At 44.7% G+C, this 1,153,433-nt stretch overlaps 6 protein-coding genes across 15 annotated transcripts; 4 read left to right on the top strand and 2 right to left on the bottom strand.

Moving 5' to 3' along the window:
• The first annotated feature begins 100,357 nt into the window (after positions 1–100,357).
• On the top strand, positions 100,358–253,766 carry slain2 (SLAIN motif family, member 2). 2 transcript variants are annotated; one of them, XM_070870131.1, is made up of 8 exons: positions 100,359–100,970; positions 110,315–110,463; positions 177,789–177,959; positions 184,979–185,140; positions 187,499–187,858; positions 195,056–195,199; positions 242,658–242,952; positions 250,674–253,766. In XM_070870131.1, exons 1-8 carry the CDS (start codon positions 100,558–100,560, stop codon positions 250,738–250,740), a joined length of 1,761 nt encoding a protein of 586 aa, XP_070726232.1. In that variant the 5' UTR covers positions 100,359–100,557; the 3' UTR covers positions 250,741–253,766. The 2 variants fall into 2 exon arrangements, with proteins under 2 accessions (XP_070726233.1, XP_070726232.1); XM_070870132.1 differs by lacking the exon at positions 195,056–195,199 and having other exon boundaries at positions 100,358–100,970.
• Positions 253,767–268,803: 15,037 nt separating this feature from the next.
• On the bottom strand, positions 268,804–315,200 carry pglyrp5 (peptidoglycan recognition protein 5). The gene is made up of 5 exons (XM_070863062.1): positions 315,103–315,200; positions 297,837–297,890; positions 275,871–276,072; positions 270,829–270,947; positions 268,804–269,342 (listed from the first exon to the last, which is right to left on the bottom strand). The coding sequence occupies exons 2-5, from the start codon at positions 297,880–297,882 to the stop codon at positions 269,173–269,175; spliced, it is 537 nt and encodes a 178-aa protein (XP_070719163.1). The 5' UTR covers positions 297,883–297,890; positions 315,103–315,200; the 3' UTR covers positions 268,804–269,172.
• Positions 312,237–324,513, top strand: slc10a4 (solute carrier family 10 member 4). Its single transcript, XM_070860662.1, is given in 7 exon segments — positions 312,237–312,336; positions 312,339–312,401; positions 312,404–312,461; positions 312,951–313,111; positions 313,114–313,162; positions 324,041–324,437; positions 324,439–324,513. Coding segments are annotated over 7 exon segments (903 nt in total).
• A 610-nt stretch (positions 324,514–325,123) lies between these two features.
• zar1 (zygote arrest 1) lies at positions 325,124–327,963 on the top strand. Its single transcript, XM_070863052.1, has 3 exons — positions 325,124–325,873; positions 327,488–327,580; positions 327,820–327,963. Exons 1-3 carry the CDS (start codon positions 325,136–325,138, stop codon positions 327,961–327,963), a joined length of 975 nt encoding a protein of 324 aa, XP_070719153.1. The 5' UTR covers positions 325,124–325,135.
• A 12,832-nt stretch (positions 327,964–340,795) lies between these two features.
• fryl (furry homolog, like) lies at positions 340,796–1,034,248 on the bottom strand. Of its 8 annotated transcripts, XM_070870121.1 has the most exons (64): positions 1,034,038–1,034,248; positions 1,009,315–1,009,425; positions 976,229–976,318; positions 836,870–837,069; positions 758,229–758,282; positions 735,411–735,550; positions 719,252–719,348; positions 713,486–713,565; positions 689,892–689,972; positions 685,296–685,464; positions 659,687–659,779; positions 657,749–657,847; positions 655,128–655,229; positions 645,079–645,182; positions 643,196–643,304; positions 621,320–621,406; positions 616,527–616,698; positions 604,279–604,411; positions 594,812–594,919; positions 594,013–594,250; positions 593,711–593,896; positions 585,118–585,204; positions 581,106–581,374; positions 580,491–580,680; positions 568,527–568,651; positions 567,979–568,036; positions 566,607–566,698; positions 555,240–555,412; positions 553,244–553,404; positions 544,391–544,501; positions 543,864–544,018; positions 534,050–534,149; positions 525,716–525,884; positions 523,745–524,004; positions 522,905–523,045; positions 517,592–517,760; positions 517,026–517,113; positions 515,428–515,540; positions 514,852–515,002; positions 509,972–510,075; positions 509,073–509,258; positions 508,225–508,426; positions 496,898–497,019; positions 496,594–496,781; positions 495,827–495,921; positions 493,755–494,362; positions 486,953–487,050; positions 480,496–480,666; positions 479,462–479,602; positions 468,340–468,543; positions 465,484–465,645; positions 463,611–463,685; positions 459,923–460,099; positions 454,309–454,509; positions 449,457–449,627; positions 442,271–442,479; positions 435,564–435,771; positions 430,674–430,823; positions 429,688–429,786; positions 397,781–397,849; positions 378,154–378,171; positions 362,340–362,450; positions 346,633–346,817; positions 340,796–342,813 (listed from the first exon to the last, which is right to left on the bottom strand). In XM_070870121.1, exons 4-64 carry the CDS (start codon positions 836,987–836,989, stop codon positions 342,555–342,557), a joined length of 8,997 nt encoding a protein of 2,998 aa, XP_070726222.1. In that variant the 5' UTR covers positions 836,990–837,069; positions 976,229–976,318; positions 1,009,315–1,009,425; positions 1,034,038–1,034,248; the 3' UTR covers positions 340,796–342,554. The 8 variants fall into 8 exon arrangements, with proteins under 8 accessions (XP_070726222.1, XP_070726195.1, XP_070726204.1 ...); XM_070870094.1 differs by lacking the exons at positions 976,229–976,318; positions 1,009,315–1,009,425; positions 1,034,038–1,034,248 and adding an exon at positions 962,378–962,576; XM_070870103.1 differs by lacking the exons at positions 976,229–976,318; positions 1,009,315–1,009,425; positions 1,034,038–1,034,248 and adding an exon at positions 943,000–943,269.
• A 480-nt stretch (positions 1,034,249–1,034,728) lies between these two features.
• ociad1 (OCIA domain containing 1) lies at positions 1,034,729–1,081,744 on the top strand. 2 transcript variants are annotated; one of them, XM_070870093.1, is made up of 8 exons: positions 1,034,729–1,034,892; positions 1,058,828–1,058,912; positions 1,061,564–1,061,617; positions 1,061,703–1,061,750; positions 1,066,327–1,066,456; positions 1,067,673–1,067,878; positions 1,079,065–1,079,220; positions 1,081,117–1,081,744. In XM_070870093.1, the coding sequence occupies exons 1-8, from the start codon at positions 1,034,821–1,034,823 to the stop codon at positions 1,081,152–1,081,154; spliced, it is 789 nt and encodes a 262-aa protein (XP_070726194.1). In that variant the 5' UTR covers positions 1,034,729–1,034,820; the 3' UTR covers positions 1,081,155–1,081,744. The 2 variants fall into 2 exon arrangements, with proteins under 2 accessions (XP_070726194.1, XP_070726189.1); XM_070870088.1 differs by having other exon boundaries at positions 1,034,729–1,034,907.
• The last annotated feature ends 71,689 nt before the right edge of the window (positions 1,081,745–1,153,433 follow it).

Genomic DNA, 1,153,433 nt, shown 5'->3' with positions numbered 1-1,153,433 from the left:
TTCGTCAGTGCAACCAGATTTTTGATGAGGCCATATATTGTGGACTGCGAACAGTGAAGAGAAACGCCCTGCGCTTGATCACGGTTTCCGCCTTTTCCAGCTCGTTGGCCACGAAGTACTAGTCAAGATGCTCAACGAAGGCTTCCCAATCATCACCCTCAACAAAACTCTCAAGAATATCAATGGCAGCCATAACTGCATGAAAGTTCGTAATCTGTTACTCGTTGCCAATTGTTATGTTTAGAATAACTCCACAAGACTGTATATCTTTAGCTCAAACTGTTGTGACCTTGGTTTCTTTATTGTAACTTCAGAGTGAGTAGGCAGCATGGTAGACTGCCTTTTATACCTGCTTGCCCAGAGTGTGCTGGTGACCCTTGGGTCTCCCACAGGTGCGCCCCCTGGTGACAAGTCTTACACATTGGTAATGTTTACAAACATAACACTGGAGATCTGTTTTTATTTTCACCTCTTCATGTGACATCAAGAAAGAGCTGACTGCATTGGATGCAGTAAAGGCTACTGGCCCCAACAAAATCCTGGCTGACATGCTGAAGAGCTGTGCTCCTCAGCTAGCTGCACCTCTAGCCAAGCTGTTCCAGCCCAGGCACAACACTGGCACATACCCAACAATGTGGAAAATGGCCCAGCTATGTCCTTTCCACAAAAAGCAGGCCAAATCCAACCTGGCCATTTCTGTCCCATCAGCTGACTCCCAATCATCAGCAAAGTGAATGGCCAATAAATGCCAGCCTTGCCAGTAAGGCAAACATCCCAAGAATCACTTTTCAAAATATTGCCCATGAATGCTCACACTGTTGATATGGAGATCTTTGGCTCAAATATGCTTTCTTATCCAACCTTAAATTACCTGGAGATCAGTGGTCAAGTGCTATTAACTTGGGATTCATAAACCTCATTGCTGCTTGGAAATTGTCTCCCTCACAGATCAGTGAATATGATGAAGAGTGCCCGGAAGCAAGGCTATGACTGCAGTGGGCACGGATGAGACTTCTGCCTTGTGGGGCCATGTCACATCTGGCCCACCCAGCTCTCCCCTCCCCTTCGAATGACACAAAATGTGCCAGAAAGTGGGCAGAGTCAGGCAGCCACAGCAGGATTAGATTTGGTGGCATCACATGACCCAGCACTCGGAGGTACCAATTCACTTCAATCCCAAGAGGATCCAAGCAGACAGCTCATTTACTCCTGCCACTGTGGATGCATCTAGAATAGGAGAGGTTTGAGAAGATGTACCAAGCAGCAGCACCAGAAAAAAATCTCTCGGCATCTGATCCATGACTAGGTCTCTCTGTAGCAATGTGGAGACCCTGCACCCCTCAGTTCCATTGCACTGTTTCAGGATGCCTATGGTATGCTCATTAATGATCCTAGCGACTGTATGGGGGAGAGATTGGCCGAATTTGCGCCCCCCAGTTAGCGCCTCCAGGGGGTGATAACGGGAAGCTAAGGGATTACCGACCCACCACAGCGAAATCACCAAGGCCAGCAAACTTCCCTGGTGGGTTTGCGCTGGTGCTAAAACTTACCGCTTCGCTTTGTTGTGCCCCGGAGTTTGTGACATCATCCAGTGCGCAGCGCCCCGTTACCATCCCTGATGCAATATTGGCTCCCGCCCCCTGCAGCATTGCTAGGAATCAACAATGGCAGCTGCAGGAGGTGTTGTCACCTTGGCTGGCCACTTGGGGAGCGCTAATTAAAGGCAGTGGTGGTCAGGTAGGGCAAAATGTAATTATGTTCCCAGCGTGGTGTATTTTGCTTTTTCTGGACTCCGTGATTGCTCAGCCTTGCACTCGCTGTCCCGAACATTGCTCAGCCCTCTGCTGATACCGCCCCCTCACTCCCTTTAGCGCTCCAAGGAAATTGATAGCACTTGGTTTAGTGCTCCACTTCCCTTTTGGAGCGCTAAAGCGAAGGTTCCTGGTGTAATGTCCTTACACACTACTATAAATTCACACGAGGCACATTCTGCAGGCAAGGTCACTCTGTGACCTGAACCTTTATTCACAGGACCAAGAAGTGATGATCGTGCGTAAGACCTCCCTTTATATACCTGGATGACCAGGTGAGGAGTGTCTCCCACAAGTTCACCCCCTGTGGTCAAGGTGTGCATTTCTTAGGTGTATACAGTATGCAGTGTTGTTATGAAGGTTACAGTTACATGAAGGTTACATACATGACACCTGGCAGAATCAAATATTTATCATTCGCCGATACTTTTGAGCTCCCACAAAAGTTAGCGCCCCAAATGGGGCACTATGCAATTTCTAGCCCTTAAGAGTCTTGTTACATTTCCCCCAAGCCGTTTTGGATTCAGTAGGCTGGATCCCGTCTGCGGCAACTCTCCTGCTCAAAAACGCGACCTCTGGGGCCAAAAACACACATTTTGACTTCTTTAGTCGCAGGCCTACCCAGTCCAGTCGGCGTAGCACCTCCTCCAGGTTGTGGAGGTGTTCCTCGGTGCCTCGACCCGTGATAAGGATGTCGTCCTGAAATATGATTATTCCAGGGATGGATTTGAGCAGGCTTTCCATGTTCCTTTGAAAGATAGCGGCCGCTGATCGAATGCCAAACGGACACCTGTTGTAGACAAACAGCCCCTTGTACGTGGTGATGGTGGTCAGTAGCTTGGATTCTTCGGCCAGTTCCTGGGTCATGTAGGCTGAAGTGAGGTCCAACTTGGTGAACACTTGCCACCTGTCAGCGTAGCAAAAAGATCCTCTGCTCTCGGAAGCGGGTATTGGTCTTGTAGTGACACTCGGTTGACAGTGGCCTTGTAGTCACCACAGATCCTGACCGAGCCATCCGTTTTTAGGACAGGGACGATGGGGCTTCCCCAGTCGCTGAATTCAATGGGCGAAATTATGCCCTCTCTTAGCAACCTGTCCGACTCACTCTCAATTTTTTCCCGCATCACGTATGGCACAGCTCTGGCTTTGTGGTGCACTGGTCTGGCGTCCGGGGTGATGCGTATCACTACATTGGTACCTTTGAAAGTCCTGACACCAGGTTTAAATAGTGACTCAAATTTCTGTCGGATTGTGAGCATGAACTTCGCTCCACAGATGAAATGACGTGCACATCCCCCCATTTCCATCTCGGCTAGCCAGCTCCTCCCCAAAAGCACGGGACCATTTCCCGGGACAATCCAGAGTGGCAGCCGGTTCTCTGATCCATTATGTGTGACCACCAACATTGCACTGCCAAGCACTGGGATGATCTCTTTGGTGTACATCTGTAATTGCGTGTCAATGCGTTATAGTTTGGGTCTGCTAGCTCTGGGTGGCCATAGTTTCTCGAATTGTTGGACACTCATAAGTGACTGGCTGGCCCCTGTGTCCAGCTCCATGCATACCGAGATGCTGTTTAATAGAACTTTCATCATCAAAGGTGGCGTTTCGGTATATGAGCTGTGGATGTTTGCCACATGAACCCGCTGAACTTCAGCATACATTGCTTTGTCCCAAGCATCAACCTGTCTTGCAGATCCCTCTTCTGGTTCATCTGCCTTGTAAATTAGCCTTGCTGCGGGCTTCCTGCACATCCTGTCTAAATGTCCACTGAAGTTACAATTTCTACAGATAAATTGTTGAAACCTACAGGTTTTTGCAGCATGTCTGCCCCCGCACCTCCAGCATGAGCTGAGATTGTTGTGAACAAAAGGGCTGTTACCAGGCATTCCTCTCTGATTGTCTCTTTGATTGCTCTTGAGCACTCTGTTAATGGGTGTCAATGGCCCCATCCCGGGACGCATTGTCCACCGTGATGGCTAAATGTCCATTCAACCTGCCATTGTCTCTGTTGAGGACCCACACTAGAGTCTGTTGCTGCCTGGGTGGTTTCAAATTGCCCTTGCCTGCCTGCGGGGTTCTCAGTCGCGTTTACAATGTTAATTCCCTGATCCATCGCCACATTGGAAGCAGAGTTGCGCGCGTATATTATCTTGGTTTCCTCCTCCCCCGCCATGAAGGTCTGAGCCATCAACGCCGCCGCTTCCAACGTCAAGTCCTTGGTCTCAATTAGCTTTCTGAAAATCCCGGCATGACCAATGCCCTCAATAAAGAAATCCCTTAACATCTCCCTCCTGCATGTGTCTGTGAACTTACAGAGGCTGGCCAAGCGCCAAAGGTCCGCAACGAAGTCCGGTATGCTCTGTCCTTCCAGACATCGGTGTGTATAGAATCGGTGTCGGGCCATGTGTATACTGCTCACCGGTTTGAGGTGCTCACCGATCAGTTTGCTGAGCTCTTCAAAGGTTTTGTCCGCCGGCTTCTCAGGTGCGAGCAGGTCTTTCATCAGCGCGTACGTCTTAGGTCCAAAGCTGGTCAGTAGATGCGCCCTTCGCTTGTCAGCCGCTGCATCTCCCAGCCAGTCCTTCATGACAAAGCTCTGCTGGAGCCTCTCAATGAAATTGTCCCAGTCCTCACCAACACAGTATCATTCCTCTGTACTATAGGTGGCCATTCTCGTGTATCGTTGATTCCCGTTTCTCGTCGCCAAATGTAATGTCCTTGCACACTACTATAAATTCACACGAGGCACATTCTGCAAGCAAGGTCACTCTGTGACCTGAACCTTTATTCACAGGACCAAGAAGTGATGATCGTGCGTGAGACCTCCCTTTATATACCTGGATGACCAGGTGAGGAGTGTCTCCCACAAGTTCATCCCCTGTGGTCAAGGTGTGCATTTCTTAGGTGTATACAGTATGCAGTGTTGTTATGAAGGTTACAGTTACATGAAGGTTACATACATGACACCTGGCAGAATCAAATATTTATCATTCGCCGATACTTTTGAGCTCCCACAAAAGTTAGCGCCCCAAATGGGGCACTATGCAATTTCTAGCCCTTAAGAGTCTTGTTACATTTCCCCTCAGCTGGTGCTGCTTACTTTCACAAAACATAATTGAAATGGGCTTATCTCTGAGGGGCCTTCCTGCCTGACTGACTTTTCCTTCAAAGAGCCCATGTGCAGAGGAATGTCTTAAAATGAAAGTGTCACAACTTCAGCCTGGGAAACAAGCATTGTCCTATGTTGCTGGTCACTGATTCCCTAGAGTTTCATGAAGGGGAACAAATTGAAGTTATGAAGGCTATGGAATTATTTGCAGGGGCCCAGATAACCAGTTCTGGCCCATTCAGCCCCACCCCCAGGATGTGGCCAACACCAACAAGGCAATATTTATTTCCCATCCCGAGTTGGCCAGAGGGCATTAAGGGTTAACCACATAGTGTAGGACTGGGGTTACATCTGGGCCAGATAAGGGAAGGGTGACAAATTTCCTTCTTTGCAGCACATTAATGGACCAGTTTTGTTTTTATGACAATATAGCAATTTTTATGGTTATTATTTTCTGATATTGGCCCACAAATTACTAGATTTATTGAATTCAATTTCACAACTTGCCATGGTGGAATTTGAACTCAAAACCTCTGGATTGCTAGTCTAATACCATAACCACTGGCTACTTAAGATGCCTTCAATAATTTATTTTATTCATTCACGGAATGTGGGCATCGCTGGCAAGGCCAGCATTTATTGCCCATCTCTAATTGCTCTACAGAAGATGGCAGTGAGCCACCATATACAATTGAGTGTCTTGCTAAGCCATTTCAGAAGGCGGTTAAGAGTCAACCACATTACTGTGGGTCTGGAGTCACATATCGGCCAGATCGGGTAAGGACGGCAGATTTCCTTCCCGAAAGGACATTAGTGAACCAGATGAGTTTTTAACGTCCAGTAACATAACCACTATGCTACCGTATAATGCCCTGGATTGTGAGGAATTCAGAAATGTGGAAATGTTATAATGCCTTCTTGTTCTGCTTTCGATTTTCCAATAGGTAAAGTAATGAATAAAGCATTGGTGACTGGCTTGATACATTCATGTATTGTGGTTTACTGATGATGTCCCCCAAGTTAACATTCAAGTTCAGGGTTGTAATAAACTTGACTGCCAATAGCAGTACTCTCTGAGTGATGGAGGCATCTAGCAGATAACACAACTCTGTCATTCCCTCCCTGGTGAATTGGAGTCTGCGAATTCAACTGTCCTTGCACATTCGCAGGTAGGTGTGCCTGTTGCGATGATACATGGGATCAAGGGATTTATCTAAGAGAGAGCAAATAAATAGGGTTATTAAATAGAACAAGAAAGAACAATTTACAGTTATATAGCAACTTTCATGACTTCAGGACTTCCCAAAGTACTTTACAGCCATTGAAGTACTTTTGAAGTGTAGTCACTGTTGTAATATAGGAAATAAGGGTAGAATTTACAAATTAGCACTCCCAGCAGAGAGCTTTATATAAGGGAAGCACATATTGGCCTGGAAATCCCGGCCTACCCAGGTCCGTACTGAGTGTCTACAGACCCGGGAAGGCAACGCAAAAGCCAGTTTTCAGCGCACAACGCGCATGTGTTGAAAACCGGCTTTTCCGATCTGTCAAGCTGGAGCTTGACAGATCCAACGCACATCGGGTGCAAGGACATTTGCTTGGGCAAGATTGCGGTATTTACCCATATCTTGCCCAGCAAATGTCCTCAAAATTGTTGCACCTGATAAAAGCAGGTGCATAGCCTACTTTTACAGGCGTAAGAGTTTAAAAATCTACAAAATTATAATTTAATTTAATTTAAAAAACACATCTTATTTTAAAAAACCCTGCCCACTACGTTACATTTATTTTTAACCATAATTTTAAAAACTTTTTAAAAACTTGAAAACAAATGTCTTCTCTAAGATATTTATTAACTTTAATTTCAATTAATTTTAATTATGTGAGGTGTGTTTTTTGTTTTTTATGATATGTTTTAGTGTGTTTGTTTTTTTTCCCTCATTAATAGCAATGAGAACTCATAGATACAAAGTTCTCATTGCTATTAATGAGAAAGTTGTGGAATACTGTACCTGATTGGCTGAGCAGTCACATGTGACTGCACCTTCTGCGTGGGAACCAGGAGGACAGGAGCTCAGTTCGCAGCGCGGGAAGAGAAGGCCTCCCACCGGAATCACAGGTTCCTTCCGGACCACCAGGTAAATTAGTAGAAATGTTTCAGGTCGGAGGCAATTGCCCGCGGGAAGCCTCCGACCGCAAATTCAGCCTCAGTGAGAATACAGACTTGGACGTCAGCATGCTCCATATGATTACCCATCCAATAAAACAGATGAACAATTATGCAGGGGTGCTGACTTCTGCATCCAAACTCGTGACACGCTCAAAGCTCTGTCGTAATTCAGAAAATCTATCTCCATATGTTGCCTGCAGATGAAGAGGTTTTGGTGATCTGATTGAGGTGTTTAAAATAATAAATGGAATTAACAGAATAGGTACAGAACAATTCTTCCCTCTCGTGGAAGAATCTAGAACTAAGCTGGCCAAAAAAATTCTTCACACAAATGAAGTGTAAATTTGAAATAACAACCCCAAAAAAGGCCACAAATGCTGACTCAGCTGACTTTTTATAAAGGGAGATAGATATTTACTTGGGAAATAAGCATTTTAAAGGATATGGAGAAAGGAAAGGCTACTGGGATAAAAAGATCGAACTGGCATGGCTAACGTAATGGCAGAGCAGGTTTGGTGGGCCAAATTGGCTGCTGCATTTCCTTTATGCACCATTGTCAGAACAGAGGTTTGTTCGTCCTTCAACAATAACTTCTGCGTAATTTGGGAACGAGTGGTTTATTCAACAAGTTTTTATATATATATTGATTCAACAGTGTGATAATACAACTGTCTTCAGGTTATATTAAATGACAAGCAAGACTATGACAAGCAGGTAATGGAAACTGGTTCCTAGACCCCAAATTGGTCAGATCCGACTCTCTGGGTTGCCTGCTCAGCTGAGGAATTCCAACCATCCTAAGGATTCTAACTTTCAAAAGGGGAATGCTCTATCTTTATACAATTTGGCTGTCTTGGGATGCACGTATACATCTCTGCTCTTATCTTCTAATTATTAATTATCCCATTATGCTAACTCGGCATTAACTGACTGCGGATGGGTCATGCCATGTATTGGCAACTATTTCCAGACCTTGGGGAGAAATTCGCGTTGCTTGCACCTCCTATTGCCGCCCCTGGTGTCAAGCATCTTCAGTGACGTTGGAGCTGCCCTCATCTAGGCAAGTGGAGAATATTCCTGCACACTTCTAACCTGTGCCTTGTAGATGGTGAAAAGGCTTTGGTGAGTCACGAGGTGAGTCACTCACCGCAGAATACCCAGGCTCTGACTTGCTTGTGGATCCATAGTATTTATGTGGCTGGTCAAGTTAGGTTTCTGGTCAATGGTGACCCCGCCCCCAGGATGTTGATGTTGAGGCATTCAGCGATGGTAATTCCATTGAATGTCAAGAGGAGGTAGCTGGGCTCTCTCTTATTGGAGATGGTCAATGCCTGGCACTAGTGCGGTGCGAATGTTACTTGCCATTTATCAGCCCAAGCCTAGATGGATGCGGGCATGGACTGATTCATTATCTGAGGTATTACGAATGGAACTGAACACTGTGCAATCATCAGCGAACATTCTCCCTTCTAACCTTATGGAGGGAAGATCATTGATGAAGCAGTAGAAGATGGTTGGGCCTAGGACACTGTCCTGAGGAACTCCTGCAGCGATGTCCTGGGGCTGTGATGATTGGCCTCCAACAACCACAACCATCTTTCTTTATGTTCGGTATGACTCCAGCCAGTGGAGAGTTTTCCCCCTGATTTCCATTAACTTCAGTTTACTAGGGCTCCTTGTTGCCACACTCAGTCAAATGCTACCTTGATGTCAAAGGCAGTCACTCTCACCTCACCTCTGGAATTCAGCTCCTTTGTCCATGTTTGGACCAAGGTGGTGATGAGGTCTGGAGCTGAGTAGTCCTGGCGTAACTCAAACTGAGCATCGATGAGCAGGTTTTGGTGAGTAAGTGCCACTTGATAACATTGTGGATGACACCTTCCAGTACAATGATGATGATAGAGAGTAGGCTGATGGGGTGGTAATTGGCTGGATTGGATTTGTCCTGCTTTTTGTGGACAGGACATACCTGGACAATTTTTCAGTTTGTCGGGTAGATGCCAGTGTTGTAGCTGTACTGGATCAGCTTGGCCAGAGGTAGAGCTGGTTCTGGAGCACAAGTCTTCAGCACGACAGCCGGGATGTTGTCGTTGCCCATAGCCTTTGTTGTATCCAGTGCGCCCATCCATTTCTTAATATGACGTGGAGTGAATCAAATTGGTTGAAGGCTGGCTTCTGTTAACGTGTAGACCTCATGAGGAGGCTGAGTTGGATCATCCTCTCGGCACTTTTGGCTGAAGATGGTTGCAAAAGCTTCAGCCTTGTCTTTTGCACTCGCGTGCTGCCATATTGAGAAAGGGATATTCATGGAGCCTCCTTCTCCCGTTAGTTGTTTAATTGTGTAAGATTATGGTTAACTTCCTGATTAATTAACTCATTGATTTGCTTATTAATACACACTTTATATAAACACACATGTTTGTAATCATAATTAGCTCACAAAGCAAAGTAACCAATCAGGACCAGCTTAGTTTAGATGTGACAATTAATCTAACTTGACTGAATTTAATAAGAAAAACACACATCTCATCAGCATAGACATAGAGTATTAAAACTGAACAGTGAGGTCTTCGAAATGGAGGTTTAGAAATAACAAGGCATAGATGGCCTGCTATCTGTACAGCAGCAGAACCAGACAAATAAGGAAGGGCGCTTGCGTAGAACTTTAAAAAAATGTACGAATGCTTTATGCTTTGTTTTTTTAAATAGTTTATTTTTTGTCGGAACCAAACAAGAATGAATCTGGGTAAGGTCAGGTGACACAGGAGACCCTATGGAAAGAAAGAAGAAGGTTAAGTGTGAGTCAAGGGACTCAATTTTCCCCAATGCCGCTTTTTTGCGTATTTCAAGAGTTACGCCCAATTTGTTTGGCACCAACTACTCCAAAAAAGTAGCTTGAAAGTTTCCCCATTCTAATTTTTTTAATTGGCGCCGCGCAGCCTGTCCTTTAGCTTTGGGGGATGGAGCCTAATGTCTGCGCCGAAAAAAGAACGTCCTCCTCCTGCGCATGCGCGGAAAAAAAAAAAGTTTCTTATGTGACTGCTATGGGCGGGAATGCCCAAAACACCTCCCAGTCTGCATTCGGCCAGTTTTAAAGAGGCAGTTGTGTGTGAGAACTATGTGAGAACTTTAATTCTCAATAGAAAAAATCAGAGCTGCGATATGCAACGTGGCTCAAGGGCCAAGAATTTCTCACAAGAGGAAGTGGCGGCACTAGTTACTGTAATTGAGGTCAGATGGCATGAGCTGGACACCAGCAGAGGTCACATAAAAGTCTTACCAAAACAAATTAAGAAATGCTGGAACCAACTTGCAGAAGATTACTGTGCAATGGTGACCACCATTAGGTCTGGAGGCCAGTGCAAAAAGAAGTGGCAGGACCTTGGTCAAGTAGTTAGTGTAAGTAATATTTTCATTTATTCAATGGAATTGCAATTGTAAATGTGACTGTCTGTATGTCCCACCCAGCAGAAAGACACCCTCTCTAAAAAGTTATATTTTCGTCTTTGCAGAGGAAGGTGGCACACAACAAAAGAGAGAGAACTTGAACAGGTGGAGGCCCGGCAAATCTGCACCCACTGACACCCTTCGAAGACAGGGTCGCTGCTTTGATGGGTCCTGCCTGGAGAAAAACAACCACCACTGCACAAGGTGGGCCCACACTCGAGGGAGAGGGCAAGTCCTGCAAATTCTTTGCTAAATGTTAAGTACTGTGCGAACTAGCCATGCTTCGGTTCATGGGGATGTCTCCGTCAGCTACACTTTGGTTGATGCAATGTGCTATCATTCATCGTGGTCCTTCAAATGAGCCTGCTGCCTGCACTGTGTGAGCCTATTCATGCCACCCACCCTGCCCACTCCTCTGCTGCTTAACCACTTGTCGGTTCGATTATATTTTGAAGAATTTGAGGCCAACCCTGAGGAGGCTGAAACCGATGCAGAAGAAGATTCAGACGCAGATGAGCCTGAAGAGGAGAATATCTTCCAATCCCATCTTCCAGACCAAGAGCATGGGGGTGAGGGGGTGGGGGAGGGGGAGGGGCAGGATGAAGTCCCCCTGTTGTACTCACTCTGGAGGAGGTGCTGGTACCACCCATTGAGGTGCCAGCCCCTTTCCAGAGTGGTATGAGTGTTGGGACATTCCATGGCTTCACATAATCCGAGGCTGCGGGTTCCAGTGGGGTGCAGCAAGCTATACCCAGGGCTCCACTGTCCGAGGCTGTGGGTCCCAATGGGATGCAGTGAGCCACAACTAGGTTGAAGAGGGGAAGGAGAGCTCGACAGCGCTCTCCTGAGGTGCAGGATCTAACAGATGTGGTTCAGATGATGGCAATGAGTGGGGAGCGAATTGACCTTACACGATCACTCCTGGACACCATCAGTGTGGTGGATGGTGAGGTATTGAGACTGTTGGGAGAAGTAACAACACTCTCATGAGAAATGGGAACGCTGTCCGGGCACATTAGGGATGGAATGTCGCAGGTAGCTGATACACTGTTGGTGCACATGAGGGAGGGAATGTCACAGATAGTTGAGACGCTGTTGGGGCACATGAGGGAGGGAATGTCGGAGGTAGCTGCTGCAATAAGGGAACATGCCCAGAACCCGCAGCCATTGATGGAATCAAATGCCACTCCCACTCCAATCCCCAGAACATCCTCTGAAGAAGCCCAAGCCGTGCCTTCCACATTACCGGCTGCTCCCGCCCCCGCCGCCCCCATCAAGAAATGTGCGTTACACGAGATGTTCAAAAGAATAATCTTGGTACCAATCCAAGAAACACTGCGCCACCGCCTGCGGGCAGGGGTGGAGTCACCAAGTCCAAGCACAGCGGGCGGTCTTAGAATAAGTTGGAGGAGAGATGGGTGCAGCCTTTGTTTGTTGTTGCTGTAGTTGTTGTTATTATTATTATTGTTGTTACTGTTCTGAAATTAAAAGTTTATTGTAAGTGATGTAAATTTACAAGTTTAAAGGTTTGTAAGTGATCTTAAAGTTTGTAACTGACCTTAACTGAAAATTTTAACGTTTGATACAAGAATATTTTTATTAAAGTTAAGTTATGTAAGGTTGCAAAATTCATGGGAAGACCCCCCAGTGTTTCAACTCATTGGAAATGAAATTTAATTTGGAACGATCAACCAGAAAGTGTGAGATCCTGAAGTGCACATGGAAGAAACTACGCGTTTTAATCGAATTTGGGATTTTACAACGCAGATTGGGTATGTGTGGGAAGGGATGAAAGCTAAAGGACAACTATTGTGTTCCTAACAAGGATGAGACTGCACACAGGGTGGTTAAAGTAACAGTGACCTCAGTCTTTATTAAGACACTCCAGAGTGAGGAACAGGCCTTTGGGGCCGGCTGATATACAGTGCTCCCAAGGGATGCTGGGATCCCTTGGGACTTCAGGGGATGCACTCTCTGGTGGCGGAACATGGGAGTGCATGCTTTACAGGTACACAACATCACTCCCCCACAAAGTCAAAATGAAAACTATTTACAAGGTGAGGCGGTCGGGAGACTTTCTTTCCCTGGTGGACCGCCTCGGTACAAATGTCTGTTCTGCTGTGTTGACTGTGCCCTTGCTGGGCTGGCGTGCTGTTGGCCCTGCAGGGCTGCTGGGTGAGACTGGCCTTGCTGGGCTGTTGGGCGTGATGTGTTCAATTTCCTGGTCCGGTGTGGTGTCGTTGATTCTTTGGGTGTGTGTTGTGGGCTCGAAAAAGGTGGTGTCTGCTGTGGGTTGTTCAGGGCAGTCTGTGAACCGCAGACTCGTTTGGGCCAGGTGTTTTCTGCAAATTTGTCCATTGTCTAGTTTGACTACAAACACCCTATTCCCTTCTTTAGCTATCACCGTGCCCACGATCCACTTGGGACCATGTCCATAGTTTAGCACATACACAGGGTCATTCAGTTCAATTTCCCGTGACACAGTGGCGCGACCATCTTTTACATTTTGTTGCTGCCGCCTGCTCTCTACCTGATCATGTAGGTTGGGGTCCTTAAGTGTCCTTTTCATCAGTAGCTCAGCCGAGGGCACCCCTGTGAGTGAGTGGGGTCTTGTGCAGTAGCTGAGAGTACTCGGGACAGGCGGGTTTGGAGTGAGCCTTGTGTGACTCGTTTAAGGCTCTGTTTGATGGTTTGTACTGCCCGTTCTGCCTGCCCATTGGAGGTTGGTTTAAACAGGGCTGAGATGACATGTTTGATCCCATTGCGGGTCATGAATTCTTTAAATTCGGCACTGGTGAAACATAGCCCATGGTCACTGACCAGTATGTCAGGCATGCCGTGGGTCGCAAACATGGCCCTCAGGCTTTCAATGGTGGCGGTGCTTCCCGACATTATTTCACATTCAATCCATTTTGAAAAAGCATCCACCACCACCACCAGGAACATTTTACTGAGAAACGGGCCCGCATAGTCGACATGGATCCTTGACCATGGTCTGGAGGGCCAGGACCACAAACTTAGTGGTGCCTCTCTGGATGCGTTGCTCAACTGAGCACACACGCTGCATTGCCGTACACTGGACTCTAAGTCAGAGTCGATACCGGGCCACCACACGTGGGATCTGGCTATCACTTTCATCATTACTATACCCGGGTGTGTGCTGTGGAGATCCGAGATGAACGTCTCCCTGCCCTTTTTGGGTAGCACTAGGCGGTTACCCCACAACAGGCAGTCTGCCTGAATGGACAGCTCGTCCTTTCGCCGCTGGAATGGCTTGATTAGCTCTTGCATTTCAACGGGGCTGCTGACCCAGCTCCCATGCAGTACACAGTTTTTTACTAGGAACAGCAGAGGATCTTGGCTGGTCCAAGTCCTAATCTGGCGGGCCGTGACAGGCGATTTATCATTTTCAAACGCTTCCATGACCATCAACAAGTCTGCGGGCTGCGCCACCATCAACAAGTTTGCAGGCTGCGCCATTTCCACCCTGTGGTGGGCAATGGTAGCCGACTGAGAGCATCCGCACAGTTCTCGGTGCCTGGCCTGTGGCAGATGTTTTGTTAATCGCTGATAGCGCGAGTGCCCACCTTTGTATGCGGGCTGAGGCATGAGTATTCATCCCCTTGTTTTCAGCAAACAGGGATATGAGGGGCTTGTGACCGGTTTCCAGCTCAAATGTGAGGCCAAACAGGTACTGATGCATTTTCTTTACCCCGAACACACACACGCTAATGCCTCTTTCTCAATCATGCTGTAGGCCATCTCGGCCTTAGACAAGCTCCTGGAGGCAGAGGCGACAGGTTGCACTTCCACGCATCGTTAGCTTGTTGTAATACACACCCGACTCCGTACGATGACACATCACATGCGAGCACAAGTCTTTTACACGGGTTATACAATACAAGCAGCTTGTTGGAGCATAAAATGTTTCTGGTTTTCTCAAAAGCAATTACTTGGTTTTATCCCCATACCCAGTTCTCACCTTTACGCAATAACACATGTAGGGGCTCTAAGAGGGTGCTTAACCCCGGTAGGAAGTTACCAAAATAGTTGAGGAGTCCCAGGAACGACCGCAGCTCCGTGACGTTCTGTGGCCTGGGCGCGTTCCTGATAGCCTCTGTCTTGGCGTCTGTGGGCCAAATGCCGTCCGCCGCAATCTTTCTCCCCAAAAACCCCACTTCTGTTGCCATGAAGAAGCATTTCAACCTCTTCAGCTGCAGCCCTACGCGATCCAGTCGCTGGAGGACCTCCTCCAGGTTTTGTAGGTGTTCAACGGTGTCCCGACCCGTGACCAATATGTTGTCCTGAAAAACCACCATGCGTGGTACCGACTTGAGTAGGCCCTCCATGTTTCTCTGGAAGATCGCTGCAGCCAACCGAATTCCAAACGGGCATCTGTTGTAGATGAACAGTCCCTTGTGCATGTTGATGCAGGTGAGGCCCTTCGAAGACTCCTCCAGGTCCTGCTTCATGTAGGCCGAAGTCAGATTGAGCTTGGTGAACGTCTTGCCTCTTGCCAGCTTCACAAATAGGTCATCTGCCTTAGGTAGCGGGTATTGGTCCTGTAGCGAGAAACAATTAATAGTTATTTTATAATTGCTGCAAATCCTGACCGTGCCATCACTTTTGAGTACTGGAACAATCGAGCCGGCTCACTCGCTGAATTCCACTGCGGAGATGATGCCCTTGCGTTGCAGCCTGTCCAGCTCCATTTCCACTCTCTCCCTCATCATGTGAGGTACCTCTCGCGCCTTGTGGTGGATGGGTCATGCCTCTGGGACCAAGTGGACCCGTACCTTCACCCCGGAAAAGTTTCCAATGACTGGCTCAAAAAGGGAAGGAAATTTGTTAAGAACCTGGGTACATGAGGCCTCATCGACATGTGATAGCGCTCGGATGTCATCCTAGTTCCAGCGGATTTTGCCCAGCCAGCTCCTTCCAAGCAGTGTGGGGCCATCGCCCGCGGCAATCCAGAGTGGCAGTTCATGCACCGTGCCCTCGTAGGCGACCTTGACCGTGCTGCTGCCCAGGATAGTGATAAGCTCTTTGGTGTACGTTCTCAGTTTCGTGTGGATGGTGCTCAGGGCTGGTCTGAGTACCTTGTTGCACCACAGTCTCTCAAAAATCTTTTTACTCATGATGGATTGGCGAGCGCCAGTGTCCAATTCCATGGCTACGGGTAAGCCATTCAATTTTACGTTTAGCATTATAGGTGGACATTTCGTCGAAAATGTGTGCACCCCATGTACTTCGGCATCTGCCTCCTCTCTCTGAGGCTTGAAATTGCTTTGATCCACCATGGACCAATCTTCCTCTGCCATGTGGTGGTTAGCAGGTTTTGCAGAGCTTGCAGCTCATCTACAAGCTCATTGGAGGTGCCCCATTGTTCCACAGCTCTTGCAAACATATCCTTTGAAGCGACATAAATAGGCTGAATAGAAGCCTCCACAACGCCAACAAGGTGTGAATTGCCTTGCATTCATCCTTTGTTGAGGACTCTGAGTCATCTGGGTCACCTGAGGCCTGCTGGCAGTTGCAGACTCATGGTTTTTGCCCTGTACATTTCTGCTCGCAAACACAGTTCCAGTTAATTTATAAACATTGCTAGCACTTGTGTGCTGAGAGATTTGTTTGCTGTTATCACTGGTGGACATAAACGCCTGTGCTATCGCGATGGCCTTACTGAGGGTCGGTGTCTCTACAGTCAAAGGTTTTCGTAGGATGGTCTCGTGGCCAATGCCCAATACAAAAAAGTCTCTGAGCATTTTCTCCAGATAGCCATCAAACTCACATTGTCGTGCAAGTCACCTTAGCTTGGCGACGTAGCTCGCCACTTCCTGACCTTCAGATTGCTGGCATATGTAGAACCGATACCTCGCCATCAGCACACTCTCCCTCGGGTTAAGATGCTCCTGAACCAGTGTACACAGCTCCTCATACGACTTATCTGTGGGTTTCACCAGAGCCAGAAGATTCTTCATGAGGCTGTAGGTCGGTGCCCCGCAGACCGTGAGGAGGACCGCTCTCCTTTTTGCAGCACTTCCTTCTCCGTCCAGCTCATTGGCTACAAAGTACTGGTCTAGCCATTCGACATAGGCTTCCCAGTCCTCACCCTCCGAGAACTTCTCCAGGATGCCCACAGTTTGCTGCATCTTTGCGTTGGATTCGTATACACGTCACCAATTATTGTGTTCCTACCACAGATGAGACTGCACACAGGGAGGTTAAAGTAACAGTGACCTCAGTCTTTATTAAGACACTCCAGAGTGAGGAACAGGTCTTAGGGGGCCGGCTTATAAACAGTGCTCCCAAGGGATGCACTCCCTGGTGGTGGAACATGGGAGTGCATGCTTTACAGATACACAACAATAACTGTCCTTCAAAAGAAACCAGTTTTGAGTATTGAAACTGTCTGGGGTATTGAAGCTAAAACAAATTGTCTGGGGAATTGTGTAAACTCGAAAACCCTTCTCCCCAGGAGACATTAACATAGCAACAATCAACCCAGAGATAGCCAGCCATCACCCTGAGCAGGAAACCCATTCCAGCATATACATAATGACAATGACACATCCAGCCCGCATGGAAAACCCAGGCCTAGGCAGACATTGCAAATACCAAGCTAATTTTTCTCCATCAAGAAACAAATTTCAAAGATCAACACATCCAAGACAGGTTAGCATTAATGGGCATGCCAAAATATGACAAAGAGATATCAAGACCGCCAAAAATTAAACAAAGAATTAGGGCTGATTTGGCGCAAAGATTAGAACAGCTCCCAAGGTATAACTGGGGTCCTGTTTTAATGAATGTATGCAACGCATCAGAGGGAGAAAGGAGAGAGACCACCGCAGCAGTTTTAACAAACCTCTCCAGCCTCGACGACACTCCCGGGGCCACACTGCCCTGCTATCGAAGAAGAGTTGGTCGTACCGCAGGGAAAGGGTCCACAGCCAGATAGGGAATGGAAGACCAACAGGAAGAGCAGTGCAAGGAAGGTAGTGCAGGAGTCCCCTGTGGTCATCCCCCTGCAAAACAGATACACTGCTTTGGGTACTGTTGAGGGGGATGACTCATCAGGGGAGGGCAGCAGCAGCCAAGTTCATGGCACCGTGGCTGGCTCTGTTGCACAGGAGGGCAGGAAAAAGAGTGGGAGAGCGATAGTGATAGGGGAATCAATTGTAAGGGGAATAGATAGGTGTTTCTGCGGCCGCAACCGAGACTCCAGGATGGTATGTTGCCTCCCTGGTGCAAGGGTCAAGGATGTCTCGGAGCGGGTGCAGGACATTCTAAAAAGGGAGGGAGATCAGGCAGTTGTCGTGGTGCACATTGGTACCAACGACTTAGATAAAAAAAGGGATGAGGTCCTACGAAACGAATTTAAGGAGCTAGGAACTAAATTAAAAAGTAGGACCTCAAAAGTAGTAATCTCGGGATTGCTACCAGTACCACGTGCTAGTCAGAGTAGGAATCGCAGGATAGCGCAGATGAATACGTGGCTTGAGCAGTGGTGCAGCAGGGAGGGATTCAAATTCCTGGGGCATTGGAACCGGTTCTGGGGGAGGTGAGACCAGTACAAACCGGACGGTCTGCACCTGGGCAGGACCGGAACCAATGTCCTAGGGGGAGTGTTTGCTAGTGCTGTTGGGGAGGAGTTAAACTAAAATGGCAGGGGGATGGGAACCAATGCAGGGAGACAGAGGGAAACAAAAAGGAGGCAAAAGCAAAAGACAGAAAGGAGATGAGGAAAAGTGGAGGGCAGAGAAACCCAAGGCAAAGAACAAAAAGGGCCATTTGTGTCTTAATGCAAGGAGTATCCACAATAAGGTGGATGAATTAACTGTGCAAATAGATGTTAACAAATATGATGTGATTGGGATTACGGAGACGTGGCTCCAGGATGATCAGGGCTGGGAACTCAACATCCAGGGGTATTCAACATTCAGGAAAGATAGAATAAAAGGAAAAGGAGGTGGGGTAGCATTGCTGGTTAAGGAGGAAATTAAGGCAATAGTTCGGAAGGACATTAGCTTGGATGATGTGGAATCTATATGGGTAGAGCTGCAGAACACCAAAGGGCAAAAAACGTTATTGGGAGTTGTGTACAGACCTCCAAACAGTAGTAGTGATGTTGGGGAGGGCATCAAACATGAAATTAGGGGTGCGTGCAATAAAGGTGCAGCAGTTATAATGGGTGACTTTAATATGCACATAGATTGGGTTAACCAAACTGAAAGCAATACGGTGGAGGAGGATTTCCTGGAGTGCATAAGGGATGTTTTTTTAGATCAATATGTCGAGGAACCAACTAGGGGGGAGGCCATCTTAGACTGGATGTTGTGTAATGAGAGAGGATTAATTAGCAATCTTGTTGTGCGAGGCCCCTTGGGGAAGAGTGACCATAATATGGTGGAATTCAACATTAGGATGGAGAATGAAACAGTTAATTCAGAGACCATGGTCCAGAACTTAAAGAAGGGTAACTTTGAAGGTATGAGGCGTGAATTGGCTAGGATAGATTGGCGAATGATACTTAAGGGGTTGACTGTGGATGGGCAATGGCAGACATTTAGAGACCGCATGGATGAACTACAACAATTGTACATTCCTGTCTGGCGTAAAAATAAAAAAGGGAAGGTGGCTCAACCGTGGCTATCAAGGGAAATCAGGGATAGTATTAAAGCCAAGGAAGTGGCATATAAATTGGCCAGAAATAGCAACGAACCCGGGGACTGGGAGAAATTTAGAACTCAGCAGAGGAGGACAAAGGGTTTGATTAGGGCAGGGAAAATGGAGTACGAGAAGAAGCTTGCAGGGAACATTAAGACGGATTGCAAAAGTTTCTATAGATAGGTAAAGAGAAAAAGGTTAGTAAAGACAAACGTAGGTCCTCTGCAGTCAGAATCAGGGGAAGTCATAACGGGGAACAAAGAAATGGCGGACCAATTGAACAAGTACTTTGGTTTGGTATTCACTAAGGAGGACACAAACAACCTTCCGGATATAAAAGGGGTCGGAGGGTCTAGTAAGGAGGAGGAACTGAGGGAAATCCTTATTAGTCGGGAAATTGTGTTGGGGAAATTGATGGGATTGAAGGCCGATAAATCCCCAGGGCCTGATGGACTGCATCCCAGAGTACTTAAGGAGGTGGCCTTGGAAATAATGGATGCATTGACAGTCATTTTCCAACATTCCATTGACTCTGGATCAGTTCCTATGGAGTGGAGGGTAGCCAATGTAACCCCACTTTTTAAAAAAAGGAGGGAGAGAGAAAACAGGGAATTATAGCCTGACATCGGTAGTGGGTAAAATGATGGAATCAATTATTAAGGATGTCATAGCAGCGCATTTGGAAAGAGGTGACATGATAGGTCCAAGTTAGCATGGATTTGTGAAAGGGAAATCATGCTTGACAAATCTTCTGGAATTTTTTGAGGATGTTTCCAGTAGAGTGGACAAGGGAGAACCAGTTGATGTGGTATATTTGGACTTTCAGAAGGCTTTCGACAAGGTCCCACACAAGAGATTAATGTGAAAAGTTAAAGCACATGGGATTGGGGGTAGTGTGCTGACATGGATTGAGAACTGGTTGTCAGACAGGAAGCGAAGAGTAGGAGTAAATGGGTACTTTTCAGAATGGCAGGCAGTGACTAGTGGGGTACCGCAAGGTTCTGTGCTGGGACCCCAGCTATTTGCACTGTACATTAATGATTTAGACGAGGGGATTAAATGTAGTATCTCCAAATTTGCGGATGACACTAAGTTGGGTGGCAGTGTGAGCTGCGAGGAGGATGCTATGAGGCTGCAGAGCGACTTGGATAGGTTAGGTGAGTGGGCAAATGCATGGCAGATGAAGTATAATGTGGATAAATGTGAGGTTATCCACTTTGGTGGTAAAAACAGAGAGACAGACTATTATCTGAATGGTGACAGATTAGGAAAAGGGGAGGTGCAAAGAGACCTGGGTGTCATGGTACATCAGTCATTGAAGGTTGGCATGCAGGTGCAGCAGGCGGTTAAGAAAGCAAATGGCATGTTGGCCTTCATAGCGAGGGGATTTGAGTACAGGGGCAGGGAGGTGTTGGTACAGTTGGAGTATTGGCCACACCTGGAGTATTGTGTACAGTTTTGGTCTCCTAACCTAAGGAAGGACATTCTTACTATTGAGGGAGTGTAGCGAAGGTTCACCAGACTGATTCCCGGGATGGCGGGACTGACCTATCAAGAAAGATTGGATCAACTGGGCTTGTATTCACTGGAGTTCAGAAGAATGAGAGGGGACCTCATAGAAACGTTTAAAATTCTGACGGGGTTAGACAGGTTAGATGCAGGAAGAATGTTCCCAATGTTGGGGAAGTCCAGAACCAGGGGACACAGTCTAAGGATAAGGGGGAAGCCATTTAGGACCGAGATGAGGAGGAATTTCTTCACCCAGAGAGTGGTGAACCTGTGGAATTCTCGACCACGGAAAGTTGTTGAGGCTAATTCACTAAATATATTCAAAAAGGAGTTAGATGAAGTCCTTACTACTAGGGGGATCAAGGGGTATGGTGAGAAAGCAGGAATGGGGTACTGAAGTTGCATGTTCAGCCATGAACTCATTGAATGGCGGTGCAGTCTAGAAGGGCCGAATGGCCTACTCCTGCACCTATTTTCTATGTTTCTATGTTTCTATGTAACAAGGAAGAATGTCACCACAGCAGAGAAAGCAGCCCCAGTAACTCCGGACATCACCATCGCGGCAGCAACTGACCACAGCCAACGTGGTACCATCGAAAACACCGCGATCGGCCAACTCCGAAACAAAACTCCTCAAAGAAGAAACCGAAGATTCGAAAGTTTCCACTCTACAATCTAGTCCTGACTACCAACAGGTGAAGCATTATCTAAAGAGACTTTGAAACCTATTGCTAACCAAAGATAGTGGGTACTCATCCCATAAGTCCAATACGTTCCCTACCGCATCAGCGGACACCCAACTGAAGACTACGCAGTCAGAAGTCCTCTACGATGTTCGGGATACAGCAAGCAGAACCTACAGAGTTCAACGGACCCTGAAATCGCGAACCTCCGCCAGTTGACAATAAAGGATTGCTGAGAATAGTCCCTGTTTGCCCTGAAATTTAACCTAGTCAGAGTTAGGCATTGAGAGGTGGGGGGTGTATTTCTGTAACCCCTTTGAATGTGTGATATAGTGTTCTTTATTTGAATGATTATAAGTTTGACATTGTATTTTCTTGTCCTTAATAAAATCAAAGTTCTTTGCAGCAAACCAGTTGTCTCTTGCACTTTGTCACATCCCCCAAATAAATCCAAAGTCTAGAACCCAGGGAGTGGGAGCGATTCGAAACGCTCAGAAAGTCAGAGGTGAACCTGATCCCACACACCACCCCCTACAGAATGGCGGCCGCGGCAGGACTTTGGTATAAGGGATGTGATGCAGAAAGTGCTGTTTTGGAAGGAAGAACCAAGATGGAAGAGAGGATTTCCTCCTATGTGTGCAAGAAAGTGAATGTCACTAAAGAATGGGTGCTTGGTCTATTGTACGCTGAGCGTCCGGGAGACGCTGCGGCCCAGTGGACAGCAAGCAAGGACCATAAGGAATCGGCAGAAAAGGCAATTTGGTTGTTTTGCCTACAGCGACAGGTCCAACTCTTAGACAAAACAATCGAGTCACTGCAGGCAGAACTATGGGAATGTGCAGAGATATCACATGAAAGGGCTATGGCAGGAGAAAGGCTATGGGGAGAACGCTGCAAGCGGAAGCATGGAAAGGCGCAGCTAATGGAGAGGTTCAAGAAGAGCCAAGACTATTTTTAGTGTCAGGTTACCAAGGTTAGGAATAATAAAAAGATACAGCGGGAGGAAAACACCCGCCTTACTCTTCAAGTAAATGAGCTGGAGGAGAAGTTAAGAGACGTACAGGCAGCTTATAAAATAACCAGCACTAATGGGTTTGAGTCAGGAGACCACAGTCCCTGCCAGCAACAAATCAAGGGCCCAAGTTTCCACACGATAAAAAACAGGCGCCCCTTCGAGCTGGGCGCCCGTTTTTCGCGCCTAAAACGGCGCCTAAAAAAAAACGCGCTATTCTCGAGCGCCCTGCAGCTCCTTGTCTGCCTGGCGCGGCGCCTGGGGGGGCAGAGCCTACACTCGCACTGATTTTGTAAGTGGGAGGGGGCGGGTACTATTTAAATTAGTTTTTTCCTGCCGGCAACGCTGCGCGTGCGTGTTGGAGCGTTCGCGCATGCGCAGTGTGAAGGAAACATTGGCACTCGGCCATTTTTGTAGTTCTTTGTAGCTTTTTAATTTTTGAACATTTTTTAATAAAACCACATTGCCATCAGCACATCAGCACTGAGGCTTCCTGCTTACTGCCCCTCCCTCCCTCCCGTTCGCGGGAACGACGCTGAGCTGACTGTAAGGCTTCCACCTCAAGTGGAAGGCTGCTTGCTGCCTGGTGACTGCCTGCCCCTCCCTTCCTCCCCTCCCATCCCCTCCCTCTCGTTCGCGGGAACATCGCTGAGCTGACTGTAAGGCTTCCACCTCAAGTGGAAGGCTGCTTGCTGCCTGGTTACTGCCTCCCTCCCGTTCGCGGAAACGACGCTGAGCTGACTGTAAGGCTTCCACCTTAAGTGGAAGGCTGCTTGCTGCCTGGTTACTGCCTGCCTGCCCCTCCCTCCCGTTCGTGGGAACGACGCCACATCGCTGAGCTGACTGAAGCACTTTCACACAGGTAGGAAGATGGTTTATTTAATCTTTTCTTTGCTTATAAATGTTTATTCAGGTTGGATTTATTTGTATAATATTTGTAGAAGTATAAATAAGGATTTATTGTAGAATTTAATGACTTCCCTTCCCCCCCCCCTCCACCCCACCTCGTTCTGGACGCCTAATTTGTAACCTGCGCCTGATTTTTTAATGTGCAGAACAGGTTTTTTCAGTTCTACAAAAATCTTCACTTGCTCCATTCTAAGTTAGTTTGGAGTACGCTTTCACTGTGGAAACGTTGAAATCAGGCGTCAGTGGCCGGACACGCCCCCTTTTGAAGAAAAAATTCTGTTCCAAAGTAGAACTGTTCTACCTGACTAGAACTGCAGAAAAAAAAATGTGGAGAATTGCGATCTCTAAGATAGTCCGTTCTCCACCAGTTGCTCCTAAAAATCAGGCGCAAATCATGTGGAAACTTAGGCCCCAAGAGTTTAACCCTTGCTCTGTCCAAGGCCAAAGGCATAGTATGCCTATAAGCCTGAGTACAGCCCGGGTAAACCTGGAAGAGAAGGAGGAAACTGTTCGACCACCACCTGTGACACCGGTGACAATACCGGGTCGGCAGCAGGACGGGTGGACGGATTGCGGGGCGGACAGGGATAACGGACCACCACCACCACCTGTGGCGCCGAGGTTCAGTTCAGTTTGGCAGCAGGGAGAGGTGGGCGAGCCAGAGCAGGAAGAGCCAGAGCCGGGGCTGATGTGCCCTGTCCGGCAACAGAAGTTCGGCCCGCCCAATGGCACTGGTGGTCAGGGGCCCCTGGAAAGTCAATTTGTGGTTCCCCACACTACCCAACAGCTTAGGGCTCTGATAAACCACTTGGGAAAGCTCACTCCAAAGAGAGACCCCTCGGTCAACTTTATGAAAGTGGAACAGGCAGGGGATATCAACGGGTGCGATGATGCCGAAATAGCAAAAATGCTCCTCCTCTGACTGGACGGCAAGCTGTACCAGTCCCTCTCTGCCGAGAGAAAAAGGGGGCAGAGTACCTGTCCCGCCGGCCAGGAAGACATTCTGGAAGCCATGGGCTGTAATGACGGGAGTCCCTTCTCCAGGGTGGAGAAGACAATGCAGCTCACAGGGGAAACCCCGCAGGCTTTCGCAGACAGACTGTGGCCTGTGTACCAGAGCACCTGTGGTGGGGACCTCAACCGGAATCACCTAACTCGGGACGAAAGAGCCCGCTGGCTTTGAAGCCTGGTGGCAAACAGTTTACCACAGGCTGAGGCCTGGTTTGACCCGAGAGATCCCCAGGCCACCGAGCAGGGAGTGGTCAGGCAACTGACCGTAGCCTACCGGAACGGCAGGGGGATGGAAGAGCACCCACCCAAGGGAAGGGTCATTGAAATCAGACCTAGTCAGGATAAGAGGGAATGGCGCCAGGAGGGGGGCAACCCCTCCGATACAAAACTTCCCTGTTTTGGGTGCAGAAAGATTGGGCACTGGAGCAACGATTGTAGGAATCCATGGAAGAGTAGCGCAAGGAAGAATTCTCCAGCCCCTGCCCAAAAGACCAAGACCGAGAAACCAGTCGCTCCCCACACATTTAACACATTCATGACTGCGCTCCGTACAATGCTAGATGGCCCTGGGAGGGTAGCCACTGCCACCGGTACTGAAATCCCATCTACCCCCTCCCACCCAAGACAATGTCTAGGACAGGCACAGCCTGTTCATCTCTTTTCCCTCAAGTACGATGCATGGGGGAGACCGACCGTTCAGATGGAAGTGGAAAAGGTGAAGGGGACTCATCTGCTGGATACCCGTGCATCAGGCAGCTAACCCCGCCGCCTCACCTCTGTCTAGCAGGGTCCCCTACAGCTTGGTGGGTTTCACAGGCGCCGAGCAGGCTGGCTCATTCTCCGTCCCGCTCTCTATTCGTTTGGGAACACTCCACACCAAGTGGACTTGTGTCCAGATGAAGTGGGAACAGGAAGGGAGGGGGATCCTGGGGGCTGACTTCATTCTAGGCCATGGGATCCTAGTGGATTTAAGAAATCACTGTCTTTGGGGGTCAGTATGTACGGGACAGGAGAGTGAGGTGGTGGTTATCCCAGAAAAACGGGGGAAAGGGACGGTGTGCACCATGAAGCCAAAGGAGGGTTACGACCTTGAATCACTGGTCAGTAACACTCCGATGGAGTACCACGAGTATGTGAGGGCAAACCTTGCAGCTTTTGCCACTCACAAACATGACTGTGGGAGGATAAACGGGGCCGAGGTTAGCTTAGATGGGGACCCCATGACCCGACCACAGAAACAGTATAACTTCCCCAGGGAGGCGGAGGCAGACATGGAAACAGCCTTGGGTTCGCTGGTTAAACAGGGGTTATTGAGACCAATAGCTACCCATGTGAACTCTCCATTGTGGCCGGTTAAGAAACCGGACAACTCCTGGAGAGCCACGGTGGACTATCGAGTACTCAACCGTAACATCCCCGCCTGTGCACCCACAGTTGTTGCCATCACCAACCTCATTGGAAGTATCCCAGCCTCCGTGACCACCTTCATGATGCTGGATATTTCTCATGGGTTTTGGTCCATCCCTTTACGAAGAGAAGACCAGTACAAGTTTGCGTTTACCTTTAAAGGGCAGCAATCCACTTGGAACTGTCTCCCTCAGGGCTTCCACAACAGCCCTAGCATTTTCCACCAATGTATGGCCAACTGGTTAAAGAGCTTCAGCCGATCCCAGCAGCTGGTACAGTATGTGGATGACCTGCTACTGTTCACTGAGGAGGGGGAGGAGCATGGCCCACTTTAAAGTGAATCTCAAGAAGGCACAGATCGGCCAGAAGGAAGTAAAATTCCTGGAACTGGCTGTGCGCGCTGGGGAAAGGGCCATTGACAAAGCTAGAAGGGAAGCAGTGCAGAAGTTACCCGCCCCCAACACAGTAACAGGAGTAAGATCTTTTCTAGGGCTAACCGGGTACTGCAGAGATTTCATTGAGGATTATGCAGCCACAGCAACCCCTCTGCTCCGACTCCTACATAAGGAAGTGGAGTGGGTTTGGGACGAAGGTTGCGAGGCAGCATTTATCCAACTCAAGAAAGACCTGCAGACCGCGCCAGCTCTAGGGGCTATTGATGGGGGTAAAGAGTTTTTCCTGGACGTAGCAGCCAGCGGGGACAGTCTGTGGAGAAGAGATACTCCAACTGTGAGCGGCACCTCCTAGCCACTCACTCGGCTGTGAAAAGATAACTGATCTTCACAGGGGGAGTCCCCTATCACACTCCTTACCAACCATACACCTACCCAAATGCTCCTGGACAGGAGAATCAAGGACGGGACGGTGGGCAGTGCCCGCATTGCTCGCTGGACCCTGCTCCTCTCTCAAATGGACCGAAGGGTAAAGGGCCTCTGCGAGCCGAGGCTCGCAGCCAACATGATCTATACAGGGACAGCCCACCAGTGTTCCGTAGAAGGGGTATGGGAAATTAACATAGGCTTTCGGGCTGGGTTACACCCCACAGATCTATGTGGACGATTCAAGTACGGTATCTGCGGGCGAACGACTCACAGGCTGCGGAGTGTATGACCGAAAGGCAGGCATTGCCTGGCAATTAAACTCCCCAGTACTATGAGAGTGCCCAGCATGCTAAACTGTCTGCAGTGGTGTACGTAGTCACACACCCCGAAGAATTCCCTACCCCATACACGATTTGCTCGGACAGTAGGTTCATATGCAATTCGTGTACGGAGTATCTGGCTATCTGGTCCCGTCGCGGGTATACATCTGCAGACGGGAGACCCCTGGTAAATAAGCCCTGACTGGAAAAGATCATGACAGCCATGGGGGAGAAAGGAAAGGTTTATATACATAATGTGAAGGCACATTCCACCATTGAACCCCGTAGTGAGGGAAACCAGCAGGCTGACATGTTGGCCAAGGAATTCAGGGAAGACGTCCGCGAGTTCTGCGCCAGCTGTCTGGTGTGCGCTGTCAACACCCCGACCCCCAGAAAAGGAAGGTGTCTGTGAGAAATATCAGGAGGGTGGAGGGACCCTGGCGGTCGATCCAGGTTAATTGTATTGGGCCCCTACCCACTGCCCAGGGAGGCTACAAGTACTGCCTAGTATTGGTGGACGTGTTCACCAAATGGGTGGAAGCCTGCCCATGCCGAACAGCCACTGCATTAGGGACAGCTAGGATCCTGGTTAGGGAGGTGTTCTCCCGATGGGGACTACCACAGTATGTGGAGTCCGACCAAGGGAGCCACTTCACCGGGCAAGTGATGCAGGATACCCTTAAGGTGCTCGGCATCATGGGGAAATGGCGTGTCGCCCACAATCCCCAGTCATCCGGGCCTGTGGAGCGTTTAAACCGCACTATAAAGGAAAGGTTACATAAGGAGACGGGAGACTCACCCAAGAAGTGGGTAGAGGTCCTACCAATGGTCCCCATGGGGATCATGGCCAGCCAGTCAAAGAGCACGGGGTACTCCCCGTACGAGCTCATGACCGGCAGAGCCATGCGAACCCCTGCCCATGTACTAGCCCCGGTACTCACGGAAGGTCAGCTCAGGGAAGCGAACCGGGACAGCTTTGTCAGGAATCTGTTTGAACACCTTCAACAGATTCACTGGCAGACTGCTAACAACATGGGAAAACAGCATCGGAGCAACCGAATGCTGCTAGAACCCCGCAAACACCACGAATGGGAGGGAGGAGACAAGGTCATGGTACGGAACTTCGCTCAAGTAGGGATTTTTGAGGCACTGTACATGGGACCGTACCACATTGTCTGTTGTGTATCTGTAAAGCATGCACTCCCATGTTCCGCCACCAAGGAGCGCATCCCCTGAAGTCCCAAGGGATCCCAGCATCCGTTGGGAGCACTGTCTATAAGCTGGCCCCTACGGCCTCTTACTCACTCTGGAATGTCTTAATAAAGACTGAGGTCACTGTTACTTTAACCTCCCTGTGTGCAGTCTCACCTGTGTTAGGAACACAACAAATGGCAATGAGTATACAAATCCAATGGAAAGCTGCAGCAAAGTGTGGGCATCCTGGAGAAGTTCTCGCAGGGTGAGGACTGGGATGCCTATGTCGAACGGTTAGACCAGTACTTTGTAGCCAACGAGCTGGACGGAGAAGGAAGCGCTGCAAAAAGGAGAGCGGTCCTCCTCACAGTCTGCGGGTCACCGACCTACAGCCTCATGAAGAATCTGCTGGCTCTGGTGAAACTCACACATAAGTCATATGAGGAGCTGTGTACACTGGTTCGGGAGCATCTTAACCCGAGGGAGAGCATGCTGATGGCGAGGTATCGGTTCTACACGTGCCAGCGATCTGAAGGTCAGGAAGTGGCAAGCTACGTCGCCAAGCTAAGGCGACTTGCAGGACAATGTGAGTTTGATGGCTACCTGGAGCATATACTCAGAGACTTTTTTGCACTGGGCATTGGCCACGAAACCATCCTACGAAAACGTTTGACTGTAGAGACACCGACCCTCAGTAAGGCCATTGCGATAGCACAGGCGTTGATGTCCACCAGTGATAACACCAAACAAATCTCTCAGCACACAAGTGCTAGCAATGTTCATAAATTAACTGGAACTGTGTTTGCGAGCAGAAATGTACAGGGCAGAACCCATGAGTCTGTAACTGCCAGCAGGCCTCAGGTGACCCAATGCAATTCACACCTTGTTGGCGTTGTGGAGGCTTCCATTCAGCCTATTCATGCTGCTTCAAAGAGTATGTTTGCAAGACCTGTGGAACAATGGGGCACCTCCAACGAGCTTGCAGACGAGCTGCAAGCTCTGCAAAACCTGCTAACCACCACGTGGCAGAGGAAGATTGGTCCATGGTGGACCAAAGTAATTTTGTGCCTTAGAGAGAGGAGGCAGATGCTGAAGTACACGGGGTGCACGCATTTTCGACGAAATGTCCACCTATAATGTTAAACGTAAAATTGAATGGCTTACCCGTAGACATGAAACTGGACACTGGTGCTAGCCAATCCATCATGAGTAAAAAGATGTTTGAGAGACTGTGGTGCAACAAGGCACTCAGACCAGCCCTGAGCCCCATCCACAAGAAACTGAGAACGTACACCAAAGAGCTTATCACTGTCCTGGGCAGCGCCATGGTCAAGGTCATCTACGAGGGCACGGTGCACAAACTGCCACTCTGGATTGTCCCGGGCAATGGCTCCACACTGCTTGGAAGGAGCTGGCTGGGCAAAATCCGCTGGAACTGGGATGACATCCGAGCGCTATCACATGTCGATGAGGCCTCATGTACCCGGGTTCTTAACAAATTTCCTTCCCTTTTCTGGCCAGGCATTGGAAACATTTCTGGGGCGAAGGTCCGGATTCACTTGGTCCCAGAGGCTCGATCCATCCACACAAGGCGCGAGCGGTACCTCACATGATGAGGGAGAGAATGGAAATCGAGCTGGACAGGCTGCAACACGAGGGCATCATCTCCCCAGTGGAATTCAGCAAGTGGGCCAGTCGGATTGTTCCAGTACTCAAAAGTGATGCCTCGGTTAGGATTTGCGACGATTATAAAGTAACTATTAATCGTTTCTCGCTACAGGACCAATACCCACTATCTAAGGCAGAGGACCTATTTGTGACGCTGACAGGAGGCAAGACGTTCACCAAGCTCGACCTGACTTCAGCCTACATGACGCAGGAGCTGGAGGAGTCTTCGAAGGGCCTCACCTCCATCAACACGCACAAGGGACTGTTCATCTACAACAGATGCCCGTTTGGAACTCGGTCGGCTGCAGCGATCTTCCAGAGAAACATGGAAAGCCTACTCAAGTCGGTACCACGCACAGTGGTTTTTTATCACGACATATTGGTCACGGGTCGGGACACCGTCGAGCACCTAAAAAACCTGCAGGAGGTCCTCCAGTGACTGGATCGCGTAGGGTTGCGGCTGAAGAGGTCGAAATGCGTCTTCATGACAACAGAAGTGGAGTTTTTGGGGAGAAAGATCGCGGCGGACGGCATTCGGCCCACTGACGCCAAGGCAGAGGCTATCAGGAACGTGCCCAGGCCACAGAACGTCACAGAGCTGCGGTCGTTCCTGGGACTCCTCAACTATTTTGGTAACTTCGTACCGGGTTAAGCACCCTCTTAGAGCCCCTACATGTGTTATTGCGTAAATGTTGGAACTGGGTATGGGGAAAAAAACCAAGTAATTGCTTTTGAGAAAGCCAGAAACATTTTATGCTCCAACAAGCTGCTTATATTGTACAACCTGTGTAAAAGACTCATGGTAGCATGCGATGCGTCGTCGTACGGAGTCGCCTATGCTTCCAGGATCTTGTCTAAGGCCGAGAGGGCCTACAGCATGATTGAGAAAGAGGCATTAGCGTGTGTGTTCGGGGTAAAGAAAATGCATCAGTACCTGTTTGGCCTCAAATTTGAGCTGAAAACCGGTCACAAGCCCCTCATATCCCCGTTCGCTGAAAACAAGGGGATAAATACTAATGCCTCAGCCCGCATACAAAGGTGGTCACTCGCGCTATCAGCGTATAACAAAACATCTGCCACAGGCCAGGCACCGAGAACTGTGCGGATGCTCTCAGTCGGCTACCATTGCCCACCACGGGGGTGGAAATGGCACAGCCTGCAAACTTGTTGATGGTGGCGCAGCCCGCAGACTTGCTGATGGTCATGGAAGCGTTTGAAAATGATAAATCACCGGTCACGGCCCACCAGTCAAGATCCTCTGCTGTCCCTAGTAAAAAAACTGTGTACTGCATGGGAGCTGGGCCAGCATCCCCGTTGAAATGCAAGAGCTAATCAAGCCATTTCAGCGGGGAAAGGACGAGCTGTCCATTCAGGCAGACTGCCTGTTGTGGGGTAACTGCGTAGTGCTACCCAAAAAGGGCAGGGAGACGTCCATCTCGGATCTCCACAGCACACACCCGGGTATAGTAATGATGAAAGTGATAGCCAGATCCCACGTGTGGTGGCCCGGTATCGACTCTGACTTAGAGTCCTGTGTACGGCATTGCAGCGTGTGTACTCAGTTGAGCAACGCGCCCAGAGAGGCACTGCTAAGTTTGTGGTCCTGACCCTCCAGACCATGGTCGAGGATCCATGTCGACTATGCGGGCCCGTTTCTTGGTAAAATGTTCCTGGTGGTGGTGGATGCTTTTTCAAAATGGATTGAATGTGAAATAATGTCGGGAAGCACCACCACCGCCACCATTGAACGCCTGAGGGCCATGTTTGCCACCCATGGCCTGCCTGACATACTGGTCAGTGACAACGGGCCATATTTCACCAGTGCCGAATTTAAAGAATTCATGACCCGCAATGGGATCAAACATGTCACCTCGGCCCCGTTTAAACCAGCCTCCAATGGGCAGGCAGAGCGGGTAGTACAAACAATCAAACAGAGCCTCAAACGAGTCACAGAAGGCTCACTCCAAACCCGCCTGTCCCGAGTACTGCTCAGCTCCCGCACGAGACCCCACTCGCACACAGGGGTGCCCCCGGCTGAGCTACTCATGAAAAGGACACTTAAAACCTGGCTCTCGCTGGTTCACCCCAACCTGCATGATCAGGTAGAGAGCAGGCGGCAGCAACAAAATGTAAACGATGGTCACGCCACTGTGTCACGGGAAATTGATCTGAATGATCCTGTGTATGTGCTAAACTATGGACATGGTCCCAAGTGGATCGCGGGCACGGTGATAGCTAAAGAAGGGAGTAGGGTGTTTGTTGTCAAACTAGACAATGGACAAATTTGCAGAAAGCACCTGGACCAAACGAGGCTGCAGTTCACAGACTGCCCTGAACAACCCACAGCAGACACCACCTTTTTCAAGCCCACAACACACACCCAATGGATCAACGACACCACCCCGGACCAGGAAATCGAACCCATCACGCCCAACTACCCAACAAGGCCAGGCTCACCCAGCAGCCCTGCAGGGCCAGCAACACGCCAGCCCAGCGAGGGCGCAACCAACACACCAGAACAGACATTTGTACCGAGGCGGTCCACCAGGGAAAGAAAGGCTCCCGACCGCCTCACCTTGCAAATAATTTTCACTTTGACTTTGGGGGGTAGTGATGTTGTGTATCTGTAAAGCATGCACTCCCATGTTCAGCCACCAGGGAGCGCATCCCCTGAAGTCCCAAGGGATCCCAGCATCCCTTGGGAGCACTGTATATAAGCCGGCCCCTAAGGCCTGTTCCTCACTCTGGAGTGTCTTAATAAAGACTGAGGTCACTGTTACTTTAACCTTCCTGTGTGCAGTCTCATCTGTGTTAGGAACACAAATATGTCAACAAGGCAAGCCCCATGGTCTATGCTGTAAAGATGCCCCACCGTACAAAGTGGTTCCACATAAACCAGTCAAACTTTTCAACCCTGGAATAGCTGCTAAGCGTAAGGGACAACCAGAAACAGTGAACCATGCTAAAGGCAGGGATCCTCAGCTAGCAGCCCCCGACTGTGGAGATCCAACAGGGGACGTGACAGACCCACAGACTGCACCTAGAGGGGTGGTGGACTGTGTTACTGGAGGAGCTATTCCCCCAATCATTTGGGACTCGGACGCACCCCCAGTAGACAGAACCCTGAGAAGGACTCTCCGCACGCCACGGCCTAAGACACCATGGTCACCAGCACCCCAATTTAAGTGTTTCAGCCCCGGGAGAGGGACCAGCCGCAAAGGGGTACCTAGGATCAGGGACCAGCCTGCGAGCAGGGACCCCCAGCCAGTAGTCTTGGATGACGAAGGACCCCCGGAAGAGATAGTGGTGGACCAGCCACCAATTGGGAGTCTCCAGCCCGCAGCCCTCGACCAGGTAGAACCCTCAGGTGATGAAATGAACCGGGCAGCCACTCCCAAAGGGACCGTGTGCTGCAGCACCGGAGGGGATGTTCCTCCAATAGTGTGGGACTCAGACCCACCTCCGGTCAGGACACTCCGGGTCCTGCGGTACAGGCCGACCTTCTACCGGCCCCGCTGGAAATCCAGAGGCCAGAGAAGAAAGGAGAAGAACAGGAATTAACCTGGCCACCCGGAGACGGGTGGCAGATGTACATAGTTAGGATGATAAGAATTGAACGTAGCATTGGATTATGAGTGTAAGATTTTTTTTTAGGGCCACCACGACCGAAAGTAAACCACGCGTATGGAAGTAGTGAAACGAGTAAAATAGGATAAAAACATTTGTATAAATATGTACTGGAAGAGCTCCGGACACCAACTGGTGCCAAATTAGTGACATAGGCCTAGTAGTATTTGAAGGAAGCACCGGTAACAGTTTCTTGGGGAAAGGAAAAGACCCCATCTTGTAGGCAGTAAAAGAAGCACTACAAGAACGATAAGAGTAAGATGAGACAAAAGTTGACAACAGACATCAGTTCCTACGGGAACTGGAAAAGACAGCCAGTTGATTAAAGACTTAATTGTGTTCTCTGAGAAGAAATGAGCCCAAATTGGAACTCAATCCAGAGAGCTTTTCTCAGGGCTGGACAATCTGTTTTATGTGCCCCTCCAGGAAGGAGAACAACATGAGAAGGGTCCTGTTCCTGCTTGCCTTGATAAGGATGAGCAGCGGCGGCTGAGGAGACGTGGAAGAATCCCTCATTTATGCGTGCTCGGGAGAGAGAGCACCGATCAGGACTGCAGGGGGTAGCACACCGGGTGTGGAAGAGCTCGCCGTTTATGCCCACGAAGAGAAGTGGCCAGGGTGGCTGGGGTCTAATTCCACTCGCTACTCCAGCCAGGAAGGGTTTACCTATGGGGAGGCTTCCGTTCCATGCCCCAGGATGCGGGTCGTTGCTGCGCAGGTCAGTGTTACGGAGGGAAAACGTGTGTGTTTGACTTGTAAAGGACAGATTCCCCTGGATAGATGGTGGTGGCTCAGGAATCTGAGCAAGGACGCGGGAGACCAGGAATCTGACTGGGAAAGACTCGGTAATGACACGTACCGTACCATCACGGGGACACGGGGAGGAGTGAAGGAGTGTTGAAACATGTGGTGGGAGTCTGAACAGGGAATTTACATCTGCATGTGGGGGTCAGAGGAGATCTGTCCCTCAGACATATCAATCGCCTTCGTCAGGCAATGGCAAGATGAAGGGGAAGGGATGGGTTGGGATTCCAGCCTACACGGGTGTGCGGTCCCACACTCCCCATTCCCAATTAACGCCACCGAACTTAGAGCACACATTAAGAAACCCCTACCCACGACCCCGCCAGTGCGAACAATAATAGAAAGGTGTCCTACCACCACCAAGGGACCAAGGAACGGATTAGTATTGGTACCAACCGAAAAGGTGTTATACCAGGGTGTACACTATGCAGTAACTTCAGTTATTTTAAACCTTACCGAGGTGGACTTACCTGCATGGTGCCCGAAGGAAACAGAACAACTATACCAGGCCCTACTCAGAGAAATGTTCAAGAAATTTTACGAGTTAGACTTTGGGGAATGTAGACAAAGCAGATCTATACACCCTATATGTTAGGGACACCATGGGCACGGGGAGACCTCGAAGGTGAACCTTGTACGACATTGTTACTGCATATAATACAGGATCTCCTGTGATAAATAGCCTAGATGATATAGAACTGCAAACGCGGATAAATGGTCTAAAGAACCAACTGAGAAAGATCCTAAAAGAGGAAAACACAGTAATAGGCTCAGAGCTACACGAGGACCAGGCTGTGACGGTCCATTTAAAAGAGATTGTGGCTGAGCTGGAAAAACATGCACAAACGGTGAATGCACTCATACGGGAGGATAGGAATGCTTCGGACCAGGCTGCACAGAACGAGGTGTGCATGCTGTATGGGGTATGGTTGTTGGGCGAGAGCCGCAACAACCTGGAGGATATAAAACAAGGCTTAGTCCAATCCTGGATCAGTAACAAGCACCTCGCAGCCCTCCACCCGTACAGTAATTCACTAAGCCCGTGCCAGCTCCATCTATCTTCTAAAGCCTACCCTGTCCCAATAGATTGCGGGCGTTCTAATCACATCATCATGGGGATAGTACTAAGAATGCCGGTCATGGGTGGGACAGCCCGACCCGGTGGAGAACATGGGAGTCATTCAAGGAGGTGCACATGTTCGTTTCACAGCGGTCCCACCTTATGTCATAAAGTGGGAGCACGCTATGACAGGTACTGGCCTCTCTGGATGCCGGAGCCGGGTATGTGCACACATAATACTGTGTCCCCAGCACTTGAACGCCTATTCTAAACCACAGTGCAGGTTTAAATCTGCTGGCACACAGCCTATCAACTGTACCATGGAGGTAACGGCACAAGATCATGTTCCTCCACAGGTAGCATACATAGGGGTGGGACATATTGTGTCACCACCAGTGCGCCCCACTACCAGCATGGACAACACTTCTGGTGTCCGGTCAGTGACGGCAGTTTCTGCTTTAAATCCGAGGCAGAAGTTCAAGTGGCCCAGGAACGGATTGTCCCCATTCCCGAACCCTCCACTGTTCACCTCACTGTGAGAGAAAACATCGCAAACCTGCAAAATTATGTTGTATATTTTGGCTACGAAATTCCCCCTCTACCCGAACATCTTACCGCTCTGCTAGAAGCTATAATTATCTCACAAAAACATTTCTATTCTCTAGAACAAAAAACAATTGAGATAGGGAGAAAAATTCTAGAGATCACAATTCCACCTTGGTGGGACATTTTCAGGAATATAGAAGTTCCTGCCGGGATAAGAATAGCTTCCCACGTTTTGGTTGTCTACCAACTCGTGATCATTCTTTACTTATGGTGTCTCACTTGTCAATTGAAATGCAGAGGCTGTCAGGTCAGGCACCAAAGGGTGCTGTATGCTCCCTGGTCAAACTTGGGGATCGCACAGGGAGGGGTGACACCATATTACCTTGTTTGATTTGTTTTAATTTTCACCTGCTGTAAAAACGCAGAGATCGAGTGTTGTAAGAATGTTACTTCAAAATGTGTCTGACTATGTACCTTTATTTTCTGTAAAATCAGAGTAATGGAGGGGCGTTGGAACCCCTCTGTGCTGTAACATAATTGAAATGACTATATCTGCCTGTAAACTGCATTACATTTCAAAGGGGGATGTACGTTTAAGTTTTAGCTAGGTAAATACAGTGAAGGTTGACTCTCAGGATATCAGGAATTTTGCTCACCTAGCATGACACTCTAGCATGTAGAGTGTCACGGGGGAACTGTAAGGTTGCAAAATTAATGGGAATCCACCGCCCCCGTCCCCGTCCCCCCCCCCCCACCAAGTGTTTGGACTCATTGGAAAGGAAATTTAATTTGGAACTATCAACCAGAAAGTGTGAGATCCTGAAGTACACATGAGTTAAAACTATGGGCCCAAGTTTCGAACCGCGCCTAGAACGGCGCAGTCCCGACCTGGACACCCGTTTTTCGCGCCACAAAGTGCGCCTAAAAAAGACTTCCAGATTCTCCACCTCCCTGCAGGTCGCTTGCAGCTCGGCGCAGCGCAGCAGGAGCTGTAGGGGGCGGAGCTAGCTCCCTGCGCTGAAAACAGTGCCGGGAGCTCTGCACATGCGCGCTACAGTGGGCACGCATGTGCAGTAGCTCCAGGTGCCCAAAACTGTGTGGGGGGGCCGAAGCACGCAGCCCCTAGCCCTGGCCGAATGGCCTCACTGGGGCTGCGTGAATAAGGCTCCTCCCACGGCCAGCTCCTGCTTCCTCCCGACCCGACTCGACTCCCGCTTCCCGCCCACTGCCTCCGGACTGGACCCGACACCGACCCGACTCCCGCTTCCGCCCCCCCCCCCGACCCCGGAACCGACCCGACCCCCCGGACTGGACCCGACCCGACTCCCGCTTCCCCCCCACCCCCCGCCTCCGGACCGGACCCGACACCGACACCGACCCGACTCCCGCTTCCCCCCCCCCCCTGCCCCCGGACTGGACCCAACCTGACCTCCCTCTCCCCGACCTGACCTCCCTCCCCCTGACCCGAGCCGAATTGACATCCCTCCCACCACCCCCCTGACCCGACCTGTGCTTCCCCCGACCCGACCCGCGATCCCGACCCGACCCACGCCACCTACCTGTAATCTGGCGCTGGGGATGGGCCCTGCCCGAAGTCTCGGGCCCGGCCCGTTCAGCCTCCCTCCCCCTTCTCCTTTCCCCCCCCTTCTCCTCCCCCCCTTCTCCTCCTCCCCCCCTCCCCTTCTCCTCCTCCCCCCTCCCCCTTCTCCTCCTCCCCCCTCCCCCTCCCCCTCCCCCTCTCCCCCCTCCCCTTTCTCCCCACTCCCCTCCCCCTTCTCCTCCTCCCCCTCCCCCTCTCCCCCTCCCCTTCTCCTCCTCTCCCCCTTCTCCCCACTCCCCTCCCCCTTCTCCCCCCTCCCCCCTCTCCCTTCTCCCCCCCCGCCCCCTACTCCCCCCTCCCCCTTCTCCCCCTCCCCCATCCCTCCCCCTGCTCCCCCTCTCTCCCTCTACCCCCCTCCCCTCGCTGTCAGAAACACAGACACTGACAGACAGAGAATGAGAGACACACACACACAGACAGAGAGATAGAGACACTGACAGAGACACACAGGGTGGGGGGGTGGGGGGCATCCCAGCACGCTGTTGGAGGGCTCCCGGTGCTGCAGACGGTAAGTAGAAAATGTTTTATTTATTGATTTTTTTAAAATTATTTCTTATTAATTTTTTTTGATTGATTTATTGCTTGATTTATTGATGTTTTTATCATTTATTCTTGATGATGGCTCTTTATTTGTAAAACTGAAGTGTTTAATGTTTGTAAACTTCCCTTTAAACCCCCCCCCACCATTCCCTACGCCTGATTTGTAACCTACGCCTGATTTTCTAAAGTGTAGACAAGGTTTTTTCGAGCGTACAAAAATCTTCACTTATTCCATTCTAAGTTAGTTTGGAGTAAGTTTTCACTGACGAAACTTAAAAAAAAAATTCTGTTCCAAAGTGAAACTGTTCTAACTGACTAGAACTGGAGCAAAGTAAATGGAAAGAATTCCGATTTCTAAGATACTCCGTTCTACACCAGTTGCTCCTAAAAATCAGGAGCAAATCATGGCGAAACTTGGGGCCAATGAGTTTTAATCGAATTTGGGGTTTTACAAGGCAGATTGGGTCCGTGTGGGAAGGGCTGAAAGCTAAAGGATAACTATCTTTCAAAAGAAACCAGTTTTGAGTATTGAAACTGTCTGGGGTATTGAAGCTGAAACAAATAGTCTGGGGAATTGTGTAAACTTGAAAACCTTTCTCCCCGGGAGACATTAACATAGCAACAATCAACCCAGAGATAGCCAGCCATGACCCTGAGCAGGAAACCCATTCCAGCATATACATAATGACAATGACACATCCAGCCCGCATGGAAAACCCAGGCCTTGCAAATACCAAGCTAATTTTTCCCCATCAAGAAACAAATTTAAAAGATCGACGCATCCGAGACAGGTTAACATTAATGGGCCCGCCAACATATGACAAAGCTACCCCGAAGTTTTGTGGATCTGATACTAGAATCATTTGGTATCTTGCTATTGTTCAATCTTCCTGCAGAAACATTAACATTGTTAAGCTTATCAACATTGGCTTTGAGGAGCTGTTGGATTTTAGTCTGCAAATCTGTTATCGATGAGGAAGGAAGGGAAGGGAAGGGAAGGAAAGGAAAGGAAAGGAAAGGAAAGGAAGGAAGGAAGGAAGGAAGGAAGTTTATATACTTTTTAATCTATGAGATAATAACCAAATAAACGGTTGTAGGTGTTGGTTGAGGTATAAATGTTGGCCAGGATATTGAGGAGAACTTTTCTTCCAATATTGCCATTGGACCTTTTTATGTTCATCTGAGAAGGCAGACGGGGGTTTCAGTTTAACGTCTCATCCAAAGATAGCACCTCCAACAGTGCAGCACGCCTTAGTACTACACTGAAGTGACAGCCTAAGTTTTGTGGTCAAGTCCCTGGAGGGGGATTTCAACCCACAACCTTCTGACTCAGAGGCAAGAGAGCTGCCATTGAGCCAAGGTTGATACCTATCACTGCAGAACTATTGCCAGGAGCCTTCTGCTTCTGTATTGATGCTTTTCCTGCTCCCATTAGTACATCAGTCAATTGTTTGCTGACCTACTATAGGTCATCACAGGTTTTCCAGTCTCTCAGTTGGGTGATGCAGCTATAGGCAGCCCAGTCAGCAGTTTTGTACCAAAACAGAAAATGCTGGAAACATTCAGCAGGTTAGGCAGCATCTGTGGCGAGTACAGACAAGTAGACGTTTTGGGTATAGGCCCTTCAGCAGACCTGAAAGATATTACAGATGGACAGGAAAGGTAGAACTACATATAGGTGAAAGCTAACCTTATGTCCATATCACTAGCATCTGCCCCTACTTTGTGGCCACCATCCTGACTTCGCTGACCTACATTGGTTCCCAGTCCTCCAATTTCTCAAATTTAAAATTGTGATCCTCATACCTAACTTTTGTCATGAGCCGAGCCTCACCTCTCTCTGGGCCCAAGTTTCCGGTTCTGGCGAAAACGGCGCACCTCCAAGACTTACGTGACCTGCCTGGGCTCGAAGGTGCGCCGGAATCTTCTTCAGCAATTCTCCGGTCCTCCTGGAGCGTGGCGTGGTGCAGCGTAGTCTCCCTGGGGTGGAGCAAGCCGATCGCAGCCTGCAGGGGGGCGGGGCTAGGGATCATGCCGGCAGCGTTGCGCGGGCGCGTTGGAGCATGCGCGCCTGCGCAATGGCTCAGGGGAGCATGGGTACCGGGGGTGGGGGGGGAGCATGGGTACCGGGGGTGGGGGGGAGCATGGGTACCGGGGGTGGGGGGGAGCGTGGGGAGCGTGGCTACCGGGGTGGGGAGTGGAGGGGAGCGTGGGTACCGGGGGGGTGGGGAGGGGAGGGGGGGGAGCGTGGCAACAGGGATGGAGGAGCGTGAGTTGGGGGGCACTCGAAATGATCGAAGGGCCGGAGGAGAGAGCAGGGGTGCCTCCTTCCAGCCTCCACCCCCACCTCCCTCCACACACACACCACCACACACACACCCCCTCCCACACCCTCACACACACCCCCTCCCACATCCTCACACACTCACCCTCCCACACCCCCGCACATATACCCCCTCCTACACCCCCCCACACACACAGCCCCCCCACACACACACACAGCCCCCCCCCCACACACACACACACAAACACACACCACACACACACCCACCCCCACCTCTCACTGTCAGATACAGAGAGAGAGAGAGACACTGCAGAGACAGACATTGACAGAGACACCTTCCCTTCACATAAAGGTAGCACTTCTATTTTTTATTGATTGATTGCTTATTACTTTGGTCTTGGTGCTTTAGGTGCGGGGTTCCTTCTATTTTTTATTAATTAATTGCCTATTACTTTTTGTGCTTCGTTTAGTGCTTGATGCTTTAAATGTACTGCTTTGTTTAGTGCTTAGTGCTTTAAATGTACTTTGCTTCTTTAATGTTGTTGTGAAGGTGTTTATGGAAAATCCTCTAACTTCCCTTCCCCCGCCCCCCATTGTGATTTTGATGTGTCCTTTGTGTTTAATGCTTCCCACCGCCGTCTCTGGCTGTGCCTGCACTAAACTTAACTCGAAGTAAGGTTTTTCAGAACTTAAAAAGTGGACACTTACTCCATCCTAAGTTAGTTTGTAGTAAGTTTTCACTGCCGAAACTTGCAAAACAGGCCTGAGTGACTGGACACACCCCCTTTTGAAAAAAAAGTACCTTACCTAAAGCCAACCTAAATTAACTCACTAGAACTGGAGCAAACTAATATCCGAGAATTGCAATTTCTAACATACTCCAAACTAAACTAGTTGCTCAAAAAAACTAGGAGCAACTCCACCTGAAACTTGGGCCCTCTATCTCTGTAACCTTCTCAGATCTAAAAACTGCCTCTCCCTAGCTCTCTGTTCCTTTAATAATAGCCTACAATGCATCCCTCTCTCCCCACCCTACCTGCAATTCCTGCGCCATGTAGGAACTAGGACGTAAATGCTTCCTGCTGCTCGAACTCATGCTGAGGGTTTTTGAGCTTGAGGAGCAGCTGGAATCACTGCAGAGCATAGGGTGGCTGAGTGTGCCCTGGATCGCAGGTTTCAGGAGGTGGTCACTCCAAAGCCAGATAGAGTTCAGAAAAGCAAGTGGGTGGCCTTCCAGAACGGTAGAAAAAGGCAGGCACTGCAGGAATCTTCCCGCAGTGTGGCACTCTCAAACTGATATTCAGCATTGAATGAGGGTGACGACACCTCAAAGGAGCTCAGTCCCGAGCCTGGAACTGTGAGGCAAAGGACTGCACAGGGGGCTACAGCAAAGTGTAGGAGTGCAGTAGTAACTGGGGATTCAACAGTCAGGGGGACAGACAGGCAGTGCTGCTACCGTTGAATTGAGACCCGTATGGTATGCTGCTCCGCTGGTGCCAGGGTAAGGAACATTACAGAAAGGGTGAAGAACATTCTGCGGGGGGAAGGGGACGGGCCAGAAGTCATGGTGTATGTCAGAACTAACAACATAGGGAGGAAGAGGATTGAGGTCCTGCCATCAGAGTTCAAGGAGCTATGGAGGAAGCTAAAAAAACAGGGGTGGGGGGCGGGGCTGAGAAATTCATTATCGCCCTGTTTGGGGCATTATCTTTTGAAATTGTGAAATTTTACCACCAAGCACTAATAATTCTGAACTTCTATTAAATTGGGTGTTAGTGCCCCAGGAAGGAAGTGAAGCGCTAAATCAAGCACGACTAGCCTCAGTAGGGAGCTATCAGCAGAGCGATAATGAATTTCAGGTGCAATACATTCAGCAATGATCCTTCGATCCTTCACACTGGCTCATTCCAGCTCTTAAAGGGGAGGTTGTATCATTGTGCAGATGCTCATTTTCAGCACTGCTGGCTCTGACAGCGACCTGCGAGCAAGTGAATCCCCTGATGGCAATGGCTGATCCCAATCTCAGGGAGAGAGCTCGTTGCTTCACAGACTTGGCATTGGAGGCTGGAGTGGAGCGAAGGAGGGCAGTGCTGTTCCCAGCCATTGGCAGGAGGCCATTGACCCAGGTCTTCAGGGCAATGTGCAGAGACGTGGCACAGGAGGTCTCGGCCAGTAGTGTGGTGCAACGGAGCTTGACACAGTGCCGGGTGGTCAGGGTGAGTATATGCTTCAGCAGGTCCTACATACCAGCATCTGAACCTCAGAATGTACACACTGCGCAAAGCACCACACCCCCACCACTCACCCACCAAATATCTGCACCTACTCAAACTCACGCCTTGCCTACAATCACAGCTATTCAACGATGGCAGGCATATCTCCTAAATACATAGCTGGACTCTGACTCACACACATTTGTTTATTTTGCAGACCAAGATGGCTTACAATAGGAGAGAGCAGCAGAGAACAGGCGGGGGTGATGCGCATCTCCAGCAGATCTCAGACCTTGAGCAGCGAGTGCTGCAACTCATTGGGCAGCAGGTGGTGGGTGCCATGGCCGCCGAACTCGTTGGAGACAACAACGGTATTTTCATCCCCTCTCCTTTTCTCATCCCACTTCCCCCTCACACCACAAGCATTTATCATTTTCAAACTCCTGATAACATCTGCATTCCTTGCTCCATTCCTTCCCCACCTTCCCTCACTTTAACGCGAGTCTTGTGCCTTCATCCTTTCAGATAATCAGCAACAAAATGACCAGCCTGTCCCTGAGCCTCCAACTGAGAGTGAGGAAGGAGAAGAGGAGGAGGAGGTGTCACTGCATCTCTCACCCTCAGGCACCACCTTAGATATTGGCACTATGTGATCTTTAGAGTCAAGTTTAGTCGAGGGATCGGCACTGGGTGATGCAACAGGGATGAACAGGCTGCAGCAAGGCCAAAGGGAAAGGGTAGCTCGGGAGCTAGCTCCACTGAAGGCGAGTATGCAAGTTCTGCTGCGCAGGGCTCAGATGAGAAGCTCAAGGCATTCACAAGAAGGATGATGGCTATGCACTCCGAGATGATGGGTGCAATAGCAAGGGTGCCCAAAAGTCTCTCAGCAATGGTAAGGAGCTTGGAGGAGTCCACCTCCAACATTGCAAACAGCTCTGTGCACACCATGGAGCCCATCATTTCCACTTTGCAGTGGATAGTGGACTGTCAGAGAGACCGTGCGGACCCAGACCTCATGACGCATGTCATGGTCGATGTGACAGCTTCCATTGCAGCACAGGTGGAAACCATACAAGGTCTTAGTGCTGTAATGCAGACAATGGTTGCTGGAATCAAAGCTCAGACTGCTCTCATACAATCTCAGCTGGATGCCACGCAAGCTCTGATTGCTGCCATCACCACTGGTTCCAGCACAGTCCACCGGGGATCTCACAGTGTCGCAGCAGACCACCAATCTGTGTTCCAGCTGATTGGTTGGAATGCTGAGATGCTGCCCCAGGGGAGTGGAGTGAGTCAGTGGAACAGGAATCTGCTGTCCTCTCTCAGGATGACAGCATTCCTAATCCCACCACTGTCAGTCCGCCATTGAACTTATCGCTGCCTGTCATCCAGCCAGCTCAGACTCCCACCGCACAGCCTGAGGTGGTGCAGTCGACAGCTGGGCCCAGAGCTGGTCGAGGGCATCCTGCAAGGCCATCTGTAGTCTCTGGCACTGACACTCAGCAGCCTTCCACCAGCCCTGCTGCAACCACTGGGGAGACACTACGTAGGAGCAGTAGAGTAGGAAAGGCACTGTTAAGGAAGAAGGAAAGGGTTTGCACAAGGGTGATTGTTATGCATGGAGAAAGAGTCAGACTGGACACGGTGAGCTCAAGGTAAAGTGTGACCTTAGTTTTTTATTGCAGGTCTCCAGAGTGCCTCTCCAACCTGTGAGGTCTCCTTAAATACCTATGCTCCCAAGGGATTATGGGATCCCTTGGGACTCCAGGGGATGAGCCTTCTGGTGGCTGTACAGAGTAAATACAACTTTACATAAATAACAACACTCACCCCCAAAGTTAATAGTGTAACTATTTACAATGTGAGCCGATCTAGGGCCCTTGCCCTGGTTGATCATCTCGGTGTGAAAGCTGGTGTTGTTGAATCATTTGTTGGGCCCTCGCTGGGCTGCTGTGCAGTTGGCCTTGCTGGGCTGCCTGGTGTGTTGGGCCCTGCAGGGTTGCTGTGGATGATGGGCTCTGCTTCGTGGTCAACCGTGGTGTCTGTTGCCACTGGTGTGTATGTTGGGGGATCAAAAAAGGTAGGGTCCAAGGTGGGTTGCTCAGGATAGTCCGTGAATCTGAGTTTGATTTGATCCAAGTCATTCCGGTGAATGAGTCCATTTGAAAGTTTGACCCAAAACACCCTGCTCCCCTCTTTGGCCACAACAGTGCCGAGAAGCCATTTGGGACCTTGTTCATAATTCAATACAAATACAGGATCATTGATTTTAATCTTGCGTGACATATTTGCGCTATCATGGTATGCACTTTGTTGAAACCGCCTGCTCTCTACCTGTTCATGTAGATCAGGGTGAACTAACGAGAGCCTTGTCTTAAGTGCTCTTTTCATGAGCAGTTCAGCAAGTGAGAGCCCAGTGAGTGAGTGGGGTCTCGTGCGGTAGCTCAGCAGGACTCGGGATAGGCGAGTCTGCAGTGAGCCTTCAGTTACCCTCTTCAAGCCTTGCTTGATGGTTTGCACTGCTCTCTCTGCCTGACCATTGGATACTGGTTTAAACAGGGCAGATGTGACATGTTTGATCCCGTTACGGGTCATGAATTCTTTGAACTCAACACTGGTAAAACATAGCCCGTTGTTGCTCACCAGGACATCGGGTAGGCCATGTGTGGCAAACATGGCCCGCAGGCTTTCAATAGTGGCAGCGGATGTGCTAGTCGACATTATCTCACATTCAATCCACTTGGAGTATGCGTCTACAACCACAAGGAACATTTTACCCAAGAACGGGCCTGCATAGTCGACGTGTACCCTAGTCCACGGTCAGGGCCAAGACCATAAACTTAGCGGCGCCGCCCTGGGTACATTGCTTAACTGCGAGCATGTATTACATCTGTGAACGCAGGACTCTAAGTCCGCATCGATACCGAGCCAGATCCCACGTGTGGTGGCCATCGCTTTCTTCATTACAATGCCTGGATGGGTACTGTGGAGGTCATTGATGAAGGTATCTCTGCCCTTCTTGGGGACCACTACTCGACTGCCCCACAGAAGGCAGTCTACCTGTATCGACATTTCATCTTTGCACCGCTGGAATGGCTTTATCTCTTCCTGCATTTCCACTGGGACACTGGACCAGCTCCCGTGAAGCACACAGCTTTTGACGAGAGATAATAAGGGGTCCTGGCTTGTCCAGGTTTTGATCTGCCGGGCAGTGACAGGTGATTGCTCACTCTCGAATGCTTCCATAACCATGGCTAGATCTGTGGGCTGCGCCATTTCCACCCCTGTGGTGGGCAATGGCAGCCTACTGAGAGCATCAGCGCAGTTTTCTGTGCCTGGCCTATGGCTGATGGCGTAGTTGTATGCGGACAACGTGAGCGCCCATCTCTGGATGCGGGCCGATGCGTTGGTATTTATCCCTTTACTCTCGGAGAACAAGGGATATAAATGGCTTATGGTCAGTTTCCAATTCGAATTTTAGCCCAAACAGGTATTGATGCATTTTCTTTACCACACAGACACACGCTAACGCTTCTTTTTCAATCATGCTGTAGGCTCTCTCAGCCTTAGACAGACTCCTGGATGCATAAGCAACCGGTTGCAGTTTCCCGAAACTGCAATACACACCTGACACCATATGATGACGCATCACATGCTAGTACCAAACGCTTACATGAATCATACAACACAAGCAATTTGTTTGAGCATAACAATTTTCTTGCTTTTACAAAGGCATTTTCTTGGCTTTTGCCCCCAAACCATTCAACCCCTTTTCGTAGTAAGACATGCAGTGGCTCTAACAGTGTGCTGAGACCCGGTAAGAAGTTACCAAAGTAGTTCAAGAGTCCCAGAAACGACCGCAGCTCCGTAACGTTCTGTGGCCTCGGTACGTTCTCGATTGTCTCCATCTTCATGTTGGTGGGCTTGATGCCCTCCGCCACAATCCTCCTTCCCAGGAACTCCACTTCAGGTGCCAGGAAAACGCACTTCGAGCATTTTAACCTGAGCCCCATGTGGTTGAGTCGACTAAGAACCTCCTCCAGGTTCTGCAGATGCTCAACTGTGTTCCGACCTGTGACCAAGATGTCATCCTGGAAGACCACGGTGTGCGGGACCGACTTCAGTAAGCTTTCCATGTTTCTCTGGAATATCGCCGCCGCTGATCGGATTCGAAACGGGCATCTGTTATAAATAAAAAGACCTTTGTGCGTGTTGATGCAGGTGAGGGCCTTGGATGATTCCTCCAGTTCCTGCATCATGTAGGCTGAAGTCAGATCCAGCTTCATGAACGTCTTTCCTCCCGCCAGCGTTGCAAAGCGGTTGTCGGCCTTTGGTAGTGGGTATTGGTCCTGCAGGGAGAAGCAATTGCTAGTTACTTTGTAATCACCACAGATTCTGACGGTGCGTCTCCCCTGAGGACTGGTGCGATAGGACTGGCCCACTCGTTGAACTCGATCGGGGAAATGATATCCTCTCTTTTCAGTCGGTCTAGCTCGATCTCTACCCTTTCTCTCATCATGTATGGTACTGCTCTCGCCTTGTGATGGATGGGTCGCTCCCCCAGAATTAAGTGTATGTACACTTTTGCTCCTTGGAATTTCCCGATGCCTGGTTCGAACAGCGAAGGAAATTTGTTTAAGACGTGGCACACGAAGTGTCGTCAGCGGGCGATAGTGCTCGGACGTCATCCCAGTTCCAGCGTATCTTTCCCAGCCAGCTCCTGCTGAGCAGCGTGGGACCATTGCTCGGTACCACCCAGAGTGGCAGCTTGTGCACGGCTCCATCATAGGAGACCTTTACGGTAGCACTGCCGATTTCGGGAATCAGTTCTTTCGTGTAAGTTCTTAGTTTCGGGCGAACTGGAGTTAAGACTGGCCTTGAGGCCTTGTTGCACCACAACCTTTTGAAAGTCTTTTTGCCCATGATGGACTGGCTCGCACCCGTGTCCAACTCCATTGACACCGGGAGTCCATTTAGTTCAACATTCAGCATTATCTGGAGACAATTCGTGGTGAATGTGTGTGCACCCCATGTACCTCTGCCTCCTCGATCTGAGGTTCTGGTTCGTCGTGATCGTCCGTGGATCTGTCCTCCTCTGCAACATGGTGGTTTGCAGGTTTATCAGGCTTTGCAGCTCACCTGCACACTAGTTGGAGGTGTCCCATTGTTCCACAGCCCTTGCAAACGTATTCTTTGAATCGGCATGAATGGAAACGATGATCACCCCCGCAGTGCCAACAAGCTGTTAATGGCCTTGCATTCATCACCCTTGATGGTGGCCTCTGAGACATCTGCGGATATGTAGCTGCAGGTATGTGTGACCTGCCCTGTATATTACGATTCGAAAACAACATCACTTTGTTCACAGTACTTGTAGCAGCACTTGTGTGCTGAGAGATTTGCTTAGTTTTGTCACTGGTGGCAATGAACTCCTGGGCTATCGCTATGGCCTTACTCAAGAGTATATCAAAAGTATATATCATATTGCATTATAATTGGAGGACATTACATGCGTAACGAAGATATATTTTTAAGATGTCTTTAATAATGTTTGACACATTGCACAGTTCCGATTACTCACAAGACTCAAGGGTGAGTTCAGCCACACCACGGGTCGTAACCGAGCGGCTGTCAGGTCCCACTAAGGTCCTCATATTCTGAGAGCGTCTGTACCAGGGTGGAGCCGCCGCCTGTCCTCCTCTGCTCTGCCCGATTGATAGATATCTTCTTCTGTAAATGCTAAGATAACATGGCATGGTATAAGCTAATGGACTTGTTAATAAGCATTTAAGAATGACAAATTTAAATGTTCAATTAGAAATTTGCATTGCATTGCATATGAACAATATTTCATAATATAAAATTCAACTTAGTGTTAGGATGCATAAATTAATTCATAATTTAATGAATTAATACTATAAAGAAATGACATTCAAGATTAAAATTAAAATTTGCATGCATTATTAAAATATTACATATGTAACATTTAAAATATAACATGCAACTTACTCTGGCTGCTGCCAACAAGCTGTTCCACCTTTTCCTGGTCAGGTGTCCGTACTTTATTAGATGCCGATGTAGTGGCAATCTCCACCCATATTTTGCCATACGCACGGGGTGGAGGTTTCTCATGCCCAACCCGTGTCAAGTCATCCCACCTGCCACTGACAATATTCACGAGGGCCTCATTGGCCTCCTTGCTGAAGGGTTTAGCCCTTCTTCTCGCTCTCGTCCTCCATTTTATATTGTAAGTATAAATTACAATATTTTAATAACAAAAATAATTATATTTATTTTCAGTTCAAAAAAAAAAGGCAAAGTAATATAAGATTAATTATTTTTAAATCCAAATACTCAAAACACTGCAACCAGCCACAAAAATATCCTCTTCCTCTCTTCCTTCCTCTCTCTCTCTCTCTGACCCTCCCTGTGCTTCTGAGCATGTGTGATGACCCTGACCTCTCAAAACACGGCAAAGAAACTCAACTGCAAAAAAAACATTCCACACATGCGCAGAATAGCGTTGCTAGGGAAGCTTTTTTATATATACTTCCGTTTTCGGTGGGCGATCGTGAGATCGCCGACAAATCACATCACTCATTTGACATCGCCGGGGTAACGCCGAGTGGAAAATCGCAAAAATAAAATGGGCCTTGTGCCGGCAATCAGCAAGGCCGAGACGTCCCACATCGCTGGAACAAAGCCGATTTTTTTTTTGGGCCTTAGCCACCTAGTGGAAAGTCTAGCCCGAAATGTCCAGACAGGCGGACTGTCTTTTGTGGGGTAATCATGTGGTTTTTCCCAAGAAAGGCAGGAAAACATTCATACGCAACTTACACAGTACCCACCCAGGCATAGTAATAATGAAAGCTATAGCCAGATCCCATGTGTGGTGGCCCGACATCGACTCAGATTTGGAGTCTTGCGTGCACCAATGCAACACTTGCTCTCAACTGAGCAATGCACCCAGGGAGGTGCCGCTAAGTTTGTGGTCATGGCCCTCCAAACCGTGGTCTAGGATCTACATTGACTTCGCTGGCCCATTTCTAGGCAAAATGTTCTTGGTTGTTGTGGATGCTTATTCAAAATGGATTGAGTGTGTAATAATGTCTGTAAGCACGTCCACTGCCACCATCGAAAATCTACGAGCCATGTTTGCCATGCACGGCCTGCCTGATGTCCTTGTCAGCGACATTGGGCCGTGCTTCACCAGCGCTGAATTCAAGGAATTCATGACCCGCAATGGGATCAAGCACGTCACATCTGCCCCATTCAAGCCCGCATCCAACGGCCAGGCAGAACGGGCAGTCCAAACCATCAAGCAAAGCTTGAAACATGTGTCGGAAGGCTCCCTGCAGACCCACTTGTCCAGAGTCCTGCTCAGCTACGCACTAGACCCCACTCACTCACAGGGGTTCCCCCTGTCGAACTGCTCATGAAAAGGGCACTCAAAACAAGGCTCTCTCTAGTCCACCCTGATCTCCATAATCATGTCGAGGGCAGGCGGCATCAACAAAGCATGTACCATGATCGCACAAATTTGTCACACGATATTTGACGTCAATGACCCTGTATTCAACTATGGACATGGTCCCAAATGGCTTGCTGGCACTGATATAGCCAAAGAAGGCAGTAGGGTGTTTCAGGTCAAACTCGCAAATGGACTAACTTGCAGAAAGCATTTGGACCAAACCAAACTGCAATTCACAGACAGCCACGAGCAACCTGAAGAGGACACCACCAACTTCGACCCTCCAACACACACGTGGCAATCGGATGGAGCAATGGATGGCAAACTGGGAAATGTTGGAGATGTCACCTGTTGCACACTGGAATGATCAAGTGGCGTAGAAATGGAGCGTAATGGTGACCTTGACTGCCACTGAGAGCCATGCTGCTCCTGATCTGAGGCTTGAGGTCTGTTTGCTGGAGGTGGCATAGCATCTATATGACCAAGTCTTTGCTGAAGAAGAGCCTTCGAACACACTGTTCCTCAGTGAAATTCATGTAGGAGAACTGCTGCCGGAATACCCTGGGAGGGTAAGGCCTCCTGTTGGCCCTCCTACCTCTGGCCACATTTTGCATTCTTTCTCTGTGCCTCAGTTGTATCGGATATTAACGCTGGAGGACAAGGTCCAGTACCAGTACTGTCCCCATGAAAGGATCCAAATACTGCAGTTTCAAATCTCTCCTCAATGAAGCTCAAGAATCTTTATGAGCCAGAACACTCGTTAAACTGCAAAACGCTCAAATCGGTCAAAAGGCCTATTTGCCTATGTGAAACTAACAAGGCAGCATTGTTGGTCGACTAAAACAAAACTGGATATTGGTGCCTTTAAATAGCGCTCCTCCAGCTGACATCCTTCTGAGTGCCATCTCCTCTACCTGTCGTTGTTAAAAGCAGGCACTCAGGCAGGGGGCGAGAGGGAATTTAGCAACTGGGGCGCTACCGCGGCACTGCGCATGGCAATGGCGTCACGATCTCCAGGCACAGAGGATTGGGGCACAATGTCTTACCGCCGCCGCAAAACTCCCGCTGAATTTAGCTGATCTCACCGAGCCCATTCGCAAAACCTTTAGTGCGCCATTATCGCCCCCCGGAGGTTCTAAGGGAAGGCGCAAAGGAACTCAATTTTGCCCCCAGGATCTCAAGCCCCAGAGAGCTGTGGATGCTGAGTCGCTGAGTATATTCAAGGCTGAGATAGATAGATTGTTGGAGTGTAGGAGAATCAAGGGATGTGGAGATCGGGTGGGAAAGTGGAGTTGAGGTCAATGATCAGCTATGATCATGGTGAATGGCGGAGCAGGTTCGAGGGGCCGTGTGGCCTACTCCTGCTCCTATTTCTTATGTTCTTATGATCTTATGAATACTTGGTACCCAGGAGTATTAAGCATCCAATCGTCCCCTTTTGTGAGCCAGGTCTCAGTTATTACCATTATATCATATTCCCACATCGCTATTTTCACCTGTAGCTCACCAATTTTTTAACCACACTTAAATCGCTTTGTATTTTCTATGATCTCACCTAATTCTGTATTATTTCTAACTGTCTGTCTCTCCCAGTCCTCTGTGCACCTAGTTTCTATTTTTTAATACTACATCTTGGTGCCCAAACCCCTGCCAAATTAGTTTAAACCCTTCCCCACAGCATTAGTTAACCTGCCCGCAAAAATATTGGTCCCAGCTCTGTTCAGGTGCAACCCGTCCATCTTGAACAGGTCCCTCCTGCCACAGTATTGGTTCCAATGTCCCAGGAATCTGAAGCCCTCCCTCCTGCACCATAGCTCTAGCCATGCATTAATCTGCCATATCATCCTATTTCTACTCTCACTGGCGTGTGGCGCTGGGAGTAATCCAGAGATTACTATCTTTGAGATCCTGGGGGCAAAATTGAGTTCCTTTGCACCTCCCATTAGCACCTCCGGGAGGCAATAACGGCAATAATGGGCTCGGTGAGATCAGCTAAATTCAGCGGGAATTTTGCGGTAAGACATTGTGCCCCAATCCCCTGTGCCTGGAGATCGTGACGCCATTGCCATGCGCAGTGCCGCGGTAGCGCCCCAGTTGCTAAATTCCCTCTCGCCCCCTGTCTAAGTGCCTGCTGTTAACAATGACAGGTAGAGGAGGCGGCTTTCAGTCGGATGTCAGCTGGAGGAGCGCTATTTAAAGGCACCAACATCCGGTTTCGTTTTAGTCGGCCAACAATGCTGCCTTGTTAGTTTCACATAGGCAAACAGGCCTTTTGACCGATTTGAGTTACAACCCTCTGAGTGAAGAATTCCTCCTCATCTCTGTCTTAAATGACTTACCCCTTATCCTGAAACTGTGACCCCTAGTTCTAGACACTCCAGCCAAGGGAAACAATCTCACAGCATCTAACCTGTCAATCCCCTTCAGAATCTTGTTCATTTCTGTTATGTATTTAACCCCTTGTAATCTGCATCACACCTGTCCACCAGAGGGCCTACCTGTTGGAGTCCCAAGGGATCCCAGCATCCCTTGGGAGCACAGTATATAAGCAGGCCACCCACGAAATACCTGCACTCTGGAAACTTAATAAAGGAGCTAAGGTCACACTTGCTCATTACACACAGTACTCGGTCTGACTACTTATTATGAGTGTAACAATTGGCGACGAGGTAACGAACAACCGCGCGAAAATGCAAAGAACAGTCGGCATCCTGGAGAAGTTCTCAGAGGAGAACGATTGGGAGGCCTTCGTGGAGAGACTCGACCAATACTTCATGGCCAATGAGCTGGAAGGAGATGAGAATGCGACCAAACGAATCCTAACTGTCTGTGGGGCAACAACTTATGGCCTCATGAAGAATCTCCTGGCCCTGGCTAAACCAACAGAGAAATCCTATGAAGAACGGTGCATGCTGGTCCGGGAGCACCTAAATCCTAAGGAAAGCGTTTTGATGGTGAGATATCGGTTCTACACATGTCAACAATCGGAGAGCCAGGAAGTAGCGAGCTAAGTCGTCGAACTAAGGCGCCTTGCAGGATATTGTGAGTTTGAGGGATTCCTAGAACAAATGCTCAGAGACTTTTTTGTACTGGGCATTGGACATGAGACAATTCTTCGCAAACTGTTGACTGTAGAAACTCCGAATCTGAGTAAAGCCATAGCGATAGCCCAGGCATTTATGTCCACCAGCGACAACACCAAGCAGATTTCGGCCAGTACTGTGCATAAAATAACGTCGGTTTTGAGCAGAAATGTACACGGCAGAACGTACACACCGGCTGCTGTGACCCGACCTCAATTGACTCTGGTCCGCCATCATCTGTTAATGCGAGGCAGTTAACACCCTGTTGGCGCTGCGGGGGTGATCATCGGCCCCATCAATGCCGCTTTAAGCACTGTGCGTGCAATGGCTGCAGAACAATGGGACACCTCCAACATATGTGCAGGTGAGCTGCAAACCCTGCAAACCCTGCAAACCACCACGTTGCAGAGGAAGATCGATCCACAATGGGTCAGACGGTATTGGAAACTCGTAATGAGGAGGCAGAGGTGTATGGGATACACACATTCACGACGAAATGCCCACCACTAATGTTGAAAGTTGAACTGAACAGTTTTCCAGTGTCTATGGAGCTGGACACGGGGGCAAGTCAGTCCATAATGAGTAAAACAGCCTTCGACAGGCTGTGGGGAAAGAAGGCACACAGGCCCAAGCTCAAGCTCAGCCTCATTCACACCAAACTAAGGACTTACACAAAGGAACTAATCCCTGTAATTGGCAGTGCTGAAGTCAAAGTCTCCTATGATGGAGCAGTACACGAACTCCCACTGTGGATTGTGCAGAAGCTGACTGGGGAAAATCTGCTGGAACTGGGACGACATCCGAGCGCTCTCGTTCGTCGACGACATCACATGTACCCAGGTTCTAAACAAATTCCCTTCGTTATTTGAGCCCAGCATTGGAAGCTTCTGGGGGGCAAAAGTGCAGATCCATTTGGTTCCCGGTACGTGACCCATCCACCGCAAGGCTCGGGCGGTACCGTACATGATGCGTGAAAAAGTGGAAATTGAGCTGGACTGACTGCAACATGAAGGCATCATCGCACCGGTGGAATTCAACGACTGGGCCAGTCCGATTGTTCCGGTACTCAAGGAGGACGGTACGGTTAGAATTTGCGAGGACTATAAAGTAACGATTAACCTTTTTTCGCTGCAGGACCAGTACCCGCTACCCAAGGCAGATGATCTATTCACGGCCCTGGCTGGAGGGAAGACATTCACCAAGCTGGACCTGACCTTGGCCTACATGACGCAGGAGCTGGAGGAGTCTTCGAAAGGCCTCACCGGCATCAACTCGCACAAAGGTCTGTTCATCTATAACAGATGCCCGTTCGGGATTCGGTCTGCCGCAGCAATCTTGCAGCGGAACATGGAGAGCCTGCTAAAGTCGGTTCCTTGCACAGTGGTCTTCCAGGATGACATATTGGTTACAGGTCGGGACACCATGGAGCACCTGAAGAACCTGGAGGAGGTTCTTAGTCGGTTGGATCGCGTGAGGCTCAGGTTGAAATGCTCGAAGTGTGTTTTCCTGGCACAGGACGTCGAATTCTTAGGAAGGAGAATCGCAGCAGACAGCATCAGACCCACCGACGCCAACACAGAGTCCATCAGGAACACGCCGCGACCACAGAATGTGATGGAGCTGCGGTCATTTCTGGGACCTCTTAACTACTTTGGTAATTTCCTACCTGGGTTAAGCACCCTGCTAGAACCCCTACATGCGCAAGGGAGACGACTGAGTATGGGGGAATTCACAAGAGGCTGCCTTTAAGAAAGCCAGAAATTTATTGTATTCTAACAAACTGCTTGTCCTGTATAACCCATGTAAACGATTGATGTTAGCATGCGATGCGTCGACATACGGGGTCGGGTGTGTGTTACAACAGGCTAATGAATCGGGAATTTCGCAACCAGTTGCGTATGCATCCAGGAGTTTGTCCAAGGCCGAAAGGGCCCACAGCATGATTGAAAAAGAGGCTCTGGCATGCATTTACAGGGTAAAAAAAATGCACCAGTACTTACTTGGCCGCAAGTTCGAGCTTGAAACTGACCACAAGCCGCTCATAGCGCTATTTTCGGAGAGCAAAGGGATTAATACTGTAAAGTCCTGTCCCCTCAGTACAGATTCACACGAGGCATGTAGTGAAGTCAGGGTCACTCTGGACCTGCACCTTTATTTCACAGCTCTGGAATGCTGCACTTGCCTGAGATCTGTCCTTATATACCTGTCTCTTGCAAGTGCACCCCTGGTGGTAAGGTATGCTGGTGGTTACAGGTCATATCTTATTACAGTCATGTATAGCATGGTAAGATACAGTTATGTACAGTAATGTGAGATACATGACATCACCCTCCCCCCAAGGTCTCATTGTCTTTATAGATTCAGTCTCTCAGGTGGTCTACGCTCTTGCGTGGAGCGTCTGAGTTGTGGTACAGTTGTTTGCCTTGGTGTCTGTTTTTCTTTGGGTGTGGTTGCTGGTATCTCGCCTGGGCTGTCTGTTTCGATTGCCCTTTCCTCAGGTTGTTCCCTCTGTCTGTCCACTAGGTGTGGTGCGAGTTCCACATTGTAGTCTGCCTCTGGTTCCGCAGTGTTGTTGGTAAATCTGCTTTTGACTTGGTCTACATGCCTCCGGCAGGTTTTGCCATTGTCCATTTGTACAGTAGCCTGTTTCTTTCCTTGCCCGTTACTGACCCTGCAAGCCATTTTGGACCCCTGCCATAGTTTAGTACAAACACTTTGTCCCCTATCTCAATCCATCTCCCCCTCGAATTTCTGTCATGGTACTCAGTCAGCTTACGGCGCTTTGCCTCAACGATTTCGTGCATGTCTGGGAGGATTAATGAGAGCCTTGTTTTTAAAATCCTTTTCATCAACAGTTGCGCGGGGGGGATCCCAGTCAGTGAGTACGGACGAGATCTGTATGCCAGCAGCAGTCGCGACAGGCGACCCTGCAGCGTGGGATCTTGGATTTTAAGCATGCCTTGTTTAATGATTTGCACTGTTCTCTCTGCCTGGCCGTTGGAGGCCGGCTTGAACGGTGCCGTCTTGACATGATTTATGTCGTGGTCAATTATGGCAGGGGTCCCAAATGGAATTCTACGCTGGTGAAGCACGGACCATTGTCACTGACCAATGTGTCAGGGATTCCGTGCGTTGCAAACATGGTTGCGAGGCTCTCCACAGTGGTGGAGGTTGTGCTCGAGTTTAAAATGGTGCATTCAATCCACTTTGAAAATGCATCTACAACTATGAGGAACATTTTGCCCATGAATGGGCCCGCATAGTCTACGTGCACCCGCGACCACGGCCCAGGCCAGGGCCAGGGGCTCAGTGGAGCCTCCCGAGGGGCATTGCTGAGTTGGGAACAAATGGTGCATCTTCGGACGCAGAGCTCCAAGTCCGCGTCAATACCAGGCCACCAGACGTGGGATCTGGCTATGGCCTTCATGAAAACGATCCCCCGGTGCTCGCGGTGGAGCTCCCAGACAAATGCCTCTCTGCCTCGCAGAGGCATGACTACTCGGCTGCCCCACATCAGGCAGTCTGCTTGTAGTGATAGCTCATGCATGCGCTTGTGAAAGGGTTTTAATTCCTCGGGGCAGGCATCGCGAGCCTCTGCCCAGTCACCGGTTAGGACACATCTTTTTACTAAGGATAACGTGGGGTCGCTGGCCATCCAGGCTCTGATTTGACGAGCCGTCATGGGCGAACCTATGGACTCAAAGGCTTTGATTGCCATGACTATCTCACAGTCCTGTTCGTCAGACCCTTCCGTGGTCGCCAGAGGTAACCTGCTGAGAGCGTCAGCACAGTTGTCTGTGCCTGATCTGTGCCTTATGCTATAGTCGTAGGACACCAGCATGAGTGCCCACCGTTGAATTCGTGCCAAGGCGTTGCCGTTTATTGCCTTGCTCTCGGATAGTAGGGACGTGAGGGGCTTGTGGTCAGTTTCAAACGCGAACTTGGCCCCGAAAAGGTATTGGTGCATCTTTTTGACACCGTACACGCACGCGAGCGCCTCCTTCTCTACCATTCCGTACCCGTGCTCCACCCGAGAAAGTGACCTGGAGGCATAAGCTATGGGTTGTAATTTGCCCGCACTATTGACATGTTGCAAAGCGCACCCGACCCCATACGCTGACGCATCGCATGTGAGAACTAGCTTTTTACCTGGGTCAAAGAAAGTCAAAACACTGTTGGAACACAGTAGGTTGCATGCCTTATTGAAGGCGCGTTCCTGGGCATCCCCCCAAAACCAATCGCACCCCTTCCTGAGCAGCACGTGGAGAGGCTCCAGCAGTGTGCTTAAGTTCTGCATAAAGTTCCCAAAGTAATTGAGTAGCCCGAGAAAGGCGCGCAGTTCTGAGACATTCCGGGGCCTTGGTGCCAGGCGAATTGCTTCTGTTTTGGACTCTGTTGGGCGGATTCCATCAGCGGCAATCCTTCTGCCCAAAACTTCAACCTCGAGTGTGAGAAACAGGCACTTGGATTTCTTGACTCGTAGGCCTACCCGATCCAACCGCTTTAGTACTTCCCCCAAATTACGGAGATGGGAGTCGGTGTCCCTGCGCGTGATAAGTATGTCATCTTGAAATACAACCGTCCCCGGGATGGACTTGAGCAGACTCTCCATGTTACGCTGGAATATGGCAGCTGCCGACCTGATGCCGACTGGGCATCGATTGTACATGAAAAGGCCTCGATGTGTGTTGATGGTGGTGAGTAGCTTGGATTCCTCGCTTAATTCTTGCACCATATACGCAGATGTGAGGTCTAATTTTGAGAAAAGTTTACCTCCAGCCAATGTGGCAAATAAGTCCTCCGCTGGGCTGGGCAGCGGGTACTGGTCCTGTAGGGAGACTCTGTTTATAGTAGATTTGTAGTCCCCACAGATTCGTACGGATCCATCAAGCTTCATGACTGGGACGATGGGACTTGCCCAGTCGCTAAATTCCACAGGTGATATAATGCCTTCCCGCAGAAGCCTATCTAGTTCGTGTTCAATCTTTTCCCTCATCACATAGGGTACAGCTCTGGCCTTGTGATGGACTGGTCTAGCATCCTGTGTGATGTAGATTTTGACTTTGGCCCCTTTGAAAATGCCCACACCTGGCTGAAAGAGATGTTCAAATCGCTTTATAACTGTTGAGCAGGAGGTCCGTTCCTCTAACGACATGGCATGGACATCATCCCATTTCCAGTTTAGTTTTGCCAGCCAGCTTCTCCCCAGCAGTGCTGGGGGGTCTCCGGGGACAATCCACAGGGGAAGTCGGTTCACTGTCCCTTTGTGTGTGACAGAGAGAATGGCGCTGCTGAGGACTGGTACAATTTCTTTGGTATAGGTCCTCAGTTTGGTGTCGACCCTTGTGAGTTTTGGTCTGTCTCTTTTATGCGGCCACAGTTATTCAAATTGTTGAGCGCCCATGAGAGATTGACTCCCTCCCATATCCAGCTCCTTGTTGACGGATATCCCGTTGAGTAGGACCCTCATCATTATAGGAGGGGTCCTTTTGTAGGAGCAGCGGCCATTGATCGTGTTGACCCGCTGTACACCGGTGTCCCGGGTACTGTCCCCACCATCTTCTGGTCCGCTTTCCCACCCATCCGATTCGTATACCAGCCAAGCTGCCGTTTTTTTGCACATGCGGGCCAAATGCCCTGTATATTCACAATTTCTGCAAACAGCCTGCTGAAATCGACATCCCCTTGACGAGTGCCCACCCCCACACCTCTAGCATAGACCTGTTCCATTGTTCAAAGAGTTCCCAAAGAATGAGCTGCAGCTGGCTGATCTCTCTTGAGCTTCTCTCAGTTTGTAGTTGATTGCTCGCATTGTGGGCTGATGAGGTGTGAACGGCCGTTCCTGTGGCCCTTGATGGTTTCTGCCTGCTGTCGAGAGCCTGTTCTCCCGGTTTTGTCTGTGTGTGGGGGTAGCAGCTTGTTTAGTGCTGTGAACTTCTTGTTCCGATATTTCGTTAGTTGTCGTACCTGCATTGTAAATCAACCTCGTTTCTTCTTCCCCTACCAAGAATGTCTGTGCCTCTAAGGTCAGGTTCTTGGTCTCTATGAGATTTCGGAATATTCCTGCGTGGCCTATTTCTTCAATGAAAAAGTCTCTCAGCATTTCTCTCCTCAGTTCATCGGAGAACTCACATAAACTAGCCAACCTCCGAAGTTCCGCCACGAAGTCGGGTATGCTCTGGCCCACACAGCGTCTGTAGTTGTAGAACCTGTGTCTGGCCATGTGTCGGCTGCTCGTTAGCTTCAGGTGGTCTCTTACCAGTGTGCTCAATTCTTCAAACGACTTGTTTGCTGGTTTCTCGGGTGCCAACAGATCCTTCATTAAAGCATATGTTTTCGAGCCACAGCTGGTCAAGAGATGGGCTCTTCTCTTGTCTGCCTTATCGTCGCCTAACCAGTCTTTGGTTACAAAGCTTTGCTGGAGCCTTTCTATAAAGTCCTCCCAATTGTCTCCCGCATTGTACTTTTCATCTGATCCGTTGTTCGCCATTCTGTGGATTCTGTAATCCCGTAACCCGTCGCCATTGTAAAGTCCTGTCCCCTCAGTACAGATTCACACGAGGCATGCAGTGAAGTCAAGGTCACTCTGGACCTGCACCTTTATTTCACAGCTCTGGAATGCTGCACTTGCCTGAGATCTGTCCTTATATACCTGTCTCTTGCAAGTGCACCCCTGGTGGTAAGGTATGCTGGTGGTTACAGGTCATATCTTATTACAGTCATGTATAGCATGTTAGGATACAGTTGTATATAATAATGTAAGATACATGACAAATACCAATGCCTCTGCCCGGATCCAAAGATGGGCGCTCACGCTGTTGGCATACAACTATGTAATCCACCACAGACCGAGCACAGAGAACTGTGCAGATGCTCTCAGCTACCATTGCCTCTGCCACCGGGGTGGAAATGGCACAGCCAGCGGACTTGCTCATGGTCATGGAGGCATTTGAGAACGAGAAATCCCCCGTTACGGCCCGCCAGATCCGGATCTGGACCAGCCAAGATCCTTTACTGGCCCTGGTAAAAGAAACTGTGTCCTCCATGGGAGCTGGTCCAGTGTCCCACTGGAGATGCAGGAAGCGATTAAGCCATCCCACAGACGCAAAGATGAGCTGTCCCTGCAGGCGGACTGTCTTCTGTGAGGCAATCGCATAGTCTTGCCCAAGAAAGGCAGAGACACATTCATTTGCGAACTGCACAGCATCCACCCAGGCATCGTAATGATGAAAGCCATAGCCAGATCCCACCTGGCATCGACTCAGATTTAGAGTCATGTGTGTGCCAGTGCAACATTTGCTCTCAGTTGAGCAATGCACCCAGAGAAGCACCGCTAAGTTTGTGGTCCTGGCCATCCAAACCATGGTTGAGGATCCATGTAGACTATGCGGGCCCATTCCTCGGCAAAATTTTTTTGATTGTTGTGGACGCTTACTCAAAGTGGATTGAATGTGCAATAATGTCTGTAAGCATGTCCACGACCACCAGTGAAAGTCTACGAGCTATGTTTGCCACGCACGGCCTGCCTGATGTCCTAGTCAGTGACAATGGGTCATGCTTCACCAGTGCTGAATTCAAAGAATTCATGACCTGCAACGGGATCAAACATGTCACATCTGCACCATTCAAGCCTGCATCCAATGGCCAGGCAGAACAGGCAGTTCAGACCATCAAGCAAAGCTTGAAACGCATGTCGGAAGGCTCCCTGCAGACCCAGTTGTCCAGAGTACTGCTCAGCTACCGCACCAGACCCCACTCACTCACCGGGATTCCCTCAGCTGAGCTGCTCATGAAAAGGGCGCTTAAAACAAGGCTCTCTCTGGTCCACCCTGATCTACATGATCACGTGGAGGACAAGCAGCCTCAACAAAGTGTGTACCATGACCGCGCAAATTTGTCACGCGATATTGAAATCAATGATCCAGTGTTTGTGCTCAATTATGGACATGGCCCCAAATGGCTCGCTGGCAGGGTCACAGCCAAAAAGGAGAGTAGGGTATTTCAGGTCAAACTGACCAATGGACAAACACACAGAAAACACTTGGACCAAATTATACTGCGGTTCACCAATAGCTACGTACAACCTGAAGAGGACACCACCAATTTTGACCTTCCAACACACACACAAGTGGCAACTGACATCACAGTTGACCACGAAACCAAACTCATCTTCTCCAGCAGCCCGGCAAGGCCAGCTGCCCAACAGCCCAATGAAGAACTGACCAACTCAACCACACCAGCATTTGTACCGAGACGATCGACAAGGGAGCGCAAAGCCCCAGATTGTCTCATCCTGTAAATAAGTGTATTGTTGACTTCACGGGGAGTGATGTTATGTATTTAACCCCTTGTAACCTACATCACACCTGACCACCAGAGGGCCTACCTGTTGGAGTCCCAAGGGATCCCAGCATCCCTTGGGAGCACAGTATATAAGCAGGCCACTCACGAGGTACCTGCACTCTGGAACCTTAATAAAGGAGCTAAGGTCACATTTGTTCATTACACACAGTACTCGGTCTGACCATTTATTATGAGTGTAACAGTTTCAATGAGATCACCTCACATTCTTCTAAACTCCAAAGAGTATAGGCTCATTCTACACATTCTCTCAATATTTTCAAAGTGTTGTGTATCTGTAAAGCATGCACTCCCATGTTCCACCACCAGGTAGCTCATCCCCTGAAGTCCCAAGGGATCGCAGCATCCCTTGGGAGCACTGTGTATAAGCCTCTAAGGCCTGTTCCTCACTCTGGAGTGTCTTAATAAAGACTGAGGTCACTGTTACTTTAACCTCCCTGTGTGCAGTCTCATCTGTGGTAGGAACACAATAACTGGCGACGAGTATACGAATCCAACGCAAAGACGCAGCAAAGTGTGGGCATCCTGGAGAAGTTCTCGGAGGGTGAGGACTGGGAAGCCTATGTCGAATGGCTAGACCAGTACTTTGTAGCCAACGAGCTGGACGGAGAAGGAAGCACTGCAAAAAGGAGAGCAGTCCTCCTCACGGTCTGCGGGGCACCGACCTACAGCCTCATGAAGAATATTCTGGCTCTGGTGAAACCCACAGATAAGTCGTATGAGGAGCTGTGTACACTGGTTCGGGAGCATCTTAACCCGAGGGAGAGTGTGCTGATGGCGAGGTATCGGTTCTACACGTGCCAGCGATCTGAAGTTCAGGAAGTGGCGAGCTACGTCGCCGAGCTAAGGTGACTTGCAGGACAATGTGAGTTTGGTGGCTACCTGGAGCAAATGCTCAGAGACTTTTTTGTACTGGGCATTGGCCACGAGACCATCCTACGAAAACTTTTGACTGTAGAGACACCGACCCTCAGTAAGGCCATTGCGATAGCACAGGCGTTTATGTCCACCAGTGATAACACCAAACAAATCTCTCAGCACACAAGTGTTAGCAATGTTCATAAATATACTGGAACTGTGTTTGTGAGCAGAAATGTACACGGCAGAAACCACGAGTCTGCAACTGCCAGCAGGCCTCAGGTGACCCAGATGACTCAGGCGGCGGACGGCATTCGGCCCACAGACGCCAATACAGAGGCTATCAGCAACGTGCCCAGGCCACAGAACATCACGGAGCTGCGGTCGTTCCTGGGACTCCTCAACTATTTTGGTAACTTCCTACTGGGGTTAAATACCCTCTTAAAGCCCCTGCACATGTTATTGCATAAAGGTGAGAACTGGGTATGGGGAAAAAAAACAAGTAATTGCTTTTGAGAAAGCCAGAAACATTTTATGCTCCAACCAGCTGCTTGTATTGTATAACCCGTGTAAAAGACTCATGCTAGCATGTGATGCGTCGTTGTATGGAGTCGGGTGTGTATTACAACAAGCTAACGTTGCGGGGAAGCTGCAACCTGTCACCTATGCTTCCAGGAGCTTGTCTAAGGCCGAGAGGGCCTATAGCATGATTGAGAAAGAGGCATTAGCGTGTGTGTTCGGGGTAAAGAAAATGCATCAGTACCTATTTGCACTCAAATTTGAGCTGGAAACCGATCACAAACCCCTCATATCCCTGTTCGCTGAAAACAAGGGGATAAATACTAATGCATCAGCCCGCATACAAAGGTGGGCACTCGCGCTATCAGCATATAACTATACCATCCGCCACAGGCCAGGCACCGAGAACTGTGCGGATGCTCTCAGTCGACTACCATTGCCCACCACGGGGGTGGAAATGACGCAGCCTGCAAACTCGTTGATGGTGGCACAGCCCGCAGAATTGTTGATGGTCATGGAAGCGTTTAAAAATGATAAATCACCTGTCACGGCCCGCCAGATTAGGACTTGGACCAGCCAAGATCCTCTGCTGTCCCTAGTAAAAACTGTGTACTGTATGGGAGCTGGGCCAGCATCCCTGTTGAAATGCAAGAGCTAATCAAGCCGTTCCAGTGGCGAAAGGACGAGCTGTCCATTCAGGCAGACTGCCTGTTGTAGGGTAACCGCGTAGTGCTACCCAAAAAGGGCAGGGAGACGTTCATCTCGGATCTCCACAGCACACACCCGGGTATAGTAATGATGAAAGCGATAGCCAGATCCCACGTGTAGTGGCCCGGTATCGACTCTGACTTAGAGTCCTGTGTACGGCAATGCAGCGTATGTGCTCAGTTGAACAATGCGTCCAGAGAGGCACCACTAAGTTTGTGGTCCTGGCCCTCCAGACCATTGTTAAGGATCCATGTCGACTATGCGGGCCCGTTTCTCGGTAAAATGTTCCTGGTGGTGGTGGATGATTTTTCAAAATGGATTGAATGTGAAATAATGTCGGGAAGCACCGTCACCACCACCATTGAAAGCCTGAGGGCCTGCCTGACACACTGGTCAGTGACAATGGGCCATGTTTCACCAGTGCCGAATTTAAAGAATTCATGACCCGCAATGGGATCAAACAAGTCACCTCGGTCCCGTTTAAACCAGCCTTCAATGGGCAGGCAGAGCGGGCAGTACAAACAATCAAACAGAGCCTTAAACGAGTCACAGAAGGCTCACTCCAAACCCGCCTGTCTCGAATACTGCTCAGCTACCGTACGAAATCCCACTCGCTCTCAGGGGTGCCCCCGGCTGAGCTACTCATGAAAAGGACACTTAAAACCAGACTCTCGCTGGTTCACCCCAACCTGCATGATCAGGTAGAGAGCAGGCGGCAGCAACAAAATGTAAACGATGGTCGCACCACTGTGTCACAGGAAATTGATCTGAATGACCGTGTGTATGTGCTAAACTATGGACATGGTCCCAAGTGGATCGCAGGCACGGTGATAGCTAAAGAAGGGAGTAGGGTGTTTATTGTCAAACTAGACAATGGACAAATTTGCAGAAAACAGCTGGATCAAATGAGGCTGTGGTTCACAGACTGTCCTGAACAACTCACAGCAGACACCACCTTTTTCGAGCCCACAACACACAACCAAAGGATCAACAACACCACCCCAGACCAGGAAATCGAACCCATCATGCCCAACAGCGCAGCAAGGCCAGGCTCACCCAGCAGCCCTGCAAGGCCAACAACATGCCAGCCCAGCGAGGGCACAGCCAACACACCAGAACAGACATTTGTACCGAGGCGGTCCACCCAAGGAAAGAAAGGCTCCCAACCGCCTCACCCTTGTAAATAGTTTTCACTTTGTCTTTCGGGGGGAGTGATGTGTATCTGTAAAGCATGCACTCCCATGTTCCGCCACCAGGGAGTGCATCCTCTGAAGTCCCAAGGGATGCTGGGATCCCTTGGGAGCACTGTACATAAGCCTGTTCCTCACTCTGGAGTGTCTTAATAAAGACTGAGGTCACTGTTACTTTAACCTCCCTGTGTGCAGTCTCATCTGTGTTAGGAACACAATAAAAAGAATCTAGGGAAGAGAGAGCAGAGGCCTTACTACACATATTTAATAATTCGTTAGAAAAAGGTGTAGTGCTAGAGGACTGGTGGATAGCTAACGTAATACCTATACTTAAGAAGGGGGTTAGAACATGTCCAGGGAATTAGAGACTAGTCAGCTTAACATCGGTGGTTGGAAAAATAATGGAATCCCTACTAAATGAGAAAATAGAAGAATATCTGGAAACCCAAAATATAATAACATAATGAATGTCAGCATCAATTTCAAAAGGGAAGATCTTGCTTGACTAACCTCATTGAATTTTTTGAAGAGGTAACAGAGAGAGTAGACAATGGTAATGCAACTGCGTTATCTAGATTTTCAAAAGGCCTTCGATAAGGTACCCTATAATAGACTGATGAACAAGATCAGAGAATGCGCAGTCAGGGGCCAAGTAGCAGAATGGATAGGTAGCTGGCTTCAAGACAGAAAGCAGAGAGTAGGGGTAAAAGGTAGCTATTCACAGAGGCAGAAGGAGGGTAGTGCTGTTCCACAAGGATCAGTGCTTGACCACTGTTGATGATGACCATGATGATGATGATGTTCGATGTTCACAATTTATGTTAACGATTTAGACTTTTGGAATCCAAGGGTATTCAACATTCAGGAAGGATAGAATAAAAGGAAAAGGAGGTGGGGTAGCATTGCTGGTTAAAGAGAAGATTAATGCAATAGTTAGGAAGGACATTAGCTTGGCTGATGTGGAATCTATATAGGTAGAGCTGCAGAATACCAAAGGGCAAAAACCGTTAGTGGGAGTTGTGTACAGACCTCCAAACAGTGGTAATGATGTTGGGGAGGGCATCAATCAGGAAATTAGGGGTGCATGCAATAAAGGTGCAGCAGTTATCATGGGTGACTTTAATATGCATATAGATTGGACTAATCAAACTGGAAGCAATACGGTGGAGGAGGATTTCCTGGAGTGCATAAGGGATGGTTTTCTAGACCAATATGTCGAGGAACCAACTTGGGGGAGGCCATCTTAGACTGGGTGTTGTGTAATGAGAGAGGATTAATTAGCTATCTCGTTGTGCGAGGCCCCTTGGGGAAGAGTGACCATAATATGGTGGAATTCTACATTAGGATGGAGAATGAAACAGTTAATGCAGAGACCATGGTCCAGAACTTAAAGAAGGGTAACTTTGAAGGTATGAGGCATGAATTGGCTAGGATAGATTGGCGAATGATACTTAAGGGGGTTGACTGTGGATGGGCAATGGCAGACATTTAGAGACCGCATGGATGAACTACAACAATTGTACATCCCTGTCTAGCGTAAAAATAAAAAAGGGAAGGTGGTTCAACCGTGGCTATCAAGGGAAATCAGGGATAGTATTAAAGCCAAGGAAGTGGCATACAAATTGGCCAGAAATAGCAGTGAACCCGGGGACTGGGAGAAATTTGGAACTCAGCAGAGGAGGACAAAGGGTTTGATTAGGGCAGGGAAAATAGAGTATGAGAGGAAGCTTGCAGGGAACATTAAGACGGACTGCAAAAGCTTCTATCGATAAGTAAAGAGAAAAAGGTTAGTATAGACAAACGTAGGTCCCCTGCAGTCAGAATCAGGGGAAGTCATAACGGGGATCAAAGAAATGGCAGACCAATTGAACAAGTACTTTGGTTCAATATTCACTAAGGAGGACACAAACAACCGTCCGGATATAGAAGGGGTCAAAGGGTCTAGTAAGAAGGAGGAACTGAGGGAAATCCTTATTGTTCGGGAAATTGTGTTGGGGAATTTGATGGGATTGAAGGCCGATAAATCCCCAGGGCCTGATGGACTGCATCCCAGAGTATTTAAGGAGGTGGCCTTGGAAGTAGCGGATGCATTGACAGTCATTTTCCAACATTCCATAGATTCTGGATCAGTTCCTATGGAGTGGAGGATAGCCAATGTAACCCCACTTTTTTAAAAAGGAGGGAGAGAGAAAACAGGGAATTATAGGCCGGTCAGCCTGACATCAGTAGTGGGTAAAATGATGGAATCAATTATTAAAGATGTCATAGCAGCGTATTTGGAAAGAGGTGACATGATAGGTCCAAGTCAGCATGGATTTGTGAAAGGGAAATCATGCTTGACAAATCTTCTGGAATTTTTTGAGGATGTTTCCAGTAGAGTGGACAAGGGAGAACCAGTTGAGGTGGTGTATTTGGACTTTCAGAAGGCTTTTGACAAGGTCCCACACAAGAGATTAACGTGCAAAGTTAAAGCACATGGGATTGGGGTTAGTGTGCTGATGTGGATTGAGAACTGGTTGGCAGACAGGAAGCAAAGAGTAGGAGTAAATGGGTACTTTTCAGACTGGCAGGCAGTAACTAGTGGGGTACCGCAAGGTTCTGTGCTGGGGCCCCAGCTGTTTACATTGTACATTAATGATTTAGACAAGCAGATTAAATGTAGTATCTCCAAATTTGCGGATGACACTAAGTTGGGTGGCAGTGTGAGCTGCGAGGAGGATGCTATGAGGCTGCATAGTGACTTGGATAGGTTAGATGAGTGGGCAAATGCATGGCAGATGAAGTATAATGTGGATAAATGTGAGGTTATCCACTTTGGTGGTAAAAACAGAGAGACAGACTATTATCTGAATGGTGACAGATTTGGAAAAGGGGTGGTGCAACGAGACCTGGGTGTCATGGTATATGAGTCATTGAAGGTTGGCATGCAGGTACAGCAGGCGGTTAAGAAAGCAAATGGCATGTTGGCCTTCATAGCGAGGGGATTTGAGTACAGGGGCAGGGATGTGTTACTACAGTTGTACAGGGCCTTGGTGAGGGCACATCTGGAGTATTGTGTACAGTTTTGGTCTCCTAACTTGAGGAAGGACATTCTTGCTATTGAGGGAGTGCAGCGAAGGTTCACCAGACTGATTCCCGGGATGGCGGGACTGACATATCAAGAAAGACTGGATCAACTGGGCTTGTATTCACTGGAGTTCAGAAGAATGAGAGGGGATCTCATAGAAATGTTTAAAATTCTGACGGGTTTAGACAGGTTAGATGCAGGAAGAATGTTCCCAATGTTGGGGAAGTCCAGAACCAGTGGTCACAGTCTAAGGATAAGGGGTAAGCCATTTAGAATCGAGATGAGGAGAAACTTCTTCACCCAGAGAGTGGTGAACCTGTGGAATTCTCTGCCACAGAAAGTTGTTGAGGCCAATTCACTAAATATATTCAAAAAGGAGTTCGATGAAGTCCTTACTGCTAGGGGGATCAAGGGGTATGGCGAGAAAGCAGGAATGGGGTACTGAAGTTGCATGTTCAGCCATGAACTCATTGAATGGCGGTGCAGGCTCAAAGGGCCGAATGGCCTAGTCCTGCACCTATTTTCTATGTTTCTACGTTTCTATGAATCAAAAACACAATTTCTAAATTTGCGGATGACATCAAATTGGGGGATAGTCAATACTGAGGAGTCAAATTACAGGAGGACATTAATAAACTTACAGAATGGGCATATAATTGGCAAATTAAGTTCAACACAGATAAATGTGAGGTTTTACATTTTGGTAGGAAGAATAGGGAGGTCACTGTTACTTGTACGGTGAGAGTCTAGGTGGGGCAGAGGAACAAAGGGATCTCGGAGTACAGATACACAAATCGCTAAAAGTTGCAACATCGGTTTGCAAAGGGGTAAAAAGGCAAATCAAGCACTGGGGTTCATTTCTAGAGGTATAGAATTGAAAAGTAGGGAAGTTATGTTTAACCTGTATCAAACCTTGGTTAGACCACACGGCGTACAGTTCTGGTCGCCATATTATAAAAAGGATATTGAGGCACTGGAGAGAAGCAAAGAAGATTTACAAGGATGATACCAGAAATGCGAGGGTATACATATCAGGAAAAGGTGATCAGGCTGGGTCTCTTTTATCTTGAAAAAAGAAGGCTGAGGGGTGACCTAATAAAGGTCTTTAAAATCATGACACATTTTGATAGAGTGGATACAGAAATAATGTTTCCACTTGTGGAGAAGAGCATAACTGGAGGCCATTGATACAAGATAGTTACCAAGAAATCCAATAAGGAATTCAGCAGAAAATTCTTTATCCAAAGAGTGGTGAGAATGTGGAACTCGCTACCACAGGGAGTGGTTGAAGTGAATAGTATAGATGCATTTAAGGGGAGGTTAGACAAGCATATGAGGGAGAAGTGAATAGAGGATTATGCTAATAGATTTAGATGAGGAAAGACGGGAGGAGGCACAAGTGGAGCATAAACAACAGCATGGACTGATTGGGCCGAATGGCCTGTTTCTGTGCTGTTTGTCCGAGATAATCCTATATAATCATAAGACAGCCCTCTCTTCGCAAGAACCAATCCAGTGAACCTGTGTTGCATCGCCTCCAAGGCAGGTATATCCTTCCTTCGATAAGGAGACCAAAACTGTGCACAGTACTCCAGGTGTGGTCGCACCAAGGCCCTGTACAATTGTTGTAGTGTATGAAATGATGCAATGAACTCTGTACTGTGAGCCAGTGACTAGGTGTAACCTGGTTAATCTTTAATGGCTTCCAGAAGTGAAGATACAAAGGTGAAGTTCAGGTTATATACTGGGCCCAGCATGAGTGTACCTATGACCCTAGGACCTCCGACGGTAGTGCCCCCTGGTGGTGGGCAGACCTTATGGACATACATTACATCATTCCACCCCCCCGCCAATTCTTGACACAAGTCCATATTACAAGTTCAGACAGTCCGGAGCCCATCACTCCCTTGTTGACCGACTCAGTACAATCCCAGTGCTTTCCGAGTCTCTCACGACTTGGAACTGGGCGTTGACCACAGTGGGTTCTTCTGATGGCTGGACGTGAGTTGGTTGGTCGTCTAAGTTCGCAGTGTCTTCTTCTAACTGTTCTGGTTCGTCAGTGTGTCTTAGCTTGATTTGATCAATGTATTTCCTGCACATCTGCCCATTCTTGAGCTTAACCATATACACCCGGTTACCCTCCTTATCCGTAACATTGCCCAGGAGCCACTTGGGCCCTTGACCATGCTTAAGTACATACACTGGGTCATTTATAGATATGTCGCGTGACACTGTGGCGCGGTCGTGATACCACTGCTGGCGTTGACGTCGGGTTTCGACATGATCATTACGGTCAGGATGGACTAGAGAGAGCCTGGTTTTGAGGCCTCTCTTCATCACTAGTTCTGCAGGCGGCACCCCGGTGAGCACGTGTGTGACCATGAGTTACGCGTTTCAGGCTCTGTTTGATGGTTTGAACTGCCCGCTCCGCTTGACCATTGGACGCGGCTTTGAATGGGGCTGACCTCACGTGTTTTATGCCATTGCATTTCATGAACTCTTGAAACTCCAGGTTCGCGAAACACGGTCCGTATTCGCTGACAACAATGTCTGGCAGACCATGTGTGGCAAACATGGCTCTCAGGTTCTCAATGGTGGCAGTGGAAGTGCTGGATGACATGATCACACATTCTATCCATTTGGAGTATGCATCCAGCACCACAAAAAACATTTTACCGAGGAAGAGGCCCGCAAAGTCGATGTGGATTCTAGACCACAGTTTGGATGGCCATGACCACAGACTGAGCGGAGCTTCCTTTGGGGCATTGCTTAACTGCATGCAAGTGCTGCACTGATGCACGCATGACTCTAAGTCTGAGTCAATGCCAGGCCACAAAACATGTGACCTGGCGATGGCCTTCATCTTGACAATACCAGGATGTGTACTATGTAACTCCCATACAAATCTTGCCCTGCCTTTCTTGGGCATTACAACATGATTACCCCACAGTAAACAGTCGGACTGGATGGAAAGCTCATCTTTGCGACGGCTGTACGGTTTGGTTTCATCACCCATTTCCTTGGGGATAGTCGACCAGTCCCCGTTAAGAACACAATGTTTTACAACCAATAGGGTCGGATCCTGGCTGGTCCAGGTCATAACTTGTTGGGCAGTGACAGGCGACCCTTCACTCTCAAAGGCATCCATGACCATGAGTAGCTCTGCGGGCATTGGCTTTTCCACCTCCGGTGTGGGCAACAGTAACCGGCTCAATGCATCAGCACAGCTGCCTGGTCTATGGTGAATGACATAATCATAGGCAGGTAATATCAGCGCCCACTTCTGGATGCGGGAAGATGTGTTGGTATTGATACCTTTATGTTCCGAGAACGATATAAGCGGCTTGTGATCGGTTTCCAGCTCGAAGCAAAGCCCAAACAGGTACTGGTGCATTTTTTTTACCCCATAAACACATGCTAAAGCCTCTTTCTCTACCGTGCTATATGCTCTTTCCATCTTGGACAGGCTTCGAGATGCGAATGCAACTGGTTGTAGTTTGCCTGACTCATTGGCTTTCTGGAGTACGCAGCCGACCCCATAGGACGACGCATCACAGGTCGAAACTAGACGGTTGCATGGGTCATACAGAACCAGTAGCTTTGGGAACATAACAGATTTCTAGCCTTCTCAAAGGCTTTGTCTTGAAATTCACCCCACACCCAGTCGTCTCCTTTCTTGAGCAACTTGTGCAAAGGCTCTAATACTGTGCTCAATTTGGGTAAGAAGTTACCGAAGTAGTTGAGAAGACCCAGGAACGAACGCAGCTCCGTCACATTCTGAGGCCTGGGGGCATTTTTGATGGCCTCTGTTTTCGCGTCTGTAGGCCTGATTCCGTCTGCAGCAATCTTACGTCCAAGGAATTCGACCTCTGGTGCTATGAAAACGCACTTCGAACTTTTCAACCTAAGTCCCACTTTGTCCAGACGATGCAAAACCTCTTCCAGATTGTGCAGGTGCTCGGCGGTGTCACGACCTATGATTAGGATGTCGTCTTGGAATACCACGGTCCTGGGGATGGATTTCCATGTTTCTGCCGCCGAACGAATGGCAACAGGGCACCTGTTGTAAATAAACAGTCCTTTGTGCGTGTTGATGCACGTAAGTTTCTTTGATGATTCAACCAGTTCCTGCGTCATGTAGGCTGATGTTGGATCCAATTTGGTGAACAATTTTCCCCCGGCTAGTGTTGCAAACAGATCATCAGCTTTCGGTAGTGGGTACTGATCGTGTTTCGAAACTCGGTTGATCATGACCTTGTAGTCTCCACAAATCCTGACCGTGCCGTCGCTCTTTAACACCAGAACAATGGGACTGGCCCATTCATTAAATTCGACCAGTGAGATGACCCCCTCACGTTGTATTCTCATCAAGTGCGGGGCCGCCCTGGTTTTGTGATGGATGGGCCTTGCGTCTGGGCCTAGGTGAATCTGTACCTTGGCTCCCTTGAAGCTGCCAATTCCTGGTTGAAACAGTGAAGGAAATTTGCTCAGCATTTGAGCACACAAATCATCATCCGATGATGACAAAGCTTTGATATCTTACCATTTCCATTTTATTTTCACGGGCCAACACCTGCCGAATAATGATGGGCCGTTGCCCGGGATAATCCATAATGGTAGATCATGAACCGCTCCCTCGTACGACACTCTTACTGCTGCACTACCAATCACTGGTATGAGCTCTTTGGTGCAGGTATGCAACTTTGCATTTATTGGACTCAGCTTGGGTCTCTGCCTTGGTCTCCCACAGCTTTTCGAAAGTCCTCTGGCTCATTATCGATTGACTCGCACCCGTGTCTAATTCCATGGATACCGGCACATTTAATTTTACCTCCATCATTATCGGTTGGCTCTTTGTTAGGAACGCACGTACGCTACACACTTCCTCCTCGGAGCTCTCAAATGCCTGGGGCTGCATCGCTAGGTCCACGCTGAACTGATCATCATCCACGTGGTGTGTCGCAATCGCTTGCCCCGCTGTGGACACATCCGCTGAAGATGCCCCGTCTTCGCACACCCTCTGCATACATACTGCCTGAAGTGGTACTGATGGGGTCAGTGATTTCCCCCGCAACGCCAACACGTTAAGCTCGGATTTGCATCCGATGGCAGGCTTTGAGCGGCTCCCATTTTCGCATACGCAGTCAAGTAGGCCCTTGATGGTGAACTTTGAGCACTCCCATTCTCGCATACAGAGTCGAGTAGGCCCTCGATGGCGAACTTTGAACGGCTCCCGGTCTTGCAGATGCAGTCGAGTAGGCCCTGCCATGTGCAGCTCTGCCGGCCGTCGATACAATTTTGTAGACAGTACTTGCCGTGGAGTTCCTGTTTTGTCGCGATATCTGCTTCGTGCTTTTCTGCGTGGACATGCAAGCCTGGGCAATGGTAATGACCTTTCTGAGGTCTGGCATCTCCGCAGCCAGCAGTTTACTTAAGATCGCCTCGTGGTTGACCCCTATCACAAAAAAGTCACGCAGCATGTCTTCCAACGCAGGCCCAAATTTGCAAGGCCCTGCAAGATGTCTCAGGTCGGCAACAAATGCCGCTACGCCCTGGCCTTCTGGACGAACGTGCGTTAGAAGCAATATCTGGATATAAGGATTCCTTCCGTGGGTTTATGGTGTTCCTGAACTAGAGCAAGCAGTTCTTTGTAATCCTTTTCTGTAGGAAGAATGGGTGAGAGCAGGTTCTTGATGAGTGCATAGATCGTGGGGCCAGAGACGGTGAGAAGAACTGTCCTGCGCTTCTCTGTATCCTTGTCTTTGTTTAGGTCGTTTGCCACAAAATACTGGTCAAGACGATCCGTGAAATCTCCCCAATCCTCTCCCTCATTGAATCTCTCGAGAATTCCAACAGTACTCAATCGTGCTGTGCTCGCCATACTTTTGCGTGGGTTCCTATTTGCCTCGTTGCCAGTTCTGGTGTATGAAATGATACAATGAACTCCGTACTGTGAGCCATTGACAAGGTGTAACCTGGTCAGTCTTTAATCGCTTCCAGAAGTGAAGATACTAAGATGAAGTTCAGGTTATATACCAGGCCCAGCACGAGTGTACCAATGACCCTAGGACCTCTGACGGTAGTGCCCCCTGGTGGTGGGCAGACCTTATGTACATACATTACAATTGCAGCAAGACTTCCTTACTCTTTAACTCCAATCGCCTAACAATAAAGGACAACATGCCATTTGCCTTCCTTTTTGTTGCTGTACTTGTATGCTAGCTTGCTGTGTTTCTTGCATGAAGACCTAAATCTCCCTGAAAACCAACATTTAAAAAATGGATGCGCTTATTTATACTGCCAAAATGGCCAACATGCTCCACCCTTTGTTTCTGATTAGGTCCCCTTGGAGTATAAGCCACACCCTGAAGTTTCACAGGAATGTGTAACTGAAACCACCCATCCCAAGGTCTCACTGACTTTGCAAATTGTAACTCGATCCACTTTGACTTCCTGAAGCGACAGAGGATAGAATTCCCCAGTAGACAGCAGGGGCCAGCTAAAGTGCCTTACCCCAGTCCAAGTACATCCCTCCCCCGTCAAAGTGCTTTACCACAGTCCAAGTGCATGCCTCCCCCAGCCGAAGTGCCTTACCCCAGTCCAAGTACATCCCTCCCCCGTCAAAGTGCTTTACCACAGTCCAAGTGCATGCCTCCCCCAGCCGAAGTGCCTTACCCCAGTCCAAATACATCCCTCCCCTCCTCCGCCATGCACCACCCCCTCCCCCCCCCACCATAAATGGAGCATTGTGTATGGATTGTTAACTGGTTTATTGGGTATGAAGTGAATAATGACAATGTTGTGATTTTTAGATATCATCCACTCCAACGATGTCCCTTAATAGGGGGTTGGAAGAATGTGATCCATCTTCCCTGAGTTCCCTCTCTCCCCTCCGATCCCCTCACCCCCCTAACCCGTGCCTCTCTCTCTCTCTCCCCCAGTCTCTCTCCCTCCCCCCAGCCTCTCTCCCCCCCCCCAACCCAGCCTCTCACTCTGCCCCTCCCCCCCAGCCTCTCTCTCTCCCCGCCAGCCTCTCTCTCTCAATCCCAGCCTCTCTCTCTCCGCCCCAGCCTCTCACTCTCCCCCTCAGCTTCTCGCTGTCTCTTCCCCAGCCTCTCACTCTCTCCCCCAGCCTCTCTCTTCCCCCCCCCAGCCCCTCTCTCTCCTCCAGCGCCTCTCTCTCTACCCCAGCCTCTCTCTCTCTCTCTCTCCCAGCCTCTCACTTTCTCCCCCTAGCCTCTCTCTCTCTCCCCAGCCTCTCTCTCTCCCCCAACCTCAATCTCTCTCTCTCCCAGCCTCTCTCTTTCTCCCCCCAGCCTCTCTCTCCCCCCAGCCTCTCTCTCTCTCTCCCCCCAGCCTCTCTCTCTCCCCCCAGCCTCTCTCTCTCTCCCCCCAGCCTCTCTCTCTCTCCCCCCAGCCTCTCTCTCTCCCCCCAGCCTCTCTCTCTCTCCCCCCAGCCTCTGACTCTCTCCCCCAGCCTCTCACTCTCTCCCCCAGCCTCTCTCTCACCACCTGCCCCCCCAGCCTTTCTCTCTCTCCCCCAGCAGTACGGGCAGGGGCGGGGGGGGGGGGGGCGTGGGGGGGGGGGGGGTGGGTGCTGGATGGACACCTGTCTGTCAAAGAAAAGTGCAGTACAAATAGTTACTTTGTTAAAAAATATTGGGGTCGAAATTCGGTACAGCCATTTTTGAGGTGGTGTCACCGGCTGAGAGAAATTTTTAACGCCTTGCTTTAGGCGCAGTCCCCAAACACAAAATTCAGTGTTGTCGCCTAAAGAGTGGATAGCAGTGTAAAACCATGGCGTTGCACACTTACCTGGATGCACTACGCTGCACTAGGTGGGTCGTTAAGCGTGGGTTCAACATCCAGCATTTGGAGTTGCGCCACAGACACAGTGGCGCCAACTGGATTTAATTGAGGCATTGATTGGGCGCCTCAACGCCTCACGGGTATATTCGCTTCCTATGCACTCACTCAGACGGTGAACATGACAGACTCAGCAGCAGCAGCTCGTCAGCGTGCCCATCAGTTCTCGGACACCGCAGTGGATGCGCTCCTTGATGTACTGGAGAGGCGTTGGCAGGTGCTCAGGACAAAGGCTGAGAGGAGATCACAACCCCAAACCTAGCGAATGCTATGGAGAGAAATAGCAGAGTGAGTGCCAAGGACAGCTATACAATACAGAAAAAAGTGGAATGACCTGATGCGGATAGTGAGGGTGAGTATCTTTAATTTCAAACGTCAACATACTATGCTCTGACCTCAATGTGCACTCTCTGCTCAACGTAGTGTCTCGGAATCCATGCTCTAAGTGGGTGAGGCCACAGTCAAAGGTCCCATTTACTGCCTCACTCACTGCAAGGGCCTGCATGCGCTGTTAAACTTGCTACTCAGTTCTGAAGACCCACCCTTCATGTTGTTGACTCCTCAGTCTTCATATGCGTGTCGAAGACGGCAACCTCCCCATTACGGTTAGGTCTTGGCACCCTAATCCCACCATTGCCATCGCAAGTCCATGCAGCGAATGGTATTTACATTGAACTGTGAAGACTGTCATAGATCAAATATACTAAACATCGAGCTGTGAAGACTCTCATAGAGTAGCATGTACTAAAGTATGTAAGGCACTTGGGACACACTGACAGAAGGCCTCTAACTCCAACTTTCTCTTTAATGTTACAGTCGAAGCTCGCACACAACCGACGGGAGCAAATACAGACTGGTGGAGGGCAGCCAGACCTCCAAGTGCTCACTCCATTGGAGGAACGGATAGCTGCCTTGATGGGCGTTCAAGTTGATGTGATGATGGTGGGTGCGGCTGACCTTCCCTCGGGACAGTGATGATATGTTAAGATTCTTTGCAGCGAACTGCAGGACATTTTGCGCTCGCACCATCATCGTGCAGCTATTTCCAGGAGACTGGCATTCACGAATGCTTTTCATGCTCCTGGCCCCCTCCGCTGCAGGTAACCGTACTTCTGTGTTTGTGATTTCTGATGATCAACCAGATGCACCGGTGCCTTCTCAGACGCTTTCCACGGGTGCAGATGGAGGACAAGGAGGAGCAGGAGGACGACACCACGTTAAACCTCACGCAGGAGGGTGCAGCGCGGAGGGCGGGGCCAACAGTGCTGTTGATGAAGGGGTGGTCGGGGAGGCGGAGGTGGATGATACGCCGAGACCCAGTTGTCTCCGGTAACCCCATGGGGGAGAGTTACCCGGGGGCCAGCTCCCTGGAGGGTGAGTGCGCGATGAGTGATGCTTAGCAGCACTCTGATGATGAGCCCGACCTAGAGATTGTCACAAGACAATCCCTGCAGTTGCACAGCGATCTGCTGGGTGCCCCAGAGTCTCGATGCACTAGCTGTGAGAATGGAGGACTGCGCCTCAACTGTTGCTCATGGCTCTCAGCAGCCCACCAAGCCCATCCTTGGTAGATACCAACGGATGCTGGATGCAAACAATGACCATGGGGTCCCAAAAATGGTGGCACAGGCTATGGCTGAGGTTGCAGTGGCCATTGAGCACCAGGCCGATGCTATTGTAGGCCTCCATACTCAAATGTCATCTGTCATCAGTGTGTGGTGTCTTGAGTCAGCTCTCTGGTGCACTGCAATCGCAGACACTCTTGATGCAGAGGCAAATAGATTCAACAGACACACTGACCACTGCCATCCTATCTGGGGCCCCATCAGTTCAACGGTCTGTGCTCACCCAGATTTAGTTTCTCAGGACGACATCATTCCGCCTTTGCAGCTGCTGCTCTCTATTAAGCAGTCCGCAGCCAGGTCTTCCAGGGCCTGAGCTGGCCGGGGAAGTCCTGCTAGGCAATCATTTGTGGCTGCGGCTCCAAGTCAGCAACCAACCACCAGCCAAGCTGAAGGCCCGAAAATCCCATTGAGGAGGAGCAGTAGGCGTGGGAATGGGGAGAAGGGAAGGGGTGGTAAAGCACTTTTCAAAACAATGTAAAGACCTATGGGAAGGTCATCTTGCTCGAAGCGACCCCAGGCAATCTCAGCGGTGGAGAGCCTTCGACCAGCTTAAAAAACAGATTTGGGCCTACCTCACGCACGAGCATTTCCTCCAGCCTCCACCCATCAACGACGTCCGGGCTTCCCTTCATCCATCGGCGTCGTCATGACCTCCCTTCATCTATCGCTGACGTCTGTGTTGTGTATCTGTAAAGCATGCACTCTCATGTTCCGCCACCAGGGAGCGCATCCCCTGAAGTCCCAAGGCCTGTTGCTCACTCTGGAGTGTCTTAATAAAGACTGAGGTCACTGTTACTTTAACCTCCCTGTGTGCAGTCTTGTTGATTTCTGGATTCTTTTACCTCAATCTGGTTCAGCAAAATTACTGAAACGAATACCGTTTGTGCTTTAAACAAAGCAAGCTTTTATTTAAAAAGCAAATCCCGATCGGGGACTTTATCAGACAGAAGGAATGCAAGTCTGTTCGAACGCACCCACTTCCTACGGACAAAGTGACGTTACATTGTAAAGGGACGATGGTTATACATTTTCGGCAAAAGATAACAAGATAGGGCCAGAGTGACATCCCAGCTCAGCCCATCTCTTTTGATCCATCCTTCCCTTTGTCCACTCATAAGCCGACCCAAGCATGGTCCGATTTTAAACAAAGACCTTCTGTCAATGTTTCAGGTTAATAACATGATTTAATAAGACCTTGAGGTTTTTCTGCAAGCTGTGGGTTTTGTTTCAATACGTGTTAGTGTTGTAACATTTCGCAGTCTCGAGTCTGAGATGTCATGGCTATTCCTCCATGAATTCTTTGTTAGCTTATACTGTCCCTATACAATTCCCACGTTCTCAACTTCAATGTCTCTATACATTTTTAAACATTAACAGTCTCATCTATGTTAGGAACACAACAACTGGCGACGAGTATACGAATCCAACGCAAAGATGCAGCAAACTGTGGGCATCCTGGAGAAGTTCTCGGAGGGTGAGGACTGGGAAGCCTATGTCGAACGGCTAGACCAGTATTTTATAGCCAACGAACTGGACGGAGAAGGAAGTGCTGCAAAAAGGAGAGCGGTACTCCTCACGGTCTGCGGGGCACCGACCTACAGCCTCACGAAGAATCTTCTGGCTCTGGTGAAACCCACAGATAAGTCGTATGCGGAGCGGTGTAAACTGATTCGGGAGCATCTTAGCCAAAGGGAGAGCGTGCTGATGGCGAGGTATCGGTTCTATACGTATCCATCATGAGTAAAAAGATGTTTGAGAGACTGTGGTGCAACAAGGCACTCAGACCAGCCTTGAGACCCATCCACACGAAACTGAGAACGTACACCAAAGAGCTTATCACTGTCCTGGGCAGCACCATGGTCAAGGTCACCTACGAGGGCACGGTGCACGAACTGCCGCTCTGGATTGTCCCGTCAATGGCCCCACACTGCTTGGAAGGAGCTGGCTGGGCAAAATCCGCTGGAACTGGGATGACATCCGAGCGCTATCACATGTCGATGAGGACTCATGTACCCAGGTTCTTAACAAATTTCCTTCCCTTTTTGAGCCAGGCATTGGAAACTTTTCTGGGGCGAAGGTGCGGATCCACTTGGTCCCAGAGGCACGACCCATTCACCACAAGGCGCGAGCGGTACCTCACATGATGAGGGAAGAGAGTGGAAATCAAGCTGGACAGGCTGCAACGCGAGGGCATAATCTCCCCAGTGGAATTCAGCGAGTGGGCCAGCCCGATTGTTCCAGTACTCAAAAGTGATGGCACGGTCAGGATTTGCGGCGATTATGAAGTAACTATTAATCGTTTCTCGCTACAGGACCAATACCCGCTACCTAAGTCAGACGACCTATTTGCAACGCTGGCAAGAGGCAAGACGTTCACCAAGCTCGACCTGACTTCGGCCTACATGATGCAGGAGCTGGAGGAGACTTCGAAGGGCCTCACCTGCATCAACAGGCACAAGGGACTGTTCATCTATAACAGATGCCCGTTTGGAATTCGGTCGGCTGCAGCTATCATCCAGAGAAACATAGAGAGCCTACTCAAGTCGGTACCATGCACGGTGGTTTTTCAGGACGACATATTGGTCACGGGTCGGGACACCGTCGAGCACCTACAAAACCTGGATCGCGTAGGGCTGCGGCTGAAGAGTTCAAAATGCGTCTTCATGGCAACAGAAGTGGAGTTTTTGGGGAGAAAGATTGCGGCAGACGGCATTCAGCCCACAGACGCCAAGACAGAGGCTATTAGGAACGCGTCCAGGCCACAGAACATCAGGGAGCTGCAGTCGTTCCTGGGACTTCTCAACTATTTTGGTAACTTCCTACCGGGGTTAAGCACCCTCTTCGAGCCCCTACATGTGTTATTGCGTAAAGGTGAAAACTGGATATGGGGAAAAAACCAAGTAATTGCTTTTGAAAAAGCCAGAAATATTTTATGCTCCAACAAGCTGCTTGTATTGTATAACCCATGTAAAAGGTTCGTGCTAGCATGTGATACGTCGTCGTACGGAGTCGGGTGTGTATTACAACAAGCTAACGATGCGGGGAAGTTGCAACCTGTCCCCTATGCTTCCGAGCTTGTCTAAGGCCGAGAGGGCCTACAGCATGATTGAGAAAGAGGCATTAGCGTGTGTGTTCGCGGTAAAGAAAATGCATCAGTACCTATTTGGCCTCAAATTTCAACTGGAAACCAATCACAAGTCCCTCATATCCCTGTTCGCTGAAAACAAGGGGATAAACACTAATGCCTCAGTCCGCATACAAAGGTGGGCACTCACGCTATCAGCGTATAACTATACCATCCGCCACAGGCTGGGCACCATGAACTGTGCGGATGCTCTCAGTCGGCTACCATTGCCCACCACGGGGGTGGAAATGGTGCAGCCTGCAAACTTGTTGATGGTGGCGCAGCCCACAGACTTGTTGATGATCATGGAAGAGTTTGAAAATGATAAATAGCCTGTCACGGCCCACCTGATTAGGACTTGGACCAGCCAAGATCCTCTGCTATCCCTAGTAAAAAACTATGCACTGCATGGGAGCTGGGCCAGCATCCCCGTTGAAATGCAAGAGCTAATCAAGCCGTTCCAGTTGCGAAAGGACGAGCTGTCCATTCAGGCAGACTGCCTGTTGTGGGGTAACCGCATAGTGCTACCCAAAAAGGGCAGGGAGACGTTCATCTCGGATCTCCACAGCACACACCCGGGTATAGTAATGATGAAAGCGATAGCCAGATCCCACGTGTGGTGGCCCGGTATCGACTCTGACTTAGAGTCCTGTGTACGGCAATGCAGCATGTGTGCTCAGTTGAACAACGCGCCCAGAGAGGCACCGCTAAGTTTGTGGTCCTGGCCCTCCAGACCATGGTTGAGAATCCATGTCGGCTATGCGGGCCCGTTTCTCGGTAAAATGTTCCTGGTGGTGGTGGATGCTTTTTCAAAATGGATTGAATGTGAAATAATGTCGGGAAGCACCACCACCGCCACCATTGAAAGCCTGAGGGCCATGTTTGCCACCCACGGCCTGTCTGACATACTGGTCTGTGACAACAGGCCATGTTTCACCAGTGCCGAATTTAAAGAATTCATGACCTGCAATGGGATCAAACATGTCACCTCGGCCCCATTTAAACCAGCCTCCAATGGGCAGGCAGAGCGGGCAGTACAAACAATCAAACAGAGCCTCAAACGAGTCACAGAAGGCTCACTCCAAACCTGTCTGTCCCGAGTACTGCTCAGCTACCGCACGAGACCCCACTCGCTCACAGGGGTGCCCCCAGCTGAGCTACTCATGAAAAGGACACTTAAAACCAGACTCTCGCTGGTTCACCCCAACCTGCATGATCAGGTAGAGAGCAGGCGGCAGCAACAAAATGTAAACGATGGTCGCGCCAGTGTGTCATGGGAAATTGATCTGAATGACCCTGTGTATGTGCTAAACTATGGACATGGTCCCAAGTGGATCGCAGGCACGGTGATAGCTAAAGAAGGGAGTAGAGTGTTTGTAGTCAAACTAGACAATGGACAAATTTGCAGAAAACACCTGGACCAAACTAGGCTGCGGTTCACAGACTGCCCTGAACAACCCACAGCAGACACCACCTTTTTCAACACACAACACACACCCAAAGGATCAACGACACCACACCGGACCAGGAAATTGAACCCATCACGCCCAACAGCCCAGCAAGGTCAGGCTCGCCCTGCAGCCCTGCAGGGCCAACAACACGCCAGCCCAGCGAGGGCACAACCAACACACCAGAACAGACATTTGTACCGAGGCGGTCCACCAGGGAAGGAAGGCTCCCGACCGCCTCACCTTGTAAATAGTTTTCACTTTGATTTTGGGGGGAGGTGATATTGTGTATCTGTAAAGCATGCACTCCCATGTTCCGCCACCAGGGGCCTCATCCCCTGAAGTCCCAAGGGATCCCAGCATCCCTTGGGAACACTGTATATAAGCCGGCCCCTAAGGCCTGTTCCTCACTCTGGAGTGTCTTTTTAAAGACTGAGGTCACTGTTACTTTAACCTCCCTGTGTGCAGTCTCACCTGTGTTAGGAACACAACAGTCCGTGCCTCCCTTCATCCATCGGCGACGTCCGGGCCTCCCTTCGTCCATCGGTGATGTCCGGGCCTCCCTTCATCCATCGGCGACGTCCTGACCTCTCTTCATCCATCGGTGATGTCCTGACCTCTCTTCATCCATCGGTGATGTCCTGACCTCTCTTCATCCATCGGTGATGTCCTGACCTCTCTTCATCCATCGGTGATGTCCGGGCCTCCCTTCATCCATCGGTGCTCTGCGGGCCTCTCTTCATCCATCGGTGATGTCCTGACCTCTCTTCATCCATCGGTGACGTCCTGACCTCTCTTCATCCATCGGTGATGTCCTGACCTCTCTTCATCCATCGGTGATGTCCTGACCTCTCTTCATCCATCGGTGATGTCCTGACCTCTCTTCATCCATCGGTGACGTCCTGACCTCTCTTCATCCATCGGTGATGTCCGGGCCTCCCTTCATCCATCGGTGACGTCCTGACCTCTCTTCATCCATCGGTGACGTCCTGATCTCTCTTCATCCATCGGTGATGTCCGGGCCTCCCTTCATCCATCGGTGACGTCCTGACCTCTCTTCATCCATCGGTGATGTCCGGGCCTCCCTTCATCCATCGGTGACGTCCTGACCTCTCTTCATCCATCGGTGATGTCCTGACCTCTCTTCATCCATCGGTGATGTCCTGACCTCTCTTCATCCATCGGTGATGTCCGGGCCTCCCTTCATCCATCGGTGACGTCCTGACCTCTCTTCATCCATCAGTGATGTCCGGGCCTCCCTTCATCCATCGGTGACGTCCTGACCTCTCTTCATCCATCGGTGATGTCCTGACCTCTCTTCATCCATCGGCGACGTTCTGACCTCTCTTCATCCATCGGTGATGTCCTGACCTCTCTTCATCCATCGGTGACATCCGGGCCTCCCTTCATCCATCGGTGATGTCCTGACCTCCCTTCATCCATCGGTGACGTCCGGGCCTCCCTTCATCCATTGGCGACGTCCTGACCTCTCTTCCTCCAGTGACGCTCTGGCCTCCCCCCGGCTGCTGGCCCCACTCAATGGCAGAGTCTCTGTCGAGCACGTGGTGTGCACAATGGCTGTGGTCACTCTTACCTCTCTGACCTCTCCTCCTCCCACAAAATGGACCTCTGACCTTCCCAATGCCTGCCACCAGCCAGGCCTCAGATCTCTTACCATCTCACCGAAGGGCACTGCTCTGTGCTGAGCTTACAGCCCACATCTTGCTGTAGGCAATTAGCATACAGCATTGCCTGGTCTCCAGTCATCTTGGACCACCTTGGCACTGGTCCAAGATCTTGCTCAGCTAAGCCCGTGTGGTAGCCGGTGTGCAATGGCCACCCCACGTTAAAAGAGCTCACGCACAGGCATCTTCCACCCTTGAATATGGAGTTCGGGATCTGGAACGTCAGGACGCTCATGGACAACTCCTCTGTCCCACCTGTGACAGAGACTGTAATTCCCGTATTGGACTGTTCAGTCACCTAAGAACTCACTTTTAGAGTGGAGGCAAGTCTTCCTTGATTTCGAGGGACTGCCTATGATGATGATGATATGCTGCAGAATAGAGATGGGAGAATAAAATGAGAAAAGTTTTGTATGTTGTGGTGTTTGCAGGCACTCTAGTAATGACTCCACAAGGTAAGGTATTGCACTTGAACTGTTGTGACCTTAGTCCATTTATTGCAGCTCCTGAATGAGGTTACAGTAAGGTGAGCTCCCTTTTATACATGGTTACCTGCGGTGTGCAGGTGCCCTCTAGGTCTCCACCAGTTGCACCCTCTGGTGGTACAGGCATATTGTATACAGTGTAAAGATACATTCATTGGTCTTATATAACTGTACAGTGAGTGTACAGGGTATATACATACACAACAAGTTACATACAAGTACATTGCTGTAATGTCAGGGTTAATAAATCATGGATTTTTCCCCCTCTGGTTCACAGTACAAGTAGAAGCAGAACTAGGGTATGTCATCCCATGAGGAAGGAAATGGAGTTCGCCTCAGTTGACTGATAGATTTTATTTTATAAAGTAACAGGGGCTAGAATAAAATAAAGGTTCTGTAATGTTATTGATGGGGACCAGGTTCCCTGTTTTCTCTGTTAACCCCCGTGGGAAAAGTACTTTGCCTGAAAAAAAAAATGCGCATGCGCAGAACGGCTGTTGCTATGGACACCAGCCTTCCATGACTGAATACATCGCTAAGTCCCATTTCACATTGCTACGGCTATCTGCCCAAATTAAAAAGGTGAAAGCAGCGGTTTTTAAAATGGGCGATATTCCAGCGATCCTGAAAAATAAAAAAAGCACTGAGGCCGGAAATGTCGCCCATTTTTGGGTGATAGCAACCATAGTGGAAAGTCTAGGATGAGATTTTATAGCTAGTTGCACTTGTCTGACCCACCAAACATTTGCTTGCTAGTCAAAAGAGATGGGTAGCTTGTTGCAATGTGAGCTCGTGTACATTGTTGCACTTGGATGAACGATGTTTGGTAGTCGCCAGAGATCGCTGCCTTGTTAGAAAATGAACTGATGTCAATAGTTGCACTTGGATGTCTCTGAGAATGTTTGAAGGGATTTTCTGGGGATGGAGATGTGCTGGGGATGAAGTTGTCTTGTGCTTGTTTTCAGTACACATGATTTATGTTTGAAATAAACCAAGTTTTGAGTGTTCACATGATTATTAAAGACGGATAGCTGCAGGGTGTGTAGTGATGTGTTGAGTTGATGCCCACGTGCATAGGCGGGCCATTCGGCACGTCAAGAGTCATTCATTGGAATCAATGAGCGATGGGTTTCTGACGAGCAGCCCTTCCAACCGCAGCAGTGTCATGCTGCCTCCTCCTTGGCTGAGGCTCCTCGTCTTCCTCCTCATCGTCGTCCTCCTCCAGAGGTGGATCATCCATTCCTGTGGCCCCTCATAATGGCCAGGTTGTGCAGCATGCAGCAGACAATGGTGAACATGGAGACACTATCAGGTGAGTAATAAAATGCCCCTCCAGAGCAACCAAGGCAGCAGAAACACTGCTTCAGAATCCCGATAGTTTGCTCCATAATGGCCCGGGTTATAGTATGGCTGCTGCTGTAGCACTGCTCAGCAGTGGTAGGATTGTGGAGGGGTGTCATCAGCCAGGGGGTCAGACCATATCCTTTGTCACCCAGGAGCCAGCCACGGCCTTCATGTAGTGGTCTGAAGAGTCATGGCACAGTGCTCGGTTGCAGGATGAAGGCATGGTGGCAGCTGCCAGGGTATTGACAGCGAGGATCATCTGCCTGTGATTACAGACCAGCTGTACATTGGGGGAGTGGAGTTCCTTGCGATTCCAAAGGACCTCTCCAATGGGGGGCGGGGCCCACAATGCCACATGCGTACAATCAATGGCTCCCTGGGGAAGCCCGCTATCCTGGCAAAGCCACAGGAGTGCTCATCAGGGTCTTCCCTTGACATGCTGAACTTGATGTAATCCAACTGTTTGCTATAGAGAGCATCAGTCACCTGGCGAATGCAGCAATGTACAGCAAACTGCAAAATGTTGCATATATCGTCTACAGGAGACTGGAAGGAGCCGGTAGCATAGAAGTTGAGTGCTACTGTCACTTGCACTGCCACTGACAGCGAGGGCCTGGTGCCGATGTCAGCTGCCAGGTATGTCTGCAGAAGGTTGCAAAGCTCCGTGGCCATATCCTTGCAGAACTTCATCCTTCTTATGCACTGCTCCTCAGACATCTCAAGATAAGAGTAATGCACACGGTAAACCCTGCCCGCCATCTGGGGGTATCCTCTGGGAAGGATCCACATTTGCCGAAGCTGTCTCTGCAGCCGGCGCCTTTCAAGTCGTTGCCACGGGACGACGTTGTTAAGTCTCTAATAAAGCAATGTGGCTGAGTACAGTTGACTTGAGTAAGTGTGACCTTAGTCTCTTTATTCTGACTCCAGAGTGCTGGCACAGCATGGGAGGCCTGCTTATATACAGTGCTCCCAAGGGATGCTGGGATCACTTGGGACGCCAACAGATGTGCCCTCTGGTGGTGGTAGAACGCTGGTTAAATGGTGTTGCATACATAACATCACTCCCCACCCCCCCTCCCCCGCCAAAGTCAATAGTACACCTATTTACAGGGTGAGACGATCTGGAGCTTTCCGCTCCCGAGTCGATCGTCTCAGTACAAACACAGGTGCAGGTGAGTTGATTGGGCCTTCGGTGGGCTGCTGCAGAGCTGGCCTTGCTGGGCTGCTGGGGATGATGAGTTCAGCTTTGTGGTCAACCGTGATGTCGGTTACCACTTGTGTGTGTATCAGAGGGTCGAAGTTGGTGGTGTCCTCTTCAGGTTGCTCGTGGCTGTCTGTGAATCGCAGTTTGGTTTGGTCCAAATGCTTTCTGCAAGTTAGTCCATTTGCAAGTTTGACCTCAAACACCCTACTTCTTCCTTTGGTTACGATAGTGTCAGCAAGCCATTTTGGACCATGTCCATAGTTGAGTACAAATACAGGGTCATTGACTTCAATATCGCGTGACAAATTTGCACGATCATGGTACATGCTTTGTTGATGCCGCCTGTCCTCAACATGATCATGGAGATCAGGGTGGACTAGAGAGAGCCTTGTTTTTAGTGCCCTTTTCATGAGCAGTTCGGCAGAGGGAAACCCAGTGAGCGAGTGGGGTCTGGTGCAGTAGCTGAGCAGGACTCGAGACAGGCGGGTCTGCAGGGAGCCTTGCAACATGCATTTCAAGTTTTACTTAATGGTTTGGACTGCCCGTTCTGCCTGGCCGTTAGATGCGGGCTTGAACAGGGCAGATGTGACATGCTTGATCCCATTGTGGGTCCTTGAATTCAGCGCTGGTGAAGCACGGCCCATTATCACTGACAAGGACATCAGGCAGGCCGTGCATGGCAAACATGGCTCGTAGGTTTTCGATGGTGGCAGTGGATGTGTTTACAGACATTATTACACACTCAATCCATTTTGAATATGCATCCACAACAACCGAGAACATTTTGCCTAGAAATGGGCCAGCAAAGTCAAAGTGGATCCTAGACCACGGTTTGGAGGGCCTGACCACAAACTTAGCGGTGCCTCCCTGGATGCATTGCTCAGTTCAGAGCAAGTGTTGCATTGGCACACGCAAGACTCCAAATCTGAGTCGATGCCGGGCCACCACACATGGGATTTGGCTATAGCTTTCATCATTACTATGCCTGGGTGGGTACTGTGTAGGTCACGTATGAATGTTTCCCTGCCTTTCTTGGGCAAAACCACGTGATTACCCCACAAAAAACAGTCCGCCTGTATGGACATTTCATCTTTGCGCCAGTGGAACCGCTTGATCTCTTCATGCATCTCCGCTGGGACATTGGACCAGCTCCCATGGAGGACATGGGGAAAATGCTTGAAGCTATCATTAAGGAAGAAATAGCGGGACATCTAGATAGGAATAGTGCAATCAAGCAATGCAACATGGATTCATGAAGGGGAAATCATGTTTAACTAATTTACTGGAATTCTTTGAGGATATAACGAGCATGGTGGATAGAGGTGTACCGATGGATGTGGTGTATTTAGATTTCCAAAAGGCATTCGATAAGGTGCCACACAAAAGATTACTGCAGAAGATAAAGGTATGTGGAGTCAGAGGAAATGTATTAGCATGGATCGACAATTGTCTGGCTAACAGAAAGCAGAGAGTCGGGATAAATGGGTCCTTTTCGGGTTGGAAATCGGTGGTTAGTGGTGTGCCACAGGGATCGGTGCTGGGACCACAACTGTTTACAATATACATAGATGACCTGGAAGAGGGGACAGCGTGTAGTGTAACAACATTTCCAGATGACACAAAGATTAGTGGGAAAGCGGGTTGTGTAGAGGATACAGAGAGGCTGCAAAGAGATTTAGATCGGTTAAGCGAATGGGCTAAGGTTTGGCAGATGGAATACAATGTCGGAAAATGTGAAGTCATCCACCTTGGAAAAAAAAACAGTAAAAGAGAATATTATTTGAATGGGAGAAATTACAACATGCTGCGGTGCAGAGGGACCTGGGGGTCCTTGTGCATGAAACTCTTTTGAGTTTACCTGCAAAACATAAAAACATTAAACGGTGCCACCCGACCTGGGTGACACTCCAGACATTTTCAAGGCCCCTTTTTTTTTTTTTTGGTTTTTGGTTTTTTTTTGGGGCGCTAAAATCAAATTTTTCCAGTGCCCCCTATAAAAGGGGAGGGGGACACTAAAAGCACCGGCAATGAAAACAAATTAAACTTTAAAACGTAAAATCAAATTAAAATTTGGTTGCCGGGCGTGATGATGCACTCCAGTCCCTCCGGTGCCCACCTCTCGCGGAAGGCCGCGAGCGTACCGGTGGACACCGCGTGCTCCATCTCCAAGGACACCCTGGACCGGATGTAAGAGCGGAAGAGAGGCAGGCAGTCAGGTTGAACGACCCCCTCGACCGCCCGCTGCCTGGACCGGCTGATGGCACCCTTGGCCGTGCCCAGGAGCAGTCCTACGAGGAGGCCTTCGGACCTACCCGCTCCCCTCCGCACAGGGTGCCCAAAGATCAGGAGAGTGGGACTGAAGTGCAGCCAGAATTTCAGGAGCAGCCCCTTCAAATAATGGAACTCCTTGTGCATGAATCCCAAAAAGTTAGTTTGCAGGTGCAGCAGGTAATCAGGAAGGCGAATGGAATGTTGGCCTTCATTGCGAGAGGAATGGAGTACAAAAGCAGGGAGGTCCTGCTGCAACTGTACAGGGTATTGGTGAGGCCGCACCTGGAGTACTGCATGCAGTTTTGGTCACCTTACTTAAGGAAGGATATACTAGCTTTGAAGGGGGTACAGAGACGATTCACTAGGCTGATTCCAGAAATGAGGGGGTTACCTTATGATGATAGATTGAGTAGACTGGGTTTTTACTCGTTGGAGTTCAGAAGGATGAGGGGTGATCTTATAGAAACATTTAAAATAATGAAAGGGATAGACAAGATAGAGGCAGAGAGGTTGTTTCCACTGGTCAGGGAGACTAGAACTAGGGGGCACAGCCTCAAAATACAGGGGAGCCAATTTAAAACCGAGTTGAGAAGGAATTTCTTCTCCCAGAGGGTTGTGAATCTGTGGAATTCTCTGCCCAGGGAAGCAGTTGAGGCTAGCTCATTGAATGTATTCAAATACAGATAGATAGATTTTTAACCAATAAGGGAATTAAGGGTTACGGGGAGCGGGCGGGTAAGTGGAGCTGAGTCCACGGCCAGATCAGCCATGATCTTTTTGAATGGCGGAGCAGGCTCGAGGGGCTAGATGGCCTACTCCTGTTCCTAATTCTTATGTTCTTATGTTCTTATGTTCTTATGACACAGTTTTTTACAAGGAACAGTAAAGGATCCTGGCTGGTACAGGTTCTGATCTGGCGGGCCGTAACAGGTGACTTTTCGTTTTCAAATGCATCCATTACCAAGAACAAGTCTGCAGGCTGTGTCATTTCCACCCCGGTGGTGGGCAATGGTGTCCGACTGAGGGCATCAGCACAGTTCTCTGTGCCTGGCCTGAGGCGAATTACATAGTTATATACAGACTGCTTGAGCGCCCATCTTTGGATGTGAGCAGAGGCATTGGTATTAATACCTTTGCTCTCTGAGAATAGTGATATGAGCGGCTTATGGTCAGTTTCTAACTCGAGCTTAAGCCCAAACAGATACTGGTGCACTTTTTTTACCACGTAAACACATGCCAGGACTTCTTTTGCAATCATACTGTAGGCCCTTTCGAATTTGGATAAACTCCTGGATGTATAAGTGACCGGTTGCAATGTTCCCGATTCATTTGCTTGTTGTAACACACACCCGACCCCATACGAAGACGCATCGCAAGCTAGCACTAAATGTTTACATGGGTCATACAGAACAAGCAGTTTGTTGGAACACAACAGATTTCTGGCTTTCTCAAAACCAGTCTCTTGTGATTTACCCCATACCCAGTCATTTTCCTTGCGTAGCAACTAGTGTAGGGGTTTTAGCAAGGTGCTTAACCCGGGTAGGAAATTACCAAAATAATTGAGGAGTCCCAGGAACAACCGCAGCTCCGTCACGTTCTGAGGTCTCTGCGCGTACTTGATGGCCTCCATCTTGGCGTTGGTGGGTCTGATGCCATCTGCCGCGATTCTTCTCCCTAAGAACTCGACCTCTGGCGCCAGGAAAACACACTTCGAGTCTTTCAACCTGAGTCCCACACGATCTAGCTGACTTACAACCTCTTCCAGGTTCTGCAAGTGTTCAACGGTGTCCCAACCTGTGATCAATATGTCGTCCTGGAAAACCACTTTGCACGGAACTGACTTTAGCAGACACTCCATATTCCTTTGAAAAATAGCCGTGGCCGATCAAATCCAAAACGGGCATCTATTGTAGATGAACAGACCTTTGTGCGTGTTGATGCAGGTGAGGCCTTTCGAAGATTCCGCCAGCTCCTGCGTCATGTAGGCCGAGGTCAGGTTCAACTTGGTGAACGTCTTCCCTCCTGACAGCGTTGCGAATAGGTTGTCTGCCTTGGATAGCGGGTACTGGTCCTGCAGCGAAAAACGGTTAATCGTTACTTTATAGTCCCCACAAATTCTGAACCTGCCAGCGCCCTTGAGAACCGGAACAATCGGACTGGCCCACTCGTTGAACTCAACCGACGCGACAATGTTCTCTAGTTGCAGCCTGCCCAGCTTGATTTCTACTTTCTCTCGCATCATGTATGGCACCACACATGCCTTGTGGTGGATGGGTCATGTACCGGGAGACAAGTGGATCTGCACCTTCGCCCCTGAGAAATTTCCAATGCCTGCCTCAAACAACGACGGAAACTTGCTCAGAACCTGGGCACATGAGGCATCGTCGATGGACGAAAGCACTCGGATGTCACCGCAGTTCCAGCGGATTTTTCCCAGTCAGCTTCTGCTGAACAGTGTGGGGTCATCTCCTGGTACAATCCATAGTGGTAGTTCGTGCACTGCTCCATCATAGGAGACTTTTACTGCTGCACTGCCAATTACAGGGATCAGCTCTTTAGTGTAAGTTCTCAGCTTGGTGTGAATAGGGCTCAGCTTGGGCCTATGTGCCTTGTTGCACCAAAGCCTGTCGAAGGCCTTTTTGCTCATGATAGACTGACTTGCACCAGTGTCCAATTCCATGGATACTGGAATTCCGTTCAGTTCGACTTTTAACATGACCGGTGGACATTTCGTGGTGAAGGTGTGTACCCCGTACACTTCTGCCTCCTCTGTTTGAGTCTCTAGTTCGGTTTGATCCGCCATGAATCGGTCTTCCTCTGCAATGTGGTGGTTTGCAGGGTTTGCAGTTCATCTGCACATTCACTGGAGGTGTCCCATTGTTCCACAGCCTTTGCACGCATAGTGTTTGAAGCGGCATTGATGGGCTCAATGATCATCTCCACAGCGCCAACAAGGTGTTAATTGCCTCGCATTCATGCTTGATGGCGGACTCTGAGTCATCTGTGGCCATGCAGTGCAGGCGTGTACGTTCTGCCATATGCATTCCTGCCTGAAAATGACATTACTTTGTGTACAGTACTTGCTGTTTCATCTTTATGCTGCAAAATTTGTTTGGTGTTATCACTGGTGGACACAAATGCCTGGGCTATCGTTATGGCTTTGCTCAGGTTCGGTGTTTCAACAGTCAATAGTTTGCGAAGGATAACCTCATGGCCAATGTCAAGCACAAAAAATTCTCTTAGCATTTGCTCCAGGAATCCATCGAATTCGCAATGTCCTACAAGGCGCCTTAGTTCAGGCCTTTGACATGTATAAAATCAATATCTTGCTATCAGAACGCTCTCCTACAGATTTAGGTGCTCCAGGACCAGCGTACACAGTTCTTCATACGACTTGGTTGTTGGTTTCACTGGAGCAAGAAGATTCTTCATGAGGCCATAGGTTGTAGCCCCACAGACGGTAAGGAGGATCACCCTTTGTTTGGCAGCGTTCACATTTCCTTCCAACTTGTTGGCCACGAAGTATTGGACGTCACCGTCTGAGAATTTCTCCAGGATACCAACAGTTCTCTGCATTTTCGCATGATGGTTTGTTATCTATTACTCGTCGCCAGTTGTTAAGTCTCTAATAAAGCAATGTGCCTGAGTACTGTAGACTTGAGTAAGTGTGACCTTAGTCTCTTTATTCTGACTCCAGAGTGTTAGCACAGCATGGGAGGCCTGCTTATATACAGTGCTCCCAAGACGTGGTGTGCGATCACTGCCTCCATCACTTTCCACAGGTCACAGCAAAATGAACCTTCCACATTTTACTGATATCGAACCCAAGAACGTGTCCGAGATACTAGCACTCAATCTGACAAGTCAACACCAGTACGATGCCAACACCTTTCTGTCTGTGCGAGCATCCAACGCAGCACTGACCGAGACCACTGTGCCCTGGCTGCAACTCCCTTTAAATAATGATTTGTTTCTCTGCCTTGTGCAGTCCTACCTTTTCCAGCGTCATCAACGTCAGCCATTAACTGAGGCGGCAAAAGTGAATGTGGCGAGAAGGGCGCCAAGGAGGCGGTGTATGCGTACTGACGTCATGATTTCCGTGGCATTAGCCGGTGGGACATTACGTTTTAACACACTTAAAAAATGACCACCAATTTTGCAGCAGGTGTCAACAGCACCCAAAGCCACTCCCAACCGCCTAACTCCTAGTTAACACCTAACACCGGCATTATCAGCAGGCGTTAGCAACCGAATTTCGACCTCATTATGTTTTTCTATTCTTCCTACCAAAGTGAATAAACTCACATTTTCCCATATTATACTCCATCTGCCACCTTACTGCCCACTCACTTAGTCTATTTATAACCCTTTGCAGACTCTTTTGAGTCGAAATTCAGTACCGCCATTTTTGAGGCAGTGTCACTGCCTGAGTGATGATTTTACCGGCAGGCGTTAGGTGCAGGCTCAAACTGCTAAATTCAGTTTTTACGCCCAAAGATGAGAGCACTGCTAAAAAATGGAATTGCACACTCATCCTCGGGCGAGAGATCAGGAGGCCTACTGAGTTTCGTATCGGGAGGCTGCCGCCATGCTAACTGGAAAACGGGAAGAAAAGGGAAGAAAAAAACCTTAAATTTCTCCAACCCACACACAAACTTCCCCACTGTTACAACTAATGACAAAATGAAGAAGTAAAGAAAGGAAAAAACTTACCTTGCTCTCTGGCCAATTCCGCCCGAGTTCCGATCTTTACTCATCACTTTTGAATGATTGTGGGTGGAAATTAGAGATAGGAAGGGGAAAAAGTCACTGGTGGGCGTAGTTTATAGGCCCCCAAGTAATAACTTCACGGTGGGGCGGACAATAATCAAGGGAATAATGGAGGCATGTGAAAAAGGAACGGCAGTAATCATGGGGGATTTTAACCTACATATCGATTGGTCAAATCAAATCGCACGGGGTAGCCTGGAGGAGGAATTCATAGAATGCATACGGGATTGTTTCTTAGAACAGTATGTTACAGAACCTACAAGGGAGCAAGCTATCTTAATCTGGTCCTGTGTAATGAGACAGGAATAATAAACGATCTCCTAGTAAAAGATTCTCTTGGAATGAGTGATCACAGTATGGTTGAATTTGTAATACAGATTGAGGGTGAGGAAGTAGTGTCTCAAACGAGCGTACTATGCTTAAACAAAGGGGACTACAGTGGGATGAGGGAAGAGTTGGCTAAAGTAGACTGGAAACACAGACTAAACGGTGGCACAATTGACGAATAGTGGAGGACTTTTAAGGAGCTCTTTCATAGTGCTCAACAAAAATATATTCCAGTGAAAAAGAAGGGCGATAAGAGAAGGGATAACCAGCCGTGGATAACCAAGGAAATAAAGGAGAGTATCAAATTAAAAATCAATGTGTATAAGGTGACCAAGGTTAGTGGGAAACTAGAAGATTGGAAAAATTTTAAACGACAGCAAAAATGACTAAGAAAGCAATAAAGAAAGGAAAGATAGATTACGAAAGTAAACTTGCGCAAAATATAAAAACAGATAGTAAAAGCTTTTACCGATATATAAAACGGAAAAGAGTGACTAAAGTAAATGTTGGTCCCTTAGAAGTTGAGAAGGGGGATTTAATAATGGGAAATGTGGAAATGGCTGAGACCTTAAACAATTATTTTGCTTCGGTCTTCACAGTGGAAGACACAAAAACCATGCCAAAAATTGCTGGTCACGGGAATGTGGGAAGGGAGGACCTTGAGACAATCACTATCACTCGGGGTTAGTGCTGGACAGGCTAATGGGACTCAAGATAGAGAAGTCCCCTGGTCCTGATGAAATGCATCCCAGGGTATTAAAAGAGATGGCGGAAGTTATAGCAGGTGCATTCGTTATAATCTACCAAAATTCTCTGGACTCTGGGGAGGTACCAGCGGATTGGAAAGCAGCTAATGTAACGCCTCTGTTTAGAAAAGATGGCAGGCAAAAGGCAGGTAACTATAGGCCGGTTAGTTTAACATCTGTAGTGGGGAAAATGCTTGAAGTTATCATTAAGGAAGAAATAGCGGGACATCTAGATAGGAATAGTGCAATCAAGCAGACGCAACATGGATTCATGAAGGGGAAATCATGTTTAACTAATTTACTGGAATTCTTTGAGGATATAACGAGCATGGTGGATAGAGGTGTACCGATGGATGTGGTGTATTTAGATTTCCAAAAGGTATTCGATAAGGTGCCACACAAAAGGTTACTGCAGAAGATAATGGTACGTGGAGTCAGAGGAAATATATTAACATGGATAGAGAATTGGCTGGCTAACAGAAAGCAGAGAGTCGGGATAAATGGGTCCTTTTCGGGTTGGAAATCGGTGGTTAGTGGTGTGCCACAGAGATCGGTGCTGGGACCACAACTGTTTATAATATACATAGATGACCTGGAAGAGGGGACAGAGTGTAGTGTAACAACATTTCCAGATGACACAAAGATTAGTGGGAAAGCGGGTTGTGTAGAGGACACAGAGAGGCTGCAAAGAGATTTAGATAGGTTAAGCGAATGGGCTAAGGTTTGGCAGATGGAATACAATGTCGGAAAATGTGAAGTCATCCACCTTGGAAAAAAAAACAGTAAAAGAGAATATTATTTGAATGGGGAGAAATTACAACATGCTGCAGTGCAGAGGGACCTGGAGGTCCTTGTGCATGAATCCCAAAAAGTTAGTTTGCAGGTGCAGCAGGTAATCAGGAAGGCGAATGGAATGTTGGCCTTCATTGCGAGAGGGATGGAGTACAAAAGCAGGGAGGTCCTGCTGCAACTGTATAGGGTATTGGTGAGGACGCACCTGGAGTACTGCGTGCAGTTTTGGTCACCTTACTTAAGGAAGGATATACTAGCTTTGAAGGGGATACAGAGACGATTCACTAGGCTGATTCCGGAGATGAGGGGGTTACCTTATGATGATAGATTGAGTAGACTGGGTCTTTACTCGTTGGAGTTCAGAAGGATGAGAGATGATCTTATAGAAACATTTAAAATAATGAAAGGGATAGACAAGATAGAGGCAGAGAGGTTGTTTCCACTGGTCGGGGAGACTAGAACTAGGGGGCACAGCCTCAAAATACGGGGGAGCCAATTTAAAACCGAGTTGAGAAGGAATTTCTTCTCCCAGAGGGTTGTGAATCTGTGGAATTCTCTGCCCAAGGAAGCAGTTGAGGCTAGCTCATTGAATGTATTCAAATCACAGATAGATAGATTTTTAACCAATAAGGGAATTAAGGGTTATGGGGAGCGGGCGGGTAAGTGGAGCTGAGTCCACGGCCAGATCAGCCATGATCTTTTTGAATGGCGGAGCAGGCTCGAGGGGCTAGATGGCCTACTCCTGTTCCTAATTCTTATGTTCTTATGTTCTTATGTTCTTTTTCCAGACTGTAAGAACGCCTGCCGGAAAGGCCGATGTTCAAACTAAAGATCGCGATAGAGGTGCCAAGGAGGCATTGCATGCTGGATGACATCACCACGCAGGTGGCATTAGCTGGCGCAGCGTTATCTCTTGGCGCCTCTGCAAAGAGCCGACGGAATTTCTGCGCAGGTGTCAACAGCACCCAGCGCGAGTCCAAACCGCCTAACTCCCAGTTAACACATAACACAGCTATTATCAACAGGCATTAGCAATCGAATTTCGACCCCAGAATCTATTTGGTTGGAGTTAAGAAACATAAAAGAACGACTGATGTATTTTATGGGCCACCAAATAGTGGGAAGGAGATAGAGAAGCAGATTTACAAAGAAATTACTGTGAGGTACAAGAACTGTCGAGTAATGATAATGGAAAGCTTTTACTACCCCAATATTGAATGGAGCAGTGATTGTGTTAAGGGCTGAGATGGGGAGGAATTTCTGGTGTGCTCAGGAGAATTTCCTTAATCAGTATGTTTCCTGCCCAACAAGGAAGGCGGCATTGCTGGACCGAGTCCTGGGGAATGAAATGAGTCAAGTGGAGAATGTCAGTCAGTGAGCATCTCGGGAATAGTGATCTTAAGGCTGGATTTTCGGCTTTTGGAGCGGTAATAGTGGTGGAGTGTTTGCACCCGGGAATAGTTTGCGCCTCAGTCAGCAAAATTAGGCAGCTGGGCCCTGAGTGTGGTGCGGAGCGGTAAGGGAGGCATTGCACACCTCTCTTAAGGCGCTAGGCCGGCTGAGAGAGGCCTGGTGAGAAAAAAAAACTGAAAAAAGTCACCAAAGACATTTCCAATCGATAGCCCATGCCACCACAACATAAATTGCAAAGAAAAATAAAAGAAAAAACAATCACACTTACCTGAGGTGGACATTACTTATCTCACTGCAGCCGGTGTAGGTTGGACCGCCCATTTTTACAGGCGGTCTCAGCAGGGCATGCTGCATGGCGATACGGGTCGGGCGGGACTCAAAAATCGAGCCGGTGTCGCAACCAGGGCATTGCACACCGTCTCGCCTCTTCTGAGTGATATTGCTCCGCACCCCATCGAGACCGGCCCCAAAAACCCTGGCCGGACACTGGAAGCTGGCCACCCGCCCATCAGAGCTCACCACCAGCATTACTGTCCCTCCGGGGCAAAAACAGAGGTGGACAGGACCTGAAAATACAGCCCTATAGTATTGTAATGTTTAGGTTAGTTATGGAGAAGGACAAGGAGAAATCTAGAATAAAATACCTAAATGCAGTAGGGTTAATTTCAGTGAATTGAGGAGGGATCTGGCCCAAGTAAGTTGAAGTCAAAGACTGAGAGGCAGAAATGTAATGGAGCAATGGGTGACTTTTAAAGAGTGGATGGTTTGGGTACATTCCAGGTACATTCCCACAAGGGGGAAATGGAGGGCAACCAAAGCCAGAATTCCCTGGATGATGACGGAGTTAGACAGTAGGATGAAGGAGAAAAGGGGGGCATATGACAGATATCAGCTTGATAATAGAAGGGGAATCAGGCTGAATATAAAACGTACAAAAGAGAAGTGAGAAATGAAATAAGAGGGGCAAAGAGACAGCATGAGAATAGATTGGCAACTAACATAAAAGAGAATCCAAAGGTCTCCTATAGGCATATTAACAGTAAAAGGGTTGTCAGAGGAGCGCTGGGACTGATTAGGGAGGCAGAATGCGTGGCTGAGGTACTAAATGAGTACTTTGCATCGGTGTTTAACATGACAAACAAGGTGGCTGCTAGGATACTGGATGAGATAAACATAGATAAAAATGAGGTACTAGAAATGCTGGCAGTACTTAAAGTGGATAAGTCATCTGGTCCAGATACGATGATGCCCGGAAGTAAGGACAGAGATTGCGGAAGTGCTGGCCACAATCTTCCAATCCACCTTAGATGCAGGGATGGTGCCAGAGTACTGGAGGATTATTACAAATGTTACACCTTTGTTCAAAAAAGGAAGCATAAACCTGGGAATTATAGGCCGGTCCATTTAACGTCAGTGGTGGGAAACTTTTAGAAACAATAATCCAGGAGAAAATGAACAGTCACTTGGACAAGCATAGACTAATAAAGGAGAGCCAACTCTGATTTGTTAAGAGCAAATTGTGTTTGGTTTGATGGAGTTTTTTGATGAGGTAATCAAGAGGGTGGATGAGGGCAGTGCTGTTGATGTTGCGTATATGGATTTTGTACGGTGTTTGATAAAGTACCACATAGGCTTATTAGCTAAATTGAAGCCCAAGGGATATAAGGGGCAGTAGCAGCATGGATACAAAATTGGCTAAGCATTAGAAAACAGAGAGTTGTGGTGAATGGCTGTTTTTCAGACTGGAGGGAAGTACACAGTGAAGTTCCCTAAGGTTCAGTACTAGGATCACTGTTGTTTTTGATATACATTAATGACTTGGACTTGGGGGTACAAGGCACAATTTTGGATTTGCAGATGACACTGACTTGGAAGTGTAGTAAAAAGTAAGGAATATAGTAATAGACTTCAAGAGGACATAGACAGGCTAGTGGAATGGGTGGACACATGGCAGATGAAATTCAATGCAGAAAAGTGTGAGATGATACATCTTGCTCGGAAGAATGAAGAGAAATAATACATGGTACAATTTTAAAGGGGGTGCAACACCTGGGGGTGTTTATGCACACATCTTTGAAGGTAGCAGGACAGGTTAACAAGGTAGTTAATAAAGCAGATGGGATCCCGGGCTTTATAAACAGAGGCAGAGAGTACAAAAGCCAGCAAGTTATGCTAAACCTATATAAAACACTAGTTCGATCCCTGCTGGAGTATTCTGACCAATTCTGGGCACCACACTTTAGGAAGAACGTGAAAGCTTTGGCGAGAGCTCAGAAGAGAGTTACGAGAATGGTTCCAGGGAAGAGAGATTACAGTTACATGGATAGACTTGAGAAGCTGGGATTGTTCTGCTTAGAGCAGATAAGGCTAAGAAGAATATTGCTAGAGGTGTTTAAAATCATGAAGGATTTAAACAGAGTGAATAAAGAGAAACTGTTTCTAATGGCTGAAGGGTTGATAACAAGTGGGGACAGATTTAAGGTGATTGGCAAAAGAGCCAGAGGCGACATGAAGAAAAACTTTTTTACGCATCAATTAGGATTTGGAATGCACTGCCTTAAGACCTTCCTTAAAACCCACCTCTTTGACTAAGCTTTTAGTCATCCATCCAAATATCTTCTCGGCATCCATTTTTTGATTAAGCCTCTATTGTAAAAATGAAATTAACTCCTGACACCTGTGATGATGTGATCCTTCATATCTTTCAACTGTAACGATGAACAACCTCATCCTTTAGTCAGATATCTATACAGAAATTCTTCCACGTAAGCCTTTTTTTCTGTGTTATTCTGCTTGGACATTGACTGGCATCCCAAATGTCAGATTACCTCTGAACTGGGTTGTTAGTTTAAACCCCACTCCAAGACTTTAGCATATAATCTAGGATGATACTTCAGTGCAGTACTGATGAAATGCCGTATTGTTGCAGGTGTTGTCTTTGGGATTAGATGTTAAACGGCAACCCTGTCTGTCTGTTCAGGTGGATATAGAAGAGCTCATGGTACTTTTTCAAACAAGAGCAGTAGTTCTCCAGGTGTCCTGGCAAACTTTATTCCTCAACCAACACCACCATCATTTATCTCTGTGCTATTTGTGGGACCCAGCTGTACGCAATTTGGCAGCCACATTTGCCAATAAAACAAGTGACTACATGCAAAAACAGCAATTTATTGGTTGTGGATTGCTTTGGGTGGTCCTAAGAATATGAAAGGTGCTATACAAGTGCAAGTCTTTATTTCGATATTTACCAGCGGTTGTAGTGACCACCTCCTCATCTCGCATTACTCAGTTTAGATTATTATATTTTTCAAAGGAATCAGCTGTGGTTTGGGAATTGGATGACTGTTCTAAAAGCTGTGACTTCTGGAGTGTGCACTGTCTTCAGCCAGTGGAAGTGCGAATTGATTAGGTGATGGGAGAGGCAGGCGGGCACCACCATGCTGCGTTGGACGCAGGGCAGAGGGACACGCTGAAATCAGGACACACAGAGGGGCGTGATGACGTCGCGCAGCTGGGGGTGCGCTGACGTCATGAATCGGGACGTGGGTGGAACACGCTGACGTCACGGCCAGGGAAAAGGAGGAACACGCTGACGTCAGGCGGTGGGGCGGGGACAGACAGCAGGAAGATGGCGGCCGAGCTGGAGTTGGGCGTGGGAACCTTGCGGCTGTGATCGCGGGAGTCCGGCCGCGTCCGTCATGTACCGATAAACGAGGAGGAGGAGGAGGAGAAAAAGCAGAAAAACTAAACACCAAGCGAGCAAACATCGAGAAACACGGAAGATGGAAGACGTTAACTCGAACGTCAGCGCCGACCTGGAAGTACGGAAGCTGCAGGAGTTGGTTCGCAAACTCGAGAAACAGAACGAACAGCTGAGGACCCGATCCACCATTCTGAGCCCCAAGCACACGGCCCCTTCCCCCGGCACCGGCCCCGTGAACGCGTGGCAGCCCCTTGTCGCTTGTTGCCCAGGCCCAGCCCCAGCCCCGACACTGCAAGGGGAGGCGCTGTCCCACCTAACGCAGCGGGGTGGAGCCGTGTCTCAGCCGCCGGCCTCTGGCGGTCCCGCCGGCTCGGCCGAAAGTGTGAGCCCTGAGGAGGGAGAGCGGACGCTGCTGGACGAGGTGGCGGCGCTGGATCTGGAGACAATGGTTTTGGAGGAGGAGGCGGAGGAGGAGGAGGAGGAGGACAGCTGGTGAGTGAGTGCGAGGGAAAGAGGGCGGGGACTGTCTGACTCTGGCGGCAGCCTCTGACAATATGTCTGGGCACAAGGATAGGAGTAACTGATTCTCCCGTGCACTCGACTCTCTTCCGCTGTGTAGTGATTTTAAAGTTGTTTTTTTAATAGTTATGTTTGTTATATGCTACCGATACTGGTTCGAGATAGATGACCATAGATCCTAGTTGCTCTCGGGCCAAAGGCAGAATTAACATTTTAATGTTAGTGAAGAACTAATGGTGGAGTTAATTACCGTTACAAATGAAAAAAAACGTTTGTCTTTTAAAACGTTGCAGGTTACTGCAGTTGGTGTGAAGGTGGTTTTACACTGAGTGTAGCTGATGTCTACAACAATCGTAGTGTAAACAAACCTGCTCCCTTGTCCCAGCAACATAGATTCATGAAAATGTGCCTCCAAAAATGTGCTGTAAGAATAATGGAACCAGTTTTAATAATGGAAATGCAGGAAACTGGGCCCAAGCATTTGCTTTTTGTGGGACTAGGTTTAGCAGCATAGATATTACTCTCCTAAAACTGGATGAAGTTATGTGCAAGTATAAAAATGCCGTATCATCTCCCCAGCTTAGATTGGGGGACCAGACCTGCAGCTCACCGTTTCAGCTCACCTGTCATGTTCAAATTATGTCCCTTGGTGTAGAATTTCCCTTTGTCCTGTGTTGCTGAGAATAAGAAAACTTTAGGACAATAGTCAGTGTAACTTGTTTGGGATAAAAATAGGTGTAAATGATACTGATGCCTCACTGCTTACTGCTTTATTTCCTCCAATACATATATAATCCTGTTAATATTTATTTTCATAGGATGGTATCTTCATAAGTCATATTCCCCTATAATTTTAAATCCAAATGTGACTGCTGCTTGTTTCTAGATTCATATCTTATGTGTGTGTGTGGTGGTGGGGAGATCAGGTGAGCAGAAATTTAAAAAGTCAAAGAGAAAGGAGAAGACAATAGTGCAGGGTAGCGATAGGGGTAATGATAACCAGAGTGTATAAACATGAGTGCATCAGGAAGTGGGGTCAGATTAGGGAAAAATGGTAAAAAGACAAAATCAAAAGCTCTTTATCTGAATGCATGCAGCATTTGTAACAAGATAGATGAGTTGACAGCACAAATAGACATAAATGGGTATGATCTGATAGCCATTTCAGAGACGTGGTTGCAAGGTGACCAAGGTTGGGAACTGAATATCCAGGGGTGTTTGCCATTTCGGAAGGATAGGCAGAAAGGAAAAGGAAGTGGGTTAGCTCTGTTAATAAAGGATGAGATCAGTAGTGAGAAATGGTATTGGCTCAGAAGATCAAGATGTAGAATCAGTTTGGGTGGAGATAAGAAATAATAAAGGAAAGAAGTCACTGGTGAGAGTCATCTACAGGCCCCCTAACATTAGCTACACTGTAGGACAGAGTATAAATCAAGAAATAATGGAGGTTTGTAAGAAAGGTACGACAATAATCATGGATGATTTTAATCATCTTAGTGATTGTACAAATCAAATTGGCAAAGGTAGCCTTGAGGATGAGTTCATAAAGTGTATTCGGGATGGTTTCTTAGAACAATACATTGTGGGACCAACCAGCAGCAGACTATTTTAGATCTGGTACTGTGTAATGAGGCTGGATTAATTAATTATCTCAGAGTAAAGGATCTTCTTGGGAAGAGTGATCATAGCATGGTAGAATTTCAAATTCAGTTTGAGGATGAGAAAGCTAGGTCTCAAACTAGTGTCCTGAACTTAAGTAAAGGCAATTACAAAGGTATGAAGAAGGCAGAGTTGGCTAAAGTGGACTGGGAAAATTGACTAAAGGATAGACAGTAGATGAGCAGTGACGAACATTTAAGGAGATATTTCCTAACTCTCAGCAAAGATATATTCCAATGAGAAAGAAAGACTAAGAGAAGGATGAACCATCCGTGGCTAACTAAGGAAGTAAAGTAAATTGAAAACAAAGGCATACAATGTTGCAAAGAATAGTGGCGGGCCAGGGGATTGGGAAATCTTTTAGAAAACTGCTTAAAAAAAATAATAGAGAAGATAGATTGAGAGTAAATTAGCAAGAATTATAAAAACAGATAGTAAGAGCTTCTACAAGTATATAAAAAGGAAGAGAGTAGCTATATTAAATGTTGATCCCTTAGAGGATGAGTCTGGGGAATTAAAAATGGGAAAAGGAAATGGCAGAGACTTTGCACAAATATTTTGTATCGGTCTTCACGGTGGAAGAAACTTAAAGCATCCTAATAATTGATGATCAAGCTATTGGGAGGGCGGAACTTAAAACAATCACTATCACTAGAGGAAAAAGTACTCGCAAATGCTTTCCCTTTGGCCTTCATCCTCAGGTCTTAAAAAAAGTGGCTACATTGGTTGGATAGTGGATGTATTGGTTGTAATCTACCAAAATTCCCTGGATTCTGGCAAGGTCCCAGTGGATTGGAAAACCGCAAATGTTATGCCCCTATTTAAAAAAAAAAGGAGGCAGATAGAAAGAAGGAAACTATGGACCAGTTAGTGTAACATCTGTCATTTGGAAAATGGTGGAATCCATTATTAAGGAAATATTAGCAGAACATTTAGAAAATCATAATACAGTCAAGCAGAATCATCATGGTTTTATGAAAGGGAAATAGTGTTTGACAAATTTGCTGGAGCTCTTTGAAGATGAAATGAGCAGGGTGGATCAAGGGGTACCAATAGATGTCGTGTATTTGGATTTCTAAAAGGCATTCGATAAGGTGTCCTATAAAAGGTTACTGCACAAGATAAGAGCTCACGGGGTTGGGGTAATATATGGATAGAGGATTGGCTAACTAACAGAAAACAGAGAGTCGGGATAAATGGGTAATTTTCCAGTTGGAAAACTGTAACTAGTGGGGTGCCACAAGGATCGGTGCTGGGGCCTCAACTATTTACAATCTATATTAATGACTTGGATGAAGGGATCGAGTGTAATGTAGCCAACTTTGCTGATCATACAAAGATAGGTGGGTAAGCAAGTTGTGTGGAGGATGCAAAGAATCTGTAAAGGGATATAGGTAGGCTAAGTGAGTGGGCAAAACTTTGGCAGATGGAGTATAATGTGGGAAAATGTGAGGTTATCGGGAAAAATAAAAAAGCATATTATTTAAATGGGGAGAGATTACAAAATGCTGCAGTAGAGGGGGATCTGGGGGTGCTTGTACATGAGTTAGCATGCAGGTACAGCAAGTAATTAGGAAGGCAAATGGAATGTTGGCCTTTATTGCAAGGGGGATGGACTATAAAAGTAGGGAAGTCCTGCCACAACTGTATAGGGTGTTGGTGAGACCACCTGGAGTACTGTGTACAGTTTTGGTCTCCTTATTTAAGGAGGGATATACTTGCATTGGAGGCAGTTCAGAGAAGGTTCATGAGGTTGATTCCTGAGATGAAGGGGTTGTCTTATGAAGAAAGGTTGAGCAGGTTGGGCCTATACTCATTGGCGTTTAAAAGAATGAGAAGTGATCTTATTGAAATGTATAAGATTTTGAGGGGGGCTTGACAGGGTAGATGCTGAAAGGCTGTTTCCCCTCGTGGGGGAATCTAGAACTAGGGGGCACAGTTTCAGAATAAGGGGTCGCCCATTTAAAACGGAAATGAGGAGGAATTTCTTCTGAGTGTTGTGAATCTTTGGAATTCTCTACCCCCAGAGAGCTGTGGAGGCTGGGTCATTGAATATATTTAAGGTGGAGAAAGACAGATTTTTGAATCATAAGGGAGTCGAGGATTATCGGGAGCGGGCAGTGAAGTGGAGTTGAGGTCAAGATCAGATCAGCCATGATCTTATTGATTGGCGGAGCAGGCTCGAGGGGCCAAATGGCCTACTCCCGCTCTTATTCCTTATGTTCTCATGAATACTGATGACATAGAAACAAATGTTTATTTATGTATAAATATGCAAGTTCAAAATAGTCAGGAACATGCTAAATACATGGTATATTCTACTGTGTAATGTTTTCATTCAGTTCAATGTATAGGAGTTACAGTTTTCCCACCTCCTGAACAAAATGACTCATGGTGGGCCTATAGTTCCACATACTCCAACACCTTACTTAAGCAACCATTTCTTGATGTGTGAATTTGGTGTCACAGCCAAGGCTGATCCTCCTTATCTGACATTCACATACCCTGTATCTGTGTTCCATTAGGTATTATTAGTAATCAGGAGTGGAAACTTCGGCTGATGTTATTTTATGCCCGAGCTCATAAACGCGGAGGTCAGTTTCGCATCCTAAATGGTGAATTTTGATGACTTGATTCCCCAAAGTGACCGATCTCTTTCATTATTGGAATTTCTTTTGTAACTGCATTTTCATCTTTACATACAGTACAATTTGTACATCAGTTTTGGTGTTTGCCAACAGACCAAATGAAATGACGTGGCCGCAATGACTGTTAGAAAATCATTTGGGAATTAATGGGTTATCCTGTTAGTCCCTGGACAGATTCTTAGACCAGTTCAATTAGTCTTGGGTGAGTTTTAATTGGAAATCCTCACATGGCAGCAAGCTTTATTCAGACATATCTATTCTGAAGTAAAGCCTGTAAGATTTTGAAACGCAATTGTCCCTTGTCTTTCTGAAAATAATAATCTTTCACTATTTTGAATAATGACAGGTTCCTGCATATATCAGATCAGGCATTTAAAAAATAACCTACATTGAAATTTGATCAAATATCTAAGACATTTAATATCTTTTTTTAAGTCACTGTAAAATTTTGCATCGATCTCCTGTTCCTGGAGGAAACTCTGCTTTTACATTTGGGTGATTGAGGCTAATTCAATTATTTGAAGCATGAGACTGCAGGTAGTTGTTTATTTGACTGCTGCTCTGATGTGTTTAATAGATTAATCATACGGTGGACAGAAAGGATAATAAGATCTTCTGTCTTTATTTTTCTCATCTACAACTGCCTCCTTTGATACAGCATGATGTGTGCAGTTGGGATTGATTTGAGCCATCAGGAACTAACCCAGAGTAAATCAAAATTTTGAAAATGATGAGCAGCAACATTCAATTAAACATTTTACAATGTTGAGGTCAAGGGTTACCTTATTTCAGTGTAAGTGTAATGTAATTACACAAAAAGAACCTTCACTGGAATATAACACTTGGCTTTATGTATTTTCAAATAATCTAATTATTCCCTGTACTTCAGGACATCCTTGGGCCATGAACATCCTTACTTATCTATCTAAAGTATTCTGTCTGAAAATATGTTTTCTAACTCCCATATAATCATTTGTTTGCTCAATTAATGTTTTCAACTTGATGTTGTAGTTCATTTGTCCAATATTTCAATGCCTATCAGAACATGGCCTGTCCTGAACGGTGCTTTGAGTTAACTGCAGAAATATTGGAATTGGCAGATTTTTATTTTCAACAACACACGCATAAGTGGACCTATAATCCTTCTCCAAAATATGATAAACCTGGAATATTTTTGGGTACCTGGTTATTTTTATGAAATGGTGGTAAAATTTTAAACATCAAGCTAATTACGTAGCTTGCTCTGGTTTCATGTAATTGCTCTATTGAGAAATAATTTTTTTTATAGTAGCTGTCTTGTGCAGTTTGATATTTTTATGAAAACAATATTTTAAATTCTACTGTTTAAGGCAGATGACCTCTAACCTATAATATTCAGCAATAGAAAGTCACTTAAAGTTTGTAATAGTGAGGATTTTTTTGTATCTAAAATATTTAATTGCATTTTGACTTCCTGTTATCTAATCCTCCTTTTGACGTTCTTTAAAATCTACCATTTGAGACAAAATTTTAGAAAACTGGAGCAATTTCTTTGAATGCACAATTTAAAACCCCAACTGAAATATTAGTGGGTGGCTAAAAGTTATGGGTATTTAAGTAAATGTGCATTTATCACCACTTGCCATATAAATTTCCAGTGCTGTGAGTACATTTTTACTAATGTACATGTGTGCTGTCTGTAGCCAGACTTCCATCAACATAGATGGAAGCCCATAGTTTGCCAAAACATTTTTGAAATATATTAATGTTTTATCCTTTTGACCTTCCTAGAAATTGCTTTGCTTCTGCCAAACTCCGAAGTAATTTATAAAAGCATTTGTGTCTGATTAATCATCACTCTCCAGATTGGAAGAATAAATACTTTAATTTTACTGTTACTTTACTTTATTTCTTAATGTATACCTCTTCTCATCCAGTGTGTAGTTAATTTGCATAGTGTTCACTGCAGTAATAACTGATGGGCTGAGGTTGGTATTTCCATCCAAGGCCAGTAGGGAAATAATACCACCCACCCAGTTTGCAGATTTATGTCATTTGTGATTAGTGGTTTTCTTGCGACCTAGGGGAAAATGAATCATTACTCACAAATTACAAGATTTCATTGTGTTTATTATATCCTTAGGACTCCGTTACTTATTTGTACACGAAGGAGGGAAATTCCACCATAAGTCGTGCTTATATTTTCTATCTACCTTGTTAAAAATTTCCCTGGAACTCGTGCTACTCTTATTATGTATATTCTTTTTTGATCTAAATTTAGGATTTTTATAATTTAAAAAGTGCTGTTTTATACTATCTAAATCAATAACAGTAACAATATGGAATTCTATTAATCTTATTTTTCTCATAAGTTAATTTGGTTTGTCTGGCTAAAAAAGCATTACACAACTCTCGATCACTTTTTGTTCTTTTTTTCTCCACAATTACTGAAATTATTTTTTCTGTGCCATGATCAAGAATAACAATTATTCCCTCTTTCTGTTAATATACTTAAATTTTATGTACAAATTTTCACATTACGATAGGCTGTTGCACAGTGGATTATTTTAAGCAAGAGATGTAGTGACGAAAGTTATACAAACAGCATTAAATCGTGTACACGTAGCCATGGTGAACTAAGCAAAGAATCTTATAAATCGGCATTGCCTGCCAGTTAGTGTGATTTGGGATTGAAATTCTAACGTGTTTACCTAACGGTTGCATGAAACCCTCTTCTTAGGCAGAACCTTCTTCTTTGCTTCATTCTGTAGTAATGATTTTATGCTTCAAAACTGCAACAGATACTTGCTAGTGAATGACTCCTGTGTTACATACTGCTACACAAAATATGGGCCGTGGTTGGATGTGTTTAAATTTTTACTGATTTATGATGAATACTTTGTATAGTGTACCCTCGCATCACCCTTAGTTAATTATTCTTTGGTGTGCAATAACTATTGTTAAGTAGGCAAATGTGGCAGCAATACTCGACCAACAGCAGTGAGATGATTGACCAGTTGACTTGTGAGGTGATGGAGGGTGGGGGGAGAGGACACTGCGAAAACTCATCGCTGCCCTTTGTAAAGTCGCATGTGAAGGATGCACCTGCAACAAGGCAACACTCCTTCGGTACGAGATTGTCAACCCAGAATGTGCTTAAACTCACAATTTTCTGACCTAGAGGCGAAAGTACCACCAATTGAGACAAGCTGATTTTATGCTGTATTCTAAAATACTTTTCTTGAAACATTTTACTCTTCAAAAAAAAAATTGTAAAAAAATAATGAATGACAACCTACCATAAATGGCTGTCAAAACTTCTGCTGAGTTACACTTTTTTTGAAAATGTTAAATTGAGTGTTGAGAACACACTGTCATCCTCCAAGGATATTTTGTATTCTAAGTGTTTTTTGAGAGTATTGTTTATAGGCTTGACCCATACAACATTTAGACTATTGTCAATCCTGTAACCCCAATATTTTTAGCAGGTGCCATCTTGGGTGGAAGGCGAGGAACAGTATTTGTACTGAAGGGTACAGCTTTGAATGAGTAGCATGCTAGAGGAGTTTTTGTGAAGAGGACCTTTTTAGACCGAATCCATCCTGTAGCAGGATGTCCTTTATCTTCTCAAACTTCTAGTGGACATTTGAGTATAATGTTTTCCCTTCCTTTATACTAGTCCAGTGTTACTGAGAATGTAGTTAATGTATATAAAATTATATTGCCACTTAGGTTGTCAGTATGGAAATTGCATGTTCAATGTTGCCATCCCTTTTCCTTTACGTGCGTGTGCGCACACAAACACATTAGTAAAACTGCTCTTACAGGGTGCTAACCAGATATACAAGTTTTGCTTATTTTGTCCTGAAAACTATCTTCGACATCCTGATTTTGTGGTTTTAATTCAATGTTACCCAAAATGTTTTCTTTTTCAAGACAATTAAATGTCACTATCTTTCAGCTTAAGAAGTTGCCTGAGAGAAAGGATAGGAATTACAATTCTGTCAATAAAATATGTACGTGAATCAGAACTTTTTTTCTTTGCCTTGTCCTGAGGGGTATGTCTTCAAATTGATCTTTTTGTTAACTTACAAGTCCCTGTTCCTCTTCTCACCTCCAATTCATAGACTGAGAAATCCTTATTTTTCTCTGAGAAGAATTCAGTTTATTTTTGGTCTGAAAAAGGGCTCTGAAACATGTATATTATCATAACTTAATGTATTTGAATTTAAATTGTGCCAGAATTGAAGTCTCTGGTTTATAAATCTCTGCTTTACATAGGTTGGTTACAAATTCTAAATTGCTGTAAAGAGCCAATGTGTTTGTTACTTTGGAGCAAGAAAAGGCAGAAGAGTGGAGCATCATTTTCATTGCAATTATACCATTTTCAAACAATGCATGATAAAAGATAGAACTTGCATTTTTATAGTGCTCTTCAAGAAGTCAGGTCTCCCCCCTCTGTCCCCCCCAAAGCGGTTTACAGCCAATTAAGTACTTTTCAAATACAGTCACTGTTGTAATGTAGGGAAACACAGTAGCCCATTTGTGCATTGAAGATAAGAGAAATCCTGTGAAGACATTGGATAAGTCCAGTGGCTAAAAATAATGAACAGACAAGGTTTTCTGTTTCACAATCATGGGCACATTACTTAAAAACTTACCTAGATTCTCACGGCTAAGAGACATACTTTCAAAGCTATGGGGAGTTGATACTTGCCCATTAGAGTGCACTAAGATATGAAAGTCGGAATAATCTAGAGCAAGAAAGATAGAAAAGACTGCTCAACATAATTAGCGATGGTGTTGTGACTTGTAAATTGTAAAACAAGCCTGTACAGCTGTTATGATTTTGTTTCAGTGGTATGTCCATTAAGGTTGTTTTACATTTTATTTGATGGAAAGGAATAGGAAAGATAATAAAATCATCTTGGAGTTGGAAAGCAATAGGACTGATAATTCTAATGAATTACGAAAAAGAATTCACACCCATATAATTAATTTGGATAAATTTCTGTTTGTTTTTAATTTTAGGTTGTACACATCACCAAAGAGGTTGCCAACCCCAGTTCAAAAAGCTTTTAGTCCATTACGATGGTGCAGACAGGTGCTGGATCATCCAAGCTCAGATATAGAAACAGCAAAAAGGTCATTGATGCACAGACTTGATCAAACAATAGCAGGTAACTATTCATTTTTTTTCTTTACTGCTTTAGTGTGAATTTACATTTTGTTGTCAGAAATAACTACTGTATAACTATCAAAAAATATATTTATTCAAATAGTGGCACATTGTATTTCACCTATTAAAGTGCCTGATTTTTTTTTTCACATTCTAGGTATGTATGGGTATAAATGGATGTTGTCATTATCAAATTTGGAAATTTTTTATGAGAAAACTAGTCCACATGCAATAATTATCCTGTATCACAGATAGCACTAAGTACTAAACCTATATATAACCTTAATGCTGGGTCTAAGGAGATGGTAATGCCTTGCTGCAACAATCTTCAGGCTTCATATTGTCCTTGATTTGCCCTGGTTACAGCATTTCACTTTCATTCACTCTTGCCAATAATTAAAAACCTAATTGTAGCTAAGAGTTCAAGGGTACAGTATAATATTGCAAGCATTACTTAATGATATGCCTTATTAAGATCATTACATTATCATGCTTGTTATGTCTTGGATAAAGAGTCAGACCAGATACTGTAAGCTCAAAGTAAGTGTGACCGTAGTCCTTTATTACAGATCTCAGAGTGCCTCTCCAGCCTGTGAGGCCTCTTTATATACAGATGCTCCCAAGGGATTGTGGGATCCCTTGGGACTCCAGGGGATAAGCCCTCCAGTGGTTAGACATGGTAATTACAGGTTTACATACATAACATCACTCTTTCCCCCCACCCCCGCCTACCAAAGTCAGTAGTGTAACTATTTACAATGTGAGTCGATCTCGGGTCTTCCTTTCCCTGGTTGATCGTCTCGGACAAATGCTGGTGTTGGTGAGTCATTCGTTGGGCCTTCGCTGGGCTGCTGCGCAGCTCGCCTTGCTGGACTGTTGGGGTGGTGGGTTCTGCTTCATGGTCAACTGCTGGGTCGGTTGCCACGTGTGTGTGTGTGTGTGTGTGTGTGTTGGAGGGTCGAAAAAGGTAGAGTCTATTGTAGGTTGTTCTGGATAGTCTGTAAATCTGAGTTTGGTTTGGTCCAAGTGTTTTCTGCAGGTGAGTTCATTTGCGAGTTTGACCACAAACACCCTACTCCCCTCTTTGGCCAAAACAGTGCCAGCAATCCGCTTGGGACCTTGTCCATAGTTCAACACAAATACAGGATCATTTATTTCAATTTCGCGTGACACATTTGCGCAATCATGATATGTATTCTGTTGAAGCCGCCTGCTCTCTACCTGTTCGTGTAGATCAGGGTGGACTAACGAGAGCCTTGTCTTAAGTGCCCTTTTCATGAGCAGTTCAGCGGGAGGGACTCTGGTGAGCGAGTGGGGTCTTGTGCGGTAACTAAGCAGGATTCGGGATAAGCGAGTCTGCAGTGAGCCTTCAGTTACCCTTTTCAAGCTCTGCTTGATTGTTTGAACTGCTCGTTCTGCCTGACCGTTGGACGCTGGCTTCAACGGGGCAGATGTGACATGTTTGACTCCATTGCGGGTCATGAATTCCTTGAATTCGGCACTGGTAAAGCACGGCCCCTTGTCACTTACAAGGACATCAGGCAAGCCGTGTGTGGCAAACATGGCCCATAGGCTTTCAATGGTGGCAGCAGACATGCTTGCTGACATTATCACACATTCAATCCACTTGGAGTACGCATCTACAACCACTAAAAACATTTTTCCCAAGAATGGGCCTGCGTAGTCGACATAAACCCTAGACCACGGTTTGGAAGGTCAAGACCATAAACTTAGTGCCGTCTCCCTGGGTGCATTGCTTAACTGGAACATGTATTACATTTGTGCACATAGGACTCTAAGTCTGCATCGATACCGGGCCATCACACGTGGGATCTGGCTGTCGCTTTCATCATTACAATGCCTGGGTGGGTACTGTGGAGATCACTGATGAAAGTGTCCCTGCCCTTTTTTGACACACCTACCTGATTACCCCATAGGAGGCAGTCTGCCTGTATAGACATTTCATCTTTGCACTGCTGGTACGGCTTTATTTCTTCCTGCATCTCTAACAGGACACTAGACCAACTCCCGTGGAGCACACAGTTTTTTTTACTAAGGACAGTAAGAGGTCCTGGCTCGTCCAGGTTCTAATCTGTCGGGCGGTAACAGGTGATTGCTCACTCTCGAATGCTTCCATTACCATAACTAAATCTGCAGGCTGTGCCATCTCCACCCCGGTGATGGGCAATGGCAGCCTGCTGAGAGCATCGGCACAGTTTTTTGTGCCTGGCCTGTTTTTTGATCATACTGTCGGCCCTCTCGGCCTTAGACAGACTTCTGGATGCATAAGCAACCGGTTGCAATTTCCCAAATTCATTAGCTTGTTGCAATATGCACCCGACCCCGTACCACGACGCATCATATGCTGTACCAAACGTTTACATGGATCGTATAACACAAGCAATTTGTTTGAACACAACAGCATCCTAGCTTTCTCAAAAGCATTTTCTTGGCTTTTGCCCCATACCCATTCATCTCCTTTACACAGTAAAGAGTGCAGGGGTTCTAACAATATGCTAAGACCCAGGAAGAACTTACCAAAATAGTTTAGGAGTCCTAGAAACAACCGCAGCTCCATCAGGTTCTGTGGTCTTGGAGCGTTTTTGATTGCCTCCGTCTTCGAATCGGTGGGCCTGATGCCGTCCGCCGCGATTCTTCTCCCCAGGAACTTCACTTCGGCGCCAGGAAAACGCACTTCGAGCGTTTTAGCCTGAGCCCCACACGATTAAGCCGACTAAGAACCTCCTCCAGGTTCTGCAGGTGCTCGATGGTGTCCCGACCTGTAACCAAGATGTCGTCCTGGAAGACCACGGCGCATGAGACCGACTTCAGCAAGCTTTCCATGTTCTTCTGGAATATCGCCGCGGCTGATCGAATCCCTGCGGGCATCTGTTGTAAACGAAAAGACCTTTGTGCGTGTTGATGCAGGTGAGGCCTTTTGAAGATTCCTCCAGCTCCTGCGTGATGTAGGCCGAGGTCAAGTCCAGATTCGTGAACGTTTCCCTCCCGCCACCGTCGCAAATAGGTCGTCTGCCTTTAGTAGCGGGTATTGATCCTGCAGTGAGAAACGATTTATAGTTACTTTGTAATCATCACAGAATCTGATGGTGCCGTTTCCCTTGAGGACTAGAACAATCGGACTGGCCCACTCATTGAATTTGATCGTCAAAATGATGCCCTCTCGTTGCAGCCTGTCCAGCTCGATCCCCACCCTCTCTCTCATCATGTAAAGTTCCGCTCTCGCCTTGTGATGGATGGGTCATGCCCCCGGAATCAAATGGATCTGCACTTTTGCTCCTCGGAACTTCCCGATGCTTGATTCGAACAGCGAGGGGAACTTGCTTAGGACCTGGGCACATGAGGTGTCGTCGACGGACAAAAGTGCTCGGATGTCATCCCAGTTCCAGCGTATCTTTCCCAGCCAGCTCCTGCTGAACAGCGTGGGGCCATCGCCCGTTACCATGCAGAGTGGTAAACCGTGCACCGCTCCATCGTAGGAGACCTTTATGGGAATCAGTTCCTTTGTGTACGTTCTAAGTTTGGTACGAATGTGAGTCAGGATTGGCCTTGAAGCCTTGTTGCACCACAATTTATCAAAAGTCTTTTTGCTCATTATGGACTGGCTTGCGCCCGTGTCCAGCCCCATTGACACCGGGAGTCCATTTAGTTCAACCTTCAGCATTATCGAGGGACACTTTGTGGTAAATGTATGCACCCCATATACCTCTGCCTCCTCGGTCTGAGGCTCTGGTTCGTCATGATCCACTGTGGATCTGTCCTTCTCTGCAACATGATGGTTTGCAGCTCGTCTGCACATACGTTGGAGGTGTCCCATTGTTCCACAGCCCTTGCAAACGTATCCTTTGAAGCGGCATGAATGGAATCATCCCCGCAGCGCCAACAAGGTGTTAATTGCCTTGTATTCACCACCCTTGATGGCGGACTCTGAGTCATCTGCGGACGTGCGGCTACAGGTGTGTAAGTCCTGCCCTGTACATTTCGATTCGAAAACAACGTTACTTTGTTCACAGTACTTGCAGCAGCACTAGTGTGCTGAGAAATTTGTTTGGTATTGTCACTGGTGGAGATAAACATCTGGTCTATCGCTATAGCTTTACTGAAGGTTGGGGTCTCTACAGTCAAAAGTTTGCCAAGTATTACTTCATGGCCAATGCCAAGTACAAAGAAGTCCCTGAGCATGTGCTCCAAGTGTCCTTCAAATTCGCAATGTCCTGCAAGGCTCCTTAGCTCGGCGACGTAGCTCGCCACTTCCTGGCCTTCAGACCTCTTGTACATGTAGAACCGATACCTCGCCATCAGAACGTTTTCCTTCGGGTTTAGATGCTCCCGGACCAGTGTGCACAACTCATCGTATGACTTGTCTGTGGGTTTTGCTGGAGCAAGCAGATTTTTCATGAGCCCATACGTTGGTGCCCTGCAAACGGTGAGGAGGATCTCCCTTTGTTTGGCAACGTTCCCTTCTCCTTCCAGCTCGTTGGCCACGAAATATTGGTCAAGTTGCCCCACGAAGGTTTCCCAATCATCTCCCTCTGAAAATTTCTCCAGGATGCCCACAGTTCTCTGCATTGTTGCATTGGGATTCGTCATCTGTATCTCGTCGCCAGTCATTATGTCTTGGATAAAGAGTCAGACTAGATACTGCAAGCTCAAAGTAAGTGTGATTGTGGGATCCCTTGGGACTCCAGGGGATAAGGGCTCTGGTGGTTAGACATAGTAGTTACAGGTTTGCATACATCATAATTCCTACTTAACTGTTGAGTGATGGAAATCCAGCTTGTGTGCTAGGACATAGATGTCCAACCTTTTGTAGCTGGGGCCCAGATACACGTGTCAAATCCAGTGATTATGCAGTAATGCAAATCTAATACACAAAAAATTCAAAATTGGTTGTGGGGCTGGAGGAGATTACAGAACTGGGAAGGGTGAGGCCATGGAGGGATTTGAAAACAAATGTTAAAATCAAAACGTTGCTTAACATGGAGCCAATGTAGGTCAGCGAGCACAGGGATGATGGGTGAAAGGGACTTGGTGCGAGTTTGGACATGGGCAGCAGAGTTTTGGAGGACCTCAAATTCTCTTAAGGTAGGACGTTGGAGGCGAGCCTGGAGTGCATTGGAATAGTCAAATCGAGGTAACAAAGGAATGGATGAGGCTTTCAGCAGCAGATGAACTAAGGCAGGGCGGAGTCGGATGATATGGAGTTGGAAACAGGCGGTCTTAGTTATGCCGCAGATATGTGGTCGGAAGCTCATTTCAGGGTCACATATGACACCAAGGTTGCGAACAGTCTGGTTCAGCCTCCAGCAGATGCTAGGGAGAGAGATGGAGTCAGGGGCTCGGGAACGGAGTTTGTGGCGGGGACCAAAGACAATGGCCTTGGTCTTCCCAATATTCAGTTGGAGGAAATTTCTGCTCATCCAGTACTGGATGTTGGACAAAACAGTCTGACAATTTTTGAGAAATGGGTCAAGAGAAGTGGTGGTGCTGTAGAGCTGGATGTCTTCAGCACTCGTGTGGAAATTGATGCTGTACTTTCAGATGATGTCACCGAGGGACAGCATGTAGATGAGAAATAGGGGCCTTGGGGGACAACAGAGGTAACGATGCGGTAGCGGGAAGAGAAGGTATTGCAGGTAATTTTCTGGCTATGATTAGATAGATAGGAATGCAGTCCTATCTAGGACGAGGTGGGATAGCTTACCATTGTCACAGTTACATAGGATGTCATTTCTGACTTTGATAAGAGCCATTTCGACACTGTGGCTGGGGCGGAAACTTACTTGGAGGGATTCAAACATGGCATTCTGGGAAAGATGGGCATGGATTTGGGAGGCGACAACACATTAAAGGATTTTGGAGAGGAAAGGGATGTTGGAGATTGGTTGGTAGTTTGCAAGGACGGAGAGGGTCATCAGTTGTTTTTTTGAGGAGAGTGGTGATGACGGCAGATTTGAAGAAGAGAGGGGACAGTACCTGAGGAGAGAAAACAGTTAACACTATCGGCTCACTTGGGAGTCAGGAAAGGAAGTTGGGTGGTCAACAGTTTAGTGGGAATAGGGTCAAGGGAGCAGGAAGTGGTCTAATGAACAAGATGAGCTCTGAGAGGGCCTGAAGGAAAATCAGAGAAGCTGGAGAAAGATGAGTGTTCGGGCTAGTACAGGGGGGAACCTTAGAGGAAGTTTGGACTAATGGTCTAGGGGAAGGAAGGGAAGTGGCAGATACAGTTGATCGGATGGTTTCAATCTTGGAGATAAAGTCCATGAGCTCCTCGCACTTGTAGGAGCTGAAGGTGGAGGAGATGGGTTGAAGAAGACAGTTTGTAGTAGAGAAAAAAACATAGAAAATAGGTGCAGGAGTAGGCCATCCGGCCCTTCAAGCCTGCACCACTATTCAATAAGATCATGGCTGATCATTCCTTCAGTACCCCTTTCCTGCTTTCTCTCCATACCCCTTGATCCTTTTAGCCGCAAGGGCCATATCTAACTCCCTCTTGAATATATCCAATGAACTGGCATCAACAACTCTGCGGTAGGGAATTCCATAGGTTAACAACTCTCTGAGTGAAGAAGTTCCTCCTCATCTCAGTCCTAAATGGCTTACCCCTTATCCTAAGACTATGTCCCCTGGTTCTGGACTTCCCCAACATCGGGAACATTCTTCCTGCATCTAACCTGTCCAGTCCTGTCAGAATTTTATATGTTTCTATTAGATCCCCTCTCATCCTTCTAAACTCCAATGAATACAGGCCCAGTCGATCCAGTCTCTCCTCGTATGTCAGTCCTGCCATCCCAGGAATCAGTCTGGTGAACCTTTGCTGCACTCCCTCAATAGCAAGAACTTCCTTCCTCAGATTAGGAGACCAAAACTGAACACAAAAGCCGGGGGTCATCTATTCTGGAATAATGAGCATTTTTGGCAGATGAGAGCAGGACCTGATAATGCTTTATGTGGTCCTGCTAGATCTGGTGTTGAATGGCTAAACCAGTTGTCCGTCATCCATTCAAGTCTGTGTCCCTTGGACTTAAGGGAGCAGAGATGAGGGCCGTATCGGGGGAACGGCCAGGGTGAGGGAGAGTAATTATTTTAATCGGGACTAGAGCATCAAATGTGGTGGTTAAGGGTGTGGCTGAGCAGATTGGTAGCTATGCCTTGGTGAATGGAAGGCCAAAGGCTCGACCTCCCAGTCTGTTCCATCTACTTGTAGGTTCTTACAAAAGATCCCAGTAGATGATGGTAAGAATTCAGTTGAAATTCTACCAGCAAGAAACCACATTTTATCTGGGTCACAAACTGCTTTTTCTCTTGTTTTCTTCCAAAAATGGTACACATAGACTGACATTGTATATATCAGATTTTGATAGGAATTCTTTTTACCCCATTTACACTTTCTGCCTGTACATCTATAAGAGCTGGAAGAATTGCTGTATTTTGCACCATGGCAGATCTTGGATCTGAGAATCTAGTTACACAAGTATCCTGTCACAAAATCATACAGGTTAATGATAAACTCTGAAGGCACACCAGCATCGTATTTATATTGTACCAAAACATGTCACAGTTATGTGAAACTTGTAACTGATGGAAGTGAATTTCTGTACCAGTATGAGATCTTCATGCAACGGTTACATTGCAAGTTTGAGTTGTCAGTAGTTATATCACTGGAATAAGAGTTGTGGTGTAAATCAAGGCTTTGAATGACTTTGGATGTAAGATTAAATTCAGAAACAGATTTTTAAGTCAATAATACAAAATCATTTTTAATCATAAGGTTAAAACAGGGTTAAACAGCTCTTCGAGTCTCAACGCAAAGAGCGTGAAGAGGTCAGGAGCAGGCAGTGAAAGGAATGCGTGGCAAACCAGCCCCACCCACCCCTTCCCTCGATGAATGTCTGTCCCACCTGTAGCAGGGTCTGTGGCTCTCGTATTGGACTGTTCAGCCATCAAATAACTCACTTTGGGAGTGGAGGCAAGTCTTCCTCGATTCCAAGGGATTGCCTATGATGATGATGACAATGTAGTAGAACTGGACTTGCAATAATCTCTGTATACTGACTGAACAAATTATTTTCTAATAATCAATATTATTTCATGTGTAATCTCCCTGATAGTGGCATTTTGTGTACCTGGTTGAACTGGCTTCACAAAAATCCAAATATTTAGGATATTGTCATTTTAAAGTTGGTGGTTTTTGCTGCTGCCCCCTGCAGTCACTGGATTATAGCTCTGACACAGAGCATTGTATAGCTGGGTGAGAAGAGGCCATTAAGGAGCCAAACTCTTAAATGGATAGTGTTGTAAATAAGGTGATTCCCCTGTTTTGGATGTAGATATTGAACTGTATCCAAAAAAAATCAGACACCCATACCAAAGCTCAAAATATGTCTTCTGTCCAAGCCACTGCATTATTATTGCTTTGTTATCCAATGGAGCTGAATGTTATTAGAATATAAATGGAGAGAATGTGGCCATGGTGCAGTATTTTTGGAGAATTAACGGATTAGGTTGTTTGTAGCTGAGACACCTGGGAAAGCAGTTAAAAATAACATTAACACACTGGTCTAATTTTATGCTTTTAGGTTTTGTGGATTTGGCACATAATACACAATATAATTTTCAGCAATATCTACTGTAACATAGTTTTCTCTCAAATTTGTCCTATATGTGGAATATCTAATAAAAATAAGAACTTTTAAACTTATTGGCACAGTATTATTTTTGAGATAATATTGTTTACTATATCTAGTACCAAACAACTTTGAGTGAATTGCTGAACTAGGAGTAACACACATATATGACATACTTTGGGATATGTGCCAGATATGTTGCAAGATTACTACCCTGATATCTATTTCTGATGGTCAGCCTGTTTTAGTTATGGCACTGTAACTTTATTAAGCCGTGTTCCAATATAAGTTCATATGAATAAACATTTATTATTTTATTCCAAGATCATAAGACCTCTTTGGAAAATAAATTGCAGCTAATGAGTAGCACAGTGGTTCCTGAAGTAGATACTCCATCTTAAAAACTAATGTATTTCTGTTTCTAAAATTAACATCAAGATGCATACAGATTTTGATAAGTTGCATCATCCTTATTCCATATTTTAGTCAGTATCATAAAACCTTAATGAAGTAGATTAATGGGAGGAAGTGGATTCCACACTGCTTTTGGTAAGGTTGCAGACGTGGATTGTATTCGTGCCCAACTCATAAAAGCTGTTCTCTGTTTTGGGTGGTGGCAATGTCTTAACAATCTACACCAAGACATTGGGCCCAAGTTTCCCCTATTTTTTTTTTGGAGCAATTTGATTTTTCTGGACTATCGTTTTAGTTGCAATTCTGACCATTTAATTTGCGCCAGTGTAAGTGAGTTAGTTTGTTTTTAAGTTAAGTTTTTTTTTCAAAAGGGGACATTCCCAGCCACTTACCCCTGTTTTAGGCGTTTGGCCAGCAAATAGTTGCACCAAGCTAACTTAGGCCAGCGTATATTGCCACTTCTGTCCGCACAAAAAGACCTGTCCGCACAAAAAGACCTTGCTTACAGTTAAGAAATTGGCATAAGGAACTACATTTAAAGCATCACCAAGCACCAATAAAGCACAAAACGTAATAAGCAATTAATTAACAAATAAAATAGAAGGAACCCTGCACCTAAAGCACCAAGACCAAAGTAATAAGCAATCAATAAATAACAAATAAAAAAATAGAAGGAACCCTGCACCTAAAGCACCAAGACCAAAGTAATAAGCAATCAATAAATAACAAATAAAAAAAATAGAAGGAACCCTGCACCTAAAGCACCAAAATCAATCAGTAAATAACAAATAGAAGTCCTACTTAGGAAAGGCCGTCGATGAGGGAGCTCATTCGGCCAGGGCCAGGGATGGCGTGCTTCAGGCCCCTCCCAAACAGCCTGCAGTGCACGTTTGCAGAAACTGCCTGCCAGGAGCTACTGCACATGCGCGCAGACTCTAGCGCGCATGTGCAGCGCCGGGATTTGGCTCGGCCTCCAATCCATTGGACCACGCTGCGCCACCACCGAGGAGAGGCTGGGGAGCGGCCAGAATACGGACGTCTTTTTTCGGCGCGCTTGGAGGTGGACAAAAGCAGCGCCAGATAAACAGGTTAGGGAAACTCTAGCCCATAGTGACTAACTAGCCTTGAAATTGCCCTTCTGATAAATAGGATCATCGGTGTTTCAAAGTGCAGTCGTGGCTCCTGTCCACAAGAAGGAGGGTCCTAATTAAACTGAAAACTATTGAGACTTCATGCTGATGTCAGTGGCTGTTAGGGTGGTCTTTCAGCTTGTTGTGACTTGCATGTCGGGTGCTTTGGAGGTCTTCAGAATAATCTGAAACATATTGCTTGAATTTTGGTCAGTCGGAATATGTAGCACAGATTGTGCTTTATGCAAGATGATGGGGCATTCTAACTCTCAGTGGAAACTCCGCTTTCTGCAATTTTCATAAAGCATTCAATCCAGTACCATGTACTACCCTTAAAAAGAAGTTTTACTGCAAGGCAGCAAGCAAGTTTTAACTCACAGAATCATATGATATAGCACAGAAGGAAGCCATTCAGCCCATCGTACTGGCTCTTTGAAAGAGCTGTCCATTTAGTTCAACTCCCTTGCTCTTCCCCAGTACATATTTCCTCAAAAGAAAATTTGGTTTGGAGATTTTAAAAAGCACTTAACCAAATACCTGATTAGTCCACAAAAACTTAATCCATTAAGACATTAACTTATTTCAGAAGGTGGATCAATTTCTGCTTCAAAATCTACCATGAAAATCTATCATTTGCCATTATCCTTCAATCTTCCTCACTGGTCCAATATACTTGCAAAAAATATGATACAGAATAGTTGCCTGTCACTCATACTTGCTGTCAAACTGATGGAAATTGCAGCAAGTTCAAAGACCATTCAGGATAGGCACCGACAGATCACATTTTGAGTACTGTGTCCAGTTCTGGTCATGAAGAAACAAGGGTGTCCTTCAAGCACTAGAGGCAGAGTAGAAACCAACCAAAAGGCTGATCCCTAGTGTCAAATATTTGAGCTATGAAGAAAGATTGGAGAAATTTGAATTTTGCAACCTTAAAATGAATCTGAAAAACCTTAGAGGTGTACAAGGTACTTAAGTGAATGGATAAAGTAATTCTAGTACATTATATTGCAAGAGTACGAGAAGGGGACATAAGCACAGACTAGTAGCAGTAAATTTAGGACTGAAATCAGGAAGTTCTTCATACAAAGAGTGCTCAACATGTGAAATGGACTCCCAGATAGAGAAAGAGGCAAACACCTAGAATGTTCAGAAACAATGAGGAGCTGCAATAATGGAACTTTAGGGCTATTCTGGATGGACCAATATGGGCCGAATGGCCTTATTTATCCACAATTGTCTTGTGAACATACATATTTTGTATCATTGATGTGCTACTGATTTCAGCTGTGGAATTATGGGGTGGCACCAAGTAAAAGTTAGCCAACAAAGAGATGGTGTTCTCCTTATAACATGGCCACAAAATGTAATTTTTAAAATGTTATTGCCCATCCTAGTTTTCCTGAAAAGGTGGTGGTCAGCTGTCTTCTTGAACTGCTGCAATCCTTGTAATATTGTTGTTTGGTTTTTAAGGTACTCTCTATCCTTCACCTCAATCCAGATTCAAGTACCAGGAAATATAGAGATGTGTGATGAATAATTTCAATTAGTAAACACGCCAATACAACCAATTATATGCAGTGCCTATAAAATCAATGTCAGTCACTCGCAGGCATTGAACTCATCAAGACTGGTGAGTTGGCTTCTCTCCACCACTCACAGTACACCCGGGTCAGACTATATAGAGTTCCTAAAGGACAACAGTGTAGCCTGTACTTATATGGTTAACTACTGGGCCCAATACGTCATTACCATCCGAGTACATGCTATTGATATATCAGCTTGTTTAGTGGTTAAGTCAGCTGCTATCATTCAGACCACATGCCAATTAATATCTGAGGTTTATTATGCTCTGGATGTTCCACATGCGTGAATGCTCATTACAATAGGCACATTCCCCATCTACACTAGAGTCAATTCACAATTGATTTTCCATTCTCACACTCGCCCTCCCCACCTGGCAGATCTGCCTTAGTGTGTCTGTGTCCAAAGTGTTTTAATCTAACAACCCCTACAGTTATTCTAGCTTAATATATAAATAATTTTATATAATGCCATCTAGTTTATTCTATTTAATAATCTATCCGTGTCGATCCTTACAGTGGTGTTCCTATGTGGAACTCCTACACTGATATCCTGGAGCTTTGTGTAGCTTCTTGTAAAGAAAATGGTCATTCTTGTCATCATCTGTGACTCTAGCAACTGGAGGGTCTTTCTTGTAAGCTGCATTGACCATCCATTTTGGGGGGGCTTCTCGGTGCCATACTTGGTCAAATGCTATCTTGATGTCAAAGTCAACAACAACTTGCATTTATATAAACGCCTTTAATGTAGTAAAACAAGGTGCTTCACAGAAGCGTTCTAACTCAAAATTTTACATCGTGCAAGGCTTAAAGGAAGAGAGAGAAGTAGAGAGGCAGATGAGTTCATGGAGGGTGGAAGTTGGGATGCCGCCCAGGGGAGCATTGGGATAGTCAAATTTAAAGACATGGTTGACGATTTAGCAGTTGATGAGCTGAGGCGGGGCGGAGACAGTCGATGTTACTGGGGTGGAAGTAGGTATGGAGTGGATGTGTCGTCGGGAACTCATCTCTGGGTCAAGCATGGCATTGCGGGAAAGATGGATCCGTATTTTTGAGGCGAGGATTTTGAAGAGGAAAGCAAGGTTGGAGATGGGCGGTAGTTTACAAGGACACGGGTCAAGGTGGGTTTTTTTAAGAATGTGGGTGATGCAGGCAGATTTGAAGAACATAATAAGAACATGAGAAATAGAAGCAGGAGTAGGTCCTTTGGCTCCTCGAGCCTGCTCCGCCATTCAATAAGATCATGGCTGATCTGATCTTGGCCACAACTCTACTTCCCCGCCCACTCCCCATAACCTTTGACTCCCTTATCGTTCAAAATTCTGTCTATCTCCACCTTAAATATATTCATTGACCCAGCCTCCGCAGCTCTCTGGGGTAGAGAATTCCAAAGATTCACAACCCTCTGAAAATAAATTCCTCCTCATCTCCGTTTTAAATGGTCGACCCCTTATTCTGAAACTATGCCCCCTAGTTCTAGGTTCCCCCACGAGGGGAACCATCCTCCCTGCATCTATCCTGTCAAGCCCCCTCAGAATCTTATACGTTTCAATAAGATCACCTCTCATTCTTTTCAACTCCAATGAGTATAGGCCCAACCTGCTCAACCTTTCTTCATAAGACAGTCCCTTCATCTCAGGAATCAACCGAGTGAACTGAACTGCCTCCAACGCAAGTATATTCCTCCTTGAATAAGGAGACTAAAACTGTACGCAGTACTCCAGGTGTGGTCTCACCAACAGTTGGAGCAAGACTTGCTTACTTTTATACTCCATCCCCCTTGCAATAAAGGCCAACATTCCATTTGCCTTCCTAATTACTTGCTGTACTTGCATGCTAACATTTTGTGCATTATGTACAAGGACCCCCAGATCCGTCTACTGCAGCATTTTGTAATCTCTCTCCATTTAAATAATTATTTGCTTTTTTATTTTTCCTATCAAAGTGGATAACCTCACATTTTCCCACATTATACTCCATCTGTCAATTTTTTGCCCACTCACTTAGCCTATCTATATCCTTTTGCAGATTCTTTGCATCCTCCTCAACTTGGTTTCCCACTCTCTTCAGAGGGGGACAGTACTTGAGACGGAACCGTTAGCAATAGCAACTAACATGGGGTCCAGGAAGAGAAGTTTGGGTGGTCAGCAATTTGGTGGGACGAGGTTTGAGGGAGCAGGAGGTGAGTCTCATGGACAAGATGAGCTCTGGGTGATTGAAGAGAAACCAGAGAAAGATGCGAGTTCAGTTCTAGTGTAGGGAGGAACCTTAGAGGAAGTTTGGCTTGATGGGCTAGCGGAAAGGATGGAAGCAGAAGAGGCTGTTGAATGGATGTTCTGAATCTTGGTGACAAAGGTTTCCATAAGCTCCTTGCAATTGTTGGAGGGGAGGATGGAGGAGGCAGGGGAGAGAGGTTTAAGAAGGCCATTTATATTGAGTGGAGAAGAGAAGCTGGGACTTATTTTTGCATTCCAGAATGATCCTGAAATAGTGAGCCGTTTTGGGAGAGGTGAGCAGGACAAGATAGTGCTTTATTTGGTCCACCAGATCTGAATGAATGACTAAACCAGTTGTTCACCTCCTTCAGTGATCATCTATTCTATGATTCTAACCTGATAGACAGAAAGAAAGACTTCCATTTATATAGCACTTTTTACGACCACTGGACGTTTCCAAGTGCTTTACAGCCGATGAAGTACTTTTTGGAGTGCAGTCACTGTTGTAATGTGGGAAGTGCGACAGCCAACTTGTGCACAGCAAACTCCCACAAACAGCAATGTGATAATGACCAGATAATCGTTTTTTGTTATGTTGATTGAGGGATAATTAATGGTGCTGGAGCATACACATGGGTCATCCCATTCGCTGTCATTGAATTACAGAACGCAGACCACTCTTGTGTCTGCGCACACTCTGAGACTGAACTCCAAGCCATTGTCAACACCTTCACCGAAGCATACGAGAACATGGGCCTTACACTAAAGGTCCTCTACCAACCTGCCCCCGCCACACAGCACTGCCCCTTGATTATCAAAATCCACGACAAGGCCTTGGATAATGTAGACCATTTTCCATACCTCGGGAGCCTACTGTGAACAAGGGCAGACATAGACGACGAGGTTCAACACCGTCTTCAGTGTGCTAGTACAGCCTTCGATCGCCTGAGGAAGAGAGTGTTTGAAGACCAGGACCTCAAACCTGGCACCAAGCTCATGGTCTACAGAGCAGTAGTGATACCCGCCCTCCTATATGCTTCAGAGACATGGACTATGTAAAGCAGGCACCTCAAAACACTGGAGAAGTACCACCAGTGCTGCCTCCGCAAGAACCTGCAACTCCATTGGCAGGATAGGTGCACCAATGTCCCGTGTTCTCACTCAGGCCAACATCCCCAGCATCGAAGCATTGACCACGCTCGATCAGCTCCGTTGGATGGGCCACATCGTCCGCATGCCCGATACGAGACTCCCAAAACAAGCGCTCCACTCGGAGCTCCAACACGGCTAGCGAGCCTCAGGTGGGCAGAGTAAACGCTTCAAGGACACCCTCAAACCCTTCTTGAAAAAGTGCAACATCCCCACCGACACCTGGGAATCCCTGGCCCAAGACCGCTCAAAGTGGAGGAAAAGCACCCGGGAAAACACCGAACACCTCGAGTCTCTTCAACGGGAGCAAGCTGAAGCCAATCGTAGACGGTGGAAGGAGCATATGGCAACCCAAGCACCCCATCCACCCGCTCCTTCATCCACTGTTTGCCCCACTTGTGACAGACTGTAGGTCCCGCATTGGATTCAATCAGCCACCTGAGAACTCATTTTTAGTGTGGAAGCAAGTCATCCTCAACTTCGAGGAATTGCCTAAGAAGAATTATTGACCCGAACAGCGGGTGTTAACGCCCCTGCTCTTCTTCAAAATAATGCCATGGGATATTTTACGTCCATCTGAGAAGGCAGACGGGGCCTTGGTTTAACGTCTCATCCAAAAGATGGCATCTCCTACAGTGCAGCACTCCCTCTGCAGTGCAGTGGAGTGGAGTGTCAGCCTAGATTTATGTGCTCAAGTTCCTGTGGTGGGACATGAACCCACAACCTTCTGACTCAGAGGTGAGTGTGCTACCCACTGAGCCACAGCTGACACCAATACTGGGTTGGGCCATTTTTCAGGTACCCCTGGTAGAGCCTGAAACAAGCATTACACTCTTTATATATGTAAATGAGGACCAAGTGTTTGTTTTAGGCTTCCTCTATCAAATTGCATTCTTGCGAGTGGAGACCCAGCTGCTGCCTATGGAGACATGATGGGTGCCAGCAACTTGACAAAATAATGTATATGGGCCTGCCACTCGGTTGGGACGTGTGTGCCTTCATCTGCCGAGGTTCTGCTTTTACCAGGCGTAAGAATTTCACGGGCATTCGCTAGACAGAAGTTGGGCAAATAATCCAACTCTCCGCCCATGGATGCTCTTTTCCCGGAAATGCGTTGGATCTGTCCAGAAAATTCTAGACGGATTGCGAGTTGCTGGTTTTCGCGTGTGTGTACGCACCTCTTATGCGTCCATAAGGACTGCAAATTCCGGCTCAATGTTTCAGGTGTGGTTGTCTTTGCAGTGATCCAACTGTTTGTTTTCAGGGGAAGAATGTTTGTGTTCTGATAATTGGAACTTGATCTTGGCTAGGGATGCTTCGTTGTATTTTATTGGTGTGGTTTGTTTTAATTTATATTTTTGTGTTTTTGCTCCAGAATACAAGAGGGTAGACATGCTTAAAAAGTTGGCAGCCATATGCTAATGCCCCGATACCGAGAGCAAGCACATCCCTGTTTGTTCTATTTTTAAATTGGTGGCTCACAGGAAAGTATTTCTTGTCTGGTTGTTGACTCGGGTATGCTTGAATTTCACATTCCATTTAGAACAGATAAATGATTAATGCTTTTATGGATCACATGCATTGCATGAAATTTATAATCAGCAAGTGAACAGAACCCTACTTTTTCCATGGTAGGCTTTGCAATTGGTGTGTGATGAATAATTTAAACTATTGAGGCGTGATGCATTTTGAGTAGCATTGGAAAACTGTAAAGCTCACTGTAAATCAAGTGAAAAGATAACTGTATTGGTTTCTATAATGCAATTTGTATGTAAGTTTTATTTGGTTGTATATCTATACAGTACAATACATTTGAACTCTTGGATATTGTCTATGGGAACAAAAAGTGAGTAGACAGTTGAGTTCAGTCAAGTTTGGATCTTTTCATTTGAAATCTTAGTAATTTGGATCTTTCTTTCTCTAATAATTACAGATTCATTGAATATTTCAGGCTGCAGGAGAGCAGACAGCTACTTCTTACTTCTGACCAGGAGCTTTTACGTATCCTTCCCTCTGCTTTGTTTTGATCAGTTCTTCATAGGGGCTACCTGACATTCAAGTTTCTACTTGAAATGCTAACCAGTCCCTTCTTTCCAGATACTGACAAACCTCTGAGTATTTCCAGCATATTCTCTCTTTATCTGATTTCCAGTCTTTTCTTATTCTAAGGTAATTCTAGTGTAGGTTGAACCGCCTACCTTCTAGCAAATGCCAATGGTACAAAGTATTGTGTTCCTAACACAGATGAGGCTGCACACAGGGAGATTAAAGTAACAGTGACCTCAGTCTTTAATAAGACACTCCAGAGTGAGGAACAGGTCTTAGGGGCCGGCTTATATACAGTGCTCCCAAGGGATGCGAGGATCTCTTGGGACTTCAGGGCATGATGCAGCTACAGGGAGAAGGCAAAGAAAGAAACAAAGGTGACGTCACAGCCTAGGGGGTAAGTGATTGGCTGGTGATTGGTGAGTAGTTTTTCTTTTTCTTCTTATATTAGTCAGTAACTTTTAACATTGTTGTTGCCAATTTAAGTGTATCTAAGGGTTCAGTCATGGCAGGAGAGCTCGGTCGGGTGTTATGCTCCTCCTGTACCATGTGGGAACTCGGGGACACTTCCGGTGTCCCTGACGACTACGTGTGCGGGAAGTGTGTCCACCTCAAGCTCCTGACGGTCCGCGTTACGGAATTGGAGCTGAGGGTGGATTCACTCTGGAGCATCCACGATGCTGAGAATGACGTGAGTATCACGTGTAGTGAGTTGGTCTTACCGCAGGGAAAGGGTCCACAGCCAGATAGGGAATGGAAGACCAGCAGGAAGAGTAGTGCAAGGAAGGTAGTGCAGGGGTCCCCTGCGGTCATCCCCCTGCAAAACAGATGCACCGTTTTGAGTACTGTTGAGGGGAATGACTCATCAGGGGAGGGCAGCAGCAGCCAAGTTCATGGCACCGTGGCTGGCTCTGCTGCACAGGAGGGCAAGAAAAAGAGTGGGACAGCAATAGTGATAGGGGATTCAATGGTGAGGGGAATAGATAGGCATTTCTGCGGCCGCGACCGAGACTCCAGGATGGTATGTTGCCTCCCTGGTGCAAGGGTCAAGGATGTCTCGGAGCGGGTGCAGGACATTCTGAAATGGGAGGGAGAACAGCCAATTGTCGTGGTGCACATTGGTACCAACGACATAGTAAAAAAAAAGGGATGAGGTCCTACGAAACGAATTTAAGGAGCTAGGAGCTAAATTAAAAAGTAGGACCTCAAAAGTAGTAATCTCGGGATTGCTACCAGTGCCACGTGATAGTCAGAGTAGGAATCGCAGGATAGCGCAGATGAATACGTGGCTTGAGCAGTGATGCAGCAGGGAGGGATTCAAATTCGTGGGGCATTGTGACCGGTTCTGGGGGAGGTGGGACCAGTACAAACCGGACGGTCTGCACCTGGGCAGGACCGGAACCAATGTCCTAGGGGGAGTGTTTGCTAGTGCTGTTGGGGAGGATTTAAACTAATATGGCAGGGAGATGGGAACCAATGCAGGGAGACAGAGGAAAACAAAAAGGAGGCAAAAGCAAAAGACAGAAAGGAGATGAGGAAAAGTGGAGGGCAGAGAAACCCAAGGCAAAGAACAAAAAGGGCCACTGTACAGCAAAATTCTAAAAGGACAAAGGGTGTTAAAAAAAACAAGCCTGAAGGCTTTGTGTCTTAATACAAGGAGTATCCGCAATAAGGTGGATGAATTAATTGTGCAAATAGATGTTAACAAATATGATGTGATTTGGGATTACGGAGACGTGGCTCCAGGATGATCAGGGCTGGGAACTCAACATTCAGGGGTATTCAACATTCAGGAAGGATAGAATAAAAGGAAAAGGAGGTGGGATAGCATTGCTGGTTAAAGAGGAGATTAATGCAATAGTTAGGAAAGACATTAGCTTGGATGATGTGGAATCTATATGGGTAGAGCTGCAGAACACCAAAGGGCAAAAAACGTTAGTAGGAGTTGTGTACAGACCTCCCAACAGTAATAGGGATGTTGGGGAGGGCATCAAACAGGAAATTAGGGGGTGCATGCAATAAAGGTGCAGCAGTTATAATGGGTGACTTTAATATGCACATAGATTGGGCTAGCCAAACTGGAAGCAATACAGTGGAGGAGGATTTCCTGGAGAGCATAAGGGATGGTTTTCTAGTGTTGAGGAACCAACTAGGGGGGAGGCCATCTTAGACTGGGTGTTGTGTAATGAGAGAGGATTAATTAGCAATCTCATTGTGCGAGGCCCCTTGGGGAAGCGTGACCATAATATGGTGGAATTCTGCATTAGGATGGAGAATGAAACAGTAAATTCAGAGACCATGGTCCAGAATTTAAAGAAGGGTAACTTTGAAGGTATGAGGCGTGAATTGGCTAGGATAGATTGGCGAATAATACTTAGGGGGTTGACTGTGGATGGGCAATGGCAGACATTTAGAGACCGCATGGATGAATTACAACAATTGTACATTCCTGTCTGGCGTAAAAATAAAAAAGGGAAAGTGGCTCAACCGTGGCTATCAAGGGAAATCAGGGATAGTATTAAAGCCAAGGAAGTGGCATACAAATTGGCCAGAAATAGCAGCGAACCTGGGGACTGGGAGAAATTTAGAACTCAGCAGAGGAGGACAAAGGGTTTGATTAGGGCAGGGAAAATGGAGTACGAGAAGAAGCTTGCAGGGAACATTAAGGTGGATTGCAAAAGTTTCTATAGGTATGTAAAGAGAAAAAGGTTAGTAAAGACAAACGTAGGTCCCCTGCAGTCAGAATCAGGGGAAGTCATAACGGAGAACAAAGAAATGGCAGACCAATTGAACAAGTACTTTGGTTCGGTATTCACTAAGGAGGATACAAACAACCTTCCGGATATAAAAGGGGTCAGAGGGTCTCGTAAGGAGGGGGAACTGAGGGAAATCTTTATTAGTCGGGAAATTGTGTTGGGGAAATTGATGGGATTGAAGGCCGATAAATCCCCAGGGCCTGATGGACTGCATCCCAGAGTACTTAAGGAGGTGGCCTTGGAAATAGCGGATGCATTGACAGTCATTTTCCAACATTCCATTGACTCTGGATCAGTTCCTATCGAGTGGAGGGTAGCCAATGTAACCCCACTTTTTTAAAAAGGAGGGAGAGAGAAAACAGGGAATTATAGACCGGTCAGCCTGACCTCAGTCGTGGGTAAAATGATGGAATCAATTATTAAGGATGTCATAGCAGTGCATCTGGAAAATGGTGACATGATAGGTCCAAATCAGCATGGATTTGTGAAAGGGAAATCATGCTTGACAAATCTTCTGGAATTTTTTGAGGATGTTTCCAGTAAAGTGGACAAAGGAGAACCAGTTGATGTGGTATATTTGGACTTTCAGAAGGCTTTCGACAAGGTCCCACACAAGAGATTAATGTGCAAAGTTAAAGCACATGGGATTGGGGGTAGTGTGCTGACGTGGATTGAGAACTGGTTGTCAGACAGGAAGCAAAGAGTAGGAGTAAATGGGTACTTTTCAGAATGGCAGGCAGTGACTAGTGGGGTGCCGCAAGGTTCTGTGCTGGGGCCCCAGCTGTTTACATTGTACATTAATGATTTAGACGAGGGGATTAAATGCAGTATCTCCAAATTTGCGGATGACACTAAGTTGGGTGGCAGTGTGAGCTGCGAGAAGGATGCTATGAGGCTGCAGAGTGACTTGGATAGGTTAGGTGAGTGGGCAAATGCATGGCAGATGAAGTATAATGTGGATAAATGTGAGGTTATCCACTTTGGTGGTTAAAAACAGAGAGACAGACTATTATCTGAATGGTGACAGATTAGGAAAAGGGAAGGTGCAACGAGACCTGGGTGTCATGGTACATCAGTCATTGAAGGTTAGCATGCAGGTACAGCAGGCGGTTAAGAAAGCAAATGGCATGTTGGCCTTCATAGCGAGGGGATTTGAATACAGGGGCAGGGAGGTGTTGCTACAGTTGTACAGGGCCTTGGTGAGGCCACACCTGGAGTATTGTGTACAGTTTTGGTCTCCTAACTTGAGGAAGGACATTCTTGCTATTGAGGGAGTGCAGCGAAGATTCACCAGACTGATTCCCGGGATGGCGGGACTGACCTATCAAGAAAGACTGGATCAACTGGGCTTGTATTCACTGGAGTTCAGAAGAATGAGAGGGGACCTCATGGAAACGTTTAAAATTCTGACGGGTTTAGACAGGTTAGATGCAGGAAGAATGTTCCCAATGTTGGGGAAGTCCAGAACCAGGGGTCACAGTCTGAGGATAAGGGGTAAGCCATTTAGGACCGAGATGAGGAGAAACTTCTTCACCCAGAGAGTGGTGAACCTGTGGAATTCTCTACCACAGAAAGTAGTTGAGGCCAATTCACTAAATATATTCAAAAGGGAGTTAGATGAAGTCCTTACTACTCGGGGGATCAAGGGTTATGGCGAGAAAACAGGAATGGGGTACTGAAGTTTCATGTTCAGCCATGAACTCATTGAATGGCGGTGCAGGCTAAAAGGGCTGAATGGCCTGCTCCTGCACCTATTTTCTATGTTTCTATGAGCTCCCTGGTGGCGGAACATGAGAGTGCATGCTTTACAGATACACAGCATCACTTCCCCCCTCCCCCCCACAAAGTCAAAGTGAAAACTATTTACAAGGTGAGGCAGTCGGGAGCCTTTCTTTCCCTGGTGGACCGCCTCGGTACAAATGTCTGTTCTGGTATGTTGGTTGTGCCCTCGCTGGGCTGGCGTGTTGGCCCTGCAGGGCTGCTAGGTGAGCCTGGCCTTGCTGGGCTGTTGGGCGTGATGGGTTCGATTTCCTGGTCCGGCGTGGTGTCGCTGATCCTTTGGGTATGTGTTGTGAGCTCAAAAAAGGTGGTGTCTGCTGAGAGTTGTTCAGGGCAGTCTGTGAACCGCAGCCTCGTTTGGTCCAGGTGCTTTCTGCAAATTTGTCCATTGTCTAGTTTGACTACAAACACCCTATTCCCTTCTTTAGCTATCACCATGCCCACGATCCACTTGGGACCATGTCCATAGTTTAGCACATACACAGAGTCATTCAGATCAATTTCCCATGACACAGTGGCGCGACCATCGTTTACATTTTGTTGCTGCCGCCTGCTCTCTCCCTGATCATGCAGGTTGGGGTGAACCAGCGAGAATCAGGTTTTAAGTGTCCTTTTCATGAGTAACTCAGCCGGGGGCACCCCTGAGAGCGAGTGGGGTTTCGTGCGGTGGCTGAGCAGTACTCGGGACAGGCGGGTTTGAAGTGAACCTTCTTTGACTCGTTTACGGCTCTGTTTGATGGTTTGTACTACCCGCTCTGCCTGCCCATTGGAGGCTGGTTTAAACGGGGCTGAGGTGACATGTTTGATCCCATTGCGGGTCATGAATTCTTTAAATTCGGCACTGGTGAAACATGGCCCGTTGTCACTGACCAGTATGTCAGGTAGGCCGTGGGTGGCAAACATGGCCCTCGGGCTTTCAATGGTGGTGGTGGCGGTGCTTCCCGACAATATTTCACATTCAATCCATTTTGAAAAAGCATCCACCACCACCAGGAACATTTTATCAAGAAACGGGCCTGCATAGTCGACATGGATCCTCGACCATGGTCTGGAGGGCCAGGACCACAAACTTAGTGGTGCCTCTCTGGGCGCGTTGCTCAACTGAGCACATACGCTGCATTGCCGTACACAGGACTCTCTGTCAGAGTCGATACCAGCCCACCACACGTGGGATCTGGCTATCGCTTTCATCATTACTATACCCCGGTGTGTGCTGTGACGATCCGAGATGAAAGTCTCCCTGCCCTTTTTTGGTAGCACTACGCGGTTTCCCCACAACAGGCAGTCTGCCTGAATGGACAGCTTGTCCTTTCGCCGCTGGAATGGCTTGATTAGCTCTTGCATTTCAACGGGGATGCTGGCCCAGCTCCCATACAGTACACAGTTTTTTTACTAGGGACAGCAGAGGATCTTGGCTGGTCCAAGTCCTAATCTGGCGGGCCGTGACAGGTGATTTATCATTTTCAAACGCTTCCATGACCATCAACAAGTCTGCGGGCTGCGTCACCATCAACAAGTTTGCAGGCTGCGCCATTTCCACCCCCGTGGTGGGCAATGGTAGCCGACAGAGCATTCGCACAGTTCTCGGTGCCTGGCCTGTGGCTGACCATGGTGCTGCCCAGGACAGTGATAAGCTCTTTGGTGTATGTTCTTAGTTTCCTGTGGATGGGGCTCAGAGCTGGTCTGAATGCCTTGTTGCACCACAGTCTCTCAAACATCTTTTTACTCATGATGGATTGACTAGCGCCAGTGTTCAGTTCCATGGCTACGGGTAAGCCATTCAATTTTACGTTTAGCATTCTCGGTGGACATTTCGTCAAATGTGTGCACCCCGTGTACTTCAGCATCTGCCTCCTCTCTCTGTGACTCGAAATTGCTTTGATCCACCGTGGACTGATCTTCCTCTGCCACGTGCTGGTTAGCAGGTTTTGCAGAGCTTGCAGCTCGTTTGCAAGCTCGTTGGAGGTGCCCCATTGTTCCACAGCTCTTGCAAACATACCCTTTGATGCGGCATGAATAGGCTGAATGGAAGCCTCCACAATGCCAACAAGGTATGAATTGCCTTGCAATTCATCCTTTGTTGAGGACTCTGAGTCATCTGGGTCACCTGAGGCCTGCTGGCAGTCGCAGGCTCATGGGTTCTGCCCTGTACATTTCTGCTCGCAAACACAGTTCCAGTTAATTTATGAACATTGCTAGCACTTGTGTGCTGAGAGATTTGTTTGGTGTTATCACTGGTGGACATAAATGCCTGTGCTATCGCAATGGCCTTACTGAGGGTTGGTGTCTTTACAGTCAAAAGTTTTCGTAGGATGGTCTCATGGCCAATGCCCAGTACATAAAAGTCTGAGCATTTGCTCCAGGTAGCCATCAAACTCACATTGTCCTGCAAGTCGCCTTAGCTCGGCGACGTAGCTCGCCACATCCTGACCTTCAGATCACTGGCACGTGTAGAACCGATACCCCGCCATCAGCACGCTCTCCCTCGGGTTAAGATGCTCCCAAATCAGTGTACACAGCTCCTCATACGACTTATCTGTGGGTTTCACCGGAGCCAGAAAATTCTTCATGAGGCTGTAGGTCGGTGCCCCGCAGACTGTGAGGAGGACCGCTCTCCTTTTTGCAGCGCTTCCTTCTCCGTCCAGCTCGTTGGCTACAAAGTATTGGTCTAGCCGCTCAGCATAGGCTTCCCAGTCCTCACCCTCCGAGAACTTCTCCAGGATGCCCACAGTTTGCTGCATCTTTGCGTTGGATTCGTATTCTCGTTGCCAGTTATTGGGCCCAAGTTTCCACAGGAAACGGCGCCAGAAAAAAAACTCGCTATTCTCGAGCGCTTTGCAGCTCCTTGTCTGTTTGGCGCGGCGCCCAGGGGGGCGGAGCCTACACTCGCGCCGATTTTGTAAGTGGGGGGGGGCGGGTACTATTTAAATTAGTTTTTTTTCCTGCCGGCAACACTGCGCGTGCGCGTTGGAGCGTTCGCACACGCGCAGTGTGAAGGAAACATTGGCACTCGGCCATTTTTGTAGTTCTTTGTAACTGTTTAATTTTTGAACATTTTTTAATAAAAGCACATTGCCATCAGCACATCAGCACTGAGGCTTCTTGCAGCCTTCTCACTGTCTCCTTCCCCTCCCCACCCTCCACGGCAACAAACGGCGGTTTCCTCCTCCTCCTTCCCCTCCCTCCCCTCCACGGCAACAAACCGCTGCCTCCTTCCCCTCCCTCCCCTCCACGGCAACAAACCGCTGTCTCCTTCCCCTCCCTCCCCTCCACGGCAACAAACCGCTGTCTCCTTCCCCTCCCTCCCCTCCACGGCAACAAACCGCTGTCTCCTTCCCCTCCCTCCCCTCCGCGGCAACAAACGGTGGTTTCCTTCCCCACCCCCCGCGGCAATGAACGATGGCTGAAGCACTTTCACACAGGTAGGAAGATAGTTTATTTAATCTTTTCTTTGCTTATAAATGTATATTCAGGGTGGATTTATTTGTATAATATTTGTAGAAGTATAAATAAGGATTGATTGTAGAATTTAATGACTTCCCTTCCCCTCCCCCCCCCCCCCACCTCGTTCTGGACGCCTAATTTGTAACCTGCGTCTGATTTTTTTAATGGGTATAACAGGTTTTTTCAGTTCTACAAAAATCTTCACTTGCTCCATTCTACTTTAGTTTGGAGTACATTTTCACTGTGGAAACTTTGAAATCAGGCATCAGTGGCCGGACACACCTCCTTTTGAAGAAAAAATTCTGTTCCAAAGTAGAACTGTTCTACCTGACTAGAACTGCAGAAAAAAAAATGTGGAGAATTGCGATTTCTAAGATAGTCCGTTCTCCACCAGTTGCTCCTAAAAATCAGGTGCAAATCATGTGGAAACTTGGGCCCATTGTGTTCCTAACACAGTTGAGACTGCACACAGGGAGGTTAAAGTAACAGTGACCTCAGTCTTTCGTAAGACACTCCAGAGTGAGGAACAGGCCTTAGGGGGCCGGCTTATATACAGTGCTCCCAAGGGATGCTGGGATCCCTTGGGACTTCAGGGGATGAGCTCCCTGGTGGCGGAACATGGGAGTGCATGCTTTACAGATACACAACACAATGTTCGTGGCGGAATCCAAAAACGATGGCTTTGGTCTTCCCAATGTTTAAGCAAGTAGTTGCGGCTCACCTAAGACTGGGTATTGGATAAACAGTTTGACAATACAGACGCAGTACAATAGTTGAGGCAATGTTTGGAGAAGTAGAGCTGGGTCATAAAAACATAAGAAGCAGGAGTAGGCCATACAGGCTCTCCAGCCTGCTCCACCATTCAAGAAGATCATAGCTGATATTTTACCTCAACTCCACTTTTCCACCCTATCTCCATATCCCTTAGTGCTTTCTTCTGGCCTCCTATCCTCTTTTTAATCTCTCCCCAACCCATATTCACTGCCACCCCCTCGATCTTGCTATCTCTTCTCTCGTGGCCTCGCTATTCCCATTGTGTCAATCACAGACCACTTCCTCGTATCACTCTCCACCCAAATCCCCCTTCCAACCCACAAACCTACTTTCTTCTGTGTCTGTCCCTGGAAAAAAAACTCTTCCCAAAACTTACAACTGCACTTATGAAATCCCAATTGTTCAGCCTTTGGTCCTCCATTTACTGCGACATTTCTGCAGCAACCAATCTGCTGAACCACACCCTCCCTACCACCTTTTGATGCACTAGTCCCTATTAAAACAAAAGCATTTATCGCCTAAGGAAGAGAGTGTTCAAAGACCAGGATCTCAAACCTGGCACCAAGCTCATGGTCTACAGAGCAGTAGTGATACCTGCCCTCCTAAATGCCTCAGACATGGACTATATACTAGGCACTTCAAAGCACTGGAGTAGCACCCCCAACGCTGCCTCCGCAAAATCCTGCAAATCCATTGGCAGGATAGGCGCACCAATATCAGTGTCTCACTCAGGCCAGCATCGAAGCGTTGACCACGCTCGACCAGCTCCGGTGGACGGGCCATATTGTCCGCATGCCCGACACTAGACTCCCAAAACAAGTGCTCTACTCCAAGCTCTGACACGGCAAGCAAGTCCCAGGAGGGCAGAGAAAACACTTCAAGGACATCCTCAAATCCTCCTTGAAAAAGTGCAACATCCCCACCGATATTTGGGAATCCCTGGACCAAGGCCACTCGAAGTGGAGGAGAAGCATCGGAGAAGGCGCCAAACACTTTGAGTCCCCTCGTTGGGAGCAGGCGGAAGCCAAGTACAAACAGTGGAAGGGGCGTAGGACAAATCAAGCACCCCACCCACCCGTCCCTCAACCACCACCTGCCCCACTTATGACAGAGTTTGTAGATCCACATTGGTCTCATCAGTCACCTCAGAACTCATTAGTGTGGAAGCAAGTAATCCTCGACTCCGGGGACTACCCAAGAGTGACTAGTCCCTATTAAAACAATTACTTTCACTCTTGCCGTTCCCCCTGGTACGACCCTAATCTTTTCTCCCTTGAGTCCAAGGGATGTAGACTTGAATGGATAAGGCGGACAACTGGTTTAGCCATTCACTGCCAGAACTGGCAGGACCACATAAAGCATTATCAGATCCTGCTCTCGTCTCCCAAAATAGCTCACTCTGGAATCATTCTGGAATGTAAAAATAAACCCTGGCTTCTATTCTCCACTGCTAACCATCTTCTTAAACCCCTCTCCCCAGTCTCCTCCACCCTCACCAACAACGTGGTCTTCTTTGTCTCAAAGATTAAGACCATCTGTTCAGCTGACTCTGCCACGTCCCTTCCTTCCCCAAGCACACCAGTCGAAATTTTCTCTAAGGTTCTCCCCTGCCCTAGTTCTGTACTCTCATCTTTCTCCAGTTTCTCTCCGATCTCCCCTCCTGACCTCTCCACGCTCATCTTGTTCATGGGGCCCACTTCCTGCTCCCTCGACCCTATTCCCACCAAACTGCTGACCACCCAACTTCCTTTTCTGGTTCCCATGTTAGCTGACATTGTTAACGGTTCTCTCTCGTCTGGTACTGACCTCCTCTCCCTCATATCTGCCGTCATCACCCCTCTCCTCAAAAAAAAGAACCCTTGACCCCTCCGTCCTTGCAAATTACTGACCCATCTCCAACCTCCCTTTCCTCTCAAGTCCTTGAACGTGTTGTCGCCTCCCAAATCCGATCCCATACAAGGGGAAGCCACAAAATTGTAAAAAGAAGGATGTGTTGATTGGGTTCTATGAAGTAGAATGACATCCTTTGTGACTGTGACAAAAGTAAACTCTCCCTCCTCGTCCTTCTTGACTTGTCTGCAGCCTATGACACGGTTGACCACTCCATCCTTTTCTAATTGCTTCTCCTCTGTTGTCCAACTGGGTAGAACTGCATCTGATTCCAGTCTTATCTATCTAATCATAGCCAGAGAATCACCTGCAACTACTTCTCTTCCTGCCTCCACATTCGTTGCCTCTGGTGTCCCCCAAGGATCTATCCTTGGCCTCCTCCTATTTCGCATCTACATGCTGCCCCTTGGCGACCTCATCCGAAAACATTGTCCATTTCCACATGTATGCTGATAACACCCAGTTCTACCTCACTACCACTTCTCTCGACCCCTCCACGGTCTCTAAATTGTCGTACTGCTTGTCTGACAGCCAGTTCTGGATGAACAGAAATTTTCTTGAATTAAATATTGGGGAAGACTGAAGCCATTGTTTTCGATCCCTGCCACAAACTTCATTCCCCAGCCACTGACTTTATCCCTCTCCCTAATATCTGTCTGAGGCTGAACCAGACTGCTCACAATCTTGGTGTTATATTTGACCCGGAAATGAGCTTCCAACCACAAATCCACAGCATAACTAAGACCGCCGATATTCACATCCGTAACATCGCCCGTCTCCACCCTTCAGCTCATCTGCTGCTGAAACTCTCATCCATGCGTTTTTAAAAATTCGTTCCTGGGGTGTGGGCATCGCCAACAAGGCCAGCATTTATTGTCCATCCCTATTTGTGCTTGAGAAGGTGGTGGTGAGCCACCTTCTTGAACCGCTGCAGTCCATGTGGTGAAGATACTCCCACAGTGCTGTTAGGGAGGGAGTTCCAGGATTTTGACTCAGCGACAATGAAGGAAAGGCGATATACTTCCAAGTCAGGATAGGACTTGGAGGAGAACGTAGAAGTGGTGGTGGTCCCATGCACCTACTGCCCTTGTCCTTCAAGGTGGTATAGGTCGCGGGTTTGGGAGTTGCTGCAGAAGAATCCTTAGTGAGTTGCTACAGTGCATCTTGTAGATGGTACACACTGCAGCCACAATACGTCGGTGATGGAGGGAATGCATGTTTAAGGTTGGGCTGCCAATCAAATGGGCTGCTTTGTCCTGGATGGTGTCAAGCTTCTTGAGTGTCATTGAAGCTGCACTCATCCAGGCAAGTGAGGAGAGTATTCCATCACATTCCTGACTTGTGCCTTGTAGATGGTTTTGGGGAGTCGGGGTGAGACACCAGCTGCAGAATACGCAGCTTCTGACTTGCTCTTGTTGCCACAGTGTTTTTGTGGCTCGTCCAGTTAAGTTTCTGGTCAATGGTGACCCCCCCCCCCCCCCACCAGGATGGTGGGGGATTTAGTGATGGTAATGCTGTTGAATGTTAAGGGGCAGTGGTTAGACTCTCGCTTGTTGGAGATAATCATTGCCTGGCACTTGTGTGGCTCGAATGTTAATTGCCACTCATCAGCCCAAGGCTGAATTTCGTCCAGGTCTTGCTGCATGGACTGCTGCATTATCTGAGGAGTTGCAAAATGGCATTGAACACTGTGCAGTCATCAGTGAACATCCCCACTTCTGACCTTATGATGGAGGCAAGGTCGTTGATGAAGGAGCTGAAGATGGTTGAATCTAGGACATTGCCCTAAGGAACTCCTGCAGCAATGTCCTGGGGCTGTGAGGATTGACCGCCAACCACCACAGCCATCTTCCTTTGTGTTAGGTATGACTCTAGCCAGTGGAGAGTTTTCCCCCTGACTCCCATTGACCAGTTTTACTAGGGCTCCCTGATGCCACACTCTGTCAAATGCTGCCTTGATATCCAGGGCAGTCACTCTTACCTCATCTCTGGAATTCAGCTCTTTTTTGTCCATGTTTGTACCAAGGCTGTAATGAGTTCTGGGGCCGAGTGGTCTTGGCAGAACCCAAACTGGACAGGTTATTGGTGAGTAAGTGCCACTTGATAGCACTGTTGACGACACCTTCCATTACTTTGCTGATGATTGAGAGCAAACTGATGGGGCGATAATTGGCCGGATTGGATTTGTCCTCCTTTTTGTGGACAAGATATACTTGCGCAGTTTCCCACATTGTCGGATAGATGCCAGTATTGGAACTGTACTGGAGCAGCTTGGCTAAAGGCACGGCTAGTTCTGGAGCACAAACTTCAGCACGACAGCCGGGACGATGTTGGGGTCCAGTGCGCTCAGCCTTTTCTTGATATCACGTGGAGTTAACCGAATTGGCTGAAGACTGGCTTCTGTGATGGTGGGAACCAAGGGAGTTGGCGGCACTTCTGGCTGAGGATGGTTGTAAACAATTCAGCCTTGTCTTTTGCACTATGCCATCATTGGAGATGGAGATATTCATGGAGCCTCCTCCTCCTGTGAGTTGTTTAATGGTCCACCATCATTCACGACTAGATGTGGCAGGACTATAAACTTTAATCTGATCGGTTGGTTATGGGATCGCTTAGCCTTGTCTATAGCATGCTGCTTCTGCTTTTTAGCATAGACTCATAGAAAATAGCAGTAGTAGGCCATTCGGCCCTTCAATTCTGCACCGCCATTCATTATGATCATGCTGATCCTCTATCTCAACACCATATTCCCACTTTTTCCCCATACCCCTTAATGTCTTTTGTTTCTAGAAATCTATCTATCTCCCTCTTAAATATATTCAGTGACTTGGCCTGCACAGTCTTCTGTGGTAGAGAATTCCACAGGTTCACCCTCTGAGTGAAAAAATTTCTCCTCATCTCGGTCCTAAATTTCCTACCCTGTATACTGAGACTGTGACCTCTTGTTCTAGACTTCCTAGCTAGGGGAAACATCCTTCCCGCATCCAGTCTATTCAACCCAATCAGAATTTTAAATGTTTCAATGAGATCCCCTCTCGTTCTTCTAAACTCTAGTAAATACAGGCCTAATCAACCCAATCTCCTCATACGACAGTCCTGCAATCCCAAGAATCAAACTGGTGAACCTTCGCTGGCTAGTATATCCTTTCTTGGGTAAGGAGACCAAAACTGCACACAATACTCCAGATGCGGTCTCACCAAGGCCCTGTATAATTGTAGTAAGACATCCTTGCTCCTATACTCAAATCCTCTTGCAATGAAGGCCAACATACCATTTGCCTTCCTAACTGCTTGCTGCACCTGCATGTTTGCTTTCAATAACTGGTGTACAAGGACACCCTGGTCCCTCTGTACATCAACACTTCCCAAGCCATCACCATTTAAATAATACTTTGTCCTTATGTGTCCTGTGTTGCAGCTTCCCCAGATTGGTACTTCATTTTTAGGTACGCCTGGTACTGCTCCTGGCATGCTCTTCTACAATCTTCATTGCACCAGGATTGGTCCCCTAGCTTGATGGTAATGGTAGAGTGAGGAATATGCTGGGCCATGAGGTTACAGGTTGCAGTGGAGTACAATTCTGTTGCTGCTAATGGCCCACAGCACCTCATGGATGCCCAGTTTTGAGCTGCTAAATCCGTTCTTAATCTATCCCATTTAGCACAGTGGTAATACCACACAACACAATGGATGGTGTTCTCAGTGTGAAGACGGGACTTCTCCACAATGACTGTGCGGTGGTTGCTGCTACTAATGCTGTCATGGACAGATGCATCTGCGACAGGTAGATTGGTGAGGACAAGGTCAAGTAGGTTTTTCCCCTCGTGTTGATTATTTCACAACCTGCTGCAGACCCAGTCTGGCAGCTATGTCCTTCAGGACTCGGCCAGCTCGGTCAGTATTGGTGCTACCGACCCACTCTTGATGGACATTGAAGTCCTCCACCCAAAGTACATTCCGTGCCGTTGCTACTCTCCGGGATTCTTCCAAGTGCTGTTCAACATGGAGGAGTACTGATTCATCAGCTGAGGGAGGGCGGTAGTGATAATCAGCAGGAGGTTTAATTGCCCATGCTTGACCTGAAGCCATGAGACTTCATGGTATCCGGAGTCAATGTTGAGGACTCCTAAGGCCACTTCCTCCCGACTATACACCACTGTGCCGCCACCCCTGGTGGGTTTGTCCTGCCGGTGGGACAGGACATACCCAGGGATGGTGATGGAGGAGTCTGGGACATTGGCTGAGTATGATTATGTCTATGACTGTTACCTCTAGATTTGATTATTCCAACACACTCCTGGCTGGCCTCCCACATTCTACCCTACGTAAACTAGAGGTGATCCAAAACTCGGCTGCCCGTGTCCTAACAGGCACCATGTCCCGCTCACCCATCACCCCCGTGTTCGCTGACCTACGTTGGCTCCCGGTTAAGCAACGTCTCAATTTCAAAATATTCATCCTTGTTTTCAAATTCTTCCCTAGCCTCGCCCCTCCCTATCTCTAATCTTTTGTAATCCTGCCTGCCACCCACCCTCCCCCCCCCCCCCTCCCCCCCTGAGATTTCTGCCCTCTTGAGCATCCCTGATTATAATCGCTCAACCATTGCTGGCCCTGCTTCTGTTGCCTAGATCCTAAGCCTCCGGAATCACCTGCCTAAACTTCTCCGCTCCTCCACCTCTCTTTCCTTCTTTAAGACGCTCCTCAAAACCTACCTCTTTGACCAAGCTTTTGGTTATCTGCCCTAATTTCTCCTTCTGTGGTTGTGTTAAATCTTTTATCTTATAATACTCCTGTCAAGCACCTTGGGATGTTTTACTGCATTAACGGTGCTATATAAATACAATTTGTTGTGTCCAAAAATCTAGCAATCTCCACTTTGAATATACTCAACAACTGAACATCCACAGACCTGTGGGGTAGAAAATTCCAAACATTCACAACCCTCTGAGTGAATAAATTTCTCCTCATCTCAGTCCTAAATGGCCAACCCCTTATCCTGAGACTATGGCCCTTAGTTTTGGACTCTCCAGCCAGGGGAAACATGGCAGATGGAATATCGGCCCCAAGTTTCCACATGATTTGCTCCTGATTTTTTAGGAGCAACTGGTGTAGAACGGAGTATCTTAAAAATCGGAATTCTCCACATTTAGTTTTCTGCAGTTCTAGTCAGGTAGAACAGTTTCACTTTGGAACTGAATTTTCTTTTCAAAAGGGGGCGTGTCCGGCCACTGACGCCTGATTTGAAAGTTTCCACAGTGAAAACGTACTCCAAACTAACTTAGAATGGAGCAAGTGAAGATTTTTGTACGCTTGAAAAAACCTTGTCTACACTTTAAAAAATCAGGCGCAGGTTACAAATTAGGCGTCGGGAACGAGGTTGGGGGGGGGAGGGGGGGAAGGGAAGTCATTAAATTCTACAATCAATCCTTAGTTATACTTATACAAATATTATACAAATAAATCCAAACTGAATAAAAATTTATAAGCAAAGAAAAGATTAAATAAACCATGTTCCTACCTTTGTGAAAGTGCTTCAGGCAGGCCTTTCAGGCAGCGGTGTGGAGTCGGTCTCGACGGCAGGGGCAGGCAGCAAGCAGCCTTGGTGCTGAGCTTCAGTGCTTGAGGCAGCGGTGTGGCGTCGGTCTCGGGGGCAGGCAGCAAGCAGCCTTGGTGCTGAGCTTCAGTGCTTGAGGCAGCGGTGCGGCGTCGATCTCGACGGCAGGGGCAGGCAGCAAGCAGCCTTGGTGCTGAGCTTCAGTGCTTGAGGCAGCGGTGTGGCGTCGGTGTCGGGGGCAGGCAGCAAGCAGCCTTGGTGCTGAGCTTCAGTGCTTGAGGCAGCGGTGTGGCGTCGGTCTCGACGGCAGGGGCAGGCAGCAAGCAGCCTTGGTGCTTGAGGCAGGCCTTCATTCCCCGCGAAGATGTCGCACCCGGACGGACTTGAGGCCATTCGGCCATGGGATTGCAGCGGCGTCAGTGGCTGGTCGGGAGCAGCAGCAGCCTTCGAGCTGTGAGGTGGACTGACTGAGGCCATTTGGACAGGGAGAGGCAGCCACATCGACATCTTTATATTTAAATTTGCAGAATGGGTGCACTACATATTATGCAATGGTTTGCTTCCTCATGCAAGAAATTCTTTGTTCTTGGTGGAAGTTGATCCATTGCAAAGTTGAATTGGCACTTTTATTTCTCCAAACACACAGTCCTTAATTTGCAGGCACTGGTTCTGCAAGTTTAGCAGTGAAAAGCTGAACTCACTGATTTCAGCAGGTGATTTATTCAGCAGTGCTGCTAAAAGCACTCCCTCACACACAGAAATATCAAGAAAATTAAAATGCAAGCCTTTGCAGGGGTCCAAGAAACAAATCTTCACTTTTTCTGCAGCACTTTTAAAAATGGCCGAGTGCCAATGTTTACTTCAGACTGCGCGTGCGCGAACGTTCCAACGCGCACGCGCAGGGTTGCCGGCACCAAGAAGCCTCATTTAAATTGTACCCGCCCCCTCCTACTTACAAAATTGGCGCGAGTGGTAGGCTCCGCCCCCTGTGCGCCGCGCCAAGCAGACATCGCACTCCAAGGAGCTCGAGAATACCGCGTTTTTTTTTCAGGCGCCGTTATCGGCGCGAAAAACAGGCGCCCAGCTCTGAGGGGCGCCTTTTTTGCCGCGTGTGGAAACCTGGGGCCATAATGTGGAGAAATGTGAAGTGTGAGAAATAGAAAAAAGAGTATTTTTTAAATGTTGAGAAATTGGGAAATGTTGGTGTTCCGAGGGACCTGGGTGTTCTTGTACACGAATCGCTGAAAGTTAACATGCAGGTATAGCAAGCAATTAAGAAAGCAAATGGTACGTTGGCCTTTTATTACAAGAAGATTTAAGTATAAGAGTAAAGATGTCTTACTGCAATTATATAGGGTGCTGGTGAGACCACACCTGGAGTATTGTGTACAGTTTTGGTCTCCTTGCCGAAGGAAGGATATGCTTGCCATGGAGGGAGTGCAACAAAGGTTCACTAGACTGATTCCTGGGATGGGGGATTGTCCAATGAGGAGAGATTGAGTAGACAAGCCCTATATTCTCTAGAGTTTAGAAGAATGAGAGGTGATCTCATTGAAACATACATAATTCTTACAGGGCTTGACAGGGTAGATGCAAGGAGGATGTTTCTCCTGGCTGTGGAGTATAGAACCAGGGGTCGGCCATTTAAGACTGAGATGAGGAGAAATTTCTTCACTCAGAGGGTAGTGAATCTTTGGAATTCTCTACCCCAGAGGACTGTGGTTATATTTTTGGATATTAAGGGAATCAAGGGATATGGGAATAGTGCAGGAAAGTGGTGTTGAGGTAGAAGATCAGTCATGATCTTATTGAATAGCAGAGCAGGCTCGAGGAGCCGAATGGCCTACTCCTGCTCTTATTTCTTATATTCGCTCCAACTCTATGAAATTCTGTCATAGTATAATCATTCTTCCCCACAGGACCTTTACTATGAGATTGTCTTATTACACAGTACAAGCTCTAAAATAGCCTGTTCCCTGGTTGGTTCCATGACTTGCTGTTCTCAGAAACTGTCTCGAAAGCATTCCATGAACTCGTTTACCACACTAACTTTGACAATTAGATTTGCCCAGTCTATATGAAGATTAAAGTTCCCCACGATTATTGTATTACCTTTGTTACAAGATTCTATTATTTCTTGATTAATACTATGTCCAGTGGTACAGCTACTGTTTGAGGGGCTAAAAAAAAACTACCACTGCAAAGAACAGTCTCTATTCCCCTAACTGCACTATCCACTACCACATTCTTTTACCCACTTGAATGGCCTCCTGTACCATGTTTCTGTGGTCAATTTGCCCATCCTCCCTGCAGTCTTTGTTCTCATCCACACAGGTAGCAAGTACCTCGTACCTGTTGAACAAGCCCTTAATATCCAAAGGCTGAGGCGCCTCCACCACTGCTTCTGAAGTCCTCTTACCTGCCTGACTCGCATCAGCGTACACTTGAAAGCTGACCCTGTGTCTATAGATGATGTTGTCATTGTATAGCTAAGCACCAATCAGCAAAGTCAACCTAGCTACTGTATATGTTATAGTATATGCAGCCTGTTCAACATACTGAAAATATCTGGAACAAATTGAAAATAAAAGCAAAGTGGTCTGATTTAAATATGGATGAATGTCATTTTTAGTTCCATTTATTTTGACTGGCAACTGAAGCAATGTTATATTGTATATCACGGCAAGGTATTGAATATTTTAAACTAAACACTACCCTACATATAATTGCAGTAGTAGAATTTCTGTTATAAATAGTATGTAAGTTATTTAAGTGGAGACTTCTGAAATATCTTCAACAGTTTATCTCGACTTTGTTTACTTTCTGATGCTCACCCTCTTTCCTCTCCCGGCCCCCTGCCCCACTACCACCAATCTGCAAACCGCAGTAGCTAATGATGGTGTGTATCGTTTATTGGTGAGCAAAATCCTTGCAGTCATATTTCAAATATAAAAGAAAACTTTATATGGTGTTTTAAATTAGAAATTAATTCTGTTTAATTTGTTTCTCTTTCACATTGCAGCCTTCAATTAGGTGTGGTTATGACCCTGATAGCAACATTGATCAGAATTGAGCTTGCTAGTAGAAGCAGCTATAGTTTCCAGATATCATTAAATGGGCTCAATGACTCCGCTAACTTGACAGGCCAGCAACCTAGTTTGTGTTCCCTGACCGCGCAAACGTACACCCAACCATTGGGAATGCATGTAGGTTAGCTACAGTTACTGCTTTTGTAAGCTCATTATTTGTTTTTAGTGTGCTGTTGAAGACCTTACCTACTTGCCCAGATCTTACAAGGTCCAGAAGTCCAAGCTTTGAGATGTTTAAAGTAGTTTCTGATAGCTGTCTCAAATATTGTCTCTAATTGTGCAAAAGGCAGTTTGGGAAAAATAAAACTTCACTTTAAAATATGATACAATTGACAATAGAAGCTACTGTAGTAATCATATAAAATGTCAGTTTTTTTTAGAGGCTATTGATTGTTCAATAAAGTTGTTGATTTTAGTCACAAAGGGCTCAAGTTTCGGACCCCCGCTAGAACGGCGCAAATCGGAGAGACCCGCCTAATTTGAAGAACAAAAATTGCGCCAAATACTTACCTCGTTATTCTCCGATATCTGTAGGCCCATTTCTAGCTCGGCGCGATGCAGCAGGAACTGCTGTGGGCGGAGCGACAGCCCAAACACAGTGCCGGCAGCTGCACGCGTGCGCAGTAGTTCCCCGCCCTCTCAGCGCGTCCTGTCTCCGGGCCCTGTCTCCGGGCGACGACCCTATCCCAGGCTGAAGGACGTCTCCCCTATCCCCGGCCAAGTGGCCTGACCTCATTTTCGGCGGGTCTGCTCGCCCGGCATCTCGCGAGGGGCGAGCCCCGCCCGAAGAATTGTCGTTGACGGTGGCCCGGCATCAGCTTCAGGCGGGGCCTGTTCAGCTTCCCCCGTTAATCTCTCTTCCCACCCCCGCCACCCGCTCTCCTTCCCGCCACCCGCTCTCCTCCCCCCCCCCGCTCTCCTTTTCCCCCCCCCCCCCGCTCTCCTTTCCCCCCCCCCCCGCTCTCCTTTCCCCCCCCCCCGCTCTCCTTTCCCCCCCCCGCTCTCCTTTCCCCCCCCCCGCTCTCCTTCCCCCCCCCCGCTCTCCTTCCCCCCCCCGCTCTCCTTCCCCCCCCCCGCTCTCCTTCCCCCCCCCCGCTCTCCTTCCCCCCCCCCCGCTCTCCTTCCCCCCCCCCGCTCTCCTCCCCCCCCCCGCTCTCCTTCCCCCCCCCCGCTCTCCTTCCCCCCCCCGCTCTCCTTCCCCCCCCCGCTCTCCTTCCCCCCCGCTCTCCTTCCCCCCCCCGCTCTCCTTTCCCCCCCCGCTCTCCTTTCCCCCCCCCCGCTCTCCTTTCCCCCCCCCCGCTCTCCTTTCCCCCCCCCCGCTCTCCTTTCCCCCCCCCCGCTCTCCTTTCCCCCCCCCCGCTCTCCTTTCCCCCCCCCCTCTCCTTTCCCCCCCCGCTCTCCTTTCCCCCCCCCCGCTCTCCTTTCCCCCCCCCGCTCTCCTTCCCCCCCCCCGCTCTCCTTTCCCCCCCCGCTCTCCTTCCCCCCCCGCTCTCCTTTCCCCCCCCCGCTCTTCTCCCCCCCCCGCTCTCCTTTCCCCCCCCCCGCTCTCCTTTCCCCCCCCCCGCTCTCCTTTCCCCCCCCCCGCTCCTCTTTCCCCCCCCCCGCTCTCCTTTCCCCCCCCCGCTCTCCTTTCCCCCCCCCGCTCTCCTTTCCCCCCCCCGCTCTCCTTTCCCCCCCCCGCTCTCCTTTCCCCCCCCCCCGCTCTCCTTTCCCCCCCCCGCTCTCCTTTCCCCCCCCCCGCTCTCCTTTCCCCCCCCCGCTCTCCTTCCCCCCCCGCTCTCCTTTCCCCCCCCCGCTCTCCTTTCCCCCCCCCGCTCTCCTTTCCCCCCCCCGCTCTCCTTTCCCCCCCCCGCTCTCCTTTCCCCCCCCCGCTCTCCTTTCCCCCCCCCCGCTCTCCTTTCCCCCCCCCGCTCTCCTTTCCCCCCCCCGCTCTCCTTTCCCCCCCCGCTCTCCTTTCCCCCCCCGCTCTCCTTTCCCCCCCCCCCGCTCTCCTTTCCCCCCCCCGCTCTCCTTTCCCCCCCCCGCTCTCCTTTCCCCCCCCCCGCTCTCCTTTCCCCCCCCCCCGCTCTCCTTTCCCCCCCCCGCTCTCCTTTCCCCCCCCCCGCTCTCCTTTCCCCCCCCGCTCTCCTTTCCCCCCCCCGCTCTCCTTTCCCCCCCCCGCTCTCCTTTCCCCCCCCCGCTCTCCTTTCCCCCCCCCGCTCTCCTTTCCCCCCCCCCGCTCTCCTTTCCCCCCCCCGCTCTCCTTTCCCCCCCCGCTCTCCTTTCCCCCCCCCGCTCTCCTTTCCCCCCCCGCTCTCCTTTCCCCCCCCCGCTCTCCTTTCCCCCCCCCGCTCTCCTTTCCCCCCCCCGCTCTCCTTTCCCCCCCCCGCTCTCCTTTCCCCCCCCCGCTCCCTTTCCCCCCCCGCTCTCCTTTCCCCCCCCGCTCTCCTTTCCCCCCCCCGCTCTCCTTTCCCCCCCCGCTCTCCTTTCCCCCCCCCGCTCTCCTTTCCCCCCCCGCTCTCCTTTCCCCCCCCGCTCTCCTTTCCCCCCCTCTCCCCCCCGCTCTCCTTTCCCCCCCCGCTCTCCTTTCCCCCCCGCTCTCCTTTCCCCCCCGCTCTCCTTTCCCCCCCGCTCTCCTTTCCCCCCCCGCTCTCCTTTCCCCCCCCGCTCTCCTTTCCCCCCCCGCTCTCCTTTCCCCCCCCGCTCTCCTTTCCCCCCCCGCTCTCCTTTCCCCCCCCTGCTCTCCTTTCCCCCCCCTGCTCTCCTTTCCCCCCCCTGCTCTCCTTTCCCCCCCCTGCTCTCCTTTCCCCCCCCTGCTCTCCTTTCCCCCCCCTGCTCTCCTTTCCCCCCCCTGCTCTCCTTTCCCCCCCCTGCTCTCCTTTCCCCCCCTGCTCTCCTTTCCCCCCCTGCTCTCCTTTCCCCCCCCTGCTCTCCTTTCCCCCCCCTGCTCTCCTTTCCCCCCCCTGCTCTCCTTTCCCCCCCCTGCTCTCCTTTCCCCCCCCTGCTCTCCTTTCCCCCCCCTGCTCTCCTTTCCCCCCCCTGCTCTCCTTTCCCCCCCCTGCTCTCCTTTCCCCCCCCTGCTCTCCTTTCCCCCCCCTGCTCTCCTTTCCCCCCCCTGCTCTCCTTTCCCCCCCCTGCTCTCCTTTCCCCCCCCTGCTCTCCTTTCCCCCCCCTGCTCTCCTTTCCCCCCCTGCTCTCCTTTCCCCCCCCTGCTCTCCTTTCCCCCCCCTGCTCTCCTTTCCCCCCCCTGCTCTCCTTTCCCCCCCCTGCTCTCCTTTCCCCCCCCTGCTCTCCTTTCCCCCCCCTGCTCTCCTTTCCCCCCCCTGCTCTCCTTTCCCCCCCCTGCTCTCCTTTCCCCCCCCTGCTCTCCTTTCCCCCCCCTGCTCTCCTTTCCCCCCCCTGCTCTCCTTTCCCCCCCCTGCTCTCCTTTCCCCCCCCTGCTCTCCTTTCCCCCCCCTGCTCTCCTTTCCCCCCCCTGCTCTCCTTTCCCCCCCTGCTCTCCTTTCCCCCCCCTGCTCTCCTTTCCCCCCCCTGCTCTCCTTTCCCCCCCCTGCTCTCCTTTCCCCCCCCTGCTCTCCTTTCCCCCCCCTGCTCTCCTTTCCCCCCCCTGCTCTCCTTTCCCCCCCCTGCTCTCCTTTCCCCCCCCTGCTCTCCTTTCCCCCCCCTGCTCTCCTTTCCCCCCCCTGCTCTCCTTTCCCCCCCCTGCTCTCCTTTCCCCCCCCTGCTCTCCTTTCCCCCCCCTGCTCTCCTTTCCCCCCCCTGCTCTCCTTTCCCCCCCTGCTCTCCTTTCCCCCCCCTGCTCTCCTTTCCCTCCTCTGCTCTCCTTTCCCCCCCCTGCTCTCCTTTCCCCCCCCTGCTCTCCTTTCCCCCCCCTGCTCTCCTTTCCCCCCCCTGCTCTCCTTTCCCCCCCCTGCTCTCCTTTCCCCCCCCTGCTCTCCTTTCCCCCCCCTGCTCTCCTTTCCCCCCCCTGCTCTCCTTTCCCCCCCCTGCTCTCCTTTCCCCCCCCTGCTCTCCTTTCCCCCCCCTGCTCTCCTTTACCCCCCCCCGCTCTCCTTTACCTACCCCCTCTCCCCACCGCCCCCTCGCTATCCGAGACAGAGAGACACTGACAGAGAGAGTCACTAGCAGGGGGTCGGGGGGCTCCCTGTGCTGCAGTCGGTGAGTAGAAATAATTTTTTATTTATTGATTTTTTTTAATTATTTTTTTTTTACTTTTTATTTTTTAATTTTTTTGATTGGATTTATTTATCATTTATTATTGATGATAGCTCTTTATTTGTAAAAGTGAAGTGTTTAATGTTTGTAAACTCCCCCCCCCCCCCCCCCCCCATCTCACTTCCTTACGCCTCATTTATAAGTGTAGGCAAGGTTTTTCTGAGCATACAAAAATCTACACTTACTCCATTCTAAGTTAGTTTGGAGCAAATTTTCGCTACCTAAACTTGCAAAACAGGCGTAAGTGGCTGGACGTGCCCCTTTTTGGGGAAAAAAAATCTGTTCTAAAATGAAACTGTTCTAACTCACTAGAACTGCAGCAAACTAAATGCAGAGAATTGCAATTTCTAAGATGCTTAATTCTAAACTAGTTGCTCCAAAAAAATAGGAGCAACTCGAGCCGAAACTTGAGCCCAATAATGTGTCAGATATGTTTATCTATTGGGAGTTCAGACAAAGCTGTTTCACCATGATTATGCGTTTTTACATTTTCAAAGAGCCAATGTTCCTTTTTAGGTCTGAAAAAACACTTGAATATCTGTCTTGTAATACTTTCACATTAATTATGCACTGTTTTGCACAATTTCTGACTGTTGTATACTGTAATGATTGCCAATTATTTCTGGCAGAGAATAAACTGTTCCTGTTTTGTATCACTATAGGTAGTTTATTTTTATGTCTGTTCACGACAAAAAGACGATCAGGCATGTCTAGATAGACGCCAATCTTGCTGTTTGCTGTTGCAGTCACCGACAAGTCTGTACACATAAGAACATAAGAAACACAAGCAGGAATAGGCCACCTGGCCCCTCGAGCCTGCTGTGCCATTTAATAAGATCATGGCTGATCTGATCATGGACTCAGGTCCACTTCCCTGCCTGCTCCCCATAACTCTTTATTCCCTTATCGCTCAAAAATCTGTATCTCCGCCTTAAATATATTCAATGACCCAGCCTCCACAGCTCTCTGGGGCAGAGAATTCCACAGATTTACAACCCTCTGAGAGAAGAAATTCCTCCTCATCTCAGTTTTAAATGGGCGGCCCCTTATTCTGAGACTAGGGCCAAGTTTCCCCAGGAGTTGCTCTTTTTTCGGAGCAACTTGATTTTTCTGGACTATCTTTTTAGTTGCAATTCTGGCCATTTAATTTGCGCCAGTGTAAGTGAGTTAGTTTTTTTTTTCAAAAGGGGACATTCCCAGCCACTTACCCCGCTTTAGGCTTTTGGCCAGCAAGTAGTTGCTCCAAACTAACTTAGGCCAGCGTATGTTGCTACTTCTGTCCGCACAGAAAAACCTTACCTAGAGTTAAGGAATCGGCGCAAGTAACTACCACCAAGCACCAAACAAAGCACAAAAAGTGATAAGCAATTAATTAGCAAATAAAATAGAAGGAACCCTGCACCTAAAGCACCAAAATCAATCAGTAAATAACAAATAAAAAATAGAAGTTCTACCTTAGGGAAGGCAGTGGGCCGCCGATGAGGGAACCCATTCGGCCAGGACTAGCGATGGCGTGCTTTGGGTCCCTCCCACACAGCCTGCAGCGCACGTTTGCAGAAACAGCCTGCCAGGAGTGGCGTCAGTATCTCGACGGCAGCCCCAATAGCGGCAGCAAGCAGCCTTCGAGCTGAGCTGCGGTGCTTCAGGCAGGCCTTCATTCTGTTAGTGGCTGGCCGGCAGCCGAAGAATCAACACCAGACGGACGCAGCTTTTCAAGGGGGTTGAGGCCATTTGGCCACGCTTAATGGGTGGCATCAGTGGCTCGACGGCAGCCGAAGATACAGCAGCAGCCTTCGAGCTGTGAGGGGGACTGAGGCAGCCACATACAGGTTTATACTTAAATTTGCATAATGGGTGCTGCATTGTCAAAACCACGTATTATGCAATGGTTCGCCATCAATTCACTGCATAGGAGAGAATTGATTCGCGCTCACCGCAGCAGGAACGTCGTAGGCCTTGGGTTGATGGGCAGGAGACCTTACCCACATCGACAATATCGAGCCAGGCGCTCGTACCTGGGCATGAGCGAGGCTGATTGTGTGAAAAGGCTGCGTTTTCGCAGAGAAGTTGTCACTGAGATCTGTGATATGGTGAGAGCAGATTTGCAGCCCAGAAGCAGAACGTCAACTGTTGCAGTGAAGGTAACAGCTACACTTTCTTTCTATGCCTCTCAACGTGCAATACATGCCTGCATTTACCAGGTCATGGCTGCACTGTATGCGCGAAGGAATGACTTCATCAATTTCCCAATGACCGCACAAGCGATCCATGAGAGGGCTGTGGGTTTCTTCAGGATTGCCGGCTTCCCAAAGGTACAGGGCTGCATTGATTGTACCCACATAGCCTTGCGAGCACCTGTGGAGGATTCTGAGCATTACCGAAATAGGAAAGGTTTCCACTCTATCAATGTGCAGCTCGTGTGTGACGACAAGCAGCGCATCATGTCAGTCGATGCGAGATAACCTGGCAGCACCCACGATGCGTTCATCCTACGCGACAGCGTTCTATCTGACATATTTGAGCAGCAGCCAGAAGGACAGAGCTGGCTACTGGGAGACAAAGGGTACGGCCTGACCACCTGGCTCATGACGCCTCTACGTGTGACACGGACAGAAGCTGACCGCACATTGCGACATGCAGCATCATTGAGAGGACCATTGGCATATTGAAACAGCGATTCCGATGCCTGGACCATTCTGGAGGACAGTTGCTGTAGTCTCCTCAGATTGTCGGTCACTTCACTGTTGTGTGCTGCATGCTTCATAACTTAGCCATCATGAGGCAGCAGGAACTGGTAGTGGAACCAGAAGACCCACGTGAGAGTCCAGTGCATGATGATAGTATTACGGAAGAGCAGGATGTGGATGATAACTACGATCAGGAAAGCATGCAAGTGCCTGATGCCGGAGCACGAGGTCGGAGGAGGGCCGTCCATCGTGCCCCTTTAACAATTGCTCGAGCCTTGTGCCAGCAGCTCATCTGTGAACGCTTCAACTACTGATGCCTGAGGGCTCTGACCACTTTTGCGCATGGACATGTTTATTCTTTGCAGTTGTTCCTACGTTGTGTTGTGTTAATGGAACATAAAACAGTTTTAATGAAAAAATATGTTATTGAAAAGTTAATATCACTGTAATAAAATATGTGTTGTATCAAACTGTACTTTTTAATATGACTCTTGAAGATCACTTATAAACTTGTAAAGTTACAAAACCTCACAAAACAGTTTCAACGTGAAAAATCTTACACTCTGAAGAACACTTAAACTTCAGGATCACTTTTTAGGTGCAAAATTAAATAAGATACAAAAATATGTGAGAGCAATTTACACTATAAGATTACTTAAAAACCATAAGATCCCTTATAAGTTGTAAAGTTACAAAACTTACAAAACAATTTCCAAGAACAAGAACAAAAGCAGCAAAGAAAGGCTGCAACCATGTCTCATCCATATTTCAGTGAATGTTCACTTCCTCATGGGGGTGTCATTTGATTGGCTGGGCTGTGTGCCCTTATTGCAGCAGCGACCTCAACCAGGCCCTCCCCGACGGCCTGTGCCGACATTTGCATGCCCTCCCTGATGGCCTGTGCCGTTGATTGCACTCCCTCGGACATTCCCTCCCTAAGTTCCCGTGTCATTACTGCTATTTCTCCCGTCAGAACCGTCAGCTCTTCACCCACTGCACTGATGACACCGATGAGTGATCGGGTAAGCTCATTGGTCTCCATACCCAATGCCACAACCTGAGTCGCATCTGTTGCACGCTGCATCTCAGGAGAGCGTGTCTCTAATCTCCTTCTCCTCTGCCTGGGTCTGCCTCGTGGCACCACTACACTGGGAGGCGCGGGCACGGACGGTGGGCCGCTCGGTGTTGCAAGCGGCACCACTACACAGGGAGGCGCAGGCTGGGGCTGTGGGACGCTCTGTATTCCAGACGGCAGAACTAGAGGGAGAGGCTCCGGCTGGAACGGTAGGATGCTCTGTGTTGCAGACGTCAGTACTAGAGAGAGAGGCTCGGTATTCCAGACGACAGCACTCAAGTGCGAGCCATGGGCTGGGATGTTGGACGAATGGGTGTAAACTGCTCCATGATATCAGCAACACTGGGACCCGCAGCGTTGTGTGGAAATGTATTTTTATCTAAGCTGATACCACACGGTATTTTTGTGCCCTTTGCAATATATAACAAAATGAAGTCCTGGTCCTTCCAGAAATTTCTGCATAAAGCAGTCGGCTTGCATAAACAGCTAAACCTGGCTTGAAATGGCTGATAGCCACCAGACCGCTAGGAGGCAAGTCCTGCTGAGACAAGTACCCCCCATGGTGCTCTCCTATTGTCTACACGACACCAGTTCCACTCCACCCCACCCTTTTCGAAGTACTCAAACCACCAGCCATTATCTCTTGTAGAGACCTCATCCATTTGATGCAAAAAGATAACTGACTAGGAAACTGGACAATCCTGACACAATGCAAGGCAGGTAATAGCTCACTACCCCACTCTCATCGAGTAATGGCCGGCTGGCCAACTAATAACCCTGACAAAAAAGAAATATCTGGAAACCACGTCAGGACAAGGATGTAGTAATTAACTCTTTATCTGTATTCACTGACTGTGAGACAGAGCCAATACACAGGGAGAGGCCATAACTTGGGTTTTACTGTATAAATATCTCGTGAAACTGTACCATTTTGGAGGTGTTCACTTAGCCATTGACTGAGTGTGACCTTTCCCTTGCTAGCAAGTAAATTAAAGAAACTTCTGCCGGAGCTGAAGGTGTCAGAGTCGTTTATCGGAGGTCGAGATTTCGACAGTTGGAATCAAAACCATAGTAGGTGGAACCAGAACCTATGCGAGAGGGAGGCGTAGGCTCGGACGGTAGTGCACTGACTGTAGAATGCTGCATTATACCAGCAGCACCACTGGGACCCGCAACATCAGAAGCAAAACCATGGAAGGTGGAACCAAGACCTATGCTAGGGGTTGAAACTCTGATGCCCCTTGATGGGGGCTCATAAACATTAATTTGGAAGCTCTCCCCTGCAGATATTTCAGTCATCGCTGCCATCATCTAGTCTGGTTCGTCTGCAGCTGGTTGTACTGGTTCTTGTTCTGGATCCTCAGGGTTGGCAGCAGCATCGTCATCGTCATCATCATCATGTTCTACAAAATACATCAGAACAGTCAAATGTTTAACAGCAAGGGAGGGGGCCGGATGGGTGGCATAAGTACTCTCACACATAGCAGGTTAGGCAGCAGGTTGATTTAAAGGGCCACAATGCATTTTCAGGACTTGCCCTCTTCCTCGCGTGCGGGCCCATCTTGTGCTGTACTGATTGCTTTTCTCCATGTCCGACTCATCATAGCAGCTACCCTTTGTTCCAAGGGTGTCAGTGGATGCAGATTGGGCATGCCTCCTCCTGTCCGAGTTGCCTCCCTTTTGTTGTGGGCCAATTTCTTCTGCAACGAGTAAAATATAACTTTTTACAGAGTGTGTCAGTCTGCAAGGTGGGACATACAGATAGCCAGGTTACAATTACGATTAAATTAAAAATGGGAAATATTACTTACACTAACTACTTGACCAAGGTCGTGCCATTTCTTTTTACACTGACTTCCAGATCTCATGGTATGCACCACTGCGCAGTAATCTTCTGCAACTTGGTTCCACCGGCCCCAAATTTCGCCATGATTTGCTCCTGATTTTTAGGAGCAACTGGTGTAGAATGGAGTATCTTAGAAATCGGAATTCTCGCCATTTAGTTTGCTCCAGTTCTAGTCAGTTAGAACAGTTTCACTTTGGAACAGAATTTTTTTTTCAAAAGGGGGCGTGTCCGGCCACTTACACCTGTTTGCAAAGTTTCGTCAGTGAAAACTTACTCCAAACTAACTTAGAATGTACGCTCGAAAAAACCTTGTCTACACTTTAGAAAATCAGGCGTAGGGAATGGTGGGGGGTGGGGTTTAATGGGAAGTTTAAAAACATTAAACACTTCAGTTTTACAAATAAAGAACCATCATCAATAATAAATGATAAAAACATCAATAAATCAACCAATAAATCAATCAAAAAAAATTAATAAGAAATAATTTTTTTTTTTTTTAAATCAATAAATAAAACATTTTCTACTTACCGACTGCAGCACCGGGAGCCCTCCAACAGCGCGCTGGGATGCCCCCCCCACCCAGTGTGCCTCTGTCAGTGTCTCTATCTCTCTGTCTGTCTGTATGTGTCTCTCATTCTCTGTCTGTCAGTGTCTGTGTTTCTGACAGCGAGGGGAGGGGGATAGAGGGAGAGGGGGGGGAGCAGAGGGAGGGAAGGAGATGGGGGGAGGGGGGAAAGGAGATATGGGGGGGGGGAAAGGAGATTTGGGGGGGGGGGTGGAGAGGGAGGCTGAACAGGCCGGGCCCGAGACTTCGGGCCAGGCCCGTCCCCAGCACCAGATTTACAGGTCGAGTCGAGGGGAGCGCGGGTCGGGGTCGGGGAGGGTGGTGGGAGGGAGGTCGGTTTGGGTCGGGGAGAGGGAGGTCAGGTCGGGCCCAGTCGGTGGTGGGGGGGGGAGCAGGAGTCAGGTCCGGTTCGGAGGTGGGGTGGGGGGGAGAGCAGGTGATTTATTCAACAGTGCTGCTAAAAGCACTCGCTCACACACAAAAATATCATAAAAATTAAATTACAAGCCTTTCCAGGGGTCCAAGAGACAAATCTTCACTTTTTCTCCAGTCCCTTTAAAAATGGCCGAGTGCCAATGTTTGTTTGACACTGCGTGTGCGCGCACGCTCCAACACGCACGTGCAGGGTTGCCGGCACGACGTTGGCTCATTTAAATTAGACCAGCCCCCCACTGCTTAGAGAATCGGCGCGAGTGTTTGGCTCCGCCCCCCGCTGTGAAGTGCGCGCCGCGCCAAACTGAGTTCGAGCTCCGAGGAGCCGGAGAATTAAACAGTTTTTTTTCCTGCGCACTTTTAGGCGCAAAGAACAAGCGTGCAGCTCGGGGCTGCGCCGTTTTTGGCGCGGCCGGAAACTTGGGGCCTTAATCTTATGTTTCGATAAGATCACTTCTTCTGAACTCCAATGAGTAAAGGCCCAAGCTACTCACCCTATTTTCATAAGTCAACCCATTCATCTCCGGAATCAACCTAGTGAACCTTCTCTGAACAACCTCCAATGCAAGTATATCCTTTCTTTAATACAGAGACCTAAACTGCATGCAGTATTCCAGGTGTGGCCTCGCCAATACCCTGTACAGTTGTAGCAGGACTTCTCTGCTTTTATACTCTCTCCCCCTTGCAATAAAGGCCAATATTCCATTTACATTCCTGATTACTTGCTGTACCTGCATACTCACTTTTTGTATTTCACGCACAAGGACCCCCAGGTCCCTCTGTACTGCAGAACTTTGCAATTTTTCTCCATTTAAATTATAATTTGCTTTTCTATTTTTTTTTCTGCCAAAGTGGATAACCTCACATTTTTCCACATTATACTCCGTCAGCCAAATTTTTGCCCACTCACTTAGCCTTCTATATCACTTTGCAGATTTTTTGTGTCCTCACAATTTGCTTTCCCACCCATCTTTGTATCATCAGCAAACTTGGCTACATTACACTCTGTCCCTTCATCCAAGTCATTAATATAGATTGTAAATAGTTGAGGCCTCAGCACCGATCCATGCGGCACCCCACTAGTTACTGTTTGCCAACCGGAAAATGACCCATTTATCCCGACTCTCTGTTCTCTGTTAGTTAGCCAATCCTTTATCCATGCTAATATATTACCCCCAACCCCGTGAACTTTTATCTTGTGCAGTAACCTTTTATGTGGCACCTTGTCAAATGCCTTCTGAAAGTCCAAATGCACCACATCCACTGGTTCCTCTTTATCCACCCTGTTCGTTACATCCTCAAAGAACTCCAGCAAATTTGTCAAATGTGATTTCCCTTTCATAAAACCATGCTGACTCTGCCTGACCGAATTTTGCTTTTCCAAATATCTTGCTACTGCTTCTTTAATAATGGACTCCAACATTTTCCCAACCACAAATGTTAGGCTAACTGGTCTATAGTTTCCTACTTTTAATTCTTCCCTCCCTATAGCCCCTTGATTATCCGCTATTGGGATGTTTTTAGTGCCTTCTACTGTGAAGACCAATACAAAATATTTGTTCAACGTCTCTGCTATTTCCCTGTTCTCCATTATTAATTCCCAGTCTCATCCTCTAGGGAACTAACATTGACTTCAGCCTCTCTTTCCCTTTTTAGGTACCTGTAGAAACTCTTATTATGTTTTTATATTTTGTGCTAGTTTACTTTCATAATCTATCTTCCCTCATTATTTTTTTAGTCATTATTTGCTGGCTTTAAAAAATTTCCCAATCCTCTGGCCTCCCACTAGTGGGCAGGAAGTGGAGCTGAGTCCATGATCAGATCACCCATGATCTTATTGAATGGCAGAGCAGGCTCGAGGGGCCAAATGGTCTACTCCTCCTATTTCTTATCTTTCTTATGTTCTTAGTCTTGGCCACATTGTATGCCCTTGTTTTCAATTTGATACCATCCTTTATTTCCTTAGTTAGCCACGAATGGTTATCCCTTCTCTTATTGTTTTTCCTTCTCATTGGGATATGAGTATCAGTTGCTAAATTATAAAACTAAATGTTAGTAGAATTAGTTTTTGAATTTCTGGCAAAGTATCCAGGTAGCAACACTATGCCATAACATGAATATCACACTTACTTAGTATTCCACTGGACATGGATATGCATCCTGACAAAAGTATTGAGGTACACAAGTGTATAATAAAGCTTTACTTTCATTTTTTTAATTTTTGTGTGCAGTGCCGGCCAGACCACATTGCTTATCCATTGTTGTCCTAACAACTATGTGGCTTGTTTGGACACTTCAGAGGGCATTAATAGTTAACCATGCAGTGTGGGCTGGAGTCAAGTATTACCTGGGCCAGGTGATAAGGCAGGTTCTTTTTGAAGAGCATTAGTGAACTCGTTGGGTTTTTACAACAACCTAGCAGCTATACTGGTTATTTTTCTTCTCCTGGGAACACTCTCAAATTACCAGATTTATTAGGATTAGAACTCTCAATTCCTGCGGTGCTCAGTGCCATAACAATTGCACTGTTGTACGCATCATCTTTCACTACAGTGTAAAAATAAAAATTTAGGACTTTACAAGTGGTATGATGGTATGCAGTATTTTATGCATACCAGGCCAGGTTTTGTGAATCAGTTGGTACTAATTATTTTTTCTCCATAATTTATCATATTTTAGACAAATGTTAATTATTCATTTAGAGTAGGACCATTTTAAATGTTAATAGGGTAGTTTACAATAGGTGACATTTTGCTGAATAATCAGATAATTCAATAAAGTTGGATATTTTATGATGGCATAAGTTGCATTTCTAAATGTGCAATATGTATGATAAAGGCATGATAACATTTTTTAAAAGGGCTCCAAAGATCCTTCTCTGTACTGTTAGTAATTAGATCATATTAAACTTCTGAAGTTTTAATGGTTGAATCTTCAAAGTGGTCAGTAGTTTCTGAAGCAACTGAAGTGTCGCATCGATCTTTGTCTCTTACTTGCCTTTGTGTGAGAAGTGGTTCTAAATGTAGTTTTACAATGATGTTTGTGTCCAGCTTGTCATATATTATATTTGTGCAGAAGTAAAGGAGAAATTGGATAGCAAGAATCTAGATAGCGAATCTATGAGAGGAAACAAGGCATAGTAAGTAGTAAACAAGGGAGGTCTGTCGGTGCTAAATGGTATATACTTTAATGCAAGGAGTATAGCGAATAAGGTGGATGAGCTAAGAGCACAGGGAGACACTTGGGAGTATGACATTATAGCCATTACAGAAACATGGCTGAAAGAGGGGCAGGTTTGGCAGATCAATATTCCTGGTTACAGGATTTTTAGATGAGATGTGTGGGGGGGTGTCGCAGTACTGATTAAAGAAACTTACAGTGGTGAGGTGGGATGATATGTTAGAGGGATCATCAAATGAGGCCATATGGGTCGAATTGAAATATAAAAAAGGGGCAGTCACACTGCTGGGCGTGTATTATATACCCCCAAACAGTGAGAGGGAGATAGAGGAGCAAATCTGTAGGCAAATTGCTGTGAAATCCAAAAACCATAGGGTAGTAATAGAAGGGGATTTTAACTATCCAAATATTGATTGGGACAAATATAGTGTGAAGGGTATAGAGGGTGCAGAATTCTTGAAATGCATTCAAGCGAACCTTTTTAGTCAGTATGTAGCTAGCCGAACATGAGAGGGAGCGGTCTTAGATTTAATTTTAGGGAATGAAGCTGGTCAGGTTGAAGGGGTATTAGTGGAGAGCACTTGGGTGCTAGCGACCGTAATTCAGTCAGATTCAAGTTGGTTATGGATAATTACAAGGATAAGCCTGGAATAAAAGTCCCGAATTGGGGAAAAGCTAATTTTGCTAATTTAAGGAGTGATTTTGCCATAGTGGACTGGAAACAGCTACTTGTGGGTAAATCAGTGTCGGAACAGTGGGAGGCATTCAAGGAGGAGATCTGCAAGGTGCAGGCCAAACATGTGCCCTTAAAGAAAAAGGTTGGGAATAATCATTCTGGAGCCCGCTGGATATCTAGGGATGTACAGGGGAGGATAAAGAAAAAAAGGGACGCTTATGTCATATACCAATGGCTAAATACAATAGAATCTTTAGAGGAATATAGAAAGTTACAAGGCAAAATTAAAAAGGATATTAGGAATGCTAAGAGAAAGCTTGAGAAATTCTTGGCTGGTAAAATTAAGGAAAACCCTAAGATGTTCTATAAATATATTAAGAGTAAGAGGGTAACTAAAGAAAGGGTAGGGCTGGTAAGAGACCATGAGGGTAATCTTTGTGGAGGTGGAAGATGTTGGTAAGGTTTTTAACGAATACTTTGAATCTATTTTCACAAAGGAAAGGGGCATTGCAGATACTGCTATCGAAGAGGAGTGTGATATTCTGGATGAAATAAATATGGTGAGAGAGGAAGTATTGAAAGTACATAAGTCCCCAGGCCCGGATGAAATGCATCCCAGGCTGTTGAGCGAAGTAAAAGAGGAAATAGCAAAGGCCTTGACCATCATTTTCCAGTCCTCTTTGGATTTGGGCATGATGCCGGAGGATTGGAGGACTGCTAATGTAGGACCTTTGTTTAAGAAGGGAGAAAGGAATAGGCCGAATAATTACAGGCCTTTCAGCCTAACCTCAGTGGTGGGAAATTTATTGGAAAAAATCCTGAAAGACAGGATAAATCTATATTTTGAAAGAAAGGGATTAATTAGGAACCGTCAGCACGGATTTGTTAAGGGAAGATCGTGTTTGACTAACCTGATTGAATTTTTTGAGGAGGTAACCAAGAGGGTCGATGAGGGTAGTGCGTACGATGTAGTGTATATGGACTTTAACAAAGCTTTTGATAAGGCCACACATAGTAGACTGGTCACAAAGGTAAAAGCCCAGGGCAAAGTGGCAAGTTGGATCCATAATTGGCTTAGAGTTAGGAAGCAAATGGTTGATGGATGTTTTTGTGACTGGAAGGATGTTTCCAGTGGGGTTTCGCAGGGCTCAATACTGGATCCCTTTTTGTGGTATATATCAACGATTTAGATTTGAATATAGGAAGTATGATTAAGAAGTTTCAGATGACACTAAAGTTGGCTGTGTTGTTGATAATGAAGAGGAAAGTCATGGACTGCAGGAGGATATCAATCTACTGGTCAGGTGGGCAAAGCAGTGGCAAATGGAATTTAATTCAGAGAAGTGTGAGGTAATGCACTTTGGGAGGGCTAATAAGGAAAGGGTATACACATTAACCGGTAGGCCACTTAATAGTGTAGATGAACAAAGGGACCTTGGAGTGCTTGTTCACAGATCCCTGAAAGTAGCAGGCCATGATATTAAGAAGGCATATGGAATGCTTGCCTCTATTGGCTGAGGCATAGAATATAAGAGCAGGGAGGTTATGCGTAAATTGTATAATACTTTGGTTAGGCCACAGCTGGAGTACTGCATGTAGATATGGTCGCCGTATTAAAGGAAGGACGTGATTGCACTAGAGAGGGTGCAGAGCAGATTTACTAGGATGCTGCCTGGAATGGAGAATCTTAGTTATGAGGACAGATTGGATAGGCTGGGTTTGTTCCTATTGGAACAGAGGAGGTTGAGAGGAGACCTCATTGAGGTGTACAAAATATTAAGGGGCCTGGACATAGTGGATAGTAAGGGTCTATTTCCATTGGTGGAGGAATATATTATGAGGGGGCATAGTTTTAAGGTGGGTGGTGGAAGGTTTAGAGGGGATTTGAGGGGGGGGCTTCTTTACGCAGAGGGTCGTGGGAAGAGTGGTGGATGCAGAAACCCTCACCACTTTTTTAAGAGATGGTTGGATGGACACTTAAAGTGCTGTAACCTGTAGGGTTACGGACCTAGAGCTGGTAATTGGGATTAGACTGAATGATCTTTTGGCTGGCGCAGTAGTAATGGTAAGTACTGCAGGGAATCGAATACGGCCAGGGTGATCGCCTGGATAGGTCGGAAAGGAATTTTCCCAGATATTTTTCTCTAAATTGGCCTGGGTTTTTATCTGGTTTTTGCCTCTCCCAGGTGATCACATGGCACCGGTTGGGGTGGCGTGTAGAATAAAAAAAACCTAGAATGTTTCAGTGTAAGGGGTGTGAGGCGGACTGGTTAGGCTGGATGCTCTTTGCCTTTCCGTCATTGTTCATAGGTTTATATGTAACCTTCAGAGCTGCTGACCAAGGGCCGTGCGGCTCTTTGTTGGCCGGCGTGGACACAATGGGCCGAAATGGCATCCTGCGCTGTAAATTTCTATGTTTCTAAGTCCTCTCTGATACCACCAAATTTGTAGCATTACAGGTGATCATCTTGAGAACAAACTCTAAAATCTGAGTACTGCTGGGGTACCAATCCTTTCAAAAGAAGAGCGAGTTAAGACAATTTACTAACAGCTTGAGTATGTTCTCTTTAATCACTTGAACCCCTCAAAGGAATTACTGTCTTGTAACTCTTCAGTATCACCAAATTGATTATATTTTGAGTTTTAGGTATTTTATTGGGTTTTAGTATTTATTTTTAATTATTTTTTAATTTGCCCCAAACTGGTGCTTTATTAATTTTCTCTGTTCCACATCATTAAAAGTAAAGATCAAAATTGTGATATATCATCATCATCATTGGCAATCCGTCAAAATCGAGGAAGACTTGCTTCCACTCTGAGTTCTCAGGTGACTGTACTGTCCAATGCGGAAATTACAGTCTCTGTCACAGGTGGGACAGACAGTGGTTGAAGGAAAGGGTGGGTGGATGGTCTGGTTTTCCGCACGCTCCTTCCGCTGTCTGTTTAGTTTCTGCGTGCTCTTGGCAACGAGACTCAAGGTGCTCAGCACCCTCCCAAATGCTCTTCCTCCACTTAGTGATATATCAGGCTGCAAGTATTAGCTGCATACTGCATACAGCTTGGGGGAGCAAGCATTCAAACATTGACTATGGAGTGGAGAGTAAGGGATGGGAGCTTGAATTCTGTTTTTACGTAGAATTACATAGAATACACAGCACAGAAACTAGCCATTCGGTCCAACTAGTCGATGCTGGTATTTATACTCCATGTGAACCGCCTCACATTCCACTACCTCATTTCAGCCTTTCAGCACATTTTTCTGTTCCCTTTTCTCTCATGTACTCACCAAGGACTCAATTTTGGCCGAGCCCATTTTTCGGCGCACTTAGCGGAATTGCGCCGCTTATGTAGGTTCCCAGATGCAACGAAAAAACATGTTGGAACTTTAATCACTGTTTGGCCTCTTCACTGCAGTCGCGCAGCATGGCCAGTCGTTCTGCGCTGGAAAATGTGCCGGGACGTCTGCAGTGGTGATTAGTGATATCTGCACATGCGCAGTAGCGCTGCGAGTCTGTAACAACAGTACAATTAGAAACATAGAAAATAGGTGCAGGGGTAGGCCATTCGGCCCTTCGAGCCTGCACCGCCATTCAATGGCTGAACATGCAACTTCAGTACCCCATTCCTGCTTTCTCGCCATACCCTTGATCCCCTTAGTAGTAAGGACTACATCTAACTTTTTGAATATATTTAGTGAATTGGCCTCAACTACTTTCTGTGGTAGAGAATTCCACAGGTTCACCACTCTCTGGGTGAAGAAGTTTCTCCTCATCTTGGTCCTAAATGGCTTACCCCTTATACTTAGACTGTGACCCCTGGTTCTGGACTTCCCCAACATCGCGAACATTCTTCCTGCATCTAACCTGTCTTAACCCGTCAGAATTTTAAATGTTTCTATGAGATCCCCTCTCATTCTTCTGAACTCCAGTGAATACAAGCCCAGTTGATCCAGTCTGTCTTGATATGTCAGTCCCGCCATCCCGGGAATCAGTCTGGTGAACCTTCGCTGCACTCCCTCAATAGCAAGAATGTCCTTCCTCAAGTTAGGAGACCAAAACTGTACACAATACTCCAGGTGTGGCTTCACCAAGGCCCTGTACAACTGTAGTAACACCTCCCTGCCCCTGTACTCAAATCCCCTCGCTATGAAGGCCAACATGCCATTTGCTTTCTTTACCGCCTGCTGTACCTGCATGCCAACCTTCAATGACTGATGTACCATGACACCCAGGTCTCGTTGCACCTCCCCTTTTCCTAATCTGTCACCATTCAGATAATAGTCTGTCTCTGTTTTTACCACCAAAGTGGATAACCTCACATTTATCCACATTATACTTCATCTGCCATGCATTTGCCCACTCACCTAACCTATCCAAGTCACTCTGCAGCCTCATAGCATCCTCCTCGCAGCTCACACTGCCACCCAACTTAATGTCATCTGCAAATTTGGAGATACTACATTTAATCCCTTCGTCTAAATCATTAATGTACAATGTAAACAGCTGGGGCCCCAACACAGAGCCTTGTGGCCTGCCATTCTGAAAAGTACCCATTTATTCCTACTCTTTGCTTCCTGTCTGCCAACCAGTTCTCAATCCACGTCAGCACACTACCCCCAATCCCATGTGCTTTAACTTTGCACATTAATCTCTTGTGTGGGACCTCGCCGAAAGCCTTCTGAAAGTCCAAATACACCACATCAACTGGTTCTCCCTTGTCCACTCTACTGGAAACATCCTCAAAAAATTCCAGAAGATTTGTCAAGCATGATTTCCCTTTCACAAATCCATGCTGACTTGGACCTATCACGGCACCTCTTTCCAAATGCGCATCTATGACATCCTTACATAATTCCGTTTTCTCTCTCCCTCCTTTTTTTAAAAAGTGGGGTTACATTGGCTACCCTCCACTCCATAGGAACTGATCCAGAGTCTATGGAATGTTGGAAAATGACTGTCAATGCATCCGCTATTTCCAAGGCCACCTCCTTAAGTACTCTGGGATGCAGACCATCAGGCCCTGGGGATTTATCAGCCTTCAATCCCATCAATTTCCCCAACACAAGTTCCTGACTAATAAGGATTTCGCTCAGTTCCTCCTTACTAGACCCTCTGACCCCTTTTCTATCCGGAATTTTGTTTGTGTCCTCCTTAGTGAATACCGAACCAAAGTACTTGTTCAATTGGTCTACCATTTCTTTGTTCCCCGTTATGACTTCCCCTGATTGTAACTGCAGGGGACCTACATTTGTCTTTACTAACCTTTTTCTCTTTACATATCTGTAGAAGCTTTTGCAGTCCGTTTTAATGTTCCCTGCAAGCTTCCTCTCGTACTCTATTTTCCCTGCCCTAATCAAACCCTTTGTTCTCCTCTGCTGCGTTCTAAATTTCTCCCAGTCCCCGGGTTCGCTGCTATTTCTGGCCAATTTGTATGCCACTTCCTTGGCTTTAATACTATTCCTGATTTCCCTTGATAGCCACGATTGAGCCACCTTCCCTTTTTTATTTTTACGCCAGTCAGGGATGTACAATTGTTATAGTTCATCCATGCGGTCTCTTTATGTCTGCCATTGCCCATCTACAGTCAACCCCTTAAGCATCATTCGCCAATCTATCCTGTAAGTCTCTGTCAGTTTGAGAGCGTGGCAATGTTCTTCCTCCCTGTGTTGCTGGGCTCCTTTAGGTAAAATTATCTGCATTTATTCTTCCTCCTTTTTTGGGCTAGGGGTGGGCAGGAGAACTGATCATGCTCCTGCCTGCCGGTGATTTCTATCAGTTCTCCTGCCCGCCCCTAGCCCTGGCCGAGTGGCCTCCCGGTGCTTTGTCCCGCCCCTAGCCCAGGCCGAGTGGCCTCCCGCACCGGCCCGCTGCCTTACCGGGCCAAGTTTGAAGATGAAGGTAGGACTTCAGTTTTTTATTATTGAATTATTAGTACTTTTTGTTTGCAAACCTTGCTAAGGGTAAGGCTTGGTTGGTTTAGGTGCAGGTCCTCTCCGCTTCCCACCCCTATCCCAGGCCGAATGGCCTCCGATGTACCTACCTGCGCCGATTTCTTTAACTCTCCGCAAGGGTTTTCTGAAGTGGCCACCTACACTGGCCTAAGTAGAAATGGAGTAACTATTAGCCAGTCAAAGTTGCGTAAATGGGCAGAACTGGCGTAGGTGGCTGGTAACTCCCCATTTCGAGAAAAAACACTAACCAAAAAAATCATAACTAACTGAGTTACGTTGGTGCAAATTAATTGGGGAAACTGGGGATTTTTAAGTTACACCAGAAAAAAACAGGTTACTCCAAAAAAAAACTGAGCATCTCCTGGCCAAAATTGAGCCCTTAGTTTCCTTCTGAAAGAATCTAAGTCTTTGCCTCAACCATCCTGTGGTAGAGTTCCACATTTCAACCACTCTTGAGTAAATTTCCCAGCAAATATCTGAAATTATAATGTTATTATAAATTGTAATATATTATTAGAAATTGTAATACAATAAACTATATTAAAAGTAATCTCAATTGTAGGGTCATAGCAATTGATGAAGTGGCCTTCTACAATTTGGATTGCTAGTGATTACTTTCCAACTGATCTATACCCCAAAACTACTATCTGTGGCCCCTTGTTTTAGATTCTCCCACTAGTGAAAACATTCTCCCCACATCTACCCTGTCCAATCCATTCATAATTTTAAAGACCTCTATCAATTCATCTCTAAGTCTCTTTTCTAAAGAAAACAGCCCCAACCTGTACCATCCTTGTAAAACTTTATTACACTTTATCCATTGCTCCTATGTCCTTTTTATAATATGGAGACCAGACCTGTGCACGATACTCCTAAGTGTGGCCTGACCAAGGTCCCAAAAAAGTTTAACATAACTTCACTACTTTTGAATTCTATACCCAATTTACGGCTATCTCTGGTCACCTTAATAATCAGCATCGACTATAAACCAAAATGGTGGGTATATTGTGTTTAATCGGAATATAATACACTAGTTATACAGCAAAACCATGCGACCATGACAAGTAGCTGGTACCGATCTGATCTGACAAACGACAGGCGCGCGTGAGCAATTCTCTGGCTTGCGGCTGATCTTCCTTTCGTCTAGTCCCTCCTTCGGTAAGCATGGGATCCTCTCTAAGAGTGTTCATCCAGTCCCACTTCTGTCTGGTTCTCCCCTCCAGGGTATGTGGGGACAAACCCTCGGTGTTAATTTTATTCTCTTTTTAGGGGTGAGCTTGGAATGGAATATTCACAAGACCTTTTAACCTGTAGCAATTTCCCTTAAAAACTCAATACCCAATGGGACGTCGAGTTCTTTGTCTCGATTCTTAAATCAAAGCCCTTCCATAAAGGGGTCTCGTGATCATATTCACATGTTTTTCCTGTTTATACTTTCTGACGGTACTCCTTTGGAATTTGTCTTCTCTCTCTCAGGTACAATTAATTCAAGGCCTGGCCCTGTACCCTCTCAATTATGAGGCCCAAACCAAAGATGTCTCTCTTCAACCTGGTCGTTTTCTCCTTTACAACCTAGCAAACAACTCCATTCTGAGATGGATATTTTAACCTCCCCAAATTTCTCCCATTCTAAGTCTTTCTATACTAATTAACTTTTACTTGTCTTCGCAAGCAGTTCTGTTAAGCTAACTTCAATTCCTACCTTAGCATTACACATAAGATGCATCAACAAAGTTCAAATCCTAACTTGACCACAACAGATAATCGCTTGGAAACAAGAAGATTGTACATGGCTGTCATAGTGCAGAATGCTATAACATCCTGTCTCCAGCTCTAACACAATCATATAAACACAGCATTATTTGCATCACAGTTTTGTTCGCATAACCACACGGACACCCCTGATTTCTAACATACTCCCCACCTTGAGAGAAAACTCTATTTTGATCACACCTTTTCAGTTTTATATCCAGCTCTAAATTTCGATAATAAGGATCATTAAGATTAGACACTGGACAATCACTAGGCCTGCTGATACCATTCGTGCTTAGGGTTGCTGGCTGTCGTCATAAGCTACTTCCCACCACTTGTGGTCCCCTAATCTACTTTCTGCTTTCGCAACTTAGGCGTCAGTTGGTAGGGTGATTCAGAAATGAAGATTTCCCCCTTTCTTACAGTCCATTCCTTTGAGAGAGAGAAGTAACCTCCGACCCCTTACTCAAATTCAATTTACTGTTCTGGTCTTCGAATTCTGCCCCGCCTGGGGTATCCTCTATTTCTTGTATCTTTCCTGACCTTACCCCGCCTGGGGTCTCCTCGACTTTGCTTCGGATCTTCTCTTTCAGTCGCTCAATTAATTTGTTACTGTTGGTTACTCATAGGCATGAGTGCACAATTGGCTTATGCATCAATGCCATGTAAATGGGGTACATATATCAAATACACATAAAACAAATACAAGTTAGAGAACGACCAGAGTGCATGAAATAATATGAACCTAAAGATGTGCTGATATATTAAGCTCAATTTCCCACCAATTAAGTTATAATTCAGTCTTACAATCACTAGCATGTTGACTAAGTACATATATTTCTAAATGACAATGATGCAGACAAAGAAAACAGACAATGTAAAGAAAGCTGAAGTTTAACATTTTTAATCAACAAGTCATGGACTTAAAAGATTTTCCAGATCTCTTTTACTCATATCCATTTAGAAACATAGAAACATAGAAAATAGGTGCAGGAGCAGGCCATTCAGCCCTTCTAGCCTGCACCGCCATTCAACGAGTTCATGGCTGAACATGAAACTTCAGTACCCACTTCCTGCTTTCACGCCATACCCCTTGATCCCCCGAGTACTAAGGACTTCATCTAACTCCCTTTTGAATATATTTAGTGAATTGGCCTCAACTACTTCCTGTGGTAGAGAATTCCACAGGTTCACCACTCTCTGGGTGAAGAAGTTTCTCCTTATCTCGGTCCTAAATGGCTTACCCCTTATCCTTAGACTGTGACCCCTGGTTCTGGACTTCCCCAACATTGGGAACATTCTTCCTGCATCCAACCTGTCCAAACCCGTCAGAATTTTAAACGTTTCTATGAGGTCCCCTCTCACTCTTCTGAACTCCAGTGAATACAAGCCCAGTTGATTCAGTCTTTCTTGATAGGTCAGTCCCACCATCCCGGGAATCAGTCTGGTGAATCTTCGCTGCACTCCCTCAACAGCAAGTATGTCCTTCCTCAAGTTAGGAGACCAAAACTGTACACAATACTCCAAGTGTGGCCTCACCAAGGCCCTGTACAACTGTAGCAACACCTCCCTGCCCCTGTACTCAAATCCCCTCGCTATGAAGGCCAACATGCCATTTGCTTTCTTAACCGCCTGCTGTACCTGCATGCCAACCTTCAATGACTGATGTACCATGACACCCAGGTCTCGTTGCACCTTCCCTTTTCCTAATCTGTCACCATTCAGATAATAGTCTGTCTCTCTGTTTTTACCACCAAAGTGGATAACCTCACATTTATCCACATTATACATTTATTGGATAATTCTTGCTAAATTTATTCCTTGTTGACCTTCAATTGTCCCAATCTAAATTCTATATTTTTTACTTACATTTTAATCCCTCTGACAGATACCAGTATGTTTAATTTTCTTATTGTTTCATTAATAGTTTCTCGCTGGAATATGTTTCGATGCTTTAAAAGTTGTATCACTCTCCTAATCGTATTAACCATTTCATATCTTGCTGTTGTCAAGTAACTGAGACTGTCGGAGACCCGTTCTTCAGTGCGAATTCACCTTTCATTTCCACGTGATAATTGCTTCATATACTACAAATCACGTCTGTACACTCGTAATATCATGCCACACATGCCATCCGATACAAGCCATTCTCGGGCTTTCTGGTGATCTTATCAAAAGATTGTCTGGAGATCTTTGCTCATCTTCCACTGCATGTCTCGGGTAGTGGCCAGGCTATCAACTTTCTTAAAAAGTTAACTGAGCAGGACACACATGTCTCCCAAGAAAAAGCTATCAATTAATTATTCTGAACTGCACTTTCCTGACTTTCACTAGAATGTTAGGAAAATTCCCATTTGGTGGTGTAATTTTCCTGTTTCTATCTTGCATCCTAAATGGGGTATCTCATTAATTACTATTCATATCTCATTTATGAGCTCTGGAGGAATTTTACTGTCCAATACAATAGTAAAGACAGAAAACATAGATCAAACGTTCCCACTTGGTCCAAGTTGTTAACACATTTTTTTTAATTCTTTATAACCAGCTATATGGTCTCCGAGTCCATTTTGTCATTTCAAAATAATCACAAATCCAAACAGTATTGTTGCACTGACAGGTTTTTGCCAATGTTCAATTTTATTTCCCCACAAACTTTTTCACTTGATACACAGCAATTCACAGGACCACCTAGACTGTTCTTAACCAGTTTCTTTTAATGAAAAATTAATTATCCCTTTCAACTTCAGTTAGATTTTCCCTTCACAAGTGCTTGAAACAGCAACTCGTATCAATTTATCTTTATCGATTCATCTTATTAATTACAATTTCAGAGATAAGTGATTGCCAAGCATGTTAGTTTACATGCATGGCCTCGAAATTGATGGAAGCTAAGTTCCGCCCAAGTACCGCCGAGATCCTGACTGTACTTTAGGCGGAAGTTTCGTGGAAGAATCTTGGAAAGACCGCCCGGCGGCAAAAATGTGGGCGGTAGCTCCCATTCTCGGCAGCAAATGCAATCCGCGGTAAAGTACCGCCGAGGATTGAGTCAGGCCCAGGGAGGGAGGAACTGATGAAATTAAAAATGTTTAAAAACTAAAAAAAAAAGCATTATAAATCCTGCAGGGGACCCCATCCACCTGAATCGCTGCAAGAAAATAAAGAAAAGAAGTGGACTAACTTTTTGCAGGTCTTCATACAAGCCGTTGAGGTTAGACCTGCCTCCACGCAGTGGTCTTTTCCCCTGCTACAGCGATGGACCACCCGATCAAACTGGCAGCTCGGTGGGCAGGAGGACTCTTGCACACGTTGCACATCAGCGGTCCCCAGCGGTCTTCCGTCCCCACCGGCAGGAGGCCTCTACCAAACTCACTAAGGGGAGACTGCCCAGAAAACTAATTGGCGACGGTGGGGACCAATTTTGGCCCCATGGTGTCTTAACATGAGAGACACATGTGCACGCAATTCATTTACAAGGTATCTTCTATATCTTATCCCGACTCGCCACCTTGAGCACTCTGTCGCTCATCAGCATTTTAGATTGTTTCTAAACCTTTTAGTATTATTTCTTTTAAAAAGGTTTCCAAACCCAAGATTTTCCAGTACAACCAAAATGTTTAAGGAGAGTCACCTCAAATGTCTCAAAATTCCAATTCAAATACTGCCAATCTTATCAACTAAACACAATACAGAGCAGATAAAATGAAACAAAATGGTACCGTAAGTTACGTCATTTTCCATATTGTTCTTCAGATGCCTTTTAAAATGACTAAAAATACTGAAAATATAACCGGAGAAAAATTTGTTTTCACATTTAACAAACATCATACATACACATTCTACACAAAAGATGGAGGGGCTTCCCTTAGCTTGTAGCTTTGAAACATTCATGCAGGCTTTGTTTTTTAAAGGCATTACATCAAGTAGAAAAGGGACAGGATCTTTCCCTTCTCCTTTATTTCACCATGGATTGATTTTTTTAAATCTTTAAGCCCAATTTATAATCACTGAGTTATTGACAAGTAAGAAGTAGAGAGTCGGCATCTTGGTCTTGCAATAACCAAATTAAGAAAACGATGCATTTTAAATGTTCAAATTGATTTAAAACGAGACCACACATTTTTAATTTATACTATATAAGACTTTTACTGTAATCTAATTAAAACAAAGTACAGGCAACTCTCGATTATCCGGGTCCCTCGGGGATTGGGCTCTGCCGGGTAAACGATTTCTCCGTTAGAGCGAGTTGATATTATAAAATTAAAACTTCAATGAATAAATACTGTGCAATCAGCTACAAACAGTAACAAGGCAGTTAAGTATGGACATTACCAGCATGCATGCAGGTGGCCTCGAGGAGGAGATTGTCGAGCTACGGAGCTAGGTTACGGAGCGCGCTGCCTTCCCGAGCCAAAGGGACCCCAAACACACTGGCCTGATGCCTTCCTGGACCGAAAGGACTCCGACGTCGGTGGCGGCCACAAGAGACAGCGGCTGCAGCAGCGCACGCACACACGGAATTTTAAATGCCGTTACAATTGTTTCCTGTTGCATCCATGTGCGGATAATCGAGAGTTGCCTGTACTTTGTAAATGTTCAAATTCAATTTTGTTTTTTAGCAGACACCATGGCAACTGTAACTTCAAGGCTGAAGCTTATCTCTTGTACTTTCAGTCAGGAAAACTTCCACACTTTAACACACACTTTCTCACAAACCAAAATTCCAGCATTTTTTTAACGTTCCTTTCACTCAGCAAATCTTGTTTTATTTTTCTCTGCACAGAAGCTGAAGCTTCCGTGTCGGTTTTATTTTCTTTTTTAAATTGTCGTCTCAGCAACTTATTCTATAATTCTCTGTTTTTCCCTTCCTTTGCTGAGTTCTTGTGAGTTAGCATGCAACTTAGATCATTTTCCCTCTTATCTCCCACTCGCTCTCCTCTTTATGCTTCTCCTGTATTTCTCATCTCCACACATCGTGCAGAGGTGGGTTATGTTAGCCAGTTTTTATCTGGCTTCTTTAAGTTTAGTCGTCTTCTCATTCAGTTGGGATACTATCTCGTCCAAGCGCTTGGAGTAACTACATCCGTTGTCTTGGACGACTCTGATAACACCTTTGGCCCTCTACATCCCTAATTTCTCTGAGAGACTGTTCACGACTTTATCTCTACAATGAGCACTCGCCATTCTGTTTTTGGTTACAGTGACGAACCCACCCCCCCCCCCCCCCCCCTTACGAGGTTTTCCTACTCCGACGTCCTTTTTACAATCCTGTTGGGGTCGCCAATTGTTATATAAATAACCAATTTATGGCTATCTCTAGTCACCTTAATAATCAGGATCTACTATAAACCCATATGGTGGGTATATTGTGTTTAATCAGAGTTTAAGGCGGACTATAACACACTAGTTATATAGCAAAAACATACAACCATGATAAGTAGCTGGTGCTGATCCGATCGGACAAACGGCTGGCACGCGTGAGCAGTTCACTGGCTTGTGACCTCTTCTTTTCATCTAGAGCCTCCTTCAGTAAGCATGGGATCCTCTCGAAGAGTGTTCAACCAGCCCAACTTCTGTATGGTCCTCCCCTCCACCATCTGTGGGGACAAGCCGTCAGGATGTTACTTTTATTATCTTTTTAGGGGTGGGCCTGGTATGGAATATTGACCAGACCTTTTAACCAATATGGTTCCCCGAAAAACTCAGCACCCAATGGAGCGTCGAGTTCTTTGTCGCGATTCTTGAATCAGAGCCCTCCCATAAAGGGGTCTCGTGATCTTGTTCACATGTCTTTCCTGTTTATACTTTCTGAAGGGTCTTCCTTTGGAATTTGTTATCTCTCGTCCCTATCCTCTTGGGTAAAATTGGTACATGGCCTGGCCCTGTACCCTCTCAATCATGAGACCCAAACCAAAGCTGTCTCTCTTCAACCTGGTCGTTATCTCCTTTACAACCTAGCAAGTCACTCCATTCTGAGATGCATATCTTAACCTCCCCAAATTCCTCCCATTCTAAGTCTTTCTATACTAATTAACTTTTATTTATCTTCGCAAGCAGTTCTGTTAAGCTAACTTCAATTCCTACCCCAGCATTATACATAAGATACATAAACAAATTTCAAATCTTAACTTGACAACAACTGATAATCGCTTGGAAACAAGAAGATTGTATATGCAGAATGCTATAACATCTGCAGGGAACCAAACCAAACTAGCCTGAGGAGGCTTTTTGTCTCCAGCTCTAACACAATCTTATAAACACAGCATTATTCGTGTCACACTTCCCATTACCATATACGTTTTGGACACCCCTGATTTTTAACAACTAGAAATAATTCCCAGTGCTTGTTAGTATTGTTAATTATTTTGTTGATCTGCAATATTGCTTTTAAAGATTTGTTCACCAGTATCCCCAGATGCCTTTGCTCTTCTACTCCATTCAGTTTCTTATTTTTTAAGGTGTAGGTGAGGTGATGCACTTTGGTTGGAAAAATAGAAACCTCACATTTATCAATGTTAATGTTTATTTGCCACTTAACTGCCCAATCTGCAAGTTTTCTAATGGCTTCTATTATGTTGCACTCTTTCACAGTGTTAGCTGTGCCCCTCAGTTTGGAATCATCTGCATTGAGTTACATGTTCCCAAGTCCAAATCATTAATGCAAATTATGAATAACAATGGTCCCAGCACTGATCCTTGTGGAACGCCGCTTTCTACCTTCCTCCAATTTGAATAACTATCCTTTACCCCTACTCTCTGTTTTCTATTTTTTATCCACTTAACTGCCCAGTCTGCAGTTGAATACTTGTGTTAAATAATTTGTTCTGCTGAATTGGTTCTCATTCTGCAGGTAATTGACTAAAAGTTTAGGGTAAGAATATATTGGTGACCTAGTAGAATATGCAGCAATTCAAATACCAATCTTTTTTTTTCAGTTGGATGGGGTGGTTCTTGGGATGTACTGGTTTAAACCACAAATACTGATTTATATTTGACTTTATATTCGATAATCAAAAAAAGAACGGAAAAATGACTTCGACATCTTTTCCAACCTCAATTTACAAATGCCATTTTCTTTCTCAAATGGGACTGCTCAATTAGTCTGAAACAAACTTGTAGCTGCAGGATCTCTTTTTAATCATTTCTTGGTTACTGCAAAGCCACAGATCAGGAAAATGTCAGATGAATGAAGAATATAAGGTCTTTTTGGAGGAAAACCAGTTTAAATCAACGAGTTCTTAAATTACAGTAGTTAGTGGCAGTATGGCTTGTTCTTGAATGTTATCATTTAAAATCATTATTTATAAAATATGCATTTATGCCTAACAATTAGATCTCTTAGGAATATTGATGGCATTTTGCTTGGGACAGTAACATTAAATGGCAAGTCCCAGAAACATCAATTTGAAATTGCTTTCATTTGGAATGTATCACAATATACAATGTCTCGTTAAATTTATTCAGAGAATGTCTTGCCTAAACACAGAACAGAACAACACAGCATGTTGTGTCACCTTCAGAAACAGTAAACTCTAAAGTATAATAAGTTTGAACTTAAGAAAAATAGTAGTACAGGTTATACCTTTCCAGTCCGGGACACTCTAATCCGGAAACTTTCATGGTTTGGCATCAGTCCTGGACTGGATGGTGTCTCGGTTTCCCGCGCTGTTCAGTGAAGTAAGTGGGCTGGGCAAGGGAAGGGCAGGCAGCTGACTGAGGTGCCGAAGCTGGGCCTGAGGGAGAGGAGGGTTTAAAAAAAAAAGCACCAAACCAGCACGGAGAGAGAGCGAAGCCTGAGTTGTGCAGCCTGAGCCGGAATTGGTCCCAACCGCGTCACACCTGTAACTAGATTGAATAGATTTGCACATGCGCACAAAAACCGCGCAAATCCAGCTTCGGGGTCGAGACCCGACGGCCGCCTCCATCTTGTTTCAAACTGCCTGGAGTTGGGGCGGGCGGGAAAGACAGGACATTTAAAAAAAAAAGAGCTCCAACCCAGCAGAGAGAGAGAGGCCCGAGTTTCATAGCCAGAGTGTGGCGGAGGCGTTCAGGCGTCCAGGCGCTGTCATCAGGTACCAGTAAGCCTCGGCTAGGCGTGACCTCCCGTGGTTCGGAAAATTCTCTGTTCCGGCACCGGTCAGGTCCCGAGGGTGTTAGACCAGAGAGGTCCCACCTGTATTAAAGTTAACCTTTAACAAATCCTGGCATTCTATCGTTGTTGGCAGAATTTGCATACTGCTTGATATGAATTACCTATCTCAAGTGTGTTGGGATTTGTAGAAAATAAATTGTCTGGAGTCTGTTGTGCATGCTGGTTGGGTACACATGACCTACATGATTTCCATTGTGTCAAAGTGTGTTGAAGTGAACAAGGAACATGTTCTAATGATACAAAGAAGTTGACATTGCTATGAAAATATTTCAGCTCACATTTCAGAATTTTATTCCAATTCTATTATATATCACTTTAGGTCAATGTCACTTGCATTTCTTTATCTTGCAGATAGCAAACGGCGGCGTCTGTTCAGCAGCTCTTATTATCCTGCTGGTTATCCAAGTCCTTTCAGTCCAAGCGGAGGCAGCAGTCCCTATGGCAGTGGCTTCAGCTCCCCGTCCTCCACGCCAGTCCGATCTACTCCACTCGTGAAACAGTTTATAACACCTGGGAATACAGGTATAGTGACCTTCCAATCACAATGGTCATGTAATAGGTTTCATAATTGTGCAACTGCTACTGTGTAATAACTTGGGATCTTAATAGAGGCAGCATATTATAAGTTCAGATGTTATCAGGGAAATTTGATTTTGATATACCATTAGTTGTTAGTGGTTTAAAAAAAAAATCTTAATCCAAGCTTTAAATGATGACACCAGTTGAGTAATTTCAAGTCACCTGTCTGACATAATTTTACTTCACCACACACTGGTAAGATCGAATGATGAATGCTATTAAAATGTCAGTTGTGGCATTTTCGTGTAGAGGAAAATGTGAAATTCCACTATAGTTCTTTTAGCTGCTAAGACAAAATTACTATGGTAACATTGCAGAGATATGAGGGGAAAACTCCAAAATACAAATTGTATAAATGTTGGATGCTTAGTTTTTTCCCTATTTTCCAAATGTCGTCTTTCAAGTTGTATACCCAACATACCTGATCAACCAGGGGCCACATTCATGTTGTCTTACTCCAACCAAAGAACTCTGCCTTTGATTCTTTGAGTGGAGGGGAAAAGAAGAGACGTCCAATGTCCAGTTAGCTCTAGATCTACTAGTACAGAATGTTTTTTTAAAAATCAGAATTTTGATGTATTCTTTGATTGTGGTGATGGAGGTGGTTGGGGCATGATGAACACTAATCAGGCTGGTTCTCTTAAATTATTTTGGGCCGATGCAAGTTTTGAAGCTCTGTCCTTTGCACCAAACTTACGATAAGTGTATTGCTTCTATTTATCTTCGTTCTTTTACATGGCTTCCCTGGGTATGTGCTTAATGTTCCTGGAAGGGAAGCTGTCATTCAGGCCTCCAGAGAATTAGCCCGAGATACCTGGTATTTACTGCAGTCTGGATTCAGATCATACAGAAAATGTTCAAATTAGCATATATCTTGTAGGCAGTTTATCCATATTTGTTGTGAGAAGTGGGGCTGCACTATTGCAAAGTTCAGTTTTGGTCTATCTGAGAAAGGACATACATGCCTTGGGCGGTGCAATGGAGGTTCACTAGGATTGATCCCTGGGATGAGAGGGGTGTCCTCTGAGGAGAGATTTAGATTAGTCTTATACTCTCCTGGAGTTTAGGTGATCTCATTGAAACATATAAGATTCTGAGGGGGATTGTTAGGATAGATGCTGAGAGGTTGTTTCCCCTGGCTGGAGAGTCCAGAACTAAAGGGGCACAGTCTCGGGATAATGGGCCAGCCATTTAAGACTGAGATGAGGAGGAATTTCTTTACTCAGAGGGTTGTGAATCTTTGGAATTCTCTACCCCAAAAGGCTGTGAATGCTGAATCATTGAGCCTATTGAAGGCTGAGATAGATAGATTTTTGGACTCTAGGGGAATGAAAGGATATGGGGACCGGGCAAGAAAGTGGAGTTTAGGTCAAAGATCAGCCATGATCTTTTTGAATGGCGGAGCAGGTTCGAAGGGATGTATGGCGTACTTCTGCTCCCGATTCTTATGCAGGAGGAAATGTGTGCGTGCCATCAGTCATGTTGGTTAATGAGATCTCCTCACTCACCAGCACACTTATCGGGCATTGCTCTGTTTGCATTATAAGATTGTCATGACCTTGTAATCTTGGTGATGTCATCCAGAATTTTTGTATGACCAAAATTTGCAAAGCAATGTGCTTTTCTAGTTACTGCCCCGACAACATTTAATAATGGATGGCATTTGTGTGGATTGGCATTATGTTCACTCCAGTTCTGGCTTGCCAACAGCATTGCAACCACCCTGGTTAAAGTCATCAACAGTATTTTCTGTGACAGCAAACATGTTGTTTTATTCCTTCTTGACCTCCCTGAAGCCATGCCATCCTCCTCCATTGCTTCTGCAGCGCAGCTCAGTGGAACTGCCCTTGTGTCATAAGAACTTAAGAACATAAGAACATGGAACAGGAGTAGGCCATCTAGCCCCTCGAGCCTGCTCCGCCATTCAACAAGATCATGGCTGATCTGGCCATGGACTCAGCTCCACTTACCCGCCCGCTCCCCATCACCCTTAGATAGATTTTTAACCAATAAGGGAATTATCTGTGACTTGAATACATTCAATGAGCTAGCCTCAACTGCTTCCTTGGGCATAGAATTCCACAGATTCACAACCTTCTGGGAGAAGAAATTCCTTCTCAACTCTGTTTTAAATTGGCTCCCCCGTATTTTGAGGCTGTGCCCCCTAGTTCTAGTCTCCCCAACCAATGGAAACAACCTCTCTGCCTCTATCTTGTCTATCCCTTTCATTATTTTAAATGTTTCTATAAGATCACCCCTCATCCTTCTGAACTCCAACGAGTAAAGACTCAATCTATCATCATAAGGTCACCCACTCATCTCCGGAATCAGCCTAGTGAATCGTCTCTGTACCCCCTCCAAGGCTAGTATATCCTTCCTTAAGTAAGGTGACCAAAACTGCACGCAGTACTCCAGGTGCGGCCTCACCAATACCCCTGTACAGTTGCAGCAGGACCTCCCTGCTTTTGTACTCCATCCCTCTCGCAATGAAGGCCAACATTCCATTCGCCTTCCTGATTATCTGCTGCACCTGCAAACTAACATTTTGGGATTCATGCACAAGGACTCCAAAAGAGTTTCATGCACAAGGACTCCCAGGTCCCTCTGCACCGCAGCATGTTGTAATTTCTCCCCATTCAAATAATATTCCCTTTTACTGTTTTTTTTCCCAAGGTGGATGACCTCACATTTTCCGACATTTTATTCCATCTGCCAAACCTTAGCCCATTCGCTTGACCTATCTAAATCTCTTTGCAGCCTCTCTGTGTCCTCTACACAACCCGCTTTCCCACTAATCTTTGTGTCATCTGCAAATTTTGTTGCACTACACTCTGTCCCCTCTTCCAGGTCATCTATGTATATTGTAAACAGTTGTGGTCCCAGCACCGATCCCTGTGGCACACCACTAACCACCGATTTCCAACCCGAAAAGGACCCATTTATCCCGACTCTCTGCTTTCTGTTAGCCAGCCAATTCTCGATCCATGCTAATACATTTCCTCTGACTCCGCGTACCTTTATCTTCTGCAGTAACCTTTTGTGTGGCACCTTATCGAATGCCTTTTGGAAATCTAAATACACCACATCCATCAGTACACCTCTATCCACCATGCTAGTTATATCCTCAAAGAATTCCAGTAAATTAGTTAAACATGATTTCCCCTTCATGAATCCATGTTGCGTCTGCTTGATTGCACTATTCCTATCTAGATGTCCCGCTATTTCTTCCTTTGATGATAGCTTCAAGCATTTTCCCCACTACAGATGTTAAACTAACCAGCCTATAGTTACCTGCCTTTTGTCTGCCCCCTTTTTTAAACAGAGGCGTTACATTAGCTGCTTTCCAATCCGCTGGTACCTCCCCAAAGTCCAGAGAATTTTGGTAGATTATAACGAATGCATCTGCTATAACTTCCGCTATCTCTCTTAATACCCTGGGATGCATTTCATCAGGACCAGGGGACTTGTCTACCTTGAGTCCCATTAGCCTGTCCAGCACTACCCCCTGAGTGATCGTGATTGTCTCAAGGTCCTCTCTTCCACATTCCCTTGACCAGCAATTTTTGGCATGGTTTTTGTGTCTTCCACTGTGAAGACCGAAGCAAAATAATTGTTTAAGGTCTCAGCCATTTCCACATTTCCCATTATTAAATCCCCCTTCTCATCTTCTAAGGGACCAACATTTACTTTAGTCACTCTTTTCCGTTTTATATATTGGTAAAAGCTTTTACTATCTTTTTATGTTTTGCGCAAGTTTACTTTCGTAATCTATCTTTCCTTTCTTTATTGCTTTCTTAGTCATTCTTTGCTGTCGTTTAAAATTTTCCCACTCTTCTAGTTTCCCACTAACCTTGGCCACCTTATACGCATTGGTTTTTAATTTGATACTCTCCTTTATTTCCTTGGTTATCCACGGCTGGTTATCCCTTCTCTTACTGCCCTTCTTTTTCACTGGAATATATTTTTGTTGAGCACTATGAAAGAGCTCTTTAAAAGTCCCCCACTGTTCCTTAATTGTGCCACCGTTTAGTCTGTGTTTCTAGTCTACTTTAGCTTACTCTGCCCTCATCCCACTGTAGTCCCCTTTGTTTAAGCATAGTATGCTCGTTTGAGACACTACTTCCTCACCCTCAATCTGTATTACAAATTCAATCACTCATTCCGAGAGGATCTTTTACTAGGAGATCGTTTATTATTCCTGTCTCATTACACAGGACCAGATCTAAGATAGCTTGCTCCCTTGTAGGTTCTGTAACATACTGTTCTAAGAAACAATCCCGTATGCATTCTGTGAATTCCTCCTCCAGGCTACCCCGTGCGATTTGATTTGACCAATCGATATGTAGGTTAAAATCCCCCATGATTACTGCCATTCCTTTTTCACATGCCTCCATTATTCCCTTGATTATTGTCCTCCCCATCGTGAAGTTATTATTTGGGGGCCTATAAACTACGCCCACCAGTGAAGTTTTCCCCTTACTATCTCTAATCTCCACCCACAATGATTCAACATTTTGTTCATTAGAGCCAGTATCGTTTCTCACAACTGCCCTGATATCATCCTTTATTAACAGAGCTACCCCACCTCCTTTCCCTTCTTGTCTATCTTTCCGAATTGTCAGATACCCCTGTATGTTTAATTCCCAGTCTTGGCCACCCTGCAACCACGTTTCTGTAATGGCCACCAAATCATACCCATTTGTAATGATTTGTACTGTCAACTCATTACTTTAGTTCGAATGCTGCGTGCGTTTAGGTAGAGTGTTTTAATATTAGTTTTTAAAACCATGATTTTTAGTTTTGACCCCTCCTGCAGCCCCTTTATATTCATACATATTATCCCTTCCTATCACCTTGTGGTTTACACTTACCCCAGTGCTACTCTGCTCTGTTGCCTCCTGCCTTTTGCATTCTTTCTTGGGGCCTGTTCATCTGAGCTCTCACCCATTCTAACTAGCTCAGAGCCCTCTCCTGTGTTCCGAATACTCCTCGCATTGAGGCACAGAGCTTTCATGATTGCCTTTTTATTACACTTTGACCCTTTTGAATTTTGCTGTACAGTGGCCCTTTTTGTTTTTTGCCTTGGGTTTCTCTGCTCTCCACTTTTACTCATCACCTTTCTGTCTTTTGCTTCTGTCTCCATTTTGTTTCCCTCTATCTCCCTGCATTGGTTCCCATCCCCCTGCCATATTAGTTTAACTCCTCCCCAACAGCACTAGCAAACACTCCCCCTTGGACATTGGTTCTGGTCCTGCCCAGGTGCAGACCGTCCAGTTTGTACTGGTCCCACCTCCCCCAGAACCGGTTCCAATGCCCCAGGAATTTGAATCCCTCCCTGCTGCACCACTGCTCAAGCCACGTATTCATCGGAGCTATCCTGCGATTCCTACTCTGACTAGCACGTGGCACTGGTAGCAATCCCGAGATTACTACTTTTGAGGTCCTACGTTTTAATTCCTTTATTCCTGTCTGACCTGACACAACCATTGCATCCCCAGCAATAGTTTCTCTTCCTGCTCCTATACTGTCACCTACAGGGCTCCCCAGGGATTTATCTTTTACCCCTCCTCTTCCTCATTTACATGCTGTCCCTCAATTACATCCTTCCTAAACATGGGCCAGCTTCCATGTGTACGCTTGACAACATCCGACTCTACCTATCCACCACTTCCATAATTAGCTACGTACTGTCACATTTCCTCTTTGATATTGTCATGGGTGAAATAGAATTTCCTAAAATTGAATATCAAATGTTTGTGCACTCAGGTTGCAAATTTGTACTTTTGGTTAGCTATTAAGAACATATGAACAGGACTAGGGCATTCAGCGCCTCTAACCTATTTCGTCATTCAAAGAGTGATCTGTGTCTTAAATTCATCTGTCACCCTTGGCTCAATATCCTTTTATACCCTTGGCTAGCAAAATTCTGTCTCTCAGATTTCAAAATTTTAATTGGGCTAGCATCTACTGTTTGTGGGATAGAGTTCCACATTTCTACCACCCTCTGTGTGAAGAAGTGTTTCCTAACTTCTCTCCTGAATGGCCTGGCTCTGATCTTAAGATTGTATCCCCTTGGCTTAGACTGCCCGTTTCCCCCCCCCCCCCCCCCCCTCCACCAGCAGAAAACGTTTCTCCATCGACACTATCAGTTCCTTTCAAAATTCTAAAAACCTCAGCCAAATCATTCCTTAACCTTCTGTATTCCAGGGAATACAAATCTAGTTTACGTAATCTCTCATGGTAATCTAACCCTTGGAGCCCTGGTAACATTCTGGTTAACCTGTGCTGCATTCCTTCCAAGGCCAATGTATCCTTTCTAAGGTGTGGTGCCCAGAAGTATTGGGACGGTCATGGTGGGGCTTCAGAGTAAATGGGAAGAAACTGTTTCCAGTGGCAAAAGGGTCGGTAACCAGAGGACACAGATTTAAGGTGATTGGCAAAAAAAACTAGAGGCGACATGAGAAAAAAAAATTTTACGCAGTGTGTTTTTATGATCTCTAATGCACTACCTGAAAAGGTGGTGGAAGCAGATTCAAGAGTAACCTTCAAAAGGATTTGGATAAATAATTGAAGGGAAAAAAATTACTGGGCTGTGGGGAAAGAGCAGGGGAGTGGGACTAATTGGATAGCTCTACCAAAGAGCGGGCATAAGACAGAATGAGCTCCTTCTGTACTGTATTATGTGATATTTTGATTCTAAGCTTCTTCTGGTGATAGCACTTTTGTACATCCTGATTCTGTTGAGATCTCATGGAATTTTTTCATTGTGCAAAATGGAAGATAGAACTAATAGAGATTGATTATGTAGCTCTCTCCCCTGGCTGGTGCTTGGTGCTTCTGTGTCTAAGTAACTACTGCTGTCATTAGTAAGAATGTTGAAATGTTATCTAACTATTCCAAATGCAAGGGATCAGAAATATGACAAAAACAAACTGGCAACTTTCCTCCTCTTCTTACATTAGGTCATTTTAAAGGTTCCATAGACCAAAATCCTCCCATTAGTCCTCCGTCATCTGTGGACAGTGAGTTAAGTGCTTCAGAAGTAGATGAAGATTCATTGGGGTCTGGTTACAAGCTTGCCGATGTTACGGATGTACAAATCCTAGCTCGGATGCAGGAAGAAAGTAAGTATTAATCTCATATTTAATGTCAATTCTGCTAACTTCAAGTAAAAAAAAATATTCTGAAATCAATAAATTTAACAATCTTTGCCGTGTGACGAATTCCTTCTAACTTGTGCTTTTATGTAATTTTTGTCATAGATTGTTCTTGTTTTGTTTTTAAATTACTTCCTTTTGTTAACTATTGGTTACTGCTATCTGGTGGTTCTGTAACATTTTCTTTCTGCATACTGCAACTGGTCAGAGCTGGATAAACTTGATATTGGTGCTCAATGATTCACTATCAGCCAAGGCACTTCAGTTGGTTTAAAAAAAAAGAATCAAATAAAAAAAATTGATCAGTATGTTTCTATAATACATAACAATAACTTGCATTTATATAGCGCCATTAACATAGTAAAACATCCCAATGCACTTCGACAGCGCTATCGAGCATAATTTGACACAGCCACATAAGATGATATAAAGGCAGATGACCAAAGACTTGGTCAAAGAGGTAGGTTTTAAGAAGCGTCTTAAAGGAGGAAAGAGAGTCTGAGAACTTTAGGGAGGGAATTCCAGAGCTTAGTTACTTAGCAGCTGAAGGCACAGCCGCCAACGGATGTGCGAGTAAAATCGGAGATGTGCAAGATGCCAGAATTGGAGGAGTGCAGATATTTTGGAGGGTTATTGGGCTGGAAGAGATTAGAGATAGGGAGAAGCGAGGCCATTTGGAATTTAAAAAGGAGGATGAGAATTTTTAAATTGAGGCGTTGCTCAACAGGGGGCTAATGTAGGTCAGCAAACCGAGGGAAGATGGATGAACGCAGCTTGGTGTGATTTAGGATACAAGCCACAGAGTTTTGGTTGAGCTTAAGTTCATGGAGGGTGGAAGATGGGAGTCCGACCAGGAGTACATTGTAGTAGTCAAGTCTAGAGGTAGCAAAGGCGGTTTCAGCAGCAGATGAGCTGAGGTGGAGTCAGGCGATGTTAGAGGTGGAGGTAGGCAGTCTTGGTGATGGCATGGATATGTGCACAATTATGCACAGAGTAGGATCTTTGGGCTCAATTTTCCCCAGTGATTTGCGCCGTTCTTTTGGAGCAGGCTGCTCTTTTTGGCCTAAGTGGGGAAACTGTGGTTTTTCAAATCAAATTATGTCAGTTTTTTTTTTCAGCCAAAGGGGGCGTAACCAGCCACCTATGCTAATTCTGGCCATTTAGGGAAGTTTGGCCAGCTGAGAGTTACTCCATTTCTGCTTAGGCCAGCGTATGTGGCCTCTCCAGAAAAACCTTCCGGAGAGTTAAGGAAATCGGCGCAGCCGATGCCTGGACACACTAAAAGAATTGAAAAATACATAGCAGCAAGTTAGCTCCAACCCCGCCCAAAGGGCTTGCAGGTCCAGTCTCATTCTCCCGATCCGGTCTCGTTTTCGGTCCCCGGTTCATGAGAGAGAGAGAGAGAGAGAGAAATCACTTGCAGCCTCAGCTCGCATTGTGTCCTGGGGACCGAGAATGGGACCGGACAGGCAAGCCCTTCGTGCAGGGTTGGAGGTATGTTGCTGCTATGTGTTTTTCAATTCTTTTAATGTGTTGGGAGCTGGCTGTATGCTTCACTTTGCAGACTCAGCTCGCATTGTGTCCCTGGTTACCATGGCAGCCTGATCTTTTTGCCGCGGATCAAGGCTCCACCCCCAAAACTAAAGGTCAGGTTACGCCATGCCAAAATGAAGAAATCCAACGATAAACGTAGAATTTTTTTTGGAGTACTTGGGCCCCAAAAAATCGGGCGTAACGCTTCAAGCCAAAAAAATGCTTTGGGGAAAATTGAGCCCTTTAAGTCTGTTTTGAGGAATAGCACGTTGGGTTGGCAAACCACTCCAATTAAATCATCACAACAATCCTCTGTATTACTATCTTTTAACAAACTACGGCCTGTGTAATTTAGGTCATTGTAATTTGTAAATACTGATTCTTGCATGAAATTAAAATGGACTATTTTAAATTAGATTTTTTTTTCTTTGCATTCTTGAAAATCTATGTAAATGCTTTTCCATTTCTTCAATTTTCTTTAAATATTCAATTTAGAAGTTAGTACAGATATAATCAAATGATGTCGCATTCAATTTAAAGTATTGGTAACGGTTTAGAATATACTGCACTGCTATTGCATTGTGTAAGTATTACTTGAGGCTATTCTTTTGTCGATTGCATGGATTGAAATAGTGTGATCTAGTAAATTAAAGTAGCAATCGCATATCCTTTGAGAAAATTTTCCATACTACTTCCATTCAATTTTTAGAAATACTATATATTAGGCAAAATGTGGTTTTCTTTTAATCCTTTATGTAATGATTTAGTTTCACCTCCTTTTACTGTCCCTAGGTCTCAGACAGGAATATGCAGCTAGTACTTCAAGACGTAGTTCGGGTTCTTCTTGCCACTCTCTGAGACGAGGTACATTCAGTGATCAGGAGTTTGATGTTCAAAGTTTAGAAGATGAAGAAGAATGTGTTCCTCATGCTCTGCACCCTCCCCTGAACCGATTCACTCCATCTCCACGGCACACCCCTCGCGCTTCACCAAGGCACTCACCTAGGAACTCGCCACGTTCACGCTCTCCTGCTCGGAGTCTGGATTATGGGAGAGCATCACCACAGCCCATGATTAGTCGTCTACAACAACCTCGTCTCTCTCTTCAAGGCCATGCTACAGACCTCCAGTGTAATATTGTAAAAAATGAAGGTAAGTGACTGACAATTGAGTTGTAGTATACTTAATCTTAGTTCTAAATTATGTATGATATAATTGCTGCATTGATTGTAATCTCTGTAATAAAACCTGAATCTAGTACTTCAAAATTGCATGAACTATGTTCTGTAGATGCTCCCATTTTACCTGTCTTACATATCAGTGTTCAGTCATTATGGGTAACTTAGCTGTTTTATGTAATGTCAAAGTTTCCTGCATTTCAGTATAAAAATGATATGGCAGAAACACTGGCCACTTTCATTAATATAAGAACTTAAGAAATAGGAGCAGGAGTAGGCCATTTGGCCCCTTGAGTGCTCCGGAATTTAATAAGATCATAGCTGATTTGGTCATGGACTCAGCTCCACTTCCCTGCCTGCTCTCCATAACTCTTTATTCCCTTATCACTCAAAAATCTGTCTATCTCTGCCTTAAATATATTCAATGACCCAGCCTCCACAGCTCTCTGGGGCAGAGAATTCTACAGATTTACGACCCTCAGTTTCCCAATCCTCTGGCCTCCCTCTAGTTTTGGCAATTTTGTATGCCCTTGTTTGCAATTTGATACCATCCCTTATTTCCTTAATTAGCCACGGATGGTTATCCCTTCTCTTGCAGTCTTTCCTTCTCATTGGAAGATATTTTTGTTGAGAGTTATGAAATATCTCCTTAAATGTCTGCCACTGCTCATCAACTATCCCACACTGTAATCTATTTTCACAGCCCACTTTAGCCATTCTGCCTTCATACCTTTGTGGTCTCCTTTGTTTAAGCTTAGGACACTGGTTTGAGATCCAACTTTCTCACCCTGCAACTGAATTTGAAATTCAACCATGCTATGACCACTCATTCCTAGAGGATCCATTATTAGGAGATTGTTTATTAATCCTGTCTCATAACACAGGACCAGATCTAAGATAGCCTGCTCCCTGGTTGGTTCCGCAATGTACTGTTCAAGGAAACTATCCCGGATACACTCTTTCTCATGACTACCCTGGCCAGTTTGCTTTGTCCAATCAATATGAAGGTTAAAATCGCACATGATTATTGCTGTTCCTTTTTTACAAGCCTCCATTATTTCTTGATTTATACTCCGTCCAACAGTGTAGCTACTATAGACTATGCCCACCAGCGACTTTTTCCCCTTATTCCTTATCTCCACGCAAACTGATTCACCATCTTGATCTTCTGAGCCACTATCATTTCTCGCTAATGTACTGATCCCATCCTTTATTAAGAGAGCTACCCCCCCCACCTTTTCCTTTCTGCCTGTCCTTCCGAATTATCAAAGACCCCTGAATATTTAGTTCCCAGTCTTGATCTGGAGATACTACGCAGGTCAGGCAGCAACTGTGGAGAGAAGAACAGTGTTAACGTTTCAGGTCGATGACCTTTCATTCTAAAAGAAAATTTCACACTGTACATGGAAAACATATTTGCCAGGCCCATTCAGCCTGTCAAATATGTTTACCATGTACCGTACGAAATTTTCCTAAGAAGGAAAGATAGGAACAGGAGGAGGCCATTCAACCCCTCGTGTCTATTCTGCCATTCATTTTGATTCTCTATCTTAACTCCATTTATCTGACTTGGTTCCATATCCTTTAATACACTTACCCTAACAAAAATCTTCAATCGCAGTTTTGAAATTTTCAATTGAAATTAAAAAACCTTTGCGTCTACTTAATAAATACACATATGGGTCTCTCTTTTTTGCCTTAAAAAGAGAAGGCTGAGGGGTGACCTAACCAAGGTCTTAACCTTTCATAATTTTAATCATAGAGTAGACACTGAGGGGCTGAAATTGCCCCTTCCCTTAAGATCCTGGTACTACTGGAAATCGGCAACCACACTGCGGAGTGGAATGGTCACCGATTTTTCGCATGATGTCCGCCGCTCGCCCAATTGCCCTGTCACTGTTTCCCGGCGGTGAGCATAGCTGCATCGCTTCCCCCCACTTCTGCCGACTGCTGGCCAACACTCCTAAGTGCGTCATCAGAAGCCACGTTCTGCTGGAAAAATCTTGTGACCACTCGACGGTGCCAACGCTAGTTTTTTTGTCGGTGCCTAGTTCTTGCTGTAGACCGCTAGCATTGCTTAAAGGTGTGTTGGTTTTTCCTGCATTTGTATGGGCGACTTTTTCACCATCTTTTTCGTGCGAGGATATTACGCTGATTGACAGTGCTGCAGGCTCCTCCACCTGCACAACAGGGAGCCTACTTCAAGGAGGCTGGGCTTGAGAAGGGGTTCGAAATGAGGGCAGTGTTGGCAGGCCAACACCTACTGCACATTGTGCCGCTGAGGCACGCAGGAGAAGGTGGCGGCGGATCCAAAGGCTGCAGAGGCAGCGGGCAAGGGCCGCAGCAATCATGGTGGCCCAGTATGGAGAGGGGCAGGGAGATCACGACAGATGTGAGGCCAGAGAGCTGCCACAGGAAGGCCCTCGCAAAGGCATCGTCTCAGGAGGAGTGTGAGGTACGCGGATCCCCAGCACCAGATACTGAGCCAGCAGAACAGGAGGCAACCTGCAGCAGAGGCAGATGCTGGACAGCAGCAGCCTAGAGAGGCAGAGGGCCAAGCAGACCAGCAGGGAGAAGCCAATGAGGCAGAAGAGAGAGCAAGACGGCTGCACAGATGTGGGGGCAGAAGGCCATATCGACAAAGGGTGTTCCGGCACCAGTTCTCCTACGTGGACCTCAATGATGATCAGTGCCTGTGGAGACTACGATTCCGCAAGGACATAATCATGAAGCTCTGCAATCTCCTGCAGGCAGACTGGAGGTGTAAACACAAGTGAGGACAGCCCTGAGCGTGGCATCCAAGGTTACAATCATTCTGAACTTTTATGTCACTGGGTCCTTCCAAGCTGCCACTGCCGACAACTCCAACATCTCGCTGTTTGCAGCCCAGAAATTCATACGGGAGCTAACAGATGCTCCCTATAGGAGATGGGCCGATTACATCTCCTTTGCTATGAGCAGGGGCAAGCAATTGGAGCGGCAGACTAGATCCCTGCACGTTGCGTGCTTCCCCAGGGTCCAGAGGATCATTGATTGCACCCATGTAGTTCTTGGGACACCCCAACACACTCCCGAGGTCTTCCAAAACCGCAAGAGATACCACTCCCTCAATGTTCAACTGGTTTGAGACCACAACCGCAAAATTACGGAAGTGGATGCCCAGTTTCCTGGCAGCAGCCATGATTCTTTCATACTGCAGCAGACAGGTGTGCCTGGCCTCTTCACTGGGCCGAATTTAGATTGCAGCTGGCTCCTTGGTGACCAGGGCTACGCACTGAGCACTTGCCTCATGACTCCTCTTCATAACCCTAGAACTGCTGCTCAGGACACCTATAATGACAGTCTCTCGGCCACCAGGGCCATCATCGAGCACACAATTGGGATTCTGTAGCAGAGGTTTCGTTGCCTGGACCGCTCAGAGGGTGTGCTGCAGTACTCGCCTGAGTGTGTCTCCATATTCATGGTGTGCTGCATGCTCCACAACCTGGCCATCATGAGGGCACAACCATTGGAGGATGAGGCAGCAATGCCACCTGTGGAGGAGGAGGAGCAGGATCCAGAAGTGCAGGAGGAGGAGACACAAGAGGAGCAGCAGGTTGCAGGTGCCTAGCCACGCAGGAGGCAGCATCGCCATCGTGACCCTGCAAGGGAAGCACAAAGCTGTCTCATAGCTACGCGTTTCACATAACTGCTCATAACTGCATCTGTCCATGGGCAAACCTATGAGCCCTCTCACACATCATTCCCGCACAGACCTATTCAGAAATTTCCAAACCAAAATGAAGATTTATTACCCCCCAAACAATGGGTGCACAAAACATTAACATTATCAATTATCACCCTTGTGCAACTCCTTACAACCCTTCTGACACAGATCTATCCTTACACCACGCCGCACTGTCTCCCCTGTGGCTGCCTCATGACTTTGGGACGGCTGCTGTGTGTCTGTAGAGGAAGCTACAGATGTCGTTCTCTGGTGCCCTCGACCAGCTCTGTCCCTGGAAGGGCCGGATGTAGACTGGGCCGCTGGGCCGCATCCTCCTCTGCGCCTTCAGTCGGTAGTGGCAGATCCATGCTTGGCAGCAGTGGCGGAGTAGCAGGTCTAGGCTCAGGACTGCTGTGAATCTGAGGGCCCACATCAGTATCCTGATCCAAGGAGCCAGTGCCACCTCCCCCCCCCCCCCCCCCCCCCCCCCGGGGCAGCACTCCACCTCCCCCACCAATCTGCTGGAGCACAGTTCGGTGGGGTGGGGCAACACCAAAAGGTCCCCGATGGACCGTGGGGGACCCAACTGCAATGGCAGCAGTCAGATCTCGTGTTGCATCCAACTGAGACTGCAGGAGAGCAGCCACGATCTCGAAGCCACCAGAGACAACAGCTGTAAGACGCTCCGTGGCCTGTTGCCGAGAGTGCATGAGAGCATTCTGAACTTCCAGGGCGAAGGCCATCCTGTCCCAAGAAGCACTGCGACGCTAGTTCCCTAGCACCTGTGCTGCAATGGCAACTGCCACATCGCCCAACAGACCAGTCATTGCAGCTGAATCTGCACGGTCACTCTGGATATCCACCATCATCTGCACACTGGCAATGATGGTGTGCGCAGAGCTGTCTACAATGTGGGAGGTGGATTTTTCCACGCTCCTGACCACTTGCGACAGCCTCTTGGGCAGCCCTTACATTGCTGCCAAGCGCTCAATTTGCATGGCTTCCACCCATTTTTCATAAGCTCCAACATCAATGGGCTTGTCTGATTCCTCCTCATCAAGACTCGGCTGTGATCTTGCCCCTCCAGAGAGATGGCAGCCGAAGTTTCCTTTGCCCTTGACTATGCTGCAGCCCGCTATGTCCCAGTGCAGACCCCTCTCCTAAATCTATCATACCCAACTACGTACGCCCAGTATCTGAGCTGGCACGTGAGAATGTAGGAAGCAGTGACGCGGTGGTGTTGGCAGAGCTCTCCCCCTCTCCGTCTTCCTCATCGTACATGCTGCCAAGATCTTCCAGGGCCTCAGGTTTGTCCTCCTGACTCTGGCTGCCGGTCGCCTCAAGGACGCCCATCACGCTTTGGCTGACACTCGTGGTCTCATTTGCAATCATAAATGGGACAAGGGGTGCCATGAGGCTAAGGTGGTGCATTGCATCATCCAGCAAACAGCTTGCACACAAACATAAGCAATTGCCAGATAGCTGATGGCATTGCACAAAGGCCTTCACTTACCGATGCTGCCCCCAGCAGGATCGGCATGACTGGCGGCCACATGACTCACACTCGGGGTCTTATCTGCAAGCATAAATGGGATAAGGGGTGCCGTGAGTGTACGGTGGTGCATTGTACCATGGAGCAAGCAGCTTGCACACAAGCATAAGTAATTGTCAGGTAGCCAAGTGCACTGTCAGGGAGAGATGACATTGCACAAAGGCCTTCACTTACCCATGCTGCCCCCAGAGCCATCGGAACAACCAGCAGCCACAGGGATTCTTGTCCTGCAAAGCTAAGAAGGGTTAGTAAGTCGGAGTTCTCTGAGGCCTCGGCAATTAGTGCAAGTGTGGATCCATGACATGCAGCTGTGTATCTCGCATGCAAGGGAGCCTCCATTGTGAATGTGTGCACATTCATGCCTCAGCAATCAAATGCTACTTCAGCTGCTATATAGTGTTGGTGAGAAAGAAGTTAAGGTGAAGGAGCGTCTTGCAGATGTAAGGTGAGGAGTTGGGGGAACAGGTGCTCGCTTTCATTAGTCGAATGAGGTTGGTGAGCCTTTTCCGGCATTGGGTGGAGGTGCGCTGGTGAATGGAGGTCCCCGAAACCCCCTTTGCAATCTCCCTCCAGGCATTTAAGATGCTGCTCCTAATTGGTCGCCCACCAGTATCAGGGAAGAGTAACTGACTCCTTCCCTTCACAGCTTGAATCAGGCTTTCCAGCTCAGCGTCCCTCTTCAAAGGTCCTCTGAAGCAACTCAGACTGAAGTCAAAACCTGCCCTTTAAGAAGGCCAGGGAGTAGCTGGATCGTTAGGATCAATTGGTTAAGCGTGGGATTTTGCGTTCCAAACGCCACCGCGCTGCAACTAGCCCATTACCCCAGTCATTACCACTCCGCTCCATTTAGCCACTGAAAAAGCAGAATTTCGCTCTTAACACCACCGAATCCATATCGGCGGTAAGGGACGCTAATAAGCAGTAAGTGCACCCTCGTTCTGGCGGAGGGATTTTCAGCCCCTTAGAGTGTGTTTCCACCTGCAGGGAAGAGCAAAGCTAGAGGCCATCAATAGAAGATAGTCACCAAGAAATCAAATAGGGAATTCAGAAGAAACTTCTTTATCCAGAATGTGGTGAGAATGTGGAACTCACTACCATAGGGATTAGTTGAGGCAAATAGTATACATACATTTAAGAGGAAGCTAGATAAACATATTAGGGAGTAGGAAATAGAGGGTTATGCCAATAGTTAGATGAGGAAGGACGGGAGGAGGCTCGAGTGCAGCATAAACACCGGCATGGACTGGTTGGGCTGAATGACCTATTTCTCTGCTGTATATTGTATGTAATTCTATGGTGGCATCTTTCGCCTCCCCACTCTCCAGTATTACAGACACCATATCATATGGAGTATTTCATCATTTTGGTCTGTAGTGATCCCTATAACTTTAAAATGTCCAGCTTTTTTATGAAGGAATTAATCAGTACAGTATCAATATTATTCACTAGTCTGAAAGGAAAAATTCTTCTAATCTAGAGTTTCAACTTAAATTAATTTTAAATGCATGCTGTAGTTCTGTATCCAAATAGCTTTTATCTACATTTTATTTGCTTTTCAACATTTAAAAACCTGGATTGTGCATTCTATTCAATTTCTTTCTTCAGTAAGAGCAAGTGTGTACTATGATTGCAAATTTGTCCATAAACTAATATTGATAGCAATTGCCGCAAAAAGACTGAGGTTATTTGTACAATGAGAATTTTGGCATAAATTTTTTTTTGCAGTTTTCTACACAATGGCAATTCTTTCAATGCTTTATTGATTTTTTTTTAAAGAGAATAGATATTCTGTTAGTATTCTAAAAGTAAGTAAACACCCTTTCATAGGTTTCATTTGACACATTAAAAATACGAGACGACAGTCTTACTATATGTGGCTAACCTTTGCCATTTTGGGTTTTTTTCTGTTCTAGAAAAGTTGAGACGCAGTCTTCCAAATCTATCGAGGACATCTAATATACAGTCAGCAGAATCTGTTAAAAACAGTAGAAGTTGTGACTCGAATTTACAAGTGCCAAATGGGGGAATACCCCGAATTCAGCAACAAGCTTCAGCGAGTAAGTTTGCATTAAAGTCTGAACAAACAAGTTTATACACAAAGTTTCAAAAACCTTCAACAAGGTACTGCATAGGAGACTCATGACTAAGGTCAGAAGACAAGTAGCAAACTAGTTACAATAAAACAAGCAGGTGTTAAAGGTAGTTACTCAGACTGGCGAAAAGTGGGAAGTGGTGTTCCGCAGGGATCGGTGCTGGGACCACTGTTTTTCAACCTTTTACATCAATTATTTGGACTCGAAAATCAGAAGAACAATATCGAAATTTGCGGATGATTCCAAAAATAATTTGTGGAGGAGGTGGTATAGTTAATACTGAGAGGCAATACAATACAAGATGACATTAACACACTTGCTGAATGAGTATGTAAATGGCAAATTAATTTCAATATTGATGTGTGAGGTGGTACATCTTGGTAGGAGGAGTAAGGAGGCCACCTACTCCTCGGAAAATAAGAGTCTAAATGGGGCAGATGCACAAAGGGATCTAGGGGTGCCGATTCACAACTCATTAAAAGTAGCAACACAGGTTATCAAAGCCATCAAAAGTGCAAATCGACAAAGCACTGGGGTTAATTTCTAGAAGCATATTATTCAAAAGCAGCAAAGTTATGTTATGTTAACCCTTGATTAAACCGCACTTGGAGTACTGTGCACAGTTCTGGTCTCCACAATACAAAAAGGATATAGAAGCACTGGAGAAGGTGCAAAAATGATTTACAAGGAAGATACCAGAACTGAGATGGTACAACTATCTGTATCCCACACAACTATATAACAAAGACTGAACAGGCCTAGAAAAGAGGTGGCCTGATGGAGGTCTTAAGGTAGACGTAAAGTAGATGTTTCCACTTGTGGGGGAGTCCAAAACTAGGGGCCATAAATATAAGATAGTACTAATACATCCAATAAGGAATTCAGGAGAAGTTTCTTTACTTAGATCGTGATGAGAATATGGACTTCACTACCACATGGAGTGGTTCAGGTGAATAGCATAGATGCATTTAAGGGAAAGATGGGTAAATACATGAGGGAGAAAGGAACAGCAGGATATGTTGATAGGGTGAGATCAAGTAAGGTGGGAGGTGGCTCGTGTGGACCATAAACACTGGTAGGGACCTGTTGGCCGAATTACCTTTTTCTGTGAAGTAAAATTCGATATAATTGCACTAACAAGATAACTCATCAAGCCAAACCAAACCTCTTTGTTTGTGTAATTTTAGTGCAAAGTACTCATTCCTATTCTTTACCTAATCCATTTTCTTGTGTGTAAAAGTTTTTTAAATGTTTTCCGTTGCAAAATCCTTGTTTAAACTCATGGCCAACAATGCAGTATAGTCCTGACATTTCAGGATGGGAAGGTGATGTGAGTAGTTGTCAGTATTTTTTTATTCATTCCTGGAATGTGGGCGTTGCTGCCAAGGCCAGCACTTAGTGCCCATCCCTAATTGCCCCCGAGAAGGCAGTGGTGAGCCGCTGCCTTGAACCGCTGCAGTCCTTGTGGTGAGGGTACTCCCATAGTGCTGTTAGGGAGGGAGAGCCAGGATTTTGACCCAGTGACAATGAAGGAATGGCAATATATTTCCAAATCAGGATGGTGTGTAACTTGGAGGGGAACTTGGAGGCGGTGGTGTTCCCATGCACTTGCTGCCCTTGACCTTTTAGGTGGTAGAGGTCACAGGTTTGGTAGGTGTTGTCAAACAAGCCTTGGCGAGTTGCTGCAGTGCATCTTATAGCTGGTACACATTGGAGCCATGATGTACCGGTGGTAGAGGGAGTGAATGTTTAAGGTGGTGGATGGAATGTCAATCAAGCGGGCTGCTTTGTCCTGGATGTCAATTTTCTTGTGTTGTTGGAGCTGCACTCATCCAGGCAAGTGGAGAGTATTCCATCACACTCTTGACTTGTGCCTTGTAGATGGTGGCAGGGCTTTTGGGAGTTAGACGATGAGTCACTTGCTGCAGAATATCCAGCCTCTAACCTGCTCTTGTCACCGTATTGGCTGGTCCAGTTAAGTTTCTGGTCAACAGTGACTGCCCCCCCCCCCCCCCCCCCCAGGACATTGATGTTTGGGAATTCAGCGATGGTAATGCCATTGAATATCATGGGGCGGTGATTAGATTCTCGCTTGCTGGAAATAGTCATTGCCTGGCACTTAAGTGACATTAATGTTACTTGACACTTATAGCCCAAGCCTGACTGTCATCCAGGTCTTGATGCATGCGGGCATGGACTGCTGCATTATCTGAGGAGTTGCAAATTGAGCTGAAAACTGTGCAATCATCAGCGAACATCCCCACATCTGACCTTATGATGGAGGGAACGTCATTGATGAAGCAGCTGAAGATGGTTAGATCTGGGGCACTGCCCTATGGAACATAAGTGATTGGCTGGTGGATTGGTGAGTATTTAATCTTTTTATTTTTTAAAACATTTTATTTCCTTAGCAGTAAGAAGCCTTCTCATTGTTGCCAAATTAAATTAATTTAAAGGTTTAAGTCATGGCAGGAGAGCCCAGCCCCTTGTCATGCTCCTCCTGTGCTGTGTGGGAAATCAGGGAAGCTTCCAATGTCCCTGACTGCTATGTGTGCAGGAAGTGTGTCCAGCTGCAGCTCCTGGCAGACGCATTGCGGCACTGAAGCTGCTCATGGACTCACTCTGGAGCATCCACGATACTGAGGATGTCATAAATAGCACGTTTAGTGAGTTGGTAAAGGTTATTCAGGCAGATAGGGAATAGGTGACCATCAGGCAGAGCAGTGGAAGGAAGGTAGTGCAGGGGTTCCCTGCGGTCATCTCCCTCCAAAACAGATACACTGTTTTGGGTACTGTTGGGGGAGATGACCCATCAGGGGAAGGCAGCAGCAGCCAAGTTCATGGCACCATGGGTGGCTCTGCTGCACAGGAGGGCAGGAAAAAGAGTGGGAGAGCGACAGTGATCGGGGATTCTATTGTAAGGGGAATAGATAAGCATTTCTGCAGCCACAATTGAGACTCCAGGGTGGTATGTTGCCTCCCTGGTGCAAGGGTCAAGGATGTCTCGGAGCGGCTGCAGGGCATTTTGGAGGGGTAGGGTGAACAGCTAGTTGTCGTGGTGTATATAGGTACCAACGATATAGGTAAAAAACGGGAAGAGTCCCTACAAGCTGAATTTAGGGAGCTAGGAGTTAAATTAAAAAGTAGGACCTCAAACGTAGTAATCTCAGGATTGCTACCAGTGCCACGTGCTAGTCAGAGTAGGAATAGCAGGATAGCTAAGATGACGACGTGGCTTGAGGAATGGTGCAAGCGGAAGAGATTCAAATTCCTGGGACATTGGAAATGGTTCTGGGAGAGGTGGGACCAGTGCAAACCAGATGTTCTGCACCTGGGCAGGACCGGAACCAATGTCCTAGGGGAAGTGTTGCTCGTGCTGTGGGGGAGGGTTTAAACTAATGTAGCAGGGGGATGGGAATCTAAGCAGGGAGACAGAGGGAAGTAAAATGGGGGCAGAAGCAAAAAGTAGAAAGGTGATAAGGAAAGGTGGAGGGCAGCAAAATCAAAGGCAAAAATTAAAAAGGGCGACATTACAACATAACTCTAAAAGGACAAAGAGTGTTTTTAAAAAAAACAAGCCTGAAGGCTCTGTGCCTCAATGCGAGGAGCATTCGTAATAAGGTGGATGAATTATCTGCACAGAGAGCTGTTAACGGATATGATGTCATTGGGATTACGGAGACATGGCTCCAGGGTGCCCAAGGTTGCGAACTCAACATCCAGGGGTATTCAATATTCAGGAAGGATAGACAGAAAGGAAAAGGAGGTGGGGTGCCGTTGCTGGTTAAAGAGGAGATTAACGCAATAGTAAGGAAGGATATTAGCTTGGATGATGTGGACTCTGTATGGGTAGAGCTGCGGAACTCCAAAGGGCAGAAAACGCTAGTGGGAGTTGTGTACAGATCACCAAACAGTGGTAGTGAGGTTGGGGATGGCATCAAACTGGAAATTAGGGATGCGTGCAATAAAGCTACAGTAGTTACCATGTGTGACTTTAATCTACATATAGATTGGGCTAACCAAGCTGGTAGCAACACGGTGGAGGAGGTATTTCTGGAGTGAATAAGGGATGGTTTTCGAGACCAATATGTCGAGGAACCAACCAGAAAGCAGGCTATCCTAGACTGGGTCTTGTGTAATGAGAGAGGATTAATTGGAAATCTTGTTGTGCGAGGGAAGAGTGACCATAATATGGTAGAATTCTTCGTTAAGGTGGAGAGTGACACAGTTAATTCAGAGACGAGGGTCCTGAACTTAAGGAAAGGTAACTTCGATGGTAAAAGGCGTGAATTGGCTAGGACAGACTGGCGAATGATACTTAAAGGGTTGACGGTGGATAGGCAATGGCAGACATTTAAAGATCACATGGATGAACTTCAACAATTGTACATCCTTGTCTGATGTAAAAATAAAACGGGGAAGGTGGCTCAACCGTGGCTAACAATGGAAATTAGGGATAGTGTTAAATCCAAGGAAGAGGCATATAAATTGACCAGAAAAAGCAGTAAACTGGAGGACTGGGAGAAATTTAGAATTCAGCAGAGGACGACAAAAGGTTTAATTAGGAGGGAGAAAATAGAGTATGAGAGTAAGCTTGCAGTGAACATTAAAAACTGACTGCAAAAACTTCTATAGATATGTGAAGAGAAAACAATTATTGAAGACAGATGTAGGTCCCTTGCAGTCAGAATCAGGTGAATTTATAATGGGGAACAAGGAAATGGGAGACCAATTGAACAAATACTTTGGTTCTTCTTCAATAAGGAAGACACATATAACCTTCCGGAAATACTCAGGGAACTGAAGGTCTAGCGAGAAGGAGGAACTGAAGGAAATCATTATTAGTCAGGAAATTGTGTTAGGGAAATTGATGGGATTGAAACCCGATAAATCCCCATGGCCTGATAGTCTGCATCCCAGAGTACTTAAAGAAGTGGCCCTAGAAATAGTGGACGCATTGGTGGTCATTTTCCAACATTTTATAGACTCTGCATCAGTTCGTATGGATTGGAGGGTAGATAATGTAACCCCACTTTTTAAAAAAGAAGGGAGAGAGAAAACAGGGAATTATAGACCGGTTAGCCTGACATCGGTAGTGGGGAAAATGTTGGAATCAATTATTAAAGATGAAATAGCAGCACATTTGGAAAACAGTGACAGGATCAGTCAAAGTCAGCATGGATTTATGAAAGGGAAATCTTGCTTGACAAATCTTCTGGAATTTTTTGAGTATGTTTCCAGTAGAGTGGACGAGGAAGAACCAGTGGATGTGGTGTATTTGGACTTTCAAAAGGCTTTTGACAAGGTCCCACACAAGAGATTAGTGTGCAAAATTAAAGCACGTGGTATTGGGGGTAATATATTGACGTGGATAGAGAACTGGTTGGCAGACAGGAAGCAAAGAGTAGGAATAAACGGGTCCTTTTCAGAATGGCAGACAGTGACTAATGGGGTACCGCAAGGTTCAGTGCCGGGACCGCAGCTATTTACAATATACATTAATGATTTAGACAAAGGAATTGAATGTAATATCTCCAAGTTTGCAGATGACACTAAGCTGGGTGGCAGTGTGAGCTGTGAGGCGGATGCTAAGAGGCTGCAGGGTGACTTGGACAGGTTCGGTGAGTGGGCAAATGTATGGCAGATGCAATATAATGTAGATAAATGTGAGGTTATCCACTTTGGTGGCAAAAACAGAAAGACGGAATATTATCTGAATGGTGACAGATTAGGAAAAGGGGAGGTGCAACAAGACCTGGGTGTCATGGTACATCAGTCATTGAAAGTTGGCATGCAGGTACAGCAGGCGGTGAAGAAGGCAAATGGCATAGAAACATAGAAAATAGGTGCACGAGCAGGCCATTCGGCACTTCGAGCCTGCACCACCATTCAATAAGATCATGGTTGATCATTCCTTCAGTACCCTTTCCTGCTTTCTCTCTATGCCCCTTGATCCCCTTAACCGTAAGGGACATATCTAACTCCCTCTTGAATATATCCAATGAACTGGCATCAACAACACTCTGCGGCAGGGAATTCCACAGGTCAACAACTCTGAATGAAGAAGTTTCTCCTAATCTCAGTCCTAAATGCCCTACCCCTTATCCTAAGACTATGTCCCCTGGTTCTGGACTTCCCCAAAATCGAGAACATTCTTCCCTCATCTAACCTGTCCAATCCCGTCAGGATCTTATATGTTTCTATGAGATCCCCTCTCATCCTTCTAAACGCCAGTGAATAAAAGCCCCGTTGATCCAATCTCTCCTCATATGACAGCCTAGCCATCCCTGGAATCAGTCTGGTGAACCTTTGCTGCACTCCCTCAATAGCAAGAACGTCCTTCCTCAGACTAGGAGACCAAAACTGAACATAATACTCCAGGTGAGGCCTCACTTAGGCCCTGTACAACTGCAGTAAGACCTCCCTGCTCCTATATTCAAATCCCCAAGCTATGAAGGCCAACATACCATTTGCCTTCTTTACCGCCTGCTGTACCTGCGTGCCCACTTTCAGTGACTGATGAACCATGACACCCAGGTCTTGTTGCACTTCCCCTTTTTCTAGTCTGCCGCCATTCAGATAATAATCTGCCTTCGTGTTTTTGCCCCCAAAATGGATAACCTCACATTTATCCACATTATACTGCATCTGCCATGTATTTGCCCACTCACCTAATCTGTCCAAGTCACCCTGCAGCCTCTTAGCGTCCTCCTCACAGCTCACACCACCACCCAGTTTAGTGTCATCCGCAAACTTGGAGAGATTACACTCTATTCCTTCATCCAAATCGTTAATGTATATTGTAAAGAGCTGGGGTCCCAGCACTGAGCCCTGCAGCACCCCACTAGTAACTCTGCCATTCTGAAAAGGACCCGTTTATCCCGACTATCTGCTCCCTGTCTGCCAACCAGTTCTCTATCCATGTCAGTACATTACCCCCAATACCATGCGCTTTGATTTTGTACACCAATCTCTTGTGCGGGACCTTGTCAAAAGCCTTTTGAAAGATCAAATACACCATATCCACTGGTTCTCCCTTGTCCACTCTACTAGTTACATCCTCAAAAAATTCTAGAAGATTTGTCAAGCATGATTTCCCTTTCATAAATCCATGCTGACTTGGACCGATCCTGTCACTGCTTTCCAAATGGGCTGCTATTTTATCCTTCATGATTGATTCCAACATTTTCCCCACTACTGATGTCAGGCTAACCGGTCTATAATTACCCACTTTCTCTCTCCCTCCTTTTTTAAAAAGTGGGGTTACGTTAGCTACCCTCCAGTCCATAGGAACTGATCCAGAGTCGATAGATTGTTGGAAAATGATCACCAATGCATCCACTATTTCTGGGGCTACTTCCTTATAGGATTTGAGTATAGGAGCAGGGAGGTCTTACTGCAGTTGTACAGGGCCTTGGTGAGGCCACACCTTGAATATTGTGTACAGTTTTGGTCTCCTAATCTGAGGAAGGACATTCTTGCTATTGAGGGAGTGCAGCGAAGGTTCACCAGACTGATTCCCGGGATGGCAGGACTGACATATGAAGAAAGACTGGATCGACTAGGCTTATATTCACTGGAATTTAGAAGAATGAGAGGGGATCTCACAGCAACATATAAAATTCTGATGGGACTGGACAGGTTAGATGCAGGAAGAATGTTCCCGATGTTGGGAAAGTCCAGAACCAGGGGTCACAGTCTAAGGATAAGGGGTAAGCCATTTAGGACCGAGATGAGGAGAAACTTCTTCACTCAGAGCTGTGAACCTGTGGAATTCTCTACCATAGAAAATTGTTGAGGCCAGTTCATTTGATGTATCAAAAGGGAGTTAGATGTGGCCCTTACGGCTAAAGGGATCAAGGAGTGTGGAGAGAAAGCAGGAATGGGGTTCTGAGGTGAATGATCAGCCATGATCATATTGAATGGTGGTGCAGGCTCGAAGGGCCGAATGGCCTACTCCTGCACCTATTTTCTATGTTTCTATATTTCTGCAGCGATGTCCTGGCGCTGTGGTGATCGGTCTCCAAAGAAAACATAACCATCTTCCTTTGTGCTCGCTTTGACTCCAGTCAGTGGAGAGTTTTCCCCCTGATTCCCATTGACTTCAATTTTTCTCGGGCTCACTGATGCTATGCTCAGTCAAATGCTGCCTTGATTTCAAGGGCATTCACTCTCACCTCACTTCTGGAATTCAACACTTTTGTCCATGTTTGGACCAAGGCTGTAATGAGGTCGCGAGCCGAATGGCGGAACCCAAACTGAGCATTGGTGAGCAAGTGCCGCTTCATAGCACTGTTGACGACACCTTCCATTGTTTTATTGATGATTGAGAGTAGACTGATGGGGTGGTAATTGGCCAGATTGGATTTGTCCTGCTTTTTGTGGACAGGACATACCTAGGCAGTTATCCACTGTGTCGGATAGATGTCATTGTTGTACTGGAACAGCTTGATTAGAGGCACGGCTCGTTCTAGAACACCATTCTTGAGCACTACAGCCGCAATGTTGTCGGGACCCCTTAGCCTTTGCCGTGTCCAGTGTGCTCAGCCATTTATCGATATCACGTGGCGTGAATCAAATTATCTGAAGACTGGGTTCTGTGATGGTGGGAATTTCAGGAAGAGGCTGCGATCGATCAGCCACTCGGCACTTCTGCTTGAGGATGGTTGCAAACGCTTCAGCCTTGTCTTTTGCATTCACATGCTAGGTTCCTCCATCATTGAGGATGGGGATGTTCATGAATCTCCTCCACCCATTAGTTCTTTAATTGTCCACGACCATTGACGACTGGATATGACAGGACTGCAGAGCTTTGATCCATTGGTTGTGGAATCACTTAGCTCTCACTATAGCATGCTGCTTCCGCTGTTTAGCATGCATATAGTCCTGTGTTGCAGCATCCGTAGGTTGGCACCTCAATTTTACAGACGCCTGGTGCTGATCGTGGCATGCTTTTCTGCACTCATTGGTTCCCTGGCTTGATGGTAATGGCAGAATGAGGAATATGCTGGGCCATGAGTTTACAGATTGTGGTGAAATACAATTATGCTGCTGATGGCCCGCAGCGCCTCATAGATACACAGTTTTGAGATCTGTTCTGAATCTATCACATTTAGCGCAGTGGTAGTGCCAAACAAAAAGATGGAGGGTGCCCTTGGTGTGAAGATGGACTTCAAGTTCACAAGCACTGTACAGTGGTCACTTCTACCAATACTATTATGGACAGATGCATCTGCGACAGGTAGATTGGTGAGGACGAGGTCAAGTAGGTTTTTCCCTCGTCTTGGTTCTCTCATCACCTGACATCAGTAGTGGGTAAAATGATGGAATCAATTGTTAAGGATGTCATAGATGCGCATTTGGAAAGAGGTGACGTGATAGGTCCAAGTCAGCATGGATTTGTGAAAGGGAAATCATGCTTGACAAATCTTCTGGAATCTTTTGAGGATGTTTCCAGTAGAGTGGACAGGGGAGAACCAGTTGATGTGGTATATTTGGACTTTCAGAAGGCTTTTGACAAGGTCCCACACAAGAGATTAATGTGCAAAGTTAAAGCACATGGGATTGGGGGTAGTGTGCTGACAGGGATTGAGAACTGGTTGTCAGACAGGAAGCAAAGAGTAGGAGTAAATGGGTACTTTTCAGAATGGCAGGCAGTGACTAGTGGTGTACCGCAAGGTTCTGTGCTGGGGCCCCAGCTGTTTACATTGTACATTAATGATTTGGACGAGGGGATTAAATGTAGTATCTCCAAATTTGCGGATGACACTAAGTTGGGTGGCAGTGTTAGCTGCGAGAGGATGCTATGAGGCTGCAGAGTGACTTAGATAGGTTAGGTGAGTGGGCAGATGAAGTATAATGTGGATAAATGTGAGGTTATCCACTTTGGTGGTAAAAACAGAGAGACAGACTATTATCTGAATGGTGACAGATTAGGAAAAGGGGAGGTGCAACGAGACCTGGGTGTCATGGTACATCAGTCATTGAGGGTTGGCATGCAGGTACAGCAGGCAGTTAAGAAAGCAAATGGCATGTTGGCCTTCATAGGGGGGGTACAGGGGCAGGGAGGTGTTGCTACAGTTGTACAGGGCCTTGGTGAGGCCACACCTGGAGTATTGTGTACAGTTTTGGTCTCCTAACTTGAGGAAGGACATTCTTGCTATTGAGGGAGTGCAGTGAAGGTTCACCAGACTGATTCCCGGGATGGCGGGACTGACATATCAAGAAAGACTGGATCAACTGGGCTTGTATTCACTGGAGTTCAGAAGAATGAGAGGGGATCTCATAGAAACATTTAAAATTCTGACGGGTTTAGACAGGTTAGATGCAGGAAGAATGTTCCCAATGTTGGGGAAGTCCAGAACCAGGGGTCACAGTCTTAAGTATAAGGGGTAAGCCATTTAGGACTGAGATGAGGAGAAACTTCTGCACCCAGAGAGTGGTGAACCTGTGGAATTCTCTACCACAGAAAGTTGTTGAGGCCAATTCACTAAATATATTCAAAAAGGAGTTAGATATAGTCCTTACTACTAGGGGGATCAAGGGGTATGGCGAGAAAGCAGGAATGGGGTACTGAAGTTGCATGTTCAGCCATGAACTCATTGAATGGCGGTGCAGGCTCGAAGGGCCGAATGGCCTACTCCTGCACCTATTTTCTATGTTTCTATGCAGACCCAGTTTGGCCGCAATGTCCTTCAGGACTCGGCCAACTCGGTCAGTAGTGGTGCTACAGAGCCACTCTTGGTGATGGACAGTGATGTCCCGCCACCCAGAATAAATTCTGTGCTCTTGCTACTCTCAGTGCTTCTTCCAAGTGGTTTTCAGCACGGAGGAGTACGGATTCATCAACTGAGGGAGGGCGATAGGTGGTAATCAGCAGGAGATTTTCTTACCCATGCTTGACCTGAAGCCATGAGACTTCGTGAGATCTGGAGTCAAATGTTGAGAACTCCCAGAGCTGTTCTCTCCAGACTCTATACCATTGTGCCCCCACCCCTGGTGGGTCTGTCCAGCTGGTGGGACAGGGCATACCCAGGTTTAGTGATGGTGGAGTCTGGGACGTTAGCTGAAAGGTATGATTCTGTGAGAATGACTGTCAGGCTGTTGTTTGACTAGTCTGTGGGACAGCTCTCTCAATTTTGGCAGATGTCCCCAGATGTTAGTGAGGAGGACTTTGCAGGGTCGACTGGGCTGGGTGAGCCTTTTTCGTGTCCAAAGCCGGTTCCGAGGTTGATACCAGGTGATTCGCCGGGTTTTAACCTTCTTATTGTTTTCTGTAGCAGTTTGATACAACTGAGTGGCTTGCTAGGCCATTTTAGAGGGCAGTTAAGAGTCAACCATATTGCTGTCACACACAGGCCAGACCAGGTAAGGATGGTGGATTTCCCTCCCTAAAAGACATTCGTGACAGCAGTCAAGGACTTCATTGTGAGCATCTCCATTAACCCGCTATGAATCTGCATCCTATTTTTGTCCCGGATCCTGTTTCTGACTCCATGTTGTCCATATAGTGATCTGGGTCACTCTGCTGTCTTCCTGGGAGCAGGGATGAATTTTAAATGTTTGAAGTGATGTTACTGTGCCTTTTTCTCTCTATCTGACCATGGAGGAAGTTGCCAGCTGTTGCATTCGCTGGCTGGTCTTCGTCAATATTCTGTACTTCATTCACTGGCACTTTAATTCCTACTCTAATTTTAAATAGTGCCAGTAAGATTTGTCGGTTGCTGTGCCAGCAAGTAATTCCTGCAAGGTCAGGTAGAGGCAGAGCACTTTACACATCTTTCTGTTGAAAAACAAAGTACTGGTAAACAGAAAATTTGACTGTTCTACCTGTGATTACATAAATTTTGTGACATTAAAATGATCTGCAAGGCAAATTTATTTATCACTAATATAGCTAGTTCAACAGTGTTTTGCAATCTAATCTAATAATGTTCTCCTTTACAAAAGTTTGATCTATGCAGAGAATGTGCCCTTGATTGGTGGATTAAATTCTTGAGCATCCTGTATTTGTGAGTGAGGTAATTGTTATGTTTTCGGTACAAACTCTCAAAAACACAGGCTTTAAGATGGCTGGTAACTTCAAGAAGCCTGTCAGGTGACCTGACCTGTTTATTCTTGTAAACAGCATTGGCTCCAATGCCACAGTAGTCCACTGGGTGGAACTATATATATTACATTTCTTCCTTAATGAAAAAGTAATTATAATTAACAATCATCATCATACATAACTTGCATGGTTATACATAACAAAAGATATGGACTTATTTTGCCATATTTACAAATCAAGCTTAACCACTTGTTTTCTGTTTTGAAGAGGATACATTTGCTCTCGAACAGAAACTTGCAAACATGGTGTTAGATTCATTCTAAGCTAATCCTGAGTAAAGTTTTCATCCAAAGGATGCCCTTGATTTACATTTGAACACTCTATAACTTCAGACTGTTTATCTGCCTGACTCGGACTCTTGACTTAAATTCTGACTTTCTCTTGGACTTGTTTCCAGTACATTTGATATAGGATATGCTACTGGTACTTTACTTGTATCAAAATTATCTGATAAGTCAGAAATAATCGAATCACTCCAACCTTGAACTCCTTCCACGTCTATAGGTAAAATATGATCAGCGTGAACAAACCTAACCTGTCCATGATCAAACATCTTGACAAAATATGTGCGAGGAACATACATCTTCACCACTCTTCCTGGTAACCACTTTGACCATTTATGGTGATGGTTCTTCACTCTCACCTTCTGATTTAATTTCACACTTCAATCTTTTACTCTACCTCTATCATGATTCTGTTTCTGTCTTAATTGTTTCTCTTCTACGGACTGTGCCAAGTTTGGTTTTAATAAAGAGAATCTGGTTCGTGGCTGTCATGTGAAAAACAACTCTGCTGGTGTTCTACCAGTAGTTGTAAGTGGAGTATTACGATACGTAATTAGAAAATTAGCCAATTTGTGGTCCAATGACAACTGTCATTTCTTTGGATTTGGATCCAACATCTGTTTGATGAGAGCACGATTTACTATTTGTACTGTGTGCTCTGCTGCACCTTTTGAACTGTGCAAATTCTTCTGAACAAAATTGTGGTCCATTATCAGAAACAATTTCTTGGAGGCCAAATGAAGAAAATAATCTTCGCAAAATGTCTAATGTTTTATTTGTTACTTTCCACATTGGAAACATCTCGACCCACTTCGAATGGATATCAATCACAATGAACAATTATTGTCCTTCTAGCTCTGCAAAATCGATATGTAACCTTTGCCACACCCAGGAAGGCTGTAATGGTGCTGATGGTGGTTTCTTGCCTACCGATTGACATGTCGTACACTGACTGACGATGTACTCTATATCTTTATCTAGACCTGGCCACCATAAGTAACTGCATGCAAAACTCTTGGTCAAGCACATTCCCAGGTGCTGTGATCATGAAGATCTCCTAATAATTTGGACCTGAATTTATTTGGTACAACCACTCTTCAATGATTCAATCTTTATCGACTGATAATTAATTCCAATGAATGAAGAATGGATGAATATCTTTGTTTGTTACCTGGTTTGGCCAGCCATTTGCGATGTAATCATACATCTTTGACATAACTGGGTCATGTTTGGTTGCTCTACCAATCTCTTCAGCTGTGACTGGCAGTTCATCAATTTATGAAAAATAGAACACTTCTTCCCTATTGGGTGTAACTTGTGATGGGGAAGGCAATCTAGACATAACATCAGCATTACTGTGATCAGCTAATTGTCTGTATTCAATATCATATGTATATGCTGACATTCAAAGCCCATCTCTGCATTTGGGCTGCAGCTAATGTTGGAACTGGGGATTTTGGATGGAGGATTGCTGTCAGGGGCTTATGGTCCGTAATGATAAACTTACGACCATGCAAGTATTTGTGGAACTTCTTGACCCCAAAAGTTAATGCCAAAGCTTCCCTTTCGATTTGCGCATAATTACGCTCACTGGCACTGAGTGTGCGTGAAGCAAAAGCAATTGGTTTCTTCTCCCCACTACGTACTCCATGAGATCACTGTCCCAACTCCCTACGGAGAGGCATCACGTGCTAGCTTGATCTCCTTAGATACATCATAGTGAACTCACATGGTGCTCTCTACCAATTGGCTTTTACACTCCTTGAATACTGTGTCGCATTCTTCTGACCACTTCCAATGGACCTGTTTTTTCAATAATTCATTCAGTGGATGTAATACTGCAGCTAAATTTGGCCGGAACTTCCCATAATAGTTCAAAAGACCCAAAAATGATCGAAGTTCAGTTACATTCTTTGGAGTAAGTGCATTTCTGATTGCATCCAGCTTTCCCTTGGTTGGATGTAAACCATCTTTGTCTACTCTGTACCCTAAGTACTCCACTGAGTTTTGAAATAACTCACACTTGCGAGCAGTCACTCGTACTCTGTGCTTCTCTAGCTGTTTGAGGACTTCATTCAATATGTTATTATGAATTTGCCTGTTTGGTGCTGAAATTAGTATGTCATCTAAATAACCTACTTATCCCTTCAATAGCTGGTTCATCACCCCTTGGAATATGGCAGGGACGGAAGACACCCCAAATGATAGCATATTAAATTGGTATAGGCCTAGGTGAAAATTTATAGTCAAGCATGACTTGGACTCCTCATCTAGTTCAAGTTGTAAGTAGGCATTCGTAAGGTTCAACTTTAAGATCTGACCGCTGTCAGTGTTGTGAACAAATCTTCTACATTTGACAATGTATTGGGGAGATTACCCTCTAGAATTTGGTTTACGGTTACTTTATAATTACCACACAACCTTACCTTACCATTAGACTTAGGTACAACAACAATGGGTGTAGCCCAATTACATAGATATAGGCCCCACGTTTCCACACGCGGCAAAACAGGCGCCCCTCCGAGCTGGGCGCCTGTTTTTCGCGTCGAAAACGGCGCCTGAAAAAAACCGCGCTATTCTCAAGCGCTTTGCAGTTCGATGTGTGCTTGGCGCGGCGCCCAGGGAGCGGAGCCTACCACTCGCGCCGATTTTGTAAGTAGGAGGGGGCGGGTACCATTTAAATGAGTTTTTTTTAGAGCCGGCAACCGTGCGCGTTGGAGCGTTTGCGCACGCGCAGTGTGAAGGAAACATTGGCACTCGCCCATTTTTGTAGTTCTTTGTAGATGTTCAATTTTTAACATTTTTTAATAAAACCAAATTGCCCTTCCATGATCAGCACTGAGGCTCCTTGCAGCAGTGAGAAGGCTGCAGGAAGCCTCAGAAGTTGAGGCAGCCGTTTCCCGACTGGCCCCTGCCGTCGGGAATGGCTGCCTCAACATCTGAGGCTTCCTGCAGCCTTCTCACTGCCTCCCCCCCGCTGCCGTCGGTCGGGCCCTCACTGCCTCCCCCCCGCTGCTGTCGGGAACGGCTGCTGCCGTCGGTCGGGCCCTTACTGCCTCCCCCCCCCGCCCCCCCTGCCGTCGGGAATGGCTGCCTCAACTTGTGAGGCTTCCTGCAGCCTTCTCCTTGCCTGAAAGGCCTGCCTGAAGCACTTTCACACAGGTAGGAAGATCGTTTATTTAATCTTTTCTTTGCTTATAAACTTTTATTCAGGTTGGAATTATTTGTATAATATTTATATAAGTATAACTAAGGATTTATTGTAGAATGTAATGACTTCCCTTCCCCCCCCCCCCCCTCACCTTGTTCCGGACGCCTAATTTGTAACCTGTGCCTGATTTTTTAATGTGTAGACAAGGTTTTTTCAGGCCTACAAAAATCTTCACTTGCTCCATTCTAAGTTAGTTTGGAGTACGTTTTCACTGGAAACTTTCAAATCAGGCGTCAGTGGCCGGACACGCCCCCTTTTGAAAACAAAATTCTGTTCCAAAGTGAAACTGTTCTACCTGACTAGAACTGCAGAAAACTTAAATGTGGAGAATTGCGATTTCTAAGATACTCCGTTCTCCACCAGTTGCTCCTAAAAATCAGGAGCAAATCATGTGGAAACTTGGGGCCATAATGTTCTGAGTCTCTAGTCTTTTAAGTTCTTGTTCAACTTTCTCCTCGAGTGTATATGGTACGGGACGTGGCTTGCAGTAAACCGGTCTAGCGTCCTTCTGTACCCTGACACTCGCCTTGAAGCCTTGGATCGGACTGCCTGTTTCGCAGAACACCATCGGATACTTTTTGATGACATCCTGTGATGCAAATCTCGTTCCAACACACAAAATCTCACTTCAATCCAGCTTCAGTGATCCCAACCAATTTCTTCCTAGTGAAGCAGGCTTGTCTCCTGCCACTACTAAGAGAGGCAAGCTCTGAAATTGATCCTTGTATTTCACCGGTACAGTGATATGACCTACCACAGGAATGTTCTCTCCCGAGTAGCCTCGCAGCTCTATCTTGGATTTCTCCAATGGGAAATCATGCAATTTGTCGAGGTATAGCGATTCCGGTACTACACTCACGGATACACCAGTGTCGATTTCCATGGGTATCTTGATTCCTGCAACATCTACGTGGATGATACTTTTCGAATCGCTGTTAGTTACCCTTGTGCTCCTGATGATGTGTAACTCTAAAACCTCCTCGTCCTGTTGTTTTTCTTCCATGCTATGTAGTCTCTGGAGATTTATACTTACAGCTTTGAAAGTTGGTTTACTCTTCAGTCGGCATGCCTTTGCAAGATGCCCAGTTTTCCTGCATTAGAAACACTCTGCCTTCACATATGGACAACTTTGAGCAATGTGTTGTCCCAGGCACCGATGGCAGGACTTCGGTGCTCTGTTAGCATTGCCAGTTGCTGAGACCTTGGGGCCCAACTGCCTTTTACTTTTAACCTGCAGGCAATTCACCTCGGTTGTCTGACGACTAATAATGATACGAAATTCTCGGGAATATTGGTCGGCCATGTCCATTGACATAGTTGTCTGACAAGTTGTCAATAACTTTCTTCTGATCGCATCATTTTTCATCCCACAAACAAAACGGTCACGCAATGCTTGGTCCTGAAAGTTTCCGAAATTACAATGAATAGATAGCTTTTTTAATACAATGTACTCGCTGATACTTTCTTCGGTTAACTGATCTCTTATTCCGAAACGATAACTTTTAGCAATTTCCAGGGGCTCAGGACTGTAGTGCTGACTCTGCTTAAGTGATATGTCCTTTGGCTTGACAGGCACAAGCAAATTTTTCAGGGTTTCATACACCTCGGGCTCTGCTTCAGTTAAGAAGCCGGTTATGGTTTTGGTTATGGTTTTCATCATCAGCGACTTCGATGATACTATTTGCGGTGAAAAACATTTCTAGCCGCTCCATATACGCTCCGAAACTTTCATGGTCGCTTTGAAACTCCCCCAAGCGCCCTATTATTCCCATAGGCGCGACCATCTGGACTCTGGCAGTTCAGCCAAGTGTGCTTGTAATTTACCTTGGATTTTTAGCTGTTAAACAAAACACAGAAGCTCTCAAAGTCTCTCTGTCAGATGGCTATATCGTCCACCAACAAAAATTTCAGCTAGGTTATCTGATTATCCTATCCTTCATCACCAATGTTATGTTTTCGGTACAAACTCACAAACACACAGGCTTTAAGAAGCTGATATTGAATGGTGGTGCAGGCTCGATGGGCCAAATGGCCTACTCCTTCACTTACTTTTCTATAACTTCAGGAAGCCTGTCAGGTGACCTGACCTGTTTGTTCTTGTAAACAGCATAAACACTGGGTGGAGATATATATATTACAGTAATAACCAATAATTAAAAGGGTACTTTGAGGCTCTAAACTTCATTGGTTTGTCAAGGGGCCAGACCAGACTTTAGTGGATAAAAAATAAAATGTGACGTTGTGAGATATAAAGATGTTTGCCATTCATGTGGCATGCCCTCCCTCCCACCGAGTGTGATGATAAATCTACCGTATCAAAATAATGTATTTCTAGAATTTTTTTCCCCCACACAATGGGCCCAAGTTTCGAACCGCGCCTAGAACGGCGCAGTCCCGACCTGGACGCCCGTTTTTCGCGCCACAAAGTGCGCCTAAAAAAATCTCCGTATTCTCCACCTCCCTGCAGGTCCTCTGGCCCTTGGCGCAGCGCTGTAGGGGGCGGAGCCAGGTCCCTGCGCTGAAAACAGTGCCGGGACCTCTGCACATGCGCGCTACAGTGGGCACGCAAGTGCAGTAGCTCCAGGCGCCCAAAACTGTGTGGGAGGGGCCCGAAGCACGCAGCCCCTAGCCCTGGCCGAATGGCCTCACTGGGGCTGCGTGAATAAGGCTCCTCCCACGGCCAGCTCCTGCTTCCTCCCGACTCGACTCCCGCTTCCCGCCTCCGGATCCGACTCCCGCTCCCCCCCAGACTGGACCCGACCCGACTCCCGCTCCCCCCCCCCCCAACCCGACTCCAGGTCCCCCCCCACCCGACTGGACCCGACCCGACTCCCGCTCTGCCCCCGCCCCCGGACTGGATCCGACTTGACCTCCCTCTCCCCGACCTGACCTCCCTCTCCCTCCCTCCCCCCGACCCGAACCGAACCGACCTCCCTCCCATCACCCCCCCGACCCGACCCAACGCCACCTACCTGTAAATCTGGTGCTGGGGACGGGCCCTGCCCGAAGTCTTGGGCCCGGCCTGTTCAGCCTCCCTCCCCCTTCTCCTTTCTCCCCCACACCCCCAATCTCCTTCCCCCCCCCCTCCAATCTCCTTCCCCCCCCCCAATCTCCTTCCCCCCCCCTCAATCTCCTTCCCCCCCCTCAATCTCCTTCCCCCCCCCTCAATCTCCTTCCCCCCCCCTCAATCTCCTTTCCCCCCCCCTCAATCTCCTTTCCCCCCCCTCAATCTCTTTCCCCCCCCACAATCTCCTTCCCCCCCACAATCTCCTTCCCCCCCCAATCTCCTTCCCCCCCCCCCAATCTCCTTCCCCCCCCCCAATCTCCTTCCCCCCCCCCCCCAATCTCCTTCCCCCCCCAATCTCCTTCCCCCCCATCTCCTTCGCCCCCCCCCATCTCCTTCGCCCCCCCATCTCCTTCGCCCCCCCCCATCTCCTTCGCCCCCCCCATCTCCTTATCGCCCCCCCCATCTCCTTCGCCCCCCCCATCTCCTTCGCCCCCCCACCCCCATCCCTCCCCCCCTCTCTCCCTCTACCCCCCTCCTCCCCCTCCCCTCGCTGTCAGAAACACAGACACTGACAGACAGAGAATGAGACACACACACACACAGACAGAGAGATAGAGACACTGACAGAGACACACTGAGGGGGGGCATCCCAGCACGCTGTTGGAGGGCTCCCGGTGCTGCAGTAGGTAAGTAGAAAATGTTTTATTTATTGATTTTTTTTAAAATTATTTCTTCTTAATTTTTTTTGATTGATTTATTGGTTAATTTATTGATGTATTTATCATTTATTATTGATGATGGCTCTTTATTTGTAAAACTGAAGTGTTTAATGTTTGTAAGCTTCCCTTTAAACCCCCCCCCCCACCATTCCCTACGCCTGATTTGTAACCTACACCTGATTTTCCAAAGTGTAGACAAGGTTTTTTTGAGCGTACAAAAATCTTCACTTACTCCATTCTAAGTTAGTTTGGAGTAAGTTTTCACTGACGAAACTTTGAAAACAGGTGTAAGTGGCCGGACACGCCACCTTTTGAAAAAAAAATTCTGTTCCAAAGTGAAACTGTTCTAACTGACTAGAACTGGAGCAAACTAAATGACGAGAATTCCGATTTCTAAGATACTCCGTTCTACACCAGTTGCTCCTAAAAATCAGGAGCAAATCATGTGGAAACTTGGGGCCAATAATTGTAGTGTTCTATTATTTTCATAATTTACCACAAGATTACTTGGAAATTTCTTGGCTGATTTCGGATAAGAAATCCTTGTGGAACATATACACTAATGCATGCTGTATTGTATGTTCAAACTGTTCATGTTTTTTTAATTACCTTTTTTCTTGAGTTTTGCTGTGTTCTGAGCCATTCAGCAACAGGACAAGGCAGTGACTGCCTTTAATGTGTACAGTGCCGTGTTCGGTGCCAGCCAGCAGATGAGCTCTGCAAAAATCTTCCTGCCAGACATTAGTAGAACACATCTATTTACTCCACTAAAACTGTTGAGCACACTTGAGTTCTTCAGAAATCAATTCTTCTTAAATAGTCTTTCTTTCTTTGGAAGAATTGCATGTCCATTAAGGACTCTATGATGGGGAAATGAAACAAAAATCAACCTTGAGTTGGAGGTGGCAGAGCGACAGTTGAAATAAAAGGATGCAGTTTCATTCTGTCAGTTACCCACACAAAAGCTGCTTAGCTCAGATGTGCCATAAAGACAGCTGGAGAGCAGGAGCTAAGGAAGGGGGAGGTACATGCAGAGAATGTCCATTTGGGCTGCTTTTGTGCATCTGAGTGACTGATTAGAATGGTATTGGCAGAACTTTGAGGGAAAAATAGAACTGTTTGAGTTCAAACATTTTGCTTCTCCCCAAACTTTTTGTATGAGATGATGTCTCATTAAAGTTTGCATGCTAAAATTTGACCCATTCCCTAATCTATCCAAAATAGTTACTATTTTCCACTTCTATAGAGAAGACAATAATGCAAGTGCAAGAGAAGAAAGGCAGAGGCAAGAATATACGATTACAATGTGATGGTGCATAATTGTTCCTCTGATATTAAATTAGCATTCAACTCAATTACTGTTGAAGATACCATTTGGTAAAATTCACATTGCAGTCCTTTCTGAGAAAAGCCAAGATGGTATTATTGTAGTTGTGCAGAGTAATTGTGGGCTGTAGCAGCTAAACTGTGCAGTAATTGAGTTGATGCATGTTGCATTGTTGGAACATAAAAAATAAGTTCCTTATTTATGAATGCTTCTTAGAATCAATTTATAATTGATTATTATTAAAATATAAACTTGTGTGAAGTGGAAACTGGCTGCAGTATAAAAGCAAGATCTAGTTGGTGTGCAGCTTGTTGTTCGGTATTAAACTAACTTAAAGATTTGGATATTGAGCATTTTGAGAAAGGAGAGAATTAATATTAAAAAAACATTTAAACGCCCATGATTTGTTGGAGGTAGTGGGCTTGGTACTGATGGAGAGAAGTTGATTACTTCATTATGTAGCAATTTATTCATTTTTGGCAATGTTGCATTGTCCCCTCTAGTAAAGAATTTTTATGATTATCTCCATTCTCCCTCGCTCTCTCTCTTTTTCTCTCTCTTGCTCTTCCACCCCGTTCTGCTCATTTCCCCTCCCACCCATTTGCATTCTCTCCTTCCCTTCTTCCATCTGTATACAGTTATCCACCTGCCTTTGACCTGAATACTACATGTAGTCTTGTTTCCCCATTTGCAGCACCACAGCAGATTGATGAGTATAGGTTGTACCTCTCCAGTCCGGGACTCTTGGGGCTGGCTGCTCCTCTTCTCCCTGCTGCCTCCGGTGTTCCTTCCTTGGTCAGCGTGGAGAGGGAGCGAGGAGCATGGCGGCTGACTGAGGCGCCGAAGCTGAGCCTCAGAAATGCTGCGCAATAGGCTTCTGCGTAGCGCATGCCGGGTCGTTGTCAGCAGTACCCAGTAAGTCTAGGGTACTACTGACCACGCTAGGATCAGCGTGACCTCTCTTGGTCCAGAAAATTCTCTGGTCCGGCACCGGTCAGGTTCCAAGGGTGCTGGATTGGAGAGGTACAACTGTACATACTATTTCCTGATTTACCTTGTCGTCTTGTGTTGTTTCAACTTCAGTGGTGTCCTGCCTGTGGACCTTGATACTTCACATAGTCTGCCCAAGCAATGTGCCTCAACCCCAATCATAGAAGGAAACTCCTTAATGACATTTTTTTAGTTCCCAGACCAGTAATCCTGTGGGCTATTGGATTGACAATTGGGTGTCCATGCGCATTCTGAATTAGATTGAGATTGTTGAAACTTATTTTCATGATAACATAAGAATTAAGAGCAGTAGTAGGCCATTCGGCTCCTCCAGCCTGCTCCACCATTCAATAAGATCATGGCTGATCTTCTACCTCAACTCGACTTTCCTGCACTGTCCCCATATCCCATGATTCCCTTAATATTCAAAAATCTATTGATCTCCCTCTTGAATATATTCAGATTGTACTTCCACAGCCCTCTGGGGTAGAGAATTCCAAAGATTCACCACCCTCTGAGTGAAGCAATGTTTGCGTTTCTCCTTTTTCTTGTTCAATAAGCCTTCTTGCTTACAGCTGAAATAAGGGGTTGAAGTAATTTGTGCTTTGTCTGACATTGTCTGGCTTTAAAAATATCCTTTTGCATGTTCCAGTTTCGTTATCTTTTAATAGACAAAATAATAATCGGAGGTTATTAAAAAAATGACTTTTGTTTCTCTACAGCTCAGAGAAAAAAGGCAACCACATTCACGTCACACACCCCAGAATAACAAACTATATATATTTATAACTGAACTACCCAGAGAGGTAAACTGCTATAATTGTTATCTCGAACTGGTTTACTTTTCATTCATATTTTCTTCATTAGAAGTAAAATATTACTTATGATAACATGCTTTCACTTCGGTGGCATTCCTATCAAATAATACGTTCATTTTAATTAGTGACACTAAGCAACAAACCTGTTAGTAAAGTTATTCATAAATTGTCAATTAAAAAATGTGTAACTGGCAGTGTTGAAGATCTCTATTCTCCTGTCGATCTATCCATCAGTCTCCTGAACACCGACCCTTGCCTTGACCTCTAGGGGAGAGAATAAGAAGCAGCTGCCCTTTTCCAGCAAATCCATCTGAATGAGGAAATGAGAATTACATTTTTCAAATATTGTTTGTGTATATAAATCTCAGTGACCATATGGGAACAGCAGTGTTAGTGGTTTAAAAACCAGCAAAGATCAACAAGTATAGAGGTAATCAAGGAGCAGGACTTATTTTGTCCACTGATTATTTGCACAAACACCTTTGTGGCCTTCTGCATATGCCCGCGTTATACCGGAGCCATGCATGTGCACCTGATCCCCTTCTGCACAAGCACAGTACTCAACCGTTGAGGCCTGCACTCTGGGCCATGTTTTCCTCGCCTCCGTGCAGAGAAGGTCAAGGGATCCACTGGTGTTTGGGGGGCGGGGGGGAGGTGGGAGAGCAGAGGGAGAAAGAACGAGGAGCTGGAATGGGGTGGGGGGGGTGAAAGAGAGAATCGGAGGGGGGAGAGGAGAGAGGAGAGGAGTGGAGCGCGGGGGAGAGCAAAGAGAGAAGGTCAGGAACTCGGTACAGGGTGGGAGAGGGGCAGTGGGGCGAGATGGTCAGGAACTCAAGGGCGTGGGGAGGGAAGAAGATCAGGAACTCGGTCGGGAGGGAAAAGGTCAGGAACTCAGGGCACGGGGAAGAGCACAGTGAGCATAGGGGAACGAATGTGATCCAGATCTAAAGGGGGAGACAGTGAGAGAGAGAGTGTGATCTAGATGGGAAGACGGATCATGTTCTTCCAACCCTAATGGCCCCTCCCCCCTTTTACACCCGCACCATGTTCGCCCTCCTGCCCCTAGACCTGGTTCATGGAAAGCTCGGTGCAAGTGACATCATTGGACTCAGCGAAATCTGGAAGTCATGACACTCACTATTGACTTCATACTCAGTAAACCTGTTAACAATCTGTGACCCACACACAATGGCCCATCTATGGGGGGAGGTGGTGGGGAAGAAGGAGATGGTCAGGAACTTGTTGAGGGGAGAAGATCAGGAACCCAGGTGGGGAGATTAGGAACTTGTTGGGGAGGGGAAAAGTTCAAAACTTGTTTGGGCAGGCGGGGTGGGGGGGGTGGTGGATGCGGGGGCTGGCACGCACTTGTTTGGAGAGGGGAGACGGCCCTAACCCGCAAGGGTGAGCCCTGACTTCTCTGTGAGCTGTGTCTGGAGCCTGACGGTCAGAATGAATGGCTCGAATTACACATTGATTACTTAGGCAGGCAGGATCTAATTACACATTCCAGAAAACCTGATTGGTCACCTTCGAGGACAAGAAGCACCCATCAGAAATCTGGTCTTGTCCTCGAAGGGAACCAATCAGAAATGGTGTATGCACATAGACGCGACCCTTATTGTGGGATAGAACACGCATAGCAGAATTTTTACTGAATTGGCATTTATGTATTATGGAGCATGGTTTGGCTGGCAAGGAGAGTGTTGTAGAAGTAGACCCTGACGATGACAAAGGTGTGAATGAAGGAATCATCAGTAGTGGGCGTGAGGAAAGTGCAGAGATAGAAATAGGCAGTCTTGTTGATTGGAATGTGGAGTTCGAAGCTCGGGCTCAGGCAAAATGCCAGCATTGTATGGTGTCTTGTTCAGCCTCAATAAGCAGATGGGGATGGGAATGGAATGGAGATCTGGGATATGTATAGAATTTGGCAGAAGCCAATTAGGATATTTTCAATCATGCTAGTAAGTAGGAGGAAGTTGTGGCTTATCCTTCGCCTACTGATCAACAGGCAGTATGGCGGTTGTGGAGTCGAGCGTGGCAGTGAATAATCTCCTCATCTGCTTAAACCGTTTTCGACAATACATAAACACCAACTTGGCCAAAACTCTGTGTTTCCCAAACCGTTTTCCCCCACTAAGTCCTGCCCCGCAGTCACCCCATCCTCCTTGGTCTCCATTGGCTCCTTGTCCTTCACCCTTCAAATTCAAAATCCTCTACCTAGTTTGCAGGTCCTCAAGGCTTTACCCGCTCCTATTCCTCAGTGTACATCATTGTAGGCATGACCCATGTCTATAATGTTACTGAGGGGCAGCATGTAGACAAGTGATAGTAGGAACCCGTTCATGCATTTTCAAGATAACCATGCTGGAACAGGAAGAGAAGACATTGCAGGCAACATGCTGACAACACAAGGACATAAGAAATAGGAGCAGGAGTAGGCCATAAGGCCCCTCGAGCCTTCTCCACCATTCCATAGGATCATGGCTGATCTGATCATGGACTCAGCTCCACTTCCCTGCCTGCTCCCCATAACCCCTTATCTCCTTATCGTTTAAGAAACTGTCTATTTCTGTCTTAAATGTATTTAATGTCCCAGCTTCCACAGATCTCAGGCAGCGAAATCCACAGATTCACAACCCTCAGAGGAAATTTCTCCTCATCGCAGTTCTAAATGGGCGGCCCCTTATTCTAAGATCATGTCCTCTAGTTCGAGACTCCCCCACCAGTGAAAACATCCTCTCTGCATCCACCTTGTCAAGCCCCCTCATAATCTTATACATTTCTATAAGATCACCTCTCATTCTTCTGAATTCCAATGAGTAGAAACCCAACCTACTCAATCTTTCCTCATAAGTCAATCCCCTCATCCCCGGGATCAACCTTGTGAACCTTCTCTGAACTGTCTCCACAGCAAGTATATCTTTCGTAAATATGGAAACCAAAACTGCACGCAGTATTCCAGGCGTGGCCTCACCAATACTCTGTACAGCTGTAAAAAGACTTCCCTGCTTTTATACTCCATCCCCTTTGCAATAAAGGCCAAGATTCCATTGGCCTTCCTGATCACTTGCTGTACCTGCATACTATCCTTTTGTGTTTCATGCACAAGTACCTCCAGGTCCCGCTGTACTGCAGCACTTTGCAATCTCTCCATTTAAATAATAACTTGCTCTTTGATTTTTTTTCTGCCAAAGTGCATGACCTCACACTTTCCAACATTATACTCCCTATGCCAAATTCTTGCCCACTCACTTAGCCTGTCTATGTCCTCCTGCAGCCTCTTTATGTCCTCACACATTGCCCTTCCCTCCCATCTTTGTATCGTCAGCAAACTTGGCTACGTTACACTCAGTCCCCTCTTCCAAGTCATTAATATAGATTGTAAATAGTTGGGGTCCCAGCACTGACCCTGCGGCACCCCACTAGTTACTGATTGCCAACCAGAGAATGAAACATTTATCCCGACTCTCTGTTTTCTGTTTGTCAACCAATCTTCTATCCATGCTAATATATTACCCCCAATCCCTTGTCAAATGCCTTCTGGAAGTCCAAATACACCACATCCACTGGTTCCCCTTTATCCACCCTGTTCGTTACATCCTCAAAGAATTCCAGCAAATTTGTCAAACATGACTTCCTCCTCTTAAATCCATGCTGACTTTGCCTGACCAAATTTTGCTTTTCCAAATGTCCTGTTGCTGCTTCTTTAATAATGGACTCCAACATTTTCCCAACCACAGATGTTCGGCTAACTGGTCTATAGTTTCCTCCTTTTTATCTGCCTCCTTTTTTTAATAGGGGCTTTACATTTGCAGTTTTCCAATCTGCTGGGACCTCCCTAGAATCCAGGGAATTTTGGTAAATTATAACCAATGCATCCACAATCCCTGCTACTTCTCTTAAGACCCTAGGATGCAAGCCATCAGGTCCAGGGGATTTATCTGCCTTTAGTCCCATTATCTTACTGAGCACCGCCTCCTTAGTGATTGTGTTAAGTTCATACCCCCCATAGCCCCTTGACTATCCACTGTTGGAATATTGTTAGTGTCCTCTACCGTAAAAACTGATACAAAATACTTGTTTAGAGTTTCTGCCATCTCCATGTTCCCCATTACTAATTCCCCGGTCTCGTCCTTTTAAGGGACCAACATTTACTTTAGCCACTCTTTTTCTTTTTATATACCTATCGAAGCTCTTACTATCTTACTACATTGGGACAGGTAAGAATGGAACCAAGCTAGGGGATTTGAGTATAGGAGCAGGGAGGTCTTACTGCAGGCCTCACCTGGAATATTGTGTTCAGTTTTGGTCTCCTAATCTGAGGAAGGACGTTCTTGCTATTGAGGGAGTGCAGCGAAGGTTCACCAGACTGATTCCAGGGATGGCTGGACTGTCATGAGGAGAGACTGGATCAACTGGGCCTTTATTCACTGGAAATTAGAAGGATGAGAGGGGATCTCATAGAAACGTATAAGATTCTGACGGGACTGGACAGGTCAGATGCAGGAAGAATGTTCCCGATGTTTGGGAAGTCCAGAACCAGGGGACATAGTCTTAGGATAAGGGGTAGGCCATTTAGGACTGAGATGAGGAGAAACTTCTTCACTCAGAGAGTTGCCTGTGGAATTCCCTGCCGCAGTGAGTTGTTGATGCCAGTTCATTGGATATATTCAAGAGGGAGTTAGATATGGCCCTTCTGGCTAAGGGGATCAAGGGGTATGGAGAGAAAGCAGGAAAGGGGTACTGAAGGAATGATCAGCCTTGATCTTATTGAATGGCGATGCAGGTTCGAATGGCCTACTCCTGAACCTATTTTCTATGTTTCAAACGAGGACAGTGCCACACTGATGATGGAACAAGGAGGATGGAATGATTGACTATGTTAAGCATTGCAGTACAGTCGGTCTAGTAATGTGACTTGAGGACCATTTCTGTCCTGCCTTTAAACCAGAGAGTGAGGGGATAAACACCCCAACATCAATGTCGTAAGTGGTGAGGAAAACACATTGGTACAAGTTTATTATTTATAAAACAGGTTATTGTTAATTAGTGTTTGTGTATTGTCTTTTCTTTTATCCCCCATATCCTGGCACCTATTTAACCCAACAAATCTTATTTTCACCTCCAAAAAATGGCATTCAAAAATAACAACAAAAAGCTTTCCATAGAAACACAGAAAATAGGTGCAGGAGTAGACCATTTGGCCCTTCGGAGCCTGCACCACCATTCAATAAGATCATGGCTGATCATTCCCTCAGTACCCCTTTCCTGCTTTCTCTCCATACCCCTTGATCCCTTTAGCCGTAAGGGCCAGCAGCACGTCTCATTCCATGACCAAGAGGACATGCAAGACAGCCTGTTCTTACTTTACCAATGTAACTTGTAACTAGAGTAGTGCAAGAGTAATGCAAAGTGGTATACTTTACAATTTTTCCTCCTTCCCTGTGGAAACGTACTAAGGCATTTCTCAGCTGCACCTATTTCTGTTACCCAGATTCTTGAGATTAGGAACCCACTATGGAGGAAATTGCATTAATGTTTGTATCCTTAAGAGAAAGGTGATTGTATTCCTTGAGTTTTTCCCCACACCTCATACATATACTGAGATGTTACTTAGAAAACCTCTCCTCTGGGGTAGGGGGATGTTGTTGGAGAGCAGCAAGTCATGATTGAGAATGTAAATGCAAGGATGGATAAACATTCTGCAGTTTTGCTTGATTTCCTTTAGGGATCAGGTGAGAATTCAGGCATTTAATCGATGGATTAGACTCCACAAAGGGAAAAATTGTACAATTTGTAGAAGGAGCAGGCTTGATGAGCTGAATGGTAATTTTTCATTTTATACTTCTTTCAAGAAATCATTTATAGCAACTTTAATTTCACTTTGCCACATATTTGAAAAATTCTCTTCAGTACTATGCCGAGGTTTAATTCAGCAATGTTTAAAGTTTATGATATATTGGCCCTTAATTTGCTGCTGCTATGGACACGTACGTGCCCATAAGGGCCATGCAAGTTCCGGGTTTTCAGGCGCGAAGCACATGTGCCAAAATCCTAAACTTGTGATCTGTCAAGAACTTTCTTGACAGATCCAATGTATCCCTGGGAAAAGGGCATTCGCGGGCGGAGAGTTGGACTGTTTGCCCAACTTCTGCCCAGCGAATGCCCGCAAAATTCTCACGCCTGGTAAACGCCGTTATCTGCAAAGAGGCTTCAAGGGGATATAGACAGGCTAAGTGTGTGGGCAAGAACATGGCAAATGGGAAATAATGTGGAAAAATGTGAAGTTATCCACTTTGGTAGGAAAAATAGAAAAGCAAAGTATTTTTTAAATGGTGAGAGATTGGGAAATGTTGGGGTTCAGAGGGACCTGGGTGCCCTTGTACATAAATCACTGAAAGTTAACGTGCAGGTACAGCAAGCAGTTAAGAAAGCAAATGGTATGTTGGCCTTGAGTACAAGAGTAAAGATGTCTTACTGAAATTATATAGGGCCCTGGTGAGACCACACGTGGAGTATTGTGTACAGTTTTGGTCTCCTTACCCAAGGAAGGATATACTTGCCATTGAGGGAGTGCAACAAAGGTTCACCAGACTGATTCCTGGGATGGGGAATTGTCCTAGGAGGAGAGATTGAGCAGACTAGACCCTTTATTCTCTAGAGTTTAGAAGAATAAGAGTTGATCTCATTGAAACATACAAAATTGATACAGGGCTTGACAGGATGGATGCAGGGAGGATATTTCCCCTGGCTGGGAAATCTGGAACCAGGGGTCACAGTCTCAGAATAATGAGTCAGCCATTCCGGACTGAGATGAGAAATTTTTGGAATCTTTAGGATTCTCTGAGCCTCTACAGCCCTCTGGGGTAGTCATCGAGTATATTCAAGACCGAGATGGATAGATTTTGGGATATTAAGGTTTATGGGGATAATGCAAGAAGGTGGAGTTGATGTAGAAGATCAGCCATGATCTTATTGAATGGCGAGCAAGATCGAGGGGGCGAATAGCCTACTCCTGCACCTATTATTTTTGACGTGTGAAATTGTGCAGATGATAGGAGACTAGAATCTCTCGACTTTAATTTTAACACTATTGGATTGTTGTGTTTTACAGGAAAGTCAGAATGCAGATATGTATGAGCAATAAAATGTACTAATCTTCCTGATTTTAAAATGACTGCCAAATATTTTCTAAAATGCTAAAATCTGACGTAGCACTAGCTTGTGTGGACTGCTCAAAATTGACATTAGCTCCTTGGCCTGAGACTCTTCTAATGCTTCCAGTTTTTGTTCTACTGGCATAACTGGAGATGAGATTGTGGGCTCAATTTCCGCAATGATTTGCGCCGTTTTTTGGGTACGTGCCACTTTTTTTGGCCTAAATTAAAATATCTAAGTTTCCCCAAAGATTGTGCACAAGCGTAACTCAGTTACAGTGTTTTTAGATTCTTTTTTTTGGTGTCAAATGGGGCGTAACCTGATGCTTGCGCCAGTTTTTCACAGTTTTGCAAGTTTGGCCAACTTACATTTTTCCCAGGGCGGCGTATGTGACCACTCCCAAAAAACTGTAGTGTTCTTAGATACTCCAGTAATGACTCCACGAGGCAGTGTGTTGTACTTGAACTGTAATGACCTTAGTCCTTTATTAGTTAACTCCAGAGTGAGGATCACACCTGGTGGCCTGCCTTTTATACTAGGCCAGGCACACCTGTTCAGGTAACCTACGAATCTCCCACTGCTGTGTCCTCTGGTGGCACACCTTGTGATAGTACCAACAGTAGCTATATAGGATACATGACATCACTCCCCCCTGAGCCCTGAGTGCAAATCGCCTCTGCATTGATTGTGCTCTGGGCGTAGCTCTATGTAGGCTTTGTCTGGTTGACCCTTGGCGGGTCACTTCAACCTTGGGTGAGTAGTTGGTGCAGTAACGTGCTGGTGGTTGCTGTTTGTGTGTGTGTGAGTCCTTAACCACTCCATTTCCCCCCCCCCCCTGCCCGCGCGCCCCCGCACCCCCACATCGATTGTGGTGGGGGCTCCTGGCATTCATGTACATTCAAGTTCCGGTCAGTGGATTTTGCTTTTTTTTTGTGTGTGTGTGCTCTTCCTTGGTGCGACAAGTATGTTAGATGCCTTATCGATGCAGTGACAGTGCATGAAGAGAAGCTAGTTCCGGAGCTGCTGGGTTGTGTCCCTGCAGTCTGGTGGTGGCTCAGTGCCCGGTACTGGCAGGGGGAACCCGGTTGGCTCGCATGGCCTGCTCTCGGGGCTGTTGCCGTGGTCTCTAGCATCGGAACAGTTCACAAATGCCCGTGACCTCCCTGTCCTTTCTTTGCGCCCCAGGTGGCTGCTGCTCCCTGAGGAGCTGTCGTCCAGCAGTGCACAGGAAACTGCTGACTCGCTGGCCTGAGCGTCGTTTGGTTTGGAATCCTGGCTGGTGCCTGTTTCTTTTGGGGGAACAGTGGCGGGTGACCCTACATCTAGAGGTGTGGCCTTGGTGGGGTCTGGGGACTGCGCCTTAGTACAGTCTGCTCCTTCAGGCTCATGGCAGTTGGTGCCATCGGTTGCCTGAGAGGTGGAGCCGACCTGAGGCATGGTATCGATACCGGTGCCGTTGCCCTGCTGAGGTCGCTTGCTCTGCAGCTCGTGTGTGTTGGCTGCTTGTGGCCACACTCCATGGTGCATGACTCTGGTCCCCGGGACGCAGGCGACAGCATTGGGTACCTCGCTGGATCTGTGTACATCCGATGGGTGTCTGCCCGCTACATTGGCTGCGTGCAGTAGAAATCTTACATCGCACAACTTTTTCTTACTTATGATGGACACTCTGTGGGTCCGATCACGATCGGCGACTTTTCCTCACTGGTTGCATGTGCACAGTTCAGATCATCAATTACACATTTTTACATGATCAGTTACACATTTTGTCTCTGACTTACAGTTCTTTTTACATTGCTTGAGTGTGTGGAACTGTCCCTTTTTTAATTGTAGTGGGTTGCAGACTTCCTTTAAGAAAGCCTTGCTTGCTTTACCGCAATCCGCTTCTCCGTTGGGTGCCACGTGTTGCTCCATCAGCGCTGCACCTCGTGGTCTGGCTGTGGCCATCTTTGTCTTCAGCGCATCACCTCGTGGTTTGGGCGCCATCTTTCCTTCAAGCACAATGATGACTGCGGTGATCCTCTTCTCACCGGGTTCTGCCTCCGAAGTTGGGAAGTCGCTTCTGGATCCGATTTTCTTCCTCCGGAGTCCTGCCACTGGAGCCTGGAAGGTGCGTTCAGGTCGTCTCAGCTGGATCATCTCCCCACAGTCGTGCTGAGCAGTCTGTGCCTCAGGTGCTGTGCTGGTCTGCTCTCCGGTGCCGGGTTCACTCTCAGGTGAGGGCCTGCTTTGCCTCTGAGTGCAGAGGGCTTCGATCGCTGGAGGGGTGAAGTCTTCCCACTTCCAATAGATCTTCTCCATCCACCTTCTGCCGAGTAGCATTGGTCCATCACCTGCAACAATCCACAGAGGTAACTTGTGCACCGCGCCATCATGGAGTACCTTTACATTCGCACTGCCAACAACTGGCATAATTTCATTGGTGTAGGTGCGCAGCTTTGCCTGAACCGGGATCAACTTGGGTCGATCAGCCGGATTGTCCCATAGCCTCTCAAAGGCTCCTTGATTTATCACTGACTGGCTCGACCCCATGTCCACTTCCATGAAGACTGGAACTCCCTCTATCTCGACTTCCATCTTCAGCGGGGAACACTCGGTGGTGCAGGTAAACATGCTGTGTACCTCCCCGTGGGGCTGAGCTGCCTCTCTGTCTAGTGATTCATAATCCGCGCTGGATTCATGGCCATCTGCAGACTCTTCATCGACACAGTGAGTCATATTTCTCTTACACATTTGCTGGAGGTGGCCCTTTGTGCTGCAGCCTTTGCATACATCGTCTTTAAAATGACACTGGTGAGCCCTGTGATTCCCTCCGCAACGCCAGCATGGTGCTACTCGATTAGCCCCCCTCGGCGGACTCTGAGTTAAGGGACTCGGGGGACGGGGGGGGAACCTGTTCTCTCTTCCCTGAGAGGGTTCGCGCTCCACAGTCCAGCCTCTAAATGGTGCCACTCTGTGCACAGTACCTGCCGGGTTTGAGTCCTGAGGATGAGACATCTGCCTAGAGCCGCAGGTAGAGGTCATGAAAGACTGGCTCACAGAGATGGCCTTCTGCAGTGTGACTGTGGTATCCGCCGACAGTAGCTTGTGAAGAAGGCCCTCATGGCCAATTTCGATGACAAAAATGTCCTGCAGCGCGTCGTTGAGGAGGGTGCCGAACTTTCTGTGCCGCCAGCCTCCTGAGGTTTGCGGCGTACTTCACGATTTCCTGGCCTTCGGGCTGTCGGTTGGTGTAGAACCAGTGTCTGGCTGTGAGGATGCTCTCCTTGGGCTTGAGTTGCTTCTGGATCAGGGTTACGAGCTCCTTGTACGACTTGGTCGTTGTCTTCGCTGGTGCCAGCAAGTCCCTGACGAGGCCATAGACATTGGGCCCACAACTGGTTAGCAAGATTGATAAGCGCCGCGCTTATCAATCAGCCAGTGTGGCTGGGTCGTCTCCTGCCAGGTCATTTGCTGTGAAGAAATGTTCTAGCCTCTCCAGAAAGGCGTCCCAATCATCACCATCGGCGAACTGCTGCAACGTACCAAGGGTAGCCATTTCCGCATGAAAGTTCATAATCTCATTGCCAATTGTAGTGTCCTTAGATGCTCTAACAATGACTCCACGAGGCAGTGTGTTGTACTTGAACTGTAGTGACCTTAGTCCTTTATTAGTTAACTCCGGAGTGAAGACCACACCTGGTGGCCTGCCTTTTATACTAGGCCAGGCACACCTGTACAGGTAACCTACAAGTCTCCCACTGCTGTGCTCTCTGGTGGAACAACTTGTGATAGTACCAACAGTAGCCATGTAGGATACATGACAAAAACCTCCTGGGCGCATGAGAAAAACTAGCGCACATTAAAAAAATCGGTGCAGAAAGGCGCCATTGTTTTTAGGCGAAGTTTTGGAGGGAGTCAAGAACACATTAAATATGCATCATCAAGCTTAATAATTTCAAACTTAAAAGTTAGAAAATGGAAGTTTAACACAATTCTTGAATTTTGGATTTTTTCAAGTGCCACGCCACCACCGAACGTCTCCAAACCGGGCTCGAGGGTCGGAGTGTCGGCTGGCAGAATCACTCCCTTGTCCAGACACTGGCTCGGGGCTCGGCTTCAAAAGAAGCCCGGGTGGGGTGGGGGTGTGTGGGAAGCCGAACTGAAGGGATGAGAACCCTTACACTATGCAGCGGCATCAAAAGAAGCCCAGGTGGGGGTTTGCCGAGCCCCTGTATCCGGGCGAGGGAGCGATTCTGCCGGACGACCCTCGAGCCCGGTGAAAAGATGTTCGGTTGGTGGTGGGGTGGTACTTTGGAAAAATAAATCTAAAATTAAAGAATTAGACTTTGTTGCCCCAAATGTCCTCATTTGAATGCCTAGCTTTCCGTTCTAAGCAAGCCTATTGCGCATGCACAGACCTGGCCGTGGTCCATACCAGAGCATTGTCCTTGGGGAGAGAGAGAACAAAAGCTTGTCCTGCTGTTTTGAGCTTCTGGCGAAGGTACAATTTAATCATGGGGGCAATACCATACCTCATGTAAACCTTCTGCATGATGGTGCTGCGGAGGAGACAATTGATTCAACGTCATCGCATGAGGAACCTCCGAGCACATAGGATGATGGGCAGGAGGCCTTAACCATGTCTGGTATGTCGAGACAGGTGTTCATACCTGCACCTGAGTGATGCAGACTGTGTGAGAAAACTGCGTTTCTGCAGAGAAGTTGTAACCAAGATCTGTGTTAGTAAAAGCAAACCTGCAACCTAGAAGCGTCAGGAGGACTGCTTTGTCAGTTGAAGTGAAGGTTACAGCTGCACTTTCATTATGCATCTGGATCATTCCAGGCCACAACTGGGGATGTGTGTGCCATTTCTCAACATGCATCACATATCTGCATTCGGCAGGTGACTGCTGCACTATATGCCCAGAGGAATGACTACATAAAGTTCCCCATGACCGCCCAGGCAATACGGGAAAGGACTGTGGGCTTCTCCAGGATTGCTGGCTTCACTAAGGTACAGGGCTGCATTGATTGTACCCACATCGCCTTGCGAGCACCTTTGGAGGATTCTGAGATGTGCAGGAACAGAAAAGGCTTCCACTCCATTAATGTGCAGCTCGTGTGTGACGACATGCATCGCATCATGTCAGTTGATGCAAGGTACCCTGGGAGCACCCATCATGTGTTCATCCTACGTGAGAGCACTATATCTGCCATGTTTCAGCAGCAGCCAGAAGGGCAGAGCTGGCTGCTGGGAGATAAAGGATACGGCCTCGCCACCTGGCTCATGACGCCCCTACGCGTAACCCGGACGGCAGCTGACCAGAAGTTCAACATGCCGCACATTGCGACTCGTAACATAATAGAGAGGACCATTCCGGGGGCTACTTGCATTGCTCCCCTGAGATTGTCGGTCAGTTCACTGTTGTATGCTGCATGCTGAATAACTTAGCCATCATGAGGCAGCAGCAGCTGGTAGTAGAAGACCCACCTGAGGTGAGAGTGGCTGATGAGGAGGAAGATGCAGATGACGAGGATGAGGAGGACGAAGATGCATATGATGAGGAGGACGAGGAAGCCATGCAGCTACCTGAACCCGGAGCACGACGACGGCGGAAGAGGGCGGGCCATCATGCTCCTTTAAAAATTGGTCAAGCCTTGCGCCAGCAGCTCATCCATGAACACTTTGCTGTCTGAAGGCTCAGCGGCAACTATTCCAAATGGACCATGTTTACTGTTTCGACCTGTTCCGTAATGATGTGTTGTGTTAATAGAACAAATAATGGAAATTATTATTCTTTACTTCAAAAAGTTGTGTTCATAATGGAACAAATAATGGAAATGATTCAGTTATAATTTAAAATATATTTTATTCAAAAGTTTAACAAACACTTGTTTGTACTTAACTTTAATAAAAATATTCTTATATCAAACTTTAAAGTTTTCAGTTAAGATCACTTACAAACTTTAAAACTTATAAATTTACATAGCTTACAAAAAACGTTTAATTTGAGAACAGTTACAACAGTAACAACAATAATAACAGCAGCAAAGAAAGGCTTCACTCATCTCTCCTCCACCTTATTCCAAGACCGCCCGCGGCGCTTGGTCTTGTTGACTCCACCCCTGCCCGCAGGCAGTGGCACAGCGTTTCTCGGGTTGGTACCAAGCTTATTGTTTCAAATATCTCTGGCAATGCGCGCTTCTTGATGGAGTGATGGCAGGCGGTAATGTGGAAGGTCCGGCTTGGGCCTCTTCAGAGGCTGGTCTGGGGATTGGAGTGGGAGTGGCAGTTGATTCTTTCAATGGGTGCGAGGTCTGGGCGTGTTCCCTTATTGTAGCAGCTAACTCTGACATTCTCTCCCTCATGTTCACTGACAGCACATCAGCTGGCTGCGACATTCCCTCCCGTTCCTGGACAGTGTTCCCATTTCTCGTGAGAGTGTTGTTACTTCTCCCGACAGTCCCGATACCTCATCACCCACCCCACTGATGGTGTGCAGGAGTGATCGTGTAAGGTCAGTGCTCTCCGCACTCATTGTCATCATCTGAACTACACCTGTTAGATCCTGCACCTTAGGACAACGCTGTCGAGCTCTCCTCACCCTGGGTGTGGCTCGCTGCATCCCACTGGGACCCGCAGCCTCTGACTGTGTGGCCCTCGGTGTTCCTTGCTGCACCCCACTGGAATCCTCAGCCTCAGACTGAGAAACCATGGAATGTCCCACCAACACTAGTACCACTTAGGAAAGGGCCTGGCACCTCTATGGGTGGCACCTGCACCTCCTGCAGAGTGAATACAATAGTGTGGGCTTAATCCATCATCGCCCCCTCCCCCTCATCACCATGCTCTTGGCCTGGAAGGTGGGATTGGAAGATGTTCGGGAGAGTCCGAGAGTTCGAGAGGCCACTGAGGTCGGTGAGTTCGGGCGGCCACCGAGGTAGGTGAGTTCGGGAAGCCAGAGAGGTTGGTGAGGTGAGTTAGTAAGTATCTCTCTTTTCTCTTTCTTTTTAATTCGATCTTAAACTAGATAAGTCCAACTAGAGGGATGGCAAGGCAGCTCAGTCCCGTGGAGTTCACATCCTGCGGCATATTGGAAGTCCTGGACACTTTGCGTGGCCTTGACAACCATGTGTGCAGGAGGTGTCTCCAGCTTCAACTACCCTAGTTCCGCCTTTCGGAGCTTGTGCAGCGCCTGGAGTCAATACCGTGCATCTGCGAGGCTGAGAGCTATGTGGACAGCACGTTTCAGGAGGTGGTCACCCCACAGCTTAAAAGCGTGCAGGCAGAGGGGAAGTGGGTGATCACCAAACAAAGTAAGAATGCTAGGCAGGTAGTGCAGGAGTCCCCCCGTGAGTCCATCTCGCTTTCAAACCGATATTCACTTCTGAGTGTCGGTGAGGATGATGGTGCCTCTGGGGAATGCAGCCAGAGCCAATTCCAAGGCACCACAGGTGGCTCAGCTGCACGGGGGAGGGCCAAAGAATAAAAGAGCTCTAGTGATAGGGGATTCTATAATTAGGGAAAGAGATAGGCGTTTCTGCAGCCGTAGATGTGACACCCGAATGGTATATGCTTCCCTGGTGCCAGGGTCAAGGATGTCGCAGGACATTCTGGAGGGGGAGAGGGTAAACAGCTAGAGGTCGTGGTCCATATCGGGACCAACAACAAAGGTAAAAAGAGGGATGAGGTCCTACAGGCAGGATTCAGGGAGCTAGGAAGAAAATTAATGGGTAGTACCTCAAAGGTAGTAATCCTCGGGTTACTATCGGTGCCACATGCTAATGAGTACAACAATAGAAGGATAGAGAGGATGAACACAAGGCTGGAGAGTTGGTGTAGGAGGGAGAGCTTTAAATTCTTGAGACTTTGGGACCGCTTCTGGGGGGAGATGAGACCTGTACAAACCGGACGGGTTGCTCATCAACAGCACCGGGACCAATATCTTCGCGGGGAGTTTTGCTAGTGCTGTTGGGGAGAGTTTAAACTAGCTTGGCAGGGGGATGGGAACCTGAGAACAACTTCAATAAGGAAGGAAGTAAAGAAGAAATTGGGTAGCAATAATTTAGAAAGCGAATCTGTAAAACAGAGGAAACCAGAGTTACTAAGTAGTAATCAAGGAGGTCTTCCTGTGCTAAATGGTATATACTTTAATGCAAGGAGTATAGCGAATAAGGCAGATGAGTTAAGAGCACAGGTTGATACTTGGGGAGTATGACATTATAGCTATTACAGAAACATGGCTAAAAGAGGGGCAGATCAATATTCCTGGTTACAGGATTTTTAGACAAGACAGAGAGGAGGGTAAAAAGGGGGAGGGCGTCACAGTACTGATTAAAGAAACTATTACAGCGGTGAGGGGTGGGGGATCATCAAATGAGGCTATATGGGTCGAATTGAAAAATAAAAAAGGGACGATCACACTGCTGGGCGTGTATTATAGACCCCCAAACAGTGGGAGGGAGATAGAGGAGCAAATATGTAGGCAAATTGCTGTGAAGTCCAAAAACCATAAGGTAGTAATAGTAGGGGATTTTAACTATCCAAATATTGATCAGGACAAATATAGTGTGAAGGGTATAGAGGGTGTGGAATTTTTGAAATGCATTCAAGAGAACTTTTTTGGTCAGTATATAGCAAGCCCAACACGAGAGGGGGCGGTTTTGGATTTAGTTTTGGGGAATCAAGCTGGGCAGGTTGAAGGGGTATTAGTGGGAGAGCACTTGGGTGCCAGTGACCATAATTCAGTCAGATTCAGGTTGGTTATGGATAAGGACAAGGATAGGCCTGGAATACAAGTCCCGAATTGCTAAAAGCTAATTTTGCTAAGTTAAGGAGTGATTTGGCCACAATGGACTAGAAACAGCTACTTGTGGGTAAATCAGTGTCGGAACAGTGGGCGGCATTCAAGGAGGAGATCCGGACGGCTCAAGCCAAACATGTGCCCTAAAAGAAAAAAGGTGGGAAAAATAATTCTCGAGCCCCCTGGATGTCTAGGGACTTACAGGGGAGGATATTGAAAAAAAAGGATGCTTATGTCATATACCAACGACCAAATACTATAGAATCTGTAGAGGAATATAGAAAGTTAAGAGGCAAAATTAAAAAGGATATTAGGAATGCTAAGAGAGCACACAAAATTCTTGGCTAGTAAAATTAGGGAAAACCCTAAGATGTTCTATAAATATATTAAGAGTAAGAGGGTAACTAAAGAAAGGGTAGGGCCTGTAAGAGACCATGAGGGTAATCTTTGTGTGGAGGCGGAAGATGTTGGTAAGGTTCTTAATGAATACTTTGCATCTGTTTTCACAAAGGAAAGGGGCAATGCAGATACTGCTATCGAGGAGGAGTGTGATATTCTGGATGAAATAAATATAGTGAGAGAGGAAGTATTAAGGGGTTTAGCAGCTTTGAAAGTAGATAAGTCTCCAGGCCCGGATGAAATGCATCCCAGGCTGTTGAGCAAAGTAAAAGAGGAAATAGCAGAGGCTTTGACCATCATTTTCCAGTCCTCTGAATTTGGGCATGGTGCCGGAGGATTGGAGGACTGCTAATGTAGTACCCTTGTTTAAGAAGGGAGAAAGGGATAGGCCGAGTAATTACAGGCCTGTCAGCCTAACCTCAGTGGTGGGAAAATTATTGGAAAAAATCCTGAAAGACAGGATAAATCTACATTTAGAAAGGCAAGGATTAATTAGGGACAGTCAGCATGGATTTGTTACGGGAAGATCATGTTTGACTAACCTGATTGAATTTTTTGAGGAGGTAACTAAGAGGGTTGATGAGGGTAGTGCATATGATGTAGTGTATATGGACTTTAGCAAAGCTTTTGATAAGGTCCCACATGGTAGACTGGTCACGAAGGTTAAAGCCCATGGGATCTAGGGCAAAATGGCAAATTGGATCCAAAATTGGCTTAGAGGTAGGAAACAAATGGTATTGGATGTTTTTGTGACTGGAAGGATGTTTCCAGTGGGGTTCCGCAGGGCTCAGGACTGAGTCCCTTTTTGTGGTATATATCAACGATTTAGATTTGAATATAGGCAGTATGATTAAGAAGTTTCAGATGACACTAAAATTGGCTGTGTGGTTGATAACTGAAGAGGAAAATCAGGAGGATATCAATCTATTGGTCAGGTGAGCAAAGCAGTGGCAAATGGAATTTAATTCAGAGAAGTGTGCCATAATGCACTTTGGGAGGGCTAATAAGGAAAGGGTATATCGTGACTGATAGTCCACGCTAACCAGTCCTGACCCTCAGCACCACTCCCAGCACTTGTTAATTCAGTGAATTTTGTCGAGTGCTGCTGAGCCACAGGTAAAGCAGCTGCAACCCCTGCCACCTCAAGTTAGCCTTCAGCTGCCCGCATCAAGGAGAGGCTCGGGAGTTCGTTGTCGGCGAGAGGCGGAGCGGGGAGATCGAGGCGGCCTACTTAAGTCCCAGCATCGAGGAGAGGCTCGGGAGTTCGTGAGTCGGCGAGAGGCGGAGCGGGGAGATCGAGGCGGCCTACTTAAGTCCCAGCATCGAGGAGAGGCTCAGGAGTTCGTGAGTCGGCGAGAGACCTACTGGTGCAGCTGCAGCAGGGAGGCAAAAAAGAAGTAGAAAGAAATCGAAAGGTGACGTCACAGCCAAGGGGGTAAGTGATTGGCTGGAGATTGGTAAGTAATTTTTCTTTTTCTTTTCTTTATCAGTAAGTAACATTTTAACGTTGTTGCCAAATTAAGTTAATCTAAGGGTTAAGTCATGGCAGGAGAGCTCGGACACGTGTTATGCTCCTCCTGTACTACATGGGAAGTCAGGGACGCTTCCAGTGTCCCTGATGACTACGTGTGCGGGAAGTGCATCCGCCTGCAGATCCTGACGGACCGCATTGTGGAACTGGAGCTGCGGGTGGATTCACTCTGTAGCATGCACAATGCTGAGAATGATGTGAATAGCACATTTAGTGAGTTGGTCTTACCGCAGGTAAAGGGTCCACAGCCAGATAGGGAATGGAAGACCAACAGGAAGAGCAGTGCAAGGAAGGTAATGCAGCGATTCCCGGCAGTCATCCCCCTGCAAAACAGATACACCGCTTTGAGTACTGTTGAGGGGGATGACTCATCAGGGGAGAGCAGCAGCAGCAGCCATGGCTGGCTCTGCTGCACAGGAGGGCAGGAAAAAGAATGGGAGAGCAATAGTGATAGGGGATTCAATTGTAAGGGGAATAGATAGGCGTTTCTGCGCCCGCAACCGAGACTCCAGGATGGTATGTTGCCTCCCTGGTGCAAGGGTCAAGGATGTCACGGAGCGGGTGCACGACATTCTGAAAAGGGAGGGTGAACAGCCAGTTGTCGTGGTGCATATAGGTACCAACGATATAGATAAAAAACGGGATGAGGTCCTATGAGATGAATTTAGGGAGCTAGGAGTTAAATTAAAAAGTAGGACCTCAAAAGTAGTAATCTCAGGATTGCTACCAGTGCCACGTGCTAGTCAGGGTAGGAATCGCAGGATAGCTCAGATGAATACGTGGCTTGAGCAGTGGTGCAGAAGGGAAGGATTCAAATTCCTGGGGCATTGGAACCGGTTCTGGGGGAGGTGGGACCAGTACAAACTGGACGATCTGCACCTGGGCAGGACCGGAACCAATGTCCTAGGGGGAGTGTTTGCAAGTGCTGTTGGGAAGGAGTTAAACTAATATGGCAGGGGGATGGGAATCTACGCAGGGAGACAGAGGGAAATAAAATGGAGTCAGAAGCGAAAGATAGAAAGGAGAATAATAAAAGTGGAGGCCAGAGGAACCCAAGGCAAAAAACAAAAGGACCACATTACAGCAAAATTGTAAAGGGGCAAAGTGTGTTAAAAAGACAAGCCTGAAGGCTCTGTGCCTCAATGCGATGAGTATTCGGAATAAGGTGGACGAATTAACTGCGCAGATAGCAGTTAACGGGTATGATGTAATTGGCATCACGGAGACATGGCTCCAGGGTGACCAATGCTGGGAACTCAACATCCAAGGGTATTGAGCATTTAGGAAGGATAGACAGAAAGGAAAAGGAGGCGGGGTGGCGTTGCTGGTTAAAGAGGAAATTAATGCAATAGTAAGGAGGGACATTAGCCTGGATGATGTGGAATCGATATGGGTGTAGTTGCGGAATTCCAAAGGGCAGAAAACGTTAGTGGGAGTTGTGTACAGACCACCAAACAGTAGTCGTGAGGTTAGGGACAGCATCAAACAAGAAATAAGGGATGTGTGCAATAAAGGTACAGTAGTTATCATGGGCGACTTTAATCTACATATTGATTGGTCTAACCAAACTGGTAGCAATGCGGTGGAGGAGGATTTCCTGGAGTGTATTAGGGATGGTTTTCTAGACCAATATGTCGAGGAACCAACTAGAGAGCTGGCCATCCTAGACTGGGTGATGTGTAATGAGAAGGGACTAATTAGCAATCTTGTTGTGTGAGAACCCTTGGGGAAGAGTGACCATAATATGGTAGAATTCTTTATTAAGATGGAGAGTGACACAGTTAATTCGGAATCTAGGGCCCTGAACTTAAGGAAAAGTAACTTCAACGGTATGAGGCGTGAATTGGCTAAAATAGACTAGCAAAGGACACTTAAAGGATTGACGGTGGATAGGCAATGGCAAACATTTAAAGATCACATGGATGAACTTCAGCAATTGTACATCCCTGTCTGGAGTAAAAATAAAACGGGGAAGGTGGCTCAACCATGACTAATAAAGGAAATTAAGGATAGTGTTAAAGCCAAGGAAGAGGCATATAATTTGGCTACAAAAAGCAACAAACCTGAGGATTGGGAGAAATTTAGAATTCAACAGAGGAAGACTAAGGGTTTAATTAAGAGGGGGAAAATAGAGTACGAGAGGAAGCTTGCAGGGAACTTAAAAACTGACTGCAAAAGCTTCTATCAATATGTGAAGAGAAAAAGATTAGTGAAGACAAACGTAGGTCCCTTGCAGAAAGATTCAGGTGAATTTATAATGGGGAACAAAGAAATGGCAGACCAATTGAACAAATACTTCGGTTCTGTCTTCACGAAGGAAAACACAAATAACCTTCCGATTGTACTAGGAGACAGTGGGTCTAGTGAGAAGGAGGAACTGAAGGATATCCATATTAGGCGGGAAATTGTGTTAGGGAAATTGATGGGATTGAAGGCTGATAAATCCCCGGGGCCTGATAGTCCGCATCCCAGAGTATTTAAGGAAGTGGCCGTAGAAATAGTGGATGCATTGGTGATCATTTTCCATCAGTCTATCGACTCTGGATCAATTCCTATGAACTGGAGGGTAATGTAACACCACTTTTTAAAAAGGAGGGAGAGAGAAATTATAATAGACCGGTTAGCCTGACATCAGTAGTGGGGAAAATGTTGGAATCAATCATTAAGGATGACATAGCAACGCATTTGGAAAGCATTGACAGGATCGGACCAAGTCAGCATGGATTTATGAAAGGGAAATCATGCTTGACGAATCTTCTGGAATTCTTTGAGGATGTAACTAGCAGAGTGGACAAGGAAAAACCAGTGGATATGGTGTATTTGGACTTTCAAAAGGCTTTTGACAAGGTCCCGCACAAAAGATTGGTGTGCAAAATCAAAGTGCATGATATTGGGGGTAATATACTGACGTGGATAGAGAACTGGTTAGCAGACAGGAAGCAGAGAGTCGGGATAAACTGGTCCTTTTCAGAATGGCAGGCAGTGACTAGTGGGGTGCCGCAGAGCTCAGTTCTGGAAACCCAACTCTTTACAATATACATTAACGATTTAGATGAAGGAATTGAGTGTAATATCTCCAAGTTTGCGGATGACACTAAACTGGGTGGCGGTGTGAGCTGTGAGGAGGACGCTCAGCGGCTGCAGGGTAACTTGGACAGGTTAGGTGAGTGGGCAAATACATGGCAGATGCAGTATAATGTGGATAAATATGAGGTTATCCATTTTGGGGGCAAAAACACGAAGGCAGAACATTATCTGGGTGGCAGCAGATTAGGAAAAGGGGAGGTGCAACAAGACCTGGATGTCATGGTTCACCAGTCACTAAAAGTGGGCATGCAGGTACAGCAGGCAGTGAAGAAGGCAAATGGTATGTTGGCCTTCATAGCTGGGGGATTTGTGTATAGGAGCAGGGAGGTCTTACTGCAGTTGTACAGGGCCTTAGTGAGGCCTCACCTGGAATATTGCGTACAGTTTTGGTCTCCTAATCTTGCTATTGAGGGAGTGCAGCGAAGGTTCACCAGACTGATTCCAGAGATGGCTGAACTGTCATATGAGGAGAGACTGGATCAACTGGGCCTTTATTCACTGGAGTTCAGAAGGATGAGAGGGGATCTCATACAAACGTATAAGATTCTGACGGGACTGGACAGTTTGGATGCGGGAAGAATGTTCCCGATGTTGTGGAAGTCCAAAACCAGGGGACATTGTCTTAGGATAAGGGGTAGGCCATTTAGGACTGAGATGAGGAGGAACTTCTTCACTCAGAGAGTTGTTAACCTGTGGAATTCCCTGCCGCAGAGTGTTGTTGATGTCAGTTCATTGGATATATTCAAGAGGGAGTTGGATATGGCCCTTACGGCTAAAGGGATCAAGGGGTATGGAGAGAAAGCAGGAAAGGGGTACTGAAGGAATGATCAGCCATGATCTTATTGAATGGCGGTGCAGGCTCGAAGGGCCGAATGGCCTACTCCTGCACCTATTTTCTATGTTTCTATAGTGTCGATGAACAAAGGGACCTTGGAGTGCTTGTCCACAGATCCCTGAAAATAGAAGACCAGGTGGTTACGAAGGCATATGGAATGCTTGCCTTTATTGGCCGAGACATAGAATATAAGAGCAGGGAGGTTACGCTTAAATTGTATAATATTTTGGTTATGCCACAGCTGGAGTACTGCGTGCAGTTCTGGTCACCGTATTATAGGAAGGGCGTGATTGCACTAGAAAGGGTACAGAGGAGATTTACCAGGATGCTGCCTGGAATGGAGAATCGTAGTTATGAGGACAGATTGTATAGGTTTGTTTTCATTGGAACAGAGGAGGTTGAGAGGAGACTTCATTGAGGTGTACAACATATTGAGGGCCTGGACGTAGTGAATAGTAAGGGCCTATTTCCATTGGTGGAGGGGTCTATTACCAAGGGGCATAGTTTTAAGGTGGTTGGTGAAAGGTTTGCAGGGGATTTGAGCTAGGGCTTCTTTACACAGAGGGTTGTGGGGATCTGGAACTCGCTGCCTGGAAGAGTGGTGGATGCAGAAACCCTCACCACTTTTAAGCGATGGTTGGATGGGCACTTAAAGTGCCGTAACCTGCAGGGTTACGGACGTAGAGCTGGTAATTGGGATTAGACTGAATAACCTCTTGTTGGTCGGCACAGATTATATGATGGAAAGTACTGAATGGAATCACATACGGCCAGGGTGATCTCCTGGACTAGTTTTGATCGCCTGGATAGGTTGGCGAGGAATTTTCCCAGATTTGTTTTCCCCTAAATTGGCCTGGGTTCTTATCTGGTTTTTGCCTCTCCCAGGAGATCACATGGCTCCGGTTGGGGTGAAGTGTAGAATATTTCAGTGTAAGGGATATCACAGTTGTGTGGGGCGGACTGGTTGGACTGGGTGCTCTTTACCTTTCCGCCATTGTTCATTATTCATAGATTTATATGTAACTTTCAGGGCCGTTGACCAAGGGCCATGTGGCTCTTTGTCGGTCGGCGTAGACACGATGGGCCGAAATGGCCTCCTCCTGCACTGTAAATTTCTATGTTTCTATGTTCTCCTCTTCAGGCTCGTCCACGTCCGAATCTTCTGCATCGGCTTCAGCCTCGTCCAGGTTGGCCTCAAGTTCAGCAAAATTATTGGAGTGGGGTATGAAGTTGCATGATCAGCCATGATCATATTGAATGGTGGTGCAGGCTCAAAAGGCCAAATGGCCTGCTCCTGCACCTATTTTCTATGTAAAATATAACAGAACAGACAAATGGTTAGCAGCAAAGGCGAGGGCAGGGTTGCATGAGTAAGCACAGCGCAGGCAACAGGCTCATTAGAAGGACCACGATCAAATGGTAGCACATTGCATCAACAGAAGCATAGCTGACGGAGACATCCCCATGAACCGAAGCATGGCTAGCCCACGCAGTACTTAACATTTAGCAAAGCCTAACTATGTGGAATTTGCAGGACTTGCCCTCTCCCTCGAGTATGGGCCCAGCTTGTGCAGTGCTGGTTGCTTTTCTCCAGGCAGGACCAATCAAAGCAACGACCCTGTCTTCCAAGGGTGTCAGTGGGTGCAGATTTGCCGGGCCTCCTCCTGTTTGAGTTCTTTACCTTTTGTTGTGTGCCACTTTCCTCTGCAAAGATGAAAATACAACTTTTTAGAGAGGGTGTCTTTCTGCTGTCCAGCTCATGCCATCTGGCCTCAATTACAGTAACCAGTGCCTTCACTTCATCCTGTAAGAAAATCTTGGTCCTTGAGCCGCGTTGCATCTTGTATTGCAGCTCCGATTTTTCCACTGAGAATTAAAGTTCTCACACACAACTGGCTTTTTAAAAATGGCCGAATGCAGACCGGGAGCTGTACTGGACATGCGTCAATGCACTGAACAATCGCGTCAAAAATGCCCTTTTCTTTCCGCATATGCGCAGAAGGGGGAGCATTTTTTCGGGCCAACATTAGGCTCCACCCCCAAAGCTAAAGGACAGGCTGTGCAACGTCAATTTCAAAAATAGAAGGGAAACTTGCTAGTTATTTTTTTGGAGTAGTCGAGGCCAAAGAAAACGGGCGTAACTCTTGCAGTATGCCAAAAAACGTCATTGGGGAAATTGAGCCCTGTTCATGATTAGTTTGCAAGTTTTTTGATTCTTGCAGATTTTCTATCTGCTTATTAACAGTCCCCATTTGGTATGCAGAGATACAAAATAAGTATGCAATGCACGAACGATGAGTCGTCTTGTCTCCACTGTCATAACCTGGTGTTTAACTGCTCAAGTTAATGTAGAACCAGAGCGCAAAGATGAGGCTTATATTCTCCAACTGGTCAACAGTACTAAATAATGACTGTTAGTAACTAAGTGAGCTACTAACATGGCTGCATTTAAAAAAATACAAATGGATTGAAGGTTGGGATACATTCTCCTCATCTAATGTGCTGACAGGACAAAATGGAGAAGACTTGGAGATATGATGCAGGGGAACTAATTTTTGAGGATTTAAAAAAAAAAGTTTGTGAGGTAAGTTGGAAGAGTATTAAATGGTGTCACTATGTTTCTTTTTTTCACTATGACTAACATTTTTGTGGATGATCATCATGATAAATACTTGAAATATTCCTCTCAAACTAAAGGTTTGCCTTAGTTATGTGCATTATAGGAATCTAAATGGGTTCAGATATTGATTTAGTTGGATGTGGCAAGATTTTGCAAAAAACACATTGATAGAAGCTTAAAACATGCTCCAATTTCATGAGGAACAGGTTAAATACTTGAAACACTTGCACAAAATTGCTACCCAGAAATATGGCCCAATGGTACCATAATCATTTTTACCTTGGAGTACAGTTACCGTATCATCAGTAATGGAGAGCCACACTGATTCCAGTGCTGCCTTTCCCTCCTGTGTATGTGAGTGCATGTGCGTGCGTGCGGCGTGCATTCAGTATGCTCCTTTCCTCAAGAGTTTAGGTTTCAAACCTTCAGAGTAGTTATTTCAAATTGCATGACAAGGGTACTAATATCCAATTATTGTAGAGTGCACATGAAATGCCTAAGATAAAATAATTTACTTGAAGCATTTTCTTTTCTTTTGCAGTACCTTCTCCAAGTAAGCTCAGACTTCCTACCACACCATCTCCGTTAGCTCTCCGACAGCCACTGAAAGCAATGGTCAATCCAGGGCCTGCCTCGACATGTTCTCCATCTAGTCACAATAGTTCTCCACCAGGGCCCTCTGTTCAGTCTCCCAGCTCGCCAAGTCATATTGCTGCAGGTGGAACCATCCCTAATAAAGGTCAAGGTGCAGGGATCCGGAGTGGCTTGCCGCGACCTAGTACCCCTGGAGGGGGAATACCAGTGCCTCGGAGTAAACTTGCACAGCCAGTTAGAAGGTAAGAGTGTAGCAGCAGAATCCTTAATTTACATGAAACCGTATCTCTCAAACATGCTAATTTTGAGGGAGGATGAATAGTGAGAACAGTTTCATCAAGTTATGTGGGAACCAAACGGTTATAATTTCAGATGGAATAATTGAATTAATTTTCCTTTATTTTGTGGTCACTGTTCTATTAATTCCTTTTTGTAAAACTAGAAAATAGAGGCTGCATTTGCTGTAGAAGTCTGTCTTTTGGGTATTTTTATCTTAATTTCTTTTTGGAGGGTGCCTAGTATCAACAATCTTTTGGTGAGAATTCCAAATTATGAGCATTTGCGCACTGTCCCTGATATATATAGTTGGCAAGAGACAGTATGTTTCTGAGGCAAACAGGCCAATAGCTTCCCAATTCAAGTCTGTGTTAAGTTAACTGCTGTCAGAAGAGTGGCAACTGAGGTGCAATGATTGACTCCAGTGCCCTTGGCCTAAGGAGAGGAAAATTAGGCTGTGTTCTGGTTCCTGGTTCTGATTTCTATTCAAAGGTATACATGGTTATGGTGTCTAATGGTCATGTAGCATGAATACAACATTGCTTAGGTTCACACATAAAGAAAGAACACTTTTTAGCAAATGGACACTTTTTTAGCATGGCATCTTCAGGAAAGCAGCATCTGTAGTGCTGTACTGCAGTAGAGGTCAATGTCTTGCGGGGGGGATATAACTTGGCAAAAGCTATAACTGTTTTCTGATGTGCACTACAGGATACAGGGTCAAAACTGCGCTCATGCTTTGCACAGAATAACTTTCATCGCACTAGTTTGGGCAAGATTTGAATTTGGGTCTAAGAGGCAATGTAGAACCCACTAAGCCACCTTGTCCTTTTTTAAACAAAACATTTTGTTCACAAGTGCATATTTTATTGAAAATTGTACTGTGCAAAATTCTGTTCTCTATATTACAAAGAGATCATAGGGGCACTGGAGAAGGTACAAAAAAGATTTACAAGGATAATGCCAGAACTGAGAGGTTATACATAAAAAATTAAGAACTAAGAGCAGGAGTAGGCCATTTGACCCCTCAAGTCTGCTCCGCCATTCAATAAGATAATGGCTGATCTGATCATGGGCTCAGCCCCACTTCTCTGCCCGCTCCCCATAACCCTTTACTCCCTTTATCGCTCAAAAATCTGTCTTTATCTCCGCCTTGAATATATTCAATGACCCAGCCTCCATTGCTCTCTGGGGCAGAGAATTCCACAGATTTACAACCCTCAGAGAAGAAATTCCTCCTCATCTCAGTTTTAAATGGGCGACCTCTTATTCTGAAACTATGCCCCCTAGTTCTAGATTTCCCCATGAATGGAAATATCCTCACTGCAACTACCTTATCGAGCCCCCTCATTATGTTTTAATAAGATCACCTCTCATTCTTCTGAACTCCAACGAGGACAGGCCCAACCTGCTCAACCTTTCTTCATAAGTCAACCCCTTCATCTCAGGAATCAACCGAGTGAACCTTCTCTGAACTGCCTCCAACTGCCTTAAATAAGGAGAACAACACTGTACGCAGTGCTCTAGGTGTGGTCTCACCAATATCCTGTACAATTGTAGCAGGACTTCTCTGCTTTTATACTCCACCCCCTTGCAATAAAGGCCAACATTCCATTTGTCTTCCTAATTACTTACTGTACCTGCATACTAACTTTTTGTGTTTCATGCACAAGGACCCCTCGGTCCCGCTGTACTGCAGCATTTTGTAATTTTTTTCCATTTAAATAATTTGCTTTTTTATTTTTTCTGCCAAAGTGGATAACCTCACACTTTCCCACATTATACTCCATCTGCCAATTTTTTGCCCACTCACTTAGCCTGTCTCTATAACTTTGCAGAATTTTTGTGTCCTCCTCACAACTTGCTTTCCCACCTATCTTTGTATCGTCAGCAATCTTGGTTACATTACATTCAGTCCCTTCATCCAAATCATTACTATAGATTATAAATAGTTGAGGCCCCAGCACCGATCCCTGTGGCACCCGACTAGTTACTGTTTGCCAATTGGAAAATGACCCATTTATTCCGACTCTCTGTTTTCTGTTAGTTAGCCAATTCTCTATCCATGCTAATATATTACCCCGATCCCCGTGAGCTTTCATCTTGTAAAGTAACCTTTTATGTGGCACCTTATCGAATGCCTTCTGGAAATCTAAATACACCACATCCACTGGTTCCCCCTTATCCACCCTGCTCATTATATCCTCAAAGAACTCCAGCAAATTTGTCAAACATGATTTCCCTTTCATAAAACCATGCTAACTCTGCTTGACTTATGATTTTCCAAATGTCCTGCTACTGCTTCGTTACTGATGGACTCCAGCATTTTCCCAACGACAGATGTTAGGCTAACTGGTCTATAGTTTCCTGCTTTCTGTCTGGCTCCTTTTTTAAATAAGGGTGTTACATTCGCGGTTTTCCAATCCGCTGGGACCTCTCCAGAATCCAGGGAATTTTGGTAGCTTACAACCTCTACAGCCACTTCTTTTAAGACCCTAGGATGTAAGCCATCAGGTCCAGGGGACTTGTCCACCTTTAGTTCCATTATTTTACCGAGTACTACTACTTTAGTGACTGTGATTGTTTTAAGTTCCACCCTCCCTATAGCCCACTATTGGGATGTTTTTAGTGTCTTCTACCGTGAAGACCAGTGCAAATTATTTCTTCAAAGTCTCTGCCATTTCCCTGTTCCCCATTATGAATTCCCCAGTCTAATCCTCTAAGGGACCAACTTTTACTTTAGCTACTCTTTTCCTTTTTATATACCTGTAGAAACTCTTACGACAGGTATCTGTTTTTATATTTCTTGCTAGTCTGATCATGAAACTTCAGTACCCCATTCCTGCTTTCTCTCTGTACCCCTTGATCCCTTTAGCCGTAAGGGCCACATGTAGCATTGCAGCAAGGAAGATCGAGCGTTGGTGCGATGACACAGCCTTGCTTGAATCTGGTCCGTATGTGAATTGGGCGTGGATCCGTTGGTCAAGATCATGGCTTGCATGTCATCGTGAAGCAGGGGGAGGATGGTGACAAACTATTGGGGCAGACGAATTTGAGGAGAACACTCCATTACATTAATGATTTAGACAAAGGAATTGAATGTAATATCTCCAAGTTTGCAGATGACACTAAGCTGGGTGGCGGTGTGAGCTGTGAGGAGGATGCTAAGAGACTGCAGGATGACTTGGACAGATTAGGTGAGTGGACAAATGCATGGTAGATGCAGTATAATGTAGATAAATGAGGTTATCCACTTTGGTGGCAAAAACAGGAAGGCAGAATATTATCTGAATGGTGACAGATTAGGAAAAGGGGAGGTGCAACAAGACCTGGGTGTCATGGTACATCAGTCATTGAAAGCTGGCATGCAGGTACAGCAGGCGATGAAGAAGGCAAATGACATGTTGGCCTTCATAGCGAGAGGATTTGAGTATCGGAGCAGGGAGGTCTTACTGCAGTTGTAGAGGGCCTTGGTGAGGCCACACCTTGAATATTGTGTTCAATTTTGGACTCCTTATCTGAGGAAGGACATTCTTGCTATTGAGGGAGTGCAGCGAAGGTTCACCAGACTGATTCCTGGGATGGTAGGACTGACATATGAAGAAAGACTGGATCGACTAAGCTTATATTCACTAGAATTTAGAAGAATGAGAGGGGATCTCATAGAAACATATAAAATTCTGATGGGATTGGACAGATTAGATGCAGGAAGAATGTTCCTGATGTTGGGGAAGTCCAGAACCAGGGGCTGCAGTCTAAGGATAAGGGGTAAGCCATTTAGGACCGAGATGAGGAGAAACTTCTTCACTCAGAGAGTTGTGAACCTGTGGAATTCTCTACCACAGAAAGTTGTTGAAGACAGTTCGTTAGATATATTCAAAAGGGAGTTAGATGTGGCCCTTATGGCTAAAGGGATCAAGGGGTATGGAGAGAAAGCAGGAATGAGGTACTGAAGTTGCATGATCAGCCATAATCATATTGAATGGTGGTGCAGGCTCAAAGGGCTGAATGGCCTACTCCTGCACCTATTTTCTGTGTTTCTAATCCCTCACGGTTGACAGTGTCAAAGGCCTTTGTGAAGTCGAAGAAGGCCATGTACAGCATTTGGTGCTGTTCCCTCCATTTCTCTTGAATTTGATATGCAGTGAAGATCATGTCCATTGTACCCCTTAGTGGGCGGAATCCGCATTGCGACTCGGAGCGTTGATTTTCCTGTGGCATCATTTCTCTTGCCGTTGCTGTTTTGGGGCTACGTTGATGGAGATGACAGAGCGGATTTCGGTGGTCGTCCGTCTAGCAGTCATCGTTATGGCGCAGAAGATGCGGACATCCTTGCGGTCCCTTGCTCTGATGATGACGTAGTCTCACAGATGCCTGTACTTGGAGCGAGGGTGTTACCATGAAGCCTTGTACTTGTCTCTGGCAGAACAAGGTGTTGATTATGACAAGGCCATGTTCTAAACATTTCGTCAGGAGGAGGGTACCATTGGAGTTGGTTTTCCCTTCCCCCTTCTGCTGACCAGAGGTCTGCGTCCTTTCCAACTCTGGCATTAAAGTCATCAAGGAGGATCAGCTTGTCGCCCGTTGTGACTCGGGAAAGGGATTGTTCGAGACTGGAGTAGAATTCCTCTTTGGTCTTGTTTGTAGCTTCCAGTTTTGGGGCGTAAGCACTGATGACAGCGCACTGGTTCCAGGCTAGGGTGAGCTGAAGAGTCACGTGGCGTTCCTTTGTTCCGCAAGGGGAGTCTCTGAGATGCTAAACTGTCTCATTTTTTTATGGTGAAGCCTACCCCATGGAAGTGACGTTCTTCTGGTTTACCTTTCCAGAAGAAGATGTAACCACCACCTTGTTCCTTGAGCTGTCCTTCCCCTGTCTTTCGGGTCTCGCTTAGGCCTCGCCCGCCCCACGTGGCCCTGGCCTCACCCTCCCGCATGCAATCTACAGCGGCCGCTGCAGCCTAAGTAGCAGCTGCCACGTATAGTTACGTTTTTTTTTAACATTGTTTACAAAATATCCCTGTGGAGCCAAGAGGAGCAGTCTCCACAACACTGCTGATAACCGTTCCTGACCCCGGTCATCCCCCTCCCCCTGACCAGACCCCCCCCCCCCACCCCTCCTCCTCCCCGACCCCAGCACATACCAGAGACTTGAAATTAGCTGCTTCAAAAGGGTGAGCTGTCTGTGGAAGTGCGATCGGTGCCGGCAGCTCGCCCCTGTTAATGCAGATTAACGTAAAATCTGCCATGAACCAGCGCAATCAGGCAATATATTAGAACTTAATTTTTTTTTAATTGCTTGAAAAATATTCCTTTCTATATTTAAAAGCGGTGCAATTTGATTAGTAGTTTAAATGGGTTTATTAATCGTGTCTAGTCCACTACTTTTAAGTAACCTGATTTCAAGTAACTGAAAATGACTTTAGCAAATATATAGTTATATTGGTGTAGTCTGTTTCTTAGTAAATGTAGCAAATTTTTTTAAAACACATTTATATTCAAAAGCTTTTAAAACATGACCATTAGTGTTCTTGCGCCCAAAAGAATCAGTTTAATTTTAAGAGCCTCCTCGAAGATCTGCAAATGGGTGCAATTAGCAGGAACTCGCAATGGTGATTAATTTGATCTAGAGTGTGGCCAGTTTTCTGGGCGGGGCCAACGTCTAGAGCAATGGTCATAATTTGTGCTTGAAATTCCACAACCTTGTGTACTGGTTTGCCCGATTTTTGGCAAATTACGCTGGAAATAACAGCGCAGCCTAGCGGAAACTGTACCCTATTGTGAAAAAGTGCAACATCCCCACCGACACCTGGGAATCCTAAGACCGCTCAAGGTGGAGGAGAAGCATCCGGGAAGACGCCGAACACCTCGAGTCTCTTCGCCGGGAGCACGCGGAGGCCAAGGGCAAACAGCGGAAGGAGCACACGACAATCCAAGCACCCCACCCACCATCTGCCCCACCTGCGACAGAGACTGTCGGTCCCGCATTGGACTCATCAGTCACTTGAGAACCCATTTTTAGTGTGGAAGTACGTCATCCTCGACTTCAAGGGACTGCCTAAGGAGAGAGAAATCGGTTTAGCTTTGACCAAATGTTGCTAAAGATGTAATCTAAAAGAAAATACCCTGTACTACTAAATTTCACAGTCATGCATCATTTTCTAAAAAAAATACATATTTGCAAATCGACAAGAATTTGAACATTAACATTTAACGTTTGAGAAGATTTATGGCAGATCTCAAAGTCCAGGCAATTTATCCCTATGTACACTTGTATTTCTGATTCATTGACTTGGTTTTGAATTTTGCAGGCTTGGAGCTTTGAAAATGACATTCCCAGCGATGGTTATAACATTAAGATCTATTTGTACGAGCAACTGGAAGTATATATATGAATTAATGGCAACATAGATTTAAACTTAATGGGCTCAATTTTCCACAAAGCTATTTTTTGGCATACTTGAAGAGTTACGCCTGTTTTTTGGGGGCCCAACTACGCCCCAAAAAAATCATCCAAGTTTCCCGGTTTGAATTGTTCCATTTTGGCACTGCCTAGCCTGTCATTTTGTTTTGGGGGTGGAACCTAAGATCTGCACCAAAAAGATCAGGTTGCCACAATAACCAGGGACACACTGCAGGCTGAGGCTGCAAAGTGACACATACAACAGCCAGCTCACAGTAACCTGCACAAGCACATTACACATTGCAGCAACATACTACCATTAAATTATGAGTGTTTATGATAAAAGTTTGTCGTCGTCGTCGTCTTCCCCGCAGCCCCCGGTATCTGCTACTATCCCAGGCCGAAAGGCCTCCCAGTGCCGGTACCTGCTACTATCCCTGGCCGAACAGCCTCATCCCTCCCGGTACCTGCTACTATCCCACGCCGAACGGCCTCTCAATACCAGTACCCACTACTATCCCTTGCCAATGGCCTCCCAGTGCGAGTACCCGCTCCTAACTCTGGCTGAAATATCTCTTTTCTCTTCTTCCCCCCCCCCCCCCGCACCCCCTCTCTCCTCTCTGCTGCTGCTGTCCGGGTCCTAGAAATGCATCTGCTGCGCTGATTTCCTTACCTGCACTGATTTCCTTACCTGCGCTGATTTTCTTAACTACCCAGAAGGTTTTTTCACAGAGGTCACATACACTGTCCTAAGAAAATTGGAGTAAATCGGAGCTGGCCAAACTTGCTTAAATGGCCAGAATTGACATGGGTGGCAGGTTACACACACAAAAAAAAAACGAACCTAAAAAAATCTTAACTAACTGAGTTACGCGGGCACACAATCTTTGGGGAAACTTTGATTTTTTAATTTAAGCCAAAAATACGGTGCAAATCACTGGGGAAAATTGAGCCCAATATGCGGCTTAAAAAGAAAATAAGTTTGGACATCACTGTTTTACAATGGCCAGAGCCTCCTATAACTATTTATGTTAATGTGACTGCTCAGCGAAAGGGTTAAGTTGTGCACACTGCCTACTTTATACATAATGAGCATTATAGAAATGTACGGTGCTGATTGTTAAAAAAATGCATAGTACCAGCTTTCTGTTTTCAATGTTCATTATGTAAATTGTATAATAAAATGAAATGATGTAAAGTTGTGTGACTTCACTGTTGTATTGCAATCAAAGTACAATTGTTTACTGTCAAATGTATTAACTTCTCTAACCATAAATTAACTTCCAGATCATTGCCAACTCCGAAGACTTATGGCAGCATGAGAGATGAAAGCTGGAAAGATGGATGCTATTGAACTGATTATACAAACAGTCTGAAGTTCGCTCCGCTACTATTCCTGAAACAAAAGGACCTTTTACTTATAGACTGTTCAGAGAGATTCAGCAGGATTTGAGAAAATCCAGTTCTCTGCCATAAATCAGCACAAGTTGGTGGAGATCATGGAGTAGCACTTTATTGACATTAAACATCAGACTTTTTCATATGTACAATCAGTTTTTCCATGACTGTGTCTGTTGTTTTAATCCTAATGAGCAATTTATGTCTTCATTCAAAACAAAAAAGCAGAAGTCTGGACACAATCCCAAACAATGCCAAAGAAAAAGCTTACAACAACCAGTGGTAGGGGAATGGATAACTAACATAGTTGAGACTTTAGAATGGTCAAATAAAAGAGACTACTTGTGGAAGCCTGTTTTGTACAATCAGATATTGTAGCAGTGACAATTTTTTAATTCTGTCAGTAAAGCAAGGCACAATTCCAGTATCATGATGGGCAGATGTGCGGTCATAGCAATTCACAGCCCATTGTAATCTGATTTATTTTCAGTACAGAAAAGAATAATATCTCAATTGTTGCAGTTATGAACACCTTGAGTAGGGGGAAAGTTAATTTTAATTTGTAGCAGTTTGTTAATATCTCAATGATATCTTGTCTCAGTGAAAATGTTACTGTCACTAATTTTTTTTGTCACGTTAAATAAAAAGTTAAAATTGTACCAATAGTTTTTGTTATAGAAGCTGAAATGTATTATGAGCAAGTTGACTTAATTTTTGACAGTCTGCTGGTGATCACTGGAGTTGTGTCCTGTTGTTCTTTGTAACTGACTGAAAATATTTGATGCATTGCTAGCGAGAAAAGAAATGTTGTAACCTGAATGGTGCTTTGTACAGACAAAATACTGTGGATAAGTGGCTTAAGTTGAAAGTTGAGTATGTATTGTAAGTGAGACACTTTGTTTTAACTCTTTGCCCAAACCAAGAAAAAATATCCATCAAATTGAACACACTTTGGTGGGCAAAACTATTTCAGTATCTGTTTTTGTGCAGTTGACCATTTTTGTAATTGCCAAAGGGCTTAGTGTTAAGCAGGTTTTACACAATTGCTTTCGTCAAATTGTACAGCACTGGCTCAGGAAAGAGTGGCTTTAATGTGCAGCCAAGTTTTCAGCATGCAGCACATAATAGGACATGTCTGTTTTGTAATTTATGTTTCCTTAAAAGGTAGGTAGTGAAAACTTGGTCCATTCAAGTTGTAATCTGATCACACCACAGTGCTTACAAAAAATAATGCAACGTAGTTCTATCTAAACTATGCACTCATCCTGTTATACAAACACACTTGCTTGGAGCTGTTCAATAAATACTGCAGCCTGGTAGGTACTATATTCAGTAATTACAGTATTCAAAAACATCACTACACTTGTGTATATTCTTACGAAAATTTGAGTTTACATTTAAATATATTTGCATACTACTGCAGGGAGTTGTATGTTCTGAGTTTATTATTTTGTGGGTGATACCATAAAATAACTTGAATTGCTCTTCAAGTAGTTAATCACCAGAAGCCAATTTTAATTGTTTTAAGAGTATTTCTTAATTTGTTTACAGGAAGTATTCCTTGTAAATTTAGAAGAAAGCGTTCTTTCCAAATGCCCTTAATAATCAGGTGTTGGAGCCTTCCAAAATAAACCAATGGTGGGATAGACATGTGCTGGCAGAGGTGGCCAGTGAATGAGTGGGGTAAAGCTGAGGGTGTGGTTTTGGGTGAGTCGACAGTGAGTGGATGAGATGGATGTGGGATGATGGGTGAGCAGATAGTGAATGGTGACTGATGAGTGGACAGTGGGAGGGGTGGACGTGGGTTGCCGTTAATGTGTGGAGTGGACATGTGGTGCCATGTGAACAAATAGTGATTGAGTTGAATGTTTTTTTTGTTTACCCATCTAAATGGCCAATTGACGTAAAGTGACATGTCATCTCAATAGTACAGTTGGATAGATCTAAAGAATTCTGAATTTGTGAGAACGTAATTGTGTATTGTGGGAGAAAAACCCTATTTGAATATAATACTGTAAACTCATCTGTTTACTGTCAATCAATATATTTTCAAATATACACATGTAAAACTTGTTTACCCTCTGTTGAGTAGTAACCCAAATAAGGGAATTATATTTACGAGTTGCCTTTCACTGTCTAAAAAGTCAAGAGAATGAGTAATGTAATTTTTACAATTATGAATTTTGGATTCATACAGATGACTTACTTTCGGGACATATGTGTTGTGAAGTAAACAGCTTTTTTTTTTAAGTTGGAGGTTTGGATTGGTCATTTTCACAGGTGGGTATTGTGTTTGAAAACTTGATGGAGAATAAAGGCAAGAAAACAGTTTTAAACAGCACTTCGTGGGGGTGGGGGAGTGATGTATCCCACAAGCCCACTCCAAGTTGCAGGATTCCCTTCATAAAATGACTATGAGCACTGACAGTACACAATAGTAGGATTCTTTTTTATTATGGAATACTTTGTTTTAACATGTTACATGAACACAAGTATATACTTGCACACTGCAGTACTGCGAGACACAATTGGACAAAAACAAAACCTTACTGTAATCTTACAAATAAATTGATCAGTAAAATTAAAAGCATCTGTTATCCCACAGTTGTATAGTTAACTGTAGAGGAATTAATCACAAATTTGATACACAGACAGCATTGAACTAAAATGCTGTGGGAAAAATAAACTTGCTTACACTGAGAAGTGTGAAATTGTTAATTTTATATAATAAAAAATAGTGCCTATAATTTAAATTACTTCATTTTTGAGGTTGTTATAATTTTGGTTGTTGAATGTGGGTTAATTTTTGTGCCAATAGCTTGGAGTAGACAATACTCAATGTAAATAAATGGTCATGTATTGCTTTCGATATTTAATTTTTTGCTCTGCCATGTAACTTGTAAATGTTAATGAACTTGTTTTAAAAATATGCAAGAATCACCTCTTGTTTTTAAAAAATAAACAGTTCTTGACATTGGACAACTATTTCATATTATATTACTGAAGTGTATATTGAATAGAGGAGGGTTTTTGGCCAAATGATTTGCAACTGTTCATCTACATTCTGCCAATGTGTCAACTATGAAAGGGAAAAAGGCAACCAGTGAATATATTATTGGTCAGAACCACTGTAAATGGTTATCGGACATTTGTATAAATTAACCTGTCTATACAATACCTTATTAATGAACAACTTAATTAAGTTGTTCTGTGCTTTAATACAATTGCTGTCTTGGAATGTAGCATTTGCCTCTGGATTCATAAAATGTTCAGATTTTTATGCCCAATGCTTTGTTGGGGACGTGGAGGGAGGTTTAATGTAGGAAAATAGTTTCATGATCCATTAAAGTATGAGCTGGAAGATCTCTCTATATAATTATACTGAACATGAAAATTGCCTCATGAAAATTGCAATAGTAAAAATCTAACTACATGCTGTAAAATGGTGGGGAAGAAAAGCAATTGGATAGTATTAGGACGTTAACTAACAGCATGTAATTCCTATCTTTGGAAAGTGATTCCTTCTTGATTCATTCTTCCTCCGAGATCACCCTTGCTACTTTACTTACATACATCTAAGTCTAATGGTACTTAAGTTTTTTTCCTTTGGCTTTAAGTCTATTGCTAAATATTTTTTTTAATTTAAAAGAAAATCCCTGAGCTTAGAAAAGTAAACCCAGAGAGGTTGGTCGGAAAGACTTTCGCCTGGAAGGGGGAGAGCATTATATAGAAGACCTTTATCTGGAAGGAGGAGAGCATGCCAGGAGATCTCAGGGGCACCGTAATCATGACCATCTTCAAAAAAGGGGACAAGTCCGACTGCGGTAACTATAGAGGAATCTCCCTGCTGTCGACCACAGGGACAGTCATTGCAAGAATGCTCCTCAATCATCATCTCCCTGTGGCTGAAGAGATCCTCCCAGAATTGCAGTACGGATTCCGCCCACTAAGGGGCACAACGGACATGATCTTCACCGCGTGACAACTGCAAGAAAAATGCAGGGAACAGCATCAACCATTTGTACATGGCCGCCTTTGACCTCACAAAGGCCTTTGACACTGACAACCATGAGGGCTATGGAGCACCCTCCTCTGTTTCGGCTGCCCTCAAAAGTTTGTCGCCATCCTCCGTCTGCTCCACGATGACATGCAAGCTGTGATCCAGACCAATGGATCCACCACAAACCCAATCCACATACGGACCGGAGTCAAGCAAGGCTGCGCCATCGCACCAATGCTCTTTTCGATCTTACTGCAATGCTTCATTTCACCCTGAGCAAGCTCCCCGCTGGAATGCAGCTAAATTATAGAACAAGTGGGAATCTATTCCACCTCCTCCGCCTCCAGGCCAGATCCAAGGTCGTCCCATCCTCTGTTGTTGAACTACAGTAGGCAGATGACGCTTGCGTCTGCGCACACTCGGAGGCCGAACTCCAAGCCATCGTCAATGTCATGTATGTAACCACTATTACTGTATACACTCAACCTAGATGCACACCTTGACCACAACGGGTGAACTTGTGGGAGACACTCCTTACCTGATCACTCCGGTATAAAAAGGGAGGTCCCACGCAGGGGCACTGTCTTTGGAGTCCTGTGAATAAAGAGACAAGGTCACCGAGTGACCTTGTCCCCAGAATGTGCCTCGTGTGGTAGAGTAAGGACTTTACATTGGCGACGAGAAACGGGAATTCACTACCCACGAGAATGACCACCGGTAGCACAGAGGAACGGTACTGTGTTGGGGAAGACTGGGACGATTTTGTTGAGGCTTCAGCAAAGCTTCGTCACGAAAGAATGGCTGGGGGATGCAGCGGCCGACAAGCGAAGGACTCATCCCTTGACCAGCTGTAGACCAAAGACTTACGCGCTCATGAAGGACTTACTAGCACCTGAAAAGCCGGCGGACAAAACCTTTGAAGAACTTAATAAATTGATCAGGGAGCACCTCAAACCGGCGAGTAGCATACATATGGCCCGACACAGATTCCACACCCATCGACATCATGAAGGACAGAGCATACCAGACTTCGTAGCGGACCATCGGCATTTGGCCAGCCTCTAAGTTCACAGATGCCTGCAGGGGGGAGATGCTAAGGAACGACTTTATCGAGGGCATCGGTCATGCGGGATTTTCCGCAAATTAATTGAGACCAAGGATTTGACCTTGGAAGCGGTGGCGTTGATGGCTCAAACTTTCATGGGGGAGGAAGAGCCGAAAATAATATACGCATGCAACTCAGAGCCCCGCAGGCAGGCAGGGGCAGTCCGAAACAATAGACCCCAGAGCAGGACTTCAACAGAGACAATGGCAGGCTGAACGGACATTCACGCCATCACAGTGGACAATGCGGCCCGGGATGGGACCATTGACACCCACTAATAGGGTACTTAAGAGCAGTCAAGGGGACAGTCAACGTGGAATGCCTGGCAAAGCACTTTTGTCCCCAACAATGGAAACTTTAACTCATGCTGGAGGTGTGAGGGAAAACACTCAGCTAGATCTTGCAGATTTCAACAGTTTGTCTGCAGGAACTGCAATCTCAGTAGCCACTTAGCTCGAATGTGCAGGAAGCCTGCAGCTCGACTAATATATGAGGCGGATGGACCAGAAGAGGGTTCTTTGAGGCAGGATGACCTTTGGGGCAAATCGATGGACGCCGAGGTGCAGCGGGTCCATGTGGCGAATATTCACAGTTCATACTCCAAAACGCCACCAATGATAATGAGGGTTTTATTAAATGGTATCCCTGTACGCATGGAGCTGGACACTGGGGCCAGCCAGTCACTCATGGGCATTCAGCAATTTGAGAAGCTATGGCCACTTAAAGCCAGTAGCCAAATTAGCACGTGTTGACACACAATTACGGACTTACACGAAAGAAATCATTCCGGTGCTGGGCAGTACAATGTTGGCTGTCACACACAATGGGTTAGTGAATCGGCTACCACTTTGGATTGTCCCGGGCAATGGTCCCACACTGTTGGGGAGGAGCTGGTTAGCCGAGATGAACTGGAAATGGGGGGATGTTCACACAATGTCATCTGTGGAGCGAAGTTCGTGCTCACAAGTCCTACAACAATTCGATTCACTATTCCAACCTGGCATCGGGACTTTCAAATGCACTACAGTAGTGATACACATCATCCCGGACGCCAGGCAGTGCACCACAAAGCCAGAGCGGTGCCATATGTGATGTGGGGAAAGATCGAGAGCGAACTGGACCGGCTGTTGAGAGAGGGCATCATCTCGCCTGTCGAATTCAGCGACTGGGCGAGCCCCATCATTCCCATACTAAAGGCGGATGGCTCTCAGGATCTGTGGCGACTACAAGGCCACCATCAATCGGGTGTCCCTGCAAGATCAATACCCGCTCCCGAGAGCGGAGGACCTCTTCGCCATGCTGGTAGGCAGCAAGCTGTTCACCAAGTTGGACCTCACTTTAGCCAATATGACCCAGGAACTGGCCGACGAATCTAAACTACTGACCACCATCACCACGCACAAGGGACTGTTCGTTTATAATGGGTGCCCGTTTGGCATTCGATCAGCGGCCGTGATTTTTCAACGAAACATGGAAAGCCTGCTTAAATCCATTCCTGGAACGATTTTGTTCCAGGACGACATCCTCATCACGGGTCGAGACACCGAGAAACACCTCCACAACCTGGAGGAGGTGCTACGTCAACTGGACCGGGTAGGCCTGCGTCTCAAAGACTAAATGTTTTGTTCTTAGCTCCCGAGGTTGAGTTTCTGGGCAGGAGGGTTGCTGCAGATGGGATTCGGCCCACCGAATCCAAAACTGAGGCAATTCGACGAGCACCCAGGCCCTGCAACACATCAGAGTTGCGTTCATTCCTGGGACTGTTGAACTATTTCGGGAACTTTCTGATGAACTTGAGCACATTGTTGGAGCCGCTACACATGCTCCTGCCTAAGGGTTACGATTGGTTTTGGGGGGACTGTCGGGAACGGGCTCTTGATTGGGCACGAAACCTACTTTGTTCAAACAAGTTGTTGACCTGTACGATCCCTGTATTTAAAAAAAAAAAAATTTTAATTGGTTCTGACATGTGATGCATCGTCCTATGGGGTTGGATGCGTGTTGCAGCAGGGCAATGCTGAGGGACAACTCCAACCTGTGGCTTATGCCTCCAGGTCGCACGCTCAAGCAGAACGGGGATATGGGATGGTCGAGAAGGAAGTGCTTGCATGCGTCTATGGTGTAAAAAAAATGCATCAGCACCTATTTGATAGGAAATTTGAATTAGAGACGGACCACAAGCCATTAACATCCCTATTGTCAGACAGCAAGACTGTCAACGCCAATGCATCAGCTCTCATACAGCGATGGACTCTCACGCTGGCTGCTTATGATTACTCCATCCGGCACCGGCCCGGCACTGAAAATTGCGCTGACGCGCTCAGCAGGCTTCCACTGGCCACCACTGAGGGGGCAGCAGAGCAAAACACCGAGTTGGTCATGGCTGTCGATGCCTTTGACACAGCGCAGGCTCCCCCATCACAGCCCGCCAGATCAAAGCCTGGACAAACAGAGATCTCCTCCTATCCCTGATTAAGAAATGTGTCCTGACTGGGGATTGGGCGCCCACACACGGAGCATGCCCTGAGGAGGTCAGATAGTTCCACAGACAGATGGATGAGCTCTCCATCCAAGCCGACTGCCTACTATAGGGCAGCCGGGTAGTTATGTCCCAGAAGGGCAGGGAGGCATTCATCAGGGAACTCCACCGCGAGCCCCCAGGCATTGTGCTGATGAAGGCCATTGCCCAGTCACACGTTTGGTGGCCTGGAATTGATTTAGACCTGGAACACTGTTCGCAGGTGCACGCCATGTGCCCAGTTTGGGTAATGCTTCCAGGGAGTCCCCGCTCAGCCCGTGGCCTGGCCCACCAGGCCATGGTCACGCATTCATGTTGACTACGTGGGCCCGTTCATGGGTAAGATTTTCCTTATTGTGGTAGATGTGTACTTGAAATGGATCGAGTGCATCATTCTGAATTCATGCACGTTATCCACCACCGTGGAAAGCCTACGTGTGCGATCTTTGCAACCCATGGCTTGCCGGACATCCTGGTTAGTGATAATGGCCCATGTTTCACAAGCTACGAATTCCGAGAGTTTATGTCGGGCAATGGCATCAACCACGTCAGGACGGCGCCGTTCAAGCCGGCCTCCAATGGCCAGGCGGAACATGCAGTCCAAATCATTAAGCAAGGTATGCTCAGGAGTCAAGGGCCCTCCCTACAATGCCGCCTATCGCGCCTCCTGCTGGCCTATAGATCCCGACTGCACTCACTCACGGGGGTCCCGCCCGCAGAGCGACTAATGAAACAGACACTCAAAACTCTGTTGTCCCTCATTCACCCAGTCCTGACCGACATAGTTGAGGGCAAGCGCAAGTCACAAAACGAGTACCATGACCGTAATGCGAGGGGGAGATGTATAGAAATAAATGATCCTGTATTCGTCCTCAATCACGCCATGGGGACCAAATGGCTTGAGGGCACTGTAATTGACAGAGGGGAATAGGGTCATCATGGTAAAACTCAACAATGGTCAGATATGTCATAAGTATCTGGACCAAGTAAAAAAAAAAGATTCAGCACTGACACGGAGGAACCTGAAGAAGACCATGAGATGGAGCTCACAACACCGCCAGTGAACGAGCAACAAGAGCAATCAGAAGAATGCACAGTCCCTGCAGTCAGCCCGGACAGGCCGGAATCACCACAGGTGACAGACACTCACATCAGTGTCCAACAACCAGAGCCCCAACTGCGGCGCTCCACGAGGGTGCGTAGACCACCTGAAAGATTAAACCTATGATTCCAATAAGACTTTGTGGGGGGAGGTGATGTCATGTATGTAACCACAACGTAACACCACTGTATTGCTGTATAAACTAGATGCACACCTTGACCACAAGGGGTGAACTTGTGGGAGACACTCCTTACCTGATCACTTAGGTATAAAAAGGGAGGTCCCACGCAGAGTCACTGTCTTTGGAGTACTATGAATAAAGAGTTAAGGTCACAGAGTGCCCTTGTCCCCAGAATGTGCCTCGTGTGGTTTCATACTGTAGAGTAAGGACTTTACAGTCAACACCTTCACCAAGACGTACGAGAGCATGGGCCTTGCACTAAAAACATCCGTATGACAAAGATCCTTTGCCAACCTAACCCCGCTACACAGCACTGCCCACCCCAATTATCAAAATCTACGATGACAACGTGGACCATTTTCCATACCTTGGGAGCCTACTGTCAGCAAGAGCAGACATTGACGACAAGGTCCAACACCGCCTTCAGTGTGCCAGTGTCACCTGAGGAAGAGAGTGTTTGAAGATCAGGACCTCAAATCTGGCACCAAGCTTTACGGTCTACAGGGCAGTAGTGATACTCACCCTCCTATATGGCTCAAAAATGTGGACTATTTACAGCAGACACCTCAAAACACTGGAGAAGTACCACCAGCACTGCCTCAGCAAGATCCTGCAAATCCACTGGGAGGATAGACACACCAACGTTTGTGTTCTCGCTCAGGCCAACATCCCCAGCATCAAAGCATTGACCATGCTCGATCAGCTCCGTTGGGCGGGCCACATTGTCCGCATGTTCGGCAAGAGATGCCCAAAGCAAGCGTTCTACGCGGAGCTTCGACATAGCAAACGAACCCCAGATGGGCAGAGGAAACGCTTCAAGGACACCCTCAAAGCCTCTTTGATAATGTGTAACATCCCCACCGACTACTGGGAATCGCTGGCCCACACGCGTCCGAAATGGAGGAAGAGCATCTGTGAAGGCACTGAGTCCCATCGCCGAGAACAAGCAGAAACCAAGCATAAACAGCGGAAGGAGCATGCGTCAACCCAGGCTTCCCACCCACCCTTTCCTTCAACCATCGTCTGCCCCACCTGTGACAGAGACTGTAGGTCGCGCATTGGACTCCTCAGTCACTTGAGAACTCACTTTTAGAGTGGAAGCAAGTCATCCTTGACTCCGAGGGACTGCCTATGATGATGATATCTTTGGAAAGTGATTCCTTCTTGATTCATTCTCCCTCCGAGATCACCCTTGTTGCTTTACTTACAGAAATCTAAGTCTAATGGTACTTAAGTTTTTTTTTCTTTGGCTTTAAGTCTATTGCTAAATATTGTTTTTAATTGAAAAGAAAATCCCTGAGCTTTAGAAAAGAAAACCCAGAGAGGTTGGTCAGTGAGACCTTTGCCACCTCATCTATGCAGGTTTATCCCTTGAAGGAGGAGATGAGAAGATAAAGCAATGTGGAGATGGACATTTGACTGAGCAATAGGTTTGATGACACGGAGTCTTGTGTTCTGGGATCCTGGTCGCTCAGTGCTGGATTCATGAAGCTTTCACATCCTGCCTGACTAAGCAGCCCTATTCAGGGTTTGAACTGCTCATCGTTCTTTAGGAAGGTACTCTAAACATTACCAGCCTTAACTACGGCAGCTAATTGCATTTGATAAGCCATCCTTAACACAGTGGTCATAAAGCAGGCAATAAAAAAGACAAAAACAGAAAATGCTGGAAATACTCAGGTCAAGCAACATCTGTGCAGAGAGAGAGAGGCCTAGAAATTCGGGTCATTTGTGCCTCCCGCGCGCCGCAAACGACTTTTCACGCGAGCGCATCGCCACTAACGACTCCCGCTAAGTTTGGCAGGAGTTTAGTGGCGGTGGTAACCCGTAGCACCCCGTTCCACTGCTCCAGCAATGATGATATCATCACTGTGCGCAGAGCCCTGTTATTGTTTTTAATGAAGGGAAGAACCCCTTCTACGCGGCAGCACTATGCAGCCCAGTGCGTAGCGTTGCGCTCCTGACCCCTCCGCCTCACTTGCCCCAGAAAGGAAGTGGAGCACATTATTTTGCACTCCACTTCCTTTTGGGGGTGGTAACGTGAATTTTTCAAGTGAGGTGGGACTTATGCGCCTGGCGCAAAATGACCCGCCTCCCAGATGTTACTGCCCCTAAACGGGGCGCAACAGAATTTCAACCCCTTAACGTTTCAGGTCAATGACCTTTTGTCAGAACTGGAAAAAGTTAGAGATGTAACAGATTTTAAGCAAGTGCAGGGAAAGGGGGAGGGGAGGAAAGAACAAAAGGGAAGATCTGTGATAGGGTGGAAGGTAGGAGAGGTTAAATGACAAAAGACAAGATAGTACAAAGTATAAGGAGATGATAATGGGACACGCAAAGAAACAAAAGATGAGTCTAGAAGAGGTGTTAATGGGAATGGCAGAATCAAGCTGCCATATCAAAAAAAAAAGAGGCAGAGGTTATGGTCTGAAATAGTTGACCTCAATGTTTGTGTCCAAAAGGCTATAAAGTACTTAATCAAAAGATGTGGTGCTAACCTGATTGAATTTTTTGAGGAGGTAACCAAGAGGGTCGATGAGGGTAGTGCATACGATGTAGTGTATGTGAACTATACATATAAACTATGTATATGTAAAGCAAAGCTTTTGATAAGGTCCCACATGGTAGACTGGTCACGAAGGTTAAAGCCCATGGGATCCAGGGCAAAATGGCTAGTTGGATCCAAAATTGGCTTGGAGGTAGGAAGAAAAGGGTAATGGTCGATGGATGTTTCTGTGACTGGAAGGATGTTTCCCGTGGGGTTCCGCAGGCTCAGTACTGCGTCCCTTGCTTTTTGTGGTATACATCAATGATTTAGATTTGAATGTAGGGAGTATGATTAAGAAGCTTGCAGAGGACACTAAAATTGGCTGTGTGGTTGACAATGAAGAGGAAAGTCATGGGCTGCAGGAGGATATCAATCTACTGGTTAAGTGAGTAGTTTTGTGGCAAATGGAATTTAATTCGGAGAAATGTGAGGTAATGCACTTTGGGGAGGGCTAATAAGGAAAGGGTATACACATTAAGCAGTAGGCCACTTAATAGTGTAAATGAACAAAGGGACCTTGGAGTGCTTGTCCACAGATCACTGAAAGTAGCAGGCCAGGTGAATAAGGTGGTTAAGAAGGCAAACGGAATGCTTGCCTTTATTGGCCGAGGCATAGAATACAAGAGCAGGGAGGTTATACTTAAATTGTATAACACTCTGGTTAGGCCACTGCTGGAGTACTGCGTGCAGTTTTGGCCACCATATTATAGGAAGGACGTGATTACACTGGAGAGGGTACAGAGGAGATTTACTAGGATGCTGCCTGGAATGGAGAATATTAGCTATGAGGACAGATTGGATAGGCTGGGTTTGTTCTCATTGGAACAGAGGAGGTTGAGAGGAGACCTTATTGAGGTATACAAAATTGAGGGGCCTGGATATAGTGGATAGCAAGGGTCTATTTCCATTGGTGGAGGGGTCAATTAAATTCGACCGGTGAGATGACCCCCTCGCATTGTAGCCTGTCCAATTCGAGCTCGACCTTTTTTCTCATCATGTGCGGGACCATCCTGGCTTTGTGATGGCTGGGCCTTGCATCTGAGCCGAGGTGAATCTGCACCTTGGCTCCCTTGAAGCTCCCAATTCCTGGTTCAAAAAGTGAGGGAAATTTGCTCAGCACTTGAGCACACAAATCATCATCTGCTGATGACAAAGCTTTGATATTGTACCATTTCCATTTTATTTTCTCGAGCCAACTCCTGCCGAATAACAATGGGCCGTTGCCCGGGATAATCCATAATGGTAGATCATGAACTGCTCCCTCGTATGACACTTTTACTGCTGCACTACAGATCACTGGTATAAGCTCTTTGGTGTAGGTACGCAACTTCGCATTTATCGGACTCAGCTTGGGTCCCTACCTTGGTCTCCCACAGCTTTTCAAAAGTCCTCTGGCTCCTTATCGATTGACTCGCACCCATGTCTAATTCCATGGATACTGGCACGCCGTTTAACTTTGTCTCCATCATTGATAGAGAATTCAAACAGGCTGCATTCAGACAGGATGTGAGAATTCACAGACCCTAAGTCAAAGCTGCTACGTGCAACTCAGCATGTTGCATTAAGTCATCAATCAACTTGACACTTTAGGACCTTTGGTAGCGAGCCAATTAAAGGTTAACAGACTATCAATTGAGCCAATAAGGTCAAAGAAGGCGCGTCCTTTTCTGTAAATTGAGCCGGGTATAAGTACAGCCATTTTGGCCATGTGGTCTCAGAAGGACAAAGGCCTGGCTTAAAGCCAAGAGCTTGTTGCAGCTGCCAGAATAAAGTTACATTAAAACTACAACTGGAGTTCGCATTTCATTGAAAATTAAGAGATCTAACAATCATTATCGGTTGGCTCTTTGTTAGGAACACACTTCCTCCTCGGAGCTCTCAAATGCCTCTGGCTGCATCGCCAGATCCATGCTGAATTGATCATTATCCACGTGGCGTGTCGCAGCTCACTTGCTTCGCTGCGGACACGTCCGCTAAAGATGCCCCATCTTCGCGCACCCTCTGCATACATACTGCCTGAAGCGGCACTGATGGAGTCGGTGATTGCCCCCGCAACGCCAACACGTTGAGCTCAGATTTGTGTCCGATGGCGGGCTTTGAGCGGCTCCTGTTCTCGCATCCACAGTCGAGTAGGCCCTCGATGGCAAACTTTGAGCGGCTCCCGGCCCTGCCATGTGCAGCTCTGCCAGCCGTCGATACAATTTTGTACACAGTACTTGCCGTGGAGTTCCTGTTTTGTCGCGATATCTGCTTCGTGCTTTTCTGCGTGGACATGCAAGCCTGGGCAATGGTAATGACCTTTCTGAGGTCTGGCATCTCCGCAGCCAGCAGTTTACTTAAGATCGCCTCGTGGTTGACCCCTATCACAAAAAAGTCACACAGCATGTATTCCAATGCAGGTCCAAATTTGCAAGGCCCTACAAGATGTCTCAGGTCGACAACAAATGCCGCTACGCCCTGGCCTTCTGGACGAACGTGCGTATAGAAGCAATATCTGGATATAAGGATTCCTTCTGTGGGTTTACGGTGTTCCCGAACTGGAGCACACAATTCATTGTAATCCTTTTCTGTAGGAAGAGTGGGTGAGAGCAGATTCTTGATGAGTGCATAGATCGTGTGGCCAGAGATGGTGAGAAGAACTGTCCTGCGCTTCTCTGCATCCTTGTCTTTGTTTAGGTTGTTTGCCACGAAATACTGGTCAAGACGATCCGTGAAATCTCCCCAATCCTCTCCCTCATTGAATCTCTCGAGAATTCCAACAGTACTCGATCGTGCTGTGCTCACCATACTTTTGCGTGGGTTCGTATTTGCCTCATCGCCAGTTGTGGTGTATGAAATGATACAATAAACTCCGTCCTGTGAGCCAGTGACCAGGTGTAACCTGGTCAGTCTTTAATGGCTTCCAGAAGTGAAGATACAAAGGTGAAGTTCAGGTTATATACCGAGCCCAGCACGAGTATACCTATGACCCTAGGACCTCCGACACTAGTGCCCTCTGGTGGTGGGCAGACTTTATGTACATACATTACAGAAGTGTTTTGGGATGTCGTGAGGATGTGAAAGGCACTATATAAATGGAAGTTCTTTCTTTTGTGATTGACAACTTTGTTTAATTGTGAAGGATACTTGTTTGATCTTCCTTTGTTTTAGTATGGACTTGAAAGAGAAGAGGTTTTATTGCAGCCAGTAACAATGATTATTTAGTTTATTTTCACTTTGGTGGAAGGTTAACATGTCAAGGCTACTAGAGCACTCAGTGAGCTTCCAGTCTTATGTTAAATCATGACACCTGGTCCAAATTAAGAGTTCTGAAATCTACCAGAGCTTTAACTTGTTTATTTTTTTGAAACCAGAACTGAATATTAAGCAAAATATTGTAATCAAGTGAAATGTTCTGTGTTTGACTTGCATCTGTTTAACTTTATTTAATAACATAATTTGTAGTTGTAGCCTGTGATATGCAGTCTGTCAGAGTGTTGTTTGTCTGCCTCACAGAGAGACGGTGAGTGTACAGTGGTAATCTATTATTCCCAGTTTTTATCTCATCCTAAGACTGTTTATTCTGCAACATATTATCCAAAATTATTTAGAACCATACAGCACAGGATGTCATTCAGCCCATCATGTCAGAGCCGGCACTTTGCTACAGCAACCCAAATTGCCTCACTCTTTCCTTATAACTTTTGCTGCTTTGAATATTTATCCAATTTACCCTGAACAAATTCAATGGTCTCTGCTTCAAGCATCATCATCATGGGCAGTCCCTCAAAATCAAGGAAGACTTGCTTCCACCTAAAAGTGAGTTCTTAGATGACTGAACAGTTCAATACGGGAATTACAGTGTCTGTCACAGGTGGGACAGACAGTCGGTGAAGGAAAGGATGAGTGGGACTGGTTTGCCGCATGCTCCTTCCGCTGCCTGCGCTTGTTTTCTACATGCTCTCGGCGACGAAACTCGAGGAGCTCAGCGCCCTCCCGGATGTACTTCCTCCACTTAGGGTGGTCTTTGGCCAGGGACTCGAGCATTCCCTATGGCAAAGCATTCCATGCTCCAACAATCCTCTGCATAACATAAGAACATAAGAATTAGGAACAGGAGTAGGCCATCTAGCCCCTCGAGCCTGCTCCGCCATTCAATAAGATCATGGCTGATCTGGCCGTGGACTCAGCTCCACTTACCGCCCGCTCCCCATAACCCTTAATTCCTTTATTGGTTAAAAATCTATCTATCTTTGACTTGAAAACATTCAATGAGCTAGCCTCAACTGCTTCCTTGGGCAGAGAATTCCACAGATTCACAACCCTCTGAGAGAAGAAATTCTTTCTCAACTCGGTTTTAAATTGGCTCCTCCGTATTTTGAGGCTGTGCCCCCTAGTTCTAGTCTCCCCGACCAGTGGAAACAACCTCTCTGCCTCTATCTTGTCGATCCCTTTCATGATTTTAAATGTTTCTATAAGATCACCCCTCATCCTTCTGAACTCCAAGGAGTAAAGACCCAGTCTACTCAATCTTCATCATAAGTTAACCCCCTCATTTCTCGAATCAGCCGAGTGAATCGTCTCTGTACCCCTTCCAAAGCTAATATATCCTTCCTTAAGTAAGGTGACCAAAACTGCACGCAGTACTCCAGGTGCGGCCTTACCAATACCTTATACAGTTGCATGAAGACATTTTTCCTTGCCTTTCCCTTCACTCGCTTAATGTTAATTTTAAATCAATGTCCCCTCATGGCAAACTCCCTAACCAGAGGAAACGGTCTTTCCCTATTTGCTCTGTCAAAATGCTTCATAGTTTTTAAAAAAAACACTATTAAATCTCTACTTAGCCTTCTCTGCTCCCATGGAAAAATTCCAGTATCTCAAGTTACTCCTCATAATTCTAGTTTCCCATCCCTGACATCATTCTGATGAATCGATGCTGAATGCTCCACATTTTGGTTCATAGAGAACACAGGTTTGTCTAGTAATGTATTACACACGAAGGAAAGTATCTGAGCACACCTGAATTGTAACACCTACAGCGTTCTGGGTTAACCTTTTCTATTTCACTTAATTTGTTTATGAGTTTCAAGTAATGAAAAGGAGTGTTACTAATTCTGTCAATTCGTATCAGGTATAATGTCATTCGTCACGAACACCGTTCCCTAGCCACCGACTCCATCCCTCTCCCTGGTAACTGTCGGAGGCTGAACCATATTTCTTGCAACCTTGGTATTATGGTTGACCCTGGGGTGAGGTGCCGACCACATTTCCACGCCATCGCGATGACCGTCTATTTCTACCTCCAGAACATCACTTTGACTATTCTAACACACTCCTGGCTGGCCTCCCATGTTCAACCCTCTGTAAACTTGAGGTCATCCAAAACTCTGCTGCCCATGTCCTAACTCACACCAAGTCCTGTTCACCCATCACCCCTGTGCTCTCTGGCCTACATTGGCTCCCGGTGATATCTGCGCTCCTCTAATTCTGGCCTCTTGACCATCCCCAATTTCAATCCCTCCACCATCAGTGGCCGTTAGCTGCCAAGGCCCCCTTCTCTCCACCTCTTTTACCTCTCTTTCCTCCTTTAAGATGCTCCTTAAAACCTACATCTTTGACCAAGCTTTTGGTCATCTTCCCTAATATTTTATATGGCTCGGAATCAAATTTTGTTTTATAACGCTCCTGTGAAGCGCCTTGGGACGTTTTACTATGTTAAAGGCGCTCTATAAATACATGTTGTTGTTGACTTATCTATCGCCATGGACACCGAAAAGCAGGAAGACAAGGCTCTGGGATAAAAACAGAAAATACTAGAAAGATTCGGGTCAGGGAGGATCTATGCAGAGAGCAAGGTAGGGTTAATGTATCAGGTCGATGACCTTTCAGAATCAGGATGTTATGGAAGAACAACTTATAAGAAAGAATAGAGCCAAGGGAAAGGGGATCGGGAGAAAAACAAAGAATGATCTGTGATTAGATGGAGGACAGGGGATGATTAAATGACAGAAGTGGTAATGATGTAAGACAAAAGGCAGCAATAATGAAAGAAATTAAAGAAATAAAAGATGTATTTGAGATCTGGAGGCCCTAGTCCTGCACTGGGAAGCTGTGATAGACCATAACCTCCCCTCTGCTACAGCAGCTGCTGCCTGTGGTTTTTCTCCAGTATAGAAACCATTTATATATTTTTTTAAATCCTTACTTACACTCTTATACTTATATAGGCTATAACATACTGTTTGTTTGACTCACAAAGGCTGAGAGAGGCTCTTTACATTAGCCAAAGTATAAGGCACAGTTTCAAATAAAACCCGGCACATGTAGGAGTGGTTTGAAGTATATGTAGACATTGTTGTCATTATTCACAATTAAATCGATTCATATTGTGCTCACACAGGCTGAAAGGTTTGAATGTGTATGCCTTTACCAGAAATTTAAAATTGTCGGCTTCCATTTAAAATCAATGGTGGTGTATTTCCATTATAGCCCAGGAGGTGGCCTTCCAGTCACACACGACACATTGACAGCAAAACATACCGACCTCACACTCATTTTGAATTTATATTTTCAATTACATTTATTGTGATCATTTGGTGAATGCGATGCCAAGGGCTTTATTTAATGTAGGTCCATGCACTATCTGCATAGACGAAGAGCTTACATAAATCAGAGTAACACCATCTTCATAGGATTATCAGTAGGTTATCAGTATTGGCCAGATCCTGAGGTCAAATTAAACCAAAGATTACTGTGTACATTTACAAGGCTGCTTGGCAATAACATTGATATTTAATATGAGCAGAATCTGTTATACGAATACACATACATCGTATATTTTTCCAGGCTACTTTATACTAGGTAAGTAAATGCATGAAATAGCGCAACGGTCAAAACAGAAAAGCCAGGCAGATTTAAAGAAACAGCAATCAAAGCATGAATGGCATTAGAATCATCTAGGCCATGTCTTTATGACATTGTAGAGTGCATTTCCAGGACAGTTAGTTGATCCCAGCTGCTTGTGGCCCATCAATATGTAGGTGGGTGACAGATAGCCTCTGGAAGCAGCACATTGAATCAAACTCTGGGCAGCAGTCTGAGCTTTCCTGTTCGGTACAACACCTGCAACCAATCAATACTTTAGTATAGAACCCAACTCAAAGAAAAGACTGCCTAAATTGAATAAAATCACAAAGCAAATTATGTCAAGATTGAAATAAATAAAAATTACTTAAAGCTGCTGTGCGACACGACGGTGCTGACTGGTCCTTACTGATTGCAATGGAACGGACAATCAGAATCTCTGAAATAAAATCTTACTTATCGTTTTCTAAACAGTCAACAGAGATGACTTTAAGGACCAGTGGTTCGGCCGCTTTAGGCCTGGCACTAATCAATGAGCAGGTGTGGCACACGCACCATCGTTTGGTATCTCAGGATCGTGTCGGGTAAGAGAATTTTGGATAAACTGAGGTTTGCGGAAGGTGGAGGATGGAAGACTGACCAGGAGAGCATTGGAGTAGTTAAGTCTGGAGGTGACAAAGCCCCAGATAAGGGTTTCAACAGCAGATGGGCGGAGGCAGGAAATGTTCCGGAGGTGGAAATTGACGGTTTTTGTGAGGTCGGAAATTTAGCATGGGGTCGAATAGGACTCTGAGGTTGCAAACAGTCTGGCTCAGCCTGAGACAGTGACTGGGCAGGAGGATGGAATAGGTAGCAAGGGTACAGAGTTTGTGGCGGGGGTCAAAACAATGGCTTCAGTCTTCCCCGTGTTTAACTGAAGGAAACTACGGCTTATGCAAGACTGGATGTTGGACCAGTAATCTGACAATACAGAAGCAGCGGAGGGTTCTTGAGAGGTGGTGGAGAGTTAAAACTGTGTGTTGTCAATGTACAAGTGAAGGCTGAACAAAGCAAAGGCAATCCCACTGAAATGGACACCAGAGGAGAGGCATTGGAGGAGAATGATGTGGTTGACCATGTCAAAGACAGCAGAGAGGTCAAGGAAAATGAAGGAAGATAATGAACGGAAGCTCCCAGGTTTTCAAACTATAGGGGACATGGAGGCTAGTTGGAAAGGAGGACAAAGCTTGAATGTTTTGTGTATGGGGTGTCACACATTCTTTTGTATGGGGGGTTCATTTTGCATATAAGATGATGGGTCTCTCACATTTTGTGATTATACACAGCACTCACTGGCTTTGAGATGTGAATCTGGCCCTCTACACAAAAAGATTGGACATTATTGCCCTATAAAATAGCAATGCTTTATCATGATATAACTGGCAGACCTTGAAACATTACTGAAGCAATGTTTAACCATTTTTATGGCGTGTTCAAATGAATTTTAACCTATATTTCTCTTTCACATGCTAATTGCCCTACTGTGCTCTACTAGCATTCTTTGCTTTTATTTTAAATACCCTTTAGATGATAATATGAACCAGGTCTTTGATGTATGAGGACATTCAGAACAAATTGTTGATATTTTGACATTACTCAGAAATAATGTTTTATTTCATCAGAGTTTATCAAGGTTTAGTATATTCAGTGTTCTCACAAATATAACACACATTGTTTGGCAAAATAGTCAAACATATTTACTCACTCGTAAAGTTTCCCATGATACTTATCCCCAGACTAATATGGTTGTATCCACGGGTATGGGCTCCCATTTTAGTCCATCCACGACCTTCATAGATTTTTCCATCTTCTCCAATGAGGAAACTGAAGTAATGACATGAAAAGGGATACATAAGTTCTTTTAAAGTACATCTTGCCTTTGAAAAACAATTATCTACATATCTAATGATGAACTTTATAAATGAGAGAAAATGTAATTAGAAGAATTAGAAAACGTTGGTAGAATTAGAGAAATCAATGGAACATTTCTTTAGACATGTGATTCTGTGAATAAACTAAGAATAACTTTAAACTCCTTGTGCTTCACAGCAGTGAAAGAATGCATGTAACTAAAGACATTGACGGAAAATAAGGAGAATGTGCAGTGAAATGAAAATGGCATTATTCAAAGAAGAGCAGGAGTCTTCTCATGGTGTCTTAACCAACATTTATCTCTCAACCAATACCACCAAACCGAATAAGTAGTTATTTATCTCAGTAGCTGTTTCTGAGACCTTGCTGTACACAAAATGACTGCTGCCTCTGCCTATGTAGCAACAGTAACTTCAAAAGTAATTCATTTGCTGCGAAAGGCAGTACATAAATACAAGTTATTTCTTACATTTTGTGTTTCCTATTAATATCACCTGAATGAAACAATTCATTGTTTATAGGTTTGACACAAATTCTGCTTTTACTGTATCATTATCAATCTGTGCTCTCAATAGGATGGAAATTGGTTGAGTTCTGCAACAGGCGGGCAATCTGTTCCATCAGGTTACTGTCCAGGCAGTGAAGTTAAAAATAGCCCCCAATATCATAGTCCTTAAGTGTAAGAATTTAAAAACAGAGTAAGATCCAAACTGAATCTCTTGGATTAAACTGAGGGATCAATCCCATTATTCACAGTATATTGTAAACCATCGAACAGTGGAGGGGAAATTCAGGATGTCATTTACAGACAAATTAGAGGTGTATTAACAATGGAGTTATAATTCCAGATTTTGTAGTGAAAAGGGCAGTGTTTTTAAAGAATATTCAGGACTGTTTTCTCATTGGTGTTCTGACATGGAAGGAAGCACTACGTGATTTAGTTCTGAATAATGTAACAGAATAAATATGTAATCCAAAAGTAAGGAAACATTTAGGAAACAGTGACAACAATATATTTAAGTTCAGTGTAAGAACAGAAGAATAGTGTTATGTAATGATGTGTGTATCGTCCCAGTACCTTAAATGTAATGTAAGTACTATGCCACACCACAGAGGGCGCTGCGGTGGGAAACCCTGGTAGTGCCTGCAACAAGGACTATATAAGGGTGACCACCACACCTGGGAAGCACTCTGGAGCTGAACAATAAAGGACGAAGGTCACAGCAGTTAGACTTACACCAGACCGTGTGGAGTCAGTGATTTGTGTGCTACATACACCACATTGGCAACGAGGAAGCGGACGAACTCCACGCAACCATGGCTACTCTGGGCTCGCTAAAGGATTTTATCGTGGGCAATGATTGGGAGGCCTTTACGGAAAGGCTCGAGTACTACTTCACAGCAAATGACCTGACGGAGGACACGGACGCAATGAGAGAGAAGCGTAAAGCGATATTGCTCTCCAGTTGTGGAGATGAGGTTTACTGTCTCGTCAAGGATTTGCTGGCACTTGGGAGCGCCAGGGACAAGTCATACGAGGAGCTGACTGAACTCATTCGTGACCAGTTGAAACCGAAGGAGAGCATCCTCACGGCCAGATACAAATTTTACCATCACTGCAGACCTGAGGGCCAGGATGTCACCAAATATGCTGCAGACCTCAGGAGACTCGCGGCGCCGTGTGATTTTGGGGCACACCTTGACGAGGCTTTGCGGGACGATTTCGTTATGGGGATTGGCCACGAGGGCCTCCTTCACAAGCTGCTGGCCACAGAACCCACAGTCACTCTGACAAAGGCCATCACCATCAGCCGGGCATATATGACCTCGACTTGCAGCACCAAGCAAATGATCCACACAGTCTCGAACCCGGCAGGCACTGTCCACAGGATAGCGCCCACCACGGACAAAACTGCAGAACGTGGCTCTGCCCAGGGCAGAGAGCACGGACCTCGCGATCCTGGAGCTCAGAGTCCGCCGAGGGGGGCCAATCAAGCAGCACCATGCTGGCGCTGTGGAGGAAGCCATGGGGCTCACCGGTGCAGGTTTGCGAGTACACGTGCAATACCTGCCACGTTAAAGGCCACCTTCAGCTTATGTGTAAAAGAAATCGGACTCACCATGTGGCTGAGGAGATGGGGGATGATCCACTGTTCAGCGAGGAGCAGGTAGAAGAAGATGAGGTGTTTGGACTGTACACGTGTACTGACGATTCGCCCCCAGTGATAAGTGAAATAAAAATCAACGGAGTCCCAGTGAGTATGGAAGTGGACACGGGCTCGGGTCCATCGTTGATGAGTCGGAGAACTTTTGATAAACTGTGGATTAACCCAGCTGCACGACCCAAGCTGGTCCCGGTCACGGTGAAGCTGCGTACCTACACCAGGGAACTAATACCTGTTCTCGGCAGAGCGATGGTGCAGGTATCCCACCGGGACGAGACGCACGCTTTACCTTTGTGGGTCGTTGCAGGCGATGGGCCGACACTCCTCGGCCGGAGGTGGATGGGGACGGTCCGTGGGAGCTGGGAAGACTTCATCACTCCACAGGCTGCTGCTCCCCGGGGTGCTGCCGTGCCCCGGGTCCCCAGAGAGCAGCGCAGACCGAGCTGGAGCTGCAGGCTTAATCCCCACAGGCAAGTCCCAGGCCCGGACCTCACACTGAGATCCTGCAGCCCCAGTCCCCACAGGCAAGCCCCAGGCCCGGACCTCACACTGAGATCCTGCAGCCCCAGTCCCCACAGGCAAGCAGCCCTGCACAGAGGGGCCTAGTGGGGGTGGGGGAGTCAGCCGACGGGGCGCCGCGGGAGGGGTGCTGAGGGATCCAGGGGCCGGCGGTTTGGAAGGGCCCCGCAGAGGAAGAGGCCGTTGGGCGGGCCCCGCAGAGGAGCTGGTAGCGTCGGTCGGCGGCCATGGCAGCCGCAGGGGAGGCCGCTACGGAGGCCGCGGGGGACGCGGCAAGTGCGGCCACTGGAGAGGCCATGACGGCCGCAGGAGAGGCGGCAAGTCAGATGGCAGCGGAGGGGAGCAGAGGCTGCGACGGCGGAGGGCATTCGGAGCGGTGGAGAAGAAGATGGCGGTGGCATCGTGTCGGAGCTGCAGAGCATCAAAGATGGCGGCGCCCAAGGAGAAGCCTCGTGGAATCCTCCTGCATCAAAGATGGCGCCTTAAAGAGGAAATGCACCTGGGAGTCTTAAAAGGGCCTTACAAAGAGATGGTCCCCACAAAGGACTTCTGTTTGGCAGAGCGAGTCTAAAATGAGCAATGTTAATGTGAGATAGTGAATTTATAATAAGAATTACCTTTTTTATGCTGAATGGCCATTGTATTTGTGTAAAATAATGGATGAAGTACAATTAATGATAACGGTTAACAAGGAAATCAAGGTTCCGCTACCAGTCAATAACCAGTTAATGTACCAGATAATATGTACCATACTAACGCACTGTCTATGCCCACCTGTCTTCCGTTGGACAAGTGTGATGTTATGTAATGATGTGTGTATCGTTGTCCTACGTCCAGGTGGGGGGGGAAGGTGATGTTATGTAATGATGTGTGTATCGTCCCAATACCTTAAATGTAATGTAAGTACTATGCCACACCACAGAGGGCGCTGCGGTGGGAAACCCTGGTAGTGCCTGCAACAAGGACTATACAAGGGTGACCACCACACCTGGGAAGCACTCTGGAGCTGAACAATAAAGGACGAAGGTCACAGCAGTTAGACTTACACCAGACCGTGTGGAGTCAGTGATTTGTGTGCTACATACACCACAAATAGGAATGAAGAAAAATCAAGGACAAGGGTACTTGCCTGGGGAAAAAAGCAGATTATAGTGAGATAAAGAAGGACCTTACCCAGATTAAATAGAAAGAAATATTAGCAACTAGAACTGTAGATCAGCAATGGGGAATATTTAAACAGGAAAAAGGAACTATATCAAAGTCTGGGGTTCCATGGGCGACTAAGGCTCAAAACTGAAAACTGCATTTAATGCTTACAGGGAAGATAATGAAAATGAAAGACAGGATCAATATAAAGAATATATAAAAAACCTTAAAAAAGAAATTAGAAAAGCTAAGAAAGAACATCAAGGAAAATCAGCAAAAAATAGAACATGTTTCCCGAACAAAGTGCCATTTTAAATAGAGAACGTGCAGTGAGATGTGATCTTTCTCTTTGCCTAACCCCAAACTTTCAGATGAATCGCCTCCTGTCACACTTGACTTGTAAAACCCAAGCCCTCCTGGACAGTCAAATCCCTGCAATCTTGCTGCTGCCTTGCACACTGCCACTGTGCTCCAAGCTGACCCAATAAGTCCGCTGTCTGAAAGCACAGTAGCCCCCTGACTATGTTCAGCTTTTGACTCCATATCCTCTCCAACACAAAGTCCGCCTAGCTTTGTGGCATCACACTCCTCAACCTTAGCCCATCTGCTACTGAAACCCTCAATGAAACTCCTTATAGAGTCAGGTTTATTTACAAAAAAACTACTTCCCTTTAATGGCAAGCAGCAACCATTTAAGACATGTTGCCTTGCCCGATTTTGCACTTCCCAGTCAATCACAAGACCTGACTTCCTGCATACGTTTTCCATGAGCAGGAAGCATATACTAATTGAGCTTGCCTCAACAAATTTGGTGAAGCCAGCCCTCCCCACCAGCAGCATAGGTGCTCCTGTGCCACAAGGTAAGCACTGCTCGATTTTTCTGTACTGGCAAAATCGAGGCTCAGATGTTCATGGAGGCCATTGCTTCAAATCTATCCGAGAAAGCTCATCAACATCACGGCAGTAGGAAGACACTAAGTGAAGTACTGATATTTTCTGGAGCAACAAATGAAGGAAAGTTGGGGATTTCCTTGCAGATACCTACTTGTAACCAATATCGCACCAGTTACGTGTGACCATATGGTAATATTGGATGTTCCGGAGTTGCTCCTTACACACCGACATACTGAAGCAGCGATTGCCATCGCTATGGTGAATCACGGCATACTGTAGAGACATACGCAGTTCATGGGTGCAAAGAGAAGCACGTGTTGACCATTCAGAACGGCTTATAATCAGTGGGCAGCCTATAACAAATGTGGAGGGATAGATGAATATTACAATCATAGAATGATACAGTACAGAAGAAGGCGGCTATTTGGTCCATTGTGCCTGTGCTGGCTCTTTGGAAGAGCTATCCAATTAGTCCCACTCCCCTTGCCCTTTCTCCATAGCCTTGCAAAATTTTCCCCTTTGATATTTATCCAATTCCCTTTTGAAAGTTATTATTAAATCTGCTTCCACCACCCTTTTAGGCAGTGCATTCCAAATCATAATTTTTGCCACCTTCTTAGATTTTTGTACCTACATCCCCAGGTCTCTCTATTCCTGCACCCCTTTTAAAATTGTACCATTTAATTTATATTGCCTCTCCTCATTCTTCCTACCAAAATGCATCACTTTAAACAGGGGCGCTAAATCTGTGTTAAATTTCATGTCATCTTCAGACTTTGAAATTATGTCTTGGATACCCAAGTACAGATAATTAATACATATCAAAAAGAGCAGTGTCCTACTACCAACCGTCGGAAACACCACTGTATTCCCTCCAGTCTGAAAAACGACTGCTCACCACTACTCTCTACTTTCTGTCCCTTAGAAAATCTTGTATCCACAATGCCGCTGCCCCATTAATCCCATGGACTTCAATTTTGCTATAAAGTCTATTATGTCATACATGTTTTGAAAGTCCATATACATAACATTGATCACACTACCTTCATCAACCCTCTCCGTTACGTCATCAGAAAACTCAACCAAGTCAGTCAAACATGATATGCCTGTAACACATGCTGGCTGTCAAGTGACAATTAGTTTTGTCTCAGATTATAAGGCCCAAGTTTCGGACCTGGACGCCAGTTTTTCGCGCCAGAAAGTGCGCCTAAAAAAAACTTACCTATTCTCCGGCTCCCTGCAGGCCCTCTGGAGCTGGGCGCGGCGCAGCACGAGCTGTAGGGGGCGGAGCCAGGTCCCTGCGCTGAAAACAGTGCCGGGACCTCTGCACATGCGCGCTACAGTGGGCGCGCATGTGCAGTAGCTCCAGGCGCCCAAAACTGTGGAGGGGCCCGAAGCACGCAGCCCCTAGACCTGGCCGAATTTCCTCATTGGGGCTGCATGAATAAGGCTCCTCCCACCCAACCGGACCCCCGATCTCTCCCCCCCCCGGACCTCCGCAACCCGACCTCTATTTCGCCCCCCCCCTGCGACCCGACCTCCGCTCCCCCGGACCTCCGCGGCTCCCCCCCTCCCCCCCCGGATCTCCGCGACTCTACCCCCCCCACCCTCCGGACCTCCGCGACCCCCCCGAGACCCGACGCCACCTACCTGTAAATCCAGCCCGACATCTTGGGCCCGGCTGTTCAGCCTCCTTCTCTCCCTTCCCTTCTCTCTCCTTCCCTCCCTCCCTCCGCTCTCCTTCCCTCCCACCCTCCTCTCTCCTTCCCTCCCACCCTCCTCTCTCCTTCCCTCCCACCCTCCTCTCTCCTTCCCTCTCTCCCTCCTCTCTCCTTCCCTCCCTCCCTCCTCTCTCCTTCCCTCCCTCCCTCCTCTCTCCTTCCCTCCCTCCTTCTTCTCTCCTTCCCTCCCTCCCTCCTCTCTCCTTCCCTCCTCTCTCCCTTTCCCCCTCTTCTCCCCCTCTCCCCCCTCTTCTCCTGGGTAGCGGGTACTGGTCCTGTAACGAGACTCTGTTGATTGTTACCTTGTGGTCTCCACAGATTCTGACTATGCCATCGCTTTTCAACACCGGAACAATCAGACTGGCCCACTCATTGGCCCCAAGTTTCCACATGATTTGCTCCTGATTTTTAGGAGCAACTGGTGTAGAACGGAGTATCTTAGAAATCGGAATTCTCCACATTTAGTTTTCTGCAGTTCTAGTCAGGTAGAACAGTTTCACTTTTGAACAGAATTTTTTTTTCAAAAGGGGGCGTGTCCGGCCACTGACGCCTGATTTCAAAGTTTCCACGGTGAAAACGTACTCCAAACGAACTTAGAATGGAGTAAGTGAAGATTTTTGTACGCTTGAAAAAACATTGTCTACACTTTTAAAAATCAGGCGCAGGTTACAAATTAGGCGTTGGGAACGAGGTGGGGGGGGGAGGGAGGGGGGGAAGGGAAGTCATTAAATTCTACAATCAATCCTTAGTTATACTTATAGAAATATTATACAAATAAATCCAACCTGAATAAAAAGCAAAGAAAAGATTAAATAAACCATGTTCCTACCTGTGTGAAAGTGCTTCAGGCAGGCCTTTCATATTGGAGACAGGCAGGGGTGTGGCGTCAGTGTCTCGTCTCAACGGCAGCGGCAGCAAGCAGCCTTCGAGCTGAGCTGCGGTGCTTGAGGCAGGCCTTCATTCCCCGCGAAGATGCAGCACCCGGACGGACTTGAGGCTATTCGGCCATGGGATTGCAGCGGCGTCAGTGGCTGGTCGGGAACAGCAGCAGCCTTTGAGCTGTGAAGGGGACTGACTGAGGCCATTTGGACAGGGAGAGGCAGCCACATCGACATCTTTATATTTAAATTTGCAGAATGGGTGCACCACATATTATGTAATGGTTTGCTTCCTCATGCAAGAAATTCTTTGTTCTTGGTGGAAATTGATCCATTGCAAAGTTGAATTGGCACTTTTATTTCTCCAAACACACAGTCCTTAATTTGCAGGCACTGGTTCTGCAAGTTTCGCAGTGAAAAGCTGAACTCACTGATTTCAGCAGGTGATTTATTCAGCAGTGCTGCTAAAAGCACTCCCTCACACACAGAAATATCAAGAAAATTAAAATACAAGCCTTTGCAGGGGTCCAAGAAACAAATCTTCACTTTTTCTGCAATACTTTTAAAAATGGCCAAGTGCCAATGTTTACTTCAGACTGCGCGTGCGCGAATGCTCCAACGCGCACGCGCAGGGTTGCCGGCACCAAGAAGCCTCATTTCAATTGTACCCACCCCCTCCTACTTACAAAATCGACGTGAGTGGTAGGCTCCGCCCCCTGTGCGCCGCGCCAAGCAGACATCGAGCTCCAAGGAGCTCGAGAATACCGCACTTTTTTTCCGGCGCCGTTTTCGGCGCGAAAAACAGGCGCCCAGCTCTGAGGTGCGCCTTTTTCGCCGCGTGTGGAAACTTGGGGCCGTTGAACTCGACTGGCGATATAATTCCCTCTCGTTGAAGTATGTCCAGTTCGATCTCGACTTTCACTCTCATCATATATGGAACCGCTCGAGCTTTGTGATGAACAGGCCTTGCATCAGGGACTAGATGGATCTGCACCTTGGCGCCTGTGAAGTTGCCGATGCCTGGTTCAAATAGCAACGGAAACTTGCTCAGCACTTGGGCGCACGAGGCGTCACCACTAAAGATAGTGCATTGATGTCGTCACAGTTCCATAGAATCTTTCCCAGCCAGCTTCTGCCGAATAGTGTTGGGCCATCGCCTGGTACAATCCACAGTAATAAATCATGTACAGCTCCATCGTACGATACCTTAACTGCCGCACTGCCAATGACTGGTATGAGCTCTTTGGTATAGGTGCACAGCTTTGTCTGAATCGGGCTCAGTTTGGGCCTTTGTACCTTGTTGCCCCACAGTTTATCAAAAGCCAACTGGCTCATAATTGACTGACTCGCCCCCGTGTCCAACTCCATTGATTCCGGAATATCATTCAATTTGACTTTCAGCATAATAGGAGGGCTCTTGGTAGTGAAGGTGTGTACCCCATACACTTCTTCCTCGGGTTGAGTTGCCTCTTTTGTTTGTTCTGTGATCTGCGCTGGATCGATCATCCTCTGCCGACTCTGCCACGTGGTGAGTCGCAGCACTCGTGCACATTCGCTGGAGGTGCCCCACTGTTTCGCAGCCTTTGCACACATAGTGCTTGAATCGGCATTGATGGGCTTGATGATTACTCCCGCAGCACCAACATGGTGCTAATGGATTTGCATTCCGATGGCAGACTCGGAGTCATCCTAGGTCTTGCAGCTGCAGACATGTAGATCCTGCCATATGCAGTTCTGCCTGCTAGCGACGTTATTTTATGCACAGTACTTGCCGGTGAGCTTCGATGCTGGGGAAGATATCTATCTGGTATAATCGTTCATGGATATGAATGCCTGGGCTATGGTGATAGCCTTGCTCAGGTTTAGGGATGCGTCGGACAGCAGCTTGCGAAGAATAACCTCGTAGCAATTGCCAAGCACAAAAAAGTCCCGCAGCATTTCCCCCAAAAATCCAGCAAACTCGCAAGTTCTCGCAAGGCTTCTCAGGTCGTCGACATAACTCACCACGTCCTGGCCCTCGGAGTGGTGGTGCGTGTAGAAGCGATACCTGGCCATTAAGATGCTCTCCTTCGGCTTGAAGTGTTCCCGAACCAATATACACAACTCTGTATATGTCTTCTCCGCTGGTTTCTCCGGTGCTAGCAGATTCTTGATGAGGCCGTATATTGAGGACCCACACATGGTGAGGAGATTCGCCCTGCGCTTGATCGTCCCCATCCAGCTCGTTGACCACGAAGTACTGGTCAAGACGCTCAACGAAAGCTTCCCAATCATCACCCTCTACAAATCTCTCTAAAGTACCAACAGCAGTCATGGCCGCATGAAAGTTCGTAATCTGTTACTCATTGCCAATTGTTAAGTATGGAAGAACTCCACAAGACTGAGTACTGTGAGCTAAAACTGATGTGACCTTAATCTCTTTAATACAACTCCAGAGTGCCTACGCAGCATGGCAGACAACCTTTTATACTCCCTTGCACGAGGTGTGCAGGTGACCCTTGGGCCTCCAACAGTTGCGCCCTCTGGTGGGAAGTCTTACACAGTTACAATGTTCACATACATAACACAGTGCACTCAGCCATTTCCTTCTACACTCCTCTTTGAACCAGGGTTGGTCCACTGGCTTGATGGTAATGGCAGAGAGAGGGATATGTCAGGCCATGAGGTTACAGATTGTGGTAGAATATAATTCTGCTGCTGCTGATGGCCCACAGTGCCTCATGGATGCCCGGTTTTAGATCTGTTCTGAATCTATCCCATTTAGCATGGTGATAGTATCACATAACACGATGGAGATTGTCCTCATTGTGAAGATGGGACTTTGTCTCCACAAGAACTGTGTAGTGCTCACTCCTACTAATATATGGACTGATGCATGTGCGACAGGTAGACTGATGAGGATTATGTGAGGATTAGACGCAGTGCAGTAGCACAGAGTGAGAAAACATAGAGTTTGGTGAGTGGGAAAGTTCGATGAAGTGAGGGCGGGAGATGTTGCTTTGCCTTGTTTTTCCTAACTTCTTCCCCAGAGCGGCGGCGCACCTGAGCGGGAGCAGACCGAGGCCTGAGAGTGGGGATAAAAGCCACAGCAGACCACAGCAGGCCAGTGTGATCTCCTGGATTAGTTTCCATCGCCTGATTGGGTCAGAGAGGAATTTTCCCAGATTTTTTCTCCAATTTTATTGCCTGGGTTTTTATCTGTTTTCTTGCCTCTCCCAGGAGATCGCATGGCTCCGGGTGGGGAGAACTCTGCTGTGTGACAGGTAAGTGATTGGTAGTGACTGTGGGCTAAGTTTTTCTTTTAAATTAACATATAGCATATAACTATCTACTAAAAACTGACATTTATTTATTTAACTCATTTAATAAACTATATAAGGTCAATACTTTGATTAACATAAACTAATTAATTAAATAAAATAATAGGAAAACAGGAGATGTGTTGCAGCCATGATCTTATTGAATGGTGGTGCAGGCTCGAATGGCCGAATGGCCTACTCCTGCACCACCATTCTTTGTTTCTATGTTTCTAATATGTGGGAGCGTCTGGATGTTTTGGTCCAGGGCGACTACGTCTGCGGTAAGTGTCTGCGGCTCCACGAACTTCGGCTCCGAGTTGAGGAGCTGGAATCCGAGCTACAGACATTGCGAGACATCAAGGAGGGAGAAAGTTACCTGGACCTTTTGCTCCAGGAGGCAGCCACACCCTCTAGATTAAATACTTTAGAATTGACACGTGGTCAGGGACAGGAGGGTGCGACTGCGAGTGAGGCAGGTACGGGAATCCAGGAGGTAGTATTGCAGGAGCCTCAGTCCCTGCACTTGTCCAATAGATTTGAGGTTCTTGTAACCCTTGTGGACAAGTGTGGAGACTGACCAAGGCACCGTGGTGTAGAATGCCATTCAAGTGGGGGGAGTAAAGAGGAATGTGGTTGTAGTAGGGGACAGTATAGTTAGGGGGATAGATAGGGTTCTCTGCAGCCAAGAACATGGGTCCCGAAGGCTGTGTTGTCTACCCAGTGCCAGGATAATAGACATCACCTCCGGGCTGGAGAAGAACTTGGAGTGGGAGGGGGAGGATCCAGTTGTCGTGGTACATGTAGGCACCAATGACATAGGTAGGACTAAGAAAGAGGTTCTGCTGAGAGAGTTTGAGCAGGTAGGGACTAAATTGAAAAGCAGAACCACAAAGGTAATAATCTCTGCATTATTACCTGAGCCACGAGCAAATTGGCATAGGGTCAATAGAATCAGGGAGATGAATGCGTGGCTCAGAGGTTGGTGTGGGAGAAGTGGGTTTCGATTCGTAGGGCACTGGCACCAATACTCGGGAAAGAGAGAGCTGTTCCATGGGGACGGACATTACCTGAAATATGCTGGGACCAGAGTTCTAGCGAACTGACTAACTAGGGAGGTAGATCGGGTTTTAAACTAAATAAAGGGTGGGGCGCGGGTGGGTGGAGGGTGTGGGGGGTGGGGGGAGGAGGAGGGTCCCAGTGGAGAGAAATCTAGAATGCTAAAGAGAAAAGAAAAGGAAAGTGATTGTGGTAAGGATAACCAGATTATGTCAGGAAGGGACAGAGCATACAAACAAAAGAGTGCACTAACAAATAAGGTCCAGGTAAGAAAAAATAGAGATAAGACAAATAGGGCTATAGTACAAAATAATGTTAAGATGTCTAATAATGTTAAAAAGACAAATCTAAAAGCATTGTATCTGAATGCATGAAGCATCTGTAATAAGGTAGACGAATTAACAACGCAAATAGATGTAAACGGATACAATATAGTTGCAATTACGGAGACATGTTAGCAGGATGACCAGGGTTGGGAACTGAATATCCAAGGATATTTGATATTTAGGAAGGATCGTCAAAAAGGAAGAGGGGGTGGTGTGGCGCTATTAGTAAAGGATGAAATCAGAGCAATAGTGAGATAGGATATTAGCTCAGAAAATCAAGATGTCGAATCAGTCTGGGTAGAGCTAGGGAGCACCAAGGGGCAGTAAACATTGGTGGGCGTTGTCTATAGGCCTCCAAATAGTAGTAGATGGCTTCAAACAGGAAATTAGAGATGCATTTAGCAAGGGTTCTACAGTAATCATAGGTGACTTTAATCTACATATAGACTGGCCAAACCAAATTAGTAATACTACTGTGGCAGATGAATTCCTGGAGTGTGTACGAGATGGTTTTTTAGACCAGTATGTTGAGGAGCCTACTAGGGAACAGGCTATCCTAGATTGGGTATTGTGCAATGAAAAGGGGTTAATTAACAGTCTTTTTGTGCGGGGTCCTTTAGAGAAGAGTGACCATAACATGATTGAATTCTTTATTAAGATGGAAAGTGAAGTAGTCCAATCCGAAACTAGGGTCCTAAATCTAAACAAAGGAAACTACAAAGGTATGAGGAATGAATTGGCTATGATAGGTTAGGAAGATTCATTAAAAGGCATGACAGTGGATAGGCAATGGCTATCATTTAAGGAATTTCAACAGTTACACATTCCTTCCTGGTGCAAAAACACAAAAGGAAAAGTGGCCCAACCATGGCTAACAAAAGAAATTAAGGACAGTATTAGATCCAAAGAGGAATCATACAAAGTTGCCAGAAAAAGTAGCAAGCCTGAGGATTGGGAGCAGTTTAGAATTCAGCAAAAAAGGACCAAAATATTGATTTAAGAGGGGAAAAATAGAGTACGAGAGTAAACTTGCAAGGAACATAAAAACCAACTGCAAAAGTTACTACAAGTATGTAAAAAGAAAAAGATTAGTGAAGACAAATGTCAGAAACAGGAGAATTTATAATGGGGAACAAGGAAATAGCAGAACAATTAAATAACCTGGGTGTCATGTCATTGAAAGTTGGCATACAGGTACAGCAGGCGGTGAAGAAGGCAAATGGCATGTTGGCCTTCATAGCTAGGGGATTTGAGTATAGGAACAGGGAGGTCTTACTGCAATTGTACAGGGCCTTAGTGAGGCCTCACCTGGAATATTGTGTTCAGTTTTGGTCTCCTAATCTGAGGAAGGACGTTCTTGCTATTGAGGGAGTGCATCGAAGGTTCACCAGACTGATTCCCGGGATGGCAGGACTGACATATGAGAAGAGACTGGATCGACCTTGCCTGTATTCACTGGAGTTTAGAAGGATGAGAGGGGATCTCATAGAAACATATTAAATTCTGACGGGACTGGACAGGTTAGATGCAGGAAGAAAGTTCCCGATGTTGGGGAAGTCCAGAACCAGGGGACATAGTCTAAGGAAAAGGGGTAAGCCATTTAGGACTGAGATGAGGAGAAACTTCTTCACTCAGAGAGTGGTTAACCTGTGGAATTCTCTACCACGGAGAGTTGTTGATGCCAGTTCATTGGATGTATTCAAGAGGGAGTTAGATGTGGCCCTTACAGCTAAAGGGATCAAGGGGTATGGAGAGAAAGCAGGAAAGGGGTACTGAGGTGAATGATCAGCCATGATCTTATTGAATGGTGGTGCAGGCTCAAAGGGCCAAGTGGCCTACTCCTGCACCTATTTTCTATGTTTCTATGTTTCTAAATACTTTGGTTCTGTCTTCACGGAAGAGGGCACAAATAAGGTCCCAGAAATGCTAGGGACCCAAGGATCTAGTGAGCAAGAGGAATTATAGAAAATGATTATTAGTAAGAAAATAGTGCTGGAGAAACTAATGGGACTGAAAGCCAATAAATCCCCAGGGCCTGATGATCTGTATCCCAGAGTACTAAAAGAGATAGCCATGGAAATAGTGGGTGCATTAGGTGTCATCTTCCAAAATTCTATCAATTATGGAACAGTTCCTGCAGATTGGGTAGATTGGAGGGTGGCAAATGTAACCCCACTTTTTAAAAAAGGAGAGAAAATGGGGAACTACAGACCGGTTAGCCTGACATCAGTAGTAGGGAAAATGCTGGAGTCTATTATAAAGGATGTGATAACAAGACACTTAGATAATATCAACGGGATTAGACAAAGTCAACATGGATTTATGAAAGGAAAATCATGTTTGACAAACCTACTTGAGTTTTTTGAGGATGTAATTGACAGAATAGATAAGGGAGAACCAGTGAATGTAGCGTAATTGGATTTGCAGAAGGCCTTTGATAAAGTCCCACATAAGAGGTTAGTGTGCAAAATTAAAGCACATAGGATTGGGAGTAATATACTGGCATGTATTGAAAATTGGTTAACTGACAGGAAACAGAGATTAGGAATAAATGGGTCTTTTTTGGTTTGGGGCAGTGACTAGTCGGGTACCACAGGGATCAGTGCTTGGGCCCTAGCTATTCGCAATATATATAAATGATTTGGATGAGGGAACCAAATGTAATATTTCCAAGTTTGCTGATGACACAAAACTAGGTGGGATTGTAAGTTGTGAGGAGGATGCAAAGATGTTGCAAGGCGATTTAGATAGGTTGAGTGATTGGGCAAACACTTGGCAGATGCAGTATAACGTGGATAAATGTGAAGTTATCCACTTTAGTAGGAAAAACATAAAGACAAAGTATTATTTAAATGGTGATAGCTTGGGAAATGTCGATGTACAAAGGGACCTGGGTGTCCTTGTACACCAGTCATTGAAAGCAAACATGCAGGTGCAGCAAGCAGTTAGGAAGGCAAATGGTATGTTGGCCTTCATTGCAAGAGGACTTGAGTACAGAAGCAAGGATGTCTTACTACAGTTATACAGGGCCTTAGTGAGACCACACCTGGAGTATTTTGTGCAGTTTTGGTCTCCTTACCTAAGAAAGTATATACTTGCCATGGAGGGAGTGCAGCGAAGATTCACCAGACTGATTCCTGGGATGGCAGGACTGTCATATGAGGAGAGATTGAGTCGACTAGGCCTGTATTCACTAGAGTTTGGAAGAATGAGAGGGGATCTCATTGAAACGTATAAAATTCTGACGGGGTTGGACAGACTGGATGTGGGGAGGATGTTCCCCCTGGCTGGGAAGTCTAGAACAAGGGGTCACAGTCTCAGGATACGGGGTAGGAAATTTAGGACTGAAATGAGGAGACATTTCTTCACTCAGAGGGTGGTGAACCTGTGGAATTCCCTACCACAGAAGGCTGTGGAGGCTAAGTCACTGAATATATTTAAGAAGGAGATAGATAGATTTCTAGACACAAAAGACATCAAGGGATATGGGGAGAAAGCGGGAATATGGTGTTGAGATAGAGGATCAGCCATGATCATATTGAATATCGGTGCAGGTTCGAAAGGCCGAATGATCTACTACTGCTCCTATTTTCTATGTTTCTATGTTTCTATGTCAAATAGGTTTTTCCCTTGTGTTGGTTCTCTCACCACCTGCCGTAAGCCCAGTCTGGCAACTATGTCCTTCAGGACTCAGCCAGCTCAGTCACTAGCGGTGTTATTTAGCCATTCTTGGTGATGGCCATTGAAGTCTCCCACACTTGTGTGCCCTTGCTACCCTCAGTTCTTTTCCAAGTGGTGTTCAACAGGGAGAGTGCTGATTCATCAGCTGAGGGAGGCTGGTAGGTGGTATCAGGAGTAGGTTTCTTTGCCCATGTTTGACAAGATGCCATGAAGCTTGACACCATCCAGGACAAAGCAGCCCGCTTGATTGGCACCCCATTCACCACTTCAACATTCACTCCCTCCATCACTGGCGCACCATGGCTGCAATGTGGACCAACTACAAGATGCACTGCAGAAACTCGCCAAGGCTTCTTCAGCAGCACCTCCCAAACTCGCGACATCTACCACCTAGAAGGACAAGGGCAGCAGGCGCATGGGAACACCATCACTTCCAAGTTGCCTCCAAATTACACACCATCCTGACTTGGAAATATATCGGCGTTCCTTCATTGTCGCTGGATCAAAATTCTGGAACTCCCTCCCTAACAGCCCCACAAGGAATGCAGTGGTTCAAGAAGGCGGCTCACCACTACCTTCTCAAGGGCAATTAGGGATGGGCAATAAATGCTGGCCTTGCCAATGACACCCACAACCAGGAATGAATTTTATTTTAAGTTAAGAGTTAACCACATTGCTGTGGGTCTGGAGTCACACATAGGCCAGGTAAGGATGGCAGGTTTCCTTCCCTAAAGGACATTAGTAAACCAGTTGGGTTTTTACGACAATTCAGTAGCTTCATGCTCACCATTACTGATACCAGCTTTCTATTCCAGATTTATTTAATTAACTGAATTCAAATTCACAAACTGTCATAGTGGGATTTGAACTCATGTCTCTGAATTTTTAGTCCAGTCACATAATCACTATTCTACCATTGCCAATGTATTCACACTTGCATAATTTTATAATTTCTCTTTGCAATATGTGTTAACAGCACTTCAATGTAAGCTTGGTGGAGCATCATAGTGAGAGAACGCACAATTGCAAGAAAGGGCATCGACCTGAAACGTTCACTCTGTCTCTCCACAAATACTGCCTGATTTGCTGAGTGTTTCCAGCAATCAGATTTCCAGCATCTGCAGTATTTTGATTTTGAAACACTGGCAATTGTTCATCTACTTTCCAAATGCTGCTTAGGCGTGCCCAGGTTTTAAAACAGCATTCCACAGTGTAAACAAGCCAAGGCTTTTCTTCTGTTGACATTAGATGTGGCAAGCAGCAAACATCAAACACCCTGAAAACACAGGTAATTGTGTGTTGTATGTTCAAAGACTCATAGAAGCTGGCTGCTTGGCTGGTCACATGCACGCCACACATCTTCTGTTACATTCCTCATTTCTAATAAGAACAACAATAACTTGCATTTATATAGTACCTTTAACGTAGTAAAATGTCTCAAGGCACGTCACAGGAACTTTAACAGAATTTGACACCAAGTCAAAATGTGGTCAAAGAAGTAGGTTTTAAGGAGTGGTTTAAAGGAGGAAAGAGAGGTAGAGAGACAAAGAGGTTTAGGGAGGGAATTCCAGAGCTTAGGGCCTAGGCAGTTGAAGGCACGGCCACCAATGGTGGAACGATTAAAATCGGAGATGCGCAAGAGGCCAGAATTGGAAGATCTCGGAGGGTTATAGGGCTGGAGAAGGTTACAGAGGCCATGGAGGGATTTTAAAACAAGAATGAAAATTTTAAAGTTAAGGCGTTGCCAGATTGAGAGCCAATGTAGGTCACCGATCATAGGGGTGATGGATGAACGGGACTTGAAACACGTTAGGATATGGACAGCAGAGTTTTCGATAAGCTCAAATTTACAGAAGGTGGTAGGAGGCCATTTGGAATAATCAAGTCTAGAGGTAACACAGGCAAGGATGAGGTTTTCAGCAGCAGATGAGCTGAGGCAGGGGCGGAGATGGGCGATGTTACAGAGGTGGAAGTAGGCGGCCTTGGTGATGGAGCAGATATGTGGTCTGAAGCTCATCACAGAGTCAAATACAACACCAAGGTCAGGTTCAGCCTCACACAGTGACCAAGGAGAGGGGGATGGAGTCGATGTCTAGGGACGAAATTTGTAGCGGAGACCAAAGACAATGGCTTCAGTCTTCCCAATATATAGTTAGGGAACATTTCTGCTCATCCACTACTGGATAGACAAGCATGTGTGACAGATCAGAGACAGTGGAGGGGTCAAGAGAGGTGGTTGTAAGTTGGAGCTGGGTGTCATCGGCATACATGTGGAACCTGGTGTTGTGTTTGCGAATGATGCCGCCGAGGGGTAGTATAAAGGTTAGAAATAGGAGGGGGCAAAGGATAGATCCTTAGGGGACACCAGAGGTAACTGTGCCAAAGCAAGAAGAGAAGCCATTGCAGGTGATTCTCTAGCTACAGCTGGGTAGATAAGAACAGAACTAGGCGAGGGCAGTCCCACTCAGCTGGACGACGGTGGAGAGGCCTTGGAGGAGATTGGTGTGGTCAACTGTGTCAAAGGCTGCAGACCGGTCAAGAAGGATGAGTCACAGTCACATAGAATGTCATTTTTGACTTTGATCAGGACCATTTCAGTGGAAACCTAATTGGAGGGATTCCAATATGGAGTTGCGGGAAAGATGGGCAAGGATTTAGGAGGTAACAACACATTCAAGGATTTTGGAAAGGAAAAGGAGGTTGGAGATGGGGCAGTAGTTTGCAAGCACAGTGGTCAAGGGTGGACTTTTTGAGGAGAGGGGTGATGAAGGCTGATTTGAAGGGGATGGGGACAGTACCTGAGGAGAAGGAATCATTAACATTATCAGCTAACATGGGGGCCAGGAAGGTAAGTTGAGTGGTCAGCAGTTTGGTGGGATTAGGGTCGCGGGAACAGGAAATGGGTCTCATGGACAAGTTCAGTTCGGAGAGGGCCTGAAGGGAGATAGGAGAGAAATTGGACAAAGATACGATTTCAGGGCTAGGCCAGAGGGAAACCTTAGGGGAAATTTGGCTTTGTGGGCTAGGGAAAGGGAGATAAACAGCAGAGGCAGCTGAATGGATGGTCTCAATCTTAGTGACAAAGAGTCCATTATCTCCTCGCACCTGTTGCTGGAGGTGAGGGTGGAGGAGAAAGGGAATATCTGGCCTCAACCAAGCACCTACCAGCACCTTGCATCACCCACTCCTACAACGGCAAGTACAGATACATAGGGATCAGTTGGTGAGTTACATAAGAGATCACTTAGTGAAGCTAAAAGTATAATTGAGGACCAAGTACAGGTGGAATATGTAGCAGAGCCATGTTTTCCAATCGTCTTGGATCCCCTTGCCATTGGACCAAGACCTTGCTCTGTCAAGCCTGTGTGGTAGCTGGTGTGCACCCCATGATAAAAGAATTCGCACACAGGCATCTTCCACCCTTTAAAATGAAATTCCGGACCTGGAACGTCAGGACCCTCATGGACAACCCCAATGGCAACAGATCAGAATGCTGTACTGCTATTGTTGCCCGCGAGCTTAGATGTTTCGACATAGATATCGCTGCCCCAAGCAAGACCCGGCAGGCAGGGGAAGGCCAGTTCAAGGAATAAAATGGTAGTTGCACTTTCTTCTGGAAAGGTAAACCAGAAGAAGAACGCCGCCTCCATGAGGTAGGCTTCACCATAAAACAGAGAGAGTTGGGCGTCTCAGAGACTCCTCTTGTGGAATAATCGAACGCCTCATGACTCTTTAGCTCACCCTAGTCTGGAACCAGTGCGTTACGGTCTTCAGAGCATATGCCCCAATACTGGAAGCTACAGACGAAACCAAAAATTAATTCTACTCCAGCCTCGAACAATCCCTGTCCCGAGTCCCAGCGGATGACAAGCTGATACTCCTTGGCAACTTTAATGCCAGAGTTGGAAAGGACACAGACCTATGGGGAGATGTGATCGACAGAGAGGGGATAGGGAAAACCAACTCCAATGGTACTCTCCTCCTGATGAGGTTAGAACACGGCCTTGTCACAACCAACACCTTGTTCCATCAGAGAGACAAGTACAAGGCTTCATGGCAACACCCTCGCTCCAAGCACTGGCATCTGCTAGACTACGTCATTGTCCGAGTGAGGGACCGCATCACCTGCGCCATAACAGAAGCTTACGACTGCTGGATGAACCACCGCCTAATCCGTACTGTCATCTCCATCAACATAGCCCCAAAACAGCGGCGGCAACAAAAATTATGCCGCAGGAAAATCAACGCTGGAGCACTCAAAGACCCTGCTAAGAAAGCTCTATTCAGCCAGTGCCTCACTGTCAACCTGACGACTCCTGTTGAACCAGAGACTTGGAGTGTCCACAACACCTGGTCTGCCCTCAAGGCCTCCATAAGTAGCACCTGCGAAGAGATGCTCGGTCACTCGACCAGGAAACATCAAGACTGGTTAGACGAGAATGACCAGGAGATCCAGGAGCTAATAAGCCATAAGCACAAGGCATTCTTGAACTGGAAACAACAACACAACTCGAGAGCAAGAAAGCAGCTCCATAGACATCTGAAGGCCAAGATCCAACAAAAAACTCGCAACCTAAAAAACAGATGGTGGGTGGAGAAAGCGCAGGAGATCCAGCTACTAGCCGACAACCATGACATGCGTGGATTCTTTGGCACAGTCAAGACCACCTACGGCACAAACACCGAAGTCCCTACCCCACTGCAGGCAAAGAATGGAGAGGTACACATCAAGGACAGAGAGGCAGTCAGTGCTCACTGGAAGGAGCACTTCGAAGATCTCCTTAACCGAGACTCCGTCTTCAACATGAGTGTCCTCAATTCCATCCCGCAGCATGCTACCCGCCACCACCTCAGCATAACCCCAGCCCGGCATTAGGTAGAAAAGGCCATCTGACAACTGAAGAACAACAAGGCCTCAGGAGCAGATGGAATCCCCGCCGAGGCACTAAAGCATGGCAGAGAAGCACTATTGGCGCAAATCCATGAACTCATTTATTTTATTTAGAAGGAGGAGAGCATGCCAGGGGAACTCAGAGCCACCATAATCGTGACCATCTTCAAGAAAGGTGACAAGTCTAATTGCGGTAATTACAGACAAATCTCCCTGCTGCATGCCAAAGGGAACGTCATCGCAAGAATGTTCCTCAATTGCCTCCTCCCAGTAGCTGAAGAGCTCCTCCCAGAGTCACAATGCAGATTCCACCCACTTAGGGGCACAATAGATGTGATCTTCACAAGATGTGTCAATTTCAAGAGAAATGCAGGGAACAGCACCAACCTCTGTACATGACCATCTTCGACCTCAGAAAGGTCTTTGACAATGTCAATCGTGAGGGATTATGGAGTGTCCTCCTCAAATTTAGTCACCATCCTCCGCCTGGTTCGCAATGACATGCAATACGTGATCCTGACCAACAGATCCACCAGAGACCCACTTCACGTATGGACCAGGGTCAAGCAAGGCTGTGTCAACGCTCTTTTCAATCTTCCATGCTGCAATGCTCCTTCTCACCCTCAGTAAGCTACCTGTTGGAGTGGAGCTAATCTACAGAACAAACAGGAAACTGTTCAACCTCCATCGCCTCCAGTCCAGATCCAAGGTCGTCCCATCCTCTGTCATTGAATTACAGCACGTAGATGACACTTGCATCTGCGCATACTCGGAGGTCGAACTCCAAACCTTCATCGAAGCATACGAGAGCATGGACCTCACACTAAACATCCGTAAGACAGAGGTCCTCTACCAACCTGCCCCCGCCACACATCACTGCCCCCCGATTATCAAAATCCACGACGAGATCTTGGAAATCGTGGACCATTTTCCATACCTCTAGAGCCTACTGTCAATGTCGATGACGAAGTCCAACAATGCCTCCAGTGTGCCAGTGCAGCCTTCGGTCGCCTGAGGAAGAGGGTGTTTGAAGACCAGGACCTCAAACCCGACACCAAGCTCATGGTCTACAGAGCAATAGTGATACTCACCTTCCTATATGCTTCAGAGACATGGACCATGTACAGTAGGCACCTCAAAACACTGGAGAAGTACCACCAATGCTGCCTCTGCAAGATTCTGCAAGATTCTGCAAATCCATTGGCAGGATAGGTGCACCAACGTCAGGGTTCTCGCTCTGACCAACATCCCCAGCATCGAAGCATTGACAACACTCGATCAGCTCCATTGGGCGGGCCACATCGCCCGAATGCCTGACACAAGACTCCCAAAACAAGCGATCTACTCGGAGCTCCGACACGGCAAGAGAGCCCCAGGTGAGCAGAGGAAATGCTTCAAAGACACCCTCAAAGCCTCCCTGAAAAAGTGCAACATCCCCACCGACACCTGGGAATCTCTGGCTCAACATTGCAAAAAGTGGAGGAGAAGCATCCGGGAAGGCACCGAACACCTCGAGTCTCTTCGCCAGGAGCAAACGGAATCTAAGCGCAAACAGCGGAAGGAACGCATAACAACCCAAGTACCCCACCCACCCACCCCTCCAACCACCATCTGCCCCACCTGTGACAGAGACTGTAGGTCCCACATTGGACTCATCAGTCACCTGAGAATTAATTTTAGTGAGATGTTATGTATTGTCCAGGTACATTAAATGTATAATTACAATGGTGCGCCACAGAGGGCGCTGTGATGGGAGACCTGAAAGTACCTGCAAGACAGAGTATAAAAGGCTGCCCACCACACCTGAGAGGCATTCTGGAGTTACACAATAAAGGACTATGGTCACAGCAATTACTACAACACCAGACCGTGTGGAGTCAGTGATTTGAGTGCTACATACACCACATTGGCGACAAAGACACGGACGAACTTCACGCAACCATGGCTACTCTGGGCTCGCTAAAGGATTTTACGGTGGGCAATGATTGGGAGGCCTTTACGGAAAGGCTTGAGTATTACTTCACAGCAAACGACCTGACGGGGAACACGGATGCACTGAGAGAGAAGCGTTAGGCGATATTGCTTTCCAGTTGTGGTGATGAGGTTTACTGTCTCGTCAGGGCTTCGTTGGCACCCGCGAGCACCAGGGATAAGTCATATGAGGAGCTGATCGCACTCATTCATGACCAACTGAAACCGAAGGAGAGCATCCTCACGGCCCGGCACAAATTCTACCACCACTGCAGACCTGAGAGCCAGGATGTCACCAAATATGTTGCGGACCTCAGGAGACTCGCGGCGCCATGTGATTTTGGCACACACCTTGACGACGCGTTGCGAGACGTCTTTGTTATGGGGATTGGCCATGAGGGTCTCCTTCACAAGCTGCTATCCACTGAACCCACAGTCACCCTGAAGCAAGCCATCACCATCAGTAGGGCATTTATGACCTTGACGTGCAGCACCAAGCAGATGATCCATACAGTCTCGAACCCGGCAGGCACTGTCCACAGGATAGCGCCCACCATGGACAAAACTGAAGAACATGGCTCTGCCCAGAGCAGGGAGCACGGATCTCGGGGTCTTGGATCTCAGAGTCCGCCGAGGGAGTCTAATCGAGTAGCACCATGCTGGTGCTGCGGAGGAAGCCATGGGGCTCACCGGTGCAGGTTTGCGGAGTATAGGTGCAATACCTGCCACACGAAAGGCCACCTTCAGCGTATGTGCAAAAGAAACCTGACTCACCGTGTGGCTGAGGAGATGGTAGAGGATCCACCATCCAGCGAGGGGCAGGCAGAAGAAGATGAGGCGTTGTTTGGACTGTCTACGTGTACCGACGATTCGGCCCCAGTGATTATGGAAGTCAAGATCAATGGAGTCCCAGTGAGTATGGAAGTGGACGCTGGATCGGGTCCGTCGTTGATGAGTCAGAGAACTTTTGAGAAACTGTGGGTCAACCCAGCTGCACGACCCAAGCTGGTCCCGATCACGGTGAAGCTGCGCACCTACACCAGGGAACTGATACCTGTTCTTGACAGAGCGGAGGTGCAGGTATCTCACGGGGGCGAGACGCACGGTTTACCTTTGTGGGTCATTGCAGGCAATGGGCCCACGCTTCTCGGCAGGAGGTGGATGGGGAAGGTCCGTGGGAGCTGGTAAGACTTCATTCCTCCACAGACTGCAGTTCCCCAGGTTCCCAAAGAGCAGCGCCGACCGAGCTGAAGGAGAAAGAAGCCATTCATCGGCAGTCTAAATCCCCACACAGACGACAGCAGCCCAGAACTCCTGACCTCAAGCAATCTTGCAGCCTCAGCCTCCACAGACGAGCAGACCCTGGAAGAGCAGGCGTTGATCGGGACATCCATCGACGGACGACAAATCGGGGGGGCCCACGCGGAGAGAAAGTCGGGCAGCGGTCGCGGCTACGGTGGAGGCCGGGACGGCGGCGGCCCGAACGGCAGGAGAGGAGGCTACAGCAGCGGCGGAGGCTACAGCGGTGGCCGGAACGGCAGGAGAGATGGCTACAGAGGCGGCAGAGGCTACAGCGGTGGCCCGAACGGCAGGAGAGGAGGCTACAGAGGCGGCAGAGGCTACAGCGGCAGCAAGTATGACCCAGGAGAACGCGACAGCTACTTGGGTGGGCACAAGAGCCAGAGCGGCGGATTAGGCAGCAGTTACGGCAGTTACGGAGGCCATAGGGACTATGACTGATCGAATCCACAGAACCATTTCTGCCACAATTCAAGATTCATTCATTCTTGGCCATTTTTCTTCTTTCTTCCTTCTTTACCCCTTCTAGTTCTTCCTAAAACGCCATGCCAGCGAGCTCAGCAGAACAAAAGCAAGCAGAGCAACTAAAATGGCGACGCCCAGTGGAAGCCTGGTGGGAACCACAAGATGGAATCTTAAAAGGGAAATGCACCCGGGAGCCTTAAAAGGGCCTTACACCACAAAGAGACTTTTGTAAGGCAAGAGCGAGTCTAATTGAGTAATGTGATTTGTATGATGATGTGATTTAGGATAAGAGTTAATATTTTGATTCTATATGGGTACTGTGTTTAAAATGATCGCTATGAATGATTTACGAAAAGAATTAATACCACGATGTACAAGTAAAAGGATTAAGGGGTCCGTGACTAACATATCTAATGGACCAAGGCGATTTTCGATTTTACGTGATTCATGCAATGGTTCAGCGGCTGCAGATGAGCCACTTAGGCAACTACTGAGAACAGAGGCAACGCACTAGTTGCAATACCCTGTCTCAGCGCAGCCCATTACCTCGGGCAAAAAGGGGCAGCATACCTCACCCAGTGAGCTGGGATTAAATAACTGTTCAGTGTACCTGCAACCTTTTGACATAACATCTCAACCAGGACGAGCAAGGCCGAGGTTACTGGCAATGGCTTTTGGAACTGCGGGGGCGGGGGGGGAAGTGAGATGTTATGTATTGTCCAGGTACATTAAATGTATAAGTACAATGGTGCACCACAGAGAGTGCTGTGGTGGGAGACCTGAAAGTACCTGCAAGACAGAGTATAAAAGGCTGCCCACCACACCTGAGAGGCACTCTGGAGTTACACAATAAAGGACTAAGGTCACAGCAGTTACTACAACACCAGACCGTGTGGAGTCAGTGATTTGAGTGCTACATACACCACAGTATGGAAGCAAGTCATCCTCAATTCCAAGGGATTGCTTAAGAAGAAGACAAGTGGAATTGGAGGAGCTGCAATTTGCTCCTTTAGCTGCTGGGCCTGGGGATTTGAACTTCACAGAGCCTTCCACAAAAGCAGTTTTGTAACTCAGCATCAGCATTTTTCCATAATGGCTTTTGCGTACACTTCAGCCTTGTCTCTTCTACTCATGTGCATGGTTGAGAATGGGAATCTTCACAGAGCTTCTTCCTCCTGTTAGTTCCCTGGTTGACCACCACATTCTAATTATGTTATTATCTTCCTCAGGAAATTTACTGTCTCATGTTTTGTTTTGTTTATTTTTAAGGGAGAGGGTATTTGGAGAGAAAGATCATTCAAGATGGTTAAGGAATTAATATTATAAATATATAAGAAACAAGATTATCATTTTGAAATAATTAATAAACAATGTTATTCTTGTTCTGTGATCTACAAGAGGATCCAGCTGAGATTTATCCATTGGATGATATTCAATAAAGGAGAATGTCAGTGCCTCACTTCATGCTGGGGACCAATACAGAGACAAATGAAGAACTTCAATTTTGATGACATTTTATTGACTGTAACAAACATAGGATACTATAGTGTCAGATTAACAATGTGCCTACATTTCATTAATTGTACCAGTGTCCTTCTCACAGTTAGGTAAATGCTGATAATGACACCTCACCCGTTACAGTCTTTGGCCTAGACATTGGCCTCCTTATCGCCTCCCGTTATCGCCTCCGGGGGGGGGGGGGGGTGATAGCGGGGCGCGAAATTCTTATCGACCAGGATGAACGACTCCCACTAACTTCGGCGGGTGGTTTACACCGGCAGTAGGACGTTGTGCCCCGATCTCCTTTGTCCCGAGATCGTGACGTCAATGCCGTGCGCATTGCCCCGGTAACGCCCCAGACTCGAACTTCAGTCACACTCACTATAGCATCGTCGGGCGAAAACACCGGCAGCTGCAGAAGGCATTGATCTGGAGGCTGGGTGCTTTGGGGGGGGGGGGGGGGTGAAGGTTAAAGGGGACGTGGCCGAGGGAAGTACAGAAAATTATGCAATGGTCTTTTTCAATTTTTTTGTATTGCTCTTTGGCCGCGATTAATCAGCCCGGCATTCTGCTGCAGTGCATTGGGCAGATCAAGCCAGATCGTGGCTGCTGTCGGGGACCAGCTCACCGGGCCCATTGCAGAGCCTGCATCGATGGCTCTTCCCTTTAAGGGAGGGAAAGAGCCTGAGAACGTAGCAGCGCTGCACCACGATCGCCCTGCCTGCATCCTGTTGTGCTCCAGGAAGGAAAAGGAGCGCTTAGTGCTCCACTTCCTTCCTGGAGTACAACCACCAAATGTTTTAAAAGTTGAAAATGTTTAGAGCCTGGTGCTAATTTTTTCAACTTCTAAAAGTTAGCGGCCCAAACGGAACGCTCCCGAATTTCTCCCCTTTTCACTTTGTGAAAGCAAATTTAAAGAGTTTTTTTCCCGTGCATTTTAGGAGTTCCATTCAACCAGTCATAGTAGATGGGGATCCGAGTGTCATCCCAGTGTCATTAATGATGTGGGTGATGCATGTGGTCTGCTTACCTTGGACTACAAAGAGGATTCCGGAAAGCACAAGGAGGACCTTCATTCTGTAAACTAAAAAAAGGAGAAAACATGAAATTCAGTATTTAGTCTTTTAAAATATACATTTCCATATCCTACATGTATTCCTTGGGATTATCTTTACTATTTCAAAAATCAAAATCAATAGGAAATTGTTTATAATTGTATTTATGTGAGCTTGAGTGTTAAAATATTTATTGGCAGGTTTGAAGACCTTATTAACTCCAATCTCTCTCACTTTCTTCCTCGTGTTCTTGGCCTCCTTCCCACGCACAATGACTTAGCTCTGCCAGGCAGGAGTCTGTGACCTGGAGAATGGGTGAGTTGGCATCTTGAGGATATCTTTGTAGGACCCAATCTATGATGCTCTTTATTGGTTAGTGAAAGAGGCACATCACCTAAATAAACCTCCAGCCCATTGATATGATGGCTTACCTCCGTTTAGTATCTTGCTCAATAACTATCTGAGAACTTGTCATCCTGACATCCAGGAGAATAGGAACACGGAAAATGTTAGACAAAAAAAGACCATGGCCCATCTAGGTCACCTTCCACCATCCTGGTAGTCATGTAATACCATGATAATGGAGTATTGACTAATCATAGCAATCAATCTCTATCACTTAATTTATAACAGACCCAGACATGACATGAGGGAAACCCCAATGGTGAAGAGCTTTGGAAACCATAGGTCCAAAGTCACCTGTTCCTCCCACTAAGTGCGAATCTAAGTCTAAGTGTGAACATCCATCAAGGCTGGGATCTGAAGCCGGGTGAAGCACCCACCTACCAGATTTCTTGGTTACTGTTCAGCTGCCATTATTCTAATGAGAAACAACCAGCAGACTAGAGTTATTCAGCTCATCATCCCCTTAGTCTCTCAAATCTCTTCTGCCTTCCAACCGATCACAGACCTTCCCTTTTGTTCTTTCCCCCCTCCCTCCCCCTTTCAGGGCGCCAGCACTTCATTAAGAATCTGTTACATTTTAAACTATTGCCAGTTCTGACGAAGGATCATCGACCTGAAACACTGTTTCTCTCTCCACCGCTGAGATTTCCAGCATTTTCTGTTTTTATTTCAGATTCCAGCATCCTCAGTATTTTGCTTTTGTTTTAGACTAGAGTCATAACTTCGGCTGCATTTAGTTGTGGGTGACAATAAGCTCTGAAGTTACAGCTGTTGTTTTGGTGCACACTTGAAACAACTCTACATCAGAGCAAAAGTAGTAGTACAGTGGCAACGACCAATAATAGAACTTCCAATCACTACACTAAACATTAAATATTCAGGATAGGTTTGCATTGAGGTCAGCAAATACTTTGCAATTAATACAGATGACACATGCAAAGGAGATCATGGCTACAATCCCACGCCTGTTGTCACAATTTTTATTGCCATACTTCCTATTTCAGCAGATATCAACAAATGGTGCTGAGTATTGTATAAATCATGACCTGAAAATAAGCACAAATGGGGAACATGTCCTCTGTTTGCTGCCCACGGCAATTTTTTTTAGTCAGTCTATAATTTGTCTACATACAGTCAGCAGGGGAAATCCCCTGTATGAGCCATTAAAAGAAATCCTAATACCACTTCGGGCCTAACCACATGGCATACAGCATGAGCTGATGACACCCGCCACTGCCTGGCAAAGAAGTGAAAACGAATACACCGAATACGGTAAGAGGTAAGGAAACTCTGATCTCTCTCTTACTCGCTATACCAGTCCTCCGGGTGCAACTGCCTGTTCGTCTCTGCAAGATATTCGGAATGAACCCTCTGTCCATGCAAGGGAACAAGTTTCTATGTTTAATAAAGTGAATGTACTCTGCAGTCAGTTCTGAGGTTGTCTCACATCATTGAGAGATCACAAACTGTGATATGCCTGACCGCTTGATCAGTAACATCTTGCGCTCAATTTTCCTCGGTCATTTGCTTTGTTTTTTTTGGTGCGCCTTTTTTTGCAGTATTTATTTTTTTCCAAATTTCCCCCTGTGATCTGCGCTGGCGTAACTGACTTAGTTCCGATTTTCCTAGGCGAGTTTTTTTTTTACTTCATAGGCTCATTTGAAGGACCACGATGAATTTGCAGGACTTCCCCTCTCCCTCGAGTGTGGGCCCAGCTTGTGCAGTACTGATTGCCTTTCTCCAGGCAGCACCCATCACAGCAGTGACCCTCTCTTCCAAGGGTATCAGTGGCTGCAGATTTGCAGGGCCTCCTCCAGTTCGAGTTCTTTCACCTTTTATTATGTGCCACCTTCCTCTGCAAAGATGAAAACCTAACTTTTTAATGAGAGGATCTTTCTGCTGGGTGGGACATACAGATGGTCATATTTACAATTGCAATTTCATTTAATAAATGAAAATATTACTTACACTAACTACTTGATCAAGGTCCTGACACTTCTTTTTCAATGGCCTCCAGATCTCGTGGTGTTCAACATTGCACAGTAATCTTCTGCAACTTGCCTCCAGTGTTTCTTCATTTCTTTGGGTGGAGCTTTTATGTGACCTCTGCTGGTGTTCAGCTCCTGCCATCTGTTCTCAATCACAGTAACTAGTGCCTCCACTTCTTCCTGTAAGAAATTCTTGGTCCTTGCACCGCGTTCACTAGGTTGATTCCAGAGATGAGGGGGTTGACTTATGAGGAAAGGTTGAGTAGGTTGGGCCTCTATTCACTGAAATTCAGAAGAATAAGAGGTGATCTTATTGAAATGTGTATGATTATGAGGGGGCTTGACAAGGTGGATGCAGAGAGGATGTTTCCACTGATGGGGGAGAGTATAACTCGAGAGCATAATCTTAGAATAAGGGGCCGCCCATTTAAAACTGAGATGAGGAGGAATTTCTTCTCTCATAGGATTGTAAATCTGTGCATTTCGCTGTCTCAGAGAGCTGTGGAAGCTGGGACATTGAATAAATTTAAGACAGAGGTAGACAGTTTCTTAACCGATAAGGGAATAAGGGGTTATAGGGAGCGGGCAGGGAAGTGGACCTGAGTCCATGATTGGATCAGCCATGATCGTATTAAATGGTGGAGCAGGCTCGAGGGGCTATATGGCCTACTCTTGCTCCTATTTCTTATGTTCTTATGTTGCATCTTGTACTGCTGCAGCTGTGATTTTTCCAATGCTCTCAAACAGCACTCCTTCTCACACACACAACTGGCTCTTTAAAAATGGCCGATTGCCAACTCGGAACTGTACTGCTCATGCGAGTCCATTGCAACGATGTCAGAAACGTAATTTTCTTTTTCCACGCATGCACAAAAGGTGCGGCATTGTTTTTTGGTGCAGACACCAGGCTCCACCCCCCCCCCCCCCCCCCCCAACGAGGTGGCTGGACACGTTGCACGCTGCCAACTTCGAATTATACATTGGGGAAACTTTGGCAAATTATTTTCAGCGCATTTCTGGCCTAGAAAAACGGGCATAACTCTGACAATACACCAGAAAACAGGCTTGGGCAAAATTGAGCTGCATTCATGTCTTGGAGCACACTCACTAGGCATCATCTGACAGGTAACACAATTCTTCATTTTTTGTAATATATATACACACAATACCAATATTCAACTCATCATCATCATAGGCAGTCCCTCGAATCGAGGATGACTTGCTTCCACACCGAAAAGGGATGAGTTCACAGGTGTTTCAATGATGGACCTAATATTCTAGATCCCAAACTAACATCTTGAAGGGTGGAAGATGCCTGTGCATGGATTCTTTTAACGTGTGGTGGCCGTTGCACACCAGCCACCCCACGGGCTTGACAGAGCTAGGTCTGAGGGAGGACATTCTTGCTATTGAGGAAGTGCAGCGAAGGTTCACCAGACTAATTCCAGGGATGGCTGGACTGTCATATGAGGAGAGACTGGATCAACTGGGCCTTTATTCACTGGTGTTTAGAAGGATGAAAGGGGATCTCATAGAAACGTATAAGATTCTGACAGGACTGGACAGGTTAGATGCGGGAAGAATGTTCCCGATGTTGGGCAAGTCCAGAACCAGGGGATATAGTTTTAGGATAAGGGGTAGGCCATTTAGGACTGAGATGAGGAGAAACTTCTTCACTCAGAGAGTTGTTAACCTGTGGAATTCCCTGCCGCAGAGAGTTGTTGATGCCAGTTCATTGGATATATTCAAGAGGGAGTTAGATATGGCCCTTACAGGTAAGGGGATGAAGGGGCATGGAGAGAAATCAGGAAAGGGGCACTGAGGGAATGATCAGCCATGATCTTATTGAATGGCGGTGCAGGCTCGAAGGGCCAAATGGCCTACTCCTGCACCTATTTTCTATGTTTCTATGTCTTGGTCCAGTGGCAAGGATTAACAAAGACGATTGGAGACCAGCTCTGCTGCACGGACCTAGTGCGCACACATATCGCAGTGTGGGCTGGCCCGTGCTGCCCTTGGACCCTCGTCTCTTCTGGGTCCCGAACTCTCGCCTCTCCTGGACCCCGATCACATCCCTCTACGAACTCTTGCCGCTCCTTCGCCCCGACCTCGCCGCTCCTGCTGCACCTGCCCACACTGCACTCAGTCGTCACCCTCCTGCAGTAGCACGTGCTGCTCCCTGCAGTAGTGTACCGCCACACGCTGCTCCCTCTAATGGCCCTGGCCTGCTGATGGTCTTGCAGCACGGGACCATGCCGATTTCACTAGCAGACATTCAGCAACAGAGTCTTGATTTGAGAAGGAAAAACACAATAATGGGCATTTATATAATACTTGCAACATAACAAAATCTCTGACAGTGCTTCACAGGGAGAAATGGTAGACACCGAGCATGAAATGAGATTCAGGGGCCAGAGTGCATGGTAAAAGAGAGAGGCTTAAAGCAGCGAGAGAGGTAGAGCAATGGAGATTCCAGAAAACACTGTCCTGTGGCTGAAAGAACAGCCTGGAAAGTAGAGCAGAAGTATTATGTCTGTAATGTACTTATGAATGACTCCACGAGGCAATGTGTTGCACTCAAACTGTAGTGACCTTAGTCCTTTATTTCAAACTCTAGAGTGAGGCACAAGCATGGTGTGCAGCCTTTTATACTGGACCCTGCCACTAGGGCAGGAAACCCCCGGTCTCCACCAGTTGCACCCTCTAGTGGTGCCAGCCTGTATATACACAGTGTAAAGCTTATTGATGGTACTTCAGGTAAACAAGTCTCCATCTTATGCAACCACACAGTGACTACACAGAGAGTACATCCATAGTCTGCATATACAACATCACTCTCCCCCAAGTCCTTTGTGCCGATTACCTTTGCACTATGTGTTCTGGCTTAGCTCTCCCCAGACTTAAGTGCCAATAGCCCTTGCACCTTGGCTGTGCTTTGGCTTGGCTCTCTCCCTGTTAACCCCCAATTCCTTTTGCCACAATGTTGGGTAGTGGTTACCAGTTTGGATGGTTCGATGATGCAGTGGAGGTTCCAGAGGGTTCTGGGTGTGATCCATGTGTGTGTCCATGGTTACATACATTCACCCCCCACAGCGAGATCATGCAACTGGCCCGTTACATTAACATACAGGATCAGACACAGTGCAAGTACAAAGAAAGGATGAAGAAAAATGTTTACAGTTTGTATCGTGACACCTTAGTCAATGACTTACATTCGTTACGTTTTACGGTCGTGCGCCAGGATTGGGTAGGTTGCATTCATGGTTCAGTCATGGTCAGTACTGAGGTAGCAGTACAGTTATGCAAGGACGCTGGTTCCAGAGCAACCAGATGGGGTCTTAGTCGTCTGATGGTGGCGCTGCACCCCCTGCTAGCGGAATGGGCTTGGTTTGCTCACCTTGCCAGGACTCAGGGCCTTTGCTTAGTGGTGGGCAGAGCCACAGATGTGTGTGGCCTCCCTGTCCTTTGAGGGCTGCAGAATCTTCTGCCTGCTCTCTAACGGTGTTGGGAATCTGGCTGTTCCAGGTCCCATTTGGGGAACTCGTTGGTTCTGATCTTTCGCTCCCAGACATGGCCGGGTAGCGACTGGGTCTGGGGACTGCGCCGTCTCCACCCGGGTAGTGGGTAACGGCGGCCGACTGCGCGTATTGGCACCATTTTCGTTTCCAGGTCCGTGGCGAATAGTGCCATCAGGTGCCTGCAGCATGGGATATACCTGAGGCCGGGTATCAGGATCAGTGCCTTCACCTTCCTGAGGTCATTCGCTTGCTACTTTTGGGGACATCCTATTCCCGACATCTCGCAACAACATTTTGTTCTTTACATTAGGAATAGTACCGACAATTCGCAAGAACATTCTGTTCACAATCTTAATCGGTTTGTTACATTGACTGCCATGCATACAATGTTTCTTTAAGTTCAGTTGGTTACAGGTCACCTTTAAGAGAACCCTGCTGGCTTTACCCCAGTCAAATCCTTTGTTAGACACCATGTGTTGATCTCTCATCGTTGCACCTCATGATATTGCCGTGGCCATCTTTTTTTTCAGCCACGCTGGCCCTCGCTGCATCAGGGACGCCATCTTGCCTCTGTCCTCGAGGTCGACTGCCTTGATCCATCTCTCCCGCGATTTTGCCACAAAAGCTGGAAGAGTGCCTGTGAATTTGATCTTCCTCCCCAGGAGTCCTGCCACTGGAGCCGGGAAGGTACTTTTAGGTCATTCATGTCGTATCATTGCCACGCAGTCGTGATGGATGGTCTGTGCTGCGCTGGTCTGTTCTCTGGTGCCTGGCCCAAGCGAAGGTGAGGTTTTGCTCTGCCTCTGAGCGTGGGGGACATCGATTGCTGGAGTGAAGAGGTCTTCCCATTTCAACTGGATCTTCCCCATCCACCTTCTTCCGAGTAGCGTTGGACCATCACCTGCAACAATCCACAGAGGTAACTTGTGCACCACGCCATTATGGATTACACTTACACCCGCACTACCAAAGACTGGGATCAGCTCCTTGGTGTCGATGCACAACTTTTCCTGTACTGGAACCAGCTTGGGTCGTTTTTCGTTCCATAGCCTCTCAAAGGCATCCTAGCTCATCATTGACTGGCTCACTCCCGTGTCCACTTCCATGAAGACTGGAACACCATTTATCTCGACTTCCATCTTCACTGGAGGACAATCGGTGGTGCAGGTATACACTCCATACACTTCTTCTTGGGGCTGAGCTGCCTCTCTGGCCAAATCATCATACTCCCCGCTGGATTCAAAGTCATCTAATGACTCCTCTGCTAGACGGTGAGTCGCATTTCTTTTATACATACGCTGGAGGTGGCCCTTCATGTTACAGGAGTTGCATACATACTCAGCAAACCGACACTGGTGAGCCCTATGGTTTCCTCCGCAACACCAGCATGGTGCTACTCGATGAGCACCCCTGGGTGGACTCTGAGTTCTGGAACCCTGAGGTCTGTGCTCTCTGCCCTGGGCAGATCCACGTTCTACAGTCTTGCCTGTGAAAGGCACCATTCTGTGTACAGTACTTGCCGGGGTTCAGTCCACAGGTTGAATAATTTGCTAGGTGCTGCAGGCCGAGGTCATGAATGCCTGACTGATGATGATGGCCATCTGCAGGTTGACTGTGGTGTCGGCAGATAATAGCTTGTGCAGGAGGCCCTCGTGGCCAATTCCCATAACGAAGATGTCTTGCACTGCTTCGCTGAGGTGCATGCCGAAATCACACGGTGCCATTCAGTCTGCTCATCGTATGTCTTATCCTTGGCCTTTGTGGGTGCCAGCCAGTCCCTGATGAGGCAGTAGACCTCGGGCCCACAACTGGTCAGCAGTATAGCCTTGCACTTCTCCGCCGATGCGTCCATCTCCCCTGCCAGATCGTTTGCCACGAAATATAGCTCGAGCCTTTCTGTGAAGGCATCCCAATCATCACCTGATGCAAAGTCTTTTAGTGTGCCAAAGGTAGCCATAATCATGTGAAAGTCCATATTCTCGTTGCCAGTTATTCTGTCTGTAATGTACTTATGAATGACTCCACGAGACAATGTGTTGTACTCAAAATGCAGTGACCTTGCTCCTTTATTCCAAACTCCAGAGTGAGGCACAAGTATGGTGTGCAGCCTTTTATACTGGGCCCTGCCACCAGGGCAGGAAACCCCCTGTCTCCACCAGTTGCACCCTCTAGTGGTGCCAGAATGTATATACACAACAGGACAAAGGATCGGCAAGAGTTTATAGAAGGAAGTGACCAGGGCCCAGGAGAGGCGTGAGTCTGGGGCCTGTAAGAGGTGAGGGCCCAGGGGCAGCACAGGTCAGCCCACACTGCTATATGTGTGCGCGCTCGGTCCGTGTAGCAGAGCTGGTCTCCAGTCGTCTTGGTTAATCCTTGTCACTGGACCAAGACCGAGCTCTGTCAAGCCCGTGTGGTGGCTGTGCAATGGCCACCACATGCTAAAAAAAATAACTGGGAACATAGACCAAACGGTGGCACAATTGAGGAACAGTGGAGGACTTTTAAGGAGCTCTTTCATAGTGCTCAACAAAAATATATTCCAGTGAAAAAGAAGGGCAGTAAGAGAAGGGATAACCAGCCGTAGATAACCAAGGAAATAAAGGAGAGTATCAAATTAAAAACCAATGCGTATAAGGTGGCCAAGGTTAGTGGGAAACTAGCAGATTGGGAAAATTTTAAACGACATCAAAGAATGACTAAGAAAGCGATAAAGAAAGGAAAGATAGATTATGAAAGTAAACTTGCGCAAAACATAAAAACAGAAAGTAAAAGCTTTTACCGATATATAAAACGGAAAAGAGGGACTAAAGTAAATGTTGGTCCCTGTTGATGAGAAGGGGGATTTAATAATAGGAAATGTGGAAATGGCTGTGACCTTAAACAATTATTTTGCTTCGGTCTTCACAGTGGAAGACACAAAAACCATGCCAAAAATTGCTGGTCACGGGAATGTGGGAAGGGAGGACCTTGAGATAATCACTATCACTAGCGGGGTAGTGCTGGACAGGCTAATGGGATTCAAGGTAGACAAGTACCCTGGTCCTGATGAAATGCATCCCAGGGTATTAAAAGAGATGGCGGAAGTTATAGCAGATGCATTCGTTATAATCTACCAAAATTCTCTGGACTCTGGGGAGGTACCAGCGGATTGGAAAGCAGCTAATGTAACGCCTCTGTTTAAAAAAGGGGGCAGACAAAAGGCAGGTAACTATAGGCCGGTTAGTTTAACATCTGTAGTGGGGAAAATGCTTAAAGCTATCATTAAGGAAGAAATAGCGGGACATCTAGATAGGAATAGTGCAATCAAGCAGACGCAGCATGGATTCATGAAGGGGAAATCATATTTAACTAATTTACTGGAATTCTTTGAGGATATAACGAACATGGTGGATAGAGGTGTACCGATGGATGTGGTGTAATTAGATTTCCAAAAGGCATTCAATAAGGTGCCACACAAAAGGTTACTGCAGAAGATAAAGGTACGCGGAGTCAGAGGAAATATATTAGCATGGATAGAGAATTGGCTAGCTAACAGAAGGCAGAGAGTCGGGATAAATGGGTCTTTTTCGGGTTAGAAATCGATGGTTAGTGGTGTGCCACAGGGATCGGTGCTGGGACCACAACTGTTTACAATATACATAGATAACCTGGAAGAGGGGACAGAGTGTAGTGTAACAAAATTTGCAGATGACACAAAGATTAGTGGGAAAGCAGGTTGTGTAGAGGACACAGAGAGGCTGCAAAGAGATTTGGGTAGGTTAAGCGAATGGGCTAAGGTTTGGCAGATGGAATACAATGTCGGAAAATGTGAGGTCATCCACCTTGGAAAAAAAAACAGTAAAAGGGAATATTATTTGAATGGGGAGAAATTACAACATGCTGCGGTGCAGAGGGACCTGGGGGTCCTTGTGCATGAAACTCTTTTTGGAGTTCACCTGCAAAACATAAAACATTAAACGGTGCCACCCGACCTGGGTGACACTCCAGACATTTACAAGGCCCTTTTTTTCCCCCCCTTTTTTTTTTGTGTTTTTTCTTTTTTTTTTTTTTGGGCACTAAAATCACAATTTTTCCCCAGTGCCCCCTATAAAAGGGAAGGGGACACTAAAAGCACCGGCAATTAAAACAAATTAACTTTAAAACGTAAAATCAAATTAAAATTTGGTTGCCGGGCGTGATGATGCACTCCAGTCCCTCCGGTGCCCACCTCTCGCGGAAGGCCGCGAGCGTACCGGTGGACACCGCGTGCTCCATCTCCAAGGACACCCTGGACCGGATGTAAGAGCGGAAGAGAGGCAGGCAGTCAGGTTGAACGACCCCCTCGACCGCCCGCTGCCTGGACCGGCTGATGGCACCCTTGGCCGTGCCCAGGAGCAGTCCTACGAGGAGGCCTTCGGACCTACCCGCTCCCCTCCGCACAGGGTGCCCAAAGATCAGGAGAGTGGGACTGAAGTGCAGCCAGAATTTCAGGAGCAGCCCCTTCAAATAATGGAACAGGGGCTGCAACCTTGTGCACTCCATAAAAACATGGAACACGGACTCCTCCAGACCGCAGAAATTGCAGGCGGCCTGGGAGTCCGTGAACCGGCTTAAAAATTTGTTGCACGGCACTGCTCCGTGCACCACCCTCCAGGCCAAGTCCCCGATGAATAGTGGGAGGACCCCTGCGTAGAGTGCCCTCCATCGGGGACCCCCGCCTCCTCCGGACGGCAAGATGGTACGCCATGATCCTTGTGCATGAATCCCAAAAAGTTAGTTTGCAGGTGCAGCAGGTAATCAGGAAGGCGAATGGAATGTTGGCCTTCATTGCGAGAGGGATGGAGTACAAGAGCAGGGAGGTCCTGTTGCAACTGTATAGGGTATTGGTGAGGTCGCACCTGGATTACTGCGTGCAGTTTTGGTCACCTTTCTTAAGGAAGGATATACTAGGTTTGGAGGGAGTACAGAGACGATTCACTAGGCTGATTCCGCAGATGAGGGGGTTACCTTATGATGGTAGATTGAGTAGACTGGGTCTTTACTCGTTGGAGTTCAGAAGGATGAGGGGTGATCTTATAGAAACATTTAAAATAATGAAAGGGATCGACAAGATAGAGGCAGAGAGGTTGTTTCCACTGGTTGGGGAGACTAGAACTAGGGGGCACAGCCTCAAAATACGGGGGAGCCAATTTAAAACCGAGTTGAGAAGGAATTTCTTCTCCCAGAGGGTTGTGAATCTGTGGAATTCTCTGCCCAAGGAAGAAGTTGAGGCTAGCTCATTGAATGTATTCAAATCACAGATAGATAGATTTTTAACCAATAAGGGAATTAAGGGTTACGGGGAGCGGGCGGGTAAGTGGAGCTGAGTCCAGGGTCAGATCAGCCATGATCTTGTTGAATGGCAGAGTAGGCTCGAGGGGCTAGATGGCCTACTACTGTTCCTAATTCTTATGTTCTTATATACACGCACAGGCATCTTCCACCCTTCAAGATGTAGTTCGGGATCTGGAATATTAGGTCCTTCATTGAAACACCTGTAAACTCATTCCTTTTTGGCGTGGAAGCAAGTCATCCTCGATTGGAGGGACTGCCTATGATGATGATGATGATGACAGTGTAAACTTATTGATGGTACATCAGGTAAACAAGTCTCCATCTTATGCAACCAAACCGTGACTCCACAGAGAGTACATCCATAGTCTGCATATACAACAAGAAGGAGTGGGCAACAAGTAATAAAGTGGAGTTAGAAGGTCAGCAGTTGCCGATAGTGACATGGAAAACTTCAACCTTTATCATGCTGGTACATCATTTGGATTCTTCTTATTAAAAAGTGCAGTGGACTAGTGTGCCTTTGAATGAGATGTTAAACGGAGGCCCAGTGTGCTCTCAGATAGATGTAAAATAAATGTAAAAGATTCCATGGCACTATTTCGAAGAAGAGCAGGGGAGTTATACCCAGTGTCCTGGCTAATATTTATCCTTCAATTAACATCACTAAAAACAGATTAGCTGGTCATTATCGCATTGCTGTTGATGGGAGCTTGCTGAGTGCAAACTGGCTGCCGCGTTTCCCACATTACAACAGTGACTACACTTCAAAAAGTACTTCATTGGCTGTAAAACACTTTGGAACGTCTGGTAGTCGTGAAAGGCGTTATATAAATGCAAGTCTTTATTTTTACTGATCTTTCAACTCTGGGACATGGATTCAAATCCAGCTTCGACTGTAGGACAAACTCTCATTTGCTGCTGCTGATAAGAGTCTTGTGTCCGTCTCAATGAGGTTTCTAATACACAGTACAAACTGCCACGAGCTGGCACTAGACGTGGAGATGGCGTTGAGAAAGGCCATAGGAGAGAGGTTATAGGACGTGGAAAATGTCACAATGACACGTTACAGAGCGCTTTCCTGCAGTTGGGGCTAAAACATATGGTTGGGACAGAGTAGAAGCGGATTTTACTCTGTAATTGATCCTACTTTGCCCGCCCTGGGAGTACTTAACACAGAGTGCGTGAAATGGGAAAATATATTCTCAGTGTCACTTTTAATTAAATGTTGAATAAATTAGCATTTTATTGTGTTCGATTCCCATCATTGTTTTAAAATATTTTTGTTAAAGCTCTAATTACTGATGAGATAATTGAGGGCACTACTACCTCGGTGGAGTTACTGACCTTACTACATGAGGGATTGAATTAACATTAGTAGGGAACATCGGTATCCCTGGAGCTACTGTGCATCCATCTCGGTGTTAGGCTCAGTAACCCTTTCAAACCAGTAACTCCAATGTTAAAATAAATGGCCGTAATAAATGGAGCTAATCGGAATTCTTTGTGGCTTTGTTTCATAAAAAGGAGCTTGTCGCTGCTGCTTTTTAAGCCTGATTGCATTTTGTAGACTTCTTTGGTGAGAAGCAGTTTGCTTCAACTGACTTCGCAGCAAAATCCAACGAACCTCTTCCTTCATAACAACTGTCCCGACACCATCCATTGCCTTTGGGAGTTCCTGATGACATGGTAAGACGCTTTATAGATGCAAGTTCATTTGTTTCTTTCCACTGAGACTCTCTCCCCTTCAATCTGCAGTCATGGAACCTTGACTCTGGATTTACACAACTTTCCTCCCACTGCAAAGAGGAAACTACTTTTCATCCATGCTCTAGTTGTAAATAAAAACAGAAAATGCTGGAAATACTCCAGTAGGTCAGACAGCATATGATTAATCACTTTGAAGTTCAATGAATTATTATTTAATAATTGAAGGATAGAAGCGGGAAACGGAATTCCTAATAGCCACGAGTAACGGGGATGCACTTGGAGTTTTTCCGAAGAACGAGTGGGAGAACTTAAAGGCAGCTGGTCGTGGCCGAGGGCACTATCTTCCCCAGTCACTGCTTGTACTGTGGTGCCGGCTAAAGACCCAGGAGCACATAGTTCTGTGAGTATCCGGGGAGGCAGACCTAAGGACGGGAAATACATTTACATTGGAGAAAAAGAATTACTTCCTGGAAAAGAAATCCGCTTTCTGTAGTTGAAGTCTTACTTTTTACAAACCAGAATGTGGGGTTGTGTCCTTTCGGGATTGTAGGGTTAACTAGCGCGTTCCAGACTGCGGCAGGAGCTGAAGGACAGCGGTAGATGTGACGGGGCGCTGGAGAACTTCAGTGACCAGCTTCCATCATCTCAACTAAACCTTATAATCCGGACTCTCTTCCTACACACACACAGCATTATCAGCACTTCCTACACATATAAATACACGTTACATGGAATATAGGGAAGATATTGATGGGTCTTAAAGAAATCGGTGTAAAAATAGAATTCACAGATACCATTAGTAATGTGTTGGCGTATTTCTCAATTCTGTGTATTTCTATTCCAGAACTTGAAACCTCAAAGTAATAAATACAAAACGGACCAAATCGATGATGGAATCAGTAATGAGAAAGCCCTGCGTGGAGAGATTAATATCCTCTCTTTAATCAGACTTCTGGTGCTCATATTTAATAGGGTAGAAGGCTATCTACTCTCCAATAAGCTCCCACTGGAAGAAACCATCGGTGGATGGGTCTACTGGAAAGGAGATTGCACCCAACTCATATAAATGCAGCGTGAGTATGCCCAGGAGCGTGTGTTGTCTCCGAGGCAGAGAACCTTTTCGAAGTAAGCAGGGAAGTTGTTTTCTTTATTATAACCAGACAGACAGAGGCCACGGACAGAGCCTGGGCTGCTCGAGATGGAGAACCATACTTCAGTGGGACATGTTACTTGGGTCCCATTAGACCTCCCAGATATTTCTAATTTCACTGACTTCTATAACAGCACTGCTCTAGGCTTCACCGGTCAGACAACTGTGCAAGGCTCCAGCCTCTGGGCCCAAGAAGCTTCGACTCTGAGCGACTCTGGTGAACTCTCCCCTTTTTGTGACTCTGCCCTAAACCACCGCCTCAATGTGTCCGTGGGGGCGATCCTGTGCTTCACCATGCTGGGCCTAAGCTGCACGATGGAGATCAACCACCTTGGGGATCACCTCAGGAGACCGGTGGGGGTTCTGCAGTTCCTCATCATGCCTTTGATGGCCTTCCCTTGGCCCTGCTCTTCTCTCTCAATGAAGTGTCTGCCATCGCCATGCTGCTCTGTGGCTGCTGCCGGGTGGGAATCTCTCCAACATCATGTCTCTGCTGGTCAACGGCCAAATAAACCTCAGGTAACTAACTCTCGCTGCATAGTTGCCAGCCTGAGAGGTCTCTTAACTCGCCTGTAGCGAGTCAGCCGGTCATTGCATACATTACATTCCACTCCCTTTAATCAGATTGCTCGGATTAAACTGAGCCAAAGCAACCGAACTGAAAAGTTAACAACACTCCAAGACTACCTTCCAATAAGGAGCGGAATGGCGAGCGGGGCGGTGTACGGGGCCGGACTCAGAGGGCGAGAGGAGCCGGCTGCAGGTGGCCGAGCCCGGGCAATGAGCAGCCGGACTCTGGGCTCACGTCCCATCGGTAACCCAGTATCAAACCGGTACCTCAGCTATCTCCCAGTAACTGGAAGCTGGTCTCGAGAACTCGAGCCAAGCTGTTGTGCCGGGAGCCCGGGCTAAAGGCTGTGTGGGCAATGGTCCTGTAGAAGTAGGGAATGAGCTGGGCTCTCTGACAGCAGAGTTTGCTCTGATCTATTTGTCCTTTCCTTTTTACAGTATAATCATGACCATCTCCTCCACACTACTGGCCCTGCTGCTGATGCCATTGTGCCTGTGGATTTACAGCCGAGCCTGGATCAACACCCCTATCGTTCAGCCCATTCCCTTTGGGGCGATAACCCTCCCCCTGTGCAGCACTCTGATCCCGATAGGGCTGGGATCTTCATGACATACAGATAGAAGAGAGCCGCAGACATTCTCCTGAAGGTAAGGTGACCGGAATGGATGGGCGAGCAGTGTCTGTCCCTTGTGTAAACCTGCTGACACTGATTACAAACATCCTCACTTTTGTTTGCTCAACGAAGACCAGCTAAGGTCAAGAATCGGGCAGCTGTTTCTGTCTTCTGAGTGAAGCACATATTGTAGTCAATTGTATGAAATTCAAATATGAATCGGATCAGTAAAGATGATTTGATCATGTAAAACTAGCAAAAGCATACAATATATTTTAAATGCACAGTCTGGGATGCCTGCAGATATACCAGATTGAAAATAATCAATTCACCCCGAGCAGACACTATTCGTCCAGCCAGCATAATTACACGGTCATTTATTTCCTTATCAACTAAAGAAATAAACGGATTTACTGGGCCTTGCTCGCTTTTTTTTATAGATTTTTCTTTTCAATTTATTGCCAATCGGAATTGACGCACCGAGGCTCCAGTTTCTTCATGTGTGATTTGCAAAACACAAATAACAGGGCAAATCGACCCGATAACAATTGGACTCTTGCAGCTCTGTCGAAGGAACTGGGCTCACGCGCTGAACATTGAGAACAAAAGGAATGAAAACAACAGATGCTGGAGACCTGAAATAAAAATCAGAATCTGCTAGAAACACTCAGCAAATCAGGCAGCATCTGTGGCGAGAAGACCAGTTAATGTTTTGGGCGCTAACCCTTCTTCAAAAACTAGGATCCGCACCCGAAATGTTAACTGGCCTGTTCTGACCTGCTGGGTGTTCCAGCATTGTTTCTTTACTGAGATGTGGGATCCAACCAAATTAATCACAAGAAGATTATTATAACGCCACATCCCAACACTAGATGTGCCAATCCTGTGCGGTAATCAGCTATTAAAAACGAGTAACAACTCCCCTTTTGAAATTAAGTATATCCAATATATTCTTAATATTTACCCATTGAGGAAATCAATGCCCCCCAGTTTACCGTTGGCTGTTCTTTTGCCATTGAACTACTTTTTCGATCCAAATCTGTAGGCTGTGTTTATACCGCACTACAGGTCTGACACTAGTGGCCATAGATTGCAAAGTGCAGCTGGCAAAATTGAAGTTATTCTGCCAGTTGCCACTCACACTCTGCATCCCAGAAGAGAACTATGCACATGCATGCTTGGATGAAAGTGCAATACTCTACTCCTCAAAAGCTAATCCTTAATTTGTTAAAGAGTGGACCATACCATTTGCTTTGTCATAATATTAAAACACTTCATACTAGATTTATAAAATAACTAGGGGATCCAACAGTCCTTTAAAAAAATGTCTTCACACCTGACTGGAGTTATACTCACCTTGTGTGAAACCCAAGTAGTATGAGACAACATCTTAGAGAAGGGTTCATACCCACTTTCCTTGGGTGTGTTAAGAAGTCATTGCAGAATATAATTCCCAAATTATACAACATTTGCATCAATGTGCATCCAAAACCACTTTGCATCAACACAAGAGTGATAGTATAATCTTACATTATTTCAATGGCTACAACTGTAATTCAGTATTAACACCTTTCATATCTGACCTGTATAAACAATCATAATTATTTTGTGTAGAAGTTTAACAATATAAATGCATGCAAAGTTTTAAATGTAATGTTATTATTTCTCTCACTATTGTGAAATACCAAAAAGACCAATACAGTACTAGTAAATGAGTCAGTTTGGGTCAGATGGTGACACTCTTGCCTCTGACTCAGATGGTTGTGGGTTCAAGCCCCATTATCAATGTGTGTACATAATCTATGCTGACCTTCCAGTGCAGTCGGTGGTGCTGTCCTTTGGATAAAATGTTAAACTGAGGCACCATCTATCTGTTCCTGTGATTCATGTAGATGTTAAAGATCTCACAACAATATCTTATCTTAATAATTTATATATAAAAGTATTGCAGAAAACAAAGATACATAACAACTCACATGTCTTTGAGCAGTGTTATCCTTGCCAGAAATCACTGGAAATAAAAAGTAAATCAGATATTCAGGCCAGCACACTACAACTGTGATCCAAAACCCAAAGTTCTCCAACTGTAAAATGTCTACTTGGGTGAAACCTTGGTTTGGGGACTTTTAAATCAATCAACTTCTTCGTTTTACTTCCACTTATGGTAAACAGAACTTCTGCAATTGCAAGGTTCAGTTCTGAATGTTACTGTGAAGTGTTTATTTGACTATACCATTTGGGAATTTTATATCTTTGTTAGTTCCTGTTCCACTATATCCAGGCCCCTCAATATTTTGTACACCTCAATGAGGTCTCCTCTCAACCTCCTCTGTTCCAATGAAAACAAATCCAGCCTATCCAATCTGTCCTCATAACTAAGATTCTCCATTCCAGGCAGCATCCTACTAAATCTCCTCTGCACCCTCTCTAGTGCAATCACATCCTTCCTATAATATGGTGACCAGAACTGCACGCAATACTCCATCTGTGGCCTAATCAAAGTATTATACAATTTCAAGCATAACCTCCCTGCTCTTATATTCTATTGCTCAGCCAATAAAGGCAAGCATTCTGTATGCCTTCTTAACCACCTTCTCCACCTGCCCTGCTAATTTCAGGAATCTGTGGACGAGCACTCCAAGGTCCCTTCGTTCATCTACACTATTAAGTCGCCTACCGCTTAATATGTATGCCCATGATTGGATCATGGCTGATCCGATCATGGACTCAGGTCCACTTCCCTGCCCACTCCCATAACCCCTATCCCTTATTGGTTAAGAAACTGTCTATCTCTGTCTTAAATTTATTCAATGACCCAGCTTCCACGGCTCTCTGATGCAACAAATTCCACAGATTTATAACCCTCTGAGAGAGGAAATTCCTCCTCATCTCAGTTTTATGCTTCCTAGTTCTAGTCTCCCCTATCAGTGGAAACATCCTCTCTGCATCCACCTTGTTAAGCCCCCTCATAATCTTATACGTTTTGATAAGATCACCTCTCATTCTTCTGAATTCCAATGATTAGAGGCCCAACCTACTCAACCTTTCCTCATAAGTCAACCCCCTCATCTCCGGAATCAACCTTGTGAACCTTCTCTGAACTGCCTCCGAAGCAAGTATATCCTTTCTTAAATATGGAAACCAAAACTGTATGCAGTATTCCAGGTGTGGCCTCACCAATACCCTGTATAACTGTAGCAAGACTTCACTGCTTTTATACTCCATCCCCTTTGCAATAAAGTCCAATATTTAATTGGCCTTCCTGATCACGTGCTGTACCTGCATATTAACCTTTTGTGTTTCATGCACCAGGACTCCCCAGGTCCCACTGTACTGGAGCACTTTGCAATCTTTCTCCATTTAAATAATAACTTGCTCTTTGATTTTTTGTGTCAAAGTGCATAACCTCACACTTTCCAAAATTATACTCCATCTGCCAAACTTTTGCCCACTCACTTAGCCTGTCTATGTCCTTTTGCAGATTTTTTGTGTCTTCCTTACACATTGCTTTTCCTCCCATCTTTTATCATTAGCAAACTTGGCTACGTTACACTCGGTCCCTTCATCCAAGTCATTAATATAGATTGTAAATAGTTAGGGTTCCAGCACTGATCCCTGTGGCACCCCACTAGTTACTGGTTGCCAACCCGAGAATGAACCATTTATCCCGACTCTCTGTTTTCTGTTAGTTAGCCAATCTTCTATCCATGCTAATATATTACCCCCAACCCGTTAACTTTTATCTTGTGCAGTAACTTTTTATGTGGCACCTTATCAAATACCTTCTGGAAGTCCAAAAACACCAAATCCACTGGTTCCCCTTTATCCACCCTGCTCGTTACATCCTCAAAGAATTCCAGCAAATTTGTCAAACGTAACTTCTTCATAAATCCATGCTGACTCTGCCTGACTGAATTATGCTTTTCCAAATGCCCTGCTACTGCTTCTTTATTAATGGACTCCAGCATTTTTCCAACCACAGATGTTAGGCTAACTGGTCTGTAGTTTCCTGCTTTTTGTCTGCCTCCTTTTTTAAATAGGGGCATTACATTTGCCGTTTTCCAATTTTTAGACTTAAATGTAGGGAGCATGATAAAGAAATTTGCAGATGATACAAAAATTGGCCATGTGGTTGACAGTGAGGAGGAAAGCTCTAGACTGCGGGAAGATATCGATGAACTGGTCACTTGGACATAAAAGTGGCAAATGGAATTCAATCCGGAAAAGTGTGAGGTAATGCATTTGGAGAGGAGCAACAAAACAAGGGAATCCACAATAAATGGGAGGATACTGAGAGGTGTGGTGGAACAGAGGGACTTTGGCTCATATGTCTACAGACCAGTAACTAGTGGGGTGCCACAGGGATCAATGCTGGGACCCCAACTATTTACAACCTATATTAATGACTTGGAAAAAGGGACTGAGTGTAACGTAGCCAAGTTTGCTGACGATACAAAGATGGGAGGAAAAGCAATGTGTGAGGACACAAAAAATCTGCAAAAGGACATAGACAGGCTAAGTGAGTGGGCAAAAGTTTGGTAGATGGAGTATAATGTTGGAAAGTGTGAGGTCATGCACTTTGGTAGAAAAAAATCAAAGAGCAAGTTATTATTTAAATGGAGAAAGATTGCAAAGTGCTGCAGTACAGCGGGACCTGGGGGTACTTGTGCATGAAACACAAAAGGATAGTATGCAGGTACAGCAAGTGATCAGGAAGGCCAATGGAATGTTGGACTTTACTGCAAAGGGGATGGAGTATAAAAGCAGAGAAGTCTTGCTACAGTTATACAGGGCATTGGTGAGGCCACACCTGGAATACTGTGTGCAGTTTTGGTTTCCATTTTTATGAAAGGATATACTTGCTTTGGAGGCAGTTCAGAGAAGGTTCACTAGGTTGATTCCGGAGATGAGGGGGTTGACTTATGAGGAAAGGTTGAGTAGGTTGGGCCTCTACTCATTGGAATTCAGAAGAATGAGAGGTGATCTTATCAAAACGTATAAGATTATGAGGGGGCTTGACAAGATGGATGTAGAGAGGATGTTTCCACTGATGGGGGAGACTAGAACTAGAGGGCATGAACTTAGAATAAGGGCCACCCACTTAAAACAGAAATGAGGAGAAATTTCTTCTCTCAGAGGGTTGTAAGTCTGTGGAATTCACTGCCTCAGAGAGCTGTGGAAGCTGGGACATTGAATAAATTTAACACAGTTTAAGACAGTTTCTTAAATGATAAGGAGATAAAGGGTTATGGGGAGCGGGCAGGGAAGTGGAGCTGAGTCCATGATCAGATCAGCCATGATTTTATTGAATAGTGGAGCAGGCTCGAGGGGCCGTATGGCCTACTCCTGTTCCTATTTCTTATTTTCTTATGTTCTTATGTACAGATATTTAAAGGTAGCAGGACAGGTTGATAAGGTAGTTAAAAAGGCATACGGAATGCTTTCCTTTATTAGCCGAGGCATAGAATACAAGAGCAGGGAAGTTATGCTAGAACTGTATACAAAACTAGTTGGGCCATAGCTTGAGTACTGCGTGCAGTTTTAGTCACCACATTACAGGAAGGATGTGATTGCACTAGAAAGTGTGCAGAGGAGATTTACGATGTTACCAGGACTGGAAAACTTTAGCTATGAGGAAAGATTGGATAGGCTGAGAATGTTTTCCTTGGAACAGATTGGGCTAAGGGGAGATTTAATTGAGGTATATAAAATTTTGAGGGGTTTAGATAGAGTGGATATGAAGGACCTATTTCCCTTAGCAGAGGGGTCAAATAACCAGGGGGCATAGATTTAAAGTAGTTGGTAGAAGGATTAGAGGGGAGATGAGGAAACATTGCTTCACCTCAGTGGCAGGAAGCAAAGGGCAATGGTTAAGGGAAGTTTTTGTGACTGGAAGGCTGTTTCCAGTTGGGTTCCACAGGGCTCAGTACTTGGTCCCTTACTTTTTGTAGTATACAATAATGATTTGGACTTAAATATAGGGGGCATGATAAATACTTTTCAGTTGATACAAAGATTGGCCGTGTGGTTGACAGTGAGGAGGAAAGCTCTAGACTGCAGGAAGATATTGATGAACTGGTCAGTTGGGCAGAAAAGTGGGAGTCTGGAACTCACTGCCTCAAATGGTTGTAAAGGCAGAAACCCTCATCACATTTAAAAGGGTCTTGGATGTACACTTAAAGAGCCGTAACCTAGTGCTGGAAGATGAGATTAGGCTGGGTAACTCTTTTTCGGCCTGCATGGACACGATGGGCCACATGGCCTCCTTCTGTGTCGTAATTTTCTATGATTCTATGAAATCATAACCTCAAAAGTCCCAGTGTAAGGGCAATGTTTGGAGATCTGTGCTGGGTTTTAACCATAACAAACAGTCCCATTTTATCATGATCATTAAGTTAGGGCTATAAAGTTCAGATAATTCCAGGACAGGATCAGAATTCCTCCAGATCACCGCAATTATGGAACAGGCCGGTAAACAGGTGAGCAGTATCTGATGCAATTTTCAGGTACTACGAATGCTCTTCCTGGCCCCACAAAAATCTTCTATCCACTGCCAGTTCCTTTATTTCTCCCTTCCCAAAGACTGCCTCCTTCCGCTTTAATGGTCTATTTATGCTTGGCTCCACAGAGAAGCTGCTGGATTTTCCAACCTCCCCTCCTTCCTCAATAGTAAAATGACTGTGAGCACACAAACTGAAAAGCACCCCCATTTGATTTTTGATCTATCCTCAGCTGAAGTGTTGTTAAACAATTTCCATTATTTGTTTAGGTACTTCACTCATTCTCTTGAAGTTGGGTTTTTTAAAATTGCAAGCCTGATTGTTGGTCCTTGGTATTAATGTATTCCAAATCCTATTGAACTTTATTCTGTGATTGGTATCATCCATCTAGAACTCCCCTTGCCTGCATAATATGTTATCTGGGTCACTCACCATTACCAAATCAAGATGTGCATTGCCTCGTGTGGCTTCACTTGAATCAATCCTACATTATGTTTACTCACTCAGATTTTGAAATAAGTTTTATTTTAAAATCCCCCCTTTTCACATATCCTTATTACTGTACCTGGCAGATTCTCGCTCACCCCTGGTGTTAGCTTTACCCCACCAGTGTAGTTTGCTGTAATCCTTTCCACTGAAATGGATTAATTTATTTTTCCTCCGAGTTTAATGTTTCAGGTGTGCATCTTTGCTCAGATTTTGAGCTTTTACAGTTTTTTTCTTTTTATAAATAATGTAAATTTAGAATTTCCTGAACCATCGGTTGAAACCCTATCCTGATGTAGATATATATTGTTTCTTGTTTGACATTCTCAGAGAGTTACCCTATATAACTCTGCGTTCATCATCCAGAAAATTTCTTGGAGCTGACATTACTACTGTGAATTCTGGGGCATAAGAGTAAAAAGGGGAAGGTGGCTCAACCGTGGCTAACAAGGGAAATTAGGGAAAGTGTTAAATCCAAGGAAGAGGCATATAAATTGGCCAGAAAAAGTAGCAAACCTGAGGACTGGGAGAAATTTAGAAATCAGCAGAGGAGGACTAAGGGTTTAATTAGGAGGGGAAAAATAGAGTATGAGAGTAAGCTTGCAGGGAACATAAAATCTTCTATAGATATGTGAAGAGAAAAAGATTAGTGAAGACTAATGTAGGTCCCTTGCAGTCAGAATCAGGGGAATTCATAATGGGGAACAAGGAAATGGCAGACCAATTGAACAAATACTTTGGTTCTGTCTTCACTAAGGAAGACACGAATAACCTCCCGAAAATACCAGGGGACCGAGGGTCTAGCGAGAAGGGGGAACTGAGGGAAATCCTTATTAGTCAGGAAATGGTGTTAGGGAAATTGAAGGGACTGAAGGCCGACAAATCACCAGGGCCTGATAGTCTGCATCCTATAGTACTTAAGGAAGTGGCCCTAGAAATAGTGGATGCATTGGTAGTCATTTTCCAACAGTCAATAGACTCTGGTTCAGTTCCTATGGATTGGAGGGTAGCTAATGTAATGCCACTTTTTTAAAAAGGAGGGAGAGAGACGAGTTAGCCTGACATCGGTAGTAGGGAAAATGTTGGAATCAATTATTAAAGATGTAATAGCAGTGCATTTGGAAAGCAGTGACAGGATCGGTCCAAGTCAGCATGGATTTATGAAAGGGAAATCATGCTTGACAAATCTTCCAGAATTTTTTGAGGATGTAACTAGTAGAGTGGATAAGGGAGAACCAGTGGATGTGGTGTATTTGGACTTTCAAAAGGCTTTTGACAAGGTCCCACACAAGGGATTAGTGTGCAAAATTAAGGCACATGGTATTGGGGGTAATGTATTGACTTGGATAGGGAACTGGTTGGCAGACAAAAGCAAAGAGTAGGAATAAACGGGTCCTTTTCAGAATGGCAGGCAGTGACTGGTAGGGTGCCACAGGGCTCAGTGCTGGGACCCCAGCTATTTACAATATACATTAATGATTTAGACAAAGGAATTGAATGTAATATCTTCAAGTTTGCAGATGACACCAAGCTGGGTGGCAGTGTGAGCTGCGAGGAGGATGCTAGGGGGCTGCAGGGGGGCTTGGACAGGTTAGGTGAATGGACAAATGCATGGACAGATGCAGTATAATGTGGATAAGTGTGAGGTTATCCACTTTGGTTGCAAAAACAGGAAAGCAGATTATTATCTGAATGGTGACAGATTAGTAAAAGGGGAGGTGCAACGAGACCTGGGTGTTGTGGTACATCAGTCATTCAAGGTAGGCATGCAGGTACAGCAGGCAGTAAAGAAGGCAAATGGCATGCTGGTCTTCATAGCGAGAGGATTTGAGTATAGGAGCAGGGAGGTCTTACTGCAGCTGTACAGGTCCTTGGTGAGACCACACCTTGAATATTGTGTGCAGTTTTGGTCTCTTAATCTGAGGAAGGACATTCTTGCTATTGAGGGAGTGCAGCGAAGGTTCACCAGACTGATTCCCGGGATGGCAGGACTGACATATGAAGAAAGACTGGATCGACTCGGCTTATATTCATTGGAATTTAGAAGAATGAGAGGGGATCTCATAGAAACTTAAAATTCTGAAGGGATTGGACAGGTTAGATAGAAAGAAACATAGAAAATAGGTGCAGGAGTAGGCCATTCGGCCCTTCTAGACTGCACCGCCATTCAATGAGTTCATGGCTGAACATGCAACTTCAGTATCCCATTCCTGCTTTCTCACCATACCCCTTGATTCCCCAAGTAGTAAGGACTTCATCTAACTCCTTTTTGAATATATTTAGTGAATTGGCCTCAACAACTTTCTGTGGTAGAGAATTCCACAGGTTCACCACTCTCTGGGTGAAGAAATTCCTCCTCATCTCGGTCCTAAATGGCTTACCCCTTATCCTTAGACTGTATCCCCTGGTTCTGGACTTCCCCAACATTGGGAACATTCTTCCTGCATCTAACCTGTCTAACCCCATCAGAATTTTAAACATTTCTATGAGGTCCCCTCTCATTCTTCTGAACTCCAGTGAATACAAGCCCAGTTGATCCAGTCTTTCTTGATAGGTCAGTCCCGCCATCCTGGGAATCAGTCTGGTGAACCTTCGCTGCACTCCCTCAATAGCAAGAATGTCCTTCCTCAGGTTAGGAGACCAAAACTGTACACAATACTCCAGGTGTGGCCTCACCAAGGCCCTGTACAACTGTAGCAACACCTCCCTGCCCCTGTACTCAAATCCCCTTGCTATGAAGGCCAACATGCCATTTGCTTTCTTAACCGCCTGCTGTACCTGTATGCCAACCTTCAATGACTGATGTACCATGACACCCAGGTCTCGTTGCACCCCCCCTTTTCCTAATCTGTCACCATTCAGATAATAGTCTGTCTCTCTGTTTTTACCACCAAAGTGGATAACCTCACATTTATCCACATTATACTTCATCTGCCATGCATTTGCCCACTCATCTAACCTATCCAAGTCGCTCTGCAGCCTCATAGCATCCTCCTCGCAGCTCACACTGCCACCCAACTTAGTGTCATCCGCAAATTTGGAGATACTACATTTAATCCCCTCGTCTAAATCATTAATATACAGTGTAAACAGCTGGGGCCCCAGCACAGAACCTTGCGGTACCCCACTAGTCACTGCCTGCCATTCTGAAAAGTCCCCATTTACTCCTACTCTTTGCTTCCTGTCTGACAACCAGTTCTCAATCCATGTCAGCACACTACCCCCAATCCCATGTGCTTTAACTTTGCACATTAATCTCTTGTGTGGGATCTTGTCGAAAGCCTTCTGAAAGTCCAAATATACCACATCAACTGGTTCTCCCTTGTCCATGATGCAGGAAGAATGTTCCTGCTATTGGGGAAGTGCAGAACCAGGGGTCACAGTCTAAGGATAAGGGGTAAGCCATTTAGGACTGAGATGAGGAGAAACTTCTTCACTCAGAGAATTGTGAACGTGTGGAATTCTCTACCATAGAAAGTTGTTGAGGCCAGTTCGTTAGATAAATTCAAAAGGGAGTTAGATGTGATCCTTATGGCTAAAGGGATCAAGGGGTATGGAGAGAAAGCAGGAATGGAGTACTGAAGTTGCATGATCAGCCATGATTATATTAAATGGTGGTGCAGGCTCAAAGGGCCGAATGGCCTACTCTTGCACCTATTTTCTATGTTTCTATGTTTCTTTGTTACTGCTGATAAGGAACTACCCACCTACATCATCATTTTACAACCATATTGAGTAGGCTGTTAACGTCCCTCAAACAACATATTGGAACATTCATGCCAAACTTACATCGAGTCCAAATATACACAACTTGGTATTTTTTTTAGAAAATGGGACGTGAAAATATTCAAACTAATTAATAGAAATAGAATTAACACATGGTGAAAAAATGTCCTTTTTATAAAAAAAAAATATTCCTTGTCTAAGGTTCCTTATGGTTCTTGATGGTTACTCTAATAATCCTCTTCACCCTCACTGGCACCATGCTGGGACCTGATCTTCTAGCCACTATCCCAGCCTCTGTGTACATTGTGGCTCTGCTGATGCCGCTCGCTGGATATGCTGCTGGTTATGGTCTGGGCACTCTCTTCAACCTGCCTCCTTATTGCAAAAGGACAGTTTCTTTGGAAACTGGATGTCAAAATGTCCAACTCTGTACATCCATCCTGTAATTAGCCTTCCTTCCCCGTATAATTGGCAGTATCTACATCTTCCCTCTGCTCTACGCTTTATTCCAAGTTACAGAAGCTGCCCTTTTTGTTTTGGGATATAAAATCTTCAGAAGAGACGTGTTACACAAGCAGGAACCGCCAGACCAGGATAAATGACACGGACATTTCTTATAAGTAACTCAAGGAGGAAGAGATTAGTGATTCCGCCTATAGAGCTGAGTGTGAGTGAGTAACACGCCATTATGATGGAACCTACTCCGCAAATGTAAAACACGACTGCAATAAAATGGGCTAACAAAAGCTCAATGATTGACGGCTGTTGGCCAATAAACCCTTTAATGGGGTAATCCGCGTTTTCACGTGCTCTGTGCAATCCAGTGTTTCGTGTTTTGAGGAATGAGTATAATTGATGAATTTCAAAATTAATGAAAGTGATTTAATGAGCAGTTTGTGTAAAAATGTTAACTAGTTTGTAATCCGCTGGGCGGTGTAAATTCTGATAATCTTCAACATGTCAAGAATAGTGATCCTCCAAGACAGAGCTGTGTGTCGATATACACTAGCTGGTAACCTAAAACGTGTTGGTGTTTCATGAATATACAATATTTCTGAATATAATTTTCTCTAGAATTTTCTGAGCCACAGGAAGTTATACTGTATCATTCAGAGGTGTTTCCATTCTAATTGTAATGTTTTGTTCGCTCATTGCTAATAAAAGTTTCCCAAAAGCTGTGAGTGGAGCTTGTTAAACAAATTGATTTTAATAGATTTAACCAGCAGGAACTTCGCAATTGACTGGTTGGGTGGACTATTTAAATAAAGCAACGGGTATGGTACCCCAGCCTAAAACTATGGCTACCCTCGGTGAAGATGTGTTTGATTATATTTATTCACCGTATAATCCTTATTCTTACCAATACATAAGTAACCGACCAAAAGGTTCTAGTTGGAGACAGAGGAATTACTTGAGCAATTATGGAGACCCTGGCGAATACTTCGACAACTATCAACGAGCTCAGCTCAAAGCCATATTGTCTCAAGTGAACCCAAACCTAACCCCAAGAGTGAGAAAAGCTAACACGAAAGATGTTGGAGTCCAGGTTAACCCCAAAACCGATGCGTCTGTGCAATGTTCTTTGGGTCCCAGGACACTCCTGATGTTGACTATGAGGCGGAAAGGTGCATTCAAGCGCCGGGCTTCACAGAACCAAGTCCAAGGGAGCCCGGCCAGTATGCCCAAGAATGTTCGCTTCCGGAGGACCATGGCCATCTACTCTCCTATCGTGTCACCCAATCTAAATACCTTCCTCTATCGGGGAGATCGGGATGCTGCAAAACAAAATTCCAAAGAATCACAAGAGAAACCTCTCCAGGAAGAAAAGAGCGAGCCTGAAGTGGAGAAAGCTATAAAGGAGGAAACCGCATCCGAGCCTGTTGAGGAATCTGAGGAGAAAGGAACTGCAACCGTGGATGATCAAGGTGGGACAACTGCTGACCAGCCTGAAGGTACAGTGATAGATGAGAAAGCGCAAGACACCGAAACCCCGACCGCCAACACCGCCAAAAACGAGAAACGCTTGAGATTTCAGGTGAGAACGTACTTTCCCCGAAGTTTGAAACCGCCCACATGTTCGAGTACTAAATTACATAACGTCCATTTCATTGCCGTCTAATTGCTATGGCGTAATAAACGGGAAGGACCATTGGCAATGTATTCCAGTGAAGTTTGTTGAAAATGAATTTCCAATTTAAATCGCCAATGGGTTTATAGTGGATCTTACAACTTGTTTATATAGCGCCTTTTTATTGTTTCCTACATTACAATAGTGACCACTGTAAAGTGCTTTGAGCCGTCCGGTGGTCGTGAAAGGCGCTATAGAAATGAATTTCTTTCATGTCGTAAAATGTGTCTCGGCATTTCGAGTGTTAGCGAACACCATTTGACATCGAGCGACATAGATATCAGGACATTAACACTGATCCTGATTTTTGATGCAGATATGTAAAATTCCCCATGTTATGACAGTAATTAACTGCAAGCCATTGAAGTGGGATATATGTATTCGCGTAATATCTCTTTCCCCCCCCCCCCCCTCAGTCTCCAAAGCAAACTATTGACCAATCTAAATGGCTTTTCGTGTGAGGAGCGCCCATTTTTTTTGTATTGATTTGACCCACTAATCTGTCCAGAGAAGTGCAAGCTGGTGGTACGTGAATACTGCTGTAGTTTAACCAGTGGAGCACGCTGGGTCCACCGGTACGTTCGCGGCCTTCCGCGAGAGGTGGGCGCCGGAGGGACTGGAGTGCATTGTCACCCCCGGCAACCAAATTTTAATTTGATTTTATATGTGTTTTAATTGCTGGATTTTGTGTGTCCCCCTCCCCTTTTATAGGGGGCACTTGTAAAATATATGGTTTTAATGCCCCCCCCCCCCAAAAAAAAACACAAAAAAAAACTAACTTAAAAAAAAGGGGCAGTTAAGTGTCTGGAGTGTCCCCCAGATCGGGGGGCACTTGATTTAACGTATTTTGTCCCACCACACCCCCCACCCCAAAGAGTTGTAGTTTAACCAGTAGCACAAGGCACTTTGATACTTGCTGTTAGTCACCCAGAAGCACTCTGCCCGTTTTCGAGACCTTGGCAGGATTAAAGTTCCAGTAACGAGGCTGGCCGCACCCCCGGCATCAATGATTGGTCAATCTTGTCACTAATTGAGCTACCTTAATCCGCAAGCCCTACTTTCTCCCCTCCCTTTTCTATGATTACCATTTGCCATTAAACAATTGGGAACACCGGAGCACTTTGGCTGGAGATGGAGGAGCCCCGGGGAAATTCCAAGCCCCAGTTTAAGCCCTGGTTGGGCACAGGTAGCACCAGTAAAAGTTGTCTTGTTACATGATGCTGAATAGGGACCCATGCCATCATTGACGGGGTCAGCTTCAGCAGCTACTATGAAACGATCGCACACCTTCCACTAATAGAAAATTAAGAACCTCTCTTGTACAAACCTGGATTAATTGCAGCTCCATTCGGACCCTTGAAGAGGATTTTAAAATGTACACGGGGAAAATCTTACTATTTGTATAGTGACTGCTTGGGGGTTGTGTATTAATGAGCATCTCCTCCATCGGGTCGACAACCGTGCAATTTCCCACCTGGTGTTTGGATTGTTGAGTCCTAAACGCTTTTACTTTCGCTTTAGTTCCTGGAGCAGAAGTACGGATACTTCCATTGCAAAGATTGTAATGCTCGCTGGGAGAGTGCTTACGTTTGGTGTGTACAAGGCACGAACAAGGCAAGTGTAAAAATAATATTTTTATATGTAATCTCATGAGAATCGTCTGCATCACGAATCTCCTCGTCCGACAGGTCTACTTTAAGCAGTTTTGCAGAACCTGCGAGAAGGCCTATAACCCTTACCGTGTCGAGGACATCACCTGTCAAGTAAGTAGCGCAGGAAGCACACAACCTGTGTAGAAGTTTGAGGAGTATCCAGCATCCGTACAGTGAGCCTTGTTTTTTCCTGCCCATCAGACCTGCAAACAGACGAGATGTACATGTCCCATCAAAATGCGCCACGTTGACCCAAAAAGACCACATCGCCAGGATCTGTGTGGGAGATGCAAAGGCAAACGGCTCTCCTGTGACAGCACTTTCAGCTTCAAATACATCATTTGATTTGCATTGTAGCGTTGATTCCTGCTAGGACTCAAAAGTTAATGGAACGCAGGAAGCTACTTTATTTTGTCTTTTTTGGTTTCTTTAAACGATCGAACAAAGCTGAAGAAAATAAAGTATGTTAAAAAAGCACGTCAACTGTCTCTTGCCGTCACTTGAAATCGGGCATTACCTATAGATCCGTTTGCAGTGTCTAGATTAAAATGCAACGAATTATTGAACAGCCTTGGGTTGAGCATTTGGTGGAAATGTTCTAGTTTCTGTTAACATCTGCGACTTTGACTACTCAAATTGCATCCATAGTCAAGACGGGAACTATAATCACCGGTAGTAAAACTCTAACCTTCGACAGGTTCAGAAACTTAAATTTGGAACTTAATGGGCGTCAGAACTATGAAGCAGTCAAACCCTAGTGGGGTTCCTCCTGTTCGCTGGGTGTCTGTTGGTTCATCTAAAGGAATATGTTCAATTTGCCACTGTCCCAGCTTTAGGAGGTAGAAAGTTGATCTGTGGGCCAACCAATGGTTTAAGTTGCAGGGGAAAGTGAGTCCACCCTCTAAACTTTAATATTTTCCAATAGCCAATCCTCTTTCACTTTGAAAGATCACCAGCTGGAGATCATTAAATTTGGGTAGCAGTAAAATCCGGAGTTTACACACTATTGAAAACCTTGCATTCTGTTGTACTTTTTTGCTGCTACTAAACACTTGTTCAGCCTCCTCAAATAGGAAAATAAGATTCCTTAGCAGTAGTCCATTCCATATGTGAAAGCACTGGCAGAGTAACATATGGGTAGATGAACCACGGTTTCATCAGTCCAGCTTTGTGTAGGTGACTTGAATGCATTGGGCATGAATAGTTATAGTTCCAAAGTGCAGGGTATATGGCAGAAGATGTGACTGAATTTGGCTTCATTGTACATGGCCACTATCTGACTATGAACCCTTGTGTGAAGCATTACTAAAATGTGGCTACTGGAAATTAAACATTGCAGGGCATAATGTATTTACAAAAGATAGAGGGGAGGTGGAGTAGCTGTACGTGGAGATAATGGCCGTAGAAAAGTGACTCCGTTATCAGCAAGACAAAAATAGAATCCATATAGAGATAAAGGATTAATGTGTTGGGTGTAGTCTACAGACCATCTAATAGTGGAAGGGAGGTAGAGGAAGAAATGTGTAGATAAATTGGGGAAATGAGTGTTCTATTAAAAATATAATCATGGGTTTCAACTACCCCAATATCAATTGGACTTAACAAGTAGGTAAAGAGAATGAGTTCCTGCAATGTGTACAGGACTCCTTCCTACCCCAATATGTAAAAAGCCCAATAAGTGATGATTCACTATTGGATCTAGTAAGGGGCAATGAACCAGAGCAGATGAGAAGTAAAAGTTGGGGAACATCTAGGCAACAGTGACCATAATATAATACGCTTTGATTGTGAAGGATGTAAGTATGATAACCAGGGTAATAGATTGGAGAAAAGCTGATTTTTTGAAGGGCTGAGAATAGAACTTGGGAAAATGCTGTAGAACTGCAATGGGAAATATTTTAAAACTGTGTTCAACAGAGTGCAAGAACAATATATTCTGCTGAAAGGAATAAACAAACTAAACACAGACTCCACAGATGAATAAAGCCATAAGGGGAACAATTGAGGGTAAGGAAAGAAGTATACATTAAGTACATAAACAGCAGGGGAGTGCATGATAAAGGAGAATATGAAAGGATTAGAAATCAAACAATTAGTAAGGCAAAGCGGAACGCAAATTAAATGATCTCGGAACATAAAACAATTGTTTTAACAGGCACATCAATGTATTTTTTAAAGTTGGGATGGGAATAGGGCCATTAAGGGATGGACAGGATAATACCACTGGTAATTATAGAGATGGCAGAAATATTAATTTTCCTTTAGTATTTACCAAGGAAATAGAACAGGTGGACATGACATTGGATGATGATTAGTAACAAGATAAGTGCATTTAAAATAGAGGGATATATTAAACTAATCAAACTCTCAATAAAACCCCTGGTCTGGATGGATTGCATCCATGCATTGCAAAAGATTTACCAAAATTCCCTGGATTCTGGGGAGGTCCCAGCAGATTGGAAAACTGCAAATGTAATACCCCTATTTTAAAGAGAGGCAGACAAAAAGTAGGAAACTATAGCCCAATTAGCTTAACATCTGTGATTTGGGAAGATGTTGAAGTCCATTATTAAAGAAGCAGTAGCAGGACATTTGGAAAAGCAAAATTTGGTCAGACAGTCAACATGGAATTATGAAGAGGAAGTAATGTTTGACAAATTTGCTAGAATTCTTTAAGGATGTAACGAACAAGGTGAATAAAGGGGAACCAGTGGGCATTTGACAAGGTGCCACATAAAAGGTTACTGCACAAGTTCATGGGATTGGGGGTAATAGTATGGATAGAAGATTGGCTAACAAACTGAGTAGGGATAAATGGTTCATTCTTGGGTTGGCAATCAGTAACCAGTGTGGTGCCGCAGGGATCGGTGCTGGGACCTCAACTATTTACAATCTATATAAATGACTTGGAAGAAGGGACTGAGTGTAACATAGCCAAGTTTGCTGACTATACAAAAATGGGAGGAAAAGCAATGTGAGAAGGCCACAATCTGCAAAAGGACATAGACAGGCTGTGAGTGGGCAAGGATTTGGCAGTTGGAATATAATGTTGGAAAGTGTGAGCTCATGCACTTTGGCAGAAAAAAAAAATCAAAGAGCAAGTTATTATTTAAATGGAGAAAGATTGCAAAGTGCTGCAGGACCTAGGGGTACTTGTGCATGAGAAACACAAGGTTAGTATGCAGGTACAGCAAGTGATCAGGAAGGCCAATGGAATGTTGGCCTTTATTGCAAAGGGGATGGAGTATAAAAGCAGGGAAGTCTTGCTACAGTTATACTGGGTATTGGTGAGGCCACACCTGGAATACTGTGTGCAGTTTTGGTTTCCATATTTATGAAAGGATATACTTGCTTTGGAGGCAGTTCAGAGAAGGTTCATGAGGTTGATTCTGGAGATGAGTGGGTTGACTTGAGGAAAGGTCAAGTAGGTTGGGCCTCTACTCATTGGAATTCAGGAGAGGTAATCTTATCAAAACTTATAAGGTTGAGGGGGCTTGACAAGATGGATGCAGAGAGGATGTTTCCACTGATGGGGGAGACTAGTTTTAAATGGGCAGCCCCTTATTCTGAGATGAGTAGAAATTTCTTGAAGGTTGTAAATCTGTGGAATTTGCTGTCTGTGCTGTGGAAGCTGGAACATTAAGAAACACTCTCTTTAAATTTATTCAAACAATAAGGGGTTATGGAGAGTGGGCAGGGAAGTGGACCCAAGTCCATGATCAGATCAGCTATGATTGTATTAAATGGCGGAGCAAGCTCGAGGGCCGTATGACCACCTACTGCTCCTATTTCTTGTGTAATTTAGGGAAGAGATAGCAGAGACATTACTACACATTTAATAATTAATCAGAAAAAGGTGTAGTACCGGAGGACTGGGGGTTAGAACATGTCCAGGGAATTATAGACCAGTCAGCTTAACATCGATGATAGGACAAATAATGGAATCCCTACTGAAGAAGATAGAAAAACATCTTGAAACCAAAAATATAATGAATAGTCAGCATAGATTTCAGAAGTCTTGCTTGACCACCTCATTTTGAGGTAAGCACGTAGACAATGGTAATGCAGATGATGTAATTTAACTAGATTTTCAAAAGGCCTTCAATAAGGTACCCTATAACTATGAACAAGGTCAGAGAATGCAGAGTCGGGGAACAAGTAGCAGAATGGATCGCTAGCTGGCTGTAAGACAAAGCAGAGAGTAGGGGTAAAAGGTAGCTGTTCAGTGGCATAAGGGGAGTAGTGATGTTCCACGAGGATCAGTGCTGGGACCACTGTTCACAATTTATATAAATGATTTACATTTGAATCAAAAACACAATTTCTAAATTTACAGATGACACCAAATTTGGGGGGGAGGGAGAGAGTTGATACTAAGGAGGACTGCAACAAATTACAGAAGGACATTAATTAACTTGCAGAATGGGCATATAGTTGGCAAATGAAGTTCAACACAGATAAATGTGAGGTAATACATTTTGGTAGAAAGAATAGGGAGGTTACTTGGAGGGTACGAGTCTAGGATGGGTAGAGGAACAAAGGGATCAGAGTACAAATCACAAAGTTGCGATACAGGTTAGCAAGGCCATTTATTTAAAAAAAAAAGCAAACCAAGCACTAGGGCTTATTTCTAGAGGTATACAATTGAAAAGTAGGGAAGTTATGCTAAACCAGTATCGAACCTTGGTTAGACAACACTAGAGAACTGCATACAGTTCTGGTTGCCATAATTATAAAAAGGATATAGAATCACTGGAGAGGGTGCAGAGAAGATTTACAAGGACGGTTCCAGAAATGAGGGTATACATATCAGGAAAGGATGAACAGGCTGGGTCTCTTTTTTTTTCTCAAAAAGACTGGAGTGACCAAAGAGAAGTCTTTAAAATGATGACAGGTTTTGATAGAGTGGATACAGAGAGAATGTTTCCACTTGTGGTGAAGAGCATAACTAGAGGCCATCGATATAAGATCGTCACCAAGAAATCCATTGGGTAAAGAAGTTTCTTCTGAATTCCCTAAAGAGTGGTAAGAAAGTGGAACTCATTTGAGTGAACTCATTTGGACAGGGAGTAGTTGAAGCAAATAGTGTAGATGCATTTAAGGGGACGCTAGACAAGCATCTGAGGGAGAAGGGATGGGTTATGCTGATAGATTTAGATGAGGAAAGACTGGAGGAGGCTCGAGTGGAGCATAAACGTCAGCATAGACTGGTTGGGCCGAATGGCCTGTTTCTGTGTTGTAGATCGTATGTAAAATACATGACCCAGATGTTGCCAGTGTTTTGTTGAATGGATTTAAAGCAAGTTCAAGGTGACAATTTTCAGGTGGGTCATCTTGCTTCAATTGAATGCCATCTAATCTAGTGCAAGTGACCCAAGTTACTAGACCCTTTTTTTGAAGCAATACTATAGTTGAGGAAATTATAGGCTAATGGGTTTTAGTTTTGAAACCATTTCTTGGTACTTTTTTAATTCACTTCCAGTTGCAGATTCTGTTAGACGATCTGCATTTTAATCTTTCAAGCACCTAAGTTTTCCTAATTTAAATATTTCTATTCTTAGTTGTGGCTCAGTGGGTAGCACACATGCCTGAGTAAGAAGGTTGTGGGTTCAAGGCCCACTCCAGAGATTTGAGCATAAAAATCTAGGCTGAAACTCCAGTGCAGTGCTGCACTGTCAGATAAGACATTAAACCAAGGCCCTGTCTGCTCTCAAGTGGAGATAAAAGATTCCATGGCACCATGTCGAAGAGCAGCAGGAGAGTTATCCTGATCCTTCAATCAAAACATTAGCAGATTAGCTTGTCATTATCACATTGCTGTTTGTGGGAGCTTGCTGTGTGCAAATTGGCTGCCACATTTCCTACGTTGCAATAGTGACTACACTTCAAGTACTTAATTGGCTGCAAAGTGCTTTGAGATGTCCAGTGGTTGTAAAAGGTGCTATATAAATGTACTTTTTTTGTCAATCCATTACCTTATACAAAATACTGTTTACTATATGGCGTGTTGCAGAACTGGAGCTGTGGGTGGATTTATTGTGGAGCATCCACGATGCTGAGAATGATGTGAATAGCACATTTAGTGAGTTGGTCTTACCGCAGGTAAAGGGTCCACAGCCAGATAAGGAATGGAAGACCAACAGGAAGAGCAGTGCAAGGAAGGTAGTGCAGGGGTCTCCTGCGGTCATCCCCTTGCAAAACGGATACACCGCTTTGGGTACTGTTGAGGGGGATGACTCATCAGGGGGGAGCAGCAGCAGCCAAGTTCATGGCACCGTGGCTGGCTCTGCTGCACAGGAGGGCAGAAAAAAGAGTGGGAGAGCAATAGTGATAGGGGATTCGATTGTAAGGGGAATAGATGGGCGTTTCTGCGGCCGTAACCGTGACTCCAGGATGGTATGTTGCCTCCCTGGTGCAAGGGTCAAGGATGTCTCGGAGTGGGTGCAGGACATTCTGAAAAGGGAGGGTGAACAGCCAGTTGTCGTGGTGCATATAGGTACCAACGATATAGGTAAAAAACGGGATGAGGTCCTACGAGATGAATTTAGGGAACTAGGAGTTAAATTTAAAAAGCAGGACCTCAAAAGTAGTAATCTCAGGATTGCTACCAGTGCCACATGCTAGACAGAGTAGAAATTGCAGGATAGCTCAGATGAATACGTGGCTTGAGCAGTGGTGCAGTAGGGAGGGATTCAAATTCCTGGGACATTGGAACTGGTTCTGGGGGAGGTGGGACCAGTACAAACCGGATGGTCTGCAGCTGGCAGGACTGGAACCAATGTCCCAGGGGAGTGTTTGCTAGTGCTGTTTGGGAGGAGTTAAACTAATATGGCAGGGGGATGGGAACCTATACAGGGAGACAGGGGAATAAAATGGAGACAGAAACAAAAGATAGAAAGGAGAATAGTAAAAGTGGAGGGCAGAGAAATCCAAGGCAAAAAACAAAAAGGGCCACTTTACAGCAGAATTCTAAAGGGTCAAAGTGTGTTAAAAAGAGAAGCCTGAAGTCTCTGTGCCTCAATGCGAAGAGTATTCGGAATAAGGTGGTCGAACTAACTGCACAGATAGCAGTTAACGGGCATGATGTGATTGGCATCACAGAGACATGGCTCCAGGGTGACCAAGGCTGGGAACTCAACATCCAGGGGTATTCAGCATTTAGGAAGGATAGACAGAAAGGAAAAGGAGGCAGGGTGGCGTTGCTGGTTAAAGAGGAAATTAATGCAATTGTAAGGAAGGACATTAGCTTGGATGATGTGGAATCGGTATGGATGGAGCTACGGAATACCAAAGGGCAGAAAACACTAGTGGGAGTTGTGTACATGCCACCAAATAGTAGTAGTGAGGTTGGGGACAGCATCAAACAAGAAATAAGGGATGTGTGCAATAAAGGTACAGCAGTAAGCATGCGTGACTTTAATCTACATATTGATTGGGCTAACCTAACTGGTAGCAATGCCGTGGAGGAGGATTTCCTGGAGTGTATTAGGGATGGTTTTCTAGACCAATAAATCGAGGAACCAACCAGAGAGCTGGCCATCCTAGACTGGGTGATGTGTAATGAGAAGGGACTAATTAGCAATCTTGTTGTGTGAGAACCCTTGGGGAAGAGTGACCATAATATGGTAGAATTCTTTATTAAGATGGAGAGTGACAAAGTTAATTCAGAAACTAGGGTCCTGAACTTAAGGAAAGGTAACTTTGATAGTATGAGGCACGAATTGGATGATACTTAAAGGGTTGACGGTGGATAGGCAATGGCAAACCTTTAAAGATCACATGGATGAACTTCAGCAATTGTACATCCCTGTCTGTAGTAAAAATAAAACGGGGAAGGTGGCTCAACTGTGGCTAACAAGGGAAATTAAGGATAGTGTTAAATCCAAGGAAGAGGCATACAAATTAGCCAGAAAAAGTAGCAAGCCGGAGGACTGGGAGACAGCAGAGGAGGACAAAGAGTTTAATTAAGAAGGGGAAAATAGAGTACGAGGAAGCTTGCCGGAAACATAAAAAATGACTGCAATAGCTTCTATAGATATGTGAAGAGAAAAAGATTAGTGAAGACAAATGTTGGTCCCTTGCAGTTGGATTCGGGTGAATTTATAATGGGGAGCAAAGAAATGACAGACCAATTGAACAAGTACTTTGGTTCTGTTTTCACAAAGGAAGACACAAATAACCTTCCCGATGTACTAGGGGTCCGAAGGTCTAGTGAGAAGGAGGAACTGAAGGATATCCTTCTTATTGCGGAAATTGTGTTCGGGAAATTGACAGGATTGAAGGCCGATAAATGCCCAGGGCCTGATAGTCTACATCCCAGAGTACTTAAGGAAGTGGCCCTAGAAATAGTGGCTGCATTGGTGATAATTTTCCAACAGTCTATCGACTCTGGATCAGTTCCTATGGACTGGAGGGTTGCTAATGTAACACCACTTTTTAAAAAAAGGAGGGAGAGAGAAAACTGGTAATTATAGACCGGTTAGCCTGACATCAATGGTGGGGAAAATGTTGGAATCAATCATTCAGGATGAAATTGCAGCACATTTGGAAAGCAGTGATGGGATTGGTCCAAGTCAGCATGGATTTATGAAAGGGAAATCATGCTTGACAAATCTTCTGGAATATTTTGAGGATGTAACTAGTAGAGTAGACAGAGGAGAACCAGTGGATGTGGTGTATTTGGACTTTCAAAAGGCTTTTGACAAGGTCCCACACGAGATTGGTGTGCAAAATCAAAGCACGTGGTATTGGGGGTAATGCACTGACGTGGATAGAGAACTGGTTGGCAGACAGGAAGCAGAGAGTCGTAATTAACAGGTCCTTTTCAGAATGGCAGGCAGTGACTAGTGGAGTGTCGCAGGGCTCAGTGCTGGGACCCCAGCTCTTTACAATATACATCAATGATTTAGATGATGGAATTGAGTGTAATATCTCCAAGTTTGCAGATGACACTAAACTGGGTGGTGGTGTGAGCTGTGAGGAGGACGCTAAGAGGCTGCAGGGTGATTTGGACAGGTTAGGCGAGTGGGTAAATACATGGCAGATGCAGTATAATGTGGATAAATCGGAGGTTATCCACTTTGGGGGCAAAAACACGAAGGCAGAATATTATCTGAATGGTGGCAGATAAGGAAAAGGGGAGGTGCAGCGAGACCTGGGTGTTATGATTCATCAGTCATTGAAGGTACAGCAGGTGGTGAAGGCGGCAAATGGTATGTTGGTCTTCATAGCTAGGGGATTTGAGTATAGGAGCAGGGAGATCTTACTGCAGTTGTACAGGGCCTTGGTGAGGCCCCACCTGCAATATTGTATTCACTTTTGGTCTCCTAATCTGAGGAAGGACGTTCTTGCTATTGAGGGTGTGTAGCGGAGGTTCACCAGACTAATTCCTGGGATGGTAGGACTGACATATGAGAGACTGGATCGACTGGGTCTGTATTCACTGGAGTTTAGAAGGATGAGAGGGGATCTCATAGAAACACATAAAATTCTGATGGGACTGGACAGGTTAGATGCGGGAAGAATGTTCCCGATGTTGGGGAAGTCCAGAACCAGGGGGCATAGTCTTAGGATAAGGGGTAAGCCATTTAGGACTGAGATGAGGAGGAACTTCTTCACTCAGAGTTGTTAACCGATGGAATTCCCTACCGCAGAGAGTTATTGATGCCGGTTCATTGGATATATTCAAGAGGGAATTAGATATGGCCCTTGCAGCTAAAGGGACCAAGGGGTATGGAGAAAAAGCAGGAACGGGGTACTGAAGGAATGATTAGCCATGATCTTATTGAATGGTGGTGCAGGCTCGAAGGGCCGGATGGCCTACTCCTGCACCTATTTTCTATGTTTCTATGCTAGCTGCAATCTGTTGCTAACATGGTATGTTACACTGAGTTTTGCTAAGAAATCATTTCCCTTTATTAAAGGGACAGGATCTGAGCTAAGGGGAGAGGGGTTAGGAAGAGTAAATAAATCATAGTCCCTCTATATTTGACTAGGAGCTAATCGGGAAAAAATGCTAGCCTTGCCCCTTTTGGTCGGGCCATAAGGCAATGCCATGATAACAGCAGGTGGTGGGTGATAAGAACACTATCATCTGGCAGCTGTTCCAACACCCATATCAATGAAAAGGTGCATTCTGTAAATATTTTCTTGTGAACAAGTTTAAGTGTAAATAAAATGATTCTAGGAATAAGAACTAAGTAAGTCTGCGGTTTACTTCCACAAAATTTTCATTCAAATTTTTCCACAAAATCCTGTGGCAGCTATATTTATAAACAATGGGAGCATAATGCTAAATCATTTTAAACAAGAGTACCCTCCATACTACAGCTGCTATGCTATGATTTCACTGATGCTCTTTGTCCGTGATATCACAGTATTGCCTGAGTGGGTTTTTGTACTACTGTACCAGAAAACCTTTTCAAAATCACATTGCTGCCAATTCAGCACTAATTGGTTTACAAACCTAGACTGCAGCAACTACAGCGGAATCTCCCTGTTATCAGCCACTGGGAAAGTCATCGCTAGAATCCTCCGCAACTGTCTTCTCCCTGTGGCTGAGGAGTTCCTCCCGGAGTCACAGTGCGGATTCAGTCTACTATGGGGTACAATGGACATGATCTTTACGGCGCGACAACTGCAAGAGACATTTAGGAAACAGCACCAACCCTTGTACATGGCCTTGTTTGACCTTACAAAGGCATTTGATACTTAACCGCGAGGGACTATGGAGCGTCCTCCTCCGTTTCGACTGCCCCCAAAAGTTTGTCGCCATCCTCTGCCTGCTTCACGACGACATACAAGCTGTGATCCTGACCAAGGATCCATCACAGACCCAATCCACATCTGGACCGAGGTCAAGCAGGGCTGTATCATTGCGTCAACCCTTTTCTCGATCATCCTCGCTGCAATGCTCCACCTCACGCTCAATAAGCTCCCCACTTAAGTGGAACTAAACTATAGAACCTGTTCAAGCTTCGTCACCTCCAGGCCAGATCTAAGACCGTCCTGACTTCTGTCGTCGAGCTACAATACGCAGACAACGCTTGCGTCTGCGCACACTTAGAGGCTGAACTCCAAGTCGTCATCATCAACATCTTCACCGAGGCGTACAAAAGGATATGCCTTATGCTAAACATCCCTAAGACAAAGATCCTCCAGCAACCTGACCCCCCCAGTCATCAAGATCCACGGCGCGGCCCTGGACAACGTAGACCACTTTCCATATCTCTGGAGCCTATTATCAGCAAGGGCAGATATAGATGACTAGGTTCAACACCGTCTCCAGTGCGCCAGCACAGCCTTCGGCCACCTGAGGAAGAGAGTGTTCGAAGATCAAGCCCTCAAATCTGGCACAAAGCTCATGGTCTACAGGGCTGTAGTGATACTCTCCCTCCTGTATGGCTCAGAGATGTGGACCATATACAGTAGACACTTCAAATTGCTGGAGAAATACCACCAACGATGTCTCCGCAAGATCCTGCAAAACCCCTGGGAGGACAGATGCACCAACATTAGTGTTCTCGATCAAGCCCAGCATCGAAGCATTGACCACACTCGACCAGCTCCGTTGGGCGGGCCACATTGTTTGCATACCCGAAACAAGACTCCCAAAGCAAGCGCTCCACTCGGAACTCCTACATGGCAAGCGAGGCCAAGGTGGGCAGAGGAAACGTTTCAAGGACACCCTCAAAGCCTCCTTTGATAAAGTGCAACATCCCCACCGACACCTGGGAGTCCCTGGCTAAAGACCGGCCTCAGTGGGGGGGGGGGGAAAGAGCATCCGGGAGGGCACTGAGCACATCGAATCTCGTTGCCGAGAGCATGCAGAAAACAAGTGCAAGCAGTGGAAGGAGCGTGCGGCAAACCATACTGCTCACCCACCCTTTCCTCCAACCACTGTGTGTCCCACCTGTGACAGAGACTGTAATTCCCGTATTGGACTGTTCAGTCACCTGAGAACTCACTTTTGGAGTGGAAGCAAGTCTTCCTCGATTTCGAGGAACTGCCTATGATGAATTGGTTTACTAACCTAAAATATCGAAATATTCATAGAGGGTTGCTTTAAGTCAATAAACCCAGTACTGAAAGCTAAATGACTTCCTGAGTTTAAAAAAAAAGTCCCCACTATCACTAATCTGGTGGTAACAGTTCATCTCCAGTCTACAACTCAGCCAAACCTCTTGAAAGTGAGAATATTGAAATGTTCAACAAAAATAGTTTAGTTAAGCGTAGAGCAGAGAAAATTGGTCACCTTCTTAAAATATAGACCACTACATGGTTCTGATTGAGCCATCCTGTCCTTAAGGCAATACCATGTTAATGGAAGTTGGGGGAGGAAGAGTGAGGAGGGAGGCACCCGTGAAGTGAAATATAATCTACCTGTGTGTTTGTGGTTAGCAAAGACCCTGGACCTTCACTAGGTTGTGCATCTTAATAAAATACGACATGGCACATTCCTTACATTTCCATATCTAATTATTCTCAATTTGAACCGTAGTTTTGACAAGCTGAGCTTTTAATCCTTTGTACAAGTGATGAAAGATAGGAACTAAAACTAGATTGCATTTGACTGACCAACTCTAAAACATCTTTAACTAATATATAAGGCACAAAATGTTTCCTCCTGCACTGATGAGGGGAAATGCAAAGGTAATCTCCCAGAATTATGTATCCAAATAACATAAGGATTGGGGAAGACTTCCAGGAGCTAATCTAGCACCAAACTCAAGACTGTGTTTCAGCACTCTGGCATAATTCGCATAGCGGGGAAGCTCTGAATTTAAAATCCACACATTTAGGGAAGGAAAAATAAACGTCTTTACTCAAAATGGTTGGAATAAGGAGTCAGGCAGGTAGGTTGGGAATGGCAAAAACATTAGGGATATTCACATGTTGGAGTTAGATAAATGAAGAGCGAAGATAATATCCAACTGGCTTGGCCTTGTAAGAGGAGATGAGTAAAGGGAGCTATACCACTAAACCGAGCTGTAGTAGAATTTGCTCACTGTTGTTTGTGTGCTAAGTGGATGAAGTCCCCTTCCTCAACAAAGATCACATACCTTGATAAACAAAATAAAGTTGCTAAAAGATGTGAATTTTAAGAAAATGAACATCTCCATTTACCTCAATGATTAAAGTACGTCCAGTAAATATTTAAACAGCCATAGTACCAAACTGCCAACAAAATAATTTATCATTGTTGAAGAATGATTACAGTGATTTGTTAATTTGCTATGACTGGTTACAGAGCTTTAAATTGTTAACTACTGTTTGCAGTCTGATAGCATGCACAGTGCCTTAAACTCATACAATTCATCACAATTATTCCTGTTCTACAGTTCACTTTCTCAAAAGGCAAATGCTAATAATTGAACAGTACATTCTATGCTCCATGGTATGGAGTCCAATAAAAATCACAGTGGATAGGATAGATGCATATAATAAGCAGGGTCATTCCCAGCAAACAGAGGCAGGTACACCATCAATGGGTGATTTTACATTCAATTTCTTTCCCCACAGAAAACCACTGCTGTGAACGGAATCTCATGTATTCAAAAACTGGAGGGTTTCAGCATTTGTCCTTTTGAGTATGACGAATGTTGCGTTTTCAGTCTTTGACTTTCTTTCCGAATAATGCAGCAAAGGATGGTCCCGCAGTTCAAAATCCACGGGAGATAGATAAGGAGTAGACAGAATAGTATCTGAATAGTCTCAGGATTATCTGTGAATTCACAGACTGCAGAGACAGCAGATAAAGACTCATTACCAGTACTTAAGTTTTTTTTGTTTTGCATTAGTTTTATACACCTATTCTCATAACAGTGCAATGCACAAATGTACAAGAAAAAAACAATACTGATTTTACACTATACAGGACTAAAATATTTACAGAGTAAAATAAGTTAGGTGAGTTTTCCTAATGAAAATTGCTAGGATGCAGCACTTTTTATTTCTGTTGTCACTCAGTTAAGTCCCTACAGGCATATATTTTTGGTTAGATACCACTGGTATTTGTAACATAACCACTGATCAGAGAACATCTAATGTCCACTGAACAGTAAACAAAGAAAAAAGTAACAGATGTAGGATTAGTTTTACAGTACTGAGTAAAACTCAGCTTAAATTTATCTGTCAAGTATCCTAACTTTTTATAAGAATTTCTACAGCACACCATGGATCATGTTAGTTCTAATACAAAATAAATTTCTTAAAAATGTTTTTTCAGGCATGCTTTGAGAGACCTTTTGTGAACTATTAACATTTTTATATTCTAAAGCCTGCAGTCAATTTGTCATAAATCAAGTCTTAACTTCTTGCATATAATCCTTTACCACATGGAAAGTGGCATTAAATGGTCTGTCTGTCCTTGTAGGAGCTTAACCTTTGTTTATTTGTCCAGACATTATGAAAACCAAGCTGAAATATTCTCATGTGTTTGCCTTGAAGCCTTGCAGGTTATTCAGCCTAAAGCCATTTCCCAGATGATTTTAGCATCATTCCACCTGCTGCAGAGAGCCTGAATGTCACTACTATACATTATTACAAGGGAGCTGGCTTGTCTTCAGAAAATGAAGAATATACGCCCTTTCTTTCTTCTGTGCCTTTTTCTTTCAGCATGACTGACAGTACTAGTGCAATAAACCATGACCTAATGGTTGCACAGTCAATCCCATATATTTTGTGCACATGGAGTGACTTGCCACATATGGCTGTTAATTAGTTCTGTACAGCTATTACTCACTCTGTATTTGATTTTTTTTCCTGTTGTTTAACATCTGGTTTCTTCATGTGCCTAACTATGTTTCTATAAATAGATGCGATCTGGAGAGTGTTCAAAAACAAATTGATGCCAATATGAGGGACGTGGTTAATATACATGATGCACCTTCTTATCAACACTGAAAGGGATGAATATTCTTAGTCACTGCTGTAGCTTAAAATCCAATACTTAGAACATCTGTTGCAGGTGTTGCCTTTGCCAGAAGCTGGTATGACTGCACTGTTCGGAGAGACTCACGAATCTGCAGATTCAGCTCCATCAATTTGGAGCAGACTTTGGATAAGTCCTGATTAGACCCCACCACAGCAAAGCTACCAGTTTGGCCCAATGTCTGATGACGGAAATAAATATGCAGGAGGGTTTGTACTGGATCATCATCACTATTTCCAAAAATATCATTGGGCCATACAGATCTGTGGGTAAAAATATGGAAAAGAATGTAAGTATTAATTTACAGATTGCATAAACTTGGATACTACCTTTGTAATAAACCTACATTAACACTGTATAATGCACTAAATCAACATTCACATTTTCTTGGGGAAACAATTCCAATATTTCCCTTTTCTTAATGGCTGTGTGTCAGATGCATTATTAAGCTATGGATAGACCTGCTAATAAGCATTAGCTTAAAAATTCAGGAGTCTCTAATTCTTGAACTTGGTACAAATGAAAAGGATTCCAAACTGGACACATGACATTCTGAACAAACTAAGATTTTTCCTCGTGTCAAATTACAATTGTGGCGATTAAAGTAAAATTTTTATTGCTGGAATCCTTTGATTTTCCAAACTGGCTTTTACAATTTGAACACTTGATTTATAAACTCCTGATAAGATCCATTTAAATCAGTAAACGTCGGGTTGAGTATGAGGTAATAACAATTGGGCAAGTTAAATAAACACCAAGCCTACAGTTATACCATAGCTACTGATTGCAGATATTATATGCAAGATTTTTAAGTTTTAAAGAAAGGCTTGTTTTCTTTGGAGAGGAGACTGAGGGAAGATATGATGCAGTTGTTCAAAATAGTGTATAGGTAAGTTTAAAAGTAAGCAAATTATTTAATTTGAACAATAAGAACAAGACTAGAGGACATAAGTATAACATTCAAAAGCCTTGTTCAAGGTAGAAAGTAGGGAAAAAAATGAGAATAACAGACCTATGGATGAAACATCCAAAAGGTAGTAGTTGATTTGGGGCCAACTGTCACTTGAAAAGGACATTGAGGGTGAGAGGGATATTACCAGTACTGGTAGATTTTCTTTTCAGGAGAGGAAAAGAAGGGGATTAACAGTTGAGTGGGATGGGATGAGCCCAGAATAGGATAATCATATATGATCAGGAATGGAAGTACAGGTAATAGGGATAAGTATTAACATAAATGATCAAATATATCTTGGAACACAATCTAACAAATGGAGCATGCATGAGATGCCCTGATCCACCAAATTCTGGGCCATTGATCCTCCTGCTGCTAGGCAATGAAAATATCAACCATGGAGAGCAGCCAGCTAAGTTTGAATAAGGAACAACAGACAGATACTCTTGAAATTAGCTCAAATTATCGTTGATGGCGAGGGAGACATTTTTCAGAACTTCCCCAAAGGACACATCAAATACATGGAATAAATACACAAAAGGGTAGCTTTTACAAGATGGGTGGAATGAACAGGAGTTTTTTCCTCAGTCCATGCTTTCTAATGCAGATTAATGTTCTTGTGCATTCACCAATATGATTTGCTATTAACACACAAGCTCCCTTCACAAACAAGTAGATAGATGACATTATTGGTGAATGCACAAGAACATTAATCTGCATTAGAAATGAATGTTTAGTACTATCCATTCAGTGTCAGTCTAATGGATCATGCTGGATAAAATGTCACATTTAATGCACCAGTTTTTTCAAGTTTACAAGCACAAAGTCCATCATAAATACTGCTGTAGCATGTTGATACAAAAAGCAGTTCAAACTAGACATAGGTGAATGAGGAGGTAGTGGAGATACTGGATGGGATAAAAATTGATAGAGAAGGTATTAGAAAGGCTGGCTGTACTTAAAGTAGATAAGTCACTAGGACTGTTTGGGATGCATCCTAGGATGCTGAGTGAAGTCAAGGTGGAAATTGCAGAGGTACTAGCCATAATCTTCCATTCCTCATTAGATACAGGAGCAATGGCAGAGGACTGGAGAATTGCAAATGTTACACCCTTGTTCAACAAAGTATAAGCCTAGCAACTACAGGCTATTTTAACCTCAGTAGCGGGGAATTTTTAGAAACGATAATCGGGGACAAAATTAACAGTGACTAGGACAAGTGTAGATTAATTAAGGAAAGCCAGCACGGATTTGTTAAAGGCTAAGCATGTTTAACTAACATAATCGAATTTTTTGATGAGCTAACAAAGGGTTGGTGAGGGCAATGCGGTTGACGTGGTATGCATGGACTTCCAAAAGGCATTTGATAAAGTGCCATAAAATAGGCTTGCCAGCAAAGTTGAAGCCAACAGAATAAAAGGGACAGTGGCAGCATGCTTACAAAATTGGCTAAGTAATCGGAAACTGAGTACTGGTGAACAGTTGTTTTTTGGACTGGAGGAAAGTATACAGTGGTGTTTCCCAGGGGCCGGTACTAGGATCACTGCTTTCCTTGATTTATATTAATGACCTGGGCTTAGGTGTACAGTGCACAATTTCAAAATTTGCAAATGACACAAAACTTGGAAGGATAGTGATAGACTTCAAGAAGACAGTTTGGCTGGTGGACACGTGACAGATGAAACTTAACGCAGAAATGTACAAAGTGATTCATTTTGGTAGGAAGAATGAGGAGAGGCAATATTAACTAAAGGATACAATCCTAAAATCCTAAAGGGGGTGCATGAATAGATCTGGGGGTATTTGTCCACAAATCGTCGAAGGTGGCAGGGCAGGTTGAGAAAGCAGTTAAAAAAGCACGCAGGATACTGGGCTTCATAAATAGAGGTATAGAGTACAAAAAGTAAGTAAGTTATGATGAACCATTTACAAAACACTGGTTCAGCCTCAACTGGAATATTGTGTCCAATTCTGAGCACCAAACTTTAGGAAGGATATGAAGGCCTTAGGGAGGGTGCAGAAAAGATTTATGAGTGGTTCCAGGGATGAGGGACTTCAGTTACGTGGATAGACTAGAGAAGCTGTGGTTGTTCTCCTTGGAGCAGAGAAGGTTGAGAGGGAGATTTGTTGAGGTGTTGAAAATCATGATGGATCTAGATAGAGAGAAACTGTTCCCGTTGGCAAAAATTTTTCACGCAGTGAGTGGTTAGGATTTAGAATGCACTGCCGGAAAGGGTGGTGAAGGCAGATTCAATCGTGGCTTTCAAAAGGGAATTGGATAAGTACCTGGAGGGAAAAAAAAGGACAGGGCTACAGGGAAAGGGAGTGGGACTAGACGAAGTGCCCCAGCAGGCTGAGCTGCCCCCGGCCTGAGAGCACCATCGGAACAGGCTGGGGAGCAGAAGCAGCAGCATGGCGGCATACCACTCCAGGGAGCAGCACGTGCTGGAGCTCAACACCCAAGATCCAGTCGGTGATTGGCGTGTGGGCAGATACAGCAGGAGCTGTGAGGTCAGGGCGAAGAAGCGGCGAGAGATTGTAGGGGACGTGATCAGGGCCCAGGAGAGGCGTGAGTTTGGGGCCCAGAAGCGGCGGGAGCACGGGCCAGCCCACACTGCGATATGTGTGCGCACTAGGTCCGTGCAGCAGAGCTAGTCTCCAGTCGTCTTGGTTAATCCTTGCTACTGGACCAAGACCTAGCTCTGTCAAGCCCGTGTGGTGGCTGGTGTGCAACTGTCACTACACGTTAATAGAAATCCACGCACAGGTATCTTCCACCCTGCAACATGTAGTTCGGGATCTGGAATTTTAGGTCCTTCATTGAAACACATGTGAAATTTTTAACGTGGAAGCAAGCCATCCTCGATTCGAGTGACTGCCTATGATGATGATGATGAACCATTTTAGACATCAAATGCATTTCAGAAGTCCTAAATGTAAAAGTAACATATATGAGGGAATAGTATAAAAGACTGCTTTATGTCAAAGCATACTATGTTGTATCACTACAAATGGTCTTGCTTGCCAGCAGTAATTGTTAAAAACAAGCCTATTCCTTAATGTGGTCTGGTTCTTGCTGACATCATTACTTTAATCAACAGTCATTTGATTAAACAATCACATGAATTACCTGAATGCCTTGACCTGAGCAAGTGCAGATGGGAACTCCTTATTTCTCAAGGTCTCAATGAGAGAATGAATGGCAGTCTCTGTGCATGCCTGCAGGGCTTCAGGGACTTCTATTTCATCACTGATACCTTCTGCCTCTTTCAAGCAGGCTTCCAACTGAGCCAGTTCTTCTGACATATTTATGACCTGAAAACAGACAAAGGTAAGAAAATTGATTGGTTTGAATTTTACTGTCATAGTTCCTGAAATATTCCTATAACTACACCAACCATATTACATAAATCACTGTAAACAACTGAAACAACAGCAACGTGAAGTACCAAACATGTACATGTTCCAAATTTGTATGTGTCAATAACTGAATGATGGAGGGAACAGATACCTGCATGCACAAGACTATAATTTTGAAATTATATGTACATACTCTAGTGTTGTTGTAATAATTCAGTGAACATTTGTTAATGTATCCTTTGTCAGCTGGGCTGTTGACTGCCAGGTCAGTGGCATATCTGACAAATTATGTGTGCTTACTGTGGAGAAATATGGATATCACCAGGTAAAATTGAGCCTCTTGCTGAGTGATCAGGAAAATAGCACTAGTGATTGTTGTAGAGAAAATAGTGGAGAACAGCTGCAAGAACAAAATGGGGATTATAAATACCTTTTGCGTCCTATGCAAGTTGTGGGAAAATTATTGGAAAAAATCCTGAAGGACAGGATAAATCTACATTTAGAAATACACTAATCAGGGACAGTCAGCATGGATTTGTTAAGGGAAGGATGTGTCTGACTAACTTGATTTAATTTTTCGATGAGGGCTGTGCGTATGATGTAGTGTATATGGATTTTAGCAAAGCTTTCGATAAGGTCCCACATGGCAGATTGGTCACGAAAGGAAAAGCCCATGGGATCCAGGATAAATTGGCTCAGAGGCAGGAAGCAAAGGGTAATGGTTGATCGGTGTGTTTGTGACTGGAAGGATGTTTCCAGTGGGGTTCCGCAGGGCTCAGTACTAGGTCCCTTGCTTTTTGTGGTATATATCAATGATCTAGACTTGAATATAGGGAGTATGATTAAGAAGTTTGCAGATGATACAAAAATAGGCTGTGTGTTTGATAATTAAGAAGAAAACTGCAGACTGCAGGAAGATATTAATCAGGTGGGCAGAACAGTGGCAAATAGAATTTAATCCAGAGAAGTATGAGGCAATGCATTTGGGGAGGGCTAACAAGGAAAGGAAATACACATTAAATGGTAGGACATTTGAGAAGCGTAGAGGAACAAAAAGACCTGGGAATGCATGTCCATAGATCCCTGAAGGTAGTAGGCCAGGTGGATAAGGTGGTTAAGAAGGCATATGGAATGAATGCTTGCCTTTATTAGCCGAGGCATAGAATATAAAAGCAGGTGGGTTATGCTTGAACTGTATAAAACACTGGTTAGGCCACAGCTGGAGTACTGCGTTCAATTCTGGTCGTCACATTACAGGAAGGATGTGATTGCACTGGAGAGGGTACAGAGGAGATTTACGAGGATGTTGCCAGAAGTGGTGAATCTTAGCTATGAAGACAGATTGGATAGGCTGGGTTTGTTTTCCTTGGAACAGAGGAGGCTGAGGGGAGACCTCATTGAGGTGTATAAAATTATGAGGGGCCTAGATATTGTGGATAGAAAGGGCCTAATTCCCTTAGCAGAGGGGTCAACAACCAGGGGGCATAAATTTGAAGTAATTGGTAGAAGGTTTAGAGGGGATTTGAGGGAAAATTTCTTCACGCAGAGAGTTGTGGGGTTCTGCTAATGTGGTACCCGTGTTTAAGAAGGGAGAAAGGGATAGGCCGAGTAATTACATGCCTGTCAGCCTAATCTCAGTGGTGGGAAAATGAGTGGAACAAATCCTCAAAGACAGGATAAATCTACATTTAGAAAGGCAAGGATTAATTAGGGACAGTCAGTACGGATTTGTTAAGGGAAGATCATGTTTGACTAACCTGATTTAATTTTTCGAGGAGGGTCGATGAGGGTAGTGCGTACGATGTAGTGTATTTGGACTTTCGCAAAGCTTTTGATAAGGTCCCACATGGTAGACTGGTCACGACGGTTAAAGTCTATGGGATCCAGGGCAAAGTGTCAAGGGCAAGTGGTTCCAAAATTGGCTTAGAGGGAGAAAGCAAAGGGTAATGGTGGTTGGTGTTTTTGTGACTGGAAGGATGTTTCCAGTGGGGTTCTGCAGGGCTCAGTACTGGGTCCCTTGCTTTTTGTGGTATACATCAACGATCTAGATTTGATTAAGAAGTTTGCAGATGACACTAAAATTGGCTATGTGGTTAATAATGAAAAGGAAAGTCATGGACTGCAGGAGGATCTCTAACCAGTGTACTAAGCTTAAATAAAGGAGACTATGAAGGTATGAGGGCAGAGTTGGGTAAGGTGGACTGGGAAAATAGATTAAAGTGTAGGACGGTTGATGAACAGTGGTGTACACTTAAGGAGATATTTCACAACTCAAGAAAAATATATTCCTGTGTAGAGGAAAGTGGCTAACTAAAAGGATGGTATCCAATTAAATACAAGGGCATACAAAGTGGCCAAAACTAGTGGATAGAACAGAAGATTGGGAAGCTTTTAAAAGGCAGCAAAGAATGACTAAAAAAATAATTAAGGAAGGGAAGATAGACTATGAAAGTATGCTAGCGCAAAATATAAAAACAGATAGCAAGAGTTTCTATAGGTATATAAAAAGGAAAAGGGTGGCTAAAGTAAATGTTGGTCCTTTAGAGGACAAGACCGGAGAATTAGTAAGGGGGAACATGGAGATGGCAGAAACTCTGAACAAATATTTTGTATCAGTCTTTAAGGTAGACGACACTAACAATATTCCGACAGTGGATGGTCTAGGGTCTATTGGAGGGGAGGAACTTAACACAAACACAATCACAATCACAATCACAATCACCTAAGGAGGTGGTGTTCAGTAAGATAATGGGACTAAAGGCAGATAAATCCCTTGGACCTGATGGCTTGCATCCTAGGGTCTTAAGAGAAGTAGCAGCAGGGATTGTGGATGCATTGGTTGTAAATTACCAAAATTCCCTGGATTCTGGGGAGGTCCGAGCAGATTGGAAAACTGCAAATCAACGCCCCTATTTTTAAAAAAAGGAGGCAGACAAAATGCAGCAAGCTATAGACCAGTTCGCCTAACATCTGTGGTTGGGAAAATGTTGGAGTCCATTATTAAAGAAGCAGTAGCAAGACATTTGGAAAAGCAAAATTCGGTCAGGCAGAGCCAGCATGGATTTATGAAGGGGAAAGCATGTTTGACAAATTCGCTGGAGTTCTTTGAGGATGTAACGAGGGTGGATAAAAGGGGAACCAGTGGATATGGTGTATTTGGACTTCCAGAAGGTATTTGACAAGGTACCACATAAAAGATTACTACATAAGATAAAAGTTCACGGGATTGGGGGTAATATATTAGCATGGATAGAGGATTGGCTAACTAACAGAAAACAGAGAGTAGGGATAAATGGTTCATTCTCTGGTTGGCAACCAGTAACTAGCGGGGTGCCGCAGGAATCAATGCTGGGACCTCGACTATTTACAACCTATATTAACGACATGGAAGAAGGGACTGAGTGTAACATAGCCAAGTTTGCTGACGACACAACGGTGGGAAGGGAAAAGCAATGTGTGAGGAGGACACAAAAAATCTGCAAAAGGACATAGACAGGCTAAGTGAGTGGGCAAAAATTTGGCAGATGGAGTATAATGTTGGAAAGTGTGAGGTCATGCACTTTGCCAGAAAAAAATCAAAAAGCAAGTTATTATTTAAATGGAGAAAGATTGCAAAGTGCTGCAGTACAGCGGGACCCGGGAGTACTTGTGCATGAAACACAAAAGGATAGTATGCAGGTACAGCAAGTGATCAGGAAGGCCAATGGTATCTTGGCCTTTATTGCAAAGCGGATGGAGTATAAAAGCAGGGAAGTCTTACTACAGCTAGATAAAGGTATTGGTGAGGCCACACCTGGAATACTGCGTGCAGTTTTGGATTCCATATTGACGAAAGGATATACTTGCTTTGGAGGCAGTTCAGAGAAGGTTCACTAGGTTGATTCTGGGGTGAGGGGGTTGACTTATGAGGAAAGGTTGAATAGGTTGGGCCTCTACTCATTGGAATTCAGAAGAATGAGAGGTGATCTTAAGAAAACTTATAAAATTATAAGGGGGCTTGACAAGGTGGATGCAGAGAGGATGTTTTCACTGATGGGGGAGACTAGAACTAGAGGGCATGATCTTAGAATAATGGGCCGCCCATTTAAAACTGAGATGAGGAGGAATTTTCTCTCTGAGGGATGTAAACTGTGGAATTTGCTGCCTCAGAGAGCTGTGGAAGCTGGGCCATTGAATAAATTTAAGACAGAAATAGACAGTTTCTTAAATGATAAGGGGTTATGGGGAGCATGCGGGGAAGTGGAGCTGAGTCCATGATCAGATCAGCCATGATCTTATTGAATGGCGGAGCAGGCTCGAGGGGCCGTATGGCCTACTCATGTTCCTATTTCTTATATCAATCTACTGGTCAGGTGGGCAGAACAGTGGCAAATGGAATTTAATTCGGAGCAGTGTGAGGTAATGCACTTCGGGAGGGCTAATAAGGAAAGGGTATACACATTAAACGGTAGGCCACTTAAAAGTATAGATTAACAAAGGGATCTTGGAGTGCTTGTCCACAGATCTCTGAAAGTAGCAGGCCAGGTGGAGAAGGTGGTTAAGAAGACATATGGAATGCTTGCCTTTATTGGCCGAGGCATAGAATACAAGAGCAGGGAGGTAGTGCTTAAATTGTTAATACTCTGGTTAGGCACAACTGGAGTACTGAGTGCAGTTCTGGTCGCTGTATTACAGGAAGGACGTGATTGCACTAGAGAGGGTGCAGAGGAGATTTACTAGGATACTGCCTGGAATGGAGGATCTTAGCTATGAGGACAGATTGGATAGGTTGGGTTTGTTCTCATTGAAACAGAGGAGGATGCAAGGAGACCTCATTGAGGTGTATAACATTTTGAAGTGCCTGGCTATAGTGGATAGTAAGGGTCTATTTCCTTTGGTGGACGGGTCAATTACGAGGGGGCATAGTTTTAAAGTGGCTGGTGGAAGATTCAGAGGGCTTTAAAGGGAAACTTTTCACGGAGGGTTGTGGAGGTCTGGATCTCACTGCCTGGAAGGGTGGTGGATGTAGAAACCCTCACCACATTTAAAAGCTGGTTGGATGGGCACTTGAAGTGCCATAATCTGCAGGGTTACAGACCTAGACCTGGTAAGTAGGATTAGACTGGATAACCTTTTGTTGGCCGTGCAGATATAATGGAAAGTACTGCAGGGAATCGAATATGGGCAGGGTGATCTGCTGGACTAGTTTCGATCGCCTAACTGGGTCGGAGAGGAATTTTCCCAGATTTTTTTTCCCCAATTGGCCTGGGTTTAAAAAAAATCTGTTTTATTTGCCTTTCCCAGGATATCACATGGCTCCGGTTGGGGTGGAATGTAGAATGTTACGGTGCAGGGAGTATCGTAGTTGTGTAGGGCGGACTTCAATGCCCATCAAGAGTGGCTAAATAGTACTATCACTGATCAAGCTGGCTAAGTCCTGAATGACAGAGCTGCCAGACTAGGATTGTGTCAGGTAGAGAGAAAACAACAACCTACTTGACTTTATCCTCACTAACCTACCTGTTGCAGACATGTCTGTTCATGACAGCATTGGTAGAAGTTACCACTGAACAATCCTTGTGAAGACAAAGACACATCTCCACGAAAGGATATCCTCCATTGTGTAGTGTATCACTACCACCATGCGAAGTGGGATGGTTCTAGCAGCTCAAAACTGCGGGTCCACGAGGCACTGTGGCCTATCAGCAACAGCAGAATTTTATACAATTACAATCTGCAACCTCACGGTCCAGCTCATCCCACATCACTACTTGATCATCAAACATGGCTCAATGCAATGCATAGAAGGATGCACCAGGCAGACTACCTAATGCAGCTACTTCACAGGACCTACCTGCAATCGAAAAATCAAAAGCAGCATGCTAAAGAGAAATCTAAGTGGTGCCACAACCAATACTTCAGTACAAATCTCTGGAATGCGACCACATTGTCAAGAATGCTGGTGGACATTTAAGACAAGTAACTGGAGGAGCTGGCTTCATGACCAACCAACCATAACAGAGCCTGAGTGCAAAAAATAAAGTTGAAGTCATTGCAAGAGTATTGAGTCAAAAATGCTGAGGGATATCCAACTTGGCCTCCTTCCAAGGTCCCCACCGTTATAGGCTGCCATTGCCCACCACGGTGGTGGAAATGGCTCAGCCCGCAGATCTAGCCATGGCTATGGAAGCATTTGAGAGTGAGCAATCACCCGTCACTGCCCGGCAGATCAAAACCTGGACAAGCCACGACCCCTTATTATCTCTAGTCAAAAGCTGTGTGCTTCACGGGAGCTGGTCCAGTGTCCCAGTGGAAATGCAGGAAGAGATAAAGCTGTTCCAATGGCGCAAAGATGAAATGTCTATACAGGTAGACTGCCTTCTGTGGGGCAATCGAGTAGTGGTCCCCAAGAAGGGCAGAGACACCTTCATCAATGACCTCCACAGTACCCACCCAGACATCGTAATGATGAAAGCGATAGCCAGATCCCACGTGTGGTGGCCCGGTGTCGATGCGGACTTAAGAGTCCTGCGTTCACAGATGTAATACATGCTCGCAGTTAAGCAATGTACCCGGGGAGGCGCCGCTAAGTTTATGGTCTTGGCCCTCCATACCGTGGTCTAGGGTACATGTTGACTATGCAGGCCCGTTCTTGGGTAAAATGTTCCTTGTGGTTGTAGACGCGTACAGGGGCAGGGAGGTGTTGCTACAGTTGTACAGGGCCTTGGTGAGGCCACACCTGGAGTATTGTGTACAGTTTTGGTCTCCTAACTTGAGGAAGGACATTCTTGCTATTGAGGGAGTGCAGCGAAGGTTCACCAGACTGATTCCCGGGATGGCGGGACTGACCTATCAAGAAAGATTGGATCAACTGGGCTTGTATTCACTGGAGTTCAGAAGAATGAGAGGGGATCTCATAGAAACGTTTAAAATTCTGACGGGTTTAGACAGGTTAGATGCAGAAAGAATGTTCCCAATGTTGGGGAAGTCCAGAACCAGGGGTCACAGTCTGAGGATAAGGGGTAAGCCATTTAGGACCGAGATGAGGAGAAACTTCTTCACCCAGAGAGTGGTGAACCTGTGGAATTCTCTACCACAGAAAGTAGTTGAGGCCAATTCACTAAATATATTCAAAAGGGAGTTAGATGAAGTCCTTACTACTCGGGGGATCAAGGGTTATGGCGAGAAAGCAGGAAGGGGGTACTGAAGTTTCATGTTCAGCCATGAACTCATTGAATGGCGGTGCAGGCTAGAAGGGCTGAATGGCCTACTCCTGCACCTATTTTCTATGTTTCTATGTTTCTATGTACTCCAAGTGGATTGAATATGAGATAATGTCGGCTAGCACATCCGCTGCCACCACTGAAAGCCTGCGGGCCATGTTTGCCACACACTGCTTACCTGATGTCCTGGTGAGCAACAACGGGCCATGTTTTAACCAGTGCTGAGTTCAAATAATTCATGACCCGTAACGGGATCAAACATGTCACATCTGCCCCGTTTAAACCAGCGTCCAATGGTCCGGTAGAGAGAGCAGTGCAAACCATCAAGCAAGGCTTGAAGAGGGTAACTGAAGCTCACTGCAGACTCGCCTATCCTGAGTCCTGCTTAGCTACCGCACGAGACCACAATCACTCACTGGGATCCCACCTGCTGAACTGCTCATGACAAGTTGGTTCACCCTGATCTGCATGAACAGGTAGAGAGCAGGCGGCTTCAACAAAGTGCATACCGTGATAGCGCAAATGTGTCACGCGAGATTGAAATCAATGATCCTGTATTTGTATTAAATTATGGACAAAGTCCCAAGTGGCTTCCCGGCACTGTCGTGGCCAAAGAGGGATGCAGGGTGTTTCGGGTCAAACTTTCAAATGGACTCATTCACCGGAAAAACTTGGACCAAATCAAACTCAGATTCACAGACTATACTGAGCAACCCACCTTGGGGTATCAAAAAAAGGTAGGGCCCAACACACACACACCAGTGGCAACCGACACCACAGTTGACCACGAAGCAGAACCCATCATCCACAGCAGCCCTGCAGGGCCCAACACACCAGGCAGCCCAGCAAGGCCAGCTGCACAGCAGCCCAGCGAGGGCCCAACAAATGATTCAACAACACCAGCTTTCACACCGGGACGATCAACCAGGGCAAGAAGGGCCCCAGATCGACTCACATTGTCAATAGTTACACTATTGACTTGGAGAGGGGGGGGGGGGGGGATGTTGTTAGAAATGTGGACTTGTATTTACTCTATACAGCTACCAGAGGGCTTAATCCCCAGAGTCCCAAGGGATTCTATAATCCCTTGGGAGCACAGGTATTTAAGAAGGCTTCACAGGTTGGAGAGGCACTCTGGAGACCTGCAATAAAAGACTACGGTCACACTTTACTTTGAGCTCACAGTGTTCACTCTGACTCTTTCTCCATACACAACACCCACCATCATAGATAAGTGTCCAGACAATAGAGTTAATTCCATGTAACATTAAGAAATGATGAATTGCATTTGGCACTGTTATGTTCATAATAAAGTAATGTAACTGAGTACTGTAGACATGAGTAAGTGTGACCTTAGTTCCTTTTATTCTAACTCCAGAGTGCCAATTGCAGCATGGGAGGCCAGCTTATATGCAGTGCTCCCAAGGGATGCTGGGATTCCAACAGGTACGCCCTCTGGTGGCAATATAATACTGGTTACATAGGGTTGTATACATAACATCACTCCCTCCCAAAGTCAATAGTACACTTATTTACAGGGTGAGACGATCTGGGCCTTTCGCTCCCTCGTCGATCGTCTTGGTACAAATGCAGGTGTAGGTGAGTTGGTTGGTTCTTCGCTGGGCTGCTGGGGATGGTGAGTTCAGCTTCGTGGTCAACCATGATGTCGGTTGCCACGTGTGTGTGTGTGTCGGAGGGTCGAAGTTGGTGGTGTCCTCTTCGCGTTGCTCGTGGCTGTCTGTGAATCGCAGTTTGGTTTGGTCCAAGTGCTTGTTTGACCTGAAACACCCTACTCCCTTCTTTGGCTATGACAGTGCCAGCAAGCCATTTAGGACCATGTCCATAGTTGAGTACAAATACAGGGTCATTGACTTCAATATTGCGTGACAAATTTGCGCGATCATGGTACACATGCTTTGTTGATGCTGCCTGCCCTCGACATGATCAGGGTGGACTAGAGAGAGCCTTGTTTTGAGTGCCCTTCTAATGAGCAGTTCGGCAGGGGGAACTCTGGTGAGCGAGTGGGGTCTAGTGCGGTAGCTGAACAGGACTCTGGACAGGCGGGTCTGCAAGGAGCCTTCCGACACATTTCAAGCTTTGCTTGATGGTTTGGACTGCCCATTCTGCCTGGCCATTAGATGCGGGCTTGAACAGGGCAGATGTGATCTGCTTGATCCCATTGCGGGTCATGAATTCCTTGAAATCAGCACTGCTGAAGTACGGCCCATTGTCGCTGACAAGGACATCAGGCAGGCCGTGTGTGGCAAACATAGCTCATAGGTTTTCGATGGTGGCAGGGGACGTGCTTACAGACATTATTGCACACTCAATCCATTTTGAATAAGCAGCCACAACAACCAAGAACATTTTGCCTCGAAACAGACCAGTGAAGTCGACGTGGATCCTAGACCACGGTTTGGAGGGCCATGACCACAAACTTAGCGGTGACTCCCTGGGTGCATTGCTCAATTGAGAGCAAGTGTTGCATTGGCGCATACAAGACTCCAAATCTGAGTCTGTGCCAGCCCACCACAAATGGGATCTAGCTATAGCTTTCATCATTACTATGCCTGGATGAGTACTGTGTAGGTCGCGAATGAACGTTTCCCTGCCTTTGTTAGGCAAAACCACGTGATTACCCAACAAAAGACAGTCCGCCTGTATGGACATTTCATCTTTGCGCCGCTGGAAGCGCTTGATCTCTTCATGCATCTCCGCTGGGACACTGGACCAGTTCCCATGGAGGATACTGTTTTTTTTTTTTTACAAGGGACAGTAAAGGATCCTGATCTGGTGGGCCGTAACGGGTGACTTTTCATTTTTAAATGCATCCATCACCAAGAGCAAGTCTGCAGGCTGTGCCATTTCCACCCCGGTGGTGGGCAATGGTAGCCGACTGAGAGCATCAGCGCAGTTCTCTGTGCCTGGCCTGTGGCGAATTACATAGTTTTATGCAGACACTGTGAGCACTCATCTTTGGATGCGAGCAGAGCCATTGGTATTAATACCTTTGCTCTCTGAGAATAGCGATATGAGCGGCTTATGGTCAGTTTCTAACTCTAACTTAAGCCCAAACAGATACTTTTTTTTTACCCCGTAAATGCATGCCAGAGCTTTTTTTTCAATCATGCTGTAGGTCTTTTCGGCCTTTGACAAGCTCCTGGACAAATAAGCGACCGGTTGCAATGTTCCCGATTCATTTGCTTGTTGTAACACACACCCGACCCCATACGAAGACGCATCGCAAGCTAGCACTAAATGTTTACATGGGTCATACAGAACAAGCAGTTTGTTGGAACACAACAGATTTCTGGCTTTCTCAAAACCAGTCTCTTGTGATTTCCCCCATACTCAGTCATCTCCCTTGCGTAGCAACACATGTAGGGGTTCTAGCAAGGTGCTTAACCCGGGTAGGAAATTACCAAAAGAACGACCACAGCTCCGTCACATTCTGTGGTCTTGGCGCGTTCTTGATGGTCTCCGTCTTGGCGTCGGTGGGTCTGATGACATCTGCCGCGATTCTTCTCCCTAAGAACTCAACCTCTGGCGCCAGGAAAACACACTTTGAGCATTTCAACCTGAGTCCCACACGATCTAGTTGACTTAGAACCTCTTCCAGGTTCTTCAAGTGTTCAACGGTGTCCTGACCTGTGATCAATATGTTGTCCTGGAAAACCACGGTGCGCGGGATCGACTTTAGCAGGCTCTCCATGTTCCTTTGAAAAATAGCTGTGTCCGATCGCATCCCAAACGGGTATCTGTTGTAGATGAACAGACCTTTGTGCGTGTTGATGCAGGTAAGGCCTTTCGAAGATTCCACCAGCTCCTGCGTCATGTAGGCCGAAGTCAGGTCCAACTTGGTGAATGTCTTCCCTCCTGCCAGCGTCGCAAATAGGTCGTCTGCCTTGGGTACTGGTCCTGCAGCGAGAAACAGTTAATCGTTACTTTATAGTCCCCACAAATTCTGACCATGCCATCGCCCTTGAGGAGTGATACAATCGGACTGGCCCACTTGTTGAACTCCACCAGTGTGATGATGCCTTCTCGTCGCAGCCTGTCCACTTTCTCTCGCATCATATATGGCACCGCCCGTGCCTTGTGGTGGATGGGTCGTGTACCGGGAATAATGTGGATCTACACCTTCGCTCCCGAGAAACTTCCGATGCCTGGCTCAAGTAACGACGGAAACTTTCTCAGCACCTGGGCACATGAGGCATCGTCGACGGACGAGAGCGCTCGGATGTCGTCCCAGTTCCAGCGGATTTTTCCCAGCCAGCTTCTGCCGAACAGTGTGGGGCCATCTCCTGGTACAATCCATAGTGGGAGTTCGTGCACTGCTCCATCATAGGAGACTTTTACTGCTGCGCTGCCAACAACAGGGATCAGCTCTTTAGTGTAAATTCTCAGCTTGGGCCGGTGTACCTTGTTGCTCCACAGCCTGTCGAAGGCCTTTTTGCTCATGGTGGACTGACTCGCACCAGTGTCCAGTTGCATGGATACTGGAATTCCATTCAGTTCGACTTTTAACATAATCGGTGGACATTTCATGGTGAAGGTGTGTACCCCGTACACTTCTGCCTCCTCTGTTTGAGTCTCTAGTTCAGTTTGATCCACCATGGATCGGTCTTCCTCTGTAACGTGGTGGTTTGCAGCTCGTCTGCACACTCGCTGGAGGTGACCCACTGTTCCACAGCCTTCGCACGCATAGTGTTTGAAGCGACATTGATGGGCTTGATGATCACCTCCGCAGAGCCAACAAAGTGTCAATTGCCTCGCATTAACGCTTGATGGCGGACTCTGGGTCATCTGAGGTCGTGCAGCTGCAGGCGTGTACGTTCTGCCATATGCATTCCTGCCTGAAAACGATGTTACTTTGTGTACAGTACTTGCCGAAACATCTTTATGCTGCGAAATTTGTTTGGTGTTATCGCTGGTGGACATAAATGCCTGGGCTATTGTTAGGGCTTTGCTTAGGTTCGGTGTTTCAACAGTCAATAGTTTGCGAAGGATAACCTCATGGCCAATGCCAAACACAAAGTCTCTTGGCATTTGCTCCAGGAATCCATCGGATTCACAATGTCCTGCAAGGCGCCTTAGTTCGGCGACGTAGCTCGCCACTTCCTGGCCTTCAGACCGTTGACATGTGTAAAATCGATACCTTGCCATCAGAATGCTCTTCTTCGGATTTAGGTGCTCCCGGACCAGCGTACACAGTTCTTATGATCTGGCTGTTGGTTTCACTGGAGCGAGAAGATTCTTCATGAGGCAATTGGTTGTTGCCCCGCATTCGGCGAGGAGCATCGCACTTCGTTTGGCAGCGTTCTCGTCCCCTTCCAGCTCGTTGGCCACGAAGTATTGGTTGAGTCGCTCCACGAAGGCTTCCCAATCGTCCCCGTCTCAGAATTTCTCCAGGATACCAACAATTCTCTGCATTTTCGCGTGATGGTTCGTTATCTCGTCGCCAATTGTTATGTTCATAATAAAGTAATGTAACTGAGTATTGTAGACATGAGTAAGTGTGACCTTAGTTCCTTTATTCTAACTCCAGCGTGCCAGTGCAGCATGGGAGGCCTGCTTATATACAGATGCTGGGATCCCTTGGGACTCCAACAGGTACGCCCTCTGGTGGCGGTATGATACTGGTTACATAGAGTTACATACATAACAGACACAACAAAGACTATGGCCCCTGACAACATCCTAGCTGTAGTGTTGAAGACCTTGGCACGCACGCTGACCCTCTTCCGCCCCGCGAGCAGTGTCAGCACCAGCCCTAGCAGGTTGTGAACCGGGCTGACATCCGCTCGTGGGGAGGAAGTTAAAGGGGAGGTCGGCGGTTTTACCGACTCACGAGTTTCCCTGACTTCTCCCCTTGCGTGGTCCAAGCCGCCATCGTGCAACCCCGCCACTCAGATTTGGGTGCCGTATTCAGCAACACGCCGTCTTGGTGGCCTAGTGGAGGCCATCAGCGGTCCTCCCCTTTAAGTGAAGGGGAGAAGCATCCATGTAATGCTGCTGATCGTGCCCTAGCATCCCCCTGGAACTTGCCCTGAGGAAGTGGAGCCACTGGGTGGTAACCGCAATTTCGTGGCTGGGGCAGAAGTTCCATGCCGGGTACCACCCCCAGTCGGGGTACTGGTGAATTTCTACCCCCTGGTATCTCAACTCTACCTACAACGGCACCACTATTATCGATTTCCACACTATCACCACTGACCATAAACTGAACTGGACTAGCTGTATCAACACTGTGTACAGGAGCAGGGCAAAGGCTAGGTACTCAGCGATGGGCGTTTCATCCTCTGATCCCTCAATGCCTTTTTACTATCTACAAAGCTCAAATTAGGAGTGCAATGGAATACTCACCACTCACCTGGATGGGTGCTACTACAACATTTAATATGCTCAACACCAACCAGAACAGAACAGTCCACTTCATCAGTGGTTCTGCCACTGTATTCAAAACTCACCCCCTTCATCACTGGGCACAGTGGCTGCAGTATGTATAATCTACAGGATGCACTTCAGCATCTCTAAGTTTAATTTGATAGCACCTCCCTCTTCTGGGGCCTCTAGCATCAAGAAAGACAAGAAAAACAATGTCATGGGAACACCAACACCTCCACGTTCCTCTCCTTGCCATAAATCATCCTGACTTGCACGTATATCATCATTCATTGCCGCTTGGTCAATATCTTTTTTTTTTTTTTTTTTAAATTCATGTCCAATCGTTATCCAATCGTTACAATTCTTTGTCAAACGCCAGAGGTCACCCTGCACCAGTCAAGGATCACTCTGCGCCAATGCTCTTAGCCAAAAGGCCTAGAGCCACTGCACCGTTCCTGGAAGTACTGCAATACCAGGTTCGTGCCATGGAGGTGGATGGGTCAGGTCCCCCACACACCTCCGTGGAGGTGGATGGGTCACCAATCCCACCCACCTCCTGTTTACAAAAATGTAAGCATATACCTTCCTGACCAGGGAGGAACCACCCGGACGTCATGGTGGCTGGTCAGGTTAGTTATGCAGATCTTAGCCAAAAGGCCGCTTGGTCAATATCTTGGAATTTCCAACCTAACATTGTAAGTGCACCATCACCTCAAGGACTGTAGCAGTTCAAGCAGAAGGCCCATCAACAACACCTTTGGGCAATTGGGAATGGGCAATAGTTGCAGCCATCCAGTATAGCACACAGCCAGAGAACAAAAATGAAAATAATAATGGAGGTGTAATAATAGATGAATTTTTTGCGTAATCCCCTTTGGGTATCAAGGATTAATTATGCAGAATCTGCTAAAATTTCATGGTGATATTAGAAAAGGACAATAATATTGGGTGTATTTAACTATCCCAGGATAGAGGAAACAAAGGTAATGCATGTGGTTAATGTGGGAATTGCTTTTAATAATGTACTCAGGCTGCCTCCTGGATCTAATACAACAAGGAAAGAAGCACTTGTGCAAAGTACAAAAACAATTGGGAAATAGCAACCACAACATAGTTTAATGTGAAAATAGTAAAGGATAATTAGACGTTAGCGATAAAGGTGCTGGAATCAAAAAAGGCAAACCAATGATGATAAAGGGGATCTAGCCGAAATTAACTGAGCAGAAAAGTTAGCAAACAATTCAACAGTGCAGCAGTAGGAAATCTTCAAACATGTGATACCTGGAGTACAAAACACATATATTCCTACAAGGTGAAAAGAGAATGCATCAAAGAAGAGTTATGTGGATAAATAGAGAAATTAAAACTAAACTGAAACTTGGCTAACATTCGTGCAGATAAATATAAAAAGGATATTAAAGCCATAGATTTTGTCAGCATAGATTCACTAGGATGATGCCAGAGATGGGAAAGTACAGCCAGGAGGTAAAAAGGGAATATAAGAAAAGGCTAGCAGATAATATAAAAGAAAATAGTGAGGACTTTTTTAAGGATATAAGTTGAGAATTAGAGAGAGGGTAGGAAGGTTCAGGAATAAAGTGATTTGAATTGTGGAGAGGGAAAGTGTGGTGGAGATAGATGTTAAATATTTTGCTTCAATGTTTACTAATTTTAGTTTAATAAGAACAAAGGTTTACGTAGAGGAGAATATGGAATAATTGTTAGAGATATTTGTAGTAAAGGAATTGGTTCTGAAAAAGTTATCTATAACAGAACTGAAGGTGGATAAGTCACAAGCTGATGACAGATAAATAAAGAGGGGGCATGGCACCTATTAGCACAAAGAAAATAATTTCTGACCTAAATGCAAATAATTCTCAAAAGTTACCTCAGCCTCTTGCTTGACGGCGTCTACTTGACTGATGAGTTTGCAGTAGGCTTGATACAACAGCAGTAGTTGGAAATGCAGTTTATACAGCCTTCGACACAGCTCTAGCTCCTAAAACGAGAATATGTAGATAGATTAGTATGTTCCTCAGCTTACTGCACATGAAATAACGACGGTTAATCACAGCCAGCTTTCTGCAATGAAATATTAAAGATGGTTACTTACTAATTGCAGAGAGGAAATGTCAGCTTAAAATGAGTTGATACAATGTAAAGCTGATGAAAGGCAGATGAAAGCTGAACCTTGCACAAAAGTCACAGTTACAGCTCCAGTACAGAAAGCAAAAAATCAGCCCACAAAAAAGCAGCCAGCATTACTGTGACAGACTGTTACGTAACAGTAACTGAAAAATTAATTAAATCCATGACATTCAGAAAAAAATGACATCAATCCACGTAGTAAAATATTTCCCTCAAAATAATTTAAAATCCTACTGCTGAACTTATACCTACAAAGTACTATTCCTACGCATATGTGGTACTTTTAAAGACATCCGAAGTAGAAACATAGAAAATGCTGCAGGAGTAGGCCATTCGGCCCTTCGAGCCTGCACCACCATTCAATATGATCATGGCTGATCATCATCTCAGTACCGCTTTCCTGCTTTCTCTTCATACCCCTTGATCCCTTTAGCCGTAAGGGCCATATCTAACTCCCTCTTGAATATATCCAACGAACTGGCATCAACAATTCTCTGCAGTAGAGAATTCCACAAGTTAACAACTCTCTCTGAGTGAAGAAGTTTCCCCTCATCTCGGTCCTAAATGGCCTACCCCTTATCCTTAGACTGTGACCCCTGGTTCTGGACTTTCCTAACATCGGGAACATTCTTCCTGCATCTAACCTGTCCAATCCCGTCAGAATTTTACATGTTTCTATGAGATCCCCTCTCATCCTTCTAAACTCCAATGAATACAGGCCCAGTCGTTCCAGTCTCTCCTCATATGTCAGTCCTGCCATCCCAGGAATCAGTCTGGTGAACCTTCCCTGCACTCCCTCAATAGCAAGAATGTCCTTCCTCAGATTAGGAGACCAAAACTGAACACAATATTCCAGCTGAGGCCTCACCAAGGCCCTGTACAACTGCAGTAAGACCTCCCTGCTCCTATACTAAAATCCCCTAGCTATGAAGGCCAACATTCCATTTGCCTTCTTCACCGCCTGCTGCACAAACATGCCAACTTTCAATGACTGATGTACCATGACACCCAGGTCTCGTTGCACCTCCCCTTTTCCTAATCTGCCGCCATTCAGATAATATTCTGCCTTCCTGTTTTTGCCACCAAAGTTGATAACCTCACATTTATCCACATTATACTGCATCTGCCATTCATTTGCCCACTCACCTAACCTGTCCAAGTCACCCTGCAGTCTCTTAGCATCCTCCTCACAGCTCACACCGCCAGCTGTCATCTGCAAACTTGGAGATATTCCACTCAATTCCTTCATCTAAATCATTGATGTATATTATAAAGAGCTGGGGTCCCAGCACTGAGCCCTGCGGCACCCCACTAGTCACTGCCTGCCATTCTGAAAAGGACCCGTTTATCCCGACTCTTTGCTTCTTGTCTGCCAACCAGTTCTCTATCCATGTCAATACATTACCCCCAATATCATGTGCTTTAATTTTGTACACCAATCTCTTGTGTGGGACCTTGTCAAAAGCCTTTTGAAAGTCCAAATACACCACATCCACTGGTTCTCCCCTGTCCACTCTACTAATTACATACCCAAAAAATTCCAGAAGATTTGTCAAGCATGATTTCCCTTTCATAAATCCAAGCTGACTTGGACCGATCCTGTCACTGCTTTCCAAATGCGCTGCTATTTCATCTTTAATAACTGATTCCAACATTTTCCCCACTACTGATGTCAGGCTAACCAGTCTATAATTCCCTGTTTTCTCTCTTCCCCCCTTTCTTAAAAAGTGGTGTTACATTAGCTACCCTCCAGTCCATAGGAACTGATCCAGAGTCAATAGACTGCTGTAAAATGATCACCAATGCATCCACTATTTCTAGGGCCACTTCCTTAAGTACTCTGGGATGCAAACCATCAGGCCCTGGGGATTTATTGGCCTTCAATCCTATCAATTTCCCTAACACAATTTCCTGACTAATAAGGATTTCCTTCAGTTCCTCCTTCTCACTAGACCCTCGGTCCCCTAGTATTTCCGGAAGGTTATTTGTGTCTTCCTTCGTGAAGACAGAACCAAAGTATTTGTTCAATTGGTCTGCCATTTCTTTGTTCTCCATTATAAATTCATCTGATTCTGACTGCAAGGGACCTACGTTTGTCTTCACTAATCTTTTTCTCGTCACATATCTATAGAAGCTTTTGCAGTCAGTTTTTATGTTCCCAGCAAGCTTCCTTTTAAACTCTATTTTTCCCCTCTAATTAAACCTTTGTCCTCCTCTGCGGAATTCTAAATTTCTCCCAGTCCTCAGGTTAGCTGCTTTTTCTGGCCAATTTATATGCCTCTTCCTTGGACTGAACACTATCCTTAATTTCCCTTGTTAGCCACGGTTGAGCCACCTTCCCCGTTTTATTTTTACTCCAGACCGAGATGTACAATTGTTGAAGTTCATCCATGTGATCTTTCAATGTCTGCCATTGCCTATCCACCGTTAACTACGTATCATTCACCAGTCTATTCTAGCCAATTCACTTCTCATACCATCAAAGTTACCTTCCCATAAGTTCAGGATCCTAGTCTCTGAATTAACTGTGTCACTCTTCACCTTAATAAAGAATTCTACCATATTATGGTCACTCTTCCCCAAGGGGTCTCGCACAACAAGATTGCTAATTAGTTCTTTCTCATTACACATCACCCAGTCTAGGATGGCCAGTCCTCCAGTAGGTTCCTCGACATATTGGTCTAGAAAACCATCCACTCCAGGAAATCCTCCTCCAATGTATTGTTACCAGTTTGGTTAGCCCAATCTACATGTAGATTCAAGTCGCCCATGATAACTGTGGTATCCTTATTGCATGCATTCCTAATTTCTTGTTTGATGCTGTCCCCAACCTCACTACTATTGTTTGGTGGTCTGTACGCAACTCCCACTAGCGTTTTCTGCCCTTTGGTATTCCGCAGCTCTACCCATACAGATTCCACATCATCCAAGCTAATGTCCTTCCTTACTATTGCATTAATTTCCTCTTTCACCAGCAACGCTACCCCACTCCTTTTCCTTTCTGTCTATCCTTGCTGAATGTTGAATATCCCTGGATGTTGAGTTCCCAGCCTTGGTCACCCTGGTGCCATGTCTCCGTGATGCCAATTATATCATATTCGTTAATTGCTGCCTGCGCAATTAATTCGTCCACCTTATTACGAATACTCCTCGCATTGAGGCACAGAGCCTTCAGGCTTGTCTTTTTAACACACTTTGCCCCTTTAGAATTTTGCTGCGATGTGGCCCTTTTTGATTTTTGCCTTGGGTTTCTCTGCCCTCCACTTTTACCTTTCTTCTTTCTATCTTTTGTTCTGCTCCCATTCTACTTCCCTGTCTCCCTGCATAGGTTCCCATCCCCCTGCCATATTAATTTAACGCCTCCCCAACAGCACTAGCGAACACTCCCCCTGGGACATTGGTTCCGGTCCTGCCCAGGTGCAGACTGTCCGGTTTGTACTGGTCCCAGCTCCCCCAGAACCGGTTCCAATGTCCCAGGAATTTGAATCCCTCCCTCTTGCACCATTCCTCAAGCCACGTATTCATCTTAGATATCCTGCAATTCCTACTCTGACTAGTACGTGGCACTGGTAGCAATCCTGAGATTACTACCTTTGAGGTCCTACTTTTTAATTAAACTGCTAGCTCCCTAAATTCAGCTTGTAAGACTAAGCTAACTAAGTTTACATTCTTTTTGATTTAACGATTTCTACAAAGGATAACATAAAATATGACTACACAGTCAATGATTATTAGGTAAACAATAATTGACCTATAAGTTACAGAAACAACAAAGAATATGCTATGATGTCCCATTACTGCATGGCCAATTTGATTCTGAAGCTGGCAAGAACAAAAGCTTACCACGTGACTCCCAGCCTTTGGTCAATATTAGTTTCTTCTAACTTTCTACATATTTTAGAAATGGCAGACATTTCGCAAATACTGCAACGATTGCTTTACACCATCAGGCAACAGTTTCTGTTCTTACCCAATTACTTTAGTAATCATACAATACAGAAACAACTATTTCCTTAATATCTCATCAGTCATTCGGCTTAGAATTTCTGTGAATGATACATTCTCCCTTTATCACTAAAAAAAGAAAAATGGAACAAATGACCTCTTTGCTGTAAAATGTTCCTGATCGGGACAAATGGATACTTGTTTCAAGAAAAGACTAAATTCCAAACATGTACTTTAATCATAGAATCATGCAGCACAGAAGGAGGCTATTCGGATCATGTCTGTGCCAGCTCTTTGAAAGAGCTATCCAATTAGTCCCACTCCCCTTTTCTCCTCCTTTTGAAGTTTAAATCCAATATTAATCTTAATCTATAAGCTCTTGACCATAGATAATCTTTGTAAATACAATCTTGTTAGAATAAGTTATGATAAATCCAGATAAAATTCGCACACAATTTCAATAGAGATTCCACAAGGATGATCCCCTCACAGTAAAGGAATCTAGCTACAGTCATTGAATTTGTGAACATTGTCTAGGGAAGTCTATACCTGCTTCAAGAGACTCTGAAGACATGAAGGTATATTGGAACTAGTCATCAGTACCTCTTTGAAAAGTGAAACACCTAAAAAGAATTATGGTTAACTTTAAAACCCTTCATAATCTTTGTTCCTGCTGATTTTTTTTGTTGTACATTTTTGAGGAAAATTAAGAACTGGCAGAGTAGTATTACTGCGCTCAGTAGAGCTAGGATGCTGATTTAACAGCAGTAGATAGCTATAAAAATAGGGCTTTAATATTCATTCATTGGATGTGGCGTCGCTGCGAAGGCCAGCATTTATTGCCCATCCGTAATTGCCCTTGAGAAGCCGCCTTTAACCGCTGCAATTCGTGTGGTGAAGGAACTTCCATAGTGCTGTGAGGTAGAGTTCCATGATTTTGACCTAGCGATGATGAAGGAATGGCGATATATTTCCATGTCAGGTTGGTGTGCGACTTGGAGGGGAACTTACAAGTGATGGTCTTCCCACGCACCTGCTGCCATTGTCCTGCTAGGTGGTAGAATAACTCATTTTTATACAGAACAATACTTGTGTTGTGTTACAGGGGGTCGTTGGAATGTTTATATTACGGGAGGGGCCTCAGCAGCAAAAAGATTGAGAAGCCCTACCCAACAGGACCTTAGGAACAGTTGCAGGTTGGCTACACAGGCAAGCTGCCTCAGACTGCAAGAGCAAATAAGTATCTGCCAATTATTGTTGATTCCATCACTAAATGTCTCAAAGCTGTTCCTACCCATCGCTGCACTGCGTTAGTGACTGCGGAGGGACTTGTTGAACAAGTTCTGTCGAGGTGGGGTACGCCACAGCTGATAGACAGCGACAACGGTGCAGCATTTGTGGAGCAGGTGATGAAAGAAATGTGCACAATACTGGGGAAAGACCCAAAGTAGCCCATTCCGTATCACCCACAGGCATCGGGTCAGGTAGGGAGAGCGAAGCGAATCGTACCGTCCAAACAATGCTGGAAATGCTGGGTGAAGAGTGGGGAAGGTTTAAAGGAGCCAATCAAATTGTTCTCTATCTTCCAATCCCTTTTGTACTTGTGACAGCATAAATGAGCCGTGCCTGCTGCACGTGATCCCTTTGGAGATCTGAGTGTTAGATGTCACTGTCTCACTTATTACTTCTTTAATTATTTCCCAAGTTTGCTGAAAGTTGTCAACCATTTCCTTCAAAGATACCAAGAGGGAGAAATTTGTATGTTTTGTACCGCTCCTTAGCGCTCCCGGGGGACACAAACGATTTCTCGCCCAGGAGGCGGGGCCGTTACTGCCACCTGCGAAATTCCACGAGAGTTTGTGGAGGGGCAGAGCCGGTAGTGCCCCAAGCTTTGCGAGTGGCGAACCGGCCCGCATTCCGCTCGCTGGCCAAAAAATTGAAGAAGTATTCTGTATAAAAATATGAGTTATACAATGAAACAAAGAGCCAGCAGAGGCAAAATGGGCCGATTGGCCTCCTGTGCTCGATGATTCTATGAAAGGTGATCCATTACTTTTGTACAGTCTGAGTCTCAGACCCGCCGCTCCAGCTCTTTTATCTTCCAACCTGCGGAGCTGTTCTCTTGCAGGTCGCGGGGGGGGCGGTCACGACATCGCCATCGTGGCCCCCTGAGACTTGCGAGAGGACGACTCCGCAGGTCGGAGGATAGAAGAGCCGGAGCAGCGTACCACTTCAAACTCCAGCGCGAGCTGCTCCAAGTGTACGATGTTTTTGACATGGGCGACTGGATGGCATCATCAAAACCCTGGTCGCCGTTTTGGAGCGTGGGCAGGAACATCGACAGGGCCCAGGAACAGAGGAGTGGGAAAGTCGGGGCGGATGAGCGGCGAGTGTTTGTGGCGAGATGCGGTGAATGTTTATGGCGGAGGAGCGGTGAGAGATCGTGGCAGAGGTGCAACAGATGAGGGTACAGGGCCCAGGGGTAGCACGGGCCAGCCCACACTGCGATATGTGCGCGCTAGGTCCATGCAGCAGAGCAGGTCTCCAGTCGTCCTGGTTAATCCTCGTCACTGGATAAAGGCCTAGATCTGTCAAGCCCGTGTGGTGGCTGGTGTGCTACGGTCACCACACGTTAAAAAAATTCACGTACAGGCATCTTCCACCCCCTCAATTGGAGTTCAGACTGGAACATTGGGTTCTTCATCGAAACACCTGTGAACTCGTGGAAGCAAGTCATCCTCGTTCGAGGGACCGCCTATGATGAGGTGGTAGATGGCGTGGGTTTGGGAGGTGCTGTTGAAGAAGCCTTGGCGAGTTGCTGCAATGCATCTTGTAGTTGCTACACACTGCAGCTATGGTGTGCCGCTGGTGGAGAGAGTGAATGTTTAAGGTAGTGCCAATCAAGTGGACTGCTATGTCCCAGATGGTGTTGAGCTTCTTGAGTGTTGTTGAAGCTACACTTATCCAGGCAAGTGGAGAGTATTCCATCATGCTGACTTGGTGCCTTGTAGATGATGGAAAGGCTTTGGTTAGTCCGGAGGTGAGTCACCCAGCCTTTGACCTGTTCTTGTAGCCGGTCCAGTTAAGTATCTGGTCAATGGTGACCCCCAAGATGTTGATGGTGGAGAATTAGTCAATGGTAATGCCGTTAAATGTCATAGGGAGATAGATAGACTCTTGTTGGAGATGGTCATTGCCTGGCATTTGTTTGGCATAAATGTCACTTGTCACTCATGCGCCCAAGCCTAAACGTCCAGATCTTGCTGCATGTGGGCACAGACTGCTTCATTATCTGAGGAGTTGCGAATGGAACTGAACATCATGCAATCATCAACGATAATCCCCATTTCTGGCCGTATGATGGAGGGAAGGTCATTGATGAATCAGCTGAAGATGGTTGGGCCAAGGACACTGCCTGAGGAACTCCTACAGTGATGTGCTGGAGCCGAGATGATTGGCCTCCAACAACCACAACCATTTGCCTTTGTGCTAGGTATGTCTCCAGCCAGTGGAGAGTTTTCCCCCTGATTCCCATTGACTTCAATTTTACTAGGGCTCCTTGGCGCCACACTTGTACAAATGCTGCTTTGATGTTAAGGACAATCACTCACCTCACTTTTGGAATTCGGCTCTTTTGTCCATGTTTGGACCGAGGCTGTAATAAGGTCTGGAGCAAAGTGGTCCTGGTGGAACCCAAAGTGAGCATTGGTGAGCAGGTTATTGGCAAATACGTGCCGCTTCATGGCACCTTCCATCACTTTGTTGATAATTGAGAGTAGACTAATGGGCTAGTAACTGGGTAGATTGGATTTTTCCTGATTTTTGTGGACAGGACATACCTGGACAGTTTTCCACATTGTCCGCTTGATGCTAGTGTTGTAGCTGTACTGGAACAGCTTGGCTAAAGTTGAGGCTAGTTCTGGAGTACAAGTCTTCAGCACTACAACCAGGATGTTGTTGGGGCCCACAGCCCTTGATGTATCCAGTGTGCTCAGCCACTTATTGACATCACGTAGAGTGAATTGGAATGGTTGAAGACTGGCTTCTGTGATGGTGGGGACCTCAGGAGGATGCTGTTAAGGGTCATCCACTCGGCACTTCTGGCTGAAGATGGTTGCAAACGTTTCAGCCTTGTCTTTTGCATTCATGTACTGGGCTCCACCAACATAGAGCCTCCTCCTCCCATTAGTTATCTATTTTTCCCACCACCATTCACAATTAAATGTGGCAGAACTACAGAGCTTTGATCTGATCCGTTGGGATCGTTTTGCTCTGTCTATAGCATGTTGCTTCCGCTGTTTAACATGCATGTTGTCCTGTGTTGCAGCTTCCCCAGGTTGGCACCTCATTTTTAGGTATACCTGGTGCTGCTCCTGGCATGCTCTGCTACACTCCTGATTTAACCAGCATTGGGTCCCCTAGCTTGATGGTAATGGTAGAATGAGGGATACGCTAGGTTATGAGGTTACAGATTGTGGTGGAATACAATTCTGCTGCTGCTGATGGCCCACAGCGCCTCATGGATGCCCTGTTTTGAGCTGCTGTTCTGAATCTATCCCATTTAGCATGGTGATAGTAACACATAACGCGACGGAGGGTATCTTCAGTGTGAGGACGGGACTTCGTTTCCACAGGACCGTGCGATGGTCACTCCTACCAATGCTGTCATGGACAGATGCATCTGCGACAAGTAGATTATTGAGGGTGAGATCAAGTAAGTTTTTCCCCTCGTGTTGGTTCTTTCACCACCTGTTGCAGGTTCAGTCTGGCAGCTATGACCTTCAGGACTCGGCCAGCTTGGTCAGTAGTGGCGCTACCGAGCCACACATGGTGATGGACATTGAAGTCCCCCACCCACAGTACATTCTGTGTCCATGCTTCCCTCAGTGCTTCTTCGAAGTGCTGTTCAACATGGAGGAGTAGTGATACATCAGATGAGGAAGGGCGGTCGGTGAAGATATCCTTGCTCATGTTTGACCTGATGCCATGAGGCTTCATAGGGACTGAGTCCAGGGCAACTCCTTCCCAACTGTATACCACTGTGCCACCACCTCTGTTGGGCGTATTGGTGGGAAAGGACATACCCAGGGATGGTGTTGGAGGAGTCTGGGACATTGGCTGAAAGGTATGATTCTGTGAGTATGACTATGCCAGGCTGTTGCTTGAATAGTCTGTGGGACAACTCTCCCAATTTTGGCACAAGTCCCCAGATGTTAGTGAGGAGGACTTTGCAGGGTTGACTGGGCTGCGTGTGCCTGTGTCGTGTCTGGTGCTTAAGTCAATGCCGGGTGGTCTGTCCAGTTTTTTTTTTCTTGTAGTTTATCGTCGCAACGGATTCAACGGAGTGGCTTGCTAGGCTATTTCAGAGGGTAGTTAAGTGTTAACCACATTGCTGTAGGTCTGGAGTCACACATAGGCCAGATAGGATAAGGGCGGCAGATTTCCTTCCTTAAAAGGACATTACTGAACCAGTTGGGTTTTTACGACAATCATGGTTTCATGGTAAGCACCATTACTGATGCTAGCTTTTTATTCCTGAATTACTTAATAAACTGAATTTAAATTTCCCAGCTGCTGTGGTGGGATTTGTATGTGGGAGGCTTCAGTCGACTTGCTATTTAAAGTATAATTTTGGTCCTTTCTCACTGTTGGGCAAATTGATTCTTTCATGCTATATCGATAATATGTATTTCACACATCCTTGCTTACAAATCACTTCATGGACTTGCCCCTCCCTATCTCTGTAATGTTTTTCAGCCTCACAATCCCACAAGATGTCTGCGCTCCTCAAATTCTGGCCTCTTGAACATCCCTCATTATAACTGCTCAACCGTCGGTGGACGTGGCTTCAGCTGCCTGGGCCCTAAGCACTGGAACTCCCTCCCTAAACCTCTACGCCTCTCTACCTCTCTTTCCTCCTTTTAAGATGCTCGTTATAACCTACCTCTTTTAAACAAGCTTTTGATCATCTGCCTTAATTTCTTCTGTGGCTCGGTGTCAAATTTATGTTTGTCTGTAACACTGTTGTGAAGTGCCTTGGGACATTTTACTACGTTAAAGGCGCTATATAAATAAAAGTTGTTGTTATTAGAACATTCATACATCAACAGAAATAGAAAGGATGGAGGGCTGTGGATAGAATACTGAAAATAAGCATACCTCTTAACAGCTTTATATATAAAAGGAAATAATGTGGATAAAGCTTCTCATAGCTTAGCACAGGTAACATCAAATTGCATTTAAGATTTTTAAAAAGCAACAACATATTCAAGGTCAATTTCCACAATTTAGTTTAGATCCATGTGCATTTACAATCTTAAATTCTCTGCCTTCATGCTACACAGCAGCAACCTATTCATCAAACCATTATTTGAATATCTTCTCAGTCAAGTCTATAACAATTCTCATCAATTAACTTCAAAAAACAAATACAAATGTAATAGTTGGCAATTACACTACAGATGGTTAGGTACATGGAGGTGTTTAGTTGTAGGTACTTTGTGCAATCAGTGTTACAGCACTTTTTATGTTCACATCATCTAGAATACATTATATGTAAGCCTATACACACGTTTTGTGTTAGTAATGGGACTGAAAGCCAACGTTTAGCTAACACCTTATTCATATTGTAATTTAATAACCTGATAATGTGCATATTAATTGCTGCTATATTTCTTTAACACACCAATAATCCTTTCCCAAAATATGTTTATAATTGGCACCAACACTTCTGTTTGATCATTAATATATAAAAATTCTGGAAGATCTTTTAAGATTTTTAAAAATAGGCTTTGTAAGTATGAAATGATGTATTGTTAATAGTTTAATAATTGCTCAAGTCTTTGGTCAATAATAGTTTCATGAAAACTTTATACTTATTTTACAAAAACCGACATTACAATGCACTTGAGAGTATGGAGTTCACATGCTACAAAAAGGACATGTATGTCCAGAAAACAACAGCAACTTGCAATTATATAGCACCTTTAATGTCGTAAAATGTCTTATGGCTTTTCACAGGAATGTTATCAAACAAAAAATTGACAGAGCACCAAAAATGATCTCAATTGTAAAGGGGATGAACCATGAGGAAATGTTAATGGGGGTGGGGAAGAGGGGAGAGGAAATATCAAATTGTACAGTTAAGGAAAAACACTGAAAATTGCTTTAAAATGTTAGACTAGTAGGACCAGAGATCCAAAATGTTAATTAGTGTAAAGTAAATATGAGGTGGCTATTAGGAATAAGTTATTTATTCAAAGAGTGATAAATATTTGAAATAATCTTCTAAACTCTAGAGAATATCTACCTCGATCTCTCCTCATAGGACAATCCCCCATCCCAGGAATCAATCTGGTGAACCTTCGTTGCACTTCCTCTATGGCAAATATATCCTTCCTTAGGTAAGGAGACCAAACCTGTACACAATACTCCAGGTGTGGTTTCACCAGGGCCATATATAGTTGCAGTAAGATGTCTTTACTCTTATACTCAAATCCTCTTGTAATAAAGGCGAACATACCATTTGCTTTCTTAATTGCTTGCCGTACCTGCATGTTAACTTTCAGTGATTCGTGTACGCGGACATCTAGGTCCCACTGAACACCAACATTTCCCAATCTCTCACCATTTTTAAAACACTCTACTTTTCCTACCAAAGTGGAAAACTTCACATTTCTCCAAATTATATTCCATTTGCCATGTTCTTGCCTGCTCACTTAGCCTGTCTATATCCCTTTGAAGACTCTTTGCATCCTCCTCACAACTTACATTCCCACCTAGCTTTGTATCAGCAGCAAACTTAGATATGTTACATTCGATCCCTTCAACCAAATCATTGATATAGATTGTGAACAACTGGGGCTCAAGCACCGATCCTTGTGGCACCCCACTAGTTACAGCCTGCCAACCCGAAAATGACCCGTTTATTCCTAGTCTCTGTTTTCTGTCAGTTAACCAATCCTCATCCACGCTAGTATATTACCCCAATCCCATGAGCCCTAATTTTGTTTAATAATCTCGTGTGGCACATTGATCTTAATAAGTGAACAACAGTGATAAACTATTTTTCACCCAAATAGATTTAGCATTTTCAGCAACAGTTGTACTTATTTTTAGAACAAAACAGCTATAATGAGCCACAGTATTTATCTTAAAACTCAACTTGCTAAAGCACTCTGGAGACAATACTGTATACACTTTAGTTGTTAACATGTTAAATATCATATTAAAAATCCTGAGACAGAATTACAAAATAAGAGTAAACATTTTGGCTATTTCATTCCTGTAATAGCTTATGCATTCAGTGTGGTTTCAGACCAGTTCAATTTGTTATATTTTACTACAGTATTTCAATATCAGACATGTAGCTTTTCTGAGCAGAATTACTGCTTGAACAAAACAACTGAAGCAAATTATTAAATGCCAAATTCAATAATGAGTTGTTGTGCATATTTAATATCACAGCGTTGTTTTATTTATGCTGCAAGAACTCTCTTTAAAGGATGGTATCAAATTAAAAACAAGGGCGTACAAAGTGGCCAAAACTAGTGGGAGGACAAAAGACAGGGAAGCTTTTAAAAGACAGCAAATAACGACTTAAAAAATGATTAAGAAAGGGAAGATAGACTATGAAAGTAAACTAGCGCAAAATATAAAAACAGATAGCAAGAGTTTCTATAGGTATATAAAAAGGAAAAGGGTGGCTAAAGTAAATGTTGGTCCCTTAGCGGACGAGACCGGGGAATTAGTAATGGGGAACATGGAGATGGCAGAAACTCTGAACAAATATTTTGTATCAGTCTTTATGGTAGAGGACACTAACAATATTCCGACAGTGGATAGTCAAGGGGCTATAGGGGGGAGGCACTTAACACAATCATAATGGGACTAAAGGCGGATAAATTCCCTGGACCTGTTGGCTTGCATCCTAGGGTCTTAAGAGAAGTAGCGGCAGGGATTGTGGATGCATTGGTTGTAATTTACCAAAATTCCTTGGATTCTGGGGAGGTCCCAGCAGATTGGAAAACTGCAAATGTAACGCCTTTTTTTCAAAAAGGAGGCAGAAAAAAAAAGCAGGAAACTATAGACCAGTTAGCCTAACATCTGTGGTTGGGAAAATGTTGGAGTCCATTATTAAAGAAGCAGTCGTAGGATATTTGGAAAAGCAAAATTCGGTCAGGCAGAGTCGGCGTGGATTTATGAAGGGGAAGTCATGTTTGACAAATTTGCTGGAGTTCTTTGAGGATGTAACAAACAGGGTGGATAAAGGGGAACCAGTGGATGTGGTGTATTTGGACTTCCAGAAGGCAATTGACAAGGTGCCACATAAAAGGTTGCTGCACAAGATAAAGGTTCATGGGGTTGGGGGTAATATATTAGCATGGATAGAGGATTGGCTAACGAACAGAAAAGAGTGTCGGGATAAATGGTTCATTCTCTGGTTGGCAACCAGTAACTAGTGAGGTGCCGCAGGGATCAGTGCTGGGATCCCAACTATTTACAATCTATATTAACGACTTGAAAGAAGGGACTGAGTGTAACATAGCCAAGTTTGCTGCTGATACAAAGATGGAAGGAAAAGCAATGTGTGAGGAGGACACAACAAATCTGCAAAAGGACATAGACAGGCTAAGTGAGTGGGCAAAAATTTGGCAGGTGGAGTATAATGTTGGAAAGTGTGAGGTCATGCACTTTGGCAGAAAAAAAATCAAAGAGCAAGTTATTATTTAAATGGAGAAAGATTGCAAAGTGCCGCAGTACAGCGGGACCTGGGGGTACTTGTGCATGAAACACAAAAGGATAGTATGCAGGTACAGCAAGTGATCAGGAAGGCCAATGGTATCTTGGCCTTTATTGCAAAGCGGATGGAGTATAAAAGCAGGGAAGTCTTACTACAGCTATATAAAGTACTGGTGAGGCCACACCTGGAATACTGCGTGCAGTTTTGGTTTCCGTATTTACGAAAGGATATACTTGCTTTGGAGGCAGTTCAGAGAAGGTTCACTAGGTTAATTCTGGGGATGAGGGGGTTGACTTATGAGGAAAGGTTGAGTAGGTTGGGCCTCTACTCATTGGATTTCAGAAGAATGAGAGGCGATCTTATCGAAACTTATAAGATTATGAGGGGGCTTGACAAGGTGGATGCAGAGAGGATGTTTCCACTGATGGGGGAGACAAAAGTAGAGGGCACGATCTTAGAATAAGGGGCCATTTAAAACAGAGAAGAGGAGAAGAGGAGAAATTTATTTTCTCTGAGGGTTGTAAATCTGTGGAATTCGCTGCCTCAGAGAGCTGTGAAAGCTGGGACATTAAATAAATTTAAGACAGAAATAGAGAGTTTCTTAAACAATAAGGAGATAAGGGGTTATGGGGAGCGGGCGGGGAAGTGGAGCTGAGTCCATGATCAGATCAGCCATGATCTTATTGAATGGTGGAGCAGGCTCGAGGGGCCGTATGGCCTACTCCTGCTCCTATTTCTTATGTTCCTATAGGAAACATCTTAAATATGTTTTGGTACAGAAACACACAAACCACAGTACGTGATAAAAACAGTGAGAAACCAGAACGATTTTCAACAACAGTGAGATTCATTGAATATTCTCCACATATATCTGTTATTAATGTACAATTTTAGTAATTTTTACATACTGGAAGATAAATAAACTCTGATTTAAAAAAAACTTATTATTCCAAATTTAAATTAATTATTATTGGATAATAATTTACGCATTCTATATTGTTTACATCATTCTGCCATAATTATCAAATTTAATACATTTAGAAGGAAAATAAAGAATTCTTAAATCTGATAATAGAACACCAGTTGTCATAGAAATTTGTTTTTCTTTAAGGGTATGACAACAAACTTGGTTTGTCTGAACATTTCCATATTTTAAATTTGAGACTTTGATTATTGATTAGACATGAAAACAAAGGTAATACTTTATACATTTCAGTCACACTGTACTTAAATTTGAAATTTAAAACTAAGTAACAATTGTTCATGGTCTAAATTGTTAGAAAAATAGGCCTATTTTAAGTTAGATTTATAAAATCTTTTAGAATACCTATATTCAGCACAAACAACAATATTGGTATCCTAGAGAGAGTAGAGATTTAAAAAATTAGACTTTCATATTGTTTCATCACTGCTCACTAGTTTAAAAAGTCATCAACTTTAATTTTTGAAGCATGCCATCAGTTCCAACAACAGTAGATGTCTTATTCGTACGTGCACTGATCAAGAACAACCACTGACCAACTTTCCATATATATGGTTTATAAAGTCAAAGACTCGATACTTACGATGTTATTTACCTCAGTACTCACAGCTGGATGTCATTTTATCAACACCGGGGTAGCAAAATAAAATCTATTTAATATACTTACTATAGATGTTCAATGAAAGGAGATTATCTTGGCATGACTAGCATCATAAACAACATGGAAGCAACACATAGCGTTCTTTGGCAGCTGCGTAACATGTATACACATATATGAATGATGACAGACACATTACAGGGTTACAAATGTAAACACGGCAAAGAAGGGTCAGTTTGCGATTCCGACACTGTTAACATGTCTAGAAGACAAGAACCATCACTTACTGCTAGAACTTCCATTTGCTAAGCAAGGTGAAGTCACAAAACAAGGAAAGAAAAAGAGATCAAGAATTAGTGACAGTTAAACCTCACACAAGGTCAAAGATGTCCCAGTGTTATCAGAACCAATTTACAAATTAACTTCTGCTACAGGTTGAACCCAAATCCCTAGTGATATTTAGCATTTTCACATGAATTTTTAACTCATCTAAGTCATTTCATAAAGCCCCCTTCCTCAATTAAAACCTGATTTTAAACATTTCATATTAAGCAGGTACTAATATGTAACATATCATTTTTGGTTTTGTGGTAAGTTTACAATACAATAGGCTGCAGAGTTATGAATTGCTCCACCATAGGATTACACTGCTCAAACATAATGGAAACCTATTTGCAGTTGCCAAGTTAGTAAAATCTTATTTCTTAAATTATCTTAGATTTCTTCAAAATCACATCTACATATGCAAGTTCAATTACAGGTTTAATGGTAACGCTGTGATAAAATTGTCAAACTAATATTTCCATCCAAAAATGGGTTTAACTGATATTATTAAAGTCTCGCAATAAAATTATAACACAGAATTAAGGGAAGATTAAATATTTATTTTATTGATTGCCTTTAGTTAAAATCTGGATTTTTAAGAATCTTGTATGTCCTTTTTATTAATAAAGCATTATATACATTCAACGCTCTCTCTAAAATGACTCTCTTGGTACAAAATGAATGATATAAATCTGAGTCACATTATACCGAAGGCAAGCCTATCAAAGAGTTTCTTAAAATGACACGACTGCAGGAATCTAGCCATGCAGTATTTTTGAAGGACCAAAAGGGAACACATTTATCTTCTAACAATTCACTAAATATATTCAAAAAGGAGTTAGATGAAGTCCTTACTACTAGCGGGATCAAGGAGTATGGCGAGAAAGCAGGAATGGGGTACTGAAGTTGAATGTTCAGCCATGAACTCATTGAATGGCGGTGCAGGCTAGAAGGGCCGAATGGCCTACTCCTGCACCTATTTTCTAAGTTTCTATGTTTCTAACCTTATTAATCACAGCCGTGCTGTGAGTCACTGTCATATAATTAATTTTTGCAGGTTGCCAATATGACCAGGAGGAAATTTTAGATTCTTTCCTTGCTGATACAACACATGTTCCTTGTATATAACACATTTGTTTTTAAAAATAATTCTACACTTCCTTGTCTATAGGTATTTTAAAGATCTTGCCTATCAGAAAAGACCAGGAAAACAATCTATAACTCAAAATCAAGATATGTCCACATTTCCTATGTTGCACATTACAAACTGTAAATAGTGCAAACTGTAATCTCAGAGTAGGAAGAAAAATACAAGAGCAACATTTAAATTCAGATTTAAACAGTCAACAGTTCACTCGGACAAACGTTAGATCATCACTGTTGATTTAAAGTTTTCAATTAAATATTGGATTTTTAAACAGATACTGCCTATACACATCTGGTCTGCATTTGCTGAACACTATTATCATCTCTGGAGACATCATTACACTGCAAAAATGTTCTCATGTCTCTTGGCATCTGGCTGTTCTGCTTTCCCTTGCCAGTAAACAAATCATTTACCCTTTGTTAAAATGAGTTAATTTAAATGATTTTTTTGCAACTGCTTAACAGTATACAAAGCTCCCGTATTAAATATTATTCTGGAGTAAAATAGTGCCAACATCTATTACCACTTAGCTAAAATCTTGCGTAATTGCATTATTACTAACTTTCTATTGCAAAAAGGTTCAATTCCCACTAAAAGCAGAAGCGATAGTGACACGTGAAAGGACTCTGTTTACTCCTTAGCATTTCTGTACAGTCATTTTTACCCAGTAAATGAAGTTCAGATAACACAATTGCTTTTAATGCCCATTGTCTGAATGGTCTGATTTCCTCAGCTTCCTTCAAAATGGCCTTTGATCACTCTTATCCTGCTGATGTCTCATTCTGGCCTATGTGTAACTCTAGTCGCTTGATAACCTCTTAAGTGACACAGCAAGCTGGGAGTATGAAGTCATTAGTTGACAGAAACCAGAGTGAGATAAGCTTCAATAAACAGTAGGATGAGAGAGATCTGCACAGAAACAAGAGTAGAAATAACATATACCTCAAAGTATTCACATAAATGAAACAACAGAGCAACAAACATATTTGTTACGAAGCACCCTACTAGAGGTGCTGGGTGCAGCCAATATTGGTTCAATTCCTTATGTTAGCAATTTAACTTTTTAAATCCAAAAGAATGAATGCTCTTTAATGTATTTTTACTAAAATTTATGGACTTTTTAGAAGTTTTAGTCAGTCATTCGTTGAATGAAAACACCATAATAAAAGGAGTGAATATTAACACTGCTGCCAGGCTGACGACGTGCATACATGTGATGTCGCTCAAGTCCGATACGAGTGTTAGTGCTGTGTTGATGCGCCAAACATTGTTGAGGTCTGCACTTAGCCATATAGAGAACTTCAATGCAGTTCTGTCAATCTACAGCCTGACTGCATCAAATTACACTTCTTCATTAATTGTACCGGCGGTGTAACAAAACAAAGCCTTTACCTTCTTCTCCTGAAGGCGCTGTAAACCAGGGGATATGGTTAACATCTCACAGATTTGTAATGATAGAGCCCCAGAGGTGGGCCCCTTGTACATTCCCACCCAGTAGAGCTGACTGCATCAAATTACACATTTCAGGCAGTGTTGGGTGATTTATATAGAATAATAACCATGGGAGATTTCTACTACCTCCAAATAAACTGGCAAGAGGTACAGAAAGGGGAATAGAGTTTTAACAATGTGTTCAGAATTCTTTTCTTACCAGTACGCAAGAAGCCCGACAAGACAGAAATCACTACTGGATCAAGTATTGGGAAATTAAGCAGAGCAAAAGAAAGACTTGCATTTACATAATGCCTTTCACGACCACGGGATATCCCAAGTGCTTTACAGCCAATGAAGTAATTTTGAAATGTAGTCACTGTTGTAATGTAGGAAACGTGGCAGCCAATTTGCACTCAGCAAGCTCCCACAAACAGCAATGTGATAATGACCAGATAATCTGTTTTTGTTAAACTGTTAAGAGCAGGTAAGAGAAGTAAGTGTGGGGGAATAGCTAGGCAATAGAGATCAAAACTGTAATAAAGCACATGGGCAGTACAGTTCTTACCAAAAACCATGTTGTGCAGTTCTATATATATGTTGTGTCTCAAGATATCACAGAATTGGCAATGAGGATGGGATTGCGGATTCACTAGCTGAAATTTTTGTTGGAGGATAATCCTGCCAACTGACGGAGGGACTGTTAGATGTTCTTCATTTCGCAGAAAACTTCAAAATCTGAGGTAAATTTCGAGCGTACGTGGCTAAACTGTCAATGATGCCAGAGTCCAGATGGCCATGCCTATGGGACTAATAGGGCGCTTGGGTGAGTTTGATCGCAACCGAGACACTTTCGGAGCGTTTGTGAAGCAGTTAGGAATATTTTTCACCGTGAATAGTATCATCGAAGTCCCCGAAGATGTAAACCATAACTGAGTGGTTTTAGAAAGGAAACTGGCTTTTTTTTTTTTGGTCCCAAGGTGCATGAACCCTGCAAAATTTGCTTGTTCCCACCAAGCCGAAGAACATGCCGCCACTGAAGGAAGTTCGAACAGTCCTGAGCCCCTGGAAATTGCTGAAAGTTATCGTTTTGGGAAACGTGATCAATTAAATGACAAGGGTATCAGTGAGTACATTGTAGCTTTAAAAAAGCTATCCATTCACTGTCATTTTGGAAACTTTCACAACTGAGCTTTGCGTGACTGCTTTGTTTGTGGGTTGAAAAATGAACATATCAGAAGTAAATTGTTGACAATCCCCAATTTGACTTTTGATTTAGCTTGTCGGACAGCTATGTCGATGGATATGGCCGACCGATATTCCCGAGAATTTCGCGCCATTTCTAGTTGTCAGACAATCGAAGTGAATCAGCTGCAGGCTAAAAGTAAAAGGCAGTTGGACGCCAAGGTCTCAGCAACTGGCTACGGTAACAGTGCATCATTATCATAGGCAGTCCTCGAAATCGAGGAAGACTTGCTTCCACTCTAAAAATGAGCTCTTAGGTGACTGAACAGTCCAATACGGGAATTACAGTCTCTGTCACAGGTGGCACAGACAGTTGTTGAAGGAAAGGGTGGGTGGGGTGTCTGGTTTGCCGCACACTCTTTCCGCTACCTGCGCTTGATTTCTGCATGCTCTCGGCGATGGGACTCGAGGTGCTAAGCGCCCCCCTGGATGCACTTCCTCCACTTAGGGCGGTCTTTGGCCAGGGACTCCCAGGTGTCAGTGGGATGTTGCACTTTATCAAGGAGGCTTTGAGGGTGTCCCTTGTAACATTTCCTCCATCCACCTGGGGCTCGCTTGCCGTGTAGGAGTTCCAAGTAGAGTGTTTGCTTTGGGAGTCTTGTGTCGGGCATGCGGACAATAGGGCCCGCCCAACGGAGCTGGCTGAGCGTGGTTAGTGCTTTGATGCTGGGGATGTTAGCCTGATCGAGAATCCTTCCAGGGAATTTGCAGGATCTTGCGGAGACATCGTTGGTGGTATTTCTCCAGTGATTTGAGGTGTCTATTGTATATGGTCTCAGCCATACAGGAGGGTGGGTATCACTACTGCGCTGTAGACCATAAGCTTGGTGCCAGATTTGAGGGCCTGATCTTCAAACATTCTCTCTTCTTCAGGCGACCGAAGGCTGCGCTGGCGCACTGGAGGCGGTGTTGAACTTCGTCGTCGATGTCTGCCCTTGCTGATAATAGGCTCCCGAGGTATGGAAAGTGGTCCATGTTGTCCAAGGTCGCGCTGTGGATCTTGATGACTAGGGGGGGGCAGTGCTGTCTGCCGGGGTCAGGTTGGTGGAGGATCTTTGTCTTACAGATGTTTAGTGTAAGGCCCGTGCTTTCGTACGCCTCGGTGAAGATGGCTTGGAGTTCAGCCTCTGTGCGCAGACGCAAGCGTTGTCCGTGTACCGTAGTTCGATGACAGAGGATGGGACAGTCTTGGATCTAGCCTGGAGGCGACGAAGATTGAACAGGTTCCCACTGGTTCTATAGTTCAGTTCCGAGAAGAGGATTGGCGCGATGACGCAGCCCTGATAGACCCCGGTCCAGATGTAGATTGGGCCTGTGGGGGATCCGTTGGTCAGGATCACGGCTTGCATATCATCGTGGAGCAGGCGGAGGATGGTGGAAAACTTTTGGGGGCAGCCGAAACGGAGGAGCATGCTCCATAGTCCCTCGCGGTTAACAGTGTCAAAGGCCTTTGTAAGGTCAAAGAAGACAATGTACAAGGGTTGGTGCTGTTCTCTTGCAGTTGTCGTGCCGTAAAGATCATGTCCATTGTACCCCGTAGTGGACGGAATCCGCACTGTGACTCCGGGAGGAACTCCTCAGCCACAGGGAAAAGACGGTTAAGGAGGATTCTATCGATGACTTTCCCAATGGCTGATAACTCTGTAGTTGCCGCAGTCGGACTTGTCCCATTTTTAAAGGTGGTCACGATTACTGCATCTGAGATCTCCCGGCATGCTCTCCTCCTTCCAGATGAGAGAGATGAGGTCATGCATTCATGTCAATAGTGTGTCTCCACCATACTTTAGTTATGCCTTGTTATACTTGAGCTGATGGATGGCCTTTTCTACCTCGTGCAGGGCTGGGGTTTTGCTGAGATGGTGGCGGGTAGCATGCTGCGGGATGGAGTTGAGAACACTCGTGTCAAAGGCAGATTCTCGATGAAGTGCTCCTTCCAGCGGGTCCTGACTGCCGCGGTGTCCTTGATGAGTGTCTCCCCATTCTTGGCCAGCAATGGGGTGGGGCCTTGGCTTGGTGGACTTGACTGCGGTGGAATCGTCATGGCTGTCGGCCAGCTGCTGAATCTCCTGTGCTTTCTCCACCCACCATCTATTCTTTAGGTTGCCGGTTTTTTGTTGGATCTCGGCCTTAAGCCATCTGTAATGCTGCTTTGCTGCTCCCGAGTTGTGTTGTTTTAGGTTCAGAAATGCCCTGCGCTTGCGGTTTATGAGCTCTTGGATCTCCTGGTCACTCTCATCAAACAAGTCCTGGTGTTTCCTGGTTGAGTGACCGAGCGTCTCTTCGCAGGCATCGGTTATGGAGGCCTGGAGGACAGACCAAGCGCTGTGGGCACTCTGCGTCTCGGGGTCATCAAGGGTCGCCAGATTAGCAGTGAGACGCTGGCTGTGGAGGGCTCTCTTAGCTGGGTCTTTGAGTGCCCCGGCGTTGCTTCTGTTGCCATTGTCGCTTTGGGGCTATATTAATGTTGATGATGGAACGGATTAGTCGGTGATCCGTCCAGCAGTCGTCAGCTCCCATCATGGCGCGGGTGATGCGCACATCCTTGCGTTCCCTTGCTCGAATGATGACGTAGTTGAGCAGCTGCCAGTGCTTGGAGCGAGGTTGTTGCCACGATGCCTTGTACTTGTCCCTCTGGCGGAACAAGGTGTTGGTGATGACAAGGTCGTGTTCTAGGCATCTTGTCAGGGGTAGGGTACCGCTGGAGTTGGTTTTCCCTACCCCCTCTGCCAATCGTGCCTCTCCAGAGGTCTGTGTCCTGCCTGACTCTGGCGTTGAAGTCGCCAAGGAGGTTTGTCGTCCATAGGGACGCGGGACAGGGATTGTTCAAGGCTGGAGTAAAATCCCTCTTTGGCCTCATCTGTTGCATCGAGTGTTGGGGCGTACGCACTGATAACTGTGGCGCTCTGGTTCGGGGATAGGGTGAGCTGGAGAGTCATGAGACATTCGATAATCCCGCCGGGGGAGTCTCTGAGGTGGTCAACCAGCTTGTTCTTGATATCAAAACTGACTTCGTGGAGGCGGCGTTCTTCTTCTGGTTTGCCTTTCCAGAAGGTGGTGTAACCGCCACCTTGTTCTTTGAGCTGACGTCCTGGTTGAGTGACCGAGCGTCTCTTCGCAGGCACCGGTTATGGAGGCCTGGAGGGCAGACCAAGCGCTGTGGGCACTCTACGTTTCGGGGTCATCAAGGGTCGCCAGAGTAGCAGTGAGGCGCTGGCTGTAAAGGGCTCTCTTACCGGGTCTCACTTAGGGTGGCGACGTCGACATCGAAGCGTCTAAGTTCCCAGGTAACGATGGCGGTGCGGCGATCCGGTCTGTCGCTGTTTGAGTTATCCATGAGGTTCCCGACGTTCCAGGTGTGAGTTCTTTTAACGTGGAGTGGCCATTGCACACCGGCTACCACACAGGCTTAGCAAAGCAAGTGCCATAAAACAGTGCATTGAAATCATGTTATCGGTGCCTGGGACAACACATTGCTCAAAGCTGTCCATATGTGAAGGCAGAGCGTTTCTACAGCAAGACAACTGGGCAGCTTGTGAAGACGTGCCGATTGAAGAGTAAACTGACTGGCAATGCTAGAAGCAGAAATCGCCAGACACTACATACCGAAGAGAAGCAGCAGGACGCAGAGCTTCACATCATCAGGAACACAAAGGTATCGAACAGGGATTCGTGAAGTATCATCCAAGTACACATCGCAGGAACCAGGATACCATGAAAATAGACACTGATGCATCTGAGAGCATAGTACTGGAATCGCGACAAGATGTGTGATTATCGACTAGAGAAATCAAAGGTAGAGCTGCAAGGCTACTCAGGAGAGCAAATTCCTTTAGTAGGAAGTGTCATCATACCAGCGAAATATAAGGCTCAGTATCAGAGCTCGCCTCTCATAGTAACGGCAGGAGACAAGCAGAAATTGGTTGGGATTACTGAAGCTGGATTGGAATGAGATTTTTCGCATGGAAGCGAAATTGGCATTGATAGATGATGTCATCAATCAGTATCCAAAGATGATCCGCGAAACAGGCAGTCCGATCCAAGACTTCAAGGCGCGTGCAAGAAGGACACAAGACCAGTTTACTGCAAGCCACGTCCCATACCATACGCACTTAAGGAGAAAGTTGGGCAAGAACTCAAAAGACTAGGAACTGAGAACATTGGGCTCAAAATTGGCCCACCCCTTTTTTGCCGCACTCACTGGAGATGCGCTGCTTTTCTGCGTTGAAAAGTGCTCTGGAAAAAAAAAAAATCGCTCCCCACTTTGGCTGCTGTCCAGCCTCTCCCAGGTCTTCGCGCACCGTGGTCGGGGGCGGAGCCAGCGTCCCGCACTGAAAACAGTGGAATGCGCGCGCATGCGCAGTAGCTCCTTGTCCCCAGCCTCTGTGCGTGCTGCAGCGTGGGACCCGATCATCATCATCATTATACCGGCTGCTGGTGCGACCTGCCCCTGTCCCAGGCTGAGTGGCTACCGCACAGGCTGGCTCGCTGCCTTCCTGGGCTGAAGGTGAAGGTAGGGTAGGACTGACTTGCTTCTATTTTTTTTATTTGGATATTTTGAAAAAATTATGTAAATATGTTTTGTCTCTTGTGAATAGTGGTGACCATTTGTCAAGCCTATTTACCTGGTGCTATTGTGAAAGAAGAACATAAGTGACGGAGGAACGCTGAGAGAATCTCTTATTTATTGAAGTAGACTTTATTTAGATAGTATGGGCTCAATTTTGGTCCAGTATAATCATTGCAAACAAATAGTTGTTTAAATTAGTTGAGAGATTAGGGCAATTTAATTCAACCATCTTTTACTTCTTTTATTTTTGTAGTTTAAACTTCCATGAATGCTTCTGTTGTATAGTAAATTAACTTTGTGAAGTTTGTCATATGATGTCCTGAATAGCTGTTTGATCCTATTCACATTCTTTAGTCAAGTCATTAAGTTCTGCTGGCCTCCGATGTACCTACCTGCGCTGATTTCTTAATTCTCCAAGGGTTTTCACAAGTGGCCACATACGCTGACCTAAGTAGATTTGGAGTAACTATTAGCTGACCAAAGTGGCCTAAATGGCCAAAACTGGCATAGGTGGCTGGTGATGCCCCCTTTTGAGAAAAACTAAACTAAACTAAAGAAAATCATAACTAACTCACTTACGCTGGTGCAAATTGGGGGAATGTGCAAAATGGGGAGTTTTAAGATGCTCCAGAAAAATCCAGTTGCCCAAAAAAAAATGGAGCAACTTCTGGCCAATTTTGAGCCCATTATGTCTAAGGTTGATCTGAGTAATTGGGCTATACCCATTGTTGTTGTACCTAGGTCAGATGCTAAGGTAAGGTTGTGTGGTGATTATAAGGTAACCGTAAACCAGGTTCTAGAGTATAATCTACCCAATATGTTGCCAAATCTGGAAGATTTGTTCACAACGTTGACAGATGGCCAGATCTTTTCAAAGTTAGATCTAACAAACGCTTACGTACAATTTGAGTTAGATGAAGAGTCCAAGTTATGCTTGATTATAAATACTCACCTATGCCTATATCAGTTCAATAGGCTACCATTTGGAGTGTCTTCCGCCCCCTCCCCAGACTGTTTGCAACTTTGGCGTCAAATTTGACCCTTAAATGAGCTTTCGACCACATATCCGCAGCATAACTAAGACTGCCTATTTCAACATGCGTAACATCACTCGTCTCTGCTCTTGCCTCAGCTCATCTGTTGCTGAAACCCTCATCCATGCCTTTGTTACTTCTAGACTTGACTATTCCAATGCACTCTTGGATGGCCTCCCACATTCTACCCTATGTAAACTGGAAGTGATCCAAAACTCGGCTGCGTGTGTCCTAACTCGCACCAAGTCCCGCTCATCCATCACCCCTGTGCTCGTTGACTTACATTGGCTTCTGATTAAGCAATGCCTCAATTTCAAAATTCTCTTCCTTATTTTCAAAACTCTCCATAGCCTCGCCGCTCCCTATCTCTGTAGTCTCCTCCCCCCCCGCCACCCCGAGATGTCTGCGCTCTTCTAATTCTGCTCTCCTGAGCATCCCTGATTATAATCGTTCAATCATTGGTGGCCGTGCCATCTGTTGCTTAGGCCCCAAGTTCTGGAACTCCCTGCCTAAACCTCTCCACCTCTCATTCCTCCTTCAAGATGCTCCTCAAAACATACCTCTTTGATCAAGGTTTTAGTCACCTGCACTAATTTCTACTTTTGCGACTCGGTATCAAATTTTAGCGCATGGTACTCATGTGAAGCGCCTTGGGACGTTTCATTACATTAAAGGCGCTATATAAATACAAGTTATTGTTTCTGTTGTTGACATATTCCAGGGGCTGATGAACCAAGTTTTGCAAAGGATTGAAGGGGAAGTGTGTTATTTGGATGACATACTTATTTCAACACCAAACAGGCAAATCCATGATGAGGCAGTGAATAAAGTGCTCAAATGGCTAGAGAAGCACGGAGTACAATTGACTGCTCACAAGTGTGAGATGTTTCAGTGGAGTACTTAGGGTACAGAATAGACAAAGATGGTTTACATCCAACCAAGGCAAAATTGGATGCAATCAGAAATACACCCACTCCCAAGAATGTCTCTGAACTGCAATCATTTTTGGGTCTTTTGAATTATTACGGAAACTTCTTTCCAAGCTTGGCTACATTGTTATATCCACTGAGTGAGCTGTTGAGAAAACAGGTCCCTTGGAAGTGGTCAAAAGAATGCAATACAGCATTCAAAGAGTGTAAAAGCCAGTTAGTAGAGAGTACCATGTTAGTTCACAATGACGTATATAAGGAGATCGAGCTAGCGTGTGACGCCTCTCCTTATGGAGTTGGGGCAGTGATCTCTCATGTACTACATAGTGGGTAGGAGAGACCAATTGCTTTTGCTTCACGCACTCGGTGCCAGTGAGCGGAATTATGCGCAGATCAAAAGGGAAGCTTCGACATTGAATTTTGGGGTCAAGAAGTTTCACAAATACTTGTTTGGTTATAAGTTTACCATAATTACTGACCATAAGCCCCTGATACCAAACCTCCATCCAAAGTCCCCAGTCCCAATCTTAGCTGCAACCCGAATACAGAGATGGGCTTTGATTTTGTCAGTGCATACGTATGACATTGAGTACAGATGATCAGCTGATCACAGTAATGCTGATGCTATGTCCAGGTTGCCATCCCTATCACAAGTTACACCCAATAGGGAAGAAGTGTTCTACTTCTCATAATAAGAACATAAGAATTAGGAACAGGAGTAGGCCATCTAGCCCCTCGAGCCTGCTCCGCCATTCAACAAGATCATGGCTGATCTGGCCGTGGACTCAGCTCCACTTACCTGCCCGCTCCCCATAATCCTTAATTCCCTTATTGGTTAAAAATCTATCTATCTGTGACTTGAATACATTCAATGAGCTAGCCTTGGGCAGAGAATTCCATAGATTCACAACCCTCTGGGAGAAGAAATTCCTTCTCAACTCGGTTTTAAATTGGCTCCCCCGTATTTTGAGGCTGTGCCCCCGAGTTCTAGTCTCCCCAACCAGTGGAAACAACCTCTCTGCCTCTATCTTGTCTATCCTTTCATTATTTTAAATGTTTCTATAAGATCACCCCTCATCCTTCTGAACTCCAACGAGTAAAGACCCAGTCTACTCAATCTATCATCATAAGGTAATCCCCTCATCTCCGGTATCAGCCTAGTGAATCGTCTCTGTACCCCCTCCAAAGCTAGTATATCCTTCCTTAAGTAAGGTGACCAAAACTGCATGCAGTACTCCAGGTGCGGCCTCACCAATACCCTGTACAGTTGCAGCAGGACCTCCCTGCTTTTGTACTCCATCCCTCTCGCAATGAAGGCCAACATTCCATTCGCCTTCCTGATTACCTGCGGCATCTGCAAACTAACTTTTTGGGATTCATACACGAAGGACCCCCAGCTCCCTCTGCACTGCAGCATGTTGTAATTTCTCCCCATTCAAATAATATTCCTTTTTACTGTTTTTTTTCCAAAGTGGATGTCCTCACATTTTCCGACATTGTATTCCATCTGCCAAACCTTAGCCCATTCGCTTAACTATCTAAATCTCTTTGCAGCCTCTCTGTGTCCTCTACACAACCCGCTTTCCCACTAATTTTTGTGTCATCTGCAAATTTTGTTACACTACACTCCGTCCCCTCTTCCAGGTCATCTATGTATCTTCCAGGTCATCTATGCTAGTCACAGCTGAAGAGATTGGTAGGGCAAACAAATGTGACCCAGTTATGTCAAAGGTGTATGATTAAATAGTAAATGGATGGCCAAACCAGGTATCAGAGGAAGATATTCATCCATACTTTGTTCATCGGAATGAATGGTCAGTAGATAACGATTGTATCATGTGGGGAGCAAGAGTGGTTATCCCAAATAGGTTCAGGTCTAAATTATTAGGAGATCTTCATGAGCAGCACCTGGGAACGGGCTTGACCAAAAGTTTTGCACGCAGTTACTAATGGTGGCCAGGTTTAGATAAAGAGATAGAGTACATCATCAGTCAATGCACAACATGAGCAAAAAAAATCACCATCAGTACCATTACAGCCATGGAAATTACCTCCCAGGGTGTGGTAATGGTTACATAAAGATTTTGCTGAGCTGGAAGGACAGCAATTGTTCATAGTGATAGTCAAACGAAGGGTCATCGACCTGAAACGTAAACTCTGCTTTTCTCTCCACATATGCTGCCTGATCCACTGAAATTTCTAGCATTTTCTGTTTTTATTTCAGATTCCAGCATCCACAGTATTTTGCTTTTGTATTAGTGTATATAAAAAACAAATATATATATAAAACAATTAATTAGAAAAGGGACATAGGTATCCACCAGTCATATATCATTTTGATATTTAAAAAGAATGATAGGACAAGTTCAGGAAACTATAGACCAGTTATCTTAATGTCAGTGATAGGAAAGGTAATGGAATCTTTACTCAACGATGTAATAGAAAATCATCTAGAAACCGAAAACATAATAAAGAGTACTCAGCACGGATTTCAAAGGGATCAACTTTATCTTTATCAACTTTGTTGAATTCTTTGAAGAAGTGACAGAAAGAGTACAGAAGGGTAATGCAATAGATGTCATATATTTGGATTTTCAAAACTCCTTGGATAAAGTACTGGAAAGTAGACTCATGGCCACGGGCAGAGCATGTGAAGTCAGGGGATAGTTAGCAGAATGGATAGCAACTGGCTACAAAGCAAAAAACAGAGAATAGGGGGTAAAAGATAGGAAGTGTTGTTCCACAGGGATTGATGCAGGGAACCACTGTTGTTAACAATTTACATTAATGATTTGGACTCAGGAATCAGAAATACAATTTCAAAATTTACAAATGACACCAAATTGTGAGGTGTAATTAATGCAAAGGAAGAATGTGACAACACACGACACCATTAATAAGCTTGCAGAATAGGCGTTTAATTGGCAAATAAATGTAAATATAGATAAATGTGGGATGGTGCATTTTGATAGAAAGAATAAGGAGGCCACACACTGCTTGGATAATAAGAGTCTGAATGGGGCAGAGGAATAAATGGATCTGGGGGTATAGATACACAAATCACAAAAAATAGTGACGCAGGTTAATAAGGCCATTTAAAAAAAAACAAGCACTGAGGATCATTTCTAGAGGGATAGAACTGAAAAGCAGAGAAGTTATGTTAAACTTTTATTGAACTTGGTTAGACAATACTTGGGAATATCATGCACAGTTCTGGTCTCCATATTCTAAAAATGGTATAGAGGCATTGGCTAAGGTGCAAAAAAGATTTACAATGACGATACCAGAACTGAGAGGTTATCCCCATCAGGAAAGGATGACGGGCTGAGGCTCTTTTCTCTAGAAAAGAGAAGGTTGAGGGGTGACCTGATAGAGGTGTTTAAGATAATGAAAGAAGTTTGATAGAGTTGACGTAGCAAAAACCTTTCTGAGGGGGGCGGCGGGGGAGTCCAAAACTAGAGATCATAACTATAAGATAGTCGCAAGTAAATCCAATAATGAATTCAAGAGAAACTTCTTCATCCGAAGAGTAGCAAGAATGTGGAACATGTTACCACAAGGAGTAGTTGAGGCAAATAGCATAGATGCATTTAAGGAGAAGCTAGATAAGTACACGAGTGACGTGAAGAAGCAAAAGATGGGTCTCTATCCCATTACCACCCCTTTTGCCTTGCACTATCATCCCTTGTCATTTAATCTCTCCTGCCTTCCACCCGATTACAGACCTTCCTTTTTATTCTTTCCTCCCCTCCCCTGCTTTCCCTGCCTCTGTACTTGTTTAACACCTGTTACATCTATAACATTTTCCAGTTCTGATGAAAGGTCGCTAACCTGAAACGTTAATTCTGTTTCTCTCTCCACAGATGCTGCCTGACCTGCTGAGTATTTCCAGCATTTTCTGTTTATATATCATGGGAAACTTAAGTTGAACACTTGTAGATTTCAGTTTAAAACCTGATCATTAAATTATGAATTTCAACATTTCCTTATTGAGAATCTACTTACACTATGGGGCTGGATTTTCGGTTTTCGGCAAACGGTAGTTTTATGCCAAAATTACCGTTTTCGCTGTGCTTTTGGTTTTAGGCCTAACTTTCGGTCTTTACGCGATAAAGTTGGCGTTGCACGAGGATTCGCGGCGCAAACCGCGAATTTCAGTAACTTTAGTCCGAGGCCGATAGCGCTGTGAGAGGGGTCTTGGGGGGCGGGGGGAAGAAAGAGAGCGGGGATTAAAAAATTGCAAAAAATAATTCACAAAACCCTTACGTCTAAATCGCTGAAAAAGAATTAAAAAATAAAAACTTTAACTTACTTTTTTTGTCGGTCTTCATACTTATCACTGCTGCCAGGGCTGCACTGACAGGTTTGACCCTGTCGGTATTCTGGGCGTGGCGGAGAGTGCTGAAAGTACGACGGTAACGCAATCCATGGCGTTGTACGTCGTCACACCTCTCCCCGGCGGTACCTAGAAGCGCCGCTGCAAAAAGGAGCCCAAAGATCCTGCCGAGCGGGTTTCCGCGCGGAGGGTCAAATCGCGGTGACAATCCAGCCCTGCGACTTTATAAAATACAAGTACTATTTACTTTGCAATATTTCCCTCATTTGATGCCCAATGCTTCAATACTCATGATATTTATAAAAGGAGGCTTTCACCATTCATTGGTAGTTTTTGGACAACTATATTGAAACCTTGTAAACACGAAAGCTGGTTAAATAAGGGCAAGTGTAGCCCCAAATTAACAATTGGCTTCAAAACCTAACTAAAAATGTACAGCTCAGATAGAACTGAATTTTAAAAATGTATAAAATTCCAAATTGATTCTACATTTCGGTCTACTATCTGCACTATCAATGAATTTTCAGAAAGTGTTCACAATGATGTCTCAAAAGACATTTGTTACAAAAATTCAAGTGTAAGTAGAGAAATTATAGCAGCATGGATAGAAAATTGGTTGACAGACAGGAACCAGGTTGGGGTAAATGGATGCTGCTTGAATTGAAGGAGGTTTGGAAGTGGCATATCCCCAGAGTCCATACAAGAAAAACAATCTTGAGAATTGCTGATGACAAGGAGGTTTTGCTTCAGAAAAATATAGGCAGGTGAACAGAATGGGCAGGAAAGAAGCAGATGCAAATTAATATGGGTAAGTGTGAGATAATGGGGTCGAAATTACCTACCACTCTTGAAGTGTTCCGGCTGCCCCAATGCATGGGGTGGCCTAACCGTCGAAATTCAGCACTTCGGGGATTATTTTGGAGCGGGGCGTGGGCAGAAGTGGGGGCGGGGTGGAGTGACCAATGCTGCAAGGCATCACGCTGGCGCGTCACAACTTTTCTCCCCTTCAGTTAAAGGGGAGGGCTTCTGCGAACTCTGCAGCCACTTTAGTGACCAAAACTGGAGGGTTTCGGCCTGGCTTCCAAGAGGGGGTGCCAGGCTGCCTGTTGGTGGCCCAACCTAGCAGTCAGCTGACAAAATACAACATGGCGTCGCCGGCAGTGCGACTTCCCCTTTAAGGGCAGTCGCACTGCCAAGCCACAGAGTGTGTACTGACAGCAAAAGCTGTCGGGGGCACCGACCAGCGGCGGGGCCGCTCCCGCTGGGCAATTCCGGGAAAGGGGCAGTTTCGGGAAGGGATCGCCGCCAGTCGATAAGGGGCTGGTGCGTGCATGCCGCAGCGGGAATATGGGCATAGTGGTCCCGTGCACAGCTTCAAACTGGATGAAAGGCAATTTTCAAAATGGCAGCCCCTCCGCAGAGATTCAGCGGCCATTCCACACCGACCCATGCCCACTGCTTTCAGGTGGCCAGAGGCCTTATAGAAAGAGGCAATTTCAGCCCCAATATATTTTGGGAAAACAAAATAAGGAATGGGTGCATGTACTCAATGACATGACACTGAAGGGTGTGGATGAAGAGAGAGACCTAGAGGTTCCAATCATAATTCCCTGACAATTTGAGTGCAACCATTAAATTATAGCACTCTGGATTTTATAAATAGAGGCATAGAGTAAAGAAGGAATTCTGAATTTATATAAAACATTGATTCAGCCTGTGCGCAGTTTTTGGGCGCCTCATTATAGAAAGGTAATTAAAGTCGTGAGAGTGTACAGGGTAAATTTATAAGGATGATGCCAGGGTTATGAGGAGAGACTTGAAATACTGGAACTATTTCCACTGGAGCAGAAAAGGCTAAGAAGATTTGAAAGAAGTTTTTTAAATTATGAAAACTTTTAATAGGGAATAGGGAAAGACTATTTCCTTGGTTGGGGAATCAGTGAAGAAGGGGCATAAATATAATATTACAAAGAAAGCAAGAGAGATTGGAGACATTTTTTCTTTTACGGGAAAATTGGATAAATATTTGAAGCAGAGGAAGGTACAAGGCTATGGGAAGAATGCAAGTTAGTGAGGTTAGTCTTGGATTACCCAAGCACAGAGTTGGTACTGACACAATGAGCCGAATGATCTTCCTCTGTGCTGTAAACTTCTATGGTTCTATGTTGCAAATGCCAACATTAAAAATGATGGTACAGGTTGAACCTCACTTATCCAGAACTCCCTTATCCAGAACCACCCCTCATCCAGAACAATTCCCAGCCACCGGATGGCACATGCGTAGAATTCTGACATGAACAAATTGAAGTCCTTCCTCGCTGCCAACTCCCGCATTCATTGGCCTGACCCCGCGATCCACAGCCTCCTCCTCCTCCCTCCCATGATCTCTCTGCCGCATCCCCTTGCTCAGTACCTGTACCATCCAATTTAACGTGACCACCCCTCGTCCAGAAAAATATTTTATCCAGAACAGGCCAGGTCCCAAGGGTTCCGGATAAGGGAGGTTCAACCTGTACTTATCATCATCATAGGCAGTCCCTCAAAATTGAGGAAGACTTTTTCCACACTAAAAGTGAGTTCTTAGATGACTGGACAGTCCAATACGAGAATTACAGTCTCTGTCACAGGTGGGACAGACATCGTTGAAGGAAAGGGTGGGTGGGACTCATTTGCCACATGTTCCTTCTGCTGCCTGCGCTTGTTTTCTGCATGTTCTCGGCAACAAGACTCGAGGTGCTCAGCGCCCTCCCGGATGCACTTCCTCCACTTCGGGCGGTCTTTGGCCAGGGACTCCGAGGTGTCGGGAATGTTGCATTTTATCAAGGAGGTTTTGAGGGTGTCCTTGAAACGTTTCCTCTGCCCACCTTGGCCTCGCTTGCCGTGTAGGAGTTCCGAGTAGAGCGCTTGCTTTGGGAGTCTTGTGTCAGGCATACGAACAACGTGGTCCACCCAACGGAGCTGGTCGAATGTGGTCAGTGCTTCAATGCTGGGGATGTTGGCCTGATCGAGGACGGGAACATTGGTGCGTCTGTCCTCCCAGGGTATTTGCAGGATCTTGCGGAGACATCATTGGTGGTATTTCTCCAGCGATTTGAGGTGTCTACTGTATATAGTCCACGTCTCTGAGCCATACAGGAGGGCAGGTATCACTTCAGCCCTGTAGACCATGAGCTTGGTGGCAGATTTGAGGGCCTGATCTTCAAACACTCTTTTCCTCAGGCGGCCTTAGTTAAGTACTCCATCAACACAGCAGTGCAAAATTTCTCTAAACCACTATTTACTTAATTCAGAACTTCTCAGGAGACATGAATTGAAAGTTCTAGATGCAATACTTTTAAAGTATTGAGTAGGCCCATCATGATTTCCAAAATATCCTGCTGCTGTTGGAAGCAATGGTGGTATTTGCATATATCACATTGAACTGGATGATGCAGATACTCACAGCATCATGTGATCATACAGCTCAATTCCCAAACTCACTTAGCAGATTTTCCATGTGTGGCAAAGAAAAAGAGAATTTGAAGCACAGAAGAGGTGGTGCCATGAATGGCTAATTAACTTTTTAAATTTGTCACAATAATGTTAAGTAGAAAAGCAGGAATTGATATTCTGAGGTAATTGTTGTGAATCAGCCTGCATGCCCACACATTGACCAATTGTTAGCTCTGCAAAAGCTTGTTACTCCCAGCAGCTTATTTTATGTAGCTGACAGAACCCCTATCTTCAACTTCAGAAAGCCTAGTAGCACATTTCAGCAGGGGTAAGGGTGTTGCACTTGACTCCACCACACCCCCCCCCGCCTCTCCTGTTCCTGTAAAAGTAGTCTTCTAAAACTTCCCATGAAGGCCTTTGCGAGAACTTCAGACCAGGCCTGTTTTGGCTGCTTCACATGCAGGAGATGTCAACTAGTAGGAATGAAGCTCATCTGATACGACCAAACACTACTTTTATATTCAAAATAGTGTATCAGAACACATTTTATAAATATTTGCAGGCACAGAGGATGATTTAGCATCCATTAAAATTGATGCACTCCCTGAGAGTGGCACTACCCATTGGAAGTGTGGAAACTGCCCAACATATAGTTCAACAATAAATGCACTGTAGTGATCCTGTTCACAACAATGGAAGGACAAGTGCAATACTGTTTATACTCTAATGTTCAACTGGTCCCTTCTTCATTTACAATATTATGAAATGATAGAAAGTGAAACAGAGCAACTTAATTAGTTTATTTTACTAATCAGCTGGGAGACACGCTGAGCATACTAATTAGAACATTCAATGGAATAAACTATCAATTGATCATTGATTTTTGTTCGGTGTGCAGAAAACAAAGTAACCTAAAGTAGTTCCTATTGAGCCACTTTTGTTTCACCAACATGACTGCAAAACCATGTTTATCTATGCACATGAATATGGAGCAAGTTACAAGGACATTAAATAATCAAAGCAGACAACCACAAATACGGTTCAATTCAATATGCTATAGAGTAATATTCACAAATAAATAGTGATACCACATGCAGTATTCAAACCTCAGCATATACATTACAGTATATGGATCCCTAAGGGTAGGCCAATGTTTGCTTTCCTATGCTCTCCATCTTTAATATAGTGGTAGAGGTTTTTGAGTTATAGGAGAAAGTCCATTGCAATTAGTTGCATTTGTAAAAATTATATCCAACTGGAATTCATAAATTTGTATTATTCATATAGTAAAATAATTACCATAAAACATTTGAGATATGGACTTGCGTTCTGTTCATGAAAAAAATTATACCAATGCTCCTTCTTCCACTTTCTCCTAAGCTTTGCACTATATCCTAGCACACAAGCAAAATAGAAAAATGGGTAAGGTGGGTTGGGGTGAGAGGACAGAAAAAAATGAGGACACGCACCTGTGCATCCCTGTTGGTTCTTTGGAGACCATCCCCTGCGCTAAAGGTCCTTTTACAGTTTTCCAACCACTGCATTAAAAAATGTTCAACCAGTAAGTCAATAGTTTAACAGGCACAAAAATAATGATAACTTCAAATACATGGTTACTCATAACATAAATCACAGATAACCATACCCAGATCCCACTCCTACAGCAAAACCAACACATAAATAGCAGTTCCATAGATTGGGCCAATACTCACTGGAGTTTAGAAGAATGAGAGGTGATCTCATTGAAACATACAAGATTCTGAGGGAGATTGACCCTCAGGGTAGATGCTGAGAGGTTGTTTCCCCTGGCTGGAGAGTCTAGAACTAGGGGGCACAGTCTCAGGATAAGGGTTCGGTCATTTAAGACTGAGATGAGGAAAGATTTCTTCACTCAGAGGGTTATGAATCTTTGGAATTCTCTACTCCAAAGAGCTGCGGATGCTGAATCGTTGAGTATATTCATGGCTGAGATAGATAGAATAGGGGAATCAAGGGATATGGAGATCGGGCAGGAAAGTGGAGTTGAGGTCGAAGATCAGCCATGATCGTTTTGAATGGTGGAGCTGGCTCAAAGAGCCATATGGTCTATTCCTGCTCCGAACTCTTGTGTTCTTATAACCCCCCAATCAACCACCTTCACAGCCACATCTCCATACCTGTTAAACAACAGAGGTTCCTTAGTGGAGTAAATTGAGTGTGTTGGCCACCAGGCTACGAGGCACAGATTCAACAGAATAAATGCTGGATCTGGCTCCGAGGATCCTGTTTCTCAGAATTCGAATGAAAATAATATGAAACCAGCTTCTAACATCATTTAGCTGTAGACTCAATAACTTAGCTCAATACGCAACTCTGTACTTGCAAACAATTGAGAAAACAGAACTATACAACGGATTGAACCATTAAAGTATACCTGCAGAATTCCAATCATGAAATCTCAATCCTAGTTAACTGCAAATCATGTGATGTATTCCTTTTAGGGGAAGTCAGGTGGAGGGGGGGGGGGAGGGGAAGACACCAATTTCATGTTGATAGAAAAAGGAAAAGGAAATATCCAGATGCCCACCACTGCTAGCTTTCCATCCTCAGCTACTACTTTCTGTCTTCTTAAACCCCTCTTCCCTGTCTCCACCACACTCATCTCCAACAAGTGCGAGGAGCTCATGGACTTCTTTGTCTCAAAGATTGAGACCATCCGATCAGCTACTTCCCTTCCTTCCTACTGGGCCAAACTTCCTCTAAAGATCTGCCCTGCCCCAGCCCTGAACTCACATCAGTTTCTCTCTGATCTTCCCTCTTGCCCTCGCCACGCTCATCTTGTCCATGAGACCCACTTCCTGCTCCCTTGATCCTATTCCCACTAAACTGCTGACTACCCAACTTCCTTTTCTGGCTCCCATGTTAGCTTACATAGTTAACTGTTCTCTCTCCTCAGCTGCTGTCCCCCTCTCCTTCAAAACTGCTGTCATCACCTCTCTCAAAAAAAACAATTCTTGACCCCACTGTGTTTGCAAGCTACCGCTCCATCTCCAACCTCCCTTTCCTATCCAAAGTCCTTGAACGTGTTTGTTGCCTTCCAAATCCGTGCCCATCTTTCCTGGAACTCCATGTTTGAATCCCTTCAATCTGGTTTCTGCCCCTGCCACAGTACCGAAGCAGCTATCAAAGTCACAAATGACGTCCTTTGTGACTGTGACAAAGGTAAACTATCCCTCCTCGTCCCTCTCGACCTGTCTGCAGCCTTTAACACGGTTGACTACTCCATTCTCCTCCAACACCTCTCCACCATCGTCCAGCTGGGTGGGACTGCACTCGCCTGATTCCATTCTAATCATAGCCAGAAAATCACCTGCAATGGCTTCTCATCTCACTCCCGCATCACTACCTCTGGTGTCGCCCAAGGATCTATCCTTGGCCCCCTCCTATTTCTCATCTATATACTGCCCCTCGGCGGCATCATCCGAAATCATGGTGTCAATTTCCACACGTACGCTGACGACATCCAGCTCTACCTCACCACCACTTCTCTCGACCCTTCCATGGTCTCTAAATTGTCAGACTGCTTGTCTGACATCTAGTACTGGACAAGCAGAAATTCTCTCCAATTAAATATTGGGAAGACCGAAGCCGTTGTCTTTGGTCCCCGCCACAAACTGCGTTCCGTAGCCACCGACTCCATCCCTCTCCCTTGCATCCGTCTGAGGCTGAACCAGACTGTTCACAACCTAGGTGTCATATTTGAGCCTGAAATAAGCTTCCGGCCACATATTCGCGGCATAACTAAAACCGCCTATTTCCACCTCCGTAACATTGCCCGTCTCCGCCCCTGTCTCAGCTGATTTGCTGCTGAAACCCTTATCCATGCCTTTGTTACCTCTGGACGCAATTACTCCAACGCATTCCTGGCTGACCATCCACATCCTACCCTATGTAAACTTGAGGTCATCCAAAACTCGGAAGCCCATGTCCGAACTCGCACCAAGTCCCGCTCACCCATCACCCATGTGCTCGCTGACTTACATTGGCTCCTCGATAAGCAACACCTCAATTTCAAAATTCTCATCCTAGTTTACAAATCCCTACATGGCCTCGCCCCTCCCTAACTATGTAATCACCTTCAGCCTCACGACCTCTCGAGATGGCTGCACTCCTCAAATTCTTCCTTCTAGAGTATCCCTGATTATAACTACTCAACCATTGGTGGCTGTGCCTTCAGCTGCCTGGGCCCTAAGCTCTGGAATTTCCTCCCTGAACCTCTCTACCTCTCTTTCTTCCTTTAAGACGATCCTTAAAACCTACCTCTTTGACCAAGCTTTTGGTCATTTGCTGTAATTTCTTATGTGGCTCGGTGTCAAATTTATTTGTTTTGTCTTATAACACTTCTGTGAAGCACCTTGGGACGTTTTACTATGTTAAATACAAGTTGTTGTTTGGGTACCCTTTTCTTTCATCTTATGAGAGATCCAGCCATTTTCCTGTGCTATGGTGTCAAAGGAACAAGAGTAGGCCATTCAGCCCTTCGAGTCTGTTCCACCATTCAATTAGATGATGACTGATCTGTACCCCAACTCCATTTTCCCACCTTTGATCCATATCTCTCGACACCCTTACGTAATAAAAAATTGTCAGTCTCAGTATTGAAAATATCAACTAACAGCCTTTTGGGGGATAGAATTCCAGATTTTCACTACCCTTTGTGTGGAAAAAGTGCTTCCTTATTTTATTCCTGAATGGCCGAGCACTAATTTTAAGAGACTGTGTCCCCTTATTCTGGATTCCCCAACCAGAGGAAATAGCTTCTCTCTATCTGCTCTATTGAATATTTTTATCATTTTAAACAGCTCAATTAGATTATCAAAGTGTCCAAGCTCCTGGGGATCCACATATCTGGAGATTTCACTCTCCATTTATGCTTCTGAATTCCTCCTTTTCCACTTCACTATCTCTACCTCAAGCTTACCCTGCCGTCAAATATCCAGAATCCAAAATTGCTCCGAAGGTCTCACGTCCCTGATTTCTGGCCTGCTGAGGTAAATCTCCCGGAGAAAGTCCATTCCTGAACCATGATTCACTAAATTCTAATTCACATGGCAGATACAAATTTAAGAGGTTGATATATTTTTAAAATTAGGTATAAAATATATTGACACCAAGCACTTACTGCTTGTTTTTTTTTAAACCAGAGATGATCATTTCATCCATTATAAAACAATATTGTGTGTCTATAAAATAAGTGTATACCACTTCTCACCACTCCCCGTCCTCCTAAAATCTGTGTAATTCTAGTGACATACAAGGGAACAATTTTTCATCGAATCAATTTAAAACGTGCACCAGAATGAGTAAATTAGATTTGATGGCTTGCGCAAAAGAATGGATGAAATACTCCAGAGATTGTAGCGTCCATTTCAATTAGTGAATGGATTCCAAGTTCCATTTCTAAATCTTATTATGCCTATGTGACTCAATTTAATTATAGTGTAAATTTATGAGGCAGAGCTTACAACAGGAGATGCTTGTAAAATAAAGAAGCAGATCCTCTTGTTCCCATCCCACAATAAAGGTTATAAAGCTGCAGTATGCTACCTATATTGCCATAAAAAGCCAAACTAGAGGTGCAGGGGGGGTTGGGGGGAGAGGGGAGTTTAATATAATTTGGGGATTTAAATACTGTATATAAAAAGTATGTGGCTTTCTTGACCATTTATGCACCTTAACTGTGCTGCTGGCTCACAATTTCTTTCTGGTAACCATTAGTGGTGTATGTATCTGTCTACTACATATACACAATGGTCAGGAGAAAACTTATAATTAACAGAATTTAAAATCCAGTGATGTCCACAATCATCATTCTATAATCTCTAAATTTTGAACGAGCCAGCAGAAGTATGTTATTATAGTAGCAACCAAATGTGAAAAAATCTGTGGAGTCCTTCGAATCTGCAGACCTACATAATGGGATATGTCACCATAGTTCAATCATTGCAAAATGAAAATCCAACAGTAGCTCAGACATTGCACTGATATTTTTATTAACAACATGTCAGTTATAAAAGCATAAGAACATGTGTCAAATTATCCACAGTGCAGCACTTATACTTCCTATGAAACTAATGTTATGATTATATCTACCTGGTCAATACAATTGGGGAACATCAAATAACTGACTACCACCTGACTTGCACAGTCCAGGTTATACTACTTGTACATTTGAGGCACACCATTTTCCATGCAAAGGCACATATGTGCGGTATGTCATGTGTTGCATATGTACCTCCACATGAACAGCTGTATCCCTGATAGAGGCAATGGCCCCAATATTTACGGGGAGGAAGTGGGGGAGTCTTTTAGTAGCTGGGAAACCCGGAAATACGAGCAATGAGGAGGTCCTGCCGAATATAATGTTTTTCGCCTGGCAGCTAGTTAGATTGTTGTAGTTTGTTTTATGCATCTGTATCAATGATGGTTCTCATGTCTACGGGGTACAATTTAAAATGACCGTCCTTCTGATTTGCATTTCATAATTTAAAATATACAAAAAATATTCTGTTCACTTAGTATTATGTTGGTCTATCTACAAAGATGTCATGGATGCTGGATGGAAATTTGGCACAAACATCAGTAGGTCATATTAACAAGGCTTGGACTAAATCTTTGCTAGACTATAGGGTGCTCATACAGTTATTTATTTATTGCCAACATTCAAAATCAGTTGCTCCACTGGGAAACTGCTACCCAATTACATTTCAGTTTGATACAATGTGGCTGATAAGAACACGGATATAAATTTTATACATACAAAACAAGCTTTGACTCCTTAGGTCATTACTTTATTAAATGCACCAGACTATCCTACTCTTTCAGAAAACCTTATGACCCCTATCAGTTATGCATGCTACAAAAACTGACAGCTCAGTCAGCTCCCTAAGGAGACTGCTGGTGGTATCACTAGAATATTTAATTCTCCCCCCTCAGTGACAAAGATGTGAAGCACTGCATGAATTGTTAGTCTGTGCATAAAACAGGAACAGGCCAAAAGTAGCTCATTTACACATGCTCGTATGCAGCACACGTGTGTATATATAGTGTGAAGCTACATACATTTTAAATTGCATTTTTAATAAACAAAACACAACTCAATCATAATTGTATATGAATGTAATTGTTATGACAGATTTAAATTTGTACACTGGACTGTTTATTAATAATCTTGTCCAATAATGAGTAGTTCCAAGAAAACATTTGGTCGCCTGGACTAGGACTGCAAATAACACAAAATCTGGACAATTTTAGAGTCCAGACCTGAGAACTGCCATAGCTTATCAACCATTAACTCACATACTTAAGATTTATTTTCCCCCATGGGTGTTTAAAATTGACTACAATAGCCAATAAAATACTCCAGAAAATGTTTACCTACCAAACACTTGTATTTTAAAGGTTGCAAACATAAATTCAGCATTCAAAGGATGGATTAAAATTAAAATCAAATCACGAAAGGATAATCATTTAGTGTTTGAGGGCTGGAAAGTAGCTCGCATAACATCTATCTTTAAAAGAATGGGCAAAGGGTTGACCCTTGAAACTGCAGGTCAGTCAACCTAACATCTGCTGTGGGTAAAGTATTCAAAAGATTCGGAAAGAGAGGATAGGTGTGGTATAGATTTACAGGAGGGAGGTCTTGCCTAATAAGCTTATTGGAATTCTTCAACAAATTGATGAACAATGTTGACAACAGAAATTCTGTGGATAGGATGAGCCTTTTCATACTATACCACACAAGCTATTAGTTCACAATGTAGAAAGGCAAAGAATAAGAGGCTAAAGGAACTGAAAATTGGCTCAGAGAAAATAAAGAGCAGTTGTAATTAAAACTGCAATGATATAGTAAGGTGTCACTGGTAAGGGGTCACATGGATCAGTGCTGGGGTATTGCTTTTTATAGTGTACATAAATTAAGAGCTGGCACTGAAACAAAATGGTCTAAGTTTGCAGAGGTCACCAAATTGGGTGGGGGGCGGTGGGGGATTTAAACAATAAAAAAAAAAGGTGAAACAAATACAAAGGGATAGGGTAGGTTTGGAAGGTGGTCTAATTGAATGGAAAATGGCATATAATGTGGACAAATGCAAGGTAATGAGACTAAGCATGGGGAATTAACAGCAAGAATATGAACTAAATGTCTCTATGCTACTGGACGCAATGAAGGACAGGGGTCTGGGGTTGCTGACGGATAGTTCACTGAAATCAACAGCGCAGTATGCAGCAGCAGTAAGGAAAGATTAGCTGATTTTGGGAAGCATAGCCAGAGGGAGAGCGCATAAATCCCAGGAGGTGATAATGAGTCTCTTCAAGGCACTGCAACAACCAGAGCTGGACTGCTATGTACAATTCTGTTCATTACAAAGATATCCAGCAAAGCGCAACTAAGTTGATCTTTATCTTGACATTTAAGCTATGAGGTTGAAGAGCCTGAGATTGTTCACTCAGAAAAAGCTCAAAGAAGATATCATTCAAGATCCTTAAAGGAATAGATAAATAGCTTAGAAATGAGATCGCACACACTGTTTAGATTTAATTACTTTATGCAGAGGGCGGTCCAGTGAGAATGAGGAACTTAAAAAAATTAGTATTTGTAAATAAATAGTACTGGAGAAATTAATAGAACTAAAAGCCGACAAATCCCCTGTACCTGATGGCCTACATCCTCGTGTTTTAAAAGAGATGGCAAGAGAAATAGTGGATGCATTGGTTTTGATCTTCCAGAATTCCCTAGATTCTAGAATGGTACACATAGTTTGGAAGGTAGCAAGCGTAACCCTGCTATTCAAGAAAAAAGAGAGGGAAAACATGGAACTACAGGCCAGTTAGGCTGACACCAATAGTAGGGAAAATGCTAGAATCTATTATTAGGGACGTGATAACAGGGCAGTTAGAAAATCATAATATGAATGGGCAGAGTCAACATGGATTAATGAAAGAGAAATCATGTTTGACAAATCTGTTGCAACTAACAGGGTGGATAAGGGAGAACCAGTGGATGTAATGTATTTGGAGTTTCAAAAATCATTCAATAAGGTGCCACACAAGAGGTCATTACATAAAATTAGGGCTCATGGGATTGGAGGTTAATATATTAGCATGGATTGAGGATTGGTTAACGGACAGAAAACAGAGTAGGAATGAATGGGTCATTTTTGGGTTGGCTGGCTGTAGCTAGTGGGGTAAAGTAAGGATCAGTGCTTGTGCCTCAGCTATTTACAATCTATATCAATGATTTAGATGAAGGGACCAAGTGTAATGCATCCATGTTTACTGGCAATACAAAGTTATGTCGGAAAGTAAGCTGTGAAGAGGACAGAAAGAGGCTGTAAAATAATTTAGACAAGTTAAGTGATTGGGCAAGAACGTGGTAGATTGAATATAATGCGGAGAAGTGTGAAGTTATCCACTTTGGTGGGAAAAATAGAAAAGCAGAATATTTTGTAAATGGTAAGAGACTGGTAAATCTTGGTATTCAAAAGGACCTTGGGTGTCCTTGTACACGAACCACAGAAAGTTAACCTGCAGGTACAGCAAGCAATTAGGAAAGCAAATGGTATGTTAGCCTTTACTATAAAGGGATTAAACTATAGGAATAAAGAAGTCTTACTGCAATTATATAGAGTCTTGGTGCGATCACATCTGGAGTACTGTGTACAGTTTTGGTCTCCTTACCTAAGGAAGGATACACTTGCCTTAGAGGGAGTGTGACATACGTTTACTAGACTGATTCCTAGCATGAAGGGATTGTCTTATGAGGAGAGATTGAGCAGACTAGACCTATATTCCGTAGAGTTTAGAAGAATGAGAAGTGATCTCATTAAAACAAATAAAATTTTCTTGGGGCTTGACAGGGTAGATGCTGGGAGGATGTTTCCCTTGGCTGGGGTATCTAGAACTAGGAGTCATAGTCTCAGAATAAGGGTTCGGCCATTTAGGACTGAGATTAGGAGAAATTTCTTCACTCAAAGGGTTGTGAATCTTTGGAATTCTCTAACCCACAGAGCAGTGGATGCTCAGCTGTTAAGTATATTCAAAAAAGAGATTGATAGGTTTTTGGATTCTTAGGGAATCAAAGGATAAGGGGATAGGGTGGGAAGGTGGAGTTGAGACAGAAGATCAATCATGATTTTTATTTTTTATTTATTAAGTTTTATGTTCTTATGAATGTGTGGAGCGTACAGCCCAAAGATGCAGTAGAGGCAGATAGCATGGAAACATTTTCGGCAGAATTAGATATTTGAGACAGTGGGAAACTGTTCTCTACTCTTCTACATGACTTGCTCTTTAAAACTGGAAGCATCTTCTTTGCTCAAACATATTAAGTTCTTCTTTAAAGCACTGTAGTAACTTCCTATCACCATGTCTTGGCAGCTTGTCCCTGATGGCAATGACTTTGCAAAAAGAAATACTTACTGGCATCTAATCAAACTCTGCATAAAGATTTCATAGGAATGACCTCCAATTGTACCATCCCTATCCATTTCAAATAATGCATCTGACTGAATTGTATCCAATCATTTCATCATTTAAAAAAACTTAATTCATATGCCTTCTAGGCCTGCCGTTCTCTAAACTAAATAACTATTTTTTTGGAGTTATTCTCATAGGTGATAATGCTAAGATTTTGTATCATTTTTAACACATTCCTTTGCACCCTCTCCATAGCCTAGATATCCTTCAACATGTGTGTGGACCAAAACTGGATGCATAACTCCAAGTGCAGATGTACCAGAGATTTATATATTCTAAGTATTGGACTCCCTACTTTGAATTTAATGGTCCTAGCAACCTCATGCTGCTTGTGTGGTTTTAACAGATCAGCCACTAGCCCCAGGCTTCTTTCCCAACACATATCTTTCAATTGGTACTCCTGTACAGTTATGATGAATTTGGGCCTGCCTTAGATATATTCTCAGATACAGTAATGTCAGTCAGTTCCTTAAAAGGTAGATGCTCAGACTTTATATCAAAGTTTATTTTCACTGTATCTACTTATGCAGCAGCAGGACCCAGGAGCGTAACAATGAAACTCTCTTGTTTTTTTAAATTCATTCTTGGGATGTGGGCGTTGCTGGCAAGGCCAGCATTTATTGCCCAACCCCAATTGTCCTGGAGAAGGTGGTGGTGAGCCGCCTTCTTGAACCATGTGGTGAAGGTACTCCCATATTGCTGTTAGAGAGGGAGTTCCTGGATTTTGACCCAGTGACGATGAAGGAACGCCAATATATTTCTAACTCAGGTTGGTATGTAACTTGGAGGGGAACTTGCAGGCAATGATGTTCCCATTCGCCTGCTGCCCTTGTCCTTCCAGGTTGGCAGAGGTCGCAGATTTGAGAGGTGCTGCCGAAGAAGCCTTAGCGAGTTGCTGCAGTGCATTTTGTAGATGGTACACACTGCAGCCACGGTGCACCGGTGGTGGAGGGAGTGAATGGGAATCAAGCAGGCTGCTTTGTCCTAGATGGTGTCGAGCTTCATGAGTGTTTTTGGAGCCGCACTCATCCAGGCAAGTGGAGAGTATTCCATCGCACTCCTGGCTTGTGCCTTGTAGATGGTGGAAAAGCTTTGGTGGGTCAGGAGGTGAGACACTCGCCACAGAATACCCAGCCTTTGACCGGCTCTTGTTCCCATAGTATTTATGTGGCTGGTCCGGTTAAGTTTCTGGTCAATGGTGACCCGCAGGATGTTGATGGTGGGGGATTTGGAGATGGTAATGTTGTTGAATGTCAAGAGGCGGTGGTTAGACTCTGTCTTGTTGGAGATAGTCATTGTCTGGCACTTGTGTAGTGCAGCCCAAACCAGAATGTCATCAGGGTGTTGCTGCATGCGAGCATGGACTGCTTCATTATCTGAGGAGTTGTGAATGGAACTGAACACTGCAATAATCAGCAAACATCCCCACTTCTGACCTTATGATGAAGGGAAGGGCACTGAAGAAGCAGCTGAACATGGTTGGGCCTGTGGTCCTTCAATCTTTCTGAAGGCGTACTGAATCAATAATAAGTGAGGTGAAGTTTATACCAAATTTTAAGCTGCTTTATTCCAGAAAATAACACACACAATAGTGAGTAACTTGTATTTTAATTACACTTGTCTACCTGCAAATCCACAACCCAGAATGGGGCTGTCTTGAGAGAAAGAGAGAGGTGGCGGGAGAGTGGGAGAAAGTGAGAGAGAGGAGGGGAAGAGATAGAGAGGGAGTGATGGGGAGGGAGAAGAGAAACAAGGGAAAGGAGAGAGCTCGCAGAGGGGGAGAGAGGAGACGAGAGGTGGAAAGAGAGACAGACAGACACACGCACACACAGACCCCCAAAGCACGTTACAAGAAATTACATAGTTGTGAAGTGACATAGTCACTGTTGTAACGTAGGGTAAAGCAGCAGCCAATCTACACACAAAGATCCCACAAACAGCAATGGCATAATGACCAGATAATCAGTTTTAATGATGTTGGTTGAAAGATCATTATTGGCCAGGACACCAGAAGAACTCTCATGCTCTTTTTGAATGGTGCCAGGGCATCTTTTATGATCACGTGAGAGGACAGATAGGTCAGTTTAATGTCTCATGTCTCTGAAAGACAGCACATCCGACAGTGCAGTATTCCTTCAGAACTGCAGTGAAGTGTCAGCTTTGTTTAAGTGCTCAAGTTATGGAGTAGGACTTGAACCCATAACCTTCTGACTCAGAGGCTAAATAACAAACCTACATGAGCTACTGAATATATGAGCCAGTGGATCACAATTGGATCTTCCATTTCCTTGAGCACTATGGGTCTAATGGTCCTACAGCACTCAAAACTAACTTTCAATTTTTTCATATTCAAGCTTAGCCTGTCAAATTTACAAATTAGCATTTCATTTTTTGGCTGCCATTCACTCTAGTATCCTTAAGCATACTAATATTCCTGCCGATGATGATTAGCTAATATATTTATGCAGTTATTTTTAATGAAACAATTTTAACTACACATCTATCCTGTAATACTAGGACCATGTGATAGTCTTCAGAAATCAAATCCGATACAAAGTACCTACTTAGCTCATTAGCCATAACTTCATCCTCATACACAATCTGCCCTGACAAACTCTTGCACAAAACACTTCACTATGTAAAATATTACACTTTTCCAAATTCAACTTTTCAACTACAAAATTTATATTTAACTGGAAAATATATTAAATCACTATCATGAGGAAATACAAGTAAGGAAAATCATTAGATTCTTTTTAGCTCATTCATCACAGCAACTAATGGTGTCTTAAATGACTCCTACATCTTAGCCTCCACAAATTAGACCTGAAATCCATTATAAGTGTTGATCACGCTTTGCATGTTAAAGAACTTCATACAATCATATCTTACAGAACAGAAAGTGGCCATTCAGCCCATCATGCTTATACTGGCTCTTTGAAAGAGCTGTCCAATTAGTGGCACTCCCCCACAGCCCTGCAATTTTTTTTTGAAGTATATATCCAATTCCCTTTTGAAAGTTATTTTTGTATCTACTTCCACCACCCTAACAAGCAGTACATTCCAGATCATAACAACTTGCTGAGCAAAAAAAATTCTCCTCATCTTCCATCTGGTTCTTTTGCCAATTATCTTCAATCTGTGTCCTCGGGTTACTGACTCAGCCCCCAGTGGAAACAGTTTTTCCTTATTTACTCATCAAAACCGCTCAAAATTTTAAACAACTCTATTAAATCCCCCAGTACCTTCTCTGCTTTAGGGAGAATAATTCCAGCTTCTCTAGTCTCACCATGTAACTGAAATTCCTCAGCCCTGGTATAATTCTAGTAAGTGTCCTTTGCACCCTCTCCAAAGCCACAAAATCTGTTTTCGATCTGCCGTTAACTAGTTTGAACCTATACCCACTTTTCTTAGTATTCTTACACCTTGAAGTAGTGTTCTAGATTTATCTTTTCTATTCAGTTTACTAACTTAGGTACTTTTATAGCAGGTCCCCTCTTAGCTGTCTTTTTTTGCAAGTTCGAAAAGTCCAAGTTTCTCCATGCACAATTTGCCCCGTCATGGATTCTATACATCCCAATGAATCTTTGAGGTAGGCAAGTAAAACAAAAGTGAAATCCTCAAGAAGATTTAATACTTCAACTTTCAAAGCTAATGGGCAAAGCTCCAAGATTTGAATGCTTCTCACAATGCCAACTAACCATGTTACCATCAACAGGTAGTGTTGTGAAGTATTTGATCATCAATGTCAATATTTTCTTTACACTCTTCAATCTTGTTCTTTTTTTATTCAACTCTTTTTAAAAGGGATTAATCCACACAGTGTTAATTTTGTTTTTACCAGAGGACACTGCTCTTTTGGCAAAGGGAGGAGAATATGTTTCTTTAAATTTCTAAAGTTCTAGTAATTTGATCCTTTATGCTTTTTTTAAACTCACGTTCTCTTGTTCTGAAATTGAAGTCTAAATTCCAGTGGAAACAAATTCATCTCTCTTAAGTTAAGAGTCCTAAATCATAGAATCATGCATGTACTTTTTCATTGATCCATCAATCTTTTGAAGGGTTTTAAAATGGTGCACAATATTCCAAGTGGCCTAACTAGTAAATTTTTCATGACTGCAATAATTTGATATTAACAAATTTACAATGTTACGAGAAATACCCCCTTTTATCATGTTTATAAATATTCTAAATACAAGATTGAGAAACAATGTGCAAAAATCAACAAATAACTGACTGCCCATTTCTGATTTGACCTAGCCTCTTTACATGTAAATTCAAGCAACAAAATGCGATACTTATGAGTTAACATTAACCAATATTTGCACAACAGTATCTTAAAAAACTACAGCAATGTTTAGTCACAGTGACTCAGTAATATCTCTAATTGCTAAACTCTCAAACCACCCATCCAACCGCATGGCTCTTTCTCTATCAGAGAACGAATGTACCTTGTATATTGGATGATTAAAGCAGGAACTAATAAGGCTCTGCACAAACACAAATGTATTTTATTTTTCATTTCTGATCGTGTGTAACTTAATGCCTCATTCCAACTTGTAGGTTTTTTCAAAGTTCGCAAACATTTGTTAATTTTGAAAGTAGGCTGACTTAATTGCATTTCAAAAAGATGAAGACCAACTATCTGTGGTGTATATAAGAATTCCACAAGGCTGAGTACTGTGAGCTAATCTGAGTGTGACCTTAGTCGTCTTTATTACAACTCCAGAGTGCCTAAACAACATGGCAGCCAACCTTTTATACTGGCCCTGCACATGTTTGTCAGTGACCATTAGGACTCCAACAGTCACGCCCTCTGGTGGCAAGTATTACATAGTTACATCACTCCTTCCCCCCCCCGCCCCAAAATCTTCGGTACAAGTTGTTTACAAGTTGAGGCGATCCGGAGCCCTTCGCTCCCTGGTTGATCGTCTAAGTTCAAACCCTGGCGTGTGTGAGTTGGTCGGACCATTGCTGCACTGCACCGTGGCTGGTCTGACCGGACTGTCAGGGACAGTGGGTTCATCCTCGTGATTGACAGCTAGGTCGATTGCGGGTTGGGCGTGTGTTGGTGGATCGTCGATGGTGATGTCCTCTTCAAGTCGTTCCTGGTTGTCAGTAAATCGTGATTTGGTCTGATCTAAATGCTTTCTGCATGTTTGGCCATTTAACAGTTTGATTATAAACAGCCTATTCCCTTCCTTGGCCAAAACAGTGCCAGCAACCCACTTGGAACCATGACCGTAATTCAGGACAAACACAGGGCCGTTAACATCAATGTCACGTGAAACAGCCGCGCAATCGTGGTACATATTCTGCCGGTGTCGCCGGGTTTCCATGAGATCATTAAGATCCGGGTGGACTAGGGAGAGCCTAGTTTTGAAGGCTCTCTTCATTAACAAGTCTGCTGGGGGAACCCCGGTGAGCGAGTGGGGTCGTGTCTGGTAACAGAGCAGAATGCGAGACAAGCGGGTCTGCAGGGAGCCATCCATCACGCATTTCATGCTCTGCTTGATTGTTTGGACTGCCCGCGCCGCTTGACCGTTCGATGTGGGCTTAAATGGAGCAGACCTGACATGCTTGATGCCATTGCGGGTCATAAACTCGTTGAATTCTGAGCTGGTGAAACACGGTCCATTGTCACTGACCAGGACGTCGGGCAAGCCATGGGTGACGAACATGGCCCGGAGGCTTTCAATGGTGGCTGTGGACATGCTGGATGACATGATTACGCATTCAATCCATTTGGTGTAAGCGTCCACAACTACTAAAAACATCTTTCCTAGAAAGGGGTCGGCAAAATTTATGTGGATTCTGGACCATGGTTTGGAGGGCCATGACCACAGACTCAGTGGAGGCTCCCTTGGTGCATTGCTCAGTTGCGAGCAAGTGTTGCACTGATGCACACATGACTCCAAGTCCGAGTCAATGCCGGGCCATCAAACATGTGGCCTGGCAATTGCCTTCATCATGACAATGCCTGGGTGGGTACTGTGTAGGTCGTTTATAAACGTTTCCACGCCTTTTTTTGCCAAAACCACGTGATTACCCCATGAGACAATCCGACTGGATGGACATTTCATCTTTGCATCGGTGAAATGGCTTAATTTCATCTTGCATTTCTCCGGGAACGGCCGACCAGTTCCCATTTAGGATGCAACTCTTTACTAATGATAGCACAGGATCCTGGCTGGTCCAGGTCCTGATCTGGCGAGCTTGTGACGGGTGACCTCACTCTCAAAAGCATCCATGACCAGTAGCAAGTCTACAGGCTGTGTCATTTCAACCCCAGTGGTGGGTAATGGTAGCCAGCTGAGAACATCGGCACAGTTTTCAGTGCCTGGATTGTGGCGGATAACATAGTCATAAGCGGATAATGTTAGTGCCCATCTTTGGATGTGGGACGAAGCATTGGTGTTTATACCTTTGCTCTCTGAAAACAGCGAAATGAGCGACTTGTGGTCAGTTTCAAGCTCAAACCAAAATCCAAATACGCATTGATGCATTTTCTTAACCCCATATACACATGCTAACGCCTCTTTCTCGACCATACTATAAGCTCTCTCAGCCTTAGACAAACTTCTAGATGTGCATGCAACCGGTTGGAGGTTGCCCGACACATTGGCTTGCTGTAACACACCGTACCCCGTGCGATGAGGCGTCACAAACTAGCACTAAATGTTTACATGGGTCATAGTGTACAAGTAACTTATTTGAACATAGCAGGTTCCTGGCTTTTTCAAAGGCTGTGTCTTGAGACTTGACCCAAACCCAGTTGTCACCCTTACGTAGCAACATGTGCAAAGGCTCTAACAACGTGCTCAACCCAGGTAAAAAGTTACCGAAATAGTTGAGGAGTCCCAGGAACGAACGCAGCTCCGTCACATTCTGTGGTCTGGGTGCATTCTTGATGACCTTTGCCTTTCAATCTGTGGGCCTGATGCCGTCTGCTGCAATCTTTCTCCCCCAAAATTCGACTTCTGGCGCCAGGAAAACACATGGAGCATTTCAGCCTGAGTCCCACTCTGTCTAGGCGACTTAGAACCTCTTCCAGGTTATGTAGATGTTCGATGGTGTCACGACCAGTGATCACGTTGTCATCTTGAAACACAATGGTGCGCGGAACAGATTTCAGCAAACTTTCCATGTTTCTCTGGAAAATGGCTGCAGCCGAGCAAATCCCGAAAGGGCACCTGTGGTATATAAACAGCCCTTCGTGTGTGTTGATGCACGTCAGTCTTTTCGAAGATTCAGCCAGCTCCTGTTTCATGTAGGCGGAGGTTAGGTCCAACTTGGTGAACGACTTCCCCTCCGCTAACGTTGCGAACAGGTCATCCGCCTTGGGCAGCGGGTACTGGTCCTGTAGTGAGACTCGGTTAATCGTTACCTTGTAGACTCCGCAGATTCTGACTGTGCCACTGCTTTTCAACACCGGAACAATTGGACTGGTCCACTCATTGAACTCGAGTGGCGATATGATTCCTTCGCGTTGGAGTCTGTCCAGTTCGATCTCTACTTTCACCCTCGTCATGTACAGAACTGCCTGAGCCTCGTGATGGACGGGCTGTGCATCAGGGCCTAGATGGATCTGTACCTCGGCACCTGTGAAATTGCCGATGCCTGGTTCGAATAGCGAGGGAAACTTACTCAGCACTTGAGCACATGAGGCATCATCCACTGAAGATAGTGCTTTGATGTTGTTCCTTCCATCTAATCTTTTCTAGCCAGCTTCTGCCGAACAGCGTTGGGCCATTGCCTGGAACAATCCACAATGATAGGTCATGCACAGCTCCATCATACGATACCTTCACTGCCGCACTTCCAATGACTGGTATGAGCTCTTTGGTGTTGGTACGCAGCTTTGCATTAATCGGGCTCAGTTTGGGCCCTTGTGCTTTATTGCCCCACAGTTTCTCGAAAGTCTTCTGGCTCATTATTGACTGACTTGCACCCGTGTCCAACTCCATGGATACTGAAACTCCATTTAATTTGGCTTTCAGCATTATAGGAGGGCTCTTGGTGGTGAAGGTATGTACCCCATACACTTCTTCCTCGGGTTGAGTTGCCTGTGCTGCGTGATCTGCGCCGGATCGATCATCCTCTGCCACGTGGTATGTCGCAGCACGTTTGCACATTCGCTGGAGGTGCCCCATTGTTGCGCAGCCTTTGCACACGTAGTGCTTGAATCGACATTGATGGACCCGATGATTACCCTCGCAGCGCCAACACGGTGCTAATGGATTCACATTCACCCCCAATGGCGGACTCGGAGTCATCACAGGTCTTGCAGCCGCAGATGTATAGGCCCTGCCATATGCAGTTCGGCCTGCTAGCTACGTCATTTTATGCACAGTACTTGCCAGTGAGCTTCAATGTTGAGAAGACATCTGTTTGGTATTATCGTCTGTGGCCATGCATGCCTGGGCGATCGCGATGGCCCTGCTCAGGTCTAAGGTTTCGGCAGCCAGCAGCTTTCGAAGAATGACTTCGTGGCTGATGACCAACATGAAAATATCCCGCAGCATTTGCCCCAACGCAGCTCCAAAATCGCAAGGTCCCGTGAGGCGTCTCAGGTCAGCGACATAATCCGCCATGTCATGGCCTCCGGGGCGATGGTGCGTGTAAAAACGATATATGGCCATGAGAATACTCTCCTTCAGCTTGAGGTGGTCCCGAACCAGCGTGCACAACTCTGTATATTCTTTCTCCGTTGGTTTTGTCGGTGCGAGCAGATTCTTGATGAGTCCGTACATTTTAGGCCCACAGACGGTGAGGAGAACCGCCCTGCGCTTGGCCGCGTTAGTGTCTCCTTCCAACTCGTTGGCCACGAAGTACTGGTCGAGACGCTCGACGAAGGCGTCCCAATCATCACCCTCTACGAATCTCTAATATTCCAACAGCAGCCATAGTTGCGTGAAGGTTCGTATTCTGTTACTCGTCGCCAATTGTGGTGTATAGAAGAACTCCACGAGGCTGAGTACTGAGCTAAACTGAGTGTGACCTTAGTTTTCTTTATTACAACTCCAGAGTGCCTAAACAACATGGCAGCCAGCCAACCTTTTATACTGGCACTACACGTGTGTGTAGGTGACCATTAGGACTCCAACAGTCGTGCCCTCTGGTGGCAAGTATTACATACAACACTATCCTTTACATTTTATAAACTATCAACTGAGCTAGTGTTACAAAATGATAAGATACATAGTCCACAAAGATACGTCGCTCTACTCTTCATTCCTAATATGGCCCAAGTTACTTTGTTCCAAATATATTATTTTCAATCCCAGCTGGACAAAATACAAATTACTCAGTTCTTGCAAAGAGAATATCCAAATTTGATTGCTAACTAATATTTATCTAATGCAATTCTTACCTTGCTATTAGTGTGTAGTGTACAGGACATTTATTCTAATTTGTCAACACCAACAACTTGCATTTATATAGTGCCTTTAATGGAAAACATCCCAAGACACTTCACAGGTGAGTAATCAGACAAAATTTGACACCAAGCCACACTAGGGCAGATGACCAAAAGCTTGGTCAAAGAGTCAGCTGAAAAATTTAGTGTACCGTTTGTCTCAGTGCAACATTTAAAACGCAATATGTTAGTGAACTTACTAGAAAAAGTCAGCATTCAAATTACTTCCATCACCCAGTGGTTTGCCATTAAAGAGAACTATTTTACCTTGGTGTCTCCTCTACTCCTTTGACACCTTCTTCTTAAAGCATGTCATGACTCTCCTTCAAAATCCTCATGGTCGATAACCTCACCCCGAATTCCTCTCTGAAAATATCCTCCCTTCTCTCAGTCTCTGTACCAAACGACGGCTTCTCTTCAGCAATGTCAATTTCCTTCTCAGCTCCCCTTTCCACTCTCCTCCAAATTTACCATCCTGTCAAAACAGCTCCTTCCATAGAAACTCTCCTGCCCTTATTCATGAACTCACCTCTTGACTTTGCCGCCTCTCATGCCCCCTCCACCCTCATCTCTAACAAGCGTAGGGAGTTCATGGATCTCTTTGAGTTTAACAAGATTGAGAACATCTGTTTAGCTGCCTCCACTGCTTTCCCCTCCTTGCCCCAGCCCCTCTCACTCTAGCCATGAACTGTTTCTGTCTTTTTGTACTTTCCTCTCATCTCCCCTCCCTTCACACTTTACCAAGCTCATCTCATCCATAAGATCTAGCTCCTACTCATTTGACCCCATTCCCATTAAACTCCTCACTATCCCATGTCCTTTCCTGACCTCCATGCCAGCTGACATTGTAAATGGTTCCCTCTCCTCAGGTGTGCAGTTTCAAGTAATAACTTTCGTAATAATTTTGCTTTCATCCCTGTGGCAAAATACTACGCCAATACAGCAGACATTGGTATTTCAATAGTTTGGGGATGGTAGATATCATTCTTTATCAAGGTTCCAAAATACTGTGCTAATGGGCTGCCTAAACCGGTTATATATTTTACAACCATCATCAAAGGCAGTCCCTTGGAATCGAGAAAGACTTACTTCCACTCTAAAAATTAGTTCTTAGGTGACTGAACAGTCCAATAAGAGAAACACAGTCCCCGTCACAGATGGGACAAACAGTTGTTGAGGGAAAGGCTGGGTGGGACTCGTTTGCCGCACATTCTTTCTGCTGCCTGCACTTGGTTTCTGCATGCTCTCGGCGATGAAACTCAAGGTGCTCAGTGTCTTCCTGGCTGCACTTCCTCCACTTAGGTTGGTCTTTGGCCAGCGACTCCCAGGTGTCGGTGGGGATGTTGCTTTGAGGGTGTCCTTGAAACGTTTCCTCTGCCCACCTTTGGCTCGTTTTTACCGTGAAGGAGTTCAGAGTAGAGCGTTTGCTTTGGGAGTCTTGTGTCAGGCATGCGAACGATGTGGCCCGTCCAGCGGAGCTGATCAAGTATGGTCAGTGCTTCAATGCTGGGGATGTTGGCCTGGTCGAGGACACTATAGAAACATAGAAACATAGAAAATAGGTGCAGGAGTAGGCCATTCGGCCCTTCTAGCCTGCACCGCCATTCAATGAGTTCATGGCTGAACATTCAACTTCAGTACCCCATTCCTGTTTTCTCGCCATACCCCTTGATCCCCCTAGCAGTAAGGACCTCATCTAACTCCTTTTTGAATATATTTAGTGAATTGGCCTCAACAACTTTCTGTGGTAGAGAATTCCACAGGTTCACCACTCTCTGGGTGAAGAAGTTCCTCCGCATCTCGGTCCTAAATGGCTTACCCCTTATCCTTAGACTGTGACCCCTGGTTCTGGACTTCCCCGACATTGGGAACATTCTTCCTGCATCTAACCTGTCTAACCCCGTCAGAATTTTATATGTTTCTATGAGGTCCCCTCTCATTCTTCTGAACTCCAGTGAATACAAGCCCAGTTGATCCAGTCTTTCTTGATAGATCAGTCCCGCCATCCCGGGAATCAGTCTGGTGAACCTTCGCTGCACTCCCTCAATAGCAAGAATGTCCTTCCTCAGGTTAGGAGACCAAAACTGTACACAATACTCCAGGTGTGGCCTCACCAATGCCCTGTACAACTGTAGCAACACCTCCCTGCCCCTGTACTCAAATCCCCTTGCTATGAAGGCCAACATGCCATTTGCTTTCTTAACCGCCTGCTGCACCTGCATGCCAACCTTCAATGACTGATGTACCATGACACCCAGGTCTCTTTGCACCTCCCCTTTTCCTAATCTGTCACCATTCAGATAATAGTCTGTCTCTTTGTTTTTACCACCAAAGTGGATAACCTCACATTTATCCACATTATACTTCATCTGCCATGCATTTGCCCACTCACCTAACCTATCCAAGTCGCTCTGCAGCCTCACAGCATCCTCCTCGCAGCTCACACTGCCACCCAACTTAGTGTCATCCGCAAATTTGGAGATATTACATTTAATCCCCTCATCTAAATCATTAATGTACAGTGTAAACAGCTGGGGCCCCAGCACAGAACCTTGCGGTACCCCACTAGTCACTGCCTGCCATTCTGAAAAGTACCCATTTACTCCTACTCTTTGCTTCCTGTCTGACAACCAGTTCTCAATCCATGTCAGTACACTACCCCCAATCCCATGTGCTCTAACTTAGCACATCACTCTCTTGTGTGGGACCTTGTCGAACGCCTTCTGAAAGTCCAAATATACCACATCAACTGGTTCTCCCTTATCCACTCTACTGGAAACATCCTCAAAAAATTCCAGAAGATTTGTCAAGCATGATTTCCCTTTCACAAATCCATGCTGACTTGGACCTATCATGTCACCTCTTTCCAAATGCACTGCTATGACATCCTTAATAATTGATTCCATCATTTTACCCACTACCGATGTCAGGCTGACCGGTCTATAATTCCCTGTTTTCTCTCTCCCTCCTTTTTTAAAACGTGGGGTTACATTGGCTACCCTCCACTCCATAGGAACTGATCCAGAGTCAATGGAATGTTGGAAAATGACTGTCAACGCATCCACTATTTCCAAGGCCACCTCCTTAAGTACTCTGGGATGCAGTCCATCAGGCCCTGGGGATTTATCGGCCTTCAATCCCATCAATTTCCCCAACACAATTTCCCGGCTAATAAGGATTTCCCTCAGTTCCTCCTCCTTACTAGACCCCCCGACCCCTTTTATAACCGGAAGGTTGTTCGTGTCCTCCTTCGTGAATACCGAACCAAAGTACTTGTTCAATTGGTCCGCCATTTCTTTGTTCCCCGTTATGACTTCCCCTGATTCTGACTGCAGGGGACCTACATTTGTCTTTACTAACCTTTTTCTCTTTACATATCTATAGAAACTTTTGCAATCCGTCTTAATGTTCCCTGCAAGCTTCTTCTCATACTCCATTTTCCCTGCCCTAATCAAACCCTTTGTCCTTCTCTGCTGAGTTCTAAATTTCTCCCAGTCCCCAGGTTCGCTGCTATTTCTGGCCAATTTGTATGCCACTTCCTTGGCTTTAATACTATCCCTGATTTCCCTTGATAGCCACGGTTGAGCCACCTTCCCTTTTTTATTTCTATGCCAGACAGGAATGTACAATTGTTGTAGTTCATCCATGCGGTCTCTAAATGTCTGCCATTGCCCATCCACAGTCAACCCCTTAAGTATCATTCGCCAATCCATCTCAGCCAATTCACGCCGCATACCTTCAAAGTTAGCCTTCTTTAAGTTCTGGACCATGGTCTCTGAATTAACTGTTTCATTCTCCATCCTAATGCAGAATTCCACCATATTATGGTCACTCTTCCCCAAGGGGCCTCGCACAACGAGATTGCTAATTAATCCTTTCTCATTACATAACACCCAGTCTAAGATGGCCTCCCCCCTAGTTGGTTCCTCGACATATTGGTCTAAAAAACCATCCCTTATGCACTCCAGAAAATCCTCCTCCACCGTATTGCTTCCAGTTGGTGCGTCTGTCCTCCCAGGGGATTCGCAAGACCTTGCGGAGACATCGTTGGTGGTATTTCTCCAGCGATTTGAGGTGTCTACTGTATATGGTCCACGTCTCTGAGCCATACAGGAGGGTGAGTATTACTACAGCCCTGTAGACCATGAGCATGGTGGCAGATTTGAGGGCCTGATCTTCGAACACTCTTTTCCTCAGACGGCCGAAGGCTGCACTGGCACACTGGAGGCGGTGTTGAATTTTGTCGTCAATGTCTGCTCTTGTTGATAAGAGGCTCCCGAGGTATGAGAAATGGTCCACGTTGTCCAGGGCCATGCCGCGGATCTTGATGACTGGGGGGGGCAGTGCTGTGCGGTGAGGACAGGTTGGTGGAGGACCTTTGTCTTACGGATGTTTAGTGTAAGGCCCATGCTTTCATACGCCTCAGTGAAGATGTTGACTATGACTTGGAGTTCAGCCTCTGAATGTGCGCAAATGCATGCATCGTCCGCCTACTGTAGCTCAACGACAGAGGCTGGGACAGTCTTGGACCTGGTCTGGAGACGACGTAGGTTGAACAGGTTCCCACTGATTCTGTAGTTTAGGTGCACTCCAGCGGGGAGCTTGTTGAGTGTGAGATGGAGCATTGCAGTGAGAAAGATCGAGAAGAGGGTTTTACAACAGATAGGCAGCAACTAACTACATTTTGAAACACAGCAACCGATTGGATTTACAGTATTCATTTTCTTCTTTGTAACTGCAGAAATATCAATTCCTCAGTTATAGATTTAATTAAATAGATCACATATCAATCATGTTAAAATTTACGGTTTACATATCATGGGCTGGATTTTGATCACCATTTCCACCCGGTTTCTCGGCGGTATTCCTGTTTTTTCCTTGAAAATCGCCCATTGCAAGTTTCGTCAAAGTCTTCCGCTGGCGGTTTCGAAATGCCGCTGGGGAGCGGACCGCCGGCGTGGAAGATTTTAAAAACCGCCACCGCGGTTTGGTGGTAGTGGTGTTATGTAGCTGAGGGAAAAAATACCGCCCACGAGAAACCAGCCGGAGCAGCTCTTTGATCAGCGGTAGGTAAGCAACCCTGCAAAAAAGGGTAAGTGAAAGTTTTTTTCAAAAATTCTTTTGCAGCGATTCAGTGCAGAAGGGTCCTGTGAATGTTTTCCGATTTTTGTTTTTTGGAAAAATATTTTGTGTTTTCCCCCCTCCCTAGGCCCAACCCGCAGCCTTGGACTAAATTTTGAGTAAGTACTGCCCAATTTGACCAGGATCGTGTTTTCCTTCGAGAATCCGTGTGTAAGACTGATTTTTCCCGCCGAGCGGAGTTTTTCCAATTTTTTGATCAATTTTTCGCCAGCCTTAATTTAATAATCTTCGTGGTTTTTTGGGCAGTGGTGGATTTTTATCAAATTCTAGCCCCATGTCTAATATTGTCCATCATAGAGAATTACAGCAAATCGCTTCAGAATGAACAGGTTAGCATACATCTCCCATAGGGTTAATTCTGCACTCCTGTGCTTCTGATGAGCTGCATGCCATGAGTCAGAAAATCAGGACAAAAATGTTCCAGCCCCATGTCTAATTGCACTTCCTTCAAGGAGTGGCTTCGGATTGGGATAGCAGGATTCTGGAAATAACATAACACATATTCCTTCGTATTACTTCTGCTTGCCAATAAGTGCATTTGTCTGTTGGAAACTAAATATGGTACACATGGTGTAAACGAAGTATGGAGCATGCAAATAATCTGCAAGTTGGCAATCCTTATAAATAAATTTAAGACTTCTCTGGTAACAAGCTGTTTTCTCTTCTTTCAAATTATGGGGATAGTCCAACAAAGTTCCAGAATCAAGCCTGCCGATATGTTTGAAACTAACTGAAATCAGTGTCAATAACCCAAACTAATCTGTGTAGAATACAAATTGTGAATAAAATCTAAATCAATAAATAATTGACAATATGATCTGAAATGGCTCCAGTTGTATCCCATAAATTGGAAACAGCTGGGCTTTAATTCATGCCACCTAAAGGAGTGTAATATGTAGTTTTTCCTTATGTGGTACAGGCACAGTAAAATGTATAAACAAAAAGTATTGTTATGCAATTTTTAGCAAATTTTAAGAATGTTGTTTTTATTCAACTTTATATTCCCAATATTTTGGGCTAGAAATTTGGGTTTTTAACAATTTCGCCCATTTTAGGGCGATAACCGCGGCGGAATTTATTTTTTTAGCGCAGGGGAACAGTTACCGCCGGACCCAGCAAAATTCGCCAAACAGTGACCGGCGATAGCGATAAATCAGGCGTTGCCCAACTGAATTTGTGCGCCAGAGCCGAAATTTGTGATCAGAAAAAAAAATGGACCTTCTGCGCATGCACAAATTTTTTCCGTTTTTTTTTTTGTCGCCATTTTTTTTTCTTCCAGCGTTTCTTCAGCTGTCAGGGTGCACCGCGCATGTACAGTGCACCCAGGGCTTAATCAGCCATTTACAGATAGCAGGCACGATGGAAGGAGAGCGGAGCAGGCAGAGAGTGAGGAAGTTCACTGATGAGACGAACGAGGCCCTTATCGCAGCTGTGAAGGGGAGATGGGGTGAATTAAATTGGAAGGGTGCAAGTAAACCCCTCCCAGCGGTTTATAGGCGTCTTTGGACCAGCATATCTGAGGAGGTGTCGTTCGTGGACGACATCAGAAGGACCCACACCCAGTGCCGCAAGAGGTTCATTGACCATTGCAGGATCTTCAGAGTAATCTTTTTATTGATACACCTTCTTTACTTAAATTATAAATCTGACACATGTTGGTATAGGTAGGCTTAGTGTTGCACCATATTTACCATGAAAGATCATTACACATTATTAAGATTGCTTTCTGAGATCTTAAAATTTGCTTCTGCACTTTGATGTCTTCCTCATGAACCACATGCAACTTCCAGGGTCATTAAATAGAGGATTGTATTAAATGCACGCAATATGGTACAAGTGCTTTAAGGGCTATGTGTGTGTGCCACAAGAACAAAAGGGCCCTCTGGTAACCATTCCCATTGTTATCTTTGCAAGGAAAGTTGTCCCACAACCACCGAGAGCAGCAAGACAGGTGGCGGCCCCCCCAGAACAATGCCTCTGACAGACTTGGAGGAGCGTGTACCGTGTAGCAGGTCTGATCGATGCCTCAGGGAGCCCCCGTTCGAAACTGAGGGCAAGTCCTGCTGAGTTGGGGCAATGTGATGTAGTGTCTCTGGACTAGGGTTGGAGCAATATGATGCCGTGTCTCTTGACTGCATATAATGCAGTAGCGGCAGTCCTTCAAATAAGTCTGTGCTACGTGACCGTACTCATTTCACCCTGCCCCCTCCTCTGCTGCTAACCACTCATCTGTTGTTTTCCATTTCCAGATGAGGAGTCGCATGCGCCACATCCTCGAATGGAAGCCTCCACCTCAGTCTGTCATGTGGGGGTGGAGGAGGGGGATGAGGGCAATGCCGACGACAAGGAACCTCTACGGGAGGACCAAACTGAGCAAGCTATTCCAGGGGGGTAGGGGGACCGATGAACTCGACATTTCTTTTTGCTGCGGCCACTAGCTCGTCCGAGGAAGAAACATTCTCGGGCTTTGAGCCATCCAAGGCCCCTGGTACAAGTGGCGTGCAGCAACGCACCACTGGGGTTGAATCCCGTATGCCATCTCTCCGGAGGGTGAGTTGGCAAAGCCGGTCTGCTGACAGACAGGCAGACGCATACCTGGACATGGTGGGATTGTCCAGGGAGAGCATCCAGCTCACCTGACAGCTCCTAGAGCTCTTGGGTAGTATTCCCGCGAGCATTGCGGCACTGTCCGCGAACGTGTGGGAGAGCATGTTGTAGATTGTCGGTGCGAGCCGCGAAACCACCGAGGTTGTCAATGCTCACGTGCAATTGATGGTCTCAATCTTTGATAATACAGTCCCCAGTGTCAGACACAACCCACATCACATGTGACTGGTGAGGCTGAGCAAGAGCCTTGCCATTCAGAAGACGGTCCTTCCATACCCCGAGCTTCTCCAGTGGAGCCACACAATGCGTCTACAACATACAGCAGGACTCTTGGTGCCAACTTGGGTAGGGTCATGACACGAGGGAGGGGGAATGGGCCGCAGGTAAAAGACGTTCGGAGCAGGGGTTGTTGTTTCATTGCTGTTATTTTATAAAAGATTACCAATTCACAATAATGTTTAATAAATTTTGTTCCACTTTTGAGATGTTTACATTTTATTCAAGTTAAATCTTATTCAAGTTACAATGTTCAATAAATCTTATTCAAGTTACTGTTTGTTTAATAAATTATTTTGTTCACCGTAACCATTCCTGTGCAGTGTCTCATGTGCAGAATAAGAGGGGGAATAGTCAACATGATGGGAAGAGTGGTCAGGCAACGCTCAAATGTTCACTCTTCAAGCAAAGCGTTGAATTATAAGCTGCTGACGCAAGGCTTTTGCAGTGGGGAAAGCTCCACGAGGCCTCCTCTGTGGTGGTGGTGGTGGCATGAGTTCATTGCCAGGCTCCTCGTCCTCATCCTCCCCTCTCTCCTGAGGTGGTCCTGCAGTCCCCAGTGGCAAATCCTGTCCCTTCATGATGGCTAAGTTGTGTAACATGCAACACGCAACACACCACAGTGAACTCAGAGACCTGCTGAGGGGAGTATTGCAGGCAGCCTCCAGAGAGGTCCAGGCATCGGAAGCGCTGCTTGAACACTCCAATTGTCTGTTCGACGATGTTGTGAGTGGCTGTCATTATAGCGATGCTTAGCTACTGTCTGAGGGTTCCGGAGGGGGGTCATGAGCCAGGTGGCGAGGCCGTAACCTTTGTCCCCCAGCATTCAGTTCTGGCCTTGTGGTTGACGCTGGAACATGCATGAGGCACTGCTCTCACGCAAGATGAAAGCATCATGGATGCTCCCTGGAAATTGGGCATTTACTGCCATGATGCACTGAGTATAGTTGCAGACGTTCAGGGAGTGGAATCCCTTTTCGGTTTTAGTAAACCTCTGGGTTGAGGAAAGGTGCTTGCAGGGCGCTGTGCGTACAGTCAATGGCACCCTGAACCTTGGGGAAGCCAGCAATTCATCCAAAACCTACAGCACTCTGTCTGTGCCTCCTTGGTCATTGGGAACTTTATAAAGTCCATCCCGCGTGCGTAGTGCAGTAGTCAGCTGACGAATGCAGTGATGTGCAGTGTATTGCGAGATCTTCGAAGTGCTCCTTCTAGCGGGCCTCGACTGCCTCGATGTCCTTGATGAGTGTTTCCCCGTTCTTGGCCAGCAGTGGGGTGGGGCCTTGGGAGTTTGGACGGTAGGTGGCCTCGACTGCAATGAAGAATCCTCGCACATCATGGCTGTCGGCCAGCTGCTGTATCTCCTGTGCTTTCTCCATCCACCACCTGTTCTTTAGGTCCCGTTTTTTTTGTTGGACCTTAGCCTTTAGCTGTCTGTAATGCTGCTTTGCTGCTCCCAAGTTGGTTTGTTGGTTAAGACTCAGAAATGCCCTGCGCTTGCAATTTATTGAATCCTGATCATTCTCATCAAACCAGTCCTGGTGTTTCCTGGTTGAGTGACCGAGCGTCTCTTCGCAGGCACTGGTTATGGAGGCCTGGAGAGCAGACCAAGCGCTGTGGGCATTCTGCATCTCGGGGTCATCAAGACACGCCAGGTTAGCTGTGAGGCGCTGACTGTAACTCTCTTAGCTGGAAGGAGCACTTCGAAGATCTCCTCAATTGAAACTCTGCCTTTGACTCGCTACCCGCTACCACCTCAATGAGACCCCAACACTGCACGAGGTAGAAAAAGCCATAAAACAGCTAAAAAACAAGGTTACGGGAGCAGATGGGATCCCTGCTGAGGCACTGAAGTATGGCCGAGAGGCACTGCTGGCATGAATACATGACCTCATCTCTCTCATCTGGAAGGAGGAGAGCATGCTGGGAGATCTCAGAGATGCAGTGATCGTGACCATCTTTAAAAAAGGGGACAAGTCTGACTGCGGCAACTACAGAGGAATCTCCCTGCTATCAGCCACTGGGAAAGTTGCCGCTAGAGTCCTCCTCAATCGTCTTCTCCCCGTGGCCGAGGAGCTCCTCCGAGTCGCAGTGCGGATTTCGTCCCCTCCGGGGCACAACGGACATGATTTTTGCAGCGCGACAACTGCAGGAAAACTGCAGGGAACAGCACCAGCCCTTATACATGGCCTTCTTCGACCTTACAAAGGCCTTTGACACCATCAACCGCGAGGGTCTATGGCGCGTCCTCCTCCATTTCGGATGCCCCCAAAAGTACGTCACCATACTCCGCCTGCTCCACGACATGCAGGCCGTGATCCTTACCAACGGATCCATCACAGACCCAATCCTCGTCTTGACCAGGGTCAAGAAGGGCTGCATCATCGCCCCAACCCTTTTCTCAATCTTCCTCGCTGCCATGCTCCACCTCACAGTTGACAAGCTCCCCGCTGGAGTAGAACTAAACTACAGAACCAGTGGGAAGCTGTTCAACTTTCGCCATCTCCAGGCCAGATCCAAGACCACTACAACCTCTGTCGTCGAGCTACAGTACGCGGATGACGCCTGCGTCTGTGCACACACAGGCTGAACTCCAGGACATAGTCGACGTATTTACCGAGGTGTACGAAAGCATAGGTCTTACGCTAAACATCAGTAAGACAAATGTCCTCCACCAGCCTGTCCTCGCCGCACATCAAGATCCACGGTGCGGCCCTGGACAACGTGGAAGACGTCTCTTATCTCGGGAGCCTCCCATCAACAAGAGCAAGCATTGACGACGAGATCCAACATTGCCTCCAGTGCGCCAATGCAGCCTTCGGCCGCCGGAGGAAAAGAGTGTTTGAAGACCAAGCCTTCAAAACTGATACCAAGTTCATGGTCTACAGGGCCGTAGTCATACCCGCCCTCCTGTATGGCTCAGAGACATGGACCATGTACATTAGACACCTCAAGTCACTGAAGAAATACCACCAACGATGTCTCCGCAAGATCCTACAAATCCCCGGGAGGACAGACGCACCAACGTTAGCGTCCTCGTCCAAGCCACCATCCCCAGCATTGAAGCACTGACCACACTTGATCAGCTCCGCTGGGCAGGCTACATAATTCGCATGCCAGACACAAGACTCCCAAAGCAAGCACACTAAGAACTCTTCCACGGCAAACAAGCCAAAGGTGGGCAGCGGAAACATTACAAGGACACCCTCAAAACCTCCCTGATGAAGTGCGACATCCCCACTGATACCTGGGAGTCCCTGGCCAAAGATCGCCCGAAGTGGAGGATGTGCATTCGGGAGGGCGCTGAGCTCCTCGAGCATGCAGAAATCAAGTGCAGGCAGGGGAAGGAGCGGGCGGCAAACCAGGCTCCCCGCCCACCCTTCCCTTCAACCACTGTCTGTCCCCACCTGTGACAGAGACTGTGGTACTCGAATTGGACTGTACAGCCACCTAAGGACTCATGCTAAGAGTGGAAGCAAGTCTTCCTCCATTCCGAAGGACTGCCTATGATGACTACGCAATGCAGCAGATGTCCCCTGCTGATGCCTTCATCTTGACAGGCAATGCAGTCTTGTTGCTGCTGGTAGGCTGTAGGTCTGCCTTTATGAGCTGGCATATCTCTAGGACCCCCTCTTCTCAGAAGCGCAGCCTTCTAATTCACTGTGCCTCAGAGAGCTGCAGGTATGAGCCTATAAACTTGTGGGGGACTAAGGCTTCCTCCCCATACATCTGCGAGCTCTTTGATTACACTCGAAATACTCATCAATAAGCCTTCTTCCAGCTCGATGCTGCATTCAAAAAGCAGCCAGAAATAATGGCTGACATAGTATAGCCCTGATTTTTAAAAATATCCTTTAAAACGAACTATAAACTCACATAAAACTACACAGCCTTCCTTCTCTAAATCCTTTGATGCACTGAACTTCTGCTCCATTTTCAAGATGGTGCCATTAGTGACGGGAGCGCCCTGGGTCCTACTGTTTTTTCCGAGCAGGTTTTCGGGCAGGTGATATCGCTGAATTTACTCCCTGCAGTCATATGGCAGTGTTGCACGCCGATTGACATCATAAAAACGCTTAAAAAAAAACGGGCGGGCGATAACTTTTAACACCGCCGCAAAGCCAATGCCGAAATGTCCGCCCAGGCGCAAAATGTTGTGCGACTCATTTAACCCCCCAAAAAATATATCGCTTCGCCCTTGCAGTAAAACGGTCACAAACCTGTCAAATTTCTAGCCATTTGCGTTCTTAAAAAAAGTGGAGCACTTCTTCACAATGTCATGATAAATGCGTTACATCCAACAACTCTACTGGGGGTGTTGTGGTTCAAATGTGATCCCGTATTGATTACATAAGAAATAGGAGCAGGAGTAGGCCATTTGCTTCCTCGAGCCTGCTCCGCCATTTAATAAGATCATGGCTGATCTGATCATGGACTCAGCTCCACTTCTCTGCCCGCTCCCCATAACCCTTTACTCCCTTATCGCTCAAAAATCGGTCTATCTCCACCTTAAATATATTCAGTGACCCAGCCTCCACTGCTCTCTGGGGCAGAGAATTCCACAGATTTACAAGCCTCAGAGAAGAAATTTCTCGTCTCCATTTTAAATGGGCGGCACCTTATTGTGAGAGTATAGAAACATAGAAAATAGGTGCAGGAGCAGGCCATTCGGCCCTTCGAGCCTGCACCACCATTCAATAAGACCATGGCTGATCATTCACCTCAGTATCCCTTTCCTGCTTTCTCTCCATACCCCTTGATCCCTTTAGCCGTAAGGGCCATATCTAACTCCCTCTTGAATATATCCAATGAACTGGCATCAACAACTCTGCGGTAGGGAATTCCACAGGTTAACAACTCAGTGAAGCAGTTTCTCCTCATCTCAGTCCTAAATGGCTTACCCTCTTATCCTTAGATTATGTCCCCTGGTTCTGGACTTCCCCAACATCGAGAACATTCTTCCTGCATCTAACCTGTCCAGTCCCCTTGAGTATGCCCCCTAGTTTTCGTTTCCCCTATGAGTGGAAATATCCTCTCTGCATTCACCTTGTCGAGCCCCCTCATATTCTTATATGTTTTGATAAGATCACCTCAATCTTCTGAACTCCAATGAGTAGAGGCCCAACTTACTCAACCTTTCTTCATAAGTCAACCCCCTCATCTGCGGAATCAACATAGTGAGCCTTCTCTGAACAGCCTCCAATGCAAGTATATCCTTTCTTAAATATGGAGACCAAAACTGAACGCAGGTACTCTAGTAGGGGAAAGAGAAGCGCGGGGAAACTGCAGTTCTTTTTTCCTTTCGCTGTTGCACACTTTTCAAATACTTCATCAGTGCAAGTCTGACTCTGTTTTGATTTATGCATGGTAATCTTCATAAAGCGCAAATGTAAGTGTAGGGATGTTTCTATGGCTCACCTGCTCAGCTCCCTCCCTTTTGGCATTGTAGGTATCCAAATGTTCTTGTAGCTCTAACACACTAAACTTTAATGTCTCTAACAATCCACACGAGACAAGCTGTAAGAAAATAAACATAAAATATGTATGCTTTATATATTTATGCAATATTAGGTACTTTAATACAATTAAAATGTGTTTTATGCCAGAACAAATGTCAGAAACTGAAGAACAGGGTGGCTCAGTGGGTTAAAACACACTGTGCTCATAATTCTGGATCCTTGGTTAGCATCCAAAACCAGAGAGGGAGGGAAAACTAGTGTACAAGTAATCCCAGGCCACTCTTGTGCACCTCTACATGACCAGATCATGAACACTGGTGGTGGACTGGATAGAGCCTGCTTGTGGGCCCTCTCACCTGTAGACTGATGCATGGATATGACCCTGGCATACCTATAGGGGGCAGGATGGGAAGAGATTTAAAAAAAAGCAAGACATGAAAACCAAGAAGCATTACTGGTATCTTAAACATATGTACAATTTAATGTAGCAGATTCTCAGCATCATAATCAGAATGTTGCTGATTCTACAATAAACAGATTCGAGCTCATTTTTGGAGATGAAGGCATGCAGATGCATTATTTATAGTCAGCACTTGACTCAGTGCAGAAACTAGGTAGTATTTTCATGTTACCATGGGTCAATTTTATGGCTCCCACTACATGGACAAGTATTGAAGAATTAAAAATGAACAAAATAACATGTGAGTAGTGAGTTTAAGTTACTTTTGACTTCAGAAATTGTGAGATACCAGAGTAAGGCTCAAAAATGTGATTGGCGAACTATCCTTAATTATAACTTTTAAGAAATTTTATATCCATTTTGTAGAATATAACCTTATGAATGAAGGTGATAGTCAATCATAAGAATGTATTTTATATATGTTAGTTTATACCACTTTTATACAATTGTTACTAGTCTTATTGTAGGCAAAGTCTAAAACTTACAGTTTCAGCATCCACAAAGACAGTAGGGCAATCTGAACACATCATCATTATTTCCAATGAGCTCTTGAACTTTGACCCAATCCTCTGCAGACTGTCCCCCAAATGACTGACTGAATCATGAGTTATGGCACAGAATTTTTTCTGAATGTTCTGTAGAAATAAGCAACCATCAGTCAACATTACTCTTTACCCTGCCCCTACCATATATCTAGATTGAATAAACTTTTACATCAGTAGATCAGGGGGCCGAAATTGCCCCTCCCGATAAGGCTTCTGGCCGCCTGAAAGCAGCGGCAAGAAGGCGGCGTGGTATGGCAGCCGACTCTCTGCGGAGCAGTTGCCATTTTGGAAATTGCTCTTCGTGAGTTTTGAAGCGGTGCCTGGGACCGCTCCACCCGTTTTCCCGCCACGGCATGCATGCGCCGACCCCTTACTGACTGGCCCTCGGGAAATGGCTCCTTTCCCGGTATCGCCCCGCCATTGATTGGTGCCCCGGATAGCTTTTGCTGTTGGTACACTCTCTGCAGCATGGTGACTTGGCCTCTCAAAGGGGAGGGCGCACAGTCGCGGCCGCCAATTAATTTTTTTTTGTCGGCCCGACAATTATGTCCCTGGCTTTGGCCGGGCTGCCAACAGGCCGCTGACCTGACCGAAACCCTCCCAGTGGACCTAACTTAAAAGTATGCAGAGCTCGCAGCGGCACGCCTCTTTAACTGAAGGGGAGAGACATTGTCACACATCAACGCCACGCGCTGATGACTGGTCGGAGCGGCGGACCCGCTGCAAGGGCACTTCTGCTACGCAGCCGCCACAACTTCCACCCCGAGTCAAAAAAAACTTAAGTGCCGAATATTGATGGCAGCTCTGTTGCATGAGTTGCGGCGGAGAAAAACTTCAAAAAGCAGAGGGTGCGCTCCGTTTCAGGCGGAGGGCAATGTCTACCCCCAGATGTCTCAGGATGGAAGTTTAGCATCTTTACAAAGCGGTTTTGGCTTCAAAGCAATGTTAATCTTGTTGTCGTGTAAATCAGGTGGCACACAACTAGTTTAGGTATCCCTCATTAGATCTGGCTTGACTACATCAAGCACAATTGGGCCTCATTCTCCTCTGCCAAAATCACTCACTACTCCAAGACCATTCTAGAGAGCAAAGATAACGTGTTTTTTTTCTGTACTATCAACTGTCTCCTTAGATCTTTACCCCTCCACCCTCACCTCCAACAAGTGGCGGAGCAGGCTCGAGGGGCTAGATGGCCTACTCCTGTTCCTAATTTTTATGTTCTTCTGTTTATTATTTATAACTATGAGGAGCTCATGAACATCTTTGCCACCATGATTGAGCCCATCCAATCAGTTGCCTCTGCTGTATTCGTCCGTAAAGAAGGGATAACCATCCATGGCTAACTAAGGAAATAAGGGATGGTATCAAATTGAAAACAAGGGCATATAATGTGGCCAAGACTAATGGGAGGCCAGAGGATTGGGAAATTTTTAAATGCCAGCAAAGAACGACCAAAAATATGATAAAGAGAGGGAAGATAGATTATGAAAGTAAACTAGCACGAAATATAAAAACAGATAGTAAGAATTTCTACAGGTACATAAAAAGGAAAAGAGTGGCTAAAGTAAATGTTGGTCCTCTAGAGGGTGAGACTGGGGAATAAATAATGGAGAACAGGGAAATGGCAGAGACGTTGAACAAATATTTTGTATCGGTCTTCACGGTAGAAGACACTAAAAACGACCCAATAGTGGAGAATCAAGGGGCTATAAGGACCTCATGGCTTACATCCTAGAGTTTTAAAAGTAGTAGCTGCAGAGATAATGAATGCATTGGTTGTAATCTACCAAAATTCCCTGGATTCTAGAGTGGTCCCAGCGGATTGGAAAACCGCAAATGTAACGCCCCAATTTAAAAAAGGAGGCAGACAAAAAGCAGGAAACTATAGACCAGTTAACCTAACATCTGTGGTTGGGAAAATGCTGGAGTCCATTATTAAGGAAGCTGTAGCGGGACATTTGGAAAAGTATGATTCAATCAAGCAGAGTCAGCATGGTTTTATGAAAGGGAAATAATGTTTGACAAATTTGCTGGAGTTCTTTGAGGATGTAACGAGCAGGGTGGATAAGGGGGGGATCAGTGGACGTGGTGTATTTGGATTTCCAGAAGCATTCAATAAGGTGCCACATAAGAGGTTACGGCACAGGATAAAAGTTCACGGGGTTGGGGGTAATATATTAGCATGGATAGAGGATTGGCTAACTAACAGAAAACAGAGAGTCAGGATAAATGGGTCATTTTCAGGTTGGCAAACAGTGACGAGTGGGGTGCCACAGGGATCAGTGCTGGGGCCTCAACTATTTACAATCTATATTAATGACTTGGATGAAGGGACCGAGTGTAATGTAGCCAAGTTTGCTGATGATACAAAGATAGGTGGGAAAGCAAATTGTGAGAAGGACACAAAAAATCTGCAAAGGGATATTGACAGGCTAAGTGAGTGAGCAAAAATTTGGCAGATGGAATATAATGTGGGAAAATGTGAGGTTATCCACTTTGGCAGAAATAATAAAAAAGAAAATTATAATTTAAATGGAGAAAAATTGCAAAGTGCTGCAGTACAAAGGGACCTGGGGGTCCTTGTGCATGAAACACAAAAGGTTAGTATGCAGGTACAGCAAGTAAACAGGAAGGCAAATGGAATGTTGGCTTTTATTGCAAGGGGGAATAGAGTATAAAAGCAGAGAAGTCCTGCTACAACTGTACAGGGTATTGGTAAGGCCACACCTGGAGCACTGCATACAGTTTTGGTCTCCGTATTTAAGGAAGGATATACTTGCCTTGGAGGCAGTACCGAGAAGGTTTACTAGGTTGATTCCGGAGCTGAGCAGGTTGACTTATTAAGATAGATTGAGCCTATACACCGGAGTTCAGAAGAATGAGAGGTGATCTTATTGAAACATATTAAGATAATGAGGGGGTTCAACAAGGTGGATGTAGATAATATTTCCACATAGGGAAAACTAAAACTAGGAGACAGAGTCTCAGAATAAAGGGCCGCCCATTTAAAACTGAAATGAGGGTTGTAAATCTATGGAATTCTCTGCCCCAGAGAGCTGTGGAGGCTGGGTCATTGAATATATTTAAGGTGGAGACAGACAGTTTTTTGAGCTATAAGGGAGTAAAGGGTTATGGGGAGCGGGCAGGGAAGTGGAGCTGAGTCCAAGATCAGATCAGCCATGATCTAATTGAATGGTGGAACAGGCTCAAGGGGCCAAATGGCCTACTCCTGCTCCTTTTTCTTATGTTCTTCCAGTCCTTGCTGTAGTCTCTGACGCACTCAACCACACCAACCTCCTCCATTGTCCACTTTAGTTCCTTGCTTGGTTCCATTCTTACCTATCTGATCATTGCCACAGCATTCCAAGCAATGGCTTCTCTTCCTACCCCACAGCGTTACGTCTGGAGTACCCTAAGTATATAGCCTTGTCCCCTCCTCTGTCTCGTCTCCATGCTGCTCCACGGTGATAACACCCAAAAACATGGGGTTAGCTTCCACATATATGCTGATGACACCCAGCTCTATTTCTCCACCACCTTCCTCAACCTCCCCACAGCTTCTGTGTCATCAGATTACTTGTCCAAAATTCAGTCTTGGATGAGCCGTAATTGCCTCCAGTTAAACACTGGGATGACTAAAGTCATCATCTTTGGCCCCCGCCACAAGCCGTGTACCCTCGCCACTAATTTCTTCCTACACTCTGGCCACTGCCTCAGGCTGAACCAGTTGCTTGCAACCTCGGCATCCTATTTGACCCAATCTGAGCTTCTGACCTCATAGTCTCTCCATCATATGAGCACCTACTTCTACCTCAGTAACATTGCCTGCCCAAGACCATCTGCTCCCGAAACCTTTATCCATGCTACCTTCAGACTCAACTATTCCAATGCTCTCCTGGGCAGCCTCCCATTCTCTACTCTCCGTAAACTTCAGTTCATCCAATCGTGCATCAAGTTCTTGTTAACCTACATGGGGTACCCCTGCCCCTCCCGCAACACCTCCGCCCCCCGCCCCCAACATCTTCAGTGTTTAATTCTCGTCATGGCCTCATCCCTCCCTAACTCTCTAACTTTCTCCAACTTTATAACCTCCCCAGAAATGTTCTTTCGACTTTGCCCTCCTGTGGATTCCCCTCCCTTAGCCGCACCATCAGCAGTCGTGCCTTCTGCCATCTAGTCTCTACTCCTGGAATTCTCTCCCTAAACTTCTCCACTTCCTCTTCTCCTTTAAAACCTTCTTCAAAACCTGCCTCGCTGACCAAGCTGTTGATCACCCCTCCTAATCTCCCCTTTGGATCCACATCCATTTTTTGGCTGATTATGCTTCAATGAACCACCTTGGGACATTGTTCCACATTAAAGATACTATATAAATATAAGGTTTTGTTGTTTCTGCCTTAATGAGGGATATTACAAAAAGATTAGAGAATGCCACTCCCTGAGCCCGTTGCATCTCTGCTGCGTACAGTAATCACTTGATATAAAACTGCAACGTACACATATTATTTTTGCTTCTCAGAACGAAGAAATATTTAATTTCTTCCCCAGAAGACTATTTGTAAATTTTCCAAAAACAGTGCTTCGAGAGGATTTAAATTAAAACACTTTTAATTTTACTTAAATTATAATTTTGTTCAAGAGACTTGTTACATTTGCTCCAGGATAGCCCAGTCTGTTTTCATATCAATAATATCTTTATATCATCGTTACTTATTGCTGACATATGATGTCAATTCAGTTTCAACAACTTTAATAAGATAGTAAAGCAAACCCCATTGTATTTCCTGAATCCACCAAAAAAACTCTATCATCAGGTAATAGACCACTGACCTGAAACAATCGAGAGAACACATGAAATGTATGCACAGCACAGGATCCATCTGTGTCCGACAGCATTTGGTTGACATGGCAACGCCAGGCTTCCTCCTCATCCTCATAAGCCACTGGTTGGAAAGCAGACAAGATAGCGGAGAGGAAGGGTGATGGTGGTGGTGAGGCTTGAATCTCAGGAAACCCTTCCTGGTCGCCCTCATCTTGACTGCAAAAGAAACAGAAGATGCTCAAAGCAAAGGGTCTAAATTAAGTAGCAAACCAACTCTAGAAACATTTTAGTTGATGGTTCATCATACGTATGTAAAACCAACATCACTGATGCTTCACCTTTTAATCCCGAAGCCTCATTACAATATACATTTATGATTATACTGGAAAACAGTGCTGCGCTGGAAATGTAATTTTTGATTATTTTTTTCTTCAATAGTTCAAGTTTATAAATAGCACTTTTTTCTGCATTTGTTTTACAAACCCATGTAGGGGTCCACAATTTTTCATTGCAGATTGTAGTATAATATATAGGCCTAGAATTTGGCCTCCTTAGCACCTCCTATTATCGTCTCCGGGTTGGGGGGGGGTGATAACGGGGGGCTACCGACTGGGCACGGCGAGATGAACAACTCCCGCCAACATGGCCGGAAGGTTTGAGGTGGTGGTAACACTTTGTGCCACGATCTCCTGTGCCCGATGATCGTGATGCCATTGGTGTGCGCATCGACCCGGACCCGAACTTCGGTTCTGCCCCCCACAGCATCACTGGACGACAACAGACAGCTGCAGGAGGCGTTGTTCGGGAGGCCGGGAATTTCAGGGGCAGAAGTTAAAGGGGAGGTTGCTGAGGCAAGTAGAAAAATTGTTCCAATGCTTACTTTCAATTTTTTCCATTCCTCTTCAGCCACAATCGATCAGCCCAGCGCTCTGCTGGAGTGCATGGGGCTAATTGGGCCGGATCGCGGCTGCCATTGGGGACCAGCAGAGCCTGCAGAGATGGCCCTTCCCTTTAAGGGAGGTAAGGAGCCTCGGAATGCGGCAGTGCTGCACCACTACTGTCCCGCCTGCGTCCTTTAGCGCTCCAGGAAGGAAGTGGAGCGCTGATTTAGCGCTCCACTTCCTTCATGGAGCGTAAACACCAAATTTATTAAAAGCTGGAAATCATTAGTGCCTGGCGCTAATTTTCCCAGCTTTCAAAAGTTAGTGCTCCAAATGAGGAGATACTGAATTTCTCCCCCACATGTTTGCATGGTTCAGGAAAACATGTTATTAAAGTTTCAACGGAAATTCTAAAATTAAAATCAGCACTTGCAGGGCTATGATGCTGTCCTCTTCCTTGGGTTGTTTCTTCAGAAAATAACAGCACAATATAGGCGTAACTCAAAAATGATTCACTTTAATAAATAGATTTCTCTTGGCAGTTGGCAACTAATGTAATAAAGCACTTCAACATCAAAATTTCACTCAGAGTTGTTAACCTGTGGAATTCCTTGCCGCAGAGAGTTGTTGATGCCAGTTCATTGGATATATTCAAGAGGGAGTTAGATATGGCCCTTACGGCTAAGGGGATCAAGGGGTATGGAGAGAAAGCAGGAAAGGGATACCGAGGGAATGATCAGCCATGATATTATTGAATGGTGGTGCAGGCTCGAAGGGCCGAATGGCCTACTCTGGCACCTATTTTCTATGTTTCTAAATTAGAGGTGGTGATCAGTTTGAAACCTGACCTCAGCTGACATTTTAACACAGAAAAATGTGCCAGAATTAGTCCCACCCTTCAGCTATCCCCAGTTAGCTGATAATATTGACACCAGTCATGGAGAAGTCCCATGCTCCAGGCCTTCCCACTTTACCAGCTTAAAAGATGACAGTGATGTGACTCAGGAAAGGAGCTCTAAAAAGGGGTGGGAGACATAAATATACGCAGCATACATTTCTGAATTCATGACTGCAGCGTTACAGATTGCAATTAGTTAAAATCCTTTAAATATGGATTTTTTTGTAGCTTTTCCTATAGGTGCATATATAATCATACAGAATCTCTGCAGAAGCATTCTTAATGTTAAATATAATTAAGTATCTTTTGAGAAGTGAAAAAAACTATGGACACGCAACAGCATTTTCAAAGATAAACTATTTTTTTGTTTTGGTGCAGAAATACCACTGAAATTCTCAAAGGAGTAATGCACACACTAGCAAGTGACAATAATGTTGCAGGTCAGAGAGCATATTTTAATTTCAGCCCAAACAAATCTCATTAGGTGCAACATTCCTCTATTATATTTAATCAGAACAATGCAACAATTATATATTAGGTTGCAAAATCTTTTATTACTGGTAAAATTAATAAACTGCTTAAATTATTCTTACACCAGAATTGCCATTAAAAATATTTTCTGTGAACTGAATATACATGCTAATATGATTTTTGTTTTTTCCCAATGTATCTTTTATTCCCACTATAATAAATCAGATTTATAAAAAGAATATACTCACTGTTCAAGTTTACTGAAAATTCTTACAAAACATGCAGAGTAAATATATCTGAGACTGTTCCTACTTAATGCAGATAACATTTCTACAATTGTTAAGCAGTACAGGTACTTTGTTTCAAGTGCAGTCGAACAGCTACTATGATAAGCTGGCAGATTAGCTGCATACACTATCTGAAACGTCTTCTCTTGGAATAGTCATAAGATCATTTGCTGCCGTAGACAGTATTTTTAATTATCTTAAGTAGGGTCTATTTCAAGAGGTTGGATGCATTAAAGAATGTCCATTTACAAGCAGAATCAATTTAATGGGATTCACATTTGTGAAGTTCCTTAAGATCTTTCACTGTTAATTGACATGTCAATCACTTTTTTTCATTTTACTCAAAGAGTGAATTATCTCATTGCACCTACTGTATGCATTGAGACTAAACCTTTATCCTTCACATTGCTCAGAAAAGATGACATGATTAAATAACTGAACAGAATAAAAATAATGAATGGTTTCAGAACAAAGCAATAAGACAATCAGCTTCTATCAGTCCAGTTGGTGCAGAGCAGAATAAGTACTCAACAACAGCACTAAAAAAATGGTTTGAATTTAATTCTTAACTGGCTGGGGCTTTCCATTTGAACTGCACACAAAACACGATTCGCTTGATGCCAAATTTTAAGCTTTCTAATCTAATGGATGCAGCAATTTTATAATAAATCTCGGCAAGGCCAATAGTTTAGGACATCATCAAGGTTGAAAAAGAGTACGCCAAGAGACAAATCAAACAGCAGTGTTTTGATGCAGCCAAGCCTGGGATTTAAAAGCCAGTTGAGTGCAGGAGAAAAAGAAGGCTGAGAGTGGGGGGCAGGGAGGGGCGAAGGGGAGAAGGAGTTCCATACTCTGGAGAGCCTCAGAAAGTATGCTGTGGAGTAAAAAGCAATGCAATGATTCTTCATTTCAATGCAGTGACAATATAAAAATCATAACAATTTAAATTGCGGTTGCTACTGTATAAATGAGCTTCAACCCCAGGATCTACAAATAGTCCTGTGCTTCATAAGAACATAAGAAATAGGACAGGAGTAGGCCAGTTGGCCCCTCAATAAGATCATGGCTGATCTGATACTGGCCTCAACTCCACTTCCCCACAATCCTGCTATCCTCAGCAACCTATTACCTGGTACCTACTCGCCTTTCCCAAAAGCACTGAATCTTTTGGACTCCACCAGCAGGCACATGCCTCTAAGCCTTGGATAGCATGCTTGTGATTCTTTGTCCAAATGTTGAATAAAATGGATGAATCTGCAACAAGCAGAGTAAATAAGGTTCCTTCAGCAGTGTAGTTTGCTATCCTGACCAGTCATGAGCAGAATGCTTTCCTCATTTTATTGGAGTTCCACATGAGAGATCAGAAAGCAAATTCTGGAAAGCCAGAGGATGAAAGGTCGTCTGTATTACTTGTGACAGAATTTGTAGGGTGTAAGGGAAACTTTTAGTGCAATGCAGGTGTTTACTCACATTAAAACATCTATTGGATGATTAAGGATGCAAATGTCCTCAATTTCTGACTGACCAAAGAGATCATAGAAACAAAGAAAATAGGTGCAGGTGTAGGCGATTCGGCCCTTCGAGCCTGCACCACCATTCAATATGATCATGGCTGATCATGCAACTTCAGTACCCCATTCCTGCTTTCACTCCATACCCCTTGATCCCTTTAGCCGTAAGGGTTGCATCTAACTCCCTTTTGAATATATCTAATGAACTGGCCTCAACAACTTTCTGTGGTAGAGAATTCCACAGGTTCACAATTCTCTGAGTGAAGAAGTTTCTCCTCATCTCGGTCCTAAATAGCTTACCCCTTATCCTTAGACTGTGACCCCTGGTTCTGGACTTCCCCAACATCGGGAACATTCTTCCTGCATCTAACCTGTCCAATCCCGTCAGAATTTTATAGGTTTCTATGAGATCTCCTCTCATTCTTCTAAATTCCAGTCAATATAAGCCTAGTCGATCCAGTCTTTCTTCATATGTCAGTCCTGCCATCCCGAGAATCAGTCTGGTGAACCTTCGCTGCACTCCCTCAACAGCATGAATGTCCTTTTCCCAAATCATTGACCTTTTACTTGGTACCACTTTTACCAGGCATAAAAATTTCACGGACATTCGCTGGGCAGAATTTGGGCAAATTGTCCAACTCTCTGCCTGCAGATGCCCTTTTCCCGGGGATGAATTGGATCTGTCAAGAAAAAACAGAACTTTTGTGGCCCCTACGGGCATGTACACACCCATAGGGATTGCAAATTACAGCCCATTATCTGGTCATTTGTCACATTGCTGTGCAGAAATTGGCTGCCACGCTTTCTTACATTATTATAGTGACAACACTTCAAAAGTACTTCATTGGCTGTGAAGTGCTATGGGACACTAGAGAAATGTAAATTCTTTCTTTAAAAACGTCTTTCTTGAAAGTACTGAGAGAAGAGAACTTGCTGCCTGAGCTCTCCTCAAGGAGTCTTGGCACCTGTATTTGTGTTGTCTTCTATTAGAATCTGTGACATTGGGGATAAACTTTCGATGAAATTCAGAGCCTCAATAAGCAGATAAAACAAAACTTTGAAGGTAAACCTAATTAATCAAGCAACAAGTCTTGCATGGGTATGAATGTGACAGCCAAAACCTCTGGACCAAGTACCAAACAAGATGCCCTAATGGGAAATTGTTTTAGTACTGCCACCCATACTCTGAGAAAGTGTAATTCTACTGGTGCAAGATGGCACAGTAGCTATTTTCTGCTTCAGCCATTATTGAAAATGTATACACATGACACCAAGTCCTTCTCCCCAACTTTATAAGTGGACATGGGATTCTAATTTGATCATCACCTTTGAAGTAATGTGACCCAAAGATATGCAACACTCCTACATCCTACAATCAATATTTGTGTTTAGTTGGCATTTTTGCCTGTGCTTTAAAACTTTGGAGCAAGCTGCGCAGCTTTTGCTGCACAGACCTAGTGATAAGAGATGCAATTCTAGGGAATGGAACCGACTCCTGACTGGGACAAATACTTCTATCAGAGCAACAGCATGGGTTGACAAAAGAATACAATGGAAAAAAATAACAACCATGCTCTGAAGCTGAAGGATCAGAAGCGATGAAGAGAAATTGCAATAACTTTTTCGAAAAGACTTGCACAGAATAAACAGCCCACTAAGCCAACTAATAACATATTTATCCAAAGAAAAGTATCACACAAACAGCAATTTTTAATCCAAGTTCCACCCATCAGTAAAACAGACTCTGATGGTTGGAAAAATAAAATAATGTAGGAATCCAGAACAAAAACTTATATATACACCCAATTATGATCATTTAGCTGGTGAGGCTACCTTGCAAACTTAATCTTAAAGAGACAATGTCCTATGATTTCCTCTTTGAATGATGGCTTATTCATTTTCCGAGAAGTATTTATGAATAATGCAGGATTAAGTAAAACTCCACCAGCTACAGAAATCCCCAGGAAATGGCTTAAAAAATGGTTGAAGCTGCTGAAGCAGAAAGGCTTTGCTTTCCTTCGAATGTTCTCTTCTGGTTAGAAAAGTTAAATAGATCAACAGAATCTAATATGCGACTTTTGTAAAATGACTTGGGATTTTGAACCCAATAGAATGAAGCAATACTTTTAAAGTGAGTTAGAATGGGATAAATGTTAATATATATTTTTTGATGAATATAAATACTGAAAATAAATCGAGATTACCCCATTTCTTTCACAAATACTCAAATAAAATCAAAATTACTTTGAAGGTCGTGCATGGATAGTTTCAATGGAGAATATCATGTATAAACTGGCTGTATCATTGTGCCATTTGTTTGAAAGGAGCTTAAAATGCTTATGTTGATTCTCTGTTACCATTTATCCTGTGATAATCATCAAACTAATGGCACGATCACCTCCATATAATTCCACATTCACATTATGTAACCTTGATTTAAAATTGTTTTGGAAAAATGTTTGTTTCTATTCCTACCATCTGATTCAAACATTCAATCTACAATATATGTACTGCAGTGAGTTTGTAAAGACATGGCTCTTGCTCTTTCACTTTGATCCTTTTACAATCTGGCAGCACAAAACATACTAACAAAAAGTAGTGTACTGATTGGAAAACTACTTGGCATCCTTTCTCTTGTTCTTAGCTGGGTAATATAGAACTAACTACCTTGAATGTCCTGACAGATCTGCCTCCTCCTCTTCACATCTCTCATCCAGCTCTTTAAGGGCAAGAGTGACATCCTCTTCACAGATGGATTCTGGGGAACTCCCAGGAGCAAGAGACTCTTGAAACTTCTGGGATTCTTGGTTGAGGCCTGAACCGGTGTCTTCACCAACAGTGCTAGCCAGTTCATCCTTCACAACTGCACTGACATCCTGCAATCAAACACAGAACTAGAAATACAGCACCAGACACAATTTGCTGATGTTATTCTCACAATTATAGTAGATTTGTCATAATTTAATTTGGACATATATTCTAATCTAACAATTTAAAACAAGATTAACAATTGGAGTATTACAATTACTTAGACACAGTTTAAATGCGATCGTGAAAAAGCAACAGTAAATTTTGCTTTCTAAATACTGGCAATGTTTATGCTGCTTGCCCTTTGTTTTGGAAACTCAAATTAAGTGCAACTGACAGTAATCAACAGTAACACATATGACCACTGAGAATTTGTAGAGGAATTAGCCTTTTTACAAGCCAAGCACCCTCCACTCCCAAAATCAAGATCCTGTAAACCGGATGGGGCAACTTGGTGATGCCCATGATCACCACAAGTTCCTATGAGAAGACATGCCGCAGTGGGGATGCACTGTGTGAAGGACAGGTGTTTCTCTAAAGAGAGGGAACAAAACTCAAAAGGAAAGTCACCTGAAGATCACTCTTATGCACCCGATTGATTTTGGGGTAGACCGGGGAGCTGGACACCTCTCAATCAAAGATGGTATATAACATGGGAAACACTAACAAATAAAATGATTGCTTTTTCTAAAGTTCTACAACAGTTAATAAAGATATACAAATAAAAATACATATTTTGCTGAAAAAAATACTCAACATTCTTTGATTTCATATTTTGTTTACACTTGTAAGCAACGTGGCTACGAGATGGTCACATCGGGTACTAGTCTCATGTTCTGAGTACCGGTGGGGGCGATGGTGGCTCTGGGGAGTGTAGCCAGAGCCAAGTCCACGGCATCACGGGTGGCTCAGCTGCACAGGGGGGGAGGAAGAAGAATGCAAGAGCTATAGTGGTAGGGGATTCAATATTCAGGGGAGCAGGCAGGCGTTTCTGCAGCCGCAGACATGACTCCAGGATGGTATGTTGCCTCCCTGGTGCCAGGGCCAAGGATGTCACTGAGCGGCTGCAGGGCATTCTGCAGGGAGAGGGTGAACAGCCAGAGGTCATGGTCCACATTGGTACCAATTACATAGGTAGGAAGAGGGATGAGGTCCTGCAGGCAGAGTTTAGGGAGCTTGGAGAGAGATTAAAAAGCAGGACCTCCAAAAGGTAGTAATCTTCTGATTACTCCCGGTGCCACGAGCTAGTGAGTACAGAAATAGGAGGATAGAGCAGATGAATACGTGGCTGGAGAGATGGTGCAGGTGGGAGGGCTTTAGGTTCCTGAGGCATTGGGACCGCTTCTGGGGGAGATAGGACCTGTACAAGTCGGACGGGTTGCACCTCAACAGAGCCAGGACCAATATCCTCATGGGGGGGGGGGGGGGGTTGCTAGTGCTGTTGGGGAGGGTTTAAACTAGCTTGGCAAGGGGATGGGAACCTGAAAATAGATTCAGTAGGGAGGGGACCAAAGCTGGAATTAGAAAGCAAAAATAAAGAAAGTAAGTTTGAAGGAGAGAGGAAACAAGCAGGAAAAAAGGGTAAAAAAACAAATTTAAAGGCACTTTGTCTAAATGCACGTAGCATTTGTAACAAAATAGATGAGTTCACGGCACAAATTGAGACAAATGGGTATGATCTGGTAGCCATTACAGAGACGTGGTTGCAAGATGACCAGGACTGGGAATTAAATATTCAGGGGTACTTGACAATCCGGAAGGACAGACAGAAAGGAAAAGGAGATGGGGTAGCTCTATTGATAAAGGATGGAATCACTGCAATAGTAAAAAACGATATTGGCTCAAATGATAAGGGTGTTGAAACTGTTTGGGTGGAGATAAGGAACAATAAGAGGAAAAAGTCACTGGTGGGCATAGTCTATAGGCCCCCTAACAGTAGCAACTCTGTTGGTCGGAGCATAAACCAGGAAATAGTGGGGGCTTGTAAAAAGGGAACAGCAATAATCATGGGTGATTTTAACCTCCATATTGATTGGACAAATCAAATTGATCAGGGTAGCCTTGAGGAGGAGTTCATAGAGTGCATATAGGACAAGTTCCTTGAGCAGTATGTAAAGGAACCAACTGGGGGCAGGCTATCTTAGATCTGGTCCTGTGTAATGAGACAGGATTAATAAACAATCTCCTAGTAAAGGAGATTGGAGTGAGTCATCATAGCATGGTTGAATTTCAAATTCAGATGGAGGGTGAGAAAGATGGATCTCTAACCAGCGTACTAAGCTTAAATAAAGGAGACTATGATGGTATGAGGGCAGAGTTGGCTAAAGTGGACTGGGAAAATAGATTAAAGTGTAGGACGGTTGATGAACAGTGGTGTACATTTAAGGAGATATTTCACAACTCTCAAGAAAAATATATTCCAGTGAGGAGAAAAGGGTGTAAGGGAAAAGATAGCCATCCGCGGCTAACTAAAGAAATAAGGGACGGTATCCAATTAAAAACAAGGGCATACAAAGTGGATAACACTAGTGGGAGGACAGAAGACTGGGAAGCTTTTAAAAGCCAGCAAAGAACGACTAAAAAAATTATTAAGAAAGGGAAGATAGACTATGAAAGTAAACTAGCACAAAATGTAAAAACAGATAGCAAGAGTTTCTATAGGTGCATAAAAAGGAAAAGAGTGGCTAAAGTAAATGTTGGTCCCTTAGAGAACGAGACCGGGGAATTAGTAATGGGGAACATGGAGATGGCAGAAACGCTGAACAAATATTTTGTATCAGTCTTTACGGTAGAGGACACTAACAATATTCCGACAGTGGATAGTCTAAGGGCTATGGGGGGGGGAGGAACTTAACACAATCACAATCACTAAGGAGGTGGTACTCAGTAAGATAATGAGACTAAAGGCAGATAAATCCCCTGGATCTGATGGTTTGCATCCTAGGGTCTTAAGAGAAGTAGCGGCAGGGATTGTGGATGCATTGGTTGTAATTTACCAAAATTCCCTGGATTCTGAGGAGGTCCGAGCAGATTGGAAAACTGCAAATATAATGCCTCTATTTAAAAAAGGAGGCAGACAAAATGCAGCAAACTATAGACCAGTTCGCCTAACATCTGTGGTTGGGAAAATGTTGGAGTCCATTATTAAAGAAACGGCAGCAAGACTTTTGGAAAAGCAAAATTCGGTCAGGCAAAGTCAACATGGATTTATGAAGGGGAAGTCATGTTTGACAAATTTGCTGGAATACTTTCAGGATGTAACGAACAGGGTGGATAAAGGGGAACCAGTGGACGTGGTGTATTTGGATTTCCAGAAGTCATTTGATAAGGTACCACATAAAAGGTTACTGCACAAGATAAAAGTTCATGGGGTTGGGGGTAATATATTGGCATGGATAGAGGATCGGCTAATGAACAGAAAACAAGAGAGTAGGGATAAAATGGTTCATTCTCTGGTTGGCAACAAATAACTAGTGGGGTGCCGCAGGGATCAGTGCTGGGAGCCCAACTATTTACAACCTATATTAACGACTTGGAAGAAGGGACTGAGTGTAACGTAGCCAAGTTTGCTGATGATACAAAAATGGGAGGAAAAGCAATGTGCAAGGAGGACACAAACAATCTGCAAAAGGACATAGACAGGCTAAGTGCGTGGGCAAAATTTGGCAGATGAAGTATAGTGTTGGAAAGTGTGAGGTCATGCACTTTGGCAGAAAAAAAAAATCGAAGAGCAAGTTATTTAAATGGAGAAAGATTGCAAAGTGCCGCAGTACAGCGGGACCTGAGGGCACTTGTACATGAAACACAAAAGGATAGTGTGCAGGTACAGCAAGTGATCAGGAAGGCCAATAGTACCTTGGGGATGGAGTATAAAAGCAAGGAAGTCTTGCTACAGCTATATAAGGTATTGGTGAGGCCACACCTGGAATACTGTGTGCAGTTTTGGTTTCCATATTTATGAAAGGATCATCATCATCATCATCATCATCATAAGCAGTCCCTCGAAGCGAGGATGACTTGCTTCCACGCCAAAAAGGGATGAGTTCACAGGTATTTCAATGAAGTACCTAATATTCCAGATCCCGAACTACATCGTGAAGGGTGGAAGATGCCTGTGCTTGAATTTTTTTAATGTGTGGTGGCCGTTGCACACCAGCCACCACACGGACTTGACAAAGCTAGGTCTTGGTCCAGTGGCAAGGATTACCCAAGACTAACTGGAGACCAGCTCTGCTGCACAGACCGAGCGCACACACATATCGCAGTGTGGACTGGCCCATGCTGCCCCTGGGCCCTCGCCTCTTCTGGGCCCCGGTCACTTCCCTCTACGGACTGTGCCGCTCCTATCCCCTCTTGCTGTGCCTGTTCGCACTGCAATCAGCGACATGGCTTCGTTGCCGTCGCCCTCCTGTAGCAGCACACGCTGCTCCTGGCAGTGGTATGCCGCCGCATGCTGCTCCCTCCAATGGCTCCAGCCCGCCGATGGACCGGAAATCGGCGCGGTGCAGGCCCTCAAGACCATCAGCAGGCAAAGGATATACTTGGTTTGAAGGCAATTCAGAGAAAGTTCACTAGGTTGATTCCGGGGATGAGGGGATTGACTTATGAGGAAAGGTTGAGTAGGTTGGGCCTCTACTCATTGGAATTCAGAAGAATGAGAGGTGATCTTTTCGAAACGTATAAGATTATTAGGGGGCTTGACAAGGTGGATGCAGAGAGGGTGTTTCCACTGATAGGGGAGACTAGAACTAGAGGGCATGATCTTAGAATAAGGAAGGGGCCATCCATTTAAAACAGAGATGAGGAGAAATTTCTTCTCTCAGAGGTTAGTAAATCTGTGGAATTCGCTGCGTCACAGATCTGTGGTAGCTGGCACATTGAATAAACTTAAGACAGAAATAGACAGTTTCTTAAATGATAAGGGGTTATGGGGAGTGGGCGAGGAAGTGTAGCTGAGTCCATGATCAGGTCAGCCATGATCTTATTGAATGGTGGAGCAGGCTCGAGGGGCCGTATGGCTTACTCCTGTTCCTATTGCTTATGTTCTTATGTCTTCAGGAATTATACGGCTACAATGCAGAAAAAAAAGCGACAACGGGACAATATCTTCCCATCAGCGCAAAGGCATCCCTTGCTGGCTGTTCAAAGGTGTCATTTTGCAGTTAAAGCAGGCCTAACATTTGTACATTGCATCAATGCCAGTGTCATACTAGGCAGGACATCGGTCTTCAGTTATCAGTTAAGACATCAGTTATGGAGCTTACACCATCAGATTTACTGATAAGTGCAATAATCAGAAGGGGTAAGTAAAGAAATCGCAGAGGCAAAGATAGTACCCAGAAATACATTTGACTTTCTCTGGTGTGATTTTCTTTATAGTTTCTCCCCTCACCAACCAGGCTAACCATCTCAGGCTTGTACATGGGTTCCTCCAGTCTGCAACCTTCTTAGTGAGCACCATCAATCCTGAAAGTTAACTGGCCCATCAGGATTTAACTGCAGCCATACTAAGAACCTGAACAAGACAGGCAAACCTACTGCTACAGGAAACCAAATTTCAAATCAAGATTGGATCTGAATCCAAGTTTTCAAGATGTGGGGAGAGATGGGGAGGTTGAGTGCTCTGGCATTGTAGCTACCACGAACAGCACAACTGTAAATAGGCCGTGCCATGTGATAGTAAGACGGAGGCTTACCAGTCATTTCACACACAAAATACATCACATTATTAAGTATAAGTTCGGAAAGAAAATTCTGTATTTTTCCTACAGGCAGGGATTCTTGGGAAAAGGAAGAATAGTAAGAGTAGTAAGAGTAGTAATAGTAGCATGATAACCTGGATTTGGATCTAAATCACGCCTTGTCAAGAGCATCATTGGCAAAGACTGGAAAGAGACTGTCTGCTCTTTCTCTCGGACAGGAATAGTACATAGCACACCTGTACTTAGGTTTCGTCATCTCTGCCACAATTCACAAAATGTTCTTCATCACTTTGATTAGGCTACAAATTGTTCCAAGTGGGTACATCCACAACATAAAACTGTCCCACAATTTAATACAAATAATCACTAAAGTGTCAGCCATGCTCACAATCCACAAGGATATTTGGTGTGGAAATGTGGAAACTTCAGGAACATTTTTTATAAGTTTGGTTTAAGGTTACTCTGCATCTCACCTATGCTTTATTCAATTTGTAAGTGTTTGATGCAGTCAATAAGTGCAAAAAAATGAGTAATGTTTAACGATCTGCATTACCACCTCTCACTTTGACAATGCACCCTCCTCTCCCGCATAAAAAAAGGAAATCAATAATTTTAGCTATATGCCCATAGTTATATAACAGCAATAACTTTGATAGTAATTTTAGTTACAATATTTATATATTAACAAAAATAAGCAAAATAAAGTTGCTATACACAAATAATCAAACGTATTTTAGACTCTAACTGTAGTAAAAAAGAAATGTTATAATACTTACAAATCAGGTTTAGCCCCAAAGGTGACACTAACCAGCCTTATTCCATAGGCCTTTACACTGGCATTTTAAGGATAGGTGACACAGATGATATGCTAACACAGCAGGCCTGAGGCTAGTACCCACAATCTCAACCCCCAATCATTGAGCAATATGCAAAGCCAAGAAAAGATGAACATAGCCAAGCCATAATTAGATTTTTTGGAATTAGTTGCTTAGAAAAATCACCATCAACCTTGAAAACCACAGGATTAACTATGAGAGAATGCAGGCTTCCTCTTTAAATTATACCTCTGCAAAATTGCTGTACAAGTCTATTATACAAAAGAAGGATTTTTTAACCTGTGCTAACAATTCATGCGTCTAAAGACGATCCTTTAGGGATCTTATGACGCACACATATTGTCTAAATACTGTCACAGGTTAAAAATATTGAAACTTCATATGGTTCTGTGAATCTGCAATGTCTGATCAACTTTCAGTGCAGAAATATACAAGGAATAAATGGCATTAGAAAGATCCCAAATCAGCCATGCACCAACCCATATTTCTACCCACATTGCTTCCCACCTCAGGCAGCTGGTTGTTAGCGCTATCTGGAAGAGGTGTCTCTAAATTTGGGGTCTCAGCTCTGGGCAGTGGTGCTTCTTCAGACACCACACTGGTTGCTGTGTCCCTTGACTGCATCAGGGAATCCACATGGTTTGGTACAGCATCATCTGTTGCTGAATCACTGTTTAGCTAAGGGAAGCATACAGGAAATTTGAAGTGAGAATAAAGCCATAAGAATTTAGTTCTCATTATTAGGAAAAATAACTCACTCGTTATAATAGATATTTATTACCATCTGAAATACTAAAAATTAAATGACATGGTGAACCAGAAACAAAATTTGATGCCAAATATTTGGACAATGCACGATACTAGTGCCTATTATCTAGGCTGTTACTAAACATTCAAATAGTTAACTGTTAGAGAATCGCGGAAACAATCAGTTCCCATTGTCCAAAACTTGCATGTTGATGCATGGACACATATGTGCGTAAATGCCAGGAGTTTCAACATTTTTTAATCTTCAAATCTTTGTTCCATTGGGTTTTGGTATTGAAGTTTCACTTTGTTTATATGCAATACCTAAATATCCCAATAAAAACTATCTGAAAACAGTGAGTGGCAGCACTGCATAAACTGTTCAGCATCCAGGCTGCTAAAGTTTTTCAATCACTTTGACTTATTTGAGCCTGTTTTACTGACCATTCATTAAATGAAAAATGTAACTTCAGTAAGTTATACCGTCTGATAGCTCTACTGCCAATTTTGCAAATTGTTGAAGTTTTTATAAATAGATAAATCAGCGGCAACCTGGTAGTCCAGGTCATTGGTGTATTAAGAAGTTCTCTTTCCAATAAGCTCTCAATCTCAGCTGAGCCTTTTGGACAATGTGCCAAGTGGACCCAATTGCAGCCCAAATAGGAGGAAGGAATAAAAATGAAAAATGTAAAAATACATTGGTTTCCAAAGCTTATAGTAGCAGATTCAGGTAATCTTCAGTCGAGACCAGGGAGAAAAGCTTCCTGCCTTCTTGATAAAGCAGTATTTATTTATTTTCTCTTGAAAGCTAAACTTCAAAACTGCTCAGTGCAGAGGCATGCATAACTGTACTAAAGATGTAAGGTGATTTGCAAAAGAGATAACATTAGGAAACATTCTTTTACACAGTGAGTTGTGTTCTGGAATGCACTACCTGAAAGGATGGTGGTGGTAAATGGCAACATTTAAAAGAGAATTGGATAAATACTTGGAAGGAGAAAAATTGCAGGGCTATAGGGAAAGAGGAGTAGAATTAATTGGATAGCTCTACCAAAGATCCAGCACAGGCACTTCTGTGCTGTAGCATTCTGTGATTCTATAAGATCCATTTAAAATCAATGTTCAGGAAATCAGATATGCTGCAAAATGGTTGCGCTGACTTCTGCACCTGATTACCTAAATCTCCAGTTGAGCAAGATTCTGTGCCAAGTGCAGAGTCTTGTAATCTTAGAACTCTGGTGGCTGGGTCAAATATACAGCTGACCAAATTTAATGCCAGATTTTCCAGTATTAGGTAATAATAATCTATACTGTTGAACTGCATCAATAATAATATTATCTTATAGAAGCAATGTTTGGAAAATTTTCAATTTTGCTTATTACAGAGAATTAAAGTACATATGGCCCTGTCCAAAATCATCAGCAAAGCCCCAGTGACCAAAATATATTAACCACAGCAATTTGCATTCAATGAATATTTGTGTTAATTGTAGTTAGTCTCCTGCAGTTGAAGCAGCTACACTACCTTCTTGTGTGATCAGCAATCCAATTCTGAACGCAACTGAAAAATTGAGATTCTGAACATCACAGGTTATTTTATGACAATTTTAAAGAATCTTTTATAAAGACAAAGTGAAAAACTGTGATGTGATCCAACAGGCTTTGTAAGCTGCAGTTTGGATTGTTGAAACTATACTCTAAGAAATGAACTGGAAAGAAAGGGTCAACAAAATGGGTTAAGTTTTAGTGGGCCCAAGTTTGCCCAGGAGTTGCTCCGTTTTTTTGGAAGCAACTAGATTTATTTGTACTATCTTAAAAATCCAAATTCTGCCCATTTAATTTGCTTCAGTGTAAGCGAATTAGTTAGGTTTTTTTTTAGTTCCTTTTTTTTCCAAAAGGGGGCGTTACCAGCCTCTTACGCCTGTTTTGGCCATTTAAGCAAATTTAGACAGCTAAAAGTTACTCCAAACTAACTTAGGCCAGCGTATGTGGCCACTTGTAGCCGCACACAAAAACCTTGCGGTGAGCTAAGAAATCAGCGCAGGCAAGTACATTTAAAGCACCAAGCACTAAACAAAGCGCAAAAATAAGCATTCAATAATAAAAAATACAAGGAAAGCATCAAGACTTACAAAACACAAAAAGTAATAAGCAATTAATTAATAAAAAAATAGAAGGAACCCTGCACCTAAAGCACCAACTGAGAGATTTGTTAGCGATAAGTTTAAACATTGTTCTCTCTTCTTTCCTTACGAAAGAGCAGCAGAAAATGAGGTCTGCAGAGACTGACCTGGGCTGCTGCTCCACTGACTTTCAACCCTTTTCGGACGGGAATTTTTTCCCATTTTGCTCATTTTTGGGGTTTTTGGTCGGGCTTTAAAAACGGCAGCTTGAAACCTGGCAGAGGCATGGGGCTTCGACTCCCTCGTGTGAGGGACCGAAGATAATTCCATTTAGCCCTGAAAGGAGTTTAGAGATCGGCCGACACGCCCGAGTTCAGCCCTGGGGGTCGTTGAGGGCGGGTCAAATCATTAACCAAAAGTCGAGACTTGGTCGCTGGAGAAATTAAGTGCCAGGCTGGATAAATCATTAACCAGAAGTTGCTGGAGCGACAGAGACGACCAGGGCTAAAGGTTGAGGCCAGCCATAGCCGGGAGAGTTAAAATCCCTATTTCTGGAAGTCCGATGAGGTCGGATTCGGCCGCCTTACCGGACCTGCGGTTGAAGGTTTCCCGCTTTGGGGTGGGGGGAAGGTGAGAGAGAAAAACGGGGGAAAAAAAATCGACAGGTTGTTCAACTTATTTAAGTGTTAATATACAGCTGCTTTAACCACCTTAATATTAAAATATTTACTTTAAAATACAAGCGTATATTGACATGATTTAATGACTAAAATTTTAGATGCAAAGAAAGGCTTGCAACTTCAAATTTCCTGATTCATCACTTGAAATTAATGTGATTTCTCCTTCTCTTCCTTCACATAAAAGTTACCATTCACAATACTCCTCCCCCCTGATCAAAACTCAGACTCCTGACACCAACCTGTTTCTTGCAGACCTCAGCGGCCGGCCTGTGCAGCAGGCCATTCGGCCTGGGATAGGGGCGGGATGCGTTCTGCAGGCATCATCATTACAATCATGGGGGTAGCTACTGCGCATGCGCGACCGCTTTACTGCACATGCGCACAGCTGCCGGCACTGTTTTTGGCGCAGGGCTGTAGCTCCACCCCCCACTCCACGAGGAGCGCCGCGCCAGGACCCGGGACACACAGCAGAGCGGGGAGAATACCTAGGTAAGTTTTCGCCGCTGGTTTTAGTGTAGAAAGTCGGCGCACCTTATGGAGGTGCGCCATTTTAACCCGGGGGGGGGGGGGGGGAGGGGGGAGGCGGAGAAACTTGAGCCCGGTATGATGATTGTTTTGAACTGTCCTACTGCAGAATGCAAATTACTCTTATCGTTTTCCTGCAAACTTGATTCTTTTACATCCAAGGGAAAATACATTTCTGTTCACAATGTTTTGGATTTCCAACACCAGCAATATTTTTATTTTTACTTTGTTAACCATTTCCTTTCAATCTATCAAGATCATGATGGTTTCTGCACACTATACAAAGAAAACTAGTAGGATTAGTCCCACTGTGCATTGATGGTAGCTGCGGTGAAATCCCACTGCCAATTAAGTGAAGAAACAAAATAGCTGCAGCAACATTAGGGACCAGACAATGGGACTCGGAAGGGAAAAATAACACCAGCAAAAAACAAAAAGTAGAATGCCTTTTCTACATAAACCAATAAGGAGATAATGGGGTTCCCAAATGTCTTCAAACAAAAACCAAACAGAAAAAAAACAATGGAAATTTATAAACTTAAATTATAAAGTGGTATGTAATTTAATCATATACACATTCCTGTATGTAGTTTTTTAACAAAGTTTCCTAAACACACTTTAAAATGTGTATTTCATGCAATGTTTTGTATTCATACATAATTCATGTATTTCCTTTCCCAATCCTAAATCTTGATTTTTTAATACATGTAAAGAAAACAGATGTTCTTCTAAGAAGCAGAGATTTAAAGTAGCTTACAATACTACATATGACACGAGTAGCCAGATTGTTAAACTACTGATATTTTGGGAAAATATCAAAAAAGGAATTGATTTGACAAAAATCTTGGTGATTTACATTCTCTTAAAGTTCAAAGCATTTATAATTCTCCAGTTCAGCGAGATTCTGTGCCAAGTGCAGTCTTATAACCTTAGAACTCTGGTGCTGGGTCAAATACACAGCTGACTAAATTTAATGCCAGATTTTCCAATATTAGTTAATAATAATCTATACTGTTACACTGCATCAATAGTAATGATATCTTATTGAAACAGCTTTTAGAAAATTTTCAATTTTGCTAATTACAGAGAATTTAAAGTACATGTCCAGAACCATCAGCAAAGCCCCAGTGAGCACAATATACTAACCACAACAATTTGCATAGAATGAGTATTTGTGTTAGTTGTAGTTAGTCTCTTACAGCTGAAGAAGCTACACTACCTTCTTGTGTGATCATGTGAAACACAAATATAAATATAAAAAAGACGAGAAAAACAATGACTTACTATCTGTGACCTGGTTAATATCTGACTGGCCGTCAGTACCTCCTCCTCAGATGACTCATCAGTGTCCTCCTGATTGGTCAAGTTTAAGCTGGGTGTGCTTCCTGAATACTGGAACTCCTGGAGCGATGGCGTATCTCCCTTCTCAATGCTGTCCAATGAACGCCTCCGCACACCCCAGTTAAAGTTGTCCATGCTTTCACCCTGCAACAGTTTTATTATAAATTTAGTATTTCTTACTATCAGGATTTTTCTTAAAACTGTATTTCATAGGATCAACTTAAGTACTAACAGAACATTACGGGATTGTATATTACAGGTATGCTGAAAATAGCTTATTCCCATAACAGATTGCATAGCTGCAAATCTTTAGTGAATTACTGAAATACCCACAAGTGATCGTGTGCAACAATAAACTAAACATGCAGTCAACCACATTAATTAACACATAGCTCGCTATCATCTATAATGGTACTTTCTGTAACTACGTAACCAATCTATTTATAAAAGTTAAACATATTTTGTTCTATTTATCATTAAAAATTGTCCATAAAAAAATCATTAAGTTAGCTAATACTTGTATTGTTTGTTCATTTTGTTTTTTACATTTATGTATAGGCATGTCCCAGAAATGGTCAAAATTTGCACACAAATATAAACAAAACATTAAGGGCCTACATAGTAATACTATACCATGAACATTCAACATTTATCACACACAAGACAGTAACTCAACAAACACTGCACCAGGCTGCAACTTACCTGCAGCTCCTGGTTAGCAATGAGGAAAAGAGATGACCAGCATTAAAAAGTAAGAAAAGAGAAATATTTGGCACGATGTAAGAAATAGGAGTATGCCTTAATCTCAAAAAACATCAATTACATTGAATTTAACAGGCAGTTTAGTTCGGGTGTGATACTTCAGGTAACAAAACATATGCTGGACGAGCAGCTCATCTTTTTACCAGTTCTTCTAAGCTGCATATGCTATTTAAAGGCTTAGCATTTTTTTCAAATTACCAGTAAACAAATGCATGACAAAAATGAAGTAGTACTGTACTGATTTTCTACCATTAGATGTACTTTTACATACCACTGAATAGATCTGGAGATTACACTGGATTAAAAAATATTTAACCTACATTAGTTAGCTACTGATAATATTTATGGTAGTAGAACTGCTCAGAATTCACATCTGACAGGCTGCTCTTGCCACACCTTTGAGCTAATTTGTTTTGGAAAACATGGCAGTTTTCACCTGCTCATAGTTGAATGCTGCCCACAAGAGGTCATGACCAGGTTAATTCTAAAACAATTTCAGTTAGAATATTTTTTGTCTTTCCTCCTTTGCTTTTCTACCCAAGGTATCCATTTTTATGCAAGAAAGTCTAATCTATACAGTCATATAGTTAGGGAGTTAAATCAATAATTACATACAGGAAGCTCCCAACATGCTCATTTAAACTTAGATGACAGAAAGACATCTATAAACTTGTTTGAATTTTTTAACTATCAAGCATATTTATTTAACCAACACATAAAGAACAGTAATATAACATATATATTTATAGACAATCATGTAGTTGTCTGAATTTAACGCTTTATTTGACAAGATCATGTCAGCACAATAAATGCTAGAATCAAAGTGCACTGTTTCTAGCAAACTGAACAACAAAGAAACCTTATTTGGGGCAAAAATATATATATTTTCACGAACACATTTATATTTTTTGTAATTTAAGTAATAATTTAACGTTCAATTTGGTCCAAGTTGTTTTCAAACTGCTTTTTTGTTTTTAATGATCCCAAAGAATCTCACATATCATATTTGATGAATATCCAAAGATGAGTCAGTTACTTTGGATGTAAAACAGTTCAGCATTCAGATAGAATGCTTAGGAATATGTTTAGGAGCTGGTAGTGAGTTTTTAAAGTACAGATGAACAACAATAACAACTTGTTTTTAATATAGCACCTTTAACCTAGTGAAATGTCCCTAGGCGCTTCACGGGAGTATTAGGAGATAAAAAAATTTGACACCAAGCAAAAAGAGAAATTAGTGCACGTGACCAAAAGCTTGGTCAAAGAGGTAGGTTTTAAGGACGTCTTCAAGAAGGAAGGAGAGGTAGCGAGGCGGAGAGGTTTAGGCAGGGAATTCCAGAGCTTAGGACCTAGGGAACAGAAGGCACGGCCACCAATGGTTGAGCAATTATAATCAGGGATGCTCAAGAGAGCAGAATTAGAGGAGCGCAGACATCTCGAGGGGTTGTGGGGCTGGAGGAGATTACAGAGATAAGGAGGGGCGAGGCCATGGAGGAATTTAAAAACGATGCGAATTTTGAAATCGAGGCGTTGTTTAACCGAGAGCCAATGTAGGTCAGTGAGCACAGGAGTGATGGGTGAGCGGGATTTGGTGCGAGTTAGGACACAGGCAGCCGAGTTTTGGGTCACTTCTAGTTTACATAGGGTAGAATGTGGGAGGCCAGACAGGAGTGCGTTGGAATAGTCAAGTCGAGAGGTAACAAAGATATGGATGAGGGCTTCAGCAGCAGATGAGCTGAGGCAAGGGCGGAGACTGGCGATGTTATGGAGGTGGAAGTAGGCGGTCCTAGTTATGTTGTGGATATGTGGTTGAAAGCTCAGTTCAGGGTCAAATATGGCAGCACAGTTGCGAACATTCTGTTCAGCCTCAGACAGAAGTTGGGGAGAGTAATGGAGTCAGTGGCCAGGGAATCAGTTTTGTGGCGGGGACCAAAAACAATGGTTTTGGTCTTCCCAATATTCAATTGGAGAAAATTTCTGCTCATCCAGAACTGGATGTCGGACAAGCAGTCTGACAATTTAGAGACTGTGGAGGGGTCGAGAGAAGTGATAGTGAGGTAGAGCTGGGTGTTATCAGCGTACATGTGGAAACTGATGCTGTGTGTTCGGTTGATGTCGCCAAGGGGCAACCTGTAGTTGAGAAATTGGAGGGGGCCAAGGATAGATCCTTGGGGGACACCAGAGGTAACGATGTGGGGACGGGAAGAGAAGCCATTGTAGATGATTCTCTGGCTACCATTAGATAGATAAGAATGGAACCAGGTGGGTGCAGTCCCACCCAGCTGAATGACAGTGGAGAGGCGTTGGATAAGGAAAGAGTGGTCAACCATGTCAAAGGCTGCCGACAAGTCAAGAAGGACGAGGAGGGATAGTTTACCTTTGTCACAGTCACAAAGCCGTTTCAGTACCGTGGCAGGTGCGGAAACCGGATTGGAGGGATTCAAACATGGAATTGCGGGAAAGATAGGAGCGGATTAGGGAGGTGACAACACGTTCAGGAACTTTAGAGAGGAAAGGGAGGTTGGAGATGGGGCGGTAGTTTGCAAGGACAGAGGGGTCGAGGCTTGGTTTTTTGAAGAACAACAACACAACATCACCCTTTTCTTTTGTAGAGCTACAAATTAAACACCATCTTTTGAGTTGGACACTTTCTCCTTTGACCAGCTGTCTGTTATTTAAAAACAATTGATTGTGTTGTGAACATATTGCACCAAAATCTTGATCTGAAGATATAACATTTTAATTTTTACACTCTGAAGGGCCAAATTTGTGATGTTCCACACCGAGAAATCGATTGGAGAATTGGTTTGTAGTACCAACACAACAAATATTTACAAATTCACTTTTATTTATTGCTTTCATAAACCCTTGTTTGCAGAAAGTCAATTTGCAATTCTAGGATATAAAATATGGCCTTTAAATTGAGGCTAAATCAATGGTAAGAAGGCATGTGGAAAATTGTTCACCTGAACAAGTATTAATGGATAAATATACAATAGCGTTTTGTTTTTTGAAATAATAAATAGTTTACTATATTTTAAAGGCCCGTAACTCAAAGTATTAGTTTAAATGAATATTCTGTATCTCTAGTTTTGTTAATTACAAAGTAATTAGTCAGCTAAGAAACTAAATAAAATAAAATCACTTTTAAATATCCCGTAGTTCCAGTTTTCAAGTTATTTTTCCCCCATCTTTTAGAGCTCCAGTAAGGCGGCTGACATGTTCCAAATCCTCAAAGTCACGAGGAGGAGTCTTTGACTTGTTAATTCCCTGACTTTCCCTTTCTCACTGGGGAAATCAGCTTGTCTCAGGTTGCCTTACAATAGAAGGCCCAAGTGAGATTGGGAATATATGCAACCATGACCATGCTCTGGCAGTCTGCTGGAATACCAAGACAATGTACCACGTAGGCCCGCTGCCATTTTAGTTAAAATGTGAGAAAATACACTGTAGATAAACTAATAGCGTGTATATCGTAGCGTTCAGTGTAGTCACTGTTATTATGTAGGCAAATGCAGAAGTTAATATGTACACAAGATCCCACAATTAGCAATGAGTTAAATGACCAATTAGTCTGTTTTGCTGGCGCAGGTTGAGAACTTCCCCACTCTTCTTCGAATAGTGTTATGGGACCTTGTACATTCACCTGAATAAGCAGTTGGGGGCCTCAGTTTATTATCTCATGCGAAAGACGGTACCTCCATAAGTACAGAGCTCCCTCAGTATCGCATTGTAGTGTCAGCTCTGATTATATGTTCAAACCCTGCAGTGGGGCTTGAACCCATGACCTTTTGACTCAGATGTGATACCACTGAGTCAAGCTGACACGAGGTATATAATCTTAAAATTTAATCTAAGCTTGTTAAAAAGCAAATCCAGAAAAAAAATTCTGCATGCAAAGGATTGTAAGAACGTGGGATGCACTGCCCCAGAAGGTCATAGATGTTGAATCAATCAGAGTTTTTAAAAGTGAAATTTAATTAGGAAGCAGATGAGCCAGAATTTCCTCCAGCTAAACACTGAGAAGACCAAAGCCATTGTCTTTAGCCCCCACCACAAAGTCCATACTCTTGCCACTGATTCCATTCTCCTGCTTGGCCCTGCCTCAGACTGAACCAGACTGTTCTCAATTTTGTCATCCCATTCGACTTCAAACTGAGCTTCCTACTCCACAACCCCTCCATCACAAAGATAAACTACTTCTACCTCCATATCATCACCCAACTCCATCCCTACCACAGATCATCTGCTGGTGAAATCCTTATTTATGTCTTTGTCACTCCAGACTCCTTCTTTGGCTGACTCTGAGACATTTTTCTATGTTAAAGGTGCTATATAAATTCAAGGTGACATTGTAAAGGTATTAACGGATATGGAGAAAGGATAGAGAATTGGGATTAAAAGGAACTGCTATGGCCGACAAAATGATGCTTCAAGTTCATATGGTTGAAATCTTCAAGTCACTTTGCACAGTGGACTTTTATTCTATTTTTGATTTATGTCTTTTAAATAAATACTTGAAGTTCAGGTCACCATCTTTTTGTTTTACTAAATTTCAAAAGGGAAAATAACAATCACTTTCAATGGGTTCCAAAATTGTAGTCCAGAGTAATTTATGTTTTATAGAATCTGCAAGACCTTTCTATTGCTTCAAGACCAATAAAAGTGCAACTTTGCTATAATACTGCAATGCCATTTTCCTTTTGTGATACTTAACTTGATGATCATGTCCTTGGTGCAATACAATAAAAGATTGTGTGGTTTGCCATCTTAAACCACTGTAGAAGTGCCTTACCTCTGCATCTTCCAGTTCGACATCTAAGAAATCAAAATCCTTTAACACTCCAAATTGCTGTTCACTGTTAGCATCCTCCACTGGTACCTCCTCTTCTCTGATTGGATCTTCGGTTGTAGAGATTAAACTTGTCTGTTGTTCTGCAATGTCTAGGTCTTCACTGGATGAAAATACAACCTAAAAAATAGCGTTTTGCAATTATACACCGACATATCATACATTTGCAAAAATATATTTCTACATGAAACATTTTTTCCAATCTTTAGGCCTCTTGTGCCACCCTTCATTGTCTGAGGCTGGATACGTGACCAGCTCCTAAATCTGTACCAAAGATATCCTATACCTGGGTACCAGGAAGTGTGTAACAGGAACCTAGATTGCTTTCTTTCCCCAATTTACCTTCTCCTGGGCAATTACATGGACTGGCAGAAGTTGTATTTCAAGTCTTAATGATATTTTGATTTATAAGCTTTGTCAATGGGACTGAACAGATTAATTTGAACTGAAGATTTCTTTATCTTTATTTACTGCATTAATAAAAAAGAAATGAAAATATAATTGGGTTCAAATACTAAATAAATCTGGAGGAGTACAAAAAAGGAAGGAGGCTGTGATAAGGAATCTTAGCAGTCAAGGACAAGGGATGTGTGGATAAAAAGAGAGGTTATAGTGGTGAGCGGAAAAACTGTTGGATATGTAGCTAGTTTCTTTTGTGCCAGGGATAAAGCAAGTAGGGAATCATTAGTTTTCCACATGCCAAGGTTGCAGTGTGGGTGGATAGATCAATGAAGAGACCAGGAGAGAAGCTGGTGGAGGTGGTTATCCACACAAGAATAAATGATAAGAAAAAGGGAGAAATCCAAAATTTCCAAAATTAAGTTTCGAAACGCTGCTTTCAAGTTGATGGATAAATATTGTAAAGTTAAGTTTTCAGTGCCACTGCCAGTCTATTAATTAGTAGAATTATAGGGGTGAAAGATTGGCCAGCTGGTTGGGGCAGGCTAATGGCTTTTGTTTTATAAATAGCTTATAATGCTTGTGGGGTAATCCTGGCTGGTCACAAAAGAGGGATTATCTAATATAGATGGAATGAAGGATTTTTAATAAATATGGAAGGGGAAAGGAGCTGTCCTGTAACAATAGGACATTGAGAGAAACAAGAACATTTGTGTGGCACTGGCAATAGTAACGAGATTTACCAGGCACTGGAGAGATGCTACAGCATTGGTAGCTAGCAAATAGTTCCGACATTTTTTAAAAGGGAAACAAATCGGATCCAGGTAACTACAGACATATGTCAATATTGGGTAAAATAATTTAAACAACAGCAAGAAATAGGTTGGAAGCTTGTCCATACAGTAGTAGTTTAACAACTAAACAGTCAGCATGATCTAGGAAAGTTCTGCTTGACAAATTTAAACTCTTTTACAGACATTACAAAAATGAGAGATAATGGAAATTCCTATATGTTGGAGTTTATTTAGATTTCCAGAAGGCATATGACAAAGTCCCACATGAAACATTTCTAATTAAACTAATACCCATGAGAATCCAGGGTAAAATGTGGAACTGCATTACAAATTTGGATTTAAAAAATCTGGGAAATAGTAATTGAGAGATGCGTGACATCAAATTGTGGGAGTTGCTGAATAGTGTATCGCAGAGATCAGTGCTTCTCATGTATTTCTATCTTTATAAATTACCTGGGATAGAGAAACCAATTGCAAGTTTGATAAGTTTTTAGAAAACACGGAAATAGGGAGTGCAGAAAGGATGGAGGATACAGTTGAATTTTTGCAGAGTATTTAGATTTGTTATGCAACTGAGTAGATAAATGTCATGTGAAATTTAATACCGGCAGTCACCCATTCCCTCTCTGCCAGCACATTCTTAAGCTGCGGGGTGACCACCTCTAGAAACATGCCATCCACAAAGTGACTGCAGCTACCATCCAAGCTCCAAAACACGGAACTCGAGCTGCTCTAGCTGGCGACACTTCCAGGAGTAGTGGTGAACGGTTGTTTTTTGGACTGGAGGATGGTATACAGTGGTGTTCCCCAGGGGTCAATAGTAGGACACTGCTTTTCCTGACATATATTAATGACTTAGACTTGGGAGTACAGGGCATAATTTCAAAATTTGCAGATGACACAAAACTTGGAAGTATAGTGAAGTGAGGAGGATAGTGCTAGATTTCAAGACAACATAGAGAGCCTGGTGAAATGGGTGGACATGTGGCAGATAGAATTTAACACAGAAAAGTGAGAAGTGATACATTTTGGTAGGAAGAACGAGGAGAGGCAATATAAACTAAAGGGTACAATTCTAAAAGGGGTGCATGAACAGAGTGTCCTGGGGGTATATGTACACAAATCTTTGAAGGTGGCAGGGCAGGTAGAGAAAGCAGTTGAAAAACATACGGGATACTGGGCTTCATTAATAGAGGCATAGAGTACAAGAGCAAGACAGTTATGATGAACCTTTATAAAACACTGGTTCAGCCTTAACTGGAGTACTGTGTCCAATTCTGGGCACTGCACTTTAGGAAGGATGTGAAGGCCTTCGCAAGGGTGCAGAAAAGATTTACAAGAATGATTCCAGGAACGAGGGACTTCAGTTATGTGGATAGACTAGAGAAGCTGGGGTTGTTCTCCTTAGAGCAGAGAAGGTTGAGAGCAGATTTGTTAAGAGTTATTCAAAATCACGAGGGGTCTAGATAGAGTAGATGGAGAGAAACTGTTCCCATTGGCAGAAGGGTCGAGAACCAGAGGACACAGATTCAAGGTGATTGGCAAAAGAACCAAAGGCGACATGAGGCAAAACTTTTTAATGCAGCGAGTGGTTAGGATCTGGAATGCACCGCCTGAAAGCGTGGTGGAGGCAGATTGAATGGTGTCTTTCAAAAGGGAATTGGATAAGTACCTGAAGGAAGAAAATTTGCAGGGCTACGGGGAAAGGGCGGGAGTGTGGAACGAGTTGAAGTGCTCTTGCAGACAGCTGGCACGGGCTCGATGGACCAAATGGCCTCTGGCCTCCTTCTGTGCTGTAACCATTCTATGATTCTTTTCTATGATTTCATCTTCCTCCCTTATGTACACATTGAGTATGCTCCAAGGGTCGATACTTGGCTCTCTTCTTTTCCTTGCCCTTTGACGACATCATTATTAGGCAGGTCAGCTTTCACATGTATGCTGATGATAACCAGCTTTACATCTCTACCAACTCTCTTGACAGTGCAGGCATTACTGTGTTTTCTGATTGTTTAGCTAATAAGTCCTGAATATTTGCAAGACCAAAGACAATTTGATTGGTTACTGCCTAAGACTCTGCACCTCAGCACCCAACATCCTCCCTATCTCTGCCAGCTCCCTTAGATTGATTCTAAATATGCGCAGTCTTGGTATTAAGTGTAACTTTCTGTTGAAATTCCAGTGGCAGTTGGATGCTACGTTGCGCAAGTTAAAAATACTGGAGGGGTAAAGTCAATGGGCAAAGTCTGTTCTTGCCCTTGTTTTCTCCTGTTGTTCTTATGAATAAAATGGTTATTCGGCTCCTTCTAAAGACAGAAGATACAACTTTTAAAAAAACTATTGTAAAGCTATATTCAAACAAAAGTTTGATTTAAAAATAATGTACAGTACTGTTAATTGGAAATATATTTTAGAAAGAATGAAAAAGTTGAACTTACTGATGGATTCTTTGGGAGACCAACTTCTTGGCCACAAAGTGAGAGTACATTCATTAATTTCTCTCTTGTCCTCCTCTAAAATAAAACACATAAATGTGTCAAGAGAATACAAATGCAAAAATATTTAAAACAAAAACTTATGAAATCAAACTAAAGTACCTCAAGCTTTGAATATGATGAAATTACATTTTGAATATGAATAGGCTACTTCACTAGCCTGTACTTTAATATATATATTATATATATATTTTTGAAAAGACAGCATAGCCTGAGTCAGAATGTGACCTTTTTTTAAAAATAGCTCTACATCTGTTGTCAGACCATCCCTGTTCTCTGATGGTGCTGCACAGCAATATCCATTACTGAAGACTCCCTCACTGTACAGTAATAAAATAACTGTTGATTACATGAATGGAAGTGAGGGGATCCAGAGAAAGAAAAATTGTTGAATACATCATGTAAACTAATGGATCATCAGGTGATAAACAACAGATCTTCTGTGAAGTGTCTTGGGACATTTTTCTACATTAAAGACACTATATCAATGCATGCTGTTGTCATCATAGTATTTGTACAGCCCAACCAATTTGGGGCAACATATAAATCTGTACTTTAGCTCTGATTAATTTTTAAATTAATTTTTGGTATATGTTTGTGTTCATGGAGGAGCGTGAATCCTAGAAAATGAAATTTTATCCAGTTCAGGCATCCAGTGTCAGTAGCTAACAACTCCTCGGTCAGCTATAGCATAGGTTAAATGCAGTGTAAAGTTCCCTCTCCTCTGCCCCAATATCTACATCACAAGCTCTGAAGAGCACCCCCCTAGTGCATTAGCATCACCTTCCATTTCCCACATCAGCTTTGAATAAGATTGCCAATTCATGCTGAATTATGAATTCTAAGTTTTGTCCTATGGACTCAAGCCTTCTAGGAACTCTGCTGAAACTTCCCAAAACTCATTTCATGCAGGTCCCTGACAGCCAGTAGACAGGGTACCTTTCATCATGTGAGGCTGAGTTGGATTCCAAGCCATACAATTTTCTAATATTCAAGAAAACATTTCTTCAGCAATATATAATGTAATGGATAATAATTATTTAGGGTCACTTTTAAATGTAGGCTATGGTGCACTTCTATTCAGTTACTTTCTGACCCCAATTTACAGGCTTTCATTGGAAATGTTAGAGACACTGCATCTGTGACAGATTTGATAGACACTGCACTTATGATAAACATTGGAACTGTGACAGGTATAATTGTGTTAATTACTCTTGCCGACCTGGAGAGGTGGGATCAGTTGGGTTATAGCTACATTAGAGCAATCTCAAACTATTACTGTTTTGTTTTAAAATATCTGCTAGAGAGACAAGAGTACATTATAACCCAATTAATGTTTTTATTAAGCAAAGGCTGATTGGCATAATTAATCTGTAAATATAGTACACTTCTTTTAATTACAAATTTAACGAAGCATTAAACTGGAATTGCAATATTACAGCTATTTTACGGTATTACAATACCAATACGTCAATAGGAGAAATAATATTTTACTTTTCAATATAAATAAATCGACCTGAAGTATATATTTTTATGTGGTTACAACGTAAGCCATTTATAATTGACTCATCAGCCTAGTTTCATTTGCTAGAAATAGTTGTCTATCGTTTCGTGTAAACCTAGAAAGAGCAGAGAGGGGACTTTGATAACGGAGTTGGAGCTTGCCTGGTGGAATTGCTGTGCAGCCTAAATCTTCAGTATATTCAGACAGACCAATAGCCTCATCCGGATAAACCAACATTTTTAATGCACTGGATTTGGGAAGGTATGACTTTTCCAGACTAACTGAGTTTGCTTTAAGTGGAGTCCACTGTACCTGGGATAGCTGTGGCCTTTTCCAACTGACGGGCACTAAGGCATTTGAGTTAGACCCTGATGATGTAGAAGAAGTACTTCGAGTGACGGCAATGACTTTTGGCTTTCCGTTTCTGCATGCAGCACTGTGCTGGTCACCATACTTCTGTCCTATAATTGGTGTCTGTTAAAATCAAAATGGCATTAAAGTAAAATCAGCACGCTAGACTTACAGAAATGGTTTCAGTGAACTTTCTCTGCTGAACACACAATGACCAACATTCACATTCCCAAGGTAATGGTTGATAACTGTTTTGCGACTGGAAGGCTGATTCCAGTGAGTTCCACAGAGCTCAGTACTCGGTCCCTTGTTTTTTATAGTTAATATTAATGATTTAGACTTAAATGTAGGGGACATGATAAAGGAGTTTGCAGATGATATAAAATTTGGCCGTGGTTGACAGTGAGGAGGAAAACTTTAGACTGCAGGAAGATATCTACAGACTGGTCAGTTCGGCAGAAAAGTGGAAAATGGAATTCAATCTGGAGAAGTGTGAGGTAATGCATTTGGGGAGATACAACAAGGCAAGGGAATACACAATAAATGGGAGGATACTGAGAGGTGTGGAGGAACAGAGGGACCTCCCAATGTTGGGGAAGTCCAGAACCAGGGGTCACAGTCTGAGGATAAGGGGTAAGCCATTTAGGACCGAGATGAGGAGAAACTTCTTCACCCAGAGAGTGGTGAACCTGTGGAATTCTCTACCACAGAAAGTAGTTGAGGCCAATTCACTAAATATATTCAAAAGGGAGTTAGATGAAGTCCTTACTACTCGGGGGATCAAGGGTTATGGCGAGAAAGCAGGAAGGGGGTACTGAAGTTTCATGTTCAGCCATGAACTCATTGAATGGCGGTGCAGGCTAGAAGGGCTGAATGGCCTGCTCCTGCACCTATTTTCTATGTTTCTATGTTTCTATGACCTTGGAGTATATGTCCACAGATCCTTAAAGGTAGGACAGGTCGTTAAGGGAGTTAAAAAGGCATACGGAATGCTTTCCTTTATTAGTCGAGACTTAGAAGACAGGAGCCGGGAAGTTATGCTACAACTGTATACAACACTAGTTAGGCCACAGCTTGAGTACTGCATACAGTTCTGGTCACCACACTGCAGGAAAGATGTGATTGCACTTGAGAGGGTACAGAGGAGATTTACGAGAATGTTGCCAGGACTGAAAGATTTTAGCTATGAGGAAAGATTGGATAGGCTGGGATTGTTTTCTTTGGAACAGAGGAGGCCGAGGGGAGATTTAATTGAGGTGTATAAAATTATGAGGGGCCTAGAAAGAGTGGATAGGAAGGATCTATTTCCCTTAGCAGAGAGGTCAATAACCAGGGGGCTTAGATTTAAAGTAATTGGTGGAAGGCTTAGAGGGGAGATGAGGAAAAGGAATTTCACAGAGGGTGGTGGGGGTCTGGAACTCACTGCCTGAAAGGATGGTAGAGGCAGAAACCCTCATCACATTTTAAAAGTATTTAGATGTGCACTATATTAACGACTTGGAAGAGGGGACTGAGTGTAATGTAGCCAAGTTTGCTGACAATACAAAGATGGGAGGAAGGGCAATGTGTGAGGAGGACATAAAGAGGCTGCAGGAAGACATAGACAGGCTAAATGAGTGGGCAAGAATTTGGCAGATGGAGTATAATGTTGGAAAGTGTGAGGTTATGCATTTGGCAGGAAAAAAATCAAAGAGCAAGTTATTATTTAAATGGAGAAAGATTTCAAAATGCTGCAGTACAGCAGGACCTGGGGGAACTCGTGCATGAAGCACAAAAGGATAGTATGCAGGTACAGCAAGTGATCAGGAAGGCCAATGGAATATTGCCCTTAATTACAAAGGGGATGGAGTATAAAAGCAGTGAAGTCTTGTTACAGCTGTAGAGGGTATTGGTGAGGCCACACCTGGAATACTGCATGCAGTTTTGGTTTCCATATTTATGAAAGGATATACTTGCTGTGGAGGCAGTTCAGAGAAGGTTCACAAGGTTCATCCCGGGGATGAGGGGATTGACTTATGAGGAAAGGTTGAGGAGGTTGGGCCTCTACTCATTGGAATTCAGAAGAATGAGAGGTGATTTTATAGAAACGTATAAGATTATGAGGGGGCAGAGAGGATGTTTCCACTGGTGGGGGAGACTAGAGCTAGAGAGCATGATCTTAGAATAAGGGGCTGCCCATTTAAAACTGAGATAAGGAGAAATTTCTTCTCTCAGAGGGTTGTGAATCTGTGGAATTCGCTGCCTCAGAGAGCTGTGGAAGCTGGGACATTAAAATAAATTTAAGACAGAAATAGACAGTTTCTTAAATGATAAGGGGATAAGGGGTTATGGGGAGTGGCAGAGAAGTGGAGCTGAGTCCATGATCTTATTGAATGGCGGAGTAGGCTCGAGGGGCCTTATCCTACTCCTGCTCCTATTTCTTATGTTCTTAAAGAGCCGTGACCTACAGGGCTATGGACCTATTGCTGGAAGGTGGGATTAGGCTGGGTGGCACAGATACGATGGGCTGAATGGCTTCCTTCTGTGTCGTAATTTTTCTTCTGTGTCGTAATTTTTCTATGATTCTATGTAAGCTCTGCAACTGTAGACCTCCAGTGCAACACAAGGGCAAAAGCTTTAACCAGACTTTTCAGTACTAACACAGATGTGTGCTATAAATATAATACTGTAATATACAAAATAAAAAATTTCAAAGAAGAAAGATTTAATTGATCTATAGTAGGACACTGACAAACAATGGCTAGGGTGATCACTGTTAATGATTTTTATCAACAATAAGCATCATTATTTTAAGCCCCATGAACAGCAGTTGCATACCTCAGAGATGTCAAAATGGAAGTCTAAAGTCTTTCCAGGCAATTCTTTTGAAGCATTGTTCCAAATTTTTGTGAAGGAAATTTCAGGAGATGTCGAGGAATCCCCTCCATAATTTGATCTATGCACCTCATCCGGCACAACAAGGCTGGCTGAACGAGACACCACCAATTTCAGAATGTTAAGTGCTTCCTTCCAGTATGGGCTCTAAATAAAATAAATAAAACAATTATTGTACAGATAGACTCAGAAAGCTGACTTATCCTGTACAAGTTGCCAATAGACAATTCCAAAACAAGCTAAAACTTGATTACAAAATGTGATTGCAATATAAAAAAATTGTTAGCTAAGAAATGTGTGACCTAGTTCATTTTGAGACTTTATGGCTCCAGTGGGGTTAAGAGAACAGTATTACATTGGTACAAAAGCAAAGTACTGCGGATGCTGGAAATCTGAAATAAAAACAGAAAATGCTGGAAATACTCAGCAGGTCAGACAGCATCTGTGGAACGAGAAACAGAGCTAATGTTTCAGGTTGGTGACCGTTTGTCAGTCCTGACAAAAGTTCATCGACCTGAAACGTTATCTCTGTTTCTCTCTCCAGATGCTGCCCGACCTGCTGAGTTTTACACTGATGACTGATCGATAAGGTTTAGGCTGCACCTCACACAATGATAAACCAACCTGAACATTGAACCTTACCTTCTTACAGTTACTTAACTGAGGTGGCAATAGCAGCAGGCTAAAGTTATGTCCTTGCACTGATTTTGCAGGTGTTAAATTAAAACTGATTCTTTGGTGGGATAACTACTTAAAATAGGACCTGATTTTATGGAGATGCATGGGAACTGAGAAAGACTTGCATTTAAGCAAATGAGACAATATCAAGGCTATCAATTCCAAAAATGAAGCATTATTATTAAAATAAAAAGTGACCGTTAAATAATCAGACTGCAAAAGAGTTTATGTGCTGCAATTCTTGGAGGGTGACACTGATTTTTTCTTTAAATAAAGCATTTCCTGTCTTCCTTGCCCTCTGCTTTCTCCCTATGCCATACATTGTCCATGACCTTGTTCCCAAACTTCGGACACCATTGATTGGAGGTACTGATGGTTAACTTTCCCTCTGAGTCTCTGCCCAATCCTGTGAAAAACAACATGGTCTCTTTTCATCTAGCATGACTTCAAATTAAAAATCAGCTTTTGGGGAATCATGGGCATGAAGCTGATATCATCACTCCATGAACAATGTCCTGTGTTCCAAAATGATAGGCCACCCCCACGCCACGGTTTTAAAATCAAATACTCCCGCAAATTTACATGTAGGTTTTTATTATGTTCTTGTTACAACAATGAGCCAAAGTGAATGTATCTACAGTGTGATGAAAAGTTAAAACTAGCTTGTATTTCCTCCTTTTTAAAAAAAAAATGCAATACTTTTCTAAATTGAAGATTTTATATTTTATTTTGCTGAATAAGTAATACCCAAACAAACCACACATAATACAAATTAACTGGTGAAATTATTCTGAGTAAGATCAGACCAAGATAAATAATACGTAGATGACTATTTTTTTTAAATGATAAAAAGGTTGTGAAATGTAAATTTCACCCTCTTGTGTTCAAAGCTCTATTTGTTTTCTGCAAGTATTTTTCCACATTTGCACAAAATATTCTTCGAAATGTGAAATGTTTCCTTCATCAATGTCTGCTGGACATTCTGTAATTTAACAAATCAAAATTGATTGCCTCCACACTCAGTCCATTGCTATGACCCTATTCAATTTATTATTCCCTTTGGCAACTACATGCACTCAACGGACAGTTGAAATACCATCCAAATCCTTTGAGTTAAATGACCATGGAGGTCAACAGCAAGTCCAAATATCATCCAATTATTTACTGGCTCTTTGAATAGCATTTTATGTACTGCTACTAATGGGACTAAAGGCTGACAAGTCCCCTGGATCTGATGGCCTGCATTCTGCGGTCTTAAAAGAAGTGGCTGCAGAGATAGTGGATGCATTGTTTGTGATCGTCCAAAAATACCTAGATTCTGGAAAGGTCCCAGTGGAATGGAAAACTGCAAATGTAACGCCCCATTCAAGAGAGGAGGGAGACAGAAAGCAGGAAACTATAAGCCAGTTAGCCTAACATCTATCAATGGGAAAATGCTGGAATCCATTAAGGAAGTAGTAGCAGAACATTTCGAAACTCATAATACAAAACAAGCAGAGTCAACATGGTTTTATGAAAGGGAAGGGAGCAAGGTCCTGTGGGGAGGAAGAAGGAAGGAGGACAGTCGGACTGTGTTTGGGCTCAAGTTTCGGCCTTCCCTTAGAACGGCGTACCTCCGAGAGGCACACCTTTTTCGTCGAACAAAAAATACACCTAATGCCTACCTCCGTATTCTCCGATGTTTGTCGGGCCCGTTCTAGGTCGCTGCGAGGAGCTGCCGGCAGGGGGGTGGGGTTAGCTCACAGCAGCACATTTAGTTCCTGCAGCCCTGCGCATGTGCGCTGCAGCATGTGCGCATGCGCAGTGGGACACAAACATTGGAAAGGTAGATGAAGAATAGTGCTGTTTGCTTTTGTGGAGCTGTGCAAAGGCTTGTGAGTGATTTTTGTTGATTTTTTTGTGCCTGAAGGAGTGCTTTTAGCAGCAATGTGGAAGAAATCACCTGCTGAAATCAGTGAGTGCTGTTTGTTGCTGCTAAACTTCCAGAACAAGTGCTGCATAGGTGCATGCAAAATAAGGACCTTGTGTTTTGAAAAATCAGAGTGTCAATTCAATACAGCAATGGAACAACATCCACCAAGAACAAAGAATTTCTTGCATAAGGAAGTGGAGACATTAGTTAACGTCATTGAGCAGAGATGGCAGGGGCTGGATACCAGCAACAGAGGTCACACAAAAGTGGTACCTAAAGAAATGAAGAAATCCTGGAACCAAGTTGCAGAAGATTACTGCGCAGTGGTGCATACCAGGAGAACTGGAAGCCAGTGTAAAAAGAAATGGCACGACCTTGGTCAAGTAGTTAGTGTAAGTAATATTTTCATTTTTCTATGGAATCTTAATTGTAAATGTCTGTATATGTCCCACCCTGCAGAAAGACACACTCTGTAAAAAGTTATAATTTAATCTTTGCAGAAGAAATTGGCCCACAACAAAAGGGAAAGAACTCGAACAGGTGGAGGCATGCCAAATCTGCATCTCCTGACACCCTTTGAACAGAGGGTCACTGGTTTGATGAGTCATACATAGAGTAAAGCAATCAGTACAGCACAAGCTGGGCCAGCAGGCGAGGAAGAGGGTAAGTCCTGAAAATGCATCGTGGCTCTTCAAATCAACCTGCTGCCTGACCTGCTATGTGTGAGAGTACTCATGCCACCCATCCTGCCCCCTCCTGTGCTGCTAAACATTTGACTGTTCTGATATATTTTGCAGAAGATGATGCCAATCCTGAAGATCCAGAAGAACCAGATGCGGATGATCCAGACCAAGGGTGGTTGCAGGCGTGGACTGAAATGTCTTCAGAGGAGACCTTGGAACTTAATATTTATGAGCCCACATCAACGGACATCAGTGTTTCAAACCCTTGCATAGGTTCTGGTTCCACCTTCCATGGTTTCACAGATTGCGACGTTGCGGGTCCCAGTGGTGCTGCTGGGGTAATGCAGCAGTTTACACCCACTGCCCCACCAGGGAGCCTGTGCCTCCCACTGGAGTGGTGCCGTGAGGCAGACCCAGGCAGAGGAGAAGGAGAATCGAAACACGTTCTCCTGAGATGCAGCGTGCAACAGATGTGGCTCAGGTTGTGGCATTGGGTGTGGAGAGCAATGACCTTACCCGATCACTCATGGGCAGTGTCAGTGCAGTGGGTAAAGAGGTAATGGTACTGACGGGAGAAATAGCAGTAATGACACAGGAAATGAGGGAGGGAATGTCCGAGGGAGTGCAAGCGATGACACAGGTCATCAGGGAGGGCATGCAAGTGACGGCACAGGCCCTCATGGAGGTAGCTGCTGCAATAAGGACAGCCCGGCCAATCAAATTGCATCCCCATGAAGAAGTGAACATTCACCGAGATGTGGATGAGAGATGGCTGCAGCCTTTCTTTGCTGCTTTTGTTCTTGTTCTTGATGTAACTGGAGTAACTTTTTTCAAATTGAAATTGATTTGTAAGTTTTGTAATTTTACAACTTATAAGTGATCTTAGGGTTTTTAAGTGATCTTATACTGTAAATGTTCTCACATTTTGTAAGTTATTTAATTTTGCACCTAAAAAGTGATCTTGAGTGTAAGATTTTTCACACTGAAATTGTTTTGTAACTTTACAAATTTATAAGTGATCTTAAAGTTTTTAAGTGATCTTAAAGAGTCATATTAAAAAGTAAAGTTTGATACAACAAATATTTTATTACACTAACGTGAACTTTTCAATAAAATATTTTTTCATTAAAACTGAATCATGTTACAATAACACAACACAACATAGGAACAACTCCAAAAAATAAACATGTCCGTGCGCAACAGTTGTCGCAGAGCCTTCAGGCATCAGTAATTGAAGCGTTCGTGGATGAGCTGCTGGTACAGGGCTCGAGCAATCGTTAAAGCATGATGGACCGCCCTCCTCCGACCTCGTACTCCTGCATCAGGCACTTGCATGTTTTCCTGATCGTCGTCATCATCCTCATCCTGCTCTTCCAAATTACTATCATCAGGCACTCGCCCCTCATGTGGGTCTTCTGGTTCCACTACCAGCTCCTGCTGCCTCATGATGGCTAAGTTATGCAGCATGCAGCACACAACAGTGAACTGATCGCCAATCTTAGGAGGGTATTGCAAGTGGCCTCCGGAATGGTCCAAGCATCGGAAACACCGTTTTAATATGCCAATGATCCTCTCTATGATGCTGCGCGTCGCAATATGCGACATGTTGTACTGATGGTCAGCTTCCGTCCGTGTTACGCGTAGGGGCATCATGAGCCAGGTGGCGAGGCCATACCTTTTGTCTCCCAGTAACCAGCTCTACCCTTCTGGCTGCTGCTCAAACATGTCAGATATAACGCTGGCGCGTCGGTGAACACATCATGAGTGCGGCCAGGGTATCTCACATCGACTGACATGATGCTCTGCTAGTTGTCACACACGAGCTGCAAATTAATGGAGTGCAAACCTTTTCTATTCCTGTACTGCTTGCAATCCTCCACAAGGCGATGTGGGTACAATCAATGCAGCCCTGTACCTTTGGGAAGCCAGCATTCCTGGAGAAGCCCACAGCACGGTCATGCATTGCTTGGCCGGTCATTCGGAACTTGATGAAGTCATTCCTCCGCGCATACAGTGCAGCCGTGACCTGGTAAACGCAGGCATGTATTGCACGTTGGGAGATGGCACACACATCTCCAGTTGTAGCTTGAAACGATTCCGAGGCATAGAAGGAAAGTGCAGCTGTAATCTTCACTTCAACAGGCAAGGCAGTTGGCGTTTTGCTTCTCGATGTAAATCTGCTCTCAGCAATCACAGATTTCACCGACAACTTCTCTGCGGAAACGCAGCCTTTTGACGCAATCAGCCTTGCTCATGTCCAGGTACGAACGCCTGGCTCAATATTGCCGATGTGGGTAAGGCCTTCTGCCCATCAGCCTACGGGCTATGACGTTCCTGGTGCGGTGAGCTCCAAACAATTCTCTCATATGCAGTGAATTGATAGAGAACCATTGGTGTTGATAATGCAGCACCCATACTTGAAGTACAAATTAAAGTTTAAAATGTGCTGGCTGGCTGGCTGTCCCTTCCGGTGCTTTGTACGTCTTCCCTATCCCTTGGCCGAACGGCTGAACGGCCGAATTCGTCTTCGCAGCTTGGAGCCTACTGCTGCCGGGCTATTCTGACCTCGCTCTCGCCTCACGCCGCCCCTATCCCCTGACCGAACGGCCAAACTCGTAAACAGCTCAGTGCCTGCTGCTGCTGCTTCAGACAGGTAGGAAAATTTAATTTCTTTTTTATTTGATTTATTTATGATGGCTCTTTATTTGTAGAAGTGAAGTGTTAAATGCTTGTAAAATTCCCTAACTTCACTTCCCCCCCCCCCCATCTCTTGTTCCCTGCGCCTAATTTATAAAGCGTAGGCAAGGTTTTTCTGAGCATACAAAAATCTATACTTACTCCATTCTAAGTTAGTTTGGAGTAAGTTTTCGCTGCCTAAACTTGCAAAACAGGCGTAAGTGGCTGGACAGGCCCCCTTTTGAAAAAAAACGAATCTAAAATGAAACTATTCTAACTCACTAGAACTGGAGCAAACTAAATGCCGAGAATTGCAATTTCTAAGATGCTCCATTCTAAACTAGTTGCCTCCAAAAAATATGAGCAACTCGAGCCGAAATTTGAGCCAAAATTTGTGTCTGTATGTATTTATTGGCACATGCAGCGGAGCCTGGTCTCCAGTTGTCTTGGATCCCCTTGCCACTGAACCAAGACCGTGCTCCATCAAGTCCGTGTGGTAGTGGGTATGCAACGACCACCCACACTAAAAGAATTCACACACAGGCATCTTCCACCATTTAAAATGAGTTCATCAGTCAGCTGAGTATTAATTTTTAGCGTGGAAGCAAGTCATCCTCGACCCTGAGGGACTGCCTATGATGATGATGACGTCAAAAGGGAAATCATCTTTGACAAATTTATTAGATTCTTTGAGGATGTAATGAACATGGTGGATAAAGGGGAAGTAGTAGATGTAGTGTATTTGGATTCCAAAAGACATTCGATAAGGTGCCACATAAAAGGCTACTACACAGATAAGAGCTCATGGTGTTGGGGGTAATATATTAGCATGGATAGAGGATTGGTTAACTAACAGAAACCAGAGAATCAGAATAAATAGGTCATATTCCATTCTAAACTAGTTGCCCCCCAAAAATATGAGCAACTCGAGCCCAAATTTGAGTCTGTGTGTATTTATTGGCACATGCAGTGGAGCCTGGTCTCCAGTTGTCTTGTAACTAGTGGGGTGCCAAAGGAATCAGTGGAGGCTCAGAGGGATTAGTTAGGGCCTCAACTATTTACAATCTATATTAATGACTTGGGACATAGAAACATAGAAAATAGGTGCAGGAGTAGGCCATTCGGCCCTTCGAGCCTGCATCACCATTCAATACGATCATGCAACCTCAGTACCCCACCCCTGCCTTCTCTCCATACACCCTGATCCCTTTAGCCGTAAGGGCCACATCTAACTTCCTTTTGAATATGTCCAACGAACTGGATTCAAGAACTTTCTGTGGCAGAGAATGCCACAGTTTCCCAACTCTCTTGGGTGAAAAAGTTTCTCCTCATCTCGGTCCTATATGGCTTACCCCTTATCATTAGACTGTGACCCCTGGTTTCTGGACTTCCCCAACATCGGGAACATTTTTCCTGCATCTAACCTGCCCAGTCCCTTCAGAATTTTATATGTTTCTATGAGATCCCCTCTCATTCTTCTAAATTCCAGTGAATATAAGCCTAGTCGATCCAGTCTTTCTTCATATGTCAGTCCTGCCATCCCGGGAATCAGTCTGGTGAACCTTCACTGCACTCCCTCAATAGCAAGAATGTCCTTCCTCAGATTAGGAGACCAAAACTGAACACAATACTCCAGGTGTAGTCTCACCAAGGCCCTGTACAACTGCAGTAAGACCTCCCTGCTCCAATACTCAAATCCCCTCACTATAAAGGCCAGCATGCCATTTGCTTTCTTTACTGTCTGCTGTACCTGCATGCCTACCTTCAATGACTGATGTACCATGACACCCAGGACTCGTTGCACCTCCCTTTTTACTAATCTGTCACCATTCAGATAATAATCTGCCTTCCTGTTTTTGTCACCAAAGTGGATAACCTCACATTTATCCACATTATACTGCATCTGCCATGCATTTGCCCATTCACCTAACCTGTCCAAGTCCCCATGCAGCCTCTTAACATCCTCCTCGCAGCTCGCACTGCCACCCAACTTAGTGTCATCTGCAAACTTAGAGATATAACATTCAATTTCTTCGTCTAAATCATTAATGTATATTGTAAATAGCTGGGGTCCCAGCACTGAACCCTGCGGCATCCCACTGGTCACTGCCTGCCATTCTGAAAAGGACACGTTTATTCCCACTCTTTGCTTCCTGTCTGCCAACCAGTTCTCTATCCACGTCAATGCATTACCCCCAATACAATGTGCTTTAATTTTGCCCACTAATCTCGTGTGGGACCTTGTCAAAAGCCTTTTGAAAGTCCAAATACACCACATCCACTGGTTCTCCTTTATCTACTCTACTAGTTACATCCCCAAAAAACTCTACAAGATTTGTCAAGCATGATTTCCCTTTCATAAATCCATGCTGATTTGGACCGATCCTGTCACTGCTTTCCAAATGCGCTGCTATTACATTTTTAATAATTGATTCCAGCATTTTCCCCACCACCGAGTGTAATGTAGCCAAATTCACTTACAATACAAAGATAGGTGGGAAAGCAAGTTGTGAGGAGGACACAAAGAGGCCGAAATTGCCCCCCGCCCAAAATGGGCATGCACCCCGTTTCTATGGTTTTTACCACCGCGGTGGTTGAGGTTGCCTCAAGCGAAATTCTGCTCTTTGTTTTTCTCCCCGCTCAGATCCGGAAATCGCTCTTAATGGGGGCGGATATGCGGCGGTGACAACACTAGAGGGGTGGAAGTTGGGGGGGGGGTGCGGAGTGGCCATTATTAAGGAAGCAGTAGTGGGAGATTTGGAAATACATGATTCAATCAAGCAGAGTCAGCATGGTTTTATGAAAGGGAAATCATGTTTGACAAATTTGCTGGAGTTCTTTGAGGACGTAATGAGCAGGGTGGATAATGGGGAACCAGTGGATGTAGTGTATTTGGATTTCTAGAAGGCATTCGATAAGGTGCCACATAAAAGGTTACTGCACAAGATAAAAGTTAACGGGGTTGGGGGTAATATATTAGCATGAATAGAGGATTGGCTAACGAACAGAAAACGGGGAGTCAGGATAAATGGGTCATTTTTCGGTTGGCAAACAGTGACTCGTGAGGTGCCGCAGGGACCGGTGCTGGGTCTTCAAATATTTACAATCTACATTAATGAGTTGGATGAAGGGACCGAGTGTAATGTAGCCAAGTTTGCTGATGATACAAAGATGGGTGGGAAAGCAAATTGTGAGGAGGACACAAAAAAATCTGCAAAGGGATATAGACAGGCTAAGTGAGTGGGCAAAAATTTGGCAGATGGAGTATAATGTGAGGTTATCTACTTGGGCACAAATAATAAAAAAGCAAATTATAATTTAAATGGAGAAAAATTACAAAATGGTGCAGTACACAGGAACCTGGGGGTCGCTGTGCATGAAACACAAAAAGTTAGCATGCAGGTGCAGCAAGTAATCAGGAAGGCAAATGGAATGTTGGCCTTTATTGCAAGGGGGATGGAATATGGAGGTCCTGCTACAACTGTACAGGGTAATGGTGAGGCCACACCTAGAGTACTGTGTGCAGTTTTGGTCTCCTTATTTAAGGAGGGATATACTTGTATTGGAGGCAGTTCAGAGAAGGTTCACGGGGTTGATACCTGGGATGAAGGCATTGTCTTATGAGGAAAAGTTAGGCCTTTACTCATTGGAGTTTAGAAGAATGAGAGGTGATCTTATTGAAACATAAGATTCTGAGGGGGCTTGACAGGGTAGATGTTGAGAGGATGTTTCCCGTCATGGGGGAATCTAGAACTAGGGGGCATAGTTTCAGAATAAGGGGTCACCCATTTAAGACGGAGATGAGGAGGAATTTTTCTCTGTGAGGGTTGTGAATCTTTGGAATTCTCTACCCCAGAGAGCTGTGGAAGCTGAGTCATTGAAAATATCCAAGGCTGAGATAGACAGATTCTTGGACGATGAGGGAGTCAAGGGTTATGGGGAGCGGGCAGGGAAGTGGAGTTGAGCCAGGATCAGATCAGCCATGATCTTCTTGAATGGCGGAGCAGGCTCGAGGTGCCAAATGGCCTATTCCTGCTCCTATTTCTTAAGTTCTTATGTATATATTTTCAACTAAGGATGTATTCCAGTGACAAGATAAAAACATACAAGGTGAAAAGAAATATTGCAGAACAAACAACACGCTTTATAAAAAGCCAGAATGCTTTCATTTCTCCTCCTGCCAGCCTCAAGTTCATTGCATCCCAAAGGTTGACTCTTTAGAAGCAAATCAAAGCAAAAAGCAAAATCCCCTTTAAGGTATACATTTTGAAATGTGTGTTGTTTTGCACTGTTCCCCCATTGCCATAAATGCGGAATTGAAGTCATCCTGAAGTAACAAATCTATTTTGTGAAAAAGCACTATACTTAAAAAACAGTTGTCTGTGTTCATTTTTAGGATATTTTAATCCTCTGTGGTTTAGGCACTCACAGGATGGAAATATTTCATGACATGGCACAGATTTATTTGAAAGGCAAGAACTTGTGTCTCAATGTTTGAGATTTCTTTAAACTAGAAGATGGCATAAAACACCAAATGATCCCATGTATGAACTCTCCAATTAAAAATCTTACATAATATTAAAATGTAATAAACACATTTTGCTTTCTAAATACAATTTTCATAGGACTACAATCATACAACACAAATGAAGCAAAGCTATAGTATAATTTAAATATTCTCAAAAAGACCTGCAAACTTTATGTCGTTTTTCGACTATGGCAACTAACCTACTCTGAGGAACTGAGAGGTATATAGATTATGGACTTTGGTTTTTATCTTATATGGTGAAATGCTGCATTGTTGCAAGGTGCTTCTCCCGTGACTGAATCTCTAGTTACAAATTAAAAGTTTTTTTCATTCTGGCTGAAACTATGAATTTGTGTGACAAAGCTACAGTTGGATATTGCAGAGATATTTTATTGGTTAAAAAAAAGTCTGTGTAAATCTAAATATTCATTTTTCATATACTTCAGTAGTAATATGCTCTTATGCTCCCATTTTATTTTAAAAGATTATAAGACAAGAACTTCAACAATTATAATTTGCTCCAGATAGTTGTACCACACCTAACAAAGGAAATAACCTTCAGCACAAGATTATTTCATTATGACTCACCTGCACATATTTCCCAATGATTTTCATGATCTCCAAATTGAATTGTTTTACTGGAGCTCCAGACAGGTCAATATGACTCAGAAGGCTGTAGATAATTTGTAGTAATGACTGCTGCATACTAGTTAGGCCCTTTTCTAATAGCTGTGGAGATAAATTATATATAGAGATAATACCTTTACAGACATTTGTGTACATTTATGCACTAAAAATAATCATAGAAGCATTTAAAAAAATCTATTTTAATTAATTGCTAGCATCACGAAACATGAGCAGAGCTGATGTCACAAACATCAGTTCTATATAGTGAGTTGTGGCTTGCTAAATTCTGCCGTCATGCATTTTGCTTCTAAATTTTAAGTCAAGTTATTAGATCTCCTTTAGTTTTGCTCACAGAAAGTCACGGCAAGGTGAATTTCCCTCAGAGTGCATTATAGGTACAGGTACAGGGATTTGCAGAGTCTGGAGTTCATGACACTCCATCCAGTGATAGAGGTGTGCAGTTGTAGGTGAAATGTGTGTCACAGAATGGTGATCCCCAAATTACAGAGTGCAAATTTAATATCCATTATTTTTATAGTTCCAATACTGCAGGACAGCAAATAGTGGATGCAGAAAGGTAGGTAAATTGTATAGAATTGAAAGAAATAAGATTTTCATTTCCCCACTAAATGTAGTGTTTCAGTCATTGTGATGGAGGTTACATACATTGAAAGTGTGTGATCTGAAGGAAGTTGATAAATATAGAATGCAATCATCAGCAAAAGGGTGTGAGAGTGTTGGATGATAAATGGCGAAAGTAATTGCTGAGAAGATAGAGATAGAGAACAGAGCTCTGGGAACCTGTCAATTAACTGATAAAGAGTGACATGATGAATCATCAATTTCAGCACAGCTGTGTAAAGAAGTCCTGGGTCTTGACCAACAACAGCCAAAAAGTAATTTAAAAAATATACAGATTAGTAATTCTTCCATGCTTCCACCTAGTCATCCTCTACAAATCAACATCTCAAGTAAGTAGACAAAAAATACATTACCTCAGCTAAGTAAGTGACCAGGTTTAAGGTGATATCTGAGAATGCATCATGGAGGTATCTGCAAACCACATTAATCCAATTTGCACTGTCTCGCGAATAACTGTGTGTGCTATAAAGGCTCATCATGTGAGCCAGGTTGGAGAGTGTGGCTGTCTTTTCTTCTGCACAGACCTAAGGAGCAAATAATACATGATTCAACTGCAAAACACAGTATGTACAGACATTAACCTATTTTATTGCTTGAAAACTTTGCTATCTGAATACAATGTGAACTATTTTAGCTTAGCATTTTTGTAGCAGCAATATGTCAGTGAAAAAATATTGTGAGAAAAAATCTTGCATCATTGCTGCTATAATGGGTCTGCTGGGTTTTTACCCCTTTTCTTTTGAAGGTGTTGACTTGTGCTGGGCCATAATTCCACACAGTTCAGTGAAACTAACAACTGAGCCATTAATGGAGTAGAGTTTTTTTTTAAGCATAAGACCAAGTTTGCAACTTCAGTGAGGGGGTAAAATTTTGGAAAGATGACAACATTCACTATCTTCCCTTTTGAGTTATCAAAGTCGGCAATCAATCCAGTTAGCATTAAGAAAGTAAAATTTTGCTGATGATTTGAAGAATCATATTCATTATATAATATAAATAAAAGGCAATTGGCATTATTTTCCCATACAGTTTACTCTTATTTTGAAATTGATTAATTCAAATGATCTGACAATTCAAATGGAAATTGTGCGAGAAAATCCTCCCTTAGAAAATTAATTGAAATGTTCAGATGAGAAAAAAGCCAAGAAGCAAACTATCATCTTGGTTTTCACTGCGGGGTGGGCTGGGAGAAAAATAAAGCTGCTGGTGATTAGGGGCTTGAAAAATGCCAAGTGTTTAAGTGGTGTTACTATCCTTGTCACCTACAGAAACAAAAACATATGGATGACTGGTGTTCTTTTTGAGGTCTAGCTGCATCACATTGACTGAAGCACAACATCGCAGAGCAGAACTGTCCTCAACTACTGGGCTCACATGAAGTGCCGATGTTTAAATGTGACTGAGCTAATATTTCCACTCTCAAAACATGATCATGATCCAGCCAATGGTACTGGTGTGATTTATGTATTGAAACAGCATTACAAGAAATATTTGGTCCAAAAAGTGATTGTTGCGCATTATGCTTTCATGCACTTAAAAAAAATTTTTTTTTTTTTAAAAAGAAGTTCTGCAGTCAATCCACATGTTCTATTCCCATGGAAGCAGCCAACAGCAGAATCCATTGGCAACTGCTTTCGATGTAAATTTACCAACAGAGAAAGCAGCCACATCTGACATAGTCGAGGGTCCCACATGGAGACCAAGGGGCTGAAATTGCCCTCCGCCCGAAACAGGCGGAACTACCGATTTCAAAGGGTTCTATCCGCCCCAATGCAAGGGACGGGCAATCTGGAGAAATTCCGAAGAAATTCAGGTCTTGGTGGTTTTTTTTGCAGCGAGGGCGGAAGTAGTCTCATCATTGGGGCAGAAGTGGGTCGGAGTATCCGCCACTAGCGGAGCGGAAGTGGGGCGGGTCGGAGTGGCCGACGCTCCAAGTCATCAGCTGATGACATCATCGCACTGGCGCGTCACACCGTCCCTCCCTTTCAGTCAAATGGGAGGGTTGCTGCGAACTCTGCAGCCATTTTATTGGAAAACACTGCGCCACCAGGGAAGGTTTCGGCCAGGCCAACGGCCTGGCACCCAAGAAGGATGTCAGGCTGCCTGTTGGTGGCCCAGCCGAATCTACGGCCATAATTGTGGGACTGATCTGGCAGTCAGACGACAATAAAAATAAAATGGAGTCACTGGCAGCACCACCGCCCCATTAAGAGCGGCCGCGCCACCAAGCCACAAAAAGGATACCGACAGAAAAAGCTGTCTGGGGCACCAATTGGTGGTGGCGCCACTCGCGCAGGACAATTCCGGAAAAGGCCAATTTCCCGCGGGGCAATTTCAGAAAGAGGGGTCACCGCCGGTTGGTAAGGGGTCGGTGCACGACGCGATGCTAAAACAGGCAGGGCAGTCCCTTCCACTGCTGCAAAACTCGAGGGCAATATCCAAAATGGCGGCCCCCTCCGCAGCGACCAGTCCGCACCGACCTGTGGCCGCCACTTTCAGGCGGCCATGGGCCTGATAGAAAGGGGCAATTTTGGCCCCCAAAGCTACAAAACTCTCAACTCATGAGTTCTCTGTTATGACTTCCAGCAGACATGAAATTTGAATCAATTGTGGGCATTGATAAGGAGGTTCTTTGTCAAGTTACTGATTCTGTGCAGAAGGATGCAACTGCTAATGGCAGTGAGAGTGAGGAAGAGGCCTGAGTGGATCCAGTAAAAAGATGGAAGTAGCGGAATCAGTTCCTCAGAGCCCTGCCCCCAATTATGTGTGATTGCTTATGAAGTGGCGAACAACTGATGGAACTTTTCGCTATGCTAAATAGGATTGCCAATTTTGCAGTTTGATGTGGAGTTTGAAATGGCAGTGGTTTTTACTCAGAACACTCCCAGCGATACAATAGGCCCTATAAATAGGACGCATTTATTTGTACTGCCAAAATGGCTGCCATGCTCCACCCTTTGTTTTTCATTGGTCCCCTTGGAGGATAAGCCACACCCTGAAATTTCACAGGAATGTGTACCTGGAACTGTCCATCCCAAGATCTCACTGACTTTGCAAATTGTAACTCGATCCACTTTGACTTCCTGAAGTGACAGAGGATAGAGCTCCCCAGAAGACAGCAAGGGCCAGCCAAAGTGCCTTACCCCAGTTCAAGTGCATGCCTCCCCCAGCCAAAGTGCCTTACCCCAGTCCAAGTGCATGCCTCCCCCAGCCAAAGTGTCTTACCCCAGTCCAAGTGCATGCCTCCCCCAGCCAAAGTGCCTTACCCCAGTCCAAGTGCATGCCTCCCCCAGCCAAAGTGTCTTACCCCAGTCCAAGTGCATGCCTCCCCCAGCCAAAGTGTCTTACCCCAATGCAAGTACATCCTCCCCCCTGCCACCCGCTCACCCCCACCATAGATGGGGCATTGTGTACAGATTGTTAACAGGTTTATTGGGTAGGAACTGAATAGTGAGTGTGTCATGACTTCTGGATATCATCCATTCCAACGATGTCCCTTGTAGGAGGGTTGGAAGAACATGATCAGTCTTCCTCGAGTTCCCTCTCTCCCCTCCGACCCCCATCCGTGTCTCTCTCTCTCTCCTCCAGTCTCTGACTCTCTCCCCCCACCCCCAGCCTCTCCCTCTTTCTCCTCCCAGCCTCTCACTCTTTCTCCCCCCCATCTCCCCCACTGCCCCCAGCCCCTCTCTCGTCATCGGGCCCAGGACCACCGCCATTGGGTCCAGGCTGGCCGGGGAGGGGGGGGCGGGGAAAGAGAGTCGGAGCCTCAAGTTCTGCTTCTCGGCACCACGTGCATGGAATGATTCGGCCAGGAGGTGGGGGCGGAGCTTGACAAAGGGCAGGGCTTGTCGCTTGTCAGTCAAAAAAGTGCAGTCCGGGCCGGGGGGGGGGGGTGTTGGACAGACACCTAGTCGTCAAAAAAAGTGCGGTACAAATAGTTACATCGCTATAAATACTGCAGGGGCCTGGTGCCCAAAGGCGGCTCAGTGCGTGGGTGCACTGTACTTCCAGTTGGGTGATCGAGACGAAAGGCAGAGTGAAGATTTTGGATCAGGGAGGAGGCAGCGGGGCACAGGGAGCAATGGAACTGCTGGAGAGGCTTTGTAAACACCCGGTATAGGCCTCAAGCCCCAAACAAGAATCTACAGGCCCTGTTTTTGCACGAGCGGGTTGGCAACATCATTACTGCCGAACAGCAACACATCAGGAAAATAATTTTATGCCAGGAAAACTCAGCAAACGTCTATTTTTATTAATTTTCTTCGACTTTGCCCTCACATGGAGTTCGCGCTCAGAACAAATAAATCTTCGCAACCCTCCCTCTGTGAAATTATTATACATTAATACTTAAACCAACCCACGATATTATTATACATTATTATTAAACCAATCCAGAGCTCCAAGGATTTATGCAATATTACTATACAGGCTGCCTCATGTCCCGATGACCGAGTCTGCCCCTGCACAGTTGCAGTTGGAGCAGACTTTGGCAGGGCCCTCACCAGCTCCAAAACCCAGAGGACATCGGCCAAGAGCATCTCAGCAGTCAGAGCAGGGATCTGAGCAACCCGCCTCTACCTCTGCTGAAGCCCCACAGGTCGTACCAAGTAAGAGTGGCAGAAAAAGGAAGAGTTAAGCTTTGTAGTTGCACAAGGGTATGTACATGGGTGTCGCAGAAAATGTTGTTTTGATAATTTTTTGTTCTTTATTTAATCACTTAAATGTTATTTTTTTTCACCGTTTTCCTGTCTTGTCCATTCTTAGGTACTGGATGGTAAGTGGCCTTCTAAGTTGTTTGAAGATGAATGCGAGTATGTGACTTGATGGAGACCAATGGGGGATTGTTGAAGGGTGGTTGGTTGGGGTGGGTGGCAGGACTGCTTTTGTCAGTGGCATTGGGGGGGCGGGAGGGGGGTGAAAGCAGCAAGAGTGGTGTTTGCATTTTGTCTTGTGACACGGATCCTTTGGTGCAGCCTAAGTGAACCTTGCATTAATAAGGGCATTCCTGGTTTCCTAGGCAGCAATGTGAGCAGCTGGGGGTGCATTGTCCTCATCACCCTCCTGCTTCTATTTATCCTTCTTCCCCCCCCCAAACAGTCGGAGGAGGATTTTAGCTCTTCGCCTTGTTCCTCCTGCAGGTCCAAGCCTCACAGTTGCGCTATGTTGTGCAGACCACGACCATTCTGGACACTCTGGCTGGTGCATACTTAAGGGTGCTTCCAAATCTGTCCAGGCACCTGAAGCGCATCTTCTGCCTGTTCAATCACACATCTGGTGGTGATATGGCATTCACTATAACACTGTTGGACTTCAGTGGTTGGGTTTCTGACAGCTGCCATGAGCCAAATTTGCAGTGGATATTGCCTTGTCGCCTAGCAGCCGCCCATTAAGTCTGCTTCCAGATCCGAAGAGATCAAGGAACTTGGACTGCCATTGGGCGAAAGCATCATGGCAGCTGTCCGAGAATCTTGTGCACACCTTTTTGTGCATTAACATCTTTTTGTGGTTGCAGATTGATGGAGCTCTTGCAGTTGACGAATACTCTTGGTTGTTCTGGAGTGCCCAGATTGCCACGTGTGCACAGTCGATGGCGTCCTGCACCCGTGGGAAACTAGATAGAGCTGCAACACTGAGCGGCCGCTCATTCTGACTGATATTGCTGGCAAAGTTGACATGATTGCCAGACCAGGCAAACAAGCCATCAATCACCTGTCTTATGCATTTGTGGGCGGATGACTGGGAGATCCTGGATATGTCTGCGGCAGAGCCCTGAAAGCAACTGCAGGCATAAGAAATTGAGGGTGGTGGTGACTTTGAGAGTCACTGGTAACGCATGGCCACCAGGTCCAGCAGGTCTTCTTCTCGGAGGCTGCAGATGTTTGCCACTGCCTGACATGACATCCTGAGCCTCCTGAGACACTGGTGTTCAGACATGTCAATGAAACCCAGCCTCTGCCTGTAGATCCTGTTTCGTTGGTATTGCCTCCTGCGAGCTGCGCCTTTCTGCTGTGGAGCAACAGGTCTGTGAGTAGCAGGCTGCTATTACTGGTCATTTTGGTCCTCATATAAGGGCCATACTAAGGCAGCATGAAGACACCCATTGTGGTGTGACAGAGCAAACCTCCAAAGTGTAGAGAGTAACTTCTCAGCAAAAGTAGTGAACAACCTCTTTCCTACAAGCAGGTAAGAAAGCAGCTGTGAGTACACAGTATTTATTGGCATATATTCCTGAGATTCATCCTCCTCAATTGCCACTGTGTATTCGCCTTGCTTTCACTGGCGAGTTTCAGAAAGCCCGGGAAACCCATGGACCCGACTTTTAAGTCAAAAATGTGTGCAATATTGCTCTAATTCGGCGATTAACATACGGTAATTGGCAGCCCATCTCTGCGGAGGGGATGGTGTGCACGCAGCCTAACGCACTGGAGTTAAATAAGGATATCGGCAGGTTGGAGCCGACTTTCCGATGTGCTGACATTTTTCTCAATTTTAATCTCCCACACACAGCCAAAGCCATGGGCTCTTCCAGGTTAAAACTTAGCCCTTGGTGTTTCTGTAATGTTTTGTTATGTTGTTGGATTAAAATTGTTTAATTTGAAATGAGTAATTTGATCTTTTGAAGCAAAAAGTGTCTGAATTAACAATAGCCTGCAATATCTGTACTGATGTGTATACACACACACACATACAATTATATCAGTACTTGTCACATCCTATTATTTATTAAATATCTGAGACAATTTCCAAAGAATAAATGGTATAAATTCAGCATTCCAATACTTATGTACTTGTTCACAATGGCGTACATACCTTTGCTATTCTGTCAGCAGTCTCCTTACAGAATTGGGTAGGGTTATCAAAATGTTGAATTAAATGAGGTAGCAGGCACAGAATATTTAATGGGAATCCTGAAAATAAACACAAGTGTGGTCAAACACAGATCACATCAAGAGGACCTTTCTATAATTACTAACTTAATCAGAAATAATAAATAAATGCCCAAGAATTAGATTCCATATAAGCTACTACTGCACTAATAAAAAATTCTTCATTATTAATCAAATCGAGATTTACATTATCAGACTGATAAGAATGCAACATATTGTGCTATTCTATTAATATGGAGCCTTTTTCAGTTGGTAAGTCAATCAAGTGAGAAGATTCCTCTCCATAAGTAGTGATTGCTGCACAACTGGTGTTTGTAGGTTTTTTTGTAATTACTGAAATTACTATCAATTCTAATCAATTCACAGTAAATTGAATGCAGGTGAATCAATAGGAATACTTATAAGTTACATTAATCTAAAATTTGATTTTAGCGCCCCAAAAAAAAAACAAAAAAAAAATAATTTAAAAAAAAAAGGGGCCTTGAAAATGTCTGCTGTGTCACCCAGGTCGGGTGGCATGGTCTTAATGTTTTATGTTTTGCAGGTAAACTCAAAAGAGTTAAGTTACATTAATCTATTTCAGTATTGCAGGGTGAAGTATTTTGGATGGAGATGGCCATTTAAATGAACTAGATCTTTGGATTTTGATCAGTAATTTAAAATTATGCTGATTTTACAAAACCGAAAGTAAGTATAAAATAAACAAGTTTAAGATAAGACGTATCAAGATTTTGAATTGTTTTTGTATATATTCAACAAAGAAAACTTCTAGGAACTTCAAACCTAACAAAGTATTTTTCAGTTATTCAGGCAGTAAAGTGTTGTATATGGATCTGTGCAGCTATTATTGTCCACAGACCAATAGATTTTATTGCACAGCAGGAGGTTATTTGGTCCACCGTGCTAGTTCTTCAACTGGAGTTATCTATTCGAATTCATCTTGTCTTTTCTCATATTCTTTTTAAAAATGTATCCAATAGCCCTCCGTGCAAAAATAAAATTCTTCTAACTTCTCCCTTTGGTGCTCTGGTAATAATCCATATTCTATACTCTCGCCATAACCTTCCATATCCGGAATGCTAACAGCTTTCCTAGCAGGATACCTCAATGCAACAGCCATCACGGATAAGGCATCTACCTCTTCTTGTAGTGACAATCATGCAAACTGAGGAATAAATCAATCCAATTTTGTCCTAGTAGGGATCTTTCTGCAAGTAATTGATATAAACTAAGGTGGGATTTCCTTTATAGTTAATACCTAAACTCCAAACAAGATTTGTGTTATTTGCCTCGTGCAGGCATTGAAATCCCTTTTAGAAAGCGGTCAACACAAACTAGTTTAAATTTGGCATTAACATGTAACATCTCCAGACGATTTTACAATCTTCCTGTCTACAGATCATCAAACTAAAAGGGACGAAAGAAAAACAGAAACGGCAGCCTGATCTCTACAATTTAAATGAAAGGATATAACCTACAAATGTTATAATTTGAAAAAGGAAGGAACTCCATGTTCATCACAGCCATTAGGGCCTGGGTGATTTATAAGACTGTTTCAGATTTCCAGCATATGCAGTTTTTTCCTTTTTGTTTCTATACATACTCCACTGATCTGGAAATATAGCTCATCATTCTGTTTGCTCTGCAATGAGTGAACATGGTCAATGTTGGGACAATCATTCCCAGATTTCATCCAGCCTCTCCTCTAGCTTGTTTGAAACCAATGAGTACGCCCCCTTATTTTCCTCCCATTGGGCAACACCTGGCAATTATTGAATTATACTGAAATTCATCTGCTATAGTCTTGACCGCTTGCAAAAGTTGTCTTAGTTTGCATGGAAATGCAAGGAACAGCACCAACCCTTTTACATGGCCTTCTTTGACCTCACAAAAGCCTTCAACATAGTCAACTGTGAGAGATTATGGAGCGTCCTCCTCCGTTTCAGCTGCCCTCAAAGGTTTGTCACCATCCTCCGCCTGCTCCACGATGACCTGCAAGCCGTGATCCTGACCAACTGATCCATTCCACGTTCGGACCGGGGTCATGCAAGGCTGTGTCATCGCATTAACGCTCTTCTCGATCTTCCTTGCTGCAATGCTCCATCTCACCTCAGCAAGAGGAGTGGAGCTAAATTACAGGACAAATGGGAATCTGTTCAATCTCCGCCGCCTCCAGACCAGATCCAAGGTCGTCCCATTCTCCGTCATCGAATTACAGTACGCAGACGATGCTTGCGTCTGCGCACACTCGGAGTCCGAACTCCAAGCCATCGGCAACACCTTCACCAAGGCGTACGAGAGCATGGGCCTTACACTAGACATCCGTAAGACAAAGGTCTTTTACCAACCTGCCCCCACCACACAGCACTAACCCCCGGTTATCAAAATCCACGACGAGGCCTTGGACAACGTGGACCATTTTCCATACCTCAGGAGCCGATTATCAACAAGCGCAGATATAGATGGCGAGGTCCAACACCGCCTTCAGTGTGCCAGTGCAGCCTTCGGTCGCCTGAGGAAGAGAGTGTTTGAAGACCAGGACCTTAAACCTGCATCAAGCTCATGATCTACAGAGCAGTGGTGATACCTGCCTTTCTATATGGCTAAGAGACATGGACTATGTACAGCAGGCACCTCAAAACACCGCACTGGACTCTTCAGTCACCTGAGAACTCATTTTTCGTTGCCTCCGCAAGATCCTGCAAATCCATTGTGTTCTCGCTCAGGCCAACATCCCCAGCATCAAAGCACTGACTACGCTCGATTAGCTCTGCTAGACAAGCCACATCATCCGCATGCCTGACACGAGACTCCCAAAACAAGCACTCTACTCGGAGCAAGCGAGCCCCAGGTGGGCAGAGGAAACCCTCAAAGGAATCTTCAAGGACACCCTCAAAGCCTCCTTGAAAAAGTGCAACATCCCCAGTGACACCTGGGAATCCCTGGCCCAAGACCGCCCAAAGTGGAAGAAAAGCATCCGGGAAGGCGCTGAACACCTCGAGTCTCTTCACAGAGAGCAAGTTGAAGCCAAGCATAGACAGCAGAAAGAGCACACGGCAACCCAGGCACCCCACCCACCCGTTCCCCCAACCACCGTCTGCCTCACCTGTGACAGAGACTGTAGGTCCCGCACTGGACTCTTCAGTCACCTGAGAACTCACTTTTCGTGTGGAAGCAAGTCATCCTCGACTTCAAGGGACTGCCTATGATGAGTTTTCTTTTACAGTTCCTTAGCTACTTCACCAGACTCAATTGTTTATTCTACTTTGATATCATCTGTGAATTTGGCCAACCTGCATTGGATTTCTGAATTCAATATGTTTATGTCGATTAGAAAAAACAATCTCTGGGGCAACTCCACACAGTACATCTTTCCAGCGCAAGAGGCCATTTGGTCTATATGCCGTCTCTCTGTAATGAGCTAAACTCTCATATCCTTTCATTTTTTTTTCTGTTTCAAATTTTTATCCACTTGTCTTTTAAAAGTTATTGTGGATTCTGCTCTCATCAGCATTTCTGGGTAGGCATCCACGTCCTTACAGTTACTCTATTTATAAAATCGAGGTCCTTGTATGTTTTTTTTGTACTGCTTTTATCAACTTGTTCACCCATTTATTGAGCAGCTGAAATCCTACATCACTTCTCAGGCTGAACCAAATTGTTTACGACCTCAGCATCCTGTTTGACCCCGAGCTGAGTTTCCAACACCATATCCACAGTCAAAAAGACCGCCTACTTCCACCTCCATAACTTTGCCAGTTTCTACCCCTGTCTTAGGCCTAGCCCATCTTCTGCTGAAACCTTCATCGATGCTTTTGTTACCTCCAGATTCGACTACTCTAATGCTCTCCTGTCCAGCCTCTGATCTTCCACCCTCTATAAACCTGAGCTCATCAAAAAAACTGCTGCGCATATCCTAACCTACACCAAGACCTGTTCACCAATCCCCCTGTGCTCATTTACCTACATTGGTTCCCAGTCTACCAACACCTCAAATTTAAAGTGATCATCCTTGTATTCAAATCCCTCTGTGGCCTAGCCCATCCTTATCTCTGTAACCTCTTCCAGCCTGGAAACTCAGTGTTCCTCCAACTTTGGCCCCTTATACATCCCCTATTTCCTTAGCCCCACCATTGGTGGCGTGCCTTTAGCTGCATAGGCCCCACCCTAATCATTTAGAAACAGCAGTAGTGCCTGCTGATTACCAAGTAGCTCATCTTTAACAAAGGATGGCCCAGGAAACTATAAGCCAGTGAGCCTAACACACTTTGTTTTAAAGTATCAGAAGGCATTCTGAAAAAAGGAATAATGAAACACAAAGATAGATAATGCATGGGAAGAGGAAGTCAGCGGGAACTTAGGAGGGGATGTCTACCCGACAAGTTTACTGGAGTTATTCAAAGGAATGACAGGCCTTGATGACAGTGGCATTTCTGTGGCTGTGATCTATTTATATTTCTGAAAGGCTTTTCATACTGTGCCACACACAAGCAATGATTGCATATGGTTGAAAAGCATAGAAAGGGAAACAAGCTTCTGGCTCGGATTTTTTCATCTGTTTTTTTGCCTCTCCCAGGAGATCACATGGTTTCGGGTGAGGTGGAGAATATATATTGTGATTTGGGACAGGCTCGATGGACCAGAGGGTCTTTACCTGTCATTGTTCGTATGTTTGAAAATTGGCTAAACTAGAATGCATCAATATCAGGGCACCACAGGGATCAGTGCTGGGGCCATTGCTGGTTATTTAAATGATTTGCAACCGTGGACAGAAATAAAGCTGACTAACTTGCAAATAACACCAAAGTGGGAAAGGTGGGTGGGTGGGCGGTGCGGGAGCGGGAGGGTTCAAGCAACAGGAAACAGGGAAACAAATTACAAAGGGATAGATTGGAAAAGTGGGCCGATAAGTGGAAATGGCATTTAATGTGGACAACATAATGAGGTTACGGAAGCAAAATAAATGTAATGGCTCTAGATGACAGGACATACTACAGGAACGGGTTCTAGGCGTATGCGTGTCACATTGGAATCATCACTGCATTAAGTGGGAGCAGTAAGGAAAACTAACCAGTTTTGGAATATAGCACAAATCATAGGAGTTGTAATGAGTCTGTACCAGGCACTCATACAGCCACAGCTGGAGTACTGTGTACAATTCTGGTCACCATACTTCAGCAAAAATAACCAGGCAACAGAGGCAGTACAGTAAGCGCCAACCAAACTGATAGAAAACAAAAGCATCTGAGCCTGGGATTGTTTATTGTAGAAAAGAGAAAAAACCTCTGGGGCAATATTATTCAAATATTCAAGATCCTTATGGTGGGAGATAAATGAACCCGATAATATGTCTAGAACTAAGGAACATGGGTTCAAGCTTAGAAGGGGCAGGTGCACACACAGTTTAGATTTAACTACTTTATAGAGGGTGGTAAACATGAAGAATGACCAACCAAGGAGGCAGAGAGGCAAATAGTGTGAAAAAAATTAAGGGAGAATTGGATAGATATTTGAGGTAAGAATTTTTGGAACCAGCCAAGTGGACAAGATTGTCTTTTTCGGTCTGCATTTTCCTATGTTCTCAGTTGTTGCAGTGCTGGGTTGAACCTGGATTTCACAGGAGATGAAGGAACATAAGAACATAAGAATTAGGAACAGGAGTAGGCCATCTAGCCCCTCGAGCCTGCTCCGCCATTCAACAAGATCATGGCTGATCTGGCCGTGGACTCAGCTCCACTTACCTGCCCGCTCCCCATAACCCTTAATTCCCTTATTGGTTAAAAATCTGTCTATCTGTGACTTGAATACATTCAATGAGCTAGCCTCAACTGCTTCCTTGGGCAGAGAATTCCACAGATTCACAACCCTCTGGGAGAAGAAATTCCTTCTCAACTCGGTTTTAAATTGGCTCCCCCGTATTTTGAGGCTGTGCCCCCTAGTTCTAGTCTCCCCGACCAGTGGAAACAATCTCTCTGCCTCTATCTTGTCTATCCCTTTCATTATTTTAAATGTTTCTATAAGATCACCCCTCATCTTTCTGAACTCCAACAAGTAAAGACCCAGTCTACTCAATCTATCATCATAAGGTAACCCCCTCATCTCTGGAATCAGCCTAGTGAATCGTCTCTGTACCCCCTCCAAAGCTAGTATATCCTTCCTTAAGTAAGGTGACCAAAATTGCACGCAGTACTCCAGGTGCGACTTCACCAATACCCTGTACAGTTGCAGCAGGACCTTGCTGCTTTTGTACTCCATCCCTCTCGCAATGAAAGCCAACATTCCATTCGCCTTCCTGATTACCTGCTGCACCTGCAAACTAACTTTTTGGGATTCATGCACAAGGATTTTACAGGTAGACTCTAAAAGAGTTTCATGCACAAGGACCTCCAGGTCCCTCTGCACCGCAGCATGTTGTAATTTCTCCCCATTCAAATAATATTCCCTTTTACTGTTTTTTTTTCCCCAAGATGGATGACCTCACATTTTCTGACATTGTATTCCATCTGCCAAACCTTAGCCCATTCGCTTAACCTATCTAAATCTCTTTGCAGCCTCTCTGTGTCCTCTACACAACCCATTTTCCCACTAAGGAGAATGTCTCATACAGTTTTCTTGGCCATCCGCAAATTCTCATTTAAATATAGCAAGATTTTGTTAGAAATACTTAATGATAAAGCAAGAATGACATGTGAAAAAAGGCTTAAAGGTGAAAATCAGAAACATACCTGCCACCTGAGCTGGATCCACCAGAGTGTGTCGAGAGATGGATATTAGTTTGCTTAGGAGGTGAACAGTCATCTCCTGAGTGGAAGCTGAGGTAAAGCCCTTAAGGAATAACTGTTGGAGGCCAGGAAAACTGTTCCATTTCAGTTTGCTCTGCACTTTTTCAATCTTCTCCCGACTCTCCGATTTATCCAGAGGCAAATGTGTGAGCAGTTTGTTGAGCAGTTTTAGTGCCAAAAGGTATTCATACTCATAGTCTGACTCTAGTAGGGCCGTAGCTATCCAGAAAACGGTGGCCATCAGGCTACTCGGGTCAGTAGTTGGCTGCTGGTCAGGCATTTCTCCCTCTCTAAGAGAGGATAGGCTTCGAGTCCTTGCTAAGTTACCATAATTCATCCTCCCATCCAAAATATCCAGTGTATTACTTCGACGTCTGTCACACCGCCTGTCTCCCAGCAGACTGGCTCGCAAGGAGTTACTTCTTGCATGACAACTATAATGAGTTAGGAAACCACTGGTACTGAGTGGGCTTGTGCTTAGGTTTAGTTGTCCAGTGCTTTTCCTGTTAGCTGCCAACTTGGTGCCCATTAAGGAATCAGTCAAATGTGTTCTATAATAAGATGGAGACAAATACAAAAGATCAATTGGCATGTATAAGGAGCATGTGTACTTTAATATTAGTCTGTGTAAATACAACTTGCTATCTGTCCACTAATTAATTTTCTTTATGGTTCTTGCCCTCATTTTCAAATCCTTCCATCGTCTTGCTTCACTTTAGTTTAATCATTTTCTCCACAACTGTATATAACCTGTATATACCAGCCATCCTACATCCTCCACTCTGAACTGTTGCTGGTTCTCCCAATTACACCATTGAAGGTCGATCATTCAGGGTCCCTTTCAAAGTCTCTTCCAAATCACTTCAGCTTGCTATCTCTATCCTTTTCTTTAAAGATCTCCATGACCATGCTTAAATTTCCCCAACCCAATCTTGACTTCTCCTTTCCCCTTGTAAAGTGCTTGAACATGTTCTTCTGATCAAGAGGCACAATATAAATTCAAGTTTTTGTTGTTGACAAATATAGAATTGTACACACTACACTCAGTCACAAGTAGCCTATTGTATTCTGGAAAGATTTGTATGTTAAATCTACATCTTTCCTGCTTTAAGCTCATTTAAGCTCTTTTTCCCTTGTACAATCTCTTCAGAACAGCAACCAACTGCAGCCGTGGGTCAATGACCTGCATCCAGGCCTTTATCCATGCTGCTGCCCCAAACCAGTCAGTAGGAACCAAGTCAGAGTATACCTGAGACAATTCTCCCTCCCTCCATTCAGCATTTCCCTGCAACAACACAATGATCAGAAGCTCAGATAAGTGGGAGGCGGATTACATCTTTACAATCATGCTGCAATGAATTATACTCCAAATTGGTACTCATTACATTACCCATTCTTTCTTTCCTGGTGAGGCATTTGGACATTAGCCTTTATTTGGAATACCAAAATATTCTAACAAGAGATTATAGTTTGAGTTTTGGGTTACAATTGAATTAAAACAAATAACGTAGACAGTAAACTTTTTTTAGACAGAGAACTTCAAGTTATTTTTTTAAAGAAAAATAATCAACATAAAAATAGAGCTCCTTGGGGAAATTAAAATAACACAAAAGGTTGTAATATTCTGTTCAGCCCAAATGCTCATATTACTTCAACTCTTGCACTGTATTGTACTGAACACACCAGTGTGCTTGCGTACAAATCACTTTAATTTCCAAATCATGGAAAAGTAAAGGCTTCTGAGAGTGTCAGTACAGCTTAAGAGCAATCAATGTAGTTTTTGGATGTAGAAAAGTCACATAACCAGGTTATTTACATAAAATGTGTGCTGGCGAATGCTTTGAAACCAAACCAAGCCTTTAGTTACACGTATTTAAATATAAAAAAAATGTATGGAGTTGAACTATGTAACCTTTAAACTTTAAAGACAGAAAGACAGACATAAAATGAAATGAATGCTAAGAGTCAATTGTCAAATCATCAAATATACCACATGTAAAGTCACAAGTACTTACTGAGAAAGTGCAGAAAGCAGATCATAATGCTTTATAGTGTCTGCTAATGTGTCGATGGCAGACTCAAGAGTGAGCAGCAGTTCTATAACAAAACCCTGTTAACAGAAACATTAACATGAAATTTCATAATTCTGAGTATACAAATACAGAGGTATGCAAGCTGAACAAACTTTTTAAGAGGCTGGATGACTGGGAAGGAGTGCACTGAAAGAGATGAATGAGAAGGGATGTTATCTTTTTAAATGAACTTTCCAGAAAGGTTACTGGATGGACATCAGGAACAGGAACCGCAGCTGATTTTCCATTGACCAGTCTAAATGAGTTGAGGCCAATTGTACAACCTCAACCACTGCCCTGGCTGAGATCAGCTAACTCGACATACACCCCACAGCAAGCATGGGTCCCTCTAGGGTGTGACATAATGCTAGATGTAGCAGAGACTTCAAATTAACATCAAATGTATTGTTGCAATAGACTGACTTCATCTATATAAACCAAACATCAAAAAATGTTCTTGCTTTTTTAATGATGTGCTTCATTATCTGAAATTGCAGTGATGTAGGTATGTTAATGGATCAACGCCAATTACTCTTTCATTAACCAACAGTCAGATAACTGTATCACTGTGGCTTCTGATTCAGAATGTTTTTTTAATTATGTGAATACAATTGTGCATTGAGACACAGCTGCAATGTAACTTAAAACACATTTTCCATAACTAGTGTGCAGAATTATTTTGTTACTTTCATTACAAGTTGGTTATTTACCTGAGCCTCTTCCCCTGCATCTCCAACTGTTTCAACAAGTCTTGACAGTACATCAGAGAGTGTAGACACAGTTAATGGTTGTTTTAGGGCTCTGAAGATCTGGAATGACCTTCCAGCATAATGTCTGTTAGAACATGAAAGTGCTGTCTGCAAGGCCACTTCACTGAGAAGCTGCTCCAGCTGAAAACCTAGTTTGGTGAGAAACAAATAGACCAGAAAAAATGAGAGCTTGATTAAAATTTAAAGTTCAAATTGTAAACAGATATATTTGAGAGTTTGCAATAAAAGTATGCATTCTGATTACCTGATCTTGATTGCTTGAATATGGACATTACATGTTTTAAAAACACAGTTAATTGTTCAGCAGTTTTAATGTTTGGGTTCTTAGGAGAGACATCTTCATGGTTCCAAAGTGGCCCTCGTTTTCTTTTAGAAGTGAAGATAAAAGACGTTTTTATAAGTGTTAAAATATAAACAGTTATCATTTTCCCATTATGTAAAATAAATCTAATTAAACATAGTGGGATGGAATTTCCTGGAATAATCAGGAAGTTACTCCCAAAATTACACTCATTCAGCCGACATAAAATTACGCCAAATGTCCTGTCAACCTAATTTGACTACCCTGGAATGCAAGAATGGGTGTAAATGGCCAATATGATTTGAATATAATTTGAATGCAACCAATAGGGCCTCAAAGAGTTAGGGTGGGACCCGATAAAAATGAGGGATTTTTTTTCTCTTAAGATTGAGAATGTAAGTGACAGACAGTTCTCTGTCTTAAAGATTTTTCAGTAATTCATTTAAATTGCTCAGTGGAACCCTAAGCTGTTCCAACATTTTACCTCCTCACAGATGAGTGCCATCGAATCAGATAATGCTGCCATGAAGAGGGCCTGCTATTCTGCAGAGGCTGACGAGCAGGCCCTCCTGAATGAGACAGAATGGTGTGAATGGCTACTCAGCTCCCCCATATCCCAGCCCTCATGCGCAGATAGGAGGTGGGGAGTGGAACGATGTGACAGAGGCACTGAGTACCACATCCGTATTTCCCAGGATGGTTGTGCAATGTTGCAAAAAGTTCAGCGACCTGACAAGAACAGGGAAGTTCAGACACTCAAAGTGCTTTCCCTTTCTTCCTTGCTCACCGTGGGCACCACCACATTCAAGTCTGAGAGATGGAACTCCATGATCAGTGACCACACTTTGAAAATCATGGAAGCCTGGTCACCAGTTAGGCCTAGTTGCACCTTCAATTGTTGCACAAACAGGCTGGAATTTTCACCTTAGAGTTGGGGTGGGTAGGTGCGGACCGCATAGCGGGTTGCCACACCGAAGTTTTTAGCAGCGCATTCTACACTGCGTGTTTAACTGAATTGGGTCAATTGAAACAGCCATGCGTGTTTCCCGGCCAATTAACTGGACCGGGTCTGATGACATCACCGACGACTTGCTTTCAGCTCAGATATTTAAAGAAGCCTTGCACACATCGCAGTTGAAAGTTGTTAGAGTAGGCTTACAGGTGGTTGGGAGAGGTGGCTATTGTTTTCTATCGAAGTCTTTTGTGAGGGTACAAGGAAGGATGGGGCAGAAGGCTTCACCCAGATTCTTGGATGTCTCCCTGGAAGTCCTGTCCAGGGAGTCAGAGCACGGAGGGAGGTCCTGTTCCCTGGTAGCGGCAGGAAGCGATCAGCCAGTGAAACCAAGAGGGCATGGCTGGAGATTGCACAAGAAGTGAGCACAGCAGGGGTGTTGTCAGCTGCTCTTGGATACATTGCCACAAGAGATTTAACGATCTCATGAGGTCAGGAAAGGTGAGTACAATGCCACACTTAACTACATCCAGATGTGCGTGTCACCCCAACCCCATCACTCTGCCTTCCCAAGCCTACTCCTGCACATTACTCCTCACATCAACCTACCTTGCAGGTTTACCCATCCCTCACTGTCGATGACATCCCCATCTGAGTATCCACACTAACACTTACCCTCAGCCTAATGCAATCCTAGAAAGTAACACCAAAGAAGTAGGCCATTTGGCAATGTCATGCCGCTCCCTCATAGTCATCCTCTACACATGTAGCCCATTTATCCCGGACACTCATTCCATCATTCTCACTCAAAGTTCTCTTCTTTCCCTCCTTGCAGGAGAAGAGATCACAGAACAAGAGAGGAAGAGAAAGAACCGGAGGTGGCCCTCAATATACACTAACTTGACGCCAGCAGAGGAGGATGTTCTCGAAATACTTGGAGTGATGGAGCTGCTGGCAATGGAAACAAAGAGAGGGGGACATCCCCGCAACCCGGTGATAGAATGACATATCTCACATCGCATACGGCAGTTACTCATGGTGACTGATGTCAGCAGCCCGTGAAATATCATGTGCATAATGGTAACATTACACAGTCTTATCAAAACAATTCTAATTCATGTCTTTACTCTCCCACAGGTCCATCAAGTGCCCCCACCCACTGTCCAGCCAGAGGAAGAAGACTACTTATCAGAGGAAGCTCCATTTTCTGAGGGTGCACCAGACCCATGTGCACCTAGCAACAGCGCAGATATGCGCACGTCAGTAAGTCCTTTGAGACATACAGTAGTGTTGTCACCTCGTGTCTCACACATCACAAGTGAGCAAGAGCAGATGGTGGAGACAGGGACAGCAATGGAAAGTCCTCGCCAGAGGGCGCAGGATGCTCCCAGCTCTGCTCAGCTGGATGCACTTGCTGTTGACAAAGAAGTTGATCTTGGAGCAGCAGCAATAAATGCACGAGGCTCTGGCAGCTTCTCCAGCCGCAATGTGAGCAATTGTAGAGAGAATGGAGAAGTCCATCTCCAACATGAGAGCACCTTATTGCAGGCGATGATGTGCTCTTCCATTTAAAAGGATGGCCGCCTGCATGGAGCAGCTAACGTGCCAGTCGAATGAGAACATGCTTGCTGTGAACAGATTGCAGACTCTTATTGACTTCATCTCTAAAAGGGATAGCAACGAGGACTTGGGTGTTCATTGTCATATTGATATACAGCAAGGTGCTCTTCAGCTCCTTGCTAGCAGAGAACTGTGAGTGGCCCATGAGAGAGACGATGGCGAGAGCTGTCATGGAAGTGGGACCTCTGTTCAAAGCACTCCCACTTCAGTCAGAGCCCCACATGCTGCCTCCCCTCACTTCGAGCCCCACATGTTGCCTTGGATCCCGATGGCCTTGTCACTTGGAGTGAATAGTGAGATATTACTTAACCTCGAGCAATGGGTGTTTGTTTGTCAGGAATGGTTTGGTCATTTTAGGACTGCTTTATGCTGTTGGGGGGGCGGGGGGCGGTCGAGGGTGGTGGAGGTAAAATTGGTACAGCATCTTGGAGCCAAATGGGTGCACTGGTGCAACTTAACTAAATCGGACCATTATGAGGGCATCCCGGACAGCAATATGTGCTGCTGCTGGTGTCATCTCCACCTGTTCCTCCTCCTCTTTCATCGAAGAAGTTGTACGCTTTGTAACTTGCTCCTCCTGCAGCTCCAATCTTTGCTGCAGCGCAATATTGTGCAGCGTGCAGGATATGACGATAATTCTGGAGACCCTGGTTGGTACATACTGAGGACTCCACCAGGGTCAAGACATCTGAAGCACATCTTCAGTATGCTCGCTTGCTCTATGACACATCTGGTCGACATGTAGCTTTCATTATAGCGCTCCCAGCATCATTGCTTGGTCTGCAAGGGTGGCATCAGCCATGTTTTCAGCAGATAGCTCTCCCTCGACAAGTAGGCAGCCGATAAGTCTGTTTGGAGGTGTGAAGAGCCGAGGGAGGGTGGAATGGCGCAGCATTGAAGAGATATGCAGCTGGAAAGGTAACTTTGATGGTATGAGACATGAATTGGCTAGAATAGACTGGCAAATTATATTTAGAGGGTTGATGGTGGATAGGCAATGGCAAACATTTAACGATCACATGGATGAACTTCAACAATTGTGCATCCCTGTCTGGAGTAAAAATAAAACAGAAGGTGGCTCAACCGTGGCTAACAAGGGAAATTAAGGATAGTGTTAAATCCAAGGAAGAGGCATATAAATTGGCCAGACAAAGCAGAAAACCTGAGGACTGGGAGAAATTTAGATTTCAGCAGAGGAGGACAAAAGGTTTAATTAGGAGGGGGAAATAGAGTATGAGAGGAAGCTTGCCAAGAACATAAAAAACTGACTGCAAAAGCTTCTATAGATATGTGAAGAGAAAAAGATTAGTGAAAACAAACGTAGGTCCCTTGCAGCCAGATTCAGGTGACTTTATAATGGGAACAAAGAAATGGCAGACCAGTTGAACAAATACTTTGGTTCTGTCTTCACGAAGGAAGACACAAATAACCTTCCGGAAGTACTAGGGGACCGAGGGTCTAGTGAGAAGGAGGAACTGAAGGAAATCCTTATTAGGCGGGAAATTGTGTTAGGGAAATTGATGGGATTGAAGGCCGATAAATCCCCGGGGCCTGATAGTCTGCATCCCAGAGTACTTAAGGAAGTGGCCCTAGAAATAGTGGATGTGTTGGTGATCATTTTCCAACAGTCTATCGACTCTGGATCAGTTCCTATGGACTGAAGGATAGCTAATGTAACACCACTTTTTAAAAAAGGAGGGAGAGAGAAAACGGGTAATTTATAGACCGGTTAGCCTGACATCAGTAGTGGGGAAAATGTTGGAATCGATTATTAAAGATGAAGTAACAGTGCATTTGGAAAGCAGTGACAGGATCGGTCCAAGTCAACATGGATTTATGAAAGGGAAATCATGCTTGACAAATCTTCTGGAATTTTTTGAGGATGTAACGAGTAGAATGGACAAGGGAGAACCAGTGGATGTGGTGTATTTGGACTTTCAAAAGGCTTTTGACAAAGTCCCACACAAGAGATTGGTGTGCAAAATTAAAGCACATGGTATTGGGGGTAATGTACTGAAGTGGATAGAGAACTGGTTGGCAGACAGGAAGCAGAGTGCCAGGATAAACGGGTCCTTTTCAGAATGGCAAGCAGTGACTAGTGGGGTGCTGCAGGGCTCAGTGCTGGGACCCCAGCTATTTACAATATACATTAATGATTTAGATGAAGGAATTGAGTGTAATATCTCCAAGTTTGCAGATGACACTAAACTGGGTGGAAGTGAGAGCTGTGAGGAGGACACTAAGAGGCTGCAGGGTGACTTGGACAGGTTAGGTGAGTGGGCAAATGCATGGCAGATGCAGTATAATGTGGATAAATGTGAGGTTATCCACTTTGGGGGCAAAAACACGAAGGCAGAATATTATCTGAATGGCGGAAGATTAGGAAAAGGGGAGGTGCAACGAGATCTGGGTGTCATGGTACAACAGTCATTGAAAGTTGACATGCAGGTACAGCAGGCGGTGAAGAAGGCAAATGGTATGTTGGCCTTCATAGCTAGGGGTTTTGAGTATAGGAGCAGGGATCTCTTACTGCAGTTGTACAGGGCCTTGGTGAGGCTTCACCTGGAATATTGTGTTCAGTTTTGGTCTCCTAATCTGAGGAAGGATGGTCTTGATATTGAGGGAGTGCAGCGAAGGTTCAGCAGACTGATTCCCAGGATGGCTGGATTGACATGTGAGGAGAGACTGGATCGACTGGGCCTTTATTCACTGGAGTTTAGAAGGATGAGAGGGCATCTCATAGAAACACATAAAATTCTGACGGGACTGAACAGGTTAGATACAGGAAGAATGTTCCCAATGTTGGGGAAGTCCAGAACCAGGAGACACAGTCTAAGGATCAGGGGTAAGCCATTTAGGACTGAAATGATGAGAAACTTCTTCACTCAGAGGGTTGTTAACCTGTGGAATTCCCTACCACAGAGTTGTTGATGCCAGTTTGTTGGATATATTCAAAAGGGAGTTAGATATGGCCCTTACGGCTAAAGGGATCAAGGGATATGGAGAGAAAGCAGGAAAGGGGTACTGAGGGAATGATCAGCCATGATCTTATTGAATGGTGGTGCAGGCTCGAATGGGCCGAATGGCCTACTCCTGCACCTATTTTCTATGTTTTTATGCCTGGGAATCTGGCACACACACGTATGATCTTTTTAGAGTTGCAGATGAGCTGCACATTGAGGGAGTGGAAGCCTTTCCGGTTCACAAATACTTCTGGGTGATCTGTAGTGCCTTGATGGCCACATGTGTGCAGTCGATGACGCGCTGCACCGATGGGAAAGGCAGCCAGAGCTGCAAAGCAGAGTACCCGCTCAGTAACACTGGCTTCATCAGTGGCAAAGTTTACACAAGTGGCTGAATTGTGACACATGGCATTAGTCACCTGGGTGATGCATTTGTGTGTGGCCAACTACGAGAACCTGCAAATGTCTGCTGCAGATCCCTGGAAGGAGCCTGAGGCGAAGTTGTTGAAGGTGCTGATGACTTTAACAGCCGCTGGTAAGTCGTGTCCACCAGGTGTTCTGGGCAGCAGAGCTACAAATGTCTGCCACGACCTGGCATGATAGCCGGAGCCTCTTGAAGCACTGCTGCTCAGTCAAGTCCAGGAAGCTCATCCTCTGCCTTTTTACAATGTTGAGGGTATCGCCTCAGACGTGGTGCACCCCTGTGCTGATCCCCTCTCCTGTGGAGCATCAGGTCTGTGAGGAGAACGCTGCTAGTGTTGTTGCTGCTGCTGATGATGCGGCTGGTTTTGGGGCTTGTCTTGGTCTGAATCTGAGGTCAAAGGTGAAACAGCATAAGCGGCACCCAAGCTGATCTGATAAATGTCAAGTGGAGATCAGAGGCACAATCCTCTAATACAATGAGAGTGATTTGCAATGTGGTGAGAGTGCAGAAATCACTTGCAAACGTCTGACATCAAAATCTCGGCACAAAATGGTGTCAGCAAGAGCCTTTCCCTTGGGCAACGAAGCAGGTGTACACTTATGTGCCCTTTCCCGGTGTCACTTAATGAACTAGCATAATGGCCACTGAGCTCCCACCTTGTCTTCACAGGCGATCTTCCCGAAGTCCGTGAATCCTGTGCGCAACCAGCTAAAGATGAAACCTCACATTAAAAAGGCTCTTAACGGTCTCTGAACGAGTAGTTAACTACCTCCCGAGCGGGTCCATGGCACGCTTCGAAACTGTGGAAGTTGTTGGGGCTCTCGCCACGCTGTCAATTTTAATAGTTTTAACTACCGACCCGCTCCCAAACCCGTATGTTCTGTAATGTGAAAATTTCGGCCATATACTCTGAAGGACGGCAAGATTAATTTTTCTCCCCTTTTGTCTTTGCAGAGAAAGATGGCACACAACTCCAGGGAGAGGGCAAAGATGGGGTGGAGAGGGGGATGTAGATGCCGGGGCCAAGTGTGGTTGCCTAGAGAGAGCTGAGTGAATTTAATTCCTGTCTCTATTACCTCCTCTCTCCAAGGGAGATGTCAAACTGCCTGAAAGATTGTGATCGTCACTGTAGTATTCTGCTTGTTGTTGACATTGTAATATGTTAAACTGCTCTTGCTGCTAAGTAAACACTTCAACTTTTATTCAGAGGTTACATTATTATTTTAATTTGTCAAAGTTTATCAAAGTTATAAGGTTTGTTAAAATGTACAAAAGTTTAACTCAAGTTTTGTATGATTCCATACGTTGCTCAAGGTGTATTAAAGGTTTATTGGACTTCTTATAAATGAGTGTTAAAATTTCTAGATATAATTTACTTTTGTTATAAAACATTTTTTTTTACAATAAAAGTTTTTTGAAGTCAAAGGAAGAAGCGCGTGACCCGTGACCCTTCGTCAGATTGAGAATTTGCAGGAGCGCTCAACTGGTGAAAACCCTGCCACAAGCTCCTCTTGGAGCTGCCCTCTTGAAGCAACGCCCCATATAGATGCACTAAACAACCTCCATCAGCTCCGGAAATTCAGGATCTTCTGCTTGGACGGCATCTTCCCCTGTATGTCAAGGCTCAGACCATCTTCATGGCAAAGTTGTGCTGCACCCAGCAGACAACAATCCTCGCTACCCTTCTGGGCACCCGAAGTGGCTTTTCAGAATTCCGCAAGTCTTAACAACGACTTGCCTGGTGGCCGGATGTACATAAGAACAGAAGAAATAGGAGCAGGAGTCGGCCATACGGCCTCTCGAGCCTGCTCCGCCATTCAATACGATCATGGCTGATCCAATCATGGACTCAGGTCCACTTCCCTGCTCGCTCCCCATAACCCCATATCATTTAAGAAACTGTCTATTTCTGTTTTAAATTTATTCAATAGCCCAGTTTCCAGAGATTCAGAACCCTCTGAGAGAAGAAATTTCTCCTCATCTCAGTTTTAAATGGGCAGCCCCTTAGTCTAAGATTTTGCTCTTTAGTTCTAGTCTCCCCTATCAGTGGAAACATCCTCTTTGCATCCACCTTGACAAACCCCCTCATAATCTTACACGTTTCAATAAGATTACCTCTCATTCTTCTGAATTCCAATGAGTGGAGGCCCAACCTACTCAACCTTTCCTCATAAGACAACGCCCTCATCTCCGGAATCAACCTTGTGAACTTTCTCTGAACTGCCTCCAAAGCAAGTATATCCTTATGTAAATATGGAAACCAAATCTGCACACAGTATTCCAGGTGTGGCCTCACCAATACCCTGTACAGCTGTAACAAGACTTCCCTGCTTTTATACTCCATCTCCTTTGCGATAAAGGCCAAAATTCCATTGGCCTTCCTGATCACTTGTTGTACCTGCATACTATCCTTTTGTGTTTCTTGCACAAGTACCCCCAGGTCCCGCTGTACTGCGGCACTTTGAAATCTCTCTCCATTTAAATAATAACCTGCTCTTTGATTTTTTTCTGCCGAAGTGCAGGACCTAACACTTTCCAACATTATACTCCATCTGCCAAATTTTTGCCCACTCACTTAGCCTGTCTATGTCCTTTTGCAGATTGTTGTGTTCTCCTCACACATTACAAAGATGGAAGGAAAAGCATTGTCGGCAAACTTGGCTACGTTACACTCAGTCCCTTCTTCCAAGTCGTTAATATAGATTGTAAATAGTTGGGGTCCCAGCACTGATCTCTGTGGCACCCCATTCGTTACTGATTGCTAATCCGAAAATGAACCATTTATCTCAACTCTCTGTTTTCTGTTTGTTTGCCAATCCTCTATCCATGCTAATATATTACCCCAGCCCCGTGAACTTTTATCTTGTGCAGTAACCTTTTATGTGGCACCTTGTCAAATGCCCTCTGGAAGTCCAAATACACCACATCCACTGGTTCCCCTTTATCCACTCTGCTCGTTACATCCTCAAAGAATTCCAGCAAATTTGTCAAGCCTGACTTCCCCTTCATAAATCCATGCTGACTCTGCCTGACCGAATTATGCTTTTCCAAATGCCCTGCTACTGCTTCTTTATTAATGGACTCCAACATTTTCCCAACCACAGATGTCAGGCTAACTGGTCTATAGTTTCCTGCTTTTTGTCTGCCTCCTTTTTTAAATAGAGGCATTATATTTGCAGTTTTCCAATCTGCTGGGACTTCCACAACCAATGCATCCACAATCCCTGCCGCTGCTTCTCTTAAGACCCTAGGATGCAAGCCATCAAGTCCAGGGGATTTATCTGCCTTTAGTCCCATTATCCTACTGAGTACCACCTCCTTAGTGATTGTGATTGTGTTAAGTTCCTCCCCCCCCCTATCGCCCCTTGACTATCCACTGTTGGAATATTGTTAGTGTCCTCTACCGTAAAGACTGATACAAAATATTTGTTCAGAGTTTCTGCCATCTCCATGTTCCCCATTACTAATTCCCCGGTCTCGTCCTCTAAAGGACCAACATTTACTCTAGCCACGCTTTTCCTTTTTATATACCTGTAGAAACTCTTGCTATCTTTTTATATTTCGTGCTAGTTTACTTTTATAGTCTATCTTCCCTTTCTTAATCAATTTTTTTAGTCGTTCTTTGCTGGCTTTTAAATGCCTCCCAGTCTTCTATCCTCCCATTAGTTTTGGCCACTTTGTATGCCCTTGTTTTTAATTGGTTACCTTCCTTTATTTCTTTAGTTAGCCATGGATGGTTATCTTTTCCCTTATACCCTTTCCTCCTCACTGGAATATATTTTTCTTGAGAGTTGTGAAATATCTCCTTAAATGTATACCACTGTTCATCAACCGTCCTACACTTTAATCTATTTTCCCAGTCCACTTTACCCAACTCTGCCCTCATACCTTCAAAGTCTCCTTTATTTAAGCTTAGTACGCTGGTTAGAGATCCAACTTTCTCACCCCCCATCTGAATTTGAAATTCAACCATGCTATGATCACTCATTCCAAGGGGATCCTTTACTAGGAGATTGTTTATTAATCCTGTTTCATTACACAGGACCAGATCCAAGATAGCCTGCCCCCAGTTGGTTCCGTTACATACTGCTCAAGGAACTCTTCACTTATGTATTCTATGAACTCTTCCTCAAGGCTACCCTGACCAATTTGATTTGTGCAATCAATATGGAGGTTATCTCCATATTGTGTACCTCTCCTCTGGTGCAGTTTGAGGAACACGAAAAGGGGTATGTCTTATCAGAGGATCTGTCCTTCAACTCGCCAAGCTGTCCGAGCATGCATGTAATGGCCAAATTTCGAGCAAGAAAAGCATCATGGCAAGCTGCCACGTGCTACGCGTTCACATGTAAGATGCACAGCCAGGTGTTGCAGACTATCTGATGTTCAGTGAATGAAAGCCCTTTTTATTTGTGTAGCTTAGTAGGTTCAGATATGAGCCTTTAGTGCAATGTATGTGCTATCAAGTGCTCCCTGCACTCTTGGGAAGCCAGCGACCTTGTAAACATTTATGGCCCTCCCTTTTCTCTGCCGCGGATGTGCCAAATTTACAAAACAGAGCGTCAGTGACCTGCTGAATGCTGGCCCTCGACTAATTAATTTCAACTGTTAAGCACTGCAGCATTTCGAACGTGGCTGGAGGTCATTGTGGAGCACGTTGCAAAGTTGGTCAATGGCCTTCTCAGACAACACTTTGTATGTCAAACGCTCTTCAGGTACTGGATAATTGTGTGGGGTGATGCCTTCGCTGGTGGTGCTTTACTTTTCCACGCCTCCTGTCTCTGGTTCACTTCCTCCATTATAATAGCAAGGAGATAAAGCCAACAGATGAGCTACTGTGATTTAAGAAAAACAAGACTGGGAAATGGATGCGAGGATGCACAGGATGAGTATATCATCAATATTTATGCCTAGATCAGATGACCATGGGTGCCTGAAATTCTGGGCACCAGTTTACACCCGTTCTGAATCAATGTAATTGAACGAAACTTTGCGTGTACTGCTCTTTAGAATGGGGGCTAAATCACTACAATGAGCATCGTTGCGCCCAGGCCCAGCAATTGATATAGAAGATCGAGAAAATTTGAGCGTAACGTTCTTGCGCATGTAGCACATTTGCTTCCACGTTTCCTTGATCTTTTACACTAGGAACTGGCTTCATACCCCAAAGTCACAGGAAATTACATCCTTATATATTTAAAATATAGGATAGAAATTGCTGTAAAATGTAGTTTTTGCATTGTTCATTGAGATTTTCTTTCAGGCCTTCAAGTATAAAGTCATTAACTTATTCAATTTTTAATTATCTTACCTCGTGGTTATAAATTCGATGAGTGTTTTCACCTTCTCATCTTGGTCTGCAGTAATATCCACCTCATTTAAGATGGTGGGAGTGAGCTGGGGGATGGCAGCACTAGTAGTTCCTAAGCTGATGCTAGAAGAGGTAGAGCTTGAGCTGAGTCCTGAGTCAGTCATTGGCGATGGCTGGTAATCTGGTGCAAATTCACTGCCCCCTGCGGAAGAATATTAAAAAAAAATGTAACTTTTAAATAAAAAAGGTTGCAATTATTTTAAGACACCACAAGTCCCGGCCAGAATGGAGATGATTGGGTAATTCCTCTGTCAATCATGCCTGGAGGCTGCAGTGCTGCAAGTAACTGGGATTGATTTTGTGCACATAATTTCATTATGTAACTATCTCACTGCATTTTGCACTTGCTATTCAATACTTTGTTTTTTTCCTTAACCTTAACATCTGCATTTAGCACAAATGTCAGACACCTGCAGTTGTTGTTGGAAAAAATACGGAAAATTGCATCACCATTATCAACAAGTTTGAGTTGAAACGTAATATATTGTATTTCATATCAAACATTTTGGAAATGTGTGATATGAACATTTCATTTCCCCCAAAAGTATTTAAGTATCATACAGTATCCTCAATAAACTATTAGCTTCTGTGACTCTGCTTCTGTGATTCAAAGTAGTTGCAATTTAATTACACTAATACATTTTCACAATGCTTTAATTTTGGAAAAGTGAATCTGTGTTTGAATTATATTTTTCATAATCAAGTGGCACCATCTGCTGGAGTAAAAAGAATCAACAAGGTCTCTAAATCTGGTTTATTTAGGATATATATACACAACTGTCACTAACCTGTAAAACTGTACTCCACATGAGTGGTTGGTTTGACAGTGAGCACCTTAGGTTCAGTAAACTCCCTGTTCCTGAGGAGAACGGAGGCCATAGCTTGAACATTACTGTTATAGGCCATTACTATAAGCAAGTGCAAAAGCAGTCGCTTACAATGTTCATACACTTCAGGATGCTGGTGATCAAATCCTGTACACAGACAAAAAAAATCATGAAATAGTTTATGACTTATTATCAATATTTCATACAATTCAACCTTTTTTTTTAAATCCCCTTAATTACACAAAAATTAATACCAAAAGAAATGTGTTATTTTACATTTCTTCAAATTCTAAAAAATTGTTGAATTAGTACCACTACATTAGAAAAAAAATCCTCATGTTCTGTACTGTAAATATTTTTTCTGTTATTATAGCTAAATTATTTTCTGTGAGGTTTTCAAACCCAAACATAAAATGATAAGCAAATGTCTGGAATTACCATAAGAGCTATATTCTTCAATATACAAATTCAAACAAACAAATATGTAAAAAGAAAACTTGAAAAAATATTTTTAAAAATCCCAATACAGCAGCATGCCCAGAATGGGCAAATAGTTTCCCTGTCTGTACTGCTTTCACAAGTATTCAAAAACATCGCAGCTTGGCTTGTTTCTAATTCGCCCAATCCTTTTACAGAATGTATTCGTAAAAATCACAAACACATTCTTTATACTCATACTTGTGACTTTGCTGAAATAGTGAACAGCAGTAATCTTCCTCCTTTGAATCCAGGCAGTTTCTCTTTGATGGCCTGGCTGCAATTAGTGCGTATAGAAGTATGGGCCCACATTCTACCACACTCTGCCACATCACCCGAGCTGTGCCAGAAATTAAAACAAAACACTTATACTTCCTAATTACCTATAAATATTGCATGAAGCAAAAGATGCATGTAGTTCCCCCACTCCACCTTTACACTGTGATCAACTACAAGATCAGTCAGAAGGATCACTGCTATGTTACACCTAAGAATAAAACAAAACATTTTTAGAACTGTAGGAATGTAATGAAACTGTCTACAAACATTAGCAATAGATTTCTGAAAACGGAAACAATTACATACTGAATTTTTACAGCATAGAATTATTTAATGGCATGACAAATCATTACATCATCCAGTCTAATCAGGGATGACAATTGTATTCACATCAATATGGTATACAAAGATGCATAATCATTAAAACAAAGTTCATTTTGTTACCCCCGTTTTTGAATTCTTAACTACATAAAATTCAAATCACATTCAACTTAAATACGCATAGGCATTAAAATTTCCTCCTGCCATTTCTTGAATAATTCTAATGTGCCAACTGGGAAACAGATTTTGAACAGTAGTTTGGGCATTTTATGTTGTTTTGCAAATAGAAATATAAATAATTTAAATTACTGGTGATTGGCGAGGTTCATGTTCTTCTTCTCAGACCACTTCCTGCACCCATGACCCTATTCCCACTAAACTGCTGACCACCCAACTTCCTTTTCTGGTTCCCATGTTAGCCGATATTGTTAACTGTTCTCTCTCCTCAGGTACTATCCCCCTCTCCTTCAACCTCCCTTTCCTCTCCAAAGTCTTTGAACGTGTTGTCGCCTCCCAAATCTGTGCCCATCTTTCCCGGAGCTCCATGTTTGAATCCCTTCAATCTGGTTCCCGCCCCGCCACAGTATCAAAACAGCTCACATCAAAGTCACAAATGACATCCCTTGTGACTGTGACAAAGGTGAACCATCCCTCCTGAGCCTGTCCACAGCCTTTGACACGGTTGACCACTCCATTCTCCTCCAACGCCTCTCCACCATCGTCCAGCTGGGTGGGCTGCACTCGCCTGGTTCCATTCTTATCTATCTAATCATAGCCAGAAAATTTCCTGCAATGGCTTCTCTTCCCACTCCTGCATCGTTACCTCTGGTGTCCCCCAAGGACCTATCCTTGGCAACCTCCTATTTCTCATCTATATGTTGCCCCTTGGCGACAACGTCCAAAAACACAAGAGTCAGTTTCCACATGTACGCTGATGACACTCAGCTCTACCTCTCTACCAATTCTCTCAACCCATCCACGGTCTCTAAATTGTCAGACTGCTTGACCGACATCCAGTACTGGATGAGCAGAAATTTTCTCCAATTATATATTGGGAAGACTGAAGCCATTGTTTTGGGTCCCCTCCACAAACTGCATTCCCTAGCCACAGACTCCATCCCGAGCATCTATCTGAGGCTAAACCAGACTGTTCGCAACCCAGGCGTCATATTTGACCCTGAAATGAGCTTCCGACCAAATATCTGTGGCATAACTAATAGGAGGTGGGTGGGGTGGCTTGACCCATCCACCTCCACGGAGGTGTGTGGGGGGCCTGACCCATCCACCTCCATGGCACGAACCTGGTATTGCAGTACTTCCAGGAACGGTGCAGTGGCTCTAGGCCTTTTGGCTAAGAGCATTGGCGCAGAGTGATCCTTGATGTGTGCAAGGTGACCTCTGGCGTTTGTGATTTGACAAAGAATTGGAAAGATTGGCTACGAATTCAAAAAAATAAAAAATAAAAAATCCGTGGCATAACTAAAACCGCCTATTTCAACTTCCGTAACATCGCCCATCTCCTTCCCTGCCTCAGCTCATCTGTTGCTGAAACCCTCATCCATGCCGTTGTTACTTCTAGACTTGACTACTCCACTTGACTTGGCTGGCCTCCCACATTCTAGCCTACGTAAACTTGAGGTCATCGAAAACTCGGCAGCCCATGTCCTAACTCGCACTAAGTCCCTAAGTCCCAATCACCCATCACCCGTGCTGACCTACATTGGCTCCCGGTTAAGCAACACCTCGATTTCAAAATTCTTATCACCCTTCCCTATCTCTGTAATCTCTTTCAGCCTCACAACCCCACGAGATGTCTGCGCTCCTCAAATTCTGCCCTCTTGAGCATCCCTGATTATAACTGCTCAACCATCAGCGGCTGTGCCTTCAGTTGCTTGGGCCCCAAGCTCTGCAAATCCCTCCCTAAACCTCTCCTCCTCTCTACCTCGGTTTCCTCCTTTAAGACGCTCCTTAAAACCTACCTCTTTGTCATCTGTCGTAATTTCTTCCTATGTGGCCCGATGTTGATTTATCTGTTTTGTCTTATAACACTGCTGTGAAGCGCCATGGGACATTTTTACTACGTTGCTATATAAATAAAGGTTGTTGTTGTTGTCTTCACAGTGTAATACTATCTCTCCATATGTTCTACTTTGTAAAATACTATTCTAATGTTCTCTAGTACAGTGGTGAAGCTTGAGTATTGCGGGGTTAACTGAACATTCCACTGAATCAAAACAGGAAGCAAATGATACCTGGCTGCAGATGTGGGGTGTTTTTCAATTAAACACTCCTCTCAAGCTAGATACACTACTTTTATACTGCAAACTATTTATACATTATATTGAAAGTATTCAAGGGTAAGTTAGTTGGCACATTTCAAATTAAGCATTCTTTCAATCTAAGGCTGTTAGATGTGTGGAGGGTTTTCAGTTTACTCGCTAATACGCTTCTGTGATGCAGCCTAACCCCGGGGTTTAGAGTATCTGGGCTCAGTCTAGATCTTTACAGCACAGTGATTATTTGAGGTCAACAAAACACAAAAAAACTGCAGAGCTTGAAATTTGAAACAAAACAAAGATTAGTGAAAAGATCAGCAGGTCCGTCTGCAACTATGGAGAAAACAGACAAGTTAACGGTTTCAGAAGGTATTACAAATGAGCACCATTTAAACAGAAACAGATCAAAGGGAAGGGGAAAGGGAAAAACAAACACACATCAGGAGAAATAGAATGGCCTGTAAGATTCACTAAAACCATTCCCTTTGTTCTGTTCCTCTATTTAAATAAAGTTCATCTGTAACATCCTCGAGTTCTTACAATGGATCCACACCCTGAAACTTAATGGACCTGAATTCGCACTCCCCACGGGCCGTATGAGGTGTGCACGTGCCCGTGGGGTCCCTGCAAGTTAAGGTTTCGGCATACAAATCACATGCACCTAAACCTGGAACTTGTAATTCTCTTTACAGATCGCACGCCTCCGAAACTAAAAGGCCTCCGCAGGCCGAGAGTTGGGCTATTTGACCAACTCCTGCCCAGTGAATGTCCTTCAAATTCTTACGACTGATAAAAGCAGGTGTAAGGCCTGTTTTATCAGCGTAAGACTTTTTAAAGTACAGAATAATTTTTTTACATTTTAAATCCTATAAAGCAAGTTTATTTTTAGATCCTTTAAAATATGTAAATATATAAATTTATTTTTCAAAAATTAAATTTTTGTTTTAAGTAATTCATTAAATTCCATTTTGATTAATTTGAAGTGTGTGATTTTTTTTTCCAGTGTGTGTGTGTTTTTGGGGGTATTCCCATTCATACTTATGGTGGTTCCATACATAGGAAACCACCATAAGTATGAATGGGAATACTCCTACTTTGATAGGCTGGGCCGGCCCATGTGATCCCAGTAATGCGTATGAAGCCCAGAAGCTGTTGGGATACTTGGGTCTCTACGAAGGCCTTCACGTAGAGGCCCAGGACCAGAAGTCTCCGAACCTCCGGGACCACCAGGTACTTCGGTTGAAATTTTTGCGGTCGGAGGCATCTGCCTGTGAGAAGCCTCCGACCGCAAATTCTGGGTCATTAACTTGTCTGTCATCTCCATAGATGCTGAGTGACCTGCTATGTGTTTCCAGCATTTTCAGAGATCATTTGAGGTCACATTGATGCTGCTATATGGTGCAGAAAGAAACTGAGGAAATAAAAACAGAAAACAATGGAAATAAAGAGGTCAGTCAGCACTTGTGAAGAGAAAATACAGGTTATGACATTTTAGATTCATATCCTTCATCAGACTGAGGATATGATGAAAGGTTCACATCCAAGATGTCATCACTGCCTTTTCTCTTTACAGGCCCCGATTGACTTGCTCTGTATTTTCAGCATTTCCGGTTTTCATTTCTGCTTTCCCGTATTTCCAGTTTCCCTTTATTATTTTGCAACAGAAATGAGGAAATGTACAATGAATGCAATGTCTGTGGCTCCAATGTAATGATTCTAGAGACAGAATGGGGATGGTAAAGAGAGAAGCGAGTACAGGCAGAGACTGAGACACAGAAATACAGACCACGATAGTGTGAGAACTGACTAAAGAGAAAGACAATGACAGACAAGGCAAGAAAGAAATAGAGGGGCAGGGAGGGAATGACTCCTTGTGGAATACAGCTGCTACTCAGCCTTGATACAAGTGTAGTTTGCCTGTACCATAAATACAAGTTTGTTGTTCCCAAATCAAACGATTTCAAAAAGAACTACTTTCTCGGATAAGGTCAGTGAAAATATTTTTTTTTTAAAGAATTGGAACCTGACAAATTATATCCGCATCAACCTTGGAAAAATGATGCACTCTACAGGAAGGTCAATGACTTGATTTCATCAGAAACTATACAGGTGTTTTCTGATGATCCAAACTTCAGCTCTAAAACATTTTAACAGTTAAAACTCCAGCCTGGATTACATGGAAACAAGTTAGTTCACACCTAGCCTAGGAAAGTAATTTGTTGTCATTAAATTCCTCCACGCTGATCAACCAGCAGATCAAAAACATTTTACTGAATACTATGAATATATGGTTTCAGTAATTTTACACATAGGATGTTGCAATCATTTATTTTTTAATAGTGTTGTAGAAAGCATTAGTTTACTGTCTAAGTGTAGTGTTCACTGACCTCTGCAGGGGTATCCCTGGGGTGCCAGTCTCAGGCAGATAATCAGCCAGTGGTGACCAGCTTCCACCAGTGGGAGGAAATGGTAATGGCTCTGCTTTGTTGAGTTCCATCACTTTCAGCCTCCAGTTTGCATAAATTGGCATGGAATCACCTATTAAATGCACAGTGTGCAACAGTGGAGTTAGTAACAAGCACTTTAAATGGTTGACTGAATTTCCTTCCCAGACACCAGAACAGTCTTTTGCCTTTTACACACCATGTGTAGAATGGATATTCTGTGCATTCAGATTCAGGGGCACAACAGAGAAATGGTGTTAAAAATTCAGACAGACTGTCTCCTGTGAATAAAGATGTGTTCTGCTAAATTTTATAATTCCAGAAATATAAATTATGTACAAATACAGTCTCTATGATCCTAACCATTTTTTAATATTTAGTCAAGTGCCTCACTTTTAACAATATAATTGCTTAGTTGACTCACAGTCCAAACAACGTGTTATATGTTTGGAACCTTAAAGAGGCTTCACACTAAACTAGAAAATGCTTTGCAATATATTTTGAAATTAATATACACACTCTTTTCCTCTTCATAGGATCCTCCAGAGCTGCTGCTGTAACGAGATTCTAGCCGGTGATGCTGCCGGTTTAGGTTACTATTCAGCCCACCATAGATATCGAGGTGTCCATAACTGTTAAAATAGAGAAAGCAATTAATTAAGTTTGACTATATTGTACATGTACATGTGTATGTATGTAAAACATAGAAAGAAAAGTTCACACGTTGGCCCAGAATTTGCGGTCGGGATTTGAAATAGACCGCAACTTCGGGATTTGGTGCTTCCACATGCGAAAATCCTGAAGATGCGATCTGTCATTCACAGCTCCGACACAGGCTGCGCTGTGCCCCCGACACATCCGGCAATCAGTGTAGTCACCCAAATCAGGGAAACTGAAGAAAACTTTGGCTCTTCTGCAGTAAATATGCTGATAACTTCCCCACTTAGACCCAAAGAGATTAAGTGTAACTGGGGTTTTAACAGTTTATTTGACTGTTAAAACAAAAGTTAACGGGCCTGAAAAACTAATTTTAATATTGTGCAGTGTGAAATTTGTCCATTTTAATTTAAAAACATTATAAATGTTTTTACTTTTTTTTTTTAAAGTTTGTTCATCTTTATTTCAGGTTTGCCTTTCCCCCAAATTAGCCCCAATCTTTGTTTTGCTCTTTAACATTTTAAAAAGTTAGAAATTTAAGAGTTTACTCATTTCCTTGTTCGCGGTCTGTGAGAATTCTGTGTTTGATTGGCAGCTTAGACAGCTAGTTGATGTCATTGCAGTTCACACAAGGGGATCCCCACTCACCTCCGTTGGTTTGAATTGAATGTCGGGAAACCCAAAGTTCTTGACACAGATCCTTGCACGAAGTGTACTTCGGAGCCAGTGGCAAAAAGCTTTGCTGCACTGCTGACCACAAATTCCGGGCCAATGCTTTTAATTTTACTACAATTTTTATATTTCCTCCTCAATTTATTATTTTAGATTAAAGGTTTCAATAGAATGTCAACAGTGATGTTCCAACACACACAGACGGGACAGAACACAAGCCTGGAGACCCAATTCCCTAAACAGTAAATTCCCATTGTTGCCTATGCTATTGGAGATTGGGTCAACAGGGAACGATGGAAAATCGGCATTTAAGTCAGCCCAGGACATTCTTGTGTACCTCTTTACTGAAGCATTAACGAGACAAAGGGTGTGTAAGTAGCCAAAGAAGTGAGAGGCCTGGGGAAATAAAGAAAGAAAATAAAGACTTGCACTTATACAGCAGCTTTCACTACCTCAGGATGACCCAAATTGTTTAACAGTCAATGTAGTCACTGTTGTAACATAGGAAAGGCGTCAGCCAATTTGCGCCGAGCAAGCTCCCACAAATAGCAATGGAATAAATGACAAGATCATCAATTATAGGTGCTGGTTGAGGGATAAATGTTGGCCAGGACACCGGGAGAACTCCTCTGCTCTTCCTCGAAGATAAAGAGACAGAATCAGAAGAGGAGAGACAGCGAGAAGCAGCAACACAAAGATATCAGAGATAGGTAAAACCATAATCTCCAACTTACAAAAATTGAGAAATTATAATGCAGTATTATTTTTTTTTAAACAAAAGTACATACTTCTCATCAATAGTAGGATCCTTCGCTAGCTTACTGTCCTGATGACCATCATGTCCAGCCACCATTGTATTGCTGCTGGAAGTGGTACCTACACATAACACATATGAATAAGAAATTGAAGGAGGTAATATTTACCTGAAAAGTCCAATTAAACCATAAAATGACAAACTAGAATTTAGAATTTTTTTTTTAGTAATTTAATAGTGGAATTTTTAAATATAAGTGTATTTAGGAACAAACAAGGCAAGTCAGTTTTTTTGTGAACCTCATGAGAGACACACGAGATAATATAGTCTTTAAACAAAACTATAATAAAGTACAATTCTTAATGTTCCTTTGCTGCCTTCGCCAGATATTTCTGTCTTGTCATATATGTATTTTGATTCAATTACACTATTTGCTTTTCCTTCAAAACAATTAAATTTATCCTTAAACAAACAAATTGGGTTTAAATTTACCAGAAGCAGATCTGACCAACAACAAGTAATAGTAAAACATCCCAAGTAGCTTCACAGGAGTGTTATAAGACTTAAAGAATAATATAATCTTTGGTACCCTGCAGTTACCTGAGGCGATGGAGGGGATTTTGTAGCTAGAGGTGATGCGGTAGTAGGGTGGGTTGTCCATGTGAATGACAGCTGAGCTAACTGGATCAGTCAGTTGCAATTCTGCCACCAGCTCCTCCAACAGCTGCATCGTTTTATCTCTGCCCAGATACACAACCACTTTCTTGATCTGTGTAGGCACAAACACATAAAACTAGTTATAAACATGAAAAATAAAGTTGTTCCTGTGATTTCTGCAGAGCTGCATCATTTTTCCACTTTCTCTAGTGAGCTAGTTTATTGAAGCCAAGATGCTACATCATAGCAACAACATACGTAGTATTAACTGCAATTCCTTAGCGCTATTACTCCATAAAATCATGCTCAATTTAACCATATTACCATAAACAATGTTGAAATACTTAATAAATGGAACATTGTTTAATTCTTCATTAGAAACATAGAAAATAGCAGTAGTAGGCCATTCAATATGATCATGGCTGATCCTCTACCTCAACACCATATTCCCGCTTTTTCCCCATACCCCTTGATGCCTTTTGTTTCTAGAAGTCTATCTATCTCCCTCTTAAATATATTCAATGACTTGGTCTCCACAGTCTTCTGTGGTAGAGAATTCCATAGGTTCATCATCCTCTGAGTGAAAAAATGTCTCCTCATCTTGGTCCTAAATTTCCTACCCCGTATCCTGAGACTGTGACCCCTTGTTCTAGACTTCCCAGCCAGGGGAAACATCCTCCCCATATCCAGTCTATCCAACCCAGTCAGAATTTTATACGTTTCAATGAGATCCCTTCTCATTTTTCTAAGCTCTTGTGAACACAAGCCTAGTTGACCCAATCTCTCCTCATACGGCAGTCCTGCCATCCCAGGAATCAGTCTGGTGAACCTTCGCTGCACTCCCTCTATGGCAAGAATATCCTTTCTTAGGTAAGGAGACCAAAACTGCACACAATACTCCAGGTGCGGTCTCACCAAGGCCTAGTATAACTGTCGTAAGACATCCTTGCTCCTGTATTCAAATCCTCTTGCAACGAAGGCTTTATTTATTATTGGTTTGATCTGCTGTTAGTAATTTTAGGACAATTTAGTTGTTCCCTTCTTGTAGAGGCACAGTTATCACCAGATTCATTAAGTATATTAGGCAGGCCATGCTATACAGCACACAACCCAATACAGTAACAGTGGTGCAGTACTCCTGCTACCATTGCAGGCAGAGAAAGAGAGTGGAGGCAATGTTTATTCCTTAGCAAAGATTTGAACAGTCCCAATAGGCTATTGAGTGGTGCTACTCCTGAGCAGCACAGTAACATTCTGCCTTCATTACTGTAAAACTTTCAACTGTAGAGTTGGCAGGAAAGAGAAGGATAAGGTAACAAGAAGAGAAAAAAATAAAAATCTGAGAAAAGAAAAGGAAATTAAGCATGAAAAGAAAAATGAAAGAGACAGACACAATGAAAACCAAACAAGTGCTTCACAAGCTGGCTGGCGACTGTTCATCCAACTGGTAAAAAATCTCCAATGAACTGGCATACAAATTAAACCTCTAAGTTTGCAGTTTATTAAACTTGACTTTTAATGCATTAAATTTATAGTATAGAGTGCATCAGCTGATGACATATTCTCAGTTTTTCTAATAACACCTATTCCCTGGATTCTTCTACCCCACAGTACCATTTGCATGTTTTTTTCTCAGTTTGTATTTTCAAGTACAGAGTTTTACAATATACATCAATGATTTAGATGAAGGAATTGAATGTAATATCTCCAAGTTTGCAGAAGACACTAAGCTGGGTGGCAGTGTGAGCTGTGAGGAGGATGCTAAGAGGCTGCAGGGTGACTTGGACAGGTTAGGTGAGTGGGTAAATGCATGGCAGATGCAGTATAATAATGTGGATAAATGTGAGGTTATCCACTTCGGTGGCAAAAACATGAAGGCAGAATATTATCTGAATGGCGGAAGATTAGGAAAAGGGGAGGTGCAACGAGACCTGGGTGCCATGATACATCAGTCATTGAAAGTTGGCACGCAGGTACAGCAGACGGTGAAGGCGGCAAATGGCATGTTGGCCTTCATAGCTAGGGGATTTGAGTATAGGAGCAGGGAGGTCTTACTGCAGTTGTACAGGGCCTTGGTGAGGCCTCACCTGGAATAGTGTGTTCAGTTTTGGTCTCCTATACTGAGGAAGGACGTTCTTGCTATTGAGGGAGTGAAGCGAAGGTTCACCAGACTGATTCCCAGGATGGCGGGACTGACATATGAGGAGAGACTGGGCCTGTATTCACTGGAGTTTAGATGAATGAGAAGGGATTTCATAGAAACATATAAAATTCTGACGGGACTGGACAGGTTAGATGCAGGAAGAATGTTCCCGATGTTGGGGAAGTCCAGAAACAGGGGTCACAGTTTAAGGATAAGGGGTAAGCCATTTAGGACTGAGATGAGAAGAAACTTCTTCACCCAGAGAGTTGTTAACCTCTGGAATTCTCTACTGCAGAGAATTGTTGATGTCAGTTCGTTAGATATATTCAAGAGGAAGTTAGATATGGCCCTGATGGCTAAAGGGATCAAGGGCTATGGAAAGAAAGCAAGAAAGGGGTACTGAGGTGAATGATCAGCCATGATCTTATTGAAAGGTGGTACAGGCTCGAAGGGCCGAATAGACTACTCCTGCTCCATTTTCTGCGTTTCTACTAAAGGTATCTACAATTATGTCATTCAAATGTTTACATTCTATTATTGCTGACAATTTTTGTCATTTCATCTCTCGTTTATTTTGTTATGATAGATGGCCATCTTTAATTATGCTTGGTGAAAATCAACGTGTAGTTAAGCAACATTTAAGTATTTTTGTTGAAGTGCAGTCACTGCTGTAACATAGAAAACTTTGTTCCCAATTTGCACACAACATGGTCCCACAAGCAGCAAGGCGATAATGACCAGAAAATCTGTTTTAGTGATAGTGGCTAATAGACGTCGGGAGAATGCCCCTGCTTTTCTACAAATAGTGCTGTGGGATCTTTTATCCGAAAGGGCAGACGGGATTTCAGTTTTACTAATCTAATCTGAAAGACAGCACCTCCAACAGTGCAGCACTGCCTCAGTACTGCACTGAAGCGTTACTTAGATTATGTGCCTATGTCTCTGGAAAGTGAGGGAAAATCCTAAGGAAAATCAGCACAGCTCCTCTCGTATACCATTAAGCAGCTGATTTCAAGCATCACTGACAAAGGCCTTGGATTGGGTCACATCAGTCTTCTGAGGCAATTTCCAAATGAGCAAATGGGTGAAAGGGACAATATAATTCAAAGCGACTAAAAAAAGAGAAAATAAGTGCTGTTACACCAGGATATTGAATGGGGGAAAAATTGCGGTCGGAGGCTTCCTTCGGACGAACGCCTCCGACCCAAAACTTTTTAACAAAAATACCTGGTGGTCACGGAGGAACCTACGATTGCGGTCCGAGGCCTTCATCCGCTGTGCAGCGTACAGGGAGATAACTTCCCCATACGTAGGGAAATGCTGGTGTCACATGGGCCTGGACCACCAATCACTAGGTAGTATTCTCATTGAATACTATTGGTAGAAATGAATGATTAAATTGAATTTTTATATGTTTTAAAATTCTTAAGCTGGTAAAAGTAAGCTATGTGCCTACTTTTACCAGGCGTAAAAGTTTGAAGGACATTCGCTGGGCCTGAGAATAGCCCAACTCTCCTGCGCGAATATCCTTCTCCTGGGGATGCATACGATCTGTCAAGAGAAATCTTGAGAGATTGGAAAAGCCGGTTTTCGGCGCATGCACAACTTGCCCTGAAAACCGGCTTTTGCAAGGCCTCGCCGGGTCCGTGCGTACTCTGTACCGACCCAGCGAAGCCAGAACTTTCAGCCCATTATCTTGTGCGCGATACATTAAACTTTAATATGATGAAAAGGTGAGTAAGTGGAAGTGGATTTCTCAAAAAGGGATTGGTTTGTTAGGCCTAAAGGACCTTTCTGTTCCTAAAACTTCTTATATTCTTCTACTAAAAAAGGCAAGTATCATCATCATCATAGGCAGTCCCTCGAAATCGAGGAAGACTTGCTTCAATTCAAAAATGAGTTCTCAGGTGAACAGTCCAATACGGGAATTAAGTCTCTGTCACAGGTGGGACACACAGTCATTGAAGGCCCGCAGGGGGAGTCTCTGATGCAGTCGACCAGTTCGTTCTTGATAGCGAAACCGACTCTGTGGAGGCGGTGTTCTTCCTCTGGTTTGCCTTTCCAGAAGACGATGTAACCTCCACTTTGTTCCTTGAGCTGGCCTTCCCCTGCCCACCAGGTCTCGCTTAGGGCGGCGATGTCGACATTGAAGCGCCTAAGTTCCTGGGCAGCTATGGCGTTGCAGCGTTCCGGTCTGTCGCTGTTGGAGTTGTCCATGAGGGTCCTGACGTTCCAGGTCCTGAACTTCATATTGAAGGGTGGAAGATGCCTGTGCGTGAGGTCTTTTAACATGGGGTGGCTGTTGCACACCGGCTACCGCCTAGTTGAGCAAGGTCTTGGTCCAGTGGCAAGGGGGTCCTAGAGTAGTGGAGACCAGGCTCTAGTTGCCTACAGCGAGTTGCGGGCCGTAAGCTCGGCGCTGAGTAGCGCCCTTCAGTGCGATGGTAGGTGATCCGAAGCTTGGCTGGGGGCAGGTATTGGGAAGGTCAGAGGTCCATTTTGTGGGGTGGAGGTCAGGGTGTTCAGAGTGGAAGGAGGAGAGGTCAGAATGGTCACAGCCATTGTGTTCACCGCGTGCTGGAGGAGCGAGCACAGGACGTTGTCGATGGATGAAGGAAGGCTAGGGTCGTCGGAGGAGGAAGAGAGGCCAGAACATCGCTGGAGACATCATGTTGGCAGCGTTAAAGGTAACAGATGAAAATGAAGGCGGCAAAGAAGAATCTATCCCCTTAAAAACAAAGGATACACATTCCTTACGAACACCGTAGCCCCTTGTGCTGCCCTGCTGGACTCAATTTGTTGATAAATACCCTTGGATAAACATCAGAAAAACTGAACAACTTAATATTTCTGGCTACAAAGTGATAAAAAAAAGCTATTTCTTATACCCTTTAAAAAATGGTACAAAGCTGAAAATGTACTATAAAACCATTTCACCATAGGAAAAAAAATCTGTAAAACAGTAATGTTACTAATGGTACAATTGATAATTACCCATTGCAAGTGAACACATTTTCAGTTAAGGATAATGCGAACTAACTAGTTATTTTGAAATCAATAAACAAATATAACTTCCTGATTTGCATCTGCAGCAGCACATGGCATTTACTTACATATGGCAGGAGACTGGGCTCACTTGTCACACCACACATGCTGATAAGGAAGTGCAGAATTATTTTTAGGTTTTTGGGCCAGCTGTCTGCAAGTGTTGTCCACACATTCTCTATCTCTGACCATGCTAGCTCATCACCATACTGTACAGAAAAAAAATGCAAATTACTAGCAACTTAAAAATAACACAAAACTCTTGGAACCTCATTATCTTGAATATAAATTCTGGCAACTTCAGGAATCAAGTGCAGTTTCCATATCTTACTGTTAAAATTGACACACATTAAAAAAATAAAATACTTATATCAGTGATAGTATTTTCTTTATCCCAAGGAAATTACAACGTGACAATTCACTAAGATTTGGCAATATAAATTTTTACTATTAAATTTAATGGTGCAAAAATTTCTAGTTTTAGAATATGCATTTTCAGTTTCAGCAAATATTGCATATATTTGAAAAACATTTCATGCATCATTCCTCCTGAGGTTATTAGCATATTTTATACTTTTATCGTTAAGTGAATCCCAAATCTAGCTGGACCTATCACCCTAAGGCCAGTCTCAATGTAACGACTGATGGAACTGTGAGCCTATGACATCTGGCAAAGTATCTAGTACTGCCTTGGAAACAGTCATGCAAATTAATAAAGCTCTCTGATGAAAATTTAAAAATCAGTTGCACTGTATGTAAAAATCAAATTTTTTTTCGTGCAATAAAACTTTTATTAATGTGCATTGATTTGTTTGCATAACTGATTTTCTTGTGTGTCTTGAAACATTTTTCATGACATTGCAGGTTTCTTTTAGAATGAGAACAGAATCCGATAAAAACACACTTACTTTTGCTGTCATATACATCAGGTTATTTAGCACCATGATAGTAGCCTGCGGAGATCCCCAACCTTCCCCTCTCAGCCAACGTCTGCTGTTTGTCATCATCTCCCTGTCCTTCATATAGGCTGCATCAGATTCATCCACCGTCTTTGTTGAAGGCAAGGGTTTGAAATCTACCAGTTCAATGTTATTCATCCAGGGCAGAAGGTAGTGTAGCATCACTTGCCGACCAGCAGGGTGCGCTGTTTGGATTCTGTGACTTACTTCTGTAAAAGGTTAAAACGGCAATACTACTGCTATACTATAAGATCAAAGGTACAGCTTGCAGCAGTTTCTGTTACGCTCAAAATTACTTCTTATAAACCGTTTCAGAAACAAGTGCTACCACATTTATTTGCAATAAAATATAGTTGGACTGCTAAGGAATAGCAATTATGATCAGAGAACAAATTAAGTTACACTTTTTTGGACAAACGACAACATATTGAATTGGTGAATCAATACTGGCAAAGCAAGTGTTTTGTTAAATCTATCAGAAGTAAAGACAAAGCACACCACCCTCAAAATTATCGAAAAATGGCACTTAATGGGATAGGAAATTGCTGGGGATTATTATTTAGTTACTCTGCACCATCCATCTGGCAGCATGCTCTCCCTCGGTCAGAGCTGCTCTCAGGACAATCTGAATTCTGAAGCCATTCTAGGCCCCACTAAGTGACATCGCAGAACAGGCCATAATGAGAAGGCGACCCTGACTTTGCAGGTCTCCGTAAGAGCAGGAATTTACAAATTTATCTTTTGACTAACTTTTATGATTTGCTTCTTTTACATTATCTATGAATATTTTAAACAGCATTCTTTATGATCCAGTTCTTGTCAAATCATCTGCAGGATCAAAACAGGAAAACAAGATGTAACCCAATGAACTCAAGCTAAATGTTCATGGTATCTATCTAAGCAGATTGAAGACATACTAAGAAAATAATGACAGATACTCAATTAGAAATTTTCATTTTTTATAACTATATAAACTCTATATACAACAAAAGGAAGAGGAACTATTGGAAAGCACAAAATAAATCAAAAGAAGTGTTGCAGTCATAGTGGCTGAAATTCAGGGTCTCAGAAAGACCTGTTACTGCCCGTTTGCGTCAGTCATGCGGCGGAATCCTGTGGCCGCCGCTTTGTGGTCAAGCTGGCCGACCCAACCCAAATTCAGATTGGGGATTTTTCGGCCGGACCCGATTCCGCTCCGATGCTGATGACCGCCGCAAGCGCGTCATCAGAATGCGCACCGCCGCTCTCCCTCACCTGAAAATGACACCGAGCGAAATTTAGCTAAAAAAAAAAAATCGATGCCCCGCCATGCAGTGCCCCCGACAGCTTTTTCTGTCGGTCGGCCCGGCAGCCCTTCAAGGGGAGGGCCTACTGCCACGGCCACCATGTATTTATTTTTGTTGGCCGACTTCCGATTGACTGGCAAGGTAGTGCCCATGGGTTCGGCCGGGCAGCCAACGGGCAGCCTGGCACCCCCTCTTGGGTGCCAGGCCGCTGGCCAGGCCGAAACCCTCCCTGGAGGCCCAGTGGCCAAAGATTTAAAATGACTGATTCTCTCCACTTTAACAGAGGGGAGAGAGCATAGTGACGCACACGCATCATGACGTTACCACTACTCCACCGCTGATTGACAGTGGCGGAGTCCCAGTCCCAACCCAAATTCAGCCTCTCACAGCCTGCCTTTCAGTCAATCTCCTTCCCCCACGATGACCGACTTCCGGTCCAACGTCAAAAAAAAACCTAAGTGCTGAAAATCAACAGAGAGGCTTCTTCAATGATCCCAGCAGAAAAAACTTTTTAAAAAGGGTAGCTTTCTTGTGGAAGTGAATTTTGGCCCAAACAGTCTTAAGCAAATTTGAATGACAATTTCCACAGAAAATATTGAGAAAAACTATTGCCTATGGAACGTTTAAAATATACCCGAGAAGATTGGGATTGTGAGCTCTGGGTAAGTCCTTGCCAATTCCTCGGACAGTTGATAGTAGGAAACAGAATAGAGGTGTGGCAGTGGAGAAGGATGATTTAGTATTCCATCGGTTCGCTGCACTTCCAGCTTATGGGCATAGCGAAATAGCTTGGGCTCCAAGATCTGTAATAAGTAAAACCAACAAGCAAAACTTCAACTGTGACAAACATATTTACTGTACAGACAATTTATAATCAGATTAGCGAAACATTGATGTTTTGATATTAGGGCAGGGAGAGTAGCTGCAAGGCAATGAGGTTTAGGGAGGGAATTCCAGAGAGTAGGTTTGAGGTGGCTGAAGGTATTGCCTTCAACTACTGGATGGCTTATCATAATTCTTTATTACAAGGTTTGTTAAACAAGCATTATTTTATCATTTTTCATAATTACGTTAACTATTTCAAAATATTACATAAGCACTTCCCTAAAAACACTACAGAATGCCATTGCAACTCTTCAACAAAATGATTTTTAATGAAGGGAAGTTCAAAATTTACTTGAATTATCTAGCTCATTTAAAAATGATTTGATCAGTGTCACCGTGTACTTTTAGCATCAACACCAAATATGCTCTTAGAAGGAACCCCATATAGGAACTCAAAATCATCTTCCAATCATTCTTTTGTCCAGGTCCACTCAAATGTGCTCCTGGATTTTTTCTACTCAGAAACATACCTACCATTTTTTCCTTTTTAAAATTATATTACATGTTGAGATTGTGTGTACTACTTCACAAATGGAATCTCAATTGTTGTCAGATGGCATTCATGCAGATTACTTTAAGCTATTTTTGCTCATTACTATACTCTGGGCACATAGAAATAAAGAATCCATATCTCGTGGAAATTAATTTTGCTCTGTATTTGCTGTTTCTGAAAAAGATTTCTGAAGCTGTGAGTGACCATATTGACTCTCACCAAGTTGGTCCGATCAGATCATAGAATCATACAGCACAGGAGGCGGCCATTTGGCCCATTGTGCCTGTGCTGTTCTTTGGTAGAGCGATCCAATTAATCCCACTCCCATTCTTTTCCCATAGCCTTGTAATGTTTTCCCATTTAAGTATTTATCCAGTTTTCTTTGTTTCCACCAACCTTTCAGGCATTGCATTCCAGATCACAACTTGCTGTGTAAAAAAATTTTTCCTCATGTCACCTCTGTTTCTTCTGTCAACCATTTTAAAACTGTGGTTAACGACCCTTCTACCACTGGCAAGTTTCTCTTGATTTACTCTATCAACACCATTCATGATTTAACACCTCTATCAAATCTCCTCTCAAACGTCTCAGCTCAACAACAACGTGCATTTATATAGTGCCTTAAACATAGTAAATCATCCCAAGGCACATCACAGGAGCGTTTTATCAAACATAATTTGACACCAATCCACAGAAGGAGACATTAGGATAGATGACTAAAAGCTTGGTGAAAGAAGTAGGTTTTAAGGAGCTTCTGAAAAGAGAGAGGTAGAGAAGTTTAGGGAGTGAACTCCAGAGTTTAGGGCCCAGGTAGCTGAAAGCATGGCTGCCAATGGTGGAGCGATTAAAATAGGGACTGCACAAAAGGCCAGAAATGGAGGAGCACACAGGTCTTGGAGGGTTGTAGGGCTGGAAAAGATTACAGAGATAGGGAGGGGTGAGGTCATGGAGGGATTTGAAAACAAGGATGAGAATCTTAAAATTGAGGTGTTGCCAGACCAGGAGCCAAAGTAAGTCAGTGAGCACAAGGGTGATGGGTGAACAGGACTTGGTGTGAGTTAGGACACGGGCAGCAGAGTTTTGGATGAGCTCGAATTTATGGAGGCTGGAAGATGGGAGGTTGGCCATAAGAGCACTGGGATTGTCAAGTCAAGAGATAACAAAGGCATGGATGAGGGTTCAGCAGTAGATGAGCTGAGGCAGGGGTAGAGTCAGGTGATCTTATGGAAGTGGAAGTAGGCGGTTTGGAGATGGCGCGGATATGAAGTCGGAAACTCATCTCAGGGTCAAATATTACCCACGGTTGCGAATGGTCTGGTTCAGCCTCAAACAGTTGCCAGGGAGTGGGTGGAGTCCAATTACAACAACTTGTATTTATATAGCATCTTTAACGTAGTGAAACATCCCAAGGCGCTTCAAAGGAATATTATGAGACAAAAAATTAGAGCTACACAAGGAGAAATTAGGGCAGGTGACCAAAAGCTTGGTCAAAGAGGTAGATTTTAAGGAGCAGTTTGAAGGAGGAAAGAGAGGTAGAGAGGTGGAGAGGTTTAGGCAGGGAATTATAGAGCTTGGGCCAAGGCAACAGACGGCACATACACCAATGGTTGAGCGATTATAATCAGGGAGGCTCAAGAGAGCAGAATTAGAGGAGCGCAGACATCTCGGGGGGTTGTGGGGCTGGAGGAAATTACAGATAGGGAGGGGCGAGGCCATGGAGGGATTTGAAAACAAGGTCGAGAATTTTGAAATTGAGGCGTTGCTTAACCAGAAGCCAATGTAGGTCAGCGAGCACAGGGGTGATGGGTGAACGGGACTTGGTGTGCGTTAGGGCAGTCGAGTTTTGGATCACCTCTAGTTTATGTAGGGTAGAATGTGGGAGGCCAGCCAGGAGTGCATTGGAAGAGTCAATTTTAGAGGTAACAAAGGCATGGTTGAGGGCTTCAGCAGCGGATAAGCTGAGGCAAGGGCGGAGACGGGTGATGTTACAGAGGTGGAAATAGATGGTCTTAGTTATGCTGCGGATATGTGGTCGAAAGCTCATTTCAGGGTCAAATATAACACCAAAGTTGTGAACAGTCTGGTTCAGCCTCAGACAGAAGTTGGGAAGATGGATGGAGTCAGTGGCTAGGGAATGGAGTTTGTGGCAGGGACCGATAACAATGGCTTCGGTCGTCACAATATTTAATTGGAGAAAATTTCTGCTCATCCAGAACTAGATGTCGGAAAAGTAATCTGACAATTTAGAGACCGCGGAGGGGTTGAGAGAAGTGGTAGTGATGTAGAGCTGGGTGTCATCAGTGTACATGTGGAAACTGATGCTGTGTTTTCGGATGATGTCGGCAAGGGGCAACATGTAGATTCGAAATAGGAGGGGGCCAAGGAGAGATCCTTGGGGGACACCAGAGGTAACGATGCGGGAGCGGGAAGAGAAGCTGTGGCAAGTGACTCTGTGGCTACGATTCGATAGATAAGAATGGAATCAGGTTAAGTGCAGCCCCATCCAGCTGGACGACGGTGGAGAGGCGTTGGAGAAGGATAGAGTGGTCAACCATGTCAAAGGCTGCAGACAAGTCAAGAAGGGCGAGTTGGGAGAGTTTGCCTTTGTCATAGTCACAAAGGATGAGAGCCGTTTCGGTTCTGTGGCAGGCGTGGAAACCAGATTGGAGGGATTCAAACATGGGGCTGCAGGAAAGATGGGCACGGATTTGGGAGGTGACAACACGTTCAAGGACTTTGGAGAAGAAAGGGAGGTTGGAGATGGGGCTGCAGTTTGCAAGGACGGAGGGGTTGAGAGTTGCTTTTTGAGGAGAGAGATGATGACGGCAGATTTGAGTGAGAGGGGGACAGTACCTGAGGAGAGAGAACCGTTAACAACGTCAGCTAACACAGGAGCCAGAAAAGGAAGTTAGGTGGTCAGCAATTGGGTGGGAATAGGGTCAAGAGAGCAGGAAGTGGGTCTCATGGACAGGATGAGCTTGGAAAGGTCACGAGGGGAGATCGGAGAGAAACTGGAGAAAGATGTAAGGTCAGGGCTAGGGCAGGGTGGATCTTTAGAGGAAGTTTGGCCCGGTGGGCTAGGAGAGGAAGGGAAGAGGCAGAAGTGGCTGAACGGATGTCTCAATCTTGGAGACAACGAAGTCTATGAACTCCTCATTCTTACTGTCGGAGGTGAGGGTGTAGACTGGGGAGAGGGATTTCAAAAGACGGTTAGCAGTGGAGAATGGGGTTTATTTTTACATTCCAGAATGGTTCCGGAATAGTGAGTAATTTTGGCAGACGAGAGCAGGACCCAATAGTGCTTTATGTGGTCCAACCAGATCTGGCGGTGAATGGCTAAACCAGTTGTCCGCCATATCCGCTGAAGTCTGCATCCCTTGAACTTAAGGGAGCAAAGATCAGGGCTGTAGCAGGAGAATGGCCAGGGTGAGAGAGAGTAATTGTTTTAACAGGAACTAGGGCACCAAAGGTGATCATAAGAACATAAGAATTAGGAACAGGAGTAGGCCATCGAGCCCCTCGAACCTGCTCCGCCATTCAACAAGATCATGGCTGATCTGGCCGTGGACTCAGCTCCACTTACCTGCCCGCTCCCCATAACCCTTAATTCCCTTATTGGTTAAAAATCGATCCATCTGTGATTTGAATACATTCAATGAGCTAGCCTCAACTGCTTCCTTGGGCAGAGAATTCCACAGATTCACAACCCTCTGGGAGAAGAAATTCTTTCTCACTCGGTTTTAAATTGGCTCCCCCGTATTTTGAGGCTGTGCCCCCTAGTTCTAGTCTCCCCGACCAGTGGAAACAACCTCTCTGCCTCTATCTTGTCTATCCCTTTCATTATTTTAAATGTTTCTATAAGATCACCCCTCATCCTTCTGAACTCCAACGAGTAAAGACCCAGTCTACTCAATCTATCATCATAAGGTAACCCCCTCATCTCCGGAATCAGCCTAGTGAATCGTCTCTGTATCCCCTCCAAAGCTAGTATATCCTTCCTTAAGTAAGGTGACCAAAACTGCACGCAGTACTCCAGGTGCGGCCTCACCAATACCCTGTACAGTTGCAGCAGGACCTCCCTGCTTTTGTACTCCATCCCTCTCGCAATGAAGGCCAACATTCCATTCGCCTTCCTGATTACCTGCTGCACCTGCAAACTAACTTTTTGGGATTCATAAAAGAGTTTCATACACAAGGACCCCCAGGTCCCTCTGCACCGTAGCATGTTGTGATTTCTCCCCATTCAAATAATATTCCCTTTTACTGTTTTTTTTTTCCCAAGGTGGATGACCTCACATTTTCCGACATTGTATTCCATTTGCCAAACCTTTGCCCATTCGCTTAACCTATCTAAATCTCTTTGCAGCCTCTCTGTGTCCTCTACACAATCTGCTTTCCCACTAATCTTTGTGCCATCTGCAAATTTTGTTACACTACACTCTGTCCCCTCTTCCAGGTCATCTATGTATATTGTAAACAGTTGTGGTCCCAGCACCAATCCCTGTGGCACACCACTAACCACCAATTGCCAACCTGAAAAGGACCCATTTATCCCGACTCTCTGCTTTCTATTAGTTAGCCAATTCTCTATCCATGCTAATACATTTCCTCTGACTCCGCGTACCTTTATCTTCTGCAGTAACCTTTTGTGTGGCACCGAATTGAATGCCTTTTGGAAATCCAAATACACCACATCCATCGGTACACCTCTATCCACCACCATGCTCGTTATATCCTCAAAGAATTCCAGTAAATAGTTGAACATGATTTCCCCTTCATGAATCCATGTTGCGTCTGCTTGATTGCACTATTCCTATCTCGATGTCCTGTTATTTCTTCCTTAATGATAGCTTCAAGCATTTTCCCCACTACAGATGTTAAACTAACCGGCCTTTTGTCTGCCCCCTTTTTTAAACAGAGGCGTTACATTAGCTGCTTTCCAATCCGCTGGTACCTCCCCAGAATCCAGAGAATTTTGGTAGATTATAACGAATGCATCTGCTATAACTTCCGCCATCTCTTTTAATACCCTGGGATGCATTTCATCAGGACCAGGGGATTTGTCTACCTTGAGTCCCATTAGCCTGTCCAGCACTACCCACCTAGTGATAGTGATTGTCTCAAGGTCCTCCCTTCCCACATTCCCGTGGGAAGGGATGGTGAGGGTGTGATTGAGCAGATCGGTAGCTGCAGAAATGTCATGGTGAATGGAGGGCCAAAGGCTGGAGAGTTGGGAGTTCGTAAGTGCAGTTGTAAGAGAGTCGGGAGATAATTTTTTCTAGCGGCAGACACGATGGAGGTAGGGTCGGGGGGGGGGGAGCGGTGGAAATGGGATGTGGGTGGAGAGCGATATGAGGAAGAGGTAGAGATGGCCTAACCTGTGATTGGCATGATGGCAGTCGCGAGGCCATGAGAGATGGCAAGGTCGAGGGGCTGGCCGTGAATATAGGTTGGGGAGTTTACATGGAGGGAGAGATTAAGGGTGGATAGGAGCCAGAGGAGACAGCATGATGAATTGAGATGGAGGTTGAAATCACTGAGAATAAGAACTCATTCGGTACAGAGGGAGGAATGGAGTGAAGAAATATCGGTAATAACATTTTTATGGTACTTGGGTTGGCAGTAGAGATCGAGAATTTTAAATGAGAGGTGACAGGGGTGGAATAAGGTGAGATGTTCAAAGGAGCATCCAAGGAGAATACCCCCAGCTTCTCCAGATAACTGAAATCCCTCATCCCTGGTACCATTCTAATAAATCCCTTCTGCACCCACTCCAAGATCTTGACATCCTTCATGAAATGTGGTGCCCAGAATTAAACACATTACTCCAGCTGAGGCCTAGCCAGTGTTTTATAAAGGTTCAGCATAACTTCCTTGCTTTTGTACTCTATTAATAAAGTCAAGAATCATATGCTTTTTTAACAGCCTTCTCAACTTGTCCTGCCATCTTCAAAGATTTGTGTATATTTGTGTATATACACCCTCAGGTATATCCTGCACCCCTTTAAAATTGTACAATTTCGTTCATATTGCCCCTCCTCCTCTTCCTGCCAAAATGTATCACTTCACATTTCTCTGCATTGAATTTCATCTGCCATGTGTCTGCCCATTTTACCAGTCTGTCTATGTCCACCCGAAGTTTGTTACTATCCGCCTCATTGTTTACTAATTCCCGAGATAGGAAGTGTTGCATTTGTAAGTACAGGTACAACGCCCCGAATCCGGAACTCCGAAAACTGGAATTGTCTGAAAACCGGTCATTTTGCACATAGTTGATGGAGTCATCCCGAATCCAGAATTATTGTCTGAAAACCGGACATTTTGTGGCAAAACCCAAAATTCGGCACGGATTCAGTCGAGGATTCCGGATAAGAAAATCAAGTCTGAAATCCGGAGTCATCAACTGAATCCGTGCCAGATTTTGGGTTTTACTGGATTTCGGACCTCACCGCTGAAAACCTGGCACGGATACAGTCGAGGATTCCGGATTTCAGACTACTGATTTTCTTATCTGAAATCCGGAAAAACCTCTAAACCTGAACGGATTCAGTCCTGAGGATTCTGGATTTCGGACATTGTACCTGTACCAGAAAGGTCCATCGAATGCAGCTGGAATTCGGCTTGTACCTACTGAAGGATTTGATGGCTCTGTTGTCATAAATATTCTGCAAATTAGGTGAGAGCTTTTTGGTGCTACTGACTTCTGTGTATATCCTGTTGTGCATTGGATTCTGAAGAGCTTTGCTGGGTCGAGCTTTTGCATTACAGCTTGACACAATATTACTCTAGCTTCAGGTCACCTGCCTGAGGGAATCGCAGCAATTGTGGTCCAGGTGTTGCCAATCCTGAATTCAACTATGTTGTGCTGTGAATTTCGCACTAATTTATTTTCTATATATGCGCAAATTCAGTGTCAAATTTTAATTTTGACAGTAACATGAAATGAGACCAAGAAGCTAACTGCTGTGGCAATAAAAATGTCACAACGGTTCAGTATAGATGCTCTTCAGGTGTTAAGGTATATTACACAGAGAGTTTTACCTTGTAAAATATCTATGATTCACCTAATCTAAGGTTGTTGATGCAAATGCGGAGTGCAAAAAACAGAAAAATGCACAACTTTTATGCTAATATGCATAAAGATAGTAACTGCATTAATCAAGAATGTTAGTTTAAAACATTAAAACTGATACTGCACTCAGGCAAGTGATGAAGCAAATGATAGGTATGGGTTACACATTGTGCAAAAAGGAGGATTTGTAACAAATAGAAATTCTCTATGATTCTCCTCATTTACTGCTGGGCTAATTTGGATGTTTAAAAAGTTATGGCGACTGTCAAAACCAAGACCTTTGAATTAACGGGCCTCATTTGTTACTTGAAGCATATTAAATGAAGACAATATTATGAATAAAATAATTATTATGGCTTGTATATTTCTCAAATTTCATAACATTTAGATTTAGAATGAAGAGACTATTTTTTGCTGAGGTTTAATAACAAAACAAATATATATTAATAGTTACATAAGACATTCAGTTATTCATTGGGTGAAAGTATCACTGCTTTCATTTCAAATCATTCACAAACCTGCAGCAGTTGCATGGCAATTTCATAGATCTCTCTTGATGAATCAGCTGCTTTGAAAAGTATCAGGTTCAGAAGGGTCACAGTGTCAAACTGATAATCCCTGTGAGGAAGTTCCAGAAGTACATACATTATTAAATTTATAGAGTTAAGCTTTTATTTAGTCTTATGATTAGAGTAAGTGAAGCACACATGAATAAAAATAAATACTAAATCAACTGGCATGATCGCAAGATAAATATGCCAGTTTGTTCACACAGAATATGTGCTGAATAGTTAATGAAGGTTCAACTTAAAGAGCTTGTTTATGCCAGAGCACTATCATCAGGAAGAAACCCGAAATAAATTAAAGCCAAACTGGAAGGGGCAGAATTTCCGACGTCCCAGTCCCGTACAACGTTTCTACGGACCCGGGAAGGCATCGGAAAAGCCGGTTTTCAGCACGCAATGCACATGTGCTGAAAACTGGCTTTTCCGATCTGTCAAGCTGGGTGCGAGGACAGTTGTAAGTGGAAGTTTGGACTATATACCCATATCCTGCACGGCAAATGTCCTCAAAACTCTTGCGCCTGAAAAAGCAGGCGCATAGCTTACTTTTATAGGCGTAAGAGTTTAAAAACATAGAAAAAACATGATTAAAATTAAAATTTAAAAAACATATTGATGTTAAAACCCTGCCCACTCAGATAATGTTATCTTAAACCTTAACCCTAACTTTTTTTAAAAATCGGCAATTTAAAAAAAACGTGTAACATTTTTCATTTCTTTTAGTTTATTGTGAGAGGTGTTTTTTTAAAATTTATGTATTTTTTTGAGAGTTTTGGGGTTTTTCTCATTCGTTGTAATAGGAGTTTCGTAACTTACAAAACTCCTATTACAATGAATGAGAAAATACTTAGCTATGATTGGGTGTCCAGGCACACGTGACTCCTGCGGACGTCCCTATGAGCACGCGCTGCGCGTCGCAGGGAGAGGAGGCCTGTGGATTGGGAGTTCAAGCGGGCGCAGCAGCTTCAGGTCAGTGCGCATTTTATTTCTATTCTTTATTGATTTTCCCGTGGGAAGTCCTCCTTGGAATTTTTGCCCCGAAGTATAATGGGAAATCAGCATACATCAATGTTGGGTAATTTATTTAAAAACGCAATCCAGCAAATTAACTTTTGAAGATCCGTAATTAAAAATATTAGCTACCAACAAGACTTCTAAGAACTTAAGAAATAGGAGGAGTAGGCCATTTGGCCCCTCGAATCTGCTCCGCCATTCAATAAGATCATGGGTGATCTGATCTTGGCCTCAACTCCACTTCTCAAAAGATTTAATACTTGACCAGTGCACCTTCATAAGATTTCAAATTTTACTCCCATAATTTCGTGAATTCTAACTAGTCACAGGTATTGCACTAATTTTGACTTCAAAAACGTAAATTCGATATTATTTCCCATTGTAGACACAACTGTGTGCTTCAAGCCACATTTTAGTTTGTAACTAGTTATAGTTCTCTCTCGCTGAGATCTTTGCCCATGTTCTCAGATTCCTCCTTGTATTATAAGCATACCATGCCCTCTATAACTGGCAGCTAGGAGTTGTACGAGGGTGGCACAGGTTGGTTCAGCCTCATGGGAAATGCTTGTTGCAGATAGCTTTACTGAAGTTGGAATTCATTTTATTGAGAACCACAGATGAGAACTCATTTCAATAGCTCAGCACAACAACAAAATCATCAGATATCCAACAACAGATAATTCAGAAGCACAAAAGCAAATACTGCAGAGCCTGGTAATCTGAAGTAAAACAGTAAGTGCTGGAAATAATCAACATCTGTGGAGAGAGAAACAAAGTTAACATTTCAGGTCGATGACCTTTCGTCGGAACTAGAAAAAGTTAGAGATGCAATAGGTTTTAAACGTATAAGATTCTGACGGGACTGGACAGGTTAGATGCGGGAAGAATGTTCCCGATGTTGGGCAAGTCCAGAACCAGGGAACATAGTCCAAGGATAAGGGGTAGGCCATTTAGAACCGAGATGAGGAGAAACTCAGAGAGTTGTTAACCTATGGAATTCCCTGCCGCAGAGTTGTTGATGCCAGTTCATTGGATATGGGGATCAAGGGGTATGGAGAGAAAACAGGAAAGGGGTACTGAGGGAATGATCAGCCATGATCTTAGTGAATGGCGGTGCAGGCTCGAAGGGCCGAATGGCCTACTCCTGCATCTATTTTCTATGTTTCTAAACAACTACAGGGGCAGGGAAAGGTGGGGGGGAAGGGAGGAAAAAACAAAAGTGATCGGGTGGAAGGCAGGAGATATTAAATGACAAAAGGGATGATGGTGCAAGACAAAAGGGGATGGTAATAGAAGAAGTAAAGAAACAAAAGATGGGTCTAGAGGAGGTGTAAATGGGAACAGAAGAATCATTACCAACAGCTGCTGTCTGAAAAAATGGGGGCAGTGTTTATATGATCTGAAATTGTTGAACTCAACATCGAGTCTGGAAGGCTGTAGGGTGCCTAATCGAAAGATGAGTTGTTGTTCCTTGAGCTTCTGCTGAGCTTCATTGGAACAGTGTAGAAGGTCAAGGACAGAGAGATCAGAGTGGGAATGGAGCGGAGAAATAAAATGACCTGCATTTGGTCTCCCCACTGTAGAGATCGCATTGTGAGTAGCGAATACAGCATACTAAATTGAAATAAGTAAATTGCTGTTCACCAGGAAGGAGGGTTTGGAGCCCTGGAGGTGGGAAGTGAGGAGGTAAAAGGGCAGGTGTTGCATCTTCTGTGCTTGAACGGGAAGGTGTTGTGGAAAGGGGAGAGGGTGTTCGGGGTGAATGAGGAGTGGACCAGGGTGTCGCAGTGGGAATGGTCCCTTCAGAATGATGAAAGGGGAGGGGAGGGGAAGATGTGTCTGGTGGTGGCAGAAAAGGCAGAGGATTATTCATTGAATGTGGAGGCTGGTGGGTGGAAGGTGAGAACAAGGGGAACCTGATTGTGGTTCTGGGTGGAAGAGGAAGGTGTGAGAGGGAAGTGCGGGAAATGGGACTGACACGGTCGAGGGCCATGTCAACCATGGTAGAGCGGAATCTTCGGTTGAAGAAAAAGGAAGACATATTGGAAGCACTAGTACGGAAGCTGGCATCATCAGAACAGATATGATGGAGACGGAGAAACTGTGAGAATCGCTGGGTTGGAGGAAGTGCTGTCAAGGTAGTCTTCGGAGTCAGGGCTGATTGGGGTTATTGGTCGATAGCCTATTCCCAGAAATGGAGATAGAGAAGTCGAGAAAGGAAAAGGAAGAAGGGGAGCTGGACCATGAGAAGGTGAGGGAATGGTGGAAATTGGAAGCAAAGTTGATGAAATTTTCCAGTTTGGGACGAGAGCAGGAAATAGCACTGACACAGTCATCGGTGTACCGGAAACAGAGGTGCGGGAGGAGACCCGAGCAATGGAAGTTCCCTCTAATTATTTTTGGACTGCACGGCCCATTCAAAGATCCGCGCATGCCGATGAGCTGGCTGCTAGGGAGATCCAGAGTGCAGCGCAGCCATGCAGTTTAAAGGAAACATTGGACCTGAGTAAGACGGAAACAAAGAATGTTCCACATATCACACGAAAAGGACCTATAAGGGTTCCCATAGCAACACTCTTTATTTGGAGGAAGTGCGTGGAGTGTATGGAGAAGTTATTCAATGTGAGAACAAGTTCAGCCAGGTGGAGGAGGGTGGTAATTGGAAGCAAAGTTGATGGGGACTGGTTAGGCCTCTGTTCAAGTAAAAAGCGGAGGGACCTCAGGCCATCCTAGTGGGGTGTGCAGGTGTAGCTGTATTGGACATCCATGGTGAAACGAAGACTGTTAGCATCAGAAAACTGGAAACTTTTAAAGTGGCGGAGGGCATTGGAAGAGATGTAGGTGGGAAGAGACTGAACAAAGGGAGAAAAAATAGACTCGAGATAGGAAGAAATCAGTTCTGTGGGGCAAGAACATGCTGAAATAATGGGTCTACCTGGGCTGGCCTTTTTGTGGATCTTGGGAAGGAGGTAGAAGCGGACTGTGCGGGACTATGAGGTTAGAGGCTGTAGAGGGACGATCTCCAGAGGAAATGAAGTCAGTGACGGTCTGGGAAATTATGGCTTGATGTTCGGTAGTTGGGTCATGGTCCAGGGGAAGGGAGGAGGAGGTGTCAGAGAGTTGCCGTTTAGCCTCCGCAAGGTAGAGATCAGTTCACCAAACAACAGTGCCACCCTTGTCAGCAGGTTTAATGACAATGTTAGGGTTGGACCTGATAGAACAGAGTGCGGCAAGTACAGAGGGATGTTGGTTTGAGTGAGTGAGCAGATTAGAGAAATTGAGATGGCCAATGTCACATGGGCAGTTCCCAATGAAAGGATCTAGAGAGGATAAGGGGCCAGACGGAGGGGTCCAGGTAGAACGACAATTCTGAAAATGGGAGAAAAAGTCTGCCATGTGGATTGAAGACTCCTGGCCAAGGTGGGCACAGAGGCAAAGGCAACGCAAGAAGAGCTTAGTATTGTGCCAAGCTCGAAACTCACTGAGGTGGAGGTGTAAGGAGAGTAACTTGAGGCCTTTGCTGAGGACTGATCATTTGGGGCTAGAGAGGGAAAGGTCTGACGGGATAGTGAAAACACGGCGAAGGGCGAGATTGGAAGGATAATTCAAATCTTCCCTCCCAGTAGCCAATTTAATAACATATGTGTTTTTTGAAGATAAATTCTTTTATTGAACTGAATTAGCCTGATGTTCATAATGTTCAGTTGAACAACCTCAATTACAGCCCACTGTAAGAGCACGTGCCCATTATTGTTTAACCTTCAATACAAGAACAGTTTATGTTATGTATGTATGTATGTATGTATGTAGACCTTACCCAAATGTAAGACTTGCCACTAGGGTGCTCACCTGTGGGAGACCTAAGGGTCGCCTGTGCACCCTGGAGCAAACAGGTATAAAAGGTCATTCACCATGCTGCTTCCTCACTCTGGAGTCTGAATAAAGAGACTAAGGTCACAACAGTTTGAGCTTGCGATATAGTCTCGTGAATTTATTCTGAACATAACAAATTGGCGACGAGTAACGGATCAAGAAATTTCACGCGGCAATGGCTGCCGTTGGTATTCTTGAGAGATTTGTTGAGGGTGATGATTGGGAAGCCTTCATTGAGTGCCTCGACTAGTACTTCGTGGCCAACGAATTGGACAAGGCTGAGACGGCGCCCAAGCGCAGGGCGATTCTCTTCACCGTATGTGGGTCATCGGTATATGGCCTCCTTAAAAATTTGCTGCCACCGGTCAAACTAACGGATAAATCTTACACGCACCTTTGCTCCGAGGGCCAGAACGTGGCGAGTTTTGTCGCCGACCTAAGACACCTTGCAGGACAGTGTGACTTTGCAGGATCGTTAGGGGAAATGTTGCGGGACTTTTTCATGCTTGGAATTGGCCACGAGGTCATCCTTCGCAAACTGCTGTCTGCCGAATCCCTAGATCTGAGCAAGGCCATCACGATAGCCCAAGCTTTCATATCCACGAGCGATAACATGAAACAGATATCTTCACAGAATCGAAGCTCACCGGCGAGCACCGTGCACAAAATAATGTTTGCAGCAGGCAGAACGGCACAGGGCAGGGCCCACCCGATTGCAGAGACCAGACCTAGGCCTAGAGTGACTCAGAGTCTGCCGTGGGGCGTGAATGCGTATCCATTAGCACCATGTTGGCGCTGTGGGGGCAGCCATAGAGCTCAAACCCTATGTGTGCAAGGGCTGTGGAACAATGGGGCACCTCCAGCGAATGTGCAAACGATCTCTGACTCACCACATGGCAGAGTCAGGGGAGGACGACCGATCCAGCGAGGATCACGATGAACGAGCAGGAGAGGCAACTAAATCTGAGGATGAAGAGGAAGTATATGGGATACACACCTTCACTACCAAAAGCCCTCCGATAATGTTAAAAGTTGAACTTAACGGCACTCCAGTCTCCATGGAACTAGACACGGGGGCGAGTCAATCAGTTATGAGCCAGAAGAATTTCGAGAAGCTGTGGGGCGATGAAGCACAGCGACCCAAGCTGATCCCGATTCAGGCAAAGCTGTGCACCTGCACCAAGGAACTGATACCAGTTATTGGCAGTGCGGACATAAGAGTATTCCAGGAGGGAGCAATGCACGATTTACCACTGTAGATTGTTTCAGGTGATGGGCCAACGCTGCTTGGCAGGAGGTGGATGGGGAAGATTCGATGGAACTGGGAAGACCTCTGCGTTCCTTCTCCGATGAACGAAGCCTCCCCTTCTCAAAGGCTGAGCAAACCCCCACTTTCAGCTGAACCAGGCATCGAAGTGCAGATCCATTTGCAGATCCCCAAAGCACAGGCCGCTCATCACAACCACGAGGAGGTAAAGTTCAACCGAGAAGAGGTACAGGCGCAGTACCCACCACCCAAAGCCGATGACCCCTTCGCGATGATGGAAGAGGCTCCAGGTCGACCATGCGGAATGAGATTCCGGCCAAAATGATCTGACTGAGTCTTCCCAATGCCAGAGGCAAAATATCTGAGGAGGAAGATCACGGCAGTCGGCATCACGGACACGGAAGAGAGGGCGCCCAGGCCACGGGACGAGGGTGCGTCCAGGCCACGGGACGAGAGTGCGTCCAGGCCACGGGACGAGAGAGCGTCCAGGCCATGGGAAGTCGCCGCAATGGAACGAAGGAATGTGTCGCCCAGCAAGGAAGACGACTGGGTTTGGGGCAACGGTAAAGGGGCGGCCGCGGTGTAGGCCAGGAACCTACTATGCTCCAATAAATAGTGTGCACCATGTAACCCTTGCGAGCGGTCTTTCGCGGCCAATGATGTACCATTGTATGGGGTTGGGGGTACCTTACGACAAGCCAAAGTAGCAGGCGAACACCAACCGGTCATATATGTATCTGACAAAGTACTTGTCAACAAGTGATGTGTTATCACACGGGGTCGAGTGTGTTGTACAGCAAGCCAATGTAGCGGGCGAACCCCAAACGATTGAACATGTATCAAATAAGTTAAACAAAACAGCAGCCTGTGTTCACTGGACTAAAGAGACGTACCAATAGTGTCCCAATAAGTGCTCGAGTCAGACAAGCTGCTCATCCCACAAGCTTGGGAGAGCAGAAGCACCATTATCGATGCGTTGTTTCGAGAATGTCTAACACTGTCTGTGCACTGTAACATGATCCGCCACAGACCAGGCACTGAGAGCGGCATTAATGCCCTCAGTTGCCTACCACCGGGGTGGAAATGGAGCAGCCTGAAGACCCACTCGCAGTCGTGGAAGTGCTAGACAGCGAGGGGTCAACCGTAACAGCCTCCCAGTTTAGGACCTGGACCAGCCAGGAGTCCACGTTACCGCCCACCAAAGGTGAACTGATAGACGGGATGTGATAACCTATCCGTCGCAGAGATGATAGACCCATTCCAACGTTGCAAAGCAAGGCAGGGCGACTACACACAGTCGATGGACCGGGGCCCTCATACTACGGCCAAAGGTCCACGGGGACCACTAGGCCTCCCGCCACTACCGAAAGGAGGGAGAGAGAAAACAGGGAATTATAGACCGGTCAGCCTGACATCGGTAGTGGGTAAAATGATGGAATCAATTATTAAGGATGTCATAGCAGTGCATTTGGAAAGAGGTGACATGATAGGTCCAAGTCAGCATGGATTTGTGAAAGGGAAATCATGCTTGACAAATCTTCTGGAATTTTTTGAGAATGTTTCCAGTAAAGTGGACAAGGGAGAACCAGTTGATGTGGTATATTTGGACTTTCAGAAGGCTTTCGACAAGGTCCCACACAAGAGATTAATGTGCAAAGTTAAAGCACATGGGATTGGGGATATTGTGCTGACATGGATTGAGAACTGGTTGTCAGACAGGAAGCGAAGAGTAGGAGTAAATGGGGACTTTTCAGAATGGCAGGCAGTGACTAGTGGGGTGCCGCAAGGTTCTGTGCTGGGGCCCCAGCTGTTTACACTGTACATTAATGATTTAGACGAGGGGATTAAATGTAGTATCTCCAAATTTGCGGATGACACTAAGTTGGGTGGCAGTGTGAGCTGCAAGGAGGATTCTATGAGGCTGCAGAGTGACTTGGATAGGTTAGGTGAGTGGGCAAATGCATGGCAGATGAAGTATAATGTGGATAAATGTGAGGTTATCCACTTTGGTGGTAAAAACAGAGAGACAGACTATTATCTGAATGGTGACAGATTAGGAAAAGGGGAGGTGCAAAGAGACCTGGGTGTCATGGTACATCAGTCATTGAAGGTTGGCATGCAGGTACAGCAGGCGGTTAAGAAAGCAAATGGCATGTTGGCCTTCATAGCGAGGGGATTTGAGTACAGGGGCAGGGAGGTGTTGCTACAGTTGTACAGGGCCTTGGTGAGGCCACACCTGGAGTATTGTGTACAGTTTTGGTCTCCTAACTTGAGAAAGGACATTCTTGCTATTGAGGGAGTGCAGCGAAGGTTCACCAGACTGATTCCCGGGATGGCGGGACTGACCTATGAAGAAAGACTGGATCAACTGGGCTTGTATTCACTGGAGTTCAGAAGAATGAGAGGGGACCTCATAGAAACGTTTAAAATTCTGATGGGTTTAGACAGGTTAGATGCAGGAAGAATGTTCCCAATGTTGGGGAAGTCCAGAACCAGGGGACACAGTCTAAGGATAAGAGGTAAGTCATTTAGGACCGAGATGAGGAGAAACTTCTTCACCCAGAGAGTGGTGAACCTGTGGAATTCTCTACCACAGAAAGTTGTTGAGGCCAATTCACTAAATATATTCAAAAAGGAGTTAGATGAAGTCCTTACTACTCGGGGGATCAAGGGGTATGGCGAGAAAGCAGGAATGGGGTACTGAAGTTGCATGTTCAGCCATGAACTCATTGAATGGCGGTGCAGGCTAGAAGGACCGAATGGCCTACTCCTGCACCTATTTTCTATGTTTCTAAGTCTCAAGGCCACTGCGGCCATCCTGGGCTTGTCAGACCTCAGGGTCAGTGACAATAGCCCGGAGGCAGGTAGCCCAAATCACTAAACCTAGCACCGCGCATCACAGTAGACTACCTACAGATCCGGCTATCCTGGGTGCTATGCAGTCACCAGACAGAATCACTCAGAACCGAGTCTTCCGCATGTCATCAGTAGAGAATGCACCATAATTGCACGGCCCCTACATGCGACATCAGAATAAGTGATGTAGACCATGTTCAGGGTCCCAGTTGGGCCAATAGCACCGCATTAGCCAAGGTGGGGAATGGAGTGTATGTGATGAAAACGGAGCATTTGATTGTGAAACCATGTACCGGGCTAACAAGTGAAGCATTTGGACTCGACCAAACTGCGAACTACAGATAACCAGGAACCACTGTGAAAGGACCTGGCCCCCAGCGATCCACCAACACGATCAACTTCGTCATCAACCACGAGGATGAACCCACCATGTCAGGACTTCAACCCAGGCAATCGACCTGGGGGCACGGGGAGCCAGATCGACTCAACTTGCAAATAACTTGCACAATAAGACTTTGGGGGGAGAGTGATGTTATGTATGTATGTAAACCTCACCAAAATCTAAGACTTGCCACTAGGGGGCACACCTGTGGGAGACCTAAGGGTCACCTGTGGACCCTGGGGCCAGCAGGTATAAAAGGTGATTCACCATGGTGCTTCCGCACTCTGGAGTCTGAATAAAGAAACCAAGGTCACAACAGTTTGAGCTTGCGATATAGTCCTGTGAATTTATTCTGAACATAACAGTTTAAATTGTACCTGTTATGAAACACATTGGCTATTGCCTTGAAACATCCAGCTGCCACACGTCTTGAACCTGTATAGCATCGATCTACTGCCCAGTACATCAGATTACTCTGGTCTGGATTCAACTCTAATAAGAGCATTACAGCTTCACAGCCTAACTGATGAACCTAAAGGAAGCATGTGTAAAATACAGAGCTAATATTAAAACAGTAGCTGTAGAAATAATTATTTCATAAAACAATGGCAACTGTTGTGGCAGAGACAATTAATTATGCAGATTAATGCAGCTAACAGTTTGGTTTTAGCATCAAGACTCAATTGAAATCATCTTACCATAAAAGACGACATTAATATTAATGTATCTTGTAAAATAGCCTTAATTATATTATCTTTAACTGGTGAATTTTCAGAACATAAGTGATCAAAGACCATATTCAAGTTCGTTTGGTCTTCAATATTACTAAGATTACTACTTTTATACATGGCATTTATTGTGTACATCTACAATTTACTAAGGATGTATCCCTGATATTTCTTACCTTTTTTTCTTGGGAATCCAGGATATTATCCAACCACTTGTACAGGTAGCCATCTGATGACAGACCTACATTATCAGACACGGGTCCACAACATAGTACAGCTGACATAGCCTATGGTGATGAGAGACGGGATTGATATGCATGAACAAATATTTTGTATCAGTCTTTACGGTAGAGGAAACTAACAATATTCCAACAGTGGATAGTCAAGGGGCTATGGCGGGGGGGCGGAGGAGAACTTAACACAATCACAATCACTAAGGGGGTGGTACTCAAGAAGATAATGGGACTAAAGGCAGATAAATCCCCTGGACCTGATGGCTTGCATCCTAGGGTCTTAAGAGAAGTAGAAGCAGGGATTGTGGATGCATTGGTTGTAATTTACCAAAATTCCTTGGATTCTGAGAGGTCCCAGCAGATTGGAAAACTGCAAATGTAATGCCCCTATTTAAAAAAGGAGGCAGACAAAAAGCAGGAAACTATAGACAAGTTAGCCTAACATCTGACGTTGGGAAAATGTTGAAGTTCATTATTAAAGAAGCAGCAGCAGGACATTTGGAAAAGCAAAATTCGGTCAGGCAGAGTCAGCATGGATTTATGAAGGGGAAGTCACGTTTGACAAATTTGCTGGAATTCTTTGAGGATATAACGAGCAGGGTGGATAAAGGGGAACCAGTGGATGTGGTGTATTTGGACTTCCAGAAGGCATTTGACTAGGTGCCACATAAAAGGTTACTGCACAAGATAAAAGTTCACGGGTTTGGGGGTAATATATTAGCATGGATAGAGGATTAACTAACTAACAAAAAACAGAGAGTCGAGATAAATGGTTCATTCTCTGGTTGGCAACCTGTAACTAGTGAGGTGCCGCAGGGAAACTTAATAATGCTCAGCATTGCAGGAGTAAATGAGTTATATGTGTCCCCTTGAATGGGAGATAAATTTTTAGCCTCACTGAGAGTAGTTTATAATAACATTATCTTCGTTTTGACGACAATTTCATCAACTTTATTTAAACTTTTGATATATTTATCACAGTAGGACAATACTTATGGACACTGAGGGGGGGGGGGGGACTTTAAAAAAAAACTTGATTCTGGCATAAAGGTAGGACTTCTATTTTTTATTTGTTATTGATTGATTGCTTATTACTTTTTGTGGTTTGTTTAGAGCTTTGTAAGTCTTGGTGCAGGTCCTCCCAACTTCCTTGTATTTTTTATTTGTCATTGAATGCTTATTTTTGTTCTTTGTAAGTGTTGGTGCTTTAAATGTACTAACCTGCGCCGAATTCTTAACTGCCCGCAATGTTTTTCCGAGCTGGCCATATACGCTGACCTAAGTCGATTTGGAATAAGTTTTAGCTTAACTGACTTACTCTGGAGCAAATTTTTTGGGGAAAATGGCATTTTTTAAACTTACGTGAGAAAAAACAACTTACTCCAAAAAGATTGATGCAAGTCATGGCCAAAATTGGGCCCCGAGTGGAGCCTCACAGAATTAACCCCATTATGTCTCCTTGGAAGCCTATAAACATTCACTGTCGGATGAAGCATGTGGTGCCAACACTGGAGTGATATTATGTAGAGGGTCCCAGTTCATGTGCCTTCCCATAAGATTTGTGTCAATGTCCCCAGGTGTGTCTCCAAGTAGAATGTAACACGAACAATTCAGGTAATCTCACTATATTCAAATTGTACACAATAGGGCATCTGCTACTTAGATAAACAGCAGCAACCTCAGTGTCCATAAGTATTGTCCTACTGTGATAAATATATTAAAAGTTTAAATAAAGTTGATGAAATTGTCGCCAAAACGAAGATAATGTTATTATAAACTACTCTCAGTGAGGCTAAAAATTTATCTCCCATTCAAGGGGACACACATAACTCATTTACTCCTGCAATGCTGAGCATTATTAAGTTTCCCTCCTTTCCCCAACCTTGAAATTCAACACTTCAGTGCTGAATATATACACACTAACTTATGCATGAATATACTTATGCATGAATATACACTTGTATTGTGCATAGATTTATAATGTCTGTTAAAATTGGTTCAGAAATCTAAATTATTTAGGATCTGAGATTTTATTATTAAATCCACGTTCTTTTGAAAATTGCTCAAAGATAGCCAGAGCAGGAGTAACCTATACGGCCCCTCAAACCTGCTTCGTCATTCAATAAGATCATGGCTACTTCTTCAACCTCAACTCCACTTTGCCTCCCGATCTCCACATCCCTTGATCTACCCTATGTAAACTCGAGGTGATCCATTGGCTTCCGATTAAGCAATGCCTCAATTTCAAAATTCTCATCCTTATTTTCAAATCCCTCCCTATCTGTGTAATCTCCTCCAGCCCCACAACCCCGAGATGTCTGCGCTCCTCTAATTCTGCCCTTTGAGCATCCCTGATTATAATCGCTCAACCATTGATAGCCGTGCCTTCTATTGCCTAGCTCTGGAACTCCCTGCCTAAATCTTTCCGTCTCTCTACCTCTCTTTCTTCTTTCAAGACGCTCCTTAAAACATACCTCTTTGACCAAGCTTTTGGTCACCTGCCCTAATTTCTACTTTTGTGGCTCGGTGTCAAATTTCGAAACAGCGATCATAATATCATTAGATTTAGAATAGCTATGGAAAGGACAAAAAACCATCAAGTGTAAAATAACTTAACTGGAGTGGGGTTAATTTCAGAGAGTTGAAAAGGAATTTGGCCCAGGTGGATTGGAATCAAAAATTGGTGGGCAAAATAGTAATTGGACCATAAGAGACCTTCAAAGAGCAGATGGTTCAGGTACAGAGTAGACACATTCCCACGAGGGGGAAAGTAAAGACATCCAAAGCTGGAGCTCCCTGGATGCTAAACATGTGGAGATTCAAATGAAACAGAAGAAGGAAGCTTATGACAAATGTAGGCCCATAATACTGTAGAGAACCAAGCTGAATGCAGAAAGCACAGAGGAGATCTTAAAAAGGGAATAAGAGGGGCAAAGAAAGAGTATGCAAAGAGATTAGAGGCCAACATAGGAACCCAGAAGTACTTTATAAAAATATAAATAGTAAGAGGGTAGTCAAAGGAAGGTTGAGGCCAATTCGGGACCATAAAAGAGATCTTCTTGTGGAGGCAAAGGGCTTGGCCGAGGTACTTTGGCCTCAATTTTGGCCACTAGAGATTTCTGGCGTACTTGCCAGAGGTGCACCAGTTTTCCATGCTTGGAAGTGCGCCAAAAATCTTCGGGACAATTTTGGCCGCTGTCCCGGGCCTTCTAGCTGCTGGCGTGACGTGGCGACTGGGTCTGTGGGCGGAGCCAGCGTCCTGCGCTGGAAGCAGTGCCGGGACGCTGGACATGCGCAGTAGGATCGGGATTTGCCGTGATTGCGCATGCGCAGTAGAATCGGGTCAGTGGGTGAGTGAGAGCTGCAGTTTCAACTGATCGCACATACGCAGTAGAATCGGGCTCCCGATACCTTGCCGCGTTTCTGCCGAGCCCAGCCAGGCCAGCCTTTCCCTCCACCCCCACCCTTCTCTTCAACCTCCCGATACTTTGCCACATTTCTGCCCAACCCAGCCTCTCCCTACACCCCCACCCTTCTCTTCAGCCTCTTGATACCTTGCCGTGTGTCTGCCCAGCCCAGCTAGCCCAGCCCAGCCTCTCCCTACACCCCCCAGCCTTCTCTTCAGCCTCCCGATACTTTGCCACATTTCTGCCCAGCCCAGCCTCTCCCTACACCCCCGAACCCCCACCTTCTCTTCAGCCTCTTGATACCTTGCCGTGTGTCTGCCCAGCCCAGCCTCTCCCTACACCCCCCAGCCTTCTCTTCAGCCTCCCGATACTTTGCCACATTTCTGCCCAGCCCAGCCTCTCCCTACAGCCCCCAACTTCTCTTCAGCCTCTTGATACCTTGCCGTGTGTCTGCCCAGCCCAGCCTCTCCCTACACCCCCCACCCTTCTCTTCAGCCTCCCGATACTTTGCCGCGTTTCTGCCCAGCACAGCCTCTTCCACCACCCCCACTCCCGCCTTACCTTACCTTCCCTTCAGCCTCTAAATGCGTCTTTGCCGGCCGCCCCTTTCCCAGGCCGAATGGCCTCCCGTACAGGCCGGCCCGTTGCCTTCCCCGGCTGAGTTCAATTCAAGGTAGGATTTACTACAATTATTTATTTGTTATTCAATTGTTTACCTGAGTTCTTTATTGTTATTGAGTTATTTCAACTTTTATTTGCAATGTTTGGTGCTTGGATGCAGGTCCTTACTTACTTACCTGCGCCGATTTCTTAACTGCCCGCAAGATTTTTCAGAGCTGGCCACGTACGCTGACCCAAGTGGATTTGGAGTAACTTTTAGCTGGCCAGAATTGCCTAAATGGCCAAAACTGGCCTAAGTGGCTGGGAACGCCCTCTTTTGAAAAAAAAACCTGAACTAAAAAAAATCGTACCTAACTGAGTTACTCTGGAGCAAGTTGATTGGGGAAAATGGCGTTTTTTTAACTTACGCAAGAAAAAACAACTTACTCCAAAAAAATTGGAGCAAGTCATGGCCAAAATTGGGTCCTAAATGAGTACTTTCTGCCTGTCTTCACTAGAGAAGGGAATACTGGCAATATAGCGGTCAAGGAGGAGATAGTAACAATATTGGATAGGATAAAAATAGATAAAGCGGAGGCACATAAAAGTTGGCAGTCCTCAAAATATTAAAGTCACCCTGTCTGAATGGATTGGATCCTAGGTTACTGAGGAAAGTAAGGGTGGAAATTGTTGAAGCTCTGGTCACAGTCTTCCAACCCTCCTGAAACATGAGGATGGTGACAGAGGACTGAAGGATTGCAAGTATTCAAAAAAGGGGAGAGGGATCCACCTGACAATTATAGGCAACGTGTAGGCCCCGACCGGCGTGAGAACGCCAGCGGCAGGTTGGGGCCATAAAAGAAGCGGAGGAGTGGCGGCCCGGAGGCAGTGTGGAGGCATACCACTTCAGGGAGCAGCGCGAGCTTGTGCAGGTGGGCGACGGCAGCGAAGAGTGACGTCATCAAGATCCAGGTCGGTGATTGGAGTGTGGACAAATACAGCAGTAGTGCGGAGAGACTGTGGAGGGATGTGATCGGGACCCAGGAGAGGTACGAGTTCGGGGTCAGGGGACCAGGGGCAGCATGGGCCAGCCCACACTGCGATATGTGCGCACACTAGGTCCGTGCAGCAAAGCAGGTCTCCAGTCATCTTGGATAACCCTTGTCACTGGACCAAGACCTAGCTCCATTAAGCCCGTGGTGTGCAACGGCCACCCCACGTTAAAAAGATCCACGCACAGGCATTTTCCACCTTTCAGGATGTAGTTCAGGACCTGGAATATTAGGTCTTTCATTGAAACACCTGTGAACTCATCCCTTTTTGGCGTAGAAGCAAGTCATCCTTGTTTCGCGGGACTGCCTATGATGATGATGATGATAATGATAGGCCAGTCAGCCTAACATTGGTGGTGGGAAAGCTTTCAGAGACAATTGGGCCCAAGTTTCAGCTGGAGTTGCTCCTCTTTTTTTGGAGCAACTAGTTTAGTTTGGAGTATCTTAGAAATCACAACTCTCGGCATTTAGTTTGCTCCAGTTCTAGTGAGTTAGTTTAGTTTTGTTTTAGTTCAGTTTTTTTTTCCAAAAGCCACTTATGGCTGTTTTGCAAGTTTAGGCACCAAAAAATTACTCCAAACTAACTTAGAACGGAGTAAGTGGCGACTTTTGTACACTCAGAAAAACCTTGCGTACACCTTAGAATTAGGCGCGGGTAAGCCTAATAAGGGCGGGGGGGGGGAGGGGAAGGGAAGTTAGAGGGAAGTAGTTAGGGGATTTTCCAAAGCATTAAACACTTCAGTTTTAAAAATAAAGAACCATCATCAATAATAAATGATAAATAAATTAATAAATAAAAAATAATTCAATAAATAAAAAGTAAAAACAATCATTCAATAAATCAATAAATAAAAAATAAAAAGTTCCTACCTCACCTACCCGTTCGGGAGTACTGGGAGCCCGGCCAGGGCTAGAGGCTGTGTGCTGCAGGCTAGAAATCGGCACTCTGCCCGCTCCAGGAGCCCATTCGGCCAGGGCTAGGGGCTGTGTGCTTCGGGCCCTTCCCACACAGCCAGCAGCACACGCACACAGAATCTGGGGACCAGGAGCTACTGCGCATGGGCGCAGACTCCACTGCGCACTGCCAGCACTCTTTTTGGTCCAGGGCTGTAGCTCCGCCCCCCCCCACTGTTGTGCTGCATCGCGCTGACTGCTGAACAGGCCTGCTGCACTCGGAGAATCGCAAGGTAAGTTTTTGGTGCGCTTTTCATTCCACAAAATAGGCGGGCCTCTCGGAGGTACGCCGTTCTAGTGGATATCAGAAACTTGGCCCAATAATCTGGGACAAAATGAATTGGTACTTGGAAAAGTATGGACTAATAAATGAAAGTCAGCATGGATTTGTTGAAGGCAAATCGTGTATTGATTTAATTGATGGAGAGGGTAGATGAGGGTCGTGTGGTTGATGATGTGTATATGGACTTTCAAAAGGCGTTTGATAAAGTACCACATAATAGACGTCAACAAAATCAAAGCCCATGGGATTAAAGGAACATTGGCAGTGTGGATACAAAATTACCAGGGTCAAAAAACAGAGTAGTGGTGAACAGCTGTTTTTCAGACCAGTGTTCCCCAGGGGTCGATATTGGGCTCATTGCTCTTTTTGATATATAGTGATGACCTGGACTTGGGTATACAGGGGATAATTTCAAAACTTGCAGATGACACAAAACCCGGAATTGTAGTAAACAATGAGAAGGACAACAACAGACTTCAGAAGAACAAAGACAGACTGGTGAAAAGAACAGACATATCACAGATGAAATTTAACGCAATGCAGTGTGAAGTGATACCTTTTGGTACAAAGAATGAGGAAAGGCAATATAAACTAAATGGTGCCATTTTAAAGGGGATGCAGAAACAGAGAGACCTGGGGATGTATGTAAACAAATCTTTGAAGGTGGCAGAACAAGTTAAGAAAGCTGTTAAGAAAAAAAGCATATGGGATTCTTGGCTTTATTAATAGAGGCATCGAGTACAAAAGCAAGGAAACTGTGCTAAACCTTCATAAAACACTAATAAGGCCTCCACTGAGAATTCTCAATTCTGGGCACCACAATTTAGGAAGGATGTCAAGGCATTAGAGAGGGCAGAAGATATTTACTAAAATACTACCAGGGATGAGGGACTTCAGTTCTGTGGAGAGACTGGAGAAACTGAGGTTGTTCTCCTTCGAGCAGAGAAGGTTAAGAGGAGATTTGATAGAGGTGTTCAAAATCATGAATGGTTTTGATAGAGTAAATAAGGAGAAACCGTTTCCAGTGACAGAAGGGTCGGTAACCAGAGGACGTGGATTTAAGGTGATTGGCAAAAGAACCAAAGACAACATGAGAATTTTTTTTTTAAAAAGGAGTGTTGTAGTGATCTGGAATGCACTGCATGAAAGGGCGGTGGAAGCAAATTCAATAGTAACTTTCAAAAGGGAAGTGGATAAATATTTGAAGGTAACAAAATTACCTATGGGAAAAGAGCCAGGGAGTGGGATGAATTGGATAGCTCTACCAAAGAGGTGGCATATGTACGATGGGCCAAATAGCCTCTTTCTGTGCTTTATAATTCTATGACTAAATAAATTGTTTTCAAACTTTAAATCTACACAAGGCTGTTGTTAACTAAAATTCCAGTTAATGGTCCACAAAGAATGTACCAAAATAAGACAAATGAAGAATGAAACTTGACTTTAGATTGTTGAACATAGCAATTCTTTCACGTGTGAATGCCACAACCATAATTAATATAAAGCTGAAATTGTTCTGATTAAGATACATGCTGTTCCATTTAGTGCCAGTAGGTGGTGCACATGTGATAGAAAGACAGAGCTAAAAATTTGCCAACCTTGCGACTGTTTTTTGGCGATATTTCGCCGTTTTTCATGAAAAACCAGTCGTTGGGAAATTCAGAGACGTCTTGCGGCGGCTTTTAAGTACTGCTGGGGAGTGGGCCGCCGCCATGCAAGACTCGAAATATCGCTTTCGCCAAAAATTTGGCTCAGTGCGCACCCGTATTTAGGGCGAAAAATACCGGCAGGTAAAAAGCTGCGTTGCAGCCCTTGAGGAGCAGTAAGTATGAAGACCTGCAAAAAAGGCAAGTTAAAGTTTTTATTTTTTAAATTCTTTTTCAGTGATTCGATAGTTAAGTGTCTTGTGAATGTTTTGGGATTTTTTATTTTTTGGTGTTTTCCTCCTCCCAAGGCCTCTCTCGCAGCAGTATCGGCTCGGAGTAAAGTTGCAGAAAATTTGTGGTTTGCGCCACGAAGCCTCGTGCAACATCGATTTTTACCACTGCGCAAATTGAAGTTTGAATTTTAGGCCTTGCAGCAGTAACAGTGCGAAAGCGATATTTTTGGTGAAAAAAATACCATTTTCGCCAAAAAATGAATTTTTCGCCCTTTTAAGACTTTTCACTTACACTAGTATGAAATTAAACTTCATTTGAGCTCGGACCCACACACGAAAGCATTTTTCATGCAAGAAAATGATTACAAATATTTTTGTTCTTCCTTATATAAACAAGCTGTAATAAGAGGATTTTTGCTAAATATGTTGTTGTCATATGCACGAATATGTTTGTGTTAATTTTTAGTACGTGATCTACTTAAAGAAAAATATTGATCAGTAACATTTGTCAAATGACAGGATGCAACTAGCAGGACAAAATATAAAACCATTACATGTAGAACTAGACTTAACAAAACATTTGGTGGATTTTCAGTGAACTAGAGTATAAATGTCTTGTACCTTTAATGCAGAATACTGGTGCCGGTTAATTTGCATGTTCCTATCACTGTATCTGTCCAGAGGAGTAAACATTATGCTAAAGGGACCGGCCCAGTGGCTGAACAACATAAATAGACTATGGCGTAGACTCTGCTGTGGAAAGATAGCCCTGCGTTGGTGCACTGTAAGGAAAGACAAAATAGTAAAATTAATCTCTATGTCTCCTGGATAAATTAAGCATTGTACAATATATTACCTTCAAATCAATTTAAACAAAAATCTCCTCCGGGCGCACAAGTGTTAAACAACGGTAAGAGAATTGTTTATTTTCTTTGGCTGGAGTCAGATTTTGGATCTGGTGCACACTCACACTCATAGATGAAGGGTTATGTAGAACATATTTATTTCAAAACTACATTAGGATTGCTCAATTTGACTGATAAAAATCAATATCTCAACAAAACAGTTATGGAATTTTGAGAGTTATTCAAGCAATCCTTCTCTAATTAATCTCCAAGCACATTCAGCACAAAAAATTTCTGCCTTTATGATTTAAAATGTACCAGTGCTCAGAATATGCCAAGTGAAGCACTGATGATAGAAGCAGAGTTCCATCACACAGCATTTCTATAATATATAAGCTAATCATTTCAAGTTTGTTTGGTCAGTAATTTGGGTTTTTGAAATTATATTGTATGCAAGTTTGCAATTGTGGGAGAAGATGCCTTTTTTTAATATCTCTGATTACTGTTCACAAATGTCAACTTCAGTGATAGAAATAATTGGCATTCTGATTACTGGATCACAGTCCCCACTGCTTATAGCGGGTGCATTGCTGTCAATGCTATACATGGTAGTCAGTGAAATCAACACACATTTTTTTAAAGCAAGGAGGGAATCCCCATGCTCTGTCTCCCCATGGTGATGGGTGTCTGAAGTTGGTGGGCTGCCTGAAAAGACTGAAAGGTAATCATACTTTAATGAGGTGTGAACAGCTGCTTGAATTGCCCAAAATAGTCAGCACTCTTAATGCAGACTAACTATTTGTACTAACTGCTTTCTGCACATGGGGTAAAGGACTTTGGCTGGGGAGGGATGTACTTGCAGATGAACTTCAGGATGTGGCTTATCCTCCAAGAGGACCAATCAGCAATAGGTCATGTGATAATGGAAAGCCAATCAGAGAAACGGCTGCCATTCAGTTAGTACAAATAAACGCATCCCTCTTAATATGGTTTAACCGACGCCATGGTAGTTGACGCCTATGATAATGACAAATGGTAGTGTCATTTGCCTGATATAGCAGCTGGGGTCTATATTGAGAAAGAACCTGGTGGTCTTCAAATAAGCCTGTCTCTACTTCAAAGGACAGAAGTTTGCTGTTCACAAGATCATCTAACTAAATGGTAAAACTGATTACCATGATTGCATGTGTTCTTTGATCTAATGTTTTAAAGTCTAACTTTCGAGTACAGGGAATAGAAACGTTACTGGTTTTTGCTCCATCTTTGGTTCCTATTTTATTTTAAATATTTGCTATGGTATTGAAACATGATATTTTATGCATTTGCAAAAAATATAGTTGTGTTTAATTATATTTTGAAGATTTTCTTCAGGTTAGTTACAGCTGATAGATATCGTAGCATTTTCCTTACTTTCCAATGTTCTAGTTCTTAAAGGTAGTTACACTACAGAAATTTAGCTAAACTGGTGTGGTGAAACTCCAGAGTTAAGGCCTGACCTGATGGTGGCCTAACTGGATTCACACTATAACTAGTACTGATGTAAACTCATATTACATTGATGTTACAGTTGTAGGGTAAAGGCACCCCAGGACTTAACCAGATGATGATAAATTGCACCTCTTGTGCTAAATCAACTAAATATTACTGTCTCCTATCAGATAATAAGAAATTAGAACACTTGTTGGCGAGACACACTTGCATTCTCAATGCATATGGGTTAACAAAAATATTTCAAGACATTAGCACATTGCTTATCTTGTAATTATGCGTACCTGGGACATTTTGAATGATATTTGCCACCAAGGCACTGAAATGGCATCGGATATCCTTTAACGTGTCAGAATCCTTATCATTCTCAGCTTCAAGTAGCTGCCTCGTTAGATCAACGTACTCCAACAAAGTGTTATTGAGGGAATGTGTTTCATTATCAAGGCCTCCACTTCCACTGATAATTGGAGGAAGAATGAATACATAAGAAAACCACATTCAAAGATGCTAAACATAAGAAAACCAAAAACACAAACAAAGCAAACCAACTACAAGAAATACCTATACAAAAGCAAAATACTGCGGATGCCGTAAATCTGAAATAAAAACAGAAAGTGCTGGAAATACTCAGCAGGTCAGGCAGCATCTGTGGAGAGAGAAACAGAGTTAACGTTTCAGGTCAATGACACTTCATCAAAACTGGAAAAAGTTAGAGGTGCAACAGATTATTAAGCAAGTGTAGTGGCTGGGTAAGGTGTGGGGGGGGGGGAGGTGGGAGGAAAGAACAAAAGGGAAGGTCTGTGATAGGATGGAAAGCAGGAGAAATTAAAAGACAAAATGGATGATGGTGCAAAGCAAAAGGAGATGGTAATGGGACAAGTAAAGAAACAAAAGATGACTCTAGATGAGGTGTAAATGGCCATGTGAGGGAAAAAATGGGGAGAAGAAATACCCATGTCTTTATTATACCAGGATGTCAGAGAAATATGTGCTGTAAAATTCGAAGTGAAATTACAAACAATGAACAGATAAATTGCACATCAATTTAGCTGTTTCTCTACAAATCAGAATCACCAATTAGGATGGTCCACACTGGAAAGGTGCCATGTTGTCTCGAGACTAACAGCTCGCCCTAGCACTCCAAAACAATGCACACCATGATGTCACAAAGAGCATCAAATCTACTTTACCTACTGGTCAGTACAAGTACTCCCAAATTGCTTCCAAATTTGGAACACCACAGTGCACATGCAAATCTATACACACGGCTTAATTTATGATATATATGTGCCGGCACATGTTCAGCGGTGTTCTAAGCTTGGGAGAAAATTGCAGTATCGTTGACAATGGACTGGACAATGTAAGCAAAGCAGAAAATGCTGGAAATACCCAGCAGGTCAGGCAGCATCTGTGGAAAGAGAAGCAGAGTTAACGTTTCAGATCAATGACCCTCCGTCAGAACTGTAAGCAAAGCAGTTTGTTTAATGTTCATCACGCTTATTGAACTTGTATCATGTTCAAATAAATACATTAAGAGCAAGAGGATAACTGAAGAAAGAGCAGGGCCTATTAGCGACCATTAAGGTAACCTGTGTGTGGAAGTGGAAGATGTGGGTATGGTTCTTAATGAATGCTTTGCATCTGTTTTCATAAAAGAGAGGGACGATGCAGGCATTGTAATCAGGTAGGAGGAGTGTGAAATATTAGATGAAATAAACATAGTGAGAGAGGAAGTATTAAGGAGTTTAGCATCTTTGAAAATGGATAAATCCCCAGGTCCGGACGAAATATATCCCAGGCTGTTAAGGGAAGCAAGAGAGGAAATAGGAGAAGCTCTTAACATCATTTTCCAATCCTCTCTGGCTACAGGTGAGGTGCCGGAGGACAGGAGGACTGTTAATGTTGTACCGTTGTTTAAAAATGGAGAAAGGGAATAGACAGAGTAATTACAGGCCAGTCAGCTTAACCTTGGTGGTGGGAAAATTATTGGAAAAAAATTGAGGGACAGAATAAATCTTCATTTAGAAAGACACGGATTAATCAAGGACAGTCAGCATGGATTTGTTAAGGGAAGGTCGTGTCTGACTAACTTGACTGAATTTTTTGAGGAGATAATAAGGAGGGTTGATGAGGGCAGTGCGTTTGATGTAGTGTATATGGATTTTAGCAAGGCTTTTGATAAGGTCCCACATGGCAGACTGGTACGAAAGTAAAAGCCCAAGGGATCCAAGGCGAAGTGGCAAGTTGGATCCAAAATCAGCTTAGAGGCAGAAAGCAATGGGTAATGGTGGTTGGGTGTTTTGTGACAGGAAGGCTGCTTCCAGTGGGGTTCCACAGGGCTCAGTACTAGATCCCTTGCTTTTTGTGAGGCGTGAGTGCGAGCAGCGGGGAGTCCGGGGACGTCGGAGGCCGACAAAAGGCCCAAAAGTTCGTGAGGCGGGAGTGCGAGCAGCGGGGAGTCCAGGACGTCGGAGGCCTACTGGTGCAGCTGCAGCAGGGAGGCAAAAAGTAGTAGAGAGAAATCGAAAGGTGACGTCACAGCCAAGGGGGTAAGTGAGTGGCTGGTGATTGGCGAGTAGTTTATCTTTTTCTTTTCTATATCAGTAAGTAACCTTCAGCATTGTTGTTGCCAAATTAAGTTAATCTAAGGGTTAAGTCCTAGCAGGAGAACTCGAACTCGTGTTATGCTCCTCCTGTACTATGTGGGAAGTCAGGGACGCTTCCGGTGTCCCTGACAACTTCGTGTACGGGAAGTGTATCCGCCTCCAGCTCCTGATGGACCGCATTGCGGCCCTGGAGCTGCGGGTGGATTCAATCTGGAGCATGCACGATGCTGAGAATGATGTAAATAGCACGTTTAGCGAGTTGACCTCACCACAGCCAAAGGGTACACAGCCAGATAGTAAATGGGTGACCAACAGGAAGAGCAGTGGAAGGAAAACAGATACACCGCTTTGGGTACTGTTGAGGGGGATGACTCATCAGGGGAGGGCAGCAGCAGCCTAGTTCATGGCACCGTGCACAGGAGGGCAGGAAAAAGATTGGGAGAGCTATAGTGATCGGGGATTCGATTGTAAGGGGAATAGATAGGCGTTTCTGCGGCCGCAACCGAGACTCCAGGATTGTATGTTGCCTTCCTGGTGCAAGGGTCAAGGATGTCTCGGAGTGGGTGCAGGACATTCTGAAAAGGGAAGGTGAACAGCCAGTTGTCGTGGTGCACATAGGTACCAACGATATAGGTAAAAAAAACAGGATGAGGTCCTACGAGACGAATTTAGGGAGCTAGGAGTTAAATTAAAAAGTAGGACCTCAAAAGTAGTAATCTCAGGATTGCTACCAGTGCCACATGCTAGTCAGAGTAGGAATCGCAGGATAGCTAAGATGAATACGTGGCTTGAGGAGTGGTGTAAAAGGGAGGAATTCAAATTCCTGGGACATTGGAACCGGTTCTGGGGAGGCGGGACCAGTACAAACCGGACAGTCTGCACCTGGTCAGTACCGGAACCAATATCCTAGGGGGAGTGTTTGCTAATGCTGTTGGGGAGGAGTTAAACTAATATGGCAGGGGGATGGGAACCTATGCAGGGAGACAGAGGGAAACAAAATGGAGGCAGAAGCAAAAGATAGAAAGGAGAATAGTAAAAGTGGAGGGCAGAGAAACCCAAGGCAAAAAACAAAAAGGGCCACATTACAGCAAAATTCTAAAGGGGCAAAGTGTGTTAAAAAGACAAGCCTGAAGGCTCTGTGCCTCAATGCGAGGAGTATTCGGAATAAGGTGGACGAATTAACTGCGCAGACAGCAATTAACGGATATGATGTAATTGGCATCACGGAGACATGGCTCCAGGGTGACCAAGGCTGGGAATTCAACATCCAGGGGTATTTCAACATTTAGGAAGGATAGGCAGAGAGGAAAAGGAGGCAGGGTGGCATTGCTGGTTAAAGAGGAAATGAATGCAATAGTAAGGAGGAATATTATAGCCTGGATGATGTGGAATCGGTATGGGTGGAGCTGCGGAATACCAAAGGGCAGAAAACGCTAGTGGGAGTTGTGTACAGACCACCAAACAGTAGTGGTGAGGTTGGGGACAGCATCAAACAAGAAATAAGGGGTGTGTGCAATAAAGGTACAGCAGTTATCATGGGCGACTTTAATCTACATATTGATTGGGCTAACCAAACTGGTAGTAATGCGGTGGAGTAGGATTCCCTGGAGTGTATTAGGGATGGTTTTCTCGACCAATATGTCAAGGAACCAACTAGAGAGCTGGCCATCCTAGACTAGGTGATGTGTAATGAGAAAGCACTAATTAGCAATCTTGTTGTGCGAGGCGCCTTGGGGAAGAGTGACCATAATATGGTAGAATTCTTTATTAAAATGGAGAGTGACACAGTTAATTCGGAAACTAGGGTCCTGAACTTAAGGAAAGGTAACTTCGACGGTATGAGATGTGAACTGGCTAGAATAGACTGGCAAAGGATGCTGAAAGGGTTGACAGTGGATAAGCAATGGCAAACATTTAAAGATCACATGGATGAACTTCAGCAATTGTACATCCCTGTCTGGAGTAAAAATAAAACGGGGAAGGTGGCTCAACCATGCCTAACAAGGGAAATTAGGGATAGTGTTAAAACCAAGGAAGAGGCATATAAATTGGCTCGAAAAAGTAACAAATCTGAGGACTGGGAGAAATTTAGAATTCAACAGAGGAGGACTAAGGGTTTAATTAAGAGGGGGAAAATAGGAGTACGAGAGGAAGTTTGCAGGGAACATAAAAACTGACTGTAAAAGCTTCTATAAATATGTGAAGAGAAAAAGATTAGTGAAGACAAATGTAGGTCCCTTGCAGACGGATTTGGGTGAATTTATAATGGGGAACAAAGAAATGGCAGACCAATTGAACAAATACTTTGGTTCTGTCTTCACGAAGGAAGACACGAATAACCTTCCGAATGTATTAGGGGACAGTGGGTCTCGTGAGAAGGAGGAACTGAAGGATATCCTTATTGGGCGGGAAATTGATGGGATTGAAGACTGATAAATTCCCGGGGCCTGATAGTCTGCATCCCAGAGTACTTAAGGAAGTGGCCCTAGAAGTAGTGGATGCATTGGTGATCATTTTCCAACAGACTATCGACTCTGGATCAGTTCCTATGGACTGGAGGGTAGCTAATGTAACACCACTTTTTAAAAAAGGAGAGAGAAAACGGGTAATTATAGACCGGTTAGCCTGACATCAGTCATGGGGAAAATGTTGGACTCAATCAGTAAGGATGAAATAGCAGCGCATTTGGAAAGCAGTGACAGGATCGGTCCAAATCAGCATGGATTTATGAAAGGGAAATCATGCTTGACGAATCTTCTGGAACTTTTTGAGGATGTAACTAGTAGAGTGGACAAGGGAAAACCAGTGGATGTGGCGTCTTTGGACTTTCAAAAGGCTTTTGACAAGGTCCCGCACAAGAGATTGGTGTGCAAAGTCAAAGCACATGGTATTGGGGGTAATGTACTAACGTGGATAGAGAACTGGTTGGCAGACAGGAAGCAGAGAGTCGGGATAAACGGGTCCTTTTCAGAATTGCAGGCAGTGACTAGTGGAGTGCCGCAGGGCTCAGTGCTGGGTCCCCAGCTCTTTACAATATACATTAACGATTTTGATGAAGGTACTGAATGTAATATCTCCAAGTTTGCAGATGACACTAAACTGGGTGGCGGTGTGAGCTGTGAGGGGGACGCCAAGAGTCTGCAGGGTGACTTGGACACGTTAGGTGATTGGGCAAATGCATGGCAGATTCAGTATAATGTGGATAAATGTGAGGTTATCCATTTTGGGGGCAAAAACACGAAGGCAGATTATCTGAATGGCGGCAGATTAGGAAAACGGGGGGTGCAACGAGACCTGGGTGCCATGGTTCATCAGTCATTGTAGGTTGGCATGCAGGTACAACAGGTGGTGAATAAGGCAAATGGTATGTTGGCCTTCATAGCTAGGGGATTTGAGTACAGGAGCAGGGAGGTCTTGCTGCAGTTGTACAGGGCCTTAGTGAGGCCTCACCTGGAATATCGCGTTCAGTTTTGGTGTCCTAATCTGAGGAAGGACGTTCTTGTTATTGAGGGAGTGCAGCGAAGGTTCACCAGACTAATTCCAGGGGTGGCTGGACTGTCATATGAGGAGAGACTGGATCAACTGGGTCTTTATTCACTGGAGTTTAGAAGGGTGAGAGGGGATCTCATAGAAACGTATAAGATTCTGACGGGACTGGACAGGTTAGATGCGGGAAGAATGTTCCCGATGTTGGGGAAGTCCAGAACCACGGGACATAGTCTTAGGATAAGGGGTAGGCCATTTAGGACTGAGATGCGGAGAAATTTCTTCACTCAGAGAGTTGTTAACCCGTGAAATTCCCTGCCGCAGAGAGTTGTTGATGCCAGTTCATTGGATATATTCAAGAGAGAGTTAGCTTTGGTTTCTTTAGCTTTGTTTTAATCTGTATAGATTGTGTACAAAAAAAAAGGTTTTTGAGTTAATATTTTTGAATTCTAAATTGGTTGCAGTTGTAACGTGATAATTACCATACTAAACTAATTGGGCACGTGATTTATTCTGAATTAATTACGGCTAAGGGGATCAAGGGGTATGGAGAGAAAGCAGGAAAGGGGTACTGAGGGAATGATCAGCCTTGATCTTATTGAATGGCTGTGCAGGCTCGAAGGGCCGAATGGCCTACTCCTGCACCTATTTTCTGTTTCTATGTTTCTATATCAATGATTTGGATTTAAATGTAGGGGGTGTGATTAAGAAGTTTGCAGATGATACAAACCTTGGCTGTATGATTGATAATTGTAAGGGGATAGAGTATTGTAAGGGAATAAAGACGTCACCAAAGTCATCATCATCATAGGCAGTCCCTCGAATCGATGATGACTTGCTTCCACGTCAAAAAGTTCACAGGTGTTTCAATGAAGGACCTAAAATTCCAGGTCCGAACTAAATCTTGAAGGGTGGAAGATGCCTGTGCGTGGATTTTTAACAACGTGTGGTGACCGTTGCACACCAACCACCACACGAGTTTGACAGAGCTGTGTCGTAGCCCAGTCGCAAGGATTAACCAAGACCACTGAAGACCAACTCTGCTGCATGGACCTAGTGCGCACATATATTGCAGTGTGGGTTGGCCCGTGCTGCCCCTGGATCCTCGCCTCTTCTGGGCCCTGAACTCATGCCTCTCCTGGGCCCCTATCACGTCCCTCTACAATCTCTCACCGCTCCTTCATCCCAACCTCGCCGCTCCTTCGCCCCGACCTCGCCGCTCCAAAGTTGAAGTAGACAGACAAATGGTCACTAAAGTGGATACTGAATGTAGTGAATTGATCTGACACATAAAATGGTCTGGGTTAAAGGGCTTATCAGTATTAGGAGGTTGTGAGGAGTTGGGAGTTCCTCTACCCCACGGTAGGAATTGTAATATATCGCCTATTGACAGATTGTGTGTAAAACTCGCTTACAAATGGGTTTTAAAATGGAGAGAAGCCAAGAAGCAAAGCTTGATGGTAAATGAACCATCCTAAGTAACTAAATAATGTGTTGAACTTTGGTACAGAATGATAGAAAATGGCATGGAATCAGGTTAAAGGGAATAGCTTTGCTTGTATGTTTATCTTTAAAAACTGCAGACCAAGCTGGAAACGCCGGAGCAAGGTTGACTGTGGAACAACACATTCCAACTAAGGCGGAGATGGAGAGGTTGTGAACCCACTCAGCAGCCAGTCTGATAAGGGTTAATGAATCAATATAGCTTCATAAATCAGCTGTTAACCAACCGGTGGTCATAGAAGTTTTGTAGGAGGGTCGCACACCTCAAAAAATCGGATAACTGTGCATATAGAACTCTTTTACTTTGAAGGTTCATTCCTGAAATCTTCCCCTGCATGCTTGAATAAAGACCGGTTGAACCAAGGTTTTGTCTGAGTGATTCCGTGATTGCTATATGGGCGGGTGTCGATTCCTTATATCAGGGAGTCCACCTTGAAGAAGAGAAATCTTCTTTTTACCCCAATAATAATGAAGAAGAAAGCTGCAGACTACAGGAAGATATCAATGGACTGTTCAGGTGGTTAGGATAGTGGCAAATTAAATTCAATCCAGAGAAGTGTGAGGTAATGCATTTGGGGAGGGCTAACAAGACAAGGGAACAAACAATAAATGATAGGACACTGAGAAGTGTAGAGGAACAGAAGGACAGAGGGACCTTGGAATGCATGTCCACAGATCCCTGAAGGTAGCAGGAGAGGTAGATAAGGTGGTTAAGAAGGCATACGGGATACTTGCCTTTATTAGCCGTGGCACAGAATATAAGAGCAGGGAGGTTATACTTGAACTCTATAAAACACTAGTTAGGCTACAGCTGGAATACTGCGTGCAGTTCTGGTCACCATATTACAGGAAAGATATGATTGCACGAGGGCATAGAGGAGATTTACGAGGATGTTGCCTGGACTGGAGAATTTTAGCTATGAGGAAAGACTGGATAGGCTGAGGCTGTTTTCTTTGGAACAATGGAGGCTGAAGGGCGACCTAATTGAGGTGTATAAAATTAGGAAGGACCTATTCCCCTTAGCAGAGGGGTAAATTACCAGTGGGCATAGATTTAAAATGAGTGGTAGGAGGTTTAGAGGGGATTTGAGGAGAAATGTTTTCACCCAGAGGGTGGTGGGGGTCTGGAACTCACTGCCTGAAAGGGTGGTAGAGGCAGAAACCCTCAACATTTAAAAAATACTTGGATATGCACTTGAAGTGCCGTAACCTACAAGACTACGGACCAAGAGCTAGAAAGTGGGATTAGGCTGGATAGCTCCTTATCAACCAGCACAGACACGATGGGCCGAATGGCCTCCTTCTGTGCTGTAAATTTCTATCATTCTAAGTATAACAAAGGTTTTCTTTTTTTTCTGAACTATAATTTTTATTTTTAAATTATATTGAGACAAGAATTTCACCACTAGTAATGATAACCAGTTAGGATGAATTACCATTTACTAATTTGAACTTTTGTTTAAATAACAAGTTCTAATGCCAATAAAAATTAAACCAAAAACGGTTTTACAACTTAACTTACTAAAGTTACATATGGTTCTCTACTTTTTATATTAACAGTGTCATCTAAATTTCACATCTACTGTAAATTAAATATGAATTCTTTACCAATCAAGTGATGAGAGCCACTGGCAGTTTGCAGCTTATTTCCTTTTTGAAACAAATCAACAATGCTTTCATGAAACCATGCACAGATTGTTAAGAGAAAATATTGCACCTCAGTCTAAGCTTTTCCAATGTCAGGAAATAATGTTTCTTATAAAGTATAAATATTTTCTTTCTGAGTTTTTCCTTATTTCTCAGTGATTGTTAAAACTTATAGCTTTGTTTTCTGAACACTTCCTTTCTATGTCATGAGAACAAAATGAACTTCTTTTGTTTTAAAAAAGTATCGTCGATATATAATATGGTTCAGTGGAACACCGATTATCTGCCATAATAGAACAACACTTGGTGAATAATTGAAATTGATAGATAATCAAGATTCTTCAGAATAGAAAACCAAAGCCAGCAAAGAGGAACTGGAAAATAATGTTCCTTACATCTACAGCAAGAGTTATGGACAGACCTCAGTATTCCTGTATGGAAGAATTGCAGGCAATTAATTAATACAGGTATAGCGTCCCAAAACCGGAAACCTCGCGACCGAGGCCATTCCGGTTTTCCGGTTTTTACGGATTTCAAAGAAATCTGATGTCCCGAATCCGGAAACCTCTGGGACGAGTTTTGGATATTTCCGGATTTCGGAGACAATCCGACAGCCTTAATTTAGAAACCTCGAGGCTGGGCCGAGCTACGTATTTTTTTTGATCCCTGCCTGGCAAAAGGTATGTACAGCTTAAAAGTCCAATTTTCGAGAAATATTTCCGGATTCCGGACAACGACTCTTGCAATCTGCACAATGTCTTCTCTTGGTGACCCTCCCACCCAGCTTACCTGACACTAGCGATTCTTGCCAACCTACTCAATCACAGACAAGGCCATCTTTGACCACTTCCTTGTATTCCACACCATCCACATCACCCTACCTACTTCCAATCTCACTTCTTTCTGCATCACTCCTGGAATAAACTCTTCCCCCAAGTTACTTAACTGCTTTTTCAAGTTCCCAACTGCCTATCCTTTGGCCCACCTGAAAAGGAGGCAATGCAGTATAATGTGGATAAATGTGAGATTATCCACTTTGGTGGCAAAAACAGGAAGACAGATTATCATCTAAATGATGACAGATTAGAAAAAGGGGAGGTGCAACGAGACCTGGGTGTCATGGTACATCAGTCATTGTAGTTTGGCATGCAGGTACAGCAGGCGGTGAAGAAATAAATGGCATGTTGGCCTTTATAGCTAGAGGATTTGAGTATTGGAGCAAGGAGGTCTTACTGCAGTTGTACAGAGCCTTAGTGAGGCCACATCTGGAATATTGTGTTCAGTTTTGGTCCCCTAATCTGAGGAAGGACGTTCTTGCTATTGAGGGAGTACAGCGAAGGTTCACCAGATTGATTCCCGGGATGGCAGGACTGACATATGAAGAAAGACTGGATCAACTGGGCTTGTATCCACTGGAGTTTAGAAGAATGAGAGGGAATCTCATAGAAACATATAAAATTTTGACAGGATTGGACAGGTTAGAGGCAGGAAGAATGTTCCCGTTGCTGGGAGTTCCAGAACCAGGGGTCACAGTCTAAGAATAAGGGATAAGCCATTTAGGACCGAGCTGAGGTGGAACTTCTTCACTCAGAGAGTGGTTAACCTGTGGAATTCTCTACCGCAGAAAGTTGTTGAGGCCAGTTCGTTAGATATATTCAAAAACGAGTTAGATATGGCCCTTACGGTCAAAGGGATCAAGGGGTATGGAGAGAAAGCAGGAAAGGGGTATTGAGGTTGAATGATCAGCCATGATCTTATTGAATGGCGGTGCGCAGGCTCGAAGGGCCGAATGGCCTGCTCCTGCACCTAATTTTTACGTTTCTATGTTACAGAGGTGGAGATAGTCTTTGTGATGGAGAAGGCATGAGGTTGAAAGGTCACGCATGGTTGAGAAGAACACCGATAGGCAGATTTTTGAATGATAAGGGTTAGGGTTAGGGGGAGCGGGCGGAGAAGTGGAGTTGAGGCCAGGATCAGATCAGCCATGATCTGATTGAATGGTGGAGCAGGCTTGAGGGGGCCAAATGGCCTACTCCTGTTCTTATTTCTTATGTAACACCAAGCTTGTGAATGGTCTCAGCCAGAGATAGTGGCTAGGGAAGGGAATGGAATCAGCTGCAACGGTATGGGAGCTTGCGGCGGGGCTAAAGACGATTCTTTGTGTATTGCCTAGATAGTGAATGTCACAAAGTTATTCAACTATGTGTGACACCATTGTTGAGCCCAATCTTGACATTTTTCTCTCCCCATCCATGAGCACCGATGTCAATTACACTACACCTGTGGCTAACCTGCTCAGCTTCACATCAGTCACAGCACTTAATTGTGCAGTGCTTCTTCAATAGAATTATATTTTTGTTGCAGTTTGGTGATGTAAAATTGGAACCCAAAGGTACATTTGTTGCTTACCTGTGACTAATTACACCAGCATCTGCTAGTAGCTCAAAGATCCTCACGAGTTGCACTCGCAAAATGTCCCGACGCCTGCGTCGTTTCATATTCTGTGTTAGATACAAACATTACTATTTGCAGTGTTTTGAAGTTCCACATTGTGCCCACAGTAAAGGTAAAATGAAATGACTACATATCTGCTTAAATAACTCAACAAAATGGATCTACTGTAATAAAAATTACAGAGAGAGTCTGAATACAGCCCATAAATTTCCAAAGTAGTAGATGTAACTATCAAATTAGAATCATTAAGAACATTACTACACAAAAGCATTTCTTTAACCCTTTGTGTATAGAATGTGCTTGGCAGCTTTCAATATCTATCACATACTATCTTGAAGAAATGGATTCTGTAAATTTTCAAATTAGTTTAGTTAGAAAAATGACAAATCATGCAGTTGGCTCTCGAGCAGGGTTTGGTTGCAAAAATCTAAAAATGTCAGTGAAACTGTAAAACATATCCATTCTAATACAGAAAGGCAAAGTTAAATATGTGGAAATTATATAATATTTAAGTAAAAAAATTAAATACTCCCTAAAATTTCCACACACTTATTTTTTTTTAATAAACAATGAAAAAAAAAATCTATTGCACATTTATCAATGAGGTTCAATTATTGCATAAACCCGTCTATAATCCAGTGAAGGGAAAGGAAGACAGGAAGAAGGGCATAGGAGGGGGAAGGGGAAAGAGGAGGCTAAAGGGCGGAAAGAAGCTAAATAAGGGGAACAAGAAGGGGAACAAGGATGGGAAAAAGGGAAAGTATGGAGGGAGGGCTCGGTGGCCAGATGGACATGTAGCGCCATTAGCAGGAGGGTGGTAATAACATGGCATGTTTACACAGAAAATTTCCATTGTCAATGTGGGCACTGGAATTTATAATGGAAAAAAGTGGTACAGAAGTGTGACAAAAACATGACAACATGAACTAAAATTTTGTAGACATCAAGTACAGACATGACATTTTTTAATATATTATATTTCAAAACAGTTAAGTAAGAGAAAAGTATTAATTTGTTTAGAAACAGGTTTCACACCGAATGAAAATATTAGAGAATTTCTGTGTATAAGGCTTACTCGGCAGAATGCATTCACTTCATAATGAAATAGTCTTTGCTCAGAATCATTTGGATGCTACAGAATTGAATAAAACAGCTTCAGAATTTGAAACTCAGAAATCTGACTTCCAGCTTCTTTTACTGTTTGAAAATATATAAATTAAAAATGTCTAATCCTGTACACTAAATCCTCAACAAAACCAAACTTCTCTAAAGCAGATAATCTGGAAAATTAATTAAGAAATATGAACCCAGTTCAGTCTTTATTTACCTCTGGTCTTCTTTCAAGTGCTTCCTTTATAATGGGATGTAGTTCTTCTATTAAGTCTCTGCAAAAAAGGAAACAAACCAAACATGAGCTGCTTATAAATCAGTCCTCATGGACTAAATGTACCCTTTGAACTTTGTTTTCAAATTAATGGCAAGGTCTTTGTTCAACATGAAAGAAAGTGCATAGCTGTCAGGCGAAACATTTTTTTTGACATCATTGCTATCCGACATTTTTCCTCAATCCAGCTTGACAACTGTACTCTTCATTCTACTTTCTGGGTCATAGAAGCACCAAGTAGTCTTTGTAATCTGGAGCACAAAGCAATGTCTTTCTTCCGAGGACGGAAACAGCTGGAGATAGTGAATCAACACAAATAACTGGCTTTTGAACTGGCTACCAAAAAATATGGAAGTTTGGGTAATCCTACAGCAAGTATACTGCTCTTCAAATATCTTGAAAGAGAAGCCAAATAAAATGTATCTTAATGTGCTTTGCTGGTGCCGAGAAACAGTAATAAGTGTAAAATGTGTGCAGTGAAATGCTCTTACCTAAATGCTACAGGACTGGTCCTGCCAAGCCCCAACACCAGAGATTCTGTAATTTCCATGCTCTCAGAGCGCATCATTGGAACTATAAACTTGAATAATGAGGACGGGGACGGAATGCCAATTATCTGAAATTATAAAGTAATTACAACATTTATTCATATTAGTACAAAGTTCATATCTTCAGAATTTTATGTTACCTATTCTGCTAGTTACTACTGGGAAGTGTCAAATTGACTCAGTTGGTCGCACTCCTGTTTGAGTCAGAAGGTTGAGTTCAAACCCCACTACAGCCATGATGTCAGCTGACCGTTGAGGGTACTACCAAGGGATTGCTATATTGCTGGAAGTGTTGTCTTCTGGCTGAGGTGTTAAACTGAGGCCCCAAATGCCTCAATAAGCAGAAAAGACCACATGGGCGAATGAATCCTGGCCAACATTCCTCCCAAAAACAGATTTGCTGTTTGTGGGATCTTGCTGTGTTTAAATTGGCTGCTGTGCTTCACAAGATAATTATGGATAAGGAAGGCCAGTCGCCCTTTTTAATTCATCTTTCCAGAAGAACCCCAGACTTCAATTGTCTCACAACTAATTCCAGGCCTTTTGCTGCCAGTAATCCACACAGAAGACCATCCCATGTGATGATTACCACTTGTTTGAAGAATGTCCTGATATCAGTCCAAAATTTACCGTTGTGTGCAAGAGTACCTGGGATCAAGTGGGGCAGTGCTCCTTTCACTAGCCAATCAGGAAACATAGAAAGTCCCGTGTATTATTATGTAGTTACAACTTGTAAATTAAATAGTGCAAGTACAGTACTTGGCTTTAAAAAGCACAGGGAATACTTTGAAATAGTTATTTACTGGAAGACTCTACAAGATTTTTAAAAATTGAGACGATCTCATCCTTCCAATAGAGCCTTAACAGTTGCCTGGTAGGTTCTTTTACGTGTTCGTTTTTAATTATTATATAATTTTCTTATCGCCCCTTCCCTTACGCAGTGCATACAGGCTCCTCTGCCTTTTTCCACCAGTCGTAAAAGTTTACAGCGTAATTGATGCGCAGTAGGTGGGCAATTAGCCCAACTTTTCACCTGCACATCATTTCAATGAGGACTTGAAAGTCACAGTGGATCATCTGTCTATTCGGAATTTAGCACATGTAGGTTTGGGATTTAGCACATGCATATGAACTCGCAATTTCAAAAGCCGCAAATTCAGGCCCATTACATCTACTGGTTCCTCCTCATCCACCCTGCTGGTTACACCCTCAAAAAGCTCTAATAGATTTGTCAAACATGATTTACCTTTCATAAAACCATCTACAAGATGCACTGCAGTAACGTGCAGTGATCGGCAACTCATCACCACTTCCTCCGCCACCAGCACAACGTGGCTAGTGTGTATCATCGACAAGATGCACTGCAGCAACTCCCCGAGGCTTCTTTCACAGTTCCTTCCAAACTCACGACCTCTACCACTGAGAAGGACAAGGACAGCAGATACATGGGAACACCACCACCTCCAAGTTCCCTTCCAAGTTACACATCGTCCTGACTTGGAAATATATCGCCATTCCTTCATCGTCGCTGGGTCGAAATCCTGGAACTCCCTCCCTAATAGAATTGTGGGAGTACCTTCAACACATGGATTGCAGTGGTTCAAGAAGATGGCATATCACCACCTTCTCAAGGGCAATTAGGGATGGGCAATAAATGCTGGCTTTGCCAGCGACACCCACTTCCAGGAACGAATAAAAAAAAAATCATAGTGATTTTCCAAGTGCCCTGTTCCACGTCCTTAGACTCTAAAATTTTCCCTACTACTGCCAGGCTAACTGGCTTCCAGCTCCCCATTATCTCTCGCCCTCCTTTCTGACCATCTCTGTGCATAAGAAAATAGAGAAAACATAATTCCTTAAGTGACTAATATTCCTTCTCATTCTAGAGGCAATTTGCTGCTTGCGTTTTGAGGAAGCAGGAGCTCTAACAGCCATCATCCTCTCCAGAGGAACCCTAAAGACATAGGGAGATGAAGGTTTTCATGATGGCTTCTCTGTCAGTATCATATATGCCCAATAAAGGAAAATCTGGTTCACAACTTGCACTTATATAGCGCCTTCAATGTAGGAAACCACCCCAATGCCCTGCGCAGGGGAATAATAAGACACAAAGTGAAACCGAGCCAAAGACATTTTTTTCAGGACAGGTGACTAAAAGCTTGATCAAAGAGATAAGTATTAAGGGGGGGTTTTAAAGCAAGGAGAGAGAGGCAGAAAAGTTCAGGGAGGAAATTCCAGAACTTAAGACACAGGCGGCTGAAGGCACGGCCTCCAATAGTGGAGCAAAGGAAGTGGAGGATGCACAAGCATCCAGAGTTAGAGGAATGCAGAGTTCTAGGATGGTTGTAGGGCTGGTGGACGATACATAGATAAGAGTAGCAAGGCCATGGATGGATTTGAACTCGAGGATCAGAATTTTAAAATTGAAGCGTTGGTGGACACATTTTCTTTGAACAATAAAGGTGTACTTACTATAGAATCATGGGTGAGTGGGACTTTGTTGTGGCACACAATCACCAAATAATTTTGGAACTGTAGACCTGGATGTAATTGAAGCCATTGGGGCTGTCAAGAACTAAAACAAAGAGTGGAATCTACACTGGTTTGGTTAACAGAGCCCAGCATGCGAGGGCAAAAGCCAAGCTGAAAAGTTTGCAACCATCTTCAACCAGAAGTGCCGAGTGGATGATCCATATCGGCCTCTTCCTGAGGTCCCCATCATCACAGAGACCAGTCTTCAGCTAATTCTATTCACTCCACGTGATATCAAGAAACAGCTGAGCTCACTGAAGGCTATGGGCCCCGATAACATCCCGGCTATCATGCGGAAGACTTGCGCACCAGAACTAGCCGCGCCTCGAGCCAAGCTGTTCCAGTACAGCTACAACATTGGCATCTACCCGCCCAGGTATGTCAAATCCAAACCGGCCAATTACCGCCCCATCAGTTCACTCTCAATCATCAGCAAACTGATGGAAGGTGACATCGACAGTGCTATCAAGTGGCACTTACTCACCAATAGCCTGCTCACTGATGCTCATAGGTTTCGCCAGGACCACTCGGCTCCATACCGTATTACAGCCTTGGTCCAAACATGGACAAAAGAGCTGAATTCCAGAGGTGAGGTGAGAGTGAATGCCCTCGGCATCAAGGCAACATTTGACAGAGTGTGGCATCAAGGAGTCCTTGTAAAACTGAGGTCAATGGTAATCAGGGGGGAAAACTCTTCACTGGCTCGAGTCATAACTAACACAAAGGAAGATGGTTATGGTTTTTGGAGGTCAATCATCACAGCCCCAGGACATCACTGCAGCAGTTCCTCAGGGCAATGTCCAAGGCCTGACCATCTTCAGCTGCTTCATCAATGACCTTCCCTCCATCATAAGGTCAGAAGAGGGAATGTTCGCTGATGACTGCACAGAGTTCAGTGCCATTCGCAACTCCTCAGATAATGAAGCAGTCCATTCCCGCATGCAACAAGACCTGGACGACATTCTGGGTTGGGCTGATAAGTGGCAAGTAACATTCACGCCACAAGTGTCAGGTAATGACTAACACCAGCAAGTAAGAGTCCAACCACCACCCCTTGACATTCAACAGCATTACCATTGCCGAATCCCCCACCATCAACATCCTGGGGGTCACCATTGACCAGAAACTTAATCGGACCAGCCACATAATTACTGTGACTACGAGCAAGTCGGAGGCTGGGTATTCTGCGGCGAGTGTATCAACTCCTGAATCCCCAAAGCCTTTTCACCATCTACAAGGCACAAGTCAGGAGTGTGATGGAATACTCGCCACTTGCCCGGATGAATGCAGCTCCAACAACACTCAAGAAGCTCGACACCATCCAAGACAAAGCAGCCCGCTTGATTGGCACACCATACATCACCTTAAACTTTAATTCCCTCCACCACTGGCACAACGTGGCTATAAGATGCCCTGCAGCAACTCGCCAATACTTCTTCACCAGCAGCTTCCAAACCCATGACCTCGACCACCTAGAAAGACAAGGGCAGGAGGCGCATGGGAACACCATCACCTGCCAAGTTTCCCTCCAAGTTATACAATATGCTTCATCGCCGCTGGGTCAAAATCCTGGAACTACCTCTCTAACAGCACTGTGGGAGTACCTTCACCACACGGACTGCAGCAGTTCAAGAAAGTGTCTCCCCACCACCTTCTCAAGGGCAATTAGGGATGGGCAATAAATGCTGGCCTTGCCAGCGATACTCACACCCCATGAACGAATAAAAAAAAACTGACTTCATGCCTAGGCTTGGGTCAACCAGACACTGGAGAGTAAAGATGTTTTAGTAAGCTTAAACTGGAAAGCGTGCCTTGGCTCCTTTACCACCACAACAAAAGCATAGCTGTCTTCAATCGGTTGTTGCTGTGGTGATGACCAAGATGATTTGCCGGCAGCAGCAGGCAGGGCAAGCCAATCCAAACGAACTCAAAACTGTTACGTATGTAAACCTGTAAATACCATGTCTAACCACCAGAGGGCTTATCCCCTGGAGTCCCAAATGATCCCACAATCCCTTGGGAGCACCTGTATATAAAGAGGCCTCACAGGCTGGAGAGGCACTCTGAGATCTGTAATAAAAGACTATGGTCACACCTTACATTGAGCTTGCAGTATCTGGTCTGACTCTTTATTCAAGACATAGAAACTGGCAACAAGATACAAATGACGATCCCCACCGCAGAGAACCGTGGACATCCTGGAGAAATTTTCGGAGGGAGATGATTGGGAAACCTTCATGGAGCAACTCGACCAATACTTCGTAGCCAACGCGCTGGAAGGAGAAGCGAACGCTGCCAAACGAAGGGTGATCCTCCTCACCGTTTGTAGGGCACCAACCTATGGGGTCATGAAAAATCTGCTTGCTCCAGCGAAACCCACAGACAAGTTGTACGATGAGTTGTGCACACTGGCCCGGGAGCATCTAAACCCAAAGGAAAGTGTTCTGATGGCGAGGTATCTGTTCTACCTGTACAAGAGGTCTGAAGGCCTGGAAGTGGCGAGCTACGTCACCGAGCGAAGGCGCCTTACAGGACATTGCAAATTTGAAGGACACTTGGAGCACATGCTCAGGGGCTTCTTTGTACTTGGCATTGGCCATGAAGTAATACTTCGCAAACTTTTGACTGTAGAGACCCCAACCTTCAGTAAAGCCATAGCAACAGTCCAGGCGTTTATCGCCACCAGTGACAATACCAAACAAATTTCTCAGCACACTAGTGCTGCTGCAAGTACTGTGAACAAAGTAACGTTGTTTTCGAATCGAAATGTACAGGACAGGACTTACACTCCTGCAGCTGCACGTCCACTGATGACTCAGAGTCCACCATCAAGGGTGGTGAATACAATGCAATCAACCTTGTTGGTGCTGCTGGGCGTGATCATCGTTTCCATTCATGCCGCTTCAAAGGATATGTTTGCAAGGGCTGTGGAACAATGGGACACCTCCAGTGTATGTGCAGGCGAGCTGCCAACCCTGCTAATCCTGCAAACCACCATGTTGTAGAGGAGGACAGATCCACGGGGAATCACGACGAACTAGAGCCTCAGACTGAGGAGGCAGAGGTATATGGGGTGCACACATTTATGGTATATGGGAGGCAGAGGTATATGGGAGGCAAAGTGTCGCCCGATAATGCTGAAGGTTGAATTAAATGGGCTCCCGGTGTCCATGGAGCTGGACATGGGCGCAAGCCAGTCCATAATGAGTAAAAAGACTTTCAATAAATTGTGGTGCAGCAAGGCCTCAAGGCCAGTCCTTACTTCCATTCGTACTAAACTGAGAACGTACACAAAGGAACTGATTCCTGTAATCGGCAGTGCTACCGTAAAGGGCTCCTACGATGGAGCAGTGCACGCGTTACCACTCTAGGTGGTACTGGGCGATGGCCCCTCACTGTTCGGCAGGAGCTGGCTGGGAAAGATACGCTGGAACTGGGACGATGTCTGAGCGCTTTCGTCCGTCGACGAAACCTCATGTGCCCAGGTTCTAAACAAGTTCCCCTTGCTGTTCGAACCAGGCATCAGGAAGTTCCAAGGAACAAAAGTGCAGATCCACCTAATTCCAGGGGCGCGACCCATCCATCACAAGGCGAGAGCAGTACCTTACATGATGAGAGAGAGGGTGGAGATCGAACTGGACAGGCTGCAACGAGAAGGTATCATTTCGCCGATCGAATTCAATGAGTGGGCCAGTCCGATTGTTCCAGTCCTCAAGGGAGACAGCACCGTCAAAATCTGTGGTGATTGCAAAGTAACTATCAATCGTTTCTCACTGCAGGAAGAATACCCACTACCGAAGGCAGACGATCTATTTGCGACGCTGGCGGGAGGGAAAACGTTAACGAAGCTGGACTTGACCTCGGCCTACATGACGCAGGAGCTGGAGGAATCATCGAAAGGCCTCACCTGATTCAACACGCACAAATGTCTCTTCATTTTCAACAGATGCCCGTTTGGGATTCGATCGACCGCGGCGATATTCCAGAGGAACATGGAAAGCTTGCTGAAGTCGGTCCTGCGCACCGCGGTCTTCCAGGGCAACATCTTGGTTACAGGTCGGGACACTGTCAAGCATCTGCAAAACCTGGAGGAGCTTCTTAGTCGGCTTAATCATGTGGGGCTCAGGCTCGAAGTGCGTTTTCCTGGCGCCTGAAGTGGAGTTCCTGGGGAGAAGAATCGCGGCGGACGGCATCAGGCCCACCGACTCGAAGACGGAGGCAATTGAGAACGCACTGAGACCACAGAACGTGACGTAGCTGCGGTCGTTTCTAGGACTCCTGAACTATTTTGGTAACTTCTTACCGGGTCTTAGAACATTGTTAGAACCCCTGCACTCTTTACTGCGTAAAGGAGATGAATGGGTATGGGGTAAAAGCCAAGAAATTGCCTTTGAGAAAGCTAGGAAGCTGTTATGTTCAAACAAATTGCTTGTGTTGTACGATCCATGTAAACGTTTGGTACTAGCATGTGATGCGTTGTCGTACGGGGTCGGGTGTGTATTGCAAAAAGCTAATGAATCTGGGAAATTGTAACCGGTTGCTTATGCATCCAGAAGTCTGTCTAAGGCTGAGAGGGCATACAGTATGATCGAAAAAGAAGTGTTAGCGTGTGTTTACGGGGTAAAGAAAATGCATCAATATCTGTTTGGGCTCAAATTTGAATTGGAAACAGACCATAAGCCGCTTATATCCCTCTTTTCTGAAAGCAACGGGATAAATACGAATGCACCGGCCCGCACACAACTACGCCATCCGCCACAGGCCGGGCACATAAAACTGTGCTGATGCTCTCAGTAGGCTGCCATTGCTCACCACAGGGATGGAGCTGGCACAGCCCGCAGATTTAGTCATGGTAATGGAAGCATTCGAGAGTGAGCAATCACCTGTTACAGGCCGACAGATTAGAACCTCAACGAGCCAGGACCCCTTACTGTCTTTAGTAAAAAAAACTGTGTGCTCTACGGGAGTTGGTCGAGTGTCCCGTTAGAGATGCAGGAGGAAATAAAGCTGTACCAGCGGCACAAAGATGAAATGGCTATACAGGCAGATTGCCTCCTATGGGGTAATCGGGTAGTGGTGCCAAAAAAGGGCAGGGACACTTTCATCAGTGATCTCCACAGCACCCACCCAGGCATCATAATGATGAAAGCGATAGCCAGATCCCACGTGTGGTGGCCCGGTATCGATGCAGACTTAGAGTCCTGCATGCACAAATGTAATATATGTTCACAGTGAAGCAATGGACCCAGGGAGGGGCCACTAAGTTTATGGTCCTGGCCCTCCAAACCGGGGTCCAGAGTCCATGTCGACTATGCAGGCCCATTCTTGGGAAAAATGTTCTTAGAGGTTGTAGATGCATACTCCAAATGGTGATGTGTAATGAGAAAGGACTAATTAGCAATCTTGTTGTGTGAGGCCCCTTGGGGAAGAGTGACCATAATATGGTAGAATTCTTTATTAAGATGGAGAGTGACACAGTTAATTCAGGGACTAGGGTCCTGAACTTAGGGAAAGGTAACTTCGATGGTATGAGATGTGAATTGGCTAGAATAGACTGGTGAATGATACTTAAAGGGTTGGCGGTGGATAAGCAATGGCAAACATTTAAAGATCACATGGATGAACTTCAGCAATTGTACATCCCTGTCTGGAGTAAAAATAAAACGGGGAAGGTGGCTCAACCGTGCCTAACAAGGGAAATTAGGGTTTAAAACCAAGGAAGAGGCATATAAATTGGCTAGAAAAAGTAACAAACTTGAGGACTGGGAGAAATTTAGAATTCAACAGAGGAGGGACTAAAGGTTTAATTTAAGAGAGGGAAAATAGAGGAAGCTTGCAGGGAACATAAAAACTGACTGTAAAAGCTTCTATAAATATGTGAAGAGAAAAAGATTAGTGAAGACAAATGTAGGTCCCTTGCAGTCGGATTCAGGTGAATTTATAATGGGGAACAAAGAACTAGCAGACCAATTGAACAAATACTTCGGTTCTGTCTTCACGAAGGAAGACACGAATAACCTTCCGAATGTACGAGGGGACAGTGGGTCTCGTGAGAAGGAGGAACTGAAGGATATCCTTATTAGATGGGAAATTGTGTTAGAGAAATTGATGGGATTGAAGGCTGATAAATTCCCGGGGCCTGATAGTCTGCATCCCAGAGTACTTAAGGAAGTGGCCCGAGAAGTAGTGGATGCATTGGTGATCATTTTCCAACAGTCTATTGACTCTGGATCAGTTCCTATGGACTGGAGGGTAGCTAATGTAGCACCACTTTTTAAGAAAGGAGGGAGAGAGAAAACGAGGAATTTCAGACTGGTTAAGCCTGACATCAGTAGTGGGGAAAATGTTGGAATCAATTATTAAATATGAAATAGCAGCGCATATGGAAAGCAGTGACAGGATCGGTCCAAGTCAGCATGGATTTATGAAAGGGAAATCATGCTTGACAAATCTTCTAGAATTTTTTGAGGATGGAACTAGTAGAGTGGACAAGGGGAGAACCAGTGGATGTGGTGTATTTGGACTTTCAAAAGGCTTTTGACAAGGTCCCACACAAGAGATTGGTGTGCAAAATTAAAGCACATGGTATTGGGGGTAATGTATTGACGTGGATAGAGAACTGGTTGGCAGACTGGAAGCAGAGAGTCGGGATAAACGGTCCTTTTCAGAATGGCAGGCAGTGATTAGTGGGGTGCCACAGGGTTCAGTGCTGGGACCCCAGCTATTTACAATATACAACAATGATTTAGATGAAGGAATTGAGTGCAATATCTCCAAGTTTGCAGATGACACTAAGCTGGGTGGCAGTGTCAGCTGTGAGGAGGATGCTAAGAGGCTGCAGGGTGACTTGGACAGGTTAGGTGAGTGGGCAAATGCATGGCAGATGCAGTATAATATGGATAACTGTGAGGTTATCCACTTTGGTTGCAAAAACATGAAGGCAAAATATTATCTGAATGGCGGCAGATTAGGAAAAGGGGAGGTGCAACGAGACCTGGGTATCATGGTACATCAGTCATTGAAAGTTGGCATGCAGGTACAGCAGACGGTGAAGGCGGCAAATGGCATGGGGATTTGAGAATAGGAGCAGAAAGGTCTTACTGCAGTTGTACAGGGCCTTGATGAGGCCTCACCTGGAATATTATGTTCAGTTTTGGTCTCCTAATCTGAGGAAGGACATTTTTGCTATTGAGGGAGTGCAGCGAAGGTTCACAAGACTGATTCCCAGGATGGCAGGACTGACATATGAGGAGAGATTGGATCGACTGGGCCTGTATTCACTGGAGCTTAGATGATGAGAGGGGATCTCATAGAAACATATAAAATTCTGACGGGACTGGACAGATTAGATGCAGGAAGAATGTTCCCGATGTTGGGGAAGTCTAGAACCAGGGGACACAGTCTAAGGATAAGGGGTAAGCTATTTAGGACCGAGATGAGGAGAAACTTCTTCACTCAGAGAGTTGTTAGCCTGTGGAATTCTCTACCGCAGAGAGTTGTTGATGCCAGTTCGTTAGATATATTCTGGAGGGAGTTAGATATGGCCCTGACTGCTAAAGAGATCAAGGGGTATGGAGAGAAAGCAGGAAAGGGGTACTGAGGTGATGATCAGCCATGATTTTATTAAATGGTGGTGCAGGCTCAAAGGGCCGAATGGCCTACTCCTGCTTTCTATGTTTTTATGTTTCGGTAATGTCGGCAAGCACGTCTGCTGCCACCATCGAAAGCCTACATGCCATGTTTGTCACGCACAGCCTGCCTGATGTCCTTGTAAGTGACAATGGGTCGTGCTTTACCAGTGCCGAGTTCAAGGAGTTCATGACCCGCAATAGGATCAAACATGTCACATCCGTTTAAACCAGCGTCCAACAGTCAGGCAGAATGAGCAGTTCAAACAATCAAGCAGAGCTTGAAAAGAGTAACTGAAGGCTCACTGCAGACTTGTTTATCCCGCGTCCTGCTTAGTTACCGCACAAGACCCCATCCGCTCACTGGGGTCCCTCCCGCTGAGCTGCTCATGAAAAGGGCACTTAAGACAAGGCTCTCGTTAGTAAACCCTGATCTACACGAACAGATAGAGAGCAGGGGCTTCAATAGCATACATATCATGATCGTGCAAATGTGTCACGCGAGATAAATGATCCTATACTTGTTTTGAACTATGGACAACGGCCCAAGTGGCTTCCTGGCACTGTTTTGGCCAAAGAGGGGAGTAGGGTGTTTGTGGTCAACTCTCAAATGGACTCACCTGCAGGAAACACTTGGACCAAACCAAACTCAGATTTATGGACTATCCAGAACAACCCACAATAGACTCCACCTTTTTCGACCCTCCAACACACACACAAGTGGCAACCGACCCAGCGTTCGGCCACAAAGCAGAATTCATCACCCGCAGTAGCCCACAGGACTCACCACCCCCAACAACCCAGCAAGGCCAGCTGCGCAGCAGCCCAGCGAGGGCCCAACAAACGACTCACCAAAACTAGCATTTGCACCGAGATGATCAACCAGGGAAAGGAAGGCCCCAGATCATATTATAAATAGTTACACTATTGACTTTGGGAGGGGGCGGGGTGGGCAGGGGAGTAATGTTGTGTTTGTAAACCTGTAAATACCATATCTAACCAGCAGAGGGCTTATCCCCTGGAGTCCCAAGGGATCCCACAATCCCTTGGGAACACCTGTATATAAGGAGGCCTCACAGGCTGGAGATGCATTTTGGAGACCTGTAATAAAGGACTACGGTCACACCTTACTTTGAGCTTGCGGTATCTGGTCTGACTCTTTATTCAAGACATAAGAAAAACAATTTCAGAGACCTCTTTACAGGAATGAGGCTCAAGGAGGAACATTGGGCATGTTATCACTCACTGTTCAAATGTGCTTTGCATGTAGGACAGGAAAATTTTTTGATCAGTCATTCTCTGAGGTTTTTAGATGTAGAGCGCACAAATGCCTAAAAGTTATTGGACATTAGGAGGTAGCTACTTATTGCAACAAAGCCATACAGTGGATGTAGGAGTACTTTTGAAGATAATTTGGTTGCATGAGTAACCGATGCACAGAAGATTGATCCTCAAGATAAAATAAATACAACTTTACAACAAACGGAACATTAGTGCCATTAGAAGATTTTTTCACCATGCATAATGGGACACTGAAAGGATAAAATGTTCCAGAAGCCATCTGCAGAATGCAAACATTTCATCTGCTCTACCTATAAATGCTTTGAAATGCTAACCAGTTAAGCCGTTCACATATATAAATTGAATTTACAGAGAACTAGGAAACAATTCAAGAATTGATTTTCCCTCCCTCCATTCTACTCAAAAGATTTTTAAAATATTTCTTGAACAATAAAGATGCACTAACCTTAGAATCCAGACTATATCCACTATCAGGAGTAGACGCCAGCGTCTCAGGAGGGGAGCACCGCACTGACCCTGAAGTAGCCGTGTTACATGTTGCTGCACTGCAGCAAAGAATAAGGTAGTTTCTCCAAAGCCCAATGTATGAATCATTGCCAATTGTGGTGCTCACCTTTTTGGCATTTATAGGACTACTGTATAGAACAAAAACATATTAATATTTAAAAAGTACTCAAAATTACAAGTACTCAAATTTTTGGAAATGTTTGTTGAAAAATAAATTGCAACACAATAAAGATTAAGTACTTATATAAAATTAACAAAACAATACTTGCACATTATAGGCACCTCTACAAATAGAGGAGCAAATATATGTGTGGCTAAGTTAATGTTTTTAGGTACTTGATATATGGACTCACACTTCAAACAAGTATCACTGTCAGAAGTTCACAACCAGTATTGATCAACAATAATTCACTGTTTATGACTTGGATTTTAAATTAACTAATCTAATGAATTAAAAGGTGGAGAAAACAGATTACTCATGTCTATTACTAACTGATTAGAGACCACACTAATGGTCAGCAATTAATTTAACAATTAGTTCAGAAGGACTTACTTTATGTCCACTTGTGGGGAAAGCATCTGTAGACGAGTATATGAAAACATCCATGCATAACTCAGTGCTGATGGACAGTGTTTGGGCAAATTCTCTTGCTTGAGGAAGCTTGAAAGGCTGATTACCCAAGGGTCCAGACCCTGTGTCACATGTGCAAATATCCAAATGTGTGATGGACTGACCACATCAAACTGATGACTGATGGGAGAGGAATTCCATTCTGCAAGTGTCTGGAGGTCTATCCCACTGGGGCAATACAACAAGTTTGTCTGATTTAAGGGCAAAAAATGTTTTAAAATTAGCAATTTCTTTTAATATACATCACTTTCGTAAGTTATATTTAATACAAAGCTGTTTTCAGCGTTATAAGAACAAATCTCTAATTCCTAAACATACAGACAGGTTTCCTTTCCTCCCCTCGTGAAGATGTTGACTTTGTGCTCAGGTATGATTTCATCAACACTAGTTATTTTCTAGTACCTCACACAATAGGCCGAAAATTCCGGCCTCGCTGGGTCCGTATGAAGTGCGCACGTACCTGGCGAGGCCTCACAAAAGCCAGTTATTGGGGCGCAATGCATTACGCTGAAAACCGGCTTTTCCGATCTATCAAGATTTCTCTAGACAGATCCTCCGCATTCCCGGGAGAAAGGCATCCAGATGGGAGAGATTGGCCATTTGCCCAACTCATGCCCAGCAAATGTCTTACTTTTACAAAGCTTACTTTTACCAGCATAAGATTTTTAAAACATATAAAAATTAACTTTAAATACTCATTTTTATATTATAAACCCTGTCCATTAAGGTAAGTTTATTTTTAACACTATTAAACACATTTTAAAAAATTCCAAAATATATATATTTTTTTCAATTAATTTTAAATATGTGAGGTGTTTTATTTATTTATCATGCTGTGTTTTGATGTTTTAGGGTTTTTTCTCATTGATAGTAATGGGAGCTCGCACAGAGTTCCCATTTTATCAATGAGAATACTGCATCGTGATTGGTTGTCCAGGCCTACGGGACTCCAGCTCGTACATACATACCTCGAAGTCATCTCCCCATGCACTGCGCAGCGAATCTCGGCCTCCGAACGGGATCTTACGTTCCTCCAGGATCACCAGGTACTTTTGTAGATTTTTTGGGGGTTGGAGGCGTTTGTACGAAGGAAGCCTCCGACTGTAATTCCCTGCCGCCCCTCCCGCCACCCCTCAGTAAGTCTTTATTCATGTGTGTCATCAGGCTATCGAATTGTGAGAGACATCACTACTGAATGTGATCCTGTCCTCACCTGGTGTCTACACACTTCACTTTCAGTGGGGAGGAGGTGTCACTGGGTCACAATCAAGAACAAAAATAATCACAATTTTCTTTTCCCCCTAGGGGTCCTAATGCTATCCAGATTGGGATCAGTTAACTACAGATGGAATGGATATTGCACCTGAGACTTTGCTGCTCTGCGAGGCTCAGATTCTCAAATTGATAAACACATATATATGTGTAAACTAAGGTAATGATAAATTAACTGTTTCATAAATAAAACAGGTCCACTGACATAGAGCCAACAAATAATACGAGCATACTTGATAAATTGGCAATTTAATCACATTTCAAATCATAAGTTAGTTGATAATTTTTCATACAAGGATTGGTTGGTCACTTTAAATCTGTCATACTGCAGACCATTGTGGAATTGGTTGTAATACACATCCTGTGTGTGAGTGGAAATGGTATTCCACAGTTGATCCATTTACAGGTGGATGGATGCCTTATCTAGATGGCTTTGATGTATCAATATTTTTTAATTGCAAAGCCATTAGAGTTGATCTCATCAGAAGCACATCCTGATAACGTCTGAATAATGAATAGTTCACTGACTCTGGAAGATTGTTTGGTTGTTACCTTGTTTGGCTGGAGGCAAGGGTCTGGAAGGCCACCATATGCTTTTGCACCCCACTGTAATTGACAGTTGTATCTGTTTGTGTAAATAATGTTTTGATTCCTTTTCTCTGGGATTAGAAGAAAGACTTGAAAGCATGTAACTCTGTTGTCCAGAAGCACACAAGAAGTAAGAGCAGGAGTAGGCCACAAGGCCCCTCGAGCCTGCTCTGCCACTCAATAAGATCTTGGTTGATCTTCAACCTCAATCCATTTCCCTTGATTCCCCTTGAGTCTAAAAATCTATCTGTCTAGCCTTGAATATACTCAATGATCCAGCATCCACAGTCCTTTGGGGTAGAGAATCCCAAAGATTCACAATCCTCAGTGAAGAAACTCTTTCGCATCTCAGTGCTAAATGGTAGGAGAGGTCCTACAGGGTGTCTCAGAGGCTCGGGGTGGGTGGGGGACAGAGAGAGATAGAAAGGGAGTGCTGATACACAGCTCCATGCCAAGGCAGAGAAATGACTTGAGCCAGCTCTCTCAGCTTACCAGTTCTATCTTATGTCACTGTTCCACAGTTCATGTGGATGTGTTTTTGTGTCAAACATTAACGATATAGATATGATACTAGATATCATGCATGTAAAGTCACACTTCAGCTCATAGGAAGCAAGGGCCCACTTGTAGATATGATCTTTGGCACAGAGCAGGATAAAAATATCATAGTGGAGCAGGATCAGCCATTTTATACAGCCTCATCCCATAAACAGTAATGAAATGGATGGTTAGTTTCTTTGGTGGTATTTTTTTTGAGGGAGGAATGTTGACCAGGATACTGAGAAAAGCTTCCCTGTTCTTCAGGTGATGTCATGAAATCTCTAGCTGAACCAGTGGAACAACAGACGTCAGAGGAACGGATTATCTCGGAAGGGATAGAGGGCTGGATTTTCACAGGCCAGATTTGGCAGCAGGTGTAATAGTGGGCCGATTACATCGAAATATACAATTTGTTTCTCAAATAACAGAACAAGGCTATAAGACAGGCATGAACTAGGTACAGTGTTCTAAGCTGGACAAACAAATGGAATTCTAATCCTATTTAAGTACATTAAGAAATAGGAGCTGGAGTAGGTCTTTTGGGTCCTCGAGTCTGCTCGATTCAAGGAGATCATGGTTGATCTGATCATGGGCTCAGCTCCACTTCCCTGCCCACTCCCCATGCTCCCTTATCGATCAAAAATCAGCCTATCTCCGCCTTAAATAAATTCAATGACCCAGCCTCCACCGTTCTCTGGGGCAGAGAACTCCATAGATTTACAACCCTCAGAGAAGAAATTCCTCTTCATCTCAGTTTTACATGGGCGGCCCTTTATTCTGAAACTATGCTCCCTAGTTCTAGATTCCCCCACGAGTGGAAACATCCTCTCTGCATCTACCTTGTTAAGCCCCCTCATTATCTTATATTTGAAGTCTAGTAGTGCTCCTTGTAACTACTTTCACCCCGCAGTCCCCTTACCATCTTTGGTCTCTATAGGCTAGTTATGATCGCTGGTCAAGAGGTTAAACAGACAATCTGCTTTCAGAAGTCCGCTTTTACTAATCTAAGGCAACTCAGAGGTACACGAGCGGCTCAAATAGGAACATAGGGCTTTGTCCAGTTTTTCATCCCTCCCTTTGGAGAGCACCTGACCTCTCCACATATCATGGCATAAGTCGGTCGCTTGCAGTGTGGGGAATCATGAATGTGGATCCATGTCTTACATGGTGTAGTGGATAAGACTTTTAATGCATTGTATACCTATGTTGCCTCATCCTTTGCCTCCAGGAGGAAAAATACTACATTTGTAGATAGCCACTACAACAACTATTCCATTAATAATATGGTCCACCTCAAAGAATCTGTTCCCAAGATATCAGGCTGTCAGTTATGGGATTTATTATTTTGTTTCGGTAGATCCTATTCCAGCTCTAGGAGGGTGTTTATAAAAATTGCTCTGCACCTTTGCAACATGACCAATATTGTGACCAAAATGAGGTTCACAAAACAAATTTGTTAATATTCTCAAAATTGTCAATACTACAATGGTCTTCAGGCTGTAAAGTATCAAACAGTTCCTGTTCACTGCTCTACCTGGTCCGCTCCAGTGAGGTGTATAAAGCTTTCCAAGATTGAAGGGCTTAATCGATCCATGACATCAATTGCCAGCTCTTCGTCTCCCTGAAATAAGAGGAAAATTCTTATCTGTTCTTGTATAATATGCTGTTGGAGTGATGGATTCAGGCTACAGCAGTGCAGAAACATGAAGTTTGCAGTGTTGCCTACAAGGCAAATTGGCAGGAATGTCACCAATAAATTAGGTTGCATTTCTAACAAAATACACGAGACATTTAATAAATCAATTTAGAAACAATGATGATGTTCTTCAATTGAACAATTAGTGGCTGCTCGCAATCATTCCTCACACAGCGACTTACAAAAACCTGAAAATGACCCATTTATCCCTACTCTGTTTTCTGTCCTTTAACCAATCCTCTATCCATGCTAATATATTACCCCCAAACCCCAAGAGCCCTTATCTTGCGTAACAACCTTTTATGTGGAACTTTATTGAATGCCTTTGGGAAATCCAAATATACAACATTCACTGGTTATCCTTTATCTACCCTGCTAGTTAATTCCTCAAAAAACTCTAATAAATTTGTTAAACACATTATCCCTTTCATAAACCATGTTGACTCTGCCTAATCATATTATGATTTTCTAAATGCAATCTTACCACTTCCTTAATAATGGATTCCAGCATTTTCCCGACAAATGTCAGGCTAATTGGCCTTAGTTTCCTGTTTTCTCTCTCCCTCCTTTCTTGAATAGCGAGGTTACATTTGCTACCATCCGATCTACTGGGATCATTCTAGAATCTAGGGAATTTTGGAAGATCACAACCAATGCATCCACTATCGCTGCAGCCTCCTTTTTTAGAACCCTAGGATGTAGGCCATCAGATCCAGGGGATTTGACTGCTTTTAGTCCCATTAGTTTCTCAAGTACTTTTTCTCTACTGATCTTAATTACTTTAAGTTCTCCATTCTCATTAGCCCAATAATTCCCCACTATATTTGAATGCTTTTTGTATCTTCCACTGTGAAGACAGATACAAAATATTTGTTTAAAATCTCTTGCCACTTATTTATTCCCCATTATAATTCTTCCGTTTCAGCCTCTAAGGAACCAACGCTTAGTTTTGTTACTCTCTTTCTTTTTACATACTTATAGAAGCTCTTACAATCTGTTTTTATATTTCTTGCTAGATTATTCTCATTTATTTTCTCCCCTTTCATCAATTTTTTGGTCAACCTTTGCTGGTTTCTAAAGAACATCAATAGGAGGAGTAGTAGACCATTTAGCCCCTCGAGCCTGCTCTGCCATTCAATAAGATCATGGCTGATCTGATCTTGGCCACAACTCCACTTCCCTGCCCACTCCCCATAACCCTTCACTCCTTTATTATTCAAAAATCTGTCTACCTCCACCTTAAATATATTCAATGACACAGCCTCCACAACTCTCTGGGGTAGAGAATTCCAAAGATTCACGACTCTCAGAGAAGAAATTCCTCCTCATTTCCGTTTTAAATGGGCGACCCCTTATTCTGAAACTATGCGCCCTAGTTCTAGATTCCCCCACAAGGGGAAACATCCTGTCTGCGTCTACCCTGTCAAGCCCCCTCAGTATCTTATACTCTTCAATAAGATCCCTCCCATTCTTCTAAATGCCAATGAGTATAGGCCCAACCTGCTCAACCTTTCTTCATAAGACAACCCCTTCATCTCAGGAATCAACCTCGTGAACCTTCTCTGAACTACCTCCAATGCAAGTATATCCCTTCTTAAATAAGGAGACCAAAACTGTACGCAATACCCCAGGTGTGGTCTCACCAACGCCCTGTACAGTTTTATACTCCATCCCCCTTGTAATAAAGGCCAACATTCCATTTACCTTCCCAATTACTTGCTGTACCTGCATGCTGACTTTTTCCGTTTCATGTACAAGGACCCCTAGATCCCTCTGTACTGCAGCATTTTGTAATCTCTCCCCATTAAAATAATAATTTGCTTTTTTATTTTTCCCACATTATACTCCATCTGCCAAATGTTTGCCCACTCATTTCGCCTGTCTATATCCCTTTGCAGATTATTTGCGTCCTCCTCACAACTTGCTTTCCTATCTGTCTTTGTATCATCAGCAAACATTACAACTCGGTCCCTTCATCCAAGTCATTAATATAGATTGTAAATAGTTGAGGTTCCAGCACCAATCCCTGCGGCACCCCACTAGTTACTGTTTGCCAACCTGAAAATGACCCATTTATCCCGACTCTACGTTTTCTGTTAGTTAGCCAATCCTCTATCCATGCTAATATAATACCCCCAACCCAGTGAACTCTTATCTTGTGCAGTAACCTTTTATGTGGCACCTTATCGAATGCCTTCTGGAAATCCAAATACTTAACATCTACTGGTTCCCCTTTATCCTCAAAGAACTCCAGCAAATTTGTCAAACTGACTCTGCTTGACTGTATTATGATTTTCTAAATGTCCTGCTACTACTTCCTTAATAATGGACTCATGCATTTTCCTAATGACAGATGTTAGGCTAACTGGTCTATAGTTTCCTGCTTTCTGTCTCGTGTGGTTTTCCAATCCGCTGGGACCTCTCCAGAATCCAGGGGATTTTGGTAGATTACAACCAATGCATTAACTATCTCTGCAGCCACTTCTTTTAAGATGGGTGCAGGCCAGAGGACTTGTCCCGCTTTAGTCCCATTCGTTTGCCTCGTACTTTTTCTCTAGTAACAGCGATTGTTTTAAGTTTCCCCCTCCCAATAGCCCCTTGACTATCAATTATTGAGATGCTTTTAGTGTCTTCTACCATGAAGACCAATACAAAATAATTGTCAAAGTCTCTGCCTTTTCTCTGTTTCCCATTATTAATTCCTCAGTCTCATCCTCTAAGGGACCAATGTCTACTTTAGCTACTCTCTTCCTTTTGATAAATGTGTAGAAGCTCTTACTATCTGTTCTTATATTTCTTGCTAGTTTACTCTCATAAAACTATCTTCTCTCTATTTTTTTTAGTCGTCGTTTGCTGGTTTCTAAAGATTTTCCAATTCTCTGGCTATCCACTATGCTTTGCAACATTGTATGCCTTTGTTTTCAATTTGATACCATTCTTTACTTCCTTAGTTCAACCTTCTCTTTGAGTCTTTCTTTCTCACTGGAAAATATCTTTGCTGAGTGTTATGAAAGATCTCCATAAATGTTTGCCACTGCTTATCTACTGTCTTATCTTCAATCTATTTTCCCAGTCCACTTTAGCCAACTCTGTCTTCATACCTTTGTAACTGCCTTTATTTAAGTTCCGGACACTAGTTTGAGACCTTGCTTTCTCACCCTTCAACTGAATTTGAAATTGAAATTCTATCATGCTACGATCACTCTTCCCAAGAGGATCCTTTACTATGAAATCATTAATTAATCCAATGTCATTACACATTACCAGATCTAAAATAGCCTGCTCGTTGGTTGGTTCCACAACATATTGTTCCAAGAAACCATCCCGCAAACACTCTATGAACTCTTCCTCCAGACTACCTTTGCCAATTTGATTTGTCCAATCAATATGAAGATTAAAATCCACCCATGATTATTGCCGTACCTTTCTTACAAGCCTCCATTATTTCTTCATTTATACTCTGCTACAGTGTAGCTACTGTTAGGGGGCCGACAGAATACTCCTACCAGTGACTTATTTCCCTTATTATTTCTTATCTCCACCCAAACAGATTCTACATCTTGATCTTCTGAGCCAATATAATTTCTCACTACTGCACTGATCTCATCCTTTATTAACAGAGCTACCCCACCTATTTTTCTTTTCTGCCGAAATGGCAAATACCCCTGAATATTCAGTTCCCAGCCTTGGTCACTCTCTGTAATGGCTATCAGATCATACCCATTTATTTCTATTTGTGCCATCAATTCATCTATCTTGTTACGAATGCTGCGTGCATTCAGATAAAGAGCTTTTAATTTTGTCTTTTTATCATTCTTCCCGACACTGACCCCATTTTATGACGCACTCTTATGTTTATACGCTCTATCCCTTCCTGTCACACTCTGGTTATCATTACCCCTATCGCTACCCTGCACTATTTTCCCTTCTCCTTTCTTTTTGACTTTTTATATTTCAGCTCACCTGACGCCCCCCCCCCACCCCCTGCCCGCACCCCCCACCACCCCACTATTTAGTTTAAAGCCCTATCTACAGCCCAATTATTCGATTTGCCAGGACACTAGGCCCAGCCTGATTCAACTGAAGCCCATCCAACAGAAAAGCTCCCTCTTACCCCAGTACTGGTGCCAGTGCCCCATGAATCGAAACCCATTTCTCTCACACCAATCTTTGAGCCACGCGTTCATCTCTCTGATCTTATTAACCTATGCAAATTTGATTGTGGCTCAGGTAGTAATCTCGAGATTATTACCTTTGTGGTTCTGCTTTTTAATTAAGCCCCTAGCTGCTCATACTCCCTCAGCATAGAAACATAGAAATTAGGTGCAGGAGCAGGCCATTTGGCCCTTCGAGCCTGCACCGCCATTCAATAAGATCATGGCTGATCATTCAACCTCAGTCCCCCTTTCTTGCTTTCTCTCTATACCCCTTGATCTCTTTGGCCGTAAGGACCATATCTAACTCCCTTTTGAATATATGTAACGAACTGGCCTCAACAACTTTCTGCGGTAGAGAAGTCCACAGGTTCACAATTCTCTGAGTGAAGAAGTTTCGCCTCATCTCGGTCCTAAATGGCTTACCCATTATTCTTAGACTGTGACCCCTGGTTCTGGAACTCCCCAGCAACGGGAACATTCTTCCTGCCTCTAACCTGTCCAATCCCGTCATAATTTTATATGTTTCTATGAGATCCCCTCTCATTCTTCTAAACTCCAGTTGATCCAGTCTTTCCTCATATGTCAGTCCTGCCATCCCAGGAATCAATCTGGTGAACTTTCGCTGCACTCCCTCAATCGCAAGAAAGTGCTTCCTCAGATTAGGGGACCAAAACTGAACACAATATTCCAGGTGTGGCCTCACCAAGGCCCTGTACAACTGCAATAAGACCTCCCAGCTCTTATACTCAAATCCTCTAGCTATGAAAGCCAATATGCCATTTGCCTTCTTCACCGCCTGCTGTATCTGCATGCCAAACTTCAATGACTGATGTACCATGACACCCAAGTCTCGTTGCACCTCCCCTTTTCCTAATCTGTTACCATTCAGATAATATTCTGTCTTCCTGTTTTTGTCACCAAAGTGGATAACCTCACATTATACTGCATCTGCCATGCATTTGCCCACTCACCTAACCTGTCCAAGTCACCCTGCAGTCTCTTAGCATCCTCCTCACAGCTCACACTGCCACCCAGCTTAGTGTCATCTGCAAACTTGGAGATATTACATTCAATTCCTTCATCTAAATCATTGATGTATATTGTAAATAGCTGGGGTCCCAGCAATGAACCCTGCGGCACTCCACTGGTCACTGCCTGCCATTCTGAAAAGGACCCGTTTATTCCGACTCTCTGTTTCCTGTCTGCCAACCAGTTCTCTATCCACGTCAATACATTATCCCCAATACCATGTGCTTTAATTTTGCACACCAATCTCTTGTGTGGGACCTTGTTAAAAGCCTTTTGAAACTTCAAATATACCACATCCACTGGTTCTCCCTTGTCCACTCTACTAGTTACATCTTCAAAAAATTTTAGAAGATTTGTCAAGCATGATTTCCCTTTCATAAATCCATGCTGACTTGGGCCGATCCTGTCACTGCTTTCCAAATGCGCACCTATTTCATCTTTTTTAATTGATTCCAACATTTTCTCCACCACCGATGTCAGGCTAACCGGTCTATAATTCTCCGTTTTCTCTCTCCCTCCTTTTTTAAAAAGTAGTGTTACATTAGCTACCTTCCAGTCCATAGGAACTGATCCAGAATCAATAGAACCTCTTTTTTTGACCTACCTATGTTGTTGGTACTTACGTGGACCACAACAACTGGATCTTTCCCCTCCCACTCCAAGTTCCTCTCCAATCCAGAGGAGATGTCCTTAACTCTGGCACTGAGCAGGCAACACAGCCTTCGGGACTCGCGCTCTCGGCTGCAGAGAACAGTATCTATCCCGCTAACTATACTGTCCCCTACCACTATAACATTTCTTTTTACTCCCCCAACTTGAATGGCCCCCTGTACCACAGTGCTGTTGTCAGTTTGCTCATCCTCCCTACAGTCCTTGCTTTTGTGCACACAGGGAGTAAGAACCTCATACCTGTTGGACAAGAGCAAGGACTGAGGTTCCTCCATCACTACATCCTGAGTCTCCATACCTGCCTCACTCGTAGTCACACCCTCCTGTCGCTGACCACGGACCAAATTTGAATTATTTAACCCAAGGAGTGTGACTCTCTGCTGGAATAGTGTCCAGGTAACTCTCCCCCTTCCTGACATGTCGCAGTGTTTGAAGCTCGGACTCCAGCTCATCAACACGGAGACGAAGTTCCTCGAGCAGCCAACACTTACTGCAGATGTGGTCGCTGTGGTCATCATCATCATAGGCAGTCCCTCGAAACGAGGATGACTTGCTTCCACACCAAAAAGGGATGGGTTCACAAGTATTTCAATGAAGGACCTAATATTCCAGATCCCGAACAACATCTTAAAGGGTGGAAGATGCCTATGTGTGGATTTTTTTAATGTGTGGTGGCCGTTGCACACCAGCCACCACATGGGCTTGACAGAGCTATGTCTTGGTCCAGTGGCAAGGATTAACCAAGACGATTGGAGACCAGCTCTGCTCCACGGGCCTAGTGTGCACACATATCGCAGTGTGGGCTGGCCCGTGCTGCCCCTATGCCCTCGCCTCTTCTGGGCCCGAACTCACACCTCTCCCGGGTCCCGATCACATCCCTCGACATTCTCTCGCCGCTCCTGCTGTATCTGCCCACACTCCAATCACAGACCTGGACCTTGATGACGTCCCTCTTTGCTGCCGTCATGCACCAGCTCACACTGTACCTTGCAATGGTATGCTGCCATGCCGTCCAGGGGCCGCCGCTCGCCGCTCCTTTTATGGCCGCGACCTACCACTGATTGTCTCTCGCAGGTCAGGGCTGCCAGCTCCCACATGATGGAGCTGCAACACATCACCTGCCCTGCCATCTCTAATGTATTTTATTTAATTAATTAAGTTTTCAAGTTTAGAAATATCAATTATCTATATCAATTAAAGCTCTCCCAATCCTCAGGCTTACTACTATTCTTTGCAATATTATAAGCCTTTTACTCTAATACCATCCTTAACTTCTTTAGTTAATCACGGATGGATCACTTTTCCTGTGGAGTATATATTTCTCAATGGAATGTATATCGTTGAGAATTTTGGAGTATTTCTTTAAATGTTTGCCACTGTTTATCCACCGTCATACCTTTTAATCTAATTTCCCTTAACCAACTCCACCCCTCCTACCTATATAATTAGCTTTATTTACGTTTAAGACTCTAGAATCGGATTTGAGTATCTCACTCTTAAACCCAATGTGAAATTCTATCTTCCCCAGAGGATCCTTTACTATGAGATGACTAATTAACCTGGTCTCATCACACAGTACTGGATCTAAAATAGCCTGTTCCCTAATTGGTTCCATAACATATTGTTCTAGGAAACTCTCTCGAATGCATTCCATGAACTCGCCCTCCAGACGACCATTGCCAATTTAATTTTCCCAGTCTATATGAAGATTAAAGTCCCCCACAATTATTGCATTACCTTTGTTGAGTAATACTCTGGCCAACTGTAAAGCTACTGTTAGGGGGCCTATAAACTACTCCTACCAGTGTTTTCTGCTTCCTATTATTTCTTATCTCCAACCATATTGATTCTACTTCCTGATCTTCTGACCCAAGATCCTTTCTCATTAATGTCCTTATGTCATCCTTTATACACCACCTCATTTTCCATTTCTGCCTATCTTTTTGAAATGCTAAGTACCCTGGAATATTTAGTTCCCAACCTTGTCACCTTGCAACCACATCTCTGTAATGGCTACTAGATCAACCCTATTTATCTCTATCTGTGCCACTAATACATCTATATTGTTCTGAATGCTTCATGTACTCAGATAAAGAGATTTTAATTTTAACCTTTTACCATTATTCCCTTTCACCTTATTCGATGATGCACTATTACCGTTAAACTCTCTGTCCCTTCCTGTCGCACTCTGCTTATCTTTACCCAAATCGCTACACTGCTTCATTGTCTTGACTTTTCTCTTCAGATTTCTAAATTTCCCCTCACCCTTTTAGTTTAAAGCCCTACTATAGTTATAGTCCTAAATAACAAAGTAACTTCAGTAAAGTGCAATTTCTGAAAGAACACTCCAAGGATGATGTTTGTTGTAAATGTTGCTGGTCAAACCTACCTATTGTTTTGCAGATCTACACGTCAGTAAGCATAGTTCCCTTATATTAGAAATATGAGCCAAGTTTTTTTAAGTGGTTAATAATGAGCAGCATAGAATCATCGAATAGTACAGCACAAAAATAGGCCATTCAGCCAATAGAATCTGTGCCACACAACATCAACAGAAACCTATTAGTAGCACTAACCTTTGAAAGGCCCAAAGCTGTGAACAAGGTTCTAATTTCTCTCAGAATATTGACAGCCAATTTCCTGGTGGCTGGCCGACAGCTGCAGAGAACCACTAAAGCAAAACCTTCCACTGCATGGAAGACAGAGGAATAAGGGCTCCGTTCCAGTGGAAGTGTGTGGGCAGCTCCATTGGGAACAGCACGCTGTGGATAACAACACAAATTAATGACTGAGGAGGAAGTGTTAAATCACAAAAATGAATTAGTAGTTAAAATGTAATGAATAATTGTATTGCTGATTCAACAAATTTTGTCTTTACCTGTAGATCATGACCTTTCATGTGAGACTGAACTGCTTGTTTCCAATGGTTTATTAACTGCACTAACATCTTGACAGAGTTATCTAGGAGTGTTGGATGGACATCATTCACCTCTCGGACAATGAATGTCACAAACCCTGACAAAACGTCCTCCCTCCAATCAGGAAAGTCAACCATTAAAGCCTGTAGAGTAGTGAATGCCAGCCCACGAAGTTCTTCATCCATGTGAATGGTGAGTCTATAATAAAAAATATATTATTATGTCTAATTACTGTGAACAAGAATGCATAATATATTACACTCCTGAATTATAAAGATGCAAGTTACTACATAGAAACAGAAAATGCTAGAAACATTCAGCTGGCCAGGCAGCTTTTGTGTTGCGAAAGAAACAGAGTTAACATTTCAGGTTGATGACCATTCATCATAAGTCCTAAATTGCTGTAATTTTTCCAACTTCGAATTGTTTGTCTTTTTTCAAGGAAAAGTTTCAAGCTTTCAATTTTAAAAAACAGTTTTACAATCTTGGAAAAGTCAACCAGGCACACTCACTCAGATAGCAGATTTATATGATTGAAAGATAACCTCGCCTGCTAATTTGGTCAAAGTTCAGGCAAGGGCATGATTTGGTGTGCCCCATTTTGAAGTCTATCTGAGGGATTTACAGGCTGCCAGCCATCATGCTCATCTATAGGATGCACCTTAAGCTTCAATCAGTGTGCTATTTTCTATTATATGCAATTCAATGCTTCATGTGTTAGAACATGTGTATTAATGTTTGATAAAATGAATGCATCACCTTGCCAAGAGTTCAACAAGTTCTGCTCTGCTCATGCCATCAGGAATCAGCCTGGGTATAGCAGCCACACAAGTCCGGAAGAGGTCTATCTTGGGCTTCCTTTCCCCACTATTAAAACATAAAAACATTGTGAAGTAGTAATTAACGACAGTAGCTCTTAAGGATCATGAGAAAGTTGCCGGACTTATTTTCAATTATTTCACCTATTGGTTTTCTGGTCAGCTAATCGTAAAAAGTCTATTACTGTCTTTAATAGATTACATCAGTGAGCAATAGTGATTTCCAAGCATCAGTAATTTTAGGTGTCAAGAAATGTTAAAGAAATTGGCTTATTTTCTATGGAAAAAAGATAGTGAGGTGATAATAGATTTTTTTCAAGATTAGGAAGGGAATTGAAAAAATTGATCTGGGCAAATTTTTCACAAATATCATAAAAATTTGGAAATTATCAGTAAGAAGGGATGCTAGGTTAAACTGTTGTGCCCAAAGGGACAAAATTACAGAAAAAATAGAAAGATTTTGAAACCAACAATATATGGGTTCAAGAGGCAATTAGTCACATTTCTGAGACAAGAGAATGAGATGTAATGAAAAGGTGGCTATGTGTAGTTGATCTATGTAAAAGAGACCATTTGGAGTAAGTGCATTCCCATCTTAAATATGTGAATGTTGGACCTTGAGCACAATTGAAAGATTTTGAGTCAAGTATTACTGGTCATCCCCAACAAACCCACTTAAAGGAATGGTTTATATGATTCCAAAATGTATTAAACAATCTGAAAGGACATCCAGTTTAGACTTTCCTTGTACAGACTGTAGTAGTACCTTCACCACACGCACTGCAGCAGTTCAAGGCGGCGGCTCACCACCATCTTCTCAAGGGCAATAGGGATGGGCAATAAATGCTGGCCTTGCCAGCGTTGCCCACATCCCATGAACGAAAAAAAAAACCGTCATCTTCATAGGTAAATTTTTAATAGATAGGATTTGCTATCCTTAATCTAAATGCAATGCAATTTAAATATAAAAGTGAGATAATGTGATAAATATAAGTTTCAAACCTCCGATATTTGTATCTAGCAGATATCTATGCAGTAATTAGCTTGAATCATAGAATCATACAGCACAAAGCAACCAACTGATTGGAATTTTAATTTGGAGGCGGGTAGGGAGCTCGGGGGACTGGAAAGCGAATTTAACAGCAGGGCCTGATTAGCATTTCAAAGCACTGATATCCGCCTGCAGCCAGCAACATGGAGAGGCTGGCTGGTTGTTGGGCAGGTATGCCAGCGGAACCAGGCCAAAGAGAGGAGGGAGGGATTGGGGTGGGGTGTCAGAAGCCGGAGTGGATTGGAACTGGAGGGGGATCGGGGGAAGAATGGAAGGCCTCAGGGAGTGTGCAAATCAGAGGGGTCAGGGGCAGATCGGAAGGGTCAGGTGGTGTCCAATCACGGGCGGTTGGCAAGGCAGGGACGCTGGATCCAGCAGGTAAGTGGAAAGGTGCATCACCATAATCAGAGCCTCATTATAATGGTTAAATGGACGAATCTGCTTCCACCACCATTTTAGGGAATGCATTCCAGATCATAATAATTCACTTTGTAAAACAAGTTCTCCTCGTTTCCCCCCTGGAAGCTTTTGCCAATTATCTTAAATCCATGTCCTCTGGTTTCTGATCCTCCTGCCAATGGAAACCATTTTCTCCATCTATTCATAGAATCATAGAATGGTTACGGCACAGGAGGCTATTCGGCCCGTCGAGCCCGTGCCAGCTCGCTGCTAGAGCACTTCAGCTAGTTCCAACTCCCCCGCCGTTGCCCCGCAGCCCTGAGATTTTTTTCTTATTCCCTTTTGAAAGCTACGATTGAGTCTGCCTCCACCACTCTTTCAGGCAGTGCATTCCAGATCCTAACAAATCACTGCAAAAAAAGTTTTCCCTCATGTCGCCTTTGGTTCTTTTGCCAATCACCTTGAAATCTGTGTCCTTTGGTTCTCGATCCTTCCGCCAATGGGAACAGTTTCTCTCTATCTACTTAGTCTAGACCCCCTCATGATTCTGAATACATCTTTCAAATCTCCTCTCAACCTTCCCTGCTTCAAGAACAACCCCAAGTTAAGAACATAAGAATTAGGAGCAGGAATAGGCCAGAGGCCCCTCGAGCCTGCTCCACCATTTAATACGATCATGGCTGATCTGATCATGGACTCAGGTCCACTTCCCTGCCCGCTCTCCATAACCCCTTATTCCCTTCTCGTTTAAGAAAATGTCTATTTCTGTCTTAAATTTATTCAATATCCCAGCTCCCACAGCTCTCTGAGGCAGCGTATTCCACAGGTCCATAACCCTGAGAGAAGAAATTTCTCCTCATCTCAGTTTTAAATGGGAAGCCATTATTCTAAGATCATGCCCTTTAGTTCTAGTCTCCCCCATCAGTGGAAACATCCTCTCTGCATTCACCTTGTCAAGCCCCCTCATAATCTTATACATTTCGATAAGATTACCTCTCATTCTTCTGAATTCCAATGAGTAGAGGCCCAATCTACTCAATCTTTCATCATAAGTCAACCTCCTCATCTCCAGAATCAACCTTGTGAACCTTCTCTGAACTGCCTCCAAAGCAAGTATATTCCTTCATAAATACGGAAACCAAAACTGCACGCAGTATTCCAGGTGTGGCCTCACCAATACCCTGTACAACTGCAGCAAGACTTCCCTGCTTTTATACTCCATCCCCTTTGCAATAAAGGCCAATATTCCATTGGCCTTCCTGATCACTTGCTGTACCTGCATACTAACCTATTGTGTTTCATGCACAAGTACCCCCAGGTCCCGCTGTACTGCAGCACTTTGCAATCTTTCTCCATTTAAATAATAACTTGCTTTTTGATTTTTTTTCTGCCAAAGTGCATGACCTCACACTTTCCAACATTATGCTCCATCTGCCAAATTCCTGCCCACTCACTTAGCCTGTCTATGTCCTTTTGCAGATTTTGTATGTCCTCCTCACACATTGCTTTTCCTCCCATCTTTGTATCGTCAGCAAACTTGGCTACATTACACTCGGTCCCTTCCCCCAAGTCGTTCATTTGGATTGTAAATAGTTGGGGTCCTAGCACTGATCCCTGTGGCACCCCACTAGTTACTGATTGCCAACCCGAGAATGAACCATTTACCCCTACTCTCTGTTTTCTGTTCGTTAGCCAATTCTCTATCCATACTAATATATTACCCCCAACCCCATGAACTTTAATCTTGTGTTGTAACCTTTTATGTGGCAACTTGTCAAATACCTTCTGTAATCCCAAACAAAACACATTCACTGGTTCCCCTTTATCTCCCCTGTTCATTATATCCTCAAAGAATTCTAGCAAATTTGTCAAACATGACTTCCCCTTCATAAATCCATGCTGACTCTGCCTGACTGAATTTTGCTTTTCCAAATGTCCTGCTACTGCTTCTTTAATAATGGACTCTAACATTTTCCCAACCACTGATGTTAGGCTAAGTGGTCTATAGTTTCCTGCTTTTTGTCTGCCTCCTTTTTTAAATAGGGGCATTACATTTGCAGTTTTCTAATCTGCTGGGACCGCCCCAGAATCTAGGGAATTTTGGTAAATTATAACCAATACATCCACAATCCCTGCCGCTACTTCTCTTAAGACCCAAGGATGCAAGCCATCAGGTCCAGGGGATTTATCTGCCTTTAGTCCCATTATCTTACTGAGTACCACCTCCTTAGTGATTATGAGTGTGTTAAGTTCCTCCCCCGCTATTGCCCCTTGACTATCCACTGTTGGAATATTGTTAGTGTCCTCTACTGTAAAGACTAATACAAAATATTTATTTAGAGTTTCTGCCATCTCTATGTTCCCCATCACTAATTCCCCGGTCTCGTCCTCTAAAGGACCAACATTTACTCTAGCCATTCTTTTCCTTTTTATATACCTATAGAAACTCTTGCTATCTCTTTTTATATTTTGTGCTAGTTTACTTTCATAGTCTATCATCCCTTTTTTAATAATTAAATTGTTTTAGTCATTCTTTGTTGGCTTTTAAACACTTCCCAATCTTCTGTCCTCCAACTAGTTTTGGCCACACTGTATGCCCTTGTTTTTAATTGGATACCGTCCTTTATTTCCTTAGTTAGCCACGGATGGCTATCTTTTCTCTTACGCCCTTTCCTCCTCACTGGAATATATTTTTCTTGAGAGTTGTGAAATATTTCCTTAAATGTACACCACAGGTTCTCTAGTCTATTCTCATAACTGAAGTCCCTCATCCCTGGAATCATTCTCGTAATTCTTTTCTGCACCTTCTCTAAGGCCTTCACATCCTTCCTAATGTGCGGTGCCCAGACTTGGACACAATACTCCAGTTGAGGCCGAACCAATGTTTTATAAAGGTTCATCATAACTTCCTTGCTTTTGTACTCTATGCCTCTATTTATGAAGCCCAGTATCTCATATGCTTTTTTAAACGCTCAGCAACGATTTGTGCACATATACCCCCAGGTCTCTCTGTTCATGCACCCCCTTTAGAAGTGTACCCTTTAATTTATATTGCCTCTCCTCGTTCTTCCTACCAAAATGTATCACTTCGCACTTTTCTGCATTACATTTCATCTGCCACGTGTCCGCCCATTTCACCAGCCTGTCTATGTCTTCTTGAAGTCTATCACTATCCTCCTCACTGTTCTCTATACTTCCAAGTTTTGTGTCATCTGCAAATTTTGAAATTGTGCCCTGTACTCCCAAGTCCAAGTCATTAATATATATCATGAAAAGCAGTGGTCCTGGTACCGCCCCTCTGTATTCCTTCGTCTAGTCTGAAAAACAACCGTTCACCATTACTCTCTGCTTTCTGTCACTTAGTCAATTTTGTATCCATGCTGCCACTGTCCCTTTTATTTCATGGGCATTAACTTTGCTGGCAAGCCTATGATGTGGCACTTTATCAAACGCCATTTGGAAGTCCATATACACCATGTCAACCGCATTGCCCTCATCAACCCTCTCTGTTACCTCACACTATCAAAACGCATCATCATTTTGAACACCTCTATCAAATTCCTCCTTAACCTTCTCTGCTCTAAGGATAACAATCCCAGCTTCTCTAGCCACTCCACGTAACTGAAGTCCCTCATCCTCGGTACCATTCTGGTAAATCTCCTCTGTAATAATACATAAATATGATAATGAACGATAATACTTTTAGAGCAATACAAATTAATTGAGCACATTTGTAGCTCATTACTGAGCGCAGAGTAATTTAGTACAGGTTATGACTTCAGTTGGTTAAAAATTCTGAGAATACCATTGAAATTTATTGAACAATTTTCCTTAAGGATCTCAGAACTAGAGTTCAAATTCAGCTAAACGAAAAGGTGTAATTTGTCCACCCACCGATTCTATAATTCCTCAACCATTAAACATAAGCAAACCAGACATACAGCTCACAGTTATGCACATTGCGTATTCAGGTTTCAATTCCACTGGTCAATAATAAAACTTGTAGCACACAATTGAAGCCCTCCCAGCTGAAGGAACGCAGACTGGGGAGGCTTTAAAGGCAACATTCTACTTTCATAAAAGGATATAAAAACAAACAATCAACCTACAAACCCACACAAATCAGATGCAACATAAAATCCCTATGCATAAGCAGTTTCCTAAAATCCCAAATTTTCTCTTAGCTTATGCATCAGACTGGAAAAAAAAGTCAACCAACATCAGGCTTTTCGGTAAGCATGGAAAAGAATGAACTAATAAATGAAAGTCAGAACGGATTTGTTAAAGGCAAATTGTGTTTGACTAACTTTATTTGAGTTCTTTGATGAAGTAACAGAGAGGTTTGATGAGCAGTTGCTGTTGTTTATATGGACTTTCAAAAGGTGTTTGATAAAGTACCAGACAATAGAATCGTTAACAAAATTAAAGGCCATGGGATTAAAGGGACAGTGGCAGCGTGGATACAAAATTGACTAAGTGACAGAAAGCAGAGAGTAGTGGTGAACGGTTGTTTTTCAGACTGGAGGGAAGTATACAGTGGTGTTCCCTGGGGGTCATATTAGGACCCCTAATCTTTTTGATACAATAATGACGTGGACTTGAATATACAGGATATAATTTTAAAGTTAATAGATGAGACAAAACTCAGAAATGTAGTAAACGATGAGGGGGATAGTAACCCTCATCATCGGCAGTCCCTTGGAATCAAGGAAGACTTGCTTCCACTCTTAACATGAGTTCTTAGGTGGCTGAACAGTCCAATACGAGATCCACAGTCTCTGTCACAGGTGAGACAGATAATCGTTGAGGGAAGGGGTGGGTGGGACTGGTTTGCCGCACGCTCTTTCCGCTGCCTGCGCTTAATTTCTGCACGCTCTCGGCGATGAGACTCAAGGAGCTCAGCGCCCTTCCGGATGCACTTTCTCCACTTAGGGCGGTCTTTGGCCAGGGACTCCCAGGTGTCAGTGGGGATGTTGCACTTTATCAGGGAGGCTTTGAGAGTGTCCTTGTAATGTTTCCGCTGCCCACCTTTGGCTCGTTTGCCGTGAAGGAGTTCCGAGTAGAGTGCTTGCTTTGGGAGTCTCGTGTCTGGCATGCGAACTATGTGGCCTGCCCAGTGGAGCTGATCATGTGTGGTCAATGCTTCAATGCTGGGGATGTTGGCCTGGTCGAGGACGCTAACGTTGGTGCATCTGTCCTCCCAGGGGATTTGTAGGATCTTGCGGAGACAACGTTGGTGATATTTCTCCAGCGACTTGAGGTGTCTGCTCTACATAGTCCATGTTTCTGAGCCATACAGGAGGGCGGGTATTACTACAGCCCTATAGACCATGAGCTTGGTGACAGTTTTGAGGGCCTGGTCTTCAAACACTCTTTTCATCAGGCGGCTGAAGGCTGCACTGGAGGCGGTGTTGGATCTCGTCATCAATGTCTGCTCTTGTTGATAGGAGGCTCCCAAGATAAGGGAAGTGGTCCACTTTGTCCAGGGCCGCACCTTGGACCTTGATGACTTGTGGGGCGCAGTGCTGTGCGGCGAGGACAGGCTGGTGGGGGATCTTTGCCTTACTGATGCTTAGCGTAAAGCCCATGCTTTTGTATGCCTCAGTAAATACGTCGACTATGTCCTGGAGTTCAGCCTCTGTACGTGCACAGACGCAGACGTCGTTCGCGTACTGTAGCTCGACGACAGAGGTTGGAGTGGTCTTGGATCTGGCCTGGAGACGGCGAAGGTTAAACAGGTTCCCACTGGTTCTGTAGTTTAATTCCACTCCAGCGGGGAGCTTGTTGACGGTGAGGTGGAGCATGGCAGCGAGGAAGATTGAGAAGAGGGTTGCAACAGACTTCAGGTGGACACAGGCAGACTTGTGAAATGGGCAGCCACATGGCAAATGAAATTTAATGCAGGGAAGTTGAAGTGATATATTTTGGTAGGAAGAATGAGGAAAGGCAATATAAACTAAATGGTACAAAAGGGGATGCAGTAACAGAGAAACTTGGGGGTATATGTACACAAATCTTTGAAGGTGGTAGGACAAGTTGAGAAGACTATTAAAAAAGCATATTGAATTCTTAGCTTTATTAATAGAGGAATAGAGTACAAAAGCAAGGAAGTTATGCTAAACCTTTATAAAACATTGGTGAGGCCTCAGCTGGAGTACTGCTTCAATTCTGGGCATCACACTTCAGGAAGGATAAATAGGATGCAGAAGAGATTAACTAAAATGGTACCAGGGAGAGACTAGAGAAGCTGTTCTCCTTAGAACAGAAAAGATCAAGAGGAGATTTGATAGTAGTATTCAAAATCATGAATGGTTTAGATAGAGTAAATAAAGAGAAACAGTTTCTAGAGGCAGAAGGGTCAGTAACCAGAGGCATAAGAGTTTTAAGGACATTCGCTGGGCAAGAGATGGTTAAATACCGCAATCTTGCCCATGCGAATGTCCTGGCTGTGCGGATACGGAGGCCAGAGCTTGACGGATCGGAAAAGCCGGTTTTGGGCGCATGCGCATCGCGTGCCGAAAACCAGCTTTTGTGATGCCTTCCCGGGTCCGTACACACTCCGGACCAGGGGAGGCCGGGATTTCTGCCCCAATGTATCCAAGTTTGCTGATGATGCAAAGCTGGGTGGGAGTCTAAGTTGTGAGGAGGATGCAGATGGGCTTCAGGAGGGTGTGGACGGGCTAGGTGGGTGGGCAGGAATGTGGCAGGTGGAGTGTGGTGTGGAGAGGTGTGAGGTTGTCCACTTTGGTGGGAAAAATAGAAAAGCAGAGTATTTTTTAGATGGTGAGACATTGGGAGGTATTGGTGTTTGGGGGTACCTGGGTGTCCTTGTGCACAAATCACTGAAGGTTGACATGCAGATGCAGCAAGCGGTTAGGAAGGCTAATGGAATGTTCACATTTATTGCAAGAGGATTTGAGTGCAGGAATAGGGGCGTCTTGCTGAAAATGTGTAGGGCCCTGGTGGGACCACACCTGGAGTGTTGTGTACAGTTTTGGTCTCCTTGCCTGAGGAGGGATGTGCTTGCCATTGAGGGAGTGCAGCGAAGATTCACCGGACTGAATCCTGGGATGGGGGAATTGTCCTATGGGGAGAGCTTGAGTAGACTGGTCCTATATTCTCTAGAATTTAGAAGAATGAGAGGTGATCTTATTGAAACATACAAAATTCTTACAGGGCTTGACAGGGTAGATGCAGGGAGGATGCTTCCCCTGGCTGGGGAATCTAGAACCAGGGGTCACAGTCTCAGAATAAAGGGTCGGCATTTTAGGACTGAGATAAGGAGAAATTTCTTCACTCAAGGTGGTGAATCTTTGGAATTCTGTACCCCAAAGGGCTGTGGAGGTGCAGTCATTGTATATATTCAAGACAGAGAGCGATAGATTTTTGGATTTTAAGGGAATCAAGGGACATGGAAATAGTGCAGGAAAGTGGAGTTGAGGGAGAAGATCAGCCATGATCTCATTGAATGGCAGAGCAGGCTCGAGGGGCCGAATGGCCTACTCCTGCTCCTAATTCTTATGACACAGATTTAAGGTGATTGACAAAAGAACCAGAGGCAACATGAGGAAACACTTTTTTATGTAGTGAATTGTGATCTAGAATGCACTGCCTGAAAGGGTGATGGAAGTAGATTCAATAGTAAATTTCAAAAGGGAATTGGATAAATACTTGAAGGGAAGAAATTTACAGGGATATCGAGAAAGAGCAGGGGATTAGGACTATTTGGATAACTTTACCAAAGAGCCGGCAAAAGCATGATGAGCCAAAAAGCCTCCTTCTGTGCTGTATCATGTTATGATTCCAATTGAAAGTGCTTTCATAAAAAGTGATTTCTTGGCAATATTAAAATGTAATTTGAAAGCATGCTAGTTGTTTTTAGTGTTTATATTCCCAAAAAACAGATTTTATTCATTTCTGAATTTTTTAAAAAACAATTTTGAGTGTCCAGTGCTTACGTGATCATGTCTTCAGGCTCCTTGTTGGACATCTGTACGTTAGTCATACTCATAGATCTTCCCACCTCCTTGTCCAAATGTCTAAGAATGCTATCAAGAGCTTTCCTCACTTGGGGGTAGTAAAATGACATTCCTAATAGACAAAGATAATTTCGCATTGTTATTGCACTATCTTGTTCAAATTTTCAAACAAAAACAAAACCATTAAGCAAATGTGAAATGTCTATAAGGAAAACTGTAGGAAGTTATATTACAAGTAACAGATGTAGAAGCAGACATTTAAAAAAAAAAGCTTTTTGGAGACATAAGCAGTACTAGAGTGCAATACCAGTTACTAAAAATGTCAGGAGCATGACTGATTAATGACAGACAAGCTAGCCTGATATCTATACTGGAAAATACAAAGTCTGCCAAAGAGTAAGCATCCAAGGGCACCTAACAAGAGTGAAGAGAGTAAAATCAAGCCAAATTATAAGAAAGCTTTATAGAAATGTTACACTGAAGCTTAACCAAATGTCTAAAAGGTTCATGTCCTCCATTTTATTTTAATATCTACCATTTACTAAATCCTTTATCTCCAAACCCCCAGGGAAATCCCCACACTTGCATTTATGAAAGACAGATAATACCTGACAAATTTATTTTTATTCTTCAGTATAATATTTTGTGGATATCATAGGGATGAATATTTTTTGCTGCACATGTGGGGTAGCCTATTTATTAACTCAGCAATTTTGACTTCCAAAAATCATACCAGACATCGTATGACATACACAGTGTTGCAGTATTTTAACCTGTCCTCCATGCCTTCTATAAAGAAAATTTTTAAACAACTCAAAGAACACTATTTCATCAGAAAGGGGAAAAACAGATATCCATTAATTGAAGGAAATTTCTCACGATAAGAACATTGAGAATCTGTCTGTAATCATGTTTTGTAATGAAAGGATGGTATAATATATTTAGAAACTGCCTACTGGTTTCTATTGCTTTAATATTTGCAAATCAGACAGACTACCTCAACAACTGTTACACAACTGCATCACAGTTCACCTACAGGTTGAGTCTCCACATATGGGCCCAATTTTGGTCATGACTTGCTCCAATTTTTTTGGAGTAAGTTGGTTTTTCTGGTGTAATTAAAAAAAACGTCATTTTCCCCAATCAACTTGCTCCAGAGTAACTCAGGTACGATTTATTTTAGTTCTGTTTTTTTTTCCAATAGGGGGGCATTCCCAGCCAGTTTTGGCCATTTAGGCAATTCTGGCCAGCGAAAAGTTACTCCAAATCCACTTAGGTCAGCGTATGTGACCAGCTCTGAAAAACCTTGCGGGGCAGTTAAGAAATCGGCGCAGGTAAGTAAGCAAGGAACTGCATCCAAGCACCAAGCACCAAACATTGCAAATAAAAGTTGAAATAACTCAATAAAAATAAAGAACTCAGGTAAACAATTGAATTAACAAATAAATAATTGTATTAAATCCAACCTTGAATTGAATTTGGCCGGGGAAGACAGCGGGCCGGCCTGTACGGGAGGCCATTCGGTCTGGGAAAGGGGCGGCCGGCAAAGACGCATCAGGAGGCTGAAGGGAAGGGGTGGGGGGGGGGGGGGGGGAGGGGCTGGGCTGGCTGGGTTCGGCAGAAACGCGGCAAAGTATTGGGAGGCTGAAGGACTCAATTCTCTGATACAAAACAGATGAGCCGCTGGATCTGATAAACAATAAGCTGCAATGTTGCTTTTTGATTCTGTCTGGGTGGGGGAGGGGGGTTGGGCAGCGACTGTTGTTGTGCTTATTGATTTTCCTAACTTCTCCACTAATGGCAGCCTGATTCTACTGCGCATGCGCGGTCAGTTGAAACTGTAACTCTCTCACTCACCCATTCACCCGATTCTACTGCGCATGTGTGATCACAGCAATCCCGATCCTACTGCGCATGTCCAGCGTCCCGGCACTGTTTCCAGCACAGGACGCTGGCTCCGCCCACAGGCCCAGTCTCCACGCCACGCCAGCAGCTAGAAGACCCGGGACAGCGAGCAAAATTGGCTCGAAGATTTTTGGCGCACTTCCACGCGTGGAAAACTGGCGCACCTCTGGTAAGTACGCCAGAAATCTCTAGTGGCCAAAATTGAGCCCAATGGGTCCAATTGTGGCCATGGACCTGCATCAATTTTTTTGAAGTAAGTTGGTTTTTCTGATGCAAGTTAAAAAAAAACATTTTCTCCAATAAACCTGCTCCAGAGTAACTTAGTTAGGTACGATTTTTTTTAAGTTCAGTTTTTTTTTCCCCAAAGAGGGGCATTCCCAGACACTTACGCCAGTTTTGGCCATTTATGCCACTTTGGCCAGCTAACACACTTGCACCAAATCGACTTAGATCAGCGTATGTGGCCAGCTCTGAAAAATGTTGCGGGCAGTTAAGAAATCGGCACAGGTAAGTAAGTAAGGACCTGCACCCAAGCAGCAAACATTCCAAATAAAAGTTAAAATAACTAAATAAAAATAAAGAACTCAGGTAAACAATTGATTAACAATTAAATATTTGAAGTAAATCTTACCTTGGGCCGGGGAAGGCAGCGGGCCAGCCTGTACGGGAGGCCATTCAGCGTGGGATAGGGGCGGCCAGCAAAGATGCATCGGGAGGCTGGGGCGGGGCGGGGGGGCCGAGGGAGAGGAAAGGCTGGGCTCGCCGGCATCTCGGGCAGGGTTCTGGCAGCCTGGGCTGCACTCAGACACGGGCGACCATTCGGCCACGGTTAGGGGCGGCGAACATCAGGTCCTGCTGACAGCTTGCAGGACACACTGAGCGGGCGAGGAGCATGCGCGCAGACTCCATTCATGCGGCAGCTGCCGGCAGTGTTTTCAGCGCAAGGCTGTAGCTCCGTTCCCCCACTCCACCATGGACGCCGCGCCAGGACCCGGGACACTCGGCAGAGGAGCCAGGATTCTAATTAAGTTTTTTGGCGCCCTTTCCAGCGCACAAAGTCGGTGTATAAAGGGTCAGTGTGCCAAAAAAAACGGGTTAGCCAAAATTGGGCCCATTGAAACATCATCTTAGAAAATAAAAATAAGCCGGTAGAATCAGTGAACAAGCAGTATAAAACCATATTATGACTGCATAATTCACTCACTCTACTTTCAAGGTCATTAGTTATGTATTCAATATCATTTAGTGGTTCCATTTTTTTGATAAGCTAGCGAAGTCATCCTGCACCCTCTCTGTTTGGGAGTTTTTTCTCCTTACTCCTCTCATGCTACACGAGAGTTTCACAGGTGCCCTCCAGTACCTTTCCCAAGTTTCCAGTCTTCACATTTGAGGCTGGATGATGAGTGTTAGCCTTTCGCTTAATTACTGGGCACTCTAGCCACGACCAATTCCATTCTCACTTGTGTCGAACATACCTAAGCCTCCAACAACAGGAAACAATCAGCAGTGGAAATCCTGATAATCTTTTCCCCCTTCCTAGCCTGGAGACATTGAAGCTCGATTCAACACTCCTCTGATACACATGTGCTCTGCAGTCCTGCCAAATCTAGTCGCACAGGGTGTTGGACAATTAAGCACCTAATGGGAGGAAGTGGTTCCATGAATATCCCATCCTTAACGATGGCAAAATCCATCATGCAAGAGCAAATGACAAGGCTGAAACGTTCGCAGCCATCATCACTCAGAAGTCCCGAGTGGATGATCCATTTCGGATTCATCCTTAGGTCCCCACCATCACAGATCCTAGGCTTCAGCTAATTCGACTCACTGCATGCAATATCATTGCACATTGGATACAATAACTATTGGCCCCGACAACATCCCGGCTGCAGTGCTGAAGAGATGTCCTCCAGAACATGCCACGCCTCTAGCCAAGCTGTTCCAATACAGCTACAACACTGGCATCTACCCGAAAAAATGGAAAATTGCCCAGGTATGTCCTGTTCACAAAAAGCAGAACAAATCCAATCTGATTAATTATCGCCCCATCAGTCTACTCTCAATCATCAGTAAAATGATGGAAGGGGTCGTCAACAGTGCTATTAACCAGCACTTACTCACCAATAACCTGCTAACTGATGCTCAGTTTGGGTTCCGCTAGGACCACTTGGCTCCAGATCTCATTACAGCTTTGGTCCAAACATGGACAAAAAAGCTGAATTCCAGAGAGTGAATGCCCTTAACATCAAGGCAACGTTACACAGAGTATGGCACCAAGGAGCCTTGTAAAATTAAAGTAAATGGAAATCAGGGGAAAAACCTTTCTCTGGCTGGAATCATATCTAGCACAAAGGAAAATGGTGGTAGTTGGAGGCCAATCATCTCAGCACCAGGACATCACTACAGGAGTTTCTCAGGGCAGTGTCCGAGGCCCAACCATCTTTGGCTGCTTCATCAATCACCTTCCCTCCATCATAAGGTCAGAAGTGAGGATGCTCGCAACTCCCCAGATAATGAAGCGATCTGCGCCCGCACGCAAGACCTGGATAGCATCCAGGATTGGGCTGATAAGTGGCAAGTAACATTCGTATCACAAAAGTGACAAGCAATGACCATCTCCAACAAGAATGTGTCTAACCATCTCCCCATGACATTCCATTGCATTATCATTGTCGAATCCCCCACCATCAACATCTAAGGGGGTCACCATTGACCAGAAACTTAACTAGACCAGCCACATAAATACTGTGGCAATAAGAGCAGGTCAGAGGCTGGGTATTCTGTGGCGAGTGACTCACCTCCTAACTTGTCAAAGCCTTGCCACCACCTACAAGGTACAAGTGAGGAGTGTGATAGAATACTCTTTACTTGCCTGGATGAGTGCCGCTCCAACAACACTCAAGAAGCTCAACAGCATCCATAACAAAGCAGTCTGTTTGATCGGCAACTCATCCATCACCTTACACATTCACTTCATCCATCACCGGCGCAACTTGGCTCCATCCTGACTTGGAAATATATCACCGATCTTTCATCGTCGCTGGGTGAAAATTCTGGAATGCCCTATCAAACAGCACTATGGGTTTACCTTGACCACACGGAATTCAACGGTTCAAGAGGTGGTTTATCACCATGGTGAATCAATGTTAGCTACTGTTTACTAGGTATTATTAAAATACAGATAGTCCTCAAGTTCACTCCCGACAATCGATACCAGTGTTTTACTTTAAATGAAGTGAGACGAATGGGTTTGTAATATTCTGTTCTTTCACTCGTTTTGAATAAAGACACTACATTGGGCTGTTTCTAATCTGCTGGTATCTAAACTGCCACCTCAAGTGTCCAGTATATCCCTCATAATGGTTGTCTATGTCTCACAAATCTTCTCACTACTCTCTTTTAGCATTCTGGGATAAATACCATCCATCCCTGGTGATATGTTTGTTTTGAGTCCCTTTAGCCTGTCTGGGACTTCCACCTCATTTATATCAAAGTAATTTATTTTACTTTGGTTGTGTTTTCAAGGAACACGAGTTATTCATGTCTTCTCTTGTGAATACCAAAGTAATAATTCAAAATATTAAATTATCTGGCATTCATACACAATTTTGATTCTATTTGCATTTTTCTGACTGCCCTTTTATTGTTACAGTACTGAAATAATGTTTTACTGTTATGTTCATCTTCTGCTGCTTCTCTATGTCGCTCTCATTACCCTTTTAATTCCTTTCTGTGTTTTCTTGCTTTATCCCAGTGAACCCCTTCCCAATCTGCAGGATTTGTAGAGGTTATTTTTCCTCATTCTATCAGCTTTAACTTGCTTGTTAATCCATTTTTGATCAGGTTACTTTAGTCTGACTTTATTGGTTTTTAGAATGTATTTGCCCTGCATGTGCAACATGACAACTTTCAAGGTACTTCACTTGTCCTTTATTGAAGTATTATTGAACAAATTCGATGAGCTTTAGTTGCTCACTGAATTTAGCTCTTTTATTATATATCGAGCTCCTGGTCTGCTTATTTCTGACTCTCAGATCATGTTAAACTTTATCACATTTTGGTTACTGTCCCATAGGGTTGATATAACTTTCACTTCCTGTACATTTTATGGATCCTTTACAAATACCAGGTTAATATGAGTACTGCCTCTTATTTGTTCCTTGACGCACTGAGTGATACATTTACCAACACTGATTGTAAAACATCTGTGTTTTCCCAGTTTATATTTGGTTGATGGAAATCTTGAAATCATTAAAATTACTTCCCTGTTCTCACCTACCCTTCATATCACTTCGAAGAGCAATTTCTCCTCCTTATGCCATCTAATCATTATGAATTAAAGATGTCCAGCCAGAGTAATTCATTCTGTAGTTTTCCCCTTCCACCAGATCAACTTTGTTTACTTTCCAGGTGTCCCTGATATACAAGGCTGCAGTAACACCTTTTTAGTCCACTCTGTCTTTTTTGAACACTCTATGTCCTGTATGTCAGATTATATGAAGCTGAAATTTGGATTAACAAGGCTAGATGCTATGAAACCAAGAGTAATGTTTTTTCCAATTCAACAGCAGCAAGCAGCAGAATTTCCAAGTGATTGTTTCTGGAAACTAAGTGTGCTTAAGGTTCAAATATACTTAAGAGTGATGAGCTTAAAGAATGGAGAAATAGCCAGTGAATGCAGATCCAGTTCAAAACCTTTTCTTAAAAAAGAAATTGACAGGTTTGTGATTTAATAGTAGTTTATAGATCTGGCACCAAGGCATGAGGGAAATGAAAATTAATCATTCAAGCCCTGAATATGAATCATGGTCATAATAAATAAAGTAAGTGGCCTTTTCTCTTTAGGTTGTTCTTCATTCTTAATATAAATCTCAACATAAATATTAAATCCAACAGTTTCTCAGTGAAACATGACTTAAGATTATTATCGAGAACTTGTGACTTTGAGTTAGTTGAAGAAATGTGTAACAATCTGTCACAATATTTGTACTTGCAGAAATTAGACATGTCTTGAATTTATGAACACAATGGAGGAGACTTGAACACAAAGAATTTCAAATCTAAATCCATTCTTCAAAACTCACAATTCAAAATGCAGATTACATTGCAAACTTGTGTTTACTAGGATCTTTTTAGTCCAAAATGTTATACTTACATAAAAAGGGGGTTAACAAACATAAGCATCCAAAATACAGATGCAATTTACAAAAGGTTTGAAAACCGAACTGTAAAAATATTTCGAAGATCGACCAGAACAAGGGAAATTAAAAATGTATCTCAAACTCAGAGAGCTGCCAGAGAACGAGAGAGAATGAGATTAATGGCTCTGAAATTCCAGTCGGAGGCTTCTTTCAGTGGATGTGGTGTATTTGGACTTTCAAAAGGCTTTTGACAAGGTCCAAATACACCACACAAGAGATTAATGGGCAAAATCAAAGCGCATGGTATTGGGGGTAAAGTACTGGCGTGGATAGAGAACTGGTTGGCAGACAGGAAGAACATAAGAACATAAGAATTAGGAACAGGAGTAGGCCATCTAGCCCCTCGAGCCTGCTCCGCCATTCAACAAGATCATGGCTGATCTGGCCGTGGACTCAGCTCCACTTACCCGCCCGCTCCCCGTAACCCTTAATTCCCTTATTGGTTAAAAATCTATCTATCTGTGATTTGAATACATTCAATGAGCTAGCCTCAACTGCTTCCTTGGGCAGAGAATTCCACAGATTCACAACCCTCTGGGAGAAGAAATTCCTTCTCAACTCGGTTTTAAATTGGCTCCCCCGTATTTTGAGGCTGTGCCTCCTAGTTCTAGTCTCCCTGACCAGTGGAAGCAACCTCTCTACCTTCATCTTGTCTATCCCTTTCATTATTTTAAATGTTTCTATAAGATCACCCCTCATCCTTCTGAACTCCAACGTGTAAAGACCCAGTCTACTCAATCTATCATCATAAGGTAACCCCCTCATCTCCAGAATCAGCCTAGTGAATTGTCTCTGTACCCCCTCCAAAGCTAGTATATCCTTCCTTAAGAAAGGTGACCAAAACTGCACGCAGTACTCCAGGTGAGGCCTCACCAATACCCTAAAAAGTTGCAGCAGGACCTCCCTGCTTTTGTACTCCATCTCTCTCGCAATGAAGGCCAACATTCCATTCGCCTTCCTGATTACCTGCTGCACCTGCAAACTAACGTTTTGTGATTCATGCACAAGGACCCCCAGGTCCCTCTGCACCGCAGCATGTTGTAATTTCTCCCCATTCAAATAATATTCCCTTTTACTGTTTTTTTCCCCCCAAGGTGGATGACCTCACACTTTCCGACATTGTATTCCATCTGCCAAACCTTAGCCCATTCGCTTAACCTATCTAAATCTCTTTGCAGCCTCTGTGTCCTCTACACAACCCGCTTTCCCACTAATCTTTGTGTCATCTGCAAATTTTGTTACACTACACTCTGTCCCCTCTTCCAGGTCATCTATGTATATTGTAAACAGTTGTGGTCCCAGCACCGATCCCTGTGGCACACCACTAACCGCCAATTTCCAACCCGAAAAGGACCCATTTATCCCGACTCTCTGCTTTTGTTAGCTAGCCAATTCTCTATCCATGCTAATACATTTCCTATGACTCCGCGTACCTTTATCTTCTGCAGTAACCTTTTGTGTGGCACCTTATTGAATGCCTTTTGGAAATCTAAATACACCACATCTATCGGTACACCTCTGTCCACCATGCTCGTTATATCCTCAAAGAATTCCAGTAAATTAGTTAAACATGATTTCCCCTTCATGAATCCATGTTGCGTCTGCTTGATTGCAGATGCCCCGCTATTTCTTCCTTAATGATAGCTTCAAGCATTTTCCCCACTACAGATGTTAAACTAGCCGGCCTATAGTTGCCTGCCTTTTGTCTGCCCCCTTTTTTAAACAGAGGCGTTACATTAGCTGCTTTCCAATCCGCTGGTACCTCCCCAGAGTCCAGAGAATTTTGGTAGATTATAACGAATGCATCTGCTATAACTTCCGCCATCTCTTTTAATACCCTGGGATGCATTTCATCAGGACCAGGGGACTTGTCTACCTTGAGTCCCATTAGCCTGTCCTAGTGATAGTGATTATCTCAAGGTCCTGCCTTCCCACATTCCCGTGACCAGCAATTTTTGGCATGGTTTTTGTGTCTTCCACTGTGAAGACCGAAGCAAAATAATTGTTTAAGGTCTCAGCAATTTCCACATTTCCCATTATTAAATCCCCCTTCTCATCTTCTAAGGGACCAACATTTACTTTAGTCCCTCTTTTCCGTTTTATATATCGGTAAAAGCTTTTACTATCTGTAGCAGAGAGTCGGGATAATCGGGTCCTTTTCAGAATGGCAGGCAGTGACTAGCGGAGTGCCGCAGGGCTCAGTGCTGGGACCCCAGCCCTTTACAATTTACATTAACGATTTAGATGCAGGAATAGAGTGTAATATCTCCAAGTTTGTGGATGACACTAAACTGGGTGGCGGTGTGAGCTGTGAGGAGGACGCTAAGAGGCTGCAGGGTGACTTGGACAGGTTAGGTGAGTGGGCAAATGCATGGCAGATGTAGTATAACGTGGATAAATGTGAGGTTATCCATTTTGGGGGCAAAAACACGAAGGCAGAATATTATCTGAATGCTGGCAGATTAGGAAAAGGGGAGGTGCAACGAGACCTGGGTGTCATAGTTCATCAGTCACTGAAAGTGGGCACGCAGGTACAGCAGGCGGTAACGAAGGCAAAGGAGCAGGGAGATCTTACTGCAGTTGTACAAGGCCTTAGTGAGGCCTCACCTGGAATATTGTGTTCAGTTTTGGTCTCCTAGTCTGAGGAAGGACGTTCTTCCTATTGAGGGAGTGCAACGAAGGTTCACCAGACTGATTCCAGGGATGGCTGGACTGTCATATGAGGAGAGACTGGATCAACTGGGCCTGTATTCACTGGAGTTTAGAAGGATGAGAGGGGATCTCATAGAAACACATAAGCTTCTGACTGGACTGGACAAGTTAGATGCGGGAAGAATGTTCCCGATATTGGGGAAGTCCAGAACCAGGGGACATAGTCTTAGAATAAGGGGTAGGCCATTTAGGACTGAGATGTGGAGAAACTTCTTCACTCAGAGAGTTGTTAACCTGTGGAATTCCCTGCCGCAGGGTTGATGCCAGTTCGTTGGATATATTCAAGAGGGAGTTGGATATGGCCTTTATGGTTAAGGGGATCAAGGGGTATGGAGAGAAGGCGGGAAAGGGATACTGAAGGAATGATCAGCTATGCTCTTATTGAATGGCGGTGCGAGCTCGAAAGGCCGAATGGCCTACTCCTGCACCTATTTTCTATGAACGCCTTTGACCGGAGAATTGTTACGAGTTTACTTGGTGGTTCCGGAGGCGCCTGGGATTCCGTTGGGGAGGTCTTCATTTCACGCACTACGAAGCGTGCTCCTATCCTCCAGGTTCCAACGCAGACGGTGCAGTCACATGTGACTGCACAACCAATCAGGTAAAGTATTCCACAGCATTCTCATTAATAGCATTGAGAACTCCGCATCTACGAGTTCTCATTGCTATTAATGAGAGAAAAAAAAACTCTAAACACAATAAAAAATTAAAAACACACCTCACATAATTAAAGTTAATTGAAATTAAAGTTAATAAATGTCTAAGAAAAAAAATATATTTTTCTAATTAAAAAAAAAAGTTTTGTAATTAGGCTTAAAAATAAACTTACCTTAGTGGGCAGAGCTTTTAACATTAAAATCTGTATTTTAAATTTTATTTTTGTATGTTTTAAAACTCTTACGCTGGTAAAAGTAGGCTATGCGCCTGCTTTTACCAGGCGCAAGAGATTTCAGGACATTCGCTGGGCAAGAGATGGGCAAATACCGCAATCTTGCCCATGCGAATGTCCTGGCTGTGGGGATATGGAGGATCTGTCAAGCCAGAGCTTGACAGATAAGAAAAGCTAGTTTTCGGCGCATGCGCATCATGTGCCGAAAAACGGCTTTTGCGATGCCTTCCCGGGTCCGTACACACTCAGCACGGACCCGGGGAGGCCGAGATTTCTGTCTCAATGAATCCATAGGAAGTTAGTAGTGAACTGCCAAGTATGGTCAGGGTCTTGTTTCAGGTCCAGTTTTCCATTGATTATTAGTGCAGGAGAAGTGACTATTCATTATTTTTCTACATTCTGAAGAGGAATGTATAGTCTGTAATTATAGTAAGTTTACTGTGGTCGAGTTTCCGCTTTGGCACAATTGGGAAATTGCGACCAAAATGTGCTTGAAATTGCACCGTTTTTCTGATTTGAACTTCCGCTTCAAGTTTCCGCCCAAACTCATTTGCTTAATCCCAAACATAAAATTTCCCATGAATCAGCGCAACAGAGCAGTGTAAACGAGCAGTCAATTAGTGACTGGGAACAGAGCCAATTCCAGTATCTGGGAAGGGTCCTGTAAAAGCCACTGAAAATGTTTTTCCTTCAGAGTGAGGCTGAAGATCAAAAGGTAAGAACACCTTTCTCTCTCTGCAAACTTTTTACTGCCACATGCCCCTGCCTTTATAGTGAAGAGCACTGATCTGATTGATTGAAATACATTTTAATTTATTAATGCACAAGTTTGAATAGTAGTGCCAGGAAAAATAAGTGCAATTTAACGACCGCTCCCGAACGGGCGCAACTGACGGAAATTCATATCCCCACTATTTTGACCTGGGGACGTGCCCAGTTTTGTGGGAGGGATCTGCATCAGACGAAGTGATTTTTGTCCCAGCGTAAAAGGTCACGGAAAGCATGAGCGTAAGTGGTTTGGGGCATAAATCACGTTTTAAATTCCACAATCTCTTGCGCTGATTCAGACGATTCTGCCCAGGATGCGCTGATATAACTAGCGGAAACTGGACCCCACTATTTGTCTTTGCCACTGGTTACTATCTAATCATTGTTTAATAAAGCCATTGGTATTTTGAGCCATAATTTGATGGAGCATTCATTCTACTGCTTTCTAATATCAACAAGATTATATGGGAACACTTAATATATCTAACAAGCCAATTATGGTGATAACCTCCGACTCACTATTTAGGCATTGGGAACTATAAGGGGGGCACTGATTTAGAGAGAACTAGAGCTCACTTATGGCAATGGTGTGCAATGTTGAATCAGAGGAGAATATCTCAGGTAAAAATACAAACATTTATTCTTCAAAAAAAATGATTTAACAATATTTGCAATTTAAATATAATGTAACAAGAAGGGTGTATAAAAAGACTAACATATACAAAAGTAATTTTTAAGTCTACAAAACCAACCTATCACTTTAGCTTCTTCATCTGTGAGGGTTTTGTTCAGGAAGATTTTCTTTACTCGCAATGTACTACCTGATGGAAGAACAACTCCTGTTGTTGGCATTGGAGGTTCCCCATCTTTCTGCTGTAAACTATCTGCAATTACTAGAAATGCTCTCAAGCCTATGTTCATTCTCTGTAACAGAAATATATTAGTGAATTCTTTCAGTTGTACGAAATCTAAACGCGATCAACTCCTACTCAACAAACATTAGAATTCCAATTGTACCTTCAATCATCCAATGATCAAAAACACTGCTTAAAATAGTACTGTATGCATCATCTAACTTTCATAACAACAACAACAACTTGTATTTATATAGCCCTTTTAATGTAGTAAAACGCCACAAGGAGTGTTATCAAACAAAATTTAATACTGAGCCACATAAGGAGATATTAGGGCAGATGACCAAAAATTTGGTCAAAAAGGTAGGTTTCAAGGAGCGAAAGGAGGAAAGAGAGGAAGAGGTGTGGAGAGGTTTAGGGAGGGAATTTCAGAGCTTAGGGCCCAGGCAGCTGAAAGCATGGCCACCAATGGTTGAGCGATTAAAATTGGAGGTGCTCAAGGGGCCAGAATTGGAAGAGTGCAGATAGCTGAGGGTTGTGGTACTAGAAGAGATTATAGTTCGGGAGGGGTGAAACCATGGAGGGTTTTGAAAACAAGGAGAAGAATTTTAAAATTGAGGCGTTACTTAACCGGGAATCAATGTAGGTCGGCGAGCACAGGGGTGATGGGTGAATGGGACTTCGTGCGAGTTACGACACAGGCAGCAGAGTTTTGGATGACTTCAGGTTTAGAGAGTAGAACGTGAGAGGCCGACCAGGAGTGCATTGGAATAATCAAGTCTAGAGGTAACAAAGGCATCGATGAGGGATTCAGCAACAGATGAGCTGAGGCGGGGCGGAGTAAGGCGATGATAGAGGTGAAAATAGGGAGTCTTAGTGATGGTGTGGTTATGTGGACGGAAGCTCATCTCAGGGTCAAATATGACACCAAAGTTGCGAACAGTCTGGTTCAGCCTCAGACAGTTGCTAGGGAGAGAGATGGAGTCAGTGGCTAGAGAACGGAGTTTGTGCGGGGACCGAAAATAATGGCTTAGGTCTTCCCAATATTTAATTGGAGGAAATTTCTGCTCATCCAGTACTGGATGTCAGTCAAGCAGTCTGACGATTTAGACAGTGAGGGGTCAAGAGAGCTGGTGGTGAGGTAGAGCTGTGTGTCATCAGCCTACATGTGGAAACTGGTGTTTTGGGATAATGTTGCCAAGGGGCAGCATGTAGATGAGAAAGGAGGTTGCCAAGGATAGATCCTTGGGGGACACCAGAGGTAGCAGTGAGGGAGTTGGGAGAGAAGCCATTGCAGGTGATTCTCTGGCTGTGATTCGATAGATAAGAATGGAATCAGGTGAGTGTGGTCCCACCCAGCTGGACGACGGTGGGGAGCTGGTGGAGGAGGGTGGTGCAGTGAACCGTGTCAAAGGCTGCACACAGGTCGAGAAGGGCTAGGAGGCATTGTTTACCTGTGTTAAAGTCACGTAGAATGTCATTTATGACTTTGAAAAAAAGCCTTTCAGTACTGTGGCAGGGGCAGAAACCCGATAGGAGAAATTCAAACATGGAGTTCCAGGAAAGATGGAACTTTGGGAGGCAACAACACATTCAAGGACTTTGGAGAGGAAAGTGAGATTGGAGAAAGGGAAGGGCGGTAGTTTGCAAGGACAGAGGGGTTAAGGGTTGGCTTTTTTAGGAGAGGTGACGACAGCAGATTTGAGGGAGAGGGGACCATTACCCGAGGAGAGAGGACCGCTAAAAATATCAGCTAAATTGTGAGCCAGAAAGGGAAGTTAGGTGGTCAGCAATTTAGTGGGAATAGGGTCAAGGGAGCAGGAGATGGATCTCATGGACAAGATGAGTTGGGAGAGGTCAAGGAGGGAGATTGGGAGAGAAACTGGAGAAAGATGTGAGTTCAGGGCTGGGGCAGGGGGAAGCTTAGAGGATATTTGACCTGGTGGGCTACGGGAAGAGAGAGAAGTGGTAGAGACAGCTGATCAGATAGTCTCAATCTTAGTGATAAAGAAGACCATGAGCTCCTCACTATTGTTGTTGGAGGTGAGGGTGGAGGAAACAGGGGAGAGGGGTTTAAGATGACGATTTGCAGTACAGAAAAGAAGCCGGGGTTTATCTTTGCATTCCAGGATGATTCTGGAAATTGTAAATCATATCTATTCCTTTATCTATATATATCATTTTTTTCATTCTAGAGATGTGGCCGTCGCTAGCAAAGGTAACAATTATTGCCCGTCCCAAGCTGTCCCGAGAAGCTGCTTGAACTGCTGTCGTCCATGTGGTGGTAGTTTGATACAACTGAGCAGGTCACTTAAGCGGGCAGTCAGAGGTGTGTGTCTGGAGTCACATATAGACCAAGACCAAATAAGGATGGTAGCGTTCCTTCCTTAAAAGGGCATTAAGAAACCAGTTGGATTTTTACAAAAAACCAACAGCTTCATGATCACTTTTACTCATACTATTTTTTTCAAATTTCCAGATTTATTTCAACTGAATTAAAATTCTCAAATGGCAATGTCAGAACTGAATTTGCAGGCCCGGATTTTCCAGGGCCTATGACCACTTACGCAGTGAATACACGGCTATAAGTGCCTCGCAGGTTCCGGGTTTACGCATGCGCTGCACACGTGCGAAAACCTGGAACTTGTGATCTGTCTTTTTAACAAATCCTCCGCATCCCCAGGAAATAGAGATTTGCTGGCGGAACTCTTGCCCAGTGAATGCCTGAATAGGGCTTTCTCTTACCAGCATAAGGGTGGAAATAAATATTAAAATAATTTAAAAAAAAATCACTTTTACATTCAAAAACTTGTAAAATAAGTTAATGTTATTTTTGGCCCCATGAAAAATGTTTAATTAAATTATATTTTAATTAATTTTAAATGTATTTTTTGGTATTGATTCCCATTAAGCTTATGGGGATTCTGTACGTAAATGGAATCCCCATAAACATAATGGGAATCCCCGTTCTGATTAGTTGGGCCGGCCCAGGGATGCTTGTGAACCACATGCTGCGCTGGGATATGTGAGCCTTTACACATGCTGACACGTGGAGGCCCAGGAGCGCGAGTCTCCGGGAATCCAGGACCATCAGGTAGGTGCATAGTTTTATTGCGGTTTGGAGGTTTCCGACAGCAAATTCAGGCCCACAGTCTCTGGATTATTCGTCCAGTCCTCTGGATTACGAGTCCAGTAACATAACCACTACACTAAGATAGTATAGTAGTATAGTATTAGGCAGTCCCTCGTGTCGAGGATGACCCGCTTCCACACCAAAAAGGGATTCCTGAACTACATCCTGAAGGGTGGAAGATGACTGTGCAGGAATTCTTTTAACGTGTGGTGGCCATTGCACACCAGCCACCACACGGGCTTGACAGAGCAAGGTCTTGGTCCGGTGGCAAGGGTTAACCAAGATGACTGGAGACCAAGCTCTGCTGCATGGACTTAGTACACACACATACTCCTACTGCCCACAGATCGCTTTGTGGGCTGGCCCGTGCTGCATCTTCCCTGAGCCCCGACCCCACTGTTGTTATACGCTGCACCGCTCCTGGGCCTCTGCCTTGCTGCTGGGCTCCTCGACTCCGACCGTGCCAGAGTAATACACTAACATACCCTTTGATCTGTCAACAGTTAGGAATGAGGCACATGTCTGGGAGTGATGATTTCTCAGTTTCTGTCCAGTGGCTACAAATGTATGCATCAGCTTTGGTTCAGTGGTAGTTCTCTCACCTCTGAGTTAGGAGGTCATGGGTTCAAGTCCCACACCAGAGTATTGAGCACATAATTCAGGCTGTCACTTCAGTAAAGTATATTTTAGGGTCCAGCTTAGGTCGCAAAGAAGAAATTGTAACTACAGGTACAACGTCCCAAATCTGGCTGTCCGAAAACCGGACATTTTTGAGGCGGCCAGGATGGAGACATTGGGTGGCGAGGGAGGAGGTCATCAGTAAAAACCGGTAAAAAACGCAGCGCCGAGGGACTGTGAGTGGCGAGGAGAAGCGGGAATGGCCGGGCGGCGAGGAGCGACAACAGCGAGGTCCGAAATCCGGCAAAATCCGAAAACCAGCAAAGTCTTGGTCCCGAGGTTGCTGGATTTCAGACGTTGTACCCGTATTTCTAAATTTTACCTGCGATAGTCTAACTGAGAAATTCAGAAACCAGGAGAGCCTATCTTAATTTTTGTTCCATCCTTTGAATCGCTCCTTTTTACATATTCTACAATATACGGGGGGCTTATATTTAAAAAAACTTTCTGTAAAAGTTCCAAGGAGTGTTCCCCACCGTCCCCCCATCCCCTTTTCAGAATGATCCTAACATATCAGTTCTTCTGGAAAATATTGCACTTCCCTGTGATGCCTTTATCATAGGATTATGCAGAAAATAATTTTCACATGCAGCATGTTCTTAAACTATCACTACAAAAAGTATCATTAAATTTGAAGTTTCATTGTATGATGTTAAAACAAAAATATCCCTTAAACCCAAGCATTTTCCACCAGGAGGGATATTATTTTATTGGGAATACCATAAAATGTTTGTATAATTTATTGAAACAAAGAAATAGTAGTCACGATATCTTACACACCCATAAGTTCTATTTCGGCTAGATATATGTAGCCTCCTTTCTAGATTTGACAGCTATTAACACAGAAAAATTAGATAAATTAGCCAAATCCAAGACTTACCTCTGGATTAATGGCAAATGTTTTTGATGGCTTTCCAACACAAAGTAAATCAAATATTATTTCTTTCATTGCAAAATCAAGCCGCTCCTGTTGTTAAAACACAAAAAATATAGTTAAACTTCTAAATGTGTTTATACTTGTAAAGTTCACCTTCAATACCTATTATTACATGGTTACATAGTATTTACAGCACATTAACAGGCCGTTTGGCCCAACAGGTCCATCCACATGAGCCTTCTCCCACCCTTCTTCATCTGACCATATCAATATATCCTTCTATTCCTTTCTTCCTCATGTGTTTATCTAGCTTCCCCTTAAACGCATCTATGCTAGCCGCCTCAACTACTCCTTGTGGTAGTGAGTTCCACATTCTAACCACTATTTGGGTAAAGAAGTTTCCCCTGAATTCCCCAACAGATTTATGAGGGACATCGAGAGCGTGACCAGCGGCAGGGGTAAAAGGAGCAATGCGGTCTGTCGTGGTGCATATAGGTACCAACGATACAGGTAAAAAAATGGGATGAGGTCCTACAAGCTGAGTTTGGGGAGCTAGGAGTTAAATTAAAGAGTAGGGCCTCAAAGGTAGTAATCTCAGGATTGCCACCAGTGCTATGTGCTAGTTAGAGTAGGAATGGCAGGATAGCCAAGATGAATACGTGGCTTGAGGAATAGTGCAGCAGGGAGGAATTCAAATTCCTGGGACATTGGAACCGGTTCTGGGGGAGGTGGGACCAGTACAAACCGGATGGTCTACACCTGGGCAGGACTGCAACCAATGTCCTGGGGGGAGTGTTTGCTAGTGCTGTTGGGGAGGGGTTAAATTAATATGGCAGGGGGATGGGAACCTATGCAGGGAGACAAAATGGGGGCGAATGATACTTAAAGGGTTGACGGTGGATAGGCAATGGCAAACATTTAAAGATCACATGGATGAACTTCAACAATTGTACATCCTGGTTTGGAGTAAAAATAAAAGGGGGAAGGTGGCTCAACTCTGGCTAACAAGGGAAATTAGGGATAGTGTTAAATCCAAGATAGAGGCATATAAATTGGCCAGAAAAACCTGAGAACGAGGAGAAATTTAAAATTCAGCAGAGGAGGACAAAGGGTTTAATTAGGAGGGGGAAAATAGAGTATGAGAGGAAGCTTGCTGGGAACATAAAAACTGACTGCAAAAGCTTCTATAGATATGTGAAGAGAAAAAGATTAGTGAAGACAAACGTAGGTCCCTTGCAGTCAGAATCAGGTGAATTTATAATGGGGAACAAAGAAATGGCAGACGAATTGAACAAATACTTTGGTTCTGTCTTCACTAAGGAAGACACATATAACTTTCCCGAAATACTAGGGGATTGAGGGTCTAGCGAGAAGAAGGAACTGAAGGAAATCCTTATTAGTCAGGAAATTGTGTTAGGGAAATTGATGGGATTGAAGGCCGATAAATACCCAGGGCCTGATAGTCTGCATCCCAGAGTACTTAAGGAAGTGGCCCTCGAAATAGTGGATGCAATGGTGATCGTTTTCCAACAGTCTATCGACTCTGGATCAGTTCCTATGGACTGGAGGGTAGCTAATGTAACACCACTTTTTAAAAAAGGAGGAAGAAAGAAAATGGGGAATTATAGACCAGTTAGCCTGACATCGGTAGTGGGGAAAATGTTGGAATCAATTATTAAAGATGAAATAGCAGCGCATTTGGAAAGCAGTGACAGGATCGGTCCAAGTCAGCATGGATTTATGAAAGGGGAAATCATGCTTGACAAATCTTCTTGAATTTTTTGAGGATGTAACTAGTAGAGTGGACAAAGGAGAACCAGTGAATGTGCTGCATTTGGACTTTCAAAAAGCCCTTGACAAGGTCCCACACAAGAGATTGGTGTGCAAAAGTAAAGCACATGGTATTGGGGGTAATGTATTGACGTGGCTAGAGAACTGGTTGGCAGACAGGAAGCAGAGAATAGGGATAAACGGAACATTCTCAGAATGGCAGGCAGTGACTAGTGGGGTGCCGGAGGGCTCAGTGCTGGGACCACAGCTATTTACAATATACATCAATGATTTAGATGAAGGAATTGAGTGTAATATCTCCAAGTTTGCAGATGACACTAAGCTGGGTGGTGGTGTGAGCTGTGAGGAGAATGGGCAAATGCATGGCAGATGCAGTATAATGTGGATAAATGTGAGGTTATCCACTTTGGGGGCAAAAACATGAAGGCAGATTATTATCTGAATGACGGCAGATAAGGAAAAGGGGAGGTGCAACGAGACCTGGGTGTCATAGTACATCAGTCATTGAAAGTTGGTATGCAGGTACAGCAGGTGGTGAAGAAGGCAAATGGCATGTTGGCCTTCGTAGCTAGGGGATTTGAGTATAGGAGCAGGGAGGTCTTAATGCAGTTGTACAGGGCCTTGGTGCGGCCTCACCTGGAATATTGTGTTCAGTTTTGGTCTCCTAATCTGAGGAAGGACGTTCTTGCTATTGAGGGAGTTCAGGGAAGGTTCATCAGACTGATTCCCAGGATGGCAGGACTGACATATGAGGAGAGACTGGATCGACTGGGCCTGTATTCACTGAAGTTTAGAAAAATGAGAGGGAATCTCATAGAAACATATAAAATTCTGACGTGACTGAACAGGTTAGATGCAGAAGAATGTTCCTGATGTTGGGGAAGTCCAGAACCAGGGGTCACAGTCTAAGGATAAGGGGTAAGCCATTTCGGACCGAGATGAGGAGAAACTTCTTCACTCAGAGAGTTGTTAACCTGTGGAATTCTCTGCTGCAGAGAGTTGTTGATACCACTTCATTAGATATATTCAAGAGGGAGTTAGATATGGCCTTGACTGCTAAAGGAATCAAGGGGTATGGAGGGAAAGCAGGAAAGGGGTACTGAGGTGAATGATCAGCCATGATCTTATTGAATGGTGGTGCAGGCTCAAAGGGCTGAGTGGCCTACTCCTGCACCTATTTTCTATGCTTCTATGACCCGACGCCCTAGAGCACAGCGAGAGCGGGTCCAGCGGCAGGGTTAAAAGGAACACAACAACAACAAAAGCAACAACTGCAAAACAGTTAAAGCGACGTCACAACCAGGGAAGGAGCTGATTGGTGAGTAGCTGGTAAGTGCTTCTAGTTAATCGTCTATTAAGTAGAGGTATGGCAGGGTAGCTCAGTCCCATCGAATGCACATCCCGTGCCATGTGGGAACACCAGGACGCTTCCCATGTCCTGGACAACCACATGTGCAGGAAGTGTCATCAGCTGGAGCAGCTTGGGCTCCGGAACTTGAACAGCAGCTGGTGTCACTGCAGTGCATCCATGAGGCGTAGTCACCCCGCAGATAAAGAGTGTGCAGGCAGAGAGGGAATGGGTGACCACCAGACAGAAAAGGAGGACCAGGCAGGTAGAGCAGGAGTTCCCCGAATGCATCTCGCTCTCCAACCAGTATTCGGTTCTGAGTGCTGGTGAGGGCGATGGTTCCTCTGGGGAGTACAGCCAGAGCCAAGTCCGCGACACCACGGGTGGCTCAGCTGTATGGGGGGGAGGAAGAAGAGTGGGAATGCAATAGTGGTAGGGGATTCAATAGTTTAAGGTCTTTGGCCACCGATGTGACTCCAGGATGGTATGTTGATTCCCTGGAGCCAGGGTCAAGGATGTCACTGAGCGACTGCAGAATATTCTGACGGGGACGGTGAACAGCCAGAGGTCATGGTTCATATCGGTAACAATGACATAGGTAGAAAGAGGGTAGAGGTCCTATAAGCAGATTTTAGGGAGCTAGGAAAAAGATTAAAATACAGGACCTCAAAAGGTAGTAATCTCTACTTCCGGTGCCACGTGCAACTGAGTATAGAATTAGGAAGATTGCGCAGACAAATGCGTGGCTGGCGAGATGGTGCAGGAGGGATTTTGGGACTAATTCTGGGGGAGGTGGGACCTGTACAGGCCAGACAAGTTGCACCTCAACAGGGCCGGAACCAATTCCCTTGAGGGGAGATTTGCTAGTGCTGCTGGGGAGGAGTTAAGCTAATTTGGCAGGGGGATGGGCACCAGGATGTAACATTTGAAAGGGGAAATAAAGCGCTCAAAGGATTGGGTGTAAGAATAGTAATGTACTAGGTGGGGTCAAACGAAGAGAGAATATAGGATGGTCTAAGATGGGTTTACAGTGTATGTATGTGAACATACGAAACGTAGTAAACAAGTTAAGTGAGCTGAAGGCAAAAATAGCTACATGGGAATATGATGCTGTGGTGATAACTGAGACCTGGCTCACAAAAGGGCAGGATTGGGTATTAAATATTCCTGGTTATAAGGTGTTTAGGAAAGATACGGAAGGAAAACTAGGAGGTGCTCTGATAGTATTGATTAAGGAGAATGTTATAGTGCCGGAGAGAGAGGATGTCCTGGAGAGGTCAAGGACAGAATCCATATTGCTAGAGTTAAGAAATAATGGAGGTGCCATTACACTACTAGGTGTATTCTATAGACCAGCAAATAGTGGGAAAGATATGGAGGAATAAATTTGCAGAGAAATTGCAGAAAGATGCAAGAACTATAGAGTAGTAATAACAAGGGACTTCAACTATCCTAATATAGACTGGAATTGTAATGGTTTAAAGGGCAGAGAAGGGGAAGAATTTCTGAAGTGTGTTCAGGAGAACTTTCTTGATCAGTATGTTTCCAGCCTGATGAGGGAGGAAGCATTGGTTCTGGGGAATGAGATAGGTCAAGGGGAGCAAGTGTCAGTCGGTGAACATTTAGGGAACAGTGATCATAGTATCATAAGGTTTAGATCAGCTCTGGAAAAAGACAGGGAGCAATCCAGAGTAAAAATGTTTAGCTGGGGGAAGGCCAACGGGATGAGAACGGATCTGGTCCGGGTAAACTGAAATCAAAGATTGGCAGGCAAAACTGTAATGGAACAATGGGCTGAAGAGGAAATAGTTCAGGTACATTTGAGGTACGTTCCCACTCGGGGGAAAGGCAGGGCAACTAAAGTCAGGGCTCCCTGGATGATGAAAGAGATAGAGAATATGATGAAGCAGAAAATCTCCTGAGAATCAGGCTGTATATTGAAAGGTCAAAGGAGAAGTGAAAAAGAAAATAAGAGGGACAAAGGGAGGGTATGAGAATATAATTGGGCAGCCAACATAAAAGGTAATCCAAAACTCTTCTGTAGGCATATAAATAGTAAAAGGGTAGTAAGAGGAGGGGTGGGGCCGATTAGGAGTCGGAGTGTATGGCTGAGGTACTAAACAAGTACTTTGCATCTGCCTTCACCAAGGAAGAGGGTGTTACCATAGACATAGTGAAGGAGGAGGTAGTGGAGATACTTGATAGGATAAAAATTGATAAACAGGAAAGGCTGTACTTAAAAGTAGATAAATCATCCGGATGCTAAGAGAACTGAGGGAGAAAATAGTGGAGATATTGGCCATAATATTCCAATCCTCCCTTAGATACAGGGGTGGTGCCAGAGGACTGGAGAATTGCAAATGTTACACCATTGTTCAAAAAAGGGTGTAAAGATAAACCCAGCAACAGGCCAGTCAGTTTAACCTTGGGACTGGGGAATCTTTTGGAAACAGTAATCATGGACAAAATTAACAGTCACTTGGATAGGTGTGGATTAATTGATGAAAGCCAGTATGGAAATTGTGCTTAACCAACTTGATCGAGTTTTTTGATGAGATAACAAGAGGGTTGATGAGGGTAATACGGTTGACATAGTGTACATGGATTTCCAAAAGGCGTTCGACAAAGTGCCACATAATAGGCTTGCCAGCAAAGTTGAAGCCCATGGAATAAAAGGGACAGTGGCAGCATGGATACGAAATTGGCTAAGTGACAGGAAACAGATAGTAGTGGTGAACGTAGTTGTTTTTCAGACTGGAGAAAGGTATACAGTGATGTTCCCTAGAGGTTGGTTCTAGGACCACTGTTTTTCTTGATATATATGAATGACTTGGACGTGGGTGTACGGAGCACAATTTCAAAATTTGCAGGTGACACAAACTTGGAAGTATAGTAAACAGTGAGAAGAATGATAGACCTCAAGACTACATAGACAGGCTGGTGAAATGGGCGGACATTTGGCAGATGAAAAAATTAATGCAGAAAAGTTTGAAGTGATACATTTTGGTAGGAAGAATGAGGGGAGGACATATAAACTAAATAGTACAATCCTGAAGGGGGTGCATGAACAGAGAGACTTGGGGGTATGTGTACATAAATTGTTGAAGGTGGTAGGGCAGTTAAAAAGGCTTATGGTATCCTGGGCTTCAGAAATAGAGGTATAGAGTTCAAAAGTGTAAAAATTATGATGAAATTGTATAACATACTGGTTCAGCCCCAACTGGAGTAGTGTGTCCAATTTTGTGCACCACACTTTAGGAAAGATGTGAAGACCTTGGAGAAGTTGCAGAAAAGATTTACAAGAATGATTCCAGGAATGAGGAACTTCAGTTGTGTTGATAGACTGAAAAGCTGGGGCTGTTCTCCTTGGAGCAGAGAAGAATGAGAGGAGATTTGATAGAGGTGTTCAAAATCATGAGGGGTCTAGACAGAGTCGATAGATGAAACTGTTCCCAATGGCAAAAGGGTCAAGAAACAGAGGACACAGATTTAAGATGATTGGCAAAAGAACCAAAGGCGACATAAGAAAAAAATATTTTAGGCAGCGAGTGGTTAGGATCTGGAATGCACTGCCTGAAAGAGTGGTGGAGGCAGACTCAATCTTATCTTTCAAAAGGGAGTTGGATAAGTATCTGAAGGAAAACAATTTGCAGGGCAGCAGGGAAAGGACAGGGGAGTGGGACTGGCAGAGAGCCTGCACGGTTCGACAGGCGGAATGGCCTTCTTCCATGCTATAACCATTCTATGATTCTATTCTATGTTCTTATATTCATGGCTCCAATTCTGGTCTCCCCAGAAAGTGGAAACATATTCTCTATGTCTACCCTATGAACCCCTTTCATAATCTTAAAAAGAGCCCAAGCTAGTTCAATCTTTCTCGATTGGTAAAACCCCTCAGTTCTGGTATCATGCATGGCAATCTTTTTTGCACCTACCAAAGTGCCTCTATATCCTTTTTACAATATGGAGACCAGAACTGTTCACAGTATTCCAAGTGTTATCTAACCAATGCTCTATACAAGTTTAACATAACTTCACTTTTCAACTCTATCCTTCTGGAAATTAATACCAGTGCTATGTTTGCTTTTTTTTGCTTATTAACCCGCGTCACTACTTTTAGTGATGTGTGTATCTGTACCCCCAGATCCCTCTGCTCCTTTACCCCAGTTAGACACTTAGGAAGAATAAGGAGGCCAGGTAATCCTACTAAAATTTACCACCTCACACTTACCATGTTGAAGTTAATTTGCTAATTATAGGCTCATTCTGCAAGTGTACTAATGTCTTCCTGGATTTTATCACAATCTTCCTCTATATTAACCATACTCCCCAATGTTGAAGTTGTACTTCGGATTCCAGAGTCCAAATTGTTTATGTAAATGGTGAGCAACAGTGGTCCCAGCACCGATCCTTGTGGAACACCACGTCCCACCAATTCCAAAGTCCAAATTGTGTGGAACACCACTTCCCACTTTTTGCCAGTCTGAATAACTATCTTTAACCCCTACTCTGTTTTCTGTTTTATAGCCAACTTGCAAACCATTCTGCTACTTGTCCCCTGACTCCACATGTTCTGATCGTAGTCATGATTCTGCTATGTGGTATCTTATCAAAAGCCTTTTGAAAATCCAAATATATTACGTGTACCGCATTACCCTTGTCTAACCTTTCTGACATTTCTTCAAAGAAATCATGACCTTCCTATTTGAAATCCATGCGAACTATTCTTTATTATATTTTCAGTTTCTAGATCTTTTTCTATTAAATATTTATGTAAGGATTCCATTAACTTTCCTACCACTGACGTTAAGGTAATTGGTCTATGGTTCGATGGACTTATTCTATCTCACTGCTTAAATTTAGGAATCACATTAGTTGACCGCCAGTCCTTTGGCACTATTCTGCTTTCTAATGAATCTTTATATATATGTGTAATAGTGCTTCTGCTATCTTTTCCCTCACTTCTTTTTGTATGCGGGGATGCAATCCATCCAGACCAGGGGTTTTATCCTCTCTAAGTTTAATTAGTTTATCAATTATCACCCCCCACTTCTGTCTTCAATGTCTTTATATATTCTTTGATCTCTTCTTCTAATGTCATGCCCACCATGTTTGTCTCAGTATTTACCAGGGAGACTACGTAATTATTTAATATTTCTGCCATTTCGCTTTCATTAACTGCAAGTTTATCGTGTGTATCTCTTACTGGCCCTATCCCTATCCTGATGTTTCTTTTGTTATTCGTATGTCTGTAGAATACTTCACTATTTCTTTTTATATTCCTTGAAAATTTCATTTTGTAATTTCTCTTTACCGTCCTAAATTTCTTTGGCTTTTCATATTCCCTTTGTCATCCTCTCCTTTGTTGTCTATGTACTTAGTGTACGCCTTTTTTCTTTAGTTTCAATTTTGCCCTTATTTTTTTAATTCATCCATGATGTGTCATTACTGGCTAGTTTGTTCTGACTTTTTAGTGGGTATATTTCTCCTGAACTCCATTGATCACCGTTTTAAATGTTTCAGAATGTTGTTCTATTTCTTTGTTTGTCAGTAAATTTTTACAGTTTATTTTCCCTACTCCATTCTCATCCCTTTGAAATGATTTTTTCTTATTTATTACTTCGGTCTTTGCCTTGTGTATGTCCTTCTCAATCTTCATCTTAAACCTTATTATGTTGTGATCGCTATTGCCGTGATGTCCCTCTATGTTTACTTCTCTTATCTGTTCTGGTTCATGAAACACTTTATCTTCCTGTTTTCCTTTTTCCTACAGTCTGAAAGTTTAAACCCCAAGCTTGCAATCACCTATTCACTACTTCTTAGTTTATTTTGTATTTTCAAATACTCTTTTTAACCTTGATGCTGTCCTGTACTATGGGCATTAGCCCTTTATCTAGATTTCTTTGTAAAATAACAACTTGTATTTAAATAGCGCCTTTAACATGGAAAAATATTTCAAGATGATTCACAGACTTGCAAGAAAGAAATGAATAACAACCCAAAAAGGTAGGTATTAGGAGGGCAGACCAAAAGCTTGCTCAAAGAGATGGGTTTTAAGGAGATTCTTAATGATCATCATAGGCAGTCCCTCGGAATCGAGGAAGACTTACTTCCAATCTTAGAATGAGTCCTTATGTGGCTGAACAGTCCAATACGAGAGCCACAGTCCCTGCCACAAGTGGGACAGACAGTCATTGAGGGTAAAGGAGGGTGGGACAGGTTTGCCGCGCGTTCCTTCCGCTGTCTGCGCTTGTTTTCTGCATGCATTCGGCAATGAGACTCGAGGCGCTCAGCGCCCTCCCGGATGCACTTTCTCCACTCAGGGCGATCTTTGGCCTGGGACTCCCAGGTGTCTGTGGGGATGCCGCACTTTATCATGGAGGCTTTGAGGGTGTCCTTATAACATTTCCTCTGTTCATCCTTGGCTCATTTGCCATGAAGGGGTTCCGAGTAGAGCGTTTGCTTTGGGAGTCTCATGTCTGGCATGCAGATAACGTAGCCTGCCCAGCGGAGTTGATCAAGTGTGGTCAGTGCTTCAATGCTGGGAATGTTAGCCTGGTCGAGGACGCAAATGTTGGTGCGCCTGTCCTCCCAGGGGATTTGTAGGATCTTGCGAAGGCATCATTGATGGTATTTCTCCAGCGACTTGAGGTGTCTACTGTACATGGTCCATGCTTCTGAGCCATACAGGAGGACGGGTTCATGAGGGAGGGCGGGCAGCCCTGTAGACCATGAACTTGGTGGTAGATTCTTAAAGGAACTGAATAAGTAGGAGAGTTTAGGGACAGAGTTCCAGAGCATGGGGCTTAGATGGCTCTAGGTGTAATTGCCACGGTGGTGATAAAGAGCTAGGGTGGATTAAGGGGTTTGTTGTGCTGGAGGAGATTGCAGAGATGGCGAGGGGCAAGGCCATGAATGGATTAAAACAAAAATAAGAATTTTCAAAGTGAGGCATTGGAGGGCTGAGATCCAATGCAGATCAACAGGGACAGGGGCGAATGCGAGCGTGACTGTTGCCTGCATCCTATCCTGCACTGAGTTTTGGATAAGCTAAAGTTTACATAGGGTGGAGAATGGGAGGCTAGCTAGGAGACAATTGGAATAGTCAAGTCTAGAGGTGACAAAGCCATAGTTTAGGGTTTCAGCAGCAAATGGGCTGAGGCAAGGATAGAGTTAGGGAAAGTTACAGAGGTGGAGGTAGGCAGTAGCATATGGATTTGGAAGCTCAGCTCAGAGTCAAATAGGATGCTGAGGCTGTAAACAGACTGGTTCAGCTGAGACAGTGGACAAAGAAAGGGATGGGGTCAGCAACAAGTGTACGGTGGTGGCTGAAGACATGGATCCAGTCTTCCCAATGTTTATCTGGAGGAAAATGTACATAATTCAAGACTAGGGGCCCAAGTTTCCACACGATAAAAAACGGGCGCCCCTCCGAGCTGGGCGCCCGTTTTTCGCGCCTAAAACGGCGCCAGAAAAAAAACGCGCTATTCTGCAGCTCCTTGTCTGTTTGGTGCGGCGCCCAGGGGGGCGGAGCCTACACTCGCGCCGATTTTGTAAGTGGGAGGGGGCGGGTACTATTTAAATTAGTTTTTTCCTGCCGGCAACGCTGCGCATGCGCGTTGGAGCGTTCGCGCACGCGCAGTGTGAAGGAAACATTGGCACTCGGCCATTTTTGTAGTTCTTTGCAGCTGTTTAATTTTTGAACATTTTTTAATAAAAGCACATTGCCATCAGCACATCAGCGCTGAGGCTACCCTTCTCACTGTTTGTGAGGTAGCGCTAAGTGTCATCAATGCTTTTGTGGAAGCTGACCCCTTGTCTACTGCGCACACGTTTCAGACCTCGCACGCACTTAAAATTAAATGCCGCGCAGAGAACTGGACTGCTGGACAGCTGGAGTGGAGGAGGGGCCCAACACACAATGGCCCGGAATGCAGAGAGTTGTTTGCGAGTCTTGCAACCTCAGAGCTGTTCCTAATTGTAAAGGAACAATAGAGTTGGGGCAGCGGCCAAATGATAAGGAAGTGGGTGAGGGATTGGTTGTGTCAGCTTTTGAGAAGTGCCATGTGCTGCAGGCCGAAGCTGTAGAGGAGCTGCGCTCAGCCGGTTGCCATGGTAACGAGGACAGCGCCTCCCTCCACATTTGGGACCACGGTTCCGGGGGCCTATACACAAATTCCGTGGTCCCTGCGGGCCCAGTCCTTAGCCGGATCTTTAAGTGAGCAGGGCCAGTCCGGAGTGGGGCACTTCCGGAGCAGGGCCAGCTCAGTGCAGCCACTCACCACTATGGGGCTGGACGAAGCTTTATAAATTGGTGGGAGAGATCGGCAGATAACCATGTGTCCCTCATCTTGTTAAACCTGTTACAGGTGAGTGAGTCACTGAGTTTTACCTGCAACAGGTGAGTAAGAAGGGACTTTGTTGCGGTCAGATGTTTTAGAAGAAGAAATGAGAAACGAGTTTGTGCGAATGTTGAACTGTATGTGAATCCGCTTTTTAAAATAAAATGAGCATACTGCAGATAGGTTTGTAAGATCAAGCTTTCAATCAACAGGTGAAGCAAGGAAGTCGCTGGAGAAATACCAACGATGTCTCCGCAGGATCCTGCAAATCCCCGGGAGGACAGATGCACCAACGTTAGCGTCCTCGACCAGGCCAACATCCGCAGCATTGAAGCATTGACCACACTTGATCAGCTCCGCTGGGCAGGTCACATAGTTTGCATGCCAGACACGAGACTCCCAAAGCAGGCACTCTACTCTGAACTCCTTCACGGCAAACGCACCAAAGGAGGGCAGCGTAAACATTACAAGGACACCCTCAAAGCCTCCTTGATAAAGTGCAACATCCCCACTGACACCAGGGAGTCCCTGGCCAAAGACCACCCTAAGTGGAGGAAGTGCATCCGGGAGGGCGCTGAGCACCTCGAGTCTCGTCGTTGAGAGCATGCAGAAATCAAGCGCAGGCAGCGGAAAGAGCGTGCGGCAAACCAGTCCCACCCACCCCTTCCCTCGACGACTGTTTGTCCCACCTATGACGGAGACTATGGTACTCATATTGGACTGTACAGCCACCTAAGGAGTCATTTTTAGAGTGGAAGCAATTCTTCCTCAATTTCGAGGGACTGCCTATGATGAAGCAAGGAAGCATTTTAGCACAAGGAAGAGTGATTAACATAAGTTTTAACTCACTTTTATTTGCTATTTTTTAATAAATCCAATATTGCACGAGGGGTGGATTTATGGTTTTAGTCTTGTTGCTTATGAAAGTTAATTAAAAAATAAAAAGTGAAGAAAATTGGAGCCTACTTTTGGAAATCAGAATTCTGGCGTCAGGTTTATATTTTTTTTACAAATGTTGAGACACCTCACTTTCTGCAGGCCAACCCAATTAGAAAATCTGTCTGCTGAATGAAGTATTCAAACCACCTGGGAGCAACAAAAGTTGTCTTTGTCAGAAACAAACATATGACAATTTTTTTTAAATTCGGAAAATTGTTTAAAGCCGGAAAAAATACAGGAACGTGAAGTTAATTTTACCGCAAACAAACTTACAGAATGCCATGTAAATGACAAATGAATTTCCATATAGATAAGTGTGAAGTGATGCATTTTGGTAGGAGGAATAAGGAGGCTACATACTCCTTGGAAAATAAGAGCCTAAATGGAGTAGAGGTGCAAAGGGATCTAGGGGTATATATTCACAAATCATTAAAAGTAACAATGCAGGTTAAAAATGCCATAAAATGCAAATAAAGCACAGGGGCTGATATCTAGAGAAATAGAATTCAAAAGCAAAGAACTTATGTTAAACTTGTATAGAATCTTGTCTGATTGTCGTGTGATTTGAGACAGTGGGATGGCAATATGGCATTACTGTATATATGTTTTTTAAGTGGTTGCTGTTGATGCTGTTGGTGGTGCAACAATTGTTGTTGTTGTAAAAGTTGTTGTTGTAGTTGTAAAGTTTGCCCACGGACGAAAAAGTCGTGCTCAAAAGAGTATGTGGCCCGCTCAGTACAAAAAATTAGAAGGAACATTGCCTATGTCTGTGGATCTTATCACCAAGAGGCAGCATGTAGATGAGGACAAAGCCAAGGGTGGTTCCTTGGGGGGACAGTGGAGGTGACAGTGAAGGGATGGGGAGGAGTAATTACTCAAGATGCTCTGGCTACAATCAGTTACGTAAGAGTGGAACCAAATAACTGCAGTCCCACTGAGCTGGACAATAGAGGAGAGGTATTGAAGGAGAAGAGCTAAATATTGCACTCAATGGAACAATAAAGAGGAACAGGTACCATTAGGCACATATACATAATTCCTTGAAAGAGCTTTATCTAACTGCACTTGCACTTCTAAGGCCAACAGCATTATGGGTTTTATAAACAGGGGCAATGATCATTCCACGTTTTAAGGGAAGAGCAGATAAACAGTTGAAGCAGAGGAAGATACAGGGCTATGGCAAAAACACGGGGCATTAGGATTAGAAACATAGAAAATAGGTGCAGCAGTGGGCCATTTGGCCATTCGAGCCTGCATCGCCATTCAATGAGTTCATGGCTGAACATGCAACTTCAGTACCCCATTCCTGCTTTCTCACCATACCCCTTGATCCCCCTAGTAGTAAGGACTACATCTAACTCCTTTTTGAATATATTTAGTGAATTGGCCTCAACAACTTTTTGTGGTAGAGAATTCCACAGGTTCACCACTCTCTGGGTGAAGAAGTTTCTCCTCATCTCGGTCCTAAATGGCTTACCCCTTATCCTTAAACTGTGACCCCTGGTTCTGGGCTTCCCCAACTTTGGGAACATTCTTCCTGCATCTAACCTGTCTAAACCCGTCAGAATTTTAAACGTTTCAATGAGATCCCCTCTCATTCTTCTGAATTCCAGTGAATACAAGCCTGGTGAACCTTCGCTGCACTCCCTCAATAGCAAGAATGCCCTTCCTCAGATTAGGAGACCAAAACTGTATACAATACTCCAGGTGTGGCCTCACCAAGGCTCTGTACAATTGTAGTAACACCTCCCTGCCCCTGTACTCAAATCCCCTCGCTATGAAGGCCAACATGCCATTTGCTTTCTTAACCGCCTGCTGTACCTGCATGCCAACCTTCAATGACTGATGTACCATGACACCCAAGTCTCGTTGCACCTCCCCTTTTCCTAATCTGTCACCATTCAGATAATAGTCTGTCTCTGTTTTTACCAGCAAGGTGGATAACCTCACATTTATCCACATTATACATCATCTGCCATGCATTTGCCCACTCACCTAACCTATCCAAGTCACTCTGCAGCCTCATAGCATCCTCGTCGCAGCTCACACTGCCACCCAACTTAGTGTCATCCATAAATTTGGAGATACTACATTTAATCCCCTCGTCTAAATCATTAATGTACAATGTAAACAGCTGGGGCCCCAGCACAGAACCTTGCGGTACCCCACTAGTCACTGCCTGCCATTCTGAAAAGTATCCATTTACTCATACTCTTTGCTTCCTGTCTGCCAACCAGTTCTCAATCCACGTCAGCACACTACCCTCAATTCCATGTGCTTTAACTTTGCACATTAATCCCTTGTGTGGGACCTTGTTGAAGGCCTTCTGAAAGTCCAAATACACATCAACTGGTTCTCCCTTGTCCACTCTACTGGAAACATCCTCAAAAAATTCTAGACGATTTGTCAAGCATGACTTCCCTTTCACAAATCCATGCTGACTTGGACCTATCATGTCACCTCTTTCCAAATGCGCTGCTATGACATCCTTAATAATTGATTCCATCATTTTACCCACTACGATGTCAGGCTGACCGGTCTATAATTCCCTGTTTTCTCTCTCCCTCCTTTTTTAAAAAGTGGGGTTACATTGGCTACCCTCCACTCCATAGGAACTGATCCAGAGTCTATGGAATGTTGGAAAATGACTTTCAATGCATCTGCTATTTCCAAGGCCACTTCCTTAAGTACTCTGGGATGCAGTCCATCAGGCTCTGGGGATTTATCGGCCTTAAATCCCATCAATTTCCCCAACACAATATCCCGACTAATAAGGATTTCCCTCAGTTCCTCCTTCTTACTAGACCCTCTGACCCCTTTTATATCCGGAAGGTTGTTTGTGTCCTCCTTAGTGAATACCGAACGAAAGTACTTGTTCAATTGGTCTGCCATTTCTTTGTTCCCAGTTATGACTTCCCCTGATTTTGACTGCAGGGGACCTATGTTTGTCTTTACTAACCTTTTTCTCTTTACATATCTGTAGAAGCTTTTGCAGTCCGTCTTAATGTTCCCTGCAAGCTTCCTCTCGTACTCTATTTTCCCTGCCCTAATCAAACCCTTTGCCCTCCTCTGCTGAGTTCTAAATTTCTCCCAGTCCCCGGGTTCGCTGCTATTTCTGGCCAATTTGTATGCCACTTCCTTGGCTTTAATACTATCCCTGATTTCCCTTGATAGCCATGGCTGAGCCACCTTCCCTTTTTTATTTTTATGCCAGACAGGGATGTACAATTGTTGTAGTTCATCCATGCAGTCTCTAAATGTCTGCCATTGCCCATCCACAGTCAATCCCTTCAGTATCATTCGCCAATCTATCCTAGCCAATTCACGCCTCATACCTTCAAAGTTACCCTTCTTTAAGTTCTGGACCATGGTCTCTGAATTAACTGTTTCATTCTCCATCCTAATGTTGAATTCCACCATATTATGGTCACTCTTCCCCAAGGGGCCTCGCACAACGAGATTGCTAATTAATCATCTCTCATTACACAACACCCAGTCTAAAATGGCCTCCCCCCTAGTTGATTCCTCGACAAATTGGTCTAGAAAACCATCCCTTATGCACTCCAGGAAATCCTCCTCCACCGTATTGCTTCCAGTTTGGTTAGCCCAATCTATATGCATATTAAAGTCACCCATGATAACTGCTGCACCTTTATTGCATGCACCCCTAATTTCCTGTTTGATGCCCTCCCCAACATCACTGCTACTGTTTGGAGGTCTGTACACGTTTTTTGCCCTTTGGTGTTCTGCAGCTCTACCCATATAAATTCCACATCATCCAAGCTAATGTCCTTCCTAACTATTGCATTAATCTCCTCTTTAACCAGCAATGCTACCCCACCTCCTTTTCATTTTATTCTATCTTTCCTGAATGTTGAATACCCCTGGATGTTGAGTTCCCAGCCCTGATCATCCTGGAGTCACGTCTCTGTAATCCCAATCACATCATATCTGTTAACATCTATTTGCACAGTTAATTCATCCACCTTATTACGGATACTCCTTGCATTAAGACACAAAGCCTTCAGGCTTGTTTTTTTTAACATCCTTTGTCCTTTTAGAATTATGATGTAATGTGGCTCTTTTTGTTTCTTGCCTTTGTTTACTCGGCCTTCCACTATTGCTTTTTACCTTTCTACCATCTGTTTCTGACTCCATATTACTTAGCTTTGGACTTCTCTAACGTGTAACCTCCTTCTCTGCGATAAACTTTAATGGTTCCTCTATAGGTATCATATTACAATAGTTTATTCAAAATGTCTGCCCTTAAGTATCTGTTTTCAAGAACAAAAGATCATATGGGATGATTGAAATGCCAGTAAATACACACACAAAGGTTAGGGAAAATTCAAGAGAATGCATTTCCTTCTCGTGTTCAGTAGCTTTTTTTTTTACATCAAGAACTTTCTTTGAAGATTATAGTAGTTTGCATTGTTCAGATGAAAATCAAAGGAGAAACAAAACAATCATTCCATTTCTGGGTCAAATAGAAAGGGGGAGGCAAGACCCTGCTATTAAAAACTCGGTGTAAACCTTTGCGTATTTATCCATTTCGTCTCATCTACTGGTTACATAGTTTTAAAAAAATCTATATTTAAAGCAATGATCATTTTTAAAAATTAGGGCCAATATATTTTTTGAGCAAGAGACAAGATTTAAAGTCAGGTGATCTTGAATCACCAGTTTTGAACTAGATGGCACAAGTACTGGGAGCAGCCGACAGCGGTGGATGCAAATGATGCCTCTATGAGTAGAGCTAAGGACGGGGACTTCTTTCACACTCACTGGGCTCAGTCAGGATCTGGTATGCCCAGTAGGGCGAGGCGGATGCTGGAGATGCCTATAGAAGCACTTGCCCTCGTCTGCCCATGCTAATTAGGTGCCCTTATACTTGCCCCGCAAACTCCAGCCGGATGATCACCTGCAGGCAGGATCTGGGCTTAACTGCTGGGATTGCAACCAAAACAATTTTGGCCCCATTATGTCTATTGCAACTGAAAGAGCCACACACAATCAAATCTCCCAAAGCTGCAAGATTTCAGGAAATAACAACTTACAGTTGCATGTAGCTCCTTTAATGTAGAAAATGCACCAAGACACTTCACAAAGAAGAAGTGGACACTCAACAGTCAGTTAGGAGAAAATATTGAAAGCACTGTCGATTCGATTGATTTTGATGAGGTTTTTAAAGGAAGGGACCATAGCAACAATGCGGAGGGTATTCGGGAGAGAGTTCAAAAGAAGAGGGTGAAAATAGCTGAAGCCATTGAATTAACTGAAGACTTTGGATTCAATACACGGTGGGGGTGGAGGGAGGGGGAAAAGAGAGAAATAGGAAACCCTGGACCTGTTCTGACATATCCAAGTTGGGTCGCCATTGCACAAATTATAGAGCTTTAGGTACAGCAGGTTATCCATTAAAAATTGTGGCCAAAATAGAAGGTTGTTTCCAATGGATTAATGCATTACAAATTAATCACAATCCATCACATAAACTTGGATAATATTCTCGTGTAATTTCATACCAATTACTGTACAGATTTACAGCAGAACAGCACTGCATTAAACAGAGTATATATAGACATGAAATATTCACCATTATAAAAATAAAGAGCTTAACAGATACTGTTTAATTTAATGAAAATTAAATGTTATAAATAGGGTAGAAATGATGTACCAGATCATGTAGTTTCATTATTTTGTTTGAGAATTTGTCCAAGAAATTGATAAAGAAAGGGAAAATAGAATGAGAGTAAACGAGCTAGCAAGAGACATAAAAACAGACTGAAAGCTTCTCTCGGTATGTAAAAAGGAAAAGATTATCAAAAGTAATTGTGGGTCCCCTACAGGCTGAGACATGAGAAATTATAATGGGGACTAAGGAAATTGCAGAGAAATTAAACAAATACTGTGTGTGTCTTCACAAAAGAAGATACGAAAAACCTCCCGGAAATAGTGGAGTACCAAGGGTCTAGCGAGAATGAGGAATTGAAAGAAATTAGTATAAGTAAAAAAAAAAATAGTACTGAAGAAATTAATGGGACTGAAAGCCGATAAATCCCCTGGACCTGATGGTCTACATCGTTCATCTTCTTCATAGGCAGCCCCTCGGAATCGAAGAAGACTTGCTTTCACTCGAAAAAAAATTAGTCCTTTGGTGGCTGAACAGTCCAATATGAGAACCACAGTCCCTGTCACAGGTGGGACAGATAGTCTTTGAGGGAAAGGGTGGGTGAGACAGGTTTGCCGCACGCTCCTTCCGCTGACTGCACTTGCTTTCTGCATGCTCTCGGCGATGAGACTTGAGCTGCTCAGCGCCCTCCCGGATGCACTTCCTCTACTTAGGGCGGTCTTTGGCCAGGGACTCCCAGGTGTCAATGGGGACGTTGCACTTCATCAGGGAGGCTTTGAAGGTGCCCTTGTAACTCTGTCCACCTTTGGCTTGTTTGCCGTGAAGGAGTTCTGAGTAGAGCACTTACTTTGGGAGTCTCGTGTCTGGCATGCGAACAATGTGGCCTGCCCAGCGGAGCTGATCAAGTGTGGTCAGTGCTTCAATGCTGGAGATGTTGGCCTGGTCGGGGTCGCTAACGTTGGTGTGTCTGTCCTCCCAGGGGATTTGTAGGATCTTGCGGAGACATCATTGGTGATATTTCTCCACCAACTTGAGATGTCTACTGTACATGGTCCATGTCTCTGAGCCGTACAGGAGGGCGGGTATTACTGCAGCCCTGTAGACCATGAGCTTGGTGGCAGATTTGAGGGCCTGGTCTTCAAACACTCTTATCCTCAGGCGGCCGAAGGCTGCACTGGCGCACTGGAGGCGGTATTGAATCTTGTCGTCAATGTCTGGTCTTGTTGATAGAGGCTCCCGAGGTATGGGAAATGGTCCACGCTGTCCAGGGCCTGCCATGGATCTTGATGACTGGGGGGCAGTGCTGTGCGGCGGGGACAGGTTGGTGGAGGGCTTTTGCCTTACGGATGTTTAGCGTAAGGCTCATGCTTTCGTACGTCTCAGTAAATACGTTGTCTATGACTTAGAGTTCAGCCTCTGAATGTGCGCAGATGCAGGTGTCGTCCGTGTACTGTAGCTCGATGACAGAGGTTGGGGTGGTCTTCGACCTGGCCTGGAGACGACGAAGGTTGAACAGGTTCCCACTGGTTCTGTAGTTTAGTTCCACTCCAGCGGGGAGCTTGTTGACTGAGGTGGAGCTTGGCAGCGAGGAAGGTCGAGAAGAGGGTTGAGGCGATGACGCAGCCTTGTTTGACCCCGGTCCGTACGTGGATTGGGTCTGTGATGGATCCGTTGGTAAGGATCACGACCTGCATGTCGTTGTGGAGCAGATGGAGGATGGTGACGAACTTTTGGGGGTGTCCGAAACGGAGGAGGACACTCCATAGACCCTCGCGGTTGACAGTGTCAAAGGCCTTTGTAAGGTCGAAGGCGGCCATGTATAAGGGCTGGTGCTGTTCCGTGCATTTTTCCTGCAGCTGTCGCGCTGTAAAAAATCAAGTCCATTATGCCCTGTAGGGAACGAAATCCACACTGTGATTCCGGGAGGAGCTCCTCAGCCACAGGGAGAAGGCAGTTGAGGAGGACTCTAGCAACGACTTTCCCAGTGGCTGACAACAGGGAGATTCCTCTGTAGTTGCTGCAGTCGGATGGTCACGATCACTACCTCTCTGAGATCTCTCGGCATGTTCTCCTTCTCCAGATGAGAAAGATGAGGTCATGTATTCGCGCCAACAATGCCTTTCCACCATACTTCAGTGCCTTAGCGGGAATTCCATCCGCTCCCGTAGCCTTGTTCTTAAGCTGTCTTATGGCTTTTTCTACTTCATGCAGTGCTGGGCCTAGGATTTTGAACAAGGTGGCTATAGAGATAGTGGATGCACTGGTTGTCATCTTCCAAAATTACACTAAATCTAGAACGGTTCCCGCAGATTGGAAGGTATCTAATGTAACCCTGCTATGTAAGAAAGGGGGGAAGAGAGAAAACGGGGAACTACAGACCAGTTAGCCTGATATCAGTAGTAGGGAAAATGCTGGAATCTATTATTAAGGATGTAGTAGGGCACTTAGAAAATAATGATAGGATTGGGCAGAGTCAACATGGATTTATGAAAGGGAAATCATGTTTGACATGTCTGTTAAAGAGTTTTTTGAGGCTGTAACTAGCAGAATAGATAAGGGGAACCAATGGATGTGGTGTATTTGGATTTTCAAAAGGCATTCGATAAGGTGCCATACAAGAGGTTATTGAACAAAATTAGTGCTCATGGGATTGGGAGTGATATACTAGCATGGATTGAGGATTGGTTAACGGACTGAAAACAGAGTAAGAATAAACGGGTCATTTTTGGGTTGGCAGGCTGTAACTAGTGGGGTACTGCAAGGGTCAGTGCTTGGGCCCCAGATATTCACAATCTATATCAATGATTTGGATGAGGGGACCAAATGTAATATATCCAAGTTTGCTGATGATACAAAGCGAGGTGGGAATGTAAGTTGTGAGGAGGATGCAAAGAGACTTCAAGGGGATATAAATAGGCTAAGTGAGTGGGTAAGAACATGGCAAATGGAATATAATGTGGATAAATGTGAAGTTATCCACTTTGGTATGAAAAATAGAAAAGCAGAGTATTTTTTAAATGGTGAGAGATTGGGAAATGTTGGTTTTCAGAGGGACCTGGGTGTCCTTGAACACTAATCACTTAAAGTTAACATGCAGATGCAGCAAGCAATTAAAAAAGAAAATGGAATGTTGGCCTTTATTACAAGAGGATTTAAGTATAAGAGAAAAGACGTCTTACGACAATTATATAGGGCCCTGGTGAGACCGCACCTGCAGTATTGGTCTCCTTACCAAAGGAAGAATATACTTGCCATTGAGGGAGTGCAACAAAGCTTCACCAGACTGATTCCTGGGTTGGGGGGATTGTCCTAGGAGGAGAGATTGAGCAGACTAGGCCTTTATTCTCTCGAGTTTAGAAGAATGAGAAGTCATTTCATTGAAACATACAGAATTCTTACAGGGCTTGACAGGGTAGATGCAGTGAGGATGTTTCCTCTGGCTGAGAAATCTAGAATCAGGGGTCACCAGAATAAGGGGTTGGCCATTTCGGACTGAGATGAGGAGAAACTTCTTAACTCAGAGCGTGGTGAATCTTTGGAATTCTCTACCCCCAAGGGCTGTGAAGGCTCAGTCTTTCAGTATATTCAAGGCAGAGGTTGATAGATTTTTGAATATTAAGGGAATCAAGGGATATGGGGATAGTGCAGGAAAGTGGTTATGAGGTAGAAGATCTCATTAAATGGCGGAGCAGGCTCGAGGGACCGAATGGCCTACTCCTGCTCCTAATTCTTATGTTATTATTTTACATGATGCAGAAATAAAAGCAAAAAACTAACTTTATGAATAATACAGAACTACACCATAAATATTACTACTAAAATCATACCTGAGCAATAAACTGGATGATCTTCACAAATATGTTCAGAGGCGTGTCACGGGGGACCACACTGCGGGAGCCTTTGGGGAAAAGTGCTGATACAATGCTCAAAAGGCGACTGTTTTAAAGAGTCAGAATTTTAAAACGTAGATTAAAAATGGATCAATACCAGTGTGGACAGAATGTATGAAACCACAACTTACAACGCATCTAAAAAAAGGAAAATTATCACCCAAGGCAGTATTGAGATATTTCAGCTTCAAGAAAGAGAAATGATTTGAAGCCTAAATTTAAGTGCAAAATGCCTAAACACTCCATTAACAGAGACATCAGATGTCCAATGATGTCCAAGAGTATTGCAAGCAAAAGTAATTTGAGATAACTTAACTTTGCAAATCCAAGAACCATCAATAAACAATCTACAGGTTCGACTTCCCAAATTCGGAGTTTCAAAATCCGGTATGTTCCGAAATCCGGACATTGCACTGATCCATGGAGGGGTCGACTGAAATTGGCAAAATGTTCCAAAATCCGGACATTTTTTAAAAACTGCGCACATAAGGCTGGAAATTCATTTTTGTTGATAGCGGTATTTTTTTTGCCAAAAATACCGTTAATCACTCCACTATTTTTTAAAGGCCCAGCAGTAAAAATTGGCATTGCATGAGGATTCGCGGTGAAAACCGCGGTCTTTGCCAACTTTAGTCTGAGGCTGATTGCTGCTGTGAGAGAGGCCTTGGGAGGGGGAAAAACACAAAGAAATTGCAAATAACAAAAAAATTTTAAAATCACAAAACAGTCACAAGACACTTAACTATTGAATCGCTGAAAAAGAATTAAAAAATAAAAACTTCAACTTACCTTTTTTGCAGGTCTTCATACCTACCACTGTCCTTGGGGCTGCAATGCAGGTTTTTCTCAGGCATTTTTTTTCGCCCAGAATACAACCGGCAGAAGGGTTCTGAAATCTGGAAATACCTGAACGTCGGCCCATGCGTTTCCGGTTTAGGGACGTCGGAAATACGTTCCAAAATCGGGAAATACCCGAAATCCGGAATGGCTTGGTCCCGAGGTTTCCAGATTTGGGAAGTCGAACCTGTACTGTGAAAATATGGGACTGTTTTTTGTGTGGCTGAACTTAAATAGGATGGGTTACTCATTAGGTACATAGAATATTTATAAACAACGTATTGTTGCTTTCAAAAATATTATTTTTTGATTATAACTACCAGTCAAAATATTTAGCCACACTAGTAGATTAACAAGCAAAATAAAACGCATAAAACTAGGCAGTTCTTCCAAGTATACAGACTGTGTGATAAAAAAATTAGCTTGTTGCTAAATATTTAAAAACTGGAGTATACCAAGTCAATCAACTACTTGAGTATATAGCTGCTGGACTTCTTGAACATTGAAAAATTTGAGATTAAACATAACATAATTTGTTTTAATTCATGTCAAACGAACATGAAAACAATCATTGAGACTTCCAAACTGCAACTGCATCTTTAGGAGCAGGGCCCGTAAACCTATTCCAAAGATTTCAGTTATGTTCAACATGACCCTTTGGCACAAATCATCTGTTCTGTGCAAATATTACATACATTTGTTTAAAAAAAAATCACTGGGCATTTTTTTTGTAATTTAAAAACAGCTTAATGGTTCTTATGTTACTGTACTCTAATGAAAGATTTCAGTTAAGTAAATGTTTTATAAATTTCTATGGACCACTGCAGCATTAAGGCTTAGGTATGTAACTGAAGGACAATTTTCTTCCTTATGCAACATTTCTGATACTGTTGTTAGATGGCATCTGTAATGTTTCAGAACACTGCAGTGTTTAACATTAATTCATTGACATTTCTAAAATACACTTACATGTCTGTACCCACCTTTGTGTTACAGTGTTGCTTTCACATTTTATTCTGATTACATAAACCCATAGCAACCTATACAGTGATTCCAGTGCAACCCGAGACATTTTAGGGTCTTTATTCTATAGGAAGAAACAAAGGGAATGTTTCAATAGCCAGAAGGCAACGACTAACTAGTACCATGGACATGCATTTTATATATAACAGTCTTATTAACCATCAATGTAGATAAAGAACAGATGTAGGAAATATCTGTAAACATTTTGATACTAGAATATACAAAAAACAGTTCAGTTTAAATGACAGGGAGTAAGTAACCCTTTATCTCTGCAGATTTCTTTTGTTTCATTATTAATGCAGTTGATTTCATAAGAACATAAGAGCATAAGAACATCAGAAATAGGAACAGGAGTAGGCCATTTGTCCCCTCAAGCCTGTCCGCCATTCAATAAGATCATGGCTGATCTGATCATGTACTCAGCTCCACTTCCCTGCCCACTTCCCATAACTCCTTATCACTCAAGAAACTGTCTATTTCTGTCTTAAATTTATTCAATGTCCCAGCTTCTACAGCTCTCCAAGGCAGCAAATTCCACAGATTTGCAACCCTCAGAGAAGAAATTCCCCTTCATCTCTGTTTTAAATGGGCGGCCCCTTATTCTAAGATCATGCCCTCGAGTTCTAGTCACCCCAATCAGTGGAAACAACCTCTCTGCATCCACCTTGTCAAACCCCCTCATAATCATATACATTTCGATAAGATCACCTCTCATTCTTCTGAACTCCAATGAATAACATAGAAACAGAAAATAGGTGCAGAAGTAGGCCATTCGGCCCTTTGAGCCTGCACCACCATTCAATATGATCATGACTGATCATGTAACTTCAGTACCCTATTCCTGCTTTCTCTTCATACCCCTTCATCCCTTTAGCCGTAAGGGCCACATCTAACTCCCTTTTGAATATATCTAACGAACTGGCCTCAACGACTTTCTGTGGTAGAGAATTCCACAGGTTCACAATTCTCTGAGTGAAGCGATTTCTCCTCATCTCAGTCCTAAATGGTTTACCCCTTATCGTTAGACTGTGACCACTGGTTCTGGACTTCCCCAACATCGGGAACATTCTTCCTGCATCTAACCTGTCCAATCCTGTCAGAATTTTATATGTTTCTGTGAGATCCCCTCTCATTCTTCTAAATTCCAGTGAATATAAGCCCAGTCGATCCAGTCTTTCTTCATGTCAGTCCTGCCATCCTGGGAATCAGTCTGGTGAACCTTCGCTGCACTCCCTCAATAGCAAGAATGTCCTTCCTCAGATTAGGAGACCAAAACTCTGCACAATATTCAAGGTATGGGCCCACCAAGGCCTTGTACAACTGCAGTAAGACCGCCCTGCTCCTATACTCAAATTCTCTCGCTATGAAGGCCAACATGCCATTTGCCTTCTTCACCACCTGCTGTACCTACATACCTTCTTTCAATGACTGATGTACCATGACACCCAGGTCTCGTTGCACCTCCCCTTTTCCTAATTTGTCACCATTCAACTAATATTCTGCCTTCCTGTTTTTGCCACCAAAGTGGATAACCTCACATTTATCCACATTATACTGCATCTGCCATGCATTTGCCCACTCACCTAACCTGTCCAAGTCACCCTGCAGCCTCTTAGCATCCTTCTCACAGCTCACACCGTCACCCAGTTTAGTGTCATCTGCAAACTTGGAGATATTACATTCAATTCCTTTGTCTAAATCATTGATGTATATTGTAAATAGCTGGGGTCCCATCACTGAACCTTGCGGTACCCCACTAGTCACTGCCTGCCATTCTGAAACGGACTCGTTTATTTCTACGCTTTGCTTCCTGTCTGCCAACCAGTTCTCTATCCACGACAATACATTACCCCCAATACCACGTGCTTTAATTTTGCACACTAATCTCGTGTGTGGGACCTTGTCAAAAGCCTTTTGAAAGTCCAAATACACCACATCCACTGGTTCTCCCTTGTCCACTCTACTAGTTATATCCTCAAAAAATTGTAGAAGATTTGTCAAGTATGATTTCCCTTTCATAAATCCATGCTGACTTGGACCGATCCTATCACTGCTTTCCAAATGCGCTGCTATTTCATCTTTAGTAATTGATTCTAACATTTTCCCCACTACCGATGTCAGGCTAACCGGTCTATAATTCCCTGTTTTCTCTCTCCCTCCTTTTTTAAAAAGTGGTGTTACATTAGCTACCCTCTAATCCATACGAACTGATCCAGAGTCTATAGAATGTTGGAAAATGACCACCAATGCATCCACTATTTCTAGGGCCACTTCCTTAAGTACTCTGGGATGCAGACTATCAGGCCCTGGGATTTATCGGCCTTCAATCCCAGCAATTTCTCCAACACAATTTCCTGACTAATAAGAATTTCCTTCAGCTCCTCCTTCTCGCTAGACCCTCGGTCCCCTAGTATTTCCAGAAGGTTATTTGTGTCTCCCTTAATGAAGACAGAACCAAAGTATTTGTTCAATTGGTCTGTCATTTCTTTGTTCCCCATTATAAATTCATCTGATTCTGACTGCAAGGGACCTACATTTGTCTTCACTAATCTTTTTCTCTTTACAGTAGAGGCCCAACCTACCCAACCTTTTCTCATAAGTCAACCCCCTCATCCCCGAAAAGAAACTGAGTGAAACTTCTCTGAACTGCCTCCAAAGCAAATATATCCTTTCGTAAATATGGAAACCAAAACTGCACACAGTATTCCAGGTGTAGCTCTATAACTCAGAAATTAATGCACTGACAATCAGGATATGATTTAAATTGTCAGTGCATAAAGTGAGTACACATTTTAAAAACTCTGAAGTGTACGTTTGTAACGATACACAGCTGAGCTGGAAATTATTGAATGTTAGAGTAAAACATCCTTCTTCATTGTAGGATTTCAAATAATTTAATAAGCATGCATTATTTTACTTAACCTAAGACCATTTGAGATCTCTTGTTTTCAAGCTTATGAAAGAATTTACAAACAACAGCACCTCAAATACAAAATAATTATTTTACTCTCCTTCACCTTCTCATTCAACTTTGCAGTCAAAGATGAGTGAGCTGGCCATTAAACCAACTCTAATTGGAGATAAGACATTTCAAGACTGTAGTGTCAAGGAAAGGCCATCGACTCAAATGGCTAGAAATTTGGTTCTCAGCGAAAACAGTATTTTTTTGACAAAATTACCGTTATCGCTTCGCTATCACTATCAAGCCGGAAATTCAAGCTTTAATTTGCGCAGTTGTAAAAAAATCTGGGGTTGCACGAGGATTCGCGGAGCAAACCGCGATCCTTGCCAACTTTAGTCCGAGGCCGATACCACTGCGAGTTGAGACTTGGGAGGGCAGAAAAACACCTAAAAATAAATTGGAGAAAACAAAAATAATTCACAAAACATTTACAAGACACTTATCTATCGAATTGCTGAAAAAGAATTTAAAAATAAAAATTTTATTTTACCTTTTTTGCAGGTCTTCATATTTACCGCTGCTCCAAGGGCTGCAATGCAGCTTTTTACATGTCGGTATTTTTCACGCAAAATACGGGTGCGCAGAGAACCAAATTTTTGGCGAAAACGCTACTTCAGGTCTTGCACGCCGGTGCTCCTCTGCCCAGCAGTATTTGAAAACCACCGCTGCCGCAAAACATGCCGCCGAAATACCCGCCGACCGCTTTCTCGCCAAAAATGGTGAAATAGCACCAAAAAACGGTCGCAAAGTCAGTGAATTTCCAGCCCAAAGAGTGCATTTACACTCCCAAGTTTAGACAACAAGCTTACAGGGTAAAGCCAGAGTCAGAGTCCAACTGACTCTGGAAGGAGACTCCCTGGAAGGAGAAGGTTTGATACAAGAGGTGGAATTTTCAACTATACCCGAAACGGATACAAAGTGGACCTGCCCGAAACCCATGACGTGAAGCATGCACCATTTTCAGGTGTGTTTTTAACTTCCATAGAATAGGTGAGCTAAAAGCACTACTCACACATTGTAACTGAAAGCTTGCCATTGGGGTGGGGGAAACCTGGCAGGACTCCAGCAATTTAAAAGCAGCCTGCGCCTCTTAAACGGGAGGTGTCTTTGGTTCTTGCTGCCTTATTGGCCTGCTGCTGTAAAATTACTCCTTCTGGAGACCCCTTTCTCTGATGGCACCATGGAGGAAGTGGAGGTGACCAGGAAGAAGGAGGTCCTCATCCCCGCAGACGGATGCAGAGGTTGCTGAGCACGTCAATGCCAGGAACATCGTACCAAGGACCTGGCAGCAATGGCATAAAAAATTCAATGGGGGAGAAATTTGGTCACGCTTCATTTGGGGCGGTAACCCAGGCAGAGCGGTAATTTTACCATCTTGAAAAAGTTTGCGCCCTCCACCCAGAAATTTGTCAGAATCAGTCCGTTGCACACTACAGCTGGGGAGGCCACAACTAAACTTTGGTCGGTAAATTTTGCAGACTCATTGCACATGCGTCGAACTCCGATTCTGATCCCGGCAAAAGCCGAGCCTTAAATAGTAATTCACCCATTAAAGTTTTCAAAATCACTTGTTTTCAAGCTGTACTGCTATGTCTGTCTGCCGCTGCACACTCAGAGGCTCACACACCGTGCTCTGTGTAAACTGACTGTGACCTTTGAGGGAAGCACTTCCTCATCCCTTTAAGTAGCCACCAGTTAATGACTCTGCAAGTTTGTACCGACTGTTTTTCCAGACGTTGTTCTTGGCAGTCGCTAAATGAGGCGGCTGCACCTAATTTACCGACTGGGGCGCAAGTGTGCGCGTTGCACCAGGACTGACATCAGGATCACACTGATCGGCAGCAGCAAGGTGCTACTCATTTGCACCCCCCGGTGAACCTCTAATGAATTTTCAATTGGGGCGCCAAAAGTTGCATTCCCAATCGGTAACTTCTTACACTCCCATTAAGACCCCCTCTGGACACTATCTGAGGCGTTAAGAGAACCAGAAATCCAACCCAATGATTTGGTCAGAGCTGCTTGTTAAGACTTCCATTTACGGCTTTCTTACAATCTGCACAGCACTGTATCATGCTACTGTGGCCACAGCATTAATGAATCTTCCCTCTCCTGCTTTCTCCCTCTCGCTTCCAAACTCAGCAGCACATTTCAATGTACCTTCCACTTGTTTACTGTGGACCTACTACTTCCTAGCGACCATAGTGGAAAGTCTAGCCCCAAGACTCAAGAAAAACAAAATCCAAATTAAGTGAAGCACTTATCCTCAATTGGCATACCTGCCTAATCATGGAAGCCCTACCCAAGGATTTGATTTTGGCTTTACAATTTCAAGCTTTCACTATACAGTATTTCACAAATGCCTGGCAAAATCTTGACAATTTGGATAAAATGGAAACACAAGCCTAACTCAAAAAGAAATAATCCTAGGACAATTCCTTTGGTAGAGCAGACAGCATAATGCCTTCAAATAATCAATATAACTTCAAAATAAAGCCTATCATTTGATAGATGGAGAACTGCATGAGGCAACCCCCTCCCCCGCCACCCCACCGCCCCCCCCCCCCACCAGTAGGGAAGAGATCTGGCATGACAGCATGGGAGAGGAATTGGATTCTGGTCCCTTCTTAAGGAACCATCAACAGGAATGAGGATGTTGCAAGTCTGCAGAGAAGGCACTTTTGTCCTCAATAAATGTTTTATATGCCTAGCGTTTGCTCAGAGGCATTTAAGCTTTGTTTTGATTGCCTCGTCAGGTATAAACTTCATTACATTATCTCTTTCTGTTTTATCCTCCACCTTATTATCCAACAAGCTTGTATAACTAAATCTGGCATTAAATTGGCTTTACACTTTCAAGCTTTTGCCTTACAATGGCCCGAAAATTGCGGTCGGAGGCTTCCTACAGGCAGATGCCTCTGACTGAAATGATTTTTCCAAAAGTACCTGGTGGTCCCAGAGGTACGCAGACTTGCAATCCGAGGCCTAGATGCACAGCACAGCGTATGGGCTCACACATCCCAGGAACATAAGCGCAACCTGGGATCATGTGGGTCTGGACCACCAATCACAATGTAATATTCTCACTGATAATAATGGGAGCTCCGTTTGTATGAGCTACCATTACTATCTATGAGAATACCGTACAAAACACAGAAACACAACACAATAAATAAAAAAAACACCTCACATTTTTAAAATTAATTGAACTTGAATTTAATTAAACGTTTTAGAAAAAAATATTTTTTTTTGAAATGTTTTAAAAATATGTTTTAATAGGGTTAAAAATAAACACCTTAATGGACAGAGTTCATTTAAAAATTTAGTAATAAAATGTAATTTTTGTATGTTTTAAAACTCTTATGCTGGTAAAAGTAGGCAATATGCCTGCTTTTACCAGGCACAAGAGCTTGAAGGACATTCGCTGGCTAAGAGTTGGGCAAATAGCCCAAATCCCTGCCCTGTAAATGTCCTTCTCCCGGGGATGCGGCGCTCTATCAAAAGACATTTTGACAAATCGCAAAAGCTGGTTCTTGGTGCATGCGCATTGTGCGCCGGGAACCGCATTTGCGAGGTTTCTTCGGGTGCTGTGCACAACTGTTGTAGGAAAATAGCATGATGGAAATTCAATCAAGAAAGTTGTCAGGGAAATACTGATCTAGTTGCACAACGCAGACAGGATACTGATCTAATTAACAAACTACCATTGTCACTATTTCTGAGGTAATGGCTCAAGAATGTGGAGTCAGGTGGGCAAACAAGCTAAATAAGCTAGAAGTACTAAATAGATCAAAAGCAAGCCAAGAACCTTCGACTATCGATAGATACGCAACTATAATATAATCAAGGAGAAAGAATGTGAGCCGCGCCCTGGAGACCGCCCCCAGGAGCACATGGACAGGGACCAAGAAAGGTATAAGAATGTAACCATTTCTGTATTTGCAGAGTGCTTCACCTCGAGCGGTTGAGAGAGGCTCTCCGTGCATATGCTCGAGAAATAAAGACCTGATGTTGAATTAAGACCTACCCAATTCGACTCATTAGAAGAACCAGAGGTGGTCTCAGTTGAAAAGCAACTGAGACAGCACGGGTGCATTTCACCCGGACGAGGTCCAGTCTCTGAAGTGTTACCTCAACAAACGCACCATAAGAGGCCGCAATTTTCGGGCCATTATTTCACAAATTCCTGGCAAAATCGTGACAATTTGGATAAAATGGAAACATAACAAGCCTAACTCTAAAAGAAACATAATCCTAGGACAATCCCTTTGGTAGAGCAGACAGCCTTCAATTAATCAGTCCTCAAGAGTCTAAACTTGGTATGTTGACACAAGAAAATCACCTCAAGAGTGTTGTGATTCCTCATAATTGCTGGATCTATAGTTATTATCTGAAGCACAAAAGTGCTATTCTGGGAGCTAGCAAAAAATACATGCTGCAATTCCTCTATTTTCTGCTGTATGACTTTGTCCAATAAATTTGATATATGGCATTACAAATGTGCATTACAGAGCTGAAACCAGATGACTGAACCCCTTATTCAAAAGCACAAAATTATGAGATTCCATGAGATTACTGCAATGCAGAATTGCTTCCAAGAAACCATAGACTCTGGCAATGGCAAATTGAAACAGCTGATCACTTTGCACATCTGTTCTCAAAAGGATGCTAGTAGCAATAATCCTAAAAAGATGAGTGATGCAGGAAGTTAAACAATCAGTTACCCATCCACCTGTGACTACTATACATTAATATTCAGAAGGGGGTGAAACTTGGGGATTAAATGATACCTGGGTTACATTGGAAGCATGTGGGTTCAAAGCTACCAGTTCCTCTCCTTTTTCTGCAGGAGGGGTTCAGGAAATGGGATTTTTAGTATGCATTTAATTTTTGAGACAATTATGTGAATTACACTCTTTCTTATTTCTGCCAGTCTTAGCTTTGGAGAATGTCAGAGGTTTCACACATTTTAAATGTCAGAAAATTCACACTTTTTAAAGATACAAAGGATCTTCCTGGTCTTCATTTGTTAGCTCTGTTTGTTGGACATTTTTGGATAACTTAGTTCACAATCTACTTCTGATAATTCAATGTCATTCCTTGCACTAAAAAAATTGAATTAACCAAAAACTTGAATTAAGTAATGTAAAGTAGGAATGTAGTGCAAAGAAATTGAATCATCAAATAATCTGAATTAAGCAACGTGGATTTAAGAGTAGACTGCATACAAAAAATTGATAGTCTTGAGTAAATATAAAGCAGAAATCTCACCAAGAAGCTCAAAACATTATAAATCATAAAATCTAAACCTCAAATGGTTTATTGCCATCATCTCAACTACTTGATGAGATTAATGTTTTCTATTCACTCTTGGGTAGCGACAATCTGTTTTGACATATGTGATTGAACTAGTGAAGTAGTTTTATTCTGCTTTCACTTTTTTTGACAGGATTGATGTAATGTTGAAGACCCGAGTCAGGACACTCCATACAATTAACGTGTGAGGCCATCCTCACTGAGGGATTAACAACTATAATGCAATTTAAAGAGCGATAGTCTGAAGTTGAGTACTAAAAACATCATCTATATAAAGATACAAAAGCAAAGGTCATTGATCTGAAATGTTAACTCTTGTTTCTCTCTCCACAGATGCTGTCTGACCTGCTGCATATTCCAGCATTTTCTGTTTTTAATCTATATAAAGATATTGATTTCTTACCTCATCTGTCTACTTATTACTAATTTCCTAGACTGTATATGTTTCAGAACATGGTTCATGCATACTCACCTGCAAAGTTTCTATTTGCTTTCTGATACTGTTGTTAGATGGCATCTGAATAAAGCAATGCAAGACAGCAAAACATAAACGAGCATGAGAATGGGATGTTCATGCATGTTAGATGGGGAACAAAGCACAAACATAAATTCTTAATGGCCTTTGATGAACAAAGTTAAGTACAACATACAGCAAAGTAAACAGCTTATGTTAAACATAACAAAAAGCACTGCAATGCATTGCTAGCATTATAACTTGGAGTTAAACTGATTTTTTGAAATGATATCTTTGGAAAACATGACAAACAAATAATGAAATATGCTATTAATATCAAGCATTTTATCCCTCTCTGTAAGGGATTTCTTGGTGCTAAATACAAGCACAAATGAATATATAATTGAGTTAGTAGAGTTCAACAAGACAAAACATATACAGCCATGAGGAGCACCAAGAATAAATGGAACGATAAGCATGCTGAATGAAAAAATATGTTCTCCTGGAAAGCAGTGAAAGCTATCTCTAATGTCAAACCACCAGAAGTTCACAGATTATTTAGAAAGTAGTAATACTCCACATCCAAAACAATATTTGATTAGAACACAACTCAAAAAGCAGACCACCACAAAAGCAAGTACATTAAGGAGAAAATAAACATTACTGTCAGGAAGAAAGAAGACCTGGATTTATATGGCGCCTTTCACGTCCACCGGACGTCTCAAAGCGCTTTACAGCTAATGAAGTATTTTTGGAGTGTAGTCACTGTTGTAATATAGGAATGTCAGGGGCCAATGTTTTTGCTAGTTGCTGGTCCAGTGGTGCTACTTTAATTTGCACGCAGTTTGAAGCAACAGTGAATAAACAAAATTTCAATGAATGGGAATATTATCGCTGATTTTTTTGCCTTGTTATTTGTGGCTAAGTCGAAAAATTAAAAAGAACATGGCCAAAAAAAAAATTACCATGTCAGAAAGAACAGAATGCAAAAGACAAAAATAAAACTAGAAAATGGACTGTGGTAATTAAAACTATTTAACAATTTACACATTCCTAAGATTACAGTAGTTGGACCAGTGACTCACTCCCACAGACCAGCAGGTTTCTATGTATGCTGGACTTGTTCCAATAACAAAAAAAAAAAAATTATTTTGACCCCTGATTGTTATGCATTAATTTCATTTTATTGATTTCTTTTGTTAAGGAATCTCTGCAGTTTTCAGATACATATATTATTTTCTTTTTGATCAAATGGATTTTGTTCATTGTTCATTCCTTACCTTTAAATGAGACAAACAATTCTGAAGGAATATGTGCCAGTTGTTGAGAAAGAACTGCTTTTGACTGACACACAGCAGGCAGGTAACCAACGGGTAGAGCGCCTGGAAAGATGAACAAATAATACAAATAAAACCAGTATCAGAGAGCATAAACAGATATTGCAAAATGGATCCAGGAGGTAACTAGAAGAAGTTACAAAAGGATAGAAATTCAGGGTTTTGTTAGCCAATTCTGAATTGTACTTGTAATCATGTGCATGGTATTCCAGGCCTACGTGTTACTCTTAATTCTGATACTTTACCTAAATCTAAAAGAAAGAGTATTTCAATTAACAGTACAGCTATTTGCAACAGTGTGCTTTTACCTTAACTTTACATAAACCACAGAACCTATTCAGCAATACTCAGCAAAAATATTAAATTTACTTCTGCTTTGTTCTGCCATAGAACAGGTCCTAACTCAAATCTCAGATTCTTTAAAAAATGATCAAAATTAAAATTCCAGCATCCAGCCAAGCCAAAGGAGATATTTGGTGGGATGATGAATAGCTTGGTCAAAGTAGGTTTTAAGGAGACTCTTAAAAGAGGAGGGTGAGGTGGAGATGTTTAGGGAGGCAATTCCAGTCAGGGGCTAGATAGTTGAAGGCATGGCTTCAATGGTGGGGCAAAGGGAATGGGGGTTGGACAAGAGGCCAGAGTTGGACTCAACATCAGGCAACTGTGCATTCACCTCAGATTACAGGGATGAGTAGAAGTCCCATAAATTAGAAATAACCAGAACATTAAAATTAAATGATTCTCATGTGGATGGTGACCAGCAAAACTGCTCCATAAGAGACCTCTGAGGCCTCCATTAAGTCACACATGCATTACTAGTATGGGGATTCCAATGGTGAGATGCAATCATCTTTGCTGTGAATCTGTGCCTAATGTAGGCTTCTTCAGTCTGCTGCACGGCAAACAAAAAACATGACCATGCACCAAACAAGACAATGAAGAGAGCTTTTCATTCACTTAAATGGGGGAAAAGAGTAAAGAAAAAACTTGAGTCAAAAATTACATGACCACATTGAAAAACTGAACATTTAAAGTTCATATTTACTTTTTAAACTCAAAGTATTAATTGGATATTAATTTATTTTCAATTTCTAAATAGCCTTCTATGATATAGGTAATGTTATATATACATTACTGCTAAATGTAAATAAACAAAACTAAAATATGAATTGTTATAAGAGACATCCTGATTCACCTCTCAAAGTAAATGGGTAATGTCTTGTACTGCACTGTGGCCACTGAACAGAACCAATAGAATAGGTACCTTCTTTTATTCATGGACTGGTGCTGACAGTTTTGACAAACATCACGGGCAAAAAAATTGTTATTCCACTAACTGAAGCTCATCCCTCCAGTACATCGACTCTCCTACCATGTCATCTAATTGTATTTTGAATAACCACCATGTTTTGGTTTTCTTACCCTGCTGGCAGATTATTCAAAAATATAACACTTTGAATAAAGGAAGATTTCCTGATATCTGTTCTAAATTTACATTTCAGTAACTTCCAGTTATTACATCCTCAGGTCTATATTCTTGGCTCAATTTGATGAAAAATCTATTTTACTGCATTTATTTTATAGATTTAGTGCTTTTTATACATCTTTGAGGTTCCCCCTTTAAATACATGCCTAGACTGTTCTCTGTTTTTCCTTTATAGTCAGCCCCTTTACACTTGGAGCCAGGTTCATAGCTCTTTTTTAAAATCTAGTCTAATGTAAATACATATTTTTTCATGGCATAGTGAAAATGAATCACAATATTGTAAGTGTGGTTTCACCAGTGCATTGTAAATGCTTAGTAAAGTTCTTTAAGCTTATATTCTACTGTTCTGGCTATGTATTCTAGCATTATATTAGCTGCTTTAATTGCTTTCCACATTTTCTTCACATTGAAAGACATGTGCTTATTACTGCCAAGTGTCAACACTAACTGAAATCCAGTTATTGGATATTAACATCCCATATTTTGGGGCTACTGTGTGATACTTTACCTTGATCAGTGTTAAATTTCATTTCCTATGTGTCTATCCAATTGCAAAATAAATCTAAATTATTTTCCAAATATTTTCAAGCATCCTGTGTCTAGTTTGTTCCCTATTTTTAAGTTGTCGGCAAAACTGATTAGCTTAATGGTTGATTTTTGTATTGAAGTAACTTAGCTGGATTAGATACACTGGGGATCTATGCACTGATTCTAATGGGACGACACACATTTCTCCCCAGTTTTACATTACAACTCTCATGGATCTCCACTGTTTCTTATTTAGTGCCAAGGACAGGCATAATGCAGATTTACAGTATTTAAAAAAAAAGAATTAACAGCGATGTAGACAACAGGTGTATTAGTCAGACCAGATTCTAACACCATAGTATGTAACAAACATCTAAGTATTTTTTTTAAAAGATTTTGACGACCTTCAAAACAGGGCTACAGAAAACGTTTTCTATAACTGAGAGTTTCTGCTAATAATGTACTGTTAAGGGAGTTGAACAGTATTACATTGATCCTGGCACATAACTGTACTCATTTGACACAAAACTGACCATTTCTGAACACTTACCAATGAATGTTTCTTTCTTGATGAAAGCTCAAAGGTGGTCTGATAGAGCATCTCTACAAAATTCTTGAGACATGGCACATTCACTTCATTTTTAACAGCCTAGACAAACAAGTTTGGTGAGATCAGTGTAGTCTCCAATTATTAGATTCAATGAAAACAAAATGTATTTATTTTTTTCACATTACATTGAAGTCATCACCCTTTTCAGAATCTGAAAGCGTGTAAAGTCTGATGTTATCATGAGGATGTGTGAGGCAACAAAACAGTGGATTAAACTGGCAAAGGCACATCATCATTGCATTCTGTCTTATCGACTGGCTTTTGTGAACAATGGACCTATATTATAATTAGCAGTGTGAAAAGTAGTGGCTATAAAAAAAATCAAGACATTTTACATCCGGTTAAAGACTACAGTTATTAGAAAATTTAGTTCTCAGGATGTGGATGCTGGCAAGGCCATAATTATTATCGATCACTAGTTGCTCTGAAAAGGTGTTGCTGGGCCTTGTACTTGTAACATTGCAGTCCTTGTTAGGGGTAGGGAAGCTACTTCCACCTTTCCTCTTGCATTCATATCCCGATCAAGGCAGTGATAAGGTCTAGAGTCAGTTGGTTCTGGTGGAACCCAAACTGAGCGTCACTGACCAAGTTATTGGCAGGAAAATCTTGGATCAAAAGGTCAGACTGAACAATGCAGAAAAGAACCAAAATTTTGTATTTACTTGCTGAGAAAGGTGGTACTCCTTCGTAACTGGAAAAGCCAGTTAAATTAACTCTTATTCCATTTTACAGGTCTGGAATTTTCAGATGATAATGGAAACAGCAATGCTCAGGACAAGTACAATTACCGCACTGAACTGATACTCCTGGTGCTGAGTACCCGCCCAGTCAATGGGCTTCTAGACCTTGAACATACCCAGGATAAGATGGATGGGCTTTCCCCAGGTGACAGTAAATCAGCTGGGCTGGTTTCATACAGACTAATATAACCTGCATAATAGGTATTGACATAATTTAAAAGGGTGGCGAGTTATTCATTATATTAACTAATTTTGCACCATTGCTACACCATTACAATTTGAGCTTGCATCTTTAGGCAAAATTTGTCAAAATGGACATTTTAATCTTCTGTTGACTTTTCATTGTAGTCTCTGGCCAGTTTAAGTGCATTGCATTTTATAAGAGAAATTTACATCAACTTTGCTAGGCGTCCTTGAATATTTACTAACAAGCTGCAGTAATGGTCTTACTATAGGTTGGAACTTAGCAAGGTGTTAGTTGATATAATCATGCTTCTGATCTTTACGGAATGATTTAGCTTTCTTACAGTCCACTAATGTCAGCAATTTGTCTAATGAGCTTTTTCAAATTGTACTCATCATGCACTTAACTTCTAACTTCATGCCTACTCTTAGTATTAAATTTATATTCAGATACAATAACACAACTCCTTTAACTACACCACCAAATTGATTCCTTATAATTCTTTGACAACAGAATAATATTTTAATCCTTCAAACACATTTGGAATTGTTGAGGATGGTTATCATTTGATTTATAAAATGATTACAAACTATCAATGGTCACATATATTTTTGTAAATTATTGCCAATTATAATATCTCCAATGACAATTTATACAATTGAAAAGATCAGCTATACTAAACATATGTCTACAATGGGTACCAGAAAAAACTATGATTAAAAAACACTAAGTTTGAAGTTGATCATTTGAATATTAATCCCAATGTTACTTTTTAACCACTCTGTCAGCCATTTGTCTGGAAAATAACAAAAGCTCCTTCTATTACAAGTCAAAACAGGAATTTAGCAACAGAATAAGGAAGTTTTCTAAAAATGTGCACGATAATAAAATCTGGCAGTTGTGTTATGAGCCATTTCTCTTTACAAAATGTTCAGACAGAAAATATTAACTTACAGCAGCCACAGGAATCAGAATTTCCACAAAGAGTCCAGCAAGTGCATGTTTTATGTCCTTATCTTTCACCTCATGGAAAAACTGGGCACATTCCTGTATAAAATAAAATCTAGTTAGAAATCTCTGTATTCCATAACAAAAAACAAACAAGTAAATATAGGTTTCCAAGAGAACTTTATAACTGATCCAGAAAGTTCTACACGATTGAAATAAGTAACTGCACAAAAGCAGAAAATGGCAATAAAACCGTATCCAGCTCAGCAGTACAATGCACAAATGTATAAACCTATGGATCATAGAATGGTTACAGTACAGGAGACCATTTGGCCCATCGAGCCCGTGTCGGCTTTCCGCAAGAGCACTTCAGCTAGTCCCACCCCCCCCTGCCCTTTCCCTGTAGCCCTGCAATATTTTTCTTCAGGTACTTATCCAATTTCCTTTTGAAAGCCATGATTGAATCTGCCTCCACCACCCTTCTCAGGCAGAACCTAACCACTCGCTATGTAAAAATATTTTTCCTCATGTTGTCTTTGGTTCTTCTGCCAATCACCTTAAATCTCTGTCCTCTGGCTCTCGACCCTTCTGCCAATTGGAACAGTTTCTCTCAATCTACTCTGTCTCGACCCCTCATGATTTTGGACAACTCATTAAATCTCCTCTCAATCTTCCCTACACTAAGGAGAACAACTCCAGCTTCTCCAGTCTATCCATGTAACTGAAGGCCCTCATCACTGGAATCATTCTTGTAAATCTTTTCTGCATCCTCTCTAAGGCCTTCACATCCTTCCTAATGTGCAGTGCCCAGAATTGGGTACACTTCTTCAGTTAAGGTCAAACAAGTGTTTTATAAAGGCTCATCATAACTTCCTTGCTTTTGTACTCTATGCCTCTATTTATGAAACCCAGGATCCCATCTGCTTTTTTAACTGCTATCTCAACTTGCCCTGCCACCTTCAACGATGTGTGTACATATACCTCCAGGTCTCTCTGTTCCTGCACCCCCTTTAAAATTGTACCCTTTAGTTTATAATTGCCTCTCCTCGTTCTTCTTACCAAAATGTATCACTTTGCACTTTTCTGCGTTAAATTTCATCTGCTACGTGTCCGCCCATTCCACCAGCCTGTTTATGGTCTCTTGCAGTCTATCACTATCCTCCTCACTGTTTACTATATTTCCAAGTTTCGTGTCATCTACAAATTTTGAAATTGTGCCCTGTACACCCAAGTTCAAGTCATTAATATACATCAAGAAAAGCAGTGGTCCTAGTACCGCCCCCCTGGGGAACATCCCTGTGCACCTTCCTCCGGTCTGAAAAACAACCGGTCACCACCACTGTTTACTATGGCTTAGTCAATTTCGTATCCAAGCTGCCACTGTCCCTTTTATTCTATGGGCTTTAACTTTGCTGGCAAGCCTATTATGTGGCACTTTATCAAATGCCTTTTGGAAGTCCATGTACACCACGTCAACTGCATTGCAGTCATCAACCCTCTCTGTTACCTCTTGAAAAACTCACAAAAAATTGATAAGAAACCCACAATGGTAGGGTATGAAATAAACCATAAAAATAATTTTACAAAATTAAAAAATATCACCAGGCAGCAAAGCTTCTTGAAACTCCAACGCACAATGTCATAGCTACTAGGATACAAGTTGTACTCTCCCACCCTGATGTTGATGTTAGCCATCATCGAGTGCAGGTCAAGCCTTTCCTTACCGGAAGATAGGAAAATCTGAGGGTAAAACATCACCACATCATTCTTGCACATTTGGTATGTGACAGCACCTTTCAACTCCTTAAGTCTATTTGCCGTTTTTCTCCATGATCTGCCTTGCGTAATTCTGCTCTCCTACTCACTCCCCACACTCATTAATATTTCTTTTTTTCTAACTATCTAATTTCCTTTTAAAAGTACTTATGGATTCTTCTTCAACAATGGAGCGTGGCAGAGAATTCCACATTCTAACTACCCTCAGCAAAGAAATACTTTCTAACTTCTCTTTTAATTCTTTTCTTGATTTAATTTGTGCCCTTTTGTTACTGCCTCACTGACATATGGAAACAATCGATCACTATTTACCACATCGTTTTGAAGATCTCTATCAGGTTGCCCCACAGTCTTTTCAATTTAGTGAATAAAATCCTAATTTCTCAAATTCCATCATAATTGTAACCCTTTTCTTTGCTAAAATCTTACTGAACAACACATAATTTTTTTCATGTCTTTCAGATACTTCCCATAATGGTGTGCCTAAATCTGTACAAGTGAGCCGACTTTTCGCGCTGGAAACGGCGCCGGAAAAAAGGGGCCCCATCCTGGCCACTCTTCCGAGTCCCCGGAGTCTTGGCGTGGCGTGCATTCTGAAGTGGGTGAGCCGGAGCAACAGGCCAGTGCCAAAAACATGCTCCTGCCCTCCCAGCGTGTCCTGCGGGCTGTGAGCAGGACCCGATGCTTGCAGCCCCTACCCCTGGCTGAAGGGACGCCCCGATCTCGCCACACCCTAGGACTTCGGTTTTATTTTTTATTTATTGTTTGTGCTTGAAACTTTTGATTGGGGCAGGGGCGGGGGAGAGAGGAGAGTTTTGCAGGGGGGGGTGGGGAGAGCAAGAGTGTATTGGGGTGGTGGGGGGGGTGGGGAGAAAGAGTGTTTTGTATACCAACATCTCTCTCTCTCTCTGGCTAACCCCTCTGGTGACATCGCGGCCAGCACCTCACATTTCTCCAGTTGCTCTGCCCCCCCCCCCCACCCCCACTGACATCGCGGTAGGATTTACTTCATTTTTATTAGTATTTTAATTGTTTGAGCTTTTCCTTGCAATGTTTGGTGCTTGGTTGGTGAGGTCCTCTCCAGTTCCCTTCCCTCCCCTATCCCGGCCCTAATGTCTGCCGAATGTGCACTGCTTTTTCTTCACTGCCCGCAAGGTTTTTCAGAGCTGGCCGCATATGCTGACCTAAGTCGATTTGGAGTAAGATTTTGCTGGCCAAAGTGGCATAAATGACCAAAACTGGCGTAAGTGTCTGGGAACGCCCCCTTTTGAAAATAAAACTGACCGAAAAAAAATCATACCTAATTGACTTACTCTGGAGCAAATTTTGGGAGGAAAATGGCATTTTTTAAACTTACGCCAGAAAAAACAACTTACTCCAAAAAAATTGATGTAAGTCATGGCCAAAGTTGGGCCCTATGTTTCTCAATGCAATTCCCACATTACAACAGTGACAACATTCCAAAAGTACTTCATTAGCTGTAAAGCGCTTTGAGACATCTGGAGGTCATGAAAGGTGCTATATAAATGCAAGTCTTTCTTTTACAAAACAAAAGTTTTCCATTTGCATTTCTTGTGGCCTTATCTACTGGCACTGCTATCTTTAATGACCATTTATGTGTATATGTAGCCGATGATAGTGGCCCCAATACAGACCCACATGGAGTATCAGTTCAATTAACTCTTTTACCCTTACCATTTACTTTCTGCTCTCCAACTATCTCACATCTATATCGTCACATTCCCCTCAAATTCCATTTACCTTTTTTTGCTATATGATGCCTTACCAAATATTTATCTTATGTGGTACCTTATCAGATACTTTTTGAAAATCCAATAACCCACACTAACTGGACTTCATCTCTGATATTTTCTTTAAATAATGCTCTAAGGTTAATCATGCATGGCCCGTCAATTAGAAATTCATGCCGAATAGCTCTGGTTAACGCAGGTTTCTCTAAGTCATTAATAATTTGATCCTTTATTATAGACTATTAGTATATCAACAACTAAAGGAGGACGAACAGTAGGAAGATGAAGGAGGAGTGCCACATATGCATCTCTCTCATTCTCTGGCATAATGTTCCTTCTTTGCAACTGATTCTGAACACCCAGGTGAGGGCCTGGGAGTAAATCACGATCTTAGCTGCAGGAATTCAATGGATCAGGGAAACCAAAAAAGGAGGAAGTGAAAAAATGTTACCTAAAAAAGGCAATTATTAATTTCACCTTTGCTCAAAAAAGATGTTGTGTTTGCATAATTCAAAGCTTATGACTGACAAATATTATGCGCCTATTTAAATTAAATAATTTCACGACCTTCCTCACTGACATGAGTCACGCAAAGATTTCTCTGTAGTTCCAGAATAATACCCTTTAAATTATACAGAAAGAATATAAATACATGACCATTTTGTTTTCTTCAATTTCTCAACTTCTTAAAACATACCTTGCTGGGATATGGTACTATGGGTGCAGACAAACCATTGCTGCCCACGAAGTACCATATTCATGTGTCAGCTTTTTGATGTTTCCAAGGCTAACAAACTGTAGGAGCATCACAACTGATCTCCATCCTGTCCTCACCTCATATCAAACTGGGGACTTTGTCAAATCTATATAGCTCAGCAACTCATGGATTTTCTGATGGCTCATTAAATTTATCCAATGAATAAATCACCATGAACAAAGCTGAGCAGGCAGAAAAAACACTGGAAATAGACCTTTTTGTATCCTCACCACACAAGCCAAATACAATTAGACAAAGAAATCCCTATAGTATGTTGTACTGTTTCATCTTGGTTTAAGTGGAGGAAAAAAGATTAAAGATTAGTAATTCAATTAAAAGTTTCGAGATTAATTTTAGATTTTACAATATTGTGTAGGAAGGCAAAAATGTTGCACTGTTCAAAGGAATTGTATGTATTTGACATCAGTTACATTTGTAAAAAAGGATAGAACTGGGAATAGCTGAAAGAGATCACAGTTTGATCAAGTTAGGACTCCTCATTGTAATATTACCCTGAAAAGTATGAAAATGAGTGGACTGCACATATCTACCATTTTTGCACCATACAGACATTTCCAAGTCACTGTAACCCATAACATTATACAGCAACCTTCAAACAACTTCTCTTTTTCTTTGCAATTTTGAGTCAGTTGTTCTTTTTCTTGCATTGAAAGCAATGTTATGACATTTTTACACACACAAACAATGAGCTACAAAAGGGCCAAATATTATTTTATTGCCTTTTGAATTCAATTTAAATTTAATTGATCACTTCAGGTCCAGATCAGCTGTGGGATTATCAGAACGTCCAACAGTGCAAATTTATGTGCAATGATCTTGGTAAACTTTATTTAATGAATGCTTTGAAAATTAAGGGCTGTTTGAATTTTGAAGCAATGGATGTCTCGTGGCACAACCTAGCAGTATATCAACATTCTGTGCACAGGCACAAGACCACAAGCATGTGGCTAACCATCTGGTGAATCCCAAACTTAACCAGGCAGTCGAAGGGAAGCACCAAGTTGTTGCGTATCTATAAAGCATGCACTCCCATGTTCCGCCACAGGGAGCTCATCCCCTGAAGTCCCAAGGGATCCCAACATCCCTTGGGAGCGCTGTGTATAAGCCGGCCCCCGAAGGCCTGTTCCTCACTCTGGAGTGTCTTATAAAAGACTGAGGTCACTGTTATTTTAACTCCCTGTGTGGAGCCTCATCTGTGTTAGGAACACAATAACTGCCGACGAGAATACGAATCCAACGCAAAGATGCAGCAAACTGTGGGCATCCTGGAGAAGTTCTCGGAGGGTGAGAACTGGGAAGCCTATGTCGAACGGCTAGACCAGTATTTTGTAGCCAACGAGCTGGACGGAGAAGGAAGTGCCACAAAAAGGAGAGCGGTCCTCCTCACAGTCTGCGGGGCACTGACCTACAGCCTCATGAAGAATCTTCTGGCTTCGGTGAAACCCACAGATAAGTCGTATGAGGATGTAAGAGAAAAATTTGGCATTAGGGGTACCAGCGGGACAAGGGTTAAAGTGCTGGTTCCTGCACCGACCCATAAGGAGGTAAAAGGCCTCTCTTTGGCTTTGTACACTCCAGTACCAAGGCTCCAGAAGTTATCAATTCAATAATATTCCGACAGGATACGATGTGAGAACCTAAACAGACATTGATAAGACCTTATGAAGAGGCTCGAGGCAGACACACGGGCATCAAGGAGAATCAACAAATTCTGACCAAATGAAGTCATTCTAGGCCCAGCCTAAAGTGGTCATGAGGGTCTTGGCCTGTCAATCCAAAGTAGCACTAATAAGGTAGTCCAATTAGAGAAGTAGCACTGATAAGATAGTCCAATAAGAGATCTAGGGAGGTCTCACCAGGGAACGGAGGGGTTTTTAAAATGTATAAAAGTTGTATGATTGTGCTGTTCGGGGAGCATCTCCACTCACAGGCGGCTGTGATGAGAGGTGTTCCCGGACGTTCGTAATAAAAGATCGTTATACCTTGCCATTCGTCTCTGTCTGCTAACTCCGGGGGCTGTTATGCGGGTTGGGGCAAGCGTCGACCCTCTATATCAGGGGGCCCACTTGTGGGAGAAGTCTTCTCATTTTTCCCGTACAAGGAGCTGTGTACACTGGTTCGGGAGCATCTTAACCCGAGGGAGAGCATGCTGATGGCGAGGTATCAGTTCTACACGTGCCAGCGATCTGAAGGTCAGAAAGTGGCGAGCTACGTCGCCGAGCTAAGGCGACTTGCAAGACAATGTGAGTTTGATGGCTACCTGGAGCAAATGCTCAGAGACTTTGTTGTACTGGGCATTGGCCACGAGACCATCCTACGAAAACTTTTGACTGTAGAGACACCGACCCTCAGTAAGGCCATTGCGATAGCACAGGCGTTTATGTCCATCAGTGAAAACACCAAACAAATCTCTCAGCACACAAGTGCTAGCAATGTTCATAAATTAACTGGAACTGCGTTTGCGAGCAGAAATGTACAGGGCAGAACCCACAAGTCTGCAACTGCCAGCAGGCCTCAGGTGACCCAGATGACTCAGAGTCCCCAACAAAGGATGAATACAAGGCAAATCACACCTTGTTGGCATTGTGGAGGCTTCCATTCAGCCTATTCATGCCGCTTCAAAGGGTATGTTTGCAAGAGCTGTGGAACAATGGGGTACCTCTAACGAGCTTGCAAACAAGCTGCAAGCTCTGCACAACCTGCTAACCACCACATGGCAGAGGAAGATCAGTCCATGGTGGATCAAAGCAATTTCGAGCCTCAGAGAGAGGAGGCAGATGCTGAAGTACACGGGGTGCACACAGTTTCGACTAAATGTCCACCTATAATGCTAAATGCAAAATTGAATGGCTTACCCGTTGCCATGGAACTGGACACTGGCGCCAGCCAATCCATCATGAGTAAAAAAATGTTTGAGAGACTGTGGTGCAACAAGGCATTCAGACCAGCCCTGAGCCCCATCCACACGAAACTGAGAACGTACACCAAAGAGCTTATCACTGTCCTGGACAGTGCCATGGTCAAGGTCACCTACGAGGGCACGGTGCACGAACTGCCACTCTGGATTGTCCCGGGCGATGGCCGCACACTGCTTGGAAGGAGCTGGCTGGGCAAAATCAGCTGGAACTGGGATGACATCCGAGCGCTATCACATGTCGATGAGGCCTCATGTACCCAGGTTCTGAACAAATGTCCTTCCCTTTTTGAGCCAGGCATTGGAAACTTTTCCGGATCGAAGGTGCAGATCCACTTGGTCCCAGAGGCACAACCCATTCACCACAAGGCGTGAGCGGTACCTCACATGATGAGGGAGAGAGTGGAAATCGAGCTGGACAGGCTGCAACGCGAAGGCATCATCTCCAGTGGAATTCAGCGAGTGGGCCAGCCTGATTGCCATCACTTTTGAGAACTGGAACACGGTCAGGATTTGCGGCGATTATAAAGTAACTATTAATCGTTTCTCGCTACAGGACCAATACCTGCTACCTAAGGCAAACGATCTATTTGCGACTCTGGCAGGAGACAAGACGTTCACCAAGCTCGACCTGACTTCGGCCTACATGACGCAGGAGCTGGAGGAGTCTTCGAAGGGCCTCACCTGCATCAACACGCACAAGGGACTGTTCGTCTACAACAGATGCCTGTTTGGAATTCGGTCGGCTGCAGCCATCTTCCAGAGAAACATGGAGAGCCTACTCAAGTCGGTACCACACACGGTGGTCTTTCAGGATGACATATTGGTCACGGGTCGGGACACCGCCGAGCACCGACAAAATCTGGAGGAGGTCCTCCAGCGACTGGATCGTGTAGGGCTGCGGCTGAAGAGGTCGAAATGCGTCTTCATGGCAACAGAAGTGAGGTTTTTGGGGAGAAAGAGTGCGGCGGATGGCATTCGGCCCACAGCCGCCAAGACAGAGGCTATCAGGAATGCGTCCAGGCCACAGAGCGTTACGGAGCTGCGGTCGTTCCTGCGACTCCTCAACTATTTTGGTAACTTCCTACCGGTGTTAAGCACCCTTTTAGAGCCCCTACATGTGTTATTGTGCAAAGGTGAGAACTGGGCATGGGGAAAAAAAACAAGTAATTGCTTTTGAGAAAGCCAGAAACATTTTATGCTCCAACAAGCTGCTTGTATTGTATAACCCGTGTAAAAGACTTGTGCTAGCATGTGACGTGTTGTCGTACGGAGTCGGGTGTGTATTACAACAAGCTAACGTTGCGGGGAAGTTGCAACCTGTCGCCCATGCTTCCAGGAGCTTGTCTAAGGCCGAGAGGGCCTACAGCATGATTGAGAAAGAGGCATTAGCGTGTGTGTTCGGGGTAAAGAAAATGCATCAGTACCTGTTTGGCCTCAAATTTGAACTGGAAACCGATCACAAGCCCTCATATCCCTGTTCGCTGAAAACAAGGGAATAAATACTAATGCCTCAGCCCGCACACACAGGTGGGCACTCGCGCTATCAGCATATAACTATACCATCCGCCACAGGCCAGGCACTGAGAACTGTGCGGATGCTCTCAGTCGGCTACTATTGCCCACCACGGGGGTGGAAATGGCACAGCCTGCAAACTTGTTGATGGTGGCGCAGCCCGCAGACTTGTTGATGGTCATGGAAGCGTTTGAAAATGATAAATCACCTGTCACGGCCCGCCAGATTAGGACTTGGACCAGCCAAGATCCTCTGCTGTCCCTAGTAAAAAACTGTGTACTGCATGGGAGCTGGGCCAGCATCCCCATTGAAATGCAAGAGCTAATCAAGCCGTTCCAGCGGCGAAAGGACAAGCTGTCCATTCAGGCACACTGCCTGTTGTGGGGTAACCGCGTAGTGCTACCTAAAAAAGGCAGGGAGACGTTCATCTCGGATCTCCACAGCACACACCCGGGTATAGTAATGATGAAAGCGATAGCCAGATCCCACATGTGGTGGCCCGGTATCGACTCTGACTTAGAGTCCTGTGTACGGCAATGCAGCGTATGTGCTCAGTTGAGCAATGCGCCCAGAGAGGCACCACTAAGTTTGTGGTCCTGGCCCTCCAGACCATGGTCGAGGATTCATGTCGACTACGCGGGTCCGTTTCTCGGTAAAATGTTCCTGGTGGTGGTGGATCCTTTTTCAAAATGGATTGAATGTGAAATAATGTCGGGAAGCACCACCACCGCCACCATTGAAAGCCTGAGGGCCATGTTTGCCACCCACGGCCTGCCTGACATACTGGTCAGTGACATCGGGCCATGTTTCACAAGTGCCGAATTTAAAGAATTCATGACCCGCAATGGGATCAAACATGTCACCTCATCCCCGTTTAAACCAGCCTCCAATGGGCAGGCAGTACAAACCATCAAACAGAGCCCTAAATGAGTCACAGAAGGCTCACTCCAAACCCGCCTGTCCAGGTCGGTGATTTGTGCGTGGGCAGATACAGCAGGAGCGGCGAGAGACTGTGGAGCGATGTGATCGGGGCCTAGGGGAGGCATGAGTTCGGGGCCAGGGGCAGCCCACACTGCAATAGGTGTGCGCACTCGGTCCATGCAGCAGAGCTGGTCTCCAGTTGCCTTGGGTAATCCTTGCCACTGGACCAAGACCGAGCTCTGCCAAGCCTTTATGGTGGCTGGTGTGCAACGAACACCACACGTAAAAAAAATCCATGCACAGGCATCTTCCACCCTTGAGGATGTAGTTCGGGTCCTTCATTCGAAACACCTGTGAACTCATCCTTTTTTGGAGTGGAAGCAAGTCATCCTCATTTCGAGGGACCGCCTAGGATGATGATGATGATGATGACACTAGAATGGACAAACCTCCAACTTTTTCTGGTGAGTTAAGTGGGTATCTATCACAAAAATACCGCAACTTCACGCCCTTCCATACATGTGAATGCTGAGGCTCTCGGCGAGTTACTGTTATCGCAAAACTTCGGGAGGAGCAGGCCAACTTAAACACTGAAATCAGGAAGTTGCTGTTCAACTGCGCAAATGTGGTTGCCAGAAGTTGTTCATAAGAACATAAGAATTAGGAACAGGAGTAGGCCAGCTCGCCCCTCGAGCCTGCTCCGCCATTCAACAAGATCATGGCTGATCTGGCCGTGGACTCGGCTTCACTTACCCGCCCGCTCCCCATAATCCTTAATTCCCTTATTGGTTAAATATCTATCTATCCGTGACTTGAATACATTCAATGAGCTAGTCTCAACTGCTTCCTTGGGCAGAGAATTCCACAGATTCACAACCCTCTGGGAGAAGAAATTCCTTCTCAACTCGGTTTTAAATTGGCTCCCCCGTATTTTGAGGCTGTGCCCCTTAGTTCTAGTCTCCCCGACCAGTGGAAACAACCTCTCTGCCTCTATCTTGTCTATCCCTTTCATTATTTTAAATGTTTCTATAAGATCACCCCTCATCCTTCTGAACTCCAACGAGTAAAGACCTAGTCTACTCAATCTATCATCATAAGGTAACCCTCTCATCTCCGGAATCAGCTTCGTGAATCGTCTCTGTACCCCCTCCAAAGCTAGTATATCCTTCCTTAAGTAAGGTGACCAAAACTGCACGCAGTACTCCAGATGCGGCCTCACCAATACCCTATACAGTTGCAGCAGGACCTCCCTGCTTTTGTACTCCATCCCTCTCGCAATGAAGGCCAACATTCCATTCACCTTCCTGATTACCTGCTACACCTTCATGCACAAGGACCCCCAGGTCCCTCTGCACCACAGCATGTTGTAATTTCTCCCCATTCAAATAATATTCCCTTTTACTGTTTTTTTCTCCCCCAAGGTGGATGACCTCACACTTTCCGACATTGTATTCCATCTGCCAAACCTTAGCCCATTTGCTTAACCTATCTAAATCTCTTTGCAGCCTCTCTGTGTCCTCTACACAACCCACTTTCCCACTAATCTTTGAGTCATCTGCAAATTTTGTTACACTACACTGTCCCCTCTTCCAGGTCATCTGTGTATATTGTAAACAGTTGTGGTCCCAGTACTGATCCCTGTGGCACACCATTAACCACCGATTTCCAACCCGAAAAAGACCCATTTATCCCGACTCTCTGCTTTCTGTAAGCCAGCCAATTCTCTATCCATGCTAATACATTTCCTCTGACTACGCGAACCTTTATCTTCTGCAGTAACCTTTTGTGTGGCATCTTATCGAACGCCTTTTGGAAATCTAAATATACCACATCCATCGGTACACCTCTATCCACCATGCTCGTTATATCCTCAAAGAATTCCTGTAAATTTTTTAAACATGATTTCCCCTTCATGAATCCATGTTGCATCTACTTGATTGCACTATTCATATCTAGATGTCCCGCTATTTCTTCCTTAATGATAGTTTCAAGCATTTTCCCCACTACAGATGTTAAACTAACCAGCCTATAGTTACCTGCCTTTTGTCTGCCCCCTTTTTTAAACAGAGGCGTTACATTAGCTGCTTTCCAATCCGTTGGTACCTCCCTAGAGTCCAGAGAATTTTGGTAGATTATAACGAATGCATCTGCTATAACTTCCGCCATCTTTTTTAATACCCTGGGATGCATTTCATCAGGACCAGGGGACTTGTCTACCTTGAGTCCCAATAGCCTGTCCAGCACTACCCCCCAAGTGATAGTGATTGTCTCAAGGTCCTCCCTTCCCACATTCCTGTGACCAGCAATTTTTGGCATGGTTTTTGTGTCTTCCACTGTGAAGACCGAAGCAAAATAATTATTTAAGGTCTCAGCCATTTCCACATTTCCCATTATTAAATCTCCCTTCTCATCTTCTAAGGGACCAACATTTACTTTAGTCACTCTTTTCCGTTTTATATATCTGTAAAAGCTTTTACTATCTGTTTTTATATTTTGCGCAAGTTTACCCTCGTAATCTATCTTTCCTTTCTTTATTGCTTTCTTCGTCATTCTTTGCTGTTGTTTAAAATTTTCCCAATCTTCTAGTTTCCCACTAACCTTGTTGTCCGATTTACTCTTAAATAATGGTGAGCGCTGATAGCCTGGCCATTATTTTTAACTGCAAAATCTGGGTCGGTAACTTTATGTCTCGCTCCACAGATACTGTCTGACCTGCTGAGTGTTTCCAGCATTTTCTGTTTTTAGCAATATTTCAAAGTCTTGCTACCTAGGAATGTTCAATTCTTTGTGTTCATTTACACAGCCTCCTGGTAGGAGAATTCACAAGCCAAATACTACCCCAACAGTAGTTTATTTTTTTCTATACAAAAATGACTCCACTTCAAAAGTACTTCATTGGCTATAAAGCGTTTTGAGACATCCTGAGGACGTGAAAGGCACTATATAAATGCAAGTCTTTCTTTCTTTCGCCACTTTTCTACTGTTATTTCATGCAAAATAAGTTGCCATTTTTACGAACATAAGAAATAGGAGCAGGAGTCGGCTATTTGGCCCTTCGAGCCTGTTCCGCCATTCAATATGATCATGGCTGATCTGATCTTGGCCGATCTGATCTTGGCCTCAACTCCATTTCCCTGCCCACTTCCCATAACCCTTTACTCCCTTGTCGCTCAAAAATCTGCCTATCTCCGCCTTAAATATAGATCATAGAATGATACAGCACAGAAGGAGGCCACACGGCCCATCGTGCCTATGCCGGCTCTTTGAAAGAGGAATATTCAATGACCCAGCCTCCACAGCTCTACGGGGCAGAGAATTCCATAGATTTACAACCCTCCGAGAGAAGATATTTCTCCTCATCTCAGTTTTAAATGGGTGGGCCGCTTATTCTAAGACCATGTCCCCTAGTTTTAGTTTTCCCAATGAGTGGAAATATCCTCACTGCATCCACCTTGTCGAGCCCCCTCATTATCTTATGTTTCAATAAGATCACCTCTCATTCTTCTGAACTGCAATATGTATAGGCCCAATCTACTCAACCTATCTTCATAGGTCAACATCCTCATCTCCGGAATCAATCTAGTGAACCTTATCTGAACAGCCTCCATTGCAAGTATATCTTTCCTTAAATACGAGACCAAAACTAGACACAGTACTCCAGGTGTGGCTTCACCAATAACCTGTACAGTTGTAGCAGGACTTCTCTGCTTTTATACTCTATCCCCCTTGCAATAAAGGCCAACATTCCATTTGCCTCCCTGATTACTTGCTTCACCTACATACTAACTTTTTGTGTTTCATGCACAAGAATCCCCAGGTCTCTCTGGACTGCAGCATTCTGCAATTTTTCTCCATTTAAATTATAATTTGCTTTTCTATTATTTCTGCCAAAGTGGATAACCTCACATTTTCCCACATTATATGCCATCTGCCAAATTTTGGCCACTTACTTAGCCTGTCCATAGCCCTTTGCAGATTTTTTGTGTTCTCCTCACAATTTACTTTCCCAGCCATCTTCGTATCATCAGCAAACTTGGCTACATTACACTCTTCATCCAAGTCAGTAATATAGATTGTAAATAGTTGAGGACCCAGCACCGATCCCTGCGGCTCCCCACTAGTCACTGTTTGAAACATAGAAAATAGGTGCAGGAGTAGGCCATTCGGCCCTTCGAGCCTTCACTACCATTCAATAAGATCATGGCTGATCTTTCCCTCAGTACCCCTTTCCTGCTTTCTCTCCATACCCCTTGATCCCCTTAGCCGTAAGAGTCATATCTAAATCCCTCTTGAATATATCCAATGAACTGGCATCAACAACTCTCTGCGGCAGGGAATTCCACAGGTTAACAACTCTCTGAGTGAAGAAGTTTCTCCTCATCTCAGTCCTAAATGGCCTACCCCTTATCCTAAGACTGTGGCCCCTGGTTCTGGACTTCCCCAACATTGAAAACATTCTACCCGCATCTAACCTGTCCCGTCCCGTCAGAATTTTATATGTTTCTATGAGATCCCCTCTCATCTTCTAAGCTCCAGTGAATACAGACCCAGTCGATCCAGTCTCTCCTCATATGTCAGTCCTGCCATTCTGGGAATCAGTCTGGTAAACCTTCGCTGCGCTCCCTCAATAGCAAGAACGTCCTTCCTCAGATTAGGAGACCAAAACTGAACACAATATTCCAGGTGAGGCCTCACCGAGGCCCTGTACAACTGCAGTAAGACCTCCCTGCTCCTATACTCAAATCCCCTAGCTATGAAGGCCAACATACCATTTGCCTTCTTCACCGCCTGCTGCACCTGTATGCCAACTTTCAATGACTGATGAACCATGACACCCAGGTCCCTTTTCCTAATCTGCTGCCATTCAGATAATATTCTGTCTTCGCGTTTTTGCCCCCAAAGTGGATAACCTCACATTTATCCACATTATACTACATCTGTCATGCATTTGCCCACTCACCTAACCTGTCCAAGTCACCCTGCAGCCTCCTAGCGTCCCCCTCACAGCTCACACCTCCACCCAGTTTAGTCATCTGCAAACTTGGAGATATTACACTCAATTCCTTCATCCAAATCATTGATGTATATTGTAAAGAGCTGGGGTCCCAGCACTGAGCCCTGCGGCACTCCACTAGTCACTGCCTGTCATTTTGAAAAGGACCCGTTTATCCCGACTCTGTTTTCTGTCTGCCAACTAGTTCTCTATCCACGTCAGTATATTAACCCCAGTACCATGTGCTTTGATTTTGCACACCAATCTCTTGTGTGGGACCTTGTCAAAAGCCTTTTAAAAGTCCAAATACACCACATCCACTGGTTCTCCCCTGTCCACGCTACTAGTTATATCCTCAAAAAATTCCAGAAGATTTGTCAAGCATGATTTCCCCTTCATAAATCCATGCTGACTTGGACCGATCCTGTCACTGCTTTCCAATTTCATCCTTAATAATTGATTCTAACATTTTCCCCACTATCGATGTCAGGCTAACCGGTCTATAATTACCCGCTTTCTCTCTCCCTCCCTTTTTAAAAAGTGGTGTTACATTAGCTACCCTCCAGTCCATCGGAACTGATCCAAAGTCGATAGACTGTTGGAAAATGATCACCAATACGGGCCACTTCCTTAAGTACTCTGGGATGCAGATCATCAGGCCCCGGGGATTTATCGGCCTTCAATCCCATCAATTTCCCGAACACAATTTTCCGTCTAATAAGGATATGCTTCAGTTCCTCCTTCTCACTAGACCTTCGGTCCCCTAGTACTTCCAGAAGGTTATTTGTGTCATCCTTCGTGAAGACTGAACCAAAGTATTTGTTCAACTGGTCTGCCATTTCTTTGTTCCCCACTATAAATTCACCTGAATCTGACTGCAAGGGACCTAACGTTTGTCTTCACTAATCTTTTTCTCTTCACATATCTAAAGAAGCTTTTGCAGTCAGTTTTTATGTTTCCGGCAAGCTTCCTCTCGTACTCCATTTTCCCCCTCTTAATTAAACCCTTTGTCCTCCTCTGCTGAATTCTAAATTTCTCCCAGTCCTCAGGTTTGTTGCTTCTTCTGGCCAATTTGTATGCCTCTTCCTTGGATTTAACACTATCCTTAATTTCCCTTGTTAGCTACAGTTGAGCTACCTTCCCAGTTTTATTTTTACTCCAGACAGGGATGCACAATTGCTGAAGTTCATCCATGTGATCTTTAAATGTTTGCCATTGCCTATCCACCGTCAACCCTTTAAGTATCATTTGCCAGTCTATTCTAGCCAATTCATGCCTCAAACCTTTCCTTAAGTTCAGGACCCTAGTTTCCGAATTAACTGTGTCACTCTCCATCTTAATAAAGAATTCTACCATGTTACAGTCACTCTTCCCCAAGGGGCCTTGCTCAATAAGATTGCTAATTAGTCCTTTCTCATTACACATCACCCAGTACTGGGATGGCCAGCTCCCGAGTTGGTTCCACAACATATTGGTCTACAAAGCCATCCCTAATACACTCCAGGAAATCCTCCTCCACCGCATTGCTACCAGTTTGGTTAGCCCAATGAATATGTAGATTAAAGTCACCCATGATAACTGCTGTACCTTTATTGCATGCATCCCTAATTTCTTGTTTGATGCTGTCCCCAACCTCACTACTACTGTTTGGTGGTCTATAAATGTTGAATACTCCTGGAAACCGGAAAATGACCCATTTATCCTGACTCTTTGTTTTCTGTTAGTTAGTCAATCCTCTATCCATGCTAATATATTACCCCCAACCCCGTGAGCTTTTATTGTGTGCAGTAACCTCTTATGTGGCACCTTATCGAATACCTGCTGGAAATCCAAAATCCACCACATCCACTGGTTCCCCCTTCTCCACCCTGCTCGTTACATCCTCAAGGAACTCCAGCAAATTTGTCAAACATGATTTCCCTTTCATAAAACCATGCCTACTCTGCTTGATTGAGTCATGCTTTTCCAAATGTTCTGCTTCTTTCTGCTTCCTTAATAATGGACTCCAGCATTTTCCGAATGACAGATGCAAGGCTAACTGGTCTACTGTTTCCTGCTTTTTGTCTGCCTCCTTTGTTAAATAGGGGCGTTACATTTGTGGTTTTCCAATCCGCTGGAACCGTCCCAGAATCCAGGAAATGTTGGTAGATTACAACCAATGCATGCACTATCTCTGCTGCCACTTCTCTTAAGACCCTTGGATGTAAGCTATCAGGTCCAAGGGACTTGTCCGCCTTTAGTCCCATTATTTTAACTAGTACTACTTCATTAGTGATAGTGATTGTATTAAGTTCCTCCCTCCCTATAGCCCCTTGATTATCCACTATTGGGATGTTTTTAGTGTCTTCTACCGTGAAGACCGATACAAAATATTTGTTCAACGTCTCTACCATTTCCGTGTTCTCCATTATTAATTCCGCAGTCTCATCCACCAGGGGACCAACATTTACTTTAGCCATTTTTTTTTCCTTTTTATGTACCTGTAGAAACTCTTACTATCTGTTTTTATATTTCGTGCTAGTTTACTTTCATAATCTATCTTCCCTCTCTTAATGATAGCCAAAATCATTTGTTTGGTTACCCACATGATGACAGTTGCAGGGGCTGTTTGCCTACGTAATTCATCAATAATATAAATACACAAAATCTCTGTTGCTGCCTCAGCCTTTATCCCAATCCTACAGTCTCACCCTCCTGACATTTCCTCTTCTCTCTAGTCCTTCTTCTTCCAAGTCCTGCTACCTAATTCAGTCCTGAAACTTTTCAATCATAATGTCTATAATAAGATCACAATAATGCATTCATCAGGGAGCGAACAAAATACAAAAATCAATTAGAAAATGGCAGAAATTTCAACACAGTAAAGTACTTTATTTATAAATGCTCCTTCAAACTTATAACTTGAATTTCTGTACTGGGAAATGGGAGAGTGTTCCACTTTGAGGCCTCTCAATGCTGTCTTTTTGTTCTGAGCTGTGGACCTCGGCTCGAAAACCCAGTGTGCAAATACAGGTACCATTAAGTTTAAAGAGCGTAGGACAAAAAAGGTATAAATCCTAGCAGTCAAAGCTGAACTTAAAAAACAGATCCATGAGCTGAAAAGATAGTATACTAACTTGATGTGGTATAAAGGGCACAGCTTGGAAGCAGAGCTTATAAAACATCATAGATCGTGAGCCTATGACTACGTCTAAGATTATCGACTGAGTTATTTCCCTATAAACCACTGGTGCTATTCTATAAGTAGTAGCATATATTTTTGAAACATTTTTATTAATTTAAATATCCTGATACAGGATTTTTAATTACTAATTCAATGAGAGGGAGATAGAGTCTTGATGAATTAGCTACTCTGTACATTCCATTGTGTGCATTTTATGCTTTTATAAACTGTTTTAAAAAAACATACCTATCAGGAAAAAATCTGCTGCACAATTAATAATTTAAATATGGCAAATAAAATATAAAGTAAGTATGAAAACAAAAACTTGCACCAAAGTGTCATAAAATAGCAATAATTAAATAAATTACTTCACATAAATTTCAATAAATTACATAAATACAGACAACAAATACGAATAAAATACTTAAATAACTATAACAAACCCATCTTATGACTTGTCAAAAATATGCTAACCTTTGGGACTTAACATACCCACAGATTTTCTCTTTCCATACCAATCAGCTTGCCAAATACAAAATTACAATATGACCTCTTCCTCAAGACCAGCACTTAAGTGCCAGTTTGGGTCAGTGGTAACATGAGTCGGAAATCATGGGTTCAATCCCCACTGTGGGTCTTGAACACATAATTTAGGCTGCTCGTATTCCCACGTTGTCAGAGATGCTATCTTTCAGATGAGATATTAACCGGAGACCCCATCTGCCTGTTTAACTGAACTTAAAAGATCCTATGGCACTATTTGAAGATGACAAGATGTTCTCCCCTTATCCAGACCAATATTTATCCCTCAACACCACAAAAACAGGTTATTTATCTCATTGCTATTTGTGGCATCTTGCTGTGTGCAAATTAGCTGCTGCGTTTGCCTACATATCAACAGTAGCTACAATCTGTTGGCTGTGAAACATTTTAGGATGTCCTGAGGACGCAAAAGGCATTATATAAATTCAGCTTCTTTCTTTTCGCTTCTCATTTTATTGCAGAGCTTTGAACAGTATGATAAAACAGAATTTCATTGACATTTATATTGGTCATTTGTTTTTTTCCAATAAAAAAACCTATGTGAAGAACCAATGCCCGAGGTGCAAATGCCACCAAATTTGAAACGCGTAAGACAGAAAGCAGCCAAAATCAAAAAGTAATAGCTAGTAGTTTGTGTATGGAAGGTAACAGAAAAAGAAAGGGAGGAAAGGAGTTCCATTGTTTTGAAGTGCTGGGAAAGAATTAATTTTAATTTCACCACAATGTGAATGCAGGCAGCAAGAAGAGTGCATGTGATGCTGTAATTGGACCTTAGGAGGAGCTAAAGAGAAATGTTCAGAAGATCATACCAGTATCAATAAAAGTGACAAGTAAGTTGTGATCCTGATAAGTTGTAAGTGCCTTGGGGGTGGTGGGTGGGTGGGTAGGTAGGTAGACAGACAAGATAGATCCTGATGGCCAAAGGAGAGAGAATCATCGAATAGACAACAAATTATTTCTTGTATCCTATCCAGAACCATCATAAGGGTGCTGGAACCTCCCCATATTTTGAAGTAGTATTCGAGTTTTAAATGTACCAGAGATTTTCCCACAATTTGTTCTTTACATATTTAACAAGAGTACACAGTCAAAGCATGCTGTAGAAAAAATAATCTAGAATAACCATTTTGGTCAGATTAAAAGATTTACACTGGCCAAAGTCCAGTAAATAATAAGCCAGAAACGTAAGCAGTCCTTACAAAAATTTATATGATTGTAAATCATTTAAAAAGTCAATTCCCAACAGAATGAAGTAAACAATACTGTAAAAGGATTCAATTTAAAAAATCACCTCCTCCTCCTCCACACTTTCAACAAAGACAGAGATTTAACAAGAGGATTTTATTCGGAGTGATTAGCTGCATGAACACTTTTGCGGCCTTCTGTGCATGTGCGGGATATTCCAGAGCCGTGCGTGCAAGGTACCCAACAGGCGCAGAAACGCTTTCCACAGCTCTGCAAGAAGGTCACGGGATCCTTTGGTGCCGGGGAGAGAAGAGAGGGCATCGAAAGAGGGAGAGAGAGAGGGGGGGTGGGGGGGGGAAATCCATATGGCGGAGAGAGGAGGGGATTGGAGAGAGAGAGAGAGAGGGGGGAGATAGAGGGGGGAAGAGAGAGAGAGGAAGGGAGGGGCGATCAAAGGGGGGGGAAGAGAGAGGATCGAAGGGGGCAGAAAGGAGAGAAGATTGGAGGGGTAGAGAAAAAGAGGGAATCGAAGGGGGAGAGAGAGGGGATAGGAGGGGTAGAGAGAGGTGAATTCGGTGGGGGGAGAGAGAGGGGATCGGGGGGGTGGGGAAAGAGAGAGAGGGGATCGGGGGTGGGTAGAGAGAGAGAGAGGGGATCGGGGGGGGGGAAAAGAGAGAGAGGGGATCGGAGGGGGAGAGAGACAAAGGATTGGAGGGGGGGAAAAGAGAGAGAGGGGATCGGAGGGGGGGAAGAGAGAGAGCGAGGTGATCATAGGAGGGGAACAGAGAGCGAGGAAATCGGGGTGGGGAAAGGAGAGAGAGGGGATCGGAAGGGGGAAGGAGAGAGGGGTTCGGAGGGGGATGAAGGAGAGAGAGGGGATCGGAGGGGGAGAGAAAGAGAGAGGGGATCAGAGGGGGGGTTAGAGAGAGGGGATCGGGGGGGGGAAGAGAGAGAGAGGGGGGATCGGGGGGAGAATGAGATGGGATCGGAAGGGGGTGGGGGGGGAAAAGAGAGAGAGAGAGGGGGGAAAGAAAGAGAAAGAGGGGGGAGAGAGAGGGGATAATAAGGGTCAGAGAGAGAGGAGATGTGGGGCGGGGGGAGATAGAGGGGACCAGAGGGAGGAGAGAGTTGTGATCGGAGGGGGGATTGAGAGAGGCGATCGGAGAGAGGGGATCAAAGGGGGGAGAGAGAGGGGAGATCGGAGGTGGGGGAGAGAGAGAGAGAGAGAGAGGGGGGGAATCGGAGACGGGAGAGAGAGAGAGAGAGAGAGCGAGAGAGGGGATCGGAGGAGGGAGAGAGGGGGGATCGGAGGAGGGAGAGAGAGAGAGAGAGAGAGAGAGAGAGAGAGAGAGAGAGAGAGAGAGAGAGAGAGGGGGGGAATCGGAGACGGGAGAGAGAGAGAGAGCGAGAGAGGGGATCGGAGGAGGGAGAGAGGGGATTGGAGGAGGGAGAGAGGGGATCGGAGGAGGGAGAGAGGGGGGATCGGAGGAGGGAGAGAGAAGGGATCAGAGGGGAGAGAAAGAGGGAATCGGGGAAGAGAGAGAGGATCGAATTGGGAAGTGAGGGGATCGGGGAAGAGGAGGTCAGAAACCAGGGGGAATGAAGAGCATGGAGAGCACAATGGGAATGGGGGAAAAACATGATCCGGGCTGAAGGAGGGGGGGAAAATGAGAGCGAGAACGTAATTCAGATGGTAACACGAATCATGTTCTTCCAATCCCACCCCTTTTACACCAGCAACACGTTCTCCCTCTCTTCTCCCAGACCTGGTTGATTTCTGAGAAAGCTCGGTGCATGTGTGGTGTGACATCATTGGACTGTATGAAATCTAGAAGGCATGAGACTGTCACTATTTACTTCATACCCAATAAATCTGTTAACAATCCGTGACCCACACACAATGCCCCATCTACTGGGGGGGAGGGGGGCGGTCAGGGAGAGGTCAGAAACTTGGGGGGAGAAGTTCAGAAACTTGGGCGGGGAGGGGAAAGAGGTCAGGAACTCGGTGGGGCAGAGGGAGAGGATGAGTAATGGGGGGGTGTGTGGAGGAAGGTCAGGATCTTGATTGTGAGGGAAAAGGTCAGAAACTCAGCGGGAGGGCGGGGGGCAGGAAGGTTAGGAACTTGTTTGGGGGATGGGGGGGGGGGGGGGAGGGCGCTGGAACTTGTTTGAGGGGTGAGGCCGAGCCCTGTCTGTTCTATATAAGGTCTATTCTATCTGGAATCTAGCAGTCAGAATGGCTCGAATTACACTTTGCAAAGTAATCAGCAGGCTGGATATAATTACATATTCCAGAGAAATTGCTGTGTGTCTTGTCCTCCAAGGGCACCAATCAGATTATACGAACAATTAACATCTTTGCATTTATAAAAGGTACGAATTTTGGATATGGTGACAAACTGTAAATTAAGATTATATCTTCAAAAAGATTCCCATAAATGAGGACATTTTTAGCTTTTATAAAAACAAACAGACTAGTTCCCAATCACAGCACACTGCCATAGGGGGACAGAGCATAGGGAAAGTACCTCCCTGTAGTGAAAAGGTGAAATTAAAAAGGTACTCTCTATCCAGCAATCAGCACCATTGGAATTGGCCTGGGAGATCATCTACTATCTTGTACACAAGTGAGTACACATCATTAAAATAAGTACATAGACATTTATGGTAAGTTGACTAAAGAATCTTATTTTTTTTAAACTACAATATGAAAAGAAAACCACTATGAAAAACTAATCTCTCTTCCTTCTCAACGGCAACAACAACTTGTATTTATATAGCGCCCTATCGTAGTATAACGTTCCAAAGCACATAAAAATTTCAAATATTTTTCTGGTTTCCTTTTTTCTCCTTGATGGCCATTTTTTTTTGGTTCTCATAATTTGTTTGTGTATTGCCTACTTTCTCCTGCTTTTATTTAGCTCCCTTTCATTTAAAATGTGTTTGATTCCCTCTGTATCTTCTGGCCAAAGTGTGGCAGGCAACCTCCATCTAGTCCTGTCAATGCTGCTCTTGAGCTGGATGCAGGAAGATGAGCAAACCTAGAGCCAGGGTCAATGATCCACCAATTTTGCTTTCCTCACTGAATGGCAAGCCCAGCTTCTACTTTATTCCTGTGGGAACGGTAGCATAGTGGTTATGTTACTGGACTAGTAGTCCAGAAGCCTGGACTAATAATCCCACTATGGCAGCTGGGGAATTTTAATTCAGTTCATTTACAGAAAAGCTACCAGATTATTGTAAAAACCCATCTGGTTCACGAATATCCTTTAGGGTAAGAAATCTACCGTCTGAAGCCACTCAGTTGAACCAAACTGCTACAAACGGCCACATCCCGTGAATGAATTAAAAAACCCTCTGCAGTTGCAAGAATGGGAAGAATTCTCTGTCCATAATCATTTCCTAATTTTCCATCATATTGTATGTTACAGCAACATGCTCCTCTTTCTCATCATTTGAAAGGTAGCTAGCTTTAAAAAAAAATCTATAATTTCTTTCCAAATGATGTGTGACTTGGAAATATGCAGATGCTCGAGAACTTTACTGTTTCCCCCTCCTCATCATCATAGGCAGTCCCTTGGAGACGAGGATGACTTGCTTCCACACTAAAAATGACTTCACAGGTGACTGCGGAGTCCAATGTGGGACCTACAGTCTATGTAACAGACGGTGGGTGAGGGAACGGGTGGGTGGGATGCCTGGGTTGCCGTGCACTCCTTCCGCTGTCGACGCTTGGCTTCAGCTTTCTCTCAGCAAAGAGACTCGAGATGTTCAGCGCCTTCCTGGATGCATTTCCTCCACTTTGGGCAGTCTTGGGCCAGGGATTCCCAGGTGTCGGTGGGGATGTTACATTTTTTCAAGGAGGTTTTGAGGGTGTCCTTGAAGCGTTTTCTCTTTCCACCTGGGGCTCGCTTGCCGTGTCGGAGCTCATACTAGAGCGCAAGTTTTGGGAGTCTCGTGTCAGGCATGCGGACGATGTGGCCTGCCCAACAGAGCTGATCGAGCGTGGTCAATGCTTCGATGCTGGGGATGTTGGCCTGAGTGAGAACACTGACGTTGGTGCGCCTATCCTGCCAATGGATTTGCAGGATCTTGCAGAGGCAGTGTTAGTGGTATTTCTCCAGTGTTTTGAGGTGCCTGCTGTATACAATCCATGTCTCTGAGCCATACAGGAGGTATCACCACTGCTCTGTAGACCATGAGCTTGGTGCCGGGTTTGAGGTCCTGGTCTTCAAACACTCTCTTCCTCAGGCGACACTGGCACACTGAAGGCGGTGTCGAACCTCATCGTCCCAAGGTATGGAAAATGTTCCACGTTGTCCAAGACCTCACCGTGGATTTTGATAATCGGAGGAGCAGTGCTGTGTGGCGGGGGCAGGTTGGTAGAGGACCTTTGTCTTACGGATGTTTAGCGTAAGGCCCATGCTCTCGTACACCTTGGTGAAGGTGTTGACGATGACTTGGAGTTTGGATTCCGAGTGTGAGCAGACGCAAGCGTCGTCTGCGTACTGTAGTTCAATGACGGAGGATGGGACGACCTTGGATCTCGCCTGGAGGCGGCAGAGGTTGAACAGATTCCCATTTGTCCTGTAATTTAGCTCCACTCCAGCGGGAGCTTGCTGAGGGTGAGATGGAGCATTGCAGCAAGGAAGATCGAGAAGAGCGTTGGTGCAATGACACAGCCTTGCTTGACCCCAGTCCGAACATCGAATGGGTCTGTGATGGATCCGTTGGTTAAGATCACGGCTTGCATGTTATCATAGAGCAGGCAGAGGATGGTTTGGGGGCAGCCAATCCGAGGAGAAAGCTCCATAATCCCTCACGGTTGACAGTGTCGAAGGCTTTTGTGAGGTCAAAGAAGGCCATGTACGAGGGTTGGTGCTGTTCCCTGCATTTCTCTTGTATCTAACGCATGGTGAAGATCATGTCCATGGTGCCCCTTAGTGGGTGAAATCTGCATTGCGATTCTGGGAGGAGCTCTTCAGCAACAGGAAGGCGGCGATTGAGGAGAATTATGCAATTACTTTCCCGGTGGTCGACAGCAGAGAGATTCCTCTGTAGTTACCACAGTCGGACTTGTCACCTTTCTTGAAGGTGGTCACGATTACAGCATCTGCGATCTCCTGGCATGATCTCCTTGTTCCAGATAAGAGAGGAGGTCATGGATCTGCGCCAGTAGTGCTTCGCCGCCATGTTTTAGTGCTTCGGCGGGAATTCCATCTGCTGATGATCTTTTCAACCTCGTGTCGGGCTGGGGTTATGCTGAGATGGTGGCGGGTGGCATGCTGTGGGATGGAGTCGAGGACACTCACATCAAAGACAGAGTCTCGGTTAAGGAGATCCTCGAAATGCTCCTTCCAGCCAGCACTGGCTGCCTCTCTGTCCTTGATGAGCACCTTTCTGTTCTTGGCCAGTAGTGGGGTAGCGTCTTGGGTGCTTGAGCCTTAGGTCGTCTTGACTGCGTTGAAGAATCCTTGCACGTCGTGGTTGTAGGCTAGCTGCTGGATTTCTCGAGCTTTCTCCACCCACCATCTATTCTTCAGTTCGCAGTTTTCTGTTGGACCTCGGTCTTCAGACGTCTATAGAGCTGCTTTCTTGCCCTCAAGTTGTGTTGCTGCTTCCAGTCCAAGAATGCCTTGTGCTTGCGGCATATTAGCTCCTGGATCTCCTGGTCATTCTCAACGAACCAGTCTTGGTGTTTCCTGGTCGAGTGACCGAGCGTCTCTTCGCAGGTGCTAATTATGGAAGCCTTGAGAGCAGACCAGGCACTGTGGACACTCTGCATCTCTGGGTCACTGGGAGTTGTCAGGTTGGTAGCGAGGCGCTGGCTGAATAGGGCTTTCTTAAAAGGATCTTTGAGTGCACCGGTGTTGATTTTTCTGCGGCATTGTTTCTGTTCTCGTTGCAGTTTTGGGGCAATGTTGATCGTGATGACAGAGCGAATTAGGCAGCGATCTGTCCATCCAGCAGTCGTCGGCTCCTCATACCTCAATGTTAAAAGTCAATTTGAGGTTTCTGATTGAGTGCATGAGTAAATACAGATTAAAAGGTTTAAAATAAAAATGTCCACTTTACCTGCATAAACTGAAATGAAGCTTCAAAATCCTCCACAGGATACATTTTGACCCGGAAGAACTTCATTCCCATAATTAGACTGATGATGCTTTGCACTACATGAGGGCTCTGTTCTTTCTGACGCAGTTCCTTCAGCTCAGTCATAAACTTCTTTCTTACCGCCTGAAATCTAAACAAATTGAAGAATTTATGCGCTGCTAATCTTTACAATTCAAGATATCAAAATCTACCCAGTGGAAATTAATTACTTCAGTATACCGAGAGAAAAGAAATAAAAAGACTTGGAAAGTATACTCAAGATACTACAAATCACACTATCTCGAGATTTATTCCAGCCACTTTGCAAATAAGGGTTTTTTCAATCAGTTCTATTTATCTTTGTTTCCTATATTCTACAAACACACTTAGATGCAACTTCATGGGTGGTTAAAAACCATATTAAATGATGCTCACAGCACTCTGAAATTAACTCAAATAAAATCACTGTTGGATTGAGTGCATTGACTGAAATTTCAAGAAAGAAAATGGTAGTTCTGTCAAGTCATAAGAAAGTCTGAATATATTTATTATCTATTGATGATATGACGAGTAACTTCAAATTTGATTACTGCTAACTTGTTTCTGAACATTAGAGGGGATATTCATCTCAATTTGGCATGCAAAATGATACATCAAAGGTATTGTTTCATTACAATGTATTTTGATTGCAAAGCAATAAAAAGCCACTTAACAGAGGTTGCTTGACATGTCCTGAAATTAACCAAATTTAAGGTAAAATGCTTCGTATCATAGATAATGGAATGCAGTGTGCATATGGATAGAGGTCAGAAAGCATGGAATTAATTTGGTAAAAAGGTCAGCTATGGAGAACACATTTTGTTTTTCTTGCTTTCTTATTAGTCAGGAAATTGTGTTAGGGAAATTGATGGGATTGAAGGCCGATAAATCCCCAGGGCCTGATAGTCTGCATCCCAGAGTACTTAAGGAAGTGGCCCTAGAAATAGTGGATGCATTGGTGGTCATTTTCCAACATTCTATAGACTCTGGATCAGTTCCTGTGGATTGGAGAGTAGCTAATGTAACACCACTTTTTAAAAAAGGGAGAGAGAAAACAGGGAATTAAAGACCGGTTAGCCTGACATCGGTAGTGGGGAAAATGTTGGAATCAATTATTAAAGATGTAATAGCAGCGCATTTGGAAAGCAGTGACAGGATCGGTCCAAGTCAGCATGGATTTATGAAAGGGAAATCATGCTTGACAAATCTTCTAGAGTTTTTTGAGGATGTAACGAGTAGAATGGACAAGGGAGAACCAGTGGATGTGGTGTATTTGGACTTTCAAAAGGCTTTTGACAAGGTCCCACACAAGAGATTAGTGTGCAAAATTAAAGCACATGGTATTGGGGGGTAATATATTGACGTGGATAGAGAACTAAGCAGCAAAGAGTAAGAATAAACAGGTCCTTTTCAGAATGGCAGGCAGTGACCAGTGGGGTACCGCATGGTTCAGTGCTGGGACCCCAGCTATTTACAATATACATTAATGATTCAGACAAAGGAATTGAATGTAATATCTCCAAGTTTGCAGATGACACTAAGCTGGGTGGCAGTGTGAGCTGTGAGGAGGATGCTATGAGGTTGCAGAGTGACTTGGATAGGTTAGGTGAGTGGGCAAATGCATGGCAGATGCAGTATAATGTAGATAAAATGTGAGGTTATCCACTTTGGTGGCAAAAACAGGAAGGCAGATTATTATCTGAATGGTGACAGATTAGGAAAAGGGGAGGTGCAACGAGACCTAGGTGTCATGATACATCAGTCATTGAAAGTAGGCATGCAGGTACAACAGGCGGTGATCATAGAAACATAGAAAATAGGTGCAGAAGTAAGCCATTCGGCCCTTCGAGCCTGCACCGCCATTCAATGAGTTCATGGCTGAACATGCAACTTCAGTACCCCATTCCTGCTTTCTCGCCATACCCCTTGATCCCCCTAGTAGTAAGGACTACATTTAACTCCTTTTTGAATATATTTAGTGAATTGGCCTCAACAACTTTCTGTGGTAGAGAATTCCACAGGTTCACCACTCTCTGGGTGAAGAAGTTTCTCCTCATCTCGGTCCTAAATGGCTTACCCCTTATCCTTAGACTGTGACCCCTGGTTCTGGACTTCCCCAACATTGGGAACATTCTTCCTGCATCTAACCGGTCTAAACCCGTCAGAATTTTAACCGTTTCTATGAGATCCCCTCTCATTCTTCTGAACTCCAGTGAATACAAGCCCAGTTGATCCAGTCTTTCTTGATATGTCAGTCCTGCCATCCCGGGAATCAGTCTGGTGAACCTTCGCTGCACTCCCTCAAAGTAAGAATGTCCTTCCTCAAGTTAGGAGACCAAAACTGTACACAATACTCCAGGTGTGGCCTCACCAAGGCCCTGTACAACTGTAGCAACACCTCCCTGCCCCTGTACTCAAATCCCCTCACTATGAAGGCCAACATGCCATTTGCTTTCTTAACCGCCTGCTGTACCTGCATGCCAACCTTCAATGACTGATGTACCATGACACCCAGGTCTCGTTGCACCTCCCCTTTTCCTAATCTGTCACCATTCAGATAATAGTCTGTCTCTCTGTTTTTACCACCAAAGTGGATAACCTCACATTTATCCACATTATACTTCATCTGCCATGCATTTGCCCACTCACCTAACCTATCCAAGTCACTCTGCAGCCTCATAGCATCCTCCTCGCAGCTCACACTGCCACCCAACTTAGTGTCATCCGCAAATTTGGAGATACTACATTTAATCCCCTCGTCTAAATCATTAATGTACAATGTAAACAGCTGGGGCCCCAGCACAGAACCTTGCGGTACCCCACTAGTCACTGCCTGCCATTCTGAAAAGTACCCATTTACTCATACTCTTTGCTTCCTGTCTGACAACCAGTTCTCAATCCATGTCAGCACACTACCCCCAATCCCATGTGCTTTAACTTTGCACATTAATCTCTTGTGTGGGACCTTGTCGAAAGCCTTCTGAAAGTCCAAATATACCACATCAACTGGTTCTCCCTTGTCCTCGCTACTGGAAACATCCTCAAAAAATTCCAGAAGATTTGTCAAGCATGATTTCCCTTTCACAAATCCATGCTGACTTGGACCTATCATGTCACCTCTTTCCGCTGCTATGACAGCCTTAGTAATTGATTCCATCATTTTACCCACTACTGATGTCAGGCTGAGCGGTCTATAATTCCCTGTTTTCTCTCTCCCTCCTTTTTTAAAAAGTGGGGTTACATTGGCTACCCTCCATTCGATAGGAACTGATCCAGAGTCTATGGAATGTTGGAAAATGACTGTCAATGCATCTGCTATTTCCAAGGCCATTCGGTACTCTGGGATGCAGTCCATCAGGCCCTGGGGATTTATCGGCCTTCAATCCCTTTTGAATATATATGGAGGAGGCAAATGGCATGTTGGCCTTCATAGCGAGAGGATTTGAGTATAGGAGCAGGGAGGTCTTATTGCAGTTGTACAGGACCTTGGTGAGGCCACACCTGGAATAGTGTACACAGTTTTGGTCTCCTAATGTGAGGAAGGACATTCTTGCCTTTGAGGGAGTGCAGCGAAGGTTCACCCAGACTGAGTCCCGGGATGGCAGGACTGACATATGAAGAAAGACTGGATCGACTAAGCTTATATTCACTGGAATTTAGAAGAATGAGAGGGGATCTAATAGAAACATATAAAATTCTGACAGGATTGGACAAGTTAGATGCAGGAAGGATGTTCCAGATGTTGGGGAAGTCCAGAACCAGGGATCACAGTCTAAGGGTAAGGACCGAAATGAGAAATTTATTCACTCAGAGAATTATGAACCTGTGGAATTCACTACCACAGAACGTTGTTGAGGCCAGTTCGTTACATATATTCAAAAGGGAGTTAGATGTGGCTCTTACGGCTAAAGGGATCATGGGGTATGGAGAGAAAGCAGGAATGGGATACTAAAGTTGCAAAAACGATCAGCCTTGATCATACTGAATGGTGGTGCAGGCTCGAAGGGCCGAATGGCCGACTCCTGCACCTATTTTCTATGTTTCTATGTATCTTTATTATCCTCTTGGAAGGATACAAAAGGTATATCCCAATCAACAAGCTACCAGCTCATCAGATCTTCTTGCATTATTCTACACAGCTCATGTGGAGGTGATAACATGTAGTTGCAGTAACCATTACACGCCTACTTGTACAAGAGTTACAATACCGACAGTAATCCAGATTTAGTGCAATCAACCGATATAGCAAACTAACCCATCTTTTGTTATTTTTGTATACAAGGGTGGAGCTGGAGTTAAAAGTTCTGAAAGAATTGCAGGCTGTGTTGTCTCTTGTTACGCTTATCTGTTAATTTTGATAAACCTGTGACATATTTATAGCCTAAATCACAGTCTGGTAGCATATTCTTCCATTTATGAGAGTTGCCCTGGACAGAGTACAAGATTAATATCTGGACAATGCCTAAAAATGCAAAAAAGATTACATAGAATCATACAAATTTACAGTACAGAAATAGGCCATTCGATTATTCTACTTACTTTGATTGTGCAAGAATGCCAATCACCTCTGCATACAAATCTGCAATAATGTGCATGTTCCCAGTGTTGGGTCCGGAATACCTGTGAAAGTTAAGAACAAAAGGCAGAAAAAATAAGATACGATTGGACCAAATTAAAAAAATAATAAATTGACCCAAATTTAAACAATACCAAAATTAATCCAAATCTGAATCCAATACAATGTGAAGTAATGCAGTGCTTTTGAATTGGACAGGAATATACTGTTCCAATTGAACATGTGTGTCATTTAGGGAATACTGCACTTAGTAAATCAACAGTTGGGGCTAAATATTACGCATTTCAATTGCCTCACCCAATGCGAAGTAAGGGTTCCATTAAAACACAATATCCCAATTTGTATAAGGCATTATCCAGAAATTTAACGTTTCGAGTAAAAAATAAACTACCGGTCCAAATTTGAAAGGTGGTTGTTGTTGTTGAAGGGGACAAAATAGAAAATCATTCGCACAATCAAAGAAAATTCACTTGTCTTATTTTTAAACAATAAATACATTGTTCTATCATGTGAATAACAGAAAAATCTCCAAAACATTACAGCATTGTCAGTCATGAGCTTGGCACAATTACACACCTCATTTGCATCACATTCATAATTTTTGTTCTTTTGTTTTTTTTAAGCTTTACAGATGGTCAAGCCCGAGATTGTACTGCCCGCATTACAATTTTTACATCCAAGAGTTAGTGCATAGTATGTTTTCAAGACATTTTAGCATCAGTGCTTATTTTTGGATCATTGTAAGTTGTCTTCTATTGCCAAAATGATTGAAAGTTGAAAATGTTTCGGAGTACTATGTTCCATGCAACCACACAATGCCACATTTCATTTCTTGTGGAATAGAGCACCAAAGCTTTTAGAATATTTTCAATGCAATGGATAAACCCAACGATATACAATATGCATCCTCAGAAAGCCCTGGCAATAGTATGCTACCCTGTCCTTCAATTCTTTTCCTGATTATCTTAAATTTGTGCCCTCTTACTACCGTTTTTCTGACCAGTGAAAATAGTCCATCACTGCAGAACTTATAACCTTGATTATCATCAAGATAGGCGGTCCCTCGAACGAGGATGACTTGCTTCCACGAGTTCACAGGTGTTTTGATGAAGGATCCCATGTTCCAGTCCTGAACTCCAATTGAGGAGGTGGAAGATGCCTGTGCATGAATTTTTTTAACGTGTGGTGACCATTGCACACCAGCCACCACACGGGCTCGACAGAGCAAAGTCTTGATCCAGTGGCAAGGGTTAACCAAGACAACTGGAGAGTTGCTCTGCTGCATGGACCTAGCGCGCACACATATCGCAGTGTGGGCTGGCCCGTGCTGCCCCTGGGCCCCCGCTTCTTCTAGGCCCCGTACCCTCATCTGTCGCACCTCCGCCACAAACACTTGCCGCTCATCCGCCCCGACCTTCCCACTCCTCTGTACCTGGGCCCTGCCGATGTTCCTGCCTACGCTCCAAAACAGCGACCAGGGTTTTGATGACGTCATCCAGTCGCTGATCTCAAAATCCTTGGAGCAGCTTGCACTGGAGGTTGAAGTGGTATGCCACTTCAGTTCTTTTACTTCCACACCTGCGGAGCTGTTCTCTCGCAGGTCGGGGAGGGGGGGCCACGATGTCCCAGGGCCCACCGCTCCAGCTCTTTTACTTCCACACCTGATTAATCCTGGGGATACCTACCAAGTCCCCCTTAACCTTTTCAGCGCTACTGAAAAATGCCGTAACTTTTCAAGTTTCTTCACAACTGTTACTCCTCATACCTGGTAACATTTAAAATCTCATCATCGAAGGTATATTTCCTTTCCAAACCTTCTACACATTGTTCTACACTACACCTACAATCTATTTGCCCATCTTGCTATTAATGTCCTCCTACAGTTTATCACAATTGAAAATCAGAATTTGCTCTTTAATCAAATTTGGTGTCATCAATATATTTTAATATTATTTCCTTAATTTCCAAATCTACACTATTTATGGATATAGCGAATAACAGCAGCCCCAACAGGTCACCACATCTTTCCATTCTGAGAAATTTCCTTTTACCTCTACATGGCCATATTCTATTTTATTCATTATGCTATTGCCTTTCCCAAAAATCTCTTTGGTGATTTTTTAAAATCCATACAAACCACATCTGCTTAATTTCCTTTATCTATGCTCCATTATTTCTTCAAAGAATTCTCTAAGGTTGGTCAAGCACCACTTGCCTTTTAGAAATCCATGCTAACTGGCCTGTTTTAGCTCATGTTTCCCCAAGTGTTTAGTAATATCATACTATATTATATACTCGAGTAGTTTACCAAGAACTGGAATAAGGCTAAGCCTATCATTTCTTACGTTGTCCTGGTCTCCTTTTTTGCCACCTTGTAATCCACGAGTACAGTTTTACTTTCCACAGAATGTTGAAATATTCAAAAGTGAGTTAGATGTGGCCCTTACAGCTAAAGGGATCAAGGGGCATGGTGAGAAAGCAGGAATGGGGTACTGAAGTTGCATGTTCAGCCATGAACTCATTGAATGGTGGTGCAGCCTCGAAGGGCCGAATGGCCTACTCCTGCACCTATTTTCTATGTTTCTATCTTTTTCCTAGCCTCCCCCAGAATCCCAGTGTTATGTCTACCTTATGTTTAAATCATTCCCTTAGTATCAAATCTGAAGGAATAATATCCTCCACGAACTTTTCTACACCCATCTCTGGTGGTTCAATAATTTCAATATCCACCTTCGCCATGAAATCTAGGGCAAAGTAATTAATTAGTATTTCTGCCATACCCTCACTTCACTACAAGCTTCTTCATCTCTTAGCAGCCCCTACCACTACCCTAATTATCCTCTTGGAATACATGTACGCTATATATAAAAAGCCTCAGCTTTAAAAAAAAATATCTGCCCTGTAAGCACTAAAGATTATATCAATTTCATCTTCGAAATAATCTAATATAACTTCCATAATTATCAATGGAACTCTGGCTTTCCGTACACTCCCTTTTTTCCTTACTGAAAAGTAACTGATTTGCCTTTTCCATCCACTGTTTAAGTATTTCCCATTGCTGATCTACAGTTCTATTTGTAAATTTTCCATTCGTTTAATCTGGGTCTATATATCTTGCTACAACTTCTGGATTTTCAGAAGGTATTTGATAAAGTGCCACATAAGAGGTTACTGCACAAGATAAAAGCTCACGGGGTTGGGGGTAAACTATTAGCATGGATAGAGGATTGGCTAACGAACTGAAAACAGAGAGTCGGGATAAATGGGTCATTTTCCAGTTGGCAAACAGTGACTAGTGGGGTGCTACAGGGATCGGTGCTGGGTCCTCAACTATTTACAATCTATATTAATGACTTGGATGAAGGGACTGAGTGTAATGTAGCCAAGTTTGCTGATGATACAAAGATGGGTGAGAAAGCAAATTGTGAGGAGGACACAAAAAATCTGCAAAGAGATAAAGACAGGCTAAGTGAGCAGCAAAAATTTGGCAGATGGAGTATAACGTGGGAAAATGTGAAGTTATTGACTTTGGCAGAAATAATAGAAAAGCAAATTATAATTTAAATGGAGAAAAATTGCAAAGTGCTGCAGTACAGATGGACCTGGGGGTCCTTGTGCACGAAACACAAAACATTAGTATGGAGGTACAGCAAGTAATCAGGAAGGCAAATGGAATGTTGGCCTTTGTTGCAAGGGGGATGGAGTATAAAAGCAGAGAAATCCTGCTACAACTGAACAAGGTATTGGTGAGGCCACATCGAGAGTACTGCGTACAGTTTTGGTCTCCGTATTTAAGGAAGAATATACTTGCATTGGAGGCTGTTCAGAGAAGGTTCACTAGATTGATTCCGATGATAAGGGGGTTGACTTATGAGGTTGAGTAGGTTGGGCCTGTACTCACTGGAGTTCAGAAGAATGAGAGGTGAACTTATTGGAACATAAGAGAATGAAGGGTGCAGATGGATGCAGAGAGGATATTTCCACTCATAGGGGAAACTAAAACTAGGGGGCATAGTCTCAGAATAAGGGGCCGCCCATTTAAACCTGATTTAAGGAGGAATTTCTTCTCTCAGAGGGTTGTAAATCTATGGAATTCTCTGCCCAGAGAGCTGTGGAGGCTGGGTCATTGAATATATTTAAGGCGGAGTTAGACAGATTTTTGAGCGATAAGGGAAGAAAGAGTTATGGGGAGCGGGCAGGGAAGTGGAGTCGAGACCATGATCAGATCAAGTATGATCTTATTAAATGGCGGAGCAGGCTCGAGGTGCCAAATGGCCTACTCCTGCTCCTATTTCTTATGTCCTTATGTAAATTTCCTCATCAGTTTCCTTATCCCAACCTCCTACAATTTCAACTCCATTGTTAATATGTACCACTATAATTTGTCCATATATTTCACCTTCTATTTCCTTTCTGTTGTTCAATGGTCTATAATATACTCCCAGTGCTGCAATTAATTCCTTGCTCTTCCTCAGGTAAATCCAACAGGATATTGTTTTGACTACTATTTGAATTCTTAACCTCTAGTGCCATGATATTACGTGTCAATAAAAGCACTACCCCGCTCTTCCTTCCCTATCGATATTCGAAGATATATTAAATTGCCGATCCTGACTTAGCTGCTGCCATGTTTCAAATATCATGATGCCATGATTTTCTATTTTAATCAATCAATCCAGCTCCACATTTTTGTCTCTTGCACTCTGTGCATTAATACATAGATATTCTAGTTTGGATTCTCTTCGTTTTGCAATTGTTCCTTATTCCCTTTCTAAACCCAATTTATTTTTGTTCTGCTTAACCTCTTTCCCTTTCTTATTACCTATATACTTATGGTTTACTCTCCCTTCCACAAAGTCTATTCTCTGCTCTACCCCTCCCCTCAGCATATTAGTTTAAACCCTCCTTGACAACTCGAGTTAACGTCCCCCTGATGATATTTGTCCCAGCTCTGTTTAGGGGTCAGCTGTCTTGTGGATATAGCTCACTCCTGCCTCAGAACTAGGCTCAATCGTTTAAGGATTTTTTTCTTTACATTAGTTTTCGGGATGTGTGCATCACCAAAAAGGCTGGAATCTATTGTCCATCCCTAGTTGCGCTTGAGAAGGTGGTGGTGAGCCTTTTGCTTGAACCACTGCAGTCGATGTGGTGATGGTAAGTTCCAGGATTTTGTCCCAGCGACCATGATCTGAACCTTTTCCTCCTACACTATGCCTCTAGCCATAAATGTATCTCCCTAATCTGGCTGTCCCTGTATTGGCTATGGAGTGACATTATTAGTGTAATGATCTGAATTTTACCTGCATTGCCTGAGGTGGATTTACTTTACATACACGGTTTCTGAAATGTTAAACTCTGCATTTTGTCACAACGTTAAACCAACAGGCCTGAATCCAGGCTGAATACCACAGTCAATTGGGCAGTCAATTATTAAACAGAAAGAGGGAGTTAGTTGTGTGCAATCTCCAAACATCCAATGACTGCAACATTACGTGGCTGGAGAGATGGTGCAGGCGGGAGGGCTTTAGTTTCCTGAGGCATTGGGACCGTTTCTGGGAGAGGTGGAACCTGTACAAGCCGGACGGGTTGCACCACAACAGAGCCGGGACCAATATCCTCGCAGGGGGGGTTTGCTAGTGCTGTTGGGGAGGGTTTAAACTAGCTTGGCAGGGGGATGGGAACCTGAAAATAGATTCAGGAGGAAGGGGAGTAAAGTTGAAATTAGAAAGCAAAAATAAAGAAAGTGAGTTTGAAGGAGAGAGGAAACAAGCAGGAAAAGAGTAAAAAAACAAACTTAAAGGCAATTTGTCTAAATGCACGTAGCATTTGCAACATAATAGATGAGTTCATGGCACAAATTGAGATAAATGGGTATGATCTGATAGCCATTACAGAGACATGGTTGCAAGGTGCCCAGGACTGGGAATTAAATATTCAGGGGTACTTGACAATCCGGAAGGACAGACAGAAAGGAAAAGGAGGTGGGGTAGCTCTATTGATAAAGGATGGAATCACTGCAATAGTGAGAAACGATATTGGCTCAAATGATCAGGATGTTGAAACTGTTTGGGTGGAGATAAGGAACAATAAGGGGAAAAACTCACTGGTGGGCGCAGTCTATAGGCTCCCGAACAGTAGCAACTCTGTTGGTCGGAGCATAAACCAGGAAATAGTGGGGGCTTGTAAAAAGGGAACAGCAATAATCATGGGTGATTTTAACTTCCATATTGATTGGACAAATCAAATTGGTCAGGGTAGCCTTGAGGAGGAGTTCACAGAGTGTGTATGGGACGTGTTTCTTGAGCAGTATGTAATGGGACCAACCAGGGGGCAGGCTTTCTTAGATCTGGCCTTGTGTAATGAGACAAGATTAATAAACAATCTCCGAGTAAGGGATCCCCTCGGAATGAGTGATCATAGCATGATTGAATTTCAAATTCAGATGGGGGGTGAGAAAGTTGGATCTCTAACCAGCGTACTAAACTTAAATAAAGGAGACTATGAAGGTATGAGGGGCAGAGGTGGCTAAAGTGGACTGGGAAAATAGAGTAAAGTGTAGGACGGGTGATGAACAATGGTGTACATTTAACGAGATATTTATCAACTCTCAAGAAAAATATATTCCAGTGAGGAGGAAAGGGTGCAAGAGAAAAGATAGCCATTCGTGGCTAACTAAAGAAATAAAGGACGGTATCCAATTAAAAACAAGGGCACACAATGTGGCCAAAACTAGTGGGAGGACAGAAGACTGGGAAGCTTTTAAAAGCCAGCAAAGAATGACTAAAAAAATGATTAAGAAAGGGAAGATAGACTATGAAAGTAAACTAGCACAAAATATAAAAACAGATAGCAAGAGTGTCAATAGGAATATAAAAAGATAAGTCTATAGGAATATAAAAACGTAAATGTTGCTCCCTTAGAGGACGAGACCGGGGAATTAGTAATGGGGAACATGGAGATGGCAGAAACTTGGAACAAATATTTTGTATCAGTCTTTGCGGTAGAGGACACGAACAATGTTCCAACAGTGGATAGTCAAAGGGCTATAGGGGGGAGGAACTTAACACAATCACAAGCACTAAGGAGGTGGTACACAGTAAGATAATGGGACTAAAGGCAGATAAATCTCCTGGACTGGATGGCTTACATCTAGGGTCGTAAGAGAAGTAGCGGCAGGGATAGTGGATGCATTGGTTGTAATTTACCAAAATTCCCTGGATTCTGGGGAGCTACCAGCAGATTGGAAAACTGCAAATGTAATGCCCCTATTTATAAAAGGAGGCAGACAAAATGCAGGAAACTATAGACCAGTTAGCCTAACATCTGTGGTTGGGAAAATATTGGAGTCCATTAGTAAAGAAGCAGTAGCAGGACATTTGGAAAAGCAAAATTCGGCCAGGCAAAGTCAGCATTGATTTATGAAGGGGAAGTCATGTTTGACAAACTTGCTGGAATATTTTGAGGATGTAATGAACAGGGTGGAAAAAGGGGAAGCAGAGGATGTGGTGTATTTGGACTTCCAGAAGGCATTTGACAAGGTGCCACATAAAAAGTTACTGCACAAGATAAAAGTTCACGGGGTTGGGGGAAATATATTAGCATGGATAGAGGATTGGTTAACTAACAGAGAACATAGAAACATAGAAAATAAGTGCAGGAGTAGGCCAGTCGGCCCTTCGAGCCTGCACCATCATTCAATAAGATCATGGCTGATCATTCCCTCAGTACTCCTTTCCTGCTTTCTCTCCATACCCCTTGTTCCCTTCAGCCGCAAGGGCCATATCTAACTCCCTCTTGAATATATCCAATAAACTGGCATCAACAACTCTCTGCGGTAGAGAATTCCACAGGTTAACAACTCTCTGAGTGAAGCTGCTTCTCCTCATCTCAGTCCTAAATGGCCTACCCCTTATCCAAAGACGACGTCCCCTGGTTCTGGACTTCCCCAACATCGGGAATATTCTTCCCGCAGCTAACCTGTCCTTCCCGTCAGAATCTTACATGTTTCTATGAGATCCCCTCTCATTCTTCTAAACTCCAGTGAATAAAGGCCCAGTTGATCCAGTCTTTCTTGATATATCAGTCCCACCATCCCGGGAATCACTCTGGTGAACCTTCGCTGCACTCCCTCAACAGCAAGAATGTCCTTCCTCAAGTTAGGAGACCAAAACTGTACACAATACTCCAGGTGTGGCCTCACCAAGGCCCTGTACAACTATAGTAACACCTCCCTGCCCCTGTACTCAAATCCCCTCGCTATGAAGGCCAACATGCCATTTGCTTTCTTAACCGCCTACTGTACCCGCATCCTAACCTTCAATGACTGATGTACCATGACACCCAGGTCTCGTTGCACCTCCCCTTTTCCTAATCTGTCACCATTCAGATAATAGTCTGTCTCTCTGTTTTTACCACCAAAGTGGATAACCTCACTTTAACCACATTATACTTCATCTGCCATGCATTTGCCCACTCACCTAACCTATCCAAGTCACTCTGCAGCCTCATAGCATCCTCCTCACAGCTCACACTGCCACCCAACTTAGTGTCATCCGCAAATTTGGAGATACTACATTTAATCCCCTCGTCTAAATCATTAATGTACAATGTAAACAGCTGGGGCCCCAGCACAGAACCTTGCGGTACCCCACTAGTCACTGCCTGCCATTCTGAAAAGTACCCATTTACTCCTACTCTTTGCTTTCTGTCTGCCAACCAGTTCTCAATCCACGTCAGCACACTACCCTCAATTCCATGTGCTTTAACTTTGCACATTAATCCCTTGTGTGGGACCTTGTTGAAGGCCTTCTGAAAGTCCAAATACACATCAACTGGTTCTCCCTTGTCCACTCTACTGGAAACATCCTCAAAAAATTCTAGACGATTTGTCAAGCATGATTTCCCTTTCACAAATCCATGCTGACTTGGACCTATCATGTCACCTCTTTTCAAATACGCTGCTATGACATCCTTAATAATTGATTCCATCATTTTACCCACTACCGATGTCAGGCTGACCGGTCTATAATTCCCTGTTTTCTCTCTCCCTCCTTTTTTTTTTGAAAAGTGGTGTTACTTTGGCTACCCTCCACTCCATAGGAACTGATCCAGAGTTTATGGAATGTTGGAAAATGACTGTCAATGCATCCGCTATTTTCAAGGCCACCTCCTTAAGTACTCTGGGATGCAGTCCATCAGGCCCTGGGGATTTATCGGCCTTCAATCCCATCAATTTCCCCAACACAATTTCCCAACTAATAAGGATTTCCCTCAGTTCCTCCTTCTTACTAGACCCTCTGACCCCTTTTATATCCGGAAGGTTGTTTGTGTCCTCCTTAGTGAATACCGAACGAAAGTACTTGTTCAATTGGTCTGCCATTTCTTTGTTCCCAGTTATGACTTCCCCTGATTCTGACTGCAGGGGACCTACGTTTGTCTTTACTAACCTTTTTCTCTTTACATATCTGCAGAAGCTTTTGCAGTCCGTCTTAATGTTCCCTGCAAGCTTCCTCTCGTACTCCATTTTCCCTGCCCTAATCAAACCCTTTGTCCTCCTCTGGTGAGTTCTAAATTTCTCCCAGTCCCCGGGTTCACTGCTATTTCTGGCCAATTTGTATGCCACTTCCTTAGCTTTAATACTATCCCTGATTTCCCTTGATAGCCACGGTTGAGCCACCTTCCCTTTTTTATTTTTACCCCAGACAGGGATGTACAATTGTTGTAGTTCATCCATGCGGTCTCTAAATGTCTGCCATTGCCCATCCATTGTCAACCCCTTAAGTATCATTCGCCAATCTATCCTAGCCAATTCACACCTCATACCTTCAAAGTTACCCTTCTTTAAGTTCTGGACCATGGTCTCTGAATTAACTGTTTCATTCTCCATCCTAATATAGAATTCCACCATATTCTGGTCACTCTTCCCCAAGGGGCCTCGCACAACGAGATTGCTAATTAATCATCTCTCATTACACAACACCCAGTCTAAGATGGCCTCCCCCCTAGTTGGTTCCTCGACATATTGGTCTAGAAAACCATCCCTTATGTACTCCAGGAAATCCTCCTCCACCGTATTGCTTCCAGTTTGGTTAGCCCAATCTATATGCATATTAAAGTCACCCATGATAACTGCTGCACCTTTATTGCATGCACCCCTAATTTCCTGTTTGATGCCCTCCCCAACATCACTGCTACTGTTTGGATGTCTGTACACCAACTCCCACTAACGTTTTTAGCCCTTTGGTGTTCTGCAGGTCTACCCATATAGATTCCACATCATCCAAGCTAATGTCCTTCCTAACTATTGCATTAATCTCCTCTTTAACCAGAAATGCTACCCCACCTCCTTTTCCTTTTATTCTATCCTTCCCGAATGTTGAATACCCTTGGATGTTGAGTTCCCAGCCCTGATCATCCTGGAGCCACGTCTCCGTAATCCCAATCACATTATATCTGTTAACATCTATTTGCACAGTTAATTCATCAACCTTGTTACGGATATTCCTTGCATTAAGACACAAAGCCTTCAGGCTTGTTTTTTTAAACACCCTTTGTCCTTTTAGAATTATGATGTAGTGTGGCCCTTTTTGTTTCTTGCCTTTGTTTACTCGGCCTTCCACTATTGCTTTTTACCTTTCTACCATCTGTTTCTGACTCCATATTACTTCGCCCTGTCTCGCTGCATAGGTTCCCATCCCCCTGCCACATTAGTTTAAACACTCCCGAACTGCATTAGCAAATGTTACCCCCAGGACATCAGTTCCAGTCCTGCCCAAGTGCAGACCGTCCCTTTTCTCCAGGTCCCACTTCCCCCAGAACTGGTTCCAATGTCCCAGGAATTTGAATCCCTCCCTCTTGCACCAGTGCTCAAGCCACGTATTTATTCTAACTATCCTGCTCCCTCTACTCTGATTAGCATGTGGCACTGGTAGCAATCCATAGATCACTACCTTTGAGGTCCAACTTTTTAATTTAACTCCTAGCTCCCTAAATTCAGCTTGTAGGACCTCTTCCCGCTTCTTACCTATATCGTTCGTACCTACATGTACCACAGCAACTGGCTGTTCACCCTCCCTCTCCAGAATGCTCTGCAGCCGCTCCGAGATATCCTTGACCCTTGCACCAGGGAGGCAACATACCATCCTGGAGTCTCGGTTGCGTCAGCAGAAACTCCTATCTATTCCCCTTACAATAGAGTCCCCTATCACTATAGCTCTCCCACTCTTTTTCCGGCCCTTCTGTGCAGCAGAGCCACCCACGGTGCCTTCCCCTGGTAAGTTATCTCCCCCAACAGTATACAAAACGGTATATCTGTTTTGGAGGGAGTTGACCGCAGGGGACTCTTGCACTACCTTGTTAGTCTACTTGTTGCTCCCATTTTATTGGTGGATAAATTCCTGAATCCACCAACAGAATATTGATAACAGAACTTTTCAAACATCCAGAACCAAAACAGTTAAATCAATGGAGTTAGAATGGGAGCTGTTGGTGTTACGGGGGAGATTTCTGGCCTGGAGCAATGGGAGTCAGCATTGTGAGGGTGAGTGATTGCGGCGAGGGTTGGGAGGGTGGGAGTGGAATAATGGGAGAAGCATTGTGGGCGAGAGTGCCGGCGGGGGGGGGGGGCGGGGGGGAGAACATTGGGAGCAAGCATTGTGAGTGAAACTGCAGGGTGGGAGGGTGGCGGGGGCAGGGAGTAATGAGAGCACACTGAGCTTGCTTTGTGGGTGGGAGTATGTGAGTGACATACTGGGAGCCAGTGAGAATATGGGGGAGGGAACACTGAGACAGCATTGGAGGAGAGGCGGGGGTGGTACTGGGAGCCTGCATTATGAGGGAGAGTGCAGTGTGGGGTGGAGAACACTGGGAGCACATTACAACAGTGATCACACTTCAAAATGTACTTCATTGGCTGTAAAGTGCTTTGGGATATCCGGTGGTCCTGGAAGACGCTATATAAATTTGCAAGTCTTTCTTTCTTGTGAACGAGAGTGTGGGGGGCGGGGTGGCTGGGGGAGGGAGAAACACACTATGAGCGAGCATCATGAGCAACAGTGCGGGGAAGGGTGGAAGTGGGGGTGCGAGCATTTGGAGCCAAGGTTGTGGGGGAGTGCGGGGCTGAGGGCCGGGAGGGGACACTGGAAGCTAGCATCGTGAGCAGGTATGCGGGGAGGGTGGAGAAATGGGAGCCAGCATTGTCGGGGTATGTGGGGGCGGGAGGGGTGGGGACCCTCTGAAGAGAAGTGGCTGCAGAGATAGTGGATGCATTGGTTGTAATTCACCAAAATTACCTGGATTCTGGGGCGGTCCCAGCAGATTGGAAAACCGCAAATATAATGCCCCATTTAAAAAAGGAGGCAGACAAAAGCAGGAAACTATAGACCAGTTAACCTAACATCTGTGGTTGGGAAAATGCTGGAGTCCATTATTAAGGAAGCTGTAGCGGGACATTTGGAAAAGCATGATTCAATCAAGCATGGTTTTATGAAAGGGAAATCATGTTTGACAAATTTGCTGGAGTTCTTTGAGGATGTAATGAGCAGGGTGGATAAGGGGGAACCAGTAGATCTGGCGTATTTGGATATCCAGAAGGTATTCGATAAGGTACCATGTCGAAGGTTACTGCACAAGATAAAAGCTCACGGGGTTGGGGGTACTATATTAGCATGGATAGAGGATTGGCTAACTAACAGAAAACAGAGTCGGGATAAATGGGTCATTTTCTGGTTGGAAAACAGTAACTAGTGGGATGCCGCAGGGATCAGTGCTGGGTCCTCAACTATTTAACAATCTATATTAATGACTTGGATGAAGGGACCGAGTGTAATGTAGCCAAGTTTGCTGATGATACAAAGATGGGTGGGAAAGCAAATTGTGAGGAGGACAGAAAAAATCTGCAAAGGGATATAGACAGGCTAAGAGAGTGGGCAAAAAATTGGCAGATGGAGTATAATGTGGGAAAATGTGAGGCTATCCACTTTGGCAGAAATAATAGAAAAGCAAATTATAATTCAAATGGAGAAAAATTGCAAAGTTCTGCAGTTCTTCGGGACCTAGGGGTCCTTGGGCATGAGACACAAAAAGTTAGTATGCAGGTACAGCACGTAATCAGGAAGGCAAATGGAATTTTGGCTTTTATTTCAAGGGGGATGGAGTATAAAAGCAAAGATGTCCTGCTTCAACTGTACAGGGTATTGGTGAGGCCACACCTGGCGTATTGCGTACAGTTTTGGTCTCCGTATTTAAGGAAGTATATACTTGCATTGGAGACTGTTCAGAGAAGGTTCACTCGGTTGATTCCGGAGATGAGGGTGTGTGAAATGAGGAAGGCACAAGGGTGGAGTTATGGTGAGGTGAGGGTGGGGAAGCAAGAGGTGCATGTGAGAAGGAGGTTAATGTATGAGGGTACCTTTCAACCCATCACTGGACAAGGACTCACCATGCCCCTGCCAAGAATGTCGAGCACCATTTCCTCCAAGGGGGTGAGGTGAAGCTAGGAATGAGAGATGTGCCTCGTGTTTGGTATAGATTGTTGAGTGATTGGGTGGAGGGAGTCGTGCATTGAGCAGTGTGTGAAGCTAGTGGTGCAGTTGGTAGGAGACAGCTTTTGAAGTGTTTTGTGTGTTTTTGTGACAGGAAGGCTGTTTCCAGTGGGGTTCCACAGGGCTCAATACTAGGTCCCTTGCTTTTTGTGATATATATCAATGATTTAGACTTGAATGTAGGGGGTATGATTAAGAAGTTTGTAGATGATATTTAAATCGGCTGTGTGGTTGATAATGAAGAAGAAAGCTGTAGACTGCAGGAAGATATCAATCAGCAGATTGGAAAACTGCTAATGTAACGCCCCTATTTAAAAAAGGAGACAGACAAAGATCAGGAAACTATAGACCAGTTAGCCTAACATTTGTAGTTGGTAAAATGATGGAGTCCATTATTAAAGAAGCAGTAGCAGGACATTTGGAAAAGCAAAATTCGGTCAGGCAGAGTCAGCATGGATTTATGAAGGTGAAGTCATGTTTGACAAATTGCTGGAGTTCTTTAAGGATGTAACAAACAGGGTGGATAAAGGGGAACCAGTGGATGTGGTGTATTTGGACTTCCAGAAGGCATTTGACATGGTGCCACATAAAAGGTTACTGCACAAGATAAAAGTTAACGGGGTTGGGGATAATATATTAGCATGGATAGAGGATTGGCTAACTAACAGAGAACAGAGAGTCGGGATAAATGGTTCATTCTCTGGTTGGCAACCAGTAACTAGTGGGGTGCCGCAGGGATCAGTGCTGGGACCCCAACTATTTACAATCTATATTAACTACTTGGAAGAAGTGACTGAGTATAATGTATCGAAGTTTGCTGACAATACAAAGATGGGAGGAAAAGCAATGTGTGAGGAGGACACAAAAAATCTACAAAAGGACATAGACATCTAAGTGAGTGGGCAAAAATTTGGCAGATCGAGTATAATGTTGGAAAATGTGAGATCATGCACTTTGGCAGAAAAAAATCAAAGAGCAAGTTATTATTTAAATGGAGAAACATTGCAAAGTGCCGTAGTGCAGCGGGACCTGGGGGTACTTGTGCATGAAACAGGTACAGCAAATGATCTGAAAGGCCAATGGTACCTTGGCCTTTATTGCAAAGGGGATGGAGTATAAAAGCAGGGAAGTCTTACTGCAGCTATACAAGGTACTGGTGAGGCCACACCTGGAATACTGCGTGCAGTTTTGGTTTCCATATTTACGAAAGGATATACTTGCTTTGGAGGCAGTTCAGAGAAGGTTCACTAGGTTGATTCCGGGGATGAGGGGGTTGACTTATGAGGAAAGGTTCAGTAGGTTGGGCCTCTACTCATTGGAATTCAGAGGAATGAGAGGTGATCTTATCGAAACATATAAGATTATGAGGGGGCTTGACGAGGTGGATGCAGAGAGGATGTTTCCACTGATGGGGGAGACTAAAACTAGAGGGCACGATCTTAGAATAAGGGGCCGCCCATTTAAAACAGAGATGAGGAGAAATTTCTTCTCTGAGGGTTGTTAATCTGTGGAATTCGCTGCCTTAGAGAGCTGTGGAAGTTGGGACATTGAATAAATTTAAGGCAGAAATAGATAGTTTCTTAAACGATAAGGGGATAAGGGGTTATGGGGTGCGGGCGGGGAAGTAGAGCTGAGTCCATGATCAGATCAGCCATGATCTTATTGATTGGTGGAGCAGGCTCGAGGGGCCGTATGGCCTACTCCTATTCCTATTTCTTATGTTCTTAATAGTTCCTTTATGCCTTATTCCATTTACACTGAGCTCAGACAGAGACTTGGGGGCCTCATATTCTCACATCAAAGCGGAGATAGTTCAATCAGGGTGGTGACTTTGATCAATGGCTCGGTAGGCCGAAACTCTGATCCCACAAATTTAAGGGCCTAGCTCACTGTCTCAGACAGAGTGGGCAAGAGGGCCTCAACAACCCGTAACAAAAAACAATGACCAGCTAGCTTTGCTGGAAAGTGGGCTATGCATCAAGACGATAAGGTGGCATCTTTTAATGTTTTTCCAATAACAGAAGTATAAGAAATTGACTGTTCACACTGCAAAACTTGTATACAATTCATTCATCTATTTTATGTAAAATAAAACAGCTTGTTGGTTTGAAGTAGTGCCTTGTCTGGATAGATCATGCTGTTATTGAATTAGATATTGGGCAGTAAAGGGTGCTTTCTGGATGTAAAGAACACGAGGTTTGCTTCTGGGAATGACGAGCTATATCCAAGAGAACACTTAGCGCAAAACCCTGAAAATTGTTATAATTAGTAACTGTGTGGGTGCTTTTTTTTATCTACCTCTTTATGCCTGGAACTTTCTTTGAAGGACCTGAATCCCATTCCTCCCTAAATCATAGGCTCCAACATGAAGCATGACTTCGAACAGATCACCTTGCCTTGCCAAGAGTTTCTGCATCTGCTCTTTATTATCTCTTACCCTGGCAGCTAGGAGATAACACAGTATCCATTGATTATCAGACAGCGACAGGAAGGAAATGGTCACCATCACAGAAAATGAATCCAGAATAGAAATATGCCATTGGAATATTGTCAACATTTTCCATTTGGGAGGACATTTTTTAAAAAGGTCTGGATGAAACATGGCTAAATTAAAAATTAATTGAACTGAGTACCCTTGGGATGGAAGGCAAAATAATTCAGTCAGAATTCTCACTCCTGACCGCTAACCAGTAATTACTGATGGGAACTGCAAGGTTTGACTTAAATCTAATGCTCAGGAGCGAAAGGGAAAAAACAAAGAACAAAAAGATGAGAATTTAGTGTCAGTGGAAACTTTGTATTTATAACCAGATTCATATGTACTGAGACTATTTATAGGCTTAAAAACACAAGTATCTAGCCTAGATAAATGTTTGGATGACAGTCACACCTAAAATGCTAATATAACAGGAACATTATCCTTCAGATGCTGCTCACTTTTGCTGTACATTTGCAGCATTTGAATGTTTCACATTATCCCTAGTCAAGTTAAATCTGTTTAGACTACATTACAAAAAACCTGACAAGTGTGGAACAAACTGTCTAACAAACTGGTAAGAATAAAATGTGACATTTTCAACTGCACTGGGTGAACCAGTATCAGAATAAATTCTTGATCCACATTAGAAATTTCAATTCTCAGGCTGTTCAAGTATATGGTAATAACTTGGGAATTTTCAAATATGTCTTTCAAAATATTGCTGGTTGATACCAAAAACAAAACCTTTGATCATGCTCTGGCAACCTTGCAGAGAGGCTACACTTCCACTTATAGGGTTCATAGTCTCAGAATAAGGGGCCGCCCATTTAAAACTGAGATGAGGAGGAATTTCTTCTCTCAGAAGAATGTTAATCTATGGAATTCTCTGCTGTGGCGGCTGGGTTATTTAATATATTTAAGGCGGAAAGAGACAGATTTTTGAGCAATAAGGGAATAAAGGGTTATGGGGAGCGGGCAGGGAAGTGGAGCCGAGTCCATGATCAGATCAGCCATGATCTTATTAAATGGTGGAGCAGGCTCGAGGGGCCAGGTGGCCTACTCCTGCTCCTATTTCTTATGTTCTTATAACCTGCAATCGCTGGAACAGTGGAATTAAGAGAGAATAACAGAATGATATTCAAAGACTACGCAAGAGCTAGGAGAGAAGAAAAACAGCTCTCTGAAAGAGTAATCAATGATACAGCAGAAAGCTGCTCTTCTTGCTGACCAATGAATGGCAACTGAAATGGATGTTTGATAGGTGAGGGGAAGGGAGGCATGAAATTGGTTCATTCAGTATTGCAGAATCAGTGCCTGTTAATTTAAGGTCTCTTTACCTTATTCAGCCTGAACTTTTGTGCTGCTACCATCAACCAGAGATATTATAAATTGTAGCACGAAGTAAAATGCATCCTACATAAGTGTCAAACCTGACATTCTATCCATCACCAAGATCATTTACTTCCACATCCGCAACAATAACCCATCTCTATCCCTGCCTCAGCACCTCTGCCACTAAAATTCTACAGATATGTGAAGAGAAAAAGATTAGTGAAAACAAACATAGGTCCCTTGCAGTCAGATTCAGGTGAATTTATAATGGGGAACAAAGAAATGGCAGACCAGTTAAACAAATATTTTGGTTCTGTTTTCACGAAGGAAGACACAAATAACTTTCCAGAAATAGTAGAGGACCGAGGGTCTAGTGAGAAGGAGGAACTAAAGGATATCGTTATAAAGTGGGTAATTGTGTTAGGGAAACTGATGGGATTGAAGGCCGATAAATCCCCAGGGCCTGATAGTCTGCATCCCAGAGTACTTAAGGAAGTAGCCATATAAATAGTGGATGCAATGGTGATCATTTTCCAACAGTCTATTGACTCTGGATCAGTTCCTATGGACTGGAGGGTAGCTAATGTAACACCACTGTTTAAAAAAGGAGGGAGAGAGAAAACGGATAATTATAGACCAGTTAGCCTGATATGGGGAAAATGTTGGAATCAATTATTAAAGATGAAATAGCAGCACATTTGGAAAGCTGTGACAGGATCGGTCCAAGTCAGCATGGATTTATGAAGGGGAAATCATGCTTGACAAATCTGCAATTTTGTGAGGATGTAACTAGTAGAGTGGACAAGGGAGAACCAGTGGATGTGGTGTATTTGGACTTTCAAAAGGCTTTTGACAAGGTCCCACACAAGAGATTGGTGTGCAAAATCAAAGCACATGGTATTGGGGGTAATGTACTGACATGGATAGAGAACTAGTTGGCAGACAGGAAGCAGAGAGTCGGGATAAACGGGTCCTTTTCAGAATGGCAGGCAGTGACGAGAGGAGTGCCGCAGGGCTCAGTGCTGGGACCCCAGCTCTTTACAATATACATTAACAATTTAGATGAATGAATTGAGTGTAATAGCTCCAAGTTTGCAGATGACACTAAGCTGGGTGGCGTTGTGAGCTATGAGGAGGACGCTAGGAGGCTGCAGGGTGACTTGGACAGGTTAGGTGAGTGGGCAAATGCATGGCAGATGCAGTATAATGTGAATAAATGTGAGGTTATCATCTCTGGAGGCAAAAACACGAAGGCAGAATATTATATGAATGGCGGCAGATTAGGAAATGGGGAGGTGCAACATACCTGGGTGTCATGGTTCATCAATCATTGAAAGTTGGCATGCAGGTACAGCTGGCGGTGAAGAAGGCAAAAGGTATGTTGGCCTTCATATCTAGGGCATTTGAGTATAGGAGCAGGGAGGTCTTACTGCAGTTGTACAGGGCCTTGGAGAGGCCTCATCTGGAATATTGTGGTTAGTTTTGGGCTCCTAATCTGAGGAAGGACGTTCTTGCTATTGAGGGAGTGCAGCGAAGGTTCACCAGACTGATTCCCGGGATGGTGGACTGACATATAAGGAGAGACTGGATCAACTGGGCCTTTATACACTGGAGTTTAGAAGGATGAGAGGGGATCTCATAGAAACATATAAGATTCTGACGGGACTGGACAGGTTAGATGTGGGAAACATAGAAAATAGGTGCAGGAGTAGGCCATTTGGCCCTTCGAGCCTGCACCGCCATTCAATGAGTTCATGGCTGAACATGCAACTTCAGTACCCCATTCCTGCCCTCTCGCCACACCCCCCGATCCCCCCAGAAGCAAGGATCACATCCAACCAACCCCCCCCCACCCACCCCGCCGCCCCACGAATATATTTAGTGAATTGGCCTCAACAACTTTCTGTGGCAGAGAATTCCACAGGTTCACCACTCTCTGGGTGAAGAAGCTTCCCCTCATCTCGGTCACAAATGGCCCACCACTTATCCTTGGACTGTGGCCCCTGGCTCTGGACCTCCCCAACACCGGGAACACTCCTCCTGCATCTAACCTGTCCAAACCCGCCAGAATTTTAAACGCCCAGCCGATCCAGTCCTTCTTGACATGCCAGTCCCGCCATCCCGGGAACCAGTCCGGTGAACCTTCGCCGCACTCCCCCAACAGCAAGAATGTCCTTCCTCAAGCCAGGAGACCAAAACTGTACACAACACTCCAGGTGTGGCCTCACCAAGGCCCTGTACAACTGTAGTAACACCTCCCTGCCCCTGTACTCAAATCCCCTCGCTATGAAGGCCAACATGCCACTTGCTTTCCGATGTTGGGGAAGTCCAGAACCAGGGGATACAGTCTTAGGATAAGTGGTAGTCCGATGTTGGGGAAGTCCAGAACCAGGGGATACAGTCTTAGGATAAGTGGTAGGCCATTTAGAACTGAGATGAGGAGAAACTTCTTCACTCAGAGAGTTGTTAACCTGTGGAATTCCCTACCGCAGAGAGCTGTTGATGCCAGTTCATTGGATATATTCACGAGGGAGTTAGATATGGCCCTTATGGATAAAGGGATCAAGGGGTATGGAGAGAAAGCAGGAAAGGGGTACTGAGGGAATGATCAGCCATGATCTCATTGAATGGTGGTGTAGGCTCGAAGGGCCGAATGGCCTACTCCTGCACCTATTTTCTATGTTTCTCTCTATGCCTGTGTCAACTCCAAACTCAATTACTCAAATAGTCTGTTTGCTGGCTTCCTATTTCCACCTTCTATAATTTCCAATTTGTCCAAAGCACTGCTGACATATCCTGTCCTGCAATAAGTCCCACTTGTCCATCACCCATCCCCATCACTGCTGACAACACTGGCTCTTAGTTCTCCAATGCATTGTTTAAAATGTCCTAGTCTACAAATTCCTCTTCAGTCCTGTTTCATCCCATCTTTGAAATGTCCTCAAGCCCGAGATCCCCTCCATGCCTTCTGGTCCTCCAGTCCCAGCTTTTTAGGCCCCTCTGCTCCCTTTTCTATACCATTGGTTGCAGAGTCTTCAGCTACTTCAGTCCTGCTCTCTAGAACTCCTTAAACCTCTCTGCCTCTCTACCTACTTTTAAAAACCTTCTCAGCCTATCTTTTGGACCAAATTTTTAGTGACACCTCCTAAACTCCCCTCTTAACTCAGTGTTCGTTCTTTAATCTACTCCTCTCTGAGAGGCACCTTGATACTTTTTTTTAAACCATTAAAAGACATAATTTAATGGTGCATGGACATAGGAACAGGAGTAGGCCATTTAGTCCCTCGAGTCTGTTCTGTCATTCAATGAGATCTATGACCTACTCCCAACCTTTGGCCCATATCACTTAATACCTCTGGTCCATCAGAGGACGAGACCGGGGAATTAGTAATGGGGAACATGGAGATGGCAGAAACGCTGAACAAATATTTTGTATCAGTTTTTACAGTAGAGGACACTAATAATATTCCAACAGTGGATAGTCAAGGGGCTATGGGGGGGGGGGGTGGGGGGGGGTGGAACTTAACAAAATCATAATCACTAAGGAGCCGGTGCTCAGTAAGATAATGGGACTAAAGGCAGATTAATCCCCTGGACCTGATGGCTTGCATCCTGGGGTCTTAAGAGAAGTAGCGGCAGGTATTGTGGATGCATTGGTTGTAATTTACCAAAATTCCCTGGATTCTGGGGAGGTCCCAGCAGATTGGAAAACTGCAAATGTAATGCCCCTATTTAAAAATGGAGGCAGACAAAAAGCAGGAAACCATAGACCAGTTAGCCCAGCATCTGTGCTTGGGAAAATGTTGGAGTCCATTATTAAAAAAGCAGTAACAGGACATTTGGAAAAGCAAAATTCGGTCAGACAAAGTCAGCATGGATTTATGAAGGGGAAGTCACGTTTGACAAATGTGCTGGAATTCTTTGAGGATGTAACGAACAGGGTGAATAAAGGGAAACCAGTGAATGTGGTGTATTTGGACTTCCAGAAGGCATTTGACAAGGTGCCACACAAAAGGTTACTGCACAAGATAAAAGTTCATGGGGTTGAGGGTAATATATTAGCATGGATAGAAGATTGGCTGACTAACAGAAAACAGAGAGTCGGGATAAATGGTTCATTCTCTGGTTGGCAATCAGTAATGAGTGGGGTGCCGCAGGGATTAGTGCTGGGACCCCAACTATTTACAATCTATATTAACGACTTGGAAGAGGGGACTGAGTGCAACGTAGCCAAGTTTGCTGTCGATACTAAGATGGAAGGAAGGTTAATGTGTGAGGAGGACATAGAGCCTGCAGGAGGACATAGACAGGCTAAATGAGTGGGCAAGAATTTGGCAGATGGAGTACAATATTGGAAAGTGTGAGGTCATGCACTTTGGCAGAAAAAAATCAAAGAGCAAGTTAAATAGAAAAAGATTGCCAAGTGCTGTAGTACAGGGGGACCTGGGGGTACTTGTACATGAAACACAAAAGGATAGTATGCAGGTACAGCAAGTGATCAGGAAGGCCAATGGAATCTTGGCTTTTATTGCAAAGGAGATGGAGTATAAAAGCAGGGAAGTCTTGTTGCAGCTGTACAGGGTATTGGTGAGGCCACACCTGGAACACTGCATGCAGTTTTGGTTTCCATATTTACGAAAGGATATACTTGCTGAGGAGGCAGTTCAGAGAAGGTTCACTAGATTGATCGCGGGGATGAGGTGGTTGTCTTATGAGGAAAGGTGGAATTGGTTGGGCCTCTACTCATTGGAATTCAGAAGAATGAGAGGTGATCTTATAGAAACGTATAAGATTATGAGGGGGCTTGACAAGGTGGATGCAGAGAGGATGTTTCCACTGGTGGGGGAGACTAGAACTAGAGGGCATGATCTTAGAATAAGCGACCGCCCATTTAGAACTGAGATGAGGAGAAATTTCTTCTCTCTAAGGGTTGTGAATCTGAGGAGTTCGCTGCTTCAGAGAGCTGTGGAAGCTGGGACATTGCATAAATTTAAGACAGAAATAGACAGTTTCTTGAATGATAAGGGGTTATGGGGAGCAGGCAGGGAAGTGGACCTGTGTCCATGATCAGATCAGCCATGATCTTATTGAATGGTCGAGCAGGCTCGGGGGGCCTTATGGTCTATTCCTGCTCCTATTTCCTATGTTCTTATGTTCTTAACAAGAATCTATCAATCTCAGATTTAAAAATAACAACTGATCTACCATTAATTGTCATTTGCGGAAGAGAGTTTCAAACTTCTACCACCTCTCGTGTGTAAAAGTGCTTCCTAATTTCATTCCTGAAAGGCCTGGCTCTAAGTTTTACACTGTGCCCCCTAGTCCTCGACTCCCCAACCAGCAAAAAATAGTTTCTCAATATCTACCCTTTCAGTTCCTCTTAATATCTTGAAAACGTCGATCAAATCACCCCTTAACCGTCTAAATTCCAAGGAATACAACCCTAGTTTGTGTATTCTCTCCTTGTAATTTAACCCTTGGTAACCGGGTATCATTCTGGTAAATCTAAGCTGTACTCCCTCCAAGGCCAACATATCCTTTCCACGGTGTGGTGCCCAGAACTGCTCACAGTACTCCAGGTGTGGTCTAGCCAGGGCTTTGTATAGCTGTAGCATAACTTTTACCCCCTTGCATTCTAGTCCTCTAGATATAAAGGCCAGCATTCCATTAACCTTACTGATTATTTTTTGTATCTGTTTATGACATTTTAATGATCTCCCGCCCCCAACTCCCCCAAATCTCTTTGGATCTCCACTGTTTCTAGCTTTTCATCATTTAGAAAGTACCCCATTCTATCCTTTTTAGGTCCAGAGTGGATGGCTTCAGATTTGCCGATAGAGAAATCTATTTGCCACAGTTTTGCCCAATCACATAATCCCTTAATAATTCTGTAATTTTATGCTTGCATATACACTGCTTACAATGCCGCCTGTCTTTGTGTGATCGGCAAAATTGGATATGTGGCATTCTATCCCATCATTTAAGTCATTAATAATTATTAACTCAGAACATTCTTCACTGCAAAATTCCACAAGTCAGTTAAAGAATAATTGACCTTGCTTGGTTAATGAGTGTTTAACATCCTTATTATCTTAATATGAATAGAATACTGGCAAAGCACTTCATTTCATCAAGCAACCACAAACTTTTATATATATCACTCGAGTGTGAAGGCATTCACAAAAAAGACACAGGGCCAACTTACCCTTCCCTGTGTTTAAAGTGCTTAAAAGCCAAGTTCAGAACTTCATGTACTAAAGCATCTGGCACTGGATGAAGAGGAATCTGTAAAGCAATTCACACATCAGCATATTTATGGAATGCATGTTTTTAAACTGCAGCTAATCCAGGCAATGTGTTTTTCTGTTACAAGGAAATGGTTAGAACATACTTTTTCCATTCCCGTACAAATCATAACTTCTAAGCTTCAATGAATTCCAGTTTAAAGCTATACAACAAAAAACCTTTCACCTCCCTACCCGCTCAGGCTTCATAAATACAGCTAGTAGTAAATGTTTATCCCAACTCTTCTGAACACCAGCATTTTAGACATTTCTACTTCAAATGTCGATGAAAGTGATAGGCACTTCTGCCTGTAAAAAGTATTGCACCTGTACTACTAATGGGTTTAGTGCTACAGTATATGTGGTGCACACATCATTAAAATAAATGGGAGATCAATACACTAAAACACACAGAATTGGAAAAGATGAAGTCTCATTTCCACAAACGTAAAGCTTTTTTGCAGTGAGGCATCAAAGAGCTGACATTAAGCTGCCCAAAATTTTGATTGTTACTGGCATTATTTTCAATAACTTGCATATTAATAAAACAAAAATAATTTAAATTAACTTAATAAATGCTAAAATATCCATATTTATTCTGTAGGATGGTAGTCATTTTTGACCTTGCTAAAATAAAAAGTGAGGCATAACCTATAAGCAGAACACTATGGAAGCAACAACTTGCATTGATATAGCACCTTAAACTTCTAAAAATTCGTTCCTGGGATGTGGGCGTCACTGGCAAGGCCTGCATTTACTGCCCATCCCCAAATGCCCTCGAAAAGGTGGTGGTGAAATGCCTTCTCGAACCGCTACAGTCCGTACAGTGAAGGTACTCCCATAGTGCGGTTAGGGAGGGAGCATAGAAAAAACATCCCAAGGTGCTTCACAGAAACGTAATCAAAGAAGAATCAACACCGAGAATAAGGAGGAAATATTAGGAGGGGTCACCAAAAGGACAGAAGAGTTTTAAGAAGAATTTTAAATGAGGAGAGGGAGGTGGACAGGCAAGGAGATTTAGGGAGTGAATTCCAGAGCTTAATACCAAGACAGCTGAAGGGTGAGTGGGACTTGGTGCAGATTTTTGGATGAACGGATGTTTATGGAGGGTGAAGGAGAGCCACCAGAACAGCATTGGAATAGTTCAGTCTCGAGATGACAAAGAAAGGCAATTTCATGGAGGTGGAAGTAGGCTGATCTTGTGATGGGCTCCTTGATGCCTCTTGATGTCAAGGGCAGTCCCTCTCACATCATCTCTATAATTCCGTTCATGTGTCCATGCTTGGACTAAGGCTGGAGTGGAGTAGTCCTGGCAGAACCCAAATTGAGAATCGGTGAGCATGTTATTGATTAGTAAGTGACACTTGATAACACTATTGATGAATCCTTCCATCACTTTGTCAATGCTTGAACATTGGCTAACAGTATGGTAATCGAACAGAATGTACCTGAGCAATTTCTCACATTGTCAGTGTTGTAGCTGTACTAGAACAGCATTGTTAGAAGCACAGCTAGTTCTGGAGTACAGGTCTTTAGTACTACAGCCGGGATGTTGTCACGGCCCATAGGTTTTATTGTGTCAGCTGTGGCTCAGCTGGTAGTACTCTCGCCTGAGTTAGAAGGTCGTGGATTCAACTAACATTCCAGAGACCCGAGCACAAAATCCAGACCAACATTCCAGTGCAGTACTGAGGGAGTGCTGCAATGTTGGAGGTGCTGTCTTTCAGATGTTAAACTGAGGCCCCGTCTGCCCTCTCAGGTGGATGTAAAAGATCCCATGACACTATTTTGAAGAGCAGGGGAGTTTTTCTGATGTTTTAACCAATATTTATCCCTCAACCAGCATCACGATTATCTAGTCATCGGATTGCTGTTTTTTGGGACCTTACTGTGCACAAATTGGCTGTCGCGTTTCCTACATTACAACAGTGACTACATTTCAAAAGTACATCATTGGCTATGAAGTGCTTTGGAACGTCCTGAGGTCATGAAAGGCGCTATAGAAGTACATGCCTTTTTCTTTTTTTGTCCAGGCTACTGAGCCGTTACTTGTATCACTTGGAGTGAATTAAATTGACTGAATACCGGCATCTACAATGTTGGGTATCTCAGAAGGAGACCGAGAAGTAGCTCCACTCGGCTTTTCTGGCTAAAGATGATTATGAACGCTTCAGCTATGTCTTTTCCACTCATGCTCTGGGTTCCATCATCATTGAGGATGGGTATGTTCATGGAGCCTCCTTCTCCTTTGAATTGCTTAATTGTCCACCACTATTTGCGACTGACTGTGCAGGATTGCAGAGCTTTGACCTGATCTATGGTTTGTGGGACTGCTTAGCTCTATCTGTAACATGCTGCTTCCGCTCTTTAGCGTGCATGTCCGATATTGAGGCGAACCAGATTGTCATCTCATTTTCAGGTATACCTGGTGTTGCTCCAGGCATACTCTTCTATGCCCTCCATTGAACCAGGGTTGCTCATCATGCTTAATGGAAATTAAGGAGTGAGGGATATGCCGGGCTATGAGGTTACAGATTGTGGTAGAATACAATTCTGCTGCTGCTGCTGATGGCATACAGCGCCTCATGGATGCCCAGTTTTGAGCTGATAAATCTATTCTTCATCAATCCCATTTAGCAAGGTGGTGGTGAGCCCTTTGGACTTGACGAAGCAAAGATCGATGCCAAACCAGCAGGAATGACCAGGCTAGAAGAGATTAAGGATTTTACTGTGGACAGGAGCATCAAAGGTGGAGATGAGGGAATGATTGAACAGTTTGACAGCTGCAGAAAGTTCAGTTGTCAATGACTTGGGGGAAGAGTTTTAGCCAGGGGTGGACATCGAAGTGGAGTTGGAAGGGAGTAGGGGTGTGTGGAAGGTGAGATACAATTAAATGGTCAGAGGTGGCTTTCTCTGTAATGGAGGGCATGGGAGTAGAGAGGCTATGTGAAAAGACGACATTAAGGGGGATGGGTCTGACAAAGAGTCATTGATCTGAAACGTTAACTCTGCTTTCTCTCTACAGATACTGCCTGACCTGCTGAGATTTCCAGCATTTTCTGCTTTTACTCCAGATTCCAGCATCCGCAGTATTTTACTTTTGTATTAAGGGGGATGGTGATTGTTGATCCACTGTTGGGGGAGTCCAAGGGAGCAGTAGTGAGTGAGATGAGCAGAATGGGAAGGAGGTTGGAAAATCCAGCTCCAAGCAGGAGTGCTAAGTGAGAAAAATCGGCAAATTAAGATGATGGCAAAATCTGGGTGGCTCCTTGTAAGGAGGCTGTGACGATTGCCTCATGGACTATATAGAAGAATGTCAAAGAGGCATAGTGGATAATTGTGGGCTTACGGTTTCTCACCTGAAGAGTAACAGGAAAGAAACAGGTAAAGGAATTCAAGTGGTGATCAGAAATAGCAGCAAAGCTCAGGCATGCTGCACAAGAGGACCCTTCTGCAGACTGAGAAAGAAAAAGGAGATGAGTTGGTGCAATGTGTTAGACACGGGCGTTTCATCTCAGCAATCGAGGTTCAACTCGTGGTCAGACAAAAGGATTGAAGTATCTTATCTAAATTGAGCTTGGGAAATCTCAATCCATCTTCGAGTGGAAATGGGTCCACAGCACAAAATTGAATTTAAATTGCCACTCTTGCTCAGAGAGCTCAAAGGATGTCTGATGTGGGAAATATAAATATATAATTCTGGCTCTTTAACAAATCTTCTTCTAAAGTTGGGGCTGAGACACATTATGGAGGCAGAGTAGAGGTAGTGTAAACCTACATTTATAAGGTTCATGAACAAAAAGAAACAGCAAAACCATGCCAGAAAGGGTGACAAAGAGAGAGAAACCAAACACATGCATAATATAAACTGAAACTGTGGGCCCAAGTTTGCCCCCACGCTTAGAACGGCGCAACTCCATGAGCTACGCTGACTTTTTAGAACAAAAACCGTGCCTAAAACTTACCTCGGTATTGTCCCCGCTGCTGGAATGTTGCAGGTCCTTGGCGCCGCGCAGTACAAGTTGTGGGGGGCAGGGCCAGGTCCCGGTGCTGAAAACAATGCCGGGACCTCTGCACATGCGAACTACAGTGTGCGCGCATGTGCAGTAGCTCCAGGCCGCCGAGGCTGTGTGGGAGGGGCCCGAAGCACGCCACCCCTAGCCCTGGCCAAATGGGCTCACTGGGGCGGCGGCGAAGATTGGACTCGGGTCTCCCTCCTCTTTATCTTCAGCTCCTGCTCCGCTGACCCCACCCCCCCAAGTTCAGGTCCGCTCCCGCTCCCCCTCACCACCCCCCACCCCCCCACTCAGGTCCGCTCCTCCCGCTCTCCCCGGCCCCCACCCCCCCGTTCAGATCCGCTCACGCTCCCGCTCACGCCCCCCTCTCCTCTACCCCTCCATCCTCTCCCCCTCTCTCCTCTTCCCTCCCTCCGTTCTCCTACTCCCTCCCTCCGTCCCCCTCTTCCCTCCCACTCTGTCTCCCTCTTCCCTCCCTCCTCCCACTCCTTGCTGTCAGAAACACAGAGAGACAGTGACAGACAGAGAGAAAGAGAGACACTCGTGGGGGGGGCATCCCAGCACGCTGTTGGAGGGCTCCCGGTGCTGCAGTCGGTGAGTAGAAACTTACATTTTTATTTATTGATTTTTTTCTTATTTTTTATTTTTACATTTTTTTTTGATTGATTTATTAGTTGATTTATTGGTTGATTTACTTCATTTATTATTGATGATGGGTCTTTATTTGTAAAAGTGACGTGTTTCATGTTTGTAAACTTTCTCCCAAGCCCTATTGTTCCCTATGCCTGATTTCTAAGTGTAGGCAAACTTTTTCTGAGCGTACAAAAATCTACACTTACTCCATTCTAAGTTAGCTTGAAGTAAGTTTTCACTGCCTAAACTTGCAAAACAGGTGGAAGTGGCTGAACACGCCCCTTTTTGAAAAAAAAAAATCTGTACCAAAATGAAACTGTTATGAAATGAAAATGAAAATGAAAATTAAAATTAGAACTGGAGCAAACTAAATGCCGAGAATTGCAATTTCTAAGATACTCCATTCTAAACCAGTTGCTCCAAAAAAATAGGAGCAACTCAGGCCGAAACTTGACCCCATAGTCACTAGTCTATTCAACACTTCAGCATCAGAGAACCAGAAGCCAAGTATCTGCAAGGTGATATGAACGGATTGTATAAATTAGGTCGTAAATACACGAGATTCAGTAAAGATAAAACACTGTGCAAATGAGAATATTATTGCATGATATAAGTGGCAAATACACATGAATATACTGACAAAACATAAGCTGCTGCCTAAGTCCAAACTCTTAAAGGGACATTTTATAAATTCCATCTTAATCCTTTCAATTCTGTAGCCACGAAAAAATTTACATATTTATCCACAATTATGCCATTATTTGTAAATGATTAACATTAACAAGTCATTTATTTGAACAACTTATCTTCTTCATTCTCTTCTATGCCCAGTGGCACATGAAGCAAGCCATTTCTTCCATTGCTTTTGCATACAGCAGATTGAGCTGTAGGTTGTTTCCAATAACAAAGACTCTTTTTTATGTGGATAGTTCGTTAATCTACCGGGGGCGGGGGGGGGTGGACAATGAATACTTAATAACCCATTAAAAATGCCTGCTGAACACAAAAAACAATAATAGAAGCACTTTGAAAGCTTACCTGTTTTAAAACTTCTATTAAAACTAAACAAAAAATGAAATCTATAGCTAAGTCTCTTCGTTCAAGCAGATAATCTCTATCACGATGTTGTTCATCCCTGAAAAGGAGAAGGAAAATTGGTAAAACATTATCCAACAATTGTTTATTTTTCAAGATTCTGTTTTATGGAACTTCAGAATAACGTCATAGCATTTACTGTGTTTCAAGTTTCTGTATATGGGATTGACTATTGCAATTCCAGTTATTTAAAAGGAAAATGGATTGCAGTTAAAATCAAGTACAGAGGAGATTTCCAGGAAAAAAACTGAAAACCTCGGCAGGCACAATGGGGTATGCAGGTCTGCCTTTCTTTATGCTGTTCTGTTCTAAGAACATAAGAAATAGGAGTAGCAATAGGCCATTTGGCCCCTCGAGCCTGCTCCGCCATTCAATGATCCTAGTCTCAACTCCACTTCCCTGCCCGCTCCCCATAACCCTTCACTCCCTTATCGTTCAAAAATCCATCTATCTCCACCTTAAGTACATTCAATGACCCAACCTCCACAGCTCTCTGAGGTAGAGAATTCCAAGGATTCAAGACCCTCAGAGAAGAAATTCATCATTTCCGTTTTAAATGGGTGACCACTTATTCTGAAACTATGCCCCCTAATTCTAGATTCCCCCACGAGGGGAAACATCTCTTCTGTCTCTTTTTTGCCTTTATCCTGTCAAGCCCCCTCAGAATCTTATACATTTCAATAACATCACCTCTCAATCTTCTAAACTCCAATGAGTATAGGGCCAACCTGCTCAACGTTTCTTCATATGACAACCCCTTCCATCTCAGGAATCAATCTCGTGAACCTATTCTGAACTGCTTCCAATGCAAGTATATCCTTCCTTAAATAAGGAAACCAAAACTGTACGCAGTACTCCACGTGTGGTCTTACCAACGCCCTGTACAGTTGAAGCAGGACTTCCCTACTTTTATACTCCATCCGCCTTGCAATAAAGGCCACCATTCCATTTGCCTTCCTAATTACTTGCTGTACCTGCATACTAACTTCTTGTATTTCTATACAAGGACCCCCAGATCCCTCTGTACCACAGCATTTTGTAATCTCTCCCCATTTAAATAATAATTTACTTTTTTATTTTTCCTCCCGAAGTGGATAACCTCATATTATACTCCATCTGCCAAATTTTTGCTTACTCACTTAGCCTATCTATATCCTTTTGCAGATTATTTGTGTCCTCCTCACAACTTGCTTTCCCACCTATCTTTGTATCAACAACAAATTTGGCTACATTACACTCGATCCCTTCATCCAAGTCATTAATATCGATTGTAAATAGTTGAGGTCCCAGCACCGATCCCTGCGGCACCCCACTAGTTAGTATGCCAACAAGAAAATGATCCATTTATCCCTACTCTCTGTTTTCTGTTTGTTAGCCAATCCTCTATCCACGCTAATATATTACCCCCAACCCCGTGAGCTCTTATATTAGCAATAATATATTAGCATGGATAGAGGATTGGCTAACTAACAGGAAACAGTTGGTATGAAAAATGAGGGATGCTGGGGCCTCAACTATTTACAATCTATATTAATGACTTGAAAGAAGGGACCGAGTGTAATGTAGCCAAGTTTGCTGAGGATACAAAGATGGGTGGGATAGCAAATTGTGAGGAGGATACAAAAATATCTGCAAAGGTATATAGACAAACTAAGTGAGTGGGCAAAAATTTAGCAGATGGCATATAATGTGAGGTTATCCACTTTGGCAGAAAAAATAGAAAAGCAAATTATAATTCATTTGGAGAAAAATTGCAAAGTTCTGCAGTACAGAGAGACCTGAGGGCTCTTGTACACGAAATACAAAAAGTTAGTATGCAGGTGCAGCAAGTAATCAGGAAGGCAAATGGAATGTTGGCCTTTATTGCAAGGGGGATGGAGTATAAAAGCAGAGATGTCCTGCTACAACTGTATAGGGTATTGGTGAGGCCACACCTGCATACAGTACTTGCATTGGAGGAAGATTCACTAGATTGATTCCAGAGATGAGGGGGTTGACTTATGAAGATAGGTTGAGTAGGTTGGGCCTATACTCACTGGAGTTCAGAAAAGTGAGAGGTGATTTTATTGAAACATAGAAGATAATGAGGGGGCTCGACAAGGTGGATGCAGAGAGGATATTTCCACTCGTAGGGGAAACTAAAACTAGGGGATATAGGGGTCAAGTTTCGGGCCGCGACGTTCCCCGCAAGCCACAACTGATTACCGCGCTCAAAACCGCACCGAAAACTTACCTTGGTATTCTCCACTCCCTCAGGTCGATTCAGGCCCATGACGTGGCGCAGCACGAGCTGTGGGTGGCGGAGCCAGGTCCCTGCGCTGAAAACAGTGCTGGGACCTCTGCACTTGAGCGCTACAGTGTGTGCGCATGTGCAGTAGCTCCAGGCGCCCGAAACTGTGTGACCCCTAGCCCTGGCCGAATGGGCTCACTGGGGCGGCAAAGATCGGATTGCACCTCCCTCCTCGAGCTCCTGCTCTGGCTGTGGTTCCGGCTCCCCGCCCTGTTCAGCTCACGCTCCCTCTGGCTCTCTCTCGCTGCGCCCCCCCCGAGCTCCCGCTCCGCTGCCTGCCGCTCCTCACCGCTCAGCTCCAGCTCCGCTGCCTGCTGACCCCCCCACCCCCTGCAGCTCCAGCTCCCACTCCGCTCCGGCTCCCCCCGCCCCCACCCCCTTCAGCTCCGGTCCGCTCCCTCTTCACCTCTTCGGCAGGGCCCGCCCGCCTGGCACTTTGCTCGTTGGTCGGGCCCGTTCAGCCTCCCCTCTCTTCTCCCTCTCCTCCCTCCCCCCCCTCCCCCCTCCAATCCCCCCCTTCCCCTCCACCTCCCTCCCTCTCAACCCCCCCTCTCCCCTTGCTGTCAGAAACAGACTGACCGAGAGAGAGACACTGACAGACAGAGAGACACTGACAGACAGAGAGAGAGACACTGGGCAGGGGGGGGGGGGGGGGGAGACCCGTCCCAGCACGCTGTTGGAGGGCTCCCGGTGCTGCAGTCGGTGAGTAGAAACTTAATTTTTTATTTATTCATTTTTTAATTTTTTTTGATTGATTTATTGGTTGATTTATTGATTTATCATTTATTATTGATGATGGCGCTTTGTTTGTAAAAGTGATGTGTTTCATGTTTGTAAACTTCCCTTCACGCCGCCCCCCCGCCGTCAATCTCTCTTCCTTACGCCTGATTTCTAAGTGTAGGCAAGGTTTTTCTGAGCATACAAAAATCTACACTTAATCCATTCTAAGTTAGTTTGGAGTAAGTTTTCACTGCCTAAATTTGCAAAACAGGCGTAAGTGGCCGGACATGCCCCCTATTGAAATAAAAAATCTGTTCCAAAATGAAACTGTTCTAACTGACTAGAACTGGAGCAAACTAAATGCCGAGAATTGCAATTTCTAAGATACTCCGTTCTAAACCAGTTGCTCAAAAAAAAATAGGAGCAACTCAGACCGAAACTTGACCCCATAAGGCCCAAATGTCCCCAAACTCCTTTTTCCGGTGCACTCTCCTGAGGTGCAGCGACTTTTTGTGTTCAAAACGACGCCAAAAAACTTACTAACGATTCTGGCCGCTCTGCTGTGTGTCCAGGGACCTGGCGCGGAGTTTCTTGTGGAGCGGAGCTACAGCCCTGCGCCAAAAACAGTGCCAGCAGCTACGTACATGCGCAGTGGAGTCTGCGCGCATGCATAGTAGCTCCTCGCCCTCCTAGCGCGTCCTGCAGGCTGTGAGCTGGACCTAATGCTCACCGCCCCTATCCCTGGCCGAAGGGAAGACCCAATGTTCGCCGCCCCTATCTCTGGCCGAGTGGCTTGCCGCACAGGCCGGCCGCTGCCTTCCCGCACTGAGGGCTACAAGAAACAGGTTGGTGCGGGGAGACTTTTGATCGGGGCGGGGGGGCGAGGAACAGTGTTGATTGGGGGAGGGGGGGGGAGAAAGAGTTTTGATCGGAGGAGGGGGAAAAGTTTTGATTGGGGGGGGAGGAAGAGTTTTGATCGGGGGGAGCGGGGGGGGAAGAGTTTTGATCAGGGGGAGGGGAGGAGAGTTTCTTTAAATGATTTAGAAAAAGTTTCTGTCCATGGCACAATGCAACTGGTTAGAAATTTAGAAATTTAGAAATTTACAGCACAGAAGGAGGCCATTCGGCCAATCGTGTCCGCGCCGGCCGACCAAGAGCTATCCAGCCTAATCCCACTTTCCAGCTCTTGGTCCGTAACCCTGCAGGTTACAGCACTTCAAATGCACATCCAAGTACTTGTTAAGAGGTGAGAATGACCAGAGAAAACTTCCCTTAGGTTTGGTCTCTCAGTACCAGCAAATATCTGGTCGTGGCTTTTGTTTTCGTAGTAATCATGACTTAGGTCAATTTTTTAAAAATCCCACCATTTCTTAGTGAACAACTGCATGGATGCCCGTAGATACTCTGTTGGGAACATTCCATCAGCACCCACGGCTGCCTTATTGGGGAGTAATTGCATAGGCACCCACAGGCACCTTGCGCAAGTGACCATCGTCCATAGCCCTGCTAGCAAAATATTTGATTCATAAATGATTTTATGAATTCCTTTGTGTTCAGATATAAATTATAGTAAAACATGCATATTTTATGAAGCTTTATATAGTGGAATGTGTAAATTATGCCAAAGTTACAGTGCAAGATCTGTCTAAGATGTTGTGAAGGTGTTTAGTGCTTTGCAAGATCCTCTGTCCTCTCCCTCCGCCACAATCTCTGGCAACCTGCGCTGATTTCTTAACTCTCTGCAAGGGTTTTCTGTGTGGCCACGTGCCCACATACGCTGGACTAAGTTAGTTTGGAGCAACTATTAGCTGTCCAAACTGGCTTAAATGGCCAAAACAGCTGGCAACGCCACCTTTTGAAAAAAAAACGAAAAAAATTCCTAACTCACTTACACTGGCGCAAATTAAATGTGCAGAATGGGGATTTTTAAGATACTCCAGAAAAATCAAGTTGCTCCATTGGGCCCACAGTCTCAGAATAAGGGGCTGCCCATTTAAAACTGAGATGAGGAGGAATTTCTTCTCTGAGAGTTGTAAATCTATGGTATTCTCTGCCCCAGAGAGCTGTGGAGGCTGAGTCATTGAATATATTTAAGGCGGAGATAGACAGATGTTTGAGTGATAAAGGAATAAAGGGTTATGGGGAGCAGGCAGGGAACTGGAGCCGAGTCGATGATCAGATCAGCCATGATCTTATTAAATGGCGGAGCAGGCTCGAGGGGCCAAATGGTTTACTCCTGCTCCTATTTCTTATGTTCTTATGTTCTCTTGTGCAGTAACCTTTTACGTGGCACCTTATTGAATACTTTCTGGAAATCCAAATACACAACATCTACTGGTTCCCCTTTATCCACCCTACGCGATACATCCTCAAAGAACTCAGGGTGGCCAAGACTGGGAATTAAACATACAGGGGTATCTGACAATTCGGAAGGATAGACAAGAAGGGAAAGGAGGTGGGGTAGCTCTGTTAATAAAGGATGATATCAGGGCAGTTGTGAGAGATGATATTGGCTCTAATGAACAAAATGTTGAATCATTGTGGGTGGAGGTTAGAGATAGTAAGGGGAAAAAGTCACTGGTGGCGTAGTTTATAGGCCCTCAAATAATATCTTCGGGGCGGACAATAATCAAGGAAATAATAGGGGCATGTGAAAAAGGAATGGCAGTAATCATGGGGGATTTTAACCTACATATCGATTGGTCAAATCAAATCGCACGGGGTAGCCTGGAGGAGGTATTCATAGAATGCATACGGGATTGTTTCTTAGAACAGTATGTTACAGAACCTACGAGGGAGCAAGCAATCTTAGATCTGGTCCTGTGTAATGAGACAGGAATAATAAACGATCTCCTAGTAAAAGATCCTCTCGGAATGAGTGATCACAGTATGGTTGAATTTGTAATACAGAGTGAGGAAGTAGTGTCTCAAACGAGCATACTACGCTTAAACAAAGGAGACTACAGTGGGATGAGGGCAGAGTTGGCTAAAGTAGACTGGAAACACAGACTAAACGGTGGCACAATTGAGGAACAGTGGAGGACTTTTAAGGAGCTCTTTCATAGTGCTCAACAAAAATATATTCCAGTGAAAAAGGGCAGTAAGAGAAGGGATAACCAGCCGTGGATAACCAAGGAAATAAAGGAGAGTATCAAATTAAAAACTAATGCATAGAAGGTGGCCAAGGTTAGTGGGAAACTAGAAGATTGGGAAAACTTTAAACGACAGCAAAGAATGATTAAGAAAGCAATAAAGAAAGGAAAGATAGATTACGAAAGTAAACTTGCGCAAAACATAAAAAGAGAGTAAAAGCTTTTACAGACATATAAAACGAAAAAGAGTGAGTAAAGCAAATGTTGGTCCTTTAGAAGATAAGAAGGGGGATTTAGGAATGGGAAATGTGGAAATGGCCGAGACCGTAAACAATTATTTTGCTTCGGTCTTCACAGTGGAAGACACAAAAACCATGCCAAAAATTGCTGGTCACGGGAATGTGGGAAGGGAGGACCTTGAGACAATCACTATCACTAGGGAGGTAGTGCTGGACAGGCTAATGGGACTCAAAGGTAGACAAGTCCCCTAGTCCTGATGAAATGCATCCCAGGGTATTAAAAGAGATGGCGGAAGTTATAGCAGATGCATTCGTTATAATCTACCAAAATTCTCTGGACTCTGGGAAGGTACCAGTGGATTGGAAAGCAGCTAATGTAACGCCTCTGTTTAAAAAAAGGGGGCAGACAAAAGGCAGGTAACTATAGGCCGATTAGTTTAACATCTATAGTGGGGAAAATGCTTGAAGCTATCATTAAGGAAGAAAATAGCAGGACATCTAGATAGGAATAGTGCAATCAAGCAGACGCAACATGGATTCATGAAGGGGAAATCATGTTTAACTAATTTACAGGAATTCTTTGAGGATATAACGAGCATGGTGGATAGAGGTGTACCGATGGATGTGGTGTATTTAGATTTCCAAAAGGCATTCAATAAGGTGCCACACAAAAGGTTATTGCAGAAGATAAAGGTACACGGAGTCAGAGGAAATGTATTAGCATGGATCGAGAATTGGCTGGCTAACAGAAAGCAGAGAGTCGGGATAAATGGGTCCTTTTCAGGTTGGCAATCGGTGGTTAGTGGTGTGCCACAGGGATCAGTGCTGGGACCACAACTGTTTACAATATACATAGATGACCTGGAAGAGGGGATAGAGTGTAGTGTAACAAAATTTGCAGATGACACAAAGATTAGTGGGAAAGCGGGTTGTGTAGAGGACACAGAGGCTGCAAAGAGATTTAGATAGGTTAAGCGAATGGGCTAAGGTTTGGCAGATGGAATACAATGTCGGAAAGTGTGAGGTCATCCACCTTGGGGGAAAAAAAACAGTAAAAGGAATATTATTTGAATGGGGAGAAATTACAACATGCTGCGGTGCAGAGGGACCTGGGGGTCCTTGTGCATGAAACTCTTTTGGATCCTTGTGCATGAATCCCAAAAAGTTAGTGTGCAGGTGCAGCAGGTAATCAGGAAGGCGAATGCAATGTTGGCCTTCATTGCGAGAGGGATGGAGTACAAAAGCAGAGAGGTTCTGCTGCAACTGTACAGGGTATTGGTGAGGCCGCACCTGGAGTACTGCGTGCAGTTTTGGTCACCTTACTAAAGGAAGGATATACTAGCCTTGGAGGGGGTACAGAGACGATTCACTAGGCTGATTCCGGAGATGAGGGGGTTACCTTATGATGATAGATTGAGTAGACTGGGTCTTTACACGTTGGAATTCAGAAGGATGAGGGGTGATCTTATAGAAACATTTAAAATAATGAAAGCGATAGACAAGATAGAGGCAGAGAGGTTGTTTCCACTGGTCGGGGAGACTAGAACGAGGGGGCACAGCCTCAAAATACAGGGGAGCCAATTTAAAACCGAGTTGAGAAGGAAATTCTTCTCCCAGAGGGTTGTGAATCTATGGAATTCTCTGCCCAAGGAAGCAGTTGAGGCTAGCACATTGAATGTATTCAAATCACAGATTGATAGATTTTTAACCAATGAGGGAATTAAGGGTTATGGGGAGCGGGCGGGTAAGTGGAGCTGAGTCCACGGCCAGATCAGCCATGATCTTTTTGAATGGCGGAGCAGGCTCGAGGGGCTAGATGGCCTACTCCTGTTCCTAATTCTTATGTTCTTATAAACAAATTTGTCAAACATGATTTCCCTTTCATAAAACCATGCTGACTCTGCTTGATTGCATTCTGATTTTCTAAATGTCCCACTACAATTTCCTTAATGATGGACTCCAGCATTTTCCAAATGACAGATGTTAGGCTAACTGGTCTATAGTTTCCTGCTTTCTGCCACATAGAAACATAGAAACTTACAGTGCAGAAGGAGTCCATTTCGGCCTATCGTGTCCATGCCAGCCAACAAAGAGCTGCCGACCCTTGGTCAGCAGCCCTAAAGGTTACATATAAACCTATGAACAATCACGGAAAGGCAAAGAGCATCCAGCTCAAACCAGTCTGCCTCACACAACTGCGACACCCCTTATACTGAAACATTCTACACTCCACCCCAACCGGAGCCATGTGATCTCCTGGGAGAGGCAAAAAAACCAGATAAAAATCCAGGCCAAATAAGGGAGAATAAATCTGGGAAAATTCCTCTCCGACCCATCCAGGCGATCGAAACTAGTCCAGGAGTACTTACCATTATATCTGCGCCGCCCAACAAAAGGTCATCTAGTCTAATCCCAATTACCAGCTCTGGATCCGTAACCCTACAGGTTACTGCACTTTAAGTGCCCATCCAACCATCTTTTAAAAGTCGTGAGGGTTTCTGCATCCACCACTCTCTTCCAGGCAGCGAATTCCAGATCCCCACAACCCTCTGCGTAAAGAAGCCCCCCCCTCAAATCCCCTCTAAACCTTCCACCAACCACCTTAAAACTATGCCCCCTCCTAATAGAGCCCCCCACCAATTGAAATAGGCCCTTAATATCCACTATGTCCAGGCCCCTCAATATTTTGTATACCTCAATAAGGTCTCCTCTCAACCTCCTCTGTTCCAATGAGAACAAACCCAGCCTATCCAATCTGTCCTCATAACTAAGATTCTCCATTCCAGGCAGGATCCTAGTAAATCTCCTCTGCATCCTCTCTAGTGCAATCACATCCTTCTTATAATACGGCGACCAGAACTGCACGCAGTACCCCAGCTGTGGCCTAACCAAAGTATTATACAATTTAAGCATAACCTCCCTGCTCTTATATTCTATGTCTCGGCCAATAAAGGCAAACATTCCGTATGCCTTCTTAACGACCTTATCCACCTGACCTATTACTTTCAGGGATCTGTGGACAAGCACTCCAAGGTCCCTTTGTTCATCTACACTATTAAGTAGCCTACCGTTTAATGTATATACCTTTTCCTTATTAGCCCTCCCAAAGTGCATCACCTAACACTTCTCTGAATTATATTCCATTTGCCACTGCTCTGCCCACCTGACCAGTAGATTGATATCCTCCTGCAGCCCATGACTTTTCTCTTCATTATCAACCACATAGCCAATTTTAGGGTCGTCAGCAAACTTCGTAATCATACTTACTATATTCAAATCTAAATTGTTGATATATACCACAAAAAGCAAGGGACCCAGTACTGAGCCCTGCGGAACTCCACTGGAAACATCCTTCCAGTCACAAAAACATCCATCAAAATCATTACCCTTTGCTTCCTACCTCCAAGCCAATTTTGGATCCAACTTGCCACTTTGCCCTGTATCCCCATGGGCTTTAATCTTCCTGACCAGTCTACCATGTGGGACCTTATCAAAAGCTTTGCTAAAGTCCATATATACTACATCGTACGCACTACTCTCATCGACCCTCTTGGTTACCTCCTCATAAAATTCAATCAGGTTAGTCAAACACGATCTTCCCGTAACAAATCTGTGCTGACTGTCCCTAATTAATCCTTGCCTTTCCAAATGCAGATTTATCCTGTCTTTCAGGACTTTTTCCAATAATTTTTCCACCGCTGAGGTTAGGCTGACAGGCCTGTAATTACTCGGCCTATCCCTTTCTCCCTTCTTAAGCAAGGGTACTATATTAGCAGTCCTCCAATCCTCCGGCACCATGCCCAGATCTAAAAAGAACTGGAAAATGATGGTCAAGGTCTCTGCTATTTCCATTTTTACTTTGCTCAACAGCCTGGGATGCATTTCATCCGGGCCTGGGGACTTATCTACTTTCAAAGCTGCTAAACTCCTTAATACTTCCTCTCTCAACTATATTTATTTCATCCAAAATATCACACTCCTCCTCGATAGCAGTATCTGCATTGCCCCTTTCCTTTATGAAAACCGATGCAAAGTATGCGTTAAGAACTCTACCAACATCTTCTGTGTCCCTCCTTTCTTAAATAGAGGCGTTACATTCGCGGTTTTCCTGTCCACTGGGACCTCTCCTGAATCCAGGGAATTTTGGTAGATTACAACCAATGCATCCACTATCTCTGCAGCCACCTCTTTTAAGACCCTAGGATGCAGGCCATCAGGTCCAGGGATCTTGTCCACCTTTAGTTCCATTAGTTTTCCTCGTACTTTTTCTCTACTGATAGTGATTGTTTGAAGTTCACCTCCCCCTCCCCAATAACCCCTTGATTATCAATTATTGGCATGGTTTTAGTGACTTTTAATGTGCGATACAAAATATTTGTTCAACGTCTCCGTCATTTCCCTATTTCCCATTATTAATTCCCCAGTCTCATCTTCTAAGGGACTAATGTTTACTTTAGCTACTCGCTTCCTTTTTATATACCTGCAGAAGCTCTTACTATCTGTTTTTATATTTCTTGCTAGCTTACTCTCATAAGCTATCTTCTCTCTGTTTCTCTTTGCTGGTTTATAAAATTGTCCCAATCCCCTGACCAACCACTGCTCTTCGCAACATTGCATGACTTTGTTTTCAATTTGATAACATCCTTTACTTCCTTAGTTTGCCACGGATGACTCATCCTTCTCTTAGAGTCTTTCTTTCTCACTGGAATATATCTTTGCTGAGAGTTATGAAATAGCTCCTTAAATGTTTGCCACTGCTTTTCTACAGTTTTATCCTTTAATATATTTTCCCAGTCCACTTTAACCAACTCTGCCTTCATACCTTTGTAATTACCTTTATTTAAATTCAGGACACTAGTTTGAAACCTAGCTTTCTCACCCTCAAACTTAATTTGAAATTCTACCAAGTTATGATCACTGTTCTCAAGAGGATCCTTCACTACGAGATCATTAATTAATCCAGACTCGTTACACATTAGTTACACATTCTAATAACAAATACCAAAATACAATAGATTAAGTAGTTTTTATCAAATATTATAAAAGTTATTTTAAATCATACACTTAAATCATCCTTTTATTTGGTTGCGCTAATTAAAATTATTTCAATATAAATTCAATCATCTTGCATTGGTTACAATGTAAATACATTAATACACCAATATGGAGGAACATTAGGGTCCATCAGACCAGCAGGATATTCTAAAGTTACATTTAAATCAGTTAAATCCAGAAAGGATTTTGTTCAAACAAAGTGGAAAGACCACACGAAATTAAAATAACATCCGAGGGTCAATGGCAGAGTATGTAAAGAGCATTAAGAGTTGACAAGACCCATTCCAAAGACACAGTTCATGTTCTATTACCTTTGACCTGGAGGCCATTCTAATCTCCTGTTAAATTCCCGAACATAGTTCTCAATTACATTCTGATAAAAGATGAAATTTTTAAAGAAAACTAAATGCTATTAGGCAAGACTAAAAATATGCAATTAGATATAAATTGAGAAGTTACTTTAAACAATAGTGATCAGAATAAAATGCACTGATAGTACATCTCTTTAAAAAAAAAACACACCCCTGGGTGGAAAACTGAGTTTTTATTGCCTAGTCCATTAATTGCTCGAGAGGCACATCCAAAAATGTTCGACTTCCACAGCACATTGCCAAGAGAAAACTATAAATTGTTTGCCTTACTGAGTACTAAGAACTGCAGCGGAAAGACTAATTTATTTAGTAAGTCAACTGGTTCTTTATTTTTTTGACCTCGATCTCTTGTTTCCATTTATTGTACAATAATTCACAATAATATTGCCATTTTAATCTCTCCACCTAACGTTCCAAAGAATATTTCTTCAAAATTCTCAGCAGACAGCTGCTGATACAACTTAGATACATCGGAAAAATAAACCAATTAAAGGCAGTTGTCTGCAAAGCAATGTGGAATATGCCCCCTAAAAAGTTAAGGAGGAAAGATTGGGAGTATCATTGGGCAATTCTGTTTCAATAACAACAGATGATCTAAATAAATGTGCACAGTTTTGAAACAACACTTTCCATGCATGGCTAAATTATTATAAGTTTCCTTCGGCCAGTCAACCTGCTCTCCAACCTTCACAATCCTATGGTTGTTTCATGCTTTTTGCAAAAAATCTTTACTAAGTAATCAACTATTGGGGAGGAGTTAAACTAATGTGGCAGGGGGATGGGAACCTATGCAGGGAGACAGAGGGAAGTCGAAAGGGGGCAGAAGCAAAAGATAGAAATCAGAAAAGTAAAAGTGGAGGGCAGAGAAACCCAAGGCAAAAAGCAAAAAAGGTCAGATTACAGCAAAATTCGAAAAGGACAAAGTGTGTTAAAAAGACAAGCCTGAAGGCTCTGTGTCTCAATGCGAGGCGTATTCAGAATAAGGTGCACAAATTAACTGCGCAGATAGCAGTTAACAGGTATGATGTAATTGGCATCACGGAGACATGGCTCCAGGATGACCAAGGCTAGGAACTCAACATCCAGGGTATTCAACATTTAGGAAGGATAGACAGAAAGGAAAAGGAGACGGGGTGGCATTGCTGGTTAAAGAGGAAATTAATGCAATAGTAAGGAAGGAAATTAGCTTGGATGATGTGGAATCAGTATGGGTGGAGCTACGGAATACCAAGAGCCAGAAAACCCTAGTGGGAGTTGTGTACATACCACCAAACAATAGTAGTAAGGTTGGGGACAGCATCAAACAAGAAATTAAGGATGCATGCAATAAAGGTACAGCAGTTATCATGGGTGACTTTAATCTACATATTGATTGGGCTAACCAAACTGGTAGCAATACGGTGGAGGAGGATTTTCTGGAGTGTATTACGGATGGTTTTCTAGACCAATATGTCGAGGAACCAACCAGGGAGCTGGCCATCCAAGACTGGGTGATGTGTAATGAGAAAGGACTAATTAGCAATCTTGTTGTGCGAGGCCCCTTGGGGAAGAATGATCATGACATGGTAGAATTCTTTATTAGGATGGAGAGTGACACAGTTAATTCAGAAAATAGGGTCCTGAACTTAAGGAAAGGTAACTTCAACGGTATGAGGCATGAATTGGCTAGAATAGACTGGCAAAGGATACTTAAAGGGTTGACGGTGGATAAGCAATGGCAAACATTTAAAGATCACATGGATGAACTTCAGCAATTGTACATCCCTGTCTGGAGTAAAAATAGAACGGGGAAGGTGGCTCAACCATGGCTAACAAGGGAAATTAAGGATAGTGTTAAAGCCAAGGAAGAGGCATATAAATTGGCTAGAAAAAGCAACAAACCTGAGGACTGGGAGAAATTTAGAATTCAACAGAGGAAGACTAAAGGTTTAATTAGGAGGGGGAAAATAGAGTACGAGAGGAAGCTTGCAGGAAACATAAAAACTCACTGCAAAAGCTTCTATAAATATGTGAAGAGAAAAAGTTAAGTGAAGACATACATAGGACCCTTGCAGTCGGATTCAGGTGAAGTTATAATGGGGAACGAAGAAATGGCAGACAAATTGAACAACTATTTCAGTTCTGTCTTTATGAAGGAAGAATCAAATAACCTTCCGATTGTACTAGGGGACAGTAGGTCTAGTGAGAAGGAGGAACTGAAGGATATCCTTATTAGGCGGGAAATTGTGTTAGGGAAATTGATGGGATTGAAGGCCGATAAATCCCCGGGGCCTGATGGTCTGCATCCCAGAGTACTTAAGGAAGTGGCCCTAGAAATAGTGGATGCATTGGTGATCATTTTCCAAGAGTCTATTGACTCTGGATCAGACCCTATGGAACACCACTTTTTAAAAAAGAAGGGAGAGAGAAAACGGGTAATTATAGACCGGTTAGCCTGACATCAGCAGTGGGGAAAATGTTGGAATCAATCGTTAAGGATGAAATAGCAGCACATTTGGAAAGCAGTGACAGGATGGATGGATTTATGAAAGTGAAATCATACTTGACGAATTTTCTGGAATTTTTTGAGGATGTAACTAGCAGAGTGGACAAGGGACAACCAGTGGATGTGGTGTATATGGACTTTCAAAAGGCTTTTGACAAGGTCCCGCACAAAAGATTGGTGTGCAAAATCAAAGCGCATGGTATTGGGGTAATGTCCTGATGTGGATAGAGAACTGGTTGGCAGACAGGAAGCAGAGAGTCAGGATAAACGGGTCCTTTTCAGAATGGCAGGCAATGACTAGTGGAGTGCCGCAGGGCTCAGTGCTGGAACCCCAGCTGTTTACAATATACATCAATGATTTCGATGAAGGAATTAAGTGTAATATCTCCAAGTTTGCAGATGACACTAAACTGGGTGGCGGTGTGAGCTGTGAGGGGGACACTAAGAGGCTGCAGGGTGACTTGGACAGGTTAGGTGAGTGGGTCAATGCATGGTAGATGCAGTATAATGTGGATAAATGTGAGGTTATCCACTTTGGGGGCAAAAACGCAAAGACAGATTATCTGAATGGTGGCAGATTAGGAAAAGGGGAGGTGCAACGAGACCTCGGTGTCATGGTTCATCAGTCATTCAAAGTCGGCATACAGGTACAGCCAGGCAGTGAGGAAGGCAAATGGTATGTTGGCCTTCATAGCTAGGGCATTTGAGTTTTGGAGCAGGGAGGTCTTACTGCAGTTGTACAGGGCCTTGGTGAGGCCTCACCTGGAATATTGTGTTCAGTTTTGGTCTCCTAATCTGAGGAAGGACGTTCTTGCTATTGAGGGAGTGCAACGAAGGTTCACCAGACTGATTCCCGGATGGCTGGACTGACATATGAGGAGAGACTGGATCAACTGGGCCTTTATACATTGGAGTTGAGAAGGATGAGAGGGGATCTCATAGAAACATACAAGATTCTGAAGGGACGGGACTGGTTAGATGCGGGTAGATTGTTCCCGATGTTGGGCAAGTCCAGGATAAGGCGTCTTAGGATAAGGCGTGGGCCATTTCGGACTGAGATGAGGAGAAACTTCTTCACTCAGAGAGTTGTTAACCTTTGGAATTCCCTGCCGCAGAGAGTTGTTGATGCCAGTTCATTGGATATATTCAAGAGGGAGTTAGATATGGCCCTTACGGCTAAGGGGATCAAGGGGTATGGAGAGAAAGCAGGAAAGGGGTACTGAGGGAATGACCAGCCATGATCTTGTTGAATGGTGGTGCAGGCTCGACGGGACGAATGGCCTACTCCTGCACCTATTTTCCATGTAAGTATTACACTAATTGAGGGAAAACATTCAGAACAGAAGAGCATCACAGAAACAGCATTCTCATTGTTCACTAAAACAGTACAGACGACAGGTTGTCCCTTCTACGATATAAGAATTTTCAACGGAATACTGTATTTCTATTAAGTGAGACTGTTGCATCATATGTGGGTTTATTTCCATGATTTCTCATATTCCCATTTCTAATCGTGATGGAGTATTAGCAGAGACAGAATGGTTTCCCATTGACAAAATGAACAAAAAAAACAAATTCACTTTGTTCTCCTGAGGTATTCCTGTGCACCTTATAGTAATGAGGTGACAGAGTAACACTGCCACAGGCCTGGGAATAGAGTGACTGCCTACTGGCATTTGTTACATGGAACCCAAAGAGGGGAGAAAACAATAAATGCAGAAACAAAATATGACATTCTTAGTGTTTGCTTGCATGATGCATGAAACATTTAGCAAGATAAATACATTATTAAGCAACCATGGTTTGCTTGATTTTTCCTATTTTTCTAAATATAAGAAAAAATAAATTACCCTTTCGATTTTGTACTTGACCGTGGCCTATATTCATAGGATTCGTCTTCTGTCCCATTCTGCCGCCTGTACCAGTCAAACAAGGTGCGAAGTAGAGAGGGAAGGCAGTGTTCTGCTACTGAGCTCATAGAGCTAATCACCTGAAAAACACAAAACAATGCATAAATAAAGTCTCAGAGCTGAAAATATCCAAAGGTTTACACACATGAAACAACAAAATGTATGTTCCCCACCCATCACTGCCTCCTGCCTCGATCCCCAACCCAACTCTGAGTCTCCAGAAGTTCTTCGGTGCTTTTACAATCAATACTGAGGCTGGCAACCAGCAATCCTCACAGCCAGCTTGGGATCTATTTGTAGTACAGAAGGAATTACTTCAATCCTTAAAGGGTCTCACCTCTCATCTTTAACTTTTCATTTCACTTATAAAATTTCTTCTTTTTTCACAACGAGATGACCATGTAATTTTTTCTGCCTGCAGTCAAATTCTTTGAATTTACAGCTAAACTCAGCATATTTTTTGTGCAGATTACATAGTTGTAGTTCATCCATACAGCTGTGATATAACTTAAAAAAGGAGACAGACAAAAAGCAGGAAACTATAGACCAGTTAGCCTAACATCTGTGGTTGGGAAAATATTGGAGTCCATTATTAAAGAAGCAGTAGCAGGACATTTGGAAAAGCAAAATTCGGTCGGGCAGAGTCAGCATGGATTTATGAAGGGGAAGTCATGTTTGACAAATTTTCTGGAGTTCTTTGAGGATGTAACAAACAGGGTGGATAAAGGGGAACCAGTGGATGTGGTGTATTTGGACTTCCAGAAGGTGCCACATAAAAGGTTACTGCACAAGATAAAAGTTCACGGGGTTGGGGGTAATATATTAGCATGGATAGAGGATTGGCTAACGAACAGAGAACAGAGAGTCGGGATAAATGGTTCATTCTCTGGTTGGCAACCAGTAACTAGTGGGGTGCCGCAGGGATCAGTGCTGGAACCCGAGCTATTTACAATCTATATTAACGACTTGGAAGAAAGGACTGAGTATAATGTAGCCAAGTTTGCTGACGATACGAAGATGTGAGGAAAAGCAATGTGTGAGGAGGACACAAAAAATCTGCAAAAGTCCATGGACAGGCTAAGTGAGTGGGCAAAAATTTGGCAGATGGAGTATAATGTTGGAAAGTGTGAAGTCATGCAGCTTGGCAGGAAAAATCAAAGAGCAAGTTATTATTTAAATGGAGAAAGTTTGCCAAGTGCCGCAGTACAGCGAGACCTGGGGCTCTTGTGCATGAAACACAAAAGGATAGTATGCAGGTACAGCAAGTGATCAGGAAGGCCAATGGTATCTTGGTCTTTATTGCAAAGGGCTGGAGTATAAAAGCAGGGAAGTCATGCTGCAGCTATATAAGGTATTGGTGAGGCCACACCTGGAATACTGCGTGCAGTTTTGGTTTCCATATTTACGAAAGGATATACTTGCTTTGGAGGTAGTTCAGAGAAGGTTCACTGGGTTGATTTCGGGGATGAGGTGGTTGACTTATGAGGAAAGGTGGAGTAGGTTGGGCCTCTATTCATTCGAATTCAGGTGATCTTATCAAAACGTATAAGATAATGAGGGGGCTTGACAAGGTGGATGCAGAGAAGATGTTTCCACTGATGGGGGAGACTGGAATTAGAGGGCATGATCTTAGAATAAGGGGCCGCCCATTTAAAACAGAGATGAGGGGAAATTTCTTCGAGGGTTGTAAATCTGTGGAATTCGCTGCCTCAGAGAGCTGTGGAAGCTGGGACATAGAAACATAGAAAACAGGTGCAGGAGTAGGCCATTCGGCCCTTCGAGCTTGCACCACCATTCAAGAAGATCATGGCTGATCATTCCCTCAGTACCCCTTTCTTGCTTTCTCTCCATACCCCTTGATCCCTTTAGCTGTAAGAGCCATATCTAACTCCCTCTTGAATATATCCAATGAACTGGCATCAACAACTCTCTGCGGCAGGGAATTCCACAGGTTAACAACTCTGAGTGAAGAAGTTTCTCCTCATCTCAGTCCTAAATGGCCTCCCCGTTATCCAAAGACTGAGCCCCCTGGTTCTGGACTTCTCCAACATCAGGAACATTCTTCCCGCATGTAACCTGTCCAGTCCCGTCAGAGTCTTATACATTTCGATGAGATCCCCTCTCATCCTTCTAAACTCCAGTGTATAAAAGGCCCAGTTGATCCAGTCTCTCCTCATATGTCATTCCAGCCATCCCGGGAATCAGGCTGGTGAACCTTCGTTGCACTCCTTCAATAGCAAGAACGTCCTTCCTCAGATTACGAAACCAAAACTGAACACAGTATTCCAGGTGAGGCCTCACCAGAGCCCTGTACAACTGCAGTTAAGATCTCCCTGCTCCTATACTCAAATCCCCTAGCTATGAAGGCCAACATACCATTTGCCTTTTTCACTGCCTGCTGTACCTGCATGTCAACTTTCAATGACTGATGAACCATGACACCCAGGTCTCATTGCACCTCCCCTTTTCCTAATCTGCCTTCATTCAGATAATATTCTGCCTGCGTATTTTTGCCCCCAAAATGAAAAACCTCACATTTATCCACATTATACTGCACCTGCCATGCATTTGCCCACTCACCTAACCTGTCCAAGTCACCCTGCAGCATCTTAGCGTCCTCCTCACAGCTCACACCATCACCCAGTTTAGTGTCATCTGCAAACTTGGAGATATTACACTCAATTCCTTCATCTAAATCATTAATGTATATTGTAAAGAGCTGGGATCCCAGCACTGAGCCCTGGGCACTCCACTGGTCACTGTCTGCCATTCTGAAAAGGACCTGTTTATCCCGACTCTCTGCTTCCTGTCTGCCAACCAGTTCTCTATCGACGTCAGTACATTACCCTCAATATCATGCGCTTTGATTTTGCACACCAATCTCTTGTGTGGGACCTTGGCAAAAGCCTTTTGAAAGTCCAAATACACCACATCCACTGGTTCTCCCTTGTCCACTCAACAAGTGACATCCTCAAAAAAATCCAGAAGATTTGTCAAGCATGATTTCCCTTTCATAAATCCATGCTGACTTGCACCGGTCACTGCTTTCCAAATGCGCTGCTATTTCATCCTTAATAATTGATTCCAACATTTTCCCCACTACTGATGTCAGGCTAACCGGTCTATAATTACCCGTTATCTCTCTCACTCCCTTTTTTAAAAGTGGTGTTACATTAGCTACCCTCCAGTCCATCGGAACGGATCCAGAGTCGATAGACTGTTGGAAAATGATCACCAATGCATCTACTATTTCTAGGGCCACTTCCTTAACTACTCTGGGATGCAGACTATCAGGCCCGGGGTATTTATTGGCCTTCAATCCCATCAATTTCTCTAACACAATTTCCAGCTTAATAAGGATATCCTTCAGTTCCTCCTTCTCACTAGACCCTCGTTCCCGTACTACTTCCGGAAGGTTATTTGTGTCTTCCTTTGTGAAGACAAAACCAAAATAAATTTAAGACAGAAATAGACAGTTTCTTAAATGATAAGGGAATAAGGGGTTATGGGGAGCAGGCGGGGAAGTGGAGCTGTGGTCATGATCAGATCAGCCATGATCTTATTGAATGGCGGAACAGGCTCGAGGGGCAGTATGGCCTACTCCTATTTCTTATGTTCTTATGAGGTACACTAAATAATAAAAAACTAATGATCTTCATACAACGTATTATCTACAATAAACTCAGTAGTATCAATAAGAAATAGTTGTACTGGATCATTAAATTGCCACGTAATAATTTACATTGATATATTTTGAAGTTAAGTTACAATCTGGTAGATTATTCACACTTTATTATTCAATTTGTAGAGAAGAAAATGAAGAAAGCAAACCAAGAGAGAGTGCAGCAGTTTCATTTCAGCAATAATTTGATCAACTTACTTGTTACAATACCTATAAAAGTTTAGTTGGGTGTAATGATAAATACAGGAAGACTATATAAGTGCTAATGTTCTGAAGTTTCTACATCATTCTGTAAACTTGTATAAAATGGTTATAAATAACAGATTTATTTTGCATATTAAAGTAAGCTATTTAAATGCAATGTTTCTCATTTCAATTTTTTCTCCGAACGACCCCTGCAAGTTTTCCTCAACTGAAGGAAGGACTCGTGCTGGGGTACAGTTGCAGCATCACACGCAAGTAGCTATTCTTCATAGATGGATTTGGAAAACGAATGTTGGCCTAACATCTGTTGTCGGGAAATTTCTAGAGTCTATAATTAAGGATAGGGTGACTGAACACCTCAAAATTTTTTAGTTGATCAGAGAGAGCCAGCATGGATTTGTGAAAAGTACATCATGCCTGACAAACCTGACTGAATTTTTTGAGGAGGTGACTAAAGTAGTGGACAGGGAATGTCTATGGATGTTATTCATATAGACTTCCAGAAGGCATTTGATAAAGTTCCACATAAGAGACTGTTAACTCAAGTAGAAGCCCAAGGAATTAAAGGCAAATTATTGACCTGGTTAGGAAATTGGCTGAGCAGCAGGAGACAGGTCATAGAAACATAGAAAATAGGTGCAGGAGTAGGCCATTCGGCCCTTTGAGCCTGCACCACCATTCAATGAGTTCATGGCTGAACATGCAACTTCAGTACCCTATTCCTGCTTTCTCGCCATACCCCTTGATCCCCCTAGTAGTAAGGACTACATCTAACTCCTTTTTGAATATATTTAGTGAATTGGCCTCAACAACTTTCTGTGGTCAAGAATTCCACAGGTTCACCACTCTCTGGGTGAAGAAGTTTCTCCTCATCTCGGTCCTAAATGGCTTATCCCTTATCCTTAAGATTGTGAGCACTGATTCTGGACTTCCCCAACATTGGGAACATTCTTCCTGCATCTAACCTGTCTAAACCCGTCAGAATTTTAAACGTTTCTATGAGATCCCCTCTCATTCTTCTGAACTCCAGTGAATACAAGCCCAGTTGATCCAGTCTTTCTTGATATGTCAGTCCCACCATCCTGGGAATCATTCTGGTGAACCTTCGCTGCACTCCCTCAACAGCAAGAATGTCCTTCCTCAAGTTAGGAGACCAAAACTGTACACAATACTCCAGGTGTGGCCTCACCAAGGCCCTGTACAACTGTAATAACACCTCCCTGCCCCTGAATTCAAATCCCCTCGCTATGAAGGCCAACATGCCATTTGCTTTCTTAACCGCCTGCTGTACCTGCATGCCAACCTACAATGACTGATGTACCATGACACCCAGGTCTCGTTGCACCTCCCCTTTTCCTAATCTGTCACCATTCAGATAATAGTCTGTCTCTGTTTTTACCAACAAAGTGGATAACCTCACATTTATCCACATTATACTTCATCTGCCATGCATTTGCCCACTCACCTAACCTATCCAAGTCACTCTGCAGCCTCATAGCATCCTCCTCGCAGCTCACACTGCCACCCAACTTAGTGTCATCCGCAAATTTGGAGATACTACATTTAATCCCCTCGTCTAAATCATTAATGTACAATGTAAACAGCTGGGGCCCCAGCACTGAACCTTGCGGTACTCCACTAGTCACTGCCTGCCATTCTGAAAAATACCCATTTACTCATACTCTTTGCTTCCTGTCTGCCAACCAGTTCTCAGTCCATGTCAGCACACTAACCCCAATCCCATGTGCTTTAACTTTGCACATTAATCTCTTGTGTGGGACCTTGTCGAAAACCTTCTGAAAGTCCAAATACACCACATCAACTGGTTCTCCCTTGTCCACGCTACTGGAAACATCCTCAAAAAATTCCAGAAGATTTGTCAAGCATGATTTCCCTTTCACAAATCCATGCTGACTTGGACCTATCATGTCACCTCTTTCCAAATGCGCTGCTATGACATCCTTAATAATTGATTCCATCATTTTACCCACTACTGAGGTCAGGCTGACCGGTCTATAATTCCCTGTTTTCTCTCTCCCTTCTTTTTTAAAAAGTGGGGTTACATTGGCTACCCTCCACTCCATAGGAACTGATCCAGAGTCAATGGAATGTTGGAAAATGACTGTCAATGCATCCGCTATTTCCAAGGCCACCTCCTTAAGTACTCTGGGATGCAGTCCATCAGGCCACCTGGGGATTTATCGGTCTTCAATCCCATCAATTTCCCCAACACAATTTCCCAACCAATAAGGATTTCCCTCAGTTCCTCCTTCTTACTGGACCCTCTGACCCCTTTTATATCCGGAAGGTTGTTTGTGTCCTCCTTAGTGAAAACCGAACCAAAGTACTTGTTCAATTGGTCTGCCATTTCTTTGTTCCCCGTTATGACTTCCCCTGATTCTGACTGCAGGGGACCTACGTTTGTCTTTACGAACCTTTTTCTCTTCACATATCTATGGAAGCTTTTGCAGTCCGTTTTAATGTTCCCTGCAAGCTTCCTCTCGTACTCTATTTTCCCTGCCCTAATCAAACCCTTTGTCCTCTGCTGAGTTCTAAATTTCTCCCAGTCCCCGGGTGCGTTGCTATTTCTGGCCAATTTGTATGCCACTTCCTTGGCTTTAATACTATCCCTGATTTCCCTTGATAGCCACGGTTGAGCCACCTTCCCTTTTTTATTTTTACGCCAGACAGGGATGTACAATTGTTGTAGTTCATCCATGCGGTCTCTAAATGTCTGCCATTGTCCATCCACTGTCAACCCCTTAAGTATCATTCGCCAATCTATCCTAGCCAATTCACGCCTCATACCTTCAAAATCACCCTTCTTTGAGTTCTGGACCATGGTCTCTGAATTAACTGTTTCATTCTCCATCCTAATGTAGAATTCCACCATATTATGGTCACTCTTCCCCAAGGGGCCTCGCACAACGAGATTGCTAATTAATCCTCTCTCATTACACAACACCTCTAAGATGGCCTCCCCCCTAGTTGGTTCCTCGACATATTGGTCTTGAAAACCATCCCTTCTGCACTCCAGGAAATCCTCCTCCACCGTATTGCTTCCAGTTTGGTTAGCCCAATCTATATGCATATTAAAGTCACCCATGATAACTGCTGCACCTTTATTGCATGCAGCCCTAATTTCCTATTTGATGCCCTCCCCAACATCACTGCTACTGTTTGGAGGTCTGTACACAACTCCCACTAACGTTTTTTGCCGTAGGGATAATGGGTAGGTACTCAAATTGGCAGGATGTGACTAATAGTGTCGCGCAGGGATCTGTGTTGGGGCTTCAACTATTCACCATATTTATCTGCTGCTGGCAGGGCTGCACCGACAGGTTTGACCCGGTCAGTATTCTGGGCACAGAGTACGGATCCGGAGAGAGCTGAAAGTACAACGGTAACACAATCCGCGGCGTTGCATGTCGTTTCCCGTCGGCGCTCCTCTCCCCGGTGCATATGGAAGCGCAAAAAGGTGCCCAAAGATCCCACCGACCGGGTTTTCGCCGTGGAGGGTCAAATCGCAGCGAAAACCCGGTCGCAAAGTCGGCGAAAGTCCAGCCCCAAGGGTGGTCGAAGTCTGGAAATCTCTTGTGCAAATGGCAACTGATGCCAGGTCAATTGCTAATTTTAAAATCGGAGATTGACAGCTTTTTGTTACCTGAAGGTATTAAGGGATATGGGTCAAAGGCGGCTATATGGAGTTAGGTCACAGATCAGCCATGATCTCATTGAATGGCAGAACAGGGTCGAGGGGTTCAATGGTCCACTCCTGTTCCTGTGGTCGGCAGATTGTTTAACCACTGGGGAACTTCACATCCTGATTTTATGCTTTTTTAATAATCATCTATGCATGAGAACTATAGCAAGAGGTTCCAGTTGGACAGCAAACTGAAATAAGAACCACGAGTAATATTTTCCATTTGTTCCAGTGATGCTAAAGTCAACTATAACACCCAACTGCCAATTCAGCGGAGATTGGTTAATTCATCATAGGCTAAGCATTGCACCTGGATCCAATCTTACTAGTTTGTTGGACTCAGCATCACATCATGTTGTGCATTTATTTGCTAATCCAGACACAGACTCGTAAATTACATTTAACAACATTTAAATATTGAAGATTGCTGGATAATAAATTGTTTAAAATGTTGCATTTTTAGGTTTGAGGGGAGACTTCCTGCCTGGGTTATGAAGACATCTTGATATCAAGTCCCACTTCCAGAGACTGAAGCACAAAAAATCTAGGCTGACACTCCAGTGCACTGTTGGAGGTGCCGTCTTTTGGATGAGACGTTAAACCGAGGCCCCGTCTGTTCTCTCGGGTCGACGTAAAAGATCTCATGACACTATTTCAAAGAAGAGCAGGGGCGTGATTCCCGGTGTTCTGGCCAATATTTATCCCTCAATCAACATAACAAAAACAGATTATCTGGTCATTATCACATTGCTGTTTGTGGGAACTTGCTTGCAATTTGGCTGCTGCGTTTCCTACATTACAACAGTGACTACACGACAAAAGTACTTAATTGGCTGTAAAGCACTTTGAGACGTCCGGTCGTTGTGAAAGGCGCTATATAAATCGAAGTCTTTCTTTCTTTCATTGGTGAAATGTTTATAGTATGGACTTCTTTTCAGTGGCTTTCACAAGGACCACTTGTAGTTCAATAATGAAACAAGACGTGAGCTAACCATCACAACAAGTGACTATATATTTTACTCGTACCAGGCGACCACTCCTTCTTCTGAGGCCGTCAGACAAACAGCCTTCTCCTCTCTTGGCAAATCTCTGTGGCTTCAGCTACATCCGAATTTATTTACAAAGTAAAATTTCAATCTGCATCTATTGCAAATGGATTCCTGCACTGCTTTCTGACAAAAGCCCACTCAACATTAACATGGCTGCAGCAGACTACTTTCAGACTCATCACCCTCAGCCTTAACATTATATTTAAGTGCAAATACAATTTACAAGTAGAAAAAAAACACAAACATTACTCTACCCAATGCTTGCATGTCCTAGCACCTCCAAATATTCCAAGGCTCCACCAAGTGTGCCTGACATCAGTGACCGACATCAGTGCCCATTAACTATTCCTCCAACCCATGCAAGTGTCCAATTTACCATGAGCAACCCAATGGATGAATGGTAGTTATTATAAATGATTTTAATTGTAGCGAAGAAGCCATTGTGGTCATTATGTCCAAATTCTGAGAAATTTTCAACAGGTCACAAGACTGATATGGATGAGGAAAGTTAGTCGCCACATCCTTAGCTCATCCAAATTTAATGTATCCTGTAATCAGATTAATTACAATTTTAAGGATTGGAATTTAATTCCTAATTAGCTTACTTCTACCAACTTCACTAAAAATGTAATTTTCCTGACAATTTTATGGACATCATTAAAACTCATATTTTGCAGAAACAAGAAAAACTCATTTGATATAGTTAAACTATATGATTTTCGAGAAGAAAATATTTAAAACATGCCTGAGTTATCCCCTTACACTGCTTGCATCGACTAACATTTCCGTAGGCAATCACTGGGTAGTTTGTGGACAAACAGCCTAACTCTGCGCCAGCAACTGATTTCTCGTGGGCTGGAATCATGAACTTACGGTGGATTTCAAAGGAGGTACGAAGGCGTACACAGAGTATGCCGTCTTCAGCACTACAAAATCCAGGCCAATGTTTTATTTGTTCTCGTGACGTAGCCATTGCTGGCTAGGCCACATATATTGGCTATCCCTAGCTGTCCTGATAAGGTGACAGTGGGCCTTTTTCTTGAACTACTGCTGTCCCTGCGGTGATGATGTCCTAATGATGGTGTTAGGTAGGAAATTCTAAGAGTTTGACCCAGCACTAATGAATGAATGGCAATATACATTTAAGTAAAAATCATGTGTGACTAGAAGGGGAATTTGAAAGTGATAGTGTTTTCATAATATTGCTGCTTTAACCCTTCTCTTTTTGGAGGTCACAATGAAGAGAGGTACTGTTGAAGTAAGCTTGGCGAGTTATTACTGTCCATCCTGTAGCCACGAGTGCACTGGTAGTGTAGGAGGTGAATAGAGTCCAGTGGCACAGACACTGCTCAAACAGATTGCGTCATTGTAGATGGTACTGAGATGCAGTGTTGTTTTACTGCATCCAAAATGGCAGGTAATGACAATCTTGAACAAGAGAAAGCCAAGCCTGACCTTCATCAGAAAGATCATTGCCAAGTCCCTCAGCAGTAATATCTTGTCGGTTGCCACTGATCAAAATGTTAACTAGACTAACCACATCAACATCACAACAGCAAGACAGAATATTGGTACTCTGATGAGTAGCTCACCCCCTGCTGCCTCAAAGCCTCGCCACCATTCACAACGCTCAAGTCACTTGGATGGATGCAGCTGCGATAACACTCAAGAAGCTTGACATCATCCCAGGAACAATTTTTTTTTTTTAAAGTAGCAGTTACTATGGGATAGGCTGAAACATGGAAACATAGAAAATAGGTGCAGGAGTAGGCCATTCGACACCGAGCCTGCACCGCCATTCACAAAGATCATGGCTGATCACTCCCTCAGTACCCCTTTCCTGCTTTCTCTCCATAGCCCTTGATCCCCTTAGCCGTAAGGGCCATATCTAACTCCCTCTTGAATATATCCACTGAACTGGCATCAACAACTCTCTGCGGCAGGGAATTCACAGGTTAACAACACTCTGAGTGAAGAAGTTTCTCCTCATCTCAGTCCTAAATGGCTTACACCTTATCCTAAGATTATGTCCCCTGGTTCTGGACTTGCCCAACATCGGGAACATTCTTCCCGCATCTAACCTGCCCAGTGCCGTCAGAATTTTATACGTTTCGATGAGATCCCCTCTCATCCTTCTAAACTCCAGTGAATAAAGGCCCAGTTGATACAGTCTCATATGACAGTCCAGCCATCCCAGGAATCAGTCTGGTGAACCTTCGCTGCACTCCCTCAATAGCAAGAACATCCTTCCTCAGATTAGGAGACCAAAACTGAACACAATATTCCAGGTGAGGCCTCACCAAGGCCCTGTACAACTGCAGCAAGACCTCCCTGCTCCTATACTCAAATCCCCTAGCTATGAAGGCCAACCATTTGCCTTCTTCACTGCCTGCTGTACCTGTATGCCAACTTTCAATGACTGATGAACCATGACACACAGGTCTCGTTGCACCGCCCCTTTTCCTAATCTGCCGCCATTCAGATAATATTCTGCCTTTGTGTTTTTACCCCCAAAATGGATAACCTCACATTTATCCACATTATATGCATCTGCCATGCATTTGCTCACTCATCTCACCTGTCCAAGTCACCCTGCAACCTCTTACCGTCCTCCTCACAGCTCACACCGCCACCCAGTTTAGTGTCATCTGCAAACTTGGAGATAGTACATTCAATTCCTTCATCTAAATCATTAATGTATATTGTAAAGAGCTGGGGTACCAGCACTGAGCCCTGCGGCACTCCACTAGTCACTGCCTGCCATTCTGAAAAGGACCCGTTTATCCCGACTCTCTGCTTCCTGTCTGCCAACCAGTTCTCTATCCACGTCAGTACATTACCACCAATACCATGCACTTTGATTTTGCACAACAATCTCTTGTGCGAGACCTTGTCAAAAGCCTTTTGAAAGTCCAAATACACCACATCCACTGGTTCTCCCTTGTCCACTCTGCTAGTTACATCCTCAAAAAATTCCAGAAGATTCATCAAGCACGATTTCCCTTTCATAAATCCACGCTGACTTGGACCGATCCTGTCACTGCTTTCCAAATGCGCTGCTATTTCATCCTTAATGATTGATTCCAACATTTTCCCCATTACTGATGTCAGGCTAACCGGTCTATAATTACCCGTTTTCTCACCCCCTCCTTTTTTAAAAAGTGGTGTTACATTAGCTACCCTCCAGTCCATAGAAACTGCTCCAGAGTCGATTGACTGTTGGAAAATGATCACCAATGCATCCACTATTTTTAGGACCACTTCCTTGAGTACTCTGGGATGCAGACTATCAGGCCCCAGGGATTTATTGGCCTTCAATCCCATCAATTTCCCTAACACAATTTCCCGCCTAATAAGGATATCCTTCAGTCCCTCCTTGCCACTAGACCCACTGTCCCCTAGTACATTCAGAAGGTTATTTGTGTCTTCCCTCGTGAAGACAGAACCAAAGTATTTGTTCAATTGGTCTGCCATTTCTTTGTTCCCCATTATAAATTCACCTGAATCCGACTGCAGGGGAAAGCGGCTGAGTTTTGGACCAATTTGAAGCTCATGGAAGGTAGAGAAAGGGAGGCTGCTGAGAAAAGCATGGAAGAAGTTGAGCTTGGAAGTGACAAAAGCTTGAATGAGTTTCAGAAACAACGGGGCTGAGATGCAAAGGAAGTTGAGTAACGTTTGGAAAAGTACAGGCTAATAAATGAAAGTCAGCACGGATTTGTAAAAGGCAAATTGTATTTGATTAACTTGATCGAGTTCTTTGATGAATTCACAAAGAGGGTTGATGAGGGTAGCGCTGTTGATGTTGTGTATATGGTCTTTCAAAAAAGAGTTTGATAAAGTACTACATAATAGACTTGTTAGCAAAATCAAAGCCCGTGGATTAAATGGACAATGGCAGCATGGAAATTAGCTATGGGAGAGAAAGCCAAGTGAGTAGTCATGAACGATTATTTTTCAGACTAGAGGGAAGTAAACAGTGGTGTTCCCCAGGAGTCATTATTAGGACCTCTGCTCTTTTTCATATATATTAATGACCTGGACTTGGGTATCACAGGCATAATTTCAAAGTTTGCAGATGATACAAAACTCAGAAATGTAGTAAACAGTGAGGAGGATAGTAACAGACTGCAGGAGGACATAGACAGACTGGTAGACACATGGCAGAGAGGTGTGATATGATACATTTTGGTAGGAAAAATGAGGAGGTAATAATGAACTAAATCGTACAATCTTAAAGGGGTGCAGAAACAGAGACATAAATCTTTGAAGGCGGCAGAACAAGTTGAGAAGGCTGTTAAAAAATATGTGGGATTCTTGGCTTTATTAGTACAGGAATAGAGTAGAAAAACAAGGAAGTTAAGCTAAACCTTTCTAAACACTGCTTTGGCCTCAGCTGGAGTATTGTGTTCAATTCTGGGTATCACACTTCAAAAAGGATGTGAAGGCCTTGGAGAGGGTGCAGAAGACTTCAATTATGTGGAGAGATTGGAGAAGCTGGGTTTGTTCTCCTTGGAGCAGAGAAGGAGATTTGATAGAGATGTTCAAAATCATGAATGCTTCTGATAGTCTGGAAGGCACTGCCTGAAAGGGTAGTGGAACCAGATTCAATAGTAACATTCAAAAGAGAATTGGATAAATACTTAAAGAGAAAAAAAAATTATAGGGCTATGGGGAAAGAGCAGGGGAGTGGGATTAATTGGATAGCTCTACCAAAAGAGCCGGAAAAAGTATAATAGCCAAATGGCCTCCTTCTGTTTTGTATCATTCGATGATTCTATGTTACAGAAGTGGAAATAGGCAGTTTTGGTAATGGGTAGAATTCTGGGTAATGAAGGTCAGTTCACAATTGAATGAGGCAGATGCAAGGCCACGAAGGAAGGGAAGGGCAGTCAGATCAGATTTGGATTGCTCTGGCAAAGAGGAGAAACAGACATGATTGGGTGAATGACCTCCTTCTGGCTGTAAAATTATATCGTTCTAGGGAGGTTGTGCCTTGTCATATCATGTTTATCCTCAGAAAGTTACAAGGAAAGCAAATGGAATTCAGGCTAGTGTTTCAAGCTTTTGGTGGTGGCTTTGGTTTTGCCATAGTTAACCTGAAGGATGATTTAGTTGTTTGCCTATCTGACTGTCTTGAAGTCCCATTCCAGAGACTTGAGCATGAAATCTAGGCTGACATTTCAGTACAGTACTGAATGAACATATAAAAATGACAAGCAGGAAAAGACCAGTTAGTACATCAAGTCTATCCCAACCTCTGGGTTTGTGAAAGACGCTATATAAATGCATGTTCTTTTTCCTTCTTTTATTAAAATTAATTTGCCACTGTTCCATTCACTTTGATTTCCACTTGTTCATTTTGTAGATCTACCTTAGTGCCCTATGCCCAATATGCAAAGAGCTTCTGAATCCAGATGATTAATGCAAATTAGAAACCTTGGGACATAGTATTCAGTAACAGGTAGCCAAAACACAACACATAAATTTCAGGTGGCAGTGTTAATAAAATTATATGAAATCATTTCGAAATTTAAGCTTTATAAGGAACAGTGTGCCGATATGGTCTTTGATCATTTTGATCAAAGCATAATCACTTAGACTAAAACATGTTACTCTTGTAACCCAATATCGTGGACCCAATATTGGGCCATGTCGTATGTTAACATTTTATGCAACTAAATGGTTATATCCCATATTTATTTCCAATTCCTAAACTTAAATAGATTAATTAAAGTACAGCGATAAAACTGTAAAACAGAGTATTACAATGATAAAACTGAAAGATCTACTGCATTAGTGTGCACATCCAAATTCGGACCCACACTGATTACAGTGAGAATACTTCACTGGTTATGAAGCACTTTGGGAAGTCCTGAGAGCATCAAAGGCGCTTTATAAATGCAAGTTCTTTTTTACAAACCTTTCAACAAAGTGATACACACCGTTGGAACGATAATATTCCACGCTTTTGATTTACATTCTATTTGTTTTACACAGGCTTCGACACTTAAAAAAAAAATCATTAAAATGTACTTCCAATTATTAGCTACACATGTATAAAGAACTTGTTAATAGACGTCACTATGACTTTATTGGATTATGCAATAATAGTGGACATCTCTCAGATGGATTTTGTTAGCTTTGAGAATTGCTCTTAATGTAGTGCACCCAAGCCAAGTTGGAATGTTGTTTTCTTGCTATAGTTTAACTTGAGAAAATGTAATTCTGAATCTAATATCAACAAGTTTGGATGCATTGTTCTGATCCAATTAGAGGGGCAGATTTTCACCATCTTTAACTGTTGCCTTTTTTCTTCTCTTAACAATTTGATTTGTAGCTTCATCTTGAATCCCTATGATGTAGATTGTGTTCAAGAAATTTTGGCACCTGTGATGGCTTAGTGGGTAATGGCAGTACTAAGGGGTATTTGGCCAGTACAGATTTCTGGCGCACTCACCAGAGGTGCGCCACTTTTGTCCGCCTCGAAGTGCTCCAAAAATCTTCGGGCCGAGTTTGGCCGCTCCCCAGCCTTTCCTCGACGGTGGTGTAGCGTGGCCACTGGATTCGGGGGCGGAGCCAGGTCCCAGCACTGAAAACAGTGCTGGGACCTCTGCACATGCACGCTGGAGTGTGCGCGCATGTGCAGTAGCTCCTCATCCCCAGAATCTGAGAGTGTGTGCTGCAGACTGTGTGGGAGGGGACGAAGCGCGCCGCCTCTATCCCTGGCCGAATGGTCTCCTTCATCGGCAGCCCGCTGCCTTCCCGGGCCATGTTTTTGTAGGCCTTCTAGTCTTTATTTGTTACTGATTGATTGATTGCTTATTATTTTGGTCTTGGTGCTTTCGGTGCAGGATTCCCTCTATTTTTTATTTGTTAATTAATTGCTTATTACTTTTTGTGCTTTGTTTAGTGCTTTGTAAGTCTTGGTGTTAGGTGCAGGTCCTCTCAGCTTCCTTGTATTATTTATTTGTTATTGAATGCTTATTTTTGTGCTTTGTTTAGTGCTTTAGAATGTACTTACCTACGCTGATTTCTTAACTCTTCGCAAGGGTTTTCTGTGCAGGCCACAAGTGGCCACATACGCTGGCCTAAGTTAGTTTGGAGCAACTATTAGCTGTCCAAACTGGCTTAAATGGCCAAAACAGGCGTAGGTGGCTGGTAACACCCCCTTTTGGAAAAAAACCCTAACTAACTCACTTACACTGGCACAAATTAAATGTGCAGAATGGAGATTTTTAAGATACTCCAGAAAAATCAAGTTGCTCCAAAAAAAAAACAGAGCAACTTCTGGCCAAATTTGGTCCCTATGTGTGGACAAAACCATACAACAGCAGCAACTTACATATATATAGTGCCTTTATCGTAGTAAAGCGTAACCAGACAAAAATGGACACTGAGTCAAAGAAGGAGGTGCGGCCAAAAGCTTGGTCAAAGAGGTGGGTTTTAAGTAGGGTATTAAAGGAATAGATGGAGGTGGAGAGACAGAAAGGTTTAGGGAGGAAATTCCAGAGCATGGGGCCTGGATGGCAGATGGCATCACCGGCAATGGTGGGGCGAAGTTGGGAAGAGGGAATGCACAAGACGCCAGAGGGACAGACTATTCGGAGGAAATTTACAAAATAGGGAGGAACAAGGCCATGAAAGGATTTAAACACGAGGATGAAAATTTTAAATTGGAAGTGTTGGGATTCCGGAGTCAGTGTAGATCCGAAAGAACAGGAGTGATGGGTGCAGGATAGTGAATGGGCAGCAGGAGTCCCTGGCCAAAGACCACCCTAAGTGGAGGAAGTGCATCCGGGAGGGCGCTGAGCACCTAGAGTCTCATCGCCGAAAGCATGCAGAAATCAAGCGCAGGCAGCGGAAAGAGCATGCGGCAAACCTGCCCCACCCTCCCTTACCCTCAACGGCTATATGTCCCACCTGTGACTGTTCAGCCACCTGAGGACTCATTTTAAGAGTTTTCCTCGATTCCGAAGGACTGCCTATGATGATGATGATGATTTGAATGAGCTGAAGTTTATGGAGGGTGGGAGGCCAGCTGAGAGAGCATTGGCAGTCAAGTCTAGAGATGTCAAACACATGGACGAAGGTTGAGGCAGGTGGAGAGGAGGGCAACACTACGGAAGTAAAAATATGCAGTCTTTGTAATGGAAAGGCTATAAAAAGACTTGCACTTATATAGAGCCTTCCATGACTAGATGTCCCAAAGCGCTTTACACCGAACAAAAGTACTTTCTGAAATGTAGTCACTGTTGTAATGTAGGAAACGCGGCAGCCAATTTGCGCACAGCAAGCTCCCACAAGCAGCAATGTGATAATGATTAGATAATCTATTTTAGTGATGTTGATTGAGCGATAAATATTGGCCAGGATACCAGGGGTAATTCCCCCGTTCTTCTTCAAAATAGTGCCATGGGATCTTTTACATCCATCTGAGAGCGCAGACGGAGTCTCGGTTTAACGTCTCATCTGAAAGACAGCACCTCTGACAGTGCAGCACTCCCTCAGTACTGCACTGGAGTGTCAACTTACAGTTTTGTGCTCAAGTCTCTGGAGTTGGACTTGAAGCCACAACCTTCCGACTCAAGAGGCAAGAGTGCGATCCACTAAGCCACGGTTGACACGGAAATGGGGTCAGAAGTTCAGCTCAGTGTCGAACAGGATGCTGAGGAAGTGAACAGTCTGATTCAACTCGAGACAGTGCCCAGGAAGAGGGATGGAGTCTGTTGCAAAGGTAGTGTGGTGGGGATCGAAGACTATGGCGTCAGTCTTCCCAATGAGAAGTAATTTTGACTCATCCAGGACGAGATGTCAGACAACAGGTTTGATAGCACAGAGCAGTCGAAGGGTCAAGAGAGTTGGTGGAGAGATAAGAGCTGGGTGTCATCAACGTACATGTGGAACCTGACCATGTCTTTGGATGATGTTGCCAAGAGGCAGTATGTAGATGCAGAAGAGGAGGGGTCCAAGGATCGATCTTTGAGTAACTACAAAAGTAACTGCAGGAATGGAAAGAGAAACCATTTCAGTGCTGTGATGGGGCACAAACCTGATCTGAGAGATTCAAACATGGAGTGGCAGGAAAGATGGGCATGGATTTGGGAGTAGACAACACTTAATGAACTTTTGAGTGGAAAGGAAGGCTAGAGATGGGGCAGTAGTTTGCAAGGACAGCTGGGCCAAGGGATTTTTGTGAGGAGATGGTGACAATGGCTGTTTTGAAAAGGAAAGGGGAACAATTGCCGAAACCATTTACAGTGTCAGCTAACATTGGAGCCACAAAGGGATGTTGGGTGGTCAACATTTTACTGAGACTGGGGCCGAGAGAGCAAGAAGTGGGTCTGTTCGAACAAGATAAGCACGGAGAGGGCTTGACGGAAGAAAGGAGAGAAACCAGAGAAGGGTATGGGTTAGGGCAGGAGGAAGCCTGGAGGGAGGTCTGGATTAGTGGCAAGGAGAAGGGGAGGAGGCAGCAGAGAATGGATTGTCTCAATTTTAACACAAGGTCCATGAGCTCCTCACACTTGTTGGAGGTGAGCATGGAGAGGGCAAGGTGGAGGTTTAAGTTAACGGTTGGCAGTGGGAAGAGAGGCTGGGAGATATATTTGCTTTCCAGAATGAGCCTGAATTAGTGGGTGGTTTTGGCAGTAGAGACTGCCCAATATTGCAGTGCTGTGTTTCTGCAGATTCCCTCAGAAACAGAACTGACACTATCCATTCTGCTGCGATTGTCTACTTCAAAATAACAGGATCTCAACAATAATTTGTATTTATATAGCGCTTTTAATGTAGTGAAACATCTCAAGACGCTTCACAGGAGTATTATGAGACAATACATTTGACACTGAGCCACATAAGGAGAAATTAGGGCAGGTGACCAAAAGCTTGTTCAAAGAAGTAGGTTTTAAGGAGCGTCTTGAAGGAGGAAAGAGAGGTAGAGAGGTGAAGAGGTTTAGGCAGGGAATTTCAGAGCTTAGGGCCTAGGCAAGAGAAGGCACGGCCACTAATGGTTGAATGATTATAATCAGGGATGCTCAAGAGGGCAGAATTAGAGGAGTGCAGATATCTCGGGGGTTTGTGGGGCTGAAGGAGATTATAGAGATAGGGAGGGGTGAGACCATGGTGAGATTTGAAAACGAGGATGAGAATTTTGAAATTGAGGCCTTGCTTAACCGGGAGCCAATGTAGGTCCAGTGAGCACAGGGGTGATGATGATGATGGGTGATCAGGACTTGGTACGAGTTAGGACACGGGCAGCCAAGTTTTGGACCACCTCTAGTTTATGTGGGGTAGAATGTGGGAGGCCAGCCAGGAATGTGTTGGAAAAGTCAAGTCTAGAAGTAACAAAGGCATGGATGAGGGTTTCAGCAGCGGATGAGCTGAGGCAAGGGCGGAGACGGGCGATGTTATGGAGGTGGAAATAGGCGTTTTTAGTTATGCTGCGGATATGTGTTGAAAGCTCATTTCGGGGTGAAACGTGACACCAAGGTTGCGAACAGTGAGGACAGAAGTTGGGGAGAGAGATGGAATCGGTGGCTAGGGAATGGAGTTTGTGATGGGGATCGAAAACAATGGCTTCAGTCTTCACAATATTTAATTGGAGAAAATTTCTGCTCATCCGTAACTGGATGTTGGACAAGCAGTTTGACAATTTAGAGACCGTAGAGGATTCTTGAAGTGGTACTGAGGTCAAGCTGGGTGTCATCAGCGTACATGTGGAAACCGACGCTGTGTTTTCAGATGATGTCACTAAGGGACAACATGTAGATGAGAAATAGGAGGGGGCCAAAGAAAGATCCTTGGGGGACACCAGAGGTAACGATGCGGGAGCGGGAAGAGAAGCCGCTGCAGGATTAGATATATAAGAATGGAATCAGGTGAGTGTAGACCCACCCAGCTGGACGACGGTGGAGAGATGTTGGAGAAGGATAGAGTGGTCAACCATGTCAAAGGCTACAGACAAGTCAAGAGGGCAAGGAGGGAGAGTTTGCCTTTGTCATAGTCACAAAGAATGTCATTTGTGACTTTAATGAGAGTCGTTTCGGTACTGTGGCAGGCACGGAAACTGAATTGAAGAGATTCAAACATGGAATTGCGGGAAAGATGGGCACAGATTTGGGAGGCAACAACACATTCAAAGACTTTGGAGAGAAAAGGGAGGTTGGAGATGGGGCGATAGTTTGCGAGGACGTAGGGGTCAAGGGTTGTTTTTTTGAGGAGAGGGTTGATTTGAGGGAGAGGAGGATAGTACCCAAGGAGAACCATTAACAATGTCAGCTAACATGGAAGCCAGAAAAGGAAGTCAGGTGGTCAGCAGTTTGGTGAGAATAGGGTCAAGGGTGCAGGAAGTGGGTCTCAATCGACAAGATGAGCATGGCGAGGTCGTAAGGAGAGATTGGAGAGAAACTGGACAAAGATGTGAGGTCAGGGCGAGGGCAGGGGGGATACTTCGAGGAAGTTTGGCCCGGTGGGCTAGGGGAAGGAAGGGATCAGGTAGAAGGAGGCTGAACTGCCTTAATCTTAGAAACAAACAAGTCCATGAGCTCCTCACACATATTATCAGAGGTGAGGGTGGAGACTGGGGATAGAGGTCAGGGAAGACTGTTAGCAGTGGAGAATAGAAGCCAGGGTTTATCTTTGCATTCCAGAATGATTCTGGAATAGTGAGAAATTTTGGCAGACGAGAGCAGGACCAGATAATGCTTTATCTGGTCCAGCCAGATCTGGCGGTGAATGGTTAAACCAGTTGTCCGCCATACCCGTGTCAGGAGCATCAGTGTTTGATAATGTAAAAAAAAAGCCTCGAGGATGGATTTCAGGTGGTTCTTATCCGAGCCAGTCATGCATTACACATATCATAGCCTATTGTTCGGGAAACTACATACATTAATATTTTATAAAGCAACCTTTGAATGAGTGAATTGTGTAATACCCTTTTTCATATTCAATTTTCTTTCAGTTTGGCTACTTTACACTGTCAAGCCTTTTAATTTTTCATGGATATGGTGCAATTTACTAAATTCTTAGTGCAGAAACCTTTCAAGTTTGCTTATAAACAGAAACAACAGTTGATAAGTGCACTGCTCAGTTTACAACTGCACAATTCACACCAGGAAGGCCCCAGTCTCAATTGCCTTCCATGCTGAGTTAGTGGTCTCAGTTGAGGTAATGGTCACTATAAATGGCCTCAGCAATCCTAAAATATGGAGGGGGTGAAAGAGAAAATCAGTCAAGGCTCCTGTTCCTGACCACTATCCCAGTGATTTCACATGTGGGAACATCACGCAAGGCGAAGTAATAACATAAGAAATAGGAGCAGGAGTAGGCCATATGGCCTCTCGAGCCTGCTCCGCCATTTAATACGATCATGGCTGATCCGATCATGGACTCAGGTCCACTTCCCTGCCTGCTCCCCATAACCCTTTATTCACTTATTGGTTGATTTCCCCCAACCAACATTAACTGACACTCAGAATCATAAAAAGTTACAACAAAAAAACAAGTCATTTAGCCCATCAAGTCTGGAGGAAAACACACACACACAAAGCAAAACACAAGAGCACATTTAAATTCAAAAATTCCTACTCAAACACATTGTGGTCAATTCAACAAGTAGAATTCTATAAAGACAAGCAAAACTAAAAACATTCATAAAACTGATACTTTCCAATCTAAGTTTGCTTATACAAATCATGGGTGAGTTTAAGTACTTCACTGATTTATCGGTGCCAAATCTAATGGCTCATTAATTGCTAATATCACTCAAAGCTATCATCATGGCTACACAAAAACAACAAAATAAGAGTCATATCTGTCAATCTAAAAAAACTATCATGAGCTTCAAAAATGCTGGCAACTTAACAACAACCCTGACATGTGAAAACAAGTAGTCACACAAGCTTGTAACTTATGCTACAACATTCCTTCACTGCGTTGGGGGGGGGGCGGGGGAAACTAACATTTTCCAGTTCTGAGGAAAAGTCTCAGACCTGAAACGTTAACTGTTTCTCTCTCCACAGATGCTGCCTGATGTGCTGAGTATTTCTAGCATTTTCTGTTTATACATAAATATGACCAAAAGGAGGAATTCCAAACACTGAAGGCACCAAATTGGCAGTGCAGTTCCAGTGGGCCCTGTAAAATATTGAACTTCTATATTAAAAATAGTGCATTCTGGTTCATTTTAAGCACTTTCATGCTGGAACTCGTTTCCTCCTCCAAAGCCCTCAGTACATGCTGGCACTTTCCATCCCTACTCCATGTCAGTTAAAGATGACACTCTCCTTCTAACCTCACCACGCAGTGTCACTCCCAGATTCTGCCGCTTTCCTTTCCTCTATTGCAATCTACTTATTCCCACACTCCACATGCCAATCCTACCCAAGTCTAGCTGCTAATGGACAACACCTGGCCTCTCTCTACTCAACCTCACTCCTAACACTAAAGGCAGTTATTGCACTAACTGTACACTGGAGGAGCGAATTTATGTTCTCCAAGAATACCCATTTATAGTATACAGAGCTCATAAATACTGGCATTAGCATTAAAAGTAACATTGTGGGAAAGAGAGGTTAGTGCCAGTCTACTAACAATCAGGCTGGAGCAGGATCAAGGGAAGAGGGGCCCAGTCTACTGATTTGATCAAATCATAACATGCTCACTGGGCTTCCAAAACACCGACATCAAGGTAAAATGCTGTCAGTTGCTATTTATGAAGAGAGGCTGAGGTCCAAGACACTGAAACACACTCTTCTCGATGTATATGGAAAACTAAAATGACCAAATAACAAAAGGGCTCATTACACTTGGCATTTTGGAGCAATATTCAGACATTCCAGTAATACTTCCTACATACTGCACTAATGACTGCATCATTGTCCATACAAAGTTAAGGTGCTGTAGTACTTACAGCTTGATTACCAATCAGAATAAAGTAAAGAGGAAAATTCATTTTGGACAGTACAAATTAGAGATCAACCTTGCATTTTCACAAGTATTAGAATAAATTGTGAAGTATTTATGATCATAAACATTTATGACTGTAACATCGAAAATGTTGCTTCTCTGGGTAAAATACCAATATTATCCTGGTGACAAATATAATACATCCGTTTTCTTACCTGATCAAACTGTAAATCTTCACCTCTTTGCAACGATCTGGACAATGGTTTCTCCTAAAATACAAATAATGAAAAAAAAAATTGTGACTACACTGCAGCTTTCAAATAATAAAAATTATTCTCCATCAATAGTAGTCGAGTTCAATGTAGAAAGGTTAAACTACAAAAATGGAGTATTCACACTGAGATGTTTCTAAGAAAGTTACTCCCAAGTTAAAAAAAGCAAATAACGCTGATAACTTCTCATTGCAATAAGGTACCACATCTCTACAAAATTCTGTATTTTACTATGACTGCCAGAATTTGGATAATATAAGCGTAAACATCAAGTCAATTCTGGACAGTGATAGTGGCAGAACCAGTAAGAGAGGGGTTTTTCCAGCACCCTGCTGTTGTGCTTTCCAGGACTGGGAAAGATGGTTTGCTTAGCTGACACCTCATTGGCTGAAGTACCAATTGAGGCTCCCTTACTCAAAGATCAATTCAACACAAATAAGTACATTCTCAAGGATGAAAGGGCCTTTAGGACTTAGATGACATATAGATACAGCAAGCAATTAAGAAAGCAAATGTTATGTTGGCCTTTATTACAAGAGGATTTAAGTATGAGTAAAGATGTCATACTGCAATTATATAGGGCCCTGGTGAGACCACATCTGGAGTATTGTGCGCAGTTTTGGCCTCCTTACCTAAGGAAATATATACTTACCATAGAGGGAGTGCAATGAAGGTTCACCAGACTGATTCCTGGGATGGGGGAATTGTCCTATGAGGAGAGATTGAGTAGACAAGGCCAATATTCTCTAGAGTTTAAAAGAATGAGAGGTGATCTCATTGAAACATACAAAATTCTCACAGGGCTTGACAGGGTAGATGTTTCCTCTGGCTGAGGAGTCTAGAACCAGGGGTCACACAGTTTCAGAATAAGGAGTTGGCCATTAAGTACTGAGATGAAGAGAAACTTCTTCACTCAAAAGGTTGTGAATCTCTGGAATTCTCTACCCCAGAGGGCTGTGGTGGTTCGGTCTTTAAGTATATTTAAGATAAAGATCGACAGATTTTTGGATATTAAGGGAATCAAGGGATATGGGGATAGTGCAGGAAAGTGGAGTTGAGGTAGCAGATCAGCCATGATCTCATGGAATGGCGCAGCAGGCTCGAGGGGCCAAATGGCCTACTGCTGCTCCTAATTCTTAATTTCTTATGAGAAGAAATTTCTTGACTCAGAGGGTTGTGAATCTTTGGAATTCTCTACCCCAGAGGGCTGTGGATGCTGAATCGTTGAGTATATTCAAGGCTGTGCTAGATGGATCTTTAGATTCTCAGGGAAGCAAAGGATATGGGGATTGGGTGGGAAAGTGAAGTTAAGGTTAAATATCAGCCTTGATATTGAATGGCAGAGCAGGCTCAAAGGGCCGAATGGCCTAGTCCTGCTCTTAATTCTTATGTTCACTATAACATCCAGACTACTGCTCAACAGATTTTGGTCAAAAACTAAAGAAGCTTATAGGAATCATAGTGGAGTCCAAAACAGAGAACATGGATGAATCTGTGCTTTCAATGTAGCATAGTCCAAAAAACTTCTTGCATTCAGTTTTCTTTTCGATTCTTCTAATCTAAGGTAATTGTGGATCTTATCTCTGAAAAGTAAGCTTAAGGCTTAATTTGTAGAGTATAGAAATATGATTGTTATCCGCCTTTCTCCCAGGATAACTCAAATATTCATGACAATCTTTCTTTTTAAGTTTTGTGCAGGAAGTACATCAGAAGTTATATAACTTGTGGGGAATGGGCTAACTTTGACTATGCTATTAGTGGCCACCTGCTGATTGAAGGGTCTCGTCACAGGATGTGTAAAATATGAATCAGACCACCAGGAGTGATAGATATTACTGTCGGGACAACTAAATGAAGACAACTTGACTGAAGCAACAATGTTAATTGCTGATCAATGCATATCTTGGCCAAATAATGCAAAATAATACATCAAGAACTATAGAAAAATTAGGAATTAAAAAAAAAAATTGTATTTAAGTACTAATAAAGAGTATGCAAGCTGCAAAATTCACAAATAAACTGCTAATCAAAAGAACCATGTAAGTTGCGGCAGAAGCATCATCACTGATGTCAACAGAAAAAGAGTCGATGGATGTCAAGTGGCTCATAAGAGCAGTTTTACAAGAACACTGTTCATAATTCTCTTTTTCCATCCACCCTCAAAAAAATGGATGAGAGCTTATGCATCTGTATGTTGATGATGAACAAATGAGGAAGATTCTATATATGCGTTACAGAGAACCATAAAAATTACAGCACAGAAGGAGGTAATTTGGTGGATTATGTCTGTCTACACTAATCCCTCTTCCCTCCCTTTTGCCAATAACTTTTAAAATTCTTCCTTCTCTGCCTCAATAGTCGCTCGAAGTAAATTCTTGCACATATTAAGAACCTTCTGTGTGAAAAATGTCCACATTTGATGCACAACCTAAGATGCATCATACATGGACATGTGAAATTGCCAGTATCTGTAAAATAGTGCTACGGGTTTTTTTGTTTAATCCCTGTGCTGGCTACAAATTACCTAGATATTGGGCAGGGAAAAGCACACTTTGGGCCATGGAGAGTGAGAGTGTCTCAACTGGGGTGGCTTGAGACATCGAATTACAACTCAGAAACCGACTGTTTAACCCAGCCAGTAGTATCTGTCCTGTTCCCATATTCCTTGATTTTCCTTTCCTTCAACCACCTACCTCACTGATTCGTAAATATTGACTGCTTCAATCACTAACTTTGAAATGTATTACATAGAAATTACAATACAAAAACAACATGGAGATACTGAACCAAAGTAAAACATCTGCAGCTAAAATGCAAAATCTTATACTCTACTCTTCTTCCTGTCCCCCAGCTATCTTTCTATCCATGCAGTTATAATTGCTTTAATGCCATGTGCCTTAAGTTTTTATAGAAGTCATATGGCACTTTATCAAATGCCATCTGAAAATCCAGATATACATCCACTGCTTTTCTGTATAGCCTCTGTGATTTTTCTAAAAGAAAATTAGTCCTTTTTAAATTTATACCAACATTCCCAGATCAGTCCAAATATTCACTAATTTCAATGATTATCCACAACTGAGGCAAGACTAATTGACCAATAATTTCCTGGCTTATCATTTTTCCTTATTTGAACAGGACTCAAGAATCTGGGGAAATGTCCACTGATGAGCAAAAATAAAACTTAAAAATGTATACTGCTCACAGCCAGGAATGCAGTGAGACCAACCTTGCTTGACAAATTTAATAACTCCTTTTTAAAAAGTAACCAATTGAATTACATAGAATGTAATTGTATGTAATTCAATTGGTTACTTTTTCAAAAAGCACTCTTAAATTTGTCAAGCAAAATGAGGATGCAGTAGATGTGGTATACATGGATATTCAGAAGGTGTTCGATAAGATATCACGCAAGAAGCTTATTTGAAAAAATATCAGGCATATGGTACAAGAGAAAATGTAACAGCATGGATCGAAAAGTGATTGAACAGGAAACCAAGAGAATAAATGGGAATTGCTCAGACTGGCAAAGGGTTGGGAATGATGTATCCAGGGGCCAGTGCTGGGACCATTTTTATTCTTGGTACATAGAGATGATTTCAACTCAGGTTTAGGGAACACAGTCTTGACTTTTGCTGACAATGCAAAAGTAAGGAGTTTGTCAAACATTGAGAAGAACTGTAGAATAATTCAGGACACCATAGACAGATTTGCAGAATGGGCAAACAGGTGGAAGATGCAATTTATAGTGGATACATTTTGGGAGAAAAAACAAGGGAATATACATGCAAAGAAAAGATGCTGAAGGGTGTAGATAAGCAGAGAGACCTGGGGTTCATACACACAATTCCCTGAAAATAAGAGCACAGTTGATAAAGCTATAAAAAAGGTTAATAATTCTCTAATTAGGAGCATAGCGTAATGATAAATTGTCACAAAATATTGGTTATGTCACAGTTACCATGAGCAGTTTTGAGTGCCCCAATATAGAAAGGATATTAAAGCTATAGGGTACAGTCACCAAGATGGCGACTGGATTGGGAAACTATGATTATGAGGAGACCCTCGAGGTACGAGGACTATTTCCACTGAACAGAGAAGGCCAAGAGAGATTCAATAGAGATTTGTTTTAATAGGCAAATACTATTTCCTCTGGTTAGGGAGTCCTTGACATGTGGTCATCAATTTGATATATCACTAAAGGAGAGCAAGGAGAGAGGCTGAGAATTTTTTTTTTCTACATAGGCGATTGTTCCAATTATGGATACATTTCTCAAAAGAGCAAGAAACACAGCAATTAAATTTTCAGTGTTTAAACTTAATGTTTAATTTTGAGGATTTTAAACTGGTTTTGCAATTTCTCAGGAGATTACATAAAAGTTAAAAGCAGGTATATTGAGCAATACTGACCAGTTGGATTATCTAGCAACAGCAACTCAAAAACTGGTCTTTTTACAATTAAATGCATGCACATGAGATTGGTCCACCATTCACACTTTGGCACTGACACAGACTCAATTTGTTATGACAAACAGCACAATTGCTATAGAAGTAAGCATTACCCTCATTGGTTATTGCAAATTTCACTAGATTTGTGACTTAAAGACAGGGAATTGTCAAAAAAGTACAACAATTTCAGATCAATATCCAAACACTTTTCCAACTCTGGAACAAGTGACACATATCAACAGGTTTAGCTGGTATTTCAATATCGAGCATGTATTCACTGATGCAATCTACAATCTACTTCACGCTGCTGCAAATGGTAAGTACTCCAGATTAAGCTATTTTTGCTCCAGACAAACTTGAGACACAAGTGAAAATGCAGAAAATAACCGTCGGGAGAGAGAGAGAGAGAGAGAGAGAGAGAGAGAGAGTAATTGCTTTAACAGGGTCTAGGGCATCAAAGGTGGTGGTGAGGGTGTGATTAACCAAATGTCATGGTGAATGGAGGGCCAAAGGTTGGACAGTTGGGAGTTGCGAAGTGCAGTTGTGAGAGAGTCAGGAGAGTTTTCTTTCCAGGGATGGACATAGAGGAGGTAGGGTTGGGGGGATGTGGATGGAGGGCGATACAAGGAAGTGGTCAAAGATGGCCTCATCTGCGATTGACACGATGGGAGTAAACATAGAAAATAGGTGCAGGAGTAGGCCATTTGGCCCTTCGAGCCTGCACCACCATTCAATAAGATCATGGCTGATCATTCCCTCAGTACCCCTTTCCTGCTTTCTCTCCATACCCCTTGATCCCCTTAGCCGTAAGGGTCATATCTAAATCCCTCTTGAATATATCCAATGAACTGGCATCAACAACTCTCTGCGGCAGGGAATTCCACAGGTTAACAACTCTCTGAGTGAAGAAGTTTCTCCTCATCTCAGTTCTAAATGGCCTACCCCTTATCCTAAGACCATGTTCCCTGGTTCTGGACTTGCCCAACATCGGGAACATTCTTCCCACATCTAACCTGTCCAGTCCCGTCAGAATCTTATACGTTTCTATGAGATCCTCTCTCATCCTTCTGAACTCCAGTGAATAAAGGCCAAGTTGATCCAGTCTCTCCTCATGTGACAGTCCAGCCATCCCTGGAATCAGTTTGGTGAACCTTCGCTGCACTCGTTCAATAGCAAGAACGTCCTTCCTCAGATTAGGAGACCAAAACTGAACAGAATATTCCAGGTGAGGCCTCACCAAGGCCCTGTACAACTGCAGTAAGACCTCCCTGCTCCTATACTCAAATCCCCTAGCTATGAAGGCCAACATACCATTTGCCTTCTTCACCGCCTGCTGTACCTCCATGCCCACTTTCAGTGATTGATGAACCATGACACCCAGGTCTCGTTGCACCTCCCCTTTTCCTAATCTGCCGCCATTCAGATAATATTCTGCCTTTGTGTTTTTGCCCCCAAAGTGGATAACTTCACATTTATCCACATTATACTGTATCTGCCATGCATTTGCTCACTCACCTAACCTGTCCAAGTCACCCTGCAGCCTCTTAGCATCCTCCTCACAGCTCACACCGCCACCCAGTTTAGTGTCATCCGCAAACTTGGAGATATTACACTCAATTCCTTCACCTAAATCATTAATGTATATTGTAAATAGCTGGGGTCCCAGCACTGAGCCCTGCGGCACTCCACTAGTCACTGCCTGCCATTCTGAAAAGAACCCGTTCATCCAGACTCTCTGCATCCTGCCTGCCAACCAGTTCTCTATCCACGTCAGTACATTAGTCCTAATACCATGTGCTTTGATTTTGCACACCAATCTCTTGTGCGGCACCTTGTCAAAAGCCTTTTGAAAGTCCAAACACACCACATCCACTGATTGTCCCTTGTCCACTCTACTAGTTACATCCTCAAAAAATTCCAGAAGATTCGTCAAGCATGATTTCCCTTTCATAAACCCATACTGACTTGGTCCGATCCTGTCACTGCTTTCCAAATACACTGCTATTTCATCCTTAATGATTGATTCCAACATTTTCCCCACGACTGATGTCAGGCTAACCGGTCTATAATTACCCGTTTTCTCTCTCCCTCCTTTTTTAAAAAGTGTTGTTACATTAGCTACCCTCCAGTCCATAGGAACTGCTCCAGAGTCAATAGACTGTTGGAAAATGATCACCAATGCATCCACTATTTCTAGGGCCACTTCCTTGAGTACTCTGGGATGCAGACTATCAGGCCCCGGGGATTTATTGGCCTTCAATCCCTTCAATTTCCCGCCTAATAAGGATATCCTTCAGATCCTCCTTCTCACTAGACCCACTGTCCCCTAGTACATTCAGAAGGTTATTTGTGTGTTCCTTCGTGAAAACAGAATCAAAGTATTTGTTCAATTGGTCTGCCATTTCTTTGTTCCCCATTATAAATTCACCTGAATTTGACTGCAAGGGACCTACATTTGTCTTTACTAATCTTTTTCTCTTCACATATTTATAGAAGCTTTTGCAGTCAGTTTTTATGTTCCCTGCAAGTTTCCTCTCGTACTCTATCTTCCCCTTCTTAATTAAACCCTTGATTCTCCTTCTGTTGAATTCTAAATTTCTCCCAGTCCTCAGGTTTGTTGCTTTTTCTAGCCAATTTATATGCCTCTTCCTTGGCTTTAACACTATCCTTAATTTCCCTTGTTAGCCATGGTTGAGCCACCTTCCCCGTTCTATTTTTACTCCAGACAGGGATGTACAATTGCTGAAGTTCATCCATGTGATCTTTAAATGTTTGCCATTGCTTATCCACCGTCAACCCTTTAAGTATCCTTTGCCAGTCTATTCTAGTCAATTCACTCCTCATACCGTCGAAGTTACCTTTCCTTAAGTTCAGGACCCTAGTTTCCGAATTAACTGTGTCACTCTCCATCTTAATAAAGAATTCTACCATATTATGGTCACTCTTCCCCAAGGGGCCTCGCACAATAAGATTGCTAATTAGTCCCTTCTCTTTACACATCACCCAGTCTAGGATGGCCAGCTCTCTAGTTGGTTCCTGAACATATTGGTCTAGAAAACCATCCCTAATACACTCCAGGAAATCCTCCTCCATCGCATTGCGACCAGTTTGGTTAGCGCAATCAATATGTAGATTAAAGTCGCCCATGATAACTGCTGTACCTTTATTGCACACATCCCTTATTTCTTGTTTGATGCTGTCCCCAACCTCACCACTACTGTTTGGTGGTCTGTACACAACTCCCACTAGCGTTTTCTGCCCTTTGGTATTCCGCAGCTCCACCCATACCGATTCCACATCACCCAGACTAATGTCCCTCCTTACTATTGCATTCATAGAAACATAGAAAATAGGTGCAGGAGTAGGCCATTCGGCCCTTCTAGCCTGCACCGCCATTCAATGAGTTCATGGCTGAACATGCAACTTCAGTATCCCATTCCTGCTTTCTCACCATACCTCTTGATTCCCCTAGTCGTAAGGACTTCATCTAACTCCTTTTTGAATATATTTAGTGAATTGGCCTCAACAACTTTCTGTGGTAGAGAATTCCACAGGTTTACCACTCTCTGGGTGAAGAAATTCCTCCTCATCTCGGTCCTAAATGGCTTACCCCTTATCCTTAGACTGTGTCTCCTGGTTCTGGACTTCCCCAACATTGGGAACATTCTTCCTGCATCTAACCTGTCTAACCCCGTCAGAATTTTAAACGTTTCTATGAGGTCCCCTCTCATTCTTCTGAACTCCAGTGAATACAAGCCCAGTTGATCCAGTCTTTCTTGATAGGTCAGTCCCGCCATCCCAGGAATCAGTCTGGTGAACCTTCGCTGCACTCCCTCAATAGCAAGAATGTCCTTCCTCAGGTTAGGAGACCAAAACTGTACACAATACTCCAGGTGTGGCCTCACCAAGGCCCTGTACAACTGTAGCAACACCTCCCTGCCCCTGTACTCAAATCCCCTCGCTATGAAGGCCAACATGCCATTTGCTTTCTTAACCGCCTGCTGTACCTGCATGCCAACCTTCAATGACTGATGTACCATGACACCCAGGTCTCGTTGCACCTCCCCTTTTCCTAATCTGTCGCCATTCAGATAATAGTCTGTCTCTCTGTTTTTACCACCAAAGTGGATAACCTCACATTTATCCACATTATACTTCATCTGCCATGCATTTGCCCACTCACCTAACCTATCCAAGTCGCTCTGCAGCCTCAGAGCATCCTCCTCGCAGCTCACACTGCCACCCAACTTAGTGTCATCCGCAAATTTCCTCTTTAACCATCAATGCCACCCCGCCTCCTTTTCCTCTCTGCCCTATTCTTCCTAAATGTTGAATACCCCTGGATGTTGAGTTCACAGCCTTGGTCACCCTGGAGCCATGTCTCCGTGATGCCAATTACATCATATCTGTGAACTACTATCTGTGCAGTTAATCCGTCCACCTTATTCCAAATACTCCTCGCGTTGAGGCACAGAGCCTTCAGGATTGTCTTTTTAAACACACTTTGCTCCTTTAGAATTTTTCTGTATGTGGCCCTTTTTGGTTTTTGCCTTGGGTTTCTCTGCCCTCCACTTTTACTATTTTCCTTTCTATCTTTTGCTTCTGCCTCCATTTTATCTCCCTCTGTCTCCCTGCATCGGTTCCCATCCCCCTGCCATGTTAGCTTAACTCCTCCCCAACAGCATTAGCAAACACTCCCCCCTAGGACATTGGTTCCGGTCCTGCCCAGGTGCAGACCATCCGGTTTGTACTGGTCGCACCTCCCCGAGAACCGGTTCCAATGCCCCAGGAATTTGAATCCCTCCCTTTTGCACCACTCCTCAAGCCACGTATTCATCTGAGCTATCCTGCAATTCCTACTCTGACTCGCACGTGGCACTGGTAGCAATCCTGAGATTACTACTTTTGAGGTCCTATTTTTTAATTTAGCTCCTAGCTCCCTAAATTTGTCTCATAGGACCTCATCCCGTTTTTTACCTATATTGTTGGTACCTATATGCACCACGACAGCTGGCTGTTCACCCTCCCTTTTCAGAATGTCCTGCACCCGCTCCGAGACATCCTTGACCCTTGCACCAGGGAGGCAACATACCATCCTGGAGTCTCAGTTGCGGCCGCAGAAACGCCTATGTATTCCCCTTACAATCGAATCCGTTATCACTATAGCTCTCCCATTCTTTTTCCTGCCCTCCTGTGCAGCAGAGCCACCCACGGTGCCATGAACTTGGCTGTTGCTGCTCACCCCTGATGAGTCATCCCCCCCAACAGTACCCAAAGCGGTGTATCTGTTTTGCAGGGGGATGACCGCAGGGGACCCCTGCACTGCTCTTCCTGCTGGTTACCCATTTACTATCTGGCTGTGTACCCTTTTCCTGCGGTAAGACCAACTCGCTAAACGTGCTATTCATGTCATTCTCAGCATCGTGGATGCTCCAGAGTTCATCCACCCGCAGCTCCAGTGCCGCAATGCGGTCCATCAGGAGCTGGAGGCAGATACACTTCCCGCACACGTAGTCGTCAGGGACACCGGAAGCATTCCTGACTTCCCACATAGTACAGGAGGAGCATAACACGTGTCCGAGCTGTGCTGCCATGACTTAACCTTAGATAAACTTAAGTTGGCAACAACAATGCTATAAAGGTTACTTACTAATAAAGAAAAGAAAAAAGAAAAACTACTCACCAATCACCAGCCAATCATTTACCCCTTTGGCTGTGACATCACCTTTCAATTTCTTTCTACTTCTTTTTGCCTTCTCACCCCGCTGCAGCTGCACCGGTAGGCCTCTCGACTGCCCGAACTCATCCTCGACTGCCGCCACCTCCGACGCACCCGCTGGACCTTTTGTAGGCCTCTCGACTGCCCAAACTCATCCTCGACTGCCGCCACTTCCGACGCACCCGCTGGACCTTTTGTAGGCCTCTCGACTGCCCAAACTCATCCTCGACTGCCGCCACTTCCGACGCACCCGCTGGACCTTTTGTAGGCCTCTCGACTGCCCAAACTCATCCTCGACTGCCGCCACTTCCGACGCACCCGCTGGACCTTTTGTAGGCCTCTCGACTGCCCAAACTCATCCTCGACTGCCGCCACCTCCGACGCACCCGCGGGCCTTTTGTCGGCCTCTCGACTGCCCAAACTCCTTCGACTGCCGCCGCCTCCGACGCACACACTGGGCCTTTTGTCGGCCTCTCGACTGCCCAAACTCATCCTCGACTGCTTTAGTTAGGTCACGAGTAAGGCAAGATACTCAAAGGAGGAGAAAGTACCAGAGGAGTAGGGGGACAGACCAAGGTGTGGTTTGCTGATGAGAACCACACCACCACCACGGCGGTCTGAGTAGGGCAAGTGGTGGAAGCTATAGCCAGGCGGGGAGGCTTTATTTAAGGGTAAGGTGTCATCACCCCTCAACCAAGTTTCCATCAGGGCCATGTTGTCGATGCAATCATCTATGATAACCTCATGGATTGCAAGGGCCTTGTTCGCAAGCGAACAGACATTCTGGAGGGAGATGCGGAGAATCGGTGACGGGGGCCTCACTGCCAGTGTCCACAGGGTCAGCGCTGTGGGGGAGGGGGCGGGGGCTGAGTTGGATGGGGAAGAGATTAGCAAGATTAGCCCCAGTGGGAGCGCCGGGCAGCAAGGTCGGCGAGAGAGTAGGATGGGATAGTTGGGGTTGCTGCTCGAAAGGAGGTAGCGACGGGTGCTTCGATGGGCCCTTTGTAGGATACGAAGAGGCACACAGGAAGCTGTCGGCTTATCTAGGAGGAAATCAAGCCTCGGATGGCAGTAGGAGAGTAGGAAGGTCGAAGAGTAATGAAAGATCGGGGTAGGGATTTGGGAGAGCAGAGTAACCGAGAGAGGAGAGATGAAAGGAGGCATGACAACAGGAGAGAATGGTCATGGAGGGATAAAGAGAAAAGGAAAGAGGGGGAAAATGGGAAAGGTATTGAATGGCTCGGGTCCGCAGTGGCAGCCAAAGTGCGCACGCTATTGGACACAGGAAAAGCTCAAGTTACTTTGGGCTCAATTTTGGCCACTCGAGATTTCTGGCTTACTTACCAGAGGTGCGACAGTTTTCCACGCGTGGAAGTGTGCCAAAAATCTTCAGGACGATTTTGGCCGCTGTCCCGGGTCTTCGAGCAGCTGGCTTGGCGAGGCGACTGGGTCTGTGGGCAGAGCCAGCATCCTGCGCTGGATACAGTGCCGGGATGCTGGACGTACGCAGTAGGATTGGGATTTGCCGTGATCACACATGCGCAGTAGAATCAGGTCAGTGGGTGAGTGAGACAGCTGCAGTTTCAACTGACCGCGCATTCGCTGTAGAATCGGGCTGCCGTTAGTGGAGAAGTTAGGTAAATAATCAGTAAGCACAACAACAATCGTTGCTCCCACGCCACCCCCGTCCTCCCCGTCCCCCCAGACAGAATCAAAAAGCAACATTGCAGCTTATTGTTTATCAGATCCAGCAGGTTTTCTGTTTTGTATCAGAGAATTGAGTCGTCCCCCCTTCAGCCTCCCGATACTTTGCCGTGTTTCTGCCGAGCCCAGTCAGCCCAGCCCCTCCCCCCCGCCCTTCCCTTCCCTTCAGCCTCCCGATGCATCTTTGCCGGCCGCCCCTTTCCCAGGCCGAATGGCCTCCCATACAGGCCGGCCCGCTGCCTTCCCCGGCTGAGTTCAATTAAAGGTAGGATTTATTACTATTATTTATTTGTTATTCCATTGTTTACCGGAATTCTTTATTTTTATTGAGTTATTTCAACTTTTATTTGCAATGTTTGGTGCTTGGTGCTTGGATGCAGGTCCATACTTACTTACCTGCACCGATTTCTTAACTGCCCGCAGGGTTTTTCAGAGTTGGCCACATACGCTGGCCTAAGTGGATTTGGAGTAACGTTTCGCTGGCCAGAATTGCCTAAATGGCCAAAACTGCCGTAAGTGGCTGGGAATGCCCCCTTTTGAAAAAAAGACCTGAACGAAAATAAATCGTACCTAACAGTTACTCTGGAGCAAGTTGATTGGGGAAAATGGCATTTTTTAAACTTACGCCAGAAAAACCAACTTACTCCAAAAAATTTGGAGCAAGTCATGGCCAAAATTGGGCCCATAGAATCCAGAATAGATTACAACTCTGAACACAGTCCTCAATGATATTTCATGGTTTACTTTAGATGGGTGGATAATGCACATCAGCGCAGCTGATTAGAATGATTTTGGCACTCGGTGTCAGTCTCGCAAAACATCAACAGCATGAGCTACATCATACTCCTTCTATCTATCAAAACCAGAGAAGTGCACTTCCCATTGCACTATTCTAACATTTCCATTTCCCACACTGCCATCCTAGAAGCTTCTGAATGAAACTGTTAATTTAACAGTGATTTATGAACAGTTCCGTCGCATGAACTCATGTCAACTAAGAACTGGATTGCAACATAACATTTATTTTAGTTAGACTCTAACTGCAGCCTGAGAAGGAACTTTCATCGCACAAGTCTGGGATGGATTCAAACTCCAGTCCACAAAGTAAAGTATTAATGTTCTAACCTGCTCTACCACTTTAGAACAATATTCTAAATCATCTGCCCTCAGAAAAGGTTGTCAGTAGTCATCAACTGACTGATGGATAAAGCATTATAATGGATGAAGAGTGGTTAAGATGAAACAGCCCTGTCCTTCATAAATTATACTTCATGTCAATCAATTACAAACCAGCATTAATGATTGATGGAGACATCAGTCACCCAGACTGCTCCACGTTGCTGGTTGGAGAAAGCAGAATGGCAAAGAGAGGCCAGTATATGCAGTTAAAAGGTGAAAAATTGGATGTGGTATGATGTGCACAGATTTTGTGTGTTAATATCCAAACCTGAAACCTCAGAAATCATTGAATTTTAGAAGTTAAATCCTACACAGCAAGTAACAAATATTAGGAGCATAACTGTATTATCACAATTTTTATGGACAATATACTCACTTGAAATACATTATCCTATAATATATTTAACTGACAATATTATTTCAAGGGAAATAAAAATCTAGGGAGCATAAGTGACAATCTTACCAGGAATTTCCTTGAGTTTGTTTTAAAAGCAGGTGACCGTTAAATTGGTTTACAAAAAAATGTTTGAGACAGAAAATCTTCAAACGAATGAATGGGGGGGGGGGAAATTCCGGTCGGAGGCTTCCTTTGGACGACTGCCTCCGACCCGAAAAAATTTTGCGAAAATACCTGCCGGTCACGGAGGCACCTTCGATTCCAGTCAGAGGCCTTCATTCGATGTGCAGCTTACAGGGAGATGACTTCCCCGTACGTACGAAAATGCTGAAATCATGTGGGCCTGGACCACCAATCACTCGGTAGTATTCTCATTGATAATAATGGGAACTCTGATAGTATTGGGAACTCGTAAAAACAATGAGAATAACCTCTAAAACAAGAAAGATAACATAACAAAATTTTTAAAAACCTCACTTTTTACAATTTTTAGAAAAAATGTTTTTTGGAATTTTTTAAAAATGTGTTTTAATAGAGTTTAAAATAAACTTACCGAAATGGACAGGGCTTTGAACATAAAAATGTATGATTAAATTTAATTTTTTATATGTGTTACGCTGGCAAAAGTAAGCTATATGCCAGCTTTTACCAGGTATAAAAGTTTGAAGGACATTCACTGGGCAAGAGATGGGCAAATAGCCCAATCTCTCCCGCACGAATGTCCTTCTCCCAGGGATGCGGAGGATCTGTCAAGAGAAATCTTGACAGATCGGAAAAGCTGGTTTTCGGCGCATGCGCATCTCGCCCCAAAACCCGGCTTTTGCGAGGCCTTGCCGGCTCCTTGTGCACTTCGTACACACCCGGCGAGGTTGGAATTTCAGGCCCAATATAATGTACCTTTATAAGGAGCCACAAAATCTGTTCACTACAGTATACAGAATATCACTGAAACTGATGATAGTTTTCGACATAAACTTTCAAACAGTTTACATAAAAGTTGATTTTGCTTTATAACGGCAGTTTTGAAACTTTGCCACGTGTGTGGGAAGCTCAGAAAATGTTGATACACTCCAAGGGAACTGCATTCTAACCTCTAACCTAAAAGAAACCAGCGCTATCGATGCATAAAACATTTGTATTAGTATACAGCAGTAGATACATCATATCATCATCATAGGCAGTCTCTCTGAGTCGAGGATGACTTGCTTCCACTTTAAAAGTGAGTTCTCAGGTGACTGAAGAGTCCAATACGGGACCGACAGTCTCTGTCACAGGTGGGGCAGAAAGTGATTGAAGGAAAGGGTGGGTGGGGAGCCTGGGTTGACGCATGCTCCTTCCGCTGTCTACGCTTGGTTTCTGCTTGTTCTCAGGTGATGAGACTCTAGGTGCTCAGCGCCCTCCCGAATGCTCTTCCTCCACTTTTGACAGTCGTGGGCCAGGGATTCCCAGGAATCGGTGGGGATGTTGCACTTCATCAAGGAGGCTTTGAGGGTGTCTTTGAAGCGTTTCCTCTGTCCACCTGAGGCTCGCTTGCCATGTCGAAGCTCCGTGTAGAGCGCTTGCTTTAGGAGTCTCGTGTCAGGCATGCGGACGATGAGGCCCGCCCTACGGAGCTAATCGAGCGTAGCCAATGCTTCGACGCTGGTGATGTTATCCTGAGCTAGAACACTGACGTTGGTGCGTATATCCTGCAAATGGATTTGCAGGATCTTGCAGAGGCAGCATTTGTGGTGCTTCTCCAGCATTTTGAGGTGTCTGCTGTATTTGGTCCATGTCTCTGAGCCATATAGGAGGGCGGGTATCACTGCAGCCCTGTAGACCATAAGCTTGGTGCTGGATTTGAGGCCCTGGTCTTCAAACACGCTCTTCCTCAGGCGACTGAAGACTGCACTGGCGCACTGAAGGCGGTGCTGGACCTCGTCGTCAATGTCTGCTCTTGCTGATAGTAGGCTCCTGAGGTATGGAAAATGGTCCACATTGTCCAAGGCCGCATCGTGGATTTTGATAACCGGACGTCAGTGCTGTGTGGTGGGGTCAGGTTGGTAGAGGACCTTTGTCTTACAGATGTTTAGCGCAAGATCCATGCTCTCGTACGCCTCGGTGAAGGTGTTGATGATGGCTTGGATTTCGGCATCAGAGTTTGCATAGACGCAAGCGTCATCAATGAGAGGATGGGACGACCTTGGATCTGGCCTGGAGGCGGCGGAGGTTGAACAGATTCCCATCTGTTCTATAATTTAGCTCCACTCCAGCAGGGAGCTTGCTAAGGGTGAGATGAAGCATTGCAGCAAGGAAGATACAGCACTGCTAATATGTCAACAAAGACAGAAAATGCATAACTTTACTGAGAAATGGACAAAAATACAATTTTTTTTATGGACTTCAGTTTGAAAAATTCATGTTTTAAAAGGTTTAGAAGTACTTTATATTACATGCCACATGCATTGCAAGAAATGCTATTTCTTTTGTTACCCTCCTATTCAAAGGCATGATGACATGCTAGCATAGAGATTGACAGGCACCAGGTGAAACATATTTCGGCCCTTTGAGCCTGCACCGCCATTCAATGAGTTCATGGCTGAACATGCAACTTCAGTACCCCATTCCTGTTTTCTCGCCATACCCCTTGATCCCCCCTAGTAGTGAGGACTACATCTAACTCCTTTTTGAATATATTTAGTGAATTGGCCTCAACAACTTTCTGTGGTAGAGAATTCCACAGGTCCACCACTCTCTGGGTGAAGAAGTTTCTCCTCATCTCGGTCCTAAATGGCTTACCCCTTATCCTTCGACTGTGACCCCTGGTTCTGGACTGTTCCAACATTGGGAACATTCTTCCTGCATCTAACCTGTCTAAACCCATCAGAATTTTAAACGTTTCTATGAGGTCCCCTCTCATTCTTCTGAACTCCAGTGAATACAAGCCCAGTTAATCCAGTCTTTCTTGATATGTCAGTCCCACCATCGCGGGAATCAGTTTGGTGAACCTTCGCTGCACTCCCTCAATAGCAAGAATGTCCTTCCTCAAGTTAGGAGACCAAAACTATACACAATACTCCAGAGGTGTGGCCTCACCAAGGCCCTGTACAACTGTAGTAATATCTCCCTGCCCCTGTACTTAAATCCCCTCGCTATGAAGGCCAACATGCTATTTGCTTTCTTAACCGCCTGCTGTACCTGCATGCCAACCTTCAATGACTGATGTACCATGACACCCAGGTCTCGTTGCACCTCTCCTTTTCCTAATCTGTCACCATTCAGATCATAGTCCGTCTCTCTGTTTTTACCACCAAAGTGGATAACCTCACATTTATCCACATTATACTTCATCTGCCATGCATTTGCCCACTCACCTAACATATCCAAGTCACTCTGCAGCCTCATAGCATCCTCCTCGCAGCTCACACTGCCAGCCAACTTAGTGTCATCTGCAAATTTTGGAGATACTACATTTAATCCCCTCGTCTAAATCATTAATGTACAGTGTAAACAGCTGGGGGTCCCAGCACTGAACCTTGCTAGTCACTGCCTGCCATTCTGAAAAGTACCCATTTACTCCTATTCTTTGCTTCCTGTCTGCCAACCAATTCTCAATCCACGTCAGCACACTACCCCCAATCCCATGTGCTTTAACTTTGCACATTAATCTCTTGTGTGGGACCTTGTCGAAAGCCTTCTGAAAGTCCAAATACACCACATCAACTGGTTCCCCCTTGTCCACTCTGCTGGAAACATCCTCAAAAAATTCCAGAAGATTTGTCAAGCATGATTTCCCTTTCACAAATCCATGCTGACTTGGACCTATCATGTCACCTCTTTCCAAATGCCCTGCTATGACATCCTTAATAATTGATTGCATCATTTTACCCACTACCGATGTCAGGCTGACCGGTCTATAATTCCCTGTTTTCTCTCTCCCTCATTTTTTTAAAAAGTTGGGTTACATTGGCTACCCTCCATTCCATAGGAACTGATCCAGAGTCTATGGGATATTAGAAAATCACTGTCAATGCATCCGCTATTTCCAAGGCCACCTCCTTAAGTACTCTGGGATGCAGTCCATCAGGCCCTGGGGATTTATCGGCCTTCAATCCCATCAATTTCCCCAACATAATTTCCCGACTAATAAGGATTTCCCTCAGTTCCTCCTTCTTACTGGACCCTCTGACCCCTTTTATATCCGGAAGGTTGTTTGTGTCCTCCTTAGTGAATACTGAATCAAAGTACTTGTTCAATTGGTCTGCCATTTCTTTGTTCCCAGTTATGACTTCCCCTGATTCTGACTGCAGGGGACCTACGTTTGTCTTTACTAACCTTTTTTTCTTTACATATCTATAGAAGCTTTTGCAGTCCATTTTAATGTTCCCTGCAAGCTTCCTCTCGTACTCTATTTTCCCTGCCCTAATAAAACCCTTTGTCCTCCTCTGCTGAGTTCTAAATTTCTCCCAGTCCCCGGGTTCGCTGCTATTTCTGGCCAATTTGTATGCCACTTCCTTGGCTTTAATGCTATCCCTGATTTCCCTTGATAGCCACGGTTGAGCCACCTTCCCTTTTTAATTTTTACGACAGACAGGGATGTACAATTGTTGTATTTCATCCATGCGGTCTCTAAATGTCTGCCATTGCCCATCCACTGTCAACCCCTTAAGTATCATTCGCCAATCTATCCTAGCCAATTCACGCCTCATACCTTCAAAGATACCCTTCTTTAAGTTCTGGACCATGGTCTCTGAATTAACTGTTTCATTCTCCATCCTAATGTAGAATTCCACCATATTATGGTCACTCTTCCCCAAGGGGCCTCGCACAACAAGATTGCTAATTAATTCTCTCTCATTACACAACACCCAGTCTAAGATAGCCTCCCCCCTTGATGGCCTTCTCGACATATTGGTCGAGAAAACCATCCCTATTAGGAAATCCCCCTCCACTGTATTGTTTCCAGTTTGGTTAGCCCAATCTATATGCATATTAAAGTCACCCATGATAACTGCTGCACCTTTATTGCATGCACCCCTAATTTCCTGTTTGATGCCCTCCCGAACATCACTACTACTGTTTGGAGATCTGTACACAACTCCCACTAGCGTTTTCTGCCCTTTCGTATTCCGTAGCACCACCCATACCGATTTCACATCATCCAAGCTAATGTCTTTCCTTACAATTGCATTAATTTCCTCTTTAAGCAGCAATGCCACCCCGCCTCCTTTTCTTTTCTGCCTATCCTTCCTAAATGCTGAATATCCTTGTATGTTAGTTCCCAGCCTTGGTCACCTTGGAGCCATGTCTCCGTGATGCCAACCACATCGTATCCGTTAACTGCTATCTGCACAGTTAATTCGTCCACCTTATTCCGAATACTCCTCGCATTGAGGCACAGAGCCTTCAGGTTTGCCTTTTTAACACATTTTGACCCTTTAGAATTTTGCTGCAAAGTGGCCCTTTTTGTTTTTTGCCTTAGGTTTCTCTGCCCTCCACTTTTACTCATCTCCTTTCTGTCTTCATTTTGTTTCCCTCTGTCTCCCTGCATTGGTTCCCATCCCCCTGCCATATTAGTTTAACTCCTCCCCAACAGCACTAGCTTACCTCTGGTATCTCACCCAAGTAGCCATTCTTTACATGTGAGCCTACAAAGCAAGTGTTGGAAGGCTATGTAACCGTGGTGGAGTAACACAGCCATATCCAAACCTATTCTCACCTGATGTCTACATGCAGCATGAGGCACTGGAAAATGATCAGCAGCAGGAACATTGGCTGATTTTCCCCTCTGTAGCATAGGAGTGCTGAAAACAACTGCCATCTATCCATGAGCAAGTAATTCAGCATGGACTGGAAGTTAAACCTAGGAACTTTTGGTCAGTATGGCTCAGTTACATAATACCTTTACTTCGTAAGCACTGAGGGAGCTTATTCTTCAATTTCAGTAACAGAACCATATAACAAGAACATTACTAAAAGTTCTATACTAAAGAAAAGCTGATCCACTATTTTGTCGAAATCAACCTCATATTTTTTTCTGCATTTGCTCTCTTTAGGTGCAGTTTTCAAAATTAATGGAAACAGTGAAAGGAACAATTGTATTGCATGAATCAAGGCTCATGCAGTATGAAATCAAGGATTGTGCTGCAGTCACTGGATTTTATTGGTCAATTATCTTGAATGAAGATATATGTAACCTCACCATTAATACCAGTACTTAATTACAAGCATGAATGTCACAAAAGATGACTTCACATTTTCTGTGACATAGCAACTCAGAATAATCTTCTGAAGGCAGTTTATGATTCTCCAGCCTCTAGAGATGCATTCGCCAGTTTTTCAATCAAGCCAACAGTGAAAAGGATAATTGCAAAAATAGTGCATGTTTGGATTATTAATAAAAGATCCTATACAGGCATAGAACACAGGATTCTTTCCAGCAGGATACTCTGTACCAATTGTTATCCATGTTTTATTGATGTAGATTCAGAAGCATGATGTTCTCAGTGGTGCTCATGAGTAACTACTGTATTTTATCATAGCTGGTTGTAATTTTCTAGGTTTAAAGGCTGTTAGTATGTTCAATTTGCAAAAATGTTCCACCATTGACACAAAATAAGGGATTTATATCTGTGGGCCCTTTTCTACTGTTAGCAGAAAATAATCAGTTTGTGTGTGAACAAGTTGAATAATGTTATTTAATATAAGCAAGTATTACTTCAACAGCGTCAATGCACCATGTGTTGTATTTTACTGGGTCGTCCTTTCAGCCACAGCCAGCCTTAACGAATCTGGGAAGTTTTGCCCTCAGGTTGCCACCAGCTGTGTTGAAACCAATGATTTGGGAACTGATGGCCACAGCACAGCAAAAATCAGCTAGACATTTACCTTTGGATGTTCTGTTTTTAATGGATAGAGGGAAGGAGGAAGAAAGTTTGTAATTCTTAGGTGACTCATCTGAAGGAAGAGAACAGACAAGAACATTGTCTGAAAAGCAATACGATTTTCAATGACTTAAAGGCATTTATTGGCATGGTAAATTTTCCACTGTCACTACTGAGAGAGCAGCACCAGAAAATACAAGGAAAATGGATGATATGGGGCATTCGATTGTAAATTTTTGAAGGCAGAGCCTAGTACTGAGTTATGGCTTCTTCAGCAGCTCAGCCATCAGGCCATTCATGTATATCAATAGTCTTATCAGCTGTGGTTATCCCTGTCAAGTGCAATACTATCATATTGGCCAGGAATTTGCGGTCCGGATGATGGTGAACCGGCAACGTTCAATGTCATTCCGCCTATGAAACTGACCGCAACTTCAGGATGTGCATGTGCAGCCTAACACGGAAATCCTGAAGTTGCAGTCTGTCATTCACTGCTCCTCCACAGGTTGCGCTGTGCACCCCCACCCCCCGTTCCCCAAAGCCGGCACTCGGTGAAATCTTTCAAATCAGGGAAACTGATAATAACTTCGGATCTTTTGCAGTAATTACCCTGTTAAATTTCCCACTAGACTCAATGAATCATAGAAATTTACAGCAAGGAAGGAGGCCATTTCGGTCCATTGTGTCCGCACCGGCCAACAAAGAGCTATCCAGCCTAATCACACTTTCCAGCTCTTGGTCCGTAGCCTTTTAGGTTACGACACTTCAAGTGCATATCCAAGTACTTTTTAAATGCTATTAGGGTTTCTGCCTCTACCACCCTTTCAGGCGGTGATTTCCGGACCCCCACTCCCCCCACCCCCCCAAAAAAAATTATCCTCAAATCCCCTCTAAACCTCCTGCCAATGACTTGGTTATTGGCCCCTCTGCTAAGAGAAATAGGTCCTTCCTATCCACTCTATCTCGGCATCGAGCCCTCTCATAATTTTATACACCTCAATTAGGTTACCCCTTAGCCTCCTCTGTTTCAAAGAAAACAACCCCAACCTATCCAATCTTTCCTCATAGCTAAAATTCTCCAGTCCAGGCAACATCCTCGTAAATCTCTATACCCTCTCTAGTGGAAAGGGATAAGATGTAACTGGAGTTTTAACAGTGTATTCACTGCTGAACAACAGTTATGGCTCTGAAAAATTCAGTTTAATTTTGTGCAGTGTCAAATTTATCCATTTTAATAAAAATTAACATTTTTAAGAAACTTTAAAAAAATGTTTAAAGTTTGTTCATCTTTATTTCAGGTTTGTTTTTTCCCCATGCGAGAGCCCCAGTCTTTGTTTTGCTCTCTCTAACATTTATAAAATTTTTGAATTTTATGAGTTTACCCACTTCCTTGTTCAATGTCTGAGAATTCTGTGTTTTGATTGGCTGCTTAGACAGCTAATTGGTGTCACAGCAGCGCAATCTCTGGACTCTGGGGAGGTACCAGCGGACTGGAAAGCAATGTAACGCCTCTGTTTAAAAAAGGGGGCAAACAAAAGGCAGGTAACTATAGGCCTGTTAGTTTAACATCTGTAGTGGGGAAAATGCTTGAAGCTATCATTAAGGAAGAAATAGCAGGACATCTAGATAGGAATAGTGCAATCAAGCAGACGCAACATGGATTCATGAAGGGGAAATTATATTTAACTAATTTACTGGAATTCCTTGAGGATATAATGAGCGTGGTGGATAGAGGTGTACCGATGGATGTGGTATATTTAGATTTTCAAAAGTTATTCGATAAGATGCCACACAAAAGGTTACTGCAGAAGATAAAGGTACGCGGAGTCAGAGGAAATGTATTAGCATGGATAGAGAATTGGCTGGCAAACAGAAAGCAGAGAGTCGGGATAAATGGGTCCTTTTCGGTGATCGGAAATCGGTGGTTAGAAGTGTGCCACAGGGATCGGTGCTGGGACCACAACTGTTTACAATATACACAGATGACCTGGAAGAGGGGACAGAGTGTAGTGTAACAAAATTTGCAGATGACACAAAGATTAGTGGGAAAGCGGGTCGTGTAGAGGACACAGAGAGGCTGCAAAGAGATTTAGATAGGTTAAGCGAATGGGCTAAGGTTTGGCAGATGGAAGACAATGTCGGAAAATGTGAGGTCATCCACCTTGGAAAAAAAAGTAAAAGGGAATATTATTTGAATGGGGAGAAATTACAACATGCTGCGGTGCAGAGGGACCTGGGGGTCCTTGTGCATGAATCCCAAAAAGTTAGTGTGCAGGTGCAGCAGGTAATCAGGAAGGCGAATGCAATGTTGACCTTCATTGCGAGAGGGATGGAGTACAAAAGCAGGGAGGTCCTGTTGCAACTGTATAGGGTATTGGTGAGGCCGCACCTGGAGTACTGCGTGCAGTTTTGGTCACCTTACTTAAGGAAGGATATACTAGCTTTGGAGGGGGTACAGAGACGATTCACTAAGCTGATTCCGGAGATGAGGGGGTTACCTTATGATGATAGATTGAGTAGACTGGGTCTTTACTCGTTGGAGTTCAGAAGGATGAGGGGTGATCTTATAGAAACATTTAAATTAATGAAAGGGATAGACAAGATGGAGGCAGAGAGGTTGTTTCCACTGGTCGGGGAGACTCGAACTCGGGGGCACAGCCTCAAAATACGGGGGGAGACAATTTAAAACCGAGTTGAGAAGGAATTTCTTCTCCCAGAGGGTTGTGAATCTGTGGAATTTTCTGCCCAAGGAAGCAGTTGAGGCTAGCTCATTGAATGTATTCAAATCACAGATAGATAGATTTTTAACCAATAAGGGAATTAAGGGTTACGGGGAGCAGGCGGGTAAGTGGAGCTGAGTCCACGGCCAGATCAGCCATGATCTTATTGAATGGCGAAGCAGGCTCGAGGGGCTAGATGGCCTACTCCTGTTCCTAATTCTTATGTTCTTATGTTGATCCCCACTATACACCGCTGATTTGAATTACGCGTCTGAAAATCCGAACCTCGACACAGAGATCGCAAGATCTTTGTGCGAAGCTTTCTTCAGGGCCAGCAGAGAATGTCCTTGTCTCGTCGCTGACTGCAAATTCAGGACCAATGATATTACTCCACACACATTTGTAAAAGTGTTTGATAGGCTGGAAATTTTAGTTAAGCAAACTATAAATTATAGCTTTATAATGCGTGCATGTATTTAATAGTGGGTATGGTAGCATAGTGGTTATGTTACTGGACTAGTAATCCAGAGGCCTGGATTAATGATCCAGAGACATGAGTTCAAATCACAGGAACAGCTGGGGAAATTTAAAGTCTGTTAATTAAATAAATCTGGAATAAAAAGCTAGTATCAGTAATGGTGACCATGAAACTACCAGATTGTCATAAAAACCCATCTGGTTCACTAATGTTCTTTAGGGAAGGAAATCTGCCACCCTTACCTGGTCTGGCCTATATGTGACTCCAGACCCACTGTAAGAATAAAAGTGTTTAGTAATGACAAAATTGATTCTGTATATATATATAAATGTTAAAAGTGTAGATTATACGGAAAGGCTGCAGTGTTGAAACAAAATGGATGGCTTCCCCAAGTTCATGTCTCCATGGCTTTGAAACTCACCAAACTAGAAAAGATGTGGCGCCGGCCCTCCAAACAGACACATGTATGAGGAGAAGCCAATCAGGAACAGCCCTGGAACCAAGATCCAATCCTAAGGCTTCCTGAGAAACAATGGCCTTAAGAGATATAAAAATTCAAGCCAAAGATTGCTCTCTCTTCTCCTTAGCACATGGCATAAGCAGGACCTCTCTCGGCAGACAAAGAAGCAGGCCATGTGCTTTGCCAGAGGGAAGTATAACGTTTTTATTGTAACATTGTATCTGTTGTAACTAAGTAGATCTGTAGGATAGCTGACGACTGCTGATAGATGTACATGTGTGTATGTTTAATAAACTATTCCAAATTGTTTTAAAAGAATCAGTCTTGCTGTCAATTTAATGCCAGAGATTTAGAAATCTTACAAATTGGGGCTCGTCCGGGATCTGGCCAGACAGCTTTTGATGATTCTTTTGAAAAATTGGAAATTTCGGGAGTTGTGATTCTAACCTATGTTGTGAAGTTTAAACTATAAACGGTTAAACGGATCGGGAGAGTTATGTCTTAAGGAGTAGTCGTCTCGACAGTTGGAGGTGTTTAAGTGGGGAACCACTAGTAGTTGAATTCAAAAGACACAGGATGAAGGGATCGGTCATGAACAGAAAGCCAACAAAAAGAACTGTTGAGACAGTTTATCAGGAGAAGTTATCCAAAACGGTATCCATAACGGACACAGAAAAGTTACAGGCACAGGCACCGTACTTCCATAAGGGCCAACATGTGTCTTTTGGGGAGCTCGTGGCATTTATCCAGGAGAAAGTATATCAAGGAGAACTAAGGCCAAAACAGGCAAACGGTCTCTTGGCATTCAGCACATTTTATTGTGCCTGGAGAGATGAGGAATTATTGAGGCAGGACGCCAAAGTGATCGAAGATTTAAAAGAACTACAAGTAAAAGAGATTCAGAATGTGAAAGAACAAAGAGCAAAAAAGATAAAGGATTTCAAAGAATTGCAAGTAAAAGAGATTCAACTAAAAGAAAAAGAGTTTCAAGGTATAAAACAACAAAAGGAAGAAGGCCTCCAACTTGTGAAGCAGTTAAAAGAGGGAGAAATACAGCATTTAAGACAAGAAATTGGTCAATTAAACCACAGTATTAGGCAATTAGAAAGAGCGGCTGAACAGGTAGCTTCGTTGTTACAACAACAAAGTCTCTCAAATTTAAATGCCACAGCAGCCATCGTTGAAGCAAATGAAAACAAATTAGAGTTACAAAAATATATATTGGAAAACTTGGGGCTCCAGAAAGAGATAGAAGATGCTAGGAGAGCATTAAGGGAAGTAATTAAGAAGCCACATAGAGAGGCAGGTCACTCCCAGTGCCAACTAGAAGTAGCGAGGCTAACGAGTAAGTTAGGGGAGCAGCAGGTCCTGGCATCCGCAGTAACACAGGGGGCCATAACAGAGACAGCAGAAGGGGATAAGGAGGAGAAGATTGGGAAGAGGAAGGCAGTCAGTATAATACCCAGGGTGGTGGCGTAGGATGGGATACCTTGAAGACACAAGAGCCAATCGTAGCCGTAGTAACCACTTCTTTCCGACGTAATACGCATGGTCACATCACCAGTAACCCTACCGACTCATGGCCCATATCTGGTGCTGTTGCCACGGCGTGTAGCCACAAGTTGGGGTCCATTAATGATGGGGACGACCCACTGGAAGTTAATAGGAGGTGTGAAAATTTCAGGAGGGGTCACCCAGAGTTGGGAGAGAGAGACTTAACCCGAGTCCTCCTCTTGGCCTGTTCCACTTCCCTAAAAGATAATCTGCCAGATTCAGTCCTCCAGCCTGGCACAGTGGCCAATGCACTCATGACCAAGATCCTAAACCATTTAGGGATCCAAAACTTGAACTTAGTGGCTCTGCTTAATCAGACCAAGCAGCGTTCGGAAGCGACCCCTAGAGCCTTCAGTAATCGCCTGCACGATATCTATCAATGCACCCAGAACCAGGCACCCACAAATGCTACAGTAGGAAAGAATGAGGAACAATTTAAATCGATGTTGCTGACCCAACTCCACTCTTTAGTTAAAACCACCCTGGGCATAGCCATGAGGCCCACCAATCAGTGGACAGATTATAAAGACCAATGCTCAAATAGCCTGGGAGATGGTAAAAGACCAGTTAAAGGGGAACTCACCACCCACTGCAAATAAACCAGTGTCAATGGTGGAGGGATCTCGAAACAACCCCTTTAAGGCACAGTGCTTTAATTGTAAGAAGGTAGGCCACTCAGCAAAATATTCCAGCAGACCCAGACCGGCACCGAACCATGATGCAACGCATAGATACCTCCCGAGGGATGAACCCAAACCCGCTGGGATGGAACAACAATTGGCTCAGTTAGTAACCCTTCTAAAGAAGGACGAATCCAAGCCCTCTGGGATAGATCAACGATTGGACCAGTTGACAACCCTCATACAAACCCATTTACTGGTGCACACAATCGCCAATGCACACTCATTAGAGACCCCCATTCAAGGATCGACCCTATGACAGGGTTCGGCCCCCAAAGATTGGTTGGAAGTAGGGTTCCGACGTGATGGTAGTGGGAGACCAGTAGTCCTGGTTGTCTTAAAAGGGGGCAGGCAGCAGTTTATGCTTATCGATACTGGCTCAGCCGTTAGCATCATCCACACCCCATACCCTAAACGCCATGTGGCGGCGGACAAGAGTTGTATGACCCTTAAAGGGTTTAACGGTGATACAACCACCGCGTATGCAGGGAAGGTCACAGAAATTCAGTTGGGAGGCCTCACCTGTAAGGTCCCATCGCTGATGCTGATGATCACCCCCAACGGAAGGGGAATTGTAGGGACTGATATGTTAGATCAGTATGGCGCGGTGATAGATTATAATCGGGACTGTGTTTGATGGGATTGAGGGATAAGGCAGGAGTGATAGAAATTTCAGATGCTCATTCGGTTTTTGCTATTAAAAAGCCATCTGAGTATGACCTTCCGGGGAGCGAAAATGAAGCTGTGCAAAACTAATTCAGGAACACCTAGCGGTGTTTGCCACATGCAAGCATGACTGGAAAAATGGCAGGCGAGGAATCTATTGAGGGACCCCCCCACTCATTCACTAAACAGTACCCCATCCCGAGGGAGAGTCACCCTTACATCCGAGACACCATAAAATCCCTAGTCGAGCAGGGTGTTCGTAGGATAGACACTTTCATGACCAATTCACCCACATAAGAACATAATAGGAGCAAGCAGGCCATAAGACCCCTCGAGCCTGCTCCGCCATTCAATAAGATCATGGCTGATCTGATCATGGATTCAGCTCCAGTTCCCTGCCCGCTCCCCATAACCCCTTATCGTTCAAGAAACTATCTATTTCTTTCTTCAATTTATTTAATGTCCCTGCTTCCACAGCTCTCTGAGGCAGCGAATTCCAGATTCACAACCCTCAGAGAAGAAATTTCTTCTCATCTCAGTTCTAAATGGGCGGCCTCTTATCCTAAGATCATGCCCTCTCGTTCTAATCTCCCCCACCAGTGGAAACATCCTCTCTGCATCCACCTCATCAAGCCCCCTCATAATCTTATACATTTCTCTAAGATCACCTCTCATTCTTCTGAATTCCAATGAGTAGGGCCCAACCTACTCAACCTTTCATCATAAGTCGACCCACTCATCCCCAGGATCAACCAAGTGAACCTTCTCTGAACTGCCTCCACAGCAAGTATATCCTTTCGTAAATACGGAAACCAAAACATAGAAAATAGGTGCAGGTGTAGACCATTCGGCCCTTCAAGCCTGCACCACCATTCAATATGATCATGGATGACCATGCAACTTCAGTACCCCATTCCTGCTTTCTCTCCATACCCCTTGATCCCTTTAGAGTAAGGGTCACATCTAACTTCCCTTTGAATATATTTAAGGAACTGGCCTCAACAATTTTCTGTGGTAGAGAACTCCACAGGTTCACAATTCTCTGAGTGAAGAAGTTTCTCCTCATCTCGGTCCTAAATGACTTACTCCTATCCTTAGACTGTGACCCCTGGTTCTGGACTTCCCCAACATCGGGAACATTCTTCCTGCATCTAACCTGTTCAATTTTATATGTTTCTATGAGATCCCCTCTCATTCTTCTAAATTCCAGTGAATGTAAGCCGAGTCGATCCAGGCGTTCTTCATATGTCAGTCCTGCCATCCTGGGAATCAGTCTGCTGCTCCCTCAATAGCAAGAATGTCTTTCCTCAGATTAGGAGACCAAAACTGAAAACAATATTCAAGGTGTGGCCTCACCAAGGCTCTGTACAACTGCAGTAAGACCTCCCTGCTCCTATACCCAAATCCTCTCGCTATGAAGGCCAACATGCCATTTGCCTTCTTCACCGCCTCCTGTACCTGCATGCCAACTTTCAATGACTGATGTACCACGGCACCCAGGTCTCGTTGCACCTCCCCCTTTTCCTAATCTGTCACCATTCAGATAATATTCTGCCTTCCTGTTTTTGCCCCCAAAGTCAATAACCTCACATTTATCTACATTATATTGCATCTGCCATGCATTACCCCATTCACCTAATCTGTCCAAGTCACCCTGCAGCATCTTAGCATCCTCCTCACAGCTCACACTGCCACCCAGCTTAGTGTCATCTGCAAACTTGGAGATATTACATTCAATTCCTTCGTCAAAATCATTAATGTATATTGTAAATAGCTGTAGTCCAGCACTGAACCTTGCGGTACCTCACTAGTCCCTGCCTGCCATTCTGAAAAGGACGCGTTTATTCCTACTCTTAGCTTCCTGTTTGCCAACCAGTTCTCTATCATGTCAATACATTACCCCCAATACTATGTGCTTTAATTTTGCACACAAATCTCTTATGTGGGACCTTGTCAAAAGCCTTTTGAGAGTCCAAATACACCGCTGGTGTATCCACTAGTTCTCCCTTGTCCACTCTACTAGTTACATCCTCAAAAAGTTCTAGATTTGTCAAGCATGATTTCCCTTTCATAAATCCATGCTGATTTGGACCGATCTGGTCACTGCTTTCCAAATCCACTGCTATTACATCTTTAATAATCGATTCCAACTTTGTCCCCACTACCGATGTCAGGCTAACTGGTCTATAATTCCGTGTTTTCTCTCTCCCTCCTTTTTTAAAAAGTGGGGTTATATTAGCTACCCTCCAATCCATAGGAACTGATCTAGAGTCTATAGAATGTTGAAAAATGACGCAGTATTCCAGGTGTGGCCTCACCAATACCCTGTACAGCTGTAACAAGACTTCCCCGCTTTTATACTCCATCCCTTTTGCAATAAAGGCTAAGATTCCATTGGCCTTCCTGATCACTTGCTGTACCTGCATACTATCCTTTCGTGTTTATGCACAAGTACCCCCAGCTCCCACTGTACTGCAGCACTTTGCAATCTTTCTCCATTTAAATAATAACTTGCTCTTTGATTTTTTCTGCCAAAATGCATGACCTCACACTTTCCAACATTATAATCCATCTGCCAAATTCTTGCCCACTCACTTAGCCTGTCTATGTCCTCCTGCAGGTTCTATGTCCTCCTCACACATTACCCTTCCTCCCATCTTTGTATCGTTAGCAAACTTGGCTACGTTACATTCAGACCCTTCTTCGAAGTCGTTAATATAGATTGTAAATAGTTGGGGTCCCAGCACTGATCCCTGCGGCACCCCACTCATTACTGATTGCCAACCAGAGAATGAACCATTTATCCCGACTCTCTGTTTTCTGTTTGTCAGCCAATCTTCTATCCATGCTAATATATTACCCCCAACCCCGTGAACTTTTATCTTGTGCAGTAACTTATTGTGTGGCACCTTCTGGAAGTCCGAATACACCACATCCACTGGTTCCCCTTTATCCACCCTGTTCGTTACATCCTCAAAGAATTCCAGCAAATTTGTTAAACATGACTTCCCCTTCATAAATCCATGCTGACTTTGCCTGACCAAATTTTGCTTTTCCAAATGTCCTGCTACTGTTTCTTTAATAATGGACTCCAACATTTTCCCAACCACAGATGTTAGGCTAACTGGTCAATAGTTTCCTGCTTTTTGTGTGCCTCCTTTTTTAAATAGGGGCGTTACATTTGCAGTTTTCCAATCTGCTGGAACCTCCCCAGAATGCAGGGAATTTTGGTAAATTACAACCAATGCATCCACAATCCCTGCCGCTATTTCTCTTAAGACCCTAGGATGCAAGCCATCACGTCCAGGGGATTTATCTGCCTTTAGTCCCATTATCTTACTGAGCACCACCTCCTTAGTGATTGTGTTAAGTTCCTCCCCCCCCCACCCCATAGCCCCTTGACTATCCACTGTTGGAATATTGTTAGTGTCCTCTACCGTAAAAGCTGATACAAAATACTTGTTTAGATTTTCTGCCATCTTCATGTTCCCCATTACTAATGACCGGTTAAAAAGCTTGTTAGCAGCTGGCGAGTGACTACTGATTACAGAAAGTTAAATTCTGTAACACCAGCCTGCTCACCAGTAGTAAGAGAAACTCCCACCATATTATCTCAAATTCCTGCTAGTTCCAAGTACTTCTCGACCATCCAATGGATTCTGGGATACCTGTTAAGGGGGAAGACCAGTACAAATTTGGTTCACATTTGAGGACCAGAGCAACACCTGGACATGCCTGCCTCAGGGGTTCCACAATGCTCCCACGATATTCCACAAAAGAATGGCTGCAATTTTAAAAGACTTTCCCCGCCCTACCTGCTTGCTGCAGTACGTAGACGACCTACTGCTGGCAACCGACAGCATGGAGGAGCATCTGTCCCTTTTTGCACGAAGTTTTGACATTGTTGGCTCAGGTGGGACTAAAGGTGAATCCCCGTAAGGCTCAATTAGTAAAAGAACGGGTCACCTTTCTAGGAGTGTCCATTTCTCCAGAGGGATCATCCCCCGACACTCACAAGGTGGAGATAATATAGCGACTGCCATTACCCACTTCCAAAACAGCCCTACGATCATTCTTGGGTTTGGTGGGGTACCAAAGGAACTTTATCCCAGGCTGTTCAGAGTGTGCAAAGCCCCTGTATGATCTAATAGAACTGCAGGGTGATGACATACACCCGGCATGGACTGATGCTCACACCCAGTCTGCGGCTAAATTAAAAACTGCAGTGATACAGGCCGCATGTCTGATCCCTCCTGATCCCATGCAGCCCTTCCATTTGGAGGTCGGGGCCACAGAACAAAGCCTCACTGCAGTTCTGTGCGATATGCGAGCTGATCGATTACAGCCCATTGCACATGCATCCCGAATCCTGCAGGGGGCAGAAAAGACGTATACTGCATGAGAGCGCCACCTACTGGCCATCTTTTGGTCGGTACATCAATTTACCTTTATTACTGGGTTACAGGCTACAATCCTGCACAGCGGACACTCATCTCTGAAACTACTGATGAAATCTGGAGATTCGCTAATTTCCTCGCAGCGCCTCAGCAAATGGACATTGGAATTTATGGACAGAGACATTGATACCATTTCCAAACCCACCACATTGCTGCCACAATTTCTGATCTATGAGGGGAGCCCGCATGAATGTCCTTTACCCCTGATTAACTTTGAGACCCATCCTGTGCAGAAAGAGCCGATACAGGGTGCCCCAGATGTCTATATCGATGGGTCCTCCTATCACATTGAAGGATCCCCTCACACTGGGTATGCTGTGGTATTGCCAGAAAGGATCATCCAGCAAAGATGCAACAGTCTTCACAATATGTAGAAATTGTCGCACTTCTAACTGCTGCGAAGGAAACCTCAGATAGACCCGTGAATATTTGATCCGATAGTATCTATGCTATAAACACCATGCTCTCCTTGCCTCATACCAAAAAAATGACTATCGAAAGATAGACAGTAAGGCCCTGGTCCATGGACCCTGGTTATGTCTGCTCTGGTCATACCTTAAACAGTGATCCCAGCCCTGCTTCATAGGAAAGGTACCAGCCCTTAGAAAAGGGGTCCACACAGTGAGGGAAATTCCAGAGCAGACAGAGCAGCCAAGGACGCTGTGATTGATGGGGTGATAGAGGATATATGCTGTTAGCAAGGCGTCCCCAACAGATCACCTCGATTTAAAATCCCTGCAGCAGCAATACTTGTCATATGTTGCTGGAAGCGCTTGGCACGAGGAAGGCAGACCCCTTCCTCAACCAACAGCCTGGGCTCCCAATACCATACTAGCCACTGCCCCCTGATTCAGATGAGCAGTTGCTGATGTTCAAAAGAAAGCCAAACACCTGCCCGGTGGTGTGTGTTCCACCAGAGGTGGGTCAGAAACTGCTCTCCCTCTTTCACTCCCACCCCACAGCAGGGCACTATTCGGCCCTGGTAACCTTCTATAAGGTAGCATCCACAGCTTGGTGGTCTTCCATGAGGGAAACAATCAACCAATACGTGGCAGGATGCCTACCGTGCCTGCACTAACCGAACTTTGCTTCAAAGCGCACCCCCACCTCAAGGGCCATGGACTCACTTCCAGATAGACTTCATTGGGCCACTTCCACAGGCGCAAGGCAATTTTCAGCATGCCCTAGTGATGGTGGATCAATTCACTAAATGGATCGAAGCATTCCCCTGCCGCTCCAACACCGCAATCACAGCAGCCAAAACACTATTGAATCATATGTTTTGTTGGTGGGGAGTACCAGTGTAAGTGGACAGCGATCAAGGTTCACACTTTACCGGTAAAATTTTTACCCACCTGCTGGAAATGTTGGGATAAAACACAAATTACATATTGCTCACCACCCCCAGTTGTCCGGAGGGGTCGAAAGGGGGAACAGGACCCTCAAGTTAATATTAAAACTAACAGGGATGAGTCCCCTGACAATGAAACCATGTAGTTCCAAGTGGCTGGAACAAGTGGTAGATCACACCGATCAGATCAAATCGATTTTTGGCCACCAAATTGGGGAAGTCAAAAAGACAAATTAAGAGGTACTTTGACAAGAAAGTAAGTCCCTTTGAATAAGAGGTGGAAGACAAAGTTATGATTCCAAATTATGGGAAAAAGAAGCATGCCTTTGAGCCCAGGGGGTAGGGACCGCATACGATTATAGACCAATTGAACACCGCGGTTTATTTGATTCAGTTACCGAGAAAAAGGGCATGAAGTACAATTAGTGGTTTCACATCAGTTAAAAACTGCCAAAGACTAAATACTGCACTGATCTTGTTTCCCACAGACCATGTTATGGATCCTCACGATTGTCAGGACGATACTGGCCACAACCGAAGCTGAGGGAAGATAGAGAAGCGGGAGATGCAGCATGACTCACGAACATCATCAATGAGCTTTGAGAAGCAACGGTGCACTGAAGATACGGGAAGGGGAGAGTCTCCACTGGACTATAGTAAATCCTCTACGTGTGGCACACACCTTGCGAGGTGGGGACCAAGTCAAGCCATCCACTCTTCTCTCGCTCTCTAAGTTTAAAACCCATTAGACAGCGGTCATTCACCTCACAGAAACATAAACAGCAGAGCTATCAGAACTCCCTCAATGTTTATATGATGTGAGCCCTGAGGAGACAAACCGTATGAGGAGTCAATAAGGATATTTCCCCCTCAAGGTGGGGAGTTTGTAAGAATAAAAGTGTTTAGTAATGACAAAATTGATTCTGTATATATTAAAAAAGTGTAGATTATGCAGAAAGGCTGCAGTGTTGAAACAAAATGGATGGCTTCCCCACGTTCATGTCTCCATGGCTTTGAAACTCACCAAACTAGAAAAGGTGTTAATTGGAAAGCCATTAACCTAGTCACGGTGTGGCGCCGGCCCTCCAAACAGACACATGTATGAGGAGAAGCCAATCAGGAACAGCCCTGGAACCAAGACCCAATCCGAAGGCTTCCTGAGAAACAATGGCCTTAAGAGATATAAAAATTCAAGCCAAAGATTGCTCTCTCTCTTCTCCTTAGCACATGGCAAAAGCAGGACCTCCCTCTACAGAAAAAGCAGGCCATGTGCTTTGCCAGAGGGAAGTAAAGTATACCGTTTTTATTGTAACATCATTGTATCTATTGTAACTAAGTTGATCCGTAGGACAGCTGACGACTGCTGATAGATGTACATGTGTGTGTGTTTAATAAACTATTCCAAATTGTTTTAAACGAATCAGTTTTGCTGTCAATTTAATGCCAGAGATTTAGAAATCTTACACCACAGCAATGTCGTTGATTCTTAACTGCCCTCTGAAATGGCCTAGCAAACCACTCAGTTGTACTAAACCGCTACGATAAATTCAGCACTGCGGGAGTACCTTCACCACAAGGACTGCAGCAGTTCAAGGAGGCAGCTTACCACCTCCTTCTCAAGGACAATTAGGGATGGACAATAAACGCTGGCCTTGCCAGTGACGCCCACATCCCAGGAACGAATAAAGATAAGTCAGAGGTTTGAAATGGATTGTGTGTAAAAACATTTTTTTGATTCCTGAAATCATGGGGCCCATATAAACATATGTAACTGTAACAATCCTCTTTTTGAAATCCTTTTATCATTTTAGCTGCCCTCCCTTGTGCCACATGTTCAACCACATACAATTATTTAATTTTTGGAACTAACATTTCTTCCGGATTATTACAATAAAAACTGAAAACATTGTCCATTATTTTCTACTGCTCTAATATGTCAGCTGTCAAACTAAGCTTGACAACTAACAAGTGACTATCACAGTATAACATCTCTATACCAAAACCATGCAAAAATCTTCTATGACAGTCTAAAAAACAAAATAAAACCATTTGATGTTAACAGGTATTAACAAATAAACACATATAATGTCATGATATATTTGCATTTTGGGACTAAGTTATTTATGGAAAGAAAATTCAACATGTCCATAGTAATGATAATTTGGTCGCAATTGGAGTCATTCACTTCTAACTTCTGGACCTTATCAACTCTTCAAGCCACCAGTACCCTGGCCTTTTGACCATCCTTGGAACTAAGGCAACGACGGAGCAACCTATGTGAAAATCCAATCAAGACCAGTTGGAGGAAAGACCTTGCTATCGCAATGCACATCAGGTACCAGAATTTGACAGCAGTCTAATCTTTTCACTAAAACACTGAATTAGAATTAGAACAACTGAATATAATTCGAGACTCCCAAGACAAAAGACACAGGGCTAGAAATTCAGTAGCATCCCCAAATGACTTTCAGCTTCCAGTAAATCGGTTGTTAGCATTCCAGGAAAGAACTGAGGTGCTAAATCAAGCGCTCACGACCTCAGTAGGGCACTACCAGCAGAACGATAATGAATTTCAGGTGCAATGCAGTTGGGAATGATCATTCACACCGGCTCATTCCAGCTCTTTCAGGGAAATATGGAGGGAAGTGGCCCAAGAGATCTCAGCCAGTAGTATGGTTGTACGCAACCCGGCACAGTGCCAGAAGAAATTCAATGACTTCACTCGATTTGTCAAGGTGAGTACCCAACAGATCTACATACCAGCATCTGAAACTCAGTCTGTGCGCACTACACAAAGCACCACACCCCCACAAAGCATCTGAACCTACTCAAACGCAAATCCACATCTCATGCCTTGTCTACAATTACAGCTGTTTAACTATGGCACGCATGTCTCCCAAACACATAGCTGGAATCTGACTCACATACATTCGTTTTTCTTGCAGGCCAAGATGGCCCACAATAGGAGGTAGAAACAGAGAACAGGCGGGGGTGATGCGCAGCTCCAGCAGATCTCAGACCTTGAGGATAGAGTGCTGCAATTCATTGGGTAGCAGGTGGTGGGTGCCGTGGCTGTTGGCAACAATGGTATCTTCATCCCCTCTCCTTCTCTCATCCCACTTTCCCCTTACACCACAATCCTTTCTCACTTTACAGCTCCAGATTCTTTACATTCCTTGCTCCATTCCTGCCCCCCTGCCCTCAAATTAACACAAGTCTTGTGCCTTTATGCTTTCAGATAATCAGCAACCAGATGAGCAGCCTGTCCCTGAGCCTCCCTCAGAGTGAGGAAGAAGACAAGGAGCAGCAAAGCACCGAGTCACTGCATCTCACCCGCAGACACCACCTCAGATACTGGCACTACGCGATCTTTCGAGGCAAGTTTAGTAGATGAATCTAGTTTGGAATTCTCTTCCCCAAACAGCAACTGATGCTTGTATTGTGTTCCGAACACAGATGAGACTGCACACAGGGAGGTTAAAAGTAAGTGACCTCAGACTTTATTAAGACACTCCAGAGTGAGGAACAGGCCTTAGGGGCCGCTTATATACAGTGCTCCCAAGGGATGCATTTGTCCTCCCAGGGGATTTGTAGGATCTTGCGGAGACATCGCTGGTGGTATTTCTCCAGCGATTTGAGCTGTCTACTGTACATGGACCACATCTCTGAACAATAAAGGAAGGCGGGTAATTACTACAGCCCTGTTGACCATGAGTTTGGTGACAGTATTGAGGGCCTGGTCCTCAAACACTCTTTTCCTCAGGCGGCCGAAGGCTGCACTAGCGCACTGGAAGCGGTGTTGGATCTCGTCGTCAATGCCTGCTCTTGTTGATAGGAGGTTCCTGAGATAATGGAAGTGGTCCACGTTGTCCAGGGCCGCGCCGTGGATCTTGATGTCCGGGGGGCAGTGCTGTGCGGTGAGGACAGGCTGGTGGAGGACCACTGTCTAACTGATGTTTAGCGTAAGGCCCAAGTGATTGGTAAGTAGCTTTTCTTTTTTCTTTTCTTTATCAGTAAGTAACCTTTAGAATTATTGTTGCCAAATTAAGTTAATCTAAGGGTTAAGTCATGGCAGGAGAGCTCGGACACGTGTTATGCTCCTCCTGTACTATGTGGGAAGTCAGGGACGCTTCCAGTCGTCAGGGACAAGTATATATGCAGGAAGTGTATCCGGCTGTAGCTCCTGATACACTGCACTGCGGCACTGGAGCTTCGGGTGGATTCACTCTGAGGCATCCACGATGCTGAGAATGACGTGATAACACGTTTAGTGAGTTGGTCTTACCGCAGGTAAAGGTTACACAGCCAGACAGGGGATGGGTGACCAACAGGAAGAGCAGTGGAAGGAAGGGGTCCCCTGCAGTCATCTGCCTGCAAAACAGATACACCACTTTGGCTACTGTTGAGGAGGATGACTCATCAGGGGAGGGCAGCAGCAGCCAAGTCCATGGCACCTTTGGTGGCTCTGCTGCACAGGAGGGCAGGAAAAAGAGTGGGAGAGTGATAGTGATAGGGGATTCGATTGTAAGGGGAATAGATAGATGTTTCTGCGGCCGCAACTGAGACTCCAGGATGGTACGTTGCCTCCCTGGTGCAAGGGTCAAGGATGCCTCGGAGCGGGTGCAGGACATTTTGAAGGGGGAGGGTAAACAGGCAGTTGTCGTGGTGCATATAGGTACCAACGATATAGGTAAAAAATGGGATGAGGTCCTACAAGATGAATTTAGGGAGCCAGGAGCTAAATTAATAGGACCTCAAAAGTAGTAATCTCAGGATTGCTACCAGTGCCACATGCTAGTCAAAGTGGGAATCGCAGGATAGCTCAGATGAATACATGGCTGAGGAGTGGTGCAGAAGGGAGGGATTCAAATTCCTGGGACATTGGAACCGGTTTTGGGGGAGCTGGGACCAGTACAAACCGGACGGTCTGCACCTGGGCAGGACCGGAACCAATGTCCTAGGGAGAGTGTTTGCTAATGCTGTCGGGGAGGGGTTAAACTAATATGGCAGGGGGATGGGAACCTTTGCATGGAGACAGAGGGAAGTAGAATGGGGGCAAAAACAAAAGATAGAAAGAAGAAAAGTAAAAGTGGAGGGCAGAGAAACCCAAGGCAAGAAGCAAAAAGGGCCACATTACGGCAAAATCCTAAAGGGGCAAAGGGTGTTAAAAAGACAAGCCTGAAGGCTCTGTGCCTCAATGCGAGGAGTATTCGGAATAAGGTGGACGAATTAACTGCGCAGATAGCAGTTAACGGATATGATGTAATTGGCATGGAGACATGGCACCAGGGTGACCAAGGCTGGGAACTCAACATCCAGGGGTATTCAACATTTAGGAAGGATAGACAGTAAGGAAAAGGAGGTGGGGTAGCGTTGTTGGTTAAAGAGGAAATTAATGCAATAGTAAGAAAGGACATTAGCTTCGATGATGTGGAATCTGTATGGGTGGAGTTACGGAATACCAAAGGGCAGAAAACGCTAGTGGGAGTTGTGTACAGATCACCAAACAGTAGTAATGAGGATGGGGACAGCATCAAACAAGAAATTAGGGATGCATGCTATCAAGGTACAGCAGTTATCATGGGCGACTTTAATCTACATATTGACAGGGCTAACCAAACTGGTAGCAATGCGGTGGAGGAGGATTTCCTGGCGTGCATTAGGGATGGTTTTCCAGACCAATATGTCGAGGAACCAACTAGAGGGCTGGCCATCCTAGACTGGGTGATGTGTAATGGGAAAGGACTAATTAACAATCTTGTTGTGCGAGGCCCCTTGGGGAAGAGTGACCATAATATGGTAGAATTTTTCATTAAGATGGAGAGTGACACAGTTAATTCAGAGACTAAGGTCCTGAACTTAAGGAAAGATAACTTCGATGGTATGAGACGTGAATTGGCTAGAATAGACTGGCGTGTGATACTTAAAGGGTTGACGGTGGATAGGCAATGGCAAACATTTAAAGATCACATGCATGAACTTCAACAATTGTACATCGCTGTCTGGAGTAAAAATAAAACGGGGAAGGTGGCTCAACCGTAGCTAACAAGGGAAATTAAGGATAGTGTTAAATCCAAGGAAGAGGCATATAAATTGGCCAGAAAAAGCAGCAAACCTGAGGACTGGGAGAATTTTGTAATACAGCTGAGGAGGACAAAGGGTTTAATTAGGAGGGGGAAAATAACGAGTATGAGAGGAGGCTTGCTGGGAACATAAAAACTGACTGCAAAAGCTTCTATAGATATGTGAAGAGAAAAAGATTAGTGAAAACAAACATAGGTCCCTTGCAGTCAGATTCAGGTGAATTTATAATGGGGAACAAAGAAATGGCGGACCAGTTAAACAAATACTTTGGTTCTGTTTTCACGAAGGAAGACACAAATAACCTTCCGGAAATACTAGGGGACTGAGGGTCTAGTGAGAAGGAGGAACTGAAGGATATCCTAATAAAGCGGGAAATTGATGGGATTGAAGGCCGATCAATCTCCAGGGCCTGATAGTCTGCATCCCAGAGTACTCAAGGAAGTGGCCACAGAAATATGGATGCATTGGTGATCATTTTCCAACAATCAATAGACTCTGGATCAGTTCCTATGGACTGGAGGGTAGCTAATGTAACACCACTTTTTAAGAAAGGAGGGAGAGAGAAAACGGGTAATTATAGATCGGTTAGCCTGTCATCAGTAGTGGGGAAAATGTTGGAATCAATCATTAAGGATGAAATAGCAGTGTATTTGGAAAGCAGTGACAGGATCAGCAATGACAATTCAGCGTGGATTTATGAAAGGGAAATCATGCTTGGCAAATCTGGAATTTTTTGAAGATGTAACTCGTAGAGTGGACAAGGGAGAACCAGTGGATGTTTTGTATTTAGACTTTCAAAAGGCTTTTGACAAGGTCCCACACAAGAGATTGGTGTGCAAAATCAAAGCACATGGTATTGGGGGTAATATACTGACGTGGATAGAGAACTGGTTGGCAGACAGGAAGCAGAGAGGCAGGATAAACGGGTCCTTTTCAAAGTGGCAGGCAGTGACTAGAGGAGTGCCGCAGGGCTCAGTGCTGGAACCCCAGCTCTTTACAATATACATTAATGATATAGATAAAGGAATTGAGTGTAATATCCCCAAGTTTGCAGATGACACTAAACTGGGTGGCTGTGTGAGCTGTGAGGAGGACGCTAAGAGGCTGCAGGGTGACTTGGACAGGTTAGGGGAGTGGGCAAATGCATGGCAGATGTCGTATAATGTGGATAAATGTGAGGTTATCCACTTTGGGGGCAAAAACACAAAGGCAGAATATTATCTGAATGGCGGCAGATTAGGAAAGGGGGAGGTGCAACGAGACCTGGGTGTCATGGTTCATCAGTCATTGAAAGTTGGCATACAGATACAGCAGGTGGTGAAGGCGGCAAATGGTATGATGGCCTTCATAGCTCGGGGATTTGAGTATTGGAGCAGGGAGGTATTACTGCAGTTGTACAGGGCCTTGGTGAGGCCTCACCTGGAATATTGTGTTCAGTTTTGGTCTCCTAATCTGAGGAAGGATGTTCTTGCTATTGAGGGAGTGCAGCGAAGGTTCACCAGACTGATTCCCGGGATGACGGAACTGACATATGAGGAGAGATTGGACCAACTGGGCCTTGATACACTGGAGTTTAGAAGGATGAGAGGGGATCTCCTAGAAACTTATAAGATTCTGACGGTACAGATCAGGTTAGATGCGGGTAGAATGTTCCCGATGATGGGGAAGTCCAGAACCAGGGGACGCAGTCTTAGGATATGGGGTAGGCCATTTAGGACTGATACGAGGAGAAACTTCTTCACTCAGAGAGTTGTTAACCTGTGGAATTCCCTACCGCAGAGAGTTGTTGATGCCAGTTCGTTGGATATATTCAAGAGGGAGTTAGATATGGCCCTGACGGCAAAAGGGATCAAGGGGTATGGAGAGAAAGCAGGAAAGGAGTACTGAGGGAATGATCAGCCATGATCTTATTGAATGGTGGTGCAGGCTCGAAGGGCCGAATGGCCTACTCCTGCACCTATTTTCTATGTTTCTATACGCCTCGGTAAATACGTCAACTATGTCCTGGAGATCAGTCTGTGTGTGTGCATAGACGCAGGCGTCATCCGCGTACTGTAGCTCCACGACAGAGGTTGGAGTGGTCTTGGACCTGGCCTAGAGATGGCGAAGGTTGAACAGCTTCCCACTGGTTCTGTAGTTTAGTTCCACTCCAGCAGGGAGCTTGTCAACTGTGAGGTGGAGCATGGAAGCGAGGAAGATTGAAACGAGGGTTGGGGCGATGATGCAGCCCTGCTTGACCCCGGTCCGGACGTGGATTGGGTCTGTGATGGATCCATTGGTAAGGATCACGGCCTTCATGTTGTAGAGCAGCAGGCTGAGGATGGTGACGTACTTTTGGGGGCATCCGAAACGGAGGACGACGCTCCATAGACCCTCGCGGTCGACAGGGTCAAAGGCCTTTGTAAGGTCAAAGAAGGCCATGTATAAGGGCTGGCGCTGTTCCCTGCATTTTCTCTGCAGCTGTCGCGCTGCAAAAATCATGTCCGTTGTGCGCCAGCAGTGCCCCTCCACCATACTTCAGTGCCTCAGCAGGGATTCCATCCACTCCCATCGCCTTGTTGTTTTTTTAGCTGTCTTATGGCTTTTTCTAACTTGTGCAGTGTTGGGGTCTCATTTAGATGGTGGCGGGTAGCATGCTGCGAAATGGAGTCAAGAACACTCGATTCAAAGACAGAGTCTCGATTGACGAGTTCTTCGAAGTGCTCCTTCCAGCGGGCCCTGACTGCCTCGGTGTCCTTGATGAATGTTTCCCCGTTCTTGGACAGCAGTGGGGTGGGGCCTTGGGAGTTTGGTCCGTATGTGGCCTTGACTGCGATGAAGAATCCTCGCACATCATGACTGCATCTCCTGTGCTTTCTCCATCCACCATCTGTTCTTTAGGTCCCGGGTTTTTTTTGGACCTTAGCCTTTATCCGTCTGTAATGCTGCTTTGCAGCTCCCAAGTTGGGTTGCTGTTTAAGGCTCAGAAATTCTCTATTAGCTCTTGAATCTCCTGATCATTCTCATCAAACCAGTCCTGGTGTTTCCTGGTTGAGTGACCGAGCGTCTCTTTGCACGCACTGGTTATGTAGGCCTGGAGGGCAGACCAGGCGCTGTGGGCATTCTGCGTCTCGGGGTCATCAAGGTACGCCAGGTTAGCTGTGAGGTGCTGACTGTAAAGAGCTCTCTTAGCTGGGTCCTTAAGAGCCCCGGCATTGACTTTTTTGCGACACTGCTTCTGCTGCCCCCTTTGCTTTGGGGCTATGTTGATGTCAATGATGGATCGGATTAGGCAGTGGTCCGTCCAACAGTCGTCAGCTCCTGTCATGGCACGGGTGATGTGCACATCCTTGCGATCCCTGGCTCGGATGATAACATCGTCAAACAGGTGCCAGTGTTTGGAGCGAGGGCGTTGCCCTGATGCCTTGTATTTGTCCCTCTGTCGGAACAAGGTGTTGGTGGCTACAGTACATTGTGTGGCAGTAGCAAAGTACATCCCTAACAAAAGCACATCAACACAAGATCCACTTTACAACTTTCCGAACTCAACATTGAGTTCAACAATTTCAGATCATAACCACTGCTCCCATTTATTCAGACAGCAAGTGCTGATAATGATTCTGCTGTAGCCATTTACACCTCCTCTAGACCCATCATTTGTTTTTTTTACTTGTCGCATTAGCACCCCTTTTGCCTTACAGTATCATCTATTTTGTCAAGTAAATCACTCCAAACTTCCACCCTATTACTGTTTTTCCTCCCCTCCCCTTTTTTCCTGCCTCTGTAATTGCTTCTGATGAATGGTCATTGACCTGAAAGTTAACTCGTCATCTCTCTCCACAGATGCTGCCTGACCTGCTAAATATTTCCATCATTTTCTGCTTTTGATTTCAGATTTCCAGCATCTGCAGTATTTTGCTCTCGTAAGGCGAGTTCATATTGAATATAGGGTTGGAGAAGGGGTGGAGGCACATGTACAAAATTAATCGATGATAACAAAAACATTGATCTGAATATAGATTTCTCAATCTGTGCTTACAGTTTTTCATGAAAATCACCGACAGGAGTTTCACCTTACTGCATCTGTATACTTTTTCACAACTGGGTTATGCAACTTTTAAAATTTAAACTATATTTATAAACTACAGTATAAATCTGTTTTTCTCCCTCAACATATTGTCTTCCTCCCCTATTCCAAAAAGGATTGGAAACACTGGAGAAAGTGAAAAAAAGATTCACAAATTTGATACCAGAACTGAGAGGGTACAACGATCAGGAAAGACTGAACAAGTTGGGGCTATTCTCTCTAGAAAGTTGATTTGAATGACCTGTTTCTATACTTTGTTGATACCACTTTGTAACTGTCAAATTTTGTTTGATAATGTTCCTGTGAAGCACCTTGGGATGTTTTACAATGATATGTAAACACAAGTTGTTGTTGTTGTTGACCTATGGTAGATGCCAAGAGCCATCAAGGACAACTAGACTATTTCCCCTCATTTTAGTACTTTTGCTCTCCCATCCAAAACCAAAAACCACTACCATAACAGCACATTGTGCTATATAGTGATGTAGTAAAGATCACTGGTGGAGGACCTTTGTCGTACGAATGTTTAGCTTGAGACCTATATTTTCGTCCACCTCAGTAAATACGTCTACAATGTCCTAGAGTTCAGCCTCTGTATGTGCACAGACACAGGCGTCGTCCACGTACTGTAGCTCGACGACAGAAGTTGGGGTGGTCTTGGATCTGGCCTGGAGACGGTGAAGGTTAAACAGATTCCCACTGGTTCTGTAGTTTAATTCCATGCAAGTGGGGAGCTTGTTGACTGTGAGGTGGAGCATGCCAGCGAGGAAGATTGAGAAGAGGGTTGGGGCAATGACGCAGCCCTGTTTGACACCGATCCGGACGCGGATTGGGTCTGTAATTGATCCATCGGTAAGGATCATGTCGTCGTGGAGCAGGCGGAGGATGGTGACGAACTTTTGGGGGCATCCAAAATGGAGGACCCTCGCGGTAAACCATCACGGCAAACGAACCAAAGGTGGGCAGAGGAAATGGTACAAGGACACCCTCAAAGCCTCAGTGATAAAGTGCAACATCCCCACTGACACCTGGCAGTCCCTGGCCAAAGACCAGTAAGTGGAGGAAGTACATCCTGGAGGGCGCTGAGCACCTTGAGCCTCATCACCGAGAGCATGCAGAAATCAAGCACAGGCAGCGGAAAGAGCGTGCGTGCGATATAGGTAAAAAACGGGATGAGGTCCTACAAGACGAATTTAGGGAGCTAGGAGCTAAATTAAAAAGTAGGACCTCAAAAGTAGTAATCTCAGGATTGTTACCAGTGCTACGTGCTAGCCAGAGTAGAAATCGCAGGATAGCTCAGATGAATATGCAGCTTGAGGAGTGGTGCAGAAGGGAGGGATTCAAATTCCTCAGACATTGGAACCGGTTCTGGGGGAAGTGGGACCAGTACAAACCGGATGTTCTGCACCTGGGCAGGACCGGAACCAATGTCCTAGGGGGAATGTTTGCTAGTGCTGTTGGGGAGGAGGAGCCTGACATCAGTGGTGGGGAAAATGTTGGAATCAATTATTAAGGATGAAATAGCAGCGCATTTGGAAAGCAGTGACAGGATCGGTCCAAGTCAGCATGGATTTATGAAGGGGAAATCATGCTTGACAAATCTTCTGGAATTTTTTGAGGATGTAACTAGTAGAGTGGACAAGGGGACAAGGGAGAACCATAGGATGTAGTGTATTTGGACTTTTAAAAGGCTTTTGACAAGGTCCCACACAAGAGATTGGTGTGCAAAATCAAATCAGTATTGGGGGTAATATACTGACGTGGATAGAGAACTGGTTGGCAGACAGGAAGCAGAGAGTCGGGATAAACGGGTACTTTTCAGAATGGCAGACAGTGACTAGTGGAGTGCCGCAGGGCTCAGTGCTGGGACCCCAGCTCTTTACAATATACATTAACGATTTAGATGAAGAAACTGAGTCTAATATCTCCAAGTTTACAGATGACACTAAACTGGGTGGCGGTGTGAGCTGTGAGGGGGACGCTAAGCGGCTGCAGGGTGACTTGGACAGGTTAGGTGAGTGGGCAAATGCATGGCAGATGCAGTAGAATGTGGATAAATGTGAGGTTATCCACTTTGGGGGCAAAAATGCGAAGACAGAATATTACCTGAATGGCAGATTAGGAAAAGGGGAGGTGCAACGAGACCTGGGTGTCATGGTTCATCAGTCATTGAAAGTTGGCATACAGGTACAGCAGGCGTTGAAGAAGGCAAATGGTATGTTGGCCTTCATAGCTAGGGGATTTGAGTATAGAAGCAGGGAGGTCTTACTGCAGTTGTATAGGGCCTTGATGAGGCCTCACCTGGAATATTGTGTTCAGTTTTGGTCTCCTAATCTGAGGAAGGACGTTCTTGCTATTGAGGGAGTGCAGCGAAAGTTCACCAGACTGATTCCAGGGATGGCTGGACTGACATACGAGGAGAGACTGCATCAACTGGGCCTTTATACATTGAAGTTTAGAAGGATGAGAGGGGATCTCATAGAAACATATAAGATTCTGACGGGACGGGATAGGTTAGATGTGGGTGGAATGTTCCCGATGGTGGTGAAGTCCAGAACCAGGGGACACAGTCTTAGGATAAGGGGTCGGCCATTTAGGGCTGAGATGAGGAGAAACTTCTTCACTCAGAGAGTTGTTAACCTGTGGAATTCCCTACCGCAGAGAGTTGTTGATGTCAGTTCATTGGATATATTCAAGAGGGAATTAGATATGGCCCTTACAGCTAAGGGGATCAAGGGGTATGGAGAAAAAACAGGAAAGGGGTACTGAGGGAATGATCAGCCATGATCTTATTGAATGTTGGTGCAGGCTCGTAGGGCCGAATGGCCTACTCCTTCACCTATTTTCTATGTTTGTATGTTTCTAAACCAGTCCCACCCACCCCTTCCCTCAACGACTATCTGTACCACCTGTGACAGACTGTGGTTCTTGTATTGGACTGTACAGCCACCTAAGAACTCATTTTAAGAGTGGAAGCAAGTCTTCCTCGATTCTGAGGGACTGCCTATGATGATGATGAAAGATCACTGCATTATTCTCTCAAGTCAGACATCATTCACACGCTATTCCTAAAAATGTATTTAAACTTCCTTCTGAATCTGTTATTAATAATCAACAAATCAAAACCAGGTTGATTTTTTAAAGGTGCTAAGGTATCAAAACAGTTGATAGAATTATAAAAATAAGTATTTCTATCGATATAAAAGTTTTGAGCATCCATTAAAAGTATTAAAATAAGAAAGGCTGTCATTTCATGCTGAGGCCAATTCCAAGTTAATTTCTGCTGGCGAGTGAAGTCTACAGATTGACCTGGAGCCAGAAATTTACAAGCACCTGCCAATCTATAAGCTTTCTTCATGAACATCAATTAATATGTAACTGACCTCAGGACTTATTAACACTATTTTTCCGTAGGATTACCCAAGTAACAGTATTAAAGCAATAGACAGCTAAACATCACAACAGTATTCCTGACCCGAGGCCAAATGTAAGCACTGCCACAGGAGATTAGTTCATACTTAAGTGACACTGGAGTATCAGGCTAGATTTTTGTGCTCAATTCTCTGGAGTGTGACTTGAACCTATAACCTTCTGACTCAAAAGAGAGTGTGCTACCAACTGAGCCACAGCTGACACCTAGAAGTAGAATAAAAAGTGAGAAGTTTTGGCAGAGAGTAAAAATGTAAAAATGCATGCTGCCATGTGTGCTGCATGCATGTTATGTCGATGTGTCTTTGGCCCATACTGACCATGAGATAATATGGATAGCATGGTCAATCTGCAACATGATAGGCACTCGACAATCCGACATATGTTCTTTCTACATTTGTACACTCTAATTCTTAGACACAAAACTTTTAATATTTATTTCCGCTATTGACCAGCTGGACCTCAAAACAATGGATCAACTCAGTTTGGCTCTTAAACAAAGTGGTAATTTAGAATGTTGTTTGGAAATCAGTTACAGCTGTTGATGGATAACAAAAACCTTAATCAAACAGTTGAATGGCAGTCTTGTTTATTTCTGACAAACATGATGTAATGGTCAGCAGGTATTCTTCCTAAATTTATGTGGATGTAAAGGACAGCCCGAAAACGAGCTATTTTGCAAGCTGCGTTGTTTTTCCCCACCTCAACTTCTAACTAAATTAAATAATATTTAAGATCTCATTCATAAACTCAGTGGATTGTGTAAGATTTTCGTAACTACTCATTTTACTTAATTTCTTGGCTGCTAACGCGACACTACTTTCCACATTTATAGAAGTGCAGAATAAAGGAGACTATGAAGGTATGAGGGCAGAGTTGGGTAAAGTAGACTAGGAAAATAGATTAACGTGTTGGACGGTTGATGAACAGTGGTGTACATTTAAGGAGATATTTCACAACTCTCAAGAAAAATATATTCCAGTGAGGAGGAAAGGGTGCAAGGGAAAAGATAGCCACCCATGGCAAACTAAAGAATTAAAGGACGGTATCCAATTAAAAACAAGGGCATACAAAGTGGCCAAAACTAGTGGGAGGACAGAAGACTGGGAAGCTTTTAAAATCTAGCAAAGAATGACAAAGAAAAATGATTAAGAAAGGGAAGATAGACTTTGAAAGTAAACTAGCACAAAATATAAAAACAGATAGCAAAAGTTTCTATAGGTATATAAAAAGGAAAAGAGTGGCTAAACTAACTCTTAGAGGACGAGACCGGGGAATTAGTAATGGGGAACATAAGAAATGGCAGAAACTCTGAACAAATATTTTGTATCAGTATATACGGTAGAGGACACTAACAATATTCCGACAGTGGATAATCAAGGGGCTATAGGGGGGGAGGAACTTAACACAATCACAATCACTAAGGGGGTGGCACTCAGTAAGATAATGGGACTAAAGGCAGATAAATCCCCTGGACCTGATGGCTTGCATCCTAGGGTCTTAAGAGAAGTCGCAGCAGGGATTGGTTGTAATTTACCAAAATTCCCTGGATTCTGCAGAGGTCCCAGCAGATTGGAAAATGTAATGCCTTTATTTAAAAAAGGAGGCAGACAAAAAGCAAGAAACTATGGGCCAGTTAGCCTAACATCTGTGGTTGGGAAAATGTTGGAGTCCATTATTAAAGAAGCAGCAGCAGGACATCTGGAAAAGCAAAATTCAATCAGGCAGAGTCAGCATGGATTTATAAAGGGGAAATCATATTTGACAAATTTGCTGGAGTTCTTTGAGGATGTAATGAACAGGGTGGATAAAGGGGAACCAGTGGATGTGGTGTATTTCGACTTCCAAAAGGCATTTGACAAGATGTCACATAAAAGGTTACTGCACAAGATAAAAGTTCATGGGGTTGGTGGTAATATATTAGCATGGATAGAGGATTGGCTAACTAACAGAGAACAGAGAGTCGGGATAAATGGTTCATTCTCTGGTTGGCAACCAGTAACTAGTCGGGTGCCGCAGGGATCAGTGCTGAGACCCCAACTATTTACAATCTATATTAATGACTTGAAAGAAGGGACTGAGTGTAACGTAGCCAAGTTTGCTGACGATACAAAGATGGGAGGAAAAGCAATGTGTGAGAAGGACACAAAAAATCTGCAAAAGGACATAGACAAGCTAAGTGAGTGGGCAAAAATTTGGCAGATGAAGTATAATGTTGGAAAGTGTGAGGTCATGCACTTTGGCAGAAAAAAAATCAAAGACCAAGTTATTATTTAAATGGAGAAAGATTGCAGAGTGCCGCAGTATAGCGGGATCTGGGGGTACTTGTGCATGAAACACAAAAGGATGGTATGCAGGTACAGCAAGTGATCAGAAAGGCCAATGCTTTTTTAGCCTTTATTGCAAAGGGGATGGAGTATAAAAGCAGGGAAGTCTTGCTACAGCTGTACAGGGTATTGGTGAGGCCACACCTGGAATACTGCATGCAGTTTTGGTTTCCATATTTACAAAAGGATATACTTGCTTTGGAGGCAGTTCAGAGAAGGTTCACTAGGTTGATTCCAGGGATGAGGGGGTTGACTTATGAGGAAAGGTTAAGTAGGCTGGGCCTCTACTCATTGGAATTCAGAAGAATGAGAGGTGATCTTATCGAAACATATAAGATTATGAGGGGGCTTGACAAGGTGGATGCAGAGAGGATGTTTCCACTGATGGGGGAGACTAGAACTAGAGGGCATGATCTTAGAATAAGGGGCCGCCCATTTAAAACAGAAATGAGGAGAAATTTCTTCTCTGAGAGTTGTAAATCTGTGTAATTCGCTGCCTCAGAGAGCTGTGAAAGCTGGGACATTGAATAAATTGAAGACAGAAATAGACAGTTTCTTAAACAATAAGGGGTTATGGGGAGCGGGCAGGGAAGTGGAGCTGAGTCCATGATCAGATCAGGCATGATCTTATGAATGGCGGAGCAGGCTCGCGGGACCGTATGGCCTACTCCTGCTCCTATTTCTTATGTTCTAAACCCTCTGATCAGCAATGCCGATGTATAAAATTAAATTAGATCCACCATAAATGCTGTTCAGGGGAAGTCTGGGACCTACTGCAGTTTTGGATTCTTAGTACAGTGCAACACCAGCTCGCATCACTGAATATAGCAATACTGTTAATGTGTCAAATTACTGAAATGGCCACTTGAGAAAGTTTACTTAAGATGAAGGTAACTTTAAAAAAAATTCATTCTCACATCCTGAGTTACCCTGAGATGATGGTGGTGGTGGTGGTATCGGTAGCATATTGATCCAACTGAATGGGTTGCAGGGTCATTTCAGAGGGCAGTTAAATGTCATCCACATTGGACTGGATTCACACAAAGGTCAGACCGGATCACAGTTTCCTCCCCTAAAGCAGAGGTTCTCAACCTTGTGGAGGTTTGGTGAGGAAAAAAAAGTGTTTGAAAGGAAACCATATTTTTCTCAGCTCAGTAATGGCAGAGAATGTGTTTTTAAGGAATGGGAATAGTTGATTGGTTATGTAATATTTTTCCTTAAGATAATTATACAGGTTGAGTGTCCGAAATCCGGAGTTCTAAAATTTGGAATGTCCTGGAATCCTGACCAATCCGTGGCGGGGTCATCCAGAATCTGGAAAATGTTCCGAAACACAGACATTTTTTTAAACCGATTACCTCTGCGAGTTGGGCCGAGGGAGGGGGAAAAAACACCCCCCCAAAAATCCAAAAAACAAAAAATAAAAATTCACAAAACCCTTACCTACTAAATCGCTGAAAACTAATTTAAAAATAAAAACTTTAACTGACCTTTTTTTGCAGGTCTTCAACGCAGATTTTTTACCGGCCGTCGACCCCTGACTCGGAACCCCCAACCCTCAGCCGGTGCTGCTGAACCTGGAACCATCGATCTCCCCACCTCCGCCTCCAACCCCCAGACTCCGCCACCCGCTGGACTTCCCAGGCTGTGTCGCAGGCTGGACTCCCCCCCCCCCCCCCCCCCCGCCCCACCACTCTGCCGCCAGGTCTCCCCCCACCCCCCCCAACCTTTGGGATGTCGGAAAGACATTCCGAAATCCAGAAAGGCCTTGGTCTGGCAGTTTCTGGATTTCGGACGCTCTACCTGTAATAGGCTATTTCTAACTGCTTTTCTGCATACTAAGTCGTAACATGATATTTTTACAGAATGCCACTGGGCTGTAAAATTAACGGTGCTTCAAAGATTCCATGGCATGTTTGCTTGGCAGCTCAACAGTTTGATCTCTCATTGAAGGAGCCTATAGAAACATCATGTGATATTCTTCCCTGTCATTCAATTAATCTTTCCTGTAATTACCCGACTTTGAGTTGTTTATAGATTGTAGAAACCCTTTTTAATGTTACTGTTAAAATCCTGGAAGAAACTGCACAAATATGACTTTCAAGTCACCTCTCATCTTTCTTTCTTTAAAACGAAGGCCCATAGAATCTGAACACATTCTATGACTGACAAATGAATGAGGTGTTAGCTTGAACAAAAACAAATCCAAACAGGCCGGGGTCACTGCAGGGAGCAGTGTGAGCTGCTGCAGGAGAGTGACGACTGTGAAGCCAGGTCGCTGATTGCAGTGCGGGCAGGCACAGCAGGAGGGGCGAAGGAGCGGCAAGAGTTTGTAGAGGGAAGTGACCGGGGCCCAGGAGAGACGCGAGTTCGGGGCTCAGAAGAGGCGAGGGCCCAGGGGCAGCACGGGCCAGCCCACACTGCGGTATGTGCGCGCACTAGGCCCGCGCAGCATAGCTGGCCTCCAGTCGTCTTGGGTAATCCTTGCCACTGGACCAAGACCTAGCTCTGTCAAGCCCGTGTGGTGGCTGGTGTACAATGGCCACCACACATTAAAAAAATCGACACACAGGCATCTTCCACCCTTCAAGATGTAGTTCTGGACCAGGAATATTAGGTTCTTCATTGAAACATCTGTGAACTCATCCCTTTTCGGCGTGGAAGCAAGTCATCCTCGTCAATTGCTCAGATTTTTAAAATAATAAAAAACATTCTTTTTAAAGTTTATGACATTTCAGCTTCCACCTTCATCCCATGTGTACATTCCAATCTTTATTTCGCTCTCTCAAAATGATTTACACGTGAAGGATAATCAGTGCTTTTTGCTTCCTGATTTACGGCATCACCATTGCTGGATGCTGGAGATCCCCTATAGGGGACGCCAGATTGAAATTAACATTGGGAAAGGTGAAATCCACGTCGCAGAGATTACTAGATCTTTGTGGGCAGCTTTCTTCTAAGTCAGCAGCGAGCTAACTGCAAAATTGAGGCCATAATATTCAAACTTATCAGACGAACCAAAGTTGCTAAGAATTTAATGCCTGGGCTCACACCTAGGGTGAAGAGGTTCCTTCAGAGTCGCCTCTCAATTTTACAGAATTATCAAAGTGCCCTGGCTGAGAGATCATGACTGTGTGAAAGATCATGGGGTAACACTGTCAATAAAGGATGAGATCAGTGCATTAATGAGAATATGGGCTCAGAGGATCAAAATGTTGAATCAGTTTGGGTGGAGATAAGGAATAATGGGGAAAAAGTCGCTGGTGAGCATAGGCTGTCGCCCCCGAACAGTAGCTACACTGTTGGACGGAGTATACATCAAGAAATAATGGAGGGCTTGCAATAAAGGAACGGCAATAATCATGGGCGATTTTAATCTTCATACTGATTGGACAAATCAAATTGGCCAAGGTAGCCTTGAGGAAGAGTTCATTGGGCCCAAGTTTCCACAAGAAAAAAAACGGGCGCCCCTCCGAGCTGGGCGCCCGTTTTTCGCGCCTATAATGGCGCCTAAAAAAATCCTCGGTATTCTCCACCGACTTACAGGTCCTGTGGCACTCGGCGCAGTCAGCACGAGCTGTGGGGGGGGCGGAGCCAGGTCCCGGCGCTGAAAACAGTGCCGTGACCTCTGCACATGTGCGCTACAGTCGGCACGCATGTGCAGTAGCTCCAGGCGCCAAACTGTGTGGGAGGGGCCCAAAGCACGCAGCCCCTAGCCCTGGCCCAATGGCCTCACTGGGGCTGCGTGAATGAGGCTCCTCCCACGGCCAGCTCCTGCTCCCCGTCCGACCAGACCCGACACTCGCTCCCCCCAGACCCGACACCCGAGACCCGCTCCCCCCCCGCCCCGACCGAGACCCGACACCCGCTCCCCCACCCCCGCCCCGACCCGAGACCCGCTCCCCGCCCCGACCGAGACCCGACACCCGCACCCCCCCCCCCCCGCCCCGACACCCACTCTCCCCCGCCCCCGACCCGACACCCACTCCCCCCCCCCACCCACCCGACACCCGCTCCCCCCCCACCGACACCTGCTCCCCCCCCACCCGACACCCGCTCCCCCCCGACACCCGCTCCCCCCCCACCCGACACCCGCTCCCCCCCCACCCGACACCCGCTCCCCCCCGACACCCGCTCCCCCCCACCCGACACCCGCTCCCCCCCCACCGACACCCACTCCCCCCCCCACCCCACACCCGCTCCCCCCCCCCACCCACCCGACACCCGCTCCCCCCCCACCGACACCCGCTCCCCTCCCACCCGCTCCCCCCCCCACCCGACACCCGCTCCCCCCCCCACCCCACACCCGCTCCCCCCCCCCCACCCAACACCCGCTCCTGTTCCCCGACCCCTCCCTCCCTCTCCCCCTCTCCCTCCCTCCCCCTCTCCCTCCCTCCCCCTCTCCCTCCCTCCCCCTCTCCCTCTCTCGCTCAGCAGCACGAAGAGCTGCAGAATTCTCCCTGGCTGAAGCACTTTCACACAGGTAGGAAGATGGTTTATTTAATCTTTTCTTGGCTTATAAATGTTTATTCAGGTTGGATTTATTTGTATAATATTTGTAGAAGTATAAATAAGGATTGATTGTAGAATTTAATAAGTTCCCTTCCCCTCCACCTCGTTCTGGACGCCTAATTTGTAACCTGCGCCTGATTTTTTAATGTGTAGAACAGGTTTTTTCAGTTCTACAAAAATCTTCACTGGCGCCATTCTACTTTAGTTTGGAGTACATTTTCACTGTGGAAACTTTCAAATCAGGCGTCAGTGGCCGGACACGCCCCCTTTTGAAGAAAAAATTCTATTCTAAACTAGAACTGTTCTACCTGACTAGAACTGCAGAAAAAAAAATGTGGAGAATTGCGATTTCTAAAATAGTCCGTTCTCCACCAGTTGCTCCTAAAAATCAGGCGCGAATCATGTGGAAACTTGGGCCCATAGAGTGTATCCAGGATAGGTTCCTTGAACAATACGTTGTGGAAACAACCAGGGGGCAGGCTATCTTAGATCTGTGTAATGAGACAGGATTAATAAATGGTCTCCTAGTAAAGGATCCTCTAGATATGAGTGACCATAACATGGTTAAATTGCAAATTCAGTTGGAGGGTGAGAATGTTGGTTCTCAAACCAGTGTCTGAAGCTTAAATAAAGGAGACTACAAAGGTATGAGGGCAGAGTTGGTTAAAATGGACTGGGAAAATAGATTAAAGTATGGGGAAGGTTGATGAGCAGTTGAGGAGCTATTTCGTAACTCACAAAAATATATCCCAATGAGCAGGAAAGGCAGTAAGAGAAAGGATAACCATCCTTGGCTAACAAAGGAAATAAGGGATGGTATCAAATTGAAAAAAGGGCATACAATATGCCAAGACTAGTGGGAAGCCAGAAGATTGGGAAATTTTTAAAAGCCAGCAAAGAACAACTAAAAAAAATGATAAAGAGAGGGAAGATAGATTATGAAAGTAAACTAGCACAAAATATAAAAACAGATAGTAAGAGTTTCTACAGGTATTTAAAAAGGAAAAGAATGGCTAAAGGAAATGTTGGTCCCCTAGAGGATGAGACCGGGGAATTAATAATGGAGAACAGGGAAATGGCAGAGGCACTGAACAAATATTTTGTATCGGTCTTCACGGTGGAAGACACTAAAAACATCCCAATAGTGGATAATCAAGGGGCTATAGGGAGGGAGGAACTTAATACAATCACTATCATTAATGAAGTAGTAAAATAATGGGACTAAAGGTGGGCAAGTCGCCTGGACCTGAGGCTTACATCCCAGGGTCTTGAGAGAGGTGGCTGCAGAGATAATGCATGCATTGGTTGTAATCTATCAAATTTCCCTGGATTCTGGGGCGATCCCAGCGGATTGGAAAACCGCAAATGTAACACCTCTCTTTTAAAAAGGAGGCAGACAAAAAGCAGGAAACTATAGACCAGTTAGCCTAACATCTGTTGTTGGGAAAATGCTGGAGTCCATTATTAAGGAAGCAGTAGCAGGATATTTGAAAAAGTATAATTCAATCAAGCAGAGTCAGCATGGTTTTATGAAAGGGAAGTCATGTTTGACAAATTTGCTGGAGTTCTTTGAGGATGTAAAGAGCAGGGTGGATAAAGGGGAACCAGTACATCTGGTGTGTTTGGATTTCCAGAAGGCATTCGATAAGATGCCATATAAAAGGTTACAGCACAAGATAAAAGTTCACGGGGTTGGGGGTAATACATTAGCATGGATAGAGAATTGGCTAACGAACAGAAAACAGAGAGTTGGGATAAAATGGGTCATTTTCCTGTTGGCAAACAGTAACTAGTGGGGTGCCGCAGGGATCGTTGCTGGGTCCTTAACGATTTACAATCTACATTAATGACTTGGATGAAGGGACCGAGTGTAATGTAGCCAAGTTTGCTGATGATACAAAGATGGGTGGGAAAGCAAATTGTGAGGAGGGCACACAGAATCTGCAAAGAGATATAGACAGGATAAGTGAGCGGGCAAAAATTTGGCAGATGGAGTATAATGTGGCAAAATGTGAGATTATCCACTTTGTCAGAAAAAATAGAAAAGCAAATTATAATTTAAATGCAGAAAAATTTCAAAGTGCTGCAGTATAGAGGGACCTGGGGGGTCCTTGTGCATGAAACACAAAAAGATAGTATGCAGGTACAGCAAGTCATCAGGAAGGAAAATGGAATGTTGGCCTTTATTGTCAGAGGGGCAGAGTATAAAAGCAGAAATGTCCTGCTACAACTGTACAGGGTATTGGTGAGGCCACACCTAGAGTACTGCGTACAGTTATGGTCTCCGTATTTAAGGAAGGATATACCTGCATTGGAGGCTGTTCAGAGAAGGTTCACTTGGTTGATTCCAGAGATGAGGGGGTTGACTTATGAAGATAGGTTGAGTAGGTTGGCCTATACACATTGGAGTTCAGAAGAATGAAAGGTGATCTTATCGAAGCATGTGAGATAATGAGGGGGCTCGACAAGGTAGATGCAGAGAGGATATTTCCACTCATAGGGGAAACTAAAACTAGTGGACTTAGGGCCCAAGTTTCCACATGATTTGCGCCTGATTTTTAGGAGCAACTGGTGGAGAACGGACTATCTTAGAATTCTTTAGCATTTTTTCTGCAGTTCTAGTCAGGTAGAACAGTTCTACTTTGGAACAGAATTTTTTCTTCAAAAGGGGGCGTGTCTGGCCACTGACGCCTGATTTGAAAGTTTCCACAGTGAAAATGTACTCCAAACTAAAGTAGAATGGAGCAAGGGAAGATTTTTGTAGAATTGAAAAAACCTGTTCTACACATTAAAAAATCAGGCGCAGGTTACAAATCAGGCGTCCAGAACGAGGTGGGGGGGGAGGGGGGGGGGAAGGGAACTCATTAAATTCTACAATCAATCCTTATTTATACTTCTACAAATATTATACAAATAAATCCAACCTGAATAAACATTTATAAGCAAATAAAAGATTAAATAAACCATCTTCCTACCTGTGTGAAAGTGCTTCAGCCAGGAAGAATGGTGCAGCAAGCCTCACAAAACGAGGGAGCCGACCGAACACGGGCGGGGGGGGAGGAGGAGGGAGCCGACCGAATGCAGGCCAGGGGGGGGGGGGGGGGGAGAGGAGGGAGCCAACCGAACGCGGGCGGGCGGGGAGGAGGAGGGAGCCGACCGAACGCCGGGGAGGGGAGGGAAGGGAGCCAACGAACGCGGGAGGGAGAGAGCCGACCGAACGCGGGCAGGAGGCAGGGAGCCGACCTAACGCGGGCGGGAGGGAGGGAGCCGACCGAACGCGGGAGGGAGGGAGCCTACCGAATGCCGGGGGGGTGGGGAGGGAGCCGACCGAACGCGGGCGGGAGGGAGCCAACCGAACGCGGGGGGGGGGGGGGAGGGAGACGACTGAACGTGGGGGGGGGGGGGGGAGCCAACCGAACGCGGGGGGGGGGAAGGGAGACGACTGAACGTGGGGGGGGGGGGAGGGGAGGGAGCCGTTCCAGGCGGCTGGCGGGAAAGAGAGAAGGCTGCAGGAAGTCTCAGAAATTGAGGAGCCATTTCCCGACGGCAAAAGGGGGAGGTCGTCGGGAAACGGCTGCCTCAACTTTGAGGCTTCCTGCACCCTTCTCACTGCTACAAGAATTCTGTGCTGATGGCAATGTACTTTTATTAAAAAATGTTCAAAAATTAAACAGCTACAAAGAACTACAAAAATGGCCGAGTGCCAATGTTTTTTTCACACTGAGCATGCGCAAACGCTCCAACGCGCACGTGCAGCGTTGCCGGCAGGAAAAAAACTAATTTAAATAGTACCCGCCCCCTCCCACTTACAAAATCGGCGCGAGTGTAGGCTCCGCCCCCCCTGGGCGCCGCACCAAGCAGACAAGGAGCTGCAAAGCGCTCCAGAATCGCTCATTTTTTTTCCACCGCCGTTTTAGGCGCGAAAAACAGGCGCCCAGCTCGGAGGGGCGCCCGTTTTTTATCATGTGGAAACTTGGGCCCCATGTCTCAGAATAAGGGGCCACCCATTTAAAACTGAGGTGAGGAGAAATTTCTTCTCAGAGGGTTGTAAATCTATGGAATTCTCTGCCCCAGAGAGCTGTGGAGGCTGGGTCATTGAATATATTTAAGACGGAAATAGACAGATTTTTGAGCGATAAGGGAGTAAAGAGTTATGAGGAGCGGGCAGGGAATTGGAGCTGCGTCCATGATCAGATCAGCCGTGATCTTATTGAATGGCGGAGCAGGCTCGAGGGACCAAATGTTCTTATGTTCTTATGTGTTCTGTTACATTTTGAGAAAATACATACTTAGCTCTGCCACTGTAAAGGCCTGAGTGCATTTGAATCCAGGAGACTTTGATAAAATTATAGAAGATTTTTTTTTAAAACAGGCCGTCAAATACTGATAACCGAAAACAAATAAAAATGACTGCTATTAAAACTGTAGGTTTTTTAAAATGTGGGAAAGACACAGGGAAGGTCCGCTAACATGAAAAAAATAACAAAAAGCCACACTAAAAGAGACAAAGGCACAGAAAGGAAAATATCACGTGAGTGACATCATGGACATCCAAACATCTCAAAGGAACATCGTCCCTTGTATTTCCCCCTCATCCCCTTCCCCCTGCCGTGGTAACCTGGATTCTGACTCTGCCAATTGAACATGGAATCCAGAAATGAAGAACAATGTATTTCTACCTCTGATTATTCTTTTCTACACATTCTTATATGACTCTTGACAATTGTTTTAAAAATAATTAAAACATTACACAGGTGAAATGATTTGTGCAATATATATATAGTAGACAGTACTTGGACAAACAAGCACTGAGTTGTTTATTCTTCAGATTTATTCAAAGAACTAACAATAAGCCCTCTGATGGAATGTTGTTTCATTGGAATGTTTTGGCAGTACCAGAAATTAATTAGAAAAGTGCAGATCCAACAGAATGTCAGCACTTACAGTAAACAACTCAAGTTATTTCTCCAGCTGTTGTAGACTTTTAACTCTACCAGTGAGGCTCTACTATCCACAGTACGAATTGAAAATCTGTGGACATTATAATCAGTTGTGATATTCTTTTGTGTAACTCCTGTAGAAAAATCTAGTATCCATGACATTAAGCATACTTAAGAGTATTATAGAACTGTCAAAGAACCCCAATGTGATATCGTACTACTACTAAATTCCTGTGTGTAATCTCAGCAGAATGATGGGGTCAAATTAATTCACTTTCACATCCATTGTTATCAGTTCTGGGTACTTCCGTCATCTGTATCACTTTGTGACAAATTATTCTTGACATGGTCTATCCAGCGCAGAGGAAAATGGAAATGAACATAACTGTAGATGCTGAACACATCAGCAAGAAATATTTTCAGTATCATAACAATAAAAGAGACAGTCTAGAAAAGTTGGGCACAAAGGTGCAAATAATGATGTGGAATTTGAAACTGAGGGAACAATATTGAAATTTGCTGATAATACCACATTGGGGAGCATGGCAATTATGACAAGGATTGTGAAAGACGATAGGGAGACATAGAAAGGCGGGAAAGGATGGGCAAAAAGGATGGTGGTAGCAATGCAACGTAGAAAAATATTAAGTAGCATGTGTTGGAAGTAAAAATTGGGAACTGAAATACATCTTAAATGATAAGGAGAAGAACCTTAGTGTGCATAGCAACACATCATTAACCAACTCCTCAGTTTTGTATCTAGAGGCACAGAATACAAAAGCAAGATGAATACAAAAGCATGAAGGGGTGACTTGACAGAGATCTTGTTCAGGGTTTAGAACAGACAGTGATTGATTACTTCCAGTAGTTGGCGAGTTGCTAAAGAGAAGGCACAAATTTAAGATCACTTACATAAAAGTCAGCAAAGAACGACTAAAAAAAATGCTAGAGAAGGAAGATAGATTATGAAAGTAAACTAGCACGAAATATAAAAACAGATCGTAAGAGTTTCTACATGTACACAACAAGGAAAAAGGTGGCTAAAGTAATTGTTGGTCCCCTGGGGGATGAGACAGGGGAATTAATAATGGAGAACAGGGAAATGGCAGAGACATTGAACAAATATTTTGTATCGGTCTTCACGGTAGAAGACACTAAAAACATCCCAATAGTGGAAAATCAAGGGGCTATAGGGAGGGAGGAACCTAATACAATCGCTATCACTAATGAAATAGTACTCGATAAGATAATGGGACTAAAGGTGGACAAGTCCCCTGGACCTGATGGCTTCCATCCTGGGGTCTTGAGAGAGATGGCTGTAGTAATAGTGGTAGTAATCTATCAAAATTCCCTGGATTCTGGGGTGGTCCCAGATGTAACGCAAATGTAACGTTCCTGTTTAAAAAAGGAGGCAGACAAAAAGCAGGAAACTATAGACCAGTTAGCCTAACATCCGTCGTTGGGACAATGCTGGAGTCCATTATTAAAGAAGCAGTAGCATAACATTTGGAAAAGCATAATTCAATCAAGCAGAGTCAGCATGGTTTTATGAAAGGGAAATCATGTTTGACAAATTTGCTGGAGTTCTTTGAGGATGTAATGAGCTGTGTGGATAAGGGGATATGGTGTATTTGGATTTCCAGAAGGCATCCGATAAGGTGTCAGATAAAAGGTTACTGCACAAGATAAAAATTCACAGGGTTGGGGGTAATATATTAGCATGGATAGAGGATTGGCTAACTAACAGAAAACAGAGAGTCGGGATAAATGGGTCATTTTCCGATTGGCAAAAAGTGACTAGTGGGGTGCCACAGGGATTGGTGCTGGGTCCTGAACTATTTACAATCTATATTAATGACTTGGATGAAGGGACCGAGTGTAATGTAGCCAAGCTTGCTGATGATACAAAGATGGTGTGAGGAGGACACACAAAAACTGCAAAAGGATATAGACAGGATAAGTGAATGGGCAAAAATTTTGCAGATGGAATATAATGTGGCAAAATGTGAGGTTATCCACTTTGGCAGAAAAAATAGAAAAGCAAACTATAATTTAAATGGAGAAAAATTTCAAAGTGCTGCAGTATAGAGGGATCTGGGGGTCCTTGTGCATGAAACACAAAAAGATAGTATGCAGGTACAGCAAGTCATCAGGAAGGAAAATGGAATGTTGGCCTTTATTGCAAGGGGGAAGAGAGTATAAAAGCAGAGAAGTCCTGCTACAACTGTACAGGGTATTGGTGAGGCCACACCTAGAGTACTGCGTACAGTTTGGTCTCCGTATTTAAGGAAGGATATACTTGCATTGGAGGCTGTTCAGAAAAGGTTCACTAGGTTGATTCCGGAGATGAGGGGGTTGACTTAAGAAGATAGGTTGAGTAGGTTGGCCTCAGAACCATGACAGGGTTTCCCTTGTCCTCGTCTTTCACCCCCACCAGCCTCCATGTTCAACGGATCATCCTCCACCATTTCCACCACCTCCAGCGTGATCCCATCACCAATCCCATCTTCCCCTCCCCTCCCCTCTCAGCATTCGGAAGGGATCGCTCCCTCCACGACACCCCCATTTCGCAGTCACCCCCAGCAACCCCTCCCCTTCCCACGGCACCTTTCCGTGCAAGCGCAGGAGATGCAACACCTGCCCGTTTACCTCCTCTCTTCCCACTATGCAGGGCCCCAAATACTTCTTCCAGATGAAACAGCGATTTACTTATACTTCTATCAATTTAGTATGCTGTATTTGCTGCTCACAATGTGGTCTCCTCTACACTGGGGAGACCAAGCACAGATTGGGTAACCGCTTTGCGGAGCACCTCCGTTCAGTCCGCAAGTGTGACCGTGAGCTTCCGGTCACCTGTCACTTTAATTCTCCACTTCATTCCCACTCTGACCTTTCCATCCTCGGTCTCCTACACTGTTCCAACGAAGCTCAACGCAAGCCCAAGGAACAGCACCCCATCTTTCGTTGAGGCACTTTACAGCCTTCTGGACTCAACATCAAGTTCAAAAACTTCAGCTCCTCCGCCCCCACCCCCCCAGACCCTGTTTCTTATTTTCTTTTTTTCTCCTGGTCTCTAATGGCAGCTGGTCATTATCTCGCCATTCACACCATATCTTAACTAATGTTTTTCTAACTCCTGGCATTACCATTTGAATGTGAGCCATTATCCCTTTTGTCTCTCTAATCTCTCCTGTCTTCCAACCTATCACAGATCTTCCCTTTTGTTCTTTCTTCCCCTCCCCCTTTCAGTGCTTGTTAAGAATCCCTTCTTTCCGAACACTCTCCAGTTCTGACGAAGCGTCATCGACCTGAAATATTAACTCTGCTTCCTCACCTGTTGAGATTTCCAGCATTTTCTGTTTTTATTATAGGTTATAAACTACTTTATACAGTTCTTGAACATTAAAGCAGGTAAATGAACACTGGTCAGCACAAACAATATTTACAGTAATTACAAACATTACTAACCTCCTTGGAATCAAAAGAAAGGCACTTCCCTGCACAAACAATATAATATTGACCCTCGAAACCTAATCCCTTTACTTCATATATACATGTCTGTGTGCTACCATGCAGTTGGTTTGATTGTGGAATTCTCTACCACAAACCCCTGTTGCAGAGTCCATAAATTATTTTAAAAGGGAATTAAATGGTTGCCTGAAAAAGGGGACTGAAAGAGACATGCAGAGCAAGCAGAATGGTAGGATTAGACTGATTGGCTCATGTGGAGAAAAACAGTTCCTGTGCTGCAATATTTGATGATTCTATGGGAATGAACCGGAAGATAGAGTAGGTTTTCGAAATGAATGCTTCCTTAAAATATTAATTGGGGAGACGATAGAAACATGCCATACTGTGATGAAAGTAATCCCTGCAGATTTAAGGCTTTGACATTAATGACACGGAGGTTCTACACAGGCCCAAGGGCTGAATATCAAATTCAAAGGAACTATAATTTCTATTCTAAGCTATTACTAGAGACTTGGAAGTTATTTATGAAGCAATAATGATTTCGTAACTATTAGGATCCTCCTTCTTAGGGATAGAAACCTGTGACATGGAAGACCGAGGGTATGCAGACCTCTAACAGAACCATATTTCCTGACCCGAGAGGATAATAGGTAGCACTTGGTGTTGATCTCCAAGAGCAATGTCATTCCCTGCCCTGCAGACCTGGTGCTGCATTTAAAGAACTATAGTCAATGAGCTCTAAGAGGATAATGTCTATTTTGTAGTCAAGAGAATGGTGGTAAAGCATTCACACATTTTATGTGAGTTGTGCTGTTCATGTGGAGCTCTGGTTCTTGTTGTCCGCCAAGCAAGGACTCAAACCCACATCTGTCAACTGTTTAAATGATTAACTAGTGACTCTCCTCTCTGTGGTAGGCAAGGTAACTGGGGATGAAGTCCCTCCAAGTTGTCAAGCCTGTTGATGGAAGATCAGATGAAGGCAATGTTCTACAGCAGGCTTTGCATGCATGTAATATTTCAGGGTACTGATGATGAAAGACCAGCTATCTTGGTCAACAATGGGATCTGGAGTGGTAACCCATCATTGGGAGCTAGGATGCTTCTGACTTGGTTCCAGATAACCCTGCAAAAACCAGTGCCCAAATGCAGAGGATTCCAAGCTTTTATGTTTATAGATGCCCATCATGAAGCTGGCGGGTCACATATAGTTTAAAATGCATGCTGCCATTAATTTGTATTTATCTCAAACTAACAGATTTTAGTTTTCTGATTTAGGATTTATCTGGCAATGAAATAACAGAGCTCAAAACAGCCCCCTTTCCATACCTCCAGAATGACAAATTAAACATGGACAAAACACCATTTAAGAAATGAAGGTCCAAATAAGACTGAGGTACCTGGGCTTCAAGAGCCAGAATGCCTGAGTTCAGAGGGCCGCAATTTGAATACCCTTTGTCAAAGGGTCTGGTGGTACTGTCTAAACAACTAGTCTATAAAATCTAAATAAGAAAGATTTCACCTGAATTCCACATTGTGCTAAATTGCTTTCTTCAAAATGCGTTGTATCGCATGCTGTTTTTGTGACATGCTTAAAGGGAAAATAATATACTCTGAATTGTCACGTAAGATATAAATGTTGCAAGGTACATCGTTGCACACTCCCCCTTAGTTCTCAACTCATAGATGCTGTAAATTCTGTTGCAGAAATAAAGCCACTCACACTTGTTGCAACTTCATTATTGTAATATTAACCCTCTACCAAAATGAACATGACTTTTTTTTAAAATAAACCTTCTCTTTGTGAGGTGATTTTAGATCTAGTAGTATTGTGCAATTAGACAGGGTTAATTAATAGCCTTGTAGTAAAGGAGCCTCTGGGAAGCAGTGATCATAATACAATAGAATTTTATGTTGAGTTTGTGAGTGATTTAGTTAAGCCTGAAACTAGGGTCTTAAATCTGAACAAAGCAAACTACATAGGTATGAGGCAGGTTGTGGGGAATTAAAAGTGTATTAAAAGATATGACACTAGATAAGCAAAGGCAAACATTTAAAGAAATAATTCATAATTTGCAAAAGATATACATTCCCGTGTTTTATTTGAGAATTTGGAAAGAGTGGGAATTTGGAGGAGAGGAAAGTACCTAATTGGAGGAGGTAACAGCGATGGCGGAAAACTTCAATTTCCAAAAAAACAAGGACAGCAGGTAAGTGATTGGTTGGTGAGTATTAAGGGCAGAATTGAAATGTGGTAGTGATAGACTCTATAATTATGGGGAAAGATGGCGTCCTCTGCAGCCAAGAGCTAGTATACCGAAGGGTGTGTTGCCTACCCGGTGCCAGGGTAAGGGATATCTCACAGCGGCTGGAGAGGAGCTTGGAAAGGAGCCGCCTTCTTGAACCGCTGCAGTCCGTGTGGTGAAGGGACTCCCACAATGCTGTTAGGGAGGGAGTTCCAGGATTTTGACCCAGCGATGATGATGGAACCGCGATGTACTTCCAAGTCAGGATGGTGTTTAATTTGGAGGGGAACTTGGAGGTGGTGGCGTTCCCATGCGCCTTGCTGGAACAAATGACATCGGTAGGAACAGGGAGGAGCTGAAACTGTATCAGGAGTTAAGCTTTTAAATTAAAAAGCAGGACCTCGAGGGTAATAATCTCTGGATTATTGCCCGAGCCACGAACAAATTGGCATAGAAGCAGACATATCAGGAGAATTAACACGTGGCTAAAGGATTGGTGTGGAAAAGAGGGGTTCCTTTTCATGGGACACTGGCACCAGTTCTGGGACAGGAAGGAGCTGTGCCGATGGGACGGGCTCCACCTGAACTGGGATGGGACCTGTGTCCCAGCAGAAAGGGTAAATAGGGAGTTGGCAAAGGTTTTAAACTAATAAGGTGGGGGAAGGAGGAATTTACAAGAAACATAACCAGCTTAAATATAAATAAAACAGGAAGAGTGTAGGCAAGAATAAAGTAAGGCAGGACATTGATGGCAAAGGAATACATAGAGTTATATAACAGGAGTCTAAAAAGATGATGGTTAACCATAAAATGAGAGGACATTTTTTTTTATTCATTCATGGGATACGTGCATTACTGGCAAGGCCAGCATTTATTGCCCATCCCTAATTGCCCTCGAGATGGAGGTGGTGAGCCGCCTTCTTGAACCGTGCAGTCTGTGTGGTGAAGGGATCCCACAATGCTGTTAGGGAGGGAGTTCCCGGATTTTGACCCAGCGATGATGATGGAACGGCGATGTACTTCCAAGTCAGGAAGGTGTTTAATTTGGAGGGGAACTTGGAGGTGGTGGTGTTCCCATGCACCTGCTGCCCATATCCTTCAAGATCGCAGGTATGGGAGGTGCTGCCGAAGAAGCCTTGGCGAGTTGCTGCAGTGCATCTTGTAGATGGTACACACTGCAGCCACAGTGCGCTGGTGGTGGAGGGAGTGAATGTTTATGGTGATGGATAGGGTGCAAATCAAGCAGGCTGCTTTGTCCTGGATGGTGTTGAGCTTCTCGAGTGTTGTTGGAGCTACACTTATCCAGGCAAGTGGAGAGTATTCCATCACACTCCTGACTTGTGTCTTGGAGAAAGGCTTTAGGGAGTCAGGAGGTGAGACATTCGCCGCAGCCTCTGACCTGCTCTTGTAGCCACAGGGGAAACTTGGAAATTTTAATTTATTCAAATAAAAACCGTGCACGCCAAAAATAAGTGCAGATAATTGGGGAAAATTGAGCCCCAAGTTCTCACTGACTTCGCAAATTGTAACTCGATCCACTTTGACTTCCAGAAGCCACAGAAGATAGATCTCCCCAGAAGCCACCAAGTGCCAGCCGAAGTCCCTTACCCCAGCGCAAGTGCGTCCCTCCTCCCAGCCAAAAATCCTTGCTCCCCCGGCCCAGCACAAGTGCTGCCTCCCCCAGCTGAAGTCCCTTATCCCAGTGCAAGTGCATCCCTCCCCCAGCCTAAATCCCTTACCCAAGCGCAAGTGCTTGACCTTACCCCACCGACCATACATGGGGCATTCTGTACAGATTGTTAACAGGTTTATTGGGTATGAAGTGTCAGTGTTGTGATTTCTGGATTTCATCCACTCCAACGATGTCGGATGTGGGTGTAAAGGGGGTCTCTCCCCGTCCTTGTCCTCCTCATCCTCCTGATACGGGGTGCCAGAGGACTGGAGAATTGTAAATGTTACACTCTTGTTCAAAAAAGGATGCAAGGATAAATCCAGCAACTATAAATCCAGCTTAACCTCAGTGGTGAGGAAACTTTTAGAAACAATGATCTGGGACAAAACTAACAGTGATCAATTAAGGGAAGCCAGCATGGATTTGTTGAAGGCAAATTGTGTTTCACTAACTTGATTGAATTTTTTGATGAGGCAACAGAAGGGGTTGATAAGGTGTACATGGATTCCAAAAGGCATTGATAAAGTGCCACATAATAAGCTTGTCAACAAAGTTGAAGCCCATGGAATAAAAGGGACAGTGCAGCATGAATGCAAAACTGGCTAAGTGATAGGAAACAGAGTAGTGGTGAACGGTTGTTTTTTGGACTGGAGGGAGGTATACCCAGGGGGTCGGTACTAGGACTATTGCTTTTCTTGATATATATTAATGACTGAGACGTGGGTGTACAGGGCACAATTCCAAAATTTGCAGATGCACAAAACCTAGAAGTATAATGAATAGTGAAGAGGATTCTGATAGACTTCAAGAGGACATAGGCAGGCTGGTGGAATGTGGGGGACACGTAGCAGGTGAAATTTAACACAGAAAAGTGCGAAATGATACATTTTGGTAGGAAGAACGAGGAGAGGCAATATAAACTAAAAGGTACAATTCTAAAGGGGGTGCATGAACAGCGAAACCTGGGGGTATCATCATAGGCAGTCCCTCGGAATCGTTGAAGGTGGCAGGGCAGGTTGAGAAAGTGGTTAAAAAAGCATACGAGTTCCTGGGCTTTATAAATAGAGGCATATAGTTCAGAAGCAAAGAAGTTATGATGAACCTTTATAAAACACTGATTCGGCCACAACTGGAGGATTGTCTCTAATTCTGGGCACCACACTTTAGGAAAGTTGTGAAAGCTTTAGAGAGGATGCAGAAAAAATTTACAAGAATGGTTCCAGGGATGAGGAATTACAGTTGCATAGCTAAACTGGAGAAGCTAGGGTTGTTCTCCTTAGAGCAGAGAAGATTGAGGGGAGAATTAATGGAGGTGTTCAAAATCATGAGGGGTGCAGATAGAGATAAACTGTTCCCATTGGCGGAAGAGTGGAGAACCAGAGGACACAGATTTAAGGTGATTGGCAGAAGATCCAAAGGAGACATGAGGAAAAACTTTTTTATGCAGTGAATGGTAATGCATCTGGAATGCACTGCCTGAAATGGTGGTGGATGCAGTTTTAATATGGGCTTTCAAAAAGGAATTGGATAAGTACCTGAAGGAAACAAAATTGAAGGGCTATGGGGAAAGGGCAGGGGAGTGGGACTAGCTGAAGTGCTCCTGCAGAGAGCCGGCATGGGCTGAATGTCCTCCTACTGTACTGCAACGATTCTATGATTCTGTGACTGGAACTATCAATGGCAAGCCCTGCACTTGAAGAACCCCAACAGCGATGTGCTGGTGCTGTAGTGATTAGTTTTTAAAAAGCCACCAGCATCATCTTGTCTGCCTGGTATGACTGCCAACTTCTCCAGGTTTTCCTCTTGACCCCTGTCCCCCTTTTCCATACACGGTGGAATGCGGCATTTATGATGAGAGCAGCTACTGTTTCCACTTTTCTGGTATTCATCTTGTGCGTCCACGTCTAGAACAAGGCGATGATGATGTCAGGAGCTAAATGGTTCTGGTAAAGCCAAACTGGGCATCAGTGAGCAAGTTATTGGTGAATAGATATCACTTGATGACTCTGTTGATTTTGTCTCCATCATTTTGCTGCTAATAGGACAATTTTGGCCAGGCTAGATTTGTCCTGCTTTTTGTGGAGGGGACAAACCTGGGCAATTTGCACATTGCACTAAAATAGTTTGGCCAAGAGTGGCTAGATCTGGTGTGCAGCTCTTCACGACAGCCAGGATTTTGTCAGGGCTCATAGCCTTTTCTGCATTCAGTGTACTGAGCCACTTCTTAATGTGAGGTAGAGGTGAAGTGAATTGGGTGGACATTGGCATCTATGATGTTGGAAATTGCAGGAGGATCCAGTGTAAGATTGCCACTTGGAACCTTTGGCTGAAGACACTTGAATACACTTCATTCTTATCTCATGCACTCATTTGCTTCACCATGGTTTAGGATGGGGATGTTTATTGAACCTCCTTCCATTCGTTGACTGGTTATCCAACATGTTGTCAGCTTAGCTCTGATCCATTGGTTGAGACTGTTTAGCCGTGACTATAACCTGCTACTTTTGGTGTTTAGCATGCATGTAGCTCTGCAGTATAGTTTTGCTAGCTTGACGCCTAATGCTAAGGCATGCCTGGTTCTGCTCCTGGCACACCACAGTTATACATCATAAGAACATAAGAAATAGGAGCAGGAGTAGGCCATACGGCTTCTCGAGCCTGCTCTGCTATTTAATACGATCATGGCTGATCGATCATGGACTCAGCTCCACTTCCCTGCCCGCTCTCCATAACCCCTTATTGTTTAAGAAACTGTCTATTTCTGTCTTCAATTTATTCAATGACCCAGCTTCCACAGCTCTCTGAGGCAGCGAATTACACAGATCCAGAACCCTCTGAGAGAAGAAATTTCTCCTCATCTCAGTTTTAAATGGGCAGCCCCTTATTCTAAGATCATGCCCTCGAGTTCTAGTCTCCCCTATCAGTGGAAACATCCTCTCTGCATCCACCTTGTCAAGCCCCCTCATAATCTTATACGTTTTGATAAGATCACCTCTCATTCTTCTGAATTCCAATGAGGCCAAACCTATTCAACCTTTCCTCATAAGTCAACCCCCTCAGCTCCGGAATCAATCTTGTGAACCTTCTCTGAACTGCCTCCAAAGCAAGTATATCCTTTCTACTGTTGCTAATGGCCTACAGTGCCTCGTGGATTCTCATTTAGCACAATGGAGGCCCAAGGCTTTGTCTTCACAGGGATTGTGGGGTGGTCGTTCCTGCTCGTCCTATTATGGACAGATGTGCCTGCAACCAGGTAAGTTGGTAAAGATGAGATCAAATAGTTTATTGCCTTGTGTTAGTCCCCATACAACCTGACACACGTCCAGTGTGGCAGCTATATCCCTCTGGGCTTTCAGTGGTGGTACTAATGAGCTAGTGTTGATGATGGATATTGAAGATTGTCATCCGGAGTACATTTTATTTCCTTGCTTCTTATGTTTCCCCCAAATGGTGTTCAACATGAAGAAAAACTGATTGGTCAGATGAAGGGGTTACAAACGTGGTAGGTGATAATCAATAGAAGCCTTGAGTTCACCCAACTGCTCCATCACCTCTGGTGAGTCTTTTCTGCTGGTTAGACAGAACAAACCCAGTATTGGTGGAGTTTGAGTTGTTGACTGAAATTTATGACTGAAAGTGACTATTGCTTGATTAGTCTGTGCCAGCTCTCCCAACTTGGGCAAGAATACCATTATGTTGGTGAGGAAGACTTTTCATAGGTTGACTGAGCTGGGATTGCCTGCGGCTTGTCTTGATAAAATGACGGTTGGTCTGTCAGTTATGTTTTGTAGCTTGCTAGGCCACTTCAGTGGGTATGGCTCATCACGAGTTGGCCAGATAGTGGTTGTAGCTTTCCATCAAAACTACTCTTCCTGGTTTCAAGTTATTTAAAACTAGCAATAGAGATGGCAAGTAGTGCAGTGGGTTGGTGTGCTGATAATACTGTGCCTTAGAGTAACATCATGTTGGTTTGTGGCATGTGCAGTTGAATCTGTAACTGGTTCCATGACACCGGCATTTATAACTAATTCTTCTGGCATCAGTTTTATAATATAAAAGGGGTGTCATATTATTCTATTATCTCAGTTATACAAATGCTGCAGGAAGTGTGGACTATAATCTTTTCCAGGAGCTATTAATTTGCATGGTGCAGTTGGAACTTGCCTTGTGTTGAACAGGGTTTGTTTAGAATTCTAGGGGGCTGAATTTCAGACACACCAGAAACCTGGCGCACCTACAATTTCTTATCTGTTTTTACTGCCGTATGGGAAGAGGTCGACTCCTGATCGATATTCAGGTCTTTGTCGTTTATAAGTTGGTCATAATAGCGGCAGAAGTGCGACGGTAAGTGCTGGTGAAGGGCAGAAGTTGGGGCGGGACCGAGTCTCAGCGGCGGAGCAGTGGTGACATCAGTGCACGTTTTCGTCACTTAAAGGGGAGAGAATCGGCAATTTTGTAGGTTCGGCCACTGGGCCACCAGGGAGGGAACCCAGGGCAGAACTGGCCGGCCGATTGAGAAGTCAGCCGGCAAAAAAAAACATGGCAGCCTTGACAGTGCACCCTTGAAGGGCTGCCGCACACACACAAAGCAAGGTGCCCCGACAGAAAAAGCTGTTGGGGGCACCGCGCGACAGAGCAAAGATTTTGGAGGTAAATTTGGTGCGGGATAGCGGCGATGTGCGTTACTGATGCGCTTGTGGCGGTTGGCAGCAGCAGGGCGGAAGTGGGGACAGACAGAAAAATCCCCGAGCTGAATTTGAGTCATGCCGGCCAATGGACTGCCCCGAGAGATCTTTGTGTTTTAGGAAATTACTTCTGTAAAATTAGTGATAATACACAGATTAAGTTTTGACAGATGGAATGCGCCTATGCATCCCTGTTTGAAGCATATAATTGTGGTGAGATCATATGGCACATGTTCCAAATTTCTTTGGAAGTTTCATGTGACGTGAATGTGCGGTAAGATTATTTGGCAGTTTTTTAATGTGTTTATTGGATCAAAGTTTCTAATATATGTATTCTTGTTTCCCCCTTTTCTTCCCTCCTTTCAACCCCCCAAAATTGTCTTTTTCATTCACAATATTGGTTGAGTGGGCAGAAAAGACCACGAAATGATGCTTCAGACATTTCCATGTATGATATAAATAGGTGATACAAGAGGATGAGTCACTGTTTTTCTTCCCATTTTCTCCTCCTTTCCTGAATGACAGACTCTTACTGGTGTGTGACAGCTCCCTGGTACCGCCGACAAATGGTTAATTGTGTGAACCGAGACAGCGAGTGTCGGCAGGTGATTTTTACCACGGAAGGCATCACAGACACAACCAATCCCGATGTCTACACATGCACGCTTTTCAGCAAAGGATAGTGATGAAAGAAAGTAACTGGCTGTTTTTCTTCTTTCCTTCACTCTCTCAGTTCTTCTTCTCAATTCAGATTGTTGAGTCCAATTGTACATTTAAGTCATCATCGGCAGTCCCTCGGAATCGAGGAAGACTTGCTTCCACTCCCAAAGTGAGTTCTCTCATGGCTGAACTGTCCAATAGGCGAGCCACAAACCCTGTTACAGGTGGAACAGACATTCGTCGAGGGAAGGGGTCGGTGGGGCTGGTTTGCCGCACGTTTCTTCCGTTACCTGCGCTTGACCTCTTCACGTTCTTTGCGTTGAGACTCGAAGAGCTCAACGCCCTCCCGGATGCACTTTCTCCACCTCAGACGGTCTTCGGCCAGGGTCTCCCAGGTGTCAGTGGTGATGTTGCACTTTACCAGGGAGGCTTTGAGGGTGTCCTTCTCAGGTTTCCACTGCCCACCTTTGGCTTGTTTACCATGAAGCATTTGCTTAGGGAGTCTATGTGGCCTGCCCAGCGAAGCTGATCGAGTGTGGTCAGTGCTTCAATACTGGGGATGTTAGCCTGGTTGAGGACACTGATGTTGGTGCGCCTGTCCTCCCAGGGGATTTTCAGGATCTTGCGGAGACATTGTTGGTGATATATCTCCAGCGACTTGAGGTGCTTTCTATACATCGTCCATGTCTCAGATCCATGCAGGAGGGCGAGTATTATTACAGCCCTGTAGACGATGAGCTTGGTGGTAGATTTGAGGGCCTGGTCTTCAAACACTCTTTTCCTCAGACGGTCAAAGGCTGCACTGGCACACTGGAGGTGATGTTGAATCTCCGCATCAATGTCTGCCTTTGTTGGTAAGAGGCTCCCGAGATATGGGAAATGGTCCACGTTGTCAAGGGCCGCGCCGTGAATCTTGATGATTGGAGGGAGTGCTGTGTGGCGATGACAGGCTGGTGACAGGCCCGCTGTGATGTCCCACTGGGGCTGCTCATGGCCCGCTGTGTGTTGTACCGCTGGGGCTGCTCAGAGCCCCCTCAAGCCACGATCTGTAACCGACCCGAAGTTCAAATACCATCACAGCAGCACGTGTTCATCGCCCCCGATGGAGTGCAGAGTGGGCTGCTTCCTGGGTTGCTCGTGCATCGTGCCAAGGTTTGCTGCGAGAAAGGGAGTTGAGGAAGGAACCCCGTGCCGGCCGCTTCTGTCCCTGGCCGAAGGGACCCCGTGCCAGTCGCTTCTGTCTCTGTCCGAAGGGACCCCGTGCCAGTCGCTTCTGTCTCTGTCCGAAGGGACCCCGTGCCGGCCGCTTCTGTCCCGGGCCGAAGGGACCCCGTGCTGGCCGCTTCTGTCCCTAGCCAAAGGGACCCCGTGCCGGCCACTTCTTCCCGGGCCAAAGGAACCCCGTGCCGGCCGCTTCTGTCCCGGGCCGAAGGGACCCCGTGCCGGCCATTTCTATCCCGGATTCTGTACCGGGCCCCGGGCCAAAAGGTAGGTAAAGGGGATAAGGGAATGAGTTGCTGCAATGTGTACAGAACTCATTTCGAAGCCAATATGTAAAAAGCCCAACAAGAATGATTTGCTGTTGGATCTAGTAATGGGGAATGAACCAGTGCAGATAAGGGAAGTAAAATTGGGGAACATCGAGACAATAGTAACCATAATATAACACGCTTTAAGATGATAAATGAGAAGGACACAAGCATGACGAAAACCAGGGTAATAGATTTGAGAAAAGCTGATTTTGAGGGGCTGTGAATAGAACTTGGGAAAATAAAATGGGCAACAATATTGGCAAAAACCGATACAGAACAACAATGGGAAACATTTAAAATGGTGTTCAACAGAGTGCAAGACAATATATTCTGCTAAAAGGAAAGAACAAACTAAACATTAATGAGACTCCATGGATCAATAAAGCCATAAGGGAACAATTGAGGCTTAGGAAAGAGGCATACATTAAGTACATAGTCAGCAGGGGAGTGCATAATAAAGGAGAATACAAAAAGATTAGGAGAGAAGTAAAAAAAAACAATTAGGAAAGCAAAGAGGTACTATGAAATTAAATTATCAAGGAACATAAAACAAAACAGTAAAATATTTTACAGGCAGATCAATAAAAAAAGGAAGGTTGGAATAGGAATAGGGCCATTAAGGGATAGACAGGATAATACCACAGGTAACGATAAAGAGATGGCAGAAATATTAATAAAAGACTTGGATTTATATAGCGCCTTTCACGACCACCAGACGTCGCAAAGCGCTTTACAGCCAATTAAGTACTTCTGGAGTGTAGTCACTGTTGTAATGTAGGAAACGCGGCAGCCAATTTGCACACAAGCAAGCTCGCACAAGCAGCAATGTGATAATGACCAGATAATCTGTTTTTGTTATGTTGATTATTTTGCTTCAATATTTACCAGCGAGATAGAACAGGTGGACATGGCATTGGATGATGAGATTAACAATGAGATAAGTACATTTAAAATACAAAGAGGGGATATGTTAAATAAACTAATTAAACTCAGAGGATAAAAGCCCCTGCATTGCATCCACACATTTTAAAAGAATCTAGGGAAGAGATAGCAGAGGCATTACTACACATATTTAAGAATTTGTTAGAAAAGGGTGGATAGCTAATGTAATACCTAATTTTAAGAAGGGGAACAGAACATGTCCAGGGAATTAGACCAGTCAGCTTAACATCGGTGGGAGGAAAAATGGAATCCCTACTAAAGCAGAAAATAGAAGAACACCTAGAAACAAAAAATATAATAACCAATAATCAGCATGGATTTCAAAAGGGAAAGTCTTCCTTGACTCATTCAATTTTTTGAAAAGGTGAGAGAGTAGACAATGGTAACATAGAAACATAGAAAATAGGTGCCGAAGTAGGCCATTCAGCCCTTCAAGCCTGCACCGCCATTCAATGAGTTCATGGCTGAACATGCAACTTCAGTACCTCATTCCTGCTTTCTCGCCATACCCCTTGATCCCCCTAGTAGTAAGGACTACATCCAACTCCTTTTTGAATATATTTAGTGAATTGTCCTCAACAACTTTCTGTGGTAGAGAATTCCACAGGTTCATCACTCACTGGGTGAAGAAGTTTCTCCTCATCTCGGTCCTAAGTAACTTACCCCTTATCCTTAGACTGTGACCCCTGGTTCTGGACTTCCCCAACATTGGGAACATTCTTCTTGCATCTAACCTGTCCAATCCCGTCAGAATTTTATATGTTTCGATGAGATCTCCTCTCATTCTTCTAAACTCCAGTGAATACAAGCGCAGTCGACCCAGTCTTTCCTCATATGTCAGTCCTGCCATCCCGGGAATCAGTCTGGTGAACCTTCGCTGCACTCCCTCAATTGCAAGAACGTCCTTCCTCAGATCAGGAGACCAAAACTGAACACAATATTCAAGGTGTGGCCTCACCAAGGCCCTGTACAACTACAGTAAGACCTCACTGCTCCTATACTCAAATCCTCTAGCTATGAAGGCCAACATTCCATTTGCCTTCTTCACCGCCTGATGTACCTGCTTGCCAATTTTACACCCAGGTCTCGTTGCATCTCCCCTTTTCCTAATCTGTCACCATTCAGATAATATTCTGCCTTCCTGTTTTTGCCACCAAAGTGGATAACCTCATATTTATCCACATTATACTGCATCTGCCATGCATTTGCCCATTCACCTAACCTGTCCAAGTCACCCTGCAGCCTCCTCACAGCTCACACCACCACGCAGCTTAGTGTCATCTGCAAATGTAATCATTTAATTCCTTCATTTAAATCATTCATGTATATTGTAAATAGCTGGGGTCCCAGCACTTAACCCTGCGGCACACCACGAGTCACTGCCTGCCATTTTGAAAAGGACCCATTTATCCCGACTCTCTGCTTCCTGTCTGCCAACCAGTTCTCTATCCACATCAATACATTACCCCCAATAACATGTGCTTTAATTTTGCACGCTAATCTCGTGTGGGACCTTGCCAAAAGCCTTTTGAAAGTCCAAATATAACGAATCCACTGATTCTCCCTTATCCACTCTAGTAGTTACATCCTCAAAAAATTTTAGAAGATTGGTCAAGCATGATTTCCCTTTCATAAATCCATGCTGACTTGGATCGATTCTGTCACTGCTTTCGAAATGCTCTGCTATTTCATCTTTAATAATTGATTCCAACATTTTCCCCACTACCGATGTCAGGCTAACCGGTCTATAATTACCCGTTTTCTCTCTCCCTCCTTTGTTACAAAGTGGTGTTACATTAGCTACCCTCCAGTCCATAGGAACTGATCCAGAGTCGATAGACTGTTGGAAAATGATCACCAATGCATCCACTATTTCTAGGGCCACTTCCTTAAGTACTCTGGGATGCAGACTATCAGGCCCTGGGGATTTATCGGCCTTCAATCTCATCAATTTCCCCAACACAATTTCCTGACTAATAAGGATTCCCTTCAGATCCTTCTTCTCGCTAGACCCTCGGACACCTATTATTTCCGGAAGGTTATTTGTGTCTTCCTTCGTGAAGACAGAACCAAAGTATTTGTTCGATTGGTCTGCCATTTCTTTGTTCGCCATTATAAATTAATCTGATTCTTACTGCAAGGGACCTACATTTGTCTTCACTAATCTTTTTCTCTTCACATATTTGTAGAAGCTTTTGCAGTCAGTTTTTATGTTCCCTGCAAGCTTCCTCTCATACTCTATTTTCCCCCTCCTAATTAAACCCTTTGTCCTCCTCTACTGAATTCTAAATTTCTCCCAGTCCTCAGGTTTGCTGCTTTTTCTCGCCAATTTATATGCCTCTTCCTTGGATTTAACACTATCCCTAATTTCCCTTTTAGCCATGGTTGAGCCACTTTCCCCGTTTTATTTTTACTCCAGACAGGGATGTACAATTGTTGAAGTTCATCCATGTGATCTATAAATATCTGTCATTGCCTATCCACTGTCAACCCTTTAAGTAGCATTTGCCAGTCTAGCCTAGCCAATTCACATCTTATACCATCGAAGTTACCTTTCCTTAAGTTCAGGACCTTAGTCTCTCTCCATCTTAATAAACAATTCTACCATATTATGGTCACTCTTCCCCAAGGGGCCTCTCGCACAAGATTGCTAATTAGTCCTTTCTCATTACACATCACCCAGTCTAGGATGGCCAGCTCTCTAGTTGGTTCCTCGACATATTGGTCCAGAAAACTATCCCTAATACACTCCAGGAAATCCTCCTCCACCGTATTGCTACCAGTTTGGTTAGCCCAATCTATATGTAGATTAAAGTCGCCCATGATAACTGCTGTACCTTTATTGCACGCATCCCTAAATTTCTTGTTTGATGCCATCCCCAACCTCACTAGTACTGTTAGGTGGTCTGTACACAACTCCCACTAGCGTTTTCTGCCCTTTGGTATTCCACAGCTCTACCCATACAGATTCCACATCATCCAAGCTAATTCCTTCCTTACCACTGGGTTAATTTCTTCTTTAACCAGCAACGCTACCCCACCTCCTTTTCCTTTCTGTCTATCCTTCCTGAATTTTGAATACCCCTGGATATTGAGTTCCCAGCCTTGGTCACCCTGGAATCATGTCTCCGTAATCCCAATTATATCATAATGGTTAATAGTTGCCTGCGCAGTTAATTCGTCCACCTTATTACGAATACTCCTTGCATTGAGACACAGAGCCTTCAGACTTGTCTTTTTAACACTCTTTGTCCCTTTAGAATTATGCTGTAATGTGGCCCCTTTTGATTTTTGCTTTGGATTGCTCTGCCCTCCATTTTTACTTTTCTCCTTTCTATCTTTTGCTTCTGTCCCCATTTTACTTCCCTCTGTCTCCCTGCATAGATTCCGATCCCCCTGCCATGTTAGTTTAACCCCTCCCCAACAGCACTAGCAAACACTTCCCCGAGGACATCGGTTCCAGTCCTGCCCAGGTGCAGACCGTCCATTTTGTACTGGTCCTATCTGCCCCAGAACCGGTACCAATGTCCCAGCAATTTGAATCCCTCCCTCTTGCACCATTCCTCAAGCCATGTAGTCATCTTAACTATCCTGCTATTTCTACTCTGACTAGCACGTGGCACTGGTAGCAATCCTGAGAGTACTACCTTTGAGGTCCTACTTTTTAATTTTACTCCTAGCTCCCTAAATTCAATTTGTAGGACCTCTTCCCGCTTCTTACCTATATCGTTGGGTACCTACATGTACCACGACAACTGGCTGTTCACCCTCCCTCTCCAGAATGCTCTGCAGCCGCTCCGAGACATCCTTGACCCTTGCACCAGAGAGGCAACATACCATCCTGGAGTCTCGGTTGCGACCGCAGAAATGACTATCTATTCCCCTTACAATAGAAACTCCGACCACTATAGCTCTCCCACTCTTTTTCCTGCCCTCCTGTGCAGCAGAGCCACCCATGGTGCCATGGACTTGGCTGCTGCTGCCTTCCCAAATGAGTCATCTCCCCCAACAGTACCCAAGGTGGCATATATGTTTTGGAGGGAGATGACCGCAGAGGACCCCTGCACTACCTTCCTTCCACTGCTCTGCCTGATGGTCACCCATTCCCTATCTGCCTGTGTACCCTTTACCTGCGGTGTGACCAACTCACTAAACGTGCTATTCACGACATCCTCAGCATCGCGGATGCTCCAGAGTGAATCCATGTGCAGCTGCAGTGCCGCAATGCGGACTGTCAGGAGCTGCAGCTGGATGCACTTTCTGCAAACTTAGTCGTCAGGGCCACTGGCAGCATCCCTGATTTTCCACATAGCACAGGAGGAGATGACACAGGTCTGGGATCTCCTGCCATGACTTAACCCTTAAATTTGCTTTGGAGGCAGTTCAGAGAAGGTTCACTAGGTTGATTCCGGGAATGGGGGGGTTGACTTATGAGGAAAGGTTGAATAGGTTGGGCCTCTGCTCATTGGAATTCAGAAGAATGAGAGGTAATCTGATCGAGACGTATAAGATTATGAGGGGGCTTGACTGGGTGGATGCAGAGAGGATGTTTCCTCTGATGGGGGAGACTAGAACTAGAGGGCATGATCTTAGAATAAAGGGTCACCCATTTAAAACTAAGAGGAGAAATTTCTTCTCTCAGAGGGTTGTAAATCTTTGGAATTTGCTGCCTCAGAGAGCTGTGGAAGCTGGGACATTGAATAAATTTAAGACAGAAATAGACAGTTTCTTCAACGTTAAGGGGATAAGGGGTTATGGGGAGCGGGCAGGGAAGTGGAGCGGAGTCCATGATCAGATCAGCCATGATCTTATTGAATGACGGAGCAGGCTCGAGGGGCCGTAGGGCCTACTCCTGTTCCTATTTCTTATGTTCTTATGTTCCCTGCAAGTTAGTATTCATGCACTGCATACTTGACCAAATGGTTCAAACAATTTTCCTCCAATTTCTTTAGGCAGCCATATTTTTAAACCACTGACTATATACATCTAAAAATGAAATTGGTAACACAATAAACAATAACTTGCATTTACATAATGATTTTAAAGTACAATAACACCCCAAGGTGCTTCACAGATGAGGAAAAAGAACAGAGAGCCAGCCTTTGATGGACAGTTAGGAAATGGTTGAAGAGATGTTGTTTGAAAAGCAGTGAGGGAGGTAAAGAGTTATAAGCTTAGAGAGGGTTTTCTGGAGAGTACGGGTTCTTCTGCCTGGGATTGGAGGAAGAAAAGATGTAAAGGGGAAACAAATCAATAGACCCTGCCGCCAGAGGGGGAAAGAAAACAAAAAACAAAAAAATCACCTTCCCTCTTTTTAATTTTTTTAAACTAGAATTTGACTTACCAATGGTTCAGCCATCACAACTTCAATCTTTTTTTCAGCCTGAACTGTGAATTCTGCAAAGAGGCTCTTAATAACATACTCCCCAGGTTTGATGTCCGGGTCAATGGTAATGTTTGACATGGTGACACTCTTCTTTTCCCAGGTGGGATTACTACCTGGAGAAATACGACGCCTGGTTACAGTGCTAACAGGTGCTGATGCTGCATGAAAACACAAAGGAAGAGAATTATTTATGATGGGTGGCCAGCAGGAAATGAGCAATGCAGTACTGTGAGCTTCTTAAACTAGAACAACAGAAGATTATACCAATCAGCAAATTAACTTACATTTCTGCAGCATTCCTAACAAAGAATAACATCACAGAGTACTTTAGAAAGCATAAAAAAAAGGTAGACATTGGGCCTGAAATCGTGCTCCCCACAGGCAAGTACGAAGTGCGCATGCGCCTGTTGGATCCCCACAAGTTCCGGATTTAGGTATGAGAAGTGCATGCGCCTAAACCTGGCACTTAGTCTTCTTTTGACAGATCGCAGGCATCCAAAGCTAAAAGACCTCTGCGGGCAGAGAGTCTTCTGCCCAGCGAATATCCTCCAAATTCTTAAGACCGATAAAAATAGACATAAGGCCTGCTTTTATCTGCGTAAGACTTTTAAAGTGCAAAAAAATAAATTTTAAAAAAATAATTTAAAGATTTAAAATCCTGTAAGGTAAGTTAATTTTTAGACCCTTTAAAATATGTGAATTTATTTTTCAAAAAATGACATGTTTTAAATAATTAATTAAATTCCATAATTGGTAAGTATCTCTCTTTTTCTCTTAATTAGATTTTAAATTAGCTAAGTTTAATTCGAGGGATGGCAGGGCAGCTCAGTCCTGTGGAGTTCACATCATGCGGCATGTGAAAAATCCTGGACGCTTCGCATGGGCTAGACAACCATGTGCGCAGGAGGTGTCTCCAGCTTCAACTACTCCAGCTCCGCGTTTCGGAGCTTGAGCAGCGGCTAAAGCCACTACGGTGCATCCGCGAGGCTGAGAGCTACGTGGATAGCACGTTTCAGGAGGTGGTCACCCCGCAGCTTAAAAGCGTGCAGGTCGAGGGGAAGTGGGTCAACACCAGACGGAGGAAGAATGCTAGGCAGGTAGTGTAGGAGTGTAACCGCCCCCCTCGGCCATGAGTCCATTTCGCTTTCAAACCGATATTCACTTCTGAGCACCGGTGAGGGCGATGGTGCCTCTGGGGAGTGCAGCCAGAGCCAAGTCCATGGGTGGCTCAGCTGCACAGGGGGGAGGGACAAAGAATAAAAGAGCTCTAGTGATAGGGGGTTCTATAGTTAGGGGAACAGAAAAACGTTTCTGCAGCCTCAGATGTGACTCTAGAATGGTATCGTGCCTCCTTGGTGCCAGGGTCAAGGATGTCACAGAGCGAAAGCAGGGCAGTCTGGGGGGAAGAGGGTAAACAGCTAGAGATCATGGTCCAGATCGGGACGAACGACATAGGTAGAAAGAGGGATGAGGTCCTACAGGCAGAATTTCACGAACTAGGAAGAAAAAGGGTTGGACCTCAAAGGTAGTAATCTCCGGGTTGCTACTGGTGCCACGTGCTAATTGAGTACAAGAATAGACATTAATGATTTAGACTAAGGAATTGAATGTAATATCTCCAAGTTTGCAGATAACACTAAGCTGGGTGGCAGTGCAAGCTGTGAGGAGGATGCGAGGACACTGCAGGGGGACTTGGACAGGTTAGGTGAATAGGTAAATGCATGGCAGATGCAGTATAATGTAGATAAATGTGAGATTATCCACTTTGGTGGCAAAAACAGGAAGGCAGATTATTATCTGAATGGTGACAGATTAGTAAAAGGGGAGGTGCAACGAGACCTGGGTATCATGGTACATCAGTCATTGAAGGTAGGCATGCAGGTACAGCAGGCAGTTAAGGCGGCAAATGGCATGCTGGCCTTCATAGCTAGGGGATTTGAGTATAGGAGCAGGGAGGTCTTACTGCAGTTGTACAGGGCCTTGTTGAGACCACACCTTGAGTATTGTGTGCAGTTTTGGTCTCCTAATCTGAGGAAGGACATTCTTGCTATAGAGGGAGTGCAGCGAAGGTTCACCAGACTGATTCCCGGGATGGCAGGACTGACATATGAAGAAAGACTAGAGTGACTAGGCTTATAGTCACTGGAATTTAGAAGAATGAGAGGGAATCTCATAGAAACATATAAAACTCTGACGGGACTAGATAGGTTAGATGCAGGAAGAATGTTCCCGATGTTGGGGAAGTCCAAAACCAGGGATCACAGTCTTAAAGATAAGGGGTAAGCCATTTAGGACCGAGATGAGGAGAAACTTCTTCACTCAGAAAATTGTAAACCTGTGGAATTCTCTACCACAGAAAGTTGTTGAGGCCAGTTCGTTAGATATATTCAAAAGGGAGTTAGATGTGGTCCTTATGGCTAAAGGGATCAAGGGGTATGGAGAGAAAGTAGGAAAGGGGTACTGAAATTGCATGATCAGCCATGATCATATTGAATGGTGATGCAGGCTCGAAGGGCCGAATGGCCTATTTCTGCACCTACTTTCTATGTTACCTATATGCTTTACAGCAAATATATAATGAAAGCCTTGCTGATGCAGTATTGATCTCGAATCATGCAAGCCTTTTAATAATTTGTCCAAATTAATCATTACATTACTGATGTGATATTCCCTGAATATTTCAAAGCAAAAAATAATTTGTAAAAATAACGAGAGAAAATAATTGAGAAATTTTTAAAATACAGTTCTGAAAATTTAATTATTTTTAAGGTTGTCTAATCAATTTGGGCCATAAATTGCAGCCTCTCCAGGTGCATACAATGTGCACTATGCATGTGCCTAAACCCGGCACTTGCGAACTGACATTTATTTTGACCGATTGTACGAATGTGAAAGTAAAGTGCCTCTGCAGGCAGTATTAGGAGCCCAGCGAATGTCCTTAAAACTCTTACACCTAGTAAAAGCAGACGCAAGGCCTGCTTTTCCTAGCGTAAGCATTTTAAAAGATAGAGAAAAAAAAAATTTTATGACTAATTTTTATATTAAAAACCATGTCCATTAAGGCAAGTTTATTTTTAACATTATTAAAACATATTTAAAAAAAAATTTTTTAAATTCTAAACCATTTAATTTAATTCAATTTCTATTAATTTTAAATAAAGGGGGTGTTTTTTTTTAAAATGTAAAGTGTATCTTTGTTTTTGGTGGTATTACCATTCATAGTAATGGCAGCTCCGTACAACAAGACTGGAGCTTTTTAAAAATCGGGGGTGTGGCCTATTCAAATTAACTTTTAATACAGGTCTTGTCGGGGCCAGGGGCCCAGGGGCAGCACGGGCCAGCCCACACTGTGATATGTGTGTGCACTAGGTCCGTGCAGCAGAGCAGGTCTCCAGTCGTCTTGGATAATCCTTGCCACTGGACCAAGACCTAGCTCTGTCAAGCCCATGTGGTAGCAGGTGTGCAACGGCCACCACACATTAAAAAAATCCACGCACAGGCATCTTCCACCCTTCAGGATGTAGTTCAGGATCTGGAATATTAGGTCCTTCATTGAAACACCTGTGAACTCAACCTTTTTTGGCGTGGAAGCAAATCATCCTCGTTTCGAGGGATTGCCTATGATGATGATGATGATGATAAGGATAGAGGGGATGAACGCGTGGCAGGAGAGTTGGTGTAGGAGGCATTGGAACCGTTTCTGGGGGAGATGGAACCTGTACAAACCAGACATGTTGCACCTAAACAGCGCCGGGACCAATATCCTCGCGGGGAGTTTTGCTAGTGCTGTTGGGGAGAGTTTAAACTAGCTTGGCAGGGGGATGGGAACATGAGAACAAATTCAATGGGGAAGGAAGTAAAGCAGAAATTGGATAGCAAAAATTTAGAAAGCGAATCTATAAGACAGAGGAAACAAGGGTTAGTAAGTAGTAATCAAGGAGGTCGCCTGTGCTAAATGGTATATATTTTAATGCAAGGAATATAGCGAATAAGGCAGATGAGCTAAGAACACAGGTAAACACTTAGGACTATGACATTATAGCCATTCGAGTCATGGTTGAAAGAGGGGCAGGTTTGGCAGATCAATATTCCTAGTTCTATGATTTTTAGACAAGACAGAGGGGGGGGGGGGAAAGGGAGGGGAGTCGCGGTATTGATTAATGATTGATTAAAGAAACGATTACAGCGGTGAGGAGGGATGATATGCTAGAGGAATCATCAAATGAGGCCATATGGGTCAAATTGAAAAATAAAAAAGGGGTGATCACACTGCTGGGTGTGTATTTTCGACCCCCAAACAGTGGGAAGGAGATAGAGGAGCAAATATGTAGGCAAATTGCTGTGAAGTCCAAGAACCATCGGGTAGTCATAGTAGGGGATTTTAGCTATCCTAATATTGATTGGGACAAATATAATGTGAAGGGTATAGAGGGTGTGGAATTCTTAAATGCATTCAAGAGAACTTTTTTAGTCAATATGTAACAAGCCCAACACAAGAGTTTTGGATTTAGTTTTGGGGAATGAGCTGGGCAGGTTGAAGGGGTATTAGTGGAAGAGCACTTGGGTGCCAGTGACCACAATTCAATCAGATTCAAGTTAGCTATGGATAAGGACAAGGATAGACCAGGAATAAAAGTCCTAAATTGGGGAAAAGCTACTTTGCTAAGTTGAGGAGTGATTTGGCCATAGTGGACTGGAAACAGTTACTTGTGGGTAAATCAGTGTCGGAACAGTGGGAGGCATTCAAGGAGGAGATCTGGAAGGCTCAGGCCAAACATGTGCCCTTAAAGAAAAAGGGTGGGAATAACAATTCTAGAGCCCCCTGGATGTCTGGGGACTTTCAAGGGAGGATAAAGAATAAAAGGGAAGCTTATGTCATATACCTACGGCTAAATACTATAGAATCTCTGGAGCAATATAAAAAGTTCAGAGGTAAAACTAAAAAGGAAAATAGGAATGCGAAGAGAGAGCATGAACAATTCTTGGCTAGTAAAATTAAGGAAAACCCAAAGATGTTCTATAAATATATTAAGAGCAAGAAGGTAACTAGATAAAGGGTAGGGCCTATTAGAGACCATGAGGGTAATCTTTGTGTGGAGACGGAAGATGTTGGTATGGTTCTTAATGAATTCTTTGCGTCTGTTTTCACAAAGGAAAGGGGTAATGCAGATACTGCTATCAAAGAGGAGTGTGAAATTCTAGATGAAATAAACATAGTAGGAGAGGAGGTATTAAAGGGTTTAGAAAGACCCAGGCTGTTGATCGAAGTAAAAGAGGAAATAGAAGAGGCATTGACCATCATTTTTTAGTCCTCTTTGGATTTGGGAATGGTGCCGGAGGACTGGAGGACTGCTAATGTAGTACCCTTGTTTAAGAAGGGAGAACGGGATAGGACGAGTAATTACAGACCTGTCAGCCTAACCTCAGTGGTGGGTAAATTATTGGGGAAAATCCTCAAAGACAGGATAAATCTACATTTGGAAAGGCAAGAATTAATTAGGGACAATCAGCACGGATTTGTTCAGTGAAGATCGTGTTTGACTAACCTGATTGAATTTTTTGAAGAGGCAACCAGGAGGGTCGATGAGGGTAGTGCATATGATGTAATGTATATGGACTTTAGCAAAGCTTTTGATGAGGTCCCACATGGTAGACTGGTCACAAAGGTTAAAGTCCATGGGATCCAGGGCAAAGTGGCAAGTTGGATCCAAAATTGGCTTAGAGGTAGGAAGTAAAAGGTAATGGTTGATGGACGTTTTTGTGACTGGAAGGATGTTTCCAGTGGGGATCCGCAGGGCTCAGTACTGGGTCCCTTGCTTTTTGTGGTATTTATCAATGATCGAGATTTGAATATAGGGAGTATGATTAAGAAGTTTGCAGATGACACTAAAATTAGCTGTGTTGTTGATAATGAAGGGGAAAGTCATGGACTGCAGGAGGATATTAATCTACTGGTCAGGTGGGCAGAGCAGTGGCAAATGGAATTTAATTCGGAGACGTGTGAGGTAATGCACTTTGGGAGGGCTAATAAGGAAAGGGTGTACACATTTAAGCGGTGGCCACTTAATAGTGTAGATGCTAAGTGGAAAAGTGTAACTATGAGAACAAATTGGATAGGCTGGGTTTGTTCTCATTGGAACAGAGGAGGTTGAGAGGAGACCTCATTGAGGTGTACAAAATTTTGAGTGGCCTGGATATAGTGGATAGTAAGGGCCTATTTCCCTTGGTGGAGGGGTCAATTATGAGGGGACATAGTTTTAAAGTGGTTGGTGGAAGGTTCAGAGGGGATTTGAGGGGATGCTGTTCAAAGCCAAATCTGACAGTCAGTCAGGATGGTTGTACTCCATTTCTATTCTACAAATTTGAGAACATATCAACAAGATTGGATCAGTGGGGGCAGTGAGCATGAGATACCCTCCAAGATCTGGTGGGAACGAGAGAGTTAAAAGTGGAAATAAGAAAGTTGTAGAGCAATTCTATTAATATTATCATATGTGGCACTTCTAAGGGGATTAGGGCATAGTACTTTACAATAGCAAAGGAGGTAGTAGAAAGGTTTGGGCAAATCAGAAGGATGTGTAGGAGAAAGAGACTGGAGAATCTCCAGTCACCGAGACCTGCAAGGAAGTGCAGATTTGTGTAACAAGATTGAAGACAACAAGAATGTCAAGGAAATCATAAGTGGAGGCGGGTGAGCTCATGCAAAGATTGTAATTGCCAAGGATGAAGGGTTGCTTAGGGCAAAAACTGAGAGAAGACTGGAGAAAGAGGAATTGCAAGTCTAATATCCAAAATATAGGTTATAAAACAAAGTCACAGGTTCAAAATTGGAACTCTGTTACACAAATCAGGCTGATTTATAAATATATCGAAGAGACTTGTTTTTAATTTTTTCCCCCTTTTCTGTTTTACTTGATTTTGCCCGTCGCCCCCCCCCCCCCCCTCCTACCCACCCACCCCCAAACTTCCCAGTCCAGGTTTATTTTAATTATTACTGTAGTACCTGAAATTAAGAATATTTCAGAAGAATCCATGGAAAGACTCCAAGGTAATGTAAAGATACTACCTTCTTGGCCATGAAAAGGTGGTAAGTACCCATGTCTATAGAATTAACTTGTAGGGCTAAAGGAGAATCCTGCACCTTCTCAAATTGCTAGTTAAATTTCTCATGCATTCGTCAGCAATCTGCTATTCCAGTACAAACTACACTTGGTTTATTTTAATCAATTTAATAGTACAGCGTCGCAGCAACAACAACTTGTATTTATATAGAACCTTTATTGTAGTAAAATGTCCCAAGGCATTTTACAAGAGTGTTATCAAATAAAATTTGACACTGAGCCATAGAAGGAAAAAGTAGGACAAATGACCAAAAGCTTGGTGAATTCGGTAGAAACATAGAAAATAGGTGCAGGAGTAGGTCATTAGGCCCTTCGAGCCTGCACCGCCATTCAATAGGAATTAAGGAGCATCTTAAAAATGGAAAGAGAGGGTTAGCGAGGCTGAGAGAATCTCTGAGCTTAAGGCCTTGGCAGCTGAAGGCACGGCCACCAATGGTGGAGCAATTATAATCGGGGATGCACAAGAGGCCAGAATTAGAGGAGCGCAGATATCTTTGGGGCGGGGGTGGGGGGGGAGAAAAGAGGGAGTTGGGAGTTTTGGAGCTGGCGGAGATTACAGAGATTGGGAGATTTGAGGTAATGGAGGAATTTGAAAACGAGGATGAGAATTTTAAAATTGAGTCGTTGCTTAACCAGGAGCAATTGTAGGTCAGCATGCACAGGGGTGATGGATGAACGGGACTTGATGCGAGTTAGGACATTGGCAGCAGAGTTTTGGATGACTGAGTTTACAGGAGGGTAGAATGTGGGAGACCATCCAGGAGTGCATTGGAATTGTCAAGTCTAAAAGGCGAGGGTGTCAACAGCAGATGAGCTGAGGCAGGGGCAGAGTCGGGCGATGTTCCGGAGGTGGAACTTGGCGATCTTAGTGCTGGTGCAGATATGTGGTCAGAAACTTATTTCGGGGTCAAATATGACACAAAGGTTGTGAACAGTCTGGTTCAGCCTCAGACAGTTGCCAGGGAGAGGGATGGAGTCGGTGGCTAGGAAACGAAGTTTGTGGCACGGTCAAAACTTCCGCCTTCCCAATATTTACTTGGAGGAAATGTCTGCTCATCCAGTACTGGATGTAGATCATCATAAAGCCAACTTAAATCGGCTCAGAATTAACCATTCACCTGAGAAGCCGAGTGCCTCAGTAATGCAGTGCTAGTGTTTGTATCATAAACATGGTGAAATAGAGGCTGACTAACAGGATTACATGTAGTTATCAACCATCGCTCAGGCTGGATGATTTAATTGGCCCGGATTTTAAGGTAAAATTAACGGTGAGACTGTTATTAGAATGTAAATCGAATAGCAACTTCTAGCGACTGCACATGCGCAGTTAAACACTAACATTTGGAGACTGCTGACCGAGTTGCGGTGCTCCTGCAGAAGCTTCGCTTCGCTGCTATCTCGCCAAGAGACTCAGCATTGAAACACATGCAAAGGCGTGATGTTGGAGTATTTACGTGATAGACCCCCACTAAACACGCCAGAAAAAGTTAGGGTTTATTCATTCCAGTGTAAGTGAATTTTTAATGCGTGCTAAGTCTGTATTACTGCCAAACAACCTCTGCGGCACTAAAAATGAACTTTTACAAGTGTGGAGTCTCATTCCTTCCGATTTGAATTATTATCTTTTTCTCGAAGTACTGTGTTCCTCTCCTCTTTAGGATGTTCATGACTCCTACATGAGCAAGATGGAGCTGTAAGCAAAACTGACGACTGACACTGTCTTTATTCAACACCGTGGTTTTAACGTCCACTGCTTATAGCAGGCAAATCAGGTTAACACCAATGCACCCACTAGAAGCGGTGGGAAATACTCTTTTGAAATGTTACTATGAATACAAATAAGATTCCTTTAAAGTAGCACTACAATTTTAATTGAACTATATGCAAATAATTTGGGTTTCTTCATTTTGTATATTTGCTCTGCCGTTAGTGCATTTTCAGTAAAGTTATATTAAATGCATCAACTTTATTTTAAAATTTTCACAGTAAAAGAAAGCACAATTGTGGACTGCTCCTGACTCCCAAGCATTGGGGGAAGAGGAGAGGGGGAAGAGGAGAGGGGGAAGAGGAGAGGGGGAAGAGGAGAGGGGGAAGAGGAGAGGGGGAAGAGGAGAGGGGGAAGAGGAGAGGGGGAAGAGGAGAGGGGGAAGAGGAGAGGGGGAAAGAGGAGAGGGGGAAAGAGGAGAGGGAGGAAGAGGAGAGGGGGAAGAGGAGAGGGGGAAGAGGAGAGGGGGAAGAGGAGAGGGAGAAGAGGAGAGGGGGAAGAGGAGGGGGGGAAAGAGGAGAGGGGGGGGGAAGAGGAGAGGGGGGGAAGAGGAGAGAGGGGGGGAAGAGGAGAGGGGGGGGGAAGAGGAGAGGGGGGGAAGAGGAGAGGGGGGGGAAGAGGAGAGGGGGGGGGAAAGAGAGAGCGGGGGGGGAAGAGAGAGCAGGGGGGGAAGAGAGAGCAGGGGGGGGAAGAGAGAGCAGGGGGGGGAAGAGAGAGCAGGGGGGGGGAAGAGAGAGCAGGGGGGGGGGAAGAGAGAGCAGGGGGGGGAAGGAGAGAGCAGGGGGGGAAGAGAGAGCAGGGGGGGGAAGAGAGAGCAGGGGGGGAAGAGAGAGCAGGGGGGGAAGAGAGAGCAGGGGGGGGGAGAGGGGGGTGGGAAAGAGAGAGCAGGGGGGGGAAGAGAGAGCAGGGGGGGAAGAGAGAGCAGGGGGGGGAAGAGAGAGCAGGGGGGGGAAGAGAGAGCAGGGGGGGGAAGAGAGAGCAGGGGGGGAAGAGAGAGCAGGGGGGGAAGAGAGAGCAGGGGGGGGAAGAGAGAGCAGGGGGGGAAGAGAGAGCAGGGGGGGGAAGAGAGAGCAGGGGGGGGAAGAGAGAGCAGGGGGGGAAGAGAGAGCAGGGGGGGAAGAGAGAGCAGGGGGGGGAAGAGAGAGCAGGGGGGGGGAAGAGAGAGCAGGGGGGGGAAGAGAGAGCAGGGGGGGGAAGAGAGAGCAGGGGGGGAAGAGAGAGCAGGGGGGGAAAGAGAGAGCAGGGGGGGAAGAGAGAGCAGGGGGGGGAAGAGAGAGCAGGGGGGGGAGAGAGAGCAGGGGGGGAAGAGAGAGAGGGGGGGAAGAGAGAGCAGGGGGGGGGAAGAGAGAGCAGGGGGGGGAAGAGAGAGCAGGGGGGGAAGAGAGAGCGGGGGGGAAGAGAGAGCAGGGGGGGAAGAGAGGAGCAGGGGGGGAAGAGAGAGCAGGGGGGGGAAGAGAGAGCAGGGGGGGAAGAGAGAGCAGGGGGGGGAAGAGAGAGCAGGGGGGGGAAGAGAGAGCAGGGGGGGGAAGAAGAGAGCAGGGGGGGGAAGAGAGAGCAGGGGGGAAGAGAGAGCAGGGGGGGGAAGAGAGAGCAGGGGGGGGGAAGAGAGAGCAGGGGGGGGAAGAGAGAGCAGGGGGGGGGAAGAGAGAGCAGGGGGGGGAAGAGAGAGCAGGGGGGGGGAAGAGAGAGCAGGGGGGGGAAGAGAGAGCAGGGGGGGGGAAGAGAGAGCAGGGGGGGGAAGAGAGAGCAGGGGGGGGAAGAGAGAGCAGGGGGGGGAAGAGAGAGCAGGGGGGGGAAGAGAGAGCAGGGGGGGGAAGAGAGAGCAGGGGGGGGAAGAGAGAGCAGGGGGGAAGAGAGAGCAGGGGGGGAAGAGAGAGCAGGGGGGGGGAGAGAGAGCAGGGGGGGGGAGGAGAGAGCAGGGGGGGGGAAGAGAGAGCAGGGGGGGGAAGAGAGAGCAGGGGGGGGGAAGAGAGAGCAGGGGGGGGAAGAGAGAGCAGGGGGGGGAAGAGAGAGCAGGGGGGGAAGAGGAGCAGGGGGGGGAAGAGAGAGCAGGGGGGGAAGAGAGAGCAGGGGGGGAAGAGAGAGCTGGGGGGAAGAGAGAGCAGGGGGGGAAGAGAGAGCAGGGGGGAAGAGAGAGCAGGGGGGGGAAGAGAGAGCAGGGGGGGAAGAGAGAGCAGGGGGGGGAAGAGAGAGCGGGGGGGGAAGAGAGAGCGGGGGGGGGAAGAGGAGAGCGGGGGGGGGGAAGAGAGAGCGGGGGGGGGGGAAGAGAGAGCAGGGGGGAGGAAGAGAGAGCAGGGGGGGGAAGAGAGAGCAGGGGGGGGGAGAGAGAGCAGGGGGGGAAGAGAGAGCAGGGGGGGGAAGAGAGAGCAGGGGGGGGAAGAGAGAGCAGGGGGGGGAAGAGAGAGCAGGGGGGGAAGAGAGAGCAGGGGGGGGAAAGAGAGAGCAGGGGGGGAAAGAGAGAGCAGGGGGGGGAAAGAGAGAGGCAGGGGGGGAAAGAGAGAGCAGGGGGGAAGAGAGAGCAGGGGGGAAGAAGGAGAGAGCAGGGGGGGAAAGAGAGAGCAGGGGGGAAAGAGAGAGCAGGGGGGGAAAGAGAGAGCAGGGGGGGAAAGAGAGAGCAGGGGGGGAAGAGAGAGCAGGGGGGGAAGAGAGAGCAGGGGGGAAGGAGAGAGCAGGGGGGGAAGAGAGAGCAGAGGGGGGAAGAGAGAGCAGGGGGGAAGAGAGAGCAGGGGGGGAAGAGAGAGCAGGGGGGGAAGAGAGAGCAGGGGGGGAAGAGAGAGCAGGGGGGGAGAGAGAGCAGGGGGGGGAAGAGAGGAGCAGGGGGGAAGAGAGAGCAGGGGGGGGAAGAGAGAGCAGGGGGGGGAAGAGAGAGCAGGGGGGGGAGAGAGAGCAGGGGGGGGGAGAGAGAGCAGGGGGGGGGAGAGAGAGAGCAGGGGGGGGGAGAGAGAGCAGGGGGGGGAGAGAGAGCAGGGGGGGGGAGAGAGAGCAGGGGGGGGGAGAGAGAGCAGGGTGGGGGAGAGAGAGCAGGGGGGGGAGAGAGAGCGGGGGGGGGGAAGAGAGAGCGGGGGGGGGAAGAGAGAGCGGGGGGGGGAAGAGAGAGCGGGGGGGGGAAGAGAGAGCGGGGGGGGGAAGAGAGAGCGGGGGGGGAAGAGAGAGCGGGGGGGGGAAGAGAGAGCGGGGGGGGGAAGAGAGAGCGGGGGGGGAAGAGAGAGCGGGGGGGGGAAGAGAGAGCGGGGGGGGGAAGAGAGAGCGGGGGGGGGAAGAGAGAGCGGGGGGGGGAAGAGAGAGCGGGGGGGGGGAAGAGAGAGCGGGGGGGGGAAGAGAGAGCGGGGGGGGGGGGAGAGAGAGCGGGGGGGGGAAAAGAGAGCGGGGGGGGAAAGAGAGAGCGGGGGGGGGAAAGAGAGAGCGGGGGGGGAAAGAGAGAGCGGGGGGGGGAAAGAGAGAGCGGGGGGGGGAAAAGAGAGCGGGAGGGGGAAAAGAGAGCGGGGGGGGGAAAAGAGAGCGGGGGGGGGAAAAGAGAGCGGGGGGGAAAGAGAGAGCGGGGGGGGAAAGAGAGAGCGGGGGGGGAAAGAGAGAGCGGGGGGGGAAAGAGAGAGCGGGGGGGGAAAGAGAGAGCGGGGGGGGAAAGAGAGAGCGGGGGGGGGGGGAAGAGAGAGCGGGGGGGGGGGAAGAGAGAGTGGGGGGGGGAAAGAGAGAGCGGGGGGAAAAAAGAGAGAGCGGGGGGGGAAGAGAGAGCGGGGGGGGGGGGGAAGAGAGAGCGGGGGGGGGGGGAAAGAGAGAGCGGGGGGGGGGGGAAAGAGAGAGCAGGGGGGGGAAGAGAGAGCGGGGGGGGGAAGAGAGAGCAGGGGGGGGGGGGGGGGGGGGGAGGCGGGAGAGCACACATGTGCGCAGGTCCCAGCATTGTTCAGCGCCAGGACCTGGCACCACCACCACCCCCACCCCCCCACCCCCCGCCACCACAACTTGTGCTGCGCTGTGCCAAGGGTCTGGATCGACCTGAGGGAGGGAAGAATACCTTAGGGTAAGTTTTAGGTGTGGTTTTGAGCGCGGAAATTAGGCGTGGCTTGCGGGGCTGCGCCGTTATAGGCCCCCATTGGTTCCTTCAAATGGAATCTTGCTTAAAACTGGAAAAAAGATAAGTGGAAAAAAGTGGGCTTTTTTTTTTGCAAGTCCCAGGATAATTTTCTTAACAATCGAGTCCCTTAAACAGACTTCAATGCAGTAGCTTTACAACATAATTTTAGATGGTAAATGCTCTCTATTCAAGCACTCATTTTGACTATTTTATACTTTTATGGTTGGAGAACATCACAACTGTTTCATCTATTCTTTACATTTGTGTATTCTATTTTATGATGCTCAAAATATATACACCATGTATGTTTTAAAACTAAATAGGCATTTCGTACTTGAAAGGGTTAATCTTTCAAAATTAAATGAGTAAATGGCTTCTGAAAAATACTAATATACTTGATGCTTCTCAGAATTCATTAACTAAGCTGTCTCCATGATCGTTTACAATCACCTATCGTTTTCAGTAATTAAGAGTATTATACAGTGAACATATAGGTCTTTCATATAACATGTATGACAATTTTCAAACATAACGCTTAGTGGAGCAGGAAATGTCTGTCCAGTGATTAGATGGTTGCTAGGAGCAGCACATAGTGTTTTGGCAAATTAAGGGAATAGTAAAACAACATAATTGGCTCATAAGCAGTTCATGAGTTCAAAAGGCAATGTTTTCAGTGCCACAGGAGATTAACAGATTCTCACACCCACAGGCAGTACCAGGCAATTCATTGTTCACTGGGCTAACGCTTTCTTCCCATAGTAAACTCGGCGACTGTTACATCAATAGTTACCGTAACTTCAATACAATATTTTCCAATTTTCTCTTACTTATGTACAGTTTCATAAGCAGCTCTTGAACCACTTTAATATGAACAGGGTTAGTAGTGCTGGTGTCTGCTGATTTTTCTTTCTGGCCTTTAGGCTACTTGGATCCTACCGGTTTGACAGTAACTATTGCAGGCTTTTTGACTGAGGAAGCATCACAGCTTAGCCTAATGCTTTATTCACCATGTGGTGGCTGATATGCAACGGTCACCACACGTTAAAAAAAATTCCCGCACAGGCATCTTCCACCCCCTCAACTGGAGTTCAGGACTGGAACATCGGGTCCTTCATTGAAGCATCTGTGATCTCTCGTGGAAGCAAGTCATCCCTCATTCAAGGGACCGCTTATGATTCACCTAACATCCACAATCTCCAAATCTGTAGATGGTACAGAGATTGGAAAGAGTTCTCTATATTATTCAAAACTGTCCATCAGATCTTTCCAGATTCACTCTTGGCACAGCCATTTGCCAGTATCTGAAAACTGAGACAACTTTGATTGCACATTTCTGGAGTCCCCTACGATGATGGAATATGTGCTTATACTTCCAATTCGAAAGCACTAACTTCCATACTTCATAGCTCAGAAGACGACAAAATGCCCACAGGAAGAAAATAAAAAATATGGAAATATATTTGAATAAGTACTAAGGCAAGTCAATCACCTAGAGTGCATCTCCCAGCAGCTAGTTGAAGAGAGCAATATTCATAGACTCTTGCCTACTAGCTCCTTGGTTGTTAAGTGTAGAGAAGCAAAAAATAATGTGTTTAATTAGGAAGAAAAATAGGTGATTTGAACTTCCCAGAATACAAAGTGGAAAATTAATTTGCTTGTTAATCATTATTTCAATACCTTATTGCCAATTCATTTTATGGATTTTTTGGGTAAAAACCAGAGCCAATGTACAACATGATGTGACAGAATGGAGTAGTATATGCTCTGATACACTCTTGAGATGAAACGTCTGAACTTTTAGTCCTTTGAACTTATTTTTTTTGTTCTCAGTAAATATCTTAAATGCTCTTTTTCCACCCTATATTGCCACTGTATCAAAATCAAGATTTATTCCACAGTCCCCTCCCCAATGTCGTCAGCCCTTTGAACCTTGGCTATGTATTCAGTTTTCTCAAAAAGAAGGACTTGCATTTATAGCAAACTTATACGAAATCCAAATACCAGTTGCCAACATTTGCATTGCACAAACTGGCTCCATTATCAAGATGGCAGAATCGAACACACAGATTTTCGTGGTTCTCTAAATCTGCCATCAGGAAAAAAGAATCACTTTAACATCTTGGTGGAGAGAGGGGCACCACTGACCAGAAACTTAGCTGATCCAGTCTTATCAATACTGTGACCACAAGAGGAAAGCAAAGGCTGGGTACTCAAGACAAGTGACTTAACTTCTAACCTCTCAAAGCCTCTCCATCTTCTACAAGGCTCGTTAGGAGCGTAATGAAATGCGTAATCTTTATCTGATGCGTACAACAGAAGTTCAACACTATCCAGGCTATGGAATCCGCTTGATTGGTGCCCCTGCCACTGGACTCAATATCCATCCGCTCCACCAGTGGCGCACTGTGGCTGCAGTATGTACTACATACAGATTGCACTGCAACAGCTCTGCAGGCTTACATCAACTGCACCAGTCAGCCCTGTACACTCGACCACAAAGCAGAACAAGAGTAACACGATCATGAGAGTGGCATCAGCTCTAAGCTCCCTTCCAAGCCACACACTATCCTGATTTGTACATAATAAATGCTTTTTTTTTTCCGTCATCATCATCGGTTCATAATCTTGGCACTTCCGACCAACTATCATTGTATAAGAACTTTCTCAGGGCAGGGCAAATTGTGAGCGAGGAGGGGAATAAGACAGGTGGAGGCCAAGAGAAGAGGGCATAAGAGTACAATCCAGATTTCAGCTACAAAAATATGTCACATTGATGGGCCAGATTTCAACATTTTGAGCATAGTTTATTGATTGCAATTAGTCATAACATCAGTGAGCATATTTGTACAGAACGGGTGGCTCAGTCAGCAGACAATTTATTTTTCTGGCTCTTCTTTGAAAGATCAACTAATGTTGAAAAACATTTGAGCTGCATGCAACAAAACATACCAGAACAGTGATGCGTATGTTGACACACACATTGTTAATATGACAACTTCAGACAACTGTTCATCTTATGCGGCAAAACATATTTTACTTCCAAGTTCTTATAGCCTTTTGCACTTCCATCAATTTAGCTAACTTAGAACACCACCACAAGAAAAAACACAGTATTCTGACACCTCCTGCTAGATCGTAAGCCATCATTTCCAAGACTGTCACTGACCTCTTCTCCTCTTGCAATCTTCCCTCCACAATCTCCAACCTGATAGTTCCCCAACCCGGCACAGCCCACTTTTACATCCTTCCGAAGATCCCCAGTAGACCCATCGTTTCAGCATGTTCTTGCCCCACGGAATTGATTTCTTCCTATCTCGACTATTTTATCTCCCCATGTCCAATCTCTTCCCACCTACATCCACGGCTCTTCCAACGTCTTCTGCCTCTAACATTTTCCAGGCTCCAACAGTCTCCTTTTCACCATGGATATCCAATTCCTATACATCTCCATACCAACCTAGGATGGCCTGAGGGTGTTCACTTCTTCCTTGAAAAGAGGCCCAACCAGTCCCCATCCACCACCACTCTTCACCTGCTCAGGCCCTGGCCCTCTTTCCCTGGCTTAACTACTCACATTGAACAACTTCTGTTGACTCTACTCACTTCCTCCAAATAAAAGGTGTTGTTTTGGGAACCCACATGGTCCGAGCTATGCCCGTCTTTTTGTGGGATGTGTGGAACATTCTTTGTTCTAGTCCTACTCAGGCACCACTTCTTCCGGTGCATTGATGACTGTATCAGTGCCGTTTCCTGCTCTCACCTGCCCTTTCACTTCCTCCCTTCCCACCATCCAGGGCCCGAAACACTCCTTCCAGGCGAAACAGCGATTTACTTGTACTTCATTCAATTTAGTATACTGTATTTGCTGCTCACGGTGCGGTCTCCTCTACACTGGATGACTGCTTTGCGGAACATCTCCGTTCAGTCCGCAAGCGTGACCGAGCTTCCAGTCGCTTGTCACTTTAATTCTCCGCCCCTCTCTGACATCTCTGTATTTGGCCTCCAATAAAGCTCAATGCAAGCTCGGGTAACAGTAACATCTTTCGATTCGATACTTTACAGCCTTCCGGATACAATATTGAGTTCAACAATTTCAGATAACCTCTGCCTAATATCTCGGACAATGTAACTATTTGTACTGCACTTGTTTTGTCAGACAGGCATCTGTCCTCCACCACCCCACCCCCACCCCAACCTCCCGGTCCAAATCGTACCATGCATGTGGTGCCGAGAAGCAAGACCTGAGGCTCCGACTCACTTCGCCTGCTCAGGCCCTGGCCCTCTCCCCTTTTTCCCCCCCCCCCAGCCCTCCCACCCCCGCCCCGGCCGGCGTGGGGCCGTGAGCGAGAGAGAGGCTGGGAGAGCATGAGAAAGGCTGGAGGGAGAGGGAGAGAGACTGGGGGAGGTGGGACGGGGGGGGGAGAGCGGGAGACGGGGGAAGAGCGGGAGACGCTGGGGGTGAGAGCGGGGGGTGGGAGAGCGAGAGGGGGCTGCAGGGAGAGCGAGAGGGGGCTGCGGGGGAGAGGGAGAGGGGGCTGCGGGGGAGAGGACAAAAGGCTAGCGGGATTTGAAAAGAGGCTGGGGGTGGGGGAAGAGGAGAAAATGCTGGGGGGGGGGGCGGGGAAAGAGGAGAAAAGGCTGGGGGGGGGCGGGGAAAGAGGAGAAAAGGCTGGGGCGGTCGGGGAAAGAGGAGAAAAGGCTGGGGGGGGGAGCGAAAGAGGAGAAAAGGCTGGGGGGGGGCGAAAGAGGAGAAAAGGCTGGGGGGGGGGAAAAGAGAAAAGGCTGGGGGGGGGCGAAAGAGGAGAAAAGGCTGGGGGGGGGGCGAAAGAGGAGAAAAGGCTGGGGGGGGGGGCGAAAGAGGAGAAAAGGCTGGGGGGGGGAAAAGAGGAGAAAAGGCTGGGGGGGGGGGTGGGGTGGTGAGAAGAAACATGGGTGGGGCGGGGGTGAGAAAAGACGGATCACGTTCTTCCAACCCCCCTCAAAGGGACATCATTGGAGTGGATGATATCTATGAGTCACGACACTGTTACTATTCAATTCATACCCAATAAACCTGTTAACAATCCGTACATAATGCCTGCCCCATCTATAATTGGGCCCGGGGGCAGGGGGGTGGCGAGGAAAGGATGTACATGGACTGGGGACTGGGGTAAGGCACTTCGGCTGGAGGGGGCATGCATTTGGACTGGGGTAAAGCACTTTGGCAGGCACTTGCTGTCTTCTGGGGAGCTCTGTCCTCTGTCGCTTAAGGAAGTCAAAGTGGATCGAGTTACAATTTGCAAAGTCAGTGAGATCTTGGGATGGACGGTTCCAGTTGCACATTCCTGTGAAACTTCAGGGTGTGGCTTATCCTCCAAGTGGACCAATCATAGACAAAGGATGGAGCATGGTGGCCATTTTTACAGTACAAATAAGCACGTCCTTTTTCGGGTGGTAGCTATTGATGATTCTGCTATTCCCATTTACACCTCTACTCGCCCCATCTTTTGTCCCATTACAATCTCGATTTGCCTCGCACTATCATCCCTTTTGTCTTTTAAGCTCTCCTGCCTTCCACCCGATCACAGACCTTCCCTTTTGTTCTTTCCTTTCCTCCCCTCTTTCCCTGCTTCTGCACTTGCTTAAAACCTGTTAGACAGTCTCTCTAACTTTTTTGAGTTCTGACAAAAGGTCATCAACCTGAAACGTTAACTCTGTTTCTCTCTCCACAGATGCTGCCTGACCTGCTGAGTCTTTCCAGCATTTTCTGTTGTTTTTACCAGTGGCCCAAAAATTCCTGCCTCCCGGGTCCGCATGGGAAGGTATCGCAAAAGCTGGTTTTCAGTGCACTATGCGCTGGAGCTTGACAGATCCTCCGCATCGTGGGAGCGAGGACATTTGCATTGGCAAGATTGTGGTATATACCCATATCTTGCTCAGCAAATGTCCTGAAAACTCTTGCACCTGATAAAAAGCAGGTGCATAGCTTACTTTTACAGCGTAATAGTTTTCAAATACACAAAAACATTTTAAGATACATTTATAACACATTTTATTGTTAAAAACCCTCCCTACTGTGGTAAGTTTATTTTAAATCACAATTAAAAAAACATTTTTTTAAATCCAAAAAAAAAAATTTATATTTTTTTATAATACATAAATAACTTATTTAAATTAATAAAAATGTGGTGTTTTTTTTTTAATTAGAGTTTTGTGTGTTTGGGGGAGGGTTTCTCATTCATAATAATGGGAACTCCATGGGCTAGAGATCCTGGGGCATTGGAACCGGTTCTGGGGAGGTGGGACCAGTACAAACCGGACGGTCTGCACCTGGGCAAGACCGGAACCAATGTCCTAGGGGGAGTGTTTGCTAGTGCTGTTGGGGAGGAGTTAAATTAATATGGCAGGGGGATGGGAACCAATGCAGGGAGACAGAGGGAAACAAAAAGGAGACAAAAGCAAAAGACAGAAAGGAGATGAGGAAAAGTGGAGGGCAGAGAAACCCAAGGCAAAGAACAAAAAGGGCCACTGTACAGCAAAATTCTAAAAGGACAAAGGGTGTTAAAAAAACAAGCCTGAAGGCTTTGTGTCTTAATGCAAGGAGTGTCCGTAATAAGGTGGATGAATTAACTGTGCAAATAGATGTTAACAAATATGATGTGATTGGGATTACAGGGACGTGGCTCCAGGATGATCAGGGCTGGGAACTCAACATCCAGGAGTATTCAACATTCAGGAAGGATAGAATAAAAAGAAAAGGAGGTGGGTAGCATTGCTGGCTAAAGAGTCGATTAATGCAATAGTTAGGAAGGACATTAGCTTGGATGATGTGGAATCTATATGGGTAGAGCTGCAGAACACCAAAGGGCAAAAAACGTTCGTGGGAGTTGTGTACAGACCTCCAAACAGTAGTAGTGATGTTGGGGAGGGCATAAAACAGGAAATTAGGGGTGCATGCAATAAAGGTGCAGCAGTTATCATGGGTGACTTTAATATGCACATAGATTGGGCTAACCAAACTGGAAGCAATACGGTGGAGGAGGATTTCCTGGAGTGCATAAGGGATGGTTTTCTAGACCAATATGTCGAGGAACCAACTAGGGGGGAGGCCATCTTAGACTGGGTGTTGTGTAATGAGAGAGGATTAATTAGCAATCTCGTTGTGCGAGGCCCCTTGGGGAAGAGTGACCAGAATATGGTGGAATTCTGCATTAGGATGGAGAATGAAACAGTTAATTCAGAGACCATGGTCCAGAACTTAAAGAAGGGTAACTTTGAAGGTATGAGGCGTGAATTGGCTAGGACAGATTGCCGAATGATAATTAAGGGGTTGACTGTGGATGGGCAATGGCAGACATTTAGAGACCGCATGGATGAAATACAACAATTGTACATTCCTGTCTGGCGTAAAAATAAAAAAGGGAAGGTGGCTCAACCGTGGCTATCAAGGGAAATCAGGGATAGTATTAAAGCCAAGGAAGTGGCATACAAATTGGCCAGAAATAGCAGCAAACCCGGGGACTGGGAGAAATTTAGAACTCAGCAGAGGAGGACAAAGGGTTTTATTAGGGCAGGGAAAATGGAGTGCAAGAAGAAGCTTGCAGGGAACATTAAGACGGATTGCAAAAGTTTCTATAGATATGTAAAGAAAAAAAGGTTAGTAAAGACAAACGTAGGTCCCCTGCAGTCAGAATCAGGGGAAGTCATAACGGGGAACAAAGAAATGGCAGACCAATTGAACAAGTACTTTGGTTCGGTATTCACTAAGGAGGATACAAACAACCTTCCGGATATAAAAGGGTTCAGAGGGTCTAGAAAGGAGGAGGAACTGAGGGAAATCCTTATTAGTCGGGAAATTGTGTTGGGGAAATTGATGGGATTGAAGGCCGATAAATCCCCAGGGCCTGATGGACTGCATCCCAGAGTACTTAAGGAGGTGGCCTTGGAAATAGCGGATGCATTGATAGTCATTTTCCAACATTCCATTGACTCTGGATCAGTTCCTATCGAGTGGAGGGTAGCCAATGTAACCCCACTTTTTAAAAAAGGAGGGAGAGAGAAAACAGGGAATTATAGACCGGTCAGCCTGACCTCAGTAGTGGGTAAGATGATGGAATCAATTATTAAGGATGTCATAGCAGCGCATTTGGAAAGAGGTGACATGATAGGTCCAAGTCAGCATGGATTTGTGAAAGGGAAATCATGCTTGACAAATCTTCTAGAATTTTTTGAGGATGTTTCCAGTAGAGTGGACAAGGGAGAACCAGTTGATGTGGTATATTTGGACTTTCAGAAGGCTTTCGACAAGGTCCCACACAAGAGATTAATGTGTAAAGTTAAAGCACATGGGATTGGCGGTCGTGTGCTGACATGGATTGAGAACTGGTTGTCAGATAGGAAGCAAAGAGTAGGAGTAAATGGGGACTTTTCAGAATGGCAGGCAGTGACTAGTGGGGTACCGCAAGGTTCTGTGCTGGGGCCCCAGCTATTTACACTGTACATTAATGATTTAGACGAGGGGATTAAATGTAGTATCTCCAAATTTGCGGATGACACTAAGTTGAGTGGCAGTGTGAGCTGCGAGGAGGATGCTATGAGGCTGCAGAGCGACTTGGATAGGTTAGGTGAGTGGGCAAATGCATGGCAGATGAAGTATAATGTGGATAAATGTGAGGTTATCCACTTTGGTGGTAAAAACAGAGAGACAGACTATTATCTGAATGGTGACAGATGAGGAAAAGAGGATGTGCAACGAGACCTGGGTGTCATGGTACATCAGTCATTGAAGGTTGGCATGCAGGTACAGCAGGCGGTTAAGAAAGCAAATGGCATGTTGGTCTTCATAGCGAGGGGATTTGAGTACAGGGGCAGGGAGGTGTTGCTACAGTTGTACAGGGCCTTGGTGAGGCCACACCTGGAGTATTGTGTACAGTTTTGGTCTCCTAACCTGAGGAAGGACATTCTTGCTATTGAGGGAGTGCAGCGAAGGTTCACCAGACTGATTCCCGGGATGGCGGGACTGACATATCAAGAAAGACTGGATCAACTGGGCTTGTATTCACTGGAGTTCAGAAGAATGAGAGGGGACCTCATACAAAAGTTTTAAATTCTGATGGGTTTAGACAGGTCAGATGCAGGAAAAATGTTCCCAATGTTGGGGCAGTCCAGAACCAGGGGTCACAGTCTAAGGATAAGGGGTAAGCCATTTAGGACCGAGATGAGGAGAAACTTCTTCACCCAGAGAGTGGTGAACCTGTGGAATTCTCTACCACAGAAAGTTTTGAGGCCAATTCACTCAATATATTCAAAAAGGAGTTAGATGTAGTCCTTACTACGAGGGGAATCAAGGGGTATGGCGAGAAAGCAGGAATGGGGTACTGAAGTTGCATGTTCAGCCATGAACTCATTGAATGGTGGTGCAGGCTCGAAGGGCCGAATGGCCAACTCCTGCACCTATTTTCTGTGTTTCTATGTTTCTATGTTTCCTCTCAAATCGCCCATTTACCGCCCAGAAATACAAGTTTCCTCTCAAATCACCCAGATACCGCCCGGAAGTAAATTCCAGAGTCATTACCGCCGGGCGGGTATTCGATACTGTCCGCCCATATATTACCGCCCAAAATGGAAGTTTCATCACTAAGATCCGTTTACCACCGGACCTTAATACCGTCCTGAAAAAGCAGGTCTTACTACATCTTCAGTGGACGGTATGGATACAGATCTGACAGGTTAGTTTGATATTATACAGCTCTTTATAGTTCTCAACAGATTGATGTTTTTTTTAAAATGGATTGTAGTATTTTCTAGTGTCAGGCAGTCGAGAGGCGGGAGTTCGTGGAGGCAGAGGCCTACAAAAGGCCCAGCAGGAGGTCGGACAGGCAACGGCAGTCGAGAGATCAGCTGGTGCAGCTGCAGCAGGGTGAGAAGACAAAAAAGTAGAACGAAATCGAAAGGTAACGTCACAGCCAAGGGGTTGAGTGATTGGCTGTTGATTGGTAAGTAGCTTTTCTTTTTTCTTTTCTTTATCTGTAAGTAACCTTTAGCATTGTTGTTGCCAAATTAAGTTTATCTAGGTTAAGTCATGGCAGGACAGCTCGGACACGTGATATGCTCCTCCTGTACTATGTGGGAAGTCAGGGACACTTCCGGTGTCGGCATTGCGGCACTGGAGCTGCGGGTGGGGATTCACTCTGGAGCATCCACGATGTTGAGAATGACGTGAATAGCACGTTTAGCGAGTTAGGCTTACCACAGGAAAAGGGTACACAGCCAGATAGTAAATGGGTGACCAACAGGAAGAGCAGTGCAAGGAAGGTAGTACAGGGTCCCCTGCAGTCATCCCCCTGCAAAACAGATACACCGCTTTGGACACTGTTGAGGGGGATCACTCATCGTGGGGAACAGCAGCAGCCAATTTCATGGCACTGAGGGTGGCACTGCTGCACAGGAGGGCAGGAAAAAGAGTGGGAGAGCTATAGTGATAGGGGATTCAACTGGAAGGGGAACAGATAGGCGTTTCTGCGGCCGTAACCGAGACTCCAGGATGGTATGCTGCCTCCCTGGTGCAAGGGTCAAGGATATCTCGGAGTGGGTGCGTTTAAAAAGGGAGGGTGAACAGCCAGTTGACGTGGTGCATATAGGTACCAACGATATTGGTAAAATAAAGGATGAGGTCCGACGAGACGAATTTAGGGAGCTAGGAGCTAAATTAAAAAGTAGGACCTCAAAAGTAGTAATCTCAGGATTGCTACCAGTGCCACGTGCTCGTCAGAGTAGGAATCGCAGGATAGCTCAGATGAATACGTGGCTTGAAGAGTGGTGCAAAAAGGAGGGATTCAAATTCCTAGGACATTGGAACTGGTTCTGGGGGAGGTGGGACCAATACAAACCGGACGGTCTGCACTTGGGCAGGACCGGAACCAATATCCGAGGGGGACTGTTTGCTAGTGCTGTTAGGGAGGAGTTAAACTAACATGGCAGGGGGATGGGAACCTATGCAGGGAGACAGAGGGAAATAAAATGGAGGCAGAAGCAAAAGATAGAAAGGAGAATAGTAAAAGTGGAGGGCAGAGATACCCAAGGCAAAAAACAAAAAGGGCCATATTTTAGAACAATTCTAAAGGAGCAAAGTGTGTTAAAAAGACAAGCCTGAAGTCTCTGTGCCTCAATGCAAGGAGTATTCAGAATAAGGTGGACAAATTAACTGCGCAGACAGTAGTTAACGGATATGATGTAATTGGCATCACAGAGACATGGCTCCAGGGTGACCAAGGCTGGGAACTCAACATCCAGGGGTATTCAACATTTAGGATGGATAGGCAGAGTGGAAAAGGAGGCAGGGTGGCATTGCTAGTTGAAGAGGAAATCAATGCAATTGTAAGGAAGGACATTAGCCTGGATGATGTGGAATCGGTATGGGTGGAGCTGCGGAATTCCAAAGGGCAGAAAACGCTAGTGGGAGTTGTGTACAGACACCAAACAGTAGTAGTGAGGTTGGGGACAGCATCAAAGAAGAAATAAGGGAGGTGTGCAATAAAGGTACAGTAGTTATCATGGGAGACTTTAATCTACATATTCATTGGGCTAATCACACTGGTAGCAATGCGGTGGAGGAGGATTTCCTGGAGTGTATTAGGGATGGTCTTCTAGACCAATATGTCGAGGAACCAACTAGAGACTGGGTGATGTGTAATGAGAAGGGACTAATTCGCAATCTTGTTGTGCGAGGCCCCTTGGGGAAGAGTGACCATAATATGGTAGAATTCTTTATTAAGATGGAGAGTGACACAGTTAATTCGGAAACTCGGGTCCTGAACTTAAGGAAAGGTAACTTCGACGGTATGAGGCGTGAATTAACTAGAATAGACTGGCAAAGGATACTTAAAGGGCTGACGGTGGATAAGCAATGGCAAACATTTAAAGATCACATGGATGAACTTCAGCAATTGTACATCCCTGTCTGGAGTAAAAATAAAACGGGGAAGTTGGCTCAACCATGGCTAACAAGGGAAATTAAGGATAGTGTTAAAGCCAAGGAAGAGGCATATAAATTGGCTAGAAAAAGCAACAAACCTGAAGACTGGGAGAAATTTAGAATTCAACAGAGGGAGAACTAAGGGTTTAATTAAGAAGGGGAAGATAGAGTATGAGAGGAAACTTGCAGGGAACATAAAAACTGACTGCAATAGCTTCTATAAATATGTGAAGAGAAAAAGATTCGTGGAGACAAACGTAGGTCCCTTGCAGTCGGATTCAGGTGAATTTATAATGGGGAACAGAGAAATGGCAGACCATTTGAACAAATACTTCAGTTCTGTCTTCACGAGAGAAGACACAAATAACCTTCCAAATCTACTAGGGGACAGTGGGTCTAGTGAGAAGGAGGAACTAAAGGATATCCTTATTAGGCGGGAAATTGTGTTCGGGAAATTGATGGGATTGAAAGCCGATAAATCCCCGGGGCCTGAAAGTCTGCATCCCAGAGTACTTAAGGAAGTGGCCCTCAAAATAGTGGATGCATTGGTGATCATTTCCCAACAGTCTATTGACTCTGGAGCAGTTCCTATGGACTGGAGGGTAGCTAATGTAACACCACTTTTTAAAAAAGGAAAGAGAAAACGGGTAATTATAGACCAGTTAGCTTGACATCAGTAGTGGGGAAAATGTTGGAATCAATCATTAAGGATGAAATAGCAGCGCATTTGAAAAGCAGTGACAGGATCAGTCCAAGTCAGCATGGATTTATGAAAGGGAAATCATGCTCGACGAATCTTCTGGAATTTTTTGAGGATGTAACTAGCAGAGTGGACAAGGGAGAACCAGTGGATGTGGTGTACTTGGACTTTCAAAAGGCTTTTGACAAGGTCCCACACAAGAGATTGGTGTGCAAAATCAAAGCACATGGTATTGGGGGTAATGTAGTGACGTGGATAGAGAACTGGTTGGCAGACAGGAAGCAGAGAATCGGGATAAACGGGTCTTTTTCAGAATTGCACGCAGTGACCAGTGGAGTGCCGCTGGGCTCAGTGCTGGGACCCAGCTCTTTACAATTAAAGATTTAGATGAAGGAATTGAGTGTAATATCTCCAAGTTTGCAGATGACACTAAACTGGGTGGCGGTGTGAGCTGTGAGGAGGACGCTAAGAGGCTGCAGGGTGACTTGGACAGGTTAGGTGAGTGGGCAAATGCATGGCAGATGTAGTATAATGTGGATAAATGTGAGGTTATCCATTTTGGGGGCAAAAACACAAAGGCAGGATATTATCTGAATGGCGGCAGATTCGGAAAAGGGAAGGTGCAACGACACCTGGGTGTCATGGTTCATCAGTCACTGAAAGTTGGCATGCAGGTACAGCAGGCGGTGAAGAAGGCAAATGGCATGTTGGCTTTCATAGCTAGGGGATTGGAGCAGGGAGGTCTTACTGCAGTTGTACAGGGCCTTACTTAGTGAGGCCTCACCTGGAATAGTGTGTTCAGTTTTGGTCTCTAATCTGAGGAAGGACGTTCTTGCTATTGAGGGAGTGCAGCGAAGGTTCACCAGACTGATTCCAGGGATGGCTGGACTGTCGTATGAGAGACTGGATCAACTGGGCTTTTATTCACTGGAGTTTAGAAGGATGAGAGGGGATCTCATCGGAACATATAAAGTTCTGACGGGACGGGACTGGTTAGATGTGGGAAGAATGTTCCCGATGTTGGGGAAGTCCAGAACCAAGGGACATAGGCTTAGGATAAGGGGTAGGCCATTTAGGACTGAGATGAGGTGAAACTTCTTCACTCAGAGAGTTGTTAACCTGTGGAATTCCCTGCCGCAGAAAGTTGTTGATGTCAGTTTATTGGATATGTTCAAGAGGGAGTTAGATATGGCCCTTACGGCTAAGGGGATCAAGGAGTATGGAGAGGAAGCAGGAAAGGGGTACTGAGGGAATGATCAGCCATGATCTTATTGAATGGCGGTGCAGGCTCGAAGGGCCAAATGGCCTACTCCTGCACCTATTTTCTATGTTTCTATAATTGGTTTAATAAAGCCTTATTTACTCCTTTCGTCTCTCTCACTCACTAGTCTCACTCACCCCCCACAGTGATCTCACCCCGCTCCCCCAGCAAACTCACTCTCTCTCTCCCCGTTTCTCCCCCCCCCCCTCCTGCCCAATTGCAATCTCAGGCCTGCAGTCTCTGGCCTCTCGTCGGTGTCTCTCGGGGTAGGGGTGGGGGGGGAAGCTTGACATTCGCGCATGCGCACAACTTGGGAGCCGAAGATTCACGAGTCAATGGGCCTCCTCTGCCGCATACTGCCCGTTCCACTTCGCTCCCGCGCCGCCGACATGGAGCACCCGAGAACCGCAGGAGCACGCACCAGCGGCATTCCGACGGTTGAAAAAGACGCAACCGCCGGAACACTGTTAAGGATCAGGCTGGGCCGATTTCAAAGGAAAATCCAGTCCCATAAGTTGAAGTTCCCATTATTATGAATGAGAACATACTTTACCTTGATTGGCTGCTCAGAGCCATGTGACTGCAGCCCCAGCCCTGCACGTGCACGTGCTGCGGCGTGCAGTCAGTGGAGGCCTCAGGATCGGGAACTTGCGTGGGCGCCCGCGGGAAGCAGCCGACCAGGATTTCTGGGCCATAATATAAGAGTCTGGTAGCCTGTATACAAGTATACAAATTAGAAACCCCTCGTTTTTTTTCTTCAGCTACAAAAATATAGACTTACATTTCAGGAAAACAATCAAGTGAACACAATTGTTCCACTTTTAACTTTTATTTCTGAAAGAGTTTCCAATGATAATATTCATTTCCTGCAGTTCACAGAAAACCTTGAATACAAAACGGAAATGTAATGGCTCCACCCTTGTAGCAGACTACTGCAGCATAATCATTTGTGAATTACATCTGTGAATCTGTATCTGACAGTGAACAACAAACACTACTTACCAAGTAATCTTGGACCCAAATTTGACTATTAATACAATTCCTAAATTTTAAGAACAGAAATATTCTAATATTTCACTAACCTTCTGTACATGGTAATTTAGAATAGTCTAATTTACAGATCTTGTGTTTGTTTGTAAGTGTATGACTGAAGTCTGCGGGTACAATTAATGCTTTTTGATTTTCACAGTTGCTTTGGATTTTTCCATTTAAGCACTTACTTCGATTACTTTGATTTCTTCTTTGTCATTTCTGAAGTAGTTTCCTATCGGAGCACTCCAAGAACTGAAATTTCACCTCAGTGATTAATACGGTTTTAATAACCAATAATACTACTGACTTCAAATATGATCCAACATGAACCTTTATGTTTGATAACAGAGACTCGGGATAAATAGGTCATTTTCCGCATGGCAAACAGTAAATAGTGGGGTGCCACAGGGATTGGTGCTGGGACCTCAACTATTTACAATCTATATTAATGACTTGGATGAAGGGACCGAGTGTAATGTAGCCAAGTTTGCTGATGATACAAAGATGGGTGGGAAAGCAAGTTGTGAGGAAGACACTAAGAATCTGCAAAGGAATATCGACAGGTTAAGTGAGTGGGAAAACATTTGGCAGATGGAGTATAATGTGGGAAAGTGTGAGGTTATCCTATTTGGTAGGAAAAATAAAAAAGCAAATTATTATTTAAATGGAGAGAGAGATTACAAAATACTGCAGTACAGAGCGACATGGAGGTCCTTGTGCATGAAACACAAAGTTAGTATGCAGGTACAGCAAGTAATCAGGAAGGCAAATGGAATGTTGACCTTTATTGCAAGGGAGATGGAGTATAAAACAGGGAAGTCCTGCTACAACTGTACAGTTTTGGTCTCCTTATTTAAGGAGGGATATACTTGCATTGGAGGCAGTTCAGAAAAGGTTCACTCGGTTGATTCCTGAGATGAAGCGGTTGACTTACGAAGATAGGTTGAGCAGGTTGGGCCTATACTCATTGGAGTTTAGAAGAATGAGAGATGATCTTATTAAATCATAAGATAATGAGGGACTTGACAAGGTAGATGTAGAGAGGATGGGCCCAAGTTTCCACAAGAAAAAAAACGGGCGTCCCTCCGAGCTGGGCGACCGTTTCTCGCGCCTAAAAAAATCCTCGGTATTCTCCACCTACTTGCAGGTCCTCTGGCTCTCGGCGCAGCCAGCACGAGCTGTGGGGGGGCGGAGCCAGGTCCCTGCGCTGAAAACAGTGCCGGGACCTCTGCACATGCGCGCTACAGTGGGCACGCAAGTGCAGTAGCTCCAGGCGCCGAACTGTGTGGGAGGGGCCCAAAGCACGCAGCCCCGGCCGAATGGCCTCACTGGGGCTGCGTGAATAAGGCTCCTCCCACGGCCAGCTCCTGCTTCCTCCCCCCCGGACCAGACCCGACACTCGCTCCCTGCCCCCCCCCCCCACCCCCGGACCAGACCAGACCCGACACCCACTCTCCACCCCCCACCCCCCCGCCGACCAGACCCGACACCCGCTCCCCCGACCCGCGCTCCCGCCCCCCCCCCACTGGACCAGACTCCCGCTCCCGGACTGGATCCGATCCGACCTGACCTCCCCCCTCCTTCTCTCTCTCCCCCTCCCGCTCAGCACAAACGGCTGCAGAATTCTCCGTGCCTGAAGCACTTTCACACAGGTAGGAAGATGGTTTATTTAATCTTTTCTTGGCTTATAAATGTTTATTCAGGTTGGATTTATTTGTATAATATTTGTAGAAGTATAAATAAGGATTTATTGTAGAATTTAATGAGTTCCCTCCCCCTCCACCTCGTTCTGGACGCCTAATTTGTAACCTGCACCTGATTTTTTAATGTGTAGACAAGGTTTTTTCAGTTCTACAAAAATCTTCACTGGCGCCATTCTACTTTAGTTTGGAGTACGTTTTCACTGTGGAAACTTTGAAATCAGGCGTCAGTGGCCGGACACGCCCCCTTTTGAAGAAAAAATTCTGTTCCAAAGTAGAACTGTTCTAACTGACTAGAACTGCAGAAAAGAAAATGTGGAGCATTGCGATTTCTAAGATAGTCCGTTCTCCACCAGTTGCTCCTAAAAATCAGGCGCAAATCATGTGGAAACTTGGGCCCCATGTTTCCACTCGTGGGAGAATCTAGAACTAGGGGGCATAGTTTAAGAATAAGGGTTGCCAATTTCGAACTGAGATGAGGAAGAATTTCATCTCTCAGAGGGTGGCAAATCTCTGGAATTCTCTGCTCCAGAGAGCTGTGGAGTCATGGAACATATTTAAGGTGGAGATAGACAAATTTTTGAACGATAAGGGAGTAAAGGGTTATGGGGAGCGGGCAGGGAAGTGGAGCTGAGCCCAAGATCAGATCAGCCATGATCTTATTAAATGGCGGAGCAGGCTCGAGGGGCCAAATGGCCTATTCCTGCTTCTATTTCTTATGTAATGATCAAGTCTTAGAATTTAACACAACTTGCATTTATATAGTTCATTTAACATCAAAAGTGTCCCAAGGAACTTCACAGATAGGGGGGTTGGGGGGCTGTGAATCCATGAAGGGGTTTAAGCACTAGGATGATGCTTTGAAAATCACTGCTCTGGAAGAAAGGGAATTGAGTGCAGGCGTGATGGATGAGACAGGACTTATGTGGGACAAGGCTTGTGCCCCATCCACACTGTCCGACTTTAGCATCCTGTGCACCTCCCTATTTTCCCCATCATTGGTTTCCAACCTTACTTTCTGGACTTCCTCCTGAAATCCTTCCACCTTTCTATTTCTTTGCACTCCTTTAACCACCTCCTCAAAACATACATTTCAAGCCAGCCTTCAATTACCTCCACTAACCACTCTTTTATGCCTTTGCATCAGTTCCCCTTATTTATTCTTTTGCAAACTGTCTTGGCAAGTCTTGTATGTTAAAGGTGTTAAATAAATCGAATCTGTTGTTATTATTGATAAAAATGCAACTTTTTTTTTTTGTTCCTGGGATGTGGGCATCACTGGCAGGCCAGCATTTATTGCTCATCCCCAATTGCCCTCGAGAAGGTGGTGGTAAGCTGACTTCTTGAACCACTACAGTCCGTGTGGTGAAAGTACTCCCATAGTGCTGTTAGGGAGGGAGTTCCACGATTTTGATCAAGTGACTATGAAGGAACGACGATATATTTCCAAGTCAGGATAGTGTGTAACTTGGAGGGAAACTGGGAGGTGATGTTATTCCTATGCGTCTACTGCCTTGTCCTTCGAGGTGGTAGAGGTTGCAGGTTTGGGAGGTGCTGTCGAAGAAGTCTTGGCGAGTTGCTGCAGAGTAAGCGGCACTTACTCACCGATGCTCAGTTTGGGTTCTACCAGGACCACTCGGCGTCAGACCTCATTACAGCCTTGGACCAAACATGGACCAAAGAGCTGAATGCCAGAGGTGAGGTGAGATTGACTGCCCTTGACATCAAGGCAGCATTTGACTGAGTGTGGCATCAAAGAGCCCTAGTAAAATTAAAGTCAATGGGAATCAGGGGAAAGCTCTCCACTGGCTGGTGTCATACCTAGCACAAAGGAAGATAGTTGTGGTTGTTGGAGGTCAATCATCTCAGCCCCAGGACATCACTGTCGGAGTTGCTCAGGGCAATGTCCTAGGTCCAACCATCTTCAGTTGCTTCATCAATGACCTGCCCTCCATCATAAGGTTGGAAGTGGGGATGTTCGTGGATGATTGCAGTGTTCAGTTCCATTCGCAACTCCCCAGATAATGAAGCAGCCCATGCCAGCAGGCAGCAAAACATGGAAAACATTCGGGCTTGGGCTGCTAAATGGAAAGTAACATTCGCTTCACACAAGTGCCAGGCAATGATTACCTCCAACAAGACAGAGTCTAACCACCACCCCTTGATATTCAACAGCATTACCATCGCAAAATTCCCCACCATCAACATCCTGTGGGTCACCAATGACCGGAAACTTAATTGGACTAGCCACATAAATACTGTAACTACAAGAGCAGGTCAGAGGCTGGGTATTCTGCGGCAATGGCCTCACCTCCTGACTCCCAAGCCTTTCCACCATCTACAAGGCACAAGTCAGGAGTGTGATGGAATACTCTCCATTTGCCTGGATGAGTGTGGCTCCAACAACACTCAAGAAGCTCGACACCATCCAGGACAAAGCAGCCCGCTTGATCAGCACCCCATCCATTACCTTAAGCATTCACTCCCTCCACCACCAGCACACCGTGGCTGCAGTGTGTACCATCTACAAGATGCACTGCAGCAACTCAACAAGGCTTCTTTGGCAGCAGCTGCCAAACACGTGACCTAGAAGGACAAGGGCAGCAGGCGGATGGGAACACCATCCCCTGCAAGTTCCCCACCAAGTTACACACCATCCTGACTTGGAAATATATCGCCACTCCTTCATCCTTGCTGGGGCAAAATCCTGGAACTCCCTCCCTAACAGCACTTTGGGAGTCCCTTCACCACAAGGACTGCAGTGGTTCAAGAAGGTGGTTCACCACCACCTTCTCAAGGGCAATTAGGAAAGGGCAATAAATGTTGGCCTTGCCAATGACGACCACATCCCAGGAAAAAAAAAATGACCGCTCCCATTTTAGCGCAAGGAATGTCAGGAACACAAAAAAAGACCCTTGAAGCTCATCCTTCTAATGATCTCCTATCATGGCATCTGACTACATTTTGAACAACCCCAGTCATTTTCCCTGTATTATCTCGCTAAGTGGATTATTCCAAAAGTTCACCAAACTTTAAGTGTTTCCTAATATTTGCTCTAACTTTACAGTTCAGTATTTTTCCATATCTCTCATCTAATCCTACCTTCTTGATGTACTTAGAAATAATAATCGAAGATCATTTAACATTTTATTTACTTGATGAAGTTCACTTCCTTCACTGCCTTTTCTCTAGATTGTAAAGCTAAGTTTTATTCAAAGCACAACCTCTTTATAGTCAACACAGAAAATGCTGGAAATATTCAGCAGGTCAAGCAGCATCTGTGGAGAAACTCAGTTAACCTTTCAGGTCGATTACCTTGTTCTGACGCAAAGTCATCAACCTGAAACGTTAATGATGTTTCTCTCTCCACAGATGCTGAGTATTTCCGACATCTGTAGTATTTTGCTTTTGTCTCTTTATATTCAAGATGAGTCTTGTTCTTTTTGGAACCTCTTTTAGGTCTTAATTTAAACTACCTTATATGATCGGTTTCAAAATGTCAGAACTGTCATACTTTAAAAAAAGAGGATCACATGGGAAAACTGTGGTTCAAAGGCACTAGACACCACTGGTCACTGAAGCACTGGTTATGAAAAATATTCTACAAAGGCTTCCCTAAGGAGTGCTCCCTGCACAATATTTTCATAAAAACTCAATATTTAAATTATTCTTGAAAGAAAACAATCTCTCCATATTACAGCGACTACTACTTCCTTGCATTTTACACGTATGTGTATTTCATAATCTTTGGTTTGGCAAAAGATCAATACCAGGGCATGACAGGCTTGCAAAACACGACATAAGCAAATACTATGTATCTCGAATAGACATTACAGTGAAGTCTGTAATATTACACATTTAAAATCAAAATGATTTGACTTTAAGTATGTATTTAGTATATTTATCCAGGAGCATTTGTAGAATTTGCTCTGATGAATGCACTCGATTACCAAATACAAGTTGAACCTCTCTTATCTGGGTCTCCCTTATCCGGCACCATCCCTCGTCCGAAACATTCCCGGCCGCCGGGTGGTGCAGGCGCAGAATGGCGGCCCATCAAAACCTGCTCACCAATATAATCTTTCTCCTCGATCAGCTGCCTCCTCCTTGTCGCCCTGCTGGAGCTCTTGCAGCCACAGTCCTCGGGCCGCCGCTCCTCCCCACAGCATTCCCTCCCGGGAGGTTGGGCCGACTCTTCGGTGCCCGCCGGCACACTGACCGGCAGTCATTCCAGCCAATCGGCGCGCACACACACACTGACCGTAGCAGCACCCCAGCCCAGCCCAGCCCAACCCAACAACAGCGCTTAGAGGCGCAGTCCACACAAACACGTGACCTCCCCTCATCCGGCAAAATCCCTCATTCAGAACAGGCCAGGTCCCAAAGGTGCCGGTTCAGGGAGGTTCAACCTGCAGTACATTTTGGTTTTTACATACCAGCACAGCTAAAGCATTATGCATGAAAATAATTGCACAAATACAAAATGGCATATTTCTTTCAACTGGTAGTTTCTTCTTCTGTTCAATTCCAGGCCAAGAACCTTACCAAATAACATTACATAGTAGCACTCAGGCATTTCTACTGCTTCCTGTAATTCATCAGGAAATTGATTCGGAGGATCTATCTGCAGCAGCGACAACTATAAGAGACAAAAAGTAAAAAGAGTCAAAATGTGACATCACAACCAAGCAGATAACTGATTGGCTGGTTGGTTGGTGAGTATTTCTCTTTCTTTTTTGTTAAAAACCTTGTGCATTGGTGCAAGTTAGGAGCTGCAATTAAATAGATAAATACTATTTATTATCTAAAAAAAATAATTAATTAAATCATCTGTTTGCTCAGCAGCGGCTGGGTGTGTTTTGCTAAGGTTTAGAGTTTATTTCTGCTTGATAGCTCCGAATCTAACTAGAGCTCAGTCCCGTGGATTGCACATCCTGTGGCACGTGGGAAGTCCTGGACGTTTCACACAGCCTGGACGACCATGTGTGCAGGACATGGTCGTCTCCCACTGCAGCAACTCGAGCTCCGCGTTTCGGAGCTTCAGTGGCGGCTGGAGTCATGGCAGTGCATCCGCGAGACTGAACGCTAAGTGGATAGCATGTTTCTAGAGGTGGTCACCCTGCAGCTTAACAGTGTGCAGGCAGAGAGGGAGTGGGTGACCAGCAGAGAGAAAAGGAGGACTAGGCAGGTAGTGCAGGAGTCCACCTTGCTCTCCAACCAGTGTTCTCTTCTGAGTACCGGTGGGGGCGATGATGCCTCTGGGGAGTGCAGCCAGAGCCAAGTCCATGGCACCACGGATGGCGGGAGGAGGGGGGCGGGAAGGAAGGAAGAAGAATGGAAGAGCTTTAGTGGTAGGGGATTCAACAGTCAGGGGAGCAGACAGGCGTTTCTGCGGCCGCAGACATGACTCCCGTATGGTATTTTACCTCCCTGGTGCCAGGGCCAAGGATGTCACCGAGCGGCTGCAGGGCATTTTGGGGGGAAGACGGTGAACAGCCAGAGGTTGTGGTTCATGTCGGGACCAATGACATAGGTAGAAAGAGGGATGAGGTCCTGCAGGCAGAGCTTAGGGAGCTAGGAAAGAGATTAAAAAGCAGGACCTCAAAGGTCGTAATCTCTGGATTACTCCCGGCGCCATGAGCTAGTGAGTACAGAAATAGGAGGATAGGGAGCAGATGAATGCGTGGCAGGAGACTTGGTGCAGGACGAAGGGCTTTAGATTACTGAGGCATTGGGTCCATTTCTGGGGAAGGAGGGACTTGTACAAGCCGGACGGGTTGCACCTCAACAGTGCCAGGACCAATATCCTCACGGGGGGCGGGGTTGCTAGTGGCTGTTGGGGATGGTTTAAACTAGCTTGGCAGGGGGATGGGAACCTGAGAATAGATTCAGTAGGGAGGGGAGTAAAGCTGGAATTGGAAAGCAAAAATGTAGAAAGTGAATTTGAACGACAGAGGAAACAAGGGACAACAAGGAGGTCTGGCCATACCAAATTGTACATACTTCAATGCAAGGAGGATAGCGAATAAGGCAGGTGAGCTGGAGCACAGGTAGACACTTGGGATTATGATATTATAGCTATTAGAGATATGGTTGAAAGGACAGGTATGACAGCTTAACATTCTTGGTTACAGGATTTTCAGACGGGATAGGGAGGGCAGTAAAAAGTGAAGGGGATCGCGGTATTGATTAAAGAAACTATTACAGCTTTGAGGAGGGAATTATATGTTAGAGGGATCATCAAATGAGACCATATGGGTCGAATTGAAAACCAAAAAGGGGCGATCACACTGCTGGGCGTGTACTATAGACCCTCAGATAGAAGAGCAAATATGGAGCCACATTTCTGAGATGTGCAAAACTATAGGGCATTAATAGTAGGGCATTTCAACTATCCTAATATTAACTGGGACATTAGTGCGAAGGGTATAGAGGGTGTGGAATTCCTAATGCATTCAAGAGAACTTTTTTAGCCAGCATGTAGCAAGCCCAACATGGGAGGGGGTGGTTCTGGATTTAGTTTTAGGGAATGAAGCTGGGCAGTTGGAAGGGGTATCAGTGGTAGATCATTTAGGTGCTAGTGACCATAATTCAATTAGAACCAGTGTCAGAGCAGTGGGAGGCATTCAAGGAGGAGATCTACAGGGTTCAGGCCAAATATGTGTCCTGAAAGAAAAAGGGTGGGACTAACAAATCTAGAGTCCCCTGGATGTCTAGGGACATACAGGGTAGGATAAAGAAAAAAAGGGAAGCTTATGACACATACCGAGGTCTAAATACAGCAGAATCTCTAGGAGTATAGAAAGTCCAGCGGTGAAATTAAAAAGGATATTAGGAAAGGAAAGAGAGAGCATGAAAAATTCTTGACAAGTAAAATCAAGGAAAACCCAAAGATGTTTTATAAATATATTAAGAGCAAGAGAATAACTAAAGAAAGGGTAGAACCAAATATAGACCATGAGAGTAATGTGTGTGTGGAGGTGGAAGATGTGGGTATGGTTCTTAATGAATACCTTGCATCTGTTTTCACAAAAGAGAGGGGCGCTGCAGACACTGCTATCGAGGAGAAGTGTGAAATATTAGATGAAATAAACATAGTGAGAGAGGAGGTATGAAGGGGTATAGAAGCTTTGAAAGTGGATAATTCCCCAGGCCCGAATGAAATGTATCCCAGGCTGTTAGGCGAAGCAAAAGAGGAAATAGCAGAGGCTTTGACCAACATGTTCCAATTCTCTCTGGCTTCAGGTGTGGTGCCAGAGAACTGGAATACTGTGGTACCTTTGTTTAAGAAGGGAGAAAGGGATAGACCGAGTAATTACAGGCCTGTCAGCCTAATCTCAGTTGTGGGAAAATTATTGGAAAAAATCCTGAAGGACAGGATGAATCTACATTTAGAAAGACATGGATTAATCAGGGACAGTCAGCATAAATTTGTTAACGGAAGATCGCGTCTGACTAACATGATTGAATTTTTCGAGGAGGGTCGATGAGGGCAGTGCATATGATGTAGTGTTTATGGATTTTAGCAAAGCTTTCGGTAAGGTCCCACATGGCAGACTGGTCACGAAAGTAAAAGTCCATGGGATCCAGGGCAAAGTGGCAAGTTGGATACAAAATTGGCTCAGAGGCAGGAAGCAAAGGGTATTAATGGTTGATGGGCGATTGTGTGAGTGGAAGGATGTTTCCAGTGGGATTCCGCAGGGCTCAGTACTCGGTCCCTTGCTTTTTGTGGTATACATCAATGACCTAAACTTGAATATAGGGGTTATGATTAAGAAGTTTGCAGATGTTACAAAAATAGGCTGTGTGGTTGATAATGAAGAAAAAAGCTGCGGACTGCAGGAAGATATCAATCAACTGGTCAGGTGGACAGAGCAGTGGGAAATGGAATTTAATCCAGAGAAGTGTGAGGTCATGCATTTGGGGAGGGCTAACAAGTAAAGGGAATACAGTTCAGCATCCCGAATCCGGCACCCTCGGGACCGAGGCCGAGCCGGTTTTCATGTTTTTCTGGACTTTGAAACATGTTTCTGACGTCCGAAATCCAGAAACACCCGAGCCCAGGTTTGGTTATTTCCAGATTTCGGAACGTCAGAAAGGGTGGAGGGGGGGGGCTGCTCTCCAAGTAGCTATTTAGGTCGCCGGCCCCATCCAGGAGGTCGACGGGTGGGCCCGCCGAGGTGAAGATGTTCGGGCGGGCCCCATAGCGAAGGAAGTGTTCGGGCCGGCGGGCCCCGTTGCAGAGATGGTGTTGGGGGGCGGGCCGGTGAGGAGGCCCCGCGGTAAGGCCAGTGGCAGCAAGTGGGGCGAGGCGAGCAACGGCGGGGTAAGATCAGCGGCGGCAAGGTGAGGCCCGAGGTCCAGCAGCGGCGGGGCCCCGAGGTCGACAGGTCCGGATTCCGGAACATTTTACGGATTCCGGACAACCCTGCCAACAATTGGTCCAGAGTCCGGATTCCAGAACAATCCGGGATCTCCGGATGTTGGACACTTAACCTGTCATCATCATCATAGGCAGTCCCTCGAAGTCAAGGAAGACTTGCTTCCACTCTTAACATGAGTTCTTAGGTGGTTGTACAGTCCAATACAAGAACCGCAGTCTCTGTCACAGGTGGGGCAGATAGTCGTTGAGGGAAGGGGTGGGTGGGACTGGTTTGCCGCGTGCTCTTTCCGCTTGATTTCTGCACGCTCTCGGCGACGAGACTCAAGGTGCTCAGCGTCCTCCCAGATGCGCTTCCTCCACTAAGGACGGTCTTTGGCCAAGGTCTCCCAGGTGTCAGTGGAGATGTTGCACTTAGTCAGGGAGGCTTTGAGGGTGTCCTCGTAACATTTCCGCTGCCCATCTTTGGCTCATTTGCCGTGAAGAAGTTCTGAGTAGAGCGCTTGCTTTGGGAGTCTCGTGTCTGGCATGCAAACGATGTGGCCTGCCCAGCGGAGCTGATCAAGTGTGGTCAGTGCTTCAATGCTGGGGATGTTGGCTTGGTCGAGGACGCTAATGTTGGTGCGTCTGTCCTCCCGGGGATTTGTAGGATCTTGTGGAGACATCGCTGGTGGTATTTCTCCAGCGACTTGAGGTGTCTACTGTACATGGTCCATGTCTCTGAACCATACAGGAGGGCGAGTAGTACTACAGCCCTGTAGACCATGAGCTTGGTGGCGTGGCCCTGGACAACGTGGACCATTTCCCATATCACGGGAGTCTCCTATCAACAAGAGCAGGCATTGGCGACAAGATCCAACACCGTCTCCAGTGCGCCAGTGCAGCCTTCGGCCGCCTGAGGGAAAGAGTATTTGAAGACCAGAACCTCAAAACTGCCACCAAGCTTAACCTGTATACATTAAATGGTAGTTACACTGAGAAGTGTAGAGGAACAAAGGGACCTGGGAGTGCATGTCCACAGATCCCTGAAGGTAGCAGGCCAGGTGAATAAGGTGGTTAAGAAGGTATACGGAATGTTTGCCTTTATTAGCCGAGGCATAGAATACAAGAGCAGGTGGGTTATGCTTGAACTGTATAAAACACTGGTTCGGCCACAGCTGGAGTACTGCGTGCAGTTCTGGTCACCACATTACAGGAAGGACGTGATTGCACTGGAGGATACAGAGGAGATTTACGAGGATGTTGCAGGGATTGGAGAATCTTAGCTATGAGAACAGATTGAATAGGCTAGGTTTGTTTTCCTTGGAACAAAAAAGGCTGAGGGGAGACCTCATTGAGGTGTATACAATTATGTGGGGCCTAGATATAATGGATAGAAAGGGCATATTTCCCTTAGCAGAGGGGGCAACAACCAGGGGGCATAAATTTAAAGTAATTGGTAGAAGGTTTAGAGGGGATTTGAGGGGAAATTTCTTCATGCAGTGGGGGTCTGGAACTCACTACCTGAAAGGGTGGTAGAGGCAGGAACCCTCACCACATTTAAAAAGTACTTGGATGTGCACTTGAAGTGCCATAACCTGCAGGGTTACAGACCTAGAGCGAGAAAGTTGGATTTGGCTGGATAGTTTCTTGTTGGCCGGCGCGGACACGATGGGCCGAAATGGCCTCCTTCCGTGCTGTAAACTTCTATGATTCTATGAGGAAACATCACAACAATGTCTCCTCCTCTCCAAGATACATTATTCATACTCTACTCATTTAACATGTGAACCACTGGAACAGGGATATAAGGCCTTAGTTTAACATCTTATCCGAAGGATGGCACCTTGGACAATGCAAAACTCTCAATACTGCAAGGACATATCAGTCTAAATTATGTGCTCAACACCTGATACAAGGTCCAAACTAAGCTTCTAACAGAAATGCATATTAGAGTTACTATGTATTTGCTTATGTTGGTGTTTTGCAAGTTTGTCATGCCCTGGTATTGATCTTTTGCCAAACCAAAGATTATGAAATACTCATACATGTAAAATACAAGGAAGTAGTTTTTGCTGTAATATGGAGAGATTCTTTGTTTTCCTTAAAGAATAATTAACAAAAATGCAACCTACTGAGCCAGTGACAAGATTTGACTGCAATTAAAACAGATATTGCTTAGATTTCTTTCCATTGGTTCAAAATTGTCCAGTTATTGACCCAAAATATTTTAAAATAGCAAAGAAAAATCAATAGTTACAGTCTAGTATTTACTAAAAAAGCGATGCTGAAGTTCAGTTTGTTTTATCCCAAATGTGGGCTCCCCCAGTACAATCTATTTCCTCATAGTTTTGTCAAAACAGCAGCTATTTTCAAGTATTAAGAGTAAGTTTCATCATCATCAGTATCTCTTTAAAAAATGTGTTGGAAGAATTGTCACTCCAGCATTGTTTTGGTTCTCTACCTACTTGGGTTTTATTTGAATATTTCTGGTTAACCATTAAGTTCTGATGACTTCATGATTGAACTGCCAGTTAACAGCTAGTAAATCAGATAATAACGATACAGTTATCAATCAAAAATGCTTCAATGATTTTGTCTTTATCTAAATTAACCCTGCTCCATTGTGCAGTTGGGTTCAGCAGCGCTTCAATACCAGTTGCCAAAATGAGGTAATCAGCACTGATTATTTAAACAAAAATATTCTGCAGGCCGCAATGGCTCAGCTGCCACGTTTACTGTCCAGTGTATAACGGAGCTGTACAGACCAGAAAGATTCCAGGTTTTATACTCTGTGCTAAGTTGAATCCTCCCGTCATAGTAATCTATTAATTTAAAACGAAGGGACTGTGTTATGAGCTATATGAATCAGGTTAAAGTGTTTTTGATTTTTGCATCTATTTTGTTGTTCAACAGTGTAAAGGATTGTTTGAAATTCAAATCATTCTGCAATACTCCAACATCAAGTTATGTGCATTTTTTTGTATTTTTAGTTCAGGTTGATTTATATTAAAATATTTGTTTAAATGCTATAAGCAAGTATACCACATGTATTTATATGGTGTCCCTTATTTAAAACAAGGAACGAGAACGCCACAAAGCCGGACACAAGAAAAATTAATGGGGACCAGAAGTATGGCCATAGAAATATATACTTCTTTTTCGGAGACTATCGAAGGGAGGGAAGTAGCAAGACAAACTGATTTTAGGAGGAAGTTTCAAGGAGCAGAAGAATAGTGATGGCAAAATCAACCTCCAATTGTGTGGCAAAGAATAAGCTGCAATCCAGAGTCTCAGAAGCTCGTGGTTAAATAGAACACTGCGATTCGTGCACTATTTGATTCATTTTGAGTGGGAAGCCGGGGAATTTCATAGAACTGATGCCAGAAGCACAGAGGTACTGAAGCAGACCAAAACAAATGGCTTCAGATTTGCATGCTTAGCTGAAGAAAAAATGTCAGTTCATCCAAACAAAATGTCAAACAGTACAAGAGTAACCTCTGAATTGATTAAATTACCAGAGGAGTAGAGTTGTGCACAGGTATGAAAGCTAACTCCACATTTCTAAATGGCATCAAAAGCCCCAAGACAAATTATAATTCACTGTGCAAGTATTTGTTCAAAAATATGTAGCAACTGCATTGGAAATAACCAGGAGAGCACGATGCCATGAAAGTGCAAGAAAAATGGAATGCTTGGTAGAGATCTGAGGTCATTGGTGACTGATTAAGGAGGTCTCAATGGGCAAATCAGAAACCAAACTGAAAGGACTCAAGAGGGAGTGTAAGGAGGGATTGGCATAGCAATGATGCAGTCAATGATCCTGGAAAGGGAGAGTAGAGGATAGGGATAGTAGTTTGAGAGAGCAGAATGGCTAAAAGTTTGCTTTTTAAAAAAAAAAGGAGTGGTGTGCTGATGGTAGTTTTGAAAGGAGTAGCAGCAGGTAAATAGAGGTTGATAATGCCTTTGAAAATAGAGCAAGGAGGTAAAAATTGATAATGAGGAGGTACTAAAAAGGCTGGCTGTAGTTAAAGTAGATAAGTCACCAGAACCGGATGGGATGCATCCTTTGATGCTGAGGGAAGTAAAGGTGGAAATTGCAGAGGTACTGGCCATAATCTTCCAATCCTCCTTGGATACGGAGCTGGTACCAGAGGACTGGTGAGTTGCAAATGTTACACCCTTGTTCAAAAAAGGGTGTAAGGATAAACCTCGGTAGTGGGGAAGATTTTAGAAATGATAATCAGGGACAAAATTAACAGTCATTTGGACAAGCATGGATTAATTAAGGAAAGCCAGCATGGATTTGTTAAAGGCAAATCGTGTTTAACTAACTTGATTGAGTCTTTTGATGAGATAACAGAAAGGGTTGAGGACAATGCAATTGATGTGGTATACATGGACTTCCAAAAGACGTTTGATAAAGTGCCGCATAATAGGCTTGCCAGAAAAGTTGAAGCCCATGGAATAAAGGGACAGTAGCAGCATGGAAACGAAATTGGCTAAGTGATAGGAAACAGAGAGTAGTGGCAAACGATTGTCTTTCAGACTGGAGGATGGTATACAGTGGTGTTCCCCAGCTTTGAGAGCAACAGAAACCATTTTTCAGCAATATAATGCTTAAACCTTAATTAAAGCATATGTATATGCCTCAGTTGGGTCAAAATTAAAACTTATAGGGGCCAAAATTCACCGTACTTGAGGGGGGCTACCGCAGGGTTTGGACGGCCAATTGAAAAAAAATCAATCAGCCGCCGCAGTCGAGTAATTTTCCCTCCCCGAGCCATATTGTTCGAGGGGGATGGGGCAGTTGAGCGGTGCTCACTTCCGCCGGAAACGGCGGGGTAAAGCCACTGTAAAGGTAAGTTTCTAGCGTTGAGCTTAGTAGCGTGCGGTCTGCTGAAAAGCGGCCAGGACAGTGATTTTCAGCTGCAAAAAGGTAGGACTTCTTCAGGCAATGCCCCCGTGAGGTATTCGAGTCAGTGCTCGAATGCGACATCGCTGGAATTGTTGCCACGATCGGGGCCCTTTGGTAGGGAAATAGTTTAATCAATTTTAGTGTTTTTATTTCAGATTCCATTGTCCGCAATATTTAGCTTTTCTTATAGGTTTGTTAATTATTTGTCTTTTTATTTCAGATTCCATCATTTGCAGTATTTAGCTTCTGAAATAGTTTCATTAATTGTTTTGGCTCCATTAAACCTGCTGAGTGCTGCTCAGAGGTTTGCACATACTTTTGTACAGCTTTCAGGTTTGCCTCTTTAGTGGAAGCCTGTGGACTGCAGAGACCTGCTTGGCAGGGTTCACCCTGAGGATGGGAAGAATGTTGGGAGGGCGACACCTGGTACACCTGGTCAGAAGCAGGGCGGCATGCAGGAGAAGGTGTCGCCGTCAACACTGTGCAGAGAGGCAGCGGGGCAAGGGAGGCAGCAGCCACGATTCGTTCATTCTGCGCCAGACCAGTGTGGCCGCCGTCTTTATTGGCCTGAATCAGGATTGCAGTTGGCTGCTTGGGGACAAGGGATATCTCCTGTCCACGAGGCTGGTCACTCCACTGCGGAACCCAGGACAACGCCAGAGCATGCATACAATGATGCTCAGTGTGTCACCAGGTGCATCATTGAGCAGTGCATAGGCATCCTTAAGCAGAGGTTCTGGTGCCTGGACCGCTCTGGTGGCACATTACAGTACTCTCAACAGGTCTCCATAATTGTTGTGGTCTTCTGCATTTGCTGCACAACCTGGCCATCATGAGGGGACAACCGCAGGAGTTCGAGCCAGCAATACCATCTGAGGAAGAGGAGGAGGCGCAGGAGGAGGATCCCCGTCGCTCCAAATCTAGGAGGCGTCAACCCATCGCCACCCTGGAAGGGCCAGGTGCAGACTGACCAGTACGCTCCTGGGAGGGTGCGTCTTCACATATATGGAGGTGTCTGACACCTCCCCTACAATCGCCCTCCATGCATTATGTACTGGCAGTCTGCCAGGTTTCCCCACATCAGGAAACAGTATTCTTCTTCTGTCCGTCACACCGTCCATTAGGGTCTCCAGCTCCATATCAGTAAACCTGTTGGCTCTCCTTGCAATTCTTACACCAGCCATCCTTCCAACCTCCTCCCCACCTCAGGGCCTTGCTGCAAACCTTGGCCTTTAAAAAGGCCAGAGAGCAGCTGGCTCGTTAGAAACCCTTATCTGAATGCTGAATTTCTCAGTGGTGATAACGCTCAAATTAAGACAGCCACACCGCTGAACAATCCACTTTGGAAGGGTTCATTAGCACTGGAACCCATTTGTTCACTATTGGAGCTGAATATGGGGTGGCCCAGCCATGAAAAAATTTTGCCACTTAAGTAGGAAATTTGTTTGCAAATTTTCTGGATATACACCAACTTCAGTATTATTTGAGATGAAAGAGATCATATTTTAGTCTTCTATGTTTCACTTTATATTGTTCAAGTTATACCATTAATCTTTATGATAAAGAACTTCAATACCTGATATTTTATGCTCATCAATTACATCAAAATAGAGACTGAAATGGATGAGCATTATTCATACCCAAAATAATGGACAATCCACTTTTCTTTTTTAAAAAGAATTCTATTTTCATAATTTTTTAATTAAAAAGCTTAGACTCATTTCTCTAATTTTGTAAATAAAATTAACATAATTGTGGCAGCGCATCATGAACCACACTGGTCCTAGCAGCCTCTGTGCTAACTCCAGCACAGGTACCAGCAAACATGCGACAGTGAGATTATTGCATATGCGCCAGTAAGAAACACTGCGAGAATATGAGGTCAGATTATGTGTATGGATGCGGGGGAGGTATAGCCATCCTGCTATCAACTCATTCATGTTAAAATGGCTGTCCCAACCAAATCACAGGACTGCTCCTCCACTGTTACTATATTTTTACTGAAACAGTACAGACTATTATGAAAATACATCAACAGTATAAGGAGTTTCTTTATTTCTGGAATATTCTCTATAATTTCTGAATTCTTTCCATCTTCATTATTGTTAAAGGTTGATTCTTAATTCTATTTCAATTCATCTTCTTGTACCCTCATGAGCCAGAAAATTAATTGGTAGGTTGGAAAGAAAGGCATTATGTGCATCCCATTTTGTAGCTGACTTTGGTCAATAGGCAGAACAAATTCAATAGCAGACTTGCTAGCATACAGGTCACATACAAGAACCCATTCCATCCCAGCAATTTGGATATCAAGATAGCTAGTCAACTTATTAAAAAGGTGATTATTCATCGGGATCAGGAGGAGCGATTATTCATAGAGTTCGGGAGGAGTGACCTAACATCGCGAGACCTCACCGGTGCGGGGCTACAAAAGGCGGCTCACAGCGGGAGAGCCGGAGATCGGGAGGAGCTATCTGCAGCAGCGCCAAACGGACCTGTGTGGGTAAGAGATAAAAAGTGAAAAGAATCTAAATCGAAGTGTGACGTCACAGCCAAGCAGGTAAGTGATTGGCCAGTTGGTTGGTGATATTTCTCTTTCTTTTTTTTAAAACCTTGGGCATTGGTGTAAGTTAGGAGCCGCAATTAACTAGATAAGTGATATTTATTACTTAAAAACCTAATTAATTAAATCAGCTGTTTGCTGAGTAGTGTGTTTTGCTCAGCTTTAGAGTTTATTTCTGCTTGTTAGTTCAGAGTCTAACTAGAGGGATGGCAGGGTAGCTGATTCCATGGACTGCACATCTTGTGGCATTGGGGAAGTCCTGGACGCTTTGCGCAGCCTGGACGACCATGTATGCAAGAGGTGTCTCCAGCTGCACCAACTCGAGCTCCGCGTTTTGGAGCTTGAGCGGCAGCTGGGGTCACTGCGGTGCATCCGCGAGACTGAGAGCAACGTGGATAGCACGTTTTTAGAGGTGGTCACCCCACAGCTTAACAATGTGCGGGCAGCGAGGGAGTGGATGATGAGAAGACAGAAGAGGAGGAATGGGAAGATATTGCAGGTGTCCCGAGTCCATTTCGCTCTCCAACTGGTATTCTCTACCGCGTACCGGTGGGGACGATGGTGCCTCTGGGGAGTGCAGCCAGAGTCACGTCCTTGGCAGGCTCAGCTGCACCGGGAGGGAGGGGAGGAAAAAGAATGGAACAGCTATAGTGGTAGGGGATTCAATAGTCAGGGGAGCAGACAGGTGTTTCTGCGACCGCAGACGTGACTCCAGGATTGTATGTTGCCTTCCTGGTACCAGGCTCAAGGATGTTACTGAGCAGCTGCATGGAATTCTGCGGGGAGAGGGTGAACAGCTGGAGGCCATGGTCTATATCGGTACCAATAACATAGGTAGAAAGAGGGATGTGGTCCTGCAGGCAGATTTTAGGGAGCTAGGAAAAGCAGGACCTCAAAAGGTAGTAATCTTCGTATTACTCCCGATGCCACGAGCGAGTGAGTACAGAAAAAGGAGGATAGAGCAGAGGAATGCTTGGCTGGAGAGATGGTGCAGCAGGGAGGGCTTTAGATTACTGAGGCATTGGGACTGCTTCTGGGGGAGGTGGGACCTGTAAAAGCCAGACAGGTTGCACCTCAGCAGAGCCGGGACCAAAATCCTTGTGGGGGGGGGGGGGGTTTGCTAGTGCTGTTGGGGAGGGTTTAAACTAGTTTGGCAGGGGGATGGGAACCCGAGAATAGATTCAGTAGGTAGGGGAGTAAAGCTGGAATTGGAAAGCAAAAATGTAGAAAGTGAATTTGAAGGACAGAGGAAACAAGGGCTAGAAAGTAGTCAACAAAGAGGTCTGGCTATACTAAATGGTTTATACTTCAATGCAAGGAAGGAAGTGAATAAAGCAGATGAGCTGAGAGCACAGGTAGACACTTGGGAGTGTGATATGATAGCTATTACAGAGACATGGCTAAAAGAGGGGCAGGTATGGCAGCTCAACATTCCTGGTTACAGGATTTTCAAACAGGATAGAGAGGGGGGTAAAAAGGGAGGGAGGGTCGCGGTATTTCTTGAAGAAACTATTACAGCTGTGAGGAGGGATGATATGTTAGCGGGATCACCAAACGAGGCCATATGGATCGAACTGAGAAACAAAAAAAGGGGCAATCACACTGCTGGGTATGTACTATAGCCCCCCAAACAGTGAAAGGGAGATAGAAGAGCAAATATGTAGGCAAATTTCTGACAAGTACAACAACTATAGGGCAGTAATAGTAGGGGATTCCAACTATACTAATATTAACTGGGAGAAAATTAGTGTGAAGAGTATAGAGGGTGTGGAATTCCTAAAATGTATTCAAGAGAACTTCTTTAGCCAGTATGTAGCAAGCCCAACATGGGAGGGGGCAGTTCTGGATTTAGTTTTAGGGAATGAAGCTGCGCAGGTGAAAGGGGTATCAGTGGGAGAGCATTTAGCTGCTAGTGACCATAATTCAGTCAGATTTAAGGTAGTTATGGAAAAGGACAAGGATAGACCAGGAATAAAAGTTCTAAATTGGGGAAAAGCCAACTTTGCTAAGCTGAGAGGTGATTTAGACATTGTGGACTGGAAACAGCTACTTGCAAGTAAATCAGTGTCAGAGCAGTGGGAGGCATTCAAGGAGATCTACAAGGTTCAGGCCAAATATGTGTCCTGAAAGAAAAAGGGTGGGACTAACAAATCTAGAGTCCCCTGGATGTCTAGGGACATACAGGGTAGGATAAAGAAAAAAAGGGAAGCTTATGACACATACCGAGGTCTAAATACAGCAGAATCTCTAGAGGAGTATAGAAAGTCCAGCGGTGAAATTAAAAAGGATATTAGGAAAGGAAAGAGAGAGCATGAAAAATTCTTGACAAGTAAAATCAAGGAAAACCCAAAGATGTTTTATAAATATATTAAGAGCATGAGAATAACTAAAGAAAGGGTAGAACCAAATATAGACCATGAGAGTAATGTGTGTGTGGAGGTGGAAGATGTGGGTATGGTTCTTAATGAATACCTTGCATCTGTTTTCACAAAAGAGAGGGGCGCTGCAGACACTGTTATCGAGGAGGAGAAGTGTGAAATATTAGATGAAATAAACAGTGAGAGAGGAGGTATTAAAGGGTTTATCAGCTTTGAAAGTGGATAAGTGCCCAGGACCGGATGAAATATATCCCAGGCTGTTAAGCGAAGCAAAAGAGGAAGTAGCAGAGGCTTTAACCATCAATTTCCAATCGTCTCTGGCTTCAGGTGTGGTGCCAGATGACTGGAGGACTGCTAATGTGGTATCTTTGTTTAAGAGAGAAAAGGATAGACCGAGTAATTACAGGCCTGTCAGCCGAACCTCAGCTGTGGGAAAATTATTGGAAAATATCCTGAAGGACAAGATAAATCTGCATTGAGAAACACAAGAATTAATCAAGGACAGTCAGCATAGATTTGTTAAGGAAAGGTCATGTCTCACTAACTTGATTGAATTTTTCGAGGATGTAACCAGGAGGGTCAATGAGGGGCATTGCATATAAGAACAGAAGAAATAGGAGCAGGAAAAGGCCATACGGCCCCTCGAGGCTGCTCCGCCATTTTATACGATCTTGGTTAATCCAATCATGGACTCAGGTCCACTTTCCTGGCCACTCCCCATCATCCCTTATTCCCTTATCGGTTAAGGAACTGTCTATTTCTGTCTTAAATTTATTCAATGTCCCAGCTTTCACAGCTCTCTGAGGCAGCGAATTCCACAGATAGACAACTCTCTAAGAAAAGAAATTTCTCCTCATCTCAGGTTTAAATAGGCGGCCCCTTATTCTAAGATTATGCCCCCTAGTTCTAGTCTCCCCAATCACTGGAAACATCCTCTCTGCATCCACCTTGTCAAGCCCCCTCATAATCTTATACGTTTCGATAAGATCACCTCTCAATCTTCTGAATTCCAATGAGGAGAGGCCCAACCTACTCAACCTTTCCTCATAATTTAACCCTCTCATCTCCGGAATCAACCTAGTGAACCTTCTCTGAATTGCCTCCAAAGCAAGTATATCCTTTCGTAAATATGGAAACTGAAGCTGAATTTAGGGAGCTAAATTAAAAAGTAAGACCTCAAAAGGTAGTAATCTCAGGATTGCTACCAGTGCCACGTGCTAGTCAGAGTAGGAATAGCTGGATAGCTAAGATGAATGCGTGGCTTGAGGAGTGGTGCAGAAGGGAGGAATTCAAATTCCTAGGACATTGGAATCGGTTCTGGGGGAGGTGGGACCAGTACAAACGGGACGGTCTGCACCTGGGCAGGACTGGAACCAATGTCCAAAGGGGAGTGTTTGCTTGTGCTGTTGGGGAGGGGTTAAACTAATATGGTAGGGGGATGAGAACCTATGCAGGGAAACAGAGGGAAATAAAATGGGGGCAGAAGCAAAAGATAGAAAGGAGAATAGTAAAGGTGGAGGGCAGAGAAACCCAAGGCAAAAATCGAAAAGGGCCACATTAAAGCAAAATTCTAAAGGGACGAAGAGTGTTAAAAAGATAAGCCTGAAAGTTCTGTGCCTCAGTGCGAGGAGTATTCGTAATAAGGTGGATGAATTAACTGCGCAGGCAGCAATTAATGATTATGATATAATTGGGATTACGGAGACATGGCTGCAGGGTGACCAAGGCTGGAAACTCAACATCCAGGGGTATTCAACCTTCAGGAGGGATAGACAGAAAGGAAAAGGAGGTGGGGTATCGTTGCTGGTTAAAGAGGAAATTAACGCAATAGTAAGAAAGGACAATAGCTTGGAAGATGTGGACTCTGTATGGGCAGAGCTGCGGAATACCAAAGGGCGGAAAACGCTAGTGGGAGTTGTGTACAGACCACCAAACAGTCGTAGTGAGGTTGGGGATGGCATCAAACAAGAAATTAGGGATGAGTGCAATAAAGGTACAGCAGTTATCATGGGCGACTTTAATCTACATATAGATTGGGCTAACCAAGCTGGTAGCAATACGGTGGAAGAGGATTTCCTGGAATGTATTAGGGATAACTTTCTAGACCAATATGTCGAGGAACCAACTAGAGAGCTGGCCATCCTAGACTGGGTATTGTGTAATGAGAGAGGATTAATAAGCAATCTTGTTGTGCGAGACCCCCTGGAGAACAGTGACCATAATATGGTAGAAGTCTTTATTAAGATGGAGACTGGCACATTTAATTCAGAGACTCGGGTCCTGAACTTAAAGAAAGGTAACTTCGATGGTATGAGACATGAATTGGCTAGGCGCGACTGGCAAATGATACTTAAAGGGTTGACAGTGGATAGGCAATGGCAGACATTTAAAGATCACATGGATGAACTTCAACAATTGTATATCCCTGTCTGGAGTAAAAATAAAAAGGGGAAGGTAGCTCAACCGTGGCTAACAAGGGAAATTAGGGATAGTGTTAAATCCAAGGAAGAGGCATATAAATTGGCGAGAAAAAGCAGCAAACCTGAGGACTGGGAGAAATTTAGAATTCAGCAGAGGAGGACAAAGGGTTTAATTAGGAGGGGGAAAATAAAGTATGAGAGTAAGCTTGCAGGGAACATAAAAACTGACTGCAAAAGCTTCTATAGATATGTAAAGAGAAAAAGATTAGTGAAGACCAACGTAGGTCCTTTGCAGACAGAATCAGGTGAATTTATAATGGGGAACAAAGAAATGGCAGAACAATTGAACAAATACTTTGGTTCTGTCTTCACGAAGGAAGACACAAATAACCTTCCGGAAATACTAGGGGACCGAGGGTCTAGCGAAAAGGAGGAATCCTTATTAGTCAGGAAATTGTGTTAGGGAAATTGATGGGATTGAAGGCCGATAAATCTCCAGGGCCTGATAGGCTGCATCCCAGAATACTTAAGGAAGTGGCCCTAGAAATAGTGGATGCATTGGTGATCATTTTCCAACATTCTACTGACTCTGGATCAGTTCCTATGGACTGGAGGGTAGCTATGTAACACCACTTTTTAAAAAAGGAAGGAGAGAGAAATCAGGGAACTATAGACCGGTTAGCCGGACATCGGTGGTGGGGAAAATGTTGGAATCAACTATTAAAGATGAAATAGCAGCGCATTTGGAAGCAGTGACAGGATTGGTCCAAGTCAGCATGGATTTATGAAAGGGAAATCATGCTTGACAAATCTTCTGGAATTTTTTGAGGATGTAACTAGTAGAGTGGACAAGGGAGAACCAGTGGATGTGGTGTATTTGGACTTTCAAAAGGTTTTTGACAAGATCCCACACAAGAGAAATGCGTGCAAAATTAAAGCACATGGTATTGGGGGTAATGTATTGACGTGGATAGAGAACTGGTTGGCAGACAGGAAGCAGAGAGTTGGAATAAACTGGTCCTTTTCAGAATGGCAGGCAATGACTAGTGGGGTGCCACAGGGTTCAGTGCTGGGACCCGAGCTATTTACAATATACATCAATGATTTAGATGAAGGAATTGAATGTAATACCTCCAAGTTTGCAGATGACACTAAGCTGGGTGGCGGTGTGAGCTGTGAGGAGGACACTAAGAGACTGCAGGATGACTTGAACAGGTTCGGTAAGTGGGCAAATGCATGGCAGATGCAGTATAATGTGGATAAATGTGAGGTTATCCACTTTGGTGGCAAAAACAGGAAGACGGATTATCTGAATGGTGACAGACTAGGAAAAGGGGAGGTGCAACGAGACCTGAGTGTCACGGTACATCAGTCATTGAAGTTTGGCATGCAGGTACAGCAGGCGGTGATGGCGGCAAATGGCATGTTAGCCTTTATAGCTAGAGGATTTGAGTATCGGAACAGGGAGGTCTTACTGCAGTTGTATAGAGCCTTGGTGAGGCCACACCTGGAGTATTGTGTTCAGTTTTGGTTCCCTAATCTGAGGAAGGACGTTCTTGCTATTGAGGGAGTACAGCGAAGGTTCACCAGATTGATTCCCGGGATGGCAGGACTGACATATGAAGAGAGACAGGATCAACTGAGCTTGTATCCACTGGAGTTTAGAAGATGTATCCAGTGGCGTTGAGAAGAATGAGAGGGGATCTTAGAAACATATAAAATTCTGACACGATTGGACAGGTGTCCTGCAGGAAGAATGTTCCCATTGCTGGGAAGTTCCAGAACCAGGGGTCATAGTCTAAGAATAAGGGGTAAGCCATTTAGGACCGAGATGAGGAGAAACTTCTTCACTCAGAGAGTGGTTAACGTGTGGAATTCTCGACTGCAGAAAGTTGTTGTGGCCAGTTCGTTAGATATATTCAAAAGGGAGTTAGATATGGCCCTTACGGCCAAAGGGATCAAGGGGTATGGAGAGAAAGCAGGAAAGGGTTGAATGATCAGCCATGATCTTATTGAATGGCGGTGCAGGCTCGAAGGGCTGAATGGCCTGCTCCTGCACCTAATTTCTATGTTTCTATGTTTAAAACTGCATGCAGTATTCCAGGTGTGGCCTCAGCAATACCCTGTATAACTGTAGCAAGACTTCCCTGCTTTTATACTCCATCCCCTTTGCAATAAAGGCCAAGATTCCATTAGCCTTCCTGAGCACTTGCTGTACCTGCATACTAACCTTTTGTGTTTCATGCACAAGTACCCCTAGGTTCCGCTGTGCTGCAGCACTTTGCAATCTTTCACCATTTAAATAATAACTTGCTCTTTGATTTTTTTCTGCCAAAGTGCCTCACACTTTGCAACATTATACTCCATCTGCCAAATTTTTGCCCACTCACTTAGCCTGTCTATTGACCTATTGCAGATTTCTTTTGTGTCCTCCTCACACATTGCTTTTCCTTCCACCTTTGTATTGTCAGCAAACTTGGCTACGTTACACTCGGTCCCTTTTTCCAAGTCGTTATTATAGATTTTAAATAGTTAGGGACCCAGCACTGATCCCTGCGACACCCCACTAGTTACTGGTTGCCAACCCGAGAATGAACCATTTATCCCGACTCTCTGTTCTCTGTTAGTTAGCTAATCCTCTATCCATGCTAATATATTATCCCCAACCCCGTGAACTTTTATCTTGTGCAGTAATCTTTTATGTGGCACCTTGTCAAATGCCTGCTGGAAGTCCAAATACACCACATCCACTGGTTCCCCTTCAATCACCTTCTTCGTTACATCCTCAAAGAATTCCAGCAAATTTGTCAAACATGCCTTTCCTTTCAGAAATCGATGCTGACTCTGCCTGACCGAATTATGCTTTTCCAAATGTCCTGCTACTGCTTCTTTAATAATGGACTCCAACATTTTCCCAACCACAGATGTTAGGTTAACTGGCCTATAGTTTCCTGCTTTTTTTTTTAAATAGGGGCGTTACATTTGCAGTTTTCCAATTTGCTGGGACCACCCCAGAATCCAGAGAATTTTGGTAAATTACGAGCAGTGCATCCACTATCCCTGCCGTTACTTCTCTTAGGACCCTAGGATGCAAGCCATCAGGTCCAGGGGATTTATCTGCCTTTAGTCCAATTATCTTACTGAGTACCACCTCCTTAGTGATTGTGGTTGTGTTAAGTTCCTCCCCCGCTATAGCCCCTCGACTATCCACTGTTGGGATATTGTTAGTGTCCTCTCATCATCATCATAGGCAGTCCCTCGAAGCGAGGATGACTTGCTTCCATGCCAAAAAAGGGATGAGTTCACAGGTGTTTCGATGAAGGACCAGATCCCGAACTACATCTTGGAGGGTGGAAGATGCCTGTGCTTGGATTTTTTTAACGTATGGCGGCCGTTGCATACAGCCACCACACGGGCTTGGCAGAGCTCGGTCTTGGTCCAGTGGCAAGGATTACCCCAGACGACTGGAGACCAGCTCTGCTGCACGGACCTACCGCGCACACATATCGCAGTGTGGGCTGGCCCGTGCTGTCCCTGGGCCCTTGCCCCTTCTGTCCTCGACCATAAAGACCGTTACAAAATATTTTTTCAGAGTTTCTGCCATCTCCATGTTCCCCATTACTAATTCCCTGGTCTCGTCCTCTAAGGGACCAAGATTTACTTTAGCCACTCTTTTCTTTTTTATATACCTACAGAAACTTTTGCTTTCTGTTTTTATATTTTGTGCTAGTTTACTTTCAAAGTCTATCTTCCCTTTCTTAATCATTTTTCTTAGTCATTCTTTGCTGGCTTTTAAAAGCTTCCCAGTTTTCTGTCCTCCCACTAGTTTTGGCCACTTTGTATGCCCTTGTTTTTAATTGGATACCGTCCTTTATTTCTTTAGTTTGTCACAGGTCGCTATCTTTTCCCTTACACCCTTTCCTCCTCACTGGAATATATTTTTCTTGAAAGTTGTGAAATATCTCCTTAAATGTACACCACTGTTCATCAACCGTCCTACACTTTAATCTATTTTCCCAGTCCACTTTACCCAACTCTGCCCTCATACCTTCATAGTCTCCTTTATTTAAGCTTAGTACGCTGGTTAGAGATCCAACTTTCTCACCCTCCATCTGAATTTGAAATTCAACCATGCTATGATCACTCATTCCAAGGGGATCCTTTACTAGGAGATTGTTTATTAATCCTGTCTCATTACATTGGACCAGATCTAAGATAGCCTGTCCCCTGTTTGGTTCCGTTACATACTGCTGAAGGAACTCATCCTTTATGCACTCTATGAACTCTTCCTCAAGGCTACGCTGACCAATTTGATTTGTCCAATCAATACGGAGGCTAAAATCACCCATTATTATTGCTGTTCCCTTTTTACAAGCCCCCACTATTTCCTGGTTTATTCTCCGACCAACAAAGTTGCTACTATTAGGGGGCCTATAGACTACGCCCACCAGCGACTTTTTCCACTTATTATTCCTTATCTCCATCCAAACTGTTTCAACATCCTAATCATTTGAGCCAATATCATTTATCACGATTGCAGTGATTTCATCCTTTGTCAACAGAGCTACTCCACCTCCTTTTCCTTTCTGTCTGTCCTTCCAGATTGTCAAATACTCCTGAATATTTAATTCCCAGTCCTGGTCACCTTGCAACCACGTCTCTGTAATGGCTATCAGATCAAAACCATTTGTCTCTATTTGTGCCGTCAACTCATCTATTTTGTTCCAAATGCTACATGCATTTAGACAAGTGTCTTTAAATTTGATTTTCTTATCCTTTTTTCTGCTTGTTTCCTCTCTCCTTCAAACTCACTTTCTTTATTTTTGCTTTCTAATTCCAGCCTTACTCCCCTCCCTACTGAATCTATTTTCAGGTTCCCATCCCCCTGCCAAGCTAGTTGAAAGCCTCCCCAACAGCACGAGCACACCCCGCCGCGAGGATATTGGTCCCGGCTCTGTTGAGGTGCAACCCGCCCAGCTTGTACAAGTCCCACCTCCCCCAGCAGTGGTCCCAATGCCTCAGGAAACTAAAGCCCTCCCGCCTGCACTATCTCTCCAGCCACGTATTCATCTGCTCTATCCTCCTATTTCTGTACGCACTATCTCGTGGCACCGAGAGTAATCCGGAAATTACCAGGTTTGATGTAGTGTATATAAACCTTTATAAATCACTGGTTAGGCCTCAGCTGGAGTATGTCCAATTCTGGGCACCACACGAGAGGAAGGATGTGAAGGAGGAGATTTACTAGAATGAGGGATGAGGGACTTCAGTTATATGGAGAGACTAGAGAAGCTGGGATTGAACAGAGAAGGTTAGAGAGAGATTTAATAGAGGTATTCAATATTATGAAGGGTTTTGATAGGTTAGGAGAACTGTTTCCATTGGCAGGAGGGTTGCTAACCAGAGGGCACAGATTTAAGATAATTGGTTAAAGAATCAAGGGTTTGATGAGGAGAAATGTTGTTGCTCAGAAAGTTATGATGATCTGGAACGCACTACCTGAAAGGGTGGTGGAAACAGGTTCAATACTAACTTTCTGAAGTTCATCAATAACTGGCTCAGTTCAGATTTCACAAGAAAGGTTCCGCCAGAACCACTTGGCTCCAGATGTCATTACAGCCTTCGTCCAAACATGGGCAAAAGAGCTGAATGTCAGAGGTGAGGTGAGAGTGACTGCCCTTGACATCAAGGCAGCATTTGACTGAGTGTGGCATCAAGGAGCCCTACTCAAATTGAAGTAAATGGGAATCAGGGGAAAACTCTCCACTGGCTGGAGTCATACCCAGCACAAAGGAAGATGGTTGTGGTTGTTGCAGGTCAAGCATCTCAACTCCAGGACATCGCTGCAGGAGTTCCTCAGGGCAGTGTCCTCGGCCCAACCATCTTCAGCTGCTTCATCAATTATCTTCCCTTCATCATAAGGTCAAAAGTGGGGATGTTCACTGATGATTGCAATGTTCAGTTCCATTCGCAACTCAGATAATGAAGCAGTGCAAGTCTGCATGCAACAAAACTGGATGACATTCAGGTTTGGGCAGATAAGTGGCAAGTAATATTCGTGCCACACAAGTGCCAGGCGATAACTATCTCCAACAAACAACAGTCTAACCACCACCCCTTGATATTCAACAGCATTACCATCGCCAAATCCCCACCATCAACATCCTGGGGGCTCACCATTGACTCGAAACTTAACTTGACCAGCCACATAAATACTGCGACAACAAGAGCAGGTAAGAGGTTGTTATTCTGCAGCGAGTGTCTCACCTCCGAACTCCCCAAAGCCCTTCCAGCACCTACAAGATGAAGTCAGGAGTGTGATGAAATACTCTCCACTTGCCTGGATGAGTGCAGCTCCATCAACACTCAAGAAGCTCGACACCATCCAGGACAAAGCAGCTCCCTTGATTGGCACACCAACCACCACCTTAAACTTTAATTTCCTCCACCACCAGCGTACCATGGTTGCAGTTTGTACCAGCTACAAGATGCACTGCAGCAACTTGCCAAGGCTTCTTTGGCAGCACCTCTGAAACCCATGACTTCTACAACCTAGAAGGACAAGGGCAGCAGGCACATGGGAACACCATCACCTGCAAGTACCCCTCCAAGTTACACACCATCCTGACTTGGAAATATATCACCATTCCTTCATCGTTGCTGGGTCAAAATCGTGGAATTCCCTCCCTAGCAAAATTGTGGGAGTACCTTCACCACAAAGACTGCAGTGGTTCAAGAAGGCGGCTCACCACCACCCTCTCAAGGGCAATTAGGAATGGGCAATAAATGCTGGCCTTGCAAGTGACTCCCACATTTCAGGAACAAAAAAAAAGTCAGCTCCAGACTTCATTACAGGCTTGATCCAGACAATGACGCAAGAGCTGAATAGAGGAGCGGCAAGAGGGACAGCCCTCAAGAACAAAGTAGCATTTCACAAAGGCATCAAGGAACCTCAGTAAAACCGAGATCAATGGGAATCAAGAGAAACACCATCACATAGCTGCAGTCATATTCGTACTTGTTGGAGGCCAATCATCTCATCGCCAGGTCAGAGCAGCAGGAGTTACTAATGGCAGCGTCCATGGCCCAACAATCATCCGCTGCTTCATTGATGGCCTTCCCTCCATCAGAAGACCAGGATTCCACATTACTGAACTTCATTCACAACTCATCTAATAAAGAAAGTCACCATTCATCAACATTTTTGGTGTCTCTATTGACCAGAAACTTAACTGGAACAGCCACATCAACACTATGTCTACAAGATCAGTGCAGACGATGGGAACTCTGATGAATGGCTCACCTCCTGATCCTCAATGCCTATCCATCTTCCACAAGGCTCAAGTCAGGAAAGTGATAGATACTCACCACTTGCCTGGATGAGTGCAACTGCAGCAACACTGAAGCTCAACACCCCTGCCACTGGATCCTCTATCCACTCCCTCCACCAGTGGTACACTCTGGCTGTAGAATGTACTATTTGCAGGATGCACTGTACTAAATCACCAAGGTTATTTCAACAGCATCTCTCTTCCCTTTGACCTCTACCAATGAGAAATTCAAGTACAAGAGCAACAAGTCACGTATTGTCATGATGTGGACATTGACAGCTCTTCCTTCGCTGTCACTGAGTCAATATCCTGAAATATCCTTACATAATTGAGCATCATCACCAAAAAGACAACAGTTCAAGGAGAAGGTCCATTGCCAGCTCCTCATGATAACTAGAAGTGGGCAATAAGTGCATCCTTGTCAGTGTGGCCCACATCTTATGAATAAATACATTTTTGAAAACCAACATGCAGTACCACAGAACAGGAACAGACATGTGGTTCCAAAGAGTTGGGACAGAAACATTGTAGCTGCTCTCCTTTGAGAAGCATTTTCTGCTTCTCTCCTGCCTCTTTAGGCGCAAATGAGTGGGTAGATGGCTGACCTGCTCCCTGCTCTCTTCCAATGCCATTCGATAACTGGCTGCTAGAATTTGTTCAAGCCAAACGATCGGATCTTACCCATCCTCGCTGTGTTGAAGTGACTAACCTCTGCTTGTTGTTTAGCCCCACTGTCTTGGGAGATCAGAAGCTTTCTGCATGAATAATTAAAATCCCAATCTCTAGGAGCAGCTGAACTCCCCTAGGAAATAAACTTGTCTGAATCATTTTGGAAATAAAGGGAAAGGATGAAGCCCTTTTCCAGCTGGGAAAGGATGAAGCCCTTTTCTAGCTCTCTCAAGTAGGTTAACCAAGGAATGCCAAAAACAATGCCCATAAAGATTTTCAATCAACCAATACAGCCTTCTAACCAAATATAAGTGAACTAACTTGGAGATAAAATATGCAAAATTCACCTAAGACAAGTTTTAAAAATTAAAAATATACTATAACATCCATAAAATGGTCACTATTAAGACAGACATTAAAAAAATGATTCTCCCCCCCCCCCCCCACCCCTGTTTGGTTTATCAATTCCTCCACGATCATCTCAGTCTGACAGTTAGCAACTGAGGCAATGTCATAGGCAGTCCCTCGAACGAGGATGACTTGCTTCCACATGAGTTCACAGATGTTTCAATGAAGGACCCGATGTTCCAGTCCTGAACTCCAATTGAAGGGTGGAAGATGCCTGTGCGCAGATTTTTTTTAGCGTGTGGTGACCGTTGCACATTAGCCACCACACGGGCTTGACAGAACTAGGCCTTTATCCAAGGGTTAACCAAGACGACTGGAGACCTGCTCTGCTGCACGGACCGAGTGCACACACATATCGCAGTATGGGCAGGCCCATGCTGCCCCTGGGCCCTTGGCTCTTCTGGGCCCCGTACCCTCATTCGCCGCACCTCCGCCACGATCTCTGGAAGCTCCTCCGTCACAAACTCTCGCCGCTCCTCCGCCACAAACTCTCGCCAAATCTCAGCCACGATCCTTCATTACTCCGCCGCCCCGAACACTCGTCGCAAGTTCGCCATGACCTTCCCACTTCTCCGCTGTACCAGGGCCTCGCCGTGCTTCTGCCCATGCTCCAAACAGCGACCTGGGTCCTGATGACGTCACCCAGTCGCCCAACTCAAAGCCGTCGCACATTTGTGTCGGCTCGCGCTGGAAGCTGCAGTGGCTCGCTCCAGCTCTTTATACTCCTGCCTTGCAGTGGTTGTAACACTGCAGTGAATGACTGGTTCTCTTTTCTATCTCCCGATCTGCACCCTGCCCCCACCCCCGCTAGAGTTAAACTTACAGCACAACGAATGTGAAGTCATTTTATCATTAGATTGAAAGCACTATACAGGTGCGGGACTACTATATTTTTTTAATGCAGCGCTCAAGAACTGACCACTGGTAAAGAATCATCTTTAAAATGCTGACAGTGGATAAGCTGAAGTGGTTAGGGTAGTTTCCAGATGGGTGAGTTAGTTTCCGTCAGTAGGCTGGCAACTCCACCAATATTGCAACCTTTGTTGCCACATTTTTTTTTGGAGCGGGTGGTCAGAATGTAGCTAATCCAATTTCTTGCTGCCTGATCTGGGATCTAAACAGTCACTGACTGGGTGCTGTAAGACTTTACTCATATTTGAACACTGCAGTAAGCAGGCTTGAACAAGGAGCTGCCATGCAGCATTACACATAAGCTTGGGAGGAGGAATGATAAAACAAAGCACTTTCAACATACAAGAGCAAGACAGCTGTTTCACATAATGTTCCTGACAAAAGTATAAACTACCAGCATTCAAAATGTTGGCAGAAAGTGTGCATACCAAAAGCCAGCCATATTAATGTCACTCCATTGTTGTTGCTGAATAGAAAAAGCTAAACTGTAATCAAACAGCAGCTAGCTATGCATTGGCATTCTGCACACTAAGCCAGCTCATAGCACTGGAATGATATAGTTCTATATCTAGCTTTGTAAATAGAACTTAGCACCACAAAATGACATGTGAGCATTTCATAACATATCCTACTGGTGGTACGCTGCGCAGCATCATTTTCATTCCACCAATAAAAACATTAACCCTTAACTACAAAATTAACCTGGCATATCAATATTTACTGGTTACAATTATTTGAAAGCACAGGCAACAGGACATTCCAATTTAGGTACAATAAATACTGTGGCTGCAATAAAAATAAAACTGAAAATACTCTCGACATTTTGCTCTCAGTAGCAGGATGGTGAATAAATGTATTCTATATAAATAAAAACAACGCAGTGGCTTTGTAGAACATGCATTATTTCAGCTTATTTACAGCAAAGGGAATGACATAAAAGATCCACCATGTATAAAGAGAAAATTAAAGGATTCACATTAGGGATAATTTTCTTCCGTTTTACATAGCTCTTACGATACATAAATGCCAAGATCTTGCTTGATACAATCACATTATATGCATATATATATAGATGAAATATATTTTTACTTACAGCTACCGCTCCAAGACTTCAGCAGAGACTTGATGCTGATTTCAAAAAACACAGAATCCTGTAGGCTTAACATTATGCCTTTTGATGAGCAGCAGCAGCAACAAGATTTATCACAACAGTTTGCTCAGGCCGTGTGTTTATTTCGTCTCAAATTGCTATCCCCTCACTCCTTTCAAAGGCAGCGCAGTTCTGGCCTCAAGTGTCCCTTTCTCATTATCATGCAGTCTTTCTGTGTGACGCACACTTTGAGTTCCAGCAATGCTGAATGCAGATGAACTCACAAGCAGGCCAAAAAACTTACTCGACATGGAGGGTAGCTTGAAGGACAATTCCACCTTTCACGGGACACAACAACATGCATCTTCCGCAAAGACTGAACCATATGATTCGCACACAAAGGGTAGTCTATAATAACTAAGTCGAGCAACTGCTGCCAGCTGCTGCCTATGATGTTGGTAAATACAGTACAGAAGGGTGGAGCTCAGAACTATTGAAAACAACTGCTTAATTCTAGCTCCCAGAGAAATAAAAATGCACAGAGTGGAACCCCCAGAACACCTCTCCTTGCATTGCCTTGTACAACTGACAACCTTTCACAAAGTCACCATTGAAGTACATTCCTTGGCACTGCTTGCTTCTGCAAAGCCTGGCTCCAGTGTCTCTTCACAGCAGTACATTACTTCCTGCAGCACTGCCCACCCAGTCAATAATCAGCGACTTCTCAGCATGCTTGTGATGACGCAGGATACAGCTATACAGCGTTCCACTTAATCTACCAAAGATAATGCTAGCTGCCTGGCTTTTGCCGGGGGGGGGGGGCGGGGAGGGGAGGAAGAGGAAGTAGGGTGATGCAATCAATACTGTGGTTTTTCAGCCTATAGTGCAGCATTTCAGCTTACCTCACTTAATATTTTTTCCCTCCCCGGCTGCTTAAACAAAATTTCTCTCTTTTTCACAATTGCAGTAGAACAGAAATAGATTACAATGTTAAAACCATCATAAAAGCATTTTTCAATGGATGATTTTAACTATATAAAGGCACACACCATTTTAAGAAAACATTTTGTCTCAGCAATTAAATCTTAAATAAACATGTAAAGAATTCAACACAGAAGCAATTTATTTTTACCCAATAGAAAAAAAGATTCTCCCCGCCCCCTCCAATCCCATACAAAAGGCTTCCTGCAACATGAACTTGCATTTATATAGCGGCTTTAACGTAGGAAAACATCCCAGGGAAGTGGAGCTGAATGTATGATCAGGTCAGCCATGATCTTAATTGAATGGCAGAGCAGGCTCGAGGGGCCAAATGGCCTACTCCTGCTCCTATTTCTTATGTTCTTATATGGGTATGTCCTGCAAAATCCACGGTCTGGACTGGCTCAATGTGGGCTAGGGTTCAATTCATGCAATGTACTGTCAGTCATCGACATATAATGCAGTAGTGGTGGTCCTTCAAATGAGCCTGAACTATGTGAGCCTACTGAGGTCACCCTGTCCCTCCCCTGCTGCTAACCAGTCGTCCATTGTTTTCTATTTTGCAGATGTGGATTCCGAGTCATCAAATGCACCAGAGGAAGTCCCCTCAACTCGACGGATGGTCGAGGACACCGACCTCAGCCCTGCTGAGGAACCTCCATAGGAGACACAGGAGGAGGAACAAAGTGTCATGGGCGGGTGGGGAGGTTTGGGAGAGCCCACGCAGGCACTAACTACTTCAGCTGCAGCCACCAGTTCGTCGGATGAGGACACCACATTCCGTGGTTATCCAACATCCGAGGCCCCGGGTCCCAGTGGGTTGCAGCAAAGCACACCCAGGACAGAAGCCCGTCTGCCGTCTGTGTGGAGGCTGAATCACCAAAGCCGCTCTGCTGAAAGGCAAGCAGACAAGCAAATGGATTTGGTGAGACTGTCTGGGGAGAGCATTCAGCTCAGCTGACAGCTCAGAGGTCATGGGTGGTATCTCCGCAAACATTACATCACTATCTGCGGACATAAGGGAGGGTTTTTCGCAGCTTGTAGTTGCAACAGGCAGAACACCGAGGCTGTCAATGCCCAGCGGTAATTGGTGGTCTCAACTTATGGCACTCCAGTCCCCAGTGTCATGCCACCCAGACGGACAGCACCAGTGAGTGGTGAGGCTGAGCAACAGGCTCAACACTCAGAAGCAGGGCCTTCTTTTGTTGCTGTTGTTTCACTGTGTTTTAAGTAAAGTTCACATTTCAAAAGTTAACATTCAAAAATATTATTGAAGTTACTGAATTAATGTTTAAAAAGTTTCATTAATGTACAACTGTACAAATGTTTAATAAATTTCAATTTATTTTTTAATCTAAACCAAACTTGTGCAGTGTCTCATTTGAAGATGAACAGAGGGAAATAGTCAACATGGTGGGATACAGTGGGCCATTCAGCCTTCATGCAAAACATTGAATTATCAGCTGCTGATGTAAGGCTTTTGCAGTAGGGAAAGCTCCACGAGGCCTCCTCCCTTGTCATCGTGGGAGTGATGGTGGCATGGATTCCTTGGCCTCCTCCTCCAGCCCCCCCCCCCACCCCCCGCCCCCGCCCCCCTCTCTCTCCTGAGGTGGCTCTGCAATCCCCAGTGGCAAATCCTGTCTCCTCATGATAGCTAAGTTGTGTAGCATGCAGCACACCACAATGAACTCAACAACCTGCTCAGGGTAGTATTGCAGGGTGCCCCCAGAGTGGTCCAGGCACTCCAATTGTCTTCGATGATATTGCGTGTGGCTATATGGCTGTTATTGTAGCGGCGCTCGGCTTCTGTCTGAGGGTCGCAGAGGGGGGTCAGGAGCCATGAGTCCGTAACCTTTGTCCCCCAGCATCCAGCTCTGGCCTTCTGGCTGACGCTCAAACAGCTGTGAGACACTGCTCTCACACAAGATGAAAGCATCATGGGTGCTCCCTGGAAATTGTGCATTAACTGCCATGATGCGCTGAGTGTGGTTGCAGACTATCTGCACATTCAGCGAGTGGAATCCCTTTCGGTTTCGGTAAACCTCTGGATCCTCAAAAGGTGCTCACAGAGCAATGTGTGTACAATCAATGGCAGCCTGTACCTTCGGGAAGCCAGCAAGTCATGCAAAGCCCAGAGCTCACACATTCTGTGCCTCCATGGTCATTGGTAAGTTTATGAAGTCCTTCCTGCGTGCATACAATGCAGTAGTCACCTGGCAAATGCAGCGATGTGTAGCGAACTGCGAGATGGAGCATATGTCACCTGCTGATGTCTGAAAGGAGCCGGAGGCATAGAAGGCAAGTGCCGCAGTCACCTTCACCTCGACAGGCAGTGCAGTCCTCCTCACGCTTGTAGGCTGTATGTCTGCCTTTATAAGCTGGCATATATCTCTGTGACCACCTCTTTTTGATAGTGCAGCCTTCTAACGCACTGTGCCTCAGACAGGTGCAGGTATGAGCGTTGTTCCCTGAAAACTCGTGGGGGGGGGTAAGGTCTCCTCCCCATAAGTCTGCGAGCTCTTTGATTACACTGATAATGCCGTTCAATAAGCCGTCTTCCAGGTCTCTGCTCCATAGAAAAAGCAGCCTGCAATAATGGCAGAGATAGCATAGACCGCATTCTTTTTAATGTCCTTAAATGTCCTGAAAAACGAAGGATAAACTCACAAAACACCAAAGTGTAAAATGCAGCCTTCACTCCAAATGCTTTCATTCACTGAACTGTAGCTCAGTTTTTCAAGATGGCGCCATTAGCGCCGGTTTCGTCGTGAATCTGACCTGATAAGACTAGCATTTTTATTCATGGTATTTAAAAATGGTAGTATTGGCCAATTTTCCAAAAACAGCAGTATCAGAGCATTTGACGCCCAGTGACGTCACAAAAACAATCCAAAAAAAGGGTGGATGGTATTTTTTGCTGCCGGCGGTAAACCGCTGGCCAATATTGAAAAATGACGGTAAATTTCTTTAGCACCAAAAAACACTTTGACCATGAAAAAATGGCAGTAAAACGGGCGCAAACCTGGTCAATTTCTAGCCCAATATTTGCATCTCAGTTCAGTGTCTGTTCTGCAACTTCATTAAAATTAAAATAGAATACACATATAAAGATTAAAATAATCTTCACAAAGAATGATGCGCAAAATACGACCAATATTCTCTCGCTTTAGATGAAATTGACATAATCAGTACACTCAGCGGTGAAAATGAAAAAGAAGAAATGTTATGCTTTAAGTAATATTAAAAATGCATTTAAACCCACCTTGTGCTCAGTTAAGAACTGACAAAGCATCTCACTTAAGAGGGTGGCACACAGCTGTTTATTATCATTGTGATTCAAACCATCATAGCATTTTTTCTTGAATTTAATTTTAAAAAATTCAGAGAGTTCTAAATTTAAATTATTTTAGAATCTGTCTGCACAAATGTATTCTTGATTGCAAATTGTATGCAAATTTCAGTTCATGCACATGAAGTAGCTCTGTAAACAACTTTACTGTGATTAAATTTAATATAAATACCATCGGCTAGAAATTGGCCAGCCTTGTGCCCGTTTTTTCAGCGATATTTTGTCTTTTTTGACAGAAAAAGGTGTTCACCTAAATTGGCCAAAGTTGTGCGCCGTCGGTTTTGAAATACCGCTGAAAAGCGGACCGCCATCGTGCAACACGAACAAAAGCAATATCGCTTTAAATTGGTCTTTCGGCACAACCGTACTCTGGGCGAAAAAAAACGCCCGAGAAAAGCCTGCGTGCAGCCCCAGAAACAACGGTAGGTATGATGAACTGCAAAACAGACAAGTTAAAAGTTTTTATTTTTTTTAATTCTTTTTCAGCGATTTGCAAGATAAAGCAGGAAGTTATAGGCCAGTTAGCCTAACATCTGTGGTTGGGAAAATGTTGGAGTCCATTATTAAAGAAGCAGTAGCAGGGCATTTGGAAAAGCAAAATTCGGTCAGGCAGAGTCAGCATGGATTTCATGTTTGACAAATTTGCTGGAATTCTTTGAGGATGTAACGAACAGGGTAGATAAAGGGGAACCAGTGGATGTGGTGTATTTGGACTTCCAGAAGGCATTTGACAAGGTGCCACAAAAAAGGTTACTGCACAAAATAAAAATTCACGGGTTTGGGGGTAATATATTAGCCTGGATGGAGGATTGGCTAACTAACAGTAAACAGAGAGTCGGGATAAATGGTTCTTTCTCTGGTTGGCAACCAGTAACTAGTGGGTGCTGCAGGGATCAGTGCTGGGTCCCCAATTATTTACAATCTATATTAACGACTTAGAAGGGACTGAGTGTAACGTAGCCAAGTTTGCTGACAATACAAAGATGGAAGGAAAAGCAATGTGAGAGAAGGACACAAAAAAATCTGCAAAAGGACATAGACAGGCTAAGTGAGTGGGCAAAAATTTGGCAGATGGAGTATAATTTTGGAAAGTGTGAGGTCATACACTTTGGCAGAAAAAAATCAAAGAGCAAGTTATTATTTAAATGGAGAAAGATTGCAAAGTGCTGCAGTACAGTGGGATCTGGGGGTACTTGTGCAAGAAACACAAAAGGATAGTATGCAGGTACAGCAAGTGATCAGGAAGGCCAATGGAATCTTGGCCTTTATTGCAAAGGGGATGGAGTATAAAAGCAGGGAAGTCTTGCTACAGCTATACAGGGTATTGGTGAGGCCACACCTGGAATACTGCGTGCAGTTTTGGTTTCCATATTTACGAAAGGATATACTTGCTTTGGAGGCAGTTCAGAGAAGGTTCACTGGGTGGATTCCGGAGATGAGGGGGTTGACTTATGAGGAAAGGTTGAGTAGGTTGGGCCTCGACTCATTGGAATTCAGAAAAATGAGAAGTGATCTTAGCGAAATGTATTTAAGATTATGAGGGGGCTTGACAGGTTGGATGAAGAGAGGATGTTTCCACTGATGGGGGAGACTAGAACTAGAGGGCATGATCTTAGAATAAGGGGTCGTCCATTTAAAACTTGGAAGAGGAGAAATTTCTTCGCTCAGAGCTGTAAATCTATGGAATTCGTTGCCTCAGAGAGCTGTGGAAGCTGGCACATTAAATAAATTTAAGACAGAAATAGACAGTTTCTTAAACAATAAGGGGATAAGGGGTTATGGGGAGCGGGCAGGGAAGTGGAGCTGAGTCCATGAACAGATCAGCCATGATCTTATTGGATGGCGGAGCAGGCTTGAGGGGCCATATGACCTATTCCTGTTCCTATTTCTTATGTTCTTATAAGTGTCTTGTGAATGTTTTGTAATTTTTAATTTTTTTGCAATTTTTTTTCTGTGTTCCCCCCCCCCCCCCCCACCGGGGCCTGTATTTTTAGCGGTAATCAGCCTCGGACTAAAGTTGGCGAGGACCGCAGTTTCCACCACGAATCCTTGTGCAATGCCGATTTTTACCGTTAGGCACATTTTTTTTGCTAATTTAATGCCTTTAAAAAATGGCAGTATTTTTAACGGTATTTTTGACGGTATTTTTGGAGAAAAATGCAGAAAAAAATACCGCTATTGCCAAAAGACCAATTTCTAGTCCCATATGATTTTGCAGAGACCAGTCAAAATGGAGTATATTTTTGCTGCAACCTTGATAGCATAGGTTGTGGAGAAATGTGAAGTTATCCACTTTGGTAGGAAAAATAGAAAAGCAGAGTATTTTTTAAATGGTGAGAAATTGAAAAGTGTTGGTGTTCAAAGGGACCTGGGTGTCCTTCTACACGAATCACTGAAAGTTAAAATGCAGGTACAGCAAGCAATTAAGAAAGCAAATGATATGTTGTCCTTTATCACAAGAGGATTTGAGTACAAGAGTAAAGACATCTTACTGCAATTATATAGGGCCCTGGTGAGAACACACCTGGACAGTTTTGGTCTCCTTACCTAAGGAAGGATATACTTGCCATAGAGGGAGTGCAACAAAGGCTCACCAGACTGATTCCTGGGATTGGGGGGGGGGGGGGGGGGCCGGGGTAATAGTCCTATGAGGAGAGATTGAGTAGACTAGGCCTATATTCTCTAGAGTTTAGAAGAATGAGAGGTGATCTCATTGAAACACACACAATTCTTACAGAGCTTGACAGGGTAGATGCAGGGAGGATGTTTCCTCTGGTTGGGCAGTCCAGAACCAGTCATTTAGGACTGAGATGAGTAGAAATTTTTTCAACAACAACAACAACTTGTATTTCTATAGCACCATTAACGTAGTGAAACATCACAGGAGTATTATGAGATGAAAAAATTGACAATGAGCCGCACAAGTAGAAATAAGCACAGGTGACCAAAAGCTTGGTCAAAGAGGTATGTTTTAGGGATGAAGGGCAGAATTAGAGGAGTGCAGACATCTCGGGGGGGGTTGTGGGTCTAGAGGAGATTACAGAGATAGGGAGGGGCGAGGCCAAGGAGGGATTTGAAAATAAGGTTGATAATTTTGAAATCGAAGCGTTGCTTAACCGGAAGCCAATGCAGGTCAGCGAGCACAGGGGTGATGGGTGAGCGGAACTTGGTGCGAGTTAGGACATGGGCAGTCGAGTTTTGGATCACCTCTAGTTTACGTAGTGTAAAATGTGGGAGGCCAGCCAGGAATGCGATGAAATAGTCAAATCTAGAGGTAACAATGGCACGGATGAATGCTTCATAGAAACATAGAAAATAGGTGCAGGAGTAGGCCATTCAATGAGTTCATGGCTGAACATGCAACTTCAGTACCCCATTCCTGCTTTCTCGCCATACCCCTTGACCCCCCTAGTAGTAAGGACTACATCCAACTCCTTTTTGAATATATTTAGTGAATTGGCCTCAACAACTTTCTGTGGTAGAGAATTCCACAGGTTCACCATTCTCTGGGTGAAGAAGTTTCTCCTCATCTCAGTCCTAAATTGCTTACCCCTTATCCTTAGACTGTAACCCCTGGTGGTTCTGAACTTCCCAACATTGGGAACATCCTTCCTGCATCTAACCTGTCTAAACCCATCAGAATTTTAAACGTTTCTATGAGATCCCCTCTCATTCTTCTGAACTCCAGTGAATGCAAGCCCAGTTGATCCAGTCTTTCTTGCTATGTCAGTCCCGCCATCCCGGGAATCAGTCTGGCGAACCTTCGCTGCATTCCCTCAATAGCAAGAATGTCCTTCCTCAAGTTAGGAGACCAAAACTGTACACAATACTCTAGGTGTGGCCTCACCAAGGCCCTGTACAACTGCAGTAACACTTCCCTGCCCCTGTACTCAAATGCCCTCGCTATGAAGGCCAACATGCCATTTGCTTTCTTAACCGCCCGTTGTACCTGCATGCCAACCTTCAATGACTGATGTACCATGACACCCAGGTCTCGTTGCACATCCCCTTTTCCTCATCTGTCACCATTCAGATAATAGTCTGTCTCTCTGTTTTTACCAACAAAGTGGATAACCTCACATTATACTTCATCTGCCATGCATTTGCCCACTCACCTAACCTATCCAAGTCACTCTGCAGCCTCATAGCATTCTCCTCACAGCTCACACTGCCGCCCAACTTAGTGTCATCCGCAAATTTGGAGATACTACATTTAATCCCCTCGTCTAAATCATTAATGTACAATGTAAACAGCTGGGGCCCCAGCACAGAACCTTGTGGTACCCCACTAATCATTGCCTGCCATTCTGAAAAGTACCCATTTATTCCTACTCTTTGCTTCCTGTCTGACAACCAGTTCTCAATCCACGTCAGCACACTACCCCCAATCCCATGTGCTTTAACTTTGCACATTAATCTCTTGTGTGGGACCTTGTCGAAAGCCTTCTGAAAGTCCAAATACACCACATCAACTGGTTCTCCCGTGTCCACTCTACTGGAAACATCCTCAAAAAATTCCAGAAGATTTGTCAAGCATGATTTCCCTTTCACAAATCCATGCTAACTTGGACCAATCATGTCACCTCTTTCCAAATGCCCTGCTATGACATCCTTAATAATTGATTCCATCATTTTACCCACTACCGATGTCAGGCTGACCGGTCTATAATTCCCTGTTTTCTCTCTCCCTCCCTTTTTTAAAAAGTGGGGTTACATTGGCTACCCTCCACTCCATAGGAACTGATCCAGAGTCTATGGAATGTTGGAAAATGACTGTCAATGCATCCGCTATTTCCAAGGCCACCTCCTTAAGTACTCTGGCATGCAGTCCATCAGGCCCTGGGGATTTATCGGCCTTCAATCCCATCAATTTCCCCAACACAAGTTCCCGACTAATAAGGATTTCCCTCAGTTCCTCCTTCTTACTGGACCCTCTGACCCTTTTTATATCCGGAAGGTTGTTTGTGTCCTCCTTAGTGAATACCGAACCAAAGTACTTGTTCAATTGGTCTGCCATTTCTTTGTTCCCCGTTATGACTTCCCCTGATTCTGACTGCAGGGGACCTACGTTTGTCTTGACTAACCTTTTTCTCTTTACATATCTATAGAAGCTTTTGCAGTCCGTCTTAATGTTCCCTGCAAGTTTCCTCTCGTACTCTATTTTCCCTGCCCTAATCAAACCCTTTGTCCTCCTCTGCTGAGTTCTAAATTTCTCCCATCACTTCTTGGTCCTGTGAATAAAGGTTCAGGTCATGGAGTGACCTTGTCCATAGAATGTACCTCGTGTGGATTTGTGGTATTGTGTAAGGACTTTACAGAAATGGCGGAGGATGGTCCGTTAAATGTGGCAGCTGGTGGGGTGGAAGGTGTAGACAAGGGGAACCCTATCGTGATTCTGAGAGGGAGGGGAAGGGTCAAGAGCAGGTGCAGGAAACGGACACGGTCAAGGGCGCTGTCACCATGGTAGAGGGAGATCCTCAGTTGAGGAAAAAGGAAGTCATATCAGAATGAACGTATGGAAGGTGGCATCGTCAGAACAGATGCGGCGGAGACGGAGAAACTGGGAGAATTGAAGAGAGTCCTTACAGGAAGGGGGTCTCTCTCTAAATCTCTCTGCTACTCCGCAGTTCCTAGCTTCTTACCATTTACAAAATACTCCTTTCTTGGGTCCAAAATGGATGACCTCACACTTATCCACACTGAACTCCATCTACCAAGGATTTGCCTGCTCACTTAATCTATCAATGTTCCCGTTGCAACTTTCTGCTCCCATCTGCACTATTTGCTGTGCCACCTAACTTGGTGTTGTAAGCAAACTTGGTTATACAGCTCTTTATTCCTTCATTTAAAACATTGATAAATTTAGTGAAAAGCTGAGGTTTCAGGAGATTCCTGGGGACAGCACTAATCACATCCTGCGAATTGGAGACAATATCCATTATCCCTACTCCCTGGGGCCGAAATTACCTTCGCCCTAATTGGGCGCACCGACCGATTTTAAAATATTCCGTCTGCCCCAATAGACAATCCAGCGATTTTCATCACTTTGTTGCTTGTTCCTGGTCGGAATGGTGTTGGTGTCGGGAGTGGGGCGGACGTTCAGGCGGATCGGAGTGGCCATTGTCAGTGGGGCGGAAGTGTGGACGGGTCGGAATGGCCGCCGCTCCAAGTTATCAGCATTGCTGATGACATCAGGGTGTCGCTGATGACGTCAACGTGACGTTGACTTTCCACGTCGCGCTGACGTGTCACAACACCCTTCCCCTTCAGTTAAAGGGGAGGGCCGCTGTGAACTCTGCAGCCATGTTAATGGCAAACACTGGGCTATCATGGAGGGTTTCGGCCGGGCCAGTGGCCTGGCACCCAAGAGGGAGTGCCAGGCTACCTGTTGGCGACCCGGAAGAACCAGTGGGCATAATTGTTGGCTCGACCTGGCAGTCGGCCAACAATAAAAACTAAGATGGAGTTGCCAGTAGCGCGACCTCCCCTTTAAGGGCGGACACGCCGCCCAGCAACAGCCAACTCCCCGCTGGGGAAAGCGGTCAGTGGCACCGACAGGCAGCGGTGCTGCTCCCGCGGGGCAATTCTATGCAGGGATCAGAAAGGGGGTCGCCGCCAGTCGATATGGGGTTGATGTGTGCCTGACTTGGTGGGAACACAGACGGAGCGGAAACCCATTCCTGCTGTCCCTGGCCCGGGGGCAATTTCGGATGGGTCAGCCCATCCGTCTGCCCCCGGTCGGTCAGGCCTCCTTGCTCCATTCCCGCCTCTTTGAGGCAGTATTGGAGCTTATGGAGGGGGGCAATTTCGGTCCCTCTGTCTCTTATCTCCTAACTAGTTCCTGACCCATGTCAATAAGTTGCCTCCAAATCCATGTACTTTCAATTTTGCTAAGTTGTTTGTTTGGAACTGTATTGAATGAATTCTCGAAGTCCCTAAGGCTTTCTACACTCTAGAGAAAACAATACAGTACAGATATAACGTGCAAAAGGTAAGAGTCCCTTCCATTAGAATAATTTATCAGGTTGAGGAAATAAAGAGAAAAATTGTAAATGCTGGATCTGAAATAGAAACAGAAATTACTAGAAATGCACAGCAACAATGTTCCCCTCATTTTTGTTTGGGTGTGTGGTCCCTTTAATGGGTTGCGCGGCTCACTAAAAGTTTGGCGCGTGCGTGAAATTTCATATATGAACAGCTGCACGGCCGGCTTAGCAGGAACATTGCACAGCAGCTCAGTCAATATCAGAAAGAGAAAAGAACAGAGACCCTTTCACAAGATTGATATAGGGAGGAAGGATAGTCCTGCAAGACAATAGTGAGGGGAGAGAAACTCAGAAAGCTTCCCTGCTCTTCTTCGAATAGTGCCACAAGATCTTTTATGTCCGCTAGAAATGGAAGACAGGGACTTAGTTTAACGTCTCATCTCAAAGATGAATCCATCAACTGACTGCTTACAGTAACCTACATATCTGCACTCTTGATCTTCACCTGTTGTTCTCCACTACCCACTTTGATTTGGTTATTCTATAGAGCTCTCCTCCCTGTCCATGCTAACTTTGATAAAGGGTCTCATTCAAAATCAGTCTTCTTAAATCCTGACAGACCTACTGTATATTTCCAACATTTTCTGTTTTTAATTCCTCTTTCTTGGCTATGTGGGTCATGAAACAATTTAGGATAATTGCGAATGTAGGTTTGCATCAAGAAGTATGAGAAGACAGAAAGCAAAATTACAACCTCAACCTATATGAAGAACACAGTGTAATGCACTGTACCAAATTATGACTTTTTTTGGTTAGGGAGGAACCCACGATGGAGGAGTGAAGAACAAAAAACCTCAAATGAAAGGGAAGGAAAGCCTGCAAAAATAAATAAATCCACCTCCTATAGCTGATTTTTATCAAAAGCCAAAACAGATGACAGGGACATTACATCACAAGAAATTAAAAAAATCTGATGTAGCATAAGGGAGTGCCAGAATGGGAAGCAGATCAGGAGGGCTCAATCAGGGATGGGAGGCAGAACTGACACTTTGGTAGGATTTGGTTAGAATAGAAAGATGATGAGCAACAAGCAGGAAATTCAGCAGCAGCTGAGAATAATAAATGTTATATTTGAATCATAAATAAATTGCACGTTTCTGTAAGAAATCTCTGTCCAGACAAGAATGAACTAGTAGACATGTCTGCTTCGGTGTTAAACCCAAATTGTTAACCTATCTTTCCAATACTGGCCAGCCACTTTTGTATTCCAGGGATCATCTTTTTCATTTAAAGGGGAGGAAATCTAGATGGAGTATTGTACATTGATTGAAAAAATATCCACTTGACTTGTCATATCAGGTCTCCTTGTCTCTGAAATGTTGTCACTGTTAGGAAGCAGCCTCTTGCATCACAGCGCAGCTCAAATCATTGCAATGATGGAAAAACTTCAGTTTGGCCAGGGATCTGACGTAAGCATCCAAACAAAGGAAAACACACCATCAGTTGGTCTAAATTTATCAATGGCCTGGAATTTGCAGTGGGTAATAATCGTGAAAGAACAGCATTCACTCTTATCCCTTTGAAACTGACCGTAGGTTAGCGCACACGCATCCTAACGCGAAAATCCTGAAGTTGTGGTCAGTCATTCACTGCTCCGATATTGGCTGCGCTGTGCCCTCCCCCACCCCCCATATTCGGCAATCAGTGTAATCAGGGTAATCAGTGAAACCGATGAAAACTTGGGCTTTTCCGCTGTAATATTACTGTTAAATACCACACTAAATGTTAGACCATGTTGGATACAGTTTTAACAGCATATTGACTGCTAAACAAAGGTATGGGCCTGCAAAACAAATTTAAATTTTGTGGAGTCTCAAATGTCTTCATTATATAAAAATTTACAATTTCAGGTTTACCATTTCCCCATATAGGAGCTCCAACCTTTGATTTGCTCTCTAACATTTTTAAAAAGTCAGAATAAAAGGAGCATCTTCACTTCCTGGTTCCCTGTCTGTGAGAATTCTGCATTGTGATTGGCTGCTTAAGACAGCCTGTTGATGTCACAGCAGCCATGGGATGCCCACCACACTAATCTCAATTGAATGTTGAAAAAACCAAACTTATTGCTACAGAGATCACAAGATCTTTATGGGAAGCTTTCTTCATGGCCAGGGGCAAATACATTTGCTTTGCTGCTCACTGCAAATTACGGGCCAATAGCTCTAGAATTTTGTCATGGTAAGTTTTGGATAAAATTGAGATTAATCATAGGAAATACAATGTCAGCAGTTAAGAAAATTGAAGTCATAGCTATGAAAAGTCCTCTGGCATGCTTTGTGATAGCTAAAATTTATTTGGCTATTTCAGTGGTCGATGTAACTATTTGTACTGCACTTTTTTTTTGACAGACTGGCGTCTGTCCAGCCCCGCACCCCCTGCCCATACTGCACTTTTTTGACCAACAGGCGACAAGCACCGCCCCTGTCAAGCTCCCAATAGCGAGAGAGGGGCTGGGGTGGGGGGGGGAGGAAAAAAGAGGCACGGGGAGGGGGGAAAAGAGAGGCGGGGAGGGGGGAAAGAGAGGCGGGGAGGGGGGAAAGAGAGGCGGGGAGGGGGGAAAAAGAGAGGCGGGGAGGGGGGAAAAAGAGAGGCGGGGAGGGGGGAAAAAGAGAGGCGGGGAGGGGGGAAAAAGAGAGGCGGGGAGGGGGGAAAAAAGAGAGGCGGGGAGGGGGGGAAAAAGAGAGGCGGGGAGGGGGGGAAAAGAGAGGCGGGGAGGGGGGGAAAAGAGAGGCGGGGAGGGGGGGAAAAGAGAGGCGGGGAGGGGGGAAAAGAGAGGCGGGGAGGGGGGGAAAAGAGAGGCGGGGAGGGGGGGAAAAGAGAGGCGGGGAGGGGGGAAAAAGAGAGGCGGGGAGGGGGGAAAAAGAGAGGCGGGGAGGGGGGGAAAAGAGAGGCGGGGAGGGGGGAAAAGAGAGGCGGGGAGGGGGAAAAAAGAGAGGCGGGGAGGGGGGAAAGAGAGGCGGGGAGGGGGGAAAGAGAGGCGGGGAGGGGGGAAAGAGAGGCGGGGAGGGGGGAAAGAGAGGCGGGGAGGGGGAAAGAGAGGCGGGGAGGGGGGAAAGAGAGGCGGGGAGGGGGGAAAGAGAGGCGGGGAGGGGGAAAGAGAGGCGGGGAGGGGGAAAGAGAGGCGGGGAGGGGGGAAAGAGAGGCGGGACGGGGGGAAAGAGAGGCGGGAGGAGGGAAAGAGAGGCGGTGAGGGGGGAAAAAGAGAGGCGGGAAGGGGAGAAAAAAAGAGGCGGGGAGGGGGGAAAAAGAGAGGCGGGGAGGGGGGAAAAAGAGAGGCGGGGAGGGGGGAAAAAGAGAGGCGGGGAGGGGGGAAAAAGAGAGGCGGGGAGGGGGGAAAAAGAGAGGCGGGGAGGGGGGAAAAAGAGAGGCGGGGAGGGGGGAAAAAGAGAGGCGGGGAGGGGGGAAAAAGAGAGGCGGGGAGGGGGGAAAAAGAGAGGCGGGGAGGGGGGAAAAAGAGAGGCGGGGAGGGGGGAAAAAGAGAGGCGGGGAGGGGGGAAAAAGAGAGGCGGGGAGGGGGGAAAAAGAGAGGCGGGGAGGGGGGAAAAAGAGAGGCGGGGAGGGGGGAAAAAGAGAGGCGGGGAGAGGGGAAAAAGAGAGGCGGGGAGGGGGGAAAAAGAGAGGCGGGGAGGGGGGAAAAAGAGAGGCGGGGAGGGGGGAAAAAGAGAGGCGGGGAGGGGGGAAAAAGAGAGGCGGGGAGGGGGGAAAAAGAGAGGCGGGGAGGGGGGAAAAAGAGAGGCGGGGAGGGGGGGAAAAGAGAGGCGGGGAGGGGGGAAAAAGAGAGGCGGGGAGGGGGGAAAAAGAGAGGCGGGGAGGGGGGAAAAAGAGAGGCGGGGAGGGGGGAAAAAGAGAGGCGGGGAGGGGGGAAAAAGAGAGGCGGGGAGGGGGGAAAAAGAGAGGCGGGGAGGGGGGAAAAAGAGAGGCGGGGAGGGGGGAAAAAGAGAGGCGGGAGGGGGGAAAGAGAGAGGCGGGGAGGGGGGAAAGAGAGAGGCGGGGAGGGGGGAAAAAGAGAGGCGGGGAGGGGGGAAAGAGAGGCGGGGAGGGGGGAAAGAGAGGCGGGGAGGGGGAAAGAGAGGCGGGGAGGGGGGAAAAAAGAGAGGCGGGGAGGGGGGAAAGAGAGAGGAGGGGAGGGGGGAAAGAGAGAGGAGGGGAGGGGGGAAAGAGAGAGGAGGGGAGGGGGGAAAAAGAGAGGGGAGGGGGGGAAAAAGAGGGACAGAGGTTGTGGGGGTGAGGGGGGGGGAAGAGGGAGAGGTTTTGCGGGGGTGGGGAGGTGGGAAGAGAGGCTGGGGCGGGGGAAGAGAGAGAGGTGGGGGGAAAAAGAGAGAGGCAGGGGGAAGAGAGAGAGTGGGGGTGTGAAGAGAGAGAAAGGGCGTTAGAGAGAGAGAGGCGGGGAGGGAAGAGAGAGGGGCTGGGGGAGGGGGGGGGAGGAGAGAGAGAGCGACGCTGAGGGGAGAGAGGGAGAGAGGGGGAGAGAGAGAGAGAGAGAGAGAGAGAGAGAGAGAGAGAGAGACATGGGGAAAGGGGATGAAAGAGAGACACTGGGGAAGGGGGGAAAGAGAAAGAAAGGGGCTGGAGGGGAGGGGAGAGAGAGAGAGATAGAGAGAGAGAGAGAGAGAGAGAGAGAGAGAGAGAGAGGCGGTGGGCGGGGGGGAAAGAGAGAGAGAGACACAGAGGAAAGCGCGGGGGGGGGAAGAGAGACACAAAGAAGGGGGCGAAAGAGAGGCACGGGTGGGGGGATGCACTTGCGTTGGGATAAGGCACTTCAGCTGGGGGAGGCATGCACTTGTGCTGGGATAAGGCACTTCGGCTGGGGGAGGGATGTACTTGGACTGGGGTAAGGCACTTTGGCTGGATCTTGCTGTCTTCTGGGGAGCTCTGTCCTCTGTCGCTTCAGGAAGTCAAAGTGGATCGAGTTACAATTTGCAAATTCAGTGAGACCTTGGGATGGGCGGTTCCAGTTACACATTCCTGTGAAACTTCAGGGTGTGGCTTATCGTCCAAGGGGATCCACATCTTGGATCCACAGCTGGTTAGTAGATGCGCCCTCTGCTTGCCAGCCGCTTCCTCTCCCAGCCAGTCCTTCGTGACAAAGCTCTGCTGGAGCCTCTCAACGAAATCGTCCCAGTCCTCACCAACACAGTACCATTCCTCTGTGCTACCGGTGGCCATCCTCGTGGATTGTTGATTCCCATTTCGCGTCGCCAAATGTGGTGTCCTTACACCTCACTATAGAATCACACGAGGCATGTATTGCAGACAAGGTCACTACGTGACCTGAGCCTTTATTCCCAGGACCAAGAAGTGCTGACCCTGCGTGGGACCTCCCTTTATATACCTGGATGACCAGGTGAGGAGTGTCTCCCACAAGTTCACCCCCTGTGGTCAAGGTGTGCATTACTCAGGTATATACAGTGTACAGTGTTGCTACATAAAGGTTACAGTTATGTGAAGGTTACAAACATGACAATTATCATGGCTGATCATGCAACTTCAGTACCCCATTCCTGTCTTCTCTCCATACCCCTGATCCCTTCAGCCGTAAGGGCCACATCTAACTCCCTTTTGAATATATTCAACGAACTGGACTCAACAACTTTCTTTGGTAGAGAATTCCATTGGTTCACAATTCGCTGGGTGAACAAGTTTCTCCTCAACTAGATCCTGGATGGCTTACCCCTTATACTTAGACTGTGACCCCTGGTTCTGAACTTCCCCAACATCGGGAACATTCTTCCTGCATCGAACCTGTCCAATCCTGTCAGAATTTTATATGTTTCTATGAGATCCCCACTCATTCTTCTAAATTCCAGTGAATATAAGCCTAGTCGATCCAGTCTTTCTTCATATGTCAGTCCTGCCATCCCGGGAATCAGTCTGGTGAACCTTCGCTGCATTCCCTCAATAGCAAGAATATCCTGACTCAGATTAGGAGACCAAAACTGCACACAATACTCAAGGTGTGGTCTCACCAAGGCCCTGTACAACTGCTATACTCCTATACTCAAATCCCCTAGCTATGAAGGCCAACATGTAATTTGCCGCCTTCACCGCCTGCTGTCCCTGCATGCCTACTTTCAATGACTGATGTACCATGACACCCAGGTCTCGTTGCACCTCCCCTTTTACTAATCTGTCACCATTCAGATAATAATCTGCCTTGCTGTTTTTGCCATCAAAGTGGATAACTTCACACTTATCTACATTATACTGCATCTGCCAAGCATTTTCCCACTCACCTAACCTGTCCAAGTCACCCTGCAGCCTCTTAGCATCCTCCTCACAGCTCACACTGCCACCCAGCTTAGTGCCATCTGCAAACTTGGAGATAGTACATTCAATTCCTTCATCTAAATCATCAATGTATATTGTAAATAGCTGGGGTCCCAGCACCGAACCTTGCGGTACGCCACTAGTCACTGCCTGCCATTCTGAAAAGGACCCGTTCATTCCCACTCTTTGCTTCCAGTCTGCCAACCAGTTCTCTATCCATGTCAATATATTACCCCCAATATCATGTGCCTTATTTTTGCACACAAATCTCTTGTGTGGGACCTTGTCAAAAGCCTTTTGAAAGTCCAAATAAACCACATCCACTGGTTCTCCCTTATCCACTCTACTAGTTACATCCTCAAAAAATTCAAAAAGATTTGTCAAGCATGATTTCCCTTTCATAAATCCATGCTGACTTGGACTGATCCTGTTACTGCTTTCCAAATGCGCTGCTATTACATCTTTAATAATTGATTCCAGCATTTCCCCCACTACTGATGTCAGGCTAACCGGTCTATAATTCCCTGTTTTCTCTCTCCCTCCTTTTTTAAAAAGTGGCATTACATTAGCTACCCTCCAATCCATAGGAACTGAACCAGAGTGCATGGAATGTTGGAAAATGATCACCAATGCATCTACTATTTCTAGAGCCACTTCCTTAAGTACTCTGGATCAGGCCCTGGGGATTTATCGGCCTTCAATCCCATCAATTTCCCTTACACAATTTCCTGACTAATAAAGATTTCCTTCAGTTCCACCTTCTCGCTCGACCCTCGGTCCCCTAGTATTTTCGAGAGGTTATTTGTGTCGTCCTTAGTGAAGACAGAACCAAAGTATTTGTTCAATTGGTCTGTCATTTCCTTGTTCCCCATTATGAATTCAGCTGATTCTGACTGCAAGGGACCTATATTTGTCTTCACTAATCTTTTTCTCTTCACATATCTATAGAAGCTTTTGCAGTCAATTTTTATGTTTCCTGCAAGCTTACTCTCATACTCTCTTTTCCCCCTCCTAATTAAACTCTTAGTCCTCCTCTGCTGAATTCTAAATTTCTCCCAGTCCTCAGGTTTGCTGCTTTTTCTGGCCAATTTATATGCCTTTTCCTTGGATTTAACACTATCATTTAATTTCCCTTGTTAGCCACGGTTACGCCACCTTCACCATTTTATTTTTGCGTCAGACAGTGATGTACAATTGTTGTAGTTCATCCATGTGATCTTTAAATGTCTGCCATTGCCTATCTACCATCAACCCTTTAAGTATCATTCGCCAGTCTATCCTAGCCAATTCATGTCGCATACCATCGAAGTTACCTTTCTTTAAGTTCAGGACCCTAGTCTCTGAATTAATTGTGTCACTCTCCATCTTAATGAAAAATTCTACCAAATTATGGTCACTCTTCCCCAAGGGGCCTCGCACGACAAGAGTGCTAATTAATCCTCTCTCATTACACAAGACCCAGTCCAGGATGGCCTGCTCTCCTGTTGGTTCCTCGACATATTGGTCTAGAAAACCATCCCTTATACACTCCAGGAAATCCTCCTCCACAGTATTGCTACCAGTTTGGTTAGCCCAATCTATATGGAGATTAAAGTCACCCATGATAACTGCTGTACCTTTATTGCACGCATCCCTAATTTCCTGTTTGATGCTGTCCCCAACCTCACTACTCCCACTAACTTTGGTGTTTCGCAGCTCTACCCAAATAGATTCCACATCATCCAAGCTAATGTCCTTCCTTACTATTGCGTTAATCTCTTCTTTCTGTCTCCTCTGTCAAGCCCTCTCAGAATCTTATATGTTTCAATAAGATCACCTCTCATTTTTCTAAACTTTAATGAGTATAGGCCCAACATGCTCAACCTTTCTTCATATGACAACCCTTTCATCTCAGGAATCAACCGAGTGAACCTTCTCTGAACTGCCTCCAATGCAAGTATATCCCTCCTTAAATAAGGAGACCAAAACTGTACGCAGTACTCCAGGTATGGTCTCACCAACGCTCTGTACAGTTGTAGCAAGACTTCTCTACTTTTATACTCCATCCCCTTTGCAATAAAGGCCAAAATTCCATTTCCATTCCTAATTACTTGCTATACCTGCATGTTAACTTTTTGTGTTTCATGTATGAGGATCCCCAGATCCCTCTGTATCGCAGCATTTTGTAATTTCTCCCCATTTAAATAATAATTTGCTTTTTTAATTTTCCTACCAAGGTGGATAACTTCACATTTTCCCACATTATACTCCATCTGCCAAATTTTTGCTCACTAATTTAACCTATTTATATCCCTTTGCAGATTCTTGGTGTCCTCCTCACAACTTGCTTTCCTGCCTACTTTTGTATCATCAGCAGATTTGGCTGCAGTATACTTGGTTCCTTCATCCAAGTCATTTATATAGCTTGTAAACAGTTGAGGCCCCGAGCACGGATCCCTTGTGGCACCCCACTAGTTACTGTTTGCCAACCTGAAAATGATCCATGTATCCCGTCTCTCTGTTTTCTGTTAGTCAATCTTCTATTCTTGCTAATATATTACCCCCAACCTCATGAACTTTTATCTGCAGCGGTAACCTTTTATGTGGCACCTTATCGAATGCTTTCTGGAAATCCAAATACAATACATCTACTGGTTTCTCTTTATCCACCCTGCTCGTTACACCCTCAAAGAACTCTAGCAATTTTGTCAAACACTATATCCTTTTCATAAAACCATGTTGACTCTGCTTGATTGTATTATGATTTCTAAATGTCCTGCTACTACTTCCTTAATAATAGATTTCAGCATTTTCCCAATAACAGATGTTAGGCTAACTGGTATAGTTTCCTGCTTTCTGTCTCCCTCATTTCTTAAACAGGGGTGTTACATGGCCCTAGGATGCTGGTTATCAGGTCCAGGGGACATGTCCGCCTTTAGTCCCATTGGTTTGCCCCGTACTTTTTCTCTAGCGACAGTGATTGTTTTAATTTCCTCTCTCCCTATCAACCCTTGATTATCTATTATTATTGTCATGCTATTTGTGTCTTCTACCATGAAGACCAATGCAAAATATTTGCTCAAAGTCTCTGCCATTTCCCTGTTTCACATTATTAATTCCCCAGTCACGTCCTCCAAGGGACCAATGTTTACTTTAGCTGCTCACTTCCTTTTTATATACCTGTTGAAGCTCTTATTGTCTGTTTTTATATTTCTTGCTAGTTTACTCTCATAATCTATCTTCTCTTTCTATTATTTTTTTTTGCTGGTTTCTAAAACATTTCCAATCTTCTGGTCTACCACTAAGCTTCGCAACACTGTATCGGTTTCTTTCAATTTGATACCATCCTTAACTTCCTTAGTTAGCCACGGATGGTTCATCCTTCTCAAAGAGTCTTTCTTTCGCACCGGAATATATCTTTGCTGAGAGTTGTGAAATAGCGCCACTGCTCGTCTACCATCTTGCCCGTTAGTCTATTTTCCCTGTCCGCTTTAGCCAACTATGTCTTCATACCTTTGTAATTGCCTTTATTTAAGTTCAGGACACTAGTTTCAGACCCGAGTTTCTCACCCTCAAACTGAATTTGAAATTCTAACATGCTATGATCACACTTCCCTAGAGGAAACTTTACTGTGAGATTATTAATTAATCCTATCTGATTACATTACCAGATCTAAAATAGCCTGCTCCCTGGTTGGTTCCACAACGTATTGTTCTAAGAAACCATCCCAAATACACTCCATGAACTCGTCGTCAAGGCTACCTTTGCCAATTTGGTTTGTCCACTCTATATGAAGATTAAAATCGCCCATGATTATTGCAGTACCTTTCTTACAAGCCTCCATTATTTCTTGATTTATACTCTGTCCTACAGTGTAGCTACAGTTAGGGGGCCTATAGACTACTCCCACCAGTGACTTCTTTCCCTTACTATTTCTTATCTCCAGCCAAACTGATTCTGCATCTTGATCTTCTGAGCCAATATCATTTCTCACTACTGCACAGATCTCATCCTTTATTAACAGAGCTACCACACCTCCTTTTCCTTTCTGCCTATCCTTCCGAAATGGCAAATACCCCAGAATATTCAGTTCCCAGCCTTGGTCACCTTCCAACCACGTCTCTGTAATGGCTATCTGATCATACCCATTTATTTTGATTTATGTCATCAACTCATCTATCTTGTTTAGAATGCTGCGTGCATTCAGATAAAGAGCCTTTAATTTTGTCTTTTTACCATTTTCCCTGCTCTGCCTCTAATTGCTGGTGCACTCTTATGTTTGTATGCTCTATAAATTGGCCAGAAAAAGCAGCACACATGAGGACTGGAGAAATTTAGAATTCAGCTGAGGAGGACAAAGGGTTTAATTAAGAGGGGGAAAATAGAGTATGAGAGTAAGCTTGCAGGAAACATAAAAATTGACTGCAAAAGCTTCTATAGATATGTGAAGAGAAAAAGATTAGTGAAGACAAACGTAGGTCCCTTGCAGTCAGATTCAGGTGAATTTATAATGGGGACCAGTTGAACAAATACTTTGGTTCTGTCTTCACAAAGGAAGACACAAATAACCTTCCGGAAATACTAGGGGACCAAGGGTCTAGAGAGAAGGAGGAACTGAAGGAAATCCTTATTAGGTGGGAAATTGTATTAGGGAAATTGATGGGATTGAAGGCCGATAAATCCCCGGGGCCTTATAGTCTGCATCCCAGAGTACTTAAGGAAGTGGCCATAGAAATATGGATGCATTGGTGATCATTTTCCAACAGTCTATCGACTCTGGATCAGTTCCTATGGACTAGAGGGTAGCTAATGTAACACCACTTTTTAAACAAAGGAGGAGAGAGAAAACGGGTAATTATAGACCGATTAGCCTGACATCAGTCGTGGGGAAAATATTGGAATCAATTATTAAAGATGAAATAGCAGCGAATTTGGAAAGCAGTGACAGGATCGGTCCAAGTCAGCATGGATTTATGAAAGGGAAATCATGCTTGGCAAATCTTCTGGAATTTTTTGAGGATGTAACTAGCAGAGTGGACAAGGGAGAACCAGTGGATGTGGTGTATCTGGACTTTCAAAAGGCTTTTGACAAGGTCCCACACAAGAGATTGGTGTGCAAAATTCAAGCACATGGTATTGGGGGTAATGTACTGACGTGGATAGAGAACTGGTTGGCAGACAGAAAGCAGAGACGCGGATAAACGGGTCCTTTTCAGAATTGCAGGCAGTGACTAGTGGAGTGCCGCAGGGCTCAGTGCTGGGACCCCAGCTATTTACAATGCACATTAATGATTTAGATGAAGGAATTGAGTGTAATATCTTCAAGTTTGCAGATGACACTAAGCTGGGTGACGGTGTGAGCTATGAGGAGGATGCTAAGAGGCTGCAGGGTGACTTGGGCAGGTTAGGTGAGTGGGCAAATGCATGGCAGATGCAGTATAATGTGGATAAATGTGAGGTTATCCACTTTGGGGGCAAAAACACGAAGGCAGATTATCTGAATGGCAGCAGCTTAGGAAAAGGGGAGGTGCAACGAGATCTGGGTGTCATGGTCCATCAGTCATTGAAAGTTGGCATGCAGGTACAGCAAGGCAGTGAAGAATGCTAATGATATGTTGTCCTTCATAGCTAGGGTATTTGAGTATATGATCAGGGAGGTCTTACTGCAGTAATACAGGGCCTTAGTGAGGCCACACCTGGAATATTGTGTTTAGTTTTGGTCTCCTAATCTGAGGAAGGACGTTCTTGCTGTTGAGGGAGTGCAGCGAAGGTTCACCAGACTGATTGCCGGGATGGCAGGACTGACATATGAGGAGAGACTCGATCGACTGGGTCTGTATTCACTGGAGTTTAGAAGGATGAGAGGGGATCTCATAGAATCATATAAAATTCTGATGGGACTGGACAGGTTAGATGCCGGAAGAATGTTCCCAATGTTGGGGAAGTCCAGAACCAAGTGACACAGTCTAAGGATAAGGGGTAAGCCATTTAGGACTGAGATGAGGAGAAAATTCTTCACTCAGAGAGTTGTTAACCTGTGGAATTCCCTACCGCAGAGAGTTGTTCATGCCAGTTCATTGGATATACTCAAGAGAGAGTTAGATATGACCCTTATGGCTAAAGAGATCAAGGGGTATGAAGAGAAAGCAGGAAAGGGGTACTGAGGTGAATGATCAGCCATGATATTTTTGAATGGTGGTGCAGGCTTGAAGGGCCGAATGGCTTACTCCTGCACCTATTTTCAATGTTTCTATGTACCTTCCTGTCACACTCTGGTTATCATTACCACTATCGCTACCCAGCACTATTGTCGTTTCCTTTCTCGTTGACTTTTTTAATTACCCCTCAGCAGTACCCTGCCCTTCACTATTTAGTTTAAAGCCCTATCTACTGCCCTAGTTATTCGATTCCTAAGAACACTGGTCCTAGCATGATTCAAGTGAAGTCCGTCGCAACGGAACAGCTCCCTCTTTCCCCAGTACTGGTGCTCGTGTCCCTTGAATCGAAACCTATTTCTCCCATACCAATCTTTGAGCCACGCAATCATCTCTTTGATCTTATTGACCCTATGCCAATTTGCTCGTGGCTCAGGTAGTAATCCAGAGATTATTACCTTTGTCGTTCTGCTTTTTAATTTAGCCCCTAGCTGCTCATACTCCTCAGCAGAACCTCTTTTTTTGACCTACCTATGTCATTGGTACCTACGTGGACAACGACAACTGGATCTTTTCCCTTCCACTCCAAGTTCCTCTCCAGCCCAGAGGAGATGTTCTTAACACTGGCACTGGGCAGGCAATGCAGCCTTCGAGACTCACATTCTCAGCTGCAGAGAACAGTATCTATCCCCCTAACTATACTGTACCCTACCACTACAACATTTCTTTTTACTCCCCCAACTTGAATAGCCCTTGAACAACGGGTCCTGTGGTCAGTTTGCTCATCCTCCCTGCAGTCCCTGCTCGCGTCGACACAGGTTGCAACTACTTCGTACCTGTTGGGCAAGAGCAAGGGCTGAGGCTCCTCCATCATTATATCCTGCATCCCCATACCTGCCTCACTCGTAGTCACACCTCCCTGTCCCTAACCACGGACCAAATTTGAAGTATTTAACCTAAGGAATGTGACTGCCTCCGAAAACCAAGTGTCCAAGTAACTTTCTCCTTTCCTGATGCATTGCATTGTTCGAAGCTCGGACCCCAGCTCATCAACTCTGAGCCGAAGTTTGTCGAGCCACCAACACACTGCAAATGTGGTTGCCGTGGATCACACTGGCGTCCACCAGCTCCCACACACTGTAGCTGCAACACATCACCTGCCCTGCCATCTCCATTGCACTTTATTTAGCTAATTACATTTTCAAGTTTTTAAATATCATTTAATTATCTGTGTATAGTTTTTAATCTAAAATCACGGCTCTTAACTTAAACCAATGCCCTAGTTTAGAGAGAAAGAGAAAAAATGAGAAATACTTACCAACCAATCAATTACCTGCATTCCTATGATGTCACACTTTGATTGTTTTTTTCCCTTTCACAGGTCCGTTCACTCCCGCTCAGCGCTCTTTTTAAACTGTCGCAAGGCAGGGGAGGTTGAGAAAGCAGTTAAAAACACTTACGGGATCCTGGGCTTCATGAATCGAGATATGGAGTACAAAAGTGTGGAAATTACGATTAACTTGTATAAAACACTGGTTTGGCCTCAGCTGGAGTATTGTGTCCAATTCTGGGCACCACACTTTAGGAAGGATGTGAAGGCCTTAAGAGAGGGTACAGAAACAATTTACAAGAATGATTCCAGGGATGAGGGACTTCAGTTACATAGATAGACTGGAGAAGCTGGGGTTGTTCTCCTTAGAGCAGAGAAGATGGAGAGATTTGATAGAGGTGTTCAAAATCATGAGGGGTCTGGACAGAATAGTTAGAAAGAAACTGTTCCTATTGGCAAAAAGGTTGAAATCAGAGGACACAGATTTAAGGTGACTGGCAAAAGAACCAAAGGCAACATAAGAAAAATCCTTTCTTTTTTACACAGCGAGTGGTTAGGATCTGGAATGCACTGCCTGAAAGGGTGGTGGAGGCAAACTCAATCACTGCTTTCAAATGCGAGTTGGATAAGTACCTGAAAGAAAGAAATCTGCAGGGCTATAGGGAAAGGGTGGTGGAGTGAGACTAGCTGAGGTGCTCTTGCAAAAAGCCGGCACAGGCTCGATAGGCCGAATGGTTACAGCATGGAAGACGGCCATTCTATGATTCTCTTCTTTCCTCGACTTGTTTTACTCACTTCTTTTCATTTTCCTTTTCTTATCTTCCTTTTTTACCTTTTCTTTTGCTTATCTTTATAGTTGTGAGTGGGGAAAACAAGGAGAGGCAGTAGTATCCATATGTGGATGGGCAGGTAAATTCAGTAGCACTCGGACTCATTCTGTTGAGTGGGGGAGCATGGCAGTATTGAATCTGAACTTCAGCCAATTGAAAAGAATCAATACAGCACACTGACACCTTTAACTTAAAAAAGATATATATTAAAATGACAGGAATCCTAACCTTTATTTATTTATCAACGAAACATTGAATAATTTGCCATAATCCTGCAAAATAGGGGCAACACAGGCTTTACAGTTTTTGAAAATTGTTTTTCCAGTAGTTCGTCATCAAGTCTGGTTATGTAAGCAGCCTGAGTTGTACATTATGTCGTTTTACAGAATGGTGCACAGCACTAAAGCAAGATTCTGCAAGAGTAGTAACACATTATGACGACAGTTGGTGCACAAACACATTCTGCACTGTATTCAGGTCTTAAATATAGCTGAGTCACATAGCCTGTCAATTAATGACATATTCAGATGTACTGTACGTCACGTAGCAACTGCTAACATCTCAGACTTGCTATAAGCTCAAAAGATACTTGGATATAAAAAGACAAGTTTGAGTTTGAGATTCAATCATTCTATTACTGGCTTCAAATAGTGAATAAACGGAACTTAAAAAGACAAGTCAGGCAAAATCAAACTGTAATATGTACCATTACAAAGGTTGAGGTCAACAGCTTTCAGACTCCGCCTCCTCCTAATCCGATAACTGTAATTTTCAAATCTCTAAATACCAAAGATGCTGTGAACTGAACCACATGCCCGTACAGGTCACTACTTCAGGAATGAAGTATAGCTCAATCTGCATCCAATGAAGATTTAACACATTAAAACAAATTCTGAGTTTCTCATCCTTGAATGCCATATATTCGTTATTTAAAAATTAATTAGGTGCATAGGCTAGTTTATAGGTTGTATCTTTTCTACTCTGGGCAATTGAGGAAAGCAATTTCCAACTGGAGTGGGCCTGAAATTTGGGTCTGAGGCTTCCTTCGGATGAACCCCTCCGACCAGAGAATTTTTTCCGAAAGTACCTGGTGGTCCCGGAGGCGCCTCCGAATGCGGTGGGAGGCCTTCTTTACCTGCGCTTCGGAGCGTGCCCCCCACCCCTCCCCACACCTACCTCCTCGAGGTTCGCACAAAGGTGAAGTCATGTGACTGGATAACCAATCAGGTACAGTATTCTCATTGATAGCAATGGGAACTCCGTATCTTCGAGTTCCTATTGCTATTAAATGAGAAAAAAAACACATTAAACACTACATCAAAAATAAAAAAACATCTCACATAATTAAAATTAATTGAAATAAAAGTTACTTAAATGTTTTAGGAAAAAAAGATTTTTTGGATTTTTTTTGTGTTTTAATAGGGTTTAAAATAAACTTACTTAGTGGTCAGGGTTTTTAAACATAAAAATGTGTTTTTAAATTTTATTTTTATATGTTTTAAAACTCTTACACTGGCAAAAGTAGGCTATGTGCTTGCTTTTACCAGGCACAAGAGTTTTAAGGACGTTCACTGAGCAAGAGTTGGGCAAATAGCCCAATTTCGCCTGCGCAAATGTCCTGGCTGCGGGGATGCGTTCAATCTGTCAAGCCAAAACTTGACAGATCGGAAAAGCAGGTTTTCGGTGCTTGTGCATTGCGCGCCGAAAACCATTTTTTGCGGGGTCTCGCCAGGTCAGTACGTATTCCGTATGGACTCGGCAAGGCCGGAATTTTAGCCCCACTCTCTTATTTTTCTCCCTTTTTTTCAAAGGATCAACTCCCAGTAGAGTAACACACATCACCAAAAGTACAACTGAAATCTGACACCAAACATGCAGGGAATTGTGGCCACAATCCCATGACCTGTCACTCTGCAGCTCAGCAGACTGGAGGTCCAACGTGTCCCATTATCTAACAGGAAATAAACATATGTAAAGGAGTGTACAATAATTTGGATTTAAAATTCCAAGAACCACAAGTGTTAGCTTGGCTCAGTTGGTAGGATTCTTATCCCTTACTCAGAAAGTTGTAGATTCAAGCCCACTGCAGAATTCGAGTTCCATCGTTTCATTGAGGCATTAAGTCTGTTGCAGTAGTTCAGGTAGATGTTAAAAATCCCACAATATTATTAAAATAACGTCAGATTCATTTGAGTTTCCTGGCAAATAATCCTCTCTCAACTGACACTAACAAACAGAATAACTGCTGTTTGTAAGATTTTGCCACTGGATAAAAGCCTAGCTCTGTCGAGCCTGTGTGGTGGCTGATGTGCAAAGGTCACCACACGTTAAAAAAATCCACGCACCGGCATCTTCCACCCCCTCAACTGGAGTTCAGGACTGGAACATCGGGTCCTTCATTGAAACATCTGTGAACTCTTGTGGAAGCAATTCATCCTCGTTCGAGGGACCGCCTATGATGATGATGATGATGATGTTATATGCAAATGACTGCCATTTTTCCCTGCATAACAGGAATCAATACACTTCAAAGTAATGCATTGTATGTGAAGCATCTTGGGACGTTCTGAGAGATGTGATAAAATTCTTAATTGCAAATCTATTATATTAACCCAAACAATGCTTGAAGAGTATCTTCTGTTTATAGTTGCTAGATATCTTTGTCATGTATACCTATATACGAAGGATTAGGATTTGGTTTAACCTTATATGATTAAAGTTTTTGGTTTCTTTTTACTGAATGAAATGGTTAAAGTTGCTTTAGATGCTTTAGAATTTGTTGTGTCAAGGAACTCTTCTAACTGACACTATTTTTCAATTGTTTGCTGAAACACAGGATGTAAGATTCGTGACTTGTTTTGTGACGACTTAAAAGTGGTTTGGGATAATGGTTAAGAAAGAAAAAATAAAGACTTGTATTTATATAGCGCCTTTTATAACCATTGGATGTCCCAAAGCGCTTTACAGCCGAAGAAATACTTGTTGAAGTGTGGTCACTGTTGTAATGTAAGAAATGTGGCAGGCAATTTGTGTACAGTAAGCTCCCACAAACAGCAATGTAATAATGACCAGATAATCTTGTCTTAGAGATGTTAATTGAGGGATAAATATTGGCCAGGGCACCGGGGATAACTCAAATTTGAGGCTAAACAGGTACTGATGCATTTTCTTTACCCCGAACATACACGCTAAATGCCTCTTTCTCAATCATGCTGTAGGCCCTCTCGGCTTTCGACAAGCTCCTGGAGGCATAGGCGACAGGTTACAACTTCCCCGCAACGTTACCTGGTTGTAATACACACCTGACTCCGTACGACGATGCATCACATGCTAGCACAAGTCTTTTACACGGGATATACAATACAAGCAGCTTGTTGGAGCATAAACTGTTTCTGGCTTTCTCAAAAGCAATTACTTGATTTTTTTCCCCATGCCCAGTTCTCACCTTTGCGCAATAACACATGTAGGGGCTCTAAAAGGGTGCTTAACCCCGGTAGGAAGTTACCAAAATAGTTGAGGAGTCCCAGGAACGACCGCAGCTCCGTGACGTTCTGTGGCCTGGGCGCGTTCCTGATAGCCTCTGTCTTGGCGTCTGTGGGCCGAATGCCGTCCGCCGCGATCTTCCTCCCCAAAAACTTCACTTCTGTTGCCATGAAGGTGCATTTCGACCTCTTCAGCCGCAGCCCTACATGATCCAGTCGCTGGAGGACCTCCTCCAGGTTTTGTCGGTGCTCGATGGTGTCCCGACCCGTGACCAATATGTCGTCTTGAAAAACCATAGTGCGTGGTATCGACTTGAGTAAGCTCTCCATGTTTCTCTGGAAGATCGCTGCAGCCGACCGAATTCCAAACGGACATCTGTTGTAGATGAACAGTCCCTTGTGCGTCTTGATGCAGGTGAGGCCCTTCGAAGACTCCTCCAGCTCCTACGTCATGTAGGCCGAAGTCAGGTCGAGCTTGGTGAACGTCTTGCCTCCTGCCAGCGTCGCAAATAGGTCGTCTGCCTTAGGTAGCGGGTATTGGTCCTGTAGCGAGAAACGATTAATAGTTACTTCATAATTGCCGCAAATCCTGACCGTGCCATCATTTTGAGTACTGGAACAATCGGGCTGGCCCACTCGCTGAATTCCACTGGGGAGATGATGCCCTCGCGTTGCAGCCTGTCCAGCTCGATTTCCACTCTTTCCCTCATCATGTGAGGTACCGCTCACGCCTTGTGGTGAATGGGTTGTGCCTCTGGGACCAAGTGGATCCGCAAATTGGCCCCGGAAAAGTTTCCAATGCCTGGTTCAAAACGGGAAGGAAATTTGTTAAGAACCTGGGTACATGAGGCCTCGTCGGCGGCAGTCGGGAGCAGCGTCGAGGAGGTGCGTGGAGAGGCCTATAAAAGGCACAGCAGGGAGTCCGGGGCTAGCGTTGGCGGCAGTCGGGAGCAGCGTCGAGGAGGTGCGTGGAGAGGCCTATAAAAGGCACAGCAGGGAGTCCGGGGCTAGCGTCGGCGGCAGTCGGGAGCAGCGTCGAGGAGGTGCGTGGAGAGGCCTATAAAAGGCACAGCAGGGAGTCCGGGGCCCAGCGTCGGCGGCAGTCGGGAGCAGCATCGGAGATGCGTGGAGAGGCCTATAAAAGGCACAGCAGGGAGTCCGGGTCCCAGCATCGGCGGCAGTCGGGAGCAGCGTCAAGGAGGTGCGTAGAGAGGCCTATAAAAGGCACAGCAGGGAGTCCGGGGCCTAGCGTTGAGAGGCCTATAAAAGGCACAGCAGGGAGTCCGGGGCCCAGCGTCGGCGGCAGTCGGGAGCAGCGTCGAGGAGGTGCGTGGAGAGGCCTATAAAAGGCACAGCAGGGAGCCGGGGGCCCAGCGTCGGCGGCAGTCGGGAGCAGCGTCGAGGAGGTGCGTGGAGAGGCCTATAAAAGGCACAGCAGGGAGTCCGGGGCCCAGCGTCGGCGGCAGTCGGGAGCAGCGTCGAGGAGGTGCGTGGAGAGGCCTATAAAAGGCATGACTTGTGCAGCTACAGGGAGAAGGCAAAAAAGAAGTAGAAAGAAATCAAAAAGTGATGTCACAGCCAAGAGGGTAAGTGATTGGCTGGTGATTGGTGAGTAGTTTTTCTTTTTTTTCTTCTATATCAGTGAGTAACTTTTAACATTGTTGTTGCCAATTTAAGTGTATCTAAGGGTTAAGTCATGGCAGGAGAGCTCGGTCGGGTGTTATGCTCCTCCTGTACCATGTGGGAACTCGGGGACGACACCAGTGTCCCTGACGACTACATCTGCGGGAAGTGTATCCACCTCAAGCTCCTGACGGTCCGCGTTGCGGAGTTGGAGCTGAGGGTGTATTCACTCTGGAGTATCCACGATGCTGAGAATGATGTGAGTATCACGTGTAGCGAGTTGGTCGTACCGCAGGGAAAGGGTCCACAGCCAGATAGGGAATGGAAGACCAACAGGAAGAGCAGTGCAAGGAAGGTAGTGCAGGAGTCCCCTGTGGTCATCCCCCTGCAAAACAGATACACTGCTTTGGGTACTGTTGAGGGGGATGACTCATCAGGGGAGGGCAGCAGCAGCCAAGTTCATGGCACCATGGCTGGCTCTGCTGCACAGGAGGGCAGGAAAAAGAGTGGGAGAGCAATAGTGATAGGGGATTCAATGGTGAGGGGAATAGATAGGCGTTTCTGTGGCCGCAACCGAGACTCCAGGATGGTATGTTGCCTCCCTGGTGCAAGGGTCAAGGATGTCTCGGAGCGGGTGCAGGACATTCTAAAAAGGGAGGGAGAACAGCCAGTTGTCGTGGTGCACATTGGTACCAACGACATAGGTAAAAAAAAAGGGATGAGGTCCTACGAAACGAATTTAAGGAGCTAGGAGCTAAATTAAAAAGTAGGACCTCAAAAGTAGTAATCTCCGGATTGCTACCAGTGCCACGTGATAGTCAGAGTAGGAATCGCAGGATAGCGCAGATGAATACGTGGCTTGAGCAGTGGTGCAACAGGGAGGGATTCAAATTCCTGGGGCATTGGAACCGGTTCTGGGGGAGGTGGGACCAGTACAAACCGGACGGTCTGCACCTGGGCAGGACCGGAACCAATGTCCTAGGGGGAGTGTTTGCTAGTGCTGTTGGGGAGGATTTAAACTGATATGGCAGGGGGATGGGAACCAATGCAGGGAGACAGAGGGAAACAAAAAGGAGGCAAAAGCAAAAGACAGAAAGGAGATGAGGAAAAGTGGAGGGCAGAGAAGGGCCACTGTACAGCAAAATTCTAAAAGGACAAAGGGTGTTAAAAGAACAAGCCTAAAGGCTTTGTGTCTTAATGCAAGGAGTATCCGCAATAAAGTGGATGAATTAACTGTGCAAATAGATGTTAACAAATATGATGTGATTGGGATTACGGAGACGTGGCTCCAGGATGATCAGGGCTGGGAACTCAACATCCAGGGGTATTCAACATTCAGGAATGATAGAATAAAAGAAAAAGGAGGTGGGGTAGCATTGCTGGTTAAGGAGCAAATTAAGGCAATAGTTCGGAAGGACATTAGCTTGGATGATGTGGAATCTATATGGGTAGAGCTGCAGAATACCAAAGGGCAAAAAACGTTAGTGGGAGTTGTGTACAGACCTCCAAACAGTAGTAGTGATGTTGGGGAGAGCATCAAACATGAAATTAGGGGTGCGTGCAATAAAGGTGCAGCAGTTATAATGGGTGACTTTAATATGCACATAGATTGGGTTAACCAAACTGGAAGCAATATGGTAGAGGAGGATTTCCTGGAGTGCATAAGGGTTGGTTTTTTAGACCAATATGTCGAGGAACCAACTAGGGGGGAGGCCATCTTAGACTGGGTGTTGTGTAATGAGAGGGGATTAATTAGCAATCTCGTTGTGCGAGGCCCCTTGGGGAAGAGTGACCATAATATGGTGGAATTCTGCATTAGGATGGAGAATGAAATAGTTAATTCAGAGACCATGGTCCAGAACTTAAAGAAGGGTAACTTTGAAGGTATGAGGCGTGAATTGGCTAGGATAGATTGGCGAATGATACTGAAGGGGTTGACTGTGGATGGGCAATGGCAGACATTTAGAGACCGCATGGATGAACTACAACAATTGTACATTCCTGTCTGTCGTAAAAATAAAAAAGGGAAGGTGGCTCAACCGTGGCTATCAAGGGAAATCAGGGATAGCATTAAAGCCAAGGAAGTGGCATACAAATTGGCCAGAAATAGCAGCGAACCCGGGGACTGGGAGAAATTTAGAACTCAGCAGAGGAGGACAAAGGGTTTGATTAGGGCAGGGAAAATGGAGTACGAGAAGAAACTTGCAGGGAACATTAAGACGGATTGCAAAAGTTTCTATAGATATGTAAAGAGAAAAAGGTTAGTAAAGACAAACGTAGGTCCCCTGCTGTCAGAATCAGGGGAAGTCATAACGGGGAACAAAGAAATGGCGGACCAATTGAACAAGTACTTTGGTTCGGTATTCACTGAGGAGGACACAAACAACCTTCCGGATATAAAAGGGGTCGGAGGGTCTAGTAAGGAGGAGGAACTGAGGGAAATCCTTATTAGTCGGGAAATTGTGTTGGGGAAATTGATGGGATTGAAGGCCGATAAATCCCCAGGGCCTGATGGACTGCATCCCAGAGTACTTAAGGAGGTGGCCTTGGAAATAGTGGATGCATTGACAGTCATTTTCCAACATTCCATTGAATCTGGATCAGTTCCTATGGAGTGGAGGGTAGCCAATGTAACCCCACTTTTTAAAAAAGGAGGGAGAGAGAAAACAGGGAATTACAGACCGGTCAGCCTGACATCGGTAGTGGGTAAAATGATGGAATCAATTATTAAGGATGTCATAGCAGTGCATTTGGAAAGAGGTAATATGATAAGTCCAAGTCAGCATGGATTTGTGAAAGGGAAATCATGCTTGACAAATCTTCTGGAATTTTTTGAGGATGTTTCCAGTAGAGTGGACAAGGGAGAACCAGTTGATGTGGTATATTTGGACTTTCAGAAGGCTTTCGACAAGGTCCCACACAAGAGATTAATGTGCAAAGTTAAAGCACATGGGATTGGGGGTAGTGTGCTAACATGGATTGAGAACTGGTTGTCAGACAGGAAGCAAAGAGTAGGAGTAAATGGGGACTTTTCAGAATGGCAGGCAGTGACTAGTGGGGTACCGCAAGGTTCTGTGCTGGGGCCCCAGCTGTTTGCACTGTACATTAATGATTTAGACGAGGGGATTAAATGCAGTACCTCCAAATTTGCGGATGACACTAAGTTGGGTGGCAGTGTGAGCTGCAAGGAGGATTCTATGAGGCTGCAGAGCGACTTGGATAGGTTAGGTGAGTGGGCAAATGCATGGCAGATGAAGTATAATGTGGATAAATGTGAGGTTATCCACTTTGGTGGTAAAAACAGAGAGACAGACTATTATCTGAATGGTGACAGATTAGGAAAAGGGGAGGTGCAAAGAGACCTGGGTGTCATGGTACATCAGTCATTGAAGGTTGGCATGCAGGTACAGCAGGCGGTCAAGAAAGCAAATGGCATGTTGGCCTTCATAGCGAGGGGATTTGAGTACAAGGGCAGGGAGGTGTTGCTACAATTGTACAGGGCCTTGGTGAGGCCACACCTGGAGTATTGTGTACAGTTTTGGTCTCCTAACCTGAGGAAGGACATTCTTGCTATTGAGGGAGTGCAGCGAAGGTTCACCAGACTGATTCCCGGGATGGCGGGACTGACCTATCAAGAAAGACTGGATCAACTGGGCTTGTATTCACTGGAGTTCAGAAGAATGAGAGGGGACCTCATAGAAACGTTTAAAATTCTGACGGGGTTAGACAGGTTAGATGCAGGAAGAATGTTCCCAATGTTGGGGAAGTCCAGAACCAGGGGACACAGTCTAAGGATAAGGGGGAAGCCATTTAGGACCGAGATGAGGAGGAATTTCTTCACCCAGAGAGTGGTGAACCTGTGGAATTCTCTACCACAGAAAGTTGTTGAGGCCAATTCACTAAATATATTCAAAAAGGAGTTAGATGAAGTCCTTACTACTAGGGGAATCAAGGGGTATGGTGAGAAAGCAGGAATGGGGTACTGAAGTTGCATGTTCAGCCATGAACTCATTGAATGGCGGTGCAGGCTAGAAGGGCCGAATGGCCTACTCCTGCACCTATTTTCTATGTTTCTATGTTTCTATGACATATGATAGCGCTCAGATGTCATCCCAGTTCCAGCGGATTTTGCCCAGCCAGCTCCTTCCAAGCAGTGTGGGGCCATCGCCCGGGACAATCCAGAATGGCAGTTCATGCACCGTGCCCTCGTAGGTGACCTTGACCATGGCACTGCCCAGGACAGTGATGAGCTCTTTGGTGTACGTTCTCAGTTTCATGTGAATGGGGCTCAGGGCTGGTCTGAGTGCCTTGTTCCACCACAGTCTCTCAAACATCTTTTTACTCATGATGGATTGGCTAGCGCCTGTGTCCAGTTCCATGGCTACGGGTCAGCCATTCAATTTTACCTTTAGTATTATAGGTGAACATTTCGTCGAAAATGTGCGCATCCCATGTACTTCAGCATCTGTCTCCTCTCTCTGAGGCTTGAAATTGCTTTGATCCACCATGGACCGATCTTCCTCTGCCACGTGGTTTTACAGAGCTTGCAGCTCGTCTGCAAGCTCATTGGAGGTGCCCCATTGTTCCACAGCTCTTGCAAACATACCCTTTGAAGCGGCATGAATAGGTTGAATGGGAGCCTCCACAACGCCAACAAGGTGTGAATTGCCTTGCATTCATCCTTTGTTGCGGACTCTACGTCATCTGGGTCACCTGAGGCCTGCTGGCAGTTGCAGACTCATGGTTTCTTACCTGTACATTTCTGCTCGCAAACACAGTTCCAGTTAATTTACGAACATTGCTAGCACTTGTGTTCTGAGAAATTTGTTTGGTGTTATCACTGGTGGACATAAACGCCTGTGCTATCGCAATGGCCTTTCTGAGGGTCGGTGTCTCTACAGTCAAAAGTTTTTATAGGATGGTCTCGTGGCCAATGCCCAGTACAAAAAAGTCTCTGAGCATCTGCTCCAGGTAGCCATCAAACTCACATTGTCCTGCAAGTCGCCTTAGCTCGGCGACGTAGCTCGCCACTTCCTGACCTTCAGATTGCTGGCACGTGTAGAACCGATATCTCGCCATCAGCACGCTCTCCCTTGGGTTAAGATGCTCCTGAACCAGTGTACACAGCTCCTCATACTACTTATCTGTGGGTTTCACCGGAGCCAGAAGATTCTTCATGAGGCTGTAGGTCGGTGCCCCGCAGAGCGTGAGGAGGACCGCTTTCCTTTTTGCAGCGCTTCCTTCTCCGTCCAGCTCGTTGGCTACAAAGTACTGGTCTAGCCGTTCGACATAGGCTTCCCAGTCCTCACCCTCCGAGAACTTCTCTAGGATGCCCACAGTTTGCTGCATCTTTGCATTGGATTCCTATACTCGTCGCCAGTTATCGTGTTCCTAACACAGATGAGATTGCACACAGGGAGGTTAAAGTAACAGTGACCTCAGTCTTTATTAAGACACTCCAGAGTGAGGAACAGGTCTTAGGGGGCCGGCTTATATACAGTGCTCCCAAGGGATGCTGGGATCCTTTGGGACTTCAGGGGATGTGCTCCCTGGTGGCGGAATATAGGAGTGTGTGCTTTACAGATACACAACAGCACCTCTATGGTTTCTTAACTCTAACCAACTAGGTTATGGCCTTGACCCCCTCCAGGACATCCTCTCTCTCTCCACCTCTGTAATATTCTCCTTAATCAATACTGCAACCCGACCTCCTTTCTTTCCTTCCCTCTGTTTCCTGAACACCTTATGTCCAGGAATATTTAGTACCCAATTCTGCCCTTTTTTGAGCCAGGTCTCCATTATCACCACATCCTCGTCCCATTGGCTATTTGCGGCTCCAGCTCATCAACTTTATTTACCACACTTTGTGCGTTTACACACATGCACTGTAAACCTATCTTGGACTGTATTCTCTTAGTCTGACCCCACCTAAAACTGTACTATCTCTGGTACTTTCAGTCTCTCCCAATCCTTTGTGCATCTTGTTTCTCCTTTCTCATGCTACATCCTGATGCCCATCCCCCTGCCAAATAGGTTTAAACCCTCCTTAAATAGCATTAGCAACCCCCTGCCCCCGCGAGAATATTGGTCCCGGCTCTGTTGATGTGCAGCCTGTCTGGCCTGTAAAGGTCCCACCTCCTCCAGAACCGGTCTCAATGTCCCAGGAATCTAAAGCCATCAATCCAGCCACGAATTCATCTGCTCTATCCTCTTATTTCTATACTCACTCTCACGTAGCACCAGGAGTAATCCGGAAATTACTATCTTTGAGGAGCTGCTCTTTAATCTCTTTCCTAGCTGCCTGCAGGGCCTCATCCCTCTTTCTACCCATGTCATTGATACAGATATTGACCACAACCTCTGCCTGTTCACCACCCCACCCTCCCCCCTTCAGAATGTTCTACAGCCGCTCGGTGACATCCTTGACCCTGGCACTAGGGAGGCAACATACCATCCTGGAATCATGTCTGTGGCCGCAGAAACGCCTGTCTGCTCCCCTAACTATTGCTTTCCCGATCTTCCTCCTTCCCCTCTGTACAACTGAGCCACCCGTGGTGCCGTGGACTAGGCTCTGCCTGTACTTCCCAGAGGAACCATCGTCCTCACCAGTATTCACTGAATACCAATTGGAGAGGGAGATGCACTCAGGGGACTCCTGCACTACCTGCTTGGTCCTGCTTTTCTGTCCGGCGGTCACCCATTCCCCCTCTTAAGCTGTGGGGTGACCACCACCTGAAACATGCTATCCACGTAGCTCTCAGCCTCACAGATGCACCGCTCCAAAACCTGGACCTCGAGCTCCTCCAGCTGATGACGCTTCCTGCACATGTGGTTGTCCAGGATTTCACCAAATGGCACAAGATGTGCATTCCACGGGACTGAGGTGCCCTCCCATGCTCCTATTTAATATAGGGGCATGGCAGAAATAAATTTAGAACTTCAAAAAATGTGGCGGAGTAGGCCCGAGTCTTCAACTTAATTCACAACTCCTCGGATAATGCAGCAGCCCATGACAGTTTACTGCAGGATTTTGACAATATCTTATCTTGGGCTGACAAGTGACAGGTAACATGTGTGCCACGTAACTACCAGGTAATGACCATCTCAAACACAAAATCACTCATCAACTTCCCTCTGATCTTCAACAGCACCATCACTGAAACCCCACCATTGATAGTGCTTTGAAGATTCTTAAGAGTACCTTTCCTTTGTGTAATTTATTTGACACTGTCTATATCCTCATTTGTTGTGCTTGATCACTCTCTCCCACAGCTAGTTTCTCTCCAGCACCGAATGATTACTTGCCCATGCAAATACAGTATTGTACAATTTGTAAAACAATAAGAGAACTTTATGACCATCTTGTGCAAAAGTAGAAAAACTGCTTCATTTCCAAACTAAGTTGTGAATGAGGAATGATGTTCAACTGTTTTTTTTTTCTTTTTTTGCTTCAACACCAAACAAAAAAAATAAGAGAGTGCCCTGAAGGCTCCTTGGATAAATATACTGCCATGATCAAGACATAGGTTAGTTGTGATGCCTCAGTGCTGAGATAGTTGGTCTCAGATGGAATGATGGGGAGGCACGGTAGTTTAGGGGTTATGTTACTGGACTAGTAATCCAGAGGCTTAGACTAATGATCCAGAGACATGAGTTCAAATCCCACCACAACAGCTGAGTAATTCAGTTAATTAAATAAATCTGGAATCTACTAGATTGTCGTAAAAACCCATCCTTTAGGGAAGGAAGTCCGCCATCCTTACCCGGTCTGACCCGTATGTGACTTGAGACCCAATGTGGTTGACTGTTAACTGCCCTCTGAAATGGCCCAGCAAGCCACTCAATTGTAGAAGGTGGCTCACTACCACTTGCTCAAGAGAAAATTTTGTTCAAGGACATGCATCAGATGGATCACTATTAAGTGTTACAATTATGTCATCATAGAGCTGCCTGTTTATTGTAATGATATTATTGAGAAACCCAACTTGCTAAACAGCATCCTAAACCATGCAAAAAATGAAAAAGCACGATCATCGTTGTGTAATGTATGCAAGACAAGTTGCTGCAACAGTCAGAGCATTCAAGAAGTCATTCAATATGAAGCAGTTTAAGACAGTCTTCCATGGTAAGATGCTATAAAATGCAACTATTTTATCTAGCTGATGAAAATGTTACAAGATTGTACAAGAGCACCAAATCACATGAGAGTATGCACAGTATATTAGCCAAGACTAAAAATATTTACATGCAATATTTCAGGGTCAACAACAGCTTTGCAAATATTTGTGTTGGAAGTTATTTGCAACTGATCAGCAGTGTACAGTTTTCTCTCCCTTTCCTCCCCAACATTCTGGCAATAAACACTGAACTGGCCATTTGTTTACTGTGCCAGTCAGATATCAATCTGCCAGATGATTCTCCCCAGAAATCATAATGAAATGTTATCCCATATACTGTATTGTTGAAATATACAAACAATAGTAACATGTGAAACTCAAATTCAGTTGGAAATAAATAGGTTCAGACAGATTTCCAACAATCATAACTTGAATATTAAATCTAAAAGAAAAAAAATATGGGAGTATGATACCAGATATTCTAAATTTGATAAAATTAATTTTTATTAGTGGGGGTGGGAAGAAAGATAAACATAACCTGGAAAAGCTGTATTTTCAGATGTATACCAAACATGTGTTGAAAAGAAAAAGTCCACTTTGCCCTGTGCCTTACTAAGTTGTGCTCCCAGTATTAGTAAAATCAGATCTCTGGAAACAGTAAATCTTGAGGAAATGAGTGACACAGATTTTCATGCCCACTGAGAAGAATAAAATACTTTGTTCCCGCTCCTCCACCAACTCCATAGTTCAGCAAGTTTCACCAGTTAATAGCTGAGGCACACCTGACTAGGAAGGTACCAGTATCAATCTGTGCTGCATTAAGTGAAATCACATGGGACACTGGTGTGGGCACTGCAAATTAACTTCATTGATCTGGGATAGGGAGTGATCGCTGCTGAAGTACCTATTTGGACATTGTGGAAGGGAATGGTCAGTTCCCTGCCTACTGTCAAGTCTAAAACATGAATAATGATCATTTGGCCAATGAATCAAACAGTGATCATGGAAACCATGTCATGAACAGTAAACACATTCAGGAAAGGAAGGGAGAAAACTGGCAAGGGAAAAAAATCTTTTCTTCAACATAGACTCAGAAAAGAGACTCAGAAAATGCACTGACTGCTGCTGGAAATTAGTGAGATTTAACTTGTCTGCATTTTCCTATTTTGTACGATAGTCAATGTCACTCATTGCATTATGTTGCTGTCATACTGTGCAACATTGTACTCATTTACTGATTCATTTTCAAGACTTACTTTATTGCAATCACATTATAACACAATCTCACATTCCCTAAAAGCTAACAGGTTTGCAATACTCACCTCCACTATCAAGTTACAGACAGAAATTACAAAATTGTAATTCATTGAATCTAGCTCTAATTATAGCAGTACCTGAAGCTGCTTCAATCTTAGCCCCTCCCGTGTCAACTGGAATAAACTGGTCACTACAGAACAGAGCTGTATCAGACGTGTACAACCACAGAAAAGGTGTTTTTCCCATCAAAGATCTATGTACTGATTTACATGGAGATTTTACGCATTTAAACATATACATGTGCATGTCATTAAATTAAACCTGAAGATTTTGACACAGGGTAAAATATCAGACATATACAAGTCTCCAGAAAAAACGGGCATTTGATTTTTAAATGAGTTTCTGAGTGAAGCATCTCAGCAAAGCTCAGTGTTTACAATTCCTGCTAACTAAAAGCTGCTTACATAAGCCTCAACATAAAACAAAACAAAAACACATAGTTGCTATGCTTAATTACTAGTGATGCTACCATAATGATTATAAAGCAAAAATCAATTTCTCTTCACGAGACCAAGTTTACATCAAAGCTCAGACAATTTCTTGTGCAGAATTTTTTAAATGCCAGAATTAATCTCTGAAAATAGTAAAATTACCTCTTCTAATCTTAGTCCTGCTTCATATGTTACTAATGGGCAGTGAGTGACTGCACAGTTTGCAGTCAAATGAATAAATGTTTCATACCATTACTAGGATATTAAAATAGATATAAGCAGATCATTTTAAAGAGGATTCAGTCATTTGCTCTTGCAATAGCTTGCCCCCATGGAGCTTAAGTATTTAAAACTATGGTTCAGAACATGTGCTGCTGAACAGGTAACCAACCATATTACTGATAGTGTATAAAAATCATAAGTGATTTTTTAAATACATCTTTAACTATTATTACTGCCCACGTCAAAGTTTAATCTGCAAGTGTGTTATATTATAGCCATGACTGGGATCTGATTTAAATTGTTATATTCATATCTTTCTCAGATTCAAAGTGGATGACCTCACACTTCCCCACATTAAATGCTATAGTTTTACCCACTCACTTAGTCTGTCTATGTCCCTTTGTAAATTCCTCCTCCCATCCACACAATGTACTATGCCTCCTAACTTAAAAGTAATTTGCAAACTTAGATATACAACCAAAAAGAGTGTAGTGTCTGAACTGAGGAAGCTGCTGAAACAGTACACGAGTACCAAGACATGTTTGTGCTATGGAGCTTTGGGTTGCCATCTCTCGTAGGAGTTAGAGATATATATTTACTCAGACTGGCAGAAGGTAGGAAATGGTGTTCCATAGGGTTCAGTGCTGGGATCACTGCAGTTCACCATTTACATAAACAATTTGGACTCCGAACTCGGAAGTATAATTTAAAAATTTTCAGATGATGCCAAATTGGAGGGTGTACTTAATGCTGAGGAGGACTGCAACACAATACAAGACCAGGTTAATAAACTTGCAAAATGGGCGTGTAAATGGCAAAGTAATTTCAATCTAGGCAAGTGTGAGGAGGTAGGAAGAATAAGGAGGGCACATACACCGTGGAAAATAAGAGTCTAAATGGGGTAGGGGAGCAAAGGGATCAAGGGATACAGATTCAAAAATCATTAGAAGTAGCAATGCAGGTTAACAAAGCCATAAAAATGCAAGCACTGGGGTTCATTTTTAGAAGAATAGAATTAAAATAACAGCAACAACTTGTATTTATATAGCGCTTTAATGTAGACACTTCACAGGAGTATTAGAAGATAAAAACTTTGACACTGAGCCGCATAAGTAGAAATTAGCACAGGTTGGTCAAAGAGGTGTGTTTTAATCATAGAATCATAGACGTTTACAGCACGGAAGGAGGCCATTTCAGCCCATCGTGTCCGCGTTGGCCGACAAAGAACCACCCAGCCTAATCTTACTTTCCAGCTCTAGGTCCGTAACCCTGCAGGTTACGGCACTTCAAGTGCACATCCAAATACTTTTTAAATGTGGTGAGGGTTGGTTTCTGCCTCTACCACCCTTTCAGGCAGTGAAATCCCCCCACAACCCTCTGCGTGAAGAAATTTCCCCTCAAATCCCCTCTAAACCTTCTACCAATTACTTTAAATTTATGCCTTCTGGCTGTTGACCCCTCTGCTAAGGGAAATAGGCCCTTTCTATCCACTATATCTAGGCCCCGCATAATTTTATACACCTCAATGAGGTCTCCCCTCAGCCTCCTCTGTTCCAAAGAAAACAAACCTTGGCTGTTCTCATTGCTAAGATTCTCCACTCCCTGCAACATCCTCGTAAATCTCCTCTGTACCCTCTCCAGTGCAATCACGCCCTTCCTGTAATGCGATGACCAGATATACAGACCCTGTATTTGTACTCAACTATAGACATGGTCCGAAATGGCTTGCTGGCACTGTCATAGCCAAAGAAGGGAGTAGGGTGTTTCAGGTCAAACTTGTAAATGGACTAACTTGCAGAAAGCATTTGGACCAAATCAAACTGCGATTCACAGACAGCCACGAGCAACCTGAAGAGGACACCACCAACTTCGACCCTCCGACACACACACACGTGGCAACAGACATCACGGTTGACCACGAAGCTGAACTCATCATCCCCAGCAGCACAGCAAGGCCAGCGGCGCAGCAGCCCAGCAAAGAACCAACCAACTCACCTGCACCTGCATTTGTAGCGAGATCGACCAGGGAGCGAAAAGCCCCAGATCGTCTCACCCTGTAAATCAGTGTACTATTTGGGAGGGAGTGATGTTATGTATGCAACCCTACGTAACCAGCGCTCTACCGCCACCAGAGGGCGTATCTGTTGGAGTCCCAAGGGATCCCAGCATCTCTTGGGAGCACTGTATATAAGCAGGCCTCCCATGCTGTACCAGTACTCTCTAGTTAGAATAAAGAGACTAAAATCACACTTCATGTCTACAGTACTCAGTAACATTGCTTTATTCAAGACATAACAAATACCATGCTCCCAAAAAATGTAAATCGGGCACTGACCCCTGGGTACACCACTTCCAACCCTTCTCCAAGTCCATCAACACACTGTATCCACAGTGTCAGCTCAGTGGGTCGCACTCTAGCCTCTGAACCAGGGATTGAGCACAAAAATTACAGCAGTGCAGTGCTGAGGGAATGCTGCATTGTCGGAGGTGCTGCCTTTCAGATGAGACATGAAACCAAGGCCACGTCTCTTTCAGGTGGACATAAAAGATCCCATGGCACTATTTCGAAGAAGAGCAGGCGAGTTATCCCTGGTGTACGGTCAAATATTTATCCCTCAATCAACGTAACAAAAACAGATTATTTGGTCATTATCACATTGTTGTTTGTGGGAAGCTTGCTATGCGCAAATTGGCTGCTACATTTTCTACATTACAACACTCCAAAAGTACTTTCTTGGTTGTAAAGCGCTTTGAGATGTCCGATAATCATGAAAGGCGCTATATAAATACAAGTCTTTTCTTTTTATCCATGCTGCTACAATCCATCCTGCAAGTATAAATAGGGCATATTTATTGCATTGGCACACAACGAAACTACTTCTAATTAAAGCAGTCGTGTATAATATAAATGTATACCATACACTCTGAAATTTTTGTAACAAACCTCTGTACTGCATATACACATCTACTGCTTTCCCTTTATCTATCCAGTCACTTCAGCAAAAAATTCCAATTTGTCAAACACAACTTTCCCAATAAATCCATGCTGCCTGTCCTTAATCATTCCATGCATTTCTATCATGATTTTAACATTGCTGACTCATACAGTGCTATGAAATCCACCCCACAGTATAAATAGGACAGAGTCCATTGCACTGAGACTAAAGACAAACAAAACTACTTCTACATGAAGCAGTGTCTAATAGAAACTCTCAGTAAATGTGAGGATCGATCCACAATCTGCAAAACATAGTTGCACCGAACATATTTCTTTTTAGCATTTAAAAAAAGTGGATAATAAGCAAAATACATTAGAAAACACACAAGGAATCGAATTTAGATTCCATTTGTGACACTAACCACAATAGACTCACAAAACTGTCATTCATAAGGAGGATATACAAACATTAAATATACATTGAAACATCTGTAAACTCATGTGGAAGCAAGTCATCCTCGTTCAACGGACCGCCTATGATGATGATACAAACAGCAGTAGAAGACTTTATAAAGTTATCAACTGCTTTGCCCAAAATAAATCTTTTGTATTTCCCCACCTATTTATTTATTCACTTTCAGGATGTGGGTGTTGCCGACAAGGCCAGCATTTCTTACCCATCCATTGTTGCCCTGCAATGGTGGTGGTGAGCCTTCTTCATGATACAACTGAGTGGCTTGCTCGGCCACTTCAGAGAGTCGTTAAGGATCAGCCACATTGGTGTGGGATAGGCCAGACTGGGTAAAGACAACAGGCTTTCTTCCCTGAAGGAAGTTAATGAACTCGTTGGGTTTTTACAACAATCCGACAGCTTCATGGTCACTTTTACTGATACCAGCTTCTTATTTCCAGACTTTTCTTTAAAAACTAAATTCAAATTCACAAACAGCCATCGTGGGATTTGAAATTCTGCTCTTTGAATAATTAGTCCAATTACATAACCACTGCACAACTGTTAATTTATCAATGAAACATACAACTAAACTTTAATCCTAGTATGGACAGAATTCCAATTATAAAAAAATACATAATGGAATAGGCCAGCCTCCAGTTAGCTTTATTTTTGCCGAGTGCTTTGCAACACAGATAAATAGTGACCTCTATACATAAGTACTTCACCTTGGTCAAAATTTAACTTTGTATAAATGGGCAGGGTTTTTTTCAGCTAAAATACTCCATGCTTTCTTTCTCCGTTATTAAAATATCTAAGTGTCTTCAAGCTTGCCTCTCTGTAAATTAGATTGTGCATGTTTAATTCATTAACAAGACTATATGGATACAATATGCAAATTTAATAACAATTCTTACCAATAGTTTCAACAATTTCCATAGATGATTTCACTGATCTTGATATAGGGGTAATTTATTCCATTTTATAAAACACAGTCTTATGTTGAATTCCGCCCAGGCCAAACAGGACTTGTAGTCAGATACCCTATACTGTAATCACACTATGGCAGGCAAGAGTCACAACAGCAATGACATCATTTTTAAATGATAGATGGGCGAAGCATGTATAAATTGATAAGGAAGCAAAGAAAATAAGGCTGGGGAACTATATCTTCAAGTACAAGACGTTAATAGTAGAAAAACTGGTTATAGCATTGCTTGTGATGCTGGGGTCACATTTTTATTAATCTCATAATACGCCTGTGAAGCGCCTTGTGACATTTCACTACGTTAAAGGCGCTATATAAATATAAGTTGTTGATGCTGTTAAAAGTCATTTAAATGAAAGTAAGAATTTTATTTAAACAGTTAAAAAAAGAGTTCTACTTGCCAAACATTGATTATGGACAAAGCTATAACCCCTTCTGCAGTATTCAAAACACTGAAGATGTTATTTTCTGACAACTTCAATGCAAGCAGGTACACATAATTGAAGCAAGAATTTCCATAAGTCTGAAATAACAGTTCGAATGAAACAACAACAACTTCCATTTCTATAGAGTGTCGTAAAACATTCCAAGGCGATTCACAGGAGCATTATCAAAATTTGACACACAGCTACATAAATAGATATTTGGACAGGTGACCAAAAGCTCAGTCAAAGAGGTAGGTTTTTAAAGAGTTTCTTAAAGGAGAGAGAGATAGAGAGGCAGAAAGATTTAGGGAAGGAATTCCAGACCTTAGGGCCTCAGCAACTGAAGGCACAACGGCCAATGGTGGAGCAATTAAAATCGGGGATGCGCAAGAAGCCACAATTGGAGGAGTGCAGAGATCTCGAAGGGTTGTAGGGCTGGAGGAAATTGGGAGGGGCGAGGCCATGGATAGATCTGAAAACAAGCATGAGAATTTTAAACATTAGCTGTTTTTCTCTCCACAGATGCTGCCTCATCTGCTGAGTGTTTGCCAGCATTTTCTGTTTTTACAACAGTTAAATGGTTCTGCAACAGTATATGTACACCAGGCATTTTTTTTCATCTTAGTTATTACTTAAAGCTTTGTAAAGGACACTTTATGCAAGTTTATACAGCTCGCCTTTATTCAGTAGAGTAACATTAAAATAACACTGCCTCCTTTGATGTAATTTTGCCTGCATTCAACAGATCACATTCATGCAGTAATTCATTTAGATTTAAAAACAAACTTCAAAACTAAGATTGCAGAACCACAAAACATTAGGATGAGCAGCTGACTAGATGTTATTACAAGCCTGTCAACATCATAAGAATGTTGAATGAACTGTACACATTTCATAACAAATGTAAATAGATTATTTTGAAGACTATTCAGCTCCCCAATAGATCAAGGATAATTGTTCCTCACAGTGCGATACTGAGCAATACACGGCAACAAAGCCCAGGTTCAATCCTCAGTCATCTACATTATGTTGAGTTATTCACATCACTAGTCCTGGGCTTGGCAAGTAAAGAAAAAAGCAAGGACTCTCACTCCCAGTGACCACTGCTGCAAAGTACATATGTGTATCTCCAGCAAGAATAGAATTAGTCTCACCTATAATGCCTCCCTGTTGAATACCCTGCTGACAGTCACACAAGAAGTGCTCATTATTAGAAAGCTATATGGGACATATATGACAGATGAGAAAAGGAAAGAAAATGTAAAAAATACCAGTGCTGGTTTACAAACTGAGCTCTGAGACACAGCATGAGTGAGCACACACAGCCATTTTGTATTGTGTAAAAAAGAAAAAAACACTCCAATATTCTGCCAAAAATGCCTTATAACTGTACATGAAATATCTATTGCATATACTGTATTAATTAATGAAAAAGTACATGAATATTAAAATTGCTGAAGTGACTAAATGAACTGCTAACATTGACAACGGTTGTAGTAAGAAACTTCTGGTATTTTTTGCTATTTTGCGAGGTATAGGATCTTAACTAAAGAAGTAGTTTTGAATTTTTCTATCTTTCCAAATAGATCCCTGATGCTAACTTTTGAAAGACACTACAGGTGTACTAGCATTGCAGATAATGCTTCTTTATCAGTTCACATTTACACCTCTGACAGAAAATCACCGCAAAGCAGTTCATAGAGGCGTGAGGGGAAAAAAACAGACACAGGAAATGGAGGAATGGGTGAGTTTTAAAGGGCTGGAGTCAGAGAAATGGAGAGTTTGGGGTGGGGTGGGGTGGGGCGAGGTGATGTTGAGCTGAAAAAGGTTACACTAATAGGAGGGAGTGCTGAGGCTATTCAATTTTATGTTTGAGTTCCTCAGTAACCTTATGTTTAACAATTTTAAACCGGAGGTGTTAAGGAACTGGGAGTCAATGTAGGACAATGAGGACAAAGGTGATGGATGAAAAAGGCAGGGAGATGGGAATCTACGCAGGGAGGCAGAGGGAAGTAAAAAGGGGGCAGAAGCAAAAGGTAGGAAAGAGAAAAACAAGAGTGGAGGGCAGAGAAATCAAGGGCAAAAATCAAAAAGGGCCACATTACAACATAATTCTAAAAGAACAAAGAGTGTTAAAAAACAAGCCGGAAGGCTCAGAGTCTCAATGCGAGGAGCATTCGTAATAAAGTGGATGAATTGACTGCGCAGTTAGCTGTTAACAGATATGATGTTATTGGGATTACGGAGACATGACTCCAAGGTAACCAAGGCTGGAAACTCAACATCCAGGGGTATTCAATATTCAGGAAGGACAGACAGGAAGGAAAAGGAGGTGGGGTAGTGTTACTGGTTAAAGAGGAGATTAATGCAATAGTAAGGAAGGACATTAGCGTGGATGATGTGGAATCTATATGGATTGAGCTGCGAAACACCAAAGGACAGAAAACGTTAGTGGGAGTTGTGTACAGACCACCAATTGTAGTAGGGAGGTTGGGGATGGCATCAAACAGGAAATTAGGAACGCGTGCAATAAGAGTACAACAGATATCACGTGTGACTTTAATCTACATATTGATTGGGCTAACCAAACTGGTAGCAATACTGTGGAGGAGGATTTCCTGGAATGTATAAGCGATGGTTTTCTCGACCAATATGTCGAGGAACCAACTAGAGAGCAGGCCATCCTAGACTGGGTCTTGTGTAACGAGAGTGGATTAATTAGCAATCTGGGGAAGAGTGACCATAATATGGTAGAATTCTTCATTAAGATGGAGAGTGACACAGTTCATTCAGAGACTAGGGTCCTGAACTTAAAGAAAGGAAACTTCGACGGTATGAGACATGAATTGGCTAGGATAGACTGGAGAATGATACTTAAAGGGTTGACGGTGGATAGGCAATGGCAGACATTTAAATATCACATGGATGAACGACAACAATTGTAAATACCTGTGTGGCATAAGAATAAAAAAGGGAAAGTGGCTCAACCGTGGCTAACAAGGGAAATTAAAGATAGTGTTAAATCCAAGGAAGAGGCATAAAAATTGGCCAGAAAAAGCAGCAAACCGGAGGACTGGGAGAAATTTAGAAGTTAGCAGAGGAGGACTAAGGGTTTAATTAGGAGGGGGAAAATAGAGTATGAGAGTAAGCTTGCAGGGAACATAAAAACTGACTGCAAAAGCTTCTATAGATATGTGAAGAGAAAAAGATTAGTGAAGACAAACGTAGGTCCCTTGCAGTCAGAATCAGGGGAATTCATAATGGGGAACAAAGAAATGGCAGACCAATTGAACAAATACTTTGGTTCTGTCTTCTCAAAGGAAGACACAAATAACTTTCCGGAAGTACTAGGGGATCGAGGGTCGAGTGAGAAGGAGGAACTGAAGGATATCCTTATTAAGTGGGAAATTGTGTTAGGGACATTGATGGGATTGAAGGCCGATAAATACCTGGGGCCTGATAGTCTGCATCCCAGAGTACTTAAGGAAGGGGCCCTCGAAATAGTGGATGCATTGGTGATCATTTTCTAACAGTCTATCGACTCTGGATAAGTTCTTATGGACTGGAGGGTAGTTAATGTAACACCACTTTTTAAGAAAGAAGGGAGAGAGAAAACGGGTAATTACAGACCGGTTAGCCTGACATCAGCAGTGGGGAAAATGTTGGAATCAGTTATTAAAGATGAAATAGCAGCGCATTTGGAAAGCAGTGACAGGATCGGTCCAAGTCAACATGGATTTATGAAAGGGAAATCATGCTTGACAAATCTTCTGGAATTTTTTGAGGATGTAACTAGCAGAGTGGACAAGGGAGAACCAGTGGATGTGGTGTATTTGGACTTTCAAAAGGCTTTGACAAGGTCCCACACAAGAGATTGGTGTGCAAAATTAAAGCACATGGTATTGGGGTAATGTCCTGACGTGGATAGAGAACTGGTTGGCAGACAGGAAGCAGAGAGTCGGGATAAACGGGTTCTTTTCAGAATGGCAGGCAGTGACTATAGTGGGGTGCCGCAGGGCTCAGTGCTGGGACACCAGTTATTTACAATATACATTAATGATGTGGATGAAGGAATTGAGTGTAATATCTCCAAGTTTGAGTGACACTAAACTGGGTGGCAGTGAGCTGTGAGGAGGATGCTAAGAGGCTGCAGGGTGACTTGCTCAGGTTAGGTGAGTGGGCAAATGCATGGCAGATGCAGTACAATGTAGATAAATGTGAGGTTATCCACTTTGGGAGCAAAAACACAAAGGCAGATTATCTGAATGGCGACAGATTAGGAAAAGAGGCGGTGAAGAAGGCAAAAGATATGTTGGCCTTCATAGCTAGGGGTTTTGAGTATAGGAGTAGGGAGGTCTTCACACAGTTCTATAGGGCCTTAGTGAGGCCTCACCTGGAATAGTGTGTTCAGTTTTGGTCTCCTAATCTGAGGAAGAACATTCTTGCTATTGAGGGAGTGCAGCGAAGGTTCACCAGACTGATTCCCGGGATGGCTGGACTGTCATATGAGGAGAGACTGGATCAACTGGGCCTTTATTCACTGGAGTTTAGAAGAATGAGAAGGGATCTCATAGAAACATATAAGATTCTGATGGGACTGGACAGGTTATATGCAGGAAGAATGTTCCCGATGTTGGGGATGTCCAGAACCAGGGGATATAAGTCTTAGGATAAGGGTTAGGCCATTTAGGACTGAGATGAGGAGAAACTTCTTCACTCAGAGAGTTGTTAACCTGTGGAATTCCCTACTGTTAATACGGATTCTTTTTCCCTCAATCTGTTTCAGCGAATACACTGACACGCGAACACCTCTTGCCTTTTCTGTAAAAGACCTTTATTGAAGATTCTCCGGCCGGGACTTGTCAAGACAAAGGGACACTCTCAATCAGAGCCTGTTTACCTTCCCCTGGACAAGCCCCTTTTCAGCGCGAAAAGCACAGTAGATATACATTTTCAAAACAGAACACATTTGATTTGCACTTGGTCTATCCAATCCCTGTCTGCCTCCCCCCGCCCCCCCGAATACATCCAATGGCAGGCAAGAAAGTCTCCCAATTAGGGCTGGTGTCAGGCAGGTTAGTTATAGCTTTGCTACACTGTCTTCCCTTATCAGTAAAGAACCCAATTAGTTTCTCTTCCTCCTTATCAGTAGAAGCTATTACTTTTCCCTTCCTATCTAGGATTGCTTTCTTTCTTTGTGCTGCCTTGGGCTTTCTCATGACCCGTGTCTAACCTCAACTTCAACTCTTGGTAACCCCTTTTTTTTCTGTTGATTCTGCAGTTGTCTGCATCTTGACATTTCTTTAGCTATTTTCCCATGATTCCCTATCTCCATCCTTTTGCCACCTTTTCTATTCATCTACCACTTTCGCAACCCTTTTACACATTCTCACTACCGCAGAGAGTTGTTGATGCCTATTCATTGGATATATTCAAGAGGGAGTTAGATATGGCCCTTACGACTAAAGGGATCAAGGGGTATGGAGAGAAAGCAGGAAAGGGGTACTAAGATGAATGATCAGCCATGATCTTATTGAATGGTGGTGCAGGCTCGAATGGCTTAATGGCCTACGCCTGCACCTATTTTCTATGTTTCTATGAAAGCAGAACTAAGATCAATTAAAAGAGGATTCATCATTTTTGATCATGCAAAAGCATGACTTACCATGAGATACATTTAACAAGAGCCTCCAGTGGCCCAAAAACTCTCAATCAATTAAAACAATCAGGTACACTAGTGCATTTACATGTAACTTGAAATTTTTAAAAAGTGATTTCCAACCTCAACCAAATAAATTCAGCGATCTCAGCGTTTAATATACAAAAACGTTTCACCTAGCTTTTCTGAAGCAATGCTCTTAATATAGGAGGATTTTTATTTCATTTTGAATTATACATGTTTGTGGAGCAAACTGGAATTAACAGATTGGTAGACTTATATTTGCTGCAATACATACTGCAAACACGAAAAGCTGAGTTAAATAAAGGAACTATTTGTACTGCACTTTTTTTTTTGACAGACAGACGTCCGTCATGCCCTGCCCACCTGATGGCAGCAGTCCTGGACCCGATAGCGGCAGGAGTGGGGGGCCCATGGCGGCGGTCATGGTCCAGATAGCGGTGGGGGGACCGAAGGCGGCAGTCCGGGACCTGATAGCGACGGGGGGAGGGCCCAATGGAGGTGGGGGGTGGCGGGGGATGGTGGCGGTCCTGGGGCCAATAGCAGCAGGGGGTAAAGTCACTTCGGCTGGGAGAGGGATGTACTTCGGCTGGGGGAGGCATGCACTTGGCCTGGGGTAAGGCACTTGGACTGGGGGGGGGGGGGGGGGGCGGGGGATGTACTTGGGCTGGGGTCAGGCACTTTGGCAGGCCCTTGCTATCTTCTGGGGAGCTCTGTCCTCTGTCGCTTCAGGAAGTCAAAGTGGATCGAGTTACAATTTGCAAATTCAGTGAGACCTTGGGATTGACAGTTCCAGTTACACATTCCTGCGAAACTTCAGGGTGTGGCTTATCCTCCAAGGGGACCAATCAGAAACAAAGGGTGGAGCATGGTGGCCATTTTGGCAGTACAAATGAGCGCGTCCTTAAATAAAGCCCACTTTTTGATAATTTTCCAAATGTCCAAGGCACAAGATGCAAATTTGGCTTCACTTTCTCATCACTCAGCAATGGTGGATAAACACAGAGCATCTGCAGTCCAGTTGTCCAAACCATCCTATTCCTCCATGTACTGCCACGGAACTGGTTTTACAATATCTTGCTGATATCATGGCTTCTTTAATTGCTTGAATCAAAATAAATTAAAAATACCACTCTTCAAAAAAAAATATGCACATAAACAGCAACCTGTAGTTTTCCTTTTTATTTCCAATTGAATTCTAAAACCACTTCCATTGCACTGGATGGGCAATTGTGAAGCCGTGGCCAGTTCGATCGACAGTAGTCATGTTGTCTGGTCCCATTTTCCCTCCCACTGATGAGTCTTCTCCGGAGTATAAATATCCCCAGCCAGCACAAGATACAAGCCAGCTACAAGAGAGGTGGTAGGGCTCATACTTATTCTTCCTACCTGCTCCCCAAACCAGCTGTAACTTAAATAGTAGTCTGCTCAAAGTTCCTTAATTCATTTATTTGTCAATTCAAATTTGGAAAAAAAATTACCAATGAATAAGGTTTAGCTTCTCGAGCAAAAAAAGTGCTTACATAACATTCCGCTGTAGATTTGGTATCCATATTGCCACAAATTTAAAAACATAATGAAATTGCAAAAAGAAACTGACTCGAACAATCTACATCTTTCAAAAGGCAAAATAGACACACTTCCTCCCCATTGAGTTTGAATCTGGAACAAGATGTAACTGTGAAGATTGGTAACCCAGGATATTGGAGGCAGAGGGTATGTCAGAAGAAATTATTAACGTCAAGAAAAGATACAGTGTGCTCCTTGATCATTCAAAATTGTTTCTTTCACTAAAAATCTGCATTTTCCAGTCACAGAAAAGTTAACAGAATGGGCAGACAGATGACAGATGTAATTTCACGTGGATGCAAGTGTGAAGTACCCTGTACTGTAATACATTTGTCTTGAAGAGAGGGAGACTTGGGGGGGGGGGGGGGGGGGGCGAGTGAGACTTGGGGGGGGGGGGGTGCGAGTGAGACTTGGGGGGGGGGGGGGGGGCGAGGGAGACTTGGGGGGGGGGGGGGCGAGGGAGACTTGGGGGGGGGGGGTGCGAGGGAGACTTGGGGGGGGGGGCGAGGGAGACTGGGGGGGGGGGGCGAGGGAGACAGAGAGAGAGGAATAGCAGCAGAGGGAGAGAGAAACTGAGACTGGAGCAGAGGGAGATGGAGAGAGAGAAAAACAGAGGGAGAGAGAGGCACAGGGAGAGAGAGGACAGAGATAGCGAAAGAGGGATACGGATGGGTGAGAGTCCACTCCAAGCGCGTGCAGACTGTTCCTGGGGACTGAGCAGCAGCCGCACTTCGCAAATGTTGTGCAGGTTGAGCGTTCGAAATTCGGAGTTCCGAAATCTGGGCCAATCCACGGCGGGGTCATCCGGAAAACTGAAAATATTCCGAAATCCGGACACACACACACCACCCCCCCGGCAGCCCAACGTCACCCGCCCTGACTCTTGGCGGTCTGGCCCTTCCCAGCCCTCGGCGGCCCGACCTGACTTCGCCCCAGCCCTGGCTTGCCCCTTCTCCCCCCGACCCTGCTCCCCCCCTTCTGCCCCCGGCCCTGGCTCCTCCCACTTCTCCCCCTGGCCCGGGCTACAACCCCTCTCCTCCCTACCTCGGCTGCCAGACCCCAACTACCTCAGCCCAGGCAAAGACGTTCCAAAATCCGGAACGGCCTCGGTCCCGAGGTTTCTGGATTTCGGACGCTCAACCTGTATGTGTTTTCTGGACTTGTGAATAAGTGTTACATTTCTGACATGTTTCATGGGGATGTGCTGGTTCAAGAAGAGAACGTTTATTAATATCGGAACCCTCGAGAATGAGGCCGTTCCGGATTCCTGGCTTTTCTGGACTTTTGATTTGCTTTTTGACGTCACGAATTGGGAACACCCGAGCCCAGGTTCAGGTATTTCCAGATTTCGGAACGTCAGAAAGTGGTGGGGAGTGGGGAGGGCTGGGGGGGGGGGTGGGGGGGAGGGAACTCCCACCGAGGTGGTGTTCGGGCAGGCCCTACCAAGGAGATTGCTGTCGGGCGGGCCCCGCCAAATAAGTTGCCGTCGGTCGGGAGCCCGCTGAGGAAGTTGCCTTCGGAGGGGCCCTGCCAAAGTGGCATTCGGGCCGGCTGGTGAGGAAGCCCCGAGGTAAGGGCAGCGGCGGTGAGACGAGCAACGGCGAGGCGAGGCCAGAGGTCGGGCAGTGGCAGGGCCCCAAGGTTGGCAGGGTCGTCAGGTCTGGATTCCGGAACATTTTACTGATTCCGGATGACCCTGCCACTGATGGGTCCAGATTCCGTAACATTCCAGATTCCGGAACTCCGGATTCTCGATGTTGTACCTGTAGAAGTGACTGATACCTGTTTTTGTTCAATTCTTTTCAATCGGGGAAACTAAAGAACTGTAGCACTTTATATTTGTTGGTTGTCTGGTTGCATTGTGATTAATATTCTAATTACTTATGTGGATGTACAGCACGTCAGCGCTATAGGAAAGAGGCTGCTCCTGGTGCTTGTGCAGCCATTGCTATAGTTACGTGAGGGATGGACACATGCGTTGAAAACTTTATAAATATTACAAATTGCACGAATAGATGTGCCTCTTTCTGCTCACCGTGAGCTTTTTGAATTGTTTGTCAATACATAACCGTGTAACTGAGTGACGTTTCTGAAGTGTTAATGCATTATTATGCAGTTCTTTTATATTCCAGTCATTTATGATGAGTATTTTTTTGTAAAACAGTGTTTGTAGATGACAAACTGAAAGCTTTTAATTAATTCTATCATAAACAAACTTTCAGAATGGGCATGTAAATGACAATGAATTTCAATAATAGATAAGTGTGAGGTGGTGCATTTGGGTAGGAGGAAAAAGGAAGCTACATAATCGTTGGAAAATAAGAGTCTAAATGGAGTAGAGGTGCAAAGGGATCTCGGGGTACAGATTCACAAATCATTAAAAGTATCAATACAGGTTAAAAAAGCCATAAAAGTGCAAATAAAGCACTGGAGTTCATTTAAAATAGAGAAGTTATGTTAAACTTGTATAGAACTTTGTCTTGACTGGCTCATGATTTGAGACAGTGGGGTGGTAATATGGTATCACTGCATATATGCTTTCAAGTTCGAGCAGCGCGAGTCCGGGGTGCGTGGTGAGGCCTATAAGAGGCCCAACGTTGGAGGAGGAGCGGCAGTTCGAGCAGCGCGAGTCCGGGGTGCGTGGTGAGGCCTATAAGAGGCCCAACGTTGGAGGAGGAGCGGCAGTTCGAGCAGCGCGAGTCCGGGGTGCGAGGTGAGGCCTATAAGAGGCGTGCGTGTGCAACTCCAGCCAGGAGAAAAAGCAAAAAAGAAGTAGGAAGAAATCAAAAGGTAACGTCACAGTCAAAGGGGTAAGTGATTGGCTGGTGATTGGTAGTAGATTTTCTTTTTTATATCAGTAACTAACCTGTTAACATTGTTATCGCCAACTTAAGTTAATCTAAGGGTTAAGTCATGGCAGGAGAGCTCGGTCACGTGGTATGCTCCTCCTGCACTATTTGGGAACTCAGGGACACTTCTGGTGTCCCTGACAACTACGTGTGTGGGAAGTGTATCCGCCTCCAGCTCCTGACGGACCGCGTTGCGGATTTGGAGCCGAGGGTGGATTCACTCTGGAGCATCCACGATGCCGAGAATGACGTGAATAGCACGTGTAGCGAGTTGGTCTTACCGCAGGTGAAGAGTCCACAGCAGCTAGGGAATGGAAGACCAGCAGGAAGAGCAGTGCAAGGAAGGTAGTGCAGGGGTCCCCTGCGAAACAGATACACCGCTTTGGGTACTGTTGAGGGGGATGACTCATCAGGGGAGAGCAGCAGCAGCCAAGTTCATGGCACCGTGGCTGGCTCTGTTGCACAGGAGGGCAGGAAAAAGAGTGGGAGAGCGATAGTGATAGTGGATTCAATTGTAAGGGGAATTGATAGGCGTTTCTGCGGCCGCAACCGAGACTCCAGGATGGTATATTGCCTCCCTGGTGCAAGGGTCAAGGATGTCTTGGAGCGGGTGCAGGACATTCTGAAAAGGGAGGGAGAACAGCCAGTTGTCGTGGTGCACATTGGTACCAACGACATAGGTAAAAAAAGGGATGAGGTCCTACGAGACGAATTTAAGGAGCTAGGAGCTAAATTAAAAAGTAGGACCTCAAAAGTAGTAATCTCGGGATTGCTACCAGTGCCACGTGCTAGTCAGAGTAGGAATCGCAGGATAGCGCAGATGAATACGTGGCTTGAGCAGTGATGCAGCAGGGAAGGATTCAAATTCCTGGGGCATTGGAACCGGTTCTGGGGGAGGTGGGACCAGTACAAACCAGACGGTCTGCACCTGGGCAGGATCGGAACCAATGTCCTCGGGGGAGTGTTTGCTAGTGCTGTTGGGGAGGAGTTAAACTAATATGGCAGGGGGATGGGAACCAATGCAGGGAGACAGAGGGAAACAAAATGGAGACAGAAGCAAAAGACAGAAAGAAGATGAGTAAAAGTGGAGGGCAGAGAAACCCAAGGCAAAAAACAAAAAGGGCCAATGTACAGCAAAATTCTAAAGGGTCAAAGTGTAATAAAAAGGCAAGCCTGAAAGCTCGGTGCCTCAATGCGAGGAGTATTCAGAACCCAGGAGAAGGCTCTGAGCTAGTTAGAGTGGGTGAGAGCGCAGATGAACAGGACCCCAAGAAAGAATGCAAAAGGCAGGAGGCAACAGAGCAGAGTAGCACTGGGGTAAGTGTAAACCACAAGGTGATAGGAAGAGACAATATGTATGAATATAAAGGGGCTGCAGGAGGGGTCAAAACTAAAAATCATGGTTTAAAAACTAGTATTAAAACACTTTATCTAAACGCACGCAGCATTCGAAATAAAGTAAATGAGTTGACGGCACAAATCATTACAAATGGGTATGATTTGGTGGCCATTACAGAAACGTGGTTGCAGGGTGGCCAAGACTGGGAGTTAAACATACAGGGGTATTTGACAATTCGGAAGGATAGACAAGAAGGGAAAGGAGGGGGGGAACTCTGTTAATAAAGAATGATATCAGGGCAGTTGTGAGAGATGATATTGGCTCTAATGAACAAAATGTTGAATCATTGTGGGTGGAGATTAGAGATAGTAAGGGGAAAAAGTCACTGGTGGGCGTAGTTTATAGGCCCCCAAATAATAACTTCACGGTGGGGCGGACAATGATCAAGGGAATAATCGAGGCATGTGAAAAAGGAACAGCAGTAATCATGGGGGATTTTAATCTACATATCGATTGGTCAAATCAAATCGCACGAGGTAGCCTGGAGGAGGAATTCATAGAATGCATACGGGATTGTTTCTTCGAACAGTATGTTGCAGAACCTACAAGGGAGCAAGCCATCTTAGATCTGGTCCTGTGTAATGAGACAGGAATAATAAACGATCTCCTAGTAAAAGATCCTCACAGAATGAGTGATCACAGTGTGGTTGAATTTGTAACACAGATTGAGGGTGAGGAAGTAGTGCCTCAAACGAGCGTACTATGCTTAAACAAAGGGGACTACAGTGGGATGAGGGCAGAGTTAGCTAAAGTAGACTGGGAACACAGATTAAACGGTGGCACAATTGAGGAACAGTGGAGGACTTTTAAGGAGCTCGTTCATAGTGCTCAACAAAAATATATTCCAGTGAAAAAGAAGGGTGGTAAGAGAAGGGATAACCAGCCGTGGATAACCAAGGAAATAAAGGAGAGTATCAAATTAAAAACCAATGCATATAAGGTGGCCAAGGTTAGTGGGAAACTAGAAGATTGGGGAAAATTTTAAACGACAGCAAAGAATGACTAAGAAAGCAATAAAGAAAGGAAAGATAGATTACGAAAGTAAACTTGCGCAAAACATAAAAAGAGAGTAAAAGCTTTTACAGATATATAAAACGGAAGAGAGTGACTAAAGTAAATGTTGGTCCCTTGAAGGGTGAGAAGGGGGATTTAATAATGGGAAATGTGGAAATGGCTGAAGACACAAAAACCATGCCAAAAATTGCTGGTCACGGGAATGTGGGAAGGGAGCACCTTGAGACAATCACTATCACTAGGGAGGTAGTGCTGGACAGGCTAATGGGACTCAAGGTAGACAAGTCCCCCGGTCCTGATGAAATGCATCCCAGGGTATTAAAAGAGATGGCGGAAGTTATAGCAGATGCATTTGTTATAATCTACCAAAATTCTCTGGACTCTGGGGAGGTACCAGCGGATTGGAAAGCAGTTAATGTAACGCCTCTGTTTAAAAAAGGGGGCAGACAAAAGGCAGGTAACTATAGGCCGGTTAGTTTAACATCTGTAGTGGGGAAAATGCTTGAAGCTATATTAAGGAAGAAATAGCGGGACATCTAGATAGGAATAGTGCAATCAAACAGACGGAACATGGATTCATGAAGGGGAAATCATGCTTAACTAATTTACTGGAATTCTTTGAGGATATAACGAGCATGGTGGATAGAGGTGTACCGATGGATGTGGTGTATTTAGATTTCCAAAAGGCATTCGATAAGGTGCCACACAAAAGGTTACTGCAGAAGATAAAGGTATGTGGAGTCAGAGGAAATGTATTAGCATGTATCGAGAATTGGCTGGCTAACAGAAAGCAGAGAGTTGGGATAAATGGGTCCTTTTTGGGTTGGAAATCGGTGGTTCGTGGTGTGCCCACAGGGATTGGTACTGGGACCACAACTGTTTACAATATACATAGATGACCTGGAGGAGGGGACAGAGTGTAGTGTAAAAAATTTTGCAGATGACACAAAAATTAGTGGGAAATCAGGTTGTGTAGAGGACACAGAGAGGCTGCAAAGAGATTTAGATAGGTTAAGCGAATGGGCTAAAGTTTGGCAGATGGAATACAATGTCGGAAAATGTGAGGTCATCCACCTTGGGGAAAAAAACAGTAAAAGGGAATATTATTTGAATGGGGAGAAATTACAACATGCTGCGGTGCAGAAGGACCTGGGGATCCTTGTGCATGAATCCCAAAAAGTTAGTTTGCAGGTGCAGCAGGTAATCAGGAAGGCGAATGGAATGTTGGCCTTCATTGCGAGAGGGATGGAGTACAAAAACAGGGAGGTCCTGCTGCAACTGTACAGGGTATTGGTGAGGCCGCACCTGGAGTACTGCGTGCAGTTTTGGTCACCTTACTTAAGGAAGGATATACTAGCCTTGGAGGGGGTACAGAGACGATTCACTCGGCTGATTCTGGAGATGAGGGGGTTACCTTATGATGATAGATTGAGTGGACTGGGTCTTTACTCGTTGGAGTTCAGAAGGATGAGGGGTGATCTAATAGAAACATTTAAAATAATGAAAGGGATAGACAAGATAGAGGCAGAGAGGTTGTTTCCCCTGGTCGGGGAGACTAGAACTAGGGGGCACAGCCTCAAAATACGGGGGAGCCAATTTAAAACCGAATTGAGAAGGAATTTCTTCTCCCAGAGTTGTAAATCTGTGAAATTCTCTGCCCAAGGAAGCAGTTGAGGCTAGCTCATTGAATGTATTCAAATCACAGATAGATAGATTTTTAACCAATAAGGGAATTAAGAGTTATGGGGAGCTGGCAGGTAAGTGGAGCTGAGTCTATGGCCAGATCAGCCATGATCTTTTTGAATGGCGGAGCAGGCTGGAGGGGCTAGATGGCCTACTCCTGTTCCTAATTCTTATGTTCTTAAAGATGTTGGCGATTGTTGGAACGGCGATTGTAAAATGTTCTCACGGACCAAATGTTCGTGCTCCAAGGAGTTTGTGGCCCACTCATTACAAAATAAAATTAGAGGGAACATTGCTCTCGACACTCCACTACCTCTAATTTGTTATGCTTCTTGTCTGACATCTAGTGCTCAATGAGCACATATTTCCTCCAATTCAATATTGGAAGATCAAAACCAAACAGCCAACGCACCCTACGTTTGCTATCCTGCATTGACTCCCAATGCAGCAATGTCTTGATTTTAAAATTCTCATCCTTCTTTTCAAATCCCTCCATGGTCTCGCCACTCATCATCTCTGTAACCTACTCCAGCTCTACTCGTCTCCAAGAATCATATACCTTTCAGCCAACATCTCAGACACCTCCATCATCATCTCTGGGTATGTCCTGACTCACCGGCGGGGCAGACCCACCAGAGATAGCGACACAGTGGTATACTGACGGGATGATGTGGCCCTAGGAATCCTCAACATTTAGTCCAGATCCCATGAAGTCTCATGGCTTCAGGTCAAATATGGGCATGAAATCTACTGCTGATTATCACCTAGGCCCTCCCTCAGCTGATAAATCAGTACTCCTCCATGTTGAACAGCACTTGGAAGAAGCACTGACAGCAGCCAGGGCACAGAATGTACTCTGGGTGGGGGTTTCATCACCAAGAGTGGCTCTGTTGCACCACTACTGATGGAGCTGGCTGAGTCCAGACTGGGCCTACAGCAGGTGGTGAGAGAACCAACAATAGAAAAACCTACTTGACATTGCCCTTATCAAACTTCCAGTCACAGATGCATCTGTCCATGACAGCATTGGCAGCACTGACCACCGCACATTCCTTGTGGAGACGAAGTCCCGTCTTTACACTCCATCAATGATCTGATCCATTGGTGTGTGATCACTTAGCTGGGTGTGGCATTTCCATTGTATTGCGTGGCATTATCACCGTGCTAAATGAGATACATTCACAATCGATCTAACAGCTCAAAACTGGGCATCCACTGGGCATCCATGAAGCGATGTGGGCCATCACCAGAATTGTACTCCACTGCAATCTGTAACCTCATGGCCCGGCATGACCCTCACCCTACCATTACCATCAAGGCAGGGAACCAATCCTGGTTCAATAAGGAGTGCAGAAGAGCATGCCAGGAGCAGCACAACATGTTCCTAAAAACAAGGTGCCAACCTGGGGAAGGTGCAACATAGGATTACATGCATACTAAATGGCGGAAGCAGCATGCTACTGACAGAGCTAAGCGATCCCACAACCAATGGATCAGATCAAAGCTCCACAGCCCTGCGCCACATCCAGTCGTCAATGATAGTGGACAATTAAACAACTCGCCAGAGGAGGAGGCTCCATGAACATTGCGATCCTCAATGGTTACAAACACTACAGCCTTGTCTTTTACACTCACGCTGGGCTCTGAAAAAGACAAGGTTGTAGTGTTTGCAACCATTTTCAGCCAGAAGTGCCGAGTGGATGTCCATCTCGGACTCCTTCCGAGGTCCGTGCCATCACAGAAGCCAGTCTTCAGCCAATTCGCGTCGCTCCACGTGATATCAAGAAATGGCTGAGTGCACTAGATACGCAAAGTCTATGGGCCCCGACACCATCCCAGCTGCAGTGCTGAAGTAGTGTTCCAGAACTGGCTGTGCCTATTGTCAAGCTGTTCCAGTACAGCTGCAACACTGGCATCTACCAGACAGTGGAAAACTGCCTGGGCATGTCCTGTCCACACAAATCCAATCCGGCCAATTACCAGGCAAATCGGTTCAGTTTGGGTTCCGCCAGGACCACTTTGCTCCAGACCTCATTACAGCCTTGGTCCAAACATAGACAGCTGAATTCCAGAGGTGAATTGAGAGTGACTGCCCTTGACATCAAGGCAGCATTTAACCGACTGTGGCATCAAGGAGCCCGAGTAAAATTGAAGTCAATGAGAACCAGGCGGCAAACTCTCCACTAGCTGGAGTCATACCTAGTACAAAGGAAGATGGCTACGGTTGTTGGATGTCAATCAACACAACCCTAGGACATCGCTGCAGGAGTTCGTCAGGGCAGTGTCCTCAGTCCAATTGCTGCTTCATCACTGACTTCCCTCCAACATAAGGTCAGAAGTGGGGATGTTTACGGATGATCGCACAGTGTTCAGTTCCATTCGCAACTCCTTAGACAATGAAGCAATCTATGCCCGCACGCAGCAGCACCTGGATGAAATCCAAGCTTTGGCTGATAAATGGCAAGTAACATTCGTGCCACACAAATGCCAAGCAATGATTATCTCCAACAAGAGAGGTTAACCCCCACCCCTTGACATTCAAAGGCATTACTATCGCTGAATCCCCCACCATCAACATCCTGGGGGTCACCATTGGCCAGAAACTTAACTGGACCAGCCACATAAATACTGTGGTTAAAAGAGACTGGGTATTCTGCGGCGAGTGTCTCACCTCCTGACTCCCAAAGCCTTTCCACCATCTACAAGGCACAAGTCAGGAGTGTGATGGAATACTCTCCACTTGCCTGGATAAGTGCAGTTCCAACAACACTCAGGATACCATCCAGGATAAAGCAGCCCGCATGATTGGTAATGCAACCAACACTTTAAATATGCACTCCCTCCACCACCGGCACGCACAATCTACAAGATGAACTGCAGCCACTCGACACGGCTTCTTCAACAGCACCTCCCAAGCCCGCGACCTCTACTACCTAGAAGGACAAGGGCAGCAGGCACATGGGAACACCACTATCTCCAAGTTCTTGATATCACCGTTCCTTCATTGTCACTGGGTCAAAATCCTGGAACTCCCTACCTAACAGCACTGTGGGAGTACCTTCACCACAAGGAATGCAGCGGTGCTCACCACCAACTTCTCAAGGGCAATTCGGGATGGGCAATAAATGCTGGCCTTGCCAGGGACACCCACATCCCGTGAATGAAATTTTTAAAACTCTATGTTCCTCCAATCCTGGCCTCATGTGCATCTCAAATTTCCTTTGCCCCATCACTGGCGGCCATGCCTTCAGCTCTCTAGGCACCAAGGTCTGGTATTCCTCCTTTAAGACACTCCTTAAACCTACTTCCTTGACCTAGCTTTTGATCACTTGTCCCAATATCTCATGTGGCTCAGTGTCAAATTTTGTCTGATATCACTCCTTCGCAGCGCCTTGGGACGTTTTACTATGTTAAAGGCACTATATAAATGCAAGTTGCTGCAGTTGCTGTTTGTGTTGGAAACTTGCTATGGATTCCTGAGGCTCAAGCAGCACCATGACTGATGAAAGATGACATCGCATAAAATATTCAAAATTCTCCAAATCTCCATGCAGTAATTGCACAGAGAGCACCACTAAACGAATGCATCTTTGGATAGTTACTGCTATCATCCCTACATTCTGTTGACTTCTCCATCTGATCTACAGCGAGAAGAATGTTTTTGTGAGCACAGCATTTAAGGCTTCAGGGCACAGAATCTGGACATCCTCATTGTAATAATAGCCTGCCAACAGATCAAGTGGCTAAGTTTGAAGCAAGATCCACACATATAGGGGCAAAACAAAACTCATGAGTATCGATCAGGAAGAATCCATGAAGTTCAATGCACGTCTTAAAACTGGGAGCTAGAATCTATTGACAGTCAAAACTAAACCACACAGGCATCAATCAAAGCCAAACTTACAAAAACTTCAAAATGATTTGACAAAAAAAAGTTTGAAAGTGTTTTATTACCATTAAACCAGTACTGAAGTCTTTTAATCAGATTTGCTTTCTCTGACTCATTAAGTTTTGATTCCTCAGTAAAAGATAACTATTTTTTTATTGCAAGCCAAATACTAGTTTTCTCTCCTGGTTAAATTTACGCAAGACAAAGTGAAAGGTTCGATGTTATCCTTATGAAACATCCTGGTCAACACCTGTTCTAAATCATAAACAGTCAGTATTGATGTAAAAGCAAACATACCCTCCCATTACTATTTGTAGGAAAGTAATCAACTCAGATTATTAGCTCAGACACACCTATATGTAACACAGGTAAATCAGGCTTTTAAAGAGTGTGCAAGATTTCTCAATCTATAATCTAGATGGTTTACCAAATTTTGGATATAAAATTAACAAATTCAACTTTTTACTCCAAATTTCTCCATTCCTGGAGAATTTACCGTTGATCACTCCGATCATTTATACAGTAGACTAGTCTGCTATGCTTCTCGGAGTTATAAAATTAAATCTTATTCCCGATCGACCCATTTATTTCTATTTTTGAAAAGATTTTTGGAAAATAGGTTTCGTTGAAAAAAGGACTGCACAAAAATTTCTACAGTTAGCACATCATACATATATAATTATCTTAAATATCACATTTTAGAGCACATTATACGAATATTGCAATGGTTATTTAACCATTATAGTCAGCCTACCATACTTTGAAGTGATAAACAAAGAAAAGTGCAACTTTGATGTACCTTTTGATGATAGTTGAATTCTGGAATTCACTAAAACTTTTTCATCCATCTCTTCTTCTATTGTCTGTCCGACAAAAAGCAGACTCAAACGTCTCATTTTTAAAAGCCTGGGGACACTATCACAATCAGTAGCCCCAACATCCAAAACCACATCCCCAGATAGAACAGGTACTACTCGCTTCAAAAAATCCATTTTTCACTTTTTAAAATGTCCAACAAAAAACCCAGCAGCTTAACTGCCTTACTCACACGTGGAAGTACTCATGAAAATTTCCTTAACACATAAAGGTGGAATATTTGCAGTGGATTTCGGTGATGTCATGCAGGAATTGGGTGGTGCCTAAAAGCTGCAGGTCAACTTGCAGCTATCATCAAGCAACTTTCGGGATACATGCCCTGCCTTGCAAACTGATAAACATGCAGAGTACACCAAATGACAAGAAGCCTGAAGGTACATTTTAGTATAAGAAATATCTGTTGATGAAACCACCAGAATCCACATTAGCTACAGATCAAGAACTGAAGAATTATGCAATTCCTTTAAAAATGGATATTCCAGGACCTGTCCAGGAACATGAACTTGGCCTTTGTTTGCCAACTTGCATTATTCCCTCACTCAAAGTGGGTGGAACCTCATATCTCCAACAGTAAAAGCTGTTCTCCAGAGATAATGTGTATCATTTTAAATGCTTATGTAAACAAAGTACATCTAAATTTACAATCCAAACCATATACTTTTATTCAAAATTACAACATTTTTATCCAGCATAAAACTGTTCATGACAGAAAAATAGTACGACAAGTTAAGCTGTGATTAAAATTTCCTCAAACACTCCTACAGCATTTCACGCGATAAAACAAGGAACGTTGTTCAGCAATAATGACTTGTAGTTATATGGGCTCAATTTTCCCCAATGCCGTTTTTTGGCGTATTTCAAGAGTTACGCCCTTTTTTTTGGCCCTGACTACTCAAAAAAAAATAATTTGCAATTTTCCTCGTTCTAAGTTTTGAAATTGTCGCCACGCAGTCTGTCCTTTAGCTTCGGGGATGGAGCCTAATGCCTTTAACCTTTAAATCTAGTTTGCAAATTCTGTTACTGCTGACAAATGTTCCAGCTGCTGAGTTCAATTTAAAACCCCATAAAGTCAAATAGAGGCCAGTGGACAGCCGATGTCTAAATTTCCATTTGTCAAGGGTGGCTGCATTTTTTCTATTATACTGTCACTATAGTTCGACTTATGATTAGGAAGCACATTTCTGCAAAGATTGAATTCAATAAAGTATTGTACCTTTACGAACACACTAGTGAGTTATTTTCACATCAGCCAGGAGACAACAACTTAAGAGCAGGGTTCAATCCAAAGCTACAAGCACCAAGAGATTTTGACGATAAGGGACAAAAATTTAGATAAACGCATACAGGTTTTAATGGGCTATGTTATAACATACATAAAGCTCCAATTTTGCTTGGAAAATTTCCATAGGAATCAAAAAAATTTATTTAGTCTGGCACCAGTAATTACTAACGGTTGTTGATTCATAAATAGCTGTTTACTGCTAAAATACAACTCCAGAAGTTTATTAATGTGCAAAATATAACAGGTACAAAACATTATTTCAGAGAGATTTGATGGCATTATGAAGGCAAGCAGAACTCAGAGCAATAGTATGTTTGTCCCTTCCTATTCACATAAGTGCATTACTTCTGTGAACACCAGGCAGCTTCTTTTTGGGCATCAGTGCTTTTAGGCACAATGAGTGAGAAAAGATAGATGATTTACTGTCTTCATTCTCTGAATTAAAGCATTTTCTATATGCAGCAGCTGTGAGCAACTTATCAGTGAAAACAAAGGATGTACACCATTTGGCCCATCAAGTTCATCCTTCCATAGAAACCCACAATTCCTTCACTTTATGGTGCTCCTGCTAGCTGAGCATTCATGGGGTGGAGGCCCTGAGTTCCCAAATTGAGCAACAAAAGACTACTAATTCTTCTTTGGATAGGATAACCAGTCTTTCAGCAGAGACCTTCACCATCAGAGGGGAACATGGGGCCCAAATTTCCTCATGAGTTGCACCGTTTTTTTTTGGTGTAACTTGATTTTTCTGCTGTATCTTTTTAGTTGCAAATATGGCCATTTAATTTGTGTGAGTTCGTTAGGTTTTTTGTTAGGCCAGTTTTTTTTTCAAAAGGGGACGTTCCCAGCCACTTACACCATTTATGCCAATTTGGCCAGAAAAAAGTTGTACTAAACTAACTTAGGGCAGCGTATGTGTCCACTTTTGTCCGCGCAGAAAACCCTTACTTACAGGTAAGGAATCGGCGCAAGTAACTACATTTAAAGCACCACCAAGTACCAAACAAAGCACAAAAAATAATAAGCAATTAATTAACAAATAAAATAGAAGGAACCCTGCACCAAAAGCACCAAGACCAAAGTAATAAGCAATCAATAAGAAATAGCAAATAAAAAAAAATAGAAGGAACCCTGCACCTAAAGCACCAAAATCAATCAGTAAATAACAAATAAAAAATAGAACTCCTACCTTAGGGAACGCAGTGGGCCGCCGATGAGGGAGCCCATTCGGCCAGGGCCTGGGACGGCGTGCTTCAGCCCTTCCCACACAGCCTGCAGAGCGCGTTTGCAGAAACGGCCTGCCAGGAGCTACTGCAGATGCACGCAGACTCTAGCGCGCATGTGCAGAGGTCCTGGCACTGTTTTCAGCGCCGGGACCAGGCTACACCCCCAATCCATTGGGCCAAGCTGCGCCACGACGGAGGAGAGGCTGGAGAGCGGCCAAATTACGTAGGTCTTTTTTCGGCGCGCTTGGAGGCGGGCAAAAGCGGCGCAGTCGAGTGAGGGTGCCAGAAAGAGAGGTTAGGGAAATTTGGGTCCTTAGTGTGCAGAAAAGCCAGAACCTTTCCATCAAGAATGGCAGTGAGCAAGTATACCCAGGTCAGGTGTTGTGGTTGATAACCGTTTAATTTTTTTTGGGTGCGTGGCCCTTTGAATGGACTGCAAATTTCCACGCATGCGTGGTTTTCCCCAATCATAAGTCGGTGCGCCAGCTGCACGGGATCTCGAGACAGCTGCATAGCCGCTTAAATTAAAGGGAACATTGGTTATCACATCTATATATCAATTGCAGCCTGTCAATTTTTAGTCTGAAGAAGTTCCTCTATCTACTGACAGGATATAGGTATTTCAGCTCTGTTTATCAAATAAGGACCAGAAAAGGAACCTAATAATAGAATCCCGCCTGTGGATATTATGGTAGGCTATCTCATCTGCACAAACTAATCTACAAAAATATGCATCCTGACCAGTCCAACCCTTTCAAGTTCTTTTTTGGAAGTATAAAATTTACATCCTGACGAGGGATTTCAGGATCGCCAACATGTCATACGGAGAGTGTAATAGCACAGATCTCATCAGCTGCTCCCCCCCAAGGTTCTTTTAACATCATTGATCTTTCAGTCATTCATAATATCTCAGGAACCATTCTTGGTTCAACAAAGTGGAAGAAATAATTAATTTGAAACAAGGCCAGCAGCTGAACCGAGATAAATCACAATAGCAATTGTTAACTGGCATGTTAACGACTTGTTTTTACAGTTTGTTTTAGTGTCAGTCAAATTTGCATTAAATGTGTCTCTTTGATTGTGGTTTAACTCTATGGGATATATTCTATTTTGTGTTTCATCCCAGGCACCAAAGGGACTGGGATATACTGACAGGTGACAGAGAAAACAAGATCAGTTATTCAATCCCCACTGAATAAAGCTGGATTTTCAGCAGAAACGGTAAAAGCAACGCACAAAAGAAACGCCTGTATAGGTTTGACTATTTTATGACGTCAAAAGATGTGGATGGGGTTACTGATTATCGCCACAACCCCTCCAGCATATGTCTGTGCTATGATTTCCAAAACTGGAGTTGAATTATGGTGTGTCTATACGATGCAACATTTTCAATTGGTCTTGACCCTGTTATTAGAGGTGATGTAAACTGCAATGCATGTTGCCTTTATGCAACATCATTGTTTATTTTAACACAAAAGTGGGAATCCAAAACTTGAGCATAACAATTTTCCCTCTACGCAAATAGAAATTATAAGTCCTTCAATATCATCAGTGATCAGAGAGCAGCAGCACATTGAAGAATTTTAGCATCAACTCTCAAATGGTCAGCAAGTCTAGAAATGGCAGAACAAATTTACAACTTCAAAACAGATCAGCCATAACATCTGACCTATCATTTCTCCAGGATTTGGGAAAGGCATGTAAGGTCTCTGTTTGACAGACAGCTGAGGAGCTCTGGCAGAATGCCAAAATTCAAGAACAAGCCTGATGGAACTTTAAAGAACTGCCAAAGGCAATTCAAGTTCAGACTTGGCTTATACCAATATCTACCTGCCTTGTTTAAAAAAAAACTAATTAAAGTTACAGCACTGGAGATGGAAGTGGGGGTGGTGGGATGCTATAAAGCAACATCTTCATAGCAATCGAACCTCTTTCCTCATGGTCAGAAAGCAATCATCTCTTGTTACACAAGCCTATTATTTTTAAGTTTGGATCTGCTCCAAACAAAGATTATCATGAAAAAAAACGTAACTAAACTCTTTTAAAAGTTTTGGGCCCAAATTTCCCGAACCTCTTTTTCTGGCGCCCTCACTCGAGCTGCGCCGTTTTTGCCCGCCTCCAAGCGCGCCGAAAAAACCCTCTGTATTTTGCCAGCTCCCCTGCCCCTCCTCCGTCATGGCGCAGTGCGGCCCAATGGAATGGGGGCGTAGCCAGGTCCCGGCGCTGTAAACAGTGCGGGACCTCTGTACATGCACGCTACAGTCTGCGCGCATGTGCAGTAGCTCCTGGCAGGCCGTTTCTGCAAACGTGCGCTGCAGGCTGTGTGGGAAGGGCCGAAGCACACCGTCCCTAGTCCTGGCCGAATGGGCTCCCTCATCGGCGGCCCACTGTGTTCCCTAAGGTAGGAGTTCTATTCTTTATTTGTTATTTACGGATTGATTTTGGTGCTTTAGGTGCAGGATTCCTTCTATTTTTTTATTTGTTATTTATTGATTGCTTACTACTTTTTGTGCTTTGTTTGGTGCCTGGTGGTGCTTTAAATGTAGTTACTTGCACCGATTCCTTAACGTTAAGTAAGGGTTTTCTGTGCGGACAAAAGTGGACACATACGCTGCCCTCAGTTAGTTTAGTACAACTTTTTTCTGGCCAAATTGGCATAAATGGTGTAAGTGGCTGGAAACACCCACTTTTGAAAAAAAAAAACTGGCCAAACAAAAAACCTAACGAACTCACTTACACTGGTGCAAATTAAATGGCCATATTTGCAACTAAAAAGATGCACCAGAAAAATCAAGTTACACCAAAAAAACGATGAAACGCATGGGGAAATTTAGGCCCTATGTTTTGAAATTCAGAGACACCATTATCTGATGTTGCAAACCAGAGAAAGAAAAACCTCAAAGTGAAATTGTAAGTCTAACGAACTGGGCACCGCAAATTACCCCATTCTAGGAATATCTGGCCTATAATCTTTCCTTGTTCTGAAATTAAAAAAAGACAAATATTTTTACTTTTGAGGCTTAAAATGCTTTCTCTCTCAACCAGTCTTGCCCTCAGCCATAAAAATTTCAAAAATAGCCGAAAAAAATAAATTTGCCTCAGATAAAAGTCCCAAAGTTGTTTTCAGGTCTTTCATCCAAAACAAGACTTCACACACTTCTGGGTTTTTCTGCTTGATTACATGGGGCCCAATATTGTCCAACTCCTTTTCTCGGCGCACTGACCCGAAGCGCGCCGACTGTGCGCGCTGAAAAGGACACCAGAAAAAAGGGGCCCCATCCTGGCCGCTCTTCGGAGTCCCCGGAGTCGTGGTGTGGCGTGGAGGCTGAAGGAGGGGGCGGAGCAACAGGCCAGCGCAGAAAGCACTGCCGGCACCTGCGCGCATGCTCCTGCCCTCCCAGCATGTCCTGTGGGCTGTGAGCAGGACCCGATGCTCGCAGCCCCTATCCCAGGCCGAAGGGACGCCCGATCTCGCCACACTCTATCCCCGGCCGAGTGGACTCCCGCGCTGGCCGGCCGGCCGGGTTCCCAGGCAGGCAAGGAATTTGCTTTTATTTTTTATTTAGTGGCTGTGCTTGTGTGGCTGTATCTGAAACTTTTGATTGGGGGGGGGCGAGGAGAGTTTTGGGGGGAGGAGAGTTTGGGGAGGGGGGAGAGGAGACTTTCGGGGGGGGGGGTGGGAGGAGAGTTTTGGGGGTGGGGGGGAGGAGGAGAGTTTGGGGGTGGGGGGGGGAAAGAGATGAGCCTTACAGATCCACGAGCTGTGATTCCTCAGGCAGACTTTAAAGATAAGATAGGACTTACTTTTTTTATTGTATTTGAATGATTTGAGCTTTTCCTCAATGTTTGCTGCTTGGTTGTTGAGGTCCTCTCCAATTCCCTTCCCTCCCCTATCCCTGCCCTAATGTCTGCCGAATGTGCGCTGCTTTTTCTTAACTGCCCGCAAGGTTTTTCAGAGCTGGACACATACGCTGACCTAAGTGGATTTGGAGTACGTTTTTGCTGGCCAAGGTTGCATAAATGGCCAAAACTGACATAAGTGTCTGGAACGCCCACTTTTGAAAAAAAAAACATACCGAAAAAAAAACTTACCCAACTGACTTACTCCGGAGCATATTTTTTGGGAAAAATGGCATTTTCTAACTCACGCCAGAAAAAAAACTTACTCCAAAAAAATTGGTGCAAGTCACGGCCAATATTGGGCTCAAAGGATGAGGCTTACAAACAGTCATCATCATCATCATAGGCAGTCCCTCGGAATCGAGGAAGACTTGCTTCCACTCCCGAAGTGAGTTTTTGGTAGCTGAACAGTCCAATATGAGAGCTCTGTCACAGATGGGACAGATAGTCGTTGAAGGGAGGGGTGGGTGGGACTGGTTTGCCGCACGCTCTTTCCGCTGCCTGTGCTTGATTTCTGCATGCTCTCGGCGTTGAGACTCGAAGTGCTCAGCGCCCTCTCGGATACACTTCCTCCACTTAGGGCAGTATTGGGCCAGGGACTCCCAGGTGTCAGTGGGGATGTCGCACTTCATCAGGGAGGTTGATCGAGTGTGGTCAGTGCTTCAACACTGGGGATGTTAGCCTGAATAAGGACACTGGTGTTGGTGCACCTATCCTCCCAGGGGATTTGTAGGATCTTGCGGAGACATTGTTGGTGATATTTCTCCAGCAACTTGAGGTGTCTACTGTACATGGCCCATGTCTCTGAGCCATACAGGAGGGCAGGTATTACTGTAGACCATGAGCTTGGTGGCAGTTTTGAGGGCCTGGTCTTCAAACACTCTTTTCCACAATATTCCATTAATGCAGAAGAGATAGATAGTTCCTCAACGCTATATGGAGTCAAAATGAAGAAGAAATTGCCCTGATTGATATTGGCAGCAAGCAACTCGGATAAACCTTAGCATTTACAAAAACAGTTAGCAAAACCCAAACAATAATTCAAATTCATCTTCCATCTCGGTTAAACATCATTTGGAAAAATTACAAATAATGAGCAAAGGTATATGTGACTTTTACATTGAGAAAACCCTCTATAAGCAAACATTGTTTTGGATGTCTAAGTTTAAACAATGGAAAGCACAATTGGTCGACCTGGCTCGGTCCACCTGCCTCTGAAGTAAAATTAAGCAGTTGAAAATAGATTTAGCAGTTGAAAATATAACAGTTACCAGAAAAATATTCAAAATATGTACTCCGACTGTTTTGGAATTCACAAAGAAATTCATAAATCCTGTTACAGGATGTGGACAGATATGTCCTGCCACTTGGACTAAGAGAATCCAACTATGCATGGTGGACAATTGTGGACACTGTACATATTCCTATTCCTTCATCTGACAGATGTGTGGCAGAAAACAAGTGCACACAAGGGCCCAAGTTTCCGCGCTCTATAAGAAAGGTGCACCGATTTTCTGGAATAAAAATGGCAGCGAAAATTTACCTTGTGATTCTGCGAGCTCCTCAGGTCGCCTTCGTGCTCGGCGTGGCGCAGCACAAGGGGTTGGGGGTGGAGTCAGGTCCCTGCGCTGGAAACAGCGCCGGGACCTCTGCACATGCGAGGCTGCGTGGGAGGGGCCCGAAGCACGCCGCCCCTAGCCCTGGCCGAATGGGCTCACTGGAGCAAAAATCAGACTCGGGCCTCCCCGCCTCCTGTTCAGCTCCCGCTCCCCCGCACCCCCTCTCGTTCAGCTCCCGCTCCCACCCCCTTCTTTCCCTCCCCCCACGTCGTTGGCGAGGCCCGCCCGCCCGGCATCATACTGGGGCGGCCCCACCTGAAGTCTTCGGCAGTGGCCCGGCTTCCACTCGTCGGTGGGGCCCACCCACTCGGCATCTTGCTGTGGTGGGCCCCGCCCGAAGTCTTTGGCGGCCCGGCTTCCACTTGTCTGGGCCCGTTCAGCCTCCCCCTCTCCTTTCCTTTCCGCTCCCCTCCCCACCCTCTCCTCTCCCTCCCTCTCCACCCCCCTCCTCGCCCTTCCCCCACTCCTCCTCCTCCCCCCCTCCTCTCCTCTCTCTCCCCCTCTCCTCTCCCCCTCCCCCCTCGCCTCCTCTCCTCTCACACCCCCCATCCCCCTCTCCTCTCACACCCCCATCCCCCTCTCCTTGGCCCCTCTACCCTCATCTCCCCTCCCTTCTCCCCCACCCTCCCTCCCACTTCCCCCCCATCCCCCCTCTCTCTCCCCCTATCCCCCCTCCTCTCTTCACCCTCCCCCTCTTCCCTCCCACCCTCTCCCCCCCTCCTACCTTCCTCCCTCCCTCCTCCTCTCTCCCTCCTTCCTGCCTCCCTCCCCCCCTCCTCCTCCTCTCTCCCTCCTTCCTCCCACCCTACGTCCTCTCCGCCCTGCCCTCCCTTCTCTCCCCTCCCTCCCCTCACCCCCCCCTCCCTCTCCCCCCTCCCTCTCCTCACCACCCTTCCCTCTCCTCACCCCTCACCCTCCCTCTCCTCACCCCCCTCCCTCCCTCCTCTCACCCCCCTCCCTCTCCCTCCCCTCACCCCCCTCCGTCCCTCCCCTCACTCTGCCCCCCCTCCCTCTCCTCACCCCCTCCCTCCCCTCGCCCCCCCTCCCCTCACCCTCACCCCCCTCCCCCCCCTCCACCTCCCCTCTCACCCCCCCTCCCCTCGCCCTCCCCCCCTCACCCTCTCCCTCCACCCCCCTCCCTCCCCTCGCACCGCCTCCCGCTCCCTCCCCTCACCCCCTCCCTCCCCCTCCCCTCACCCCCTCCCGCTCCCTCCCCTCACCCCCTCCCTCCCCTCCCCCCGCTCCCTCCCCTCACCCCCCCTCCCCTCGCCCCCCTCCCTCTCCCTCCCCCCCTCGCCCTCCCCTCCCCTCAACCCCCTCCCCTCCCCTCAATCCCCTCGCCCCTTCCCTCCCCTCCCCCACCGCCCCCCTTCCCTTCCCCCCTCCCCTCCCCTCACCCCCCTCCCCCCTCACCCCCCTTCCCTTACCCCCCTCCCTTCCCTCACCCCCTTCCCTCACCCCCCTTCCCTCCCCTCACCCCCCCTTCCCTCCCTCCGCTCACCCCCCCTTCCCTCCCTCCGCTCACCCCCCCCTTCCCTCCCTCCGCTCACCCCCCCTTCCCTCCCCTCACCTCACCCCCCTCCCCCCCCCTCCCCTCACCCCCCCCCTCCCTCTCACTCTGCAGCCTCTTAAGTGTCCCCCTCACAGCTCACACTGCCACCCAGTTTAGTGTCATCCGCAAACTTGGAGATATTACACTCAATTCCTTCATCTAAATCATTGATGTATATTGTAAAGAGCTGGGGTCCCAGCACTGAGCCCTGCGGCACTCCACTAGTCACTGCCTGCCATTCTGAAAAGGAACCATTTATACCGACTCTCAGCTTCCTGTCTGCCAACCAGTTCTCGATCCACGTCACTATATTACCCCCAATACCATGTGCTTTGATTTTGCACACCAATCTCTTGTGTGGGACCTTGTCAAATACCTTTTAAAAGTCCAAATACACCACATCCACTGGTTCTCCCTTGTCCACTCTACTAGTTACATCCTCAAAAAATTCCAGAAGATTTGTCAAGCATGATTTCCCTTTCATAAATCCATGCTGACTTGGACCGATCCTGTCACTGCTTTCCAAATGCGCTGTTATTTCATCTTTAATAATTGATTCCAACATTTTCCCCACTACTGATGGCAAGCTAACCGGTCTATAATTACCCGCTTTCTCTCTCCCTCCCTTTTTAAAAAGTGGTGTTACATTAGCTACCCTCCAGTCCATAGGAACTGATCCAGAGTCGATAGACTGTTGGAAAATGATCACCAATGCATCCACTATTTCTCGGACCACTTCTTTAAGTACTCTGGGATGCAGACCATCAGGCCCCGGGGATTTATTGGCCTTCAATCTCATCAATTTCCCTAACACAATTTCCCACCTAAAAGGGATATCCTTCAGTTCCTCCTTCTCACTAGACCCTCGGTCCCCCAATACTTCCGGAAGGTTATTTGTGTCTTCCTTCGAGAAGACAGAACCGAAGTATTTATTCAATTGGTCTGCCATTTCTTTGTTAGCCATCATAACTTCACCTCATTCCGACTGCAAGGGACCTAAGTTTGTCTTCACTAATCTTTTTCTCTTCACAGATCTATAGAAGCTTTTGCAGTCAGTTTTTATGTTCCCGGCAAGCTTCTTATCGTACTCTATTTTCCCCCTCTTAATTAAACCTTTGTCCTCCTCTGCTGAATTCTAAATTTCTCCCAGTCTTCAGGTTTGCTGCTTTTTCTGGCCAATTTGTATGCCACTTCCTTGGATTTAACACTATCCTTAATTTCCCTTGTTAGCCACAGTTGAGCCACCTTCCCCATTTTATTTTTACTCCAGACAGGGATGTACAATTGCTGAAGTTCATCCATGTGATCTTTAAATGTTTGCCATTGTCGATCCACCGTCAACCCTTTAAATATCATTTGCCAGTCTATTCAAGCCAATTCACACCTCAAACCATCGAAGTTACCTTTCCTTAAGTTCAGGACCCTAGCTTCTCAATTAACTGTGTCACTCTCCATCTTAATAAAAAATTCTACCATGTTATGGTCACTCTTCCCCAAGGGGCCTCGCACAACAAGATTGCTAATTAGTCCTTTCTCATTACACATCACCCAGTCAAGGATGGCCAGCTCCCTGGTTGGTTCCTCGACATATTGGTCTAGAAAATCATCCCTAATACACTCCAGGAAATCCTCCTCCGCCGCATTGCTACCAGTTTGGTTAGCCCAATCAATATGTAAATTAAAGTTGCCCATGATAACTGCTGTACCTTTATTGCATGCATCCTTAATTTCTTGTTTGATGCTGCCCCCAACCTCACTACTACTGTTTGTTGGTCTGTACACAACTCCCACTAGCGTTTTCTGCCCCTTGGTATTCCGTAGCTCCACCCATACCGATTCCACATCATCCAAGCTAATGTCCTTTCTTACTATTGCATTAATTTCCTCTTTAACCAGCAATGCCACCCCACCTCCTTTTCCTTTCTGTCTATCCTTCCTAAATGTTGAATACCCCTGGATGTTGAGTTTCCAGCCTTGGTCATCCTGGAGCTATGTCTCCGTGATGCCAATTACATCATACCCGTTAACTGCTATCTGCGCCGTTAATTCGTCCACCTTATTCCGAATACTCCTCGCATTGAGGGACAGATCCTTCAGGCTTGTCTTTTGAACACACTTTGCCCCTTTAGAATTTTGCTGTAATGTGGCCCTTTTTGCCTTAGGTTTCTCTGCCCTCCACTTTTACTTTTCTTCTTTCTATCTTTTGCTTCTGCCCCCATTCTACTTCCCTCTGTCTCCCTGCATAGGTTCCCATCCCCCTGCCATATTAGTTTAACTCCTCCCCAACAGCACGAGCAAACACTCCCCCTAGGGCAGTAAGTTCCGGTCCCGCCCAGGTGCAGACCGTCCGGTTTGTACTGGTCCCACCTCCCCCAGAACCGGTTCCAACGTCCCAGGAATTTGAATCCCTCCCTTCTGCACCACTCCTCAAGCCACGTATTCATCTGAGCTATCCTACGATTCCTACTCTGACTAGCACGTGGCACTGGTAGCAATCCTGAGATTACTACTTTTGAGGTCCTACTTGTTAAATTTAGCTCCTAGCTCCCTCAATTCGTCTTGTAGGACCTCATCCCGATTTTTACCTATATCGTTGGTACCTATATGCACCAAGACAATTGACTGTTCACCCTCCCTTTTCAGAATGCCCTGCACCCGCTCAGAGACATCCTTGACCCTTGCACCAGGGAGGCAACATACCATCCTGGAGTCTCGGTTGCGGCCGCAGAAACGTCTGTCTATTCCCCTTACAATTGAATCCCCTATCATTATAGCTCTCCCACTCTTTTTCCTGCCCTCCTGTGCAGCAGAGCCACCCATGGTGCCATGAACTTGGCTGCTGCTACACTCCCCTGATGAGTCATCCCCCCAAACAGTACCCAAAGCGGTGTATCTGTTTTGCAGGGGGATGACCGCCGGAGGCCCCTGCACTACCTTCCTTGCACTGCTCTTCCTGTTGGTCACCTATTCCCTATCTGGCTGTATACCCTTTACCTGCGGTAAGACCAACTCACTAAACGTGCTATTCACGTCATTCTCAGCATTGTGGATGCTCCAGAGTAAATCCACCGCAGCTCCAGTGCCGCAATGCGGTCCGTCAGGAGCTGCAGGCAGATGCACTTCCCACACACGAAGTGTTTAATGTTTGTAAACCCCCCCTTCTACCTCCCCATCTCTCGTCCCCTACGCCTGATTTATAAGTATATGCAAGGTTTTTCTGAGTGTACAAAAATCTACTTACTCCATTCTCAGTTAGTTTGGAGTAAGTTTTCACTGCCTAAACTTGCAAAACAGGTGTAAGTGGCTGGACACACCCCCTTTTGAAAAAAAAGATCTGTTCTAAAATGGAAATATTCTAACTCACTGGAACTGGAGCAAACTAAATGCCGAGAATTGCAATTTCTAAGATGCTCCATTCTAAACTGGTTGCTCCAAAAAAATAGGAGCAACTCAGGCCCAAACTTGAACCCTCGATGTCCTGATTCTATAATATATAGATATAAAAAGATAGATGTACAGAATCAATTTATCCCAAGTTAAAAGGAGTGCACTGTATTACAAATAAGTTTCTAAAAAAAAAAAGTTAGAACTTGCAATGTTTGACAATGGAAAAATAACATCAAATGAAGTGAGAGTACACACAACTAACTATAGGAATGTTGACAGTACACAAACATGAATTCTCAGCAAGTAGAAAGCATGACTGACAGCAGTGTAACTTCAACTTTGAGTACTTCTAGATCAATATAGAAGGTGCCAGTAGCACGTTATAGTCAAACAACTACAACATTTAAGCAAGGAAAATTGGTTTCTTGGTAAGTATTCTTTCATCCAATTCAGTTGCACCGTACCAAGATTGTACACATTTCAATTTTATGCTCAAAGCTCAACCATAAATAAACAACTGTTTTGTGTACTACACTGTCATTTGTGCAACTGCTTTTACACATTGGTGCCGAGTCATTCCAAACTGAGAAAAATTAGTATGCCAGCAGTTATCAAAACAATGAATCCACTCCAGCTTTTCATTCCGATAAATGGAGAAAACGTTCACTTTAAGTTGAAAACCTACAGGTAGCTCACACTAGATTCCTAAAATTATATTTTAGAAACTGAGTACATCTGAATGTTATTTCATTTGTACCTTTATTAATTCTTCACACTTAAAGGTACACTACTAGATTTTTGCACCTACCTAAATTTAGTATGGTGATCGATCTTGCCTAAATTCCATAGAGATGGGTTATGTCTTCCTCAAATGGTAGTCAGAATGGGACAAGAAAATCTGCAATAAAATAATTGATTTAGTATTGTAATTATTTAGTGTTAAATTTAAAATGCACAACTTCAGTAAGAGCTTATGAACATGGTCTTGTCACTATATGAAAACTGACTTCATCTTTTTAAAATATAACGTTTTTGCAAGCAACCAACCAATTAGAAAAGCAACAGTACAACTGCACATATTTGGGGGTTCTTAAACTTTGCCTCTGCCGATCTGCACCAAAGCTCTTCACTTAGGTCAGTATGGGGTATCCCTGAAGTGAGTGTGTGCATTCTATATTGGCATACAAAAAATTCTGCCGGTGTGGATTTCTCAGCCATTTTGTCGGAGATTCTTATAAATGGTGTTGAGTTGCTGCAAATGCAAGACACCTAAGCTGACCAAAAAAAAAGAGTATGTGCATGGATCCAAATCTTATATGCATGTTTATTTGCAATACAAACCCAGTATTTAGGATTTGAGGATAGATAAGAACATAGAAATAGGAGTAGGAGTAGGCCACTTGGCCCCTCGAGCCTGCTCCACCATTTAATAAGATCATGGCTGATCGGATCTTGAGCTCAGCTCCACTTCCCTGCCCGCTCCCGAAAACCCTTCACTCCTTTATCGCTCAAAAATATGTCTATCTCCACCTTAAAGATATTCAATGACCCAGCCTCCACAGCTCTCTGGGGCAGAGAATTCCACAGATTTACGAACCTCAGAGAAGAAATTCCTCCTCATTTCAGTTCTAAATGGGCGACCCCTTATTCTTAAACTATGCTCCCATGTTCTATATTCCCTCACGAGTGGAAACATCCTCTCTGCATCTCCCTTTTCGAGCCCCCTCACTATCTTATATGTTTCAATAAGATCACCTCTCATTCTTCTAAACTCCAATGAGTATAGGCCTAACCTGCTCAACCTTTCTTCATAAGTCAACCCCTTCATCTCAGGAATCAAACCTAGTGAACCTTCTCTAAACTGCCTCCAATGCAAGTACAGGTGCAGCGTTGAGAATCTGGAGTTCCAGAATCCGGAATGTCCCGGAATCTGGACCGATCGGTGGCAGGATCATCCGGAATACATAAAATGTTCCGGAATCTGGACTAGATGACCCTGCTGACCTCAGGGCCCCGTTGCTGCCCGACCTCAGGCCTTGCCGCCGCTCGCCTCACCGCCGCGGCCCTTACGTCGGGGCCTCCTCGGCGACCCACCCGAACACCTCCTTGGCGGAGCCTGCCCGACCAAACACCTCCTTGGCAGGGCCTGCCCGACCGAACACCTTCTCACCGGCCGGCCCGAACACCGCCTCACCGGCCAACACGAACTCCTCCTCGGTGGGGGCCCACCTGACCAAACACCTCCTCGGTGAAGCCCCACCCGACAGCAACTTCCTCGGCGGGGCCCCCACGACCAAACACCTCCTTGGCGGGGCCCAGCATGACGGCAACTTCCTCGGCAGGGCCCCACCTGACGGCAACTTCCTTGCCGGGAATCACCCACCCCCCCACCCACCCCCGACGTTCCGAAATCTGGAAATACCCGAACCTGGGCTTGGGTGTTTCCGGATTCGTGACGTCAGAAAGCCAATCAAAAGTCCGGAGAAGCCCGGAATCCGGAATGGCCTCGGTCCCGAGGGTTCCGGATTTTAGGCGCTCCACCTGCATATCCCTCCTTAAATACAGAGACCAAAACTTTACGCAGTACTCTAGGTGTGGTCTCACCAATACCTTGTACAGTTGCAGCAGGACTTTCCTGCTTTTATACTCCATCCCTCTTGCAATAAAGGACAACATTCCATTTGCCTTCCTGATTACTTGCTGTACCTGCATACTAACCTTTTGTGTTTCATGCACAAGGACCCCCAGGTCCCTCTGTACTGCAACATTTTGCAATCTCTCTCAATTTACATAAATACTGAATCCTCCCTGCAGTTCCTGCTCTCATCCACACAGGAAGCAATAACCTCGTACCTGTTGGACAAGAGCGAGCGCTGAGGCTCCTCCATCACAGAAACACATGGCCAAAACACATGGCCGTCGTTTCTATCAACTTTCGTTCAGACCGCCAAAACAGTGGCATAGCTCTCATTCGCAAGTCCCATTTTGACACCTCTCCCTGCTCCTCTGGCACCTCTCCTCCTTCAAGCACTTCCATCCCTCCTGCCACTTAAAATCACTGCCATCTACCACCCTCCCAAATTCTCAAGCAACTTCATCATGAAAAATTCCACCATTCTCTCTTTCCTTATGATTAACACCAAGCGACTTCTTGAGTTGGGTGATTTCAACCTACAATTAAACTCCTCGTCCCCTCTAGTTCCCTGTACTCATTCAATTTTAACCTCCCACCCATGGCTGCCACCTCGACCTTATCATGTCACATTGCCTCTCCACTTCTAAAGTCTCCTTGACCGATATCTTCCTCAACTCCTTTACCATTATACTCCTCGTCTTGCTTCAATTACAGTACCCACACCTTTGCCCTTGGAAAAACCTTTTCTCCACCTCCCTCACAAATTCACACAAATTAAATCTCCAGTGGCACTGCAACTGTTTCAACATCTCTGCCACTGCTGACCTGCTCAACTGCTCCCTCAACTCTGTTTCTGATCCCCTTATTCCCATCAAATCACTCACCTGCTCCTCTGTACAAGTCCCAATTCATTCCCTTAAGTCTGTTTCATGGCCTGCTCATACCAACAAAAGCAGCCAGGCCAAATTCATAATTAACATTCTCTGCAACTGTGACTATGGTGCATTTTCCCTCCTTGACCTTGCTACAGCATTTGACATGATCAACCATGTAATCCTCCTCAATCACCCCTGTTGTCTAACTGCATGGGACTACTCTTGCATCGTGCCACAAGATAATTTAATGCCACTCAAGAGTTAAATCAAATATTTCTGACACTGCCATCTAGTGTTACTGTATGTTATTACCAGTTAAAAAAGCTGCCTCTGAGCGAATACCTAAACATATTTAATAAACAAGGCTAACAATCAAGTATTAATTCATATTCAGAGTCCACTATTAAGTATTGAGGATGGCCTCTCAAACTCCTGGCTGGCAGTGGATGCTTGAATGGTGCAGAACACATTATATGTGCATTCAGGGATCCTTATTTGAATTCAAGCTAAATAGCAAGTAAACAATGATAGAGCACAATTATTCCTTCCCTGTTCACTGCAAGAAGATAAATAATATATACGAGTAGATCCCTTGTGGTGTTGCTCATGAGAGTCAGAGGAAGCAGTGTCTTGTAACAAGAGGGGCATTTATCATAATTCATACTATGATTAAGCAAAGAGGCCATTCAGCCCATCATGTCTGTGCCGGCTCTTTAGTAGAGCTATCCAATCAATCGCATTCTCCTGCCCTTTCTCCATAAGCCTTATAAAAATTTCCCTTCAATTATTTATCCAAATTCCTTTGAAAGTTACTTTTAAATCTGCTTCCACGAGTCCTTCAGACAGTGCATTCCAGATCACAATGTTTCCTCTTGTCGCCTCTGGTTCTTTTCCCAATCACCTGAAATCTGTGTCCTCTGGTTATTGGCGCTTCTGCCACTGGAAACAGTTTCTCCTTACTTACTCTATCAAAACCATTCATGACTTTGAACATCTCCATCAAAGCTCTTCTTAATCTTCTGTGCTCTAAGGAGAATAACCACATCTTCCCCAGTCTCGCCACAGAACTGAAGTCCCTAATCCCTGGTACCATTCCAGTAAATTCCCTTTTGCACCCTCGCCAGGCCTTGACATCCTTCCTAAAGTGTAGTGCCCAAAATTGAACACAATACTCCAGCTGAGTTCAAACCCGTGTTTTATAAAGGTGGAACATAACTTTCTTCCTTTTATACTCTGTGCCATATGCCTTTTTAGCAGCCTTCCCAACTTATCCTGTCACTTTCAAAAGGTATGTGTACATACACCCCAGGTGTCTCTGTTCCTGCACCCACTTCATATTGCTTCTCCTCATTCTTCCTCCCAAAATGCATCACTTCACAATTCTCTGCATTAAATTTCAACTCTGCCCATTTCAACATCTATCTTACATCCTCCTGGAGTCAGTTACTATTCTCCACATTGTTTACTACTTTCGAGTTTCGTATCATCTGCAAATTTTGAAGTTATACCCTCTATACCCAAGTCCAGATCATTAATATCAAAAAGAGCAAGGGTCCTAATATGACCCCTGGAGGACAACTCTGTATACTTTCCTCCAGTCTCAAAGACAACCGTTCACCACTACTCCCAGTTTTCTGTCCCTCAGCCAATTATGCATCCACGCTGTCACTGTCCCTTTAATCCCATGGGCTTTAATTTTGCTAACAAGTCTATTATAGGATACTTCATCCAATGCCTTTTGAAAGTCCATATACACAACATCAACTGCACTACCCTCAGCTACCCTCTCAGTTACTTCATGTTTATGCCACGTAGGCAATAACATCAGAGCCACCGATACTTGAATAGCATCTGTGGTTTGGAAAATGTTGGAGTCCATTATTAAAGAAGCAGTAGCAGGACATTTGGAAAAGCATAATTCAACAGGCAGAGTCAGCATGGATTTATGAAGGGGAAGTCATGTTTGACAAATTTGCTGGAATTCTTGAAGGATGTAACGAACAGGGTGGATAAAGGGGAATCAGTGGATGTGGTGTATTTGGACTTCCAGAAGGCATTTGACAAGGTGCCACATAAAATATTATAGCACAAGATAAAAGTTCACGGGGTTGGGTGTAATATATTAGCATGGATAGAGGATTGGCTAACGAACAGAAAACAGAGTCGGGATAAATGGTTCATTCTCAGGTTGGCAATCAGTAACTAGGGGGGTACCGCAGGGATCAGTGCTGGGACCCCAACTATTTACAATCTATATTAACGACTTGGAAGAAGGGACCGAGTGTAACATAGCCAAGTTTGCTGATGATATAAAGATGGGAGAAAAAACAATGTGTGAGGAGGACTCAAAAAATCTGCAAAAGGACATAGACAGGCTAAGTGAGTGGGCAAAAATTTGGCAGATCGAGTATAATGTTGGAAAGTGTGAGGTCATGCATTTTGGCAGAAAAAATCAAAGAGCAAGTTATTATTTAAATGGAGAAAGATTGCAAAGTGCTGCAGTACAGCAGGACCTGGGGGTACTTGTGCATGAAACACAAAAAGCTGGTATGCAGGTACAGCAAGTGATCAGGAAAGCCAATGGAATCTTGGCCTTTATTGCAAAGGGGATGGAGTATAAAAGCAGGGAAGTCTTGCTACAGTTATACAGGGTATTGGTGAGGCCACACCTGGAATACTGTGTGCAGTTTTGGTTTCCATATTTACGAAAGGATATACTTGCTTTGGAGGCAGTTCAGAGAAGTTTCACAAGGTTGATTCCGGAGATGATGGGGTTGACTTATGAGGAAAGGTTTAGTCGGTTGGGCCTCTACTCATTGGAATTCAGAAGAATGAGAGGTGATCTTATAGAAACATATAAGATTATGAGGGAGTTTGACAAGGTGGATGCAGAGAGGATGTTTCCACTGATGGGGAAGACTAGAACTAAGGGACATAATCTTAGAATAAAGGATTGCCCATTTAAAAGTGATGAGGAGAAATTTATTTTCTCAGAGGGTTGTAAATCTGTGGAATTTGCTGCCTCAGAGAGCTGTGGAAGCTGGGACATTTAATAAATTTAAGACAGATATAGACAGTTTCTTAACCGATAAGGGAATAAGAGGATCGGGCAGGGAAGTGGACCTGAATCAACGATCGGATCAGCCAAGATCGTATTAAATGGCAGGGCAGGCTCGAGAGGCCATATGGCCTACTCCTGCTCCTATTTCTTATGTTCTTAGGTTCTAAGTCAAATTCCATTTTTATTAAATGGTATTCTGGGGTTTTTACTGGTTCTTTGGGGGATTGAATTCTACAACTCTGTCAAAATATAAACAAGTGATCTTATTGTATATATTTCTTAACATATATATTTAACTTTTATAGTTTACCATTTTGAACGGTGAGAATATACAGCTAGATGGTTTGCAATGCAACAGTTGTAGAGAGAGTGGGGTTCAGCTGCACATGAAGGTAGTCCTGTGGTTTGGTAGCACTGGGGGATACTCCTAGGTTTTGGTTGTCCAGGACGATACCCAAGTGCTACCAAAGCCCACAACCATCCCCCAAGGTTTCGGCAGAACTGGGGTAGTGTCCAGGAGTTTGACAACATTGTAATGAGGTTGCTGCAGTTGGAAACACAATGGGGTCCTTTAATCTGCGGAGTGATTATCTGCACAAACATTTTTGTGTCCTTCTGCGCATGCACGTCGTGGACTCCGCCCCTTTCGGCACATGCGCGCCATGGACTCCGCCCCTTTCTGCACATGCGTGGCGTGGACTCCGCCCCTTTCTGCACATGCGTTCTCAATCCAGTCGCACATGTGCAGTACGGCATATGAGGAAGCCGAAAGTGGAGCCAAATCCCGTTGTCGAGCGTGGAGCTTGGTTCTGAGCCGGCTCCTGGGGCTTTTGGGTTATTTTTCAAAAATCAAGGACTATACTAAAGGAGCCTCCAGGACTTTTACCTAGAATATCGGTGATTATCTAAGAGGGGGAAAATCGGAGGTGAGGGAGAGAGGAGAGACTGTGGGGGGGAGAGAGAGGAGAGACTGTGGAGGGGGGGGGGGGGGGGAGACAGAGAGAGACTGTGGGGGGGGGGGAGACAGAGACTGTGGGGGGGGGGGAGACAGAGAGAGACTGTGGCGGGGGGGGGGAGACAGAGAGAGACTGTGGGGGAGGCAGCGAGAGACTGTGGGGGAGGCAGCGAGAGACTGTGGGGGAGCGGGGAGGCAGCGAGAGACTGTGTGTGGGGGGGGGGAGAGAGACAGAGAGAGACTGTGTGGGGGGGGGGGGGGGGGGGGGTGGAGACAGAGAGAGACTGTGGGGGAGGCAGCGAGAGACCGGGGGAGGAGGCAGCGAGAGACCGGGGGGGAAGGCAGTGAGAGACCGGGGGGGGGGGAGGCAGCGAGAGAGAGACCGGGGGGGGGGGGGCAGCGAGAGAGAGACCGGGGGGGGGGGGGGGGGGGGGAGGCAGCGAGAGACCGTGGGGGGGGGGGGTGGGTGGAGGCAGCGAGTGACCCGGGGGGGGGGGGGCAGCAAGAGACCGGGGGGAGAGGCAGCGAGAGAGAGACCGGGGGGGGGAGAGGCAGCGAGAGAGAGACCGGGGGGGGGGGAGGGGGAGGCAGCGAGAGACGGGGGGGGGGGGGGTGTGGAGGCAGCGAGTGACCCGGGGGTGGGGGGGGGGGGGGGAGAGGCAGCAAGAGACCGGGGGGAGGGGAGGCAGCGAGAGACCGGGGGGAGGGGAGGCAGCGAGAGACCGGGGGGGGGGGAGGCAGCGAGAGACCGGGGGGGCAGGCAGCGAGATACCGGGGGGGAGGCAGCGAGAGACCGGGGCAGAGAGCGAGAGTGAGAGCGGCGGACAGGGGGAGAAAGAGGCACAGAGAGAGAGAGAGAGAGAGAGAGAGAGAGAGGGGAAGGAGACAGGGGAGAGGGGAAGGAGACAGGGGAGAGGGGATCGGGGAAGAGAGGGGGAAACTCGGAGAGGCAATCAGGAACTCGGTGGGGGTGGGGTTAAAGAGCACGGAGAGCACAGTGGGGATGGGGGAAGAACATGATCCAGGTCTGAAGTGGAGGTTGATAGCGAGATCGTGATCCAGATGGTAAAACAGATCACGCTCTTCTAACCCCATCCCCTTTACACCTGCACACGTTCTCCCTCTCCTCCCCTACACCTGGCTGATTTCTCGGAAAGCTCGTTGCGTGCGTGGCAAGTGACCTTATTGGACTGGGCGAAATTTGGAAGTCACATCACTGTCACTATTCACCTCATACCCAATAAATCGTTAACAATCCGTGACCCACAGGCAATGCCCCATCTATGGTGGTGGCGGGGGATGGTGGGGAGGGCGAGAGGGAACTTGTTGGAGGGAGGTGGTCAGGAACCTGGCCTGGGGGCAGGGGGTCTGGGAGGTCAGGCAGTTGGGCAGGAGGAGAAGGACAGGAACTTGTGGGGGGGGGGGGGGGGGGGGGGGATTGGGATGGGGGGGTGGAGTCAGAAACTTGGGCTCGGGGGGGGGGGGGGGGGGGCAGAAGATCAGGCACTTGGGCGGTGGGGGCAGGAACTTTTTTGGGGGGTTGGGAGAAGGTCTTAACCAATGAGAGTGAGCCCTGTCTGTTCCAAGTGAGCTCTGTTCTGTCTGAAGTCGGCAGTCAGACTGGCTCAAATTAGACTTTGCAAAGTCAATGATTACGTAAGCAAGGCGGTTCTAATTACACATTCCAGAGAAACTGCTGGGTGTATCTTATCCTCCAAGGGGACAATCAGCAATCAGGTCTTGTGAGCAAGGGAACCCAATCAGAGCTTTAGGTGTTGCAAATTAGTGCATCCTTTAATCTGCCATCACTATGGAAAACGTGGGAAGCAAACAAATTTGACTCAAGTGAGGGGTGTAATGTGATGTTAGCTCACTAGTGATGTCCATTAGAAGTAAAGGAAGGGGAAAGGCATGGCCTGACAACAATGGTAGGTGGGGGAATCCCATGTCTGACAATGCTGTTTACAACTTCTAAGGACTCCATGTTAATATGTTAGAAATTAGGGGTTCAAAATGTATAAAACTGACACGAAGGATACTATGTTTAAATTGTTGTTTTGAACTCGAGACGAAATGTCTTCTTAGACTGGTATTAGGTCCAAGTTTCCACATGATTTGCTCCTGATTTTTAGGAGCAACTGGTGGAGAACGGATTATCTTAGAAATTGCAATTCTCCACATTTTTTTTCTGCAGTTCTAGTCAGGTAGAACAGTTCTACTTTGGAACAGAATTTTTTCTTCAAAAGGGAGCGTGTCCGGCCACTGACGCCTGATTTCAAAGTTTCCACAGTGAAAACGTACTAACTTAGAACGGAGCAAGTGAAGATTTTTGTAGAACTGAAAAAACCTTGTCTACACATCAAAAAATCAGGCGCAGGTTACAAATTAGGCGTCCAGAACGAGGTGGGGGGGGGGGGGGGGGGGAGGGAAGTCATTAAATTCTACAATAAATCCTTATTTATACTTCTACAAATATTATACAAATAAATCCAACCTGAATAAACATTTATAAGCAAAGAAAAGATTAAATAAACCATCTTCCTACCTGTGTGAAAGTGCTTCAGCCATGGAGAATGCTGCAGGAAGCCTCACAAGTTGAGGCACCCGTTCGTTCCAGCAGGGGGGGGGAAGGCGCCCGTTCGTTCCCACGGGGGGGGTGGGGGGTGGGAGAGGAGGTGCCCATTCGTTCCCGCAAGGGGGGGCGGGGGTGAGGCACCCATTCGTTCTCGGGGGGGGGGGGGGGCAGTGAGAAGGCTGCAAGAAGCCTCAGTGCTGATGGCAATGTGCTTTTATTAAAAAATGTTCAAAAATTAAACAGCTACAAAGAACTACAAAAATGGCCGAGTGCCAATGTTTTTTTCACACTGAGCATGTGCGAATGCTCCAACGCGCAGGCGCAGGGTTGCCGGCAGGAAAAAAACTAATTTAAATGGTACCCGCCCCTCCCACTTACAAAATCGGCGCGAGTGTAGGCTCCGCCCCCCTGGGCGCCGCGCCAAACAGACAAGGAGCTGCAAAGCGCTCCAGAATCGCGCGTTTTTTTTCCGGCGCCGTTTTTTATCGTGTGGAAACTTGGGTCCTTAGAAATGCTAATGTTTTGTTTGCTACCCTGCTGAGATGTTATAGCATTCCACACTATAAAAACCATTAACTGTTGTTTTCAAGTTAAGACTTCAACTTTGTTAGTGTATCTTTAAGACATTGTGTTAAACATTTGCTACATCATAAAGGAGGTAACACTCTGAAGCGAGCAGTTTTCTGGTTTGGCCTCATGGCATCAAAGGCAAGATACGGACGGAAGAAATAAGTTACAAATTTCAAAGAACGAATCCTGAAAAGTGTAAATGGAAAAAGACATGTGGCCAAAATCATAAGACATCTATAGGGCGGGTTCTAGAAACAACAATCGAGACAAAGGACACGATAAGGTATTAGATAGCAAGTTTTTAGGGAAACTTCTAAAGGTCAATATCCCAGGTCAAGCCCACTCCTAAAAAGAGAAGAAATGTAGCCTTCTCAAGGTTGTTCTCACAAACGGTGTAAGGGGAGAGTGAAACAGAAATTGACTGGTCGAACACTTTGAGTGATCCCATCTTTACCGAAGGAAGCTCGAGACAAAGAGAAAGAGACTGCAAGCCAGAGAACGCAAGCCATTTGTCCGATTGGATCGGTATCAACTATTTGTCACGGTCGTATGTTTTTGCTGTATAACTAATGTGTTACATTCGGTTTTAAACGCTGATTAAACACAATATACCTACCAGATTGGTTTACAGTCGATCCTGATTATTAAAGTGACCAGAGATAGCCTGAAACTTGGCTATTTCCAACAGAATCCCATGTCTGACAGTGTTGTTTGCAACTTTGTATGAAATCCATGTTAATATTGAGTTTGGTGTTTTGTGATTGTTTCCTTGACATATATCTTTGTCTCAGCTACAAGAAAATGTAAACATTCTAATTACTATAAACAAAACACAGCTCATAATTAGAGCTTTTAAAATTCAACAAAATAAACTCAAGCTAGAATGAGGAAAGACAATAGGGTAAAAATACATTTTGGATGGCAGTGCAAAACGGGCGATAGCAAATCAATCCAATGTTCTTGTCCATTCAAGTCAACGAAAAAAAAATCAGGCGGACTGTCAAAGGGGCTGCCGATTCGCAATTGCTTGTTTTGCACTCCCGCTCAAAACAAATTCTTACCCCACTGTCTCTATTTCCTATTCTCTCTGATGCCCCATCATTTTTTGTCAAGGTGTCTCCAGTTCGAATGTTTACATTTTTCTACCAGTCAACATAACACAGGTGATAATCAGGGGATAATTAGAGTCTGTGTGCTTTACAATTCAACTAAATTGTTTCTTCTGAAAATTAACTCAAATTAGGAGATACCACTGGCCCAGATATTAAAGGGTGGCTATGGTACACACGAGCCCCGAAGCGGACAACGTACATGGGGATTTTAGGGATGTGAAGGCCCGGACAATATAATTTCTATAGATTTTCTCGGTAACCCGCCCTAAACTTGGCCAGATCCATTACCTGGACTGCGGCTATGGTGCATCCAGGGAAATTGGGCAGATTGCAAATGTTCACACTGCATAATCTGAATTAAATTAACAGCAGCACAGCTTCAGCAAAAATATTGTCCAAGACTTTTGGGAAAGACTACTGTCTTCAAATAGATACTTTAGTGAAGACATTAAAGTGCTCAAAAGACAAATCAATGGCTAAATGTAATCATATAATTTTGAAATATGGAATTATTTTACTCTAGGTTTGTCAAAACTCTTACTTTGGATAGGGAACGGTAGCATAGTGGTTGTGTTACTGGACTACTAATCCAGAGGGCTGGACAAATGATCCAGAGACGTGATGATCCATATCCCACCACGGTAGCTGGAGAATTTAAATTCAGTTAATTAAATAAATCTGAAATAAAAAGCTCGTATCAGTAATGGCGACCATTGGATTGTCAGAAAATCCCATCTGGTTCACTAATGTCCTTAAGGGAAGGAAATCTGCCATCCTTAAATGGTCTGGCCTATATGTGACTCCAGATCCACAGCAATGTGGTTGACTATTGACAGCCCTCTGAAATGGCCTAGAAAGCCACTGTTGTAAAAAAAACACTACGAAAAGCAATAAGAAAAATAACAGACAGACCACCCGGCATCCACCTCAGCACCAGCTACAGATACGACAATGACACACCCAGCCCAGTCAACCCTGCAAAGTCCTCCTCATCAACATCTGGGGAATTGGAAGGGACTAGTCAAGTAACAGCCTGACCTAGTTATAGTCACAGAATCATACCTTTCAGCCAATGTCCCAGACTCCTCCATCACCAGGACAGACCAGAGGTGGTGGCACAGTGGTACACAGTCGGGAGGGAATGGCCCTGGGGGCCCTCAACACTGACTCCAGACCCCATGAAGTCTCATGCCTTCAGGTCAAGCATGGGCAAGGTAACCTCCTGTTGATTACCACCTACAGCCCTCCCTCAGCTGATAAATCAGCATGCCTCCATGCTGGAAGAAGCACTAAGAGTAGAAAAGGCACAGAATGTACTCTAGGTGGGGAACTTCAATGTCCATCACTAAGAGTGGCTCAGTAGCACAACTACTGACGCAGCTAACCAAGTCCTAAAGGACAGAGCTGCCAGACTGGACCTGCAACAGGTGGTGAGAGAACCAACATGAGGGAAAAACCTACATGACCTTGTCCTCACCAATCTACCTGTCGCAGATGCATCTATCCATCACAGCATTGTTATTAGTGACCACCGCACAGTCATTGTGGAGACGAAGTCCTCTCTTCACACTAAGGACACGCTCCATCGTGTTGTGTGGCACTATCACCGTGCTAAATGAGATAGATTCAGAACAGATCTAGCAGCTCAAAACCGGGCATCCATGAGGCGCTGTGGGCCATCAGCAGCAGCAGAATTGTATTCCACCACAATCTGCAACCTCATTGCCCAGCATATCCCTCACTCTACCATTAGCATCAAGACAGGGGAACCAACCCTGGTTCAATAAGGAATGCAGAAGAGCAGCACCAGGCGTATCTAAAAATGAAGTGCCAACCAAGGGAAAGAAGCTGCAACAAAGCACTGCATGCATGCTAAACAGCAGAAGTAGCGTGCTAAGCGATTCCACAATTAACGAATCAGATCAGAGCTCTGCAGATCTGCCACATCCAGCCAGTCTTCAGCCAATTCGATTCACTCCACATGATATCAAAAAACAGCTGAGTGCACTGAATACAGCAAAGACTATGAGCCCCTACAACATCTCGGCTGTAGTTCAGAAGACTTGTGCTCCAGAACTAGCCGTGCCTCTAGCCAAGCTGTTCCAGTACAGTTACAATGCTGGCATCTATCCGACAATGTGGAAAGCTGCCCAGGTATATCCTGTCCACAAAAAGCAGGACAAATCTAATCCAGCCAATTACCACCCCATCAGTTTACTCTCAATCATCAGCAGATGGAAGGTGTTGTCAACAGTGTCATCAAGCTGCATTTACTCACCAATAACCATCTCACCTTGGGATGCTCAGCTTGGGTTCTGCCAGGTCCACTCGGCTCCAAACCTCATTATAGTCTTGGTCCAAACATGGACAAAAGAGCTGAATTTCAGAGGTATGGCGAGAGTGAATGCCCTAGACATCAAAGCAGTATTTGACTGAGTGTGGCATCAATGAGCCTTAATAAAACTGAAGTCAATGGGAATCATGGGGAAAACTCTCCACTGCCTGGAGTCATACCTAGCACAAAGATGGTTGTGATGGTTGGCGGTCAATCACTGCAGGAGTTCCTCAGCGCAGTGTTCTAGGCCCAACCATCTTCAGCTGCTTCATCAATAACCTTCCTCCCATCATAAGGTCAGAAGTGGGGATGGTTGCTGATGACTGCACTATGTTCAGTGCCATTCGCAACTCCTCAGATAATGAAGCAGTCCATGCCCGCATGCAACAAGACCTGGACGACATTCAGGCTTGGGCTGATAAGTGGCAAGTAAATTCTCTCCACACAAGTGCCAGGCAATGACTATCTCCAACAAGCGAGAGTCTAACTACCGCCCCTTGACATTCAGCGGCATTACCATTGCCGAATTCCCCACCTTAAACATACTGGGGGGTCACCATTGACCAGAAACTTAACTGGACCATCCACATAAGAACCTAAGAAATAGGAGTAGGAGTAGGCCATTAGGACCCTCAAGCCTGCTCCGCCATTTAATAAGATCATGGCTGATCTGATCTTGGGCTCAGCTCCACTTCCCTGCCCGCTCCTCATAACCCTTTACTCCCTTATCGTTCAAAAAGGTGCCTATCTCCACCTTAAATATATTCAATGATTCAGCCTCCACAGTTCTCTGGGGCAAAGAATTTCACAGATTTATGACCCTCAGAGAAGAAATTCTTCCTCATCTCAGTTCGAAATGGGCGACCCCTTATTCTTAAACTATGCCCCCTAGTTCTAAATTCCCCCACAAGTGGCAACATCCTCTCTGCATCTACCTTGTCGAGCATCCTCAGTATCTTATATGTTTCAATAAGATCATCTCTCATTCTTCTAAACTCCAATGAGAATAGTCCCAACCTGTTCAACCTTTCTTCATAAGTCAACTCCTTCATCTCAGGAATCAACCTAGTGAACCTTCTCTAAACTGCCTCTAATGCAAGTATATCCCGCTTTAAATAAGGAGACCAAAACTGTATGCAGTACTCTAGATGTGGTCTCACCAATACACTTTACAGTTGTAGCAGGACTTCCCTGTTTTTATACTTCATCCTCCTTGCAATGAACGCCAACATTCCATTTGCCTTCATGATTACTTACTCTATCTGCATACTAACTTTTTGTGTTTCATGCACAAGGACCCCCAGGTCCCTCTGTACTGCAGTATTTTGTAATCTCTCTCCATTTAAATAAATACTGCGTCAACAAGAGGTCAGAGGCTGGGTATTCTGCAAGTGAGTGCCTCACCTCCTGACTCCCCAAAGCCTTTTCATCATCTACAAGGCACAAGTCAGGAGTGTGATGGAATACTCTCCACTTGCCTGGATGAGTGCAGCTCCAACAACACTCAAGAAGCTCAACACCATCCAGGACAAAGCAGCCCGTTTGATTGGTACCCCATCCACTACCTTAAGCATTCAATCCCTCCACCAGCGGCACACTGTAGCTGCAGTATGTACCATCCACAAGATGCACTGCAGCAACTTGCCAAGGTTTCTCCAGCAGCATCTCCCAAACCCACGGCCTCTACCACTAAGAAGGACAAGGGCAGCAGACGCATGGGAACACCATCACCTGCAAGTTCCCCTTCAAGTTACATACTATCCTGACTTGGAAATGAATTGCCGTTTCTTCATTATCGCTGGGTCAAAATCCTGGAACTCCCTCCCTAACAGCACTGTGGGTGTACCTTCACCACACAGACTGTAGTAGTTCAAGAAGGTGGCTCACCACCACCTTCTCGAGGGAAATTAGGGATCGGCAATAAATGCTGGCATTGGCAGTCACATCCCAGGAACAAATTTTTAAAAATACTTCAGGAAAAAAAATGGCAGTTTTTTTTTCAAAAACGTTGAGTGATTTGTGAGGTGGAGGATGCAGTGCCAGCTAGTGGACACGGCCTGTAACGACACAGTGACAGCAACTATTTGACAGATCTTTTCCATTTTGCATATGGACATCGGCACTTCGAATCAAAAAAGCTACACAAGTGTGATAAAAAGTGTGATAACAGGGAGCAAGGATTTGTACATAGGACATATACACAGGTCTAAGCTGCGCAACCATTAGCAGATCTCTTGTGGCATTGCTCACAGTGGCTCAGAGGTTTTATAATAACAGGGTGTATACTAAATAGTATTACAAGGGTTACAGATTTATCTGCAATGGGAATGCCAATGGGATCTTGGAAAATGCCTAAAATCTGGCAGAACTGGGAAGGTGCCACATGGTCTAGCAGTATTTTGAGCAATAAGGGAGTGAAGGGTTATGGGGAGCGGGCAGGGAAGTGGAGCTGAGCCCAAGTTCAGATCAGCCATTATCTTATTAAATGGTGGAGCAGGCTTGAGGGGCCAAATGGCTTACTCCTGTTCCTAATTCTTAAGTTCTTATTTTGAGGGGTTTTTAAAGTCTGTCAGCACAACAGTCCAGGAGTATTGAAGGAGAGGGAGATTTCTGGGAACAATGAGGTAGGTACTGGGATCAGAGATCACTGGAAGTAGGATTCGGAAGCTATGGGGGCCGTTCTGGGATGAGAAGCATTCGTGAGGGAGCTCTCGGGGTATGGAACATTGGGGACAGGTCCAGGATCAGTGAACATTAGGAATGCAGTCTAGTGGTTTGTGAGCACTGAAACAGCAACCCATGAGCTGGAAGAGGAAGCAGAGGGGTCTCTTCGGGTCCAGCCAATTTAGAGAGAGCTTTTGGAGCACTGGGAGGCTAAGAATATTGGGGAGGCTTAAGTAAACTGGGACTCAATCTGCCATTGCTCCTTTCAAAACATAATCCTAATCCCATCCGCGCCCCCCACCCCCCCCCCGCCCACCATGTTCCCAATTATCAGCTTACTCTCCCAACTACAGAACATTGCCGCTTCAGCTATCCTCCCAGCACAACATTGTCCAGTGTCAGTCAGTTCCTGCATTACATTCCTGGCTTAAAGGATTTGGGAGGAAATATTCTGCTTGTTAAGATTAATGGACGGAAAATCACAGGGTGGGGTGCATAACATAGCGAGATACACTCCTGTCCTGCGCCAGGAGTGCAGAAAGGGAACCGTGCTATTAATGTGTTTGCCAACTTAAACAACAATTTGCATTTATATAGAGCCTTTAACGTAGTAAAATGTCCCCTGGCGCTTCACAGGAGTGTTATCAAACAAAATTTGACACCGAGCCACACAAGGAGATAATAGGGCAGATGACAAGGTCGGCTTTAAGGATCATTTTAAAGTCGGAAAAAGAGGCAGAGGTTTAGGGAGGGAATTCCAGAGCTTAGGACCTAGACAGCTGAAGGTACGGCCGCCAATGATGGTACAATTAAAATCGGGGATGCTCAAGAGGCCAGAACTGGAAGAGAGCAGATATCTTGGAGGGTTGTAGGGCTGGAGAAGATTACAAAGGGAGGGGCGAGGCCATGGAGGAATTTGAAAACAAAGATGAACATTTTGAAAATCGAGGGGTTGCTTAACCGGGAGCCAAAGTTGCACAGGAGTGATGGGTGAATGGAACTTGGTGCGAGTTGAGACACGGGCAGCAGAGTTTTGGGTGACCTCAAGTTTAGAGGGTAGAACGTGGGAGGCCGGCCAGGAGTGCGTTGGAATAGTTAAGTTTAGAGGTAACAATGGCATGAATGAGGGTTTCAGCAGCAGATGAGCTGAGGTGGGGGGGGTGGTGGAGTCGGGCGATGTTACGGAGTTGGTAATAGACGATCTTACAGATGGGCGTGGATGTGTGGTCGGGGTCAAATATGACAAAGTTGCGAACAGTCTTTAATAAATATAAATTCCATAAATAAAATTAAAATTATCTCAAATTCTTTACTGTGTTCTTTTCTAACCATCAACAAGGAAACAACAGTCACAAGTCAACAACCAGGGGGCATAAATTTAAAGTAATTGGTAGAAGGTTTAGAGGGGATTGGAGAGGAATTTTCTTCACACAGAAGGTTGTGGGGGTCTGGAACTCAGAGGCAGAAACCCTCACCACATTTAAAAAGTACTTGGATGTGCACCTGAAGTGCTGTAACCTGCAGGGTTACGGACCTAGAGCTGGAAAGTGGGATTAGGCTAGGTGGCTCGTTGGCAGCCGGCGTGGACACAATGGCCGAAATGGCCTTCTTCTGTGCTGTAAGCTTCTATGATTCTATGTGGGCAAGTTTTGGGCCTCCTTCAGAACGGCGCACCTCCGAGAGGCACGCCTGTTTCATGGAATAAAAAGTGCGCCTAATACCTGCCGCGGCATTCTCCACTCCGAATCGGGCCCGTTCCAGCATTTGCGGAGGGCGGGGCCAAAGTGTGGTGCCGATTATCTGCCGGCAGGGCTAACTCACAGAAGCAGATTTCGTGTCAGCACCCCTGCGCATGCAAGCTGGAGCGTGCGCGCATGTGCAGTGTGATACAAACATTGGCACTCGGCCATTTTTAAAAGGTAAATCAGGAAAAGTGCCGTTTTGTTTTGTGGAGCTATGGAAAGGCTTTTGAGTGAATTTTGCTGATTTTTTGTGCCTGAAGGAGTGCTTTTAGCAGCACTGTTGAAGAAATCAACTGCTGAAATCAGTGAGTGCTGCTTTTTGCTGCTAAACTTCCAGAACAGGTGCTGCATAGGTGCATGCAAAATAAGGACTGTGTGTTTTGAAAAATCAGAGTGTCAATTGAATACGTCCACCAAGAACAAAGATTTTCTTGCATGAGGAAGTGGAAATATTAGTTAACATCATTGAGCAGAGATGGCAGGAGCTGGATACCAGCAAAAGAGGTTGCATAAAAGTGCCACCCAAAGAAATGAAGAAACGCTGGAGCCAAGTTGCAGAAGATTACTGCGCAGTGGTGCTTACCAGGAAATCTGGAAGCCAGTGTAAAAAGAAATGGCATGACCTTGGTCAAGTAGTTAGTGTAAGTAATCTTTTCATTTTTCAATGGATCGTAATTGTAAATGTGACTATCTGTATATGTCCCACCCTGCAGTAAGACGCACTCTGTAAAAAGTTATATTTTAATCTTTGCAGAAGAAATTGGCCCACAACAAAAGGGAAAGAACTCGAACAGGAGGAGGCGCGCCAATTCTGCATCCCCTGACACCCTTGGAACAGAGGGTAGATGCTATGATGAGTCGTTCATGGAGAAAAGCAATCAGTACAGCACAAGCTAGGTCCACACACGAGGGAAAGGGTAAGTCCTGAAAATGCATCGTGGCCCTTCAAATCAACCTGCTGCCTGGCCTGCTATGTGTGAGAGTACTCATGCCACCCATCCTGCCCCCTCTTCTGCTGCTAAATATTTGACTGTTCTGATATATTTTGCAGATGATGATGATGCCAATCCTGAAGATCCTGAACAAGAACAGAAGAACCAGATGCGGACGATCCAGACCAAGGTTGGCTGCAGGCGATGACTGAAATGTCTTCAGGGGAGATCTTCCAACTTAATATTTATGAGCCCACATTAGCGGACATCAGTGTTTCAACCCGTTGCATAGGTTCTGGTTCCACCTTCCATGGTTTCACAGATTGCAACGTTGTGGGTCCCAGTGGTGCTGCTGATGTAATGCAGCAGTTTACACCCACTGCCCACCATCCCAGACCGCGGCTCCCACTGGAGTGGTGCCAGATGCAAGACCCAGGGCCCCACCGTCCCAGCCCGCGGCTCCCAGTGGAGTGGTGCCGTGAGGCAGACCCAAGCAGAGGAGAAGGAGATTGGAAACACGCTCTCCTGAGATGCAGCGTGCAACAGATGTGGGTCAGGTTGTGGCATTGGGTGTGGAGAGCAATGAGCTTACCCGATCACTCGTGGGCAGTGTCAGTGCAGTGGGTGAAGAGGTATCGGTACTGGCGGGAGAAATAGCAGTAATGACACAGGAAATGAGGGAGGGAATGTCCGAGGAAGTGCAAGCGACGGCACAGGCCGTCAGGGAGGGCTTGCAAGTGACGGCACAGGCTGTCAGGGAGGGCCTGGGTGAGGTAGCTGCTGCAATAAGGGCACACAAGCTCGGCCAATCAAATGATATCCTCATGAAGAAGTGAACATTCACCGAGATGTGGATAAGAGATGGGTGCAGCCTTTCTTTGCTGCTTTTGTTCTTGTTCGTGATGAAACTGTCGTAACGTTTTTCAAATTGAAATTGTTTTGTAAGTTTTGTAACTTTACAAGTTTATAAGTGATCTTAAAGAGTCATATTAAAAAGTAAAGTTGGATACAACAAATATTTTGTTACACTAACGTTAACTTTTCAATAAAATATTTTTTCATTAAAACTGAATCATGTTCCAATAACACAACACAACATAGGAATAACTCCAAAAAATAAACATGTCCATGCGGAACAGTTGTTGCAGAGCCCTCCGGCATCAGTAACTGAAGCGTTCATGGATGAGCTGCTGGCGCAGGGCTCGAGCAATCGTTAAAGGAACACGATGGACCACCCTCCTCCGACCTCGTACTCCGGCATTAGGCACTTGCATTCTTTCATGATCGTTGTCATCATCCTCATTCTGCTCTTCCAAATTACTATCATCAGGCACTCGCCCCTCATGTGGGTCTTCTGGCTCCACTACCAGCTCCTGCTGCCTCATGATGGTTAAGTTATGTAGCATGCAGCACACAATAGCGAACTGACCGGCAATCTCAGGGGAGTATTGCAAGTGGCCTCCGGAATGGTCCAGGCATTGGAAACGTTGTCTCATGATGCCAATGGTCTTCTCTATGATGCTGCGCGTTGCAATGTGCGACATGTTGGACTGATGGTCAGCTTCCGTCCGTGTTACGCTTCGGGGCATCATGAGCCAGGTGGCAAGGCCATACCCTTTGTCTTCCAGGAGCCAGCTCTGCCCTTCTGGCTGCTGCTCAAACATGTCAGGTATAACGCTGTCATGTAGGATGAACACATCATGGGTGCTGCCAGGGTATCTCACATCGACTGACATGATGTGAGAGCTTGGGCGGTGAGAACCCTTACTTCGGTGGTAGGACCGCTGGCTTTGTTTGGCGGAGCAGGCTCGAGGAGCTAGATGGCCTACTCCTGTTCCTAATTCTTATGCGTTGCTGGTCGTCACACACGAGCTGCACATTAATGGAGCGGAAACCGTTTCTATTTCTGTACTGCTCGGAATTCTCCACAGGTGCTCGCAAGGCGATGTGGGTACAATCAATGCAGCCCCGTACTTTGGGGAAGACAGCATTCCTGGAGAAGCCCACAGCCCTGTCATGCATTGCTTGGCCAGTCATTGGGAACGTGAAGTCATTCCTCCGCACATACAGTGCAGCAGTGACCTGGTAAATGCAGGCATGTATTTCACGCTGAGAGATGGCGCATACATCTCCAGTTATAGCTTGAAACGATCCCGAGGCATAGAAGGAAAGTGCAGCTGTTACCTTCACTTCAACAGACAAGGCAGTCGGCATTCTGCTTCTCGGCTGCAAATCTGCTCTCAGCATATCACAGATCTCAACGACAGCTTCTCTGCGGAAATACAGCCTTTTGACACAATTAGCCTCACTCATGTCCAGGTACAAACACCTGGCTCAATATTGCCGACGTGGGCAAGGTCTCCTACCAATCAGCCTACGGGCTATGACGTTCCTGGTGCGGTGAGCTCTCATCAATTCTCTCCTATGCAGTGAATTGATGGAGAACCACTGCATAATCCGTGGTGTTGATAATGCAGCACCCATACTTGAAGTACAAATTATACTTTTAAACTTGCTGGCTGGCTCTCCCTCCCAGTGTTTTGTACGCCTCCCCTGTCCCCTGGCCGAGCGGCTTGAATCTTCGTAACTCGAAGGCTGCTGCCGCCGTCGCTGTGGGTGGCCTGATGCCGCCCCTGTCCCCTGGCCGAATGGCCTGAATCTTTGCAGCTCGAAGGCTGCTGCTGCCATCGCTGTGTGTGGCCTAACGCTGCCCCTGTCCCACAGCCGAATGGCCTGAATCTTTGCAGCTCGAAGGCTGCTGCTGCCGTCGCTGTGGGTTTGTGGCCTGACGCCACCCCTGTCCCCTGGCCGAATGTCCTGAATCTTCGCAGTTCGAAGGCTGCTGCTGCTGCTTCAGACAGGTAGGAAAATTCAATGTATTTTTTATTTGCTTTATTTATCATTTATTATTCAGAACGGCTCTTTATTTGTAGAAGTGAAAATTCCATCACTTCCCTTCCCCCCCCATCCCTATCTCGCGTTCCCTACGCCTAATTCCTAAAGTGTAGGCAAGGTTTTTCTGAGCATACAAAAATCTACACTTACTCCATTCTAAGTTAGTTTGGAGTAAGTTTTCGCTGCCTAAACTTGCAAAACAGGCGCAAGTGGCTGGACACGCCCCCGTTTGAAAAAAAAATCTGTTCTACAATGAAACTATTCTAACTCACTAGAACTGGAGCAAACTAAATGCCGAGAATTGCAATTTCTAAGAAGCTCGATTCTAAACTAGTTGCTCCAAATAAATAGGAGCAACTCAGGCCGAAACTTGCCTCTCACGGGTGTTGTCTGCTTGAGCAGTTCATGACATTTATTCAGAATTGCTGTTTTACTTAAGATGATAAGAATTAGGAACAGGAGTAGGCCATCTAGCCCCTCGAGCCTGCTCCGCCATTCAACAAGATCATGGCTGATCTGGCCGTGGACTCAGCTCCACTTACCCGCCTGCTCCCCGTAACCCTTAATTCCCTTATTGGTTAAAAATCTATCTATCTGTGACTTGAATACATTCAATGAGCTAGCCTCAACTGCTTCCTTGGGCAGAGAATTCCACAGATTCACAATCCTCTGGGAGAAGAAATTCCTTCTCAACGCGGTTTTAAATTGGCTCCGCCGTATTTTGAGGCTGAGCCCCCTAGTTCTAGTCTCCCCTACCAGTGGAAACAACCTCTCTGCCTCTATCTTGTCTATCCCTTTCATTATTTTAAATGTTTCTATAAGATCACCCCTCATCCTTCTGAACTCCAACGAATAAAGACCCAGTCTACTCAATCTATCATCATAAGGTAACCCCCTCATCTCTGGAATCAGCCTAGTGAATCATATCTGTATCCCCTCCAAAGCCAGTATATTCTTCCTTAAGTAAGGTGACCAAAACTGCACGCAGTACTCCAGGTGCAGCCTTATCAATACCCTATACAGTTGCAGCAGGACCTCCCTGCTTTTGTACTCCATCCCTCTCACAATGAAGGCCAACATTCCATTCGCCTTCCTGATTACCTGCTGCACCTGCAAACAAACTTTTTGGGATTCATGCACAAGGACCCCCAGGTCCCTCTGCACCGCAGCATGTTGTAATTTATCCCCATTCAAATAATATTCCCTTTTACTGTTTTTTTTCCGAAGGTGGATGACTTCACATTTTCCGACATTGTATTCCATCTGCCAAACCTTAGCCCATTCACTTAACCTATCTAAATCTCTTTAAAGCCTCTCTGTGTCCTCTACACAACCTGCTTTCCCACTAATTTTTGTGTCATCTGCAAATTTTGTTACACTACACTCTGTCCCCTCTTCCAGGTCATCTATGTATATTGTAAACAGTTGTGGTCCCAGCACCGATCCCTGTGGCACACCACTAACCACCAATTTCCAACCCGAAAAGGACCCATTTATCCCGACTCTCTGCTTTCTGTTCGCCAGCCAATTCTCTATCCATGCTAATACATTTCCTCTGACTCCGCGAACCTTTATCTTCTGCAGTAACCTTTTGTGTGGCACCTTATCGAATGTCTTTTGGAAATCTAAATACACCACATCCATCGGTACACCTCTATCCACCATGCTCGTTATATCCTCAAAGAATTCCAGTAAATTAGTTAAACATGATTTCCCCTTCATGAATCCATGCTGCGTCTGCTTGATTGCACTATTCCTATCTAGATGTCCCGCTATTTCTTCCTTAGTGATAGTTTCAAGCATTTTCCCCACTACAGATATTAAACTAACCGGCCTATAGTTACCTGCCTTTTGTCTGCCCCCCTTTTTAAACAGAGGCATTACATTAGCTGCTTTCCAATCCGCTAGTACCTCCCCAGAGTCCAGAGAAGTTTGGGAGATTATAACGAATGCATCTGCTTTAATTTCCGCCATCTCTTTTAATACCCTGGGATGCATTTCATCAGGACCAGGGGACTTGTCTACCTTGAGTCCCATTAGCCTGTCCAGCACTACCCCCCCTAGTGATAGTGATTGTCTCAAGGTCCTCCCTTCCCACATTCCTGTGACCAGCAATTTTTGGCATGGTTTTTGTGTCTTCCACTGTGAAGACCGAAGCAAAATAATTGTTTAAGGTCTCAGCCATTTCCACATTTCCCATTATTAAATCTCTCTTCTCATCTTCTAAGGGACCAATATTTACTTTAGTCACTCTCTTCCATTTTATATATCTGTAAAAGCTTTTACTTTCTGTTTTTATGTTTTGCGCAAGTTTACCTTCGTAATCTATCTTTCCTTTCTTTATTGCTTTTTTAGTCATTCTTTGCTGTTGTTTAAAATTTTCCCAATCTTCTAGTTTCCCACTAATCTTGGCCACCTTATACGCATTGGTCTTTAATTTGATACTCTCCTTTATTTCCTTGGTTATCCATGGCTGGTTATCCCTTCTCTTACCGCCCTTCTTTTTCACTTGAATATATTTTTGTTGCGCACTATGAAAGAGCTCCTTAAAAGTCCTCCACTGTTCCTCAATTGTGCCACCGTTCAGTCTGTGTTTCCAGTCTACTTTAGCCAACTCTGCCCTCATCCCACTGTAGTCCCCTTTGTTTAAGCATAGTACACTCGTTTCTGACACAACTTCCTCACCCTCAATCTGTATTACAAATTCAACCATACTGTGATCACTCATTCCGAGAGGATCGTTTACGAGGAGATTGTTTATTTTTCCTGTCTCATTACACAGGACCAGATCTAAGATAGCTTGCTCCCTTGGAGGTTCTGTAACATACTGTTCTAAGAAACAATCCCATATGCATTCTATGAATTCCTCCTCCAGGCTACCCCGTGCGATTTGATTTGACCAATCGATATGTAGGTTAAAATCCCCCACTGACTACTGCCATTCCTTTTTCACATGCCTCCATTATTCCCTTGATTATTGCCCTCCCCACCGTGACGTTATTATTTGGGGGCCTATAGACTACGCCCACCAGTGACTTTTTCCCCTTACTATCTCTAATATCCACTCAAAATGATTCAACATTTTGTTCATTAGAGCCAACATCGTCTCTCACAACTGCCCTGATATCATCCTTTATTAACAGAGCTACCCCAGCTCCTTTCCCTTCTTGTCTATCTTTCCGAATCGTCAGATACCCCTGTATGTTTAATTCCCAGTCTTGGCCACCCTGCAACCATGTTTCTGTAATGGCCACCAAATCATACCCATTTATAATGATTTGTGCCGCCAACTCATTTACTTTATTTCGAATGCTGCATGCGTTTAGGTAGAGTGTTTTAATCCTAGTTTTTAAACCATGATTTTTAGTTTTGACCCCTCCTGCAGTCCCTTTATATTCAGTGGCCCTTTTTGTTTTTTGCTTTGGGTTTCTCTGCCCTCCACTTTTACTCATCTCTTTTCTGTCTTTTGCTTTTGTCTCCTTTTTGTTTCCCTCTGTCCCCCTGCATTGGTTCCCATCCCCCTGCCATATTAGTTTAACTCCTCCCCAACAGCACTCGCAAACACTCCCCCTAGGACATTGGTTCCAGTCCTGCCCATCCGTCAGACCGTCCGGTTTTTACTGGTCCCACCTCCTCCAGAACCTGTTCAAATGCCCCAGGAATTTGAATCCCTCCCTACTGCACCACTGCTGAAGCCACGTATTCATCTGAGCTATCCTGCGATTCTCTGAAATAAAGCTTTGAGAATTTAATTTCTGCTTTTTAAAAAAAAAACTTTGTAAGTAAAAGAAGAAACTTCCAAATCCCCATAGGATGAGAGGACACACCCTTCTATCATCCAATTCCTGTATATACTGAAAAATTCTACAAACTGCATATAAAAAGAATGCAGAGATTGCACGTCGAGAAAGTATGCAAACTCCACATGCTCAAAATACACAGATGTGGTTGAAAGCTCTCTTAAACCGTTAAGTTAAAGTACCTCTCAAAAGGTCAGGTTTTTGAGAAAGGCCAAGGTCTTGAAATTAAAATGTTAATGAAGCAAAAGCTTTGGATTGCAATGTGGGAGGGAGTTGGAGTGACAGGACTGGACCTCAGTTATCAAGTGGATGGGGTTTGGGAGTGTTGGAATCTGGGAACACTTCGTGGAATCACGGTCTGGGACCTGGGAGGACTTTAGGACTTTAGGACAGCTGAACTCTGGTAGTGTTCATCGAGTGGCTGCAGCAGTATGTCACAAGGGGGAATACCAGAACTGCACTGTTATCAGGAAAGGATGAACAGGCTGGAAGAGAGAAGGCTGAGGGGTGACCTAATAGAGGTCTTTAAAATTATGAAAGGTTTTTGATAGAGTGGACACTGAGAGTTTCCATTTGTGGGGAAGTGCAAAACTAGAGGCCATCAATATAAGATAGTTACCAAGAAATTAAATAGGGAATTGAGAAGAAAGCTCTTTATCCAGAGAGTGTGGTGAAAATGTGGAACTTGCTACCACAGTGAACCGTTGAGGTGAATAGTATAAATGCATTTAAGGGGAAGCTAGATAAGCATTTGAGGGAGAAGGAAGTAGAGGGTTATGCTGATAAGAGTTATATGAGGAAAGATGGGAGGGGGCTCGAGTGGTGCATAAATGCCGGCATGAACTGGTTGGACTGAATAGCATGTTTCTGTGCTGTATATTCTATGTAATTCTATGTAATACTCAAGCATGCATCTGGAAACTCAGAAGGTTGTGGATAACAGAACTGGAGTCTATGAATCATCAAGATGGGGTCAAGTGCAGCTTTGGAGCAAGGAGTACCTGAGACCTTGCAACATTGGAGGGGTTAGGTTGCAGGAGAACTTGGGTCATGGGAAGAGTGCAGTTAATTGGAGTCTGCAAGTACTAGGAGTAAACACACCGCAGTGGAATAGTGAATCTAGCTAATCTAGCTAAGAGATTAGCTAGATTCTGAAAGTACTGAGAAGGGAAGTGGGGCTGAAAGGATTGAGGGAATCTAGAAGCAGTAATGGTAGAGATGCAGGTGAGACCACTAAAGGGCAAGATGGGCCTATTCTGTGGTATATCCTAGACTACTTCCAGCCCAAGTCCCAGAACTGCCATAACCAAGAACGGAACACAACAGCCAGTGACAAGCATCATAGAGATGTCTAAACAGCAAGCCTTGGTACTCTGAGCAGCCAGTCTTGATGACAATCGGGGGAGAGAAAGAAACTCCCTCCCACTACCTCCACACCACAGGGCTCCAAAATGTGGTTATGATCTTTGGACCCAGAATCGAGCCTTGGTGAATCCTATGGGCTGGATCTTCAGGTCTTCTGCGCTCCGTTTTTCATCCCGGAGTGGCAGCAATGGTGGCGGTGAAGTGTTTTGGCCGGGCGGTCAGCCTCCAGCGCCCTGCAGCGATCTTTGGGTCTGGTTTAGCGGCGGCGCTGAGCAGCACCACCCGAAAGAACTGTGCTGGTGTACAGCGCCCCTGGTTGTGACACCAGCGCGAGTTTGAACTTCAGCTCGAACCATACACCACAAAGCGCGCCTCGCACTGACCGCCTGGGAAATCAGGCAGTCCAACGATCTCGATAGCGAAGAGATAAGTAATGCACTCCGAAGGTAAGTGTGATTGTTTTTTCTTTAAATTTTTTTTGCGATTTGTGTTGTGGTGGAGTGGGCAATGTTTTAGGAATGTTTTGTGTTTTATTTTTAAGGTTTTCTTTTCCCCTCCCTGCCCCCCCGGCATCTCTCGGAGCACTCCCAGACTGGCTCTTTAGCTCGGGAGTTTCCCATCCTAACGCTCCAAGAGAAGTGTACAACGCCTCCCTTAGTGCTGCGCCCCGACTCAGGGCCTAGTTGCCCAAACTTACTTACTGATGCGCAAACTGTTCCCGGGTGCTAACTTTACCACCCCGTCGCCATTATCGCTCCAAAAACACCAAAGCCAAAAATCCAGCCCTATGGGTTCTCCCCAATGACTGTGTATACAGCTGCATAGATGGAAATTGAGAGTTCTCCCTACCAACTGATTACACACAATCATACTGGTGCATGCTGAGAGCAGTATTCGGCGACCTTATTGGTATTCTTTGGAGTAGATTGAGTGATAGCCCTGGAAAACCCAATGAAAACACTTCGTGCTTCTCAGAGGTCACTGATGGAAATGTTATCTACATTTTAAACAGAGAAAATGCCAATGTATACGTAAATTTCATTTTTTTTTTTGTAAATGTAATTTTCTTTGTCTTTATTATACTGCAAAATTCACTTCCAGTCATACACCCACAACTTAAGAAACTAACATGGCTGGCGAAAGTATTTTCAAAATAAAAATTGGAACAATTTAGATCGGTTCCTCTCCTTTCTTTATTGGTAGATTTTGCTGATTGTTCATGCTGAATCTGTTTTCACAGGTCCCAGGTTCCTTATTAAGGATGTAAATGTATAATTGAAAAGCATTTTCGATGCACTTAATATATATTTGTGATTTGTGTTGTGGTGGAGTGGGCAATGTTTTGGGAATGTTTTTGTGGGGTTTTTTTTTTTAAGGTTTTCTTTCCGTCTCTCGGAGCGCTCCCAGCCCGGCTCTTTAGCTCAGGAGTATCCCATCCTAAGGTGTACAATGCCTCCCTTATATACATTTCCAACCTCATCAGTTATGATTGTTTTTTGTGTTTCCTGAATAAGAAATAAGTAACATGAACCATTCAGGTGCCACTGTGACATGGATGATTGTAAATAAATAGGTGTGATGCTCTTAGTTTGATGCCAAAGCACATGCTAAACAAACAACTTTCATATTTGTATTATACTTTATAATATTGCAGATATAGCAGCAGATCTCCCATAGTGCTGCTCGGAGTCCTAAGACGCACTGTTTTATTTTGACAGGATTATTATACCATACAAACACAAAGCATAAATTCTTCTGTTAAAGTGTAGGTGTGCATCCCTTTAAAATCACTGTCTACTTGCACACTGGGTGGACGCATAGAAATGTCAGCTAAAATGCTGCAGACATCCTGGCTCTGGTAGTGTGTTCCTCGAAAGTTGCTTAGTTTCTCTGTACCTTTACTTGAAACATGACATAAATTTGAGTGCAGCATGAACAGCGTGACACAGGAAGTGTGACATAAGAAAAATTGCCCACTAGACAGATTGTAGATCTTCCATGGTTATTGTTTATGGTGAGTGGGATAATTTGCTGTTTGAAGAGGTGAAAGACATAATATGAAAAGGCAGATAAATCCCCTGGACCTGATGGCTTGCATCCAAGGGTTTTAAGAGAAGTAGCGGCAGGGATTGTGGATGCATTAGTTGTAATTTACCAAAATTCCATGGGTTCCTGGGGCAGTCCCAGCAGATTGAAAAACTGCAAATGTAATGCCCCTATATAAAAAAAGGAGGCAGACAAAAAGCAGGAAACCATAGAGCAATTAGCCTAACATCTGTGGTTGGGAAAATGTTGGAGTCCATTATTAAAGAAGCAGTAGCAGGACATTTGGAAAAGCAAAATTCGGTCAGGCAGAGTCAGCATGGATTTATGAAGGGGAAGTCATGTTTGACAAATTTGCTGGAGTTCTTTGAGGATGTAACGAGCAGGGTGGATAAAGGGGAACCAGTGGATGTGGTGTGTTTGGACTTCCAGAAGGCATTTGACAAGGTGCCACATAAAGGGTTACTGCACAAGATAAAAGTTCACGGCATAGATAGAGGATTGGCTAACCAATAGAAAACAGAGAGTAGGGATAAATGGTTAATTCTCTGGTTGGCAACCAGTAACTAGTGGGGTGCTGCAGGGATCAGTGCTGGGACCCCAACTATTTACAATCTATATTAACGACTTGGAAGAAGGGACTGAATGTGATGGAGCCAGGTTTGCTGATGATACAAAGATGGGAGGAAAAGCAATGTGTGAGGGGACACACAAAAAATCTGCAAAAGGACATAGACAGGCTAAGTGAGTGAGCAAAAATTTGGCAGATGGAGTATAATGTTGGAAAGTGTGAGTTCATCCACTTTGGCAGAAAAAAATCGAAGAGCAAGTTATTATTTAAATGGAGAAAGATTGCAAAGTGCCGCAGTACAGCAGGAATCGGGGGTACTTGTGCATGAAACACAAAAGGATAGTATGCAGGTACAGCAAGTGATCAGGAAGGCCAATGGTATCTTGGCCTTTATTGCCAAGGGGATGGAGTATAAAAGCAAGGAAGTCCTGCTACAGCTATACAAGGTATTGATGAAGCCACACCTGGAATTTTGCGTGCAGTTTTGGTTTCCATATTTACGAAAGGATACTTGCTTTGGAGGCAGTTCAGAGAAGGTTCACTAGGTTGATTCCGGAGATGAGGGGGTTGACTTATGAGGAAAGGTTGAGTAGATTGGGCCTCTACTCATTGGAATTCAGAAGAATGAGGTGATCTTATCGAAACGTATAAGATTATGAGGGGGCTTGACAAGGTGGATGCAGAGAGAATGTTTCCACTGATGGGGGAGATGAGAACTAGAGGGCATAATCTTAGAATAAGGGGCTGCCCATTTAAAACAGAGATGAGGAGAAATTTCTTCTCTCAGAGGGCTGTAAATCTGCGGAATTTGCTGCCTCAGAGAGCTGTGGAAGCTGGGACGTTGACTAAATTTAAGGCAGAAATAGACAGTTTCTTAAACGATAAGGGGATAAGGGGTTATGGGGAGCGGGCAGGGAAGTGGAGCTGAGTCCATGATCAGATCAGCCATGATCTTATTGAATGGCGGAGCAGGCTCAAGGGGCCGTATGGCCTACTGCTGCTCCTATTTCTTATGTTCTTATGTTCTTTTGAATACGTTCTGAAAGACAGAGTTGGAAATAGGAAGAGACTGATTCACAACTAACAAATGTAAAATCCACCAAGATTGCTTCCTGTTCTCAATGGCGCAACTGGAGAAGCTGCAGAGCTCTGACAGCCAACCTGTAACAGCTTATCTAGTTCACTAACTTGAGCTGGAATGTCAAGATTCAAATGCACAAGGTTTGTTGAGTATTATAAATCAAACCTTGATATCATGGCACTCACCGTGAACAATTCTTCACAACTGAATGCAAGAGTACTTGAGACAGCACAATGCTTGCCAAGTACTACAACCAAACTGTGTGCTCACTGCCTGAGTTCGGTAACACAATGGTCATTGTGAAGAACCTCTCTCACTCTGAACCAGGAATTTAGCACACCTCCAAGTCCATACTTATACTCATTAAACAGTAACATATTATTTTGAACCTGTACTGTTCTGCATTCTGGTGGCAAGCAAGAAATGTGTGTCTGGTATGAACACAACTGTTAAGCCTAGAAACATGGTACGACAGCAGTGACTCATTGTGGCTAGTTTAAGGAACAATCAGCCTGTTCAGCATAAACAAGAGTCTGTGCACCATCCAAAATGGAATGACCTATATATTTTTTAAATGTATAAAAGTAGATGTCTATTCAAGATGATTTTCATAAGCCTATCCACAACACTTTCCTTTTCTTGTATTTCCCCTTCAGAATCACACATTCATTGCTGATTTTTTTGTTGAGAATACAGATTGAACATGGGCAGTTATATGGACACATACAAATTCCTCCCATTTGTTTATTCCAGAGGCAGAACAACCATGACAGATACAGATTGCATTACAAATTGTGCTCAGAATCATTGTAGTATTTATTTCATACTTGGTCTTTAAAAGCTATGCGTTGGTTTGTTGTCGCTGAATAATTGTACTTAGTGAATGTATAACAAAAGATCTGGTGTACCTGTACACTCAAGTCAAAATTTAGAAATACCTCATGTCAAGCACTAAGTGAAATTAACATTCCAATTCCAAGTGTGCGTGTGTATATATTTGTTATATTTAATGCAATCAGTTGAGGTGAATGCTATCCCAACAACACAAACTGACTTGTACACTTGTGCTTACTGTAGCCTAGTACAATGTTAATGCAACATACTGTCTATTAAAATGTCAGCATGCAAGTTTACATTAATTTCTTAGGTCACGTTACTGGTCAATCATGCTGAAAGATGATGAAATAAGAGGAGCATCGTTGACAGGCTAATAGCCCAAAGCTTTTTATATGCTTATCAGCTAGCTCAAATGTAGCATCAGCAGAGGCCTGGAAGCAGGTTACCTGCCCCACACACAAAACAATGAACTCACAACATTCAATGAGGCCCAATAGTGACTAATTTTTTTTAATGGGTATTGCAGTAATTGACTGAGCACTTATAGCTAGCATTCATTCATCATTTTGCAAATCTTTTAGCATGCAAGGTGCTGAGCACATAATTAACCAGGATGTGGTGACAGCTAACCCTGCTCATCCGGATTACTGTTTTCAGTCAATACAAAGACCAGTTGCCCAACTAATAAAACTTAGCAGAATCACACCAACAATGCGGTAAAACAGAGACTCGATGAACAAATAATGTCAACATCAGAATTATAAAATAAATGTAAAAAAGAGGCACAGCACGGAGAGAGGTGGGCATGAGAGAGTGAGCAAACAAGGGAGGTGTGGGGGGGGAGGCAACGGGACAGATGGGGGGGAGGGGCTGCACAGGAGGGCACACAAAGAAGAGGAGAGAGAGAAAAAACGGGACTGCGGGAGAGAGAGGTCGCAGGAGAGAGAGAGAAAACGGGGCCGCGGGGGGGGGGGGGGGGGAAGAGAGAGAGAGAGAGAGAGAGAGAGAGAGAGAGAGAGAGAGAGAGAGAGAGAACAGGGCCGCGAGAGAGAGATAGAGAGAAAAAAAGAGGCCGCGGGGTGGGGGGGAGGGGGAGAGGGAGTGAGGGGGGGAGAGGGGGAGAGAGAGAGAGAGAGAGAGAGAGAGAGAGAGAGAGAGAGAGAAGGAAAACGGGGCCGCGGGAGAGGGAGAGAGAAAGAGAGAGCGAACAGGGGCATGCACGACAGAGAGAGAGACTCGTGCCACAGGGAAACGTATGACAACCAAAGAATAGCTTAGTTTTAGTCCTAGCACTTATGCTCTTATTTTTGAACTATTCACCAAAAAGTCAAAATGTGTTATATAGTCACTTAAGAACTCAACTGCAAAGGATTCAAAGAATCATATGGCTTTTTAAACTGCGTCTCTATTTATAATACTGCACTATTTGTAGATCACCAAAACGTCCTAAATTTGTGGTTCTTGAAGAGATGGGGTAGCAAACAACTATCAAAAAAAAGTAATTTTAAGTAAATCAAATATCTCGGGTGATTAACCTACATAAAAATTAAATCATCCAAATCAGTGATATTTTATAGCAAGTGAAAAAAAAATGTTTTCCTTCAGTGAAAAGCATCCTCCAAGTTAAACATAACAGCTTGTCTGTTTTAAGAAATCGCCCAGAAATCCAGTGACGATCATTAAGAAATGAACAGCTATACTCAAATGTGCTTATGCTTTACTAAGATAGCAGAGCAAAAGACCTCTCGTGAAATAACCCACGGATAGGCTGGAGTCTGCAACCTTGTCTTAATCTGTAGCTGCTAACTTGGCAATGTTCCTTTATGGCCACTTTTCAGGTACTCACTGTAAGGAAGTAGGTCCCAAGATTAATTATAATAGTTGGAAGTTTCTCTCGTTTCGAAGCTGTTTTGTTCCCCTCCTTGTTATCTCTTCAGCCTCTCCAGGTTATCACAGTCTGAAAGAAGAGGAGAAAATAATTGGTTTCTTTCTCTTTTTATATTTTTAAATTATATGAAATACCAAATCACAGCTGATCAAAGTTCAGCTCTCACATAACAGATCACCCAGGGTATTGCAAACGACGAAGCACAAGATTATACTGTTGGTACAAGGGGATGCTGGGTATAAAAATGGGGGCTAACAAAAGGCTTTGGAAAGAAGTCACCAGAGGTAGTGAAGCGTGCTTTTGTTTGGGTCCTGGAAAATGTGTTTTCTTGCAGGTAAAGAAATCTGTAAGTACCCAGCTATGTAAATAAAAAGTTTTCAGTATGAACAAAAAGAAAGGCAGTTGCTGTAACCCTTTGGAATACATAACACAATATACTAGTCAATCTCCTATGGAGTTGCACATGGGAATTCAAGGTGAATTGTAGTCCTCAGTTGAAGCAGGGCTAGCAGGCAGGTGATACTTGGACCAGAGGAGGCAGACATAATTTCTGTCCTTACTTTTATATGTTCTCTTATAAATTCTTAAATCTAAATTCATAATGGAAACAGCCTATATTGTTACACACTAATTCCACCTGTGGTGATGCTATAGCACCTCCATTGGCAGGAAGTGTGATTACAGGGCTGTTACCATTATTACTGGAGACAGGAAATGATCATGGGAAAATGATGACAGGAAATGTGTGCAGACATACGATTTATAAACTAATCTCCTGTAGCATTGCGCACTGCAAGACAGTGAACTTTCTGTACTGTCTTCATGCTACTGATTATTCCTCTGTCTCTAATTCTCTGTTTCTGTTGTTTTTCTCTTTCATCTGTTTCGCCCCTCTTAATCTTTCCACTTAGCTGTTTTTTCTTCTTTCCTTTTGGCCAAGAGGTGGTGGGTGGAATGGCAGGGAAAGGAGCCACCAACTGCAGCAGGCTACATTTATGGTGGGGGTTGTGGGGCAATGTGGCCCTCAGCCACTCCTTTCCCATCCATCCCATCCCCCACTCACTCACACTTTCATAAGAACATAAGAACATGAGAAAAAGAAGGAGTAGGCCATTTGTGCTTCGAGCCGGCTCCGCCATTTAATAAGATCATGGCTGATCTAATCTTAGGCTCAACTCCACTTCCCTGCCCGCTCCCCATAATCCTTCATTCAAAAATCTGTCCATCTCCACCTTAAATATATTCAATGACCCAGTTTCCACAGCTCTCTGGGGCAGAGAATTCCACATATTTACAATCCTCAGAGAAGAAATTCTTCCTCATCTCAGTTCGAAATGGGCGACCTTTATTCTTAAACTATGCCCCCAAGTTCTAGATGCCCCCATGAGTGGAAAATTCTCTCTGTATCTACCTTGTCGAGTCCCCAGTAGCTTATATGTTTCAATAAGATCATCTCTCATTCTTCTAGACTCCAATGAGTACAGGCCCAACCTGCTCAACCTTTCTTCATAAGACAACCCTTTCATCTCAGGAATCAACCTAGTGAACCTTCCCTAAACTGCCTCTAATGCAAGTATATCCCTCTTTAAATAAGTAGACCAAACATGACGCAAACTGCCACTAAGCTCATGGTCTGCAGGGCTGTAGTAATACCCGCCCTCCTGTATGGCTCAGAGACATGGACCATGTACAGCAGACATCTCAAGTCGCTGGAGAGATATCACCAACGATGTCTCCGCAGATCCTACAAACCCGCTAAGGGGACAAACGTACCAACATCAGCGTCCTCGGCCAGGCCAACATCCCCAGCATTGAAGCACTGACCACACTTGATCAGTTCCGCTGGGCAGGCCACATTGTTCGCATGCCTGATACAAGACTCCCAAAGTAAGTGCTCTACTCGGAACTCCTTCACGGCAAACGAGCCAAAGGTGGGCAGAGGAAACGTTACAAGGACACCCTCAAAGCCTCCCTGATAAAGTGCAACATCCCCACTGACACCTGGGAGTCCCTGGCCAAAGACCGCCCTAAATGGGGGAAGTGCATCCGGGAGGGCGCTGAGCACCTCGAGTCTCATCACCGAGAGCATGTCGAAAACAAGCGCAGGCAGCGGAAAGAGCATGTGACAAACCAGTCCCACCCACCCCTTCCCTCAACGACTGTCTGCCCCACCTGTGACAAAGTCTGTGGTTCTCGTATTGGACTGTACAGCCATCTAAGAACTCATTTTAAGAGTGGAAGCAAGTCCTCCTCGATTCCGAGGGACTGCCTAATATGACCCCACACTACCTCTGTGTTGTCAGACTACTTGACCGACATCTAGTTCTCGATGCACCGCAATTTCCTCCATTTTCGGATAGAGCAAAACCATCATCTTCATCACCCACCACAAACTCCGTACCTTTGCCACAGATTCCATTCCCTCCCCAGTCACTCCCTCGGTTGGCAACTTCTGCATCCTGTTATACTCCAAGCTGAGCTAATAATCCCATATCTTCCCCATTATGAAGACCCCATCTACTTTCCTCTCGGGAACACCACCCATCTTTGCCCAATCACAGCCCATCTGCTGATGAAATCTTCAATCATACCTTTATCACCTCCAGAATGAATTACTGCAATGCTCTTCTTGCCGATTTTCTATCTACTATAAGCTTCATCGCAATCAAAATTCTGCTGCCTGCATCCTATTTTTCACCGAGGCCTGCTTACCCTTACATCCCCCATCTTGATGGCCTCCACTGACTCCCATACATCAATGCCTCAAATTAAAAATGCTCATCCTCATTTATAAATCCCTTCACGGCCTACCCTCTTCCTGTTTCTAAAAGCTTCTCCAGACCTGCAACTTCCCTGTACTCTGCTCTAAGCTTTGGAATTTCCTCCCTAAATCTCTTTGCCGCTCCTCCTTTAAGACCATTTTTAAACCTTACCTCTTTAACCTAGCTTTTAGTCACCCATCCAGATAGCTCCTTCTTTGGCTCAGTGTGAACATTTGTCTGATTATTCTCCTGTGACGTTTCCCAACATTAAGGCACTATATAAGAGCATGTTGTTGTATTTTCTTGAGTTTAGAATGTTGAGGGGTGATCTAATCAAGGGCTTTAAAATGGATATGATAGGATAGATGCAGAAAAATGATTTCCTCTGGTGGGGCAAATCCAGAATAAGGGGGAATAATCTTAAAATTAGAGCTAGACCATTTAGAAGTAAAATCAGATGCGCTTTTTCACACAAAGGATAGTGGAAATCTGGAATTCTCTCCCCAAAAAGGCTGTGGTGCTGGGTTAATTAAAGTTTTCAAGTCTAAAATCAATAGATTTTTGTACGGTTAGGGTATTAAGTGATATGGTTCAAAGGCGGGTAAATTAAGTTGAAGTACAGATTTGCCATGGTCAAACAGAATGGCGGAACAGGCCCGAGGGTCTGTTCCCATTCCTATGTTTCTTCATTCCCTTTTCTCTCCATCCACCTTCCCTATATTACCTCTACTTCTCATCTACATGCTGCCCCTCGGCGATATCATCCAAAAACACAGCGTCAGTTTCCACATGTACGCTGATGACACTCAGTTCTATCTCACCACCACCTCTCTTGACCCCTCCACTATAATTTGTTACACTGCTAGTCCGACATCCAATATTGGATGAGCAGAAATTTCCTCCAACTAAATATTGGGAAAACAGAAGCCATGATCTTTGGTCCCTGCCAAACTCCATTACCAGACCACCATTTCCATCCCTGACAACTGTCTGAAGCTGAACCAGACCGTTTGCAGACTTGATGCTGTGTTTGGGCCCAAGATGAGCTACCAACCACATATCCGCTCAATTACCAAGGCTGCCCACTTCTAGCTCCATAATATCACCGGCTCCAACCCAGCTTCAAGCTCATCTGCTCCCTCATCAATACCTTTCGTTACCTCTGGACTTGATTATTCCAATGCTCTCCAGGCTGGCCTCCCATCTTCCATCCTACATAAACTTGTGCTCTTCCAAAACTTTGCTGCATGTATACTAACTCTTTTCGTTCACCAATCATCCCTGTGCTTGCTGACCTACACTGGTTCATGGTCTGACAACCCCTCAATTTTAAAATCCTCATCCTTGCTTTCAAATCCCTCTATGGCCTCACCCCATCATACCTCTGTAATCTCCTCCAACTCTACAAAATTTTGAGATCTCTGCACTGCTCCAATTCTAGCCTCTTGTGCATCCCCAATTTTCATCACTACCATTGGCAGCCATGCTTTTAGCTGCCTTGGCCCTAAACTCTGGAATTCCCTCTCTAAACCTCGCTGCCTCTCTCTCCTCCTTTAGGAGGTCCATGACAGAATTGGTAGCAGTGACCACTGCACAGTCCTTGTGAAGACGAAGTCCAGTCTTCACACTGAGAACACCTTCATCGTATTTTGTGAACATAAGAACATAAGATCATAAAAAATAGGAGCAGGAGTCGGCCATTTGGCCCCTATAGCCTGCTCCGCCATTTAATAAGGTCATGGCTGATCCGATCATGACCTCAGCTACACTTCCCTGCCCACTCCCCATAACCTTTTATTCCCTTATCGCTCAAAAATTTGTCTATCTCCGCCTTAAATATATTCAATGACCCAGCCTCCACAGCTCTCTGGTGCAGAGAATTCCATAGATTTACAACCCTCAGAGAAGAAATTCCTCCTCATCTCAGTTTTGTATGGACGGTCCCTTACTCCGAGACTATGTCCCGTAGTTTTAGTTTCCCCTACGAGTGGAAATATCTTCTCTGCATCCACCTTGTCGAGCGCCCTCATTATCTTACAACTTTCAATAAGATCACCTCTCATTCTTCTGAACTCCAATGAGTATAGGCCCAACCTACTCGACCTGCCTTCATAAGTCAAATCCCTCATCTCTGGAATCAACCAAGTGAACCTTCTCTGAACTGCCTCAAAATGTAAGTATATCCCTCCTTAAATAAGGAGGCCAAAACTGTACGCAGTACTCCAGGTATGGCTTCACCAAAACCCTGTACAGTTGTAGCAGGACTTCTCTGCTTTTATACTCTATCCCCCTTGCAATAAAGGCCAACCTTCCATTTGCCTATCTGATTACTTGTTGTACCTGTATACTCACTTTTTGTGTTTCATGCACAAGGACCCCTAGGTCCCTCTGTACTTCAGCACTTTGCAACTTTTCTCCATTTAAATTATAATTTGCTTTTCTATTATTTCTGCCAAAGTGGATAACCTCACATTTTCCCACATTATACTCCAATGCCACTCACTTAGCTTGTCCATATCCCTTTGCAGATTTTGTGTGTCCTCCTCACAATTTGCTTTCCCACCCATCTTTATATCATCAACAAACTTGGCTACATCACACTCGGTCTCTTCATCCAAGTCATTAATATAGATTGTAAATAGTTGAGGACCCAGCACCGATCCCTGCGGCACCCCACCAGTTACTGTTTGCCAACCGGAAAATGACCCGTTTATCCTGACTCTCTGTTTTCTGTTAGTTAGCCAATCCTCTATCCATGCTAATATATTACCCCCAACCCCATGCACTTTTATCTTCTGCAGTAACCTTTTATGTGGCACCTTATTGAATGCCTTCTGGCAATCCAAATACACCACATCCGCTGCCCTTATCCACCTTGCTCGTTCTAGCCTCAAAGAACGCCAGCAAATTTGTCAAACATGATTTCCCTTTCATAAAACCATGCTGATTCGGCTTGATTGAATTATGCTTTTCCATTGCATAATTCAATCAAGCAGAATCAGCATGGTTTTTTGAAAGGGAAATCATGTTTGACAAATTTGCTGCCGTTCTTTGAGGCTAGAACGAGCAGGGTGGATAAGGGGGAACCAGTGGATGTGGTGTATTTGGATTGCCAGAAGGCATTCGATAAGATGCCACATAAAAGGTTACTGCAGAAGATAAAAGTGCATGGGGTTGGGGGTAATACATTAGCATGGATAGAGGATTGGCTAACTAACAGAAAACAGAGAGTCGGGATAAACGGGTCATTTTCTTTAAAAATGGACACCAGTATTTTTCCAATGACAGATGTTAGGCTAACTGGTCTATAGTTTCCTGCTTTTTGTTTGCCTCCTTTTTTTAAATAGGGGCGTTACATTTGCGGTTTTCCAATCCGCTGGGAATCCAGAATCCGGGGAATTTTGGTACAGTGTGATTACAACCACTGCGCTAAATAGATAGATTCAGAACAAATCGAGCAGCTCAAAACTAGGCATCCATGAGGCGCTGTGGGCCATCAGCTGCAGCCGAATTGTATTCCACCACAATCTGTATCCTCACGGCCCAGCATATCCCTCACTCTACCACTACCATCAAGCCAGGGACCACCCATGGTTCAAAGAAGAGTATGCCAGGAGCAGCATGAGGCAAACCTAAAAATTAGGTGCCAACCTGGTGAAGCTACAACACAGGATTATATGCATGGTAAACAGCTGAAGCAGCATGCTATAAACAGAGCTAAGCGATCACACAACCACTGGATCGGATCAAAGCTCTGCAGTCCTGCCACATCCAGTCATGGATGGTAGTGAACAATTAAACAACAGGAGGAGGAAGCTCCATGAACATCCTCAACCTCAATGATGGCAGATCCTAGCACTCAAGAGCAAAAGACAAGGCTGAAGCGCTTGCAACAATCTTCAGCCAGAGGTGCCGAGTAGATGATCCATCTCTGTCTCCTCCTGCGATCGCCACTATCACAGAAGCCAGTCTTGAGCCAATTCGATTCACTCCACATGATATCAAGAAAAGGCTGAGCACATTGGATACAGCAAAGGCTATGGGCCCCGACATCGCCTGGCTGCAGTGCTGAAGACTTGTGCTCCAGAAGTAGTCGCATCTCTAGCCAAGCTATTCCAGTACAGCTGCAACGTGGGTACCTAACCTGATAAAGTGGAAAATTGCCCAGATATGTCCTGTCCACATAAAGCAGGACAAATCCAATTCGGGCAATTCCCACCCCATCAGCCTACTTTCAATCATCAGCAAAGTGATGGAAAATGTCTTCGACAGTGCTAGCAAGTGGCACTTACTCACCTATAACCTGCTCACCAAAGCTTAGCTTGGGTTCTGCCAGGACCACTTGGCTTCAGACCTCATTATAGCCTTGGATCAAACATGGCCAAAAGAGCGATTGCCCTCGACATCAAGGCAGCATGGGTAAAGGGACCGAGTGTAAAGTAGCCAAGTTTGATGATACCAAAGATGGGTGGGAAAGCAAGTTGTAAGGAGGACACAAAGAATCTGCAAAGGGATATAGACAGGCTAAGTGAGTGGGCAAACATTTGGCAGATGGAGTATAATGTGGGAAAGTGTGAGGTTATCCACTTCGGCAGCAAAAATAAAAAAGCAAATTCTTTAAATGGAGAGAGATTACAAAATGCTGTATACAGAGTGACCTGGGGGTCCTTGTGCATGGAACACAAAAAGTTAGTATGCAGGTACAGCAAGTAATCAGGAAGGCAAATGGAATGTTGGCCTTTATTGCAAGGGGGATAGAGTATAAAAGCAGAGATGTCCTGCTACAACTGTACAGGGTATTGCTGAGACCACACCTACAATTTTGGTCTCCTTATTAAAAGAGGGATATACTTGCATTGGAGGCAGTTCAGAGAAGATTCACTAGGTTGATTCCTGAGATGAAGGGGTTGACTTATGAAGAAAGATTGAGCAAGTTGAGCCTATACTCTTTGGAGTTTAGAAAAGAATGAGAAGTGATCTCATTAAAACATACAAGATACTGAGGGGGCTCAATATGGTAGATGCAGATAGGATGTTTCATCTCGTGGGGGAAATCTAGAACTAGGGGGCATAATTTAAGAATAAGGGGTCACCCATTTAGAACTGAGATGAGGAGGAATTTCTTGTCTCAGAGGGTTATAAATTTGTGGAATTCTCTGCCCCAGAGAGCTGTGGAGGCTGGGTCACTGAATATATTTAAGGTGGAGATAGACAGATTTTTGGGTGATGAGGGAATAAAGGGTTATGGGGAGCGGGCAGGGAAGTGGAGCTGAGCCCAAAGACAGATCAGCCATGATCTTGTTAAATGACGCAGCAGGCTCGAGGGGCCAAATGGCCTCCTCCTATTTCTTATGTTCTTGTTTGACTGACTGTTGCATCAAGGAACCCAAGTAAACTTGAAGTCAATAGAAATCAGGGGCAAAACTCTCCAATGGCTGAAGTCACACCTAACACAAAGGAAGATGGGGGCAGAAGAAAAAGATAGAAAGAAAAGTAAAAGTGGAGGGCAGAGAAACCCAAGGCAAAAATTAAAAAGAGCCACATTACAACAAAATTCTAAAGGGGCAAAGTGTGTTAAAAAGACAAGCCTGAAGGCTCTGTGCCTCAATGCGAGGAGTATTCAGAATAAGGTGGACAAATTAACTGCGCAGGCAGCAATTAACGAATATGATATAATTAGCATCATGGAGACATAGCTCCAGGATGACCAAGGCTGGGAACTCAACATCCAGGGGTATTCAACATTTAGGAAGGATAGACAGAAAGGAAAAGGAGGTGGGGTGGCGTTACTGGTTAAAGAGGAAATTAGCGCAATAGTAAGGAAGGACATTAGCTTGGAGGATGTGGAATCTGTATGGGTGGAGCTGCAGAATATAAAAGGGCAGAAAACGCTAGTGGGAGATGTGTACAGACCACCAAATAGTAGTAGTGAGGTTGGGGACAGCATCAAACAAGAAATTAGGGATGCGTGCAATAAAGGTACAGCAGTTACATGGGCACCTTTAATCTACATATAGATTGTGCTAACCAAACTGGTAGCAATACAGTGGAGGAGGATTTCCTGGAGTGTATTAGGGATGGTTTTCGAGACCAATATGTCGAGGAACCAACTAGAGAGCTGGCCATCCGAGACTGGGTGTTGTGTAATGAGAAAGGACTAATTAGCAATCTTGTTGTGCGAGGTCCCTTGGGGAAGAGTGACCATGATATGGTACAATTCTTTATTAAGATGGAGAGTGAAACAGTTAATTCAGAGACTAGGTTCCTGAACTTAAGGAAAGGTAACTTCGATGGTATGAGACGTGAATTGGCTAGAATAGACTGGCGAATGATACTTAAGGGTTGACGGTGGATAGGCAATGGCAAACATTTAAAGATCACATGGATGAGCTTCAACAATTGTACATCCCTGTCTGGAGTAAAAATAAAACGGGGAAGGTGGCTCAACCGTGACTAACAAGGGAAATTAAGGATGGTGTTAAATCCAAGGAAGAGGCATATAAAATGGCCAGAAAAAGCAGCAAACCTGAGGACTGGGAGAAATTTAGAATTCAGCAGAGGAGGACAAAGGATTTAATTTGGAGGGAGAAAATAGAGTAGGAGAGGAAGCTTGCTGGGAACATAAAAACTGACTGCAAAAGCTTCTTTAGATATGTGAAGAGAAAAAGATTAGCGAAGACAAACATAGGTCCCTTGCAGTCAGAATCAGGTGAATTTATAATGGAGAACAAAGAAATGGCGGACCAGTTGAACAAATACTTTGGTTCTGTCTTCACGAAGGAAGACACAAATAACCTTCCGGAAATACTAGGGGACAGTGGGTCTAGTGAGAAGGAGGAACTGAAGGAAATCCTTATTAGTCGGGAAATTGTGTTAGGGAAATTGATGGGATTGAAGGCCAATAAATCCCCAGCGCCCGATAGTCTGCATCCCAGAGTACTTAAGGAAGTGGCCCTCGAAATAGTGGATGCATTGGTGATCATTTTCCAACAGTCTATTGACTCTGGATCAGTTACTATGGACTGGAGGGTAGCTAATGTAAAACCACTTTTTAAAAAGGAGGGAGAGAAGACGGGTAATTACAAACTGATTAGCCTGACATCAGTCGTGGGGAAAATGTTGGAATCAATTATTAAGATGAAATAGTAGCGCATTTGGAAAGCAGTGACAGGATCGGTCCAAGTCAGCTTGAATCTATGAAAGAAAAGCATGCTTGATAAATCTTCTAGAATTTTTTGAGGATGTCACTTGTTGAGTGGACAAGGGAGAACCAGTGGATGTGGTGTATTTGGACTTTCAAAAGGCTTTTGACAAGGTCCCACACAAGAGATTGGTGGGCAAAATTAAAGCACGTGGTATTGGGGGTAATGTACTGACGTGGATAGAGAATTGGTTGGCAGACAGGAAGCAGAGAGTCGGGATAAACGGGTCCTTTTCAGAATGGCAGGCAGTGACTTGTGGGGTGCCGCAGGGCTCAATGCTGGGACCCCAGCTATTTACAATATACATCAATGATTTAGATGAAGGAATTGAGTGTAATAGCTCCAAGTTTGCAGATGACACTAAGCTGGGTGGCGGTGTGAGCTGTGAGGAGGATGCTAAGAGGCTGCAGGGTGACTTGGACAGGTTAGGTGAGTGGGCAAATGCATGGCAGATGCAGTATAATAAATCTGGATAAATGTGAGGTTATCCACTTTGGTGGCAAAAACACGAAGGCAGATTATCTGAATGGCGGCAAATTAGGAAAAGGGGAGGTGCAACAAGACCTGGGTGTTATGGTACATCAGTCATTGAAAGTTGGCATGCAGGTTCAGCAGGCGGTGAAGGCGGCAAATGGTATGTTGGCCTTCATAGCTAGGGGATTTGAGTATAGGAGCAGGGAGGTCTTACTGCAATTGTACAGGGCCTTGGTGAGGCCTCACCTGGAATATTGTGTTCAGTTTTGGTCTCCCAATCTGAGGAAGGACATTCTTGCTATTGAGGGAGTGCAGCAAAGGTTCATCAGATTGATTCCCGGGATGGCAAGACTGACATGAGGAGAGACTGGATCGACTGGGCCTATATTCACTGGAGTTTAGAAGGATGAGGGAAGATCTCATTGAAACATATAAAATTCTGATGGGACGGGACAGGTTAGATGCAGGAAGAATGTTCCCGATGTTGGGGAAGTCCAGAACCAAGGGACACAGTCGAAGGATAAGGGGTAAGCCATTTAGGACTGAGTTGAGGAGAAACTTCTTCACTCTGAGATTTGTTAACCTGTGGAATTCTGTACCGCAGAGAGTTGTTGATGCCAGTTCGTTGGATATATTCAAGAGGGAATTAGATATGGCCCTTACGGCTAAAGGGATCAAGGGGTATGGAGAGAAAACAGGAAAGGGGTACTGAGGTGAATGATCAGCCATGATCTTATTGAATGTTGGTGCAGGCTCGAAGGGCCGAATGGCCTACTCCTGCACCTATTTTCTATGTTTCTATGTAAGATGGTTGTGGTTATTGGAGGCTAATTATCTCTGCTCCAGGACATCATTGCAGGAGTTCCTCAGGGCAGAGTCCTAGTCCCAACCATCTTCAGCTGCTTCATGAATGACCTTCCCTCATCATAAGGTCTGAAGTGAGGATGTTCACTGATTATTGCAGTTTTAAGTTCCATTCGCAACTCATCAGATAATGAAGCAATCCATGCCCGCGTGCAAGACCTGGATGACATTCAGGCTTGGGCTGATAAGAGGCACGTAACATTCGCACCACACATGTACCAGGTAATGATCATCTCCCTCAAGAGAGTTTGACCACCGCCCCTTGTCATTCAATGGCATTACCATTGTCGAATCCCCCACCATCGACATCCTGGGAGTCACCATTGACCGGAAACTTAACTGGGAAGCGGCCAGAATACCAGCTTCTTTTTTCGGCACGCTTGGTGGCAGACAAAAACGGCACAACTCAGGTGAGGGCGCCCGAAAAACAGGTTGGGGAAATTCTAGTCCGTAGTCTCGGAATAAGGGGCCACCCATTAAAACTGAGATGTGGAGGAATTTCTTTTCTCAGAGGGTTGTAAATCTATGGAATTCTCTGCCCCAGAGAGCTGTGGAGGCTGGGTCATTGAGGAGGGACCAAATGGCCTACTCCTACTCTATTTCTTATGTTCTTATAAATTCAAGTTGTTGCTGTTGATAGCCCCTCCTTCCATTCTCGATACCACTGTTATGCTAAACCTGTATTGATTTTTAGTTAGACCATGCTTGGAGTACTGTGTACAGTTCTGGTCACCATATTATAAAAAGCATATTGAGGCACTGGAGTGGGTGCAGAGAAGATTTACAAGGATGATACCAGAAATGCGAGGGTATACATATCAGGAAAGATGAACAGGCTGGGTCTCTTTTCTCTTGAAAAAAGAAGGCTGAGGCGTGACCCAATAGAGATCTTTAAAATTATGAACGGCTTTGATGGAGTGGATGTCGGGAGAATGTTTCCACTTGTGGGGAAAAGCATAACTAGAGGCCATCAATATAAGATAGTCAGCAAGAAATCCAATCGGGAATTCAGGAGAAACTTCTTTCCCTAAAGAGTGGCGAGAATGTGGAACTCGCTACCACAGGGAGTGGTTGAAGTGAATAGTATAGATGCATTTAAGAGGCTAGACAAGCGTATGAGGGAGAAGGGAATATAGGGTTATGCTGACAGATTTAGATGAGGAAAGACGGGAGGAGGCTCGAGTGGAGCATAAACGCCGACATGGACTGGTTGGGCCGAATGGCCTGTTTCTGTGTCGTATATCCTATATAATTAAAAGACGATATGCCAGATTTTGTGATAAGAATAACAGCGCTCACCGTTAGAACGGGGTGAATTGGACAACAAATTGTGGCGTATGCATATGAGCAGTTAAACGCGTAAATCCGGAGGTTGCTGTCGGTGATATCCCGCTCCTCCACAGGATGCACTGCTGCAGTTCTCTGATAGACTCGACACAGAAATTAATGTAAGTGTGAACTCGAGGTACTTAACCACTAATTTCACATTAAAGACGGCAGAAAAACATTGAGCTGGTCCATTCAGTAAGCTTTTAAACAGAGTGGTAAGTGATATTTAGTACTGAATGAAAGTGAACAATCTCTCTGGTCCTGAAAAATACATTTTTGAATTGTGGAGTCTCATCCCCTCAAGATTATTAGTGTTGAAGATTTTAAAAAACCTTTTTTTTTACTTTTGCTGTCTGTTTCTTATGTCCCATCTATATATCCCAATCTTTATTTTGTTTTCTGTACATGATTTACATCTAATTTACATTTCCTGCTTTATACTTCCTGGTTTAAACTCTTATGTCACATACATGCAGAGCCTAAACCAGATGCTGGATTAGAGCAAGTCTGCGCCCTAAAGCCCGCGAAAGCTTTGTGGGCAGCTGTCAGTGAGCCGTTCTTTCTCCGCTGCCCGAAAAATTTAGGGACAATGTATTACTCTGCTAATTTTGCTGAATTATTAATTTGGGTTCTTCTAAGGCTGCAAATTTTAATTAATTAATTTTTTTTTTATTTGTTCACGAGATGTGGGCACTGCTGGCAATGGTTATCATTTATTGCCCATCCCTAATTGCCCGAGAAGGTGGTGATGAACCACCTTCTTGAACCGCTGCAGTCCATTGGTGTATTGAGTGGCTTGCGAGGCCATTTCAGAGGACAGATAAGAGTCAACCACATTGCTGTGGATCTGGAGTCATGTATAGGCCAGATCAGGTCAGGATTTCCTTCCCTGAAGGACATGAATGACCCAGATGGGTTTTTACAACAATCTAGTAGTTTCACGGTCATCATTTTTATTCCAGATTTATTTAATTAACTGAATTTAAATACCCCGTGGGATTTGAACTCAAGTTTCTGGATCATTAGTCCAGGCCTCTGGATTACTCGTCCAGTAACGTAACCACTATGTTACAAGTGTTTATCAATATGGAATAAATTCATTCAAAGGTTAAGTGTTATTCAGGCTGCATGTGCAAGGTTGTCAATTAGGACCCTGCTTTCTAGCTCTGACAAGTTTTTTCCTGAAGTTTTTCTATACGTTGCAAATGACTGTCTTTGTTTCATACTTTTTTTTTTAAACTTGTAACAGAAATTTGCATTGGCCAACGTGTGACAGGCATCCAAAGTGTGACAAACATCACTAGCTGAGAAGATACTTTTTTCAGTAACTGGAATGTAATGCCTTGAGTAACAATTATTTAGTTACTTTTTTCACCACTTTAAACAAAACAAGTTTTAATTATATTAAAAAATGTCAGAAACTATTTATTCACAACTGATCTTTTACAGATTTGAATACCTGTAACACATGAAAACCTATACAGGAAGGAAGTGTAGCAAAATAGGTTTAACGCCAGAGCTTTTAATAGGTTGAGATAAGTGCCAACAGCAAAGGAGCCATAAAGAGCTCCAAATCCAGAATGCGGAGGATTGTCAGGTAGGATCTTTCAGATGGCCTGACCAGGTTCAGAGCTTTAGTACAGAAGCAAACTACTGCAGAGGCTGGAATCTGAAATAAAAACAGAAAATGCTGTAAATACTCAGTAGGTCAGGCAGCATCTGTGGAGAGAGAAACAGAGTTAATGTTTCAGGTCGATGAACCTTCGTCAGAACTGGAAAAAGTTAGAGATGTTTTTAAGCAAGGGGGGAGGAGAGGAAAGAACAAAGGGGAAGGTCTGTGATAAGTTGGAAGGCGGAAGAGATTAAGAGACAAAAGGGATGATGGTGCAAGGCAAACGGAGATGGTAATGGGACAATTTAAGAAACAAAAGATGAGTCTAGATAGGGTGTAAATGGAGTTAACAGAATCATCAACAGCTGCCGTGGGAAAGAGAAAAAAACACAAAAAAAGGGAAAAAGATAGGGGCAGGGGTTATGGTTTGAAATTGTTGAACTCGATGTTGAGTCCAGAAGGCTGTAAAGTGCCGAAATGAAAGATGAGGTGCTATTCCTCGAGCTTACGTTGAGCTTCATTGGAACACGAAGAGGCCGAGGACAGAGAGGTCAGAGTGGGAGCGGAGCAGAAAATTAAAGTGACAAGCGAACCGCAGTTCGGAGTCCCGCTGAACGGAAGTATTCTGCAAAGCGGTCACCCAATCTGCGTTTGGTCTCCCCAATGTAGAGGAGACCACATTGTGAGCAGCAAATACAGTACACTAAATTGAAAGTACAAGAAGTAAATCGCTGTTTCACCTGGAAGGTGTGTTTGAGGCCCTGGACAGTGGGAAGGGAGGAGGTAAAAGGGCAGGTGTTGCATCTCCTGTGCTTGCACGGGAAGGTGCCGTGGGAAGGTGAGAGGGTGTTGGGGGTGATTGAGGAGTGGACCAGGGTGACGGGGAGGGGAGAGGAAGTTGTGTTTGGTGGTGGGATTACGCTGGAGGATGCAGAAATGGCGGAGGATGATCCGTTGAATGTGGAGGCTGGTGGGGTGAAAGGAGAGGACAAAGGGAACCCTATCGTGGTTCTGGGAGGGAGGGCAAGGGGTGAGAGCAGAAGTGCGGGAAATAGATCGGACACGGTCAGGGGCCATGCCAACCACAGTAGAGTAGAATCCTCGGTTGAGGAAAAAGGAAGACATATCAGAAGCACTAGTGTGAAAGGTAGCATCTTCAGAATAGATGCATGGAGACGAAGAAACTGAGAGAATGGAATGGAGTCCTTAAAGGAAGCGGGGTGGTAGGAAGTGTAGTCCAGGGAGCTGTGGAAGTCAGTGGGCTTATAGTGAATCATCGTCAATAGCCTATCCCCAGAAATGGACAGAGAAGTCGAGAAAGGGAAGGGAAGAGTCGGAGATGGTTCATGTGAAGGTGAGGGAAGGGTGGAAATTGGAAGCAAAGTGAATTAAATTTTCTAGTTCAGGGCGAGAGCAGGAAACAGCACCAATACAGTCAGCAATATAACGGAAAAAGAGGTGAGGGAGAGGATCGGAGTAGGACTGGAACAAAGAATGTTCCACATATCCCACGAAAAGGCAGGCATAGCTAGGACTCATGCGGATTCCCATAGCAACATCTTTAATTTGGAGGAAGTGAGTGGAGTCAAAGGAGAAGTTGTTCAATGTGAGAACAAGTTCAGCCAGGCGGAGGAGGGTGGTGGTGAATGGGGACTGGTTGGGCCTCTGCTCGAGGAAGAAGCGGAGTGCCCTCAGGCCGTCCAAATGCTGGGAGACCAAACGAAGATTGGCTGACCGCTTTGCAGATCACCTCCGTTCAGTCCGTAAGCATGACCCTGAGCTTCGGCTCATCTTGTCACTTTAATTCTCCGCTCCACTCCCACCTCTCCGACCTTTGTTTCTGACACTGTTCCAATGAAGCTCAACGTAAGCTCAAGGAACAACACCTCATCTTTCGTTTAGGCACTTTACAGCCTTCTGGACTCAACATCGAGTTCAACAATTTCAAACCATAACCTCCGCCCCTATTTTTTTTCCATTTTTTTTGTTTTTCTCTCTTTCCCATAGCAGCTGTTGATGATTCTGCCATCTCCATTTACACCCTATCTAGACTCAGCTTTTGTTTCTTAACTTGTCCCATTACCATCTCCTTTTGCCTTGCACCATCATCCCTTTTGACTCTTAATCTCTTCTGCCTTCCACCCTATCACAGACCTTCCCTTTTATTATTTCCTCCCTTCCATCCTCATCCTTTCCCTGCCCCTACATTTGCTTAAAAACCTGTTACATCTCTAACTGTTTCCAGTTCTGACGAAGGGTCATCAACCTGAAACGTTAATTCTGTATCTCTCTCCACAGATGCTGCCTGACCTGCTGAGTATTTACAGCATTTTCTGCTTTTATTTCAGAGCTTTAGTAAGTGCTCAGGTAACCATGGAGTATGCCCACATAGTGCACACCAGTTTACTAATGGCTTTCCAGGACCAATGGGTGCTGAAAGTGTTGGATAGTTTTGGGTGAAATGTCAGAAATGGAATGGGCTGATTAGAATAGCAGCGAGCCTGATTAATTCTCTAAAAAAAAGTTAGTGTGGTATTGCTGTGCTGTTTTTATATTGTAACTGAGTGAAATGTTAAACTTTCATTTAATAAACATAATAATGTAGCTTGGGCCATAATATCTTGAAATAGCTAATCAATGTGTAGAATGTCTGAACTGATGGTGCTATATTAGAAAGTAGCCTGCAGAAACAAGAAAGGTAGCATGCAAATGCCCTTGGGAAATGCTGGAAGCATGAAAGGGATCTATGGACCTGTAAGTTCAATGACTCCTAAAGTTGAATGGCTATGAGAAAGGGATGTTTATAGCTGATGTTTACCAGTGCTGATTGCAAGGACACCAACAGCAAAGGTGCACCATCCGCTCAGACAAATGTAGAGTTCACGTGAACACTGATAGAGAGAAGTGAGTTGCTGCAGAGCTGTCATATAGCTATGATAAGAAAAGGAGAGAGTCTACACCTCAACAGGGAGCTACATTAAATCCTCCACAGAAGAAAGCCTCAGTTGATGTAGTTCCTGGGATAGAGATAATTACTGTGTCCAGCTGGTAAATTTGTCCCATAGCGGGAATGTACTGCAGTGTCCTCTTGCTATGGTTGTGTTGCTGCATTGCTAGTACTTGAAGTCTGTCCTAAGTTAAGATTAAATTGTTTTTTTTAAATATACACGTGTAATCATGGCTGACTTGACAGGCCTGAACCTAAATTATATTTAGAGACACAGTACATATCATTTAACCAACAGGGATTTAATATATTATTGATCTAAACATGATTATGATTTGAAACTAATCTATATTAATTTTAGTTTGGACAGACCGCCCATTTCTATTATGTGTCTTTCCTTTTTGGGATGCTTGTAATTGTTCTGGTGCATCCTAACACTAACCATCAGTCTGTGCAAAACAGATCAATTGCATACCAGAGCCACATATTGATACCATAAAGCTGCACCCTGGCACATACACAAATCAGAGCCCTCACCTCGGACAATGCAACTATTGAGCCAGAATAATACAACCGCTAACACATAAAGATCTGACCCAAGATAGTATAACAGACCGAGAACAGTGTAAACACCACGCTTACATATAAACATCAGTACCAGAACCAAGACGGTGTAACCAACTACTCTTCTACATACACTTGTCAGAACCTGAGCTAAGATAGTACCACAAACTCTTGTGCAGACACACAAATCAAAACCAAACCTGTGACAACATTAACATTAACTTGGACATGTGCACACACAGATCAGAATCAGGTCCAGACACTTGTGCATGTACATACACTTGCAAGAACCAAATAGAATACAGTAAACACTGACATAAGCACAAACACACAGCCAAACATAAAAGGTGCTCAACATTTGGGACTTTTGTAGGTTAGGTCATAGAGTCTGATATTCGTGTGCCGGCTCTCCATATTTAAACTGCTAAATCGATACTCTTATCCCGATGACAGAATCAAAGATCCACACTTTTGTAGGCCTATGATTCTGGCCTCATAAGGAAACTAGATGTCGCCATAGCCTGAGCCATAAAAGTGCTAAATGCAAAAGGGAATAAAAAACAGCGCACATGGAAGGACTAGATCCAGCACAGACTAAACCTCAATGTTCAAACATGTAAAATCAGTCTCGTGATAGTATAAAGAATGACACAAATGTGTATGGCAGAGCCAAGCCTGCAACTGTACATATGCACATCAGAGTGAGTTCCTTAACAGGATAAACCTAGATGCTCACACAGAAGACCTAGGACAGAATAACCATGACTCTCTTTCATAGACATAGCCCAATAGAATGGAAACCCTGCCACATACTCACACAAGACTAAAAACAGTGTATACCCAGATACTCTTTTATACGCAGTGTAAACCCAAAACACACACTACTATAAATCCTGACATTTATGCAAAATAAGGATAGAGTAGATAAGTGCTCACTTATTTCAGACCACAGGACAGCTTGCGTCTATGCACTAGTTTCGGAGTTTATGCTGCTAAAAATGGCCTCCTTAACCTGATGGCCCAGAATTATTTTCATTGCACAGGTGTCACTTGCAGGCAATTTAAACTAAACAAGCACCAGTGACAAGTGCCTGCCCTTCTCAGACACACATGTGAACAGCACCTGGAATAGTATATGTATAGACATGCACACAGCAGTGCCAGATCCAGTGCTTGCAAGTCAGATGAACGATAATATGATGGATAAAAGGAAAGTTTTAAATAAGTTAGTTAACCTCAGGGAAGACAATGCTCGAGGGCCTGATGGGTACATCCCAAAATCCCTAAGAAGTTGAGTGAGGAAATTGCAGAGGCCCCAGAAATTATATTTCAGGGCGCTATTGAGTGTGGATGTGTGCTGGAGGATCGGAGAGAGGTGAATGTTTTCAAAGGGAGACAGCGCTAATCTCAGTAATTATAGGCCAGTTAGCTTAACATCGGCAGGAGGGAAAATTAATAAGAGTATTTAACTAAGGATAAAATTACCACATATCGAGATAAAGAGAAAATAGTTAAAAGTAGCCAGCACAAATTTTAAAAGGGACAATCTAGCTTGCTAATCTCAGAATTCTTTGAGGTGCTAACAGACATGGTAAATAGGCGCAATGGAGCGGGTGTGGTGTTCATGGACTTTAGTAAAGCCTTTGACAAGATACCACAAGAGAGATAACTAGAGAAGATTACGGGATATGAAATTAGGGGGAGGATTTCAAACCGGATAAAAATTACCTATAATGGAGAAAACAGAAAGTAGGAGTTAAGGGCAATTTTTCAAAATGGTTGGAAGTGGGTAGTGGTGTCCCTCAGTGTCCCCGTTATTCTGTTCATTGTGTTGATCAATGATATAGATACAGGACTAGATGGAATGTTGTCCAAATTTGCAGATGATACCAAAATAGGAGATATTGTTTATTATATAGAAGACCAAAGAAAACTGCAATGGGATATTGATAAAATGGGGAAATGGGCTAAAAAGGTAGAATTCAACAGCAGTAAGTTTGAGGTGATATAACATCAGTAATTATACTCTGATGAAAGTTGATTCAATGCTCTGGAAGAATATAAAAGCCAAGAGGTAATACTCAGCCTACATAAAAACTTAATAAGACCTAAGTTAGAGTACTGTGTTCGGTATTATATGAAGGATATTGAGGCTTGAGAGAGGGTTCATCTTAGATTCACTGGGATGCTGTCTGATGAGAGAATACAAATACAAAGACTAGAAAAATTTGGTCTTTCTGTAAGAGCACAAATTACATGGCAATATAATAGATATTTTTTAAATTATGAAAGTTGGAACAAGTTGGATAGCAACAGATTGTTTCCAATAGTTGAGTGGTCAATAAACAAGATTTAGAGCAGACTGCAGGAGACACTTCTTCATGCAAAGAGTTATGAGGCTGTGGAATTCACTTCCACGACTTATGGTTGAGGCACAATCTACGGCAATATTCAAGATTAGATTGGATAGGTAAATGAAGGAAAAGGGGTTTAAGGGATGGTCAAAGTAGGTCAGCGAGCACAGGGGTGATGGGTGAGCGGGACTTGGTGCGAGTTGGGACACGGGCAGCCGAGTTTTGGACCACCTTTAGTTTACGTAGGGTAGAACGCAAGAGACCAGCCAGGAGTGCATTGGAATAGTCAAGTCTAGAGGTAAAAAATGCATGGATGAGGGCTTCAGCAGCAGAAGAGCTGAAGCAAGGGCAGAAACGGACGATGTTACGGAAATAGGCGGTCTTAGTTATACTGTGGATACGTGGTCAATAGCCCATTTTAGGATCAAATATGACACCAAGGTTGCAGCCTCAGACTGGAATTGGGAAGAGGGATGAAGTCAGTGTCTAGGGAGCGGAGTTTGTGACGGGGACTGAAAACAATTGCTTCGGTCTTCCCAATATTCAATTGGAGAAAAATTTATGCTCATCCAGAACTGGATGTCAGACAAGCAGTCTGACAATTTAGAGACCATGGAGGTGTCGGGAGAAGTGGTAGTGAGGTAGAGCTTGGTGTGATCAGTGTACATGTGGAAACTGACACTGATTGGTGACACTGATTGTCCCACACAAGAGATTGGTGTGCAAAATTAAAGCATATGGTAATGAGGGTAATGTATTGACGTGGATAGAGAACTGGTTGGCAGACAGGAAGCAGAGAGTCGGGAATGGCAGGCAGTGACTAGTGGGGTGCTGCAGGGCGCAGTGCTGGGACCCCAGCTATTTACAATATCTATCAATGATTTAGATGAAAGAATTGAGCGTAATATCTCCAAGTTTGCAGATGACACTAAACTGGGTGACGGTGTGAGCTGTGAGGAGGATGCTAAGAGGCTGCAGGGTGATTTGGACAGTTTGTGAGTGGGCAAATGCATGGCAGATGCAGTATAATGTGGATTAATGTGAGGTTATCCACTTTGGTGGCAAAAACAGGAAGGCAGAATATTATCTGAATGGCGGCAGATTAGGAAAAGGGGAGGTGCAATGAGACCTGGGTGTCATGATACATCAGTCATTGAAGGTTGGCATGCAGGTGCAGCAGGCGGTGAAGGCGGCAAATGGCATGTTGGCCTTCATAGCAAGGGGATTTGAGTATAGGAGCAGGGAGGTCTTGCTGCAGCTGTACAGGGCCTTGGTGAGGCCTCACCTGGAATATTGTGTTCAGTTTTGGTCTCCTAATCTGAGGAAGGACATTCTTGCTATTAAGGGAGTGCAGCGAAGGTTCACCAGACTGATTTCCGTGATGGCAGGACTGACATATAAGGAGAGACTGGATCGACTGGGCCTGTATTCACTGGAGTTTAGAAGAATGAGAGGAGATCTCATAGAAACATATAAAATTCTGACGGTACTGGACAGGTTAGCTGCAGGAAGAATGTTCCCGATGTTGGGGGAGTCCAGAACTTGGGGCCACAGTCTAAGGATAAGGGGTAAGCCATTTAGGACGGAGATGAGGAGAAACTTCTTCACTCAGAGTTGTTAACCTGTGGAATTCTCTTCTGCAGAGAGTTGTTGATGCCAGTTCGTTAGATATATTCAAGAGGGAGTTGGATATTGCCCTTACGGCTAAATGGATCAAGGGGTATGGAGAGAAAGCAGGAAAGGGGTACTGAGGTGAATGATCAGCCATGATCTTATTGAATGGTGGTGGGGGCTCGAAGCGCCGAATGGCCTACTCCTGCACCTATTTTCTATGTTTCTGATTGGACAGAATATAGCCTGTTTCCATGTTGTAAATTCTACGTATTTCTATGTAGAACAGTGTAATTCCTGACATTTCCATGCAACAGACCCTTAACAGTGAAACATTACTGCTCTAGCACCAGTGCCACTTGCGGTATAAACCCTCTTTGAAATGGTATTTGGTGAATGCCTCCAATAACCAAATGCTTCCGGTGGCATTGCTTCAGGTCCACCATCTCAGCTTTGGCTGCAGGTGGGTTAAGCTCTCAGCCTGTCCTTACAGGCTAACAACACGCTTTGTATCTTCTGCCAATACCAGCAGCGATCCCAAGCAGTATCCAAAGTGACTCTTCTACTTATTGCATGCACAAATGCAGTTGTTTTAAAGTTGAATTTGCAAATGTTGTTCATATCCAGTTGCTCTGTTGCTGCAACATTTGTCCTACAGTATAAATGGGGCACATTCAGAAGCAAGTGTCTGCCACAACTACTGAACTGCCCTAACATTTGGACACACAGCAGACTTAGGCCAGTGTAAACACGAACACCAAAGCCAGATCTTATAATGCGTAAATCCTGTCTTTCACACACACATCACATCCAACACAATGAAAGAAATAACTTGTATTTGAATAGTGGCTTTCATGACCCCAGGACATCCCAAAGCACTTACACCCAATTAAGTACCTTTTGAAGTGCTGTCACTGTTGTAATATAGGAAATGTAAACCTGAACCCTCATACTCAGCTGATATTAGAGGTACGGGTAGCATAGTAGTTATGTTACTGGATGGGTAATCCAGAGGCCCGGACTAATAATCCGGAGACACAAGTTCTGCCAGACACGGCAGCTGGAGGAATTCAGTTAATTAAATAAATCTGGAATTAAAAAACTTGTATTGGTAATAGTGACAATTAAACTACCAGATTGTCATAAAACCCCAACTGGTTCACTAATGCCCTTTAGGGAAGGAAACCTGCCATCCTTATTCGGTCTGGCCTATATGTGGCTCCAGACCCACAACAATGTCGCTGACTCTCAATTGTCTTCTGAAATGGCCTCGCAACCCACTCATTTGTACCAAACCGTGACAACAAAGTCACCACAAGGACTGCAGCGATTCAAGAATGCGGCTCACCACCTCCTTCTCAAGGGCAATTAGGGATGGGCAATAAATGTTGGCTACATCCCCATAATGAATAAATGAAAAAAAAATATTAAGGAGCCATTTGCAATGGTTCTTTACAAGTCAGTTCCACTGATGCCAAATTCACTTAATTCAAAGTCTGATCATTTAAACTTTTTAAGTACAAAATTCCCACTTTCCCATGTTATTTACATTGCCTAATTCAAATTATTTAATAATTTTAATTTTTTAATGCAAAAAAGGGACTGAATTATCAGAAGTAAACTGTATATTGTGGACTATTTCTTTAGAAATCCATAAGGAGATGCTGGGTTGCCCCAGTGGCATCAAACCAAAAATAATCGAACAAAAAGTGCCCCTTTTTAGAGGGACACACTAATAACAACCCAAATTATAAAAAACAAAGGAAATTTATCAAATTAAATAATAATGTTGCCACCAGTGTCCAATATGCCCTTCAGTCCCTGCGGTGCCCACCGGTCCCAGAATGCCTCAAATGTACCGACAGCATGTTCCTTTCTCCAGAGTCATCTGCATACTGTGGATGTCAGTGGAATACTCTTTTGACCAGTAATGTCAAAACTACATTGCTGGACCACACAAGTGCCAAAAAGGGATACCCAATCCAAGTGCCACAGGTAATAACCATTTATCTTTGCTGTTAACAGCATTTTGCCTCAGAACTCGATCCTGAATCCCATTCTCAATGAGAGCAACAGTGCCTCAAGAGCTACATATGCTGCATTGTTTAAAATACAGGATTGCCTCCAACAACGCGCTTGCCTCCAATGGTAAAAGATAAGGTAAAATAAAAACAGAATATGCTTGAAACACTCAGCAGATCAGGAATCGTCTATGGGGAGCGGGGGATATGGTTAACGTTTCAGGTCGATGACCATTCGTCAAACCACGTTTTATTTCAGATCTGCAGCACTTCGCGTTTTGTCCTATAAGGTAAAACTGGTTTCATGCACGCATCAGATCGAGGACACTTGAGGCTCACAAATCAGCCAAGTGTTTACACTCACACACCACAATCAGAGACAGAATAACCCAGGGATTCTCTCAAATTCACATTCCAGAACCAGAGTCAAGCTAACAACTACTTGCATTTATATAGCGCCTTTAATGTAGTAAAACGTCTCAAGGCGCTTTATCAGACAAAATTTGACTCCAAGCCACAAAGGAAATATTAAGACAGATGGGTAGATTTTAAGGAGCGTCTTAAAGGAGAGAGAGGCGGAGAGGTTTAGGGAGGGAATTGCAGAGCTTTGGGATTCACACTTTCACACACACCATAGCCAGAGACAGAATAACCCAGAGGCACGCTATCTCACACTCACATCCCAGAGACAGTATAACCCAGGGACTCTCTCTCTCTCTTCATTTCTTTCCCTCTCACACAAACGCTCAGCACCCATATCGAGGAGCTTTGTTCACTCCGGGCCCCAAGCCGAGCTCGGCCTCACGCTCATTCTCAGGCGCTTTGTTCACTTTCCAACAGCGCCTGTGGAACTGGCCTTTGAACCCAGCAGGCAGGACCCGGCCTGCCGCCCGCCAGAGGCTCTGTGTGAACCATCGAGGTCGGTTCGGCGCGACTCCTACCTGTGGAGATGGGGGTCGGGCCAGTGTCTGTCAGCGGGCCGGTACCGGGCGCTCGCTCTCCCGGTGCTGCTTTCTGCGCGACTCTCGCTCTGCTGCTCCCAGTTCCTTCCGATTGCTGCCGGTACCACGCTCTCTCTCGCTCCCTCCCTCAGGGCCCGGCCGCCGCGTCTCTTCCTCCCGCTCTCACTCGCCAATCGCGTTTTTTTCCTCCGTGACAACCGGACTCGCTGTTTCCAGAAGTCCCGCCTCCGACCTCGCCGGATTGGCTCAATTACGTCACATCGCACTGGCGATCTGCTGCGATTCTGATTGTCTATTGGTTGAGAATGCTGTCGATCGGGAGCGTCACGCAGCCTCGCGGTGCTAATCATTTCCGGTCTGCTGTTAGTTTAAAGGCAAACGAGGAAGTGTAGACAAAACCAGAAACGCAGAACCAATATTGCGTGACCCGATTCATTCGAGATATTTTATTTTATAAATTATTGTTTTGATATAGACTGTGCTATGAACGTGTGTAATTTAACGTGGTTCATTTCGATCAATGGCACCGAATTATCCGCACCGCATCGAATGGTCCTACTTTTAAGCATGTATTTGCTGCAGGATTTGTTATTTTCTCCTGTTTGATGGGAGTGGGGGTATTATTGACCTAATTTACGGTCTGCCCACGGTTTCATTTCCGGGATCAGGGTTCATTTTAAAGCAATACTTCCGGGTTCCCTCGGTATAGTCGTTGGTGAGGAACCGTCCCGAGCTGGCCGGCGTCTCGCGCCGTGACCATTGATGGCGCGAGCTTCCGCGGGAGTAGGCGACTCCTTGAGCGGGGAAGTGGAGGTGGAGGAGGAGCGACCCAAGGTTGGGGCAGTTCAGGTATCCGCTAAACGGGGCTCATTACCCCTCCAGGAGTCGACCGAGGGGGCGGGGCTGGGCTTAAGCATGACATTGGGAGTCAGTGAGACTGGAGGCTGGGTACACGCAGAGCTGGGGAGGCCCGGGTTTACTGCCGAGAGCGCGGTGGTCGGCAGCAGGTCGCCGGCTGATTTTAGTTTGAGGATGTGCAGTTCTTTCCCTCCCCCTTCTGTGATGACAACTCCGCTACCGAGAGCGGCGGGACATTGCTGGGCCGATGTTAGTGCCGCAGTCGGGAGCACTCTCCCTCCCGCACTCCTGGTGTGGCCATGGCCGACGGCGCCTTGCTGGAGTGGGGTCTGAGCCGAGCGCACCCCCCCCCCCCCCCCCCCCCACCTCACTATCGGCAAGCCCTCAAGTTGGGACCGAGTGAGCGGCGCTCTGGCTCCGTGCTCGGAATAACCATGGTGATCAGTCAGATTGACAGGCTTGACACGCGTTTGTGCACCCGGGGTTGTGTTATATCAAAACCGGTTCTGATTTCAAACTGTAGCTGTGCTCCTATGAGTGCTACTTGTTTCCAGGTTACAATAGTTCCCGTTACAAATTTTGGGTCTGCACTAGATATTCTCGTGTTCAGCACCAGCTGTCCAGCCTGTTAGCATACCCTTTCACTCGAGAGTTTACTTTTACTGCCAAATACTGAATTCATAGGACTGAAGTCACTCTTCAGAATTGAGGGCTGGCGAATGGCCAGATGTGCCTGAAACTTGCATTGTCTCTGCTTGGGAGTATAAGAGATCAAAGACTGAAGTTAGACTGTGAGGGGATAGTTAGAATGGTGAATCACAGGTACCAGTCACAATTGCTGACAGAACGAAGCTATTTGGTATAGTGGTCATCTATTCTGCATTTGGTGTCTCCACACTAGAGCACACCACAAGTACAGCTCCCTTCTCGGCCTCCCTTTTTTTCCAAACATTACTGAACACTTGCTTATCTTTCAAGCTTCAGTTTGAATGTGAAGGCTTCAGAGAGGGTGTAGAAAAGATTTAGAAGAATGGTTCCAGGGATGAGGAACTTCAGTTAGGTGGATAGACTGGAGAAATTAGGGTTGTTCTCCTTAGAGCAGAGATTTGATAGAGGTGATCAAAATTATGAGAGGTCTAGACTGAGTAGAGAGAGAAACTGTTCCCATTGGCGGAAAGGTCGAGAACCAGAGGATACGGATTTAAGGTGGTTGACAAGGTCCAAAGGCGACATGAGGAAAAACCTTTTAACGCAGCGAGTGGTTATGATCTGTAATGCACTGCCTGAAAGGGTGGTGGAAGCAGATTCACTCGTAGCTTTCAAAAGGGAATTAGATAAGTACCTGAAAGGAAAAATAAATTGCAGGGCTATTAAGAAACGGTGGGGGATTGGGACTAACTGAAGTGCTCTTGCAGAGAGCAGGCACTAACTCGAAGGGCCAATGGCCTTCTACTGTCCTGTAACGATTCTATGATTCTTAATTAACGGATGTCCGTGTACAACCGTTTCTCTTTACAGTTGTTGACTGGCCTATTGTGTATTTCCAGCAATCCAGTTTTTTTTTCTTTGTACTTTTTTTTTGTCATGAGTTGCGAGTCCTGACTTCAGGAAGGGAAAGGTGATATTGCAGTTTGTTGTAAGATTACAATTTTAAATTTATTATACATTTGGTGGCCTGCAAGTAGAAAAACGTTGAGAATAATAGGATTGTATTAGCCCTGCATCAGCTTGGCTCAGTTGCCTCCTTAGTCAGGAATTTGTGGGTTCAAGCCCCAAAACAGTATGTAATCTATTCTGACACACCAGTGCAGTACTGAGAAGATGCTACATTGTTATAGATACTGTCTTTTGAACAAATTGTTAAACTGGGGCTCTCTTTGTTCAGGTGGCTGTTCGATCCTGTGGTATTTCAGGAAGTGAAGAAATATGATAATGCATTGCATAAATGCAAGTCTCTTCACTGCCTGTATTCAAGTGCCAGCTGAGAACTGGATCAGACCATACTATGGTGCCCCCTGATTAAAAGGCTCACTGGCTTGCTCGCACATGAATGGGGTGGATTGAATAACATCATTTAAAGACAGGTTGCCAGTGCTTGTGTAACTGTACACTATCACTTGCCACTTAAGACCAGAGATCTTGCCATCACCATGCTCCCCAATAGAACATTTCAGGTATTGTACTCCATGCGAAGAAGTGTTTTCTGACATCAGTCCTGAACTTTCCTTTAGATAGTTTATACCTATCTTCCCTTATCCTGCAGGCATGGATTACCTTGAAATAATGCTTCAGAGTAACATTTTCTATTTCACCTAGTACCCCAATAAGGGCCCCACCCCCTAGTTTGCTTCCTTTTGAAGGCTGCAGACTGTTTTCACAATTTTTTCCCCTCGTAACTCAGTCTTCCGACACTGAAGATCAGCCTCATGGTATTTCTCTGTACCATTTCAAGGCCTGGCAGTTTTTACTTGTGCCTTGGTGGCCAGAACTGAACACTGTACTCAAAGTGCAGCCTGATTTAAACACTTGAGCATCATTGTTGTTTGTGAATTGTGTACTGCTATATTTGCCTACAGAACAATCATTGCACTTCAAGTAATTTGTTGAATGTGAAGCACTGGTGTTATATCGATGTAAATCTTTTATTTGTGTTATCAACAGGAGAAATACATACGCACACTCTCACTTCAGTTCCTGACACTAGGAAAATGATTATGGGAAGTTTTATATATTTTTTTTTTAAAGTTTGGTGCTCCATAGGATGCAAAGCATTTATAATAAATTGTTGACTTAAATTGTAATTTTTCTTGCAATGGACCTTTGAAAGCAGTGGTAATGCATACAACTTCAGAAGATTGCTGGAAGCATTTAATATTGACAGTTTTTCTGTACAATGGAAGTGTTGATATTTTTAATACAGGGTACAAGTGGGGAAGAGTGCGGGCAGAGGCGCAGAAGAACAGAGCATTCAGGAGGGGATATCGGTCTGGAGAGAGAAAGTTGGGCACAGTCATAGAGAAATTTATAGATGAGAACAAGGATTTAGAATTTAATGCATCAGTGAGGACAGAAGTAATGAGTGAATGGGGTTTAGTGTAGACAGGATCCATTTAACAGAGTTTTGGACAAACTGGAATTTGTGGAGGCCAGCAAAGAGAGTGTTGAGTAGTCAAGTTAGGATGTGACAAAGGCATGTACAGGGATTTGGAGGTGGATCATGTTGCAGAGGGGAAAGGAAGTTCTCCTGATGATGGCTGGGGTGTGGGTTAAAGCTCAGTTCCACTAAGATTATGGACAATTTAGTTCCACCTGAGTGAGGAGGGAGATGGAATCAGTGGCAAGGGAGCTTTGGGGGGAATGGGGTGTCAGTTGAGCTGGAGGAAGTTGTGACACATTGAGATCTGATGTCTGATAGAGGAGAGGTATTGGAGGCAGATAGTGGTCAAATGTATCGAAGCTGCATAAAAGTTGAGGATAATGCACTACGGTCACACTAAGGCCATTTTGGTGCTGAGAAGACGATTCAAATGCGGAGTTTTGGAAGAGATGGAGCTGGGAGGCATCAGTTCTTTCAAGGACCTTTCTTCGAGGAAAGGTAATTTAGCAATGAGGTGCCGATTTGGAGAGGATGGGTGGAAAGTGGATAGTTTTGAAGAGGCTGAAAGACATCAGTTTGAAAGAGCGAGGGATGGTAGTCAAGGAGAGAGAACTGTCGTCTGTCAGCTAGGATTTCATGTGGGTGGTAGGCCAGGAGGGACAGTTAGTGGCGAGGAGATCCATGGCTCAGGAGGTGGATCTCGTTGGCGCGGTGCACCTTTTGAGAGGATGGGGTGTGGTAGTTGTGAAGAGATTGAAGCTAATTACTTGGTCCCAGTTATTTGTCCATCTGAAAGCAGAAGCTTCTTCACAAGGAGGTAGGAAGTCAGAGGATGAATCACTCCAGGCCAAGCCCACGTTGTTGGTAGATGCTTCAAGAAACTTAAGGATGAGTTCCATTGAGCCTGTCTGGGCTAGGGAAGGTGGGAGGACTTCAGGAAGGGGACATCCCTCTTGAACATCCCTCATTATAACTGCTCAATCATCGGTGGACGTGCCTTCAGCTCTTTGAGCGCTAAGCTCTGGAACTCCCTCCCTAAACCCCTCCGCCTCTCTACCTCTCTTTCCTCCTTTAAGACACTCCTTAAAACCTACCTCTTTAACCAAGCTTTTTGGCTCAGTACCAAATTTATCTGTTTTGTCTTGTAACACTGCTGTGATGCACCTTGGGATGTTTTATTACGTTATAAATAGAAGTTATTAAGGAAAAGGTGATTAACATTTCCATTTAATAGTCACATTGCTTCTCAAGATATCTGTAGAGCACTCTTATGATGGCTAGTTGATATTTTTGTATGGGTGATTTTCAATTTTCTCATTACATTTTACTTGAATAAAGTTACATTTTGTAACTAAGATTGATTCTTGCAAATAATTTCCATACTACATTGTGTAATGGATTTACAATACAGTCTTGCATATTAGTCAAAACGTTCAAGGTTAGTGCTTTATGGCTTTGTGAAAAATGGATGGAAAGAAGAATATGATCCCTAAAATACCAGTAAAAGTCCCACACAAAACAGAATTTGACATTGTTACTATAAATTAGTGATCCAATTATTAACTAATGAAATTACAGCATATGGTCATCAAAACATTGATTTAAAAATTCCTGAAATCCAAGTAATGAAATGGAATTTGGCTGAGTTGCTGTTCAAGCAGTGGCCATGGTGTCTGAACAACAATTTGTGAACTTTTCTGTCATGTATCTCTCATTACTGTATACAACTATATCTTACCATGCTATACATGACTGTAACTGGAGATGACCTGTAACAATAAGCATACCTTACCACCAGGGGTGCACTTGCAGGAGACACTCCATATGTTTCTATTGAAGTCCTTACTACTAGGGAAATCAAGGGGTATGGTGAGAAAGCAGGAATGGGGTACTGAAGTTGCATGTTCAGCCATGAACTCATTGAATGGCGGTGCAGGCTAGAAGGGCCGAATGGCCTACTCCTGCACCTATTTTCTATGTTTCTATATCTGCCCCACTGTGGTTATATAAAGAGAGGTCTCAGGCAAGTGCACCACTGGAGAGCTGGAATTAAAGGTGCAGGTCCTGAGTGACCTTGACTTCAGCATGTGTCTCGTAAGTCAGTACATTAGAGTCAGGACTTAACATTTTCCTTCTCCAGCCACCCAGACAGAAATATTCGCTGTTCATTTCAATTGAAACTAAAAACAAGCAGCCAATCCCATCCCACCAATTCCTTGCTAGGTTAAAATTACTCTATTACTGGGGTATTAAATTCATTTTATATGATGGGCATGATCAGACATCCTGGCACTTGGTGTGGGCCACATTCAGCAAATGTTGTCTGGGCACATTCGGGTCGAAATTAGGTGTTTTGCCTATTTTTTTTTTTAAGCATAAAACTGATGCAATGTACACCAATTTCTGGCGCGAGGTCGTGCACTTGCTACCTCTATATTAGTCCTCACCATCCCTGGCATCCAATGCATGAAATTGGCATTGGATCAGTTTAAATATGCAAAGAAGGGTCGAGCACCAGTTTTAGGAACCTTCTGCAAAATGTGTGGAAAAGGAGCATTCACCATGCAAGTTCCTGACTAGTTTTTCCAGTTCTGCAGCAGTCCTTAAATGGACGGCTGGAGTCTGCTAAAGAAATGGTAGGGAAAACTTTATTTTTACATCCCCCCTTCTGTGGAGCGTGGAGGAGCAGGAGTGCTCCTCTCAACTCTACAGCACGATTATGGGCTGCTGCCAGCTGTATTTGTCTCTCCTGCATCTTCGCCATCTATTAGAGCTTGTGATTCTCCCTGAGTACTGTGGGAATTCTCAATCTCTGTCCCCAATTGTCCACCAGTGGAAATAATTCTTTCACTGTTTAGCCACAGTAAGCTTTCACTCACCCGTTTACTGGCTGCTGCTCCTCTCTCTGCACTGCTCCCACTCATTACATTGCTGCAGCTCCTGGCTTTGCAGGAAATACTGGGCCCCACATCATCTTCCACCCTTCCCCCCCCCCCCCCCCCTTTCTGTAGTCTGCCTCTCCTTTCTCCCCGACTCCCCATTTTATAGTCTGCAACCCACCATCTCCCAAGCCCCATTCCCCAGTCTCCCTCACCCAACCCAGTCCTGTCGCCCTCTTTCTCTCTTTCACACCACCCCCCACCCAAAGTCCCAATCTAAGTATCCTGTTTCTGCCCCTCTTCCATAGTCATCATCATCCAACCCCTCTCCCCTTCACCAGCCACTCCTGTTTCTGGTCAGAATGCCCATTGTAACATATTTGAGTCGAACAAATGAGTGGGTGACATGACCTGCTTGTTCATATGCTTGTTTAATAGGCCAGAGCAAACTGAGCATGCTCAGGAGATGGCTAATAAGGAAAGGGTATATACATTAAGCGGTATGCCACTTAGAAGTGTAGATGAACAAAGGGACCTTGGCGTGCTTGTCCACAGAACCCTGAAAGTACCAGGCCAGGTGGATACGGTGGTTAAGAAGGCATACAGAATGCTTGCCTTTATTGGCTGACGCATAGAATACAAGAACAGGGAGGTAGTGCTTAAATTGTATAATATTCTGGTTAGGCCACAGCAGGGGTACTGCGTGCAGTTCTGGTTGCCGTATTATAGGAAGGACGTGATTGCATTGGAGAGGGTGCAGAAGAGATTTACGAGGATGCTGCCTGGAATGGAGTATCTTAGTTATGAGGACAGATTGGATAGGCTGGGTTTGTTCTCCTTGGAACAGAGGAGGGTGAGGGGAGATCTCATTGAGGTGTATAAAATGTTGAGGGGCCTAGATATAGTGGATAGCAAGGGCCTATGTCCCTTGGTGGAGGGGTCAGTTACGAGGGGGCATAGGTTTAAGGTGGTTGGTGGAAAGTTTAGAGGGGATTTGAGGGGGGGCTTCTTCACGCAGAGGGTTGTGGGGGTCTGGAACACGCTGCCTGGGAGGGTGGTGGTGGAGGCAGAAACCCTCACCACATTTAAAAGGTGCTTAGATGTGCATTTGAGGTGCTGTAACCTGCAGGGTTATGGACATAGAGCTGGGATTAGACTGAATAACCTGTTGGCTGGTGTAGATACGATGGTAAGTACATCATGGAATCTAATATGGCTAGAATAATCTCCTGGACTAGTTTCGATCGCATGGATGGGTTGGAGAGGAATTTTCCCAGATTTTCTTTCCTCAATTGGCCTGGGTTTTTATCTGGTTTTTGCCTCTCCCAGGAAATTGTGTGGCTCCAGGTGGGATGGAGTGTAAAATGTTGCGATACATGGAGTATCGCAGTTGTGTGTGGGGCGGACTGGTTGGGTCGGATGCTCTTTACCTGTCTGCCATTGTTCATAGGTTTATATGTAACCTTCAGGGCTGCTGACCAAGGGCCGAAATGGCCTCCTATACTGCAAATTTCTATGTTTCTGTGCAAAACCACATCATCATACATTTCACTGCTTTCCCCCCCTTTTTTTTTAAATGTAAGTATTCTTTTCTCAATATAATAAAACTGTGCTCTTATTTTTCAAAGTATTGCACGACAAAGGCTTGTATTTTAAATGAACTACAAATCCAGATTGTTAACAGGTTTGCGGAGCCTTCCTGATTTCCTTACAGAAGGTTTGGGTGTTGAATCAATTTTTCGTCTGTTTTGTCTTGGTTCCGAACTCGAAGATCATCCTGTTTCCATCTCGGACTTGTTTGAACCTGGTACTTCAGTTACTGAAGTCTGAACTGAGTCAAACTTATGTATGAGTTCATGATCAAGTGGTTCACGATCATGTCTTGGCTCGTCTCTAGCAGAGATCATTTGATCTACATGAGCACTTTGGATATTGTCACCAATTTCAATCAAATATCACTTAGTTACACCAACCTCTACTATGGTTCCTACATCCCACTTGTGTGAACCCAACTTGTCAGCTGAGAACATGAACGCACTCGTCTTGTTTGAAACTGCATTCTTTCTGATTGGTGTCATAATGCCCTTTCTGACTCAACTGTTTCTGCTCAACTCTTGAGGCCAAAATAATTTGAATAAGGCTCAATCGTATTCTCCAGAGTTATGCTGTGGTATGTTCAATTGTAGTGTGCGGAGTAGTTCTGTACTTCAAGAAATTTTCCAAACATTACTTCATGCTGAGTCCCGAAAAACCCAGCAACATTTGCTTTTTGAGAGCTTCTTTCACTATTCTGACTGTCCTTTCGGCTGCTCAATTTAAAGCTAGATGATGCGGTGGAACGAGAATGTGTTTGATACCGTTCCATTTCACGAATTCTTGGAACTGAGTAGAGGGCCATTGTCAGCAACAAGCTCTTCAGGTAAGCCGTGACATGCAAAGATAGACCTCAATTCATCTATGGTACGTTCAGTTTTAGTATTTGAATCCATGTGTTTCACTTCAAACCAGTTTGAGTGACTATCTACAAGTGGAGGTACAACGCCCCGAATCCGGCAACCTCGGGACCGAGGCCTTTCCGGTTTTCAGGTTCTTCTGGATTTCGGAGAAGAAATCAGACATCCTGAATCTCGCAACCTCGTGGACGATTTCTGGATTTGAGATAATCCAACATCGCGAATCCAGCAACCTCTGGGACGATTTTGGGTTTTTCTGGATTTCGGAGACAATCTGACGTCCCGAATCCAGCAACCTTGGGGATGATTTGGGGTTTTTCCAGATTTCGGAGAAAATCCGGCAACTTGGGATCAGGGCTAGGCAAGTTTTTGTATTTTTCCAGATTTATATTTGAAAAGGTATGTACTTAAAATGTACTTAAAATATGAAAAGGAATGTACTCAAAACATAAAATAGAATAAATAAAGGTTTTTATTTGGTAAACAGTACAGGAATGAAACGGAATACAGGTACCCTGTAATGTATAAAGAATAATCTTCCTGTGATCCACTTCCGAAGTAAACTGCACAGAAATAGATACAGATTACAATTGGCTGGAAGTTGTGCTTGAGGGAGAGCTTGGGGTAGAGGGCTCAGCTATGATGTCTGGGGCTGAAGATGGGCCAGCAATAGGATTTTCAAAGGAAATTGCTGGTGTACTTGTAGGTTTTGGGCACTCCGCTGCAATACCCACTTAAACATATTGACTAATGTTAATTGTTTAAGTAATTTGGACCTTTGTTTGATTTTTTTTTTTTCCCGTATTTTATATACCTGCATTATTTCCTCTTCACTTATGAAGTTTCGTTGCTCAAGGATGTTAAAGTTATCAATCTGTGTCATGAATTAATTGTTGATGGACACTTTTTCCACTTGATTATCAACATCAGCATCGTCATCCTCACTGCTTTCATCCTTTTCCTCTGGATGCAAAACCATGCCCACAATTTCTTCATCTGTCACTGCATGCACAACGGGAGCATCATTGTCTATGTCCATGACTTCTGTGACATCGTCTTCATTCAATTCTAGCGTAGCTTCACAAGTCAGCCCTTTTGCGTATTCTAAAAGTTCAGCAATCAATTTCTTTTCTCTGGACACATGAAAACCTTAAATCATCAGCAGCATCGTCATCTTGACTAAACACAGTTGCTGGCCAGAGGTTATGCCAAACATTAGTCAAGGTGTCTCTAGTTACCTCATTCCATGCATCCGCAGCTGCTCATATGGCATCCTTCACAGAGAAACCTTTTTGAGAACGCTGTTATCCCCATGCCTCTGTTCACAGCATTAAGCAAACACCTCATGAATTCGTTTTTGTAGAGACACTTCATTTGATCTCAAAATTCCTTGGTCGATTGGCTGTACCAGTGATGTTACCTTGGGAGGTAAATAGATTCCATGGACATTATCTTTTACTAGAAGTTCAGCATCAGAATGTGCTGAGCAATTGTCTAGCAGCAAGAATATTTAGCAGTTTTCTTCAAGGCCAGCTGCCCTACAATGAGCATGCGCCTGCGGAACAAAATACTTCTCAAACCAGTTCAGAAAGATTACCCTGGTTACCCATGCACTCTTATTAGCATAATACTGCACTGGGAATACTCTAACGCCCTTGAAACATCTTGGATGCTGGCTTTTCCCAATGACCATAAACTTATACTTATGTGTCCCAGCCGCATTTGCACAAGCAAGCACAGTCAATCTATCTTTGGTGTCTTTTACACCTGGCTGCGATTCTTCTGTTGCTAATGTCTTTCTTGGTATATAGCGCCAAAACAGTGTTGACTCGTCGGCATTATAGATTTGTTCAGTCAAAAGGTTTTCATCAGCAATTAGTTTAACAAACTCATTTATATAACTTTCAGTTGCCTCATGATCTGCTGAGGCTTTTTCACCACACAATTTCAATTGCCTGATGCCATGACGCCTTTTAAATTTGGTTAGCCAACCTGAAGAGTAGTCGCATGGCGTTTCAATCTCCAGTTCTGCGTGGAATATCTTGGCTTGTTGCATCACCATTGGGCCAGATAAAGGAACCTTTTCACTTCTCTGTCGCCACCACTCCATCATTACTCGATCCAACTCATCACTTTTAGGCTTATGCATAGCTTTTCTCTTACTCTTTTGTTTCTGAACGTCACTTTCTGCATAAAACGTCATGATCTGTTCTTTCTGGGGTTTTTTATATCATGGATGGTGGCGATTCCAACATTTATAATTCTCACTCAGTCTTCTCTCTGAAGCACCTCGATCTAATCTCTAGAGTAACTCCATTTTTGGCAATTGACAATGAATTATGTTTCTTTGCACTACCTGTATCACCCATTGGGGTATCTGTTGGCCTTTTTGACATGGTTGTAATGGCAAACAACACCAATTCACAATACCTTTACATTGGAAAAAGCAACGCAGTGCTTGAGTCAGGTCAGATGTGGCCTAGTCGAGGGGAGTACGTGGGTTAGGTGGGTTAGGCTGGGTCACGCGTGGGTCGGGGTCGTGGGTCATTCCAAAAGGCTCGGACCGATCACAGGTCTGTAATGTGCCGTTTTAACGTCCGGTTTTCGGACAAGATTTACGGATTCCGGACGACTCCTTCTGTGATGCGCGAAATGTCTGGTTTTCGGACAATTTCGGTTTTTGGAATTCCAGATTAAGGATGTTGTACCTGTCCCAGGAAATAATTATTTGCTTTCTCACAGAAGTCCACATGTACTCTGAAACAGTCTACTTGGCCATGATCAGAGTTTTAGTGGAGTTTTGGGTGGTTTGTATTGTGTTCCGACCACAGATGAGACTGCACACAGGGAGGTTAAAGTAACAGTGACCTCAGTCTTTATTAAGACACTACAGAGTGAGGAACAGGCCTTGGGGGCTGGCTTATATACAGTGCTCCCAAGGGATGCTGGGATCCCATGGGACTTCAGGAGATGCACTCCCTGGTGGCGGAACATGGGAGTGCATGCTTTACAGATACATAACAGTTTGTTTCTGCAATTTTGGCAAACGCTGCGTTTGCTGGCAAGTAATTCAAGATCACTGTCCAATCCGGGCCAGTAAAGAAAGCTTCTTGCAATTGATTTAAGAGAGTGACTCCTGCCAACGAACCGGAGCTGCCGGTCCCAAATTTAAAAAATAACACTCATCACAACAGATGGAGGATCTGAAATGCTGAAGCACCTCACTGCTAAAGTTTCATTAATCGTACTTGGTTGGGTTAATGTTACTGGTGACTTTCCCAGTTTATGAAATGCTGTCTTGAAGGACAAACAACAACTTTTAAAAATAAAACCTGTTTGAATTTTATTTAAAATTAATGGCTCTAACAGAATTCTCTAAATCAGCTTCTTTATTCCTCACCTTTTGGAATTTCAGCGACAACAAACAAAAAACACCGTAACTGTGCATGGGCAACTACCTCGGTTCGTTGACAGCAGTTGCGTCCTTGATTTAATACTGATGATCCCTGGATGTTCAGTCTGAAGTTCAGCCAGAATTCTATCTCAAAGTAGCAGCTACCACCACTCTGTTTCCCCACTTGATACAACCTTGCCCACAAGACAATTCAGTACGGTTATGGAATGGTTTCAATTCTGTGTCCATACACTGATCAGTCCATCCATTCAAGGTGTCTTCATACACTCTTTTCAGTACTGAGCCCTTTTGAGTCTCATCTACAATCTCCGTTGCAGTTACAAGAAAGTCTTAAGTCAACTGCACCTGTGTGAAGATTGCACCTTCACTCCCAACACAAGTCTTCGTGTGACAACCTGGGCAAGGCATCTGCGATTGGGAACATAGGAACAGGAGTGGGCCATTCAGCCCCTCGAGCCTGTTCCACCATTCAATGAGATCATGGATGATCTGTGATCTAACTCCATATATCAGCCTTTGGCCCATATCCTTTAATACATTTGGTTAACAAAAAGCTATCAATCACCGATTTTAAAATTAATAATTGATCTAGTATCAATTGCCATTTGCAGAAGAGAGTTCCAAACTTCTATCGCCCTTTGTGTGTAGAAGTGTTTCCTAATTTCACTCCGGAAAGTTCTGGTTCTAATTTTTAGGCTATGCCCCTCGTCCTAGACTCGCCAACAAGCGGAAATAGTTTCTTTCTCTTTACCCTATCTGTTCCCCTTAATATCCTGAAAACTTTGATTAGATCACCCCTTAACCTTCTAAATTGTAGAGAATACAACCCTAATTTGTGTAATCGCTCCTCGTAATTTAACCTTTGTAGCCCAGGTATCATTCTGGTAAACCTCCGCAGCACTCCCTCCAAGGTCAATATAATCCTCCTTAAGGTGTGGTGCTCAGAATTGCTCACAGTACTCCAGGTGTGGTCTTCCAGGGTTTTGCACAGCTGCAGCATAACTTCTACCACCTTGTACTCTGGTTCTCTAGGTATAAAGCCCGGCATTCCATTCGCCTTTTTGATTATTTTCTGTACCTGTTCATGACATTTTAATGATCTATGTATCTGAACCCCCAAGTTTCTTTGGACATCCACTGTTTTTAGCTTCTCACCATTTAGAAAGTACCCTGTTCTATCCAGGTTATGGGTTCCAACGCATCCCCACAAGAAGGACATTTGCGGGCAGAGATTTGGGCTATTTGCCCAATTCCTGCCTAGCGAATGTCCTTCAAACTCTTAAGCCTGGTAAAAAGCAGGCGTGTGGCCTACTTTTACCAATGTAAAAGTTTTAAAGATAGAAAAATAAAATTTTAGCAATTTTTATATTAAAAACCTTGTCCATTAAGGTAAGTTTATTTTTACCCCTATTAAAACATATTTTAAAAGAAATTTAAAACATTTTTTTGTCAAACATTTAATTAAATTCAATTTCAATTAATTTTAAGTGTGCGAAGTGTTTTTCTTCTTTATTTTAAATGTTTGTGTTTTTGGGGTATCCCCATTCATGGAAATAGTGATCTCCATACAAATGGAGATCAGCATTACTATGAATGGGGATACTCCCATTTTAATTGGTTGGTCCGGCCGACGTGATCCCAGGCTGCACATACGCTAGTGGAATACGTGGGCCCCTGTACGTGTACAGTAGACACCAAGTTGCTAGAGAAATATCACCAACTATTTCTCCGCAAGATCCTACAAATCCCCTGGAAGGACAGGCGCACCAACATCAGCGTCCTCATTCAGGCTAACATCCCCAGCATTGAAGCACTGACCACATTCGATCAGCTCCGCTGGGCAGGCCACATAGTTCACATACCAGACACGAGACTTCCAAAGCAAGTGCTCTACTCTGAGTTCCTTCACGGCAAGGTGGGCAGCAGAAACGCTACACGGACACCCTCAAAGCCTCCCTGATAAAGTGCGATATCCCCACTGACACCTGGGAGTCCCTGGTCCAAGACCGCCCTAAGTGGAGGAAATGCATCCGAGAGGGCGCTGAGCACCTCGAGTCTCAACATCGAGAGCATGTAGAAATCAAGCGCAGGCAGCGGAAAGTGCGTGCGGCAAACCAATCCCACCCACCCCTTCCCTCAACGACTATCAGTCCCACCTGTGACAGAGTCTGTGGATCTCGTATTGGACTGTACAGCCACCAAAGAACTCACTTCAGGAGTGGAAGCAAGTCTTACTCAATTCCGAGGGACTGCCTATGCCTAGGCTGGACTGCGAATGGAGGCCTCGGAGCACAAGTCTACGTTCCTCCGGGACCACCAAGTACTTTCGTAAAAAAAAATTCAGTCGGAGGCATCTGACCACAGGAAGCCTCTGAACGCAATTTCTAGGCCAATCTAAAAATATCTTTGTAATTTTATGCTTTCATCTACAATACCGCCTATCTTTGTGTTATCGGCAAATTTCGATAAATGACTTTATATGCCATCTCATGTTATGTCGTTAATAAATATTGTGATTAGTTGAGGCACCAATCCCTGCGGGGCACCAATCCCTGCGGGACACCACTCGTCACATCATGTCAATTTGAGTACCTACCCATTATCCCTACTCTCTGTCTGTTGCGGCTCAGCCAATTTCCTAACCAGGTAAATAATTTGCCCTCAATTCCATGGGCTTCTACCTTATGTGGGACTTTAATGCTTTCTGGAAGTCCATATAAATAACATCCATAGACATTCCCCAGTCCACTACTTCAGTCACCTCTTCAAAAAAATTAAATCAGGTTTGTCAGGCATGACCTACCTTTCACAAATCCATACTGGCTCCCTCTGACTCACTGAAAATTTTCTTCTACTGTAACTACTGACGCAAAGTAATTATTCAACATGTCTGTCATTTCCCCTTTGTTATTGACTTTCAGTTTTTAAGGGGTCAACATTGCTCCTGCCACCCTCTTTTTCCTAATGTAACTGTAAAAATTATTTTGTGTTGATTTTGATATCCCTTGCAAGTTTCTTTTCATACTCCTTTTTTGTAGCTCTTACTATCTGCTTTGTGACCCTTTGCTATTCTTTCTATCTTTCCCATTCCCAGGATCTGTTCTATTTTTTGCACTTTTGTATGCCCTTTCCTTTAATTATATCCTGTCCCTTACCTCTTTAGTTGTCCATGGCTTTTTTGGGGCAAGTAGAGCTCTTGCTCCTCGGAGGTATAAACTGGTTCTGTATCACATTACATTCGTTTTTAAACGTCTCCCACTGATCATCTGTCATTTTGCCCTTAACAGATTTTCCAGTTTACTGTGGACAGTCTCTGCCTCATCCCATTGAAGTCGGCCTTATCTAAATCCAGAATCTTGGTAGCTGTTTTGCGTTTCTCTCTTTCAAACGCTGCATTGAAAAATGTTGGAAAAATGTTCACGCACAGTTAGGCTGTGAACTAAATCTGGCTGATTACTCATTAGTAAATCTAAAATGGCATGCCCCCTTGTTGCCTCTAGGACATATTGTTGTAGAAAATGGGTACTTTTCAGAATGGCAGGCAGTGACTAGTGGGGTACCGCAAGGTTCTGTGCTGGGGCCTCAGCTGTTTACACTACATTAATGATTTAGACGAGGGGATTAAATGTAGTATCTCCAAATTTGCGGATGACACTAAGTTGGGTGGCAGTGTGAGCTGCGAGGAGGATGCTATGAGGCTGCAGAGTGACTTGGATAGGTTAGGTGAGTGGGCAAATGCATGGCAGATGAAGTATAATGTGAATAAATGTGAGGTTATCCACTTTGGTGGTAAAAACAGAGAGACAGACTATTATCTGAATGGTGACAGATTAGGAAAAGGGGGGGGTGCAACGAGACCTGGGTGTCATGGTACATCAGTCATTGAAAGTTGGCATGCAGGTACAGCAGGCAATTAAGAAAGCAAATGGCATGTTAACCTTCATAGCGAGGGGATTTGAGTACAGGGGCAGGGAGGTGTTACTACAGTTGTACAGGGCCTTGGTGAGGCCACACCTGGAGTATTGTGTACAGTTTTGGTCTCCAAACTTGAGGAAGGACATTCTTACTATTGAGGGAGTGCAGCGAAGGTTCACCAGACTGATTTTCGCGATGGCGGGACTGACATATCAAGAAAGACTGGATCAACTGGGCTTGTATTCACTGGAGTTCAGAAGAATGAGAGGGGATCTCATAGAAACGTTTAAAATTCTGACGGGTTTAGACAGGTTAGATGCAGGAAGAATGTTCCCAATGTTGGGGAAGTCCAGAACCAGGGGTCACAGTCTAAGGATAAGGGGTAAGCCATTTAGAACCGAGATGAGGAGAAACTTCTTCACCCAGAGAGTGGTGAACCTGTGGAATTCTCTACCACAGAAAGTTGTTGAGGCCAATTCACTAAATATATTCAAAAAGGAGTTAGATGTAGTCCTTACTATAAGGGGGATCAAGGGGTATGGCGAGAAAGCAGGAATGGGGTACTGAAGTTGCATGTTCAGCCATGAACTCATTGAATAGTGGTGCAGACTCGAAGGGCCGAATGGCTTACTCCTGCACCTATTTTCTATGTTTCTAAAACTATCCCGAATACACTCAAGAAATTCACTACCTTTCTGACAGGTGCTAGTCTGCTTTTCCCAATCTAAATGAAAGTTAAACTCCCCCATTAACACCACAATGCCTTTGCTACAAGCTTGTCTAATTTATACAATCTAGCACTTTAGAGCTGCTGGCTGGGGGCAGATACACAACTCCCACTACAGTCTTAGATCCTTTCCTATTTCTTAATTCAATCCATAAACGGCTAGATTTTCAGCACATTTGCGCCCCGTTTAGTGCCTGGGCGGGGCGCAAAAACGATTTTTTTGGGTGTGCAATGAGGTGTACAAGATTTTGCACCCGGGCGTAATTTTCGGCAATGGTTTTGCGGCGGTGCTGTTTTCAACTTTTGGATGACGTAATTCATCGTGCATCGCTGCGCTAGTGCCCCGGGTGGAACTTTCGAGCACATCACCCAATTTAGCGTCCACCCGGGATCCTGCCAGCAAAAATTAGTCGCACCACGGGCGCACAAGGTGCTAATGGTGCCATCTTGGAAACGGAGGAGAAAGTCGAAGTTCTGAGTGATTAAAAAGCATTGGGAGAAGTACGCTGCATTACTGCATATTTTTCATTGTGAAGTTTGAGTTTATAGTTTGTTTTAAAGGACATTTTAAAAGATGGAGGCCATACTATGTCAGCCATTAATCCTGGCTGCTATACTTATATGGCACGAGCTGGAAGGAAGCTTATTGATAATCCTTTTCAACGTAATCGAAGAGGTCGCAGACGTATGGGGAGGATGCCTTACCTCCCACGAGATTACAGGGAACAGTGCTCCTATCTCCAGCTCTGAGGCACAGGCATTAGAAGGCTGTGTTTCTGAAAAGAGGTGCTCATAGAGATATGCCAGCTCATACAGGCAGACCTATAGTCTACCAGCCGCAACAGGACTTCATCAAGGTGAAAGTGATTGCAGCACTTGCCTTCTATGCCTCCCGCTCCTTTCAGGCATCAACAGAGGACATATGCTCTATCTAGCAGCACGCTACATACTGCTGCATTCGCCAGGTGACTACTGCACTGTACGCACGCAGGATGGACTTCATAAACTTCCCAATGACCAAGGAGACCCAAAATGAGAGGGCTGTAGGTGTTGGACAATTTGCTGGCTTCCCCAAGGTTTAGGGTGCCCTTGACTGTACGCACATCGCCCTGCGGGCACCTTTACAGAATGCAGAGGTTTACCGAAACCGAAAGGATTTCTACTCCATGAATGTACAGATCGTCTGCGACCATACTCAGCGCATCATGGCAGTCAATGTCCAATATCCAATGTCCAATGTCTCACGCATGTGCCAGCGTCAACCACAAGGCCAAAGCTGGAAGCTGGGGGACAAAGGTTACGGCCTCGCCACCTGGCTCATGATGCCCCCCTCCGGAACCCTCAGTCAGAAGCTGAGCATCGCTATAATGAGAGCCATGCAGCCACTCGCAACATCATCGAACAGACAATTGGAGTGTTCAAGCAGCGCTTCCGATGCCTGGACCACTCTGGAGGCTGCCTGCAATACTCCCCTCAGCAGGTCTCTGAGTTCATTGTGGTGTGCTGCATGCTACAGAACTTAGCCATCATGAGGGGACAGAATTTGCCAATGGGGATTGCAGGACCACCTCAGGAGAAGGGGGAGAGGAGCCTGACGAGGAACCCATGCCACCCCCACCACAGCCACGGGAGAGGCATTGTGGAAATTTCGCAGCTGCAAAAGCCTTACGTCAGCAGCTCATAATTCAACACTTTGCTTGAAGAGTGAATGGCACGTTTGACCGTTGCCTGACCGCTCTATTCCACCATGTTGACTATTCCCCCACTTATTCTGCAAATGAGAAACGACACAGGAATGGTTAAGGTGAACAAAAGAATTTATCAAACATTGTAAACTTTTATAACTTTTTAAACTTAATTTTGAAACTTTAATAAAATAACAAATCTGCATCCAGCAGTCTGATTAATCAACAGCAACATTATAACAGAATGCAGAGCATAATGCAGCAACCCCTGCCCCACTGTCTCTTTACCGGCTTTTCTCCCCCCGCCCCCCACCCTTTATCGCCCTCCCTTGCCTGCTGCTCCTACCCAAAGTGGCACCACGATGGCATGCAGCAAAGTTGCCAAGCGCTGCTGTATTGGGGGAGAGACATTGGAGATGTGCCTGGGGAAACACAGAACCAGCTCTTGGCGTGGAAGGCCTGGCTTCTGACTGGCGAGCCTCTTCGTCGGTGTCAAAAGTCACAGGTGGTGTGGGTCTGCGTGTGCCAGTGGGGAAAGCAGAGAGTATGGCGGAAGGGGTTATGGATTGCATCACCTGCCCAAGCTGAAGCAAAGCTTGTGCCTGTGATGCACCATATTCGGAAAGGCTTCGCGCCACACTCTCCGGGACTCCAGTGTCACTGATGGAGGCCACCTGCCTCGTGTGGGCACTGATGGCCTCGCAGGTTTCACGGTTCGCACCGACAATCTGCGACCCTACCTCCATAATGGTCGCAGTGAGATTCTCGATGGTCGCTGGAATCCTACCTAAGACATCCAGGAACTGACGGGTGAGGTGGATGCTCTCCCTGGACAGTCCCACCATGTCCAGTTCCGCGTCTGACCGACTTTGCTGACTCACCCTCCGGAGAGATGGCATACGGGATTCGACCCCAGAATTGCGTTGCTGCACACCACTAGTCCCAGGAGCCTCGGAAATAAATCCCGATAAAGTCACATCATCATCCTCAAACGAGCTGTTTGCCATTGGAAATAGAGGGGTAGAGTGCATCTGCCCCAGAGTGGGTGATCTCTTCCTCTTCCTCCTCCTCCTCCACATGATGGCCTGACGTGGAGGGTTGATCTGAGGGATGCTTCGGCTGTGGCTGGTCCCTTGAGGGATGCTGTGCCTGTGATTGATCATCTGGAAGTTGAAAGCAACAGACAAGTGGTTAGCAGCAAGGGAGGGGCCAGGGTGACATGAGGAAGGTCACATAGCACAGGCTCATTTGAAGGACCGCCACTACTCCATTATATGTAGTCCAGAGATACTGCATCACATTGTCCCCAACCCTAGTCCAGAGACACTGCATCACATTGCCCCAACCCTAGTCCAGAGACACTGCATCACATTGCCCCAGCCCAGGAAGTGTGCAGGACATGCTCTTGGTATCCAAGCAGGAGTCAGCACACCTCGTGGCAGTAGACCGACCTGAGATGCCGATGAGGCCTGCCACTCGCTCCTCGAGGTCGGTAATTGGCAGGGTCTGAGGCGGACCGCCACCTGTCCTCACCTATTCGCGCCAGTTATGGGATTTCTTTGCCTGCAAAGATGAAAATACAAGAGGGTTCCACCTGCTTTTGTGGCACACACAGCCATACTGTCTGAATATAATACAGTCCTTTGTTTAATGGTCTTAGAAGTTGCATGTGGTTCATCAGGAGGACATTGAAGTGCGGAGACATCTTATGAGAAAGCAATCTTAATAATGTGTAAAGATCATTCATGGCAAATAGGGTGCCAAACTAGGCCTACCTATGTGTCATTCATTTTAGGAGGCAACCCACAGAGTGCTGAGAGACAGCATCAGCATGAGAACAAATAGTGTGTCAGATTTATAATTGAAGTAATAAAGGAGTGCATCAATAAAAATTGTACTCTAATGACCCTCGAAAGGTCATTAAACTTTTTTCGGCACTGTTTCCCAGTCTTGGCCACTGTGTCTGAGGCAGAGACCTCCTCAGCGATTTCCCTCCATATTCTATTAAAAATGGCTTGCAGGGGTCCAGATTCACCCCTCCAATATAATTCTTGCCATCGTCTCTCCACAGTCCCCACAAGAGTTTTGTTGGCTTCTTGAGTAAATCGCCTGGCACGCTGTCTGCTATCCTCCACCTCCATGATCAAAATCTAATTCTAAAATGGCTGATTCAGCCCCGGGTGTACTTCGCATGCACGCGGCCGCACCCTGCATTAGCGCTTGCGATCGGACAGCAGAGCAGATGCACGGGAAGAAGAAAAAATTTGTGCATGTGCAGAACGGACGATTTTTTTTTTTAGTGTCGGAACGTTCGGCTCCGGCACACACATTCTGTGGTGCAACACCGGAGTTAGTGCTAACTCCCATCGTGAACTTTCGTTTGGCGAAAGATACGTGCTCTGGAGCTAACGCCAACCCAGCCCTAAAATTTTGATTTCGCTGCAAGTTGCTCCCGGAAATGAGCGAAAACGAAAATCCAGCCCAAGGTTTCCACTGGCTGCTTACCTCTCTTTAAATCCTCTCTCATCATTGAAATGATGTCATCCTTGATATCTAAGGCTCCCCCTCTGCTATTTTCCCTATCTTTCCTGTAGACTTTATAACCTGGTATATTTAGTTCCCAATCCTGACCGTCTTGCAGCCATGTCTCAGTAATGGCTACCATGTCATACCCTCCAATTTGAATTCGTTTTGATTTGAAGTGCAATATTCAATCATGTAATCATATTGCGACAACAATACTGCCCAATTTTGCATTCTTGATGCAGCCATTGCAGGGATGGAAGATTTGAGCCCCAATATTGTGAAGAGCGACTTGTAAGAACATAAGAAATAGGAGCAGGAATAGGCCATTCAGTTGAGGCTGATCTTCTACCTCAACTCCACTTTCCTGCACTATGCCCTGATTCCCTTAATATCCAAAAATCTATCGATCTCCGCCTTGAATATACTCAGCGACTGAGCGTCCACAACCCTCGGGCAGAGAATTCCAAAGGTTCACCACCCCTGAATGAAGAAATTTCTCCTCACCACAGTCCAAAACGGCTGATCCCATATTCTAAAACTGAATACTGGTTCTAGACTCCCCAGCCAGGGGAAACATCCTCCCTGCCAAACCCAATAAAAATTTTGTATGTTTCAATGACATCACCTCATTTTTCTTAGCTCTAGAGAATTTAGGCCTGGTCTACTCAATCTCTCCTCATAGGACAATCCCCCCCCCCCCCACCCCCAACCCAGAAATCAGTCTGGTGAACCTTCATTGCTCTCCATCTATGGCAAGTATACCCTTCCTTGGGTAAGGAGACCAAAACTGTACACAATACTCCAGGTGTGATCTCACCAAGGCCCTATATAATTGCAGTAAGACGTCTTTACTCTTATACTCAAATTCTTTTGTAATAAAGGCCAACATACTATTTGCTTTCCTAATTGCTTGCTGTACCTACATATTACTTTCAGCGATTCATGTACAAGAACACCCAGGTCCCTCTGAACACCCACATTTCCCAATCTCTTGCCATTTAAAAAAGTACTTTGCATTTCTGTTTTTCCTACCAAAGTGGATAACTTCACATTTCTCCACATTATATTCCATTTACCATGTTCTTGCCCACTCGCTTAACCTGTCTATATTCCCCTTGCAGCCTCTTTGCATTCTCCTCACATCTTACATTCCCACCTAGCTTTGTATCATCAGAAAACTTGGATATATTACATTTGGTCACCTCATCCAAATCATTGATATAGATTGTAAATAGCTGACGCCCAAGCACTGATCCTTGTGGTACCCCACTAGTTACAGCCTGCCAACCTGAAAATGACCCGTTGATTCCTACTCTCTCGTTTCTGTCCATTAACCAATCCTTAGTCCATGCTAGTATATTACACCCAATCCCATGAGCCCTAATTGTGTTTAATAACTTCTTGTGTGGCATCTTATCAAATGCCTTCTGAAAATCCAAGTATACTATAATCAGGAAGGCAAATGGAATGTTGGCCTTTATTGCAAGGGGATGGAGTAAAAAATCTTCATTCGCTCAATGTAAGAACTGTGGTTCGTGAGCTCGGTCACGTATGCCGAAGCTTCCGATGAATCCAGTAGGCATGGCCATGATTGTCCCAATCCTGTCGAACAGTGACTCAGCACACTACCTATCTCCGTGTGTGAATCAATCCACTGTTGCTGCATATGCATACATGCAAAGGCGAAGCACAGGCGACTCTGGATGAGCATAAACGGTAAAACATCGCAAAAATTTAGTTTGTGTCACACATTCACTTTAAACTTGTCCACTCAGAATGAAAACCATCCTTCCATGATTCCTAAAAATGGTTTTGGGATCCCATCTCAGTCGCCCATTTGGGTAGAACAACTGAGGGACAGTGACAATGAGTTGTCGGTACATGTGCCTGTTTATTAGGCTAGAGCGAACTGAGCATGCTCATACAAAACCACATGATAATACATTGCACATATGAGTAGGTGGAGGGTGCTGCCCATTTCAGGACACTCAGCACAAAATACCTTGGGCCGAATTAAACTGTCGTACGTTTATAACCCCTGCTCTATACCTAAATGAATGGGTTAGTAATGGGCATTTACTTGGTCACTTTCGAATTAGAGTACTTTTAAAGCAGTGCTATAATCCAGTAGTGCTATGAATAGAGGAGAGGCAAACTAATACAAGCTGAAAAGAGAAGAAAAATGTCCTTTTAAGAGGTGGAATCTTGTCTATAATTTATATGTAGAAAAATGTAAATAAATGCAAAATACTGGGAGGGGAGTCGTACACAGGTTGACTGATCATGAGCCAAGATGTGTTATCAATCAGGTGCTTAATTCATGGTTTCCACACATTAGTTTCTATTTATATAATAGCTGTCAGAATAACTTCCACACATGAGGCTCACCCCTCCTTGGGTACAAGTCCTTTCAATCATATCCCAATGCATTCCTTTCAAATGATGATCTGTTCTAATATGCAAACAAACTGCTCACCTCAGATGACTTGTCTCTTTGGAGTCATGTCACAATTCCATGAACTGTCATATTTTGCTGCAATTTCTCCCTGTTAATTATTTTTAAGCTACTGGAATTATGCCTCCATAGGATCTACCTCAGATCCTCAATAAACAATTGAAATTCACATCAGACATTGTTCTAGTTTTAAACTATTATGCAAATGTATTAAAATGAACAAATGAAAAAGTAACAATAGAGATTTTGTCTGTCTCTCCTTGAAAGGAAAAATAAAAAGTTGTAAACTAAACGCTGAACAACTTCTATATAGATGACTTCCTGTCTCCTTTACAAGCTGCAGAAGCTAGTTACATTTACCTACTTTTCTGTGAAGATTTCAATTTATTGTACTCAAAGGATGGTTCTCAGTTTGCTCGCTTTTAGAGCGCTTGATCTGTTGGAAGGCTTGTTAGAAATTCATAACTAACAACCTTATTTAAAAATAACTGGGTTCCATATCTATAACTGAATCATGTTAGACTCCCTCTCTCAAGCCTGTTTACAGGGAGCCAGTAATGAAAAACCTCACATTTCTAATAATATCGGCGGGTGCACAGATCAGAAATTGGGACCTCTGTGATCTGAATGGCTCAGTTTCACACCAGGCAGTGCATTTATCAACTAAGCTAAAGAGCTGGCCATGTGCAGTTTAAATTTTACTATAAATTTATTTTCTGAATACATGAAGAATGAATCCCATCTCTTGTCATTCTACAGAGTCCAATTGGTACGTCGTACATTCCTACACAAGAAGAAAAAAGAGTCTTCAGGGAATGCAATCACGAGAGTTTCTATTATAGATGTATGTATAAATTCTTGCTCAATTGCTATTCACTTGCATTCAGTGAGTTGACATTTAAAATGTTATTTCAATCAGTAGAAATTTAATTTTATTATTGGTTTATAAGCAGCAGCAAGTTTAGATATCCTTTTTCTTGAGGGAATTCACGCCACATAGTAACGTTTTATTTTCCAAAATTAATCTTTTTAATTAAAAATTTCAAGGTGTACTGAATTTTGCTCTGGGATGTATTCCTCTGTGACCAGTTGAGAAACTCTGTTTAGGATTTGCAAGTTATGACTCATTATGCAGTAATAATGCATATTCACCCTTTTTCTCCTGCTTACATGGTGGTACATGTGCTATAGTTCGTTAACCCAAATAATTTTAATAAGTAGTTAAAAGTACCAATACTGAATGTTCATTATGCTTTAGCAATAATTGTACATGATGCCGTATGTTTATTTTTACTGCTAATTAGAGTGTAGTGAAACTAAATTTGCAGATGACACAAATTAGTGGGAAAGCGGGTTGTGTAGAGGACACAGAGAGGCTGCAAAGAGATTTAGATAGGTTAAGCGAATGGGCTAAAGTTTGGCAGATGGAATACAATGTCGGAAAATGTGAGGTCATCCACCTTGGGTGGGGGGGGGGGGGGGGGAAACAGTAAAAGGGAATATTATTTGAATGGGGAGAAATTACAACATGCTGCGGTGCAGAGGGACCTGGGGGTCCTTGTGCATGAATCCCAAAAAGTTAGTTTCCAGGTGCAGCAGGTAATCAGGAAGGCGAATGCAATGTTGGCCTTCATTGCGAGAGGGATGGAGTACAAAAACAGGGAGGTCCTGCTGCAACTGTACAGGGTATTGGTGAGGCCGCACCTGGAGTACTGCGTGCAGTTTTGGTCACCTTACTTAAGGAAGGATATACTAGCTTTGGAGGGGGTACAGAGACGATTCACTAGGCTGATTCCGGAGATGAGGGGGTTACCTTATGATGATAGATTGAGTAGACTGGGTCTTTACTCGTTGGAGTTCAGAAAGATGAGGGGTGATCTTATAGAAACATTTAAAATCATGAAAGGGATAGACAAGATAGAGGCAGAGAGGTTGTTTCCACTGGTCGGGGAGACTAGAACTAGGGGGCACAGCCTCAAAATACGGGGGAGCCAATTTAAAACCGAGTTGAGAAGGAATTTCTTCTCCCAGAGGGTTGTGAATCTGTGGAATTCTCTGCCCAAGGAAGCAGTTGAGGCTAGCTCATTGAATGTATTCAAATCACAGATAGATAGATTTTTAACCAATAAGGAAATTAAGGGTTATGGGGAGCGGGCGGGTAAGTGGAGCTGAGTCCCCGGCCAGATCAGCCATGATCTTGTTGAGTGGCGCAGAGCAGGCTCGAGGGGCTAGATGGCCTACTCCTGTTCCTAATTCTTAGGTTCTTATGTAATATTTTCAATGTTGTCTGGCAGCTGGAGCAAGTTTTTATTTTACAGTCCCCAGTTTAAATTCCTGTAAACTGTAATGAACTCTGCCCAACTTGATGTATTTATCTTTCATCTACTTTGCTCTTTTTCTTCCCCCACCCCCCATTGAATTGGGAATTGTGTAATATTTTATGTTCCAATTAATAGGAACTGATAAAAGTTAAATTTGCAAATAGTAGTAAACCCATGTCTAACTCTAGCAATTGCAATAGAGTTTCTATTTTAGAGGGTTCCAGAGGACAGGTGTCAACCTTGGCTCAGTGGTAGCACTGTCGCCTTTGAGTTAGAAGGTCATGGGTTCAAACCCCACTCCAGAATTGTGAGCACATGATTCAGACTGACACTGCAGTGCCATACTGAGGGAATGCTGCACTGTTAAAGGTTCCATTATTCTGATGAGATGTTAAACCTAATCCAAATCCGTCCTCTCGGATGGATGTAAAAGTCCCATGCCAGGGGAGTTCTCCTGGTGTCTTGGCCAATATTTATCACTCAGCCAACATCACTAAAATAGATTATCTGGTCATGTTGTTTATGGAACCTTGCTGTATGTAAATTGGCTACCACATTTCCCTACATTACAACAGTGGCTACAATTTAGCTTACAATTGGCTGTAAAGTGCTTCCTTTTCTTTTTATATCATTCTTACTACAATATTGTTGATTTTTCATTTCAAGTTACCACTGGAACTTCAATATATATTTTTTTCAGACTAGGATACTACTAGAACAAGAATGTAATCCCATTTTAAGGTTCAGATTCCAGTTCTCAACAAGAAGTGAAACTCTGTAATTTATAACATTGGAATACCTCAGAGATTAGTATGTTGTAATCATTCCCATTGTTTTCTAATGATTTAGAAAGAAAAATGTTAGTGTCAAATTGTCATCACAGTGATCTATGTCTGTACTCGGGTCTGATGTGAACAGATACTGATCATCCAAAACTATTCACTTTAAAAGCCTTCCTACAGAAGAAACCTTTTCTAGCACCTGTCTCTCCAGGATTCAATCCCAAGTATGAGGTGAAATCACTGCTTTAACAAATTGACTCACCTACTTGCTGTAGAAATATCTTTATAATTTTATTACAGTTTTTTTGAATCACTAGGTAGAGCTGTAACTTTTCAGAGTCACTATTCAACAGTACAGTAATTCAGGTTTTTTGTTTGAATGTTCTTTACAGCACTGCCTTTTTCTGGGATGAGCATGCTGGTAACACAAGTCCTAATCTCGAGAGGTAACTTTTGAAGTAATTAACAATTTTCTGATTAAAATTATTGTATTCATAATGAATTGATGTCGTCTCTGTACTTCCTATTTAGGAATTCTTTCTACTTCAATTCGATTTGGATCCATACCTAAAGTCGCATGTAAGTGAAGTCAGTATTCATTTTGTTAAACAACAGAGAAACCAACTTGAAGTTAATGCACCTTGTTGAACTTCTAAGTTCCCTGGTTGTCGAGGAATTTTCCTTGCTCTCTGGTGGAAGCAATGTTTTCCTGATGGAGTGATGTAAAAAAATTTAAATACTTTTTTTAAATTTCTGCACGTGAGGTGCATTTTCACTATCAAAAGAAGGGATGTCTGGATTGGGTCTGGATTTTTTTGATTTAATGTCTGGATCAAGCACTCCCAAATTAGGTATGAACTTGCTGCAAAGAAAAGCTCCCACTCCTCTTCAATAATTAGCTTAACCTCAGCCCAGTGAGGGTCAACAAACTCGCCGTGAGTCGGCTGTTGGAAGAATTCCTCCACCTCGTACTTTCTAAATAATAGAGCAGTGCAGGTAGTCCAGATACAATTTGTCTTCCTTCATAATTGGAGTAACACTAAACCATGTTAAAGGAAGTGATTAAAAAGGGGTTCAATATGTGGCCAATCAAAAAGTATTAGCATAGATTGAAACAGCACAGAAGGAGGCCATTCAGCCTATCGTGCCTGTGCTGGCTCTTTGAAAAAGCTATCCAATTAGTCCCACTCCCCTGCTCTTTACCCATATTCTTTACCCATATACTGCAAATTTCTTCCCTTGAAATATTTATCCAATTCCTTTTTGAAAGTTATTAGTAAATCAGCTTCCAGCACTCTCAGACAGCACATTCCAGATCATTATAACTTGCAGCATTATTTTTTTTTTTTGCTCTGGTTCTTTTGCCAATTATTTTAATCTGTGTCCCCTGCTTACCTATCCTTCTATCAAAACTGTTGATTTTTTAGCACCTCTATCAAATCTTCCCTTAACCTTCTCTGCTCCAAGGAGAACAATTCCAGTTTCTCTCGTCTCTCCATGTAACTGAAGTCTTTCATCCCTGGTATTGTTCCAATAAATCTCATCTGCACCCTCTCTAAGGCTTTGTCATACTTCATAAAGTGTGGTGCCCAGAATTAACCACTATACTCCAGCTGAAGCTTAACCAACGATTTATAAATGTTTACCATAACTTCCTTGCTCTTGTACACTGCCTCTATTTATAAAGCCAAGGGTCTTGTATGTATTTTTAACAACTTTCTCAACTTATCCTGCCTCCTTCAAAGATTGGTATACGTACACCCCCAGGTGTCTCTGTGCCTGCACCCCCTTTAAAATTGTACCATTTAGTTTACATTACCTCTCCTTGTTCTTCCTATCAAAATGTATCCCTTCACACTTCTGTGTTTAATTTAAGCTGACATGTGTCTGCCCATTTCACCAGTCTGTCTATGTCCTCCTGAAATCTGTTACTATCCTCCTCACTGTTTACTACATTTCTGAGTTTTGTGTCATTTCCAAACTTTTATATTATGTCTAAGTCATTAATATATATCAAAAAGAGCAGTGGTCCCAACATTGACCTCGGGCGTACACCACTCAATACTTCCCTCCAGTCTGAAAGACAGTTATTCACCTCCACACAATCATTCACCTCTACTCTCTGCTTTCTGTCCCTTAGCCAATTTTGTGTCCAAGCTGCCACTGTTCCTTTAATCTCAAGGGCTTTAATTTTGCCAATAAGTCTATTATGTGGTACTTTATCAAACACCTTTTGAAAGTCCATATGCACAACATCAACCTCATTACCCTCATCAACCCTCTCCGTTACTTCATCAAAGAACTTAATCAACTTACTCATGTGATTTTCCCTCAACAAATCTGTGCTGGCTTTTATTTATTAACACATACCTCGTTCTTCCTACCAAAATGTATCACTTCGCAGATGAAATTTAATGCAGAAAAGTGCGAAGCGATACATTTTGGTAGGAAGAACAAGGAGAGGCAATATAAATTAAAGGATACAATTCCACCTGTCTGTCTATGTCTTCTTGAAGTCTATCACTATCCTCCTCACCGTTCACTATACTTCCAAGTTTTGTGTCATCTGTAAATTTTGAAATTGTGCCCTCTACACCAAAGTCTTAAGTCATTAATATATGTCAAGAAAAGCAATGGTCCTGGTAGCGACCCCTGGGGAACACCACTGTACACCTTCCTCCAGTCCAAAAAACAACCGTTCACCGCTATTCTGTTTCCTGTCCCTTAGCCAATTTGGTATCCATGCTGCCACTGTCCCTTTTAATCTGTCGTCTTCAATTTTGCTCGCAAGCCTATCATGTGGCACTTTATCAAACACTTTTTGGTCGTCCATGTGCACCACATCAACTACGTTAACCTCATCTACCCTCTCTGATACCTCATCAAAAAACTCAATCAAGTTAGATAAACACGATTTGCCTTTAACAAATCTGTGTTGGCTTTCCTTAATTAACCCATACTTGTCCAAGTGACATTTGTGTCCTGAATTATCATTTCTAAAAGCTTCCCCACTACCAAGTTGAAGCTGACTGGCTTGCAGTTGCTGGGTTAATCCTGACACCCTTTTTTGAACAAGGGTTTTAACATTTGCATTTCTCCAGTCCTCTGACACCAGCAGAAGATTGGAAGATTATGGCCAGTACATCTGCAGTTTCCACCTTTATTTCACTCGGATCCCATCTGATCCTGGTGACTTATCTACTTTAAATACAGCCAGCCACTCTGCTGAATTATGAGCATGAGCCTCCTTTTCCTGTTTCATTTTAATCTTTAGGCATTCAGGAAGCTCTAGTTTTGGATACCTTTCCTTTTCCCCTTGTGAGAATATGTCCAGTTTGTATCCAAACTATCTCCTCTCTGAAGGCCTTCCATTGCTCATTTACTGCTGTACCTGATAATCTTTGATTCCAATCCACCTGGATCAGATCCCTCTTCAACTCACTGAAATTAGCTCTCCTCCCGTTGAGTATTTTCACATTTGATTTTTCCTTTTCCTTTTCCATAACGACTCTAAATCTAATGATATTGTGATCACTTTCCCAAATGCTCCCCCACTGAAACATGCTCCACTTGCCTCATCATTCCCCCATCTAGATCCAAACATATAGATCAAGAAAGTTCTCTTGTACACATTTCACAAATTCCTCCCTTTTTGCCTTTTACACTTATTTTCCCAGTCTATATTAGGATAATTGAAGTCTCCCATTGTCACCACTCTAAAATTCTTGCATCTTTCTACAATTTGCCTGCAAATTTGCCCCTCTATCTCCTTCACACTATTTATTGGCTTATTGTATGCACCCAGCAGCATAATAGTTTCTCTAATTCTAACCAAATAGATTCTGTCTTTGAATTCTCAAGTCCACCACCCCTTTCTCATACCGTAACAGCATCTTTAATCAATACTGCTACCCTCTTTTTTTTTCTCTTCCCTATGTTTTCTGAATACCTTGTAGCCAGGCATATGAAGTGGCCATTACTCTCCTTGTTTGAGCCAGATCTCCGTTATTGCCACTTTGTCATAATCCCAAATGGCTAGTTATGCCTGCAGCTCCCCTTATTTACCACATTCCTTGCATTTATGCACAGCCACTCATAACCTTAGTGTGCCACGCATTTTTCCCAGTCTGATCCCCCCTATATGTGAGCTACTCTTTATTCTAATGCTATGTATCTGTCCCAGTTCTCTGTGCAACCTTTATCTCCTATCAAATGCCTTATCCTGGTGCCCCTCCTCACAGCACTAGTTAACATCCTTGCGAGGAAATTGGTCCTACCCTGTTGAGGTGCAACCCGTCCATCTTGTACAGGTCACTCCTGCCCCAGAACTGGTCCCAATCCCCCAGGAATCTGAAGCACTCCTTCATGTACCATTTCTTCAGCCGCACATTTATCTGTCTTATCTTACTGCTCCTATACTCAGTATCAGGTGGCACTGGAAGTAATTCAGGGATTTACTCCTTTTGAGGTCCTGCTCTTGAACTTCCTCCTTAGCTCCTGAAACTCTGCCTGAAGGACCTTAAACCTTTTCCTACCTATGTCGTTGGTTCCAACATGTGCCAGAACTTCTAGCTATTCCCCTTCTCCCCGCAAAATGTTCTGCACCCTGGCACCAGGGAGGCAACGCACCATGCAAGACTCAATTTGGTGGTTACAGAAATACCTGTCTATCATCTTACTATCAAATTCTCTATGACAACTGCATTTGTACACTTTGCTGTGCAATCATTTGCCCCACGTGCTGTGGATGTGCTCTAGACTGCACTACCCCGAGCTGTCGTCGCCCGTACTGAAAACCAGTTTGAGAGTTCCACAGTTCAGGAGGATTCCTACACTGCCTGCCACTTCCTACCCTGCCGGATGGCCACCCACTTGCTATCCTTCTGAGCTCTGTCTGCGGAATGACCACTCCTGGAACAGTGATCGGGGCAACTCAACAGCTATACTGCACCATTCAAGGACCCTTACTTGTGAATTGGCCAAGGAGGGATATTAAGACCACATGCAGAAATATCTGGTATCTTGCATTGCTAGCCGTAATGTAGATTAAATATTTGAAATACTAGTCTCATTTTGGGTGGGAAGGAAGCTGGGAATTGAGAAACTAATGTTTAGAAATCCTTGTAAGAATTATTTTACTGCATTTCCTTCCCAGTTGCTGCTGGTTGTGGTTACCTGGTAGGAAAGATTTCCTATATGAAGACATGCCAAGAGAAGTTCATGAAACTGGAGAATTCGCCACTTGGAGATGCTCTACGGCAAGGACGTAGAACATTACCGCATCAGTCAGTTGCCATTATTTCATGATTTCCAGTATTTTTCATTCAATTAATTATTTCGTCAAAAAACTTTTTGTATGTGTATTTTAGAAAAATAATTGTCTGCAATTACTCTCTTCTGAAAAAGCTAGAATGTATATTAGTGTTTATAACTTGCAATTCAATGTTCTCAGAATGTAAAGTGATGTAAGGAAACTTCTTTGTTCTTGGAGAAAAACATTCTAGTCTCAAAAACCTAATGAAATGCTTGCCATTTCTGACAGCAGCAAGTGTCTTCAACCGGACACAAATGAAAACATTGCTGTAATAATGATTGACTTTTCAGTTCATGCTAATTAGAATGAAAGCATGATAATCCTATAACTTCATAGCTATGAAAATAGATATCTTATAATCTCTGAGATGCTGGAACTTCTAATACTAGCAAGCCGTGGAAGTGAACAGTATAACTTTGTACTACTATCTCACACTGCTCTTGAAACATGCACCACTGCAGCATAAAACTCAGCTTTTCTAATCACTACCTTGATAGTTTTCTGATGGATATGAATATTGTTTCATGATGAATATGAGCACATAGTGGTTTTTGGAGGTCATTCCCTTCCACTTGCTAATTTTAGCCAAAAATGTAGATATGAGTTGAAAGTATAGCCTGCTAGAGCACAACTTGACCATGGAGATCCAATTGTAAAAATAGAAATGAGATGAAGTGGTTATAAAAATGATTTTGTAAGATGGTGGGTTAAACTGGCGACTCTCCCTCCTCCTCATTCATAGGTTTTACTGCAGTAATCAAGAAAGGATTAGTGGCGAATTTAAGCATAATCTTGGAATTAAATGTCTGTGTGCTGAACTGATTTGGATTTGTGAATATTAAGATGTATTTTTAATTCTGTGTGAATTTAGGGCTAGCTGAGGAATTTTGTCCTTCGTTACAAAATGACATAAAACCTTGCAAATGAATGAGAAATACTTAAGAACATCTTAAATCAGATTATGCTGTTGAATGGTTCCTCTGGGCACCACACTAACATTAAAAGTGAGTGTTTAAGGGGGCATCATTAACCTTACGATGAGAAATAAATATCCAGTGTGATAACATAAATTATGCCATGAGGACATATCATGTGTGGTGTCATAATTACATCCCTCTTGTTTCTCTTTTCACCGCTTGCACAAGCCTGACCATTTACAGGTAATAAATGCTTATTTTGTGTTGCAGCCATTCATATCAGAAGTCCAAGTTTGCTGACAGCACTGTAGAACATGAAGCATTATCTTCCTCTTCAACTTTCCAAGCTGAAGAAAATAGCCCTTCCACCTACTCTGATGATTACAGTGACCGCTCTGACTCCAACTATAAGTCTGTTCCATTCAGTTCTACACTCAGTGAGTCGACTCCTACAGGGATTGTTGACACTCCAGGAGGTATTTTGTATGCTTTTGGCCTTTGCAATAATGCATTCTTTTGCAGAAGGATGCAGTGGATTTTTAAAAAACTGATCTATTTAGTGATTGTTCACTAATTTAAGTGAGTTGGATTCACTTCAACCCTTAAGCTTGTTCTATACTTAACAAAGTACTTCTCTTGTGTACCGGGCTACTTTTGCTAATGTTGTCAATTATTTAAATTCTTTGTGTAGCAATAATCTGTGAGACATCGTTATCCACTTTATGGCAGTTTTACAATGCAGAACTATATCAGCACATATGCCAATCTACAAACAGCTTCACAAAGAAAAGCTAACCACTCCACAAAAAAACAAAAATACTAGCCTTGGTTAAAGGTGACTGAATAAATTACATTTATTTTAATACATTGGATCTCAGGATTTTTATCAATGCTTGTTTTTCTATGAAAACTCAACCCAAAAATCTCTCTCATGTAAATAGTAGTTACTTTACCATTTTGGATGAAATGCCTTTTAGCACTAACAGCTTTTTGATTTTGTTCTATATAAATAAAATATGCTATGTAGTTACACAGGAAATCAAATATTTTCATTTACCTCTAAACCATTACTCATCTCTTGATACACATTTTGCCCCGAGAAGATTTTTTGCTCAGAGGTAAAATGCTGAGATGCATGGCTTATTAGTTCAACCTATACCTCGAGCTTCCCTCAGTTCTAACATTGTTACACCGATATTGGTTTTGATGCATTATATCGATTCTAATTCTATAATTTTAAATTGATATTCAATAACTGACATGATTACATTTGCCATGTGTCTATTTGCTATATTATTTAAATATAACTAATAAATGTCATGTTATTTTGGTGAAGTCTTAAACAACTGAGGACAAAGAGCTTGCATTCGCAGACTTTGGCTGAGAGATAGCAATCTCACCAACAATAACTTGTAGTCCTCCAAAGAAACTTTACTGACAGATTTTGATATAGCACTGTATGTCCTGCCAAGACATGGTATTGCAGCCAGAGTTTAAAAAAAAACATCTCTGATAAATAGGATTATCACCCTTTAGTATGTTACTCACTTTGCTTGCAACACTGGCCCCAAGTTTGTCAATTCACCCAAATACCTTGCATGGACAGAAGAGATAAGTCATGAGCTATTATGAGGAGAACTTGCAGGCACCAGAAATAAGCAAACATTTCAAGCATCATGTGAGTAGCTCCAATGGGCATCTAAAACTCTTAACTGCTCACGCAAAGCATGAGCACTTGACAACTATATATCAGGAATTGGTTCGTCTGGTGATTCAGGGTCCTAGTACTGTGGAATCAGCCACATTTATTTTGTAAATCGTATTCGAAAACAGCTAGAACCTGGCCACATTACCTTCTCGGTGACTGGGAAGCGTGATTGTGAACCAGCAAAACCGCTTTTCTGTCCTGTGCGGCTGTACTTCAGTCCTTTGTTTAGATTGCCATTGGGATGTAGGTGCTTCAGGAAGTGCCCTAAAACTCTCCTCCTGGTTGGTCTTTGGATTCTCTAGAGGTAATAGAAATGACTTCACCCTCCAGAGGCAACAGAACTCCTTGGTTTACCATCTGCTAACTACTTTGGAGCTATGTTTGGCAAATGCACAGTAACATCATTGTGCAATCATTATATTCTGTAGCCACTAAGGTCTTGCATTCTAATTTGATTTTAAAACCTTGGATTCCTGTAACTTTTATCAAGTGTTTTTTTTAATAATTAGCAATGCAGTAGCACTTTATTTCAGTTCTGGTATCACACCTGCCTTCTCACTCAGCAGCAGTTTGTGTAAATTGCCCTTTTCCCCAATGATCCAATACTGTACTTTTTTTACAATTTGCTCGTGGCAGATTTACATACCCAAAGATTAATAATTGCAGTCATCTGCATACATACATACATAATAAATCTGCATACTGGATTTAATGCTGTTTGGTGCAATGCTAATAAAACTCCCTTTGAAATGATGGCTATTACACACTAAAGTAGCTAATATATTTATTTATCATTAATTAGTGATACAGGGTTGTACCCCTATAGTCCGGGACTCTTTCGTCCGGAAACACCCGTGGTCCCGCATCAGTCCCGGCATGGGTGGTGTCCCGCGCTGTTCGTGAGATAAGTGGGCTGGGCAAGGGAAGGGAAGGGAAGTGAAGGGCAGGCGGCTGACTGAGCCACCAAATCTGGGCTTGGTCCCAGGCTCGCTCGAGCTCGCTCGCTTGCGCTCTCTCTCTCTCTCTCTCTCTCTTCCCCCCCCACCCCGGCCGCGGCTCAGCGGGAGGCTCGGGGCCTGGACAAAGACTCGGCGGCTTGCGGCTCAGCTCTCTCTCTCTCTCTCTCTCTCTCCCCGCCCCGCCACTTCTCTCCCCGCCCCGCCGCTTCTCTCCCCACCCCACCGCTTCTCTCTCTGCCCCGCTGCTTGTTTCGACTTCTGGACAATTACATGCTGCACAGCAGGCTTCTGCGCAGAACACGTCCGGGTCGTCAGCAACATTGTCACCAGTTGACCTGGTGGTTCAGAAAATTCTCTGGTCCGGTACTGGTCAGGTCCCACGGGTGCCGGACTGGAGAGGTACAACTTGTATAAAGTACATATTAAAAGTACAATATATGTACACTTATGAGAAACCCTGTAGGGGGTTGATTATCCTTCACGAAAACATTTTTTATTATCATATAAAAGTCCTGGGTAAATATTGAATGTTATTCTGTTCCCAAATGATATTTAGCCTTTCTTCCTTTCCTGTTGCTCAAATCTTCATTTACTCACAAACAGTGCCTGTACTATTCAAATAACTGTTTTTCAAAACATTTCCAATACTGTTTAAATCCACTTTTAACATTGTTTAGGGTCATACTGCATAGTGCTTCATTTTCTTGGTGTACTTTTCCAAACATGTTTCACATATTTCATACATACTCACAAAGGTCAGTGATGTCCCCACATACAGTTTCATATATTCTAATAGAATCAATTTGCATGATTACATCTAATACACTCTAAATAAATTTTCCTTCAGATCAGCTGTAACCTGCTCTTAAATTACTTCAAGGAAAAAAAATCCATGTTATCTTTTAAAATGCTAACACTGTTGTTTCAGCCCATCGGCGCTTTGCTAGAGCTATCCAATTAGTCCTTCTCCCCTGATGTTTCCCCATAGCTCTGTAAATTTATTTCCTTCACGTATTTATCCAATTCTCTTTTGAAAGTTACTATTGAATCTGCTTCCATCACCCTTTGAGACAGTACATTCCAGAACACTACAGCTTGCTGTGTAAATGAATTGTTTCCTCGTGTTGCTGCTGGTTCTTTTGCCAATCACCTTAAATCTGTGTTCTCTGGTTACCAACCTCTCTGCCACTGCAAACAGTTTCTCCATATTTACTCATCAAAATTCTTCATGATTTTGAGCACCTGTGTCAAATCTCCCTATAACCATCTCTGCTCTAAGGAGAACAACCCCAGCTTCTCCAGTCTTTCCACAGAACTGAATTCACTCATCCTTGGTACCATTCCAGTAAATCTCTTCTGTACTCTTTCCAACGCTTCCTTATGGTGTCCAGAATTGAACACAATACTCCAGCTGAGGCCTAACCAATGTTTATAAAAGTTTAGCTAACTCCCTTGCTTTTGTACTCTTTGCATCTATTAAAAAAGCTGAGGATACTGTATGATTTTTTTTTAACGGCCTTCTCAACTTTACCTGCCACCTTCAAAGATTTGTGTACATACACTCCCAGGTCTCTCTCTTCCTGCACCCCCTTTAAAATTTGTACATTTTCGTTCATATTGCCTCGCCTCTCATGCTTCCCACCAAAATGTATTACTTCACACTTCTCTACATCAAATTTCATCTGCCATGTCTGCCCATTTCATCAGTCTATGCCTTCCTGATGTCTGTCACTATCCTCATAAGTGTTTGCACACACAATTCTGAGTTTTGTGTCATCTGGAAATTATGCCCTGTATACCCAGGTCATTAATATATATCAAAAGGGCCTAATACCGACCTCCTGGGGAACACCACTTTATACTTCTGTCTGGTAAAACAACCGTTCACCACTACACTCTGTTTTCTGTCCCTTAGCCAATTTTGTATCCACGCTGCCACTGCTTCTTTCACCTCATGGGCTTTAATTTTGATAACGAGTCAATTATGTGGTACTTTATCAAACGCCTTTTGAAAGTCCATATACACATCAACCACACTACCCTCATCAACCCTCTCCGTTACTTCATCAAAGAATTTAATCAAGTTCGTCAAACCCCATTTGCCTTGAACAAATCTGTGTTGACTTTTTCATTTATTAGTCCATACGTTTCCAAGCACCAATTCATTTTGTCTCGGATTATTGTTTCTAAAAGTTTCCCCACAACTTGTATTATGCTGACAAGCCTGTAATTGCCAGGTGTATCCTTTTTTTTTTTGAACAGGACTATAACATTTGTAATCCTCCAGTCCTCTGGTACCATCCTCATATCTAAGTAGGCTTGGATGATTGTGGCAAGAGCCTCTGCAATTTCCACCCTTGCTTCCCTCAGTAACCTAAGATGCATCCCATCTGGACCAAGTGACTTTTCTACTTTGAGTACTGCCAACCTTTTAAGTACCTCCTCTTTATCTATTTTTATCCTATCCAATATTGTTATTATCTTCTCCTTTACTGCTACATTGGCAGCATCCTCTTCTGTGATGAAGATAGATGCAAAGTACTCATTTAGTACTTCAGCCTGGCACTGAGCTTGTTTTTTTTAACGTGGCAGTGGTAGCAATTTGAATTGAAAAAAACTTCTGAATATAAATTTACTTACACAAGGAAACAAAATAAATTCAAAACAAGGTCCCATTAAACATAACATTAGATTATTTACCAAATTAAACCAATAAACTACCAAACAAAATGACTTTGCAAGAGAAAAAAAATCTTTAACATAAGATAAGAAAAATACATCAGAACATAAGAACAATCTATATTAACGACTTGAAAGGACTGAGTGTAACGTAGCCAAGTTTGCTGACTATACAAAGATGGGAGGATAGGAATGTGTGAGGAGGACACAAAAAATCTGCAAAAGGACATAGACAGTCTAAGTGAGTGGGAAAAAATTTGGCAGATGGAGTATAATGTCGGAAAGTGTGAGGCCATGCACTTTGGCACAGCTCACACTGCCACCCAGCTTAGTGTCATCTGCAAACTTGAAGATATTACACTCAATTCCTTCATCTAAATCATCAATGTATATTGTAAAGAGTTGGGGTTCCAGCACTGAGCCCAGCGGTACTCTACTAGTCACTGCCTGCCATTCTGAAAAGGACCCGTTTATCCCGACTCTCTGCTTCCTGTCTGCCAACCAGTTCTCGATCCACGTCAGTACATTACCCCCAATACCATGTGCTTTGATTTTGTACACCAATCTCTTGTGTGGGACCTTGTCAAAAGCCTTTTGAAAGTCCAAATACACCACATCCACTGGTTCTCCCTTGTCCTAGTTTACTCAATCTCTCCTCATAGGGCAACCCCCCCATCCTAGGAATCAGCCTGGTGACCTCGTTGCACTCCCTCCAAGGCACGTATATCCTTTCTTGGGTAAAGAGACCAAGACTGTACACAGTACTCCAGATATGGCCTCACCAATACCCTGTATAAATTGTAGTAAGATTTGTTTACTCTTGTGCTCTAATCCCTTTGTAACAAAAGCTAACATATCATTTGCTTTCTTTCTTGCTGTATCTCCATGTTAACTTTCTGTGATTCATGTACAAGGACACCCAGGTCCCACTGAATGCAAACATTTCACAGTTTCTCACTATTCAAAAAATATTCTGTTTTTTTCTTACCATAATGGATAACTTCACACATCCCCACATTGTATTCCATTTGCCATGTTTGTGCCCACTCAGTCAACCTGGCTATATCTCTCTGCAGCCTCTGAGACCTCCTCACAGCTTACTTTCCCACATAACTTTGTATCATCAGCAAACTTGGATACGATACACTTGGTCCCTTTATCTAAGTCATTAATATAGATTGTAAATAGCTGAGGCAGAAGCACTGATCCTTGCGGTACCCCGTTAGTTACAGCCTGCCAACCCGAAAAAGTTCTGTTTATTCCTACTCTCTGGTATCGTTGTCAGCTGTGGCTCAGTGGGTAGCACACTCACCTCTGAGTCAGAAGGTTGTGGCTGCAAATCCCACTCCAGGGACTTGAATGCATAAATCAAAGCTGACACTCCATTGCAGTGCTGAGGGAGGTGCAGTGCTGAGGGAGGTGCAGTCTTTCGGATGAGACATTAAACCGAGGCCCCGTCTGCTCTCAGTTGGATGTAAAGGATCCCATGGCACTATTTCAAAGAAGAGCAGTGGAGTTATCCCCGGTGGTCCTGGCCAATATTTATCCCTCAATCAACGTAACAAAAACAGATTATCTGGTCATTATCACATTGCTGTTTGTGGAAGATACTGTGTGCAAATTGGCTACCACCTTTCCCACATTACAACAGTGACTATACTTCAAAAGTACTTCATTCTCTGTAAAGCGCTTTGAGATGTCCGGTGGTCATGAACGACGCTATATAAATGCAAGTCTTTCTTTCTGTCTGTCTGTCCTCAATCCATGCTAATATATTACTCCCAATCCCATGAGTCCTAATTTTTTTTAATTCATTGACTAGATGTGGGCGTCACTGACAAGGCTAGCATTTATTGCCCATTCCTAATTGCTCTCAAGATGGTGGTGGTGAACAGCCTTTTTGAATACAACTGAGTGGCTTTCTAGGCCAGTTCAGAGGGCAGTTAAGAGTCAACCACATTGCTGTGGATCTGGAGTCACATACCCAGACCGGGTAAGGATGACAGATTTACTTCCCTAAAGTACATTAGTGAACCAGATGTTTTTTTTTACAACAATCCGGTAGTTTCATGGGGCTAGAATTTCCTAACAACCTGCCAGTGCCCAATTGCCACCCAAAAGACCACTAAGATTCCCAAGATTATCACTGGCGCAAACTTTCCCGAAAAAAAGAAAAAAATCCGCCCAGCAAAAAAATGGGCGTTGCACCCCGATTCTCGGCAAAAAAGTGAATTTTGGGTTGATTGGGCGGTTCTTAAAGAAAATGGCCGATAATTTAAAAAATTTACTCTAAGGCTGTGGATTTTGGGCCTAGGAGAAAAACACTAAAAATATTTTTTCATAACATCATAAATCATAAAAACATTCTCCGAACCTTTTTATCTTAAATCACCAATAGAATTTTAAAATAATTAGTAAAAAAAAATTACTTACCTTTTTCTTGCAGAGCTGCTTACCTTCCGCCCAGCTCCGCTGATTCTCGTGGGCATTTTTTTTTATACTTACCTATGGGTCACCGCTGAGCCAAATATCACGCAATGGCGATCTGTGGATGGTGCACGTCAGCAGTCCGCTCCCCAGCGGTACTTCGAAACCGCCGCGTAACTCAGCTGGGAATTTTTCGCTGACCCGGTTATCTCCCAACACGGTCAAAAGCGCCGAGAAACCGGGCAGTGAGCCACTGCAAATTCTAGCCCATGGTCACCATTACTGATATTAACTTTTTAATTCCAGATTTATTCAATTGAATTTCAACTCATGTCTCCGGATCATTAGTCCAGACCTCTGGATTACTCGTCCAGTAACATAACCACTATGCTACCATACCCACTGCAATTTTGTGTAACAGCCTCTTGTGTGGCACCTTACCGAATGCTTTTTGAAAATCCAAATACACTACATCCACTGGTTCCCCCTTATCCATCCTATTAGTTGCATCTTCAAAAAATTTGTAAAATACGATTTTCCTTTCATAAAACCATGTTGACTCTGCCTAATCATATTACGATTTTCTAAGTGCCCTGTTACCATGTTTCTAATAATGGATTCTAGCATTTTCCTTCATTCCGATGTCCTAAAGCGCTTTACAGCCAATGAAATACATAGAAGTGCTGCAGAATTCTAGCAAAATGCTATTGATGCCTGAGTTTGAACTTGATATTTCCATCAAGTGCTGGGACTCTCAGTTGAAGAGTGCATCAATAGCATTTTGCTAGAATTCTGCAACACTTTTTTTTTTATTTGTTCCGGGATGTGGGCGTTGCTGGCGAGGCCAGTATTTATTGCCCATCCCTAATTGCCCTTGAGAAGATGGTGGTGAGCCACCGCCTTGAACCGCTGCAGTCCTTGTGCTGAAGGTACTCCCACAGTGCAGTTGGGGAGTGCCAGGATTTTGATCCAGTGACGATGAAGGAACAGTGATATATTTCCCAGTCAGGATGCTGTGTAACTTGGAGGGGAACTTACAGGTGATGGCACTCCCATGTGCCTCTGTTGCCCTTGTCCTTCTAGGTGGTAGAGGTCGTGGGTTTGGGAGGTGCTTCCAAAGAAGCCATGGCGAGTTGCTGCAGTCCATCTTATAGATGGTACACACTGCAGCAGCAGTGCGCCAGTGGTGGAGGGAGTGAATGTTGAAGATGGTAGATGGGGTGCCAATCCAGCGGGCTGCTTTGTCCTGGATGGTGTCGAGCTTTTTGCAGTTGTTGGAGCTGCACTCATCCAGGCAATGGTAGAATGAGGGATATGCCAGGCCATGAGATTACAGATTGTGGTGGAGTACAATTCTGCTGCTGCTGATGGCTCACAATGCCTCATGGATGCCCAGTTATGAGCTGCTCGATCTGTTCTGAATCTATCCCATTTAGCACGGTGATAGTGCCACACAACACGATGGAGGGTGTCTTCAGTGTGACGACAGGATTTTGTCTCCATAATGACATATCCCTCTGCCATTACCATCAAGCCAGGAAACCAACCCTGGTTCAATGAGGAGTGCAGAAGAGCATGCCAGGAGCAGCACCAGGGATACCTAAAAAAAATAAGGTACCAATCTGGGGAAGCTGCAACGCAGCACTGTCATCTATGTACTTCGGATGCTGTAAAGCGCTTTAGGACGTCCTGAGTTTTTGAAAGGCGCTATCTAAATACAAGTCTTTTTTTTTCTCCTCCAACCATTTCTATTGTTTTTCAAAATTATTTGAAGAAAGCGAGAGGACAGATTTCAAAATCTTCTTTAGAAAATGTTTATATTGTCATTTTTTAAAAATAAATAGATTGAGAGAGAGAGAGAAAAATCCACTTCAAACATGCCAGACGACTAACTACACACCTGTTGTAGCTTTGTTTATTTTTGAATTATAATCTGTTTTTCAGTGCAAGTCATTTTGTCTTCTTTTATGAGAGAATTTCAGTTTCTACCTATTTGAAAATGATTTGAATACAAACAGCACTATGAATTTGAGTAGATTGTCAAAAAGTCTATCTGCTGTTTACTTTAAAAAGTACGTCCAGTAGACCAAGAGCGAGAAAGGCAGAACAGCTCTGGTCGCCATTGGAGAACCAAAGCACAGATTTAACCATATAGTTTTATTTTCTGTTCATTATCTCAGAAACCTTTTTTGGGGGGGGGGGGGGGGGGGATTTTTTTCTTAATACCTTAATTTTGAAAACTTTTCAGTTACATTGTGCGTTATCTGATTGTAAAACACAAATTACAATTGTGTTTTACAATGTACAAATTACAACTAGACAACTAAAGCTTAAAACCAGCATCATTCCAGAAAATGGATTGTCAACCTGGGAACACAGTACAGAGATGGCCCGAAACAGTTTGGAGCAGGTTAGCCCAGATTCACCTGGGCTTTCTACTCCTCAGTACTGCCAGATCCTGGCTTTTCCAAAAATAATGTCACATCCTGCAAAACGAATCCTCTCCCCGCCGCGCAAGTGCTCCTGGATACTTCTCCCAGTTTTGCTTGATGTCCATATCCAATTTTCCAGAGTGTTCCCCCCCAGACCTCAATATCCTACTCTACAGTGCTCTAGCATCTCCTTCCCTGTGTTCCCTGAATGCTGCTACCCAGCATTGCTCCCACGCCATTCCACCCCACCCCAGTATAGTAGTTCCCGTCCCAATGCATTCTTCCTAGATGCAAATCTTTTCCGAGACTCCCGCGCCAGTGCTACGAAACTGCACCCTAGGTGTTGACACACCCTGGTATCTCCCTTCATAACCATAGGATTCATTCTTTTCTTTCCTCCACCGCCCCCCCCCCCCCCCCCAATTTCATGACAACCCCTGTTACCTGATGTTTGCTGTCAGTGCTGCCAGCCATACTGCCACATTCCAACCCCCCCCCCCCCCACACACACACACTTCTTACAAATCCTAGAATTTCCCTCAGTGCAGCCACCTTCTCTGCAACTCACATCCCCCAGTGATCACAGACCCTGATGCATCTTGCTTCTCCCCTCCCCCACAGTGATATCCACTGTACTATTCCTCAATGTTGCCCAATGCCCAACCCCATGCGTAGTATTCTCAGGTGTCACATATCAATGTCCAATCTGATATATGTTGCCTACTATCTTCCTGTGTATTTTAAACTTTTTTTTAAAAAAAGCAATAATAGATCAAAATTAAATATATAGGTAAAGGAACATATAATTCAAGGCCACTCATTTATGATTTTCATGGGAAAATGGACAGTCAGAATTTGACCTCCGAAGCCTGGAACATTCCTGGAACACCATGTATTTAAAAACAAAATTTGTCTTAATTCAGTTACTGCCAATCAGTGGCCCCGATAATCCATTGTACGGTATAATGCCCCCATCTGTTTTAAAATAGTATGTCATCTAACACACTGAGCAATGCTACACAAGATCTTCTGTATTAAAAATATTGATGTCAATGACTGAAGTTCCATAAAGTACTATACCCTGAGCACTTTGTCAACTAACTTTTTAATGCTTTTAATGTCAGAAGAGCACTGGTACAAGTCTCTACTTTCTCCTAGCATTAACAGAGTGGATCTATGTGCCTATACCTGAGCATGCAGAACTACTTTGTGGCTGACTTCATTATGATGTACAGCTGGCAGCATAACTACAGTTTACCAGCTGTGCATCGAACTCCACAGATGTAGTTCCAAGACCACTAGCTGCATTATAAATGGGGCCTTCGTAATTATTATCTTGATACACAAGAGTAAAGTGTTTACTATATGATTGTAGCATTGCATTTGTGTTTGAAGGACACTGTATGGGTATATTCTTTAACTTCTTCTAAAATAAGTTTATTTGCTTCTGACCTCAGCACTTGGTCCAGAGATAGAAGAATCAAAGCCTCAAAGGAAACCAATGACATACGACGAATTAAGAAACAAAAATAGGGAGCTCTACGAAGTCACAGTGACACAAAAAGCAGAGTCTCTTCATAAACCAACTCAACAAAGATTACCTGACAACAAAGGTTAATTATGGAAATAATATATTTTTAATTTGTTCTTGGCCTGGCAAGACCAAATTTATTGCCTATCTCTCAGTTGCTTCTTGAACCATTGCAGTTCTTGTGATGGTGCTCGGTAGAGACTTGCAGGATTCGGAGTGAGTGACATCTGCCAGGAATGGTGATGTATGTCCAAGTCAAGGTGTTATGTGGCTTGGTTGAATGTTCTTAAATTAAAACAAACCTGGCTGGATTGTGGTTGGTTATGGTGCAGATGATTGGCAACATATCCCGTTCCAACTGCTGTGTGCAAGTACAACCCTATTATTTCTATGTACCAGGAAGATAAGCTTGCTACAAGCAATGTTTTAAAGAGATTTATTGTAAAGGAGCAAACAGGTAATTATACAGCTGTACAAGACGATAAGCTACAGTTAGAGTACTGTTTGCTGTCTGGAGTGTCCCATTATTGAAAGAACATTAAAGCCATAGAACTATAGTTAGTTATAAGGGAGGAGGCGATACAAGGACTATTTCCACTGGATCGAAGAGGAGATTGAATATAGGTTTTTAAAATAAGGGCCGAGCTTCACCCTTGCCTCAGCTGCCAAAACCCTCATCCATGATTTGATCATCTCCAGACTCAACTATTCCAATGCTCTCCCAGTAGGCCTTCCCATCCTCCACCCTCCATAAACTTCAGCTCATTCACTTTGCTGTCCATATCCTATTTCACAGCATTCCACTCACCGATCACTCCTGTGCTCACTGACCTACGTTGGCTCCCAATCCATCAGCACTTCAAATATAAAATTTACATCCTGGTATTCAAATCACTTCATGGCCTCACCCCCTCCCTATTTCTAACCTTTCCCAGCCCTACAAGCCTCCAAAAACTCTCAAACTCTGGCTACTTGTGAATTAAGAAAACCCTTCTTCCCACTTTTAGCAGCCGTGCGTTCAACTGTCTCGGTGTTAAGCTCTGGAAATACTTCCATAAATCCCTCTGCCGCCTACCTCTTGACTTTTAAGACCCCCCTTAAAACACACCTCAAGCTTTTAGTTACCAGGCCTTTGTCAGCTCGGTGTTGATTTTTATCTGATTATGCCTCTGTGAAATGCCTTGGGGCATTTTTCTACATTAAAGATGCTATATAATGCAAGTCATTTTAATAGGGTGAATAGGAAAAAACGCTTTCCTCTGATTGGGTAGTCAGTGATGAGCTCATCAATTTAAAATTGTCACCGAGAGCAAGAAGAGAGATTAAGAGAAATTTCTTTACACGATTATTACAGCATGGATTAGTTGAGACAAAGACCATTGCATCTTTTAAGGGAACAGTAGATAACATTGTAAATGGAGGAAAATACAGTGTTGTGGGGATAGTGGGGCAATCCAATTAGTTTTGGATTGCTCCAGAAAAGAGCTGACACAGGCATGATGTATCAAATGACCTCCTGTGCTGTAAACTTCTACGGTTTTTATTTGGTATAAAGTTACATCTAACTTTGTAAATTGATGGCCATAACTTTATGTACAATGGATCCCTGTGGATCTGTTGAAAAATTGTATTTATATTCTCTTTCTGCATATCAAAGCTGTATAAGATTTTCAGAAATAGGGGGTGGAGGTCATGCCTTTTCTCAATGGATTAGTTCCATGGAAACAAGCAAGTCAGTAAGTATCAGCATTTCCCACCATTAGAGGTGGGTTTTTTTACTAGTAAACTTTTGGGATGAATAGGAAATATGCAGATTTTTAAAAACTTGTAGAGTACATATAAAGATCAATGTCTTTGAATAGAAACAAATAAATACATAGTATGCTATAATGTAAGTTGGTTTTATTTTAAGTGACTGATCTGATGCTTCTCATTAATTAGTACTGATGATCTGTCCTGGTCTAATTATTTCCTGTAGCAAAAACAAACAAGTATGGGGACTCCTGGGATGAATAAGGAAAACACTATGGACAAGAAGCTCGCGAATAATCCCAGCTGAGTTGGAAATTCGTAATCCACGCGCTCTACAGCAGTATTTAATCTCAAAGCCTGAAGTGTGTTTTAAAACGTTTGATCCCAGACTGATTAGACCGCAAAAATCTTACGATGACCTGCCTTTTTCATGGGATCCATTTGATCTGTTTACAGTATCAAAAGCAGCAAATCTAAGCTGGTGATAACATTGGTCCGTCAAAGACTTGTCTATTCCATTTCTTATTATAAGATTTTTTTTAAAGCACCACACAAGTGTTCTTGTTGATACTTGTGTTCATTTCTAAATGTAGCAATTTTTGACAGGGAAGATACTCAGAATAACTGCTTTTGCTCAAAGCTGTAATAGACAGCCTCCACATGAAAGATTGTTTATTCTGAGCCATGTTGTTGCTATTAATCAAATTGAACCAAAGTGATGGACTGTATCTTAGTTATATGTATGTATGTTCCATTTCTAACCATGAAGCTACTGGTCCAAGTATAAATTTGAAAAGGATGAACTTAATTAAATATGCAGTGCATTGTTTCCAGTGCATTTTTATTAAAAGCTATCCTATAGTTTCCTTGCTCAATAATCTATGCAAATCTTTTCCACTTTAATTAATCAAAATGGGATGGAAGAATTATGAGGGCTGGAGGTGGGGTGGGGGGGAGAATCGGGAAAAGTAGCAAGTATATAGCCTGAAATAAGATATTTCAACTTGTTCTAGCACGGACTGAAAACAATTTTGAGTGGCTAAAGGTAAACTGTCATCAGTAATTTAAAAAAAATAGCTTATCATCACTAAACTGGTGATTCTTCCTAGTGTTGCAAAGGCCTTGGTTGTTGCCTGCCCAATATAGCAATAAATTCCTGGTAGTTTTCCACAGCTGGATTCCTCAAATGTATAAACATATAAAGCATAAAAAAGCAAAACGAGGTTGTTGGGCTGGTGTAGGTTAGAGGATGAGAATTTGAATTGAAAGTCTTTGAGGGGATTGAGAGCCAATGTAGGAATTGGTTTGGATACAGGCAGCAGAGGTTTGGATGAGCTAGAGTTTGTGGAGGATGCCTAGAAAAACATAGGATAGTAGAGTCAGAAGGTGACACAGGCATATAAATGAGGGTTTCAGCGACAGATGGCCTGAGACAGGGGCGAGATGAGCAATGTTATGGAGGTGGAATTAGGCAATTTTTGATTTGAAGAGGATCCGTGCTGGATGCTCAGCTCAAGGTCAAATAAGCTACCAAGGTTGCAAACAGTCGAATTCAACCTGAGATAGTGGCCAGAGAGGGGGGGATAAATCTGAGGCGAGGATAGCTTCAGTGTAGAACTGGAGGAAATTGTGTATCATATAAGATTGGATGGTGGACAATCAGGCTAACAACATGGGGTTGAGAGAGGCGATGGAGCTAAATGCCATCAACCTAGGTATGGAACCTGAAACAGCATATAGTTGAGAAAGAGGAGTGTTAGGGATGGGCCAGATTAGGGAGGTGATAGCGGATTCAAGGACTTTGGAGAGGAAAGGAAGGATGGAGTGGTAGTTTGCAAAGACACAATCCAAGGGTGGGTTTGTTGAGGCTGGGAGTGATGACAGTTTTGAGAGGGGAAACAGTACCTGAGGAGAGGGAACCATTTACAATGGCATCTAACATGGGGGCCAGGAAGAGAAGTTGGGTGGTCAGCAGTTTAAGCAGAATGGGGTTCAGTGAGCAAGTAGTGGGTCTCGGATAAGATGAGCTCAAAAAGGACACGAGGGGAGATGGAGGAGAAATTGGAGAGTGTTGCGGGTTCAGAGTTAGGGCAGGGGGGGTACCTTGGGGAAAGTTTAGCTGGGGATGGGGGGAAGCTGCTGTATTAGGAGCTGACTGGATGATATCCATCTTAGTGACAGAAGTCCGTGAACTCCTCGCACTTGTTGCCGCTGAGGAGCAAGGGAAAGGGGTTTAAGGAGGCAGTTAGTAGTTGATGGAAGGTGGTGATTATCTTTGCCATCCAGAATGATCCTGGAGTAGTAAACAGTTTTGGTAGACGAGAGCAGGGCCAGATATTGCTTGGTGTAGTCCAGCCAGATCTGGATATGGATGGATAAGCAGTTGTATGCCAGATTTGAGAGGGGAAACCGTACCTGAGGAGAGGGAACCATTTACAATGGCATCTAACATGGGGGCCTTCACGTTGGATTTGAGTGAAAAGACAAGGTAGTAGAGAATAAGAGTTTTACTGAGGACAAGGACATTAAAGGCGGAGTAATTGAGCAGATCAACAGCTGTCGAAGTATCTTGGTGAATGGAGGGTCAAAGGCAAGACAGTTGGGAGTTTGAAAATGCTATTGTAAGTGACAGTGGAGATTGTTTTTTCTAAGGATGGATGCAGAAGGAAGTGTGGTTAGAAGGGAATAGGGGGTGTGAATGCTGAGGGATACAAGAAAGTACTCAGAAATGGCTTTGGCTATGATTGAAACGAGAGTAGAGAAGCCACCTGAGATGACAAGGTTGAGATGCGGCTGTGAAAATGGGTGCGAGTTCATGTGGAGATAAAAGAAAAGGTGAATATGAATCCTTCCATTACAGCATCTAGTTTCTTAACTTAGTCCAAGGTCCCAGTCTCAACCATTCTTCCTACTAATCCCTTCCAGCTGTTGATCAACTGCTGTGTAAAATACTTCATCTGTCCGAAATATTCCTTCACAACCTTGAATATGATCCTTCTCATTCTCATGTTTAAATGCATTCATGGGCTCGCCTCTCTAACCTTCTCCAGCTGTACAATTCTCCCCACCCCAACTCTCTCTGCATCTCTTCACCCCACCAGTGGTTGCTGTTCCTTCAGTGGTCTAGGCCCCATGCTCTGGAATTACCATCCTTGACCCCCTCTGCTTCTCCACCTCCTGCCTCCTCTAAGAGCCTCCTTAAAATCCAGCTCTTTGGCCAAGCTTTTGGTCACAATTCTTAATTTCCCCTTTGGCTCAGTGTCCATTTTTTGTTTGTGCTTGTGTGGAATGTTTTTTTTTTACATTGAAGATATGTGAATGCAAGTTGCTGACTTAAATACCTGTGAGGTCTCCTCTTCAGATGTCTTTTTTTTTAAGCTGAAGAGCATTGGCTGATCCAAACTTCCTAACTTCACTCCTGGCTCTAATGTTTAGGCTATGTCCCTGAGTCCTAGATTTCCCCAACCAGGAGAAATAGTTTGCCTATTTACCCTATCCGTTCCCCTTAATATCTTGAAAACTTTAATCAAATTACCTCTTGATCTTCTAAATTCCAGGGAATACAACCCTAGTTTGTGTAGAAAATTCTGGAAATACTCAGATCAGGCAGCATCTGTGGAAAAAGAAATAGAGTTAAAGTTTCCGGTTGCTGACCTTTGGTCAGAACTGTGTAATCTCTCCTCACAATTTAACCCTTGAAGTTCAGGTATTCTAGTAAATCGACACTGCACTGCCTACAACAACAACTTGTATTTATATAGTGCCTTTAACGTAGTAACACGTCCCAAGGCGCTTTACAGGAGTGTTAAAAGACAACAACAAAAATTTACACTGAGACACATAAGAAGTTACAGCAGATGACCAAAAGCTTTGTCAAAGAGGTAGCTTTTAAGAAGAGTCTTAAAAGAGGAAAGAGGCGGAAGGAGGGAGTTCTAGAGTTTAGGGCGCATGCAGCTAAAGGCACGGCCACCAATGGTTGAGCAGTTATAATCAGGGATGCTCAAGAGGGCAGAATTTGAGGAGCGCAGATATCTCTGGGTTGGGGGGGGGGGGCTGAAGGAGATTACAGAGATAGGGAGGGGCAAGACCATGGAGGGATTTGTAAACAAGGATGAGAATTTTGAAATCAAGATGTTGCTTAACAAGGTCGAGATATTCTTCCTAAGATGTGGTGCCCAGAACTGAACACAGTATTTCAGGTGTGATCTAACCAGGCTTTGTATAGCTGCAGAATAACTTCTAGTCACTTGTGTTCTTGTCCTCTAGATATATAGGTCAGCATTCCATTAGCCTTTATGATTATTTTTGTACCTGTCCATGACCTTTTAATGATCTATGTACATGGATCCCTAAGTTTCTTTGGATTCCACTGCTTCCAACTTTTCACCACTTAGAAAGTACTCTTGATCTATCCTTTTTAGGTCCAACATGGATGACCTCACACTTGCCTATATTAAAATCCATTTGCCACAGTTTTGCCCATTCATTTAATCTATTAATATCTCTTTTTGTAATTTTGTGCTTTCATCTACACTGCTTACAATGCTGCCTATCTTTGTGTCATTGGCAAACTTGGACATGTGGTTCTCTATTCCATCATCTAAGTCGTTAATAAATACTTTGAATAGTTGAGGCCCCAAGACGGATCCCTTCGGGATCCTTCCCCTCCCTCTCCAATATCCTTTCAAGCCGTTTGCGATGTCCCTCACCCTGGCACCAGGTAAGCAACATACCATGTGGAACACTCAATCCTGCTCACAAAGGATGCTCTCCATCTCCCTAATTATTGAAACCCCAACAACTACCACATTATGCTTCCCCTCCTCCCTTTGGACAGCCTCCTTCTCCAAGGTGCCTTTGTCCTTCCGACAGTCTTCATCCGTATTCCTCCATGTAGCAAGTATATCGTACCTGTTGAATAGGATTCGTTTCTGTGAATCCTCGTTCTCTATCTCATCTAGGTTCCCTTTACACTATACTATCAGTCACACTAATCCCGTTCTGATCCTGCACCTCTCTATGAGGTGTGACTGAGGTCTGGAGCAAACTGGCCAGATAAAAGGAGCACGGAGTTCAGACCCGAAACTGGAAGAGGCAGCGTACCTGGGTGAGGTCTGAGCGAGAACGGCAGCGACTCAACAGAGGCAGAATTCGAAAGTGACGTCAGAGTAAAAAAAAAAGGGACGTTGGCACAAGGGAAGGAGTTGATAAGTAGCTGATGAGTGGATTTTTTTAAAGTTTTAGGTTTATTTCTGCTAAGTTCGTTCTTAGTTTATTAAATAGAGGCATGGCAGACCAACTCAATCCCAGCTCATGTGCCATGTGGGAAATCTTAGATGCTTCTCATGGCTTGGACAAGCACATCTACAGGGAGTGTCACCAGCTACGGCAGCTCGCGATCCGTATTTCAGAGCTTGAGCGGCAGCTAGAGTCACTGCAGTGCATCCACGAGGCTGAGAACTTAGTGGATAGCACATTTCTAAAGGTGGCCACTCCGCAGCTCAAGAGTGTGCAGGCAGAGAGGGAATGGGTGACCGCCAGACAGAAGAGGAGGACCAGGCACGTAGTGCAGGAATCCCGGGAGTACATCTCGCTCTCCAATCAGTATTCTGTTCTAAGTACTGATGGGGGGGATGGTTCTTCCGAGGAGTGCAGTCAGAGCCAAGTCCACAGGACCATGGGTATTCAGCTGCACAGTGGGTGGGTGGGGGGGGGGGGGGGGGGAGGAGGAGGAGTGGAAGAGCTATAGTGGTAGGAGATTCGATGGTTATGGGAGCAGACAGACGTTTCTGCGGCTACAGATGTGACTCTAGGAAGTTACGTTGCCTCCCTGGTGCCAAGGTCAAGGATGTCACCGAGCGGCTGAAGGGCATTCTGGGGGGAGAGGGTGAACAACCAGAGGTTGTGGTCCATATCAGTACCAATGACATAGCTAGAAAGAGTGATGAGGTCCTGCAGGCAGATTTTAGGGAGCTAGTCTTAAAAAGCAAGACCTCAAAGGTAGTAATCTCCAGATTAATCCTGGTGCCACATGCCAGTGAGGACAGAAATAAGAGGAGAGAGCAGATGAATACGTGGTTGGAGACTTGGTGCAGGTGGGAGGGCTTTAGATTCCTGAGGCTTTGGGACCATTTCTGGGGGAGGTGGGACCTGTACAAGCCAGACAGGTTGCACCTCAACAGAGCCGGGACCAATATCCTCGTGGCAGGGTTTGCTAGTGTTATTGGGGAGGGGCTGGAAACCTGAGAATAGATTCAGAAGGGAGAGAAGCAAAGCTGAAATTTGAAAGCAAAAAAGTAGAAAGTGAATTTGGAAGACAGAGGAATCAAGGGCTAGAAAATAGACAACAAGGGAGTTTGGCAGTTCTAAATTGTATATACTTCAATGCAAGGAGTGTAGCGAATAAGGCAGATGGACACTTGGGACTATGATATTTTAGCTATTACTGATACATGGCTGAAAGAAGGGCAGGTATGGCAGCTCAACATTCCTGATTACAGGGTTTTCAGACGGGATAGAGAGGGGGGTAAAAAAGGAAGGGGGTCGCAGTATTGATTAACGAAACAATTACAGCTCTGAGGAGGGATGATATGTTAGAAGGATCATCAAATGAGGCCATATGTGTTGAAGAATAAAAAAGGGGCGATCATGCTGCTAGCAGTGTACAATAGACCCCCAAACACTCAGAGGGAGTTGGAAGAGCAAATATGAAGGCAAATATGAAGGGCAGTAGGGGAGTACAATTACCCTAATAATAACTGGGATAAAATTAGTGTGAATGGTATAGAGGATGCGAAATTCCTAAAATGCATTCAGGGGAACTTTCTTAGCCAGTATGTAACAAGCCCAACAAGGGAGGGGGCAGTTCTGGACTTAGTTTCAGGTAAAAAAAAGCTGGGCAAGTGGAAGGGGTATCAGTGGGAAAGCATTTTGGTGCTAGTGATTATAATTCAGTTAGATTTGAGCTTGGTTATGGAATAGAACAAAGATAGACCAGGAATAAAAGTTCTCAATTGGGGAAAAGCCAATTTTGCTAAGCTGAGATGGGATTTAGCCAAAGTAGACTGGAAACGGCTACTTGAAGATAAATCAGTATCAGAAGAGTGGGAGGCATTCAAGGAGGAGATCCTGAGGGTTCAGAGCAAGTACGTTCCCTGAAAGAAAAAAGGTGGGACTAACAAATCTAGAGTCCCCTGGATGTCAAGGGACATACAGGGTAGGATAAAGTAAAAAAGAGAGGCTTATGACAGAGACTGAGGGCTCAATACTGCAGAAACCTTAGAGGACTTTAGAAAGTACAGGGGTGAAATTAAAAGGGAAATTAGAAAAGCAAGGAGCGAGCATGAAAAAACTTTGGCAAGTAAAATCAAGGAGTACCCAAAGCTGTTTTATAAATATATTAAGAGCAAGAGGATAACTACAGAAAGAGTAGGACCTATTGTGTGGAGGTGGAATACGTGGGTACAGTTCTTAATGAATACTTTGCGTCTGTTTTCACAAAAGAGAGGGCAATGCAGATATTGCAATCAGGGAGGAGTGTGACATATTAGATGAAATAAACATAGTGAGAGAAAAAGTATTTAAGCGGCTTAGTAGCTTTGAAAGTGGATAAATCCCTAGGCCTGGATGAAATGTATCCCAGGCTGTTAAGAGAAGCAACATAGGAAATAGCAGAGGTTCTGACCATCATTTTCCAATTCTCTCTGGCTACAGGTGTGGTTCCGGAGAACTGGAGGACTGCTAATGTTGTACCTTTGTTTAAAAAGGGAGAAAGGGATAGACCGAGTAAGTACAGGCCAGTCCGCTTAACCTTAGCGCTGGGAAAATTATTGAGGGACAGGATAAATCTTCATTTAGAAAGACACAGATTCATCAAGGACAGTCAACACAGATTTGTCAAGGGAAGGTTGTGTCTGACTATCTTGATTGAGTTCTTTAAGGAGGTAACAAGGAAGGTCGATGAAGGTAGTGCATTTGATGTAGTGTATATGGATTTTAGCAAGGCTTTTGATAAGGTCCCACATGGCAGTCTGATCATGAAAGTAAAAGCCCATGGGATTCAGCACAAAATAGCAAGTTGGATCCAAAATTGGCTCAGAGGCAGGAAGAAAAGGGCAATGATTGAAGGGTGTTTTTGTGACTAGAAGGCTGTTTCCAGTGGGGTTCCACAGGGCTCAGTACATAAGAACATAAGAAATAGGTGCAGGAGTAGGCCATTTGGCCCCTCGAACCTGCTCTGCCATTCAATAAGATTGTGGCTGATCTTTGATCGTGGCCTCAACTCCATTTCCCTACCAGCTTCCCATAACCCTTGGCTCGCTTATCATTCACACATCTGTCCATTTACACCTTAAATATATTCAATGACCCAGCCTCCACAGCTCTCTGGGGTGGAGAATTCCAAAGATTTATTCTTGTAAACTATCTTCTCTCTATTATTTCTTTAATCGTCCTTTGTTGATTTCTAAAAATTTCCCAATCCTCTGGCCTTCCACTATTCTTCGCAATATTGTATGCTGTTGTTTCAATTTGATATCATCCTTTACTTCCTTAGTTAGTCACGGATGGTTCATCCTTTTCTTAGAGTCTTTCTTTCTCACTGGAATATATCTTTGAGAGTTATGAAATATCTCCTTAAATGTTTGCCACTGATCATCTACCGTCATACCCTTTAATCTATTTTCGCAGTACTCTTTAGCCAAGTCTGCCTTCGTACCTTTGTAATTGCCTCTATTTAAGTTCGGGATACTAGTTTGAGACCTAGCTTTTTCACCCTCAAACTGAATTTAAAATTCTGCCAAGAGGATCCTTTACTATGAGATCATTAATTAATCCAGTCTCATTACACATTACCAGATCTAAAATAGTCTGCTCCCTGGTTGGTTCTACAATGTATTGTTCTAAGAAACCATCCCAAATACACTCTATGAACTCTTCCTCAAAGCTACCTTTGCCAATTTGATTTGTCAAATCAATATGAAGATTAAAATCACCCATGCTGTTTCCCGTACCTTTCTTACAAGCCTCCATTATTTCTTGCTTTATACTCTGTGCCACAGTGTAGCTACTGTTAGGGGACCTATAGATTACCAGTGACTTCTTTCCCTTATTATTTCTTATCTCCACCCAAACTGATTCTACATCTTGATCTTCTGAGCCAATATCATTTCTCACTACTGCACTGATCTCATCCTTTATTGACAGAGCTACCCCACTTCCTTTATCTTTCTGCCTATCCTTCTGAAATGGCAGTAGTAGCTCCCTTGCTGTTTGTGGTATATATCAATGACTTAGACTTGAATATAGTGGGTATGATTAAGAAGATTGCAGATGATACTAAAATCGGCTGTGTGGTTGATAATGAAGAAGAAAGCTGAAGACTGCAGGAAGATATCAATGACCTCTGGTCAGGTGGGCAGAACAATAGCAAATAGAATTTAATCCGGAGAAGTGTGAGGTAATGCATTTGGGGAGGGCTGTCCAAGCATGGGAATACACATTAAATGCTATGACACTGAGAAGTGAAGAGGAACAAAGGGACGTTGGAGCGCAGGTCCACAGATCCCTGAACTTAGCAGTCCAGGTAGATAAGGTGGTTAAGAAGGCCTATGGAATAATTGCCTTTATTAACCGAGGCATAGAATACAAGAGCAGGGAGGTTATGCTTGAACTGTATAAAACAGTAGATAGGCCACAGCTGGAGTACTGTATGTAGTTCTGGTCACCACATTACAGGAAAGATGTGATTGCACTAGAGAGGGTCCAGAGGAAATTTACGAGGATGTTGCCTGGACTGGGGAATGTTGGTTATGAGGAAAGATTGGATAGCCTGGGTTTGTTTTCTTTGGAACAGAGGAGGCTGAGGGTAGGCCTTATTGAGGTGTATAAAATTATGAGGGGCCTGGATAGAGTGGATAGAAAGGACCTATTTCACTTGGCAGAGGGGTCAACCACCTGGGAGCATAGATTTCAAGTAATTGGTCGGAGGTTTAGAGGAGATATGAGGGGAAATTTTTTCACCCAGAGGGTGGTGGGGATCTGGAACTCACTGCCTGAAAGGGTGGTAGAGGCAGAAACCCTCACCACATTTAAAAAGTACTTGGATGTGCACTCGAGCTGCCGTAACCTACAGGACTACAGACCAAGAGCTGGAAAGTGGGATTAGGCTGGATAGCTCTTTGTCGGCTGGCGTGGACGCGATGAGACGAAATGGCCTCCTTATGTGCTGTAATTTTCTATGATTGCTCCTCCCTTCCTTTATGTGTCAGAATGTCTCCAACTTGCACGACAACTCAATGACTCTGAGCCGGAGAGATTAGAGGCTGAGACTTCCACTGCAGATGTGTTCGCTCGGCAGTCCCGCTGTCCACAGAGTCCAAGATACTGCAGTCCAGTCGCACAACCTGCTCTGCCATATCTTAGTCTATATTTATTTATAAATTCTTTTTAGCTTCAAAGCTATTTAAATGTTTAGCTAACACTAAAATACAAACGCTAACCACTAAAAAAACTAACCAATATAATGGCCCAGAAATTCCGGCCTCCCTGGGTTCTCCGCAGAACTGGGAGAAATTTAGAATTCAGCAGAAGAGGACAAAAGGTTTAATTAGAAGGGGGAAAATAGAGTATGAGAGTAAGCTTGCAGGGAACATAAAAACTGACTGCAAAAGCTTCTATAGATATGTGAAGAGAAAAAGATTAGTGAAGATAAATGTAGGTCCCTTGCAGCCAGAATCAGATGAATTTATAATGGTGAACAAAGAAATGGCAGACCAATTGAACAAATATTTTGTTCTGTCTTCACTAAGGAAGACATAAATAACCTTCCAGAAATACTAGGGGACCGAGGGTCTAGCGAGAAGGAGGAACTGAAGGAAATCTTTATTAGTCAGGAAATTGTGTTAGGAAAATTGATGGTATTGAAGGCCGTTAAATCCCCAGGGCCTGATAGTCTGCATCCCAGCGTACTTAAGCAAGTGGCCCTAGAAATAGTGGATGCATTGGCGGTCATTTTCCAACATTCTATTGACTCTGGATCAGTTCCTATGGATTGGAGGGTAGCTAATGTAATCCCACTTTTTAAAAAAGGAGGGAGAGAGAAAACAGGGAATTATAGACCGGTTAGCCTGACATCGGTAGTGGGGAAAATGTTGGAATCAATTATTAAAGATGAAATAGCAGCGCATTTGGAAAGCAGTGACAGGATCGGTCCAAGTCAGCATGGATTTATGAAAGGAAAATCATGATTGACAAATCTTCTAGAATTTTTTGAGGATGTAACTAGTAGAGTGGACAAGGGAGAACCAGTGGCTGTTGTGTATTTGGACTTTCAAAAGGCTTTTGACAAGGTCCCACACAATAGATTAGTGTGCAAAATTAAAGCACATGGTATTGGGGGTAATGTATTGACGTGGATAGATTCGGAATAAATGGGTCCTTTTCAGAATGGCAGGCAGTGACTAGCCGCAAGGTTAGTTGGGACCCCAGCTATTTACAATATACATTAATGATTTAGACAAAGGAATTGAATGTAATATCTCCAAGTTTGCAGATGACACTAAGTTGGGTGGCAGTGTGAGCTGTGAGGAGGATGCTAAGAGGCTGCAAGGTGACATGGACAGGTTAGGTGAGTGAGCAAATGCATGGCAGATGCAGTATAATGTAAATAAATGTGAGGTTATCCACTTTGGTGGCAAAAACAGGAAGGCAGAATATTATCTGAATGGTGACAGATTAGGAAAACGGGAGGTGTAACGAGACCTGGGTGTCATGGTACATCAATCATTGAAAGTTGGCATGCAGGTACAGCAGGTGGTGAAGGCGGCAAATGGCATGTTGGCCTTCATTCCGAGAGGATTTGAGTATCTGAGCAGGGAGGTTTTACTGCAGTTGTACAGAGCCTTGGTGAGGCCACACCTTGAATATTGTGTACAGTTTTGGTCTCCTAATCTGAGGAAGGACATTCTTGCTATTGAGGGAGTGCAGCAAAGGTTCACCAGACTGATTCCCGGGATGGCAGGATTGACGTATGAAAAAAGACTGGATCGACTAGGCTTATATTCACTGGAATTTAGAAGAATGAGAGGGGATCTCATAGAAACATATAAAATTCTGCCGGGATTGGACAGGTTAGATGCAGGAAAACTTTTCCTGATGTTGGGGAAGTCCAGAACCAGGGGTCACAGTCTAAGGATAAGTGGTAAGCCATTTAGGACCGAGATGAGGAGAAACTTCTTCACTCAGAGAATTGTGAACCTGTGGAATTCTTTACCACAGAAAGTTGTTGAGGCCAATTCACTAAATATATTCAAAAGGGAGTTAGATGTGGCCCTTACGACTAAAGGGATCAAGGGGTATGGAGAGAAAGCAGGATTGGGGTACTGAAGTTGCTTGATCAGCCATGATCTTATTGAATGGTGGTGCAGGCTCGAAGGGCTGAATGGCCTACTCCTGCACCTATTTTCTATGTTTCTATGTACGGAGTTTCTACGGACCCGGGAAGGCATCAGAAAAACTGGTTTTCAGGGCACAATGCGTGTGCGCTGAAAACCAGCTTTTCCGATCTGTCAGCTTGACAATCATCTGCGTCTCGGGAGCGAGGACATTTGCAAGGGTAAGATTGCGGTACTTACCCATATCTTGCCCAGCAAATATCCTCAAAACTCTTGCGCCTGATAAAAGCAGGCGCATAGCCTACTTTTACAGGCAGAAGAGTTTTAAAACAGTGCGCGACAGTCGGCAGCAGCAGAGCCGATGGGGAGAAGCAGAGCGGCAGACACCAGACTGAGGGAAATGACTCAAATAGCTAACTTCTGTGCTTACTATGACATCACTTTATGATTTATTTCCCTCAGTCTGGTGTCTGCCGCTCTGCTTCTCCCCATCGGCTCTGCTGCTGCCGACTGTCGAGCACTGTGTAAATCTGTCGCTCTGTTTACTGCCTCAAAGTTATATAAACCACTACAAGTGTTAAAGGCAAAAAGAAGAACCTCCTTTCCCCTCTGCACTGAATTCCTACTCTCTCCAAATTCTAAACTTCCCACCCTGTTCACGGTGCACTCAGTTAATATTGCGATCTGTGGTTATGCTCTGTGCCTTAGTAGAAAGATTGAATAATAATATAAAATGGGTTTGAGGTGAGGGTGAGTAGAAGCTGCAACATGGATGAGTGAGAGAGAAGTTGGGGCCAAGTAGGGTCTTGTCATGGGAGGAATCACTGAGTTTGTGTTGGAGCATAGGAGCTTTAGAACGTAGGGGTTATGGAAGATGGGGTGCAAGAGCACTGACATCCAAAAACACGGTGAAATTGCAATCCATCTCCCAAGAGGACTTTGGGCTGGCTAGGCTTTGGCAGCATCCCTGAATGGTTGGGCATGGGAGTATTCACAAGGTAGACTATGAACCTTGGAAGCACTGGAGATGTGAACACTCTGCATGGAGGGAGCACTCAAGTGTGTGACTGGAGACTGGGAGTTGGGGATCTGTGGCAGTCAGTGGGTGCTGGCTGGGTCATTGAGTGAGTGTGGTGTTGCTGGAATGTGGAAGTACTGGAAGGGAATCAGGTTGTTGGACATTGAGGGAGAAATGCACTGAAAGCACTAAAGATGTAAGATACGTTCCAGGAGCATTAAGAAGGAAAATAGAGCATGGAAAGCAATAAGAAGGCAAGATACTTTCTGGGGGCACTAAGAGACGAGGTAAGAACAGGAAGCACTAAGGGGATATGGAAAAACTATCATATGAGCTGGGTGGTGGAATCACTGAGGGGAAATACGAGGCTGGACGCAGTCTGGAACACATGACCTGCCCCCGTAATAGGTCCAGAGCTGTCATACCCAGGGAAGGCCAGCCAGGAGAACAAGAGAGTGTTGTTCACTAAGTTGTACTGCAATGTCAAGATACAAAGATACAAGGGGCTAAAAATTGTGATAGCACCCGAAAATGGGCGCAGGGATCGTAATGCGCGATTAACGCAATGTAATACAGGCAGCACGCAATCTTCGTGCTGCCTACTAATTATGATAGTAGCATGCAACTCAGCACTAAATGTGCTGCTGGGAAGCTGCATGGGCAACAGGGGCCCAAGTTCATGCGAGGTTGGCACCACTTAAAGCTAGCCTGCAGTTCTTGAAGCCAGTCTGCACCTCTTAAAGCGTAGATGTATTCTGGCTGTAGCACGCACTGGTGGTCGTTATAGAGTGTGTGACCTACAGGAAGAGTGAAGATAGCACAACATGGCAGACAGAGGGCTCCCAGATTTTCAGAAGCAGCATGAGGCCCTGGTGCAGGAGGTGGACTCCAGAAGAGATGTCCTGTTTCCGCAGGGGGCCAGGAGGCCAACCAGACAGATACTGAGAAGGGAATGGCAGCAGATTGTGTTACTATTAATGTAAGTAGTGTGGCCCTAAGGAAATGGATGCAGTGCAGGAAAAAGTTTAATGACCTCACACGAGTGGTCAAGGTCAGTGAATTCATCTTCAAATGCCATATCCCACAAGCTGCACCAGTAGCCTCACACCCTGCTGAATTCACCACACCCCCATTACTCACCTACCAACAAACTCTATCAATCATGATTCATACCTCACATTCACATGCTTCATCTAACCCGTACGTACTTACCATAGCTGCAAGCCTCATGCCCATATCTCACAGCTTACAGACACTGCCACTGAAAACTTTGAAGATGACAGTATGCTCTTACCTAATGCTCCTTCCCTCATCCCACTTCCTCCCACAATCTCTTCTGACTTGCAAGCTGCAGATGGTGTAAGCATGCACTTCTTGCTTTCCCCACCATCCTTCACTACAACATTACCCTTGTGCCTTTCTCATTTTAGAGACCCAAGAAATCCATCCTCACCAGGCAGTGGTGCAAGAGGAAGAGGAGAGTGATGATGAAGAAGAAACACTGTCACTCGATCTGACAGTCACAGACACTAGCTCAGATACTGGCACAGCACAGACTTTAACAGGTAGCTTAGAGACGAGATCTGCATGTGGTGAATCACCGGGCATGAGTGGGCTGCAGCCAGGGCAAGGGGAAAAGGTAGTGCAGGAGCCGGCTCCCCGGAAGGCAAGGTTGCACATGGGTTCTGCTGCACAGGACTCAAATGAGGACGTTGATGGGGTGGCCTACAGAACAAAGCTGATAGGTATACATAATGAAATGTTTGGTGTATTGGCTTTCCTGACAGAAAGCCTGAATGCAACGTTCAGAAGCATGGAGGAGTCCAGCATCAACCTTTGCTCAGAGTATGAAGCCCATCCTTTCCAGCATGGAAGGGGTGGGCAGATCCATTAGTGCACTTGTGGAACCAACCAACATGTAGCGTCTGATGGTTAATGTCTCAGGTTCCATTGCCGCATAAGCAGAAGCCACCTGACATCTGGTGTTGCAATGGAAACTCAGACTGAAATCATGCAAGCTCAGCTTGCTTCCATGCAACAGTAGACTGCTGCCATGATGGCTGGGTTTACCAGTGTTGAAAGGGGCTTGTAGAGTGTCACAGAAGTCCAGCAATCTGCCCTCCAGCAGATTATTAGGATTGCTGAGGCACTGCCCAGGAGGAGTGGCGGTGACTCTCTGTGGAGGATGAACCTGCTGTCCTCTCTCAGGATGACAGCATTTGTCCTCCAACCCCTGCCACTCTGCCAGTGCCCTTACTGTTGCCTGTCAGCCAGCCAGCCCAGACTGCTGCTGCCCATGCTGAAGTGGTGCAGTCTTAAGCTGGGCCTACTCGGTCCAGAGCTGCTTGAGATCGTCCTGCAAGGCCATCTGCAATCTCCCCCACTGAAAGTCAGCAGTCTTCCACCAGCCATGCTGCAGCCACTGGGGTAGCACTGTGTAAGAACACTGGGATACGCAAAGGCACAAGCAAGACAGGCACTAAGGGAATGCACAGACCACGTCAAATCTTGAGACGCGATCTGCTGAGTACTGCAGGGCTCCTCCTGAGCGGTCCATGCAGCAGAAGAGTTGTTTAAGGATGCCAAAAGTTGACTTTTGAATGATATATTGAAATGGTTTGATTCATAAAATTGGTTTGGAATGTTTGTTTTGTGGTGACTTTTATTTTAGCATTGTGGCCAAGTGGATGCTCTGATGCTCAGTAACAGAGGGAAGGTAAGGTGCGGGACTATGGTTGAATTTGGAATTGGGGTTGCGTTCACCTGGTACTGCAGTCGGATGAATTGATCATGGACAGCCCGGGCAGAACGTGGCTGTCTGAGTTGCTTCCTCCTCTTCCACTTCCTCCTCTTCCATTTTTCTTCCTCCTCCTCCTCCTCTTCCTTCTCCTCCTTCCCAACTAGTCACCGTATACCTGGTGGCAAGGGTTCTGCGCTCATGATGGTGAGGTTGTGGAGCATGCAGCAGACCACGTCAAATCTTGAGACGCGATCTGCTGAATACTGCAGGGCTCCTCCAGAAGCAGAAGAGTTGTTTAAGGATGCCAATAGCCTGTTCTATCAGATTCTGTGTGGCAGCTTGGCTTTCAATATTTGTATGCTGCCCACGTGTGCGTGGGTTGCGCAGATGATTCATGAGCCAGGTAGTCAACAGATAGCCTAATAGTCACCTGTAATGTATTTGTTTCATGGGTTCTTGGCTTAAGCATTCATAGTAAGATATTGTTATTAAGAACTAGTTGGTTTATTAACAAAGGTTTAACAATCACACTACACATTACCAGTTCATCCCCAAGGCTCACAACCGCATGCCTCATCGTGGATGACCTAGACCCAACTGACTGGGGTTTTATTGAGTCTTGTGAACATCACATGACTGGCAAAGCCACTCACAATGCAACAGCTCTACAGCTGTTGTGGAATTGGAGCCGAGGGTGGATTTACTCTGGAGCATCCACGATGCTGAGAATGACGTGACTAGCACGTGTAGCGAGTTGGTCTTACCGCAGGTGAAGGGTCCACAGCCAGCTAGGGAATGGAAGACCAGCAGGAAGAGCAGTGCAAGGAAGGTAGTGCAGAGGACCCCTGCGCTCATCCCCCTGCAAAACAGATACACTGCTTTGAGTACTGTTGAGGGGGATGACTCATCAGGGGAGGGCAGCAGCAGCCAAGTTCATGCTACCATGGCTGGCTCTGTTGCACAGGAGGGCAGGAAAAAGAGTGGGAGAGCGATAGTGATAGGGGATTCAATTGTAAGGGGAATAGATAGGCGTTTCTGCGGCCGCAACCGAGACTCCAGGATGGTATGTTGCCTCCCTGGTGCAAAGGTCAAGGATGTCTCGGAGCGGGTTCAGGACATTCTGAAAAGGGAGGGAGAACAGCCAGTTGTCGTGGTGCACATTGGTACCAACGACATAGGTAAAAATAGGGATGAGGTCCTACGAGACGAATTTAAGGAGCTAGGAGCTAAATTAAAAAGTAGGACCTCAAAAGTAGTAATATCAGGATTGCTATCAGTGCCACGTGCTAGTCAGAGTAGGGATCACAGGATAGTGCAGATGAATACGTGGCTTGAGCAGTGGTGCAGCAGGGAGGGATTCAAATTCCTGGGGCATTGGAAACGGTTCTGGGGGAGGTGGGACCAGTACAAACCGGACGGTCTGCACCTGGGCAGGACCGGAACCAATGTCCTTGGGGGAGTGTTTGCTAGTGCTGTTGGGGAGGAGTTAAACTAATATGGCAGGGGGATGGGAACCAATGCAGGGAGACAGAGGGAAACAAAATGGAGACAGAAGCAAAAGACAGAAAGGAGAAGAGTAAAAGTGGAGGGCGGAGAAACCCAAGGCAAAAAACAAAAAGGGCCAATACACAGCAAAATTCTAAAGGGTCAAAGTGCAATAAAAAGGCAAGCCTGAAAGCTCGGTGCCTCAATGCGAGGCGTATTCGGAACCCAGGAGAGGGCTCTGAGCTAGTTAGAGTGGGTGAGAGCTCAGATGAACAGGACCCTAATGCAAAAGGCAGGAGGCAACAGAGCAGAGCAGTACTGGGGTTAATGTAAACCACAAGAAGATAGGAAGTGACAATGTGTATGAATATTAAGGGGCTGCAGGAGGGGTCAAAACTAAAATCATGGTTTAAAAGCTAGTATTAAAACACTTTACCTAAATGCACGCAGCATTCGAAATAAAGTAAATGAGTTGACGCCACAAATCATTAAAAATGGGTATTATTTGGTGGCCATTACAGAAACGTGGTTGCAGGGTGGCCAAGACTGGGAATTAAACATACAGGGGTATGTGACAATTCGGAAGGATAGACAAGAAGGGAAAAGAGGTGGGGTAGCTCTGTTAATAAAGGATGATATCAGGGCAGTTGTGAGAGATGATATTGGCTCTAATGAACAAAATGTTGAATTATTGTGGGTGGAGATTAGAGATAGTATGGGGAAAAAGTCACTGGTGGGCGTAGTTTATAGGTCCCCAAATAATAACTTCACGGTGGGGCGGACAATAATCAAGGGAATAATAGAGGCATGTGAAAAAGGAACGGCAGTAATAATGGGGGTTTTAACCTACATATCGATTGGTCAAATCAAATCGCACGGGGTAGCCTTGAGGAGGAATTTATAGAATGCATATGGGATTGTTTCTTAGAACAATATGTTACAGAACCTACAAGGGAGCAAGCTATCTTAGATCTGGTCCTGTGTAATGAGACAGGAATAATAAACGATCTCCGAGTAAAAGATCCTCTCAGAATGAGTGATCACAGTATGGTTGAATTTGTAATACAGATTGAGGGTGAGGAAGTAGTGTCTCAAACGAGCATACTATGCTTAAACAAAGGGGACTACAGTGGGATGAGGGCAGAGTTAGCTAAAGTAGACTGGGAACACAGACTAAACGGTGGCACAATTGAGGAACAGTGGAGGACTTTTAAGGAGCTCTTTCATAGTGCTCAACAAAAATATATTCCAGTGAAAAAGAAGGGCGATAAGAGAAGGGATAACCAGCCATGGATAACCAAGGAAATAAAGGAGAGTATCCAATTAAAAACCAATGCATATAAGGTGGCCAAGGTTAGTGGGAAACTAGAAGATTGGGAAAATGTTAAACGACAGCAAAGAATGACTAAGAAAGCAATAATGAAAGGAAAGATAGATTACGAAAGTAAACTTGCGCAAAACATAAAAACAGATAGTAAAAGCTTTTACAGAAAACGGAAGAGAGTGACTAAAGTAAATGTTGGTCCTTTAGAAGATGAGAAGGGGGATTTAGTAATGGGAAATGTGGAAATGGCTGAGACCTTAAACAATTATTTTGCTTCGGTCTTCACAGTGGAAGGTACAAAAACCATGCCAAAAATTGCTGGTCACGGGAATGTGAGAAGGAAGGACCTTGAGACAATCACTATCACTAGGGAAGTAGTGCTGGACAGGCTAATGGATTCAAGGTAGATAAGTCCCCTGGTCCTGATGCAATGCATCCCAGGGTATTAAAAGAGATGGCGGAAGTTATAGCAAATGCATTCGTTATAATCTACCAAATTTCTCTGAACTCTGGGGAGGTACCAGCGGATTGGAAAGCAGCTAATGTAACGCCTGTTTTAAAAAGGGGGCAGACAAAAGGCCGGTTAGTTTAACATGTGTTGTGGGGAAAATGCTTGAAGCTATCATTAAGGAAGAAATAGCGGGACATCTAGATAGGAATAGTGCAATCAAGCAGACGCAACATGGATTCATGAAGGGGAAATCATGTTTAACTAATTTACAGGAATTCTTTGAGGATATAACGAGCATGGTGGATAGAGGTGTACCGATGGATGTGGTGTATTTAGATTTCCAAAAGGCATTCGATAAGGTGCCACACAAAAGGTTACTGCAGAAGATAATGGTACGCGGAGTCAGAGGAAATGTATTAGCATGGATAGAGAATTGGCTGGCTAACAGAAAGGAGAGAGTCGGGATAAATGGGTCCTTTTCAGGTTGGAAATCGGTGGTTAGTGGTGTGCCACAGGGATCGGTGCTGCGACCACAACTGTTTATACATAGATGACCTGGAAGAGGGGACAGAGTGTAGTGTAACAAAATTTGCAGATGGCACAAAGATTAGTGGGAAAGCGGGTTGTGTAGAGGACACAGAGAGGCTGCAAAGAGATTTAGATAGGTTAAGCGAATGGGCTAAGGTTTGGCAGATGGAATACAATGTCGGAAAATGTGAGTTCATCCACCTTGGAAAAAAAACAGGTGCAGAGGGACCTGGGAGTCCTTGTGCATGAATCCCAAAAAGTTAGTTTGCAGGTGCAGCAGGTAATCAGGAAGGCGAATGGAATGTTGGCCTTCATTGCTAGAGGGATGGAGTACAAAAGCAGGGAGGTCCTGCTGCAACTGTACAGGGTATTGGTGAGGCCGCACCTGGAGTACTGCGTGCAGTTTTGGTCACCTTGCTTAAGGAAGGATATACTAGCTTTGGAGGTGATACAGAGTCGATTCACGAGGCTGATTCCGGAGATGAGGGGATTACCTTATGATGATAGATTGAGTAGACTGGGTCTTTACTCGTTGGAGTTCAGAAGGATGAGGTGTGATCTTATAGAAATATTCAAAATAATGAAAGGGATAGACAAGATAGAGGCAGAGAGGTTGTTTCCACTGGTCGGGGAGACTAGAACTAGTCTCAAAATATGGGGGAGCCAATTTAAAACCGAGTTGAGAAGGAATTTCTTCTCCCAGAGGGTTGTGAATCTGTGGAATTCTCTGCCCAAGGAAGCAGTTGAGGCTAGCTCATTGAATGTATTCAAATCACAGATAGATAGATTTTTAACCAATAAGGGAATTAAGGGTTATGGGGAGCGAGCTGAGTCCACAGCCAGATCAGCCATGATCTTTTTGAATGGCGGAGCAGGCTCGAGGGGCTAGATGGCCTACTCCTGTTCCTAAAAAAAAACTCTTTTGGTTGCAACAGCTCTACAAACCTCTGAGCATACTCACAGGTGCATACATTACACTGCTTCCCCTTTTTTAGAAGCTAGGCATTTATACAATATTTCAAAAGATTACTTATCATGATTACAATTTTACAAATTCTACTGCTGAGCCTGAATATCTTGTTGTAAACTTTTAGCTTCCTCCTGTTCTGACCTCCATTTCTTTGCAATTGGCTGGCTATTTTCAATGCGGCCAATTTTCCACATTGCCAATTTTTGGCGCAGTTTTAGAAGTACGCACGATTTTTTTTTTAAGTTGCAAGTTTCGCCAGAATAAACTTTCATTTTGGAGCGGCACAGATTGTCCCTAAGCTCTGTGGGTGGAGCTTAAGGTCTGCGCCGAAAAACTGAGGTTGCCAGGATAACGAGGGACATACTGAAGGGCTGAGGCTGCAAAGTGAAACATACAAGATGCAGCAAGACATAAGCAATTGTAGAGCCCCGGGTGCTGCTGCTATCCCAGGCCGAATGGCCCCCCAGTGCCGCTCCTATCCCAGGCCGAATGGCCTTCCGCCCCTGGTGCCGCTGCTATCCCAGGCTGAAAGGCCCCCAGTGCCGGTGCCGTTCCTATCCTGGGCCGAATGGTCCCCCGCCCCCGGTGCCGTGTCTTCTTCCCTCCCTCCAAAACCTAACTCAGCCCTGCTAAAACAATGGCGTCTTCTCTGCACTGATTTTCTTAAGTTCAGGTAAGGTTTTTCAGAACGGTGCACTGCGCCATTTTTGAAAAAATCCTAATTGGCCAAACTCACTTAACTGGCCAGAAATGGCACTGCCGGCAGCCGGCACCCCCAGTGACATCAAAAAATCAGGAACTAAAAAAAATCATCCATAAGTAGTTTACGATGGCGCAGAATCTTTGGCAAAACTTGCAGATTTTAGTCTGCTCCAAAAAAGACAGTGGACGCCAAAAAAAACAGCACAGAATGGTGGCGAAAATTCAGCCCAAAATTCTTACTTGACTCAGGAGACTGTCTTGGGGAATTTCTGTTTTCAGGGCGTGTAGCCCAGGATTCCTGACCTCTACCTTCCTGTGTCCTCTTGAGTTTCCTTGGAACCCTTATATCCGTCCTTGTGTTAGCTTTCTTCCTAAGATCTTGATATTCTCAGTTGTCAATATCCTATCTAGTTGGTTTGCGTTTCTGTTGTGTTCAGAATAAATCCACAGGACTGTATTGTGAGCTCAAACTGTTGTGACCTAAGTCTCTTTATTCAGACTCCAGAGTGCGGAAGTAGCATGGTGAATCACCTTTTATACCTGCTTGCACCAGGGTGCACAGATGACCCTTCGGTCTCCCACAGGTGTGCCCCCTAGTGGCAAGTCTTACATATTGGTGATGTTTACATACATACATAACATCACTCCCCCCCGCAAAGTCTTATGTATGAATTATTTGCAAGTTGAGGCGACCTGGCGTCCTGCGTCCCCGGGTCGATCGCCTGAGTTGAAGTACTGACATGATGGGTTCATCCTCGTGGTTGACAGCAAGCTCGATTGTGTTAGTGGGTTGCTAGGGGCCAGATCCTTTCACAATGGTTCCTGGTTATCTGTAGTTCGCAGTTTGGTCGAGTCCAAATGCTTTCTGCGTTTGCCCAGTACATGGTTTCACAATCAAACGCTCCATTTTCATCACACGCACTCCAATCCCCACTTTAGCTAATACAGTGCTAGCGGCCTATCTGGGGCCCTGAACATGGTCGACATCATTTATTCTGATGCGCGTGGAGGAGCCATGTGATCATGGTACAGTCTCTGCTGATAGCATACGGAAGCCTCGGTTCTCAGTGATTCTGTCTGGTGATAGCCGGGTCTGTAGGAGGTCTACCATGACACGTGTGGTGCTTGGCTTTGTGATTTGGGCTGCCCGCTCCGAACTATTCTTGCTGACCTTAAGGTCTGGCAAGCCCAGGGTGACCGAAATGGCCTTGAGACTTTCAGTAGTGGCGGGAGGCCTCGTTGTCCCCGTGGATCCTGGGCCATTGTAACATAGAAACATATAAAATAGGTGCAGGAGTAGGCCATTCGGCCCTTCGAGCCTACACCATCATTCAATAAGATCATTGTTGATCAGTCACCTTAGTACCCCATTCCTGCTTTCTCGCCATACCCCTTCAAAAGGGGTCGGAGGGTCTAGTAAGGAGAAGGAACTGAGGGAAATCCTTATTAATCGGGAAATTGTGTTGGGGAAATTGATGGGATTGAAGGCCGATAAATCCCCAGGGCCTGATGGACTGCATCCCAGAGTACTTAAGGAGGTGGCCTTGGAAATAGTGGATGCATTGACAGTCATTTTCCAACATTCCATTGACTCTGGATCAGTTCCTATGGAGTGGAGGGTAGCCAATGTAACCCCACTTTTTAAAAAAGGAGGGAGAGAGAAAACAGGGAATTACAGACCGGTCAGCCTGACATCGGTAGTGGGTAAAATGATGGAATCAATTATTAAGGATGTCATAGCAGTGCATTTGGAAAGAGGTAATATGATAGGTCCAAGTCAGCATGGATTTGTGAAAGGGAAATCATGCTTGACAAATCTTCTGGAATTTTTTGAGGATGTTTCCAGTAGAGTGGACAAGGGAGAACCAGTTGATGTGGTATATTTGGACTTTCAGAAGGCTTTCGACAAGGTCCCACACAAGAGATTAATGTGCAAAGTTAAAGCACATGGGATTGGGGGTAGTGTGCTGACATGGATTGAGAACTGGTTGTCAGACAGGAAGCAAAGAGTAGGAGTAAATGGGTACTTTTCAGAATGGCAGGCAGTGACTAGTGGGGTACCGCAAGGTTCTGTGCTGGGGCCCCAGCTGTTTACACTGTACATTAATGATTTAGACGAGGGGATTAAATGTAGTATCTCCAAATTTGCGGATGACACTAAGTTGGGTGGCAGTGTGAGCTGCAAGGAGGATTCTATGAGGCTGCAGAGCGACTTGGATAGGTTAGGTGGGTGGGCAAATGCATGGCAGATGAAGTATAATGTGGATAAATGTGAGGTTATCCACTTTGGTGGTAAAAACAGAGAGACAGACTATTATCTGAATGGTGACAGATTAGGAAAAGGGCAGGTGCAAAGAGACCTGGGTGTCATGGTACATCAGTCATTGAAGGTTGGCATGCAGGTACAGCAGGCGGTTAAGAAAGCAAATGGCATGTTGGCCTTCATAGCGAGGGGATTTGAGTACAGGGGCAGGGAGGTGTTGCTACAATTGTACAGGGCCTTGGTGAGGCCACACCTGGAGTATTGTGTACAGTTTTGGTCTCCTAACCTGAGGAAGGACATTCTTGCTATTGAGGGAGTGCAGCGAAGGTTCACCAGACTGATTCCCGGGATGGCGGGACTGACCTATCAAGAAAGACTGGATCAACTGGGCTTGTATTCACTGGAGTTCAGAAGAATGAGAGGGGACCTCATAGAAACGTTTAAAATTCTGACGGGGTTAGACAGGTTAGATGCAGGAAGAATGTTCCCAATGTTGGGGAAGTCCAGAACCAGGGGACACAGTCTAAGGATAAGGGGGAAGCCATTTAGGACCGAGATGAGGAGGAATTTCTTCACCCAGAGAGTGGTGAACCTGTGGAATTCTCTACCACAGAAAGTTGTTGAGGCCAATTCACTAAATATATTCAAAAAAGAGTTAGATGAAGTCCTTACTACTAGGGGAATCAAGGGGTATGGTGAGAAAGCAGGAATGGGGTACTGAAGTTGCATGTTCAGCCATGAACTCATTGAATGGCGGTGCAGGCTAGAAGGGCCGAATGGCCTACTCCTGCACCTATTTTCTATGTTTCTATGTTTCTATCCCTTTAGCCGTAAGGGCCATATCTAACTCCCTCTTGAATATATCCAGTGAACTGGCATCAACAACTCTCTGTGGTAGGGAATTCCACAGGTTAACAACTCTTTGAGTGAAGAAGTTTCTCCTCATCTCAGTCCTAAATGGCTTACCCCTTATCCTTAAAGTATGTCCCCTGGCTCTGGACTTCCCCAACATCGGGAACATTCTTCCTGCATCTAACCTGTCCAGTCCCGTCAGAATTTTATATGTTTCAATGAGATCCCCTCTCATCTTTCTAAACTCCAGTGAATACAGGCCCAGTCGATCCAGTCTTTTTTCATATGTCAGTCCTGCCATCCCAGGAATCAGTCTGGTGAACCTTTGCTGCACTCCCTCAATAGCAAGAACGTCCTTCCTCAGATTAGGAAACCAATACAGAACACAATTTTCCAGATGAGGCCTCACTAAGGGCCTGTACAACTGCAGTAAGACCTCCCTGCTTCTGTACTCAAATCCTCTTGCTATGAAGGCCAACATACCATTTGCCTTCTTCATCGCCTGCTGTACCTGCATGCCAACTTTCAATGACTGATGTACCATGACACCCAGGTCTCGTTGCATCTCCCCTTTTCCTAATCTGCCGCCATTCAGGTAATATTCTGCCTTCGTATTTTTGCCACCAAAGTGGATAACCTCACATTTATCCACATTATATTGCATCTGCCACACATTTGCCCACTCGCCTAACCTGTCCAAGTCACCCTGCAGCCTTCTAGCATCCTCCTCACAGCTCACACCGCCACCCAGCTTAGTGTCATCTACAAACTTGGAGATATTACACTCAATTCCTTCCTCTAAATCATTAATGTATATTGTAAATAGCTTGGGTCCCAGCACTGAGCCCTGTGGCACCCCAGTAGTCACTGCCTGCTATTCTGAAAAGAACCCGTTTATCTCGACTCTCTGCTTCCTGTCTACCAACCAGTTCTCTATCCACATCAGTACATTACCCCGAATACCATGTGCTTTAATTTTGCACACCAATCTCTTGTGTGGGACCTTGTCAAAAGCCTTTTGAAAGTCCAAATACACCACATCCACTGATTCTCCCTTGTCCACTCTACCAGTTACATCCTCAAAAAATCCTACAAGATTTGTCAAGCATGATTTCCCTTTCATAAATGCATGCTGACTTGGACCGATCCTGTCACTGCTTTCCAAATGTGCTGCTATTTTATCTTTAATAATTGATTCCAACATTTTCCCAACTTCTGGTGTCAGGCTAACCGGTCTATAATTACCCGTTTTCTCTCTCCCTCTCTTCTTAAAAAGTGGTGTTACATTAGCTACCCTCCAGTCCATAGGAACTGATCCAGAATCGATAGACTGTTGGAAAATTATCACCAATACATCCACTATTTCTAGGGCCACTTTCTGAAGTACTCACGCCCTGGGGATTTATCGGCCTTCAATCCCATCAATTTCCCTAACACAATTTCCCACCTTACTATACAGTACAAATGCACACGAGGCCCATACTTGAGAGAAGGTCACTCTGTGACCAGTAACCTTTATTAGCCAGCACTGAAGTGAAGAAGGTGGGTGGAGCTTCTTAATGGCACAGAATTAAACAAATACTTTGTGTCTGTCTTTACGGAGAAAAACTTGCCGGAAATAATGGAGAACCAAGGGTCTAGCAAGAATGAGGAATTCTCCAAGAACATTGGTTCCGGTCCTGCCCAGGTGCAGACCGTCCGGTTTGTACTGGTCCCACCTCCCCCAGAACCGGTTCCAATGTCCCAGGAATTTGAATCCCTCCCTTCTGCACCACTCCTCAAGCCACGTATTCATCTGAGCTATCCTGTGATTCATACTCTGACTAGCACGTGGCACTGATAGCAATCCCGAGATTCGTCTCGTAGGACCTCATCCCATTTTTTACCTATATCGTTGGTACCTCTATGCACCACGACAACTGGCTGTTCACCCTCCCTCTTCAAAATGCCTTGCACCCGCTCCGAGACATCCTTGACCCTTGCACCAGGGAGGCAACATCCCATCCCATCGCAGAAACGTCTATCTATTCCCCTTACAATAGAATCCCCTAACACTGTAGCTCTCCCACTCTTTTTCCTGCCTCCTGTGCAGCAGAGCCACCTACGGTGCCATGAACTTGGCTGCTGCTGCTCTCCTCTGATGAGTCATCCCCCTCAACAGTACCCAAAACGGTGTATCTGTTTTGGAGGGGGATGACTGCAGGGGACCCCTGCACTACCTTCTTTCCACTGCTCTTCCTGTTGGTCATCCATTCCCTATCTGTCTGTGTATCCTTTACCTGCGGTAAGACCAACTCAGAACACGTACTATCCACGGCATCCTCAGTATCGCGTATACTCCATAGTAATTCCACCTGCAGCTCCAGTGCCACAATGCGGTCTATCAGGTGCTGCAGGTGGATGCACTTCCCGCACATGTAGTCGTCAGGGACACTTCCAGTGTCCCTGACTTCCCACATAGTACAGGAGGAGCATAACGCATGTCCGAGCTCTCCTGCCATGACTTAACCCTTAGATTAACTTAATTTGGCAACAACAATGCTAAAAGGTTACTTACTGGTATGGAGGCCCCGGACCACCGACTGTGTGTAGCCTCCCTGCCTTTCTTTGCAACGTTGCAGGGTTGCCCCATAGGGGGCAATCTGATGGGATGAGCCTTTCGTCTTTGTGACGGATAAGCTGTAGCATCCCATCTTGCGGTTCACCGTTGGCAGGCGGTAACGTGGGATCCTGGCTGGTCCAGGTCCTAAACTGGGGGGCCGTTATGGTTGACCCCTCGTTTTCTAGCACTTCCACGATAACGAGTAGTCTGCAGTCTGCGCCGTTTTCACCCCGGTGGTGGGCAACGGTGGCCAACTGAGGGCACTAGCGCCGTTTTCAGTGCCTGGCCCGTGGCGGATCATGTTACAGTGCACAGACAGTGTTAGGCATTCTCGAAACAACGCATCGATAATGGTGCCTCTGCTCTCCCAAAACTGTGGGATGAGCAGCTTGTCTCTTTTGTCCCGTGAACCCAAGCTACAGCTTTGGTTAACTTATTGGATACATGTACAACCGGTTGGAGCTCGCCCGCTACTTTGGCTTGCTGCACAACATGCCCAACCCCATGTGGTAGCACATCACTTGCAACGAATAATTTGTTAGATACATGTACAACCGGTTGGGATTTGCCTGCTACTTTGGCTTGCTGTACAACACGCCCAACCCCGTGTGATAATACATCACTTGCAACGAATAATTTGTTAGATACATGTACAACCGGTTGGGATTCGCCCGCTACTTTGGCTTGCTGTACAACACGTCCGACCCCGTGTGATAACACACTTGCTTCAAGTACTTTGTCAGATACATATATGACCGGTTGGTGTTCGCCCGCTACTTTGGCTTGTTGTAAGGTACCCCCGACCCCATATAATAATACTTCATTGGCCGCGAAAAAATGCTCACATGGATTACATGGTGCAAACAACTTATTGGAATGTAGTGGGTTCCTGGCCTTCTCAGCGGCTGCCCCTTTACCTTTGCCCCAAACCCAGTCGTCTTCCTTGCTGGGCAACACATTCCTCTGTTCCGTTGTGGCGACATCCCATGGTCTGGACGCTCTCTCGTCCCGTGGTGTGGATGCACTTTCGTCCCATGGTCTGGACACACTTTCGTCCCGTGGTCTGGACGCACTCTCGTCCCGTGGTCTGGACGCCCTCTCGTCCGTGTCCATGATGCCAACTGCCGTGATGTTTCTCCCCAGGGATTTAGCCTCTGGCGTCGGGAAGATGCATTCAGATAGTTTCTGCCAGAGTCCCACTCTGCATGATCGACCTGGGGCCTCTTCCATCGTCGCGAAGAGGTCGTCGGCTTTGGGTGGTGTGTACCGCACCTGTACCGCTGCTCGGTTGATCTTTACCTCCTCATGGTCATGATGAGCGGCCTGTGCCTCGGGAATCTGCAAATGGATCTGCACTTTGATGCCTGGTTCAGCTGAAAGTGGGGGCTTGCTCAGCCTTTGAGCAGGGAAGACGTCGTTCGCCAGAGAAGGTAATCAGAGGTTGTCCCAGTTCCATCGAATCTTCCCCATCCACCTTTTACCAAGCAGCGCTGAAACAATCCACAGTGGTAAATCGTGCACTGCTCCCTCATGGGATACTCTTATGTCCGCACTACCAACAACTGGTATCAGTTCCTTGCTGTAGGTGTGTAGCTTTGCCTGAATCGGGATCAGCTTGGGTCACTGTGTTTTGTCGCCCCACAGTCTCTCGAATGCCTTCTGGCTCATAACTGATTGACTCGCCCCCATGTCTAATTCCATGGAGACTGGAGTGCCGTTGAGTTCAACTTTTAACATTATCGGAGGGCTTTTGGTGGTGAAGGTGTATACCACATACTTCCTCTTCATCCTTAGGCTGAGTTGCCTCTCCTGCTCGTTCACCGTGATCCTCGTTGGATCGGTCATCCTCTCCTGCCTCTGCCACATGGTGAGTCACAGGTCGTTTGCACATTCGCTGGAGGAGCCCCATTGTTCCAGAGCCCTTGCACACATAGGGCTTGAATCGACATTGATGAGCTTTCCGCAGCGCCAACATGGTGCTAATGGATACGCATTCACGCCGCATGGCGGACTCTGAGTCACTCTAGGCCTAGGTCTGGCCTCTGCGGTCGTGTGGGCCCTGCCCTGTACAGTTCTGCCTGCTGAAAGCATTATTTTATGCACAGTACTTGCCGGTGAGCTTCGATTCTGTGAAGATATCTGTTTCGTGTTATCGCTTGTGGATATGAAGGCTTGGGCTCTCGTGATGGCCTTGCTCAGATCTAGGGATTTGGCAGGCAGCAGTTTGCGAAGAATGACCTCGTGGCTGATTCCAAGCACGAAAAAGTCCTGCAACATTTCCCCCAAGGATCCTGCAAATTCGCACGGTCCCGCAAGGTGTCATGGATCAGGACAAAACTTGCCATGTTCTGGCCCTCGGAGCGATGGTGCGTGTAAAAGCAATACCTGGCAATCAAGATGCTCTCCTTCGGCTTGAGGTGTTTCCGAACCAGCGTACACAGCTCTGTATAAGACTTGTCCATTGATTTGACCAGTGCCAGCAGATTTTTGAGGAGGCCATTTATCGAAGACCCACATACGGTTGGAGAATCGCCGTGCGCTTGATCGCTGTCTCAGCTTTGTCCAGTTCGTTGGCCACTAAGTACTGGTCGAGGCATTAATGAAGGCTTCCCAATCATCACCCTCAGCAAATCTCTCTACAATACCACCCGCAGCCATTACCGCATGAAAGTTTGTGATCCGTTACTCGACGCCAATTTGTTGTGTTCAGAATAAATCCACAGGGCTGTATTGTGAGCTCAAACTGTTGTGACCTTAGTCTCTTTATTCAGACTCCAGAGTGAGGAAGCAGCATGGTGAATCATCCTTTTTTCCTGCTTGCCCCAGGGTGCACAGGTGACCCTTAGGTCTCCCACAGGTGTGCCCCCTAGTGGCAAGTCTTGCATATTGGTATGGTTTACATACATACATAACAGTTTCGTCGTTGATCTTCTCAACTGAACCCCAACTCTACCTCCCCCCCGGAAGATAAAGAGTCTCTGCGTGATTGTCCCATACCCGCAGAACCGCCTTCAGTCGACTGCATCGGAGTTGGTGGGGATATGCACGTTGTGTCCGTTGTGTCCATTGAAGCACTTGGACCTGGCAACTGACTCTGATCATCGTCTAAGTCAGGCTCATAATTATCTACTCGTGATACCGAAGGTGCATCACTAGCTAGCAACATTTGATCCACATATACCTTTCTGATATATTCACCAATTTTGACCAAGTACTGCTTTCTGCCAAATACCCAAATAATTGTACCAATGTTCCATTTGCATGGACGTGCCCTTTTCGACAGACTGAGAACTCTGACCTGATCACCCTCCTGAAAGCACTGCTCTTTAGTACTGGAATGACAATGATGTTTCTGCACTGATTGTGCCTTCTTTACCTTATCAGACAAGTTCGGTTGCAATAAACTGAGAGACATCCTCAGTCTTACGCTTCATCAATAATTCAGCAGGTGTGTACCCTGTAGTAGAATGGGGTGTAGTTCTGTATTTGAAAAGAAAATTCACTAACCCGTGCTTCATGCTCACCGATTATCCAGTCTGTAGAACTTGTTTCCACAAAGTCTCCTTGACAATCCTAACCGACCTTTCAGCTGCACCATTTGAAGCAGGATGATATGGTGCTACCAACGTGTGTTTGATGCCGATGTGGCTGTCAAAATTCACAAATTGCGTGGACCGAAATTGCGACCCATTATCTGACACCATTTCTTCGGGCATGCACAAATGTCCCTTAATTCATCCACTGTACACTCTGTAGACGTAGATGTGCCATACCTCCAGCCATTTCGTATGGCTATCGATTGGAACCAGAAAATTATCACTGCCCCTCTTGCAAAAATCTATATGTATTCTTTGGAATGGTCTTGTTGCCCATGTCTGCAGCAGCGTTTTAGCTGGCATAGTCCCACAGTCTTGACAAATAGTACATTTGCTTACTAATACTTCTAAGTCTTTATCCAACCCAGGCCAATAAACAAAACTTCGGGCCACCGCTTTCATGTCTACGATGCCGGTATGCACACCGTGAAATTCTATCAAGACTTTGGCCCATAGTGCACTAGGAATGACTACTCTCAGGCTCCATTTTAGGCATTCCTGCACACATGATAATTCGTGCTGATTATGATAAAAAGGCTTTATCCTCTCGTCTAAATGCTTCTGATCTTCACACCACTCTCGCAGGGTGTGCTCACAGGCCTGCTGGAAAGCAGCAAACCTGAGGACTGGGAGAAATTTAGAATTCAGCAGAGGAGGACAAAGGGTTTAATTATGAGGGGGAAAATAGAGTATGAGAGGAAGCTTGCTGGGAACATAAAAACTGACTGCAAAAGCTTCGAAAGATATGTGAAGAGAAAAAGATTAGTGAAGACAAATGTAGGTCCCTTGCAGTCAGAAGCAGGTGCATTTATAATGGTGAACAAAGAAATGGCAGACCAAATGAACAAATACTTTGGTTCTGTCTTCACAAAGGAAGACACAAATAACCTTCTGGAAATACTAGGGGACCGAGGGTCTAGCGAGAAGGAGGAACTGAAGGAAATCCTTATTAGTCAGGAAATTGTGTTGGGAAATTGAAGGCTGATAAATCTCCAGGGCGTGATAGTCTGCATCCCAGAGTAGTTAAGGAAGTGGCCCTAGAAATAGTGGATGCATTGGTGATCAATTTCCAACAGTCTATCGACTCTGGATCAGTTCCTATGGACTGGAGGGTAGCTAATGTAACACCACTTTTTAAAAAAGGAGGGAGAGAGAAAACAGGGAATTATAGACCAGTTAGCCTGACATCAGTAGTGGGGAAAATGCTGGAATCAATTATTAAAGATGAATTAGCAGCGCATTTGGAAAGCAGCGACAGGATCAGTCCAAGTTAGCATGGATTTATGAATGGGAAATCATGCTTGACAAATCTTCTAGAATTTTTTGAGGATATAACTAGTAGAGTGGACAAGGGAGAACCAGTGGATGTGGTGTATTTGGACTTTCAAAAGGCTTTTGACAAGGTCCCACACAAGAGATTGGTGTGCAAAATTAAAGCACATGGTATTGGGGGTAATGTATTGACGTAGATAGAGAACTGGTTGGCAGACACGAAGCAGAGAGTAGGATAAATGGGTCCTTCTCAGAATGGCAGGCAGTGACTAGTGGGGTGCCGTAGGGCTCAGTGCTGTGACCCCAGCTATTTACAATATACATTAATGATTTAGATGAAGGAATTGAGTATAATATCTCCAAGTTTGCAGATGACACTAAGCTGGGTGGTGGTGTGAGCTGTGAGGAGGATGCTAAGAGGCTGCAGGGTGATTTGGGCAGCTTGGGTGAGTGGGCAAATGTATGGCAGATGCAGTATAATGTGAATAAATGTGAGGTTCTCCACTTGGGTGGCAAAAACTTGAAGGCAGAATATTATCTGAATGGCGGCAGATTAGGAAAAGGGGAGGTGCATCAGTCATTGAAAGTACAGCAGGTGGTGAAGAAGGCCAATGGAATGTTGGCCTTCATAGTTAGGGGATTTGAGTATAGGAGCAGGGAGGTCTTAATACAGTTGTACAGGGCCTTGGTGAAGCCTCACCTGGAATATTGTGTTCAGTTTTGGTCTCCTAATCTGAGGAAGGATGTTCTTGCTATTGAGGGAGTGCAGCAAAGGTTCGCCAGACTGATTCCCGGGATGGCAGGACTGACATATGAGGAGAGACTGGATCGACTGGGCCTGTATTCACTGGAGTTTAGAAGGATGAGTGGGGATCTCACAGAAACATATAAAATTCTGACGGGACTGGACAGGTTAGATGCAGGAAGAATGTTCCCGATGTTGGGAAGTCCTGAACCTGGGGTTACAGACTAAGGATAAGGGGTAAGCCATTTAGGACCGAGATGAGGAGAAACTGCTTCACTCAGAGAGTTGTGTAAGGTGTGGTCCCGGGGGTAAGATTCACCTCTGACCTATTTGAGCGGTTCGAATCGCTCCCACTCCCTTGGGTTCTCAACTCTGGGTTTATTTGGGGGGGGGGGGGTGACAAAGTGCAAAGGACAACTGGTTTGATGCAAAAGAACTTTGATTTTATTACAGACAAGAAAATACAATGTCAAAGTTATAATCACTCTAATAAAGAACAATACATTGCACATTCAAAGGGGGTTACAGTAAAAATTACGCCTCCCATCTCCCAATACCTAGTTCTAGCTAGGTTAAACTCCAGGCCGGGCAGGGACTATGCTTACCAATCCTTTCTGGTCAGTTAGTGGTAGTTCACGATTTCGGGGTTCGTTGAATTCTTTAGGTTCTGCTTGCCGTACCCCGAACGTCGGAGAAGACTTCTTACTGCGCAATCTTCAGTTGGGTTGAGTCCGCTGATGCGGTATGGCGTGTTTTGGATCTATGGGGTAATACCCGGTTTTCTTCATTAGAAATAGGTTCAAAGTTTCTTTCGGTAATGTTTTCACCTGTTGATAGTCAGGCCTTAGATTGTAGAGTGGAAAATTTTGATTCTTCGGTTTCTTTCTGTTGAAGTTTTGTTTCGAGTTTGGTCGATCACGGTGGTTTTTCGTTGGTACCACATTGGTTATGGTCGGTTGCTGCCGCGATGGTGATGTTCTTCCTTCCTTCAGGACTTCAGGACTTCGAGGCTGGAGAAGTTAGTTTTCAACTGTCGCGTTGGTCTCTCTCCCTTCTTGATGGCATAGTCGTAGTATAGCACGAGCAATATGGCATACAGTGTCTCCTGAGGTAGTCGCAACCTTGTAGCTACCTAGCAACCTAACCTCTGTTAAAACAGGGGCCAGTTATACGGTTTGAGCTGTTCTAATCTTCGCGCCAAATCAGTTCAGAATTCTTTGTTTAAATTTGGTAGGCTTGACTTTTCTTTGTAATATTTTGGCGGGCTCATTAAAGTTAATATGTCTTGGGTGGGTTGCATTTCTAAATCTATTTCCTGATGGAAATATTAGCTTGGTAATCGCAATGTCCTTTGTGCTTAGTTTTTCGCATACAGGCTGTAGTGGGCCCTTTGTTCTTATTCATGTTGAAGATGGCTTTTCTCAGTTTAGTTTGATGGCTGGCCATCTCTGGGTTACTATTGTGATGTAAATGTCTCTTGTGGAGAAAGATTTTTGAATGTCCATTCCTCCAGACAACTTAACTTAGTCTCAACACCCAGACAGTTCCAATAATCAAGTGGGCTTCTTTAGTTCTTTAGGCCCACCCACAAGCTTGAATTTGTCTTGTAAAAGTTCAAAATTTGATTAAAGTTCGTAGTTTCTTCCATAAGCACTTTAGGATTTCGAACTTTCCGGTAGATAGTACCAAATTAAATTTCCTTTTGAATGAGCCCAAACACTGGGGGGGGTTCTCGTGAATTTTGCATCCTTCAGTTGTCAACCTGTGGAATTCTCTACCACAGAGAGTTGTTGATGCCAGTTCATTAGATATATTCAAGAGGGAGTTCGATATAGCCCTGAAGGCTAAAGGGATCAAGGGATATGGAGAGAAAGCAGGAAAGGGGTACTGAGGTGAATGATCAGCCATGATCTTATTGAATCGTGGTGCAGGCTCGAAGGGACGAATGGTCTACTCCTGCACCTATTTTCTATGTTTCTGTGTGTGCTCTGCAATAACAGAGGCGGTGACTGATTCGTAAAGATTGACTGTTCATGGCCAATTTCAGAATCTTTATGAGGCAATTTTGAAAGGGCATCCACCACTGCATTCTGCTTTGACATACAATACTCGATTTTGTAATCGTGCTGAGACAATAAAGTAGCCCATCTTTACATCCTGGAAGCCGCCATAGATGGAATTGCCGCCTTTGAGCCTAGGATAGCTAGTAATGGTTTGTGATCGGTTACTCACGTGAATTGGCGTCTTAAAAGAAATTGGTAAAACTTTTTAATACCAAATATAATTGCCAAAGCCTCCTTCTCAATCTGGGAATAATGTTGTTCATTTTTGTTGAGCGTACACGATACAATGGCAATTGTTTTTTCCTGCCCATCATTCATAACATGGCTGATCACTGCTCCCACCCCATACCCAGAGGTATCACATGTTAGTGTTAGTTCACGAGTCAGATTATAATGGACGAGACGAGCATTACTGCTCAAGCACTGCTTGTATGTGTTGTATGCATTCTGTTGCTCTTTGTCCCATATCCAATGTGTACTTTTCTTTAATAAATAATGGAGTGGTGCGAGCACCATTGCTAGTCCCGGAAGGAAATGAGCATAATATTGGACCATGCCTAAAAAGGATCTTAATTCAGTAATGTTTTTCAGTTCCAGAGCCATCATGATGGCTTGCACTTTCTTCTTAACTGGTTGGAGACCATTTTCATCTTGCCGCCATCCTAGTTAAACCACCTCATGCTGCATGAATGCACATTTACTCTTTAGCTTCAGATTATGGTCATTGAACCGTCTGAATACTTCTACTCAGATTTCCAGGTTTTCCTTCTCAGTGCCGGTGGCTATCAACACATCATCTTGATTGCACAAACAGTGATTTATTCCCTGTAGGATCAGATCCATGGTAGCCTGAAATATCTTTGGTGAGGACTTGATACCATAGGGCAACTTGTGTTTAATGTAAACCTTTGTGTGTGTTGACTGTCAGATACAGCTGACTATCCTTGTCAACGTGGAGTTGAGTATAGACGTGGGAGCTAAGCCACTCAAAATGCTCTACAAACCTGTGAGCATCATCACAGGTGCATATGTTACACCACCCTCTGGTTTGTTGTGGTGGCTCAAATGCTGACGATACAGCGGACTGACACAGAATGAAGCCATCATGGCTACTGCCAGGATACCGAGCATTGACTTGCATGATGCGTTGTGTATGGTCGCACAGCAGTTGGACAATGAGCGGGTAAATTCACTTCAAATTGTAGTATATCTATAAATTGATATGTGCTGCCCGAAAAGTGAAATTGCGCTGCTCGCTCTGCTGCTTCTCTCTGGTAAGAGAGAATGAAATGTATTCAGCTCTTCTTGCATAAAAAGCCTCACTTATACAGGAGTGGATGGCAAACTGGGAGATGTTACAGGTGGAAGGAGCCTGACGTGAAGAAGTTCAAGGTCACGGACTGAGGCTGCAGGTCAGCAGGTGGCAGATTTGAGTGAGCATCTCCTTTTATAAAACGGAGATGTCGCATGCAATATCCTAAGGTGAGCTTGAGGTAGGAGAATTGCTCCTTGAAGATCCTGGGTGGACATGACCTCCTGCTGAGGGAGGGCCCTTCTCCCTTCTCCTGCTGAGGGAGGGCCCTTCTCCCTTCTCCTCCTACCTCTTCAAGCAGTTTCTGCTCTGTGTCGCCTCTGCTCATTCTCCCTATCATTCTGCAGGCCAAGGGGGATACAAACTATTGCACCCATCTCTGGGAGCAATTGGTCTGAGCAGCCCCTTTACATATCAGTGCCAAGTCCTTGAGCACGTGCCACACCACTCTGTAAACTTTAGGAAACTTTAAAGGAATCTAGAAAGCACCAAACACTTCGACAAACTCAGCAACAGCTAGTAGAAATTAATCAACAACTAACTAAGTAGGTGCAAGTCCCTTTAAATAGCGCTGGTGGGGGGGTCCTTCATGCCGCTGAATGCATGTTCAGCTGTGCGAGGTTAAGAGAGGGCGTCAGCTCCAGCGTTGTGGTTGAAAATGCAGCGGTGATGTCAAATCAGCATTACACACTGATTGACATCATGATCTGTGCACTCTGCATACTTACGGCGGATGCTCCCAGTGCTGACAGTACGCCCTCATCAAAATGGCGTCTGCTGCCCACACCAGAAGTGTGCACCTGACGGTCGGACGCCATTTTTGAGCCAATTTGGCACCCTTGACACCCTTAACAACGTGCGCTACACACTGAATTTTTAGCCAAAAATTTCGAGTTAAGAACATACAAAATAGGAGCAGGAGTAGGCCATTCAGCCCCTTGAGCCTGTTCCACCATTCAATAAGATCATGACAGATCTTCTACCTCCATTCTCCTGCACTATCCCCATATCCCTTGATTCCCTTAATATCCAAAAATCTATCGATCTCTGTTTTGAATATACTCAACAACTGAGCATCCACAGCTCTCTGAAGCAGAGAATTCCAAAGATTCACCACCCTCTGAATGAAGAGGTTTCTCCTCACCTCAGTCCTAAATGGCAGCCCCTTATTCTGAGACTGTGACCCCTGGTTCTGGACTCCCCAGCCAGAGGAAACATCCTCCCTTCATCTACCCTGTCAAGCCCTGTATGAATTTTGTGTGCTTCAATGACATCAGCTCTCATTCTTCTAAACTCTAGAGAATATAGGCCCAGTCTACTCAATCTCTCCTCATAGGACAATTCCGCCATCCCAGGAATCAGTCTGATGAATCTTCATTGCACTCCCTCTATAGCAAGTATATCCTTCCTTAGGTAAGGAGACCAAAACGGCACACAATATTCCAGGTGCGGTCTCACCAGGGCCCTATATAATTGCAGTAAGATGTTTTTACTCTTACACTCAAATCCTCTTGTTATAAAGACCAACATACCATTTGCTTTCTTAATTACTTGCTGTACAAGCATGTTAACTTTCAGTGATTTATGTACAAGAACACCCAGGTCCCTCTGAACACTAACATTTCCCAATCTCTCACCATTTAAAAAATACTCTGCTTTTCTACTTTTCCTACCAAAGTGGATAACTTTACATTTCTCCACATTATATTCCATTTGCCATGTTCTTGCCCACTCACGTTGCATGTCTATATCCCCTTGAAGTTTCTTTGCATCCTCCTCACAACTTACATTCCCACCTAGCTTTATATCATCAGCAAACTTGGGTATATAGGTGCAGCGCCTAAAATCCGGAACCCTCGGGACTTTTCCGGACTTTCGATTTGTTTTCTGAGGTCACAAATCCGGAAACACCTGAGCCCAGGTTCGGGTATTTCCGGATTTCAGAACACCAGAAAGGGGGTGGGGGGAAAGGGGGGATTCCTGCTGAAGAGTTGTTCGGCCTGTCCGGCCCCATCAAAGAGTTGGCTCGCCCGGCCTTGCCGAGGAGGATATCGTCGGGTGGGCCCCACCAAGCAGGTTGTTATTGGGCTGGCCCCCGCCGAGGAAGATGTTGTCGGGCAGGCCCCTCCAAGGATGTTCGTTGGTAGGGCGGGCCCCGCCGAGGATGTTGTCGGGCGGCCCCCGCCGAGGTGGTGTTGGAGCGGACCGGTTCCGCCGAGGTGTTCGGGCGGGGCCCTGCAGAGGAGATGTTCGGGCGGGGCCCCGCAGAGGAGGTGTTCGGGCGGGGCCCCGCAGAGGAGGTGTTTGGGCGGGGCAATGCAGAGCAGGTGTTTGAGCGGGGCCCTGCAGAGGAGGTGTTTGGGCGGGGCCACGCAGAGGAGGTGTTTGGGCGGGGCCACGCAGAGCAGGTGTTTCAGCGGGACCCTGCAGAGGAGGTGTTTGGGCGGGGCCACGCAGAGGAGGTGTTTGGGCGAGGCCCCGCAGTGGAGGTGTTTGGGCGGGGCCCTGCAGAGGAAGTGTTTGGGGGTAGCCCTGCAGAGGAGGTGTTTGGGTGGGGCCCCGCAGAGGAGGTGTTTGGGCGAGGCCCCGCAGAGGAGGTGTTTGGGCGAGGCCCCGCAGAGGAGGTGTTTGGGCGGGGCCCTGCAGAGGAGGTGTTTGGGGGTAGCCCTGCAGAGGAGGTGTTTGGGTGGGGCCCCGCAGAGGAGGTGTTCGGGCGGGGCCCTGCAGAGGAGGTGTTTGGGGGTAGCCCTGCAGAGCAGGTGTTTGGGCGGGGCCCCGCAGAGGAGGTGTTTGGGCGGTGCCCTGCAGAGGAGGTGTTTGGGCGGGGCCCTGCAGAGGAGGTGTTTGGGCGGGGCCCTGCAGAGGAGGTGTTTGGGCGGGGCCCTGCAGAGGAGGTGTTTGGGCGGGGCCCTGCAGAGCAGGTGTTTGGGGGTAGCCGTGCAGAGCAGGTGTTTGGGCGGGGCCTGCAGAGGAGGTGTTTGGGCGGGGCCCTGCAGAGGAAGTGTTTGGGGGGGCCCCACCAAGGAGGTTGTCGGGCCGGCCGGCGAGGAGGCCCCGAGGTAAGGGCAGCGGCAGCGAGCGAGGCGAGCGGCGGCAAGGCAATGGCAGCGGAGACGAGTCGAGTGGCAGCGAGTGCGAGGCCCGAGGTCGGACAGCGGCGGGGCCCCAAGGTCGACAGGGTCGTCAGGTCCGGATTTAGGAATATTTTGCGGATTCCGGACGACCCTGCCGCCAATCGGTCTGGAGTCCGGATTCTGGAACATTCCAGATTTCGGAACTCTGGATTCTCGACGCTGCACCTGTATTACATTTGGTCCCCTCATACAAATCATTGATATAGGTTGTGAATGGCTGGGGTCTAAGCACCAATCCTTGCGGTGCACCACTAGTTACAACCTACCAACCTGAAAATCGTAAAATCATAGAATCATAGAAATTTACAGCACGGAGGGAGGCCATTTGGCCCATCGTGTTTACGCCAGCTGGCCAAGAGCTATCCAGCCTAATGATCCATTTATCCCGACTCTCTGTTTTCTGTCGTTAACCAATCCTCAATCCATGCTAGTATATTACCCCTAATCCATGAACCCTAATTTTGTTTAATAACTTCTTATGTGGCACCCTATCGAAAGCTTTCTGAAAATCCAAATACACTATATCCACTGGTTTCCCCTTATTTATCCTGTAAGTTCCAACCTCAAAAAATCAATTTGTCAAACACAATTTCCCTTTCATAAATCCATGTTGACTCTGCCCAATCTTATTATTACTTTGTAAGTGCCTTGTTACCACATCCTTAATAATATATTCTAACATTTTCCCTACTACTGACGTGAGGCTAACAGGTCTGTAGTTTCCCGTTTTCTCTCTCCCTCCTTTCCTTTCTTAAATAGCAGGATTACATTTGCTGCCTTCCAATCCGCGGGAACCGTTCAAGAATTTTGGAAGATGACAAACAATGCATCCACTATCTCTATAGTCACCTCTTTCAAAACCCTTGGATGTAGGCCATCAGGTCCTGAGGATATATCGGCTTTCAGTCCCATTCATTTCTCCAGTACTATTTTTTTAGTAATACTAATTTCTTTCATAGAAACATTGAACCATAGAAAATAGTTTGGCGAGAGGCGGGAGTTCCAGGGATCGGCAGAGGCCTATAAAGGCCAGTGAGACCAGGAGCAGCGTGAGTTCGGCGAGAGGCGGGAGTTCCAGGGATCGGCAGAGGCCTATAAAGGCCAGTGAGACCAGGAGCAGCGTGAGTTCGGCGAGAGGCGGGAGTTCCAGTGATCGGCAGAGGCCTATAAAGGCCAGTGAGACCAGGAACAGCGTGAGTTTGGCGAGAGGCGGGAGTTCCAGGGATCGGCAGAGGCCTATAAAGGCCAGTGAGACCAGGAGCAGCGTGAGTTCGGCGAGAGGCGGGAGTTCCAGGGATCGGCAGAGGCCTATAAAGGCCAGTGAGACCAGGAACAGCGTGAGTTTGGCGAGAGGCGGGAGTTCCAGGGATCGGCAGAGGCCTATAAAGGCCAGTGAGACCAGGAGCAGCGTGAGTTCGGCGAGAGGCGGGAGTTCCAGGGATCGGCAGAGGCCTATAAAGGCCAGTGAGACCAGGAGCAGCGTGAGTTTGGCGAGAGGCGGGAGTTCCAGGGATTGGCAGAGGCCTATAAAGGCCAGTGAGACCAGGAGCAGCGTGAGTTCGGCGAGAGGCGGGAGTTCCAGGGATCGGCAGAGGCCTACAAAAGGCCAGCCGGTGCAGCTACAGAGAGAAGGCAAAAAAGAAGTAGAAAGAAACAGAAAGGTGACGTCACAGCCAAGGGGGTAAGTGATTGGCTGGTGATTGGTGAGTAGTTTTACTTTTTTCTCCGATAACAGTGAGTAAACTTTAGCATTGTTGTTGCCAATTTAAGTTAATCTAAGGGTTAAGTCATGACAGGAGAGCTTGGTCACGTGATATGCTCCTCCTGTACCATGTGGGAACTCAGGGCCACTTACGGTGTCCCTGACGACAACGTGTGCGGGAAATGTATCCGCCTCCAGCTCCTGACGGACCGTGTTGCGGAATTGGAGCTGAGGGTGGATTCACTCTGGAGCATCCACGATGCTGAGAACGACATGAGTAGCACGTGTAGCGAGTTGGTCTTACCGCAGGAGAAGGGTCCACAGCCAGATAGGGAATGGAAGACCAGCAGGAAGAGTAGTGCAAGGAAGGTAGTGCAGGGATCCCCTGGGGTCATCCCCCTGCAAAACAGATACACTGCTTTGAGTACTGTTGGGGGGGGATGACTCATCAGGGGAGTGCAGCAGCAGCCAAGTTCATGGCACCGTGGCTGACTCTGTTGCACAGGAGGGCAGGAAAAAGAGTGGGAGAGCAATAGTGATAGGGGATTCAATTGTGAGGGGAACAGATAGGCGTTTCTGCGGTCGCAACCGAGACTCCAGGATGGTATGTTGCCTCCCTGGTGAAGGGTCAAGGATGTCTCGGAGCGGGTGCAGGACATTCCAAAAAGGGAGGGAGAACAGCCAGTTGTCGTGGTGCACATTGGTACCAACGGCACAGGTAAAAAAAGGGATGAGGTCCTACAAAATGAATTTAAGGAGCTAGGAGCTAAATTAAAAAGTAGGACCTCAAAAGTAGTAATCTCGGGATTGCTACCAGTGCCACTTGCTAGTCAGAGTAGGAATCGCAGGATAGCGCAGATGAATACTTGGCTTGAGCAGTGGTGCAGCAGGGAGGGATTCAAATTCCTGGGGCATTGGAACCGGTTCTGGGGGAGGTGGGACCAGTACAAACTGGACGGTCCGCACTTGGGCAGGACCGGAACCAATGTCCTAGGGGGAGTGTTTGCTAGTGCTGTTGGGAAGGAGTTAAACTAATATGGCAGGGGGATGGGAACCAATGCAGGGAGACAGAGGGAAACAAAAAGGAGACAAAAGCAAAAGACAGAAAGGAGATGAGGAAAAGTGGAGGGCAGAGAAACCCAAGCAAAGAACAAAAGGTACAGCAAAATTCTAAAAGGACAAAGTGTGTTAAAAAAACAAGCCTGAAGGCTTTGTGTCTGAATGCAAGGAGTATCCGTAATAAGGTGGATGAATTAACTGTGCAAATACATGTTAACAAATATGATGTGATCAGGATTACGGAGACGTGGTTCCAGGATGATCAGGGCTGGGAACTCAATATCCAGGGGTATTCAACATCCAGGAAGGATAGAATAAAAGGAAAAGGAGGTGGGGTAGCATTGCTGGTTAAAGAGGAGATTAATGCAATAGTTAGGAAGGACATTAGCTTGGAAGATGTGGAATCTATATGGGTAGAGCTGCAGAACACCAAAGGGCAAAAAACGTTAGTGGGAGTTGTGTACAGACCTCCAAACAGTAGTAGTGATGTTGGGGAGGGCATCAAACAGGAAATTAGGGGTGCATGCAATAAAGGTGCAGCAGTTATAATGGGTGACTTTAATATGCACATAGATTGGGCTAGCCAAACTGGAAGCAATACGGTGGAGGAGGATTTCCTAGAGTGCATAAGGGATGGTTTTCTAGACCAATATGTCGAGGAACCAACTAGGGGGGAGGCCATCTTAGACTGGGTGTTGTGTAATGAGAGAGGATTAATTAGCAATCTCGTTGTGCGAGGCCCCTTGGGGAAGAATGACCATAATATGGTGGAATTCTGCATTAGGATGGAGAATGAAACAGTTAATTCAGAGACCATGGTCCAGAACTTAAAGAAGGGTAACTTTGAAGGTATGAGGCGTGAATTGGCTAGGATAGATTGGCGAATGATACTTAAGGGATTGACTGTGGATGGGCAATGGCAGACATTTAGAGACCGCATGGATGAAATACAACAATTGTACATTCCTGTCTGGCGCAAAAATAAAAAAGGGAAGATGGCTCAACCGTGGCTATCAAGGGAAATCAGGGATAGTATTAAAGCCAAGGAAGTGGCATACAAATTGGCCAGAAATAGCAGCGAACCAGGGGACTGGGAGAAATTTAGAACTCAGCAAAGGAGGACAAAGGGTTTGATTAGGGCAGGGAAAATGGAGTACGAGAAGAAGCTTGCAGGGAACATTAAGACGGATTGCAAAAGTTTCTATAGATATGTAAAGAGAAAAAGGTTAGTAAAGACAAACGTAGGTCCCCTGCAGTCAGAATCAGGGGAAGTCATAACGGGGAACAAAGAAATGGCAGACCAATTGAACAAGTACTTTGGTTCGGTATTCACTAAGGAGGACACAAACAACCTTCCGGATATAAAAGGGGTCAGAAGGTCTCGTAAGGAGGAGGAACTGAGGGAAATCCTTATTAGTTGGGAAATTGTGTTGGGGAAATTGATGGGATTGAAGGCCGATAAATCCCCAGGGCCTGATGGACTGCATGCCAGAGTACTTAAGGAGGTGGCCTTGGAAATGGCGGATGCATTGACAGTCATTTTCCAACATTCCATTGACTCTGGATCAGTTCCTATCGAGTGGAGGGTAGCCAATGTAAACCCACTTTTTAAAAAAGGAGGGAGAGAGAAAACCTCAGTAGTGGGTAAAATGATGGAATCAATTATTAAGGATGTCATAACAGCGCATTTGGAAAGAGGTGACATGATAGGTCCAAGTCAGCATGGATTTGTGAAAGGGAAATCATGCTTGACAAATCTTCTGGAATTTTTTGAGGATGTTTCCAGTAGAGTGGACAAGGAAGAACCAGTTGATGTGGTATATTTGGACTTTCAGAAGGCTTTCGACAAGGTCCCACACAAGAGATTAATGTGCAAAGTTAAAGCACATGAGATTGGGGGTAGTGTGCTGACATGGATTGAGAACTGGTTGTCAGACAGGAAGCAAAGAGTAGGAGTAAATGGGGACTTTTCAGAATGGCAGGCAGTGACTAGTGGGGTACCGCAAGGTTCTGTGCTGGGGCCTCAGCTGTTTACACTGTACATTAATGATTTAGACGAGGGGATTAAATGTAATATCTCAAAATTTGCGGATGATACTAAGTTGGGTGGCAGTGTGAGCTGCGAGGAGGATGCTATGAGGCTGCAGAGTGACTTGGATAGGTTAGGTGAGTGGGCAAATGCATGGCAGATGAAGTATAATGTGGATAAATGTGAGGTTATCCACTTTGGTGGTAAAAACAGAGAGACAGACTATTAACTGAATGGTGACAGATTAGGAAAAGGAGAGGTGCAACGAGTCCTGGGTGTCATGGTACATCAGTCATTGAAGGTTGGCATGCAGGTACAGCAGGCGGTTAAGAAAGCAAATGGCATGTTGGCCTTCATAACGAGGGGATTTGAGTACAGGGGCAGGGAGGTGTTGCTACAGTTGTACAGGGCCTTGGTGAGGCCACACCTGGAGTATTGTGTACAGTTTTGGTCTCCTAACCTGAGGAAGGACATTCTTGCTATTGAGGGAGTGCATCGAAGGTTCACCAGACTGATTCCCGGGATGGTGGGACTGAACTATCAAGAAAGACTGGATCAACTGGGCTTGTATTCACTGGAGTTCAGAAGAATGAGAGGGGACCTCATAGAAACGTTTAAAATTCTGACGGGTTTAGACAGGTTAGATGCAGGAAGAATGTTCCCAATGTTGGGGAAGTCCAGAACCAGGGGTCACAGTCTAAGGACAAGGGGTAAGCCATTTAGGACCGAGATGAGGAGAAACCTCTTCACCCAGAGAGTGGTGAACCTGTGGAATTCTCTACCACAGAAAGTTGTTGAGGCCAATTCACTAAATATATTCAAAAGGGAGTTAGGTGAAGTCCTTACTACTAGGCGGATCTAGGGGTATGGCGAGAAAGCAGGAATGGGGTACTGAAGTTGCATCTTCAGCCATGAACTTATTGAATGGTGGTGCAGGCTATAAGGGCCGAATGGCCTACTCCTGCACCTATTTTTCTATGTTTCTATGTTTCTATAGCTGCAGGAGTAGGCCATTCGGCCCTTCGAGCCTGCACCACCATTCAATAAGATCATGGCTGATCATTTCCTCAATACCCCTTTCCTGCTTTCTCTCCATACCCCTTGATCCCTTTAGCCTCAAGGGCCATATCTAACTCCCTCTTGAATATATCTAATGAATTGGCATCAACAACTCTCTGCGGTAGGGAATCCCAAAGGTTAACAACTCTCTGAGTGAAGAAGTTTCTCCTCATCTCAGTCTTAAATGGCTTACCCCTTATCCTTAGACTGTGTCCCCTGGTTCTGGACTTCCCCATCATCGGGAACATTCTTCCTGCATCTAACCTGTCCAGTCCCGTCAGAATCTTGTAAGTTTCTATGAGATCCCCTCTCATCCTTCTAAACTCCTGTGTATAAAGGCCCAGTTCATCCAGTCTCTCCTCATATGTCAGTCCTGCCATCCCGGGAATCAGTCTGGTGAACCTTCGCTGCACTCCCTCAATAGCAAGAACGTCCTTCCTCAGATTACGAGACCAAAACTGAACACAATATTCCAGGTGAAGCCTCACCAAGGCCCTGTACAACTGCAGCAAGACCTCCATGCTCCTATACTCAAATCCCCTAGCTATGAAGGCCAACATACCATTTGCCTTCTTCACTGCCTGCTGGACCTGCATGCCAACTGCATGACTGATGAACCATGACACCCAGGTCTCGTTGCACCTCCCCCTTTCCTAATCTGCAGCCATTCAGATAATATTCTGCCTTCATGTTTTTGCCACCAAAGTGGACAACCTCACATGTATCCACATTATACTACATCTGCCATGCATTTGCCCACTCACCTAACCTGTCCAAGACACCCTGCAGCCTCTTAGCATCCTCCTTACAACTCACACCGCCACCCAGTTTAGTGTCATCTGCAAACTTGGAGATATTACACTCAGTTCCTTCATCTAAATCATTGATGTACATTGTAAATAGCTGGGGTCCCAGCACTGAGCCCTGCGGCACCCCACTGGTCACTGCCTGCCATTCTGAAAAGGACCCATTTATCCCAACTCTCTGCTTCCTGTCTGCCAACCAGTTCTCTATCCACGTCAGTACATTACCCCCAATATCATATGCTTTGATTTTGCACACCAATCTCTTGTGTGGGACCTTGTCAAAAGCCTTTTGAAAGTTGAAATACACCACATCCACTGGTTCTCCCTTGTCCACTCTTAATAGTTATATCCTTAAAAAATTCCAGAAGATTTGTCAGGCATGATTTCCCTTTCATAAATGCATGCTGACTTGGACCGATCCTGTCACTGCTTTCCAAATGCGCTGCTATTTCATCTTTAATAATTGATTCCAACATTTTCCCCACTACTGATGTCAGGCTAACCGTTCTATAATTACCCATTTTCTCTCTCCTTTTTTAAACAGTCGTGTTACATTAGCTACTCTCCAGTTCATAGGAACTGATCCACAGTCAACAGACTGTTGGAAAATGATCACCAATGCATCCTATGGCCACGATGCTGAGAATGACATGAATAGCACGTTTAGTGAGTTGGTCTTTCCACAGGTAAAGGTTATGCAGCCTGATAGGGGATGGGTGACCAACAGGAAGAGCAGTGGAAGGAAGGTAGTGCAGGGGTCCCCTGCGGTCATCCCCCTGCAAAACAGATACACCGCTTTGGGTACTGTTGAGGGGGATGACTCATCAGGGGAGGGCAGCAGCAGCCAAGTCCATGGCACTGTGGGTGGCTCTGCTGCACAGGAGGGCAGGAAAATGAGTGGGAGAGCTATAGTGATAGGGGATTCTATTGTAAGGGGAATAGATAGACGTTTCTGCAGCCACAACCGAGACTCCAGGATGGTATGTTGCCTCCCTGGTGCAAGGGTCAAGGATGTCTCGGAGTGGGTGCAGGACATTTTGAAGGGCGAGGATAAACAGCTAGTTGTCGTGGTGCATATAGGTACCAACGATATAGGTAAAAAATGGGATGAGCTCCTACAAGACGAATTTAAGGAGCTAGGAGCTAAATTAAAAAGTAGTAATCTCAGGATTGGTATCAGTGCCACGTGCTAGTCAGAGTAGGAATCACAGGATAGCTCAGATGAATACGTGGCTTGAGGAGTGGTGCAAAAGGGAGGGATTCAAATTCCTGGGACATTGGAACCAGTTCTGGGGGAGGTGGGACCAGTACAAACCGAATGGTCTGCACCTGGGCAGGACCGGAACCAATGCCCCAGGAGAATTCCCCATTCTCGCTAGACCCTTGGTTCTCCATTATTTCCGGCAAGTTTTTTGCGTCTTCTTCTGTAAAGACAGACACAAAGTATTTGTTTAATTTCTGTGCCATTTCCTTATTCTCCATTATAAATTCTCCTGTCTCAGCCTGTAAGGAACCCACAATTACTTTTGCTAATCTTTTCTTTTTTACATATCTACAGAAGCTTTTACAGTCTGTTTTTATGTCTTTCGCTAGTTTACTTTCCTACTCTATTTTCTGTTTCTTTATCAATGCCTTGGTCCTCCTTTGCTGAATTCTAAAATCCTCCCAATCCTTGGGCTTACTGCTCTTTTTGGAAACATTATAAGATTTTTCCTTTGATCTAATACTATTTTTAACTTCTCTTGTTAACCACAGTTGGACCACTTTTCCTGTGGGGTTTTGGTGCCTCAAAGGTTTGTTGTAAATTATGTATTAATTCTTTAAATGCTATCCATTGCTTGTCTACCATGATACCTTTTAATGTAGTTTCCCAATCTACCCTGGCCAACTTGTCCCTCATACCTACGTAGTTTGTTAAGTATTATAAATCAAACCTTGATATTATGACATTCACTGTGAAATGAATCGTGGAATTGCATAGAATGTACAGGGCAGAAACAGGCCATTCGTTACAACTGGTCCATGCCAGTGTTTATGCTCCACGCAAGCCTCCTTCCAGCTCTCTTCATTTACCTCTATCAACAGAACCTTCCAATCCTTTCTCCCTAAAGTACTTATCTAGCTTCCCCTTAAATACATCCATGTTATTCGCCTCAACTACTGCTTGATTTTCAAGATGACGGTATGGCTTTGCCAGGTTAAATCTAAATTCAATGTATTATTCTTGGTTTTCCATTGTTGAGACGGACCTTTAGGTGATGTGACCATAAAATCATACAATTTTGTTCCTTGGTTAACAGGCTGGGTCATTTCCAGGTTGGCAAACTGTAACTAGTGGAGTGCCACAGGGATCGGTGCTGGGTCCTCAACTATTTACAATCTATATTAATGACTTGGATGAAGGGACCGAGTGTACAGTAGCCAAAATTACTGATGATACAAAGATAGGTGGGAAAGCAAATTGTGAGGAGGACACAATGAGTCTGCAAAGGGATATCGACAGGTGAAGTGAATGGGCAAAAATTTGGCAGATGGAGTATAATGTGGAGAAATGTGAGGTTATCCACTTTGGTAGGAAGAATGGAAAAGCAAAATATTATTTAAATGAAGAGAGACTACAGAATGCTGCGGTACAGAGGGATCTGGGTTTCCTCGTACATGAAACACAAAACGGTAGTATGCAGGTACAGCAAGTAATTAGGAAGGCAAATGGAATATTTGCCTTTATTGCAAGGGGGATAGAGTATAAAAGCAGGAAAGTCTTGCTACAACTGTAGAGGGCAATGGTGAGATCACACCGAGAGTACTGTGTACAGTTTTGGTCTTGTTATTTAAGAAGGGATATACTTACATTGGAGGCAGTTCAGAGAAGGTTAATGGGGTTGATTCCTGAGATGAAGGGTTGTCTTATGAAGAAAAATTGAGCAGGTTGGGTTTATACTCATTGGAGAGGCAGGGGGAAGGTCCACAGACATCGTAATAGGAGGCCTTACTCTCCCAGAGTTTTCCCAGAGCAGTTCTCTGACATTCATGTCAGAAGACTAGTGCCTTAGAAGGCTATGCTTCACCAAGGAGGTGCTCACAGAGCTGTGCCACCTGCTGCAGCAAATTCTCCAGCCTCATATCAGGAGCAGGACTTCGCTCTCAATGGCAATGAAGTTCACAGTCACTCTCAATTTCCATGCTGGTGGCTCCTTCCAGGTTACAGTAGCGGATATAGCAAACATTTTCCAATTTGCCGTCGATTGCTGCATCCAGGATCTAACAGATGCTCTGTAAAATAGACCAGAGAGACGCAGCAGGAACGCTTATGTGGATTTGCAAGGATAGCTGGCTTCCCCATGGTTCAGGGTGCTATTGATTGCACTCACGTGGCATAGCGGGTACCTCATCAGAACACAGTGTTCCGTAACTGCAAAGGCTACCACTCTCTGAACGTTCAGTTGGTGTGCGACCACAGGCAGCTCATCCTCGCCGTGAATGCCTGCTATCCTGGCAGAACACACCATTCATTCATCCTGCAACAGACCACTGTCCCAGCACTATTTCAACCACCACATGGAGCTCACGGATGGCTGCTCGGGAGCAAGGGTTATGCACTTGCCACCTGGTTGATGACATCCCTCTGCAACCCCAACACTCGTGCTCAGCATGAGAGCCATGCTGCTACCAGGAACCTCATCAAGCAGTGCTCAATCAGGGTGCTGAAACAACAGTTCTGCTGCCTTGAGCACTCTGCAGGAGCCCTGCAGTACTTCCCTGATCGAATCTCCGTTTTTGTCATTGTGTGCTGCATGCTGCGCAACCTGGCCATTCAGATGGCCCAGCCATTGCCACCATGGATTACAAGTCCACCTCAGGAGGACGAAGAGGGAGCAGGAAGAGGAGGAGGAGCAGCAGCAATGGAGGATGGAGCATGCCAATGTTGCTTCTGCAAGGGCCATGCGTGACCGCCTCATTATGCAGAGGTTCCACAAAACCAGAGATCACATGGCACTTGCTCAGCACCAACAAATAGGGGCTGCGCTGTGCACATAGCTATCACCCTGCACATGCCAAATGAAAAATACCACAAATACTGAACTTTCAAATTACCCATTTATTGCAACCCCCAACATCAATCATAACGACCCACAACCAACAACAATAATATATTTATAATGAACTGTGTGGTATTCAAAAATAAGAAAGCACAACCAGCAGCAAGAATGTATTTACAAATTACTGACCTGGCATGTCAGCAAAGCTGCCTTACTGCCCTCTTTTTAAATATTTCCCTCCCGGGTCCTTCTCCCTCCTCCCAGCCCTACTGCTCCTTTTTAATGGGGCCCCAGTGGCTGCAGCAAGGCTGGTTGAAGGCTGTTCACTCTGCGACACAGAGACTGCAGATAGCCTACCAGGACTTCCTCGACCAGCTTTGGGCCTGGAAAGCCCGGCTGCAGACTGCACCACCGCAGCATGGGTGGCAGCAGTCTTGGATGGCTGGGGTGCAGACAGTGCCAAGTGCAATGGTGACTTGGTAGTGGTGGGAGCCGGAATGCTATCATCCTGAGAGAGGACAGCACCTTCCGTTACTACCAACACACTGCCACTTCCCCAGGGCAGCAGCTCAGCATCTGGAGCAATCCCTGGAGCACAGATTGCTGGTCTGCTTCGGCACCATGACTTTCCCGTTGGACTGTGGGGAACCAGAAATGATGGCATCAGTCAGTGCTTGTGTGGCATCAATCTGAGTCTGCACAGGAGCAGATTGAATCTGCATGAGAACAGACTGAGTTTGCATGCCACCAAGCACTGACTCCATTACAGCACTAAGCCATTGCATTGCTTTGGCCTGTACTGCAATTGCTGCTGCCACCTCACCCGTGACATGCAGCATGAGGTCTAGGTCCCTATGGTCCATCTGCAAGTCCACCATCCTTTGGAGGCTGCCAAGGATGGGCTCAAAGGTGTGCTGGGAGGCACGCGTAATGCTTGAGGTGGACACCTCCAAACTCATAGCAAGTTCATCTCTGCTCTCGGGCACCCTTGCCATTGCATGTCCACTGATCATCTGGCCAAAGCCTCCACATCGAAGTCCTCATCTGTGTCCTGTTGAGCAGAAGTCGCGTACGAACTCAACCTCCAGAGAGCAGGCCCTCGAGCTTCCCTACCCCATGGCGTTGTGGCATGCCGCTGGGTCCTGAGCTTTACCCTCCTTGAACCCCAGGAACATTTCCACCTCCAGCGACGTTGTGTCGCCAGAGTCGGAGGCAGCTTGCAGAGGTGACTGATGCAGTATTGAGGTCTCCTCTCCTTCCTCCTCTTCTCCGTCGTCACTCTCAGTGGGAGGCTGAGGGACAGGCTGCCGCTGTGCTGGCTCATCATCTGAAAACATAAAGGCACAAGAGTGTGGTTAAGTTCAGGAGAGGTGGGCAGGAAGGGAGCAAGAAATGGAGACAGTATACTTCAAAGCAAAGTGGCAAAGGCTTGTGCTTTGAGGAGGAAGTGGCATGAGAGAAGAGGGAGAGGTGAGGAACATATTATTATTGTCTCCCGGGGGTTCTATTAGAAATAGCCAGGTTAAGGCTATCTCTGGTCAATTTAATAATCAGGATCGACTGTAAACCAATCTGGTGGGTATATTGTGTTTAATCAGAGTTTAAGACGGGGTATAACACATTAGTTATGCAACCGTAACAAGTAGCTGGTACTGATCCGATTGGACAAACGTGAGCAGTTCTCTGGCTTGCGGCCTCTCTTCTTTCGTCTAGAGTCTCTTTCGGTGAGCATGGGATCACTCTCGAAGAGTGTTTGACCAGCCCAACTTCTTGTATAGCTCTTATCTCCACCGTCTGTGGGGGACAAGCTATGAGGAGGTTACTTTTATTCTCTTTTTAGGGGTGGGCCTGAAATGAAATATTGACAAGACCTTTTGGCCTGTAGAGTTTCCCCAAAAAACTCAATATCGAAAGGGGCTTTGAATTCTTTGCCTTGATTCTCCGTAAAGATGTCTCATGATCTTTTTCACATGTCTTTCCTGTTTATACTTTCTCAAGGTTTTATCATTGGAATTCGTGTCTTATCTCCCTGGTCCCTATCCTCTCGGGTACCATTAATATAAGGCCAGTACTCTTTCAACCATGATACCCAAGCCAGAACTACTGAACACTTCAATGGTCATTATCTTCTTGAGCCTGAAATTCATCGACATATTGCCTGCTTATTGCCCGCTTACCACCCAAAAATGAAATTTTGGTGAAAAAACACCTAGATACCGCCGACATACTGCTCGGTGGTGTCATGTATCTCACATTATTATATATAACTGTATCCTACCATGCTATACATGACTGTAATAAGATATGAACTGTAACCACCAGCATACCTTACCACCAGGGGTGCACTTGCAGGAGACACTGGATACCTGTCCCAGACAGGTATATAAGGACAGGTCTCAGGCAAGTATACCATTCGAGAGCTGTGTAATAAAAGGTGCAGGTCCAGAGTGACCTTGACTTCACTATATGCCTCGTGTGAATCTGTGCTGAGGGGACAGGACTTTACAGTGGCGACGAGTTACGGGATTACAGAATCCACAGAATGACGAACAACGGCTCAGATGAAAAGTACAATGCTGGAGACAATTGGGAGGACTTTATAGAAAGGCTCCAGCAAAGCTTCGTAACCAAAGGCTGGTTAGGCGACGACAAGGCAGACAAGAGAAGAGCCCATCTCTTGACCAGCTGTGGCTCGAAAATATATGCTTTAATGAAGGATCTGCTGGCACCCGAGAAATCAGCAAGCAAGTTGTTTGAAGAGTTGAGCACACTGGTGAGAGACCACCTGAAGCCAGCGAACAGCCTACACATGGCCAGACACAGGTTCTACAACTACAGACGCTGTGTGGGCCAGAGCATACCCGACTTCGTGGTGGAACTTCGGAGGTTGGCTAGCTTATGTGAGTTCTCCGATGAACTAAGGAGAGAAATGCGGAGAGACTTTTTCATTGAAGGAATAAGCCATGCAGGCATATTCCGAAATCTCATAGAGACCAAGAAACTGACCTTAGAGGCAGCAGCACTGGTTGCACAGACATTCTTGGCAGGGGAAGAAGAAACGAGGTTGATCTACACTGCAGGTATGACAACTAACGAAATATCGGAACAATGGGTTCACAGCGTGAAACAAGCTGCTACCCCCACACACAGACAAAAGCAGGAGAGCACGCCCTCGACAGCAGGCAGTGGCGCCAGAAGCCATCAAGGGCCACAGGAACGGCCATTCACACCTCATCAACCCACAATGCGAGCAATCAACTACAAACTGAGAGAAACTCAAGAGAAATCAGCCAGACGCAGCTCATTCTTTGGAAACAATGGAAGCGGTCTGTGCTGGAGGTGTGGTGGTAGGCACACGTCAAGGGGGTGTCGAGTTCAGCATGCTGTTTGCAGAAACTACGAATATACAGGGCATCTGGACCGCATGTTGAATAAAACGGCAGCTCGGCTGGTATACGAATCGGAAGGGTCGGAAAGCGGACCAGAAGAAGGTGGGGACAGTACCCGGGACACAGATGTACAGCAGGTCAACACGATCAATGGCCGCTGCTCCTACAACAGGACGCCTCCAATAATGATGAGGGTCCTACTCAACGGAATACCGGTCAACATGCAGCTGGATACGGGAGCAAGTCAATCTCTCATGGACGCTCAACAATTTGAACAACTGTGGCCGCATAAAAGAGACAGACCAAAACTCACAAGGGTCGACACTAAACTAAGGACCTATACCAAAGAAATCGTACTAGTCCTCGGCAGCGCCATGCTCTCTGTCACACACAAAGGGACAGTGAACCGACTTCCCCTGTGGATTGTCCCCGGAGACCCCCCAGCACTGCTGGGGAGAAGCTGGCTGGCAAAACTAAACTGGAAATGGGATGATGTTCATGCCATGTCGTTAGAGGAACGGACCTCCTGCTCAACAGTTCTAAGTCGATTTGAACATCTCTTTCAGCCAGGTGTGGGCACCTTCAAAGGGGCTAAAGTCAAATTCTACATCACACAGGATGCTAGACTGGTCCATCACAAGGCTAGAGCTGTGCCCTATGTGATGAGGGAAAAGATTGAACAGGAACTAGACAGGCTTCTGCGGGAAGGCATTATATCACCTGTGGAATTTAGCGACAGGGCAAGTCCCATCGTCCCAGTCATGAAGCCTGATGGATCCGTACGAATCTGTGGGGAATACAAATCTACCATAAACAGTGTCTCCCTACAGGACCAGTACCCGTTGCCCAGAGCGGAGGACTTATTTGCCACATTGGCTGGAGGTAAACTTTTCTCAAAACTAGACCTCACATCTGCATATATGACGCAAGAATTGACCGAGGAATCCAAGCTACTCACCACCATCAACACACATCGAGCCCTTTTCATGTACAATCGATGCCCATTCGGCATCAGGTCGGCAGCTGCCATATTCCAGCGCAACATGGAGAGTCTGCTCAAGTCCATCCCGGGCACGGTTGTATTTCAAGACGACATACTTATCACGAGCAGGGACACCAACTCCCATCTCCGTAATTTGGATGAAGTACTAAAGCGGTTGGATCGGATAGGCCAACGAGTCAAGAAATCCGTGCCTGTTTCTCGCACCCGAGGTTGAATTTTTGGGCAGAAGGATTGCCGCTGGAATCCGCCCAACAGAGTCCAAAACAGAAGCAATTCGCCTGGCACCCAGGCCCCGGAATGTATCAGAACTGCGCGCCTTTCTCGGGCTACTCAATTACTTTGGGAACTTTATGCAGAACTTAAGCACGCTGCTGGAGCCTCTCCACGTGCTACTCAGAAAGGGGTGCGATTGGTTTTGGGGGGACGACCAGGAACGCGCCTTCAATAAGGCACGCAACCTTCTGTGTGGCCAAGGTTAGTGGGAAACAAGAAGATTGGGAAAATTTTAAACAACAGCAAAGAATGACTAAGAAAGCAATAAAGAAAGGAAAGATAGATTACGAAGGTAAACTTGCGCAAAACATAAAAACAGATAGTAAAAGCTTTTACCGATATATAAAACGGAAAAGAGTGACTAAAGTAAATGTTGGTCCCTTAGAAGATGAGAAGGGGGATTTAATAATGGGAAATGTGGAAATGGCTGAGAACTTAAACAATTATTTTGCTTCGGTCTTCACAGTGGAAGACACAAAAACCATGCCAAAAATTGCTTGTCACAGGAATGTGGGAAGGGAGGACCTTGAGACAATCACTATCACTAGGGGGGTAGTGCTGGACAGGCTAATGGGACTCAAGGTAGACAAGTCCCCTGGTCCTGATGAAATGCATCCCAGGGTATTAAAAGAGATGGCGGAAGTTATAGCAGATGCATTCGTTATAATCTACCAAAATTCTCTGGACTCTGGGGAGGTACCAGTGGATTGGAAAGCAGCTAATGTAACGCCTCTGTTTAAAAAAGGGGGCAGACAAAAGGCAGGTAACTATAGGCCGGTTAGTTTAACATCTGTAGTGGGGAAAATGCTTGAAACTATCATTAAGGAAGAAATAGCGGGACATCTAGATAGGAATAGTGCAATCAAGCAGACGCAGCATGGATTCATGAAGGGGAAATCATGTTTAACTAATTTACTGGAATTCTTTGAGGATATAACGAGCATGGTGGATAGAGGTGTACTGATGGATGTGGTGTATTTAGATTTCCAAAAGGCATTTGATAAGGTGCCATACAAAAGGTTACTGCAGAAGATAAAGGTACGTGGAGTCAGAGGAAATGTATTAGCATGGATAGAGAATTGGCTGGCTAACAGAAAGCAGAGAGTCGGGATAAATGGGTCCTTTTCGGGTTGGAAATCGGTGGTTAGTGGTGTGCCACAGGGATCGGTGCTGGGACCACAACTGTTTACAATATACATAGATGACCTGGAAGAGGGAACAGAGTGTAGTGTAACAAAATTTGCAGATGACACAAAGATTAATGGGAAAGCGGGTTGTGTAGAGGACACAGAGAGGTTGCAAAGAGATTTAGGTAGGTTAAGCGAATGGCTAAGGTTTGGCAGATGGAATTCAATGTCGGAAAGTGTGAGGTCATCCACCTTGGGAAAAAAACAGTAAAAGGGAATATTATTTGAATGGGGAAAAATTTCAACATGCTGCGGTGCAGAGGGACCTGGGGGTTCTTGTGCATGAATCCCAAAAAGTTAGTTTGCAGGTGCAGCAGGTAATCAGGAAGGCGAATGGAATGTTGGCCTTCATTGCGAGAGGGATGGAGTACAAAAGCAGGGAGGTCCTGCTGCAACTTTATAGGGTATTAGTGAGGCCGCACCTGGAGTACTGCGTGCAGTTTTGGTCACCTTACTTAAGGAAGGATATACTAGCTTTGGAGGGGGTACAGAGACAATTCACTAGGCTGATTCCGGAGATGAGGGGGTTACCTTATGATGATAGATTGAGCAGACTGGGTCTTTACTCGTTGGAGTTCAGAAGGATGAGGGGTGATCTTATAGAAACATTTAAAATAATGAAAGGGATAGACAAGATAGAGGCAGAGAGGTTGTTTCCACTGGTCGGGGAGACTAGAACTAGGGGGCACAGCCTCAAAATACGGGGGAGCCAATTTAAAACCGAGTTGAGAAGGAATTTCTTCTCCCAGAGGGTTGTGAATCCGTGGAATTCTCTGCCCAAGGAAGCAGTTGAGGCTAGCTCATTGAATGTATTCAAGTCACAGATAGATAGATTTTTAATCAATAAGGGAATTAAGGGTTACGGGGGGCGGGCGGGTAAGTGGAGCTGAGTCCACGGCCAGATCAGCCATGATCTTGTTGAATGGCGGAGCAGGCTCGAGGGGCTAGATGGCCTACTCCTGTTCCTAATTCTTATGTTCTTATGTTCTTATGTTCCAACAGTGTTTTGACTTTCTTTGATCCAGGTAAAAAGCTAGTTCTCACATGTGATGCGTCAGCGTATGGGGTCAGGTGCGTTTTACAACATCAATATTGCAGGTAAATTACAACCCATAGCTTATGCCTCCAGGTCACTTTCGCGGGCGGAGCGCGGGTACGGAATGGTGGAGAAGGAGGCGCTCGCGTGCGTATACGGTGTCAAAAAGATGCACCAATACCTTCTCGGGGCCAAGTTCGCATTAGAAACCGACCACAAGCCCCTCACGTCCTTCCTATCCGAGAGCAAGGCAATAAATGTCAACGCCTCGGTGCGAATTCAACGGTGGGCACTCATGCTGGCGTCCTACGACTATACCATAAGGCACAGACTGGGCACAGACAACTGTGCCGACATGCTCAGCAGGCTACCCCTGGAGACCACGGAAGGGTCTGATGAACAGGAATGTGAGATAGTCATGGCAATCAATGCCTTTGAGTCCACAGGTTCGCCCATGACGGATCGCCAAATCAGAGTCTGGACGGCCAGCGACCCACGTTATCCTTAATAGAAAGATGTGTCCTAACCGGTGACTGGGCAGAGGCTCGCGATGCCTGCCCCGAGGAGATCAACCCCTTTCACAGGCGCATGCATGAGCTATCACTACAAGCAGACTGCCTGATGTGGGGCAGCCGAGTAGTTATGCCGCTGCGAGGCAGAGAGGCATTTGTCCGTGAGCTCCACCGCGAGCACCCGGGGATCGTTCTCATGAAGGCCATCGCCAGATCCCATGTCTGGTGGCCTGGTATTGACGCGGACTTGGAGCTCTGCGTCCGACGGTGCACCATTTGTGCTCAACTTAGTAATGCCCCCAGGGAGGCTCCCTTGAGCCCCTGGCCTACTAAACCGTGGCCGCGGGTGCACGTAGACTATGTGGGCCCATTCATGGGCAAAATGTTCCTCGTAGTTGTAGATGCATTTTCAAAGTGGATCGAATGCACCATTTTAAACTCGAGCACCACCTCCACGACTGTGGAGAGCCTTGCAACCATATTTGCAACGCATGGAATCCCTGACATATTGGTCAGTGACAATGGTCCGTGCTTCACCAGCGCAGAATTCCAAGATTTTATAATTGACCACTGCATAAATCATGTCAAGACGGCATTGTTCAAGCCGGCCTCCAACGGCCAGGCGGAGCGAGCAGTGCAAATCATTGAACAAGGCATGCTTAAAATCCAAGGTCCCACGCTGCAGGGTCGCCTGTCGCAACTGTTGTTGGCATACAGACCTCATCCGCACTCATTGACTGGGTTCCCCCCGCGCAACTATTGATGAAAAGGACTTTAAAAACAAGGCTCTCATTAATCCTCCCAGACATGCACGAAATCATTGAGGCAAGGCGCCGTAAGCTGACCGAGTACCATGACAGAAATTCGAGGGGGAGATGGAATGAGATAGGGGACAAAGTGTTTGTACTAAACTATGGCAGGGGTCCCAAATGGCTTGCAGGGACAGTAACGGGCAAGGAAGGAAACAGGCTACTGGTAGTACAAATTGACAATGGCCAAACCTGCCGGAGGCATGTAGACCAAGTCAAAAGCAGACTCACCAATAACACTGCGGAACCAGAGGCAGACTACAATGTGGAACTCGCACCACACCTGGTGGACAGACAGAGGGAACAACCTGAGGAAAGAGCAATCCCAACAGACAGCCCAGACGAGTCAACAACAATCACACCAATCGAAACAGACAGCCCAGGCAAGATACCAGCAACCACACCCAAAGAAAAACAGACACCAAGGCAAACAAGTGAATGACAACTCAGACGCTCCACGTGAGAGAGTAGACCACCTGAGAGACTGAACCTATAAAGACAATAAGACCTTGGGGGAGGGTGATGTCATGTATCTCACATTACTATATATAACTGTATCCTACCATGCTTTACATGACTGTAATAAGATATGACCTGTAACCACCAGCATACCTTACCACCAGGGGTGCACTTGCAGGAGACACTGGATACCTGTCCCAGGCAGGTATATAAGGACAGGTCTCAGGCAAGTGTACCATTTGAGAGCTGTGTAATAAAAGGTGCAGGTCCAGAGTGATCTTGACTTCACCATATGCCTCGTGTGAATCTGTACTGAGGGGACAGAACTTTACAGGCGGAATATTCATCATTGACATACTGCCGAGCAGTATGCACACCATCCGACATACCGCCGCCATACCACCGGAGTTGCATACAGTCCTGGAAAAGGTAGTTGTACGCGATGTTAAGTGGGTGGGAATGGGCGGTAGTGCTCGGAGCCGCCATTTTGAAATCGGAAACAGTCAGCTAAAACAGCACCTCTGTATTTCTGAATTGAACAGTGACTTTACAGTGCAATTTACAGTGGAAAAGGTATTTTATTGGTACTGAGTAAATTATTAAGATCAAAGGCATTTTAGTTATATTTTCTTCATTAAAAAATCTTCTGGAGATTTAACAAGAATGAGGCCTGTACTATCTCAGCCTGTATTGCTGACTACCTGTCCAATGCAGGATCCAGATGGGAGAAGGTTTATTGAGCACAGTTATCGGGGTAATAGAGGAAGTCGCAGACTGATGAAGAGGAGGAGGCCTTACCCCCAAAGGATTTTCAGGGAGAAGCGCTCATACTTGGACCTGACCGATCGACAGTGCGTTCGAAGGATGTGCTTCCGAAAAGAGGTGATCACTGAGATTTGCCAACTCATTGGCAGACCTTCAGCCCAGCACCACCAACATTACTGCACTCTCTGTCGAGGTGAAGGTGACTGTGGCTTTTCCCTTTTATGCATGTGGCTCTTTTCAAGCATCAGCTGGGGACATATGCTGTATTTCTCAGTACACTACTCATCGGTGCATTCGACAGGTAACCAAAGCACTGTATGCATGTCAGATGGAATTTTTAAACTCCCCAATGACCAGGGAGGCACAGAGTAACAGGGCTTTGGGATTTGCACACATTGCCGGCTTCCCCACAGTGCAGGGTGCTGTTGACTGTACCCATATTGCCCTGCGAGCACCATTTCAGGAGGCAGAGGTGTACCGAAACCATAAGGGATTTCACTCCCTCAACGTGCAGCTCGTATGTGACCATACACAGTGCATAATGGCAGAGAATGGCAACTTTCCAGGGAGCATCCATGATGCGCACATCTTGCAGGAGAGCACTGTGTCTGACCTGTTGAAGTTTGAGCCACAAGGTAAATGCTGGATGCTGGGGAACAAAGGGTACGGCCTCGCCACCTGGCTCTTGACCCCACTGTGGAACCCTCAGACAGAAGCCGAGTAACGATATAATAAGAGCCATATAGCCACAGGTAATATTATCAAAAAGACACTTGGAGTGCTGAAGCAGCGCTTTCAATGCTTGGACCACTCGGGAGACAGGCTGCAATACCACCCTGAGCAGGTTGCTCAGTTCACAGTGGTGTGCTGCATGTTGTATAATTTAGCAATCATGTGGGGACAGGAATTGCCACAGGGGACTGTGGGACCACCTGAGGAGAGAGTGCAGGAGACGGAGGAGGAAGAAGAGGAAAATGAGGTGGGGGAGGATGAGGAGGATCTTCCAGATGAACCCATGGCACCGCCCCCACCACCACAGCGGAGGGCACGCGGAGCGTATGCCACTGCAAAATTGTTACATCAGCAGCTCATAAATGAACGTTTTGCTTGAATGTGGAGAGCTGCATTTTGGGACCCTGATGACTGTTACCCCAAAAGTTTGACACTGTACAAGTGTTTAAATTCAATTCAAACGTTTCTGTAAAAATGTAAAAAATATACAACAATTTTAAAACTTTGTAAAACTTATAACTATAAAACAACTGAAGCAACTTTAACAACTTTAATAACAACTTTAACAACTTGAATAAACTTTTAAAATCAAACTTCAATTATTAAATAACCAACTACAACAAAAGATCCTTTACTGTCCTCGACCTCGACTGCATGCTCCACCACCCTTGGGACTACTCCCCCCCTTTCTTACTCCCACCCTTCCCTTTCCCACTGCCCCTGAGCCCAGACCTCCCTGTGGTGGTATTAAGCCGGCGTGCAGCACTGCACCCCGAGTGCTGTTGCTGCTGTTAGGGGTAGACATTGCAGAAACAATAAATGGGGCCTCAGGAGAAGCTCGTGATGTGGAAGGCATCATAGCCATGGCCTTGAGCAGCTCTCGACCTAAGTCAATGCTGGCCTGTGACAGATGCACCATGTCCTGGGACACACCTATTTGTCGTGCAGCAACCAACCTTTTCTGCACCAACCTCCATTGCTGTGGCAAAGGGTGCGTTGCTGCACACCACTTGGTCCCGCAGAATCAGAGGAGCCATGGGAGAAATCCCCTGAATATAGACTCTGTGGTGGAGGATGTTCCAGCTGGCCCACATGGAACTGGTGTATCCTCCTCCATCTCCACCCCACCTCCACCTCCACTGTCTCCAGGATCAGCGGCTCTTCCTCTTCCTCTTAGTCTTAGTTTTCATAATCTCTGCCAGTGGTGAAGTCGGGAGAGGGCTGGGTGACACCAGAGGTGGAGGCAGTGTGTCAGTCGTCTGGTCTCTTTGTGGAGGTGTGGTCTGAATTGTCCGAGTCTGGAAGTAAAAAAAAAATTTAAAAATGGTTGGCACCAGGGGAGGGGTCAGGATAACATGAGTACAGTGACTTAGTTCAGTCTTACTTCAATGTCCACCATTACTGCATTACATATCGCAGACAGACAATACATATATGCATTGCCTTACATTACCCCAACATTGCAGTACATCACATGAGGCCAACATTACAGTGCAATAAAGTTAAATTACATCACATGAGGCCATCATTACAGTTACATTACATGACATGATAGGACCGCAACACAGACCGGGGATTGTATTCAACTTATCATCCTGTGTGAGTGGGTCAGCTCCAATGCTTTTGGTGGCACAGTTGCTATCCCCAACCAGAGCCAGGCACGGATCTCTATTTCTGTCAATGGCTCATGGGTTGTGGGTCCTCCCCCTGTACGCCGCTGATCGGCTGCTATTGCAGATGTCTTCTTCTGCAGAAAGTGAAGTAAATGAAAGTAAAAATCTTCAATCCATTTAACATCGCTGACGCACAAGTTCACACACACACACAAACACACACACACACTCACACACCCATTAAAACACTGCGTTGATCCTCTTGTCATTGTCTGAAAGCACAAATACATCGCCGTAACCTTAAGATAAATAACATCATCCATGTGACACTGAACCTACATTTACATGGCACATGGGGGATGCATAAATGAAATCAGTACTTAATCTTGCTACCCTCACCAGGTCGCTCCATCTCTTATGGCACCTTTCCTTGGTACGTACCATGGTACTTGTGGAGGACATAACCTCCCTGATCTCGTCCCATATCCTGTTGTACTCCTTTGGGTGGGGGGTGGGGGGGGGCTATCCACGACCACCCTTCGTGTACCTCTCCGTAATATTCTCCAGAAAAGCAGGTAATTCCGTCTCGTCGAAGGCGGGCGCCCTCAACCTCCCGTCCTTCTCGATGTCCCTGCACTTCGACTTTTTTTTGAGCATTTTCATTATATTTATATTATGATTTTTGATTTGTAAAATATGTCTTATTATTGGTGGTATGTATAATTATTTTTTAACTCTGCAATCTGTATATTAAACCAACGGACCCTCGACTAGCTTGCTGCTCCTTCTCACTCTCTCTCCCTTGACTTCAACTCACTGCGCGGGTGACCCCTGATCCCCGAAATCGCAGGTAAAAAGCTTCTCTGAAAAAAACGTGGAAAAAAAATTGCGCATGTGCAGTTCAGTGCCGCACCATCCATCGACAAGAAAGTCGATCTGGATCGGCTGCAATGTTACCTACCGCCCGCTGCACACCGCTCACATTCTGCCGGCATACCACCGGAAAAAAAAATCAAACGAAATTGTGCTCTTCAGTCTCGGCGGTATGCCAGTGGTTTGAAATGATGCTCCGCTAGCATACCACCAAGAAATGGGCGAGCATAGAAACATAGAAAATAGCTGCAGGAGTTGGCCATTCAGCCCTTCGAGCCTGCACCACCATTCAATATGATCAAGGCTGATCATGCAACTTCAGTACCCCATTCCTGCCTTCTCTCCATACCCCCTGATCCCTTTAGCCTTAAGGGCCACTTTTGAATATATCCAACAAACTGGACTCAACAACTTTCTGTGGTAGAGAATTCCACAGGTTCACAATTCTCTGGGTGAAAAAGTTTCTCCTCATCTCGGTCCTAAATGGCTTACCCCTTATCCTTAGACTGTGACCCCTGGTTCTGGACTTCCCCAACATCGGGAACATTCTTCCTGCATCTAACCTGTCCAATCCCATCAGAAGTTTATATGCTTCTATGAGATCCCCTCTCATTCTTCTAAATTCCAGTGAATATAAGCCTAGTCGATCCAGTCTTTCCTCATATGTCAGTCCTGCCATCCCGGGAATCAGTCTGGTGAACCTTCGCTGCACTCCCTCAATGGCAAGAATGTCCTTCCTCAGATTAGGAGACCAAAACTGTACACAATATTCCAGGTGTGGCCTCTCCAAGACCGTGTACAACTGCAGTAAGATCTCCCTGCTGCTATACTCAAATCCTTATGTAATGACCAATTTTGGGCCCCTTCTAAGTTTTAACTACTATATGGCCCCGGAATTCGTCAACTGTCGTTCCTGCCCATTTTTCAGCGTTCTCAGCGTTGCCCGGGTGGTCCTTTTTACTGCCCGCCTGCTACCGCTGGGGCCGATTGTGTGCGAGATTCATCCTGGTTTTCTCGGCGGGAGCGGCAGAAAGCGGGAGGCAGCGGCCAGCAGTGGGAGTCAGTGGTAGGTGCAGGCCTCTCGACTCGGGAAAGATCGGAGGCCGTGTACTGCGCATGCGTGAGATTTGGGATTTTTTTTGTAGTTTTTTTGAATGCTGAACTCACTTTTCCCACGACTGGGGCTGAGGGGTCAGCTGCGCAAGTGCATAAAAGCTCGGGAAGAGAATCATCAGCCATCCACTTTGAAAACCTATCATGAGTGGCAGAAAAGTTGCCAGGAAGTCCAATAGAGGGAGGCTCAGAACTCCCTGGTTTACAGATGATGAACTGGAGGCACTTGTCTCTGAGGTGGAGCGCTGTTACAAAGACCTGAGATGGCAATGGCAAGCCAGTCCCGCCCCAATATAAACGCATTCGGCAGGAGATTGGGGAGGCCGTGTATGCAATGGGCACCATGGTACGTGATGGAGACCAGTGCAGGAAGAGATGGAACGATGTGGTAGCGGCAGCAAGAGTAAGTAAAGATCTTATTGATGCACTCCTGTACTACTGAAAAAGATATGTAGCCATACTTTGTGTGTGTGTGTGTGTGTGTGTTGCATCTGCAAACCGGTTAAAGATTGCAAAGTTTATTTCTGCAGAGGAAAAGAACAGCCAACGCCTCAAAGCAGTGTGGCATGGGAGGGGGCCCACCAGAGGTCATCGAACTGACTGACATCGAGGAGTATGCCTTGGCGACGGTGGGTGACCATCCCCGTGCCACCATACATGGTGGTGCCGATCCCGTGCTGCAGCATGGTAAGTTGATCACAATCTCCGGTCTGTGTTACGCTTATGTTATGCAAGGACATGTATTGTGATGTCAAATGCATTTTAATGTACTGTCTCTCGGCCATTTAGGGTGTGGTGATGTCGCACTGGTAGTCCTTGAAATAAGAATGTGAAATGTCATGGTACTCATGTCAACATTACCAACCCCCTCCCCTCCGCTGCTAAACACTGAAATGTTGTATTGTACTTGCAGGTGATGAGTCGGATCGCACCGACTTAGGCACCCCATCCACCGCTGGCATGCAAAGGCCTTGTGCAACACCAACACCATCCACACCAGCAGCTCCTTCTGCCCCCCCACCCCCACTCAACATCCCCCATAGAGAGCACTTGGGTGCCAGTGACCATAATTCAGTCAGATTCAAGGTAGTTACATAAGAACATAAGAATTAGAAACAGGAGTCGGCCATCTAGCCCCTCGAGCCTGCTCCGCCACTCAAGGCTGATCTGGCCGTGGACTCAGCTCCACTTACCCGCCCGCTCCCCGTAACCCTTAATTTCCTTATTGGTTAAAAATCTATCGATCTGTGATTTGAATACATTCAATGAGCTAGCCTCAACTGCTTCTTTGGGCAGAGAATTCCACAGATTCACAACCCTCTGGGAGAAGAAATTCCTTCTCAACTTTGTTTTAAATTGGCTCCCCCGTATTTTGAAGCTGTGCCCCCTAATTCTAGTCTCCCTGACCAGTGGAAACAACCTCTCTGCCTCTATCTTGTCTATCCCTTTCATTATTTTAAATGTTTCTATAAGATCACCCCTCATCCTTCTGAACTCCAACGTGTAAAGACCCAGTCTACTCAATCTATCATCATAAGGTAACCCCCTCATCTCCGGAATCAGCCTAGTGAATCGTCTCTGTACCCCCTCCAAAGCTAGTATATCCTTCCTTAAGTATGGTGACCAAAACTGCACGCAGTACTCCAGGTGCGGCCTCACCAATACCCTGTACAGTTGCAGCAGGACCTCCCTGCTTTTGTACTCCATCCCTCTCGCAATGAAGGCCAACATTCCATTTGCCTTCCTGATTACCTGCTGCACCTGCAAACTAACTTTTTGGGATTCATGCACAAGGACCCCCAGCTCCCTCTGCACCGCAGCATGTTATAATTTCTCCCCATTCAGTTATGGATAAGGACAAGGATATACCAGGAATAAAAGTCCCAAATTGGGGAAAAGCTAACTTTGCTAAGTTGAGAAGTGATTTGGCCACAGTGGACTGAAAACAGCTACTTGAAGGTAAATCAGTGTTGGAACAGTGGGAGGCATTCAAGGAGGAGATCCGGAGGGCTCAGGCCAAACATGTGCCCTTAAAGAAAAAGGGTGGGAATAACAATTGTAGAGCCCCCCGGATGTCTAGTGACTTGCAGGGGAGGTTAAAGAAAAAAAGGAAGCTTATGTCATGTACCGATGGCTAAATACTGTAGAATCTCTGGAGGAATATAGGAAGTTGAGAGGTGAAATTAAAAAGGATATTAGGAATGCTAAGAGGGAGCATGAAAAATTCTTGGCAAGTAAAATCAAGGAAAATCCAAACATGTTCTATAAATATATTAAGAGCAAGAGGATAACTAAAGAAAGGTTGGGCCTATTGGAGTCCATGAGGGTCATCATACCATAGGCAGTCCCTCGAAATCGAGGAAGACTTGCTTCCACTCTAAAAGTATGTTCTCAGATGACTGAACAGTCCAATACGGGAATTATAGGACCTGTCACAGGTGGGGCAGACAGTGGTTGGAGGAAAGTGTTGGTGGGGAGTCTGGTTTGCTGCACGCTCCTTCCGCTGCCTGTGCTTGTTTCTGCATGCTCTCGGCGACGAGACTCGAGGTGCTCAGCGCCCTCCCGGATGCTCTTCCTCCACTTAGGGCGGTCTTTGGCCAGGGGTTCCCAGGTGTCGGTGGATATGTTGCACTTTATCATGGAGGATTTGAGGGTGTCCTTGAAATGTTTCCTCTGCCCATCTTTGGCTCGCTTGCCGTGTAGGAGTTCCGAGTAGAGTGCTTGCTTTGGGAGTCTTGTGTCGGGCATGCAAACAATGTGGCCCGCCCAACAGAGCTTGTCGAGTGTGGTCAGTGCTTCAATGCTGGGGATGTTGGCCTGATCGAGAACACTGACGTTGGTGCATCTGTCCTCCTAGAGGATTTGCAGGATCTTGCGGAGACACTGTTGGTGGTATTTCTCCAGCGATTTGATGTGTCTACTGTATATGCTCCACATCTCTGAACTATACAGGAGGGCGGGTATCACTACAGCCCTGTCGACCATAAGCTTGGTACCAGATTTGAGGGCCTGATCTTCGAACACTCTCTTCCTCAGGCAACCGAAGGCTGCGCTGGCACACTGGAGGCGGTGTTGAACCTCGTCGTCGATGTCTGCCCTTGCTGATAATAGGCTCCCGAGGTATGGAAAGTGATCCACGTTGTGGATCTTGATGACTGGGTGGGCAGTGCTGTGTGGCGGGTTCAGGTTGGTGGAGGACCTTTGTCTTACAGATATTTAGTGTAAGGCCCATGGCTTCGTACGCCTCAGTGAAGATGTTGACGATGGCTTGGAGTTCAGCCTCTGTGCACAGACACAAGCGGGGTCTGCGTACTGTAGTTTAACGACAGAGGATAGGACAGTCTTGGATCTAGCCTGGAGGCGATGAAGGTTGAACAGGTTCCCCAATGACAGGCTGACAGGCCTGTAATTACTCGGCCTATCACTTTCTCTCTTCTTCGCTACAATGCTCTGCCTCACGCAAAGGTAATCTGTGTGTGGAGACGGAAGATGTGGGTATGCTTAGAAATTCGAAACATAGAAAATAGGTGCAGCAGTCGGCCATTCGGCCCTTCGAGCTTGTACCACCATTCAATAAGATCATGGCTGATCATTCACCTCAGTACCCCTTTCCTGCTTTCTCTCCATACCCCTTGATCCCTTTAGCAGTCAGGACCATATCTAACTCCCTCTTGAATATATCTAATGAACTGGCATCAACAACTCTCTGTGGTAGAGAATTCCACAGGTTAACAACTCTCTGAGTGAAGAAGTTTCTCCTCGTCTAGGTCCTAAATGGCTTACTCCTTATCCATAGACTGTGACCCTGGTTCTGAACTTCCACAACATCGGGAACATTCTTCCTCCATTTAACCTGTCTAGTCCCGTCAGAATTTTATATGTTTCTATGAGATCTCCTCTCATTCTTCTAAACTCCAGTGAATACAGGCCCAGTCGATCCAGTCTCTCCTCATATGTTAGTCCTGCCATCCCTGGAATCAGTCTGGTGAACCTTCGCTGCACTCCCTCAATAGTAAGAACGTCCTTCCACAGATTAGAAGATCAAAACTGAACACAATATTCCAGGTGAGGCCTCATCAAGGCCCGGTACAACTGCATTAAGACCTCCCTGCTCCTATACTCAAATCCCCTAGCTATGAAGGCCAACATACCATTTGCCTTCTTCACCGCCTGCTGTACCTGAATGCCAACTTTCAATGACTGATGAACCATGACACCCAGGTCTCGTTGCACCTCCCCTTTTCCTAATCTGCCGCCATTCAGATAATATTCTGCCTTAATGTTTTTGCCCCCAAAGTGGATAACCTCACATTAATCCACATTATACTGCATCTGCCATGCATTTGCCCACTCACCTAACCTGTCCAAGACACCCTGCAGCCTCTTAGCATCCTCCTTACAGCTCACACCGCCACCCAGCTTAGTGTCATCTGCAAACTTGGAGATATTACACTCAGTTCCTTCATCTAAATCATTGATGTACATTGTAAATAGCTGGGGTCCCAGCACTGAGTCCTGCGGCACCCCACTAATCACTGCCTGCCATTCTGAAAAGGACCCGTTTATCCCGACTCTCTGCTTCCTGTCTGCCAACCAGTTCTCTATCCACATCAATACATTACCCCCAATACCATGTGCTTTAATTTTGCACACCAATCTCTTGTGTGGGACCTTGTCAAAAGCCTTTTGAAAGTCCACATACACCACATCCACTGGTTCTCCCTTGTCCACTCTACTAGCTACATCCTTAAAAAATTCTAGAAGATTTGTCAAGCATGATTTTCCTTTCATAAATCCATGCTGACTTGGATCGATCCTGTCACTGCTTTCCATATGCGCTGCTATTTCATCTTTAATAATTGATTCTAGCATTTTCCCCACTACTGATGTCAGGCTAACCGGTCTATAATTCCCCATTTTCTCTCGCTCCTTTTTAAAAAAGTGGTGTTACATTATCTACCCTCCAGTCCATAGGAATTGATCCAGAGTCAATAGACTGTTGGAAAATGATCACCAATGCATCCACTATTTCTTGGGCCACTTCCTTAAGTACTCTGGGGTGCAGACTATCAAGCTCTGGGGATTTATCGGCCTTCAATCCCATCAATTTCACCTGCACAATTTCCTGACTAATAAGGATTTCCTTCAATTCCTCCTTCTCACTAGTCCCTCGGTCCCCTAGTATTTCTTTCGTGAAGACAGAACCAAAGTATTTGTTCAATTAGTCTAGCATTTCTTTGTTCCCCATTATAAATTCACCTGATTCTAAATGCAAGGGACCTACGTTTGTTTTCACTAATCTTTTTCTCTTTACATATCTATAGAAGCTTTTGCAGTTAGTTTTTATGTTCACAGCAAGTTTCCTCTCATACTCTATTTTCCACCTCCTAATTAAACCCTTTGTCCTCCTCTGCTGTATTACAAAATTCTCCCAATTCTCAGGTTTGCTGCTTTTTCTGGCCAATTTATATTCCTCTTCCTTGGATTTAACACTATCCCTAATTTCCCTCGTTAGCCATGGTTGAGCCACCTTCCCCATTTTATTTTTACTCCAGGCAGGGATGTACAATTGTTGAAGTTCATCCATGTGATCTTTAAATGTTTGCCATTGCCTATCCACCATCAACCCTTTAAGTATCATTCGCCAGTCTATTCTAGCCAATTCACGTCTCATACCATCGAAGTTACCTTTCCTTAAGTTCAAGACCTGAGTCTCTGAATTAACTGTGTTGTAAAGGTGGGTGCGGGGGGGGGGGGGCGCGGCGAGTGGGTGTTGTGTGGTCTCTATGAGGGGGTCAGGTTCCCTTCTGACCAACTTGAACGGTTTTGAATCGCTCCCACTCCCTTAGGTTCTGTACTCTGGATATGGTTCTGGTGAATTTTGCTCTCTGCAGTGTCACTCTCCATCTTAATAAAGAATTCTACCATATTATGGTCACTCTTCCCCAAGGGGCCTCGCACAACAAGATTGCTAATTAGTCCTTTCTCATTACACATCACCCAGTCTAGGATGGCCAGCCTCTAGTTGGTTCCTCGACATATTGGTCTAGAAAACCATCCCTAATATACTCCAGGAAATCCTCCTCCACCGTATTGCTACCAATTTGGTTAGCCCAATCTATATGTGGATTGAAGTCGCCCATGATAACTGCTGTACCTTTATTGCACGCATCCCTAGTTTCTTGTTTGATGCTGTCCCCAACCTCACTACTACTATTTGGTGGTCTGTACACAACTCCCATTCACTAACTATATTCAAAAAGGAGTTAGATGTAGTCCTTACTACTAGGGGGATCAAGGGGTATGGCGAGAAAGCAGGAATGGGGTACTGAAGTTGCATGTTCATCCATGAACTCATTGAATGGCGGTGCAGGCTCGAAGAGCCGAATGGCTTACTCCTGCACCTATTTTCTATGTTTCTATGTTTTATGCCCTTTGGTATTCTGCAGCTCGACCCATATAGATTCCACATCATACAAGCTGATGTCCTTCCTTACTATTACGTTAATTTCCTCTTTAACCAGCAACGCTACCCCACCTCCTTTTCCTTTCTGTCTATCCTTCCTGAATGTTGAATACCCCTGGATGTTGAGTTCTCAGCCTTGGTCACCCTGGAGCCTTGTCTCCGTAATCCCAGTTATATCATATTTGTTAATAGCTGCCTGCGCAGTTAATTCGTCACCAATAACTTGTACAGATGCAGCAGGACTTTCCTGCTTTAATACTCTATCCCCCTTGCAATAAAGGCCAACATTCCATTTGCCTTCCTGATTACTTGCTGCACCTGCATACTAACGTTTTGTGTTTCATGCACAAGAACCCCCAGTTCCCTCTGTGCTGCAGCATTTTATAATCTCTCTCCGTTTACATAAATATTGCATCCTCCCTGCAGTTCCTGCTCTCGTCCACACAGGAAGCAATAACCTCGTACCTGTTGGACAAGAGCGAGCGCTGAGGCTCCTCCATCATTACCTCCTGGATCCCCATACCTGCCTCACTCGTAGTCACATCCACCTATCCCTGGCCACAGAACAAATTTTAATTATTTAACCTATGGGGTGTGACTGCCTCCTGGAACACAGCTTCCAGGTAACTCTCCCCCTCTCTGATGTGTCACAGTGTTTGAAGCTCGGACTCCATGTAGTCATCACAAGTCCTTTTTTAACAAGCCTATGGTCTGAGGCAAGCGTCACTGCCTCACATTGAGCAGCAACCCGAAGATCCTTTCCTCCATTGACAGGGGAAGCTTCTTCACGCAAAGGGTTGTGGGGTCTGCAACTCGCTGCCTGGAAGGGTGGTGGAGGCAGAAACCCTCACGACATTTAAAAGGTGCTCGGATGTGCATTTGAAGTGCCGTAACCTGCAGGATTACAGACCTAGAGCTGGTAAGTGGGATTAGACTGGATAACCTCTTGATGGCTGGTGCATTCACAATGGTAAGTACATCATGGAATCTAATATGGCCAGAGTGATCTCCTGGATTAGTTTTGATCAGCTGGATGGGTCGGAAAGGAATTTTCCCAGATTTGTTCCCCTAATTGGCCTGGGTTTTTATCTGTTTTTTTGCCTCTCTCAGATGATCACATGGCTTCGGGTGGGGTGGAGTGTAGAATGTTGCAATACATGGGATATCGCAGTTGTGTGGAATGGATTGGTTGGGCTGGATGCTCTTTACCTTTCCGCAGTTGTTCATTGTTCATAGGTTTATATGTAACCTTCAGGGCTGCTGGCCGAGGGCCGTGTGGATCTTTGTCGGCCAGCGCGGACACGATAGTCCGAAATGACCTCCTTCTGCACTGTAAATTTATATGTTTCTATAGCCCTTGCATCTACCTCCGCAACCCACAGAGGTGGAAGAGGAGCACTCCATCCTCTTGACTTGTGTGCCACCTGTGCGCACAACATCGGTATCAGGGTCCAATTTTTGGGATTTGACTCAGAGGAAGCGGGATCAAGCGTTGTGCAGTGCTCCACCCGTGCCGTTAAAGCCACCATGCCGCATCCATCCAGGTTGATGCAGCAAGGAGATGATGATGCAAGACATGCAGAAGCAATGCAGGAAATGGTTCAGCTGTCGAGGACAAGCGCTGACCTAGGTTGAGAGCTCCTCCAGGCCATGGCTGGGATAGCTGACAACATCGCCTCGTTTGCAGAACAGCATACCAACAGTATGTTGCTGCTGATCACCACGGTGCAGCGAAACGTCAAGTCTGTCGATGCTATGTGGCAATCGTTGGTCTCGAGATATGGCATGCAACCCCCTCATGCCATACCAGCCAGGCTGACGGAACCAGGGGTTCGGAGATGCCAACGTTTTCCAGCTCAGCACTGACATTCTCTCCCCGACGAACACGGCAGCAGCGCTTCGGGTGCACTGCTGCCCCACGTGTTGATACCAACACAGTGAGGGGCAGGGGTGCGGGTCGTCATGGGGATGGGCAACCCATCAAGGGGAGAATGAGGCTCACTTGGAGGGGGGGCAAAGAGAGGTGGTGGGAATGGGTAGAGGGTTGGGTGTTGGTGATGTTTGTATATATTGTTCACGTTGTTGCTGGTGTTTAAGATGTTGCCTTTTGATGCTAAATTTACTGATTTTGGAAATGGTTTAAAATATTTTGCTTGACATATTTGAATC

Source organism: Pristiophorus japonicus, chromosome 2 (assembly GCF_044704955.1).
Source record: "Pristiophorus japonicus isolate sPriJap1 chromosome 2, sPriJap1.hap1, whole genome shotgun sequence".
Lineage (NCBI taxonomy): Eukaryota > Metazoa > Chordata > Chondrichthyes > Pristiophoridae > Pristiophorus > Pristiophorus japonicus.
The sequence above is the reverse complement of the archived record's forward strand: the minus strand, read 5'-3'. Positions and strand labels throughout refer to the sequence as shown.

Bases quoted from the DNA above. Each gene is read 5' to 3' on its own strand.
- slain2 (XM_070870131.1), top strand. From the start codon at position 100,558: ATGGAAGACGTTAACTCGAACGTCAGCGCCGACCTGGAAGTACGGAAG. The intron at 110,464-177,788 runs GTAACTATTCAT...TTTATCTTGCAG, and splicing joins ACTTGATCAAACAATAGCAG to ATAGCAAACGGCGGCGTCTG. The intron at 185,141-187,498 runs GTAAGTATTAAT...TACTGTCCCTAG, and splicing joins AGCTCGGATGCAGGAAGAAA to GTCTCAGACAGGAATATGCA.
- pglyrp5 (XM_070863062.1), bottom strand. From the start codon at position 297,882: ATGAAGGTCCTCCTTGTGCTTTCCGGAATCCTCTTTGTAGTCCAAG. The intron at 276,073-297,836 runs GTAAGCAGACCA...CATTTGTTATAG, and splicing joins AATCCTCTTTGTAGTCCAAG to GCTGCCCACTGATTATAAGC. The intron at 270,948-275,870 runs GTAGGTATCTGC...TCATTACTTCAG, and splicing joins TGGTGCGATATTGGTTACAA to TTTCCTCATTGGAGAAGATG.
- zar1 (XM_070863052.1), top strand. From the start codon at position 325,136: ATGGCTACCCTCGGTGAAGATGTGTTTGATTATATTTATTCACCGTAT. The intron at 325,874-327,487 runs GTGAGAACGTAC...CTTTCGCTTTAG, and splicing joins AGAAACGCTTGAGATTTCAG to TTCCTGGAGCAGAAGTACGG. The intron at 327,581-327,819 runs GCAAGTGTAAAA...CCTGCCCATCAG, and splicing joins GTGTACAAGGCACGAACAAG to ACCTGCAAACAGACGAGATG.
- fryl (XM_070870094.1), bottom strand. From the start codon at position 962,570: ATGGATTTTTTGAAGCGAGTAGTACCTGTTCTATCTGGGGATGTGGTT. The intron at 465,646-468,339 runs GTATGCAACTGC...TGATTTTAACAG, and splicing joins TCCATTTTGACATCTCTGAG to ACACCAATTATAGGACAGAA. The intron at 397,850-429,687 runs GTGAGCCATAGA...TTTTTAATGCAG, and splicing joins AAAGGGAGGGAGCTGAGCAG to TGGTTGGAAAACTGTAAAAG.
- ociad1 (XM_070870088.1), top strand. From the start codon at position 1,034,821: ATGGCGCGAGCTTCCGCGGGAGTAGGCGACTCCTTGAGCGGGGAAGTG. The intron at 1,034,908-1,058,827 runs GTATCCGCTAAA...GTCATTCTACAG, and splicing joins CCAAGGTTGGGGCAGTTCAG to AGTCCAATTGGTACGTCGTA. The intron at 1,061,618-1,061,702 runs GTAACTTTTGAA...CTTCCTATTTAG, and splicing joins ACAAGTCCTAATCTCGAGAG to GAATTCTTTCTACTTCAATT.